At 38.4% G+C, this 1,153,433-nt stretch overlaps 3 protein-coding genes, 1 long non-coding RNA gene, 1 other non-coding gene and 2 pseudogenes across 11 annotated transcripts; 3 read left to right on the forward strand and 4 right to left on the reverse strand.

The window, feature by feature from the left end:
• The first annotated feature begins 41,638 nt into the window (after positions 1-41,638).
• On the forward strand, positions 41,639-41,768 carry LOC113893851. The gene has a single exon (XR_003511374.1). It is a non-coding gene; the product is annotated as a small nucleolar RNA SNORA18 (small nucleolar RNA).
• An 18,443-nt stretch (positions 41,769-60,211) lies between these two features.
• On the reverse strand, positions 60,212-61,944 carry LOC113893592 (annotated as a pseudogene).
• A 99,023-nt stretch (positions 61,945-160,967) lies between these two features.
• TMTC2 (transmembrane and tetratricopeptide repeat containing 2) lies at positions 160,968-575,586 on the reverse strand. Of its 4 annotated transcripts, none has more exons than XM_027543229.1 (12): positions 574,810-575,586; positions 404,884-405,454; positions 365,051-365,879; positions 336,403-336,517; positions 305,451-305,536; positions 304,764-304,948; positions 303,573-303,651; positions 281,406-281,527; positions 251,129-251,210; positions 228,055-228,169; positions 215,348-215,411; positions 160,968-163,628 (listed from the first exon to the last, which is right to left on the reverse strand). In XM_027543229.1, the coding sequence occupies exons 1-12, from the start codon at positions 574,890-574,892 to the stop codon at positions 163,449-163,451; spliced, it is 2,511 nt and encodes an 836-aa protein (XP_027399030.1). In that variant the 5' UTR covers positions 574,893-575,586; the 3' UTR covers positions 160,968-163,448. The 4 variants fall into 4 exon arrangements, with proteins under 4 accessions (XP_027399030.1, XP_027399033.1, XP_027399032.1 ...); XM_027543231.1 differs by lacking the exon at positions 160,968-163,628 and adding an exon at positions 187,346-187,432 and having other exon boundaries at positions 574,810-575,541; XM_027543230.1 differs by lacking the exon at positions 160,968-163,628 and adding an exon at positions 204,670-204,848 and having other exon boundaries at positions 574,810-575,543.
• LOC113893830 lies at positions 263,352-263,452 on the reverse strand (annotated as a pseudogene).
• Positions 575,587-575,863: 277 nt separating the features above from the next.
• Positions 575,864-577,398, forward strand: LOC113893320. Its single transcript, XR_003511285.1, has 3 exons — positions 575,864-575,951; positions 577,015-577,134; positions 577,358-577,398. It is a non-coding gene; the product is annotated as an uncharacterized LOC113893320 (long non-coding RNA).
• On the reverse strand, positions 576,834-885,793 carry METTL25 (methyltransferase like 25). Of its 4 annotated transcripts, XR_003511283.1 has the most exons (16): positions 885,529-885,793; positions 863,766-863,930; positions 863,176-863,282; positions 853,266-853,853; positions 849,813-849,960; positions 820,200-820,294; positions 813,307-813,336; positions 808,591-808,664; positions 792,785-792,878; positions 781,563-781,637; positions 780,923-780,994; positions 779,299-779,407; positions 592,812-592,967; positions 592,050-592,359; positions 577,622-578,244; positions 576,834-576,920 (listed from the first exon to the last, which is right to left on the reverse strand). XR_003511283.1 is itself a non-coding variant. In XM_027543234.1 (13 exons), exons 1-12 carry the CDS (start codon positions 885,770-885,772, stop codon positions 779,315-779,317), a joined length of 1,785 nt encoding a protein of 594 aa, XP_027399035.1. In that variant the 5' UTR covers positions 885,773-885,793; the 3' UTR covers positions 774,739-774,778; positions 779,299-779,314. The 4 variants fall into 4 exon arrangements, 3 of the variants coding, with proteins under 3 accessions (XP_027399035.1, XP_027399034.1, XP_027399036.1); XM_027543234.1 differs by lacking the exons at positions 576,834-576,920; positions 577,622-578,244; positions 592,050-592,359; positions 592,812-592,967 and adding an exon at positions 774,739-774,778; XM_027543233.1 differs by lacking the exons at positions 576,834-576,920; positions 577,622-578,244; positions 592,050-592,359; positions 592,812-592,967 and adding an exon at positions 774,754-774,781.
• Positions 885,561-891,993, forward strand: CCDC59 (coiled-coil domain containing 59). Its single transcript, XM_027543236.1, has 4 exons — positions 885,561-886,113; positions 888,372-888,684; positions 889,769-889,868; positions 891,491-891,993. Exons 1-4 carry the CDS (start codon positions 885,963-885,965, stop codon positions 891,650-891,652), a joined length of 726 nt encoding a protein of 241 aa, XP_027399037.1. The 5' UTR covers positions 885,561-885,962; the 3' UTR covers positions 891,653-891,993.
• Positions 891,994-1,153,433: the final 261,440 nt, after the last annotated feature.

Here is a 1,153,433-nt window from a genome sequence, read left to right on the forward strand (position 1 = left end):
CATCTGCATATCTGAGGTGATTGATATTTCTCCCGGCAATCTTGATTCCAGCTTGAGCTTCTTCAGTGAAACTAAGCCATTTTATCTGTTACATGTAGAGATAAGCAGCTGAACTGGCTATAGAAAAATACCTTGAAGACTGTGCTGATTGGATTCACTTTATTTTTGTTACATGAAATATCAAGTAGACTCTCAGCAGTACAAATCATCCTTACATATTTTCTTAGTTACTTAATTACCCCATTCATAACACATACACACATACACAATTTTATACCATCTATTTTTTTCTTCAGTACTCCATTACCTTTACCCCCTTTTCTCACTCTCAACTTAAGGCCTGGCTTCATGTTTCACCACAAAATAGAAATAATTAGATGAGAACTTCCTCATTCTCCTAGCATCAAAGATAAAACTTACCTGCCTTTGCATAGAAATAACTAGCCTTTTGTCCTATCACAATGGATAAACTATCCTGGCTTATGTCTAAGACCAAACTCTTTATGAACTGCATTGATCCCTTGTTGCATACTCATGGCATTTGCTCCTAGTTTTCCTTCCTTTCTCTCTTAAATCCTCAAAGTTTCCTCATAGTAACTTTCCCGCCAGTATATGAACTCCAACACACAAACATCCTGCACCATAGCCAGAGGGTTGGGAGGCTGATTCTGGAAAATGTTATTGATTCTGCTTTCCTAGGTTGAATTACCACCTGCACACCTTACTATCTGTGTGACCTTAAGCAATAGATTTAACGTCTCGGTCCTCAAATTTCCACTAAAACAAAAATAACCATTGTGTCTCCATCCTATAGTTGCTAAGAATATTAAATTAGATGTCTATAGAGCACATAGAAAAATGTCTGGCACATTGATATATGGCTTTATTAAAATAATAGTAATCATGTAAATAAACCCCTTTAACAGTACATCCGCCTCTGGGTATAGATCAGTTTATCTAAAGAATTGTGCTTTGTTTGCACTGTCCTTACTCTCATTCCCAGCAATTCCTGAACTCCCATCTCTCAGGCTTCTGTCGTCACTAAAACCATCCTTACCAAGGTCATCAACTTCTGTATGTTTCCAAACTCAGCCGTGATACCTATCTTATTATGTTGTACTTTCAGCAGCATTCAAATTCACAGACGTTTTCTTTCCTTTTTTTTTTTTTTTGAAATACTTTCTTCAGTGGCTCCCTGGTACACGCTCTCTTTGACTCTTTTATTGACTCAGTTGTTATGTATTTTTGGACTCTGTAAGGGGCTTTTTCTAGTTTTTCTGACCTCTACACTAGTAATGCCCTATAAGTATGGTACTTCTCTATCTACTCTCATTTTCTAAGTGAGTTTATCCTTTCCTGTGGCTTAAATACTGCAAAAGGCTAATAACATCCAAAAGCCTACCTCCCTACTGACCATTCACCAAAATGTAGACTTGTAAATCCAACGAAGCATAAGCAAGGTGATATGCTAAACTGAACTCTTGATTTTTTTTCTAAGCTTCCCTAAGCCTGCTCTTTTTAAAATTTTCTCCAATTTGGTGGAGAAGCAACTCCATATTCCAATTTTTCAAGGCAAAAAATTGAAGTCAAACCTGACTCCATTCTTTATATCACGTCTCACATTTAACACATTAATAATTACTATTCATTTAACCTCCAAAATATATCTGCAATCTTTCTCTCAAAATCTCTTCTCTTACTAACCTAATGTAAATTACCATGATTTCTTACCTGAGTTACCACCACAGTCTGTAAATTCATCTCTTCCATCTGTCACAGGTTGGGTTCTCCAGCACGCAGACACTGAGATGGAATGCGAGGTGCCAACAGTGCCTTGGGCAGTGGCTGCTGTTGGACAGTGATGCCCACCTAATCACCGGGTAAAGCTTCCACCAGCCCAGTAGAGCTCTCTGAAGCAAAGTCCCACACAGAGTGGAAACGGCAAGGCCCTTGTCCCACCACCTTGCTCAGTAACTGACTGGGGCCACTCCAAGAAGAGGGTGATCTCACTTAAAACTGAGGCAGAACCTGGAGGAAGCTCGCCACTAGAAGCTATCAGCCAATCACACACTTCACAGCTGGGCAGTGCGTCCCTTCTAAAAGGGAATTCGAAAGGCATAAATCTTCATCCAGCTTCCAGAGCAGCCTTGCTTCTCTCCATCCTAGTCTGATTCCTCTGCCACTTATTCTACACACAGAAGCCAGTGTTGGTTTTAAAATATGTGGGGCTTCTGTCATCTTTCTCATGACACTCAACATAAACACCACGGCCTAGAAGCCCCTACACCACCTCTCCCTTCAGTCTCCCCTTGACCTCATCCAACCCACTTTCTTTTTATTCCGCTCAGTCCAGCCCCATCCCAGGGGCACTTCCACCAGGATCCTGGCCTTTGGTGTTTCCCCTATCTCAATCTCAAGCTTTCTATATGAAATATCTTTATTTCCTTCTGATCCTTGCTTAAATGTTACTTTATTTGGACCATTCTCCCTAACCTTTAATGTAAAATAGCCCATACACATCCCATACCTACATCTTATTTGGGTTTTCTATATACTGACATGAAGTAGACCACATATTTATTTTACATAAGCTTCATCAGTGCAGTGACTTTTTTTGTTTTTATTCACTAACATATCTTCAGTTCCTAGAGCGGACCTATAATGGACTCTAAATAAATATCTTAAATGAAATAACTTTCTCCCTGCTTCCTCCTGCATCTTCCAAAAAATCTCATCTCAATATAGCAGCTAGGTGACACTTCTAAATTTTAATCAGTCCATTAGAGTTCACAGCCTTCTAATAACTTCTTCTTGGAGTTAAAGTCCATAGTCCTTATGATGCTCTAGGTGACCTGGCCCTTGGACACCACTAATATAACAACCTTCTTCTTTTCCTCTTTCTTATTCCATACCAGCCACAGGGGCTTTTTGCTGCTTTTTGAACATACCCAGCATGTCTGACAACCATTAAGTGTCTTTGTACTTCCTCTTCTCTTAACCTAGGACACTCTTCCACAAAGATGTTGCAGGAAGGGGGACCCCTTCCAGGGCCTGAAACTGGGCTCTTGTCTAACACTCAGAAATGAATTGTCCGAGGAGATACACCTGCTGACAAAGCAAGAGATTTTATTGGGAAAGGGCACCCGGACGGAGAGCAGGAGGGTAAGGGAACCCAGGAGAACAGCTCTGCCACATGGCTTGCAGTCTCGGGTTTTATGGTGATGGGATTAGTTTCCGGGTTGTCTTTAGCCAATCATCTGACTCAGAGTCCTTCCTGGTGGTGCAAGCCTTGTTTAACTAGATGGATGCCAGAGAGGATTCTGGGAGGTGTTGGACATGTGGCGCCTGCTTTTGACCTTTCCCGAACTCTTCCAGTTGGTGGTGGCTTATTAGTTCCATGTTCCTTACCAGGACCTCCTGTCATAAAACAACTCATGCAAATAGTTACTATGGTGCCTGGCCAGGGTGGGCGGGTTCAGTCAGGGTGCTTTCCCTAACAAAAATATGCACATGGTTTTCCTCAGACTTTGCCCTCAGGTCTATCTTGAAGAAGACTTGTCAATCTACCTTCAATAGCACCATCTCCTTCTCTCTCCTGGTTCTTACAACACTTATGACTACTTGATTTTACTCACAGAATTTATCACTACTTGATACATGTATTTATGTTTATTGTGTGCTCTTCCTACCAAAATATAAGTTCCTTGAAGGCAGAGACTTTTTCTGGTATTTAATGATAAACAAAGCAAGGACCATATTTATTTGTATAGATATCCTCACAACAAACACACACTTGAAAGATCAATCCAGTTGTTTGGAAGTAAAGTCTAATAGTAAGACTTAGAGACTTGGGTAGAATTATAGTACCTGAAATATTTGGATTTTTTTCTTTTGGTACATTTTCCCTCCATGTTAAGAATTATTAAAGCAAATATTTATTCTCTCCCCAAAAAATAACACAAAGAGAAATCAGCTCAAAAATCCCATTTTTTTTGAAACGTTGATATACCTCTTATATTAAGTGAAAGAAGTTAATTCTAGATCTAGTGTGATGAAAATTAATCTTCCTTGTGACTTTTACCTAACAGAATACAACATATGATTTAATGGCTTATGGATCTGAATGCATTTCAGACCTCCAAGATTTTAAAATATTAAAGGCATGCATGCATTCTTCACCCTGAGGTTTCCATGTGGAGGGGCTTTGCTGGAAAAAAATTCCTGGCCTGTAGCCTTATACTTTACTCACTTTTCTGCGGGAAGGAGGAAAGCTCATCTGCTTAGCAGGTTTGGAAGGGGGGCCCAGTGTGCTCCCCCATCGTTCCTTTCTTGTCCTGAGAGGCAGCTGTCTGCAGCAAGCACTACTTTTCCCTGCCCTACATTTTACATGGTCAGGTGCCCAGATGGGATGGCAGTTACTTTTTATCAATGCCCATGACTTTGTAGGTAGGATAAATTTGCACATGAAGTAATAGCAGGACTTCCTGGCACAGGCCAAGCCACATTTTTCCAAATATGATTTCCAGACACAATTCTTTTACCTGTTTCTCAGGTGCTTCCAAATAAAAGCTGAGAAAGGTATCATGCTTTGATGCACCAAGAAACTAACAACCACATCAATCTTCTTTTCAATTTGATAAATAATATGGCAATTCAACTTAAAATATTTGCACATGTCCTTTTATCCAAACACTATGACTTTAAGATACTTAAGTAATGCTTTTTCTAATGCCTTGTTGTTTTCTTTCTGTAAAGGTCCAAAGGCATTTAATGAAATAAAAAGAGTAACAATGAATTTAGAAGATAAACCAAAGATAGGCTTTGGTATCATAGAGTGGAGCTTCTTTAAAGATGGGCTTTCTTTTCTTTTGACTATTATGGGTTGTCAACCTCCATTCAGAAGAGAATAAAGAAAGACATTGCTCCCTTGAAATTCCCACTTCACCTTGCCTAACCTTGAAGTCTCACATCCTTCATTTCAAATCAGTGTGATAAATGACACCCAGCCCTTGTGACTCTTACTAGAATTTCAATTAATCATAACTTTTAAATTCTATGATTGTCTCAGTCCTTTCTCACCTTGTCCCCTAGAAAATTTCATACATCTTGGTAATGTTTAAAAGCTGAATTTTTCATGGATATTTTTACAGTCATCTCAATAAGCCTGTCTACTGTTTTCAAAATAGAAGTGTGTATGGAATTCACCACCTATTGAAAGAAGAATCCACTCTACAAGCATTAATTACAAAATAAGTGATATATAACAAATCTGCAAAGGGGAGAGGCAGTGGGAGTGGCCTGTGTTGAATAATCTTGATAACAAACAAATTGTCATTAAAAAATTTTCAGGGCATTATAAAACATGACTAGAGAATTCCATTGACTGTACAGTCCATGGGGTCACAAAGAGTCATACACAACTGAGTGACTTTCGCTTTCATTCAAACCAAAAGCTGTAAGAATAATTGGAACAGAAAATTACATAGACATATAATGTCTTTTGTGGACTACTGCATATATGAATGTGATTTTAAAATTTATATTTTTTTTATGACAGACTTTAATACTAGATTAGGGGCTTCTCTGGTGGTGCACTGGTAAAGAATCTGCCTGCTCAAGCAGGAGAAAAAGGTTTGATCCCTAGGTCAGGAAGATCCCCTGGAGTAGGAAATGGCAACCCACTCTGGTATTCTTGCCTGGAAAATCCCATGGACAGAGGAGCCTGGAGGGCTACAGTCCATGGTGTTGCAAAGAATTGAATACAACTGAGTGACTAATCAGCAAAAAATACTAGATTAAACTGTGAAATGAGTTTGGTAGTAAGATCCAATAGGAAGTTGCCCTAGAACACAGTGGAGGCATGCTATGTATCTTGAGTTTTCATATTTCACTTCAGACTGATAACTAAATTTTTAATTGAGTGTGATTCTACCAACCCACGGCTAGTAAAAACCTTTCTTGCCAGAATCCAGCAGAAAATGAAAATATGAAGATGCAATGTCATCTAAATGACAACTCATATGCACAATTTGGAAATGATACAGATATGAATAGACATAATACAGACAATGAGCAAAAATTTTTAACTAAAAAATTCAGTAGAATAAAAATAAGAGAAACTTAGAAATTTTAGAGCAAATATCCATGTTTAATAAATACATATGGAATGAATAAATGAATTAGTGTTTGAACAAGTAGATATGTGGATCAAGGAATAAAGAAAATAAACAGCAGTTAATAACAAACTGCTAAAAGCTGAAGAACTTTATTATTATACTACTGTGTGTATATGGGTGTAGAGAGAATGAATACATATAATGCATATTTAATTATTAGCTCTAATTATAAAAAAATAACTTGGAACATCCTAATAAAAATAGTACCCACAATTTATATATACCTATCATACATTATCCAATGTATATATATATATATGTGTGTGTGTGTGTGTGTATATATATCAGAGAAGGCAATGGCACCCCACTCCAGTACTCTTGCCTGGAAAATCCCATGGACGGAGAGCCTGGTGGGCTGCAGTCCATGGGGAAGCTAGGAGTCGGAAACAACTGAGCGACTTCACTTTCCCTTTTCACTTTCATGCATTGGAGAAGGAAATGGCAACCCACTCCGGTGTTCTTGACTGGAGAATCCCAGGGACAGGGGAGCCTGGGTGGGCTGCCGTCTATGGGGTCGCACAGAGTCAGACACGACTGAAGTGACTTAGCATAGCATATATATATATATACCTATCATATACATTATCCAATATGCTACTGGAGATCAGTGGAGAAATAACTCCAGAAAGAATGAAGGGATGGAGCCAAAGCAAAACGAATACCCAGCTGTGGATGTGACTGGTGATAGAAGCAAGTTTCAATGCTGTAAAAAGCAATATTGCATAGGAATCTGGAATGTCAGGTCCATGAATCAAGGCAAATTGGAAGTGGTCAAACAAGAGATGGCAAGGGTGAATGTCGACATTCTATGAATCAGCGAACTGAAATGGACTGGAATGGGTGAATTTAACTCAGATGACCATTATATCTCCTACTGCGGGAAGGAATCCCTCAGAAGAAATGGAGTAGCCATCGTGGTCAACAAAAGAGTCCAAAGTGCTGTACTTGGATGCAATCTTAAAAATGACAGAATGATCTCTGTTCGTTTCCAAGGCAAACCATTCAGTATCACAGTAATCCAAGTCTATGCCCCAACCAGTAACGCTGAAGAAGCTGAAGTTGAATGGTTCTATGAAGACCTACAAGACCTTTTAGAACTAACATCCAAAAAAGATGTCCTTTTCATTATAGGGGACTGGAATGCAAAAGTAGGAAGTCAAGAATCACCTGGAGTATCAGGCAAATTTGGCCTTGGAATACGGAATGAAGGCTAATAGAGTTTTGCCAAGAAAATGTACTGGTCATAACAAACACCCTCTTCCAATACCACAAGAGAAGACTCTACACATGGACATCACCAGATGGTCAACACCGAAATCAGATTGATTATATTCTTTGCAGCCAAAGATGGAGAAGCTCTATACAGTCAGCAAAAACAAGACCAGGAGCTGACTGTGGCTCAGACCATGAACTCCTTATTGCCAAATTCAGACTTAAATTGAAGAAAGTAGGGAAAACCACTAGACCATTCAGGTATGACCTAAATCAAATCCCTTATGATTATACAATGGAAGTGAGAAATAGATTTAAGGGACTAGATCTGATAGATAGAGTCCCTGATGAACTATGGAATGAGGTTCAAGACACTGTACAGGAGACAGGGATCAAGACCATTTCCATGGAAAAGAAATGCAAAAAAGCAAAATGGCTGTCTGGGGAGGCCTTACAAAAACTGTGAAAAGAAAAGCAAAGGAGAAAAGGAAAGATATAAGCATCTGAATGCAGAGTTCCAAAGCATAGCAAGGAGAGATAAGAAAGCCTTCTTCAGCGATCAATACAAAGAAATAGAGGAAAACAACAGAATGGGAAAGACTAGAGATCTCTTCAAGAAAATCAGAGATACCAAGGGAATATTTCATGCAAAGATGGGCTCGATAAAGGACAGAAATGGTATGGACCTAACAGAAGCACAAGATATTAAGAAGAGATGGCAAGAATACACGAAAGAACTGTACAAAAAAGATCTTCATGACCCAGATAATCACGATGGTGTGATCACAAACCTAGAGCCAGACATCCTGGAATGTGAAGTCAAGTGGGCCTTAGAAAGCGTCACCATGAACAAAGCTAGTGGAGGTGATGCAATCCCAGTTGAGCTATTCCAATCCTGAAAGATGATGCTGTGAAAGTGCTGCACTCAATATGCCAGCAAATTTGGAAAACTCAGCAGTGGCCACAGGACTGGAAAAGGTCAGTTTTCATTCCAATCCCAAAGAAAGGCAATGCCAAAGAATGCTCAAACTACCACACAATTGCACTCATCTCACACGCTAGTAAAGTAATGCTCAAAATTCTCCAAGCCAGGCTTCAGCAATATGTGAACCGTGAACTTCCTGATGTTCAAGCTGGTTTTAGAAAAGGCAAAGGAACCAGAGATCAAATTGCCAACATCTGCTGGATCATGGAAAAAGCAAAAGAGTTCCAGAAAAACATCTATTTCTGCTTTATTGACTATGCCAAAGCCTTTGACTGTGTGGATCACAATAAACTGTGGAAAATTCTGAAAGAGATGGGAATACCAGACCACCTGATCTGCCTCTTGAGAAATTTGTGTGCAGGTCAGGAAGCAACAGTTAGAACTGGACATGGAACAACAGAATGGTTCCAAATAGGAAAAGGAGTACGGCAAGGCTGTATATTGTCACCCTGTTTTTTTAACTTATATGCAGAGTACATCATGAGAAACGCTGGACTGGAAGAAACACAACTGGAATCAAGATTGCCGGGAGAAATATTAATAATCTCAGATATGCAGATGACACCACCCTTATGGCAGAAAGTGAAGAGGAACTCAAAAGCCTCTTGATGAAAGTAAAAGTGGAGAGTGAAAAAGTTGGCTTAAAACTCAACATTCAGAAAACGAAGATCATGGCATCCTGTCCCATCACTTCATGGGAAATAGATGGGGAAACAGTGGAAATGTGTCAGACTTTATTTTTCTGGGCTCCAAAATCACTGCAGATGGTGACTGCAGCCATGAAATTAAAAGACGCTTACTCCTTGGAAGGAAAGTTATTACCAACCTAGATAACATATTCAAAAGCAGAGACATTACTTTGCCAACAAAGGTTCGTCTAGTCAAGGCTATGGTTTTTCCTGTGGTCATGTATGGATGTGAGAGTTGGACTGTGAAGAAGGCTGAGCACTGAAGAATTGATGCTTTTGAACTGTGGTGTTGGAGAAGACTCTTGAGAGTCCTTTGGACTGCAAGGAGATCCAACCAGTCCATTCTGAAGGAGATCAGCCCTGGGTGTACTTTGGAAGGAATGATGCTGAAGCTGAAACTCCAGTACTTTGGCCACCTCATGCAAAGAGTTAACTCATTGGAAAAGACTCTGATGCTGGGAGTGATTGGGGGCAGGAGGAGAAGGGAACGACAGAGGATGAGATGGCTGGATGGCATCACTGACTTGATGGACGTGAGTCTGAGTGAACTCCGGGAGTTGGTGATAGACAGGGAGGCCTGGCGTGCTGTGATTCATGGGGTCGCAAAGAGTCGGACACGACTGAGCGACTGATCTGATCTGATCATATACATTATATATGCATCTACTTTATGAAAACTAACATGGTTTAATAAGTCACATTTTGCATAGTTGAAAACTTTAATATGTATTATATTCTATGCAGAAAATACCAATTTCAATTTTTATATGCCTGTTCTAAATGCTATAACCAAGATATATAGAAGTTTCTACCATACAAATCAGCCTCTTGTAGAAACGGAAAAAATAATACGTTTTTGGGAAATGGCAACCCACTCCAGTACTCTTGCCTGGAAAATCCCATGGATGGAGGAGCCTGGTAGGCTGCAGTCCATGGGGTCGCTAACAGTCGGACACGACTGAGCAACTTCACTTTCCCTTTTCACTTTCATGCACTGGAGAAGGAAATGGCAACCCACTCCAGTGTTCTTGCCTGGAGAATCCCAGGGACAGCAGAGCCTGATGGGCTGCCATCTATGGGGTCGCACAGAGTCAGACACGACTGAAATGACTTAGCAGCAGCAGCAGCAACTGGAAGAATTTATGTTTTTCATATCATAAGGTTTGCTATCAAATTGCTTTGGTCTCATTAACATATTTCAAAAAAGCATCATAAAAGTTTATAAGATCTTATCCAAACATTTTCCTAATTTAATAAATAGATGGTATTGATGCTTATTGTTCAGTCACTAAGTTGCGTCCAACTGTTTGCACCCGTGAACTGAAGCACACCAGGCTTTCTGTACTTCACTATATACCATGTTATAAAATACAAACATTCACAACTAAGTGAGGTTATTAATAATCAAAGCAAAAACAATCAAAAATAAATTATTAAAGCAGCTTTTGAACCTGCAAACAGGTTCACAGCCAACCACAATATTCATCAGCATAATCTTATAAAAAATGGCCACAAATGTTATCCCCAACTTCTACCTTGAAAGGGCACCAATTTTTATTTTAAATCTCTTCAGTTTGCAGTAGATAATAATGAGGCTTCACATGAATAAGAAGTGTTTCTTTATTAAATTTAACTAGTGAGGCTTTAGGTTTTTGTCTTGCCACACTGAAATCTTTTATAAGAAATATATATAAAATACATAATGAAAAACTCATAGCATATGCCAGAGATAGGTCTGAGCTTTCTTGTCAAGGGCTATGCAGTATATAAAAATTGCCTTTACTGAGATAATCTACAAACAACCTGCCCGTTTCACTTGCTACTCCTGGCAGAACCACTGTGGGTTCTTATGGAAGCAATAAACTGCTTCATATTTACAATACATCAGTTTAAAGTTTACATGTATTTTTACCTTTCTCATAACCACCTTGGTTGTTAGCTCATCCTGACCTCTCAAGGGCCCTGGAAGTACATCAAGTGTATATTTTTACTGCAGTGTTAGAAGTTAGGAAATACACCAATTTACAAGAACTGTCTAGGAGGGGCCATTTAGTCATGTGTTCACATGAGGAAAATAGCACTGTACAGTAAGTCTAGACCCATCCCAAATTCAAGAGTTGCTATTGTTTTGTATGCTGGTCTTAAGAATATATATACTATGGATCTGGAGATAGATTTAAGTGTTCCTGGTCATTACTCTTTCTGGTTATACAAGACACATCTAAACCAAGTTGCTTCTTTATAATTTGTTACATCCTAACATTTTGCGAAGAGTTGCCTCATTGGAAAAGACTCATGCTGGGAGGGATTGGGGGCAGGAGGAAAAGGGGACGACAGAGGATGAGATGGCTGGATGGCATCACCAACTCAATGGACGTGAGTTTGAGTGTACTCTGGGAGTTGGTGATGGACAGGGAGGCCTGGCGTGCTGCGATTCATGGGGTCGCAAAGAGTCGGACACGACTGAGCGACTGAACTGAACTGAACATTTTGGGAAAGGCAGGTTTAAGTATAGATATTTTCAGGTCAGTTTATGTTTTCTCTCTAAAAGTCACTGTGGTTTTGTAACCAAGAGACAAATTCTCTGCCTCTGGACCTGTCTCTCTGTCCCTCTCATGCTGTATTTGCATACACATGAGATGCTGTCATATAGACCTTTGATTTTCTCATTGAAAATCAAAAGTAATAACAAATTTCCTGTTTCCCTGTATATTTCACTTCAAAATGCTCCTCTAGCACCTATCCATAATGCAAACAATAATTCATTATTCCTAATTATTTTAGCAGACACAGGAACATGGATTCATCATAGAGAAGAAAGAGCACTGGTAAGAATCAGGCCCTTAATTAGCTATGAGATACTTGACAAGTCCTTCAGTGTCTCATTTTAGAGGGGATTCAACCAGATAAGCACTAACGCTTCTAGCTCTACTATTTTATGGTTGTTCAAAATGAAAAGAAATTGCTTATAGAATACATGTTATTTACTTACAATGTGTAAAAATAAGGATAAGAAATAGCACAGAGTGTAGGGTGTTAGTAAGAATAAGATCCTCAGATTGAAAGTCTGTTTCTGCCACTCCATTTATCAATCAGAAGTTTCCATCACCATCTTACCGGACCTAAAGTATAAATCAAAACACATATCCTAAATGGCCTTAAGCTGATGGTCCTAAAAAGATACCAAAAAAACCCACAAAACCCCAAAACATGCCTACTGCCACTTCTAAAGAACCAGGTGTAAAGCAGGGTGCTGAACATGTTCCCTGCACTCCACACCACCAGAGGGGTGGACAAACCATACTGAGCCACCCTTTCTGACGGACCCTTGGACACACTCCTACTCCAACCCCATCTAAGCTACATGCTCACTGTCTACTCAGGGAGTAAGCAAAACAAGGGATTTTGTTGTTTGTTCTCACTCTCTACTGTTGCAGCAGGGGCCCCAATGAAACCTCGCCAGAGAAAGAAAAAAAAGAACAAAAAACTGATGGTCCTAAAATGTTCCGGTAGATTTTCACCCAAGTTGGTGTTTTTGAAGTAGGAAATTTCATCTCTTCAGCCTATGCAAAAGTCTCTTGGGAGTCCATGTTAGGCAACACAAAGGTAGGCAATTCTTCAGGGTGTCAGGGTGGGGTATGTGAACTGTTAGTCAATATGTATTCATCCACACATTTTAAGTCAGAGAAAATAAAGACAGTTTAAAATTTGAACATTAAGTCAGAAGTATAAATAAGGGGAAGGCATTTGGAATTGGCAATAACTTGCTATCAAAGTCTTTTTCAAATGGGGAATTCTTGGTACTTGTTCAAAAGTTAATAGCAACAGACTTTACTATAATGGAGATATGATGATTCCTCTTAACAATGTGGAAAGAGCTAGTGATCAAAGTATTCTTAATTGCCCAGAGATGACAGAAAGTTCATGCCTAAGCACACTGGTTCTAGTTTATTTATTCACTGAAAAATTTTGCTTCAGGAAATAAAGTGAGACAACTTAGGTTAGAGAGGAAAACAAGATGTGCGAATGTACTCATATTTTTATACAAAACTTTATCAACTATGAATTTTTATCTCATACCAGAAACAAACGTGGAAATGAAGCAGATCAATCTAAAGTCTCTTTGGTAGACTAAGACTGTATGACACTAGAAGTGAAAAATGACATAAACATGCCCCTTCGGGATATTTCATCATCTTGACAATATTGATTGTGGGTTTAAAACCAGTTTAATAGTCTGAAGAGAAACTTAAATACACCCAGAAACTGGGTCAGTTAAGTTACACTCATCTCCAAAATATTGTCAGTAATGACACAAAAAAGTAATTTTAACTTTAAACAATTACATCAACCAATTATAACTCTATTATCAGAATCAGCTAGAATAATTCAGAAAACATGCGGTCTAAAATCTCAGTGAATTATGATAGCAAAGGTCAATTTTTACTGAACCTATGTACCTATCAGGAATTTTAAGGTTCACCTGCATGTTGCCTCTTTCCAGAACTCAGGACTCTATCTGGAATATTGATAATTTTTGACAGAGAAAAACAAAACATGGAAAACTACCACAGGCCCTTAAAGCTTCTGCCTGAAATTTACTCAGGTCATTTACACCCATATTTCATTGGCTGGATAAAGTTGCAAGACCACTCCTGCATTCAGAAGGGCTGAGACAAACAATTCCCTCATAGGATGGGGACATCATGGAACCAGAACTCTATGGGAAGAAAAATTGTAATACAAGACCATTCTATTTGATGCCCACACATTGTTGTGTTACAATGTTGTATAGAGTTTTAGATATGTAAACCTCAGTTTTCCATTGGCCAAAATACATCATACACTCTATGAAGTCATCATTCCAAATTAAAAGACCTTCCACAAGAAAAACATGAACTGGGGAGCTATTCATGCACTATGTCTGTATTTAGTGAACAATATTCCATCCTTCTCTGGAATTCTAAATATGTTTGCCCCATTTTACCATGCAAATTCTTTCTTTTGCTATCTTTATGCTTTAGGTTTACATTTTACATTTTATTATATTTGAGAAGTTGAAATGAGGCAATAATTATACTGGTTAAATGTAGATTGGTGAAACTAGAACTGAAACTTCAGCAGTCCAGATACCTGCTCTGCTACTTACTAGTTATGAAAATTTGGCCACCTGACTTAGCTTTTCTGTATTTCAGTTTTCCTGTCAGACAAGCAGAGTCATATTATCTTTATCATGGTATTGCTTTGAAACTTCAAAGAGATAGTACATGGAAATGCACTAGAGCACTTCCTGGCAACCAAGAAACCTCATTTAAGTGAAGATGGTGTGAAGTTGAAGTGAAATCTCCCATGTGACTAAAAACAACTTATTAGAAAATGCAAATATGATCAATGTATAATTTGGCATTCTAAATCTGAGAAATAATTACCTGCATTATTTTTTTTCTTGAAAAACACTATTGAAATCAATTTGAATAGGTCAAGAGATAATCAATGAACTAATATAAGACTCTAATATGACTGAAGCATTCTCCAACTGGAAGAATCAAGTTTAATATTGAGGTCAGATCATATACAGGTTGGACTAAGTAAGATGGTGGTATCACATGCTACACCTAACATCAATTATTTTTTTAACTAAATTTTTTTAAATTTATTTATTTTAATTAGAGGCTAATTACTTTACAATATTGTATTGGTTTTGCCATACATCAACATGAATCTACCACAGGTGTACACATGTTTCCAATCCTGAACCCCCCTCCCACCTCCCTCCCCATACCATCCCTCTGGGTCATCCAGTGCACCAGCCCCAAGCTTCCTGTATCCTGCATCGTCAAGAAGAAAATGACAGAAATTTTGCCCAACAATTTGCCCTTCAAGCATTTGCTTTCCCAATTATTCCCTCTCATCTTGATCTTCAGGCTGATCTCTCCATAGATTTATTCTCTTCTGCTTAAGAACATGTCACCAAAAGAAAATCCTGTATTTGATACTGCTCACTTTCCAGCCGCCATTCTGTATCTTCACATTTCACTTTAAGAATTCCTGCAGAAATGTTTTAAAGGAATCTACTGTTTAACACATGCAATTTGATACATTATGGAAACTTTGCTCTGGTTGTCCAAGTCTTTTCCTATATTCTAAATCCTCAATTTCCTTCACTTTTTGAAAACATGTAACACTCTTGACCAAAATCTCCTTATTTTATTGAAAGGAGATCCTTCCTCTTTCATATATGATATCTCAAAGCTTAGATTAGTCCCCTCAGTAAATCTTTCCTTGTTCTATATTCCTGAGTCTCCAGCAAAAGTACAATATTAAACAAGATAATAAAGATGATGGTATATACATTAATAAAATATATTCCTAATGCAATAGCTGGTTAAAAAATGAAAATGGTATTAAATGTTCAATTTGCAAGAGTGAAAAAAACTAGAAAATCTTACTGACAAATGAGATACAACATTGAACAAATGGAAATATGTTCTTAGATGAGAAGGTCTACAGTAAAAACAAAAGCCAATTCTCCCCCAAATTTTATATTAATTTAATACAATATCGATCATAAACCTAAGGTATATTTTTTACGTGTATTTAAAACAAGAAAAATTCAATTTAAATACAGAATAAATGTAGCAAATGTGGCCTAGAATATTCAGAGGGAAACAAAGAAAATAGAAGGATGGAAGTAGGTAGTTTGGGTATAGCTTGGGCTTGCCTGGTGGCCCAGATGGTAAAGAGTCTGCCTGCAGTGCAAGAGACCTGGGTTCAATCCCTAGATCAGGAAGATCTCCTGAAGAAAGAAATGGCACCCCACTCCAGTATTTGCCTGGAATATCCCATGGATGGAAGAGGCTACAGTCCATGGGGTTGCAAGGAGTCAGACATAACTGAGCAACTTCACTTTCTTTAAATGTACTTGAAAACCACTAAAATAAAAACAGCTTGGTGCTGACAGAGGAAGAGAACAAGAAGAAAAAACGAGGTAAGGCCTGCTCATTCATACCCAGGGAAACTAATTCTGGTTATTTTCTCTTGAGAGAATTGTTTCCTGATGTGAACTTAGACAAAAGTATGTTGCTGAGAGATTTTGCAATTTATGGTAAAGCACTAGCCACACTTCCAGCTTGAGTCACCAAATAAAGTACCTGTTGGGACCAATTGATATCCTGTTAATGATACTAAGAAAATTTTTTAAAGATATTATACTTCTTTCTTATACTGCAGAAACCCACAGAAATGAGCATTTCTCAACCTATGTATCAGAGGTCCACTATACCAAAATAAAACTTCAGAGATCCATTTACTGCTCCATGATCAATTAATTGTTAGCTATGACTGAGCCATCTCTCCTGAGTCTGGACAATTATACCTACCACAAAGAGGATTGCTAATAATAAATGAGACTATTTATGTAAAAAGCCCTGGGCATAATACTTAGCATATAGAAAATTTTTGGTGTATTGGTTTGCTTTGGGCTTGGTGATAAATGTCCAAAATAATTTCAATTTTCTAAAGTTTTACGTCTCTTATAAACCACTTGGGCTAAGTTCCTTTCTATTTCTTTAGTAAACCAAATCCCAACTCTGATATGTCTGAGTTTTCTTTGGCACATAAAGTTCATTAGCTTTATAGCAAGCAGATTTTGGACCATAATCATTTAGCCTCCAGTTTTTTGACTGAATGTATTCTGCTGAGAAAAAAATAATAATAATGCCCCAAACTTGTTTATTCAGCAGTATAACTTCAAGAAACATTAATGGGCCTACCAGCCAAGCATAAACCTGTTAGATTTTTGCTTATAGAATCTGCTATCACAGCTTCTAGTTATTACTCTCTCAAGAGTCTGGGTAAAGCTTTGTGCTCTGCACTCATGATTCATCTTCCTCAGTGTGAACAGTTAGTGACAAGATTAAAAAATACGAGCTTGAAAAAGAAGTTGAATTTTCAGTGAGAAGTTTAGCCTTGTTAAGCATGCAATTGGCATAATTTCAAAAAGAGAACAGAACAATTTGCTTCTTTGCATAAATAATTTAAGAATCAGCCACTCTGGTAGCAGCCACAATGAATGTAAATTGCTCTTTCTGCAGATTTAAGTTCTCCAGCATCAATAATAGACGCTTTGACCATAGAGATCTCAGTTGCAGGCAACACTTAGGAGATAAAGTTTCCAATTCAAATATCTCCTCTTTATTTCAGAGTGTTTTTTAAACACTTGTTCTAAATGTTAGTGTTACAAGATCATTTGTTACATAAAAATAAACGGTAGAAAAATGAAAATACAAGGTAGAAAAACTAAAGGATTCATGGAGGGGTTAATACAGTCAAATCTACATGGTTTCAATAAATTTATTATTTATGTGGATAGTCTTGAGGACTGTTTTTTTTTTTTTTTTCCTGTTTTTAACCTTTTTTTTGAATAAGGGGGAGTGAAAACTAGCTGTCTAGAAAATACAAGCTTATGGGCTAGACGAAGAAGTCAGAGTAAACGAAGTCAAAGTAAACACACAGACTTTGTGTACAAATTTAGTGTTACACATCTTTAGTGTAGAAGGGAGTGTAATAATTCCCTTGAGTTTATGGGGTTTTTCCTTTATTCCTTTATATTCCTGTTATTCTGGTAGAAAATAAAGTTCCAAGGTGATAAAAAACCTTCTGGTTCATACACACGGATGCCTACATACATGCCCCTCTTGCATCAGATGAAGGGAGTTCTACCAGAATCTCTACCCATGCCCCCTCCTCCCTCTCCCCCACCCAAGGAGCTTGCTGGCATTTTTTGCAATGCTGAACTGTAGCACATAGAGTTTCCTTGGTCATTACTTACTAAATGACAGCATCGCTCTCCTCTCAATATAACAACCGAACAACAACCCTACCCATTTAAAATCAACCCCTCCCCAAGAAGGGAGAGCAGCTATCACATACAGTAACCAAATCATCAACTATTGGATATTGCCTTGTGGAACACAGCACGTTAAAAATCTCCAATATGGCATTAGTGTTATAATTACCCCTTTGCAGCTTAAGAATAAGCAGAAGCAAGAGTCTATCATTCTCAAACAGGAAAAGAGAAACAAAGATTTATCCTCTCCCTGAGCTCACCTTTTCAATAACTGTGGGGCTTCTTCTGAGTAGATATGCTGGTAGTTAGATAGTTGGGTCCTTCTTTTCCTCCTTTTCCTATTTCTCTCATCCTCCTAATGATTTTCCTGAAGTTACCCACCGCCCCCCCATCCTTTTTAGTATTATGAAATAGTTCTGTCACATATAAGTATAAGGAAAATAAAATGGAGTTTCACCTACCGACTAGCTAAGGAAAGAAAATATAGTAAGTAAAACTGAGGTCACTATGTCGTCTGCCTCCACATATTCCTGGGCTTCTCTGTGTGGTGGGACCCACTGGCTTACTTTTGTTATTTGTCATTCTTATGTATTTTAAAACAGTTTTATTGTTATTATATGATGTAAATGCCAATCAGCTTTTGAATTACTAATAACCTTGACTAATTACCTTGTCACCGTTTATGTGGGAAAAAATAAACTTCTACTCTTTTGAGACTTTGTGCCACTTGAAGCCAAATGTAATTCTAACTAATAATATCTTTCGCCTATTTTTCAGGTTGTGCAATTTTATTTTTGTTTGTAATAGTGTTTTATAAGTTCTGCACACAAAATTTCATTGGCTATATGTATGTTACATTTAATACCTATCAGTAAAGGAGGCTGCATGTCCAAGACTCACAAAAAGTTGTGATTGTCATTGCAGTTGAGCATGTCATGGTTCAAGCTTTATAAATTTTCAATCTAATTTTTCTGTTCTATATTCCACATGATGATGATTAAGGCTCTTTGAAAAATGAAAATCAGTTATGTCTGTGTTTGAATACAAACTCTGAAATTAGCTACTTAATTCACATTAAGAAAATTACCAGAAATAAACCCATGCACCCATGGGTACCTTATTTTTGACAAAGGAAGCAAGAATATACAATGGGGCAAGGACAGCCTCTTCAATAAGTGGTGCTGGGAAAACTGGATAGCTACGTGGAAAAGAATGAAATTAGAACACTTCCTACCACCATACACAAACATAAAGTCAAAATGGATTAAAGACCTAAATGTAAGACCAGAAACTGTAAAACTCTTAGAGGAAAACATAGGCAGAACACTCAATGACATAAATCAAATCATGATCCTCTATGACCCACCTCCAAAAGTAATGGAAATAAAAACAAAAGTAAACAAATGGGACCTAATTAAATTTAACAGCTTTTGCACAGCAAAGGAAACTATAAGCAAGGTGAAAAGACAACCCTCAGAATGGGAGAAAATTATAGCAAATGAAACAACTGACATAGGATTATTTTCTAAAACATATAAGCAGCTCATATAACTCAATACCAGAAAAAACAAACAACCAAATCAAAAAGTGGGGAAAACACCCACATCTCTCCAAAGAAGACATACAGATGACTAACAAACACATGAAAACATGCTCAATATCGCTCATTATTAGAGAAATGCAAATCAAAACTACAAAGAGATATCACCTCATACTGGTCAGAATGGCCATCATCAAAAAGTCTACAAATAAATGCTGGAGAGAGTGTGGAAAAAAGGGAATCCTCTTGCACTGTTGGTGGAAATGTAAATTGATACAGTCACTATGAAAGATGGTATGGAAATTCCTTAAAAAACTAGGAATAAAACCACCATATGACCAAGCAATCCCACTCCTAGGCATATACCCTGAGGAACCCAAAATTGAAAAAGATACATGTATCCCAGTGTTCATTACAGCACTATTTACAATAGCTATAACATGGAGGCAACCTAGATATCCATCAACAGATGAAAGGATAAAGAAACTGTGGTACATATAAACAGTTGAATATTACTCAGCCATAAAAAGGAATGCATTTGAGTCAGTTCTAATGAGGTGGATGAACCTAGAGCCTATTTATACAGAGTAAAGTGAGACAGAAAGAGAAAGATAAATATCGCATATTAACACATATATACAGAATCTAGAAAGATGGTACTGAAGAATTTATTTACAGAGAAGCAATGGAGAAACTGTTCATACTGTTCATGGGGTTCTCAAGGCAAGAATACTAAAGTGGTTTGCCATTCCCTTCTCCAGTGGACCACATTCTGTCAGACCTCTCCACCATGACCCGTCCATCTTGGGTGGCCCCACACGGCATGGCCCAGTTTCATTGAGTTAGACAAGGCTGTGGTCCATGTGATCAGATTGGCTAGTTGTCTGTGACTGTAGTTTCAGTCTGTCTGCCCTCTGATCCCCTCTCTCAGCGCCTACCGTCTTACTTGGGTTTCTCTTACCTTGGATGTGGGGTCTCTCTTCACAGCTGCTCCAGCTAAGTGCAGCTGCTGCTCCTTATTTTGGATTTGGGGTAGCTCCTCTCAGCCGCGCTCATGTGCCGTGTAGCCGCCAGGGACAGTACGAAAAGGCAAAAAGATAGGACACTGAAAGATGAACTCCTCAGGTCGATAGGTGCCCAATATGCTACTGGAGATCAGTGGGGAAATTTCTTTCTTCATTCCAGAAAGAATGAAGGGATGGAGCCAAAGCAAAAACAATACCCAGCTGTGGATGTGACTGGTGATAGAAGCAAGGTTCGAACTGTAAACAGCAATATTGCATAGGAACCTGGAATGTTAGGTCCATGAATCAAGGCAAATTGGAAGTGGTCAAACAGGAGATGGCAAGAGTGAACATCGACATTCGAGGAATCAGCAAAGTAAGATGGACTGGAATGGGTGAATTTAACTCAGATGACCATTATATCTACTACTGTGGGCAGGAATCCCTTAGAAGAAATGGTGTAGCCATCATGGTCAACAAGAGAGTCCAAAATGCACTACTTGGATGCAATCTTAAAAACAACAGAATGATCTCTGTTCGTTTCCAAAGCAAAACATCAATATTACAACAATCCAAGTCTATGCCCCAACCAGTAACGCTGAAGAAGCTGAAGTTGAACAGTTCTATGAATACCTACAAGACCTTCTAGAACTAACACCCAAAAAAGATGTCCTTTTCATTATAGGGGACTGGAATGCAAAAGTAGGAAGAAACACCTAGAATAACACAAATTTGGCCTTGGAGTACAGAATGAAGCAGGGCAAAGGCTAATAGAGATCTGCCAAGAGAACACACTGGTCATAGCAAACACCCTCTTCCAACAACACAAGGAAGACTCTACATATGGACATCACCAGATGGTTGACACTGAAATCAGATTGATTATATTCTTTGCAGCCAAAGATGGAGAACCTCTATACAGTGAACAAAAAACAAGACCGGGAGCAGACTGTGGCTCAGATCATGAACTCAGGCTTAAATTGAAAAAAGTGGAGAAAATCACTAGATCATTAGGTATGACCTAAATCAAATGCCTTATGACTATACAGTGGAAGGGAGAAGTAAATTTAAGGGCCTAGATCTGATAGACAGAGTGCCTGATGAATTATGGATGGAGGTTTGTGACATTGTACAGGAATTAAGACCATCCCCAAGAAAAAGAAATGCAAAAAAAAAAACAAAATGACTGTCTGAGGAGGCCCTACAAATAGCTGTGAAAAGAAGGGAAGTGAAAAGCAAAGGAGAAAAGGAAAGATATACCCATTTGAATGCAGAGTTCCAAAGAATAGCAAGAAGAGATAAGAAAGCCTCCCTCAGTGATCAATGCAAAGAAAGAGAGGAAAACAATAGAATGGGAAAGACTAGAGATCTCTTCAAGAAAATTAGAGATACCAAGGGAATATTTCATGCAAAGATGGGGCTCAATAAAGGACAGAAATGGAATGGACCTAACAGAAGCAGAGGGTATTAAGCAGAGGTGGAGAGAATACACAAAGAACTGTACAGAAAAGATCTTTACGAACAAGATAATCATGATGGTGTGATCACTCACCTAGAGCCAGACATCCTGGAATGTGAAGTCAAGGGAGCCTTAGAAAGCATCACTACGAACAAAGCTAGTGGAGGTGATGGAATTCCAGTGGAGCTATTTCAAATACTGGAAGATGATACTGTGAAAGTGCTGCACTCAATATGCCAGCAAATTTGGAAAACTCAGCAGTGGCCACAGGACTGGAAAAAGTCAGTTTTCATTCCAATCCCAAAGAAAGGCAATGCCAAAGAATCTCAAACTACCACACAATTGCACTCATCTCACATGCTAGTAAAGTAATGCTCAAAATTCTCCAAGCCAGGCTTCAGCAATACATGAACCTTGAACTTCCAGATGTTCATGCTGGTTTTAGAAAAAGCAGAGGAACCAGAGATCAAATTGCCAACATCTGCTGGATCATTGAAAAAGAGACTGCCAGAAAAACATCTATTTGTGCGTTATTGACTATGCCAAAGCCTTTGAGTGTGTGGATCACAATAAACTGTGGAAAATTCTTCAAGAGATGGGAATACCAGGCCACCTGACCTGCCTCTTGAGAAACCTGTATGCAGGTCAGGAAGCAACAGTTAGAACTGGACATGGAACAACAGACTGGTTCCAAATAGGAAAAGGAGTATGTCAAGGCTGTATATTGTCACCCTGCTTATTTAACTTATATGCAGAGTACATCATGAGAAACACTGGGCTGGAGGAAGCACAAGCTGGAATCAAGATTGCTGGGAGAGATATCAATTACCTCAGATATGTAGATGAGACCACCCTTGTGGCAGAAAGTGAAGAAGAACTAAAGAACCTCTTGATGAAGGTGAAAGAGGAGAATGAAAAAGTTGGTTTAAAGCTCAACATTCAGAAAATAAAGATCATGGCATCTGGTTCCATCACTTTATGGCAAATAGATGGGCAAACATTGGAAACAGTGGCTGACTTTATTTTTCTGGGCTCCAAAATCACTGCAGATGGTGATTGCAGCCATGAAATTAAAAGATGCTTATTCGTTGGAAGGAAAATTATGACCAACCTAGACAGCATATTAAAAAGCAGAGATATTACTTTGCCAACAAAGATCCGTCTAGTCAAGGCTATGGTTTTTCCTGTGGTCATGTATGGATGTGAGAGTTGGATTATAAAGAAAGCTGAGCACTGAAGAATTGATGCTTTTGAACTGTGGTATTGGAGAAGACTCTTGAGAGTCCCTTGGACTGCTAGGAGATCCAACCGGTCCATACTAAAGGAGATCAGTCCTGGGTGTTCATTGAAAGAACTGATGTTGAAGCTGAAACTCCAATACTTTGGCCACCTTATGTGAAGAGCTGACTCATTTGAAAAGACCCTGATGCTGGGAAAGATTGAGGGTGGGAAGAGAAGAGGATGAGAGAGGATGAGATGGCTGGATGGCATCACCAACTCGATGGACGTGAGTTTGAGTGAACTCCGGGAGTTGGTGATGGACAGGGAGGCCTGGCATGCTGCAGTTGATGAGGTCAGAAAGAGCCAGACAGGACTGAGCAACTGAACTGAACTGAATGGAGAAACAGACATAGAAAACAGATTTATGGACATGAGAGGAGGAGGAGAGGATGAGATGTATGGAGAGGGTAACACGGAAACTTATATTACTATATGTAAAATAGATAGCCAGTGGGAATTTGCTGTAGGTCTCAGGGAACTCAAACAGGGGCTCTGTACCAACCTAGAGGGGTGGGATGGGGAGGGACAAGGGAGAGAGGTTCAAGAGGGAGTGAATGAAATATGTATACCTGTGGCTGATTCATGTTGAGGTTTGACAGAAAACAACAAAATTCTGTAAAGCATTTATCCTTCAATTAAAAAATAAATTTAAAAAAGAAAGGAAATTACCTAGTTCTCTGAGTCTCAATGCCCTTGTCCAAAAAAACCAGATGAATAAAAACAACTTACAGTGTTTAAAATGAGACCTAAGAGAGCTAATGTGTACAAAACACTTAATAGTGAATATTGCACCGAATAAGCACTTAATAACTGGTAGCTTCCATTATTTTTGGTATGACTGTTTTCATTTACCTGGAGGAAAATAAGCATCAATCATTTTATTTTGTGTACACCAATTATGACCACTGGGATACACCCTAACCCCTAGCTTTTTCATTGACTATACCATTTCCCTTTTCTAGGCTGCATTTCAGGTTTTGCCAAAAAAGACAGGATGAAAAGTTATATGAAAAGAGATCAAAGGAGACAACTCATAATATCAATAACAATCATTAACAATAATAATCACAAGATAATAGAAGCTGTCCTCAGAAGAACTTCATAGCTATTGCACAATTTAATCTCTGCAATACTCTGTAAGGCAGTTACCATTCTACCAAAAGCTATTCCACCTCCTCAAAGTTACACAGAAATGAAATAGAAGAGAGAAAACTAAAACGTAGGTTTCTTTGACACCAAAATCCTTGTTCTTACCCCATAGACAATAGTTTGAAAAGACAGATGGAAGCTATGGAGCCATTTTTACTCCCTCAATACTGAAAGAACCGTACTAAAGGAAAAACACACTCCAGGCTTTGTATTCCCTAATGCCCATTCCGACCATTGGCTTTGATTCAACTGCACCATCAGTTCAGTCAGAACAGTAGTCAAGTCCAAAACTAGTCTCTATCAATTTACTTTTTATTTACTTTAGCAGATTTGTAGCAGGCAAAGTTTGAGTGAAAGTTGTAGAAAGCATGGCTAACACAATTATGCTTTTGCATTTGGAATCTTTTCTTCGTGCTGGAAAACAGCCTTATCTTAGTCATAAATACACATGTACACAAAATAAAATAAAAATGATAAATAACAAGTCACTCCATCTCCCTGAATCAGTTTCCTCATAAGCTTAATGATGGTTTGGTAGGATGGTCTCAAGAGCTGGAGTTCAGGGATAAAAGAGAAAAAGGAAAAGAACATTTTCAAGTTTTTTTGAAGGTGACCCTGCTGATTAGGTGATGAAAAGCTAAAATACTAAAAGGGAGTATGTTTCTCATGCTTTTGGTGAGGCAACAGAGAACATTTTGAAGAGCAATTATATACTTCATGATACACTTCATTTAAAGGAATCAAATGTGTGTTTCTGTTTTTGTTTTTGCATCTTGTCTCCAATAAACATCTGTAGCTGAGGCTTAAAATTTCTTCAGCTTCCTTGGAACCTGCAGTACTGCATGTGATGATCTAAGTAGAACAATAAATAAGACAATAATAGGAGCTGTCAAACTCCCTTTTTAATTTTATTTCAAGTCAAGAGTTCTCCACTGGTTGACTTGCCATTACAGGAATGAAAAATAGAACATCCATTTATACACTCATTAAGAAGATTTCTGCCCTCTACTTACATACCACAAATGACAACAATGAGATTTCCCACAGAACAAAAGAAAAACCTTTCAGACCCCAGCAGTGTCTTCAAAGAATAAACACAGGAGAAGACAGTTCTCTGCAGCAGCATCCCTTCCCAGGTCTGCAGTGTGATATATGGCAAGTCACCCTCTTCCTTGCATTTTAGTGTTCCCAGATGCCACTAAGGTGTTAATAATGCTTATCACTGATCCCCTCAGGCAAGGTTAGGAGGCTAATGAGAAAAGACTATAAATCAGTGAGTTACCAAATAAGGTGCTCTGGAGATACACAGCCTCCTAATACTTTCAGAAATAATATTACACAGAACCTAGTGTGCACCCGTGGCCCAGCCCTGCCCTATACAACATTCATGCCCCCTCCCAGTGGTGCTGACCGTGTCCACGTGCACAATTCTCTTCATCCCCTCACACAGAGAATCCTCTGCCCTCCATCCAGAACAATTGGAGCAGAAAGAGGAATAGTTTGATCATCTCTGTACTCTACTTTTTATAAAGTTGTAAATTCCTGACCATAAAATCAGACCATATAGTATGAAAACCAGGCCACATGGGCTCCTTCTGGCTAGCCGCTTGAAAGCAGTTCAATTAAACGGACATTTCTAGCTCTTTGCCTGTGTGCCAGCACCCCACAGTAGACACACTCTGAATAGGTGAAGTCCATAGAGGGGAGAGCAGGTGACTGAAGGACTAAAGAACACTCTGCTTACAAAGATTATCTGGTGTATCAGTTAGGGACTGTCAGATAAAGAGAACCAATAGAAAGTATGTGTATCTGTGTGTGGAGCGAGAGATTTACTTTGAACAACCGGTTTACACAACTCATGAAGGCTGCAAGTCTAAAATCTACAAGGTGAGCCAGCAGGCAGGGGACTGGGAGAGGAGCAAGTGCTGAAGGCTGTCCACTGGCTGAATTCCTTCTTGCTCAGGAGCTCATTCTTCTGTTGACTGTCCACTACACAGATGAGACCCACCTACATTATGGGGGCTTTTCTGGGGGCTCGGTGGTAAAGAATGAGCCTGCTGATACAGGAGATGTGGGCTTGATCCCTGGGGTGGGAAGATGCCCTGGAGAAGGAAATGGTGACCCTCTCCACTATTCTTGCCTGGAAAATCCCATGGACGGAGGAGCCTGGTGGGCTACAGTCCATGGAGTTGGAGTTGCCAAAGAGTCAGACATGATTAGGTGACTAAACAACAACCCACATCGTGGACGGCAATCTGCGCTATTCAAAGTCCATAAATTTAAATGTGAATCTCGCCCACAAAAACACACCTTTCCAGAAACATCCAGAGTCATGTTTGACCAACTATCCAGGCACTGTGACCCAGCCAAATCAACACATAAAATTAACTCTAACACCTTGTAATTATGTATCTACACCTCCATTTCATCTGTTAGACTGTGGAAACAAGGGTACGAGAGCGTCTTTACTGTCTTTATTTAAAGCCTAGCCTAGTACTTGGTGTACAATAAATGTTCATTAAACTGAAAAATGCTGGGTCTTGAGTCAGTACTCTTTAGGCTTTCCTGCTGTGGTTCAGTCATCGAGTCGAGTCCAGCTCTTTGCAACCCAGACTGCAGCACGCCAGGCTCCTCTGTCCTCCACTATCTCCCACAGTTTGCTCAAATTCATGTCCATTGAGTTGTAATACTATCCAACCAACTCATCCTCTGCTGCCCTCTGCTCTTTAGACTCCTACACAGTATAACCTTTAGATTCCTCCTTGTGAAGTTACTTAGTGAAAGTTTCTCTCTTCTGGACTGCACTGTCTCTCCCAAATTCATATGTTGAAACTCTAACTTCCCAGTGTGATGATAGTTCGAGATGCGGCCTTTAAAGAGGTCATAATGGTTAAATGAGGCCATGAGGGTAGGACCCTACTATGATATGACGGTGTCCTCACAAGAAGATGAAGAGACACTGAGAACACAAATACACAGGAAAAAGGCCACTTGAGGACAGAGTGAGAAGGGTCCTGTCTGCAAGCCAAGGAGAAAGGCCTCAGGGGAAACCAATCCTGCGAGTAATGTGATCTTGGACTTTCAGTCTCCAGAACTGTAAGAAAAAAATCCCTGTTGTTTAAGTCACCCAGCCTGTGGTATTTTTTTTTTTTTTGGCAGTCCTGGCAGACTAATATACCCTCCAATACACTGTTCCCCAATTCATTAACAAACAAACCAGTCCAGTTCTGGCTCTGGATCAGAATAGGGGCCTACAAAAGTCGCAATGAAGGAAAAACAGTTGGTTTGAACTGATTGGAGCCAGTAAGATATGTGAACAGGACAGAAATTGTAATAAGGTTCCTTTAAGGAAACGAAATAAAAATCTAAAAGAGGTAGATATATACACATTGGCTTCCTCTCCAAACCTGCAGAATACGAGGTACATTTTCATCTTCCCAGAATAATAAATGGCATAGTCTCCTTTCTGGAATTTTTTTTTAATAATTCAGAAGAGTTTTAGGAGTATTAGTCATTCATTCCTCAGTCTGAATTTGTAGTAATCTGCATTCTTAAATCACTGAAATCTGAAGAAAAGAGGGAGCAAAATGTAATTCTGAATTCAAAGTTCTTTATTAGCGTGACACAGAGAATTATTTAATGTGGCCTTAAGTCAGAAACTGGGCTTCTCTAGTGGCTGAGATGGTAAAGAACCTGCCCACAATGCAGGAGACCCAGGTTCAATCCCCAGGCCAAGAAGATCCCCTGGAGAAGGGAATGGCAAACCACTTCAATATTCTTGCCTGGAGAATTCCATGGAAAGGGGAGACTGGCAGGCTATATAGTCCATGGGGTTGCAAAGAATCTGAACAACTGAACCACTAATACCTTCACTAAGTCAGAAACTAGGGACTTCTTCCAAAATTTATCTAGGGCTGGCCTTATTATCCCCTGCATCTCAGTAACAGGCCAGAGTTAAAGAACTTCAAAAAAGAAAATACAAAATTTCATGACCATTAAGTTTCTGCCTTTCAAAATAAAATCAAGAAGAACTTTAATGCCACTGAATCTCCTTTAAGAATTGTTTTTTCTCATTATTCCTCTAAAATTTATCAAGCTTTCTTATCTATGTTAGTTCCTTTGCTGTCCACAGTATTTTCTTCAAAAAGGTCTTGGCTCCCCTGCCTACATTAGCCATCTAAATCCTCATTATCCTTGAAGATATGAATGAACCACCAGAACCACTGTAAAGCCTTCCTTAGCCAGTTCAACAGAAAATTCCCTTGCATTCTTCACCTCTTTTTGCCCTTTTGACACTTGAAATATATACAAAACATCAATTGCCTTCTCAGACATTCATCTTAATCCACCAATTAGATAAGCTTTTCACATCAGGAAACATTTTGTACATTTAACGGCGGGCCACATGAAACACTAAGGCTCAAACACATAATGTCTTCAAAATCTCTGCACTGACTTCTAAGTAGGTAAGTGATGAAATAGCAGTTCTATCCTTGCTCCTAACAGTCTGCTTGCTCTTTAAGCCTAAATTTCATGCTTAAAATGATGTTTGGTATGTGAATATATGCTACGTGGAATGTCTGATGTGTAAGGAAATAAGACATCAAGGAATTCTAGCATGTTATGGAACTTCGTTTTACTTGGCATTTGACTTAATACAGATTTCTGCCTCCAACAGAGAACTGTATTCAAGGTTAGTGTTTTCTGGGACAATCCAATCATTTATTCATTTAATCATTTATCAAATCATTTATTAAATGATTCATTTAACCATTTATTAAAATATTATATTCCAATGTGTACCATTAACTCTGAGACGTTCTGGAGATATAACAGTTCATATGATGGGAGAGGAGAAGGGAGCAGGACAAATCATTTGTCTTCATGAAATTCCTAGTCCAGGGAGGAGACAGTCAGTATGACAAACTACACAAATGAAGGCATGGGAATGAGACGACAACCTAGTGCCTCTCCCTCAATCCACCTTTCCATTCATGTAATATTGCTGTAATTGAAGTTCTCCAAAGGGAGTTATACCAATCTGTAAGAGCAGAGAGCAGTGGAATTTGGTGAATGTGGCAGGCAGCATCTAAAATGGCCCACAGGGACCCTAACTTCTGGTATTCCCACTCTGGTGTATGAGCTGAATCTAGCGACTTGCCTTTAATAAAGAACACAGAAAAACTGGGTTTTAAAGATGATGATTTGTCCCTTGCTTGCACTCTTTCAAAGAATAGCAAGAAGAGGTAAGAAAGCCTTCCTCAGCGATCAATGCAAAGAAATAGAGGAAAACAACAGAATGCGAAAAACTAGAGATCTCTTCAAGAAAATTAGAGATACCAAGGGAACATTTCATGCAAAGATGGGCTCGATAAAGGACAGAAATGGTATGGACCTAACAGAAGCACAAGATATTAAGAAGAGGTGGCAAGAATACACAGAACTGTACAAAAAAGATCTTCACTATCCAGATAATCACGATGATGTGATCACTGACCTAGAGCCAGACATCCTGGAATGTGAAGTCAAGTGGGCTTTAGAAAGCATCACTACGAACAAAGCTAGTGGAGGTGATGGAATTCCAGTGGAGCTATTTCAAATCCTGAAAGATGATGCTGTGAGAGTGCTGCACTCAATATGCCAGCAAATTTGGAAAACTCAGCAGTGGCCACAGGACTGGAAAAGGTCAGTTTTCATTCCAACCCCAAAGAAAGGCAATGCCAAAGAATGCTCAAACTACCACACAATTGCACTCATCTCACATGCTAGTAAAGTAATGCTCAAAATTCTCCAAGCCAGGCTTTAGCAATACGTGAACCGTGAACTTCCTGATGTTAAAGCTGGTTTTAGAAAAGGCAAAGGAACCATAGATCAAATTGCCAACATCCGCTAGATCATAGAAAAAGCAAGAGAGTTTCAGAAAAACATCTATTTCTGCTTTACTGACTATGCCAAAGCCTTTGACTGTATGGATCACAATAAACTGTGGAAAATTCTGAAAGAGATGGGAATACCAGACCACCTGATCTGCCTCTTGAGAAACCTATATGCAGGTCAGGAAACAACAGTTAGAACTGGACATGGAACAACAGACTGGTTCCAAATACGAAAAGGAGTACATCAAGGCTGTATATTGTCACCCTGCTTATTTAACTTCTATGCAGAGTACATCATGAGAAATGCTGGGCTGGAAGAAGCACAAGCTGGAATCAAGATTGCCTGGAGAAATATCAATAACCTCAGATATGCAGATGACACCACCCTTATGACAGAAAGTGAAGAGGAACTAAAAAGCCTCTTGATGAAAGTGAAAGAGGAGAGTGAAAAAGTTGGCTTAAAGCTCCACATTCAGAAAACAAAGATCATGGTATCTGGTCCCATCACTTCATGGGAAATAGATGGGGAAACAGTGGAAACAGTGTCAAACTTTATTTTGGGGGGCTCCAAAATCACTACAGATGGTGACTGCAGCCATGAAATTAAAAGACACTTACTCTTTGGAAGGAAAGTTATGACCAACCTAGATAGCATACCGAAAAGCAGAGATATTACTTTGCCAAGAAAGGTCCGTCTAGTCAAGGCTGTGGTTTTTCCTGTGGTCATGTATGGATGTGAGAGTTGGACTGTGAAGAAGGCTGAGTGCTGAAGAATTTATGCCTTTGAACTGTGGTGTTGGAGAAGACTCTTGAGAGTCCCTTGGACTGCAAGGAGATCCAACCAGTCCATTCTGAAGGAGATCGGCCCTGGCATTTCTTTGGAAGGAATGATGCTAAAGCTGAAACTCCAATACTTTGGCCACCTCATGCAAAGAGTTGACTCATTGGAAAAGACTCTGATGTTGGGAGGGATTGGGGGCAGGGGGAGAAGGGGAGGGCAGAGGATGACTGAATGGCATCACTGACTTGATGGACATGAGTCTGAGTGAACTCTGGGAGTTGGTGATGGACAGGGAGGCCTGGCGTGCTGCAATTCATGGGGTCACAAAGAGTTGGACACAACTTAGTGACTGAACTGAACTGAACTGCACTCTTTCAGGGGCTTTTTTAGCCTCCTCAATTTGATGATGCAAGCTATTGTGCTGTTAGTAGCCAGTGGCAAGGTGAGGAACTAAAATGTCGCAAGGAATGGAGGTAGCCTCTAAGCAACTCAGTCCTGCCAGAAACTACACGAGTGAACTTAGAACCTTCCCCAACCCCTGAGATGTCTATACCCCTGGCTGACACCTACATTACAGCCTGGGGTGTCCTCTGCCCTGGAAGACTCAGCTACATTGCACCCAGACTCTTAACCCCCGGAACTTTGAAATAATATATATTTGTTGCTTTAGCTAAGTTTTTGGATACCATGTAACACATAATAGGTAACTAATAAAGTCAACCATATTGGGGAATATATAACTGGGGATTCCCTTCATGTACTTTACAATAGGCATAAAGATGGAGAAGAGAATTTAGGCAGAAGAAAATATTCACAAAACATAGTGTGCTGTGCTAAATATGTGGAGTTAAGAATTTATGATTCTATATTTGCTTTGTTAATAAAACAAATTTATAGTAACCAAGGGGGAAAGGCAGCAGGGAGGATTAAATTGGGATACGTGGATTAATATATACACACTACTGTATGTAAAATAGGTAACTAATAAGGACCTACTGTATAACACAGGGAACTCTACTCAATATCCTGCAATGGCCTATATGAGAAAGGAATCTAAAAAAGAATGGATGTAAGTGTATATGTAACTGATTCACTTGGCTGTGCACCAGAAGCTAACAGTGTAAATCAACTATACTCCAATAAAAATTAATTAAAAAAAAAAAGAATTCAGGATTCTAGCTCAAATTTATACCCTGAATAGGTACATGACCCTAACTGCACAAAAACTAATGTCCATAACATTTCCTAACCTAAATTTGCTCTTTTGTAAATTTAAGAGAAGAATTAGTTTAGAGCTAAGTTTCCTCCCTGAGTTAAAAATCCCTTCCTATATGAAAACTTTGAAATTATTTCAGTGTAATTATCCTTTGAAATGGTCCTTTGTCACAGGTCTTGGGCCAACGTTCTAACTCTGTGTACTCCAGCAGGACTGCTTTTGTGTGTCTTCGTGTCTTCTCATCCCTTTTTGCTTAGTTTTTATATTCACATGAGATTTTAAACCAACAAATTGTGACAAAGAATCAGCATGATTCACCACAATGCCTTTCAAAAATAGTAAAAAAATAAAAGAAAAAGAAAAGAAAAAATCCACGAAAGTATGCTAAATTTTAGGAAGGTAGTTTCTATATTCAAAGCATTCATTTTGTTTAAAAAAGCAAAGATTCAGCTCTCCAGTTTTATTGCCTCTTAATAGAACAGATAATAGAAACAAAGTGGGGGAAATGGCATTATCTATTAATGACATGTGTTTCAACACATTTTAACAACCTTGGTTGGTATTTCTTTTTGTGTTCTTTTAAATAAAAACACAGTTCAATCACTATACTGAAATACCTTATACCAATGGTTTTAAAAGGAAAATGTTACCTTCTGTGGCTAAATGCAATAATTTAGTCTGACCCAAAACTGGCTTGAGAGAATATATCGAATCCTTCAGTACATGGTTCCTTCCTTTCTATGTGAATGACTCATAGTTGCATTTCTGGGTTTCTTCCTAAGTAACCTCAGTTGTAATATATTTACACGGCAAATGGTGTAGCTCTATAGCCCTGGTGTCTGTACACTACCAGGAAACTCTTTTGGAATTCGTTTATCTTTTTAGCTGAGTGCAATGGGATAAAACAAAAACGGGTGTTACTGGGACTTCACTGGCAGTTCAGTGGTTAAGACCCGTGCTTCCACTGTAGGAGGAACAGTGTCGATTGCTAGTCCAGGAATTAAGACCTTACAGGAGCCTGGCACAACCAAAAAACACACAAAAAAATCAGTGCTACCAGCTTCACCATAAGCTGATGTACTGAAATGCCTCCAAAACTGGATATGATGTTAGTTCTAGTCAGAAATATTCATTCTGAACCACCTTCCTTCCTCCTGCACATACATACCCTTCTCTTATCAAATTCTCCAAGTTTTTGTTGAATTTGCAAAATAGTTTGGTATCAAATATTGTTTTACAATGTTTATTGAGTTGAATAGAGAGATAAAATCCAGAATGCACTTTAGTTCCCAGTTCAGTTCAGTTCAGTTGCTCAGTTGTGTCCGACTCTTTGCGACCCCATGAATCGCAGCACACCAGGCCTCCCTGTCCATCACCAACTCCCGGAGTTCACTCAGACTCATGTCCATCAAGTCAGTGATGCCATCCAGCCATCTAATCCTCTGTCGTCCCCTTCTCCTCCTGCCCCCAATCCCTCCCAGCAGCAGGGTCTTTTCCAATGAGTCAACTCTTCACATGAGGTGGCCAAAGTATCGGAGTTTCAGCTTTAGCATCAGTCCTTCCAAAGAACACCCAGGACTGATCTCCTTTAGAATGGACTGGTTGGATCTCCTTGCAGTCCAAGGGACTCTCAAGAGTCTTCTCCAACACCACAGTTCAAAAGCATCAATTCTTTGGCGCTCAGCTTTCTTCACAGTCCAACTCTCACATCCATACGTGACCACTGGAAAAACTATAGCCTTGACTAGATGGACCTTTGTTGGCAAAGTAATGTCTCTGCTTTTTAAAATGCTATTTAAAAGGAGTACGTCAAGGCTGTATATTGTCACCCTGCTTATTTAATTTATATGCAGAGTACATCATGAGAAACGCTGGGCTGGAAGAAGCACAAGCTGGAATCAAGATTGCAGGGATAAATTTCAATAACTTCAGATATGCAGATGACATCACCCTTACGACAGAAAGTGAAGAGGAACTAAAATGCCTCTTAATGAAAGTGAAAAAGGAGAGTGAAAAAGTTCGCTTAAAGTTCCCAGTTAGTCCCCCTATCAAATCCTCATTAAATTTTTGGGATATTAGTCAAATAATAAATATTTGGAATATTTTGTCATGATTCCATCACACCTTTTTCATCATGTGTTTTACAAATGTGTCATAGAGGAAGAGAGGACCAGATTCCAGAAGTCTGAAAAATAGCCCACATGTAAACTACCTTAATTTGTATAATAAGCAACAGATCAGGTATCAATTTAATAATGGATCACATGGTAGAAAATATAATGACAATTTGCGAGGGAAGAGATCTTCAAAAAACTTTATCAGCTTTATTTCTTATGAGAACAAGAATTTAAATGGTTTTATTATACAATATGCTAAAAGTTATTCTTATCTCAGCTCTGTTACAGAAACCTAGGAGCAGAAACACCCTATTAAATGGACTCCAGCATGGAACACTTATAGCAAACTTAGTCTGAAGATCATCACTCCCCAAGTCAAGGGAAAATGGAATGAAAGCGTCACATCATAACAAGAGAAAACACCAGAGACTAGTAACAGATGACACCATTCATTTGTTCATTTATTCACTTATTTGTCAACACTGAATGCCTTTTTCAGTAGTGAGTAGTAAAGCTTGGCATCAGGGTTTTAATAATGAAATAGCCTTGTGTTTGATGATAGAGTCTATGGAGGAATATAGTCAAGTAAACCACATTTGACGCATAAGCAATTACAGACATACTGAAGATACTGGAGAGTCTGATAATAATTATCGGCTCCCTTTCAAGAAAATGCATATTCTAAATATACAAAAGTTTAGTGTTCAATTGTAGATGTTTCCAGGACCCTCAAATATTCATCCACAGACCACTAAATACTACCAGAGTCAGAACATCTGGTTTATGAAGTCTCACTAATTTGTATCTTGGTGCCCAACTGTAGAATAGCAGCACATAAGTTCTGTGACCATGTGAACATTTTCAGTAGATATAGCTTTCTGTGGATAAAAATATCCTTGCTATGGGCCAGATGCCCTTGGTACAAAGTAATTTCTAGAGACTTACCACAGTTGACTTAAACTTCAGTAATGCGTGCCCTGTTGTACTCATATAATCATTTGTTTATAAAGTGCTGTTCCAACAAGCATAAGATTATTAACAAGGCTATTTTTATTTACCATGTTTCCAAACCAGGTCATCTACCAGAAGAATTAATTTATAAGGTAAAAAGTACAGATAGTCCAAAAGAATTGGCTCAGATTAAGTATCTGCTTGTGGTAAAAAGAAATACTTCACTGATATTTCTGGATTCATCCAAAGCTAAATCCAGATCTTTTTTTTTTTTTTTTTTGCAGCTTTAATTTCCATGTTTAAACATTTTGAGGTTGCCAATGCATAGGCTGCTAACTAAAATATAACTGAATAACACTAAAATACCTCTTCAATTGTCAATTCAAAACTTCCATGAAAAAAGAGATTCTGTGTTTTTTTTCCCCTTTTTGCACAAATCAATAAAAAAAATATCCAATTGAAATTCACTTAGGTATAGATTTAGATACTCTTGAAAATTAGCTGAGTTTCAATCAAAAATAAAAAGGAATAACTGAAACAAGCAAATGTTTCTTTTGGAAGGAAAGTGATTAACTAAATAAAGTAGATTTATTTTTATAGAATGAGAAACTGAAGCTCAGATTCATAAAGGGGCACTTGGTTACAGGGAAAATGACATAGTCCTATAGACAAAGCTTTCCATCTCCAACAATACCACTCTTTATACTAGCAAATGCTTTTGTTTTCAATTTTATTCAAATTCATTTCTATAGGCTAGATTTAATTAAAGGAAAAATAAAGCAAAACACTCATTCATTGAAAACAAAATTCATCCATTTATCATGCTTTTTTTATCCATTCCATCAGTTAATATACTAAGTATCTATTGAGTAAGTTTCACATGTTCTGCCCAAGGCTTGGAAAGGAGACCTGGCTAGAGCAGTCAATTGGGGAACTGGTGCTAAGACAGGAAGTTGGAAATGTAAGCAGGAGCCCATCCAGAAGGCCTTGCTGGGACAGAAGAGAGCTCAGATTTTTTTACAAATGCAAAATTAACCCATTCAAAGGTTTTAGAGAAGGGTGTAATGCAAACCAACATATTTTAAATCAATCTCCTCTTAACTTTTAAACTTTTGCTCTGGTAAAATTACAGTTTCTATCAAAACACACCTTGCATTTTTCTTTCTCTGTAACGCACAACTTCTTTCCATGTGGAAACTTTTATACCAATTAACTATTTAATGATATGAAACTTTGAGGATCTAAAATACATGAATTTTGAAAATCATTTAGGAAAAACGTATTTGGAGGCACACTCAAGTTCAGAAGATTTTAAGTTCAGTCCAGACTGTTAGTTTCCATGACTAGGTCACTGTGAAAATGCTGTGTCCGCTTTACTTTGACTCTAAGAGTCTATTGATTTGTGGCTACTACTTCAAACTGGCTACAAAACCATGCTTCTTTTTTTATCTATGTACTGTCTTCTCACACTTCTCTCAGGGTCACAGTATTGTCTGTCTTTGCCCTCCCACTCCTTCATATCTCTTATTAGTAAAGTCAGCAAAGTATCATGTAACCAAGTTATCAAGAAACTTCTTTATACTAAATACCATGAAGGATATTACAAAAGACACACACAAAAGGAAACTCTTAGGGAAGAAAAAGAAGAAGAAAAAAAAAATAACACAATATATTTTAGGCAAAGGCATAAATAAGATTATAAAAAAAAGTGAAAATAATATTTGTAATGCCAGCAACTTTATAGGCAGATATGCTTTTATTGAATACCAAATATGTTGTTCCAGCTATTAGCAGCTAACATCATCATATGATTACTAGCACTGAAGAACATGCTAAACACTGTGCATATATGGTCTCATGCAATCTTTCTAGCTGCTCTATAGTCAAATAGATGGGCACTATTATTATTCCATATTGTAAAGTAAGAAACAGAGAATTTGGCTCCAGAGCTTGGACACTTTACCCACACTCTTCTCAAACTCCTATAAGGATGAGAATCACTTGAAGAACTTGTCAAAAATACAGAGACATGAATACTATCATTTTTAGCAGATTCTGAGATGAGGCCAAAGAATGTGAATTTTTATAAACTCATAAACTATCATTAATCACTATCACCACCACCAAACCATCACTCTAACCCAAATGCAATGATTCTGATATTGATGACCCATTAGCTACATTTGAAAAACTTTGTGCTATGATACACTATATCCCCTAGGACTGTATTAAAGTTTATATGCACACACTCACTGGGAAATAATGTTAAAATATTTTGATTCAATAGATCTAGGGTGAGCCCTGAGATCCTGTATTCCTGAAAAACTTAGAAGTGATGCCAATGTGGTTAGTCAAGACATACATTTTCAGTAGGCAAGACCAACTACAGTGCCAGAAAGTTTAAGGTTAAAGATATAAGAGATGTTAATTCTCTTTCATAAAGAATTTATACTCTCCATCAACAAAATGAACAGATAACTTATGAAATGGGAGAAAATATCTGCAAATAATATATTTGGTAAGGGTTGCATATCGGTAAAAGCCTGGGCGGCTGCGACAGCACAAAAGCGCAGCTGAGAGGAGCTACCCCATGTCCGAGGTTGGGGCAGCGGCTGAGAGTACCAGGCTGCGATGGCGCAGGAACAGCCAGAGGAGCTACCCCACGTCCGAGGTCAGGGGCGGCGGCCGGGAGGAGCTACCCTGCCTCCGAGGTCAGGGGTGGGGGCCGGGAGGAGCTATCCCACATCCAAGGTCAGGGGTGGCGGTCGAGAGTGCCAGGCTGCGACAGCACAGGAGCAGCCAAGAGGAGATATGCCCCAGGTCAGGGGCAGTGGCCAGGAGGAGCAACCCCACATCCAGCGAGTGGAGCCTGCACGGGTGCAGGAGGGCCTAGAGGAGCTACTACACGTTCAAGGACAGGAGGGGCGGTGGTGAGGAGATACCCCTCATCCAAGGTAAGGAGCAGCGGCTGCACTTTGCCAGACCAGCTGTGAAGAGATACCCCACGTCCAAGGTAAGAGAAACCTCAGTAAGACAGTAGGTGTGGCAAGAGGGTGTCAGAGGGCAGACACACTGAAACCATAATCACAGAAAACTAGTCAATCTAATGACACTAGGTACCACAGCCTTGTCTAACTCAATGGAACTAAGCCATGCCCGTAGGGCAACCCAAGATGGGCGGGTCATGGTGGAGAGGTCTGACAGAATGTTGTCCAGTGGAGAAGGGAAGGGCAAACCACTTCAGTATTCTTGCCTTGGGAACCCCATGAACAGTATGAAAAGGCAAAATGATAGGATACTGTAAGAGGAATTCCCCAGGTCAGTAGGTGCCCAATATGCTACTGGAGATCAGTGGAGAAATAACTCCAGAAAGAATGAAGGGATGGAGCCAAAGCAAAAACAATACCCAGTTGTGGATGTGACTGCTGATAGAAGCAAGGTCCGATGCTGTAAAGAGCAATATTGCATAAGAACCTGGAATCTTAGGTCCATGAATCAAGGCAAATTGGAAGTGGTCAAACAGGAGATGGCAAGAGTGAACATTGACATTCTAGGAATCAGTGAACTCAAATGAACTGGAATGGGTGAATTTAACTCAGATGACCATTATATCTACTACTGCAGGCAGGAATCCCTTAGAAGAAATGGAGTAGCCATCATGGTCAACAAAGAGTCCAAAATGCAGTACTTAGATGCAATCTCAAAAACAACAGAATGATCTCTGTTCGTTTCCAAGGCAAACCATTCAATATCACAGAAATCCAAGTCTATGCCCCAACCAGTAACACTGAAGAAGCTGAAGTTGAATGGTTCTATGAAGACCTACAAGACCTTTTAGAACTAACACCCAAAAAGATGTCTTTTTTATTATAGGGGACTGGAATGCAAAAGTAGGATGTCAAGAAACACCTGGAGTAACAGGCAAATTTGACCTTGGAATACGGAATGAAGCAGGGCAAATAATAGAGTTTTGCCAAGAAAATGCACTGGTCATAGCAAACACCCTCTTCCAACAACACAAGAAGAGAAGACTCTACATATGGACATCACCAGATGGTCAACACCGAAATGAGATTGATTATATTCTTTTCAGCAAAGATGGAGAAGCTCTATACAGTCAGCAAAAACAAGACCAGGAGCTGACTGTGGCTCAGATCATGAGCTCCCTACTGTCAAATTCAGACTTAAATTGAAGAAAGTAGGGAAAACCACTAGACCATTCAGGTATGACCTAAATCAAATCCCTTATGATTATACAGTGGAAGTGAGAAATAGATTTAAGGGACTAGATCTGATAGATAGAGTGCCTGATGAACTATGGTTCCTGACATTGTACAGGAGACAGTGATCAAGACCATCCCCATGGAACAGAAATGCAAAAAAGCAAAATGGCTGTCTGGGGAGGCCTTACAAATAGCTGTGAAAAGAAGAGAAGTGAAAAGCAAAGGAGAAAAGGAAAGATATAAGCATCTGAATGCAGAGTTCCAAAGAATAGCCAGGAGAGAAAAGAAAGCCTTCTTCAGGGATCAATGCAAAGAAATAGAGGAAAACAACAGAATGGGAAAGGCTAGAGATCTCTTCAAGTAAATTAGAAATACCAAGGGAATATTTCGTGCAAAGATGGGCTTGATAAAGGACAGACATGGTATGGACCTAACAGAAGCAGAAGATATCAAGAAGAGGTGGCAAGAATGCACAGAAGAACTGTAGAGAAAACATCTTTATGATCAAGATAATCTCGATGCTATGATCACTCACTAGAGCCAGACATCTTAGAATGTGAAGTCAAGTGGGCCTTAGAAAGTATCACTATGAACAAAGCTAGAGGAGGTGATGGAATTCCAGTTGAGCTATTTCAAATCCTGAAAGATGATACTGTTAAAGTGCTGCACTCAATATGCCAGCAAATTTGGAAAACTCAGCAGTGGCCACAGGACTGGAAAAGATCAGTTGTCATTCCAATCCCAAAGAAAGGCAATGCCAAGGAATGCTCAAGCTACCGCACAATTGCACTCATCCCACACACTAGTAAAGGGATGCTCAAAATTCTCCAAGCCAGGCTTCAGTGATACGTGAACTGTGAACTTCCAGATGTTAAAGCTGGTTTTAGAAAGGCAGAGGAAACATAGATCAAACTGCCAACATCCGCTGGATTATCGAAAAAGCACGAGAGTTGCAGAAAAACAACTATTTCTGCTTTACTGACTATGCCAAAGCCTTTGACTGTGTGGATCACAATAAACTGTGGAAAATTCTGAAAGAGATGGGAATACCAGACCACGTGACCTGCCTCTTGAGAAACCTATATGCACATCAGGAAGCAACAGTTAGAACTGGCCATGGAACAACAGATTGGTGCCAAACAGGAAAAGGAGTATGCCAAGGCTGTATATTGTCACCCTGCTTATTTAACTTACATGCAGAGTACATCACAAGAAACGCTGGGCTGGAAGAAGCACAAGCTGGAATCAAGATTGCCGGGAGAAATATCAATAACCTCAGATATGCAGATGACACCACCCTTATGGCAAAAAGTGAAGAGGAACTAAAAAGCCTCTTGATGAAAGTGAAAGAGGAGAGTGAAAAAGTTGGCTTAAAGCTCAACATTCAGAAAACGAATATCATGGCCTCTGGTCCCATCACTTCATGGGAAACAGATGGGGAAACAGTGGAAACAGTGTCAGACTTTATTTTTGGGGGCTCCAAAATCACTGCAGATGGTGACTGCAGCCATGAAATTAAAAGACGCTCACTCCTTGGAAGAAAAGTTATGACCAACCTGGATAGCATATTGAAAAGCAGAGACATTACTTTGCCAACAAAGGCCCATCTAGACAAGGCTATGGTTTTTCCAGTGGTCATGTATGGATGTGAGAGTTGGACTGTGAAGAAAGCTGAGCGCTGAAGAATTGATGCTTTTGAACTGTGGTGTTGGAGAAGACTCTTGCGAGTCCCTTGGACTGCAAGGAGATCCAACCAGTCCATTCTAACGATCAGTCCTGGGTATTCTTTGAAAGGAATGATGCTAAAGCTGAAACTCCAGTACTTTGGCCACCTCATGCGAAGAGTTGACTCATTGGAAAAGACTCTGATGCTGAGAGGGATTGGGGGCAGGAGAAGAAAGGGACGACAGAGGATGAGATCGCTGGATGGCATCACCAACTCGATGGACATGAGTTTGAGTGAACTCCGGGAGATGATGATGGACAGGGAGGCCTGGCTTGCTGAAATTCATGGAGTCACAAAGAATCGGACATGACTGAGCGACTGAATTGAACTGAATACCCCAAATACATAAAGAACTCATATAACTACAGACAGTGTAAAACCATCTGATTAAAAAAGGGGAAGAAGGTTGAGGTCTACCCCTATGGGCTTTTTCTATAAAACCTACATTGTTGGAAATGCCTCAGAGAGTAACTATGTAGTTTCCTTTACTCATATAACTACCTGTTAGATCTGTGGAAAGAACTTTAAGAGAGAACTGCCAATTAAACTAGGAAAAACCTAACATAATCTTGGGTACTGGCATATCACAATGATCTCTGTCAAGTTCCAGGGTGTGATAACTTAAGAATGAATATGATTTGAACTTAATACATTTTTAGAGGGTGCCATTATGAATTAGGCAGATCCATTTTCTGGCCCTAAACATGATTTTCTAGTAAACTGCTTAAGGAAATTGGATCTCCAAATTTACAGGTGGGAAATTTTGAAGTACATTCCATTAAAGATCAAAGAGGCCCAACTAACACAATTGTGGGCAGATACACATGACAGCTGTGGGTTGAGCAGAGTTTCTTTTTGAAAGGGCTATCTTGAAGATTATGACTTTGGGGAAGCTAAGGTGATTGGCAGTGGAAAGAATCAGGATGTGTGGAAATTCCTTAAAAATTTATTGACTTAAATCACTCTGCCTCTGTTATACATAATAAAAAGAAACTCTTTATAGTGTGGGGGCGGGGTGGGGGGGGGGTGGGAGCAGCAGAGGATCTGAATAGACTTTTTTCCAAAGAAGACATACAGATGGTCAATAGGTACATGAAGAGATGTTCAGCATCACTAATTACCAGGGAAATGCAAATCAAAACCATAATGATATGTTACCTCACTTCACCCCTACTAGAAAAGCTACTATAAAATAGTCAATAAATAAGAGTTGGTGAGGATGTAGAGAAAAGAGAACCCTTGTACACTGGTGGTGGGAATTTAAGTTGGTGCAGCCACTATCAAAAACTATGTAGAGGTTTCTCAAAAAATTTAAAAATAGAACAACTGTATGATCAACCAATTCCACTGTTGGGAATTCATTCAAAGAAAACCAAAACACTAATTAGACAAGATATATGCACACTGATGTTCATTTCACAATTATTTTTGATAGCCAAGATATTGAAGCAACCTATGTCCACCAATAGTTGAATGGATAAAGAAAATATACACAAATATTCATACATACACACACACACAGAGGAACATTACTCAGTGACAAAAAAATAATAAAATATTGTAATTTGCAACAACATGGATGGATCTAGAGGGTATTATGCTAAGTGAAATTAAGTCAGACAAAGACAGACAATACATGATCTTATTTACATGTGGAGGGAAAAAACAAAAACACGAAACTCATTGATACAGAGAATAGATTGGTGGTCCAAGAGCAGGGATTAAAGGACAGACAAAATTGATGAAAGGGGGTACAAACCTATACTTATAAGATAAATAAGTCATGGGGATGTGATATGCAGTATCATCATGGTAGTTAGTTATGCTATATTGCATATTTGAAAATTCTTAAATGTTTTCAACATAAGAAAAAATTATGACTATGGATGATGACAGATGTTCACTAAACTTACTGTGGTGATCATTTTGAAATATATACAAATATCAAATCCTTATGTTGTACACCTGAAATTAATATAATGTTATATGTCAATTTTAGCTCAATAAAATAAAGATTTATAGTGTAGAGAAGCAAATGGAGATAAAGCCAGACGCTCTGGGAACATGAGGCATGTGGAGGGGGAAGTGGCAGAAAGCTTACTAGAAAAAGATATATGAGTTGAGATTTGAAGGAAACAATCTCATTCAGTTACATGCTCCTTAGAAATTTATTTAATACAAGAAATGAGCAAGGAGGTGGTCCTAAGATGGTGGAGGAATAGGAAGGGGAGACCACTTTCTCCCCCACAAATTCATCAAAAGAGCATTTAAACGCTGAGTAAATTCCACAAAACAACTTCTGAATGCCGACAGAGGACATCAGGCACCCAGAAAAGCAGCCCATTGTCTTCAAAAGGAGATGTTTTATCAACAGTGCTGTATAGATGGAGAAGTCTTGAGGCTACTGTAAAAATAAGACTGAAAACCAGATGCAGGAGGCTTAAGTCCAAATCCTGAGAACACCAGAGAACTCCTGACACCAGGGAACATTAACTGACAGGAGCTCATCAAACGCCTCCATACCTACACTGAAACCAAGCACCACCCAAGGGCCAACAAGTTCCAGAGCAAGACATACTATGCAAATTCTCCAGCAACACAGGAACACAGCCCTGAGCTTCAATATACAGGCTGTCCAAAGTCACTCCAAATCCACTGACATCTCATAACTCATACCGGACACTTCATTGCACTCAAGAGAGAAAAAATCCAGCTCCACCCACCAGAACACCGAAACAAGCTTCCCTAACCAGGAAACCTTGACAAGCTAGCCATACAACCCCACCCATAGCAAGGAAACTCCACAATAAAGAGAACTCCACAAACTGCCAGAATACAAAAAGGCCACCCCAAACACAGCAATATAAACAGGATGAAGAGACAGAGAAATACCCAGCAGGTAAAGGAACAGGATAAATGTCCACCAAATGAAACAAAAGAGGAAGAGATAGGGAATCTACCTGATAAAGAATTCCAAATAATGATAGTGAAAATGATCCAAAATCTTGAAATCAAAATGGCATCAGATAAATAGCCTGGAGACAAGGACTGAGAAGATGCAAGAAAGGTTTAACAAGGGGCTAGAAGAAATAAAAAAGAGTCAGTATATAATGAATAATGCAATAAATGAGATCAAAAACACTATGGAGGGAACAATTAGTAGAATAATGGAGGCAAAAGATAGGATTAGTGAAGTAGAAGATAGAATGGTAGAAATTAATGAATCAGAGAGGAAAAAAGAAAATGAATTAAAAGAAATGAGGACAATCTCAGAGACCTCCAGGACAATATTAAATGCCCCAACATTTGAATCATAGGGGTCCCAGAAAAGGAAGACAAAAAGAAAGACCATGAGAAAATACTTGAGGAGATAATAGTTGAAAACTTCCCTAATATGGGGAAGGAAATAATCACTCAAGTCCAAGAAACCCAGAGAGTCCCAAACAGGATAAACCCAAGGCAAAACACCCCAAGACACATATTAATCAAATTAACAAAGATCAAATGCAAAGAACAAATTTTAAAAGCAGCAAGGGAAAAACAACAAACACACAAGGGGATTCCCATAAGGATAATAGCTGATCTTTCAACAGAAACTCTTCAAGCCAGGAGGGAATGGCAGGACATACTTAAAGTGAAGAAAGAAAATAACTTACAGCCCAGATTACTGTACCCAAAAAGGATCTCATTCAAATATGAAGGAGAAATCAAAAGCTTTGCAGACAAGCAAAAGCTGAAAGAATTCAGCATCACCAAACCAGCTCTCCAACAAATGCTAAAGGATCTTCTCTAGACAGGAAACACAAAAAGGGTGTATAAACTCGAACACAAAACAATAAAGTAAATGGCAATGGGATCATATCAATAATTACCTAAAACATAAATGGGTTGAATGCCCCAACCAAAAGACAAAGACTGGCTGAATGGATACAAAAACAAGACCCCTATATATGTTGTCTACAGGAGACGCACCTCAAAACAGGGGACACATACAGACTGAAAGTGAAGGATTGGAAAAAGATACCCACACAAATAGAGACCAAAAGAAAGCAGGAATAGCAATACTCATATCAGATAAAATAGACTTTAAAACAAAGGCTGTGAAAAGAGACAAAGAAGGATACTACATAATGATCAAAGGATCAATCTAAGAAGAAGATATAACAATTATAAATATATATGAACCCAACATAGGAGCACCGCAATATGTAAGACAAATGCTAACAAGTATGAAAGGGGAAATTAACAATAACACATTAATAGTGGGAGACTTTAATACACCACTCACACCTATGGATATATCAACTAAACAGAAAATTAACAAGGAAACATAAACTTTAAATGATGCAATAGACCAGTTAGACCTAATTGATATCTATAGGACTTTTCACCCCAAAACAATGAATTTCACCTTTTCCTCAAGTGCACACGGAACCTTCTCCAGGACAGATCACATCCTGGGCCATAAATCTAGCCTTGGTAAATTCAAAAAAATTGAAATCATTCCAAGCATCTCTTCTGACAGCAATGCAGTAAGATTAGATATCAATTACAGGAGAAAAACTATTAAAAATTCAAACATATGGAGGCTGAACAACACGCTGCTGAATAACCAACAAATCACAGAAGAAATCAAAAAAGAAATCAAAATATGCATAGAAACAAATGAAAATGAAAACACAACAGCCCAAAACCTGTCCGGTTTAGTTTAGTTCAGTCGCTCAGTCGTGTCCAACTCTTTACGACCCCATGAATCGCAGCACGCCAGGCCTCCCTGTCCATCACCAACTCCCGGAGTTCACTCAGACCCAAGTCCATCGAGTCAGTGATGCCATCCAACCATCTCATCCTCTGTCATCCACGTCTCCTCCTGCCCCCAATCCCTCCCAGCATCAGAGTCTTTTCCAAGGAGTCAACTCTTCGCATGAGGTGGCCAAAGTACTGGAGTTTCAGCTTCAGCATCATTCCTTCCAAAGAAATCCCAGGGCTGATCTCCTTTAGAATGGACTGGTTGGATCTCCTTGCAGTCCAAGGGACTTGCAAGAGTCTTCTCCAACACCACAGTTCAAAAGCATCAATTCTTCAGCGCTCAGCTTTCTTCACAGTCCAACTCTCACATCCATACATGACCACAGGAAAAACTGTAGCCTTGACTAGACAGACCTTTGTTGGCAAAGTAATGTCTCTGCTTAAAAGCAATTCTAAGGGGAAGGTTCATAGCAAGACAGCCATACCTCAAGAAACCAGAAAAAAGTCAAATAAATAACCTAAATCTACACCTAAAGCAACTAGAAAAGGAGGAAATGAAGAACCCCAGGGTTAGCAAAAGGAAAGAAATCTTAAAAATTAGGGCAGAAATAAATGCAAAAGAGACAAAAGAAACCATAGCAAAAATCAACAAAGCCAAAAGCTGGTTCTTTGAAAGGATAAATAAAATTGACAAACCATTAGCCAGACTCATCAAGAAACAAAGGGAGAAAAATCAAATCAATAAAATTAGAAATGAAAAAGGAGACATCACAACAGACAACGCAGAAATACAAAGGATCATAAGAGACTACTATCAGCAATTATATGCCAATAAAATGGACAACTTGGAAGAAATGGACAAATTCTTAGAAAAGTACAACTTTCCAAAATTGAACCAGGAAGAAATAGAAAATCTTAACAAACCCCTCACAAGCACAGAAATTGAAACTGTAATCAGAAAATTTCCAGCAAACAAAAGCCCAGGTCCAGATGGCTTTACAGCTGAATTCTACCAAAAATTTAGAGAAGAGCTAACACCTATCCTCGGACAAGGCAATGGCACCCCACTCCAGTAATTTTGCCGGGAAGATCCCATGGGCAGAGGAGCCTGGTAGGCGGCAGTCCATGGGGTCACTACAGTCGGACATGACTGAGCAACTTCACTTTCACTTTTCACTTTCACTCATTGGAGAAGGAAATGGCAACCCACTCCAGTGTTCTTGCCTGGAGAATCCCAGGGATGGGGGAGCCTGGGGGGCTGCTGTCTATGGGGTCGCACAGAGTCAGACACGACTGAAGTGACTTAGCAGCAGCAGCAGCAGCAGCAGCACCATCCTACTCAAACTCTTCCAGAAAATTGCAGAGGAAGGTAAACTTCCAAACTCATTCTATGAGGCCACCATCACCCTAATACCAAAACCTGACAAAGATCCCACAAAAAAAGAAAACTACAGGCCAATATCACTGATGAACATAGATGCAAAAATCCTTAACAAAATTCTAGCAATCAGAATCCAACAACACATTAAAAAGATCATACACCATGACCAAGTGGGCTTTATCCCAGGGATGCAAGGATTCTTCAATATCCGCAAATCAATCAATGTAATACACTACATTAACAAATTGAAAACTAAAAGCTATATGATTATCTCAATAGATACAGAGAAAGCCTTTGACAAAATTCAACATCCATTTATGATAAAAACTCTCCAGAAAGCAGGAATAGAAGGAACATACCTCAACATAATAAAAGCTACATATGACTAACCCACAGCAAACATTATTCTCAATGGTGAAAAATTGAAAGCATTTCCCCTAAAGTCAGGAACAAGACAAGGGTGCTCACTTTCACCACTACTATTCAACATAGTTTTGGAAGTTTTGGCCACAGCAATCAGAGCAGAAAAAGAAATAAAGGGAATCCAAATTGGAAAAGAAGAAGTAAAACTCTCACTGTTTGCAGATGACATGATCCTCTACATAGAAAACCCTAAAGACTCCACCAGAAAATTACTAGAACTAATCAATGAATACGGTAAAGTTGCAGGAGATAAATCAACACACAGAAATCCCTTGCATTCCTACACACTAATAGTGAGAAAATAGAAAGAGAAATTAAGGAAACAATTCCATTCACCACTGCAATGAAAAGAATAAAATACTTAGGAATATATCTACCTAAAGAAACTAAAGACCTATATATAGAAAACTATAAAACATTGGTGAAAGAAATCAAAGAGGACACTAATAGATGGAGAAATATACCATGTTCATGGATCGGAAGAATCAATATAGTGAAAATGAGTATACTACCCAAAGCAATCTATAGATTCAATGCAATCCCTATCAGGCTACCAATGGTATTTTTCACAGAGCTAGAACAAATAATTTCACAATTTGTATGGAAATACAAAAAATCTCGAATAGCCAAAGCAATCTTGAGAAAGAAGAATGGAACTGGAGAAATCAACCTGCCTGACTTCAGGCTCCACTACAAAGCCAAAGTCATCAAGACAGTATGGTACTGGCACAAAGACAGAAATATAGATCAATGGAACAAAATAGAAAGCCCAGAGATAAACCTACGTACCTATGGACACCTTATCTTTGACAAAGGAGGCAAGAATATACAATGGAGAAAAGACAATCTCTTTAACAAGTGGTGCTGGGAAAACTGGTCAACCACTTGTAAAAGAATGAAACTAGAATACTTTCTAACTTTTTATTCTAAAAATAAACTCAAAATGGATTAAAGATCTAAATGTAAGACCAGAAACTATAAAACTCCTAGAGGAGAACATAGGCAAAACACTCTCTGACATACATCACAGCAGGATCCTCTATGACTCACCTCCCAGAATATTGGAAATAAAAGCAAAAATAAACAAATGGGACCTAATTAAAATTAAAAGCTTATGCACAACAAAGGAAACTCTAAGTAAGGTGAAAAGACAGCCTTCAGAATTGGAGAAAATAATAGTAAATGAAACAACTGACAAAGAATTAATCTCAAAAATATACAAGCAACTCCTGCAGCTCAATTCCAGAAAAATAAATGACCCAATCAAAAAATGGGCCAAAGAACTAAACACACATTTTTCCAAAGAAGACATACAGATGACTAACAAACACATGAAAAGATGCTCAACATCACTCATTATCAGAGAAATGTAAATCAAAACCACAATGAGGTACCATTCACGCCAGTCAGAATGGCTGCGATCCCAAAGTCTACAAGCAATAAATGCTGGACAGGGTGTAGAGAAAAAGGAACCCTCTTACACTGCTGGTGGGAATGCAACCTAGTACAGCCACTAAGGAGAACAGTGTGGAGATTCCTTAAAAAACTGGAAATAGAACTGCCTTATGATCCAGCAATCCCATTGCTGGGCATACACACTGAGGAAACCAAAATTGAAAGAGACACATGTACCCCAATGTTCATTGCATCACTGTTTATAATAGCCAGGACATGAAAGCAACCTAGATGTGCATCAGCAGATGAATGGATAAGAAAGCAGTGGTACGTATACATAATGGAGTATTACTCAGCCATTAAAAAGAATACATTTGAATCAGTTCTAATGAGGTGGATGAGACTGGAGCCTATTATACAGAGTGAAGTGAGCCAGCAAGAAAAACACCAATACAGTATACTAACGCATATATATGGAATTTAGAAAGATGGTAACGATAACCCTGTATGTGAGACAGCAAAAGAGACACAGATGTATAGAACAGTCTTTTGGACTCTGTGGGAGAAGGCGAAGGTGGGATGATTTGGGAGAATGGCATTGAAACATGTATAATATCATATAAGAAACAAATCACCAGTCCAGGTTCGATGCAGGATACAGGGTGCTTGGGGCTGGTGCACTGGGATGACCCAGAGGGAAGGTATGGGGAGGGAGGAGGGAGGAGGGTTCAGGATGGGGAACATGTGTATACCCGTGGTGGATTCATGTTGATATATGGAAAAACCAATATAATATTGTAAAGTAATTAGCCTCCAATTAAAATAAATAAATTTATATTAAAAAAAGAAATGAGGCAAACAGAGAAACAGCTGAAACAAGTGATTTAAGGCAGATATTTCTATAACTAATACAAATACTGTGGACCTTCATGGAAAGATTATTTCAAATTCTCTCTCCTGTAAACATTCTGTACATTTACCAATGGTTTTATATTTATTAAATTATTTTTCCCAGTAGACAGAGTTTGTGGAGAGCAGAAACTGCCATATTCATAGGGCCATCAATATCCATCGCTTTGGCCCATATACAAGACCTATTTTATAAATATATGTTGAATGACTACTTCAGGCTACAAGGAAAAGGAAGTTTTGTAGCCTATGTAAACATCCCCATATAAAGGAGCCTAAGAGATAATATTTTACAATGGGAAAGACTGCAAGATGCCATTACTACTCTGGCTCTATTACCTCTCGTTTTGAGTACCTGTCAGTATCACAGAATGAAACCAAACCTTCATGTTAAGTCTCAGTCACTCAAGTATATATTGAAGACAATAGCACCAAACTTTATATAATTAAAGGTTCTAGAAGCTCATGCCTTTTGCTTTTTTGTAGTTCTTGTCAAAGACAATAATAGCATTGTTTCTCAGATTGTCTCATTCTTAACATCATCAGCCCCACAAGGGTCAAAAGCACATGTAAAGAAAATTAAACTACCCAGAAAAATCTCAATAAGGCTCAGTTTCATTGTACTGGACATTTGGGATTCAACAGATACATGAGATGTGGTCAGCTCTGTCTGAAAACTGCATTGGAAGGCATGCATATTAAAACAACTCACTGTGACACAGTGTGATTTGGTGAATTCTCTAAGATCATGACCCAACAGACCTATCTTTTCACTCCACATCCCACTTGCCTGTGAAATACCATTCTGCCAGAAATCCTGAAGCTTTGTTGTACTAGGTAAACTTACCTTCTTGGCTACAATTATTTCAATCAAAGGCAGAGATCAGACCCAGAGGAGGCTACCCATTGGATGGCAAGCAGAGAGAGACTTTTTCCTAAGAATACAGATTGAGTGTAATAAATATAAAAGTCTGGGAGCTGAGTGCTGTCAGTAAAATACTAGAATAAAACTCCACTTTCATTAGTGCTGCTTCCCCAGAGTTGCTGCCACTAGTCCCAGAGTTATGCTGGTTTCTTCCTTTCCTGGGATTCCATGGTGATTAAATATCAGGAATCTGGAGGCAGATGGCCCAGTTTTGGATCTGAGTTCTTTCACTTATTCACTGTATGTGGGGCAAGTTACTTTGCCCCTCAGTGCTCATTTTTTTCTGTGGCAAATAAGATGATACTATTGCAATGGACCTTATAGGATTGCTGAGTGCTGGGTGGCAGACAGTCTGTGACAGACAGACTTCTAAGATGGTACCACATGATCTTCACCTTCTGTATTCACAACCATGTGTTATTCCCTTCTCTTGCATGTGAGATAACCTTGCTTTTAACTAATAAAATATCATAAGAATAGCAGGATGCCACTTCCATGATTAAGTTACAGATAATTGTGATTTCTGTCTTGCTACTGGACTCTCTCTTGGTTGGCATTGATGAAGCAACTGCCATGCTGGAGAAGACTGAACAGCAAGATGCTGAGGGCCTCAGTCCAACAGCCCTCAAGGAACTGAAAGTTTGGAACTGAACTTACAAGTGAATCCTCCCCCATTCAAGCATAATGGTAATAGTGCCAATCCTGAGCTGATATCTTAATTACAGTCTTTTGAAAAGCCATGAAAGTAGAAGACCCAGGCAAGCTACACCCAAGTTTCTGTTCTCACAGAAATTGTGATACAGAAAATATGTATTGTTTTAAGCCTCTAGCAGGAGACATAAGAGATACGGGCTTGATCCCTGGGTCAGGAAGACCCCCTGGAGGAGGGCATGGCAACCTATTCCAGTATCTTTCCTGGAGAATCCCATGGAGAGAGGAGCCTGGTGGGCTACAGTCTCTAGGGTCACAAAGAATTGGACATGACTGAAGCAACTTTTAGTATGCAAGCCTCTAAATGTGGGACTAATTTGTTACACAGTGATAGACTGCTAATATAAGTGAAGCATATTTTGTCTTTTTTCCCCCTTGAATCTCTTCCCATTTAATCTGACTATATTTTTGTACACAACTGAGATATGGATAAGGGAGGGATTATTTCTGCCTGAGTGCAAAAGTAGGGAACAAAGAAGAGAACACGTGTATAGAGATTTATAAGTGGCTAGAATTTTACCAAATAAAGCAATTTACTTTATTTACCAAATAAAGTAAAAAATAAATTTTACTTTATTTATAAGTGGCCAGAATTTTCCAAAAGGAAAGTTAGGAACTGTAAGCAGAAGAAATAAAATGATCCAAAGCTAAAAGTAGTAAGCTTTTCAACATTTTATTCCTAAAATTATTATTTAGGAGATAATATATGACCCACAGTGGCAAGATTTGGGGGAAAGCATCAGAACACACTGGAAAAGTCAGTTCAAAATAGGATTTGAAACAGGACAGGTTAGAAACAGGACACATTAAGGAGCTCAAATGTTTTTTATGGCCATGAGAAACTGAACTAAAGATTTAGTAATAAAAATAGAAGAAAAGGATTGCTCAGGAAAAGACATTCTAAGATAGAATTAGGCGGGCTTGCTTTTGATTTGATATATTGAATTGGTAATGGGTGGGAGGGAAAACAGAAAGCAAAATGAGAGAAATAATGATGTGGAAACCTGGGAAACACCAACAGTTAAGAACAAATTCAAGATCATACGTTGAGGATGCTGAAAGTAAACCTATATGAGACACAGAAGTAGCAGTTGCCTGAGGGAAGTCATCAGTATAAACTCTATACATGTTAAAAGGCAGAATTTTAAGAAAAGATCATTAGATGCTGTAACCAGGGCAGAGTTGCTGACCACTGAGGGCAATTTCAAAAGGCAGGTATATTCAGATTACTGTATGTTGAGGAATGACCAAGGGGCTGAACTGGGCAACAGAGATGGTGAATTTGATTTTTTTTTGAAAGGGTAAGAAGAAGGAAAGTAAACTTGTGAACCAATGTAAATTAAGGGTTTTTTTTTTTTCTTTTCTTTTTTAAAAATTTATTTTGTATAATTTTGTGTTATATGAGAGAGTCAGTCATGGTCAGAATCTGAAGAGAAGGAGTCAATACAAAGAAAATGGAAGATGTTATAGAAAGAGGGAGTCAATAACGGGGCAAAGCCACAAAAGAGATGGGAGTGGATGAAAAGATCATTTTCTCAGACAGGACTAATGGAGTAAAATCTGGAAAGGTATAGTTTGGAGAAAATTTGAACAAGTCTCTTTTATTTGATCAAGACTAAAAGGTCATCTTTTGACAGTGAAGACTCAAGGATGGATTAAGAGCTTAAGGAAAATGGTAATGGTTTATGTCAGAAACAGGAAAGGGAATTGTAAAAGGATAAAGTTGCCAAGCAAAAGTATTTTTTAAAAGGGCAAAAGAAGAAGTGAATAGAAGCATATTATTTTAGTAGGGTTAGAAGGGAAAGCTTATCAGATTTACAGCTGAAATTAGACAGCTGCAAAAGAGCAGACACCTCTAAAATATGAGAATGTCAAAAAAAATGTTTAAAAGCCACATATTCTTATTCCTAAACACCTTCGAATGCAAGGCACTTCATCAATTAACTGTCAGTATTATGGGATTAAAAAAAATTGAATTGGGACTGGCAACATTCTTTTGTAATCAAAGACTCATCTAGATTCTGGAAGTATTAAAGTATTAAAATATACTTGAGGAAGTGTATTCATCTCCTTGAGGAGACAGGTCTTTTCTTTGAATCTGTTTATATTCTCAGCAGATCCACAACACTCAGAGTAGGATCTTCCTAAATTTATAATGATACATAAGTTATTCCTGATTTACAATTTTTCCTTCTAATGAGATAAAGTCATGAATGTAACTACCAACGAGTAGAATAAAAAATAAAAAGTTGTCACTTCTCCTAAGGTGGTGTGACAAATGAATGTTTCTAAAAAAGGTTCATTTGGACTCTAACAACTTGAGATTTGTGACCAAGTAATTATAGCATTAAAAGAAAGAAAGTTCATTTTTCACAACACATAGAGAAAGACTTAACTAATCAAGAGCCTAAATATAATGGCAAGGAAAACACTTTACCTGAGTAGGCAAAAGCTATTTTAAAGTATGTTAGAGGCAATAAAGACTATGAAAACATTATGTTCTAATTACAAATCCATGGTATCTTTTCTTAAGACTATTCCTGAGGTGTTGCTGTGGGATAATAACTTTGATGTTCTAGATGCTAGTAACAAAGGAGCATTTAAAAGTAAAAAATAATTTCCTTCAAGATTTCTGTGACTGAGTCTGCTCTTAATATTTCAGAGGCTCTTCACCAGGATTATTCTGCATTAGTCAGAAGGTGAGTTCTGCAGAAACAGCTCGGTGTTCTAAATAAAGCCCTGTCCCAGCTCATCAAATCATCTGATCCAGTATCTCATGTCTGCCCGATAACTCTGGTATAGACTTGTGAGCACATACCTAGATTCTGCCCGGTCCTTTGAAATAATGCCCAGGTGGTAAAGCATATGCCTGCAATGCAGGAGGCCCAGGTTCAACCCTGTGTATGGAAGATCCCCTGGAGGGGGGCATGGCAACCCCCTCTAGTATTCTTGCCTGGAGAATCCCACAGACAGAGGAGCCTGGACGGCTACAGCCTATGGAGTCACAAAGAGTCAGACACAACTGAGTGACTAACACTTTCAATGCTTTTTTCATTAGACTATCTGTCTTAAATCTCATTTTCAGATTTGTTCCTTCAAAGCTATCTTTTAGATTCCACTGGCTATCATGGTCTAGGGCCTTCAGGTCAGTCTTGTGTATGCGTCCTGCCTACAGTGGGGCTCAGACAATGCCTCTGGGTCTTGTTAGACTCTGACCTCCATGAAAGCAAACACAGTGGCTAATGTGTATGAGAAACTCAATTAATAATTAACAAATAAATCTAGTCCAGACACAGCAACCGCAGTATCTGCTTCTGCGGGGAAGAAATTCAGACAAGTTCCCCTCTTCTAGATTACTTTGTCCCCTGGTACAAAATCAATGTTGCCTTCCATATCTACAGAATTATATAGCAATTCGATTAGCACTATTTCCGGCCCATTTAGCTTCCAATAACTCCAGAACAGATCTAAACTTTTCGATGTTTGATGCTGATGAGCAAAAATGGCTGAATGTCACAAAAGACAAGGATATCGGAATCCCTGAAAAATTGGAACAGTTGTGTCGTCTTCCTACTTATGAGAACCAAAAGGTAAATTTATGGGATGCAAACCCTGTCTGCTTTTAGATATTCACGTTCTGGATCACCAATTAAAGCCACAGTTGGAAACTTTGAAGTTTTTCCAAAAAAAGTTTCCTGGAATTTTTCAAACAATTCGGTTTAATTTAAGGCAGAATGTTAGCATCTTCAATGAACTGTAGACAAAAGAGAAGGAGGTTATGTAATTCAGTGCTCAGAAACTGATGAGTACTGTACTTCAAAGAAAATCTCTCTTCTGATGAGTCCGACAAGAAGCACTATGATAAGAATCTGTACCTGAAAGTGTGATTAGTGAGACAGGTCAACTGTATTTCTCTCCCCAGAACGTCACCCCTATCTGCAGCCTAGAAACACGAGCTCTTCATGGAGAATATCTTTCTAAAGAGCACAACAATCAGGGTAAATGTCATCTTCATTAATCATCCTCTCATAAAATAGAGTCAACTGTGAAAGAGCATTAAACATTAAGTCTAATTTCCTAAGGAGATGATCGGTAACCATGAAGCTTAAGCAACTATCAGGCCTAAATGTTAACTAAAACAAGACCCTTTCCTCACGTGCCTCTGACTGCTTCTTCAGTTTTCCCCCTTTTCTTCATCCTCCACTCTCCCCACCATGCTATATGGAAAAACAAAATCAAGGAAAAACTGAAAATGACCCATAAATGAAAAGGTCATTTTAGAAAGAAAAACAGCAGTTTGAAAAATCCTGTTTTGTCAAATGAGATTTACTTTCCAATCAACTCCAAGTTCTAAAATATGAAATTTAAAATAATCTGACAAAATATAACTTAGACATTCTCTTCCAATCATCACAAAAAGAAAATATTCTAATGCAACCTACTCCAGTGACAGAGAACCTGGAAATGGCTCCTCAATTCATTGACAGCATTTTCATGAAAATGCAAGTTCTTTACAAGCTATTTCTATCACTTTTAAATATCGTCAGGACTATTATCCTTTACTGTCCTTTAAGTGAAATGACAAGTCACCAGTTGTTCACTTAAGGTAAAATCAATTGAAATATTAGCATGGGGCAGAATATTAGGTTGAAAAATAAACAAAACAAAGGTGGGATTTATTGTCATGATCAAATACACATACATACACAAACGCAAGGATGATGCTAACAACAAAAACTCTTATCATAGAGAAATAAATAAAAATATGTAACAGAGTCAATAAAATGAACATATACATAAAAATATTTTTGTTTTGCAGACTTTTTTCTGTTAAAGACCAAATGGTAAATATTAGGGGTTTTGAGAGCAATATGCTCTTTCACAACCCATCAACTCTGCCCTGGAGAACAAAAACAGCCATAGACAGAGGTAATCAACATGGTGTGGCTATGTTCTAAAAAGATTTATTCACAAAATAGGTGGCAGGTCACATTTAGACTGGGGACCATGGTCTGCCAATCCTTGATTTATGTCAGTGAGCGCAAATTGCCAGCAAATTGTACACACTGGCTAAAATGAATGAATAGGTACAGTGTAGATAGGATTTTTGATCACTTAAACACAAATGCATCTTATTTCAACAGAGAAGAACTGTTTCATGTGGTATAACCAAATAATATAATCTGACTTTCAGTACTGGACGTGACCTAAAAAATGTCTAAAAATCAACCCATTAATTTTACAGATGAGTAAATGGAAGTCAAGAACATTTGAATGGCAAGTACTATGTTACACAGACTTTTTTTTTCTAAAAAAACAAACTTTCCAGAAAAAAAATCTTAAAACATAAGACATAAATGTCAAAATGGAATCTCTCTAGATGTGATAAGAAATAAAAGAAACATTAGTTTCATGGGATTTGTTTGCGATAAACACAGGCAACAATTTATTGCTTCTCTGTTATTTTTATTGTTCTACCACAATTTGCCACAAATGATGTTACTGAGAGAAGTGACTTTTTCTAACAAAAATAAGCTGAATTTCCACCTATTATCATTGTGAACAAAATTGTCAGATACTGCAAAATGGCAGAGGCTTAATTTTATCTGAGTAAGGTAGGATCTGCTAATGTTTATCACTCAATTCCCCACTGTCTGACTTTGGTTATCAGGCAAATCATAATGTAAACCATGCTATCTACTATATGTTTGCCCCACTATTTCTCTAAAAAGAGGGTCTGCATATGGAAAAATTATATAGATATCTATACTGATGGATCAATTGAAAAACAAGGTGCTATAATTCTATGTAATGGCCATTAAGTTAAAAAAAAAACTCGGGTATAGGTGATCTACTAGGAGAATTTTAAGGATAAATGCACATACACACACACACACAAAACTAAAGTAGAACAAAATCCCAATCCTCTCTTGTCAGGGCATTAACTTTGTATGGTATTTTAGGAACAACAGAGGAGGGTCTAAGGAATAGTTTAGTTACTAGGGGTGGAATAAAGCATTGCTGTTGTTATTTAGTCACTAAATCGTGTCCAACTCTTTGTGACCCAAGAGATTGTAGTCTGCTAGGTTCCTCTGTCCATGGGATTTTCCAGGCAAGACTACTGGAGCGGGTTGCCATTTCCTTTTCTGGAGGATCTTTTCAACTCAGGGATGGAACCCGAGGCTCCTGCAAAGTCCCTGCATTAGCAGGCAGATTTTTTTTTTTTTTTTTTTTTTAACCACTGAGCCACCTGGGAAGCCCAGAATAAAACATGGCTCAGTGCTAAAAACCAGTCAACTGATAGTGATTTGGGAAAAGAGCCAACATTTTATACCTATCTCTATTTCACAGTTTCTTCTTTAAAATATTTCTTGTAAGAATGTTAGAGGTCATGGAAAAAGAGTCTTGGCCGATTGGTCATGGCCAATTAATTAAGAGAAAGTAAATACACTTAAAAACAAACAAACAAATATGCCAACCTCAAGGTTGGTATTTGTAAACTTACATAAACTTGTTTATCTGAAAGAGAATTTCCCCTCCGGATAAAGCTTCATGATTCCTTTAAAAAAGCAATGTTTTCCCTATCAAAGTGAACAACCTTGAGGAAAACAATTACTCTTCCTCTTTTTCAATTTTCTAGTTCCTGAAATGCAGGTTTGGACTAGATGTTCTGTAGGTTCCCTAGAAGTCTCTAATTTTATGTGTTTGCTCAAGTGCTTTGTTTTTTCTAAATCACTGTCCAACCAAGTGAAACACTATCTGAACATTATCAGAACTTCAGTGAGATCATGGAATGAAGGGATAACACCATTGGCCATTTCTTATTTATCTTTCAGGAGAAAATTACTTTTAATTGGAATGAATTTCAACAGGAATTTTTATATCATAAACTGAATTACAAAGTAACATAACATTTAAGAAGCTTTTAATGAATTAATCATGTTTGGAGAACTTCCTAAAACAATGGATAATGCTTCTTTTTGAAAGGTAACACATTTTTCTGATTAATGTGGTCAAACAACAAGAACTGTGTGTTAATAGCAAGAAATTCTGTTAGTTCATTCAGGTACACAGTGTCACTCTAGATTAATACATGGCATTTGGTGCAGTACATCTCTGAAAAAAATTTAATTGAGTAGTGAAAGTGAAAGTCGCTCAGTCATCCGACTTTTGCAACCCCATGAACTGTACAGTCCATGGAATTCTCCAGGCCAGAATACTGGAGTGGGTAGCCTTTCCCTTCTCCAGGGGATCTTCCCAACCTAGGGATCGAACCAAGGTCTCCTTCATTGCAGGTGGATTCTTTACCAGCTGAGCCACAAGGGAAGCCCAAGAATACTGGAGTGGGTAGCCTATCCCTTCTCCAACGCATCTCCCCGACCCAGGAATTGAACCGGGATCTCCTGCATTGCGGATTCTTTACCAACTGAGCTATAAGGTAGTTATATTTTTTCTGTACAGAAAAGTTACTGCCTCTGTGCTCTTGGATTGAAAGCTCTGAAAACTAACATGTATGTCCCTAAAGGTTTAACTTCAGCAGGGTTAATACACATTTTAAATCTTCACCAATATCAATAAAATTCAAAACTGTTAACTGATTTGCCTACCTCTTGTAAATCACTAGTTCTAGAGAGATTTTCAAATTTTTATTTAATCAAGGGCAGACCTATTCATTCACTTCTTTTTTGTTGTTCATTTGCTTGTTTGGCAAATATATATTGAGCATAAACTGTGTGCTGCAAAGGATATATGTTTTTTTGATTTCTGCTACAATACCCAGAAATAATGGAGGGGGAAAAAGCTTTGATTCTATGAGACCTAGGTATTTAGTCATGTAAAATTGTTTTTTTTTTTTTTTTTCTTTTCTTTTTGATTAATGGTTCTTTTACAATTAGCTATGTTTTCCAACCAGTCCATTCTGAAGGAGATCAGCCCTGGGATTTCTTTGGAAGGAATGATGCTAAAGCTGAAACTCCAATACTTTGGCCACCTCATGTGAAGAGTTGACTCATTGGAAAAGACTCTGATGCTGGGAGGGATTGGGGGCAGGAGGAGAAGGGGACGACAGAGGATGAGATGGCTGGATGGCATCACTGACTCGATGGACGTGAGTCTGAGTGAACTCCGGCAGTTGGTGATGGATAGGGAGGCCTGGCATGCTGTGATTCATGGGTCACAAAGAGTCGGACACGACTGAGTGACTGAACTGAACTGACTGAGGTATGTTTTGCTTAATAATGACTTTACTTACTAATACAGGAATACCTCAGAGACATTATGGATTTGGCTCCAGACTACCACAACAAGGCAAATATCACAATAAAGTGAGTCACATGATTTTGTGGTTTCTCAGTACTTATAAAAGTTATGTTTACACTTTTGTTTATTAAGTGTGTAATAGCATTATGTAAAACAAACAAACAAACAAACAAAAAACCACAATGTACATACTTTAACTAAAAAAATACTTTATTGCTTATAAATGCTAAGCATCATCTGAGCCTTCAGCAAATCCTAATATTTTTGCTGGTGGAGAGTCTTGCCTCAAGTTGCTGGCTGCTGACTGATCAGGATGGTGGCTGCTAAAGGTTGGGGTTGCTGTGACAATTTTTAAAATATGAGAACAGTGAAGTTTGACCCACAGATTGACCCTTTCATATTTTCTCTGTAGCGTGAAATGCTCTTTAATAGCATTTTACCCATAACAGAACTTCTTTCAAAATTGGAGTTGATCCTCTCAAACTCTGCTGCTGCTTTATAAACTAAGTTTATGTAATACTCTAAATCCTCTGGCATTTCAACAATCTTCACAGCATCTTCACCAGGGGTAAATTCCATTTAGATATACCACTTTCTTTGCATATCCATCCATGAGAAGCACTCCCCAACGTGAATGCTTTATCACAAAGCTATAGCAATTCAGTCACATCTTTATATTCTACTTTTAATTCTCTTGCTCTTTCTATGGCATCTACAGTTACTTCCTCCTCCCAAGTCTTGAACCCCTCAGTTATTCATGAGAGTTGGAATCACCTCCTTTCAAATGCCTATTAATGTTGATATTTGATATTGTTTCCATAAACCATAAAAGTTATTAATGGCATCTCGAAGAGTGAGTACTTTCCAGAAGGTTTTAGTTCACTTTGCCATATCCATCAGAGGAGTCACTATCTACAACAGCTACAGCCTTAGAAAATGTAATTCTTAAATAATAAGACTTGAAAGTTGAAATTAGTACCTGATCCATGGGCTGCAGAATGCAGGCATGAAAACAACATGAATCTCATTATATATTTCCATCAGAGAAATGCAATGCAATCAGGTGCATTGTCAGTGAGCAGTAATATTTTGAAAGAAATCTTTTCTAAACAGGAGGTCTCAGTAGTGGCCTTAAAATATTCAAGAAACTGTGTTATAAACAGATGTGCTACCATTCCAACTTTATTGTTCCATTTAGAGAACAATGAGTAGATTTAGCAAAATTCTTAAAGGCCCTAGGATTTGGGGAATGGTAAATGAGCACTGGCCTCAACTTAAGGTCCCCAGCTGTATTAACCCCTAACAAAAGAGTAAGCCTGTCCTTTTAAGGTTTCAAGCCAGGCATTGACTTCTCCTTTCTGGCTATGAAAGCGTAGACGGCATCTTCTTTCAACATAAGTCATTTCATCTACATTGAAAGTCTGTTGTTTGGTGTAGACACCATCATTAATCTTCACTGATCTTCTGGATAATCTGCCACGGCTTCTACATTAGCCCTTGCTGCTTCATCTTGTACTACGATGCTATGGAAACAGGTTTTTTCCTTAAACCTCATGAGTCCACCTCTGCTAGCTTCAGACCTTCCTTCTGCAACTTTCTCACCTCTCTTGGCCTTCATGGAATTCAAGAGGGCTATGGCCTGGCTCTGGATTAGGCTTTGGCTTAAGGGAATGTTGTGCTTAGTCTGATCTTCTATCCAGACCACTATAGCTTTCTCCATATCAACAAGAATGCTGTTTTGTTTTCTTATTTGTGTGTTTACTGGAGTAGCACTCTTAATTTCCTTCAAGAACTTTTTCTTTGCATTCACAACTTAGCTAACTGATTGGTACAAGAGGACCAGCTTTTGGCCTGCCTCAGCTTTCGACATGCCTTCCTCATTAAGTGTAATCATTTCTAACTTTTGATTTAAAATGAGAGATGTACAACTTTCCTTTCACTTGAACACTTAGAAACCATTGTGAGGTTATCAAACTGGCCTACTTTCAATATTTATTGTATCTCAAGGAACAGAGAGAGCTGAAGAGAGGGAGAGAGATTGGGAAGGGCGAGTTGGTGAAGCAGTTGGAATTTATCAATTTATCTCATGCATTTATCAATTAAGTTTGTCAATATACAGTATTGGAGAAGGAAATGGCACCCCACTCCAGTACTCTTGCCTGGAAAACCCCATGGACGAAGGAGCCTGGTGGGCTGCAGTCCATGGGGTCGCTAGGAGTCGGACACAACTGAGCAACTTCACTTTCACTTTTCACTTTCCTGCATTGGAGAAGGAAATGGCAACCCACTCCAGTGTTCTTGCCTAGAGAATCCCAGGGACGGGGGAGCCTGGTGGGCTATTGATTATGGGGTCGCACAGAGTCGGACACAACTGAAGCAACTTAGCAGCAGCAGCAGCAGCAATATATAGTATAGTTCATGGTGCCCCAAGACAGTTACAATAACAACAAAGATCAAAGATACCATAATAATATTATAATAATGAAAACATTTGAAATAATGTAAGAGTCACCAAAATGTGACACAGACACAAAGTGAACAAATGCTGTTGGAAAACTGACACAGGAAGCCTTGCTTGACGCAGAGTTGCCACAAACCTTCAGTTTGTTAAAACATGCAGCATCCATGAAGCACAGTAAAACAAAGTACATTAAAATGAGGTATGCCTGTATCTTTAAAACACAGATGGAAAACTATACCTCCATAAAATGGTAAATCGACTGCCTTGTCATGCTGAGGACCCTCAGTCCCCAGGTACGATCCACTGATTTCCCTGTTCCTGATCTTTGAGCCAAGATGCTCGATTTCTTAATCCAAAGTAGCTTGGTCTCAGTGCTAGGATCTGTAGTCCTAGAATCCACGGGTACTGATCTCTTAAGACTTCATAGACAAGAGTTCCACAGAGAATAGCATGCAATGGCAGGGAGGCAGATGTCAGAAAGGAACAGAGATGGTAGTAATAAAAGCTATCAAGGGCCTCCCTGTCTGGTACTATGCTGCACTCTTCACATACAGTATTTCCTGTAATCTGACAACTGTTTCCCACTTTACAGATGGGAAAGGTGAGGTTTAGAGTGAGCTCAGAACTAGCTGCTGCTAAGTCACTTCAGTCGTGTCCGACTCTGTGCGACCCCATAGACGGCAGCCCACTAGGCTCCCCTGTCCCTGGGATTTTCCAGGCAAGAACACTGGAGTGGATTGCCATTTCCTTCTCCAATGCATGAAAGTGAAAAGTGAAAGTGAAGTCGCTCAGTCGTGTCCGACTCCTAGCAACCCCGTGGACTGCAGCCTACCAGGCTCCTCGGTCCATGGGATTTTCCAGGCAAGAGTTCTGGAGTGGGGTGCCATTGCCTTCTCCGTCAGAACCAGCTAGACTGAGTATAATTTAGTCTGACTCTGAGACTCTGCCCGTTCAGAATATTCCAGAAGCATAAATAGACCAGGAAAGAGAGGTTAAAAAAAAAACACCAAACCCAAAGAAATGTGCCTTTGTGCTACTCCTCTAACCTATATCCCATGACAGCAGGAAATGAATCATTGTTAGTGTTCACAGCACCTTGCTAGGGACACTGTAGCCACTTTCTAGACAATGTTACATAAATGACAGTTCACTGGTATATTCTTCCTTCCATCTTTATATAGTGCCTTTGTGTTTATCATGGGCAAAAATCAACAAGTAAAATTAATATAAAATTATACACACATATGCCAGCTTGTACATTTATCACAATAAGAAATGTTGAACATTACAAAAGTAGATTGACTGGTTTGATAATCTATCAAGCAAACTCTGGGAGATGGTGGAGGAGAGAGCAGCCTGGCATGCTGCAGTCCATAGGATCACAAAGAGTTGGACATAGCTTATGAACAATAACACAAAAGTAGATATAAGAAAATATGAGCCTGAACACTTTTTAATAACTATTAATTGTCCTTGGTTTCAAAATTATCAGAGAAGGATCATGCATAAATATACAAAGAAGCAAAAAGAAACAAAGAGTCATTGCCAATTATCTCAGATTCTTCTCTTGGCTAATTTCACCAAAACCATGTACCAGTTGGATTTATCATTTAGATAATTTTTTGCTTAGAGAGGAATATATTTATTTTAGAAAGGGTGCTTATGACTTGCATTCTCTTCAAAAATGATCTTCCCCTCATCATGTTGTAATGGGGAAAAGATTATATTTAAATATAGAAATCTGCACCTACTGAGGTTGAAGATGATTGTCATTTTTCCACTGGGACTACAAATTTCATTTCTTAGAACTAAACAGAACAGGTTCAAAATCCTAAGTTTTCTCATTAATGCGCACAGTAATATCAGTCTCTAAGCATAAACAGGAATTGAACAACAGAATAGCAAACAATTGGTCTCTCAAACCTAAATAAAAATATCACGAAGTTGAATTATCTGTATGATTCTATTGCCAAGTATGAATGGGTGTAGAAGAAAGGGCATATGACAAATAGAGAGCAGTAAAGAAAAGAAATAACTCCACCCAAATATCCAGCTGAGTAGGAGGCCTGGAGCAGCAGCAGATTCCTGATCCTCAGTGAAATGCCAGGAGAGCGGGCTAGTTCTCTGGCATTCTTCTTGCTTCCTTCCTGTCTTTATCACAGGAACTTTGTTCGAGAATCTGGGCAATGTATTTGATGCTAACAAACAAACAAAAACTAAAAAACATGAAGTTCAGATGTAATCCAACCAGGTCAATCCAGGCTCTACCACATAATACAAGTTGACTGGAGAAAAGCAATTTCTGCAAAACTCAATTTCTTACACTCAAGATTGGAAATATCACTTGTCTACAGTTTGTTGAGAGAATGTGAAATAATGATTTTAAATGTTGAGCACTGGCATAAAGGAGATGCTTCTAAATTGATGGAAGCTGTTGCTGTTTTTGTTTTTAGTAATAATAACAGTGGTAGCAGTAATAGTAGTTAATAGAAGTAAACTACTAAGCTAGTAGTTTACTAGAGACTTCAGTGGTGCTGCTGAGTTAACTGTGTTCTTCTTTTTCCCAATCCTATATGTGGAAATTATAGTGTCAGAGCCTTTAGTTCATTTCTCTTAGACAATATCAGGTTCCCTCAACATATGCTAAAATTAATGGCCTAATCACATAGTCCAAGATCACTTCTAGTTACTCTGTCCCAGGTAATGTGGTACTCAAACCAGTTTTTCCATTGGTGACAAGACGGGCTGCTCCATGTTCAAACCCAGCTGGGGCCACACTTCCCAGTAATTCATTCCTCAGCTGATAGAATGACAGTGATTATCAGTAAAATTTCAAAATCAGTTTTAATTCATAGCTTTTCTTAGACCAAGCCTCAATATTTAAATCTGCAGAAAATTATAGTAAAAAATAAAACCAGGCATTGACAACCACTCTTAAGTCTGCCCAGTAAGCTAAAGATGTAAAAACTGGTAAATGATATATTGCGTTTAACAGAACCATGTGGGTGGATGGAGTAGGAAATGGCAACCCAATCCAGTATTCTTGCCTGGAAAATTCCATGGACAGAGGAACCTGGTAGACTACAGTCCATGGGGTCACAAAGACTGGGACACGGCTCAGTGACTGAACGCACACATGCACACACACACACACACACACAAAACCTCTGTGAGGAGATTCTGATTAGTTTCAACCTTCAAATTTAGAAAGGGATAGAATGAAATAAAATTCCCAATACGTATTATTGCAAAAGGCTTCTTCTTCTTCTTCTTCTTTTTTTTTTTTTTTAAACAGTTGGACAGCACATCAGGTAATTTAAAGTGTGTTCCTAAAAGCCTGTAAAGCTTGGAAACTCTTACTGGTCCTCTGTCTTTGCAAAACTGCAGTTCACAGCACTTTCCACTAAATTAAAAACTTTGAATTGATGAAGCCATTATTTCCTATTATTTTCTTTATAATCTTTCTGAACTAAATGATCAGTTTGAAAGATCTCAAAGTCTCATCCCCCCTACTTTCCAACTTATATAGTGAAAAATGATTATTAATAAATGTAATTGAACTATCATATTTTTTCAAAATATAAGGTCAGTGGAGGAGTGAACAAGTGAAAGTCAAAGTGACTACTGGTAAAGTCGATAACCACTGACATAGATCTTAGTTATCACAAGAGACTTTCATCGTACATGGAAAATAAATAGTATTTTTTCTGAAAAAATTAATTTCCAAACTTTTTTTTTCTATGTTGAATTTCATGATAGTTTCACATAATAGCTTATAACCTGTAGTTTCAATTTTTCTTATATCCCTGCTCACTTTTTTACTAAATGTATGGGTCTCTTTATGGGACTTTCAAACTTGAAAGCATTTTCTCAGTTATGAGTAAGAAAATCATTTTCTTGACCTAAACATTCACTTCTCCTATATCTCTTTCTTTCACTAAAGTTTTCAGGTGAAAACTCTCCTCTATCCTCCTACGGTTTGATTTTATTATTTCTGATCTACAAGAACCACGATGACCTAGGTCAACAACAATCTTTCTCTGTAGTTTCCTTCCATCTCCACTTGCCATGATACATGTGGCAGGCAAAGAGAAGTGAGAATGGGAAGGACACTTGTGACCCATTTTTAACACTCACCCCAGTCCAGCAGTGTTAGGTTATTTCCAAGTTAGAATCTGTGTAATATCTTTTTGTCCCCACAGCCTATCCTCATCCTACTCCTGCTGAGACTTGGCTAAGTCTCTTTACTTTGTGTGAATTGTATTTCTGCAAAATTCTGAAATACATACTATTTTTCTTTCTAGCATCCTATTCTCTAGACTATATAAGTGTCTGCTGCCTTTTACAAGAGCAGGGTAGCCACCTCAGCCTCTAAAGAAGATGAAATTCTAGAAGGCCAGAAACTTTGGGAGGCTCAGAATTAAGGTTTTTTGTTTTATTGTTTTTTAAAGATGACAAGATCACATCAAAACCACACCAATATTGTGATTCCTAAAATTTAAAGACCTTGGGTAATAAATTTTCATTAAGTCATTTGGTCAACTGGCTGAATGTAAATATGCCAGTGAGACAAGAGGGAACGGGCCAGGGCACAGACTTTAAAAGAATGCCAAGGCCACTGGGGAATAGAACAAAAACTAGTAAGAACTCATTAGGCCTAAGACAACAGAAGATTCAACTTCCAGTAGACCTTGAGCCTCATTATATGCTTATTGTAAGACATTAGCCTATGCTAAGGGACACAACCAGAGGTGCCATGACAGTTTTGAGGCTGCCCACAAAAGGCCAAAAAGTGGGCAGTGGCCCAGTTCCTGGAAATCTCTGCTTTTTCTCTATAATACTTGAAATAATCCTCCTAGTCATTAGCTTATGAAATTACCCAGCCTATGAAAACTAATCACCCCATATTTCAGGGCCTCTTGCCTTCTAAGGTGGCCCACACTCTGTCTATGAAATCTGTTATCACCATAAATAAACCTACTTTCCCACTTAGCTCTTGGGGCAGAGCTCTCTTGCCTGCATGTCTGTATCCTTTATGAGCATTCTATATTAATAAATCTACTTCTTGCCTATCACTTTGCCTCACAATGAAATCCTTCTGCACTGAAACAAAGAACCTGAGTTTCATTAAGTCCTGGGACCAGGTGTGTGGTTTCTGCTGGGAGATTGTGGGTTCAAGTCCCCTCCTAAGCCAGGAATGGTGTGTTGAAGTCCCAGTTGAGGTGTGATAGGGTTTGAGTCCCAATCTGAGTTGTGCAGTTCTGCCAGGACCCAGGGTAGGTGCTAGTAAAATAAACACGATCATCTCTCAAGGGGCTCATATTCTGTTAGAGGAAACCCACAGGTAAGCCAATGAGTGCTAATACAATGTGATATATGGTATATAAGAGATAAATACAGAATGTTGTAATGTACACATATAATAAAAGCATAAAGGGACAGGAGCCAATCCTACAGGAGCTGGAAATTGGAAAGTTGGGAGAAAGGGAAACTGAAGCTGGGTCTTGAAATACTTGAAGCAGTAGTTTACCAAGCAAAGGGAAGAGTTCTCCCATTTATGCTTTCTCATTTCAAAAACAAGAATACATTAAAACTGGAAAACTTTTTTTGTAAGCAAAAGATAAAAGGAATATGCTCATAACATCTATTCTACACTATGCTAGCCCCTCAATCCCTGTGTAAGATGCAATTTACTCCCTAAGTAAATACTACCAGTGTCTCGGATCTATTTTCCGTTCAGTTCTTTATATTCTTCCTCATTTCCTCCATTGTATTTTCTCTGGACCCTTCCTTGACAACTACTCTTCAATTATCCAGAGACATCTCTCCATTTCTAACCATGGAACTGCTGTCTCAGAAGCAAGATGCCTGATTGGGTACAATTTGATCTCCAGAGTATTTTTGTCCAGAAGTCAGAGTAAAGAAATTTAGTTTGGAGAAACTTTTATTCATTAGGCATTAATTCTACTTTCCTTTTAATCCAATTGGGTCCATAGAGAGGACCCAGTTTTCCAAGTGGATATTTTGTTTCTTCCTCAACACGTGACTGAGGAAATTTTCAGATTAGGAGGAAGGCACAAAAGCCTTAATCAAGACAAGTTTACACTCAGAAAATAAGATTTTAAGTGAATAGTTCAGTTTAAATTTTATTTTTTAAAACATAGCTCAGTTTAAATTATTTTATTTTTTCTATAAATATATTCAAAAGTCACTTGAGCTTCCTTTGAAACTTTCTAGAGTTAATTCTTTTGCAGAGTCCCTCTGGTGCTTAAGTAAATAGTTAGCACTGTTTCCCACCTTAGAGAAAATACTTGTCAAGGAAGAATTAACTAGATCTCCAAAGTAGCTATTTTCTTATCTTGGACTCCTACCACCTCTAACTCCCACAAGGTCTTGACCCTGCTGCCTATGCAGCTGTGACATTTTTAGTATCCTTCCCTATAACACCCTCTGAAAAGCATCTTGTTTGATTTAGAAATAATATATTTGTTAAGTGTATTTTAGCAAAAATAATCCCTTACTTTAAATATCATATGGACTTTTATATACAAAACAAACTTAAGTTAAACTGGAATAATATATAATAGCTTCATGCTAAGTCGCTTCAGTCATGTCTGACTCTTTGCCACCCTGTGGACTATACAGCCAGCCAGGCTCCTCTGTCTATGGGATTCTCCAGGCAAAAATACTGGGGTGGGTTGCCATGCTCTCCTCCAATAATAGCTTCAAAGAAATTAAAAGAATAATATATCCTAATCATGTTATCATTTTATAGATAAAGCAACTGATAACCCAGGAACTTGGTAACTGCTCAAAATTATATAAGCTAATTGATATTAACAGCAGAATCAGTTTGAACTGGTATCAGAAACTCCTCGCTTCTACTCCAATGCCTTGTCCACATTATACATTTTATAATTAACTTGTGGGTAGAGAGTAGAGATTATTAAATGAGAAAATGCTTGTAAAGTCCAACACCCAAAATGTAAGAAATTATTGATAAATGTTAACATTTGTGCTTGCTATTGCTATAGCTGTTTTGGTTGTTATTGCCACACAAATATTGTAACTATTATAATGATAGCTGCCAGAATTATTCAAGATCAAATCATTTCATCCAGCATCTTGCCAGTCAGGGATTCTTAGCTTGGGGTCAGAGAGCCTTAGGATTTCACAAAACATTTTAGGAGACTTGTAAATGTCCAGAAATGTGTGGTAAAGTTTTTGCCTGTGTATTTGGATTTTTTTTTTTTTTCTGGGGAGAGAAGTGATAATTTTTATCGATTCTCAAGGTATATCCATGCTGTTGAATGTATCAGTATTTCATTTATTTTTGTTGCTGAATAATATTCCATTCCAGCTGGCATTTGAACTGTGTGGGCCCACTTAATGCAGGTATTTGTCCATAGAAAAGACAATAGCACTAAACAGTCCATGGTTAGTTGAATCTGTGGATGCAGAGGAAGCACCATATGGAGGAAAAACTGTAAGCGATACACGGATTGACTCTGCACTGCTCAAGGCTCAACTATATACAGATATATCACATTTATCTTCATTCATTCATCAATTGAACATTTGGCTTTTTTTGCACATTTTGGCTCTCATTTATAATACTATGAATATTGTGTGAACATTTGTTTGCAGCTTTTTTGGATAACTGCTGAGTCAAATGATAAGTCTATGCTTAACTTTCTGAGGATTTGCCAAACTGTTTTCCAAAGGCACTACATTATTTTACATGCCCACCAGAAAAGTATAAGGTTCCCACTTCTCTACATCCTTGCCAATATTTCTTATTTCCTTAAAAAAACAAACAACAACAACAAAAAAAACTATAGGACCAAACCACCGGACAATTACTCTCATCTCCCATGCTAGTAAGGTTATGCTCAAAATCCTGCATGCGAGGCTTCAGCATTACATGAACTGAGAACTTCCAGACATCCGAGCAGGGTTTAAAAAAGGCAGAGGAACCAGAGATCAAATTGCCAACATTCGCTGGATCATGGAGAAAGTAAGGGAATTCCAGAAAAACATCAGCCTCTGTTTCATTGACTATGCTAAAGCCTTTGACTGTGTGCATCATAACAAACTGTGGAAAACTCCAACAAAAGAGATGGGAATACCAAACCGCCTTACCTGTCTCCTGAGAAACCTGTATGCTGTCAAGAAGCAGTGGTTAGAACTGAAAATGGAGCAACAAGTTCAGGATTAAGAAAGAACTACGACAAAGCTGTTTATTGTTACACTGTTATTTAACTTACAGTCAAAGCTGTGCTGTATGCTTTTGCTCAGTCATGCTCGACTCTTTTTGATCCCATGGACTGCAGCCTGCCAGGCTCAGTCCACGGAATTTTCCAGGCAAGAATAATAGAGTGAGTTGCCATGCCCTCCTCCAGGGGATCTTCCCAACCCACGGATCGAACCCAGGTCTCCCACACTGCAGGCAGCCTCTTTACCTTCTAAGCCACCAGGGGAACCCAAGAATACTGGAGTGGATAGCTTATTCCTTCTCTAGGGAATCTTTTTAACCCACCTCGTGAGAGATGCCAGGCTGGGTGAGTTACAAGCTGGAATCAAGATTGCCAGGAGAAATATCAACAACCTCAAATATGCCGACGATACCACTCTAATGGCAGATAGTGAAGAGGAAATAAAGAGCCTCTTCATGAGGGTGAAGAAGGAAAGTGAAAAAGCCAGCTTAAAACTAAATATTAAAAAAAGAATTAAGATCATGGCATCTAGTCTCAACATTTCATGACAATAGATGAGGAAACAATGGAAACAGTGACAGACTTTATTTTCTTGGGCTCCAAAATCACTGAAGATGATGACTGCAGCCCTGAAATTAGAAGACTATTGCTTCTTGGCAGGAAAGCTATGACAAACCTAGACAGCATATTAAAAAGCAGAGACATTACTTTGCTGACAAAGGTCTGTCTAGTCAAAGCTATGGTTTTCCCAGTAGTCATGTATGGATGTGAGAGTTGGACCATCAAGAAAGCTGAGCACTGAAGAACTGATGCTTCTGAACTATGGTGTTCAAGAAGACTCTTGAGAGTTCCTTGGACTGCAAGGAGATCCAACCAGTCAATCTTAAAAGAAATCAGTCCTGAATATTCATTGGAAGGTCTGATGCTGAAGCTCCAGTACTTTGGCCACCTGATGTGAAGAACTGACTCATTTGAAAAGACCCTGATGCTGGGAAAGATTGAAGGCAGGAGGAGAAGGGGAAGAGAGGATGAGATGGTTGGATGGCATCACCAACTTGATGGACATGACTTGAGTAAACTCTGGGAGTTGGTGATGGACAGAGAGGCCTGGTGTGCTGCAGTCCATGGGGTCGCAAAGAGTCAGACACAACTGTTCTACTGAACTGAACTGATGCTGAAGCTCCAATAATTTGGCTACCTGATGCAAAGAGCTGACTCACTGGTAAAGACCCTGATGCTGGGAAAGACTGAAGGCAGAAGAGGGTGACAGAGGATGAGATGGTTAGATGGCATCACCAATGCAATGGACATGAACTTGGGCAAACTACTTGAGATGGGGACAGGGAGGCCTGGTGTGGTACAGTCCATGGGGTTGCAAACAGTCAGACACAACTTGGTGACTAAACAAAACATACCCATCTTAGTAGGTATGAAGTGATATTTTATTGTTGTTTTGATAGACATGTCCCAGATAAGTAATGATATTGAGCATCTCTTTGTATGTTTATTTGCCATTTTCATATTTTATTTTGGGGAAAAAAAGTTCTATTTAGACAACTTATTTTTATTAAGCTTTTTTAATTTAGTAGTAAAAGTTTCAAATATTCTAAGGCTCATCAGATATGTGATTTGAAATTATTCCTTCTCATTCTGTGGGCTATCTTTTCACTTTCTTAATGTCCTTTGAGGCATAAAAGTTTTTAATTTTTAGGAAATTTGATTTATCTATTTTTCAATTGTTTATGCTTTTGCAGTCATATTTTATACTTGATTTTAACCAGAAAGCCAAGAAGTGATTTAGCTGTATATTTTAAGAACCGTTACCTAATCCAAGGTGATAAAGATTTACATCTATTGCTTTACCAACAATTTTACAGTTTTTGCTTTTACACTTGAGTCTTTGCTGTTTTGAATTTATTTGTATATATGTTACAAGATAGGAATCCACCCTGTAGAATACTAATAGAATATACTATGATACAGCTGAAGCAGATACCCAAATGATCTACATTATTATATTTAAGATCTCTTCTAACCAAAGGTTTAGTATAATAACTTTCAGTTTTATATAAAGGAAAATGGAAAATATGTATATTGCAATTTTAAGTGTTAAACTTTTATTTGAAACAAAACAAACAAAAAAAATGGTCTTAAATGACATGTACACAGTAGAGCCACAGAGGGAGTGTCACATCATTAGCATTTCATTTAATTTGAGCTAATCACCTTTCAGATCACACAACCTAGAGCAGCTCACAGAATATTCACAACAGAGAGACCAGCTACAAAATAATCAAAATGAAGAAAGTAATGAGAGAGCCAATTCCTTGGCAGCTTGATAAGAAATCTGGGGCTCCCAAGGAGGAGAGAGAGGTCTGGGCCTCTTGAAGAGGAGACAGGGGTCTGGAATTCTCAAGGAGGAGGAAAGGACAAACATCTTTTTTTTTTTTTTTTCTTCTTCTCTACATTCGTTAGTCTTAGTCACATAAAACGTTTTTTTTCTTTAAGCCCGGAACTGATGATTATACAACAAACAACCCAGTTTAAACTCTATAATCTAAGGATTATATAACAACAATTTTTCCTGCTTGAGGACAGCTTCTCCTTCTTGAAAACCTCCTGACTAATCCTGTTATCTTAAAATGTAAATTGTGGAAGTGGGTCTAGTAAGATCTTTACAACCTTGAAACATTCCTTTGATTTATTGTAATAACCAGTTTAAAAAGTATCTAACTCCCTTTTCTAAGACTAATGAGGGAGGCACTCTCTGTCCCCCTTCTGATGTCTATGTCAGAAGCTTTCTCTGTCTCCTTTCATATTTTAATAAAACTCGGCTACACAAAAGCTCTTGAGTGATCAAGCCTAGTCCCTGGTCCCAAAGCTAAATCTCCTTCACAGATCACCAATCTGACATCTTTCATCGTAAGTTATCATCTTGGGGGCTCGTCTAGGATCTTCTGGACAAGGTAAGAACACTAAAGAGCTCTAGCCTCTCTGCTATTTCAGTATATACATATTTTCTGCTTTACTTTACTAACTTTACAGTGTGCTTGTGTGAATGAAAGACACATCTTGCACGAGGCAAGTGTTGAGCCCTGCTCTGCAGTTTCAAGGCGCCTCATAATGACTGAATGCAGCTCCAAAAAGGGGAATCTTGCTTGGGGTTTATATTGACTTGCCAATGCCAAGACACACCCAATATCCCTGCAAGGGGAGCGGCCAGAGATGGGCAAAGCATGTGGCCGGAATTTTCCCTTCTCAGTCATCTTTTCCTGGTCTCTTTGACCATTTAGTAATTGTGTGGGGAATTAGAACTACTAACCTAATCTGTCAGATCACAGACTTTCAAGGGAATTGTGATCCATGCTGTTAATATGTATTTTCACTTAGACCCCAAGTACGGAAGCGCGTAGCCTTGCTAGGAGCTGAAAGTTGCAAGAGTACATTTGGAGCGAGAAGGAGTTCTAGCCCCAAGAATATCTCTCAGGCTAGAGGTCACTCTCTTGGCTGCTTGACTCAGGGGCCAGAGTCCTAAAAGTGAGTCTTTGTCACGGCTGTGCCTCCCATCTATGTGGATAGAAGCACTGCTGGTGACCATGAGGTTTTTGAGGACACAGATGGGCAACGGCAGGATCTGGTCAGATTGGAAGTACCGTGGGCTTCTTCCTTTGGTAACGCTAACTTAGTGGACCAGAGGAGGCTCTCATGCGGCTTTTGTCTCAATGCCCTAGATATTCCTTTTGTGAGATCTGTGGGAATGAACTGGAAGGACTAGCCCTGGTAGCTTGAGGACAAAAATCACTTTTTCCTCGCTGGCCAACCCTCCACCACCTCTTTTGCTATACTGGTGTGGTGATACTCAGTAGGGACATCTTGGTTCTTGTTCATCCCTTTATGACTCACCATATCTATTGCAATCAGGACTGTACTGAGGAATGTGCATGGGCACATGCAAGATGGATGCTTCCCCTAGTAGGACGAGCTTGGGAAGCATTCTGAAAAGCTACTCTGCTCCACCCGAGGTGGCATCAGAGAAAAGGGCAAGTCAAACAAAGGTCTTGGTGGTATGGAACTAAATCAGTCTAGGATACCATCAGGTCTACCCCTCATGCATCTCCACTCTGCCTCAACCGTAGAACTGGGAGGGATGAATAAGGTACCTGTGTCAGTAAGGCACAGACTAAGTCCTACCAGGGAAGGAAAACTTCGGTGGAGAGTCTGTCTACACCTCCATCTAGAACAGGGAAGGATGCTTCTGGTGCAAAGAAGCCATGGCTGTGAATGCCACTTTATTCTCTCTTACAGATGGAAGCTAGCCATTCCAGAACCACTCCTTTAAAATGCATTTAAAAAAAAAAAAAGAGCTGGGACAAGTTTGATCCCCAGAGTTTGAAAAAGACATGCCTGATCTTCTTCTGTGATACTGAATGGCCACAGTATCCTTTGGAAGATGAGGAACACTGAACTATTACTGAAGAGTCTCAACTATAATACTGTTTCACAATTGGATCAGTTCTGTAGAAAACAAGGGAAATGGGTAGAAGTGACATATGTGTTGCTCTTTATCTCTCTGTGAGACATGCCAGACTTATGTCCTAAGGGTACAGATTTGGGTGTGAAACCTTCAGCTCCCTCCTGTTCTCTTACTTTGCCCCCGTATCCAGGGATCCCAACTGAACAGGCTGAAAATTGGGGCACCCTTCCAGGAGGGGTTCCCTCAGTCTCAGTAGAAACTCAAACTGTCCTGATTGTGGTCAAGACTATTTTGAGGATCCAAAAAGTACATGGAGGTCTTTATGAAGCTAATTTTACTTTATGATCTTACTTGGAGAGATATAATACATGTCTTGGGACAGATGCTGACTCCTGACTCGAGAGCTTAAGTTTTGGAGGAAACTACTACTTTTGGAGATGAATGGCTTGAAGGCAAGGGAAAAAGGAAACCCAAAATAGCCCTCCTCCCTACTGGGAGCCAAGCAGTTCCTCCAACAGAGCCACTTTGTCCGATGTATTCTTGTAGGGCTCAAGTGAGCATGTGCTGAAGACTTTAAAATTATGCTAAGTTGGCTGACATAGAACAGGGAGAGAAGGAAACTCCTGATAAACTCCTGGTAAATTCCTAGATAATTATGGGAGGCTCCTTACAAGTTTACTGATGTTGATCTAGAAAGTTCAGAGGGAGAAATGATCTTAAAAGATAGATTTCTTACTCAGTTGACTCCAGATACCTGCTGAAAGTTACAAAGACAGGAGTTTGGATCAAATCAGTCTATAAAAAAATTGTTGCAGCTGGCTCAGATGGTATATTATGGTAAAAAAATACACGAAGGAAAATAGGAAGATAAAAGAACCTACAAAAGACAAAAAGGGCTTCCCTGGTGGCTCAGAGGTTAAAGCGTCTGCCTGCAATGTGGGAGACCTGGGTTCGATCCCTGGGTTGGGAAGATCCCCTGGAGAAGGAAATGGCAACCCACTCCAGTATTCCCACCTGGAGAATCCCATGGACGGAGGAGCCTGGTGGGCTACAGTCCACAGGGTCGCAAACAGTCAAACTGAGCGACTTCATTCACTCACTCACTCACAAAAGACAGAAGCCCCAACAATGGCTGTTAGACTTGCTCTGAAACAGCCTGAGGGAAAAAATGCCTAGAGGAACCAAGGTGAAAAGGGATGAGCTTGTTATTACTGTGGAAAGGAGGGGCATCTCAAGCAGGATTGCCCTCAGGCATCTAAGTCACCCACAGCTCCATGTCTGGTCTGCAAAGGACCATACTGGAGAAGAGACTGGCCTCCGAGGTGTAGGCCCTAGGGGTTAGACTCAAGAAAATCTGGACTGAAGGTGCCTGGGGATTCCCACACAAGCTCTCATCCTAATTACACCTGAGGAACCCAGGGTATTAATAACTGTGGGGGCCAATCAGCCAATTTTCCTTTGGACACTGGGGCAACTTTCTCTGTGCTCACTGGTCCGCTTTCCTCCAGATCCACCACCCTAATGGGACAAGCCAAATGCTATTATTTCAGTCATCCTTTAAGCTGAAACTGGACTCTCTGCTATTTTCTCAAGTTTCTAATTGTGCTGGAGGCTCCCTCACCCCTTCTGGGGAGGAATATACTGAACAAGGTCCAGGCCTCTGTTTTCATAAATATGAAGACTGCTCTTTCTCTCCCATTAATTGAACAAAATGTAAGTCCTAAACTGTGGGCTGATGGAAAAAACTGTGGGTTGAGCACAAAATGCTGTTCCTGTCTTTATCAAGCTCAAAGACCCTCACCTATTTTCACATCAAAAGCAGTATCCATTAAAGCCTGAGGTGTTAAGGAAAGTTTAAAACCCATCATTGAAATTTAAAGGAACAGGGGTTACTAATTCCCTGTAACTGTCCATATAACACTCCTATTTTGGATGTAAAAAAGTCAAATGATAAGTGGAGACTAATTCAAGATATACAAATAAAAAGTGCCTAATCCTTATAACTTATTGTCTGAAATTCCTGAAAGAGCCAAATATTTTTCAGTCACTGATTTGAAGGTTGCTTTCTGGAAATAAACCTATATTAAATCATCCTCTACCTATGACTTTGAGACAACTGAGAGGACTCTTGAGCATTGCAGGCTATTGCTTCATTTGGATTCCGGGTTATGGGGAACTTGCCTGGCCTTTATACAAACTTATAACTGAAACTCAGCAGGCCCAAACCAACAAACTGGTTTGGTACCCAGAGACTCAAAAGGCTTTTTGCAGGTTCCCACATTGAGCTTGCCCAAAGGATCAGAGTTTACTTTGTTACTGAAAAAAGGCTATGGCACATTGCTTAAGGCTAATTGCTACTATTGTTTTGCTAATGCCCAAAGCTCATAAGTTTACCAATGGACAAAGTCTTACTGCACTGACTTCTCATGATGTAAGTGGGATCTTAAACTCTAAAGTTCAGAGCAACAACGGCTCCATCTTTAAAGCTGCTGTAACTCAAGGAGTATCAAAAGCTCTAGGAATAGAATATCACTTACATTGTTCCTGGAGACGCCAATCTTCAGAAAAAGTTAAAAGGTACATTATTAAGAGGTATCTGCATAAGGTAACTCAGGAAACACAAGACTGTAGGCTTAAAGTTTTATCCATAGCTTTAATGTGGGCTTGAACTGCCCCTAAGAAGAAGGGAGTGTCTCTATGATAGACTGTTTGTGCACACAGATATTGTCATAGACAGTACACCTTAGAACTAACTATTTGTCTCAGCTTTCAGCTTTTCAAACTCCTCATCTATTGAAGGCTTCCCATGGTGGGTTTCTCCACTTCAAAGAAAAGACTCCCTTCAACTCTGCGAATACCTTCACCAACAACAATCATATGTGATGCCTCTTCTTGATCTGATGACATCTAGCAATCCTAAGATGGACTGATGAAACTATGGACATAATGTAACTTTTCATTTTGATTATGCTTTAACTTGGTTTAATGACTATTTTGCCTTACATTTGTAACTGTATAATGGGGTTTGTTCCTAACCATCTGAACTCTTTTAGGTTACAAATGGTTGTCCAGTCTCCTATGAGTGCCACAGCCTCCTCCAACTATTACTTGGGGCCCCTGGATCAGAGACCCTCAATATGAGAGTTAGGAGAATATGTTGTCTCAACAATTTAGGGACAGCACCCTATCAAAGCTATGGAATGAAAATGATGCCCCCTTCCCTTGGCAACAAAATCCTCCTAAAAGAAAAGGGGGGAATGAGAGAGTCAATTCCTGGGCAGGTTGATAAGAAATTTGAGGTTCCCAAGGAAGAGAGAGGGCTCTGGAATTCTCAAGGAGAAGGGAAGGACAAACTTTTTTTTTGTTCTCTACATGCCTTAGTATTAGTCACATAAAACATTATTTTCTTTAAGCCCGGAACCCATGATTACACAACAAACAAATTAGTTTAATCTCTATACTAAGAACTATAGTGAAGTTGCTCAGTCGTGGCCAACTCTTTGTGACCCCGTGGACTGTAGCCTACCATGCTTCTCCGTCCATGGGATTCTCCAGGCAAGGATACTGGAGTGGGGTGTCATTTCCTTCTCCAGGGGAACTTCCCGACCCAGGGATCGAACCCGGATCTCCCGCATTGGAGGCAGACGCTTTAACCTCTGAGCCATCAGGGAAGCCCTATACTAAGAATTATATAACAACAATTTTCCCTGCTTGAGAACAGCTTCTCCTTCTTGAAAACCTCCTGACTGATCTTGTTATCTTAAAATGTAAATATTGGGATTGGGTCTAGTAAGATCTTTACAACCTTGAAACATTCTTTTGATTTATTGTAATAACCAGTTTAAAAAGTACATAACTCCCTTTTCTAAGACTAGTGAGGGGGCACTCTCCATCCCCCTTCTCATGTCTACATCAGAAGCTTTCTCTCTCCCTTTTCGTAATTTAATAAAACTCTGCTACACAAAAGCTCTTGAGTGATCAAGCCTACTCCCTGATTCCGAAGCTAAATCATCTTCTTCCAAGATCATGATTCTGACATCATTCACCTTAAGCTATCAGTAATCTCTTAAGAAACACTTTGTTGTTCAGTCACTGAACAACATATTGTGTGAAGTGTATCTAAGTATCAATGAAACTTAAACTTTAAGCAATTAAAACATCAAAGAAACTTTAGTGTTTTTATAAGTAGTAATTCAATCTCAATTCAAGAAAGTAGTATTCTAGCCCAAATCAAACCAAGATACTCAAACCATCAGCAAATAGATAACTTCTCAAGAGAATGCTAGACTCATCTTCAATAATCATCTTAGTTATAGCTACATAGATACCTAGTCAGAGCAAACTCTCTCTAGACTGTTTTTTGTTACATTCTTGATTTCAGTTTAAAGAGTAGGCCAACAAGGTAAGCAACCTCACAAAAGACAGTTAACTGCAAGGAGGGGTGAAAACACCCACCTGTGTATGCAAAATGACCTATTGGAGTGACAGAAAAAAAAAATAAAATCTCTACTTACACTTTAAAAGAATGACAAAAAAAAAAAAAAAAAAACAACAATATTTATTGGTATTTAGCTATTAACGTAATTTCATAGCAATGTCATCACTCAGTCTACACCAGATTCATATCTAGATAAATTCATGTTATGGGGTATTGCTGTACCAAAGAAGCAGAAGTTCCACAATGGAGAGTTTGATATGGTGGTCCCACTCATACCTTTACACTTTCAAACAGAGAGTATTTCAGTGTACAGGCAACCAAGAAGGAGATTTGTGTATTATATTACCCAGTTGTAAATAAACTGATCCTCATTAAATGGGTATAAAACGACAGGGTATTTTTGTTAAAAGTCATGAATTGGTGGTATGAGGAAGAGAGAAAAACTGAACAATAAAAAATTGCAGATTAAAGCTTATAATCTTTAGTACCAGCTCATCAGCCACACTGAAATATAAATAATGATAATCTAACCAAATCAGACAAGAAGTTGTCCAGAATACTGAAATTATCTAGAAGACTTTTGAAGTGTGAATTCATATATTATTTACAATGAACATTTTCATAGAATGTTTGTGACTTTACCATTAGGGCTTCCCTGATAGCTCAGTTGGTAAAGAATCTGCCTGCAGGAGACTCCGGTTCAATTCCTGGATCAGGAAGATCCACTGGAGAAAGAATAGGCTACCCACTCCAGTATTCTTGAGCTTCCTTTGTGGCTCAGCTGGTAATGAATACGCCTGCAATGCAGAAGACCTGGGTTTGATCCCTGGGTTGGAAAGAGCCCCTGGAGAAGGGAAAGGCCCACTCCAGTATTCTAGCCTGGAGAATTCCATGGACTGTATAGTCCATGGGGTCACAAGGGTTGGACACGACTGAGCAACTTGCACTGCACTGCACTGCACTGCACTGTGACTTTAACAAGGACTGAGAAAGCAGTTAGTTTCCAAAATATCTTCATGTTATGAAGAGAACACTTTGAAGGGAAAAAATTGGGGAAATATCTCTCCTGTTGTGTAGTTATTGTAAAAATGTGTACATATCAACATTTTAAATGAAAATTTTTTCTGTACATTTTCATTCAAAGAAACAGTTTTAGATATTTACAGCATTTGTTCAAAATCTAGATTTTGTTTGCAAGAATAAATTACTGATTCCCAGGTGAGACTAGAATTTAAGATGAATTCAACCTACAAATTTTTGCATAATTAGAGAAACAGTTTAAAATTGAATATCACATTATATTAGCTGCAGCCAATGAGCTATTTCTTCCATTTTTACATGTCTAATTTTTTTTGAGTTTTGAGATATAATTGGCATATATTATTGAATAAGCTTAAGACATAGATGATGACTTGATACATATATATTGCAAAATCATTACCACACTACAACTAGTTAACACCTCCATCATGTCACACAATTACCACTTTATGTATGTATGCGTATGGTAATTGTGTAGTAGTTTGAGCATTCTTTGGCATTGCCTTTCTTTCTGATTGGAATAAAAACTGACCTTTTCCAGTCCTATGGCCACTACTGCACAATTGCACTCATCTCACATGCTAACAAAATAATGCTCAAAAATTCTCCAAACCAGGCTTCAGCAATATGTGAACCATGAACTTCCAGATGTTCAAGCTGGTTTTAGAAAAGGCAGAGGAACCAGAGATCAAACTGTCAACATCTGCTGGATCATTGAAAAAGCAAAAGAGTTCCAGAAAAACATCTATTTCTGCTTTACTGACTATGCCAAAGCCTTTGACTCTGTGGATCACAATAAACTACGGAAAATTCTGAAAGAGATGGGAATACCAGACCACCTGACGTGTCTCTTGAGAAACCTGTATGCAGGTGAGGAAGCAGCAGTTAGAATTGGACATGGAACAACAGACTGGTTCCAAATAGGAAAAGGAGTATGGTCAAGGTTGTATATTGTCACCCTGCTTATTTAACTTATACGCAGAGTACATCATGAGAAACTCTAGACTGGAAGAAGCACAAGCTGGAATCAAGATTGCTGGGAGAAATATCAATAACCTCAGATATGCAAATGACACCACCCTTATGGCAGAAAGTGAAAAAGAACTAAAGAGCCTCTTGATGAAAGTGAAAGTGGAGAGTGAAAAAGTTGGCTTAAAGCTCAACATTCAGAAAACGAAGATCATGGCATCCGGTCCCATCACTTCATTGCAAATAGATGGGAAAACAGTGGAAACAGTGGCTGACTATTTTGGGGGGCTCTAAAATCACTGCAGATGGTGACTGCAACCATGAAATTAAAAGATGCTTACTCCTTGGAGGAAAGTTATGACCAGCCTAGACAGCATTTTAAAAAGCAGAGATATTACTTTGCCAACAAAGGTCCATGTAGTAAAGGCTATGGTTTTTCCAGTAGTCATGTATGGATGTGAGAGTTGGACTGTAAAGAAAGCTGAGTGCCAAAGAATTGATGCTTCTGAACTGCGGTATTGGAGAAGACTCTTGAGAATCCCCTGGACTGCAAGGAGATCCAACCAGTCCATCCTAAAGATCAGTCCTGGTTGTTCATTGGAAGGACTTATGTTGAAGCTGAAACTCCAATACTTTGGCCACCTGATGCGAAGAGCTGACTCATTGGAAGAGACCCTGATGCTGGGAAAGATTGAGGGCAGGAGCAGAAGGAGACAACAGAGTATGACATGGTTGGATGGCATCACTGACTCAATAGTTATGAGTTTGGGTAAACTCCAGGAGTTGGTGATGGACAGGGAGGCCTGGCGTGCTGTGATTCATGGGGTAGCAAAGAGTCGGACATGACTGAGTGACTGAACTGACTGTGTATGGTAAAAACATTTGAAATTTATTCTTTCAGTGACTTTCATGTATATAATATAGTATTATTAACTAGTAGTTTAGATTCTCAGAATTTACTCATTTTATAAGTGGAAGTTTATATGCTATTTCTTCCATTTAAATGTCCTATTTCTATAATAGTTATTAAAACCAACAATCCAAATAACCTGAATTCAAAATCTGACTCTTACATCACTCTAAATAATATTTAAATCAAGATTTTCAAAAATGAAGAAGCACAATAAAATATAACACATTCATTCTCTACAATATTAATAATAATGTTGGATGAAAATAGAAAAGGATGCTTGTACTAGTAATAAAATTAAATTATTTGAAAATGTTATTACTCTACATTATTCTTTTCAATTTCTATTATGAAAATATATATATAGTACTTTAGTAAGTAATTTTTTAATAAATAATTTTAGATATTTTAAGAGTATGCTCAAAATTTTTCATTAGAGTGTGTTATTGAAAAAGTTTGGAAATCACCTCCACAGAAAATGTTGCACAAATAGATTTATCGCTCTCTGAATGTGCCTAATGGTACACAATCATCTAATAAAATGGAAATAGCCCAGCACTGAGTGACCTAGATTCTAATCCTTTTAAACAGTTGTAAAACTCCAGGCAAGTCAACTTCCCTCTCGGGGACATTTTTGCCCATCTGTAAAATAAAATGGTAGGACTGGCTAATCTCTAATGACCCATCTAGCCGTGAAATTCTGCTTTCAAGATGTTCTTCCTATGAGACTATGAATTTCAGCTATGTATTATTCAATCATAATTACATGATAATTTATCATAGACTTTAATGATGACAAAGGACAAACAAAAAAGCAATGACTAATTTTGAGAAAATGAATAAAAATTCATATTAAATACTAGCTCTTAAGAGTATAATCACTCTGATTGATCATTTTTCAAGCACTGTTAGACTTTGTGTTTTGCTTTTGGAGCGACACGAAGGTAATATTATCCTTCTCAATTACGTTCTATATGATACTTTATAAATAATAGCAGCACTGATAGAAAGCTCACATTATTGCTTAATTCTCATTTTACAATGGGAATTATACCTTTTTTTAAAAAGTAGAGTTACAACATAATATTTAAAAGTAAGAAAATAACGTATGTAGATGATCCCAAATAAATGCATCAGAGGGGGTTCTGGTTTCTGAGTAAAATATCAAAGAAATTTCTTATATGATTGATCTAGGCTTTGTTCCAAAATTTTCTATAACATATATATGTATATCACTTCTCAAATCATACTTTTGGTTAGAAAGAACTGTTTGTTTTTTTTTTTGGCTCTTTAATGTTTCCAGTCTTTAATGTAGACAGATGGGAAAAAGTGTCATTCAATCATAAAAGATAATGTGCCTAATTTACTATAGTTTATTTACTATACTATAGTTAATTTACTGTACTATAATTTACTATATTTGTAAACTTACTCTAAAGTAAACATTAACCCCAAAATGCACATGCTTCTGAGATAGTTTTAGGGAAACAATCTTATAGACATGATTGAAAAAGTTAGCTTAATATACAATAATGTTTTTTAAAAAAATACCTGATTCACTGGAATTACCTTATTCGTTCAACAATTCAACAGATATTATCTAATGCCAACTCTATATTGTACATTATTGTAAATTTTGGCCATGTGTTATGAACAAAACTCTTATTCTCTAAGAGTTTTCATTCTTGAGAGAGAAATAAAGTTATATGGCATTTTGGAGAGAGAAGTATTTATTTAGTAAAAAAATAATTCTTAATAGTGATGAACATGCTAAGGAAAAATATAGCTAGTTTCTAAAAGTTATAGTGGCTATAATGTTAATGAGAGAGATAGGATTCTGATGAGGTGTTTGAAATATTTTGTTATGGAAAAGACTGGAGAAGTTTTGAATTTCAGATGATATAAAAATCTATGGTCTGTCGATGTTATGAGTAGAAGAATGTAGTTCACATGGTCTGGAATGGAACTGCAAACTTTGAAGGCATCATATGGGTCAGGAATGTTGAAATGAACCAGGGGAAGGGATGAAAAGAGACATTTAAAGTTGCCCGAATTCTTGGTACATATGAGAGAATAACTGAAGTTAGAATAGAGTCTTGTTGAAAGTAGGCTTCCCAGGTGGCGCAGTGATAGAGAATCCGCCTGCCAATGCAGGAAACGCAAGAGACATAGGTTCAATCCCTAGGTCAGAAAGATTCTCCTGGAGTAGGAAATGGCAACCCACTCCAGTATTCCTACATGGAAAATTCCATGGACAAAGGATTCTGGTGGGCTATAGTCTAGGGGGTCACAAAACAGTCAGACACGACTTAGAGACTAAACAACAACAAATGAAATTAGAAAACTTTCATATTTAAAAGTAGGAGAGATAACTGGACTTCATCAGCCTGGAATAATGAAAGAGTTTTACAGAGAGACGAAATATGGTAATCTCTATAATTACTCAGAAAAAATTTTAAAAAAAAGAAAAAAATTTAAAGAATGCTTAATTGATCTAAAAACCACAGTATATCTTTAAAAAAAAATGTGGGCATGTAGTAGAATGAGCATCATTTAGTTTAAATGACTAAACAGACCAAGTGTCTTCAATAGACAAAGGAAATTACATCAAGGAAAAGAAAGGACATCAGAAGCATTCTGTGAGGAAGTAAGAGAAGAAGAGAGCAATAGAAAGAGCTGAGAAGTCAGCAATGGAAGAATGAACCTTGGTTAGAGGAAAGCACAGACAGAATAAGAACTTAGCTACTAAAGAGGATAAGTAATGAGAGGGCCTTGTACTTTTACAGCTTACGTTTATGGCATACATTAATGACAGGGATGTAAATAAGTGAACAAATACAAAAATATAAAGTCAATTCAAATTACTAGACACGGGACTTCCCTGGTGGGCCAGTGGCTAAGACTCTGCGCTCCCAGAGCAGGGTTCCTGGGTCTGATCCCTGGTCAGGGAACTATATTCCACATGCTACAACTAAAGACTTCTCACGTTGCAGCTAAAGATCCTGTGTGCTGCAACAAAGACCGAGCACAGTCAAGTTAAAAAAAAAATATTACTAGACACTAGCAAACACATACATATAATATATAATGTAATGTATGTACTATAAAATGCAATACATATCAGACCTGTAGTATTACATACACATTTTTTCTTCATAAGATGTTTAAGAAGGCTTCACTCATTCATTGTTTCAATAGCTATTTTCTGAGCATCTACATACTATTCAAAGCCATAGTCAGGAAAAGTCTGTTAAACATGAATGCATAGAAACATTTGACAACTGCAGTTTTCAAGACAATTATGCTAAAACAATGAAGTAAGCATACGCGTTAAAATAGTAAAACAATTTGAGTTAATTCTCTAATCTGGTACCACTACCTGATTCACAGAGCTCTAACTATACAATTTTTCAAAGTCCTTAAGTTTAGCATCTTGGGCTTCCCAGATGGTGCAGTGGTATAGAATCTGCCTGCAATGCAGGAGAAATGGGAAATGCAGGTTCGATCCCTGCGTTGGGAAGATCCCCTGCAGGAGGAAATGGCAACCCACTCCAATATGCTTGCCTGGACAATCCCATAGACAGACGAGCCTGGTGGGCTAAAGTCCACGGGGTCACAAAGATTTGGACGTGACTGAGCACTCATGCAAGTTTAGAATTTTACACTTGTGGTAACACAAGCAGGATGGCATGTGAACTTCTGTTGCAGCCAGTTCATTAACTTTACAATCATTTTCCACCTTTTTCCATCATCTTTTTTGAGTTCACAAGAATTCTTTCTGAGTGTCTGAATGGTATACAAATATAAATGATTATCCCATAGTCCAGACTATTCACCGTGTGGCTAAAGTCTTTTAACATGGTATCTTCTACTCCCTGAGAAATTTATTATTTAGCAAAATAATCTAGTATCCAAAAAATTCTATGAAAGTATTTATAGCTAATGTATCTTAGTAGCATCAATTTCCCCATCTCCAGTTATTAAATTAAACCACATGACAAGCTAAACTACTAGAGGTGAAAATCAGTTTGGAGCACTCTTAGAGGAGTGGACAGACTCTTATCACCAGTCCACCTAAAAATGCTTTCAAAATGATCAGGATAAAATCTGATCTATACTGAGTAAGAAAAGGCAACAAAGAAATGCAGAAAACCAATCAGCAACAAAAAAAAGAAAACTGGTCATTTCAGCAAACAACCCATAGTGTCAGTAAAAGTGTCTGAAAAGTGAAAGTCGCTCAGTCATGTCCAACTCTTTGTGACCCCATATACTGTAGTCTGCCAGGCTCCTCTGTTCATGAAATTCTCTATACTGGAGTGGATAACCATATCCCTTTTCCATGGGATCTTTCCAACCCAGCCACCAAACCTAGGTCTCCTGCATTGCAGGCAGATTCTTTACCGTATGAGACACAAAGGAAGCTATCCCTTGTGTCTAACTATCTAACTGACTCCTTTTTTTTTTTGAGAGAATTAGTTTCTTTTCAGCCACTGTGACCAGAGTATCATTAACACTTTAAACCTGTGTTCATGCTAGAACTGTCTATACAATATTAGTGATAGATATTATAATGACTCCAAAAGGAAATTTCCAGAAATTTAATATTTTTTTATGGGGGGGGAGAGAGAGAGAAGCAGATTATTTACCACAACAAGTATTTGCCTTGTACATACTCCAGGTAAGCAGCTTAAAATTAGTTTAGCAGAATAAAAGAAAAAATAGTTTTTATTCTCCTTTTTACCACTCAGTTTTCAATGAAAAATTTCCTAAGACATTCTTCAGTAAATATCTGAGTAAAATACAAACTCTTCAAGTCAACAGCATTATGCAGACTATATAGGTTTTTGGGGTCATAAAGGAAATTTCACGTCTTAAAATAATTCACTGGTAATTAAATCAATATTTAGGCTATTACTCAGGAACAAAGACAACAAAATGGGAGAAAGACATTTCCTGACATCACTCTCTCCTCTGCAAGCAGTTTCCACCACTGTTAGCAGATACATCATTCTTTTGTTAACTGCAGATACAGTCTTGATCTTCCTCCTTGCCTGTTTTTCACCCTTTAATTCTATCTGGAGGGCTGGGTTTGTTTTTCCTGACAGTATTTGAGATTTCTAAGCTACCACAACGGTGCCAGCCCATACTGTGCACAGTAAGTGAAGAAGAAACAATCTGGCTGTTGCTTTAACACTTTGCAAATAGAAACTCGTTTCTTCTGCTTGATTTTTGCCCCTGGATATCCGACAGAGCAATCATCAATCCACCAAATAAAAGGCAGGTTTCCTTTTCATCTTCCCTACATGTAAATTTGGCAATTTCAGATGGATATTTGCAATTCAAAGAAAAGTGTTGTTTTTCAATCATGCATTGGCATTCTTTTATACAGTAAGAAAATCTGTTACCTTCCTCAATTTTTTTAAACTAAATTCGAATAAATAACTCTTTAGAATTTATACCAACTACAATACCAAAGAACAAGACTTTTTTTTTTTTTCTTTACATGGGTCCAAATGACAAGATTTTTCATTAAATTAACTATGTTGCTAAACAATATAGCAAACCATCAAAGGACAAGAAAACTATTCTCACAGTTTGGGTGCAACAAAAGTATTTAGTGAAAGAGTACTTACTAAGTTTGTATATGGGAGCAAAATTTACCAACAAAAAAATGTGTCTCTGCAGCATGAAGATTAACTTAGGCTGATTATTTTTAAGAAACAGAAAATTCAGGAACTTTTCTTGTTGCTTCCTTAACTGCCTAAAATAATTTAGATAAAAGGCCTGTTCCCAGAATAAAGCTATGACCAGAGATATCTGCAAGAACATGGGCCGGATGTGGTGGGGGCACTGGAGATCAGGGCACCCTCTGTCCCACTGTCTCCATGTGGCCTGTCATACAGTTGTTTACCAAACATTTACTTTTTTACTTCCATGGGAGTTTTCTTCCTCCCTTTTGCGTTCCCAAGCCATGACCCACAACATCTTCCTCTGCCCTTACCTGAAGATGGAAACTAAGGTGAGGGTTTCAGCCATTTTGGCAAATTACTCAGTCTTCCTGGGTCTCTCCCATGTAATTTATGTAATTTTAAACTTTAAAGTTTTTTCTCCTGCTCATCTGTCCCATGTCAATTTAATTCTTAAATCAGCCATAAAGACTTGAAACAGCAGAGGAAAATTCTGCCTTGCAAACAGTTGGTGTAGTTGGCAGGATTCAACTTCACAGGTTGGACACTTCCGTGAGGCTGCTGCAGCAAAGTGGAGACCCCGAGACAAGTGAAAAAGCCCAACGGAAGGAAAGAATTCTTACCATGTCAGTCTCCCTGATTGCCTGTAGGTTCTATTGGAAAGGAGGGTGGTAAGAATTTTTTCCGCTAAAATTAAGATTAGCAGGAGAAAATATGTATGGAAGTAATTCCTTGGACTTAACAACTCTAGTAAATTTAACAGAATAACTCATGGCTTTACTGATCATTACTCTCCCAAAGACAGTCACTTTCCCTCTGTCTCTGTTGTGTCTTTTGTCTTGTTCTATATCCTGAGAGTTTGACTTTATGATCAGTGAGGATATGCTTTCTGATCTCTGCCATCTGGAAGGTGTTCATACTGGTGTGTATCTGGTGGTCAGTTGAATAGACTCTCTGTGACCCCATGATCCCATGGACAGAGTCTGCCAGGCCCCTCTGTCCATGGAATTCTCCAGGCAAGAATTCTGAAGTGAGTTGCCATTCCCTTCTCCAAGAGATCGTCCCAACCCAGGGATTGAGCCCAGGTATCCTGCCTTGCAGACAGATTCCTTACCATCTGAGCCACCAGGGAACGCCTGAGTAGACTGGGATCAAAGAATCTGTAGCCAGGTTGATCAGAAGCAGGTCACACAGCGACTGGCATCTATTCGTCCAGCGTGCTAGCTTTCAGGGGAGTTTGTCATAAGGGGTCCCTGTCCATAAGGGATATTTTTCATCTCAACTTGTTTTGTGACTTTGTTGTTTTGTGACTAAACTTGTGCAACAAGGGCCTTTACTTTCTTAGAATAATCTTGGGAGGGGACTTTCTAGACCATCTGAGGACTTCATCTTTTTGTACCCTCCTCTGAGGATGCTTCTTGCAACCATGATTAAGCCATAAAAAAGCTTATCATTTGAGTCAGTATTAAGATTCTACTTATCAATAACCAGACAGTGAGTCCTTTAAATTGGAAAAACTTCTAAATTGGTAAATCTAGAGTGCACTTTCACAGCAAACAGTTACTTTCTTGGTACCCAGGAAGGATCAAATTAAAAGGTGGATACACAGTCTTAAGAATGCTCTTGATTAAAAAAAAAAAAAAAACCAGCTCAAGAGGTCTCATCAAATTTGCCGGTCAGTCTCCCCACATGGGCTTTACAGATGCTACCAAAAATATTAGGTTATTTAACAAAAGAACTGGAAGAACCCAAGCAGCAACCAAGGGCCTCTTCCCAACAAGTTGGAAACCTTTGAAGGATTTTTAAGAAATACAGTATATAAAGTGAAAGTTGCTCAGTCATGTCTGACTGTTACTGCAGAGCACTATTCAAAGAGGCAGAAGAAAAAAGAATTAGAAAGGAAAGACTTATGGGACTCATCCCAGCAGGGTAAAAAATTTTAGATGGTTATTAAGAAATGGAGGGTATGGGGAGGGAGGAGGGAGGAGGGTTCAGGATGGGGAACACAGGTATACCTGTGGCGGATTCATTTTGATATTTGGCAAAACTAATACAATATTGTAAAGTTAAAAAAAAAAAAAGAGAGAGTAAAAAAAATTTTTTTTAATTTAAAAAAATTAAAAAAAAAAGAAATGGAATGAATAAAACCAACATTGATGGGGTTAAAACAAAAGTTTTAATATAGCACAAGTGAAGAGTGAGTAGGCCAAAGGGATACCATCCAGGCTGGCCCCCTAACACTAAAGGGTCCAAAGCAAGTCCATTCTATTTACCCCAGTTTGGAAAAACTTAAAAATCCAGAAGGCAAAATTTACGTGAGAAACCTAACCAGCAATCACTTAGGGGTAGCTGTTAGGCTAATTAATCAAATTAAAGATTAACAAAAAGGGTCCATTGGCTTGACCCCTCCTGGAGACCTAAGGCCTTTTATACAGAAGTGGGTTAAAGGGCTTGGGAATAAAAAGGAGACGTTTCCTGGGATGACTTTTCTAGTTCTCCAATGGTTAAGACTCTGCCTTCCAGTGCAGGGGGTACAGGTTCAACCCCTGGTCAAATAATCAATAAATAAATGAATAAATAAATAAAAGTTAAAAATAGAAGTTAACAGGGATCCTTGATGTAGTTACCCCATGAGCTATGCTACCAAAATCATTGGTGGGACCCAGAAACAATTAGATTAAAAAATGAAAGGATTGATAAGATTATAAAGGCTGGAATGTTTAAATGGGTGTTATGTGAAGAGGTTATGTCAACATTGTCTTAATGTATCATGGGAATGGATGCTGTGTCTGACCAGAACATTTTCGCTACCCAGTACTCTAAGACCAAGACTTGTCTATGGAGTCCTAGTGGAGGCAATGGTTAGAGGTATAAGAGTTTATGAGAATGAAGTGGAAGTATTTCAATGGACTTTATGTAATATGGCTCCCTATTTTTCGGATAACTGTGTTGTGAGGATGGGTGTCCTATCTCATCGAGGAACATTCCCCCTCCCTGGTATTATAAAAAAGGACATGTAAACACCACCCCCCAACAAACCCTACCCCCCCAGCTTCAAGCAATGTTAATCAAACATGCTAATGGGAGCCAGTGGGATAGTCTGAGACCACACAGTGTGAAGTAGAAGCTTGAAGCCAACTGTTCAAGGCTTAAGAGAAGCAACTATTTTTGTCTTGCAAATCTATACAAAATCAGAAATGCAAACACTGCCCACAATCAAAAAGCTAGAAATAAAACTACCATAAGATCCAGCAATTCCACTCCTGGGTATCTACCCAGAGAAAATGAAAACACTAATTCAAAATGATACATGCAACCCAACACTAATTCAAAATGATACATGGACCCCAATATTCACAGCAGTCTTAGTTACAGTAGCCAAGATATGAAAGCCTACCTACATATCCATAGACAGATGAATAATAATACATATGAATAGTATATGTATATAAAATCTTAGTACATATATATCTCACACATGCACACACAATATTGAACACTGCTGCTGCTGCTACTAAGTCACTTCAGTCGTGTCCAACTCTGTGTGACCCCATAGATGGCAGCCCACCAGGCTCCACCATCCCTGGGATTCTCCAGGCAAGAACACTGGAGTGGGTTGCCATTTCCTTCTCCAATGCATGAAAGTGAAAAGTGAAAGTGAAGTGGCTCAGTCATGTCTGATTCTTAGTGACCCCATGGACTGCAGGCCTCCAGGCTCCTCCGTCCATGGGACTTTCCAGGCAAGAGTATTGGAGTGGGTTGCCATTGCCTTCTCCAATATCGAACACTAGTCAGCCATAAAAAAGAATGAAATCTTGCGATTTGCAATAATATGGATGGACCTAGAGGGTACTATGCTAAGTGAAATATGACAAAGACAAATACTGTATATTTTCACTTTCGTCTGGAATCTAAAAAAACAAACAAACAAAACATAAAGAGATATATAGGTATAGAAAATAAACTGTTCCAAGGGGAGGGGGGTTTGAGAGTGGGTGAAATAGGTGAATGGAATTAAGAGGTACAAGCTACTAGCTATAAAATAATTCATAGGATACAACGTACAAAGGGAACAGTCAATAATATTGATTTAACTTTCTGTGGTGTATAATCCACAAAATCATCAAATTACTATGTTGTATATCTGAAACTAATATAAGACAACTACAATTTTTACAAAATTACATAAAAATAAATCTTCAATGAATGAATACATAACAATGACTCAGGAAGTTTTCCTTGTTACATCCTTCTTAACTGCCTCAAAAGAATTTAGATAAAAGGCCTGTATCATATGAGAGGTATCAGAGAGATATCCACAAAGAAAATGGGTCAACATTCAGAAAATGAAGATCATGGCATCCGGTCCAACCGCTTCATGGGAAATAGATGGGGAAACAGTGGAAACAGTGTCAGACTTTATTTTTCTGGGCTCCAAAATCAATGCAGATGGTGACTGCAGCCATGAAATTAAAAGACGCTTACTCCTTGGAAGGAGAGCTATAACCAACCTAGATAGCATATTCAAAAGCAAAGACATTACTTTGCCAACAAAGGTTCGTCTAGTCAAGGCTATGGTTTTTCCTGTGGTCATGTATGGATGTGAGAGTTGGACTGTGAAGAAGACTGAGCACTGAAGAATTGATGCTTTTGAACTGTGATGTTGGAGAAGACTCTTGAGAGTCCCTTGGACTGCAAGGAGATCCAACCAGTCCATTCTAAAGGAGATCAGCCCTGGGATTTCTTTGGAAGGAATGATGCTAAAGCTGAAACTCCAGTACTTTGGCCACCTCATGTGAAGAGTTGACTCATTGGAAAAGACTCTGATGCTGGGAGGGATTGGGGGCAAGAGGAGAAGGGGACAACAGAGGATGAGATGGCTGGATGGCATCACTGACTCGATGGACGAGAGTCTGAGTGAACTCCGGGAGTTGGTGATGGACAGGGAGGCCTGGTGTGCTGTGATTCATGGGGTTGCAAAGAGTCGGACACGACTGAGTGACTGATCTGATCTGATGGTAGGGAAATTTGACATGGGTTAGGAGCAAAGTCCACTCTGTTCCACTGTCTCTGCATGGCTCAACAATTAGTTCAGTTCAGTTCAGTTGCTCAGGCCTGTCCAACTCTTTGTGAACCCATGAATTGCAGCACGTCAGGCCTCCCTGTCCATCACCAACTCCAGGAGTTCACTCAAACTCACATCCATCAAGTCGGTGATGCCATCCAGCCATCTCATCCTCTGTTGTCCCCTTCTCCTCCTACCCCCAATCCCTCCCAGCACCACAGTCTTTTCCAATGAGTCAACTCTTCACATGAGGTGGCCAAAGTATTGGAGCTTCAGCTTTAGCATCATTCCTTCCAAAGAACACCCAGGGTTGATCTCCTTTAGAATGGACTGGTTGGATCTCCTTGCAGTCCAAGGGACTCTCAAGAGTCTTCTCCAACACCACAGTTCAAAAGCATCAATTCTTCAGCGCTCAGCTTTCTTCACAGTCCAACTCTCAAATTCATACATGACTACTGGAAAAACCATAGCCTTGACTAGATGGACCTTTGTTGGCAAAGTAATGTCTCTGCTTTTGAATATGCTATCTAGGTTGGTCAAAGCTTTCCTTCCAAGGAGTAAGTGTCTTTTAATTTCATGGCTGCAATCACCATCTGCAGTGATTTTGGAGCCCCCCAAAATAAAGTCTGACACTGTTTCCACTGTTTCCCCATCTATTTCCCATGAAGTGATGGGACCAGATGCCATGATCTTCGTTTTCTGAATGTGGAGCTTTAAGCCAAGTTTTTCACTCTCCACTTTAACTTTCATCAAGAGGCTTTTGAGTTCCTCTTCACTTTCTGCCATAAGGGTGGTGTCATCTGCATATCTGCAGTTACTGATATTTCTGCCGGCAATCTTGATTCCAGCTTGTGCTTCATCCAGCCCAGGGTTTCTCATGATGTACTCTGCATAGAAGTTAAATAAGCAGGGTGACAATATACAGCCTTGACATACTCCTTTTCCTATTTGGAACCAGTCTGTTGTTCCATGTCCAGTTCTAACTGTTGCTTCCTGACCTGCATATAGGTTTCTCAAGAGACCAGTCAGGTAGTCTGGTATTCCCATCTGTTGAAGAATTTTCTACAGTTTATTGTGATCCACACAGTCAAAGGCTTTGTCCTGGTCAACAAAGCATTAGTTACCAAAAATTTGTTTTTCCATCTTAATATGATTTTCTCCCCTTTAAAGTCCCAAACCACTGTAGCAACATCCTCTTTAAGTTTAGCTGAAGATGGTATCTAAGGTGACGGTTTTGGCCATTATCAGGAGTTACATTTCCTAGGTCTCTCCCATGTATTCATATTAAATTTTTTTCTCCTGTTAATCTGTCTCATGAAAATTTAATTTTTAGACCAGCCAGAACTTAGAAGGGAAGAAAAAAATGTCTTCAGCAGTTGTAACTATACACAGGAACGGTTTAATAAGTGCTTAATAAAATAGTATCTCTGATGGAAATTGCTGATTTCAGCTAGTATCAACTCTTTCATAAGGTTATAATTCTCAGGTCTGATGTACATATTAATCACCTGATATTATTTAGAATTGGTATTTTTGCATCAATACTAGAAATTTTATTTCAGTAAATATATGAGTTCAGAAACTTCTGAATCTGTATTTGGTCACATGAGTTGAACATAAGTGACTCAGAAACAATTTGAAAAACACCCTGGCTACTCCCTATTGACTTAGAGCCAACTATGAGACACAGAGTGTTATGAAATGAATTGTTCCCCTCCTCTCCAAATTCATATGTTGAAGTCCTCACTCTCAGTATGGCTGTATTTGCAAATGGGCCCTCTAAGCAAACAATTAAGGTTAAATGAGGTCCTAAGTGTAGGGTCCTGCTCTGACAGGATTAATGTCTACAAGAAGAGACACCAGGGAACGTGCTCTCTCTCCATACATGCACTTAGGAAAGGCCATTTGGGGATATGGCTAAAAGGAGTCTGGTGTTAAGCCAGGAAGAAATTCCTCACCAAAAACTGAATCAACTGGAACCTTGATCTTGGACCTCTAGCCTCCAGAACTGAGACAGTACATTTCTTTTTTGAAGCCATTGCCATCTACAAATTGGCACTTGCCATCTGCCTTTACAAGGATGAAATTATGAGCCTCACAGCTGCTGACTTTCAACACTCCCTGTAAGGAGTTCATGGAGGAGACCAGGAATGAGTTACACTTGTGCTCTGAGAAAAACTGGCAGAGCAGGTCTTCAGATATTTTCAGGAGATGATTTTATGAATTCAATTCTTGCATCTTCTTGTATCTATAAAAACACTAAAATCCTTCATGGTGAAATCTGCTCCTTGTGAACAGTAGTAACCTTCTGCCAAAAAAATATGTGCTTGATTGAATGAACTCCCCCTTCACCAAAATCACATATAAACTGGCCTCCCCCCTACCTCTTTGGAGTGCTACCTCTCAGAGCTACCTGATTGCTGTCCCCCAGGCAGCAGTCCTCATTCTGCCCCAAATAATAAAGTGTACAACTCTCAGATGATACTTTGTTTTTCTTTCAATTGACATCATCCACATTGTTGTAGCAAACTAACATACAGAGTTGTCATCAGAAGTTGTTTATTCTGGATCTCTGGAAACTTCCCCACCTTGCTTCTCTTAGCTTCTCTCCTTAGACTCTCCCAGAATACTTTATTTCATTTAGGGTATCTAATACATGAGTACGGTTTTTAATACTTCAAATCTCAACAACAAAATAGACAAAGCTATAGAAATACACAGAAAAATTGGCAGAAACTACTCAAGTACCTGAATCATTCACTTTTATTGTAGTCTTTTTCCTTAAGAGTTTCAAATTTGATTCAGTTGGTACTAAAATATTAGTGATTACTAACCTGGGACCAATGCATACATTCCAAGAACAGTCAAACATTGTAAAATGTTGGGTACATAGAAATTTTTCTGGTGAAAGAATCTCAGTGGGATCCACTGACAAAGCTTCCCTTAAGATATAAAAATCTACCTACTTGAATTATAGGATGTGTTTTTCCAGATGTTAGATATATGAATAAACAGTTTCCCTTTTCAACTTAACCTGGTAAAATAATCCTACTACAAAAGAAATAAGTTGCCCATAAAATGTTTAGCAGTTTGTGGCTTAACAAAGAGAAGACAAAAGAAAAGTATAAGAGATTATTTCAAGTCCTATTGTCTCCTTGAATCTTTCCTAAACTCTCCAGTTCAAGTGTAGTCATCCATTCCTCAAATCCTCTATCTTCCCCTGTCTATGCTGCCCATCTGATGCTTATACTTTACATTCAGCCTCTGCCAGTTTAACTTTCACCAGCAGACATTCCTTCACCTTTATAATAATTATAAGATGCAGGTTGGAAACCTTTTTGGAACTGTGAATAAAGTCAAAACAATGTCTAAGAGAAAACCTCCACAAGGGCCACAGAACAGGATTTCTTATTTAAAAGCAAACATTACTTTAAAATGAAACAAGCCCCCAAACTCTGCTAAGCTCACCTAGACTTACTGAAATATCCAACCCAACTTCAGTTTTAGCCTCTCCTAGGAATGGAATTTTAAGCCAGCAGTGTGGAATTTCCTGGTTAGCAATAATGAGGTAATCTGCATGATAAGATTCTTCGCCCTTTCCACTAAGGAAAGGTGACCTAGCCTGAAACAATTTTTGCTGTCCTTGTGTTGTTGTTGTTAATAATCTCCTTGTCCCACCCTATTTCTAGAAAAGCCTTCCATGTTGTAAAACTTCCTGGAGCACCTGTCTGTTTACTATTAAAAGGTGGGTGGCTATCAGATTCATGAATCATTTAATAAAGTCAATTTGATCTCAAATTTACTCAGTAGAATTTGCTTAACCAATACATGTGTTCTCTTTTAATTGGACTTAAAGATACTATTTATAAGCTGCAGTGTCTTATTCATGCAACAATCTATACTGTCATGGAAAGAAATGAGCAAAACAAAGGAATATTACCTGTAAAAATTCTAGACAGGAAAAATTTCAAGAAATAAAATATTTAAAAGGCAATAATTACCTTCTATAACTAAACTGGCAATAGTTTTGTTGCAGGAAGGGGCACCCCTTCCAGGGCCTGAAACTGGGCTCTTGTCTAACACTCAGAAATGAACTGTCTGAGGAGACACATGTGCTGACAAAGCAAGAGATGTTATTGGGACAGGGCTCCCGGGTGGAGAGCAGGAGGGTAAGGGAACCCAGGAGAACTGCTCTGCCACTTGGCTCACAGTCTCAGGTTTTATGGTGATGGGATTAGATTCCAGGTTGATTTGGCCAATCATTCTGACTCAGAGTCCTTTCTGGTGGTGCATGACTTGTTCAGCCAAGATGGATGCCAGTGAGAAGGATTCTGGGAGGAGGTCGGACATGTGGCGTCTCCTTTTGACCTTTCCCAAACTCTTCTGGTTGGTGGTGGCTTATTAGTTCTGTGTTACTTACCTGGACTTCCTGTCATAAAACAACTCACGTAAATGGTTACTAGGGTACCTGGCCAGGGTGGGTGGTTTCAGTCAGCGTGCTTCCCTTAACAGTATTAGAGTACATGTCATGAATTTAAGACTATAATAGGTAAGCTCAATTAAATTCATAAAATCAACTTTTCTTAGTAAGTGGAAGAAAAGCAAAACATTTAAAGGAAGCAGTACAGAAAAAAAAAAAATTTTTGAACAAGGACTATCAACCTGTTCATTTGAAAATCTGAAAGATAATTTGAGAAAAAGTTTGAAAAAGTTTTAAGTCTACCTTATATAGTACTCATGAGAAATGCTGGGCTGGATGAAGCACAAGCTGAAATTAAGATTGCCGGGAGAAATATCAATAACCTCAGATATGCAGATGACACCACCCTTATGGCAGAAAGTGAAGAGGAACTAAAAATCCTCTTGATGAAGGTGAAAGAGGAGAGTGAAAAGGTTGGCTTAAAGCTCAACATTCAGAAAACTAAGATCATGGCATCTGGTCCCATCACTTCATAACAAACAGATGGGGATACAGTGGAAACGTGTCAGATTTTATTCTTTTGGGCTCCAAAATCACTACGGATGGTGACTGAGCCATGAAATTAAAAGATGCTTACTCCTTGGAAGAAAAGTTATGACCAACCTAGATAGCATATTGAAAAGCAGAGATATTACTTTGCCAATAAAGGTCCATCTAGTCAAAGCTATGGTTTTCCCCGTAGTCATGTATGGATGTGAGAGTTGGACTGTGAAGAAAGCTGAGCGCCAAAGAATTGATGCTTTTGAACTGTGGTGTTGGAGAAGACTCTTGAGAGTCCCTTGGACTGCAAGGAGATCCAACCAGTCCATTCTGAAGGAGATCAGCCCTGAGATTCCTTTGGAAGGAATGATGCTAAAGCTGAAACTCCAGTACTTTGGCCACCTCATGCGAAGAGTTGACTCATTGGAAAAGACTCTGATGCTGGGAGGGATTGGGGGCAGGAGGAGAAGGGGACGACAGAAGATGAAATGGCTGGATGAACTGATATAGTACTGATTCTACTGTTTAGCAAACATTTATGATAGAGTTCCTGAAGTTAGTTTATAAAGTCAGAAAGAAAACTGGGGCTAAAACAATGTTTCAAATTGAAATTCTTTTAGAAATATAACAAAACACAAGAGATTTTATCAAGACACTGAATTAATTAAAGCTAATTTCAATCTAAAATCCTCAACTGAGCTCATCTGATGTTGGCTCTCAAAGTCTGCAAAAATTTTGAAAAGTAGTTTTAAACCTTTTTTATTTTTGCAAAAGAAATTTAACACTATGTATATAGCCTTGATCAATAACAATGGAATCAAAATAAAATCAACCATGCCACAGTAGTCATTTCTTTGAATAGAAAATAATTTTTACAAGTAATTAAACATGACATTTGAATTAGTTCATGATCTATGACAGCTCACAATAGGATAATCTTGGATTGGACCACTTAATTCTTGATTCTTTAGTCTGTTTTTCCCACAAAGGAACTTTATTTAGTTTTATTTTTTTAAAAAAGGAAATGTTAATACTAACTATAAACTCAATATTTGATGTCATTTATATTAGTTTTAACTGGAATATGGGTAATTATGAATTTACAGCTGACCCTTAAACAACGTCGGGGTTTAGGGATGCCAAACCTCTGAACAGTCGAAAATCTCATAATTTCTTATAGTCAGCTCTGTATCCACAGTTCCTCCTTACCTTTGGATTCAACTAATTTGGGTCATATTTACTAAGAAAAAAAAAAATCAGCATATCAGTGGACTATGCAGTTCAAACCCATGTTGTTCAAGCATCAACTTCTCTCGTGTTATCAAATTAGTTCTTCTTCCCCAGATTAAATGTCCCTGAAGGACATCTTGAAAGAATAATGAGAAAGATGACATAGTACTGACTGAAATCAAAACTAGATAACAGCAGTCTTTTGGAAACAATTCAAACAACTTAGTCTGGGAATAGCTTGGATTCTCACATAAAGTATAAAATTGAGAGAGGCAGCATGACTAGAAAGCAGTTATCTGGCAGCCCTAACATTTCAGATGCTTTCAAAATGAGGAAACCTCCCAGTTTCTTCTTCCATATGAGAAATCACAGTGCACGGCTATCAGTTGGGGCCAAAATAAACTCAAAAATCGAAGTTGACTTTCATTTTTAGCAATCTGTCCGACTAGCTGTCCTAAGAAATCTTCCGAGTACAGAATACCTAAGAAAAATGCATGAATAATCATTAAAAACAAATAAAAACCTTAACACAAATTCACTGATGAGCTGGCAGAAAAATAAGGGAAATTCTCTGAAGCCAGAATTGTCACAGTACAAACCCATAAAGCACTGAAACACTAAAAGTGGCATTCCCAAGGATGTGATTTTAACTGACCACAAGCCTTAGAGCCTAAGTGTTAAAGAGAAAGCTTAGGTTCTCTGCAAGTTGGAAAGTCAGAATGGAGACTTCAACACAATGCTAGACACCCAAACAGCTTTCAACATCGCTGCATGTGACAGAAACAATATTATATGTTGAACATAATGCTTTCTCTTCCTGGGCACAGAGGAAAGCCCACTTCCCAGCCTTCCTTGCCGTTTTGGGGGGACTGCATGACAGCATGCTGGCCAAGTAGGATGTGGGTGGGAATGATGTTCTCCATTTCCAGACCTGGCTTTCTAGAGGTAACATATTCCACACTGTAATGTTTAAAAATGTGGGAGGAAATCTCCTTTCACATCAGACTTGGCATGAGGCATAAACCATAATTCTGTTAAGCCATTGAAATTTGGGAGTTTATTTTTAACTACATTTAGCCTAATGATTTTGATTAAAATAATCCAACAAGAAAAAAACAAAGTTTGCTCCACAGAGAGAAATAATTGGAATACCTGCCCTCAATAGGATATAGTGCTGAAAGTAATATTCACAGGTGTTGTGGGGAAAAAAAAATAAGTCCAAGCAAAAAATTAGAATAGTCTCAAAGTTTTTGAGAGTCTCCAGGTACCTTGAGGATGAAACATAAATTCTCTCTCTACAAACAGACTTTAAATCTAGAATCAAATATTCTCAAATATATAATTCCAGGATATTACAAGTAAAAATAATAAAGCATGTAAGGAGACAAACGACCATGCACAAGAGAGCAGAAACAATAAACTACAGAAGTAGAAAAGCAAAAGCTACCATTACTAAAATTATCACAGGGATAATATAAATGTTTCTATTAAGAAAATACTATATTAAAATGATACACTAAAATTATAATTAAACAGTAACAAAGTTTCTAAATTTGCCATGCAGATTTGGAAAGAACTCAATGTAATTTCTAGAAATAAAAATGCAATATTTAATTTAGAAACTCCAGATTAAACACTAATTACATTCTGAAGAGAGAATCAATGAATTGAAAGATACGAAACTAATATTTAGAATGTAGCTCAGGAAAAAACATATAAAATATAAAAGGGCTAAAAATAAGATAGTCATGTGTTCTAAAATATGTTTATAAAATCTGACCTTAGTAATTAGAAGTAGTACCAGAAACTCTGGAGACTTAAATCTCTTTGAATCAAATCAACAGCTGAAACAGATATAGTTAAACAGAACTAGTAAGCTGGTAGGTAGGTCAGAAGAAATTATCCCTAACAAAACTTAGGGGAAGAGATGCAAAATACAGATGAAAGTAAAAGATTTAGAAGATGTATTGAAGCAATATGATAAACACTTCATTGAACTTCTAGGAGAGCTAGAGGGAAAAAGGGGAAAAGGATATTCAGACATAATAATATTTTCCAGTAATAAAAGACTCCTAGATTCAGGAAGCTAAATACATCCTAAGCACAACGAAATAAATAAATCTATAGTCAGAGCCATCCAAGGAAACTGAAAAACACCATGTATAAAAAGATTTAAAAGCCCAACAGAAAAACAAAACCACTTACAAAGTGCTTACATTACACCACCAATTTATTTCTCAACAATGGAAGGCGAGAGAGAGTTGGATTAAATCTTAAAGAGAGAGAAAAAAAAAAATAACATTCAGTGCATATCCAATTTAACCATATTTTAAGAATTGGGGTGAAAAAAGACATTTTTATGCAAACATTTACTAACATTATTACCATCAACAAATGCTTCTTAAAAGGAATTTCTAAAGAAAGGGCTTCAAGAAGAAAGAAGTTGACCATAAGAGAAAAAAAAAAAAAAAACTAAGTTGTAATAAATGAATCTAACTCAAATAAATCATTTAATGCTTGATCTTACCAAACCATAATATTAACAATGTATAATTAATGGAGTTAAAAACTAATGACAAGGGGAGTTTTGTTTTAGAATAGGTCAGAACAAGAAAGCACGTTTGCTTTAAAATGAGACAAAGCCAAATAAATTATAAATATAATATTTTAAAAGCATCAGGGAACTTCAGAAGCAACAAACTAAAATTCCAGAAAGAAGAAAAACTCTTTTTTTTTGAGCAGGGGTTTTTCTCTTTCCCTTGCAGGCATTTTCTGATTCCAGGTGCTTATGGAGGCTCTGGCTTGGAAACTCTGGGACCGGGCTACAGAAAAGAGAAACTAGCAAAATTTCAGTGATTCTGCAGGACTAGTGTGGGAGGTTTCAAACTCACAACTGCTCTCCCCAAAGAACATTTGCTAAATTTTGTGCTAAACAGGAAGCTGAGAAACTAGGTGGAAAGCTTCCTGAATGCAACGTGGAATTTCCAGATGGAAGTAACCTAACTCAATATACCACCAGTCTTACCTTCAAGGAACAGGTCCTATTTTGAAGTAATGTAAGCAGGAAGACCAAAGAGCTGAGCTAAGGTCTCTGAAGGACATAGCTGAATTTTCTGCAGTCTTTCAAACTGGAGGAGCCAGAGATATACCGACTTAGAATCAAAACTCTGCAGGCAGAGAAGGAGCACAGCAAACAGAAGCAGGGGTATTGCAGAAGTGGGCTGGGTCTATCCAAAACAGAAACCCAGCCCCGACTTTAATTAATGTCTGATTGGATTCAGGAGTTCCGATCCTCACTCTTTGTATCAATAAGGGAAGATAACATAATGTAGAACCTCGAGAGTTAAAGCACCAACATGAATTAAGAAAGTACTAGAAGTGTGAAGACAAGAAAATATGACCAACTCTCATGAGAAAAGGAGAAGTGAGCCAAATACTGGAGTTGGCAAACAAGGATTTTCAAACACCTCTGGTTAAATGTTTAAAAACATGGAGAAAAAGAGGGGCAAAGTAGATCAAAGAGTGGAGAATTTAACAGAGGATTAAAATCTATGAAAGCGAATCCAATGAACATTTCATAAATGAAAAAAGAAAATATCTGACGCTAAGAAATTAATAGATGAGTTGAACAGGAGACTGAACGCAGCTGAAAAAAAGTGAAGTAGAACTAGGTGCTGGAGAAGGAAATGGCAACCCACTCCAGTGTTCTTGCCTGGAGAATCCCAGGGACGGGGGAGCCTGCTGGGCTGCCGTCTATGGGGTCACACAGAGTCGGACACGACTGAAGCGACTTAGCAGCAGCAGCAGAACTAGGTGCTAGTGTTTTCAGTGAACTAGGAATGAGGTTTTTTAAAAACTGAAACAAACCAAAAGCAATGAGAAAGTATATATGTATGAAAATGTACAAGACTGTGGGACATTGTTTTTGTCCAGGTACCCCAGAGAAAACACTTTGATGAAAAGATCAGCCTTCATGAGATTTAATAGTGAGAGCTCTCCAGAAAAGCATTGTTAGGGAGTGAAGCACAATTGAGAGGGAGAAATTGAACTGAAATGCAATTGCAAGAGAGGGCTTTATCAATCTTGTACAAGTTCTGGGACTGGGATGGCCCTTCAGAGAGGTCCTGAATTGAGGCAGGAAGCTGGGCACTTTTGCTTCCATTCTGACCTGTCACTGAAGGCAGCTGCCTCTGAGAAGGCGCCATAAACTTAGGCAAAGCCCAGCTCTTTGGCTGACGGCCATGCCGAGATGGGCCTCAGCTGTGAGTTGTCAGAAATCAACAATCCCAGTGGCTGGGGGAATGATGCAGAACCTGGATTCGGGATGGTTCCCCACAGCCTCCACAAGCACCCACACTTGGAGCTACCTGCTTCATATAAATTCCCCTACCTGGAAACAATTCCTCCTGGACTCTAGTTGATCTCTTCTGTGTAAATTTGCCAGGGTAAAATTAGTGGACATATTACAGCCCTCACAATTGCAACAGTTCCTGGAGATAGAGTTGACATTCATTGTCTTCCCACTCTACTGACAATTCCTGATTCACTCTTGACTACCACATCTACTGGTTTAGGTGCTGTGGGTGTGGGGTGACAAACACTTGTTCTCAGCATTATTCACTAAGCCCTCCTTCAGCTGTGGCTGCTGCTCGTATTCACTCACCATCAAAACTGGGCAAAGAAATGGCGAAGGACATACACCCGGATCATCTGAGTGGTAAATACATTCTTACCCTCTTCAGTCTGTAGCAGAGAACTAGAGTCAATTACCCTTGCCAATACAGTGATTTCTTTTCTTGTCTACTGGTCTCTTGGAATGAGGAATCCAAAGTGATTAGATGGCAACCGTGGAATAAAATTTCTTAGGAATCTGTGTTCCCTGATAGAAACATTCCTTCCCTGGGAACCAGGCTCTCTATAAACTTAAGCACTGGGGATTCAGTTAACATAAAATCTCCAAGTGGATCACGGAGAATGATGGTCTGTGAGTCCACTCCTATTTCCAGTATTTGGCTCTGGCTCCTTACACTGAGATTAATTAGGACTGAGCATTTTTCATCGTTGCTAGTTAGAGTGTGTGCTGTGCCCTGGAGAAGGAGGCCTGTCCTTGCAGAGTATCATCCCTAAGATAACATTCAGGTTGCACCTTTACAATCCATTCCATTGCTTTATCAAGCCAGAAGTTTCTGGGTGGTTGAGTAGGTGATAGGAACTTTGGATCTCAAGTCATGTGCTCACAGCTACAGCTCCTTTGTTAGAGGGGTTCCTGGTATGAGGCATGTTAAATCACATATCAGTGAATCAAACAACAATAAACTCTTATAGAAGGGTGCTGGCTAAGGTTCTCTGAAGGCAAGTTAAACACATGTAGGAAATATGTATCAGATCTAGACAAATCACTGACTTCCAAGATGTAAGGAATCTGGTGTACTCAATTTCTTACCAATTAATTCTTTGGTCTCCTTGAGGGATGGGACCATCCTGAGGTATAACATGGGTCTCTTGCTGGCAAGCAAAACATTCCATGGTGGCAGCCCTGGAGAATGGGAGCCCATGCAGACCACATCCTGGCCACCATTGCTAGTTCATGCCTGAGCCCACTGTGCTAGAAGCAGAGTGGTGGATGACAGAAGTTAGCTGGCATCAACTGACAAAGGCTTTCTGTCTCTCTTGCTAAACAGCAAAATGCCTATTGTGTCAGTTTTCCTTGTATTGCCTCTCAGCTGTGAATGTCCCCTTCAGTACAGGCAGGGACAAATAGCAGACTTGCTGAGGATTTTCTCCTTCAAGATGAGCTTGATGTTAAGCTTTCTCAGTACAGGGTGCTAAAGGAATCTTAAGGAAGGAAACAGTCCTGGGATACCCAGTGTGGGCAAGGCATCAGCAGCGTGGAGGAGAGGACATGCAAAGAGCCTACCCCCGTCAGGGGCCGTGTGCATCTTCACTGCATTGCCTCAGAGCTGTTTCAGTTTTAATATTCTCCACCATAATCGGCCTGCAGAGAACTAGTTCACTTTCTTGTCCATCCCCCACCTCCCCGCCACCCACTAGTTCCCTGTGTTGTCACCACACCAACCTGACTTGCTGAGCAGGATGTAACAGGCACTTTAGGAGGCTTTGGTACCAGAAGGAAATAAACTCTGTATTTCTGGGGCCCAGCATCATGGTCAAATTTCTAGGGGTTAATTGGTCTATAGAGTGCCAGCAAAATCCCTTCAAAGAAAAACTGTCTGATATGGGAGAATGGCATTGAAACATACAAAATATCATATGTGAAATGAAAAAAAAAGAAAAGAAAAATGCAAAAAAAGAAAAAGAAAAACTGTCATACACAGCCTCACTTAGCACTGAAGAAGTCATAATACTTACTAGGCACTTTTGGATTCCGAAGGCAAAAGTCATATTTGAGTGTTCTGTACTGATCCATTAAACAAGTAACTGTAAGTCTGAGAGTTATGGGGCTTAAAGTAAAAGAAAATGACATGAAATCTGACCATAGTGAAACATGTTTATCAATTGGATTCTATGACCCAGCAAGTTCAAATGACACTTAAACTGTCCAGGGCAAGAGGGCTCTGTACAGAGCCTTTCAGTTCAGTTCAGTCGCTCCGTCGGGTCCAACTCTTTGCGACCCCATGAATCGCTGCACACTAGGCCTCCCTATCCATCACCAACTCCCAGAGTTCACTCAGACTCACGTCCATCGAGTCTGTGATGCCATCCAGCCTTCTCATCCTCTGTCGTCCCCTTCTCCTCCTGCCCCCAATCCCTCCCAGCATCAGAGTCTTTTCCAATGAGTCAACTCTTCACACAGAGCCTTTAGCCAAGCCAAATAGGAGAATCACACTGCTGACCCCAAGAGATAGAAGTAAAACTGTATCCTGGTTTTATCCTTGTTACTGGGCCTAGCAAAAGACAGAGTATCTGACCGGACAGCATCCAGAGATCTTGAAACATGTCGTGGATTGTTTTTTTCAACTGATCTACTCAGTTTTAGTTCGGTCATGCAAAGCAGTAATTCAAAACCAAGTGGAAATGGTACAAAAATGTCAAAAAAAAGCAAGTCTACAAACGCCCAAGTAAGCTGAATGAGCAGATGGTTTAAATGTCTACATAGCAGCACATTCTGCTGTATTGCCCCTGCTGCCTTAACCCACACTTACAGCCTTGTAAGATTTCTTTATGATCAACAGACAAGAAAAAGCATCCGCTAGATTTATAGATGATATTAAGAAGACACCACAAGATACTACAATAAACTGGTTTATGTTCATACAACAAATATTATTCAACAGTGAAACAAATGAATAGTAACTACATGTATCATATAGAATCATCAAGAAAATGTAATTCCATAAAATACTTTATGTAAAAGAGTATATTCAGTATGGGTGAAGGAAATGGCAACCCCCTCCAATTTTCTTGCCTGGAGAATCCTGTGGACACAGGAGCCTGGAGGGCTGCTGTCCATGGGGGTCGCACAGAGTTGGACACGACTGAAGCAACTTAGCATGCATGCATGCATTGGAGAAGAAAATGGTAACCCATTCCAGTATTCTGGCCTGGGGAATCCCAGGGGAAGAGGAGCCTGGTGGGCTGCCATATATGGGGTTGCACAGAGTCGGACACGACTGAAGCGACTTAGCAGCAGCAGTGGCATATTCCGTATGCATGCATGCTAAGTCGCTTCAGTCATGTCCGACTCTGTGCAACCCCATAGACTTTAGCCCAGCAGGCTCCTCTGTCCATGGGATTCTCCAGGAAAGAATACTGAAGTGAGTTGCCGTGCCCTCCTCCAGGGGATGTTTCTAACCCAGGGATCAAACCCATGTCTCCTACATTGGCACGTGGGTTCTTTACCACCAGCACCACCTGGGAAGCTTCATACTTACTATAACTCCATTTATGAAAAGATCTAAGACCAGAAAGCTAAAAATTAAAATATTTGGAGATGCATGATAGAAAAGCAAGGAATGATTAATACAAAGTGAAGGATATATATGCCTTTGTGTATTTGGGCTGAGAAGCAGCAGTAATTCTGTTAGAGAAACACAGAGGCCTTCAAAGGAATTGGTAATGTTGTATATCCTAAGCTTGTGATGGATATATGAGTACTAATCTTATAGTCATTCTTTTTGCTAGTGGCTCTCAATCCAGGCTGTACTTTGGAATCACCTGAAGAGCTTTAAAAACCAAGAACAAGACACAAAATCTGATGCCCTGGCACTGAGGGATTTATCCTGAGATGTCTGGATTCGAATGTTTTCCAAGTGATTCTAACTTGTAATTAGATTTGAGAAACATTGTTTTACACTCTTAATATAGTCTTTTGTATTTTTATACATTTTTTTTTTTTAGAAGACCAAGGACACCGGAAATGAAGGAATTCTCGACTTAGAGTTGTTGTGATATATTGACCCATGTTGCTGCTTGCTCCATGGCAGCCAGATCACATGGTAGTTTATTGGCCTTTAAGGACAAGCCACATAAATGTTCTCATGAGGTAATAACTGCTCCCACCCTAACTCAGTCAACCCCACTTGCTCCTTCTCTTTAGTCACCACCTCGTCTGCCAATGAATTTTACCCTAACCTAGCACACTTCAGGCATCTGAAACACAGGCATTTTTCTTTGTGCTATTTATCCTCTAATTCTGATGTTTCTCTTTCTCTCTTATTATTTCACTTTTTCCTGCCTTTATGCCTTCAGGCCGTTATTTTGGCTTTCTTCTTCCCTCCTGACAATCCCATTTAGTGCTTTTCTTTCCACTACTTTTTCGTCATGGAAATGTCTAAACACTGACTTAGGTCTCTTCCTAAATAGATTATTTTATAAAGAAAAGAAGAATTAAAATGCATTAACTAAGGAACTTGTCTTTTAAGTTGGTAAAAGAAAAAAAGAATTTAACAAGGATATTAACTCTGACAGCTCTGTTTCAGGTTTTTCTCTATTTTTATAAGTTCCTAAAAATTATACAGGAGTGGAATCAAGTTCTTAAATGTCACTTCTTCAGTGTAGTGCTTTAATATCACTAAGAAACAGTATATTTTAAATATCCCTGAATCCAAATCAAAGACATCAAACGTGTAAAAATGAAAGCATGATCATCTAGGATGAAACTCAAGAAGCTGAGCCCAATAAAATCAATACCAGCTCTATTTTTATCATGTAAACAAAGTGTGAACATTCAAGCTAGTAACACAATGGGGAAACTTAAGGCATGAAATGTTTCAAATTCCCATTACTGAATAAGATGCTTAAATGTTAACGGTATGCTGAGAATAATTGCATATTTTCACCAGGACTTTCAAGAATTGTACTGGAATATCTCAAACATTTTTGTTATGTAAGTTATTGCACATGAAATATTTTTCTAACACCTTTGAAGGGCCACTTTGTCATCCTAAATATTTCATAAAAATAGAAATAGAATAATTCCTTAAATAGCTCTAATTTTTCAGATATTTTATTTTCAGACTGCAATCATCTTGAAAAGAAGGACTATTCAAGGCTTATTCAAATGTTTGTGACATTTTTCCATCATATTTTCCATCATATTTGATAGAAACAAAGCTTAGATATCATAGTTTTCCAAACACAGTAGCACAAAAAGACAAATACCAGTTGCCAAGAAACTAGAATAATTATGTATAAGTAATAAGACTGATTCATTTAAGCATATTTCAAAAGATTCCTAGCTTCCAGACAGGAAACCTGTATAGGTCAACATAGTCCTTTTAGAAAAGAAATCAAAATTAGGCAATTAACCTTTTAATCCACCTAACAGTTCAAATTCCCTTCATTTCAAAGTTATACAGGCAACACAAAGATAATTGTTGGAGTAAAAGAGTGTTTCTAAAAAATAGAGATTATGGTGGTGTATATGTGTCTGAGTGTAGAGGAATCTAATAATTAAAAGTGAAAAAGACAAGGCTATGCTAGCAGATGTTTATTCTATAAGGGTATGTTTTTTTTTAATGAAGTTTTAATTTGAGGTCATTATTTTTATAACTCAATAATTTAAGGTGGTGATAAGTATTACATCCTGGATTTAAAAAAAGATAATATATGTATATATATATATTACACTTGGATAAACAAAAATACCTACCTAATTACCTAGTAGTATCCACTAAGATACGTACAAAGATGACCTAGATCAGAACAAAAGAACCCAGTGTTCTCTTGGAAGTGGATGTGAGAAGAAGGTGAGTGTATCAACTAGTGTCAATCTGGAAGTATCAGGATATGTATGCTTCTACCCAATTGAGGATATTTGCTTTTAGCTTAAGTAGACCTCTAATGGAATTCCCTGGTGACTCAGCAGTAAAGAGTCTGCCTGCAATGCTGGAGATGTGGGTTCAATCCCTGGGTTGGGAAGATCCCCTGGAGAAGGAAATGGCAACCCACTCCAGTATTCTTGCCTGGGAAATCCCATGGCAAGAGGAGCATGGCAGACTACCGTCCATGGGGTCGGAAATAGTCAAACACAACTTAGTGACTAAATAACAACAACAGATGTCAAATAGGAAAATTTCAAACTAACCCAATTTTTAAATGTCCAACTTTTTCTGATAATCCAGAGGCTAAAATTAGCTTAAATAACTAGGATATTGACTATCTCACATAACAAAACATCCAGAGGAGAAGACTCCACATTGGTTGACTCAGCAGCATAATTACATTTTTCAAGGACCAGTTTGGGATTCATTTTTTCCTCAGTCTTTCTGTACTTCCATCCTTCATGTTGTCTTCATGCTGGCACATGAAATAAAGTGGCTGTGTAATTTCCAGGTACTGGATTCAGATCCAGGAACAAGCCTACAAAGAAGGCTCTTTTAAGAGCAGAAATATCTTCACTAGAATCTTCCAGCACTTCTAACATTTCATGGAAGAGAATGGCCATATTGTTTTTGGAACAGGTCACTGACAAGGGGTAATTTAATACCATGTGGATAGACTATTCATTTGAGGTGAGAAAGTTGTGGAGAAAACTCTAGTATTAACAACATATTTCAGCTCATATGGCATTCATTATTTCATTTATTTAATAAATACTTTTAATCTTAGGTATCTATCATGTGCCACTAGCCATATAGTAGTAAACAATGCAGTCATTGGTTTTGATCTTATGCAGCTAATAGTCTAGCTGGAAAGGTACATAGTTTTTAAAATTTTGGAAATAGCTCAATGACGAATTTTTTAAAAATACTATTGAATCTAATAAAATATGGATAAATCTATATGTGTAAACTATCAAACTCTGGTCAAAAAAACTCAAAGAAGTAAATAAAAACAGAGAGATATTCTATATTCTCACATAGAAAACTTAAGATGTCAGTTCTTCCCAACTTGATCTATAAATTCAGTACAATACCAACCCAAATCTCCATAAGTTATTTTGCAGGTATCAGGAAACTGATTCTAAAATATATATGGCAAGGTAAAAGACCTAAGTATCCAGCACAATGTGAAAGGAGGAGAATAAAATACCTGACTTCAAGACTTACCATAGGGCTTCTCTGGTGGCTCAGTGGTAAAGAATTCACCTGCAATGCAGGAGACATGGGTTGGATCCCTGATCTGGGAAGATCCCACATGCCACATGGAGAAGGCAACGGCACCCCACTCCAGTGTTCTTGCCTGGAAAATCCCATGGACGGAGGAGCCTGGTGGGCTGCAGTCCATGGGGTTGCAAAGAGTCGGACACGACTGAGCGACTTCACTTTGCTTTTTCACTTTCATGCACTGGAGAAGGAAATGGCAACCCACTCCAGTGTTTTTACCTGGAGAATCCCAGGGATGGGGAAGCCTGGTGGGCTGCCGTCTATGGGGTCGCACAGAGTTGGACATGACTGAAGCGACTTAGCAGCAGCAGCAGGTGCCACAGAGCACTAAGCCCGTGCACCACAACTACTCAGCCTGTGCCCTAGAGCCCGGGAGGCATAACCACTGAGCCCATGTGCCACAGTGACTGAGGCCTGCGTGCCCTAGAGCCCATGCTCTGCAACAACATGAGCCACCACAGTAAGGAGCCGGCAACGCAACGAGAGAGCAGCTCCCGCTCACCACAACTAGAGAAAGGCCTGTGCAGCAACACAGACCCAGCACGGCCATAAATAAATTTATTAATTTTAAAAACACTTACTGTAAATCTACATTAACTAAGACAGTGTGGTATTGTAAAATAATAGACAAATAGGTCAATGGGACAGAATAAAAATCTCAGAAATAGATTCACATATCATTAACTGATCTCTGACAAAGGAGCAAAGATAATACAATGGAATAAAGATTCACCTTCAACAAATGGTGCTAGAACAACTGGACATCCGTACGCAAAAAAGTAAATTAAGACACAGACTTTATATCCTTCACAAAAATTAACTGAAAATAGGTTACTGACCTACTGTAAAACACAAAACTATAAGATCCCCAGAAGATAATATAGGAGAAAATCTAGATGACCTTGAGTATGCCAATGACTTTGAGATATAACACCAAGGGTATGATCAAAGGAAGAAATAAATGATAACCTGGAATTCATTACAGTTTAAAAAAAAATTTTGCTCTGTAAAAGACAATTTCAAGAGAAAGAGCAGGTAAGCCACAGACTGGAAAAAATATGTTTGCAAAAGATATATCTGATAAATGGCTGTTATATAAGATATGTAAAGAATTCCTAAAGTCAGGAATAAGAAAACAAATATCCTATCTAAAAAATGCCAAAGACTTGCAGACACCTCACCAAGAAGATATGTAGAGGCAAATAAGCATTTGAAAAGATATTCCACGTCATATGTCATAAGGGAAATTAAAATTAAAGCAATTAGATACCATTACACATGTATTAGAATGGCCAAAACCCAAAACACTGACAACATGAAAAACTGATGAGGATGTGGAGCAATGGGAAGTGAAATGTAAAATGAATGATACAGCCACTTTAGAAGAGGGTTTGGCACTTTCTCACAAAAGCTAAACATCTTACCATACAATCCAGCAATCAGGTTCTCTGGCATTTAACCAAATGAGTTGAAAACGATGTCCACACAAACACTTGAACACTGATGTTTATAGCAGCTCTGCTCATAACTGCCCAAACTTGGAAGGAACCAAGATGTCCTTTAGGAGGTGAATGGATAAAGAGACCACAGTATATCTGGACAAGAGAATATTATTCAGCACTAAAAAACAATGAGCTGTCAAGTCATGAAAAGACAGAGGAAACTTTATATGCATATTACTAAGTGAAAGAAGTCAATCTAAAAAGACTAGATGATGCATGATTTCATCTATGTGACATGTGGAAAAGGCAAAACTATGTACACAGTGAAAAACGGACAAAAAGTGGTTCTAGGGGTTGTGGGAGAGGGAGGAATAAATAGTCAGAGCACAGAGCGCAGATGGTTTCTAAGGCAGTGAGGCTACTTTTTCCTAGATGATACTGAAATGAACTTTGGGTGACTACAAACAATATAGATTGTTCATAGACTATAATAAATGTACCACTCTGGTTCAAGACGTCAATAGTGGGGGAGGCTGTGCATATGCTGGGGCAGGGGGAATATGGGAACTTGCTTTAAAACTTCTGCGAAAAATAAAGTTTATTTTCTGATCCTCTTGATTTCAATCAACTAAATCATGGGTTCTGTTGAATTTTGCCTCAATTCTATGCTGAATTCACTTTGCTAAAGCCCCTTCATGACTATGCATGTACCCTTGGCTTAAATACGTGAACCGTGAACTTCCAGATGTTCAATCTGGTTTTAGAAAAGGCAGAGGAACCAGAGATCAAATTGCCAACATCTGATGGATCATCGAAAAGGAAGAGAGTTCCAGAAAAACATCTATTTCTGCTTTATTGACTATGCCAAAGCCTTTGACTGTGTGGATCACATAAAACTGTGGAAAATTCTGAAAGAAATAGGAATATCAGACCACCTGACCTGCCTCTTGAGAAACCTGTATGCAGGTCAGGAACCAACAGTTAGAACTGGACATGGAACAACAGACTGGTTCCAAATAGGAAAAGGAGTATGTCAAGGCTGTATATGGTCACCCTGCTTATTTAACTTCTATGCAGAGTACATCATGAGAAATGATGGGCTGGAAGAAGCACAAGCTGGAATCAAGATTGCTGGGAGAAATATCAATAACCTCAGATATGCAGATGACACCACCCTTGAGCCTCTTGAGGAAAGTGAAAGTTGGCTTAAAGCTCAACATTCAGAAAACGAAGATTATGGCATCTGTTCCCATCGCTTCATGGCAAATAGAAGGTAACAGTGGAAACAGTGGCTGACTTTATTTTTCTGGGCTCCAAAATCATTTCAGATGGTGATTACAGCCATGAAATGAAAAGACACTTACTCCTTGGAAGGAAAGTTATGACCAACCTAGACAGCATATTGAAAAGCAGAGACATTACTTTGTCAACAAAGGCCCATCTAGTAAAAGCTACAGTTTTTCTGGTAGTCATGTATCAATGTGAGAGTTGGACTATAAAGAAAGCAGAGCGCTGAAGAATTGATGCCTTTGAACTGTGGTGTTGGAGAAGACTCTTGAGAGTCCCTTGGACTGCAAGGAGATCCAACCAGTCCATCCTAAAGGAAATCAGTCCTGGGTGTTCATTGGAAGGACTGATGCTGAAGCTGAAACTCCAGTACTTTGGCCACCTGATGCAAAGAGCTGACTCATTGGAAAAGACCCTGATGCTGGGAAAGACTGGGGGCAGGAGGAGACGGGGATGACAGAGGATGAGATGGCTGAATGGCATCACTGACTCGATGGATGTGAGTCTGGGTGAACTCCGGGAGTTGGTGATGGACAGGGAGGCCTGATGTGCTGTGGTTCATGGGGTCACAGAGAGTTGGACAGTACTGAGCGACTGAACTGAACTGAACTGAACTGAACTTGGCTTAAAACTTCTTCACTATTTCTGTTCGGGGAGACACTGCTTTGGGAAAGAATCCTGGTGATCCCCTTACTTGCTGCAAGTAAGGATAAATCCCTTTTTCTCATGAACTTTGATTTACTAGTGTCTACTGATTCAACACCCACCAAGAAGTGAGCCCAGTTTTCAGGTAACAGCTAGGATAATAATGTAGTATCACATATGCTCAAGAAATGTTTAGAATGAATAAAAGTCAAACATGATTCTACTTGCTACAAACAGAATGGAGACCAATATAAACACTACTTTCAGGGAGCTTACAATTGAGGAGGTAAATAATAAACTAGATAGTTACCCAAAAATAAATATGGCAAGCTATATGATAAAGGGAATATAGTATGCAATGTTTTCTTTGTTTGTTTACTTTGCCAATTTTTTCTGGAGCCAGCGAGGCAACTAGTTTCATCGTTCCATGAATTAACGGTAATGACTATTGCAGTTGACTCCGAAATGTTTGAAGGTCAGTGTCATTAAATCACTTGTTGCCTTTCTTCTTTGAGATTGCTCTCACCTCCACACTCTGTGATGATGTTGTATAAACAACACTCAAGCCACACAAAACTTACAATTAACGTGTCTCTCTACTGGTTACATCTAGGCGATAACATTACTGCTGAGGTATTACAGAGGCCGGTTATTGGAACAAAGTTAAGTCTGGGGTTGTTTCCTACATGAAGATTCACATTCATTCAGTTGCTATTATCATTTTCATATCTTCAATTTGATTGCAAACTTGTTCATCTCACTATAACTGATACATATTTGGAGAAGGCAATGGCACCCCACTCCAGTTCTCTTGCCTGGAAAATCCCATGGACAGAGGAGCCTGGTAGGCTGCAGTCCATGTGGTTGCTAAGAGTTGGGCACCACTGAGCGACTTCACTTTAACTTTTCACTTTCATGCATTGGAGTAGGAAATGGCAACCCACTCCAGTATTCTTGCCTGGAGAATGCCAGGGACAGAGGAGCCTAGTGGGCTGCATATTAGTGGCCTAATTAATATTTGGTGAAGAGTTGGCCTGAAGCTCTATTGGTACCACCCTGTAAATACCTCTCACGGAAAGGTGAACTGGATTCACTTCTCTTCTGTTATTAAGCACTCCATCAATGAATAGTATGCTCCCCAAGTAGCAGAATCTGGCAAGTGTTTAATCCTACACTGTTGGCATAATAACTTTGGCTGTGTTACAGCATTGTGTTCTTCTAGCAAGTTTAAAATCAATAATAGGAAAGTTACTTCTGGAATCTTCTCAGTCCTTAAACTGAAACCAACTGATCTGTGATAAGAAAAGTCACCTTTGTCTACTTAATTATTAACCTTTTAGGACACAATGCTTGATAGTGTCTATTTCACATGTATAGTATCTATAAAATTTACAGTGAACTTTTCAGATGGATAATGAGTTTCTTGTAAAGCCATTCAATTTTTTTCTTGCTTGCTTCTACAGAAAATCTGTGCTCCAGGTTCAGGACATTTTTTTTTTTTTTTTTTTTGCTTTTTTCTCCCTTCATGACACTGTTTAGAACATGGAGGATGTTTGCAATGATAAGAGGATTCCAGCAAGGACTTGTCATAAGCAATTGCATGCAATTTCGTTGAGTATGAGGTTGTGGGTGTGGATTTTGTGCTTGACATAATGTCTCTGCTAAATTACTGACAGTGGTTTGTGGCTGTTCTGACTGCTCAGGAATATCAAGCCCTGAAATATATTACACTTCTTTTTGATGTCTGGAGACAAACTATATATTTTCTAACTTATTCTTTTCCGTTCAGACTCATTTCCTGTCTCAAGTCATCTCTATTATTTCCTGACTCATCTCTCTGTTTCTTATTCTCTGCCTTAACTGTATATTCTTTCCCAAAAGAAAAGACATTTTCTAATAATAATATAAATAATAATTACAATTTATCTTTCACCTATAATTTTAACAGAAAGTATCTGATAATTAAGTACATGTGCATAGTTTCTTTGAAATTTTAAATACAGTTTGTATCTTTCTTTGTTTAGTTTTAGGAGTAACTGGCCTTTGAAAAATATTTGCATAACACTTTCCTAACTTTAGAGTTAGTTTTTGTAACATCTGCTAGAACAGTGTTTATCAAACTATAACACACATATGAATTACCTGCGGATCTTGTTGAAATACAGATCCTGATTCAGTAGGCTTGATGAGGCCTGAGATACTGCATTTATAACAAGCTTCTAGGGGATGCCTTGGAGAAGGAAGTGGCAGCCCACTCCAGTATTCTTGCCTGGAGAATCCCAGGGACAGAGGAGCCTGGTGGGCTGCCATCAATAGGGTCGCACAGAATCAGACACAACTGAAGCAACTTAGCAGCAGCAGCAGCAGCAGCAGCTGGGGGATGCCAGTGCTTTATAGTATGCCCTGTTCTTTCAATGGCAGAGTGCTAGATAGTAAAAGCTACGAAAAAGCGAAGACCTTCACATCCTTGCTCATCACTGCATCTGTTTTATCTACTGTAGTATCTGTTACATACTTGGTTACAAATAAAAATTTATTAAGATAATAATTAGCTCCCTGAATCATCCACACAGCACTGTGACAGAGTAATGGCAGACACTATGCTCCCACTTTACAGAAGTTCCATAAAGTACAGTGATTTGCCTAGGACTTCCTTCATGATCCAGTGGTTAAGAATCTGCTTCCCAGTGGGGTTTCACCCCTGGTCGGAGAACCAAGATCCCACATGCCACAGGGGAACTAAGCTCATGTGTTGCAAGGAAGACCCAGTGCTGCCAAAATACAAATTCATTCATTAGAAAAAGAAGTACAGTGATTTGCCTGTAGATCACAGAGTAGCAGAAGCATAGCTTAATCTGATTGTCTAGCTCCTATTAACAAAGGACAATAACTGCTCAGCTTTCCAGTGTCTGCTCACTTATTTTTCCTTAGAAGATGTCACAGGTTTTCAGTGATTTTAGTAACTCTAAATGTGACTTCCATGAGTAGCAGATGTCTAGAAGGAAGCAAATTTATCTTTGGAGTGCTTTTATCTCCACTCACATGGCCATGTATAAGAGCCCTTGTAAAACTCTGTGTGAATTTTCCCAGAGACCAATTGGGCCTGTCTCTCTTTGAATGGTAAAATTTGGGAATATCATTTAGGAGGGAGAAAGATTTAAGATTCTAGTTAAAAAAGTAATTATTTTAGCATGCCTGTATCACTCCACCTAAAAAAATTCACAAAGTACAAAAATTCAAGGATATAATCACCTTGTTAAAACTGGAATTGCAAAAACAATGTAATCTGGAAAGAACATGAAGCTCTCCTGTCAAGGTTGTGATTTAGAGGCTTCTATTAGTAGCTTCTGAAGTAGTGGGAGTAAATTATTTTCAAATGTTAGAAGCCACTTAATTGCAATGAAATATAGTTGAATAACAATTAGTAATTCTACTTCAAAGCATAGTAATGGATGGAAAATAAACTTTCCAAAGAAGCACATTAATTGTGCAATTCCTTAAGAAAACCACTTTGTCAGGTTGTTTTGATTCAAGGTGTTCTAAACCATATTTTAGCAGGAATTCTGACAGCTGGGAAAAATCCACCTGCTGAGTTACTACCTTTTAATTACTCAAATAAAGAACAAAGTAGAAAGCATGAAAACTTAAATAGAAAAAGCAAATTTAAAGTTAAGAGAGAGATTACTTAGATATTCTAAGGTTAACTTAGCTATCCCATGTAGGACAGAGGAAAACCATATTTATTATTTCCCTACACTGTCTAAGGAGAACAGATCTTAGAGAAACTCATTTGCCCTGCTGAGTAGAGTGGCAAGCAAAGATAATTTTGAAGGATGCAAGGGAAACAGGAGACAAGAAGAAAAATAAATTATAGCTAAATTGTTCCATTGAAGCAAAGGAAGTGTGAATTTTATGAGAGGAAGGGTGGGGCATCTTGAAGATTAGAGTTGTGGAAACAGATGTGACAACTGCCAAGGACACAGAGCAGAGGTAATCCAAATGTTGAGGGGTTTTTTTTGGCTGTGCCATGCACCTGACGGGATCTTAGTTTCCTGACAAGGGATTAAATGCCAGCCCACAGCAGTGAAAGCACTAACTTTAACCACTGGAGCACCAGGGAAGTCCCGAGATGGAATTTTAAGGAAGGCTTATACGGTGATAGATTTATAAGCCCCTGTATCTCTCCAATCTAGGGTTTCTCAGCCTGACCATATTGCCATTTGGGGACCAGGCGGCTCCTCATGGTGGGGACACTCCTATGCACTCTACTCAGATCAGCAGCAGTGTTCTTCCTCTAATTGTGACAACCAACAAGTCTCCAGACATTGCTAAACGTCTCCTCAGGCAAAATCACCCTCTACTGAGAACCACTAATCCAGTCTCAAACTTTTTGATAAAGGTCCACACAGGTTATCTGTGCTTTCGGGATCTGGCAGGTATGTGTGTGTCATGTTTTATTCCGTTACTGTTCTCCTTTGCTTGTTTGCCAGGATGTGCAGTCTCAGTGCAGCCCAGCACAACAGCAGCGGTGTCCAAGTGGGTCCAGTTACATTCAGATTAACCCTTAAGTGTTTCTGTCTAGAATATTTGCCCTAAAATTCAAGTACAGCTGTAAGTCCGTTTGAATTATCACCTTAGAATGGAGGAAACATTGCATCCCTATAATGACTGTGACGGGCAAGTCAGTGGCTATTGAACTGACAAGAGGTATGATGACAGAACACATCAAATGCAGAATAAGAGGGTGGGAATCCCCCCTTAATCAAGCTTTCAGTTTTTCACAGATTAGAGAGTTAAGGAAGTATTCAAGACAGGCCTTTCCATTGAAAACATAGATGGACACAATGCCATAAACCCTTAACTCTAATAAAATAATCCATGTGCAATTCTAGACTGAAAATTGCAGATTAACCCAACCTTTCCCTACATGATATGTCTTAATAAATTACATTATTTCCTGGAAAAAAGAAAATCAAAGAAAGATGAGGTATCAGCAGATGTGTGCCGGCAAATGTGTCAACAAAAAAAGAGCACTCACTTGCAACACATTTGCCAATTTCTGTGGTATAGCTACTCCCACTGTGGCCAGCTGCAACCCTGATACTGTCAGTAACATGATGTCACTGAAGGCAGGGCTAGAAACTGGCTCTCTTGAGTCAACAGGTGCAGGGGTTACCGCACTACTAGGTTTGAGGCAGCAATGTTTGAGCTGCTTCAGAGCCTTGCTGTGCTTCACTTGCTCAAAAGTGACCTCTGAAAGAGAAACATCTGGAGGCTGTGGGGTATGTTACGAAGTAGGTTTTGAAAACACTGATCCACTAGCCGCTTTGCCATTTGAAAATATTCCCCTTTGGTGTCTCCTATCTTTCATTTTGCAGAATAAGTTGTGAGCGTGTGCATGCCCAGTAGTGTCTGACTCTGCAACTTCCATGGACTGTAGCCCGCCAGACTTCTCTGTCCATTGAATTCTCCAGGCAAGAACACTGGAGTGGGTTGCCATTTCCTCCTCCAGGGGATCTCCCTGACCCAGGGATCAAAGTCTCTCTTGCGTCTCCTGCATTGCAAGTGGATTCTTTACCACTAGCACCATCTGGGAAGCTAGTGATTTAAACCCATATGATTAAAATCTCTGGGGATATTACTTGGCACAGATTAACTAGAAACACTGGAGCATAAGGAAAAAAAGTTATTCTAAGCATGTAACATATTTACAGTTAGTATGTTATATGCCTAAAACACTGAAATCTGAAAATACATGCATATGTGAGATGTTGTCTATGGAGTCATGATTATAACGTGCCTGAGTACTATATTGTATATAAAGCCTCACAGGTTACAGGTAATAAAGATGACCTAGGAGTTTAACGGACTCCAGTACTATAATTATATGAGAACTCAGTGTCCCAAAGATCTGTGTGTATAGAACAACATTGCACTTCAATCTAAAGAGTTTAAGAAAAGATGGAGAGATGTGTGAAGTCTTATATTTATAACCATTTGTAAACATTTGAAAGAGACTTTTCCCTGAACATTTTATAAAGAACGAAAAGATTCTGGTTGCAAAATTTGAAGAGAATGTGGAGGGCAGTTTAAAGAACTGGAAATGACTGGAACAAGGAAGAATCAACAGTGCATCAACACATTGGCCCAAGAGACTGAAAAAAGTCACAGATCAGTGAAACAGAGTGAGAACAAACAGGGAGAAAGTAGAAGGTGGTCACCCTGAGGAATAGGAAAGCCATGTGACACGCTTGTGCAGTGAGTTGCTGTGAGCCTTCCTGGAGGCCTGAGGTGGGCCTCTTGACCACCGAGGCCCCTGGGCAGAAAGGCTAATTTCCAACCCCAAAGGCTCCTCAGAGCCAGGCAGGGCCCTAGAATCTGCATGACATGTGGTGAAGTATCATGCAAGCAAGACCACCATGATCACCCAGGCACTGCTGAGAACTAGACCTCAAGGCTGGAGGGGAAAATTTGAGAAGTAACCCAATATTGCTTAACTCTTGGGAGAGGGAAATCCTCCCAGATTTCAGTGTCAAAAAGTAACTCTGAAAAAACACTATGTGATCCCTATTAAAGACATAGGTGGGGCTAAGAGCTACAGTGGGCAGTTATTACGCTCAGATCCATTGATGTCTAATATCAATGGATTTGCCTGAGTCCATAGTCAGCCTATGCCATATATTAACTTCTCCAGAGGTTTCAATGATAAAAGGGGGCAGAGGGTGTTAGAATATATAGTGCACTCAGTGAAAGGAAGATTAAGAAGTTGTTTTGGTTTGTCTGTTTTTATTGTTGTTTTTACTAAGGAGAATATGATGGAAATAAATATTTTACTGCATGTTTAAAATAAGAAATACATATTATTGCAACCTAGTACAGACACATACAGAGAGAACTGTAGCAAAAGCCTTGCAAAATAAAACCTACTTGTTTTCTGATCTACTATTAGAATGAAAAAAGACTGATCTTACCCATTACCTTGATTTGAGGATTCGTTAATGGATAAATACCTACATTTTGGAAACTATGTTATATAAAACCTCCCATTTCAAGGTGAATTAATCCTATGGCTAAATTTTTCTACATAATAAAAGATTAGAGACACACAAAGAGAAAGATTTTGAAAGGGCAAAGAGACTGGTGATCAACACTAGAAAGAGGCAGGAAAAACTGATTAGAAAGAAAAGGGGGTGATGTAATATCTACCAGAATCAGAGGCATTTTGAAAAAATAAAATGATATGATTAAAATGGACTTAAAAGAAAGTTTTACCATATTAGTAGAACTTTAAAGCCATCCTTCTTCTGGAGGATAATATGAAACATTGCATGTTATTAATATGGATTAAAATTCTATATTATTCTCTGCTGGCTTTAAAAGAGGTATATTAGTACCATAAAATCAAATTTTTGGTCCATCATCAGCTTTTAAAAACAGAATAGAAAATACCCGTGAGCACTGCATGTAATACTATTTTGTAAACATGTTGTTTTTAGTTATATGTGCACATACACGCTATGTGTTTGTATGTGTACTTCATTACAATGTAAAACAACTTTTTTACTGAGGGTTGGAGTCAAAACAGTTTAAAAGCCACTGCCTTCAAATATGCTTGAACATGTATCCTAAGAAACACAAACCGTAAAAGCAGCATTATTTATAACTTTAAAAAATGGCAACTCTGAACATCCTTAGGCAGGAAAATGGACAAATAGACTGTGGTATTTTTATATCATGGAATACTAGACTGCAACAAAAATGAATACACTACCACTTTACAAAACAGCACCGATATATCTCAAAAAACATGTCAAATGAAAAAATTGTTCACAGAAGAGCATACACGGACTTATTTGACTTATATTAAGGTGCTAAAATAATCATGGAATAACAGACTGGTTCCAAATAGGAAAAGGAGTACATCAAGGCTGTATATTGTCACCCTGCTTATTTAAATTATATGCAGAGTACATCATGAGAAACACTGGGCTGGATGAAGCACAAGCTGGAATCAAGATTGCCAGGAGAAATATCAATAACCTCAGAGATGCAGATGACACCACCCTTATGGCAGAAAGTGAAGAGGAACTAAAAAGCCTCTTGATGAGAGTGAAAGAGGAGAATGAAAAAGTTGGCTTAAAGCTCAACATTCAGAAGATGAAGATCATGGCATCTGGTCCCATCACTTCATGGGAAATAGATGGGGAAACAGTGGAAACAGTGTCAGACTCTATTTTTGGGGGCCCCAAAATCACTGCAGATGGTGATTGCAGCCATGAAATTAAAAGACGCTTACTCCTTGGAAGGAAAGTTATGACCAACCTAGATAGCATATTCAAAAGCAGAGACATTACTTTGCTAATAAAGGTCCGTCTAGTCAAGGCTATGGTTTTTCCAGTGGTCATGTATGGATGTGAGAGTTGGACTGTGAAGAAAGCTGAGTGCCAAAGAATTGATGCTTTTGAACTGTGGTGTTGGAGAAGACTCTTGAGAGTCCCTTGGACTGCAAGGAGATCCATCCTAAAGGAGATCAGTCCTGGGTGTTCATTGGAAGGACTGATGCTGAAGCTGAAACTCCAATACTTTGGCCACCTCATGAGAAGAGTTGACTCATTGGAAAAGACCCTGATGATGGGAGGGATTGGGGGCAGGAGGAGAAGGGGACAACAGAGGATGAGATGGGGGCTGGATGGCGTCACCGACTCGCTGGACGTGAGTTTGAGTGAACTCCAGGAGTTGGTGATGGACAGAGAAGCCTGGCGTGCTGCAATTCATGGGGTTGCAAAGAGTCGGACACGACTGATTGACTGATCTGAACTGAAAATAATAAAAATAGAAGATGTATGGCTTAGTTACCACCAAGTTCCACAGATATGGAAAAATCATTTTTTTAAAAAAAGGAATAGTAAGTCAGAATTATGATTACATCTTGGGAGTTCGAAAGGACAGGAAGACATTCAAGGAAGTGTGCTTTTTCCATTTCTTAAGCTGATGTAGAGTGCAGATGTGTTTTCTTTTTTTGGTTTGTTTTGTTGTACTTTTATATACAGGTTATAGGCAGGTACTCTTTTGTACATATAATTTAAAATAAAAATTCCTACAATGAAATTACTGTTGTTGGAACAACGTTCTTTTAGTTAATAATGGAAAAATGATTGCTTTGAATATTTTATATCTAAGATTTTAAAGAATACCTGAAAATTTTAAGAGCTTTTGTGCTAATTTTGGGTGGAATGTAGTTCTAATTGTACAGATATACCATCTACATATTATAATTCTTTTTCCTCCTTTTTGCTATGGTTGTTTTATGTCAAATTGTTTTGTCTAGAAGTTCCAGAAAAATTAAAAGATATTTTTAATTAAAAAGTATTTTCTTTTATTCCACATGTAAAAAAAACAATATTTCCAATAGAGTGTAAGGTAGACTATTCCTTTAGGAAAATGTTATTTATTATAAAGGATAATGTTATGAGCTAAAAAGTGTCCTTCAAAAATTCGTATGTTGAATTCTTAACCCCAAGTACTTCAGAATATGACTGTGTTTGGAAACAGGGCCTTTAAAGAGGAAATTAAGGCAAAATGAGGTTTGATTGGGCAGGCCCTAATCCAATGCGACTGGTGTCGTTAAAAGAAAAAGATATTAGAACATAGACAAGTATGCACAGAGGAAAGATCACATAAGGATACAGTGAAAAGCCAGCCCTCTGCAAGCCACGGAGAGAGACCTTGAAAGGCAGCAAACTTTGATCTTGAGCTTCCAGTCTCCAGAACTGTGAGACAATACATTTCTGTTGTTCAAGCCACCTAGTCTATGGTATTTTGTTATGGCAGCCAAACAAACAAATTCAGATTATACATCCTTATAATCAGAAAAATGGAGAAGGCAATGGCACCCCACTCCAGTACTCTTGCCTGGAAAATCCCATAGACGGAGGAACCTGGTGGGCTGTAGTCCATGGGGTCGCTAAGAGTCGGACACGACTTAGCGACTTCACTTTCACTTTTCACTTTCGTGCACTGGAGAAGGAAACGGCAACCCACTCCAGTGTTCTTGCCTGGAGAATCCCTGGGACGGCGGAGCCTGGTGGGCTGCTGTCTATGGGGTTGGGCAGAGTCAGACACAACTGAAGCGACTTAGCACCAGCAGCAGCAGCAATCAGAAAAAAATAACCAAAACTATGCTTAAAATCTGGTTTTAGCATAAACTAGCTATGTGACCTTCACTGTAGTATTTGAAATCTCCAACTGTTTTAAGGGATGAATAATATTAATACCTACCAAAAGGGAGGTATGAGAAAATGTGCTTGAGGTATTCGAAGTAAATGTAGCTATTATTAAAAGTTGTCAAAAAATTTTAATGCTATTTCCACACAACTCAAAATGCATAAAAATATCCCTATCATGAGATCCAGTCATTTTATCCAATAGAGAAAAAATGCAGACAAAGATTTACACCACAAGATATTAGTCACAGTGTGGTTTATATTATCATAGAGTGGAAATAATCCAGATATTTAAAAATAGCATGTGTGTGTTAGTTGTGTCCGATTCTTTTCGACCCCATGGACTGTAGCCCACCAGCCTCCTCTGTCCATGTAATTCTCCAGGCAAGAATACTGGATTGGGTTGCCATTTCCCTTTCTGGGGGATCTTCCTGACCCAGGAATTGAACCCAGGTCTCTCACATCACAGGCAGATTCTTTACCATCTAGAAAGTTAAAATATAACTATAAGTTGAATATATTGTAGTTGTTAAAAAACACTGTGATAATATTTATGACACATTAAGTACAAACAACAAAACCTTATGTTATGGTTATGACCTTAAATATACCTAGGAAAAAGACTAAAAAGAAAGAGAGCATGTTAAGATTATTAATAGTGGTTATTACATTTCCCTAAAAACACAACCTATGTGTATTCCTATCCAAAAACTAAATAAAATATAATTGTAAATGACAAAAATATTAGTGATCATCCTATCTTTAAAATATACAATAGAATTCAGATCTGTCTAAATAATTCATGAGGCATAGAGCATAACCTGTAGGACTTAATAATCTAGAAATATTTCACTTCAGGTCAACAACATTTTATTAGGCACGTGTTGTGTGATAGGTTCTTATATACTAAGATTTCTAAAGATGTAGTGAGTCTTCAAAGGAGAGCTACAAATATTCCAGAAAATAAGAATAACACACAAAAAAGAAACAATTCTGTATTAATAGATTCTAAGTAGCCTACTGTATTATCTACTATGGAAAATTAATACTTGGTTATAAAATTTGAACTGCCCACAGCCATATTTCTTAAATAACTTCATTTGTATCACTCACAAGTCTTTTATTAATTTCAAATGCATATAAGTTAAAAGTTACTTATACCTCCTTCTTTCTCTTTGTCAATCATTCATAAACATAAAATTATCATCACAATGTGATATTCAATCTTATGTAAAAAAAAAAAAATAAGATCACAATGTAATAGGAAAGACCAAAAAAGTAAAGAAATTATTTTACACAAAAATTTTTGGAAATTCATTAGAACATTAGTACTTAGGCTTTTATGAGTGAAAAATTAGTCAGAAGGGATAACATTATTTTGTTAGGAGTACAAAAGTAAAAGTTGAATGGTGTGAAAAATTGTTTGACAGTCATTAAGCACATTACTAATTAAAACTCTTCTGCAACTTGCTGTATGAATAAGTACTTAAATAGAATTGGACTTAGTTCAATTAAGAATTTCTCTTTTATGGTTCTTCATAGATGCATTGTTTCAAAAAATGAAGAGTGTGATGCTACTATAAATTGCAAATTATTATTTTAATCATGTCAATCTTTGCATAATTTGTAACTGTGAGACACATCATGGATATATCTAATCTAAAAACATAAATATCAAATACCATTTCCTTGATATTTTCAGGTTGCAAAGCAGAAAAAGTCATAATTATTGGACTGATTTTTTTCAAGTAATATTTAATGATCTATACAATAAGGCCTATGCTGGAGGCTAAGTGAATAAAACTGACAAATTTCTTGCCCAAATGAAGATATTAACTAGTGGGCAAGTTAAACAATAAACAAGGGAATAAAATTATAATCAAATTAAATGCTGTTATAAGTGTGGTGAAAAATAAGAGCAGGTGGTAACAGAAAAAGAAGTAAGGATGTGCAATCTATTTAGATGGTAATAGAAATCATCTCTGAGGTAAAGATCTCTGCATCAGAAGCTGAAGAATGAGACTGACTGAGAGTGGCTGAGCTTTCTGCTCAAGGGGTAAAAAGCCATGAGATCAGAGAAACAGAGAGGGGCAGATGATGTCAATTCTTGGATTTCATTTGAGATACAATAGGAAGTCAAAGGAGGCTCCAAGAATGAAAGTGACATGTTTCAATTTGTATTTTTAATACATTGTTTTGACTGCTTTTTGCGAATAAGCTGGAATGGGATGGGAATGGAAGTAAGGAGAGCAGTAAGGAGGTTCTTAGAGCAGTCCAGATGAAGTACGGTGGTGGCTTGGACCAGAGTGCTAGCCTTGGAAATTCAAAGTTCTGAGCATAAGTTAGTCAGGGTCTGCTGATGGGTTAGATGCAGAGATACTGAGGAAAAGTAGAAATCAGGCAAAATGTTTAGATTTCTGACTTGACCAAGCAGGTGAATGGTGATGTCATTTTACAAAAATTACGACGTGTGTATTTTGAGAGCAGAGAGTGGGCTCAATTGTTCAGTCTGAGATGTGTGAAGTCTAAAGTGCTAAAGACAGATAAGTAACGATACTGCATAGGAGGTTAGATACACTAAGAAGAGAAGTTTGAGATGCAGACATTATTGCAGGATCACTTATCCGATTTATTCCAATAACTGCTGACATTTCCTACCATGCAATAATGTGAACTCCAGAGGACTGATACATTTCTTTTTCATAGTTGTTCACCAAATTTCTGGTTCTCATCATGGAATAAATGAATGAACACTATGAACTTAAATCCCAGGCTTGAATATGTACATTTTTAATTGTACAATATAAGAAGTGTGCCATATAAGGGCTTCCCTTGTAGCTCAGTTGGTAAAGAATCAGCCTACAATGCAAGAGACCTAGGTTCGATTCCCAGGTTGGGAAGATTCCCTGGAGAAGGAAATGGCAACCCACTTCAGTATTCTTGCCTGGAGAATCCCATGGACAGAGGAGCCTGGTAGGTTCCCAGTCCATGGGGTCACAAGAATCGGACATAACTTAGTGACTAAACCATTACCATTATATATAAGAATTAAAAGCATTAACAATGTTTAGCCTTTTTTTACATGCTGCCTACCAGCTGTGTCAACTCCTAAAGTTGAGATTAAGATCTGGAAAACATTTTAAGAATCACCTAATAAAACTCCTCCTTTCATACATCAAAAAGCTGGTGCTCAGACAGAATGACTCAAGATTATATTTGTAGCAGAGTTAGAAGTGGAACCCAAGTTTTCTTATTCCTCAACTGGTGATCATTCTACTGCTTTTCTGATCAAACTCATACAAAACCAATTTCCGTGGCATAGAGATAACTAAAAGCTTCACAGAAGATCACAAACACTGCTTAAATTATAGACTTGCCTATGAAATAAATTCGCCTCAAAAATAACAAAATGTGGAATACTAACACACCACTTTTTAATTTACTTGCTCAAAGAACTTCATAAATTAAACAGAAAAACTCCCACACACACACATTAAATGACTGAATGTTCTTCGGTTTCCAAGGAATTCTCTCACCAGGCCTTAGAGTAGAGACATTTACGATGGAAGATGAAGTCACTTTGAAAAAGAAAACATTGGTTCTTTTGAATCTGTGGAAAAGCAAATGTGTGTCAATATGCTGCTGACTCAATCATACCACAGTAACCATATGAGAATATTCCACATTGTTCCCTGACTTCTGAATACCTATGACATTTTCCCATATTAAGATGATGCCCAAACGACAACAACAAAAACTTGCACAACACAAACACAGCCACTCTTAAGAGGCACACCACAAGGTCCTGCATTTCCAGCCCAGGGTTGATGAAACCTGTGCCACAGACTACACAAATTTTTCATGAAAAATGGAAACTCTTGGTTCTCATGCTGTCATTCATAGAGAGCTTTAAATAAAACACCCAATACTTCTTTCAGGCCTTAAAAACACAATAAACTTGGAAGTCCATGAAAGCTTATGACACACTTAGAGACAGCTAAGCCTTCAAGTATTGCCTTCATAAAGGGTTCTTTCGAATGTGCTGGATATAGTTTAAGAAAACAACACTGGCTCCTTGAAAGTGACCTATGCCTTATATTGACTGCAAATGCATGTGTGGCACATCTGGAAGGGGAGTCTGTCTGTAGGAAGAAATGAGGAGACTCTTGTAAAAGAATTAATCCAGAGGGAGCAGAGCATAGATACACGAGTGCAGTCCAAGGACATTAGCACCACCTCGAATTCATAATTTCCATCCTCAACTTGGAACTAAAAAGTGACAGAAACTCTCTGTTGTTTCCTGATTCAGAATCCATTCCACCCCCCCACAACAGGCATTGCAAACTCTGCTCTCCTAAAAACCTCTAACTCCCGCCCACTCCTTTTGCAAATGGTTTCACTTCCCGCCTCAGAGAGACAATAGAGGCAATCAGGTGTGAAAACCCTCAGCTCAACCATACCCAAATCAGTAAACCTTTTCACACCACAGCCATTTTGTTTTTAGGCTTTACAACTATTTCAGGATAAATGACATATTTTTTTTCCTACTCATTTGTCAATTAACTAAAGAATACATCATTATAGAATGCTTTGAATTTCATCTTCTTTGGAGGGAACTCAACTGTTGGTTTTCTTCTCTCTCTCTTTTTTTAAACATCTTCCATCTCTCCCTCTTTACTGAATCTTTCCTTCCTGGCAGCATTTAAACACATTAATTTGCCTCATCTTAAAGAAACAAATGTACAAAAACAGAACAATGATTCCTTTCGCCCTAGCTTCCTACTCCCCTAGTTCTTACCCATGATTGTTCTTTCCTTCCCAGACAAAAGACTCCAACACGGTGTCTCTAGCTCTCATTCATCTCCATTTCCATTCCTCCATTTAGTTCTCAACTCACCCCAAATGGCTTTCAGCCCAACTGTTCTTCTGAACGTGCTCACTGTTACATAACCAATGACTTCTACAGAGCAAAATCCAACAGATACTTCTCATCCCTTCTCTTGCTTGAAGTATCATCAGCATTCAAAATTGTTGGCTGCCACCCTATTTCTGCAAATAATTTGCTTCCTTAGCTTCGCTGATTGCATATTCTGTTCTCATCTGCTTTTTCACTGTTATTTCTACGACCTCTTCCTCTCAGCCTCCAAAGACAACACTACATTTTAATGCCACTCAGGGCTCAGTCCTAGACCATCTTTGTTTTTGTTCTGTATACTCCATCTAATCAATTCCACCTACTCTTACAAACTGAATGGCCTCCCAAGTATATGCTGATGACTCTCAAAGTTTATCTCCACTTCAGAATTCCCTATTGACTATCAGGCCCATTTCCGATACATCCCCAACATCTCTAGTTGAAGAAAGCATTCACATTCATTTTGCAAACAATGTATTTATTACCTCCACCCATTCCCGGAGCTTCAGTGCAATCCTTGTTCTTCTCTTCAGTAAACAGAAGCACAAGTGACCAAGTACTCTAGCCAGAAAACTGAAAGTCACTTGACTCCTTTTTACCCGTAACACCCTCATAGCCAAACTCGTATCCTAAAAATTCACTGACTCGATGGACGTGAGTCTGAGTGAACTCCGGGAGTTGGTGATGGACAGGGAGGCCTGGCGTACTGCGATTCATGGGGTCGCGAAGAGTCGGACACGACTGAGCGACTGAACTGAACTGAACTGAACTGAATAGCTCTGGAATCGATTTTCCCCCCAAAGTTTCAACTGTGGTTCAACTCCTCTATAGTAGTAACTTCTTAACTGGTCTACTCTTGCGATTGCATTCTTAAAATTGTAGCCAGACTGAGCTTATAAAATACAATTTCTACTATATATATCCCTGCTTAGAAGTTTCAATGCTTTTTACATTTTCACTACATTATATTTGCTTCCATAAATAATACTGCTTTATTTATGTATTTAAATATTTTATACATGAACCATATATTCCTTTGGAACCCGTCTTTTTAACTAGACATCTTATTTTTTAATGTTATCATCAACAATTCATAAGCTGCAAGGCATTTCTTTTCAACTGATGAATCGGGTTCCATTGTATGATTAACCCAGGGTTTCTTTATTCATCCCTCTATTGAGAACGGTTATGTTAGTCCCACGTTTTCATTGCAATGAGTAATAAGTTTCTTGAAAATGTCTCTTGTTCATATATGTAAAGTCCCTTCAAAATACATACCTAGAAGACAACTTCCAAAATCATGATGACTGTACTTTTTAAGCGTCATTAGATACTGCCTCGTTACACAGGACTGATACACTCCAACTTCAAGTTAGCAGTTATCTGGAAAGAAAGGGATGGAATGGGACAAGTGTTGGGGAGTTTAGCTGAAGTGAAACATTTATTTCTTCAAAACCTGTGAAGCAAATGCAAATATTAGGCTTGATGATGACTAGAGAGGTACCTAACGTATTCTTTTCACACTAATTTTGCACTTTCAGACTATTTCATAATTTACATATGTTAAACCAAGCTTTCAGTGTTTTTCATTATCTAAGAATAAAATGCAAGTCTTTTATTGTGACTTACAAGGCCCCCTTCATCTGGTTTTCATTGGTCTTTCCAGCCTCACGGAAGAAAGCACAATGCTCTCATCTGACCGAAGATGGGGTTTGATCTCAGGAATGCAGCGTCTTAACAGACTTTCCTGATCCTAACTCACGGAATTGACTGGATTCCCACATTTTAGCTAATCATTTTACTTATTTAGTTAATTATTCCACTGCCAGAATATCATTTTCAAACATGGCTTGAGGTGCCACTGCTTTTCCTCCAATTTTTCCTGCAGTCATCTACTTATTTAATTACTTCTCAGCTCTTAGGTCTCAGCCTAAATGGTACTTCCTTAAGAATCCTTCCCTGACCTTCTGAGGCTTTTTAAATTTTCCCTCGTCATACCCTTTTATAACACTCTTTCCTTCCCATTTTGCAACATCCCTTACATTTGTAATTGTTTCTTCAATGTCTTTAAACAATGTATTGATTTATTGATTGACTGATTGATTTACTCTCTTGAATCTATCATTCTCATTAGACTCTAAGCTCCTTTAGGAGAGAAACTGTGTCTGCCTTGTCCAAAACTCTATTTCGAGCACCCAGCATAATGCCTAGCACAAATGTGTTCAACCAATAGTCACAGGAGAATGAAAGTATCAGAGAAACAATGTTAGGCAGGGTATGCTGGATCCTCCAGATCAGTTCCCAAACTCCAATAGAACTATAGAGATCTAGGGCAAGACCTATGAAAGAAAATAAAAAATGAAAATCACATTGCACAGACTTACGAGATACTAAGACAAAGCAGCAAGACCTTGAGCACCATTTAAGTATAGGTGACTCGGGTTGATGTTAAGTCAACTTTCCAAATCTGATGATAGTTGGTGTGGTGTGGACCAAGAATGGGACATGCAGTTGTCGGAGCCACAGGCAAGGCTAGCCAGATATGCAATTGTTAGGTAGTCGGAATAGGAAAACGGAGTCCAGAATCAGTTCAGTTCAGTTCAGTTGAGTCGCTCAGTTGTGTCTGACTCTTTGCAACCCCATGAATCACAGCACGCCAGGCCTCCCTGTCCATCACCAACTCCCAGAGTTCACTCAAACTCATGTCCATCGAGTCAGTGATGCCACCCAGCTATCTCATCCTCTGTTGTCCCCTTTTCCTCCTGCCCCCAATCCCTCCCAGCATCAGAGTCTTTTCCAGTGAGTCAACTCTTCGCACAAGGTGGCCAAAGTACTGGAGTTTCAGCTTTAGCATCAGTCCTTCCAAAGAACACTCAGGGCTGATCTCCTTTAGAATGGACTGGTTGGATCTCCTTGCAGTCCAAGGGACTCTCAAGAGTCTTCTCCAACACCACAGTTCAAAAGCATCAATTTTTCGGTGCTCAGCTTTCTTCACAGTCCAACTCTCACATCCATACATGACCACTGGAAAAACCATAGCATTGACTAGACAGATCTTTGTTGGCAAAGTAATGTCTCTGCTTTTCAATATACTATCTAGGTTGGTCATAACTTTTCTTCCAAGGAGTAAGCATCTTTTAATTTCATGGCTGCAGTCACCATCTGCAGTGATTTTGGAGCCCAAAAAAATAAAGTCTGAAACTGTTTCCCTATCTATTTCCCATGAAGTGATGGGACCAGATGCCATGATTTCATTTTCTGAATGTTGAGTTTTAAGCCAACTTTTTCACTCTCCTCTTTCACTATCATCAAGAATGGTGGTGGCCAAAAGACAATGAAGGGAAAAGCCCACGAAAATAGACTGAAGGAAGGTCCAAGGACCACAGTGAGGACCTCAGGTAGAATAAACAGCCCTCCTGGCTAGCCCAATTTACATAGGGCAGGCCCAGAGGAGGAGAAAAATGTATAAAAGGAGGAGCCAAAAGTGGGCCGGGAGCCTCTTTTCTCTTTGTGCCTTTTGGGTCACCATGCCCTCACACCTCGAGGATGTATTTTCCTTTACTTTCTAAATGAAACTGAGCTGTAACACTGGTCCGTCCAAGGGCTGTAACACTGGTCCCTCGCTTCATGTTTTTGTTGTGAGGAGACAGAATTGAAGAAATTACAAACTCCTCAGATAGAATCAAACACTAGGCTTCTGAGGGACAGGAGACATCATTGAGAGAATCAGAGAAGTGACCAGAATGGCAGAATGACATGTCTTAGTCTGAAGCTCTACATTTACAAGCCCTTGTGAGAAGGTATCAATTTATCACAGAAGGTATCAATTTATCTAGAGTGGGTAGAGATAGAATTATAGAAATAAAAAATTGTTACTCTTCAGTCAGTTCAGTTCAGTTGCAGAGTCGTATCTGACTCTTTGCGACCCCATGGACTGCAGCATGCTGGGCCTCCCTGTCCATCACCAACTCCCAGAGTTTACTCAAACTCATGTTCATTGGGTTGATGATGCCATCCAACTATCTCATCCTCTGTCGTTCCCTTCTCTTCCCACCTTCAATCTTTCCCAGTATCAGGGTCTTTTCAGTTCTTTGTATCAGGTGGCCAAGGTATTGGAGTTTCAACTTCAACATCAGTCCTTCCAATGAATATTCAGGACTGATTTCCTTTAGGATGGACTGGTTGGATATCTTGCAGTCCAAGGAACTCTCAGGAGTCTTCTCCAACACCACAGTTCAAAAGCATCAATTATTTGGCCCTCAGCTTTCTTTATAGTCCAACTCACATGTACATACATGACTACTGGAAAAATCATAGCTTTGACAAGATGGACCTTTGTTGGCAAAGTAATGTCTCTGCTTTTGAATATACTGTCTAAATTGGTCATAACTTTTCTTCCAAGGAGTAAGCATCTTTTAATTTCATGGTTGCAGTCACCATCTGCAGTGATTTTGGAGCCCAAATTAATGAAGTCTGTCACTGTTTCCATTGTTTACCCATCTATTTGCCATGAAGTGATGGGACCAGATGCCATGATCTTCGTTTTCTGAATGTTGAGCTTTAAGCTAACTTTTTCACTCTCCTCTTTCACTTTCATCAAGAGGCTCTTTAATTCCTCTTCACTTTCTGCCATAAGGGTGGTGTCATTTGCATATCTAAGGTTATTGATATTTCTCCTGGAAATCTTGATTCCAGCTTGTGCTTCATCCAGCCCAGCATTTCTCATGATGTACTCTGCATATAAATTAAATAAGCAGGGTGACAATATACAGTCTTGACATACTCCTTTCCTGATTTGGAACCAGTCTGTTGTTCTATGTCCAGTTCTAACTGTTGCTTCCTGACCTGCATACCGATTTCTCAAGAGGAATATTTCTCATTTAAAATATAGAAATAAAAAGTATGTTACATCCTTAAATAAGGGCAGATTGAAGCCAAAGAGAGCCAAGTTTGCAATCTATGACTTTCAATAAAAATATCCACTTTCAACATTGTACCTGATCAGTTGCTGCAAATTGTTTACATCCTAAGAAAATAGTTATGCTATGTATACTCACAGGGATGAATAATGCATCCAGAAATATCTTTCCCCTCAAAAAATTATTTTTAAAATATGAGTTATTTTGTCTACCTGATACTAAGTCACTGAACTGACTGAATTCTCACATTTTATCTAGTTGCCTTAGTTATTCTGTTAATTATTTCACTGCTAGACCATCATTTTTTAACATAAACCCAGCATATATAATGTAAACATAAGCTGTCTGAAAAAGCAGCTCTTTAAATCCACCAGCTATCTCATACCTCTTACTGCTGCCTTAGTGCTGTTATAAAACATATCACTTTCCTGACCTCCAAAGATATTCCTTGGGGTCAATACTGTAGATCCCATAATTCACTCAAAAGCTAAAGCTATTGTCAAGGCAACAGTTATATTCTGAAGAGTCTTGATAAATAATTCATTGAATACATTCTTTTCCAGAAGATCCCCTGGTCATGAACTTGGTTCTTCTTCAAGACAGTGTAAATACTGCCTCACAATTGAAGAGCTAGTTCAGCATGGACCAGCTATAGGGGAAGCTGAGGTAGAAAGACACATTTTAGTCTATAAACATGAAGTAGATTGTAAATGCCTATTGACTTGCAGTTATGTTGCTGTCGTCCAGAGCGGCATTTACAACCAGGGGGTAGAAGAGGCAGGGAGAGAATCCACAGACTGGGGAAAGGATAGAAGTCTGTGGTTCCTACAAAGTTCCTGGTAATGGTCCAGGGAAGAAGCAAAAACCCCAGATAGCTATGGCTTTTGGAGAGGCGAAGGTGACACCGAATCTGTATGTCACCTATTTCCTCCTCTCTAGCTAATGTGTATTCACACTAAAAGTGAAAGTAATAATCCTTGTAAACCGCCATTTAAACAAGCAGAATTGTATTCAGTTTAACATTTGTCATGTGAGACAAACTGCATCATTCTACAAAAATAATAGTCATCTGTGTGGCTTTGGAGCACTGCCAGCATTTTCACCAGGCACTTTTGTCTTCTTGCCACTCCTGCCCATCATCTGAGCTCCAGCCCTGGTCCAGAAACATAACGTGGACCAACCCATGTGGTGGTCTCTCAGAGACTTCTGCCTCGGAGTCCCACTGGAACCTGGGAGCCTTTAGAAAGGTTAGGAGTCCACGATCCTAGGATATTACATCCCTGGGAATGACATCCAAGGGAAATCTTTGCCTCTTTGCTGAACCTAACACAGTATCTGTCAAAAACACCTGATCAGTCATTCTTTTTCAATATTCTGTCTTTTCTATTTTGAATATATGCCACATGAGGGCAGAAATTATATCTTTCTCACTCACTATGTGTCTGGAACATGGTAGTGATTTAGGAAGTACTTGGTGAGTGAATAAATGTTAAGGGGTGAATAGATGGATGGATAGATGGATAAACAAATGGGTAAAGGCAAACACTTTCTCATAGGCCTTTTGGTTTTACAGAGTGCAAAATTATTTGAAATGAATCACCCCAATATCCCTACAAAATGGCATTAAAAAAGAGAAAGAAAGCCCTGTTAAAGACTCCACTAGGTACAATTAATGATAAAAAAGAAAAAAAGGCCCTTTAGGACCTCTGTGTTTATTAACCTCACTAGGACTCCTAAACTGAATAATATTTTCATTGTGTAATCTTAACATTTTTAACTCTAGTAATTTAATATGTGAGCATGCTGCTAGACTAGGAGAAACTGTTTGCATTTTCCCTGGAATCTGCCCTGCCAATCATACCTCTAAATACAACTACAGTAATTAGTGTTTTAATCAGTTTCCAGACCTCATGGTTCCACAGACTGTAAAGTGCAGTGAAGGCATTTCCTGAGTGAGACTGTTGTAAAGACTCAGAAATGATATCTTCCATGGAAGTGGGTGTGTGCGTGAGGAAGGAGGGGGAGGTTCCCCTGATCTCAGGCCTTCATATTGTCAGGGGGCAGCAACACAATTAGAATGACATTTTGAAAATCTAAAACATCAATTAGTTCTGTCCTAGAAGCCTTAATGTCCCTACCGTATTAGCTTTGTTGGCATTTGTAGGGAAAAGAACTTCTAAGGCATTTTATTTTCTGTGAATGTGGAGCCACATGTAAATACAGTTTTTTTTTTTCCCTTTTTGATGAGGAGTCCCTGCTAATATTTATAATGTGAATCTGTGCTATGAAAATAAGTTCTCTGGTTGGAGAATGCAACAGGCAACATTCCAGGACAGGCCAAAAAACTTATTATTATTACTATTTGACCTTCAATAATACTAGTCTGAGGCAACTAGTTTCATGGAAAATGTGTTTGGACTCAAACACATACGTTAAAACTGCCAGAAAATTGCAGAAACATTGAACATCTATTTAAGGACCAAAGAAGAAAACTGCTAGACTCATTAATGACATATCCTTTAGCTTACTGGTACTTAGGAGACCAGCTATTTTAATGTTTTGGTCTTCTTATAATTATTAGGGGCTTCCCAGGTGGCACTAGTGGTAAAGAACCCATCTGTCAATGCGGGAGACATAAGAGTCATGGGTTCAATCCCTGGGTTGGGAAGATCCCCTGGAGGAAGGCATGGCAACCCACTCCAGCATTCTTGCCTGGAGAATCTCATGGACAGAGGAGCCTGGTGGGCTACAGTCCATAGGGTCACAGAGTCAGACATGACTGAAGTGACTTAGTGTGCACACACACATTTATTAGAAGTTATGCTAAAGATTTTTGTGTCTGGATTGAGAAGGGCCAAGAAACCTATAAGAAACGAGTGATCTCATGAGACATGGTAAAAAAAGAAAAATCTAGAAAACTGGTAGTTTGATGGAATTTGGTGACCATTTTTCCTAAAATGAAATAAAGAATTCAAAATGTGATGCTGCACTTTGAACTTAACCATGCCTAGAGTTCCAGTACACTCAAAAAACTGTTCTAATTTTGATCTTCATCTTCAAGATTGCAGTAGCCTCCTAGGACTTTGTCTTATACATCAAGTTATTATCCCTTTTGTATCAGGTCTGCTATAATTGTTCATTATAATTACAGCTGCTTAATTTAGCAGATGGCTGGAACTGAACAATTCTTAGAGGAATTAAATATGGTTATGTCATTTCCCAAGTTGATTTAAAAGAAGTAATTTGAGATCAAGCAATGTTTCAGTTTCAGTGCTAGTTCAGAATCATGTTTTAGATGTTTAGTTTTAGATGTTTTCTTTTCTCCACTTCTATAATTTTGAATATCTAAAATGAACTAAGTCTGTGTAGTCAAGGCTATAGTTTTGCCAGTAGTCATGTATGGATGTGAGAGCTGGACTATAAAGAAAGCTGAGCACCACAGAATTGATGCTTTTGAACTGTGGTGTTGGAGAAGACTCTTGAGAGTCCGTTGGACTGCAAGGAGATCCAACCAGTCCATTCTAAAGGAAATCAGTCCTGAATATTCATTGGAAGGACTGATGCTGAAGCTGAAGCTCCAATAATTTGGCCACCTGATACAAAGAACTGACTTATCTGAAAAGACCCTGATGCTGAGAAAGATTGAAGGTGGGAGGAGAAGGAGACGACAGAAGATGAGATTGTTGGATGGCATCACTGACTCAATGAGCATGAGTTTGAATAAACTCCGGGAGTTGCTGATGGACAGGGAGGCATGGCACGCTGCAGTCCATGGGGTCACAAAGAGTTGGACACGACTGAGTGAATGAACTGAAACTGAAAATGAACTGGGTTGTTGTTTCAATTTTTTAGGTTTCATGTTATTCAATACAGAAATAAAGATGAATAAATAATTGCACCCATATCCCACATTTTGCTTCATGATTGATTGATCCAGAGTCCCCAAAGGTATTTTCCTATTGTGTTTGCACAGTATTGGCTCTCATCTTTTGTCAGCAAAGACAAGGTGGATAGAAATTATTTCTTACACCAAACTTCTGAAACATGCTAATTCTATTTCCGGTGAATAGCCCATATGGCTCTCAAGATCTAAGTAAAGTGAAAGTGAAGTCGGTCAGTTGTGTGCGACTCTTTGCCACCCCATGAACTGTAGCCTACCAGGTTTCTCTGTCCATAAGATTTTCCAGGCAAGAATACTGGAATGGGTTGCCATTTCCTTCTCCAGGAGATCTTCCCAACCCAGGGACTGAACCCTGGTCTCCCGCATTGTAGGCAGACACTTTAACGTCTGAGCCAGCAAGGGAGTCCCAAGATATGTGATCAGATATAATTAGCACAAAACAGAGAGGCTTCATCTAAAAGAATATGTCATCTATGTTTTTTGTTCAATGGATATTTAATTGGCCAAGAACTATTGAGCAGGATCACACATTTTCAAAGACAGGAAACTGAAAAGGAGTAATTGCTCATAATCCCCTATCTCTCGCTAAATAACAGGGTCCTTCTCCCCAGCCGGGTATCTCTTCCAAAAAGGAAATATTTTTAAACCAAGATTTCACCACTCATAAGGATTTATTCTTATATGCTATTCAATATCTTTGAATTTCCAATTTCTGTGCTCTCCAAGCTATCTACTGCTCCTGTTGATTTTTACTTTGGACACCAGAGGAAGCAAAGGAAGCTAATATTTAAGGGTGTGCATAGATGGCATCCGGTCCCATCACTTTATGGGAAATAGATGGGGAAACAGTGGAAACAGTGTCAGACTTTATTTTTCTGGGCTCCAAAATCACTGCAGATGGTGACTGCAGCCATGAAATTAAAAGACGCTTACTCCTTGGAAGGAAAGTTATGACCAACCTAGATAGCATATTCAAAAGCAGAGACATTACTTTGCCAACAAAGGTTCGTCTAGTCAAGGCTATGGTTTTTCCAGTGGTCACGTATGGATGTGAGAGTTGGACTGTGAAGAAGGCTAAGCGCCAAAGAATTGATGCTTTTAAACTGTCGTGTTGGAGAAGACTCTTGAGAGTCCCTTAGACTGCAAGGAGATCCAACCAGTCCATTCTGAAGGAGATCAGCCCTGGGATTTCTTTGGAAGGAATGATGCCAAAGCTGAAACTCCAGTACTTTGGCCACCTCATGCAAAGAGTTGACTCATTGGAAAAGACTCTGATGCTGGGAGGGATTGGGGGCAGGAGGAGAAGGGGACGGCAGAGGATGAGATGGCTGGATGGCATCACTGACTCGATGGACGTGAGTCTGGGTGAACTCTGGGAGTTGGTGATGGACAGGGAGGCCTGGTGTGCTGCAATTCATGGGGTCACAAAGAGTCAGACACGACTGAGTGACTGAACTGAACTGAACTAATAGATGGTTGATGCAGTCAGGGGAGCTCATTACTATGATACTGTGTTTTGTATATAGATGCCTTCTTCTGAGGAAATAACGGATCTTAATTTCAAATAAGAGGTCAGCTTTGTAATTCCCCTCTGAAACTGGCAAATTAAAACAAAAAGGCATCTTCTATTGAGTACTGGGATTGTAATGGAAAGTAGTTAGGAGACCTGGGTTTGTGTTTTTGTCTGCCACTTGCTATTACTTTGGATTTCAGATCTCTCTGTTTTAATATCTTCTTCATAACCACAAATTATGGCCATGAAGAATAGAATAATGTGTACATATAATAGCATGTATGAGTATTATATATATTTTTATGTTTATAATATTATATACATATAAAAATAATAAGAAAGCTGTGGTACATATGCACAATGGAATATTACTCAGCTATTAAAAAGAATGCATTTGAATCAGTTCTAATGAGGTATATGAAACTGGAGCCTATTATACAGAGTGAAGTAAGTCAGAAAGAAAAACACCAATACAGTATATTAACGCATATATACGGATTTTAGAAAGATGGTAACGATAACTCTATATGTGAGACAGCAAAAGAGACACAGATGTAAAGAACAGACTTTTGGACTCTGTGGGAGAAGGGGAGTGAGATGATTTGAGAGAATAGCATTGAAACATGTATATTATCATATGTGAAATGGATCACCGGTCCAGGTTTGATGCATGAGACAGGGCGCTCAGGGCTGGTGCACTGGGATGACCCTGAGGGATGGGATGAGGAGGGAGTGGAGGGGGTTCAGGATGGGGGACATATGTACACCCGTGGTGGATTCATGTCATTGTATGGCAAAAACCACTACAATATTGTAAAATAACTAGGCTGTAATTAAAATAAATTAATTAATTTAAAAAATAATGTGTACATAAGTAATATATATGTTGTTATTTAGTTGCTAAGCCGTGTCCAACTTTTTGTGACCTCATGGACTGCAGCACACCAGGCTCCTCTGTCCATGGGATTTCCCAGGCAAGAACACTGGAGTGGGCTGTCATTTCCTTCTCCAGGGGTTTTTCCCCACCTGGAGACTGAACCCACATCTCCTGTATTGGCAGGCAGATTCTTTACACTGAGCCACCAGGGAAGCCCTAAATTATATGTGTGTGTGTGTGTGTGTGTGTGTGTGTATATATACACATAAGTATATAAAAATGTGTATATATTCTATATATATACATAAATATATATATAAGTTCTCTAGGAATGATAAAAATACTGTTTGTGTAAAGATATTTTTAACATTACTGTTGTCAGTAATCTCTCTGCAGAGGAGTTGAGAGAAAGGAGTGGAAAGATGCCATCCATGGGCATTCTTGTGCCCTGCTTCAGGCTGTTTTCACGACTGCTGCTTCCCTCCTCAGGATCCCCTCAGGAGACACCAGAACAGATATACACTCTTCCCTGGGCCTGGTCAACTACACACTTTGGATCCCAATCTTGAAGATGGCAACTACTGCAGTGATGATTAATAGCAGTCCAGTCTGGCTGAAAACGGTTTGCCCAAGAGAAACCTTCTCTCAGGCTGGCAGAAGGGAAAGGGCATAAGTTTTACTATCAGACAAGCTCATTTTCTAATCATGGTTTATCACTTATCTACTAACAGTTGGATCCTGAGCAGTTACTCAATCCTAGTAAATCTTGTAATCTTGGTTCCCTCCTACTAGATTAAAAAGAGCTGAACTACGTTTTAACGATATTGTAAGGCTTAGGTGAGAAACTAAAGTGAAGCTTCTGGTGCAATTTTGTTCACTTGGTAGGTCTTTAATATGTCTTCTTTATTTCATCCTCAATTCTTTTTCTGTTCTTCTGGCAGCATCCAAGGAGCTATCAAGAACATTCATTGTAGACTCCTCTCTGAACCAGTACTCCTCAGCCCGTCCCCCGCAAAACCAGCATCTCCTCTAGAAAAAAAAGTGTTCTGTTTTTCTTTCTATAAACCTCAATGACATTCACTGGAAAAGTTATCCTTTTGTGATAATTTCTTGTGATCCAAAGTAGCTTTCCAATTAATTCTTTATTGTGATTATTTGCTGTATTTTGCAAAACAGACATTGGGAGAAAGCACTAAAGACCTCTTATGTGCTTTTCCTCTACATCACAGTATTTTGGTTTATAAGTTTTTGTTTTATTTGAAACCAAGGAAAGCTTTTCATCTGCAGTCCATTCTTTTATAAAGAGTTACAAACTTTTAGAGTCAGTTTTGCTGTCACTTTGCATTTATTTTACCTGAGTTCCCTAGTGGCTATGCCAAGAATACAATCAGTTGGGTGATTCAAAGAGAAATTCTTCTGGCAAACACTGATAAAACAGTAATGGTTATTAAAACTTCATATGATAACGAGTCAGTTCAAAGAATCAGAAGATAGAACATTTTCAAATGTCATGGCATGCTCTACTGAATGCATCACATATATTGTCTAAATTCCACATGATCTCCCGCCAACAGATGAAAATATTGAGTATCTAAAAGATTTAATAAATTTTCCAAGGTCATGTGTCAGAGAAAGATGTAGACACTGCTGATTCTTAACCATGGCTCTTTTCACTAAGCCGTTAATTATTGTTTTATGTGAGAGAGAACAGACACCTAGGGCTCTTAACTGATTTGAAGGAGGAGACATCTTGTGCTGGAACACCCAGGTTACTCTTCATTTTGACCTTATCTCCCATTAACATATTATGAGATGGGCTCCCTTCATATTTTTCTTGAGGGTTTTCATTTAATACTGAGGAATGAAACACAAATATGGTTCCCTGCCTTTTTACTTTGTCTCAGTTTTCCATTTGTTTTCATGTTTTCTTTTTCATAATTCTTCACTTCTAGTTCTAATAAATGTATTATTTGTTTTCATCACATAGGGCCTTTTAAATCATCTCCATTCCTTAAAGATAGGTATGGAATGAATGAATGGAAGTATAAGTAGCTCTATAGAGAAAAATGCATGATCATATGAAATAGTTTAGGGCTATAAAAAGTGTGATGCTTTGAATATAAATGATGCTTCTTATCCTCTTTGCCCTATATTTCACTCTATTTTATATGTTAAAACAGCATAGTCCCCTGCATGTCCCGAAGTATAGCCAGGCTGAAGCCCATGAGAAGTAACCAGGAACATTCCAGGAATTTTAACAATTGCAAAAACGACCTTGATTTGCCCTGTCCTTTTCATCCACCTCTTGGTTGGATCCAGGTTCTGATTTGGGGCTCTCTTCTCTGGCTTTTGCTTCCCCCTCCAGTGCTTGGACTTTAGGGCTAAGTACATCTGACTCTGGGCTTGCATCTTCCCCACTTTCCTAGGCCCTGGCTGAAGTTCACCTCTACAGTCTTCTGCTCCTTGCTCTTTCAGGATCCACTCCTCTCCTGGCTTAGCCTCCAGGTCTCAAAATCATGCACTCTGCTTAATGGAAAATTGTTCAAGCCAAAACTGTTCTTCCCCAGCAATCAGATACATTTTCCCAAGGCACTGATCAATTTATCCATGTCTCCCCCGCCATCACATGATCTCCCCAGTGAAGTAAACATTAACACAATGCAAAAGACAGGTTTTTTTCAAATCCAGGAGGTCGAGTAAAGAATGTTGCTATAAAGTAAAATAAAAGTCTTTACATGAGCGGCATATTTTTTCCTTTCTTATTCCCTTATCTTGTAACATAAGATGTATTGACTTTACAGCACAGTATTTCAGGATTGTGAATTGGCATAAAAGTACTTAAGTTACTGGATATCAAGGAGAAGAGTTACCATCGCTCAAGGACTTCCCTTCTCTTCTGGGGAAGGGGGGAATAACTGTATCATGCTTGGCAGAATTATGATCTTATTTCTGTCTTTATTTGGAGATTAAGTATGGTTAAGGAGATGTGAATGGATGCCAAGCTGACAAGAGGTGGATTGTGATGGGTAATTTTACATGTCAGTTTGACTGGGCCATGAGGCATTCAGACATTTGGTTAAACATTATTCTGGATATGTCTGTGAGGGTGTTTCTGCATGAAATTAACATCTAAATTGTAGACTGAGTAAAACAAAGTGCTCTCCCATAGGTGAACCTCATCCCATCTGTTAAGTGTCTGAACAGAATAAAAGGCTGAGTAAGGGAAAATGTGCTTTCTCTGCCTGTCTTTGAGCTGAGACATAACTCTTTGCCTGCCTTTGGATGCATCAGACTCAAACTGGAACTTACACCTTTCACACTCATGGTTCTTGGACTTGAGCTTGGACTTGGACTGGAACTATACCATCAGCTCCACCGGGTCTCCAGCAGATCTTGGGACTTCTCAGCTTGCACGCTCTTGTGAGCCAATTCTCCTCATGAGCCAATAATATACTACTCATTCTAGTTTTGTTTCTCTGGAGAACTCTTTTAATATACCTGTTCAACACTTAATCACTACTTGTCATTAAATAATTATTTATGAGATCATTTATGGTCCAACTACATATCCCCTGTGTGTGTTCATTTGCTGGGTCATGTCCAATGCAGCCCGCCAGGCTCCTCTGTCCATGGGATTTCCCAGGCAAGAATACTGGAGTGGGTTACCATTTCCTCCTCCAGGGAATCTTCCCAACCCAGAGATAGAACCCACGTTTCCTGCATTGCAGGCAGATTCCTTACCGCTGAGCCACCAGGGAATCCCACATATCCCCTGACTGTATTACAATATTAAAAACTATTGTTATTATTATAATTACAGTGTAAATTAAAAAACTATCCACTACAGCAACAATAATGACATCCAATCCTTGTTTTACACTAAAAATGCTAGGTCCAGGTTTTAGTACTTTATATGCATCAATTCATGCAATCTCTACAATAAGCCTGTGAGTTAGATATTATTATGATGCTAATTTGCTAATAAGAAAACTGAGACACAGAGAGATTAATTAATACACTGAAATACATCCACAGCCAGGACTAGAAACCTAGCAAGTTGGACCTAGATCTCCAACATGCAAAATGTATCTGACATTATTTTGCTTTGGAATCCCATAATGAAGGGCAGTAGTCTTCTTCACACTGTATTCTCTACACCTAAATACATGAGAGAAGCAGCTTGAAAGTATATGTAAGGTCTTATCTACATGGGTTTGATTACAGAAACTAATAAAGTATTCTCTAAATAAAAAAAAAAAAAAGAAAGTATAATAATAAGCAAGGAAGTTGTATCCTGGAGCTAAGCCCCTGGGTATGAATCCCAGTCCTAACTCAATCACTTTTGACTGTGTGATTGGAGGCAAGTTACTTAACCTTTCTGTGCCTCAGGTTTTCACCAGCATTATTGTTAAGATTAAATAAATCAGTATTTGTAAAGTGCTTAGAATAGTATCTGGCATTTACTCTGGCAAGTACTCAGTAAACACTAGCTTTTCTAATGATGCTGGTTTTACTCATTAATTTATTCCCATGGCCCATAAAAAGGCATATAATAAGAGATTCAACAAATACCTGATAAATTAAAGAATGCATTTGTTGTAGTCCATGTTGCATTCTTTTACCTGACAACTGGGCTGCTTACTTGCCTTCCCTTCAGCCCTTCATCACCTGTAATGTATGAGGCACTGCGCTAGAGATTAGGGTGATGAAACTGAGTAAGACATGATGCTGTTCCTGCGGCATTTGGAGCTATGCACGTAGACTGACATAAGACACAGAATGTGGCATCATGAGTAGAATAACATTTTCATCTGAACATTAAGTCAGAACAGATGATGGAACTTCTAACTCGGGAGTGGGGGTAGGAGAAGGACCACAACCACCAGCAATGTGGATGACCTTCTGCTGTGAGCTACCCGTAGTAACAAAGGGAAACATACCATTCTCATAACTGTTTCCCCAAATATCAAGGTAATGCTGCTGAGGACACTGGTTTGTTAGGAGGAGCAAACTCAGGTGTGACCTTACCTGCAAAAAGATGAAATGGCTACCCACTTCCTACATACAAAACAGGTGGCAGAGGGGTCTCCTAGCCCCTGCAACTCTTCTTATACTACTGAGACCAAACAGGTTCTAGGCCTAGAGGAAAGAAAGAGGGCATGTCAGTGAGGAAGATATTTTGCCGGCTAGCGTCTAAATGCCCGATGAAGACTGCCTTCCAGATGGGGGTGACTTTTCTCAGGTAACAGGAAGTCTGGCAACAGGCAGGTAAGGGCCTTGGTTCAGCTGCTTAAGAGTTTTATCAGGAACTGAAGTCTAAGGTGCTGGCTTCACCTTTTATATTCATCACCCCATAGTTGCAACATAGAAGCTCTGGCCTCCAGATTTCACTTTCCTATTCAAGACCTGAAGCAGGAGGTAAGATGCCAGCCTTTTAGGAAGAATGCACAGTCTTTCCAGAACCCCGCTAGCAGACCTCTGCTTGCATTTCATCGTCACATGGGCAATGCCAGCTGGACTCGGGCCTGGAAAAGCCAGAGACAAGTCTATCACAATTCACTTAGACAAAGGTCATCTAACTTTTCTGTAACAGGCCAGATAGTAAACATTTTAGGCTTTGCAGGCCATACGGTCTGTGTAATCACTCCACCCTGCCATTCTAGCCTCCATAGGCTATCTAGAAACAACCCAATGCTGCTGCATTCCAACAGCACTGTACTTATGGACTCGGGAACTTGACATAACTCTCACATATGATGAAATATTATTCTTTGGACTTTTTCAAACATACAAAACAATCTGAGGTCACAGCTGTATAAAAACAGATGGCAGACCTGATTGGCAGGAGACCATAGTTTGCTGAACTCTGACTCAAACTGAGAACAGTCCACCTACTGGATCGGGCCAAAAATCCATGACAAAGTTGGTGTCCTGATAGTTGACTCAGAGGGAGAAATGACTATTGGATAGGGAACTAACAACACAGTAATAAAGGGTAGGTTTAATTTTCCATATGAAATAGGATATATAGAAAGCATTTAGCATATGATGAGGACATATTTTAATTCCTTTCATTTTCCTCCATTTTCATTTAAAATTCTTTCTTCTTCATAAAGGCCTTTTCTCTGCTCCATGAAAACAGCTGTTTTCCTGATTTTGATTTTTAAATAATATTAGGAAAGTTTTTTGGGGGAGGTATCTATCTTTCAGTCAACATGGGACTAATTATTTCCTGTTGCCACACTTTAAGGGAAAGCTAAAGAGTCCTAAAATTATGAATTAGAAACTCTAAGTTTCATAAATGTTTCACAGTTTTCTTCCTGGCTTCCAATGGTGAGGGAAATGCAAATGAAAACTTAACATAGAAAAAGATACCCTGGGTTCTGCTTTGGCCCAATCTCATTCATTATACATTCTCCACTTACAAGAGAGAGGGAACTTTAAAAAAAAAGATTTGTAGCAAGCAGAAAATAGGCTCCCTCTTTATATATTTAATTACAAAGGCAATTTCCTTTATAGCCTACTTACAGGAATACCTCTTAACATGTTGCCAACAGTATCACAACTTGTTTATTCAAAGGTTATGTGTGAAGGAAAGCTTTTTGATATTAATCAAGTAATTTGCTAGCATTGCTGGGAAAAGGAAAATGTTAACTTTATCCTGAAAAATGAAACAGCTCATTAATCAAGTTCACTCTACTGAAGACAATTATGGAGAGACAGAGGGCAAACAGGCCCTTCAGATAAGAAATTCCTAAACTGATGATACTTTTAATAGGATTTGACATAGACATCTGCATAGAAACTAATGAAGTAAACAAACTTTAATCACCTTACAAATCCAATATATCAGGTATTTATGAATTCAAAAGTTACCATTTGTTATTAATTGAAAAAAATCCTAATGAACCAAATTCAAGAGCAGAATTCTTGCACATGGACAATTTAGTTGGTGTTCATTTATTATCTCCAGTTAAAGTTAAGAGGTGAAACAGAATATGCCTGTTCTTAAAACATCTGTCTCATTTTTTGGTTCCCTCAGCAGCACACCCTTGTAGGTTTGAGACTGGGTTTCCATCCATCAATATTAAATTCTGCAGTAGGAGGCTTTTAAAACTATTTGTATAAATGTAGCTGAATGGATAAGGTTGCAACATAAATAATATGAAAAATAACTCTGTTCTGAGGCAATATGGTACATTAGGAGGAGGTCTTTTTTCCTAGCATGATGAATTGCAAATATCTATTAGTCAAAAGCCAACAAAGAGTTAAGTTTTATAAGTCAGGCGTATCTGAATAGTTAATAACATTAAAGCTATTGAGATAAAAGAGAAGTTTCCATAATATTGCCAATTATTTCCCCGATTCATTTGCAAACTTTACTGTTACTAAAATTAAAAATTTACTAAATTGTATGATGTTAGCCATTACAGAAATGCAAATTAATACCACAATGAAATACCACTTCCCATCCACTAGGATTTTTACAATAATAATTTTAAAAGGGGGCTTCCCTGGTGGCTCAGGGGCAAAGAACCTGCTTGCCAATGCAGAAGACATAGATCTGATCCCTGATCTGGGAAGATCCCACATGCCACAGAGCAGCTAAGCCCGTGCACCACAACTATTGAGCCTGTGCTCTAGACCCTGGGCGCTGCAACTACCAAAGCCCATGCACCCTGGAGCCCACGCTCGCTAACAAAAGAAGCCACCACAATGAGAAGCTCAGGCACCACAGCTAGAGAGTAGCCCCCGCTCGCCGCAACTAGAGAAAGCCACACAAAAACAAAGACCTCGCACGGCCAAAAATAAATAAATAAAAATATCTTTAAAAAGAAAATATTAAGTGTTGTTGAGGATATGGAGATGTTCAGTTCAGTTCAGTTCAGTCGCTCAGTCATGTCCGACTCTTTGCAACCCCATAAATCGCAGCATGCCAGGCCTCCCTGTCCATCACCAACTCCTGGAGTTCACTCAGACTCACGTCCATCGAGTCAGTGATGCCATCCAGCCATCTCATCCTCTGTCGTCCCCTTCTCCTCTTGCCCCCAATCCCTCCCAGGATCAGAGTCTTTTCCAATGAGTCAACTCTTTGCATGAGGTGGCCAAAGTACTGGAGTTTCAGCTTTAGAATCATTCCTTCCAAAGAAATCCCAGGGCTGATCTCCTTCAGAATGGACTGGTTGGATCTCCTTGCAGTCCAAGGGACTCTCAAGAGTCTTCTCCAACACCACAGTTCAAAAGCATCAATTCTTCGGCGCTCAGAACCATCATATACTGGGGATGGGAATGTAAAATGGGGCAGGGACTGTGGAAGACAGTTTGGCAGTTGCTCAAAAAACTAAAATAGGATAATTCTATGACCCCACAGGGAGGCCTGGCGTGCTGCGATTCATGGGGTCGCGGAGTCGGACACGACCGAGCGACTGAACTGAACTGATGACCCACAGTTCTGCTCCTATGCACCTATTTAAAAGAACTGAAAACAGGTGTTCACATAAGAGCCTGCAGATAAATGTTCACAGCAGCACTATTCATAATATTCCAAAAGTGGAAATAACTCATTTTTTTTAATGGTGTGACAGAATTTATAGCCTAAGGAAATTATCAAATGTTTAAAAAAATTCTAGGTAAATCATCATCTTTGAACAGTTTGGAGTACATTTTTATAAGATCATGTAGTGGAGAAAAAAGTATTGACAGCAGATGTGAGAGTCACCTGGGAAGGGAGGAACCGCCTTTGATTAGAGCCGGAGTCTTGAACTCAAATGCCTCTAGGGGCCGAGCATAAGCGAGGGTGGTGGGGACCCTGACACACAGCAGAAAAGTCCTATCTGAAGGGAACAGCAACTGCCCGCAGAGATATGACCCCAGTTGCTAGATATTTTGTATTTCAAGGAAAACCAGAAACCCAAGTTTTTGTTTTGTTTTTTGTTTTTAACTCTGGATTCCTAAATATTTGTTGACATTAAAAAAAAAAACAAAACAACAAAACATGTGCAGAGGCTAAATTCAGTCTGTAGGCTGCCAGTTTTCAAACTCTGTTTTAGGGAAAACACCTGGGTAATCAGCTTTCCTTCCAGTAGAATAGGTCTGGAGGCCTTTGCCTAAGCAGATGGCAGGAGTTTTGAGATTGGAGTGAGCACAGCAAAGAGGACTGCCTGAAAGGCAGCTGAAACCCACGGAGAGAAGCGGCCAGTGAGGAACTCCCCTCGCCAGGGGCGGCTAGAGAAATGCAGAAAACCAGGATGTTCAATATTCAATTTTAAGGTTTTGATTAAATCCACTCCATCACTGAAACCTTTTAAACTGGCCACATACACAAATGCAAACGGTTTTAGGGGAAATCAGAACAGAAAGTGCTCTGAATGGCAGAGTGGTAAAAAGAAAAGGCCAGCAGAGAACAGTAAAAGCTGAGGCTGACAGCCTTGGGATTTAAGAGGATGAGATTAACGAGAACTACGGAACAGCACTGAATTCCCCATAGGAGATGGGGAGGCCAATCATCAGGCTGAGCTCAGCTGCCACCTGAACTGCAGGAGAAAGCTTCAGTTGGTACAACATTTTAATTAGAAGCAATCCATGGCAAACCCCCACTACTGACAGGCAAAGAAAGATAATAAAGTGGTTGTGACCCAAGCATTTGTACAACTGAGTGATCCTCTCCTTTTCCTCCTGCTTTCTGACCATGTATGGATGTAGTTGGAATTGGTCTTCAGTTCTGAGTGAAATTCCTTCAGCCAGAAACACTCCTCAATCACATCTGATCCTCAAAGATTAAGGGGATCAGAAAGGGAAGCAGGACTCCTCTGGTGTATTGATTGCGTACATATCCATCAATGTCTGCCCAGGATTTAAAGTCATCAGATTAGGAAAGAGAAAGATCTGCTTTTGTACTGAACATGACTTTGAACAAGTCGTATGGCCATTGTAAGATTCTGAATCCTCATCTGGAGTTTGGATTTGAGGATAATTATGATTGCCTTGTCTACTTTGCCAAATTGTTTTTAAAAAATAAGGATAAAAACAAAATGAAGACTTTTGAAAACTGAAAAACATTCTAGATGCAAAAAAGACAATGACAACAGGAACACAATCTTGAGAGTGAAAAAATGAAATAATGTACTCTATTCAGATTTATATCTATGGGAAGCACCCCACTGCACTGCAATTCCAAGGAGCAACTTGAATGCCACTTATCTGATATGAAATCATTGAGGGAGTTAAAGCCAATGGAGAAAGCTGATACAAGTGGGGCATTTGGGTGGTCACCTCATTTTCAGCACTGCTCAGAATTACTGTATGTGTTGTTCCAGTGTTAGAGAATTTGTATTGCTTAGAGAATTGTATTGCTTAATAATCTGGTTAATGTCTCCAAAACGAAATATGTTTAAAACTAAGACTTTTAAAGGTCAATTTGGCAATTTCTCTTATCCTAGAAACGGAGAGCTACAAATCTTCATTTGTCCTGCCTTCTCATTATCTGAGTGGTATTTCTTTTCCAGAATGACAGGAAAGTACCCTAGATAAAGGAATGATTCAGCTTGGTTGTTGAGAGGCAGAGAGAAGAGTTTGAAGAAATGTGCCAAGGTGTTTATAACAATATCTTAAGAAATGCCTGCCCCCATCTCCTTTTGACCCTTGATTGTCTGGATTTAAAAAATTCATCTTTGGACAAAAGCTTTGATCTCACTTTACTTCCTCTGCTAATCAAAACATCTCAAAGTATATCTCATTCCTGATAATGACTTCCTCTCCCGGAGGATCAAATGAACAGACACTTATGTTTTGACTCATGTTTAGTTGTAGACTTTCCAGCCACATAGTGAGTTAGAGAGAGAGAGAGAGTGTGTGTGTGTGTGTATGTGTGTATAATGTGTGCAAGCACATGCATGTGCATTACAGAGAGGAGATGGACAAGGTTGGTTAAAGGGAATCACACAGAACAGTCAATGATCATAAGACTTGTAGCAAATCTATTTCCTGTTGCTACACTGTTGTAGAAAAATGGCATGCAATTCGTATCTTATTCTCAAGTGGCACAGTGCTGAAGAATCTGCCTGTCAACAGTGCAGGAGACAGGTTCAATCCCCGAGTCGGGAAGATCCCCTGAAGTAGAAAATGGCAACCCACTCCAGTATTCTTGCTGGGAAAATTCCATGGACAGAGGAGCCTGGTGGGCCACAGTCCCTGGGGTCTCAAAAGAGTCAGATACAATTGAGCAACTGAGCATGCATGCGAATTCATATTTTACAATTATTCTCTGGTCTATAAAAGGCTTTCATCTAGATTACATAGTGCATCTAGCTAGTACACTCCAAAAGATTTACATAGAACAGCTTCAAGTAAAATAAAAGATAAAAAGCTAGCCAATTTCAACATGAAGGATCATGTCCAATTTGGTTATATCTACTGAAATCTTGCACATTGTGCTTGCTGAAATCACTAAGGAACTTTGGATCACTGATGCATCGTGGCTAGATCAGAAGAAATAACTGAGCAGTCATCAGAAGACAAGAATGGATCTTTGGAAATGGTTTCATCAACCCTAATACTTCTCTGTACCATTTACTCAGCTCAACTGTGTTTAGTGAGGCATGGTTGATAAATTTATCCTAAAATGAAGAATTCATGTCTTAATTCAGGGACCCACACTGAATTTAGTAATACCTTCATGTATGCCAGCCATAAAAAATCCATGAGTGAAACTTCACTGGTATCAACCTTCTCTTCCAAAGAAGAAAGATGCTTCACAAACTCCAGACGGCTGGCACTGGGCCATGGAGGATATAACCTACCACTAGGACTCAACATTCTACCTGCTATGTTTGATTACTGTGAATGTGTAGTCTAAGCTATGTCATTTGACTGCTCTAAGCTACAGAAAGCTACACTTTCCTTCATTTGAAAGTGCAGAGGTCAAACCTAATATTTGCTCTTGTTCCTGTTACAATTTCCATGAGTATCACTTTGTGGCCACTTGAGAAATAGACAGGGCTGTGGTTCATGTTTGCCCTATGATGGAGAAGATAAGAGGCTTAGAGAAGCTTCCTGATGGTAGACACTGACTAAGGGGGAACAACAGAATGGGAAAGACTAGAGATCTCTTCAAGAAAATTAGAGATACCAAGGGAATATTTCATGCAAAGATGGGCTCGATAAAGGACAGAAATGAGACAGACCTAACAGAAGCAGAAGATATTAAGAAGAGGTGGCAAGTATACACAGAAAAACTGTACAAAAAAGATCTTTATGACCAAGATAATCACGATGGTGTGATCACTCACCTAGAGCCAGACATCCTGGAATGTGAAGTCAAGTGGGACTTAGGAAGCATCACTACAAACAAAGCTAGTGGAGGTGATGGAATTCCAGTTGAGCTATTTCCAATCCTGAAAGATGATGCTGTGAAAGTGCTGCACTCAATATGCCAGCAAATTTGGAAAACTCAGCAAAAGCCACAGGACTGGAAAAGGTCAGTTTTCACTCCACTCCCAAGAAAAGCAATGCCAAAGAATGCTCAAACTACCGCACAATTGCACTCATCTCACACACTAGCAAAGTAATTCTCTAAATTCTCCAAGCCAGGCTTCAACAGTACATGAACCGTGAACTTCCAATGACAAGTTGGATTTAGAAAAGGCAGAGGAACCAGAGATCAAATTGCCAACATCTGCTGGATCATTGAAAAAGCAAGAGAGTTCCAGGAAAACATCTATTTCTGCTTTATTGACTATGCCAAAGCCTTTGACTGTGGATCACAAAAAACTGTGGAAAATTCTGAGAGAGATGGGAATACCAGACCACTTGACCTGCCTCTTGAGAAATCTGTATGCAGGTCAGGAAGCAAAAGTTAGAACTGGACATGGAACAACAGACTGTTTCCAAATCAGGAAAGGAGTATGTCAAGGCTGTATATTGTCACTCTGCTTATTTAACTTATATGCAGAGTACATCATGAGAAATGATGGGCTGGAAGAAGCACAAGCTGGAATCAAGATTGCTGGGAGAAATATCATAACCTCAGATATGCAGATGACACCACCCTTATGGCAGAAAGTGAAGAGGAACTAAAAAGCCTCTTGATGAGAGTGAAAGGGGAGAATGAAAAAGTTGGCTTAAAGCTCAACATTCAGAAAATGAAGATCATGGCATCTGGTCCCATCACTTTATAACAAACAGATGGAGAAACAGTGGAAACAGTGGCAGACTTTCTTTTGGGGGGCTCTAAAATCACTGCAGATGGTGATTGCAGCCATGAAATTAAAAGACGCTTACTTCTTGGAAGAAAAGTTATGACCAACCTAGACAGCATATTCAAAAGCAGAGACATTACTTTGCCAACAAAGGTCCATCTAGTCAAGGCTATGGTTTTTCCAGTAGTCATGTATGGACGTGAGAGTTGGACTGTGAAGAAAGCTGAGCGCTGAAGAATTGATGCTTTTGAACTGTGGTGTTGGAGAAGACTCTTGAGAGTCCCTTGGACTGCAAGGAGATCCAACCAGCCCATTCTAAAGGAGATCAGTCCTGGGTGTTCTTTGGAAGGAATGATGCTAAAGCTGAAAACTCCAGTACTTTGGCCACTTCATGTGAAGAGTTGACTCATTGGAAAAGACTCTGATGCTGGGAGGGATTGGGGGCAGGAGGAAAAGGGGATGACAGAGGATGAGATGGCTGGATGGCATCACCAACTAGATGGACGTGAGTTTGAGTGAACTCTGGCAAATGATGATGGACAGGGAGGCCTGGCGTGCTGCAATTAATGGGCTCACAAAGAGTCAGACACGACTGAGCTACTGAACTGAACTGAAAATCACTACAGATGGTGACATAGCCATGAAATTAAAAGACGCTTGCTCTTTGGAAGAAAAGTTATGACCAACCTAGACAGTATATTAAAAAGAAGAGACATTACATTGTCAACAAAGGTCCATCTAGTCAAAGCTATGGTTTTTCCACGAGTTATGTATGGTTGTGAGAGTTGGACCTTAAAGATAGCTGAACACTGAAGAATTGATGTTTTTGAACTATGGTGTTGGAGAACACTCTTGAGAGTCCCGTGGACTGCAAGGAGATCCAACCAGCCCATTCTAAAGGAGATCAGTCCTGGGTGTTCTTTGGAAGGAATGATGCTAAAGCTGAAAACTCCAGTACTTTGGCCACTTCATGTGAAGAGTTGACTCATTGGAAAAGACTCTGATGCTGGGAGGGATTGGGGGCAGGAGGAAAAGGGGATGACAGAGGATGAGATGGCTGGATGGCATCACCAACTAGATGGACGTGAGTTTGAGTGAACTCTGGCAAATGATGATGGACAGGGAGGCCTGGCGTGCTGCAATTAATGGGCTCACAAAGAGTCAGACACGACTGAGCTACTGAACTGAACTGAAAATCACTACAGATGGTGACATAGCCATGAAATTAAAAGACGCTTGCTCTTTGGAAGAAAAGTTATGACCAACCTAGACAGTATATTAAAAAGAAGAGACATTACATTGTCAACAAAGGTCCATCTAGTCAAAGCTATGGTTTTTCCACGAGTTATGTATGGTTGTGAGAGTTGGACCTTAAAGATAGCTGAACACTGAAGAATTGATGTTTTTGAACTATGGTGTTGGAGAACACTCTTGAGAGTCCCGTGGACTGCAAGGAGATCCAACCAGTCCATCCTTAAGGAGATCAGTTCTGAATGTTCATTGGAAGGACTCATGTTGAAGCTGAAACTCCAATAATTTGGCCACCTGATGCAAAGAACTGAAAAAACCCTGATGTTGGGAAAGATTGACGGTAGGAGGAGAAGGGGATGACAAAGGATGAGATGGTTGGATGGTATCACCGACTCAAAGGGCATGAGTCTGAGTAAACTCTGGGAGTTGGTGATGGATAGGGAGGCCTGATGTGCTGCAGTCCATGGGGTCACAAAGAGTCAGACACGACTGAGCGACTGAACTGAACTGAACTGAGTAGTAGCAGCAGGCTAACTAGTCTTCAGCTGCAGTCCATGGGGTCACAAAGAGTCAGACACGACTGAGTGACTGAACTGAACTGAACTGAGTAGTAGCAGCAGGCTAACTAGTCTTTTCTCACAGAGAAAAATTTTTGAATGAATACAAGTCCAAACAAAAATTAGTGCTATAAATTGAAGTGACAAAAACAAGATAATATTCCTTGACCCATTTTACAGAAACAGTAACACTTTGCCAGTACAGGCACATTTTAAAACTAACATCAACAGGGTAATTAGGAAAATAGATCTGAGGGGCTATGATGAAACCTAAAACTGATGTATTCTTTCATATCATTTAATGAAAAATTATTCAATTGATGTTTAGTAGCATACAACAGAGAAACACCTAAATCTTTGGTGATATAGGACAGATTTCTAAAAAGATACTTTAAAACATAATTTCATTGAAAGTTCCCCAACAGCCATCATCAGAAAGTACAGGCAAAGGCACATTTACAGAATAATATTCTACTGCAAAGGAAACATAAAATATATAGATGTGAAGTATAATTACATATTTAAAATAACACAAAAAGATAAAAAATGAAAGCCTATTGAGATTATTAATTGGCTTAATGTAATTTGATAAGTTGCTGTCTAAAGAATTTAAAAGCTAATTATTGCTAGAGTCAATATGGTCTTTACTTGTTAAGTGAGATCAGAAAAGGGCCTACATTAAATCAAAGGGATTCACTTGTTTCTAATCCTCACACATTCTGATTCTTTGTAACCGATGATCTAACACACAAGACAAGGGGAGTGTCCAACTGAAAAAAAGGCATTTTAATTCTTTTATGACATTTTTAGTATTTTTGGAAAGAAATTAAATTGCTTGACTTCTCTCTCAATGTCTTAAAAGCTTTCATTATAGTCTCTAGCTGCTCAAAGATGATGCCAAGAGAATGTTCTCAGAGGAGTTATTTCATTTTGAGTCTTCTGGGATAGAAAAAAAGATACATGATAGAAAATTGTTTGAAAAAAGTTTTTCTAGGAGTTTTGAGCTATTACTGAAATATAGAACTCTATTTTCTCCATCCGACTAGAGAACAGCTGATAGCTTTGTCTTGAATGAGGGATATACCTGTCAAATCCAAAGGAGATAGGAGAGAAATTAAATATATTTTAGATCAGAATTGATGGACAGTTCCAGCAGAAACTTCAAATGGGTTGAACATTTTTCCAGCCTCTTCACTGGTTGTGCTATCCAGGCTCTTCTTTGTTCAACTTTTTCTCCCCTACAATCCAGTGGCTCAATCTTGGCAGCTTATTAAGCCACCAAAAAGGACAGTCTCAAACTCTTCCACTTAAATTCTCTTCCCTCTGCAGCAGAAACTTAATTATTACTAATGGCAACTAACTGTTCATTCTCCACATGCCCATCCTTTCTCTTTCCAAAAAGAGAAAGGCTTTGGCTTTCTCAAAAAGGTAGATTGATGTTCAAATAGAGACACATGGTGGTTAATGTATAACCAATAATAATGATTAATTTGTAGTTGCCAAAAGCATTGTTGATATCAGATATACTGTGTTCAGAAAAGATGACATAGTTTTGGTCTTGTTTCATTGGTGAACTATAGCAAAGTCTTAAGATCCTAAGCCAGGCCAAATTCCCTACTTAATTCTTTTTTTTTTTTTTTGGTAAAAACTGTCGTGTTCAGAAGACCCTGATTCTCTACTTCTGATTATGGAGGAAAGCACAGCCCTATTTTGCTGAGAGACATGGGTATAGCATAGTCAGGAGTGTGCTATAAGGAAATCTTGAGCTGTTGCTGAGTAGAACACAAAATACAGCAGACAAAGGTGAAAATTTGACAGATGAAACTTCAATTATCTTGTTAAAACTGTTATATAACTTGATTATACATTGCCTTATTCCTCGATAAAACTTAGCTGTAAAGGATTTTATGTTATGCTTAAACCCCCTATGGATGTATGAGGTTACGTTCCAGCTTTACAGTTAAGGAAAGCAGGGCTCAGAGGTATGAAATAACCAGTCCATGTCCCAAAGCTAGCAGGCAGCAAGCCTGTCCCTGCCCTGTGCTCACATGTCCTGTGTCATGAGAGAAGTCCGGCAGTGAACCCGAGTCTGGAGGTGTTTCCTCCACCTGCTCTGGTACTTCTTTAGCTATTCCATATTCCACAAATCACATTCTCTACTTCTCCTACAACAGATGATCACCAAGATTAAAGGAGGTTACTATGAATGTTTACATCCCACCAAAATTCACATGGTGAAAACCTAATGCCCACAGGTGATGGTATTAGGACGTGACTAGGTCATGAGGATAGATCCCCCAGGAATGGAACTAATACCTTTATAAAAGAGACTCAGGGATCTCTCTCACCCCTTCCACCATGGGAGGAGACATGAGAAGTCCACAACCTTCAAGAGGGCTCTCACCTACCATGCTGGCACTCTAATAATAGACTTTCAGCTTTAGCACTGTGAGAAATAGATTTCTATTGTTTATAACAATGGTCCCCATCCCTTTTGGTATGGGGGACCGGTTTTATGGAAGACAATTTTTCCATGGACCAAGAGTGTAAGGCCCACAAGTTAAGTGATTTAACCAAGTTTCCAAAATTAGTGGCAGTTATACAACAGCTATAGAAATGTCAGATATTAAGAGGTCTTAGGATATGAAAACACTGCACAATTGGTTCTATTTTAAGATAAAAGGAGTTTTAACGTGACTTGAGTAACTACACTCTGAAACCAGTGAAGGCCATGTCTTTCTTTTCTGACATTGTTTTTCTAGGCTGGCACATTGTGTCAAGAAGAAGAACATAAAATAGACCGTAAATAAAAATTACATTTATCATTTGCTCATCATCAACTTGGTATTTTTGAAAATAACTTTTTATAAAGTTGAGATTTGGGGATCAAGTGACTTTTTATTTGATATTTTCATCCTAGTGATCACAGTTTTCCCAGAGTACATGTTTCCAGTACTAAGAAAGAAAAGGCAACTAAAGCTTGGTTATTCTCTTACATGGGAAAAACTGGGTTTCCATAGATAATTTAAGAATTGTAAAGGACTTCCTTAGAGGTCCAGTGGCCAAGTCTCTGTGCTCCCAATGCAGGGGGCTGAGATTCAATCCCTGGTCAGGGAACTAGAGCCCACACACTGCAACTAAGAGTTGCATGCCACAATTAGAGAGTCCACATGTCACAACTAGAGTCCACATGTCACAACTAGAGTCCACATGATACAACTAGAGAGTCCACATGTCACAACTAGAGAGTCCACATGTCACAACTAGAGTCCCCAAACCACAACTAGAGAGTCCACATGCCACAACTAGAGAGTCCACATGTCACAACTAGGGAGTCCACATGTCACAACTACAGAGTCCACATATCACAACTAGAGAGTCTACATGTCACAACTAGAGAGTCCCCAAACCACAACTAGAGAGTCCACATGATACAACTAGAGAGTCCACATGCCACAACCAGAGAGTCCACATGCCACAACCAGAGAGTCCACATGCCACAACTAGAGAGTCCACATGTCACAACTAGAGAGTCCACATGCCACAACTAGAGAGTCCACATATCACAACTAGAGAGTCCACATATCACAACTAGAGAGTCCACATGTCACAACTAGAGAGTCCCCAAACCACAACTAGAGAGTCCACATATCACAACTAGAGAGTCCCCATGTCACAACTAGAGAGTCCCCAAACCACAACTAGAGAGTCCCCATGTCACAACTAGAGAGTCCACATGCCACAACTAGAGAGTCCACATGTCACAACTAGAGAGTCCACATGCCACAACTAGAGAGTCCACATGTCACAACTAGAGAGTCCCCAAACCACAACTAGAGAGTCCCCATATCACAACTAGAGAGTCCACATGCCACAACTAGAGAGTCCCCAAACCACAACTAGAGAGTCCACATATCACAACTAGAGAGTCCCCATGTTACAACTAGAGAGTCCACATGCCACAACTAGAGAGTCCACATATCACAACCAGAGAGTCCACATGTCACAACTAGAGAGTCCACATGCCACAACTAGAGAGTCCCCAAACCACAACTAGAGAGTCCACATATCACAACTAGAGAGTCCCCATGTCACAACTAGAGAGTCCACATGCCACAACTAGAGAGTCCACATGCCACAACTAGAGAGTCCACATGCCACAACTAGAGAGTCCACATGCCACAACTAGAGAGTCCACATATCACAACCAGAGAGTCCACATGCCACAACTAGAGAGTCCACATGTCACAACTAGAGAGTCCACATGCCACAACTAGAGAGTCCACATGTCACAACTAGAGAGTCCACATGTCACAACTAGAGAGTCCATATGCCACAACTAGAGGGTTCACATGCTGCAACTGAAGATCCGGCATGCTGCAATGAAGCTTTAAGTACCTACATGCCATGATTAGGGCCTGGCACAGCCAAATAAACAAAAGATATATATTTTAAAAGAATTATAATCATTTCATTTCTATGTATTTTTCACTTAATTTAAATATTATTTTCAATACCATAGAATTTGCTCCTGACTATTTAAGACTCAACTTAGTTTAATGAAGGGATATTGCTAGAAAACTTGGCTTCAGCATTGGAATTGCCACATGCTGCAAGGGGAGAAGAAGATGAAATGACAGTGGAATTAGACTAACTCTGCTATATTTAGTTTAGCAGTAGACTAATGTGTACATGTACCAGGGCTTTAACCTTCTAGTTAATGTGATTTTGGATGGTCTTCCTATAGGATGCAATCAGAGAGGACTCTAAATTGGCTTTCATTCCCTCTGCCACTTCACCACACATTGACCTTTTGTTATTGTTATTCCATAGATATTTGAGATATATTTCTCTTTGGAGTACTGCTGTAATTTGAAGTTTCTTATCCACTTGAAATTTCTGTGAAGTTTTCTCCGAAGTTTTCTAAAACATTTCTCCAACTTCTTGCAACTGCTCTGATGTTATTGCGTTGGTTCATTGTTGGCTTCCGAAGAGTGCAGAGAAGAGCTTCTGTTTAGCAAGAAAATTTTGGATCAAATGAGAAAGTTCCAAATTAGTGACACAACTTGCTTGAGGTTATTAAAAAACAAACAAACCTAAAGGAATCTACAAAGTTAATACCTAAAATGGTGTTTGTGAAAAGTTTCCAGAGATTCCCACATTTCTCCTAGGTCTGTTAAAATCCAAGAGAATGTAAGTGTTACACCTGTAGAAGATTTTTAAAAAGGCTTATAAACATATTTGTTATCAATGCTTTATTGTTGAAAACAAAATCAAAATTCTCTGGCACATAAAACAATTATTTCTACAAAAGGAAAGCCTACAAAACTTGATAATTTATACAAATAACAGTTTCTCAAAAAAATAAAATTTTAATTTAGTAAACTTGTCTTGTGCTCTATAGTTTTAGCACTGTCTGCAATAATCCACCATAAATCCCTGAGCGGAGACATTTTTTTGACCATGTTCTGTAGACCTCCCCAAACCCTCCCCCCGAAGTTGGTCAGTTACTAAGTCCAGCCCTGTGGTGAAAGTTGTCAGGGACATTTAGTTATTAATGATCCATGCATTTTATGACACAGGTCCAATTATTATGCTACTTGGGAACTGGGTCAACATGAAGTGCCTCTACTGTGCAATCAGTGAAACTATCAAGAACCAAGTGTGTGAAGGGAAGAATAACAATTTAAAGACACAAAATGTTAAGACAAGGAAGCCATCATACGTCAATAACTATTTAAATAAATAAAAATGTTAGACACTGAATTCACCTCTATATCCTTATATTAAATTCCTCTTTTTCTTTTTTCTTTGCAATTACCAATGCACTAGAAGATGAAAAATATACCTCAACCCATGCTTTTGGTTTGACCATGGGTTTGTTGTTGTTAAACATTAAATATCATTCTGAAAACACAGTGATTTAGTTATAATTTAACTTCTGGCCCTTCAATGAAATGCTTACCAATAAAATGTTACATATTTGGAGGGCCTTCTTTTTATGCCATTAACAAATCTCTCCCACTACATTATCTTTCTCACCAACACACTAATGCCATAGAAGCACGACTTTAAATTCTTTACCCCACCATATTCAGATATGCAGCAAAACATATAAAATATGAAGAAACACATTAAGATCTATTTGCACATGTAGCTTCCCTTCAATGGGGATGCTGACCATATACACGTGGAGTATGAAAGGACAAGAAAAAAAGCTAACTTTAAGTTGCAAAGAACTGGTTTAATGAATCAAGTTTTGTTATTTTGCTATGGCAGAATAATAAATAAATAAATATGTAGAGTACTGTATAGCTACCTCCTCTAGGAAGAAGTAGAGAGTGGATTGCTGTTTTTACAAAGTTAATTTTTAGTAGCAAAGTTTGACTGCAAGTCAGAAAATGTTCAATAAATGTTTCTCTCTACTTCATTTATAGTCTTTTACTTGTGAAATGATCACTGAAGTGGTTACTAATAGGCAATGAAATAAAATGCCAAATTTGCTAGTGAAAAATAGTTTTCAACAGTGAAAAGCACTTGGCAGGAAACCTAGAAACACGTGGACTAACGCTATAGTCTACTGCAGCTTAAAATAAGATATTTTTTTATGTCTTTTGGGAAGAACAAGTATGATTAAAAATAATTTCTCAAAAACTTATCAGCACTGCTGTTTGGGTACCTATTAGAAAGTGATTAACATTTCATACCAATTGTTTCCAAAATATAAAATTGTCGGCAACACTGTCACACAGACTTGATTTTTAACCCAGCAACATCTGGAAGGCACAAAGCCTCTTCCCTTTTGGACTAGCTGCTGGTTAGGTACTGGAACTAGAACACTTTTTAAAGTTCCTCTTGATTTACTTCCTTATATAAGCATAGGCATTAACTAGGAATAGCCATTTTACAAGGCAATTTCAAAAGCCTAAGAATTAAAACAATGAATTCTCCTAGGCAGTTTTGGGAAAAGTTGGTGACGTCAAAGTGAAAAATGCCTGCCTGGCACACATGGGCCTCTCCCCTCCCCTCCGAGGACGTCAGTGAGAAACATGCTTTGCTTTCTCCTGCACATCCATTACACAACACGAAAAGCAAAGGATGTCCACACGATGGTGACGTCTGAATCATAAAACGTTATGTGCACCAGTCAGGAAACAAATATGGACTCTGACAGGTCCTGACACAGTATTAGAAAAGTTTTCTAGGTTTTGGAAACTGATAAGTACGCTGTCCCAAAGAGGGAAGGCAGCAACGTTAAGACAAATGGCCAGCTCACCAGAATTCACACCACACTTGAATCACCGCCCATGAACTTGACCTTAATGGTTTACCACGGCTGAAAAGACACCCTTGACTTTCTCTCACAGTGTTTAAGGAACAGTATAATTTCTAAATTAGCTTTCATAAATGAACCACATTTGAAACTTACACCTCTTCCCCCTTTTAGAATGCCAAAAGATCCCGTTAAGTGCTTGGGTTTACAGTTTTATGGGTAATGATTATATCCTTCAGGAAGTTTCCAACATTCCCCCCATTTTTGGTGTCGATGGCTGTGTCCATAGCAAAGTGGATACTCCCAGAAGTGGTGGTGGCCTCAGGGACCTCTGCCCCCGGTCTCCAAGTCCGAACTAGCTCTTGTCATAGCACTGCTGGGAAGCTCTGCTCCTTCATGAGTCTGGGTTTCACGTATGGAGGAGGGTGCGGTCCGGCCTTCCTGTGTCAGGTCTTGGAAGTCTTTAGGCCTTGCTTTTCCATGATGTTCCAGAGTTTTCGGAGATTGGACTGTGTGATGATGTCATCCGGCTTGAGCTGTAGTGCCCGCAGGTAGTTGGCCTCAGCCTTCTGGAGCCGGCCATTGAGATGCAGGATGGCTCCCAAGTTCATCAGAGCAGCCGGATACTGGAACCAGAGAGAGGAAGGAAAACGATTAACAGACCGTGGTAAGCTTTCCTTCATGGAAGACAAAAATCTTCATCCACTTATGCAAATGATTCCCTTATGTCTGGAGGCATTTTATGGAAGCAATTTAGCAATTTATATCAATAGATAAGGATACCGGGAAGAAAAAAAAGCTTTCAAACAGCTGCTGTGTACTTTCTGCTTTAAAAAGAGCAGGCAGTAAGGGAAATTGTTGTTCCTTTAATGAGAAAGTATAGGTTACATATGAAGACCTAGTAACCTAGTCAGACTGTCCTTTCATGAGAAAAAAAGTTAAAAGGGATACAATTTTAGATGGAAAGAATTGAACTTCTTTTCAACTCAATGCCAAGGGGAAAAAAAAAAAAAGGAACTAAGTGGGAAAAGGTGACAAACAGTGCCTTTACTGAGGTCTTGAAGGTGAAAACCCTGAAAAAAATTCAAATGCAACCACTAAAATCCTTTCTACATTTAACTCAAGTAGTTTAATGAGATCAAGTTTTTACCTTTTAAACTTACGATGGTCAATGTTTACAATAAACATAGCAACAGAGTATGTAGCATGGCTTCCCAGGTGGTACTAGTGGTAAAGAACTCACCCGCCAATGCAGGAGACCTAAGAGACGTGGGTTCGATCCCTGGGTTGGGAAGATCCCCTGGAGGAGGACATGGCAGCCCACTCCAGTATTCTTGCCTGGAGAATCCCCATGGACAGAGGAGTCTGGCGGGCTACAGTCCATAGGGTCACAAAGAACTGGACACGGCTGAAGTGACTTAGCATGTACAGTACTAGTACTAGTTTAATATAATGGTTCCCATACCCAAGTTCTCAAACATTAGTTAACAATAAATAACAAGACCCTCCCAAAGCGGGGAAAAAATACTTTGCTTGCTTTCTATGAGTAAGTGCTCTTCTGTTCTTGTCTTGTTCCTAGAACTTTCTGGTTAACAAAGTACAGTTAGTATCTTGGCAGTTACATAAATGAATACTTCAAACATCAGATAAAACTAAAATTGTTTATGCTAAGATTATGTTTTCATTTTACAGCTGGTGTCAACTATTAATTGTCCTGGCAACTCTATGATGTAGCCTAAAATAATCACAATTATTTTTACAATTTAGTGCTTTCACAATGCAAGCATTTTTTTCAGCTGAATTCATATGACTCTACTCTTTACTGTAAATACAATTACTTCTAAATCAAAAACTATGCTGGGGGGGTGAGGTATGGTCGAATAGCTCAGAGTAAATCAACTGGGAAAAGATGATCAGACTTGGATTTGAAGAGATCTGAATTTGAATTCTTGCTTAACCACCCGCTGTGACCTTGGTGAGGTCCCCTAATATATCTGTGCCCCAATTCTTCCATTTATGAAATACTGAAATAACATCAGTTTTTTGCATATTGTTAGAAAGATAAAGTGAAAAAATAAACGTAGCATAGTACATGCACATAATAAACACTCTACAAATGTCAAGTCCACCTTTTCTTGTCTCATTTTGCTTGAGGTCTAACACATGCATGTTTATGATTTTTATGCTGTTACACATATTTTATAATTTTTACTTTAATGGCTGTCTCACATATCTCTGGATGTATACCAAAGTTCTCTTAAGTCAACTTCTGGGCACTATTTTCCAACTTTTCTGTATCCTTTTTCCTTTCCAAAAACAATGTTGCAAATATAAACTATTCCTGACCTTCAAAAACCTTTTGGTTAGGATGACTCCACACTTATCAAGAAAAATACAGATGGTCAACTTCTAATTTTAAACACCAAGCCAAATAAACATAGCTCTAAATTACATGTGCAGTGAATAGCTCCGCATCGGGAACCTAAAATACCACCACCTACTCTGTCTTCCTCAAAGAACTTTATCACACCACACATTATTATACTGAGTTTCTTGATGCTGCAACACAGTTCTGAATTATGTTCACTCCCAGAGCTTAGCACAACTGTCAGTAAACAGCTCCTAAATTGATGGTGAAGCATGTTCACAGCCTGGCTTACCGGATATGCAAAGTAGATAAAATGTTCAGACCTCCTCCTATCCAGAGTGGGAAGAAAGGAAACGGGGAGGGAGAACCATGGTTGGAGGCCGTTCCTAACTAACCAGAAATAGAAAAGGCGTAGTGATGGGGCTGTGAGAAACCAGATGTCTCTGTGGAGCGGTGGTTATTTCTTGAACCACTTTACTATCAGAGTCTGTACCTAACTATAATTGCAACTCAAGGGGATTATTAAAAACACTCAGAGGTTACAGAGTCACACTGCCTAGGTTCCAATGCCAATTCCGCCCCTGAAGCTGAGTGAGCATGGAGACTTCAGTTTCTTCTGGAAATGGGGTAACAGAACCTGCTTCATAGGCCTGTTGATATTATATGATCATGTAAAAGTGTCAGTTTCTCTTTTCTGTCTACTCATCATCTCAAACATACAAAACAGAATCTGTCAATGTGCCTGAATGACCACTGAGTCCAAACACTGAGGATTTGTGAACTGGCTCTGCCTATACTAGGTTTGAAGACTTTCTTAGGTTAAACCTGGAAAAGCCAGCTGGGAACACAGCTGGTGAAGTACATACTAGGTCACATAAACAGACTCTATTATTGTTACTAAATTGTGGCCTTGGGTCCTTCTCAGACTACTTCGAAGTAACCTTTCTGCTATCACGTGATAAAAAAAAATCAATATTTTCTAAGAAAACACAACTAGGAAGTTAAATCTGTTATCAAAATAAGTTTGGAATGTTAATTTATAATGATGTTTTGAAATGATTATAATTTTGCATTATCCATGCTAATACTCATTAAGCAAAAGTAATAAAAAATTGACATTATGAAGTTAATGTGGGATAATCAATCTCTTGAAAGCTCATTTATACTCATTGTGTTCTCTAAAGAATAAAAATCCAAATAAACTAAAAATGTGCATACTTAAGAATATCATTGAATATTGTTAGGCAGTTATATATTTCTACGTTCAGATGAGACATTTTGGTTTAAATATGTCTACTTTAATAGAGTTTTTAAAAGTTCTCAAAAAATTTTAAAATTCTATGGACACATATAATGCTTAAAGCATCACCACAGCTTCTTACTTGAGTAAATAGAAACTGATGAAATTTACATACTGGTGTGCTCACTTGTGACATGAGCATCACTGCTTTAGGTAACTGCTTTAACAGTCAACCATCATTTTGATAAACAGGTTCATGTTTTTGTTAAAAATTTATGAATAAAAGTACATATAGATGACTTTCTTCTTACACAGTTGTTTTCTCTCTTCAAAGACAAGGGCTTTACCTTTCAGGCCTGTTATATGTCCCTTCCACAGCGCTGACTAGGGCAGCTAAGTGGATGTCCACTGGACTGAATGCTTTCAGGCCTTCTAGCCTTGCGACAAAAAGCACCGGCATTACCTGGGAGCTTGACAGAAACTCAGGGTTTCAGGTGGCACATACTGAGTCAGAATCTAAATTTCAACAAGATCTCCCTGATGCTTTGTATGCTTATTAAAATTGGAGAAGTATGGTTCTAGAGATCATTTCCAGATTCTAGATTATGTCCTTTTAGGTCTTCTGAGATGAAGTTTCCTATAAAAGGATGAAGTTCCTATAGAACAAAGTATGTCAGATCATATTTCTATCCTTTCATAAAGTAGGATTCTTCTCTTGGCCCTGGAATTATTTTAGGGATTAAATGTTCCAAAGAGACTTTATTAACAGAAGCCATAAACGACTAAATATTGTTAGACAGGAGAGGGAATGAGAAGAATTTTCATAGCCAAGGAAGAGCAAGTTAGTTTCTAACCACTTTTAAAGACTACCTCACTGTATAACTGAAAGGCAAGAAGTCCAGGTGACTGGCCGTCTGATTACACACTGGTGTCACTGCTCTCCGCCAGCTGTGACTCATGGGCTGGGGAACAGAAACCCAACCACAACTGCTGATGTCTTCCCTCACACACATCCTCCTTTATTAAAGACAGCCGATGAAATGTTCAGGATGTTAACCAAGGCAGTCAGGCAGCTTGCAACTCAGGAACACTGGGCTTGTACTCATCACAGCAAATGACACCAGCTCCTACTTCACAGACTAGAAAGGAGAACCAGATCTTTCTTGTTTCCTTGAAGAGGACAGATGCTTTACATCAAAGGGGTTGACTAGGAGCCATACTGAGGCAACAAATGACGTCTTTTCCAAGTCTCTAGGGAATTATGCTTTTATTGTTACTTTACTGTGGTCTTTGGCTTACTTCTTGAGCACTGGAGAAAATAAGCAAAATTAAAATAATAGATGTATACTGGGGTGGGGTAGAGCAAATGCAGTTATGAAAGTCTGATTCTAATCTAATGCCCTAGAGGCTCCCAAGGAACCCAGCTGTACTCACAGGGTATCCTGATCACACAGGGTTGGAAAACAAAGTCATCTTCCTTGTCTTGCCTATTACATACTCTTGGAAAGTTATCTATGGAGAAGGGATAGTGAGATCACAAGGGGATTTAGGACTGGAAATTCATCTTTCTACTGGGAACAGAATTGAAATATAGAATTTTAAACAGAGGACACTCTTTTCCTAGAAAAAAGAAAAAGGACTTGGTTGAAATGTTCTAGAGTTGAAAACCCACACAGTAACTGGTCTCTGCACGCCATTAGTCCCTGAGACCACTTCCTTTTTATGAAAATAAATCAATAGGCAAGAGAAGCTATGAAAAAGATGAAGCCAGAGATAACAGTCTAGTTTTATATATCTATTTTCACTACAAGTGTTGCCGAAATTATCCATATAGTTGTATGTTTACTGAAATAAATTTTAAGAAAGACTGTCTCAAGTTAGCCTTACCTAGCTATCACTCAGTTAATACATTACACATTTTGGGAATGTTTTCAAGATAACCACCTTTAACCTCCTTTCTGAATTTGCGAACTTAAATGAGTTTACACAGTCTGAAGTTTTTAATGGCTTATTACTCTTTTTTCAAGTAGTTATACGTGATAACTTAATGAAGGTTGCCTACTGCTGTCGAACTGGATTCAGCTGAAATTCCTTACCCAATTTAATTTACTGAAGCAGTAACTATATCATGATGCTTAAAAATTAATGGTATAAACTTTTAAGAAACATAGTCATGAAAAAAGTATTTTTGTATACATCAAAGGATCTCTTTATATTTACTGTGCCTTGTACATGGCAAATATTTCATAAATAACTACGGAATTAAAGTTTTTAAGATCATTAGGCTTGTGGAAGAAAAAGTATAACATGGACTGAGACAAAAGTAGACGTCTTATTCCCCTCAGTTCCAACTCAATCCTTCTTGGTCCCATCGGCATGCTTAATGGTCTAATGCCAAGCTAGAAACCTAAATACCCTTCATTCACTGCATTCTTCCACATGCACACATATATACATTCATCTAATTGTCTTTTGGCAACTTCATCCTCAAATCTCCCTTACACTCTCTTTTAATCATACCATTTTCCTTTTTACCAACTTGATTTAAGCGATGATCATTTTTTCAGATTGTTTAAATACAATTATTTTGACAGAAAAGAAGAATAAATTAATGGGTAGCTGAAAAGACCAATGGGTAAAAGATTAAATGAATGAACACAAAGGTAAAGCCATATGCAGAGTTTTTTCTTTATTATGAATATTTTAGAGCATACAAAATTTCAGAGAATACTACAAAAACTGTTACTTGCCTAGCAAATAAAACTTTATAAAGACAACTGAAGCCCCCAAATATCTTTCACTGAACTCTCCCCTTCCTCTGAATAAAACCACTATCCTGAAGTTGGTATTTATTGTTCCAATGTATGTTTCACAGTTTTATTTTTTGTGTGTCCATAGCAAATGTATGACCTTGTATATAAGTTTTAACTTTATACATTTGTCATTATCCATCATGGATAATGATGCCAACCATGCTTAGCCAACCTGCCAAGCACTCACTTGGAACTTGAAATTTCTGCTTTTCATTTTGTTTATCTTTGTTGATATGTGTGAGGTTTAGCTCTTTCACATAAATTCTGTTGAATGACTACCCATTTTCTGAAGGATGGGCATATAGACTCTTTTAAAGGATGCTGCCACTATAATTCAAAAAGCTACATGCATCCCTATGTTCACAGCAGCAGTATTCACAATAGTCAAGACATGGAAACAAACTAAATGCCCAACAGATGAATGAATAAAGAAGATGTGCTACATACATACAATGGAACACTTCTCAGCCGTAAGAGAAGAACGAAGTAATGCCATTTGCAGCAACATGGCTGCAACTAGGATTATCATACTAAGTGAAGTAAGAAAGAGAGAGACAAATATTATATGATCACTTGTATGTGGAATTTAATATAAGACACAAATGAACCTGCCTATGAAACAGAAACAGACCCACAGACATAAAAAAAAACAGACTTATGGTTGCCAAGAAGGGCGAGGGGTAAGGAAGCAATGGATTGGGGGATTTGGGTTAGCGGATGCAAACTATTACATATAGAATGGATAAACAACAGGTTCCTACCACACAGCACAGGGAATTATATTTGATATCCTGTGATAAACCATAATAAAAAAGAATATAAAAAGAATGTGTATATATATGAATAACTGAATCACTTTGCTGTAGAGCAAGGGTTATATATCACTGTAAATCAGCTATACTTCAATTAAAAAAAAAAACTCTCATCTTAAAAAAAGAGGCTGCCATCAATATTCTTGTGACTATCTCTACATGAACTTATGGGAGAGTTTCTAAGAGTGGAATTGCTGGACATGGGGGATCTTCAACTTTGCCGGATGTCACCAAATTACTCTTCTGTGTGGTTGTAGCAAAATGCTTTAGCATCAAGAGCCTTTATTTCATATCCTTAATAATAGTTGGTACTGTCTAGTTTTTAAATTTTGCAAATCGAGAGTTTGCAAATCTTTTTTGCAAGTTTGCAAATCTTTTTTAAATTTTGCAAGTCTTTCTGCCAGGTGCTATTTGGACCATCCATTTCTCATCAAACTCCTCTTCTGACAAAGCTCTTCTTCTACTCTATTTCAGACAAACTTCTGATCATTTAAAAAATGACCATATTCATATATTACTCCTCTGTTTCCATAGTACTGTCTACATACATTAATTGCAATACTTACCACAATGAAGGACATCAACTTATTGTGTCTACCTTCTATGCTGGAGGGTAAGAGAGTGAATTTACTTTAACTGTTTTTATAGTGCTACTGCCAAGCTCTGGCATGTGAAAGAAGCTCTCGAAGAATGCTTTCTGAAAGAAGAAAATTTGTATGGTTTAGCAAAAAGAGGTGACCTAGGAGAGGTAAATTCTAGTCTAATCTCGGAGTAGTTTAACAAACATTTATTAAACACTTACTATATGTCAAGGTTGCTGCCAGATACTCAAAGTGATGAAAAAGAACAATATATAGTTTCAGTCTGCATGTGGCCTGAGATAACTTTAATTGCACACTTGGCATTTGTTGCAAACTATTAGGAGGTGTACATTCTATTACATATCATTTATGCTCCTGAAATTTATGAGGTAGACGAAACTGATATCCATGCATCATTTTGAGAACTATAAGGGACTGAACAGAAGAAGGCTTCACTGCTCTCAAGGAGTTGCAATCCAGGGCTTGACTACATATTCTTCTATGCCAAAGGAGAATCAGACACTTCTAACAGAGATATGAAGACAGAGCTATGGGGTGAAAGGAGATTCCCTCCTCATGGGTGTGAGGCTCTTAGACAAGATAGTTGATCAGGTTGCTTCAAGTTCTTTATGCTTCCAAAATGAGAATGATATATAAACCTTTGAAATGAATGTGTCATATCAAAAGCAGTTTGTTACTTTTTAAAGCAAACTGCAGAGAGCAGAGACAGCACTGGAGAGAAGCCTGTATAGAGCTGGGTTATACAGTTCAATTAGACTGGAGATTCAGATATCAGTACAGACAGTCACGATGTTAAACCTTCTGAGATTAAACCAAAGTGGAAAGAAAACTGTTATTAAAAATGAAATATTAATACAATTACACTATCTTTCACAAAATTTTAGGAACCAAAAACCCTACAACCAGTGCAATGCTCCCAACTCAGACATAATAGTTCTTTGAAAGTTATATTTTGGTTACAGATATATTTTGAATAAAGCATCTCTGAAAAAAGATTTACCAAAGTGTACAACCAGCTAGGGAAAACAACACAGGGAGTCTAGCAATGGCAAGGCAAATTCTGACAGATAATAGAAATGATTTATCCTGATTCTCAGTTTCAACACAGTATTTGTGTTTTAGAAACAGCTTTGAATAAAACAAAACAGATATAGGTGACAAGCAAGACACCACGCTGTACTGAGGGAGTAGTTTCAATTTGCCAGTGAGATATTTTATCCTGTGTGCTCAATCCTTCTCTCTTACATCTGTCCCATCACAGCGGGCATTACAAGACTGTTCATTTAACTTTTATGATGGGTGTGATTGCCACAATGTGGGGTGCTATTCATTTCTATGGCAATCAAAATGCCAACAGCTGTGGTTTGGGGGATAACAAACAGTGACTGTAACAGAATTACTTCAAAGGTAGTGGTGATTTCTAATAGATTTTAAAGTGCATCTACTAAAGTGCTAAGACCTCAGAAATTATTCTTCAAGGATGATTCTATTTCAAAGACAGGTTTTCCTGATGCCCTTAATTTCACAGGAAGTCTCTCACATGATCCAAATGGAAAATCTTGTTCCCAGGCTACCTAGGTCTCCCTCACTGCTTTTTTCCTAAATTTTACTTTTTTTTTTTTTTTTACTTTTTAAATGGAATGATTCTTTAAATTCTATAATGCTTTGCAGTTCTCAAAAGTTTCACACACATTTCATATAATCCCATAATAACCCGTTTCTCCCCCATCTCTCACTCACAGCTTTTCAAATGCAATCAGCACACTGTTTATCTTGATTCGCAGCAAGCACGTAGCTCATCATGTGTGCCTACTTGCTGAGTTGCTTCAGTTCTGTTGAACTCTGTGCGACTCTATGGACTGTAGCCTGCCAGGCTTCTTTGTCCATGGGACTCTCCAAGCAAGTATCCTGGCGTGGGTTGCCATGCCCTCCTCCAGGGTATTTTCTTGTCCCAGGAATCAAACCTACGTCTCCTGTGGCTCCTGCATTGCAGGAGGATCCTTTACCACTGAGCCATGGGGGAAGCCCCACATAACTCATCATTGCAAAGAAACTACCAAATAAAAGTTCTGTCTGTGTGAGAAAATATATGACGGCTTAAAGTACATGTAGATTAGAACAATGGAAATAAGAAGAACGTATTGAAGGTTAAAAACACTGAAGGAAAGAAGTTCAGAAAAAGATCTGTACACTAAGCAAACATTATATATCTCAAACACCAAGAGCTGCCTTCTCTTACTAATCTCGAGAGCTGCTACAAAAGTCCACAGCATCTTCTTCTCCTTTTCTTTGAACCAAATTTCTTGTCTGTTTCTAGTCCAAATATGATTTAAGTGATATAATTCACTCTACATTTGACTCGTTTCTTTTTAGCATGAAGGGGAGGTAGGAACATGTGCCTGCTTTCTCAATCATAGTCACATTACACAGAAGGATTTCCAGCTGTACAGGCCATCCAAATGTGTATGTGTGATGCATGAGTATGAATATATCTAATACAATGACTGCTCATTCCAAGGAGTTGAAACATGTGACTGGAATAATCATGTTGTTATTAAAACGTATTTTCAGAGATATGCTGGAAGCTGAGATTTGGACTTATACTACTTAAGAACTCAGCTGCCATGGAAGATGGAAACAGAGAGCTAATTCTTATTTTTCCCAGAGGGAGGAGGAGGGCTGGCTTTTTCTTTTTTTTTTGCTTGTTAATTGATCTGATTAAAATAAGTACAATATAGCAAGAGGTATGACCACACTGACAGAATCAAAGTTATACTTGAATAAAGGCTTGACAGATGCCATGATAATCAAATTTAGGATATTACTTTTAACTAAAATACATTACTTTTCTAATTGACTTCTATGTCTGCCAATGAATAACTTTGATCTGATGGAGGTCAACTGAGAGACACTAGTTTGCATGTTGTGGAAATGATAGATTTGTTCCTATATGGGACTAATTGAAAATGTTCATTTTTTTAATGGAAATGAGCATGTCAGAGACATTAAAACAGTGGATTAATGTGAAATTTGGGTTAGACATCCATTCTCTAAAGACGGATAACACGCTTTTTCCCCTCTTATAAAGCAGATGGGGATCCAGGTGTGAATAAGCAGGATTAATGCCAAGGTGCCAGTGCCATTCAGAGCAATCATATTTCAACACGACATCAGAAGGCAGCAACTGTCCACCCACAGGATGAAGAGGAAGAAACACAGAGCCCTGGGAGAATGCACCAGAAACTTCATGCACACAGCAAGTGGAGAGTTTTCCAAATGCTCTGAGTTAGGATGATCAGGTCAAATGTAACAAGCAGGAGCAAAGTAATTCCTCCAGAAACTATAAATCTTTCAAGGGACTAAAAAGAAAATGTAAACATACTGTCTGCTGCATGGCATTCTATTTGCACTTTTCTAGGACCAAGACTCTGTTGATACATGCTTGGAAAAATAATGATGCAAGGTCTGCACACACACTTTCAGAAAATATTCCATCAGGACACACTGATCAAGGTGAAGCCATGCTGTACTCCAAGCCATTACACTTGCCAAAATGTCACACCTGCTGAAAACGTAAAAATAAACATGGCTTTTGTGTATCAACACTCATGGCAAATCAAGGGAGGCTAAATGGCAGAACTTTTGCAACTCACATAGTCTCACATTCACGCTCAAGATCTCTGAAATGATTCAGAAACCCTCAAGATTTCTGAAATGTTCACATTCAATTGCACACTTGGTCTTTATTTCTGAAATGTTCACATCTGAATGTTGTCACATTCAGACTGCTCCTTCTAACGTAAAGTCTGTAGAGTCAGCATATTAGAGGAAGACATTAAAGATTGGCTTGATGACATTTTTCTGCATAGTACTTTCAAAATTGTAAATAAAACAGATTTGGTATTGCAGACTGGTTCCAAATAGGAAGAGGAGTAAGTCAAGGCTATATATTGTCACCCTGCTTATTTAACTTCTGTGCAGAGTACATCATGAGAAACGCTGGGCTGGAAGAAGCACAAGCTGGAATCAAGATTGCCGGCAGAAATATCAATAACCTCAGATATGCAGATGACACCACCCCTATGGCAGAAAGTGAAGAGGAACTCAAAAGCCTCTTGATGAAAGTGAAAGAGGAGAGTGAAAAAGTTGGCTTAAAGCTCAACATTCAGAAAACGAAGATCATGGCATCTGGTTCCATCACTTCATAGGAAATAGATGGGGAAACAGTGGAAACAGTGTCAAACTTTATTTTTGGGGGCTCCAAAATCACAGCAGATGGTGACTGCAGCCATGGAATTAAAAGACGCTTACTCCTTGGAAGGAAAGTTATGACCAACCTAGATAGCATATTCAAAAGCAGAGATATTACTTTGCCAACAAAGGTCCGTCTAGTCAAGGCTATGGTTTTTCCAGTAGTCATGTATGGCTGTGAGAGTTGGACTGTGAAGAAAGCTGAGCGCCGAACAATTGATGCTTTTGAACTGTGGTGTTGGAGAAGACTCTTGAGAGTCCCTTGGACTGCAAGGAGATCCAACCAGTCCATTCTAAAGAAGATCAGGCCTGGGTGTTCTTTGTAAGGACTGATGCTAAAGATGAAACTCCAGTACTTTGGCCACCTCATGCGAAGAGTTGACTCATTGGAAAAGACCCTGATGCTGGGAGGGATTGGGGGCAAGAGGAAAAGGGGACGACAGAGGATGAGATGGCTGGATGGCATCACCGACTCTATGGACATGAGTCTGAGTGAACTCCGGGAGTTGGTGATGGACAGGGAGGCCTGGCGTGCTGCAATTCATGGGGTCGCAAAGAGTTGGACACGACTGAGCGGCTGAACTGAACTGACCTATTCTTATCTCTTCTCTGAGTAGCTATATTTTTGACAATGCTATACACTTTCTTACCTTCCTTCTTTGGTCTACCCTATTAATATAAAACAAGCAAGCAGGCAAGTAATAGCAATCAATGAAGTAACTACATAGACCAAGAGTCCAAGCAACTGGGAATTTCAAATATATTTACTGAATAGTTATTCACCCATACTCGCAAATAACAACCAAAATAGGACTTGAAAAGGAATGTAGAACAAAATGAATTATTCCAATGATTAATTCTCACATGCCAACTTTGATTTCTTTTAGACTCATCTTCAATGCCCTTTTAGGGAACCATAATGATTATGTGATGCATGTCAAATACGTTTATAGAAATCACAAAGTAATATGTTTCACCTACTCAAAAAAACATAACTTTGTATTGACAATGCAACAACCTTGAATAGTGATTTGATACCAGACCACAGAAAAAACTTGGCTACATTTCACCTCTACATGATTTGTATCTGAACAAGCAAAACAAAAAGAGCTTCTCTAGAAGTACAAGGGAGGGACACCTCAATTCTTTCACCTAAGAAACTAGAAGGAAGATCCTTTAACTTCTATTACATATTGACTATTCTGAAAACAAAGTATCTTATGAATACTTCACTAAGTATCTAATTAAACTACAGGTCATTTGTCTCATAAATGTTTAATATCCATTATATATAATAACTAAATCCAATTTCAATATCTTGAAATGGCTTACAGAAATTAAGCTATGCTCCAATGCTTGTAATTTAACACTTTCATTTACCTCTGTCAAAGATAGAAGTTTAAGAACTTTGTGAAATTCTTTGGCTCATCCAAGAGAAGAAGAAATTGAGCAGTAATTATAAAGGCAATATTCTTAGAAAATTAAGTCCTGGATGCTAAGTGAACATGACCACTGTAAGTGATCATATGAGAGGGCAGCCTTCAGCAGAGAAGCAAGAGGGCAGTGGTGAATCAACAAGTCCATTTAGCTCCAGAACTTGAAGAACCTGTGAACTAAAATATTGTCTGCCATATCAGTAAATAAAGGATGTTGCAGTCATCAAGCCATCACATTACAGCTGTCTGCACAAGGAAAATCAGGATGCAGACAAAGAAACTGCCTACTGCCAAGCCCATCTTGAAGTCAGCTGCTTCAGCCACCCCTGACAATGCACCCTGAGACAACTCAGGATGAGAAAACACAGGATACTGGCCCTAGTTAGCTAAAGTGTATATCAAAGAAATGATTTCAGTCAGCTGTGACTCTTGAATCTTTCTATACATCATGCGAGCGTGCTCAGTTGCATCTGACTCTTTGTGACCCCATGGCCTACAGCCCACCGGGCTCCTCTGTCCATGGAATTCTCCACACAAGAATACTGGAGTGGGTTGTCATTTCCTACTCCAAGGGATCTTCCTGACCCAGGGATCAAATTCACATCTCTTGCTTCTCCTGTATTGGTAGGTGGATTCTTTACCATTGAGCCACTAGGGAAGTCCCTTCCTATGCATGAAAAGAAAGTGAAGTCACTCAGTCGTGTCCAGCTCTTTGCGACCCCATGGACTGTAGCCTACCAGGCTCCTCCGTCCATGGGATTTTCCAGGCAAGAGTACTGGAGTGGGTTGCCATTGCCTTCTCCAGAGGATCTTCTGGACCCAGGGATCGAACCTGGGTCTCCTGCATTGTAGGCAGACTCTTTATTGTCTGAACCACCAGGGGAGTTCTATGCACAGAAAAGTGCTAACTTCCTTAACTTGAAGTATCCGGTTTTGTTTTATTAACAGTAATGTTTTGATGTTCAGACTATCGGTCTTTTGTTGCAAAAACTCAAATATATCCTGGCTACCAGCCCTGGCCTCTCTGGGAATAGTTTCTCAGCATTATCTGAGATGCTGTGTTTTGGGCTTGAAATCCTCAGAATGTTCCCCAGATAAGACATAACTCTCAACTTTTAGATCGTGTAATTTTTTACAAGCCACAGTAGGACAGGAAGCAAGACCATCCCCAAAACAGGTAGATCAATGTGGTGTGTTTCTTACTAAATAAATGGGATTTAGGGAAGATGAAAAAATCTATAACAATGAAATAATACAAATTTCAAGAAGAAAGTCACTAAAGGAACATTTTGTAGGCTGAAAATGGTTAACACATGTCTTCTGTAGTTCTATGACTAGAATTTCTAAAATATGGGTTGGCCAAAAAGTTCATCTGGGTTTTTTGTAAGATGTTATAGAAAAAACTGAATAAGCTTTTTTGGTCAACTAAAGAAATATATTTGTGTTCAGCAGTGATCTCATCCATTATAGCCAAATTTTTTTACTTTCTTTTCTAATAAAATTTATTCACATTTTCATTCATCTAATTATTGAGCACCTATGTTAGTAGTCTTAGATTCAGTAGTACACAAAACAGTTCAAAACCCCAAGCCTTATGGAGCTTAAATTCTACTCGAAAGATACACATGAAAAAAATAAGTAAAATATATAGCATATTGTATTGTGATATGGGCTTCATTGGTGGCTCAGAGGCAAAGAATCCGCCTGTAGTGTAAGAGACGCAGAGACACAGATTCAATCCCTGGGTCAGGAAGATCCCCTGGAGGAGGAAATGGCAACCCACTCCAGTAATCTTGCCTGGAAAATCCTATGGACAGAGGAGCCTGATGGCTTATATTTTTAAATGGTTGAAAACTCTCAAAAGAATGAGGAATACATCAAGATACATGAAAACTACATAAAATTCAAATTTCAATGCCCATAAATAAAATGTCTTTGGAACATAGCCACATTCAATCATGTATTATCTATGGCTGCTTGCATGCTACAAGGGCATGCAAAGAGCTGAGCAGTTGCAACAGACACATTATAACTGCAAAGCCTAAAATATTTTCTGTCTGGTCTGCTACAACAAAAGTTTGTCAATATTAAATAGGGAGATTAGGAAAGGTCTTAAGAGAAGATGTTATCTGAGTGAAGAACTGGAAGGAGTTGAAGGAGTAAGCTTCTCAAGGAGTCACATGATCTGACTTATGCTTCAAATGCTGTGTTGAAGTAGATGAATAAAGGAGTCAACTGTAGTATTATAGGTCAGTAGTGATATTGACGTCTTTGACGAGGACAGTTGCAGAGGAAGTTGGCTTATGCAGCTAGGAGAATGAAATGATTTATTGCAGGGAGAAGGACAATGTGAGAAAGTGTGGGAAGATCAGGAACTCAGTTATAGACTAGTTGCTTGAAGGGACCCCTGCAAGTGAAGATACTAATTGGGCACTAAATAGATTAATCTGGAATCCAAAGAAGAGATACTAGCCTGAAATACAAATTTAGGAATCACTTGGGGGAGTCTTTTTGTTTCTGAGTTTTTGGAGGCATAATATTATGTTGAAATGCTGATGAAAAAAATCTGGTAGAGGGAAAAAAGCAGTTAATATGAGAGTCAGTGATACAGAAACAGAAAAAAAAGAGGGAGGGAGGAGAGAGAGAGAAAGAGGGAGGGGTAACATCCTTAGTCAAGAATAAAATCATTTAGCGAAGAAATGAAGGGTTTGGGTCTAGCTAGAAGTATGGACAGTTTATCCATAACAATAGGAGGAAAGGTAGCATTAAAGGCACAGATGCTAACAGATGGTTAAATTTGCTGATGGGATACTGTGGAAGTTCCCTCTGATTACTTCTATGTTCTCAGTGAAAGAGGAAGCAAGGCCATCATTTGAGTGCGCGATGGAAGAAGGGCTGTGAATATTTTAGGTGAGACAGTTAAGTGTGAACAGTCATCCATAAAAACATCAGACAGACTAGAAAATTGTAGTAGGTTTGCCTTGAAGTGATGATACTGGGCTTAAGGTATGTTGTTTTCTAGAGCTACCTTTTGCTTCAACATGCAGACAGGAACCAGCAGAGATGGATTCAACCAGGTGTTGATTGGGCCCCAAAGACATGATGGAACAAAAAGAAGCAAAGCAGCTGAGGTTGCATCCAAGGAAGTGATCATGACTGACCTTGAAAGGTAATCTCAATAAAGAGTAAAGTGAGGTTTGATGATCAAGAACACTGAAACACTCACGATCTCCATGGACTGGAGATCCTAGTTGTGACTGAAGCTTTGGGAAGCTGGTGCCAGAACTACAGATGGAAGGCAGGTAGGCTGTGTGAAATGAGGTCATGGAGGCAGAGAAGAGCAACTGGTTAAGAGGGCTGTCTTGACAGAACACAGTTAATAAAACATTTCAAGAGTTGGGCAGTAAATGATGGGCAATGCAGGCAGAGGAGAGAAATACAGAATCTTAAGGGGATTAGATTCTGGGGAAGAGGTATGACTTATGAGAACTAGGTCTTCCGGGGTGATTTTTGTGAACAGGGATAGAAAACATGAATTAGATTAGTTTTGATGGCACCACAGGAAAAAATAACAACAATTTCATTAACAAACACTATCAAGGAGGGGTGTGAGGATAACCTTTTAGTAATTTTTTTTTTCCCCCCAAGATAATCACTACTTGCTAACACCTAACTTGAAGTTCTAAAGTAGCCTTTGGAATTTTTATCACAAAATAAGCATGGCACCAAAATCATGTCTTAAGATGTTTCTAATAACTGATGAACACATCTCTTAATTTTATTATCAGATTGCTCTAGAAGCCTTGTAGCTCATGTTACTAGCCTTAATTTTCCATGTACTTCAGTAGCTAAAAATAATATTCTCTAGGGAGGACTTGTCGACATTCACTCTTGCCATCTCTTGTTTGACCACTTCCAATTTGCCTTGATTCATGGACCTGACATTCCAGGTTCCTATGCAATTTGCTCTTTACAGCATCGGACCTTGCTTCTATCACCAGTCACATCCACAGCTGGCTATTCTTTTTGCTTTGGCTCCATGCCTTCATTCTTTCTGGAGTTATTTCTCCACTGATCTCCAGTAGCATATTGGGCACCTACTGACCTGGGGAGTTTCTCTTTCAGTATCCTATCATTTTGCTTTTCATTCTGTTCATGGGGTTCTCAAGGCAAGAATACTGAAGTGGTTTGCCATTCCCTTCTCCAGTGGACCACATTCTGTCAGCGAACAGCAATCAATGCAAAGAAATAGAGGAAAACAACAGAATGGGAAAGACTAGGGATCTCTTCAAGAAAATCAGAGATACCAAAGGAACATTTCATGCAAAGATGGGCTCGATAAAGGACAGAAATGGTATGGACTTAACAGAAGCAGAAGATATTTAGAAGAGATGGCAAGAATACACAGAAGAACTATACAAAAATGATCTTCATGACCCAGATAATCACGATGGTGTGATCACTGACCTAGAGCCAGACATCCTGGAATGTGAAGTCAAGGGGGCCTTAGAAAGCATCACTACGAACAAAGCTAGTGGAGGAGATGGAATTCCAGTTGAGCTATTGAAAATCCTGAAAGATGATGCTGTGAAAGTGCTGCACTCAATATGCCAGCAAATTTGGAACACTCAGCAGTGGCCACAGGACTGGACAAGGTCAGTTTTCATTCCAATCCCAAAGAAAGGCAATGTCAAAGAATGCTCAAACTACTGCACAATTGCACTCATCTCACACGCTACTAAAGTAATGCTCAAAATTCTCCAAGCCAGGCTTCAGCAATATGTGAACCGTGAACTTCCTGATGTTCAAGCTGGTTTTAGAAAAGGCAGAGGAACCAGAGATCAAATTGCCAACATCTGCTGGATTATGGAAAAAGCAAGAGAGTTCCAGAAAAACATCTATTTCTGCTTTATTGACTATGCCAAAGCCTTTGACTATGTGGATCACAATAAACTGCGGAAAATTCTGAAAGAGATGGGCATACCAGACCACCTGATCTGCCTCTTGAGAAATCTGTGTGCAGGTCAGGAAGCAACAGTTAGAACTGGACATGGAACAACAGACTGGTTCCAAATAGGAAAAGGAGTTCGTCAAGGCTGTATATTGTCACCCTGTTTATTTAACTTACATGCAGAGTACATCATGAGAAATGCTCGACTGGAAGAAACACAAGCTGGAATCAAGATTGCCGGGAGAAATATCAATAACCTCAGATATGCAGATGACACCACTCTTATGGCAGAAAATGAAGAGGAACTCAAAAGCCTCTTGATGAAAGTGAAAGTGCAGAGTGAAAAAGTTGGCTTAAAGCTCAACATTCAGAAAATGAAGATCATGGCATCCGGTCCTATCACTTTGTGGGAAATAGATGGGGAAACAGTGTTAACAGTATTAGACTTTATTTTTCTGGGCTCCAAAATTACTACAGATGGTGACTGCAGCCATGAAATTAAAAGACGCTTACTCCAAGAAGGCTTTCTTATCTCTTCTTGCTATTCTTTGGAACTCTGCATTCAGATGTTTATATCTTTCCTTTTCTCCTTTGCTTTTTGCTTCTCTTCTTTTCACAGCTATTTGTAAGGCCTCCCCAGACAGCCATTTTACTTTTTTGCATTTCTTTTCCATGGGGATGGTCTTGATCCCTGTCTCCTGTACAATGTCATGAACCTCAGTCCATAGTTCATCAGGCACTCTATCAGATGTAGGCCCTTAAATCTATTTCTCACTTCCACTGTATAATCATAAGGGATATGATTTAGGTCATACCTGAATGTTCTAGTGGTTTTCCCTACTTTCTTCAATTTAAGTCTGAATTTGGCAATAAGGAGTTCATGGTCTGAGCCACAGTCAGCTCCTGGTCTTGTTTTTGCTGACTGTATAGAGCTTCTCCATCTTTGGCTGCAAAGAATATAATCAATCTGATTTCGGTGTTGACCATCTGGTGATGTCCATGTATAGAGTCTTCTCTTGTGTTGTTGGAAGAGGGTGTTTGTTATGACCAGTGCATTCTCTTGGCAAAACTCTATTAGTCTTTGCCCTGCTTCATTCCGTATTCCAAGGCCAAATTTGCCTGTTACTCCAGGTGTTTCTTGACATCCTACTTTTGCATCCCAGTCCCCTATAATGAAAAGGACATCTTTTTTGGGTGTTAGTTCTAAAAGGTCTTGTAGGTCTTCATAGAACCATTCAACTTCAGCTTCTTCAGCGTTACTGGTTGGGGCATAGACTTGGATTACTGTGATATTGAATAGTTTGCCTTGGAAATGAACAGCGATCATTCTGTTGGTTTTGAGATTGCATCCAAGTACTGCATTTTGGACTCTTTTGTTGACCATGATGGCCACTTCATTTATTCTGACGGATTCCTGCCCGCAGTAGTAGATATAATGGTCATCTGAGTTAAATTCACCCATACCAGTCCATTTCAGTTCGCTGATTCCTAGAATGAATTCTAGTCCATTCTGAAGGAGATCAGCCCTGGGATTTCTTTGGAAGGAATGATGCTAAAGCTGAAACTCCAGTACTTTGGCCACCTCATGCGAAGAGTTGACTCATTGGAAAAGACTCTGATACTGGGAGGGACTGGGGGCAAGAGGAGAAGGGGACGACAGAGGATGAGATGGCTGGATGGCATCACTGACTCAATGGACGTGAGTCTCAGTGAACTCCAGGAGTTGGTGATGGACAGGGAGGCCTCGCGTGCTACGATTCATGGGGTCGCAAAGAGTCGGACACGACTGAGCCACTGATCTGATCTGATCTGAGGGAGGATTTATGTCTGTCACTGCAAACAGCCAAAGAAAGCTACCAACCTCAAACCATCATATTTCACCTGGAGGGTCTTGATTCCACTGCAGGATCTGCTTGGTAAATAGCACAGAGGCTCACTGATCGGAAAGCAGGGCTGCTAGTGGACTCCATGCTGAAGAGAATCCTGCTTCTCTAGGGGACTCACCACTTGGAATATTCAACTCCAATCTGAAGCTGTTTTACCCCTTGCCTTAAGAAGAGTGGTTCTCATCTCCCCCTTAAAAGTACAACAGGATTTCAGAAGAAAAACAGGATCCTATCCTCTACCAGAAGACAGAACTTCTGTGTTCTTTTCTACTGACCAAATCTTTGTGATTATAAAAGTCACTGAAATTTGAAGATGACATATTAAAGAGGAGTTCAGTTCAGTTCAGTCGCTCAGTCATGTCCGACTCTTTGCGACCCCATGAATTGCAGCACGCCAGGCCTCCCTGTCCATCACCAACTCCCAGAGTTCACTCAAACTCACGTCCAACAAGTCCGTGATGCCATCCAGCCATCTCATCCTCTGTCGTCCCCTTTTCCTCCTGCCCCCAATCCCTCCCAGCATCAGAGTCTTTTCCAACGAGTCAACTCTTCTCATCAGGTGGCCAAAGTACTGGAGTTTCAGCTTTAGCATCATTCCTTCCAAAGAGGAGTTAGTTAACAACAATTACGGAGCCTGCATGTTGTGCAGAAGACCATTCAAAGTAACAGGGGGGAGTTAAAAGGAAAATGGATTTTGCTCTCAAAATGTTTTCAAACTCAAAGGAAGTGAAGAAATGGCAAATATACAGATAAGCAATATAAACAAGTACAAGCACACAGACAGCTAATGAAACGCGCTGACGTCCTCCTAGAACGTTATCCACTTTCGGCAGCACTCCACTTTGTTTAGCTTACCACTGAGAACCACTACACAACCCACGGTTGATTTATTGGCAGTATATGGTCCTTTTCCTATAATGAACACGGACCGATTTTCATTTTGACACAACCCTTCTCTTATGTTTCAGTCTGATATCATGCTGTAAGCAGGGGAATAATATTTCTTGCCAAAACAAAGTCTAATTTCATCCCCATAAAAAGAGAAGAAATGAATTTGCTTGTCTTCATCTATTCTCTCTCTTCATCATTGAACAGCAAATTAGACTAGTGACCAAATACATTTTGTTCCTTTCTTCACTAACAGAAAGAGTAAAAAGTGGCATACTTTTCATGCTGCCAGGATTGATTTTCCCAGGATGGATGAAGGATTTATGTGTCTACTTATATTGTTGTCTATCCAAAATCCTGCTTTTTCTCATGTGGGTACAAACTCATTTACAGGAGTATCTGCACTCTAATGTCGCTGTGTAAGCGAGTCACATATGCACTGCTGTTACCTGCAGTACTTGAACTATCCTTATCATCTCAATTTCTTACTGCTTTCCACACGCAGTTTCCCTAGTGAAAACCACATTACCCCACTGTTAACCTTAAACACGACGAATCATTTTCATTCTCAGTGCAATTATTTTTTGATAGGCATTGTATACAAAGCCCCTAGATCTTTTTTAACCCTTAGTGTCTTAATGGGTGTGAAAGCCTGTCTTCCATTATTTATACTACAGGTATCTTACTTTTTTTTTTTTGCTATTTAAAATTTTTTCAAAGCACATACACTTATATGATCCCAGATCCTGAAGGATTAAGTTGTTCAAAGTAACATAGCCAGTGATCAGTATTGCTGAGTCCAAACCCAATTCTTTCCACACTATTTCCATTTCTCTTTCTACTCTATTCTTCCAACTTACTGTGATGGTAATAGAGTGATTGTTTCATCATGGTAAACACTGGCAGTGATTCACAATGTTTGTCACAAATATTTGGAGAGATTGCATTGACAATATCCTGCATCCTTAAGGGCATAAGGCTAACTGGAAGACAGAGAGAATGACAGACAGAGGTATTGAGAGATACAGAGAATCTATCTGTACCAACATGAATTTTCTATGATTTTTCTGAAACACTATAAAAAGTATCTGGGGTCAATGAAGCTATTCTTAATTTAGTCTTTATTTCTTGCTTCATGCATTCTAAGAGTGAAAATAAATCAATAACTACTTGAAGAAACATGAAATTAATTTGTATCTTTATAATTGGTTCACTGCTTACAAATAATAGGATTAAGATTATAATGCTTAGATATTTAAAAACAAAACACTCATGTCCAAGATTGCTAAGTCACGTCAGTCGTGTCCGACTCTGTGCGACCCCATAGACAGCAGCCCACCAGGCTCCCATCCCTGGGATTCTCTAGGCAACAATACTGGAGTGGGTTGCCATTTCCTGCTCCAATGCATGAAAGTGAAAAGTGAAAGCGATGTCGCTCAGTCGAGTCCGACTCTCTGCGACCCCATGGACTGCAGCCTACCAGGCTCCTCCGGACGTGGGATTTCCCAGGCAAGAATACTGGAGTGGGGTGCCATTGCCTTCTCAAGTGTCCAAGATTAACCACACCAATTTCTACTGAGGTTTTTAATCTTTGAATGCAAACTCATGTCACAAGCAATCATGCTAAATACCTGTTATTTTAATTTATTTGATTAATAAATATATTTTTCATTTATGAAGTTCTGAGTGGAGAATGATTAAAAGCATAGTTAATATTATTTTCAGCTATCTACCAAAGTATAAGGAAAACTAAGATTATAAAACATGAATTGCAAGGCAATTAAAGTAATAAAATAATTTTTAATCAATTAGAAGCATCAAGGATGTGCTGGTAGCACCATACTTATTTTCTGGAAGAAAGTTTCACAAACTTTGTAACACTTACTTCTGTGATTATTAGGTGCTAGAAGTGGAAAAATCATCTTAACTGTAGCCATTCTTGCTAGTGTTTGTTAATGGGAAAAAATAGTGTTCCAGATAAGCAAAATATAGAATTATCACCACATATATTATCTCAGTTAAAAAGCATTACAATGCGGGTTTCTCCAAGCTATCTGATCTACATAGTTATATTTTGTTCAGATAGATCATTCCCGCTGAATAACACAAAGACCTCAGATTTTAAAGGTGCTGATAAACTTATTCCTCAAAAAGGAGGAAATGTTTTAGACAAATATACTGAAACAGTATAAGCATGTGTATGTATGTGTGTGTATGTCTCCCAAATGGCCAGTGGGAACAATTCTAGATTTATAGTAGGAAGATCCAAATTTTAATTTTTACTGTAGCATTTTCTACCTATATGACTTAGGAAAAATCATCCAACACTGCCAAATCAGTTTCCTAAATGAAAAAAAAGTAAATAAACACTAAAAGAACCTTTGTTTTCCTCATTAGATATTATGAGGAATAATAAAGTAGGTGTACAAACATTTGGCCAATGTATAAAACACTACAGGAATGTTAGATATTATTTTACAGCATGTTACCAAAAGAAGAGCCATAATATTTTAGTGGTAATGTACAAACTTCCAGATGACAGTACTGTCTTAGTAGAAAAAAACTACATCAAGGGTGAAAATAAGATACATTATGTATAAGGGTAAGGTAATCAACACCAAAGTGAAAGAAAATTAACATTTTTTGTTCTTTAATTTGTGGGGGTAAATTCTGCTTTGTAAATTCTTCAGTTGAAGAACAACAACAGTAAGCCTTAGAGAATCTCCTAATCTGGCTTATTCTCAAGAGGCATCTGAGGAGACATAAATATTTGTGAAAAGAGCATAGACGCAAATGCTGGAGGGATTTCGACTCTGGCAAAAAGTAAAATATATTAACAGAGCACAAGGAAATTCACAACAGCATATGGTTAAACTTCAGCTCGGAGTCACAAATGTACATTGAGAATCCACTGTGAGAAGACTGAAAGTTGTGCACAGAAAGAATTTTATTAGAGGAAAAAATTAAACTGAACTCATCTGTTTACCCATAGGGTTGTTGCTATTTAGTTTGGAAAATTTCATTACTGTTATAAATCTTCAACATAAATGCTAAAGACTAACACCTACCGTGCAAGAAAAAAGAACAAAATTAAGGTTTTTAATCAAGAAATTAAGAGCTCCCTGGGAAACAGTTGGGGAAAAAGGATGCATCATATTTCATCCTTTTGCAAAAGAGGAAAGCCTGAAAAAAAAAAAAAAATTAGACCTTTCAGCAGGAACTGGCATTAAGGACTTCCCAGGTAGTGCTAGTGGTAAAGAACCCACCTGCCAATGCAAGAGACAAGAGATGTGGGTTTGATCCCTGGGTTGGGAAAATCCTTTGGAGGAGGGTATGGCAGCCCATTCCAGTGTTCTTGCCTGGAGAATCCAGGAGGAGCCTGGCGGGCCACAAAGAATCAGACATGACTGAAGTAATTTAGTGTGCACTGGTATTCAGACACTCATGATTATGGAGAAAAATCACTCAGCAATGGAAATAAGATTTCTCTCTTAGTATAGCATACTCATTAAAAGTGAAAAGTGCAAGTCGCTCAGTCTGTCCAACTCTTTACAACCCGGACTGTAGCCTACCAGGCTCCTCCATCCATGGAATTTTCCAGGCAAGAGTACCGGAGTTGGTTGCCATTTCCTTCTCCAGGCGATCTTCCTGACCCAGGGATCCAATCTGGGTCTCCTGCATTGCAGGCAGACACTTTACCATCTGGGCCACCTGGGAAGCAGCCTATATTCATTGAAAGAATTCATTAAAAAGATATGACATACTCTTATTCTAAAATCCTTAAAAGAGTGTAACATACCCTAATCTATCTACCAAGTCTTCTCAGTGGGTATTTAGCTTGTTTCTACTTTCTTCACTGTTAGAAACAATGATGTGGAACACAGATGGTATTTGATACTGATTTTTAAGGATGGATTCATGGGGCCAGGGAGAAGAATAGGACAGGACATGTGGGCAGGAGAAGAATTTCAGGGGAATATAAAGGTAAAGTTGCATGAAATTTCACAGCATGAAGAGTTCGTGGATGGTGGCGGCGCTGGTGATCAGGAGATAGTAAAAGTTAGTGCCTTGTATGGTTACATGCACTGGGTAGGGGCACCTTTGCTAAGGTGAACTCAGCTTTTACATCTTTGGTTTCTGATAAAACTTCTGTTAGAAAAATGATTCCATTTCTGCTCATGAAGTGTGGGAAAAGGTTATTATCAGTATTAGAAGTCAAAGAATACTTATATTTGTTATTTGAAAGAAACGTGTGCGTTGGAAGCCACTTTAGTTGTGTCAAACTCTTTGCAATCCTATGGACTGTAGCCCACCAGGCTCCTCTGTCCAGGGGATTATCTAGGCAAGAATGCTGGAGTGGGGTGCCATGCCCTCCTCCAGGGGATCTTCCCAGCACAGGGATCGAACCATGTCTCTTAAGTCTCCTGCATTGGAGGCAGATTCTTTACCACTAGTGCCACCTGGGAATCCTGGAACAAACACGATGAGATACAATTCTCATGGCTAAATTAGAGGATCAGATTGAGGAACCTGAGATTTGAGGCAGAGAAAGCAGTAGCTTGAATTAGAATCTTGGTTCTGTCACTAGTTAGGTTATGTGACTGCAGGCAGATCACCCATCTTCGTCTATTTATTCGACAGCTATTTGCTAAGCATTTGCTATGGAAAGATGATGTGCTGGTGTATAAAACAACCATACACTCTGCCCTCATGGAGCCTACAGTCTTGGGAAGGGAATGAACATCAAATCATCACAAACTAAATGAAGATCAGCTATGATACAAACTACAAATATGAAGCAAACTATAGGAAGAAAATGCAGCTCAGAGTTTTCCCTCAATGATGATTGCCAAGTTGAGATCAGAAGAATGAGCAGAAATTCACAGAAAAGGGAGGTACAAGTTCAAATTCTGGAGTTGGGACAAAGAAGTGCACGTGTAAGGCCCTGATAAAAAAAAACTAGGCTAACAAGTGGTTGCTCAGGAAGCAAAGGAGAGAGACATGACTACTCACTCAAGACTCTGTCAGAACTAGTGAATGAAGGGGCCCCACATACTTCCTTTCCCAGGTAGCTTCTCCCACTGATAACACCACACATACTTTGGTGTAGGTATGGCAAACTTCCTGAATGTGACAGAAAACTTACTATTCCCAACAGTGGCTCTAAAACTACCCCATCAACTCTTCTAGAAACACAGAAGGCATATTTGAATAATCTGTAAAGTACCTGTAAATTCAAATAAAAGCAACTTGGTTTGTGTTTGTTCAAAGGGATGCATCTGCGATACTTGCAAGATTTTTCTTTCAAGCATATACATGTCAAATTTTTAAACTAAGAAGAAATCATCAGATACAGAGCAGTCTTCCTTATCTGAATGTAAAATTCCATTTCTAATATTTAAGAAGAAAGAGCTTGTTAAGCAAATTAATATTGTAGAGAGGGTTTCCTGAAGACATATTTAACCTACGTGCAAGGCCAACCACTTTATAACACATGGCTAATATGCAAATGAGAAGCTACTAAATGTAAATTAGTTTGTTCATTACAATGGCCTAGTAAGGCTTAGAAACGCATTATCATTAGTTAAGTCACTGTGATAAAGTTATAAAGCTGCATTTTCTATTAAAACACCTTCATTCTCTATTCCTTTCACTCATTCGCTCACTCACTCACGAAATCTGCTCCTTGGGGAGTCTTCCCTATCTCAGGATATGGCAATTCTATTCTTCTCAAAGTTTCCCAAGTAAAAAACCATGGGATCGTCTTGACTTTCTCCCTCACACCCTACATCAAACCCATCATCTAATAGGTAGGTTCTGCCTAAACATATGCACACACGGACACAGACACTCACGTACACACACCCATGATCATCCTTCCTCTGCAAGAATTTTTTCTTAGTCATCTTTGTAGTTTCACTCTTTTTTTCTGCTTTTTTTTTAAACCACCCTCCCAGCACACCCCAGATTTCACTCTTAATTGGCCCTAACATATCAAGTTTAGGCATCACAAAACCTTTTGATATCTTTCCACAAACTTTGGGATAAAAATGCTTATTCTTTGTGTTCTGTTTTTTTTTTTTTTGCTTTACAGAATTTTGTTGTTTTCTGTCAAACCTCAACATGAATCAGCCATAGGTATACACATATCTCCTCCCTCCAAAATCTCCCTCCCATCTCCTGTCCCATTCCACCCCTCTAGATTGACACAGAGTCCCTGTTCGAGTTTCCTGAGCCATACAGCAAATTCCCATTGGCCATCCATTCTACATATGGTAATGTAAATTTCTATGTTACTCTTTCCATACATCTCACCCTCTCCTGCCCACTCCCCAGGTCCACAGCTCTATTCTCTATGTCTGTTTTTCCACTGCTGCCCTGTAAATAAATTCTTCAGTACAATGTTTCTAGATTCTGTTTATATGCATTAGAATACAACATTTATCTTCCTCTTTCTGACTCACTTCACTCTGTATAACAGGTTCTAGGTTCATTCACCTCATCAGAACTGACTCAAATGCATTCCTTTTTTTAATGACTGATTAATATTCCATTGTGTACACATTGACCAGAACTTCTTTATCCATTCATCTGTTGATGGACATCTAGGTTGCTTCCATGTTCTAGCTATTATAAATAGTGTTGCAATGAACAATGGGTTACAGATGTCTTTTCCAATTTTGGTTTCTTCAGGGTATATGCCTAGGAGTGGGATTGCTGGGTCATATGGTGGTTTTATTCCTAGTTTTTTTTAGGAATCTCTATTCTGTCTTCCACAGGTTTTTAAAGTAACTTCCAAATCTGCATCTCTACCTCCCCTAATTTTCAGGCTTGTATTCAGTTGCCTGATCTGCACTGAAGGACATCCAGCAGTCAACGTCAATGTGTTGTCTTGCCTATGAGAATGTTCATCTTTTAAGATTCCCTATTTAAATAACAAGTGGCAGAATTCACTTGATCACCCAAACTACAGACTCCTTCCTCTGCCTTACTTCCTTGCCCCTACTAAAGAATTATCAAATGCTGCCCATTTGAGCTCCTAAGTACTTCTCAAATACGCCTCTTCTCCCTCTCCCACTTAGCACTGTCCTCGTCTAAGGGAGCTCATTAGTATTCTGTTCATATTTAGACCTCAGTTTATCTCCTCTGTTCAGACAAGAAGGGCAGGAGAAGAGGTTCCTCTGTAGAGAGGTAATAGGCAGAAGCTGAGCATAAACTCATCTGCTACAAATCCCTTGCTACCTTCTTAGACTCTCACAAAAACAAGCCCAACAACATGCTGACAACTTTATTTGATACACAGGAAAAAAAGTCAGAGCAAGAGTTATAAAAAATATTCTAGTGCCGTTTCTTCCCTGTTCTATATGATACCTTTGGGAATTCACTGGAGGTCCTTTCTCATTCACTGAACTTGGCAGCTACAACTCTCAGACACAAAGAAAATGGAGAAGTCTGGAGATGTCTAGAGGGCTGTGTTTTCCTTTTCTTTGCTTTTTTTTTGGTTAAGTTCAGTCAGGGCAGAAAATATTAAAATATGCAAAATATCACTTGACCACAAAAAATGTAGCGGTGCACCTTAAGTTTGCAAGGATTTTCTTCTCTAATGCTGCATTACTATTTTGCTGAGCTACTCCACAGGATAAGGTAAAATGGACTCTGATAGCAGAATGCATACACACATACAGATACACACACAGGGTAACACTGTGAATAGCCAACGGAGTTCCTTATGTGCTGCCCAAGAGACAGAACAGGGATCTCTGAAGCATAAACAGTACTTCAATATTGAATACATCATATCTTAAAAATGTTCTGTATTACCACAATTACATTTCAAACCTGTGTGCAAACAGCTGTTTGCATAACTACAGGGGGAATGATGTGTTACGTTTTTGTTTAACTTTGCACGCATCTATTTCTCAAGAAAAGGGGCATCCGAGCTTTGCTTGTCTCTTTGTGGTTGTAGTAAATACAACTTGATACTGCTTCATAGCGGGATCCCTGATAGGGAACCTATGATAAAAGGTTGGTTTATAATCATGGGGATAGCAAGAACATAGATGCTATATTTATTTAACTGAACTATACAAAACAACCTATTATAAATAGAAACATGTATTTAGAAAGGTAAGGGTAAATGATGAAAATGATACAAATAATATGGTGAAGTCTGCTGATTGCTCCCCTAGTACAATCTGGTTTTCCCTTCTTCCTGAGTAAAGGGCTACCCACTAGATACAATATTGCCCACTTTGTCCTGTGGCCAGGCTTGGTCATGTAATTAAGTTCTCGCCACTGAAATGTAAGCAGAACGGATATGTGTAACTTGTGTGAAAGAAAATTCTTACCCTGAACTTCCTTTCTTTTGTTCTCCAACACATCAGGACAGAGCCATGCTTATAATCGATTATGACCATGCAGAAGAGGCTAATACTGTCTGGGGTGGCAGAATGTAAGGAGGAGTCCCTTAGATTCTCTAGGGGCTCGGAGCAGTCAGGCCTGCCTTCTGTCACATTATGTTCAGGTTTGGGGGTATCTGGGTTTTACGTGATACGGCTGAATGTATATATTGATCTACCAGTGTTTCAATGAGGTAGACACTGGAGGAGCTCTTGGAGTGTTGAGTGTAAGAGGAACCTAATGAGCGTGAACTTCATTAGTAAAGTATTAGGAACAGATTTACATTTTAGAAATATCACCTGGCAGCTACCGGGAAATGGATCTAAGAAGGAGACAGACAATTCATGCAATAGGAGGATCACCCTGAGGTGGGTACAAGAGTAATGTGGGAAGAGATAGAAAGTGAGGGAAGACAGATTTGAGAAGAGAGGGAACACTAACAGAAGGGCAGACTTGGAGCTGTGTCTGTCTATGTCTCTTGCTCAGTGCCAGGGCAGAGGATGGCACCATTTATAAACCCTGGGAATTCAATAAATGCTAATCTCAGAAAACCATCTTATCCAAAGAGGTTAACTTTCTGCAGACACTTGTGATATGTCAGCTGCATGACTCAATGCCTAACAGTGGAAATAGAACCTTCAATATTAAATTACAGCAAATGACTTTTCTCCCTAAAGGGCATAGATGTGTCACTTTTAGCAGGATATGATGTTAAAATAAAGTACTTTTGTGATTATATTTCATTTGATTTCCCCAACTATAATTGGTTTCTTTCTTTTCTCCTTCACTCAGCACATAGATTTCAGTAATTTTTTTCCAAGGCAGACAAAATCTAAGAAAATACATCTCTATCTAACCTTTCTCCTCTAAGGCTTCTGAAAATTAGGTATTTTAATGCCACACTTAAAACATCTAAACCATGGTAACAATCTTACAGAATATGACTGTACCTAGTGTTTCCAACCAACTTATTAAGAATTTGATGTGAAAAGGAAGGCATAAAAAATGGTAAATATGGAGACAGGAAGATGCTTTTTCTCTCCATGTGCTCTATCACAATTAAAATTTGAGTTCATGAGCCCATATTGACTATAATCCTAGGATATATGCATTGAATTGTGCAAAATGTAGCAAGCAGAAAGCACATGCACAGAAACACAAAAAAGACCATAAAAATCTGCCTTTTTGTTTTTACGCTATCGAGCCAATCCCTTGTTCCGCCTTTATCAAGATGCAACACTAAAAACCCTTGGAAGCAACTCTGCCTAAGAAAGATCATGACCTAGCAGAGGTCAGCATTTAGAGTTGAAAGGAGTTTCTTTTGCTCACCACCATGCCATACTTCAAACTGAGATTCTCACGATGAGCCTGTAAAGATTTTAAGGATTTAAAATTTAAGGATGTTGTAGCTTATGCTTTTGTTCTTATACTTCTAACACAGGCATCATGCTGGCTAGAGAGCAGGCTATAGCAATTTGTTTGATTTAGTTTCAGAGTGCTTATTGGGCCCAAGTGATTCCTTAGTTTGGTTAAATGCACATAAAAAATACAAAAATGTGTGTGCTGTATTGTGAATTAGCTATCTTCTGAAACACTTCAGTTAATAATAGCAAGTACCAAAGAGTTAATTGAAAACAATAACAATTATAGTGACATTCATTGAATTCTCACACCAGCCCAACACAAAAAAAGAAATTCAAGTTAATTTGAATGCAATGCAACATGTAAGTGGTTGAACCAGAATAAAAGCAGACCTTGTCCTCAGTTTTATAATATAGCAAAAGCACTAGTGAGCAGATGTTCCAGAAGAGCCCAAGTTAGGAAGTATACAGAAGGACGCAATCCAAAGCTCACTATTATCACTCTCAGTTTAAAATCAGGTGATAATGCTGATGACAGCTAACCTTTGTGGTACACTTCCCTGGTGGACTGGACAGTAAGGAATCTGCTTGCTGTGCAGGAGACGCACGTTCGATCCCTGAGTCTGGAAGATCCCCTGGAAGAGGGAATGGCAACCCACTCCAGTATTCTTGCCTGGAGAATCCATGGACAGAGGAGCCTGGCAGGCTACAGCCCACTGGGTCTCAAAGAGTTGGACATGACTGAAAGACTTAATATATATCATATATACTATGTTTCAGGCACTATTTAAAATGCTTAAAATCTATGAACTTCTTTGATTCTCAGGATGATTTTATGATTTAAGTACTACTAATAACCCATTTAACAGAAGAGGAAATTGAAAGACCGGGGGGTTAAGGAATAAACTCAAGATCACAAAGTAAATGATTTAGCTGGAACTGGTTGATGTGGGAAAAGCCAATCAAGAAAAGAATGCTGGCTGTTAAACTGTACATGTGTGCGTGCCAAATTGCTTCAGTCACGTCCGACTCTTTGCAACCCTATGGACTGTAGCCCTCCAGGTTCCTCTGTCCAGGGGATTCTTCAGGCAGTGCTGGAGTGGGTTGCCATGCCCTCCTACAAGGGATCTTCCCGACCCAGGGATCGAACCTGCACCTCGTACATCTCCTGCACTGGCAAGCGGGTTCTGCACCACTAGCACCACCTGAGAAGTCCAGCTGTTAAACTAGGGGCCCACAATCTCATGGCACATTATAATCAACTGGGGAGATTTAATAACTAGGGTGATGGGTTCTGTATTTGACCAACTAAAGTCAGGGTGTCTGGTGAGACTTAGGGCTCACAATGTTGGGAAAGCTCCCCAAGTGATTCTAATGATGAGACTGACTGTACAGAACAAGGTCAGGACTACTATTTCTATTCTTGGAAAGTTAGCATTTGGGCTCAAGACCAATGGCAGGAGGTAGATTAAAAACTCAGTAGTAAATAAGAGAACTATTACTTCTATTGTGATAGAAGATATTTTAGGCATTGATTGTAAACAAAATCATTACAGATGACCTAAAACAGAATCCCAGAGTGAATGTAGGATCCTGGGCTTACTTAATGAATATCAAAGCTGACTTTCTTATTGGGTTTAATCAGATAGTAAATTTACCCTATCGTTTCCAGAAACAGTCTAGGAAAACTAGACCTTTTCTCAAAACCATAGTTAATGCCTTGGTTTTCCACCCTTGTTCTACTTTTCCTCAACTGATGGAACTCACAGAAGAACTAATACCAAGTGTAAGTTGGGGAGTGGGCTCAAATTGAGTGCTCTCCTCCAATGATAAAGTGTTGATTCCACAACCCCATTAAAACCAGAACATCACCACCAAACCCCAACATAGAAGGTACAGTTAGCACTCTGGCCCTTGCATCCTGACCCAAGAGAATCACTACCAGGCTAGAAACAGTGATGGCAGGAAGAGTCTGGGGGTGGAGCGGGGAGGGGGATAAAAACCAACTCTCCCTGGAAAGCACACATACTAGTTTAGCCAATTTGTACCTTTTGTCTTTAAAATTCTTAACCACAATCAGGTTTCTTAAAATGTAGGCGGTTTTTCTTAGAGACTATACCCTTTCGTTCATTCTCATGGTTGACATAAAACCCTAAATTTCCAGAGCTGTGGCTATGCCTTGCCATATTAGGTCTTTGGCACACTTGCCCTCTCCATATAGGTGACACACCTTTTTTTTTTGGTCATTTCCCTCTTCACTGGTGTTTTTGTCCTATTGTGGCTTCAAATTTCAAAATAGGTCATTCATAGACAATGCTGCTGCTAAGTCACTTCAGTCGTGTCCAACTCTGTGCGACCCCATAGACGGCAGCCCACCAGGCTCCCCTGTCCCTGGGATTCTTCAGGCAAGAACACTGGAGTGGGTTGCCATTTCCTTCTCCAATGCATGAAAGTGAAAAGTGAAAGTGAAGTCACTCAGTCGTGTCCGACTCTTTGCAACCCCATGGATTGCAGCCCACCAGGCTCCTCCGCCCATGGGATTTTCCAGGCAAGAGTACTGGAGTGGGGTGCCATTGCCTTCTCCTCATAGACAATAGCACAGGGAAATAAACCACAAAATCTAGTCTTATTTTATTTCTACATACAATTGACTAATGGGGAGGAAAACTTTTTGGCTTCTTATTATAAGTTTTTTTCACATACTCTTATTTTTAGCATTGATATATTTGTCACTAGTTTTTTTTTATTATTATTTAATTTAATTAGAGGCTAATTAAAATATTGTGGTGGCTTTTGCCATGCATTGACATGAATCAGCCACGGGTGTACATGTGTCCCCATCCTGAATCCCCCTCCCTCCTCCCTCCCCATCCCATCCCTCTGGGTTGTAACAATGCACTGGCTTTGAGTGCCCTGTTTCATGCATCAAACTTGGACTGATCATCTATTTCACATATGATAATATACATGCTTCAATGCTATTGTCTCAAAGCATCCCATCCTCGCCTTTTCCCACAGAGTCCAAAAGTCTGTGTTTTTTATATCTGTGTCTCTTCTGCTGTCTCGTGTAAAGGGTTGTCGTTACCATCTTTCTAAATTCCATATACATGTGTTAATATACTGTATTGGTGTTTTTCTTTCTGACTTACTTCACTCTGTTTAACAGGCTCTAGTTTCATCCACCTTAGTAGAACTGATTCAAATGAGTTCTTTCTAATAGCTGAGTAATATTCCATTGTGTATATGTACCACATTTCTCATCCATTCGTCTGTCAATGGACATCTAGGTTGCTTCCATGTCCTAGCTATTGTAAACAGTGCTGCAATGAACACTAGGGTCCATGTGTCTCTGTCAATTCTGGTTTCCTTGGTGTCTCACTAGTTTTTTTAAAAAAAGAAATTTTATATAGGGTAAATCACCTGTGGAGAGGGAGAAATGCCTTTTAGGGGCTATTTTTTTTTTTAATATTTGGCATTTTCAATAAAGTCTGAATGGATTTGTAAAATCAGTTTGTACCTTATTATTTAGTTTGTGTTTTGTAGAGGAAATTGAGGTCTCTAAAGCAGTCAAACCATTGGGTTAAGCAAAGAAGTTTAAGAGTTAATATCGCTTTTCTAGGTAATGATAAATATACCTTATTTGGATTATATAGCTGTACGGCAGCTGGTCCTAAAGTTTATAGCTATTCATTCTATTAGGTTTGTTATAACTTCTACCACAGGCTGAGTTTCAGAAACTGAATATATGAACACTTATTAAGAGACCCAACAATCTGAGTGATTCTGAATTTCCTGAGAGTATGAATTCATTTAAAATTTGAGAGAGCACCCAGTTCATTAGAATCACTGTCTCCTGAGAATCAGGTGAAGAGACCCAAGAGACCCAGGGTGTGTGCCGGTCAGGAGCAGCAGGAAAATATTTCAAGATTCTCCATTCAGTGAGAGTTAAAAGATCAGTATTATTCCTGAAAATCTTTTTTAAAAAACTCACTCACATGGCTCGTGATGCTTCAGTAAACTACAGTACAGCCTCTCAATGTGTTCTTGGCAGCCAGTCTCGTGTTTGATTTTATTTCCAGCATTGTAAAAGATCATCGTGTTTTGTGCTGAGCAGCCCATGTTGTGGTTGGCTTGCATTTAGAGGCTGAGTTTTATTGGGGGAGGGACATGTTTAACACAACATGTTTCAAACACGAGAACTACACTCAGTGCTGCAAGATGTCCATGCTAGGAAAGGACAGGAAGCCAACACAGAGTGAGAGGACAGAAGCTTCCCGGGAATCCCTTCACAATATTGACTGAGCACCTACTGTCTTCCAGGCACCACTGTATGTGCCGGGGAGAGCGAATACAGAAAACAAAGGCCTTGCCATCACGGAGCTCATGTTCTGAGAGCTGATGCAGTTAACGCAAAGATGTAAGAAAATATGTAGGCTGTATATGCTGATAAAACCGAAGAGGAAACGTACAAGAGGATAAAAGACGTAGGTACAGGTACAGCAGTGTTTCCTGTGGAGCAGAATGGGAAATCTTACTGACACAAGTTTTTATTAACGTTTGAGCGGAGAGTTTAGAAAGTGCCAGAGCTAGCCACGCTGCTATCTGGAGGAAAAGCATGGCAGCCAGAGGAAGGAATATGATTATAAATGCCTGGAGGAAGGAGCATGCTGGAGTCTGAGATGGGTAACACCGATCTGTTCACTGTTTATATAACCTGGCAAGTGGAATTGATTTCTTTATTTACGAATTATTCTATGTGAAAAATATATAGACAAATTCCTGCAATGTAAATAATTTAGCACTGGCTGTGGACAAAGAAGTATTTTAAGTGCTCTCTACATACTGTTTAATTCCCATAACAAACCCTCTGAGGTAGTTATTATTACCTCCATTTACAGAGTGAGCAAATGAAGCTTAGGGATGTAAGCAACATATCCAAGATCTCAGAGTGAGAGGAGGTGAAGCCCTGTTGTACACCCAACCCATCTGATTAGCCTATACTGCTAAGGTATGCCGCCTGCCAGAGCCTGTGAAAACAGCATGATTCCACTGGGAGAACACTGTAGAGCCTGCTCTTCCCAAACCAGTGAAGTCATTGAAGAATGCTATTTATAGCAGCACCCAGGATACAGACAAAGTCTATGTACTACACACGTCTGTGCACAATCCAGAAAGCAAAACCCAAAGTTTCTTTGTGAAATATCATGTTGGAAGTATGATATTGAAAGTATGAAAAAGTATCTTTTTTTCATTGATGCCATATGAGTGGAATATAGTTTTCCCTAAACATTAAAAATGTTTTGCTGCTATTAAGGCACATACAATATGATTCATGACTAAGTGATGGGTTGTGATGGATACAGACTCCTGAAAACATGTAAAAATAAAAACTTGATTTTTAAAACACATTAAAATATATCTGAAGAGGTTTCACTATATCAAGGACCATTTAGCACTATATACTGTAATTTCATGAAAACAGTTCAAAAGAGACATTCAAAACCTGTAGTAATGAATTGCCCTTTAACTTTCAAACTTTATTGATGGTGTATATCATGTTTTGTCATCATTCCTGCCTTCACTAGGAATTCTACCTTGTTCTGAGGCTATTGCCAGCACCTATCTGGCAGAACTTTGGTTATTGCCACAGCCTAGCATGTTTAGCACACTTTGAGGAGGTAATAAATTTCCATTAAGGTAGAGTTAAAAATTTAACTTTTAACAAGAATTGAGTCATATAATATCTTCATCCTATGCTGCTGCTGCTAAGTCGCTTCAGTCGTGTCCGACTCTGTGCAACCCCAGAGATGGCAGCCCACCAGGCTCCCCCGCCCCTGGGACTCCCCAAGCAAGAACACTGGAGTCGGTTGCCATTTCCTTCTCCAATGCATGAAAGTGAAAAGTGAAAGTGAAATCGCTCAGTCGTGTCCCATGGACTGCAAACCCATGGACTGCAGCCCACCAGGCTCCTCCATCCATGGGATTTTCCAGGCAAGAGTACTGGAGTGGGGTGCCATTGCCTTGTCCATCTTCATCCTATAGTTCCTTTCAAATAAACATCTTCACTATATCCAGTAACTTCGGTTTAGACATATGAGACATACTAGGACTGAATAAATTAAGGACTATAAGATCAATTCTAAATTACTCAATAAAATCTTCTTGTTGTAATATTTGATTAATGACACTTCATTAAACAGATTAAAAATATACAATCAATTTAGCATATTTCAAAGTAGCTTTTTTTCTCCTTTCCAGGAATTTTTAAAAGGGGAATGTTAATATTACTTTATTTATACATAGGAGAATTTTAGCTTCTTGTGTATTGAAACATTCAGTTCAGTCGCTCAGTTGTGTCCAGCTCTTTGTGTCCCCATGGACTGCAGCATGTCAGGCTTCACTGTCCATCATCAACTCCTGGAGCTTGTTGAAACTCATGGCCTCACCGACTTGATGGACATGAGTTTGAGCAAGCTCTGGGAGTTGATGATGGACAGGGAAGCCTGGTGTGTTGCAGTCTATGGGGTTGTACTGGAAATCAAAATAACCTTAATATGTGAACATACATATTATACATCTCAAATACATCTTTTGACCATAATAAACATATAGTAGAAATAAAATAAGATGTGATATTATACATCTATATCATTCTACAATAACTTGCATTTAAAGAACAGAAATTAACAGCTAAACTTTACAAAGAAACCACCAGGTAAGTAAGAGTCTACTGTCCAAAGTGTCTGGCCTTCCAAATCCTAAACCAACATTTCACAACATCATTGTGCTTGCTTCAGCTTATTAAAGAAAAGGAAATAAATTATTTCTATGAGAGAAATGAGAAGCATATTTACTGTGGTTACATAAGTCAGTCAAGACAACCAATACATCTCAAGCAATATGAAAATAGTAATCTGTTTGCTATGTTTCTTAAAGTCCCTAAATAGTCCTTGAAGACAACATAGTGAGTTCATGCATTTTTAGGCATTGTATAAGCTGTGGAAAATGCGAACTTTCAAAACTCATAAACTATATAAACTACTCATTAAAAAAAAAAAACTAAGAAACAATTAAATCCTAAGCCTGTTTCAGCTACAGCACTGATACAGCAGAAATCACAACATTTTTGTTTCTCATTATATCCCTGGTACTTATATTAGAACCTGACATATAACAGGCACTCTGATTGGCTGGATTTGTATTCTGACTCTACCACTAGCTGTGAGATCCCGGAAAACTTACCCTGACTCTATTTCTCCATCTGTAAATAAAAATGGGGTAGAATTGAACCTTTAATGTTTAACTAGTGTAGATGTTATTAGGCTGAGATTTCCTAATTAAAAAAAAAGTTTTGTCTGATCTCAACATTATCATGTTTATTCTTCTACAAGTTATAGAGATATTGTTTGGCAATAATTCATAATACAAGCAGAAATACAGACCTTTAATAGTTGTTTACCAACTTTTAAGCCACTCAATATTATCACTTCCATCTAGGTCAATGCTCTCTTTTATTTACCTCATTAAGTGTGTGAGAAAAAGGTTCCTAAGTTCCAAACATGGAGACACAGTTTATACAGATGTGAATGTAAACAATGGGTTTAAAGCAATCATATGGTACTCCAGCACTTATGGAATAATCCATCATCTGCTCACCACACAAGTTCCTCACAAGAAGAAAATGCCTAGAAGTTACTGTGTCAATCAGCATACCGGAAAATAAAATGATAATGATATATTACTCAATGAAAGGAAAACTGAGCACATGTGCATGTATCCAGTAAAGATTTCCAAGACTAATCAAAGTACATAATCTTCTCTGGGCAGCAAAATAATTCCCTCTTCAAGACTTGCGGAATCTAGTGCTCTCAGCATGAGCCTAAGAAAACTATAGCAAAAAGAAGATATTAAAGTGAAGAAAAGTAAATAAACATAAGTGAAAAATTATAACTGCTACATAGAAATCTTTTTAGACAAGTAAATTCATAAGCAAGCACAGTTGCCTGTGTATTTGAGATGTGTTAGGAACAGCGACCTACAGAAATGCATTTTTAAAGCCCTTTGTTCTTTCATTATTTTCATATTGACATTTTTTCAAATATGGTTTTTCACAATTTCTGGTATCATTTTAATAATGCATCTAATCATGGATATCAATGCATATTAAAGATATATTTATTATAGTAGCATTGATTTGCTGACTGTTGTTAGTCACAAAGCTGTGTCTGAGTATTTGCAGCCCCATTGGCTGCAGGATGCCAGATTTCCCTGTCGTTCATTATCTCCTGGACTTTGCTCAAATTCATGTCCACTTAGTTAGTGATGCTATCTAACCATCTCATCCTCTGCCTCCCACTTCTCCTTTTGCCATCCAACTTCCCCAGCATCAGAGTCTTTTCCAATGAGTTGGCTCTTAGGATCAGGTAGCCAAAGTACTAGAGCTTCAGCATCAGTCCTTCCAATGAATATTCAGGGGTGATTTCCTTTAGGATTGCCTGGTTTGATCTCCTTGCTGCCCAAGGGACTCTCTAGAATCTTCTCCACTACTACAATCTGAAAGCATCAGTTCTTCGGTGCTCAGCCTTCATCATGGTCCAACTCTCACATCTGCACATGACTACTGGAAAGATCATAGCTTTGACCACACAAACCTTTGTCGGCAAAGTCTCTGCTTTTTAACACAATGTCTAGGTTTGTCATAGTTTTCTTCCAAGGAGCAGGTGTCTTTTAATTTCATAGCTGCAGTCAGTCACCATCAGCACTGATTTTGCAGCCCAAGAAAATAAAATCTGTCACTGCTCCCTCTTTTTCCCCTTCTATTTGCCATAAAGTGATGGAATCAGATGCCATGATCTTAGTTTTTTGGATTCTGAGTTTTAAGCCAGCTTTTTCACTTTCCTCTCTCACCCTCATCAAGAGGTTTTTTAGTTCCTCTTCATTTTCTGTCATTAGATTTGCTGATAGGTATGTAAACTAGCATACTTGTAATTATAAATAAAAGTTCAGCCAGCTGAAACAGATGAAAGTTATGATTATAAAAATTTAACAGGGACATCCTGGGTGGTCCAGTGGGTAAGAATCCTTCTGTCAATGCAGGGGACACAGGTTCGATCACTGGTCCTGGAAGATCTCACATGCTCAGAGCAACCAAGTCCATGCCACACAACTCTTGAGCCTGAGTGACCTAGAGCCCATGCCCTGCGCTGCATGAGAAGCCTGTGCACCGCAATGAAGAGCAGCCCAGCTCGTTGCAACCAGAGAAAGCCCGTGTGCGCCAACGAAGACCCGGCGTAGCCCCCCACCCCAAAAGTTAACAAACAGTATTATTCTTTGGGAAAACATTGCTGAACTTTATTAAGAAAAGAGAAAACCACCATTGCTTTCTCTAATGGGAGTGGAAAATGGAGTATATATTTAAGAAAAATAATTTGTCTTGCAGGAAAACTAAATATGTGTCAAGGACTTTTATTCACTTCTTTTAGTAGCTTTTATTAGGATTCCTATTTAACAACCAATGAATCTTACAAGTAGAACCAAGAAATAAACCAGTACAAATATAGATTCTTTGGGGAATATCCAGTTGTCTTTTATATGATTATACAGGTAAGTAGATAAGGACAGAGTAACTTATATTGGAGAATAAGAAAAAAAAAGTGTTTGAAAGCAGTAGCAGCAATGTTCTACATCTAGCCATTCTTGAGCTTGCTGAGATCTATCATATCACCCTTTCAAAAACACATTTGATTATTTCTGCATGTAATTTAAGCAATTATTTTCTTTAGTTATAAACTGTTGGATGTATAAATATATAAATTATTTGGTAAATCATCCTAACAAATCTTTTCAAAATTACTTCTCTCTTGAAATTTTAGCATGCCTAAGCTGAAGAAGTTACTTTTAAAATAAAACAAATTCAATAAATTGAGCATTTCAAACTCTTGACACAAGATCTTTAATGGCACCACATTTGCCCTCTTTAAATTGCCATTTAGTTTTCGAATGGGCAATAATATGCTGCAGTATGTCTTAGAGCTGCCTTCCTGGAAATTATTTTGCTAAAGATCTCATTTTCATAAAGTGACATAAAACAACAAAACAGAGGTGAAAACCACATAGAAATAATGAGAGTAAGTCAAATATAAAAGCCCTATGAAATTTAGTCCTTTATAGTTTTACTTTTTCACTGCTATCACAACACAGGTTCTGGACAACTGATAAAACTCTGGATACCATACCACAGTGGCCATTTGTTGGCACTTGGTATATGAGAAAGTAACAGTTGATTATAAGGAAAAGACTGAAAAAATTTGTAGCATACACATTTTTTTTCCCCCTTCTCTTAAAGATGTCATTCTTTCCAGCTCTCTTGTAGGGTCTGTTAGTAAAATCCTGAAGCAAATTCTTTTCAAGTTGATAAAGGAAACTCTGGATTCTGACCTTATCTAGTGACAAGAATTTTAACATTATAACAACTCAGCCTGGGAAAAATAATGTCATTCAGGATGACACAGATTCTCCTTGACCAAAGAGGACACCCTTCTGAATCCTCTTTTTGAGGAGGCCTCATCTCTAGGCCTTCTCTTAGGCCTGCCTAGCCCAGCTGTAAAGAATTCTGCTAAGTTAATTAAGTGAGAATCTCCTCATCCTATCTGATCATACTGGCTTGTCTTCCACAAGAATTCTGTTAAGTTGGTTTACCAAGAATCACCTTACCCTGGAGGTCTCAGTAATTTGCCATCCACTGAACACCCCTTGCTGCTTCTGCTGTAATTGGTCTCCCCTCCTTCCATAGTCATGACACTGATCTCAGTAGTCCTGAATAAAGTCTTCCTTACTATCTTCAAAAGCAAAGAAAAATTTTATTTTCTTTAGCAAAGACATAGGACTTTCCAGACGAAATTAATCCATCAGTCTATTCATTTCTTAGGATCTGCCCAACTTTTGTCTTTAGGGTAAAGAATAATACTATTTTATCTGTAGATGCAAGAGTTCAGACAGATAACAAGGAGTTAGGAGTAGTTTGAAAATAAGGAAACAAACAAAAAAAGAAGTGGAATGTTGCAGTAAAATCAGAAGACAGATGGGATAAGAACTGTATATAAACACAGCTTTTTGTTAACGTTTCAGGGTATCTTTAGAAAAACATGGCCCCATAAGACCAGTAGAGGATCAGAAACATATATGTCTCAAAGGTTAATAGAAATGAGAGAGAAATTTTATATAGAGTGGAATACTACTCAGCCATAAAAAGAAAGAAATAATGCCATTTGCAACAACATGGATGGATCTAGTGGTTATCATACCAAGTGAAGTAAGTCAGACAGAGACAGAGAAAAATATCATATGATATCACTTATATGTGGAATCTAAAATATGACACAAATGAATTTACCTACAAACAGAAATAGACTCACAGATGCACAGAACAGGCTTATGGTCACCAAGGCAGAGAGTGGGTGAGGGAGGGGTGGACGGGGAGTTTGGGATTGCTGCTGCTGCTGCTGCTAAGTCGCTTCAGTCATGTCTGACTCTGTGCAATTCCATAGACGGCAACCCACCAGGCTCCCCCGTCCCTGGGATTGTCCAGGCAAGAACACTGGAGTGGGTTGCCATTTCCTTCTCCAATGCAGGAAAGTGAAAAGTGAAAGTGAAGTCGCTCAGTCGCATCCGACTCTTAGCAATCCCATGGACTGCAGCCTACCAGGCTCCTCTGTCCATGGGGTTTTCCAGGCAAGAGTACTGGAGTGGGGTGCCATTGCCTTCTCCGGGAGTTTGGGATTAGCAGATGCAAACTACTGACTGTATACAGAATAGATAAACAACAAGGCTCTCCTGGGAACTATATTCAGTATCCTGTGATAAACTATAACAGAAAAGAATATAAAAAAGAATGCACATAGGTATACGTGTGTGTGTATATACATATATACACATATATGTGTGTATATATATATATAAGTGAATCACTTTTCTGTACAGCAGAAATTAATACAACATTGTAAATCAACTATATTTCAATAAAATATATTAAAAAAAAAAAAAAGACATGGGGAAGATCAGCTGCAGAAATAACCAAAGGGAATTATGAAGAATGTAGTAACTGGGGGTGGGAGGTCCCATCCCTCTGATGGTGGCAGCTACTGGTCCACCCTAGTTGATATTTCCAGGAAGGAACATGGGCCAGTGTGGTTACCTTAGCTGAGTTAAAAGCAAATCAAAACCTGAATCTAGTTTCTCTGGAGGAGAAGAGACTAAATGTAATTTTAGTGTGTGGTCCCGCAATTCAAACACTTACAGCTATATATCCATGCAAAGGACACCCCCACAAAGAAATGTGAGTAAAAATAAACACGCTTGGAATCAGAAAACATAATTAAGTGGAATTCTCGAAAGGCTTTGATGTTCTTCAACCTCAAAGTACTCAAGCTGATTTTCTTTAGAACCAATCGCCACATCAGTTTCTGCCCATGCCTCACATCCCCTCAGCCTTTTCTGGTTGTGAATCTTAAACACACACACACCACATACACACATTTTCAAAAAAGTGCTCAAGAAATGATTGCATGTGGATTGTGATGAATAACAATACCCCAAGGATGGAAAAACTTTAAATGCAGCTTAGTTCAGCCCAAATACCTGACCCCACTCTAGGCGCAACTAGCCCACACCAACAGCTAGTAAACAAGTGGATTGTACTCAGCATACTTGTCTTCCAACCATGAAGAATTATACAAGATGATAAACAAAAGCAGTAACCACAACAGAAAATCATTTTTTTTCTGGTTTATCTAACACTTCGGAACAGAAGGATAACAAAAAGTAACAACAATGCAAGCAGAAAGAAATGAATGCGCCAAAAACTCAACTTTGTAACTTGTTAGAAGAAAAGCAACATCCAAATAATTTGGAAAGAAGATCTACAGTAGAAAGAGGTTTGAAGACAGATAGGGATGTGATGGAACCACAACTGATCCTGGCATCACGGAAGCTCTCAGGGTAGTGGGCATCTATCTTGCTAAAATTAGACATGAAAAATTAGAAATTTGCTTTCTCTGGCTTTGTGCATTAATGTACATAACATCAATCGGATTAAGCCTATTCATGAACTGAGGTAGAATTTAGATCTGTTGATTTAAATGGGTATGTGTGAATAACCAACTGTTTTTGTCTCAATATCTCTGGGCCCTTTTAAGAAAACCATGTAAAGTGTAGGGTTTGGGAAACTAATGGCAATTTCTCTCTTGATGGAAACGTATTTATTCTGGGTTTGTCAACTTACTTCATTATAAAAATATTTTTTATTAAAAATTTTTTTGGCCACGCTAAGCAGTATGTGGCATCTTAGCTCCCTGATCAGGGATGGAACCCAAGCCATCTGCAATGGAAGTACAGTCTTAACCACCGGACCATCAGAGAAGTCCATTAACTTACTCCATTTCTGACTATAAAATATATAGATATATTTGTAACTGAAATGACTAGTGAGAGTGGGAAATACATTTGCAATATTAAAACACATTTTACTCATAAAGTCAAACTGCTGATTCTGGGATCCATATATTATTAATGCCTAAAAGTCAAGAGACACATGGTATGTGATTTTCCCACATCACAGAACCTTGTGGAAAGTTTTGGAAAAGGCCATATGGTTTTTCCTCTATTTACAAGCAGAAATGTGGTTTAACTGCTTCCCAGACACATTATTATTAACTCTGTCATTTTTTTCCCCAAGGAGACGGCAATCTCAGTAATTTTCCCCCACCAAAATCCCCTATATGGTCAAATCTGAATCTGTCCTTCTGTCCTGCTTAACTTAATTTCACGGTCTCTTGTTCTAATTAGGGTTGAGGAATATCTTTCCACCAGAAAGCAACCATAACTCAGAATATCTTCTGTCTCTTCTACCAGACAGTAATTCTTCCATGAGAGTTAATTTTTAACCTTTCTTCCCCAGATTCTAGTCTCCATGGTTATTTCTACTGCTTGGCCATCTCTCCCTTCTTTACCCCACTACCATATTTACCGTTAAAGGGTAGTCCAAACTGAAAGTAACAGATTGCAGAATCTATGTACTAGCTCAAAACACAGCTCCACTCTCTTACAGTAAGCACATTCCTTTGAATCTCATTTTTCATTTGATCTTTTGACATATAATCATTGCTAAAGAGCCCAAATGGATAACATCACCTTTGATTTTATAGAAACACTCTGAAATACTTTATGTTCTAAGTACCCAGGAAAGGTATAATGGATACACGTAATTTTCTATTGGACAGTCCAATCCTTGGAATACATTCCCCTTTAAATCATACTTAGTGAATGCACACTGGAAAACATTTATAAAATATTACACATATTGGAAATATAAAGGATGAATAAAACAATTATTGTAGAAGTCAAAGAACTGAATCAAAGCTAGAAGTAATCTACCAGTGATTTCAGAACTTTATTTAGAATTATCACAAAATGACAAAGGGCTTAATTTCAGTGTCTCTACTCGTTTTTTGTTTTTTTTTTTAATCATGTATAGATAGTATAAGCCTATATCAAATGTTATCTACTGCATGGCCCAGAATATCCAGCTTCCCACAGGCCTCTGACTTCATATTCTATCCCTTTTGCCACAGGATCAACAGAGTCAAAACAATATGACAGTAATAAATTACTACCTAAGTTGGAGAAGACTCTTGAGAGTCCCTTGGACTGCAAGGAGATCCAACCAGTCCATCCTAAAGGAGATCATCCCTGGGATTTCTTTGGAAGCACTGATGCTAAAGCTGAAACTCCAAGACTTTGGCCACCTCATGTGAAGAGTTGACTCATTGGAAAAGACTCTGATGCTGGGAGGGATTGGGGGCAGGAGGAGAAGGGGACGACAGAGGATGAGATGGCTGGATGGCATCACCGACTCAATGGACATGAGTTGGTGAAAGACAGGGAGGCCTTGCGTGCTGCAGTTCATGGGGTCGCAAAGAGTCGGACGTGACTGAGCGACTGAACGGAACTGAACTGAAGCTCCCTCTATTTCTAATGTTTCCCCCCCTTGTATCTTTATAGTCTACTTTTTCTTCTTCAGTCTCTGGGGAGGAAATAATCCTTTAGGATCTTCAATACTTTCTTTGCTCTCCCCTCTATTTGGACACATTTAAAATCTCAAATGGGGAGGGAGGTGGGAGGGGGGTTCAGGATGGGGAACACATGTAAACCCATGGCGGATTCATGTCAATGTATGGCAAAACCAATACAATATTGTAAAGTAATTAGCCTCCAATTAAAACAAATATATATTAAAAAAATAAACACATTCACACATACATATTCCCTTGAACACATATTTTTAACATTTAATAAGCACACACTTAATATTTCTTTGGTATTGCATATTCATTTACCACCACACTTATTTACAGATTAAATCTAAATGCTCTGCTCCCGAGTCTCCATTTTCTTAACATCAAAAACTTCTGCTCATGTCACTGAATTCATGAAGGTAATCAACGTCATCTTTTCCCCTGAAGTCAAAGGACTTTCTCAGTTCTTGTTTTTCTTTATTGTTTAGCAGTAGTGGAGACTGTTCTCCAAAGTTGATATCTATTGTGATATCTTTCTCTTCCTTAATGACCTTGTCCTCTTCTTTGGTAATATCTCGTTTCTGCAAATGACTCCCACATCTCTATGCCTAATGGTGGTCTTCCCACCAAGCACTTGATCAGAACATCCCATAGAAAATCAGAACATCCCACCTCTCACTTAAAATCTGCTTGGTCCAAACTTAACACTTCCTTCTTGAAAAAAACAACTCTTCTGTCCTATTTCTGTTTTTTTTTTTTTTTTTTTTTAACCCAAGTTGCCAAAGCTCAAAAATTTGGAACACTTGTTGAGTCAATTTTCCTACTTATATCCTATTAAATAATATACTTGCTTTCCCTGAATGTTCTTTTCTATTCTGCAGTGTTTCTGTACTTTAGGATCTATTATGTCTGTGGCTTATACTATTCAAAGGACCTTTTATTTGGTTTTCTCAAAGCTGTATCTCTACTTGACAAGTGCAACTCAAATTCTTCATCACATCATATAAATGTGATCATTTTCATTATGTCATCCTACTTAACAAAATTCTGGAATATAAACTCCTCATTCTCAGTAAGGTATTCAATGCCTTTCACTTGGTTTTATATTATTTTTCAGTTCTACCTTCTCCTACTCTTCCTCTCTGCCCATCCACCACTGGCAATATTAACCACAGCTGCTTACTGCTCCTTTGGCAAAGCTTATTCTTTCTGAGGCTATGTCCTTGTTAATACATATGCTTCTACCTGCCAGATTTCTCCCTTTTCTGTTCATCCTCTTAAAAACTTCACCTATACATGTCCAATCATTTCAAGATTCTTAAGTTTGTCAACTCTGACTCAACGTCTTCTAGGATCAGTCCAACTGAAAGTAACTTCTTCCTTCTGTACACTTTTCCAGCACCTAGCTTCCACGACTCACAGAGCCCTTATTATGTAGCATCATTTACTGCCCTGAACTGTAAGGATTTGAGTCCATGCATTCTCTCCCTCACTCTCTGCCACATTAGATAGTACATTTCTCAAAGTCATGGTTAACTTTTCACAACTTGGTAATTCTACTGCACTCGGCACAGGGTTTTATACAATGTTGGAACTTAATTTAAAAATTAAGTTGAATGAATTCAGACCAAAAACAACTACATGCATAAAAATACAAAATATATAAAAATATAATTCCTCATCATTAGAAATTACTCTCTTCAAACTCTGGAATTGACTAAAAGCCAAACAGAACTGGGTGACTTTGTACTACGCAAATTCCCCATTATTCACATTTTAAAGAAAATTTAAAAAACCCATAAATTAATGCATAATTTGGCTTACTTCCCACAGGAGGAACAAAACAGTTTCATTTTAATGTTCCCTCTGGTCCTTAAGAGTCAGCAGTTTTTGATGTGCGTAATTGGGAGAGAAGACAGAAAAGCATTGTCTTTTTAAAGTACTCTCTACAGAAAGATCAATTTTATCCATAAAAACGGAAAACTGAAAGTGGAAAAACCTAAAATGGCAATGTTGGTAGTTTTCCCACTACAAAAACACGTTTTCATATAAGAAGTTTGATTTTAGAGCAATCACACCCGACAAAATAAAAATTAGGTATCATTTTTGTAATAGATGTATTTCTTTAGTCTAAATGTACACTTCAGTAAATGCCTATGTATTAAATATCCCTGATGAAAAAATAATATCAGAATCTAACATTTAAAATTATAGGTACCTGCTAATTTAGACTTCCTCAGTACTCTTGCCTGGAAAATCCCATGGACAGAGGAGCATGGTAGGCTCCGACAGTCCGTGGGGTTGCAAAGAGTCGGACACAACTGAGTGACTTCACTCACTCACTCACTCAACTATTTTAGCATTTGGGTCACTGGAATTCTTCGAATATTAATACTCCTGAAAGTCAATCAATAATTTTAAAGCAAGTTGTATAGAAAAATAATTCTTTTGTAGAAGAGAAAACATAAAACAATTCAGCATGGAACATCATGGAGAAATGGAATAGTATTTTACTAAGAAGGAAATCCACCCTGCAGATAATGAACAATCTTCTTATACCAAGTGGGTAGTACATGAGGGCTACAATTAAAAATGTTACTTTGCATAGTTATGATCTGATACAAACACTGTTGGAAAATTCACAGAGTTCCCCACATACAGCTACAGATTGTTGTAGTTGAAACTAAACAGAAAAAATCCTTTATGAAAAGTGAGAGTAAGATTAGATTACCATATAGACAAGGAAAATAGAAGAGACAGTGAAAGCACTTAAATAGGAAATAAGAGTTGAGGTCTGTTTACCAAGTTCTCATATAAACAGGTAACTGAAATTTATTAAGTGCAGAAATAACAAAGAATATTTCTATGACAAAAGGAATAAACAGCCATGAGCAAGATAGATGTCAGATGGATGTTTTCATTTAGATCACATGCTAAATGTTAATAATTCAGGCATGAGGCAGTTGTTTACATCGGTCTCTTCATTTCAGAATAGAAACCTGTATTATTGTCAAGGTCTGTATTTTATCAGTCTTGTCTTAGTGGCATCTTACTCGATTATGTACAGGAAACCAAACACAACTTGTAAAATAGATTAGAGAAAGATCACATATGTTGATCCATAAACTGTAACATCCTTTACTATTGCTAAATATAAACCTCATATCCTATCCAAGTCTATAAACTACTTAATTTATTGTTACCAGATAAGGGAAATAGTATTTGAATAAATGCATTTTTTTCAAAAGCAATTTGCAGCATGTTTATGAAGAAACTGTCTGGGATTTCATAAATGTGACTTTGAGTTAAATATTGATTTTATGATTTGGCCAGTCATTTAAAATAAATAATCTCATAAGTCAGGTTTAAATCATGTGGTGCCCCATTGTCTTTTTCACTTTTGCGGTATGGTTAGGGAGTTCAGATAGCCCTTTTCTCACTAATCCCGTACAATGTGCTGAAAACAGCCAGCTGCCCAACCACTTAACAAAAATAAAAGTGACAGTCAAGGGACTGCTACTGGATGAATAAAGGTTGAACGTACCATCATTTAGTATGTATATTAAGAGTATTGTATCATTCTATTATTGATTCTATCAATCAATTCTATTAATCAAAGAAAAGAAGGAAGGAAGGATCAGAGGGAGGAAGTCAAACAAAAAAAATCCTGATTCCTGTCTTCAGGGCACTTATAGTAATAAGTTTAAGGTGTTAAGTCCAATCCTTTTCTTAGCAATGTTACACAAAGACGCTCAACTTGGGCATGTACAGAACTGTGTTTCCTGCATATGTATGTCCCCTTGCAACTCCTAATTCCCTTTTCTGCTCCATTTTTCTTCAAAGCACTTACTGCCGTCAGACATACTATATACTTTATTTATCTGCTTCTGCTCTGTCTCCTCACCTCTAGACTATAAACTCCTAAGAAGCACAGACTCTTTTCAGTTTTTTTCACTGCTGTGTATCTGGCACTTAACAGGTGCTCTCTAAATATTTAATAAATAAATGAGGAGACCATTATTTTTTGTTGTTTTTCTAGACTTTTGGTGCATTTTCTAAGACACAATTTCATTTTTTTTTCCATCAAGCTTTGTTCTTATACACACAGCAGCCTGGGCAACAATGTGATTCCACTTACTAGATGTGATACTGGGTGAGTTATTCATTTCTCTGAACTTCAGCAGAACAAGGATCACAGAAGTATCTGTGGGTTGTTGCGAGAGATGAGTGAGAGAATTCACATGATGTACTTAACTTGGTGCTTGACACATGACAAGTGTTTAATAAAGTTTAGTGCTACTTGTTACAACTATTGAATTATTCTCTTCTGTTGCAAACAGCTTACTGATTCTTAAATCACCTTATAGTTAATGACACTGGGGACATTTAGATTCAAGAGCTAAGGTTACACGCAGCTGAGTCTCCTGAAAAAAAGCTACTTCCTGTGTGCGCTGCTTTCAGGAAGCATTAATCCTTCTCTTGTTCCATACTGTATTTTAATTAATTGATTGTGTTCAGTCTTCTCTGCTACACTGTCTGGTTTTTTAGCGTATAAAATCTCTGTATTCTATCACAAAGCAGGCACTCTATAGATGTTTGTCCAATGGATGAGTTACTGTAAAGAAATGATTCCATTACTCGTAGTCACATCAATCACATCACACGTGCACTATCATTACTTCTTGAAAATTACATTTCTCAATAGATGGTAGAGATCTAGAGAGCAGAGTGGAGGTTTTAGTGTTGGAGAGTGATGCAGAGCAGTGTGGATGAGAATAAAAGCAATGGCATTCAGTAATGTACTGTGAATAAAAAAGTGCTCAGAAGATCAATAGAAAACCAGTTCTTATACTCTCATAAATGGTTACTCTATTTCAATAGTAATGATCTAATTTCCATCCATCTTACTTTACAGAAGTGTGGACTACTCAGGGAGAAATTCTAATAAAAAAATACTTGATAAAGTTGAAAAGAACAGTTATTTGAAATGAGGACTGTGGAATAGGGACATGGCACATCAAGATTGTATATTGTCACCCTGCTTATTTAACTTATATGCAGAGTACATCATGAGAAATGCTGGGCTGGATGAAGACAAGCTGGAATCAAGATTGCTGGGAAAAATACTAATAACCTCAGACATTCAGATGACACCACCCTTATGGCAGAAAGTGAAGAAGAAATAAAGAGCCTCTTGATGAAAGTGAAAGAGGAGAGTGAAAAAGTTGGCTTAAAACTCAACATTCAGAAAACTAAGATCATGGCATCTGGTCTCATCACTTCATAACAAACAGATGGGGAAACAGTGGAAACAGTGGCAGACTTTCTTTTTCGGGGCTCCAAAATCACTGCAGATGGTGATTGCAGCCATGAAATTAAAAGATGCTTGCTCCTTGGAAGAAAAGCTATGACCAACCTAGACAGCATATTAAAAAGCAAAGACATCACTTTGTCAACAAAGGTCTGTCTAATCAGAGCTATGGTTTTTCCAGTAGTCATGTATGGAAGTGAGAGTTGGACTATAAAGAAAGCTGAGCACTGAAGAATTGATGCTTTTGAACTGTGGTGTTGGAGAAGACTCTTGAGAGTCCCTTGGACTGCAAGGAGATCCAACCAGTCCATCATAAAGGAAATAAGTCCTGAATATTCATTGGAAGGACTGATGTTGAAGCTGAAAACTCCAACACTTTGGCCACCTTACACGAAGAGCGGACTCATTGGAAAAGACCCTGATGCTGGGAGGGATTGAAGGTGGGAGGAGAAGGGGACGACAGAGGATGGATGGCATCACCAACTCAATGGACATGAATTTGAGTAGGCTCTGGGAGTTGGTGATGGACAGGGAGGCCTGGCGTGCTGCAGACCATGAGGTTGCAGAGTCAAGACACGACTGAGCGACTGAACTGAACTGAACACAGCTTGAGGTTTGACCACATGCAAGAATCAGTGAGAGGTTAGGAAATCCAGAGGTATGTAATATCACAGCAAAAATACTTTCAAAGAACTTATGTTAATAGTCATCCAAATGCAGAATATTTAATAGTGCTAAAACCTGTATTCAAATGATAAAAATATACAGTGCTTTACACAGGATAGTAAACAGCAAAATGACTGGCAGATTTTATGGTTGAATCAGCCATTTAGCATGTATTCAAAATAAGACATCAGAGAGAAAAAACTCCAGTATCACAAGGCTTCTATGTCTATAACTCTCACATGCTGTGAATCTATCTTTGTGTAGTGCTTCTCATTAGGAAGGTACTTACATTAGGCCGCAGTCTGGCTGCCAGATCATAATACTTCTCAGCTGCTTCATTGAGGCTAGCCTGTCTGTTAAAGAGAAAAACATCAAACTCTATTAGTTACTTCAAATTTCAGACTGATGAACAGAATCATTATGCAGCAAAATAATATTAACTTTAAAAAATCACAAAGTGAAAGGGCAAGTCACTCATTCATGTCTGACTCTTTGTGACCCCATGGACTTTACAGTCCATGGAATTCTCCAGAATACTAGAGTGGGTAGCCTTTCCCTTCTCCAGGGGATTTTCCCAACCCAGGGATCGAACCTAGGTCTCCCACGTTGCAGGCAGATTCTTTACCAGCTGAGCCACAAGCCATGTCAATCAAATAATAAGCTGACTAAGCAGAAAAGGATAATGAAAATTGAATGCACGTACTGTACTTCTGGAGCTTCCAGGGTGGCTCAGAAGTAAAAGAATCTGCAATTCAGGAGATGCAAGTTCAATCTCTGGATTGGGAAGATCCCTTGAGAAGGAAGTGGAAACCCACTCCAGTATTCTTTCCTGGGAAACCCCAAGGACAGAGGAGCCTGAGGGCTACAATCCATGGAGTCACAGAAAGAGTCAGATATGACTCAGCGACTAAACAACAAATAATGTACTTTGTCATGATCTTTTAGACATTGTAAGTAATATCTCAGTATCTCAGCCTAATCCTTTTCAGCAGATATTACTGTAAATTTACACATGAGACATTAGAAATGTCATTTTTCTTTTCCAAGACAAACAAGATAATATGTTACAGGGTTAAGATTCTCCTGCTTCAATACGATGTTCCAGAAAAACCCTTATTTTTAAAAATAAATTGTCAAGATTACTATCTAGCTCTTTTTGTTTTATGAAAATCATAAATGCTTGCAGTTTTTTTTTTTTTTAATCTGTATCTATCTATAAAGTTACTTTCTTTTCAGTTCAGGAGAAGAAACTTTCAATGTCTGTAGTCTACCAAAAAAAAAAGTCAGCCTCTCCCTCTCTTTGCTCTCTGGCCACAAGGGCAGGCACGTGACGCAGCCTGAGCTAAAGGGATGTTCTTGCTTAGGACCTTGATTCCTGAGCAAATGGCTGTAAGATGAAGAAACAGTTAGAACTGCTCACAATGGTGGAGGCAACAGGGCTATGTCCTTTCAGACTCTTCTGGCAAAGAACTGTAATTGGATGTCCTGCTTTCTTCCAGGAAGAGCCTGAGGCTACCTTATTTCCTACTGATTCAGGCTTCCAGCCTGTCTTGAATTCTGCAGTTCCCACAGCCTTCAAATAGCAACAGTTTTTCTTAATTACCACAAAATACCATGACTGTCACAGTTGACTGACACAAATAAGATGTACACTAAACTTTATAGGTAAGTTTGTGCATTGTCTATTCTTGCAATTCACAGCAAACTCGTTGCTTCAGCCAACTGGTTAATAGAAGAAATCAAATGTCTTGAATTTCCAGGAAGTCCAGTCAATAAGCCATCAAAACACGGCATGTTTGGGACTTCCACGGCAGTCCAGTGTTCAAGACTCTGCACTTCGAAGCAGGGTGCATGGGTTCAATCCCTGGTACAGGGACCTAAGGGATCACATCCCACGTGGTACAGTCAAAGAAATAAATAAAATATTAAAAACAAACAGAAAACAGTACGTTTTATGATCATGCCATGCTGCTTTCAGAAAACCTTCTAGAACAGTAGATAATAAGAGTTAGAAGCCCTTGCAGGTTGCACTGCAGTCTGGTGAGCATACTTGTGGAGTACAAAAGAAACGCTATAGAAAAAGACAAATTCAGCTTTAGATATATGTACAGCACAGTTATAACATGAACAATAGTAGTTAATGCCTTGAGGTCCTGCAATTAATGGAGTTCTCTTGAAACTGTGACATGAAGAAGCTTTTGAGATAAGAAGATTGCAAAGAGGCCAGGAATAAAGAAAATAAACAAAAATTAACCTTTTCAACTAGAAAGCTACTACTCTCTTTAAAAGAGAAGGCATACTGGGCATACCTATAAAATTGAATTTGCACTTTGGTCAGGCCACATAAAAACTATAAAGACATATACCATGCAACCATAAAAATTATGGGAATAAGTGAAGACAACATTTCTCCAGAGAGCAGGACATATTTTTCTAATTTTTAAAGGAAAAATAATTAGAAACATTGCTATTTTTAATGGGGTTATGAGAAAGTAAAAACCCTTGACTTAAGAGTCTACTGGACTCACGACATGTTACAACGTGCCTCTGCGATTTATATTCTCATAAACGTTGAAGTTCAATTTCAATATGTCATGAAAAGTGCTTTAGCCTGGTATGAAACTGTAAAAATTCTCTCGCTAGGGTATTTAATGAAGGTTCCCTCAACCAAATTATAAGATCACTTTGGTTCAGACTCATTTGGAAATTTGAACCAGAATTCATTAGGTCATGCCCTGGAAAGGTTTTCTCCAGAGCAAAATAAATGGCATGGAGGTAGGAAATTAGAGTAACTTAATACCACAAAGAAGTAGGTCACTTTGAAGCAAGATAAACCAGTGTATGTCAAATATAGAAAGTATGGCTATCATTGATATTCATCTTATGGACATTCAAAGTCATGAGGTAGATAAGGATCAAAAGTGGAACTAAGGAATTCTCTGGGTAAAATGCCTTTAAAATAATAATCGATGCAACTGAAAAAGGTTTCTTCCCCTAAAAGGGTTATCAGTCTATCAAGCCTTCCCTGTCTTCAGTCTTTTGAATTCGCAAAGGACAAATCTAGATGACTTAGTCTATTAAGCCAGAAGTTGAATTAATGATATTCCATTTAATAAAAATATAAATAGTAGAGATTATTATATTTGCTATATAATTGTGAAAATTAATTTTGACTCTTGGACTTTGCTTCTAATATTAAATGGCTTTTACTGACTAGTTATTAGGCATTTATGGCAACACATGTAAAACTGTGGGGAAAACAGCTGCATCAGCTCTACCCACTCAATCTTCATGTATATGCTTGTTATACTTTCTACAAAGAAAACTCATGAGGAGCTGTCCAATGTCTACTTTATGGTGTAAGCTATACTGCATACTCCCCTCTGCAAGAAGCATCCAGGGAGTACTTAATAAATCTTAATTGCTAAAATGATTAAATCATTAATCAACATTTGAAAATCGAGGAAATTAGCAATGTTCTGCTAATTGCTTAGTGGATTCTAGTAAATATTGTCTAGAAACTTAACCACTGTTGTTAAAGATTGATTACAGGACTCAGATTCCCAGGATTACTGGGATCAAACTATTTAAAGAAGCTGATAAAATATGTTTTTCCTGTATACCCATATTTTTTCTTTGTTCATTATTTCTTTTCTGGGACACTAAATTATCTATCATTTATCAAATTCCATGAATTGATTACTGCATTTGCCAGTTACATCAGTACCATGAACTGACTGCTATTATTAACCACATTTCAAAGACGAGTAAAATTAGGTTTAGAGAAGTTGACATCCCCCAAGTTAACACAGCTGGTAAATGGTTGAGCTCGAAATCAAGGACTCTAAAGCAAAATATCTGAACCACAAGGTCAGGCAGATATCTCTGTAAGCATCAGATATATCAGAAGGACATGTGATACATTGTTCTGTGGCAGATGACCTCACCAGTTCCCACATCAAATACTAAGAAAGGAATAAAACATGTTATTTGATTATTATGATTTAAAAGCAATGATTTAAATGTAAGAAATGAGATTCGAAACAGTGAAAATATGGAGAACATTTGCAATGACAGGTTTTACTTCCTGCATGACCCTAACTCCCAAATTACCAGACACAGTTGAGCAAAGAACAGTTTGAGAATGATGAAATGCATGATATGATGTTTTGCACTATGAACCTCACCCTCTCCCAAAAATGGGGGAGGCAAGGAACTAGGGAATGAGAAAAAGCAAGAACAGCGTTTGGATACTCACTTTCTTACCCTCACGATCTCCTATTTTTGGCGGCAGGGGTGTGTGAGATCACAATTAGACAGAAAACGGAACCCTAAGTTTCCTATTATGTCCAAGTAGAAGACTCAGAATGTGTCACAGGGAAAGCAGTTGGCTCTGCCAAGAGATCTCCCAGGCCATATGCAGACACCCTTGTATTCTGGCCACAGTACATTTTAAAAAATCAGGAATGAGACAGTGAGGAAGAAAAATTACTCTTACCAGGAAAGTACACTAAGTCCAGATGGGTGACTGTCCTCATCGAACATGTCACCTTGGGTCAGCATTATGTCCCCTATGCACGTGTGCTCAGATTTGCCCAACTCTTTGTGAACCCCATGGACAGCTGCCCACTAAACGTTTCTGTCCATGGAATTTTTCAGGCAAGAATACTAGAGTGAGTTGTCATTTCCTCCTCCAAGGGATATTCCCCACCCAGGGACTGAACCCCTGTCTCCTGAGTCTCCTGCATTGGCACGTGGATTCTTTACCACCGAGCCACCAGGAAAGTACATTATGTCCCTTATCTAGAGAATAAAGAGTTAATCACTACGCCAACAATAGACATCAACTGCAGACTCATACAGAGGCTTCTTTCTTACTATTAACTCCTGCCCATCATATATGTAAGGCCCTCTTTCTCTGACCTGTGGCCTCTGGGGGCCAGAAAAGATAGGAGGTAGAAAAAGCCAGATGGTATTTGTAAACTCGACTATGAAGTAAACCTTGACTTCTGAAGAAATCACTGGATTGGGCTAATTGTATTTTTGGTCTTTAGATTCAGTTTTTCTGCCATCAGTGAAAAGACAGGCTCGGAGTTGAAACAGATAGTAACAAAAGTCATAAACAAATATCATCATTTGATTACTATGGAATTCTATTTTTGTACAAGGGACTATGAAGCTTACATGCTAAAAATAAATAAATTTCACATTATAATTCTTCTCTCTGATATTATTTTATGACAGAAAAGTGTCTTTTAGAACACAGGTTTAGGACTCAATATTCTGACAAGATATGTATAAAAGAAATCTGGGGATTGATTATGTGATGAAACAACAACTTAACATGTCCTGTAAAATGTTTGAGGAGAATCTAATTAAAGAATTATTTATAATTACCTACATTTTTATGTATTCTGTGAAAGTTGGTAAATTTAAAATGACTTCTTTGAGAATACAGAAAATAAAAACTCAAGTAGCATTTAGAAGACTCTCTTTAACTACAATTATTAATGATTGTGAATGGCCAATTTTGAATTAAAATTATTTAATGTGGATAATAATCACTATTTGACTCATATAAAAGACAATATTTTATTAGTCTTGGTGATCATGTTCAAGAATAAATTATGAGCATTTTTTTTTTTTTTTAACTAGAGAGCTGTTTGTTCCCTGTATCATGAAAGTAGAGTGAAACAGTAGCTGAGGTTTCCTGGGTTTTTGCCAACTTGCTAAACTTACATTTAGCTTTAAGTTACTCAAAGCAGAGCCACATTTTAATTCTAGTTGATCAATGTATGGTAGGAATAGATGTAGAACTAAAATAAACAAGGATATAAAAATGTATGGAAAATCTTAAAATAGCAAAATCAGAGTCACATATATGTAAAAATAATGGAGCAGAAAAAATCCTTGCAATGAAACTCCTAGAATAAACTGTTAATGATCATCAAGGATTCTCAAATGATAACTCTCAGTCAAGAAACCAAAAGTGGCCTCATGGTCTGTAGGCATCCATCTCAATGCTAAATATCAAGGAGAGAGAGGCAAAGTGGAAATGTAGCAGTAACAGAAGAAAAGACTTTGTTGATGTTTTAGTTTTACAAAATAATTCCTTAAAGTTAGACATTTCTTGATGTCCTATAAGAGTGTCAGCCCATTCTTTAATGGCCTCAAATCTTTCAGGGCTGTGAAGGACAGGTTAAGCCTGTATCTGTAAAGATTACACAATAAAAAGAGAGGAAATGAGGAAATGTGTATTGGTAATGTCCACTATAATATTCCCATATAGTACTTATATTCAAGATGTAATGCTTGGGTGGAGAGACTGGGTTGAGAGGGATGAAAGGACAGGCAAGCTAGAACTTCCTTATAGGAGAGGTCCAAGAACCAACATCATAAGCATCGCCTGGGACTTTCTCTGGAAGGGTAAAACCTCAGGTACCACCTACATATCCTAACTAGAACAGGCGGGGTAACAAGATCTCTAGTGATTCACGACTCATACATACTTTAATGTCTGAAAGGCATGGAGAAGGAAGATGCCTACCTTCCTTCAACCTCATCTGCCATGCCTCTTTGAACAGTTTTTGTTTTTAATTTCTTGGCCCTATTTACTTTTTTTTTTTTTTTTTTTTTAACTTTTTGGCTGTGAGGCATGTGTGATCTCAGTTCCCTGATCATGGATTGAACCTGTGAACTCTGTGATGTAAGCGAGTCTTAACCACTGGACCAGCAGGGGAGTCCCTGACACACCCCTTTGCTTTAAAGACCTTACAACCCATTACAACCTAGTTGAAACAAGCCCCTCCTGACCAAAAATGGTCAGAAAAGTACAATTTATAAATGGAAAACCCAGTAACTTTTCAAGTGGTCTCTGATAATTTGCTAAGGTATTAAAGAAGAAAGCATATGACCCAGAGGGCCTTGGAGGTATTTCCAACATCCAACATATGTGTGCATGTATATGTGTGTGGGTATTCATAATCTGCTCTGAGAAAATAATCTTTGTTCCTTTATCCCTTAAGAACTTCAATTTTATGTCACTTCCAGTAAAATTATTTGAGAATGAAAACCAAAAGATAACAATTTTTTCTCAAATATTCACTCTGCTCTCTAAAAATCAGGGAAACATTGGAAACCCCTTGGTACAGTGTAGTTCTGCCTTTCTTACTTAGGAAGCAGTGACAACGTGGACCCTTAGACCTGGAAAAAGGGGAACTGCAGTTATCTCAGCAGTATGACACTATCCTAAGATGATATGTCTAAAAACTTAACATCTCTAAGTACAAATTTGGAGTTCACTCTCCTATGACTATAAATCTATTTTATAAAATGTATCATAAAGGGTAATTTAATAATATTGGAAGAATCTTACTATTTAGGATTTACATATTTGAAAATCTGTTACTCCCTGTAAATCCTTTTTCCATCAGTAAATTCAGGAGTCACAGCCTCTAGGTAATTGCTCAGTTATAAAGATGTGAGGGAGCCAATGGGACACGGTGAAAACAGTATTAAACCTGGCCAGAATATGCTAAGCATAAACCCCAGCTTTACCAACCGTGGGAAATAACAACTAACATTGAGCCTCAGCATCTTCATCTGTAAAATGGGAATATAAATATCTTCTTCATATATGTGCAATTATAATTAAGAAGGTGACACATAAAATGTAAAATATAGTCCAGGTAGACAGGAGGTATTTGAATAAATGCTACTTTTGTTCCTTCATTACCCTATAAGTGGATTAAAAAAAAAAAGAAAAAAAGCTTTTCATCACAGCCCATGGATGCTGGGAATAAGTTAAATTTGTTTTCAGCATCTCAATACTTCCTCTCAGGTGTCAAATATCCTTGTGTGCTTTCAAGCTTCCAGTTCTGGGAGAACGCTGAATAAATTCATTCATACAAAATGCTTCTAACAGAATAATTGATTCAATACTTTCCTTTCACAACTCTATAGACATTGCTCTACTGAGTTTTAGTATTTTAAATTCCTTTGATATTTTCCTTTGATGATAACCAATATGCTTTTTTTTTTTTTTTTTTAATGCTCTCATCTGGAAACATCCATTACTCTTTCCTTTTCCATTTTAAGTACTAAAAATGTCAACACGTGTAGTCAATGTTCTAATATTATGTGAGGCCTTCAACATCTGTGATCACTCTTCCTGGAAATATATTTAGTAATTAGCCAAAATGTGGATCCTGTCTTCCCAAACAAGGCAAAAGCCAGAAATTCCCTCATCTTCCAGCTTTCTTCCAGCCAAAGTATCAGCACAAAACTCAAGTTCCATCAATCAGATGCAACCTCATAAGAGTCAAAGTCAGAAGTAAGCATAATGGGCTGGGGGTGGGGGAATGGGGGGGAGGGCAGCTGCACCCAGAAGAATCATCTCATGAATGTGGTGCTTGCTCTTCTTGGTTCCTTGTGGGTGATGACAACAGAGCTCTGGATTCTAAAATGTGCTGTGCTGCAAGGAAAGCTGCTGCTGCTGCTGTTGCTAAGTCGCTTCAGTCGTGTCCGACTCTGTGCGACCCCATAGACGGCAGCCCAGCAGGCTCCCCCGTCCCTGGGATTCTCCAGGCAAGAACACTGGAGTGGGTTGCCATTTCCTTCTCCAATGCAGGAAAGTGAAAAGGGCAAGTGAAGTCGCTCAGTCGTGTCTGACTCTTCGCGACCCCATAGACTGCAGCCTACCAGGAAGTCCATGGGATTTTCCAGGCAAGAGTACTGGAGTGGGTTGCCATTGCCTTCTCTCGCAAGGAAAGCTAGGCAGTAGAAATTATTTCTGGTTATGTAGAGTACTCTCAGTCTTGTCAGAAGAGCCTGTAGAATTCTCTACAATAAATCTCTACAATAAATCCTGTTTCTGTTTAAACTGGCAAGAGTGGATTCTTTAGTGAGCAACTGAAAACAGTGACTCAAACAAGAAGATAAGTTTAGGAGTAGATCTCTTTTCATTAATTTGACTTCTAATATGATGATTAAAGACCTTCATCCTATCTTGGAAATTTTGTCTATCTGTTGATAATTGTTTATCTGCTCTAGGCTCTCCTTCAAATATTTTCTATTTACATTAACATCTATATAACAAATACAATTACATGTGTATGTCTGCCATATATGGGCTTCTCTGGTCCCTCAGATGATAAAATATCTTCCTGCAATGCAGGAGCCCCAGGTTCAGTGCCTGGGGTGGGAATATCCCCTGGAGAAAGGAATGGTTATCCACTCCAGTATTTTTGCCTGGAGAATTCTGTTGACTGAGGACCCTGGGGGGGCTACAATCTATGGAGTAGCAAAGAGTTGGACACAACTGAGAGACTAGCACTTCACTTTTTCATTTTTATGCCACATATAAGAGCATATAATTATATACACATATTTATATATACAGACAAAAGTATCACAGATTACATGTGTACATGTACATGTATACATATTACATGCATGTATGTATGTATATATGTATATATATGTATATATAACTATACGTACACAGTTGTATGCTATACTTAATTATACAAATACATATATATATATATATATAACTACTGTGTATACATCATTCTCATTCTATCCTCCAATCTTTTATCCTTTCAGTCATCATTTTCATATTTTTAGTGTTTCTCATTAAGTTCTGGGAATATATCTATAATTTCTATTTAAATTATCTATGAATTTTACATTGCCACCACTGTAGTCATAAACTCAGAGCTCCTATTAATCACTGAGTAAATTTTTCTGACGTTATAAGACCCCTCTTTTCAACATCCTATTTTATTTTCACAGATACATTCAGTTCGGACAGGTTAGATTACACTTCGATAATAGACACATCCTAAATCTTAGTGAAGGGACAAAATTTATTTTGCACTCATTCAACCTATCTAATGCAGGTGAGACGGGAGGTTTGTCTCCCATTGATTATTCCAGGATCTGTTTCTACTGACTCCTACAATTTTGGCTTGAAAGTAGCACACGTCACATTCACACACATTCCAGTGACCCAGAAAGACCCAGGGAGGCCTTCAACTGGGAGAAGTCAGGCAAGTGCAGTCCCGTTATGTTTCTTCAAGTCAGAAGGCCAAATATATTTGGTGAGCAGCATTAATACTTCCACATGTAGTGCTCTTGTGAATCACCTTGACAATAGAAATTGGAGGTGGTGGTTTAGTTGCTAAGTCATGTCCAACTCTTGCAACCCCACGGACTGCAGCCTGCCAGGCTCCTCTGTCCATGGGATTCTCCAGGCAAGAATACTGGAGTGGGTTAATTAGAAATGTTCTAATTCTACAGAAAAAGATCTTCATCTATTATTGAGAATTAAAATGAGTCTTTTAGAAATTTTGCAAATTTATAGCCTCTTGAAGGTCTGAATAAGATAGACTTTCCCCTTGATGGGCCCTTCCAATCTAGTTTCTTCTGGGGGAATAATTAATAGATTCCTTGGGTCAACTCACCGGGAGTTAGCCTAGGAAAGGGAAGTTAAATGAGGATGCCTCAAATCATGTCTTGAACTCTCACATTTCTTAAATTGCTGATTTTGGATCTTAGGTCAACCATTAATTCAAGACACAGTCAGGCAGACTTCTGCCCTTTCCCTTACATCCAATTCATCACCAAACCTTGCCAATTCTGTCTCCTAAATATCTTATGAAAGAACAGTGTTCTTGAGGAACTCAAGAACTCAAACTCAATTTACCACAATGTGGCATTACCAAGGGAAATATCAGATGCAACACTGAATAAGCAAATTCTTGACAGCTAACCATTTTGATAAGGCTGCATTCAAGGGAAAACCAATAGCCTTTCTTATTATTTTTCAGAAAACCCCTAAATGTTCTTGATTAATAAGGGAAGAGGCTGGTGTTCAGCTTGTACAGTAAGCATTCAAGAAATACTTGAATTTGACAGAGCTGAAAAAATAAGCAAACACATTCACAGGAGCTGCCACCAGGTTGAACAGGATGTGGGCAGGCTGCAGTGGTCATACTCACAATCACCATAGGAAGGCACTGACTGAATGCAACTTGATAAGCAATGCATACTGCAGAAAGCTAGAGAGGTTTTGAAAAATAAATCCTAAGAATTGCCATGCTGCCAATGTATAATAAAACTTTCCACTGGTTTCTAGCACTACGGTAACTAAGGAAAAATTACAAGTGATATATTTAACAAGGACCTTTTTTGTAATTGTTCTTATAACGAATATTGGTAGACCTTGAATTTCAGATATTGATTTAATATGTAGCAAAATGCCTTGTTGATGAAAGTATCTATTATGATTAAGATGAATTAGCATCTAGAAACATGTGCATGCACATTCTTGTAAATGGTTTATTGTGATTAAAAGCATAGTGTTTTATTCATGAAGAACAGAAAGTCCCCTTCCCATCACAGCACCTGACCTTGTCATGCATATTAAACTTGTCTTTTAAAAAAATTATCCTTCCAGTGAAGGTTCTTGCAAACTGGTTACAATATATTTTTTAAATATACCAATAGTTTATTGAATCCTGATTTCTCTTTGAAAGTATCTGCTTTAGGAATGCTAAGCATTAATGTGAAATGAGAGTATTCAACTGAAACCTCACAGTATTCTTTTTCCTCTCAGACTCTGAATTTCTTATTAAAAATTTATTAAAAGCCAAGGAGGAAACCACTAAGATATAGTTACATTAATAATCTCAAATTATAAATAAAATCTCAAAGTAATTTATAAAACTTGCTTTAAATATTGGTTCCTGGTGGGTATGTGATTATAAAAGGACAGGATGCTTGTGGCGATGCAAATCGTCTGTATTTTGACTGGAATGATGGATACACAAACTGGTATGTGTAATAAAAGCACACAAAACTAAACACACACAGATACACACAATGGCATAATAAAACTGGGGAAGCCAGTACATTAGTATCAATGTCAAAATACCGGTTTTGATACTGTATGGTAGTTCTACGAGATATCACCATCCGGGAAAGTGGATAAATTGTACAGGGATCTCTCTGTGTTGTTTCTTAACCGCATGCAAATCTACAATCATCTCAAAAAATTTTTATTTTTAAATGTTCCTCTATTTTTCTCAAAAGTCCACGTTTTAAAAACATCCAAACATGGACCAATTCTGTTATTCTTCTTCCCAGGTAAGAGTGATCTACGTAATCAGAAACTTCCCAGAAGCTAGGCTCTGAGCCATCGTGCAATGTTACCTAAGGAAGCATCTGCATGGAGACTTTGGAGTGGATTTCAAGGAACCACATGTGAGAAGTGGTGTACACATGGCTAATAGAATAAATAATGCTTTTTGAACAACTGTATAAATCATTCGAGTTTCTTAAAAACATCCTTCTTTAATGCATTCACTTTCATTTTATATTGATACAAAAAACTGTTCATATGCCTTTTACTTGTTTTGAATTATTGTAATTAGTCTTCAAAACCATATTTCTGAGAAGAGATGCATAAATAGGTCTAAAAACATACTACTTCAACACATAACAACAGTGTTAATTATAGGCTCATTTGAGAATTTGATAGGCCTTCGATATATTTATATTTGATAATCCTCTCTACTATCAAGCATAATGTATTCATGTGCCACATTCAAAATAATTAATAAAAAAATACAAATACTGAGATGCAGTTGACTAACTGACACAATGTTCTGTCTTAGAGACATTTAATTAGACAATTATTAATATCAATTTTGCAGCTTTCCTTCTGTATTTTATGGACAATAATTTTTTAATGGAAAAGGGTCTCAATTTTCAGAGAATCCTAAACTCTCATATATCCTATATACTGGGCACATAAATCATAATGAATTAAATAGACCCAACTGATTTTAACATGGTTAAGCAGCATAATTCATTTTGGAATGTAGTGTAAGGTGGTACTTACAAAAAGGGGAATTAGTATAATTGAATAAATTATATTAATAGGTTTAAAGCTACAGTGTAGTCTTTTCAGGTACAGTAGCAAAAACTAACCTGAGCATGTGGGCGGCATTGAAGACAACATCAAACTCTGTGCTGTCCAGCTCAGCTGCTTTTTTTGCCATCTCAGCTGCTTCTATGAGGCGGGCTTCTTCCAGAAGAAACTGACCTGCAAAGCATGAAGTCAAGTGAGCTGAAACCTAGAAAATAATAGTCCTGTGAAACAACTAAAGCTGCTATAGAGAAAAATCTAAGAACTGTGGTAAAGGTGACACAAAGCTAAGATTTATGGGTGCTGCACATCTACATGCTCATTATTCAGGCATACTTTATACGCCCTTCCCTTAACTGCAGAATACTGCAGTGTGCCAAATCTGTTACATTAACACTTTTTTTCTTAAAAATCCTCCACAGATTATTGAAGAAGAAATAAAATGAACAGATTTAAAGGTATGTTACAAATAGGTAAAAAAAACATATTTATTTTTTTAGGTATAACAAAACAAAAAAATTTCTGGGAAGATTTTAGTTTTCTGATGGTCAAAGTGGGGATTAAAGCACTATGTTAGTTGTGCCAAATCTATAGCTCAGGTGAAATATATTTCAATAAGCCACTCATCAACTGGTTTAAACATTAGTTTCACCTATGTAAGTCACTATAATCATTATGTTGCATCACTAGTGTAAAATTTAATTATTAGCTATAAACCTCTGAGACTCTAAGGTGAGAGTTGCTTTGTAGGAAAAAAAGATATATGACAATAAGTTGAGTTGATTTTAATTACTGGTCCTTTAAAGCAGCTTTTGTCTCTGATGCATATGCACAGTGCTACCCATATTAAGATACATTTATTTCCTTATCTAAGTAACACTAAAATTATTGAATAGAAACATAGAAAGGTTGGCTTAGTATTATCTTATAGATTGACTACTAAACACACAAGAATATTCACAAATTCAGATTTTTGAGATTACTTTCAGGTCAGCTCTGCAAGGTTAAAATTATTGCAGATAGAGCCACACAATTCTTCAAAACTCTCTCTCAAGAACTGTTGTATGATGCTACCCCAAAATCATACTGTAAAGGCAGAGAAAGGTGAAAAGAATTGGGACCAGTTTTAAGGCTGTAAATGTGCACAGAGAGAACAGGCTGCTTTCTATAGGTAAGGATTTACTACCAGCAAAAGTAATGATGTTAAGCCTTATCTGATACAGATAATCAAATGAAAATCAAATCAAGGGAGGACAGAGGTATACAGAAACCACCCAGGCAATTGACAGGCTTATAAAGGTGTTTAATTTTATTATTTTTGTTTGTTTTGAGATTCCTATTTTCTTAGAGTTCAAGACTTTAACACTATGAAATATTGCTGGAAAAATGATTTGCAAGTCCTAAGGCATACAAAGAAACTGAAAAACTTTAAAAATGGTAAATTCTTTGCTTACTGCTTATCTTGTAAATATTACAAATGATCTTCTAACCTAAATGGCAGTTCTTAAAATACAGGGGAAACTTTCTACTTTAAGGTTTTATAATCAACCACAGTCACTGCTTGTACTTAAGCCCAGCTTCTAAACTTCAACTAGTAAAGAATGGTGAGTAAAGCCAGGCCTAGGCTTTTAATCCTACATTTTGACAGGAGTTGGAGGTCCTTTAGTTGTTTCTACAAAATGTTTTATATCACTTTCTTAGTTTTTCACATAACATTTGGCGCCTTTCTCATCTCTCAAAACAAACATAATTTTGGGATCAGAAAATGATTAAGAAAATAAGTTGTAAGGAGTTATGTTGATACATAGAAAAATGTATTACTTTAGGAATTCATGTAGACATTAACTCTACAGACCTGTTGAAATGAGATTCAATTTAAAGTATATGAGGTTTTAATAATGTAGGACAAAAAATAGACAATCTGCAGCATACTGAATATTAATATCTCTGCACATATGCCTTGGAACAGGATACCAGGCTAAACTCATTTTTCAGTTAGTTATGCTTCTTACAGATTAAAAATTAGAACATAATATTAATTGCTACCTATCTTCAAGGCCTATTTACCTAGCTAAATGTATTAATAAATATACTAATTACTTATGTGATTTTTAAACAAAGGATAATGTAGGAATTTATTAATTATTCTTTTCCTTTCCAGACAGTTATTAATTCTGAAAATGTATTCTGTATTAATAGAAGAGAAATGCAACAATTAATGGAATAATGAAGGTTATTTTATTATTCCAGATGGTAAGAGGAAAAGGAGATGTATTAGTTCTGGGGGAAAAAAATGAAATCTATACTCTCCTTGCAGAAACAGAGGGACAGAAGTGACAAGAAGCCTAGGTGATAAAGACAATGATACTCGATGGCTTAAAAGGACAGTTGATACGCAATGACCAGGGCAAAGCCTTTCAAGTTCTACTAATGCTGAACATATCTCTGATGTTCATCAGCAACAAAAAAAGAGTAACTAACTAGTTGGGTAAAATCAAATAGGCGATTTTTAAAATATTTAAAAACATTTCCTTACAGTTTAGGTAAGCTTTGCTACAGAACACAGACTTTGTAGCAGCTTTCAAGATCCAAAAACTACATGAAACACATAATTTTTAGTACTGCAAATGGTAACCAAAAAAAAAATTCCTATATGATAATTTTCTAACAGGAGGATTCATTCATCATATTAACATGCAAAAAAAGAATAATACAACATATGTGTAAAGTATCTGTCTAATTCCCTCCGTTCTGTTTGCAATAACTCATAGATCTCAATAGACCAGTTAGTGTTCTATGATAAAGCTACAAAACATCAGGCAATGTGAATCATGTAGTGTTTTTAAGTGAATTTGAAAATCTGAACCAAAGTTGAAAATATTGATACATTATTACTATACTGTGTTATACAGTAATCAATTGTTTGAAATAGAGCTCACAATTGATGGAAAACAGGGCAAAAAGCATTTCAAATACACAGAACCAACATAAATAAAGAAATAAAGACATGCTAGGTTTCTTCTACATAATTATCCAAAGATCCTAAATTGATATGTTTTTGGGGAATAACAAAATTTGCTCTTACTCCTAAAAGACTACCTTAATTGCTCCTCTTCTACTAGCTTCTTCTATTATTGCTCCATCATACCCCAGCTCCAGACTCTGAACTACCCTGCTTCCCTTAGTGTAGCCTGCTGCTTCACATCCTTATTTGGCCCTCAACTCTTCAGCCTCTATGGTTTCTCTGCCTTGTCCTGCCCCAATCTCCAGGCTGCCTATCTTGCCCACCTAGTATAATAGGAGATGCTTCACTTCCTTCCTAAAACACTTCCTTTTTGGTGAAGCCTTCTTTGACCACTTTCCAGTAGTGTTAGAATTGCTTCCCGTTTAAGTTCACTGTAATATAATTTACCAGTCTAAACTAGAGCACTTACAAGAGTAAAAGAGAATGGCATTGTTAATTGTACTGGAACAGGGGCAATAAACCAGAATTGTTCCACCATGACTGCCCCACTTACAGCACATGGGACAGGCTGGCAATCTCAATCCTCTTGTCTTCATTACTATCGGGAGGTGAACTGTTTTACACAATAAAGCACTGAATCAGTGTTAGGAGAAGTGATCGATACCAGCAAGTGAGCCAGAAGTACTCTTCACTGAAGAATACAACGGTTGACCATTGAGCCCATGAAGACTGAGCCAGATCCTGAAGCTTGGTGAGTTGGATCTCCTATTGGGGCTCTGAGATTGAGGCTTCCCTGGTGGCTCAGATGGTAAAGAATCTGCCTGCAATGCGGAAGACCCAGGATTGATCCCTGGGTTGGGAAGATCCTCTGGAGAAGGGAATGCTACCCACTCCAGTATTCTTGCCTGGAGAATCCCAGGGACAGAGGAGCCTGGTGGGCTACAGTCCATGGACTCTCAAAGAGTCTGACACAACTGAATGACTAACACTTTCACTTTCATTCTGAGGCAAGATTGAGTCAGGACACTGCAGGGAGTGAAGGGTGCTAGAAAGGAAAGGAAGAAAACTTGAGGAGGGCAGGCTGAAAGATTGCCTTTCTCAGTGGTTCTCCAGTTTTAGCATGTATCACAACCACTTTGAGGACTTGATAAAACAGAAAGCTAGATTCTGTTCCTAAAATTTCAGATGCAGTGGGTCTAGGGCAGAGCCTATGATTTACATTTTTAAGAAGTTCCTACAGAAAACTGATGCTGCCAGTACAGGGCCCACAGCTTAAGAGCCAGCTGTCTTATGTGAACAAGAAAATGAATGTTTTGCACCATACCCTGGACTCCTGCCTGCGAATAGCTAGGATTAGCTGACTGAGCTCTTCTGGAAATCAACTGCATGTGACATGCCCTCCCTCACATCACAGGCATAATGATCAAGTTCTACATACATGTACAGCTAGAAATACATATGTATATGAATAAGAAATACTATATGTAAGTTTACTCTCTCAAACTCAAAATGAGGAGATTTAAGAGTTTTATTCCTCACTAACAGGCTAGATCTCTGAGAAATCATTTCTCTTTCACATAGAGTAGACAAACACATTCTTTGCATTTGATAATTGAGTAGAATTTCAAATAAAGAAACCACAAAAATTTAAGTAAAATACATTTTGTTCTCCGGGTGTACTGTGCTACCATACCTTATCATTATTTCTTTGGTTTGTAATTTGTCTTACCAAAGTTAATTACAATCATCTTATTTCCTTGTATCCAATCAAAGGGAGAAAGACCAAAAAAAAGATGAAGAGTTATAAAAGAAAAAATACATTTGAGTACAGAAAGGCAGAAGAGAAAATAAAAAGAGAAAGCTTTCTCCAGAGGCCCCGATACAGAGCTTAAGTAGTCTCCCAGGGGAAAGGGGGAAAGCGGTTCAGAGTTTTGAATTCAACTATTTCAGCATTAGAGGTGTGCTGCTGCTTCTCTGGACAACTGTCTCACTGAACAATTTAAGAACTTTGTCGATTTTTACCAACATATCAATATGAGAAGCCTGTGAAGATCAATCTTTCATTAATTCCTGGATTTAAAAAGCTGTCTGAAAGGTAGAAAACCATAAAATTGTAAGCTGGCCTTAAGCTGTAGGTTCAAAGACTGCTTTCCAGACGTTCTGCATATAAACTCCCAAGATTAGTTGGGACTGTCATTTTTCACTAAAATATTATGAAAAACTCAGTCTTATGATCAATGCAACTAAATTAAGGAACTAAAACAATTAGTAGTAAGTGCTATGATAATCCAATTCTCTTGAGGAAAAATCACTCGTACACAGCCTTTAAAAAATGGTTAAAGGTTGGGACTTCCCTGCCGGTCCAGTGGTTAACACTTCACCTTCCAATGCAGAGGGTGCAGGTTCGATCCCTGGTCTGGGAGCTAAGATCCCATATGCCCTATGGCCAAGAAACCAGGACATAAACAACATAAGCAATATTGTAACAAATTCAATAAAGACTTAATTTACAAAAAATAATAATAAAAAATAAATAAAAATAAAAATGGTTAAAGGCAAATGAAAATCTTTAATAGAGAATTTTTGTTAAAATAGTTCCCCTTAGAGAGGACATCAGGTTATCAAAATATATCTAGAATTGTCTTACTTCCGATACCACCCTGTCTCAAACCATCCTCTCCCCCTGGGTAACAGCAGTAACTTCATAATGGGTCTCTGCACTTCTGCCCCTGATTCTATAGGCTACTCTCAACATGGAGAAGGCAATGGCACCCCACTCCAGTACTCTTGCCTGGAAAATCCCATGGACGGAGGAGCCTGGTAGGCTGCAGTCCATGGGGTCGCTAAGAGTCAGACATGACTGAGCGACTTCACTTGCCCTTTTCACTTTCCTGCATTGGAGAAGGAAATGGCAACCCACTCCAGTGTTCTTGCCTAGAGAATCCCAGGGACGGGGGAGCTGCATGGGCTGCCGTCTATGGGGTCGAACAGAGTCGGACACGACTTAAGCGACTTAGCAGCAGCAGCAGCAGCAGCAGCAACTCTCAACACAGCAGTTAGGGATCCTGTCATTCTAAAGTTGGCTCAGGGGAGCTGAAAGTCATTACACTGGACTATCCTGCCTGATATGACCAACACGGAGTTCTACCCTCAACCTTTACGTCAGTTCTCTGACCTCATCTCCTTTGTTTTCTACTACTCTCCCTCTTGTTCACTGAATCTATATTAGGCTCCTGCTGTTCATCTAACACATCAGAGTAACAAAGACCCCTTCACCAGGGTCTTTTTCCATTCTCTCCGCCTGGTATGCTCTACCCCCGATATTACAGAGGCTCACTCTCTTAATTCCTGGCACACAGTGGGGATTTACTAAAGACATATTCAATGGCAGGACTGAATTAACCTAGTCATAGCTCTATGTGGCTAACTGCTTCGTCTTCCAGACCAAGTTAGAACCTAGCCAACGCAGGTCATCAGGCGCTTGCCTATTCATAGCCTCTCACCTCACAGTGATTTTACGCAAGGCTGTAGTGAATGGTCACATACGCATAATACACAAGGGTACCATTCACAACGATGTCTCTGAGAATGTGCCTCTTGTGGTTGAGCAACATGGTGGCCCTGACTTTAGACCTTTGAATTTCCCTTGAAATATAAGTGATCCAGACATCAATTATATTAATACCTTCAAAGACATTTAATTTCAGAAAAGTTCAAACTATGTAAGGTGTCTAAAATTTATTATATTCTATTGCACTGTGAAATAATTTCAACCATTTGAAAATAACAAGCTGAAGGTTAAAGTATCCAACCCAACATATGGGGATATGAAGATAAATGCAACATTTATTTTTGGAACAGTTTCCATCTAGCAGAGGAAAAGGGAGATTATGAAGATAGTTTAACTATAAAATGTATATAAATTTGAAAAGGGAGCTGTGCAAGGTACCACAAGCAAACTGCATCATTTCTGGATGGAGGTGAATTGCTTGGCATTGTTCACTTTATAATCAAATTTAAATATACATAAAGGGCACAAGCTAAGTGTTCAGTTCAGTTCATTTGCTCAGTCATGTCTGACTCTTTTCCACCACATGGATTGCAACACACCAGGCCTCCATGTCCATCACCAACTCCCAGAGTTTACTCAAGCTCATGTCCATTGAGTCAGGGATGCCACCCAACGATCTCATCCTCCGTCATCCCCTTCTCCTCCTGCCCTCAATCTTTCCCAGCAACAGGATCTTTTCCGATGAGTCAGTTCTTTGCATCAGGTGACCAAAGTATTAGAGCTTCAGCTTCAACATCAGTCCTTCCAATGAGTACTCAGGACTGATCTCCTTTAGGATGGGCTGGTTGGATCTCCTTGCAGTCCAAGGGACTCTCAAGAGTCTTCTCCAACACCACAGTTCAAAAGCATCAATTTTATGGTGCTCAGCTTTCTTTATAGCCCGTACATGACTAATGGAAAAACTACAGCATTGACTAGATGACCTTTGTTGGCAAGGTAATGTCTCTGCTTTTTAATATGCTATCTAGGTTGGTCATAACTTTTCTTCCAAGTAATAAGCATCTATTAATTTCATGGCTTCAGTCACCATCAGCAGTGATTTTGGAGCCCAAAAAAATATAGTGTGTCACTGTTTACACTGTTTCCCCATCTATTTGCCATGAAGTGATGGGACCGGATGCCATGATCCTAAGATCATGGTGACCATGGTGACCAAACTCTGAATGTTGAGTTTTAAGCCAACTTTTTCACTCTCCTCTTTCACTTTCATCAAGAGGCTCTTTCCTTAGTTCATCTTCACTTTCTACCATAAGGGTGGTGTCATCTGCATATCTGAGGTTATTCATATTTCTCCCAGCAATCTTGATTCCATCTTGTACTTCATCTACTCCAGCATTTCTCATGATGTACTCTGCATGTAAGTTAAATAAGCAGGGTGACAACATACAGCCTTGACGTACTCCTTTTCCTATTTGGAACCAGTCTGTTGTTCCATGTCCAGTTCTAACTGTTGCTTCTTGACCTGCATACAGATATCTCAAGCGGCAGGTCAGGTGGTCTGGTATTCCCATCTCTTTCAGAATTTTCCAGAGTTTGTTTTGGTCCACACAGTCAAAGGTTTTGGAATAGTCAATAAAGCAGAAGTAGATGTTTTTCTGGAACTCTCTTGCTTTTTTGATGATCCAACGCAGTTGGCAATTTGATCTGTAGTTCCTCTGCCTTTTCTAAATCTTGCTTGAACATGTGGAAGTTTATGGTTCACATACTGTTGAAGCCTAGCTTGGAGAATTTTGAGCATTACTTTACTAGCGTGTGAGATGAGTGCAATTGTGCGGTAGTTTGAGCATTCTTTGGCATTGCCTTTCTTTGGGATTGGAATGAAAACTGACATTTTCCAGTCCTGTGGCCACTGCTGAGTTTTCCAAATTTGCTAGCATATTGAATGCAGCACTTTCACAGCATCATCTTTTAGGATTTGAAACAACTCAACTGGAATTCCATCACCTCCACTAGCTTTGTTCGTAGTGATGCTTCCTAAGGCCCACTTGACTTCGCATTTCAAGATCTCTGGCTCTAGGTGAGTGACCACACCATCGTGATTATCTAGGTCATGAAGATCATTTTTGTATAGTTCTTTTGTGTATTCATGTCACTTCTTGTTAATATCTTTTGCTTCTGTCAGGTCCATACCATTTCTGTTCTTTATTGTCTATTACTAGCATCCAGAAGCAATTATCTGTACCTGAGGGCTCTTCCCAAAGATTCAGATGACTAGAACAAGAATAAAAGGCACTGCAGAAGTATTTGGGCTGACTGGTTTTGACTTGTAATCATGGTCATGACATCTCATTATAACAAGAAGAGTCAGTGAAGTTGAGCTGAGGTGAGTGAGCCCTTTCTGTGCTGTTTCTAACTAGGGAGGGGAGTAGTGAAGTTCTGTTAAGATGGGTGGGTAATATCCAAATGCACAAGATTTACACTAACTTTTGGAAAGAGATTCTACTGAAGAGAGGCTACTTGTTAACATGTGCTCATTATGCCTGGGAGAAATAAAATTAGGAGAATCTTCTGCTTCTCTGAAGAGAAGTTTGCTGAATGTCTGAGTGAGGTTTGCTCTCAGTCTTACACCAATCTCTCTCTCCCTTCCCTTCTAGTTTTGCTGCTTCATGTTTTTGTGCTTTGGCAGTCTGATTAATAAAAGCTCTGGTTTACTGAGACAGACCCAGAGTGATAACTGTGCCACAGTTACTGGCTAAGAAAACAGGTGGGCCAAGAAAACAAGGAAAAGGTCATCCAGGAGATCAATCTGGACAGTTCAGTTTGAGGCTGGAAGGTCCTGGATGTATCCCTACATGACCATGAGGCCAAGAATCTGGCCTGAATTGGACAGGTGGCACAAAAGGTGTCCAGGGCAAAGGAGATTAGAAGATTAGCAGGCCAGGGCTCTGTGCTCATCCAGAAAGGAGGCCAGGAAGGCTATTGCTTTATTGCATTTATTTCTCCTCTGACTCTTTTCAGAAGGGCTACGAAACCAAGGGAGTTACGAGGACTATCAGATGGAGAGTGGGAATTAGAGAGGGCAAAGAAGGGAAAGAGAGGGGCCCAGGGAGGAATTGAAGAGACCAGAGAAAGGGGAGGAGTGGTATGGGGGCATAGAGTGGGCAAGAACCTGATCCCATTATAGATTTAAGTAATAAAGAGATTCAGTAGAGATCAAGTATGCTCCATCAAGGACAAGACAACAATGCTAAGACTTCAAACAGTCTGAATTTCATCACCTAAAGATGAGGACAAAGCCATAACTAGATGAGGAGTACAACCTAATTAAAGACAGGGGAAGTAGTCACATTTTATTCTAGGATGTTGTGTAATCTGAGACAAGGGAGCTGTAAGGAAAGAAATGAGACAGATGCAGGACTCGAAGGCAGACACTGAAGTCACTACAGAAAGGAACATGGCTCTGAGACTAAGTTAAGGTGGGTGGTAATGAGACTGCAGAGAGGTGGTCAGGAAGCTTACATCCTCTGCTTAAGAAGAGCTCAGTATTTTCACTGTGCTCCACAAAATTCCTAAGGGCTTTTGGGAGATATTCCCTTACAAATGTGTCCACAGGGGCACAGAGGAGTCAATGGCAGGATACACAAACTTTGGGAACAACTGTCGTACGTAGTCAGAGGCAGATTGCAAACAACCTCCCAAGTACATTCAGTCACTGAATGAAATAGCTAAGATTGGAAAGACAGCCTCCCTCCCTCCTTCTCTTTCTCTCTCCTCCCCAATTCTTCTCTTGTTAATAATTACTTGTCACTTATAATCCTTCTTCTTACAAGCAATTATTCCCTTTCTCTCTGGTCTTTCTGTCTGCATGCTGACAGGTAAGGATTTCCTCTTTTTCTTAATTCCTACATCTTTATTCTATCTCCCTTTCCCCTAATTTCTGTCCCTTACTTATATATTTTATTCAAAAATAATTCTATACAATTCATTCATTCTTCAGGATATTAGCATAGTTTTCATTATAATTTTAAAATTATTATAATTTACTCAGCATTTAACTTAAATGCAGAGCACATGATGTGAAATGCTGGGCTGGATGAAGCAAAAGGTAGAATCAAGATTGCAGGGAGAAATATCAATAACCTCAGATATGCAGACAACACCACGCTTATGGCAGAAAGCAAACAGGAACCTTTTGATGAAGGTGAAAGAGGAGAGTGAAAAAGCTGGCTTAAAACTCAACATTCAAAAAACTAAGATCATGGCATCTGGTCCCATCACTTCATGGCAAATAAATGGGGAAACAATGGAAACAGAGAAACTCTTTATTTTCTTAGGTTCCAAAATCACTGCAAATGGTGACTGAAGCCATGAAATTAAAAGCTTGCTCCTTGGAAGAAAAGCTATGACAAACCAAGACAGTGTAATAGAAAGCAGAGATACTACTTTGCAGACAAAGGTCCATGTAGTCAAATTTTGTGGTCTTCCCAGCAATCGTGTACGGATGTGAAAGTTGGACCATAAAGAAGGCTGAGCACCAAAGAATTGATGCTTTTGAACTGTCATGTTGGAGAAGACTTTTGAGAGACCCTTGGAGAGCAAGGAGATCAAACCAGTCAATCCCAAAGGAAATCAACCCTGAATATTCACTGGAAGGACTGATGCTGAAGCTGAAGCTCCAATACTTTGGCCACCTGATGGGAAGAGCTGACTGGTTGGAAAAGACCCTGATGCTAGGAAAGACTGAAGGCAGGAGGAGAAGGGGATGACAGAGGATGAGATGGTTGGATGACATCATTGACTCAATGGACATGAATTTGAGCAAGCTCCAGGAGATGGTGAAGGACAGGGAAATCTGGTGGGCTGCAGCCCATGAGACTGCAGAGTTGGTTGGACATGACTGAGCAGCCAAACAACAAATGAGCATTTATTACATGCTAGTTATTTTATGAAATTATAAATGAATCCTCATTTGAGGTCATAAAAATCATCTCCAGATTAAGAATTTGAGGGGCAAAGAGGCTAACAGAAGTCATGATCAAGGAGGTAATCTATAGTAGGGCTGGGTGTGCCTCATTCCAAAATCCTTGATCCATGATCCAAAATCCAATGCACTTTCTATGTCCTAATCCAAAACTTCAGTTCTCAACTTCTTGTTTTTATGACTTTTTGAGTCCTATATAAAATCTTCAAAAGAATATATGTAAATTGTTGCTATGGTCTGAAAGTCTATGCCTTCCTCCCTTTCATATGTTGAAAGCCTAACCCCTAAAGTGATGCTATGCAGAGGTAGAGTCTTTAAGAGGTGCTTCCATCGTAAATGTGGGGTCCTCATGAATGGGAGTAGTGCACTCACAAGAGAGACCCCAGAGAGTTCCCTTGTTCCTTCTACCATAGGAGAACTAGACAGAACATGGCTATAAAGAAGGAAGCGGGTCCCAGACAGAGTCAATCTGAGCATGATCTTGGGACTTTTGGCTTCCAGAACTGTGAGGAATAAATATGTGTTGTTTGTAAGCACAGTATTGTGTTATAGTACTCTTAATGGACTAAGGCATGAACTTAGTCCACTTTCTCTTAGCAAAACAAGATCTAGTCAAAAATTATTTTTAAAAAAGTAGATTCTCTCTGTTCTCTGCTAAGTGATTTCAGTCGTGTCCAACTCTGTGTGACCCCATAGACGGCAGCCCACCAGACTCCCCTGTCTCTGGGATTCTCCGGGCAAGAATACTGGAGTGGGTTGCCATTTCCTTCTCCAACGCATTATGCATGCATGCTAAGTCGCTTCAGTCGTGTCCGACCCTGTGCAACCCTATGGACAGCAGCCCACCAGGCTCCTCCATCCACAGGATTCTCTAGGCAAGAATACTGGAGTGGGTTGCCATTTCCTTCTATCTCCATGCAAAACCCGGAAGCAGAGATAAGAAAAGGAAAGAGTGAAACTAACAGAAAACCAGTCTATCCTTCTTTCGTCATTCTTGTGTTAAATAAAATACTGACTGTCCACCTTCTTCGTGTGAGGTACTATTTTCGGTGCTGGAGAAGGTCACCTGGTTATATTCAAGACTCTCTGGTTTTGAGTCTTGGGTTCCTCACTTTTTTTTTTTAACAGGGATAACCTGTGTTATCAGAAGGAATAGATGACATAGCATGAATAAAACTGCACAGGGTGGGGGCTGGTGCCTTTCCTCCTGTCTTTTGTCCTGACTCTCCTCTACATGAGCCCCCTCCCTCCATCTGCCCCTTTCTGGCTCTTCACTGTATTGGTGACTGAGCTGCCCTTCCTGAGGTTTTTAAGTAGGTGATTATGAGAGCTCCATGGGTATCTCCACCAAAATCTCAGCATTCTGTGTCTGTGTCACCTTTGTGGACCCAATGGACTTACGTTTAGTTAGAGTGAATTTTTTAAAGCATAAGGCCATAAACATATCATGGGCTGGAGATCAGACAAAGTTCAGACCCTTACTAGGCATAGGGCCTTCAATACATCACTTACACTCTTGATATCTTAAATTCTGCATCTGTAAAACAGGCATAATATTATTTTTTGCCCAGTGTTAAGATTCCTGGAGTGACAAAAGCACCTACAACTGGGTCAAAAATGCAAATGTTTGAGACTAAACCTCAATAATAGAGTACTAGCATTAATGGATACGTATGTGTCTGGCATGACACCAAGCAGGTTCCTTTATGTATATTCTCCAAACTTTGGATTCTGGCCATGCCATAATAGTTGAGTTTATTTAATTATCCTAATAATGTGAAGCATCTTATCGTCCTTGTATAGCTTTTAACAGCAGTGTTAATTTCTTTTTAGAAACATAATGAAATATAACACAACTTGGGTGCAATGGTCTGCATATTGTAATCCTAACCCCCAAGGTGTTAGGAGGCAGCACCTTTGTATGGTCATCAGTCATGAATGCTCTGAGATTTGTGTCCTCATAAAATATGGCTCAAAGAGCTTCCTCATTTCTTCCACCAAAAAATTTTACAAGGGGAGGTCTGCAACCCAGAGGATGGCCCTCACCAGACAATGCTGGCACCCTGATTTCAGAATCCCAGAACTGTCAGAAACTGATTTCTGTTGTTTATAAGCTACTGAAGCGACTTAGCAGCAGCAGCAGCAGCCTGTGGTATTTTGTTACAGCAACCTGAATGGCCTAAGACAGTGAGTCAGACCTGATGTCATCTTGGAATCTCAGAAATATGGTGTTAGGAGCATCTTCCATATGGGGAAAGGAGCACTGAGAGGTTTAGACATTTGCTTACAGTTGTATGACTAACAAGTGGCCGTTTGTACGACAGTGAGGTCAGGCTGGGTGACACCAGACTGTTGTTACCACAATAAATTGGTTTTTAAATGTGTTTTATGAAAAAAGGTTTATAAGACTCAACTATACAATGCATAAGAATCATATATTGGTTATACTTAAATATAATAAAAGTTTTAGTTTTAGTGTTTATATTTTAAGGAGTATATTATTTCTGTAAAAAGTAATTGGAAATGACATTTAAAAGGCCAGTAAGTAGTGGTTTCAAAGTAGTAAATATTATATGTATATAACATTCTTACTTCTTCTCTTTCCTCAAAAGAAAATTCAGACAGAATCAAGAATGGAATGCTGATAATAAATTAAATGTATGAATTTCATAAAGATTTCTCTCTCTTATTTTTAAGTCTTTTATGGCTTCAGAGTAAAAGGTAAAAAATAACAGATGAACAAAGACTGTCTCATCATTCACTGAAGCCTGGACCTTAAATAAGTTGTCCATGTTTGACAAGATAAATAGAAATAGTCTTCTGTCTCTGAATACCCTACATAACAATAAAAGGTGAGTGATTCCCAACTTTCAGTGTATTTGACACATATGGTATCACCCACCAATAAAGCATCCATAGATGTAAAATATCAGTGTTTATCCCTTACACTGACATAGAGATGATGACAATGCAATGTCGTAGTCAGGAGTGTTTCAGTTCAAATGCTGCCTCTGCACTAAATAGCACTGAAATCCTAGGTAATCTGCCTTATAGCTTGATGACCTCACCTTCCTCATTGCAATTGGAGACAGGTAACCTCACCACTTAGCTTTTTTATGGGTATTAAATAAGACCCTACATGTGAATTTCTTAGGATATAAAAGCACTTAGTAAATGTTTGTACTATTATTATATTTGATGAATTCATCAAGGAAATACAGTATTTAAGAGAAATCAGACAAGATGCCTTTCTCTACTTTTTATTCCTTTATCACATAATTTTTAATGTCTTCAACTTTACATATTGAGTTCTATTAAATAATTTTTGGATAATTATTTGGTTCTTATAATAATTTCCCTATCTTTTCTACAGATTGAGCAATAGATTAAGATGCTTATTCTTTCACATTTTGCTAAGGTATTAATTACTTCAAAAACTAATATGTTTATTAAAGAAAACAAAATAAAAAAATATTAAGCCTGCCCTCCCAAATTAACTGCAGAAGTCCAAAAAGCTAAAATTCTTGACAGTTTTCCTCGTTTTACTTTACTTTCTTAAATGATATAGCTATTTTGTATAATTTATGATTCTTTACGTACCATAATGTATAATAGATATAGTTGCCTCTGTTATTATTATTCTTTATAAATTTAACCTAGGATTTATAATATTTCCTCAAAAGGGAATAACCGTAGTTTATTTAATTATTTTCCTTTTTGGGGCATTTAGATACTTTTAAAATTTTTCTCCTCTAATAGCAATGCTGTGCTCCAATTACTTTGTGGATAACCTTAAACATAGAAAAAAATTAGTATTTTCCTAAGATATATTACCAAGAGAAGAATTACTGAGAATACACGCTAGAACAACTGAAAGGAATGCATTGTTACTTGAATTTGACTTCTAATGAAATGGCATGTTTACCTATCTTTTAAAACTTGTTATATTTCTTCTTTTGAGAATTATGTGTTATTCTTACTGTACCCCTTAGTCTTAGTTCTGTTTTACTCATAGTTCTATAGAGTTTCTCACATCTTAGTAGCCCTATCTTTTACCTTTTGCTTCTAAGTAAACTATGTCCTACCATGTAACTGTCCTTTAACTGTCTTCTTTATTTGAAACACATAAATCATGTAATTTTTCCTTTATTTTTGGTTTGTAAGTTTAGCTAATTCTTTCCTTATTTCTTCATATTTTACTCCTGGGAAAGTTTTAATTCTAAAAGTCTCTGGCGAGTATCTCACATAAAATGTACACCGGTATGAAGATTAAATTATATTAAATTACTAAACATATTGCTATAAAAGTGAATTTAAAAATAAAAAATCTTAGGCAAGAAGTAAATTGCTTGGAACAACATTTAGAAAAATCCTGTTCTAATTACACACCTGTGAACTTCCTGTACTGTCCTTGAGCAATGAAGGCACACAAAATATTGATATTTTAGCAAAATGTTTTAGTCTGAAGCACTGAACATAATTGGAATCTCCATGTAATTTCTGCAAAGGTTAAAAACGTATATTCATTTTTAATCAAGAAAATACCATTATTTAGTTCCTTATTTAATTTTTAAAATTACTCATAATTTCTGAAGTGATTAAAAATGAAATGCTACAACAGAACCAATTTCAGTTCACTGTCATATTCTATTTTAATTACAAATAATAAAAGCAATCACACACCTCTCACCAATTCAACCCATTAAATAGTTTTCAGGCTTCTTTAAGTGTTCACTGATGAAAAATCAAACCCGATGTTTTAATTATTTCTACCTTTAACTATTTAAAAAGTGACTACTTTTTAAAATGAAATTTAATATATATAAATTATTCTGAAGAAAAATAGTCTACGATGGTAACAGTAGAAAGTTCTGGACTTAAAAGTTGAAAGAGCTGGATTTTCAAGTTCTTCTCCTACCATGGACATATGTTGAAAATTTCTGATCTGAGAGTCACTTGAAAATTCTGAACTTCTACTGTCTTAGCCAAATGTAATTGCAATCCATTCCTACCTCACAGAGGTTAAATAATGACCAAACAATTCAGGGTCAGAAAACACTGGGTAAGATCAGAAAATGTTAGACAAATGTAATAAGTTCTCAGGATTCTAAACTTGTTGATAGTAATGATTAAAAAACAACAACAACAACAACATAATTATAGCCTTAAAAAAACTTCACACTTCTCTGTAGGCCCAGGATGAAAAATGACCAGCTCTCATAATTTGGATGTACTTCAGTTTGGATGTGTATTCCACGTTTCCTTAGCATCTAACTATGGTTCTAGTTCTATCCTTGAACTATTCCCAGACACATGCTATGCCCTCTGCCTCAAGCATTTTCTTTGGTTTAATGTTCTTCATTGCATCCTCTCTCTTCTACACTTTTGTCTAGAGAACTGCTACTTATCATTTACATGCATCGGGCATAGCTCTCCTGTACCCCAGCCACCCAGGTCAAGTCCCCCTAGTTGACAGCGTGTCTCCTTTTAAAAACCAATTGTAATTATAATTAAATCATTCTTTTTATCACTTGTGCCTCCCTTTCCAGTTTTCAGTCTACAGTGGAGTCTGTCTTATTCCCCGTTGTACCTTTATGACACTGGGGAGAATCCTGCTGTCCCTCCCAACCCCCACCCAAGCACAAGGATCTCTCCATCCTCCTTGCCTCTTGTTTGTAGAAAAGTTCAAGTTTCTTAAGTCTCCTGAGTCACAAAAGAGCAAGCTCAAGTAGTTAATGATCAGGACAATACAGTCATAGAATCTTTCAGTTTCTGATACACATTTTTGAGTTGTTTTACAGATATTATAACTAATTGCCCACTGAATTCTCCAGGCAAGAATACTGGAATGGGTAGCCATTCCCTTCTGCAAGGGATCTTCCCAACTCAAGGACTGAACCTGGGTCTCTCCTACACTGCTGGCAGATTCTTTACTGTCTGAGCCATAAGAAAAGCCCCAACTATAACTACTACCAGAGGGGAAAGCTAACTGAATGATGACCAGACTGCAGCCATGGCATAAGCTGCTCTATCTTGAGCAGAACTAGCCTCGAGAGAAAGGAATTAACACTATTGTTCATAATAATTTATAACTCTGTGGGTGTCAAAATAATTGTAGCTTGCTCTGCTCATATATGTAAGCAGGCAACTAAGATTTGCCAGCAAAGACATGCTACAGAGATATGTCAACATCGACTACTCTGAGAATACGGTGCCCTTATGTCAGCATGAAATTTCAGAAGACAGACTTTTACCCCTAATCTCACAGAGACAGAATAGTGTCTGACAAATGGGGATTTGTAAGACTCTTTTGCCCCTTTCCTGTTTGTCTATTTCTTTTCTGCTTAAACCTTATAGAAATGAGATCACTAGAACATTTAACCTAATTCCTGACTTATGCTCTACTGAATGCCCACAACACATTGCCTAACCTGTTGATTCTTTCCCTAGATTAAAAGAAGAATGAATGATTAAATAGTTAAAGAATGACTAGCTTTCTATGCCCAGCAGCCCCTTTAGCAATTCTGTAGGCAGAAAACACAGGCAGGAGAACATCTGAAGAGATCATAAGGAGTCAGCTAGGCTGCACGCAATGGAAAAAGATGCAGAGCCTGACCTCTTGCCTTGATGATTCTCAGAGATCCTCTCCCTCTTTTGCCTTTAAAACCTATCACTGCTAAGCAGAATCTTCTGAGCTGCTTTCAGGACATGAGTCTGCCTTCTCCCCAGATAGTCAGCCTTCTGATTAAAGCAGCTTTCCCTTTCTACCAGTACATGCCTCTGGAGTATTGGTTTTTGAGCAGCAAGCAGTCAGACCTGAGTCTGGTAACACTTATGGTGCCTGATATATATTGAGCTGGAGGAAGAAGATCAGGATGGGTCACTATGGGACTTCCCTAGTGATCCCATGGCTAAGACTCTGTGCTCCCAACACAGGGGCCCCAGGGTTCGATCCCTGGTGAGGAAACTAGATCCCTCATGCCACAACTAAGAGTTCATACGCAGCAACTAACGATCCCACGTGCTGCAATGAAGATCAAAGGTCCTGCATGCCACAACTAGGCCCGACACAGCCAAATAGGTAAATAAAATAAAATTTTTAAATCTTAAAAAGGACTCATAATTATATAGCTGAATCCTTGGAAATGAACATCACCAAGAGAAAGGATCAATAATAAAGAAAAGGAGGCTAAAGTCTTTGCTCTTAGAAACATATGGTTAAGAGATAGATAGGAAAACAAGAACCACCCAAGATCTACATAAAAAAGTAGTTCTCATTAGAATTTGTCACAATCTGCTCCCTTTTAATTTTTTTATGCTCTGGTGCTTAATATCTAATGACTTGACATCTGTCCCAGACTTATGCATAGTAGGTACCTTATAACAGACATACTGATTTTAGTTTTTCAGTTTACATCAAATTTACTAGTATGTATTATAAAATATTCTTTCTGACAAAATGGTTTTCCAGTAATCCCTTAAAACACAAACCAAGACCAAGAAACAAGGAGGGACTTGTCTTGACCATTCTTTTGGCAGAAGCTTCCTGTTGGAGCCAAAAGAAAATTTATGGAGAATCCCTTCGCTAACAGGAACAGAAGAGACATCCAGGCACCAAATGCTCACTTATTAATAAATTAAATTCTATAAAGACCAGATATGATTTATTTTATGTGGACATGGAAGTTCACTGTAAGTTTGATGAGACATGAATATATTATATTAGTACCAATAGCATAGTTTGAAACCTATTTCTTTTATATTCCTTAAAATTTCTGATGAAAAACCAGTGAGAAATTAAGTATATATTAGTAACAATGTGAAATATGAGTTGGAAAACACTTTGGAAGCCCATATCAATATTTTCACTTTACAGATGAATCTTAATCCCAGAGACTATACGTACCACATAGGCTACATTTTAACTAACTTATTAAACCAGTTTTATAAATCTTCTTAGCTTTCTTTCCTGAAGGTCAACATGAAGAAAAAATGGCAATCTCTAATGTAATCCCTTCACCCAAGGCATAAAACTAGTGGGTTCAAAACACAAATAACATTATAATAACACTTTTAAATATTGCCTTCTAATTGCCATTGCAGTCACTATAAATTCCTATAATATCCTCTGTCTAGTCCCAACTGGATGGCATACTCCAAAGTCACCTGTACCATTAATGAGCTAAAAAAAAAAAAAAAAAACCCACAATCAGCAGGCAGGGCAAATTTCCAATAGAACAAAACTCACCCACTCTGGCATGTTCATTATCATTTGCAAAACCATTAAAAAAAAGACTCAAAACAACATTTAACATTTCATTTACATTATGCAAATATTCATTCAACATTAATATTTCATTTAAACTTTTATTTTTAAGCTGACGTGTCATTATTCATTCAATCCATGGGCATAATAAATACCCTTAAGAATATTCACAACCAGTAAGTGGGAAAAAAAGTGATATAAAAGCCATAGCATGCATCTTCTTGGACAAAGAGTAATACAAAATTCAACATAACAAATTTTCAGTCAGTTTTGGAACCTGTGTCCAAGTCTAAAACTGACCGAGCTCAGCATTTATTGTGATTACTGTGATATGGTAATATGCTGGATATCGACGGTGCAAAAATGAAAAATAGGTCCTTCCTGTTAGTTACCTCAGAATTTTCTAAGGAAGGTAAATGTATAATTTCATTATAAATATTTACGTCCCCACAACCACTCTGCAGCCTCAGCCACCATCATTCTTGCCTGTGAGACTGCAATCGAGTTCTGTTTGTGCTACTCTGATCCTTCTCTAATCCTGTCTTACCACATGGTTCCTTCCATTGCTCTTCAAATAAGAAGTGAACTCCTTAGCTTGGTTACAAAAGCCTCCTGGCCTTGGGGGCTCTAGCTCTGCCTCCTCTCCAGTCTCATCTCCTCCCACCTTTCCATCAGGTTTAATAAGCTCTGGTCATAGTAGCCTCTTTCTTTGCTGTGAACACAAGCTTGTTCTTGCCTGTGACCTTTAAACTTTGTTTCTTTGTCTGAAATGCTCCTTTCTGGCTCTTCAAAGAGTTGCAAGATTTAAAATATCAGCTTGGATTTCAAATATCACCTCCTCAAAGATGTTTCACCTATTTGGTTTCAAGAATTCTTGAACTCTACCTCCTATCACATCACCTTCTGAAAAGGACAGCATCCTATTTATTACCTACATAGCACAACTTCCATTCTGAAAACACAACAGTGCTTTGCATCTTATACAAATTAAAATTAATAAAAACTCCGCTAAGAATTTTAAGTTGTGATTTATATGAATTTGACGTTCTAAAACTGCACAGAAGGGCTGACAAATCCAAAATACCCATCCACCTACCCAGCCACCTTGTGTCTGTCTACAATAGATGCTTTGGGTCTATCTAATTGTGTCTATTAGCAACGTTGTGAAAAGAACTGGAATATGTATTATAGGAGAAAAGCAATGACAGCTATCAAGGGACCCAAAATTTAGCTACTTACAATTAACTTAGGCAAAACCTTCATCTCTCTAGGTTTCAATCTACTGATTTGTACATCAGAGGTTACATTAGATAAATTTAAAAGAACTTTTCAGTTCTAAATTTTACTCATTTGAAGCAGACTTCTTCTAAATAAAAACGTTAATATTCCCTTAAATGTACATTTTAAATAACTTGAGCACAGTGAGATAGGAATATCAGGCAGTCAGTTATGGGCTTCCTGTCTGTTTGTAGTTCTTTCGCCTTAACTACTCTTTTTTGGTGCCTCATTTTTTGACTCCTTTCCATTTCCTATCCCAGAGTGGGGAAAAATACTATCCATAAAAGCGTATTTAATTATACAGTCATCCCTCCCTTAGAAAACAAATGTACTTCTAATAATAGCTATATGCCAAAAAATTTTAAATAACCGAAGAGTACTAAGAAGAATTAGTTTCACACATTCATTTATAGAACATTTATCACTATTTTTCTAATAACATACACAATAAAGAATCTATTTCATTTTCTGTTAAAACTAAATCCAAAAATTTCTCTTGCAAGTAATACTCCCTATTACCACCCCAGGGAAAAAAAAAATTCAGGAGAATATTGAAACATAAAAAATAAATTAAAAGATTAGTAGTGGGTAAAGACAGAAAAGTCAGAATAAGGGAGCTAACTCTTAAAATTAATTAATAGTTTTTTTTTTTTCCTAGTGGCATTTCAAATGAAGCAATGATGAAGTTTAAAGGAATTGGTTGTGAAAAATCTAAAGTATATAATAAAATTATGGGAAAGAAGCTTAGACGATGCAGTAAGTAGAATTAGTTTGAGGTACAGAAAATGCAAGCAGAAAGATAGGATTTAAAAAAAAAATCTATTTCATAAAATGACAAGAGGTCCTTCAGCACTCCAAGAAAATAATCAGGGAATTACTTTAGCTCAGTAGGGGTACCCAAAATAGTATGCATGTGAAAACCCTAATTTAAAACACTTCATATAAGAAAACCTGAAAAAATAAACTAAATTCTGCAGTAAACTTGAATTAGTTGACTACTATCTTAACATGGCAATAAAACTGCATTGTGAAAGAAAGTCAGGGGTGGTGATGCAGTTAGTTGCATCAAATTACATGCTGTGCTATGCTGAAAAGATAAAATATCATCACAACCCTACATTTATAAACATATACACACAATATAAATAAACAAATGAACTGATGGTTAATTAAGTGTATCCTCCATTTCAAAATTTTCATTTTCCACACTCAGTGAAAAATGGGCTATCAGTGATACCCCATCACTGATTCATTTTTACTAGCTGGAAAATGGGAGAAGGAATTTAATATTATACAAATATATTAGTTTTATTTCCTCAAGAGATTTCATTCCTATTCATCTTTAAGTTTACTACCTGATAATAACTTAACACATCAAAGTCAATAATGGTCAAAAAATTCTTTTTTCAAGGGATCAGCAAAAGTAAATGCTTTTCAGCTCCTTGAAAGCTATTGCAAATGCAAATAAGGTAGAAATCAGTACATTTTACCCGATACCAAACCAGCTACATATACTGCCTCACGGAACACATGACTCACTACTAACGACAATGTGGAGTGTAACAGGTTTGTTACATAAGTTCATTCTGGACTGGTTAAGATAAACTGAGGGTAAACCCAGTGAAAGACACATCCTTTATAGTCTACAGTTGTTATCCTTGACCCCAATCTCAGGCCTTTAGAGGCTGGGGTACTTCCAAATCTTCCAAGATTTTGTGGCCAAAAAGTAAGCCTCTAAAACTTCAAAATATTACAGTCAGTGAGCAATATATTATCATTTAGAATGAAAAGAGAACTAATATTAATATTTTAATTATATACCATGCATCAGGCAAGGAGTGAGATGATTTGCTGATGAGATCTCATTTAAACCCCAAACTGAACTGGGGGCTGGGGGTGGGGAGGGACTGAAAATACCTTTCACCACTGAAGTCCTATGAAAATAACTAAAATATAAGGCATAGCCCTTGGTATCATGACTGCTTTGAACACGAAGGCAAGAATACAGCTCAAGGCTATATCTGCAATGGCGAAGGCAATGTCCTCTCAAAGTGTTCTTTATCAGTGCAACCTGAATCTCCTATCAGCATTCATTGTAATTGTGGGGGACATGGAAAAAACTATCAAGCACTCACCATAATGCATGTAACAGTTTCCTTTGGTGGGGTCCAGTTCAATAGCCTTCAAGAAGAACTTTTCAGCCTCACTCTTACGACCCTTGAAAAACAGAGAAAATGGATGATTCAGCAGCACATCGAGAGGGATTCTTCACCCTCTGAGCCCATATGAAGTAGACTAATGTCTACCTGGTATGCATCATCAAAAAGCAGTGCTTTGTTTTTATCTAAATGGGATGATCGAGCAGAATGTGTTGAGAGAGCAGACTGAAGTCAGAATCCTGGAAAACATCAAGATTAGAAGAAGAGACAGAGTGAGTCCATCAAAGATGTCACAAAGAAGAACCAGGAGAGCAGGAGAAAAAAAGGAAAAAATGGTTTCATGGAAACCAAAAGGATGAGTTTTAAGGAATGGTGGGAAATGTGTTTTCATTTTCTATTTTATTTTCTCCCTTCAATTTACATTGTCAACATTCATTCATTCATTCTTCCTTGTAAAGGATGATGATCATTTTAGCTTTTGAGATGATTTTGACCTAATGTTTACTTTATATAGGAAGAAACTAAGTCACAATTTGTTGCATCTCAAGCAAATACTGCTTATCCTTGCTGCTGTCACTCAGGACTACAACATATGTAAATCAGGATTTTGTCTAAAGCTAGATCTTCTCCCTATCTACAGTTTTAAGTAAACATTAGCATCAATATCGAAAATAAGCAAAAAGTAGGAGCAAAGGCTTATATGTAATAAACTGATTTTTCATGAATTAATAGCATAATCCAGGCAGATTCTAAAACTAGACATTCTTTGCCGTATTGTAGCTTCTGAACCAAAACTGCCTACAGAGTAACAAAAAGGGGGTGACTCAAGGTAAGAGAAAAGTCCAAGGAAGAAGCTTCCTAAAAAAGCCCTGTCCTGTATGTCAAGGGTAAAATGAAGATCTATGTTAACTGGGTGGAAGCAAGTCATGGGTGATGCCTGGAAGCTGTGGGTCTAAAGAAAGAGAAACAATCTTATCTGATGGTTCCTTCTAATTCATACACTGTACCACATTAGCTTCATGTGATGTTTTTCTTTCCCCTTCACATACATATTTTTTAAACCACTGTTAAGGAGGTAATTATTCCAAAGATAGAGGTATATGATTAACCTAATATTCTACATTTTATGCAACTTTGACTCATGTCTCCAAAAGACCTCTCCTTTTTGTGTATTCATTTTGCTTAAAGAGCTCATTCTATTGCTCTTTTACTCACCCATTATTCCAGCAGCTAGTGATAACTATATGATCAGACCACTGACTTTCTCTTTCACTTTACTAATGCTACTTATGTCAATAACTCCTCTTTAATTTATAAGAAACATTTTGTCAAATATCCAATAATTAAACATTAAAAATTCTCCTGCGAGATTTCTCACAGTGTTTTAACTTCAAAGGAAAGCACAAGCAAAATACTTGCTATACATATTACCCTTTGTTGAAGTTAGTAAGAATTAGCAAGAATCTTATCAAGATAGGATCCCCTAAGTGATTAAATAATTCTGATGAATTAGGCAGTCTATGATATGAGTTAAGAGCACAGATTTCAGGAGGCAGAGCAGCTCTCACACTTTTGTAGCTAAATGACCCTTGGAGAATAATTTCGAAAATCTATTAGTTATAACTTTCTCTATTACAAAAAAACAAGGCAGGTGGAGCACAGAAGATTTTTTAGGGCAATGAAACTATTCTGTATAGTACTGTAATGACAGATAACATGTCATTCTACATTTGTCAAAAACATATAGAATACATAGCACAAAGAGTGAACCCTAATGTAAACTATGGCCTTTAAGGAATAATGACACCACCCTTATGGCAGAAAGTGAAGAGGAACTCAAAAGCCTCTTGATGAAAATGAAAGTGGAGAGTGAAAAAGTTGGCTTAAAGCTCAACATTCAGAAAACGAAGATCATGGCAACTGGTCCCATCACTTCATGGGAAATAGATGGGGAAATAGTGGAAACAGTGTCAGACTTTATTTTTCTGGGCTCCAAAATCTCTGCAGATGGTGACTGCAGCCATGAAATTAAAAAACGTTTACTCCTTGGAAGGAAAGTTATGACCAACCTAGATAGCATATTCAAAAGCAGAGACATTACTTTGCCAACAAAGGTTCGTCTAGTCAAGGCTATGGTTTTTCCTGTGGTCATGTATGGATGTGAGAGTTGGACTGTGAAGAAGGCTGAGCGCTGAAGAATTGATGCTTTTGAACTGTGGTGTTGGAGAAGACTCTTGAGAGTCCCTTGGACTGCAAGGAGATCCAATCAGTCCATTCTGAAGGAGATCAGCCGTGGGATTTCTTTGGAAGGAATGATGCTAAAGCTGAAACTCCAGTACTGTGGCCACCTTATGCAAAGAGTTGACTCATTGGAAAAGACTGTGATGCTGGGAGGGATTGGGGTCAGGAGGAGAAGGGGACGACAGAGGATGAGATGGCTGGATGGCATCACTGACTCGATGGACATGAGTCTGAGTGAACTCCGGGAGTTGGTGATGGACAGGGAGGCCTGGCGTGCTGCGATTCATGGGGTCGCAAAGAGTCAGACATGACTGAGTGACTGATCTGATCTGATCTGATTGGCTCATCAGTTGTAACATGTACAAGAGAATTTCAAGTTAACACAACCAGAGAAGTGTAGGAGGATAAGAGACTATATACCAATTCTATATCTTCTGTTCAATTTTTTTTTGTAAACCTAAAACTGCTCTAAAACGAGCATTTATTATTTTTTAATATGATGATAGTAAAATCTATTTCATGCAATTACAGATTTATCTGAAAGGATACACATGAATAGTTGTTACAGTAGATAGGCATATTCTATGCTTATAATAAATGTTAACTTATTTTATTTGTAGAGTGTTGTTATTGCTCGGTCGCTAAGTTGTGTCCAACTCTGTGACCCCACGGACAGGCTTCTCTGTCCTCCACTATCTCTTGGAGTTTGCTCAAATTCATATTCATTGAGTTGGTGATGCCATCCAATCATCCCATCCTCTGTTGCCCTCTTCTTCTCCTGCCCTCAAACTTTTCCAGCATCAGGGTCTTTTCCATTGAGTTGGCTCTTTGCATCAGATGATCAAAGTACTGGAACTTCAGCTTTAGCATTAGTCCTTCCATTGAATATTCAGATTTGATTTCCTTTAGGATTGACTGGTTTGATCTCTTTGCTGTCCAAGAGATTCTCAAGAGTCTTCTCCAACACCACAGTTCAAAAGCATTAATTCTCAGTGCTCAGCCTTCTTTAGTGTCCAACGCTCACGTGAATTCATTCATGACTACTGGAAAAACCGTAGCTTTGAATATATAGACCTTCATCTGCAAAGTGATGTCTCTGCTTTTTAATATGCTGTCTAGGTTTGTCATAGCTTTTCTTCCAAGGATCAAGCATCTTTTAATTTCATGGCTGCATTCACCATCTGCAGCAATTTTGGAGTCCAAGAAAATAAAATGTCACTGCTTCCACTTTTTCCCCCTTCATTTGCTATGAAGTGATGGGACGGGTGTCATGATCTCAGTTTTTTGAATACTGAGTTTTAAGCCAGCTTTTTCATTCTCCTCTTTCATTCTCATCAAGAGGCTCTTTAGTTCCTCTTCACTTTCTGCCATTAAAGTGACATCATGTGCATATCTGAACCCGTTGATATTACTCCCAGCAACCTTGATTCCAGCTCCTGATTCATCCAGCCTGGTATTTCACATGATGTACTCTGCATATATATATATACGTACATAGTATGCAATAAAATACAGAGTTCTGAATGACAAAGACTGTATCTTGCTTTATTCAGAGCCTCAAAACACTTGGTCAGTCTTTAAATCATCACTGGAAAATAAGATAGGAAGAACTTGCACAAGATAATAAAAGAAAGATACAAAATGAAAACTATCATTGGTAAAGAGTCTGGACAAAAGTTTTATACAAAAACATAAAGGCGGCTGTGAACTTTCTTCCACTTAAGTTTTAAGGACAGAAGAGAAGAGAGTGGCTCACTTATCACTGTCACAGTAAGCAGTGTAGTAGAATCCTCACGTGTACACTCCACTGGCCAAGCAGCAGTGGGGTGGTGTAGTTGCTCAGTCATGACCGACTCTTGCGACCCCATGGACTATAGCTCACCAGGCTCCTCTGTCCATGGGATTTTCCAGGCAAGAATACTGGAGTGGGTTGCCATTTCCTTCTCCAGAGGATCTTCCAGAGCCAGGGACTGAACCCAGGTCTCCTGCATCACAGGAAGATTCTTTACTGACTGAGCTAAAGCAACAGTATATAGGTTTAAAAAATAAATCAAAATTCAAAGGCCAGTCATCTCAGGTTACTCAAATGAACCCAGTGATTAAAAGACAGTGAGCCCTACCACCTCCTAGATGCAAAACAAATATATTAAAGGACAGAACATTCTTTTTTGTGGGAAGTAGCAAACCACCAAGTAAAAACCCATCTTTCTACTTTGATCACTTTTTAGTCAAGTGCCAAATTATATGGAAAATAAAAGTCTCAGGAGAGTATATAAAATTCAAGATTCAGCCAGACGCATAAGCCAACCAAACACACATATCACTGGATCATAGGAAGGGTAGTAGGGAGGTAACACTAAGTTTAATCAAGTTTACTCTTTTCACTATTACTGTTTTAGAGGAACTTTGGTTAAAAAAGTAGAGAAGAAGAAAAAATCATGTCTCAGCAGGTTTTTTCTTGGCATCGTTTAGATTATGTCAGCATTTCTACAAGCAAGCATTATGGAATAGCCTCTGGTTATACAAAACCCCTCATATCAACCATCCTTACTCATTGCGTGTATTGTTTGGGGTGTTTGGACACTTGTGGTGTTTGAGAAAACCAAGAAAAAGGGCCTGTGGTCAGTGTGACAAATAAGGGAAATGTGAGTGGAGTGGCTCAGTTTCCACTGCCAGGTCCATACTTATTGGCATATTCATTTGTTTTTTTAAGTTAAAATTTTATTGAATTCCTTGTCCTGTACTAAGTAGTAAGTATATAACCACTCAAGTGAACCACACAGAGTGTCCCTTGCAAGTCCGAGTTGCAGGAAGTACATAGAAAACAAGTAACCCAATAAGCAAGGGAGTCAGCCGCAGAGAACTGAGGGCTAACAATGACTTTCTCTGATTCTCATTGAGGGATCTGGCCTGGAGCCGAACAAGCCTCTGTTTGAATCTTTTTGCCTCAGTTTATTTAGCTGTGTGACGCTGAGTATCTTTTGTAACATCTCTGAACCTCTTTTTCCTCACTTGGAAAGATTAACATAATACCAATTTTGAGGGGTTGCTAAAAATCGTTAAGTCAACTGGAAATTACCGGTTTCAGCAATTTTATATAATCGTCTGAGATTTTTAATTTCCTCATAATTTGGCACTTGAGTAAACAGTGATCAAAGGAGAAAGATGGGTTTTTACTTGGCAGCATAGAAAGCTCTGACATTCTTTGATTTTTCTCCTATCTCCTCAAAAAAAAAAAAAAAAAAAATCATTCTTTCCACCTTGAAGGCCCACTATCTGGTTCCTAATTACCAAAATTCAAAAACACTTTGTAGAACTTCATGTCATGGTAGAAACTAAACTTCAAAATTTTCCTTTAAAATGTCTCCCATTCCTATCACTTTCCCCTTCCTCCAATAAAAGACTCTTCCAGCTCACATCTTCAATGTTACTATAGATTTCAGATTTCCTGACTTACTTATAAAGTTTGCAGCACTTTACTGAGTATGAAAAACACAGACTCAAGATTAGTATCATTTAAATTCATGAAAAAAAGCATCCTCAATCAGAACTAGGCTTGGTCAGGTCCTCTTCTGATTGGCAGCAGTAAAACATTAATGTAAACATTCAGTAAAGTTTAGGTAGCCTGTTTTACAGCATATGATTAGTTGGCAGCACATTTATTTTGTTTTCTAATTAAACTGGATGCTACGTTCCCTGCTCAGAAACAGGCACCCACCTGAGCAGGTATACAAGGTAAACAGCATCTCTTTTGACAGCTGATCAATGCTTTTTCCAACTATGAAATAAAGGAATATAAAAATAGATACTTACATAGTAATATTTACACATACACAATTCCTCCCAAACCTGGAGCTCCTGCTTAAGGAAGCACTCAGGAATATTAAACATGAGAGAATTATATACTATCAATGGCTTCAGCTTGAACTGTCTCATTTTTTAAAAAAAGTTAATCATACACCAATTTTTTTACTTATTTTTAGTAGCAAATCACTCATTATATCTACCACCCTACACACAAGTGTGTTTTGATGTCATAGCTTAGAACTGCTATTTTACTGAATGACCTGAAAATATCAAGATTCTACATTCTTGCATATATATATTTGTAACGTAAGTAGCATACTAATCTTGTCCTCTAAACTAGATTACTCCCTTAAGACTTTACTTTTTCTTCTATAGTCATCCAAATATTCTATAAATATAATGATCAGTCAACAAATGAACAGGCCACCACTATTTTCCTGTACATAACTTAATAGCATATAGTAACTCTTTAGTTATTCACGTGGTCACATTTTCAGTAAACTACAGAGCTATGAATAAAGCAGTAATTTATCCACTTTACAGATGGAAACTGTCACATGAGCTAAGGTCTGTGCTGTGCTTAGTCACTCAGTTGTGTCCAACTCTTTGCAACCCCATGAACTGTAGCCTGCCAGGCACCACTGTCCATGGGGATTCTCCAGATAGGAATACTGGAGTGGGTTGCTGTGCCCTCCTCCAGGGAATCTTTCCAACTCAGGGATTGAACCCAAGCCTCCTGATAAACCATAAAAAGTGGTCCTCAGACTAGCCTGATTCTCATCCAAATATTTATATCCCAATAAGGGATTACTTGTGTCTTCAGCATTGGTAGGAACACCAGTTGTGGGCATGGGTGTTCAGTCGTATCCAACTTTTTTGCAATCCCGTGGACTATACAGCCTTCTAGGCTCCTCTGTCCATGGGACTCCAGGCAAGAATAAGTGGGTTGAATTTCTTTCTCTAAGGACCTTCCTGACCCAGGGATCAAACCCCTGTCTTCTGCATCTCCTGCAATGGCAGGCAGATTCTTTACCACTGAGTCAACTAGGCAACCCAGTAACATCAGTTGGAATAATACAAAAAATAAACCAGAGGATTTTCCTTGGGTCACTCTACTCCTATTTAGATGCTGCTTTAAGTTTACTGTAGAAGAGTCTCTTTCTGCAATTGTGATCCTGCAGTCACTTTCATACATTTAGCGTTTATTTTGGGGGAATGTCTGACAATGGTAACTGTTGGTCACTCATTCAAATGTGTATCTACATGGACAAGAAATAAGAACGGGAAGCAGCCAATAAAATGGATCTAAAAGCTTATATGGGCTCCCCTGGTAGTAAAGAATCTGCCTGCACTGCAGAAGACCTGGGTTCTCCCCTGGAGAAGGGAATGGCAACCCACTCCAGTATTCTTGCCTGAAGAATTCCATAGACAGGGGAATCTTTGTCTAGTGGGCTATAGTCCTTGGGGTCACAAAGAGTTGGACACGACTGAGCATGCAAAAGCATATATGCAACTTAGTGTGTGCATGCTCAGTCCCAAGCTCCTCTGTCCATGCAATTTTCCAGGCAAGAATACTGGAGTGGGTTGCTATTTCCTAGTCCAGGGGATCTTACCCACCCAAGGACTGAACCCACGTCTCTTGCGTCTCCTTCATTGTCAGGTGGATTCTTTACCACTGTGCCACCTGGGAAGCCAAAAAGCTTATACATAGTTTAGTAAATATGTTGTTTGCACCTGCATTATAGTTTGAGTGCAAGAGGAAAAGCAATAAAACAGCCTTGGAAAAATAATTTGTGGAGGTCCTCATTTACAAACAGAAGAAGCATTGCTTGACAGTACATCTTAACATTATTATTTATATATGAAGTGTCTTCAGGATATAAAACATTTTCTCCTCATAAGAAATAGATCATTAAAAAAAAATCTAACAATTGAATTAAATCTTACTAATGAAGATGATTTACATCAAACCATTTAGTTCTAAAGTCCCTCTCTAAGTCATTATGCATAATCAGCCAGAGGTAACCCTAATGAAAGGCAAAGTGAAGGGGTAAGGACAATGATAACCTTCAGAATGAAATGCTTTATTATTATACTACTACAGTATTTACCATCAAATCATCAGGGACCCAAAATCTGATGATGACATTCATTTTTTAGGGGCAGAATACTATTTCTTCTAGAAAGTTTTAAAAATAGTAGAATAATGCTACAAACAAACAAAAAAAAAAACCAAAATGAATGTGGCTAAACAGGTTAATGATAATAGTTTGTGGTTCTCACTGAATTATCCCTCAAGTTTCACCTTCTATAATTCTCAGGTCTTTTGTGATCTCTTTCCTAAATGTCCCAAAGCAGAAGCCACTTCATAGACACTTGGAATATGTCATTAAGCCTAAACATATGTCAAATTAAGGGCAGCCAGTGGGGACAAGGGTAGCATCCAGAAGAAGTGTTGAGACCTCAGCAGGGAGGTATGGCTCTGGGGCCTGCCTGGGCAAGGCTGGTGCCCAGAAACACAACTCCCAGACCTGAACAAGGCTTCCCTGAAACCCATCCCCGGTCCCACTGCAGAGCCATCATACTTCAGGGTGAGGAATTAGCTCAGACCCGGTTGACTTGGGCAGCTTCCTTCCTAGCTTTCTTTATTTTTTTTTAATTTAAATTTATTTATTTTAATTGGAGGCTAATTACTTTACAATATTGTATTGGTTTTGCCATACATCAACATGAATCCGCCACAGATGTACATGTGCTCCCCATCCTGAACCCCCCTCCCACCTCCCTCTCCGTACCATCCCTCTGGGTCATCCCAGTGCACCAGCCCCAAGCATCCTGTATCCTGCATCGAACCTGGACTGGCGATTCGTTTCTTATATAATATTATACATGTTTCAATGCCATTCGCCCAAATCATCCCACCCTCTCCCTCTCCCACAGAGTCCAAAAGACTGTTCTATACATCTGTGTCTCTTTTGCTGTCTCACATACAGGGTTATCGTTACCCCCTTTCTAAATTCCATATATATATATGTATCCAAATCCTGAAAGATGATGCTGTGAAAGTGCTGCACTGAATATGTCAGCAACTTTGGAAAACTCAGCAGTGGCCACAGGACTGGAAAAGGTCAGTTTTCATTCCAATCCCAAAGAAAGGCAATGCCAAAGAATGCTCAAACTACCGCACAATTGCACTCATCTTACACGCTAGTAAAGTAATGCTCAAAATTCTCCAAGCCAGGCTTCAGCAATATGTGAACCGTGAACTTCCTGATGTTCAAGCTGGTTTTAGAAAAGGCAGAGGAACCAGAGATCAAATTGCCAACATCCGCTGGATCATAGAAAAAGCAAGAAGAGCTCCAGAAAAACATGTATTTCTGCTTTATTGACTATGCCAAAGCCTTTGACTGTGTGGATCACAATAAACTGTGGACAATTCTGAAAGAGATGGGAATACCAGACCACCTGATCTGCCTCTTGAGAAATTTATATGCAGGTCAGGAAGCAACAGTTAGAACTGGACATGGAACAACAGACTGGTTCCAAATAGGAAAAGGAGTACGTCAAGGCTGTATATTGTCACCCTGCTTATTTAACTTATATGCAGAGTACCTCATGAGAAACGCTGGACTGGAAGAAACACAAACTGGAATCAAGATTGCCGGGAGAAATATCAATAACCTAAGATATGCAGATGACACCACCCTTATGGCAGAAAGTGAAGAGGAACTCAAAAGCCTCTTGATAAAAGTGAAAGTGGAGAGTGAAAAAGTTGGCTTAAAGCTCCACATTCAGAAAGCGAAGATCATGGCATCCGGTCCCACCACTTCATGGGAAATAGATGGGGAAATAGTGGAAACAGTGTCAGACTTTATTTTTCTGGGCTCCAAAATCACTACAGATGGTGACTGCAGCCATGAAATTAAAAGACGCTTACTCCTTGGAAGGAAAGTTATGACCAACCTAGATAGCATATTCAAAAGCAGAGACATTACTTTGCCAACAAAGGTTCGTTTAGTCAAGGCTATGGTTTTTCCTGTGGTCATGTATGGATGTGAGAGTTGGACTGTGAAGAAGGCTGAGCACCGAAGAATTGATGCTTTTGAATTGTGGTGTTGGAGAAGACTCTTGAGAGTCCCTTGGACTGCAAGGAGATCCAATCAGTCCATTCTGAAAGAGATCAGCCCTGGGATTTCTTTGGAAGGAATGATGCTAAAGCTGAAACTCCAGTACTTTGGCCACCTCATGTGAAGAGTTGACTCATTGGAAAATGCTGGGAGGGATTGGGGTCAGGAGGAGAAGGGGACGACAGAGGATGAGATGGCTGGATGGCATCGCTGACTCGATGGACGTGAGTCTCAGTGAACTCCGGGAGTTGGTGATGGACAGGGAGGCCTGGCATGCTGCGATTCATGGCGTCGAAAAGAGTCGGACATGACTGAGTGACTGATCTGATCTGATGTATACTGTATTGGTGTTTTTCTTTCTGGCTTACTTTACTCTGTATAATAGGCTCCAGTTTCATCCACCTCATTAGAACTGATTCAAATGCACAATGGAGTATTACTCAGTCATTAAAAAGAATGCATTTAATCACTTCCTAGCTTTCTGAATACCAATAAGCCTTCAGATTTAGGTGAACCTTTGGACGGGAGGAGGCCGCAAAACTGGTTGAAATGAAATGGCAGACAAAGTGGGATAAAAGACTGCAGCAGACTGAATTTCATTTGAAGAAGTTATAGTGCAGCAGCCATATGCAGCTGGTATTCTGGCTTCAATGCCAAACGTGTTACCTGAGCAACAGGCACAAATCAGCAGCTTGTTAATAACAAAATATAAGGGTCAATATCCCTAAAAAAGGCATGTTACATTTACTCAATATTCAATTTACCTAAAAGGTAAATTAATGCATTGAGATATTAATCATCTATTAGAAACATTGCTCCCAAATTACAGACCTCAGTATTCCTGATGGCTCATTAGAAACTGCACTCAGCTAGCACATAGCTAAAGGACAGAAAAAGACAGTAATATTCCTGGAAGCAATTTGTTATGCCTCAAAACTTTTAAGTCACAGATACACTTGGCTAAACAATTTTATCTCTTGTTATTTGTACTAAGGAAATACCTGTAAATTCCAAGAGGTAGCTATTTATTTTCATTACAGCATTGTTTATACAAATTCAGTGTCTACCAGCATAGACTTGGTTAACCACATGCCATTTCAAGGAAATATGTATCTATTAAAATGATTTTGTAGAAAGTATTTAAACCACCAGATATTTCATGATCCATTGCTAAATGAAATAAGCAGGTTGTAAGATGCTGCTTATGTTCTAGTTAACTATTGTTTTAATGAAAGAGGAGGCTAGCACTACCTCTATCAATACTGGCTCATTTTACTGCTGGATTTCAAAGGTGAATGAGAGGGTTGTTTCTCTGGGATCTTAAGACTGATGCAGAGGGAAGTACATACCTAAAGTAAACTATTAAAAAAATACTGCTGTGTTAGTGTCAAACTAAGTGTTCTGAGCACACAGAACAACTTCATCCACTGGAAAGGGAATTCGTCAGAGATGTGGCATTTCACTACACAGAAATGAATTAAGCTCCTGCTATGTACCATGCTGTGTTACAGTCCTGGTAATTAAGATGAAGTTCCTGCCCTCCTGCAGTTCACACTCTAGTGGTGGAATGGTAGTTCACACAGGAGCAGTGACACCGTCGGTCTAAACTAGTTTAGTAAAAAAAAATAACAGGCTAATGTGAGACAGCAACACACACTAGGGGTGGGATGGAGTTTGAGAAAGTCATCAAGAAAAGTCTCTGCTGACGCTGGAAAAGCAACCTAAGTAAAGGAAGTGAGTGAACCATGCAAAGACGTGGCATGTTTGGAACATTAGAGCCTAACAAGAAAACCAATATGGCGGCAGGGGAGTAAACTCCACGAAGAATCACAGGAAATGAGTGTGAGACACTGGAGTGATCAGGTTGCTTAGGGCAAAGTAGTCACTGTAAGGAGTCTGGAGTTAACTTTTTGTTTTGGTAGTAAAAATCACAGTTTCAACATTAGATGTCACATGTTGCTTTGAGGCGTAGCATTTCCTTGGTGTTAACCAGCAAAGCCACCGAACAGCCTCTGGGAACTACACAGAATATGGAACACTTTATGAATGTATGTCACTCTTGTGTGAGGGCCATGATAATCCTCTCTGCATCATCTCAATTTTAGTGTATGTGCTGCTGAAGCAAGCCCTGGAATTTCTCTTAACTAGAACAGAACACCATGGAGGATTTTAGATAGAAGCACAACATGATCTCACATATTTTTAAAAAAAAAAAAAAAAACAAAAAACTGAGATCTTGACCGGAAAACTGACTGCATCAGGCATAGAAAAAAGGGGGACCACTTAGAAGGTTGTTAATACTCCATGGCAAAGACTAGGGTAAAAGCAGTGGAGCCAGTGAGATGTGGTTAGATGTGGAGTATCTTGTAGATATATGACTGATAAGATTGGATATAGGTATAACATAAAAACAGGAGTCAAAGATGACTCCATAGCTTTGGCTTGTGGCACCTAGGTGAATGCAGGTATCATTTATACACATGAAAAAGATTTCTTGAGAGCAAGTGTTGGTAGGAAGGTACATGTGTCATGGAGCAACCAATTCCTATTTTTGAGATGCTACAGCAGGAGAGTGTGGAGGACTAATTCAGAAAGCCTGACCAGAAAGGAAGTCACAGATCAAGCCTTGGCAAAAACACCAGCTATCTGGTAGCTTCCCTGAGAAGAAGTTAAAAGAAAACTTGCAAGAATGCCAAGAGGAAAGCAAAAACAGAAAAAAGGGGAAAAAAACAAAATCAAACAAAAACAAAACAAGCCTTCTATTTAAAGCATGGTTTCAGTAAAAGAGAAGAAAAATATATTAAATTACTGTTTAAAATAAGTAGCTTGACTTTCACAAATATTTTAAATATTTTATTAGTAAAAATATATATGTTGCTTTCTATACATCTTTGACATTTATGAGTAAAAAAAAGTTAAGATTTTAGCATATTAATACAAATAGCCAATTTCCAAAATATTACATAATGAAAGATGTTTAGCTTTATTCAGATATCCTGTTATATAACAAATTTTTACTTCCTTTCTACCTCTGTTCACTTGCATAGTTTCCCTTCAAGCTTAAAGAGGTCATCCACACGTACTACAATAACATTTCAATACGAGATAATTAATTTGATAGAATACAACCACATCTTAAGCTCTATCTGGGGAAATTGCTTTGGCTGTTACATTGCATTGCTACCCTAAACTCAGTTAAGTTAAAACTCTTCTCCATCTATAATATAAATTTATGAGAATATTTCATTATTAAAATGTCTGAGGATGCTGTGGTGAAGTAGAAATTTTCTTTAAACACATTTATAACTAAATTGCAGATATATATATCCTAAAATTTTACTTTAGAATTATGAAATCATTTTTAAATATCAAAATCAGCTATCTTTAGACTTCAGAATAGTACACAGAATTTCTCTTTGACTCATAAATTAAATAGAAAAATATGTGTTTGTAGTTAAAACAATGAACTTTCAGCAATCCATTAAGTTTATTCATTGATTTCCTTAATCCAACTACTATTTACTGGGAGTCAGACATGCCTGAAGCAACTTAGCAGCAGTAGCAGAAGCAGAGTTAAGCACTGGGATGAGAATGGTGAATTAGGAACAACCTTTGCCTTCAAGCCTTTAAGCCACTTAAAATTGGCTTCCCTGGTGGCTCAGACGGTAAAGCCTCAAATGCCGGAGACCCGGGTTCAATTCCTGGTTCGGGAAGATCTCCTGGAGAAGGAAATGACAATCTACTCCAGCACTCTTGCCTGGAAAATCCCATGGAGGGAGGAGCCTGATAGGCCACAGTCCATGGGGTCACAAAGAGCTGGACACAACTGAGCGACTTCACTGTCTTTTGCCTTCATGAAGAGTCCAAAACTGTAGGTATCATGCGTACAACGTAATATTCTAAGTGAATTTCATTTAGAATTAGTTGAAGTACTTGGGAAAGTCTTCCAAAGGAAGTCCTGCTTGCTCTAAAAAATCTGAGAGCTGTGTGATTAACTAGTTGAAGGGAGACAAAAATACGTGAAGTAGAGACACAACAAAGGTAACATCTCTATGGCAAAAACACTGCATGAACCCAGGCTGAGGGAGCCAGAGAGAAGGAATAGAGGTGGGCTATTGAAAAGGTTGAAGGTAGAGCCCACCTTCAGATGGATTACATGAAGGAGTTGGTCCTTATCTGTTTTGTCAATATCACTTCTGAGGGTTGTGTGGGTAACAGTTGTAATGGGAACAGAAGGGATGCAGGCAGATTAATCCAGGCTTTTAAAAGACAGTGATTGGGCTGATAATGGAGAGGAAGATTAGTGGACTGACAGGAGAGATATTTAGGTCATACAGACAGGATTACAAGATGGATAGGAGAGGGAGAGGGTGTGAGATGGAGGTCACAAAGATGACCTCAAGGTTTCTGATCCTGAAACTGAGATAAAGTAGGTAAATAATGGAAAAAGACCAGGTTAAGGGAGGAAAATCACAAGCTCAGTTCTGAGAATTATACAGTACCATTGAGACATCTGAGCTGTCAAAGATGTGGTTTGTTAGTCAGGCTGAATCAAGAGAACTGAAGTAAGGTAAAACAGTATTTCAAGAAGACACGAGTAGTCAATTATGTCAATTTCTGAAAAACTCCCAGTGGGTTTAGTGACACAGAGATCAGACACTAGTAAGTTCAGTAAGGTGTATTTTTACAGAATAATAGGTCTTGAAGCCAGAAGGAGTGGGGGTAAGTCTGGGGAGAGGGTTGAGGAAACTGATGCCCTCAGTCAATATGTCTGGCTCTGAAGGAGAAGGGACGTGATCATGTCAATAGAAGAGAATGAGACATATTGAGTGTTTGGAAAAAGAACACAGAAAATCAAAACATAAATTGGAACTGGAAATAAAGATTAATGTGTAGATTTACTTTTTCATAGTTGAATTGAAAATGAAAAGAGAAAACCTCGAAATTCTAGAATTCTTAGTTAACTTTCCAATTATAACCAAGGCCAAAATAAACCAGCCTGGAATTCTTTAAACTGAGTCTTTTCCTTCTGGGTCCCCTAAGAGAACACTCGATTCCTGCTTTTGTTGTGACCCTTACCAGACCCTTACCATATGCACTCTTATTCCCACTTGTAATCTCTTCTAATCATAAACCACTGTAGGAGATTGATTTAGTCAACACTTAGCCAAAGGCTGGGGCTTCCCTGGTGGCTCAGACAGCAAAAGCATCTGCCTACAATGCGGGAGACCCGGGTTCAATCCCTGGGTTGGGAAGATCCCCGGGAGAAGGAAATGGCAACCCACTCCAGTATTCTTGCCTGGACAATCTCATGGATAGAGGAACCTGGCAGGCTCCAGTCCATGGGGTCACAAAGAGTTGGACACGACTGAGCAACTTCAGTTTTAGCCAAGGGCCAGATGTTGTGTGTGTGAAGTCTCTTCAGTCATGTCTGACTCTTTGTGACCCGATGGACTATGGCCCTCCAGGCTCCTCTGTCCATGGGCTTCTCCAGGCAAAAATACTGGAATGGGTTGCCATGCCCTCCTTCAGGGGATCTTCCCGACCCAGGAATCGAACCTGAAACTCTTACAACTCCTGCCTGGACAGGTAGGTTCTTTACTACTAGAACCACCTGGAAAGCTGCCAGATACATGGTAGGCAGTCATAAACGCATGAAAACTTTAAATATACTGGAAAAGAAAATACTGAAAACACACTTCCTACTCTCATTGGGAAGTCCTGTTGCCTCCACGAAAGAGCGTGTAGGCTTCAGTGGGTAAATCTGAGAACATCATGAGGCTCGAGTGATACCCAGAATGTCACTCCTGTCACTGTCAATACCTCGTCTAGACAAGGGGAAGAAAAGAGAAACCACAGTTTCAATTAGCCTTCCGTGGTCCAAAGATGGCACCACAAGTTCACAGAAAGTAGACAGGACACTTTAGATGGACAAAGCGGTCCACGTGACCTCCGTTTCAGGAGTCAGTCATCGGAAAGCCCCCAGATTTAGCTCCTGCAGCAACTTCAACCATCCGGCTGCGCTGTTTGTGCAAATGGGTGCTTCTTGTTTGTCATGAGAAATTGCTGGACTGCTCCATCCCAAACTGTTTAGCTATGATGTGGAAAGCTGCTACGCTGATTGGTCCCCAAGAGGCAGCCTTGGCTCACAGAGCTCAGAACCGACACTCGTGCTCAGCAGTTAAACCCCATGGGGATGGTTAGGAAAGCTGCTCTGTGAGAGTGGAGAGCAGGAGTGCCAACAACAGCTGCATTGCAGCTGGGTCGCAAAGCAGAACAAGCAATCCCCTGACACCATAAAAGGTGGTGGATGACGGGCAGGCGATCTCTGCACCTCCATTTGTCCCTGGCAGGCTGCCACGACTCTAAAATCCAAATGCTCTCACAAGAAGATAAAGCCAGATGTAAATAATTCCCTAATTTCATACCTATTTTTGGTCGAAATCTTCAGCAGTAAGGATAGAGAGGGTTATTTAATTTATTAAGATGTAACTCTCTTTGATGACTGAACCAGTGTACTGCATAAAAGCACTGGATTCAGTCACAGAAAGTGGTAGTCACTCAGTCGTGTCTGACTCTTTGTGACCCATGGACTGTAGCCCACCAGGCTCCTCTGTCTATGGAATTCTCCAGGAAAGAATACTGGAACGGGTAGCCTTCTCCTTCTCCAGAGCATCTGCCCAACCCAGGGATCAAACCCAGGTCTTCTGTATTGCAGGCAAATTCTCTACCATCTGAGCACACCAGGAACCTGAATTCTAGTCTGGTTCTGATACCAAGAAGATGAATCACCAAGGAAAGCCACTAATTTGAATAGGTTTTGCTTTTCTCAATTGTCAATCAAAGGACTGATTAAACTCTACTGGCTTAAAAAACGGAGTTCAATTCAGGGAAGTCATCATTGGTTAAAAATTCAGATTAAAGAAAGTTAAGCTCTTAATTCACATCATACTCCTTTGCTTCCATTGTTTTTCAATCCATGACAGAGAAAAGGAATGCCAGTTCCTTTTCTCCTAGATCCAGCCAGCTGACACTGAGACTGGGGATAGTAGCCAAGACCTAAAATCCACTGTATTTTAATTTACTAACAAACAAAATTAAATGGAATTGGAATGAATGACCCCCTTATTTTCTTCTGAAAGGACTTTAAGGTAAAGATGGCTATCAAAGGTAAAATGTCCTGAAAGTGAAAGCGGCTCAGTAGTGTCCAGCTCTTTAGGACCCCATGGACCATACAGTCCATGGAATTCTCCAGGCCAGAAAACTGGAGTGGGTAGCCTATCCCTTCTCCAGTGGATCTTCCTGACCCAGGAATCAAACCAGGGTCTTCTGCATTGCAGGAGGATTCTTTACCAACTGAGCTATAAGGGAAGCCAAAACGTCCTAGAAAGGTTCTTATACAAACCAGACCACATGCATATTGAAACGGTATACTGTGCTTCTCATTTTGTAAGTGATTCTCAGAAGTAATTCTGGTTTGCCTAAAACTACTCTATGTCCACTGTTATAGTGTAAAAATAATAGCCAACCCTTCCTGGTTTGGACAAATATTCTATAGTTACCCTAATTCTTGTTTCCCTCTCACAAGTATTCACCTAAATCAGACAAGTCGACAATGGCTTGCAATTGCAGTCACACTGCAATATCAGCTGCAACCAGGAGACCCGAGAGCAGCGTCGGTGAGGTCTTACGGTGACCTCAGCTTCCTATTTCCGCCACACTCCCAACAAAGAAGACATGAACAAAGATATCCTTTCACAGCACAAGGCCATCTGATCTTTGTCAAGCGTAATTAAGTTTCCATTCATCTCTGCTTCCCCAAGGCAGATTTTTCTGGGAGTCTGTTGTCCTAGCACATTGCAATTCTACTTTCTCTTTACAGGTTATATGAGAAGAAAAGAAACACTCTAAGAGCAGCTTACTACGTGCCAGGTGCTATTCCAGGCACTTTCTCTGTATCGTCATATTAAATCCTTGTATTACACCTGAGATATTATTATTATCATCTGTTTTACAAAATAAGAAACTGAGGGACAGTGAGATTAGTCTACTTTGTCCAAGGCACAAAAGCTTGATTCGTCAGAACCGGGGTTCAAACAGAGACAATCTGATTTCACAGTTAAGGTATTACATTATTGACCTGGTCCAGAAGTTTATTACGAGGAATCATTATGCTATTTAAAGATGAGCTTTACGGAGTAGGTCCACCCATACACTCATGTACCCACCCAACCCCATCCCTCAGCAGAGATTCAGAGAGTATCCACTGTATGCCAAGCATGGTGTCAGGCAATGGATTATGAGATGACTCCTGCTCTTATAGACTGAATAATACCATGGTGACTCTGGAAATGGGCGTTTATCAATTGCAGGATCATACTTAAAAAGGCTCTCATTGTACATAGTACCTAAGGAGAAAACAGAAACCAAGGAATCCGTTGTGTCTGAGCAAGTCCAATGAGGGGAGGGCTCAAAAAGGAGGTATCATACTTCAGCTGGTTCACAGACAGAGCAAAAGTTGGCCAAGCATCGAGACAATAGGCTACCTGCTCAGTCCAAGTGCTGGTGGCTTACAAGTTCTCTTTACAATATCCAAATTCAGGAAATTATTTTCAAAGTCAGTCTAATGGAGAAAACGTTCCTTGTTTTAACACCATTAAAAGGCCATGAAGCTAACAAAGGTTCATTTGACATCAACCATCTCAAAACCCATGTATTTGAAAAAATAAGGTTACTTAACAATATAAGTTACCAAATTTCTACTTTCTGCTAGTCTAATGTTTCTTGAGTTACGTTCTGTGAATAATAAATTTCTGTGACTTACAAAGAAAGAGCTATTGAAATTAAATATTAAACAATGTTTAATAAGAATTGTTTAGTAAGCAAAGCTCATTCACTTTAATTTCCAGAGTGTGAAGTGACCAGAGATAGTACATACACAATTACAGGAACCTCTAATCCAGGCAAAAAGGCAAAACACACACACAGTAAACGGTCAGAGACTGGCAGATTACCAGGAGAGTGAGTTTGTATGTATAAATGCGTATGACCAGCATATCTCCAAACTGGATCCTTCCCAAGTCTCAGCAGAGTGTGCGAGGAGAAGCATACACACGTGGGTGTTTCAGCATTATTACAGAATAAGATTTTCTCTCTCTGAGAAAATGTGTAAGATCAAGGAAAATGTGGGTCACTAAACAGGAAAAAAATCAAGTACAGAGGTGACACAGAGATGGAACATACTAAGTCTGAACTTCTCTGCCTCTAGATAGACTATTTAATAGTCTTCAGTTCAGGTCTAAATTATCACTGTCAACATCTCAGGCCCTCTTGTTCTTGACTGGAAAAACATGCCATGAAGGTTTCACAGAACTCATTAGACATCAACCTCCCAAACAGTCTTCATCAAATTAGGAGCTATGAATTGATGGGTACACTTTAAGTGGTACTTTTGATGACTTGCTGGAAGCCAACTGTGGATTAGCCTGAGAGTGAGAAAATCCTGAAGGCCAGTCTTTGGGTGGAGGGTGTGGTTCCCACTCTTTCATGGTCTTAATTTCCAAAGAAACCAATGAGGTTCTCACAGTAAAGAACCAAAAAAGATCCCCTCCTGGTGAGGGCAGGCGAAGAAGAATAATCTTTGTGAAATATGCTCTATGATGAATTCAACATATCCAACATCCCACAAAAAAATGACATGGCATGACAAAAGGAAAGAAAGAGTCCAAAAAGACGAAGTTAGCATCAGAACCATACTAAGATACTGAAACATGAAATACGTTATAACTGTCAGAAAAGAAACTTAAAATAACTATGATTAACATGTTAAAGATTCTAATGGAAAAAGTAGACAACATGCAGGAACACATGTATAATGTACGCAGAGAGAAATTCTAAGGAAGAATTAGAAGTAATGCTAAATATCATAACAGAAATCAAGAATAAATTTAATGAGATCATAAGAAGACTCAACATGACCACAGAAAGAATCAATGACTTTAAAGATAAGTCAATAGAAACTTCCCATACTGAAATGTAATGAGAAAAATGAATGAAAAGCACAGAACATCCAAGAACTATAGGAAAACCTCAAAACATGTAACAATCATACCAGTAACTGGAATATCAGATGGGAAAGAAAGACAAGAGGGCAGAAGAAATATTTAAAGTAATACTGATGCACAACTTTCCAAAATATAATAAAGGCCAAACCACAGATCCGGGAAACACAGAGAGCACTAAGCCAGATAAATCCCCAAATAATAAGCCGAGGCGTAGTATTTCCAAACTACAGAAAGCTGAAGACAAAGAGAGAATCTTAAAGTCGGAGAAAAGAAAATACCTATGGAGAAATAAAATTAAGAAATACATTAGATTTCCTGGACATCCCTGGTGGTCCAGTGGTTAGGAATCTGCCTGCAGGGGACACGGTTCTATCCCTGATCCCAGAGGATCCACATGCCTTGGGACAAGTAAGCGTGTACACCATGACTACTGAGGCCTCGCACGACGACTACTGAAATCCACACACTCCAGGGCCCCTGCTCTACAAGAGAGGCCGGCACAATGAGAAGCCCACACATTGCAACAAAGAGTACCCCTGCTTTAATTTTTTAATGTTTTTTTTTATTGTGGTAAAAGTCGCACAATATAAAACATACCGTTTTAACCATACTGAACTGTACAGTTCAGTGGCAGTAAGTACCTTCACATCGTTGCGCAACTCTCACCATCATCCATCTCGAATTTTGCACCTTCCTAAACTGAAACTCTGTCCTCATTAAACACTAAGTCCCCATTTTCCCTCCCCACTCCCAGGCTATTTAGGCATCCACCAGTATACTTTCTGACTCTCTGAATTTGACTATTCTAGGTACCTTGTATAAGTGGAATCAAACCTAATGGATACTGAAATGTATTTTTAAGGTTAACTTAATATACATCCTATGAAGAGATTTTACCTTTTCTTCTGTGCTATACAGTAGGCTCTCATTAGTTATCTATTTTATACATTGTAGTATATAAATGGAGGAGGGCATGGCAAGCTACTCCAGAGTTCTTGCCTAGAGAATTCCCATGGACAGAGGAGCCTGGCAGGCTACAGTCCATGGGGTCACAGAGTCAGACCTGACTGAGCAACTGAGCACAGCACAGCAAAGCACAGCAGCAGTGTAGATATGTCAAGCCCACTCTCCCAACTTATCCCACCTTCTCTCTCCTTGGTGTCATTGTTCTCTATGTCTAGTGTCTCTGTTTCTGCTTTGAAAATAGGTTCACCTGTACTATTTACTGTTTATGAGGCTTCAGAAATGAAATCTCTCACATTTTAGAATAGATGTGGCTTCATTTACATATATGCCTCTGTGTGTACATCTGTTTGTATAAATACACACACAAACATCCAGATGTTACAAGGGAAAAAAAGGCAACTTTCTTTTGGAAGTGTTGGTCCAATCACTGGAATGAAAGACATTTGTTTTGAAAGTGTATGCGGTCAGTACCACCTTTTAAAAGAGTAAAGCTAATCACTCAGTCATGTCCGACTCTGCAATCCCACGGACTGTAGTCTGTCCAGCTCCTCTGTCCATGGAATTCTCCAGGCAAGATACTGGAGTGGGTTGCAATTTCCTTCTCCAGGGGATCTTCCCTACCCAGGGCTCGAACCCAGGTCTCCTGCAATGCAGGCAGATTCTTTACCAACTGAGCAAAATGTAAACATGGGTTTAAATAAGCATGCTGTTTTAATAACTATAGATGCTCAAATTTTGTTCTATTAAAAATTATCAAACCAGGTAAATATAAAATATAAATTATAAACGAAGTTTAACTCACATTAAAATGTGCTAACGCTTTATTACATAACCGGAGAGTCAACATGATGCAGCAGAAAGAATGACAAGGTGGAAATTGTGATGTTAGGTTATGTTGTACCATGCTCAGTCACTCAGTGGTACCTAACTGTTTTGTAACCCCTATGAACTGTAAGCCCACCAGGCTCCTCTGTCCATGAGATTTCCCAGCAACAATAATGGTGTGGGTTGCTATTTCCTTTTCCAGGGAATATTCCTAACCTAGGGATCAAATCCATGTCTCCTACATTGGCAGGCAGATTCTTTACCACTGAGCCACCTGGGAAGCCCAGTATCATCTTATTTACCCCTAAATATGCTTTTCAAGGGAGAAGGCAATGGCACCCCACTCCAGTACTGTTGCCCGGAAAATCCCATGGATGGAGGAGCCTGGTGGGCTGCAGTCCATGGGGTCGCTAAGAGTCGGATACGACTGAGCGACTTCACTTTAACTTCTCACTTTCATGCATTGGAGAAGGAAATGGCAACCCACTCCAGTGTTCTTGCCTGGAGAATCCCAGGGACGGGGGAGCCTGGTGGGCTGCAGTCCACGGGGTCACACAGAGTTGGACACGACTGAAGCGACTTAGCAGCAGCAGCAGCATGCTTTTCAAACATAGCATCATGATACTTAGATATAAAGCTAGGTATGATTATTTCACGTGACTTTCAATGCCTGAGAATTTGAGTATTTTGATTTTACTATTTCTGAGAATATCTGGCAAAAGAAAATATCTCTTAACAATGACTTTCAATAACTGACATAAAAAAAGCAGAATAAAAATCTGAGATACTTCAGAGGTACTTGGATTCGTAGGTCACTTGGCGGCAACAAATAGAGTAATTATAAGATCGATTTTATAACTATACCTAAATTTAAAAAAAAGATTGATTCTACATATCAAAATGCATAAAAAGAACTATCAGATTCATTATGATTTAGACTAAAAATAATACAACGATAAGTGAATTACTGCCAGAATGCCAGTAAGTTTAGATGTGGCAACTTGATATAAAATGCTTAGCTGAACACGGCATTGAATCAAATTTTCTTCTACATTCCATTCAATATTTCAGTAGCACAATATATGTGATACATGCCTTCTCTTTTCACAGAATAAGTTTTGTAACTTCAATGGTATGTATCCATAATAATCATTCAGTGAGTCACAGGAAAATTTTTTGTTCCCTGCTCCCTCTAATCTAAACATGACTGTACGGTGATTATAATAAAACAATGGAACCTAAATGTTAGTCAGTGCCAAGTGGGAAGAGTTTTGCTTTAGAGAAGACGAAATGGAAAAATAATCTCAGCTCTAAACAGTAATCATCATTACAAAAGGCCCAGGAAGCACACAGGGCTGCACACCCAGATAAACTGCACTGACACCTCTCTAGCCTGGGGTAGGGAACTTTTCCATGGAACTTCAAGTACTTTCACAACCGGAGTTTTATGTAGCCCAATTAACTTTGGCTAGACATAGAAATCTGGCTCAGTACTTCCATGCAGTAGCCAAAATAAAGGTTTGCTGTATCAAGAATTACTGTCAGAGTCTCCCATATCCTTCCTTCTCTCTTACTAACCTAAATCTGGAAAATAACCTAACGGCCAAGTTCCTTTTACTACAATTTAGATCAATACTAATTTTACTGGCTCAAAAAAACTATAAAATATTTGGCTGAAATAAATTGAACAAGGACAAAAGGAGGACCAAAAACAAGTAAGGATGTACACACAACTGAAGTATATACATGGTTTTAGAAACAACTATAAAACCATATGAAACATGGTGATAATGGAAACTTATTCCTTCCTTTCTCAATGCTTGTCCAATTTTAAATTCATGGCATTAGTCCTAGGTAACAAAGTGCAAATAAGGAATAAATCACAATTTTAAAGAGAACTTGTGTTTAGTATTTTAACTGGACATGACATTGGTATGAAAGCTCTATATATTCTATAGTTGGGTCACCCAGGCCCAACTATATTTAAACATGGAGGCTACCAATGACCCTAAAGCAGAACTATTTTCTAGGGCACCCTGGAACATTGGTGACTGAGGAACATAGGACCTTAAAAGTGCCAATAGCCAAAAACAGAAGTCCTAAGTTCATGAGCTATAAAGCTTAATAATAAAAATGTGTTTACCCATTCAAACTAAACTAGTACTTAGAGGTAATGCCTAAAAATAAGCTATTTTCATACCTTATGGGGAGGCAGGAGCACTAGCTTACTTTTAGCATCTCTAATCAGGTATAAAAGAAAGGAAAGCATCACACAAAATTATTTTATATAGAATGGATATTAACGATGCTTAATTAAGAAGTACTTGAGGATGTCTCCAATTCTACTATTGAGTAGCTTATTTATTCTTGGGACATGTCCTAAACCTTAGAAGCTCAGTTTTCTCATTTATAAAAAGAAGGTAGTACTCATCAAAAAGCTTCATGAAATAACACATATCAATCACAGGCATTCAGGAGATGTACACCCTCTTGTGCCTACCTCCCCTTCCAGGGTCTTGAAAATTATACTGAATCCACTCCACAATCAGGCCACTCTCATTCATTTATTCAGTATATACCACTGGGAATTAGAGTGATGCCTTAGCATGGATAGTAAATCTCAATGCACATGTTGGCAAAAGGAGATTCAGACTAGGGAAACAAGAATATTTAAAAATGAGCTACCTGTACACCTTTAACTTACATAGCTTGTCGTTGTTATTTAGTCACTAACTCGTGTCCAAATATTTGGAACCCCTTAGACTGTAACCTGCCTCTTGAGAAATTTGTATGCAGGTCAGGAAGCAATAGTTAGAACTGGACATGGAGCAACAGACTGGTTCCAAATAGGAAAAGGAGTATGTCAAGGCTATATATTGTCACCCTGCTTATTTAACTTATATGCAGAGTACATCATGAGAAACGCTGGGCTGGAAGAAGCAGAAGCTGGAATCAAGATTGCCGGGAGAAATATCAATAACCTCAGATATGCAGATGACACCACCCTTATGGCAGAAAGTGAAGAGGAACTCAAAAGCCTCTTGATGAAGGGGAAAGAGGAGAGTGAAAAAGTTGGCTTAAAACTCAACATTCAGAAAACGAAGATCATGGCATCTGGTCCCATAAATTCATGGGAAATAGATGTGGAAACAGTGGAAACAGTGTCAGACTATTTTTGGGGGCTCCAAAATCACTGCAGATGGTGACTGCAGCCATGAAATTAAAAGACACTTACTCCTTGGAAGGAAAGTTATGACCAACCTAGATAGCATATTCAAAAGCAGAGACATTACTTTGCCAACAAAGGTTCGTCTAGTTAAGGCTGTGGTTTTTCCAGTGGTCATGTAAGGATGTGAGAGTTGGACTGTGAAGAAAGCTGAGCGCCGAAGAATTGATGCTTCTGAATTGTGGTGTTGGAGAAGACTCTTGAGAGTCCCTTGGACTGCAAGGAGATCCAACCAGTCCATTCTGAAGGAGATCAGCCCTGGGTGTTCTTTGGAAGGAATGATGCTAAAGCTGAAACTCCAGTACTTTGGCCACTTCATGCGAAGAGTTGACTCATTGGAAAAGACTCTGATGCTGGGAGGGATTAGGGGCAGGAGGAGAAGGGGACGACAGAGGATGAGACGGCTGGATGGCATCACTGACTCGATGGACATGAGTCTGAGTGAACTCCGGTAGTTGGTGATGGACAGGGAGGCCTGGTGTGCTGCGATTCATGGGGTCACAGGAGTCGGACATGACTGAGTGACTGAACTGAACTGAGACTGTAACCTGCAGGCTCCTCTGTCCACGAGATTTCCCAGGCAAGAATACTGGAGTGGGTTGCCATTTAATCCTCCAGGAGTTCTTCCTGACTCAGGGATCAAACCCATGTCTCTGTGTCTCCTGCACTGCCGGCGGACTCTACAGCTGAGCCAATGGGGAAGCCCAGCTTATATAGTACTATACAGCAATTACATCTAAACAAAACTGGGGGAAATGACACATGCCCCGCCCTTACATAACTTAACAAGAAATACAAAGGAGGGTGCAAGGACAGTGGCTAAGATTGTGAAATGCCTTATACTAAAGATATAAAAAGATAAGTAAAGACTTACTCTCCGCCCCACATTCAGGGTCAAAAGACATAGATTTATATCTGCCATTCAAGGGGAAAAGTGCCACTACAGAGATACTGAAAATCAGCACCATGGAAGTATAGAGAAAGGAAAAAAAAATAATCGCTTAAAAGACGCAGGCAAGACTTCACAGAGGGAAATAAAATTTGAACAGGCAGAGAGAGGAAAAGAACATTTTTGTCAGAGGAATAAAAAAGGATTTGATCTATGGAATTTGTCATAGCATTCTGGGAAATCCTAAATCTTTTTGAACTTTTCTAAATACTATCTATACTAAAAATTCTGAAAGAAAATTTTGTACAAAAATGTTCTGAAAGACATACCACTAGCTATAATAAAAGCACCAACATTTTTGTTTTTGTCCAAGTTGTTTCAGAAAAATGTAATTCTTTATATGAAATCTTAATATACGATACAAGTCTAATTTTGTTGCAAGTCTGTTGCAAAGTACGTATTGCATCTTTGGTCAGTTCTGATGGAACAGTAAAAACACCATTCCATTTCTTTTCCTCTCTCTTCAGAGTAATAGCCAATTCCATTTTATAATATTTTATATTTAAAGCATTCAGAAGTCAAAATGTGTGGCATTTTCTACCTTGCCAATTTCATGTTAAGTCAATGGCATTTCACCAGGCTAAGAAACCCAAAATCAGACAAAGGCAATCCACTGGGATCAGAAATTTGCCAAATCTCATAATTCAAAAAGAAACTATTAAGGATGGTTTTGGACTTTCTGGCACTGTGAGTTTAAGCCATTCCATAATAGGGTTTATATTTCATCTAATCAGCAAGTTGGAAGCTATAAAAGTTCTGTTGGGGGCGGGGATTAGAATTTGAATTGTAATACATGTCTTTTCTTCCCTTCCTTCCATATGTTTGAGCAAATTAAAACTGCAAAATTTTGTTTTTAAAAATATCTTGTTAAAAATAAAGCAGCTTGTAAAATCATAGTTTTAGTACAGGAAACTTAAAATATTCAGGCTTGAAAACAAGAAGGAAAAATAAAGGATACGTGGTTTCTATATACAAAGTTATGTCACAGTCTAGGGATATTCAGAATTAGGTACAGATAAGTTTTCAATGTTTTTCTTTTCCAAGTGATTTTATTGGAGGAAAGATAAATCAGGCATTTAAAAATTTTATTTTTGATGGTGGTATTCTTTGAACGTGGCCATTTATCAATCTAATTTAAAATGTTTATATTTTAATTCCATAAGAACATCTAAAGGCAGTAATTGCAACAAGAGGTATAAATGAATTCTCTTCTTATTTGGAGCTGTGTGAATTACCACCCTATCAGAAAAGGAAATGGAAAAGGTTTTCGTAAGGTAAAATACATTTTTTCTAACTGATTAGACTAGACATAGTATGATCTGGTAAATGGCGCAAAGAGCAACTCATACCCTGCAATTCTGAGTCATGTTCTTTCCCTTTCTCTGTTCCTTATTTTTTGGGGCCCCACATTAATTTCTTTCATAATTCTTTCACATATTTTATTTCATTTTTTTTATTTGTATATGAAAATATTTCCACATCTTTATTCTCCTACCCTTCAAATGAAAATTGTTTTGCCATCACTTTTTAATTTCTAAAAGCTCTTATTTTTTCATCTTTATTTTTTTATGTCATCCTGCACTCCACAAAATGCTATACTACCATCTCGAATGATTTTTTTTCTTCTGTTCCCTCATTTCCTTTTGCTAATCATTTGTTTCAGCTCCAATCTTTTACATTTGAGGGTTTCCTAATATGACAGACGATCTCTGATTGCCCATTGTTATTTTACAAGTTGAGTTAATAAAAGCTGAATGAATTCCTTAGGCATAAACGTGCTTTCTAGACTGGAGAGTCCCTTTTGTACGTGTGGTTAGGGAGCGGGTCATTTTCAGAGATCTCCAAATGTAGGTATATGGAAATCTTTTCCCCAGAGTGATTCAGTTTCTCCAGATAAAAATGCTACCATTTCTTGGGCGGTGAGGTTTGTGTATATGTGTTGCCGGTTGGGGGTATCAACTCTTGTGTAGTTGTATTCTGCATGTAATAGGGGAGGGGTATTGACAGTCTGAGTACTCCCCTGGAAAACATTTGACCAGTCCTCTTGTCATTCCCCTCTGCATTCCACCCTCGACTGGGCAAGCTGTTGCAGAGTTAGGGAGCTGTCTCATTCAACTGCTTCACCGCTAAGAACATACCTTCCCTTGACCTGCAGTGAGTGCTTGGTTACTAGGGCTGTGCACACGGGGAGAGACAACTGATTACCCTATTTTATTCTCCTTAATGCACTCTCTTCTACGTCAGCTACCACCAAGTCTTGAGTCTCTAGATTTCTTATTTTTATCCCATTCCAAACCTCCTTTAGACAGTGCTTTATTCAGTTTTGATGAATCAGTTGTAACACCTTTTTCTGCTACCTGAGTTTCAAAAATCAACTTAAATTTCACCTCCCCTCCCATTCTGATTGTTCCTACGAGGTTATTCCCTCTCAATATTTTATTCAGTAAAAATTTATTCTGATTTACTCACACAATCACCATTTCTGTGCTCACCGTTCTTTTTAAAACCCACTCTGTAAATCTTCTAGATTTAAATATGTCTTTTCAAAAGACACGTTTAGTATCATCTTCAGCTAGAGTTTTCAGTGAACTGACTTTAATTTCCTGGCCTAGGAATTCCTTGCTCATTCAAGTAAAGTAAATTCAAAACCCAAACCCCAGTGAGGGGAGGACAGTGGTGACAAATTCTCTGCAAAGATTTCAGATTCCATGCTGAGAAAGGCAAACTTTCATGCTGCCCTCTTTTATCAGTATGTGAACTTTTTCTACATTGTTCCTTCACAGAGGATATGAACTTTCCTACTTTATTCAGACACCTAATTCCTGGCCTTCTGTTGGTTCAAGACTTCATCTCATATTCCATCAAGAAGGAAAGACAGACAATAAGCTCCTTCCCATGGGTTGTTAAGACTAGTAAACCATCCCAAATCAACTTTAAGATCAGCCTACTGTTTACTGTTCTGGTGTTTAGTTACTGCTTTATTTCCATCCTGGGGAAATTCTCTTCCTACGCTTTGAGCTCAGCCATGCATTAAGAGCATATCTGTTGTATTTTATTAAGCATACTTAGATGTGTTGTAGTGAGACATTTTCTGGTTACTTGGTCTGCCTATATAATCTCTTTAATAGCATTTTAGTGGTATCTTAGAATGGAAAGGTAGTACTTGGTTTAGCTTATCATCTTCTATGGGAAATAACATTATTTTTAAACAATTATAAGATACCTTTCTATGAATTTACTTAGGAATTACTTTCCTGACCATTGTCTCTATGTTTTGCTAATATTAACTTATTTTTAGTAACACTGAAGAGAAATTAAGGGATATGATTAAAATAACATAGACAATAGATTTAGATTCAGACTGAAGGCTAGTTGTACCATATATTAGTTGGTGAGCTCAGAAAAGTTATTTAAATATTTTAAACAATCTCTTATTGTAGAAAACAAAAAAAGAATATTATTATTACTTGAAGCACATAAAATTACAATTTTTTGTAAGTCACAGTGGTTGACTATAAACAAGTCCTTATGCTTCCAATATCGCTTTCATAGAAATATGTCCAAGAGACTCATCATATAGTGGGTAGCCAAATTATGGGTGCATTTCTCTTACAGAATGACTTCCAGTTAACAGGAATTCTAGGTGCCACTGATGGACACACATGCAATGTCTTATATAATACTTGCTTTTTGGAAACAATCAGGTATTATAGACAATCTGGGGTTAACATTGGCTTACAGAATATAATCTTTATGCAAATATTGCTATTTTGACAAGTTCATTATATAATCACACACTTTGGGTTCCCCATTTATACATTTCAACTAAGTTACATCAAGGATACACATCATACTTTATCTATGGCAAACCCCATAGCCAAAGAAACTCATTTTTCTATATTTTTTGTCTATTGTTCTAATTTAGTATGACCATCAATACATCCTAACAGTGTAGATTAACTGGCCAGGAACAGGTACCTCAGACCCTATCTACCTCAATCTGCACAGGAGAACCAATTTCTAAAGGGTGAAAGAGACAGTTACTCACTGTTAGAGCAAGCAGTTTCCCATAGGTAAGATGAGCAGGGATGTGGTCAGTCTTGGATCTCAGTGATTCCATATACCAATGCTCTGCTTCCGGGAGCATGCTTAACCGCATGTACGCTTCACCTGACAAGAGAATCAAAGGAAAATCAATCTGACGTACAGTTTTCCAAGAACATTTGCAACAGCATCATATCACATGTTTATATTCCACATGTGTTTATATCACATGTTTATACATTTTCAGATTCTGTGAGAAGTACTCTCATCCATTATCTCATTTAATTCCCCTGAATCATCATCACGTCGATTTCACAGATGAGAAAACTTGTGTTTGGCAAAATTAAGTGAAATGCCTAAGTCAAAAATGTAGTATGCAATAAAGCTTTGATTTTTTTTTTAAATCTAGAAATGTCTCACTCTCAATCATATGTGCTTTGTTACCATTTCATTTTTTAAGGTTGGGTCTTTCTTATCTACAATCATTTGTTCTTTTTATTCATATTCATTCTTTCCTTTACAAACTCAAGTATTTATAGAATAACTACTAAATGGAGAGTATTATGCAGGACCTAATCAACCAAAGTTCAAGGTCCTACCCACTAAAGTTGAAAACTCTGTTGAGAAAGTAATGTTAAATGAAGAAGTTAAAGGGAATTCCTTGGTGATCGAGCGGTTAGGGCTTCATTCTTCCACTGTAGGGGACACAGGTTCAGGCCCTGCAGAAGCAATGGGGCATGGGTTTGGTCCCTGGTCTGGGAACTGAGAGTCCATAAGCGATGTGGCCATGGGGAAAAAAAAGCTAAAAATATTTGGTATGAAGCATTGGTGCTAGATCTTAGATTTTTCAGAAATTATTTGCATTTTATATTTTAATAAGTAAAGTAGAATTTACCAGTTTCATTTGGAAAATCCAGTGAATATGTGACAATTATTTAGCATGCCCATTACCAAGTGCAAAGCTAGTCTAAGGCCTTTCAGCCGTCAGCTATTATTTTCAACTTATATAAATTTTGCCCACCAAATAGCTTTTTATTAACAGCCAAGCACGAGAAAAAAATCAGAAATAAGCCAAAAGTGTATCAGTTACCTTCTTATCACCACCTGCCTCTCCTTTCTACACTTATAGTTTGAAAGAATATTCCACTTGATAGGAAGATTAGATTGTAAGATGATTTGTGTGTTTAAGTTAAATAGTATAGTTATATTAAACTATAGTTTAATATAGTAGTTTCAAATGTAGAAACTACTCAATTTCTGAGACCAAGCAACAAACTGGTGACCTGCATTATTTTTCAAGCAGATTTTTATAACAGCTTAACTAATCATAGGTGTGATGGCTCTTTCCATTTAGAGGAATAATCAGAGGATTTTCCTAAAGGTATCACCCACACTGGTTGTACATCTTTGCTTCAAAGAAAGAGCTAACTTCCTTTTATTTTAATCAAATTCTCTTTACATTACTACAGTGTTGTCAATACAAATATGTTTGATGAATTGAATTGATCTGCGTCTCCAGGCCTTTTGAGTGCCCTTTGCTCATCAGTTAGTAAAAAATATTGGTGACAAATTACATGTAACATAAACAAAAATGTATGTACCACTCGCACATCTATGTGTTTCTAGTTCTGAAAACAGCCCTTAAACTATAGTATCATAAAAATGATAGCTTGATTTTTTTTTCCTAAAGCTTAAAACATGTTTCCATTTAAGAAGAATTTGGTTAGACATAATTAAGTGCTCAGGCTGAGATGCAAGAAATACTGAAGCAAAGACCGAAGACTAGAATAAAATACACAAAATACTCATAGTTGTTAAGATTGGTAGGATTAGGTACAGATTTTTTTTTCATGTTTCTGTAATAATTATATTGTCTTATTATCATATCTCATAATAAGTAAAACACTGTCAGGCAATTTTCTTTTTAAAATGTTGAACTAATAAACATTTCCAAATAAAGCAAACAGTAATTTTTCTTAGGGAGAGTGAACCATTTCTTTATACTAAATATTAGATATGATTTATATAAAATATAAAATCAAATATTTAAAAATTTAAAGCAATTAATGATAAACAAAATTCAACTATCTCTGAAATGGATTATAAAGCCAGTAGAAATTTCAGAGTCAGACCTGAAAGATGGGTCTGCTTTATGAGGTTCTGTTTGGAATTAATCTGAAATTCTACTTACAGTCTTTAACTGCTTATAGATCACTTTTTAGAAGTTGACAATCATTGCATTTAATATGGCTTCTACTTTCAATTTATTTAAAAAAACGAATTTGTAGAACAGTAAGTTATCGGCACAGAGAAAACACAGGAGAATCCTAAGTCCATGGTTGCTTTTGAGATTCAAATTTTCATATTTAAGTGGTTGATGTTTGAAAATCATTTCAAAAAGCATACTCCTCCTTTGTTCCAAGTCAGAAATCTACCATTATTAAAACCCATTTTGAAATGAAATATTATTAATTTGCTAACTACTTAACTTGACCTATTTTGTTCAGTAAGAACTCATAAGCAACTTATTAAGTTATAAAGCTAGTGAGGTGGGAAAATATCAAAGGATCATAAATAAAAAATATTATGTAATAATGTATCTTGGCAAGTATATAAAAAATGTAAATAACTAGCTTCCTTAGGTTCTATACATTACAACTTAGAAACACTTCATGTAATCATTCGTTGTATCTCAGTAATAATGATGACAATAGCACTCACTGAATGCTTATTGTGAATCAGGGTAACAAACTACCAGAAGCAAACATCTGACTTACATGTACCCACTCCTCCCATCCTATATCTTTGGGTGCACAGAAGGTTTTCTCACTTAGCCCCACACGGGTCCTTAACACCTCACCCTCATTCAGCCAGTGCCAACTAACTTTTAGATTACGTTTGTGAGATGAAATGTATTTTCAGTCTCTATATTAGTTGCTCTGTACCTCATTTTTTTTAAATTAAGGAATGTCCTTAATTAACCTGGATTTTACAGATGAGAAAATTGAAAACCAGAGTAGCTAAATTAAACACACAAAACCATAAATGTAGAAAGCTGCAGTTCAAACACAGGACGACCTGATCTCAGTGCATTGCTAATCTGTTGGTAGTGAACAATCACTAAATTCCCAAGTCTCCAGATCAGGTGAAAATTATACTTTGTCTCACTCACGGGAAACTGTTTTCTAGCTTGTGATACACAGGCCATCAAGTTCATTTCACTTTGCCTTGAGCTTATCTATTGAATTAAAGGACTAAGAAAGAGCAATAATAATCCATGGCTGACCTTTAAAAACGTTTCTGCCTCAAACTGGATTCAATTCTTAACAGGGAAATATCTAGCATATAAGATGTACTTTAGTTCTTAAGGTTAACCTTAACACAAAAACAGCCCATAAAGTGGTAATAAAGACGCAAAACCAAAAATGCAAGAAAATAATCATGGATGAATTTAAATGTGTGTAAAAGGCAATTCAATAAAGGTTCAGGCAATAAACAATATAAGCCCAAGTACTTGCTGTATTCCTGGCATGGCCAAGGTAGGAGCTTCATATTTCTAATTCATATAAGGGGCTTTTTATGAATGAGGAAGAAGGCTCAGGAATAACAAGTGACCTACACAGCTAACAACCCTATCTTATAAGATTTGGGGACTTTCTTGACATGCCAGTGGTTAAGACTCTGTGCTGTCAATGCAGGGGGTGTGGGTCTGATCCCTGCTTGGGGAACCAAGATCCTACATACAATGTGCTGTGGCCCAAAGATTAAAAAAAAAAGTCTGAATGTCTTGAAAGCCCATGCTTTTTGCCACTGCATCAAGCAGTTACCAACCATATAAAGCTTATTACTTATTGAATATCCACTGAAGTATTAAACGTATTACCTTTATGCATTTATATTATTCTTACACTGTTAATTAGTATTGGTCTCATTTTACAAATGAGGTCACTATGGGTTACTGAGCTTAATCAACTTGTTCAGTGTTCAAAAACAAGCAAACGACTTGAAGATTTGGATTAGATTCTATTTTTACCATACCATTTAGTTCAAATATGTAAAAAAAATTAGAGAAGAAATAAAATAATTGCAAAAAATACCATCACTGAATTCAGTATTAGGAGAGAGAATGGTGTATATGTAATCCTTCAAGCTTGATTAAAATAGTAAAATCATAAAAATTCCATAAAGGAAATGATCACAGGAAAAGAAAGTTCAGTAAGTTCAATAAGGAAGAGAATGAAGAGACTTTATTGGGAATAGGTTAGGAAGGTGGGTTAAGTCATCTTTTGTGGTACTGTAATTCTTCTTAACTTACAATAATAGAAAAAAAAAATGTTTACAGTACCCAGGAGGTAAGAAGCAATGATGAGCATTTTTCTTTCCTATCCTACAAAAAAAAAAAAAAATGACATAATAGAAGCACTTTTCATAAGAATTCAAAGATGTGGTGTGTGATGATATAGTGATCAGGTTCATCACCCAGATTTATTTCTGCTTCACTCACAGACAAAGGGGATTTGGATGTCTCCAGGCTGGCTTCAGGCAGATATAAACCAGTTTCAGATGTAGAACAAATAATGTCACTCTTCCTCCCTAAAAACCCCTGAATCTAAATAACCCAGCAAAGGCTAACTCCTTAAAGGAAAGAATGCTAGATTATTGATGATGTAAGAGTCCAGATCTCAGTGATTCTCATGTTTCAAGTTACCGGACAGCTCTGGCTTGCAGATAAAGAATAGAGCATACAGGGGTACATATTACCACTATCTGCTAGTCTTACCTTTTGTTTTTCCTGCTTTTCCACAAAATAATACATTTCTATTTCTATATTTCAGTTTAGATTCCTCTTTTTTTCCCCCTTTTAGATTTATTTAGATAGACGTGGCATAAAGCATTGTAAAAGTTTAAGGTATACAACATTATGACTTGACATATATTGTGAAATGACTACCACAATAAGGTCACTTGATATATTTCATATAGTATAGATAAGACATAATGCTTGTTTCCCTCGATGTGCGAATTTTGAGGATCTACTCTCTAAGCAAGTATATCATATAGCAGTGTTAACGATTATATGATATTGTACATTGTATTGAACATTAGGCTAGTGCAAAAGTAATTGAGTTTTACATTGCTGAACTTTGCTGTTTGATACTGGAATACAATCTTAAACAAATGTGGCTACGTTATACATCATTTTAATGTGCACTTCTCAGTTCAGCTTTTTTTTGCTAATAACTTATTACTTCTGTTAATTTTACATTTATTTTAGACTATATAAATGATGTTAGACAAAAAGCAAACTCAAGTGATTTTCTTATTCAAGTTCAAAGAGGTCAGAAAGCAGCAGAGACAACTCTCAACAAAAACAATGCATTTGGCCCAGGAACTGCTAACAAAAGTACAGTGTAATGGTGGTTCAAGAAGTTTTGCAAAGGAGATGAGAGCCTTGGAGATGAAGAGTATAGTCACTGGCCATCGGAAGCTGACAAAGACCAACTGGGAGCAATGAGCAAAGCTGATCCTGTTACAAGTTCAGTTCAGTTCAGTTCAGTTCAGTCACTCGGTCATGTATGACTCTTTGCAACCCCACGATTGCAGCACGCCAGGCCTCCCTGTTCATCACCAACTCCCGGAGTTTACCCAAACTCATGCCCATCGAGTTGGTGATGCCATCCAGCCATCTTATCCCCTGTCGTCCCCTTCTCCTCCTGCCCCCAATCCCTCCCAGCATCAGGGTCTTTACCAATGAGTCAACTCTTCGCATGAGGTGGCCAAAGTATTGGAGTTTAGGCTTCAGCATCAGTCCTTCCAATGAACACCCAGGATTCATCTCCTTTAGGAAGGACTGGTGGATCTCCTTGCAGTCCCAGGGACTCTCAAGAGACTTCTCGAACATCACAGTTCAAAAGCATCAATTCTTCTGCACTCAGCTTTCTTCACAGTCCAACTTTCTCATCCACTCATGACCACTGGAAAAACCATAGCCTTGACTAGACGGAACCTTGTTGGCAAAGTAATGTCTGCACTTTTTATATGCTATCTAGGTTGGTCATAACTTTCCTTCCAAGGAGTAAGCGTCTTTTAATTTCATGGCTGCAGTCACCATCTGCAGTGATTTTGGAGCCCCCCAAAATATAGTCTGACACTGTTTCCACTGTTTCCCGATCTATTTCCCATGAAGTGATAGAACCAGATGCCATGATCTTCGTTTTCTGAATGTGGAGCTTTAAGCCAACTTTTTCACTCTCCTCTTTCACTTTCATCAAGAGGCTCTTTAGTTCCTCTTCACTTTTGCCATAAGGGTGGTGCCATCTGCATATCTGAGGTTATTGATATTTCTCCAGGCAATCTTGATTTCACCTTGTACTTCCTCCAGCCCAGCATTTCTCATGATGTACTCAGTATATAAGTTAAATAAGCAGGGTGACAATATACAGCCTTGACGGACTCCCTTTCCTATTTGGAACCAGTCTGTTGTTCCATGTCCAGGTCTAACTGTTGCTTCCTGACCTGCATACAGGTTCTCAAGAGGAAGGTCAGGTGGTCTGGTATGCCCATCTCTTTCAGAATTTTCCACAGTTTATTGTGATCCACACAGTCAAAGGCTTTGGCATAGTCAATAAAGCAGAAATAGATGTTTTTCTGGAACTCTCTTGCTTTTTCCATGATCCAGAGGATGCTGGCAATTCGATCTCTGGTTTCTCTGTCTTTTCTAAAACCAGCTTGAACATCTGGAAGTTCACAGTTCAAGTATTGCTGAAGCCTGGCTTGGAGAATTTTGAGCATTAATTTACTAGCATGTGAGATGAGTACAATTGTGCGGTAGTTTGAGCATTCTTTGGCATTGCCTTTCTTTGGGATTGGAATGAAAACTGACCTTTTCCAGTCCTGTGACCACTGCTGAGTTTTCCAAATTTGCTGGCATATTGAGTGCAGCCCTTTCATAGCATCATCTTTCAGGATTTGAAATAGCTCAACTGGAATTCCATCACCTCCACTAGCTTTGTTCATAGTGATGCTTTCTAAGGCCCACTTGACTTCACATTCCAGGATGTCTGGCTCTAGGTCAGTGATCACACCATCGTGATTATCTTGGTCATGAAGATCTTTTTTGTACAGTTCTTCTGTGTATTCTTGCCACCTCTTCTTAATATCTTCTGCTTCTGTTAGGTCCATACCATTTCTGTCCTTTATCGAGCCCCTCTTTGCATGAAATGTTCCCTTGGTATCTCTAATTTTCTTGAAGACATCTCTAGTCTTTCCCATTCTGTTGTTTTCCTCTATTTCTTTGCATTGATCACTGAGAAAGGCTTTATCTCTCCTTGCTCTTCTTTGGAACTCTGCATTCATATGCTTATATTTTTCTTTTTCTCCTTTGCTTTTCACTTCTCTTCTTTTCACAGCTATCTGTAAGGCCTCCTCAGACAGCCATTTTGCTTCTGTGCATTTCTTTTCCATGGTGATGGTCTTGATCCTTGTCTCCTGTACAGTGTCACGAACCTCCATCCATAGTTCATCAGGCACTCTATCAGATCTAGTCCCTTAAATCTATTTCTCACTTCCACTGTATAATCATAAGGGATTTGATTTAGGTCATGCCTGGAGAATCCCAGGGACGGGGGAGCCTGGTGGGCTGCCATCTATGGGGTCGCACAGAGTCGGACACGACTGAAGTGACTCAGCGGCAGCATACCTGAATTGCCTAGTGGTTTTCCCTACTTTCTTCAATTTAAGAAACAACTACAAGAGAAGTTGGCAAAGAACTTAATATGGATCATTCTATGGTCATCCAGAAATTGAAACAAATTGGAAAGGTGAAAAAGCTCGATAAATGGGTGCCTCATGAGTTGAGTGTAAATCAAAAAAATAATTATTTTGAAGTGTTGTCTTCTCTTATTCTACACAAAAACAAACCGTTTCTAGATCTGATTGTGACATGGGACAAAAACTGGATTTTATACGACACCCAGTGGTGAGCAGCTCAGTGGTTGGACCAAGAAACTCCTAAGCACTTCCTAAAGCCAAACTTGCACCAAAAAACAGTCATGGTTACTGCTTGGTGGTCTGCTGCCCGTCTGATCCACTAGAGCTTTCTGAATCCTAGTGAGACCATTACATCTTAAAAGTATGCTCAGCAAATTGATGAAATACACTGAAAACAGCAATGCCTGCAGCTGGTATTGGTCAACAGAAATGACATAATTTCTGTTGGGGCCAAAACAGAAAGGGCCCAATTTTTCTCCACGACAACACCTGACCACACATCACACAACCAACATTTCAAAAGTTGAACGAATTGGGCTATGAAGTTTTGCCTCATCTGCAATATTCACCTGACTTCTCGCCAACTGACTCTCACTTCTTCAAGCATCTCAACAACTTTTTGCAGGGCAAATCTTCCACAGCAGGCAAGAGGCAAAAATGCCTTCCAAGAGTTCCTGAAATCCTAAGGCATGGACTTTAATGCTACAGGAATAAACAAACTTATCTCTTATTAGCAAAAAATGTGTTGATTGTAATAATTCCTATTTTGATTAATAAAGATGTGTTTGAACCTAATTAAAATGATTTAAAAATCACAGTCTGAAACCACAATTACTTTTGTACCAACTTAATACATCCCTAGTATTTTGTAGTATAACTGGAAGTCTGTACCTTTTGACCACATTCATCCAATTTCTCCTCCCTCCAAATTTCCTATTTGAAAAAACAAAAAAATTTGACTACTTTTAACAAAAGTAGTCACTCTTTACTCTTACAGTAATTGTTAAATATCTTTTTTTGAATTCTTAAATATGTATCTTGCATATCAATTTAGATTAGCCAATGTGGATAACTCATATAATGGTAAACCTAAAGTTTAATGAGACAGCATTCACAGTTGCCTTCTGGTATTTATAATCTTGTGACAAAGAGATATGTTTATCATATATATTTATGCTATCAAAATTTTCTAAGATTTTTTTAGGTGTACATGAAACAAATAATACAAAAAACTTTTAAAAAATTACTACTTAAAATTTCAGTTGTGTTTAAAAATGTAATTTCCTAGATATCATGTTTTAGAATGAAGTATCAGGGAAACAATAAAACATACGGTAAACGGCTGGGAGCAAAGTCAGAGTGAACAGAGAAACATGAGTGGAAAAGGTTATGAAAAACACAGAACTTCATATACCTTGGTATAATTTAAGGAGTTATGAAAGCTTCAGAAGTATGCTTGCAAAATACTGGGACAGCAGCACCCTGGGGAGAAATGCTATCTTTGTAAAAGGCCTCACATAGGTTACAGCATTTTTTTCTGGCCTCTAAAGAATGGGCACGTTCAGAATATAGCCCCACATGGTTTCTAGCAGATTTCCTCCTGCTGATAGAGTGAAAGCATCTCATTCTCATTACTGCAAGTGTTGTAGGATACTTAGCCTCAAAGTTAGGCATTCTATGGTAATCTGTCTACTTTCCAAGCTTTCCCAGTTTGAGGAACAGGCTGGTCATTAAGGTCATCATTTCTTTCTCATGGAATGCTTATTTTCCATTTAAGATACCAGGTTTGTTTCAGTGGTTTTTATAAGTAGTGTTTCTCTGTGCTGGTCAGTTTTCTTCTAATGAGCACTTTACCCATCTTATCTTCATGTTTGTTATTATTTATTTTATATATGTTACTGTTCTTCCCTTAGAAACTAATTTTGCATTGAATATTAAAATGAAATAAATATTTTAATTAATTGACTTATTAACTTGGTTTGTCTCATCTGGTAAAATTATTTATAATTATGATGCAGCACTGAATTATGAGTTATAAAAAAAAGAATGATAAAATGACTGGGTTTCTAATCCTTATCTTGCCATTAGAACTTTGTATGGTTGTAGACAAACAGGTTATTTGAAAGGGACTTAATTTTTTAATTTATTTAATTTAGGTTAATTGGAGGATAATTACTTTACAATATTGTGATGGCTTCTGCCATACATCAAGATGAATTGGCCACAGGCCTACATCTGTCCCCTGATCCTGAACACCGCTAAAACCTCCCTCTCCACCCATCCCTCCAGGCTGTCACAGAGCACAGGCCCGGGGTGTCTGGCTTCACATAGAACTGGCACTGGCCATCCATTCCGCATGCAATAACGTACATGTTTCAGTGCTCTTCTCTCAGGTCATTCCTCCCTCCCCTCTCCCACTGAGTCCAGAAGTCTATTCTCTGTGTCTCCATTGCTGCCCTGTATGTAGGATCATCAGTACCGTCCTTCTAGATTCCAGATATATGTGTTAATATACCATATTTGTCTTTCTCTTTCTGACTTACTTCACTCTGTATAATGGGCTCTAGGTTCATCCACTTCATTAGAACAGACTCAAATGCATTCCTTTTCTAGCCGAGTAGTATTTCATTGGGCATATGTTCTACAACCTCCTAACCCTGAAAGGGCCTTAGTTTTACCATCTACAAAATGAGGAGCCAATACCAAATAACTTTTTAATCTCCCAAATTAGATAATAATTTATAGACAATCATTTCCAGTAATCTGTATAGTTGTTTCATAAATCAGCGACAATACCCTAGTTTAAGGAAATGTCAAATTGATGGATTTTCTAGACGATCTACTCAAGACTGACTAGATCAAGTCCTGATTACTCCTTGGAATTTATTTTTAACATTTATATATTTATTATCTAATTATATCTACTCATTGTTGAAAGTCTGAAAAGTGGTGCTTTTATTAAATTAAATGAATTCCATCAATCATAGTTACTGATTAGTAAAATTTTGTTTTTCCACAATTTATTTAAACATTAAAAGAGTAAATTATAAGTAAAACAATTTGCTAGTTTTAAATATTTAGGTTCCTTCTAGCAGTTTACTGTATTAAATAAAAATATGCTATATTTTCCAAAATTATATGTTCTCATTCAATATTAATTGCTTGTGTATTCAAATTCCCCTCCCATATTCTTGTAGGTACTAAACCTGCTTTAGCAATTATCCCTTTCTTTTTTTAATATACATCTTATTATCTTAGAACACATATACAGCAGTGAAATCCTTGAACTAACGAAAATGCATATATGGTTGTTTTGTTTTCTGGATTCTTTTTTTTTTTTTCCGCTATACTATGGGGCTTGTGGAATCTTAGTTCCCAGAGCAAGGATTGAACCCAGGCCCCTGACAGTGGAAGCAGAGAGTCCTAACCACTGGACAGACAGGGAGTGCCCCAAAAATGCATGTTTTAACAATTTTTTTCCACAAAAATTTAACCATCATTATTTTTTAAATGTGAGTCATTGTTTAATGATTTTAAGGCAGCTTTTAATTAAGACATCTATCTTTCTCTATGATAGGCAAAATACAGTTAATAGCTTTTCATCAGACTATTTTAATTTTTACACATGCAAATCAGGTTGACTTTTCCTGTGTAAATTTACCACTATCTATTATACACAAAGAACTATTCTCCACCATAGGGATATATATTCACCTTTAATTATATAGTTTCACTATTAAAATTAGCTGCCTATCCCATATGAAATACATTCTGCCATGTGGTGTGAGGCAGATAGCTAATTTCATTCTTTCCAAACATTTAATCAATTCTCCTAGGCAAACTTTTATGAAAACTCCCTTCCCTCAACGATATTTAATTTTACATTTATTATCTATAAAACATAATAAATTTTTATCAGTTTCTAGGGGCAAGTCCTTATAGCATCAAATTTAAGAGAAATCCTTGAAGCTAGAAAGGCTGTTTTTAAAGCAAAGAGAGGAAATGCAGGGGAAAAAACTGAATATGTGTTTCATTAAATTGAAACGCTAATCTTGAGGAAAGAGGTTAAACTTCAGTGAAAGTTTAAAAGGTTCCTAATACCTAGTGTTAAATACTGAAAAAACATTTGATGTGCCATCAAAATTTAACTTGAAAAACAGCCAGAAGCCTATGTCAATATAGCTCTTTTTGCAACTGGGTATCCTGAAATTCTCTAGGTTTATCAATTTCCTTTATGCTTTCAAGGAAATAAATCACTAAAAACAATCAATCAACAAATGTGGGAGACAATCCCATAAAATGCTCAGAATTTCCCAAAAAAGAGAAAATGAGACTCTGTATATGTGTGTGTGTGTGTGACCCTCTCCCTCCAAATATAATACTATCCACAATTTAAGGGACTAGTTCTGATAGACAGAGTGCCTGATGAACTATGGATGGAGGTTCCTGACATTGTACAGGAGACAGGAATCAAGATCATCCCAAAGAAAAAGAAATGCAAAAAAGCGACACAGCTGTCTGAGGCGGCCTTACTAATAGTTGTGAGAAGACAGGAAGTGAAAAACAAAGGAGAAAAGGAAAGATATACCCATTTGAATGCAGAGTTCCAAAGAATAGCAAGAAGAGATAAGAAAGCTTTCCTCAGCGATCAATGCAAAGAAATAGAGAAAAACAATAGAATGGAAAAGACTAGAGATCTCTTCAAGAAAATTAGAGATACCAAGGGAACTTTCATGCAAAGATGGGCTTGATAAAGGACAGAAATGGTATGGACCTAACAGAAGCAGAAGATATTAAGAAGAAGTGGCAAGAATACACAGAAGAACTGTACAAAAAAGATCTTCACAACCCAGATAATCACAATGGTGTGATCACTCACGTAGAGCCAGACATCCTAGAATGTGAAATCAAGTGGGCCCTAGGAAGAATCACTATGACCAAAGCTAGTGGAGGTGATGGAATTCCAGTTAAGCTATTTCAAATGCTGAAAGACGATGCTGTGAAAGTGCTGCACTCAATATGCCAGCAAATTTGGAAAACTCAGCAGTAGCCACAGGACTGGAAAAGGTCAGTTTTCATTCCAGTCCCAGAGAAAGGCAATGCCAAAGAATGCTCAAACTACCGCATAATTGCACTCATTTCACATGCTAGTAAAGTAATGCTCAAAATTCTCCAAGCCAGGCTTCAGTAATATGTGAACCGTGAACTTCCAGATGTTCAAACTGGTTTTAGAAAAGGCAGAGGAACCAGAGATCAAATTGCCAATATCCGCTAGATCATGGAAAAAGCAAGAGAGTTCCAGAAAAACATCTATTTCTGCTTTATTGACTATGCCAAAGCCTTTGACTGTGTGGATCCCGATAAACTGTGGACAATTCTGAAAGAGATGGGAATACCAGACCACCTAACCTGCCTCTCAAGAAACCTGTATGCAGGTCAGGAAGCAATAGTTAGAACTGGACATGGAACAACAGACTGGTCCCAAATAGAAAAAGGAGTATGTCAAGGCTGTATATTGTCACCCTGCTTATTTAACTTATATGCAGAGTACATCATGAGAAAAGCTGGGCTGGAGGAAGCACAAGCTGGAATCAAGACTGCCAGGAGAAATATCAATAACTTCAGATATGCAGATGGCACCACTCTTATGGCAGAAAGTGAAGAGGAACTAAAGAGCCTCTTGATGAAAGTGAAAGAGAGTGAAAAAGTTGGCTTAAAGCTCCACATTCAGAAAACGAAGATCATGGCATCTGGTCCCATCACTTCATGGGAAACAGATGTGGAAACAGTGTCAGACTTTATTTTTCTAGGTTCTAAATCACATACAGAAATTAAAAGACGCTTAATCCTTGGAAGGAAAGTTATGACCAGCCTAGATAGCATATTCAAGAGCAGAGACATTACTTTGCCAACAAAGGTCTGTGTAGTCAAGGCTATGGTTTTTCCAGTGGTCATGTATGGATGTGAGAGTTGGACTGTGAAGAAGGCTGAGTGCCAAAGAATTGATGCTTTTGAACTGTGGTGTTGGAGAAGACTCTTGAGAGTTCCTTGGACTGTAAGGAGGTTCAACCAGTCCATCCTAAAGGAGATCAGTCCTTGGTGTTCTTTGGAAGGAATGAAGTTAAAGCTGAAACTCCAGTACTTTGGCCACCTGATGCGAAGAGCTGACTCATTGGAAAAGACCCTGATGCTGGGAAAGATTGAAGGCAGGAGGAGAAGGGATGACAGAGGATGAGATGGCTGGATGGCATCACCGACTTGATGGACATGGGTTTGGGTAAACTCCGGGAGTTGGTGATGGACAGGGAGGCCTGGCGTGCTGCAGTTCTTGGGGTCGCAAAGAATCGGACACGACTAAGCAACTGAACTGACTGAAAAAGATAATCACAATAAAATAAAATGGCTTAATAGAACTGAAATATTTAGAGACTACTAGAAATATATGCAAGGAAGTTATAAATTGTGTTGAGAAAAACCCAAAGTTTACTCCAGAGAGAAGAAAAAAGAATGAGTAAATGTATTACTAGTTTGGGATTAATTAATGAAAATAATAGTATTCAGAAAAATAAGATACAAACTGCAGGAAACCATCAGAAAAGTATAATAAAAGCATTTTTTATTTTATACACATCTTAGGAATGCACTTCATATGTATGGATTAAGCAACATGACTCTATAATATGTAATGAATAATGCATTTTATACTATAAATTTTTTTATGAATGTTAATCACTAAGAGAGATGAGAAATTTAAAAATTCATCCTATCGTCAATGAATACTTAAAATAAGGTTCTACTAACAGCTCATAGAAACTCATGCTCATAATTACATATTTGGAGGGAAAAAAAAGACTTGCAATTTGGAACAAAACTCTTCATGTTCCGTTTTAATGCTTTGTTCAATCTGAATATGACAATAACTTTTATCATTATAAATAAAATCACAACTTATGTAACAGCTCATGGGGGAGTTAAACTAGATTTTCTTGTAGAAAACAATCTCTCCCTACCTATTAGAAAAAACAGATATAAATATATACACAGCAAAGGACATACAGTTCGTAATGTATTTAATTTTTAACTTCATTTGTATTACTGGTCTATTCTAAATATGTGCAACAAATGATCATTTTCTTGACACTAATTTTTAAGACTGTATTTTTCATACATGGTTTTTTCCTTCTTCATGATTATGTCTATTTCATCTCAATGTCATCAAAACTGGCATCTTTTAAGAATGCCAGGATTTGAAATTTAGTTAATTTTCCAAATATAGCATAACAATACATTAATTTTCTAAGAACAATCCCACTGATATTTCTTAACCGAGTAGAAGACTCATTCCATGGAAAGTATCCAATGAAAGAGCAAATTATACATGTTTTTTCTCATTTACTTCTACTGAGGCCTCAGAAAACATATTTTTAAAGAAGAATATATTGAAACTATTTGGGAATCAGATATTAAGGGTATAATTAGGTATTAATGAGTATATTAATTTATTTATAACTCAATTTAAAAATAAAGTTTTTAAGCTTCAGTCTTTTCCTTTACCACTAAACTGGCAAAAATATGAATTAATGTAACAGGTGGGCTTGTGTGGTTTTAATAGCAGTGAAATATAATCAACTGTCTCATATTTCCAGGAAAGCAAGTGACATCTAGACCTAAGCATGATCCTGCAGCAACCCTAGCATGAAAATGTTCAAACTCCCCATAGGGACCATATATCTTCTGGTCCTGGGTTTAACTGAAACTTTAAACAAAATATATTACCTATTTAATGCAGCTGAACTGGAGGCTGGCCTTTGTAGTGTATAGACTAATGCCTAGCAAATTAATGTCTGTAACTATAGTATGTAATGTAGAATTTAAATCAAGCGTGAATGGTAAAAAGAGGAAAAAAAATACTACAGTTTTATACTAAGAAGTGAACTTTTAGGAGCAAACTGTGTACATACATTTTATATATTTATTCTTTTTGATACACAGCCAAAAACTCATGATTTCCTTATATTGTTGGCTCCACAGCTTACAAAGTGAATTTCTAAAATATCCTGGTATTGGTCTTGTCCTTTTTCCTGGTCTTGTCTCTTCTGATGATGCAGAAATAAAAGTTCAATGAATAGATTTAGCTTAAAAATTCAAAGTTAATATTCTTTCTGGAGGTAAACAAATCAATAGCTAATCCAGTTATATAGTCATATCATATTTGAAAGGCTGACTCATAGATTTTTAAGAGTGCCAATGGAAGGAATCATAAGAAAATCACCAGAACTTGAAATAGGGGAAGCAGGTGGTATAAAAAGCTTAACACTACTGGAGTGTTAATGCTTCCACACTTGAAAGATGTGAAGTTCAAATCTCACACAGTAAAAAACCATCTTTTCACAGTCAGATGCTAAATGACTTGAGCATTCCACTTAAAAACCACCAGTCATAGAAGACAGATTAAGCATGTGAACCATCCTGTAAGAAATTTACTCTGAATATTTATAAATATACTCTGAAAAAAGTGATGTAAACACATACACACACATAGATACACACACTGGAATATCCAACAAAAAGAAATTAATCAGCCGAAAAGCCAGCCGTACAGAGGCTGAGAGAAAAACAGACTTCTTTGACAGCCAACCTACTAACTGAACTCAGCACAGAGTTTACATCCTTCAAGTGAGTTAGGATAAATTTACAAGTGAGAGTTTTGGTGTTTTGTTTTCAGGAGGTGCATTTGACATCTTTGTCAGTTCTCCTCACCTAAACAAGAGTAAGGAACCTAAAGTTCCCTCATAGCCATTTATGACACAACTTTCTCATTCCACAAGTTTACTTCTCAAAAATATGCATTTAAAAATTTGTGTAAGCTTTTTACTCTAAAAACCCCTGCAATAAATTCATTGTGTCGTCTATTTATTTGGTTCTTTCACCATTCTCACTAACTAGCTCAAAGTGGGGAAATTTCACAAAACTGAAAATTAGGTCACAAAATTTCTTCTTTTTATGAAACAATGTGAGAAGAAAGCATCTTGTCAGTCTTAAACCTATGTAAGTAAAAGACTTGTAAGTTGCAGGCTGATGGAGGAAAATATATTTTCCAGTACTGAGCTACGACTTTATAAGTAGCAGGGATGTGTACAAAAAGAGTTCTAGGAATTATCAGAAATAAGAGAATCAAAACAGTATTTTCCTAGGAGATCAAAATAAAGGCAAATTAAGTTAATAAATAGCAATGATTATTATCATGCATTTCCCTTGGAAGAATGCAATCACTCCCTACAGTAAAAACATGTTACCCAACACAGACATTCATTTTTTATAAAAATAACAAAAATATATATGCAAATTGGGATAACAGTATCACATTAGAAAAAAAGAAAGCTTGAGATTTTCATTGGTTTGTTTTGGTTTGTTTGACAAGTCAACATAGCATAACCTACATAGTAATAAACAAAATATTATTGAGGCTACAGTAATACAATTAGCCATTTGATTTATAGCCATTTACTTATTAAGGAAAGATACTAGAGTTTTAGACTAATTGTAAAATCATTTAGAAAGTTCTATGAGAGCAGAAACCATATGGACCATTTCAATTTCATCCCACCATCACCTATATATCCTCTCCCTGACTCAGGACTTATATCTTTAAGATTGTTTTTTTCTTTTTGCATACAGATTTTTCTAAACATAGTGATTGCAGACTGCAACAACAAGGCATTAACTCTAGACTCTCACTCCATGAATACATCACATACTTTGTTCTCAAGATATATTACCAAGATGAAATGGCCGAAATTGCTTACATAATTAAACCTGACAACCACTTTGCATTGAGAAAGCCAAGTAATTTTAAACAGTAAACAGGCTTAAAAATGATCTTTGGGATTGGAAAGATTCATAGTGATAAAATTAAAACTTACAGCCTAATTTAGTTTCCTACAATCTCTTAGGATTATTAAAAAACAATGCTTAAGTATACACAATAAGGGAAATAAAGAGAAAGAAGAGAAAAAATGAAGGTAGTTAAAAGTTATCCTACATATAAAAATTTTTAATATCTTGCATATTTTATACATATGTGATAAAACAATTTTGTAGGTGTTTCATTCTTTTTAATATGAAAAGGTTTTTAATATATATTTGACAGGGAACAATATCTATATCCATATATCTATATAGATATATCTATATGTAAATATAGATATTGTTATTGTTCAGTCACTCAGTCGTGTCCAACTCTTTGCAACCCTGTGGACTAAAGCATGCCAGGCTTCCCTGCCTTTACCATCTCCATATGATAGTTTTTAAATGGGAAAAGATATGTTATATTGATATAGAAAAGAATGCCAGTTTTGGCAAGACTGCTAAATAGGAAAAGCATTTAAATTTAAATCGGGAAACTACACTTCTGTTTCTAACACAAACAGGGCAATCCCAAACAGATCAACCTAACTCTTTGGGTGTGAATTTCCAGCATATAAAATAAAAGATTATGTTAAGAAGATTTTAAAAATATCAGTCTTCTATCTCTAACATTCTATGATTCTAAAAATCATTTACAATTTGAGAAGAGGAGAAATTGAGAATCAATAAAGGCCTACAATGGGTGTCAGAATAAAAAATAATTTCAGAATAAAGAATAATTTTGACTAAGTCTAGGGGGAAAATATGTAATGACAGGAAAAGGAGAAAAAACTCTAAATATGATGATTTCAATTTAGAGGGAATACTGTATTAATGGAATTAAACTAATTGGACACTAAGTAGGCTGTTTCAGTAGGATTTTGACTGTGGTTGTTGAAAGACAAGGAAAAATGGACTTCCAGAGAAAATACAGCACTTATAGATAGGACAGAACTAAACAGAATCCATGTTGGTGACTTCAGAGCCATCACTATCTCAAAATTGTATCTATATAGAAATCAGATTTACATTGTTAACACAGAAAGAACTGCCAGAGAATACAATTAGTGACTTCTGGAGTTTAAAGCCCACAGAAATGATAATGATTACAAAGGAAGATAATATTACAAACCACTGACTAAGTTGGGCATTTGGTCCAATATTCTTTACCTTCATTATCTCAATCAGTCCTCAGACAGACACTACCATTACAGGCACCTTATGGATGGGGAAACTGAGACTTCAGTTAAGTAATGTCCACTTCACTCAGCTACAAAGTGCTAAAGCCATAAGTTGAACCTTGGGGTCTCTGAATCCAACCCTTATCCTCTGAAGAAGAAATACAGAAATGAAGTTGCACAACTGGCTAGGAGCAATTTTTTATGATTTGGCCTCTTTATAATTCATGTATTTTTATACTTACTAATTATAACTGCTGTCTAAGTAAAAGTTTAATTTTTGTTTATAAAAATGATATACAGTATCTTTTAAAACATGGTTTTTACATGCTTATAAATTTACTTAATTTTAGATGGGACACAATCCTCAATTATTGTGACTTAATCATCTTGATGCTATGAAATCAAAGAGAATAATGAAAATGTCTATGCAAGTAGATTTTTAATTTTACTTATAAACTACCACAATAAAAATTAAAAGTCTTATGATAAAACATGGAACATTTTAAGTTGGGATAGCAAGCTAATCAATCTTGTTATTTTCTATTAATACACAAATTCAAAAACTAGGCTCATTTGATGTTCAGGGTAAGTCAGCTACTAGCATGCAGCAGGGAGTGATGTTTTTCATAAAATGTTCAAGGGAAGGGGAAATACAAAGGACCAGAGTGTGTGTTTTCTTTAAGCAGCTGCAATGAATCACGTTATTAAACAAATAATATAATTAAAATATAACTGTATTTTTTCACACATATTCCTTTATTTCTCCTAACCTCTCAAAATAAAAGAAAAAAAATACTTGCGTATACACATACAAGTGCTTGGCGCTAATGATCTTCAAGGGGTAAATGAATGAGCCGTGAGAAAAATGAGTACTTGCAGGCTAAATCTAGCCAGACATTAAAATCCATCACTGATCCCTAAAGGGCACCAATAATATGCAAATATGAGAATTAGGAAACATATTCAAGGCTGTTGATAAACTTGATAGGATAATCAGCACATGCTGACAGACTAATGAAACCGATGAACCGACAGGGCAGTTTATCTCCTGGGCCACTTTTCTCCTTGTCAAATGGAGGCTAATCAAAATGTATTAGGAGTTAAAGCCAACACTCAGAGGATATCACCCATTTGATTAGGAGGTGAACCTACTCTCAGAGAAAATTATAGTTTCGTGAACAACTGAAACTGCAAAACCTAGTCAGCTGACAGACCTTCACATAAAATTAAACAGAAGGCAGCCACTATAATTATGGAAGAAATCTGGAATTTTAAATTATATTGAGATTCTCCCCTTGCAAATTGTTAGAGGGCTTTGCCGAGTCTGGGCAAAGCGGCTCCCTCCTTCTATGATGGAAAATAAGACAAAGGACTAAGCAATCACCCCAGGGACACACTTATCTTTTGCTGCCTATGAGTGCTCAGCATCTGTGTAACCATATGAGACACAGATCCCAAGGTAACAGCTGTATTTTCAAGCAAATGTATTTACATAAAATAATTGAATGAATTTTTGAAACTGTTAACTATAGTGAATACCACACTTCCTATTAACAATGAAGATGCCATCTGTAGTCTATTGTCAAGGAGCTGGATCCTTGCCTAATTTAAAGAAAAAGATCTTCATTGATAATCGAGGAAAATTTGGAAATAGTCCTTCCTAAGCATTAGTGTTAAAAACGAAATTATAAACTAAAACCAATATGCCTTAGAGAACACAGTTCTTTCAATATTCACTGTGAAATGAAGAACCATCCAGCACTAACACAGAAAAGCTCATTCAACTGATACATCTACATATTCTCGGTACACAGTTTATGGACATGGACATTTCACCTGGGTGGACAGAATGATAGTAAAATGTCAAACAGTAAAAGGCGTGAATTTACCTCGTAAGATGTTAAGGACAAGAGTACATTGAAGGAAGCTAGATTTTACCTTTTAGTGATAATATCCACAAGAAAAATAACAGCAACTAAAAATACTTCAGTGTCCTCTTTAACAGGAGCATTAAATCACCCTGCTGCTGTCCAGGCTAACTAGGGGCAGGATTCAAGAGACATATGAATATATTAACCTCTTCCAAATCATTTTTTTTTTTCATTTCTTTTTGATGATGTGTGCCTTGTTCGAGCTCTAAAACATTTCTAAATTTTCTTTTGTTTAAAAAAAAAAAGTAGAAGTGAGTGTCCTTGCCAGGCATATATTTTCTAGTTAGGGAAGGCATGGGATTTTTTATGTATACTCAAAAGCCATATGGCTACGATCAGATTTCTCAAATCACAGGATACAGAAGTATAAAATAATCCTAGAAATGATGTAGTCACATATAGTTCATATACATGAGGAAGGCCTAGAAATACTTTTTAAAAACTTAGCCAGGTTTAATGAAAGGAAAATTTGAGGTTTAATTTGTACTTTGGAGGAAAAGAAATATTGATTCGAAGACAAAAACAGCCCTCTCACTTCTCTCCCCTATCTAGAAACAGCAACGTTAATCAACAGGACATCTTAAACTTCAGGGATTCTTTTCAAGAGTCACATACTGAATAGACAGTTTTTAGGTGTGTCCATGATCAAATAGTTGTGGCCACAATTTACTATGAGACTGTCATGGACCAATCACAGGTTATAGGCAGAGTTATTAGTAACTCTACTTCTTGACCCCTTGCACCTAGAAAAATCTATGTCCTCACTTGCATACTTTCTAGAAAATTGAGCTAATTACTCAATGTAGAACAAGCAACAATTGTGCTAGAACATTTATACTCTTCACAGTATTGCTTTTACTCTAAAGTAATACTCTAGGGGAAAAAAAAAAAAAACCTCTTGCAATCTAAACCTTTATCAATGCAAACAACACAAGTTGACTCATTCTCATCTATTGTAAGCATCGAAATCAGGAATCTCTATATCACAGCATGTTTACTTTTGAGAATATTCTGATTAAGAAAATAACATGATCAAAAATTATCAGAAATTTGATAAACTCATCAAAAACTATATGTACTTTATTCATCATTTGCAATCTCAAGAGTCTAGCTAATATTTGATACCCACTTTGGTTTATGAGCCCCTTTTCAACAACTCTGGGATCCAGCCAATTTGTTGAGAATCACTATATTAACAATATTTATTTGTTCTTAGAATAGGTGTGCTTTGTGAAAATTTAAATGTGACATCCAATTGTGAATATGTTTTTTTTTAGTGAGGATTAAAACATGATTTAATAGGGATCCATTTAAAACAAGTACAGGTTTTAATTTTTCCACAGATCCCTGAAATATCAATTAAAACATTATTATTTTACTTACCCATCATGTTGTACAAGCTCTGTGGGGCAAATTGCCTGGGCATTTTCTGAATTGCTTCCTTGTATACACTAAGGGCATCCTAATTTAAGAAACAGAAAAAGAAATAAAGTCCAAGGCTATTCACTGAAACAAAGTAACAACATCTTTCCAAAATTAAAATATTCCATTGTTCTTTCTAAATGGTTCATTAGAGCAAAATTCAACTGAGCTAGTCTTTGATATCAAATTACCTCAATTTCATGAATAAAACCATTCAACCCACCCAGTGAAGGTTATATAAAAAATCAGTTTAACAAGGAGTCAAATGTTACCAATGCTCTTTAAATTTCTCAATTCAGATAGATGATGCAATAAAAACAACTAGAAAAATTTATATTTTGGAGTCACCCATAGTCCTCTAAAATTCATCATTATTTCAAGTCAAGCAATTAAGTATAATCTAAATAAAATATCAAATAATCAATCTTCTAGCAACTGAGACATACTGAGATCATGAAATGCAATTATTTTTAAAATTGCATCCTTATCCTCAGATTGCAGTCTTAAAATATCATGTAAGAGTCTCTGGGGGAGTGGTTTGAGAAAGTGGGTTGTGGTATCGCATGGGAGAGACAAAACCCACGGAGGCAGGCTTCATGTGAGAGATAGGGTACACAGGACTAAGTAATCCTCCTAACTTCCTGTACAAGATCCTGTATCCATCACTTTCCCCCTCTTCCCAATTTAGAAAACAATAAAATTAGTTTTCATTGCATTATTGCATTTAAAAGAATAAAAAGAAACAAGTAGGATTTATACCAAATCACTTAACATGCAGAGTATAAAGAAATGTATTTTTTAACATCAAACAATGAATACAGATAACAATAATAACATGTCTTAAATCATAAAATCAAAGATATGGTGGGCGAACAACTTGGGCAGTACTGCATGTTATTTCCCTTTCATAAGGAGTCATAAGGAGTCTGAGAAAATCATAGTGAAAAAAATCCATTTTGTTTAAACAAAGATTTTTCCCAGAAGAATTTCCCCATAAAACTCTTTTATTAAAATATCAGTTCTTAAATTATCACTGTGTTAAAATATCAGTTCTTAAATTATCAGTGTTCCTACAATGAGATCACAGGTAGAAGTCATTGAGACCAGATCAGAACAAGGGGGAGGAACAGGGCAGAGAGGTTCTGGCCTGACCTCATAGTGTCCCTGCTCATGATAGAGTTTCCCCAGGTTGTACAGACAGCTGGTGACCGAGCTCTTGTGGGCATGAGGGTCCTTTAGGTTTTCGTCAGGGATCTCAGAACACTTCAGGAATGTGCGTCGCGCTTCTTCTGTCTTTCCTTGGTTCATTAGAATAATACCTGTGTTTAAATATGCAGCTGAAGGGTAAAAAAGTGGAGATATAAATGAGAGAAGATGATGTACACTGTGGAAACAATAAAGCTATTTTTACTTCAACTTCATTTTTATGCATTAAAAGAAAACCAAGAAATGAACCTCCAGGGAACAAACATACAAACGAAAAATAATGTAGTACAAAGTACAGGTATCACATCTATATATATATATGGTATGACTAATACATAAATGCATTAGTTGTCATTTATATATATACATATATATATAGTCTCTGCCTTCAAAGTATCAGAATATTTTGAGCTTAGAAACTAGATGAATAAAAGCTGCATGTTTCTTAATGTATCAAAATGATCATCAGACACCAAAACATTAAAATTGAGAGATGTACTTGTTAAAGGCTCTTAATTTGACTGGAAAGTATTCACAAACAGAAGTATCATGTTTTTTAACCCATGAGGCTTTAGGTCACCATTTTCATGGGGAAAGAAAGAGATATTTTAAAAGGATTTGAATATCACTTACAAGCCAGTGTAGGCCTGCTCCCAATCGCCAATTTATAATAATGTAGTGCTTCTGCAAACCTGCTGTTCTCTTGTAGAAGTAACCCTCTGCATGAGGAAAATAGAAATTTGGAGACAAGACAGTATTAGTATACATAAACCCACAAATTTTCATTTTTTATTTCAAAAATAAAAATGGTTAATGGAGTCATAAAAATGACCTGGTACTATAAAAATAAATTCTGAATAGAAGGAAATTATTCCTCAGGAAAGAAAATGTTTGGAGAGGTATCAGTTGCATTTACGTTGCATTAGAAAGTATTAAGAAGTATTTTTTAAAAGCCCTTTACCCCTCACTGAACTTTCCCGTTCCCAGCAGTCTTTTCTCTCCCACTAGAATTACCAACCACTTGCATTTCTCCTCGGAATATGCACAGTTTTCCATCATTTTAGAAAAGAAACTTGTCTAAAGCCTTAAGCTGAAGCTCCAATACTTTGGCCACCTGATGCATAGAGCCAACTCACTGCAAAAGACCCTGCTGCTAGGAAAGATTGAAGGCAGAAGGAGAAGAGGGTGGCAGAGGATAAGATGGTTGGATAATATCATCAAGTCAATGGACATGAACTTAGGCAAACTGCAGGAGATAGTAAGGGACAGGGAGATCTGGTGTGCTGCAGTCCATGGGGTTGCTAAAAGTCCAGATACAACTTAGCAACTGAACTCTCTCTCTCTCTCTCTCTCTCTCTCTATATATATATATATATATATATATTTAAAACTGAACTATATATATATAGACACACACACACATTTAAACTTAAGATGCCTCTCCCACTGGCCCTACTGTTTGGGAAATACTGACCCACAATTGCCCAAAAAGCAACAGGTAACCCAGGTCAACAGGATGGAGTCAGAATCTAACCAGATTCCATCAAAGAACACAGACTGAAGGCCATAACCTAGTTACTTCTTTATTATTTGGCTTTGAGCAAATAAGCTTGAATTTCAGAGCAGTGAGCAAACTTCAGCCAACCGTTGAGAGACGTGCTTTTGTCTACAGACACTCAGAGTCTATGCGCCTCCCTAGGAGGCTGCTTCGGCAGTGACTAGCCACATGGATTATCCCAGCGCTTCCAGACCCTGCCCTCATGACCAAAGTGAGAATCAATTACTATTATGTCTGTGAAAATAGTGCCAGGGACCCGGAACTAGGTTCTGAAAGCTCTCACAAAGGGCTCTGTGACCTATCTTTGCTCTCTTAAAATCAGCAAGTGTCTTACAGACATTTGACGCCTGTCTTGGACCTGAGTACTACTGTCATCAGCCTCAAACTGCAGATTCCACTTGCCAGCTCCGAGGTCTTCAAAAGGCAGTAAAATGGAGGTTTGAAAAATGAGAAGCCTACTGGTAAAAACTTATCATTTTGTAGGGTATTTTTAAATACTCAGCTTATTATTTAATGGGCATGATTAAAAAATAATGAAGTAAATCATTTTGAAATTAAAGTTGGTTCACTTGTTTTATTAGCATAGATTAACCTCATTATTTCTATTGTTAAAAGAGCCTTGTGAATAGATGTAACCACTTCAAATCATATTAAGAGTTACATATTCACAGAAATGTACATATCTATTAAAACTTTAGAGCAACAATTTGATTACAAAATTGATATGCTTTGCTGTTAAGTACACTTTGCTGCTGCCGGGTACAAGGGAAAACAAAGCTTCCTGCAGTATTCAAGAGTCTGTAAAAATGTTCAGTTGTCTTTAAAAGCAAGTAAAATTGATAAAGAGAAAGAACACTTATATACTTTCTACAACAAATAATATCCTTTATAAAAATAATTTAGACAAAAGGTTTTCCAATTAACTAAGCTCATATATATTATCTCATTTCAGAAACTTATTTACAATCTTAAGTGTCTTTCCTTTGAGGTTCAGATAAAGAGGCACTTCTTCTCTGATAAAAAGCTAATGTCATCAGAGGAGAAATTTATCTTAACCCAAGTCTTCCTACTTTTCTTGGGAACTCAAGTTCTCCCATGAGCCCCTCCTTATCCAGTATCTTCAATCTGTTTTCCCCAATGCAATTTCCTTTCCCTCAAGACTACAAGAATGTTTGTTTGCCTCTTAGCAGAGGGGAGAAGATAAAACCTTACCACCTTATCATTCCTGCATCCAGCTCTTTACTTCTAACTGTCATGCTTCCCTCCAAAGTCAGATTTTTCTTTCATAATGGTCTGTGGTGTGCATGTCCAATGACTCAAATCCCATTTACCCCTAAATCCAATCTAGGCTCTTTCCTAGAATTCAGCTGAAATGTCATAATCAAATTTCCACTAACAATTAAACTCCCCAAAGAGTTTGCCTATATGAACGCCCTACTCAACTGTAGCATTTGTGACTATTAAACCCATTTTCCTTCCTGAAACTCTGTGTTTCCTTAGCTTCTGGAAAGCTGGATTTCCTTAGTTCTATACCCCTGAAACTTCAGAGTATGAAGAAAAGCACATCTTTATTCATATATTTTTTTAAAAAGAGGTTGATAATTCACAGATTGTTGTCTTTTCCTCCTTTTCTTGATAAGCACAGTCTCTGCATGATGACATGCAAACATCCAGCTCATATGCTGACTGTTCTCAATTCTAAAGTAGTGATTTCTCTACTGACATCCAGATCTGTTGAAAATCCAGCACCTTACTCAGCCACGTCAATCTAGGTGCTTGCTGGAATTTCAAAACCAATATATCCAAAACCCAAAAGCAATATCTCCCACTTAAAATTATATCAAGAGATGAATGAGACAGATGAAGAAAAACATCTTCCCTCAGCAATCAGCACCATCATTCATGCCACTGCCTAAAATCAGGAACCTGGCTATCACTCTTGACTTTTCACTCACTCTCACAAGCCCAAGTTTAAAGAAGTCTCCAAAGCCTACCAGTTCTTATTTTCTAAGGCTCGTCACTGTGGCCCTCCAAGGTTCACTTTTATAGATCTAGCAGAGCCCTTTTTATCTTTCCTGTCACCTAAATAACCGCAATTGCCCACTAATTAGTCTGCATATAATTACATTTCTAAAGGGCAAATACGCTGTTAGGCTAGACAGAAAGAACATGAGGTGACGAGCGCGTATCTTTGAAAATGTGCCTAAAGCCCATAAACCTTGAAAATGATGTATTAAGCCTCATGGGCTCCCTGATGCTGATGTATTACAGTCGTGTCATTTTCCAACTCATAAAATACTACATGATAACCACTCCTAGACAATCCTGTCCAGCCTGCCTCATTCTTTGGAGAAAACTAGTCACACACAGTGATGTAGTAGCAAGTCACCAGGATTATACATAAAGTAGCTCTTTGAATTAGAGAGCATCACCCTCTGTATATCTGAATAAAGTTAGCAATGGAGTGAGTCCAAGTTAGACAACTATAGTGACCAGGTTTTTATGGCTAAGGATTTAGTTGAGTATCAACTATACCCTAGTACACCTGCTGCAAATATGAACAAGGCAAATGCACTTGCCTGCGGATGTACTATCTGGTCAGGGAGACAGATAAGAGAATAAATGGTGTGGAAAATTACTATGATGGAGGACAGAGGAGTAACACCACTCTAGGTCAAGAATGGACAGGGAAGATTCATGGAGCCCAAGTGCCATTGGCAGAGACTTGAAAGTAAGCAGTAGTTAGCCAGCAATAAAAGGTATCATCATCAGCCCTATGTTATGCAGGAAAAGAGGTCCACAGAGAATTTACCAACTAAACTTTAGGTTTTCTGGTTAATAAGAGGCAAAGGCAGGACCAGAACATAGTTTCTCTGACAATAAATCCCATGCTGTTTCTGAAAGTAAAAAAGAAGAGAGAGAAGATAATTCAATTCTAGATGCATGGGTTCTGGATTATGGTTTCATTTGCTCCAAAATTCTCCAGATTTTGTATAATGTGAACTTCAACTTGTGCACTGAAAAGGACTCAAACTGCCATTTTGTCAATTCAGGATGAATCTGGGTCAATTAACAATAATGCTCTGTTCCTGCTGTTTTCCACATTTACTGAATCCGTTCCTTATTTTACTGAAGACTGGACAGTGGGAGAGAAATCCTTCACATCATATAAGTCATGGTAAAAGAAAGAGCTAAACTTACTTGGCACTTATAATGTTACATACAATACTTTACATTTACATATATTAATTATTACTCATCAATAATATTGTGAGACAGGATATTATACTAGCTCCATTTACAGATGATGGACTTGGGGTAAGAAAAATTTGGCAACATACTAAAGGACACACCACTAGCAAGAAGTGTCCCACAATTCAAGCCCAGCTGTCAGATTATAAAGGAGGATCTGTATTTTAATACAGCATTCATAGCAAAGGCTTTTCCACAGCTGTTTAAAAATAGATGACACAGTTTGTTTACATGCTGATCATATCAATAAAGTCCTTAAGTTTCTATGTAGTACATTAAAAACAACAATACATTTTAATATACCATCAAACCAGAATCTAGTAAAAAATAGTGTTACTTATATTATATGAAGTTGCTTAGCAATTAAGGAAACTGGCCTATGCTATACATTAATGTAAACTTAAAGTGTCTTTTGGAGAAGGCAATGGCACCCCACTCCAGCACTCTTGCCTAGAAAATTCCATGGATGGAGGAGCCTGGGAGGCTGCAGTCCATGGCGTAGCTAAGAGTCGGACATGACTCAGGGACTTCACTTTCATGCACTGGAGAAGGCAATGGCAACCCACTCCAGTACTCTTGCCTGGAGAATCCCATGGACAGAGGAGCCTGGTAGGCTGCAGTCCATGGGGTTGCTGGGAGTCGGACACGACTGAGCGACTTCACTTTCACTTTTCACTTTCATGCACTGGAGAAGGAAATGGCAACCCACTCCAGTGTTCTTGCCTGGAGAATCCCAGGGATGGGGGAGTTGGTGGGCTGCCATCTATGGGGTCACACGGAGTCAGACACGACTCGGGTAACTTAGCAGCAAAGTGTCTTTTGGGTGAGAAATTGAAAAAATGTTGCTGATCTCTAATAAGTAGTGGCACACACCTTTATGTGTAAGTGGATATATTATAGTGTATTTTAATAGGTTGAAATATATTACTTCTCATATTTTCCCCCAAATGACTTATCCTTCAGAACCACAGTCACTGGAATAAAACAGTCAGTGAAGATACAAATTGGAGAAAGAGAAAGAATAAATACTTGTTACAGTTGAAGGAAGAAAATACAACTGGATATACAAAGTACTATTCACTCTAATATTTAGACTAAAGACCATTTTACTTAAAGGAAAAAAACAACAAAATGTCCTGTCTTAAAATGTTTCAGCATTTTGTTAACCTGATTTTGATCATGTTCTAGGAATTACCATTAAGGGTGGAGACTTTCTTTTTCTTGTGAAAGTTTTGCCCATCATTACCCTAGTCTCCCCCAACAACCCCATCTTTGTCTAAATATCCTTTTTTAAAAAAATCACAAGACTCTAGACATTTGATAAATGAAAACCAGTCAAATCCATGGTAACAGTGGATTGGACATAGTTAAAAACAAACAGTGAGTATAAATAGGCATACGATCTCCGGCTGATTCTACATATTGACAGAGACAGAAGGGGAACATTTTTTTTTTTTAGCACAGTGCTTCTCACTCAGGGATGACTGTCACCCAGGGGACACTGGGCAACGTCTGGAAATGTGTATGTCTGTCACAACTGGTGGATGCTATTAGCATCCCGTGGGTAGAGGTCAGGTATGCCATTAAAAATGTAAACATGTGAGAAGACACAAGACAGTCACCCCAAAGCAAAGACATCTCTCGTCCCAAATGCTAATAGTGCTTAGGTTAAGAAACTACATGTAGTATTTCATATGTACTAACTGCAACGCATTTCTTTAGAACATAGGGTCCCCATGTATTCGATAATCACATACATGAACTATATAAAGAACATAGATTGTAAAAAGGCAAAATACAGGGAATAAATTATTTAAATTAAAACTTCACCATCATTTCTACTGACTTTTCATATAAAAATACAGAAGAGTACATTTTCTCATTTTTTTTAAAGCACGCCATTCCCCACCATTGTCAGTACAGTCAAACAAAATGTCAGTGGCTCTTGGTATTAATAGAAAGTTGCCCTCAATATAGAACTGTCAAAACATAGAAATCTTCAAGTAAAGCTACATTTTGCCTCAGGTTCAAACAAAGGTCTTTAAAATGGTTGAAATCTGATGTGTTCAAAGTTGGTATTAATAAAGCACATTAGCAGAAGAAAAGTATACTTTTCAAGAATATGTGTTGCATTGAATGAAGTGGACACTTAACACAGACTGTGAGTGAAACAGGATGTGGTTGACATAGTGTTGTTATCTGTTAAGACCAGGGAAATACTAAAAAATAGTAAAACAGAAAATTCTTAAAGAGTTGGGAATACCAGATCACCTTATCTGCATCCGGACAAACCTGTATGCAAGTCAAGAAGCAACAGTTAGAACCGGACATGGAACAATGGACTGGTTCAAAATTGGGAAAGGAGTACGACAAGGCTGTGTATTGTCACCCTGCTCATTTAACTTACATGCAGAGTCCATAATGTGAAATGCAGGCTGGATGAATCTCAAGCTAGAATCAAGGATGCCAGGAGAAATATCAACAACCTCAGATATACAGAAGTTCCACTCTAATGGCAGAAAGTAAAGAGGAACTAAAGAGCCTCTTGATGAGGGTGAAAGAGGAGAGTAAAAAAGCTGGCTTAAAACTCAACATTCAAAAAACTAAGATCTTGGCATCTGGTTCCATTACTTGATGGCAAATACATGGGGAATTAGTGGAAACAGTGACAGACTTTATTTTCTTGGGCTCCAAAATCACTATGGATAGTGACTGCAGCCACAAAATTAAAAGATGCTTGCTCCTTGAAAAAAAAGCTATGACAAATCTAGACAGCATATTAAAAAGCAGAGACACCACTTAGCTGACAAATATCCATCTAGTCAAAGCTATTTTTTTTTTCCAGTAGTCATGTACACATGTGAGAGTTGGACCATAAAGAAGGCTGAGCACAAAAAAACTGATGCTTTCAAACTGTAGTGTTGGTTAAGACTCTTGAGAGTCCCTTGAACTGCAAGGAGATCAAGCCAGTCAATCATAAAAGAAATCAACCCGGAATATTCACTGGAAGGATTGGTGCTGAAGCTGAAACTCAAATACTTTGGCCACTGATGCAAAGAACCAACTCTTTGGAAAAGACTCTGACGCTTGCAAAGATTAAGGGCAGAAGAGGACAACAGAGGATGAGATGATTGAATGCCGTCACCAATTCAATGGACATGAGTTTAAGCAAACTCCTGGAGACAGCAAAGGACACACAAACACTCCCAAATCTAGCTTGATAAAATAGACATCAGGCAAAAATCTCAAGTGATTATCCCAGCAGTAAATGGAATGAAACTCAAAAGTCCTTTTTAAAAACAGAAGCTATAAATAAAGTAAGTTACTACAGCTTGAATTAACTGCAGTAATGCCCGGTTTAGAATGATACAAGAGTTTAGAAATCAAGCACCTAGTATGCACAAGCCACTAAATATACACAAACAATCAGAATCAGTTGGTACAGTAGCCTTGGTCACGTGACTGAATTCTGTCCAATGAAGTAAAAGCTCAGTGGCCTGAGCACCTCTAGGCAAAGTTCTTAAAGAGGAGGGAACATGTTCTGCCTTATCCTTCCTCCGTCTTGTTGAGAACAGGTGGAGGCTCTGTTCTGAGGACAGTAGACAGGAAACTGAAGGGAGTCCACAGGACTGCACACCTCTGGACTTCTCTAAACTGAAAATACAATTTTAGCTAGTTTAAGCTAATGTTATTTGGGATTTCTTATCACTAACTTTCTTATCTGTTCTCTACTGATAAAAGAAGCACATGTATTGTTTCATTTATGTTTTCTTTTTTTCTATTTATAAAATATTTAATATCTAGTATAGCTCTTATAGAAAATTTTAAGGAAAACTTATTTTAATTATATTTGAATGAATACAAAGCATGGGTTGTCTGGTTTTGAGTGATAACCAGGTGAAGCAACTGCCAAGTATGAAATGTGCAATTAAAATATTCAATTAAACTTAAATAATTCAAGAGCATAACAGGTGCATGAAATAGGAACTCTTAAATGCCCAGACATCAGAATGGTAAGAATTATCACTCTTTGCCCAAAAGAGTAATGCATTAGTAGCATTTTTATATAAAAACATTTTAATTAATCCCCTCAATCCCCAAATAACTAAAAAGGGGAAACTCATAGGAATTATCAAGTGAAACGAAAATAGGTATAATTTTCTTCTCAGAAGATTCAGTGAGATCTAAGTGACTGAATCTGCATTCCATGGGAGATTTCAGAGACAAAGTTATATAATATTCTGGTCTCACATGGCATGTCTATGGCTTTCAGGTCACCCTAGGATAACAGACTTTTTATTGAAAACCAAGCAAAATATTTCTCCCTACTCATATTTTTTTTCCTCAAAAAAAAAAAAAACAAACTTTCCTTCTCTCCTTTTCTTAAACTGTTTCAATATAATAGGTAAAAATAACATTTTTACAAAGAGAATTTTGGATAGAAAAGTACCAAGAGAGAAAGGGAATATAAAAAGTTAACTTTTTACTTAAAACATACAATTTCAATTTATTAGAATAATAATATGTGTGCTACAAAAAGCACAAATTAATTGGATATTTATTTTAAACTATTGCTAGGTTATTATAAACGATTACTATATACTATATGTACTCTGAGCAAAATCAAAAGATGTCACTTCTTGAAAAGGTTAAATTCCACTAAACAGGGTAATGAACATGTCGTTTCCCTGCTCTGTATTTTTATTACATGAAGAAGAATGGAGATGGAGAAGAAGACAACCGTATGACATGGACTAGACAGATGCTCACACGTAACTCTATTACATGCCTCCCCAAAGCTGAACCCTGTTTCATTGGATATCACCTCCAAGTGTCACAGAACTGCCAAGCAAACCAGTTTCAGTAAACACAGGTAAGCCTCCTCTCTGGTATCTTTCTTTTGACACAGATCTGTTTATTTGTCCTAAATTTGATTTTATATAAACTTTGCCAACTGAATAAAGTATAATAATGACATCCTATTTCCTAAAGGTGATTATATTTTATTCTAACCTATCAAATATGGGGCAGTAAGCATCCACAAAAAATTTGTTTTTATTTTTCTAATGTATTACTAAAAACCCCATCAATTAATATTAGGAAAATGAATAAGTTGTAGATTTTACCTTTTTTTATTTTGAAATTAAGTTTCTGCCTAGGGTCTATAGAAAGAGAAATATAGCCTCACTATGGTAACATGTCTGAAAAACAGATGAAGACTCAGGTAAATGGAACATTCATTACAAAGATGCTTCTGATTTAAAACTTGGACTGTGAAAGCTAATTAAACATTTACCCATATAAGTCCATTTCTGTTCTGTAACAGGTCCTGAACAAAATGCTTCACAATTACTATCTTGTGTAATTCTCTTAATAAACCTATAAGGGTATAATCCCCATTTTACAAATAAGGAACCTTATTTACAAATAAGGAACCAAATCTGAATTGTTACTCAAATCTACTTAGTTACTGTTGGATATAAGGTTTGCAGACTATATTGTATATTAATATATGCATAATTCACTTTATACCTGTCTTCTGAATACATAATTAAGGCTATATTTTCCTCTACCTGTCATACAATAATAATAGGTGTGAATATACTTTCCTAGTTAAAAAAACTACTTAATAGGAAGTGAGAAAGAATTAGGCTGGATGGCTTTATGATAGTGTTTTCCATATTATTTCTTTTCATACTTAAAATCAGCAACTGAAACTATTATTACTCATTTCACTTTAGAGATGTGAAAACATCAGAGAGAAAAGTTAAACAGCTTGCCCATGGTAATATAATTGCAAAGCCTCAAGATGAGACTTAAGTTCAAAACTGCCAGGCTTCAAATCACAGTGTCTTTCCATGACTCCACAGTGGCAGACTGGGAATACATACCTGTTCTTAGTTTAACCATTAATAATTGCCCTCTCTCTCCTGCTCATATACCCAGTGCTTTTAATTTTCTATACCAACAAATTTCTCTTCTCTCTTTCTGTATTTGTACATGCCAATCCCAATATATAAACATCTCAGACTTGCCTCAAAAGTGGATAAACTACAACCTCCAATACCAAATCAACTTCACCAAGAAGTGCATTGTAACCAATACACTTGTGATAGTTAATTTCATGTGTCAATTTCACTGAATCATAGGGAGCTCATAAATCTGGGTAAACTTTTTTTTTTTTTTTAATGTTTATTTCTTTGGCTATGTCAGGTCTTAGCTATAATATGTGGGATCTAGTTCCCTGACCAGGGATGGAACCCAGGCCTGTTACAATGGGAGTGTTGAGTCTTAGCCACAGGATCACCTGGGAAGTCCCTAAACATTATTTCTGAGTGCATCTGTGAGGATGTCTCAGGAAGATCAGCAATGTATCCAGCAGATGAAGTAAAGCAGATTGCCTTTCCCATTGTGGGTGGGCATTATTTAATCTATTGAAGGTCTGACTAGAACCAAAAAGAGAAGGGGAAGATTTCTTCCTCTCTGCCTGGGCTGGGACAGGGATCTTCCCTGAGCACTCCTGGTGCTCAGGCTTATAGACTCGTACTAGAATTTACACCAGGCTCTCTCAAGGTCATTCAACCACACCACCAACCTTCCTGGGTCTCCATCCTACAGAGGACAAATTGTGGGACTTCAACCCCTATAATCACATGGGTCAAGCCTTACAATATCTCTTTACTATAGTATGTACACAATCAGTTCTGTTTCTCTGGAGACTTTGATCTATGTAACTTATTCTTGGGCTTAATACCCATTCCTCTTAATTCAAATGCTTACCAGTGAGTGTAAGCAATATCTTCCACAAAAGCAGAGCTGTGTACAGTTAGAAATGGGATAAAACAAACAGCTAACAAACTCTTTAGCGTTCATTATTATACAATTACATCGAGTTTCCAGGGACTTCATTTAATCCTTACAACACCAGGTGATATCAGAACCTCATCTTGCAGATGAAGAATAACAATTAAGCAATTTGACCAAGCACAAGACCAATAAATGGGCAATTTGAATCCTAATCTGTTTAATGCCCAAACCCCTGCCCTTAGTATTTCACATATCTGCCTCCATGATGCAAAGGCGAGTGTTCAACTTTTTAAAAATCAAAACTTTTCCCTCTTTTCTACTCCTCTTCTCCCCACAAAAACAAATATCCTTCTTTTCTCTCCTTTTCTCCCACAAAAACCAATACTATTCAAATAGGTCTATTTTCTGGGATCATAGTCAAATCTCTTTCAAATATTCCCACATCCTCTTAAGAGAATTTTGTGATTTAAAACAAGCAAAATTAAGAATTAAAAAACACACCTAACACAAATTAAAAGAGGAAACTACCAAGGATGGAACTTTAACCTATATACAGACTGGCTTTTATTCTCTGCTGTTTACAGGGGCTATGCAACATGGATGACTAATTATAATGTCATTTTTTAAAAGAGAGACATTTATCAGCTGGACAGTGGACAATCACTGCTGAGGAACCCCAAGCTGGGATACACGTACACACCAAAGGCTGACCTACTTGGTAAAAGTCGAGGTAATGAAATTTTTGATTTGTTCATTCATTCATTCAAAACAGAGCTTGAAAGGGCCATTACAGAGATTTTAATGACTGGAAGGGAAGAGAGATAATTTAAAAAGCAGTAACAAAGTTGTGTACAGGGTACCCTGATGCCGTCTGATGCACGGTGGAAGTTCATAACGAGGAAACCTAACTCAAACTAGTTTGTTAAGGCACCGGGAAAAAAAATAATGAACATTTGTGAATTCCATAGGAATCAACACACTCAAAAAAAAATATTACCAAAATAGAAAACAATCAGGCCCTGATTCCATCATAGATATGGTTATAATGTGGGATAGAGATGCTCCCACAGGCACACAGAGATTTTGTACAATGTACTCACTTTAAATATAAATGTTCAACGAAGGGGGTGTTTTCTTTGTCCCTTAACAGCAGGGCTCTAACAAAAGTCTGATGTTGAAGCAATAAATTATGAAAGGGGAAAGGGTATCATGTATCTCACAGACCAGCAGGAATTGGTGTTAGGTCAGCAGCACTTAGAGCAGTAGTTTCTAACTTAGGAATAAGCAAGAGGAGTTCCAAAAATTAAAGTTTTAGCCTATCTCTTCTGGCCTGGAATATATTTTACAACCTAGAAATAATTCACTCAGGGGCTTATCCTGAAGTACTTGAGGAATTAAAACAAAACACCGTTTATAACAATGTTCCTAAAACTAATCTTTCAGGTTTACTTTTGGTGATAAGAAGACATATTCCTTCACTCAACTCAATGGTCAGGAGAGCAAGGATCTGTTTGTGGCAGGGGTCATTGTTTACAGGTTCTAGCAATCGGAGCTAGAGGCAAATTAGTGGCTGAAGACAGGGAAAAAGAACTGGTGGGGAAGCATAAGATTTGTTGGAATGATGGAAGGTTGGGGATTGAGGTGTTCACAATGAAGAGAAAATGGGTGAATACTTTCAGTACCACTTGCTTTTTATTCTCTTGTCTTTTCTGTTTATTCCACCCTCATATTTTATAAAGGTACTGACCCTGCCCAGAGAAACTTCTCATCTTTGAATGTTTCCCATTACTTTTTTTTTAGAGCAGAGTCTAGAAACTGGCCATCTTACTCATCTTTCTTTGATATCAGTTGTTGCTTATAATTACAGTTCCACTCTCTTCTCCAATTCTGAGTACCGAGTACTCATTTTACATCCCAGGTTTGCTTCGACTCCAAATGTGATCTTTGAAGATTCAGAGAACTTCCTGAGAATTTTTACATCAATCAGGCAAAGACACAGGGGATACTCACACACACACAATCATTAAAACAAATAAACCAAAGGCAATCCATAGAATCTAAATGGCATTAAAAACTGAAATACCTTTAGATTTCAGGGTAGCTCAGATGAATCCCCTAACCTGAAATTTCTATTCTTTAACAAAGTGCTTGCCTGTCATTTCTGAGTCTGGAGATGAGATGTGGTTACACTGACCAGGCTGGATCTGGGTCTTCCTCTCTAGATGACTGGTGGGTATTTCTTCACTCTATTCTCCGTATTATCAGAACAGCAAGATGGGAACACGCCTCCTTCTTGCCTTTCATCCAACCCCCTATCTAGTCACTTCTACAAATAAGGGTGCCTGGGGAAAGTCAATGTAGGGGCACTGTAATTGAAAGAAATGGAGGAGTAAAGAAAAACGGCATCTTTTGGTACTCATTCTTCTTCTACAGAGGTAAACAGGGATGCAGGAAGAAAGAAAAAGCAGGGAGGCAAGGCCCTAAAATAATCCATGACACACCCTTTACACACAGAGACTTTGAGGAAAATGGATGTACCTAAATCATGGACAGCACATACAAATATACATCCAACACATATTTATCAAGCTTGTGCTATGAGCTAACCACTATACCAGGCACTTAGGCTATATATAAACTCTGTCTTCAGGGAGATTACATAAAGCTTACATATACACAATGAACTAACAGTTGTACTTATTTAAATACTGCTATATACAGCTAAATAGGAATTTATAAAGTTCACTAGAAGGTGATAAATGTTTAAAAAAAAAAAAAAAAGAATTAAGTAAAAGAGAATAGGAGTGTGAGAGCAGTGCAGGGGCTGCAGTTTTTTGTTTTTTTTTTTTTAACTTTATAATATTGTATTGGTTTTACCGTTTAAATAGGGCAGCTGGGGAGCCTTATGCAATTCTTTGGAGCAAAGAATTACAAGAAGTGAGTGATATGAGATATAATTTAGCCACAGTAATAATTTAGTACACTATTTATATGAATAGCATGCAAGATGAAAATAAGCAGCAGATGACAAGATATTAATTTTTAAAATTCATCATCTTAATATCCAGATGGTCTCCCTCAAAACTTCAATTATACTTTAAGAAACTTCTCCAACATACGAAGCAACTTCTCCCAAAATGAAGGCCAAATTAGTTAAGTTTTGTGTAAGAGAAAAAAATAAAATGGAAGACAAGATTACTGTACTACTGTGTCTAGGAAATAATTCTTAAGTCACAGTAATTGTAAATCTGCAGAGGACTGACTGGAACTACACAAATAACAAATCCACATCGGTTCATTTTTCTACAAGAGTAGAGGAAGATCCTTTTTTTTTTCCCCCATGATGTAAAACCTCCTTCTGAGAAAACTAAAATTAATGTATTTGAAATCCTGCTGCCTATCAGCCAGCACTGCCCACGTGAATATAATTTTAGGAACCACGACAACAAAAATGCTTCTGGCCATTTGAGCAACCTTCAATCAGTTTTAAAGTTAAACCAAACACGAGGCACTAAAAACCAGGACGCAATTATGAATCTCTTAATAAACCTCTTTTATAGGCTTTCTAATATATGTCTTCAAATGCACCTACAGTGCTCTGGATAAATAATGATTATAAAATTAAAGGCCGTTTTAATGAGATTTCAGAAAAATGTCTTTCATCGTTTTCCCAACATGGAAAATAGTTTAACTCTCTCTGCACAGTTAATTTTGAATGAATATTTCTACATGCAAAAAGCGTGACCCACACTGTGCCGTTTTAAAACTATATTCGTAATAGGAAACCTATAATACAAACAAGCAGAGGAAGGATTTAATCTCCTCCTTTCTGTTGCCAGGCTCCTATTTTTAAAAAGATTCTGATTTCTCTCAATTTTACTTTAGGTTGCAATGGGGAGGGCAACATTTAACAACATTTAGCAACATTCTTTGCTTCCAGCAAGCAATCCTAGATAGCAACACCAGGATGTGTAGTATCCATCACTATAATGAAATGAGTGTAAAATAATAAGTGGTTTAATTCAGTCCTATCCAAAAGCACTTGTTAGTACCAAGGAGGTGTCAAGGACTTCACTATGCGCTAGAAACAAAGACATAAATAAATTATATCCCCAGCTCCTAAGGAGTTCCTAGTGTGAATTTCAATTCTTTGGTCATTGTGGCCATGCATTTTGTAGGAAAAAAATTATTCTCCAGGACATCCTGTTGTTTTTTGAAGACAAAATGTTATCCTCTACTACATTCAGAAGTGCATAATACTTCCAGTTTCTAGACCCATGATTAATGTCAATATTTTGCCCCCAAAGGGACACAAAATCCTCATAGAAATACTTCTCTACAGTACATGATCTTTGGCCATTTTCTCCCTTCTTGCTGTCCTATACTTCAGCTTCAATGGCATCAAACACCCTAGGTTTCTCTCTTTTTCTTTGAGCACACTTTATGGTTCCACTTTCAATCCCAAGCTCCTTTAATATTGATGTTACCCAGGATTCCATCCATGGTCCTTCTTTCCTTTATCCATATATATACATACATTACACATACATACACACACACAAACACACACACACACCCTCCACAATTATTTATAGTTAGTTTCAACTCACACACTTGTATAATTATTCCTAAATCTATATCCTCTACCTCAGAATGCTCTCATGAGTAGTAGTAACACATTCTAGCTGCCTAGTGGCTGCCCAGCAGTCATCTGAAACTTACACAGTCAATTCTGTACAATTTTCCTCCTAAATGAATTTCTTCGTTTGTCTTTATAGTTTGACTCCTCTTGTCTTTCTTTATTATTCTTCCTTTTGCTCCAAGCTGAGCTGTCTTTGCCTTTTCATAATAATACAAGCATCTCTTGTTTAGAAGAGATGTTGCTTTATTAACATATTTTTAAATCCAAACTTCAAGCTACTTGAGGACAGAAACTATACTCTGTCAGTTTATTCTCACCATCCAACATCTATCACTCTGAGGGCTCTACTGTTTGTTGAATGACTGAAACCTTATTTCCAATAAACAAATTGCATATGTGTTCACGCCTATTTGCTGTTGTTGTTCAGTTGCCTAGTGAAAGTTGCTCAGTCGTGTCCGACTGTTTGCGACTCCATGGGCTATACAGTCAGTGGAATTCTCCAGGCCAGAATACTGGAGTGGGTAATCTTTCCATTCTCCAGGGGATCTTCCCAAGCCAGGGGGTCTAACCCAGGTCTCCCACATTGCAAGCGGAGTCTTTACCAGTTGAGTCACAAGGGAAGCCCAAGAATACTGGAGTGGGTAGGCTATCCCTTCTCCAGCAGATATTCCTGATCAAGGAATCAAACCAGGGTCCCCTGCATTGCAGGCGGATTCTTTACCAACTGAGCTATCAGGGAAGCCCTTCAGTCATTAAGCCATGTTCAACTCTTTGCAACCCTATGGACGGCGGCACAGCAAGCTTCCCTGTCCTTCACTATCTCCCTGAGTTTGCCATCCAAACATTTCATCCTCTGTCACCCCCTTCTCATGCTCTCAATCTTTCCCAACATCAGAGTCTTTTCCAACGAGTCAGCTCTTCACATCAGGTGACCAAATGGAGCTTCGGCTTCTGCATCAGTAATTCCATTGAATATTCAAGGTTGATTTTCTTTAGGATTGACTGGTTTGATCTCCTTGCTGTCCAAGGGACTCTCAAGCATCTTCTCCAGCATCACAGTTCAAAAGCATCAATTCTTCAGTGCTCAGCCTTCTTTATGGTCCAGCTCTCACATCCGTACATGACCACTGAGAAACTCATAGCTTTGACTAGAAGGACCTTTGTCAGCAAAGTGATGTTTCTGCTCTTTAATACATTGTCTAGGTTTCTGATAGCTTTTCTTCCAAAGACTAAATATCTTTTAATTCCGTGGCCACAGTCACCGTCTACAGTGATTTTGGAGCCCAAGAAAATAAAATCTGTCATTGTTTCCACTTTTTCCTTACTTATTTGCCATGAAGTGAAGGGATCAGAAACCATCATCTTCATTTTTTGAATGCTGAGTTTTAAGCCAGCTTTTCACTCTCCTCTTTCACCTTCATCAGGAGATTCTTTAGCTCCTCTAGGCTTTCCTGATAGCTCCTCCAAAGCAGGAGACCCCAGTTTGATTCCTGGGTTGGGAAGATCCCCTGGAGTAGGGAAAAGCTACCCACTCCATTATTCTTGGGCTTAGCTGGTAAAGAATCCGCCTGCAATGTGGGAGACCTTGGTTTGATCCCTGGGTTGGGACGATCCCCTGGAGAAGGAAAAGGCTACCCACTCCAGCATTCTGGCCTGGAGAATTCCATGGAGTGTATAGTCCATGGTGTGGCAGAGAGTTGGACACAACTAAGCAACTTTCACTTTTCCTTTCTGCCATTGAAGTGGTTCATGTCTATAAACATACTCAAAATATAATCCATATTAATCAAACTTTATAATTTGTCAGTACATCTCATAAAAGTGTGAAAATTAGTGATGTTTGACATAGGTATTACAAGCATTGGGGATTTTAGAGTGGCAAGAAAATAGATTTTACCTTGAAAGCTAAACTGTAAAATCAAGTCACAATGATTCAGAGAAATGGTATTCAAAAATGAACTGTGGGGAAAAAAAAAATAAGATGGCTCTGAAGTTAGCAGGTATGAAGTGATAACCTGTTTAACTGTATTAACACAACTGAATTCAATACAAAATTCTGCATGTAAGAAAGGTAGTGTGACTTAGAAAAAAGGTCTGTAAGTGTGATTTACAGAGGTAAATGCCAATAGCACTTATTCCAGCACTTTCCAAGGAAGGAGGAACTTCAGTCAAGAGGTTTCATAGCATCAAGCTGTCCTGGACTAATATCATTATAATTCATCCAATATTCTTTTGCCTGATACTCTTATATACTGAAAGTTTTTAACACTTGGATAGATATGCTTACCAAATAAACTAATGATTCCCATGATGATTTGACTGGACTCTGAGTGAGGCTTTCCTGGTGGCTCAGATGGTAAGGAATCTGCCTGCAATGAGGGAGACCTGTGTTCAAACCCTGGGTCAGGACTATACCCTGGAGAAGGGAATGGCTACCATTACAGTATTCTTGCCTGGAGAATTCCATGGAAAGAGGAGCCTGGGGGCTACAGTTCATGGTGTCTCAAAGAGTTGGACATGACTGAGCGACTGAGTCTTTCTAGTTCCTGTGACAATACAGTGGGAGAAATCCCACCAAAACACTACTTCTACAGGATAACCCTGTCAAACTTCTGTGTGTTTTTATTACACAAGTAGGTTTCTCTGGGACTGATCACCCCAGGCAACTAAGTATCCCAGGCACCTGACCTGATAGCTTCTTCCTGAAAACCACTTGCAAAAACCCACTAGATACTTTGAAAGCTGTAAAATGAGCTTTCATGTTACCTATAATTTGTACTTTGAATAATCACATATGATGTTTTACACTATAAAACCTGCAATAAAAAATTTTTCATTGTGTGTCTTTTTTAATCGGTCTGTATGTATTATAATTTAGCCTCTCCATTAAATTATTTCTGACTTCTTCTTTACCATCCTACAGACATCTAGGTCATCATATATTTATTCTCTTGTGTTAATCTATCTGCCATCTTGACAAGACAGAAGACTTGAACAAATTTCTTGAATGTAGTATATAGCATTCTACATTCTATAGCATATAGTATAGTATCCAAAACTCAAGTGGATAATTTAATGCTAAAATATACTCAAGAATTTACATGCACAAATGCATATAAATGGTTGATGAAATCATCAAGCATGGTTAATTTGCCCTAATTTCAAATAATTACTAATTTTCACTTTGAAAATATTTTCAATAAAGGCGACACTGATATCCTTAGTTGATCCACTTTTCCTGTAGGGATGGTTAATGCTATAGGAATTCTACAAATTAGAATTGAAAATTACTGAAAGATATATTTAAACAATGTATTTCTATAAATAAAAATCAATTATATAGCCACTTACACATCTCAAGTAGGATTTTAAACAGATTATTTCTATTTTAGGAACCATGAAACATCATCACAGTTTTAATAAATCAGAATAGAAGTAAATGCTTTATTATTTACTATTTGAGTTTTTCTGTAACAAAGATATCAGAATTTGTTGTGCTGAAACATCCCTTGGCTGGTTATCCAATTATATAATATAATTATTTTCTCTTATTAATTCTAAAAAAAGTTTTTTGTTTTTTTTTTTTTCCAATATGTTTGTTATAAAGAAAATGTTTTGGGTTTGGTGGGAGAAAGGAAATGAGAAGTCAGATCTTGACATCAGATGATATATTCCAGAATGTTTATCCCACCTCAGTATGTATACAATAACCATGTTACCTGTGAGGTAATTTTACTACTCTTACATTTTCTAGACATGGCTTTTTCATAGGTATACATAATGGAAAAAGTAGTGGAATAAATCAATACGAAGAGTCAAACGGGAAAATGACTAGTAACATGAGTTGGAAAAGAAGGGAACTGACTAGATATACTTGGCAAACCTGAGACTGTTTTCTAGCAAACTTGCATTTTGTTAGTTTATTTTCAGTCAGTGAATTCACTAATCAACTTATTTAATAGTTTATTAACTCATTAATTAATCCATTAAATCATTCATTAGATTCTTAATCACCATGGATTAGTGCACAATTTAAAGCTCATGTGCTTGGCATGGTGCTTGGTACTGGGGATGGAATGCTACCTAAACATCCCCTGGCCTTACAGAGATTGCACTGTAACTAACAAAAGCATGGTATCATATATGTAAATGTGCGTGTGTGCATGCTAAGTTGCTTCGATCATATCCGATTCTTTGCAACCCTATGGGCTGTAGTCCGCTAGGCTCCTCTGTCCACGAGATTCTCCAGGTAAGAATATTTGAATGGACTGCCATTTCCTCCTCCAGGGGATCTTTTTGCATTGGAAGGTGGGTTCTTTACCACTAGCACCACCTAGGAAGCCCAATATGTAAATATGATCCATACTAAAAAGAAACAAGTATTAGTTGCTGTGGTAACATCTGGGACCAACTATCCATATTCCAATTCTGGTAATAAGAAAAGTATCAAGAAATCTTCCCAGAGAAGTATACAGGTATGTGAAAGTATGAGGCCAGGCAAAAAGGATGGGGAGTAGGGTATAAAGAGGTCATAAGAGGAGAAAACAGAGAATGCTGCAGGCAAAACAAATAGTATGTGCAAAGGCCTCCCGGCAAATAAGAATGTAACATTTGGGAAAAATCCAAGAAAGAACTTTCAACTAAAACCCAGACATATGATAGAGCAACAACAAAATTTGGAATCAGTTATCTTTAGAAAAAAGTAAAACCTAAATAATCAGAACAACCAGTTTAAACTGTAATGAGTGGGAATAAAATAATATAATTCACATTAGCAGAAATACTTTTTAGAAAAAAATTAGAATAAATCATCAACAAACATGTGAGACTTTCCCAAACACAATTCTTTAAATATGGGAAATTTAAAGTTTGAAATAAATACAGAAATTCATTTATCTGGAAGGGATACTTCAAGAGTAGAACAATCTCAGTTTACCTCCCTTGAACATATAGTCACTGGAAAATCAACTAAAAGCACAAATGGACTTCTAATTCAATTTAACAAAGCTGTGATAAGTTCCTATTAAAAAAAAAAAACACAGGAATAATCAAGAAGTGCTTGAAGATAAGTAACAAGAATGGGAGACTTACCTTTTAAAATATAAAATATACCAGAAGTTATATTAAATAAAACAATCTGTTCTTGGTGTAGGTTATCAAAAGACCAAAATAAAGCCCATAACAACCTTTTGTTTACATATAATTCAGCCTATGTGAGAAGCAGTTAATAAATTATTATGGGGACATTATGTTTCATTTTGGGGGGGTGGAAATCACCTTAATACAAAACATATATTCAGGGTAGACTAAGTAGCTGAAGAAACAAATAATTCTAAAAACATTTAAAAATGGACAATAACTTTTAAAAATATTAGCCTATGACTGGTCTTCATAGAGACAAAATGCAGAGGCTTAAAGGAAAGGATCTATGGATTTTATTTATATATATATATATAGAGAGAGAGAGAGAGAGAGAGACTCAAGTTATGTACAATAGATTATCATAACAAAATTAAAAATACAAGCAAAAACTAGGAGAAAATATCTGCAGAACAAACATTTGTGTTATACATATAAGTGCAACGGAGGGGCCTATTTTTACCTTAAATCTTATAAATCAACAAGAAAAACATCTCAGTAAAGAATTAGGTAAATGAAAAAAAAAAAAAAAAAGAATTAGGTAAATGGCTGAGAATTAGGTATGCCTGAGTCCCTTCGCTATTCACCTTAAACTACCACATTTTTAATCAGCTATACTCCAATACAAAACATTTTTGACGTTAAAAAAAAGAACCAGGTAAGAAACCTGAATAATTAATTTCCAGAAAAATTACTAACAGCTAATAAACAATATAAACTCCACTGGTAATTAGGGAAATGAAGAATTAAGCAACACAGTCTTGAAACCATCGTACTGGACATCTATTAATGCTGTCTATGTAACAGACCCAATTGAAACAATATAATCAGAGGCAGTAATGAAAATTATGACACATCTGTACATATACTCAGGAGTAAAAAGTCACTGGTTATGCACATATGCAGGGGAAAAGTTAAAATTATGCTTGTATAATTACATGTTATAACTACATATAGAAAAAGGTAAAAAGATATGTACTAGAGAAGGAGATAAGATGTGTAAGGAATGCAATAATAACTTTTATATTTTACTCATATTTTTCAGTAGTGTTTCAGTGTTCTGCAACATACTGTATTCAAGTACAAATGAAGTGGTAAAATAATCAATTAAAACAAAATCAAAGTATATAATAAGTGTTAGGTTTTGTTCTTCCCATGTGAAGTAGGCAAGTACCTGCAAGCTGTTTCACCTTCTTCCAGGAATCACTAAAGAGCCTGACGAGTCATGTATCCAGAGCTCTGATGACTCCAAGCCACTGGAATATGACCAAAGTCTCTCAGTCCCATTCATCTGATATTAAATATGGCAAGCACTTCCTGGCATTCCTGTTTGATAGCCTCTCCTGAATTCTGTTTTGCGAGACCTGTCGACCTCCCTGGTATTCTCTGCGCACCTCCCTCCATTCCTTACATGCACATATATATGGAAATTGGCAGGAAACCTTGTCCTGAACTCTAGCCATTTGGCCAAGTGTTATGCCCCGCCTCATTTCTACAGATCTCACTTTCATAGGATTCTCACGCCTTATTTTCAATGAGGATTCAAGGGATGACTCAACCCCATTATCAGGTAGTCTTACCAGCACAGCTCAGCTGGTAAAGAACTGGCCTGCAATGCAGGAGTCCCTGGTTCAATTCCTGGCTCAGGAAGGTCCCTGGAGAAGGGATAGGCTACCCACTCCAGTACCTTGGGCTTCCCTAGTCAATCAGCTGTTAAAGACCACCTGCAATGTGGAGACCTGGGTTCAATCCCTGGATTGGGAAGATCCCCTGGAGAAGGGAACGGCTACCCACTCCATATTCTGGCCTGAAGAATCCCATGGACTGTATAATCCGTGAGGTTGCAAAGAGACATGACTGAGCGACTTTCACTTTTTCACTTTACTTCCCCCCTCATTTCTACAGATCTCACTTTCATAGCCTTCTCACGCCTTATTTTCAATGAGGATTCAAGGAATGGCTCAACCCCATTATCAGGTAGTCTCACCACTTTCATTTTGTAATCTCTTATCTTTCTAACCTCTCAAGGGTCCTCAAAACCTGACCCTGAACAAACAAACAAATCTCTCATTCGAACTGTACCTACGGTGACAACTCTGCACCCCACATTTCCCTCATTGCTCTATCCTCCTAAATTAATTCCTCTGAAGACAGAGCTCTTGGCATCATGAGATATATAAATGTGTTCTATGTAAATTTTTAGATTTGTTAAGGAGTCTTTCCCTTAACCCCTCTCTCCCATTAAAAACTCATGTGCTTGGCATTGTGCTTGACACTGGGGACAGAATCTGTCACACTGCCTCAAAATAAAGCTCCCAACAGGCAGCTATCATGGATTGAATTATCTCTCTCCTAAAAAAGATGTGTTGAAGTTGTAACTTTCAACACCTCATTTGGAAAAAGGGTCACTGCAGATGTGATGTGATAACAAGAGTGAGTCCCTAATCTGACTGGTATCCTTATAAGTGGATGCAAAGGCAAAGTCACAGAGGGAGATCATCATGTGATGACAAAGGCAGAGATTGGAGTCATGCAGCTGTGAGCCAGGGAACTCCAAAGAATCCCAGCAAACCACAGGAAAGAGGGAAGGAAGGATTCCCCTAATGGTTTCAGAGGGACCATGCCCCGTGGACAGCTTCACTTTGTACTGCTAGCCTCCAGAACTGGGCCACAATACATTTCTATTATTTTAAACCACTTAATTTGCAGTACTTCATTGTGGCGGCCCTGGGAAACTAATACAGGAATCAACCCTAACATAAATGTATTTGTTTCTGAAACTTTAAGAAAATACAACTCTAGACACCTTATTCAAGAAGGCTCTTGTTGTCCAGAATTGTTCAGTGACAATGATCAAAACAATCATTCAAAGAACCACAAATGCAGCTATCTAATATCCATTGCTAACCTTATCACTTAAACGTAACCTCTGCTCTGATAAGAATTTCATAAATCATTTGTAAAATCAGCAAACACAGTTAGAACTTCTGTAGATATGGAGAGATGTAATGACCAATAAGAAACTGCCACTACCTCAAGAAGCTGAATTTGAATCGTAATGACCATTGTATTTCAATATAAAATACGGTTTTTCTATAACTTCAGACAGATAATCATTATGTTGCAGAAGTATTTATTTATTCCTAGTTTATGTCTTGTTCACTGAGGCAGATGTTGATCAAAACCTTTCCTAGCACTTCTAGAGATGATCATAATTTTTTGCCTCTTCTGACTTTTTAAAGAGCATAGCAATTGAATTGTGGTATTGAATACTCCACCATAAATCATAGAATAAATCCCATTTGAAAGTGGTGTTGTAATCTTTAATATGCTACTGCATCTATTATATTAATTTTAGGGTATGTTTACATGTATATTGTACTGATGTGCTCAGTCATGGCTGACTCTGCAACCCTAAGGACTATAGCCCACCAGGTTCCTCTGTCCACAGAATTTTCCAGGCCAGAATACTGGAGTAGGTTGTCATTTACATGTATATTCATAAGTCTAAGTGGCCTGTTGTGATTCTGTTATTTGTTCTTGCTTGTTTGCTTCTTGTTTTTGAGTTTCATTGTCATTATTCTCTTCTGTTTTTTGATTTTCAATTACATCAGACTTTTTACTATCCATTTTATCTAGCTTCACAAAAATAACTGAAAAGCATAACTAGTACAACAAATACTATTTGATTAAACATTTGATAGAACTTATTCATGAAATGCCTTAACTTGATTCCTTGGGGGAGAAAATTCTTCAATGTGGTTTTCAAATTTTTCCAAGGTTTTGATTCAGATTGTCTACTTCTTCTTGGGCTAATGTTAAACATTTATATTTTCCCAGAACAGTATCCATATTACTAAGATGTTAATAAATATAACTAACATTGTTATTTTAAGCTTCCATATATCTGAATACAGGCCTATTCTCATTCTCAATATTGTATATTTGAGATTTTGTATTTTGTACATGATCTTTGCCATAAATTGTTGATCCTTTAATAGAATAGCTCTTACACTTATTCATTACTTCCCATTTTTTCTCTATATTCTACTTTATTAAAATTTTCTATTTTTAGTTCTCTTAAATTTATTATTAGTTTATTGTATTACTCCTTTCCTAGCTTTTCAGATTAGATGATTACTTACATTTTTATAGAACCAAAATGACAGCTAATTTATGGTGGCAAAATCTCTATTATCCACAGAAATAATCCCCTCTGTTATGCAAGATAATCAAGAATTGATTAAACCACATTAAATTTATTATCTGCATTCTGAAATCTGGTGCCTAATGAAATATTCAGTGTTCTATTGAATTCCCTGTTTAGGTAGCAATTGGAACAGAATGACTGGGATAAATCTATAACAATGAAAGAACACTGAGTATTTTTCAGATGAGAAATCAATTATATTTCTGATGGCAGTGGGCAGTGTAGTTAAAAGGTTGAAAGTCGGCTGTGCATTTGTAAGATCTGACAGTGTAAATCACTGAGCAATGGTCCATCCGACTTATCCCTGAAAATTTATTACACCTGAAAAGATAAATGAATATCATACGGCAGATCTGTTAAACGGGCCTTAAAACAACTTGTGGGAACTACTGAATTTTACTAAATTTGACAATATGAATAAAACACTAAATACAGGCTATGCAATAAATGTAACACATCTATTGAGATTAACAGTAGAATTGTTAGGAAGTAGGCAAAATGGTTAAGGGCATTAAAAGGTGCAAATTTGAGTAATAAGATAAGTAAGTCCTGGAGATACAATGAACACATGGCAAAGTGACTAGTTAATAACATTATATCATATATTTAAAAGTTGCTAAGAAAGAGATGTTAAATAAAAGTTCTCATCACAAGACAAAAAAATTTGTAACAGTGTATGGTGACAGATGTTAACTCAATTTCCTATAGTAGTCATTTTGCAATATAAATAAATATTGAATCATTGTACATCTGAAACTAATAAAATCTTACATGTCAATTATACCTGAACACAAAAAGGTACTACTAAGTACTGTTTTAAATTTTACATTATGTGACTATAATCTGTAACATGGATTGAAGTGATAACAAAATGTGATAATGTTTAGGCAATTAAAAACAGTTTCTATAGTACTTTCTCAAAGGCAACTTAGCTCAGATGTACAAACCCATGATGTTTTTAACAAAATAGTATAGCCTGAGTTTAGTAAACTAAGGAACTATCATAAAAAAATTTAACTTATTTTTTGTTAGATGTAATTCCAAGTATTTTATTTCTACATGAAAGGTGTTTTGAACTATTTTCCTGAATTTGAAAGTTGTATACTGAAATTTTTCTTCCCTCAAAATCTTGGTTTATTTCTGCCAGCTAGGGCAGAATACTATTGTTGCAGCCTTGTAGAGTCAGAACATCTTAAGTTCAAATATTGCCCCCTCTACCGTGTGTGCAATCTTACACAAATTATCTGAGTTTCATTTTCTTTTTTGTGCAGACATCAAGTGAAGATAAAATGTAATAACATATATAAGCAACTAACAAGAGTAGTTAGGACATAAATATAATTCAAGTAACTATTGCCAAAGAAAAAATTTTAAATTATCCTATCATGAGAGTTGCACTATAAAGAAAACTGAATGCTGAAGAATTGATGGTTTTGAACTGTGGTGTTAGAGAAAACTCTTGAGAGTTCCTTGGACTGCAAGGAGATCCTACCAGTCCATCCTAAAGGAAATCAGTCCTGAATATTCTTTGGAAGGATTGATGATGAAGCTGAAACTCCAATACTTTGGCCACGTGATGCAAAGAACTGACTTATTGGAAAAGACCCTGATGCTGGGCAAGACTGAAGGCGGGAGGAGAAGGGGATGACAGAGGATGAGATGGTTGTATGGCATCACTGACTCAATGGACATGAGTTTGAGTAAGCTCCAGGAGTTGGTGATGGACAGGGAGGCCTGGTATGCTGCAGTCCATAGGGGCTGCAAAGAGTCAGAGATGACTGAGTGACTGAACTGAACTGACTGAACTGAAAGCTATACATATGCACTGCTTGGATATAACTTGGTATTAATTAATCTTGTATAAAAGAAGTCCTCAAAGTTTTAACATCTTTTAATGCAATGCTTCCTAAACTTTAGATATAACCACTTATCATTTATACTATTTCTTCATAGTTTTCCAAATCATTTTTTTTTCTCTCTTTTCTCTCCTAGAACAGTATTTGGTTGTGCTAGTTATATTTTTAAAATATAAACATAAAAATAAAACTATAGGAATTAATTTAAAGACTATCTCTGGCTTCTTAGAATATCCTGAGTCTGGTCAGTGGTGGCATATCTGTCTTTAGGAATTATTGTTTTGAAGTTACAAAATGAAGTATGTTTCCAAGTTATATTCCAAATAAAAATTTCCAGCAATATGATTTTTTCTACAATTTACAAAGCAGATAGATTTATGAATATTGAATATGTTTTTTAAAAAACTTAGGTTACTTATTTAAAGGAAAGTAGAAGACCTAATAGTAGCTTATGATTCTCAACAGCCTTTATGGCTCGGTGATAGAGAATCTCAGTGGTAGAGAATCTGCCTTGTAAGGCAAGAGACACAAGTTTGATTCCTCGTCTGGGAGGATCCCACATATCTCAGAGCAACTAAGACTGTGCACCACAACTACTGAGCCTGTGCTTTAGAGTCCAGAAGCCGCAACTACTGAAGCCTGTGAGACCTAGAGCCCATGCTCCCCAACAAGAGGAGCCACTACGAGAAGTCCTCGCACTGCAACTAAAGAGTAGCCCTCACTCGCTTCAACTAGAGAAAAGCCTGTGCAGCAATGAAAACCCAGCACAAATATAAATAAATAATACTATAAAATCCATTGATAAATAAGAGCATTTCATGTTAACTACTATAACAGCTTCATTAGTTTCAGATTTTGGTCATAAAGCATCTTTAAGAGACTTAACTGATAATATGAAATGTGATTAACAACTGCTGCTACCACAAAGGAATGTTATTGGGCTAAAGAGAGCAAACTAAACTCCTTTACATTCAGGATTTGCAATAGAACAAGAATTATGTCTGTATATTAGAGAAAGTTATGTGATATAGCATATATATCTCAAAAAATGTTTTTTTATTTGTCAAATAGTCCTTAAATTGTCCAGGAGAAAACCTTAACTACATAAAAAAACAGAAAAAAAAAAAAAAAGATTGCTCCTAAGTATACATGATGCCAAGCATATTTATGATATTATGGGTTGCAAAATATCTATTGATGTATTTTATTACTATTTAATTAAAAATCATTGAAGGATTCACCTATTTTGAAACATAATTATGTAGCAGAATTCTGTGAACCACATGGGTTATGTAACACAATATATCAAAAATCATTGCCACGTTTTCTTGTGGAATTGCCTTGTGGAATTTGAGGTAACAGTTAAGTGTTGTTAAAGAAACTTGTCATATTAGAAATATTACTTTGACACCATTTATGCCATATCCCATTTCCTACAAATGGTGAGGTGGGGGAACCCAATCTTGTTAACAACCACTCCTCCAGCAGGAATTTTCATTAGGGTTCAGGGAGGTTTATCTATTTGTTTTCACAGTTTATATATGTATCCACAGAGTGAGCTATAAAATGCAGTTCTTAAATTATATCTAAAGTATATTCATCTAATTGAGTACATTTTCTTTTTCTTTCAACCCTTGCTCAACAAACATCACCAAAAGATAGTTAACTTTTTAACCAATGGCTGCAGATGAGAAAAACAAGTTCAGAGACGAGATGCCAGTTGTTCAGCTTTTCCCCCCGAAAACGCATAGAAATAGGCACAAGAAGCAAAGTGGCCATATGTGACCCAAAGTGCGAGGCAAAAGGTCCCTCTGACAATATTATTTTCAGAGGCAAAAGTAAATAAACATTTGTATAAATTTATTAAACAGATAAGGTTTTTTTATTAAATAATAAAGTATGAAATTATGAATTTATTATTTATTATGAATAATAAACTATGAAATTAAAAGACGCTTACTCCTTGGAAGGAAAGTTATGACCAACCTAGACAGCATATTAAAAAGCAGAGACATTACTTTGTCAACAAAGGTCCGTTTAGTCAAGGCTATGGTTTTTCCAGTAGTCATGTATGGATGTGGGAGTTGGACTATAAAGACAGCTGAACACTGAAGAATTGATGCTTTTGAACTGTGGTGTTGGAGAAGACTTGTGAGAGTCACTTGGACTGTAAGGAGATCCAACCAGTCCGTCCTAAAGGAAATCAATCCTGGGTGTTCATTGGAAGGACTGATGTTGAAGCTGAAACTCCAATGTTTTGGCCACCAGAGCTGACTCATTTGAAAAGATCCTGATGCTGGGAAAGATTGAGGGCAAAAGGGAATGACAGAGGATAAGATGGTTGGACGGCATCACCTACTCAATGGACATGAGTTTGGGTAAACTCTGGGAGTTGGTGATGGATAGGAAGGCCTGGCATACTGCAATTCATGGGGTCGCAAAGAATCGGACACGACTGAGCAACTGAACTGAAACTATGAATAATATGGTATCGTCATATTATTTAGATGAAGAAGACATGGGGGGAGCTTTGCTAGAGAATCTAGATACATCCATTCACGAAAAGAAAAAGATGCAATCTCAAATTATTTCAGAGAAATGATGATTGTATACACACACACAGACACACATATATATTATGTATATGATAAAGTATAAAACAGCAGAGATCTTGTAAATATCAGGGGCTGTATAAACTGGAGAGGGAGTGGTCCACCCGAAGGCACAATTTAAAAAGAGAAAATTGAACTCTGCAGGTCAACACAAAACACACATTGATCTAATTTAGACTTCAGGCCAAAAGACTGAGACCCCAGGTTTAAAGTCTAGGAGGTAAATATACAAACAGGAAGTTAAACAGAGCTCATCTTGTCTGCTTTCCCTTAAAATATCTTGATTTTGGTTTGTTTTTTTTTTCTTCCTGAATTAAAAAAAAAAAAAAATATATGTGCTTGAGATTTAGCCATATTAAAAAATGAAGTTGGAAAATTAATTTAATACCATGGATATTGCATTGCAGTCATTAAACACAAGCAGTAGACATCTTATGATGCCTGTTCCCTTTCTACAGGGAACTGGTCCTCCGCCCTTCTCCCTTCTACTCCAATCCTGGAGCCACTGTCAGTGGGGGTCTGTTTCAAGAATGCAGGACCCTTTTCAGGATTAATAGACACACCAAGACAACTCCTTCAGAGCCTAAGAACACTCTATATGCATAGAGGTGTAGGAGTCATCTCATTAACATAGACAGAGTACCAGAAAAAGCAGTAAACCCTGAGGAAACCAAAAATACAAAATAGAGACAAATACTCAAAACATAATAAAGTATCTGGATCTATTTATGCCTTCATCTAGTCAACCCCAGGAAATTTTCAATTATGGGGGCTAATAAATTCTCTTTTGTGTTTAAGCAAGTTTAGGCTAAGGTTCTATTACTTATAAACAAAAAAGTATCCAATACAAGAGACAGAAAAGGATTTCAGTTTAACTTGCATTTATCCACTCACATCTAACTGCACCCCCTGGACTTTCCATTCAAAGAACAGAAGAGCATTTTCCCCCAGTGATTTTTCTAACCTAACATACACAGGCATTCCAAATTATCCCATTATTCCAACCTAATCATCTCTACCTTTGAAGGACAGGGTGGAAAAAGAAAAATATTATCTTATTAACTTCCCAATTTCAGTACATACTTTCCATACATACTTTGACACCAGTGATTCTTTAACAGAGAATAAAATATACCATTAAAAAATCAAGATATCAATTATATAGAGCAGCATGCATAGCAGTCTTATTTTATGAACCCAAGTACTAAGGTACAAACTTAAAAAAAAAAAAAAAAAACTAAAAGCTGTTAAACCAATTTTTGTATGTTATATGGCATACTACTTCAAAAATTTCAGCCATATTATGTGAATACACATGAATATCAATGATGTGACCCAAAACAAAGAGTTGTAATACAAATACCATCCATTTGCTAGCGTCAGAAGCATGATTCATGAAAAGACTTTCAGAATATTAGCTATCATCATATCCATTTCCAGCAGTGAAAACAATAGCCTTGCTCATCATGTTTCAAAGATACCAAACCAGGAAAAGCAATGCATACTCACAAATTATAAAGCATGTCAGCCATGTTGCTTCGGTAATACAAAGCATTTCTATAGGCGCTTTCAGCTTCAGAAATTTTGCTCTGACTCTTGAGAACATTTCCAAGGTTACCCCACGCTGCCAAAAAAAGAAAGAAGTATTCAGACTAGTGTCATTCTGATTATATATGATATACTATCAGGCCGTCAGGAAGTACCACAAGGAGAGAAAAAAAGCCTCATAAAACATTTTTAAGAAAGAAAATTTATTTCCTTTAAACTCAAACTGAGGGATTACATGTGAAAGCCTAAAGGATGATGATTATGTCTCAAAGTAAATATATACACATACAATTCATCATAAGGCCAAGAACGATGTTACCTTAAGATCTCCTACAAAGATGTGAAGCTCTTTCAAATTTCAGTAGAGTTCTTCACGAACTGAAATTGTTGTATACCTACTAAACCAGAAACTGTAAGAAATGATCTTAAAATAAACAAAGGTTTCATTCAAAAACAAAAACACTGATAAATAACAGAAGAATTGGGAATCAAAAAGAAGATAACTAAGATCAAAGATATAAAGAGGCTTAATGGCACCCCACTCCAGTACTTTTGCCTAGAAAATCCCAGGGATGGAGGAGCCTGGTAGGCTGCAGTCCATGGGGTCGCTAGGAGTCGGACACGACTGGGCGACTTCACTTTCACTTTTCACTTTCATGCAATGGAGAAGGAAATGGCAACCCACTCCAGTGTTCTTGCCTGGAGAATCCCAGGGACAGATGAGCCTAGTGGGCTGCTGTCTATGGGGTGGCACAGAGTCGGACAGGACTAAAGTGATGCAGCAGCAATAGTCATCAGAATATATCAGCAAAACATTATGCTCCTTAAAAGAGTTAAGTATATATGGTTTACTCAGATATAATGTTTTTATATCTTTCCTGCTAATAAATTCACAAGTAGGAAAATCAGTAAGTTTGTGTCTTCACACATAATCACACTTAAAAATGTACATTTTCACTATCCCCTTTATTTTTCACTCTAAACAATCATGATTTCTCAATATTATAAGATACCCCATCACCAGCTGCCCACAAAGCAAGGCGCTCAAGCAGACCTATTCTTCAAACTTGGATGCTTCTCTTGTCCTTTTTCTTTCCCACAAGGAGATGGGTTGCTGGGCCCTTAAACCAGAGTCCCTCCCAACTAGAAGATGAGGATGAGAAGGCTCATGTGTGTCCAGATCTATTCATCTGGAGAATTACTAGTTCTATATGGAGAATGAAAGGGTTTGAGATACCAATTTTTAATGCATAAAAACGTATAGAATCTTTCGATCCCAAATTTGCTTGTGTGCCCTGTAATTTAACACACTGTGCCTTCATTTACTAATCTGCAACATGGGAGAAAATAATATCTCCTGGGTTTTTTGACAAGGACTAAATGAGTTAGTATATGGAATGTGTTTAAGATAGTGCCAGCCATGTGGCAAACACTCAATAAATGTTTGCTATTATCATTAATATCATTGTAATGGATGCTCTTCACAATTTACAGTGTCAAGCATTGCTTACAAAAACAGGATCAAATATAATGCACTTTACATACTTAGTAATATCTACAGAGAATAATAATCTTTCATATTTGGAAAGTCATATACCTTCTTTGGCTTCTGATGGAGAACAGAAGAGAAGCACATACTTAACATTATGCAGTACCTAATCATGCCACATGTCACACCATATACTTGAAAACTATTGTCTCACTGAGCTCTCAACATAGTACTGTATATGAAAACCCTGTCCACTGCATGAATAAGGAAACAGACTCAGAGACACTAAACAACTTGCCAAGTTAATACAGAAGTATGAAAGCAGAGATTTCAATCCAAGGCTTGTTATTGGTGTTTAGTTGCTAAGTCGTGTCTGACTCCTTTGCAACCCCATGGCTGTAGCCCATGAGGCTCCTCTGTCCATGGGGTTCTCCAGGCAAGAATACCGGAGTAGGTGGCCATTCCCTTCTGCAGGGGATCTTCCCAATCCAGGGATCCAACCAGGGTTTCCTACATTGCAGGCAGATTCTTTACAGTCTGAGCCACCAGGGGAGACATTTAAGAGGATGTTTAATACAAGTCTCTTAGTGTTGGCTGATAGTAGAAAATAATCAACTTATCCATCATGGAAATATCATGAGAAACTTTATGGATTACTATACAGCAGTGAGAATCAACAAGTTCCGTGTAAATATTTTAACAGGAATAGACCTTGAAAAAGCCGAAAAATATTCAAAATACCTAATGCATTCTGTCACATTACTTAAAAATATTAAAAACTCATTCCTACCCGAAGTACCATTATATACTTTACAAGGATACATTATAAATCTAAGGACAGAAATCAATTACATTAGGATAGTTGCCTATGATGCAAAGGGACATTTAAGCTAGGAACAGAGGTAAAAGGGAATAATATATGAATAAAAGAGGACATTTGTAGGGATCATCCTGAAAACTGGCCAGGAACTAAGGAATATAATTGATCTAACTTCTGCAGCTGGGAGAAGAAAAGGGGGACAGAAGGGAGGTGAGGATAAAAGGAAAGGGGAAATGGAAAATTAAGGTCATGCCACACATTCTTTTAAAATAGAGATGGAATTATCCTATATCCTACTTAAGGAATAAAGGGTTTTAACATTCACTAAACCTTTTCTTGTGTTGATGTTAAGACAATTCAAAATGGATGTTTGAGGTTACCTTCAAATTTGCACATGGTAAAGTTTACTTTGGACCAACAGAACTTAAAGATCTTGCATTTTTATGAATATTTAATGTCATTTTACATTTTTAAGCTCATATATGTTATTGATTCATTCATTTCATGCACTAATCTTTAAAACCATTCAGTTTTATTGGAATAAAATCCCTGGAATTCTTACAAGAAATTGTGATTAAAGTCTAAAAAAAAAAAGTATCCAGTTTTTTAAAGTCTGTATTTTAATAGACAGTGTCCAGATGAATTCAATTCTCACATTAAAACACTGGAGATGATAAAGTACTTATTTGAAATTTTAAAAAACTGTATTTAGTTTATTCTAAAAACTTCATGTAATTTTTGAAAGTTTTTCCCAACAGCGTTTCAAAATATTTAGAGTACTAATTTTATTCCTGTTGTTTGACAAAATGAATATTGGAAGAAGCTGTTCTTGTTGAGGGACTACTGCTCATCTCATGGGCTTAGCTTGAACAACTGCAAACCTAGGTGGAGAAAAAGAGGAGGAAAATGTAAAGGGAGAAGGAGAGGTGGAAAAGAAATAAAAATATATGTATGCTGGGATAAAAATAATAGTGCTTTCATTTATTTAAAGTTTACTATATGCTTGACAGTGTCCAGAATTTATATAATATAATAATAAACTTTGAGGTCCATCACTATATCCATTTCATTGATGTATAAACTAAAGTTAACTCCTTAAATTGCAAAGTTAATGACAAGAGAAAACCAGATCTGTTTCCAGATGTCAAAATCTCACCATCTCAATACTGAGTCTAACTACAAAGTCAAATCACATATCATAGTACTCAATATTTACACATATTTAATTGAGGGACTAAAGTATAAAATGGAGCCAAGATTAATTATCCAAATGAGTCATTCCCTCAGAACTGGGATAAAATACTCCAGAAACAACAAACTTTAGTACCCATGGTACCAACAAACTTTAGCTACATGGTACCCATCTTTCGTAATGTATTTTCCACACCACAGAATGTCACATTTTAAATGTTACATTTTCTAGAAAATGCAATGGAAAGAGAACATAGTTATATCTATGTAAATAAATGTTCGTTGCTCAAAGATACTGGAGATTAAGTACATTTATCAAGGACTCCTAAGTACCCTAAAGGTGCCTTATATATGATGGAGATTTAAAAAGCATTGTTTAACAAGCACATGACTTATTTCTTAGGAAAGTGAAAAGTGAAAGTCGCTCAGTCATGTCTGACTCTTTGCGACCCCATGGACTTCTACAGTCCATGGCATTCTCCAGGCCAGAATACTGGACTGGGTAGCCGTTCCCTTCTCCAAGGGATCTTCCCAATACAGGGATCAAATCCAGGTCTCCTGCATTGCAGGCAGATTCTTAAGCCACCAGGGAAATTCAAGAATACTGGAGTGGGTAGCCTATCCCTTTTCCAGGGATAGGCTGGAAAAGGCGTATCTTCCTGACCCAGGAATTGAACCAGGCTCTCCTGCATAACAGGCAAATTCTTTACCAGCTGAGCTACCAGAGAAGCCTTTATTTATTAGGACTAAGCATATATGATTATATTAAGGAAAGGTGAACTGAAGCTTCAAGGTATCACGGTAAGTTTCAGGGAATCTCATCTGTGAAGTTATTTTATTTTCAAAAGGAAAACAAAATTTTTCTTTTGAACGAAATCAGGAAGCAAAGAATCAAGAACAACTCTTATTATATCTCAAGGGCCCTTCATACTGGCATTTAACTACACCCAAAAGGTATCCACTTACTAAGAAATGACCTTAATTCACAAGGAAAGCTACTCAAAGGTCACAAACTGCCACAGTTTATGTTATTTGAAAGGCAGAATAACAATTAAATATTTCCATCTTGCAAAGGTTCTTCTAAAGAGGAAAATCAAATGTTAGCTCTTTCTGGAAATGTTAAGTGATCTACAATGAATCACTCCAAAACTTTTTCAAAGACCTCATTCAAATATAGTAGTTCTAAGTTCACAGAGTAAGTTTAAACTTACTCTAAAATATCAACTATTGTAATTTCATAGTGCTCGATATATTTTATAAAAATCAATGCAGGCAGATTTGAGCAATTTTTTCCAGGGTATTTTTACTTTACATTAAAAACTGGAAGATATTTATATTCAATGATTATAAAAACAGTTGTTTTTATTATGATTGTGGCATGCATTGCTCTTTGAAAAATTAGCTAATAAGATGAAATAATCTCTTAATATTCAAATTTTAACTACTTAACATTCACACAAGCAATCATACTTCAGGGTTAGCATACCACTATTTCTGTTACACTGATCCTCTGAACAGTCACCAAAATCAACAAGGGCTCTCACTTTTTACTTCTACCTTTAGTTGTAATTTACCTTAGAACTTTAATACATGTCTTTAGTCTTATCAACACCAAGTTCTATGTAAAGATCTTGCAAAACCAAAACATTGAAAAATGCTTTAACTATCATGATAAATTCTAAATTTTGCTTCCTCCAATTCTCAGTAACTTGTTTGAAATCAGAATGCTATCACAAAAAGGGGTTACATGTTGAAATCTTGCCAGTTATATAAGCCAGATCGGCTGCAAAAGAAAATAAATACAGGAGTCCCTAGTGTAGCTGATAATTGTTTTCCTTCAGATTACAGCCCTATTTTTAGGCTTCTATATATATGAACTCTTTCAGTCCTCCTAACAAAGATTATCATCCCGTTAGTACTTGACAAGGAAACTGTGCCTTAGAGAAAGGGATACTTAAAAGCTAACAGAGATAAAAATTGTGTCTGTTGGTTCTGAAGTCCTTGTTTTAACCACTATGAAACACCTGGACTTCAGATATGTTCCAAAAACAGTGTTCACATAGATGTAAGTTAAATAAGTGTCATTTTAAAATATGAGGAACTGTTATGTTAAAATTTCTAATCTCAATGAAGACCGTAAAAAAGAAGCAAGCAAGCAGAAGGAGAAGGAAAAAAGGGCCATGTAAGTGCATGAAACTTAAGATAAATGTGAATGTGTTTTGTTTTGTTAATGCTTTCTCGCTCTATCCATTAACAAACATTGTAAGGGGTTCAACTCTTGTAGCCTGGGTTTATACTGATTTCATGTCACTTCACATGATCCAGGGAAATCACAGCACTTATAAGCCTACAAGGATTTATATTTCCTAAGGTAATTATACCTTGGATTATTACAGAAAGAAACATAATGTTGAGTGGGTAAAAAAGGTCTGGTTAAAATGTTAAGTGGAAAAAATAGAAATAATTTAAAGATTATGATTCATATGATACCAGAATACATATACTACATACTTTTATGTAATTCTAATTATAGCAACTTTATAATATGCAATTATCTCTCTTATTCCTCTATCTTTGGTTACTTCAGATACACCTGAAAATCAGTATATTTCTAATAAGGGAAAAAGTATTAAAAATGAAAAAATAAAATTTAGTACTCCAATGATTTGTTTACATTGTCTTCATAGCACTGTTAATTAGTATAACATATATGTGCATATTGTAATATCCATATATACAGTTCAGGGCAGGTTTTTTGGTTTTAACAAATCTAGGATTATTCCTTCGCATTTTACCATGTGCAGTCTCTATTCTGACTTTGACTACAAGCCACCCCCACATCCACAGTTCAGTGTCTGCTATAAGAACTCTCAAGGATCACAGCTGTGTGCTGGCAAAAGGGCTTGCATAACTCAATGAAGCTAAGAGCCATGCTGTGCAGAGCCCCCCAAAACTGATGGGTCGCAGTGAAAAGTTCTGAAAAAACATGGTCCACTGAGGGAGGAAATGGGAACCCCTCTAGTATTCTTGCCTTGGGACCCCGTAAACAGTGAGGAAAGGCAAAAAGATACAACACTGGAAGATAAGCCCCTTCCCAGATCAGAATTTGAGCAAACTCCAGGAGACAGTGAAGGACAGAGAAGCCTGGCATGCTACAGTCTGTGGGGTTCCAAAAAGTTGGACAGGACTGAGCTATTGAACAACAGGTCAGAAGGTGTTCTATATGCTACTGGGGAAGAGCTGGAACAATGACAAATAGCTCCAGGAAGAACAAAGCAGTGGAGTCAAAGCAGAAATAATGCTCAGTTGTGGGTGTGTCTGGTGGTGAAAGTAAAGTCCAGTGCTGTAAAGAATAATATTGCATAGAAACCTGGAATGTTAGGTCCATGAATCAAGGTAAATTGGATATGGTCAAGCAGGAGATGGCAAGAGTGAATATCAACATGTTAGGAATCAGTGAACTACAATGGACAGGAATGGGTGAATTAAATGGACAGGAATGGGTGAATTTAATTTAGCTGACTATTATATTTACTACGGTGGATAAGACTCCCTCAGAATAAATGGAGTAGCTCTTACACTCTACAAAAGGGTCCAGAATGCAGTACTGGGGTGCAGCCTCAAAAACAACAGAATGATCCTGATTCGTTTCCAAGGCAAACCATTCAACCTCAGTAATCTGAGTCTATGCCCCAGCCACTGATGCTGAGGAAGGTGAAATTGACCAGTTCTACGAAGACACATAACATCTTTTTAGAATTAACACCAAATAGAGATGTCCTTTTCATCATAGGGGCTTGGGATGCAAAAGTAGGAAGTCTAGAGATACCCAGAATGGCAGGCAAGTTTGACCCTGGAGCACAAAATGAAGCAGAGCAAAGGCTAATAGAGTTTTATCAAGAGAATGTGTTGGTCAAAGCAAACAACCTTTTCCAAGAACCCAAGAGACAACTATACAAAAGGACATCACCAGATTGTCAATACAGAAATCAGATTATTTTTTGCAGCCGAAGATAGAGAAGCTCTATACAGTCAGCAAAAACAAATCCTGGAGGTGACTGTGGCTCAGATCATGAGTTCCTTACTGCAAAATTCAGGCTAAAATTGAAGAAAGTAGGAAAAACCACTACCCTCGTGGATCAGCTGGTAAAGAATCCACCTTCAATGTGGGAGACCTGGGTTTGATCCCTGGCTTGGGACGATCCCCTGGAGAAAGGAATGGCTACCCACACCAGTATTCTGGCCTGGAGAATTCCATGAACTATATAGTCCAGGAGATCACAAAGAGTTGGACACAACTGAGTGACTTTCACTTCCTTCAGGAAAAACCACGAGGCCACTGAAGTATGATCTAAATCAAATCCCTTGTGATCATACAGTAGAGATGACAAATAGATTCAAGGGATTAGATCTGGTAGATCGAGTGACTGAAGAACTATGGACAGAGGTTTGTAACTACAGGAGGCAGTGATCAAAACCATCCCCAAGAAAATAAATGCAAGAAGACAAAGTGGTTGTTTGAGGAGGCTTTATGAATAGCTGAGGAAGGAAGAGAAGGAACAAAGGGAAAGACATACCCAACTGAATGCAGAGTTCCAAGAATAGCAAGAAAAGATAAGAAGGCCTTCTTAAATGAACAATGCAAAGAAATAGAGGAAAACAATAGAATATGAAAGACTAGCGATCTCTCAAATAAAACTGGAGTGATCAAGAGAACATTTTATACAAGGATGGGCATGATAAAAGAAACAATAAGAAACAAAGAGAAGCAGAAGAGATTAAGAAGAAGCGGCAAGGAAAAACAGAAGAACTATATAAAAAAGGTCCTAAAGACCCAGATAATAATGATGGTGTGATCACTCACCTCGAGTCAGACATCCCGGAGTGTGAAGTCAAGTGGGCCTTAGGAAGCATTATTATGAACAAAGCTAGTGGAGAAGATGGAATTCCAGCTGAGCTATTTGAAATCCTAACAGATGATGCTGTTAAAGTGCTGCACTCACTGTCTAGAAATTTGGAAAACTCAGTAGTGGCCACAGGACTGGAAAAGGTCCACTTTCACTCCAATACCAAAGGACAATACCAAAGAATATTCAAACTACCATCCATACAACTGTGCTCATTTCATGTGCTAGCAAGGTTATGCTCAAAATTCTTCAAACTGGTTTAGCTGTACATGAACCAAGAACTTCTAGATGTACAAGCTGGGTTTTGAAGAAGCAGAGGAACCAGAGATCAGATTCACTGGATCATGGATAAAGCAAGGGAATTCCAGAAAAACAGCTACCTCTGCTTTATTGACTATGCTAAAGCCTTTGACTGTTTGGATCACAACAAATTGTGGAAAATTTTTAAAGAGATGGGAATACCAGACCACCTTACCTGTCTCCTGAGATACCTCTATGTGGTTCAAGAAGCAATAGTTAGAACCAGACATGGAATAACTGACTGGTTCCAAGTTGGAAAAGGAGTACAAGGACATATGTTGTCATCCTACTTACTTTACTTACATGCAGAGTACATCATGCCAAATGCCAGGTTGGATGAATCACAAGCTAGGATCAAGACTGCCAGGAGAAAGATCAACAACATCAGATACACAGATGACTCCACTCTAATGGCAGAAAGAGAAGAGGAACTAAAGAGCCTCTTGATGAGAGTGAAAGAGGAGAGTGAAAAGCTGGCTTAAAACTCAACATTCAAAAAACTAAGATAATGGCATCCGGTCCCAAGACTTCATGGCAAATAGAAGGGAAAAAAGTGGAAGCATTGACAGATTTTATTTTCTTTGGCTCCAAAATTACTGTGAATGGTGACTGCAGCCATGAAATTAAAAGATGCTTGCTCCTTGGAATGAAAGCTATTGACAAACCTAGACAGTGTACTAAAAAGCAGAGACATCACTTTGCTAGCAAAGGTCCATATAGTCAAAACTACAGTTTTTCCAGTAGTCAGGTAGGGATATAAGAGTTGGACCATAAAGAATGCTGAGCACTAAAGAATTGATGCTTTTGAACTGTGGTGCTGGAGAAGACCCTTGAGAGTCCCTTGGACTGCAAGAAAATTAAACCAGTCAATCCTAAAGGAAATCAATCCGGAATATTCATTGGAAGGATTGATGCTGAAGCTCCAATACTCTGGCCACCTGATGTGACGGGCCAATACACTGGAAAAGATCTTGATGCTGGAAAAGATTGACAGCAAAAGCAGAAGTGGGCAGCAGAGGATGAGATGGCTAGATAGTATCACCAACTCAATGGACATGAATTTGAGCAAACTCTGGGATAGTGGAGGAGAAAGGAGCCTGGCATCCTGTGTCCTATCTAACTCACAAAGAGTTAGACAGGACTTAGCGACTGAAGAACAAGAACAATCAGAACCATGCATGGTCTATGAAGCTGAGTCTTCTCTGTAAAGGCCTTCACTCCAATTTCCCATCTAGGCTCAGAATGTTTCTCACTGCATCTTAATCCAAACAAAACAAAACAAAAAATCTACTTCATGTTCCTCTCTGATAGCAAGGTATTCTCTGTGAAGTTTCTGGTTAACTAACCCACAGGATTATATAATAAATGAAGATAGTAAGGCATTTGCAAATATAATGACTGGACAAGGAGGGAGAATTTGGAAACACCTAACTTTGAGACTTTCTTCAAATCCTAACAGATCCTTTTTCTAATATGCCTATTACACTGTTGAAAGTAGTCAATCTAAAAGACTTAGTGAACAATAACTGGCAGGCCACAAATGGTGGCCCTAATTATATGAAGTGTTAGCCGCTCAGCTGTGTCTGACTCTTTGTGACCCCATGGACTGTAGTCTGTCAGGCTCCTTTGTCCAGGCAAGAACACTAGAGTGGGTAGCCATTCCTTCCTCCAGGTCTTCCTGATCCAGGGACCGATTCCGGGTCTCCAGCATTGTAGGCAGATTCTTTACCATCTGAGCAACCAGGGAAGCCCATTTACATAAAAGACACACCAATTCAGTAAAGGCTCATAAGAAATTCCTCACATTTGGCTGATCTCTTAGCCCATGTAGCCGTTCAACCGTTACACATAGATTGATAGCAAAATATACAGAGTTGTTTCTGATTTCACAGTCAGAATATAATTGACCCAAAGGATCTCTTACAGCTTGCCTCCGTCATAATTAATATCATTTGAGTCTGGTTAAGCTCTAAAAGATGAAGAACCTTTAGAAAAGGCGAGAATTCTAAACAACTCCAGTGGGGGTGGGGAGGAAGAGAAGTGATTACAAAAAAATTCTCCCTTTTGTTCTTTTACAACCCAATCTCATAAGCTACTTTATCTCACAGTGAATCCTGTCATCATTAAATGGGTTCCTGCCATCTAATAGCCCCAGGTTAGTTTCCAAATATGTGTCACTAAAAGGAAATTTGATGCAGAAACCTAAACCAAAAAGATCCCAAACCTAAGTTTTTAGTTTTATTTCTGTTACCAATTAGATCTGGGTCTACTGAAGTAAATTACTGGACTCTCCCATTTCTTATTAGCAGTAGTAAGTAAACGCGTAATACGGGCCAAACTCTGGGCTAGGGGTGCTGTTCACGCTTGGTCCCACACAGTGCTATTGCTGTACCTGCCATACAGATCAGCCTAGAAGCTCAGAGAGGTTGTAACAACACTAAAGATGAGCGTAAGAGCTCCTTGTGTCCTGCCTTCCGGTGGCTCAGCTGGTAAAGAGTCCTCCTCCAACACAGGAGATCGCCTGCAAGCAGGAGACCCAAGTTCGATCCCTGTCTGGGTTGGGAAGATCACCTGGAAGAGGAAATGGCAACCCACTCCAGTACTGTTGCCTAGGAGATTCCAAGGACCAGAGGAGACTGGCTTAGAGACTAAACCACCAAGACCACCCTATCTACCTTACTGTAAATCTGACCAACTTATCATGCCTTTTCTCCCTAAGCATTCTGCCTCTCAGTTGCTCAACAGTAAGACAGGTGTAACAATCCTTGCCCAAGTTCAACTCCAGCATCACTGAAGTCATTAAATAAGATAATAGATGTGTAACTCTACAAAGTACATTTCTATGGAACAGGAATGATATATCATTAATAGATCATCATCCATAAAAAACATAACCAAGTAGGAACACCCTTTAATAGTGTATCTCCTATATTCAGTATCTATGGTCATGCTACTGAGAATTCCACTGCCAAACAAATCAAGGCCAAGAAAAGAAAACTCAAAGCAACATTAAATACTCCTGAGGCCAGTTTTTTGTGATTTTCTTTTGAGAATATCATTAAAAAAATTTTTTTTGGCATGTTCCCTAATCAGGGATCCAGCCCACACCCCCTGTAGTGCAAGTGCGATGGCCTAACCATTGGACCGCCAAGGAAGTCACAAAGCCAGTTTGAAGATAAGAAAAATTAAAATAAATAAATAAATAAAATAAAGATTCCACTTTATTTTAAAACAGCTGTTCCTAAGATAAAATGCAGTATATATCAAATACAGTACATCATGACACCATGTTATAACCTACGTTAAGTTCAACATATTAATTTGTGACAGTAGCTTTTAACTCAGCAGGTAGTGCTGAACATGGAAAAAGTAGAGTTAGTAATAGAGAAAAGGGCATTTTAAAAGTAAGAAATGTTCAGTAAAAGCATAAATATAAAGAATAAAATATTTATGTGGGTAGAAAAATATTCTTGAATGCTAATAAAATAAAATTAGCTATTAAATAAAATAAATTTCTAAAAATGCCAATTACCTTTACTATATGCTCAAATCTTGGGCAACTATCATTTTAATGTATATTTTCAGCTACTACAAACAACAGAAAAAAAGAGGGAGGTTGATTTTCTTTGCCTTTTTTGCTGCTATGGGGCAAACAGATAGGGCTCTTCAAAGGCTGTGCAGCCGGTACTTGTATGAGGTATTTGTGTTACTTGAAAAACATGATACTGATATAAAGGATGATGCTATTCATTTTACAGCCTTTAACATACAAACTCAGAAAGTTCCACTTCCAAACAGCGAAAGGAAGCTAGTACACAGAGGGGAAAATTCAATAGGAGGAACCCAAAGAGTGAATGCACTAAAGTGACATCCTCACATCAGCTGAGCACCATGAGAAAGAGAAGGGCTGGGCCATTTTCCCGAAGCTCTAACAGGACATTTTCAGTGTCCATTAAAGTCTCTTTTACACAAAACACACCTACTGGGTGCATATTAGTTTTAATAAATATTACCAACTAGAAATTATGACTAGATATGTGGTTTTAGAGGCATAAACACATATAATGCATTCTGAATGGTGTTGACATTCAGAGGATTTACATGTTAAGTTGATTAAAATCCATAAAGAAGCAGTATTTTCCTAGGCAGTCATCAGGATTGGGGTTAGGGTATAGTTCTTTAATTCTAAAGTCCTACTTAAAAGCCTCGAAAGTAAATATCTACTCTAGGCTCCATTTGGAAAAGCCACAATCAGAACATGGCAGATCTCTGACCAAAGTGTCACTTAAGCCTCCTGTTTCTAGAATTGCACCATAAAACCCAAAGATATGGCACAAAAAGAACCTTACTGAGTATTATCTGCCCCCCGCCAAACAAAAGAAAGAAACACCTTTCTTAAAATCATTGTCCTAAACTGTAAGAGCAAAAGAGATTTTTTAAAACCTTGTGCCATTGTTTCCCAATAATAGAATTCCAGAAATAATTTTAAATATATTGTGATCGGAGATAAGAAAAAGGCACAATGCAGATTTGCATGGCATCACTAATTAATATGCTCATGTTTTCTTTATGTAAACCCAGAAACTTATCTCTACTTGAAAACTGTTTTCAACACTCACATGAATACAGACAACAGCATTCAGTTTTAACCACTAGAGTGAAAACAACTTGAAGCCATCCTTGGAAAATATTCAGATTATATGAAAACAGACTAAGTAGAGAAATGAGGTATTCTATACCAGTATTGCAAATCTCCAAAGCTTATTTGTAAAAACTCAAAGAGAATAAGCCAAGTAATAAAGTAAGACCAGATATTATCAAAATATCTCTGACCTCCTTGTCCCTCTTGGTAGCCATGCGATATATATTTTGAGAAATTTATTTTTTTCACAAGGAAAAAGAAGACAGAAAGAGAAGAAGAAATGTTTATTACGTTTCTTTATTAAACAAACTCCCAGCTGTAAAACACAGAGCCCCACACACTGTAAGACTAAGTTTCTTCCACCATCCAGGGAAAGAACTGCACTTACCAAGAAAAGTTTCTTGACACCTCAGTTCTCTGTTCTAGTCAAAATCTGACACTCATCTGTTATATTAAATATGTAATCCAGTTCCTTCTTCCTAAACTTTCCTAGAAAGTTCTCCTAATTAAAATGTATGCCTACATTACTCTCGGAAAAATATTAACACTGATATTTTAAAAGAATATCCCATGATGTTTTACATGAAGGAATTGATCAGAGTGGCAGCCAGTATTATTGAGATTTAGACACCTAAATACAAGACTCAACAAAGGACCTAATATAGTTCTGCCCTCCAGAAGGGTTTTGTTTGTGTTTGTTTCTACTATTTAATCAAATTATATTTTAGCATCTTACTTGGAAACAATATCATCATTTTTAAATAAAAATTTTTAGTGTTTGGTTCTTATTTATTTTTTTTAGTAAGCACCTATGTGTGTTTTCTACTAGATCCCCTAGATAGTAATATTCAGATTTTTTAATTAATACTAATATGCAAGATTAAAAAGAGGAGAGTTCTAATTTAACACTCTCTTGAGAAACCTATATGCAGGTCAGGAAGCAACAGTTAAAACTGGACATGGAACAACAGACTGGTTCCAAATAGGAAAAGGAGTACATCAAGGCTGTATATTGTCACCATACTTATTTAACTTATATGCAGAGTACATCATGAGAAACGCAGATAATGGCATCTGGTCTCATTGCTTCATGGAAAATAGATGGGGAAACAGTGTCAGACTTTATTTTGGGGGGCTCCAAAATCACTGCAGATGGTGACTGCAGCCATGAAATTAAAAGACACTTACTCCTTGGAAGGAAAGTTATGACCAACCTAGATAGCATATTCAAAAGCAGAGACATTACTTTGCCAGCAAAGGTCCGTCTAGTCAAGGCTATGGTTTTTCCAGTGGTCATGTATGGATGTGAGGGTTGGACTGTGAAGAAAGCTGAGCACCAAAGAATTGATGCTTTTGAACTGTGATGTTGGAGAAGACTCCTGAGAGTCCCTTGGACTGCAAGGAGATCCAACCAGTCCATTCTAAAGGAGATCAGTCCTGGGTGTTCATTGGAAAGACTGATGATAAAGCTGAAGCTCCAATACTTCGGCCACCTCATGAGAAGAGTTGACTCATTGGAAAAGACCCTGATGCTGGGAGGGATTGGGGGCAGGAGGAAAAGGGGACCATCTCAGAGGATGAGATGGCTGGATGGCATCACCGACTCGATGGACGTGGGTTTGGGTGAACTCTGGGAATTGGTGATAGACAGGGAGGCCTGGTGTGCTGCAATTCATGGGGTCGCAAAGAGTCGGACATGACTGAGCGACTGAACTGATGCATAAAAAAGGGCTCACACTTTGTTTTCCCATTGAGTTATACATATAAAATCTCCTAAATCCAACTTTTTTTTTTTCAATAATCATATGATTTGAACATCTCAGATTTTTCCATAATCCCTCAAGACTTAACTGGAATTTTCCTTTACTTCCATGGGCACAAGTATAGATGTGCATGATTAATAAGGATAAAACTGAAAAGTGTGTCTTACTGAAAATCTGCTATAGCTGTGACATTATCTGTAACTGTATTACAGCAGAAAATGAATATATTTTCGCTCTTTAGCCTTCTGTGTTTTATAAGAGTCAAATACTAGAAATTTGATTTTGCCTAAAACATTGCTCTAATACATTTTTTGACTGACTTTAGCAGTGTTCTCTTTTGTTGAAGGAGAACTTAAAATTTCGAAAATATTAGCTATGTCTTAAACTCTATTCTCAAATATAATTTCTAACATGGCTAGCCATTCCTTAACAGATGCCAGATTTATGGATATTTCTTAGGCACTTCTCTTTCTGATAGTGCGGTAAAATTTTGTTCAGAGATTCTCTCCTTATATAGAAATGCAATCCCAAAGAAACACAACGCCAAAGAATATTCAAAGTAGTGCACAACTGCACTCATCTCACATGCTAGCAAAGTAATGCTAAAAATTCTCCAAGGTAGGCTTGAAGAATACATGAACCAAGAATTTCCAATGTTTCAGCTGAACTTAGAAAAGGCAGAGGAACCAGAGATCAAAATGCCAACACCCACTGGATCATAGAAAAAGAGAATTCTAAAAAACCATCTACTTCTGCTGCATTGACTACTCCAAAGCCTTTGATTGTGTGGATCACAACAAACTGTGGAAAATTCTTCAAGAGATGGGAATATCAGACCACCTGACCTACCTCTTGAGAAATCTGCATGCAAGTCAAGAAGCAACAGTTAGAATCAGACATGAAACAACAGACTGGTTCAAAATTGGGAAAGGAGTATGTCAAGATGGTACATTGCCACCCTGTTTATTCAACGTCTATGCAAAGTACATCATGCGAAATGCAGGACTGGATGAAGCACAAGCTGGAATCAAGATTGCTGAGAGAAATATCAATTACCTCAGATATGCAGATGACACCACCCTTATGGCAGGAAAGCAAAGAGGAACTAAAGAGCCTCTTGATGAAAGAGGAGAGTGAAAATGTTGGAATAAACTCAATATTCAAAAAACTAAGGTCATGGAATCTGTTCCCATCACTTCATAGCAAATCGATGGGGAAACAGAGGAAACAGTGAAAGACTTTATTTTCTTGGGCTAGAAAATCACTGCAGATGGTGACTGCAGCCATGAAACTATCAGACACTTATTCCCTGGAAGAAAAGCTATGACAGACCTAGAGAGCATATTAAAAAGCAGAGGCATTATTGTGCCAACAAAGGTCTGTCTCATCAAAGCAATGGTTTTCCCAGGACCCATGTATGGATGTGAGAGTTGGACCATAATAAAAAGCTGAGCCTCGAAGAAGTGACGCTTTTGAACTGTGGGGTTGGAGAAGATTCTTGAGAGTTCCTTGGACAGCAAGATCAAACCAGTCAATCCTAAAGGAAATCAGTCCTGAATATTCATTGAAAGGATTGATGCTGAAGCTGAAGCTCCAATATTTTGGCCACCTGATGTGAAGAGGTGACTCACTGCAAGAGACCCTGATGACAGGAAAAGAGAAGAAGGGGTGACAGAGGATGAGATGTTGGATGGCATCATCTACTAGATGGATATAAGTTTGAGCAATCTCCTGGAGCTGGTGATAGATAGGGAAGTCTGGCGTGATGTAGTCCATGGGGTCACAAAGAGTCAGACATGACTGAGTGACTGAACTGAACTGAAAAATGCTAGATAGAAAATATAAGTATTTGTCAATGAATATATTAATTGATGTGCTTCTCTTGTGGCTCTGCTGGTAAAGAATCCACCTGCAATGTGGGAGACCTGGGTTCGATCCCTAGGTTGCTAAGATCCCCTGGAGAAGGGAACAGCTACCACTGTGGTATTCTGGCCTGGAGAATTCCACGGACTGTATAGTCCATGGAGTCATAAAGAGTCAGAACGACTAAGCAACTTTTACCACCACTACTTGGTATTAATTGATGGGACAGTAAGGGGAGTCCTCAAACCTAGAAACTGCTCAAAAACATGAGTCCAGAAGGTTAATAGGTTCTGAAGATGGCATTTACCCTGTGTAAATTTGTGGAACTAAGAGGAATCAGGGCTTGGGATTTAATTGGCTTCGAAAGAGAGGTTGGATAAGAGAAGCCACACAAACTCAAGCCTTGGGAAGAGAAGCACTGGTCTCACTCAGGAACATGGGTGAAAAATTTAGAAGACTATAAATTGGATAATACATAATTAGTAATTCTTGGACATATTCCAGGAATGCAAAGTAAGTTCAACATTAATATAAATCATTAACATAAATAGATTAAGTGGGGAAAATGTCTATCATTATCAATTAATTCACAGAAAGAAAACTTAGACTAGAAATCAAGAGGAAAACTGATAAAAGCTGTCTACTGAAAGACATAAAATGCACATAATTAATGGTGAAATATTTAAAACATTCTTTCTTTAAAAAGAATGAAATAAAAATCCACTGTCATCACTTCTGTTTGACATTGTAATGGAGATTCTAGCATAAAATAAGAGAACACAAGTGAAAGCAACAAAACTGAAATGAAAAGATGTATGGGGTGGGGGAGGGTCATCAATGATTCTGGTAATAGCTTATTTTCAACATGCAAAATGTGTTATTTGTTTTAGTGGTCTCCTTTAAGTGGTTCAAATACAAGGTATGTGGATATATTTCTCAATGAATGAAATATCTCATATATGTTTAACAAAAGAGAAGCAAAGAAAAGTTAGAACATTTTAAGAATGAAATACAAAAACTAATATGGAAATCAGAATAATATAACTTCATACTTCTTTTAATTATATGTGAGTGTGTTTCTTTGAAATATAACCACTAGTAAATATATTCAATCTAAGGCCACACTAATTTTAGGGTTAAAGGCTTTCAAACACCCGTAAAGATTCGGTAAGTTTTGTTATGGTAATCCCAAAGACACAGTGATATGTCACCTACTTGACTGTTATACACGATAAGACCTTTTTTACTGAGTCCGTTGTCTTTTTTCCTTCCCTGAAAAATTATACTTGCAGGCATTAGAACTGGAACCAAAGAAAAGATTTATGTGCTAATCTGTTCTTAGAGGAAACCATATGCTTTTGAACTACTGTGACTTAGTCCATGTCAATGAGAAACCACAGTTAACTTACTCAAGAATCAAATGTTTAAAAGGTGCCTTAACAATTTAGATTTTACTTCTTAAAAATCCTTTGGTTGAGATTTTCATTTCATTCTTGTCAACCCCCTTATTTTATATTTCTTTCTTCTACTTAAAGAGACAAATTAAGAAGAAACAACACAGGATTTCCAGTTCAAGATGGCAGAGCAGAAGAATGTGTGCTCATCTCCTCTTGCAAGAGCACCAGAGTTGCTCCTATCTGTTGAACAATCATTGACATGAGGACACTGGAACCCACCAAAAAAAGATAACCCTATGTCTAATGACAAAGAAGAAGCTATAACAAGATGGTAGGAGGGGCACAATCACAATAAAATCAAATCCCATACCTGCCAGTTGGGTGATCCACAAACTGGAGAACAATAATACAGAAGAAGTTCTCCCACTGTTGTGAAGGTTCTGAGCCCCATATCAGGCTTCCCAGCCTGGGGATCCAACAAAGGGACTGGGAATTCCCAAGGACTCTCACTTTGAAGGCCAGCAGGATCTGATTACAGGACTTCCACAGGACTGGGAGAAATACACTCCATCCTTGGAGGGCACAAACAAAATCTCACATGGACTAATATCCAGGAGAAAGGAGCAGTGACCCCGCAGAAGACTGAACCATACTACCTGCTAGAACTGGAGGACCTCTCATGCAGGCATGGGTCAGCAGGCTTGCCACACAATTGGAGAGCTGGCAGCAGCAGTCCTGGAAGGGGCCCCATGGCATAAGTCCTCTTGGAGGTTGCCACTAACCCTACCATGGACCCCATAGACCCCAGGTCTGGGTCACTTCAGGCTAAACAACTAACAGGGAGGGAGCACAACCCCAATCACAAGGATATAACTGGATTAAATGTGAGAGTTGGACTGTGAAGAAGGCTGAGTGCCGAAGAATTGATGCTTTTGAATTGTGGTGTTGGAGAAGACTCTTGAGAGTCCCTTGGACTGCAAGGAGATCCAACCAGTCCATTCTGAAGGAGATCAGCCCTGGGATTTCTTTGGAAGGAATGATGCTAAAGCTGAAACTCCAGTACTCTGGCCACCTCATGCGAAGAGTTGACTCACTGGAAAAGACTCTGATGCTGGGAGGGATTGGGAGCAGGAGGAGAAGGGGACGACAGAGGATGAGATGGCTGGATGGCATCACTGACTCGATGGACATGAGTCTGAGTGAACTTTGGGAGTTGGTGATGGACAGGGAGGCCTGGTGTACTGCGATTCATGGGGTCGCAAAGAGTCGGACACGACTGAGAGACTGAACTGAACTGAACTGAACTGAAGCACAACCCTGCCCTCTAGAGCAAGACCTAGTTTATCCCACCACTAGTCCCTCCCATCAGGAAGGATACACAAGTCTCTCAGTCTCCTCCATCAGAGAGCAGACAGAAGAAGCAAGGAGAAGCACAATCTCACAGTGGCTAGAACAAAAATCACATAAATCACATAAATCACAATGAAAAAGCAGAAAGTCATGTCACAGATGAAAGGACAAGATAAAAGCCCCGGGGGGGATGGGGGGGCTAATGAAGCGGAGATAGTAAACCTTCTCTAAAAGAATTTAGAATAATGATAGTGAAGATGATCCAGGATCTCAGGGAAACAATGGAGCAGATTCAAGAAATGTTTACAAAGACCTAAAAGAGCTAAGCTTCCCTGGTAGTTTGGATGGTAAAGAATTTGTCTGCAATGCAGGACACCCAGGTTTGATTCCTGGGTAAGGAAGATGCCCTGGAGAAGGAAATGGCAACCTACTCCAGTATTCTTGCCTGGAGAATTCCATGGAGAGAGGAGCTTGGTGGGCTACATTGCATGGGGTCGCAAAGAACTGGATACAACTGAGCAACTAAGCATACACACATGCAAAAGACCTAAAGAACAAACAAACAGAGATGAATAAATACACTAGAAGGAATCAAGAGCAGAATAAATGAAACAGAAGAATGGATAAATGACCTGGAGAATGGAATGGTGGAAATCTCTGCCACAGAACATAGGAAAAAAAAAAAAAAATGAAGACACCCTAAGAGACCTCCAGAGCAACATTAAACACACCAACATTCACATTATCGTGGTCCCAGAAGGAGAAGAGAGAAAGAAAGGACCTGAAAAAATATGTGAAGAGATAATAGCTGAAAACACTTCTAACATGGGAAAGGAAATAGTCAACCTAGTCCAAGAAGCACAGAGAGTCCCTGGCAGGAATACACTGAAACACATAATACTCAAACTGACAAAAATTAAAGACAAAGATAAATATTAAAAGCAACAGGGGAAGATGACAAAGAGCATACAAGGGATATCTCCCAAAAGGTTATCAGCTGATTTCTCAACAAAAACTCTACAAGTCAGAAGGGAATGGCATGATATACTTAAAGTGATAAAAGAGAAGAAATTACAACGAAGAATACTCCTCCCAGCAAAATTCTCGCTCAGATTTGATGGAGAAATCAGAAGTTTTACAGACAAGCAAAAGTTAAAGAGAATTCAGCACCACCAAGCCAGTTTTACAACAAACACTAAAGGAACTTCTCTAGGCAGGAAACACAAGAGAAGGAAAAGATCTCCACAAAATAAACCCAAAACAATTAAGAAAATGGTAATAGGATCATACATATCGATAATTACCTTAAATGTACATGGATTAAATGCAGGAGCCAAAAGACATCCACTGGTTGGGCAGATGAAAACATGTGCGTGCATGCACTTCCACTTCCCACATCACTCTACTTAACCCCTCAAATTGTATGTATTTTATATTGCTAGGTAATCATGTTCCCATTATGGCTTGCAATATTAAAGATCTTTTATTTTTTGTCTGGCTATTGATTGTGAAAAATGATAAACATTTTCTACTATAGTGATTTTTGATTAGTATAATAATTGTATCACGATTGCTCAACAGAAAATAATAGAATCCTACATCACTTAAAAAAAGCAGCAGCAGCAGAAGAAACACAGAATTTCTTTACCCTATGGAAACCTTATTCCACTTTGTATTGTTTTTCTCTCAATCAGCCTTTTAGGGAACTTTTTGCTAGCTATCTCCTACCACATCTCTCTGTCAAAAATGAAAATTTGTATTTTATACCTTTTTAACTCAAGACAGTCTTATAAAATATTATACTGGTTTTCCTTCTTAACGGCTAAATTTTATTTTTCATAAAAATCTGAACCTCTGAAATTTTCTCATCTTACCTCAGAAGTATTGTAACTTGACAAATTATCTAAGAAATATAGTAAGATTCATTACACAATCTCAAAGTTAGCTGGTTAATTGCAACATACCACAGTTAAAGAACACAGTCAATTAGAGGTAATCAAAAACTTAGACCATAAAATCCACAATGAATTAGTCAAGTTTCACATGACTTAGTGGTTTAGATTTCACTTAAACTATCAATTTTTTCCTAAATAAAATGATACTCCTTCCACATACTTGTTTCTTGAAATCTGCAACCATGTGAAGCTGACATAAAGGTATCAATTTCACAGAAATCTAGGAAAAAAGAAAAACTGTCAAATGTTGCACAGCTGAAACAACTATTTAATTTCTGTTTTTCTATATCTAGATAGACAATATTTGTTATTTGCATAAGGAAGGACTGAATATAGGAAATATAGGATGTGTGAATAATCACCTTTATAATTTCAAATATGTGGTCATTTTACATAATTTTACATATTTACATTAGAAAAGAACATTAAAATAAATGTTATCATGCTAAATTTTCCTTGGATGAACCCTGCTTCATTAATCCTAAATATTTTCAGAAATTGTTTCTAAACAAAAAAATCACAATATGTTTTATAAGGCAAATTGCTACAGAGTTAATAAACCAACCATTCTAAAGAGCAGATCTGATTTTTAATTTATAACTTGTAAAACTGTAAATGCCTTTTAGCACACTAAATATGCTGCCCCTATGCTATCATTATCATCCTTTTTTATGTATATGAGCTCACTGATCTGTTTATCCATAACAACTTTGTAAGTCTCTGTGTATGACCATAATTAATAAGGAAGTCAGCAAATAGGTGGTTTAGGGAAAACTGATGATGTGTTTGAGACGCAGACAAATCACCGAGATGGCGAAGTCCTACAGTCACGGGGACAGTAACTTGGAAATTCAATGACACATTTATTGACTCCATACTAATATATCCCAAGTAGTGTTCTGGATTCTATACAGAAACCAAAGTGAAGGCACACTTTGGACAGAACCTTGCAGAATGAATAAATTTTAAGAGGAGGCAAAACCATAGATGAGACAGCTGTGGAAATGAGAGAAAGATAGTCAAAATTGTGTAGTGTTTCTTGAAAGCCCTAGTAGCAGAAATCAATGGTGCCAAATTCTGTAAGAGCCAAAGATACATGGGAATTTAGATAAGGCCAGAGGCCAAGAAAGAAAAGTGATCATACATTTAACCACTTTGAAATGCATTAAGAAATGCTTTTTCCAAGCAAATACTTATCAATATAGTATATAAAACACAGTGTTTTAAACACACACTAAAAAAAAAAGCTTTTAAATATTATTATATTTAAATAATATAAATATATTGACTTGTTCATTAAATAATGAGCTTGCTTATTAAAGCAGTCAAAGAAAATTTCCTCCTTCCCAAGCACAAAAATGCAAAGAATCATTGTAAATGAGCAAACTACAGCAATCAACTATGTCTAGTATTTTCCTGACATTATCAACCACATAATGAGATAGGACTTGTGGTTTACATAGTCCAAATCAGCTATCATTTCTCTACTATCCAGATTTAAACATAAATTAGCAACACACTCACTATGACAGGCTCTACTCATCATCATTTGCATCCAATCAGTTAATGACTGGCAGCTGTCTGTACGACCCATTACTGAAGGCAGCAGCTTTCATGTATAATGCTTCATGAGGCTTAAAATCATATTCTGTTGAAGTAATAGTAGACTGAAGTACTCCAAAATTTGCAAAGGCTTTCAAAGGAGAAAAAAAAAAAAAAACTAACTCAATGAAATAACTGTAATCTCAAACACAATTACATAAGACTGGCTTTAAAGCATTTCTAATCTTTGGCTAGGCTCAAATAACATCACAGACTAAGAAAAAACTATCTTAAAGAAGATGACTACCAGTCTCATAATTGCTAAGGAAGTCACTGGAGCCAGAATATTTATTAGCATGTTATAAATAGAAAAAAATCAGGAACCTGGATTTTAAAAGTTTTGCCTTGTATCAAAATGGAAGCATATGTCACAGAAGGGGCTCAAGGAGTCCAAAACTAACTCCACTCCCAATTCTATCCCTCTTATTATGAAACATGCCTTAGTATGGAATGCTGCTGCTGCTGCTGCTGCTAAGTCGCTTCAGTCGTGTCTGACTCTGTGCGACCCCATTGACGGCAGCCCACCAGGCTCCCCCATCCCCGGGACTCTCCAGGCAAGAACACTGGAGTGGGTTGCCATTTCCTTCTCCAATGCATGAAAGTAAAAAGTGAAAGTGAAGTCGATCAGTCGTGTCAGACCCTCAGCGACCCCATGAACTGCAGCCTTCCAGGCTCCTCCCTCCAAGGGATTTTCCAGGCAGGAGTACTGGAGTGGGATGCCATTGCCTTCTCCGTTAATTTTAAATTTACACTAGATTTGCTTCTACGATTTCAACCCTTTTTTTGTTATTATAAACATACATAATGGCCTGCCTCAGGGAGATAACCTGAGTCAACCACCTGTGAAGGACATTTTCAAGGACTGAATAGTCATTTTACTTTGTTTCCTCACCTCCCCTCCATCTCTGAACTATGAGAGAACCTGGAAACCAGGCCCTGACAAGATGATTATTTTGTGGTGCTAGCCTGCCATCTTCTAGGTCAGCTGGCTCCCTGATTAAAATCTCTTTCTTGCCTCAACGCCTCTTCTCTCAGATTTATTGGCCTGTCGTGTGGTGAGCAGAGCAAGCTTGGACTTGGTAACAAGGATATGGTACATCAACAACATATTTTACACTTTCACTTCCTTTAATAAATATACACCTTATCTCTAAATAAGTTCTAAAATTTTTTAAGGAGGGGGATTACGACTAACATTTATTCATCAGTGTATTCACTCAAAAAAACCCTCTCTCTTCCAGGCACTGTCCTAGTAGCTACATACATAGCATTAAAAAAAAAAAAACACACACACACAAAACTCCTTGTCTTCTTGTGTCATGCATTATACTGTACAGTGAACAACACATTCAAACAATAAACACAGAAATAAGGAAAATATAGTCTGTCAAATGGTCCTAAATGTCATGGGAAAAACAAAGTATGGAAAGAGGACAGGGAACACTGGACAAAGCAGAAGCAGAAGGGTAGCTGCGATTTTACAAAGAGCAGACAATTTGACAGTAAGCACCTTAATGATAATGCAACGTCACACCAAAGACCTAAAGGATTTGAGGGAGACTATCTTAAAAAACACATTCCCAGAAAAAGCAGTAACAAGTGCCAAAGGTCTGAGGCCAGGGTTTCCCTGGCATAAAGAAGGCACAACATATGGGCCAGGAGGGCTGGAGTGAAGCAAGCAAAGGCAAGGCTGGGAGCCTGCAGTGTCCGGTCTCTGCCTGTGTGCTTTTGAGTCTGAGAGAAATGGGTGCCAGTGTAGCACTGGGAGCAGTGAACACCACAGTCCAGTTTATGTTTCAAAAGAATCATAGGGCTGCTGATGAAAGGTCGATGCTAAGGATGGAAAAATGGAAGCAGGGGTTCAACTCAGACGAATAAAAAGCTTGGACCTCCTCACTCCCATTCTTACAAGAATGTGCTAAACAAATGGCAAACTCAAGGAAGATCCAGTTGCAAAGAGATGAGACTACCTGGAGGAGAAACGGACAGGAATAAGTAACTGGCAATAACCTGCTGAAGGCTGGTTAACCTTCAGTAACCTGCTGAAGGCTGAATATGGTGGAGCTTAAGTGAGACTAAGAAACTTCTGGAGCCCCTAATCTTAGAGGCATCTAGCATCTAACTCTTTTGTGGGTTTTAGTTCAGGGCCCAGGAACTCCCAGGTTCTTGCATTGAAAAGCCAAGAAACAGGCCTTCCTGGCTCTGCAGAGGAGGAGAAAAAGAACTTTTATGAAATGATCCTCCTTCATAACAAAGGTCGCCCCTCCAGGGAAGCAGCTTTACCACAGCTGTTTCCCAGGGCTGTGGGGGACAGGCACTCCTCTCCCTCCCATCCCCTCTGGCTTTCCTGTCCCAACAAGAAGGAGAGAGAAGGAAAGTTAAGAAACTCTCATAAAGGTGACAGCCCGGAGACACTAAGATTTAATCACCAAAAAAAAGAGGACACATTCCTTCTCCTACATTTAACCAACACACCAGCAGGGCTCCAGTATAAAAATGGTTAATTTACAGGAGAAAGAGATGCAAAATACAGACTCCAAGTTTGGGCTAAAGCCCAAAGACTATAGAAAAGAAAAGGAAACCAGGGAAATACAATGCCTCTATCTACAGCAAACATTCAACGCAAGCCCAACTCAGGGTCAGATTAACATTAAAACTCACATTAAGCCTTTTTTACCTAAATTCCTATTATTAATACCTGATAACATCACATCTGACTCTCACAAAAGCATGGTAAAAGGCAAGGAAATGGAAGCAGGGAGATTTCGCTATAGCCTTTTAGTCTGATAAAAGATGGTGGTGACTTGGGGCATGATGGTAGCAGTGGAAATGGTAATACGTGGTCAAGTTCTGGATGTGTTTTTGAAGACAGAACAGAGGGGATTTGCTGATGAAATGGATGTAGGGTAGGAAATAAAAAGAGCAGATATACATGACTCATAACGTTGGGCAAAGCTTTTGAGAAAATGCAGTTGCTATCAACTGAGATGGTAAAGCACTTGGCTGGAGTACAGGTTGGCAAAGGGGTTGTTCAGGAATTCAGTTTTTGATGTCTCAGAGGATTTATACTACTGGTCAGCTGTATACTCATTTAACTAATAATATTTGGAGTACTTAAATACGATCACACTTCTTAAGTAGTAGGAGACACGAAAATATATCAGACGTGCTTAATAACTGTTTTACTGAGTGAACAGATGGATGAAGAAATGACCAATCATTTTAACCATGCCACCAAAATAATTTCAACAAAGTCAGAATCATAACTGTCAACAGTATAGTAGCTAATGCTGGAAAATATTGGGGAATTTTTTCACCTACCCTGGGACAGAGACTGCTACTTATAGCAGCATCTCAGGATCAGCCCCACCCTTCCTCAAGAGCAACACAGTGTGGCAGGGCACTCGGATTCCCAGGATAAAGATGATCTCTCCCAGCCTTCCTTGTAGTGAGGTGTGGCCCAGAGTCTGGGAGCGAGCATGGGATGGCAATCTCTGTGCTATGCTCTTAAAGAGAATGGGAACACCCAACATTTGTCCCTTCTGTCCCCCTTCCTGTTAGCTGAAGTGCTGAAGTGACACTGAGCCATTTTGGACCACTTGGACAGGGTGACCCCACCGAGATGGCAAGGGAACAAAAACAAAGGCGTGCGGATCCAGAAGACCCACGGCGCCATCTTATCAGCTCTGGACTACACAGGCTTAGACTGCTGTGAAACAATAACGATTCTATCTTCTTTGAGCCACTGCCATCTTGCCTCTTTGTTACAGTAGCTTAACCTGAAACTTAACCGATACATTTAATAAATCCTTCAAACAACCCTGTGATGAAATATGCCGGGGTTTTCTTTTAATTCCTTACAGTGTATATCTCTTTTAAACAGCAGGAAAATAAACTGGCAACCTAGCCATGTTTTATATATTCTCATGTACCAGTGAAGAAAAACTAGCCGAAAAGCATTCTATAAAGAACAGATTGCAAAAATTTTTACAGCAAGATTCAGGTGCAGACATTCAATAAATTGTTCAGTGCTCACTATGTTAAAAGCCACAAGGTAAAGAGTTTTCCATGAGAACTGAAGAATTCTATGCTATGTATCAGCTCAATTTTAATGTTTCTGCTCCTATTAAAGTCTCTGCAATCTATTAACCATTTTAAGTTAGTTAAAGACAATTAGTCCCCTGTCTTAAAGAAATGAGTAGTTGTTCAAGAACTCTAAATTGGTAATCAGATAGGAATGCCAGAGTTGTTTGTGGGACATCTAGATACTTGGATAAATATCCTGATAGGTATCAGCAGGCCATTCCATTCATTAGGAACAGTCTCACACATTCAGTATTTGAATACTGGTACAGAAATGTGCTGGAAAAAGTAGAAAAAGCCTAGTTCAAACATTATGCAAGCTGCCGTAATTTAAAGGATAAACACACAAAAAAATAGCTTATGAAGAACAAGACGCTGGCACTATTTACTATGATATATTTTTGTACTTAAAATGTACACTTATTTTCATTCAACTGCTCTCTAGCTTCTGTCATCATTTCCTTGCCTAAACCAGAGAAATCACTGAATTAACAGCTTTTGACTATTCACTTACACTTTAAAGGCTACTTTCTACTCTAGCAATAGATTTTGAGATTTGCTAAATAATTTTCTAAATCAAAAGCAATCATGAAAAATATGCTCAGCCTTCTCACTGTACAGTAAAAAGTGTATTTCCTTAAGTGACTTAAGGACTTACTTCCAAATGAGAATGTGCAAACCGCTTGGCAACATCCAGATAATTTAGCCTCTGCAAAACTAAGGATGACTCAACGCTTACACATGCACACACTGACACCTACAGACACGATGCCAAGATTCAGAGGTAGCCTTATCTCCAATCTTTCAAAAATGTCAGTGTAAGCCTTGTGGTATTTCCTCAGGTGATGCTTGGAAAACAGAAGGGCTAAACTGTATTTAAGTGAGATAACGTGACTTATTACATGATGAAAAGAGATGATGTCCATATCATTATTTTAAAATGTGGAAATCAAGCATTTTTCTAAATTCTGACGACAGTCAATATTTTTACACAATAGGAGCTCTAACTCCTCTGGACAAGTATAGTCAGGAACTTAGGAAAACATTTCCCTATTCCAAATATGGGACAACGGTAGTCTCTAAAATGGTCACATTAATTATCTCTCAAAGAAAAAAAAAAAAGAAAATGTTCAAGTAAGTATTACAAGAACCTCTTCTTTCTTAACACTGTTAAAAAGCAAGAAGGAAAGATATAAAAAGGCAGAAAGAGTAAACCATCCAGGTAAAAGCATAAAATAAAATATTACCTTTAGCTGGGTTTACTTTTATCCCTGACCTATACAGCATTTCCTCATTCTGCCAGTCTCCGTTCCTGATCGCCGTCTTGAGTCCATAGAAAACAATTAATGCAGCTGTAGCATAAAAAATCAAGCTCTTGAGAAACCTCTTTTGGACTTTGACATAAAGGGCTCTGGCACCCACTGTAATGAGGAGGCAAAAGCCCATACTAGGAATATACAATACTCGCTCTGCAATTACAAAGCCGACATAGAAAAACAGGTTCGTGGCAGGAACAAAGGGTATTATTAATAAAGATAAAGACAGAACAACTATGTTCTCCGTAGAAGGAAGCTGTGTTCTCTGCGATGCATTGTTTCTAATGCCATTTTCTACTTTGGATGCAAAGCTGGGTTTAATCTCTGAGTTCCCGTACTCCACCTCTGAATGGCAGCTATGTCCATTTGCATTCTGCTTGCCATTTGTTACAAATTTCCCGTTGCATTCTCTTTCTATGCTTGGGCTCTTCAAACCAAAGTAGGCAAGGAGGAGGAGTCCAGTATAGAAGGCCACAGTGTGTAAGTTTCTCCAATCAGAAATTGTTTTGAGCAGAGGCACGGCGTCCATTGACCAATCAAAACTGAGGGTATCTGGGCATAGCAACAGCCAAAGGTTCTTGGTTGGCAAGTAGAAGAAGGTGAGCGTGCGAGCCAGGAGGCTGTCCGAATCAGCAGCTGGGTTGTCAGAGTTGGAAAAGCTTGGTGGTTTGTTTCCCATCCAGTATAAACGGGCACCCAAAAGGGAAGTTCCCCAGAAAGTTAACAAACTAATGCTGAGAAAAAGAGACAAGTTCTTCCTCTGAAACCAAAAGAGAGGGGGAAAAAATTAAGATCATCATCAATACGGCACAGGAACAGATCATTTAAAAATGAAAAGTATCTTTAAATGGACAACTAAAAACAGAGTATTAGGTTTCAAATACATGACTTTGTTTCTATCTCCTTTAAACATGCTTATGGCTCCTGTAAGCTTTAAAAAATTGACTATGGAATCCAATTCTGTATACAATTTTTCATGAGTATCTTTTCCTCTTGTTTCTCGCTAAATACCAGTAACCAGAGCCTCAATTTCTTGACCTCTATAAAATGGGTTGAAAATATTTCCCTCCCCAAACTGGTATTAGGTCAAAATGAGACCACAATATACTCAGCACTGTATGTGGAATATAGTAGACATCTAGTAAATGTCTTCTTTCATTTTATAGTTTAGATTCTGGGGAAAACAAAGAGCAGGCATGCCAAAAAACATGAAGTTGACAGGATTCTGCATGGCTCAAAGGAAAAAGAGAATTTAGCTACAGGTATACCCTGATTTTCAAATGTTCACTTAATGCCACTTTGCTTTTACAAAAGACCTAAATTAGTACCTATTCTCATTAGCAACAACAACACAAATGCAAAGAGGATTTTCACTTTAAAAAAAAAAAGGTGAAAAGTGAAAACAGGTTCTGCATTTGTTTTTGCAGGGAGCCATCTAGAGAGGCAGCGCATACCCCAAACAGAGTGGAATCACCAAGCGTTTTCCCCAGGAACTACACTCAACATCAAGCTGCCACGGCTTTAAACTGTTTCAGGGACCATCTGCACTTCATCTCCATTTATTTTCTACATCTGCTACCAAGATGTTTCCTAAGGTAATATAGCACAGAGTTGGACACGACTGAAGCAACTTAGCAGCAGCAGCAGCAGCATTTCAACTTAAAAAACTTTTCACAGGAACAAATACCTTCATATAACAAGGGGAACTGTGGTATGTCTATGCCAGTCCCTGTTTAACTATCTTGATCTCTTCGCAGAATTTATAAACTGGGCTCTCAGTGACATCAGTGATAATAAACATCTAATAAGACTCCTCATGAATCCTAAATTTCCATGTCAATGGTAACTTTTTAAAAGTAAAATGGCTTTAATAAAAAGACAGAACTGAGGGAGGGAGGCCAAAGGGCATCACTGTTAATAAGAAATTTCTGGCAAACTCTTTCAACCAAAATAAGAATTTAGTGACCTCAATTTAAGTTCCGAAGAGGCAGTGGAAAGGGAGAAGAGCCGACACCATTTCCCAACTTTAATGATTCACTGCTAATGTGATCTCTCGCTGAGATCAAACAGAATGAGCACACACACTCTGGCACTATATAAAACTGTCTTCCTCAAAGACATTCAGAAAGGTGCCTGGAACCATACAAAGATATGCCAAATATTTTGCTTAAAAAACCTATAAAAGGTAACAAAAGCAAAAATAAACAAGTGGGACCACATCAAATTAAAAAGCTTCTGTACAGCAAAGGAAACCATCAAACAAAATAAAAAGTCAAACCACTAAAAATTTGAGATAATATTCGCAAGTCATGTATATGGTAAGGGGTTAATATACAAAATATATAAAGAACTCACATAACTTAAGGGAAAAAAACAAGAATCTTTTAAAAATGGACAGAAGATCTGAATAGACATCTTTCCAGGGAAGATATACAGATGACCAAAAGGTATAGGAGAAGGTGCTCAAAGTCACTTATCCTCAGGGAAATGCAAATCAAAATCACAGTGAGGTATCACTTCACAACTGTAAGAATGACTTATCAACAAGACAAGAAATAGCAAGTACTGGTGAGAAAGTGAAGAAAAAGGAACACTTCTGCACTTCTGATGGGAATCCCAAGTGGCGCAGCCACTACAGCAAACAGTGCAGAGGCCTCTCAAAACATTAAAAATAGAACTACCATATGATGCAGTAATTCCACTTCTGGACATCTGTCCAAAGAAAATGAAATCTCTACCTAGAAAAGATGCCTACACACCCATAATCACTATTTACTGCAACATTATTTACAACAGCCAAGACAGAGAAACAACTTAAGTGTCCATCAACGAGTGAATGGATAAAGCAAATGTGCTATATATGTACAACGGAGTATTACTCAACCATAAAACTTTAAGTTCGGTCAACAGCAACAAGAGACCCTGCAGGCATTATGCTAAGTGAAATTAGTCAGACAGAGAAGAACAGACACGGTATGACCTCACTAGTAGGTGGAATATCAAAAAAAAAAACAAAACTGAACTTGTAGATAAAAACAGATTGGGAATGCCAGATGCAGGGGTTGGGAGAACAGCCAAAATGGGTGAAGGGGTAAAGATAGTCAAAAGTTAAAAAAAAAAAAAAAAAATGTCCAGCTACAAGATAAATAAGTTCTGGAGATGTAATATATAGCATTGGGATGGTAGTTAAAAACACTGTATTGAATATTTGAAAGTTGCTAAGAGAATACATCTTAAATGTTGTTATTACAAGAAAAAAACAGAAATTTGTGTGTTTGTGCTGATGGATGTTAGCTAAATTTACTGTGGTATTCATTTTGCAATATATACACATATCAGATCATCATGTAGTATACTTAAAACTAATTCAATGTTAAATGTCAATTACATTCCTCCCCAAAAAAGAAAAAATCCTAGTCCACAAAGCAATGTATTTTGAGCATGTACAAGTTCTATGAAAATAGTGTCTTATCATATGATGCAACCATCACTGAACTCTCCTCCTCTGACTGTCTCTCATTCACCCCAGCTCTACTTGCTAGAAGCCACAGAACCCATCTGGGACATCTGCTCCATCTCTACTCTGAACCTATGTCAGCAAGGATCATGATATTACCAATTGTTATTAAATACTAATGACATCATCCTAACTTTTCTTCATCTTCATAGTCATTTACCCAACTGCCTACTGGGCACAGTCAGAAATACGTTAGGTACCTCAAACTCAAACTCCCCAAAATAGAAATTTTTCATTAATGTCAGATCATTCCCTGGTGGCTCAGTCAGTAAAGAATCTGTCTACAATGCAGAAGACTCAGGTTCAATCCCTGGGTGGGGAAGATCCCATGGAGAAAAAAATGGCAACCCACTCCATTATTCTTGTCTGGGAAATCCCATGGGTAGAGGAGTCTGGTGGACTACAGTCTGCTGCTGCTACTGCTAAGTCGCTTCAGTCGCGTCTGACTCTGTGCGACCCCATAGACGGCAGCCCACCAGGCCCCACCGTCCCTGGGATTCTCCAGGCAAGAACACTGGAGTGGGTTGCCATTTCCTCCTCCGATGCATGAAAGTGAAAAGTGAAAGTGAAGTCGCTCAGTCGTGTCCAACTCTTAGCGACCCCATGGACTGCAGCCTACCAGGCTCCTTCATCCATGGGATTTTCCAGGCAAGAGTACTGGAGTTGGGTGCCATTGCCTTCTCCAGTCTACGGTGTTGCAAAGAGTCAGACATGACTGAGTGACTAACATACACACACGTTAATGCTAAATTCACAGAATTAACTGCCTAAAATTAACTGTTTAACAAGTTTTAAAACATTTGTGGCAGATTCCTGCTCAAAATTAATTCATGTAATGCTAAATAGAATTTTTAATGATGGAGGAGAAATGTGTTCATTAGCCACCAGTCTTTCCATTTCAGGTCTGTCCTAGCAAAAGCCAATGTTTGAAGACACACTTTTATCTAAGGATAACTTCTACAAACCATTCCTTTGCTCCTCTAAAATTCCATCCAGTAAAAGTTCTAAAATTTCTTATTTTAAGGGAGAAAACTCATGAAACCATAAAAGTTGTAATAATTTGTTAGATCAATCACGTAATTGAATATTCTTAGATTACACAAAGGACAAACATATTATTTGGCAAAGACAAATGAGGCAAGGTACCAATTTATCATAAAGAAGACAGATCTGGGAAAACAATTAAACTTTGAATTTGTACCAAAAGTCCATTTTGTAACTGAGTATTAACCAAGTCCTCTGAGTATAACTAGGGCCATTCTACGACAGTATCTTCTGGTGGGGGTAAGCAGAGAAGATGAAGGGGAGGAAGAAGGCATTACAAAAACAGCTACAGTCAGGCAAGAAAAGTAAGGGAGTAAGAGCATTACATGGGGAGAGAAATGTAAGTAACCAGGTTTCTTTGCTGGTTATGAAACTCCAGAATAAGCTGGTCTTCAGTTCAGTTCAGTCCTCAGTCATGTCCTCCTCTTTTCGAGCCCATGGACCGCAGCACGCCATGCTTCCCTGTCCATCACCAACTCCCGGAGCTTGCTCAAACTTGTGTCCATTGAGTCAGCGATGCCTCTAACCATCTCATCCTTCATCGTCCCCTTCTCCTCCTGTCTTTAATATTTCCCAGCATCAGGGTCTTTTCAAATGAGTCAGACCTTCGTATCACATGACCAAAGTAATGGAGCTTCAACTTCAGCATAAATTAGTCTTAATGATTACATAATTATGATTATATAATCATAAGTTAGCTTTAATGATTATATAATTTTGATTCTTATAGAAATGTCATAAGGCAAAACTATCTTATTAATTTTTTAAAAAAGTATCATTATGCTAAATTTTAATAAAGTATTTAAACATTACAAACTAAGATATGATTAAATGATTCTAGTCTTAATTATGATGGAAGAAAATATCAATACACTCAACTACAAAATAAAGATGTGAGTAATGAAGACAATTCAATGATAAATATTATATAAGAAGGCTGCATGCATGCTCAGTCTCATCCAACTCTTTGCGACCCCATGTACTGTAGCCCGCCAAGCTTCTCTGTCCATGGGATTATCCCTGCAAGAATACTGGAGAGGGTTGCCATTTTCTTCTCCATGGGACCTTCCCCATCCAGGAATCAAACTCGCATCTCCTGTGTCTCCTACATTGGCAAGCAGATTCTTTACCTCTGAACTACCTGGGAACCCGTAAGGCTAAGTGCTGAGAAAATGAGAGAAATGAAAAAGCCTGAAAAATAAAATGTGCATTAACATATTTTACATTTTAAAACATTTTCGTGTACAGTCTCTAATCTAAACAACTGACATAATAACCAGGATCAAGAGACCCAAAGGTTCTGAAGTGAGACATTCCATATGTTCATTCTCCCATAATGGCAAAATCTACATGGGCTAAATAAACGACACTATGGAAGGAAAACTGAGCTAATACGTTAAAGAGAATTAAGGCTAAAATTTTAAAAGTAGAAGAATTTCTAAAGCCTTGAGGTAGGTTCATACTTTAAAAAGTGGTAGCCAAAGATTGAAATGGTGACTTTCAAGTCTCTTTAATGCCTTCTCATAGAATTTTGTTTAAATTATTATCTATAAGAATGGGACTCTGATAAAAACCAAGTCTCTCTTCTAACCTCATATTCACTAATCCTGTGGAGATGGAAAGCTTGTATTTCTTGATTTTGGTCGCTAAACTCTGATTTATGGATTCAGTTAAATTAACAGTTTTGACTGAGCTACAACTAGGAGCCAAGTGACCATGTGATTAGCCTCAGCACCTCTGCACTGTTTTGTTCTCCAAGCGGAGCAGCAAAATTATTCAACACAGGTGTTCCCAAGATAAGGCATGAGAATTCTGATGAGCTGCCACCTTAGACTTGAAAGTCAAAACTGGTAAACCACCACATACAGAAGATGAGATTCTAAATTCTGGGAAATTTAAACATGATCTGGATATAACCAATGATTGAGAGCACTGTAAAATGATTGCAATTTAACAAAAAAAGTCTAATCAGTTCATTCAAGACAAAGGTTTCTTTACGTGGCAGACACTCTTCTTTTAGTGCTGGATATACACCTGTAAGAAGAAATGAGAGCCCATGTATTCTTGGAGCTTCACATATTCTACTTTGTCTAGAAAAATACTTTGGAAGGAGAAGGATCATAGTGACTTCAATGATAGTTTTCAAACCTAAAGGATGATCAATATCAACTGTGAGCTTTTAAAATACTGATGCTCTAGTATAAATCTCCACAGGAGATTATAACATAGGCAAGGTTGAGAATCATCGAATATTTGCTCAAGTCTAATACTTACTATTACCACTGAAAATACTGTTGGACTCTAGCTTTCATTTCACAAAGTCTAAGGCATATTTTCCTCACACGCTAAATGAAGGAACCATAATGAAATGTAAATAATGCTTCCTTTCAGGCTCTGGGACAAATTGAATTCCTAGTGTAACAAATGAGTGCCATGAAGGTCAGGCTACAAAGAAATTGAGATCTTTGGAATAAGTAGAATTCAGGGTTGAAATATTCAAGTCTTGTTGCAGCATACAGAAGACAAAGGGTTTGTTCTTAGAAAAAAAAAAAAAAAAGAGTCTTCTAAACATGTACCACAAAAAAGCAAATAATCCAATAGTAAATACAGGTGTGAAACTACAGACATGAAATTCAGAGAAAAGAGAACAGTAAATATGTGAAAAGATGCTCAATCTCAATAATCAGTGAAAGCTGAAGTGGAAAGAACATACTTCAAATAAACTTAAGCAAAAAAAAAAAAAAGAAAAAAAGACCTGGATATTAAAGTCCCTGAAATTGTGCTGAAGTGAGAACTACCACACACTGGGGAAAAAAAACATAAATTGTGCAAACTGGGTGGGAAATTTGGACGTGTTTAGGGAAATTAATAATTTGTATCCCCTATCATTTGGTCATCTGAATTTAGTTATATACTCTTTAATAAAACCTCTTAGATCTGAATACAATGTCATCTAATGAAGCATTGTTAATAAAAGCAAAAATAAGGAAAGAACTAAAAACTTCATTATATCAATATGAAAATAAATTATGGTAATGATCATATGATCTAATATATAATGTAATTAAAAGAAAAAGCATTTATATAATCTCTATATATAGTATACAGCTACATATATTTATATAAATATATATCAACATGAAAAATACTGTATAGCAATAAGGCAAACAAATCATTTTATACTAACATAGCTAGTGAAAAACCATTGTGTAAAATATGCATATTATAAAATCATATTAGCCATTCAGGAAATAATACTGTTTTTTCACAAATGCATACATATGTTTATAAAGGTTTTTTGTTGGTTTATTTTTTCCAAGTCTAGAAACAATTAAACCAAACATAAGATGATGAAATATCTGGGACAGGATATGGCAGGGAGATGGACTGATGGGTAAGAAAAAAAGGTAGCTTCAAATTTCTGAGTAGTTGCTATTTATTCATAGCCCCTCAAAATTTATTACAGAAAACAAAAGGTCCAAAGATCTGTTATGCCTAAACTTATATTTCTTGAGTTTAAAAGAGAATTTTTCTGCTTTGAAATATACAAATAATGTTAACAAATCTAAATTCTGGTTACAGGCACTTACGTATGTGATGTGTTAGTACTATAATTTTCTATATTTAATAATTATGGTAGCTATTTTAATTTCCTTAATTAAAAGATCTTTTCCATGTCCCTATTTAATCTATAATTATTTTGTAATCTTTACCCTAGTTTTCCTAGAAAATCTCTTAATTTCACAATACACCCTAACTGGCATACAAAATTATGAAAATGTTATGCTACTCTTTTATATCTGGGGTAAAATAACTGACACATCTTTGAATTCCCAGCAGTTAATATACACTCTGACATTTGTAGGTATTCAAATAAATTATTCTTAAACTAACTCTGACCCTCAAACCAAAAGTCTATTTAAACCTATCATCTCACACATTTTGAATCTTGTTATGCTAAATCCTCATTCCTAATCCCTTATGAAGGGCTATAAATTAAACAATATTGCACAACTCCAAGGCTATTTAAAAACAGCTTGGTTATCATCATATACAGAAAGTTGGCCTTGTCACCTTTATATCATAACATTTTTTGCCTGTCTCAATCTCTCTCCATGAAGAGTACACAAAAAAGCAATGACATATGTTCTGGAGGAACACTCTTCTGACTACAATTTCATTCCAAAAGTAGAATTAAGAATGGGAAAATGACTAGATGCCTAAGAAAATTATCAGCAAACATATTTTATGTCAATTATTGAATGGACAGGGTTCCTTCATGGTTTAATTCACTATCTACTTACAGAATGATATAAATCTGCTTCATGAAAGCCTAATTTCTCTACAAATTCAAATATGTTCTTTTTTTTTAAATTCTCCTTTAACATAAAAACAGAAACCAGATCTAATCTCCATTTCACTGTAAAGAATTATGTGTTTCTAATCACAAAATTTTAGAGATTTTTCTGGAACTGTCAAATAGGAAATCACAGAATGGAAATCAGGTAGGAAGATAAAATTCATAGCTGACAATTTTATCTCTCATCTTTGGATACTAATGGAATAAAAGGATGTAGCTAGAGCTTAACCAAATAATGAGAAATTTATCATAAAATATCAAAGTCTTTTCCACACATCACCTGAAATATGAAGGCAAAGCTGATGAGAAGACCCTGCCACATAAATGAATGGTGATGTCTTTATAGAAGCCATACAGTGATTTTTTTTCCCCCTCTATGGGAGTCTTTGACTAATGAAATAATATAAGAGAAAAGCAAAAATCAATTACAACAGCTCCCCTCTATGTTGTTCAAGGAAAACTACCATTCGTGATGGCAGTTCCAATACTGCCTTCTGCTCTCACATTTTGTGAGACAAAAAGGAAACTGAAAAGAATTGTTTCAGACTCAATGAAAGAAAAATGTAAACATTCCGCCTTAGAGTATTAAAACCATCATGAGACTCACTTTTTGGCAAACTAATGAAAATAAATTACTTAAGCACAAGGCTCATTTAATTCCAAATTAAGCCCTTGGCAATGATAGTAGCGTGGTAATAATAAAGTAGATAAAAATCAGTATCTGAAAGTTATAAGAATAACTGAGAGAAAAGACTATACAGACATAACAAAAGTTGAGCATCCTCTATTTTGAATCCACCATTCATCACTGAAGTCATAAGCTTTTGTTATATCAACAATACAGGATTTCTTCTCACTGTTCTCCTTTCTGAAATAGTTCTCACTGGAGATTAACCCCAAAACAGATTTTTCTGAATACATGACAAGAAGGAATGTTTGGCTAAAAGTATAATTGGAATTTTTTTTCTAGAACATATTCTGAGATTAATCAGTTTTGCCATAATCAAGTTGTCAGGGTAGTTCTGTTTCCCTTCAAACAAAGAATTGTTTTCCTTATTAATAATTACCCTATATACAACATCAGAAACCTTTTTCTATACCAACTTACAAGATAAAACAATTTTAATATTTGATATTTCAAAATTATAAAGAGGTTCAATGGGTAGGTTCATCCAGTCTTTGTGAGGAAAGAATTTAAAAACTGAGAGCATTAAAAAAATGTTAGTACATTAAAAAAAAAGAAAAAAAAATGTTAGCAAAATACTTAACACTTTATATTATAAGGAATTTTTTCATTTATTCAAGCTGACTCTATAATATACCATAATACTTTCTATTAAGCTTGGCCATGTATTAAAGTATTCCTTATATCCAGGCAAATATTGAGAAGCTTCATAAAATCAGATAAAGATTAAAATTCACTGATGAAAATGTACAGACTTTTTAGACAAGATTATAACTTATCGAACAAGATTTTCATGAAAGGAAGAGTATGGCCATATAAAAATCCAAAGAGTTTCAAAGCATATTCATGTATGTGATACACTGAATAACACATGAATAACACATGATATTTATCCAAAGTTTAAAACCAAATATATTTGGATTAATTTGGTAATAAAAAGCAACCAAAACCAACAGGATTTTTTAAATTTCAATCACAACTATTAGCTTATTTGAAATTTTCTTTTCATGTGATATGTCTTCATGTGATACTAGCTAACATTGGAGAAAATGGAGATTAAAAATTATTTTTAAATGTGATATAAAGAGAAAAAAATCTAAGATGACCATCTATTGTTCTTTCATTTAAGTATAGTTGAAAACTCCTTAATTTTACTTAAAATTTTGTTTTAGTTATTCCTTAAAAGGTGTTAGCTAGTGTTCACATCTTGATTTCAAATACCATTTTCCAATAAGCAGAACCAAAGTTATTTGGAGAAATGTACTGATTTTAGGCCTGGGCCAGGAAATACAGAAGAAGGTGAGCCTGGAGAATCTTCTAGTGCTAGAAACTAAAAAAGTGCTCAACAAACACACACACACACACCAGGATGCAGAAAAGGGTCAAAGGCACACAGGAGCATGCTTAAAGAGCTCCCCTGGCCAAAGCCAGACAATTTCAGCAATAAAAGAAGAAAAGTAGTATTAGGTTATAATCTAAAGTATAAAATATCCATGAGTCTATACTGACAAATGATATAATAAAATGATATGAGAAAATGGGAACGAGGGAATATAACTGTACAAGAGAAACTTGAAAAACACTTTTAAGTCACTTCAGTCGTGTCCCACTCTGTGCGACCCCATAGACGGCAGCCCACCAGCCTCCCCCGTCCCTGGGATTCTCCAGGCAAGAACACTGGAGTGGGTTGCCATTTCCTTCTCCAATGCATGAAAGTGAAAAGTGAAAGTGAAGTCGCTCAGTCGTGTCCGACTCTTAGCGACCCCATGGACTGCAGCCTACCAGGCTCCTCCATCCATGGGATTTTCCAGGCAAGAGGACTGGAGTGGGGTGCCATACACTATCTCAGCCAAATGATCAAGGTCAACCTGAACAGTAATAAATCACGTTGATAGAATATACCCTTCATTTCTGATATTCTGTGATCAAAATGTCACTTTATCTGTGTGCTTCCTTTCAAAACCAAAAAATCCAGTCTAATCATGTGAACAACATCAAGCCAATTCCAATGGAGAACATTTTACCAACTACCTGACTAGGAATCCTCAAATTGTCGTTTATCAAAAGTAAAGTTTTGCAAAACTGTCAAAACCAAGAGGAGCTGACGAAGACATGACAAATAAATGTAATGAGCTATCCTAAATGGCATCCTGAAACAGAAAAAAAAGGGCATAAAGAAAAGATGAAGGAAATCTGAATACACTATGAACTTTATAGCATGTATCAGCATTGGTTAATTAATTGTAACACATACACTACACTAGGGTAAGCTGTCAATAACAGGCAAAATTATATTTGACTATATGAGAACTCTGTTGTACTCAATTTTTCCGTAAACATAAAACTGTCCTAAAAAATAAAGACTATTCTAAAGAATGGTTGTTACTAGAGTAAGAGTTGCTAGAAACCAAATGAAATTAAATAGATGGCCTTTGATGGGTCAATATCTAGGAGCCAAGAAATATTAACTGAAAAATTAACATCAACATAAATGTCTGTTAACATTTTACATGTCTTCAAAATTAAAAGGACAGTATAAAAGAATAAAGTAAATGACCACTGAATTCAGGTTAAATATTCACAGCTGATTATATGGACTGTATGAGAGATGATATACTGATTTCAAATCCTGTTTTGTGTTTTGTCTGGCATTCCACAGCTTTTGTTTTACTAGAAACCTCCAAAAGAGAAGCAAATACCCTGGGAAGGACGCTTCTAAACCCATGGCTAGGGTGTTTTGGTTGGCATGGTGACCCATTCTTCCTCATTAAGCTAACATGGGGAAATTAAGCAGTTAGCAATTCCTTGTGCGCCCACGGCGAGCTACTTCCAGAGCTAACTATTAGAGACTGAAGTACCCGAAGAGTTCAATTACTGAAAGTGCACGGGTGTGCCACAGCCCCTAAACCATTACACTAAAAGCTACCCCCTTAATGCCAGCCTTCAGAGTAATCTTGTTTAGCTTAAAATAAGAGGTTTAACGCTTCCCACCAGGCAGTGCGCTATGGTCAAATCAGGTTAGCCATGAAACAATCCAGCCTTTATGAAGAAAATATGTGAAGAAAATAGCCTCGTGACCTAAGAAACAAAAAATGCTTTAAACCAAAGAAGACACCTCTCTGACTATCGAAACACTTTGGGTTCTTACTAAAGTGCTTTCCCTATATTTTAAGATGACACACAACAGGGGGGAGAAATCAAAAAGAAAATAAAAGTGCTCAAAATTAACAGAATTGGGAAAAGGAACTCTTTTTCTATCAATCTCTCAAGTGGACAACTGTACTGCAAATGCATTTCCTGTGCCAATGGATTAAAGGGCAACATTCTTTTAACTCTGTGTGGCTTTAGTGCCACAAACCAGCCATTATGAGATGCGTTCCAGTCTCATTAATGAGGTAAGCATGTGAGCCAGCATTTTGGAAACATAAAGAGACAAATTATAATGAGACTTCACTCAGTGGGGAGGCCAAGATACAGCAGTCTTCTCTCAAAGAGAATAGACAGCTCTTTAATGCATGTGGGAGTTTTCCTACAAAGATACAAAAGACACCAATAAGAAAATAAAGATTTTATATGTATATAAACAAAACACACACATACCTTTATAGGTAGGTTTTCATTAATAAGCATAATTTTAATGCTTAATGTCTTGGCATGGAAATGTGTTCCCATTCTGTAATTATACTTATCTTCTGCTAGATACGAAGAGTAAATTCAATGTGTAAATGAACAAGTGCTCATTTACTTATTCTCAAGGTTAAAAATGTAGCCCTTTATCTATACAATCCTCAGGTGGACTTTGTCTATATTCACAAAATGCTCACTGATATAATATTCATTTTTTGATTGGGAAACAGAGTAATTAGAGTCTTTGAAAGAAAATTTTCACCTGGGAAAACATCCATCAATTTTTCAAATTTTCTCAATATTACAACCATTCAGAAATTCCCAGACAACACTCTGGCACAAACATAGACATAATAATTATTAGTCATTCGGAACAGATAAAGAGAACTGGACTCTTCAATAAGAACACTTGAGTAGAACACTCTGGGCTTACTAAGCAAGAACGAGCATCATCATCTCTCCTTCCCTTACCTCTGTCTAAAGACAAACGGAATAAGTAAACACCCATGCCAGATTTTCAAGTGATCAGAGTAGGAAGCAAAGTTATGGTTACTAGACTCCATTACAGAACAAAACAACTCTACCTTCAGATCTTTTTTGGGTGGACAATTTGATTTCTTCCATTGACTACAGAAAGAGATGTGAGGAGCAGCAAAGTAGTGATGTCAGCAGTAACCTAAGGCTAGTTGTTCAAAATACCTTAAACCAAAAATTGAGTCCAAGAATGAGTGATGTGAGCAAAAACAAAAACTATACCTTGAGTTCTCAAAATGACTGCAGACGGTGATTGCAGCCACGAAATTAAAAGACACTTACTCCTTGGAAGGAAAGTTATGACCAACCTAGACAGCATATTAAAAAGCAGAGACATTACTTTGCCAACAAAGGTCCATCTAGTCAAGGCTATGGTTTTTCCAGTGGTCATGTATGGATGTGAGAGTTGAACTATAAAGAAAGCTGAATGCTGAACAATCGATGCTTTTGAACTGTGGTGTTGGAGAAGACTCTTGAAAGTCCCTTAGACTGCAAGGAGATCCAACCAGTCCATCCTAAAGGAGATCAGTCCTCGGTGTTCAGTGGAAGGACTGATGCTGAAGCTGAAACTCCAATACTTTGGCCACCTGATGCAAAGAGCTGACTCATTGAAAAGGATCCTGATGCTGGGAAAGATTGAGGGCAGGAGGAGAAGGGGACGACAGAGGATGAGATGGTTGGATGGCATCACCAATTCAATGGACATGGGTTTGGGTGGACTCCGGGAGTTGGTGATAAGACAGGGAGGCCTGGCATGCTGCGCTTCATGGGGTTGCAAAGAGTCAGACACAACTGAGCGACTGAACTGAAGAGTCATCTCTCATATCTATGCATGTTATTACTCTAAAAAAGAATTTCTTATGGAAATAGTAAACCTAGATGGCAATACTTATTATAAATAAAGAGGATGGCTTTTCTAAGAGCACCAATATTTGTACCATCAAATAAGCATTTTTAAATGCATGCTTTTATTAGCTGAAATTAATCATCAAAAGGGCTACCCTTGAATTATACTTACTTTATGAATAATAAACTAGTTGCATGTTTCATATTATGCAGACACAGAAATGATTGATATAGATGCCAAGTGGCCATGAGCCAGATGTTTGGGAACAGATGAAAATACAAGCAAGTTTTTTTAGTTCAAGTTCTGTTCTGATGGCCTCTTCAAGTATGTCTTCTTGCCAGAAGCAACTTGGCAAAATGCAATTTTGGGAGCCTTTTGGTAGCAGCTACCAATCTAAACAGATGAAATCTTTGTGTAAATGCTATTCATCTAATTTCTTTTTTTCCCTCTTTTAATGTGAGATTTGAAATTAAATTTTAATCATACACTGATTTTTAAAGACTATATATGTGAAATGAGGTGCTTCAGAAAGTTCATAGCCAACTTCACGAGATTTGGAGACAGAAAGGAATTTGACAACTGTGAAACCTATGTAACCACTGCAGTATTTGTCTTCTACGTGAATAAGACTTTAAGTGAAAGTGAAGTCGCTCAGTCGTGTCCGACTCTTTGCGATCCGTGGACTGTAGCCCACCAGGCTCCTCCGTCCATGGGATTCTCCAGGCAAGAATACTGGAGTGGGTTGCCATTTCCTTCTCCAGGGAACAAGACTATAATACAACCCAAAAGTTTGATCTGACTTTAAGTTAGTTTGAAAAAAAATTCTGCATTTATTAAATACCTATTTTGAGGACCATTAAAATTCTCCCCATTAATCTTCCCTTTTTAGCATGTCCAGCTTTTGTAGCTATCATTGAAGAATGATATTGCTAACCATTTCAAACTGGGTTAAAATCTAATATTTTTTAAGATGTAGATCTTTGATTTTAGTAATATCAATGTTAATAACTCCTAGATTTAAGTAAGAATTACTGAAAAAATCTCTCATGAGTCTTCAAAACATATTTTGGATAATTCTTTCAGCCCAACACAACTCCAGTTAGCACTAATCAATGCCATGCCCTAATTATTTAAAATTAAATAAACTGAAGTTACATGTGCAAACATTTTGCAATTCACCCTGCATCCACTTCTCTTTTCAAGTTAACTCATAAGATAAGACAACTTGTTTTAATAGATTATTATCACTGGATTACATCCAGAAAAGCATTTGTCTTATGGGAATTCTGTCTGCTTTCATAGTTGTGGTTTAGTGGATGCTCCTGGGCTAAACTGTCAATCATTTTGATTGGCTCCTGGCCCCAAGAACCCTACTGGGAGTCAAGCAAGAAGTTTTTTCCAGGTGTGTGACTGGCACTCAGTAAGTCTAGATGTAGCAAAGGGGAAGGGAAAGGAAGTGATTGGTTAACATATCTGACTGGAATGCTCTGGCTTGTTATTCCATATTTAACATGCCCTTGTTTAAATGCACTAGTCCCTGTTCCCTCATAATGTAATGTGTTAGGCACCTTCAACACAGCAATAGACTCCAGCAATGCTTAGAAGTGTAGAAAACTCATGCAAGCATTGCCATAGGCAAGTCAAACATTAACAAAACCCAAAGATGAAAAATCATAACACTGTGCTATAAATTTTGATAGCTAGAAAATAATAAAAATTACAGGATACACTTGAGTCTTTATTTAGCCTCTGTGACTCAAATATTCCCTTTTAAGGAGTACCAGGAAATTCCATTCTTGAATAGGTTCCGTAAGAACTCCTAAATATCCCAGCACTTTTACAGTGAGGATCAAATTTCTCAAAAAATCATTTCTGTTCTACTCTAGGCCATATCTCAAATCTACCCACGTATCTTGTTCCTTCAATAATCTAAACAAATTCAGGTCAACCAAATGATATGCTAACATGACTACAAATTAAGCTCCATTCTATTTTTCTGTGAGAGACCAGATATTATGAGGAAAGAGAATTGTGTGTAATTGCCTAATGAATTCAAACACCTGTTAAGTCATTTTATCCCTCCCAGATGAGGTCCCAGCATCTAGAAGAGAGAGCAGTGCCTAGAAAACAACATTCTAGGCTGTCATTATATTTCACTGGAGTGCGGGAGTGATCATTTATTAGGAGGAGTAACACTAATTATGAAGGTTTAGTAAACATTATACAGAATGTTTTTACATATATTATCTCAAGGAATTCTTTCTAAAGCCTTGTTTGTAAACTTTGTGAATTTGTATTTTACGAAAGGGTTGGTGAAACTCAGATGAAATAGGTTGCCCAGAGCTAATGGATAGAAGGACTAAGACTCCAAGTTATGTCCTTTAAAAGTCCAGGGTGCCATATCCTAGCCCCGGCCCCCACCAAACCACACAGTTCCCATTTTGCAACCACTGCCTCCAGTCTTCACCACCAGGTTCTTTAACCTGCTCTCACCCTCTCCAACCTCTAAGTGATATCCAACATGAAAGACCATTCAATTCCACAAGAGAAGCTCAAAAAGCCACAGATGGGCAAATACTAGAAGAGGCCTAGAGATCAGAGATATCTATCTGTAAAATCCCAGAACCCCAGAGATTTATCTCCTCATGTTTATTACTTCTGCAGTGAGGAAATGGATGTCCATTGAGCTTAAATGTGCTCACCAAGAACACAGGGCTATCTGACCAAGTTCGGGATCAGAAGTCTCATCTGTCTTTGTGTTTGTGGCATGGAATGTGATCCCTCTGCTTCACTCTTCAATAAGAATCTACAATAATTCAGGAATAGACTCCAATGTTTTTGACCTAGTATTCAAAGCTATCCAAAATCTGGCCCACCTTTACTACATAAACTTCAAAATTATCCAGCCTCATTACTCTATATATGAAGCAACTTTGCATCCATCTACCTAATGGTACCACTATCCTAAATGTTCTTTTTCACCTCCAGCTTAAATTCCACAAGACATTCCCAACTTCTCCAGGTTACATTAATCCCTGCCTTCCCAAAGCTCTCCAGTTTTATAAATTTGTACCATATATGAAAGATTGTAAAGGTCAAGTCTGAAGGTGCTAAGGGCCACAGTGACACTAAACACGTATAATCTTAATGATTATCAGAAATAAGTCTCACTGCTCCCACAGAAATATAAGCTTCTAGAGGGTAGAGGTGTGTCTGTTTAACTTCACTAAAGTAAACATATCCATAGTAACTGGACCTACACCCGACACAAGGCAGGCACTTGACATTAGATAGATGAGTAGGCACAGGAATGATTGAGCAAATGAATGAAAATGAACAAAAGAATAAGGAACCAAGACAGCAGTCTAGAAGGGAGTTGGAGGGCAAATATGAGGGGGTTTTAGATACAGCAGAATCTTGATACAATGATCAAACTTTCCAATCAGATCTCTCTAGCCTACATACCTATAAAAGACAATATAGAGAGGGGGTCCTTTACCCTAATGGCACCCCACTCCAGTACTCTTGCCTGGAAAAGCCCATGGACAGAGGAGCCTGGTGGGCTGTAGTCCACAGGGTCACTAAGAGTCAGGCACGACTGAGCGACTTCACTTTCACTTTTCACTTTCATGCATTGGAGATCAGATCAGATCAGATCAGTCACTCAGTCGTGTCCGACTCTTTGCGACCCCATGAATCTCAGCATGCCAGGCCTCCCTGTCCATCACCAACTCCCGGAGTTCACTCAGTCTCACGTCCATCGAGTCAGTGATGCCATCCAGCCATCTCACCCTCTGTCATCCCCTTCTCCTCTTGCCCCAATCCCTCCCAGCATCAGTCTTTTCCAATGAGTCAACTCTTAGCATGAGGTGGCCAAAGTACTGGAGTTTCAGCTTTAGCATCATTCCTTCCAAAGAAATCCCAGGGCTGATCTCCAAATGGTAACCGACTCCAGTGTTCTTGCCTGGAGAATCCCAGGGACGGGGGAGCCTGGTGGGCTGCCGTCTTTGGGGTTGCACAGAGTCGGACACAACTGAAGCGACTTAGCAGCAGCAGCAGCAGCCGCCTTTACCCTAACATTTTTTGAAGTCCATGTGGCTAGGTGATGATGCAGCCCCTCATTTCTTTAACTTACATAGTTTATGTCACTGTCCAAACCTTTAACAAATCATTTACTTTTCCTGGTGGGTGCTGTATTGACTTAGGAGTTAGAACAATGATATAGCATTTATTTTTTTATTATTTTTTTTAAATTTTATTTTATTTTTAAACTTTACATAATTGTATTAGTTTTGCCAAATATCAAAATGAATCCGCCACAGGTATACATGTGAGCTAACAAATCTTATCTTGCTTACTGAGGAAAAAAGTTCAAATATATTTTTTAAATATACTTGAAACATGAAGCTAGGTCAGTTCCTAATCTTTAGGGCTCTTTGTAATCAATGAAGAATAGGAGAAGAATATAGTATCTTAAAGAAAAGAAAAAAGGAGAGGGAGAGACAGAGAGAAAAGGAGGCAGGAAGACTTTTAACCATTAGACGTGTAAGTTCACCTGAACAAGATGACAGTAATTGGATGACAGGAAACCTCTGGGCATCATCAGCTCTAAATGAAGAGCCTTAAGAAGCCCACTTCCCTTCCCAAGGTCTTCAGGAGGTGATCCGAGGTGTTAGAAAAGTTTGTAAAAAAAGTTGTAACACTGGACAAATGTAAGACATTACAGATATGAAGGATGGGCACTCATGAAACAGCTACGTTAGTTCCTTCCAAAGGATGCTATTGTGAGATGTGAGAAATGTCTATGTAACTGCATACCTCCCAGTAACTGGATACTATCGTCCTAGGGAGAAAGTTGGTTTTAATCTCATTTCTAAACATTCCTATTTTAAAAAAAGGCAGTCATTTCCTAGTTTAGTGTTGTACAAAGTGAAAATTTTAATGATTAATAAATATAAAAATGGACTAATCTTTGCAATGTTAGATAACAGTATCAGAATATTCAAAGTTACTGAAATTCTCTAATGAACTCTGACTTCTAAAAAATATATAAAATAAGAGGAACAACTATTCGTATGATATTTATGGCACATATTTTAAAATTGGCCAATTTTCAGAGAAGAGTAACCATCTTAAAATGGATAAAAAATAAAACCAGTGCACATTAATGGAGCATTTAGCATGTACTAGGCATTCAGAATTTCTACATATGAACTCACTGAATCTTCAAAATACCCTCAGTTTGAGGTGTCCTGAGACACAGAGGTAAAATCAGAATTCCAAGATCAGGCCACCATTTAAAACAGCTAATGCTAAGTGCTAAGTCACTTCAGTGTGTGACCCCAGAGTGGGCTGCCGTCCCACTAGGCTCACCGGTCCCTGGGATTCTCCAGGCAAGAACACTGGAGTGGGTTGCCATTCCTTCTCCAATGCATGAAAGTGAAAAGTGAAAGTGAAGTTGCTCAGTCGTATCTGACTCTTAGCGACCCCATGGACTGCAGCCTACCAGGCTTCTCCTCCATGGGATTTTCCAGGCAAGAGTACTGGAGTGGGGTGCCATTGCCTTCTCCGTTTAAAACAGCCGGCTTTATTTATTCATTCCTTCATGCAACCAGTTGCCTCATTAAGATAAGGAAAAAAATATTACAAATCATTGCGAAAAAATCTGAAATAACTTTAAAAACAGCCAAATGTAAAACTGCACTTTAAAAACATCCTTAAACAATACTTACTAACTAAAATGTAATATTTATACAACACTCAAGACTGAAGATTGTGGCTTGATGAGTTTGAAAGAAAAGGAAAGAGATGCAAATTCATGTGGATCCTTACAGATTTAGTTATCCTGGAAAACTCAATCAGTACTTCTAGTGATGTTTGATTGCCAAGTGCTCTTCATTCAAACAAGACTTTCCCAGTGGCACTCGAGGTAAAGAACACCCCTGTCAATGCATGAGATGTAAGAGATGCAGGTTCAATCCCTGGGTCAGGAAGATCCCCTGGAGAAGGAAACAGCACTCCAGTAGTCTGGAGAATTGTCTGGAGAATCCCATGGACAGAGGAGCCTGGTGGGCTACAATCCATGGGCCTGCAAAGAGTTGGATACGACTGAAGCAACTTAGCACAGCATGCCTCATTCAAACAGAAGGAAATGGCCAATTTTCAAAAAGACAGGATGAAAGTTATAACACAGTAATATTGTCAAACTTTCCACTACCCCCCAACTGGCATTTACTTCTCAGCTGTTTCTTTTTTTTTTTCTTTATTTCAGTGACAGCTCCCCTTCATAATAAAAATGCTTGGCCTTTGTATAAAGAGGAATAAATAAATATCCTCAGCATCTCTTTCTTAATAATTTGCAAAAAAAAAAAAAAAAATCAAGGAAGATGAAGAAAAATTCAAGTATCCTTCTACTACAAGTTAAATTTGTACTGAAGATATATTTTTACAGCTGTGATGAACTTCTAGAGCTGGTTATTCTTGGAAACTGCTTTCTGCTTACTTGGGCTTCCTTTGCGGGGAATTGTTACCAAAGTTTACTTTGCATGATTATTTTGAATGAATCTGGTATCCAGAGGATAGTAGAAGTGCTAAATTTGGACTTGAATTTACTTTCAAATTTTAGGGTAAAGGAGAGTCGACTAATACAGAGCAGTATTGGGGATACCTGCACGGTGAGCTCACTGGTACTCAGATAAAATACAGAGCAGAAAATGAGAGGAAAGGACTTGTGTTCTCAGGGTCACCTTAGGCAAATTCCACCACTCTAGATTTCCACCACTGTAACAGAAGAAGATTTATATCCTCTTGACAAAAGTATTAAAGATTCAGATAAAAATGAATGTGAAGGTCGTTCGTAAAATGCATATAGGAAACTGAATGAATGATACTAGTGTAAAGATATTATCCCAAACTTAGCCTCTATGGAGAGCATGTATGACTTAATTCACAGGGGTGTGTATATCAACTAAGGTGCTAAATAAAGTCAGCAAGCTATAAAGTCAGCAAACTGGCCAAATCTAGTGCACACATGTTTTTCAGATAAAGTTTTACTAGAACACAGAACATCCAGTTGTTTTCAGTAATCCCACAGAGTTAAACCGTTGTCATGGAATCCACGTGACAGGAAACATTTACTATCTGACCCGATATACTGTTTGTAAAGGGTCAATATGAGCCTTTACAGAGGCTCTGAGACAGAGGATTCAATATGGAGAGTTCTTAGTCCAAACCACTGTTTGACACTTGACAACATTATTTTGTTTAGGCTTTTTTTTTTTTTTCCTTTTTCAATTCCCCTACAGAGAACGGCGAGTTCAATTTGGTATTTCAAGAAAACATGCTATTTTTCTTGCATGGAAAAAGGATCAAAGTCAATTTCTAATTACATGCCTAAAATGACAGCACAGTTCATGTAAAATGACATAAGGAAACAATTATGTAGGATAGAATAGGGAATTAAGAAATAGAAAATATAATGGACTTCTGGGAGAATCCATTGAAGAAAATCAAGTATTTGGGTTTAGAAGATAATGAAAAAGATAACTTCAAACCATCATGATCAAAGGGAGATATGAAGATAATTTAAAGCAGATTTCTCTGAAAGGTGAAAGAAAACATAGAGCCCACTTCAGTTTGCAATAAATACTCAGTCCTCAAAAAATATTATTCTAAGTACTTGAGGATCTATTCTTCTGGGAATGAATGAAGTACTTCATATTGGCATAGTGATTCCATCTTTCCAATCAGATTATTTCAAAGACAAAGAAAGTTTATGATCTTACTTTTTAAAAGATTTGCAATGAAATTAATTTTTAATTATGGTTAAAAATAACATGATGTAATTTGGTTTTTGGAGCATCCCAGAAACATCCATATTTGGAAAGTAAACCCTGGAGAGGTTCAATTGCTTGTCCACAATTACACGAGCAGGTAGTGGCCGAAACTGTGAGAGCCCAGGCCTCCTGATTAGAGCTTCGGGATTGATGTCATTATGCCACACGGCCGTACTTTTCACAGCGTGCTCCCTTTATCTCTGAAATCACAACTTCTCTCAAATGTCTAACATTTTTCAGAGGCTCGACTGTAATTAACCTAGAAAAAGGCCACCAGCTGCATGCAAAGGTGTAGCTTCAAACAACCTTTATATAAATCTGATGTAAATCAGCAAATGTCTTAATGGCATATTAAATTTTTATAGAATCTTTCTCCCATAGTTAACTATGTTATTGCTCTTTTAAAACTGCTCAAAAGTAAATCTACCTCTAAGGAGTAAGCTGGGACATATTTTAAAGATGGCCATTTCTTTAAAGGGGTAAAGAAAGACTCCAAATTCTTTTCCAACTTTAAATATGTTTAGTTTGTCTAAAAATATGTTTTCTTTTTTTTAAAAAGTTAAGGAATGGAAATTGAGTCTATCTTAGATTTTAAAAGCACCTTTACACTTTGAAAAAAATCCCTGGACACAGCTAAAAATAAGTCAACAATATGTACTTAAACACAACACAATTACTTCTGCATGTGTAAGACATCTGTAATCTGTAATACACAATGAGAGGCAAATATATGAAAAAGACTACAAAGTACTCAGATTCCTATTTCCACTATAAGCAATTGTTACTCATTCAAGAACCAAGAGCTGCATGTACTAAACACCCAGCCAAGAAAGCTACCAAATACTGATGTCAGATTCTTACTGCAGAAAATTACATTTGTGTAGGGACCTACAATTTATCACCATTTTCAAAAAAAACAAAATAAGGATCCAAGCATTCTGACCCAAACATAGGCCCAAAGAAGATACCCTGATTACCCAAACACTACAACCAATTTGTTAAACAGTAAATAAGACAGGCAAGCATATTAGAGACACCAGTGAAAACATGCAGGAATCTCTGTAAGACTTAACCAACCACATGGATTGAGGTCACAACTTTTTTTTCTACAGATCTTGTTAAACTTGGAAAATCAAAAAGAAAATAAAAGTTAAAACAACACTACCTCTATGAAAACCAATAACTTTAGATCCAAACTCCCTCACTCTTAATTTCAAAATATGGAACTAAGATTATGATAATAGTTGCAAAAACTTGGTGAACACATTCAAAAGCAACATGAAAAATAAACTGATTTTATGATATGCAAATGATATCTCAATTAAACTGTTAAAAAATACAAAAAGGCCAACCTAACATGCGGCTATTTACAGTCTTTATTCCATTTATTGTAAATATTCAGATATTTCCCTTCAGAAATACTAAAAGTTTCTTAGTCTGGAATGCTGCCATGTTGGCGGTGTTACATGATACAGAGTTTATGCACACTGTTATCTCCAAAATAATTTGTAAAAATCAGAATTGCATCTGGCCTCAAAGGTTACGAGTACTGAATCAGGGCACCTAGAGCTCTATTTTATATAAATAGAGGGAATCTCAGATTCTAAAAGACACTCTTTACAATCCACATTCAATAAGGCCTGACACATCCTGTGCAAGGAGGACCTCCAAAAGACACACAGGCACTGGGCATCACAACACCGCTGGTCATTCTAAGCTGTATCATATTTCCAATGAAACTTATAGGAAAAGGTTTTTAATCTGAACTATAAAGCAAACTCTTTAGCACAGACTTATCTTTTCCCTTGTAAAGTCATTAGGAATGCATTGTCTATACACATAAGTTAATAAGGTTGATTAGCAATGACGCAGCAATATGAATTCAGAGTCAAACCAAATGCTTCAATGTGAACTGACTCCAGAAAATTCAATTTTGCATGCTTTGGGGATGCACCATGCATTACAGAACAGGTAGAGAAAATCATAAGGAGTCTCAGAAGCAAATCTAACCCAGCCCAACCTCAAAGGATGTATATACAAGGCCCCTCTTTTAAATCTGTTCAGTTCAGTTGCTCAGTCGTGTATGACTCTTTGCGACCCCACGAAGCTGTTCATCACCAAATCCCGGAGTTCACCCAGACTCAAGTCCGTCGAGTCGATGATGTCATCCAACCATCTCATCCTCTGTCGTCCTCTTCTCCTCTCCTGCCCTCAATCTTTGCCAGCATCAGTGTCCTTTCCAATGAGTCAGCTCTTCATATCAGGTGGCCAAAGTATTGGAGTTTCAGCTTCAACATCAGTCCTTCCAATGAACACCCAGGACTGATCTCCTTTAGGATGGACTGGTTGGATCTCCTTGTTATCCAAGGGACTTTCAAGAGTCTTCTCCAACACCACAGTTGAAAAGCATCAATTCTTCAGTGCTCACCTTTCTTTATAGTCCAATTCTCACATCCATACATGACCACTGGAAAAACCATAGCCTTGACTAGATGGACCTTTGTTGGCCAAGAAATGTCTCTGCTTTTTAATACGCTGTCTAGGTTGGTCATAACTTTCCTTCCAAGGAGTAAGCATCTTTTAATTTCATGGCTGCAATCACCATCTGCACTGGTTTTGGATCCAAGAAAAATAAAGTCTGACACTGTTCCACTGTTTCCCCACCTATCTGCCATGAAGTGATGGGACTGGATGCCATGATCTTAGTGTTCTGAATGTTGAGCTTTAAGCCAACTTTTTCACTCTCCTCTTTCACTTTCATGAAGAGGCTCTTTAGTTCTTCTTTACTTTCTGCTATAAGGGTGGTGCCATCTGCATATCTCAGGTTATTGATATGTCTCCCAGCAATCTTGATTCCAGCTTGTACTTCCTCCAGCCCAGCGTTTCTCATGATGTACTCTGCATATAAATTAAATAAGCAGGGTGACAATATACAGCCTTGACGTACTCCTTTTCCTATTGGACAAACCGATGGTGGACATGCTATGCCCTTGCAGGCCAATGTGATGTAGATGAGCAAGCTCAGAGTATCAGTATCTCAATGCCTGTCACTCTTCTGGGATAGGAAGATGAAAAAGAAAAAGAGTATCCAGTACTTTTTCTCAAGGAAGCTTCTAAACCATCTACACACACACACACTCAGTACTATTCATATAATGCCTTAACTAATCAGGCTACCTTTTACTTGAAGGAACACAAAGACAAGGATCTATACTGAAAACGATCACTGCATTTAGAATTAGCATTGCCTTTGAAATCCAGCTTCACTGCATGCTAATCAATTCAGGGAGATTCACTCAGTCTCTTGTAAAATGGGTACAAACAATGACCCCACAGGGTCACTGTGACAGCTAAATTAGAAAGCAAACGTAAAATTCCAGGGGGCTCAGTGGTAAAGAATCTTCCTGCCAATACAAGTGATGCAAGAGACATGGGTTTGATCCTTGGGTCAGAAGATCCCCTAGGGGAGGAAATGGCAACACACTTCAGTATTCTTGCCTGGAGAACTGCATGGACACAGGAGCCTGGCAGGCTTCAGTCCATAGGGTCACAAAGAGTCAGACATGATAGAATGACTGAGGACACATGCGCACATAAATTCCAAGAAAGCAGTTTTGTCTGTTTTCTTCATTACTTTATCCTTGACACCTAAAAAGGCGCCTCATATTTAGAAGACACGTGGTACCTATTTTTCACAAAATGAAAAGATAAGAAAGAATCTAGCAAACTTGTCACATGACAGGCACTGAGGGAGAAAAAAATGGAAATTGACTCTAAATCCAAAATAAATGCACAAGCATGAAATGGTTTTCAGTTCAGTTCAGTCGCTCAGTCATGTCCAACTCTTTGAGACCTCATGGAATGCAGCACACCAGGCTTCCCTGTCCATCACCAACTCCTGGAGCTTGCTCAAACTCATGTCCATCAAGTCAGTGATGCCATCCTGCCATCTCATCCTCTGTTGTCCCCTTCTCCTCATGCCCCCAATCCCTCCCAGCATCAGAGTCTTTTCCAGTGTGTCAACTCTTCGCATGAGGTGGCCAAAGTACTGGAGTTTCAACCTCAGCATCAGTTCTTCCAATGAACACCCAGGACTGGTCTCCTTTAGGATGGACAGGTTGGATCTCCTTGCAGTCTAAGGGACTCTCAAGAATCTTCTCCAACACCACAGTTCAAAAGTACTCAGCTTTCTTTATGGTCCAACTCTCACATCCACACATGACTACTGGAAAAACCAAAACTTTGACTAGACAGACCTTTGTTGGCTCAGAGTCTTAAAAAGTTAAAAACAAAATTCTGGATGATCTGAGCTACTTAGTTGTCACTGTTAGAAATTTCTTTCACTCAAGACTCTTCCCTACCCAAAGGAACTGGGATAATATATTATCCATCTTTGTATTATTAGCAGCCATAAAATGTGTAATTGCATGTAGAAGTGTGTATCATTTGTATTTAACACTATTGTAGGTAAACAGCACTGTTCGCAAGACCAAATAATATGAGAATGACTGATTATTTCATCTTATTTGGATTTTCCATTTTAACCAAACCAGGAGCTTTGGTGTTAACTATGGAAAGAAATTCCTTCTTCCCTAGCTAGGCACTCTCTGAAATCCTTGGGCAAATTACTTCACTTCTATAAGCCTCACTCCTATAAGTTTCCTTATCTGTAAATAATATCTACTTTCATAGAATCCAACAAAGAAATGCATAGAAGACACTTTGCTAGCACACAGTAAGCCTTGATCAATGGTGGCTGTTATCATAATTACCACCAGCTCTGTGTATATGCAAATGAAGGCTAATGAATTTAAATGGGGTATTTCTCTTCCTCTTTAAACAATATGGAAGTCAGCAGGGCTGCAGAGAAGATTACACTACAGAATGCAAGAGAATCAAAGACTACAAATTATCCTGTCCAAGAACCAGAAACTTTCAGCTGCTGCTTTGACAGCTTAAATTCAGCCCCTTTCTCACTTAGCCTGCCCATTTTTCAATTGGCATCTCTGCATTTTCTCCTTTCTGGCAATTTTACCTCTGAAGTACCTTCATTTTTGGAACCATCCTCTCTTTTGACATTAGGGTTGTCACTCATTTGAATATTCATCCAACAGAAAGAAACTAAAGTCATATTGTATGGTCACAAGAAACTTTCAGCATCTTTAAGAAATGAGTGGCATCCTACAACATTCCTGGAATTGTGAGTCTCAGGGTGAACAGCGATACACAAGCTGATGAGTCTACTGCTAATGCCTAAAATTTTTCTTGCTCCAAGTTTGCACAGTGGTGCCTTGGAGAGCTGGAATAAGGTGTCAAAGAACAGCCAAGCCAGTATTCATCCTCTCCACCTCTAAACCAATCCTAGGCTCAGTATCCTCAAACAGAAGATACTTCTATTGAGGGGTAATCTATTCCAAACATAATATCCTGTTAGTAAAGGACATTAATCAAATTAGAAAAATACACAGTGATTTTAGTCTCTTTGTGTTAAGCTTCTGTTAGCTACAAAAGTATATGTTCCATTTGAGGGAATTCCCTGGCAGTCCAGTGGTTAAGAGCCCACATTTCCACTGCAGAGGACATGAGTTCCATCCCTGGTTGGAAGAATAAGATCTCTAAGGCTATGCGGTGTGGCCAAAAAAAGAAAAGAGTAAGTTCCATTTGAAGGGCTTAAATCAAGCTGGAGCCTTAAATCCTGGAATGACTAATATAGCTAAAGAGAAAGTATCTAGGGGGAAATAAGAAGGCAGTCTTATTCATGACACACCTGAGGAATGGTACGTGGTGGTGGTCCATTACAAGTCTCTAAAGTGGCAAATTCAAAATTATTTTCATAATCACAAGTTTGTTTTTTTCTATAATTAAAGGCATGGAATCAATGTGCACAGTGGTAAAAAGCACTGGATCTAGAGGAAGAGGTACTGTTAACTGTACACCCAACTAATTTCTGTGGACCCCAATTTCTGCAAAAAGAGATGGGTTAGCATATAGATAGATAATTTCTAATATCCCTTCCAGACCACAAAATCTTGTGTCTGTATGGAAACCTTACAATGTTTCATAATATTATATGGGGTATCAGACTCTCAATGTACATCAGTGGGTGCCAGACCCAGCTACTCATCAAAATTACAGGAAAAGCAGCTCTTTTACCCCTTTCCTGTTTACCCACTTCTGCTGCCCTCTAACCTTAAAAGAACATAATTACAGGAATGAGATCACTAAGCAACTGGAACTAACCCCTGACTTATGGTCTCCTGAATGCACACCCTGCCTTGTCTAACCTGTAGATTTTTTTTCCTAGATAAAGAGAAGAATGAAGAACTAAGCTGTTAAAAAATGACTAGCTCTCTACCTGCAACAGCCACCCGTCCAAGCCCTTCTAGCAATCCTGCAGGCAGATCACAGCGGGGTAAAATAACATCTGGAGAGAGAGTCAGACAGTCTGCACACAACGAGGAATGATGCAAAACCGGCCTCTCCCCAGTACCGCACTAGTTCCCTTTAAACTTTGTCACAGCTGAGCAGACTCTACAGAGTTGGCCTCTGAACAGGAGTCCATCTTCTCCCCAGATTGCCAGCTTTTCTGATTAAAGCACTTTTCCTTTCTACTGACACTTGATTCTTGAATTATTGGCTTATGAGCGGCAAGGAGATGAACCTAGATTTGATAACAACAGCGGGAATTTTTTAGAAAGTAGATCTAAGAACTAAGATCCCACAAGCCGTGCACAGTACACTGTGAGAGGAGGACATAAGTAAATAGTAATTTTTCCTGCTACTTCTCCACCAGCTCCTCCCTAACACTTCAAATAAATAAATAAATAAATAAGCAGAGCAAAATATCCTTATTCAGTAGTGTCCAGTTTGCAGCTACTATCTCCGATTTAAAAGTTTCCCCATGAGAGGCTGACAATCATTCCAGTTTGGAAACCCATAATAAACCCTAATGCTTAAACAGTCTCCATCCCCTACCCACCCTAGCTATTACCTGTCACTTAAACCATATTCTTAAATATTAGGTTTTTCAAACTCAAAACCAATCTTGTGCATGTGTGCTCAGCTGTGTTCGTCTCTTTGTGACCTCATGGACTACAGCCTGCCAGGCTCCTCGGTCCATGGAGTTTTCTAGACAAGTATACTGGAGCAGATTGCCATTTCCTACTCCAGGGGATCTTCTGGACCCAGGGACCCAACCCACGTCTCTTGCGGTCCCTTGCACTGGCAGGCAGATTCTTTACCACTGGCAAGTATAATCTCACCTATAAAACGAAAACCACTTTTAGCTATAGACTTTTCTCAGCAAGCCCAAGTTACCAGGAATTAAGTTCCTGTAAAAATAATTTGGTCTGAATGTTGTTAAGGCATTTGAAATATTTTATAAAATCTCTTGCAGCCAGAAAACAGTATTGCTTTAACAACAAAAATGCTGCCATCTCTGCTCTCCTTAGGAGGTAAGGAAATAAACTAAACTATGGAACAACAGCAATAACAACAAAAAGCAGCCTCAATGCTTCCCTGAAAAGGTTTATTACAAGAGATTCTAGAATCAGCTGCCACAGTGTTGCCTGCCAGGCTAGGGAAGATCAAGAGAAGGCAAGAGATGCATGTTCACCCTTAGGTGTTAACATGCTTCCTCTTTCCCCAAAGAACGAGATGAACGCTGCAAGCTATTGCAGCCACTGCACCAATCTTCCTTACTATAAACCTTACGAAAAGCAAATATACAGCAAACAGGGTACTGGTAGGGAGCAGACCAGAAAAAGCTTGGATCCCCTCCACTTCCAGATACATAAGCAACAGCACCATCCTGAGCCTGAAGCGGTAAAGTCAGGCTATAAAATTATGAAATGATGGTAAGATATTATCAATGGAGAAAAATGAAAGAATGAGTATGTGTACTTATTTTCAAACAAAAGATAAATGATCAAATCAGTTGTTCAGAAGAATTTTCCTTGAAAAGGGCCTTTTTCTCAATATTCTTTAAATTGTCAGCACTGTTGAATAGAATAGCAAACACTTTGATCGACATTTCACCCAGCATCCCATTAGAAAAGTCAGAGCTAAGTCAACTGACTGCTCTGCAAAACAGACAGGAAGTTTACTTTTACAGAAACGCTAAGGAAATATAACAGAATGCTGTCGAGGATGGTGATATCAACTACAGAAAACGAACCTGCCTGAGAATGTACATTTACTATATTCACATCTGGTAATAATTTGGCAAGGCAAATATTATATTCCATCGTCTCTACAGACCCTGTAGCTGATGTTCAGTACATTTAGTAATTTATCCAAAGTCACATCATTTAAATATAAATCTTCAGGATCCAATCCAAAGGCCTTTCTAAAATGTTCTTACCTGGATCTATACATGAGAAGATTAGCCAATCACCAAGTGCTACTTCAAAGTAAACATCACTTGCTTTCATAGTATTAGGTGTATTTAACTTTTTATCATACTGTTATAAGATTTTAAGAAATGTCACTCAATGGAACAGGTAAATTTTTGCCTGAATCTTCAAATTAGGAGAAATAATTCTATGTAATTTGGAGTTTTCCATTTCATAAAAATTACAGAAATATACTCAAGCCACTCATACCTAGCTTTGATATAATCTGACATTATATAAACATGTATTCCTGCAGTTTATTCTGGTGGGACACGCCACACGCACACACACAGTACACCCTTTTATAAGGGAAGACTCGGGGTCTCAGGCATTAGAAACCAAGATAACACCCTCAAAAGGCTGGCTTGGTACTGCTAACAAGTATAATGACGCAAAATTTACAAAATTAAAATGCTGAGGTGTTTTCTTGTTTGTTTTTGTTGCTTTTAGATATATAAAATGTAATTACTTCTAAGCTGTCACAACTGATGTTGTATATAAGCAATGACTACTAAATGTACTTCGTATGTGGTTATCTTTAATGATACAATAATGGAAATTGTGGATATATTTTTCATTTTCTTCACATACTAAAAACTAAGTCATTTATTTGTTTTTAAATGTGCTTCATTTTTCTCATGTTGTCCTTGCTGTTTTCTTTGAATCTTACATTAATTATAAGCAAAATGACAACCACACACCTAAATGCAGGCGCTGCAGATTCCCTTATTACAACAAAGAGAAGTATTATGATCTCTGCATTCTATTTGATTTCCTGAAATGAAATAAATAAACATGTGGAGAAAGAAAGAAAGTGTCCTCTGGAACAGAAACACTGACTTCACTAATGAAGGCCATAATTACTGAGGAAACATGTATTAAATTCTGAATTCATGCTATTCCACTTGATGCAAGAGTTGTAATCAGACCAACAGAGCATACAGGAGCCATCTGGGTGATGCAAAGTTGTAAAGACAAACCCTGAGAGCAAGGGCACGTCGACCTTCCTAGTACCAAATCATCGTAGACTTTTGTATTAGAAAGTGCTGTTGTTCCCTTTTCATTTCTTATTTTCCTTCTGAAGAAAGGAATACTGTGATCGACAGGTATGAAAATGGATATTAAAAAAAAACTTATCATACCATGCACCCTTTACCCTATTATCAATGATCAATGAATTTAACATTCAGTTTTATCCACCCCACCTCCCACCTGGGTCACACCTTTTAAGGACTCTCTAATGCACTCCAGAAATCTGGCTTTCTATAGCTTATATTTCACTTGAGAAATCAATCCTAAATTAGCATTTCCATCGTTGCAGGCCTTTAAGACAGGAATCTGACTTCTAGGGTTTCAATGACAATGGGTTTCAAAATGTGCAAACCACGTCATTTTCCGTGAAATTGACAGAACCCAGTTGAATATGAGTAACCTGACAATCACGAGATCCCCGTCAGTCAATTTGATTCCTCTGAGGCAGCAGGTTATCAAAAAGTGAACCGAGTGATGTAATACGCATCCCAGACAGTGTTATGAGAACAGCAGAGATGATTTCAATGAGACTCATTATTTATTCATCACAAGGTCCAATTTGCGTGTTATTTTCACTGACGGTGTACTCAGTTCACTGGTTGAAATTCAGTGCTGATAGAGTGTTTTATCCCATACTGTAAAAAGGACCCTTTTATTTTTTTTTTCTGTCTTCCTGTATAAGAGTACAAAACAGAGAGATTTTGTGTTTGTGGCCATTCATGGTAATATCTGAACACCATTTAGCAAAGCTGGAAGAGCAGACATTGGAGAAAGCCCTTAAGGACTCCCTGTTTTTTTCATTAGGAGTGTATAATAACATGTCAAATATTACAGAGTAAAAAGTAAAACAAGATTATTATTCAGAAAATAACTACTTTTCCTTTAAATGCTATAGAACGAGATAAACACTGATAGGAAACACAGAATGAGATATAACCTCCACTTCTGAGTCGGATCCTTAGTCTCATCACCCAAGGGACCTTCTCTAAGGTTCAGGGAAAGAACAGGAAAGAAAGCTCTCCCAACAGGCAAGAAAGAGCTGGCCTGTACATTCTTGGACTCTTCACATGGACCAGTCCAAGGGCTAGCACATCTGAAAACCATGCATCATCTCTCATCAATGTTGGGGTCACATCATATCTTAAAAGGCCCTGACATCATTAGACACAGTAGCTATCTCAGTTCGCCTTTCCTAATTCATTTTACTAAGTTCATGTGCTTTATGTATCCGCTGAAAGGAGTGCTCAGTGCTCCTCAGTAACTTCCTCTGAGTTTCCCTCAAGAAAATGCTCACCCACCAGTTTCCACGTTTCCCCACCTCTCTAATTATAAATACCTACATCCAAACAATCCTTCAGGGCCCTGCTGACGTACCCTGCCCCAGAAAGTGCTTCCCATCCCCTCAGCTGAAAGTCACCTCCCCGTCCTTTCAGCTGCCCTCCGGCTCCAAGTGCCTGACAGCCCTCACCACTCTTCAGCTTGAATTACATGTACTATTCTCAACTTCCTACTACTCTCAAATGTCCTTAAGATCAGAATTTTATTGATTCATCTTAGATTCCTCACATCACCTACCACAGTGCCTTGCACAAAGATGAACCTTTTAAAAAATAATCATAATTTGTGATAAGATCGCTGTCCCAGGTATTAACACTCTAATGCTAGCATCACAGAAACTTGCAAGAATAGTCAGTTTCCCAATTTTAAATGACTTGACTTGAATCTAAACAGCAAGCAGAATACAGAATCATCTCAAATCAGCTGAGTGAAGAAGGCAACCTGCAGGAATAAAATACCCTATTAATCTTTGACTTTTAGAATTGAAAAATATTTCTGAACCTTGACTTTATTTGTAGTATTATCTGGTTAGCGGTCTTGGCAGCTGTTCAAAGTTTTAAAGTACTACAGGTCATGAATATTAAACGCTACAACAAGTTTACTGGGAGGAAATCCAAATTCATTTGTTAAGTGCATGACAAATAGTCACCCCCTCCAGTTTCAATAATGCAAGGAAATACTGTGATCAGAACCAGAGTTCCTTGCTATATCTAGATTCTCACAAAGTCAAGTGTAAGACAAATGAAGGGAAAGACAATTTTCAGAAAGCAAGAACACTCCTTGAAGCAGAGTGGCACAGATGGTGCTTAAAGACAATCAGAATCAGCAAATATATCCTATTTCATTCAAGGCAATGGATATGAGGGTCACATCTTGAGTAAAACCACAATCTGGTCTAGAAAGAAAAGGGACGAAGCCATAAATAATAACAGATTCTGCTAATGCCATCCAAGCAGCTAATCAAGTTAAAAAAGCACATGTGGATCCAATGTGCAAATACCTGCAGGCTATACACTGGTTTTTCTGTACGTGGGGAGCCACACAACATAGTCTGATGTACAAAAGCACCACATTTAACGTCTTCACTGTTCAGACAGTGATGAGCCCAAAACCTTCAACAGAATATAAGCCCCAGCCCTGGGAAACCATTTTCAAAATATGCCCAGTAAATGGTTTGGAACTATGCAACTATTTGCTAGTGTGGGTCAGATGGCTGCATCCCATTATAGAGCCAAGCATACTTAATACCCAAGATAAAGGTAAACTTGCTCACCACAGGCAATTTCCCTCCATCACATCTGGCTTTGCATTAAAATAAAGTTTTGCTAGACAGAGACAACTTGTTTTTCAAAAGTGGCAATGACTCCCTATCCCTCTCTAGTAATATTGTGTCTTTATCTTGTTTACATGAAATAGAGCCAGGAGATTTCATTTGAAAAAAAGGTGGCTATCCAGATAATACATCTTGGAAACAACTACGGTAAAATAAATACTGTCATCTGTAGAGAAAGTCTTAAAATACCAAACCCAAAGGGCTTCATTTTCCAAATTATTTTGGGCTATAATTACAATTGTTACACTCGCTTTCAGGTTTCCTTTCCTTTTTAATTTTTTTCCACCTGTAACTGAATAAGTGATTATGAGGCTAATAAAGGGGGAAAAAAAGATATTTCCACATTAAAACAGTTAACAGATGTTAAATAAGCACAGAAAATGGCCACTAGGCAAGCAATGACTGATGTTGGGTAAGTAAGAAAAATGTTGCCTTTACTGATTTTATTACCCATGTACCTCCTGGGATCATAGGAGACTTATAAAGTATTTTGTGGGCAGATAAAAGTCTAGCATTTATTTGCAAGGCTAGTTTAAGTGTCTTTCAAGGGTTCCCCATCCCCCTTACATTTTGACAACATAAAGCCAAGTAAGTGAAAACCATCTAAGAAAGGCTAAAATAGGCATTTGTTGAGAGGTCAAGAAAACTTATTTTTCAACATTTTTCTGACATGCATCTCTTCCAGTCCCACCTTCCAGACCTCCCTAATCAGGAATGAAATCCTCATTGTAGAAAGGAGAAGGTATAAGATTTCACTTTAGCACTGCAGGCACATCTGTTTCAAAAGTCAGCCTTTAAGTGTGAATTCAGTAATTCACTGGGGAAGCCCACATATTTAATCTCTTACAAATCCTCCAATTTTTTCCCTAAGTATTGAAAACTGTATTATTTCATGTTATACTCAATCATATTATTTCAAAAGTCATTATTCTCTTGATAAGCATTTACTAACTAAGCTAAATGTGCTAATACTTTTGGCATATTCAGAACAGTGCACAGGAGATATGAACACTACATGGTTCTGCGTGTCGGTGTGCCCATGTGTGCGTTCAGTTGTGTCTGAGTCTTTGCAACCTCGTGGACTGTAGCCCACCAGGCTCCTCTGTCCATGGGATTTCCTAGGCAAGAATACTGGAGTGGGTTGCCACTTCCTCTCCAGAAGATCTTCCCCACCCAGGGATCAAATCCATGTCTCCTGCACTGCAGGTGGATTCTTTACCACTAAGCCACCTGGGAATCCCATACGTGGTTACTAAATACTAAATAAAATATCTACAATATTCTGGGTACTTACTATTTCCTTATTTCCTCTGCAGAACTACAGAAATTTTACAAGTCATATGGACACAGGCATCATTTGCTTGAACCTGAGCAGTCAAAAAAATGGCAGCCGAGAATTCTGACCAAATCCAGTCATCCCGAGAAGGCTGTCTGGCCCAAACAGGGCATATTTGTTCTTAAGTAACCAATATTAAATAACAGGAGATGTCACAGAAAATCCAGATGGAAGTCTTAGAACAACCTTAACCTCTCCCAAACAGAACCCTGTACTTTCTTATTGCAATGATGGGATGGAGAGAAGTCCCAGGGAGGGGACATAAGTCCTGTCCCTACAGTTCCTTCTGCCTGATCCTAGTAAATGTTGACTTTAGGACATTAATCTGACAAGAAGTACAGAATCAAAACATCTGACATTACTAAAGAAACATGAAGCGAGAAGCTGAGTGTGATTGCTATGAGAAAAACATTACTGACAAAACTATAAAAATGGAGAGACTGCCCCTCTAGTTTTAATCATTTCCAACTTGAGGAGGACCACCATTTTTAGATTTTTGAGCATTTGGCTAGTTCTTTGGTTTGCATAATAGAGCTAAACATTTGTGCACTGGGTTTTTCTGTTTACATATAAATTCTGTTTTAATAAGGCAGGGAAGTTTATTTCATCTGGCAAACTATGATAACTCTGATGTAGAGTTAATTAGTAAGACATTCAAGATGTATTCGTTTAAGGTTGAAAAGTCTTTTAATCCACTTCCTTCAGAGTCTCTTCTAACTTACCCCAGGCATAGAAATATATATATTTTAAAGACATAATATGAAATTTTTCTATAACTTCCATATGTAATCTATGCCAGTGTTTACAAGCTCTGTAGTCATGAAATTCTAAATGGAAGTTTTTGCTTAAATATTCATGCTTCAGGTTCAGTTGATTCCTAATTCATATGCTTTCAAACCACTGGAAAAGTTTGGCCATCTCTTTCTTGAAATAAAGAATTATAATTTCCACTGATGTTTCTTCTTTCCCTTCAACTAATACGCATTAAGTGCCTTCCAAATACTGGGTATCCAGTTCACAACAACAGAGAAGGTGATGTCACCCCACTCCAGTACTCTTGCCTGGAAAATCCCATGGATAGAGGAGCCTGGTGGGCTGCAGTCCATGGGGTCACTAAGAGTCAGACATGACTGAGCGACTTCACTTTCAGTTTTCACTTTCATGCATTGGAGAAGGAAATGGCAACCCACTCCAGTGTTCTTGCCTGGAGAATCCCATGGACGGGGGAGCCTGGTGGGCTGCCGTCTATGGGGTCGCACGGAGTCGGACACGACTGAAGTGACTTAGCAGCAGCAGTTCACAACAAACACCATACAATTTCATATAATCTTCCCAACCTCTCCAGGCGAGAACATGATCTCTACTCTGACATGAAGAAACAGGTCATTGAACTAGTTTAAGGTGACTCACTCAGTGCAAGTTAAGATTCAATGCTTATTATTTCCTTCTCTACTGTGGAGTCATCTACTTTCTTTATTCATCTTCATACCCTTACAGTGTAAGATCACTCGACAGTCACAAATACGTCTTCTAGTTCTAGGGATTCCATTTTCTGGGTGACCTTCACATCTCTGGTTCTCTACACCTCAGCTGGAGACAAGGGGCCAGGCATAGACCATCTCCAGGTTTCTCACAAATCTATAAAATCTATTATCCAAATGCCCTCATTAAGCCCACAAGGCCAAACCTAAGAAAAAAGGAAAAGTTAAGCTGAGATAGCAACTATCAGATGAAGGGTATTGCTGCCATGACTCAAGGAGTGGTTCAGACAGCCTGGGTAAGTTTCCATTTGAGAACTTCTCAAGACACTGAACATTCAAAGCATTAAGTCCTTTCCCATAGGATGGGGAACTTTGTGCCCGACTCTTTGCCACCCCATGGACTGCAGCCCACCAGGCTCCTCTGTCCATGGGATTTTCCAGGTAAGTATACTGGAGTTGTTTGCCATTTCCTTCTCCAGGGGATCTTCCCAGCCCAGGGATCGAACCCAGGTCTCCTACACTGAGGGCAAATTCTGTTAATCTGCCCTATGGCAATTTAATTATTAGTGCAACCAAAGAACTTAGATGGAAAGAAAAGTTTTTATTCCTTGCACTAGTGGCAGTTCTCATTTTCTTAAGCAGCAGCATGAGTAAGGCTGCCAAATAAAACATAGGATGCCCAGTTGCACTGTACTTTCAGATAAACGAAAATAATTTTCTATTATAAATATGTCCCAAATATTACATGAAACAAGTTTACAGTAAGGAGCTCTATCAGCAACTTTATCCTTGAAAATAAGCTTAGAGAACCAAAAATTTCTCAGAAGAGAACTTCAAAAACGCTAAAAGCAAGTCCTAAACTGACATATCAAAATAATTTCCTAATTTATGAAATGGTAAAATGAAAATTCTGCAGAAGAAAACACAGTGCTTCACAGGCTGTCAAGGTCTTAAAACACCCAATCTGCATCCCCAAATAGCTCTCACCCTGCAAAGGACAAGGACCATGACTTATTCTATTTGTATTTCCAGTACAACAAGAAAACTTGCTATTGTTGATGATGTGGTTTTAAAAAGAAAAAGACTGTTCTCCCTAATTTTCTTTGAATGAATATTTAAAATTGATTTGAAATTAAGACCTTGGCTTTCAAACCTACGTTGTGTTCAAAGCACCAAATCCAAATGAGGGTTCTCAAGTTTCAGCAGTTAATTGAAATCACAAAAGAACTTCATTAACCACTTGATACTTGAGTTCTAAGTAAACTCCTTGTTTCCCCACAGAGCAGAAGTACAGCAGTCATTACTCTTCCTAAGTTTAAAAAAAAAAAAAAGTCATTTCAAAATAAATGTTTCTATTTCCCTCCATTTTGTTCTTCAATTCCTTCCCAATTCAATTTTAAGTAAAATTAAGAATTGAGAGGAAAAAAGTAGTAAAAACTACAACACTTGACAGTTTTCTCAGGGTCAGTATCCTAAACCATTATACTCCTTGCTGAAGAGTATCCAAAACGATAAAGGAGCTGGTCTGAATCATGTCTGAGGTTGCAGGCACTGGCCAAGTTCAGGCTTTTACTTAAAGGCAAGGCAAGGATGAGTTTATTGTGAGGGAGGGAAGATGTGGATATGAGAAGCAGGCAGTTTCTCAAGATGCACTAGTCCGCTCAAGGCATTCCCTTAACACACCAGCAGGAAACTGCTCAGTCCTCTTCAAGTACTTGGGATCCAAAAGCGCTTCCGTGACCTTCACACTACACTGCATTTGAAACCACTGAGGGAGTTCGGAAGAACACATATTAAGCCCTGAGGTCTTAATTGGCCTCAGGGCAGAACTTATAATAGCCAATTTCTGTTTTGACTCTTCTATTCTTATACACTACAACAAGGAAAAGGTGAATATGACTCATTATTTAAGAATGTGACTTCCCAAAGCACAGCAGAGGTTTGTTTTCCAAAGTCAGCTTAGGAAAAGTAATATTAACAAATGGCAGAGGATTTCCTCTTTCCAGAGTGGAGCACCCAGCTCACTGATCAGCTGTGTTATTTTTTCAAACACCTATTACAGGCAATTTACTGGATTACAGGACTTGGACTGAAATAAAGGAGTAAATGATAAATAAATAAAGATGCATATTCTTTACAAGGCAGAACTGTCCTTCTACCCTCTTGGGGATTTCCTCTTGGAAATCATGAAACTAAGTTAAGAAACCTGAGAAATAAAATAATCAGAGACTGATACCCAAGTTAGTAGGAAAGGTCAGAGAGGACACTTCCACCTCCCGAAGATCAAAAAGTAACTTACTTTAAATTCTCTCTGAAAAGGAATAATTTGTTTTAAATGGGGAAAAGGGATCAAGCAGGGAGAGAACTCAGTAACCCAATGCTCATGCCCAACAATCACTTACTTTGTAGATGGTGGGTAAGATCTGTTTCATTTTCAGTCTGTGAAAGACAAAAACATCATAAACGGCGGAAACTGCCAGGACCGTGACTCCTTGCTCCTTCCATAACATGCTGCATCCGGCGCACATTCCCGTCCCCAGGAACCAGCCCCAGGTCCTGGCCGAGGAGCCTCTTGTAGAACAGTGTTTCATGTAGCAGAGCAAGGAGAGGAGAAAGAAGAAACTGGCCCCCACGTCAGCCCGGCCCACGATTCCTGCCACTGCCTCCGTGTGGATGGGATGAGAGGCGAACATCAAGCCAGCCATGAAGGTCCAGTATCCGTCCCCAAGGAGGATCTTAGAGAAGTTTGTGAAGAGACCGGTGACCGCCGCGTGCAGCAGCACATTGACCAGATGGTAGCTCCAGGGATTCAGCCCTCCGATGGCATGGTTCAGGCGGAAAGAAAGAGTGCAGAGGGGCCGGTAGGACTTGTGGCTGCCGCTGTGGGTTAGCAGGGTCCCCCAAAAGTCATTGTAGAAAATGTGGGTCCAGGGGGTTTCTGGGAGAAGGTCCTGGTTCGTCTTGATAGCACGACTAAAAAACAATGTCAGAAAAGAAATCAAATGTAAAAGAAAAAAAAAGAAAACACATTGCTAAAATATACTGCTGAAACATCGCCTTCCCGCGTAGCTTTCTCTTCACATGGTTTTAGATGGGCTTCCAGGTGTACGTGATTAATGCACAAAAGCCTTAGAGCAGCTTCACAGGGAGACTGAACTCAGATCCTCCCCTTCACACTTACTAGGTGCCACAATTAGGGTTGTATTTCTTCTCCGCAAAAGTTTTTCTTCTTTGTTTGAATGCAAATACCTTTGGAGAATGAATGCAGAGTTTCCATCCCTTAGTAAAAGCTTAACAAAGAAGTTGTCAAACAACTGCCCTTCTATGGCATGATGGCTAGAAATGCAGATCTCAGGTACCAGGCTGATATAAGGCCTGAGAATTGGCATTTTTTAAGAAGCAAAGTCTCAGGTAATACTGATGTAGGGGATAGACTTAGAGGAAGGACTAGCTCTGTTAGTAGAAATAAATTTTATATAGAATCTCTGCTCAGGGAAATGATTCACATACATGAGGATCACCTGGGGATCTTGTTAACAGGCAGGCAACGGTTTTAATTCAGTAGGTCGAGGAGGAGCCCAAGATTCCACATTTCTAACTCTTGTAATTGTTCATTTATCTTCTACGCAGAAAAGCAAAGGACACTGCTTTGCAGATTCATGCATGTTCTGGAAACCTAGTGCAAGGAACATCTTGTCCCTGTTGGCTGTTGCTATTACTATTCTACGAAGACTGTATTCTAGTCTACAGAAAGGCCCTTATTAAATTCAGCCTGACCCACAACTTCTGAAATCAGGTGCACCTGGGGAGTAGAATGACCCCGTTACCACTAATGTATGTCTATGCCTGTTTTATCTACTCTGCCAAACACTATTCTAGTCCTTCTACACGTATTATCTACTTATGAGAACTAGCTGACTTTTCTAGATACTCAATAAAAGGCAGAAGATCTGTTAGAATCATGTTTTAAGAAGTACTCAATGTGACAGACAGTTCAATGTGTATCCTTCCCTTTTCCCACACTTCTAACATCTTTAGTTTTCAGCTGGGTCCTCTGGGAAAAAAAAAAAAAAAAAGATCATTTCCTATCTTCCTTGGCTGTTAAATATGGTCATATGACTAATATTTGCCACTGACTAATATTTGGCCAGTGGAACACATTGCAGCCCGCCTGCAATGCGGGCGACCAGGGTTCGATCCCTGGGTTGGGAAGATCCCCTGGAGAAGGAAATAGCAACCCACTCCAGTATTCTTGTCTGGACAATCCCATGGACAGAGGAGCCTAGTAGGTTACAGTCCATGAGGTCGCAAAGAGTCGGACAGGACTGAGAAACTTCACTTTCACTTTCTGGGGCGGGGCGGGGGGGGGTGGAGATCATTTCCTATCTTCCTTGGCTGTTAAATATGGTCACATGACTAATATTTGCCACTGACTAATATTTGGCCAGTGGAACACAGAGAACTACTTCTTCTGGGAAAAAGTGTCCTTGAAAAAGCTTAGTATTCTTCCCTCCTCTACCCCTCTGCCTCCTTTCTGCTGGATCACAGATGTAATAGCTGGAGTTCCAGCAGCCATCATGACCTATAAGGTGTCCTTAGGAATAGAAATCATGCCCAACAGAGCAATAAGACTGAAGGAAATGGAGGCCCTGTCATAGTAGACCATACCAGCTCTGGGCAAACTACATGAGTGTGAGAAATAAACTGCTATCTTGTTTAAGGTGCAATATTTAGGGTGTTGTACTTCCCTGGTGGCTCAGATGGTAAAGTGTCTGCTTGCAATGCGGGAGACCCTGGTTCGATCCCTAGGTCAGAAAGATCCCCTGGAGAAGGAAATGGCAACCCACTGCAGTACTCTTGCCTGGAACATTCCATGGACAGAGGAGCCTGGTAGGCTACAGTCCATGGGGACATGGTTGAGCAACTTCACTTTCTGTCTTCTTTATTTAGGGTATTAGCGAGTGGCAGCTGAATCTACTCATCAGTGAAATCCTTTGTTAACAGAAGACCTACTATATCATGGTGGTTTGATTTTCTACTTTGATTTTTACAAGGCTCTGTGTACTGACTGTGTATAAATGAATTTCCATATAAATTGGCTTTTAAAATATTAGAAACAGATGTTATTCTGGATCCATTAAATTAAAACACCTTGTTATGACATTCATCAAGAGTCTACCCCAGAAGTAATTGCTTAAGACTTGATGGGTTATAATTAAAATTTTAAAGAAATATGAAAAACTGCCAAACAGTGTTGTCAGAGAAAGCTGATTTCAAGCCATTGAGAATAAAAAGCCAACTGGCCTCCACTAAACATTAACCTAAATACTGATGTGAATTTCTCTAATATCAATGCAGAAACACATATTCAAAGTCGGGGCAGCAGAAAGCTCAACAGCAGAACACTGTGGGATAAGACTTGGCTAATTTAGCAAGGAAAGCTGAGAAGCACATTTTGTTTAGGACAATACTTCACCCGTTCAGTGGCAGACCCATATAGGATGGAGTTCCCTAAACCAGGTTTTCTACATGCTATTAGTTCAGCCCCACAACCAGCTTTCCTTTTCAAGTGAAAGAAAAAACAACAACAACAAAAAAAAAAACTTAAAAAAAAATTGGTTCAAAGTCGCCAGGATTTCTTATGTCCATAGCAATAAATCTAGTAATCCGCAGCAGCCAACAAGATATAAGTCTAACTCCAATGAAACAAGAATTTCAAAACAAAGGACGAAACTAACAAATCTCATAATTTCACTGTGAGAAAAAAACTGAGGTACAGCCCTAAATTTTCTGCACTGTAGGAAAAAAATTTAAAGGGCAAACAGCATCAATAAAACAAAAATCTAAGAGCAAAGGAACATTTCACCCATGTTCAAAATATACTCCACTGGTGGAGACATCAGTCTGATAAAATTATCTGATGGGTGTTATCTTATTAGGTAGGTTTTTATTTACTCAATGAATGTTATGGCATAAGAACATGAAATAAGACTAAATTATACTGGGCTTTAGAATATAAGTCATCACACACATGCAAGTCAGTGATAAGGGATAAAATATACATCCCTTTCATCATATTAAAGAAGAAATGGACCAAAAGGAATTTAATAGAATCTAAACAATCTGCCAGCAAAATGAGAAGCAAAGGTAGTCATTCAACACTAAACATAATAGGCTCTCATCTGTTTGAATTTTCTTACCTGAGTCCAAAACTGAAAGAGGGAAACCTCTTCTGCTATTTCTCAGCTAATAGAAAGGCTTAAGTCAAAACAAAATTTCATGCTCTTATAATCTGAAGTTACTTCTGTGAGTGGGTATTGCCAATTCAGAAAGACACTAAGGAATTAGGAAATTTTCACTCCAGGAAAGATGAAGGATGTTGAATGTAGCAGATGTGGAAAAGAAACAAATGTAGGCAGAATTCTCCAGAGAACACAGGACTAGGAGATTGTCTTTGGAAGCAAAAAGATCTATTCTCTCAAGTCTTCAAGGGGGTTTTAACCTGTTTTCAGTTTTGTTCATTTGCGGCTCTTGGTTTTTTGCTGCCTTATGATTTTTCCTTTAAAAAATGTTGACAAAGGCCAGCACTGTTATAAAACTGATGAATGATGTGACACCACCAGCCCAACTGTCCTTGTGTGTGTTTCTCTGCTATTTTTTTTCTGTCCATTGACCTTTTCAGTCACAAGCACCCACATAAATGATGACCATCAGTCCTTCAGAGCAGGAATGATGCTTACATTTTCCAAACATCAAATGGCACACTCTTCCCCAAGTGATTTCAATTGTTCTACTAAAAACTAAGTAAAAGCCAAACTTTACACTTAAAAAAGGCAAAAAAAAACCTGTTTTGTTTTTTTTTTAGGTGATGGATTGAAATTTGTTTGCAGGATAAAAAAGAAAGAGCATATATCCTTTGTTAATCTGCCCTGCTTCTGTGCTACCCAAGCACACCTATCTATCTCCAGGAAAGGCAGTGAGATGCAATAGTTACGAAAAGTGATTCTGGAACCAATTGGACCAATTACTCCACCTCTCTGTACCTCAGTTTTCTTATCTGGAAAATAAGGATAACAACTGTACTTGCTTTATAGGACCATTTTGAGGAGTTAATGTGTTAGTAAGCAAAAAGCATAGTGTTACATGTAATATATGTAACTGCTATCATTATTAGTATTATTATCACCATTAACACAAAACAATTACTGCTCCAGCCATCCATGAAAACACAGTGCTCTTCCTTCATGTTTACAGCTGTCAACGTCTATGCATCGTGGTCATGACTGTTTCACTTAAAAATCCTTTAAGATTTAATGACACACTCAGAAGAAAATAATAAACATTTACAACATCTTACCTTTAGTCTTTTCCTATTTTTTTTTCTTTCCCACATAATAGTCTTTTAATAGACTTGATAGTAAAAAGCAATGTAATTGCATACAAGCAAACTTCTATCTTCTTTGACTTCCTCTTTCCAACCCTCCTTGGCTACCATTTCCTTCAGACTTTTCTCACAAATGTGGACGTTTCTTCCCAGTTCTGTCTCCTGACCTTTGCTCACTCTATACTGTTCACCTTGGTGATCATCATCTCCAGTGCCTGCAACCAGGGGACACTTTCTCATAGACACCTTCAGCCTGGGTGGTGCTCACGAGTCTACACGTCTACTGGCCCAGGGGATAGTTGTACCTGAATGAGGAAATCGTGGTTCCTCTACTAATACCAAATGGCCAGTTATCCTTTATTCTTTCAAGAGCACAGCCTTTTTACCAAGTTGGTGGATAAACTTCTCACAAACTGTTGTGCTGAAGCTCAAATAGGGCAATGTTAAAATGTCTGAAATCTACTTTGCCTGGTGTCATGGACTGGTTTTTCCAAACACCTTCTTCTAGTTAACAGTGCCCTGTTCTTCCTTTTGAGAACAGGCCAAATCCACTCTCCATTCATCTGAATAGAGTGAAGCTGTTGTCCTCACCTCCTGATGAAAGTTATCTATCATCTGGCCAGTCAGTGTACTATATCCCCATCCTCATTCCCAGCCATAAGACCTGACTTAGCAGCCAGCCAGGTCAATCACAGTCAAAGTAAGCTCCAATAATCTACTGGGAAAGGACATCTTAGGGGAATGAGATCAGTCCTAGGGGTGCTAAAGGCCCTGAAGACAGAGCCTAAGGATGAGGCCAGCACAAACAAAAGGGAAGCCAGATCAAGGAGACAAAGAGGCAGTTAATTCCTAGTGCAGCTGGAACCTGTCTTCTCTCTTTGCTCCCACATCTACTTTCAATTTGGTGAAGGATAATTTGACACTGGGCAAGACCTCAGCGAAAAATTCAACGTGCAAATTTCCCTTGAATCTCCTCTAACTTCTCTTTTCTCTTCCTCTCATTCAGGTTTCCTTCATTTCTGACTTCTATTGGTTAGGAGATTTACTAAAAGTGCCTGTTGATAATTTTGTTTCCTTCATTATGCTCAAAGTCCCCTTATGGAAAGAATATATTTTCTCCAATGCCCAATATATATTAGGCACATAACAAATATTTGTTAAACTGAACTAAATAGTCATCCCTGCCTGCTTTCATTTCCCTTTTGATCTCTTATGCATGCTGTGGATAGAGAAACTTCCTGAAATTTAACTCCTGAAGTATAACCCTAACACCATCACTCTGCTTCACAAGACTCCCTCATCACGCCTTATTTCTTACCATAATAAACACCCCTCTAAGCCCGGAGTTCACAGCCAGTCCCATTATGACTTCTAGGCCAATCTCCCATTACTTTTCCACATGCATCCTAATGTCAACTTGAATTCCCCAGCTCTCAGGCCTTTGCTCAGATCATTTTTTTCCTTTTTCTGCCTGAACTGCTCTTCTTCAACCAGTCTGTATGTATGTGAGGACTCAGTTGCGTCCGACTCTTTGCCACCCCATGAACTGTGTGGCCCACTTGGCTCTGCTGTCCATGGGATAATCCCGGCAAGAATACTGGCATGGTTTGCCATTTCCTCCCCCAGGGAATCTTCCAGACCCAGGGATTGTGTGTCCTGTGACTCCTACATTGGCAGGCAGATTCTCTTCCACTTGAACCACCTGGGCAGTCCATTCAACCAGTTTATATCGGTCCAAATGTGCTTCAATTCAGAGAAAGCAATGGCACCCCACTCTAGTACTCTTGTCTGGAAAATCCCATGGATGGAGGAGCCTGGTGGGCTGCAGTCCGGGGGGTCGCTAAGAGTCGGACACGGCTGAGTGACTTCACTTTCACTTTTCACTTTCATGCACTGGAGAAGGAAATGGCAACCCACTCCACTATTCTTGCCTGGAGAATCCCAGGGACGGGGGAGCCTGGTAGGCTGCCGTCTACGGGGTCACGCAGAGTCGGACACGACTGAAGTGACTTAGCAACAGCAGTAGCAGCTTCAATTACCAATGCTCGTTTGTGATGCCACAGTCTCCCCCGAAGTATTTACTAGTTATTGTTGCAAATCAACTAGATTTTGACATTGCACACTGCCACATTCCCATTAATAACACTGACTTCTTACTACCGTCATCAGGGATCTTAAATGGGATGATATGTGAAAGGCATTTCAGAAGAGTAGAAGGAAACATATGCTGAAATCAGGACACAGGTGATTTTAATAGTTCCCCTTGTCTACCCTACTGAAAATTACAGCTCAACAAAATGGATTGATTCTGTCTTAAGAAAATTCACCCACTCATTTATTCATTCATTTCATGATGAACTAAACACCATAAAGGGCACTGCAGATGGAATGGTGAGCAAAATAGATATACTGACTTTAAGAAACAGTCTAGGAGAATAGGCAAAGATGTGTACAAGCAATCTCACTGCAGCGCGATAAATACTACTCTAGCACGAAATCATGATTGCTGTGGGAGAACAGAACAGACTCCTGAAAGTCTTAGCGGATCAAGAGACTGCCGGGGGGAAAGCAAGTCTACATACATGGAAGGAGTTAAAAGGAGTTGAATTGGGAGATTACCAGGCTAATGGGCAATATTATCAAAGACCATGAGGCAGGAGAGAAGGTGGTGAGCTTGGGTAATGAAAGGAAAAAAAAAGCAATAGGTTGGTTGGGCTGGAGTAAAGTTTGAAGAATAGAGCAGCAGGGATCACTGGCATTTGCTCTGTGTTACTACTTTCCTTCACGAGATGGAGAGCAATGTTGCTAGACATCAAGCTCCCTGATGGTCGTCAGGTCCAACTAAGCTATTGTCTTGTTAGAACTTGCATTATTTCCCCAATGCACTGTTAATACCTAAGAAACAGAACAGCTTCTTATTTATCTTCTGGAGCCCTGCACTTAGGAGGCATTCAATATGTATTGCTGAACTGAATTCTAACTAGAAATGATTGGTATTGATGAACTGCATTCATTGTTTAGAAAAAAATCTACATTGTTTTAAGTAGAGAATTATCACTTTCATCTAAAAGCAGTTCATTCACTCAGTAATAATTAACTGAGAAAACCCATCAGGGTAATTGGCTTACCCAAAAGTCTTTGGCACACATTTGCCACTTAACCTAAAATCCTTTCATTATAGTCCTTCTTTAGGGATAAGCCATTATATTTAGAAAGCTCTAGTTAATAGCAAACACTTAGCTACTAGGGTAGGGAAATGAAAGATACACTGTAACATCTGAGGGTTGGTCTTAGTCTGGGGAGAAGAAATGAATTTCAGATTCCTGGAGGAAGGTCTACAGGTAGAGCAAGTAAATTTTGGTGCAGGAACCTGTTCTGGTTCTGAGACATACTAGTTTTCTCTCAGGTCCTGCAGATATGGAAGGCACTAGGGCAGAAATGGTATGGACCTAACAGAAGCAGAAGATATTAAGAAGAGGGGGCAAGAATACACAGAAGAACTGTACAAAAAAAGATCTTCACAACCCAGACAATCACCATGGTGTGATCACTCACCTAGAGCCAGACATCCGAGAATGGGAAGTCAAGTGGTCCTTAGGAAGCATCACTACGAACAAAGCTAGTGGAGGTGATGGAACTCCAGTGGACCTATTTCAAATCCTGAAAGATGATGCTGTGAAAGTGCTGCACTCAATATGCCAGCAAATTTGGAAAACTCAGCAGTGGCCACAGGACTGGAAAAGGTCAGTTTTCATTCCAATCCCAAAGAAAGGCAATACCAAAGAATGCTCAAACTACCGCACAATTGCACTTATCTCACACGCTAGTAAAGTAATGCTCAAAATTCTCCAAGCCGGGCTTCAGCAGTACGTGAACCGTGAACTTCTAGATGTTCAAGCTGGTTTTAGAAAAGGCAGAGGAACCAGAGATCAAATTGCCAACATCTGCTGGATCATTGAAAAAGCAAAAGAGTTCCAGAAAAACATGTATTTCTGCTTTATTGACTATGCCAAAGCCTTTGACTGTGTGGATCACAATCAACTGTGGAAAATTCCTCAAGACATGGCAATACCAGACCATCTGACCTGCCTCTTGAGAAACCTGTATGCAGGTCAGGAAGCAACTGTTAGAACTGGACATGGAACAACAGATTGGTTCCAAATAGGAAAAGGAGCATGTCAAGGCTGAATATTGTCACCCTGCTTATTTAACTTGTATGCAGAGTACCTCATGAGAAACGCTGGGCTGGAAGAAGCACAAGCTGGAATCAAGATTGCCGGGAGAAATATCAATAACCTCAGAGATGCAGATGACACCACCCTTATGGCAGAAAGTGAAGAGGAACCAAAAAGCCTCTTGATGAAAGTGAAAGAGGAGAGTGAAAAAGTTGCCTTAAAGCTCAACATTCAGAAAACGAAGATCATGGCATCCGGTCCCATCACTTCATGGGAAATAGATGGGGAAACAGTGGAAACAGTGTCAGACTTAATTTTTTTGGCCTGAAAAATCACTGCAGATGGTGACTGCAGCCATGAAATTAAAAGATGTTTACTCCTTGGAAGGAAAGTTATGACCAACCTAGATAGCATATTCAAAAGCAGAGACATTACTTTGCTAACAAAGGTCTGTCTAGTCAAGGCTATGGTTTTTCCAGTGGTCATATATGGATGTGTGAGTTGGACTGTGAAGAAAGCTGAGCGCCGAAGAATTGATGCTTTTGAACTGTGGTGTTGGAGAAGACTCTTGAGAGTCCCTTGGACTGCAAGGAGATCCAACCAGTCCTTTCTAAAGGAGATCAGTCCTGGGTGTTCATTGGAAGGACTGATGCTAAAGCTGAAACTCCAGTACTTTGGCCACCTCATGCGAAGAGTTGACTCATTGGAAAAGACTCTGATGCTGGGAGGGATTGGGGCCAGGGGGAGAAGGGGACGACAGAGGATGAGATGGCTGGATGGGATCACTGACTCGATGGACATGAGTTTGAGTGAACTCCAGGAGTTGGTGATAGACAGGGAGACCTGGCGTACTGTGATTCATGGGGTCACAAAGAGTTGGGCATGACTGAGCGACTGAACTGAACTGAACTGATGCTTTAAGCATGAATTTATCATTGACACACATAACACATTCCTAAACTTACTTGTTTCCATCTTCATCTCCTCCTACTAGATTGTAAACCCTTCAGTGGCAGAGATGATGACCTCCTAAGAAACTAGCCTTTTGTTAAAAAAACGTAAGTCACGCTGTCTTGATGTTAGATGAAAAGAGGCCATGGGAGTAACAAAGTGCCTGTTGTCAAACATCTAAGGGACACGGTCCCCAAGTAACTGCTAGCTTTTCAAGAAGGTTAAGTTTGAGAATGCTCAGCCTTGTAACTAAAGAATATTCTTAGTGGTCCCCTCTTCCATCCCTTTAAAAGTTTTTCCTATAAGCAATAAAGGAGTTTTATGAGCTATATCTAAACAGCAACCCTCTCCAGTCCCCCACCCCCGAAACAAAGAAAGTAAGGATCTGATTAAACATGGCCCCAGAAGCAGCTAAACTCAGCCCCAGAGCTGCTGCAGATTCAGATTCCTTCTCTAAAGCTTCCCAAGTAGAGTTTTCCCAAGACACTCTCTTGTCTTGGTGGGAGAAAATGAAAAGGATGAACCTTGACTAAGTAAGTGTCTTTAGTTCCACAAATAAATCAATGCTGCCATTTTCAGAGTTTCTACAGGAAATGTTCAAGAAAAAACTCAATAATCCATGTAAAAGACAGCTGCTGATTTAAAATGAAAACTTCTGGGACCCCTCTGGCAGCCCGAAGGCTAGGACTCTGCACTTTCACTGCAGGGGGACATGGGGAACTAACAACCTGCATATGATGGCATGCTATGTGGTGCAGCCAATAAAAACATAATTAAAATAACTTTTTTTTAAATTATAAAATTAAAACTTCTGTTACCTAAAAATGTTTATTCGAGTATTAACATGAAAAGCATTTTGCAAGACTAAAGCAAAATCTAAGAGCATGGGATTATCATGAAAACCATACTCCAAGCATTTAATTTCACTGATTAAAATAGTCCTCTACCATAATATTAGCATAACAACTTAAAATTTTTTCATTGCCTTGCTAATTGCATGATAAAAAATATTTTCCACACATTTACTTCTTCACTATATCCATATGATGCCACCATAACATAAAATATTATACTTACAACTCTCCTCCTTCACATTCGCAGTACGTTCAATCAGTCTCAACTTAAAAGCATAATGAAAATATCTTTATTCCTAATTTTCCAGACTTTAAATTAGCAACATCTAGATGAGGTTTTCGGAGAAGGCAATGGCACCCCATTCCAGTACTCTTGCCTGGAAAATCCCATGGACAGAGGAGCCTGGTAAGCTGCAGTCCATGGGGTCGCTGGGAGTCAGACACGACTGAGCGACTTCACTTTCACTTTTCAGTTTCATGCATTGGAGAAGGAAATGGCAACCCACTGCAGTGTTCTTGCCTGGAGAATCCCAGGGACGGGGGAGGCTGGTGGGCTGCCATCTATGGGGTCGCACAGAGTCGGACACGACTGAAGCGACTTATCAGTAGCAGTAGCAGATGAGGTTTTGGGCTTCCCTGACGTGTAAGAGACTTGGGATTGATCCCCTGGAGAAGGAAATAGCAAATCACTCCAGTATTCTGCCTGGAAAATTCCATGGACAGAGGAGCCAGGTGGGCTATAGTCTATGGGGTTGCAAAGTCAGACATGACTGAGCAAACACATACAACAAGAAGAGGTTCTATGAAGCTTTTTCACTTTCAAACGTTAACTCCAAGTTTATGAACCACTTTAACACACTGCTGCTGCTAAATCACTTCACTACTTTGTATATTTTATGAATTTCAGTTTCACAGCTTTTCATAAATTCATAGTTTTATTAAAAGATAATTAAATTTTGATTTCCTTACATTTCATACTGTTTCCCTTACAATTGGGTCTGTGCATTAAAGTGTGACTGGTTCCTTATAATTTTTCTTCTTTAAAATATTACAGGACTTCCCTGGTGGTCCCGTGATTAAGATTCTTCACTTTCAATGCACTGGGTTCAGGTTTGAGCCTTGGTCAGAGAACTAAGATCCTATGTGTCATGCAGCCAAAAAAACAAACAAAAACTTACAAATGTTTGTCTTTTCTAAGAGGAGAAACGAATATGAGATTATATATTTTAATATAATTCAAAGCTTTCAAAAAAGACAGGGCTCTATCAGACACCAGAATCCAAGAAAGAACACAAGCATAACCATGCAATTCCAAGAACACCTATTTTGTATGTAGTCTTCTTCTGTGTGCTTTTATAGAATAAAAGATGATGATGTACCTTTGTGCTTAAGAATTTGATTATCCATGTGTAGAGGATCATGTCATCTGCAAATAGTGAGAGTTTTACTTCTTCTTTTCCAATTTGGATTCCTTTTATTTCTTTTTCTCAATTACTAGAACTAATCAATGACTATAGTAAAGTTGCAGGATATAAAATCAACACACAGAAATCCCTTGCATTCCTATACACTAATAATGAGAAAACAGAAAGAGAAATTAAGGAAACAATTCCATTCACCGTTGCAACGGAAGGAATAAAATACTTAGGAATATATCTACCTAAAGAAACTAAAGACCTATATATAGAAAACTATAAAACACTGGTGAAAGAAATCAAAGAGGACACTAATAGATGGAGAAATATACCATGTTCATGGATTGGAAGAATCAATATAGTGAAAATGAGTATACAACCCAAAGCAATTTATAGATTCAATGCAATCCCTATCAAGCTACCAACAGTATTCTTCACAGAGCTAGAACAAATAATTTCACAATTTGTATGGAAATACAAAAAACCTCGAATAGCCAAAGCGATCTTGAGAAAGAAGAATGGAACTGAAGGAATCAACCTACCTGACTTCAGGCTCTACTACAAAGCCACAGTTATCAAGACAGTATGGTACTGGCACAAAGACAGAAATATAGATCAATGGAACAAAATAGAAAGCCCAGAGATAAATCCATGCACATATGGACACCTTATCTTTGACAAAGGAGGCAAGAATATACAGTGGATTAAAGACAATCTCTTTAACAAGTGGTGCTGGGAAATCTGGTCAACCACTTGTAAAAGAATGAAACTAGAACACTTTCTAACACCATACACAAAAATAAACTCAAAATGGATTAAAGATCTCAATGTAAGACCAGAGACTATAAAACTCCTAGAGGAGAACATAGGCAAAACACTCTCTGACATACATCACAGCAGGATCCTCTATGACCCACCTCCCAGAATATTGGAAATAAAAGCAAAAATAAACAAATGGGACCTAATTAACCTTAAAAGCTTCTGCACATCAAAGGAAACTATTAGCAAGGTGAAAAGACAGCCTTCAGAATGGGAGAAAATAATAGCAAATGAAGCAACTGACAAACAACTAATCTCAAAAATATACAAGCAACTCCTACACCTCAACTCCAGAAAAATAAATGACCCAATCAAAAAATGGGCCAAAGAACTAAATAGACATTTCTCCAAAGAAGACATACAGATGGCTAACAAACACATGAAAAGATGCTCAACATCACTCATTATCAGAGAAATGCAAATCAAAACCACTATGAGGTACCATTTCACACCAGTCAGAATGGCTGCGATCCAAAAATCTACAAGCAATAAATGCTGGAGAGGGTGTGGAGAAAAGGGAACCCTCTTACACTGTTGGTGGGAATGCAAACTAGTACAGCCACTATGGAGAACAGTGTGAAGATTCCTTAAAAAACTGGAAATAGAACTGCCTTATGATCCAGCAATCCCACTGCTGGGCATACACACAGAGGAAACCAGACTTGAAAGAGACACGTGTACCCCAATGTTCATCGCAGCACTGTTTATAATAGCCAGGACATGGAAGCAACCTAGATGTCCCTCAGCAGATGAATGGATAAGAAAGCTGGGGTACATATACACAATGGAGTATTACTCAGCCATTAAAAAGAATACATTTGAATCAGTTCTAATGAGGTGGATGAAACTGGAGCCTATTATACAGAGTGAAGTAAGCCAGAAGGAAAAACATCAATACAGTATACTAATGCATATATATGGAATTTAGAAAGATGGTAACAATAACCCTGTGTATGAGACAGCAAAAGAGACACTGGTGTATAGAACAGTCTTATGGACTCTGTGGGAGAGGGAGAGGGTGGGAAGATTTGGGAGAATGGCATTGCAACATGTAAAATATCATGTATGAAATGAGATGCCAGTCCAGGTTCGATGCACGATACTGGATGCTTGGGGCTAGTGCACTGGGACGACCCAGAGGGATGGTATGGGGAGGGAGGAGGGAGGAGGGTTCAGGATGGGGAACACATGTATACCCGTGGCGGATTCATTTTGATATTTGGCAAAACTAATACAATTATGTAAAGTTTAAAAATAAAATAAAATAAAAAAAAAAGAATTTGATTATCCCGATGCATTCTAAATAGGTAAGCATGACAATCTTAGAATACACCTTTCCAGTTAAAACACTTGCCTATGCACATAAACATGCTGTACACATTTCAGAACAGATATGCTAAAGTACATGGAAGTTTTTCCAACTAGTCAAGTATTACCTTAAAAAAAAAATCATATCCTTGAGAAGGGATCGTAAAATCGTCACTTAAAGTAAATAGGAAAACTGCCTTCCGGCTAAGACCACTGCTTGGGAACCCACTGAGAGCTCTTGCTGCCAGACCGAGGAAGGCAGGGGAAATCTTTTTCCAATGAAGAAACTAACAGGCTTTAAGAAAACAGGCACTGGGAGATGGGACGATATTCACACTGCATCATCCAGATGTTTGGCTTATCTGTAAGCCTAACTCCTGTCTTGTCTGAATTAAGTCTTAACCAAATCACCGTTCTTTATCCATGCACCTCCTTCAGCCAAAGAGATGAGCCAAGAAGCTTCTTTTAGGCAAATGTTTGCAATGATCTTTTGCCTCTTCTACTTAAAATTTTCCACATGGTGCCAATGTATCCCTCACAGGTACTTTTGTTATAATACTACCTTGCATTTATATCATGACTTTACATTTTACAAAATGTGCTCATGTTCACGGCTATCTCGAATCCTTGTCACCACCCCCATGAGTAAGCAGATGTGGACATGCCAAGTTAGCAGTCTTGCCAGAGACAAGTGCACTGGTAAAGATCAGAGCCACTCACGCTGGAATCCAAACCTTGGTTCCTTGTCTGCTGCCAACCCAATATTATGGGCTCAATCGTGGGCCCCTAAAATCCATATGTTGAATCTTTAAGTGCCTCAGAATGTGACTACACTTAATCAGACTTTAAAGAGGTAACGAAGTTAAAATGAGGCCATTAGGCTGGGCCCTAATGCAATCTAATAACTGGTGTCATCAACAAAATTTGGACACACAGAGAAACAGGAGAGGCACATGAGCACAGAAAAAAAAATAATAATAATAAACATGTGCAGATCAACAAGAAGGTGGACATCTGCAAGCCAAGAAGAGGCCTCAGGGGAAACCAAACCTTCCTACACCTTGTTCTCTGGCTTCAAACCTCCAGAACTGTGAGAAAATAAATTTCTGTTGTTTAAGCAATGTATTCTGTGGGATTTTGGTATTGCTGTCCACATACACCCTACTATGACATAGAGACGGTCATACATAATTACATACACTCTCCTGTTTATCCTTCAGAGTTTCAAAGCAACTAGACTTCACACAAAAGCTGTATCTGTCCAACACTATGTCTAGTGCTCTGTTTTTGATGACAGGGGTTGAACTGCTTTATAAGCTTAAATAGGACTTTCAGAGGTATCTTAGTCTTAGTTCTGCCAGGATTTGTCTACATGCTTTATCAGAGAGGGGGAAATGTCCTGTTCATGCCAACGAAGCATTAACTCTAACTAAACACACATAATAAAACAAGTGCTACTTCATATTTACACTGAGATCACAAAGCTTACAAAGCACACACACATTATCTCCTTTTATTCTCACAATACTGCTATAAAACAGAAAACTAAGCCGGATGGGTTAAGTTAGTTAAAGAAGAGCATATACTTAATAAGAGGCAGAGAAAGACCTTGAACACTGTTCTCTAAACTACTCCATTTAACCTTCAAAGCAGCTCTGTTCCTCCACATGGACAATAAATCTCCCACAAGAAGTGTTTGTTAAGACGATTTGAAAGTAAAATCCTAGTCTATTATTGCATTTTGTCTGGAATCCATATATCTGCCCTCAAGACTCAATAAGGCTATAAAAATGCCTTTGTGCCATATTCTTTTAATTTCTACATTCCAGAAAGAAAGTCTTCTTTTAACACTAAGGACTCTTGGAAAACGTGAGTCAAAGGAAGGTGTTACTTGTCTCCCAGTGATGGGTGAAAAAGGCAGCTTTATGCAAACCAAAAACTAACCTATAATTTCATATTACAAAATATAATAGAAAACATATTCTGGCAGAAATTGTGCTGTCTGCATCCCTTTTCAGCCATAAAATAGTTATACACACACATATATACATCTGAGAAAGATCAGACTTTAAACATATTGTAGCAACACACACACAGCATGGGACGTTTCACCAGGACTGCCTGTGATGACAGGAGACACAGACATCCTACAGTAAAAGCAGCCTCACGGCTAGAGCAGAGAGTCTTTTTGGACACAAGAATAGAGGAGCCCTGATGAAAAACAGATAGGCAAGGGCAAAACACTCTCATTTAAAACTAACACAGATGAGCCTACACAAAGTACCCAAACATTTGGTCCACAAACCACCAGCAAGTCTCTAATTTGACATGGAAGGCAAGAGATATTTCATCCCAGAAGGAGGAAAGAAAGATATTAACTCTACCATTCAAATGCATCAGCATTCCAAAACATAGTAATTGCTAATGTATATTAGATGTCATTCCCTGACCAAGCTTTAATTATCAGGAAATAAATCAAACTTCAGGAAGCCCCGACACTTTTTACTCTGTGGCCCTTTAAATAAATCATATGGTAGGCATTTAAAATACTTATGCTGAACAATGAAAACTATCATCTTTCTCAGATCTCATGTTATAAACAGAACAAATTGTGAAGCACCAACATGCCCTTTAAGACTCCTCAGCATGGTATATTTTACCCTTTTTCTGGCCCCTGAATCCTCAAACTTGGAAGAGCTGGATATAAGAAGAGTCTGTTTCACCCTCTGTATCTAAGACTACTAAATCCTCCACAAGACTAGAAATCTCAAAACAGGCCACAAGCTCATTTTTACTCAGTATTAACCATCACTGCCTTCATTAAACATAGTTTCTGTTACCTTGTCCATTGCAAATAAAAGAAATCTTTTTTTACCACATAACTATCCATGCTAATTAAATAAACAAGTAATGAAAGAAGCAATCAGAACCTTTCTGTAAGAAATGGGAGATAGTATTTAATCAGAGGAATCTAAGCATAACAGATCCAATTTTTCACTCCAATCTGTAAGAAAATAATCTACATCTTTTATCTGAAGCAACTCCTAAAAGCCATGTTAAGTGTAAAACACACATACACACACACACATATACAGAGTACACACTCTTTGCTGCTGCTAAGTCGCTTCAGTTGTCTCTGACTCTGTGCAACCCCATAGACGGCAGCCCACCAGGCTCCCCCATCCCTGGGATTCTCCAGGCAGGGATTCTCCAGGCAAGAACACTGGAGTGGGTTGCCATTTCCTTCTCCAAAGCATGACACGCTCAGTCGTGTCCGACTCTTAGCGACCCCATGGACTGCAGCCTACCAGGCTCTTCCATCCACAGGATTTTCCAGGCAAGAGTACTGGAGTGGGGTGCCACTGCCTTCTCTGACACACTGTTTAGAGTTAGCCAAATCTCAACTCAAATATTTCCTCTTGAATATACTAACTGGATGAGTCAGTATTCTCATCTATAAACCGCTGTTCCTGGGGGGGAGATAAAGTAAGATAATAATGAAATAAGATAAGGTTAACTCCTGAGACACAGTAGCTGCTTAGCAAACGGCTGTTCTCACAGTGAATCACCTCCCTTGCCTTCCTGGAGCCTGCAGTATACCACTGGACAACACAGAATTTCATCTAGCATTTAGTTCCTGGCATTGTTGATCTTTTCTCTTAGCATATTCTTCAGATCCTTTTGTTCCTCTCTCCCTCACCACACCCACTTGAAATTGTGCCTGTGTTCATCATTAATTAATCCCATTAGCCTAACTTAAGAGAGTGAGAATGATGTTCCCAGAGGTCTAACTCATCTGGGATAATGGATGACAGTAAGGTTAAGTGAAGGGACCAAAAAGGATAACAGAAAGGAGAAAAAGTCACAGGACTGATGTCATAGAGCAGTCTAATTAGGATATTCTGGGAAGTGGCCTCATGGGATGCCCAACAGTTGTATATCATCAAAGAAGCTAGGCTTGGGTATTTCTTTCTGACAAAAGATCATCAAGTCTAATAAAACTATAATGTGCCCTGCAAACTATTTTTTGAGCTTTCCAAGGCCTATTTTTTGTTGTACAAAGTAGGAAAAGGATTACTCCAGGAATTTCTACTGTCTCTCTCTCTCTCTCTCACACACACACACGCACACACACAGTTCATTATTTTCAAAGATACCAACTTCTAAACATATTAAACCTTTTAAATCTTGGCTAACAAAACGTAAAAGTCAACATAGTATTTGAAAGAGTCCTCTATACACTCTTCATATAAGCCAATCCTAGGCAGGTGGACAGTAAACTGGCTATAATTTGTGATGGCCCGGAAGACAATCTAGAAGAGTTTAAGATCAGAAATGTGATCATCTTGCAAGAAAAGGCAATGTCACACACTCTATCATGGTCATTCCACTCAAAGCAGATGGATTTTCACATTGAAAAACTAACATTAAAAGTTGCCTTGGGGAGGAGAACAGAACAGACATCCCCAAATGCTATATCGCTCTGCCTTCTAATGGTTTCTTTTCTGGGGGCATCCTGGAGAGAAGTTCAATCTTTCTAATGGGAATATAACTGTACAACAACCCTCCAAGGGCATTTAACACTCTAAAAAGAAACTCCAAACTCTGCTGTCTTTAAAAAGCAGGAGGTCACTGGGAAAAGTCATTTTTTAAAGCTCCAGTGAACTAGCTCTCTGCTTTTAGCCAGCTACAGAGATAAGGCCTGCAGTCTCAGTAACAGAATCACCTCACTTTACTTTTTAATACTTGTCCATTCCAGGGCTGTCAAGAGGAATCAATGACTCACAGCATCATCATGGCTTGGACTATGTGCATGCCTATGTTTGTTAAAGCAGAAAGGAAAATCATCCATCAATGATTCATTTTGGATGAGTTATTTGATACAGGTTATAACGGGAAACCTAAAGGGATCTTCTTCTCCATCCCCTCAATATAGGAAAAAAAAATTAATAATCTCATCATGGTCACCTCTCAGAATTTAAGTGAAAAAAAAAAGTTCCTAGAGGGGAAGGCATGTGTTTTTTATTTCCCATTCTGAAAGCACACACAGGTATCAGTTTAAATGGCAGTGAATTCTTCTGGAATTTGAAAGACCATGCGTTTCACACGTATAAAGATCAACAGTTGTTTTAGAAATTAACTACACCACATCTTAAACTTCTACATCAGTTTTAAACTGATCCAGGTGCTATCATCAGGGCAGAAACAGATGCAGTGTTAGCACATTAAACTGTGAATCCAGTTCCAACACCACTTAATGGGCTCCATATGCTGAAAATGATCATCATGGTAGGAAGTGCACTCCACCAAAAGCCCAACTTTCAAACCAAACAAGAGTTTCATTATCTACATTATGCTCACAAGCAACTACTCTGGAGCTAATACGCTTTTTATACTCATCGTGGTGCATTAGCAGTATTGAGGGTAGAAATGGTTTTAGGAGAGTAACGCAATGACAGAGAAACAAAGCCATACTTGTCACAGACATGTGGATGTCATGACACTCATGCTGTCACCACACCAAAGTCAACACTGGTCACACCAGTCTGTCTTGGCTTGTGACTCTCTCTGGATCCCCTAAGTAGCTAACGGAGGACAGAAGAATGATGAGGAACTTTATATCAGAACCACCATGACTTAACATATACATAGAACTTTCTAGTTTTCAAAGTATTTTTATATGCATCACATGATATCACGAAAGCTTTTCCTATTTTTTTAGAGAGGAAAATAAATGCTCTCATCCAAGACTGCACAGTGAAGGAGGAGGAGGAGGATTAGGGAAAAAAAATCAGATGTTTAGTATTCAAATGCTATTTCTGCTAATCCAATGTCTACAGTCTTGAAATTTCTGCACTGGGAAGGCCCTTGCCTCCATTTAATTTACAATTACACACATACACATGCACACAAACACACAATCAAAAAAAATTTTTTAAGTTATTCTTGAAGAATAACAATGTACAATAAAGCAGCACAACTGTGTTTTAGTCAATCCCCTTTGGTCAATACTGTTTTTCTTTTGCAACTCACAGCATGGTCTAAAAGGCCTAAATGATACAAAATTAGTGCAACAAACTGGAAAGCTGTCTGGAAGAGAAGGATTTCACCATAGAGTGTTCTACATTTATTGACTTTTCTATTGATCAAAAAGTCTTCTAGTCTTTAAATAACAACTTCAAAAACAGACTATTAAAATCATGCCAAATTATTCTTTATAGTTTTCCCAATTTCAGAGTTCAACTCTGATACAAATTAATTGACTATTTAAACTCCACTGAGAAGTCACTATTCCACATTTCTTGAATCAAGTCATTTACTTTTTAAAATTCCTCTTATTTCCTGAGCTTCAGCCTTAGTACTTACTTTGCATCAAGCAGACCTCTGTAGTTGGTTTATCCTGAGTGAAGCCATCTTTCAAGTGTAGCTCACATTAAGAATCAAAGCTTCTGTTATGATAAGGTGACAGTGAATGTCACATTCCAAGTGGTGTGTGTGTGGGGTGGGGGGAGGGCAGTGCTTCAAGAACACGTATGAGTTTATGTGAAAAGATTCTTCTGAAAATTAGACTCCCATCTTTATTTTTCATCTAACAGGGTCTTATTTTTTGTTCTATATATATAATGTTGTATATATTACACAGAGACTAAGCAATCAGAAGAGGCAAAAAGAAAGAAAAAAACCATGGTAGAATAGAAGGAAATTTTGAGTAGATTTGTGAGAGAGAACACCAACCACACAAAACCCGAACCTTTCTGTCTCCACAATGACAGAGGAAGGGAGGCAGTCCAGACAGTTTTGTTTCTTCTGTCCTCTGGCTTGTACTTACTCGTGTAAGAACTGCAACCAGATAACTCTACTTAGTGGCCAAAAAAAAGGTGATATTGATGTTTGCATTATTTTCCTATTGTTACTATACACTTAGTAGCAAAAAATTACAAATTTATCAGCTCTCAGTTCCAAAGGCCTTAAGTCCAAAAGGGATTTTACTGGATGGAAGTCAACGTCAGGACTGTTCTCCTTCTGGAGGCTCTGGAAGAGGATCCAGTTCCTTTTCCAGCTGACAGCAACCCTTTGCGGGCTCATGGGTTCTTTCCCCATCCTCAGAGCCAGCAACAAATTTCATCACACAACCTCTGCTTTCATCCTCTCTTCTCTGACTCTGACCCTCCTGCCTCTCTCTTTCCACTACAAGAACCCTCATGACTGTACCAAACCCACCCAGATAACACAGGATAATCTCCCATTTCAAATCTTTAAAGATAGCATATTCCCAGGTTCTGAGGATAAGGATGTGGCTATCTTTGGGAGGCCATTACTTTGCCCCCCATAGTGTCCCACTTAGCTAGGGCTGTCCCAGCATATTAACAAGGTGATCCAAACCATTTCCTGAATAAAGTATACACAGGACTCCTTAGTCCTGTGTGTGACTACATAGGCACACAGGAGCAAGAGTCAACAATCTTTGTGAATACACAAAGAATACCATTGTTTCTTACTTTCTACAATAACGAAAGGAAAACCTGATGCAAACGGCTGGAGCAACATTCTGTTAAGACAAGGTAAAGTGGAAAATAAGTTGATAGGTAGAACAGACAAAGCCCCAAACCTTTTCCTGATTTGAATGAGAGGAACAATTTTCACATAGCTATGTAAAGTTCCACATAGCTTTCATCACTGAAAATCCCTCCTATGCCTCAAATACAATCTGGAGGACTAGACCTTGTAATTAAGGCAAGTGGTCAGTTGTTGGCTGTGGATTTCACATACATTATGTTATACTCAGGGATGATATTTAAAACATTAACAACTGACAGAGAACTGGCAGTGCTGAAACAGGGTTTTCTAGAGCCTCTACTACATTCAGCATTAAACTTTAAGTAGCTGGTCCTTGGGGAGGTCCAGCTCATCTCAGATGAGGGAACAAGATGGTAAAGGAAGAGAAGAGCCTCAAGAGGAACGGGGGGCTATAGCTATTTATCAACTGCAATTGTCAAACCAATGAAAACTGACTAAATATTAGTGTTCCGAAAGAACTGATTTAGTTGGCCAATGATTGCTCAATGAGTATGCATTCCATTTCTAATCAGGGAAATAAAGTGAGAAGGAAAAGAATGTTTGATTAAAAAAAAAAAAAAAGAATGTATATTGATATAAGTGAGGGGAATGATTAGATTAACAGAATTCAGTACCCAAACAGATCCTGATAGAATGGAATGACCAAATGAAGTAAACCAATTGAGGTTTAGTAGGGATAAGGATTAAACTCTAAGACCTAAAACTGTGCTCAAAGCCAGGAGCTACAGGATGAGAGATCATGAGTCAGCTACAAATGAATGGAAAAATACTTGAAGATTTCAGGAAAAAGGAAAATGCACTGAGTCAGCATGACGTGGCCACCAAAGAGAAAAAAATTAAATGCAAACTCAGACTGCAATAAAAACAAACACAATACATAATCAAAGCTAGGATATCTATAACAAGGATAAAACAAGCTCAAAATATTTCAGTATTCTTATGTATTACTGTAAGCTATTATCACTGTTACTACTGCCTGTTGTTATTACACATACTAACAATAAAAGAGAGTGATGAGAAAGATTTTCTAGTTAGTTTTTTTGTGATACTCTGTAACAGAAGAATTCAAATTCACCATCTACTTTACAGGGTGGTAACATTTAAGCAAATATCCTCATTTTCAGAATGATTAAGTCAATTATCCAAGGTTATCTAACTTTAGGGAACCTTTTGAGAAGAGACTTTAAAACTGGAATATATTCAAAGAAGCAAACAAAATGACATGTGAATCTTGGAACCATGTCACTTGGGGAACTTGTGAAGAAAAGAGGCTTATTTACCCAAGTAAAAGGTAACTTAGAAGAACAAAAATAAATTTCTCCAAATTATCATCACATCAAATTTAGACTTGATCTAAACTTATCATGAAGACAGAGATCATGGAATTACTTACAGTTTGATACTTAGCTACATGGAAGAACTTGAATGTCTAGTGATGGAATGCACCACTTCAAAGGTTAGTGAGTTCTCCAAAACAGAGGTAAGATGGTCATGATGAATAAGATCAGATGAGAGCTACACTAGATATATTTCAAGTACACTCCACATTTGGGGAGTCAATGATGCTCTATCTCTGTAGAATACCACATCTAAAACCGAGATTCAGAACACAATATTTTTTTATTCCTTAAGTGATTTATACAGAACCTTCAGGATTTCCATCACACAAATATACTAATTGTACTAATAATTTACTTAATGCTTAAGTTGATTCAGTCATGTCTGACTCTTTGAGACACTATGGACTGTAGCCCGCCAGGCTCCTCTGTCCATGGGATTCTCCAGGCAAGAATACTGGAGTGGGTTGTCATGCCCTCCTCTAGGGGATCTTTCTGGAGATAATTTACTTAATATCTTTCTTTAAATTGCCTCCCTTTATTTTCCTTATATTTTGCCTTGTTCTTAGCAATAATATCCATGGACAAAAAACCCTTAAAATACATGGGCTTCCCTCATGGCTCAGCTGGTAAAGAATCTACCTGCAGTGTGGGAAACCTAGGTTCCATCCTTGGGTTGGGAAGATCCCCTGGAGAAGAGAAAGGCTATCCACTCCAGTATTCTGGCCTGGAGTATTCCATGGACTGTATATCCAATGTCTACACAAAAACCTCCTGAAATCATAGCACACATACCACACTTAAACACACTATTGTAACTTCTCATTTACAAATTATATATGTTTTTCTACTTACACATTTTCCTCCTATCTCTAAATCTTGAAAATCATCTTTAACACACCTGATGGGCAATTATCATATTTTAATACTGTTGTGGCATTATTGCTGTGTTTGTTTGTTTTATTTAAGACTGGGCAGTGAAAAAATTCTTCCCAGGCTTCCTACTTACTTGGCCATATTTGCTTCACGTTTTGAAAACCAATTATTCATATAATGAACAACAGCCTTTAGTGTCAAGACAGAGCTCTGGTCACCATTAACTCTTCTTAAAGTTGAGGTCAAAAGTCTTAAACACGTTATTGAATTTGTCAATATTCCAATTAACTAACAAATTAACAGCTGTATATTTGCCGTATTTGTTCAGGATTTCCATTTTCCTTATAGACTTATTTGGCAACATACCATACATTTAGTGAGAGTGAAACAATTCAATGAAGCATTTTGAGGAAAAGGAGTATGATTTGTCTAATTGCTTTTCCTCCACAACTACCTTAAGAAAGATTCTAAACAAAGAGCACAGACTTCTCACTGCCCAAACTACTTACATTTTAAAACACAGAGGCTTCTAGTAGACTTACTTTAGTTGACACTGCTTTGTAGCCTCACTAGCAATTTTGCAAATATCTGCTATAAACTGAAAGAAAGGCTCTTCACACATGATCAAGGTTCGAATGGAGATTCTCACCCAGCTTTAGCACCTACTTTAGTTGACAAATGTTTATTCAGCTGGTTTTCCTCCTTTATTATGCTGTAGTAAAACACTTTCCACCTTGCTACCTTAAAAAATAAACAACTCTGTCATTAAAAAACACTTCAGAAAATATTGCAGTATTATATGTTCTGCTCCATAATGTTTATTGACATCTTAGAAAAGCAGACAAAAAGGAAAGAAGAAAACATCCACTAAAGAAAGCAGCCAGGTCTAACTACAATTAGACGGAATATTATGCTAGACTGAAACTATCTTGGATAGTCCTTGCTGCTGTTGCTGCTAAATCGCTTCAGTCGTGGCCGACTCTGTGCGACCCCATAGACAGCAGCCCACCAGGCTCCCCTTCCCTGGGATTCTCCAGGCAAGAACACTGGAGTGGGTTGCCATTTCCTTCTCCAACGTATGAAAGTGAAAAGTGAAAGTGAGATCGCTGAGTTGTGCCCGACTCTTAGTGACCCCATGCACTGCAGCCTATCAGGGTCCTCCATCCATGGGATTTTCCAGGCAAGAGTACTGGAGTGGGTTGCCATTGCCTTCTCTGTGGACAGTCCTGAGGTAATATTAAATCTTTTGGACACTGTCTTCCTTGACCATGACCCAAAGTTTATATTCAATTTGCAGCAGGGGTGGAAGCAGCAGGGAACGGGGAATGCAAATCCAGATCTAAAACATTTGCTTCCTAAGACAGATCTATTCCATCTCCTTCTGTTCACCATTCCTCTCTCATCCTTTTAAAGCTGTTTCATTTCTTTGGATGACAAATTAAGTTAAAGTTATAATTCAGAGAATTTGAAAACTTTCAACTAGGATTCAAAAGCTGCTTTGAATTAGTAGCTGCCATTGGCATGCAATTTATTTGTAGTGAAGACTTGTGCCTTTCAATAATTTTTTTTTTTTGGCTAAGCCTTATAAATTAATAAGAGCTTAATAAAACTTCACCACTGCTTTGCAAAAGAAATGCTGTTGTAATTACAAAAGAAATACCCCAGGCAATAACATAGGACAAATTATCACTCAGGACAAAACACAGAGGTACTTTAAGCCACTTAGGAAGACAACATCTGTGATAAAAATAACTGCTGAAACAGTCCACAGTAGTATATTATTTATTCAGTCTGAAAATGTGTAGTACAAGTTCCACTTACAAAAGAATTACACACGTAATTAAAAACAGCAACTGTATCTCAAGTAAGATGTACATCATGTCTGGCTAGGGTGAGAAGAGAAGGAATGATGCAGCGAGTTTGACAAGACATTTTGCTGTGTGTGACATTCAGCTTTCAAAGTTTTATTTTAGAATTTTTTTCCTTTTTAATGTCACACTTGAAGTGAATTTGGCTAGATGACCAGTACAAAAAAATCAAGACACCAAGCATGTCTAATTTAATGGAAAAAAAGTGCTTATCAACCTGGTTATCCAACCTGAGAAGCTCACCAAGATCTTCAGGTCACTTCAAAAAATGGTAATGGTTGGGTATTTCACACATAAAATATTCTGTATTTGACCCTGATAATAATAGCTTTGGTTAAAAAAAAAAAATAACCATTTCCTATCTATGATGAAGGCAACACTGAGTCAAGTGATGACTCAGTAATAGTAAAGAATGCAAAGAGGACTTCTACATATCTCAAAACCTTTCTTAACACATCTTTCAGACACAACAAAAAGTTCTTAGCATGATCCTTTAGGAGATTCACAGCACCAACTACACTCTTTGAGCATACACAGAGACACACAGAGACAGAGGAAGAGACGGACACGAGAGAAAGAGAGAGCACATTGGAACAGACATCAAGGGCTAGAAGTTTCAGTGTTAGTATTTACCACAATCTTTTGAATATCTATCTATTCCTTCATCTAGGGAAAAAAACAAGTTTGAGACCCATGATCTCTAACAGCTCCCTTTTGGCTCACTAGGAAGAAAAAACTACTAAGGACATTTCTATACTTAGCATTTCAGGACAAAAGTATGTAATCAATAAAGACTTTGACCTGAAGGTAAAGATCACACACAAATCCAAACCCCACAGAATTATTGTGACAATCACACTGTTCTTTTATTAAAGATAAAGCCATTCAACAAATATTTATTAAGCACCTACAATCTAGTAGGCTCTGTCTTATGAAAGGACTTAGCCTAAGTTCTGGTCAATGAGACATAACAAAAAATCTTCTGGAGATTATTTTCTCATTGACAAGAGAGAAAAGCACCCCTCATCCCTTACCCTTCCCAGACTGGTGACTTCCTATGAGAACGTGATGTATTTACCTGCAGCAACCTTAAAAACAGGTGAGAAACTGCTGACCTATAAAGATGGACAGATCATGAGCTCTTGGTATCATGGTTAAGTCAGGAAAGCAACTCTGAGACCACCTTCCTCCTGATTTCTTCATAAAGAAGAAATAACCTTATTATAGTTGAAGACACTTTTATCTGCTGTTAAGGTTACCAAAGTTAAAACAACTAATAATAGTCTTACATATCTATTTGCTGATAGCTCAGTTGGTAAAGAATCTGCTTAGAATGCAGGAGACCTCGGTTCGATTCCTAGATCAGGAATATCCACTGGAGAAGGGATAAGCTACCTACTCCTATATTCTTCAGCTTCCCTTGTGCTAAGCTAGTAAAGAATCTGCCTGCAATGCAGGAGACCTGGGTTCAGTCCCTGGGTTTGGAAGATCCCCTGGAAAAGGGAAAGGCTACGCACTCCAGTATTCTGGCCTGGAGAATTGCACGGACAGGATAGTCCACAGGGTCACAAAGAGTCGGACACAACTGAGCGACTTTCACTTTCACTTCTATTTGCTATTTCATATATCCTTCTCTTACCATCTAGAACCAAAATATATTCAACTTTTGTATTATTTATTTCAGTTAGGCATCTTTTAGAACCAAAATATATAATTGGTGTTGTTGCTGTTGTTCAGTCGCTCAGTTGTGTACAACTCTTTGTGACCCTATGGACTGCAGCACGCCAGGCTTCCCTGTCTTTCACTATCTCCTGGAGTTTGCTCAGACAATGTCTGCTGAGTTGATGATGCCATCCAACCACCTGGGTTTACTTAGTAACCTCCATGCTAAGGCACTTCAGTCACATCCAATTCTTTGCCACCTCATAGACTTCTGGCCCGCCAGGCTCCTCTGTTCATGGGATTCTCTAGGCAAGAATACTGGAGTGGGTTGCCATTTCTGCCTCCAGGACATCTTCCCAAGCCAGAGATGGAACTCTCATTTCTTAAGTCTCCTGCATTGGCAGGCAGATTCTTTACACTAGCACCACCTGGAAATGCCATTTTTTAAACTATCTCTATCCTATTCTTTACCTTCCCTTTCAGAAATTACCACCATCTTGAAGTTGGTCTGATTCTTCACTCTGTGTTTTTATACTTTTACCATTTAAATATGTTCCATGTAGAACAGATGGCATTGTTCTGCATGCATTTAAAACTTACTGAAATATATTATAGGCTTCCCTGGTGGCTCAGACAGTAAAGACTCTGTCTGCAATGCAGAAAACCCAAGTTCAGTCCCTGGGTCGAGAAGATCCCCTAGAGACAGGAATGGCTAACCACTCCAGTACTCTTACCTGGAAAATTCCATGGACAGAAGAGCCTAGCAGGCTAAACTAAGCTTCATTCTGCAACTTACATTCTCACCCAACCAGTGTCAGATTTACCCACTCCTATACAACTTCTTCACCATAACTATGTTAGAGTAGCTCAATGAACGAAGATTGTACAACACAGGAGTACAGGCAGACATTTAGACTGTTTCTAATTTTTGTTTGGCATGATTTTTTAACACATAAAACTCAAAGCTATTGCTTAGTCTTCCAATTATGCGCTAAATACAGGAAAAAAATAAACCTGAAAGACACACAGTACATACCCTGGGAGACTATTATGACATGGTAAGAAAAAAAGGGCTACGGGACACACTGTTTGATAGGAGAGCACCACTGTTATCCAATGATGTTCTACTAACATTATCTCTAAGCTATTTTATAAATTACTGTCAATATCACCAAAACACTCTTCTCAACACTAAAGGACAAGATATAATGTACAGCAATGAAGCCCTAAACAGCCAGTTCACCTACACTGCAGACATTTATATTGGCTAAGGGAAGTCTAGATCAATAAACACTTTAAGGCCAGTGTGCTAGGCAGAGACACAAAGGTGCAATTATAAAAACACAATAGAATTCGGTTTGAGATGATACAGTTTAGTTTGTAAAAATGCTAGTTCAAACCTTCCAATCTTGCACTCATTGTTTAGAAACCAAACAGATTCCCTTCAGGGAGAAAAAAAAAGCTGTCAGATTGCTTTTGCAGCATATCTGCAAACCTCTTCTGTAAATCCGCAACTCCATGCTTTTTAAGTGCATCCCATTGCTCTAGGGATAAAAAAGAAAACCTTTAATAGTGTATACATAGTTCAGGATTACATAGCCTCTGCTCACCTTTTCAGCCACATCTGAGGCCATTTCTCCCTTAATACCAAACTTTCATTCATATCAGACTTTTATCACTTCTCTTACAGAGCTCTTAACACTTTCAGTATCCTTCTAAAGGCTCTCTAAAGTGTTTCCTCCCATTTTCACCCCATCCACCTTTACCCTGCAAACGTCCACTCACCCTTCAAAGTTCAGCTTCAAAGTTAATTACAGAAACCCTCCCAACATTTCTGAGTGGACGAGATCTCTCTGCTTTACCTTTATAACACCCAGCACAATGATAATTATTTGCTTAGTGATTCTCTCTTCCACTAGACCAAAAAGGCTGGAAGGGCAGAGATTATACTCCAGTTTTCTACCAGTATATTCCTAGATCCTGGATGAAGCACACGCTAGAATCAAGATTGCTGGGAGAAATATCAATAACCTCAGATATGCAGATGACACCACCCTTACGGCAGAAAGCGAAAAAGAACTAAAGAGCCTCTTGATGAAAGTGAAAGAGAATGAAAAAGTTGGCTTAAAACTCCACATTCAGAAAACTAAGATCATGGCATCTGGTCCCATCACTTCAAATAGATGGGGAAACAGTGGAAACAGTAGCAGACTTTATTTTGGAGGGCTCCAAAAATCACTGCAGATGGTGACTGTAGCCATGAAATTAAAAGATGTTTGCTTACTCCTTGGAAGGAAATTTATGACCAACCTAAAGTGAAGTGAAGTTGCTCAGTCATGTCCGACTCTTTGTGACCCCATGGACTGTAGCCTACCAGGTTCCACTGTCCGTGGGATTTTCCAGACAAGAATACTGGAGTGGGTTGCCAATGAACAACCTAGACAGCATGTTAAAAAGCAGAGACACTACTTTGTCAACAAAGGTCTGTCTAGTCAAGGCTATGGTTTTTCCAGTAGTCATGTATGGATGCGAGAGTTGGACTATAAAGAAAGCTGAGTGCTGAAGAATTGATGCTTTTGAGAGTCACTTGGACTGCAAGGAGATCAACCAGTCCATCCTAAAGGAAATCAGTCCTGAATATTCATTGGAAGGACTGATGTTGAAGCTGAAACTCCAATACTTTGGCCACCTGATGCGAAGAACTAACTCATTTGAAAAGACCCCGGTGCTGGGAAAGATTGAAGTCAGGAGGAGAAGGGGATGACAAAGGATGAGATGGTTGGATGGCATCACCGACTCAATGGATATGAGTTTGAGTGAACTTCGGGAGTTGGTGATGGACGGGGAGGCCTGGCGTGCTGTGGTCTATGGGGTGGCAAAAAGTCGGACACGACTGAATGACTGAACTGAACTGAGATTCTGGAAGAGTGCCTGGACAAATTAGAAACTCAAATAACTTCTCAAAACCAATAAAAATACTGCAAGGGAAATTGTCATAGGATTTGACACAAGTAGACATGCTATAAATGCTGCCTGAATAAACAAATTTCTAACAATACCAAATGCCACGTAGCACACAACCTGAAATCTAAACGCAGGGTTAGCACCTCTGTAGACCAAACACTGTAGGACACATTCTGGTTTTTCTCCCTCAGAAACATGAATATAACATTATGACAATCATCATCATTAAATAAAATGACTCATATAAATAGTCTCATTCACAGACCTCACTGGTCTGTAATTACTCTGTCCTGATACCTGCAGAGTTTATATTTCTACTGACATTTAACTTTATTGTTTGCAAATGAAATAAATTGAATGTAAATAAATTAGGCCAGATAAAGGTTAAGGATAACTACATACATTATAAAAATCAACCATTTACTATTTCTAAATTACACTTTTCAATCCTGCAATTCAGAATATTGAGATTTAAAACTTTTTCTGTCTTCTCTTCCTAAAGAACTAGAAAGCATGGATCATGTATCACCATCTGTTATACACTTAACATGTATCAATTTATTTAGAGGTAACATATGATATGATATTAGTTTCAGGTATACAACATAATGATTTGATGTTTGTGTATTTTGCAAAATGATCACCACAATAAGTCTAGTTAACATCAACAATTACTTATTTAACAAAGACTTTTACATCCCCTGTGCCAGGCTCTATTCTACCTTTACAAATAAGAACTTATGTAATCTTAAGGTTTAAGAGATTGAATTACAAATAATAATCATACTTATATATAAGCAGCACTAAGTTGTCTATGTATAGTTTTTTTTTAACTATATTAGTTTAACTTCAATTAGGGATAAATTGGGGTGATGTTTGACAAAAGGAGATCAGCCCTGGGATTTCTTTGGAAGGAATGATGCTAAAGCTGAAACTCCAGTCCTCTGGCCACCTCATGCGAAGAGTTGACTCATTGGAAAAGACTCTGATGCTGGGAGGGACTGGGGGCAGGAGGAGAAGGGGACGACAGAGGATGAGATGGCTGGATGGCATCACTGACTCGATGGACGTTGAGTCTGAGTGAACTCTGGGAGTTGGTGATGGACAGGGAGGCCTGGTGTGCTGCAATTCATGGGGTCACAAAGAGTTGGACACGACTGAGTGACTGAACTGAACTAAACTGAACTGAACTTGACAAAATTAGCTAATGACATATTTATTACTACTAATTTCTATCACCAAGCTAGGATTACTTTGATTCCTCTTTCTTAAAGTCAATACTCTCTTCACTTGCAAAATGTTTTTTTTAAACATTCACAAAAAAATAAATAAATAAAAAATAAACATTCACAAAACCCAGAAGCTTGGTCGGTGCAAATTTTCTTTTAAACACCATTCATTAAACAAAATTCAAATGAAAAAAAAACAGATAATCCCTGATTTACTACTTATAATTTGTGCAGAAAAAGGCCTTATCTTTACATAAATAAAGGATCAAAGCCACTCATTTTGAGTGTCCTTCCAAAGCTAGTACTCTATGTTTCTACAATATTACCATGAAAATAACTCAGAGACCATGAAGTAGGTTTGGTCCTGACTGTGGATTTATGTGAGAATATTGAAAAGCTATCTGAATCAGGTCTCTGGTTTCTCATTTGTAAACAAAACAACAAAACTAAAGATTGAGGAAACCATAGGGCAGCCAGGAAATTAAATGTTTCAGACATACTGCCTTACACGGAGAATCCTAACACCACCTAAATAACAGTACTGTCAAAATAACATAAACCCTTGGAATGTACTGTAAACACTTTATTCATCAAAGCACTCACATTACTATAATTTGGTTCTATAATAAGTTCTGATTTGTTTTCCCAGTTTTGTTTTCATGAAGATTACTGAGAACGCTACTGCTTCTCAAAAAAATAATACTTCTACGTGTATTTTAATCACTATATTAGGCAGCATTAATACATAACTTCCCAAATGATTGTTCCTGAAAATAGCAACTTTCTGAATTTCTTGATTATTTTATCTTAATATCTAATTTTTTTTCAAGCTGAAACACCTGTTATCATGATGTGCATTATTAGCTAATCTAGCAACTGTTTCGGAGCTACAAGTACGGTCCAAGGGTTTTAAGGGCACTAACAGTATATCCCAATTAAACTTCATGGCAGATAGACAGGGGGAAATGGAAACAGTGACATATTTTATTTTCTTGGGCTCCAAAATACTGTGGACGATGACTGCATCCACAAAATTAAGACGCTTGCTTTTTGCATGAAAAGCTATGACAAACATAGACAACATATTAAAAAGGAGACACGTCACTTTGCTGACAAAGGTGCGTACAGTCAAAGTTATGGTTTTTCTAGTAGTCATGTATGCATGTGAGAGTTGGACTGAGCGCCAAAGAATTGCTGCTTTCAAACTGTGGTGCTAGAGAAGACTCTTGAGAGTCCCTTGGACTACAAGGAGATCAAACCAGTCAATCCTAAAGGAAATCTGAATATTCACTAGAAGGACTCATGCTGAAGCTGAAGCTCCAATAATTTGGCCACCTGATGCTAAGAGCCGACTCATTGGAAAAGACCCTTATGCTGGGAAAGACTGAAGGCAGGAGGAGAAGAGGGCAATAGAGAATGAGATGGCTGGATGGCATCATTGACCCAATGGACATGAATTTGAGCAAACTCCAGGAGATAGTGAAGGACAGGGAAGCTAGGTGTGTTGCAGTCCATGGGATCACACAGAGTCAGACACAACTTAGTGACTGAACAACAACAGCAATTAAACTGTAAACATTTCAGGACAGAAAAAAATCTTTTTTGATGTTTCTTTTTTTCTCTAGACAACCTAGTAAGTATATCACTCATATTAAATGTTTGCTATTTTAAGAAGAATATTTCTCTCTAGAGTATATCAAGGCCCTGCAAAGTTCAAAGCATCTAAGATGTGCATCCTTGCACTGTAACAAGCAAAGGCACAGTTTCTAGTTGACCTGCTCCCATAAGAAACTTCCCCCTCTTCTCAGATAACTTCAGATCTCTGATCTATTCTCCTATAATACAGCAAGATAAAATTTAAACTGGATTATTCAAATTAAATTTTATCTTCAAACTTCATAAAAGTTGCATACATATTTCCTTTCTATATTTAAAGGCAGTATTATCTGATGCAAGGAACAATAAAAGTCTGATTGCCAGCAATTATGAGACGTCTCTCAGCTTGGTCCCTTACTAAGGCCACTTCCTTAGTTCATTGAGACCCACTTCCTCAACAGCTTGACAAAGGATAAGCACTCAGTTAATACGACTTACCTTCTTGCTCTCCTCCCTCCAGAAGAGAGAAAAGAAGCAGATATTATATCTTTACAGATTTTAACTCTGTACAAAACAAACCAGCTTAATATGATTCCTTAAGATATAGTGGTTAGCTAACTTTCAATGTCTTTGATGTTTTACATCTTATCCCCAATATTCCTTTAGACCATTTATTTATATTAATAGACCTAGCTATAATTTCACCACATAATAAATTCAAGTCATAATATTAGCAATTTTAAGAATTACTTTATGCAAATCATTTACATCATTACACTCCAATCTTTACATCAGTAAAATAAGGGACATGGGAATTTCTAAACTTATTTAGCTCTAAAAGGGATACCTCAGTTGAGGGTGAAATATGTTGATCTAATTACTTTGCCAACAAAGGTCCGTCTAGTCAAGGCTATGGTTTTTCCAGTGGTCATGTATGGATGTGAAAGTTGGACTGTGAAGAAAGCTGAGTGCAGAAGAATTGATGCTTTTGAACTGTGGTGTTGGAAAAGACTCTTGCGAGTCCCTTGGACTGCAAGAAGATCCAACCAGTCCATCCTAAAGGAAATCAGTCCTGGGTGTTCTATGGAAGGACTGATGCTAAAGCTGAAACTCCAATACTTTGGCCACCTCATGTGAAGAGTTGACTCACTGGAAAAGACCCTGATGCTGGGAAGGACTGGGGGCAGGAGGAGAAGGGATGACAGAGGATGAGATGGCTGGACGGCATCACCGACTCAGACATGAGTTTGGGTAAACTCCGGGAGTTGTTGATGGACAGGGAGGCCTGGTATGCTGCGATTCATGGGGTTGCAAAGAGTCGGACACGACTGAGCGACTGAACTGAACTGAATAATAAGTACATTTTCAAAGAAAAAGAGATCAAATTCAGGCATTTAATACTTCACAGATAGGGCTTTAGGCATTAAGCTTGAAAGCTTCCTACAGGTTTGGTCACCAAAAGAGATATTCTAATATCCAGTAAACAAGATTGCATGTTATATGGCCATGTAAGAGAGAATTTCAAATAGCTCAGCAGGAAGGCCACATATATTCAACCAGAGGAAAAAAATCAATCCATCCAGTAATTAAGAAATACTTTCTATTCCCACCAAAGATGTGCAATGATTTGAAGCAAATGTTGCTGTATAATTACATATGAACATAATTGAGGCTCTCCATCTCTGCAAGTCCTTTTATGTAAGTAAGTGATTTGAAATGGAATGCAAAATTTAAAATATCTTTTTATGCTGACCATTAAAATTATACTTCAGGCTCTAAAACTTAGCAGGGAACAAGAACTCTTTAGAGATGTGGAATAAAAAGATAAAAAGTTAGTACAAACTTAAAAAGCAGAATACTACATATTTAGTAAAGCCATTATTGGGACAACATTAGCATGGTTGTCAAGGGGTCTAACTATGGAAGCAGAAAGCATGTCAGAAATTCATACTGACCCTTCCTTCATAATTACCCTTTTAGTCTACAATCTTCCTAAGAAGGATGGTTACACCAGTATATCTTATGAATACAAGATATACAGCACTGTAATCAAAATTCAAACCACAATGAAGCATATACTCATTTGCCAGTTTCTTTCATGGGATGCAATGATATTCAAATTATATTTCAGGATAGATTAATGAATTTGCTTAAACATTTTATTCAAAATGAAGTTTGGAGATCAACTTGATATGTATAAAACCAGAATCACTTGCTGCTTCCTCTCAACTTACTATATATAATACAACCATCAATCTGAAATAAGTTTTTTGAACCCATGGTAAAATTTTCAATTACTTTTATGTGTACTCTCTCACTAATATTGAAGAAACTTGGTTTTCTCCAGCAACCTGGTGAGTGTTTTTGTTTGTTTTTTAATTACAGAATGAACAAACTGGAAGACATATTAAGGAAAGTTAAATTTAAAGACTCAGGATAAACAACATGTCTTAGTATAGTAAAATTTCCATTTCTTAAGTCTTCCCCAGAGTATCCCGGTGATTTGAATAAACTATGTTTACACAGCATATGCAAAGATATACACCTATTCGGTAGAGTTCTCTTGTGACGGTGGTTGTTTTTAAAATACATAATAGGAGTCCTTCATCCTAAGGATCTCCAGGTTGGAGAGATAGACACTTGGAAGACAAAGGGTTGGAAAAAGAAGCAATTAGGTATAAAATGCTTGAAAAGCAGAAAAGGAAGCACCAGTGAGAAGAGAAACAAACAGTGAAGCACTGAAAATGCTTAGTTGAAATGAGGAATTCAAATTATTTTAAAAACACAGTATTGTTCCCCCATGTCTTGGTTCTCCACTGACTGCAAGTCTCTACTTCCATGGCGGACAAATCTGGGAGTCCTGCCTGCCCACCCCATTCAAGTTCAGCAGGAAAATAAGAAAAGAGGACCACGCACCTCACGTATCCAGTTGTTTTTGTCTCATTATAAATACCTTCCATTTCTAGTGCTATTAATAAACCCAAAAGTTTTTCAAATAAACTACTTCAGAAGACAACTTGGAATCAATGTAATCATCTGTTTTTGTAGTTTCCTATCTCTTCTGTCAAAGGAAGGGCTGAATTATAATGAAACATCTAAATTACCTGTATATTTTTAATAGATTATTTCCTGAAAACAATTTCATCAATAATTAGCTTACCTCTCATTTAACATGAAAACTCAAATGCAAATTTCAATGATCACAAATCATAGAATCTATGTCATTCATTTCTAACATCCCAGTGAATAGTGACTTTTCAGGCCATTTAATGTTACTAAATTTTCACAGGCATGAAATTCCAATGGATTTCTTTGTAATCCATTCTATATCTTTTCATTATATAAAGTATTGACAGCATTCCCTTTCTGCAGACAATGATAGACGTGATAGAAATTGATTTTCACTCAAATATCGAACTAGCATTTCACTGCTACTCATTCACACATTTTTACTGAGTGCTTGCTATGTGCTAGACACTTTGATTTAATAAGTGAGTTAGAGAACAATCTTTGAACCAAATTGTTATAATTAGTAATGTATATTTTTAGTGTATCAAGGTCACAAGTTGACCTAGTCTGGCCACCATATCTCACTAGTGAAAAGTCTTGGACTCTGCTTATGCACCTAGCCTGTTGCATAATTATTAAGTATTCTCCCTTTAAAGGTCAAGTCTCTGCAATATAAATTAAAAGATCCAGACAGAATATCTGTTATTTCAAAAATGGAATAACAACCAGCACCAAGACCAGGACTTAATATTTACACATTACTCTTTTCTCACTCTCTTTTTTTGGGATAATACAGGGAAAACAGAAACAGAGGGGAGGGCAAGGGAACTACAAGAAGAGACTCAAGACTGGAACACAGGCGAACACCTAGACTCGGTGACTAAACAACAACTTCTTTGGTTCAAGAAGATACTCGGACTAGAACGTCAGAGCAAAGAAATGGCTGCCCATCCCCCTTCTCAGGAGCTGGGCTACATGGGTCTTCTCTGTGGAAATAATGAAGGGGAGTCAATATGAGAACTATTGAAGGTCCAAATCCTCAAATAACTGCACATTCTCCCACTGTAGATTTTTATCCATTTCTCTTTGAGCCAAGGAAAATATCTATGCTAATGATGATCCATTCACTCTTAAAAAAATGAAATACTTTTATTTTTCATTCCACAGCAAATTGGTTTTAACAGATCAGGAAATGTGGAAAGCCTGGTATAGTACTCATATGAAGAGCAAGAAGTAACAGCTGGATGTGTAATTATGAAGGAAAAAATATTAAAGATTTCTTTTTTAAATACTGAAATCACACTAAGTGTCTGGGGTCATTTTGTGTAGTGGAAAACTTTCCTAAACATATAATGAATTCCTGAATGTGTCTACATAATACAACAAAAAACAATACTCAATGATTACACGATGGTGATATTACTCATGACTTAGTATGGTATTGAGTCATGGGGCAGGATTAATCCAATATACTTCAATTATGAAGGTAAGTACAGAATATATTTTATAAAGATTTTCCACCAATTTGCTAATGTTTCAGAATATAAAACACTATATTACAGTAATAAGAGAATTAATTTATGGAACATGTCATTTTCCAAAATCAACAATGTGGGAGAAGATAAACTCTTACAGGTTAATTTCAGTTCCATAAAAGAACACTGAAGAGTTAAAAATGCTCAGAATACTCTAGACTTTCTTCTACCATCATTCCAAAGAAGGTTTTTAGGATGCGCTCTCCATTCGCCTTTTCTCTTTTTCTAGCATTTTCTCCCACACCTGCCTCCACACTGTGGCTCACTCCCAGGCTGTGTAAGGATTATGAAGCTGATTTGTTTGGTCACTGCTAGATCGCCACATGGAAAATGAAACCACGCCACACCGTAATGTACTCTGCTGCACTAAGGGCAACAGAGTGACATCACAGCAGGAAAGCCACAAGCATTTCAATAAAACTGCTTCCGAAAAAAAATGTCACATATTTTTAATAACACTGTCAAATTTTCCATTTGCTACTGGGAATCTGAAAGAGATGTTCACTGGAAATCAAGTTGGTCACAAAATTACCCAGGAACATTTCACTTGGTACCACGGGCTGAGATAGAGTTTGACTTGGATACCCAAGGGATACACTGTTAGAGGTGCATTTGAGTTTTAGTTTGACATTTTATAAATCCTTCATGATCTTTGTAGATCCTCTCCCAAGAAAAGAGAGAAATATAGGTTATATATTATTTTTTACAGTAGTTTCAAGTTGACAGAAAAATTGAGCAGAAAATACAGTGTTCCCATATACCACTACTGCCCCTACACCCAACCTCCCCTACCATCAACATCCTCCACCAGAGTGGGACATTTGTGACAATCAAAGAACCTACGCTGATACATCATTACCACCTAAAGTCCATAGTCTGCATCAGGGTTCACTGTTGGAGTATTAACACTTTGATAGGTTTGACAAATATAAAGTGATAGGTATGCAGCATTATGGCATAAAGAATAGTTTCACTATTTTAAAAATCCTTTGTGCCATGTCTATTCATCTCTTCTTCCTCCTTAGCCTCTGTCAACCACTGATCTTTTTATAGTCTCCATAGTTCCGCCGTTTCCAGAATGTCATATTCTTGGACTCATACAGCATTTTCAGATTAAATTCTTTCATTTACGCATTTAAGGTTTTTCTATATCTCTTCACAGCTTGATAACTCACTTCTTTTTAGCACTGAATAATATTCCACTGTCATACAGCACTTTTTATGAATATTTTACAGCACCTTGTAAGAGGTACAAGGCAGAGGCCACACAGAGTATTAAACTTCCATGTTCCTATCACATAACAGGGATACAGTAAATGACTTGTTGAATGAATATATTATTGATTTATAAATGATACATCATTTTCACTTCCTATAAAGTAAGGCAAGTATCTCATAATGCGATATGAGAACTAGAAGAATATATTTAAAGAGTTATTACCAAAGCAACTATTATTATTAATTTATTTAACTAAAACAATATTTTTAATTTGGAGTTATAATCTTTCAGTTCCAGGAAAATAAAATGGTGAATGAAAGAGGAAATCAAGGCCAGAGATAGGGTAAGATACCTAAAAGGTACAAAATTTAAGAAGGCACTCATTCTCCTGCTTGCTGTGTCAAGATCCAAAATGTTTCCAACAGACTAATAGAAAACCAAAACAAGCAATATATTTAATGTCCTTGAATAGAAAAGCCTAGAATCCAGATCCACAAATTAACTATGCCAGTAAAGGTCAAGGGTGTGCTGGTTTAACAGCAGAAAATGTGGGTGTTTTCAAATTACTCCCAAGGTTATTAAGAATCTACATTAAGAAAGTGAAAGTCCCTCAGTCATGTCCAACTCTTTGTGACCCCATGGACTGTAGAGTCCATGGAATATAATGTTTGTAAAACCAATTAAGATAAACATAAGGTGAATTACTAAAAATATACAGTAATATTACTATATAAAATATTGTAACAGTCAAAGGTGCTCAGTCATGTCTGACTCTTTGCAACCCCAAGGACTATACAGTTCATGGAATTCTCCAGGCCAGAATACTGGAGTGGGTAGCCGTTTCCTTCTCCAGAGAATCTTCCTAACACAGGGATCGAACCCAGGTCTCCCACACTGTAGGCGGATTCTTTACCAGCTGAGCCACCAGGGAAGCAACAAACGCAATAAAAATATATATCATATAAAATAATATTTCTTAGTAACTAGTATGAGGTCATCAACAGTGCCTGGTTCTGAATACTTCATTTCAAAGTGAATGATGATTTTTAGCAATGTGTATCTGTGTCCCTCACACTTTGCCTATTCTGCCTTTTTTCATTTTCCTTTTTTTTAAATATTATGTACTATACTTTTAGTCTCAAACACACTATATATTATATATATTTTTAATTTATATATATATATATATAAATATAAATGTTTTAAAAAGTAAAAAAAAAAAAAAGTGAATGATGATGTAGGTTGCCAAAATATCAAATCACTTTGTTGTATACCAAGTGCTCATATAGTGTTATAGATAAATTATACTTACGAAAATAAATTCATAGAAAATCAGATTTATAGTTACCAGAGGAGGGGTGATAGAGGGAAAATTAGATAAAGGAAGCCAAATGGTATAAACTTCCAGATATACCGGTACTATGAGTATAACACACAACATGGTCAAGATCATTAATACTGCTCTGTTAATACATGAAATTTAAGTAAATCCTAAGAGTTCTCATCACAAGGAAAATAACTTTTTTCTATTTCTTTAATTTTATATCTATATGAGATGATCGATGTTTGCAAACTTATTGTGGTAATCAATCACTTCATGTGGCATGTAAGTCAAACCATTATGCTGTACACCTTAACCAGTGCTGTATGTCAATTATATCTCAATAAAATTGGAAAAAAAGAAATGAGGAAAACTTTACTGAGAGAGCTATTAAAGACAAGAATCATTAAAGGAGGTTGCAATATCTACTTTTCTGAAGGGCGCTAAGCACCAGGCTCCTCTGTCCATGGGATTCTCCAGGCAAGAACATTGGAGTGGGTTGCCATGCCCTTCTCTAGGGGATCTTCCTGACCCAGAGATTGAACCCTCATCCCTTACATCTCCTGCATTGGCAGATGGGCTCTTTACAGCTAGTGCTACCTGGGAAGCCCTCATCTTCTGTAATCTCTGCAAAATCCCATTAGGAAACTAGAGACAAACATTGAATAAAACTAGTTAAATTTTAGCCACTATTAAGAGTAGTGTATCATATGAATGTTTATAAAAAGAAAAATTCAAATATGAGAAAAAAAGAAAAAAAAACAAAAGTATCTTAAAGGCCAATAATATTACTAAAATGACAAAAAAAAAAAAGAACTATAGAGAAGTTACCAAAAAAATGGAGAAAAGAACTGAGGTTACCCAGTGTTTTTTACATTCTTAGAAACAGTGTAAGTTAAATATAAACAAATGAATAGCACACATACATACTCATATACCCACTCAATTGGTTTGTTTAATAAATGCAAGGAAAAAAGGAATGATGATAAACTGGAGAGTAACTAAAATAATACCAGAAGAGTAAAGTATCTAGGAACCAAGTTAACTAAAAGGTTAGAAAATGAGAAGTAAGTCTCAAAAAAGAGCTATCATGTCATATAAGAAATTAATGTTGAAAGTAATGAGGAAGAAAAATAACTCTGAACTGAAATAAAAACTTTTAATAATGTGAGTTGTTCAAAAATGGACAAAGTTGTGTCTTAAGTAGTAATCTTCCTTTATTCCTTTTAAAGAAAGCATTGAAATAGGGGCTAGATGACCATCTCTTACTGAAGATGTTGTAATTCTAGCATTTTTCTTACTTTTAGAATGAACTATAAGTAACCCTACATACTATGTGAAACACTCATTAAATAATAGAGGATGACAACTAGACTAATTTTTAGAAATTACTTAGAAAAAGTTAGATCTTGACTCAATGTGAATTTGGTCTGTAAGTTTCTTTTTATATAGCACACTGAAAAATAGTAAAAATGCATGCTCGTGGTCAGAAGTCTTATCTACTACAACTATTTTAGATTTGAGATGAAGTCTATGGCTGCATAGTTAGCCATCAAATGGTCTGCTTTTTATTTTCCTGTTAAATTAGCTTGCAGTTCACGTGTTTCAAAATAGATCTCTTCTCAGGACAAGCTCTCATCATCATAAAATTCAAAGAGGCTAAACATGAGAGAGAAAATAAATGATGGTAAAAATACTAGAACACTATTTGACATCACTGAGGATTCATTAAGCAGCTATTAGTGAGAACTGCCATATAAGTATTATAGAGATTTAAAGAACCCTAAAAATGCTGACAATCAAACCAGAGGAGGCCTTTCTCTTGATACACTTACATATGAAATAAACACAAATACTTCACCTACATCCATGCTCACTGTTAGCAATGACCTAGAGAACCCTGCAATTAACCTTTCTATCGGATCATGGTCTATGGCATGTGGCCAAGCACATGGGAAGAGTTAGGCAAAATTTTGTTACATGTTTGAAAAGAATGGAAGCATTAAAGTTAAGCCATCCATCATTCTTTTAGACTTCCCATAATTAAGAAACAATTTAACTTGCAAAGATTTACTATGGAAAACTTATGTTAAGAAGAAAAGACCACAAGATGAACAAGCACAGAAGAAATAACTTTTCTATAATATCCATCATCTGGAAGTATTTAAGAGTTCTACTGTCCTTCATTGATTAATACACACACACACATATATACATATATGAAAAAAGGCCAGTCAGCAGTTCTGTGACAATTACTAGAATAAAGTAAAAAATTAAAACTTAGGGTCTGGGAAGTCCAAAAGTTAAGACTCTATGTCTAAGAAATGCTAAATTATTTTCAGAAGTGAACAGAACAAAAGGTTAGATACAAGTAATGAATGAATGATGAGACACAAGGGAAAATTAACAATTTTACTTCTATCTTAAAAATCTCAGTTCCAGTTCATTTCTTCTTTTAAGGTATAAATGTAAGTAAAATGTGCTGCCTAATACAATATAGAAAATGCTACCAAAGATAGAGAAGAAAATTAGAGTCTTAAAATTTTCCATTATCACAAAGGTCAACCTATACACCCAGGAATGACTGCCATGTGCCACCAAGCTTAAACTTACCAGTGAAGAGACTGATACTTCAGTTCTGTATAATACGGACAACTCTACTACCAAATGAGCCCGATGGATTAGGTGATCCTTATAACTGTCACCTTTTTAAATTCCACAATCTGTTGCCTTTTGCCTCTCTGCATTTTCCTACTGGCAGGTTTAAGCCCAATGGCACATGCCAGTAGTTTTTGTATGTGTACACTGACCTTTGGGATAATGGAAAATTTTAGACTCTAATTTCTATCTTCTCTGTTACAGAAAGGCAAAAGACAACTAACTGGGAGTATAAAAAGTTAACAGTATCAGGGTCATCCAATCAACTTGGTTCATCTGGAAATGAGAGTCTTTATTATAGAGGAGGGCTTCCCTCCTAGGTTAGCTGGTAAAGAATCCACCTGCAATGCAGGAGACCTGGGTTTGATCCTTGGGTTGGGAAGATCCCTTGGAGAAGGGAAAGGCTACCCACTCCAGTATTCTGGCCTGGAAAATTCCATGCGATGTACAGCCCATGGGGTCACAAAGAGTCGGACACGACTGACTCACTTTCACTACTGTGGAGCAACTTAAGTGCCATTTTCTCCTCATAGGACCTCACTGTGTGCACTCTCATTGAGGAATAAGACAAAGTTTAATGATTAAAGACACAAAGGACCTAATAAATAAGTGTGAGTAATTTGGTTCAAACGAGTCACTGGTAGTAAACACTCACACACACAGCGGTTCTTTTTTCCTTTGCCAATGGCAACAGATTGTAACACCACGAATGGCCTTCTGTCACTCCACATACAGAGACTAACATTGAAGAATTATTACATGACATAGTCCAAACGGTATCACACAGAATTAGTGAACTACAGGCTCAATTCCCAGAAGAATATTACATAACAGTGAAATAAACACAAGATGGTTTTAGGGAAAGGAAAAGTACTTCTTAAACGCCAGGTAAAATGTACAAAATTGACTTTCATAGAAGAAGGAAAAATTCTTGTTTCTTCTAACTTGTATTCTCATGTTTATAGCCTATGCTCTGTCTACTTCAACAATTCAACCCAAAATATTTCTAGAGTATGGACTGGAATACAGAAGAAAAGTTCTATTTGCCTAGACAAATATGCAATCCTTCTTCTAAGAGAAGATTCTAATTAGAATCTTCTCTAATTTTTCCTGTCTCTAGTAAATATTTCCAGTATAGTACTTGGAAATTTACTAACTAGTAAGACTCCCCTTTTCATTCTTAGAAACAACAAAAGGCCAAAACAGTTCTTCTCGTTTGTAGAAATAAATTTATATGCCCAAGATGGAGTTACGCCTGCCCAGAATGCATGTCATCAAACCAAAACTTAGATAACTTTTGTGTTCCTGTAAATGCTCTGCTTGGCTGGAAATTTGGTCATGTCCGGTCAGCCACCCCCAAATGCCAGGCCAATTTCAGGCCTTCTCACTCCAAACTAGATTGACTATGTGACCGCAGCCACTGGCTATCTCCTATGCTTTCCTGTTTTTTATTCTTTATCCCATAAAAGCTACCTAATTTCTGCCCCATTTTGCGGTTCTATGAAAGGAGACTGTCCACTTCATAAAGTGTTAAAGTTTGTATAACCTAAATAGGCTTCTTTCATCTTTTTTTTTTTTAACATCTTAACTTCAGTTTGTTATTTGAAGCAAAAACAGCAGATTCTTGGTGGTCCTGAGGTAATGGAGCCACTCTCCACACACACGCAGGAAGCTGAAATTTTACTGACCTGGACATACACAGTAACTTGTTACAAATAAGTCCCAGAGGCCACAACATTTTAGAACCATCACCAGAGCACCATCTAATCAAGAGGGTTTTGTTTGTTTGTTTGAGATTTTCTAGTGGTCTCTTAAAAACTCTGTGGCCGAACTTCCTCGGTAGTATAGCAGACAGGAATATGCCTGACAATGCAGGCGGCAAGAGTTCAATCCCTGGTCCAGGAAGATTCCACATGCCACAGAGCAACTAAAGCCCAGGGGTCAAAACTACTGAGCCTTCATCCTGCAAGCACTGAAGCCTGTGTGCCTAGAGCCTGTGCTCCACAACACGAGAAACCACTGCAACGGGAAGCCCACGTACCACAGTGAAGAGTAGCCCCCACTCGCTGCAACTAGAGGAAGCCTGCGTCCAGCAAGGAAGACCCCGCACAACCAGTAAAGAAAGAAAGAAAAACAAACATCTCTGAGGCCCTCGCAGAGGTAGTGAGCATTACAGGCCCCTGATTCTAGGGTGATGTGAATACAGTATGTGGATTGCACATGTGTGTTAACTAAATACTTTCCATTTTACATAATTCTCCATGAATAAAGCATAATTTCACTCAAAGAATTTGAGCTACTGCTATCACTGATCATTTTAGAATGATTTAGGTTTTCTTACATGTCCTAAGCTTCTACTGTCCTAAGGTTTATACATTTTTAGCAACTAAATGTTCTCTGAGTAGAAAATTTTAATCTTCATTTCTAAAATGAAGAATTAGAGAAAGCATAACCAGCACATTAAACTCAAGAAAAAAATTCAAGGGGGAAATTTCCCTTTAGACAACATTTGCTCACTCATATTATTTAATATATACCTACTATATCAAGTATTATGCTCAGTAATGGAAATACAAAGATGAGTACCATCTGCTCACAGAGGAGAGAGAGTGAGCTGCAGTTCATATAAGTCTATTAGAATCCTTAAGGAAGTGAGAAGAATCATCCTGCATAATGGAAATTAATGACGTCCATTATTTTCTTCTGGGAATAGGCACTATAATCCTTCAGTCTGATTCAACATGTCACTCTGAAGTGTACTGGGCTCTTCAAATTTGCTGAGTCACACCTTTACTGTTCAGTTAATCAAAATGTTTCATCCTTCAAACTTTCACTCCTGCTTCTTTTTGGGACAGAAAAAGCAACAAAATATTTATCTACAGCAGAATACTTGCCCACATCAATACAACTTGAAAGAGATTGTCCACAATGGAGACTATCATGATCCCTTTAAAATGCAAGCATAACAGAAAATCCAATTCCTGATTCTACATGTCAGAGGAGCAACATTTTCCCCTCCAATGTTAAATGTTAGGTCAGATCAATTCCTTGAGGGAATTCTTACTTGTTTCTTTAAAAACTTAGTAAAAGTAAAAACACAGCATTTAAAAGAGTACGGTTTTAAATATTTTCCAATACAATAATCTTACCACTAGTCGGTATAAATTTGATTGGCTGCCAGAGGCATGTTAAGCCATGGGTTTCTAAGACTCTGAAGACCACACAAGAAACCCCAAAGAACTCATTACCAAACAATATAAATCAAGCTACATTTTGCCAAATGGATAAACTAAATGTTTTACAGCAACTTCAGTGAGATCAGTAGATTCAGCCTACTTGATGGTTAAACATGCACAGGACTGTGGGCTACAAGATGCTAACAAGAAAGGAAATGTTAGGAATATTGAATCAGAAGAAACGATAGAATTTATCAGTTACAAAAGTTAAGAGTTCAGAGAAATAACCATGACGAATTTAAGCCGAGTGATGAAAGGAATGAAAATAAGGCAAGGATCTGGTTGTTAAAGTAAAATCTGAAACTTTGGCAAAGATAACGGAATTAGCATCTGGTCTTTGTAATGAAGTGTTTGAGGCTGACCCACTCGTGGAATGAAGCATAAAAATCAGGAAATGCATGAATGAAGAGTTTAAATTGAAATTACATACAAAGTCCTTAAGAAAATGCCCAAGCTGTTATCTGTCATATACTACTTTCAGAAAATCCCAGTGGTCATCTCAAGCTCAGGAGCGCCCAGCATGTCCTCGCCCTCTTTCATGGCCTCGTACATTGTTTCACACCTACCCCTTTACATTAAAAGTGGTTTACACGTTCAAAAAAGAAACAAATAACAGGCCCCAAATGAAGTCACTTGTGCTCAGCCGCAGGTCAACAAATCAAGACAATATCTAATCTAATTATAGTTTCAGCCTATCCAAAAATGCAACCTTTAACCAGTCAATCTGGAATTAAGTGATTTGCGCTAGTGAAGTAATCTGCCTGACAGATCCAAGTCTTTCCCCCAAAGGAAAGTGACCTTGCCTGAAACAATTCACTTTTTGCTGAAAACTTCCCTTTTCTGCCTCCTCCTGTCTGTCTCTAAAAGCTTTCCATTTTGTACATTTCCTAGGACCAACTTTCTACTTGCTAAAAGAGATGCTGTCCAACTCATGAATCACTGAATAAAGTCAATTGGCTCATTAAATTTGTTCAGTTGAATTTTTTGTTAACAACATCTCCACTTTTATCTTTTCTTCCATTTCACTGATTCTCAAATTGCCTATTAAATCTTTCCATCTGGATTTCAAGCAGTACTTCAAATGCAACATTTTTTAAAGGTCAACTACTCCTCATATTCCTCAACCATATATGACTAGTTCTGTGAGCAGCATCTTCATTTTCATTTCTTACTAACTCAAATATTCATTTGTTTTCAAAATCAAACAATTCAAGAACTGCCCTGTCTTTTGCATCTGCTCTTTATGTTCCTTTCAGTAATAACTGGTAATTCTGGCTCTCATTATCTCTTAGTTTGATTACTGAAATGGCCCTAATTTGTTTCTCATCTGATTGCTTTCTGTATGCTTCCTTTCTAATCCTTCCTAAATACTACATCAAGATTATACTGTCAGCCCATGAGATGACTATGGAATATCCTTGTTGAAAAATCATCCAAAATTTTACTTACCAACACAACATACTATTTTGGCTAGACATGAAGGGTTCACAACAATTGGTCTTCTCTAGTTTGTTTTTTCTATCTTATTTTCCGCAACATGCCCATGTATAAGTCACATTATAACCAAACTAGGCAAAGAGGACACAGTTGAAGTGGCAGTACAAGCACAGACAGACAAGCAGGATTTCACCTCAATGCTTGTACTTCCCCACCTTAGTAGCTCTACCTGGCAGTAACTTTCTAGTCTAGAAACATCTCCCTCAAAAGTTAATCTCCTCACAGAAGCCTTGGCCATTCATGATGAAAAGCAAAGTCTTCCCCTTACTTAAATTGCTAAGACAGAAGTTACAGAATAGTGGTTAAGAAAATGGATTTGGCATGCCAATTATCTGAATTCTAAAGCTAGTTCTGCCAATCACTAGATGATCCTCAACAAGTTACTTTCTCTATAAAACCACACTTCTTTTAACCTGTAAAATGGGAATAATAACAACTGCGTTTTAAGGACTGTTGTGAGACCTAATTGTACCAGTACCAGGTAAGTAGCCATAATTACCAATCATCAGCATCTTCATCGTTATCATTTCCTGTTCCCTCTTGTAGTGTAATCACAATTATACCATATACCACAATGCAATGTGACATCAGGAAAAACACAGCTGGCACTACATCTTGCACTTACATAAATGAATGAACCTACAGATATGAAATTAATAAGGCACACTTAAAAATAAGTCTTAAAAAGATGGCAAAAATACAGCTGCACACAGAAAAGACAACAGAAGGAAATATAGCTTGAAAGAGCAGGGCTCTAAGGAAAAAATTTACCAAGCCCCGGAGTGTCAACTGGTTGCCAGAAAAGCTTATGAGACTGTAAATGCATAGCTGACTGATCAAAGAAGTTGTAATTTCATGGAAGTGCTCAGTGTAGGACTACATATTAAATGTGTACTGATAAAATAGAAGATGTCAAAATAAAGGTGACTAGAATGGCTAAGGACTTAAAAATAAAGCCAAATGAGAAGTTTCCAAATAAAAGAAATGGTACAATTAAGTGGAAAGTGAAAAGCTAAAGTACAGATAGGACCATTGCCTTGAAATATTTGAAAGACTGTCACTTGTAAAAGGGAATTAGCTGTTTTCTGTGTGGCTTCATGGGGGAAAGCTTAATACAGGAAATAATGTAATGGAAAGAAACTTTTGCTCAATAAAAATAGAGCAACTATTAATGATGCCCAGGAATATATCAGCCTACTATTACAGAGTAGTGAGTGCTCCAGAAACGTAAGCATTCAAGCAGAAACTAGACAACACTGCCAGAGAGGTTTGGAAATTTACATACAATACATATATCCTAAGTACTACTATGTAGTTAAGTTCCCATACATTTTAAGGAAAAATATTATCACTATATTGCATTGAGGCTAGGGAATAAATGAAGGTATTGGTTTGATATGTCTGTTAAAATTTGAGTTCCCACAGAATGATAAAATTGGGTATCTAATGTGATCTCAATCAAGTAAATCACATATTTTGGATTTAAACATAATAATTAAAAATAAAAACTTTTTCTAAGGATAGAAGCCATAAGTGATGTTATTGTTTCTTAAAATTTGTCTCTAATTATAAAAAATGTTCTAAATCAGTCACATTTCTTGCATAAAAGAAACACCTAATTCTCAATATTTTTCTACAGGCTTGTAAGATATTTAAAAAAGAAACAAGGGAGAGTAAAAGAAATGAAAAAAAGGACAGAAGAAAACAGACCAAGCCAGTCAAGGATTTATCATCTTATGTGCTCACTGATTTCAACAAGCCTAGTAACAACTCATATCACATATAAAAGACAGCCTCCAAATTTTTTCATACGTATCTTTGACAAAGCTATTCAACATGATCCAGAAAAAAATATCCAACAGGTTAATAAAATTCCATTTGATTTTAGTTATATCTGTATTACATATCAATTTGATGTCACTTTAAATACCCCTTCCATGCGGAAGAATTAGTTAAATCTGTTGACTTTTTCCAGCAAATGAACAAGCTGTAATACATGCAGATTTTCAGTTTGGCCATTAGTCTAAAATAATTTCTTACTTCCTATGGCATCTTTCTTTAATTTCCAAGAAACTTAAGGATTCATGAATCAATGTTCTCCATACAATCAGACTTACAGAGAGATGCAGGTAAAATAACATCCAATAACAGCTAGTCTAAGACAACTACAATAACTGATTTTGTTTCTAATGTGTTTCAGTGAGATGTAGCAGCCACTGAGAAAGAAAAACTAAGACATCAACAATCTCCTTAAATTTCTGATATGTTTAAATAGCTTTAGGAAGCAGAACATGCTATAGAAAACTTCAAACAAACCTTGCAAAACACTCAGTAATTTTGCTACAGCAAGGATCCAGATTCATGTTATAAAGGGTACATTCATTCAGATAAATGTATATGAGCTCTTACCCTGCAATTTTAAAAAAAAATGTATTTTGAGTTTCTAAGTAATTTGCAACTTCAAATCTGCCCTCTGTTCGAAATAACTGAAACAATTTTTTCCCAAAGTATTCCTTGTAAAATATCTATTTATACTTATTTTTCCTATTTGTATTGCTTCTAAGACTGATGATAAACTATACATAATAAAAGCTTAAGAAATATGTATGGTATGCAGCCAAGTTATAAAACCTCACTAATTCATTTGAATATAATTTCTGTACAGGCAGATTTTTCTTTACCACAATGTTTAGAAGTACTCACCTAGAAGAAGCACCTAGAACTACTCAGTTCAGTTCAGTTCAGTCGCTCAGTCGTGTCCAACTCTTTGTGACCCCATGAATCATAGCACACCAGGCCTCCCTGTCCATCACCAACTCCCGGAGTTCACTCAGACTCACGCCATCGAGTCAGTGATGCCATCCAGCCATCTCATCCTCTGTCATCCCCTTCTCCTCCTGCCCCCAATCCCTCCCAGCATCAGAGTCATACTTAGTAGGTGCTAAATAAGTATTTCCTACATTAACTGAATGAAAAACATTTGATTTCTGTTTTATAAAAATCTGATTGAAAAATATAAAATTTCCCATGCTTTAAAGATTTTGGGCTTCCCTGGGGGATCAGACAGTAAGGAGTCTGCCTGCAATGCAGGAGACCCAGGTGGAAGATCCCCTGGAGAAGGAAATGGCAACCCACTCCAGTATTCTTGCCTAGCAAATCCCATGGATGGGGGAGCCTGGCGGGCTACAGTCCGCAGGGCCACAAAGAGTCTGACACAACTGAGCAACTTCACTCACTTAAAAGATTTTATGGACTTAATTTGAGGATCAAAATGTTATGTATGCAATGTTTTTTCCCCCTGATAGTTCTGTTATTAGTGTAAATTACAGTTAATTTCTATGTTCTTTAAAACTAGAACAGCTTTTAATATGGAACTCATATAAACATGGTACTCTTGCCTTTTACATGAAAGACAAAATGTTATCCACAGTATTGGAGAAGGAAATGGCAACGCCCTCCAGTTTTCTTGCCTGGAGAATCCCAGGGACGGGGGAGCCTCGTGGGCTGCCATCTATGGGGTTGCACAGAGTCGGATACGACTGAAGCAACTTAGCAGCAGCAGCAGCAGCATCCACAATAAGGAAAATCAAAATCTTCGAACAATTGATAGGAATCAGTATAAGCTTCCTTTGATCATAGCAAAACATCCATTTTTATTTTTTTTTTAAAAAATGGTGTGTAAGAATACAACTGAAACACAAAGACACGCGCCTGAGACACAAGGACAGCAATACAAAAATGACAAGAGTCTATCTGAAGTGTGGCTCATGCCTTAGAAATCTCAAAACTCCCCAAAAGCCCTTTCCTAGGAAAGGTGAAGGAGGAGCGGGCTTAGTTGTTGCAAACTTCCCGGTGTCAAGCACTTTGTTCTTGAGGTCAGGTCATGGTCAGGAGGTTCCAGTAAACCTCCACCCAAAGAATGTTATTCCCTGTTCTGACAAAAAAGGGCAAGGCCCCAAGGCACAACTTTCCACCTCTGACATCCAGGTCCTGCCTAAGAGGAGGCAGATTTCAGCTGCCAGCTCCCTCAGGGCCAGGTTCTCAGACCCTGCTCAGCTGTTTCTGTGAAGGATCCAGGTGCCCAGGACCCAACTGGCCCCCAGGCAGCCCAAGTGGCGGGGGCAGGTCCCCCGGATGGCATGATGGCATCCTAAGAAGACTGCTACCGCCATTAGGTCGCAGAGGCAGGGGTGGGTAAGGGTCACCAGCAAGGCCTGGGCCTGGCCAGTGGGTGGCCATGGCGAGGGTCCTGGAACCCTGCAGGACACAGTCCTCAGCTTGTTCCCTGGGACCCCCGTCTCCATTGCTTGCCCATGATGAGGTGACCCGGAGGGCCCCGGGGAAAAGGCTAGGATTCGCCTCATCTCTCTCTCCGGAGGATCTGCACTCTGTCAGACTTGACTTGAATGTGTCCACTAACAGTTGCTCATGGACAGTCCCTCACTTGGGGCGGGGGGTGGGGGGGGAGCACACGGGGCCCTGACCAATGACTGGGCAGGACCACCAACGGTCACTCATTAACAGTCCCTCACTTGAGGGGGTGGCACACGGGGCCCTGACCAATGGCTGGGCAGGACCACCAACGGTCACTCATTAACAGTCCTTCACTTGAGGGGGTGGCACACGGGGCCCTGACCAATGGCTGGGCAGGACCACCAACGGTCACTCATTAACAGTCGCTCACTTGGGGGAGGGGCACACGGGGCCCTGACTAATGGCTGGGCAGGACCACCAACGGTCACTCATTAACAGTCCCTCACTTGAGGGGGTGGCACACGGGGCCCTGACCAATGGCTGGGCAGGACCACCAACGGTCACTCATTAACAGTGGCTCACTTGGGGGAGGGGCACACGGGGCCCTGACTAATGGCTGGGCAGGACCACCAACGGTCACTCATTAACAGCCCCTCACTCGGGGAAGGGGCCCACTGCGTCCCTGACCAATGGCTGAGTATATCATTAGTGGTCTCTAACAGTTGCTGGTAATGATATAGCAAGGTATGGCATGCAGTGAAGGCCCATGTGAAGGGCAGCACATGGCTGCGCTCTATTATAAGAACAACTGATTATATTTCCCTTGTCTCTCATTACACAGGTATAGATTTTGATTATAAACAACATTTTCTCTTTGTATACAAAACAAAAGTTAATATCATTACATAAAAAGCTGACTTAAAACTCAATAAAAAAACAAAGATCATGGGATCCGGTCCCATCACTTCATGGCAAACACACACAAAAAAGTGGAAACAGTGGCAGATTTTATTTTCTTGGACTTCAAAATCACTGTGGATGGTGACTGCAGCCACAAAATTAAGACTTGCTTGCTCCTTGGAAGAAAAGCTATGACAAACCTAGACAGCATATTAAAAAGCAGAGAAACAACTTTGCTGATAAAAGTACATCTAGTCAAAGCTATGGTTTTTCCAGTTGTCATGTATGGATATGAGAATTGGACCATAGAGAAGACTGAGCACCAAAGAATTAATGCTTTCGAACTTTGGTGCTGGAGAAGACTCTTGAGAGTCGCTTGGACTGCAAGGAGATCAAATCACTCAATCCTAAAGGAAATCATCCCTGAATATTAATTGGAAGGATTGATGTTGAAACTGAAGCATCAATACTTTGGTCATCTGATATGAAGAGCTGACTCATTGGAAAAAACCCTGATGATGGGAAAGACTGAGGGCATGAGGACAAGGGAACAACAGATGATGAGACTGGCTTGATGCCACCATCAACTCAATGAACATGAGTTTGAGCAAACTCCGGAGATAGTGAAGGTCAAGGAAGCCTGGCATGCTGCAGTCCATGGGTCACAAGAGTTGGACACAGCTAAGTGACTGAACAGCAAAGCTTTCCAAGTTTCTTCAGAAAGAGACTCTTCATATAAATTCTCAGAGTTTTAGCTCCTCCAGAGTGGAAAGAGATTAAGATAAAATACATGGAAAGGACTAGCCTAATTTAGAAAATACACAAATTATACAAATCCATTCCACAAACTTGTCTATGAAAGATAAAAGATAGCCAAAAGACATACTATACATCCCGAGCATGGGACTTCTATGCTTTTTCCTCAGTCACCAATCCAGAGTAAAATAATGTGAAAAGATTATTTTTTATCACCCCAGAGATGAATCCCCAACTCACTCTCACGTTCCAGTCCCCAAATCACTAGGCTCCTGGCAACTGACAGGACCGATTACACGTACAAAATCCACTCCTACCTCCAACTCCTATCTGTGCCCAGATACCATGGGTTCATAAAGCAAGAAAAAATTGAAATAAGTGTTTGTGAGAAGGTCTAAATGCAATAAAACATCTTTTTAAAATCTATTTATAGCTTCATTTATATCCTATATGTTTATACCATTTCTGTGTTGGGTTTTTTTTTTTTCCCCCCATTCTGTGGCACTAACTCAACATCCATGTCCCCTGCAGAAATCACCTCCTTGAAAATGAGTTCCAATGTTACTTTCTCCTTAAACCCACCAAAGCCACACCATGACGATTGAAGCATTCTTTCTTTTGTGCAGTCAAAAAGCTAGCAGCACTGATTTTACTCTCCTCTGCAGTGTGAGCTGTATAATACATAATGAATCTCTTCCCAATTAGGTTATGATGACACTGAAAGCAAGATCTGAGGCTTCTGAGGCTTTTTCTTTTATCTTATAAAACACCTAACATGATACAGAGTAGACATTCAAGAAAAATTTATTGAACTGGATCTGGAATTTTCTTCCAGTGTATATTACTTATGCCACTGCGTGTTACTGATAACTAGCTGATAATATTATTTCTCACCATAGATGCTTTCATTTACTATTTCTAAATATTAGCAGTTTTAAAAGTAAATAATTTCAGAGTCAATCGTTTTCTTTCAGGGTAGAAAGTCAACTGAGATATCTTTCTTTTTTCATTAAAATAAACTGGTGAGTAATGGATTCAAGAGAATAAGAAATCTTGAAAGCAGTAGCTAATACCAAATGGAGACAGAGATTATATAAAAACTTAGGAGTAATTTAATATAGTGATGGCAAAAACTTTTGGCTTATACAAATTCACATTTGGGAAAAAGAAAGTTGATTATAGAAAACCTATACACAAAAATATTAAGAGAAAAGAAAAATGTATCTAATACAAAATAAATTGAAACTAATTAGAAACTCTACTTGGTAAAAGGCTCATAATATCTGAACAAAACAGACAAGAAGGGATTACTTAAACAGTAATTTTTAATTGCATTTGAGATGCAGCAAATAGCAGCAGAAAGAATACTGAACTAAATAAAAGACTTACTACAAGCTTTGCCTCCAGTAGTTATAGAGGGCCTCCTGGTATTATAGAGGGAGATTAGTGAATATCTGAACAATAAACAAACAAATGAAAGAACTGAGAGTGTATAATGCTTGATGATTAATGTATTTGATCTTCCAGTTCAGTTTCCATATCTACAAACCAACAACAACAATTCCTTCCTTATCTAGGAATTTTAGAGATTATATAAGATTGTAAACATAAAAGAGCTTTTAAAACTGCAAAGCAATGTACAAATAAAAGTCATTTTATTGTAATTAATTTATTACCATACAATACACAGAAATAAAATTATATTGTCAACTATTTTCCAAATAAGAATAATAGCAAAAATTCTGGAAAAAATTTTAAAAGATACAAATCACCATCCACTTCTTTTTCAGAAGTATTTCAAAAAATTTCATGTTTTTTTAGGTAATTAATCATCTCTGAGTCTTCTAGAATTTTAACAAAATTTTACATCAATTTATATTAATAGATTCTGTGATCACTGACCTAGAGCCAGACATCCTGGAATGTGAAGTCAAGTGGGCCTTAGAAACCATCACTACGAACAAAGCTAGGGGAGGTGATGGAATTCCAGTTGAGCTATTCCAAATCCTGAAAGAGGATGCTGTGAAAGTGCTGCAATCAATACGCCAGCAAACTTGGAAAACTCAGCAGTGGCCACAGGACTGGAAAAGGTCAGTTTTCATTCCAATCCCAAAGAAAGGCAATGCCAAAGAATGCTCAAACTACCGCACAATTGCACTCACCTCACACGCTAGTAAAGTAATGTTCAAAATTCTCCAAGCCAGACTTCAGCAATATGTGAACCGTGAACTTCCTGATGTTCAAGCTGGTTTTAGAAAAGGCAGAGGAACCAGAGATCAAATTGCCAACATCCGCTGGATCATGGAAAAAGCTAGAGAATTCCAGAAAAGCATCTATTTCTGCTTTATTGACTATGCCAAAGACTTTGACTGTGTGGATCACAAAAAACTGTGGACAATTCTGAAAGAGATGGGAATACCAGACCACCTGATCTGCCATTTGAGAAATTTGTATGCAGGTCAGGAAGCAACAGTTAGAACTGGACATGGAACAACAGACTGGTTCCAAATAGGAAAAGCAGTTCGTCAAGGCTGTATATTGTCACCCTGTTTATTTAACTTATATGCAGAGTACATCATGAGAAACGCTGGACTGGAAAAAACACAAACTGGAATCAAGATTGCTGGGAGAAGTATCAATAACCTCAGATATGCAGATGACACCACCCTTATGGCAGAATGTGAAGAAGAACTAATGTGAAGAAGAACTAAAGAGCCACTTGATGAAAGTGAAAGAGGAGAGTGAAAAGTTGGCTTAAAGATCAACATTCAGAAAACGAAGATCATGGCATCCGGTCCCATCACTTCATGGGAAATAGATGGGGAAACAGTGGAAACAGTGTCAGACTTTATTTTTCTGGGCTCCAAAATCACTACAGATGGTGACTCCAGCCATGAAATTAAAAGACGCTTACTCCTTGGAAGGAAAGTTATGACCAACCTAGACAGCATATTCAAAAGCAGAGACATTACTTTGCCAACAAAGGTTCATCTAGTCAAGGCTATGGTTTTTCCTGTGGTCATGTATGGATGTGAGAGTTGGACTGTGAAGAAGGCTGAGCGCCGAAGAATTGATGCTTTTGAAATGTGGTGTTGGAGAAGACTCTTGAGAGTCCCTTGGACTGCAAGGAGATCCAACCAGTCCATTCTGAAGGAGATCAACCCTGGGATTTTTTTGGAGGGAATGATGCTAAAGCTGAAACTCCAGTACTTTGGCCACCTCATGCGAAGAGTTGACTCATTGGAAAAGACTGATTTGGGGAGGGATTGGAGGCAGGAGGAGAAGGGGACGACAGAGGATATGAAGGCTGGATGGCATCACTGACTCGATGGACGTGAGTCTGAGTGAACTCCGGGAGTTGGTGATGGGCAGGGAGGCCTGGCGTGCTGCGATTCATGGGGTCGCAAAGAGTCAGACACGACTGAGTGACTGATCTGATCTGATCTGATTGTTTTTTAATCTCCAGAGAAGCCACAATCCATTTCTTAAAGACTAACTCTAGAGATGTCAAATTCTACATCTAATTAAAATTTATTCAAGTTTTTATTAACTATATCAAATAAAACTTGACATTTCTTAGAGCCCATTATAAATTAAGAATGGTCTACTCAATTTCAGATAGCTACCCATATAAACTGGGTAATTCTACTTTTAATTTTTCATTTATATATTAAATAGTTTTACTCACAAATATTCACATGAATTCAGACAATTGCTTTCTACCTAAATCTCAATCTAAACCTATGAATTAGGGTGACTTCAATATTTTTATGCCAATATTCTGCCACTAGTTTATTTATGACATATTTGACATCCTAGAATAAGATCCCTGGGTTGGAAAGATCCCCTGGAGAAGGGAACAGCTACACACTCCAGTATTCTGGCCTGGAGAATTCCATGGACTGTATTGTCCATGGAGTTGCAAAGAGTCTGACACAACTGAGCGACTTTCACTTTCAGAATAAGTTTGATCTGGATATTTTGTGTTTGTTAGTTACTCCAGGGAAGGTAAATTTTGCCTCATATGATGTTGCTCCATGTACCTTCATTCAATTTCACTATACATTCAGAGGTCATGTATTATTTATCTAAGGCCCAAGAATAGATATATGGAATATTAATTACATAGAGTCACAAAAATATACATCACCTCCCAGATTAACCTTCTGGTGCATCTAAGTTTCAGTTTAGTTCAGTTCAGTGGCTCAGTCGTGTCTGATTCTTTGCAACCCAATGAACCGCAGCACTCCAGGCCTCCCTGTCTATCACCAACTCCCTATGTCCACCTAAACCCATGTCCATTGAGTCAATGATGCCATCCAACCATCTCATCCTCTGTCATCCCTTTCTCCTCCTGCCCTCAATCTTTCCTAGCATCAGGGTCTTTTCAAATGAGTCAGCTCTCTGCATCAGGTGGCCAAAGTATTGGAGTTTCAGCTGCAGCATCAACCTTCCAATCAACACCCAGGACTGATCTCCTCTAGGATGGACTGGTTGGATCTTCTTACAGTCCAAGGGACTGTCAAGAGTCTTCTCCAACACCACAGTTCAAAAGCATCAATTCTTCGATGCTCACCTTTCTTTATAGTCCAACTCTCACATCCATACATGATTACTGGAAAAACCATAGCCTTGACTAGATGGACCTTTGTTGACAAAGTAATGTCACTGCTTTTTAATATGCTGTGCAGGTTGGTCATAACTTTCCTTCCAAGGAGTAAGCGTCTTTTAATTTCATGGCTGCAATCACCATCTAAGTTTACATTTGGTGTATATTTCACAGATGAAACTTAAACTGCACTATATCTACTTTACCTCACAGAGGTAGCACTCACACATGATATGAAAAGGAAATGATATCTTCCCACCGATCAACACTGAACCAAAGGGAACTAGTTACCTTTTTTTTTTTTTCCTGCTCCATATGAACAATACAATTTAGAGGCTGTTCCTAGAAACACTCTGCTTTAAGCTTCTCTGCACCTCCAGTCATCTGTCCAGGAGTTAATGGTCTGGAAACTAATAGTTAAATGCACTGGGTAAACTACCTAATTAAAGAAACCCTGGGTGAATCCTTCCATAAAGAGAAAAACCATTTGCCAGTGAACACAGTCACGTCCTTACATGGTATTTCATAGGTTTAAAAACTGTTATGTTGAGTCATGCAGCACATTTGTATTCTAGACCATTTCTGTTAATTATTTAGAATTTGAAGGTCAACCTTCCCATTCCTGTTTGCTTCAAACAACCTCTCAATTGGTCCTACATATTAAGAGTTTGTTTTGAACTGAAAGAGGTTTTGTGCTACCATAAAATCATGGGTAGATCTTTTAGGAATGGATAAAACATATACACAATCCATGGATTTAAGAAAGGTGTGGGTATATATACCCATGTGTGTATATATACGTGTGTGTCTATACATACATATATATATTCACATTTTCAATTCTTCTCTCCAAAGGAAATAAAATAAGTAGAAATGCCAAATACTGAGGATAAACTAAATAGAAATGTGAAATACTATCATCTGAATACTGATTTCCTCTTGTGGGCAGGGTGAAGAGCACTTTAAATTGTAGTTGCTAAGGAAAATCACAGACATCACTCTTAAGTACTAGACTTAAGTAATTTTTAAGCATTGCTTGTGTGACTAATTGAATCGCTTCTTCTTACATTAAAAAAAAAATGCTACTGATAGAAATAAAGGAACAGACTTTTCTGTATCTTTGATCATTTGCGAACCACTCAGAGTGCTGCTATCTGACAATATTTAATACAAAATACAATATTTAATACAAAATAAAAGACTTCCTTTCAATTTCCTGGTTCTTCCCTCCCCCTGCCCTCCTCCCACAGCACTTTGTTAATATTTTATGATGGCTGAATCTTCATGTGTCTGCTTCTCTGTCTCCCTCAATAGACTGCATGTGCCTCAAGGAGAGGAACCACGTTATTCATCTATCTCTATTGTCCCAGAAGTAGCACAAAATAATCCCTCAATAAACGGCTCATGTGTTTTAATTTCAAAGAGCATCACTGAAGACAGCATCCAAAGACAGAGCTTAGGGGGAAAAAAAAAATGGAAACCAAATATGTAAGGGCCACCTGCTGAATTTACATTGAGTCCCTTGTCAAGTCATAGATCTGGTCAACCTAACACAAGCCTATCGTTCTGGAGAATGCCACCTTTGTGGCTTCAAATGCAGAATTCATCATGAAAACCAAGTTTCAGTTAAAGAAACCTCTGGAAAACAAAGTCTTACTGTAATATCCACTTCTGAAATTTAAGACTTCAATTTAAATTTACATCATCTGATCAACAGCCATCAAATGAGCCCTTACTTTTTATATTAATAAAGGAATAAGGCAAGGCAAAAGAGGAATTTAAACAAATGTTTATTTAACCTATTATATCCCAGACAATGCCTGCCCTTTGTTATTAAAGTCAAAATTTAATCATCACTGATTTATAAATTTCTCAGGGGCAAAGAAGTACACATTCTTTCATTATAAACTTCCAGATTTGTCTTTCAGGAATGTAGGTTCCAAGTAACAAAAATATCAAGGTTTGTCAAAGAAAGAAATTCTCAAAAATTTTAGGGAAAAAGTCATTATGAGCAGTTTTCACTTTTTTAACATTTACAGACTCCTTAACTCTGTTTACTTTGATTTGGAACCCCCTCCTCTTGGCCAAAAATGGTTTCTGAAAAGCAGCCAATCTCCTTAATCTCATAAAAACATTTAATGCTATTGACCAATGCAATTCCTTCTAAAATTCTCTCCTCTACTATTCTGTAAAACTGTACTCCTTTTTCTGCTCTTGAAGCTCATTTTCTCTTCTATTTTCACTTCCTCCTTAAATCAGAAACTTTTTAACTATATTGTTTTCTTTGATTTACCATCCCACAGAACTCAACTGTCTTATCTTGTCAACAAGAATGAGTCCAATATTTGTTCCATCAAAAGAGTTGCTTTCCTATTTCCAGTTTTCCTATTAGCTGTATCTATCTGGATGCAATGATGTCATACCAGCCACTCAAACTCAACATATCCAAAATTTAACATCTTTTTTCTTGTATATCTTACTTTTGCTAACGGCATCCACTCTTCCTGGACACCCTGGATCAAAAACACTCTCATATTTTACCCTGCATAAAGTCCTGTTGATAATACTTTTATAGTATTTCATACCTCTTTTCATTTCCTCTATGTTCCAGCTTCCATTAACAACATTCAGGCCCACATGGCTATAAACCAGGAATACCTTGGAAGCTCTTTAAAGCTCCCCACTGCCATACCATTTTAAGAATCCTACACTATTGGACGATCCCTCCTACAGCAGATCCCCCTTAAAGGAGTTGTGCCTTACCACAAGGTCTAAAACCCTTAGCTGCCATTTTTAACCTTCCACAAGCCATGCTCATTCTGCCTTTCCAGCATCATCTCTAAACTTTATCCATCAAACCAGGCAATTCACTTTTCTATACCTCATGCCTTTTCATTCCACATTCTTTGTCAAAATCAGTTTCATCCTTCAAGGAGAAAACTTTACAAGTTTCTTTGAATTCCTCACTTGGGAATCAGTTCTTCTCCTTTAAGTGCCTTCAGACTACTGCCTGATGTCCCTTATTACATTGGAAGCTATCCTCATCCTCGCCCTGCACATACAAGGTTCTTAAAACTCATGGTCAAATATTTTGAAAGTTGTCCAAACCCTTGTCTCCCCTTTAAAAGTTTTAAAAATAAACACCGTTGATACAAAAATACATTACAAAAATATAGCCTGGTACGTAGCACTTCCATGCACATGTTTTCTAGGCATGCCAATGTGTGTTTCTGATTTAACCCCCTCTTTGTTGTTTAAAAATGATCTACAACCAACAGGGACAGCTCTAAGCCACACACAAAACATTCCACATTTCCCAGTAAATGCTAACAGGAAAAATGTGTTTGTATAGGATTCGACTCTACCAATCAAAAATCAACAAGGACAAACCCTGTATTCTCCCTACCCCTCCAAAAAGTGTGGACATGACATTTTTATTATCTCATCAATGAGAATAAATCATGCATTCCAAGTTCTGAAGTGTGGGAAGACTACAACTACTAAAATTGGAGGGGTGGTGTTAAGAAGTACTGATTATTTTAAGAGCTTAAGTAAATTCTGACCTTTATAGTTTTCCTCCAACTTAACAACAAAATTATGAGCTCTGAAAGTGCAACAAAGAAAACAACTTGAAAGAAAAGGAAGCCTGATGTCCAGCAGGCTGCCCAGTGCTGAGATCAAGTGCCCAGAGACACAGCTGAAAACAGCAAAGACCATGCAGAATGGGAGTTGTGGGCAACTATGCAAGGTAAAAAGCCGGATGTTTCCTCCCACCTGGGACACGCCTGCTCCCCAGCATCCACAAGGGTCACAGGCCCCTTTGTTTGCCTTCTTATCAACTATGCTCTAGTGTGTTCCTGCTGCTGCTGCTGCTACTGCTAAGTCGCTTCAGTCCTGTCCGATTCTGTGCGACCCCATAGACGGCCTCCACCAGGCTCCCCTGTCCCTGGGATTCTCCAGGCAAGAACACTGGAGTGGGTTGCCATTTCCTTTTCCAATGCATGAAAGTGAAAAGTGAAAGTGAAGTCGCTCAGTTGTGTCCGACTCCTAGCGACCCCATGGACTGCAGCCTACCAGGCTCCTCTGCCCATGAGATTTTCCAGGCAAGAGTACTGGAGTGGGGTGCCATTGCCTTCTCCTACCAGGGGCCAAGCACTGCACCTAGAGTTGAAGAGCATCATCTGATTCAATCTGCAAGCAGTCCTCAGTGAGGAAGACACGGTTGCTATCTACAGATGAAGGAACTGACACTGTGGTTAACAGCTTGCCCAAGGTCACACACAGCTAACACTTGCCATGTTCAATTTTTAACCTCTCTACTTCATCCTACACAGATTATATTAACTTTTATTTGTTTGCATTTATTTACTTTTTTATTTACCATTATTATTACTTACTCCTATAAAGTCTCTTGATGAAAGTGAAAGTGGAGAGTGAAAAAGTTGGCTTAAAGCTCAACATTCAGAAAACGAAGATCATGGCATCTGGTCCCATCACTTCATGGGAAATAGATGGGGAAACAGTGGAAACAGTGTCAGACTTTATTTTTCTGGGCTCCAAAATCACTACAGATGGTGACTCCAGCCATGAAATTAAAAGACGCTTACTCCTTGGAAGGAAAGTTATGACCAACCCAGATAGCATATTCAAAAGCAGAGACATTACTTTGCCAACAAAGGTTCATCTAGTCAAGGCTATGGTTTTTCCAGTGGTCATGTATGGATGTGAGAGTTGGACTATAAAGAAAGCTGAGCGCCAAAGAATTGATGCTTTTGAACTGTGGTGTTGGAGAAGACTCTTGAGAGTCCCTTGGACTGCAAGGAGATCCAACCAGTCCATTCTGAAGGAGATCAGTCCTGGTATCTCTTTGGAAGGAATGATGCTAAAGCTGAAACTCCAGTACTTTGGCCACCTCATGCGAAGAGTTGACTCATTGGAAAAGACTCTGATGCTGGGAGGGATTGGGGGCAAGAGGAGAAGGGGATGACAGAGGATGAGATGGCTGGATGGCATCACTGACTCGATGGACATGAATCTGAGTGAACTCCGGGAGTTGGTGATAGACAGGGAGGCCTGGCGTGCTGTGATTCACGGGGTCGCAAAGAGTCAGACATGACTGAGAGACTGATCTGATCTGATCTGATCTGATGTGTGTCTCATAAAAAGCCAAAGAACGTGACTCAACCTATGACTCCTGACAACTAAACAAGCCTGACTGAATGCTTTGCCATGATGCTCCTTCAGGCTCCTTTGTGATACAATCCCTCAGGCAAGGAACTCTGAGGGCTTCACCAGTCAGAACTGTTGAACTGTATTCTCCTACAAAAGATATGCTGGAGTTCAAGCCTGTATTGTCTCAGAATGTGAACTACTCTGAAGATAGATAGGGTCTCTACAGAAGTAATCAAGTTTAAATGAGGTCATTAGGGTGGGCCCTAATACAATATGACTGGTGTTCTTATACAAAGGGGGCAAATCTGGACACAGGACCACCCCACCCCCAACACACACAATCATGTGATGATGAAGACAGAGATCAGAGTGATGCTTCTGCAAGCTAAGGGATGCCAGACCTTGCCAGCAAATCCCCATAAGCTGGAGGAGAGGCATGGAACAGATCCTTCTGTCACAGCCCTCAGAAGAAACCCCCTCTGCAGGCACCCTGATTTCAGTCTTCTAGCTCCAAAACCAGGAAACAATAAATATATTTTTCCTGTATCACCCAATTTGTGGTACTGTGCTATGGCAGCTCTAAAAAACTAATACACCACACTACTTCCTTAAAAGGCATGTGGCCACAGCATTGGCAAGTAAGAGACCATATTTCTATTCTACCTCTCCATGTATTCCCTAGGAAGTGTCTCTTAGTATATTAAGCTCACTTCTCACCTCTGGGAAACAGCAGGGCACAACCTCTCTTCCTGTAATAAGTGGCTTGGAAGGGAGAGCCAAGTGGTTCCTGATCAAGGCAGGCTTTGCATCATCAGTCTGCACTAACCTGCTCTCTGGTTTGCAGAACTGAGTTCATTTTTCACCACTTAATGTATTTCTCATCAGTGTTATCAAGAGTATAATAAGTCTATGTAAGTTTCAAATTTATAGATAGCTACTGCAGATAAGTTAATTACCTAGTAGCAATTCTCCCACGGAAATATTTTTTAAGCTTGAATATTAGCTACACTGATGCAAAGGCTGGAGAAGGGAGTGACCTTATGCTGTCTAGGGAGGGAATGGTATTTTTGGCTGGAGTTACGAATACTACATGAGCTTTTCTGAGTGCATCAACCAGAGCATCAACCATTGCTCTTCAAAACAAAAGTTGGCCTGCATGTATCATTGCTTGGATTTGTTTCAAAGGTACATTTTCTTTACTTCTAGCTATTAGTTAGTCACAATTTCTGTAAGTAGCAAATCCTTATATCTTTTTACAATAAAAATTAGGTTACATTACAAAGAATACTCTTGAAAATATGCCCTGTAAACAGAAATTTAGAGATAACCATAGTACCTAGCCTGGAAAATCCCATGGACGGAGGAGCCTGGTGGGCTGCGGTCCATAGGGTCGCGAAGAGTCAGGCACGAGTGAGTGACTTCACTTTCACTTTTCACTTTCATGCATTGGAGAAGGAAATGGCAACCCAATCCAGTGTTCTCGCCTGGAGAATCCCAGGGACGGGGGAGCCTGGTGGGCTGCCGTCTACGGGGTCTCACAGAGTCGGATACTACTGAAGTGACTTAGCAGGCAGGCAGCAGGCAGGAACTATAAGTGTCAGAGTATTTTATATAAATCGGAGAAGGCAATGGCACCCCACTCCAGTACTCTTGCCTGGAAAATCCCATGGATGGAGGAGCCTGGTGGGCTGCAGTCCATGGGGTCGCCAAGAGTCGGACACGACTGAGTGACTTCACTTTCACTTTTCACTTTCATGCATTGGAGAAGGAAATGGCAACCCACTCCAGTGTTCTTGCCTGGAGAATCCCAGGGACGGAGGAGCCTGGTGGGCTGCCATCTATGGGGTCACACAGAGTCAGACACAACTGAAGTGACAGCATTTTATATAAATCACATGATCCAATCTTCTCACTGAATCTAAAATGACTTAATATTGTCCTGGTTGTCTATATAAAACCTTCAAAAACATGCATTAAACATGTGAATAAAACTGTAAGCCATTGTCAGATAATTCAAAGGCTGATGAACTACAGACTGATATCTTAGAAAGTGAATTTACTGTACAATTCACAGAGGTCAAAAACAGAGCTACTGAGATATGTTTTCATGTAAGTTTTTGACATGACTTTTCTTTGTCTCCCTAGACTTTATTTCACACAGCAAGCGATATATATGATGGCATTTGAAGGAGACAGTGATTCCAAAACAACCACACGTCAGCATACCACATGGTCATGTCTATGAGAAATTCAGCCAACCTAGTCACTTTGACAGTCTGTTAAGGAGGTTAATTAGGGACAGGCTAACCTGTCTGGTGAAGAAGGCCTATTTCTTTTAAGTCCATTAGAGTGATTATCTCATTTGTTATACTATAAAATAAGGACTGCCTTCATGAATTAAACAATGAATGAAAAGACAGCCTCCACCCCCCTCTCTTAAAAGTATAATTAGCAGCACATAACGTCGGGCTGCCGTCTATGGGGTCGCACAGAGTCGGACACGACTGAAGTGACTTAGCAGCAGCAGCAGCAGCGGCAACATCACAGAAGCATCTAGGCTTTACAGGAAATAATATTTCATAAAATTATTTTCCAATTGTATAAATAAAAATTGCATAATAACTTGCAGAGCATCTGTAATGTTATGAAAAATACCAATCAGTATTTCAGGAAACAAGGCAGGAAAAATAATAAACAATATATGAAGAATACAGTGTAAATAGTTTGAGTTTGAAAGGCAACTAAAAATGATTGTTTCAGAAACTCTGTTGATCTAAAGCACAGCATGAACCAACCATGTAGCCTTTTTACAACATAGACATATCTTAAATTATAATTATTATTGTAGCTAACTTTTATTTTGGTCTGATTATATCTAACCAGATGATGACTTTAAAAGAATTTCACAGAATATTGAAATAGAAACGTTCATATCCCCATTTTATAGGTGAGCAAACTGAGGCTTAGAGGAACTGAGTAACCTGCCCAAGGTCTTAGTCAGTAGCTGGCAAGTTGCAGAACCTGCACTTATAACTCAGGCTCCCAAGGTAACTTCCTCTGGATTTTCAGGGCACTCTGATTCTTAACAGAACTGGACTGGAAAGAAAGGGGCTTGCCAGAAGCTTCAACCAAGGTTTAGACAAAGAGGCTGCTAAGGAGGACACTTTACCACCTCACATAAGGTCTCCAAAGGAAATGCTGAAACTGACCCAGGGTGGCCTTTCTGGGTTCAGTATGGCTTTGAGCAGCTAGCACCCCCAGATGGAGCCATATCCTCAATAGTACAGGAATCATCCTAGGGTCAGCCAGGGAAACCTCAACCACAGGGCAGAGAGGAGAGGACCACAGGGCAGGAGTCCTCCCTGGACTCCAAAGGTGCTTTTCTTCATTTGGTAACAAAAATCTCTGGCAATTGAGTGGAAAGTACATTCTTGATTAATATAAGTATTTATTAATAACTATCTTAGAGTGTGGAGAAGCGGTCCTGGAGGGACAGGAAAAAGAAAGAGACTAAATACATTCAAGGTGTATCGGTTAGGCTAGATGCTAAATATTGAGCCAAGTGTTTACAAATACACTATCTATGTGCCACCAATGTGAGCACTTTTTTGTTGTTGTTGGCCCATGATTTCTTTGAGCCAGCTACTCTGATGGACAGCGAACAAACAAGAACCCTGAGGTTTTCAGAGGTTAACCATATTCCTTGAGGTCGCAGAGCTACTAAGAAGCACAGGATCTAAATCCAGGTCTGGACTGCATTACACCCTCGCGCCATATACCAAGAGAACACAGTGATTACACGGGCGTGAAATGGTTCTGGACCACAGTGAGCTTTCAATTAACCCCGTACGCCCCATCACCTTGGCTCTAACTCATAAAATGGCCTTAGTTTTCAAATAACACTGCATTATTCAAATCTACTAGCATGGTCTTAGTAAAGAAAGATAATGAAAGCTAAACCATGCATCTAACATATCCTCAGAACTAAACACAAATAGAACTGCCCCTTTTCCCTCACAAAATTACGTTTGCCTCATCAACTAAATGCATACTGCTTTTCTAAAATTCTTTGCCACCGACTTTCTTTTTAAAGTTGAAGTATAGTTGGTTTACAATGTTGTGTTAATTTCTGCTCTCCAGCAAAGTGACCCAGTTACACAGATGCATTCTTTTTTATTAGTTTCCATTATGATTTACCATAAGATATTGAATACAGTCCCCTGTGCTATACAGTAGGCCCCTGATGTTTTGGCACCTTTTAAAATTCTATTTCCCAATGGTCACATAGATTACACACATCACTTCTTAAAATACTGTTTTTTAAGATATAGAGAATTATGCCTAACTTCAGAAAGACATTCAATTTAACATGTCTGTCACTGAGTACCACTTTATTAAATCTGCCATGCAGAATACATTTTTTCCATAAACTAACCACTCTAACAAAGTTATTCTTAGACCAACTACTTACATTGCTAGAATAGGCTGAAGGTACTTTGATCAATTTTTATACCAAAAGATAAAGCAGGTTGTTGAGTAACTTAAAATATATGTAAAGGATCTGAAATAATTCGTCATTGCATGCATTAAAGTAAAGTTCTCTAACTTTCCCTGAAATTTTTTCAGTAGTAAAATCAGAAGCCAAAGGGTTCAATTTACCACCAGCCCCTCCAGCTGGTATCAGTCTATTATAAAACTTCTTTTTTTATACCAAATAAAATCATTCTTCAGCCTTGTTTCAAGATACCTTAGTAACCAGCTCTATTTAGTAAGCTTTACCCTTCCGTTGTGCTCAATACTTTCATGGAAATACTGGCAAAGAAGCTGGCCAGGTCACCTTGGCTACAGACAACCTCTCCTTCCAACAAACCACCCTCTTCAGTCTTATCTTATTAAAATCCAACAACTCAAAAGGCTCATAAGAGCCTCTCATCTCAGATACACACACTTGATGTCTTCTATGAGACTGGCACTGTTCTGGTGCTCAGAACACTCTGGTATTCTAGCACATTGCCTTACGTCTGAAAGGTCAAAATCACTGACAACACATAAACCTGTATCTACAACAGAGGAAGATCAGGGGACATTATTTAATCATGCTCTCCAACTATAAACCTGAGGACACCAACATTCATGTAAGGCAACTCAATCCTGATCCTGCAGATACAAACACTAGGCTGAATACAGGACCAGGATATCAAGACATGGGTGAGTTGTAGAGGAATTTATGGAATGAACAGGCTGCCTTACCATATAATTTTCTCAGCTACTTCCATTTCAAAAGATTCATTAATGAACTATTCCATGTGGTCTTTGGTGTCTTACGATCCTAGGCTCCTTTTCCTTATTTTTCCAAAAGATTTCTATTGGCATCAGTGCTGCCTTTTCTGACATACTTACTACAAGGCAGAAACTGTTACAGTAATGTTATATGAATATTCACAAGGATCCCATGATCACTGTCTTTTTTGTTTCTGTTTGTTTGCAGGTGGAGAAGTTAAAACTTGGAGTAGTTAAGTCTTGAGTCTAAAGTCAGCCCGTCAGTTACTAGGGATCTGTCTTCCAGCTCTCATCTCTTAACAAATACACTGTCAAGAGGTGGTTAGATTTGCCTTCTCAAACTGGAATATCATATATCACAGTAACTGAAGTATCATTTTCATATGTTTATAATAGAATCCTTTATATAAAGTAGGAATACATGTAAGTCTTTTGACACAACTCACACAAAAAAACTGTAGATCCTTTTTCTTAAATTTAAAACAGCTAAATTCACAGGAGGTACAGTCTTCCATTAGTCTGCGGAATTAACATTCTCTAGGTAAGCAAGGCAGGGCTCGGCCTGTTTGTGAAATGTCACGAACAATATACCTCAATTTATCTCCACCAACAGAAATCCTTTTTGTGTGTCAGTGGATAGATGTAGAGGAAGAGGGGAAATGTGCATCATTTATACCTTTCAAGAACAAAGCTCAATGACAAGCAGTCAAAGGAGAGAGGACAAAGGCGAAAGGGAGGAGTTGGAAAGAAGGCGCGCGCCCCAGGAGCCGGCACTAGCTGAACAAATTGCAGGGCTGTGCCCTGTCCCACATGCTGGCCCAGGGCACCGAGTTGCCCCAGGACCAAGTCACATGTGCCTTCTTCTCACGCATCAACAGACCCTGTGCAAATAAGTGAATAGCTGCGAGTGAGTGACCATGGCACCCTGGAGCCCTCGGATTGTAAAGAGGTTTTCTATCGGAGAGCTGGAAATCAAATACGTGAAATTTACATTGTGGGTACAAAGCAGCTGATGCTGAAAAACTTCCCTAGAGATCAAGCAAGCATAAAAGTTAAGTCATTTTCCCAAGTTTCATATACAGTAGATAAGCCTATTAAGAACATTGTAAGTGATGCTAATTGGCTCATGGGTTATATATCTCTTTTGTTTGTTCTAAATGAACCTTCACACACTGCAGTGAACTGGGGAGAAAGACAGTGTAATAAATCTATCTGAAACAAAACAGCATTAGGGTTTGAAAGATGCTAATGAGCTCCAGTGTTCCAACATAAAAACCTTCCATCCCCACCCCCACACAAGATTACTAACTCCTAAGTCATTTCTAACCGGCATAGGAGGAAGCTGTGTAAAAATTCAAATCCTCATGCTGTTAATTCCTTAATTCCTTTAATATTTTTAAAGGGAAATCAAGTGTCATTTGAGATAGTAACACTAATTTAGTCATTTAGCATGAAAGAGTGCTCTTCTGCACATAAAATATTAAGAATAAATTGAATTTATATCATTTCACTGGAAAACTCCATCACCATTAATTAAATAATGCATTTTAGAAGTTATTATTTTCAGAGTAAATCTGTGCCTAAATTCAGAACTAAAGATGTGTCTTAATTTAAAAAAAAAAACACAAAAAAAACTGAGTCAATCATTTTATTATCCTGAGATAATATCAGTGACACATGTAAATGAAAGAACTACATAAAATGCAAAGTCTTTTACAAATGCTAACAATTATTTTGACAGCTTAAGAACCCAAGACCTGGAAGGTGAAAGTGAGGGGAATCCTAAAAAAGAAAATAATACATCCTTTAATCCTTTACATACCAATAATCAGATTTGTGTAAATACCAACTAGTGGAAACTATTCAGAATCACTAACCCATACAGCTATCATGCAGCGAAACACTGACATTTAGACGTATGTATATACGTATGTGTGCATCTAGTCAAGAAGGAAAGATCAATGGACAGCAGCACACTTCTGGAAATCACTAAGGAATTGTAAAGACACAAAAGAATTATAAAACAGACAATGCTTTTTGGTCTGATTCAGATACTCAGCACATTTTAATTTATCATGTAAATAGTTAATTGAATTTAACTTAAAGGAGGGAAGGATTTAGTAACTCCATCAGAGGACAACTTTCCTAGGACTGTGCCTTCTCTCTACACTAGAGGCACATGTATTGTCCGGAAAGTGCTTTCTAATCAGAAAAATCTAAGAGTGTGTTAGCTTCTTCCACTGAATGTTGCTGAAACCAGGGAAGAATAATATTGTGTTATTCAGACTTAAAATATATATTCTTGAGTTGGCTTCCCTCTTTAGAGCAGAAGCAAAACACACTCCAGACGACTTGTTTATTGGACTGGATATACAGAGTGCCTTCGGAGAGGAGTGTCTATCTGGTCCTGTAACACAGAAGACCAAAGGGGATGCCCACCCTCCACCCATGTCATTTGAGTACTATGGATGATTTCATGTAACCAGCTCCCCTAAACAGAGGCTATGGCACCCCGGCAATTATTAAGATTTGTTACAAAGAAAGAAGGAAGACACACAAAGAAGGAAGGACAGAAGGAATTTTTTCAAATACACTGAAATCTAGTCTAGTAATTTACTTCTTTTAAGCAAAGCCAGCATTTCTTTCTTCTAAAGAAAATGAATTCCTGAGAGAAAAACAGTGTTATCAACTGACAATTCCAAATCAAAGCAAAACAAACTACTAATATTAAAGAAATTTCAAATCTTGCGTCTTTCAAACAGGAACAGAAATCCATAGCCAGAGAGAAGACCAACTCCCAGCAGCCCAACCTATTGCTCCACAATTGTGACAATGTCCGGGGCTCAGTATCAGAAAGCGTTTTACTCTGGCCCCGACAGCATGACCTTGGGTAATTCACTGATTTTTCTGAGCAGTTTTCTCCTCTGTAAAGTGAACAATAATATGAATACTTGCCTTGCCTACTCCACAGGTTAAATGTGAGAAACCAATACAACACAGAAAGCAAATTGAAAGCATAATCAATCACAAAGTCTTACACATTCTTATCATGAGTCATGTCCAACTCTGTGAGACTGTAGCCTGCCAGGCTCCTCTGTCCATGGAATTCTCCAGGTAAGAATACTGGAGTGGGTTACCATGCCCCCCTCTAGGGGATCTTCCTGACCCAGGGGTCGAACCTCCATTTCCTGTGGCTCCTTTGGCCACTCCTGGGGTTTCTCTACCGCTGAGCCCCTGGGGAAGCCCTTTAATACACCGTAGTGATATTTACACAGAGTCCACATGTGTCTATTTATTTCTTATTTCAAATGTTTCTTAACTATAATAGTATACTTAAACCTACTGGACCTTCCCTCTTTATTAACAACTGGAATTCAGCATACACGTAATTGGAGCCTGCTGCTGCTGCTAAGTCACTTCAGTCGTGTCCGACTCTGTGCGACCCCAGAGACGGCAGCCCACCAGGCTTCCCCGTCCCTGGGATTCTCCAGGCAAGAACACTGTAGTGGGTTGCCATTTCCTTCTCCAATGCATGAAAGTGAAAAGTGAAAGTGAAGTCAGTCATGTCCGACTCTTAGCAACCCCATGGACTACAGCCTACCAGGCTCCTCCATCCATGGGATTTTCTAGGCAAAAGTACTGGAGTGGGGTGCTATTGCCTTCTCCAAATTAGAGCCTATAGGATGCAATTCTCTTCCCAGACTGCTCTGGAACCTCTCACTCTTCTGGCAAAGCTTCACTTCTCACACTTGCCATTCAGAGATTTAAAAAAAAAAAAATGCTTACGTTTGTTTATCCCACGTTTCAGTAACTGGTTTCAAAAACAAACAACAAACAGAATGAACCAAGAGACTTTAGGAAGCCCTTTGGCACAGGAAATGCTTTATCACCTGAAAGGCGCATCCCTCAGGGAGTTAGGAACAGCTGGTGACAGAAACAGGAAAGGAGCTTTCCTGTGAAAGTCAATTCAGAGTTCCTCGGTTCTGAAAGTGAAGAGATGGAAAAGCCACAGGGGTTTGGAACTTCAGAATTCTAGAAAAAGCAGACACAGAATAGGCCAAGAACCCAAGAACAGTTAAAGTCTCACGGTGAGTGCAATGTGAGATGTGAAAGGCAAAATATACATTTCTCAGAGCCACTAAAGAGCCAGCTGGAAAAGATGGGGACGGTCACTCCTGCACAGGAAAATGCTCTGGGAGAGCTGCGAGGGAGAGAAAGGAAGGCACACTGGGCAAACATTACTAAGGAAAGGAACAGTTCTGCTCTTCATGCTAGGAAGATCACAACTGAACAAATCGCAACACAAAGGAGCATGTCCTAAGGGGAACTAGGGTGGGAGGAGCGGGGGAGGGCGCACTGGGCAGAGGGGACATATTTACAATCCCAGCCTTTTCAACCCCCCATCCTGGCAACCCCACTATGCATATTCCTGCAGTTCTGAGCCTACCCAACTGCTGCTAAAAACATATGTAACCAAGAGAACTGAGTCCTCAGTGAATATATGCCAGGCTAGTAGCTACAGGTACCTGCAAGAATGGAAGAATTTTGAATATTTCCACTGAATTTGAGGGGAAAATATTTACTTTTCTTATTCCACATACCTATATAAAGGGTCAGAAGAAGTCCTGTCATGTCATTGCTGTACCTGGATAATACTGCTGTAATTAACTCTCAAAATAAAAAGTACTTTACCCAAAAGATGTTTCTAAATTATTACATAATAATATAATAATGGAAGCTTTTTTAGCAAGTCATATTTAAAATACAGAAGCAGATCTGACTTTTTTTTTCTTTTTTAAGGAAACTCATGACTTTTTGTAAAGAAATCACTGGAACACTATTGGGACACTGGAAAGTCTATTCTCACACCAAAATGCCATTTTAGGAAAGCACATATTACTCTCTTAAAATAGGAAACATGGTTTATCAGGATGGGGAAAGGAAAGGAAAGTTAAGCCCTCTGTTGCTCTAAGGGCATTTGATGTTCAATATCTGCTTTTAATCGCTAAGAGAATTATATACACACAAACCTGTGCTGACATGATAAAATAAATTAAGTCAAAGATAACTGTAAAAGATAAAGACCTTAAGAAACAAATCTAGCAAACAACAGTCTAGGCAGATTTAGCAAAAACTAACACTACAGGGAATGATATAAATCATCTACATACGGATGAGTTCTGTGCGAACCCTGTAAAAGTCTAAATAGCATCTCCTTCCCAATTCAGAAATAGTTAAATAGCAAAAAAGCTATTACACATAAGTGAAAATTCAGTTTAGAAAAAAAGTCCTATGACATTTCATAAATAATATCCCTTAGCCATCCCATTCTATTCAGACCATCTAAAATTAACTGTGGAAGGAAAAAATAAAGAAATACAGAAAACGATAAAAACTGCTTTACTTAGGCAACAGTGAAAATATAAATACGAAAAAAGATTTTTACCAGTTTTCATTGGGTATAATCATTAAAATAAAAAACTCCACCATCCAACCAAAACATAACATGTGTTAAAAAGAAACAGCCTGATGAAGATCACTGAGCAAACAAAACAGCATCACTGCTGAACACAAACTGTATCATTATACAGATACAGAGCGATGCAAAGAAAACAAATGACACATTTTTCATTTCTGCTGACTTATAATAATAAAACAGGTAAGCATGCTGCTACTGCTAAATCACTTCAGTTGTGTCCGACTCTGTGTGACCCCACAGACTGCAGCCCACCAGGCTCCCCCGTCCCTGGGATTCTCCAGGCAAGAACACGAGTGGGTTGCCATTTCCTTCTCCAATGCATGAAAGTGAAAACTGAAAGTGAAGTCGCTCAGTTGTGTCCGACTCTTAGCAACCCCATGGACTGCAGCCCACCAGGCTCCTCCGTCCATGGGATTTTCCAAGCAAGAGTACTGGAATGGGGTGCCATTGCCTTCTCCAAGTTAAGCATGAGGGATTCATTTTTAATGCTATAGACATAGATCAACTACAGCATAAATGAAGAGTAAACATGTTCTTAGAATAAAACATCTACAGGATCCCTGGAAGCTGAGGTTGTTCCCTCTCCAGGACCCTTGCAGAGGCTGGGGAAAGTCTCTCAGGAAGAGCTCTAGGGGCCTGAGATGTCTTACTAAAAGATGATGGAATCAGTCACTGCTGGAGACAAAAAGAAGCAACAGGAATCCCCAATAAGTGAGAGCAAAGTGCACATTTCAACACTCCTCATCGTCGCTACTTCAAAATAATGACAGAGGCTCATTTCTCCCCTCCCCCAAAATTAACCAAATTCTGTTTCTCTACCAGAAATACCAGCTAGTGAAAATACCTTTCAGAGTACAAATTGAAGGAAATTAATTCAGTACCACTGATCTCAGTGTCACAGTGTCAACATGAATAAAAGGATGGCAATAGAAGAAATAAAACAATCCCCACTTCTGAACTGTGGGGCTTTCCTGACTCTCAAATGTGAGGGCCACTACCATATGTTAGGTCATATCTAACATCTTTCCATTATTAACTAATACTGCAATTAAAATTGGGGTGGAGCAGATCATTAACCTTCCAGGTGTGTATGTCATAATTTCTCAGCTAGACTGTAATTCCTTTGAAGAAGGAAAGTAGAAATTTAGATTCTTACTTGTCTTTTTTTTTCTAACTCTGCACACATGGACAATCTGATCTATTGCTTCTTAATGAAAGGAAACTTCAGCAAACTGAACACAAGGAAATCAGAAGATAGCAGCAAAACAACAATCAGGATATCAGGGAAGCTTAATTTTCTATATTGTTTTACAGGCAAAAAATTTAGAAACACCTTAGAGATGGTCTCTGCACTGACCAAGACTTGGAAAGAAATCTAAAAATCAGAGAGGATACAGTATAAAGTAGTTGTGCCTTATAATACAATTATAAAATTTACTGTTATAATATTTATTGTATTATAATATTTACTGAAATTGTAAATGGAAACAGAGACATAAGCTCCTAGCCAGGGCCTTCCACCTTTCAGAGAGTGAACAAATGTCTGCAGAAATGAACCAGCCCCTCCAAGGGTCAGGGGTCAGCTCTAAGTCATGATCTCTAGAATCACGAAAACTAGAGAATCCCAAAGTAACAAGGAAAATCCAGCTTTAGGCTTTGAAGTCACATGTGAGAGACTATATTTTTTCCTTCAATTTCACTTCAATTTTCTTTAGGACATTAGGGATATTTGAATGAATATGGTAATAAACATTCCTTCTGTTGCTGCCTTGTCTTGTAAAGCTTGCTTACATTACTCAGTCCAATAATAAACAGACAGACATAATTGTATATAAGTATGCATACACATACACACATATAATACATATATACGTAGGTATATATGCATATAAATAACTAAAGTATATCTCTTATACAAACTTCAATTCTGCCAACTTCCCCAGTCTGAAAAACAAATGAGGGGGGTTGGGGAGACAGAAAGAACAGTCTCTATGGCAATTTTATCCACCAAAAAAATAAGTTTTCTATAGTTACAAATTTATAGGCAAAATTGATAACTGGTTTTTAAAATTCCATTGATGGACAAGTCATACAGGAAATAATATTGGTAAGGATAAACTAAATAGCTTTCCTTAGTAAAATAACTAATAAAACATAAGTAGGAATATTTCAAAATACTGGAAAGAGTTCTTCACAATATTTTTCATATAATTTAATCATGTGGGGTTAAAAAAACACCTCTCCAGCCAAATACTCTTTTTTTTTTTTGCAAAATGGATTTTCCAGTTCGAAACAAAGAACTTTACTCCTAGTGACTTGCTGAACCAACTAATACTGACATGATACAAAGAAAAGAAAAAGTTAATTTCTTACATTCCAGTGCAGAAGAACATGCTGTGATTTATTTTGGGGTGTTTTTAGTTTTCTGTTTTAGATTAAAAATTAAGGGACTTCCCTGGTGGTTCCCTGGTTAAGAATCTGCCTTGCAATGCAGGAGACATGGGTTCGATCCCTGGTTGGGGAACTAAGATCTCACATGCCACAGAACAACTAAGCCCACATGCCACGACTAGAGTCTTACACTGCAGGGACAGACCTTGCACGCCGCAGCTTAAGACGCTACACAGCCACATAATTAAATCAATAAATATTTTAAAATAATAAATAAAAATTAAAATAGCTGATACCAAGAGGAAGAGGAAGAGGGCTCAAGATTAACCACAAGGCAGGGAAATTCCTTTTCCAATAGAATGTCCCAATTCTGACAAAAATCAAAGCAAAACGGAGTTTGCTCTCTACATCTTTTTTGTCTACTGTTTTGGCGCTCAAGAAATTCCCTAGCAGCTTCACGCATTAAGGAGAGCTTGCAAAGCAAAAATGAGTCCTTTCCCATTGAACAGTATCTTGATGAATCCTCCATTGCTGTGGGCTTAAGAGAAAACACATGCGTGCACGCACACACACACACACACACACACACAAGGAAGGTAGGGCAAATCTTTTCCCTTCTGTGACAAGTAAGAGCCTTCAATTGTTCACTCTTATCATTCCCAAATAGAAATGGAAAATAAAGAAGACATAGCAATTATAACCTAGGCTATTTTCTGAAAAATCTAATGTGACTGGAACACACTCACACACAGAGGAGATAAATCGATGACACACAGAAAGCTCCAGGGCAGAATTCTGCAATAAAGCTGATGCTCTCCACTAAGGAAATTAATATGCTGTTAACTCCAGCTGAATATTTGTTGGGAAAATTAAAAACCAAAACCAAAAAAATGAAGCATGAACTTGCCCTGAACAAAGCACTAACCCCACATTTCCTGACCACTTCTCAATTTCCAGATAGAAGCCAAAGAGGAGTCAGCCTTGGTCTACAACTGGAGAAAGAAAGAACTGACGTGGGCTTAAGATACCTGAGAGACAGAAGGCTAGAGTGCTGCTTCCTTACAATATCCACCAATTCAGCCAGGCCACCGGTGGTGAAGCAGGACACCATGACAACAAATTGTGCTCCCCTGTTAATTTCTGACAGGGTAGGAGGAAACATGAATTTTATCAAGTCACAGAAGCATAGCAATTTCATCAGACCTAACACCCAACTCCACCTAGAAAATTTACTTAAAAAAAAAATGTCAATTTCATTCCACTTTCTAAATATGCAGGTCTTCCTTCAACACAGCCCATCTTCTTCTGGACACAGTGTCCTAAACACTGCTTTTAAAGAGGGTTTTCATACTCCCCAAAAGGAAAAGTGATACAAGATAATCACTGGGGTATAGGAAGAAATATACTGAAGCTTTTATCTGCATCTGTTTATTTTAGTTTCCATTTTTGTAGACCTGTCATATACAAAATATCATATTACAGTATTATATGTATATAATGTATTTTTCAAATATTAGTTTGTTTTGCTTAGCCATGTCCAACTCTTTTGAGAACCCATGGACTGTAGCCCACCAGCCCCCTCTGTCCACGGGATTTCCCAGGCAAGAACACTAGAGTGAGTTGACATTTCCTTATACAAGGGATCTTCCAGACCCAGAGATCGAACCTGTATCTCCTCCATTGGCTACAGTACTATACTGCTACAATATTATATGTATAAAATGTATTTTCCAAGTATTTATACTGTACATTCCCCAATATTTTTGGAATGGTAGATTAAATTAGTCAAAACCAGGGAAGAATAACTACCAGCAAACAGATAGGCCTACTCGATACATTCCTATTGGCTGAGGGCAATTAGTGTCAAATATGGTAGTAACCAGAATTCTTCTCACCTTTATGTATCCGATTCTAAAGCTTCCAGGGGACGGTTATAAACAGAATCACATTACAGCTGCTCACAACCCTGTTACACAGCACTTAGGTGGGTGCACCCCACTCTGTAACAGCCGAGAAGGGGCCTTCTGGGGTTGATTCTATCCTCTTCCCCAGCCTGCTCCTCCACTAAAAGTTTGTATCCTTGGACAAAAATCACTTCCATGAGGATTCTTCAAGTGTTGGAAAAACAACAGTAAGATACACTCTTTCTAAAATGACAACTTGGTAGTGTTGGTTGTGAACTTCTCCCCAGGTATTCACAACATAACCGCTCTTCCAGTCAGATTAAAAATCATGAGTCCCTCATTGGTGAGAATGTGAATTTAGGTACAGAGAAAAGCCAGTGAACTACTAAAGAAAATGCACAATCAGAATTCCATAACAAGACACACTTCCACCTGCTGGGCTAAAATATCCCAGTGTCAGGTCAAGGCCAATGAAAAAGAAAGTCTGTCTCCAGCTACCTGCTTCATGTTTGTATTTGAGGAGGAAACAGAGTTAAGGGGCAAGAGCCAAGGGGGGAGTCTTTAAATTTGCCTTTGGACCACTCAAGAGTGTCCATCTCTCTCTCTCTCTCCTTTACTTTCTCTGTCTCTTGCACACACATGCATACAGACACACACACACACACACACACTTACACATCCAACTTCTTACAGAAAGAGCAACCAAAAAACTACTTAAAAGCCAAAAACCTGCCCAACAACCAGAAAACAGGTTTGTCTTTTCATGCCATGAGTTGTCAAAGTAAGGACTTTGATTTACATGACCTTTCTTCCTTACCTTTTAGTGCCTATTAAGTTTCACCCCAGGAAGTTATTCACTTCCAGGAAGTTATTCAAACCCATTAAGCATCTAAGCTCATTTGCCCTTAACTGAAGCATTTCTAATCAAAAATTCTAAATGTACCCAATTTTCATTGTAAAAGTAACTGCATAAACAAGTTATCAAGTCAAGCAGCTTGTCACCATGTGATATATCGTGCCCATGAAAGAATAAATTGAAGCATCCTCCCCAAACTCCACATATTTATTCTGTATATAAAGGGACAGTCAATAATTTTTGTTAATTCCATTGCAATAAATTTGCCATATTATCAAAATTGGGAATAAAGAGGCTACTCAGAAGTAACTCAAAGGTATTGTGTATCACACAAGCCTTTGAATCCTAACCCTTTAAACAGCCATCTACATTGTACTTCATTTGGAAAGGATAAAGGATATCCATGGCCACAGGTCACAGGTTTCTTTCCATTGTCCTCTTTTCAGAGACAGTGTGCTTCAGTGACTATGCCAAATGCTGATCTCAAAGGTTCTGCTTCAAAGTATAGCTTCATACCCAGTTCCTCAAAGTGATGGCAGAAGAGGTCTTTGACTTGCCCTGGCTTCAGTTAAACACGTCCATAAGGCAAGAATGGCAGAAGGCCGTGTTGGTCAAAGAGGTCTGTGAGGCATTTCTGATCCTTCATTAGACAAGCATCAGGAGGACCCATAGAACTCTCAGCAGAAATGCAGATTCAATGTTTCAGATGAAGCCAGTAATAAATTCCAGGGCCCATATTTACCAAGGTCAAACACATGCCAAGCATAAGGTCCACAGAAGTCTTTCTGTTCAATCAGTTTTATGGAACAGTAGATAACCAAATTGTAAACATTTCCCAAACCTGAGGTCACTGAACCTGCTCTCTCTTTTTCAGCACTCCCATCATACCTCTAGCCAATGTTCACAGTCCACAAGATTAATGTAGGGACTGAGATCACAAACTGAGATTATCTGTTTTTTTAGGACCCCAGAGTTAAGGATTAAGGATTAAAGCAGCTTCCCAAGGAGCATCTGTCTATCATTAAGAAGCACTGAGGCCAAAAATTCAGTGCTTCATTGTTTGTTTATTTATGTTAATCATGTGATTGATTGTTACATATTTCTAAATAAATAGAAATGTTAAGAGGCTTTTCTCCACGGGTGGGGGGCCTTCAATCCTAGTAATTTAGTTTTAGACCACCAATGTGGCCTTTGGAGAGGGCCTTGCTTTCTAAAGCACGCAGCTGTAAACAGCAACTGGTTGAAGGCCTAATTAGCATTAAACAGGCCTCAGGAATGAACAGCAAGATGACAAGGGTCACTAAACTGAAGAAGGGGTCAAGCTACCCCAGTCTCACAGGACAATGCCCAAGGTACCCATGCAAATTAGGGACGCTGCACAGGCATGTAGGGGATGAGCAGTTGGGACCCAAACCTCCAATCCGCCTTTCACTTTGGCTCCAAAATAGAAAAAATATAAAAGAAAACCAAATGGCCCACTTCTTGGGTGCAGCAAGCTATGTAATTAGTAATCACTTCTGTCTGGGAGAAACAACAAATAAAAGGCAGCTAAGAATATCGCAATGGCAACCAGGAGGAATTAGAGGACACAATTAGCATCTGTGTTAAGATGGGCAGTGGTTTTCTCCCACAACATCCCCGTATTTCCACCACAAAGAGCAGATCTGTACAACGAACTGCCAGCTTGTTGATTTCTTTTTTCTGTGGAAAAAAATAATAAAGAACAAACTCCACACACATACTCTATTCAAATGTGACAAAGAACCCTTTTTTTCAAAATGTACTATAGGCCTGTGGGTTTTTTCACTCTCCAAGCAATAAAAACCCGTCCTTTTTCAAATGACTGCAAGATAACTACAGAAATTTGATTTGGGGAAGTTTAAGAGAGTTATTTTCAGCATTTGTGCTCTATTAACTTTGAGCTAATCATCAACCATAATCCCCTTCCCTGTTTTGTTTGTTTGTATTTTTTTTTTATTCCTACTTTTGTTCATAGCCAACCTGGGATAAGTTTTAGCTACTCTGAATGAGAATAGACTTTGTATCAGTGATCAAGTTATTTAAGGTCAGAAAATATTTGTAATTCCAAAGACAAAATTTTTCCAAGATAACACAAAAAGAAACAGAAGCTCAGAAAACTCAAAATAAAATGTACATTCATTATTCATTCATTATTCTAGCCCTACTTTCTAAAATAGAAAGTTGTTTTTGTAACAAAAATGAGAGCTGTAACCCTACTAAGAAACTTTTCCTCTAATTATACAGCAACTTCAGAATAAGCATTTGCAGTCATAAAGCCCATTAAGTCTATTTTAAAAAGTGGAAGGAAAAAAAAAACTTCAGATATGTTGAAAAATCAACAATAAAAAAGGAAGATGAGATAGAACATTTTTATTCAAATATGTAAGTACATTTTGTGTCCCATGTATTCTTTAAGATTTACCTTTGAGATGCAAATACATTCTTACCACAAAACTGAAAAGTATTAGTTCAAACTTCTCTTGGGGAAAACACAATATTTTTGGTTTATATTTCTACAAGACTTTTTCTTAAAGCACATTTCCTAATCGTTCTTGGTCATTCCATTTGACTGTGAAGGAAAACTAACTTTACAAACTTCTTATATGATGTTGCTGCTACTGCTAAGTCACTTCAGTCGTGTCCGATTTTGTGCGACCCCATAGACGGCAGCCCACCAGGCTCCCCCGTCCCTAGGATTCTCCAGGCAAGAACACTGGAGTGGGTTGCCGTTTCCTTCTCCAATGCAGGAAGTGAAAAGTGAAAGTGAAGTCACTCAGTCGTGTCCGACTCTTAGCGACCCCATGGACTACAGCCTACCAGGCTCCTCCGTCCGTGGGATTTTCCAGGCAAGAGTATTGCAGTGGGGTGCCAGTGCCTTCTCCGCTTATATGATGCTACTTATGCTTATTTTTTCACCATTCCACTTGGCATGTGGATCATAGTTCCCATGCACCCACGCAGTGGATGCCCAGAGCCCTGACCACTGGACCAGCAAGGAATTCCCTTATGTTTTTTATATATATTCATATCACAAGGTTTCAGTACAACACATAGAATTTATATCATACACTCAATGGTATCAGTATTATATGAACATTCAATAAAAGAGGTGAGGATTGCTGTCAAAAAAAACAAAACAAAACACTGAATAAGATACTTTAGGGAACTTACCTTAAGGCCATCTAGTCTATATTTCTTAGAACAGGGAAAAATGAAATAAAGTCATTTTATTGCTCTTTGAGGGGCTGGCTTCCCAGGTAGCTCCACAGTAAAGAATCCATCTGCCAATGCAGGAGACTTGAGTTCAATCCCTGGGTCAGGAAGAATCCCTGAAGAAGGATATGGCAACCACTCCTGTATTCTTGCCTGGAGAATCCCATGGACAGAGGAGCCCAATAGCCTATAGTCCATGGGGTCGCAAAGAGCCAGACATGACTTAGCAACTGAGCTCATACACAGCTCTTTGAAGCTATAGAAAACTATTTTCCTTAGATGCTGGAGTGATCAGTTAAACTCATTTAGCTAATAAAAATTAACAAAATATTCTCCTTCACTCTAACATCATCCAAGGCAGACAAGTAAGCAGCCGCTTTGCATTAAACACATAAAGGTTTAAAAAGCAGATATTGGCAAACATTTATATTGTGCTTTGCTCAATTTATCAACGATCTTACAGAGGGTGTGGGTTTGCTAAAAGGGAAATAGAAAAGACAGAGAGCAGAAAATTAGTCAAAATAATTTTTCCTGTAATGAAATATTTACAAACAAGTGGTACAGAAAGGAACTTATGAAACATCCATCTTTGAAGGAACAACCCTTCCTGGAGGAAGAAAGGAGAAATTTAATGGATGAGACTCCATTAATGCTAGAACTAAGGCATTTAACAGACTCTAAGAATGTGGCTATTTTGCTTCATTGCTATGTTAAGTGACAGTGCTAAAAGATCCGATCTATTATCACATCTTCATTATTCTTGATCACAGTACGACCCATACTTGCTAGTACAGGATATGCAAGAGATGTGGGTTCGATCCCTGGGTCAGGAAAATCCCCTGGAGTAGAAACTAGCAACTTGCTCCAGTCTTCTTGCCTCGAAAATTCCATGGACAGAGGAGCCTGGCAGGCTCTAGTCCACGGGGTGACAAAGAGTCTGACATGACTGAGTGACTGAGCACGAGCAAGTGCTTTCTGAATAACATAAATATTAATCATAAACCTATCCTGGCAGGTTTTACAATGTACAGCTATGCCCTGAATGTTAAGTTTCTCAATTATAATAAATGTGAGTTACATCTGAAAGGATTATCACGTGAAATATTCTTATTTGCTATCTTCTGTGAGTGATTACATTAAAATGCTCAATTCAATAGATCCTATTTGATATTTGACATCCCATGTCTAAATCCTTGAACATCTCCCCATCAGTAAATTTACCGCAAACTCATCCAGCATTTGGTCATTAACAATCTTTCCCACCTTAGTTCCCATCACTACCAACATCAACACGCAGCACTGCAACCATTTCCAATTTCCTTACACTTTCCACTTTGATGTTAGGCTTCTTTGCCTGCTTGTGTTATGCTCTCTGTCTGGAATGTCCTCAGTCACACTGTTTGTCCAGAGAGCCACTCAGCCTTGAAGCGCCAGGCTGTGCAAGAATTCTTAATTGACTGACAACTACAATAAAAGGAACTCTCTAGCTTAATACTTAGCAAGCCTTATTTCAGACTTCTTCAGAAGGATGAAGCTGGAGAGAAGACTTGGACAGACCTAGAATGCTCAATATTTAATAATGTGCCCATTATAGCTCTCTAGGCAGGGCTGGCCCATAATGAAACATTGTAAGATATTTTAAGATATCACCTCTGCTTTAACTAGGTACAATATCATGGGGCCAGTAAGACTCTTCAACATATAATAATTACTAGAAACTAACAAATTTGACCAGAAAATAAGGGATGAGAATAAGAACCATATGAATATTTATATAGTATTTTGCAGTCGAAAAAGTAATTTCCATATATTACCAAATTTAACCCTTGAAATTGAATGGGGTGATTTTATATTATACCCAATTTACTGAAAGTAACACTGATTCACAAGATTATACAACTCTTTTTAAGATGGATCTGAGACATGATTCTAGGACATAACTCTTTCGCACTTCACTTTCTCAAATGGTACAATTACAAAGAGGAAAGGGACCCTGATATAAGGGACTCTGGAGAATGGGAAGGAGCTGGAAAGGGAGAAAATGGGTTCTTTCCACTGAAAAACAATGAAGACAGTATAAACATCAACAATTTTGGAGACAGTGAAGAGAGGAATCTGCAAGAGAGAAGCATTCAGCTGGGGAGCCAGTACCTAAAGAGATGCAAAGCCACGACAAGGCATTTGGAATGAGATAGTGTGTAAGTCTGCGACTGGCAGTTTGTGAGCAAGTCAACATCAGATTTCAAGAATTTAAGAAAGATATTTTAAATAATTGTCTCCAGAACATTTTATTGAGAAAAACCTCACCAGGATTCAATGTAAATTTAACAGGTTAGCAGCTGGAGAAACTTGGACTTAGACACATAAAGAAGGGAATGTTGTGCATCCTTGGTAAATCTGGCCACAAAACAAAAACATAAAGCCACCCTTTAAAGATTTCTTTTGGAAATTACACAGTATGGAAAAAGGAAACCATTCTTAGGATATTTCACTTTGATTCGTTTCACCGCCTTATTATATCAACAGAAATGTTTCAAACAGAAAAACCTATTCAACCTATTTTAATAACCAACCAAGTAGTATACTGATCGTTAGGATCCTAACAATTACATTATGCCCACTTCATAAATGCCCACTTTTCTAGGAAAATCTGAGTTTGTGTGTGTTTTTCTGCTGTAGTTACTAATCATATCCCCTTTCACTCTCGAAATCTGGCTTAGGCAATAAATGATAAAGTCTTTCCAGTGAGAATATACCAACACTACAATGAACACAGCGATTTCAAGGCTGTGACCGGAGACTTCCTCTTACACAACACTAAGGGTCACCATTCACGCTAAAATCTGTGAACAGGGCACCCCCAGAGCTGCGTAACACAGAAGAGGAGCAAACCATGAAATCAAAGCATGTTGGCGGGCTCTTACTTTCAGAGCGTCTAAGGTATGCTTTTCATAACTTAGTTAACATGATGCACCTTTGTCCGGCAGTTTTAAGTATCCAAACTAACAGCAAAGCAGGAAACGAACAAGAACAAAGTGTGCAGCTGACTCCAAACCCAGCACACACCCAGAGTGGAAATGGGGCATGGTCCTAGCACTCCCTAGGGACTCGTGTCACACCCATACCTTCTGATAATGCCCAGGAACCACCAGCAAGGCCTACACTGGCCCTTTCCTCTCTTTGCTCCAGGCTAGCGCTTCCCAGGTGGCGCAGTGGTAAAGAATCCGCCAGTCAATGTAGAAGCTGCAGGAGAAATAGGTTCAGTCCCTGGGTGAGGAAGATCCCCTGAAGGAGGAAACGACAACCCACTCCAGTATTCTTGCTTGGAAAAGATCCCATGGACAGAGGAGCCTGGTGGGCTACAGTTCCCTGGGGTTGCAAAGAGTTGGACATGACTGAGCAACTGTGCACACACATGGGTCATGCTATGGTTAGCATATTTAGGTTTTAAAAGAAAGATCTAAATATAAAGCAGGCATTATTAGAAAGGCTACCATGAATAAACCAAGACATCCTTAACATATATGAGTTAATACTGATATTTACATACGCATCACTGGAAACTCCGTAAAAGTTGGTTCAATTCAGTGGGATACTCTATTTGTACATACGCTTGATTTTCTTGGTAAAACCAGAAATGAGGTTTTATGCACACACATACAGACAACCCATTTACAGTTTCCTAAATTATGTTTCCTCTTAAAAGGAAATAATACAATCCTCTCAAAACTCTGCCAAGCCCTCAACTACAGACTAAAGAAACTGATAGATTATAAATGTGTCAGAGAAAAATCAAATCAAGCATAAAAGGAAAACGGGCTGAGTTTTGTCTCCTTCCACTCGATACGACTTGGTACATTTACATTCCCTACCACAGTGCTATTGAAAAAGGAAGAAATATAGGCATCATTATATATCACAGGCTTTTACTGCTGCTAGAGACTAAGGCTGGCCTCAAGCAGAACATTTTTATTCTCCAGGAAAAATATTTTTCTTTTTCAGATTGCAAAAAAGTTTAGTGACCATTATTAGTTACCCAGAACTCCATGTAGTTCATGAGACCTAAAATCAGCCACAATCATGGCTCACATCCTCTTTTAACTTTTCTTCATTTGCACCTCTCTCAAAGTTTACTCTCCTGGGCCCTCACTCATGGCTCCTGAGTATGGGAATCCTGTTTGTATCTATTTAGTTCATGCAGGCTCTAAAAACTAGCCAGTCCTGCTCTAATTTTTCCATATGATTAAATTAGTATTTTTAATGAAAATACTATTAATAATAGAAAAATCAACCCTAAAATAAAATCCTATTTACTGATGGCATTTTGGGGTCAATCTAATCAATGGGAATTTCCACAGTTTATTTGGAAGTTGACTGGAACACATGGGTTTGTGGCAGAAGCACCATGCTGTTGCTGATATATTTACCATTATTGTTTTACAATGAAACACCAGGTTGGGGCTAAGGACACGAAGACTCAAACACTTTCTCAGCCTCCCTGGTAGCTATGTCCCTGTTAGGGAAAACATGGGCTGAAACCACTCATCCTGGCCAGACACCATAGTAACTATTTGCATGAGTTATTTTACAACAGGAGGTCCTGGAAAGGAACACGGAACTAACAAGACACCACCGACTGGGAGAATTTGAGAAAGGTCAAAAGGAGACCCCAATCCCAATGTCCTACCAACCTCCCAGAAATCCTCCTCGCTGGAATCTATCTTGGCTGAGTGTTTTATGTGCCATTAGGAAGGACGCTGATTCAGAATGAAATGCCAAAGACAACCCAAAAACAAATCCTATCATCATAAAACCCAAGACTGAGAGCCATGTGGCAAAGCAGTTCTCCTGGGATCCCTTACCCTCCTACTCCACCTGGGCGCCCCTTCCCAATACAGTCTCTTGCTTTATCAGCACATCTGTTACCTCGGACAATTTATTTCCATGTGTTAGACAAGAGCCCATCCATTCTCAGGCCCTAGAAGGGGTCTCTTTTCCTGCAATATGACCATGTGATCAAATTCTAGCAAAGGTGGCCCAGGAGAATTGATAAGGACAATTTGCAGGTCCTGCCTGTGGAGGAAAGTGGTACCACCCACTTTCTCTTCCCAGGGACTTCCGTGAGTGGAGACACAGTGCTGGAAGGCATGGCAGCCACTAAGAAATGAGATAAAAGCCCAATCTTGAGGATGGATTGAAGGAGTTCTATCAGCCCTCGAGGGGAATTTTTATGTGAGAGCAAAATAAATTTCTGTCACTCTGAGATCACTGCTATTTTGGCTTATTTTTTATACAGCAGCTTCAATCTATAAATTGATGACCAAATCAATTCTTCTCTTCATGTCTCTTCATTGTTCTTCATCTTCCAGGTAGAATAATAAAGAGAAAAGGTAAAGATATCCTGGTTGAAAGAAATATTCTCCCTAACCCTTGGCAAAGCAACAACAATTCTAACAAAAACGTACAATTCTCACACTTGAAAAATACATTTACATACTAATGCCACAAAGAGGGATCACTCTTCATTCTGAAAGAGAAATATCTTTCCTAAAATTCTTATCTCTGAAATGCCTGTAAAAAAGAAAAGGTAACATCTGCTCTAAAGAAACAGAAAAAGAAAAAAATGTCCCCAGGGGCCACTTAGGGCTCAAGCATTAATATCCTGGCTAAAAAAAAAAAAAAAAAAAAAAACCCTTCTCATTTTTCTGTGGATAAATTACACGCTAGAAAAGTTTTCTTTCATCCTTAGCACATAAACAACTACCTAGGAAACTCCAACAGTTCAAACAATATTAATTATTTATCACAAATCAACAGATATTTTATCACAAACTGTAATACAATCAAAAGAACGTTAGGTTGAACAGTAACAAATCACTGCCAAGCTTTTGACTGCATATAATTTGAAACAAGACTCTAAAACTGCCAAAAAGACATAGAAGCTGGTAGTCCCTGGTGACAAGCGATGTAACTAACTCAGGAATAACTGTGAGGAGAGGAGCGTGGGGGGAGTTCAGGAGCAGCCAAGCAACATATAACATTTTCACTTGGGCTCAATTTTTGCATCAAAAAAACAACGTGGCATATAAATTATATGAACATAAACCATACACTGCATATACATCAAAATACCAAACCATATTTAAAGCTAAAGAAACACCTTCCCTAAAAGGTGTACTTCTTTATTGACACCACCTATGTCAATAAAGAAGTACAAGGATAATTTTCCAAAATAATCAGTAATATTCTCTTTTCCACTTAGAAAAAAGATATCCTCATTTATCCTAACATCACTTTCACCAGCCGAATAATTCCACAAATGATTAATAAAACAGGGACCCAGTAGAGAATGTGAACATTTGTAAAATTCCACAATTTCTTGGGTAATTAGCATTATTTGGCTTAGCTTTTGTGTCCAGAGGGAAAAGAATTGTATTTATTTGAGGGTAGGGAGGGTGGGGACAGAAAATACTCTAAATTAATTCTTCACTCTTTATCTTAACAGAGGTCAAAATGTTCTACCTCCTGCAATGATGTGAAGTACTTCCTTCCTACGTGCAGCGTCAGTAGGCAGCAGAACCATCAGAACAGTCTACAGTAACGGAAATGTTCTGTACTATCTAATATAAGCCACGAATCAAGATAGTTTACTGAGCTCTGGAAATGTGGCTAGAGCAATGAGGACTGAAGTCCTTATTTCTTGAATTAATTTTCATTGGAACATTTGGCCAGTGGCTACCACATTGGAAACACGAGTCTAGATGGAGCTCTGTTTCCCCCATCTTTCAAGTCTCCACTCAAATGCTATCTCCTCTATGAAATAGTTCCAGATCCTGCAGCCTCAAAGTTAGACCTCTTTCCTCTGGTTAGAGAACAGCAACTTAAATACAAAGAAGCTGCAAGGAGTTAGGTGAGCATATAATCAGTTAAGCATCAAATACAGAGGCATATTTATATTTATGGGCCATGATATAAGAACAATACATATTTAAATATCCAATGGACAGCAGTAGAGAGAGGGATACGATGTGAATGAAACCAAAGGTGAGAATCAGATATTCTGGTGCAAACATAAACTGAAGGCAGTATGGGGAACCCGTGCAATAGCACCTCTTTCTCTTTCTGTATCTACCACTGCTCCCCTTTTCAAGCTCACCTACCTTTCTTCCTTAACTACCTACTTCATTTTCAGTTTCCTCTCTCCTCTGCAACCACCTTAGATATATGAATTCTTATATACATATATATACACACAAATACATATGCAAATTAAATGCAGGTATGATGGTACAGTAATAGGGTTAGTCGCTCGGTTGTGTTCAACTCTTTGGACTCTAGCCTGCCAGGCTCCACTGTCCATGGAACTCTCCAGGCAAGAATATTGGAGTGGGTTCTCCCATTCCCTTCTCCAGGAGATTGTCCCAACACAGGGATCAAACCCAGGTCTCCTGCCTTACAGGCATATTCTTTACCATCTGAGCCACCAGGGAAGCCCCGGTATGATGGCGTTCCACTAAAATGGTGCTTATCACCTTCTATTATTCATTAATTACTTATGTACAACCTCTCTGTCCTACCCAGTCATTTACCATTGTTTGCCCCATGTCAATATAATTTGTATTGTTGTCAAAGGCAAAGGCATTTCATTTAAGCCACACCATTATTTGTTCTTATGTATAATGAAATTAAGGACTGGGTTGAAAGCGAGGGTACTAAACTCTTAAACCTTTGGTGGTCAAGAAGGCTTAAGAAAAAAGAAAAGTGTCCTGTCTAACGTGTGACAGCTGTTACCCAGTCCTCTGCTGGTGATGCCACATGGTGCTGTGAGGCCAGGCTTGCCAGCTCCTTCAAGTTTTCAAGAGAAGCCAGAAACTCAGGTGTTTATTTAAAACCCAGTTTATAAATGCTAACTTTTTCAATTAAAAGAGAGAAAAAAAAACAAAAAGATACTGATTGTATCAAACAAATGTCCTCTGGCAAGATACTGCAGACCATAGATTTCTGATCTCTGCTCTAGGCAAATCCACTCTTTTTGCATTCAACAAACTCTTCTGGGAACCCAGCCAGGAATACTTCAATGAGCAGGACAATTTAGGTTTTGATAGAGCAGAAAGATAACATAAGGAAGAAAACAAATTAGTAAGGCTATTCTAGATCACCATAAAGGTTTCAGCAAGAGTGATTAAAAGAATGATGGGCTCATTTAGATTAAGTGTTTCAGTTCAGTTCAGTTTAGTCACTCAGTCATGTCTGATTCTTTATGACCCGATGGACTGCAGTACGCCAGGCTTCCCTGTCCATCACCAACTTCCGGAGCTTACTCAAACTCATGTCCGTTGAGTCAGTGATGCCATCTAACCATCTCATCCTCTGTCATCCCCTTCTCCTCCCGCCTTCAATCTGTCCCAGCATCAGGGTCTTTTCCAATGAGTCAGTTCTTCACATGAGGTGGCCAAAGTAGAGTTTCAGCTTCAGAATCAGTCATTCCAATGAATATTCAGGACTAATTTCCTTTAGGATGGACTGGTTGGATCTCCTTGCAGTCCAAGGGACTCTCAAGAGTCTTCACCAACATCACAGTTCAAAAGCATCAATTCTTCGGCACTGAGCTTTCTTGATAGTCCAACTCTCACATCCATACATGACCACTAGAAAAACCAAACCTTTGACTAGACAGACCTTTGTTGGCAAAGTAACATCTCTGCTTTTTAATGTGTTGTCTAGGTTGGTCATAATTTCCTTCCAAGGAGCAGGTGTCTTTTAATTTCATGGCTGCAGTCACCATCTGCTGTGATTTTGGAGCCCAGAAAAATAAAGTCAGCCACTGTTTCCCTATCTATTTGCCATGAAGTGATGGGACCAGATGCCATGATCTTAGTTTCTGAATGTTGAGTTCTAAGCTAACTTTTTCACTCTCCTCTTTCACTTTCGTCAAGAGGTTTATAGGACAAATCAATCTCCCCCTTGGCTATTCTTGTACAAATGAAAAAATTACCTCAAGGGAAGGCTCAGGGGCAGCTATTCTAAAGGTCAGTGGTTGTGTTTATTTACCTTGCTCTGAGGATTAACACATTCTCTTTTGTAGGTTATACCCTATGGAAGACAGTTATCAAAGCCTCAGACAGAAAAATCATGCTGAACTACAATAGAGCATTCAGTTCTTCCAACACCCTACAAATAGAGAAACACATTATAGGTATCTGAAAATCTGAAACCCTAACTCTTTCAGATACCCTTGTAAACAATGGGCCAAGAGCTGCTGCTGCTGCTGCTGAGTCACTTCAGTCGTGTCCGACTCTCTGGACCCCATAGACGGCAGCCAACCAGGATGCCCCATCCCTGGGATTCTCCAGGCAAGACCACCAGAGTGGGTTGCCATTTCCTTCTCCAATGCATGAAAATGAAAAGTGAAAATGAAGTCGCTCAGTCATGTCTGACCCTCAGCGACCCCATGGACTGCAGCCTTCCAGGCTCCTCCATCCACGGGATTTTCCAGGCAAGAGTACTGGAGTGGGGTGCCATTGCCTTCTCCGGGGCCAAGAGCTACTAGATGCAAATCAACTCATCAAATACACATGTTTAAGAAGTTTAATTGCTGATCATTTACTACAGTCATAATGTATTAAATAGGATACTAAATTTCACAGACTGGATGGTTTAGTTTATTATTTCCTAGGCAAACTCAAGTAAAGGTCAGAATCTGACTTGCAGTTATGCATTTTACTAAGGGTATAATAATAAATTGCTCAAGGATACTTAAATTCTAATGAAATTCAGATCCACACACAAATTAAACTCCAGTAGCAGAATTTTATACTTGGGGTAACACAGATAATTTTCAGTAATAAGTCAGAATAAAGGCACATTGGTTCAGATTTTGAAAGGACTCTGTTAAAAGAAAACAAAATTCAGCCCATGAAAAATAAACATTCTCACACCACTTCTCAGTTGTATGCTTCAGAAATATCTAGGGAAGACGATGGCTTAAACACATGTAACTACGAGGTCATCATCACAATTGTTCAGTTGTTGGTGGTGTTCAGTCACTAAGTCATGTCCAACTCTTTGCGACACCATGGACTGCAACATGCCAGGCTTCCCTGCCCTTCACCATCTCCCGGAGTTTGCTCAAACTCGAGTCAGTGATACCATCCAATCATCCCATCCTCTGTCGTCCCCTTCTCCTCCTGCTGTCAATCCTTTCCAGCATCAGGGTCTTTTCCAATGTGTCAGGTCTTCACATCAGGTGGCCAAAGTATTGGAGCTTTATCTTTAGCATCAGTCCTTCCAATGAAAATTCAGGTTTCAGGATGGGGAACACATGTATAATTTTTTTTAAATTAAAAAAAAAAAAAAAAGACAGGCTTGATCTCTTTGCTGTCCAACGGACTTTCAAGAGTCTTCTCCAGAACCACAGTTCAAAAACATGGGTTCTTCAGCACTCAGCCTTCTTCATGGTCCAACAATCACATTCATACATGACTACTGGAGAAATCATAGCTTTGAATATATGGATTGTGGTTGGCAACATGACGTCTCTGCTTTTTAATATGCTGTCTAGGTTTGTCATAGCTTTTCTTCCAAAGAGGAAACGTCTTTTAATTTCATGGAGGCAGCCACTGTCTGTGGCATTTTAGAGCCCAAGAAAATAAAATCTGTCACTGTTTCTACTTTTTCCCCATCTATTTGTCATGAAGTGACAGTGATTGTTCAGAAGCTGCACTTAACCTCTACATCTCATTCTGCTATTGGAGTAATTCTGTCAGACTTTCATGAACCCTCAACTGGTCCTCCTTAGAGAAATGGAGAGACTCGATGGATGGGTGAGCTGTGGATGGAGCTGGGCATGGGTGGCTCAGTCCCTCCTTGGCATTCTTTGGGATTTACCTACCTGCAGAGGTTATATATTTAGGTATGTTTCCTATGCCACCCATAAGCTAGGCAGATTCTGTCCCTGGAACAGAAGGTCTCGAATGCCCCTGCTGCTTGTGGCAAGGTGTGAAAGCCTTGTTAAGGAAAAAAAGGATTAGCACTTCTGATTGTCACAATTATGCCACATTAAAACATCTTATCTAGAATCAAACACAGTGAGATCTAAACCTGACTCCCGTACTCTTTCAATTGGTTCTGATTCTAGGCAAAAACAAAAAACTTGATGCTCTCAGAAGCTTAACCGAAATGACCGATAAATATACAGTTGTAGAAAAGCCGGCATCCACACTATAAATTAAGGAAGCACCCCCATCAAGATGTCAGTAACTTTGAGGAATTTCTCCTGGATATATGGAACCTAATTAGAAAGACATTAAAGGCTTAAAATATGGCCACACCACCAGAAAACCACCCAGTGCTGTAGGAAGTACACCAAGTCTGTTTGGGAGAATTCCACAGATGCATCCCACTTTGCAGGGCTGTGAGCGGGAAGTGCAGACAGGCCCTGGGAGATGGGCACACACTGTTCAGCATAATGCAGAGCAGCTGTGCTGGGAGGCCCACGGTTCACACAGCCAAACAACTGTTCTAGGGCCTTTCCTTCTGTAAAGAGCTGAAGTACCAAAAAGGAGGTAAGACACAGCCACAGTGCAAACTGGGCACTGAGGGCAAAGCAAAAAGGCAGATGGAAAGTGTGAATTCTCACACTACAGCCACGACAAACAGCAGAGTGAAAGCAGCAGACAAAACATTCCTCTGCTAGCCTCTGTAGAGCTCCACCTTCCTCTCTGTCTCTCCTTTGACTTCTAGAACCTTCATCCTGTGATGCTGAGTTTTATCCCCTTGCTCTCGAGCACAAGTTCTCAGAGAAGGGGCCTCATGGAAATTCTGCAGGACAGCAAGGCAAACTATGATTCTGAACAGACTTCTCCATTTGCAAAGACAGTGTAGCAGGAAAACAATTTACACAAAGTAACTTTAAAACAAAATATAATACACTACTAGGGGAGTCCATGGGGTCGTTAAGAGTCTGCACAGCACGACTGAGCAGCTTCACGTTCACTTTTCACTTTCATGCATCAGAAAAGGAAATGGCAACCCACTCCAGTGTTCTTGCCTAGAGAATCCCAGGGACAGGGGGGCCGTCTCTGGGGTCGCACAGAGTTGGACATGACTAAAGTGACTTAGCAGCAGCAGCAGGGGTAAGACAGATTGCTAGTGGGAAGCTGCTCTATGAAGCTCAGCTTGGTTCTCTGTGATGACCTGGGAGGGGAGGAGGGGAGGAGGGGAGGAGGTGTGTGTGTGTGTGTGTGTGTGTGTATCAGATTCACTTTGTTATATAGCAGAAAGCAATATAGTATTGTATTATACTCCAATAATACTCCAAAAGCAATTATACTCCAATAATAATATAGGATGGATTTGGCATCAGAAAAATAAATAAATAAAACAAAATACAAAGAAAAATTTATTTCTGAAATGGAATTACTTCAGGTAACAAATTCTTTAAACTCAATCTTTTCAATACAATCTGAGAAAACATGGTCTCTATGAACCAGATCTGAGAAACCAGAACAAGATTGTGTATAGAACTGGTTGATAAAGCAGCAGGATTTTAAGATGGTAGGGTTTCTTTAGGAAGTTTACCAAAACTGGAAATTCAATAGCAGAATTTAAATACTCACAGAACAAAATAAACTGCAGAATCGATCAGTGGAAAACAAACTTCTTCCATCCCAAGGAAAAGACAAAGAAATCTCAGACGAATAAAAAGGGGAAGCCAGGTAGGGCACAGAAAGAACAGAAATCAACGTACAGGTAACCTCAGAAAGAAAGACCAAGGGAAAGGAAGAAAACATCAAACGTTTGTGAAAGAAACTTTCAGAGGCTGATACAGAGCTAAAGGACTCAGGACAAACTAGTGATCGACACCAGAAAAACTAGTGAAAGCTGATCAAAGTCTAGCTATATCCTAGTTCATTTTTGAGATGTAAAAACTAAAAAAAGATCCTAAAAGCATCGAGACAGAAAAATGTTTATACTACAAAGAATCAGACTGACTTCAAGCTTTTCCAGAAACCAAGGAAGCAACACTGTAACTCAAGATTAACATACAGAAGTTGATCATTTTTGATTGAAAGAAAAATAGTGACAGATATGCAAAGGCCCTTATATATCTGTATATAATGATGGTATTCATACACATACAGATCTAAGAGAAAGATGAAAAATCAGATATTGTAAATGCTGTCATAAAACAGAATACAAAGGCACAAAAATTTAAAGAAAATATAAATACATGATAATATAAAAAGGATAATAATATGCCAAAAAGAAATAGAGGATAAGTGTGATGAAAATAAATTTGAGTAAATATTGTCAATTTTAAAAGAAGATATCAATGTATCTTTTCTTACACTAATAACATAAAACTTTATGTTCATGCTTTAAAACTTAAGGTAGATACTACTAGAACTAAAAATGACTCATTCATCTCAAATAAGTTAAAAAACAATTCATCAAGAGCATCAAAAATGACTCATTCCTCTCAAATAAGTTAAAAAAAAAAAAATTCATCAAGAGCATCAAAGAGAAAAAGATACAAATACTCAGTCCAGGATGCAACCCTCATGGACTGTAGCCCGCCAGGCTCCTTTGTCCAAGGGATTGTCCAGGCAAGAATACTGAAGTGGGTTGCCATCTCCTTCTCCAGGAGATCTTTCCAACTTAGGAACTGAACCCAGCTCTCCCACATTGCAGGCAGGTTCTTTATCATCTGAGCTACCAGGGAAGCACTACGTGACTACATTTAAAGACAGTTTCTTAGAAGGAAAAGACAAAATACAAGTGAATATACATATACACACAGATAGATAAATAGAGGTGTGTGAACACAGACAGGAGAAGACAGGAAGGAGGAAGGGAGATATATACATATATATAAATTCTTCTATTGAATAAATGTCATGACTCTGACAAGAATGTCTATATAGGACACCTGAGCAAGACTAAAACCTGTACAGTTGGCAGTACCCCTAAACTGTGAATGAAAACCCTACAAATCAGAGGGCTTTCATAGAGTAAAAAATAAAGTATCAAAATTATATCATAAAAGAAAATAAATGTAGAAATAAAACAGAGTGGCAAAAATTAAGGACCCTCATTCTCTTTGCATTTACACAGGCAAAAGAACTGGATATACAGAGAATCTGAATATTACAACTGATAAGGTTGCTTGAACAAACATATATTAAGTTCTAAACTGTATAAAAGGTTCACCTTCGATTGTTATGGAGTACTTTTAAAACTAATCCCATATTATAATAGAAAAAAAAGAAATCAGCACATTTGAAAAAGGAAGCCTTTCCATTATCACAATTAACTGAAACTATAAATCATGTTAAGATGTAGAAATTAAAAATTTGCAAATTATATATTACCTTAATAAAAATAGAAAACTTTCAAAAAGAATAATGAAATTAACACCTATGCTTTGTTGCCAGGTAGTAATGAAAAGCAATTTTACAAGAAAAAGCTTTCATTGCTAAACACTTTAAAGTAGAAAAAGGTAATAAGCATTCAATGACAGAAGTTAGAAATATACCAAGAAAAAAACTAATCAAGTCAGACATTCATTAAAATACTAAAAAAAAAGAAATTGTAGAACTGATTAATATATCCGTAAGTATTATGAAATAAAAGTACATGAAAAATAAAACCTCTAGATCAATAGTTCTCAAAACTTACTACACCTACAGATCATTTGGAGAAATTATTTAAAATATATAGACTCAAAAGCAAGGGCTAGTGTTCAGGACTTTCACTTCAAATTAACACCTTAGTGGTTCTTACAATTGTGGTCTTAGGACAACTCTTTGAAGATTAAAAAAAAATGTTTTAGACTCAGTGGTCATGTCTCTCAAAGATATACAAAATAATAAAATAACTCAATAATAAGAAAGTGAAGTCACTCAGTCATATCCGACTCTTTGTGACCCCGTGGACTGTAGCCCACCAACCTCCTCCATCCATGGGATTCTCCAGGCAAGAATACTGGAGTGGGTTGCCATTTCCTTCTCCAGGGGATCTTCCCAACCCAGGGATCGAACCCAGGTGTCCCACATTGCAGGCAGACGCTTTAACCTCTGCGCCACCAGATAAAAATACAACAAGGATATTTCAAGCTATAAGAAAATACTATTCACTACTTTATCCTAAAAAATTTTAAACAAAGACATAAATTACACTCCCAAAAAAAAAGATGAATAATTATAGTAGAAAACTAAAACTGAACAGATCAATTGCCATAAAAGCAGTAAAATCAGTGAAATACCTTCCAAAGAGCACCAGGCCAAGATGGTTACATAGACAAATGCATACGGACCCAAGGGACACATACTCACATTATATAAAACGTTTCAGAGAACATAAAAACTTTCCAAATGATTTTTTGATGCTAGCATAATCCTGATAAATACAGTTTAAAAAAAAAATAAAGAATCACAGGCCAGTCTCGCTCATGAAAACAAGTACACTACACCAGCAGCACAGACTCCAGCTATGTACCAGCATATCATCACCTTGTCCTCACACTGGTTTTAGTCTCCGGCGCAATATTCATTTAGTTGCATGAAAATTATTAGTACTGCTTGTATATCAACATGTGACGGTAGAAAAATAGATGTATTTTTTAAATAGGGGCTGTTTGTTAAGGAAAACAAAGTGAACACACATTATTTATCTCTTCTCTCTCAAAAAACCACAGGGAAACATCAGTAAAGGACAATTTGTTGACTCAAGGACAATGTGTTGACAAAGACAACACTTTGCCCATATACTCAGGGAACCTTTTTGTATCACAGTATTTAATCATTCATTAAGTATGTATTAAAATTTAGTCTGTGTCCGATAGTATGTATGGTGTTCTTTTCTCTTTCCTGCAGGGAGATTATTAGCTTCCTAAAGCAACCACCCTGTCATCACAGTCACCGTTTTCTCATCCCAGTCATATCTGCAGGGCTCAAAAAGTATTTGTCACAAATAAAAAAAAAGATTGAAACAAAAGAAAGAACTCAAAAAAGAGATTGTCAAACAAAATCTTTGAATGAAAACAGTTGAAACTGTTCGAGAACTCTGGATGTCAACATCACTTAGCTCTTACTAGACAGGATTCTTTGTGGGGAGGCTTCCTTCAGATGGAGACTGGCACTGTTCAGTTCAGTTCAGTTCAGTCGCTCAGTCGTGTCCGACTCTTTGCGACCCCATGAATCACAGCACGCCAGGCCTCCCTGTCCATCACCATCTCCCGGAGTTCACTCAAACTCACTGTAAGCGAAGCTAAAAGAGCTTCAGGTCTCAATCCAGGCTCTGCTGGTCTAGGACTCTTGGACAGCTTCAGAGTTAAAAGCCTCTTGCTGCTTTGGATCATGAAGGCTGAGAAGTTTCTCTGTGTCTGGGAAATCAGTGCTCTAGCCTTCCACCAATTTCCAACATCACAGAGCTGAGGAGGCTTCGTGTGTTCGCTGGCCCCCTCCTTCTGCTTTCAGGCCGCACACTTTACATTGTAGGCTTCCTGGAACATCCTGACAAATGTGTATTCTTATCTGTGACGACACACTCCCCTGGCTGGGAAGGATCCCAACACACGAAGTTTCTATGTCTCTCACAGCTTCCTGTTTTTCAACAAATAAAAGCCTCAAAAGGAAAAAAAAAAAAAAAATGCTGTAGACTCAGTGCCTCCTCCTGTGCCGATCCTTATTTGAGTAAGGAAGAGCAGACAAACATCTGCTCGGTGACTGATCACTCATTATGCTGCTCTGACTTAGTTCCTGCACTTCCTTTCATACTTACAGGAACCACAATTAACAGCAAATAGGTTCTGTTGCTATCTGCCATTCCACAGCTGCAGTTTTTTCACCTAACTTCTTATTAAGGACACAGGGATCTCAGCCCCGTGCTCCTGATGAGCTAGATAGAGAGGTGATAGTATGGTTGATGTCACGCCCACCCCCATCATGGGTGATGTCCCGCCCACCCCCATCGTGGGCGGGGCGGGAGGTAAAAGAGGGAGGGGATATACGGATACATATAACTGATTCAACTCCTTGTACAGCAGAAACTAACACAACATTGAAAAGCATTTTTTATTCCAATAAAAAGAGATAATTATGTATTCTAAATCTAGACTGATGAAAATATCAAATATGACAGAATCCCTGAATATTCAGATTACTCTCCTCTATATCACCATGTCAGTTTCCTTTAGCACTTATCTATTTGAATTGCAGGCAATACTATTCCTCTCATCTAGAAATTCTGGACTTAATACTTTCTTCTTCATCCCTTATATTCAATCTCTCAAGTCTTACAAAGGAAATAAAAAGGTTATACGGCCACAGCATTCCTTTCAGAAAGGTAAGGAATTAGGGTAAGGCTGGTATTACACATGAGGTGAAGACCAGGATGCATTGGCACAAAACACTTCAACAGCTCTACAGCAGCCCTGCACAAGCATTTGGGAGAACAAGGAGAAGTAAGGTAAACAAGAAAGAGAAAATGGTCAGCAGTCGGGTAGATAGCCAGCCCCTGAGTAGAGAGGCAAAAGAAGCAATGAATGAACATTTCCCCAAGCAGTAATCACTGAGGAGCTTTGAAAGACTGAAATCTCTAAGGGTCCATTTTAAGTTGTTGCTGTATTATACTGGAAACTCCCTCACTTACATCAAACCTGCATTTAAGTCTGGGTTCACAGCAATGACATCAGGACTCCGGGAAGTATAAAGACCACTTCAGCTTGCAGGGGGTCCTAGGGGGGTGGAAAAGAGACCAGCAAGCAGGAGGCACAATGTGTAATGAGATCCAGATCTCAATAAAAGCAGAAACTTAGAGATGGCAACAACTATAAAAATGTTAGCCTTCTATGAACCCCTCCAATGGTAACGTCACAGGGAATTCCAACCTATGTGGGACAGGGATGCAAGCTAAGGCTTATTTCAGTCTTCGAGGACAAGGTGGCCACAGCACTTGTCTCCCTGTTGGGCCGTCAGCCAACACCTACTTGTCCCAACCCTCACAGCTCAGCATTGCTCCTACCAGATCAGGTGCACAGCTCATGAACCATTACCAAGCAGCATGATGTGCCAGGCAGACAGGCAATCACTTTCTATCAGCATTTCCTTTAACACTTAGTACACTGAAAAATCCACTCCATTTTGTCAGAAGTGAGAAGATGGAGACTGAGAGAAGTTACCAAACTTGATCAAGATCCCACTGCAGTTTAACTGGCAAGGATAAAATCTGAACTTATCTTCCCAAGACCGAGATCCCATGCTTCTCAGTGTTCTCTGTGCTGTATCCACAAGCTAAGAAGCTTTTTTCTATAGGTGAATCCTGAATTTCTAACTGCCAATTTGCCATTGAAAGTCCTCTGAACAAACCTGGGGCAGTAAGGAATAATTTTAGTAGAAGATTTAACATCCTTCTAAAGCTAAGAAAATACAATCATTGAATGAAAATCTGAGAATATGCCTTTGTGTGGTTTTTTATACTGTTTGTAAATGGAAAAGTAATGCCAATTGATGTCAGAAATCGTGCTAGAAGATACTATAGATATCTGTGAAGAGATTCAGCTAAATGAGAGCTCCTCAAATACACTGATGACACATTTTAAAATAATTAAAAAGGACTTCCTGGTGGTCTAGCGGTTAAGAATCCACCTGCCAACGCAGGGGACAGAGGTTCAATCCGTGGTCTGGGAAGACTCCGCATGCCATGGAGCAACTAAGCCCAAGAGACACAACTGCTGAAACCTGTGTGCCTAGAGCCCACGTTCTGCAGCAAGAAACGCCACTGCAGGGAGAAGACTGGGCATCGCAACTAGAGAGCAGTCCCCGCCCTCCACAGCGAAGCCCTGGTGCAGCCGAAAGTAAAGAAATGAAATTTATAAAGAAACAAAATAACTAGAAAACTTAGGGATTCTTTAAAGGTCTAAATTAGCTATGTCCCAAATTTACTTGGTTAATAATTTGTTTTTCTCATTCTGAAACTTGACTTTGGACAAAAGTGACAGAATAGTTTGAATAATGAAGAAACCAGAGTGAGTAAAGGACAAAACACAAGAGATAATCCATTCACCATTCACCAGATAGTTATTTTAGATACAATCCTCTAAAAATTAGGTTACTGAGGTACCCCAGAATCTATTAAAATAATACTGTTTGCATTTAGCTTAGCAGAGCACCAAAGGTTTAAGCACCCTTACATTTAACCAAAGAGTTTTATCCATCAACTCCCAGGTTTCCAACCCACAGGTATTTCTTCATCCAGGCATTAACTGGAGTTGATATTTACAAGTCATTTAGAGTTTACAAACTAGTTTGGGGGTACAAACTAGTTGGTCATCTATAAGAGGGCATAACTTTTATTTAGCTTGGAAAATTTGTCAATTTGTTTAACTTTTTATAGTTCCAGCTTTATCCCAGGGACGGGGGAGCCCGGTGGGCTGCCGTCTATGGGGTCGCACAGAGTCGGACACAACTGAAGTGACTTAGCAGTAGCAGTAGCAGTAGCAGCTTTTCACATATCAAGTTTTAAAATTATTACTAACAAAATTTATAATATAGTCACTCAGGTACTAGAATTTTACAAGTACTTAGCTAGACCTCAGTGCTTATATACTAATCATGTCAGATAGCTACTGACACTTAGGGTCAAGGCTTCAATATTATAGTGTATTCTCATCATACAGACGAGTTTTTGTTTCATTCTAGGAGTTTTTTCCACAAACAGCAAAGAAAAGTATTCAAACTTTACAACAGAATCTTATCTCTCTTTTAAGATAAGTTTTAAAGAAGCCATATAAGGAGAAAATGTTAAATTCTTCAGACAGCTTCTTGTTCATTTTATGTAACAAAATATAGAGAAGATTTGGTATTAAGCAGGGTTCAAAACATCCTTTAAAAAAGTCTGTTTCAATATACATCAGGCCACTGAGACACATTCTGCTGATATAAATGTTCAAAAAGATATGATCTGGATTTGCTTCCCAAAGCAGGGTTCTTCAAACAGCAGTGATGGTAACAATAATAGTAAACAGCGTATACAGTACTTTACCACTAAAGGCATTTTCCCATATTGTTTCATTTAATTGACACACAGCCATGGAAATAATTCTGACACCAGCACCTCTATTTTACCAATGATGAAACTAATGTTAAGAGGTTAAGATCAACTGAGACTTGAGAGGTGGAGCACTTGTGTAGATTCCAATCCTTGACACCCAATCCAGGATTTGTTCTTTATGGCTATGCTGCCTTCTACAGTGACAGACAAGGGTTTGAATTTCTCAAATCAAGTTCATGTAAATATTTATGAGATGGGAAGCTCTATTATATATATATATTTACATCAAATAATGCAAAATTAACCAAAATTATCTTAATCTTCAGTGTTTTTCTTGGGCTTCTCTGATAGCTCTTTTGGTAAAGAATCCGCCTGCAATGCAAGACACCACGGTTCAATTCCTGGGTTGGGAAGTTTTGGTAAAGAATCCGCCTGCAATGCAAGACACCACGGTTCAATTCCTGGGTTGGGAAGATCCGCTAGAGAAGGGATAGATTACCCACTCCAGTATTCTTGGGCTTCCCTTATGGCTTAGTTGGTAAACAATCTGCCCGCAAAGCAGGAGACCTGGGTTCAATTCCTGGGTTTGGAAGACCCCTGGAGAAGGTAAAGGCTACCACTCCAGTATTCCAGCCTGGAGAATTCGATGGACTATACAGCCCACGGGGTCACAAAGAATCGGATACCAATGAGCAACTTTCACTTTCTTTTAGTGTTTTTATTGTTGTCAAAACCTAATTTTACTATAAGGGATAATATGCTTTGACTTTCAATTGGTGTTTGAATAGAAAGTAATTATTCCACAGCTGTATTTTCACATTAATGATATTAGTTATAAGTCACATACCTAACCTTGTATATACTATACTTATGAAATGAACACTGTCATGGATAATTCCATATCAATTATAATTCAAGTTTATCCTTCTAGATCTGGAATCTATATCTACGAAAGAAACTATAAAATAACTTAATAAGTCAATGCTAAACTGGTTTTCAAAATTTTATACCATTTATACTCACATTTGTAATATCTAAGAATTCCTATAGATCCATATCAACTCTTGGTATTGTCAGGAATATTGCAGAATATTATATAGTAGTATAAATCAGTAAGAGTTACATATCACAAGGATGAATTTTTAAATATTATATTGTTTTTACAAAGCAAATGATCAAAGGCTTTATAGACCTCAATATCATTTTCATAAAGCTCAAAATTAAAAAATGTAAATAGAGATATATACATGTATGGTAAAACTACTTTTAAAAAGATACCAGAGTAATAAACACAAAATTCTAGATGGATTTTTTTTTTCCTGGTGAAAGCAGAAATATGGGATTTGGGTAATGTAGCTAAGAATTTATATTTTACTATATTCTTTCATAAGTACAAAAATCATATCAATTTGCATTTTTATTGAAATATATTTGATTTATAGTATTGCACTAATTTCAGGTATACAGCATATTGATTCAGTACTTTTGCAGATTGTGGGTTATTACAGGACAATGGCTATAATTCCCTGTGCTATACAGTATATCCCTGTTACTTAATAAACTTTCTGTTTTAAGTGACAAGCATACCATACAAATCTTACTTCACATTATAGTAAAATCTTAAAAACACTATTTCTGCCAAAATAGTCAAAAATTCGAATCAATCATACTCTTTTCAAGGGCCTCTCTTGTAATTATCCACAGATATAACTGCCTGATCCAATCTCATCATACTCTATCTATGGGATTACATCTTAACTCAGATATTACTGAGCCACTTTCACTGACTTCATGAAACCCCATGCATACTTTGCCAAATGTCCAAAATTTGTGTGCATTTTGCATTGCCCTGGCATGTGATCTTGAGATGTTCCCAGAAGATAGTAAAAGACTTATTGACCTGATGCCAAAGAGCAGAAATGCTAGTAGGATTAAGTGGGGAGGGACTCATGAATAAGGAGCCCTTTGATAAATCATTAATAACTATTTTCTGGGTTTAGAGAGCAACTATATCCCTATAGGAACTATGATAATAAGCACTGCACCAGTTGGATTCCTAGCACTGAGTACACGTCTTAACCTATGTGGAACCTCAGATTGGTCTTCAATGAACTGACTGACAGAAACATTAATAAACTACTGGCCCCTCAACACTGCTATAAGGGAGGCAAGGCAATTTATATGAAAAACTCTGTAAACATTCAAGCACATCTAATCAAATATTAATATTTTTAAAGAGATTTGTATTCATGAGCAAACTGTCAAGAGAAGGCAATTACATAAATGAAGCAACCTTTATTTCAACTTGGAACCAAATGAACAAAGCACATCACACAAATAACAGAGAAATAAAATCAGCCCTCCATATCTGCCAGTTCCGCATCTGTGGATTTGACCAACTGCAGGTTGAAAATATTAAAAAAAAAAAAAAAAATCCAGAAAGTTTCAAAAAGCAAAACTTGATTTTGTCCCACACTGGCAACTACTGATGCAGAGTTTATATCATATTAGTTATTATAAGTAATCTAGAGATGATTTAAAGTATAGTATAAGGAAAGATCATGTAGGTTATATGCAAATATTACACCAAATATATAAGAGACCTGAGCATCTGGGATCCTAAAACCAATCCCTGGAGGATTCCCAGAGACGGCTACTGCTAAACATGTTCCAACGATTTCTAGAGGAGGCTCCCATGGGTTTCCTAACAGAGTCCCAGTAAAATTATTGAAACTTCAAGCTCTTCAACCATGTCGAAAATGGGACTGACTAATTTTCAACTTTGCAGGAACATATCTATATTAAATAAAGTCATCTACATACTGTAAGCCAGGCCAAAACTGAGAACATTTGGGGCTTGTCACGCATTTTCTTTTTATTCTTGGAAATCCGGGTTTGTTTTAGGAAAAGAACCTGGATTATAAAACACGAGAGATATTAAGGAAAATAAAACTTCTAAAATAGCAATATTTTTATCATCACTGCTAACACAATGATTCAATTTTCCTCACAGGAAGGAAAAGGCCCTTGCGGCAAGGGGCTCATATAGCGCCATTTGCGTGCATCATCCTGGAACAGTGTGATATTTGGATTGGTGGTTGCCCATCTGTGTGTACAAGTAGCACGGCCATCACTTCCACTACGTGGGTGACTCCCTTCAATAAAAAGCAAATGTTGTAGGCCAAAGGAAAATGCTGTCAAAATCCACAAATGCCTCCACAGTCAACAGAGCTGGTGATTACTGCTAAATAATTCCCCAAAGCCAAATCTCTCCAGGTTCTCTATCCGCCTGCTTTGTTTATATCCCAACACTGTTCAGGATACTACGCTGACGCTAATTATTCAAAGGCAGGAAGGAGGTCTGTATATTCCTTTGTCCCATGCTGTGACCGAATCTGGAAGCAGTAATACCTGCCAAAGCAGCGAGGCCACATCAGCAAGGAGAAATCCTCATGCAGCTTTTCTGGCAGGATGAATGCTCCCAAGCACATTCAACTTCTTTTATAGAGAAAACGCATGTGCTCCCCTTAATTTTTTGACATACACTAAAAAACTGACTATTCTGTTCATCAATGACTTCTCTATCCTTGGGAGTGTTTCTTATACCTCAAAGCCCTGAAATTGCCAATCATTATAGATGGGAGGGACATAGGGCCTGGGTTGTTCAATTTTGTTTAGAATCTTACATACTTTTATTGGTAAACAGAGAAAATTAGCCAAGCATCCAAGCTACTGCTGCGGCTGTTGCTAAGTCACTTCAGTCGTGTCCAACTCTGTGGGACCCCGTACACAGCAGCCCACCAGGCTCCCCCATCCCTGGGATTCTCCAGGAAAGAACACTGGAGTGGTTTGCCATTTCCTTCTCCAATGCATGAAAGTGAAAAGTGAAAGTGAAGTTGCTCAGTCATATCCAACTCTTAGCAACTGCACGGACTGCAGCCTACCAGGTTCCTCCATCCATGGGATTTTCTAGGCAAGAGTACTGGAGGCATCCAAGCTAAGAAGTTAAAAAAAAAAAAAAAATAAGACAGAAAGGCTCAGAGGAAATACAGGGAAATGATAAAACCATGGACAGAGGAATCTGGTAGGCTACAGACCATGGGGTCACGAAGAGTCGGACACAGCCTAAGGACTAAACCACCACAGAGATATTTTAGAGGTAATCTGCTACTGTAATCCTGTTGCTCAAACTAGACAAAGGCCATTTATGTCACGTATGAGCCTGGATATAACAGTTTTGGTTTTTTCTATTATGCCATTTTATCTTTAGAAGGTATTTACTTTTCATATTGTAATTAAAATCTTTTAATTTTTTTAAGTAAAATGAAATTATTGATCAAAAAAAGGAAAAAACAATGAGTACTGCAGACAAAAACGTTGCCTGTCATTCCAGTAAACAAAGAATGTGGCTGCCATCAGGCCATCAGCCACTATAACTGTCCCCAACAGTACACCCTGAGAGGAACTCAGGGTGGATCAAAACAGGATACTGGCCCTAGACAGTTAAGATGCATATCTAAGGAATAATTTCAATGAGCCCAGACTCCTGCATTCATAGAAAAACACGAAAAGCATTAACTTGAGATGTTTGTTTTTGTGATTAGCAGTAATCTTTTGATATTCAACTACATATTTTTTGTTGTTATTTTATTTTGTTGTTTTTTGTTTTCCTGTATATCCTGGGTGCTCAGTTGCTTCAGTCGTATCCAACTCTTTGTGAGCCTATGGACTGTACCACTCCAGGCTCCTCTGTCCAAGGGAATTCTCCAGGCAAGAATTCTAGAGTGGGCTACCATTTCCTGCTCCAGAGGATCTTTCCAACCCAGGGACTGAACCTGCATCTCTTATGTGTCCTGCACTGAGACGTGTGTTCTTTACCACAAGTGCCACCTGGGAAGTCCCTGTATATCCTGGCTCCTCCCTTACCTCTTTGGAACAGTTCTGCAGAGCTCTCTGAGAGGCTGTCTCCCAGGCTATAGTCCTCAGTAAGGTTCCAAACAAAACCCAACTTCCAACTCTTATGTTATGTGTTTTTCTTCAGTTGGGGCAGTACATATAGCAAGTTAATTTTGAGGATGAGGTGGACCCAACATTAAATTACTAAGAGTGTATAGTTTAGGTCTCTTCAGTCACAAGTGATAGAAGCCCAGCTCATATTTGTCTACCAAAAAAAAAAAGAGAGAGAGAGAAAATTCACTGGATCACAAAACTGGTAAGATATTCAGACTGGACTGTCAGAATTCTGAATTTCCAGCTCAAACTCTGCCTTCCCCTCAGGAGTGATGTGAGCTCCCACACACATCAGACAGTCTTGCCTACTGCTGCTAATTGGTTTAGTGGTGAAGTCATGTCCTTTTGCAAACCTATGGACTGTAGCCTGCCAGATTCCTCTCTCCATGGGATTTTCTAGGCAAGAATACTGGAATGGGTTGCCATTTCCTTCTCCAGGGGATCTTCCTGACCCAGGGATCAAACCTGTGTCTCCTGCAAAGCAGGCTGTCTCCTGCACTGCAGGAGGATTCTTTACTACTGAGCCACGAGGGAAGTCCAGCAGCAAGACTATTTTGCTTATTACTACATGCTATGAAATTCCAAGGGGGAAAAGTTAACAAGTTTCCTTTCCAATAATTTCAACAAAAAATTCAAGAATTGAGTCTCACTTGATCAATATTGGTTACTTACTCCCTGTGGGCAGGAGATGCTCCCTTGCTTATTACAGCAAGGAGAGGGATGAAGGCAGCCCCTCCTGAGCTACACTGACTATAGGAGGAGAGGCTTCCCAGATGAAATTCCAGATACTATAAGGAGAAGAAAAGGGAAACTGATACTGATGCTGAAGAAGCACAAACAGGATATTGCCACCACAACCAACCACTGCTCCATATCTTAAAGAAAAAAAAAAGCAAATGAAAAAGAGAGGTACTGAGCAGCTAACCCTAACTAAAAAGCCTCTTGATGAAAGTGAAAGAGGAGAGTGAAAAAGTTGGCTTAAAGCTCAACATTCAGAAAACGAAGATCATGGCATCCAGTCCCATCACTTCATGGGAAATAGATGGGGAAACAGTGGAAATAGTGTCAGACTTTATTTTTGAGGGCTCCAAAATCACTGCAGATGGTGACTGCAGCCATGAAATTAAAAGACGCTTACTCCTTGGAAGGAAAGTTATGACCAACCTAGACAGCATATTCAAAAGCAGAGACATTACTTTGCCAACAAAGGTCCATCTAGTCAAGGCTATGGTTTTTCCAGTGGTCATGTATGGATGTGAGAGTTGGACTGTGAAGAAAGCTGAGCACCGAAGAATTGATGCTTTTGAACTGTGGTGTTGGAGAAGACTCTTGAGAGTCCCTTGGACTGCAAGGAGATCCAACCAGTCCATCCTAAAGGAGATCAGTCCTGGGTGTTTATTGGAAGGACTGATGCTAAAGCTGAAACTCTCAATACTTTGGCCACCTCATGCGAAGAGTTGACTCATTGGAAAAGACCCTGATGCTGGGAGGGATTGGGGGCAGGAGGAGAAGGGGACGGCAGAGGATGAGATGGCTGGATGGCATCACCGACTCGATGGACATGAGTTTGGGTAAACTCCAGGAGTTGGTGATGGACAGGGAGGCCTGGCGTGCTGTGGTTCATGGGGTCGCAAAGAGTTGGACAGGACTGAGCGACTGAACTGAACTGAGCAGCTCAACTTACCTGCGCAACATCACCTCTGTTATCAGAGTTTAAGTTACATTTGCTTACAGCACTAATGAATCTGAAGAATTTTCCCCTCAAAGTGACTGCAAGATGGAATGTTGGCAGGCATTCCAAATACAATAGTATACAAATGAACTTCGATTGTAATCTCTATTTCAAGGAAGCTTTGATTTGTGAAAGCTGCTCACATATAGTATTTGGAAAATAATTATATCTCACATGGCACTTTTTTCTGAGGTGCTTTCTATAGCTCATTTAACCCATCCTCAAACATTTCTGTTCACAAGGAGATGAGTGCAATTATACTGTACTCTGAGAAAATCAAATATAAAAAAAACCAGTTTCCAGGCCATGTAAATTCAGGGGTGCTTTTTCCATTTCAAAACGATACAACATTGCATGAACTGACTCAGCTGAAGTACTTTTTAAAAGCACCTCTTTTAAAATCCAAATACTTAATTTATAAAGTTTTGCTCCATAAAGAAATTAGCAGAGCTTATCTATTATTTTAATTGAGGGCCATCCACTTCTTATAATACAAAGTCACTAAGCCTGACACCCCATGGGTTTTTGATTTATAATAGTTTTCTGAACTCAGTGAATTAAACTACTGATGAGAAAAATCAATAGCAGAATATTTGTTTCTAAAAGACACTGAGTAATAAACATATTTGAAACAATGCATTTACTCTTTATTTTTATTGTCTACGAAATACCTTAATTTCTCAATATTCTCTCAATTTATTTCTGATGAGCAAAAGGCAGAATAATGGAAATATGAGAAGATATCATTCCCTAGGGTAATCTCCTGGAAAAACAGGTGGACTCCCAGACATAACTCTCAATCTCCTGATTCTGGTGACATCTCCATTTGTCCCTTTCACAGATGTGACTACAGGATTCCAGAATGTTCCAATGCTTGGCAAAACATGACCTACTAAGACGCCCTAGAGAATTTGCTCAATAATAGCTCTAACCCCATCAAGCTTTTCTAATTCATGTAGTACAAATTACTTTTACCTATATTTTCCTAGGAAAGCCAACCAGTTTCATGGACATAAGACACAGGCTGACATTTAAATCAACTAACTTTTGCATCAAAAAACTAGAAATGCATTTTAGAATACCTTTGAAAATTTGAACAGCTTTACACATTAATCAACTGGGTCTCCCAGAAAATGTATTATGCCTTCGGCTGTCTCACAAGAGAGACCTAAATCTCAGAAGTTACATGTAAAGTTTTCAAACCTTCTTTAAAAGAAATGAACTCAAAGTTTTCTTTTTTTACAGATTCTTCTCCATTCAGCAAACAGAAATGAACAGTTATTTTCTTAATCAGTTTCCTCCAGTTAAAATTACTAAGCCACTCAATATACAAAAGAGGCCAATACATAAAACTAATCCTAAACACTTGTTATAATAACATCATGTTGACTTTTAAACTTTAACCTTACACTCAGTAAAGCCACAAATGAGGAAATCATTCTAAAAATATTTACACATGGTTGGTCTTTTTGTTTTCACAAAACTTCTCCTTTCTTTTTTTTTATTTTTATTTTTTGGCCTAGTCACATAGCTTGTAGGATCTTAGTTTCTCAACCAGGAATCAAACTCAAATCCACAGCAATGAAAGCACAGCATTCTATCCACTGGACCAGCAGGGAATTCTCTTCTTTTCCTTCATTAAAAAATTAAAGAAACAAAGCCCAATTGTAGTGCTTATTTTCTTTAAAGTTCTACACACTAGATGTTTACTCGTGTTAACTAAGGTATCTGATAATGTTATAGATATATATTTATATCCTTGATACAGAATTAATTTTCTAAGGGTTCTGGCTGGTCTTTATGAGTTTTTAAATTAACTATATACTGAAAGAATGTCTAGCTGTTCCTGAGTTTATGCTTGAAAAAATATAAATAGCTCATCTGTCAGTAATTTAGGATAACCCCAGCCATGAGACTGTTATAACCAACTAGACAGTTTTAAAAAAGAAAGAAAGAAAAAGGGATTACCAATAAGTGAAAAAAATTGACAATCTATGGAGAAGTTTATTTAGTTAATAACCATTTGGAAAAAAATATTTAACTTTATCAAAAATACAGACTGCAAATTAAAATGGAATGCTGTTTTCTCCCCTATAAAAACTGCAATAATTTTGAAAACCAATAGCCAATAATTCCGTATTGGTTGGAATAAAGTATGTGTTCACAATATTCTAGGGACAGTGGAAATTGGCACAATCTTTTGAGAAATACCTTGGAATTCTGTTGACCCCTTTAAAACAAACTATTTGTCTAGAAATACCCTAAATACGTGGGTTTCCCTGATGGCTCAGTGGGTGAAGAATCCACCTGCAATGCAGGAGACACTGGAGACACTAGACCAATCAATCCCTTGGCCCGAAGAGCCCCTGGAGAATGAAACGGCAAACTACTCCAGTATCCTTGCCTGCGAAATCCCATGGACAGAGGACCCTGACAGGCTGAAGTCCAAAGGATCACAGAAAGTCGGAAACAACTGAGTGACTAAGCAATATTTAAGTGTCAAAAACCATATTCCACACTCCATACAATGTAAGTGTTCCTAATTCCAGATATTTTTTGTAGAAGAGAAAAAGAAGCATTAGGAATTAGTAATGATAGAAGCTAAAATCAATAAGTTTTGAAAACTCATATTTTAATTATGCATATTTTATGAAGTAGTAAACCTCATAAAACTTCATGCTAAAACATACTTCCAATTTTCCTTTTTTAAATGAACTAAAAATGTCACTAAGTGTGTCACAATATTTTCCTATATTTATGTATATTCACATACATATTAATATTTCCTATATAGATTCATATTTTCCCAAAACACATTTTTCATTCCTTCAAGATTAGCCTTTTTAGCCCATAGCTTTCCCATTAAGAGATGATTTACAAATTTCAAAATAAATTTTTTGCACAGTTTCCAAAATAACATTATATTCTTATTTCAGAAACCTAAAATTATACAACATATTTTGTACGTTGCCTCAGAATTTAACACTTTTCCAGAAATCTCTTAACAAAAATATTACTCTCATAGCCCATAGGTAAAGATCACAAGCTCTGAAGTCATACTTACCTGAGTGTGAATTCTAGCTTCACCACTTGCCCTTGGGCAAGTTATTTACCTTTTCTTTAACAGTTTCCTTATCCAAAAACTAAAAATTATCCATTCGATAGCTGTTCACTGAGTTTCTAACAGGCACCAGGCACTATAAAAGCTGCTGTTTTAGGATTTAGCCTAGAAGAAGAAAACAGTCATTGACCTCATGGAGCTTATACATCGGTGGGATAATAACTCAGAACGCTGTGGTGAGGAACTAGAAAAATAAAACTACAGATGAAGCACCTTGTGCGGTGCTTTATAAGCATAAACTCAAAAGACAAGGGCTCCAAAGTCACAGGATTGATAATAGTTATTATCTCACAGGACTGATGATACTACAATTATCTCACAGGATTGTTGCGAAAATTGAATGCGCTAATTCATACAAAGCACTTAGCCTTAGGTTAAAAAATCTCTACATATATCAGCTATTATTATAAAATAATTAACATCATTATTATTTCTAACGCAGTCTCTATTCACTTGAGATAGTGGATGGGAGAACAAAGTGACAATTAACAGGAAAGTCTTTTAAGTCCCTTTAAGAAATGGCAAATGGCATGCTGTGTCGGGTCACTGCTCAAAAACACGAGGAAGAGATGTCAAGACGCATTTGATTCCTTCATCTCAACCACGCATGCTGCTCCCTAACAGAAGTCTGTCTGACTGGGTCAGTACTACAGGAAGCATGTAACTTCAATCGTACTTTGTTTAAAAACTAGTTTTAACTTTTAGAGCTCAGGAATATAAAACTTCAGAAGCACTTCATAACTTGAACCACAAATGATTAAAGAGAAGGAAAACAAAAACTACAAATAAAGTGTACGGTGTGACATCACATAAGCTTTGGAACTGGCCAAAAGAAATGGAGACACAGTTCTCCATGCTGAGGCCAGACCTCTAAGTCAGGAATTCAGCAGCTACACACACACACACACACACACAAAAGCATCACGGGCACAAAGGGGAGTTGTGCCCACATTTTCAGACGCAGGTGAGCAAGGCTGAGCAGGTAGGTGGTGATAAGAAACAACGGTTTCTCTCTGTCTCTCTCACTGGAATGTAAGTTAAGGAAGACAACAAATGAATGCGTATCAGTGCCTAAAGTGGAAGCAAGTCCAAGTTGAGAGAGTTTGGTAAATCTTTATTTTTCTCAACATTAGAAGAAATGATAATGATGGGACGTGACGGAAGCATTAGCTACTGCTACAATGACCATCATATTGTGCTATGACATCAAATCAGTAGGCTGTAAATCTTAAACTTACACAATGCAGCAAGTTAAATACAGGTCAATTTGAAAAAAAAAAAAAAAAGTTTGCCACACTCAGGTGATGCCAGAGTGATCCCATGGTAGCATGCGTCCTCTGGAAAGGAGGGAAAACATGGTTATGAAAACAGAGAAAGGCCCAGCCTACCTCCTATGGTAAGTAGACACCCCCCAGGCTGCCACCAAAGGGTCTACATAGATTTGGTACAAAATTACCAAAGAATGGAATTCACAGGGAATTCCATTCCTTTGGTTCAAGTAAAACAGGAAGCTACTCTTATTCCTCAAAACTGAACATCTACTTTACCGCTAAAAGTAACATTCTGAAAACCAAACTAGGCTTCAGCACAAACTATGAATAACGTTTATAGGTAAGAGTTTTGCAAGACTAGTACTATTTAATCCATTCATTTCATTCTTTCATTGAGCATCTCCTATGTGACAGGCGTAAAGAAAATGCTATTGTCTCCATTTTACACATTAAAAAATAAGGATTTGTAGAGACTAACTCTCCCAGGATCCTACAACTAGAAAGTTGTCAAAGGATTCCACTCTCTCCAAAGCACATGTTCTATTTAACTACCTACCAGAAGTATTTACTCTAGTCATGCAACCATTGTTCCAAATAATTTCTAAGCTTTCTTTAAAACAATAATCTATTTCTAAACTTTCTTTAAAACTATGGTCTGCTACATTTAAGAAACAAATAGAAAAGCCCACCTTAATACATGATAGCAGTATTTTCTTTTTATATCACCCAGACCAATTTTCTTATATATTATTAAGAATGATTTTTGTTAGTAATAGATTATTCAGACTGATTTCCAAATCTGACTTGTCATATTACAACCATCCAAAAGCTATTTGGAAACAATATCAAATAAACCCTCAAGGGTAAAAGAGCTGCCATCACTTGAGGATGCTCAAACAGAAGTGCTGCTGCTGCTAAGTCACTTCAGTCGTGTCCGACTCTGTGCGACCCCGTGGACGGCAGCCCACCAGGCTCCCCCGTCCCTGGGATTCTCCAGGCAAGAACACGGGAGTGGGTTGCCATTTCCTTCTCCAATGCATGAAAATGAAGAGTGAAAATGAAGTTGCTCAGTCGTGTCGACTCCTAGCGATCCCACGGACTGCAGCCCACCAGGCCCCTCCGTCCATGGGATTTTCCAGGCAAGAGTACTGGAGTGGGGTGCCATTGCCTTCTCCAGTGAAGTCACTCAGTCATGTCCAACTCTTGCAACCCCATGGACTGTACCCCGCCACGCCCCTTAGTCCATGGAATTTTCCAGGCAAGAGTACTGGAGTGGGTTGCCATTTCCTTCTCCAGGAGATCTTCCTGACCCAGGGATTGAACCCGGGTCTCCCATGTTGCAGGCAGACGCTTTACCATCTGAGCCACCAGGGAAGCTCTGCCTAAGAGTCTTACATAAAACTAAAACCAAGGTGATAGCTACAATGACCTCTTGGCTGGAGGTTCTAGGTAAGAAACCACATCTGTGCTCATCCAAGTTGTTAGCCAAATTCTGTTTCTTTACTCTTCTAAGACTGACGAGTTTCTTGGTGGCTGTCAGCTGGGAGCTCCTCTCAACTTCTAGAGGTTGTCCACACCTCTTCTCACAGGGTGCTTCCACCTTCAAACCAGCAATGGCCAGATGAACAGAGTCCCTCCTAGGCTTTGAAGCTCTCTTACTTCCTCCTCTGCCACTGCCAGGGAAAATTTCTGCTTTTAAAGGGCTTACCTTTTGGGGTTAGGCCCATCTAGGCAATCTCCATATCTTAAGGTCAACTGATTTGGGACTTTGATTACATCTGCAAAATCCCTTCATAACAGTGCCTTAGATTCACATTTTATTAAATAGTCAGAGGATGAGAACCTGGAAGGGCCACCGTTAGAACACAATGCGTTTGTGTTCATGTGTGTGTGTGGGGGCGGGGAGGGGGGACCCTTCACAAAGTTAGAAGCCACAGTCACTTCTGTATCTCCAGAATACACACAAAGTGCTGAAATCAATACATCACATAAACATCTGTTGAATTCAACAAAACCCTCTCAGTAGACAGAAACATGCACGGGGTCAAATACTGCCATGAATTGAACCCTGGCATTCACGATGCAATAGAAATGTGATGTACTCACCTCAAAGCAGATAGTTTATTAGGCAGGTAGATAAAATGTTGATGGTGTATTAGTTGTTTCAATAGAAAAATGCCAGGTATACATCAAAAGCTAAATAACTGAGCAAGTGAGGAAAAAGAACTTTTAAAAGACACAAACAGTTCCTGGTTATTTCAAAAACTCCAGTGTCCCATACCTTTTCCTAACTTTATAACAAAACTCTTTGTATCACTATAAGAAATGTCTAATGTAAAAGAACAACCTCACTATAAAAATTATTCAATGTATTACATAATGCTTTGAGTAGCGCAGTAAGACAGGCAAGCAATGACCTTTCCAGTCAGGGCCAGGAAGTGTGACAATTTAGGATCAGCACCTTGAATAGAGCCAACAAGCAAACAGTTGGCCCATGTAAAAACCAGGACAAAAGAAAAATCATTTGGCCAGAGTCCCTAAATCAGAAGGCTAAAGCAGCATTTCTTAAATTTAAAAGGGGTTGGGGGGTAAAAAATATGCACATTTTATTCCCAGATGCTCTGAATAAACCACAGAATCCCTATCAACTCAATTTATTCTTGAGCAACTATTTGCCTGCTTTGCATCTTCATGAAAACAAAATGGTATTTTTTCCCAAAGCATAAATAATCCTGTTCTTTCACAGACTGAAGTGATATGTGCATAAAGATAATTAATTCCCATCTTCCGCTGTTATCTATTCGTCCATTACCAAAGGGTAAGTGGTGTTTTCCCTAGGCTCTTGTGTGCTAATGCACACAATGTTTACTGGTAATAAGCATTTCGAGCTATTGAAGAGCAGCTTCAAAAGGACATGAAATTAGCTCAACATACATCACAACACTGCGGTATTTACAACAGGCTCCCGTGGATAATGGAACTTCACTTAGGACACTCGATTTCTGTTCAGTCAACACATATCAAATATTACTAAAGGGACTGCTACCTGCAAAGGACCTCAGCTGATCTAATTTAACTTTATCTTGTAACACAGGGGAGTTGGAGCGTTCTTTGTGACAGTCGTCTTTTCAGATTCTACAAAAGGTTTTTCTGCAACAACTGTTATCTGTCCATCAGATTTAATCATCATGTGCGGCATGGCATGAGCTGCTTTAATTTGGGGTTGCCTGAGCTCTGCTGAAGGAATGAAAAAATTAAAGGGCACACACGCAAACAGAAGAGAAAATAAATCCCTGTTGTGTCTTTCAAGATGCTCACTGATACCTTGTTCTTTATTTTTTTCCCTTCTAGCAATAAAACTGGATTTATATTCTGAATATTTCTCAATCCAAACCTGAGATGGCAATATCTTTTGCAGACAGGCTTTGACGACAAAAAGAAAGCCAACAAGCATGAGAATTCCCCCACCTCAAAAAAAAGTAAAAACATCCCTTCAGAAAGTTAAATTATGGGGACTACCCTGGTGGTCCGGTGGTTAAGAATCCACCTCCCAGTGCAGGGGACGCAGGTTCTATCTCTGGTCAGAGAACCAAGACCTCCCATGCCACGGGGCAACAAAGCTCGCACACTGAAGCTAGAAAAGTCCACACTCTGTAACAAAGACCTAGGACAGCACCCCTCCAACAAAACAAAAGTTAAATTAGTAGTTTCTTAGCCTAAAAAGTTATTTTTTCTAAGAGGTATCAAGTAGAGGGCACTTTCAGAATGGGGCTTTAGTTGGGAGATCACTACTTAAGTGGTGGCTTAATATTTGGGTGGAATACTGCTGGTGCCTGCCCCAAGCCCCATCGGCCCCTTGCTCCCAGTCCCTCTCGAGAGAAGGGTCACCAGGCGGCATCCATGCAAGGAGATATAAGTAGAGGTCTGCAGGTGGAACTTCCATAAAAGTTTATGTCACCTCTATTAAAAAAAAAAAAAAAAAAAACAAGCAGATGTGCCCTTTCCTATACTTTGCTCCCTCCACTTCTCTCTGCCCAGAACATGGACCCGACCATGGATGTGGTGAAGATCCAAGGCAACGTGCCAAGAATGGTAGAGGAGAGAGCCTGGCCCTGGTGGGTGGCATGGAGCAGCCCCAGGTGCTGGCCTCTGACTCTCCTGTTACCTGAAACAGACAAGCTCCTATGTACTTAAAGTCTCCAGAGACAGGTTTCCTATCATTTTCAAACAAAAGCATTTCAAACCAAAGCCATGTGCTGTGTGCTCAGTTGCTCAGTCAGGTCCAACTCTTTGACACCCCATGGACTGTAGCCCACCAGGCTCCTCTATCCATGGAAATTCTCCAGCCAAGAATATTGGAGTGGGTGGGCCATGCCCTCCTCCAGGGGATCTTCCCAACCCAGGGATTGAACCCAGGACTCCAGCATTACAGGCAGATTCTTTAACAGCTGAGCTACCAGGGAAGCCCTAACCAAAACCATATTTGACTCTTATGACCTTTGATGAGAGTACAAAAAATTCACATTTCAGAAGGTCACCATAATATTTGCTAATATTTCTCTCAACCATGCAAATACTAATTTGATATTCCACAAAGACGGTTACAGAAGTCTAATACATGTCATTTAACAGTTATTGCTGGTCAACAGTAAACAAAGTCAAAATGTCCAAAAAAAATTATGAAACACTTGGTTATCAAGCACTTAATATATGCTTGCTTAATTACAAAAAAAGCGCAGAAAGACAACAAAACTTTTCTCTCCAGAAACGTACTAACAGCTAAAGAAAACAATGGAAAATAATGAAGAAAAAATACAAAATATACACATGAAATATATAAGTCACATTGCATTGTGACTAAGGAGTCTTATTTCTATGGTGCTGCGAGAGTTATATTTTCTATAGTGTTGAGGTGGTTAAAAGAAAGGACAGATTACTGGGAAGTAAAACTATCAGAAAAGCACCTGTAAAACAAATAAGGCTTGCAAGGATTTCTGACAGTCAAAATGGGACACAGAACGTTTAAGAGATTAATACTACCACTCTGGCTGAAAGGGAAGGCTTGTGCTGGGAAACAATGAAAAGGAATAATAAAAACTACCACTAACTGAGTGCCTGGTGGTCCTTACCTGACAGGGTAGTAAAGGCTATACATCTGCTCTTTCATTTCGCACCCACAGGAACTGGATGAAGCCACTATTATTATCCTTATTCACCAATGGGTAAATGAAGGCTCAGAAAAGAATTAACCAGACAAATGCCCACAGCAACTATTGTAAATGCAAGACCAATTCCATGATAAAGATGGTGAAAGGGTATAGACACAGTCTAAATCATCACAGAAAGGTAACCATGTATATATGAAGCAAGCAGAGTGCACTAGAGCGTAAAGACTAGAGGTAAGGTGGTCGCATGGTCTGGGAACGAAAGATGCGCGGGAGGTAATAAAAAACAGACAGGACCTGGGGAATGAAGGCTGCACAGGATACAGTGGAAAATCACCCTCTTTAGAAGTCAGCTCTTTCTAAACTCATTTCTTCTCATTTAGGCTATCCAGCTGCTTTGTGTTCCAACCTACCATATAGTGAATGCATATAATATAAATATTACAGATATCACAATAGTTTTGAAAGACATCTTTATCTCATTTAGGCTTAGCCTTGTGTCATTTAGGCTTAGTCGTGAGGCTGAAGACATAAAGATGACATGACAGAGGGGGAAGTCTCCAGAAGGAAATAAATGAAAGCATGCTTCTATCTTAAAGGATTTTGGTCATGAGGATCCAGAGCACAGAAGAGTTACTGAAAGGTAAGGACAGTGGTCCTACACTCAGTGTGAAAGGAGTGTGCTCCAGGGGGAGCCCCAAAACATTTAGGGGGCTGACAATCCTCTTTGGCCACACGAGGTTCATGTTCACCACAGAGTATGAGGACTATAGCAGTCGACTCAGAAGAGTATGTAACCCAGGAAGTGAAGTGAAGTGAAGTCGCTCAGTCGTGTCCGACTCTTTTCGACCCCATGGACTGTAGCCCACCAGGCTCCTCCGTCCACGGGATTCTCCAGACAAGAATACTGGATTGGGTTGCCATTTCCTTCTCCGTAACCCAGGAAGGGAAATGCAAATGCTAAGAAATATATGTATGCTGGAAGAACAGTACTGGGATCCAAACAAAGGGATTTGTCCACAGTCTCTCAACAGAAAGACAGACCTACTTACATCTTAGTAATCACTTGTCCTGATCACAAAAACAGATGAGAATTCCAAGGGCTCCATACAGATCTAAGGACCATACAGATCTCTATACAGATCTCCATATAGATCTCTACCAAAGGTCTCACTTGCTCTCCCATATTCTCACATGGCTTCCTGAATGGGAGCAAAGAGATAGGAAGGCAAATCCTAGAGCCTCCCATTTTACCTAAAGAAACGACTTAATTGCGTGGACTAAGTTTCTTCTGCTTGACCATTTAGTGGTTCCCTTTCTGACTATCCAGGAAGTAAGGAAGGCCAGATCAGTTAAGAGAGTAATAAAAAATTCTCAGTTTCTCTGCACATCTGGACTGACATTGAGTCTTTTAACCATGCATTAAAATTAAAAAAAAAAATTAAAAAATCAATACTACCCCTAGGAAAGCCCTCTTGAGAGGGAATACAAATAAACAACTTTTGAAAAGCATGTATAAGTGGATATAAGCATTGGTTGAGGCCCCAGATGACAAATATCAGATACACAGGGAGGTGCAAACTAAAATGCAAATTTCAAAGTAGACATCACAAAAGTATCTGACCACTTGCTGATGTATTGGGAACAAGTGTCAGGTCATAGAGACAAGAAGAAGGGGTGCTACCTCCTTCAGCTCAAGAAAGAGGAAATTCAACAGCACATCCTAAGCTTGTTATGTTGTCTCAGGGCTGGAAGTCAACATTTAGTGGTGTCTCTAACCTGGGAAATATCAGGTGGCCTGGGGCAGCATGACAACGCTGTACCTGGGAAGTACTGAAGGTTCTCCTTTCCAAGAGGAGGTCAAAGACGGGCAAGTGTTCCCTGAGGATCAGCAGTGGGTCTGGCAGAAGGAAGAGCCAGCGTGGAGCCATTCTGAATTCTTCCTAAGAAGGCCACAGGAGCTTCCTAAGAAGTCTCACCAAGAGAAACTGTGACACAGACCATCAAAAACCTAGGGCGGAGGGGAAACGGTCTGCCAGAGGCAAAAACAAAACACTCCAGGGGAGCCATGGTCAGCGGTTCCCAGCAGGGAAGGCACCGATAGATTCAGAGACACTCCCATAAGAAGATGATTCAGCTCCCAGTATCTCTACTACGTCTTAAGTATGCAAAACCTGCATGAATCCACAATACACAAAAAAAGAACTTTCTTGCGGACCTTTTATACAGTTCTTATATTTCAGAAAAATCTTTGACAGAAGATAGGAGAAGAAACAGAAAGAAGAAACAAGTATGCTGCAAGAAGCAGTGGTTCCTCTTTGCTTCAGCACTTACTCAGGCTAGGCTTACCAGATGCCATGAATGAATGCCAATTACAACCCACTGTCCAGAATGCAGATTCCCCTTCTACAGCGAAGTCCACCAGAAGCAGACAATTAATTTCCCAAATGAGACTGTCATTGCAAGTAAAGGGGTTATAAGGCTTTCTAGTACCAGAAAAATCAGAAGACTTGCTAGAGTTTTGATTAACAGGGGATAAACTTCACCGTCTGAGTATATTTTAAATGGACAGTAGGAAACACAATTTAAATGTGCCTTGTAATTTCATTCCATAACTTGTACATGTTCAATGTACTAATTACCCAGGAAACGGTTTACAAAGCAACTTACCACGAGTTCCATTTCATCCTTGTATCAATCCATCACATTAACATAGTTTAAAGAACTAAGGGTCAATGAACAGTAAGTACCAGTACTGGTTCTACCAAATACATCTTGTAAAGCCCACTCTAGGACTCTTTACAGCACACCTTCCTGTTCTCCCGTACGTTTTCCTGAGTCAACCTTCCTCAATTCCTGTATAGCATCTCCTATCCACATAAAGCTAGATAACCCTGGACTCTTGCCTTAATTACACCCCAGCTATTCCTAAACAGACAGCCCTTTCATCCATTATTCAATTCCCTTAGCCTACTTCGCCTCCTGACCAATGATTGAGAAATTTGTCTCATTAGATTTAACACAGGGTAAGTTCAGCAAAAATAAATAGAAATTCCAAAACAACAGTGATGCACACAAGATGGGATTTCATTCCATCTACATAATATACAGTCCAGTGCTAGAAATGGCAGGTCCCTGATAACAGGGGACCCAGACAGAATCCTGTATCAACTTATAACATCTGGTTTGGGCCCATCTTGGTGCTACTATCACACCCACATTCCAGCCAGCAGGAAACGGGAAAAGAAACCACTATCAAGTTACATACCTCTCCTCTGGTTACATCCCATTGGGCAGGATGAAATCTTGTGGCCACACCCACTTGCAAAGAGGCTGGAGAATCTGAGCTCTTAACAGAGCATGGATGTATCTTATTCACATCTTCAACACATAACTGACACTGTTTAAGACACTGGTCACTCAGTCAATTCAAGATGTATATATTTCAACTCGTTATGCTCTATGCCTTAAACTTACACAGTGCTGGTGTGTCAATTATAGCTCAATAAAATTGAAAAAAAAAAAAAAGAAAACTCTGAAGAAAACCAAAGAAGTGACACTAGAAAATCCAGGATGCTGATCACCTTTGTGAAAGAAGAATATAGGAAGTAATAACTGGAAGTGAGCATATGGGCACTTTGGAGTACCAGAAACATTCTATTTGACCTGTGTGCTGGTTATACAATCATTTTATAATAATTCATTCAACTGTGTGTTTTTGTTTGCTTTATATTTTGTTTCTCTATGTGTATTTTATTTTTTAATGTCTTAAATTATAAAAAAGCTGAAAAAAGAGACACTGGATACTATGATTGTTACAATCACTGCTACAGTTATTCACATGACAAGCATTCATTAAGCAATTCTCTATGTATCATTTTTAATTAACTAAATAGAAGACTTACTAAAGATCATTTTATTATTTTTTTTTCATCATTGGTCAAAACAGCTACCACTGACATTAAAAGAACGAACAATAACTGTTGGTTCTGCTCTGCCACAGTAGCCTCAAAATGTTTAAATATTTGGTGGTAAATGACCTGCAATTCTTACTCCATATGAATGAGAACATATTCAACTTTTATATTTTCCTACTTGGTCAACAGATAATTTATTCCAAGTCACAGGAAAATGTTCCCAAGACTTAAATAAAACTCATCACACAGCACTGAAACTTGAAAGACACTATGAAGCTAATAGGAACACAGGAGCCCACCTGTTGCTTATATCTACTGGAGAGAACACAGGAAACTATTAACAATTATTAGTGCATTGATTTGGAATGCAAATGTCTCTGTCATTCAGTAAGTGATCACAGAATTTAAAAGGCAACAGATCACTCTTCTTAATCAAAATCACAAGAAATACTCTCATAAGACAACTGAAAGGTAGAACGTCTGATAAAGCAGCTAAAATCATAGGATAAAAATAAGTTCCTCCATGACATCAACTTACCACTATGAAGGATGTAGTTTTATGAATAAGGAAGACACTCCCATATATCCACTAAAGATAATATAGGTTTGTCCCTGGCATACTAATTTAAGGGAACACAATCATTTTTGCCATTTGCCTTTTGCAAACTTGCAAATGAATAGAAAAGAAAGAAAAGTACTTAATTATATTAAATCAAAAGGCTTACACTATTTTATTTAAGTTGGAACTATTAGAAATTTTTAGAGAGGCAAAATGAAAAATACCAGAATTCAATGTCTCCTATAAATTACTATCAGGAAAGTTGAGAATTGAAAGCTAACTTTTCACACCAATGGACTCTCTTCCCTTCTCCCAACATATATTTATTATTCCACATCACTGCCTAAAATACTTTCTCTGGAATGTGATCTTTTGAAGGACGTCAGGGAATTGTCTCCCCTTGGGTACTGGTATTGAAAGTAATATGTTCCCTCTTTAAAATGCATAGAACAAAACTCAATAGAGTGGTTGTGGCTTGAGCATCACAGATTTAAATCAACCTCGAATTTCTTTACAACCAATCAAATCTGTAGTTAGAAAGTTCTGCGTTTGTTTTAATCTTTAACTTCTGACTATTTATTCATTTATTCCTGAACTATTTGCAATATGTAAATAAATAAAACCTAGACACAAGCCTATTATGTTGCTTTCCATGGCATTTACTTCCTGCTCCCTTGCTGGGGTAGGCAGAGCTGCCTGCCATTTTAAATAAATACACTAATCATGTGGCTATTTTTAAAAGTTTCCCACAGGGCGGTTGCTCTAAAGCAGTAAACATAAGTGTCTAGTCTCTCGGTGTGGGTGCTTTGAGTGTAGGTTCAAATTCATTTCTAAACAGAGCTGCACATAACAATTTTAATTATTAACGTGACTCTCCCTGTACTGTCATTTCAGACCTGACATTTTTAAAAAGTACATGTTAGACTGTTCAGTTGTACATAACAGAGGAAGAAATTATTTGGCTAAATTAGTGTTATATTTACTGTTATTCAACTTTATCGTTAAATCAATGTTAATTTTCTCAAAAGGATGGAGATTAAACAATATCATAATTTTACAGTTCCTAGTCAAAATTTTATTAAGGAAAATACTCACAGCATTAGTCATTCAAAGTTTATAACCATTCAGCACAATTTCTAAATGGATCAATCAATATTACCTCCCCTTGGACATTTTAACAGTCATAAATGCTAACTGATCTTTAGTTGCTTACATTTCATATGATTTAAGAAGGTCTCAAATCACGGATATATTAGTGCATAAAAGTACAGCATTTGTTCATCTGTAAGGTAAAAGGGAGATTAATAAATCTCCCTACAATATTTTAAAAGCTGTGTAGCTGGAACGTTCATTAAAAATTTCAGCTTGGATTTGTTGAAAGCAACCAACATTTTCCTTTTTCAACTGTCTATTCTTAGGTAAAGCCTATTGTTTGGAACACATTCAAAATAGCAAGTGGCAATCTTGGTTTGTACTTCTTAGAAATGTTAAAATGCTAGCAATAATATAGTAATCATGGGACTAAATACCCATCATGGGAATAATGCCCAGACCACAGAAAATGTTAGCCTTTTCAGACAAGACTGTAGAAGGAAAACACAATGGAGTAAAGATTTAAAATAAAAAAGTTATTCTGATACTATATTGCATTTACCCTCACATTTATATTACTGAAAAGCATACATAATAGAATGCAATAGCTTCAAAACAACGATTATAAAGTCACTGAAATCAAAGAGGAATTAAACAAAGAAGTTAAAACTGGCAGGCTTTTTATTATACGAACACTAATGGTACTTTATTGATACTGAAAGATGTTTAAAGCAATTCTAAGACAGAAAGAAATTCTGTTCTTTATACATAGGACATGTTTGTCAAAAAATAAGTTAATCATTTTGACAATGATTGATAAATATTTTAATAAATGAGGAAATGGAAGAGCTATTGAGAATGCCAGGATACTAACCTAAAATAATACTTAAATGAAGTCAAAAAAATACTCAAAATGAAATTTAAATTTGATTAAATTTTCCATACTATTTACTCACCATTTAAATATGCTCTATCATTTACTTCCAAGGTACCTCAAAGAAAAAGAAAAGACTTAAACCAAGTGAGAAGAGCCTGGGCTAGAGTTAGGTAAGAAAGGTTTTCACCTTAGGTATAAAACTAAACACTCAGTAATGAAGACAAGAAAGTAAAATAATCTTTTTAAAAATCAAGTTAATGCAAACAATGTTTAAATAAACAGAGGATCAGTAAAATGACCAAACGGGACCTTTCAGGACAGACACCTCTCCCAACGTCTCTTGTTTGCCTAAAGCTAGTCTCCCAGGCCTTTCCTGAGTCACAAAAGCCTGGTTCAAGAATCAGTGATTTAAAAGATGTGAATACAAGTATCAAAAGTAGCAGTAAGGCCAGGAGAACTGATAACAATTTAAATAGCAAATTAGCCACATGGCAATCACAGAATCTTTAGTTCTGCCCTGAAGGACACAGATAATAGTACTTGATACACACTGTGAGTTGTTTTACAGATACGGAAACCTCTACCAAATGGAAGAAGTTAACTACATGATGACAATGAGCACGTAATCCCCAGCCCAGCTGGAGCCTAAGAACTGATCATGTTAACCCTTGTGACACTGCACTGCTACCATCAGCCAGCCAGAGAACTGCGCAAAAGCTGATCACACACCCTGCACTGCCCCTCCCCCACCACGCCTTTAAAAATCCTTCCCTGAAACTCACCTGGGAGTTCAGGTCTTTGCAGCGTCGGCTATCCAGACTCCTCATTTGGTGCCTTGAAATAAAAGCCACCCCTTCATTCACCACAACCCGGTGTCAATAGGCTTTACTGCACATGCGTGAGTGAGAAGACCTAAGTTTGGTCTAGAAGAAGTATCACCAACTTTTCCTTTTGCCTCAGACAGGTGGCACATGGCTCAGCACAAGTTTGTCTGCCTTCATCTGAATATTTGATTCATCATTTTGATTTGGCCTTAATTTGACTTTTTAAATATTACATTAGCATATAATTTATCTTATTACTGAGTTTTCAGCACGACTTTCTCCCTAAAATTTTATGCTCAAGGCAAGTATCTCCCTCACTTCCTCCTAGTCTCAGCTTGCTGTTTAGTATTCAATAAATACCTGTTAAATGAAAGCCAGAATGTGTGAATTAACTTATGTCAATATCTCCTTGCCACCTGCAACAAATCTCAGACTCTCTCCAATATATTCTCTTGATAGCTCCATTTATGAGCACCCCTCTTGTCAGGTATTTTATGTATATTATTTCTAATTCTCACAAGAATCCTTCAAGGTAAATGTAACTCTTCAGATTCTATGACTAAGGAAAATGAGTCTCTGAGAGTGACTTGCTCCTAACACAGGCCCTCAGTAAATACTGGCTGGATAATGACAAAGCCAACAGAGACCTAGCCTTTAAGCCAGGTACATGTTCCTCTGGCTCTGCAATCGTCAACCCCACGCTGCCACTGTTAAACTTCTCTCATTGCATTTTGGAGTTCCTCTTCTGTTTCCAGTAACAAGTGCGGTAGGCAGAACATTAAGATGACCCTCATGATCTTTGTCCCCTGGTGTCACTGCTACAATTAGGACAAAAGGGTGATCATATGAGGGGGACCATCACATGAACCCTTCCTTCAAAAGCAATGAGTTCTCTCTGGCAGGTGACAGAAGGGGATGTCAGAGAAATTCAGAATACAAGGACTTGACACAGCACTGCTGGCTTTGAAGAACACTGTCCCCAGCTGACAGCCAGCAAGGTAATGGGAACCTCAGACCCACACACACAAGAAACGGGATTCAGCCAACAATCTGAATTGAGCTTAGAAGCAGCTCTTTCCCGGAGCCTCCAAATGAAAGCCCAGCTGATGTCTATGCTTTACCTTGTTAGACCCTAAGAAGATAACATAGTTAGACCTACTTAAACTTACAATAGTTGTTTATGCAGCAAGAGAAAAAATATATCAATCCCTGTATAACTTTTTTTTATATTACAAAGCATGATAATTATGTATCTGTTCACCTGAGGTCCTTATTACCAAGGCTTAGAGATTTACTCACACACCCTGGTGTGATTTGCCCAAGGCCAGATACTTGAGAGTCACACAGCTGATGTTGAAGAAATGAATTAATTCACACATTAGTTCTTTAATAAAGGTTTAAGGTGTTGACAGTAATGATGTAACAGAAGCAACTTAAGTTTAACATGGTCCCTCAATCAGTGTTTGTGAGCTAAACTTTGACATTCTATACCTTGTCATGTAATTTAAAGAATACACATTTCAAAGACCCATGCCACAACTATGCAAACTTCGGATATCTACTTAGTATAACTTCAGCTTTATTTTATAATCTATAAAAAACTATACAAGTTTAGGTATAGAAAGGCTTTTGCATTGTGTCCCCTGCAAAGAAGATAAGACCAAATATCCCTAACGTCACCACATTCCTTATTTCTCTTCACTCCAATTGCTCTGCCTTCCAGCTTCACCACTGCCATTAGGGTGACACCCAAAATTATAATGTCTGAAAAAACTTCCCTCATAATTACTTCTAACTTCCCCTTGTGCACTGTTGGTAAGGGTCAAAATTGGTGTGGCTACTATAAAAACAGAACTACCACATGATTCAGCAATTCCATTTTGGGACATTCATCTGAAAAACACAAAAACATTAATTCAAAAAGAGTTATGCGCCCTATGTATGCATAAATATGTTCACTGTGGCAATATTTATAATAGTCAAGATATGGAAACAACCTTAGCATCCACCTATAGATGAATGAATAAAGAAGATGTTATTTATATATACACATACAAGTACACACACACACTCACACACCCAGTGGAATATTACTCAGCCATAAAAAAGAATGAAATCTTGCCATTTTTGATAACATGGATGGACCCAGAGGGTATTATGTTAAGTAAAATAAGCTAGGCAGAGAAAGACAAACACCATATGATCTCACTTACGTGTGAAACCTAAAAAATCAAACTGGAAAAAACAAAAGGATTCATAGATACAGAGAGCAAACTGGAGACTGCCAGAGAGGAGAGTGTGGGAGGCAAAATAAGTGGAGGTGATTAAGAGATGCAAACAGAATATGGTCAATAATATCGTGAAAAATTTGTACGGGGACAGAAGGTTACTGGACTTATTGTGGTGGTCATTTTTTGTAATGTATTTAAATGCTGAATGACTATGTTGTACAACTGAAATTAATACAATATTGTACATTAACTTTACTTCAATTAAGTAAAAAGGGTATATTGAAAGGCATGTCATTTACAACGGGGAAAAAAAACACATAAAGCTAGTTACTTAGACTGACTGTCCATAAGCAGTTCTTAGAAAGATACAGCCACACACACACGAAGAAAAAGTCAAAACACTGAATTAGCTGTTTAATGTTGACTGTCAGTGTTCTTGCCTGGAGAATCCCAGGGACAGGGGAGCCTGGTGGGCTGCCATCCATGGGGTTACACAGAGTCGGACACGGCTGAAATGACTTAGCAGCAGCAGCAGCAGCCATCCATAACCTTAAATTCTACACAAAGGAGGGAGCTGGCATGGACACTATGTATTTATTTGTCTTTTGATCACTAACACTTACCATGATGCCTAGTAACACAGTAGGTACTCACTACATGCTTTTTTTAATGTGCGCAGTATCATTGACTTTTTTACAACTTTTAAAGGTTACACGCTATTTAGTTATTTTAAAAATGGCTATAGTCCTTGTGTGGTACATCTTTGTAACCCACCTTAAACCCAGAAGTTTGTATCTCCCACTTGGCAACCTACTGCCTGACCCCATAGCCACTAGTTTGTTCTCTTTATCTGCGAGTCTACTTCTTTTTTATTATATTTTTTTAGATTCCACATATAAGTGATATCATAAAGTATTTTTATCTCACATTTCACTTAGCATAATGCCCTCAAAGTCCATCAATGTTGCTGCAAATCACAAAATTTCATTCATTTTTATGGCTGAGAAGTATTCCATTATATGTATGTATGTATGCATATATGTATATATACACATCACATAGTCTTTATCCATTCATCTCCTGATGGACACAGGTTGCTTCCAAATTTTGGTCTCTACATAATGCTGCTATGAACAGTGGGGTACACGTAACTTTTCTAATTTAGTGGAGCGTTTGGGCGTTTTTTAGACATATACCCAGGAGTGGAATTGCTGTCGATACACATTTATTGAACTGAAAGGGCACTGAAATCTGTGATGATTTTTGGTATCCATGAACGTATATGCTACCCTCTCCTTACAGCAGTGAATACTCTATGAATCAGCAGGCTTAAAGTAAATTATATTTCCCAATATTCACTGTTTCCTAACTGCATTTCTGTTATTCAATTTGCTTTCTTAATTGTATTTACATACACTAATAAATGCACTTCCCTGGTGGCTCAGACAATAAAGAATCTGCCTGCGATGCAGGAGACCTGGGTTTTATCCCTGGGTCAAGAAGATCCCCTGCAGAAGGGAATGGCAGCCCAGTCCAGTATTCTTGTCTGGAGAATCCCCATAGAGAGAGGAGCCTGGTGGGCTACCGTTCATAGAGTCACAAAGAGTCAGACACAGCTGAGTGACTAAGGTTTTCACTTTTTTATACTAATAATCGGAGAAGGCAATGGCACCCCACCCCAGTACTCTTGCCTGGAAAATCCCTTGGATGGACGAGCCTGGTAGGCTGCAGTCCATGGGGTCGATAAGAGTCAGACACAACTGAGCGACTTCACTTTCACTTTTCACTTTCATGCATTGGAGAAGGAAATGGCAACCCACTCCAGTGTTCTTGCCTGGAGAATCCCAGGGATGGGGGAGCCTGGTGGGCTGCCGTCTATGGGGTCGCACAGAGTCGGACACGACTGAAGCAACTTAGCAGCATACTAATGAATAGGGAAAGTCCTTCACCAATGGGAAGTATCATGAAGAAAATAAAAAGAGGTTAGAAAAATAAAAATAATTTCTATGATTTTTTTAATATATTAGTCAAAGCCTTTAATTGCTGTTATTATGTAAATACAGCCCACTATCATGATGCTGATTATCCATGCTTTGAAATTCCCTTACAAGGTCCTCTTAGGGCAATTAACCTTATCTGGGTGATACCCAAGAGAAGCCTAAGTTTCACTGTATCCTAAACTCCAGCTAGCAGTATTTTAGGTAGGTGCTGCAATATTCCAAATGAGAACTATAAAGATACTTGTGTGACCTACAAAAATTCAGATAAACCATGCTTCTCTACAGCTGGAAACTTAAATTAGTTCTCATCTATTTGTGAATAACTATCACATTCAACTGTTCATTGAGACTTTAAGATTAAGAGAACCAAAATGCAAAGAGGTTACAGCTGTCCTCAATAAAACAGTAGCCAGAATAAAATTGTTTTAAAAAGCCCATTGAGACATTTACTCTAATAAAAATCTGTATAAAAATTGATAGTAAAGCAGATAGAGAATTTTAAACTTCCAGAACTAGTATTACACAGCCAGCATCAACTTGAAATTGCCTTTGGTAAAGGGTAAATAATCTTTCAAATACATTACATTAAAAAAAAAAAATTCCTGAAATTTAACATCAGCAAAACACTTTAACAAATCTTAGCTCCCCAAAATACCAGCAACAATTGCTCCCAAACAAATTTCCAACTGCTCTCTCACCCCAAGTTTTTCCAAGCATTACCTCCTAGTGGACAGGAAAATAAGAAGGGAAAGGGGTGAGACAATAAACAAAGAGTAAAAAGAGAAAGCTCTCATGACTTACAAATTAGGTAAACCTACTATTAATCAGGAATTGGCTCTGTGTTGTTTTTGCATATATTATCATGATCCAAGAACTAAGGCCAAGCCATTTAGTCATTTATTACACACACTATTCCTCATAAAATAGAACCTTGCCAGCTAAACACTTAACTTGGTTTACTAGTTCCTGAATACACAGCAGTCTAATTGCAGTACACACACATAACTAATCTGTATAGCTAAGATATTACTTTAGCTAAATCCCACATTTGTTCTTTCCCTTGGCATGGCCAAAAATAAACCCTATTATATATACTTCAAGCCTGAAAGTTTCAACAAATTGATAAGTAAACAAATTAACACACATATCAAGTATTTAAATAGAGGCTTCTGATGCCTACAGTTTTAAGGGCACACAGCTCTAAATTTTTAGCCCCAAATCCCCACTGTTCTAAAATTTGTATATGACCTACTAAATACTTCTCACAAATTATGTCCTGACAGCATGTTATTTCTCCTTACTGAAAATATTACTGTACTCACTAACATATAATTTTCTTCCTTTAAAAGATGAGAAAAAACCCTGAACTCCTACATGCCAAGTCTTACCACCACAGGGCCAGACACTCTGGAGCCCAATGCTGGCAACCTACAAAGTCGCATTCGCTCAGTTCAGCGATAAGCCTGTTAGGTTGCCCAGTACAATCTTCTGTGCTACACATTACACAGCAAATTTAAGTGGTGACAACTATCAAGTACTGTGCTTGGCAAACTCTGAAACAATGCACATTTGTAAAGGTAGCAGCCAATATTCAATAGGTTTTTTTCATTTGTTGAATATATAAACACAGATAACACTGGCACTTGATTCTAAATTTGCCAACTGTAATGACAAACACATGTGCACATTACATAGCTACAGATGCACTTAAAATAATTACCTTATTGAAGATGTCTACTTCTCCACAAGCTACCAGAAATAGCTGCAGAGCTCCTCTGAATGCAATAGCTTTCCATGTCCAAACACATTAATCAGAACAACTTAGATACTTGGAAAGGCAATATTGATATCTGTATACCATACTTCTTCATTTTTTCCCTCTCTAAATATTTTATCCCACAGTTTCTAAGTAGATCTCACTTTGCATGTGTGCTCATTAGAATTCTAAAGAAGGCAGCTATAATGACAGAGGATACTGAGGTATAGCCACAGCTTCCTCTTCGGGATGGCCCCATTCCATTTTTCTCATCCCGTTGTCTCTGATTCTGAGATTTCTTAACCAGCTCACTCTTAAACTAGTGGCTTCACTGAAGAATATTTATGTAATACACATAAAACTGTACAAACAAATATGGTAAGACTGTTAATCTCTGTAGAGAACATGAAGAGAATGGGCAACAGTCAAGAGCATTTATTGGAAACCCGAAAATCTGTTGCTGCTAATTCAATATTGTTTAAAATGGACAGAGTTGTGGGCTGGGTACCCAGCATTGTTTCTTTCCTAGGACATATAACTGATAAATGGCCCCAGGCCACCCTCTTCTTTTTCCGAAACACAGATACTCATTCAGGAGAAGAGCTCAGAGAGATAAAAGTGGTTGCTTGAGGGAAACACAACTCTAAGACAGGGAGCGGATGAGGCTGGCTCTGGTTTTCATTAACCGTCTTATAGTATCTTTGACTTTTCAAATTAGAAGGATTACTTCAATAAAAACAAACTTCTTATAAAAATTAAGTTAAATAATCTCAAAACAAGTTTTAAGTAATAATGTTCCTACTGTTTAACAGGCTCCAGGCATACACAAAGTAAGAAGTCAAATAGGACCTTCATCTCTATTAGCAAACTTCTCACAACCAGAGGGCCAGCACAGGAGCAGGCACTTCAGTTAGGTAAGTGATACCAGGGGCCTTGAAGGGACAAGAGGCCTGGTACTTCCAGCTCTTTTGATGCATGTATTCCAAATGCTGGAGACTTCCTGGTACCACCGGGAGTCAAAAGAAAATGAAGACCAGATCCTTAGTTGTGGCTCTGCCATTTTGTGAGGCACTTTACATTTCCGCTTTAGGCTCTCAAAACTCAACCTCATTAAAAGGAGATGGCAAAATAACAATCATGAAAGTGCTTAACAGCTGTAGCTTGTACAGCAATTCTGTTATGCCACTCTGATTTTTCTCTCCTTTTCTCCCTCTTTTTTCTTTTCCCCCTATTCTTCTCTCTTTTCTTTCTTTTTGACTTGTTGGAATACTCTGACACTGGTGTGCTTTCAAGCAGAGCTGCATTATGGAGTGATCTCTACCCCCACCCCTCAGATTTCTGGGTAAAGGCTTGAATTAAAACTAGATTTTTTTTTTTTTTTAAGTTGTATATCCCCTATGTTGAGAATGAGACTGGCATCTCTGGAGACAATTCATTCACACCCATAAAAAAGAATCAAATTGGAAGATTCAAAGGCCCAACAAACAGAATGCAAATGGCTCTGAGTAAGTAGTATAATTTAATCTCAGTAGAAGAAATCAATTAATACATACACAGAAAGGACTAGAAGAAAATATAACAAAGGGTTAAGAATGATAGGGTTGAGGTGGTAGAAATAGTTTAATTCCTCTTTTTTTTTCCATAATGAGTATTTATGATTGGGGAAAAAATGTTATAAGTGTTTTCTTTTTTAACTGTTTTAAGAAAGCCAACATAACAGATCAGAATAAGAGGGCAAACAAAGAAAACATCAACCCTTCCTTATTTAACTAGGTCACTCAAATGTGTATCAGTTAAGAAAAGGAACTTTCCTAGGAATGTACAGCAATTCAAAGGTGGTGTGGGATAACTGGTTAAAAGTCTACTGCGCTGCGCTCTGCTTAGTCGCTCAGTTGTGTCCGACTCTTTGCGACCCCATGGACTGTAGCCTGCCAGGCTACTCTATTCATGGGGATTCTCCAGGCAAAAATACTGGAGAGGGTTGCCACACCCTCCTCCGGGGGATCTTCCCTACCCAGGGACTGAACCCAGGTCTGCACTGCAGGCAGATTCTCTACCATCTGGGCCACTAGGGAAGCCCAAAAGTATACTATCTGAGCCCAAACCCTGCCTTTGCAAGTTTCTAGCTGTGTGATCTTGGGAAAAATACATTATGTCTAGGAACCTCAGTTTCCTATCAGGGTCACTAGGAGATCTACGTAAAGTGCCTAAACCCATACCTGGCACATATGAAAAACCCAATTTTTTTCACTAGGAAAAAGAATTACAGGGTCATTACCATCTCATTATCAGCATCTGATTGGTCGGTGTCACACATACTATTCAATCACCTAAGGTTTTCCCTGTATTTGTAATCTCAATTTGTGTATACAATTAACAACTAGAGACCACTTCCAGTTAAGGGCAAAGAGACCCAAAACTATGCTTGCTGACCACTCTTGTGAACAACTCATCACAAAAATGGAATCCATAAATCATAATTTCAGTTTGTTAAACCAATCTGTTCAAGAGAAAATTAATATTCAGAACAAATACATTCACACTTAATGGGAACACCTCCAGGTATTACGAAGCTGACAGAAAATAAAACAGCAAGTCTAGGAAAGTGACTGGTAAAAAGAAAACTGACTTTGAATATACAGAATAGCAAGTTCTTTTGAAAAAATATCCCCTTTAACTCTACTTTCAAATCTGGATGTCATCCAAAAGTATTTTTTACTGATTTTTAAAGACATTTTATTAACATTTCTTAAAAAAAGAAAAATGCCTCTTGCTCCAAATCTAGTTTGTAATTTCCCTTCCTGCTCTCTTACCTCTAGAAAATAATATTCTGAAATTTTGGACAATTAATAGGAAGAGGTCTCAAAAATTTGAAGCTGTTATCTTTGCCTTTTCTGACACTCAGGGCTTCCCTGATAGCTCAGTTGGTAAAGAATCCACCTGCAATGCTGGAGACCCTTGTTTGATTCCTGGTTCAGGAAGATCGGCTGGAGAAGGGATGAATAAGCTACCCACTGTGGTATTCTTGGGATTTCCTTGTGGCTCAGCTGGTGAAGAATCCATCTGCAATGGAGGAGACCTGGGTTCAATTTCTGGTTGGGAAGATTCCCTGGAGAAGGGAAAGACTACCCACTCCAGTATTCTGACCTGGAGAATTCCATGGACTGTATAGTCTTTGGGGTCGCAAAGACTTGGACACAACTGAGTGAGTTTCACTTTCACTTTCTGACACTCTACGGTCTGCACGTATCATCTCAACACCAAGAGCAGAGAGATGTTTATTGTACAAGAATACCGTCAAAGGTCATGAAGTCACTCAATTTTTCCTAGGAAAGTATAAATGGATACTGCTATCTACAAGAAACAAAATATGAGATGATAATGTCACTAAATAATGGCCACATGTTCTCAGAGAGTCATACCAGTTATACCTCTAAAAGATTCATGATGGAATATATACCTGACAATTGACTATCAGTCTCTTTTCCAAGTCTCCATCCAACAGTTTTATTTCCTTCAAGTTTAACAAGTAGCATGATTGTAATGTCCCTCCTATTCAAGACTGACAGATGAGAGGCTCTGACTCAATAGCTGAGTCTTCACTTCTCATTAATGTGATGATAGATTTTTAATACACACTATGGCACCTGAATCAAATCCCTTATGATTATACAGTAGAAGTGAGAAATAGATTTAGGGACTAGATCTGATAGACAAGAGTGCCTGATGAACTATGGATGCAGGTTCATGACATTGTACAGGAGACAGGGATCAAGACCATCCCCATGGAAAAAAATGCAAAAAAGCAAAATGGCTGTCTGAGGAGGCCTTACAAATATCTGTGAAAGGATGTGAGAGTTGGACTGTGAAGAAAGCTGAACACCGAAGAAGTGATGCTTTTGAACTGTGGTGTTGGAGAAGACTCTTGAGAGTCCCTTGGACTGCAAGGACATCCAACCAGTCCATCCTAAAGGAGATCAGTCCTGGGTGTTCACTGGAAGGACTGATGCTGAAGCTGAAACTCCAATACTTTGGCCACCTCATGTGAAGAGTTTACTCATTGGAAAAGACCCTGATGCTGGGAGAGATTGGGGGCAGATGAAGAAGGGGACGACAAAGGATGAGATGGCTGGATGGCATCACCGACTCGATGGACATGAGTTTGAGTGAACTCTGGGAGCTGGTGATGGACAGGGAGACCTGGCGTGCTGTGATTCATGGGATCGCAAAGAGTCGGACACGACTGAGTGACTGAAGTGAACTGATGGCACTTTCATTTGACTCCAAAATTAATAAGTAATTGCTTCTGAATTTCCAGCCTAGCTTGCACATCTCAATGCTCAAACTTGAGCTATATCAGAAGGAAACTGGGCAAGATTTTGCTTCCCCAGAATAATTAACTTTTATTATCACTAACTCTTCTAACAAATTATAAGAACAATTGTTTCTTATAACAACCCAGAGGCTCTTTGTATCCTCATTTTACTGATGAGGAAATCAAACCTCAGAGAAACTGAGTGATATATCTCAGGCTATAAGTGACAAAGGCTGGCACTCAAATGGTTACTTGGTAAGAAAGCCTATCCGCTGCCTTTCAGCGCACTGAGCAGGTGACATGTGTTTTCAGAAGTCCTAGGATGCTTTGCAATGTACTCCAGACCGTGCCTTGGTTTGGTAATGCACAAAAAGCTGTATTAGGTCCCATCTCCCAGAAGGCCTTGCACAACCACAGCTAACCGGGAGGAGAAAACCGCAATGGGAGTTCCTAAACTGAAACAAATGGAAACCTCCACACCACAAGCTTTCCCCTCACAAGCAGTGTCCCACTTGAGAGTGGGTTAAGTGTACCAGTTTCTCTCAGCTTCAAAAACCCCTTCTTGTACCAAATTACAAGACTTGAGGCCTCATAATTACTATAGTTGTAAATTTCTCTTCAATTCTATGGCTATCATCCTCCTTCACATCAGATGAACGACTGAATCCTAATTCATCCAGTCTGTATTTAGTGAGTGCCTACAACATGTCAGGCTCTGCGGTAGGTACCATGAAGATTCAATGAGCTAGCACTTGTCATGAAAAACCTGCAGTCTTGCAGATGGAGCACACTTCAGTCAAATAATTATAACGAGGCAGAAAGTGAAGGTTGTTTGTCAAACTTTGCTTTGTTTCTTAGGATAGATTTTATTGACACTCCATGAAATCTGGGGAAAGAACTAGAATAAAAAGTTTTAATGCCACTGAAGTTAATTTCTCTTGAAACTACCTCTGTTCCACAGCTTAGCAAATCACATCTTCTTCAGGTGGTAACACTACAGAAAGCTTCATATTAGTATTTAAATCATTCTTTCACAAACCATTTTAGAGGAAAAGAAAAGCATGTACGAAATAGTATGTTTCCATGTGAGAATACTACTTAAATCCAAGTCCTTTGATTTTTCTTTTTTAAATCAAATGCTGATGCATAATTCATTAGGAAAGTCTTTATAATGGCAGAAATGGGAGAGCTGGTGAACAATTTACAAAATACACAAAGGAAAAAAACCTTATATTTCTTTCAGCAGCAATCCAGCAAAAATGAAAACTGCCACCGAATGTGTCAGAAAAAGCAGTAATGATGTCAGAGAACCCAGTTGCTAAACTTCAATCTGGGGATAACCAGACAGATCTGGGTAGGTCATTACCATCTTGAGACCTCAATTTCTTCTACAAAGTGAGGCTAAAACTTTTTGGCCTATTTACACCACGTAGTTCTCATGAGCAGTCAAACACAATAGTGGATGGGAAAGCACTTTGAAAAAAAATTACCTCCTACATAAATGGTCACACATATCATCACAGAAATCTCAGAAATGTAGTCAGAGCAAGGCACTGACTTTTCCACAAATCTTTAAATAGCTTGCATATTTTAATCTCTATTTTTGTCTTCTCTCACCAAAATTAACTTGGATTTTTTTTTTCAAGGAGTTTGCTGAAATCAATCAGTTGTCCTCTTAACTATTTTTAGAAATTACCTCATAGTCAACTGCTGGATGCAAAGAGTCATTTTTAGACAATAGGTTCATCACATAATTGTGGACATAGTCCCTATTCAGTAGTAAACTATAATAAAGAAGTCATTTCTCAGTTCTTTAAATGTTAACACTGAAAGTACCAAAACAGAACTTGTGGAATTCAGGGAAAAAAAATAAAAATAAAAAACACAATTCAAGCTATTATGAGGACAAAAGCAAACAGAAATCTTTTTTTAACTTTCAAAACTCCTTCGTTTGAATGCTGATGTTTTCTGGTCCAGATGAAAACTGAACAAGCCTGAGTTTCATCTCTGGGTGGCGTCCACTGCTGAAGCCCCCAGCAGCTGCCATTTACAGGAAGCACGGGAACAAGGGAGAAAAAGGCTCTTCTGAACAGTAACTTTTATTTACCAGAAACTGGACGGGGGGAGGAGGGAGTTTTAGCTATTTACTGGAAGGTACACAGATTAAACCCAATGACTTGTGTGTCCTTTCAAATTACTTCCATTTAGAAAACCTCTCATTAAATGTAATCTAATTGAAAAGCGTATCGGAACCACTTATATTTGTAACTCCTCTCTTGATGAGCAATTAGTTCTATTCTTGCTTTCCTTTCCTCATCTACTTACAGCTAAAACACAGCAGAGGTGAGAAACTTTTATTAAATCATCTTTTGCTGAGTTTCCTAGACCCAAATAAATCTTTCTCCCTATCCAACCCTCACTTCAGCCATTAGGAACTGGAAAGGATAAGTAATACAAAAGTGGGGTTTTTGCTCTAATTAAATGAAAAGGAAACATAAAAACATGCTCAGCAGCACTAGTCATCAAGAAAAGATAAGTCAAACCCACAACAAGATAACCATTGCATACCCTCTACAATGATAAGAATGAAAAAGACGGTAACAGGTGCTGAGGAGGATGTGGAGAAAATGCAACACTCACGGACTTCTAGTGGGAGGGAAAAGTAATGAGGCCACTTAGGAAAATAGTCCAGCAGTTCCTCAACTCCTTAAACATAGAGTTATCACATTACCAGCAACTCTACTCCTAGGGAAATGTCCAAAACAACTGAAAATTGGTTTTCAAACAGAAGCTGTTAAAGGAAAGTTCATAGAGGCACTAGTCGTGATAACCAAAAGGCAGAAACAATCCACAAGTACACCACCTGATGTGTGGCTACACAAATTTGGAGCATGCACACGATGGAATCCACAGTGAACTACAGGTGGCCGTAAACGAGGAACCAAGTACTGGTGCATGCTACAACATGTTAAACCCTGAAAATATTAAGCTAAGAAGTCAGCCACAGAAGCTTACATATTATGTGATTCCATTTATATAAGTAATCCAGAACTGCCAAATCTATATAACAAAGATTAATGGTTGCATAGGACAAGGACGGAGGAGCCTGGAAGGCTGCAGTCCATGGGGTCGCTGAGGGTCGGACACGACCGAGTGACTTCACTTTTCACTTTCCTGCATTGGAGAAGGAAATGGCAACCCACTCCAGTGTTCTTGCCTGGAGAATCCCAGGGACGGGGGAGCCTGGTGGGCTGCCGTCTATGGGGTTGCACAGAGTCGGACACGACTGAAGCGACTTAGGAGCCACAGCAGGACAAGGAAGGATGAAGGTATAGAGGTGACAGGAATTTCTTTTTGAAGGGATTAAAGCGTTTTAACCACTGTGGTAACTGTTGCACGACCTGGGAATATATTAAAAACCCTGGGTATATACCCAAGAAAGTGAACTCAGGATCTCAAGGAGATATCTGTATTCCCATGTTCATTGCAGCATTATTCATACTAGCCAAAATATGGAAACAAATCAAATGCCCTGCAACAGATGAATGTGTAAAGGAAAATATATATGCCTACATATATGAAACATTATTCAGCCATGAGAAAGGAGGAGACCCCGTTCTTCACGGTGGCATGGATGGACCTTGAGAATATTATGCTAATCAAATAAGCCAGATTGAGAAAACAAATACTACACGATCTTGCTTTTATTGGAATCTAAAAATAAGGGGAAAAAATCAAACCACCAAAACAGGAAGTAGAATAGTGGTTACCAGGGGTCATGGTAGTGGGGCAAGTGGGGAGATACTGGGTAAATGGTACAAAGTTGCAGTTATGTAGGACAAATAAGTGCAGATAACAAATGCACAGGCATGACAACTGTACTTAATACTGTACTGAACACTGGAAAAATGCTGAGAGTAGATTTCAAGTGCCCTCATCACACATAATAATGGTAACTAGAGGAGATACGTTAGTGGGCTTGACAACAGTAATCATTTCACTAGATATATGTATACTAGTCATACTATACATCTAAAATATACACAGTTTTTACTAAAAATATATAAATGGAAACTTCTGTATAGCACAGGGAACTCTACTCAATATCTTGTAATGGCCTACCCGGGAAAAGAATCTAACAAAGAGTAGATATCGGTATGTGTATGACAGATTCACTTTGCCGTACAACTGAAACTAACACAACACTGTAAATCAATTACACCCCAATACAATTTTTCTTTAAATTTTTAAAATGTAAATGTAAACACACTTAAATTATACAACTGAATCCAGTTTGTGCTTCATCCAGCCTGGTTTAAATTGTACAATTAAAATGGGTGAACTGTATGAAATGTGAGTTGTATCTCAATAAAGCTATTGTCAAAAGAGACAAAATGTAAGAAGAGCACAAAGTATGCAATTTTAGAGATCAAATAATCATTATACTTCAAAATTCAAATCTCTTTAACTGTAAAAACTTCACCATAAAACTCTTTTCAACAAACAAAAAATAATAAAAATTATCATTTATCCGGCATACATTTGTAGGAACCTTACAAAAGTCATCTCAAACTTTCTTAACATTCAGATGTTGCTATTTCCATGAGAATATAAGTTAAATGAGAATCTAAGAGAAAGCATAAGTTGTGGTCACACAGTTGGAAAACCAATGGCACAGAACATGTACCCAAGGTTAGCTCATACCAAAACTGTGTTCTTTCTCGTATGTTATGAGATCCTGATTAAAGGAGACAGAATCATGTTTTCCCTATCAGGCCCAAAGAAAATTACTACATAAGTAATTTAGGTATAAAGAAGGAAAAGGCATTCACCCAGCAACTGTTGCATACTGCCACCCTGCTTCTTTAACTTATATGCAGAGTACATCATGTGAAATGCCAGGCTGGATGAAGCACAAGCTGGATTTAAGACTGCCAATATCAATAACCTCAGATATCAATAACCTCAAATATGCAGAAACATGGAGAAATATCAATAACCTTAGATATGCAGATGACACCACCCTTATAGCAGAAAGTGAAGATGAACTAAAGAGCCTCTTGATGAATGTGAAAGAGGAGAGTTAAAGTGTTGGTTTAAAATTCAACATTCAAAAAATGAAGTAAGCCAGAAGGAAAAACACCAATACAGTATAATAACGCATATATACGGAATTTAGAAAGATGGTAACAATAACCCTGTGTACGAGACAGCAAAAGAGACACTGATGTATAGAACAGTCTTATGGACTCTATGGGAGAGGGAGAGGGTGGGAAGATTTGGGAGAATGGCATTGAAACATGTAAAATATCATGTATGAAATGAGATGTCAGTCCAGGTTCGATGCACGATACTGGATGCTTGGGGCTAGTGCACTGGGATGACCCAGAGGGATGGTATGGGGAGGGAGGAGGGAGGAGGGTTCAGGATGGGGAACACATGTATACCTGTGGCGGATTCATTTTGATATTTGGCAAAACTAATACAATTATGTAAAGTTTAAAAATAAAATAAAATTTTTAAAAAAATGAAGATCATGGCATTTGGTCTCATCACTTCATGGCAAATAGATGGGGAAACACTGGAAACAGTGACAGACTTTATTTTCTTGGGTTCCAAAATCACTGCAGATGGTGACTGCAACCACAAAACTAAAAGATGCTTGCTCCTTGGAAGAAAAGCTATGATAAACCTAGACAGCATATTAAAAAGCAGAGACGTTACTTTGCCGATAAAGGTCCAAAGAGTCAAAGCTATGGTTTTTCCAGTAGTCATGTACGGATATGAGAGTTGGACCATAAAGAAAGCTGAACGCCAAAGAATTGATGCTTTTCAACTGTGGTGTTGGAAAAGACTCTTGAGAGTCCCTTGGACAGCAAGGAGATCAAACCAGTCAATCCTAAAGGAAATCTATCCTAAATATTCATTAGAAGGACTGATGCTGAAACTGAAGCTCCAATACTTTGGCCACCTGATGCAGAGAGCAGACTCACTAGAAAAGACCCTGATTCTGGGAAAGACTGAAGGCAGGAGGAGAAGGGGATGACAGAGGATGAGATGGATGGATGGCATCACTGACTTCATGGAGGTGAGTCTGAGCAAAGCTCCGGGAGATGGTGAAGGACACTGGCATGCTACAGTCCATGGGGTTGCAAACAGTCAGACACAACTGAGCGACTGAACAACACCAACAACAGACCTGCTCAAAACTTTCTATTTCCAATTTCCTATGAAAGGTTAAATCTCTGTAAACATAAAGGAAAACACATCAAAAATAATGATAAATAGGCAGATCTCTAGACATAGTCACTGAATCAAATGAAATTGCTGAACTTGACCACTGCTGGCAGACAAAATGGCACTGCCATATGGTTTATCCTACACTTAAGAATTACGTATTTTCTGACTTAATATAAAGTTCAGACTTTATATTCAAACTGTTGGCCAACTCTTGATCTTCACTGTGTTAGAAGGCATCCAGCACCAGAGCCCAGGGACCAGGGTTCTAATCCAACACGGTGGCTTAGTAGACTTGTGACTGAGCAAAGTATACCCAAGGCTTCCCACTGTGAAACCTGTGAATTAAAACTCCTGCCTGGATTTATAGGTGTATTGCTGGGATATACTGGAAAAGCTCAGATTTCACAGATTAAAAAGCAGTGCCACATGTAAGGAATGTTAGTTTCTATCTTGCTTTGCTTTGCAACTTCAAGTGTACTCTGCAGCATTAAGAGTAGAAGTTTTTTTGCTTTTTAATTGGATTAGATGAAGTTTGAAATATAACTCCCCAACAACTTATTTTGTGTCCTTGGGGATGCTGCCTAACACTGTTCCTTAAATTGTCTCATCTATAAAACTGGTAATGAGGGGGCAGCCACTCTTTTGCTCCTGCTAATTGGTTCCGTGCAGGAATATGAGCCCACGGTTGTCAAATTCTTAATTTTCTTTTAAAATTAAGAAAGCTGTAAATATGAACCAGGGAGTAGGGTGTTCTAATTTTTATAGGCTGGCTACCTACTGGTTTTTTGTTTTGTTCTGTTTTCCTTTGCTTTTTATTTTTTTGTAACACAATTCAGAATAAACAAAAAACTAGGCTGCCAATTTACAACTTTAAAAATTTACAAAATGCCTGATATACTGTCAGCGCCAAACAATTTCCTGAATGAATGCCCTCTGGATAATTAATAGAAAATTTCAAAGTGTTTTGTGATGTTTAATCCCTCCATTCGATTTTCCAATTGTTTCCAATTTTTTGAAGAGCTTATTTTTATTTGCTCAATAAGCCTCTTAAGGTACACAATATAAAAATTACCCTTCACCTATTACTCTTACGAGTAAAATCAGCAGATAATAAATTTGTCTTGGGAGCAGGTTCACAATGTGGTAAAGAATTTTATCACTGAATTGCTTGAAGGTCCTCAACTTCCTGGCACACCAGGGAAGAGGTGATAAATTTCTCATGGATACAAACATCCCAGCATTCTAAATCACCCTCTCATCTTCCACCCTTAGCCTTGTGATGCTTTATACATGAAGATGTTTATTTCTCTACAAATTGTGTAAAGAATGCTTGTATATCAGAACCAGAAAAGGCTCATTTCAATAACTAAGTTGTGGTTTTATGTACCAACCACCTTATTTTCTACATAATGAATGATGCACCATAAGGTACTATTGGACACAGCCTTAAAGACACTCTACTTGATTTGGTGATAAATCCAGGCACCTGACATATGTCTGCTCCCACTTTTAATGGGCACTCACAGAAACAATTAACCAAATATTCCAAAGCACACAAATATGAATGAACCACTAACACCTGACAAAGTGAAAGTGTTAGTCGCTCAGTTGTGTCTGACTCTGTGCGACCTCACAGACCGTAGCCTACCAGGCTCCTTTGTCCATGGGATTCTCCAGGCAAGAATCCTGGAGTGGGTTACCATGCCCTTCTCCAGGGGATCTTTCCAACCCTGGGACTGAACCCAGGTCTCCCGCACTGGCAGGCAGGTTCTACCACTAGCACCATCTGGGAAGCCCCACTTGACAAGTGTCCACTAATTCTGATAAAACTACCATGGTCATCTTTAATTCTACCAACAATTTGTGCTATTTTCAGATGGCACAAATAGATGAATTAAAGTAAAAACTTTTTCTTCACAATATTTACATTTCATGTAATAAAATATCATGAAAAATGGGCATTTTGCCCAAAGATGTACCAGATTTGCCGAAGATTTACCAGAAAAGTCTACTGCATTCAAAATCAGATTCATTTGACCAAAGAAAAACGAGAAGAAGAAAAATTATTTACATACCAAGTTTTCCAAAAGAAATAAAGTAAAAGAACCAAAACAGCTATTGTGCCTCTTGTATTCAATCATACATGATATTAGATAATTTAATTTTCACTATTTCATAATGACAAAAATAAAATGAAATGATAATGTGACAGGATTTGGGAGCCAGTGAGAGTGGGAGAGAGAAGGAAGTAATTGCTTTTTTTGGTCATTATCTGGCTTCTGGAGGTTATCTTTGCTAATACAGTCACAGGGAACCCTTTTCATTGATTGTAACAAATCATGAAGTATCTAACCAAGGTTGTGCCCTACTTATAATCAAATCCCATGAACCAAGAAATAAACCAAGAGCCATAAACAGAGGAGCAATTCTGTAAAAATTCCTTCTTGGTCTGTATAAGGGAAGACTCAGAGGCCCACTGAGTCATTTATAATATTAATTTTAGACTACCAGTTATGAGAATGCTTTGTCTTCTCTTTTTTTTTTTAATTCGTAGTCCCTCACACAGTTCCTGAATATGGAAGGAAGGGAGCAAGCAATGAGAACCTGAGTGAGCAGGAGCCAGCTGAGTCACCTAGCTGCTGCTGCTAAGTCGCTTCAGTCGTGTCGGACTCTGTGCGACCCCATAGACGGCAGCCCACCAGGCTCTCCCGTCCCTGGGATTCTCCAGGCAAGAACACTGGAGTGGGTTGCCATTTCTTTCTCCACTGCAGGAAAGTAAAAAGTGAAAGTGAAGTTGCTCAGTCGTGTCCAACTCCTAGAGACCCCATGGACTGCAGCCTACCAGGCCCCTCTGTCCATGGGATTTTCCAGGCAAGAGGACTGGAGTGGGGTGCCACTGCCTTCTCCGTAGTCACCTAGCACCTTATCTCAAAAGAGACCAGAAACAGCAAGTCACAAGAGGCAACATGAAAAGGCTTCACAGATGGTAATCAAGCAACAGCTGAAAGACTGGCATTAAAAGAAAAAAAGAAAAACACCTTTTTTTTTTTTTTAAGTAGTGGTACCTAGATATCTCTAAGAGCACTTTCCTAGTGCAGTCCAGTGAAAATAACAACTACAATAAAACATTTTATAATGATCCCAACTCAAAATGCTTTTTTTACAACTTTATTGAGTTTTACTATACATTGCAAGATTCACCCATTTCAAGTGTACAATTCAATGATTTTTAGTAAATTTACTGAGTGGGGCAGCCATCACAATAAATGTTTAGAATATTTTCACAGCCTTATTAAGATCCCTTATGTTTATTTGCATTGATTCCATGCTTACTCCCAGAAAACCACTACCTTACTTTCTCTCCTCTATAGACATTTGCCTTTTCTAGGCATTGTACATAGATGAAATCATATGCTAATATTCTATCACTTTCTAAATATGTAAAGTCACTTAACTTTGCTATGCCTTGTTTTCTTCCCAATAATCATTCCTAACTTCACAGAACTATTACAAGGATAAATGGAATAACCCACGTAAAATGCTTAGAACTCTGGCTGGCACATGTCAAGGAAACAACTAACTGTAAAGTAGTTAATACCCAACTATAGTTTGCTTGTAACTCTACTAGTTTCTGTATCAGAGGGAGCCTCAAATTCAACATGTCCAAAGATGCATTCTGTACCTCTCCCTTTAAAACTGGTTTCCTTCTAAGTTCCTTCATACAGAGGACATTCTGAGTATCCAACTAGTTATCAGAAACTTTCACAAATTGTTACACTCTTTCTTACCCATTCTCACATCCAGTCAGCAAGTTCTAGAGTCCTCCTTACCCCTAGAATTTGCCTCTCTCTTCATTCCCTTAGCTTCAGTTAAAACTCTCATTCTTTTTTCATTCTTTTTTCCTATCTGTCCTCTCTACCTTCAACAGGGTTCTCCTCCAATCTATTTCACTTCTGTTAGAGGATTCTCTCTTAAAATCCAAATATTTGGCAAAACTAATACAATTATGTAAAGGTTAAAAATAAAATAAAATTAAAAAAAATAAAGCTAATTCATCTTTTAAATTAATAAAAAGAAATTAAAATCTAAAAAAAAAAAAAAAAATCCAAATCTGATCATTTCTTTCTCCTTCAAGGGCCACCCTCGTTTCGCTCCTTACCCTGGTACCCAGGCCTCATGACGAACTTTCTACCTACTTCTGTATTTCAATTCCTGGCCAGTCTCCCAAATACACCCTTGGTACCTGCCATTCTGAACAACCTGCTGTTTTTTCAATGCGTGAGCCAGTCTTAACACTTCAGGCAAGCCAGTCAGTTCATAGCATCCCTAAGATGGCCATCTGCCTTGCCTAAAGCTCAGCTCAAGTAGCACTTTGTTTATCAAATTCCCAGGCATGAATTACCACCAAGCATGATTGGGAGGTAACTTCTCTGTCCAGAGCTGAATGAGGTCATAGTCAAAAAGAAGCTCTCACAGCGCCAGGAACTCGATGAAGCGGCTCTTCTTGAGCCCAAGAGTGACATCACTTAACCTAGGTGGAGGGTGGAGGCGGGAAAGCACGGAGGAGGGAGCGGGCGTAGAGGTAGGAAGCATAAGCAGAGAGAGGAAACAGGAACTGGAAAGAGAGAGAGGATATGAAAGAATAGGAAGGGAGGAGGGAAAACTGGAAGATAATAAAGGTAAAAGCTGCTCGATGAGGACAAAGGATATCAGAGGAGAAAGAGGAAGAAGGGGTCGGGCCCACATCTCTGAGGGGAAGCTTTTCTTTTAGGTATGAGACTTTCATAACAATGGGAACCCTGTCTTTTCCTCCTACCTGTGATGACAATCATACTGCTTTTCTTTCTATTTTTCTGATTCTGAAACATCACCACTCACAGTGATTCTAGCTCTAAAGTGGAAGGAAAATTTACACACTTCCATCTGTTGGAGACAACATTTCATTTCCTTTCTAAAGCATTCTCCATATTTACTGTCAATCAACCAAGAGTTACTTTTCAGGTTCTCCATCTGTTTTCATTTTTTTTCTTTTCTTTCATCAGAATCCACGGAAAACTAGACTTATTTCAATACGCCATAAATATCAAGGATATTTGGGTGAAAGAATCAAGAGTTAAAAGAGGTATTAAAAGATTATCCAAATCAGCAGTTTCCAGTATTTTCTCCACAGACGCCTTTAAGTACATCCACCTGCATTCGACCCAAAGCCTGCTAACAGCTTCCATGTCTAACTCTGTCTTTTCACAATGTATTTTCTAACTAATTATTAATCAAAAGTCAAGGCTAACAATCAGATTTTCTGACTAATATAAGCTACTCGGTGCTAAGATCCCTGAATTTATAAAATTATTAATCAAAACCCAAAACAGAAACAAAATGTCAACATTTTGTTAGCCTATATAATCCTATATTGGTTCACCACAAGCTTGGGGGGTTTTAATGGAAGTTGATGGTGGATTCTGATGATGAATCAGATGGACAAAAGGTTCCATGATACAGAAAAATCTGATTTGAAAGCAAAATTCACTCAAATGTGACTCTGTATGCTCTGCAGTAACAAGGTGGGGTAAGACAAAGTAAGTACACCTTTGAGTAAATTGTACAATCTCACAGTTACTGAGGAAAAAAACAAGATTCAATTTAGATCTCCAGAACTCTTATGTATACCAATGGTTTCACAGAAGGAATCAGGCAGTTGAGCTCCAACATGTGCGTTCAAATCTGATTCATCATTTAATGGCCAATGACCTCAGGCAAGTTACCTAACTTCACAGAGCCTGTTGCCATGTTCGTAATAACTACCTTATTGGGGTGAAAGGATTAACTGCAATGAAATATGTAAAGAACTTACTATGATATTTTGCATATAATTTAACAACTTAAAAGATATAATAATCTACTTCATGCCTACATATTTTTATGGAGTTTCTCAAATACTGTCAATACTCCATATAGCTGTACCATTCTCTAAAACTTCATCATTCCCAGTATGATGCCATTTTTCACATAACCCGCAAAATCAGAGCCTACTTTCCTCTCAAAAGAATGGATGGCACCAGAAGACCTGAAGCTAGGAGCTGCAGTACCACAGCCTCAACCCCAGTTTCCATCTTCAGACTGTTGATAAGTCCACCTTTGAACTCCACATTAAGCCACATAACCCACTTTGGCCCTCATTATCTGCTAGGCCAAGAATCATCATTGCAGGCAGACTTTTTTTTTTTCATCTACCATTCTCCATGCTGAGGATACATGCAAAACTCTGCAGGCACAGTTTTGAGGTTTCCATCCTTCTCACAATCTGATATTTCCTCTATAAATCCACATGATTCACCATTTGCATGCCATTCCACTAACAGAGTACCTAATGGACTAGACAGAAAATTAAAGTCTAAGAAGCTGAATTGGATTTCATGCTCATAACAACCCTATGAGAACAGGAATTACTGTCCTCTCCATAAAAGAGCAAACCCTGGTTCAGACAAGTCACTGACTTGCCCACTGTCACACCTCCAAGAGGAAAAAATTGAAGAATAAACTTAAGGATTCCTATTAGTCAATGATCCATCATAGTTGATTTTTCTTCTATTAACAAGATATAATTAGCCCATTTTCTCAAGTTCTTATTTCCCTGGAGAATTAGCATACACAACTTGTAAATATTTCCCTTTGTAATGCATTATTCAGGTATCATGTTCATAATGATTATGGTTCATTCAAATCTTGATTTAAGAACACAATAGGTAGGCTGGAAATGACTTGAGATGGAAATATGGGGCTGCCCAAAAGAGAAAGAAGGATCCTTGCAAAAGCAAGAATCCAAGCCAAAAAAAAAAAAGAACCCAAGCTGTAACAGCTGGAACAAAAGAGGAGCAGCTAAAAGGGAGACTATAACGTATTGAATACTTTGAACTTCGTGGGAGAGAACAGGGCACCCATGTTGGAAGTCACGCTCCCCTTGACGATAGCTCAAAGTGATCAATGTGATTAGAGCACAGCCAATAAGATGTTAGGTTCAGACGTGAACCCCTGCCAGAGGGGAACAATGTCTCAATTGATCACACAGCATCAAGCCAAACCCTGAAATCTGAAATGTGAATTGGGAGGGTAACTTCAATATAAACATTGATTTTATAGATATGATTTCAACAGTACACATTTTCCTGTTATTTCTATAAAGTATTTCGCCGATATCAAAATACCTCCCAGCCTTACATAATGTAAGCACTGCTTGGACACGTTCACAAATCACCAGATCTTTGGCTCAGAGCAACATTAGCAATTCACCACTTGCATATTGAAAAAACTACAGAATTAGAATAGGCCTAGAACTGTTGCCAACAAATTTACTGCCTCTGTGTTATTTGTAAATTGATTGTTTCTCTTCTGGCTTATGACAATTGCTAAAAACTTATATATATTACATATCTACTCATAAAATTGAACATTAGAATTGAACTTTCCCCAAACTCATCTATTATGATACCTTTTAAACAATATTACAATATATGTTTGATTCAATGAGTTTCTTCCAGCTTAATTTTTTTAATTGGTTTCACTAGCTCCAGGTTCGGAGAAGGCAATGGCACCCCACTCCAGTACTCTTGCCTGGAAAATCCCATGGACGAGCCTGGTAGGCTGCAGTCCATGGGGTCTCTAGGAGTCGGACACGACTGAGCAACTTCACTTTCACTTTTCACTTTCCTGCAGTGGAGAAAGAAATGGCAACCCACTCCAGTGTTCTTGCCTGGAGAATCCCAGGGACGGGGGAGCCTGGTGGGCTGCCGTCCATGGGGTCACACAGAGTCGGACACAACTGAAGCGACTTAGCAGCAGCAGCAGCAGCAGCAGCTCCAGGTTAAAGCCTTTCTATCCAAATGTCTCCTTTCACAGAAACTGTTTACTACCTGGCATATCCATTAAGAATTTTTAATAGGCCCTTATTGAAAATCAAATGAATGGGTTTTTTGGTGTTGTTTTTAAGCAGAACTGGTAGCTTCTGGCTAAAATGTATTCCATGCATTTATCAGGCCTCTCAAATTCATTTCACATGCAAACATAATTAGTCTTCAAATTAACTACTGAAAATAATATCAAAGGCAGCATTTTCCACTCAGGAAAGATTAATCTATTATTTTAAATCTGCAAACCAAACTTTGAGAAACAAATTTTGAAAAGCCAGGTACAATCGCTTTGTAGAACTTACACTTCCTGCCTGGCAAGTTAACAAGACTCCCAGAAAGTGCAAGAATCGGATACAATCCTGCAGGAGGCAATCCTGGTTTTGACATCCATTTTTCTACCTGAGGAAAACCACATCCAAACCACAACCATTGAACATGTGAGACTCTAAAAGAGGGTGGACGAAGGCAATCCAGTTCAAAGCAGAAACATACTGCGTTTTTCCTTGCCAATAAAGAAAAAAAAAAAAAGTGCATTACTGAACACATTTTATCGAGGGTGCCTCCTGGGAAGCCCAGAGAACAAAAAAGCATCAAGAGGAGGCTGTCAACAACCAAGTAGTGATGCAGAGTCACTTTGCAGGTGTCAAAACCTCCATCACAGAAAATCAGGACCAGTGGGCGAGCCCAGGAGAAAATAGACACCAGAAGAATACCAAACAGCTGCTTAGGGCTGAACTCAAACCAGGCCTGAACCCAGGAGGAGGTCAAGCAAAACACTTGGAGAGCAGGGGTTGAAGCACAGCCTTTGAAACAATGTAACAAAGCAGCAGACAGCTGGGCAACAACTGCTGGGAGACCCCAGCCTGCAGCTCCAGAGGCAGGGGGGCCAGGCTCACAAACAGCTCCAGCAGCATCCCCCAGGCAGCTGCTCTCCGATGAAGCAGAGGGCGCTTCCTGCAGGCCCAAAGGGACAGCCAGACCACATGGCAGGGGATGGAGCACCAGCTCACAAAGACTCACTGTTGCCCCCAAACACACTCGGGATCCAGGGACAAGTTAGGACAAAACCCATAAACAACCTCCACCCAGTCCCTGACCGCTATTCTAGACAGACCGGCTCTGGGTTTGCCAAGTTCTACCACAAAATCACCTGCGAGGGCTCACTGTCATACTGGTCCCAGGCAAAAGGAAGTCAGTAACATTTTACATCTGTAAGTCTGACCCCTGAGCTTTCACTCCTAACAAGTATATCTCAAACCTGTGCTTCCCATCAAATGTCAGGGGGCCCCTGAGAGGACACAGATGTGCTCTTGGGGACCAGAAAGATCCTCAGGGCAAGAGTTTATTTCAGACTTTACAAGCCCCAAGGTCCCCGTTGGAACTACTCAACTCTGCCATTGTAGAGACAGCAGCTAGAGACAGCAGGTCCACAGATAGATGCAGATATTAAAAAAAAAAAAATAGGCTACAGGGTAGATTTGGCCGACAGGCTATAGTGTCCACTCCAACATTTGGATGATAATCCAAGGTACACACACACACACACACACTCACACATCCTATTTGAAAGTTCTACCTCATATATATGACCACCTTATAATGCACACGACTTCTGAGATTGCATTTATGATCGAGCTGGAACCAAAGAGTACTACTCAAATGACCAAGGGCATTAACAGACTGGAAGCGGACACCCTGGGTTGCATGGACATCTGTAGTCCGCCCCCTTCCCAGAATCGCTTGTCCTTTCTCCTAATAGACGCCCTCTTTCCTAAACTACATGTGGCATGGGCTAAGCAAACCCGTCTCGTCTTCACTCCAACACCCGGCTAGAGGTGCCTTCACCCATGAGCTTGTCATCTAAGTCAGGAAAACGACGGTTCCCCCACCCCCCCACCCCGCCCCCCCTCACCGGGAGCAATTCTGGGAGAGCCTCGGACGAGAGCTGAGGTTGCCACTGGCCACAGTGACCACCACAATGCCCACACCGAGAGACGGGGCGAGAAATGAAGCCCTCGTGGCCTCCTCAGGGCTCTAAGTTCAGACAAGCAAGAGGCTCTGTATTTCCTCAACTGGGTTTGGGGCACTTAAAATCGTATCACCAAAATGTATAAAATGCTAGCAAAAATGAAGGGCCAATGACAAGGTCTCAGCAGCAATTCAAGCCGTAGTACACGCAGGCCTGAATGCGGGTACTCAGCACAGCCATGTCATGACAGCTGTTCTTGCTCACCGAGGAGACTCCGCAGATCCCTCCGCCGTCTTCCCCTGCAAACCGAGCTCGGCTATCTTCCTTTTTTACCCACTTGTTCAAACACAGAAACGCGAGAAGAGTCCCTCTCCTAAAACCTTCCGCATTCGTCAATTTTTCTTCATCTTTTCCTAACATACTCAATTTTTTTTTTTTTAAAAAACCTCTGTTCCTACCTTACTTTTATTCCTCATCACTGCCAGGAACACAAATCCTCCAATATAATCCTATTACAGACATCTTTCTGGTCGCTCTGCTTTAGCTTTCACCCTGTTTCAGACAGTTCTCCAAATTTTATCAGGGGTCACAAGACCGTCAATGAGCTGGGTTTTGCCTCCCTTGCCAATTCATCTTTTTTTTCCCTCCGGCTCTCTACCTTCTGCTCTAGCTTTATGCCCTGCTATTCGGACACCATAACTTTCTCTTCCTGCATATCTCCTCCTCTTCCCCTCCCCATATTTATTAAGTTATTTCTTATTCTTCAGGAATCAGTTCTCACAAGAGCTCCTTATCTACTCCCTCCTAGTCTGGGTCAAGTGCCCCTCTTATGTATTTACTCACAATCATAAGCATGTCTTCCTGTTAGAGAAACTATTTTCTTGGTCTCCCCTCCGGATTCTAAAATCCTTGAGATTATGGACTACATCTTCTTCAGAGTCCGTGCCGCCCCCCGCCCCCATATTAAACACGGTTCCTGACACGGTTAAGCACTTAGAAATGCTTTCTTAAAAAAAAAAAAAAAAAAAAAAACAGGAATGACATGAGCTGAAAGCATCCCACACTGATGCTTTCTTGAGAGATGGAACACTTCTATGTAAGAATGACTTAACACTTTTAAATCAAAGGCCAATGTCTATTTGAGTGGATTTCCTGAATTTAAAATAAACCACATTCAAATCTTTCTCACAATCTTTGAATAGAATTATCATTTTTTATACTATAATTTGCACAAGTCAGGCTACTTAAATGGTAGACATACCTATACGTTTTCTTTATTTCCATCGCTTCTAGTAACAACAGTTGTTTGCAGCCTCTGAGATAAGTGACCAGAAAACACAATACAATTTACAATGTTATAAGTAAATATCTTTAAATCTTTTGATACACATATAATGAAATATGGGTATAAGGAAATTATCTCCTTATTAGTTCTGTTGCTTGCTTACTTTCTATTCATCTCTTTCTTTTTTCTAAGACCAATACAGATAGAAGTCAGCAGCAACTGATGTGATTTTCTTGGGAAAACATGCTTAAAATATAAATAATCTCCTGTAAGTGAAGGTAAAGTGATAATATTTCACAAATGAAATCACTCTTTAGCTTCCATTTACTCAAGATTAAGACAGAGAATACCATTCCAGTTTTCAATAAAGTTATAGCTATAAAGTGCTTCTTTGACCTCTTTCACCAATTTCAGTCGATTCTGGTAAATTCTTTCTGAACACACAAATAGCTTGCAGACATATACAAAAGATTTTTTCCAAATGCAGTAGGTAAGCAGCATACAAAGCATTTACTCTATTTTGATATAGCATCCCAGTGATGCTCAAAGGAAAAACATTTGGGCTAAGTTCTGGTTTGTGTTTAGGTTTTTATTCAGATTTAGAGAAAACTTTTAAAGTAAATAATGTTCTTTTCATAACTTAGGTTTTACAGAAAATTTTTAAGCTTCTTTGCTAACCAGTTTTCACAAATAATGATGACACAAAATGAAAGTCAAAATTTCAACTCTTGATTATTCTTAGCATTTATAACAATTTTAACTTTAAAATATCATCTATGGTCTACCTTAAATCTTAAAGTTGAGTATATGAATAAAGTGTCCAATTTAACATTAAATTTGCTAATTATTTCAGGCTTTAGTTAGAAAAATAAACCCAACCCTGTCCAAAAATAATAAATCCTCAGAATTCAAATTCCGAGTACACAAAGATAAACATCTGAGTACTTATGATAACTGCCTTTAAAAAAAAAAAAAAACACACCCCCCAAATTCAGCATGCAATCAAAATCTGTCATAGAATTTAAGATACCAAAGAACCACTTTCCAACAAATGGAGTTGAATTCAGAGGATTCCATTCTAACAACCTGTCTTGATTTAACCTCAAGAAGCTGACAATCATTTGCTGCTCTGGTTCTAATCTACAGAGGTACTCAATCAAAATGACCCGTTTTCCATTGCAGTGCCTCTGTCTCCCATCCTGATTTCTCCATAATGATCCCTCCTCTAAATCATAAGAGGAAAGCATTGTATCATAAACAAGAAAGGGGCAGAATCCTCTTCAAGTCAACTCCTCCCAATTTCACCAAAATTCATTTATAGGAATATCAAACCTAAGCTTCTCCTTCATAGTAAGATAACCCCTCTTGCCATCCAATCCCTCACCCTGGAGAAATCCAGCTATTGGACTTTTCTTTAGTCTTAGAAATCAACTGCTGAGGCATGTTTAATAAGGCCCTGAATTATTGGTTTCTTGTACTCATTTAAATTACTCCCAGAGAGTTGAGAGCCTTCGTGCAGAAACCATTTGTCGTTTCCCTTTAATAAATTAAAACAGTATGACAAAAATGGTTTTAACCCGTCAGTAACAGAATCTGGTTTATTAAAATACTGGGTGAATTTTCACCTGAATATTCTAAAAATGTTCCAAGGAACAGATGTGCATTAGAGAAAACTAGGCTGCTATCCAACAAGAACCAAAAGTGCTCTCCTTTTTAAGAGTTTGCCACTTGCTGTTAGAATTTAGTTATCAATAGGAACAGAGTAAACATTCCAACTGAGAAGAAGGCAACACATAAGAAAGAAAATGATGATTATGGCTGAGGTAAAAACATCTTCGGTTCATATGGTTTGTTGTATTAGTGCCTCATTTTCCACTGTATGCATAGCAAAATGCACAATGTTTTACTGAAAACATTATTAATGACCCCCCAGTGGCCAATTTCAGATATATTTTTTAGACAAATGGACCCAAATCCCAAACCCTAAAATTGTGACCTGCTTTAAGCTGGAAGGAACCTTGGAAAATCATTAGAGCCACACCTAGACTTTAAAGAGGAAATCATCTAATCAATTCCATAAACCTTCAACATCCTAAGCTTACTTGTACTTTGAGGAAGAAAATATTTCTTGTTTGGAGGGGAGCAGGGCAGGAAGCAGGGAAGGAAGCCAGAAATGTTAGTGTCAAGTGGTAAGTAAACATGTGAAAGATCTGTTGAATCAAAAGGGAGATCAATATTCTTAAAGGCAGAACTACTGTAAATAAATTAATATGAGTCATAGGTCCTGATCAAAGAGCAAGTCAGTGAGAGAGTAACAAGTTTCCCAGAAAAGCCTTCAAAGAACAGAGCTTTTATACCCGACAGACTCACTGTAAAATGAAAGATATATAAAAAGTAGTCCTGGGTTGTCCCCCGAGAGGGATGGGGCTGTGGAGGGAGGCGGGAGGGGGATTCAGGATGGGGGGACACCTGTACACCCATGGCTGATTCATGTCGACGTATGGCGAAAACCACCACAATATTGTAAAGTAATTAGCCTCCAATTAAAATAAATTAAAAAAAAAAGTATTCCTGGAATCTGGGCTCTCAATTCAACATAACATTTTGCAACATAATTCAAAATAACTCCATATTTTCATGAAGATTTTGTCTCATTAATATTAATAAGGAATATCTTAATATTAAGATATGTCCTTAAATAATGATTTTCCTGAAAAATCTAAGATATGCATCAGAGAGTAGAACAACTCTTACAAGATGCTAAGAAATCATAATTTTCCATGTGCTTCTACACACAGTACCTATCATCTAATCTAAAGAAGAAAGTTACTTTGCCGTGAAGATGTCAGGGAGACATCTGAGTTCTGGTTTTTGTATATACTTTTTTTAATTGATTGCTAATGAATTTAATAATTTAATTCTATTGGAGTATAGTTTATTTACAAGGTTATATTAGTTTCAGTTATACAACAAAGTGAATCAGTTATACATGTAATTGAGTATATACCACAAACATTTTACTGGCAAAATCTGGTGTGTATACATATATGCATATGTGTGTGTATAATGGTTAAATTTCAAAATCATTTGTCCAAACCTATAACCCAAGGTGAAAACTGAATTTTAAAATTAGTAATTACTTAACATAGCTCACTGAACCCTCTCAGTGACACTAATTCTATCTGAAATGCCAAGTGAAAAATTATCAGAAATAAGTTTAAATTTTGAATATTGGCTTTAAAGAAAAACCCCTAAATATTCTACAATATTTTTAGATGTTATTAAATAATTATCTTAAAGTATCAGCTATAGAATTAATGAATGTTTCCTTGATTAAGAGAAATACTTGTTAAGATCCTAGCACTGCACTTTATAAAACTTACTAAATTCTCCCAACACTATAAAGTAGGTATTACTATCCTCATTGTACTGAACAGGGAACAGAGGCTAGAAAAATTTTAGTAACAATCAAAATTACATAATTAGCAAGTAATAGTTCTGGGATTAGATCCCTAGGCTATCTGATTTCAAAATTCTTGTGGTCTCTCTTAATTTCTGCCACTGTGTTGCTTGGAAAGTTCTTAAAAAAAAATTTGTAATTAGTTACAAAATTGTATCACCAGGCTTAGATATTAGATGTCACCCTCCAGTACATGTGCTAAGCATACTTACTGGAAATTCTCAATACACCACTGATTAACACAAACACTTCAATGCAGGAAAAACTTCAGCTTATCTGACACACATCTTTCCTAATCACCGGGCTGCCAGTACTGCTATGACTCTGAATATACTCCCAAAAGAAAAAGGCTTTATTGAAGAGAGAGAACATTAGTACCCAGTAACAATATGCATTACGAAGCAGAACCACAGTACCAAAGATTATTCACACCCGATGCACTATAACTGGTCCTTTTACCTTGCAGAAGGAAAAAAGTACTCAGATTGGAAAGAATATCTATCCAAAATAAGCACAGAGACCAGCAACAGTGGGAAAGCAACAGAAAAAGAATCATTGCTATTCAGTTGCAAAGCTGTGTCTGACTCTTTGCCACCCCATGGACTACATTATGCCAGGCTTCCCTGTCCTTCCCCATCTCCCAGAGTTTGCTCAAACTCACGTCCATTGCATCGAAGATGCCATCCAACCATCTCATCCTCTGTCACCACCTTCTCCTCCCACCCTCAATCTTTCCTAGCATCAGAGTCTTTCCAACGAGTTGGCTCTTCACATCAGGTGGCCAAACTATTGGAGAAAAGGTATGCTGCTGCTGCTGCTAAGTCGCTGCAGTTGTGTCCGACTCTGTGCGACCCCATAGATGGCAGCCCACCAGGCTCTCCCGTCCCTGGGATTCTTCAGGCAAGAACACTGGAGTGGGTTGCCATTTCCTTCTCCAATGCAGGAAAGTGAAAAGTGAAAGTGAAGGCACTCAGTCATGTCTGACCCTCAGCAACCCCATGCACTGCAGCTTTCCAGGCTCCTCCGTCCATGGGATTTTCCAGGCAAGAGTACTGGAGTGGGGTGCCATTGCCTTCTCTGGAGAAAAGGTATAGATGAGAACAAAACCTGCTTCCATGGAGAGACCAGGGACAAGTTCTAAGAGATTAGAAGTAGAGATGGGGTGTGGCAGGGTGGGGGATCAGAAGCTGGGGCAGCAGGAGTTCAACCACTGACTCCAAATGAAAAAGTGAGCAAGGACATGATGGAGAACACAGCTCTGTATTCAGGTGAGAAGAGAGTGAGCTGCCAACCACTCAGGGACAACCGAGTCACACATCCTCTGGTCCAACACCCCCTACCTCTAACTGTATCTTCCTGCATCTCTTTATTTTATTTTATTTTTTTTTTGGTGCTTCCAGACGCAGCCCGACGACGAGGGCTCCCGTCCACTGCTTTGTCCGGTAGAGACCGTTCACGCGAGAAGCCTGCATCTCTTTAAATACACAGAAAACACTCATCAGACTATTTCATTTGATCTTCACTCTGTGGTTGGCAGTTGTTAGCATTATTTGCACTTCCTGATCAATTAGGAGAGCAAGTTTTAACCACCTCAAGTCCTAGTTAATAAAGTGTTAATTCCAAGACTAAAATGCTACTCTCTTATGTTGGCCTACTGTTCTTTCAGTACTGTAGACAGACAGTATTTCAAAAAGAAAGAAATAATTATAACTTACTTTAGAATAAATTCTTTAAAACGATGTCTACTAAGTAGGCATGTAACCTTCAGATATATAAGGAGTTCACCTATTCAGAAAAACCCCAAAGGTTAAGGTATAGTGTACCAGGTTAAAAAAAAAAATCAGAGGGGCCCAAGCATTTCTAACACATTTCAAAAGGTAGATATACCTTTATCCAGTAGTATCACCCAGTGCCTGAATATCATTAATAAATCTTCCTCTTTCCTACTTTCAGCTGTCTATATTTTGCTGCCTACGTGACATAAAGAGTCTTCATGCAATGTAAGCCAAGTTCCCTTACAAGGGATTGCTCAATAAAAGTACACTCATCAAGGCACTGACTACAGACTCGTTTAGACATCAGTTTCTGGACAGCATCACTGTTGCGATGAACACAAACTTGGGCAAGCTCCGGGAGACGGTGAGCGACAGGGAGGCCTGGCGTGCTGCAGTCCATGGGGTTGCAAAGAGCCAGACACGACTGGGCGACTGAACAACAACAACAAATCTGTTCAAGTCATAAGCCTAAGGCAACTGCCTATCAGTTTGTCAAAATCAGAACCTAACATCTGTCTCCACAGTAATGTTACAAAGAAGATGACATTTTAATACAAGATAGTGACAGATATTTCAATTGAGATCATCTAGATTTTAGCAGGCTCTCTACATTTTCAAATATATATACAATATCTTCAATATATATATACAATATTTTCAAAATATATACAATATCTTATGATCAACTTAAAGATGTCATGATTAAGCAAATATGAGACAAAACAAAGAGATTAAATAAAAAGGCAAAACTCATATGCTTTTGAGATATAAAAGATTATGCTAAATCTTTTTTAATCCAGGAATTTAGGCAGTCTTTTCCAAATGTCTGTAAAACACACAAAGCTAACGTGTACATTACATGAATCAGCAGCATTGATCACACCTAAGATGACAGAAATGCAGACTCTTAGACCGGAGCCAGGCAGAATCTGCATTTTAACAAGCCCAGGTGATAAGCAGGTAGACTGACGTTTGGAAAGCAATAATCTAGAAATATATACATATACACATACATAGATGGAAAGAGATCCAATAAGAAGCCCAGCTTGAAAATGTGCTTTTAGGAGAGGTACAAAGACCTTCATGTGGTTCAAAGAAACTGAGAAAATTCTAAAAGCATTTTAGAAGAATTTTTAAAAGATAATCATCCATATCAAATGATGAAGGTGGGGTGTGGAGAGGGAGGTAGTTATGAGAGAGGACCGGGTCTAAGCCCCCTTGCCTGCCACAGGCATCCTTAACATCGTATCAGGTCTGAACTTAAAAGCAGCTGCACAGACCTAAAGAACAGAAACACTGGGGTAGGAGGAAGTGTGAAGATTGGGATTGACGTACATACGTCACCATGTGTAAAGCAGACAGCTAGTGGGAGGTTGCTGTATAGCTTAGGGAGCTCAGCTCAGTGCACTGTGATGACCGAGAGGGGCGGATGGGAGCAAGGAGGTCCACAGGGAGGGGATATATGGATACCCAGCTGCCGTCTATGGGGTCGCACAGAGTCGGACGCGACTGACGCGACTTAGCAGTAAGCAGCAGCTGATGCACTTGTACAGCAGAAACTAATAAAATATTGTAAAGCAACTATATCCCAATTGTTTTTTTAAGTAGGTACTAGTCTCTCATAGAAATGGTTTACTTTATGTTGATGACTTATTCATCAGTAACAGTGAAATTTCATTTTCTGTTCAACATGGAATACTATTAGCAAAAAATACTATTGTTTTTAAAAGAAAAATGCAAAGACTTTTAAAAATATAGAGGTGGAGGAAGCAACCTAAAGGACATCATTTCAGTGGGATATTTTAAATAGAAGATACCTATGGCAAACTACAGTTGGTAATTTCAGGCTGGACACTAGTGTCTTTATAACAGATTTCTTCTCAAATCTCAAATTCATTTTCTTTGGTTAAGTCAATACATATCCCTATAGGAGTGGGTTTAAGTGTAAAACCTTATTTCTTTAATATAAATTCAGTGATACAACAGCACCATTTTTTTCCTTTCAATAGAATAACAAGAATAACCTTCCTATTTTAAATGAGGTTTACCAAATGAATTCAGGTATACCAGTTTTTCACATCAGCTATAAGTAATTACCTCCCTCTAAAGGGCCTATTTCTGCAAATAAAAACGTCTTTTTGCCTGATTAAACTTCTTCATCATCGGAGAACTTTTCCTCTGCAAATTTGTAGTTGGGAAATTTGTCATTAGAAGCTTGCTTTGTCAAAATGAGCTCTTTTCAATTGTTTTGGGAAAGCAGTCCTGCAGTTAATTACTTGGAGGAGGAGAGAAACACCCTATTCTAAAAGAAGTACACTTGACAAAATATTTGGACCCAAGTATTCTACCTTAAGACATCTTTTACAATCCAAAGCAGGAGGCTCCGTATTTATAACACCTTTAAAAACCTGAAGATAGGAGGGTTGAGATGGACAAAAGATAGTATAGAAAACAATGAGAAAGGTCCCCAAGGGGAACAACACAGCTGTCACCTTTACCCTCCTTTCCCAAATGGCTCTGTAATGACAAGTGTCCTCTCCAAACTGCGAAAAGCAGTCAAGCCTAAGGTGCAATCTACAGTCACCAGCCAAGGCACCCCTGTGGAGGCCACAATTCGCAGGAATGTCACTGCAGCATGCACTGAATACTGTGGAGTCAGACTACTGACTTTTTAATCCAAAAGATATCCCAAAGAGAAAAGAAAGCATGGTAGACATGAGACTAGTCGGAAATTAACAAAAACAAGGTGTTTACTTATTCCCCAAGTGTTTTCACTTATCTGCCTTGCTCAAAGACTACTTTTGTGATCTTGGATTTATAACAGATGCTGAATAGCAATATGCATTATAATAATATTCTGAGTATAGGCATATAACCCAGCCGAGAAAGCAAAGCAAAAACAAAAATCAAGGCTATGGCCTGCATCTTTTCAGTCCCTTTATAGAATACTTATAAGCAACTGAAAAAAAGAACACAAAATTCCAAAAGACCCAGCTGTAAAAATTTCACTAGCCTTATTCATCTTTCTTTAAAAAAAAAACACACAGCATTTTGTAAAAAGCAAACTTGTGAACTGCATTTAAAATGAATACCCAAAGAATTCCAAATATGCAGGGTTCTATGGGCTGCCATTTTCCCCACTGGATTTTTAAACAATGTTGAATCATGACTGTTTGAAATACTTCGGTGCCATCATTTAACACCGTTCAAAATGTCAAGAGCCATATTTTGCCCCAGTGGCCACTTTTCAGCAAATAACACATCCTTTGAAGTCAAAATACTCCTAAATGATGCCAAGTGAGAATTTCTAGGCTAGAACAGTCGAATTTTTCTACTTTTAAAGAAATCAATAATCCTTGGAATGACAAGTAGGAAAACAGCACTTTCATCATCAAAAGTTGTGAATTTTTCTTTACCCCACACCGGCAATATTTTTACACATTGTTTCCTAGTTAAACCATAATCATAAGCCTATTGTGAACTTTTTTTTAAACTCGATGCTCCTGAGGAATAATCACACATGTATCATAATAAATTCCACAGAAATAAAGGGCAATCATCAAAGACAAAGGGAAAGAAATACTTTATTTGGCCTCAACACCTACCACACAGCTGCTATTCCAAGGGCACTGATGTGTGTTTCATTTGACAAATATGTAATTTATCCAGTTTTCTTGACTAGAAGTATATGCTGAGCCATGCTTCAGACCCTGCCTCACTCTGATATCACAAAATGCCCTGGCAAAGAAATCATAAAACAAAAGCTTAAACCAAATAATCAAAAGCAAATAGCATCTCCTGTGCCATGTTCTAAGGTACTTTTAAAAGAAATACATTAGCACCGCCCTCAAGTGTATATAGCCTTGGAATAACTAAATGTATACATAATTTCACTTATTTCCACAACAAAATGGAATCTAAAGGTGGAATTAGAATTTTCAATTCTAATCTCTTTTCCAAATTAATCCTTTAGACATGAGCAAGTTCAAATTTCTCTCCATCTCATCTTTAAAATAATCATTTCCAGTTACTCAAATTAACTGTATTTGATGAAATGCCCTTAAGTAAGATAAATCACTTTTAAAACATGATAAAAACTTTTAATGTAGAATCTGGAAAATAAATCATTTCAGTGCTCCTACTTTCTTCAAATTTCTCCAGAGTAGATGGGCTTACTCAATTCTTTCCCACTTAACTATAAAGAAGAAAGGTCATGGATGAACCCAAAATGATAATCCCAAAAAAATCTCTTAAAGTTTTAAACAAACAACTATACCTTTTATTCTAAGAAACCTTGAGTACCAGAGAAACTGACAAATATAATTGAAAAGTTAAATTGTCAGAGAGGAGAAGATCAATAGAAATCTGATAGAACTGCATCTTGTTAGAATTAACTGCCTGGAAAATACAGCCCAAATAATATCTGAGACAAAAGTCTTCAATCCCTATGACTAGTCAAGGCAAATCCAGTTAATTCAAAGAGTTCAGCCGATGCAGACCTTCCAGGAAAACAAGTGACATGGGCAACAGGAAGGAGCCACGTGGCAAAAGCATTCTAAAACGTCAACGGGTACAAATAAGGTACCAGTGAGCACTGGATCAAGAATAAATCCAGTTCAAACCATCTACCATGGATCCTCAGCACAGATGCTCTGGGAAAGAAGCCAACAGAAGCCCAGTGAAAGTTTAAAACGGTGAGCATCCATCAAAATATATATGAGCCAGTGCAACTGAAACTCTGCTAAAGGACAAGCTATCAGCATTGTTTATGTCTATCATCAGACTCCCAGATTCAAACACCATGCAAGCACCTGGTAAAGTACAGGCAGGAAAGGACAGGCGGGTAGGGACGCTTACTGACAAGGGAGAATGGCTGTTGTTTGTCCCATGTACCATAAACATGGGAAGCCCAGGTCTAGAGGTGTTTATAATCAGTGAATTAATGAATGTAGCCCTTTATTCCTCAAGACCAGATCAGATCAGATCAGTCGCTCAGTCATGTCCGACTCTTTGCGACCCCATGAATCGCAGCACGCCAGGCCTCCCTGTCCATCACCAACTCCCGGAGTTCACTGAGACTCACGTCCATCAAGTCAGTGATGCCATCCAGCCATCTCATCCTCTGTCGTCCTCTTCTCCTCTTGCTCCCAATCCCTCCCTCAAAAACACATACAAATCAGATCTTTAAAGAAACCATCAAGCGTTGTGCATAATTCCACCTTAATGATTCAAAATATTACGCCTTTTTCATCCCATGAAAAGTAGACGGATGTAGCTCCTGGTGATGGGCTCTCTACTCTTTTTCAGCTAGGCTCTTAATGAAGACAGCTATTCATAGAGGGAAGGTCATTACATTCAGCAACCCACTTGTCCTTTCCATCAAGGCTGCCACACTTGTCAATATTGTGAAGCCATTTAAGGAAGGACTCCAAGTTCATATAAGATTTAGCTTCCAAGAGAGAATCAAAAACTTAAGAGATGAATATTAGTGTGTTAAAAGCATGTTAGGTGAGAATAATGAGGTTATAAGAAAGTAGGTTTGTCAGACACAGATTTACCAGAGCGCCTTAAGGGTAAACTTTGTCCTTTCCTAGTATTTTGAAGGTGCCAGGTTTAAACAAAACATACCCTTCACCTCTGATAAAGAGCTGCACCATCAAAGGCATTTTAAATAGGTGCTTTTAGCATGCTAAATAGCAACAGAGATTAGGAAGACAAACTGCTCTTAACTCATGTTGGAATCCAAAAGGCTGAAGCTCTTTCAGAATTATAGCAGCAGGGAATTCAGTGTTACTACGGGGTACATTAGCTCTGAAAAACTAAGTGCAGATGACAAGATGATGTAAACTGATAATATGCAATAATACAGGCAGCTCACCCCCTGCCCCCCAACCCCGTACATTTATATATGAAAGCAACTAAGAAACAGATGGCTGGCAAGAAATTTCCCTGTGGCATTTGTGCATGTCCGTTCAGTGCTTGTATTTGGGTCATTTGCTAGGATAAACCCCATGTGACAAGCTCAACAGAGGTAAGGCAAAGCAATCCATACAGGCTTCACTTAATTTTAATTTACTGTTAAGAGATGTACTTGTTCAAACAGCAAAATGACTTTCTCCACATAGATGTGATTAAACAGTCAAAACTTAGCTAGAAGATAAAATGTCCTCTAAAATATTTTATAAACTGTCAATTGTATCCACTGGCCTTTTTTTTTTTCCAATACATTTGCAACTGGGAAAGAAATGAGAATGAAATAACACTCTTGTACACACTAGCCTAAAAAGACAACCTTAGATGCAAAACAAACTTCTCTCTTATTTACTTTGATTTTATAGTAATTCTTTCTAAACATTCATTTACTAAATACCAGACACGTTTTCAATGGTTGAACATACTACAACTTTAAGATAACAAACCCAGATTGGTCCAAGGCAAATTTATTAGAAAGAACATTTTACAGAGAAGTTAGAGGAACTGGTCATTTCACAAGAAATTCTTATACCAGGTCAAAAGCCCAAACTGATAATAACATTAAAAGATCAAGTAGAAAATATAGTTTAATATCTTCAGAAAAAGAAATATATATATTAAAAAAAAACTTGTGTCATACTTTAAATCCTCTGTTTCTTCATTTAAATACTGTTAATGAAACTCTTTATGACATTCAGGAAAAAAATGAGTACTTTTAAACTGAGATTTACATTTACACCTAGATGAATAACTAAACTAGGAATGTGTTATTGAGAATTTGGGGTGGTTTTGATTTCAAGAGTAGAAATTCCTGTTGTGGAGTTGCTTCACCAAGTTTTACACAATTACTGCACACCAGTAACTAAGAAACCCAAAGATAATGTTAATGATTATGGTTGAGTTTAACAACTGCAGAATGAGCAATAAAGAAAATTTTTTTCAAAGCGGCCACAAGCCCATTTCCTACTTTCAGAAAGTTAAAATTGTCTTTTTAAACTAATATGTTATTTTACTCACATTAGAATAAAAAGATGAATTTGCAGCATTAACTTATTTACTTGTTACCTACTATAAAAAGCATGCCATCAATTAGAAGATATATGCAAAATGAAATGAGAGTAGGAAACAGCAGTTATAGTTTTACTTTTGTTGCTTTGAAGTAAACGGACTCCTCTGTTGGTGTTCTCTCTGTGCAAAACATAACAGGACTTTTAAAGAGGATGAAGGGAAAGTGATGCAATGTTATCCTCAACAAATAAGTCAGAGAGCAGAGAATTTTGGGTCAGCAAGTTTTCCCCACTAGCCTAACATTAAATTTCTCCAGAAAATGAAATGGTCCTTCAAGAATTCACATGCAACATGACTTAAAATTTAGCAACGACTGTATATTTACAATTCCAATTTTACTCTAACCACAAATTAAGATTCAATACAGTTATTACTAGATTGAAAGCAAGGGGAGAGGAGGAAGAAGCTGAAACCATATATGCTTTTTCATCAGATATGGTGAATTCCACTCTTCTACTGTTTGTTTCATCACATCAGAGCCATATTCTTAACTTTAGCACAGAAACACTTGTAAAATATTAAATTTTACCATAGGGAAATTGATTTTGCTAAAAGAAGGTTTCAGATTACCACTTAATCTCAACCAAGCTACATCAAACACTGAACGTAATTACATATATAGTTTATAAAGTAAATTTGATCACTATATTTAAAAGAAATGATAACTTGGAGAAGTACCACAGCAATAACGTTTAAGCTGAAGCAATAGAAAGCCCTCCTACAGTAAATGCCAGATTCGTCAGCTAAAATGCAGAGTCTTGATTTCACTAAGCAAGTCGAGCATAAAAGTCATTTCTCTCCTTGAGCTGCTCTCTCATTCCCAGTACGGCTCTCTCCTTTGAAAACCATATTTCACTAAAGTTTTGGGGCAGGCTGGGAAAGCAGGGAAGCAGCAGAAACCACAGATGTAGTTTAAACAAGTTTCACACCTGAGTCCTTGTAGTCTGAAATGGAGTGGTGGAAATAAACACATTACCATCCTCCTACAATTTCCACTTGCCACTCCCAGCTTTTTTCCCCTTCTCACACCAGTGAGTTAGAGCAGTGGTCAGAAAGTCTAAGTGGGAAGTCACAATCTACAGTTCACCTTGGCACTGAATTACCTGAACATGCTATGCAGACACCGAGGAAGTTCCACGCTCCTATTAATACATACTTCATAATTTCTAGGATTCATAAAAAGCAAGTGATACTTGTAAGACTTCATACTCTGAAGAATATGTAATCACACACACAATTCTGCTACTAGGAAAACTAGAGTCAAATACACTTTTCAAATTGTAGCTAACTATAATTTACAGGCCTTCATTGTCACATTGGTATATATTGATATATATCATATATCGAGCGTGCATCAGATATAGGCAAATCATCACATTAAATTCACCTATGCAGCTAGGTATGTCAGGAATTTTGACACTCCATTCAATCTATAGCAGGTAAAGAACTTACAACAATTGCCAACTATCAAAGCACAACTAATTTATCATCATACTTACACTCTGTCCAAGTTACAACACTAACACTTCTGACTGAGGAGTCAAGAACACAAAATAAACTTTAAGTCTACAGAGAAAAGTACATTCAAAGGTAGTTGAGCTCCAGCCTTAATCTTTATTGGATAGATTCTTCTGACATGTACTTTTTAAAGAACTGGACAGCAATAAAGAGTAGCCACGCCAGTGATGCTTGATTTATCAGCGTTCTACAATAGTTACAGTATTACAGTAAGTTACTTTCTTATATAAGCTCTTAATTATTGGCTTAAATACTTACTCTTCAAACTGTCCCCAACAGTACCAGTAACAGCCCAGATTCTCCCCTGAGCTCACTTTACTGAAAAGTCACCCAACTCTGGAAAGCAAGAGTTTTTTTCTGCCAGTACTCTAGAAAATAGCAGGTGCATAGTAACACAAAGTTGGAGGGAACAGAAGCAGCTCGTATCACTCTTACACACAGACCATTTGTTTCTCAGAGCTTGCAGCATAATTGCTAAAGACCGCATGCACATCGCTTGAAAGTTAAGGAAAAGTTTATGTCTACCAGTGGCTTTCTATCAACTAGTATCTTATAGACACTTACATAAAAGGCACTGAGAAGGGTCTGCTGGATGTTCTTGCGTCTATTACCAGGGGATTTTGTAACAGACGTGGGTGTGAACCAAGATTTGGTGACTTAAGGTGTACAACTATGAACACCCTTTTAAGTGGGAGAGGGGGCACAGCAGAGGATACAGAATCTGGCTAATCACCATCTAGAGAAGATTCTGCCTTCATCTTCCCCATCAACCACTTTGCTTAAGTTCACTCACTGCCTCTCCCTGACCCTGGGGATCCATTCACTTTCCATAACCCAGAGAGGCTGCTGAAAAGCTGTCAAAGTAAATCTGTGCTCACTTTTTGGATGGTTTAATTTCAATGGAGCATGAAACACCCCAGGACGGTTAATAAGTTTAGCCAGGCGTGCTGTTCTCCCTAATATATTTTAATTATGCATCTGTTTTCATTGTAATCAGATTAAGTCACCGGAAAGACACAAATTGGAATTTCCCCTAATGGAGCTTTTCATCAGTTTCTAAACACTAACAACGTTTTAAAAAAAAATAGGTAGAGACACGAGCACAACTGTGACATTTCCCAGAAATCGATGCAGTTTCTTTGACAACACAGTTCAGGTCTCATTAGCCACCCAAACTAACCCAAATGCAGAAGACAACTTCAGTCTCTAGGGGCGTCTTCTTCCCCCAGTTAGCACAAAAGAATCGCTAACGTCTAAAGTAAAACTCCCAAACAGAAATGAAGGCCCAGACTTTTATAAAATAATACTTCATCTATTTGTGAGGGAGGCGGGGGCGCAGCACTGCCCTGGCGCAAAGTAATATACACCACGCGTCAAAAGGGAAAGTTGAAACAGTGCGATCTCTCCACTATTTGGGCAACTGTCAAATGTGTGTTTCAACCTCGGGAAATAAAAGTGTCCCATCAATAAAAGGAAACGTTAGAGGGCAGATCTATTAGAGGGCAGGGAGCAGCTTCCTTCCAGCCCAGACGTAAAATCGCTCAATGTGCTTTTGTTACACCAAGGAATACCTAAGAATTGTTTTTAATGCGTTCATTAAACAGTTTCCCAAATTGCTGTGACTTCCGCTAAGAAACTTAAGCATCTGCCAACAGTCTAGAAGCAAGGAGAGGAACCTGCTGCAAAGTAAGAACCCAAACTCCCTCAGCCCGCCCTGTGAGCCCGCGTCCCGAATGTTTGCTTTAGGTTCGGATGTTTACGCGTCTCCTAAGCGGTCAGGTGCAGGAATAGTCCCTCCAAGATGCACTTCCAGCCTTAAAGCGGGGAAGCTTCAAAGCCACCGCGGAGTCCCCAGGCAGCCCGTCACCCCTTCCTCTCACCCCCTTACCTGTCATCATAGCAGAAATCCGCACTCAGGGTGTTGAGATACAAGGCGAGCCCCAGAGCGCTGCTCACCAACTCTGCAATCATCTCTCCACCGCCTTCTCTCCGGCTCGGCTCCCAGCGCGAGGGCAGCAGCGGCAACAAAAAACAGAAGCATCAATCCCCACCTTCCGCCGCTTTCTCCTCCCAGCTTCACTTTTCCCTCGCTTCCCCACCCTGCCTTCCTCCCTCGGGTCCTTCCAATCCACCGCTCTCCTCCTCCTCCTCCTCCTCCTCGCCCGTCTCCGCAGCTCCTGCGTCCTCCCCGGGTGCGGGCTCACACCGCGCTCCCCATGCCCTGCGCCGGCGAGCGGCGAGCGGCGTTCGGGCTCCGCGTCCCCCGGCGGATGCACAAGGCTGGTCCTTCGCGCGGCTCGTAGCCGCCACCCTAACCCATGGCAGTGCGGGGCGTCCTAGGTGCGGAGTGGGACTCGGAGAAGGTGGGAGAGTGCGGGGTAGGGGCAGAGGGACCGGACCGAGCCGGGCTCTGGGACCAGCTGGAGGAAGAGAGAGAGAGGGAAGGGCTGCTGGGAGGGACAAGGCAAACCGCCTCCCCTCGCCGCCTCCCGGGCACACGGCTCCTATGCCGCTCGGGCAGACTCCGGCCGCCACAGCGGCTGCAGCTCATTCACTCTTTATTAGCTCCCCTCCCGGCCCTAGCGCCTTCTCCAGTGAAGTGAGAAGCGGTGGCTGGAGCCTCCAGAAGCTCCCGCGTGGGGTTCTCGGCGCTGCCCCCCGCGCCTGCGTGGCCAACCCTCCATCCCCGGATCGCCCAGCCCCTTTCCCCACCCAGATCCGCCCCCTAAGGTTCCGCCCACATTACCCCCTAGGCTAGAGGCTCCTCCCACTCTCTCCCCGGGCGGGAGGCTCCGCCTTCCCACCTCCCGCCCTCCCCCTGTTTCGTTCACCTTCGATTTCAGTCTGGGAAGCCGCGGGGATCCAGGGGCGACGGCTGGAAAACAGCCCAAAGAGATAGCTGGAGTGCGCCCTGGGCGCGGGAAAAATGAGACCGGGAGGACGCGGTCGCTCGCTCCGCTGCTGCCTGGCGGCGCCTGACACCAGCGGGATCTCAACCTCGGGCGCTGCGTGTGCCAAGCGATGCCAGGCGTAAGTCCGGTCAGCTGGAGAGACTTCTGGGGACCGGTAGAGGAAGAACAGGTTTGGCTAGTGCTGCAGACTTGTTCGCCACGAACACACACGCGACGCGTCAGACACCCTCACTGTGCAGGAGCCGAAATGGAGTGGATAGTGGGGGTTGGCGAGTTTGAGGTGGCATCTTAGTAGGGAGATTTCAGCTCCCAGCCGACCTTTGTCCCAAATGTCAATGGAGAGACGGGTGGGGAGGGAAATATTCCCGCAGTTAGCTTAAAAAGAAAGGACCCCAACAGAGGACAAAAAGATTAGCACGCACACAGGCATACCCGCAGCTGCGGCGGCTTTTCGTGGTTTCAAGGGAACTGTCAGGCGGGCTGGGAGAACGAACAGAGAAGAGACGTCTTAACGACCCAGTACGGCGCTATCCTTAAACCTAGAAAGACTGGAAGCTAATGCCCTTTCCTTTCCGCCCGGATGCAGACCGAATGGAAGGCATCCAACATGATGAAATATTGTGTAGAAGAATGGTCTGTGTAGAACGAGGTCTGGGTACTAAAGTTGCAAGACCGAAGAGGACCGTGGGCTGCCGGCCACACCTCTTCTCTACTTGGCCTTTCCGGCTGGATGAGCGGCTCGCTTGGACCACGAAGTACACTGCTGCAGCGCCCCCTGCTGCTTAGCATCCGCAAAGCATTAAAAAACTGACCCGGAGAGGCCGACTTCCCCTCTCCCCCGCCTCTCAAACCTAACCAGCACCTACCCAGCAAGTTCTCCAAAACGGCGTGGAGAAATTGATCACCGCCCCGCCACCCCCATCCCCAGGATGTCTGGCAGTGGCCTGAAAGTCAAGTACCGTGATTTGAGTGTCTGCAAAACAAAGGTCTATCTTTTCCTGAGTTCACAAGGAAATCGATGTAGACACAGATGAAACCATGAATATTCATTATATTGTGCCATGCAGGATGGTTCCATTTTTGTGCCCTGGGAAAAACATACATAAATGCATATAAGAGGGAATTGTATCTTTAAAAGTAGGTACTGATCTTTACCTTTTTTTTTTTTAACCTCATAACAGCCCACTGTCAAAAAGTTTGCCCCATCAAAGGTCCTCTCTGTCTCTCCATCGCACTTACCTGTTGACACTGGATCCTAGGACACTGGAAGATCAAGCTTCTCTAGAATCAGATGCCTGAGTGTGAGTCTCTATTCTAGTGCTTCCCATCTGGGTGATCTTTAGCCAGTCACTTAACCTCTTTGTTCCTCAGCTTTCTCATAAAACAGTGATGATAATAATACCTATCTCTGGGCACATCATTATGAAGATAACAGTAGTCAACATGTGTAAAACACTTATTAACCTAAATGAAATAGAAGTGGTAACTATTGTTTTTTATTATTATTATTATTACTCTCTCCAGGGTTCCCTGGTGGCTCAGATGGTAATAAATCTGCCTTCAATGCAGAAGACCTGGGTTCCATCCCTGGGTCAGGAAGATTCTCTGGAGAAGGGAATGGCTACTCACTCCAGTATTCTTGCCTGGAGAACTCCATGGGCTAGAGGAGCCTGGCCAGCTACAGCTCATAGACTTGCAAAGAGTTGGACATCACTGAGTGACTAACACTTTCACTTTCATTATCTCCAACTTCCTCTTATCCTTTAGGCTGTCAATTAATACATTTACCTCCAAAACACATCTCATCACATCCACACTGCTGCAGTCCTCATCCAAGCTACCCATGTTCCCATCGTGGACTAATGCAGAAGCTTTCCAAGTGGTCTCCTTGCTTCTACTGTAATTTCCACCGCTCCTCAGTTATAACTTCAGGTATTAAAGGATTCTTTTGAAACCCTATGAACTCCCTGCTTAGGGGAGAAAAAAAAAATGTTCAGTGACTTCTTGTTATACGTAGAATAAAACCCAAATCCTTACCACGACCAGCAAGCCTCCATCTGGTCCCGTGACTCTCCCGGTCTCACTGCGCTCCAGTGCCCCAGCCACACAGACATCCTGTTCTCTGGAATTTACACTTTTCTTTCTCCCACATGGAATGCCTTCCACCCAGACCTTCTCCTTCTCAGCATTCAAGTCTTGGTTCAAATGTCATCACCTTGAAAGGCTTTTCCAGCCCACACTTTAGGAAGTAGCCTCTCCACCAGCGATCCCTGTCCCATCTGCCGGCATTAATTTCTTCATCGTAGGTGTCGGTATCTAGAATCACCACCAGAAGAGCAGCTCCAAGAAACCAGGGACCTTATCAGTCTTGTTTCCCATGTGATGCCCAGCACCTATAAATATCTGGGCAGCTAAAAGGAAAAAAAAATGACAATAAATAAACAAGTAAATATGTTTAGCAGAAACTATAACAACTGAAAATACACAAACTTTAATCTTGAGAATAGGGCAAGCTGATTTGTTCTCGATGTTAGAGATAGTGAAAAATTAACAAAGGAGAGAGGGAGGAAGTAGGTTAAACCTTCTTAAGAATGCATCGACTCTGCAGGAAAGTGGGAGAGGTAGGAAGTCACAGACAGCCCTGTTCAATAATTAAGAGGACTCAGAGGAATGAAAGTATAAGAGCTTTGGGTTCAGCCTGCTAAAAGCTTGTAAGCATTTCCCAGAGCTGTCTCCATTTTCAAGACTCCCACAGTTTTAAAGGAACATTTTCTATACTCCTCCCTCGCCCCCTCCTTTTCTCCTCTCCCCATCTCCAACGTCTCTGAATTAGAAGCCCAGGACACTGTGAGACATGCCATAAAGTGGCACATCTTGCCAATCCTGATGAATGAAAGGCTGGAAATCCAGCTGTGTGTGAGAAATCCAGTTGCTTTTAACAAATTTTCCTTCTATAATTTAACGTGGGTCTCAGTACTCTTCCAGCGCATTAAGCCTTGGTCTCTTTCACCGCTTTCCAAGGGCTCAGAAGCAGCCAATGCCTGCATTTTCAACCTCCCTTAAACAACTTTGGGGAGAAATCAGATTAAAGATGTAAAGATGTCATCACTCTCCTTGGAGATCATTTCAAACCTGAGGACATTCCTTTTTAATTTATTAAGGTGAGATTATAAGATTGCTGCCTGAGTTCTGAAATATATATATTCTATTTAAAGTTACTATTGCTCTTCACAGAGGAAGGAAATTAAGCTGGCTGCCTTGAGTTTTCTACCTTAGATACAAGACTGGCCAAAAAAGTGCTAAGCCCTTATTTTCCCCAAGTAGTTTCCACACATCTGCTACCTCACCACTTCCTCAATGAATTATTTTTTATAGTTGCCCTGACCTACCCTGCATTTGTTCTGTATTCCCAGTCCTTTGTTGTACAATTCATACCTCTGCGGTGCCAGTTCCTTGGGGTAAAGATTTCCTTATTTGCCTAAGACATTTTTAGTTTATTGTGCAATACCATCTTCCCTTTGGGTGTTGCATAAATATTAACTAAAAATCCACATCTGGTCTTGGTCGTCATTTCTATTTGTCCTAATACAACTTCTCTTTGAACAATTCATTTGGAAAGTGTGCCAAGGGTGAAATGTGGCACATAAATTCTCCTGCTGCCTAGGATGCCTTTTAAAGCACCCACAGATTTAGTTATTTATGAACAGAAGATTTGCACCTCGTCCTTGCTCTCTCAATTCTTAAAATTGTACCAGGCCAAAGTAATTACAATCTCCCATATGTTTTGTGAAAAGGTATCCAAGAATCTCCTGCTAAAATCTTAACAGATTGACTAGGAAGCAGAAAGGCACTAGCCCAGCAGGTGAAACTGCCTGTTAAGGGAGGTCAGAACAGGGCTTTCTGCTGAGGGACTCCTAAGCTCTGGGCTTTACTCAGGAAATAACCCTGCGGGAGAAAAACAGCAGAGCATGGATGAAATGTGGGTCAGGGAGCTGAAAGAGGCACCCGGGCTGTTTGGGTAACTAATGACAGTCAATGCATTGGCTACACGTTACCTTTCCACGTATCCCAGCATACCTTAAAGTGCTACCCTGTAGATACTACAAATGTAACCACGCTTTATCCCCACACTTGCCATCTATTAGGAATGTAATTAGGAAGAAGCAGCAAAGGATAGAGATCCTGTCTCCCTCTCTCACCCAGGGCGGTTAAGAACCAGCTGCTACTAAAAGAATGATCACTTTAAGAATTTCCCAGTCTCCCAGCTTCCAGTTCAGAGACGTGGAGGTGGAGGAGGAGTATAGAAATAACATGCTAATAACCAGATATGGATAATTGCAGAGATGTTGAGGCTAATGATAGAATTCAGAAACTCAGTCAAAAAAACCAAGGACGGCCTCTTTCATAGAATCTCTCTGAAAGCAATTACAAGCACTGGTATAAACAGTGATCAAAAATATTCTAACAGCTTGAAAATGGCACAGAATTTTGGGTAACAGAGTTTTGATAAGACTCAGATTCTGTATAATAAAAGAAAAATCAAAAAGTAGAAAGAAGATTAGTTTTGATGTGGACCTTAGGTAAATTAACCAGTTATTCATGAATATTGCCTTGACGCTTAGCCCAACCTGGATAGACTCTTTACAGCCAGCATTATCCAGTAAAACTTTATACAAAGGTGGTTTAATACCTATGCTCCTCGATGTGGTAGCCATCAGCTACGTGTGGCTATTGAGCATATAAAGTACGGCTACTGTGAGTAAGCCATTAAACCGTAAGTTTTATTTAATTTTAATTAACTGAAATGTACACAGCAACATTGTCTAGTGGCTACTACGCTGGACAACACAATGATTTCACTTAAAAGCTAGTTGCCTACTCCTCCCAGTGGTCAAAGCTTTATTTAGCCTGGCTCCTCTTGCTCTAATATCTTCTACAGCCACGTGTGACCCACTTTTATGAAACAGCTCCCGGCCCTAAACACTTTTTAGGTGTTAGGCATTTTGGGAGCACAGTCCGTGTTGTGATCTCATTTAATCCTCTCAAGAGCCCTGGGAGATAGGTACCCTTACCACCATATTTTACAGATAAGGAAATGAAGGTTGAGAAATTGTCTATAGTCTGACTGCCTCTAAGTGATGAATCTGACATTTGAAATATATGTCTTTTAACTCCAAGATCTGTGTGTTAATTCAGTGTAGTCTCCCATTCAAAAGGCCACATCTTCATTAGGATCTATTTCAGGAAAGGGAATTCCTGGCTATAGCCAAGGTGTTTTGATTAAATTCATATTTTTCCTCCTCTACTATCCCTCAGAACATTCAGGATAAAACACTGTGGAAGTCTTTCTTTATCTATCATTTTTGCTTGACTTTTCCCAAATCCGATATAGATACCTGCAAAGACCACACTCTAACATGTGATAGAAACTCCCCCATAAAACATACATGTATACCATATATTTTTAAGAATAAACATATTCAAGCATGCATAGACTTTTTCCTAACATAATCCACACCATCTATGAGGAATAATTAAGATAAGCATAACCCAAAATTCAGCATAATAATGAAAGTATTAATGAAAATCAAAATTTGGAAAATCAACTAAAATATTTATATAAGTGACTTCATAATATTAATGTGTCATATTAATATCTTAATGTATAATTGCTATATAATGTAATGTTATGTTATATTAATATAATTAATTTCATTAATATTGTATTATTGTATAATATTATATGAAGTCACTCAGTCGTGTCTGACTCTTTGCAACCCCATGCACTGTAGCCCACCAGGCTCCTCGGTCCATGGGATTTTCCAGGCAAGAGTACTAGAGTGGGGTGCCATTTCCTTCTCCAATAATATTATATATCATATATAATTAATGTTATATAATAATATTAAGTCACTTGTATAAATGCTTTAGTTGGTTTTCCAAATGTTAAAGACACTTTATTATGTTAAAGACACCACTATATATTTGCACGTCATAAAGCCTGTTAAATCCACTTATTATTCCTATTAAAATGATTAGATTCCTATTTAGTAAATGACAAAAATCAATTCATTTAAAACTTTTGCAATAAATTTAATTAACTTGCCCCTTTGAATTAATAAATATCAAAATTTATGACTTATTTAATAGTTACAAATGAATTATACATTTATGGCCTTATATATAGTCTTCCACTATCCTGCACTTTTCTTTCCAATACTCTTTAGTCTTTTATCTTTTTTCTCTTGTTCTTTTCATTTTGTTCTTTCATTTTTGCATGTTTTGCTCCAACAAAAGGCTTGAAATCTCCATGCACAAAAGAACAAAGATCTTCACCCTCACATGTGTGAAGATCTTGCCCTGTGATATACAAACTAATCAGAAAAGAGGCTGTCTGCAATGGTAGATGTGAAGCTAAGGCATTTATTTTCTTGGCAATCAGTTCCAGAGAGTCAGTCCTTGGACTGAAATGGACAAATGATGTCAACACTAAATTCATCAGTTCCAAGCTGAACACCAATGGGAACCTGGATCAGGAGCCTCTCATTCCTCTGCACCTCCTCCCTGAGTTAATCACATGCCAGTGCTGGGCTGGAAGGTTGTGATCCATTACCTTGGATGATTTTGGCTACGTGTCTCCCCTGATTATACTGCAAAGTGACACAGGCAACTACCGAATCTGCTTCCTCTCAGGAGAGACGGGTTTTCATTTTCTAGAATTTTACATAAATGGAAATAACACCATGCACTTTTTCAGGGATGAGAGTTGCCTTCTTTCACTGAGCATAATTATCTTGAAATTCTTCCATGTTTTGTGCATATTAATAGTTCATTTCTTTTCATCTCTTTCTCTGAGTAATATTCTATTTGTATGGCTATATTACCATGTGTTTTTCCATTCATCTGTTGATGAACAGAATTTGAATTGTTTCCAGTTTACAAACAAAGCTGCAATCAACACTTATGAGAAGGCTCTATTTGAACATAAACTTTCATATATCTTGTTTAAATACCTAGGAGTGGGATGTCTGAGTCATTTGGTAGTGTTTAATATTTTAAGAAACTGCCAGACTTATTCCAAGGTAGTTATAACATTTAACATTCCCATAAGCAGCTTATGAGAGTTCCAGTTATTCCACATCCTTGCCACATTTGAGGATCAGTCTTAATTTTAGACATCTAACTAAGTGTATAGTAGTATCTCATTATACTTTTAATTTCCATTTCCCTAATACTAATAATGTTGAACATGTTTTCATATGCTTATCTTCAACCCATACATCTTTGGTGCTATATCTGTTCAAGTCATTTCTCCCTCTTCCCCTCATCTCCCTTCCCCCCTTCCTCCTCTTCCTCCCTCTCTTATTTTCCTTCTTCTCCATTGTTGTTAGCTGCTTGAGCAACACCAGTTTATTAGCTCACAGTTTTGTAGTCCTAAGTCCAGCATGGCTCAACTGTATTCTCAGTTCAAGATCTCATATGATGGGAATTTAGGGGTTTAGGTGTTTCCCTGCTGGCTCAACGGTAAAGAATCCTCTTGCTAATGCAAAAGATGGAGATTCGATCCCTGGGTCAGAAAGATCCCCTGGAGAAGGAAATGGCAACCCACTCCAGTATTCTTGCCTGGAAAATCCCATGGACAGAGGGGCCTGGTGGGCTACAGTCCATGTGGTCACAGAGTTGGACGCCACTCAGCAGCTAAGCAACAAAGGGGTTTAGAGAGTTGGGCTCTCATCTGGAGGCTGTAGAGGAGAATTCAATTTCCAAACTCATTCAGTTGTTGGCATAATTCAGTTCTTTGCAGTTGTAGAACTGAGGTTTCCATTTCTTTGCCCCTTAAGTTTTGTTTCTTTGTTTGTTTTTGCTGTACCACGTGGCATGTGGTATCTTAGTTCCCCAACCAGGGATCAAAGCTGTGCACCCTGCAGTGAAAGTGTGGATACCTAACCACTGGACAACCAGGAAATTCCCTGCCTCTTAGCTTCTGGAGGCTGTCCCTTTCCTTCTCACAAGGACCCCTTTCTTTGCAAACCAGTAGCTGTGTTTGAAGGCTTCCCTGGTGGCTCAGCAGCAAAAAATCTGCCTGCAATGCAGGGGAGATGGGTTGGATTCCTGGATCAAGATGATCCCCTGGAGAAGAAGATGGCAACCCACTCCAGTGCTCTTGCCTGGGAAATCCCATGGACAGAGAAGCCAGGTGGGCTACAACAACAAATGTTTTGGGGTATTTTTTCCCCCTTTAAAACAATTGCATTGCTGTTTTCTTATTGGATTTTGAGATTTCTTTATTTAAAACAAAAGTCCTGTGTAAGATAAGTAATTTGCAAACATTTCTCTCAGCTTGTGGCTTGTCAGTGTCTTTCAAAGAGCAGAAATTCTTAATTTTGATTAAATTCATCTTTTTTTGTTTTTAGATCTCATTTTTGGTGTTTGACCCAAGAAATGTTTGCTTATTTTAAGGTCACAAAGATTTTCTCCTGTTTTTCTCTGTAAGTATTATCGTTCAGGGTTTTAGAATTAGGTCAATGATTCATTTTGACTTAATTTTTATATATGGGATGAGGTATGACTCAAAGTTTGCTTTTGTTGGGGTTGGTTGGTTGGTTTTTTGTGTGTTTGTTTGCTTTTGATCCTTGGATGTTCACTTATTCCAGCACAGTTTGTTAAAAAGTCTGTTTCCCCACTGAATTGCCTTTGTGTCTTGGTTAATTGTTACATGCTTGTTCAGTCACTAAGCAGTGGCCGACTCTTCTGTGACCGCATGGACTGTAGCCCACCAGGCTCCTTTGTCCATGGGATTTCCCAGGCAAGAATACTGCAGTGGGTTGCCAGGTCCTTCTCCAGGGGATGTCCCCGACCCAGGGATTGAACCCCTGTCTTCTGCATTACAGGCAGTTCTCTACTACAGAACCACCTGGGAAGCCCTAATTGAGGTATGGGTAGGTCTTTTTCTGGGTATATATTCTGTCCATTGATCCTTTTGTCTATTTTTATGCCAGTATCAAATTGTCTTGATTACTGAAGCTTTATAAGTCTTGAAATTGGGTAGTATAAAACAAATCTGTTCTTTTTTGTTTTTTAATCATTCCCTACTTCTGTTTAATTATAATAGTTTAAGCTATATTTCTCTTTGCTATTTATTATAAGCCCTTATAATCTGGCTCTTATTTGCTTCTTCTTATGTATTAAGTACATTTATATGTAAGTATGTGACTAGGTACATGTGGCATTTAGGTATTTAAATGTAGTTGTATCTGTTTCCTGAGTGTGTTTCTCTGTATGAGAAGCAGAGTGAGCATTTATAACCTACAATAATAGTAGTAGAACGGGCAGTCACTATTAAGACATGCAGGTATCACTCCTTCTAACCAATATCCTTAAAATATTTGTTCAACGGGTATTTTTCTTTATGTTCAAAATGACAAACCTATTATATGCTTGGAAGATGACACAATACTATAACCTGGGTGGGATTATCACTCATCTATACTGTAATTGGATTGCACTAATCACCAACATTCAGCCCTGGTGGCTGAGTGGCAAGAGGTCGCCTGCAAAGCAGAAGACGCAGGAGATGTGGGTTTGGTCCCTGGATCAGGAAGATCCTCTGGAGAAGAAAACGGCAACCCACTCCAGTATTCTTGCCTAGGAAATCGCATGGATACCATGGGCAGAGGAGCCTGGTGGGCTGCTGTCCGTGGAGTCTCAAACTAAACAATAACAAAACAATGTAATGGATGTGGTTACAAGGTTTTTGTGTTTTTTTTTAGCATTTAAATTCCCTGCCTCCTCTCATGCATTCATGACAGCAAAACATTTCCCAATTTCCTGTGGTTCCAGTTCGAGCATCAGTTTTTCTTTTTTGAGGCTTTAGAACAAGCATCTAAACTTTAGTTGTAAATCATTGGTTCTCAGCAAATAGCATCGATCATGTTCTATAGTCAGTTTTATCCTTCAGCTGATGGGAACTACAGACTTAAGTCTCAGGGTTATTGCACCAAGCCCCCTACTTGCAGGAGCAGGCTACACAACTACCCAGTGGAGACAGGCTGATTCTGACCCAACGGGATTTCTGAGTTGCAATTCAAGGGAGTAATCATCTTTTTAGCCTGCTTGTTATGAAAGGAGTCAAACATGCCCTATATTTCCAATTTGTTTCAGTTGTAATTTTGTATCCCTAATGGATCAGAGTACTGGGCAACTGCCTGGCTGACCCATCTTCTAACCTGGCTCTGGGAATGGGTGTCAATTCCATTGCCGACAATACACTACAAAAAGCCAAACACAGTGGCTGCCTACAGGTACACGTCTACCTTGTATGAATACTTTGTTTTCCCTTATCCCTCCTCCCCGTCCCCTTTACTGTCTCTCTTACCTACTGCCAAATTAAACTGGGTTTCTGATGTAGGGAAAGAGGGGGGAAAAAAGGTGTTTATTTTGTTGTGTCTGTGCTTAGTCACAACCATCTCTTTGCGACCGTATGGACCTTAGACCACCAGGCTCCTCTGTCCATGGAATTATCCAAGCAAGAATTTGAGAGGGCGTTGCCATTTCCTCCTCCAGGGTGTCGTCCCGACTCAGGGATCAAACCTGGGTCTCCTGTGTCTCCTGCACGGCAGGCGGGTTCTTTACCTGCTGAGCCATTCTACCAGCACTATGCCAGCTACTTTAAACATGCTGCTGCTGCTGCTGCTGCTGCTAAGTCGCTTCAGTCGTGTCCAACTCTGTGCGATCCCATAGACGGCAGCCCACCAGGCCCTGCCGTCCCTGGAATTCTCCAGGCAAGAACACTGGAGTGGGTTGCCATTTCCTTCTCCAATGCATGAAAGTGAAAAGTGAAAAGTGAAAGTGAAGTCGCTCAGTCATGTCCGACTCCCAGCGACTCCATGGACTGCAGCCTACCAGGCTCCTCCATCCATGGGATTTTCCAGGCAAGAGGACTGGAGTGGGTTGCCATTGCCTTCTCCGTTAAATATGCTATGTAACTGAATTCCCTGTCTCACCAGATGGGCATTGTTAGTGTCTTTTCACAATTCACAAAACTGAGGGTCAATGATATGAAGTAACTTGAACTAGATGGTACAACTAGTAAACGATGACCCGGAATTCTATGCTACACCTGTCTTGTTTCAAAAGCTTTTTTTTTTTTGTATTTTAAATCATATACGATGTCTAGCTTATTCACAATATTGAGAACTATCTTCAGTATGAAGTTATCATCATCTTTTGATGTGTGTAAGACGAATCATCAGGCTGTACACCTTAAACTTACACAGTGCCATGAGTCATTTATATCTCAAATAACCTAGAAGAAAACACTTTTTTTTGGCCGTACCACTTGACTTATAGGATCTTACTTTACCCAGGGCCTTGGCAGATAAAGCACCAAGTCCTAATCAATAGACTGCCAGGGAATTACCAAATATTTTTTAAAGAAGAAGCTAAGATTCAGGCAGAGAAGGGATTAATTCCCACTGTTGGAAGTTTTATACTTCAATTTAGTATTGAGAGCCAAGTGAGGGAGCTGCCAATCTACACAGACATAAAGAAATATTTTAAAAAAACTATTTTATAGATAGAGAAAAATTAGTCTTTTACCTTGAGGCCAGATATAGAGATTACAGAATACTATGTATTCACAAAAATCTACTAATTACATTTCCTATCTTTCATCTGATTAAAATTGCCTCTAAAAATTATTTTTTATAACAGAAACATCAGATAACAAAGAAGTAAAAATTGGCTATCAATCCTTGGAAAGCATTCAAACGTTCTGGAAACAATTATTTGGTAAAAGCGACTCAAAACAACAACAAAAATTCCTTAAGAATATGTATAGATACTTTTGGAAAATTCTAGAACTGTATAATATTAAGTCAAGGATCATTCATTAAAACTGATGTTGGGAATGGTTGCCAGGGGCTGGTGGAGGGGTGGGGCAGAGTTCCTGTTCAGTGGTATAGAGTTTCAGTCAAGTTGAAAACATCCTAAAGATCTGCCATCATACAATTTGCATATAGTCAACAATACTGTACTGTACACTTAAGGATTATCAAGACAGTAAATTTTATGTTATGTGTTCTTTACCATAGGTAAAAAAAGAAAGAGATGCTGGTAAATCAACTTTAAGTGATAATTAATGAAATTTGCAGAGTACCTCTTTTAAGACCATTTCAAGTTGTCAGACACATTTGGAATTAAGAATTACTATTTATTTGCATCATTTTTTTAAAGTTACCCTACTAAATATATTTTTAAAATATACATTACAGCATATCTCTGCAATACCAACTCATTTTAATAAGCTGACTGTTGGCAGAATTATTTCAGCAAAATAGACCATGTCTTTAAAGGAAGATTAATTTGTTTGCTATTTTTCTAATGCATTTAGCAGAAAATAATATAAAACAAGTTAAAATCAAAGTATTTGTCTGAATGTCCGTAAAATAAAGCTTCTACCAAAGTGGTCTTCAGTTCAGTTCAGTTCAGTTCAGTCACTCAGTCGTGTACGACTCTTTGTGACCCTATGAATCGCAGCACACCAGGCCTCCCTGTCCATCACCAACTCCTGGAGTTCACCCAAACTCATGTGCATCAAGTCGGTGATGCCATCCAGCCATCTCATCCTCTGCCGTCCCCTTCTCCTCCTGCTCCCAATCCCTCCCAGCATCAGGGTCTTTTCCAATGAGTCAACTCTTCCCATGAGGTGGCCAAAGTATTGGAGTTTCAGGTTCAGCATCAGTTCTTCTAATGAACACCCAGGACTGGTCTCCTTTAGGGTGGACTGTTTGGATCTCCTGGCAGTCCAAGGGACTCTCAAGAGTCTTCTCCAACACCACAGTTCAAAAGCATCAATTCTTCGGCGCTCAGATTTCTTTATAGTCCAACGTTCATATCCACGCATGACCACTGGAAAAACCATAGCCTTGACTAGATGGACCTTTGTTGGCAAAGTAATGTCCCTGCTTTTAAATACACTATCTAGGTTGGTCATTACTTTCCTTCCAAGGAGTAAGCGTCTTTTAATTTAATGGCTGCAATCACCATCTGCAGTGATTTTGGAGCCCAAAAAAATAAAGTCTGTCACTGTTTCCACTGTTTCCCCATTTATTTCCCATGAAGTGATGGGACCAGATGCCATGATCTTAGTTTTCTGAATGTTGAGTTTAAAGTGGTCTTAGAAGAGGTCATTTCCTATCTCAGATCAGTCATTGGACTTAAAATATAATTTAAGATAGAAACTTTTTAGGAAAAACTTCAACAAAAATGGTTTCCATTTCCTATGATTCACTAATTGCCACTTATTAGTAAAGTGTACAGCCCCCAAATATAAGTGACTACTTGGTTCCTTAATTATGCTTCTCCTGGGTCATATAAAAACAAAAAAGCCTTTGCAATGTAAAGTCAGTGAGAACAGGAAAATACTTCACTATCCTCACCAGTCCCTTGAAATCCAAGTTCCTAATCCAAAGCCCTTTTCTTTGAAATCTCATGCAACAGCAGTATTACTGACCGCATTGAAAGTCATCTTTAGAATGTAAAGTAATTTAGAATTACTTTTCAGAACTTGAAAACATAACTTGTCTTTCAAGATCATGTGTTCAGAAACTTGCATTTTCATGGACAGAGCTGATCCACGGATTAGCTTAGTTTCATAACAGAGATATATTTTTATGAAAGTGAAAGTGTTAGTTGCTCAGTCGTGTTCGACTCTTTGCGACCCTGTGAACTTTGGGATTCTCCAGACAAGAATACTGGAGTCAGTAGCCATTTCCTTCTCCAGGGGATCTTCCCAACCCAGGGGTCAAGCCCACATCTCCTGCAGTGCAGGCAGATTCTTCACCATCTGAGCCACCAGAGAAGGCTTGATGCCAAAAACTCAGTACACAATTTCAAGTCATTCAGCATTGTTGCAGAAACTATCCATGTTAAGGTAACTGCTGAGCCATGAGGACCCAGATTGATGCATAGGGAATAGCAGTTTCAAGAGTCTTAAGAGGTATAATAAGAATTTTATAATAGATTTTATAATATACATCCATTTAAAATAAATTAATGAAAACTTTCATAATGTTTTAATACAAAATTTACCCTAAAGATCAGGTCAAAATGTACTCATAGTTAAATTAAACTTCACCAATATATTGGGCCTATACATTAAAACCATAATAAATAATTTCCCCAACAATCCCATGTTGTTGTTGTTGTTTAGTCACTAAGCCATGTCCAACTTTTTTGTGACCCCATGGACCATAGCCTGTCAGGCGCCTCGGTCTATGGAATTCTCCAGGCAAGAATACTGGAGTGGGTTGCCATTTCCTCCTCCTGGGGATCTTCTGGACCCAGGGATCGAACCCACATCTCCTGCATTCACAGGCTGATTCTGTACCACTGAGCCACGTGGGAAGCCCAACAATCCCATATATGCATTTAAAAATATATATATACCAAGCCATGGCACTATTTTTAAATTGCTCAGTTCATGTCTTCTTAGCGCCACTCAACAATAATCACAAATGCCCCTTTCATTCGAGTTCAAACCTCAACCAAAGCCTGAAATGATTCTCACCATGGCAGAAAATACATCTGCACCCTTCACAAGAGGAGAGGACCTGGGGTCCACATGCTTCCTGTTTCCCCCACAGTTTGCTTACTGAATGAATAGTTTCCCCTTAGCCCACTTGTGTTGGTTAAATCTATGTATATATCCAGACATCTGTTTTGGTTTTCTCTCATCACTTCAGACTCCATCTGGATGTAGAGCTTTTCCCTGCACCCAAGCCCACTTGGCCCGGGCCCTGACATTCTGCCTAACTTTGACAGGCTTATCCATGGAGGCTGAGCTCTGTTACCTGGACTCTCTCGCTACTCAAGGAGGTTCTGCTATATATCATTTAAAACCACAGCTCCATCCGTCTCTTGACTTCTAGTCTAGGCTGATGCCTATGGACTCCTTTGGCTGTATTTCCATTCTGCAGACTGAGTCTCCTTGGATAGCCATACCTGCTGGAATCAAGCCCAAATTCATCAAACATCTTTGGACTCTACAGTTGGACAAGAGAGTCCCTTCATGAAGTCACCCAACAGCTGGAGAGTTTTTTGTTTCACAGTAACAGTTTTTTCACCACCTTCAATCTTGTTGTCTTGATTAGGTCCCAGTGCAAATCGCTTCTTTATATATTTCCATTTACCGTTCTGTCCATTCTCACAAATTTAGTGTGATACTTTCAATTCTGGCCCATGGCAGCTGAAGAATGCTGTGGAATAGTAAACAACTCATTTCTTTTACATTTATATTTGAAGACTAGCAATAAAATGTGATACTAACTCTTTACACTGGCAAACACAGGAACCTTGAATAGTGAGATCATTAATTGATTTTTATAAAATTATTTAATGAGATTTATTTAAATTGCTTTGATTAAAGTATTTATACTTACTAATTATAAATTGTAGTTTTCTGTATGAATATTTTAGAAGATATATCATTTACTTTGAAAACAAAATAATTTGTTTATATTTTTTACATACATTCATAGTTTTGATGAAAATACATGTTGTACACTTTGGATATAATTGTATATTTAGTTCCTTAGATCATTACTGTTATCAGAAAATAAACTAGGTAAAAATCTTGATTTCACAACATAATGAGTTTGCTGAGTTGAAACATGAATGCAAGAAAATAATTTTATAGAAAAAATATAATAATATATATATTACAGTTGTTTATTTTATGATTTATCAAGATATCACTAGCCTATCAATGAAATGTCCAACATGAGCAAAAGTAATTAAATTCATTCAGCTTTGGTATTTTGCCAAATGTCAGTCATATGAAAAATCATAACTTTACACATTTTCAGATTTTGTTATAGAAGTATATTTGTCACAGTAGAAAAACTATTTGATTTACAAGGTAGATGATAACGTTTATACTCCATTTATACTCTTGCCTTGGGCTCTGCAAATGTTAGGGGCAGGCATAAGTTCCATTTCATATCAGAAGAAAAATTGAAAAATAATATGTACTTAAAATAGAGTAACAGAACTTTGCCCCTAATTTCTCTTAGCTTCAGTTGTTATTTGTCTGTTTTTGTTGGTGGAGGTGAAAGTGGGGTTCTGCTTTCTAGAGAAGTGTTTATGTGAACCTCTGATTACCAATGTTAGAGGATATTTTGAGCTGCTTTCTAAAGAATGTCACAAAAATACTCACCTGCTTTACTTGATTCTTCTACGGAATACAGTGTTTCACATAAGAAGACGATCTCGCTTCCCACGTAGGTCTCCCGTACTTGAATCAAAGCCACACTGACTTGTCAGGACGCACTGCAGGTGGAGGGGTTACGTGTGTGTCCTAATCTGCGTATCCTCATTCCTTGGCAGCTTTGTTGTCCAGTAGAGGGAAAACTTAAGGAACAGCTGAAATCTGTTTCTTATCATCGTATTTTCCAGAGAATGGAGCTAGTCCTCTTGTCATCTGTTGGCTCGGTATCTGTCTCTGCCATTCGTTCTGTATGATTTCCCTTGAGGTAAAAATGTTGAAAGACAGCTTCATTCCTTCTGTGCTCCAGCCCTTTGCATAACACCTGCTCCGAAAATGCTCATCACTCCAGTATGGTTATAAGCCATCCAATTGTCAAGTGATCTGGTTTCAAATTTTAATTTATAAAATAAAAATATTTTATTTAATCTTTCCAACATACTATAACCCAACTACTTCATCTGTTCTGTTATTTCTCTCTCCCGGTGTATCCTGTACACACCTGGTTTTATAAACTATGAAAATGGCTGCATGCAAAACATACATTTTCAGAAGATGGTTTTCATATATCATGCAGGGCACTTTGAACAGTCCTAAGCCATGGCCAGTCACTATGAGAAGAGACTGGAAGAAGTCCTAGGAGAGAAGGACTTCAGTTGAGTTGATGGTGGCTTTGTGAAGTGACGTATCCCTTTCTCTAAAGAGAAATGTTACCTGCAATATTCTGGCCACATGCCCAGTTGGTCATTTGGGATGCTGTCTCTCCAAATCTGCAGCTTCGGTTATATCCACTGTCTTAATGCACTTCCTGTCAGGAACGGCTGTGTAGATGTGCCAGTTAAATAGCTGTTATATCTGATACGTGAGAAGCTGTGATCAGGAGAGCAAAGAAATTCTCTTATATGATGCCAGTGCAGAAGTCAGAGATGTGCCAAATAAACAAATATATATAAGAAAGTTGTTTTGAAGTATTCCCAATTGCTCATTTATTTAAATATATTTCTTCATGCTACCACAGCTTGTGTATTGATTTTTAGAAGACATCCTGCTTATACTTATTTTGAGCTTTCTAGGTTTCTCAGAAATTTTAATCAGAATAGTTAGACTGACTGCTCTCAGTGATTACACTATCGACTGATTGCTTTTGTCAGCTGTGTTGGGTAAATAAAAATAGCACCACAAAAGCCGTACATTAAACATTTTTTGTTAGCATGATGTTTTACTTAATACATGGTTCCTGACTTTAGCAATACCCCAAATTTTGTTTTCAAATAAGTATTTTGATCACAAAATAATCTTTAGGGTTTTTTTTGCTGTAAATAATAAAATTATTTGTCTATTTTTTCCATTTCCAGGCAGAGAAAATATAAGAACCATGCTTGGACCACAGTTAAGTATGCATATTGTTAGACCTTTTCCTCCACTTTTCCATTGAGCATAAAGATTTTAAAAAATTCAAATAGCAAGGAAAGATCCAAGTAAATTGAAAGAAATCACAGAAATTTGCTTCTCTTATCGTGTTAAAGGCAACTTCCCCAAATCTTGCTGGCACCCAGTGGTTGCATAGTAGTTGCTTGCTGGGCTGAGTTATTAAACCCTTTTCATGCATTTACCCGTACAAGAGGCAGTTTAAAATAAAATACCAACTTAAGCATTGATTTTTTTCTAAAAGATCTTGGCTTCTATTATAAAGTCCAACTTAATAGCATATGTTAAATTATTATCTCTAACAAAGTGATGAGTACCAACAGTGGAGAGAAATATGCTACAGTTACTTATTTATACACAGTCTTCCTATTTTTGTATTTTTTTCAGTTACTAAAATGGAACCATAAACCAGAGGGCAATGCATTCCTTTTCTCTACCACCAGATGCACATAAAAGAACTATGGCTTACAGGGAGGATGCTTGTTATTTTGTGTGGAATCATCAAGAAACAGATGGAGGGTGATTACATGGCCTATGCCCTGCTGACTGTTTTAAAGCGAATAAACATTAACTTGTATTCTTTGAGTTTGGATTAGTAAACAGTGATCATGTAGAATGAGGAAAACGCAATTTCAGATGATCACAGATAATAAAAAAAAAATAGTGGGAGTTTTGAGCCATTGAGGTCCGCTACACAAATCCTCCTAGCTCAATAGGTAAAGAATCTGCCTGCAAAGCAAGAGATTTGGGTTTGATCCTTAGGTCAGGAAGATCCCCTGGAGAAGGAAATGGCAACCCACTCCAGTGTTCTTGCCTGGAGAATCCCATGGACAGAGGAGCCTGGCAGGCTACAGTCTATGGGGGTCTCAAGATTTGGACATAACTTAGCAACTAAACCACTGCCACAGCACAAATCCTGGACCACTGTTTAACGTATAGTGAAATATCTGGACTGGATAAAGCACAAGCTGGAATCAAGATTGCCAGAAGATATATATAACCTCAGATATGCAGTGACACCACTCTTATGGCAGAAAGGGAAGAACTAAAGAGCCTCTTGATGAAAGTGAAAGTGGAGGGTGAAAAAGTTGGCTTAAAGCCCAACATTCAGAAAACAAAGATCATGGCATCTGGTCCCATCACTTCATGGCAAATAGATGCAGAAACAGTGGGAACAGTGGCAGAGTTTATTTTTGGGGGCTCCAGAATCAGTGCAGATGATGATTGCAGCCATGAAATTAAGACACTTACTCCTTGGAAGAAAAGTTATGACCAGCCTAGACAGCATATTCAAAATCAGAGACATTACTTTGCCAACAAAGGTCTGTCTAGTCAAAGATATGGTTTTTCCAGTGGTCATGTGACAGTTGGACTATAAAAAAAGCTGAGCACCAAAGAATTGATGCTTTTGAACTGTGGTGTTGGAGAAGACTCTTGAGAGTCCCTTGGACTGAAAGGAGATCCAACCAGTCAATCCTAAAGGAAATCAGTCCTGAATATTCATTGGAAGGACTGATGTTGAAGCTGAAACTCCAATACTTTGGCCACCTGATGTGAAGAACTGACTCATTGGAAAAGACCCTGATGCTGGGAAAGACTGAAGGCAGGAGAAGAAGGGGATGACAGAGGATGAGATGGTTGGATGGCATCGCCAACTCAATGGGCATGAGTTTGAGTAAGCTCTAGGAATTGGTGATGGACAGGGAGGCCTGGCATGCTGCAGTCCACGGGGTTGCAAAGAGTCAGACACGACTGAGCGACTGAATTGAACTGAGCTTCACTGAAGTATCTGTAGGAGATAGCCCAGAGTTCTTGTGCAAAGTGGAAATCATTACATAATTCAGCCCATCATGTGCTTAGGGAAGTTTTGAGTACATTCTTTTACATGATGCTAGGGGTATAAAGATGAGGTTGGTGTAGCATAGTTCCTATCATCAAGGAACGAAAAAATGAGGTGGCTATCATTGCCCCTCTGGTAGTACGCCATTGATGCCACTGCTTAAGCCAAGCTTCTAAGAATGTAGGCACTTGGTCAATAGTTGTCCAGTAGGTGACTATTATGCAGAAGCTATGGTAGCCCCCTCTCCTAGGGATGGTTAAAAAAGATTAATGGGAATTCATGACTTCTACCCATTAGCATTTAAGCCCTCAAGTCCTTTTGCTCTTCAGTCATATTTGGGCATTCTCTCTTTCTCTCAGGTGCAGACTTTGTTTTTCTTCCAATGGTCAATCACATTTGGCATAAACCTCTCTTTCCTCTTCCCTTCCCCTCTAATGCTGATTTGGTGGTTGAAACTCTTAGTCCCCCAAATAAGGTGTGCAAGGACCATCACCTTCTTTAATTCCTTTGAATAAAAAAGAAACCCAACTGGAGCCCTCCTGTGCGGGGTTGTTTGAGATTACAACACAGCCATTTGTGGACAACTGCTTTCTTTTCCTGGGCAATCTGAGGAGTCCCATGGCTCATGTGTTTGACTGAAATAGAAGGAGAACCCTTCATGTTCAACCCTCATGGTTATTGCAGGTAATTCTCACTGTCTAAGCCCAGGGGAGGCCTTGAAGGTCATTAGCCTTTCTGCCACGTTTGGAGCCTAAGAATCTCATTGATGTCCAAATCTCAGAGCCAAATGTTCAATCTACAATGCCTTTTTTAAGATTCTGTTGCTTCCTTCATGCACTGCTAGGGAGTGGGTTGAAAATGGCTGAGAATCCCCACTAATCCCATAAGACTTTAATCTTAGCAAATCTATTTTAATTTACCAGTTTAGACAGGAAGTGGGTGTCATCTTCAGATACTTTTGTTTTAGCTCCACAAACTCCTCTTAAGACAAAGGAGCCCAAAGTTCCTGAATAACTTCTTAGATAGAAGGGATGGGAAATTATAAAGAACAAAATAAAATCTCTCATAATCATTATGTTTCTCTCTGAGGACTTAACCTCTCTTTCTAAGGACTTAACCTGTCTGCTTCTTCAGTTTTCTTTTTCTTTCTTTTAATGCAATGACTGAATGCTTGCTAGGGGCCAACCTCACAGAAATTCTTAGGGATCAATATCACTAATCCCATCTGGAGTTGAAGAAACTAGAGGGCAGAAAAGATGAATAAAATAGCAGAGCTGATATTTGACATTGCATCTGTTTACCAATTTCAAGAGAAGTGTATTTAAATGGAAAGAAATGTCTAATATGAGACTAGGACTCCTGCAAAACAGCCCAAACTCCTGCAAAGTGGGTGATCTTTACAAAGTTGTTTAACCTCCTAGATCCGCAGTGTGCTTATCCAGAAACTGAGGTACCTGCTCACAGAGTTTATTTGGTTATTAAATGAGAGCATATATGATCTACTACTTTGTAAAGTCCTTTGTAAAGTTGGAGGCACTGTACAAATGTAAGACACTAAGCTCTTTCTATAACTTTATGACTCTACAAATTACACTTTCAGAGTACACACACACACACACACATATTCAGATATATATGAAGCATGCAGGCCTGTATACATACATACATATATATATATATATATATATGAATCACTTTTGTATACACCAGAAACTAATACAACATTGTAAGTCAACTATGCTGCTGCTAAGTCGCTTCAGTCTTGTCCGACTCTGTGCGACCCCATAGACGGCAGCCCACCAGGCTCCCCCGTCCCTGGCATTCTCAAGGCAAGAACACTGGAGTGGGTTGCCATTTCCTTCTCCAATGCCTGAAAGGGAAAAGTGAAACTGAAGTCGCTCGGTCGTGTCCCGACTCTTAGCGACCCCATGGACTGCAGCCCTCCAGGTTCCTTCGTCCATGGGATTTTCCAGGCAAGAGTACTGGAGTGGGGTGCCATTGCCTAACTATACTTCAGTAAAAAAAGGGAAAAAAATCACGATCATGTTCAGTGATCCCCAACTACTAAAGATGGAAGAGACAGTCTACAAGCAGAGCTGAACATCAATTAAGAAATAAACAGAAACCAAGTGACGAGCCATCTGTGAAGAATCTATGCACATTAAATTCAAATTTAAAAATCTAAGCATTCTGACGGAGCAAGTTATAGACTACAAATGAGAGCAGGATGACAGAATGTGTTATGACTACAGACAAAAAGAAACACCAACAAAAAATTAAGGCCCCAAATTGAAGATACAAACTAGAAAACCTGTAATGTTTTCCATTTTTATCATGTCTAGCATGTACCAGGAACAGGCCAGGTACACGTGAAGGTAAGTGTTAGATGATCAGTGATGTGATTATTCCTTTTGCATTCAGTCTTATTGAGACATGACAGATAGATGTCAGAGAGAAACAATACCTTTTTTACTAGTAATAACTATTGTTCATTTGGTATTGAGCATTTACTAAGTGCTTTACAGGGATTAATTAATTGCCTAATAATGCTCTGATTATTCTATCCCCATTTCACAGAAAAGGAAATGGAAAGACAGAGAGGGAGAGAGACAAAGGAAGAAAGAGGGACATATAGTATTAAGTAGCAGACCAATATTTGAGCCCCAAAACTCTGGCTTCAGGAGAGGGCACTTAACAAGTATGTTGTGAAGTTGGATTGAAGAACCTAACTTAGCCCTGAAGCTAGAAGAGCCCTCCTCATATAGCAGCCCAGATATATATCTCTGCACACACAACTTAGTGAATTTGGGCTTCCAGAACACCCTAGGGAATTATTACCTGCCTCAAACCCCCCAAGCACAGAGAGGCCGAAAAGCCCCACACCTGAGAGACTAGTGGATTTTTATTTAAGTCTCTGAGGTGTGCCGATCTGAACCAAGGCTTCTAAGATGGGGTTTTGTCCCTCCTTACCATCTTTCCCTTTCTTCAAGTAACTGCAAGGCTAGAAAACAGCAAAGCCACAGATGAAAGTATTCTTAGTCTCTGAATCACGTTTTGGAAATGTATCCATCCCCCCCCCCACCCCAACCCCCCGGGGCTTCCCTCATAGCTCATTGGGTAAAGAATCTGCCTGCAATGCAGGAGACCCTGGATCGATTCCTGGGTTGGGAAGATAGGCTACCCACTCCAGTATTCTTGGGCTTCCCTTGTGGCTCAGCTGGTAAAGAATCTGCCTGCAATGCGGGAAACCTGGGTTTGATCCCTGAGTTAGAAAGATCCCCTGGACAAGGGAAAGGCTACCCACTTCAGTGTTCTGGCCTGGAGAATTCCATGGACTGTGTAGTCCATGGGGTCACAAAGAGTCAGACACGACTGAACGACTTTCACTCACTCACTCACTCACCCCACCTCCCGCAGCCAGAAATATCTTCTTCTGATGGTTAAAAGAAATAAACCTTTGTTGTAAATGAGCCACAACACACATTAGGGGTCTATTTGTTATTACAGCTAACCTGCCTGCCAATGCAGGAGACACAAGAGACCTGGGTTCGATCCCTGGGTTGAGAAGATCCCCTGGAGAAGGGAATGGCAACTCCAGTACTCATGCCTGGAAAATTCCATGGACAAAGGAGCTTGGCGGGCTACAGTCCCTGGGGTTGCAAAGAGTCTGACAGGACTGAGCACACACATTTACTCTAACCAAAATAGAGGAGCACAGAGAGAAAGGCTGTGTTTACATCAAACTGTAACATATTACCCCTGCCCAGCAGAGCAACACGGATTGATTAATGGATCCCAGACACTCTTCACTCCAACAATTATATAAATTACTCCTTTTCCTGTGGGGACAAGCTAATGAGAAAGGTAAAAGGAAGAGCAGAAAGCTTTACACCAATATCTCTCAGAAGGAGAAGTTTCTACGTTGAGGCAGAAATGTGAGGAGAGTGAGAAAACTGGGAGAATATTGTTTTCCCCATTCTGTAGATATTATCATCCTTCTTTGAGATGAGAAAATTGAGGTACAAAGAGGTTAAGTAACTTGTCTACATTTCCTTATACTTCTTTTATTTGTAAGACATAATTTGATTATATGACAGCAAAACAAAAGGTCTAAAAGTAATATATGCCAAATGTGAACACAATTATGGAGATGTGAACATACATTCATGCACTAAAGACCAAAATTAGGGAAGAGATTTTTTAAACAAAATGCCTTTGACAAGAAAAGCTTAAACCAAAATACGATAGATTTGCGCATTATACTTCCCTACTTTAAATATTAATCTCTGTTAAATATTTAACAATGTACTGTTCTCCTCTCAAAAAGAACATCCAGAGAACACAATAAGGAATCAAGGCTGTGTCCTCAGTTTTGAGGAAGAAAATCGTATAACAGTGCAATGCAGTTTTCCAACAAATTCAGAATCTCTTCTTTAAACCGGGTCTTTGCATGTGTGTGTGCATGCTAAGTCAGTTCAGTCATGTCCAGCTCTTTGCAACCCCGTGGACTATAGCCCACCAGGCTCCTCTGTCCATTCTCCAGGCAAGAATACTGAAGTGGGTTGCCATGCCCTCCTCCAGGGGATCTTCCTGAACCAGGGATCATATACTTTATGTTGATTCCTTCAACTTCACATAATACTCATCCCCAATCATTTCCATCTTCCTCAAGGTCTGGGCTTCTAAAGAATCTCACTTTCAATTCCGCAGACACTGAAAGTTGGGATGTGAAAATAATGCTGTTTCATGGGAGCTGAAAGTGGGATCTAAAAGACAGAGAGCTGTGTTGGACGCTTCCTCTGAAAGTGACCAAGGCTCTGAGACTCTCCTATGAGTTCTGAGAGAATGACACGGCATCTGAAATGCACAAGTATAAGACAGCATCAGAGCGCTAACTTACTAATCGAAAATACAAAATAGGAGACTTCCCTGGTGGTTCAGTGGCTGGGAATCCACCTTCCAATGCAGGGCATGCGGATTCCATCCCTGGTCAGAGAACTAAGATCCCGCATGCCGTGGGGTGACTAAGCCTTCACACCGCAACTACTGAGCCCATGTACTGCAGCTAGAAAGAAGCCCACAAGCCACAGTGAAGAGCTCACATGCCACAAAGAAAGATCTCATGTGCTCCAACTAAGACCTGAAGCAGCCAGAAATAAATAAATAAATATTTAAAAAAATATGCAATATAACTGCCTCATTCACACAATCTGCACATTTTCCCTTTGTGTGCACCCTATGTTAGAATCTACATCATTCTCAGGAACAACATGTGAAGGGCTGGCACGGGAATGAGACCACTTGATCTCCCCAGGATGAAGGCCTTCTCTCTCTGAAGTCAGCTCACCTTGAATCTGCAGGTTGCTTGGAAGGCAGAAACCAGAGATTGGGGCTTGGAATAAATGTTGAACTTTCTCCAGCTTCCCTCCTTGGCCCTCTTCTCATTCTATATCTGTTCCCCAGGCTATCTCGCCCACACACATAACTTATATCATGTAACAGAGGCAGATGACTCACAAACGTGTATCTCCCAGCCTTAACCTCTTCTCTGAGTTCCAATCCATCTATCAGTCTTGACATTTCCACTTGAAAGTCTCAAGGGCACCTCAAAATAAGCACATCCCTGAAACCAGCTCATGAAGTTCCCACTCAAGACTGCGTCTCCTGGTGTGCTGTCTCAGTAGGATGGCACCAACTTTACCTGGCTGCATAGGAAGAATAGCAGGAGTCATCCTTGATAAGATCCTCTCCCTTACCACCTTCATAGTTGATTCTTTCCTGAGTCTTGTTGATTCTAGCCTTTAAAAAAGTCTCACCAATATTTACACTTCAATCCATCACAATCAACAAAATTATCTTTCAATTACCCTCAACTCTCACCTGGGCAATTACAATAGCCTATCTGATCTCCAGGCTTCCATTTCCAATTTACCCTTCATATTATAATTATAATGGTTTATCAATATTTAAAGCATTTATCATTATCCCATGCCTCCTCCAGCAATCATTTCCCACTGCTCTTGGGATAAATAATACAAATCTTCTAAATGCCATTTGAGGTTCTGCCTGGCCTCAGTGCATCTCTCCAACTTCATCTTCCTTCACACTCGGCAACCCCCCCAAAACCACAGCTCCAAACACCCTGGTGTTTCAGGGTCTTGTATTTGTTGTAGCTCCCCGAGATCCAGCATCAGGGCACTTGCTATTCCTCCTCTCAAGCACCTGCATGCACCCATCCCTTCTTCACAGAGTTACTGCTGCATATTTTTTTCAGATTTTGATTCAGATAGGACATCCTCAAAAACTGCTCCCTGGCCTCACTGACTCGAACAAATTTCCCTGGTCTAGGCTCTCCAAGGCCCATGTTCCTCCTTCGTAGCGTTCGTCATCATTGCCATTTTATATCTGTAAGTTCCAAAGGAAAGAATTGTGTCTGTTTTTACTCATGACTTTGCATCCCAATGTTTTGCACAAATTTTGCCCATAAAAGGTATTCAATATTATTTTGGCAAACAAGTAAATAAAAAATGGTAAGTGGAAATAGAACTACTGTATGACCCAACAATTCCACTCCTGGATATATATTTATAAAAAAAAAATTTATTCAAAATACTAATTCAAAAAGACACATGTACCCCAGTGCTCACAGCAACACTATTTACAATAGCCAAGATATGGAAGTAACCTAAATGTCCATCAACAGATGAATGGATAAAGATGTGGTATATATAGGACATACATTCATAGTAGTATATGGAATACCACTTAGCCATAAAAATGAATGAAATTTTCCCATTTACAGACACAAGGATGGATCTGGAGGGTACTATGGTGCATGAAATGTCAGACAGAGAAAGACAAATACTGTATGATATCACATACGTAGAATCTCTAAACAACAAACTAGTGAATAAAACAAAAAAGAAGCAGACTCAGATACAGAGAACAAACTAATAGTTACCAATGGGGAGGGGGGGAGGGGAGGAAGGAGGGACAATATTGGGATAGGAAGGAAAGAAGTTATTATGAGATTATATGAAATCATGTATGTGAAACTTTTGAAAGCTGTTAAGCACTACACACACTCAGTTCTCAACACGTGTTAGTTGTTATTAATATTATAGGTTTCTTTCTTTTTCTGTACTTCTTTTTCTTTTTTCCCCTGTACTTCTAAGTCTTATCAGTGGCTTCATAATATGACTGACTAGGTCTTTTTGTAATCACATTAGTATATAAAGTTAGTATTCCCTGTCCTTTGAGAGATGGAAGTTGGATCTGGTTTAATATAAAAAGATAGCCCCATTCCCACACACCCAAAATGCAGAACCAGGCTTCACACACACAGGAGAACATATTTGTGATCTATGTAATTTACAATCTGATCCCCCTTACTATCTCTCCTCTGAAGGGACAGTCCTCTTGCAGAAGGATGTGATGGCATCCCAAGTCTCTTCTTCAATGGCATAACCCCAGTTATTACCCATAAAACACCATTTCTAAAATCTTCATAATCATGATTCAGCTACATTCCCTCTCATGGATGATGTACCCAGAATTGAGTATAATGCTTGGAGTGTGGTTTAATGAAGTGCCCTGCTCACCACTGGACGGTAATAAGCAACTTATGACTAAGTTTATGGGATTCCCAGGTGGCTCAGTGATAAAGAATCTGCCTGCCAATGCATGAAACAAAGATGTGAGTTTGCTCCCTGGGTCAGAAAGATCCCCTGGAATAGGAAATGGACACACACTCTAGTATTCTTGCCTGGGAAATTTAATAGACAGAGGAGCCTGGGGGGGCTATAGTCCATGAGGTTGCAAAGGGTCAGATATGACTTAGCAACTGAGCACACATACCCACAACTAAGTTGATAGATTTTTGTTGCTTGTTGTTTATTCACTAAGTCATGTCCAACTCTTTTGTGACCCCATGGACTGTAGCTCGCCAGGCTCCTCTGTCCATGGGATGTCCCAGACAAGAATATTGGAGTGGATTGCCATTTCCTTCTCCAGGGGATCTTCGGGAATCAGAGATTGAAATCAAGTCTCTTACAGTGGCAGGCAGATTCTTTACCACTTAGTCACCAGGGAAATTTACAGACACACTTCCAAAACTATAGTACAGCTTATTTTAAATTGAGAATGAAGGGAAGTGTATTGGATTGAATAGTATCCCCTGCCCCTCTGGATTCATGTCCTTCCCAGAACCTTAGAACGGGACCTCATTTGGAAATAAGTCATTGCAGATACAATTAGTTAGATGAAGTCCTGCTGGAGTAGGATGGACCCTTTATCCAACATAACTAGTGTCCTTAAAAAAGAGACAGGGAAACAGATAAAGATAGGAGAATGCACTGTAAAGACACAGATGCGCAAAAGAAAGCCAGCCAGGTAACGACAGGAGGTTGGAATTATGCAGCAGTGTCATGGATTGCCGGCAGCCACCCCAAGACGTGAGAGAGGCGTGGACAAGATGTGCCCTCTCAGGCCTTCAGAAGGAACCAATCCTGCTAACCCTTGAGCTCGAATATGTAGCCTTTAGAATGGTGAGAACATTAACTTCTGTTTTAATCCACAACAAACTTTTTAAAAAGAAAAAGTCACAGTTTCTGTAGGTATCTCCCTCTCCTTCCTCCCTATCCTCCTCGTGAACCTTGAAGCAGAGGGTGCTTTAGGTGACCTTGCCCATCTATGCTTGGATCTACTATGTGGTCTCAAAAGTCCTCCGTATTCAAATTCTTGGGACCATCTTGCCATAGCTCTGAGAGCTAACCAAAGAAAACAATGTTGCTGGATTTATATTGGATTCCTACCACAGGCATTTGCATTAATGCTGCACTTATCTTGAACAATCTAAAGGCTTTCAAAAAAATGAAACAACTTTGTTTATGCTCCTCTTATATTATTTCCAAAACATGTATTTAAGCAAAATTGGCAAAGTTTTCAGTCTCTCTTTGGGTTATCATATTTAGGTGAGAAAATTAAACATTGGCAACGTTCCTTGCATTTGGTCAAGAGCACCATTTCCAGCTTGTTTTACTTTCTCTTTGGCCCCATGAATCTCTGTTTGCATTGCTGTTCTCCCAAGGCCTCTGTTTGTCAACTCTAATACCCCTCCCCTCCCTTTTGCATAGATTGACCCTGGGGAATCTTGTGGTTTTCATTTTCATATCAAACACAAGTCTGTCTCTCTTAAGGAAATGTTTTAATAAAGCAAGCCAGTCTCACCAACCTGATGCTTCTCTGAGTGCCCTTTTCCCATTGCAAGAGGGCAGGGCCACTGCTGCGACTCTGAGTTAGGTATTCCATCGTCACGAAGTTACACTTGGCTTGGTGAGTGGCAGCAATTACTTGGTGAGGATTTGCTGTGCGCCAGTCGGAGGTCATGGTAATAGAATCCTCCTTTATTCAGGGTCCTGGGATCAATGACCAGAACAGGTCTAGCCTTGAATAAAGCATTTCTGACGAGATACTTATCTTGAAGAATCTTCTACATCAACTGTAACACTGCAGTTAGAGAGCCAACATATATTCAATATATTGCTATAAAATGGAATGCCAAAAGCTAAAAACCACAATAAAATCTAGTGGTTTTGCAGTCTCAGCAAGCGACTCTCAGAATGAAGAATTGTTTCTATTAAAAAATTATTCGAAAAGCAGAGACATTAATTTTGCATCTCTTATATTACTCTGTTTACAATCTGTTGTTTTAGATAAAGGTCTAGAAAAGATTTCTCATACTTTGTGGGCGGCTTAGTTTCAGTGTACTCCTCCAGGGGAAAAGAATAAGGAAAAATCAAATAAATATGTTTGTGCATAAGGAACAAACAATTTGGTTGCCAAAGGGAAAATTCATTAGGCTAAAAATTATTCTCTAGAGATAGATATTGTGAAATCAAGGTTTGCTTTTTTTCTTCTTCAAAACTTCTTTGATATTCCATCTTGTTATTTGTGGAGAAGCTCAGTGGCATGAAGAGTCTCAAAACATATTATCATTAAAAGCCATGCGTTCTTAAGCAAAACTTATGTAAAATATTAGGGATTCAAGTCCTTAGAAAAATACCTAATGTATCCAAAACCAAAGCAGTCTGTTTTATCTTTAAAGTTAAGACAAGAAGAGCAAAACACTCCATCTATGTTCCTTTAGAGAAGGAGGGCTTAATCTCCCATGTCTAAGGAATCTATGTTGGATGATGGATTTCAGGGGATCCCTGAGCATCATGGTTACAAAATTGCAAAGGTGGGATTATTCACTTTCTTCTGAGACAGGGGTCTATCATTTTATCAGATTTTCAAAAGTCTATGACATCTCAAAATTAAGATGCACTGCAAAGAAAACTCTGTTTGAAAGCTTTAAAATAAAACTGTGGGTTATTGTTGAAAGCTTTAAAATAAAACTGTGGGTTATTGTTACTAAAGTAATGATTAAATATTAGAAAACTGAAATGCTTATTTTCTTTCGAATATAAGACAAGAATTAAGATTTTTTATTAGTTTTCCTTCTATCAGGAAATGGAGCAGAAAAGAGGAACTAGAGTATTTCCTTTATAGAAAAGGGTAGTATAGCTACAACTCAGGTAAAAAAATTGAGGTAGAGAAAAGGCTTCCCTGGTCTCAGAGGGAAAGACTCCACCAGACAATGCAGGGGACATGGGTTTAATCCCTGATCCAGGAAGATCCACATGCCTCGGGGAAACAAAGTCCATGGGCTACAGCTCTGACCCCGCACCCTAGCAGTGCCCTGCAACAAGAGAAGCTGCTCATGCACCACAAATGGAGAGCAGCCCTGCTCACCACAACTAAAGAAAGCCTTCACGCAGCAACAAAGACACAGCACAGCCAAAAATAAAAGATAAATAAACTAAAAAAAAACACAAAAGTGTTGAGGGGAAGAGTCAAGGAACCCTAAAACCTTCAATAAATCGTCCTATAGAATATGACACATTTCATTCAATACCTCCTGGATTAAACACAATGCCCACTTTTGCTAAATGCTGCTGCTGCTGCTAAGTCACTTCAGTTGTGTCAACTCTATGTGACCCCATAGACTGCAGCCCACCAGGCTCCCCCGTCCCTGGGATTCTCCAGGCAAGAACACTGGAGTGGGTTGCCATTTCCTTCTCCAATGCATGAAAGTGGAAAGTGAAAGTGAAGTCGCTCGGTCGTGTCTGACTCTTAGCGACCCCACAGACTGCAGCCTACCAGACTCCTCTGTCCATGGGATTTTCCAGCCAAGAGTACTGGAGTGGGGTGCCATTGCCTTCTCCATACTAAACGCTACATTTTAAAAAAATCATCTTCAAGGCTCATTCTATTTTCTCTCCTCCTTATTCAGCAAGACCACCACGCTCTGTTCTCTAAAGATCCTTATATTTCTTATGCTTAGATCTCTCTTCAAAGAGGCAGAACTTTGTACATCTCTACTTTGTGACTCAATTGTCTGGGTGTCTAGTCTAAAAGTCATATCACTTTTTGGGCAAGTGGATATCTGGTTTTCCCAACACCGTTTGTTGACTGTGTACTATTCTACATCATTTCCCCATATGTATTCTTGGCTTCCATGTTGAAGATGAGCTAGCTGTATATACACAGGCTTATTTCTGGGCGCTCTCTTCTGTTCCATGGTCCTGTTATATCTGTTTTTACATCAGTACCATACTATTTTCAATTACTGCAGCTTTGTAATGTATCTTGAAATAGGATGTTATACTCCCAACTTTGTTCTTCTTTCTCAGGATTACTTTAGCTATTCATGATCTTTTATGGTTTTGTATGAATTTCAGGATTTGTTTTTTATTTTTCTGTCCAACACAGTGTATATAGTTAACAATACTGCATACTTTAAAATGTATTAAAAGGGTAGGTCCCATCTTAAGTGGTCTTACCCCACAGGGAAAAAAATGCAATAAAATAAAATTCATATTGAAGAGTCATGTCAAATGATACATATGCCATTCCTTTCTCTAAACTCGGACACTCTCTCGATAACTCTTGTCTCATTAAAAGCCTCATACAGTTGCACAATGGGACTTCCAGCGTGGCTCAGTAGTTAAGAATTCTCCTGCTAGTGCAGGGGACATAGGTTCGATCCCTGGCCTGGGAACTAAGATCCCACATGCCACGGGGTAACTAAGCCCCTATGTCATAACTACTGAAGCCCAAGTGTCCTAGAGCCAATGCTTTGTAACAAAAGAAGCCACTTCAATAAGCCTGCACCCCATAACTAGAGAGTAGCCTTGGCTCACTGCAACCAGAGAGCCTGTGCACACGCAGCAACTAAGAGCCTATGCACCGCAATGAAGACCCACTGCAGACAAAAAATTAATTTTAAAAAATGCTGTTGTTTCTTTTTAACTAAGATCACTGCATCTGGCCCCATCACTTCATGGCAAATAGATGGGAAAACAATGGAAACAGTGACAGACTTTATTTTTGGGGGCTCCAAAATCACTGCAGATGGTGACTGCAGCCATGAAATTAAAAGATGCTTACTCCTTGGAAGAAAAGTTATGACCAACCTAGACAGCATATTAAAAAGCAAAGATGATACTTTACCAACAAAGGTCCATCTAGTCAAGGCTATGGTTTTTTCAGTAGTCATGTACGGATGTGAGAGTTGGACTATAAAGAAAGCTGAGCGCCGAAGAATTGATGCTTTTGAACTGTGGTGTTGGAGAAGACTCTTGAGAGTCCCTTGGGCTGCAAGGAGATCCAACCAGTCAATCCTAAAGGAAATCAGTCCAGAATACTCATTTTAAGGACTGATGCTAAAGCTGAAACTTCAGTACTTTGGCCACCTGATGCGAAGAACTGATTCATTTGAAAAGACTCTGATGCTGGGAAAGATTGAAGGTGGGAGGAGAAGGGGACAACAGAGGATGAGATGGGTGGATGGCATCACCAGTGCAATTGACATGAGTTTGAGCAGGCTCCGGGAGTTGGTGATGGACAAGGAAGCCTGGTGTGCTGCAGTCCATGAGGTCACAAAGAGTCGTACACAACTGAGAGACTGAACTGAACTATAGTTCTTTCATAAAGGCTTTGACCTACTAATCAAATTTGCAAAAGAGAAAACAATTGAGGACCCATTCTGGACGCTTTCCTCTCCCTTATCCTCACATTCTATTTTTCACAAATTCCTGCCAGTTTTACACATCTCTCAAATTTATCTCTCTTTCTCTATCTCTATATCTCCATCTTGGTTCAGGTTACCACCATCGCTTGCCTGGATAAGAAACAGTCTATCTCGATAGCTTCATACCTGTTGCCTTCTTACAAGCCATTTTTTCTGTGGCAGCCAGAGTTATTCAGAAACATAAATCTTGTCATCATGATCTGTATAAAACCATTCAATAGCCTCTAATAGCTCTTGAGATGGTGTCCAAAATGTTTAACATGGATGCAAAATCCTAGCCAGTGTGACCCCTAGCTTGTTCCTCATGTAATCTTTTACTATTCTTTTTGCTCTCCACAATCCACTTTCATTGGTTACTATTAAAAGATCTCTCAAAACTGTTAAGTTCTGTGTCTCCTCAAGGTCTTTGTTCTCTTCTTCTTTGCTTGAGACTATCATACAAGCATCCTGCATGCTTTACTTTTTCCCAATTCTGCTCTGAGTTACTGCACCCCTCCTTCAAACCTTAGCCTACACATCACTCCACGTGGAAGCTTCCACTGGCCTCCTTCCAAGGTCAGTAGCACCCCTACTTCCATATCCAGTGTCATCTATTTTTCTTTTATATCAAGTAGCACAGTCTGTCAGAGAAGGCAATGGCACCCCACTCTAGTACTCTTGCCTGGGAAATCCCATGGACAGAGGAGCCTGGTGGGCTGCAGTCCATGGGGTCACTAGAGTTGGACACGACTGAGCAACTTCACTTTTGCTTTTCACTTTCATGCACTGGAGAAGGAAATGACAACCCACTCTGGTGTTCTTGCCTGGAGAATCCCAGGGATGGAGGAGCCTGGTGGGCTGCCGTCTATGGGGTCGCACAGAGTCGGACACGACTGAAGTGACTTAGCAGCAGCAGCAGCACAGTCTGTAATTTTATATTAATATATGTGTCATTATTTGAGGACTGTCTGCCTCCATCTTCCCCTGTTAGCCATAAGACCTAGTTTATCTGTTTCACACCACAAATTTATTCCAAATAAATACTGAATAATGAATGAATGGGTAGTTCTGATCTCTATAAGGAAACTATACACTATTAGGGTGAGAGTCAAAATGCATAAAGAGGGAGAGTGCAGAAAGCCCTGCTGGCTATCTCCTTTCCTTTCTTCACGGCCACTTTTATATATCATCAAAGCAGAACTTCAGCTCCATTGAGCTGAAGATCTATTTGTTTTACCATTAACAAAAGACAAAAATTCACTTTAAAACATTTGCCTGGGGATATTGTGTTAGAGTTGCAGCAGAACACAGGACTCATTTCAAAGGAAGAAATTTGTTGAAAAACTTCATTGAAGTACATATGGGTAAATGAAGGAAACAAACAAGGGATGGTGATGCTCCAGAGACCAGTATGAGCAGGAGAACATTATTGCCCTTTGTACCAAAGGGAAAAGAGGAGGAAATATGGACCTCCTCAAGTTATAGTTGAGAGGCAGGTGGAATCAGCCCTATGTAAATTTAGTGGCAAATTTGGGATGGTACAGGGGAAAAATATGCTCTCTCTTTCTGCCCTTGTCTCCCATTCATTGAACCATCTAGAAGCCAGATGTAAGCAAGCCTGGGATTTGTAGTCCACGGGGGGCAGCCTCTTCTGCAAATAATGCATGACAGACAAAAGAAAGAGTGGATCTGGGGCTGAATATGGATTTAGGCACATATTTTCTATTTATATGAGGTGAAAAGCATCCCTATTAGGAATGGAAAGTTTCAATTTACTACAAGAATCCCACGGACAGAGGAGCCTGGCAGGCTACACAGTCCATGGGGTTGCAAGAGACAGACACAACTTAGCCACTAAACCACAAAAAGAGATGCCTAGAGAAATGTGGTTGATAGTATCAAATTTGGGTCACAAAGACAGGTTAGCCACATAGGAAGACTACAGTAAAAATTCAAACTCTTTTAAAACCAAAACCAAGGGATTTATCTTAGTGAAAAGAGATACAAGAATGAATTTAATTAGCAATGAAGAGCTAAAAGATAGGTAGCAAAGATATGACTACAGTTGTAAAATTAATCTAAACCTTGATAGTGCTAACTCGTCATTCATAAACCTCAATTTCTCTGATAGGCAGAGTAATGCTTGCCAACACCCCCTTCCCCCACCAAAGATATCCAAGTCTGAATCCTTGGAACCTGTGAATATGTTAGGTTATGAGGCAAAGGAGACTTAAATTTGCAGGTGGAAATAATTTTGCTAATCAGTTGGCCTTAAAATAGGAAGATTATCCTGGATTATCAATGTAGGCCCACTGGAATCATAAGGTTTCTTAAAAGTGGACAAGGGAGGCAGGAAAGGAAATTAGAATGACTCTGTATAAGAAGGACTTCAAAGCTACTGTTACTGGCTTTGAAAATGGAGGAAGAGATTGATGAGACAAGGAATGTGGGCAGCCTCTAGAAGCTGGAAAAGGAAAGGAACTGGATTCTCTCTTGGAAGGCTTTAGAAAGGAATGCCAGCCTGTAGACACCTTGAATTAGCCCAGTGAAACCCATGTCAGAGGTATGACTTACAGAACTGCAAAATCATAAATTTCTGCTGTTTTATGCCGCTAAGTATGTGGCCTTTTTTTTTTTTTTTTTTAACAGCACAAACAGAAAATGAATACAGTGTCCTCATTTGTGAAATGGGGGCTGATAATACTGCTCTTGAGACGAAATTTAAAATATGACTGAGCTCCTACCCCAAAATAAATATTTTAAGGGTCAGACTTGAGGCTTAAGAAATGATAGGCTGCTTCATAAAGGCATGTCTTCATTTCTGGAGCAGAAAATGTCTTTAAAAGCCTACCTGGCTGAATCACAGAGAAGTCTGTTAAAAAGATTTTTTCCCTGCTTGTGGAATACAACTGCTCTAAATCAGTCAGTCAGCCAGACATGATCCTATTTATTTTAATTAACTAACTAAATATGTTATATACATTGCCAATGACAAGAAAAAATGCATATGTTTATAAAAATTAATTTTAAAATACAAAGTAAAATCTAAATGTGTACAATTAGTTGGTGTAGAGTAGCCTATAGTACCAAATCGATTTTGAAATCTCATGTTACAGTCCAGCACAGCTGCTCAAGTAGCCAGGGTGACTCTCCTCTGGGATCTTTCTTTCTCTGGCCCACCTTCCTATATGTCTTGTCACTGTATCTATCCATCTATCCAGCCAGTGGAAGAAGAAAGAGCAGCCCACACAGCAGGGAGGTCTGTGAATAGGGTCTAGAAAGGGCACATATCCCTTACCATGTATTCAAACTTAATCACTTAGCAACACATTACAACAAGAATACTGAGAAATGTAGTCTAGCTGCATTGAGTCCACAAAGAAGAGAGACTAGATTTGGTGAATAGCCAGAGGTCTTCACTTCATGCATAATGTAACAATAGTTAAAAACCTGGAATTACCTGTATTTAAAAACTCATGTCCCATTGGGTTAGGTTTGAGACTTCAACAATGATTACTGAAGCTATTGTTTGACTATCAATTATCAGTGGAAACCTGTTGCTTTCCAGTTTCTAAGGCCTCTTATAGACACCAGGGGAACATTTCATGCAAAGATGGGCTCAATAAAGGACAGAAATGGTATGGACCTAACAGAAGCAGAAGATATTAAGAAGAGGCGGCAAGAATACACAGAAGAACTGTACAAAAAAGATCTTCACGACCAAGATAATCACGATGGTGTGATCATTCACCTAGAGCCAGACATCCTGGACTGTGAAGTCAAGTGGGCCTTAGAAAGCATCACTATGAACAAAGCTAGTGGAGGTGATGGAATTCCAGTTGAACTATTTCAAATTCTGAATGATGATGCTGTGAAAGTGCTGCACTCAATATGCCAGCAAATTTGGAAAACTCAGCAGTGGCCACAGGACTGGAAAAGGTCAGTTTTCATTCCAATCCCAAAGAAAGGCAATGCCAAAGAATGCTCAAACTACTGTACAATTGCACTCATCTCATGCTAGTAAAGTAACGCTCAAAATTCTGTAAGTCAGGCTTCAGCAATACATGAACCATGAACTTCTAGATGTTTAAGTTGGTTTACGAAAAGGCAGAAGAACCAGAGATCAAATTGCCAACATTCACTGGATCATAGAAAAAGCAAGAGAGTTCCAGAAAAACATCTATTTCAGCTTTATTGACTATGCCAAAGCCTTTGACTGTGTGGATCACAATCAACTGTGGAAAATTCTGAAAGAGATGGGAGTACCAGACCACCTGACCTGCCTCTTAAGAAACCTATATGCAGGTCAGGAAGCAACAGATAGAACTGGATATGGAACAACAGACTGGTTCCAAATAGGAAAAGGAGTACATCAAGGCTGTATATTGTCACCCTGCTTATTTAACTTATATGCAGAGCACATCATGAGAAACGCTGGGCTGGAAGAAGCACAAGCTGGAATCAAGATTGCACATGAGTTTGGTTGAACTCCAGGAGTTGGTGATAGACAGGGAGGCCTGGTGTGCTGCAGTTCATGGTATCGCAAAGAGTCGGACACAACTGAGCGACTGAACTGAACTAAACTGAACTGAAGGCCTATCACATAGCTGTTTGAGAATTAAAAGTGGTTACATACATGTTGCTTATCATAAAATTTGGCACATAATAAACACTCCATTAAAATTATATCTAATTTATTATCAAAATTATTACCACAGTTAAAACTGTCACTCTGTAATTTGTGATAGAAAAGAGAATAAAACTAATACATTGAGATCAAAAGTAATAACACAGTAAGAGTAAGGAACTTTAGCAGCCATCTATATCAATGGATAAATCATCCAGGCAGAATGACAGAAAATCAGTAAGGAAACACTGGGCTTAAGTGACATTTTAGAGGAAATTCACATACATATATTATCTATGTGTGCATATGTAAATATATAAATACACACACACACACATACATATATGTAACATTCCATTTAAAAGCGGCAGAATACACATTCCTTTCAGAAAGTGTATATGAAACATTCTCCAGGATAATTCACATGCTAGGCCACAAAACAAGTCTCAGTAAATGTTTAAGAAATTGGAATTGTATCAAGCATCTTTTCTTATCACAGTGCTATGAGACTAGAATGCAACTGCAAGAAGAAAAAAAAAAAAAAAGCAAAAACTCAACCCATGGAGGCTAAACAATATGCTACTAAACAACCAATGGATCACTTAAGGATTCAAGAAATACCTGGAGACAAATGAAAATTAAAACACACAATTCAAAAATCTATGAGATGCTACAAAAGGAATTCTAAGAAGGAAGTTCATAGAGATCTGAGCACATCAGGAAGCAACAAGTAGAAGTGGACATGGAAGAAAGGACTGGTTCCAAATAGGAAAAGGAGTATGTCAAGGCTGTATATTGTCACCCTGCTTATTTAACTTATATGCAGAGTACATCAAGAGAAACACTGGGCTGGAAGAAGCACAAGCTGGAATCAAGATTGCTGGGAGAAATATCAATCACCTCAGATATGCAGATGACACCACCCTTATGGCAGAAAGTAAAGAGGAACTAAGAAGCCTCTTGATGAAAGAGAAAGAGGAGAGTGAAAAAGTTGGCTTAAAGCTCAACATTCAGAAAATGAAGACCATGGCATCTGGTCCCATCACTTCATGGGAAATAAATGGGGAAACAGTGGAAACAGTGACAGACTTTATTTTTTTGGGCTTCAAAATCACTGCAGATGGTGATTGCAGCCATGAAATTAAAAGACGCTTGCTCCTTGGAAGGAAAGTTATGACCAACCTAGACAGCATATTGAAAAGCAGAGGTATTACTTTGCCAACAAAGGTCCATCTAGTCAAGGCTATGGTTTTTCCAGTGGTCATGTATGGATGTGAGAGTTGGACTGTGAAGAAAGCTGAGCACCGAAGATTTGATGCTTTTGAACTGTGGTGTTGGAGAAGACTCTTGAGAGTCCCTTGGACTGCAAGGAGATCCAACCAGTCCATTCTAAAGGAGATCAGCCCTGGGATTTCTTTGGAAGGAATGATGCTAAAGCTGAAACTCCAATACTTTGGCCACCTCATGCGAAGAGTTGACTCATTGGAAAAGACTCTGATGCTGGAAGGGATTGGGGGCAGGAGGAGAAGGGGACGACAGAGGAAGAGATGGCTGGATGGCATCACCAACTCAATGGACATGGGTTTGGGTGAACTCCAGGAGTTGGTGATGGACAGGGAGGCCTGGTGTGCTGCGATTCATGGGGTCGCAAAGAGCTGGACACGACTGAGCAACTGAACTGAACTGAATATAATATGTAGATGACAAGCTTTTGAGGTCTTGATTAAAGCTTAAAAGAAATACTAAGTCTTTGCTACCCACGTATGAAGATCTACTCTCCCAGAAGAGGGGTAAATGTGAGATAAATACTAACTGTATCTATAGAGAAGAGAATTACTTGCAAAGCAATAAACCAGAACATTGAAAACTGCCTCAGGACAATTTTAAACTACTGGTTCACTTATCAGTGCTGAGATAGCTCTTGATTCTCCATGCTAATGTCCTGAAGGCGATGCAGAGAAAAATCTCATTTTAGCTATTGTTTTCCATTGTTCTTTATGAGAATTGCTAATAAGAAACAGAATTGACTTCATCAGTTTCTCCCCGCCCCCGCCCCCTCTATTTTCCACTGGATTTTGGAAAATATTGATTAATTACTGGAATGGGAAAAGACACAAAACATATGAGAAAACTGGGAAAAAAATGGACATTGCTCAATTTGGAAAATTCATCCTAGGTCACTGAGAGATAACATGATAGTGGATAGAGAGCATTATTAAGTCTCACAAGATATTAGTTTGAAAAGAAAAGAAAAGGAGAAGTTGAGACTAACATCTTGGCCATAATCAGGTGTAGGGGAGGAAAAAAATTTCCTTGAACCTCTAGAGTCTCTGGCTGTGTCTGAAAATTAAACTGACAAAGACAGATTAACAGGAGAAAAGCACAGAAATGATATGTTTTATGTGACACTGAAGACTTCATAGGAAATGACCCACAGAATCAGGCTTGAATGTTTATGCTGCTGCTGCTGCTAAGTCGCTTCAGTCGTGTCCAACTCTGTGCGACCCCAGAGATGACAGCCCACCAGGCTCCCCCATCCCTGGGATTCTCCAGGCAAGAACACTGGAGTGGGTTGCCATTTCCTTCTCCAATGCATGAAAGAAAAAAGTGAAAGTGAAGTCGCTCAGTCGTGTCCGACTCTTAGTGACCCCATGGACTACAGCCTACCAGGCTCCTCCGTCCATGGGATTTTCCAGGCAAGAGTACTGGAGTGGGGTGCCATTGCCTTCTCCAATGTTTATGCTAGGCTTGATAAAGAGTGGAAATTGATAAAAGAAATTTTCACATATTGAGGTACAGGGGAAGTCATTCTAACTTATACTTGGATTAACTTGAATTTTACTCTGACTATAACAGCCTCTTTGTGGACTATCGAATGTCCGTTGTACATCTGCTTTAATTATTCGGGAAAAATACATGCAACCAAAAGTAAGAATGTTCAAGTTAAAAACAAAGATTAAATGTTTCTCTTCTTGGACACTGATACTTGTAACTCCTTTGACAATAAGACTCTTACCAGGTGACAAGGCCAAATGACTTACTGTGTACATGCTGGACTGTTCCTTTTTTTTTTTTTGAAACCTTAAAGAAATGTAACTGTGACATGTTTGTTGTTCTTTGGTCTGACAAGATATAAAACTGCTGAAAACCCTGTTTCTCTGGAGCAGTTTCTCAGAGTGACCTGGAAAGTGGGCTTCTGGGCTAGTCCTCACGTTGGCTCAAATAAAAGTCTTTTCTAGTCTTATTATTGATTGCTTATTGGTTATCTTCATCAACAGCAGTCGTGGAGGAATATGATAGGTTAAAGAGTATAAGGTAAGTACAGAAAACTGGAGACCTTTAGCAAGGCCTGTCTGTCCAGATTCGTCTCAGAGTCCTGCAGTTTTTGGAGACAAGGACGTGCCTTTCCTCTGAGGATTAAAGAGCTTCTCTCTGGTGAGGTTTTTATGACTCGCTTCAGGGAGAAGTAGTGAGGAAGGTCACAATGACCTTGCTGCTTCTGTCTGCTCAAACGCCTTCATTTTAAAATCTTCAGTATGCCAAGATGCTGTGTTTGGGGTAGCTGAAGAAAATTCTAGAACATGTTAAAACTATTATGTTGGTTGTCTGTCTAGGTGAAAATGGTACCGCACTTCTAAATGTTACCCAGTTACAGAATCGCATTTAAAAGTGAGATTCCCATTTATAGAGGGGGCTTCCCTGATGGCTCAGAGGTAGAGACTCTGCCTGCCCTGAAGGAGACAGAGGAGATGTGAGTTTGATTCCTGGGTCAGGAAGATCCCTGGAGGAGGAAATGGCAACCCACTCCAGTATCCTTACTTGAAAAACTTCATGGACAGAGGAGCCTTGAGATGTACAGTCCATACAGTTAAAATGAGTCAGACAAGACTGAGTACACACAGGCACACAGTTATAAGGACCCCCAACAGGATCATTTGCTGCCAGTATAAGTCTTCTTGAAGCTGACTTCAGAATAAAGCTTCCTCTTCCATCACTGTTTACAAATATGTCATGACTGGGGAGGTTGCCACCATGTACGGGTCTTCCATTGAAGGGCAGCTCTGCATGCCCTGACGCAGAGTTGTAAGGTAGGTGCGGCAGTCAGGAGAAGTGCTCAGGGCCCAAAGGATGACAGCTCAGGTGACTCACTCACAGGGGCATCTGCTCACCTACTCTTTCTCCTGTGACAATAATCAGTTGTGTAAATAACAATGACTCCCCTGCCACGCATTCCCGTGTGTCAGGAATATATTCCAGTGTTTAGTTTAGGTTTTGGCTGTTTCGGGGGAAGGAAGCAATGGATATTTATAGCAAGTTATTAGATTCTGAAGTTAACAGTTTGTGTGTATTAATTTCTGTATTAAAATGACTGTAGCTGAAACAACACTTTTTTGAACCTTAAAAAAAAGGGATTTAAAAAAAAACTGTTTGTGAGATTAGAAAAAAACAAACAGTAGATGACGTTAAACATTTCTTTCTTCTAAATTTTGAGCGCTTGTATTTACCTTTGAGGTAGAGCACCCATTTATTTGGGCGACGGAGGGGTGGAATCCACACACCACAATGGGCTTTTTAGTGATGAAATTGTGAAACTAGATCCCTCACAGTATCCTGAAGACAGGGAAATGACTCGAATGCAGATGTTTCAGGTCCAAGTCATTTGTTGTATTTGGAAATGTAAATTGAGTACCAGGTCTCTGGGGATTTGGTTGTCTCTGAGAGAAATATTCATTTTTAAAATCTTTCCAGTGCTTAAGATTATTGCTTCGTCTCTGAGTTGTGGGTGTTCTCCTTCAGGCAACTGTTTACAGGAAATCTGTAACTGAGGTCACGGGGAATGCTAGAGACAGCAGCTGGCAGACGGCTCACTCCAGAGAACACCCCAACAGGAGAACCTGATGCCTCATTTGTGGCTTATCTAAGATCGCATAACTAACTCAGCTACAGGACAGAGCTCTACTTTGTTCTTTTGAGTTATAGGACCACACCCTGGTGGGTAGGTTTCCTTCATAATTGCTTAACTAATGTCCTCACTGTCCTTCACACAGAAAAAGGCTAGCCTGGGGATAGGAAACAAGTCAAGCCTAGAAATGGTGTCTCTGGGACCAACTGGCAGTTCGGTCAAGATTTCTGAAGTGCGGAAGGAAGTCTTATTGCCTAAGGGTTCAGAACAAAACCCTGGCATCAAAACTTGACCTGCTACTTGAGAACATGTTGCTGAACCTATGCTCTGAGCTGGTCCAAGAAGTCTATGCTCTCAGTCAGCGCTGAGAAAGCACACAAAGGTAGAATCTGAAACCTGTAAAGCAGACTGATAGAGAACTTTATATTTGTTCAGTGTAATTATATATAAATTGGAACGTGTATGTTTATAGCTTTTTTTATGTTGTTATTTACTTTTATTATAGTTTAACGGCTGCCCTGGTGGCTCAGTGGTAAAGAATCTGCCTGCCAAGTAGGAGATGTGGGTTCAATCCCTGAGTCAGGAACACCCCCTGGAGAAGGAAATGGTAACCCACTCTAGTATTCTTGCTTGGAGAATCCCATAGGCAAAGGAGCCTGGCAGGCTACAGTCCAGGGGATTGCAAAGAGTCAGACATAGCGATTGAGTACGTTATAGTTTATAAAAGTTTTTGTCAGTGATGGACTGGAAATAAACTTGTTGTTCATCACAGATACTTTGAGAGCACTTGCATGAAACAACTGATAGAGTTTTCTTACTGCAGAAGTCATACAGAATAATAAATGAGAAAACATTTGGAAAGTGTTGATACCTGACAGCACTTTCATGCAAATGTGGGCACAATAAAGGACAGAAATGGTATGGACCTAACAGAAGCAGAAGAGATTAAGAAGAAGTGGTAAGAATACACAGAACTACACAAAAAAGATCTTAATGTCTCAGATAGCCACAATGGTGTGATCACTCACCTAGAGCCAGACATCTTGGAGTGCAAAGTCAAGCGGGCCTTAGGAAGTTTCACTATGAAAAAAGCTAGTGGAGGTGATGGAATTCCAGCTGAGCTATTACAAATCCTAAAAGATGATGCTGTGAAAGTGCTGCACTCAGTATGCCAACAAATTTGGAAAACTCAGCACTGGCTACAGGACTGGAAAGGGTCAGTTTTCATTCCAATCTCAAAGAAAGGCAATGCCAAAGAATGTCCAAACTACAACACAACTGCAGTCATCTCATATGATAGCAAAATAATGCTCAAAATTCTCCATGCTAGGCTGCAACAGTACATGAACCGTGAACTTCCAGATGTTCAAGCTGGATTTAGAAAAGGCAGAGGAACTACAGATCAAATTGCAAACATCCACTGGATCATAGAAGAAGCAAGAGAATTATAGGAAAACACCTACTTCTGCTTCATTGACTACACTAAAGCCTTTGACTATGTGGATCACAATAAACTGTCAAAATCTTAAAGAGATTGAGAATACTAGACCACCTGACCTGGCTCCTGAGAAATCTGTATGCAGGTCAGAACAGGACATGGAACAAAGGACTGGTTCCAAATTAGGAAAGGAGTATGTCAAGGTTGTATATTGTCACCCTGCTTATTTAACTTATATGACTATAAGAAATGGTATGGACCTAACAGAAGCAGAAGAGATTAAGAAGAGGTGGTAACAATACACAGAAGAACTATACAAAACAGATCTTAATAACCCAGATAGCCACAATGGTGTGATCACTCACCTAGAGCCAGACATCTTGGAGTGCAAAGTCAAGTGGGCCCTAGGAAGTTTCACTATGAACAAAGCTAGTAGAGGTGATGGAATTCCAGCTGAGCTACTACAAATCCTAAAAGATGGCAGAGTACATCATGCAAAATGCCGGGCTGGAAGAAGCACAAGCTGGAATCAAGATCACAAGGAGAAATATCAATAACCTCAGATATGCAGATGACATCACCCTAATGGCAGAAAGTGAAGAGAAACTAAAGAGCCTCTTGATGAAAGTGAAAGAGCAGAGTGAAAAAGCTGGTTTAAAATTCAGCATTCAAAAAACAAAGATCATGGCATCTGGTCCCATCACTTCATGGCAAATAGATGAGGAAATAATGGAAACAGTGACAGATTCTATTTTCTTGGGCTCCAAAATCACTGCAGATGGTGATTGCAGCCATGAAATTAAAAGACACTTGCTCCTTGGAAGAAAAACTATGATCAACCTAGACAGCATATTAAAAAGCAGAGACATGGCCAAAGAACTAAATAGACATTTCTCCAAAGAAGACATACAGATGGCTAACAAACACATGAAAAGATGCTCAACATCACTCATTATCAGAGAAATGCAAATCAAGACCACTATGAGGTACCATTTCACACCAGTCAGAATGGCTGCGATCCAAAAGTCTACAAATAATAAATGTTGGAGAGGGTGTGGAGGAAAGGGAACCCTCTTACACTGTTGGTGGGAATGCAAACTAGTACAGCCACTATGGACAACAGTGTGGAGATTCCTTAAAAAACTGGAAATAGAACTGCCTTACGATCCAGCAATCCCACTGCTGGGCATACACACTGAGGAAACCAGAAGGGAAAGAGACACGTGTACCCCAATGTTCATCGCAGCACTGTTTATAATAGCCAGGACATGGAAACAACCTAGATGTCCATCAGCAGATGAATGGATAAGAAAGCTGTGGTACATATACACAATGGAGTATTACTCAGCCATTAAAAAGAATACATTTGAATCAGTTCTAATGAGGTGGATGAAACTGGAGCCTATTATACAGAGTGAAGTAAGCCAGAAGGAAAAACACCAATACAGTATACTAACGCGTATATATGGAATTTAGAAAGATGATAACAATAACCCTGTGTACGAGACAGCAAAAGTGACGCTGATGTATGGAACAGTCTTATGGACTCTGTGGGAGAGGGAGAGGGTGGGAAGATTTGGGAGAATGGCATTGAAACATGTAAAATATCATGTATGAAATGAGATGCCAGTCCAGGTTCAATGCACGATACTGGATGCTTGGGGCTAGTGCACTGGGACGACCCAGAGGGATGGTATGGGGAGGGAGGAGGGAGGAGGGTTCAGGATGGGGAGCACATGTATACCTGTGATGGATTCATTTTGATATTTGGCAAAACTAATACAATTATGTAAAGTTTAAAAATAAAATTAAATTTAAAAAAATAATAATAAAAAGCAGAGACATTACTTTACCAACAAAGTTCTGTCTAGTGAAATCTATGGTTTTTCCAGTAGTCATGTATGGATGTGAGAGTTGGACCATAAACAAAGCTGAGCACCAAAGAATTGATGCTTCTGAACTGTGGTTTGGGGAAGACTCTTGAGAGTTCTTTGGACTGCAAGGAGATCCAACCAGTCCATCTTAAAGGAAATCAGTCCTGAATATTCATTGGAAGGACTGATGTTGAAGCTGAAACTCCAATACTTTGGTCACCTGATATGAAGAACTGACTCATTGGAAAAGAGCCTGATGCTGGGCAGAAAGAGAAGGGGGCGACAGAGGATGAGATGGTTGGATGGCATCACTGACTCAGTGGACATGATTTTGAGCAAGCTCCAGGAGTTGGTGATATACAGGGAAGTCTGGCATTCTGCACTCCATGGGGTGGCAAAGAATCAGACATGACTGAGTGACTGAACTCAACAACTGACACTTAGCACCTTAGAACTGAACCTGACACTTAGTAGTCAATCAACAGACACAAACTAATTTTAACATATATAAATTGTTGCTATTTAAGCTAGTACTTAAAGAATGAGGAGAAATTTACCAGATGACAGAGTTAAAGGAGAAGGTTAGTTAGCAGTACCAATTTATAGAAAAGTATGAATTTATGAAAGGGCATTAAGCTGACTGAAAATTTGAAAGTGTAGGTCAAAGCCCTAAAACTTAAAATATATTTGACACATGAACAACCAAGCTTTGACCGGCATAGGTCCACTCAACTGCAGATATTTTTCAATAATAAATATCTCTGAGCTACACAATTCATGGCTGGTTTAATCCTTCGATAGAGAGAAACCTCAGATTAAAAGGGCCAATTATGAATTATACTCAAATTTTCTACTGTTTGGAGGGTCAGCACCCCAAACTGCTTTGTGTTCATTATGTATTCTGGGGATTGATGAATACTCTTGATTAATAGCTAAGCCTATTCTCCTTAAAATTTATTTTTAAAGTCCTCAAAATTCCAATATTTATAACTCTAGTATTTGTCCTAAATTTAATTCTGGAAATGTGGCCACTCAATATATTGGTAGTGTTTGACATTTTCACATTGGAGAACTTCAAAATTGTGAAAGATGGACATTGGAGTTTGTTTTTGTATGGTGTTGCACATATCCATACTAAGGAAATCACAATAATGGCAGAAAACGAAAAGGAACTAAAGACCTCTCGATGAAGGTGGAATAGGAGACTGAAAATGCTGGCTTAAAACTCAACATTCAGAAAAACTAAAATCATGGCATCTGGTCCCATCACTTCATGGCAAATAGATGGGGGGAAATTGGAAACAGTGACAGATTTCAGTTTCTTGGTCTCCAAAACCATTGCAGATAGTGACTGTAGCCACAAAATTAAAAGACCCTTGCTCCTTGGAAGAGAAGCAATGACAAACCTAGACAGCATATTAAAAAGCAGAGACAAAGGTCCATCCAGTCAAAGCTATGGTTTTTCCAGTAGTCATGTATGGATGTGAGAGTTGGACCATAAAAAGGGCTTAGTGCCAAATAATTGGTGCTTTTGAACTGTGGTATTGGAGAAGACTCTTTTTTTTTTTTTTTTATTCTAGAAAATATAGTAACTGGGTTTTTATTTATTTATTTATTTTTTCTAATTTTATTTTATTTTTAAACTTTACATAATTGTATTAGTTTTGCCAAATATCAAAATGAATCCGCCACAGGTATACATGTGTTCCCCATCCCGAACCCTCCTCCCTCCTCCCTCCCCATACCATCCCTCTGGGCCGTCCCAGTGCACCAGAGAAGACTCTTGAGAGTCCCTTGGACAGCAAGGAGATCAAACAAGTCAATCCTAAAGGACATCAATCCTGAATATTCATGGGAGTGACTGATGCTGAAGGTGAAGATCTGATACTTTGGGCACCAATGCGAACAGCTGACTCATTGGAAAAGACCGATGGTGGGAAAGATTGAGGGCAAGAGAAGAAAGGGGCAACAGAGGATAACATGGTTGGATGGCATCACCGACTCAATGGACACGAGTTTGAGCAAACTCAGAGATAGTGAAGGACAGGGAAACCTGCCATGCTACAGTTCATGGGGTCACAAAGAATTAGACATGACTTAGTGACTGAACAACAACAGGTATCCAAATAAAAAACCAAATTTGTTTAAACATTATAAATGAAATAAATGTTTACTTAAAGATTATAAAGGAAATATATAAATTTCAGAAAATTTAACTTTTATAAGTGCTCTATGATATATTTCACATAATTAGTTCTCTTAATTACAAGCACTTCTAAGTTTTGAAACTTTGTATAACCTTTGCATTGAAGAACTTTGTAATTCATTGCATTAAGTGAGAATGTGCCCTTGAAAGTAATAAATCTATGTCTTTTTAGATATCCCTTAATTATTTTTCATTCATTGAAGCATTCAGAATTATTGAGGTATAAATGCAGATGCTCCCATGTTTTAGGAAGTAGCTCGATAACATTTCACTTCTCATTATTTATACATCACAACACACCTATGATGGAGGAAAAACACTATAATTCTCTGCATTCATAATACCATTGAATGAGTACAGACAATAATGACTTAATAGCAGCAACTGCATGAAAATGTTACATTCTTCATTTTCTCTTGTTTTCCCTTTTCTTTCTGAGACAGTATGCCCACAATTTCTGAAGGCAGCTTTCCGTCGTTACTTGCATTCTCTCTCTTTCAGACTTCCACTCCTTAGACACACATTCTCATCTCATTTTTAACTAACAATAAATGAGTCTCTAATTCTAGTTGATGAGATAGGGTCTCCAGCTTTAACGTTAAAAAGCAATCTTTCTTAAGAAAAATTCTAACAGCAGCACAAAGGACCTACCAGCAGTTGTTGAGGGTACGGTTTTCTTCCCTGACTGTCACAGGTGTATTTTTGATGCTGTGCAACTGGCATTGTTCTCCTGAGAAAACATGTGTTGCAGATGGGGGGACAGTCAAATCTTGTTAAAATGGACAGTTGTAAGAAGGACCAAATCCTGAAAAGCCCTCAGCTGGTGCAGTGAATTATTTTATTGGGGAGGGGAAAAAAAAAAAAAAGATTGTGATTTGGGCCCCAAATGACTTGAATGATAAATCAGAAGCTTCTCATCTATACGCTACATTTGTCAGGGAGATTTTGCTGGGCACAAAATTGCAAATTGTCTGCTGAATTAAAGGGTATGAAAATTAAAGTGGCCAATTAAATGCAAATCATCACTGTTCTCAGGACAGGTACTGACTGATCTTGTAGGTAGGTCATGCTTTGATGATTATAGCAGCGTTTCTCTTTTAATTCCGAATGGAATTCAAACAGACATCATAAACAATGATCTGTGCAGTGAACCAGCCAGCTCCCTGCTGGCCCTTACACTTGCTGTTCCCCTGCCTGAAAGCAAGCTTCTTTGTAGTTCTGCCTGGCTAGCTCCATTTCCACAGTCTAGTTCCAGCCCAAATGCCTTCCTTCTTGAAAAGGACTTTCCTCTCCACCTTATCTAAAAGAGTATCTCCTGCTCACCATTCTATGCTTTTATTTTAGTCATAACTCTGTCTCTATAGAATATATATTTGTGGGAGGAAAGACCATATTTGTGTTCTCACAGTTTCCAATCCCTGGTCCCGTATGTTGCTCAATAAATTTGTGTAACTTAGTGAAATGAAATTTTTAAATGGGGTGTGTGATACCTCTTTAAAACAAAACTACCTCAAATATTTTTAAACAGGCACAGAAAGAGTCATGGATTATATTATAAAGCTTTCTCTAAGAACCATTAGAGTTCTAAAACCATGCCTTCTTTCTACCAGTTTTTAATATGCAAAGAAATGTTTCTCTCTCTGTAAGAATTTGGTTTAAAAAGATTATTATAAAAAATAGAGAGCTTTCTATAAATAGGCACACAGAAATAAAACACATTAACCATAATCCATAACCATATAGTTGTTTTACATCTGTTTTATTTTTTCTTCTAGTTGGGAATTTAAGCAAGAGTATATCATTAATATCATATTATGGGGGAATTTGGAATAACATTATTATATTATACAATCCTCTATATAACATTTCTTTTCTCCATAGCTAGTATTTGACCTGAGTCAAATCTCGTTATTCAATCTATTTAGCTTGTACTTAATCTTTATTGATCTTTTTTTCATAAAAAAGGGAAAAATCAATTTTTTATTATGTTTGTTAAACAGGTAGAGTAAGACTGAAGTGGACACAGCAAATAAAGCAATAGATAACTATTTGCTGAGATGTTCTATTTTATACATACACATAGACACACACACATATATTTATATAAATATATGTGTGTGTGTTTTAGTTGCTAAGTCATGTCCAACTCTTGTGACCTCATGGACTGTAGCCTGCCAGGCTTCTCAATACATGGGGATTCTCTAGGCAAGAATACTGGAGTGAGTTGCCATCTCCTTCTCCAGGGGATCTTTCTGACCCAGGAATCGAACCGGTGTCTCCTGCATTGCAGGCAGATTCTTTACTGACTGAGCTACGCGGGAAGCCCCGTATATTATATATATAGTATATACATAATTTGTTCATTTGACTGCACCAGGCTTTAGTTGATGCCTACAAACTCTTAGCTGCAGAATGTGGGATCTAGTTCCCTGACCAAGGATGGAATCCAGGCTCCCTGTATTGTGAGCTTGGAGTCTTAGTTACTGGACCACCAGTCTTAGCTACTTCCCAATTTAATATATTAAAGGGAAACTATGAATAAGACAATAAATAAATAGAGTCTTACTATCTCTATTGAGATAATATCTATCTTGATCTACCTTGATTTCTATTAGTACTTCTGTTTTTTATCCTAAACATCCCAAAACACGTGCATGGATTTGAATGTTAAACATTAAAGCATTTTTAGAGGAAACAGACATATTTAAACATATTTACAATTTAGATTTCTAGTTTTAATATGTCTCCAGTGTACATTACTAATTTTAATATGTCTCCAGTGTATATAGGGACTAAAAGACATTAAATTAGTCCAAGTAATCTGGCATATATTCTGAGGTTAACTATCCTCACCCAACATACAGCACTCCCAAGGCAGCTACATTTAAGGTTCCATCATTTTCATGCTTTGGCTTATTTAGAAGCTGAAGCTTATCTTATTTCCATGTTCGAGGATTTATACTATTCATTTCTCCTAAATTCTGGAATATGACACAATGCAGAAAAGAATCTGTTACATAGTCTTGCCGTTCTATAAGCAGGCTTTCCTTTTTCCAATGGAGAAAAACTACCCATCTACAAGGGAAATTAGGCAGAGGACATTTGCATGCATTTATTTTATGCACCTGTTAAACATCCATTATGGGGGATCACTGTGTAGTCATTCGAATACAAAGAGTTATGAAAAACAGATCGCTACATTTAGAGCCTAAAGTCAAAGGGGATGATGACCTATCTGTGAACCCACTGATAACATATGTGATGTTTAGGAAAAGGGCCCTAAAGCCTTTCTCACAGGAGAGGAAACTTTATGAGAACGTGGGGTTTTCATAAGTGATCCATACAGGCATATAAGTGTCTGCCAGGATTAAGTAAGTAGGCTGAGGCAAGAGCATGCACATGGGAGTCATTTTAAAGCAACAGTGAACTTCGTTTATAATGATATCCTGCCTATTATTAAAACATGGGCGGCATTAAACACAATTACTTCCAAAATGTGGCTGCAACGAACACAGGCTACAGCTCTTATCGTCACTGCCCCGAGCCTGGTAAGTAAGATATACTGTGTCCTCTCCGTAACTTTATCCACATGACTGGGGGGAAATGAAAGCACAGAGAGACAGTGAAATGTGTGCAGTGTCCTGAAATTTGAGACTGTAAAAAATTAATAAACAGAAACTTCAATTAAATACAGCTCTTACACGCCGTGAGGACTGCAGAATCCAACGACTCTTGGTGAGAAGAAAGACTCTTCTTTCCTGGCAGGAACTCAGCCAGTGAAAAGCCACAGACTCAAACTTTCTCCTTTCTTTGCCATGGGTGGGGTGGGGGAGGTTGGGGAACTTGCATGTGGCCCACCATAGTTATAGACCCCACATTGCAATTCTTTGCTGATCCTGAATAAACCCATCTTTGCCGGAGAAATATCTGGCCATCTATTTATTTCAGGTAAAGATCAAGTTTTATCAGCGTAAAGTAGAAAACATAAACCACTAGTGTGTTGCTCAGTACTGGCCCTCCCATAAAGCACACTTAAGAGACTTATCCGATCATTTCTAACTCTGGTGTCTCTTGCTACCAGAGCAAAACTTCTCCGGAAATCAAGCTGGTTGGAGGAAAATGGGAAGTTTCTGTTGTCTTCAGTCACTCCCCACCAAACCAAATTTAGGGCTAGTGCTGCCTACCATGGTTGTATATTGGAACCGGTTGTATATTTTTAACCAGAGAATTGGTTAAAAATTCTGATACCTGAGCTCCATCACTAAGATTCTGAGTGAATTTAATTGTTTTGCCATAGGACCCAGGTCACTGACTAATGCTGGCTTTCCCAGGTCATTCTAATATGCAGGTAAGGTGGTTAATCACTGTTCTAGGCAAAGATATATAAGACTGGCATTCTCAAGTCAAGGCGTTGAGCCAAGCCTTGATCTTTAAAAAATCCTTTCAAGCTATCACTTTGTGACATTTTCCCTCGAATGCTACCCTTGGTGTTTATTTGAATCTGAATTTCTATAAGTAACAACATTCAGGATATTGGGAGAAGAGGCAGCGGAGTATAATTGTGTTGTCCACACTGAACTGAATTCACAAACTCGTGGCAAAGGCGCTTGTGACCAAAGCACCCAACTTGTAACAAATCAGGACATTAGTTATTGAAAGTTGGAAAGTGATAAAGAACATGAGACTAAACATATGGCAGGGACTGCAATTTCTCATATTTATGAAATAAGTGAATAACGGGCATAAAATCGTGGTGTGTGCATTTACTGTGGGCTGTCAGAGAAAAAGAATGTCTTCATTACCAACCAGGCCTCGGTGTTAAGTATTTTGGAGCCTATGGGACTGTTCTAGATATTAGAAATCTTCAGTAAAGTCACAAATGAGAAACACATTGTAACACACACAGAGTCTGGACGTTCCAAGCGCATATGTCTATAATCTTAACCAAATTCTTAGAAGAAAAAAGTTGCAACTAGATTTTCAAGATGCCTAGATTTGGGGGTCTGGAAAGTGTTAGGCAACAGGGAAGTGAACAAGAATGGTTGTGTATAGTAACAGCTGGAGTTCACTCCTGCCTAGCTGGCCACCTAGGTCAGCTCCATAGCTGCATGTTGTCTTGTCACTTCTGACTGTTTACTTGCAGGGGTGACCCAGCCAAGTACGCACATTCTAAATTCTAAGCCTCAGCAGAAAGTCCCAGCCCCAGCTCTCCATATTTGCCTTGCTGGACTGCTGAGAATCTCCAGCAATGTACAACAAGGATTGGAAGACAGATTTGGTTTCAGGGCTTGCTGCTAACCAGTGGCTGGTAACTCAGGGGCTTCCCTGGTAGCTCAGCTGGTAAAGAATCCCTCTGCAATGCGGGACGCCTCAGTTTGATTCCTGGGTCGGGAAGATCCCCTGGAGAAGGGATAGGCTACCCACTCCAATATTCTTGGTCTTGCCTGGTGGCTCAGAGGCTAAAAATCCTCCTGCAATGTGGGAGACCTGGGTTTGGTCCCTGGGTTGGGAAGATCCCCTGGAGGAGGGCTTGGCAACCCACTCCAGTATTCTTGCCTGGAGAATTCCCATGGACAGAGGAGTCCGGTAGGCCACAGTCCATGGGGTATCAAAGAGTCAGACATGACTGAGTGACTAAGCACAGCACAGCTAAGGAAACTTGGACAAGTTTTTCAAAATCTGAGTATAATTGTCCTCAAATGTAAGACAAAATTAATTTTAAAATTGACCGCACCTAACTCTCAAGTTTAATATAGGAAAGAAATAATTTGTTTAGAAGAAATTTGATGTGCAGCTTCCAAAGTACTGTGAGATGGGGGACTATCAGCCTTATTCAGGCATCAACTTTATAAACCTTGAAGAACTATCATGAAAATAGTAACAAAAGTCATCAGTTACCTAATGCTGCATAACAAATTATCCCCAAACTTTATTATACTCATAAAATCAGGATTAGGAAATTTGGGAATGACTCAGCCAGGCACTTTTCACTGAAGCTTTCTAATGGCTGCGGTCATTTCTGTTGAAGCTTATTCAGTCTTCTGAAGGCATAACTGGGGTTGGAGAATTTACTCAAGTTGATTCGCTCAGGGTTGGCAAGTTGGCACTGGCTATCAGCCTCCGCCCCTTTACAAATGGGCCACTGGGTTGCTTGAATGTCCTGACAGTCTGACAGTTGGCATCCGCATAGCAAGCAATCCAAGAGACCGTGGTGAAGTTGCGTTACCATTTGTGACCAAATCTTGGAAGTGACCCATGATCACTTCCTCTTTGAACTCTGATTCAAAGCAGCTGGTACCATAGAAGAGTGTGAGTTCCAGTAGATGAGAATCGCTGAGAGCCATCCAGGCTCTCTATGCTTACTACCAACACTTAGCTGTGTATATTTTTCTACACACTAGACCATCAAGTGCTCTCAGATAGAGACATGGAAATGAGAGAGGAAACTCAAATCTGCCCGATGTAAGACTTACATGTACTGCATCGCAAGGAACCCAAGACAAGAGGATCCCTAAGAAGAGAAAGCAAACCAAATCGTAGAAAAAAACCTTAAAAAAGAAGATAGAGGAACAGGGAACAGTGGAAATAACTCACACCAGATGGCATGGTTTTCTGAGATTAGTCTAGCTCACAAAAAGCTCAAAAGTGGTCCATGTTCAAAGACCTTGTAATCAAAGTGGGCTTCTACTTGAAGATACAATATTCATAAACTACAACAATTAACTATCATTTGAAGAGAGCATATGCTGTAAATATTTGATTCTGGCAGCTGTGCTAATGATTTTACTGTTTCCAAATATGTTATCCACCCTTCCTTTGCTTTTCATTTGTTGTTGTTGTTTTAATTGGTAAGTCATGTCTGGCTCATTGTAACCCCATGGACACATCAGGTTCCTCATCCATGGGATTTCCCAGGCAAGAATACTGGAATGGGTTGCCACTTCTTTCTCCCTTGCTCTGTGTTACAAGTAACTGAACCCTGTAGACTTTATTCTCAGATTCCTTTGCCTCTGGCTACTTTCTACCAATGGGAGGCATTGGCTACAGACTAGTATATATGGGGCAAAGAATTCAAGGTATTTTTCCCCTTTCCTCTCTACTTCACGCAGCTTCTCCAGCAATAATTGCCTCCTCTCCACATTTCTAACTCCCTCCAGACAGCTGCTCCCTCTGTGGTAGGAGCTCCCACTGGACAAGGTCTGTCAAGGTCTGGCTCTCATGAGGAGACTGTGCCTCTCAGGCCTCGTTAACCCGATCTCCTTCCCAGGGCTTCTTGCTATGGTCATCTTCAGGATTGCCTCACTATTGCCAGTAGACCACCCAGTTCTTCCAGCATCCACTCCCAAGCTAAGATAGGTGATGTGGGCTCTGTTTTTCTGACTTAGTCTGACTGATAATGGTAAAGAACAGGTCATAAATGGCCCAAGTTTTGCTCTAACTGTGGCACAAAATATCAGTCTAAAATTGCTGCTGCTGCTGCTAATTTGCTTCAGTCGTGTTCGACTTTGTGAGACCTCATAGATGGCAACCCACCAGGCTCCCCTGTCCCTGGGATTCTCCAGGCAAGAACACTGGAGTGGGTTGTCATTTCCTTCTCCAATGCAGGAAAGTAAAAAGTGAAAGTGAAATCACTCAGTCATGTCCAACTCTTAGCGACCCCATGGACTGCAGCCCACCAGGCTCCTCCATCCGTGGGATTTTCTAGGCAAGAGTACTGGAGTGGGTTGCCATTGCCTTCTCCGAGTCTAAAATCAGGTAGAATAATTATGTAAAGGTCACACCAAAAAGAATTGGACTACCCCACCTCCGACTGAGTTTCAACGTTCACATTTCCATAGAGTTTGCTGAATGTTTGGGAAGACAGGAAGGGGAGAAGGATAATAGGCCAGATATTGATAGAATAAAACAGTGTGCCACGAACATGTCCAGGCAAGTTGCTCTAAGGGTCCAGAGCAAGAAGAACATGGTGTACCTTCAGGAAGCTGGATGGTAGCTACAGAGCTGGGAGTCTGAACAGGGCCTTCATCTGTTCTTGATGAACAGATCTTGAAAATTAAAGATGGGGATGACAATATTCCAGGAAGAACAGTTGCAAACTTCAAAAGTTAAAAAAAAAAGGTGGGGGGAGGGGATGGGTAGATGAACCTAGAGTCTATTATACAAATTGAAGTAAGTCAGAAAGAGAAAAACAAATATTGTATATTAACTCACTGGAAGGACTGATGTTGAAGCTGAAACTCCAATATTTTGGCCACCTGATGCGAAGAGCTGACTCATTTGAAAAGACGCTGATGTTGGGAAAGATTGAAGGTGGGAGGAGAAGGGGACAACAGAGGATGATATGGTTGGATGGCATCACTGACTCGATGGACATGGGTTTGGGTGGACTCCGGGAGTTGGTGATGGACAGGGAGGCCTGGCATGCTGCGATTCATGGGGTCGCAAAAAGTCGGACATGACTGGTGACTGAACCGACTGAACGCATACATGTGGAATCCAGAAAAATGGTACTGATGAACCTCTTCAGGGTTGGAATAGAGACACAGACTTGCGGACACAGCAGGGGAAGGACAGGCTGGGACAAGCTGAGAGAGCAGTGCTGCAACATACGTATCGCCATCTGTAAAGCGGATAGCTGGTGGGAAGTTGCTGCATCACACCGGGAGCTCAACCCAGAGCTCTCTGACAACCTAGAGGGGTGCCTGGGGGGAAGGCTGAGAGGGAGGTTCAAGAGGGAGGGGACATGTGTCTACTTATGCCTGATTCACGCTGTATGGCAAAAACCATACAACACTATAAAACAATTATCCTTTGATTAAAAATAAATTTTAAAAAAGATGAGAAATTTACTCTTTGTAATGGGTCCAAAGAATTCAAGGACTTAAGTAAAATTTTAAGAGCCCCAGTTGCTATTTATACACCCAAGACTTGTAACTAGTGCAAAACTGACACCTCCAGTGTATGTGCAATGATAGGATAATTAGGGACTTTGCTTTGCTTACTGCACAAACCAAGATACCTAATAATGTGCTTGGCATGGTGGGTGCTCAGCAAATACTTGTTAAATGAACTAATGAGGCACAGTCTTCATATCATAGTTCACAGGAACTATACAACTATTCACTTATTCATATTAGGATCAGGCACATCCTAAGTGAAGACATTATTTAAACGTCTTCCCCAAACATGTCACAAGAAGAAAGCATAGCATCACAAGCCACTCTAACTTCATTATCGAGATAACTGCCAACACCTCTCAAAATGTCAGCTTCGAAGCACATGAGCCTGTGAGATCCCGGAGATTATTTAGTGCCACTCTTTTTTAAAGCACAATCTGGGCTTGGAGTCAACAGGATTCAACACTTATTCATCCCTTAAAAAATGTTCATACTAAAATGCAGCCCTAAGCAGGGGTTAATGGATCTTCTAACTGGAATGTCTTTCCAAACTTACACAGCTGCTCTGAGTGAAAACACCAGACTCCCAGATGCCAAGCTTGTGTGACAGAGATCTGGCACCAACTGAGTTTGCTATTCATTATTCCATTGTCTTACAACACACCCAGAAAACAAAGCCCTGTAGATGGTTGGTGGTTTTCCTGGCTTGTGCAAAGAGCAAAGACCCAAAGAAGAAGAAATCCACCTGTGGGTAGGGACTTTTAATTGAAATCTCAAATACACTTTAAAGCTTCAGAATGCCACTTCTTGGAGTTATTTCTATTCTTCCCTACTGGGCATATCTTTGCTCTGACTTTGTAAAGATGGGAAGCTGTTCCGTATATGCTGCAGCCCAGTAAATGTGACTACAGTGAGACATTAACAAATCCTGCCTTTGGAAAAAGTGTTTCTAAGCATGGACACTTGCTCCAAGCCCATCTACTTCATTTAGTGAGATTTCATTTCTCACTTGGTCTATTTTTAACAAGCAGCTAAAAACCATATATAAATGAATATGAAGAAAGTTTGCATTCTTTGTAGTTGGAGTGTCCATTCAACAAATGTGATTTCAAACAAGTGAGTGTGTGTGTGTTTGTACAGAAGATTTCGTCATAAAGGAATCTGATTCTTTAGAGTGTCCTTGACATTTGGGGAGAGGGATGTTGGAGGTTGAGAGGAGAGAGAAAGACTACACTGGTCATTGTGTCTGTGATATAAGGGAGAAAGGAAATTTATATGATGGTTGGGGTTAGGGTTAGGGTTGTTACTGTTTTATTCACTAAGTAGTGTCCGACTCTGCGACCCCATGAACTATAGCCCACCAGGCTTGTCTGTCCATGGATCTCCCAGGCAAGAATACTGGACTGGGTTACAATTTTCTTCTCCAGGGCATCTTCTTGATCAAACCCGCATTTCCTGCTTGGCAGGCAGACTCTTTACTACTGAATCAAGTGGGTAGTCCCTGCAGTTAGGGTATAGGTTACCAAACTATTGCCGGAATTCTACATTGTAATCCTTGGAAAACAGTTTTGGTGTTTGTTGTTTGTTTTCTGTTAATAAGCAGATTCCATAAATGGGAACTGTAACACTCTAGGCAGCAGGCTAGAGCTGAGGAGATACTTTTATTTCTTACTCTTACCTAAGACCAAAGGATTTCATTTGCCAGTTGCAATGTTTGGTTTAGCAGAGAAGAAAACACTCAGATGGCATGCTAAAAATTGGACCTTGTAGGATCGAGACTACAGCAGCTAAGATTCTGGAAATCCAGAATATTATAGGACCATGATCACAGCCATGAGAACCAACTGGCCATCAGTTACCACATATGATTCTAATGAAAAGTTTAAACATCTGAGATTTGCTTGAGGAAGACTTTTATGTTATATAATCCCTATACCTATTTCTGTTCAACTTCTTTCCATAATATGTGAGACAAGTGGTGTTGTTCAGTCACTAAGTCTTGTACATCTCTTTATGACCATATGGACTGCACACACCAGGCTTCCTTGTCCTTCACTATCTCCTGGAGTTTACTCAAACTCATGTCCATTGAGTCAGTGATGCCATCCAATCATCTCATCCTCTGATGCCTACTTCTCTTCTTGCCCTCTTTTCCAATGAGTCAGTTCTTTGCATCAGGTGGCCAAAGTATTGGAGCTTCAGCTTTAGCATCAGTCCTTCCAATGAATACTCAGGGTTGCTTTACATGAGTAGAATCTAAAAATGATTGCCTGTTCAAATTATTAGACATGCCCAAGCACACTGGGCTTCCCTGGTGGCTCAGAGTTTAAAGCGTCTGCCACCAATGTGGGAGACCCGGGTTCAATCCCTGGGTTAGGAAGATCCCCTGGAGAAGGAAATGGCAACCCACTCCAGTATTCTTGCCTGGAGAATCCCATGGACGGAGGAGCCTGGTAGGCTACAGTCCACGGGGTCGCAAAGAGTCGGACACGACTGAGCGACTTCACTTTCAAGCACACTGGGTAGAATGTGTCTAGTTACCAACATGAGCATGGGCAAAATTTGACTAATAAATAGAAGAAAGAATGTGTACTTTGTTAAGCTTTAAAATTTTTAAATCCATAGCAACACTGTGTGTATGATTACTTTATATCTTGGTAAACTGTTTCAGTGTATATAATTTTTTCAAAGCCTACCTTTAGTATTAATTTCTATAAGGAAACTTAACATGAGATACAAATATGGGGAACAGCTTACAGTAACCTTAAAAAGTGTCTAGTTGTAGTAACAGTCAGAGATAAATACTATTCAATTCTGATTTATATACACTGCAGATTCTCTCTTTATGTATTCATCCCTTACCTTTCTAATCCCATGATTTTATCAATAACATATTTATTATTCTTGTCTTATAATAACTTCATTTTTTTGTAAAAATTGTTTATCATTTTTGAAAACTTATAGCAGTACAAGTACATTTTTTAATCCCAATAGCCTAGAAATAACCATTATTAATATTGAAATGGGAATTAACCCCACCATCTCTTATGACAAGGAAAGTTCAATATATTACTTCATTATTTCTAAATTAGTTACACGTCTATAAAACTGGGTTCCCTGGAACCAAATACTAAGATGGCATTTGAGGAGCAACATATTTCTCAGGGATCAGCACACATGAAGGGAAAAGGGAAGAAGAGGCATCAAGCAGAGAAGTTCCATTGTGGAGGATGCCTAGGGAAAGCCTTGGCCAACCCAGCAGGGAATCCTAGGGCAAGTGGTGCCTGAGGAGGGTCCTGCTTGAAGCCCTCAGAAGCCCACTCCATGAGGGAAGGCGCTCTGGCCCCAGCAGGAGTGTGACACAGGCATGGGTTCTCCATGCCGCTGTGGCTGTCCTCGACGGAGCTGGGGGCCTCAGGCTATCTGCTGATGACATCCCTCCCTGTCAGCTGGGCAGTGAGTCCTTCCTTGGAGCTGGATCTGGGCAGAATGTCTCCATGTCCACCACAGCAGAAGACTATTCCAGTCTACTTGTAAAAGCTTGGCCAAGGAACCAACTCTTCTAGTGGTGTCATCAAGCCCAAGAATTAAATAATCTCTTAAAAGTAGCTTATGTATGCCTGTGTGCGAAGTCTCTACACTCATGCCTGGCTCTTTGCAACCCCATGAAATATACCCTGCCAGGCTCCGCTGTCTATGAGATTCTCCAGGCAAGAACAGTGGAGTGGGTTGCCATGCCCTCCTCCAGGAGATCTTCCCAACCCAGGGATCAAACCAGTGTCTCTTATGACTCCTGCACTGGCAGGCAGTTTCTTCAGGACTGCCGCCACCTGGGAAGCCCAGGTTATGTGTGCTGCTGCTGCTGCTAAGTCGCTTCAGTCATGTCCAACTCTGTGCGACCCCATAGATGGCAGCCCACCAGGCTCCCCCGTCCCTGGGATTCTCCAGGCAAGAACACTGGAGTGGGTTGCCATTTCCTTCTCCAATGCATGAAAGTGAAAAGTGAAAGTGAAGTCGCTCAGTCGTGTCCAACTCCCAGCGACCCCATGGACTGCAGCCTACCAGGCTCCTCTATCCGTGGGATTTTCCAGGCAAGAGTACTGGAGTGGGGTGCCATTGCCTTCTCCACTAGGTTATGTGTAACATTCAACAAAGTACATTCAAATTTGCTCTTGCATCTTCCTTCTAGTTAATTGCTTTAATAACTTGTTTATCTTGTAGTTTTAGAACTGAATCTTTGTATCTACAGCATAGGGATACTTTAAAAAATATATAGAACAGTCTTATGGACTCTATGGGAGAGGCAGAGGGTGGGAAGATTTGGGAGAATGACATTGAAACATGTAAAATATCATGTATGAAACGAGATGCCAGTCCAGGTTCGATGCACGATACTGGATGCTTGGGGCTAGTGTACTGGGACGACCCAGAGGGATGGTATGGGGAGGGAGGAGGGAGGAGGGTTCAGGATGGGGAACACATGTATACCTGTGGCGGATTCATTTTGATATTTGGCAAAACTAATACAATTATGTAAAGTTTAAAAATAAAATAAAATTAAAAAAAAATCTGCTAAGCAAATTCCTATTTGCAAGAATTGCTAATGTTATGTAAAATTACAGACTCAAAGTTGGAAAAGACCAGAGAGCTCATCTTGTTTTACCTCTATGAGCCAGTGCTCTCAGATGTAAAGTCTCTCCTCCAGGTTTAGCTGGTGGTAGAACAAGGACAAGACTTATCTCTTAATTCCTAATATAATTGCTATTTTATAAAAGGTAAAGTGTGTTCTTAGTTTCAGAAAATTTACCCCACCAGGGGTATGATATTTCAGAGTTTATTATGATAGCTTTCGTTATAAAAATTACCACTTGAATAGGTGATTTCCAAAGAACTAAACCATCTCAGATGTGATCTTATGAAAAAGATGAGCTGTAAGTCTGCTCTAAGAAATTTAACAACATCTAAACTCTATAGAGACTTGGAATTTTCACAAATGATATTTTATATTTAATTCAGGGTATCCTTGTTTGGTAATTTTTAAAAATTGAGAATAAATTTGAATCTCTCCTTTGGTCTCTCAATAAGAATTCTATACATACTTATGTGAAAGTAACAATCTTAGAAAAGAAAAAAAAAAACTAACATCCTAGCAGGTTTAACACTGGCAGCTTTAGACTTACATATACTTACTCCTGGAGAAGGGCATGGCAACCCACTCCAGTATTTTTGCCTGGAGAATCCCATGGACAGAGGAACCTGGTGGGCTACCGTCCATACGGTCGCAAAGAGCCGAACACTGAAGTGACATAGGATGCATACTTGGAACTAGAATCCCAGAGAACAGGGGGTAATTCTCCCATCCAAATACTAACCGGTTCCAACCCTGCTTAACTTCCGAGATCAGGTGCGTTCAGGGTAGTATGGCTGTAGACAGAATGGGGTAATTCTTTCTTCCACAGAGTCTTAGGGAAACCTCTAATTGATCTGAGTCATGTGCCCCACACACCCCTGGAGCTTGGAATGCATTCAGTACCACCCAAAACAACTGGGCAAAAAATGAAGGAAGAATAATTCCACAAAGAGACACTGAGTATTAATAAAACATGCACCAAACAGCTTGTAGTTTGGGTTGTCTCTCATGTACAGCACAACATTAAACAAACAATATGCAAATTTCACATATCACCCAGGGGAAGGAAGAAACCTTCTAATCTAAAAGAGATCAGGCTGCAAGACAGAGGGCTGAACATTAAATAATCCTGAATAATCACAGAAACACAATATTATCCAGAGAGCCTGTGACTCTATTCATCCCCAGAAAACACATTACTGTTTACTATGATTATACCTCATTTAAATTTTGATTAGATCACTTCCTATTTTGAGTTTTTTTAAAAAACTAATTAAACAAAGGAGCTAATGTAACAGAAAAGAACAGGGCTTGGTTTCAGGCAGAACTAGATCTTGGCCTCAAATGTTATGTGGATTTTATTTCTCTCCATACCTCAGATCTACTTTCTCTTTATTGGATTTAGAAGTGTCCTGAGGCAGAAGTGCATCATCTCTGATGGGCACAACTTGAGTCATGCACCAAACTTGAACCAATCACTGGACCACAGGGATGTGGTACTTTGGTCAGACTCGAGTTGTCTACTCATTCAAGGAGTCAGGGGCTCAAGTCATTTTATTCAAACCACATCGACAAAGGCTGGGGATTATGCAAAGGGGATGCGGCATCAACAAGAGATCCTCCTGTAGTCTAAGCATCCTCTTCACATTCTACGAACAGACATGGTGTAGCATCCTCAAAATGACAGGGGAGGATGAGATCAAGGGTTGAGATAGAAAGACTTTGTAGGACTTAACAAACTGTTCAGCCACATAAGGATAGGAACTTTTAAAAATCTGACAGGGTGAAGCAAAAACCTCTGGGTCACCAATGACAAAAAAAAAAAGCTTTCAGCACACTTTACACTTATGTCCTTTGATCCCTTGGCTGCTCTGACTAAACCTATTTCCATCCTTGAGTTTTAATATCTTTCCACTTGGCTATAAATTCAGCTATTTACAGCTCTGTGCTCTTTCCATGACTTCAAACTTGGTGTCTCTCCTGGTCTCTCAAATCCTAGCCCTCTTGATCCTTTGATCTATCCTGGTTTCTAGGTACCCTGTCAACCACAACTGTCCCTCAGCTCCTCTTCTTTGAGATCTTAATCATCTTACCCTACAATTATTCTCTATCATCTGTCTCCAGCCTCCATCTGCCCATGGACAGCAGGAATCATTCTTCCTCCTGTAATCTATTAATATATGTTATTATCTGAAAAAGACTTAAAGTTTTAGGATTCTGGCAGGATTATCCTTAGGAAAGAAAGAAGGTACTTCTTTTTCATGTATGCAAGGTATAGAGGCAATACAATCATATAGAGGAATGTTCAGGTGGAGAGGGATGGGAGGATTCATGTGGGACAGCCTCCATTTTCTCAGAGAAACAGATGCCCTGAGAAATGGAGGATCAGTCTGCAGAAACAGCTGTGGAGAAGTGGTAGGTAATCCTTCAGATGGCTGAAAATATTTCTGAGCTGCTCTGAGATCCCAGCTGAGGTCACAGAGCATGAAAATATGTAGCAGAAGGAAATATATGGCATTTTCCTTCTCTTGGTATTTGAAGATATTTTTAAGATCTGCACATGTGTGCATAAACTCCATTAATATTTATACCAGTTGAATAGTACAATCACTTGCCTTCTAGGTTGGTAAAAATCATTAATGAATCATTGGTAAATTGAGTCTAAAAATAAGTTTGTGATCTTCAAACAGCTTTCATCAGAAAGTTGTGCAGAAAAACCACAGGCCTTTAACATAGTTTTTTTTGTTTTGCTTTATCTTATTTTATTTTAAAAAGTTAGAACCTGTAAGCTTGTTTTGTTGTTCAGTCACTCAGTCATGTTCGACTCTTTTCGACCCCTTGGACTGCAGCATGCCAGTCTGTCTTCCCTGTCCTTCACCATCTACCAGCGTTTGTTCAAACTCTTGTCCATTGAGTGGGTGATGCCATCCAACCATCTCATCCTCTGTTGTCCCCTTCTCCTCCTGCCCTGAATCTTTCCCAGCATCAGTGTCTTTTCCAATGAGTCAGCTCTTCATATCAGGTGACCAAAGTATTGGAGCTACAGCTTCAGTCCTTCCAATGAATATTCAGGATTGATTTCCTTTAGGATTGAATGTAAGCTTATAATCCTTTACTAATAATTCTTCAACCCTTGTGTTCATGAGAGAGATTCTGATTCAGCAGGTCAGCATCAGAAATACTAAATGTATGTTATTAAAAGCACTCGATGAATTTGTGAGAGCTGCTCCCTTGATAAGACTCCAGAAGCATGGTCTATGTAGAAGAAAAGGCATAGTATCTGTCAGTCTGTAGAGTCTCTGTGCTGCAATTAGCCCATCAATTCATTCTTCCCACCAATTTATCCTAATGCCGAAGGGTCAAATTTACCCTCTTTCTGTTTCAGCGAAGTACAGTATATTCCACCAGGTTGCAGAAATGGAACACGGTTCCCAGTAATTAGCAAAGCAGTTCAAATGGCAAACTGTATTTACAAAGGAATCAAAAAATAATAATGAGCAAAGCTAAAAGCCTTGGGCATCATGTTTTAATGATTGGATGACAGGGGGCTCTGTTAATGGATTGCATTTTATAACCACAGTCTAATGAGGAAATTCATCTTGAAGGATTGCCCAAATTCCTACACATGAATTTCTTAGAAGTAATAAATAGTGAAGATGATGGCATATTTTAAATACAAGAGCTTATGATAAACGTGACTCATAATACGAAGCTGAAGATGCTGAGCTATAATTTAACAATCTTAAAAAGAGGGAAAGTGGCGACTGTGATGAAACATGTGTTATGAACTTAGAATAATAACTCAGATCACCTGTCTAATATCTCTAGCTGAAAGATATTTAGCCAGGATCAGGGAAACCTTTGCTATCTTAGTTTGGGGAGCACAGAACGAGTGGAAAGCTGTGCGTGTTCCCTGCAGTGGGAAAGTAATAGAATTTAGATTTCAAGTAAGAGGAAAGAGAAGAGACAGGATATGGCTCATTTTTTAAGGGATTGGACAATATTCATTTTACTCCATCATTTCTGAGTACAAGTATGCTGCTCTGGACGATTCCTCTTTGATGTATCTAAAATCCAAAGTGAATGCAGAAAAAGCCAGAGGTGAGTACAGAGATGGATGCTGACCAGCCGTGGGACAGGGTTGAGGATGGAGTGGAGTCAAGATGGGAATAAGGGAAGTACATTGATATGCTCGTCCTTCCCTAATCTCCTAATCCAAACAATTAAAACCCAGTAGGAATTTCCTGTTATAATTTGTTCATTCATTCAGTTATTTATTCTACAATCTTTAGAGAACACCTATTATGTACTGTGGTTTGTTAAGCTCTCGTCTAAGGAAATACATCATTCCTTTTCCATTTTACAAATGAGAAAACCAAAATGCAGGCAACAAAAATAGAACAAAAATTTTTTCGTTAATAGAGAGGGAGAGAGACAGAGACAGGAGACAGGGAGAGAGGAAGAAAGGGAGGGGAAAGAAAGAGAGAGAAAGAGAGAATGTTGTCTTAACATGAAACATATTTAACTCCATAGGCTTATGGGGTGCTAAAGACTTAATAGTTGTGCAATCTATGATACATTAACTAAATAGAACATTATGTGCTCAGTCAGTCATGTCTAACTCTTTTGCAACCCCATGGACTGTGGCCTGCCAGACTCCTCTGTCCATGGGATTCTCCAGGCTAGAACACTGGAGCAGGAAACCATTTCCTACTCCAGGGGATATTCCCAACCCAGAGATCAAACCCTTAAAATGTGATGAAAAGCATAAATAATGTGAAAGTGCTTATAATATCATAGAAACATTTTAAAGATATAACACAGTACAAATATATGTTAGAATATATATAAAAGGCAAAGGAAATTAATCAAAATATTAACACCGGATATGTTTAGATTAGTAGGCCTATGAACATCCTTCTTCTTTCTCTTTTTCTTCCTATTTTTATGTGTTTCCAGATTTCCTTTTATGGAAACAAAAATGTATGTACTAGAAAGTGTCTAAATTTGGCTATTTTAAAAGTCTCCATATACCAGTACATGTTCCTTTTGAATTTTTGTTACTGCTATTTATAAATAACAGTTACACATTCTAGACTGGGTTTCCTCTAGCCTTTTAAGCAAAGAATGCATAATGTATCTGTCTATCTATTGCATGTGTCCTTGTAAATCATTAAATTATCATCTCATAACTATTACATAATAGGAGAGAGAGCCACAGTTCTACAAAGGTTATAAGATTGTGATGGAGTAAGCTTTGTCTTTTGTATCTGGTGTTACTCTATGTTATTTGGAAATTATAATTTTAAAAAAGGTTACCTAACAGCACAACATAAACTCTTTCAGTGGCTTCGAGGTTGACTAGTATTCATGTGTGTTAATGTGCGGATTTCTTAATACGAATGGAATATTCAGAAGCATGCTTTCCAATAAATGTTTAAAATGTTGACATATAGTAGAAGTTGAAGATAACCACATTTGGTTCAAACTCAGTGACTCTCAGTTCTTCATTTACTATTCTGGGTATTAATTTTAACATTAAATTAATGGAAACTCATTTACTTATTCTGGGTAGAAAATTTGTGGTCAAAATTAAAATGGTGATTTGAGCTACCTATGAAAAATATTTTGAAAGTGGCAAAGAGATTTATAAAATATAAATAGAATAAAATATTTCAAATACTTGAAAAATGATCATTTGTATATATTTTATGGATTCTATTTGCTGACAAAGGCCCGTCTAGTCAAAGCTATGGTTTTTCCAGTAGTCATGTATGGATGTGAGAGTTGGAACATAAAGAAAGCTAAGCACCGAAGAATTGATGGTTTTGAACTGTGGTGTTGGAGAAGACTCTTGAGAGTCTCTTGGACTGCAAGGAGATCCAACCAGTCAATCCTAAAGGAAATCAGTCCTGAATACTCATTTGAAGGATGGATGCTAAAGCTGAAACTCCAGTACTTTGGCCACCTGATGCAAAGAGTTGACTCATTGGAAAAGACTCTGATGCTGGGAGGGGTTGGGGGCAGGAGGAGAAGGGGACGACACAGGATGAGATGGCTGGATGGCATCACTGACTCAATGGACGTGAGTCTGAGTGAACTCCGGGAGTTGGTGATGGACAGGGAGGCCTGGCGTGCTGTGATTCAAGGGGTCACCAAGAGTCAGACACGACTGAGCAACTGAACTGAACTGAACAGTATAACAGTGTTCTATACTTAGACCTTATGTCATTGTTCTGGAATGCCAACAATCTATGTGTGTCCATTTAAAAGATGTTTACAGACTCCAATTCTTCTGATTTTTGACCCACACTTGGCTTTAGCAAGACTATATCCTCAAAGGGGAAATAACACAGTTAATACTTATATGTTATTACAAAATTTTGAGTATAGTTAGTTCCTTGTGCTGTACAGTAGGTGCTCGTTGGTTATCTATTTTACATTTAGTAGAGAGTATATGTTAAACCCCAACTCCTAAGTTATCCTAAACCCCAACTCCCTATTTTCTCCTTTGGTAACAATAACTTTGTTTTCTACATCTGTGGGTCTACTAGCATTTCGTATTAATAAACAAGTTCACTTCATCATTTTTTAAAGTTTCACATATAAGTGATACCATATGATATTTGTTTTTCTCTGTCTGGCTTACTTCACTTAGCATGATAATCTCTAGGTCCATCTGTGTTGCTGCAAATGACATTGTTTCAGAATGACCATCATCAAAAAGGCTACAAATAATGAACACTGGAGAAGATGTGGAGAAAAGGGAGCTCTGCCATTCTCTTGGCAGGAATGTAAACTGGTGCAGCCATCATGGATAACAGTATGGAGGTTCCTTAGAAAACTAAAAATAGAGCTACATATGATCCTGCAATCCCATTCCTGGGCATATATCTGCAGGAAACTGTAATTCGAAAAGATATATACACCCCCAATATTTATTGCAGCACTATTTACAATAGCCAAGACATGGAAGCAATCACAGCCACATTTTTGTATGGATATGCATTCCACTCCTAAACTGTAGTTGTGAAAGAAATCAAATTAAATCTCACTCTGATCTTTCATCTTGCCAGAACAGCAGAAAGTCAATATAAGACACTTAATTGTTGTGGGGAGGAGGTGGGGGAGTTGTCATTTCTCAGAATCCCACAAAATTTCAAGAAACTCATATAATGCCTCAGAAATGAAAGAGGGCACTTCAGTTCAAAAAGTTTTCCATTGATTTCATTCATTCAACAAATACTGAAAACTTACTAACGGACAGGCATTGTTCCAGGCACTAAGGACACATCAGTGAGCTAGGCACCACCATCCAGACGCCCTTGGTCCTTTCCAGGCAGGTAGCTCTGTGGCTCCAATGCTGGTGGGTTTGCTGATGCTGGGTGACCTGAGGCCAAGGTCCAGCTCCTGTAAGTCTGCTTTTCAAGCATCCTCCACTAAGGCTTTGCTTGCTCCAGATATTACTTCCACCCTGTCTCTTACTCATCTTTTCTCTCTTCCTCCTCCTCATTGTATACCAAACACGCTCTTGCCAACTCTTCCTCCAGTATGTTTCCAAAGGCCAGAAAACAGATTATCTGTAAACAACATTTGCTTTTTGTCCTCTAACACAAACCTCCTCTCTAGCAAGCTGGCACAAAATTCTGGCTTGGAAGAAAGGGTGCAGTGCGAAGGTAAGGAAGGAGAAAGAAACATAAGTTTATATGACAGTAACAAACATTGAGGGAAGTGTGGTGGGGTCTTAGAAAGGCCTTACTTTCCCAAAACCTGTTCACCTTTGGCTTTCCAGAAATATTTTCTTTTTACAAGTTCAATCTGACCTTTATGAAACTGAGTTTATTTTTGCAAGAGGTGAAAGGATTTAAGGTCAAGTCGTGAAAGAGGAGAGTGAAAAAGTTGGCTTAAAGCTCAACATTCAGAAAACGAAGATCATGGCATCTGGTCCCATCACTTCATGGGAAATAGATGGGGAAACAGTGGAAACAGTGTCAGACTTTATTTTTGGGGGCTCCAAAATCACTGAAGATTGTGACTGCAGCCATGAAATCAAAAGATGCTTACTCCTTTTAAGTAAGAAAAATTATGACCAACCTAGATAGCATATTGAAAAGCAGAGATATTACTTGGCCAATAAAGGTCCATCTAGTCAAGGCTATGGTTATTCCAGTGGTCATGTATGGACGTGAGAGTTGGACTGTGAAGAAGGCTGTGCACCGAAGAATTGATGCTTTTGAACTGCGGTGTTGGAGAAGACTCTTGAGAATCCCTTGGACTGCAAAGAGATCCAACTAGTCCATTCTAAAAGAGATCAGTCCTGGTGTTCTTTGGAAGGACTGATGCTGAAGCTGAAACTCTAATACTTTGGCCACCTCATGCGAAGAGTTGACTCATTGGATAAGACTCTGGTGCTGGGAGGGATTGGGGGCAGGAGGAAAAGGGGACGACAGAGGATGAGATGGCTGGAAGGCAACACTGACTCGATGGACGTCAGTTTGAGTGAACTTTGGGAGATGGTGATGGACAGGGAGGCCTGGCGTGCTGCAATTCATGGGGTCACAAAGAGTCAGACACGACTGAGTGACTGAACTGACTGACTGACTCAAGAGTTTTATCTAGGTTCTAATATTTGTGTGATTCTAAATCTTATCTCTGTAATCTGATCTAAACAAAAAAATAGATGAACCAGAAATATTCTGGACTTTTAAAAGTCTATTTTTCCTATTGAAGCTTCCTACATCCTTTATTCTTTATGGATTCTCTATAACCTGGACATATTTAATGCAGTTATTAGGGATCAAAACAACTGAAAGTAAGAGAACAACATTCATAGTTACTCCTGCAAAAAAAGACATCATATCTACTTCATTTCCATCTCAGGTAGGAATAGGATATTCAGTCACTGAGTGAAAGGAAAATCAAACACATCAGAGGAAATTTTAAGAATGCATGATACTCAAGGCAGTCTCTGGTAGTTTAGCTCTTAGAGAATCAAAAGCTAAACTTTGGGGTTTTGAAGCCAGCACTTATTTGAAAGTCTAGACATCAATGAGCTGATGTGAGAAGGAATATAATTTGGCCTTGGAATGGAATAAATAGCAGTGCAAATAAACGAGGAGGCATAAACTCTATAATTTGCCCAATTTTCTAAATCATCTTCACAGCTACTTTCATGGAATATATAATACCTTTTAACTTTGACTTTGGACAGCTTTGGCATTTCTGAACTTTAGGGTGACTACTGATTACTCAAATCCTAAATTACATATATTCTCTTCTATTTATCTTTTTTGCCAGTTTCTGGTTCAGAAGAAAGCCTTGTACAGGCAGTAGATATCTCTTTCCGGAAAACAATGTATTCTTGCCCTTTCTCTACTCCCTGCCACCCTCACCTGAAACACTTCCTTGTCTTCTTACCTGTCTGTGCCCCATACAAGCCCCATTCCTGCAACCCTCGGTGGGAACGCATCTTTCATTTCCAGTACTACACACTGAGAGAGTAATATATATGAAAATGAAACAAAAATGCCTTTAATGCATTCTGGCTAAGAGATTCGGTAAGTTCAAAGATTTGTTACCCTGGAAGGCAAATGCTTAAGAGTTCTCTTTTTAAATAAAATTTCTATGGAAATCACGTATTTGCTTTGGAATTATTTGTATGCTAATCATTTACATCTATCTGGATGTGAGCTTTAAGAAGAAAATCTACAACTCTGTCTCTGCCATGGTGGCGAACAGAAAAGGATGGGGTGGAGTGGCTGATTTGGTCTTCTGTAAATTTAGCAGTAGCACAGGTGTTCCAGATCAGGGGTAGTGGTCACTTTACTACCAGTGAAGTACTTCTGAGAATCAGTTTTTGCTGGAATCTGGCCTATGGAGTATTTAAGTAATACTACTTGAAACTATTTATATTTCTAAAGAATTTAACAGTATTTCTTCTTCCTCAGATCCTTTGTAGAAAGAAAGAAAGAAGAAATCAGAGGATGAGAGGACAGAAAGAGGAATCAGTTCAGTCAATTCAGTTCAGTCACTCAGTTGTGTCCAACTCTTGGTGACCCCATGAATTGCAGCATGCCAGGCCTCCCTGTCCATCACCAACTCCCGGAGTTTGCCCAAACTCATGTCCATCGAGTCGGTGTTGGCATCCAGCCATCTCATCCTCTGTCGTCCCCTTCTCCTCCTGCCCCCAATTCCTCCCAGCATCAGGGTCTTTTCCAATGAGTCAACTCATCACATGAGGTGGCCGAAGTATTGGAGTTTCAGCTTTAGCATCAGTCCTTCCAAAGAACACTCAGGACTGATCTCCTTTATGATGGACTGGTTGGATCTCCTTGCAGTCCAAGGGACTCTCAAGAGTCTTCTCCAATACCACAGTTCAAAAGCATCAATTCTTTAGCGCTCAGCTTTCTTCACAGTCCAACTCTCACATCCATACATGACCACTGGAAAAACCATAGCCTTGATTAGATGGACCTTTGTTGGCAAAGTAATGTCTCTGCTTCTGAATATGCTATCTTGGTTAGTCATAACTTTCCTTCCAAGGAGTAAGCGTCTTTTAATTTCCTGGCTGCAATCACCATCTGCAGTGATTTTGGAGCCCCCCCAAAAAATAAAGTCTGACACTGTTTCCACTGTTTCCCCATCTATTTCCCGTGAAGTGATGGGACCAGATGCCATGATCTTAGTTTTCTGAATGTTGAGCTTTATGTGATTAAACATGTACTGTACAATGAACTTTTCTAGGTATTTTCATAAGGCATCAATGCATAAATATGTATAATTTGGGGTTAGATTTATGATACTACTTACATTTTTAGAAGCTTATTTTGACTCTGAAAGCCTACAATTTCACATAAGAGCCTGGAATATTAATTTGCATGCATAAGCATATTAATCAACCTGTGTCAAAATGACCTAGAGTGAATACAGTGAAGCTGAAGTGGATCAGATTTTTCTTTTCAAAATCATTCTCAATAATTAAAAACATCCACTTCTCAAAGCAAAAGGAAATCTAATTCTTTATAAAAATCTAAATGCATGCCATAAGCTCTGCATCTAAAACATAAAAAGCAAGGTTTGGGGGTTTTTAATTAAAATAATAAAACTATATATTGAGTTCTGATTATACTGAGGTCTGTACCAATCTTCCCTTCATTGTTACAGCCTAAGAGACATACAGTTCCCTTCACTTTACAAGGAGGTGCCAGAAATCTCTAAAGTCTCAGGAATATTATCTAACAGTCAATGTAGAGTCCTAGCCTAGGGCCACACAACTTTAAAGACTTTTTTTTCCTTTCTAAAAAAAAATATTTTCAATTGGAGGATAATTGCGTTACAATATTTTGTTGGCTTCTGCCATACAACAATGTGAATCAGCCACAAGTAGACAGTGTCCCCTCCCTCCTGAACCCACCCCATCCCGCCGCTCTAGGTTGTCACAGAGCACTGGGCTGGGCTCCCTGTGAACATGCAGCAGCTTCCCCGGATGTCTGTTTTACACATGGTAGTGTATATGTCATGGTAGTAGCATTTTACACAAGGTAGAAGCATATATCAATGCCACTCTCTCAATCTGTCCCACCCTCTTCTTCCCCCCTATGGAGATTCCTTTAAAACAAACAAACAAAAAAACAACTAGGAACAAAACTACTATATGACCCAGCAATCCCACTACTGGGTATATATCCTGAGAAAATCATAACTTAAAAAGACACATGTACCCCAATGTTCATAGCAGCTCTATTTATAGTAGCTAGGACGTGAAAGCAACCTATATGTCCATCAGCAGATGAATGGATAAGAAGTGTGGTACATATATACAATGGAGTATTACTCAGCCATAAAAGGAGTGCATTTAAGTCAGTTCTAGTGAGGTGCATTTGTTATAGAGAGTGAAGTGAAGTCAGAAAGAGAAAAACAGATTTCGTATATTGATGCATATATACAGAATCTAGAAAAATGGTACCGATCAACCTATTTGCAGGGTAGGAATAGAGATGCAGACATAGAGAACAGACTTTGGCCACATTCTTATGTTAGGCATTTTACAGCTTTGGTATGAGCATAGCATCGAGGCCAGAAATGAAAGAACGATATTTGAAAGGTATAGCATCTCTTTCAAAGCAATGATATTTGCAAGAGGAACCTTGTGGCTATGTCAGTAAGACTGAACTCATCACAGTTCAAGTTCAAGCTAAGGGAGTACTGAGGAGCAGTTCAGCTTTCCAAACCCAGACAAAACCACTGAAGTAGACTAAGAGGCAAAGTGAAGGCAGTGAGGGCAAGTAACTCCAGGAAATGAGATATTTCCACCTGACTTCCGAGCAGGTCAGGAACATAAGAAAGTAAAATTAATTTATTTCAAAAACAGGTATTGAGTGTATCCTATCTGCCAGGGATACAGAGATGAGTCTTATGGGGAAAAGCAGACAGCATGTCAGTTAGGACTCCTTTGGTTACAGATGATGGAATACCTAACCCAAATTAGTCCAAGCAAAGAGACTACATTGAAATCTTAACTGAGATCATCCAGATATTCAAGAGGCCATCTGGTTTCAGACATGGCTTCATTTGGGGCTCAAACAGTGTCACCAGACATTTTACTACCCCCAGTGATTTCCGGCTTTTATTTGCCTTACTTTGTCCTACAGGTGAGAGGTTGACAGAAACCAAATAACCTCATGAAGGTGAAAGTGTTAGCCACTCAGCCATGTCTGACTCTTTGTGACCCTATGAACTGAAGTCCACTAGGCTCTTCTGTCCATGGGATTCTCCAGGCAAGAATATAGGAGTGAGTTGCCACTTCCTTCTCTAGGGGATCTCTGCGACCAAGGGATCAAACCTTGGTCTCCTGCATTGCAGGCAGATTCTTTATTATCTGAGCCACAGGGAAGCCCAAATAACCTCATAGGAGGACAAAAGTACTGGAATTAAAACTTATTAGCTCTGATTTACCTGGCTTAGGTGTATTCAAGCATGAAGCAGTCACTATGGTTAAGCAGAGGGAATGCATCCACTGGCTTAGCCAAGGGGTGGGCTTAGCAAAGGAGGCAAGGAGGTAGAGACTAGATAAACCAAAACTGGAATCTTAATGTCACAGGCAGAGAATGAACCTTAAGTGACAAAACAAGTGTTTGCCACCCATATACAAGTAATTATTTCAATGTGATGAGTCATCTAACAGAATTACAATGGAGTAAAACCAGGAAGTTTCTAACGTCAAAGAGTAGGAAGTTTCTAACTTGATTAAATATAATATTTGAGCTAAGCCTTGAAGATAGGTGGAAATGAGGAAAAAGGGGAGAAAAGGAAAAGTTGTAGCAGTGAGTTGAAATGAAAAATCAGGGTAATTGTTTGGAATGGTGAAGAGTGTGTGAGGGGAAAACCAAGTGTTAAGATTGTGAGAGGCAGGGGGAAGGAGTGGGGAGGACTGAGCAATAAGCAACCTATGGTCACTTCATGGGGAGGATCCTGGCTCTGGGCTTCAATTACTGAGTGAAGTGGTTCACTGAAGGTTTTCAAACAGTGCTTCAAGACAAGAGTTGGTAAGCTTTTTGTGTAGAGGGCCAGTTAGTGACTATACAAGGTTTTTTTTTTTTTTTTTTTTTTATGCCATATGTTGTCTACTACTCATCATGGCCATTGCTGTGTGGAAGCAGCCACAGGCAATACATAAACAAGGAAGTATGGCTATATGCCAAGAAAACTGGACTTATGGACACTGAAATTTGTATTCCATATAATTTTTACATTAAAGGAAGGAAATATTATTCTTTAACTAAATGTTTTTCAATCACTGAAACGTGTAAAAACAAAGTCTTAGCTTAGGATGGTTAAAAAAAAAAAAAAAACTAAAAAGAGGTGGGCCAGGTTTGGCCTGTATACCTGGTCATCGTTTCGCTGACTCCTACTCTAAAATGATCAGTTCTACGTTTCCGGATTACCTAAAACACATACAAAAGGAGCAGTAGATTTAAAAGAGAGGCAGCAAGGAGAGCTATTAGGAGACCATTGCACTAATCCAGATTGAAGTTGGTTCACTGTAAATGAGAAATTGAAAGTCTTGAAATGTAAGTCTTCATATCTTAAGGGAGGAGAACCGTGAACTAGGTGATGAGGTACCCTTTGTTATAGAGTTAGGCCTATCAAAGAATTAACTTGGAGTAATTGGAGAAAGGGCCAGATGGAGGTTGGTGATTCAAGTTGGATAGAGGGAATGATATAAGCCTAGGTTGCTGCTGCTACTGCTAAGTCACTTAAGTCGTGTCCGACTCGGTGAGACCCCATAGACGGCAGCCCACCAGGCTCCCCCGTCCCTGGAATTCTCCAGGCAAGAACACTGGAGTGGGTGGCCATTTCCTTCTCCAATGCATGAAAGGGAAAAGTGAAAGTGAAGTCGTTCAGTCATGTCCAACTCTTCATGACCCCATGGTCTGCAGCCTAGCAGGCTCCTCTGTCCATGGGATTTTCCAGGCAAGAGTACTGGAGTGGGGTGCCATTGCCTTCTCCAATAAGCCTAGGTGGTAGAATGTATTTCCTGAGACTTGCAGGATGTGGCAGAGATGGCATGCCAGTTCTGTTGTGGAAATACTGGACACGCCAGGACCTCAAGGTATAGGGAAGCTATGGACAGCTCTGTAGATGTTAGGATCAGTGGTTGAGCTTGGCACCCGGGAATGGATGCTGTTACAGGAGGAGATACTTTTGGACTGTTCTTCAGTGGTCTGAAGGAGAAGGCAATGGCACCCCACTCCAGTACTCTTGCCTGGAAAATCCCATGGAAGGAGGAGCCTTGTGGGCTGCAGTCCATGGGGTCGCTAAGAGTTGGGCACGACTGAGCGACTTCACTTTCACTTCAGTGGTCTGAAAAGAATCTCAAGTGGTGACTATTATGGAATGAATACCCAAACTCTTCCCTCTTCTTCTAGATTTTATAAATCATCCTGTTCTTTAATAATTTTAAGAGAAGAGGAAATGTCTTTTGGAAACAGACTAAGTTGGAATTTCTACTATCTGGGTAGGCAGCTCTGCTTATTGATTCCAGTTAGTTGGAACAGACTAAGAGAGAAGCAGATTTCATTCTTAACCAAGTAAAAAATCCCAGCTATCTATAGCAACTGTGAAGCATCCCTGCCATCTTGAAAATTTAGTCACTGTGTATGAAGTCAGAAAGGAAAGCTTAGTTGACATAAATAATGACCCATCCTGGAAAAAGAAACTCTAAGCGTGGGTCCTTCACCCTCTGAATCAAAACAGAATCCACCCAGGTGAAGTATAGTCTATAACTGAGGCATTCACCTAGGAAGCAGAGCACAGTGCTACAAAGAATATAGAGTTTCTTTGTAAGACAATTTATCAGGTAGAAAAGAATTTATGGACGTGATGTAAGAGAACACTTGCTGTAGTACATTTGGAATTTTTACTCTATTTGTAGTATTCATTATATGAGAGTTAAATTCAATAGGCTTTATATGAACAAATTCTTTCTGAGTTTTTTTTTTTTTCAAAGGGCCTATTCAATGAAGTATTGCTAATGGCCACTTAATCATTCAACTAAGGCATGGATATAGTACTGTGGAAAGTAGAAGGGTTTGCTCAAAGCTACTCTATTCATGAAAAAATGGAAAGCAAGTGAAAATCTTCAGATTCTTAGCTCTCATCTTTACCATTATTATTGTGGCTCTTTGTTTTTTCTCCCACAATTTATACTAACATAAGCACCTTTATCATTTATGGTCATTTCTGATGAAGAGGAGAAACAAAATTATTCTGCTTAATGTACTTATTTCTCCCGTTCCTGGAATGTTTTCATCCTTTCATTCCTTTCTTTAAAAATAGTGAGTATTTGTTAAAGAACAGACTCTGGACTAGATGTTTGGGAAACAAAGATAAATAATAAGTAAGCCAAAATCCTAGTCTAAAATAGGGGTATTCATAATACGTATGAATAGTACAATGGTACAGATGTATGGTACAAAGGTAAAAATCATTAGATCAGCCCAGAACTCATTCAAAATGCAAAATCAGGCTCCCAACTTTACCTAACAATTTGTCTTAACAACAATTTCCTCCAGGGAATTCTGATCTATATTAAGGATTGAGAACAACTGGTCTAGGGAAAAAAATCTAAGTAAATAGATTTACAAAACATTTTGGTAAGATGAATAAGAGTTATGTATAAATTCCTGCTGGAGCAGAGAGGAGGAAGCTTCTAATCTCTTCTACATTTGCTTTAGATAATACATGCTCTATCTAAAATGCACAGATGTCCTTGGTGTGCCTCCTTTGCATAAAATATATCACTATTCCCCACTGCTTTCAGAATAAAGTCGAAGGTTTCCAGCGTGGCGTTTGGAGGGCGCCCGGATTTGACCCTGTCTTCTCTGCAGTCTCATCTCTTGCCACTCCGTTAACATTGTACAGTTTGGAGTCCACGTGCACACACCACACTATTTTCACCTTGCCCTGTGCCTGGACTATCTTCCCTCACGCCCCTCCACAAAATCAGGCCATAGTGGGACTCTGCTTTAGAATCACGTCCCCAGGGAAGTCTTGCCCAATGTCCCTTTGGCCATCACAGCTCCATCTGTGTGTAACCGCATCACTGGACTTGTTGCAGTGCAGAGCTTCTCAGTACATCTGTCCATCTCTACCACATAACTCTTAGCTCCTGCAAACTAGAATGCTTAGTATTCGCTTTAGTGTTCTTAATGCCAATGCAGTGCTTGGAACCAACTGGAAGGACAAGGAAATGTTCAATGGATGCATTTTAAGAAAGGAGTATGTTTCTTTTATAAAGGTTTCTGTATTGTATAGCTAGCCTTTCAGGTATATGCTTGTTCTTCAATTCTGCATTATTAGGGAAGTCCATGGATTGGAAGGTTCCAATAATTTGAAAACCTTTGGAATCAAAATATTGCTCAAAAATTAATGGAAAAAATTTTAAATAAGAATTTCAAATACCGTCATTCACATTCATGGCAAGAATTTTTATAACTTTCTTTGGAAACTTTTCTTTGTGTATCTGACTAAATGACTTCTTCCCCATTTTGTCATTTTTATACCAATTTTAGGATTCTGTGTAAGTCAATACTTAGTTGTCTTAATATTATTCAAAAATTTAATAGATATCTATTATGTGCTAAGTGCTAGAGGTAGAAAGTAGAGTGCTATGACATAAATACCATAAATTCCTAGCATAGAAGATACTACAAGCAGAATACAGATTTAATACTACCCAGGGCTAAGGTCCATAGGGTCACAGAATCAGACGCAACTGAAGCGATTTAGCACAGCACAGCACACAATCCACGATAGGGACCACATTATCTTTGTTTAAAAAAAGAGAGAGAGATTAAATAATTTGCTAAATATCACATGCTTGGCAAGGAACAGAGCCCCAGACGTGAACTCAGGTTGTTCTGATAATATTGTGCTCTAATGATTGTTTATTGCTTTTCTTGGCCCCCTGCTAAGTTTCATGGAACTGTTGGTTAGATACGCTTAACTCCATATTCACAGATGCCTTTGTTATCAAGTACAAAATTTTGGAATGTCTAACCATTGAATTTTACTTCAGAATGTAAACCCCTAGAGGTGGACACCATTTATTCCCAATTCCCTTGTACAAAGAGTCTGCATTATTCTGCTCCGTCATGCATTTATAGTGACTTTAAAAGATTATTGAGATGATTATATACCACAAATTGCTTCAACTCAATTTCCACACTATTAATTCATTCCACAATTGTTGATTAGGCACCTACTTTGTGTAAGATATGTCTTTGCCCTGGAGCTATATAGAGAAGGAGATAATCTCTCTTTGGAGAGATTATATCTAACAGACAAAGACAGACAAACTGGTAATTACTAGGCAGTGTCTTGAGAACAATAAGCAGAGTGCTGTGGATACACAGTGGAAGGACACATGACCTGACATGGGTCTGGAGGGAGAGTTACAAATGGATTCCTAGAAAAATGATGCAGATGGCACCTCTCACTGAAGGACTAGTGGAGGTTATTCTAAAGGAGGAGATGAGTTCTGTGCAGAAGAAATTGCATGGACAAGAATCTGGAGGTTGAAAGTCATTTTCATAGGCAAGTTATCAGGGTGTACTGGCCATGTTTTGTTTTACAATGAGTTAGACCTTGTCCTGAGAAACATGGGAACTAGCAAAGGAATTTAAACAGAAGGACGATTTGCGTATTATGAAAGTCCCTTTGATTAGCATGTAATCACAAAGTCAAAGGGATAAATAAATATTTGAGAACAAAAAGATCTGTTAAGTGGTTGTGGCACTAATCCAGGAGTGCTTGGTGGTGACCCAGAGTAGAGACATTGGTATTAAGAGAAGTGGATAAACTAAAAAGATACCTAAGAGTTAAACTGACAGGAGTTGGTGGTAGATTGTAGGTGCTGGAGGAACTGAGGGTGGAATTGGGAGTACTGTCTAGATTTCTGACTTGAATAGCTTTTACCAGGCTGGGGAACTTAAAGGAAGGATGCTTTTAGAGAGCAGGATGGTGAGTCCTGGTTTTGAAAGAATGAGTCTGTGAAGCAGGCAGAGCATTTTATAATGGATTTGGAACCTGCTGGTCACAAAGAAATTTATAGACAACCTAAATAAAGTATTAGAAAATGTCTGTAGCACGTCAATGGTTTCTTAAAGCTTAAACTGTTATTAGAGTTTACTACCTTCTTTTGAGCTTAGAATAAGCTTGAAGTCCAAAATTTCCTTATAATCCTTAAAAATATTAAATGCATACCTTGACACCATGCTTAGTAACCACTTAAACTTAATTTTTTTTTAGTATTATGCCAACAACTAAGACTATATAACTGAAGGTAGATATCCCCACATGTCTTTAACAAATCAGTCATCCTTGGTCACCATTTAACTGATCTTTTCTTAATATTCCAGAATTTCTGAGTTCACTTTTTAATTTTCCCTAAAGATCAGATTACTGAATTTAATCCTAGAATAGCTTAAATTCAAGAAGAATATTTTGGGGGTATTTTGATTAATTGAAACATGTGCATTTACTGAGGAAAGAATAATATATATGCTCACATTATTTCAGAAGCTAGTTTTTTGTGTTTTTTTTTTTTTTGCTCACTTTTTTATTAATCTTAATAAAATTAATGAAGAAATAGCTCATCACCATGGCATGGGAAAATGTCACTGAATCATATCCAGCAGGTCCTATTGCAATTTGCTTTAGTCAATGCTGATATATTAGGTGTTTTATTCTGTTAACTGGCTGATGATAAATGCTGCTTTTAAATGGACTATTTTCTTTGTACTATTTTGAATATATGAGTGCTGTCCTAGGGATGGGAAGAGCCTCTACCAGCTCAGATGGTGAATCAGCACACCCAACCATGCGTGCAGAGAGGTCTGTTATTGTTAGTGTTGAACCAGGTTTCAACAGTCAGCAATAACCCTCCTAGAGATCATGTCAGCATGTGTGCTATCAAATATTGAAATATGAGCAAACTCAAATAATATCAGTCATAAATACAATCAGTGAGATGAAAATGATTTGACTCAACTCCCTGAACAAAGACTGTATCACTGTCAAATTCAGTTGAGGCATATGCTTTGCAGGTTTCAAATAAAATTCCATTCACTCCACAGTAAAAAATAACACTTGAAGGACTTTCATGTTCATGGGGCAGAGTCATTTAAATTAAAGCAACCAACAGTGGAAAGCGTAGGATCTAGCAAATGTCATTGAATTTGAAATCTTCTTAGGATTCATCAGAACCTTCCAATTTCCTTTACATGCTCTATCAACTGATACTGAAAAACACAGGAGAGAAAGTAACATAGTCAAAGAGTATTATAAGGTCTATTAACTAAGTAACTCAGTCAGATCCGCTGAAGGGTAACAGCTGTGGATGTTGAAACTCTTAATAAAGTAACCCTCCTGTCCCTATTTACAAAACCTCTCTGTCATCATGCCTGTTGTGTCTGTCATTTGCACCTGGTATGAGGGTTCTTTGGTGCAAGAACACATCACATTTCCATGCACTCAAGAGCCACGGCATTGTAGAATCATTATTTCTAAATGCTGACTCTTTTGAATTCAAAGAAAAGACTCAGTACCTATTTAAATAGATAACACTACAAAGAAGTTTATTAACTGAAGATATGCATAACCTTAAAGATTTTTTTTTAGTTCCTATTGCTTTTATTTTGACTGATGAAGCTTAATTAATCAGTAATTATCATATCTCACTGTGATTTAGAATGTCAAATGCATGCCTCTGCTCCAAATGAAACTGTCACTCAAATATATATAAATTAAAAAAATTTTTTTCCTTCCTTAGATTTCTACATGATGATCGCAGTCTATTCAGAAAAAGTAAAGTAAATTTCTCTGCTTCTTTCTTCACATCTTCTCCTTTAGCGAGGCAATTACTTGGTTGAAGAGTTACACAGTTCTCTGGACAATGAGGGACCTTTCAACTCAAATACAGACAATGGTCAGGAAATAAACACTGATCAACTATACAGTTTTGCACTTGATATTCAAGTTTCTAGGAGCTGATGAAGAAGGATAACGGAAAGAAAGGAAAATAATGAAGGCTGTGAGACAGGAAGATGGCTAACATACACCAATGGTACCTTCTAGACTCCTAATTCAAATAGAAATGTTGTTCTTGATTGGACTCCCAAAGACATTTACTGCTCTCCAGTTATCCCCAGAATATATTAAGAAGAGGTGGCAAGAATACTCAGAAAAACTATATAAAAAAGATCTTCATGACTCAGATAACCATGATGGTGTGATCACTCGCCTAGAGCCAGACATCATGGAACATGAAGTCAAGAAGGCCTTAGGAAGCATCACTACAAACAAAGCTAGTGGAGGTGATGGAATTCCAGCTGAGCTATTTCAAATCCTAAAAGATGATGCTTTAAAGTGCTTCACTCAATATGCCAGCCAATTTGGAAAATTCAGCAGTGGTCACAATCCTGGAGATAGTCAGTTTTCATTCCAATCTCAAAGAAAGGCAATGCCAAAGAATGTTCAAACTACCACACAATTGCACTCATTTCACACGCTAGCAAAGTAATGCTGAAAATTTTCCAAGCTAAGTTTCAACAATACATGAACTGTGAACTTTCAGATGTTCAAGCTAGATTTAGAAAAGGCAGAGGAACCAGAGATCAAATCTCCAGCATTCGTTTATCATAGAAAAAGAGAGAGAATTCCAGAGAAATATCTACTTCTGCTTCATTGACTACGCTAAAGCTTTTGACTGTGTGGATCACAACAAACTGTGGAATATTCTTAAAAAGATGGAAATACCAGACCACCTCACCTGCCTCATGAGAAAACTGCATACAAGTCAAGAAGCAACAGTTAGAACTGACACGGAACAAAGGACTGGTTCCAAATCAGGAAAAGAGTATGTCAAGGCTGGATATTGTCACCCTACTTATTTAATTTCTATTCAGAGTACATCATGCAAAGTGCAGGGCTGGATGAAGCACAAGCTTGAATCAAGATTGCCGGGAGAACTATCAATCACCTCAGATATGCAGATGATACCACCCTTAGGCAGAAAGTGAAGAGGAGCTAAAAAGCTTCTTGAAGAGAGTGAAAAAGCTGGCTTAAAACTCAGCAAAGAACTAAGATCATGGCATCTGGTCCCATCATTTCATGGCAAATAGATGGGGAAACAATGGAAACAGTGACAGACTTTACTTTTGGGGCTCCAAAATCACTGCAGATGGTGACTGCAGCCATAAAATTAAGACGCTTGTTTCTTGGAGGAAAAGCTATTACCAACCTAGACAGCATATTAAGAAGCAGAGACATTATTTTGCTAACAAAAGTCAAATAGTCAAAGCCATGGTTTTTCCAGTAGTCATGTATGAATGCAGAAGGCAATGGCAACCCACTCTAATGTTCTTGCCTGGAGAATCCCAGGGATGGGGGAGCCTGGTGGGCTGCCATCTATGGGGTCGCACAGAGTCAGTCACAACTGAAGCGACTTAGCAGCAGCAACAGCAGCATGTATGAATGTGAGAGTTGGACTATAAAGAAAGCTGAACACCAAAGAATTGATGCTTTTGAACCGTGGTGTTGAAGAAGACTCTTGAGAGTTCCTTGGACTGCAAGGAGATCCAACCAGTCGATCCTAAAGGAAATCAGTCCTGAATATTCATTGCAAGAACTGATGCTGAAGCTGAAGCTCCAATACTTTGGCCACTTGATGTGAAGAGCTGACCCATTAGAAAAGACCCTGATGCTGGGAAAGATTGAAGACATTAGGAGAAGGGGACAACAGAGGATGAGATGGTTGGATGACATCATTGACTCTATGGACTTGAGTTTGAGCAAGCTCTGGGAGCTGGTGATGGACAGGGAAGCCTGGCGTGCTGCAGTCCATGGGGTCACAAAGAGTTGGAAATGACTGAGTGACTGAACTGAACTGAATTGAATTACCCCCACAACTCAGCCCCTGCTTTTCAGATTTGGAGCTGCACCCATAAAGGCTCTTTCACTTCACATCACACTCCTCTAATCTACAAATAAAAAATGGTGCTAATCACTATCATTGAGCTCTCTGACTGCTGTATGAGGTTTCTGCTATTGGCAACAAGTCTCTAAGGACCCCCTGCCTCTAGAAATAACTCTACAAAGTTCTGATGCTTCATCCCCTAAACAAAAATTTCTCTTTACTTTGAAATACTTTTGTATGATAATTTCTGCTGAGCTGAGCAGCATGAATGTGTGTTGTAGATAAGGCCATTTCAGTCAGTAAAAGTGGCTAACACTTTTACTCATGCCAACAGAAGTCAAATAAACGGTTTTCAGAGACATGTTTACATTCCCTTTACATGAGTTCTTGTTTATCATGGACCAAGACTCTGGCAACTGGGAGCGTATGACTGGTTCCCAGAAGGCCCTTAAGTTCTATCCTGCCCCTAATTTTGAATTTGACATACTCATAACTCAGATAAACACCAAGGAAGAAAGACACCACTGAAGTCATTAAGCTAAACCCATATCACAGAAGGACATGTGCACATATTATTAGAGTGCAAAATAGCATGTTTTTGGAGTAAGAATCTCTCCTATTTAAATCAAATGACCCAAGGAGTGCTTTATTTAGGAAATGTTCTACTCAAGTTCAATACATTGTTATAAGTTTTTTTTTTTTTTTTATCCCATTTGTATAACTGACTATGGAAAATTGAAGGTGTGTTAGAGTTCACCAAAGAAGAGAATCAATAGGAAATATACATATATAGACATATGCAAAAGGAGGGTTATTATTGGAATTGGCTCACGCAATTATGGAAGCTGAGAAGTCCTACAATCTGTCACTTGCAAGCTGAAGAACCAGAAAAATCAGTGATGTAATTCAGTCTGAGTCCTAAGGCCTGAGAACTGGGGAAATCAGTGATATAGGTCCCTGTCTGAGTACAAAGGCCTTAAGAACAGGAGGCCCCCTGTCAAAGGCAAGGGAGGATAGACATTTTTTCTCAAGCCAATACAGCAAATTTATCCTTTATCTGCCTTTTTTTTTTTTTTTTTTAATCTGTTCAGGCCCTCAGTGGACTGAATGATGTGCATTCACATGGGTGAGGATGGAATTTCTTTACTTAGTCTACTGACTCACATGCTAATCTCTTCCAGAAACACCCTCACATAGATACACCTAGAAATAAAGCTTTTACCAGCTATGAAGGAGATCAGCCCTGGGATTTCTTTGGAAGGAATGATGCTAAAGCTGAAAGTCCAGTACTGTGGCCACCTCATGCGAAGAGTTGACTCATTGGAAAAGACTCTGATGCTGGGAGGGATTGGGGGCAAGAGGAGAAGGGGACGACAGAGGATGAGATGGCTGGATGGCATCACTGACTCGGTGGATGTGAGTCTGAGTGAACTCCAGGAGTTGATGATGGACAGGGAGGCCTGGTGTGCTGCGATCCATGGGGTCGCAAAGAGTTGGACACAACTGAGTGACTGATCTGAAGCCCAGTCAAATTGATGCATTAAACCATCCATTTCATAAGGGCAGTGGTGGAAGCTATGGATTAGCTCAGCTGAAATAATTTCCCAACCCCTAAGAGCATGAAGAAAAACACACATTTCTTAGACAACCTTGTAGCTCAGACTTTTCACATGACTCTGTTTTACCAATGACATGTCTTCATCTAATACTAAGTCAGATGGAATTCTCTGGGAAGAGAACCAGGGTGTAAGGCAGCCAGTTTTCAGGCACAGATTGTGGCAGAAGTGACTGGTTGTGGACCCGACAGACCTAGGGACACCTTCCCAGTTTAGCAGACAACGTGCTACCTAGCAATCCTACCAAAGTGAAGGTAACTTTTCTGATTATAGTAGAAGGAAAACTGTTCTGCAGATTGGGGCTGTCGTCTGTGTGCTCAGCATGCAGCCTGTTCCTTCAGTCCAGCTAAAGAAATTATAAGCACTCAGTTCCCTGAAATAAACCCCTTTCACTGAAATAAACCTGCAAGCTGAGGGATCCTTTTATCTGTGATTGAAACTTAAAGAAGAGTCAAGAGAAAAGAAACTTAAAGAAAAGCCAAGAGAAAAGTAAATTAAACAAGAGAGCCTTTAATATTTGTTGATTATTCATTTCCCATTTACTGTTCTAACTTAATTTCAATTTCTAGAACAACACTGTGGAGTAGGTATTATAATTTTACAAAAAAGGAAATAAAGAGGTGAAGAAATTCACAAAGAGGTGAAGAAATTTACCTTGGGTCACATAGTGTAAAAACAATAAAGTCATGATTTGAAGCCAGCTCTGTGTTATATTAAGTCCCATGAGCTCAGTCACTGAGATGTTAAGCCTCCCCAGTGAAAAGGAAAGCTGAGTCACTCTCAGCAACTTGGCAGGTTGTGATTGAGGGCAATTTTGTCAAGATCAAGATATAAAAATTTATTATGCTCTTGAATACTATCTCAGATTCATTATTACTGATCAGTATCTATATTTCTTAAATGTTACACATTTCCTTATTCTTAGGTAGGAAGTGACTGGTGACTCTGGGTGGACTATTTATGAGTTAACCCATTGATGGCTTGTGTTTAAGAGCTAGATTGATGGATCATTTCTGAGTTCTGCGAGTACATTTATGTTCAGCATATGGTTTTGTTGCCCATCAAATAAGACTTTAGCCTGCCCAGAAAATAAGGCTCAGCTTGTACTTAAGTGACCAACCATTCCAATTGCCCATGACTGTCTTAGTGTTAAAACCAAAAGTCCGCCATCCTGGGAAATCTTTTAGTCTCAGGCAAATGAGGATGTTCGGTCATCCTATTTAGACCCTCCCTTCTCAGTCTGTTCTATCTGCCCACCCCTAACAGCTTTGATGTACAGAAAGTCCATCACAACCAAGTTTTTCTATAGCCACTAGGCTTTTCAGAGAGTAAACACCTGTCACCTCTGTCTCCTAATAAGCCTGTTCCCCGGGGCAGTGATCTATGATCTATGCTTTTCTTCCTTTCCCAGAGAATCAAAGAGCCCACACTAGCCTTGACTGCCTGGTTCTTCCTTGAGGCACAAATGGCACAAAGTACCCTTCAAAGCAGAAATAACTGAAGACAGGCAGAGAGTTCACTTTTGGTAGCGTGGCAACCACTGCTGGCTGCTTTTGAGGCTGCCTGTTACTGTAAAAGTTATTTTGCATAAACTTATTTGTTAACTGGGTTGGAAACTTCCAATCCCCTGCAAGTCTTGCTTTCTTACAGATTTTTTTTCTCTCTCCAGAATCTTTACGATCCAAAAGAGATTTGAAGATATCACATGAATAATAGGAAATACCTTTTAACACACTTCTAAGTGGTTGAGAATGTCCCTGCATTCTCCGGCTAAATTACTGGAGGTGATTTCTTATTCCTTCGACTACTAAATGACAGAACAAAACTGCACTCAAATATTATTTCCCACCCATTCAAGATAAAAGCTCATTCTCCATCCGATCCATTCAGCCACTTAGAGGCATCACAATGACAGTTGAAGATTACTAGAGGAAGTGTTTAGTGATTACCCACCCATTCTCACCTCCAAACAAAAGGAAATTACTGGCCTTCACAATTTGCTGTGTACTGTTAATTTACTTCAGCTCAGTTCAATTCAGTTCTGCCACCAAGTCATGTCCAACTCTTTGCCTCCCTGTCCATCACCAACTCCTGGAGTTTACTCAAATTCATGTACATTGAGTTGGTGATGCCATCCAACCATCTCATTCTCTGTCATCCCCTTCTCCTCCCACCTTCAATCTTTCCCAGCATCAGGGTCTTTTGCAATGAGTCAGTTCTTCACATCAGGTGGCCAAAATATTAGAGCTTCAGCTTCAGCATCAGTCCTTCCAATGAACATTCAGGACTGATCTCCTTTAGGATGGACTGGTTGGATCTCCTTGCATCCAAGGGACTCTCAGGAGTCTTCTCCAATACCACAGTTCAAAAGCATCAATCCTACAGTACTCAGCTTTCTTTATGGTCCAACTCTCCCATCTATAATAAATGACCACTAGGAAAACCATAGCCTTGACTAGACGGACCTTTGTTGGCAAAGTAATGTCTGCTTTTTAATATGCTGTCTAGGTTGGTCATAACTTTCCTTCTATGGAACAAGTGTCTTTTAATTTCATGGCTGCAATCACCATCTGCAGTGAATTTGGAGCCCCCAAAATAAAGTCTATTTCCACTGTTTCCCCATCTATCTGCCATGAAGTGATGGGACCAGATACCGTGATCTTAGTTTTCTGAATGTTGAGTTTTAATGCAACATTTTCACTCTCCTCTTTCACTTTCATCAAGAGGCTCTTTAGTTCTTCAATTTCTGCCATAAGGGTGGTATCATCTGCATATCTGAAGTGATTGATATTTCTTCCGGCAATCTTGATTCCAGCTTGTACTTCATCCAGCCAAGCATTTCTCATGGTGTACTCTGCATATAAATTAAATAAGCAGGGTGACAATATACAGCCTTGACATACTCCTTTCCCAATTTGGAACCAGTTGGCTATTCCATGTCCAGTTCTAACTGCTGCTTCCTGACCTGCATATAGGTTTCTCAAGAGGCAGGTTAGGTGGTCTGGTATTGCCATCTCTTTCAGAATTTTCCAGTTTATTGTGATCTTCACACTCAAAGGCTTTGGCATAGTCAATAAAGCAGAAGTAGATGTTTTTTTGGAACTCTCTTGCTTTTTTGATGATCCAGCAGATGTTGGCAATTTGATCTCTGATTTCTCTGCCTTTTCTAAAACCAGCTTGAACATCTGGAAGTTCACATACTGTTGACGCCTGGCGTGGAGAATTTTGAGCATTAATTTAATAGCATGTGAAATGAATGCAGTTGTGCAGTAGTGTGAGCATTCTTTGGCACTGCCTTTCTTTGGGATTAGAATGAAAACTGACCTTTCAAGCCCTGTGGTCACTGTTGAATTTTCTAAATTTGCTGGCATATTGAGTGTAACATTTTAAAGCATCATCTTTTAGGATTTGAAATAACTCAACTGGAATTCCATCACCTCCACTAACCGTTCGTAGTAACGCTTCCTAAGGCCCACTTTACTTCTCATTCCAGGATGTCTAGCTCTAGGTGAGTGATCACACCATCGTGATTATCTGGGTCATGAAGATCTTTTTTGTACAGTTCTTCTGTGTATTCTTGCCACCTCTTCTTAATATCTTCTGCTTCTGTTAGGTCCATACCATTTCTGTCCTTTACTGTGCACATCTTTGCATGAAATGTTCCCTTGGTATCTCTAATTTTCTTGAAGAGATCTCTAGTTTTTCCCAATTTACAGTTATCAAATGGGAGAGGGGGATGGTAAATTAGGAGTTTGGGATTAAAATATGCACAGTACTATATATAAAATATATAACCAACAAGGACCTACACTATACCACAGGGAACTCTACTCAATATCTTATAATAAGCTATAATGGAAAAGAATCTAAAAAGAAATATACATATATATATACTGTTAACTACAAATTGGCACTTACCAAGAACACTGCCAAGGACTGAACAACAAAGGCATTTGCCATCTGTCTCTATGGAGATTGAAATTGGAAAAGGAAATGGCAACCCACTCCAGTGTTCTTGCCTGGAGAATCCCATGGAGGGAGGAGCCTGATAGGCTACAGTCCATGGGGTCGCAAAGAGTCGGACACGACTGATCGACTTCACTTTCACTTTCTACGGAGATTGAACCCCATGCTGCTATAGCTGCTGACCTTCAACAACCCCTGAGGAAGTTCAGGGTGGAGGAAGGCACTCTGTGCTCCAGGAAATCTGGTGGCACAGGTCTTTAGATAGTTGGATGTTTTTAGGGATAGATTTTATGGTCTCAATCCTTGCATCTCCTCATATCTAGAGAAGCACCAAATCCCTTCACAGTGATGTCAGATCCTCATGACTAACAAAAGGCCTTTTGTAAAATGAATGCTTCATGGTATTGAACTCCCCCTTCACCAAAACCTTATATATTGTCTTTCCCCTACTGCCGCTTTGGAGCAGTCTCTCAGAGTTATCTGAGATGCTGCCTCCCAGGCCGCAGTCCTCATTTTGCCCCAAATAAAACTTAACTTACAACTCTCAAGTTGTACATCTTTTTTTTTAGTCAACACACATACATACATATACATATATGTATATATATATATATATATATGTACACACACATATATATGTAGAACCGAATCACTCTGCTATACATCTGAAACTAATAACATTGTAAATCAACTATATTTCAATAAAATTTAAAAATAAATAAGCACTCATAATTATTTCCCAATCCCTGTCTGTTCTATTGCCACCATTGAAGTGTTCACTCTTCTGCTCTTTGCTGATACAAATCAACTCAACTAATTGTTACGACTGCTATGACTATTACTACCACTCCTGCTCCTAATACTATCAGTGCTACTGCTAAGACTGGGACTATGACAGCAACTACTCCTTCAAAATCATTAATCATCAATTATCTCTGCATCATTAACCAGTGCCTTGGATGAGCTTGACTCTGTTCTGAACACTTTACAATAATTGTCTCATTTGAATCTTTATCGCAACTCCATGACTGACTATTGTTTCTGTTTCAATGGATGAAGAAATTAAGGTGCAAGATATTAAATAACTTTGTCCCAAGTCACAAAGAAAATAGGTGATGGGAATTAATATGATTTAAAGTCTTTTGGGCTTTAAAATTCACATGCTTAAAAACTCTGATGCTGCTCTGTCCAGGGAAATCATCCTTAATAATTTCAGTTGTACTAATTTAATACTTTTTTCTCTATGACCTCAGTTTCTATAGCATTCATATAAACAATGATGGTATGTTTTAACTTTGTTATTTTACTGAATGGCATGCATATACATTTTCATTCATCGAAATAGTAGGAAGTATATTTCTCTACTTCTCAGCTAATGATAAGCATATAGATAAAGCTGAATAAACAGGACTTCAGTAGACTATTGAATCTCTATGATTACTTTAACAAAGTAGCCAAATTACTTTTCACAACATCCTTTGAATTTAAAAGCATGAGATCCGGTGTCAAATAAATGAAAAGACAATGACTTCTTATAAATAATATATAACATTCTGTGGGCTCAATGAAATACTTATAATTGATATAATATAATTCTAGACTTACATGTCTGTATTTTACAAATAATATAAATTTCAAAGCGTATTACAACAAAACATTAGGGCTATTATACCTTACTAAAGTACTGAAGTAAAATCGCTCAGACGTGTCTGACTCTTTGTGACTCCATGGACTGTAGCCTACCAGGCAGGAGACATAAGAGACACAGGTTTGATCCCTGGGTGAGGAGGATCCCCTGGAAGAGGAAATGACAACCCACTCCAGGATTCTTGCCTGGACAATCTCATGGACAGAGGAGGCTGGTAGGCTACAGTCCATAGGGCCATATAGAGTCAGACATGACTGAAGCGACTTAGCATACCCTATTACTTCATTATTAGGTAATTGGCCACTTTCCTACGATACTTCCTTTCTCCAAATACCCAGCCCTGAGTTAATCTTCAGCAAATTGTTTTTAGCCAATGACTTAGTTTTATGTTCTTCTCCCTTCTATTACCACTCCAGTTTGGCTGTTAAACACATATTGAATGCCTCTCTGTATAGAGCATTTTAACTATTTAACTTCTGACATTGTAGAAAAAAGAGTCAGGTTAGGAAGAAAAACAATATGATAAGGGAAGTAGTGTTATTTTACTTAATAGTCACCATTGGAACAGAACATAGGGAACATATCCTTTTTTAAAGGGATCATTAAACACTATGATGCTTAGGGAAAAATAATACACTGGCTCCCACATATGAAAAGACAACTAAAATGCATGAATATTTATTTAAATCCCTATAGAACATACCATTATGTCACGATAGTTTGGTGAAAGTTTATGACATTTTGAATAATACTGCCTGGGGTTAAATCCTGGTTCTGTTATTTACCAGTTATGTGACCCTGGGCAAGTTAATCATTTTTTTCCCTTGCTTATGGAACATGGGTAATCCTTACATATAGGATGGCTGTGACAATGAAACAGACATAAAGTGTTCTGACTGTGGGTATTAGCAAGTAAATGCTCTGAAAAGGTAACTATTATTAAATCATGTCAACTTTTCAGGATGTGGATGGGTTTTAGTGTTTGTTTACCATGTGGGGTGTGATCATCAAATGTACCAGTGCCCAGGGCCTTGGTGGTCTTAAAATGTTTCTTGGCAACTGTGGAGGTATGTGCATTCTGCTTAGGGAGGTCAGGAAAGGGCAGAGAGAAGGGGAAGCGTGGGATGAATCTTGGTCTTCTATCAATTGTCCTTCTGATTCTTGTGTGATTCCTTATCTCCAGGTCAGAAAAAGGAAACTGAGGATTAACTTGTTTTTCTCATTTTTTGAATGGGATAAATTTGCCTTTCCATCACGTGTTTGGACCTGGGCCTGACTTTTTTTTTTTTTTTTTTTTTACTTTTTCCGAGGCTTTTTGTTTTGTTTCCTTGGCCTTTGCTCTGTTATTTTGTCTTCTTGGGTTCTTTCTGAGAATATAGGTTCATAGCAATATTTTTTCCTTCTCTTTTTAAAAAGATCAATTTCCTTCAACTTTGATTTGAAAAAAAGCTCATATATGCTTGTTTTTGCTTGACCAATTCAGTAAAGTAAATTGGAAAACTTCTTGCAACATGAACACTTCTTGGAGAAGGGCAGACAAGCTTATAATGTAGCTAGAGATAGCTTTAGTTACCATTACAATTCAATTTGTTTTCTTTCTATGGAGGGAAAAGCATAAGGGCATACTATGACATGAATTCTTGAGTGATTCTTAACACATGAAGGCATTTTCAGAAAAGAATCTTGCATTCATTGCCTCTTGTTAATGGCAATGTGAAATCTTGACAGCTAGAAATGAGCTGTATAAACTAGCATTTTGGCTGTCTGGAAATATTAAGAACTTTGGAGATGTTACTTATGCGCTCAGGCTCTTTGCTTTGGCTAAAGACTGAAACTTCCCCCTATGTACTTTACTGGCATGAGATTTTTATTTTGAGAACCTGAAAATAATTACATAGCATGTTAAGCCCAGACTCTTGCAAATGGAAACAACCCCATGCAATGGAGTTCCAGATTTGTCAAAAAGCTTATTTGATATTGCAATTTGAGGAGAGTGAAAGGAAAAGATATTTTCCTTCATAATGAATCCAATTGGGAATTTTTTTAATAGGGAAAAGGTCATACTAATACTGTTTAGTGTTCCTATATAAGATATAATAAAACTTAAGAAATATTTTAGCTCTTATTAAGTTTTCCAATATCTCCTGGTAGAAGTTTCCTCATTTGTAAAATTAAGTTGATAATACACAGGGCTTCCCTGGTAGTTCAGAGGTTAAAGCGTCTGCCTGCAATGCAGGAAATCAGGGTTCTATCCCTGGGTCGGGGTAGATCCCCTGGAGAAGGAAATGGCAACCCATTCCAGTATTCTTGCCTGGAGAATCCCATGGAGGGAGGAGCCTGGTAGGCTACAGTCCACAGGGTCGCAAAGAGTCGGACACGACTGAGCTACTTCACTTTCACTTTTATTAATTATAAGGATTAAAGGAGAAAATTTATGAAATGATATTATTCTTGATGCCTATTAGGCCAAGAAATATATGTGATTTTCCTTCTTTCTTTCTTAAAGGATAATTCTGAGTTTATCCCCTTAATCCAGAAATCCTGACCACTCATGGACAATCAGATGGCTGTAATTAATTTTAAAGTTGGTGATGGAGAAAGAGATGGGAAGGACCTGAGACTCTGAATACCCCCATCTTATCTTTCTTGTTCCTAGAAGTCACCAAGAAGATAAGGCCATGCTGTGTACACCCCTTTTCACTCTGAGGCTTTGCCCTAAAATACAGCGCACCACACCCGAGCTGAGCTAAACTGAGCCACACGGATGACTGCTCTCCAAGGTCCAGAGCTTTTTCTCCTAAATCCTATGTGAATCTGGCTCTCCTTTTGGTGGAGAAAATTCTTAAACAAGAATAATAACCCTGCTATGGAATGCTCCTTCTCCACTCATGAAGAAAGGGCCACTAACAGAAACTCTCTGCCTCTTTCAACCCCTACCTCCCTCTTCTGCCTGAGACTTTGGGGCAAAGGGTCCAGCATCTGCAGCTCAATCAGTTCTGACTTCCCACTCTTCTTTATGAGAGTCAGCTGCTTGCAGGAGGCAGACCTTCTCCTTTGCTCCTTCTCGCTGCATTTTGTAGGGGCAACCCCCCTCCCCATGGGACATTCAGTGGTGGCCAGGTGTCACCTCAGAGTGTCTAAGTCTGAGGTTCAATATAAGGAAGTACATTGTTGCCATGCACCCAAGACATATTTCCCAATATTTAATGTTAATAAGGCGCTGTTCTCCCACCTTGGGCCAATTTCTCTGATCTCCTTTTTGATTCAAAGCTTCTGCAGTGAGTCAGACACCTCTTGTGGTCAGCCTCATATTCTTTTGGTCTCCCTTTCACACCAGCCATGCTGCAGTAACCAACTCTGTGTCCCTGACAGCAGTTCACCTCACCGGACCTCTCTCTCACTCTCTGCCACAGGGCTTTTCAAACGCTACAGCTTTGGATGCCTAAGAAATCTTTCCCAGCGCTCACGCTTGCATGGCATTGACACATGCCCTGCCCTCATGCATGCATAACCCGGATCTGCAAGGGAGTTATTAATAACACTCCTTGAACAACACAGGAACAGGAGCTGGTGGATAAACACTTTCTTCTCGCTGGGCACAGTTCCAAGGTATATATTACATAGACCTGAAAACATTCCCAAATGAGATAAAGACCCATTTGCTCCCAGTCATGAGCTTCTCAAGAAGTCACTGTTGTACTGGCTTTCTTTTGTCATGGGCTCAGTTTCCACCCTTCACTACCATTCTCTGGAATCATCTCCTAGGAATGAACTATCTGCCTGCAAACCCACGTGTCAAGCTCTCTGTCAGGGGGCAACCTAGGCTAAGGGGCTTCCCAGGTGGCACCAGTGCTAAAGAATCTGCTTCTCAAGGCAGGAGATGTAAGAGACATGGGTTTGATCCATGGTCAGGAAGATACCCTGGAGGAGAAACACCCCTCTCCAGTATTCTTGGCTTCCCCTGGTAACTCATCTGGTTAAAAAAAAAAAAAAAAATCTGCCTGCAATGTATGAGACTCTGTTTCAATTCCTGGGTCAGGAAGATTCCCTGGAGAGGAGATAGGCTACCTACTCCAGTATTCTTGGGCTTCCCTGGTGGCTCAGATGCTAAAGAATCTGCTGGTAATGCTGGAGACCTGGGTTTGATCCATGGGTTGAGAGGATCCCCTGGAGGAGGGCATGGCAACCCACTCCGGGATTCTTGCCTGGAGAATCCCCATGGACAGAGGAGACTGACAGGCTACTGTCCATGGGGTCTCAAAGAGTCAGACACAACTGAGCATCTGATAATGACCAGGGAGCTTAAGAAACAGAATTCAGTGGAATCTGAGGATCAAAATGACACTGAGCATGAGAATTTGGATCAGAAAATTTCCCCCTACTTTGGCTCATCACTCAACTTCTGTTGCTTTATCCACCAGCAAAGGGAGTTTTAATATTGGCCAAGCCAGCCTCAGGAGAGTGCACTCAAGTCTCAGGCTGCTTTGGTTTTAACCTTGAAATGAGCAGGTACCAATTTCCCTAAGATGGTACGGGCTGGGCAGAGTTTTGATGAGTAACTTTTGAATAACAGAGGTAGGCCAAAGAAATATTTTCTATTTAACTATGTTATTAGATAAATTGGGTTTCCCTGATGGCTCAGACAGTAAAGAATCTGCCTGCAATGCAGGAGACCCAGGTTTGATCCCAGGGTTGGGAAGATCCTCTGGAGAAGGGAATGGTAACTCACTGCAGTATACTTTCTGGGAAATCCCATGGACAGAGGAGCCTGGTGGAGTATAGTCCATGGGCTCACAAAGAGTCAGACATGATTGAGCAATACTTTCACTTCAATCAATTAGGTAAACCAGGGCTTTAGACAGCAGCTGAGTTTTCTGAGAGTTTACAGGAGTTCTATTGTGCAAGCTTCTAGCTTCAAGTCATTTGTGCCAGACCTGGGTCAGGAGAAATGCTGTGCTGCCTCAGATTCTGGGCCATTGTTCTGTGCTTTCAACTGCTTTTAGGACTCAGGGAGGAAGAGGACTCTGCTGAGGACAGAGGCAGATTCATCCTAAAGCTAAATAAGTTTTGGTTTCAAGGCACCTGCGTTGCATGGGTCCCTTCCAATATGCTCATGCGACTATGTTTTCATGGAATCTGAGAATTAAGACATTTTCACTGCAGTTGCTTAGAGACTGCTTCTTTTGACAAATGGCTGCAGGCTGCCGTGGAGTCTTGCTTAGGGTAACTGATTTGGAGATACAATGGAACTGGATTCAGTGACATATATTTATGTGGTTCACAGTCCCTTTCAGAAAAGTTATTGCTTGTCATCCCTGAGTGGGAATAGTTTCTGGGAGTTCATCAGTGCTCACTGTCTTGCCTCACTGAGCAATCATACACAAAGGTGCAGGCCCAAAGTCCATGTCCTGATAGAATAGAAACGTATGAGCAGAGGAAGATAAACAAGGCCTGACGTGTGAACTATTCTCCTACCTATAAACACACAAAACTAGATGTGGTTATTCCTTTTTCATTAATTCCTGGTCCAAATGGAGGTTGCCAAAGAACAGAAAATACATTTCATGAATATACCTAGAATTCATTGTATTTCTTTTGTTGATGGCATTCAGGTAGAAACTAATAGAATTCCTCTTTGAACCACAGCTCCGTAGCAGTATGATGAATTCTAAATATATATATGTCTGTGAAATAAAATATTTGATGGGTTCCTATGGCCATTAGCAGGTGGCAGAGTTGGTAAAGAATCTGCCTGCCAATGCAGGAGACGTGAGACGCGAATTTGATCCCTGGGTCAGGAAGATTCCTTGGAGTAGTAAATGGCAACCCACTCCAGTATTCTTACCTAGAAAATGGCATGGACATAAGAGCCTGGAGGGCTTACAGTCCATGGGGTTGCAGAGAGTCGGACACAACTGAGCACTGAGCACACACTATTAATAACAATTCAATCAACCTAAGACTAAGCTAGATACCTTCTTATACTCTCTACAGCACACTATATAGGGAGTGTCATCAGTATAAGAAGATCAAAAAGCATGCAACTAAAAATGTAGGAGAAAATTACTACCTAGATATTTAAACAATTAATAAAATATATTATTTTTATAGATATGGTAACATTTGTCAGATTTTTAAAGTTTATAATTTACTGTGTTTTTTTCTATCATTCTCAGTCACTATATATTTTTCATATCTAATTTTGTATTCAAAATTATGTGTTATTTTCCCCTTTGTATAAAGCTTCGAACCTATAAAACCTGATCTTTGCCCCAGGTAGATGGGCTAACTCCCTGCCTTCATTTGTTTACAGACCCTTAAATGTTTCTTCAGTTATGCAGTACCAAATTTGCTTCCGGCTTCCCTGGTGGCTCAGATGGTAAAGAATCTGCCTGCAATGCAGGAGAGCCAGGTTTGATCCCTGGATCAGAAAGATCCTCTGGAGAAGGAACTGACAATCCACTTCGGTATTCTCGCCCAGAGAATCCCATAAACAGAGGAGCCAGGCAAGCTATAATCCATGGGGTCATAAAGAGTCGGACATGACTGAGCGACTAACACACACACAGCTTTGCTTTGGATTTGAAGATATGTTTCCTGCCTTTGCCTTTAGATTTTGGAGATATAAAGAGTTAACTCACACATGAAGGGGTACTTGGTACCCATATTAAACTTTAAGGTTCTAAAATGACTAAAATAACTAGTAGTCTTGTTCCTGGGATGTTCTGGTTCCAGAAATTAGTTTTGTTTAGGAGATGAAGGAGAAACCAGAATAGTTTGAAAAACATCCTTCAGTCTTATTGTCAGAAAAGGAGCAGCAGGATAAGAACCAAGAAGTAAGCAAGAGGAAGAATTCCTTCTTCCTTAGGTGGAAGTTGAAATTTTAAAGGCAGACCAGAGAGATATGCATGGAAAAATTAGATCATGAATGCTAAAACAGAGAGAAAATCACAAAGGAGATAAATATGGTTTTAACCTTCCTGAAAACGTGATTTAGAAATAGGTTTCATGTTTGACTTACTGTTTAATTGAAAACTGCACTGGGTTCTGACAGAATCTAGCCAAGAAAAAGAGAGACAAGGTCTCAGAAAGCTTCATGGAATAAACTTCCCCAAAATGGTGGTGGTGGTGGAGGGGGAGTTCCCCAGAAAGAAATCTGTTAAAATCACAATTAGCATCTATACGAGGAGTTATCTGGAAATGATCGCCTTAAAGATTGTGACAGCTGTTTGAAATAGTTAAATAAATTGGACTGGTCTGCAAAAGGAAGTCCAGAGGACCAGCATAAAATATTCAAAGGATTACAGAGGATCAAAGTGAAATGCAACTCTTACTGTGTTGAGGGGGAGGAACAGCTATTGCGTGTGTCCTGAGGGAGCCAGATTAAGAAATTCATGTAATTGAGATTCCAAGAGAAGGTGCAACAGAGATATTCAAGGGATGCCAAATTGGAGAATAATAGACCAAGGTCAGGCTTTGGACAGAGGTTGGTCTGTTGGGAGAATTCCTCCTGAGTGAGAATATCCAATCCATAGACTTGAAGGTGGCCAAAATTTGTTTGAAAAATAGTTGCTTTCGGAGCACCAGAGCTCACTCATTTCCTATTTCTTATTATGAAAGATCCTCACTGAGCCAAATTTATGAAAAATGGTTACACAAATAAATATCTGTCCAGAAAGCAAAGTAACAATGAAAAAAAAAAAAAAAACCAAGATCTTAAGATTTTGTAAATGGTACTGATTTTATACTGATTAGGGAAGCAAAGGGTCCATTTAAGAAGCAGATTCAAGTTTCTGAAAAGTATTGAGAGATGACTGAGGCAGAAAAAGATATAATAACAAGAGAAATGCTATTCATGTTCAGCAAATTACAAATGTGAGAAATTTCCATGTCTTAGGAGCACGTGGCAGGGTATCAGTCTACCCTGGACCCCAGAGGTACATATTAAAGACTCGAGAGAAGCTTCAGTATTTGAATAGGTTGAGGAGGACTTTTCTGCTGAAATAAATGTGGAGATGAAAGAGAAATTACCCAGGAGGCAGGTATCTTCAACTTAAGCAATTTCACACCAAAAGGCATTGTCAAAATCTTCTATAGCAGGACTGAAACTACTGGATATCAAGTAGAGTCTTTGTGGGTAGATTCAATTAACAGTATATTCAGTTCAGCAGTGGAGGACCAGAAACACTAGGATGGATAAGCAAACAGAAATTAAGAAGTATTTTGTTGTTGTTCAGTTGATAAGTCATTTTGGACTCTTAGCTACCCTATAGACTGCAGCATGCCAGGCTCCTCTGTCCGTCACTATCTCCTGGAATTTGCTCAATATTTTGGCCACCTGATGCAAAGAGCTGATTCATTTGAAGAGACTCTGATGCTGGGAAAGATTGAGGGCAGGAGGAGAAGGAGATTACAGAGGATAAGATGGTTGGATAGCATCACCAACTCAATGGACATGAGTTTGAGTGGACTCTGGGAGTTGGTGATGGACAGGGAGGCCTGGTGTGCTGCAGTTCATGGGGTCGAAAAGAGTCGGACACGACTGAGCAACTGAACTGAACTGATGTCCATTGAGTCAGTGATGCTATCTAACTATTTCAATCTGCCACTCCCTTCTCCTCCATCTTCCATCTTTCCCAGCATTGGGGTCTTTTCCAATGAGTCAGCTCTTCATATCAGGTGGCCAAGGTATTGGAGCTTCAGCATCAGTCCTTCCAATGAATACTCAGAGTTGACTTCCTTTAGGATTGACTGGCTTGATCTCCCTGCAATCTAAGGGACTATCAAGAGTCTTCTCCAGCACCACAATTCAAAAGCATCAATTCTTTGGTGCTTAACCTTCTTTATGGTCCAACTCATACATCCATTTGTGACTACTGGAAAAACCATAGCTTTGACTAGATGGATTTTTGTCAGCAAAGTGATGTCTCTGCTTTTTTATTTGCTAAGTTGATCATAGCTTTTCTTTCAAGGAGCAAGCGTCTTTTAATGTCGTATCTGCAGTCATCATTCAATTAAATATGCAAAAGATACCTCAGCTTAAGACCTGATAATTGGGGCTACCACCACAAGAAATTGCTAAACTTGCAAAAGGCAAGGATGTCAAAAATGTCACTCTCTGAGAAAGAAAATCATATGCATAGGTGAACTTTCTGCCACTTGTGGTATAATCATATTGCCAAAATTAATCTCTAGGTGGGACATCTCTTGCAACTATATTTAAGGTCCCAAAGATGGAAATCTTGGGCAGCTGACCTTGGTTTGATTCACACCTGGTGAGGTTTATTTTATTTTATTTTATTTTTTGGTGAGGTTTAAATATACAAGAGAGTGCTTAGTTTCTGCTATGGTCTTTGATAACACTAAATCCTAGGTCTGGAGGACTGCATCAAGCCTGATGACTGGCTTATTTTCTAAATTTTGGGGGTATAGAACTGTTGGAATATTCTGTTTCTTATTAACCTTTGGACTCTGAGGCCCTGGGTTTTCACTTACTTGAATTTTAATTCATAGGAAAAAGTACATTTGATTTCAAGTTTTTAATTACTTTAATTTACAGGTTTTGAACTTTTGTTTCTTTAGGAAATTTACCTCACTGAGAAGACAATTTGATTTCTAAATTTAGTCTTTAGCTTATAACTTTTGGTGAGATTTAATCTTTAAACTTTTCCCTCAGGAAATTCATAATAGGAGAGGTTTATTTTGAATCCAAACTTAAGTGAATAATGTGTGTATATAAATTAACAATATCTGCTCAGAAACAGATATTGAGATAATGGAATTTCAATTTTTTAATTTATTAATGAGGCTTCAACTGTTTCACATAAAAATATTTTAATAATTTATTTAAAATCTGAAGTTTATGTTTAAAATGTTGTACTTTGTTAATCTTGTAAAGCGAGAAAGAATAAGAGCTAAAATAACATAATTTTGTTGCCTGAAAAATAAAATAGTTGTTTTGATGAGAAAAATGACTTTTAATACTTCTTGAATTTTGTGCATATTATGTTGGAGGAAAGTTAGGGAAAAAGTTGAGAGCTCCAGGTAACATTTTAGAAGAATTTACAGACGTTTTAATTTAGCACTGACTTAATCACTGTATTTAATTGTCACTGGATGATATAAATCATTTTAAGTATTTTCTTTAGTTCAGTCACTCAGTTGTGTTGGACTCTTTGTGCCCCCACGGACTGCAGCATGCCAGGCTTCCCTGTTCAACACCAACTCCCGGAGCTTACTCAAACTCATGTCCATTGAGATGGTGATGCCACGCAACTCATCTTGTGTTGTCCCCTTCTCCTCCTGCCTTCAATCTTTCCCAACATCAGGGTCTTTTCCAAATGAGTCAGTTCTTTGCATCAGGTGGCCAAAATGTTGGAGCTTCAGCTTCAGCATCAAACTTCCAATGAATATTCAGGATTGATTTCCTTTAGGATGGACAGGTTGGACCGTCTTGTAGTCCAAGGGACTCTCAAGAGTCTTCTCCAACAGCACAGTTCAAAAGCATCAATTCTTTGGTGCTCAGGGTTTTTTTATAGTCCAACTCTTACATACATACACGACTACTGGAAAAACTGTAGCTTTGACTAGAAGGACATTCATTGGCAAAGTAATGTCTCTGCTTTTTAATATGCTGTCTAGGTTGGTCATAACTTTTCTCCAAGGAGCAAGTGTCTTTTAATTTCATGACTGCAGCCACCATCTGCAGTGATTTTGGAGCCCCACCAAAAAACAAAGTCTCTCACTGTTTTCATTGTTTCCCCATCTATTTGCCATGAAGTAATGGGACCAGATGCCATGATCTTCATTTTCTGAATGTTTAGTTTTAAGCCAACTTTTCACTCTCCTCTTTTACTTACATCAGGAGGCTCTTTAGTTCTTCTTCGCTTTCTGCCATAGGGTGATGTCATCTGCATATCTGAGGTTATTGATCTTTCTCCCGGCAATCTGGATTCCAGCTTGTGCTTCATCCAGCCCGGCATTTCATGTGATATATTCTGTATAGCTGCATCACTTCATGGGAAATAGATGGGGAAACAGTGATAACAGTGTCAGACTTTATTTGTTTGGGCTCCAAAATCACTGCAGATGGTGACTGCAGCCAGGAAATTAAAAGACGCTTACTCCTTGGAAGGAAAGTTATGACCAACCTAGATAGCATATTCAAAAGCAGAGACATTACTTTGCCAACAAAGGTCCGTCTAGTTATGGTTTTTCCTGTGGTCATGTATGGATGTGAGAGTTGGACTGTGAAGAAGGCTGAGCGCCGAAGAATTGATGCTTTTGAACTGTGATGTTAGAGAAGACTCTTGAGAGTCCCTTGGACTGCAAGGAGATCCAACCAGTCCATTCTAAGGAGATCAGCCCTGGGTGTTCTTTGGAAGGAATGATGCTAAAGCTGAAACTCCAGTACTTTGGCCACCTCATGCAAAGAGTTGACTCATTGGAAAAGACTCTGATGTTGGGAGGAATTGGGGGGGGGAGGAGGAGAAGGGGAAGACAGAGGATGAGATGGCTGGATGGCATCACTGATGCAACGGACATGAGTTTGAGTGAACTCCGGGTGTTGGTGATGAACAGGGAGTCCTGGCATGCTGCAATTCATGGGGTTGCAAAGAATCGGACATGACTGAGCAACTGAACTGAACTGATTCTGCATATAAATTAAAGAAGCAGGGTGACAATATACAGCCTTGACATACTCCTTTACCTATTTGGAACCAGTATTTTCTTGATAAACTTATTTACTCCCATTCATCAAATAAACTTTGTATGGAGTCAAATAACAATCATAAGACCTTGGATTAAAATAATGAAAATTGGAAGAATATTTTTACTTCAGTGGATGATGTTTTGTGCCAAGATTGCAAAGGCTTCATTTATGCATTTAGTAGAAATTGTGAAATGGGATGTTTACAGAGATTTGGCTTTAACTTCTAATAGTTTAATAAAGATGCAATACAGCCTTTAACTTTACAATCAAAAAATATATCTTGGTTACAAATGCTGATGTTAATAAACAAATGATTAAAATGATTGCATATATAAAATTACATAAAGAAAAGTATGATAATGAAACAAATGAAATTATTGTAAAAATCATATTTTAAGTAAAATAAAATAAGATACCATTTCAATCGAAATTAGTCAGGTGTCCACCAATCAAACGAAAATGCAATTGTTTTGATCACTGAAGAAAACAAATCTTTCATTTTATTGATTCCTGAAAATTGTCCAAATAAACTTGCAAACTTTGTTCAATGAAGTAGGGGAATGAAATCAGTGAAATTAAGCCTATTAAACAAATATTTCAATAAATTATTTTATGACTCAGTCAATAATAGAGATACTGAATATATAAAAATTTCAAAGAGGATTCAGATAACAAAGGGAATTGATCTTAATATTGATTTAGATATTAATTTATATTACTATACAGATTAGAGATTTTCACAGTTAAAAGGCTAAATTTTAAAAAAGTTTAGTTTGTATTATTGAAATAAGAGCAAAATCTGAGAGAGTAGCACTGTGAACAAATTAATGGATATTCCTTATTAAATTATATGTCATCTAAAATGTATAACTTTAATTGGGAAGCTGAAAAGGTTGATGAAACTCCAAGATCATGGCTTAGACAAGTTGTTACAAGTCTATCAAACAAAATTATATATTAAAAACATTATACAAATTAACAAATAATTTAGAAATTATTGGAATTATTTGATCACTGATTTATACTATAGGATATCATTATTTAGGATTTTACAATATATTGTATATTTAGAAACTAAAAGGAACTTTGTTTTAAATACTGATTTATATTACTATAGAGATTATCAAATCTTTTATACATGAACTCTAAAAAAAAAGGATATTTAGTTTCTCTATCTACCAATTTGTTATCTCATTTGTTAAGACATTCAAAAATTGAGTAGAAAAAGAGAGTGCTTATATCTTTGCAAGGGCTTCTTGCACAGCTCAAATGGTAAAGAATCTGCCTGCAAAGTGAGAGAGCTGGGTTCGATTGCTGGGTCAGGAAGATCCCCTGGAGAAGGTCATGGCAAACCTCTCCAGTATTCTTGCCTGAAGAATTCCATGGACAGAGGAGCCTGGTGGGCTACACTCCACGGTCTTACAAAGAGTCAGACACGACTGAGCGACTAACAGTACATCTTTGCATATTCCAGCCCTCAGGAAGCAGAAAGGGCAAGGAGATATGCCTTAGTGCCTAGCACTTCCAAGGTCTGGGCAGCCCATCTCAGGACATTTTAGGATGGAAGAAGCTACTATCATCTTTGATCAGGAACATGGGAAAGAGTAAGAGGGAACTGAAGATAGAGTTCCAGAGGAGGATAAAGGAAAGGGGGCCTGGCCTTACTGCAGCTGTAGACCACACTGCACAATCTGTCTTTTAGAGAGACCCTGACCTCAGCTCCATGATCTAATAGAATGTTCCTGAAGTTGGCTGTATCTGTTTTCTATTGCTGCTATAACAAATTACCACAAAATTAGGTTTAAATTTTCACCTGTTTATAGTTCATAGTTCTGTAACTCCAGAGTCTTGTAAGGGAAAAGCCAAAGAGAGAACTGACAGATGCACCGAGGCACAGGGAAGATGCAGCCATAGGTCAGAGTTATGTAGCCAAGGGGTGCTTGGAGTCACTCGAAAGACAAAGAAGGGGTCTACCCCAGAGCCTGGCTTACCCTTTGATTTTTATATATATATATAGATATAGATATATAGATAGATAGATAGATACAGATATAGATGATATAGATATATAACTGAATCACTTTGCTGAACACCTGATTCTAACACAACATTGTAAATCAACTATAGCTCAATTGAAAAAAACAAAAAGAAAAAAAAAAACCCACACCTCAAATCTTCTGATCCCTATTCATAACCCTAAACTGAACCATAAGTTTTTAGTGGGAAGTACTTATAAAAAGTATTTTTGAAGACTTTCAACTGCGAAAAAAGTGACAATTAAAGTTTCCCTATATACAACACAAGGTAATTTTGTTCACAAGGCCTGTGTCTGCTAAAGGTAAATAATAAAAATTTTATCAATTCAGGGGACTTCAATCACTCCCACTGCGAAATACACTCACCTGGAGGTTACTCAGTTAATTCAGTCTGTGTTTCTCATCTATTTCTCTTTCTCCTGTTCTCTGGAGAAGGACTGTGGGTTCTCAGGGGGGCCGTGCCAATCCTGCCAAGTTGCCACCCCTGACCCTACTATCGTCTTCTGTTCTTCCTGGCCTCTGCTGAGGGCAATCCAATGTGTCTGCAAACAGCAGCTGGCCTCTGTAACACTCAGTGTCACAAGACCCAGCGCTGCAACAGCCTCCTTTTCTCCAGGCTTCTCCCATTCCACTCGTCCCAGCATCTCTTCTCTTCTCCTTGGAACTTGGCAAGTCTCTGAGGCTGTCTTTAGACCCAGACATTGGTACATCCTCTCAGGCATTCTACTTTACTGCTCAGTGAAAGTCGCTCAGTCGTGTCCAACTATTTGCAACCCTGTGGACTAATCCATGGAATGCTCTAGGCCAGAATACTGGAGTGGGTAGCTTTTCCCTTCTCCAGGGAATCTTCCCAATCCAGGGATCAAACCCAGGTCTCCCGCATTGCAGGCGGATTCTTTACCAGCTGAGCCACCAGGGAAGCTTACTGCTCAGCGTCCATGTTAGAAACATGCGGTAGTACCTTGCAGAAGCCTGTAGTCTTTTATATTCTGGGAGCCTCTCAAATATATTCTGGATTTCTATCACTGTTTTCTAATTACACACACACACACACACACACACGCACACATATAAAATTGAAGTATCAATGACTTACAATGTTTCAAGTTCACAGCAAGGTGATTCAGTTATACAAATACACATACATTCTTTTTCAGATTATTTTCCACTACAAGTTATTGTAAGATATTGACTATAGGTCCCTGTGCTATACAGTAAACCTTTGTTGCTTATTACATATCTATTTTTAAAATTAGAAATCAAGCATTCCATTCATACTAAGTCAAACAAGTAGAATCAAAATGTCATACATTTTTTAGGCAAAAATTCATAAGTTTTCCAATATATATATATATATTATACATATAATTTATATATATGTATACAAAAGCTTTTCTACTACACTTGGTAAAGGCTTCAGAAAGAACATAAAAAGAAGAAGAGATGGAGAAATTGGAAAACATAAACTAAATGAAATGGGAACACTGACTATGAAACAGAAAAATTGAAACAAACTAGATAAAAGCAAAAGATCATCATATAATCCAGTTGTTTTTAAACATGGCTGCTCATTAGAAACATATCTGGAGCTCTGGAGAAAAAACAGAAATACCTGGGCATTTGTATTTTTCAAAAAATTCCAAGATAATTCTGATATTCATCTGGATTTTATAAAGTGATTATAGTTTCTTTTTTTTAATTAGATGGTAGTTTTGGTGATATAGAATTCTATTCTTTTTCTGTTGACTAATCATGATACAATCATATTGTATGAGTAACAGTTACATAATCACAATAGTAAAGGATGTATCACTGTTTTCCTTATGCTGCTACCCACACACTCCCATTCCAGAAATGTGGACCCATGAGGGATCCACAATCCAAGGTTGAGCTATGTCCTAGTAATTCTCCCTTATTATTCACTGTCCTAACTTCCTGATCTTTTTTTTTTTTTTTTTTAACATTTATTTATTATTTGGCCACACAGCATACAGGATCTTAGTTCCCAGACCAGGATCTTAGCTCCCCCTACAATGGAAGCTCAGAGTCTTAGGCATTAAACTGCAAGGGAAGTCTGCCAATCTTTTTGAAATAGACTGTCATAGATTTCCCCCTCACTCTCTGATTTATGCATAAACACTGTACTCTGAGACCTCTAAGGATCTCAGGCTTTGGAAATCATCAAGACGTTGTATCACTCAAAAAAGCTGAGCTTCTATAATAGAAAGGTTTGCTTTTACTTTTTTTTTTCCTTGTGAAGCCTGATTTGAAACTTGAAGATGAGCCTTGTCTTCTTCGCAGTTATAGTCTCAGTGGCCCTGAGGGAATTCATAAGCAAAGATCTAGTGGCTATCTGGATGGCAGGAGGCTAATCTGTACCAGAAACCAAGAGGAAAAGAAGCTGAAGTTAGTTTACATCAAAATGTTAACCACAATACTTTACACAAGGCATCAGCAAAAAGGAAGTGCTACTAAAGGTTTCTTTTATATATTTTTCTTTTCCTATCATCTTTAAAATTTTAGTGAGATGCGATTCCTAGTAAAATAGCTGCCTGCAGTACAAATGGCCAAAATCCAGTTGAGTTAGCTATGAGTAACAGAGATAGAGATTTATAAAGGTACTGAGCTATCTCAAGTAATCCAGGGATAAAAATGAGGTTGCTCAGCTTACAATACAGCTGACATCAGGCATGTAACATCATCAAGACCATTGGCGTACCGGAACCAGCTCTGCTGCTGCTAAGTCACTTCAGTTGTGTCCGACTCTGTGCGACCCCATAGACGGCAGTCCACCAGGCTCCCCCATCCCTGGGATTCTCCAGGCAAGAACACTGGAGTGGGTTGCCATTTCAGTCAATTATTAAATTCAGGAATTTTATAAGCTGGTTATAAAACACAATCATCATTAAAAATTAAACTTACAGTTAATTAAATTATATTATTTAGGTACTAATTTATCAGGTCTCACCAATTCTTAATTTTTTTTTACTATTATTTACTTTAATATTCTCTATTTGGTATTTTAGTATTATATAGGCTCCAGAAATTATTCAGATTTATTGTCTGTATGTTGGAAAAACTGTATAACAATGTGGTACGAGGAATCTCTTTCCAATTCACATTTGGTAACATCCCATTAGTTAGTCTGAAATCAGCCATAGGCTTCTCTGGTGGTTCAGATGATCTGCAATGTGGGAGACCCAGGTTCAATCCCTGGGTCAGAAAGATCCCCTGGAGAAGCGACTGGCTACCCACTCCAGTATTCTTGCCTAGAGAATCCCACAGACAGAGGAGCCTGGCAGGTTACCATTTAAAAGGTTGCAAAGAGTCAGACATGACTGAGTGGCTAAAACACACACACACACACACACACACACACACACAGAAAAATGTATACCGCAGAAACTGGCCAATGCTACAAATAGCCCTTGTTTTTTAAGTAGGGAACTGATTGTTAAACATTGTCCAGCATACCAACATTCAGGACTGTCTCTGTCTTTATTTCCAATGTCTTTTTCTCTCATCCTTTCATACCTCTGCTTCACTATTCCTCCTTTTTCCCCACTGGCCAGTTATCTCTGAGTTTTTATGTGTGTTGCAAAAAATATGGATACCAAGAAGTTTTAAGACTCACAATTTATAATCGAGGCATTCAAAGATAGTACTACTGTGCTAGCGTCAAGGGGATGAACTGAATAAGCAAAAACTCCCAGAACAGGGATGCTGGGAGATGATCTCAAGATTACTTCTATATTGTCACAGTCACATCCCCTGATTAGACTTCTCCCTTGAGAGAGTTTCCCATATGGGTGCTCAGGGTATCTCCAGGAAGTCTGTCTCCTGGTGTCCTGATTGCTTTCTTTCCATTCTAGCTTCTTGCCACTGTCCTCGATGCAAATTAAAGAGTGTTGCCAGATTCAAATGACTAGATTGATTTCTTCCTCTCAAACTGAGACTTTGACACAAGTTTAAACGAAGAAGTAGTCTTTCAAGCTGCCCAGGGAGGGCCAATAAAACAGAAAGATTCCTTTTGAAAGTAAGTTAAACTTTCACTAACCCCAGGAAGTTCAGAGGACTTATTTTTCCAAGCTCTCATAACTGTAGTTAATTTGCTGAAAAATGTATTCTATAAAATATGAAAGGTTCTTTATCAAAATTATTTCAAAGGCTAGGGACTCTCCTGAGCTTTCTTCCCAGCCAGGATGATAGAAAAATGCTTACTGGACAGAATGATGCAATTCAAGTCCCTCTACAAAGGTGACATATTATTCCAATTACATGACAAACCTGCATATAATTTCTCTGTTTGATATGAAGAAAGCAACCACCACAGGAAGCTCTTTGTTGAATTCTGTCATATGAAAATAAAATTCCAGAGATTCTGTTATTCTTCTTTTGAAGAATTAAAAAAAATTTTTTTAAGAATCAGCTGCCTCTCCTAGAAATCCATTTTTGATTAATGACACAAAATATTTAATGCTCTTCTCGTTGACTTTCATCCCCAAACCATTTATGTGCACTAGTTTCTTTAAAACAAAAAATCTGTGAGTAAAATATTTGCCACACAATTCAAAAGAATTTGTATTTAAATGCTAAAGACTTTCTGATTTATCTTTTATTCCAACAATTCTATATAAACTTGACTTTCAAAGAAACCAAGAAAAAAATTGAGAATAGGCCATGTTATGATAAGATCAGATCAGTCGCTCAGTCGTGTCCAACTCTTTGTGACCCCATGAATCACAGCACGCCAGGCCTCCCTGTCCATCACCAACTCCCGGAGTTCACTGAGACTCACGTCCATCGAGTCAGTGATGCCATCCAGGCATTTCATCCTGTTGTCCCCTTCTCCTCCTGCCCCCAATCCCTCCCATCATCAGAGTCTTTTCCAATGAGTCAACTCTTCACATGAGGTGGCCAAAGTACTGGAGTTTCAGCTTTAGCATCATTCCTTCCAAAGAAATCCCAGGGCTTGATCTCTTTCAGAATGGACTGGTTGGATCTCCTTGCAGTCCAAGGGACTCTCAAGAGTCTTCTCCAACACCACAGTTCAAAAGCATCAATTCTTTGGTGCTCAGCCTTCTTCACAGTCCAACTCTCAGAAAGGTATATTTTAATTTCCAAAATTAGAACTCTTAACATTCTCATTAATATGGCCCTGGGTCATGTCTGATATCTGCTTTACCAGTTATGATGTTTAGATAACTAGATCAGAGCTCACTCCATTACTCCCTTCCAAATATCTCTGCCCAGGTAATTTACCTCTAGGAATGGAGTCCTAAATTTTGAGGGAATTGTGATCAAATCCAGGTCAGAGACTCTAATGTGCATTTCTCAATCAGTATCACTTAACACATCCCTGGACCTACAGAAGATGGCCAATAAACCTTGGTTGAATAAGAAATGGATGAAAGTGAGAAACCCTTCTTGAGAACTTCACACTTCAAGAGCAATGTATCTGTAATCCTTGGGAATACTAATTATAGTTTCCATGGTAGTTCAAACCTGCAGTTTTTTCTCATATGAAGAAAGAGAAAACAGAAATGTGTAATAGCTGAATTGTGTGTGTTGTGTCATAATGTTGTTAATATGTGATATTTTAAATGCTTTCTACAAAGAAAAGCCTCTTGATGAGAGTGAAAGAGGAGAGTGAAAAAGTTGGCTTAAAGCTCAATATTCAGAAAACAAAAATCATGGCATCTGGTCCCATCACTTCATGGGAAATAGATGGGGAAGCAGTGGAAACAGTGTCAGACTTTATTTTTGGGGGCTCCAAAATCACTGCAGATGGTGATTGCAGCCATGGAATTAAAAGATGCTTACTCCTTGGAAGAAAAGTTATGGCCAACCTAGATAGCATATTCAAAAGCAGAGACATTACTTTGCCAACAAAGGTCCATCTAGTCAAGGCTATGGTTTTTCCAATGGTCATGTATGGATGTGAGAGTTGGACTGTGAAGAAGGCTGAGAGCCAAAGAATTGATGCTTTTGAACTGTGGTGTTGGAAAAGACTCTTGAGAGTCCCTTGGACTGCAAGGAGATCGAACCAGTCCATTCTGAAGGAGATCAGCCCTGGGATTTCTTTGGAAGGAATGATGCTAAAGCTGAAACTCCAGTACTTTGGCCACCTCATGCGAAGAGTTGACTCAATGGAAAAGACTCTGATGCTGGGAGGGATTGGGGGCAGGAGGAAAAGGGGACAACACAGGATCAGATGGCTGGATGGCATCACCGACTCAATGGACATGAGTTTGGGTGAATTCCGGGAGTTGGTGATGGAAAGGGAGGCCTGGCATGCTGCAATTCATGGGGTCGCAAAGAGTCAGACACGACTGATCGACTGAACTGAACTGACAAAATTGGTAGTTAGAACTAGAGGCTGAATTAAATTCATATTAAAATAATTTTTGCAATAATATTTCATGGATGGTGCTGTGTACTTTCTACAGTATCATGTTAGCATAAGAGACATCAGACCTGGTTGCTCCTTTCTGAGTGATGAGAAGATTAATTAGTGAGTTTGTCTCATCCATCAAGTTCCTTGTCAACATTTACCTAATGGTTTTAGCAGCCACTGATGATCTTTTGCCAAATCCGTTATTCAACTAAGGATTATAAAATGTTGACATACTTAATTTTACCATGTCTTCTGAATTATCTGTTCTACTATAAATAATTTTTCCACATTAACTATTTGTTACCTTGAAATGTGGTTTGTATAGGAAAGGCAGAAGTGCTTGATTTATTTCCTTTCTTTACCGGTTTTCAGAATAATAAGATGCTGCTCTAGCAAATCAATGAGGCTGCCTTTTTTGTTTTTAGTATCAGGAAGAATTCAGATTTTTCTTTATATATGTAATCTGTTTTATACAGTATGGTCATTCTTTTCAGTGCTAAATTTTTCATTTTTATGCCAGTGAGAACTTCAAGTTGGCTCCTGAGACCTTTTGACCTGACTCCTATAATCTTGCAATAGCTTCCCTGTCTTTAGTTCAACAACACATACTAGAATCATCTTTTTATTTCCTGTCAGAGACGTGAAACTAGTTTAAAAAGGATCTCTAGATCTTTTTCATGAGAAATAATAGAGACCAAAATCTGTGCACTAGAGTTGCTTATTTATACTAGGTTGCACTATCTGAAGGCCTTTTCAGTATACAAAGGTATGAAATAGGCTATTAAATTTTGTTATATTAGCAAGATAAAAATAAATAAGCTGTACTGATATTCCAATGGAAACATAAAGTCATTACATGACTTTTAGTTAATTTCACTGATTTTGCATTTCTCTTTATTTTACAAATGTTCCTAAAAACATTACCACAATTGTTTATTTTTTCTATTTTCCAACATATAATTAGTTTAAAATATCATTGCACAATGCAGTTAAGTATTTTTTGATATTCTTTTGTTCTTAAACTAAATACTGCTGCTGCTGCTGCTAAGTCGCTTCAGTCGTGTCCGACTCTGTGCGACCCCATAGACGGCAGCCCACCAGGCTCCCCATCCCTGGGATTCTCCAGGCAAGAACACTGGAGTGGGTTGCCATTTCCTTCTCCAATGCATGAAAGTGAAAAGTGAAAGTGAAGTTGCTCAGTCGTGTCCGACCCTCAGCGACCCCATGGACTGCAGCCTTCCAGGCTCCTCCGTCCATGGGATTTTCCAGGCAAGAGTACTAGGAATGTACAAATTGCTATGTGTTAAAGTCACTTGAAATAATTCTTCTCAATGTTCATTCATCTCACTTTTTTTTTTGGTCACCAACATCTCAAATGCCTATTTTCTAAGGTGGAAGTATGAGTGCGTCTAGCTTTTCTATCATGTCTTCAAATCTCTATCTTAGCTTACCTTTAATACTTATACTTTTCACTTTTAGATGTTCAAGGTTATTAGAATATATAACTGGCTCTACAATTATTGGAATTTACTGTTTGATTTGGTTTGCTTTCTGGAATTTATAATTGCCTTTATTTTTTCTTGAACAGTTTGATTTTGTCATTATTAAACATACCATTTTTGTTTTTACAAATATCTTTCATAGAAAGACCCCCACTTTTCCGCTCTAAAATGCTTCATTTGCTGTCCAGCCTTGCTCCACAGCTGTCATTCTGCCTTTCTTTTATCCTCAGTTTTGCTTCTCTATTTTCTGACTCTCTCATTTACTCCCTTATTTTGCTGGGCTAAAGTCAAGTCCTTAAAAAGGTATTTGGGAGTTTTTCCAGACTCAGTATAAGTACTCCCACAGATTCATGCAACTGTTCTGCTCTCCCTGAGTGCCTCAGCGCTCCACTTGGCATCTTGCCCACAGCAGTTCTACCAATGGCTCAATCCATTTCCACAGTCATGGAGCCAATTTTTTGTAGTTGCTGCCACAACTGCATTATGAAGAGGCCCAACCATGGTGCCAGTGATGGAAAGAAGAACCTGACCAAGTGGCTTCACCGGACCTGTACAGCTTCCAGAATCTTCCCAAAGAGATGGGTAACACAACCATGAGCTGCTATGATGTGGGTTAGACTTGAACAATAAGAGACCTGAGACAGAAAGAAGGTGACAGAATAGTTCTAAAGATTCTAAGTTCTTCTTCCTTGATTATGGAACATTCTGGAACGTAGAAGTTTATATGGCCTTTCCAAACCCAAGAATTGGTTGCCCAAATTAAAAACATTTGGCCAGCTCAAAGAAGTACCTCTTTAATTTTCTACTCCTCCTTTTCTACTTTATTCCTCTCTTCCCCCCGCTCTTTCTTGCTTTCATGGAATTGGACTTCCTAATAAAGAGTCGGCGCCTTACTTTACTATTATGAGCTAAGCCCATCCTTGTCCTCTTTTTCTATATTTCTAAAATTTAACATCAGTGATGTAAAATTACAAGACTCCAGAGGGACAGTAGGCAAACTTTTATGACTAGTTTACCATTCTGAATGGCATGTCACCGTCACTAGCTTAGGAGATAGGCATGTCGCACTGGGCAAGTACATGCATTGGGGCCAAGGCAAGAAGAGTTTTCGTTCAATCATTTACTCAGTGCATATCTGATAAACCTATGCCAGATGCATGGGATTCAGAAATACACGATACATTCTCATACTCTGATGATTTCTCATGGAAATATACCTATTTTCTGAACGAATACTCTGGCAATTTCTCAGTCGTGGTATACCTGTCATATACTTTGCTAAGTCACTTCTGCTGCTGCTGCTGATGCTAAGTCACTTCAGTCGTGTCCAACTCTGTGCAACCCCGTAGACAACAGCCCACCAGGCTCCCCCGTCCCTGGGATTCTCCAGGCAAGAACACTGGAGTGGGTTGCCATTGCCTTCTCCAATGCATGAAAGTGAAAAGTGAAAGTGAAGTCTCATGTACTTTAATTTTTGTCAAAACTCCTCTGTTCTGTCCTTATTTCTAGGGAGTTGCATAACCTGAAGGTTGGCCTTTGAAGGTGGCAACAGAGTCTCAATCTCCTTATCTTTAACTAACTGTTTTTTAAAGCTTCTCTCTCTGACATGGCTGAGAAATGACTGTTCATAACACAGGCTGGAAACGATGCCGAAGGGAAAGTAACATTTTTCTCTTGTTCTTTTTTCTCAATTTACTAAGCTATTGCATCCACTTACTCATGTGTTTCTCACAACTCAGGAGGTAAACAGAGCGAGTGTTGTTTCTTCATTGCATAGAAGAGGAAATTGAGGCTGCAAGATTAAACTGTCTGGCTCATGGGTACTAAATGCAACATCAGGCAAGAATTCCAGTTATACGTCTTGGAGAATTTTTTTCAGTGGCATTTTAATAGAGTTTGAAGGCCCAGGTAGAAGATGGAAAGACACTAAAGGAATCTCTGGGCCTTCTGTTCTTAGCGCTACCTATGGACTCAATTACCTATGAACACAGGTACAGAAATCAATTTCAGAATTTCCAGACTCAAAGGAAGAGGGAAAGAACCAGGCTCAGGAGTAAGAAAGAGGTGGCCCTGGGCATCCAGGTAGCTCAGTCATCTTGTAGATTCTGTTCCTGACTGCTCTCAGCTCCAATTTATTCATTCTCATTCTTGGGTCCCACTTTCTTTGCATCAGGCTGTCCAACTCACCTGTTGAGTCTTGACGTGTGTTATGGGATCTTTTTATTTCCATTCATTCATTCAAATGTCCACAGGTTGTTATCTCACCACTGCTGGACACAGATTAGCTATTTAATAAAACTGTATTAAACCTACATGTACACCCTAATCTGAAATTCTGTTTCAGTCTTACTTATAAAAACTTGAGGCATTGCCTTTTCTTTTTCACTGTTTCTTTAATTTCTCGTCTTATGTCCTGACATGTTTATATTCGTAGGAGCAGTGCAGTAATTAGAACTTTTGGATAGTGAACAAAAGAAATTGACTCTGCTACACCAAGCGAGGAGAAGGAAATGGCAACCCACTCCAGTGTTCTTGCCTGGAGAATCCCAAGGACGGGGGAGCCTGGTGGACTTCCGTCTATGGGGTCGCACAGAGTCGGACACAACTGAAGTGACTTAGCAGCAGCAGCATACTAAACAAAAAACCTTAAAAATATATTAAAAAATAAATAAATGTGCATAATATGGGATAATTTGAAAATAGAAGGAAAGGCAAAAGAAACAGACTCACAAGGAGCAAAAAATGAGGTGGCTCCAGGGATCCAAGAGCTGAATTAACTGATAGGCTTGTCAGCTTGCCACTGCTGAGATGACTCAGCTTCATCCGAGATGAAGGTTTTGTCCTAGATTCTGTGTTCAGAATTCAGAGTCCCAGAGAGTGAGTGGACTTTGTCAGCATTGTGTCCTCTGCTCAAGCCCTCGCTGGGGGCCAACGTGCTCCTCAGTTCCCTAAGATGGCGGACAATGGATGGCAAGAATGAACACCCCTCCCCCACACTTCAAGCACTGTGTCAAAAATTAGGGGGAAATGGGTTGCAATCACCCAGTTTGCAGAGTATGCTGGCAAGAGCAATGAGCTGGAACTGTTTCTGCTACTTAGCTGTGTGACTGTGTGAAACAACCAGTGTGCCATTTCATATTTCTACAATTCAGGTTTCTCATTGACAAAATACGAAGCTTGGACAGATGATAATTAATATTCCTTTTGTTGCTGTTGTTCCTAAAACTGTTTTTCCAACTTCACAGAGTTCTCCTCAGTAAGTAGTTTGTACTTTAGTGGTTTCATAGACCAGAAGCATTTCCTCTGCTTCCATTCAGAGCATTGTTCATGGATGAGCAACCCTCGTGTCTCACATCTTTGAAATCTTCCTTCTCACCAGTGCTCACCGTTCTGTGCTGACCCCAATACCTCTCCTTAGTCCTGGCCTTCACTAGCACAGCCCATTCTCTCCTGATGTATGATATTGCATCTCTTTAATACTGTCTATGAAATGTCTAGTTTCTTTTTCTACCAATAGTATAATCAGTAGAATACAGAAGTTATTTGCTTCTTTATTTTTGTTTTCCAAAGGAACCTTGTCAAACTGCTAGTAATGTTTTCAACCCAATTTTCCCCATCCAGATATTTTTTAAACTGTTAGAAAACTTAAAGTTTTCAAAAAGTTTTCTCTGTTTTATCCAGATATATTTTCTCCAGAACAGCCATTGAATTGGCCTTGAATAAACATTTGAGACAACTTTTGTGCCCACCTTATTCATGCTTTTTTAATGTGGATACCAATAATCATTTATTTTTTAATTCTTTCAATAGTTATATAGACTGGAGCTGAATTGATTCTATGTACTGCCATACACAATAGGCCACCTGAAGTGAGGAGCCAGCTCATTGGAAAAGATCCAATGCTGAGAAAGACTGAAGGCAAAAGGAGAAGGGTGTGGCAAAGGATGAGATGGTTAGATAGCATCACTGACTCAATGGGCATGAATTTAAGCAAACTCTAGGGGATTGTGGAGGACAGAGGAGCCTGGCATGCCGCAGTCCATAGGGTCGCAGAGAGTCAGACACGACTTAGTGACTGAAGAGCAACAACAAATTACCATAAGCAAAACAAAATTTTACTTTTTCATCCTCATGTAATATTAATTTTGTATTACCCACTAAGTTAAGCTCTATTACAAATGCAAAGATACACAAGGTATAATCACTACCTTGTAGGAACTTATACATCCTAAGATTTTCAAGGGGAGATGAAACATGACAGCTCCCTAAAGTACAAATCTGTATATAATGAGTGTCCTAAGACAGTAGTGATGCAGTGTTAAAAAGTGCAAAGAAGAGTGAAATTATCTCCATTCAGGTGAGCAGGGAAGGCTTCATGGGACAAGGAAATACTGGAACAAGGATCCAGGTAAAGAACAAACAGGTCTCCTATCATCCCCTCTCACTTCCCAATAATGGATTCCCCAAATACAATTAGTTAATTCATTCTTTACTCATTCATACCCAGCTCTCCAGTGACTTTTCACTATGCTGGGGATAAAATCCCTTCCTCTTACTGTGGCTCACCTTCCACAGTAAGAGGAGAGGATTTTTTCTCCTACCATTCTGACATTCACCTAAAGATCCTGAACTTTCCAGCCTTCTTTCTAAGTCTTGGATACAGCAAAGGACATTTGCTTTAGGACACTGGTTCTTATTGTTTTTTGCCAGAACTCTCGGCCCTCAGATTTTCATAGGACTGGTATTTGCTTATCATTTAAGTCTCACCCCAAACATCACAGCTGCACTGAGACCTTCCATGACCCCAGTCCAGATTAACACGTTTCTGACATTCTGCTGCATCACTCTACTTTGCTTCTTTTAACTTATCTGAAATTTTCTTGCTCATTTATTTGTTTGCTTTTTAAATTTCTACTTTCTCCTGACTAGAATATTATCAATAGTTTTTATTATATGATAGGCCTTTATGTTAGACAGTAACACAAACATTTGGCTTTATTAGTATCTAATTTATTATTAATTTTATTATTAGAGTAAATAGTAAGTTTTAAAATTCTTCTAAAAACTACTTACAGAAATCAATAAAACAAAGTTCAAGAATTTAGTGAAATTCCCCTAACTTTTAAATATATCTTACCGAACAAACACTTTATGTTTTAGGTTACTTTAATGTTTTAAACACCTTTTGAAAATAGACAGCATACTGCTATAATGATTACAAAATTAATAAACACATTAACTCTAAAACCAAGAATAAAGTTATATATGTAATATATATTATATTTTGTCTTTCTATTATTTCTTCTCTTATTTTCCTTGGTTTCCATTAAGATCCCTACACGGGGTTTTGCTAATCTCACCAGATCTTTAAGAAAATGCTATCATTTTAGCCTAACTAGGTTTTGAGTCGGAGAAGGCAATGGCACGCCACTCCAGTACTCTTGCCTGGAAAATCCCATGGACGGAGGAGCCTGGTGGGCTGCAGTCCATGGGATCACTAAAAGTCAGACACGACTGAGTGACTTCACTTTCACTTTTCACTTTCATGCATTGGAGAAGGAAATGGCAACCCACTCCAGTGTTCTTGCCTGGAGAATCCCAGAGACAGGGAAGCCTGGTGGGCTGCCATCTGTGGGGATCACACAGAGTTGGACACGACTGAAGCGACTTAGCAGCAGCAGCAGCAGCAGGTTTTGAGTGTCTCAGATGGTAAAGAATCTGCCTACAATGCAGGAGACCCAGGTTCAATCCCCGAGTCAGGAATATACCCTGGAGACAGGAATGGCAACCCACTCCAGTATTCTTGCCTGGAGAATTCCATGGAGGAGCCTGATGGGCTACATACAGTCCATGGGTCATAACAAGTCGGACATGACTGAGTGACTAATACTTTCACTTCATGAAAAGTTTTAATTCTTAGTTGAGACACGGCCCTGACTGAGCAGTCTAAGATGATTTCTAGGCTGCTAACCAGTAGTAAATTTCTTTTTCTAGTAAAATTCTAATCATTGCATTGTGAGGCTTTTAACTTTTTTGTTTTATTTATATAAAAGTTTTAATTTTTTGAGACACAGTAGCTTTCAAAGAGGTAAGGAATTCTTCTAAGTTTTATCCTATCCACTGCCTTGTCACATTGATATATTAGTGTGGTTTGTCAGTACTATTAAAATTGTATATATTTCTTATTAGTATTTTATTTTAATTAGTTGGACCATCAAGAATTGTCAGCTCCTAGGAGATGAGGGATAGTGTCTGCATAGTCAGCTTTACTCTTTTGTACATTTGGTTAATTCATCATTTAGAACACTCTGTTGAATCCTCCTTTTGCTTGATTATTGTGTGTGACCAGTGAAGCTGATTAGCTGCAGACACCCTTTGAATTTGATCAATTACATGTGCTGATCAGGCTTTCCTTCTCTTGCTACTGAATCTACTTTTGCTGGGATAACCTGGCTTCCTTATGGACTCACTGGATCAAAGAAAGTACATACCTAAACTTTATAGATAGATATTCAGGTAATTTTTTTTATATAGTAGCAATTCCTTATATATTTGGATCAATAAAATATGAAGCATATTCTATTAGATACACTCTTCTATATTGTAATACCTTTTGGGGATCTCATACAAACTTTTCTTGTTTGAGTATTATTAGGAACTTCCAGGCTTTCTAAGAGTCAACTTCTTTAGTTAACTTTAGTCACAAAAATTATCATTAATCTTATTTTCAGTTCAGTTCAGTTCAGTCGCTCAGTCATGTCTGACTCTTTGCGACCCCATGAATTGCAGCACGCCAGGCCTCCCTGTCCTTTGCAAATAAACTTGGCCAGTAAGAGCCTCTTTAATTTCCCTTTCTTTATTTCAGCACTTGTGCTGACATTTTTAAAGCATGCTTGTGTCCAGCAACATCCTTTGGAGTTCAGTTTCCTTATTTATAAAATTAGTACAAATAGATTGGCCCAGGTTCATACAGATTCTTTTTTGTGCCCTAAAATTTGGCATCATCTACCTTTCAAAGAGCCTTTATTGTGTGCATATGTGCACATGTGTGTGTAGATTAGAGATCAAAATACGGATGCTAGAAACATACAATGAGATCCGGGTCACTGACAGTAGTTCCAAAGCTGGAATGCATGTCACAAATCTGCATTTTCCCCATTCAGCATGTCACATGACTGCACTGATACACACACACACATATATATGAATATATAAAAATTTGAGAAAGTATGTATTTAAGAGAGAATAAAAATATATAAAAGCATAAATCCAAAAAAAGTAGGTGTTTAAACATTTAAGGTGGAAGACTCCTGGGAAGGTGGTGGCAGTGGGACCCTAGTTCCCCCACCAGGGATTGAACCCAGGCCCCCAGTGTGGAAGCATCAAGTCCTAACCCTTGGACAGCCAGGGAGTTCCTGGTGGCAGAATTTTTAAATTTCCTCAAATCTCATCATGTAAATAGGTACAGGGAATAGGGGAGCAAAACCTAAAACCTACATGGACAACGTCTATCACTAGGTTAACGATAAACTTTCAAATATGAGCAGGTGAAGACCAACCACCATCACCAAGAAGAATCACACAGTTTCAACAACGTTGTGAGAGAAAGCAGAAGAAAGACAAAAGTTTCTGATGTCTCCAGAGCTGAAGAGTATCCCAATTGCCAGCAGGTACTCACTGGTAAACTCATCAAGATATTCCAAGGCTAGCAGCTGGAATCAGGAGGGAGAAGCAGGCCTGAATTCACAGTGTGAGCTAAGAGACCATGGTATGTAAAGTGGTGCTAGAAAAATCTGGTCTTTATAAGCCATTGAGAGTAATCAGCTAAAATTCCCTTTCAGTATCAAATCTTGCATCAAGTATAAAATACTGAAAATAGAACTCCCAATTAGGGGGAAAAAAGACAAAAAATGGTTCAGGAAAATATTGGAGAGAAAGAATCAGAGTTAGAAGATCTTATAAAAATGTCAACTTTTATTATTGAACACATTTTGAAAATTACAGGAGGAAATCTAGCGCTGTGATTCTAGGAAAGCTGTCTGGATTTCCCTCTCTGTAATACAGAAAAATGCAAAACATATGAAAAGCATAACAAAAGAGGATTTTATAAGGAGAAAATTTTATAATAAGAAAGAAAATGAGAAGCAAAATAATATCCTTACAGATAATGAAGGCATGCCAGGATGATCTGAATGCAAAAATAGATGAAAACTATAACCAAATTCTTCAAAGTGAGATTAGATGATTTAAGAAAATGTTAATAACCAGGAAATAACATAAATCTTAATTCTAAAATTTTAGAACTTATATAATTGGAGAACAGGAGAAGAAATAGAAAAATTTGAAATTTGAGCTTACAAATGTAGAAAATCTTTAATAAATGAAAATGTCATTTCAGAATGGAAGAATCAAACAGGAAGGACACAAGAGAAAATCAATAAACACACTGAATGCCTTAAGAGAAATAGAAAGCAAATGATAAAAAAATGAAAAAGAAGTAGGATGTTAAAAAGTATTTGAAAAACAGTGACAATTATAAGCTGACAGGCAAGGAAGACTAAGCACACACATAAAAGGGGATCCTCGGGGCAGAAGCTAAAGCAACAGAAGAGAACAAATACCAGAATATATACATCAAAAGGCCCTTTCTGAAACAAAAGATGGCTTGAAATTACCTGGTGAAAGGGCCACTGCATTCCTGCTTCAGTTCAGTTCAGTTCAGTTCAGTTGTTGTGTCCTACTCTTTGCGACCCCATGAATTGAAGCACACCAGGCCTCCCTGTCCATCACCAACTCCCAGAGTTCACTCAGACTCACGTCCATCGAGTCAGTGATGCCATCCAGCCATCTCATCCTCTGTCGTCCCCTTCTCCTCCTGCCCCCAGTCCCTCCCAGCATCAGAGTCTTTTCCAATGAGTCAACTCTTCGCATGAGGTGGCCAAAGTATTGGAGTTTCAGCTTCAGCATCAGTGCTTCCAATGAACACCCAGGACTGATCTCCTTTAGGATGGACTGGTTGGATCTCCTTGCAGTCCAAGGGACTCTCAGGAGTCTTCTCCAACACCACAGTTCAAAAGCATCAATTCTTTGGCGCTCAGCTTTCTTCACAGTCCAACTCTCACATCCATACATGACCACTGGAAAAACCATAGCCTTGACTATGTAATAGCTAATTCTAATAGCTTGTGTCTTTCTTGTAATATTTTGTCAAACAGCCACTAGAAGCTAAGACTTGCTACTAATATTTTGTCTTTCAACTTCCTCTCTTAAAGCTCTAATTCTAATAGGTACATTAGCTGCTTTATAATTTCTTTTGGTGACCATTTTACCATGTGTTTTGTTACTGCCCAATATGAATCCCCATCTTTACAGCCACAGATAGAAGTTTTCTCACTCATCAACCACCACCAGCCCTTAACCCAACTCCACATATTCCTTTTCGCTATAGCACTCCATTTCTGGTGCTATTAGCCAGGATAGATTATGCTGCAGTTACTAACAATCACAAAATCTCAGTGACTGAAACAATAAGTTTTTTTTCTTCCTCATGTTGTATCTCTACTGCACGTCAACTAGAGACTCTGCTTCATGGTTTTCTTATTCTGGGATCCAGTCCTTCATCTGGATCATTGCCAGTAGCCATGTCAAAGGAAGAGAGTAAACAAGGATCTTAGATCAACAATTAAATCTGGAAGTAACTCATATATAACTCCTTTACAAGAACTAATAACATAGCCTTGTCTAAACACAACAGGGTCAGGAAATATATACCTATCTTAGAAAGGGAATGAAACAGTATTTGCCAAAAAACACTAATGACCATCAACACAAACAGAAACAAATGATATTTTATATTTTGCTTTTAGCAAAGCAAAGTCGCATCGTGACCCATTAGATGCTATAATAATCAGTGATTAAGCCTTTCTGTTGCTGGTAAATACTTAGACTGTTTTGCTATAAATATTGGTACATTGAACATCTTTGTACATAAATAACTGTATAAGTAAAAGTAAAGCTTTCAGATTGGAGAAAGAAAAATGCAGCCTTGACATGACTTACAGACAGCTTTCTGTTGTTTGAAGCTGGTGTGGCACTCATAGCTGGACCACACTGTTCTCTTGTTGGATATACACAATCTGTGGAATGCCAGCATCAAACAAGATCACTCTGAAACTGCGATAAAATTAGTCTAAACAAGGCTACTTCATAATTTCTTCTCAGCACTGATAAAAAACAAGGTCTCTGTACAAACACCACAAAATACCAAACAGCCCCTCTTGCAATTTAATAAGACTGGCTGCAGGGTTTTTTTTTGTTTTTGTTTTTGTTTTTTTTTTACTAATTTACAGCTCTAGCCTCATTCTAATCTGCCCTCTCTCCAGGTAAGATTAACTGAGATACTCAGTCATAGACTTGTTGCAACTTTCTGACAGCACCCAATAGAGGGGAAAATTCCCTCTTCCTTGGACTCTTCCTCAAAGCATCCAATCAAAGCTGATATCTCCTAACAGGGAGTTAGAATGTGTCTAACAGCTCTGTCTTCTAATTTCATTTCACTCCTAGTGAGAGTTGCACTTGGTAGGCTATGCCCTGATTCTAGCTTATAGCCACTTTCTTGTTGGCCCACACAGAAAAGACCTATAGAATAAACTGGGTTGGCCAGAAAGCTCATTTGAGTTTTTCCGTAAGATGGTACAAAAAAATAAAAGCTTTTTTGCCAACTGAATCACTTTCCTTTTAATTTGAATTAGCTGCCATTTAAAAATGGAAAAGGATTTCCATCAATAGGCAGATTTATCAATACTGGGCCTACAATTCCAATTGGTTGGAACTAAGTAACACCTATGATAAGGGCTAAGTCACACTGGCTCCAGTTTTCCAGTCTCCATACTTCCATTACCTTACACTGGTCATTGGTTCCTTTGTTTATTTACCTGTCTGGTTTCCCTGGGCTTTCGGGTTAGTGATTCTGCTAATAGCATGCAGATAACAGGAATGAAGAAGAAAAGAGGGGTCAGACTTGCTTCCATGTAGAATACTTAAACAAAGACCCCCACAGGATATCTTAACTATTTTAGACTAATCTCTGTTTTTCTCAAAAGTATTCACTGAATTGCCCGTTCTGCAGGAGTCCTTAATAAAAGATTAATTGAAAAAATAAGAATTACTTTTCCAAAACCTGTGAATTGCAAAGGCAGTCAACATAAGAAATCTTAAAACTATTTTCTTCTGCTTAATTTGATATATTATATATGCATAAAAACCCATCTCCTATTTGAATGCTACTTTAATGAAAGTGCTAATGGTGGCATAAGGCTTTTTAAGTTTAAAAAGATCTAAAAATATCACTTCATTCTTATCTACAAAACATTCTACTTTGTATCAATCCAGCTTGACTGAGTCTAAATGACACTCAGTGGCACACTTTAGTTCTTTAGAAAAGGCTTTACTAACAAGCAAATGTAACCGCAAGATGCTATCAGCCCTTCTAAGAAGGAAAAGGAAATCAGTCCTAGGCTGGTGACATGTCTGGGAGGATTGCCTGCCTTCTTGAAGTCAAAGGGGACAGGCATATTTTTGAAGAGAGCCTGAATTCTGCCCACCCTGACTCTTGGTGGATTACAGCTGTCAGTTATAAAAAGCAGCATTATATAGATAAGAGCTTTTATTTTTAAAATAAAAATCTATCACACTCAAAACTTTGTTTAGGTATGATATGAACATTGGAACAATAGATATATCTAGTGAGTGCTTTTAGTATATACATTCAAACATTATATGTGAAAATACACTATCATAAATATTCTATAAAATTTTATAAATATTATGCATGTTATATTTCTTTAGAAGAAATATATGCTTATTTCTTTGCCTTAAGATTCAAGGTCAAGATTCAGGTTGAAGGCATATAAATTCTGTTTAGTGTTCAAAGTCTAATCTTTTCATTGATGAGTCTGAATATGGAGTTGGACACAATAAAGAGGAAAAGTGAAGTCAAAGGCTATTGAATCATAATAATAGCCACCAGTACCAAGTACTTACTATGTGTCACGCATGGTATTAAAAACTCTTTGCATATTTTCACAGAATCTTTATAATATATCCTTATTATTCCCATTTTCTTCATGCAGGGACTCTTCGGTTCAGTTCAGTTGCTCAGTTGTGTCCGACTCTTTGTGACCCCATGAACTGCAGCATGCCAGGCCTCCCTGTCCATCACCAACTCCCGGAGTTCACTCATACTCATGTCCATCAAGTCAGTGATGCCATCCAGCCATCTCATCCTCTGCCGTCCCCTTCTCCTCCTGCCCCCAGTCCCTCCTAGCATCAGAGTCTTTTCAAATGAGTCAACTGTTCACATGAGATGGCCAGCGTATTGGAGTTTCAGCCTCAGCATCAGTCCTTCTGATGAATATTCAGGACGGATTTCCTTTAGGGTGGACTGATTGGATCTCCCTGCAGTCCAAAGGACTCTCAAGAGTCTTCTCCAACACCACAGTTCAAAAGCATCAATTCTTCAGCCCTCAGCTTTCTTCACAGTCCAACTCTCACATCCATACATGACCACTGGAAAAACCATAGCCTTGACTAGATGGACCTTTGTTGGCAAAGTAATACCTCTGCTTTTGAATATGCTATCTAGGATGGTCATAACTTTCCTTCCAAGGAGTAAGCGCCTTTTAATTTCATGGCTGCAGTCACCATCTGCAGTGATTTTGGAGCCCAGAAAAATAAAGTCTGACACTGTTTCCACTGTTTCCCCATCTATTTCCCATGAAGTGATGGGACCAGAAGCCATGATCTTAGTTTTCTGAATGTTGAGCTTTAAGCCAGCTTTTCACTCTCCTCTTTCACTTTCATCGAGAGGCTTTTTAGTTCCTCTTCACTTTCTGCCATAAGAGTGGTGTCATCTGCATATCTGAGGTTATTGATATTTCTCCCAGCAATCTTGATTCCAGCTTGTGCTTCTTCCAGTCCAGCATTTCTCATGATGTACTCTGCATATAAGTTAAATAGGCAGGGTGACAATATACAGCCTTGACGTACTCCTCTTCCTATTTGGAACCAGTCTGTTGTTCCATGTCCAGTTCTAACTGTTGCTTCCTGACCTGCATATAGGTTTCTCAAGAGGCAGGTTAGGTGGTCTGGTATTTGCATCTCTTGAAGAATTGTCCACAGTTTTTGTGATCCACACAGTCAAAGGCTTTGGCATAGTCAATAAAGCAGAAATAGATGTTTTTTCTGGAACTCTCTTGCTTTTTCCATGATCCATCGGATGTTGGCAATTTGATCTCTGGTTCCTCTGCCTTTTCTAAAACCAGCTTGAATATCTGGAAGTTCATGGTTCACATATTGCTGAAGCCTCTCTTGGAGAATTTTGAGCATTACTTTACTAGCGTGTGAGATGAGTGCAATTGTGCGGTAGTTTGAGCATTCTTTGGCATTGCCTTTCTTTGGGATTGGAATGAAAACTGACCTTTTCTAGTCCTGTAGCCACTGCTGAGTTTTCCGAATTTGCTGGCATATTGAGTGCAGCACTTTACTCTAGAAGGGTTTGAAATGCTATTCTGTTTTAGGAGCATGTAGTCTTTGTTGGGAATCCTCGCCCAGAGATCAAGAGAAAGATATTCAGAAGGAGGGTGCAAGCTGGAGATACATTCACGTACTAGATTGTTCAGTAGCAGGTTACTCTCTCTAGTATTTCCCTTTAGTTAAGTCTTAGGCAAATATTTCAGGCCAGGTGAGCTTCATTAATTTACTTGTTGTCTTTGTGCAATTTAGGACTTCCCCGATGGCTCAGCAGTAAAGAATCTGTCTACAATGCAGGAGACACAGAAGACGTGGGTTCGGTCCCTGGAGAAGAAATGGCAACCCACTCCAGTACCTGAAAAATCCCATAGACAAAGGAGCCTGACTGTAGCCCAGAAGTCTACCTTCCATAGGGTCACAAAGAGTCGGACATGACTGAGAGACTGAGCACAAGTCATTATTTGTGTAAATGAGAAAAAAGGACTCCCCTCTGGGTAGGCAAAGCTGGCCAGGAGAATGTGAACTGCGTTTTTACCAACACTAGCTCAGTTTGTCAGAAGCCCTTGCACAGAACACAGCCTACAGAACAATTTCCTATGTCTCTGGCTGAAAAAAATCCCACAAAGCTGAAGCAGTGGCCCCTGAGTTCATAACAGTAGGGGCATGATGATGTGTCCTGACATTCAAGAGGACGCTGAATCTCAGGGTCAGTCGATAGCTCAGTAACTCCTATTCACACAAAGGTTGTTTTCTTTCAAGAGACTTAGCAAGCCTGAACTTACTTTTTATCAAGGAAGTTATAGCAGTCCTTTAGTTAGGCTGACTGCCATTTAGAAGATAAGGACCTCAAACAGATTAGGAGAAAAAGACTACCTTTAAAAAGCAATACTCAGGTGGCACTAGTGGTAAAGAACCTGCCTGCCAATGCAAGAGATACAAGAGACGCCGGTTCGATCCCTGGCTGGGAAAGATCCCCTGGAGGAGGGCATGGCAACTCAGTCCAGTATCCTTGCCTGGAGAATCCCATGGACAGAGGAGCCTGTTGGCCTACTGTCCATAGGTTGCAAAGGGTTAGCATGACTAATGTGCCTTAGTGTGCATGCATAAACTACATTAATATGAAAAAGCAAAGACATTGTTAGCTTGTTAACTACAAGTAGTGGAAGATTACACTATGATCCACTTGGGATGCTTCCTAGAGAACAGGTGATTGGAAGAGTCAAAGAAGCAGAAATAGTAGATCAGTGTGAGGAAATTTTGAACTGGAACATGGAAGATATCTGGAAGTGGAAAACTGGGCAAGGATATTGAAACAAAAGAGATTAAGTAATATGAGAGCCTTGATCACAACTTGAAAAAAATTATGCTTAATGCCATCTATCTAGCAAGTTCCATCTTGATTACTTACTATTTGATCTTTACCAAAGCATTTGGCCTCTCTCTCTGAATGCTTGTTTACTGACCTATAAAAGAAAGTTAAGGATTAAGGGAAGTGCAATTACAATATCTACCTTAAGTACCTCTCTGATGGTTAAGCCAAATGATGTAGGTTGAAGTGCTTTGTAACCCTTGATGCACTATGTCAAGTGGTGTACCTATTTATAATAATTTCTCATTCATTTAAGCAGACCCTGCCTATAAGGTAGAATGTCAGATCCTAAAGGATGTCAACTGCCAACTCTCTCAAAAGACCTAGATACCACCAGAATAACCGGCTGATCAAGCAAATCTGGACAATTGCCTACTTTTCTTAAAATATTTTTTCCCTACTGTTAGAGAGACTATCACATTGAATTCATGCATGCTCAGTCATGTCTGACTCTTTGCAACCCCATGGACTATAGCCCGCTAGGCTTCTCTGTCTCTGGGGTTTTCCAGGCAAGAATACTGGAGTGTACTGACATTTCCTTCTCCAGCGGTTCTTCCCCACTCAGGGATCATACCCACATCTCCTGGCATTGCAGGCAGATTCCTTACCACCGAGCCATGGGCGAAGCCCTACAGTTTTAATAAAGTCTCTGAAAGAAGAGGTCAGAGATAGGTATTTACAGGGGCTTAAGGTCTGGGCTCCTGTGGTTTAATCTTAGTCTTTCAAGGCAGGGATCTGTTTGGGATTAGAAAAAAATTCATGATATAAATCTAATAGTTTAAGATTGGTAGTTACAGACAGGTGAGGATCTTAAAGTGATTCTTGAGGAGTAAACAATTACTTATCAGCAAGCAGCTTGAGCAACTATTGTCCTAAGAAGGTGACTGGTTGAATAGCTTATTTTGCTGAGTGAATTTTCTTGAAGTTCCTGAAGCAAGCTGAGAAGTAGCAGAATGTGCCACCTCAAAATAATCTTTGGCATAAGGATTATTTTGAGCTGATTATTTTTAAGAAACTGCAAGCCCTGGAGGAGCTCTGAAAACACAGAAGCTACCCTTTCATAATAAAAATCTATATTTATGAAGAGAATTCACATTAGAAGGGTGTCTGTACCAGGAAGAGATGTATTACTGGAGATAATCTTTTTATCTGGGAGTTACCTGCCTGGCAGGATAACCTTTGTTCACTAAATATTTGGTCCTCTCGCCTTCCCAGGAATGGCTTCCCCTCTTTAAAGCCTGAGCCCCTACCCCTTCCCTTCACTCAGGATGACGTATAAGCTTCAATCGCCTAGCTGCCTTTACAGTCTCCTATCTCTGTGAGGCTCCCTTATGTGCATACTCAATTAAAAAGATTTTTTTTCCTCTTAATCTGTCTTTTATTACAGGGGTTCTCAGCCAAGAACTCAGAAGGGTAGAAGGAAAATTAATTTTCCTCCTCCACAAAGCACTGATGTAATTTACTGGTTTATAGCCTTATCTTCCTGGTAAAAGATAGTAATGTCATATTGATGGAGGGAACCTTAGTTCTGTTGCATCCAGGTCCAAAATGGAGCCACTCCTTCCAAGAATGCCATGTCAGCAAACTAAAATTTGGATAATGTTTATGTCCTTATAAATACTCCGCTTGACGAGAAACACACTATAGCCGGCCAACCTGAAACTGAGTCCCTCTAAAACTGAGTTCCCCTGCTGAATATATGATTAATCTCTCTATAGAAAACTTCATTTCCTTTCGTGTCCTGTCCCTGTTCCCCTCAGGACTGAGGAGTAGCAAAGAAAAGGGGGGATTGAAACCGAGCAGGACTCTGTGGGGCCTTCCCAGGTACAAAAGCACCTCTGTGTCCCCCATTTCTTGATTTTTTTCCCCCAAAGCTTCAGTCTCCAAGGCCTTCACTAAATTCCAAAGAGCAGATTCAAGCATATTAGATTAATAGTCATAGGACTCCTGGTTCCTCCTGAAGGGATAGAGATAGAAATCTGATGCATATCTTTAAGTTGTTCATCAGAAGTTAAGACTGCCCCTGTCCCCAACCGCCCACCCCCACTAGGAAGAGGATGATGACTATATGCTGACTATATACAGATTCCAGACTGGTTGGAATCAGAAGGCTGATGATAGAGATTCTTGAAACACCACACTGTTATCTCTCACCATCAGGCAGTCCGAAAGCTGTTCAGAAGCTGATCACATATCCTATGACCCTCTCCTCTAAAGCTGTTTTTAAAAACCCTGGCCTGAAAGCTACCAGGGATTTGGGGTCTTTTGAACATGAGCTGCCTATTCTCCTTGCTTGGTGCTCTGTGTGAACTAAAATTGCCACCTGCCATATCAGTAAACAAAGAATGTTGCAGCCATGAAGCCATCACATCACAGCCACCGAGTGAGCCCTGAGGGACTCAGGATGAGAAGCACAGAAATACACCACTGACAGCTGAAGTGCACATCAAAGGAATGATTTCAGGGAGCCTAGGCTCTTATCTTCCCATACACAGAAAAGTGCTGCATTTCTTAACTTGAGATATCTGGTCTTCTTTAGGTCTTTAGGTCTTTCTAACTACCTGGTCTTCACTGTAAAAACTCCTATGCATCCTGGCTCCCTCTCTTGCCCCTTCAGAACAGTCTCTGAGAGTTACCTGGGGTGCCGAGTCCCAGGCTTAAGTCCTCGGTTTTGTTCACCAATTCAAACATAGCTCTCAACTTTAAGGCTGTGCATTTTTTTTTTTTTGTCGACAAATGCAATAAACACTTCCCTTCACAACAAGCTGGCATCAGTAGATTGGCTTTGCTGTGCCCAGACAAGCAGGGTTTGGTTCAATAACAAGCCAATCCTCAATTATCAAGCCAATTCTGGGCTTTTTACTTATTTCCTTGTTCCTTATTCATTTTTAAAACTTTCTCTTCCTTGTTCCTTATTTTTTCCTCTTTAAAAGCTTGCCACATTTCCCCCTGCTTCACTGTTCTCCATATGGAGCCTGTTCACTTCATGAAGTATTAAAGTTTGTTCGTATCACCTAAATTGTCTTCTTTAATCATTTTTAATAGCTCTTAGTCTTGGTGGTGATGTGGCTACATGTAGTCTTATTTTCAGGGATATATAAATATATTTGGAAGGAGCATCTTATGCTGTTAAATAAACTGGGACTTTGGATTCCTTGAGTTCTAGGTGTAATTCTTGAAAATTACTAAATTTCCTCATTTTTGAAACTTAAGATCAACTTTGTCAACATTACTTAAATATTAATTTCAGGTAATTCATGTCTAGAAAGATAAGAATGCAAACTAATGCATTATTTCACTTTTTGCTTTAAGAAACTTTTGCAAATTAATTTTCTTGGGCAAAGAGTTTTCTCATTCTGGGAAACAGTTCTTCTGTCAGACAATAAGTTACTCATCTGAGCTAACAACTCAGTTATTAGAAAATTTCACTGATAGTTAAAACCTTCATCTTGTTGCATCCTCTAATTTTGAACTCTTATATCATGAATTTTGCCCAATTCCAATAAATGTCTTGCAAGGAAAGACCATGCTTAACCATTTAATCACAGACTGCAAACCCTGTAAATACTGTTTCCCACCCTTTTAAGGAGAAAAGAGTGACAGAGGATAAGATGGTTGGATGACATCGTCGACTCAATGGACATGATCTGGAGCAAACTCCGGGAGATAGTGAAGGACAGGGAAGCCTGGCGTGCTGCAGTCCATGGAGTCACGAAGAGTTGGACACGACTGGGCAGCTGAACTACAACTCTTTTAAGATGGCATTAAGACTATGCCAAGGGCTTCTCTGGTGGCTCAGATGGTAAAGAATCTGCCTGCAAAGCACAAGACACAGATTCAATCCCTGGGTTGGGAAGATCCCCAGAGAAGTGAATGGCAACCTGCTCCAGTATTCTTGCCTGAAGAATTCCATGGACAGAGGAGCCTGGCAGGCTACAATCCATGGGATCTCAAAGAGCTGGATACGACTGAGCAACTGCCACTTTCACTTTCAAGACTATGCCAAAGTGGTGTTCTCCCGACTGTAGTCAGTCTATTAAAATTAAACTTGGCTTCACTTGATTGACAAGTTTTTATAAAGGTCTCTCGGGCTCAACAATTGACATCTTAAAAAAGAAAATAATAAATAACTTCCAGGTTGGTTACATACAAACAAAATACTGAGCACGGTGTCTGGCATATGACAAGGACTCCTTAAATGGTGGTAATTATTAATATAAGTAAGTTTCAGAAACATTCTATCCTGCTCAGCAGCCTAAGACAGGCAAAGATATTTCTTTCCAAATATAAGGGTTATATTTCTGAAAATCCCTTCTATCTACAGATATAAGACTGTAAGATATTAACAAAAGGGCTTGGGAGATTAATATGAACATCTGAAAGTCCTTAAAAATGCTATTTTTTTACATTTGCCAAAATAAAACAATGATAATATATAATACATGCTTTTAATTACAAGAGTAGTTCTTGTATTTGCAAATTTTAAATGTAATTAATTTCCAATAACCATTCCCACCTGCCTAGAAGAGAAATCAGGTTTTCTTTCTCAGTTTCAAGGCGGTAACATTCATTTTTCTTGGTTGAATACAATATGTTATTCAGAATTATCCAAATTTGAGGTTAAGGACACAGTCTTCCAGACTGCCAAGTCAGTCCAAGACTTGACATCAATAACAAGATTGAGTATTTTCCAAAACTATCATCAGTTTCAACAGTTCACTAGAATGACACAGAATTCAGGAAAATTCTACACCTGCGGTTATAGGTCCAAGGAGCAGTGGCTACACGGGTGCAAGAGGGCCAAGAGGAACTGTTCAAGGTCAGGAGGGGCGGCATGAGGAGATACCCCTTGTCCAAGGTAAGGAGCAGCGGCTGCGCTTTGCTGCAGCAGCCGTGAAGAGATACAGCACGTCTAAGGTAAGAGAAACCCAAGTAAGATGGTAGGTGTTGTCAGAGGGCATCAGAGGGCAGACACACTGAAACCATAATCACAGAAAACTAGCCAGTCTAATCACACTAGGACCACAGCCTTGTCTAACTCTGTGAAACTAAGCCATGCTGTGTGGGGCCACCTAAGACAGGCAGGTCATGGTGGAGAGGTCTGACAGAATGTGGTCCACTGGAGAAGAGAATGGCAAACCACTTCAGTTCCTTGAGAACCTCATGAACAGTATGAAAAGGCAAAAAGATAGGACACTGAAAGATGAATTCCCCAGGTTGGAAGGTGCCCAATATGCTACTGGAGATCAGTGGAGAAATAACTCCAGAAAGAATGAAGGAATGGAGCCAAAGCAAAAATAATACCCAGTTGTGGATGTGACTAGTGATAGAAGCAAGGTCCGATGCTGTAAAGAGCAATATTGCATAGGAACCTGGAATGCCAGGTCCATGAATCAAGGCAAATTGGAAGTGGTCAAACAGGAGATGGCAAGAGTGAGCGTCAACATTCTAGGAATCAGCAAACTAAAATGGACTGGAATGGGTGAATTTTACTCAGATGACCATTATATCTACTACTGTGGGCAGGAATCCCTTAGAAGAAATGGAGTAGCCATCATGGTCAACAAGAGAGTCTGAAATGCAGTACTTGGATGCAATCTCAAAAACAACAGAATGATCTCTGTTCGTTTCCAAGGCAAACCATTCAATATCACAGAAATCCAAGCCTATTCCCCAACCAGTAATGCTGAAGAAGCTGAAGTTGAACGGTTCTATGAAGACCTACAAGACCTTTTATAACTAACACCCAAAAAAGATGTCCTTTTCATTATAGGGGACTGGAATGCAAAAGTAGGAAGTCAAGAGTTACCTGGAGTAACAGGCAAATTTGGCCTTGGAATACGGAATGAAGCAGGGCAAAGGCTAATAGAGTTTTGCCAAGAGAATGCACTGGTCATAGCAAACACCCTCTTCCAACAACACGAGAGAAGACTCTACACATGGACATCACCAGATGGTCAATACTGAAATCAGATTGATTATATTCTTTGCAGCCAAAGATGCAGAAGCTCTATATAGTCAGCAAAAACAAGACCGGGAGCTGATTGTGGCTCAGATCATAAACTCCTTATAGCCAAATTCAGACTTAAATTGAAGAAAGTAGGGAAAACCACTAGACCATTCAGGTATGACCTAAATCAAATCCCTTATGATTATACAGTGGAAGTGAGAAATAGATTTAAGGGACTAGATCTGATAGAGTGCTTGATGAACTATGCACAGAGGTTCATGACATTATACAGGAGACAAGGATCAAGACCATCCCCATGGAAAAGAAATGCAAAAAGGCAAAATGGTTGTCTGGGGAGGCCTTACAAAGAGCTGTGAAAAGAAGAGAAGCAAAAAGCAAAGGAGAAAAGGAAAGAGATAAGCATCTGAATGCAGAGTTCCAAAGAATAGCAAGGAGAGATAAGAAAGCCTTCCTCAGCGATCAATGCAAAGAAATAAAGGAAAACAACAGAGTGGGAAAGACTAGAGATCTCTTCAAGAAAATTAGAGATACCAAGGGAACATTTCATGAAAAGATGGGCTCGATAAAGGACAGAAATGGTACGGACCTAACAGAAGCAGAAGATATTAAGAAGAGGTGGCAAGAATACACAGAAGAACTGTACAAAAAAGATCTTCACGACCAAGATAATCATGATGGTGTGATCACTCACCTAGATCAGACATCCTGGAATGTGAAGTCAAGTGGGCCTTAGAAAGCATCATTATGAACAAAGCTAGTGGAGGTGATGGAATTCCAGTGGAGCTATTTCAAATCCTAAAAGATGATGCTGTGAAAGTACTGCACTCAATATGCCAGCAAATTTGGAAAACTCAGCAGTGGCCACAGGACTGGAAAAGGTCAGTTTTCATTCCAATCCAAAGAAAGGCAATGCCAAAGAATGCTCAAACTACCACACAACTGCACTCATCTCAACAGTAGTTAAGTAATGCTCAAAATTCTCCAAGCCAGGCTTCAGCAATACATGAACCGTGAACTTCCAGATGTTCAAGCTGGTTTTAAGAAAGGCAGAGGAACCAGAGATCAAATTGCCAACATCCGATGAATCATGGAAAAAGCAAGAGAGTTCCAGAAAAACATCTATTTCTGCTTTATTGACTATGCCAAAGCCTTTGACTGTGTGGATCACAATAAACTGTGGACAATTCTTCAAGAGATGCAAATACCAGACCACCTAACCTGCCTCTTGAGAAACCTATATGCAGGTCAGGAAGCAACAGTTAGAACTGGACATGGAACAACAGACTGGTTCCAAATAGGAAGAGGAGTACATCAAGGCTGTATATTGTCACCTGCTTATTTAACTTATATGCAGAGTACATCATGAGAAATGCTGGGCTGGAAGAAGCACAAGCTGGAATCAAGATTGCTGGGAGAAATATCAATAACCTCAGATATGCAGATGACACCACTCTTATGGCAGAAAGTGAAGAGGAACTAAAAAGCCTCTTGATGAAAGTGAAAGAGAAGAGTGAAAAAGTTGGCTTAAATTCAACATTCAGAAAACTAAGATCGTGGCATCTGGTCCCATCACTTCATGGGAAATAGATGGGGAAACAGTGGAAACAGTGTCAGGATTTATTTTTTGGGGCTCCAAAATCACTGCAGATGGTGACGGCAGCCATGAAATTAAAAGACGCTTACTCCTTGGAAGGAAAGTTATGACTAACCTAGATAGCATATTCAAAAGCAGAGACATTACTTTGCCAACGAAGGTCCATCTAGTCAAGGCTATGGTTTTTCTAGTGGTCATGTATGGATGTGAGAGCTGGACTGTGAAGAAAGCTGAGCCTTGAAGAATTGATGCTTTTGAACTGTGGTGTTGGAGAAGACCCTTAAGAGTCCCTTGGACTGCAAGGAGAACCAACAAGTCCATTCTAAAGGAGATCAGTCCTGGGTGTTCTTTGGAAGGACTGATGCTCAAGCTCAAAATCCAATACTTTGGCCACCTCATGCGAAGAGTTGACTCATTGGAAAAGACTCTGATGCTGGGAGGTATTGGGGGCAGGAGGAGAAGGGGACCACAGAGGATGAGATGGCTGGATGGCATCACTGACTCCATGCACATGAGTTTGAGTAAACTCCAGGAGTTGGTGATGGACAGGGAGGCCTGGCGTGCTGCGATTCATGGGGTCGCAAAGAGTCAGACACGGCTGAACTGAACTGATAGCTAAAGGATGCAACTCAAAACCAGCCAAAAGAAGAGATGCACATAGTTGAACCTGGGTTTAGGCAGGCTTCAAATTCTAAGCTTGTTTTCTTAGGGACACCTTGGCCTTATCAGCATTGAATTATGGTAATTAATCTTTGCATGAAGTACTGTCAACCCATAAAGCTCATCTGTGCCTCGGTTTCCAGTTTTTACTGACATTTTATTACCTAACTATAATTGAAGTTCATGTGGTTGTACTCAAAGTCTACTCCTTTCCCCTCCCCAGAGTTCAGGCTGATAACCCTGGCCAAAGCCTCAATCCTCTCTTACCACATGGTGTTTGAGTGTGTCCACCCCCATCTTGAGTTGTCTTGGCCACATAAAGTATCCAGGGGCCCATGGAGTCATGTCATTACCATAAAATATCAGGTGTGGTCTGAGGAACCCACCATAAATAACAAAAATGCTCCTATTACATGGGAAATTCCATGGATTTAGAGTTTAACTCATAGAAGCAGGGACAAAGGCCAGACTGCTCTTTGGGTAAAGTTAGTTCTTCACTATGTATATGCTAAATACTATTATTTATAAATTATTGAGCACCTGCAGTAGGGCAAACACTTTATATATTATTTCTAACTCTCCCTAGGATTATTATGATAGTCGTATAGTCACATTTTGATAGTTAAGAAACTAAATGTTTTACCTTATCCAAGACTGTAGTCTAGTATGTAGTTAACCTATAATTAGAACCCTGATCTGTCAGGTTTCAAAGGTCACATCCTTTCTACTATCTCTAGCTTCATTTTACTGTCAAAAAATATAAATAGACACTATATTTTCCACCATGGCTTCTCATCCATCTAAATATTTAATATCTTTCTGCCTTTTTTTTTAAGGTAAAAATACCTAAGTTATACTCCTTAGATAAGAACTTGGAGTGACAGCAATATACTGTAAATTTTTGCAGGTAAGGAAAAGTGCATAGATAGTAAAATTTAAGGGATACATTTCCCAGTGTTCTCTAACTATAAGGAATAAAAAACACTTCTGGATAACTTGCAAAAGGAAATTTCTTGGAAAGCTATGACGTAATTCACAGAATTAAAGGAGACACCAAGGCACCAAGTATTAAAATTCCCTGGGCAGAGGGGCCATTGCCCAAGTTGAGTTATGTCCCTATATCTTGACAGCCATGAAAGGCCTTCACAAAATGGAAGAGGGGGTATTCCCCATAGAAATAAAAAATGCTGCTATTGTAAGGAGGAGGAATATATGCTTAAGGGAAGAAGAAAAAAAAGAGAGAGAGAGATTTTAACTCCAAGGGGAATTAGTAATAGTGGAAGTACATACACACAAGTAAGTATAAGAGAGATATCAATCATACTGCCTATGGAAATTTTAAAGGAAAAAAAGTCCTAACTTTTTTGTACAAAAGAAATTAAAGACTCATAATATGAGGTTTGTGGATATTGGAACAAATTTGCTTAGATAAATGAAGTCCTGAATTACTAAAATGTACCAAAACTTGAACTGGTTTGTCTGATTTTTCCATGCTATGCTAAGTCACTTCAGTCGTGTCTGACTCTGTGCAACCCCATAGACGGCAGCCCACCAGGCTCCCCCATCCCTGGGATTCTCCAGGCAAGAACACTGGAGTGGGTTGCCATTTCCTTCTCCAATGCATGAAAGTGAAAAGTGAAAGTGAAGTTGCTCAGTCGTGTCTGACCCTTAGCGACCCCATGGACTGCAGCCCACCAGGCTCCTCTGCCCATGGGATTTTCCAGGCAAGAGTACTGGAGTGGGGTGCCATTGCCTTCTCCGGATTTTTCCATAGGGTTTTAAAATATAAAATACTGTCAATAGTGACAGCCACAAAGTAGATAGCATCACACCTCCCTTAATACAGAATCTACATAAAAGCAGGGTGCTTGCTTAGAAAACACAGCCTTGAGTTACACCCTCCGTCCCCAATGTCCATTTCTACCAGGGTTGTTGTCCTAGGTAGAGGATTCACTACAAAAAAGTCTCAATTTCTACCCCTCTCTCTGTCCACCCTGTTGGAGATAGGACTTTCTAGTTCCTTCCATGAAGACCTAGAGTCTGTCTCCCGGCCTTGGCTTTGCTTTGGTCATAACAATGTTCTGTGATTTCAGTTCTGAGCTTGGGCCTCTAGAGGCTCTGTGCACCTCTGCTTGCTCTCTTGGGCTCCTGCCACTATGGAGAGAATGAGTTCCAGTAGCCTACTAAAGGGAAGTGAGAAAACCTTGGAGGTGAGCAGAGTGGCTCCTGCTGAGGACAGCCTAGAACAGCCAGCTCTTAGCTGGCCTTCCAGTTGGCTGCAAAGCAGAAGCAAGACTGATTCAGATTGGCTAGGCCTAGCTACATTTTTTCATTTGTAAAATGCAAAAGCAGGAGGTCAAGAGATACCTGGAATAACAGGCAAATTTTACAAAAGAAAGCAGGTCAAAAACTAACAGAGTTTTGCCAAGAGAACACACTGGTCATAGCAAACACTCTTCCAACACAAGAGAAAATTCTACACATGGACATCACCAGATGCTCAATACTGAAATCAGATTGACTATATTCTTAGCAGCCAACTATGGAGAAAAGCTCTATACAGTCTGCAAAAACAAGACCAGGAACTGACTGTGGCTCAAATCATGAATTCCTGATTGCCAAATTCAGACTTAAATTGAAGAAAGTAGGTGAGAGGATAACAGGCAGGAAGGCCAGGGGTCGCCAAATGAAGGAGATAGGCTTCAAGTGTCAGACATTTTTTCTCTCTCTTAAGCAGCAGGATGAAACAAACTACAAGTGTCAGATTTTTTCCCCTTCTCTACACAAAATTAAAAGGAGGTTTCTCTTAAAATTCTGTGTTGTCACAGTGACACCTGGCTTCACCTGAACTTAACTTTTCTCAAACCAGGACCTAGCGATGTGTTTTTTCGTATGGAAATGTTTTTCTTAAGCTATGTTAATGAACTATGTATTTACCTTACACTGTCTTTCTTCAAGTCTCAACAAACCTGTATGTTTTACTCATGCATTATTCTCCTCATCTATGTTAAAGAAACTATATATTTACTCGGAAACCTGCCGTTCTTCAAGATCCATGTCAATCATTTTATGGCACAGGATGACTCACCTGGTGGCAATATTATCTCAAAATGCATGTTGTGGGTGATGGGCCTGGTGCCTCTCTGACATCTTCTTTCTTGAGTTAACAGCTTGCTGATAGGTATATAACATACTGCTAAAGGCTAGCAGGGGGACATTCTTTCTGTCCCTTTCTGATGTCTATGTCAGAAATTTTCTCTCTTTTATACTTAATAAAACTTTATTACACAAAAGCTCTAAGTGATCAAGTCTTGTCACTGGCCCCAGATTAAATTCTCCTCTGGAGGCCAAGAATCCCAGCATCTTTCACAGCTCAGCAGCAAACTTTCAGTAGGGAAAACCACTATACCATTCAGGCATGACCTAAATCAAATCCCTCACGATTATACAGTAGAAGTGAGAAACAGATTCAAGGGATTAGATCTGATAGACAGGGTGCCTGAAGAACTATGGACAGAGATTCCTGACATTGTACAGGAGGCAGGGATCAAGACCATACCCAAGAAAAACAAATGCAAAAAGGCAAAATGGTTCTCTGAGGAGGTCTTACAAATAGCTGACAAAAGAAGAGAAGCTAAAGGCAAAGGAGAAAAGCAAAGATATACCCATTTGAATGCAGAGTTCCAAAGAATAGCAAGGAGGGATAAGAAAGCCTTACTCAGTAATTCATGCAAAGAAATAGAGGAAAACAATAGAATGGGAAAGACTAGAGACCTCTTTAAGAAAATGAGAGACACCAAGGGGACATTCCATGCAAAGATGGGCACAATAAAGGACAGAAATGGTATAGACCTAACAGAAGCAGAAGATATTAAGAAGAGGCAGCAATAATACACAGAAGAACTATGCAAAAAAGATCTTCATGACCCAGATAAAGATGATGGTGTGATCACTAACCTAGAGCCAGACATCCTGGAATGTGAAGTCAAGTGGGCTTTAGGAAGCATCACTATGAACAAAGCTAGTGGAGGTGATGGAATTGCAGTTGAGCTATTTCAAATCCTAAAAGATGATGCTTTAAAGTGTTGCACTCAATATGCCAGCAACTTTGGAAAACTCAGCAGTAGCCACAGGACTGCAAAAGGTCAGTTTTCATTCCAATCCCAAAGAAAGGCAATGCCAAATAATGTTCAAACTATCGCACAATTGCACTCATCGCACACGCTAGCAAAGTAATGCTCAAAATTCTCCACACCAGGCTTCAACAGTATGTGAACCATGAACTTCCAGATGTTCAAGCTGATTTTCGAAAAGGCAGAGGAACCAGAGATCAAATTGCCAACATCCATCAGATCATTGAAAAAGCAAGAGAGTTCCAGAAAAACATCTGCTTTATTAACTACACCAAAGCCTTTGACTGTGTGGATCACAACAAACTGTGGAAAATTCTTAAAGAGATGGGAATACCAGACCACCTGACCTGCCTCCTGAGAAATCTGTATGCAGGTCAAGAAGCAACAGTCAGAACTGGACATGAAACAACCGACTGGTTCCAAATCGGGAAAGGAGTATGTCAAGGTTATATATTGTCACCCTTCTTATTTAAGTTATATGCAGAGTGCATCATGCGAAATCCTGGGCTGGATGAAACACAAGCTGGAATCAAGTTTGCCGGGAGAAATATCAATAACCTCAGATATGCAGATGACACCACCCTTATGGCAGAAAGCGACGAAGAACTTCAAAGAGCCTCTTGATAAAAGTGAAAGAGGAGAGTGAAAAAGTTGTCTTAAAACTCAACATTCAGAAAACTAAGATTATGGCATCTGGTCCCATCACTTCATGGGAAATAGATGGGAAAACAATGGAAACAGTGACATACTTTATTTTCTTTGGCTCCAAAATCACCACAGATGGTAAAGGCAGCCATGAAATTAAAAGACACTTGTTCCTGGGAGGAAAAGCTATGACCAACCTGCTAAGCTGCTAAGTCACTTCAGTCGTGTCCGACTCTGTGCGACCCCATAGACGACAGCCCACCAGGCTCCCCCATCCCTGGGATTCTCTAGGCAAGAACACTGGAGTGGGTTGCCATTTCCTTCTCCAATGCATGAAAGTGAAGTCGTGTCTGACTCCTAGTGACCCCATGGACTGCAGCCTACCAGGCTCCTCTGTCCATGAGATTTGCCAGGCAAGAGTACTGGAGTGGGTTGCCATTGCCTTCTCCTAGACAACCTAGACAACATATTAAAAAGCAGAGACATTACTTTGCTGACAAAGGTCTGAATAGTCAAAGCCATGGTTTTTCCAGTAGTCATGTATGGATGTTAGAGTTGCACCCTAAAGAAAGCTGAACACCGAAGAATTGATGCTTTTGAACCATGGTGTTAGAGAAGACTCTTGAGAGTCCCTTGGACTGCAAGGAGATCCAACCAGTCCATCCTAAAAGAGATCAGAAGGACTGATGCTGAAGTGGAAGCTGTAATACTTTGGCCACCTGATGTGAAGAGCTGACCCATTAGAAAAGACCCCGATTCTGGGAAAGATTGAAGACATGAGGAGAAAGGGACAACAGAAGATGAGATGGTTGGATGGCATCACTGACTCAATGGACATGAGTTTGAGCAAGCTCCAGAAGTTGGTGATGGACAGGGAAGCCTGGTGTGCTGCAGTCCATGGGGACACAAAGAGTCGGACACAACTGAGCGACTGAACTGAACTGAACTAGGCCTAGCTGAGATCCACAGTACACCAGCCAAGCCCTGTATGCATCAGAAAAAAATCAATGTTTATTGTTGTAGGCATCTCCAAAGTGTCCTGTGTGTTGTTTACACAGCAGTGTTGTGGCCAAAAAGTCCCTGATTTGGTCTCCTGCTGTCTAGCAGCCACTTCGAGTGAAGAATCAGAGCCCTGCTCTGGATGTTCCATGTTTCCTCTTGCCAAGACTCACAAATAAATAAAAAAATGAGAAGTAAATTATACTATTTGACCATCATGTTTTCATGAAGCATTAAGAGGAATACAAGCAAACTAAATTTTACGAACCAAATTTCATGTACAAACACATAACCACAGCCTAAATTTACTTGATTACAGTCAGCTTTTCTCTACACTTTGAGGCTTTCTAGACCCACATACGGTGTCTGTTTAATATAAAATTCTCAAAAAAATAAAATAAAATTCTCATTAGTAGGTATTTTAAAAATAGCTATGAATACATTTTAAAACATGTTTTCATTAAAAATTATTTGTTTATATGATAAAAACTGTTCCTTTCTAATCCAAACAAGCCAAAAGAATCCTCTCAAGCTTGGAAATTACTTTTCCTGGAATAAAAAAAAAAAAGTATATATCTTGAAATCAGAGCTGAGACTTAAAATTTTAAATTTGCCATTTCCTTCTCCAGGGGATCTTCCTGACCCAGGGATCGAACCCAGGTCTCCCGCATTGCAGGCAGACGCTTTACCCTCTGAGCCACTAGGGAAGCCCCTTTCAATATATATGTTAACATATATTGCATGCTAATGGGACAGTCAGAACTATATATACCCATATACTTCCACCTTGTTTTTATAGATCTTGGGCTCAGCTTCTTTTTTTAAGATTCCTTCTGGAAGTTGCTCAGGACTTATATCTATGCCAGAATCAAACTGCATCCTCACTTATAAATCTTTTCTGTTTTTAGTTACCCCAACTATAATCTCAACAGAGGTTTTTGAGTTTCTTCCTTTCCCAAAGTTCTCCCTACCTTCATCTGTTTCTTAAATAAGCCAAGATAATTTTAAAAGAAAGTGAATAACCAGTCGTAAAGGAGGTGATAAGAGCTTATAATGTCCAACTGCTTTTTACCTCAGTGCTCTCTGGGATTGTGTTTTTTTCTCTTTGTTCCACACAGTAGCAACTTTTTATAACTGGTTAATACATAACTATTTGAAACCAGATTATATTCTGGATAAGCTGGAATGAAAGGAGCCAATTTCTTGAACACAAATAGCTGACACTTTTCTCTTTAAATAGTATGATAGCAAGCTTTTTAATTATGGACTTTTCATTGTAGTATAGCACCCTTATCAAATAATTGTTTCCCACCCATTTCATAGAGCAGCATTCTCAAAGGACTGAATATGTTAATTCATGTCTCATAGAGAGCTTATTTTGTTTTGCTCATTTATATGTTTCAAACAAGGGACTGGGATGCAAAATACACCCTGTGCCCCAAAGCAATGATAAAAAAAGACGTGCTACTATGTAGGGAGGGAGGGGGAAAGGGTAGTGTGCTGAAACCGTACATACAGGTGTCTCAAAGAGAGAGCAATGGGAAGTCCAAGGACAAACAGAGAATTTGTCTTTTAAGATGAAAATATGCCTTTTGAATACCTCGTTGGGGATTTGGATGGGTGATGGAAATGAAAAAGGAGATATGCAGATTTTGTGTTGAAAGGCACTACTGGCTGGAGGAGACCCTGCCTTGAGACAGTTGGTACCCAGGGGTCTAGAATTGTGTAATGGCACAGGACATTTCCTGAGGCCTAAAAGAGGAAAAGGATAAGAAGAAGATAATATCTAGGGACAATCAAAGAGATCACCATTTTGGGAACAGTTGGAGAATTAGAACTAAAAATACAGATTGAAGAGAAGAGACAAAAAAAGACTGTCACTTGGGTGTGGCCTGGGGAAAAATGGAAAATATGGTCAAGTGTGTGGGTGAATTTTAGAGGCAGAGAAGAGAAGCCCTACCTGTGGCCTTATTTGGATAGGATCAAGCTCCATAGAAACCCAAAGGAAGGCTAATAAATCATAATAAATAATCATTACCTGGACCCAGAACAGGAATTAGAAGTGCAAAGGGCTATTTAAAACTCCATGACTGCACTTGCTGAGCAGTGGTGAGCACATATACCATATATGAATTGATTTGTGTCAAAAGATGTGGCAGTAACCAGGCTTGTGGCCTTGTATAATAACCCTTGGGTGTAGTTAAATAAAATGAAACCTTATAAAATGAAAAGTTTGCATAAACTCATGCCTTAGATGTCAGCTCTCATGTTCAAGGAATCTGATGCTCTTGTAAAATCCTAATTGCATTTAATCTGTAGACCCATGTTTCTCAATGAGGGAGGAGATTATTCGGCAATATCTGGAGACATTTTTGATCATCATAACTTCAGGAATGCTACTGGCAGATATTAGGTACATGCAGGGACTCTGCTAAATATCCTACAATGAACAGGGCAACTGCTCTCCTTCCCCCAACAGGGAACTGTCTAATTCACAACATCCATAGTGCTGAGGCTGAACAACTCTGCTGTAGGCCAAAATCTCTTTGCATCCAATTCTTGTTTACTGATTAGTTAGTTCTTCAGCTCCCCTAAACGATATAGAAAATATTGGTGCTAGCATCCCATTAGAGAGAATAGGCTTAAGCTGAGATCAGAACTTTTTGAAGGAACAAAGCTGTCCCTTGAACATATCCACTGATAAAGTGAGAATATCACAAACACATTCATGTTAGAATAGCAATGGAAAAATAATTTTGTCCTTAATTCTCTACTGAGGCCTATTCAGCAGTGGGAGCAGATTTTAAGAGCCAGGAGATACGGATTCCAATGTGTTTTCGTCTTGTTCTGTCATTATCCAATTGGCACTGAAGCAAGTCACTCAGTCATGAAGATCTGATAGGAATATAGAATAAATACTTCTTTTTACCTGACATCTGGAGGAGGCAATGGCAACCCACTCCAGTATTCTTGCCTGGAGAATCCCATGGACAGAGAAGCCTGGCACGCTACCCATAGGGTCACAAAAAGTCAGACACGACTGGGCGGCTGAGCACGCACCTGACCTCAGGATTGCTATGAAAATCGAATGAAAGGAGGTCTGAAAGTTATTTGAAAAGTTGAAGTGGAAGAACTATATAAAAAGTGATTTACACTTATATTTGACATCATTTCAAGCATATTCTCTAGCTAAATCTTGTGATCTATGAAACTGAGCTCAACAAAAATTTTCACTCCAATTAGGAAAAGCATAGAAACAGCTATTATCCACACTACAAACAGAAAAACAAGTTTTCAGCACTAAGTGCTGAAAGTCTAGATGGGAAAGGTATCAGTTATCTATTACCACAATATGGCTGCACACATAAACTATTACCCAACCCTAAGTGTCACACAGTATTAAATCTTTATTGCTTATGTCATGATCACCTGAGATTTAGCCAGGTGGCTCTGTCCTGACTTAGCTTACTCATATACCTGAAGCTCAGCTAGCTGTCAACTGACCTAGGACACCTTCATGGGCCAACTGGCTCTGCTTCATTTATGTGTCTCTCTCATCTCTCTGTAGGTCAGCCTTGAGCATATTCTCATGTTAGTAGCAAAGGGCAAACTTCTGCTTACAGCTTGTCTTCTATCGACCCACTGGTCAAAGCAAATCAGGTGGCTGAGCTCAGAGTCAAAGGGTGGGTATAAATTTTCATCCACAGTGAGCCAGACACTGTAAAGTGTCCAAGGATACAGATGCAAGGAGTGGTTAAGATTTGAGCCAATGTTGCAATCTATTTTAGGAAACAAACATAGACACTGGATGATGAAGAGTAACATCCATACCTGATGGAGGGGACTCAGAGATTTTTCTGAACTCTGAGTTGGATGAAGAAGTTACTGAATGGAAGGTTGAGTTGACTTGAAGGGAAAATGACTTTGTTTCATGGGTAAGAAGAAGGGTATTCACAAATGTTTAGTGGTCAGAGGATTGGATGGTGGAAAAGACAGCTAACTGTGCATTAAAGTTTGTGCCTCTCTTTCTCCCTAAATTTACGCAGAATTGTATGACTTACTCATGACAGTGGAATATGGAGCAGAAGTCCCTGTGTCATTTCCAGGATAAGATAGTTAAGAAGTAGATGTACATTCCCTGTTCTCTCTCTCTCCTTCCCGTGGCTGGAAGCAAAGTACTTCAACACCCAGGGAGATGATGAGCCACGAGACCTACAGAAGCTGAGTCTCTGAATCTCCATATAAAGGAAGATCAACTTCTAACCATCAATAAACAACATTGGACCAGTGCCTGAGCTTAAAAGAAGTGGTCATATTAAGCCACTAACTGTTCTAGACTAATCTGTCACATCCCCCAGGATTTTCCTACTATCTCACAATTTTAATATAACACTATCACCAATTAAAATTTTTTTAAAGAATTAAAATTGTTCTTAGAACTTTAGTATAGTTTCTCATGCAAATTTAAGAAGTTAAATCTCTAACACATTCTCATCAAGTGAATATCTAACCCATTTGAATAGTTTCAGTGATGGTAAACTTATTAACTTCTGAAGAAATCACTTCTGTGTGAGAAAATTCTGTTTATAGGAAAAAAATTTCCCTAGTTTGAGTTGCATATATCTCTATATCTACCCATTTATCCATTCTGGAATTACCAAGCTTAAACTTATTCTCTCTTCTAAAGGGTTGATATTTTTTTTTTGCCGGCTGGCGTTGGGGGCGGGTGGGGGGGGGGTTGTGTTGCATGTTTTGCAGGGTCTTCATTTCCCCACTAGGAATCAAACCTGGGCCCTGGCAATGAAAGTGCTGAATCCTAACCATTGGACTGCCAGGGAATTCCTAAGGGCTGAGTTTTTATTATTTTAAGATATCTATACATTCTACCTCCAAACTATAATGTCTTTTCTTCACAAGTCAGTTCATTTCAGTTCAGTTCAGTCGCTCAGTCGTGTCCAACTCTTTGCGACCCCATGAATTGCAGCACGCCTGGCCTCCCTGTCCATCACCAACTCCCAGAGTTCACTCAGACTCACGTCCATCGAGTCAGTGATGCCACCCAGCCACCTCATCCTCTGTAGTCCCCTTCTCCTCTTGCCCCCAATCCCTCCCAGCATCAGAGTCTTTTCCAATGAGTCAACTCTTCGCATGAGGTGGCCAAAGTACTGGAGTTTCAGCTTTAGCATCATTCCTTCCAAAGAAATCCCAGGGCTGATCTCCTTCAGAATGGACTGGTTGGATCTCCTTGCAGTCCAAGGGACTCTCAAGAGTCTTCTCCAACACCACAGTTCAAAAGCATCAATTCTTCGGTGCTCAGCTTTCTTCACAGTCCAACTCTCACATCCATACATGACCACTGGAAAAACCATAGCCTTGACTAGACAGACCTTTGTTGGCAAAGTAATGTCTCTGCTTTTCAATATGCTATCTAGGTTGGTCATAACTTTCCTTCCAAGGAGTAAGCGTCTTTTAATTTCATGGCTGCAGTCACTATCAGCAGTGATTTTGGAGCCCCCCAAAATAAAATCTGACACTGTTTCCACTGTTTCCGTATCTCCAACAGGCCTCAAAAGAAAATAAATTAAACTTTAAACTATCTTTGGAAAACTCAGCAGCAATAATCACTTATCAGGCTTCAATATTCTATGTAAACTGTGATAGGCACTAGTTATAGTAACTCTATGACATGGTAACTTGTATTGTTAGTTGAGAAAACATACATTAAAAAACCTAACATACAGAATGAAAGTCACAGGATATTTTGGGGCAAAAAAAAGTATTTGAGACTTTTAAAAGTTCCAAACATAGTGATAGAGACCATGTTCATTTTACAAATCTACGGATTTTACCATATTGAGATTTGATAACTTGTTGAGGTTTTTGTCCCAATATTTTAACATAAAGAAGAATCTGTATTAACTATGTCAACTAGAATAATTTTTAATGTAATTTCTAAGAAATTCTAATTTTTGAAGTTTTATAACACCAACATCTTGTATCTATTATTTTTATTTATACTTTTTTCTCTGAATTGAGTATTGAGTCAATTATGCGAAGCTTCCAAGAGGAAAGCTTCATATTGAAAACTTCTGACCCTGTTGTGCATTTTTTACTAAGGAAACATTTTTTTTTCCCTCTCCCGAAAGTGCTAGAATGTGGTTGATGGCGACCTCTACTGGTTCTCAGATAATGTAGCCAAACTTCAACAACTTCAGCAAATGGCAGCTGCTCTTTGGGAGTTACTGTCTACGGGGTCCCACAGAGTCGGACATGGCTGAAGCGACTTAGCAGCAGCAGCAGCATGAATTGAAAAGTAAATGTTTATAAAAAATAACAGATCTCTGTTGGCTTTGATGCAGTTCCAAATTCTATATTCAATCATTCTGTAGTTCAAGAAATGTGTTCTGGGTTTTTACCTCCACCTCCCACCCGTTTTACTTATTCCTGAGAATAAAAGAATAATTCTTATAGAATCAGGAAAACACAGATTTCAAAAACAATTCTTGATAGATTTTTACTCATTACAAAAGGAAGACAAGCTTGTTGTGAAATAAAAATTCAAACACTCATGAACTGATGCCAGTAAAAAAGTGAGAGTCTCTTCATTAGCATTCCCCTTACTTTCTTTCAAGGATTCAGATTAATTTACTATGGGATTTTGGGGGTGGGGGTGGGAGGTATGGATTACCTGGTTTGGGATTTTAGACTTAGTTTGTGTGAATGGATTCAATTTAAGAGTATGTTGTCTTTAGAGTAACAGGGTAGGGAAGGAATACTATACTCTCCTTCCTTGGCCTCAAGAAGACTGCTCAAGGGCCTTGCTAGAGGGCAAATTTAACCAGTTCTTTCTCCTTAAAGTGTCAAGGTGCTAATATTAATTTTCAAACAGGTAGGAAAAAACTACATGTTCTTGAATATAAGGATCCCAAATCAAGTTTTTCAAAAGTAGGTACTGAGTAAGACTTGATTTTTAGAGTTTTCATTTTCAGTGGAAAGCTACTCCACCAGAATTAATATAAAATTAAGTTCTTTTAAAATAATTCCAAATCCCATTTAGAAATATTGCAACATCAAAAATCACTAAATAATACAATTTCTTAATTCTCTGCTTATAGGAGAATTTAATATTAAACATCCAACACGAATACAAGCCAGTGCCAATAAACAAGCCATCTTAGTAGATTCTTGGAGTTCATGGCCTAATTTGGTTAGGGTTAGGGTTAGGGTTAGGGTAAAAAAAAAGAGTATTAAAAAAAAAAGTTCTATTCAGGATAAGAATAAGTATTCTGTGCATGTAAGTTAGAAGTTTACTAGCATTTCAAGTTAAAATAATAGTCTTAAATATTTAAAGATGGTTAAAATTCTAGGTATATCAGCTCATTGAAAGTGGAAATTTAAAAAATAAATAGCATCCCAAGAAATTTATTGCATGGATACAGAATAAAATATCATTCACCATAAATGTAAACATTCACTAGAAGATTTAATCACTTTGTGCTAAATTACAGAAGTTTGCTGGATGCTGAAAGCTTTTGAATTAGATTTTAATGGTTGCTTAGGGTAGAGAACCAGCTCATTCTAATGAAGTGAATCAAGCTAGTGGTTTTCAGCTGTGGCTTCACAGACCAGCTCTGGTTTGCCACAGTATTTTCCCTGGTCCACAATGAAATCAGAACATGAAGATAAACCAGGATGATTTTTCATGAAGCTAAGTACATTAATTTAAAGAACTGCACTTTAAACTCTGCGTCTGTGCTATCAATAATATCTATTATCTTTTTCATAAAAAATAAAATTAAAACTGGTCTTATTTGGCAAAAGAAAAAGTTTGCAATACTCTGGTTCCCTCCTCTCCAAACTTTTGAAGTTTTTAAATTTATCTTTAAAACACCAAAGACTATAGTCACTGCCTTGTCAGTCCTTTTAAGTTTTTCAAAACAGTCATTTTACCGTAACATCTCCACATGAAATTTCTAAACCAAGTTTCCTCAGGTCAGAGTTGGTACAGCACTTACAAAATTCTCTATTTAACAGTGAGAGCCAACGTAACATGTGACTTATCATAATGTCAAAATATCATAGAACTTCTACATTTTGTGGAAAGATTTTTTTGTCTTGTGTTTCTTGAGAAACACTTGTGAAATCCACATATATATCAGTGGGATTTATCTTTCGGAATTGGGAAGATATATTTTGCCAGTCATAAATGAACTGTAATCCCTGTAGACTCAAGTTTAATTCAGAAACACTCTCTCCAGAGCTGCTGAATTTGGCAGTCCACAGTTTCTCCTCCATATGCTATCCTTGGGGGATTTTACATACATTGTCCATAATGGTTTCTACTTAGGATGTCTGGAAAAGTAGATATTATGGTCACAGAAGGGCCATTAAAGGGAATTTGAAAACAGATCCATTAAGTTGAAGTATTCAATTGTAAGAGTCTTCAAGTTGGATGGACTACTTTAATTAATATTCAAGAAATAACTCCATCCACCCGCTGCTTATATCATAGCATCTAACTTCTCATGCTTGTATCGCTAACCAACCTGGTTTGGTAGTCTCCCTGGAGAGGGGAATATTAGTAGAACGCAGTGTGCATTAAAAGAACAGCAGATAAATAACGAACTGTCCCTAAATGTGGGCCTCATTTCCATTCCATTCTGTTGTTCAGTGCCTTCACTGTTTTAAATAGCCATCTTTTTTTCATTAATTACATCAGCTCTGCTTTTGTTGTGTCTTGTTGGAAAAGAGAAAAGAAAGTTTCCATTATTTCCCTTCTAGACTGTGGAATGCAGCAGCTGTTGTGTTTGCAAACATCCAGCCACAGCTTAGAATCTCTGGTCAGTTTTTGAGTGGATTTTAAAATACTTTTCTGTATTGTTATGCTCACTTTCCCCAAATTTGTGAGTTTGTGCTTTTCTCTTTCTGCTGTGAAGTCTGCTGTGAACTTACTCCCTTTTTCTCCACCTGGCTGATTTTCAAGCCTTAGAATTGTTCTCAAGAGCAAAGAAAGTATCCCAAAGTTTTCTCAGCTTGGCTCTGTCTCAGCCCTACAGCACCATTTCTGAAGGTTTTGTTTTAACTATGCTTCCTTTCCTTCTGTTTAAATGATTTTCAGGACACAGTCTCTCTTCTGCTATGCCTGTTGGACAGCATCATTGTGGTCCCTGTCATGGGACCCTTGGCAGAGGATGAACTTGCAGTTTTACCTACAGCAGCTGCCTTTGTGGGATGGGAATAACACAGTCATAATGATTCCCTGAATGTGGACAGTACTTACTGAGTTTTAAAAGTTCTTTCCCATCCAGTGACTCATTTGACCCCACAAGGATCCTATGAAGCAAATAGTAGTAGTAGTAGTGTTAGTTGCTCAGTCGTGTCCGGCTGTTTGTGATCCCATGGGCTGTAGCCTGCTGGGCTCCTCTGTCCATGGGGATTCTCCAGGCAAGAATACTGGAGTGGACTGCCATTCCCTTTTCCAGAGGATGTTCCTGACCCAGGGATTGAACCTGGGTCTCTTGCAAACAATCCTCCTCCTGCTCCCACAAGGAAAACAAGACATATAGGTTGATTCTTCTGCACAACACAACCTGCTTACCCATCACAGTATGATGCAGATGTGGATAGCAGATTCTGGATGTATAACCAGTCTCACAATTGGTGGTGCCAGTGGTAAAGAACCCGCCTGCCAATACACGAGACATGTAACCCTAGGTCAGAAGATCCCCTGGAGAAAGAAATGGCAACCCACTCCAGTATTCTTTCTGGAGAATCCATGGATAGAGGAGCCTGGTGGGCTATGGTCCATAGGGTGACAAAGAGTCAGACATGGCTGAATGACAGCATGCATGCACAATTTACAAATTGTATTACCATGGACTGGACAAAATTATTTTCTCTCTCTGTGCCTCAGTTTTTCCTACTGATAAAACGGGGATATTGAGGCTTATCAAATAAGCTTGTGAGGGGAATAAATGAGTATAATAGGGATATTTCATTGGACATTTTAACCAGGGCATCAAGGTATACTAGCTACCAGGTAAAACAAATCTTCAAAATGTAAAATTATAACAAAAATAATCAAGTCCTTTGAAGTTATGAGCTGTCTACCTGGGTCCTTCTCTCAGAGCTGCTGCTGCTGCTGCCAAGTCGCTTCAGTCGTGTCTGACTCTGTGTGACCCCATAGATGGTAGCCCATTTGGCTCCTCTGTCTCTCAGAGCAGTGACATAAAAAACAAAAAGATTGGGATTTGGAGGTCTGTCAGGAGACTTTCTGAGGTGAGAGCAGCATTCTCACCTCCGTGCCTCCCCCAACTCCCTGTGCAGAGGGGCATGCTGGCTCAGCCTCTGGAACCCAGGCCTGGTGAGAGGGGCTTCCCTGGAACCACTGAGAGAGAGAAATAGATGTTCCTCAGCCCCAGGGACTGCGGTCCACCTCAAGCCTGAGGAAGTGAGAGCAGCTGATGACAACAGAGCTGAGAGCTGCCTCTGGGCAGTAACAGCACTTGCCCTGTATCAAGTTCTTTGACCCCTGGGGATTAGCTGTGGAAACTATGGCTGTGACGTCAGACTGCGATTATCTTTGAAGGGATCCCACCAGAGGGCATGGTCTGCCAGGGAAAGGAGATGGTAGGCACACATGACTATCCTGGCTGGGGCAGGGACTCGGGCTCGGGTGGAGAGGCTCCGCCAAAGCTAGGGCCCAGACCGTGATAAAGCAGTTCAGTGGAGGTGTCTGTCAGGGAGTCCCCAGAGATGGAAGGGTTTCCATGAGAGAATGTGTCAGCATCAGCCCCACCTCACCCCCCACACACACAACCTCCTGAAGACAGGCCTGCGTGCTGCATGCTAAGTCGCTTCAGTCGTGTCCGACTCTTTGCGACCCCATGGACTGTAGCCCGCCAGGCTCCTCTATTCAGGGGATTCTCCAGGCAGGAATACTTGAGTGGGCTGCCATTTCCTCCACAGGCAGAGGTCTCATAAAAGTGTCTGTTAGGGAAAAGTCTCTTCTGTCCCCTGTTCCCCCTTCCACGAGCCTTCTTGTGCTGCAGGTAGGCAACCAAAGGCAAGCAGGCCAAGGGAGACGTGGAGGCTGGAGAGTGTTCACTTTCAATCAAGTTTAAACTCTGAGGATAACACAGTAATGGAGGTTTTAAGTCACAAATTCGGTTGTGCTTATGATTTGAAGTGAATGTGCTACTATTCATTAAATTTAACCTGTAAAGTCACAGGCTGGCCCAAGATGCTATCCAAACAGGGAAAGGAACAGCCCCACTGAGTAGGACAAAAAGGAGAGACAAAAACTAGGTTATTCTGTAATTAAGCTCATAGGCTTCTGATTAAGATCAGTTAGGTATTAAACATAGTACTTTCACCAAGCTATTAGTATTCTTTTTTCTTTGCTCTGAAAGCCTGTTTCCTTATCTGAAAAGTAAACAATTTGAATGCAAAAGAGTATTAAGAAGTAAAGTTTAAACATTTAAAATCTCTCACCCAACAGAATTCAAAGAGAGCCATCATTACTTCCAGTGGTGAGAACCTCACCAACTTACTAAACTACTTACTCACTTACTAAACTACCTACAGATGCTAGAAAGTTTGTTCTTATATAAAACAAAATCCATATTCATGTAATTTCTATATACCTGCTTACATATTATCCCCTAGAGGAATACAGATCATGTTTAGCTGAAATTCTGTGGTTTTAAGGGTTTTTTCTGCCTTCCATATAATATTAGAAGAGAGTTCCAGCTTCCCTTATTCTTGGTTTTCAGCCTAAATATTAATGTTTCCCTCAATTCTTTTTCATATAATGTAGCTCACTTCTCATCTTCATCTCACTTCTTTGAGGGCTTCCCGGGTTTGTCAATTTCCCTTCTCCTGAACTGAACAGGAGGCTGGTGTAACCTAAGGGCAGAGCTACTTTATAGCTGTCATATAACATGCATTTAGGTTTGTGGTCAACTCAAACTTCTCAAGTTATTTTCTCAGGAAATAGCCCCACAAGTCAAGCCTGCTTTATTCTGTACTCAACGCAGCTGGTTATTAAAAGGTGAAGCAAAAAAAAAAAAATTACCTTTGTTATACTCCATTTTGTGGGGTTTACCCTAGTGTTCTAGGCTTCTGAAAATATTTGGAACCTCTCTTCTGATTCAGACTGATTTTTTAGAAATTATTTTTTCTCTCCCAGCTTTGGCCATCTGGTAGTTTCTAAGCATTTTTTAAAATCTGCACTTATGGCATCAATTAAAAAAAAAAAATTTGAGGTTGACTATTTCCCAAAGAGGATTCTTGGGTGTGGAGATCCTTGTGTATACTCAGTGCATTTTGCCAGGACACATACTCCAAAGTGAAATTACTGGGTGTTAAAATGCAAGCATTTTCATTTGTATTGCATGTGGTAAATTGTACACGTTTAAGAGAAATTAAATACAGTTTGGTTACAATTAACTTTCTTTATAAGTGGGAGTTGCTGTTCATGAAGTCACTGTTTACACTGACTATGTGTAAAACAGGCATGTGGCAATGACACTCTGTGTGGGGCTGGGCGAGCCGAATGCACGGTCCAGATTCCCATGAAGACAGCAGCGATGATCTCATCTCACTGGCTTGTAGCACGATTCTGGTCTGGTCTGACCTTGTTTCTGTCCACATTCTAAGCCTGGCTATCTGGTTTTATGGTGCTTCTATGAGCTAAACTTTATTCACTTAACCAAACTCCATTTCTGCTGAAAAGTAGGCCAGAATTATTTTTTGCTGCTAAGAGGGTATCACAACTCTCTTCCTTATGCAACTTGAATGCTCACTTCCATTTCTTTCCCCAAGCAGTTTCAGAGTAAGATCTCACTCTTCTGTTAATACACATATTCATACATATATGGGCACTTCCACAAACTGAACAACTGCTATCCCCAATGGGATGCATTCTGTTTTTTGACTATCCCAGCTGCTTCTTCAGCTAGGAAATTCAGTAGAATGGGGTTTCCCAGTCTTCCCAAGCTCTGTATTCTTTCTTCTCTGCTTTTTTACTCTGCTGTTTGTTTCATTTAGATTTTGTTCCATGTTTATTTCTCACACACTCAACAAAATAAAATCCAGAAACAAAGAAATGATATCTACCAGTGGCAGTTAAAATTAGCAAATTGAACAGTGATCAATATTTGGAGGAGAAAGTTGCATGCAGATGAAAAATACAATGTAGTTTTCTTCCTGTTGGAAGTGAGTATTTTCAGCACCACATATAAATGACAAGTTACAAAAGTCAAATAAGTTTTACAAAAGTCAAATAAGAGTATGCATTGCATGTTTGTTGTCCTGCCTACCTCAGGCTCCATTCTGCTCCTTTAGTTTGCTCTGCAGATTTATACTCTAATCCATTGATTGTGTATCTTACAATTTGCTTCTCACAGGACAATTTTATTTCTTTTACTTGCTAATTTATAGGAAAAAGAATGCCATTTTTGGTACACACCAACATTTTAGTAGGAGTATTTTACACAAACATTAAAAAGTGGTTGAATTGGAAGTCTCTCCAAAAATTCTGGTCACCAATTCTAATGTGCATGTGTATGTGTGTGTGTGTGTGTGTGTGGTCAGGACAGTTCTAACAAGGAATTCTCTGACACCAGCTTTGGAGCCTACAATTCAATTCTGACCTTCCCTGGAGAACAGCATGAGCTCCTACAGATTAGGGGCTCAGTCCCACAAAACCATCTTCTCCTATATCAGATGCTAGTCACAAGCCCAGGTGTTAACTGTGCTTCTGGACAACCAGCTAGAGATTGGAGATTCCAACTAGCATCTCACAGAACTCAGAAAAACAATTTACTCACTAGATTGTGCATCTGTGCTTAGTCACTCAGTCGTGTCCGACTCTTTGTGACCCCATTGACTGTAGCCCTCCAGGCTCCTCTGTCCATGGGATTCTCCAAGCAAGAATACTAGAGTGGGTAGCCATTCCCTTCTCCAGGGGATCTTCCCAACCCAGGGATCAAACCTGTGTATCCTGTAATGCAGGCAGATTTTTTACTGCCTGAGGCACCAGGGAAGCCCTTCACTAGATTATTGGTTTATAATTAAAAGGAATAGCTAAGCATCAGCCAGGTAGATGGCAGCACTGGGGAAGGTATGGGGAAATGGTGTGGAGCTTCCATGCCCTCTCTCAGGGCCTCACTCTCTCCAAACCTCCAAGTGTTCACCAACTCAGAAGTTCTCCAAACCCTATCTTCACTGTTTCAAAGAAGGCTTTAGATTGATCAAATCATTGGCCACTGGTGATTGAATGACCCACTAGTCCCTCCCCAGAGGTAGGGTGGGATTGAAATCTCCAATCCTCTAATCACTTGGTTGGTTCCCCAGGCAACCAACAGCATCCTTAAGTGCTTACAGAAGGGACCAGGGATCATATTAACATAAACTCACTGTGTGGTTGAAAGGGGGTTACTAGGGATATTAAGATACCTCGAGAATTCCCTGGTGGTCCAGTGGTTGAGAATTTGCCTTACAATGCAGGGGACTTAGGTTCCATCCCTGGTCAGGGAGGGAACTGGGATCGCATATGCCACAGAGCAACTAGGCCTGCGAGCAGCAGCTACTGAGCCTCTGAAGTCTGGAGCTGCATGACGCAACTACAGAAGACTGTGCAGCAACAAGATTCTGCAGGACCCAATGAAGACCTCACATGCCACACGGAGAAGGCAATGGCACCCCATTCCAGTGCTCTTGCCTGGAAAACCCCATGGGTGGAGGACCCTGGTGGGCTGCAGTCCTTGGGGGTCACGAAGAGTCAGACACAACTGGGCGACTTCACTTTCCCTTTTCACTTTCATGCAATGGAGAAGGAAATGGCAACCCACTCCAGTGTTCTTGCCTGGAGAATCCCAGGGATGGAGGAGCCTGGTGGGATGCCGTCTATGGGGTCGCACAGAGTCGGGGACACGACTGAAGCGACTTAGCAGCAACAGCAGCAGCACACGCCACAACTAAGACGATGCAGCCAAACAAACAAAAAGTAAATAAATATGCATTAAAAAAGTATACCTTCCAAAACAAAAAAGAATATTAAGACACGTTTATCACTCTTATCACTTAAGACGTTCAAGGGTTTTTGGAGCTCTGTGCCAGAAATAGGGATGAAGATCAAACACGTATTTAATCACAATATCACATTCTTGTTAGGTCCCAATCACTTGTAGCTAAAAACATATCTCAACATTAAGCTACAAAATGGAAAAAGGACGGTGTCTCAGAGTAGAGCCCTGGTGTCTAGAGCCCTAGCCAGAAGCCGTCTAATCAGAATGGCTGAGGATGAGCCTCTGGCATCTAGTTTTTACAAACTCTCGTCATTTCAATGCACAGCCTCTGAGTGACCAAGGAGGTTAATAACGAACCCGGTGGTGGACTTCTGGCATTGCTCGTCTGCGTCCCTCCGCTCGCCTCGTGCGGCCATCTTGATTTCCTCCTGGGCCCTCAGGCTCCTCCAGGTACAGCCCGCAGAGTTCAAAGGGGGCGGACCGGAGGCTGTGAGCTCCGGGGGAAGATAGCTAACTCAGGTCTAGCCAATTCATAGTGATTGTGGCGGGGGTAGTATCTGACCCCAGCAAGCCCAGCATGACTTGATTTCAACCCTTTTGTTACAGCTGTGGGTGAAGAGAGACGCATTCTTCTCACTGGGATTTCATTGGGATCATGCGCCCAAATCACTAGGACTGGCTAGTGACCGAGAGCTGTTAGGTCAGCCTGAGGGCTGGGAACACACAGAGGGTGCTGAATTGAGAATAAAGTCCATGCAGGGGAAAGCAGAACAAGAGTGGCCAGGAAGGGATAGAGGGAGGGCGAGAGAGAGTGAGAGCGCAAGAGCCAGTATTGTGTTAGTATTTGAGCCCCCGAGTCCATCTGTGTCTGAACTAGATTAGTCCTAGGAGTTTTCATAGCCATAATATGTCTTAGTCTGCTGAGGCTGCCATAACAAAATACATACCATATACTAGGTGATTTACACAATAGAAACTTATTTCTTATGGTTCTGGAGGCTGGGAAATAGGTGCTGTGCCAGCAAAGGTGTCTCTCAAAGGCTTTTTCTCTTGGTTTACAGGCAGCCTCTATGCTGGGGTGTGGGGGGTGTGTGTGTGTGTGTGTGTGTGTGTGTGTAGAAGAAGTGGGGAAGGAGAGGGAGAGAAAAAGAAAGGTCTCTGGTGTCTCTTATTATAAGGACACTAATCCCATCATACCAGAAACCTACCCTTATGACCTCATTTAACCTTAATTACCTCCTTAAGGGCCCCATCTCCAAATATAGTCACACTGGGCTTCCACATATGAGCTTTGTGGATATAAAATTCAGTCCAAAGCATGATACAATAAATTCCCTCTCCTCCTTTTTTTCTGAAGGCATTGGGTTGGATTTCCAGTCAGTATGACAGAGTTCCAAGTGCTGCATAGCCACTGCTGTTGACGTCAGTCCTTAACTCATTCCATTTCTGTTCTTATGAGTCTGTCTGCCCTCCTAAGCAGCCCAGTGCTGGGGGTAACAAGACCTTTAGGACAGAAGGGGCCATCTAGTGTGGTGCTTCAAAGCATGGACTCTGGAGTCTGATGGCCTGGGTTTGAATTCCAGCTCCATTATTCATTTAATTTCCCTCTGAGTGAGTGAACTCACCTGTACATGGTTCAGACGATCTGGAATTACTGAGGATTTGATGTGTTACTCTTCATAAAGTCCCTAGAACAGTGTCTGGCACTGTGCTGCAATGATGTTTGTTAAATACATAGGTAGACTCCGAGTTCAGGACCGGGCAGCCCATCCATGCTCTCCCGAGCCATGGCCAAGACTGACCAGGGTCAGTGCCCCTGGGCGGTGGTGGCAGACTGACATGTCCTGGACGCAGCTGTGGCCAGCAGGCAGCCCGCTGAGGCAATGAGCCACTGTGGCCAGAGAAGAGTCCGGCAGTGGGGGCATCGCATACCTTTCTCACCGCCCCCTCACTTGCCCACCCCACCTGAAAGACTGAGAGGAAACATGGCGACCTCATTGTGCAGTTGTTCCTGATCCCTGGAGCAACAGCGGCTGCTGCCTAACCTGGAAAATGGCAGAGTAGAAGGATGTGCACTCATCTCCTGTGAGAACTCCAAAACTACACCTCGCTGCTGAACAACCATCAACTGAAGGATGTTGGATCCCACCAAAAAGAGACACCCCACGTCCAGGGGCAAAGGAAAAGTCTGAGGAAGATGGTATGAGGGGCGAAATCACGTTTAGAATCAAACCTCTTACCTGCCAGAGATGCTCAGAGGGCTCAAACAAACCTTGTGCATACCAGGACCCAGAGATCCCACAGAGACTGAGACAGAACTGTGTTTGGGTGTCTCCTGAGGAGGCACAGGTCAGCAGTGGACTGCTGCAGGCGCAGGAGCTCTGGGTGCAGCAGACCTGGGTATGGCATAGACCCTCTTGGAGGAGGTCACCATTAACCCCACCATAGAGATGCCAGAACTTACACAGGACTAGGGAAACAGACCCTTGGAGGGCACAAACAGAAACTTGTGCACAGCAGGACCCAGGAAAAAGGAGCAATGACCCCACAAGAGACTGACCCAGACTTGCCCAGAGTGTCCAGGAGACTCTGGCGGAGGCGTGGGTTGATGGTGGCCTGCTGCAGAGCCGGGGGCACTGAGTGCAGCAGTGCCTGCATTTGACCTTTGGAAGGAGGGCACCATTATCTTCATTACCTCCACCACAGCTTGGCCTCCAGTCAAACAACAGGGAGGAAACACAGCCCTGCCCAACAACAGAAAATTGGATTAAAGATTTACTGAGCATGGCCCTGCCCATCAAAACAAGAACCAGTTTCCCCCTCAGTCAATTTCTCCCATAAACCTCTTATCCTTATCCATCAGAGGGTAGACAGAATGAAAACCACAGTCACAGAAAACTAAACAATCTGATCACATGGACCACAGCCTTGTCTAACTCAATGAAACTATGAGCCATGCCATGTAGGGCCAACCAAGATGGACAGGTCATGGTGGAGGGTTCTGACAAAACATGGTCCACTGGAGAAGGAAATGGCAAACCACTTCAGTATTCCTGCCTTGAGAACCCCATAAAGAGCATGAAAAGGTAAAAAGATAGGACATTGAAAGATGAACTCCCCAGGTTGGAAGGTGCCCAGTGTGCTACTGGAGATCAGTGGAGAAATAACTCCAGAAAGAATGAAGAGACAGAGCCAAAGCAAAAACAACACCCAGTTGTGGATGTGACTGGTGATGGAAGTAAAGTCCAATGCTGTAAAGAGCAATATTACATAGGAACCCGGGATGTTAGGTCCATGAATCAAGGCAAATTGGAAGTTGTCAAACAGGAGATGGCAAGAGTGAATGTCGACATTTTAGGAGTCAGTGAACTAAAATGGACAGGAATGGGTGAATTTAACTCAGATGACCATTATATCTACTATTGTGGGCAAGAATCCCTTAGAAGAAATGGAGTAGCGATCATAGTCAACAAAAGAGTCTGAAATGCAGTACTTGGATGCAATCTCAAAAACGACAGAGTGACCTCTGTTCATTTCCAAGGCAAAGCATTCAATATCACAGTAATCCAAGTCTATGCCCCGACCAGTAATGCTGAAGAAGCTGAAGTTGACAGTTCTATGAAGACCTACAAGACCTTCTAGAACTAACACATCATAAAAGATGTCCTTTTCATTATAGGGGACTGGGATGGAAAAGTAGGAAGTCAAGAGTTACCTGGAGTAACAGGCAAATTTGGCCTTGGAGTACAAAATGAAGATCAAAGGCTAACAGAATTTTGCCAAGTGAATGCACTGGTCATAGCAAACACCCTCTTCCAACAATACAAAAGAAGACTCTACATATGGACATCACCAGATGATCAATACTGAAATCAGACTGATTGTATTCTTTGCAGCCAAAGATGGAGAAGCTCTATACAGTCAGCAAAAACAAGACCGGGAGCTAACTATGGCTCAGATCAGTTCAGTTCAGTTCCATCACTCAGTCGTGTCTGACTCCTTGCGACCCCAAGAACCGCAGCACGCCAGGTCTCCCTGTCCATCACCAACTGCCGGAATTCACCCAAACTCATGTCCATAGAGTTGGTGATGCCATCCAACCATCTCATCCTCTGTTGTCCGCGTCTCCTTCTGCCTGCAATCTTTCCCAGCATCAGGGTCTTTTCAAATGAGTCAGCTCTTTGCATCAGGTGGCTAAAGGATTGGAGTTTCAGCTTCAACGTCAGTCCTTCCAATGAACACCCAGGACTGATCTCCTTTAGGATGGACTGGTTGGACCTTCTTGCAGTCCAGGGGACTCTCAAAAGTCTTCTCCAAGAACACAGTTCAAAAGCATCAATTCTTTGGTGCTCAGCTTTCTTTATAGTCCAACTCTCACATCCGTACATGACTACTGGAAAAACCATAGCTTTGACTAGATGGACCTTTGTTGACAATGTAATGTCTCTGCTTTTTAATATGTTGTCTAGGTTGGTAATAACTTTCCTTCCCAGGAGTAAGCATCTTTTAATTTCATGGATGCAATCACCATCTGCAGTGATTTTGGAGCCCAAGAAAATAAAGTCAGCCACTGTTTCCCCATCTATTTGCCATAAAGTGATGGGACCAGATGCCATGATCTTAGTTTTCTGAATGTTGAGTTTAGAGCCAACGTTTTCACTCACCTCTTTCACTTGCATCAAGAAGCTCTTTAGTTCTTCCTTGCTTTCTGCCGTAAGGGTGGTGTCATCTGCATATCTGAGGTTATTGATATTTCTCCTGGCAATCTTGATTCCAGCTTGTGATTCTTCCAGCACAATGTTTCTCGTGATGTACTCTGCATATAAGTTCATGGACTCCTTATTGCCAAATTCAGACTTAAATTGAAGAAAGTAGGGAAAACCACTAGACCATTCAGGTATGACCTAAATCAAATCCCTTATAATAATACTGTGGAAGTGACAAACAGATTCAAGGGATTAGATCTGATAGACAAGTGCCTGGAGAACTATGGACAGAGATTTGTAACACTGTACTGGAGGCAGTGATCAAGACCATCCCCAAGAAAAAGAAATGCAAAAAACAAAACGGTTGTCTGAGGAGGTCTTACAAATAGCTGTGAATAGAAGAGAAGTGAAAGGCAAAGGAGAAAAGGAAAGATATACCCATTTGAATGCAGAGTTCCAAAGAATAGCAAGGAGACATAAGAAAGCGTTCCTCAGTGATCAGTGCAAAGAAATAGAGGAAAATAATAGAATGGGAAAGATTAATCTTCAAGAAAATTAGAGATATAAAGGGAACATTTCATGCAAAGATGGGCACAATAAAGGCCAGAAATGGTAGGGACCTAACAGAAGCAGAAGATATAAAGAAGAGGTGGCAAGAATACACAGAAGAACTATACAAAAACGATCTGCATGATCCATATAACCACAATGGTGTGATCACTCACCTAGAGCCAGACATCCTGGAATGAGAAGTCAAGTGGGCCTTAGAAAGCATCACTACGAACAAGGTTAGTGGAGGTGATGGAATTCCAGTTGAGCTATTTCAAATCCTAAAAGATGATGCTTTAAAGTGCTGCACTCAATATGCCAGCAAATTTGGGAAACTCTACAGTGGCCACGGGACTGGAAAAGATGAGTTTTCATTCCAATCCCCAAGAAAGGCAATGCCAAAGAATGCTCAGACTACCACACAATTGCAGTCATCTCACACGCTATTAAAGTAATGCTCAAAATTCCCCAGGCCAGGCTTCAACAGTAAGTGAACCGTGAACTTCCAGATGTTCAAGCTGGATTTAGAAAAGGCAGAGGAACTAGAGATCACATTGCCAACATCCATCAGATCATCAAAAAAGCAAGAGAGTTCCAGAAAAACATCTACTTCTGCTTTATTGACTACGCCAAAGCCTTTGACTGTGTGGATCACAACAAACTGTGGAAAATTCTTAAAGAGATGGGAATACCAGACCACTTGTCCTGTCTCCTGAGAAATCTGTATGCAGGTCAGGAAGCAACAGTTAGAACTGGACATGGAAGAACAGACTGGTTCCAAACAGCGAAAGGAGTATGTCAAGGGTGTATATTGTCACCATGCTTATTTAACTTCTACGCAAAATACATCATGGGAAATGCCAGGCTGGAGGAAGCACAAGCTGGAATCAAGATTGCTGGGAGAAATATCAATAACCTCAAATATGCAGAAGACACCACCCTTATGGAAAAAGCAAAGAACTAAAGAGCCTCTTGATGAAAATGAGAGAGTAGAGTGAAACAGTTGGCTTAAATTCAACATGCAGAAAACTAAGATCCTGGCATCTAGTCCCATCACTTCATGGCAAATAGATGGGGAAACAATGGAAACAGTGACAGACATTATTTTCTGGGGCTCCAAAATCACTGCAGATGGTGACTGCAGCCATGAAATTAAAAGATGCTTGCTCCTTGGAAGAAAAACTATGACAAACCTAGATAGCATATTACAAAGCAGAGACATTACTTTGCCAACAATGGTCCATCTAGTCAAAGCTATGGTTTTTTCAGTAGTCATGTATGGATGTGAGAGTTGGAGTATAAAGAAAGCTGAGCACCGAAGAATTGATACTTTCAACTGTGGTGTTGGAGAAGACTCTTGAGAGTTCCTTGGACTGCAAGGAGATTGAACCAGTCCATCCTAAAGGAAATCAGTCCTGAATATTCATTAGAAGGACTGATGCTGAAGCTGAAACTCCAATACTTTGGCCACCTGATGCGAAGAATTAACTCATTGGAAAAGACCCTGATGTTGAGAAAGATTGAAGATGGGAGGAGAAGGGGCGACAGAAGATGAGATGATTGGACGGCATCACCGACCTGATGGACATGAGTTTGAGCAAGCTCCAGGAGTTGATGATCAGGCAAGCCTGGCATGCTGCATCCATGGGGTCACAAAGAGTTGGACACGTCTGAGTGACTGAACTGAAGACGTGAATTAAATCTCTGTTTGTGCCTTTATTTATGTGACTACATGTCATCTCACTTTTCTGAGCTGATCCCTTTGTGTGGTAACACATATACATTTTCTAGTACAGGTTCTGACACAGTAAATACTCAATAAATGGTATGAGAACAAACAGATAAATTGCAATTAGAGAAAAAAGTTCACCTTTTTATATTGAAATTTTCACTTTATGCTGAGTATATTTAATTTGGAACTCCTTCATAGATTAGATTTATCTAGTTTTCTCTCTTAACCTCAGAAAGCATGATATCTAATGCTCAATGTAATTATATGAAAATGACATTCGTGTCCAAATGAGACAGAACAATTTAGACGAGCATTTGGTAGCAGTGTTTTCCACAGTTCTTAAGAAATCTGTTGTTGAAAAAATGTCAGGGCAAAGTGGAAGTCTAACAGGAGCTGTGTAATCAGCAATTATTTAGATGGATTACTTTTCAAAGAAACTTACTGTATACCTGTGGCGGATTCATTTCTATATTTGGAAAAACCAATACAATATTGTAAAGTTTAAAAAAAAAAAAAAAGAAACTTACTGTAATGGAACAAACAGCTGCCTATTAAAAATAAAGACCACAGAAACAGAATGACTTGCCTCTTCTGACTTATTTAGCCAAAGTAGGAGTTTGTTCAAAGTCAGGGTTCTACCTGACTTTAGATGAGATTTATATCATGGAATTCCACATCAAAAGCTCTCCTGAACTGTTGACTTCAGTTGGCAAAGGAAGATGATAATTGTGCAATTTTGCAGCCAGATTCACATTATTAAATTTTTCCACTTTCTCCAAGTTGGTGAGTCTCGGAAGCAGATGTCTCTTTCTTATCAGGGAAACTGGATTCCTATCCCAAACAAACAGGCTATGAAGGTTTATTCAATTTTTTTGTTTCCATTTTTTCACTTAATTTTTTTTCTATTTAAAAATCAGTCCTACAAAAAGTCAAACAATAAAGATATGTTTAAAGGAGAAGTTAAATGTCTTTCATCCTACACTTCCCTCTCTAGTATTATTTGCCTGAGATTAACCAGTGTCTTCAGTGTATTTCCTTTTTTAATGAAAGTGGAATCATGTTGTATACATTACTGTCTCTTGCTATTTTTTTCTCTTGTTAGTATGTGCTTAACATCCCTTCTCCAGGGCAGTACATGTAGCTGTAACACATTCTTTACATAGTGGCATAAAGTTTCAAGTAACCATCACCACATTTAATTTTTTTTTCAGATTTTTTTTTTTGTCATCACAAAGAATGTGTCAGTAAGTATGCACATGTTCTTATGTTGATAAAAAACACAAAGTGATTGATGTATGGCAAAACCAATACAATATTGTAAAGTAATCAGCCTCCAATTAAAATAAATAAATTTATATTAAAAAAACACAAAGTGAGATTTCTCTAACGTGCAGTGATTTTAGGGTAATTTCAAGATGATACCATATCCCTCCAACACACTAAAAGGAAATAATGACCTTTGTGGATGGGGTACTTTGAAAAAAAAAAAAAAAAGAATGTAAGGAATACCTTTAAACAATTGAGATTCACAAGTGATCCCATTTACTGCTCCAATGTGGTGCCTTTGTATCCAGTCTCTGTAAATCATTTCTAGCTCTATGAAGAGGGGTGTGAGTTCTCCATACTCATTGGAAGGCCTCGGGTAGTTTCCCAAAGTATGATTCCTAGAGGCACACTGGTGGGGATCACACACATGTTCACCGTAAAGATTCCATAGCCCACGACTCAACAGTTTTACTTCGTGGGTTTGGAGTGGGGCCCCAGAAGCATCACATTTCAACCAAACATTCCCAGGTGGAATTCCCGACTGAAAGTATTGGAGTTTGTAAGCTTGGGACTAGATCAGGGGTCAGCCAAACCTGACCTTCCACCTGTTTTTATGGTCCATAAGCTAAGAATGGGTTTTCCATTATAAATGGTTGAAAACCAACAGAAGAATAATATTTCATGATATGTGAAAATTAAATGCTATTCAAATTTCAATGTCCATAAATAAAGATGTTGGGACGCAGCCCCACCCATTCATTCTGGATCTATGGCAGCTTTTGCGCTACAGCAGCAGAGTTGAGTAGTTGTCACAGAAACCGTATGGCCACAGAGCCAAAATATTTACTATCTGGCCCTCCACAGAAAAAGTCTGCCAACCAGATGATCTCTAAGGCCCCTATCATTTCTGAATGCATGCTATTCATTGTCTTATTTACCTTCTTCAATACACAAATACATGGCCAAACCTTAAAGCCGACGTGGACCCCAGGAGGTACAGAGTACACAGCGTGAAGACCAGGCTCCAGGATGAGTTATAAATTAGGAGACAATGTGAGTCATGTAATAAATTATACAGCAGTACAATGAGAAAGCGAGTAACAACTGTACCAGCTAATCCTTCTGGGCCACATTATTTGTACTGGGCTCTGTTTCCAGTGATTCCCACACACTGGCTCATAGAATCCTTGCAACAACTCTGTGATTTGAGAGCTCTTTTTATCTTCTTTTTACAGTTGAAGAAACTGAGGTATAGAGAGGTTAGGTAACTGGCCTAAGCATACATTATTGTAAGTAGCAGAGTGGGCGCTTGAACCGAGACAGTCTAGCTGTAGCGTCTAAGCATAAAACTAACTATCGCTGTTGTTTAGCTGCTCAGTCATGTTCAAGTCTTTGCAACCTCATGGACTGTAGCCTGCCAGGTTTCTTTGTCCATGGGGTTTCCCAGGCAAGAATACTGGAGCGGGTTGCCATTTCCTTCTCCATGGTATCTTCTCAACCCAGGGATTAAACCAGCGTCTCCTGAGTGGCAGGCAGATTCTTTACCATCTGAGCCACCTGGGAAGCCATTACTGCAAGTGATAAGGTAAAAGTCATTTAAAGGTAAAAATCACTGTTTGGACTTGTATCTCAATTCCAATTTGAGAGTTGGGATAGTGGGTTGCTATGCTCTGGTGAACATGACCTCACCTTTTTGTCCAAAGTCACAAGGTCAAATATCTTCAGGGCCAGTTGTAGACATCATTGAGTGAGGAACACTGCCTTCTGAAGCACAGCTCCTTTTCCTACTTTGCAGAGCACTGTGGAATCGAGCCTTTTCATCACAGGAAAACAGCTGAGTAAGGATGGGTGGTGACTGGTAGTTGCAGGGCAGGAAAACAGTTGTGTGGGGTGGGTGCTGTGTGTGGCTGGAGGGGATATGCCCCACTGAAAAAGAGCTCTCTAGCTTTTCACAGACTTGTAGAAATGAGGGCAATTCAGATTTCAGCAGTGTGATCTCCCAACATTCAAGAGTTAAGCAGTTAATTCCAATATTAAAAATCAACAAACAAAACATTCTCTCTGGGCCAAACAAAATAAGACATCAAGCCACCAGTGTGGGACCCATGCTTTAATAATTTTCTCTTTGGGCTAAATCATCTCAATGTCAAAACTTTACAAAAGGATCTGCAGGCTTGGACATTTAATCAGAGCATGGGCGCCCACTTGGACAGTGCCAAGTTTTGCAGCCATCTGTAGCTGATGAGAGCTGCAAAGTTACCTCCAGAAGTCAGAGTCCTACCTGGCAGATAGTTATGGTGTGATCCAGCCTAATGTCCTCCTTCATGTAGAAGAAATGTCTGCTTCATATTAAAGTAGAGACTCTTTACCGGGACTGGCAGCACTGATAAGTGCTTCTCCTTAATGGAAAAGCATATTTTCATGGCTTTTCCCGGAATATCTTGCTGCTTTCAATAGAACCATGATCCATTCCCTCAGTTAATCTTCAATCACACAATACTTATTTCATTGAACATATGGCTCACGCCCATTCACTAATGGGCCCCAGATAAGAGACCTTTTTTGAAATTTGAAAGTGCTCCAGAGTAGAGTACACAACAAGGAAAAGAACAAAACAGAAAAATGCTAGTTATTCAGTTGAAGCAAAAAAAAAATAATGCTCAGAGTACTGTAAACTTGGGTGATAAATCACTGTAATAAAATAATTTAAAAACATTCATCATTCTGACAATATGAAATAGTATTTAAATTGTTCAGACATTTTACTAAAAATCTACCTAAAGAACTTCCAGATCCCACAGGAAACATTTTTTTATAAAACAATATTTTAAAAGATTTTCCATGAGATTCTATACAGAAAAAAATAGTGCCTTAAATGGAATGTAAAAATCAATCAAAATTTATTGCTCAAATTTGACATTTATGTGTTTTATGTGTTCCGGTTGGAGTTCATGGACTCTGCACAAAGTAAGCATTATTTTTAATATTTTCAGTTATTTTAATATTGATATATAGTGTCATAAATAAAGGACAAGTTGTCTTCAGAGGCCTGCCTAGGAGTTTAGAGTATGAAAAATATGGTACTTTGACACTCAAAAACAATTGTCAAATAAAAGCTAGAGGATTACACAGAAGCACAAACAGGACACTGAATTAATAAATGTGAAACTTAACATCAATTAAAAAATAAATAACAAAATACTTAATACAAAGTGGTATCCTAGATTAGATCATGAAACAAAAAGGCATTAGTGGAAAACTACTGAAATCTGAATCAAGTCTGGAGTTAATATAATGTGTCAACGTTAGCTTCCTAGTTTTGACAAATGCCTGGTGTGAATGTACTACGTTAATATTTGAAGAAACTGGGTGAGAGGTGTACGGGGACTTCATTTCTGTAGACCTAAGACTGCTGCTGCTGCCAAGTCACTAAAGTCGTGTCCGACTCTGTGCGACCCCATAGACGGCAGCCCACTAGGCTCCCCCGCCCCTGGGATTCTCCAGGCAAGAACAATGGAGTGGGCTGCCATTTCCTTCTCTAATGCAGGAAAGTGAAAAGTGAAAGTGAACTCGCTCAGTTGTCTCCGACTCTTAGCGACCCCATGGACCGCAGCCCACCAGACTCCTCCATCCATGGGATTTTCCAGGCAAGAGTACTGGAGTGGGTTGCCATTGTCTTCTCCGAGACCTAAAACTAGTCCAAAATAAAAAGCTTATTTGCAAAAGCACGCACACAGAAAACAATTGGTAACAGCGTTAATCCATGCCCTCAAAGCAAACAACAGAAAAGGATAAGCCAATACAATTTACATGGCGGTAGTGCCATCTGTGTGTATGGTTGTGTGGCTGGTGTATGTGTAAGCCAGGGCAAGGAGGGGATGTGTAAACACAGGTAACGTCCTTCCACCTCTCCCTCAATTGACAGTCTGCCACTCAATGTGTGAAAGGAAAGAAATGAAAGTGACAAGTGAGTTCTTAAACATTCTATTAATAAAAATATTAATTACATTTACATAAACATTAGGAATTCCTATGTTAAAAAGATAGGTCATGGTAACCAGATAATTTTCAACTTTGGCTCTTTTAGTATTTTTGATTTTTTTTTTAAGTTTTATGTCTCTTGGTTGTATCTTTAAATATATACCAATGAAAAGGGTTACAGTTTATTTCCAGACCCTATAAAACACACTGTTATATTCATTTCTATCCCTTCACCAAAAAAGCGACATTGTCACAGGTTTCCCCTTTGCTGCACTGAACAGAGGCATTAATGAGGTGGAGCAGACATATATCAGTATGTTAAAATAACTTGAATAGGTCTGCTTTGGGGCAGGATGTAGTAGGACATGGCAAGCCAACACTTTTATTGCAACCACCAAAGGAAAAAAAAAGGCAAATAAACTACAGAAAAGGCACATATTTAAAATATATTAAAAAGTAAGGAAATGGCATAAACAAAAATTCCAGAAAAAGGAAAATCACTTTCGGAAGTAAGCAGGCTGTTATCGGCCATCATTTTCTTTAAGGTTTGAGGACTAGTTTTGGTTGAGGCAGAGAGCCTCTACTGCGGAAAAGAGAACCCAGCACATCTTTGAGCTTCCTCTGGGGCTAGAGGAGTCAAAGGGAAACATGAAGTGCTTCAGATGATAACAGTGGAACATCTGAAATGCAAGTAGAGAAACTGGATTGTGCCAAGACACGTTTTGATGTGGTTGAGACCTCAGGAATGAGGATTAAGACACAGGGATCCCACTTGACAGATTGTATACAGAAATGAAGGGTGAGTCAGATCCGAGATGGCTGCAGATCTGAGATCTACTCCTCTGACTCCAGCAGCCGACTGTGACCCCCGTCCAACTCTGCACCAGCAGCAATTCCTGTGTCAAAGGTTCTAGCAAACGGAAACCCACAGAAGGGCACTGGGTCCAGCGGTGACGCTGTGGTGTGGGTGAACCAGAGCGAAGCTCCTTCCTGGAGACGGCAGGAACCTCAGAGGGAAGCACACGGTGATCTGTCTACAGATGTACCATTGCGTGCTGAGAGGTTCCATGGTCCACGAGGAAAATCTACGCCAGCTGTCAATGTGCTCCATCCCTGATGACATTAAGACGGGGTTACTGTGCTAGGCCTTCAAGCCTCTGTGTTAAATAGGTATGACTTTTTTTCTCTCTCAGTGAAGATGAGTTGAGGACATTGACATTGAGGGAGCCAGAGTCCTTAATTGTTAAATAAAGTCCATTACACAATAACAGAGCATCTCTGGGTGAAATTGTACAAAGGTTGGGAGGCTAGTGAGTCAGATATGGAATCTTCATACAAGGAATCTTCTCTTGATAGATTCAGTCACAGTTTTTAAATTTGTTTTTAAACCCTACTATTCTTGGCATCATTCAAACTTGCATTGTTCTAAGTGATGGGAATGTCAGATTTTAGTTCCTTGGAGCACGTCATTTGTCACCATAAAAGAACAGCTTAAACCTGAGTCGTGACATTATAAAGGAGGCAGTGATCAAGACCATCCCCAAAGGAAATGCAAAAAGGCAAAATGGTTGTCTGAGGAGGCCTAAAAAATAGCTGAGAAAAGAAAAGATGTGAAAGGCAAAGGAGAAAAGGAAAGATATACCCATTTGAATGCAGAGTTCCAAAGAATAGCAAGGAGAGCTAAGAAAGCCTTACTCAGTGATCAGTACAAAGAAATAGAGGAATATAATACAATGGGAAAGACTAGAGATATCTTCAAGAAAATTAGAGATATTAAGGGAACATGCAAAGATGGGCACAATAAAAGACAGAAATGGTATGGACCTAACAGAAGCAGAAGATATTAAGAAGAGGTGGCAAGAATACACTGAAGAACAATACAAAAAAGATCGTCATGACCCACATAACCATGGTGGTATATTCACTCACCTAGAGCCAGACATCCTGGAATGCAAAGTCAAGTGGGCCTTAGGAAGCATCACTATGAACAAAGAGAGTGGAAGTGATGGAATTGCAGTTGAGCTATTTCAAATCCTAAAAGATGATGCTTTAAAGTGTTGCACTCAATATGCCAGCAAATTTGGAAAATAGGCTTCCCTGGTGGCTCAGATGGTAAAGCATCTGCCTGCAATGCGGGAGACCTGGGTTCGATTCCTGGGTCGGGAAGATCCCCTGGAGAAGGAAATGGCAATCCACTCCAGCACTCTTTCCTGGAAAATCCCATGGACAGAGGAGCCTGATAGGCTACAGTCCATGGGTCGCAAAGAGTCGGACATGACTGAGCGACTTCACTTTCACTTTCACAGTGGCCACAGGACTGGAAAAGGTCAATTTTCATTCCAATCCCCAAGAAAGGTAATGCCAAAGAATGCTCAAACTACCACACAATTGCGCTCATCTCACATGCTATTAAAGTAATGCTTAAAGTTCTCCACGCCAGGCTTCAACAGTACATGAACTGTGAAATTCCAGATGTTCAAGCTGGATTTAGAAAAGGCAGAGGAACCAGAGATCAAATTGCCAACATCCACTGGATCATCAAAAAAACACGAGAGTTCCAGAAAAACATCTACTTCTGCTTTATTGACTACACCAAAGCCTTTGTGTGGATCACAACAAACTGTGGAAAATTCTGTAAGAGATGGGAATACCAGACCACCTAACCTGCCTCCTGAGAAATCTGTATGCAGGTCAGGAAGCAACAGTTAGAACTGGACATGGAACAGACTGGTTCCAAACAGCGAAAGGAGTATGTCAAGGCTGTATATTGTGACCCTGCTTATTTAACTTCTATGCAGAGTACATCATGCGAAATGCCGGGCTGGAGGAAGCACAAGCTGGAATCAAGATTGCTGGGAGAAATATCAATAACCTCAGATATGTAGATGACACCACCCTTATGGCAGAAAGTGAAGAAGAACTAAAGAGCCTCTTGATGAAAGTGAAAGAGGAGAGTGAAAAAGTTGGCTTAAACTCAACATTCAGAAAGCTAAGATCCTGGCATCTAGTCCCATCACTTCATGGCAAATAGATGGGGGAACAACGGAAACAGTGACAGACTTTACTTTTTGGGCTCCAAAATCACTGCAGATGGTGACTGAAGCAATGAAATTAAAAGACACTTGCTCCCTGGAGAAAATTTATGACCAACCTAGACAGCATATTAAAAAGCAGAGACATTACTTTGCCAACAATGATTCATCTAGTCAAAGCTATGTTTTTTTCCAGTAGTCATGTATGGATGTGAGAGTTGGACAATAAAGAAAGCTGAGCACCAAAGAATTGATGCTTTTGAACTGTGGTGTTGGAGAAGACTCTTGAGAGTCCCCTGGATCCATCCTAAAGGAAATCAGTCTTGAATATTCATTGGAAGGACTGATGCTGAAGCTGAAACTCCAACATTTTGGCGACCTGATGCAAAGAACCGACTCATTGGAAAAGACCCTGATTCTGGGAAAGATTGAAGGTGGGAGGAGAAGGGGACAACAGAGGGTGAGATGGTTGGATGGCATCACCAACTCGATGGACATGGGTTTGAGTAAGCTCCAGGAGTTGGTGATGGACAGGGAAGCTTGGCATGCTGCAGTCCATGGGGTCGCAAAGTCAGACATGACTGAGCAACTGAACTGCACTGAACTGAAACCTGAGTCAGCAGGATTTGTTCCTGGGCCTGTTAATTTTAGTGAAACTGAAGAATTAAAACTCCATGTCATGACCTTAGGAAATATTTTATCCCCTTTATTTCATTCTCATCTTGGTGTATAATCAGCTGCATTTAACAGTTTGGGGTTTATTTATTGAGACAAAGGAGATATATAGCACATGATTTAATCTCAAAACAATTTCAGTTTGGCCTATTTGTCATTCAAGGTGTGTATTCAATTTAGAATGGCACCTGCTCACTCAATTCCCTCTCACACATGCTCAGTGATTAAATATTTAGATTCACAGCAAGTTCTTGACACCACCATAAAAAAGCCCACATTAAAAGAACTTCAAAGTGCAGTAAAGAGCTCAGAAAATCAAATATAATCTTGAGAGACACTGCTAATACATAGGAAGAGAGTATAGTATATATTTTAATTTTTTGTTGTTGTTGTGTAGATTACGTATACTGAGCTCTCATAAATGAAAAGAAGACATATGTTCTAAAAAAATACCTGTCAAAGTATCCTAGGTTTATATGTATCACATTATTTCATTTAATAATGGCCTCAATTTGAATTTTGATAAAAAGAATTAATAGAAATCTTGGGCTATTTTAGGAGTTTATCTGTGGCAAGTTTTTCTCAGTTACAAGGAAATATTTAATTTATACACTTTAATTGTTATAAAAGATGCTAGACAAGGAAGACAAAAGACCAAACATCAATAAATGCTACATTTATAACAAATGTAATTATATTTATACAGATATAATTTCTGTCATTGGACGTACTATTTCACATACATAAAACAGATGGTATGTAAGAATATATTTGAACATCCGCCCATTTAGAAATATTATGTCGCTTTATTAACTTTTACAATGCCTTTTTCAAATGGGTCAGCTGGAAAGCCTAAATAGTTGTTGTCTTTTTAAAAAATATTAGTTACAGATAATTTTTAGAATCAACTCGATGTTTTATCCATTTTAGGGTCCCCCGTTATTTGTTTAGCTTCATTTCAGTTGTTAAATTAAAATAATTAATTGTGTAATTTTTGTTAGGATGCTTTTCTTGTTAAGTTCTGGACTACATGAGAGCTGAGACTATGTTTCTTGTTCACTATACTATACTTAATATTTAGTCCAGTGCTTAAAACATAGATCTGTTCAAAAAAGAGGTTCTTACTGAATAAAGGACTGGATGACCGGACCGGCAGTGGGCAAACTACGGCTCAACTCCAGTCTGCTGCCTGCAGTCCCTGCCTGCAGGAATGTTTTTTCCATTTTTAAATAGAGATGCTTTTCACATGCCTAAGTAGTGTCTATATAGTAACCTCAGTTTTACCTGTTGGTCATAAATGCTACAGGATTTACTACAAAAAGACAGTTTTCTGATGCTGATCTAGATCTGCACTGCTCCATAGGAGTCGTGTGATAACGGCAAAGCTCTGTGTCTTAGAGGGTAGCCACAGACCACATATGGCCATTGAGCACTTGAAATCTGTCTGGTGTGAGTGACTGAAATTTTTTTATTTCATTTTAACTAATTTAAATACTCCCATATAGCTAGCAGCTAGTGTGTTAGATGGCAGCAGATCTAGAGATACAAAAGAATAAACTTCATGTAAATACAGCAAATCAGCAAATAATTACTTGAAGATCAAGTATATCCATGGAGAAACATAAAAATATGCACTGATTTAGCAAGTTAGTTGGCTTTTCTGGCAAAAAACCAAAAAGAATGTAAAAATAAACTAAATTATTTACCACCAGTTCATTAAAACAACCAATGTTATGACAATACAAAGGCACAAAGGTAAAAATTAATTCATTTGATAGTAACACAGAAACTCATTTAAAATAAGTGTGGTTCTTTCCTTCTATGAACTGTGGAATGGAAAAAAAAAAAGAACTCTTTTAGATGAGGTAGGTAACATTAATGTTCTATTAACAAATAAAGAATATTGCTTTTATGAAGATTTTAAAGCTTTTCTTTGCTCTATTTGCAAAGAAATTCTGGAAATACATAGAATTCTATTAAAGCAAACCGTTCTGCAGCACATTAGAAAGACATTAGAGCCTGTACACAAGTAAAAACAATGATATAATCAGATGGTATCCTCAAATAGATAGCATTAAAGTAGGCATCGAGAAGTAAAGATTCAAATTGCAATGTGAAGTTTACAACATCCACATTAACAAATGATTTCAAGTCTTTAAATTGAGAAACTCTTAAAAGGAAATCTGAATTATGTGCTACTTAGGATTGAAATTGTTTGTTGCTGTTGAAATAAGCTAAAAAATGTTAAAAATTGGAGTAATCTTTTCTTGCTTATGCTGTTTCTGACATGTCTATGTATGAAATAATATCTCCCTGAGTAAAATTACTTTGGCTGCCCTCTTTTATTTCAAATGATTTTATCATTAGGGAAAAATCTGAAAACACAGTAACAAATAATCCCTTAATGCCTTTCCTGGCTAGCAAGTAATCTGTCAAAACAATCCAATTTCCAAATAGCATACAAACCCAATAAGATACTGAGCCAATACATCTGTTCTTCTCTGTATTTAGAGTACAGACAAATGCCTATTTTCATTTTAGGTGGAAAATCCTGATTTTGAATTCTCTAACATGATACTTTAGCTCTAGTAACAAAATATTTACAAGTTCTCTTTGATAAAACTTTAGAATTTTTTATAAGTCAGGTTTTGAGATACAAATCACATATACAATAACATTTGCCTTTTTTAAGGGCAGTTTGAAAATCTGACACACATGCAATTGTGTGTTCACAGCCAAACTAACATGTGGAACATTTGCATCACTCTAGGAAGTTCCCTTATGACCCCCGTAGGCAATTCCTCACATCACCCGCAGCCCAATGACAACCAGTCCAATCTGCTTTGTTTCTACAGCTTTGACTTTTCTAGAATGTTGTGCCAATGTCATAGATACAGCATGTACGGCATGTGTCCAGCTTATTCTGCTCGTCCACTTACAGCAATGCTTTTGAAATTCACATATATTATTGCTGTTATCAGTAGCTCATTGCTAGCTGTTGCTGAGAAGTATTCTATTGTATACTGTAAAACCACAGTGTTTTTATCTATTCTGCTGATGGGCTTTTGGCTACTAGGAATAAAACTACAATTAACATTTGCTGTATGGACCTCTGTTTTCATTTCTCTTAGGTAAACATCTATGGAATTGTTACTAAGTATGGTAGGGAAAACCACTAGACCATTCAGGTATGACCTAAATCAAATCCCTTATGATTATACAGTGGAAGTGAGAAATAGATTTAAGGGCCTAGATCTGATAGATAAGAGTACCTGATGAACTATGGAATGAGGTTCGTGACATTGTACAGGAGACAGGGATCAAGACCATTCCCATAGAAAAGAAATGCAAAAAAGCAAAATGGCTGTCTGGGGAGGCCTTACAAATAGCTGTGAAAAGAAGAGAAGCAAAAAGCAAAGGAGAAAAGGAAAGATACAAACATCTGAATGCAGAGTTCCAAAGAAAAGCAAGAAGAGATAAGAAAGCCTCTTCAGTGATCAATGCAAAGAAATAGAAGAAAACAACAGAATGGGAAAGACTAGGGGTCTCTTCAAAAAAATCAGAGATACCAAAGGAACATTTCATGCAAAGATGGGCTCGATAAAGTACAGAAATGGTATGGACCTAACAGAAGCAGAAGATATTAAGAAGAGGTGGCAAGAATACACAGAAGAACTGTACAAAAAGATCTTCACGATGCAGATAATCACAATGGTGTGATCACTGACCAACAGCCAGACATCCTGGAATGTGAAGTCAAGTGGGCCTTAGAAAGCATCATTATGAACAAAGCTAGTGGAGGTGATGGAATTCCAGTTGAACTATTCCAAATCCTGAAAGATGATGCTGTGAAAGTGCTGCACTCAATATGCCAGCAAATTTGGAAAACTCAGCAGTGGCCACAGGACTGGAAAAGGTCAGTTTTCATTCCAATCCCAAAGAAAGGCAATTCCAAAGAATGCTCAAACTACCGCACAATTGCACTCATCTCACACGCTAGTAAAGTAATGCTCAAAATTCTCCAAGCCAGGCTTCAGCGATATGTGAACCATGAACTTCCTGATGTTCCAAGCTGGTTTTAGAAAAGGCAGAGGAACCAGAGATCAAATTGCCAACATCCGCTGGATCACAGAAAAAGCAAGAGAGTTCCAGAAAAAAATCTATTTCTGCTTTATTGACTATGCCAAAGCCTTTGACTGTGTGGATCACAATGAACTGTGAAAAATTCTGAAAGAGATGGGAATATCAGACCACCTGATCTGTCTCTTGAGAAATTTGTATGCAGGTTAGGAAGCAACAGTTAGAACTGGACATGGAACAACAGACTGGTTCCAAATAGGAAACGGAGTTCGTCAAGGCTGTATATTGTCTCCCTGCTTATTTAACTTATATGCAGAGTACATCATGGGAAACGCTGGACTGGAAGAAACACAAACTGGAATCAAGATTGCCGGGAGAAATATCAATAACCTCAGATATGCAGATGACACCACCCTTATGGCAGAAAGTGAAGAGGAACTCAAAAGCCTCTTGATAAAAGTGAAGGAGGAGAGTCAAAAAGTTGGCTTAAAGCTCAACATTCAGAAAACGAAGATCATGGCATCTGGTCCCACCACTTCATGGGAAATAGATGGGGAAACAGTGGAAACAGTGTCAGACTTTATTTTTCTGGGCTCCAAAATCACTACAGATGGTGACCGCAGCCATGAAATGAAAAGACGCTTACTCCTTGGAAGGAAAGTTATGACCAACCTAGATAGCATATTGAAAAGCAGAGACATTACTTTGCCAACAAAGGTTCGTCTAGTCAAGGCTATGGCTTTTCCTGTGGTCATGTATGGATGTAAGAGTTGGACTGTGAAGAAGGCTGAGCGCCAAAGAATTGATGCTTTTGAACTGTGGTGTTGAAGACTCTTGAGAGTCCCTTGGACTGCAAGGAGATCCAACCAGTCCATTCTGAAGGAGATCAGCCCTGGGATTTCTTTGGCAGGAATGATGCTAAAGCTGAAACTCCAGTACTTTGTCCACCTCATGTGAAGAGCTGACTCATTGGAAAAGACTCTGATGCTGGGAGGGATTAGGGGCAGGAGGAGAAGGGGACAACAGAGGATGAGATGGCTGGATGGCATCACCGACTCCATGGACGTGAGTCTGAGTGAACTCCGGGAGTTGGTGATGGACAGGGAGGCCTGGCGTGCTGCAATTCATGGGGTCGCAGTGTCGGACACGACTGAGCGACTGATCTGATCTGATGGTAAGTATGTTCAATTTTGTAAAAATCTGCCAATTGTTCTCCAAAATAATTGTGTCATTTGCATTTCCACCAGCAATCTTTAGAGCTCCGTTGGTTTTCCCCAAGTTAGTAGTATTAATCCATTTAATTTTAGCCATTTGAATGGGCATGTAGTGGTTATCTCCTTTTAGTCCATTTTTCCTGATGATTAATGATATTGAATAGTTTTACATGTGTTCATTGCTATTTGTATGTATTTTCTGGTGAAATATTGTGCAAATCTTTTGCCTCTCTTTTTGCTGAGTTTTTATTTCACTATTTATGTAATCTGTCTACAAACTCCTCATTAGCAACGTGCTTTGCAAATATGTCTTACCAATCTGGGTCCTGCTTTTCATTTTCTTCTGAAGAGCAGACATTTTACATTTCATGAAGACCAATTGTCAAATTTTTCACTTATGGCTTACGGTTTTTGTTTTTCTAAGAAACCTTTCCTTAACCAAAGGTAACAAATATTTCCTCCCACATTTTATTCTAGAAGCCTTCCAGTTTCCTCTTACATTTAGCTCTAAAATTCATTTCAAATAAAGTTTTGTATGTGACATGTGGTAAGGGTTGAGATTTTCTTTTTTCATTTTGATACCTAATCGTTGATTAGCACTTCTTGTTGAAAAGAGTACTTTTTTTAACCCCTTGAAAAGCTCTGACACCTTTGTCAGAAATCCACTGACTATATATGTGTAGATGTATTTACGAGTTCATTAGTTGGTTCCATTCCCCTATATAACTGCTTTTAGACAAATTATCACACTCTTGATTACCATAATTTTATAGTAAGCCTTGTAAAATTTAACATTTTAAATAAATAAAGGAATAGTTATATCCTTCATAAAGCTAAGTACTCCTGAAATCGCTGTTTATCACACAGTGTAGTAGAAGTTTGTGCTGATTTGGGAAGATATCTTTCCTCCAAATATGGAAGAGTTGCTATTCATAGTTGTTATTTTAGGTGCTCTGTTTTCCTGTGTTCCACAGATTGAAGGTTTAGCCAATGCAGGGGATCCACAGGTAGAATTTAGGTCATCCGTAATCTTGGATCTTGAACAAAACTTACTTCTATTTTCACTAACCTCTGACTGAAATTCAGTGTTCCCTTCAATTATAAATGTGGACAGCAAACTTCAGTAGGACTGGCAGTATCTGAAACTGCTGCCAAGGGAAGGTGCAGATATTTTCATGCCCTATTGCAGTTGTAACCCACTCCCGTGTTCTTGCCTGGAGAATCCCAGGGATGGCGGAGCCTGGTGGGCTGCCGTCTCTGGGATTGCACAGAGTTAGACACAACTGAAGTGACTTAGCAGCAGCAGCAGCATTGCAGTTGTGGCTGATGTCTTCAGGTATTTCTTACACTGGATATTACTTCAAAATCACAGTGGCTTTCAGAACTGCTACTTAATCTTATTATTTAATAAGTAATAGAAAAATACATATTACTGAAATATAATTTTAAAAAACTTTGTTGTTAACTATCTCTATATGATTAGTTTCCCTTGTCAAATTATGTATTTTGTTGTTGTTCAGTTGCTAAGTCATGTCCAACTCTTTGCAACCCCATGAACTGCAGCATGTCAGGTGCCTCTGTCCTCCACTATCTCCCAGAGTTTTCTCAAATTCATGTCCATTGAGTTGGTGATGCTATTTAACTAGCCCATCCTCTGATGTCCCCTTCTCCTTCTGCCTTCAAGCTTTCCCAGCATCAGGGTCTTTTCCAGTGAGTTGGCTCTTTGCACCAAATGGCCAAAGTATTGTATTTCACTATATATTTTTAAAAATTGCTTGAGAAATGGCCCAAGGGGTCCTTGGAACAGAAATGGTTTACCTCTGCCCTCTGTATTCCCATTCACAAACTTATTGCTTAGGCTGTCCTCCAGCCTGTGTGGTCCGTTCAGAATGTCTTTAATGCTTCCATTTAGAATGTTGCAGTATTGCCAGCTTTGGGTTATTTCATCTTATACCATACATAACGATGATGTATAACATATTATATATTGATAATTAAACTGAGACTTTAAACATGTGAGACTGGACAATGCTGTATGTCAGAATCTGGAGAGTTGATGGTTTTCTTGTGGCTCTTGCCTTTGAGTCAGTTCGCCCCAGAATTGAGGGCAGATAAGGAAGGAGGCATGCCAATACTGCTCCTGTGCTCTCACGACCACATGGCAGTGACCTAGATGGTGCTCTGGCCCCTTGCTGGGGTGGTGGTGGAAGTGTGGCAGAATGTTCAGTCCAGTTCAGTTCAGTCGCTCAGTCGTGTCCGACTCTCTGCGACCGCATGAATCTCAGCACGCCAGGCCTCCCTGTCCATCACCAACTCCCGGAGTTCACTCAAACTCATGTCCATCGAGTCGGTGATGCCATCCAGCCATGTCATCCTCTGTCGTCCCCTTCTCCTCCTGCCCCCAATCCCTCCCAGCATCAGAGTCTTTTCCAATGAGTCAATTCTTTCCATGAGGTGGCCAAAGTACTGGAGTTTCAGCTTTAGCATCAGTCCTTCCAATGAACATCCAGGACTGATCTCCTTTAGAAAGGAGTGGTTGAACTCCTTGCAGTCCAAGGGATTCTCAAGAGTCTTCTCCAACACCACAGTTCAAAAGCATCAGTTCTTTGGAAGTGTGGGCAGAATGTTAGCTCACAGTAACCGACACACAGGAGGACACCTCGAGAGTGAGAAAGTGTTAACCAGACAGGGAAGAGATTCACATCGAGGAAACTTGTGCAAGTCTGAGACTTAATCTGCCTGCAGGCCTGTGGCAGCAGGATGGCTAAGGGAGGAAACAGGCATTGCCTGCCTTCCAACTCCCCCAGCTCGTGCCCAGGAAAACGATCTTCCTCACAATGCAGAAATCAGGTGGCTTCCCACTCTTGAGGAGAATGCATTCAGCTTGCATTCCCCATTTTATTCTGGCAGGTGAATATTCCTTCTCTCACGTCCTTCCCTCCCCCAGAAGCTATTCGGTGCAAAGCCCGTGGCTGATGGAGCCCTTTTGGAAGGGCCCCTCCCCATTCCCTGTGCCTTTTTCATCTCTGTCCTCCACCCAAGAGCTCTCTCAGCATGCCTCCTGGGCTTCAGCCAGTTCCTTCCCTCCTGCATGAGGGCGTGACACACGAGCGGGTGCTTAGACACCACAGTGCACACAGGAGGGACATCCGGGGACAGACTCACAGTCCCAGTCTCTCCTTCGGCACTTCAGCCCAGGGATCCAGGCTAGAGGGGCGGCAGTCTTCTCCCACCTGGGTTAAATGAGCCATTTATTACATCCTAAGCAGAAATTATTGAACTGTTCTTGAGCATTTCTTCAAGCCGGCCAGCAGCAGGGGCTGCTCAGCTAGTTAGGGACTACTGGACGCTCCGGCAGTTTTAGCAGCGGGGACAGAGCCTTTCCAGTCCTTTGTGACGGGCTCTATTTTCACCTTGCTTACCAGGATCTCAATGGATCAAATCCCATCCATGCATCTCAATAAGACAGGGGTGCAGATGAAAAAAATCTGTGTTTTTGCAGGTTTCTATGTAGTTTCAGGAAATTGTTTCATCTTGCTCAGTTATCATTATGAGAAACAGGCTGCTCATCTTTGAGGGGTTTCCACTTCCAGCTGCCAAAGAGATACTATACTTTCTGAGGAAAAGGATGGTGCCCTTTTTTGCCCTCTGCAGGAGAGATTTTTTTTTTTTTCCCTTTTTGGAGGACGTTTTAAATTATGACCATAAAATTTCATGACCTCACTTATTGGGTATTATTCTTTTTTTAGAGAGAGTAAGCTGGTCCCCACCACCCCACCACCACCCCCAGAGGATCAGGGTATTCATTTCCTTCCTTTCCTCTACAGCATGTTCTGGATGCTTTCACTGCTAGGCACAGGACAAACAGTAAAAATGATAGATTTCCTGCCCTTCTAGGTCGAACAGAGGAATACAAACATTTTAAAATTAAGTGCTATGATATTGATGCTGTCACAGTCATCTGTGCAGAGGAGAGTTGGGGCGTAATAAAAGGCTAGGGATTTAAATGTGGGGGCAGGCTCATAAATACTGAAGAACAACACAGGAAAGTGTTGACAGGAAGAGAAAGGGATGTTAGCCTTTCTGGAAGAAGGATCCGGGGGAGCAAAGTCCAGATGGAGGCAACACTTGATATGCTGTGGGAGTTGCAGAAAGTCTGAATCATTTGCAACTGGGGTTAGAGGGAGTGCAGAGAAGGACTGTGTGGATGAAGCAGGCAGGGAAGCGTCATGAAAGAACTGGATGCCATAGCTTAAGAGTTTGGGTTTTCCTGTAAGAAAATGGGAAAGCCACAGAAGAGTTATAAGCAAGGGTAGAAGATTGATGCCAAGGAAACCAAAAGGGCAGTTATGAGGCTCTGAGCTTAGAACAGTAGCAGTGGGACTGGAGAAGAGGAGCAGTGACGAGAAACGTTGGAGGCTGAATGACTATGACTTAACGTTCATTTTTCTGGGCTCCAAAATCACTGCAGATGGTGATTGCAGCCATGAAATTAAAAGACACTTACTCCTTGGAAGGGAAGTTATGACCAACCTAGACATCATATTAAAAAGCAGAAATATTACTTTGTTAACAAAGGTCCGTCTAGTCAAGGCTATGGTTTTTCCAGTGGTCATGTACAGATGTGAGAGTTGGGCTATAAGGAAAGCTGAGCACTGAAGAATTGATGCTTTTGAGCTGTGGTGTTGGAGAAGACTTTTGAGAGTCCCTTGGACTGCAAGGAGATCCAACCAGTCAATCCTAAAGGAGATCAGTCCTGGGTGTTCATTGGAAGGACTGATGTTGAAGCTGAAACTCCATGAAGCTGAAACTCTTGGCCACCTGATGCAAAGAGCTGACTCATTTGAAAAGACCCTGATGCTGGGAAGGATTGAGGGCAGGAGGAGAAGGGGACGACAGAGGACGAGATGGTTGGATGGCATCACCAACTCCATGGACACGGGTTTGGGTGGACTCTGGGAGTTGGTGATGGACAGGGAGGCCTGGTGTGCTGCGGTTCATGGCGTTGCAAAGAGTCAGACATGACTGAGCGACTGAACTGAATGTTCCAATGGATCCAAGGAGCAGAAGTCTAAGGTTATTTTAGTTTTCTGCTGAAAGTTTCTTTCACTAAAAAGGAGTTTTAGAGGAAGAGTAGGTTTGACTGGAAGTTTGACTTTAGACGTGGATTTTGAAGTGCTGGTGGAATGCCCATGGGGAATGGCAGTGTCCATCAGGCAGATGAATAAACAGGTCTAGAGCTCAGCAGAGAGATTAGAGAGAGAGAGAGAGCTAGCACAGAGATTCAGACCTGAGCACCATCAGATATAGGCTTTTGGAAGCCAAGACCACATCCCATGGAAAGCGTGTGTGTGCTAAGTCACTTCAGTTGTGTCTGACTCTTTGCGACCCAATGGACTGCAGACTGCCAGGCTCCTCTGTCCATTGGACTATAGCCTGCCAGGCTCCTCTGCCCAGATTCTCCAAGCAAGAATTCTGCAGTGGGTTGCCGTTTCCTCCTTCAGGGGATCTTCCGAATCCAGGGATTGAACTCGAGTTTCTTATGTCTCCTGCACTGGCAGGCAGATTCTTTACCACTAGCGCCACCTGCATGGACTGAAAAAGGCCGAAGGACAGAGCCTTCATGGAAAAGGCTAATAGTTAAAGGGGGCTTCCTTGGTGGTTCAGCAGTAGAGAATCCGCCTGCCAATGCAGGAGATGTGGAGTCAATCCCTGGGTTGGGAAAATCCCCTGGAGGAGGAAATGGCAACCCACTGCAGTATTCTTGCCTGGGAAATCCCACTGACAGGGGAGCCTGGCAGGATACAGTCCATAGGGTTGCAAAGAGTCGGATCCAACTTAGCAACTAAACAAACCAACAACAGTTAAAGGACAAATAGAGAAGAGTTCGCGAGAGAACAGACAATGGGAGGCGAAAGTGTCTCTTTTGGCTTCTGGGAAGCAATGCTTGGAGGTCACACATTCTCTCCATCTCCCTGAATCTTTTGGCCTTTCTGGCTCTCTCTTTGTATTGACTTTATCTATTTCTCTCTAAGGACCTCTTTCTCTGTTCATTCATAATTTCTGACCCTCATAACTTTGGGCTCACATGATCAAACAACTGCCTCTAGAATCTCTTCATATACCAGGACCTTTCGACTCTCACTCCATACTGTTGTCTATTTCAAATTCCTGAGAAAGGGGAGACTCTGATAGGTTTAACTCTTCTTGTAGGGCCAGGTCACATCAAGGATCCAGGATACACTGGCCAGGTGTGTACTCACATTCCAGTCACCTACGGTCCCAAGAGTCTCGGGTATAAAACATGGCTGGCTGTGTTCATCCCTTTGAGAGGAGATGTTAGTGAGGAGAGAAGAATGTGGTTAGTTGGGCTGAATGATATCTGTAGTTTAAGAAAGTTTATGGAAGGGCTTCTTCAACAATGGCAGACCCTGTAGTACAGTCAAGAAAGTATCCTGCAGATCTGGTGATGTGGATGCCAGCTGCTGGCATGGTGGGGATGGATCTGGTTGCTGTGAGTGGGCAGTGAATGAGGGACGGAATTGGAGAGGTAGAACTGTGGTTTCCCCTTCATCAGGATCCTTACTTCAAACTTTCTAATATAAAGGAAAAGAAGGAGGCTGATGTTGATCCAAGACAGAGTCTAGCGATGGTTGCCCTTTTCCTCACTTCTCAAACATATACTTTCTTACTTTAGGTATTTGCCCCTGTTCAGTACTAGAGCACTGGGTTTGGACCTATGAGCACAGATAACAGAACTATCCTTAGAAAATGGAGAAGGGATCTCTTTAAATGATACTGTGGGAGGGAGGGAAGAAGTGATGTGGGTAAACTGCAGGAAAGGGAAGAGGCTGACAAAGGACTCTAAGTCCACTCTGCAAGGTCCTTCCCCCTTCACTTCTTTACTTCTCCTCACCTCCCTAAGAGTTAACAGGTAATCAAATGGATCCCCTAGAAAACCCAGTGTAAGGGAACCATCCTGGTCCTGTAAGAGCAAACAGGCTCTGCTGTTGAGGGCACTCACCAAGGAAAGTGAGGCTGCCCGTAGGCTTGCTTTATGATTTCTCTGGGATGCTCCATGATGCTGATTCACCGCCAGTCCTGACAGCATGCTAGGGCAGCCCAGCCAGGATGCGTGCTGCTCTTCCACCCAGCAATGGCCATGGTGTCACGGGCTATTCATAAAGTATCACAGAACTCACTGGCTTTCATTATATGAATTTGCTCATTATTCGCCTAACAGAATGTCTCTCACTGACTCTCATTATATAAACTCTCTCATCATATGAATAAGAGAACTGAGGCCTGAAGAGGTGAAGTCACTTGTCCAGGGTCACATAGTTGGTGGCAAAACCAGGAACAGAACACAGGCTCCCCAACTCATGACTCAGTGTTGTTGTTACTGCTGTTATTTTAGTATAGTCATTTTCCACTATTTTAAAAATAGCCTTCCACTCTCCGGTATATGCTCCACCAGAGTCCTGGTTTTTCCTGAAAAGATGACATTTCAGATGGGTTGTAAACTGTGAGCAGGGCTCACGCCTGGAGACAGAGCCCTCTCGTGGCCTCTGTTTGGATTACCAACAACTTGGAACTACCTGCCTTCACCTTGTCGTCCTTCCCAAGTGGATAAAGTAGCTGCAGTGCCCATCATCTTGCCTGTTCGTGCTCTGACATCTAACCTAATGGCTTCTTCCCACTTCTCACTCACTCTCCCTTTGCTGCTGTCCTTTCCACCAAGAGCATCTGGAAATCCTTCTTCACAGAAAACCAATGACCCTATGCCATCACGTTTCTCATTTAACACATGGCTCCTGAGGCTTGGCTACCTTTCAAGGAACCACTTGTCAACCTCTCCAGCGCAGGATGCTTATTTTCTGATATCACGTGGACCACAAGGAGACACTGGGAGGCTGAATGGAGGAGAGAGGGGTTAGCCTTCTCCCTGCCCACTCTTAGTCTCATCGTTGATTCTCCACTGTTGAACTAAAGCAGCCTATTTGAGGATGTTTACTGGCTGTGGCTGCTGCCATCATTGGTCTTCCACCACATTTTCAAGAAGATTGAACATTTGTCTGTTGTCAACCAATATTTTCCTAAATAAATCTCTGCGTAACACTTTTTTCAATACTCCTCTCTCAAGATATTCCTCCTCAGTAACTACTTGGACACTCACGACTTAAATAAACACTTATGGATCTTGAGCTGAAACTTTCCTAAGGGTTCTAGTTTGCATATGGGATATCTTTAATATCTGGGTATTCCCCAAGTCCAGCAAATCCAAAATTGAATGATAAGAAACCCCTAATTCCCAAGCACCCCTTAGACCTCTGTTTCTTCACAGATTCCTCCTCCTCCTCAGTAAATTACTGTACTATTCAGCTAGCCACCCACATCAGGAACGTGTTGGGAGGTGAAGGGTGAGTATCCTAGACTTCTCACTTACAATATATAACCAGTAATCAAGTCATAATGATTTTACCTCCTTGAGTCTTTTTCATTTCTACTTCCTCTGCCTTAATCAAGGCATTACCTCTTTTCATTTAGGTTTTTGAAATGGGCTCCTAACTGCTGTCCTGGCCTTCAATGAATTCTACCCTAATCTATCCTGTAGGCTATACAGTCAGTGATTTTTCTAAAATAGACCTATAGTCACATCACTCTCTCCCTAAATTCCCTCAAGAAACCTTTATGTCTTGAGAGGAAATGTATAGCACTCAAGGCTTCCATGTTTGGGACCCCTTCAACCTGGCTGTTCTTATCTCCATACTCACTATTCGCATTCATCAAATTTCAAGTCCCTAAAGAAGTCATGCTCTCTCATGTTTTACAATACTTGTTGCTAGTCCTTATTGAGTTGTTACTATATAAAAGGATCTCTGTTACTTGATCTCTTCCTGCTCAGAACTGCATGTGGTCAGTTACCATTTTCCCCCCAGTTGACAGATGGAGAAAGTGAAGTAGAAATAAGTAACCTCACTAAGGCCACACAGCTAGTGATGGAAACAATTTCAACTCCATCAGTCTCTCTCTAGAACCAACTCTTTTAATCACTATTTACAGCACTATCATACTGAAAGATCCTTCTTTCTTCATTTAGCTTACCGAATACTTCTCTGCATTCTGACTTCTGCTTCCATCAAAGTTCTGAAAAACCTCTCACAAAAAGTATCAATGATGGACTCCAAGAGAACATTTTCCATTCTCTTGTTACTTGATCTTTCAAATGCTTTCAACCATTGGTTACTCCATAGGCCTTGAAATATCCTCTTCCTTGACTCATGTGATGATCTGTCCCTGGTTTTCTACTTTATCTTTGGATATGCTTTCTCAGCCACCTTTGCTGGTCAGCCTTCTCTACAGAAGCTTAACACTGGAGTTTCAGTTTCTTCATTATCTTCTTATGCTTTTTGTACTGAGTGATCTCATCCATGTTCTGGCTTTAATTTCCATCTGTCTCTTGATAACTTCAAAATTCGCATCCAGGCTCCCCCTTTGTTCTACAAACCCCTTTGAACCATTGTTTCTTTCATATTACTTGAATTTCTCAAAAGCATCCTACACGCAACATATCTGAAATAGAATTTGTTTTCTCCCTGATACTGCTCTTCAGTGCACTTTAGCACCAACTTCCACCAAGACAATTTAGAAACTTTTATAGCCCATCAACTGAGAGGACTAGGAAGAAAACTGCCATCCAAGTTAGATTTATCTCGCTTACTAAAGCCAGCAGAGAAGCACTCCAGGAGAATTGTGGGTTGTCTCAGTAAGAGAAGAGTTTTTAGGAGCTTCTTACAGGATTTGGGCTTGTAGTGCAAGGTGGTAGTGAGGATTTAAAAACACAAGGTATACAGTTTTGAAATGGAGGTTGTAAAAAAGCTAGGGACATTCAACGACTGTTCTTAGTCAGGAGAATTAAAGTGGGCTGAAAGTAGTCACTGTTACAAAGTAGCAATAACATATTAGTCAGAAGAGAGATGTTGAGAATGTTCTAGGCTGTCTTGTTCCAGACATGTCATGGAGTGGCTTTCTCTAAATATTGTCCATAATTGTCATTTGATTTTTAGCACTTCGCAGGTTTAGTTATTTTTGGAAAAAATGACTTGAACTTTCAGGTTTAATTTTCCAATATAAAAAAAATAAAGAAAATATCTATTATTATTTTGGGCATAAAGTTCAAGATCACTTTACACTTTACTTATGATTTTGAAAGTGTTAAAGTGTTAGTTGCTCAGTTGTGTCTGACTCTTTGCAACCCTATGGACTGAAACTCATCAGATTTCTCTGTCCAGGCAAGAATACTAGAGTGGGTTGCTATTCCCTTCTCCAGGGGATCTTCCTGACCCAGGGATTGAATCTGGTTCTCCTACACCACAGGCAGATTCTTTACCATCTGAGCCCTTTCCTTTTAATAATGAAACTTTTTTTAGGTGTCTAAGAAAACAAAACAAAACAAATATTTTTCTGGCCATTTGCAAAAGCTGTTCTGTCTGATTGGTAGATTATGAGACCTACCCTTTAGAGGTAGGACAACCAAGAAAGAATCAGATTACTTGAGGTTTTTAGGGTTATGCACTCACCAATATCTTGATTTTCTCAAGAGGAAGCTGAAAAAATTAAGAAGACCAACACAGAAGCCCCTTAAACAAGCAAGAGGTGAGACATTACCTGTAATGGTTAAGTACTTGGACCCTGAAGCCAGATGCCTGGATTTGAACCTTGGTTTTACCATTCTCATGCTTCCTCTTACTTGGAGCAAGTTGCTTGACCTCTCTTTATTTCAATTTTCCCTCCAGTAAAGCAACAGAAATAATATAGTCCCTTCCTCTTAGGATTGTTATAAGGATTAACTAAGTTAATAAATATAAAATGCTTAGAACAGCACCAAGCACAGAGTAGGCACTCAATAAATATTTAGTTGGCATTATTATTATAATCCATCATGTCATTTGGAGTTTAAAAAACCTTTTAAAATTTGAGTAGTTGCCAAGGACACTCTGTTTAATGGTATGTATGTGTATAAGAGAAACATAAAGTTGGAGTCACCTCTAAAATTTTTAAAACAGATCTGGCCATTCAAGAAGACTCCTTCAGAGAGAGCTCTCAGATGCCAGCACACTTGAGAATAGTGAATCTGGAATTATGTTAACATATTGGAGCCTTCCATGGAGACTGCGATGGTGAAAGAGCAATTTGAATAGTAGACTTTCAGAACTGTCAAAGAAATTGATGATGTATCCCTGCTTGCCAGGAAGGGGCTTATGCAACACCTTTGGACTGCATATAAGAGGAACTATTGTGTGGGGGGGCAGATTTCATGAAATCTGTAACTGAAGTGGCTCCTTCTTCTCTTCCTGTCAAATTGGCCATTTCGACATCTATTAACTAATACATGTAAGTGGGGTAAATTCTTTTTTTTTTTTATTATGACATCTGTTTAAATTGGCCTTCTCTGTCTGTTCATAATTCCAGTTAAACTATATGCTTTTAGCATTTACTAGACGAGGTGGATACTTTGGGCGGAGAAAAACAGGATTTGCAGGAAAGAATAAATTGTAGGTTATTTTTTTAAATAATCAAATAAGGGACATAGAAAAGCTCTTTGTATTTGGTGACTGGTCATTTGTGCATTTTTGGAGGGTATATTTGAGTTTAATTTATTGGCCCACTTATGCAGGCTTCAGTTATCTGAATTGGTTTCTGTCTGGTCACTAGTATATTGCTTGCCTATGTTTCCTTGTATTTTATGTATAAATATGGAGGCAGGATCCTATTCAGGGTTTGCAATTTTATTGTTACGAAATGGTTGTGGATTCTATGTTTAACTATCAATGATTTCCCAAGCTGGCAATTTTTATGAAAAGAATTAAATCCAAATGTCCCATATATTTGTTTAAAAAAGGGAACTTCGTTCCTGGCTCAAGAAAAAGCAGAGTTCCTAAATAGTTAATGTATACAATGCATTTAATAGCATTATTAACCTTAAATTAGCAATTTTCCTTCTGAGAATATATTCATAGAAAGTAAATGACTGAAGAAAAGAATAATGTCATGTGTTCAAAGGCATTTGCAGTAGTCTTAGGCACAATAGCAAGAGGTTGGCTTGAAGTCTAATAATAAAATAATGGATAAATAGAGTAAATGTCATTAGGATGGGCTCAGGTCATTAAAAATAATCATGATGAAGGCAGTGTAGAATCATGGGGAAACATTTGTTACATAATGTTAAGTAAAAGAGGCAGAATATAAATGGCATGTTGACTGTTAAGGCAAATGTAAACAATAAAAACATTTAAAGTGAATAAAAATAACTACTTGGTGGTGGGAATATAAGTAATTTAATTATATTTTCTTCATTTTTTTTTTAACAAAAAGAAAGTAAAAAGTTCTAAATGGCATGACCATATTATTTGAGAGCCAAATTCTTCATTCATTTCTCATGGATTTGTACAAATGATAGCTTGTATGTTAGAGCAATTTGAGGTTTAGCCCAGGAACCTGATTTGTTTGCCTCAAAAGACTCACTGTATCTTGACTTTTTAAATAAATTCTGTGCAAATTCCAATGCCTACTGGCTTGCTAATTTTATTTCTATGAAAAGATCACATGGGTGAAAGATACCATAATCAGAGATAAACAGGAAAAGCACAGTATACAATGTGGAGAGTCTATCGAAAGATATGAAGGCCTTCTGAAGAGTTGTTCCTAAGCTCTATGTATATAAGTTAGAGTTTTATGGTAGATATACAGATAACACAGAACATTTTCACATTCTTAAATTTTACTTTCAAATTAAATCTTTGACATTAAAAAGACAGCCATAGTCAGTTGAAAAATGGCTGCAAAATACTCCACAATTCAATCCCCAAATTTATTAACAAGTCTTGTTGGGATAATGTCTGTTAAAAGTCAGCTGCACTCAGAAGGGATTTGTGAAATTCTGGTCTCCTTTGTATTCAGTCTTTGGTAGGGAGCTCTAACCTTCTTAGATACAGACCTCTTGTGCATGAGTCAAGATGTGGTCCACTTAGGGCAGATCTGTGAGTGAGTCCCCTGGGGATCTGCACGCTCCCTAACCTTGAAATGCAGCAGACACTATGGGGCCTGGCTATGTCTTGTGTGTTCTTGGGCATAAAAGTATCTCAGAGGAGCCTTAAAGAATGTATCTTCTCAAATGTTAAGCACTTCAGGATCTCCTTAAAAATACCAATTCTGATTGAATAGGTTTAGGGTAGGGACTCAGATTCTGCATTTTTAACAAGTTCCCAGGTGACACTGATGCTGGTGGTCTGCAGAGTCCATTTCTGAGTAATAGGACTCTTAAGCTCAGCTTATTTCAAGAAAAAAAAAAAAAATGTGATGCAGGGAATTGCCGGCTTAGTCTTTGCTTCCCATATTATTTCTATGGCTGGAAGCTAATCTTTGGACATGTAAGCATGCCATTCACATGGACTTCAATGTAAGAAGTGTTATATATTGGAATATTTTCTTACAATTTTAATATATCACTCTGATGTCCAGAAAGATCAGTATTGGTAACCAAGAAATACACTCTTTAACACACATGTTGAAGTTTTAAGCATTGCTATATGCCCACAAGCTGTTTGGAATGCTGCTGCTCTAACATTATGCTATGCAGTCAGTCATCTATTTGGTTAGCTGTTTTTGAAATTTTCTTTGGGATTTTCAAATTTCATGTACAGGCCTCTTTATAAAACCCCCACTCTAATTCTTTTGGGGTGGCCCTTGTATACACAATATGTAAAATGTCAAAGTAGTTGGTATTAAATAATTAGCAATTACTTTAGGTCTATTTTTAGTAAATATCTTGAGATTTATTTTTAAATTAAATTAATACCATGGGCAGGAAGTTTCTTGATATTCATTGATCTTCCTAGGCAAGTTAAAACTAACCACTATCATTGGTGTTCAATTCTTTCAAAAGTGGCCTTGGCTATAAGTTTTAACTTTAAATTGCAAAGTTCTGATTTTAACTTTCATATACTTATGAGATAATAAAAGTTAAGTATGAATCTATTATACAAAGTAGTAAAAACAAAATACATTATTTGGAATGTCAATGGGATTGTTATCATTGAATCTTTTTTTTTTAAACCAACTAACAGCTGAAAGATCTCTTAAATGTGTTAAGAATATATTTCTATGGGAAATTTACATGGTGATTTGTTTACTTTTGAATATATGGTAGTATATATCTTAATTCTTTGGCTCACCAAAGTCTGGAGACCACAAAGCTAGACAAAAGGAAAGAACAAAAAGGAAGTTTGTAAGTAGATATAAACCACTGAAATCATTATGCTTTTAAGATAACAGTTAAGTCCCTAGAGTGAAAGAAGAATGGCTGAACTATTCTTTTTTTTTTTTTTTTTAATTTTATTTTTTAACTTTACAATAAGTATTACTGCTTGCACCTTAGGCATAGACTACTGCTTGATACTAACAATCTGTATCCCCAATGCACACCGAATTAGTTTATTGCTCTGAGAATTGAGGTTAAGTGTCAAAACATCCAGTTATAGATGTTCAATAAAGTTTTACTTCCCAGATGGCTCAGTGGTAAAGAATCTGTCAGTGCAGGAGACAGAGGTTCAATCCCTGGGTCGGGAAGATCGTCTAGAGAAGCAAACGGCAACCTGCTCCAGTATTATTGCTTGGAAAATCCCTCGGACAAAGGAGCCTGGTGGGCGACAGTCCATGGGGCCACAAGAGAGTTAATTTTTTTTAAGACTTATTAACTAAACAACAACAAAGTTTTGTTGAACTTATACATATCTTACTTGATCAGAGACACAGATACACTGTTTTTGGAAAAATTAGATTTGATTGTTTGTTTCTTATTTTTCCAAGATGGCATTTCTATTTTAGCCTCCACAAACTGCTATCCTTTCCTTCTCATGCATTTGCATCTTGTAGACAGTTTAGAATCTAAAAATCAGGATGTAAATGTATACTTGATGTAATTCCACTAGGCTACTATGACCTTCAGAAGCTCTGTAACATGGTTTCATTTCCTTAACTAAACAAAACTCCAAGAGATATAAAGTTTTAATTTCCATAATAATAGACCAGTAAGGAGATTTTGGTTGAATTTACTATTGTTTCATTAATCTTAAAGGTAGGAGGTATGCTATTAAGAGCCGCAATTTTAATGAAATCCTTTCTTCTCTGAGCATCTGCAACCAATTTATTAGAATGAAAACACATTACCAGTAATATCATTAACAAAAGTGGATATTAAAACTGTGCTAGAGATCTAAAACATGAAGCATATTTAAAAAATTCAAATTTGTTTATTTTCAAGAGCAATAACTATTTGCTGTTAATAAGAGAAAAGTTATCCAAGAAAAGCATTTACCTTGCAAAAGTTTTCAGTTCTTACACTGTAAATGTCGACCCTCAAAACTACTAAATATCATTCCTCAGGACAGTACAACCTGCTGTGAAGGAATGACTTCCCAAACGTATAAGCTGGTAACGTGAATGTAAATGTGGAGCCTTGATAGACATTGTTTATATACTAGAAAGATGGCCAACATCCTATACGTTAAAAATGAACCCTCTTTGGCCTTCAATTTTAGTTTCTGTCTTTTTGAATTAAAGTGGAAATACAGCACTAACATTTTTTTCTTTATGATTTAAAAATCTGTCCCTTATGCATTTATTCACAGAGGTTTACCTGCACAGTTATATTGTCTACTAAAATTGGAAATGGTCTGAAGTCACCAGAGCACCAGAGATGTCTGTTGTTATAATCAAATGGATCTGGAACTGTTTTATCTTTCCCTTGAAACACATTATTGGAGTATATTTTGCTCAATGCAAAACCACCATCAACTCTTTTTCTTGAAAGAGTTGTAGCAGTATTAGAAGACTGGATTCTTTCCTGAGAAGCAGTTCACTCAGAATACGTGTGCATTTAGTTCAAACTGATCAGCTGATGCACACCAAATCCCATGCTGACTAAATGGAAAGCAATGTGTTGAATTTTAGGTTGGAACTTGCACACTTTCTCTGATTTTCTAAAATCCAACATGTTCAATCATAACTGTCTGAGTAGAAGTTAAAAGCTTTTCCTCCCATTAGGTTTAAATACATGCTACTTTCTTCTGTGCTGAAATGTGTTAACTTTCTTATTCTGGATTGTGCATTGGAAAATTCTAATAAAAACAGTACAATTTAAAAAAAAAGGTCTTTCATTGACAGAACACCTGCAAACTTAACGAGGCAATCCACTGAGATAAATACATCAACTAATAAATTCCCATGCATGTAGCCAGTAGTATCACTGGCCAAGCACAAATCATCAGGGAGGTTTGGAGACTTTCAGTTCCTTTGGTCACAGGTTAACCAGAGCACATATTTCACACAGCAGAGTATTTCTTAAACAGTCCTTTCCTCCATGAAAACAAACCATTCTACTGACCACATTTAAAAACAACCTCAAGGAAACTACAGCTAAGAGGAAGAATGGGACAGAAGTCGGCAGTCTAGGACACAGTTCATGGTAAAGCATTGTGTGTTTATGTGGACACTTTCTTTGTCTCCTCCGGGATGTCATTATCTAACTCTTCACTCTTCCATATGCCTCACATATGTTTCAATGACTAGATTATAAACTCCTGAATTTAGGAACTATTAATAGCTTTGAAATCTTTCTCCTCAACCTTTACTTGTAAACCAACAAGACAGTGGGTAACAATTATATTTAACATCCACAAAGTACTTTTGTTGAGATATAGGGAATTAATAGAGGATTAACTGCAGATTCAATATAACAGTTATATGATTATTCATGTTTTATTTTTCTTCTTGAGGCAGTTTTGGCATATTGCATTTCTTTGAGAAAAATTTTCCATTTTATATAAATGTTCAAAGGTACTGGCATAAAGCAGTTCATATTATTCTTACTACCTTTTTAATTTCTCTAAGATCTATAGTGATGTCCCCTTTTATATTCCTATGTTTTATTATTTTTTTAAATGTCTACTCTTGCCAGAGTTGTGACAGTTTTTTTTTAAATCTAAAAACCAACTTTGGAGGTGTTAATTATCTCTCTGTGTATTTTCCTTCCACTAATCTTTTGATTTTTGGTCTTTTATTTTCTAATATGTATTCACAACTGATGTTTCCTTATATCATGGTTTAACTTATCTCATAAATTTTGATGTGTAATTTGTAATAAAAGTTACAATTATGTGTAATCAAAAATTGTAATTTTTTCATTATTATTCAAGATATTTTCTCATTTCCACTTTCTTCTTTAACTCCAAAGTTATTTAAAGGTATACTTCTTAAATTTAAAGCATACAGGAGGACTTCCCTTGTAGCATAGCGTTTAAGAATCTGCCTGCTAATGGAGGGGACACGGGGTTGATCCCTCTTTCTGGAGATTTTACCTGCTGTGGAGCAACTAAGTCCATGAGCCACAGCTGCTGGAGCCAGTGAGCTCTAGGGCCCACGAACTGCAAGTACCGAGCCTGCGCACCTAAAGCCTGTGCTTCACAACACGAGAAGCCGCCGCAGTGAGAAGCCCCACGCACTGCAACTGGAGAGCAGCTCCCACATGCCACAACGAGAGAAAGCCCACGCAAAGCAACGAAGACCAGATGCGGCCAAAAAATAAAATGAATTAATTAAAAAGTAAAGCATATGGAACTATCAAAATATCAGTGGCATTTGTCACAGAACTAGAAAATATAATTGTAAAATTTGTATGAAAAAACAAAAATCCCTGAATAGCCAAAAGAGTCCTGAGAAAGAACAACAAAGTTGGAGGCATCATCCTTCCTAATTCCAAATATTACAAAGGTACGGTAATCAAAACAATATGGTACTGGCACAAAAACCAACACATAGCTCAATGGAATAGAAGAGCATCCAGAAGTGAACCCACACTTAAATGGATAATTGATCTTCAACAAAGGAGGCAAGAATGTACAATGAGGAAAAGACAGACTCTTCAATAAATGGTGTTGGGAAAATTGGACAGTTACATGCAAAAGAATTCAAGTGGACTACTTTCTCAAACCATGTACAAAAATAAATTCAAAATAGATGAAAAACTTAAATGTAAGACCTGTAGCCATAAAAATTCTAGAAGAAAACAAAGGAAGAAAGCTCTTTAACACTGATCTTAGTAGTATTTCTTAGATGTGTCTCCTTAGGTAAAGGAAACAAAAATAAATGAATGGCACTACATCAAATGGAAAGGCTTTTTCAGAGCAAAGGAAACTTCCAACAAAATGGAAAGTTCACCTACTGAATGGGAAAGGATATCTGCATATGATATATCCAATAAGGGGTTAATATTGAAAAATATACAAAGAACTCATATAACAACATCAAAACCCTTCCCAAACAACCCAATCAAAAGTGGGGAGAGCATCTGAATAGACGTTTTTCCAAAGAAGATATACAGATAGTCAAAAGGAACATGAAAAGATGATGATCAATATCACCAGAGAAATGCAAAGAAAAACCACAATGAGATACTACCTCACACCTGTCTGAAATGACTATCATTAAAAAGAACACAAATAACAAATGTTGGTGAGGATGTAGTGAAGGGGAACTCTTGTGCACTTTGTGGGGATATAAACTGCTGCAGCCACTATGGAAAACAGATGAATGTTCCTTAAGCAATTAAAAATGCAACTTCCATACGATACAGCAATTCCACTCTTGGGTAGTTATTTGAAGAAAACAAAAACACTAATTTAAAAAGATATATACACCCCTGTGTTCACTGCAGCATTACTGCCAATAGCCAAGATATGAAAGCAACCTAAATGCTTGTCAATGCTGCTGCTGCTAAGTCATGTCAGTCATGTCCGACTCTGTGTGACCCCATAGATGGCAGCCCACCAGGCTCCCCCATCCTTGGGATTCTCCAGGCAAGAACACTGGAGTGGGTTGCCATTTCCTTCTCCAATGCATGAAAGTGAAAAGTGAAAGTGAAGTCGTTCAGTCGTGTCTGACTCTTTGTGACCCCATGGACTACAGCCTACCAGGCTCCTCTGTCCATGGGATTTTCCAGGCAAGAGTACTGGAGTGGGGTGCCATTGCCTTCTCCGAAGTGCTTGTCAGTAGATGGATGGAAACAGAAGATGTGACACACACACACGCGCACGCATGCACACACACAGGAATATTACTTAGCTAAAAAAGGAATGACATTTTTGCCATTTGCAACAACATGGATAGACTTGGCAGGTATTATGCTAGATGAAATAAGTCAGACAGAGTAAGACAAATGCTGAACGATTTCACTTATATTTGGAGTCTAAATATCAAAACAAATGAACAAACATAACTAAATAGAAATAGACTCATAGCTACAGACAACAAACAGATGATTGCCAGAGGAGAGCAGGTTAGGGAGGGGAGGATAGGTGAAGAAGTAGAAAATTCCAATTGCAAAACAAATGAGTCACGGTTATGAAACGTACAGTGTGGGGTGGGGAGGTGGGATGAACTGGGAATTTGGGGTTAGTAGATGCAAATGATTGTACGTAGAATGGATAAACCATAAGGTCCTAGTGTATAGCACAGGGAACTATATTCAATATCCTGTGATAAACCACAAATGGAAAAGAATATAAAAAAGAATGCATGTGTGTATGGGCTTCCCAGATGGTGCTAGTGGTAAAGAACCCACCTGCCAATTCAGCAGATGGGGTTTGATCCCTGGGTTGGGAAGATCCCCTGGAGCAGGAAATGGCAAGCTGCTCCAGTATTCTGCCTGGAAAATACCATGGACAGAAGAGCCTGCTGGGCTCCAGTCCATGGGGCTGCAAAGACTGGGACATGACTGAGCACCTACACCACCACCATCCATATTTTATATATATATATATGAAGTGAAGTGAAAGTTGCTCAGTTGTGTCTGACTCTTTGCGAACCCATGGATTGTACAGTCCATGGAATTCTCCAGGCCAGAATACTGGAGTGGGTAGCCTTTCCCTTCTCCAGGGGATCCTCCCAACACAGGGATCGAACCCAGGTCTCTTGCATTGCAAGTGGATTCTTTACCAGCTGAGCCACCAGGGAAGCCCATGTAAGTGTGTGTATGCATATTCATATATGACATATATATTACAATCACTTTGCTCTACAGTAAAAATTAATACAACATTGTAAATCAACTATACTTCAAATTAAATTTAAAAAATAACTATGTAATATCTTTGAATGATGACAGATTGTAACTGGAGTTATTGTGATGATCATCTTGACGGGTACAGAAATATCAAATCACTATGCTGTGTGACAGGTACTGACATAGTGTTAACTGGAGATAAATTACACTTTAAAAGCAAACAACTCATAGAAAAAGAGAGCAGATTTGTGGTTACAAGGGAAGGCAGGGGGAACTGGGTGAAGGCAGTCAAAAGGTACAAATTCTTAGTTATAAGATAAGTAAGTATTGTACTAGGGAATATAGTACACAACTTAAATACAATTAACATTGCTGCATGTTATATATGAAAGTTTTTTTTTTTTTAATTAATTTTATTTTATTTTTAAACCATACATAATTGTATTAGTTTTGCCAAATATCAAAATGAATCCACCACAGGTATACATATATGAAAGTTTTTAAGAGAGTAAATCCTGAGAGATTTTATCACAAAGAAAACATTTTTTTCTATTTCCTTAATTTTGTGTCTATATGAAATGGCAGATGTTCACTAAATAATGTGGTAAACATTTCATGAATTTAAGGAAAATCATTATGCTGTATACCTTAAACAGTACTGGATATCAACTATATCTCAATAAAATTGGAAGGAAAAAATGAAGCATATAGAAATATTATATATATAAACATAAGTATGTACATATATATATATACACACACACACACATATATGTTGGTGATGCTATCTAACCATCTCCTCCTCTCCTGACACCTCCTCCTTTTGCTTTCAATCTTTCCCAGCATCAAGGTCTTTTCCAATGAGATGGCTCTTCCCATCAGGTGGCCAAAGTACTGGAGCTTCAGTTTCAGCATCAGTCCTTCCAATGAATATTCAGGGTTAACTTCCTTTAGGATTGACTGGTTTGATCTCCTTGCAGTCCAAGGGACTCTCAAGAGTCTTCTCCAGCAACACAATGCAAAAGCATCAATTCTTCGGTGTTCAGCTTTCTTTTTGGTCCAACTCTCACATTCGGACATGACTACTGGAAAAACAATAGCTTGGATTATATGGATCTTTGTTGGCAAAGTGATGTCACTGCTTTTTAATATACTGTCTAGGTTTGTCATAGCTTTCCTACCAACGAGCAAGCATCTTTTAATTTGTGGCTGCAGTTGCCCGCAGAGATTTTAGAGCCCAAGAAAATAAAATGTGTCACTGATTCCACTTTTTCCTCTTCTATTTGCCATGAAGTGATGAGATCAGATTGGCACAGCAGAAAAATACAGACAATACTTTATAACAACTATAAATAGAGTATAACATCTAAAAATTATTAATCACTATGTTGTATACCTGTAGCATATAATATATAAACCAACTATACTTCAATTAAAAACAAATAAAAAGTATTTAAAAATATGTTCAATTTAGCTCTTAGCCACCTTGGAAAAAATGAAACCACATGACTCATGCAAAGACTTTGGAATAACTATGCATGTTAAAGAGGGTAACAATAATTATCATTATTATGTACAGCAGCAAGAAACACAAATTAAAGAACAATCAGATTTATGTGGTATAGAAAGCCTTTTGTATAACTCTAGGCATTTATACCTATAGATACAATCACTGTTTTTTCCCTAAAAACACTTTTTTCCCCTACAAAAATTACTGTTATAAAGACAGTTAAGCTTCCATTTGTCTCCCTCTAGGACATTTAAAAACCACAACTATTGCTTTTATATTATGCATTATGTGCCAAGAATTAAGTACTTTACAAGGAGAACTGCAACCATCTGCACTAATCTGACAGAGCTATGGCGTCTAAGAACCTGGACCACCTGTGTCAACACGATTTATTTGTGACAAGAAAACTTTGCCCAAGGAAGATAAGACCATAAACTAATAAATAACTTCATTGTTTGTTTCAGGAAATTCCCATATGTCAATTTATCTCAGATAAACAATCTGTTCACCTTGGCAAAGAGTTAACTTATCAAGCAACAGTTTACTTATCATCAAGATATGCTTTGAGATCCTCACCCTGCTATAGATATTAACCATAAAATTTGTATCAGGTCAGGAACTTTCCCAAATCCCTGTCTGTTCTCCACCTTAAAAAAGCTACCTTAAACTACTCGAGTCCAGACTTTGAAATCCTTCAAATATCCTCCCCCATGACTTCCCCTTCAGAGACTGTCCAGGAGGAGTTTCCTTTTACTGCATTGAATTCTAATAAACTTAATTTTGCTTGATAAACAGGGTGCCTGGAGATGGTTTGGGGGAGTTCAATGACACATACTTATTCCTTTAACCCTCATAACATACTTGGAGTAAATTCTATTTTTATATTTCTGCAGATGAGAAAATTGAAGTGCACCAAATAGTTAAGTGACTTAGGCAAGTACACAACTTAATTTACATGAATCCAAACTATGGTACTAACATTACTGATTCCCTCTTGCCCTCAAGTGTATTGATCTAAAGATGCCCTAAAGAATCCTATGCCCTGATCCTCTTAGCTATGTCCAGTGATTATAGTATTAATTACTGTAATTAGTAATTTTATTGTCTTCCTCACTGAACATTTTGAGGACAGAGACATTTTTTGTTTGTCTCCATACTGCCAGTGCCTACATATACCTGACACGTGGTAAGCATTCCATCATGTATGAATGCATGCTCAGTTGTGTCCAACTCTTTGTGATCCCATAAATTGTAGCCCGCCAAGCTCCTCTGTCCATGGGATTCTCCAGGCAAGAGTACTGGAGGGGGTTGCCATTTCCTTCTCCAGGGGATCTTCCCAACCCAGGGATCGAACCCGGGTCTCCTGCATTGCAGGAAGACGCTTTATCCTCTGAGCCACCAGGGAAACTGGAATGAATGTTATATAAATATTTGGACTTTAGAAAAAAGTTTAAAATTTTAAACAGAAGTAAAATTATGAAAGGAAAGAAAGTAGCCTGGAAAGGTTTTCTGCTCCTGAGAAAGCTACTCATATAAGAAACAACATGAGGAAAGAGAATAAAAAAGTAACCTAAAGATACACATCAATCAGATGCAAACGTGTGGACCCTGCTTAGATTCTGAACTGAACCAAATGAGGTATTAATCTGTAAAGACATTTGGAGCCAATCATGGAAATGTGAATGAGGACAAGTAATAGATTACTATGGGAAAAAAAATCCTTAACTTAGAAATATACACTGAAGTATTTAGGTAAAATAACAAGCTGCCTGAGATCTGCCTTAAAATTTTCCATGGATGGTGGGTGCGTGTGACAATTGTGTATGTATGCATGCTCACGTGTGTGCTGATGAAACAAGATTGGTAAGTGCTTCTAATTATTAAAGTCTGTGATGAGTACAGGGGGATTTATTATAATCTATTCTCTACTTCTGTACACATTTAAAACTCAGCATAAAGAGCTTGAAAAATGGCTAATTTTCCCAGTATCTTACTCAGTATACAAAGCACCTGATCATTCACATATATTGCTGTTGTTGTTCAGTCGTTCAGTCATGTCTGACCCTTTGCAACCCCATGGACTGCAGCACGCCAGGCTTCCCTGTCCTTCACCATCTCCTGGAGCTTGCTCAAACTCATGTCCATCAAGTCGGTGATGCCATCCAACCATCTTGTCCTCTGTGGTCTCCTTTTTCTCCTGCCTTCAATCTTTCCCAGCATCAGGGTCTTTTCTAATATATACTGGTTACATCTGGGTCTTTTCACATATATACATATATATGTATATGTATTATATACTATATATGTGTGTATATATATATATATGTGTGTGTACACACACATATATATAGTATATATATACTATACTATACATACTATACTATATACTATATAGTATATAGTATATATATAGTATATAGTATATATAGTATGTAGTATATATATATAGTATATAGTATATATAGTATGTAGTGTATATATATATAGTATATAGTATATATATAGTATATATATACTATGTATATATGTATATACTATGTATATACTATATATTGTATATACATACTATACATATACTATATATATATATGTGTGTGTACACACACACACATATATAGTATATATATACACATATATACTACACCAGGGTCTTTTCACATTTATTTCCCAGCTTCAAGATCTTTTCACATATATACTAGGCACAAACTCAGTATCACAACCCAAAGCAAGAAATTGGTCTCACCTGTGGATAGACTCTAAAATTTAAGAAAGCAGTTACTCTTTCTCCTGGAAAAATTTTATGCAGTCTCTAGCTGAGAATCAAGTAAACTTTTCTCCCCCTACCTGTCCACTTCTTCTGTGCAAATCAGAAACTTCAAGTTTTCTGCTAATGAAAGGACTCTGCACCACTCTGGGCAGAGTACTGGTCTTCCCCGATTCACTCGTTTTTCCTAGTTTGACTTTTTACACAGAACCAGGTGATTCCTTAAGTGCCAACTCATCCTTTATTTTGGTAAACGCCCCAAGAATCCTTAAAGTGAGTAAAGAACAGACTTTTGGACTCTGGGAGAAGGCGAGGGTGGGATGATTTGACAGAATAGCACTGAAACATTTATATTACCATTTGTAAAACAGATGACCAGTCCAAGTTCGATGCATGAAGCGGGGCACCCAAAGCCGATGCTCTAGGACAACACAGAGGGATGGGGTGGGGAGGAAGGTGGGTGGATGGGGTTCAGGATGGGGGGACACATATATACCTGTGGCTGATTCATGTCAATGTATGGCAAGAGTCATCACAATAATGTAATTAGCCTCCAATTAAAATAAATTAATTAATTTAAAAAAAGAATCCTTAAGGTGAATATCTCAATTACAAGATGCATATTCCTTTAAGGACACAGAATACTTCCTCTTGTAATTTAGACTAAAACAGAGTATAAAATGTTCTTTATATTAAGGACTTTTAATATCTGGCCTGTTTCCTGGGTATTTATTTAAGCATGACTTTTTCCTTTCTGATAACATGAAAAATCCTTCCAAAATGTGAAAGAAAATGCTAATGGTCTTCAGGACCAACTAGTTTTACTGTAAGTATAACTATACCTTTCATATGTTAAGTCAGTAAAACGTCAAAATGTGATATGCAGTAAATAGCAGAAGTCTCTATAATTGAACAGGAAACAAGGCCCAGATTATAATGTTCTAGGGACGTACTTGGAGAAGGCAATGGCAACCCACTCCAGTACTCTTGCCTGGAAAATCCCAGGGGCGGAGAAGCCTGGTGGGCTGCCGTGTATGGGGTCGCATAGAGTCGGACATGACTGAAGCGATTTTGCAGCAGCAGCAGCAGCAGCAGCAGGAATTCAGAAATGTAGGTCAATTCTTTTCTAATATTTTCATGAGTTTTAATTTTTTTTAATTAATGTATGCTTTGACAATGGAAAATGGATTAAGGCATTCTGCTTTAGCTATGGTTTTATTGTCTATTTAAGATATATAACAATGTCTTTCAAATATTTACATAACATTGTATTAATGTTTAGAAAAACAAAATTAGCAAAAGATTCCGCAAACAGATATAGCTAATACCTTGCTTCAATGGAAATCATTGCTGCTTCTTCAGGGCAATAATGGCATAACATCTGGGAGATTTCACAGGATCAAACAACCTCACAAGCGCAGACCACATGATATCATCCTGTAAATTGATAAGTGATTTAAACAGACAACTGTTTGTTGAAGATATGAGAGGTGTTAGAATATATACTAGAATATGAGAGCTCTTTGTTGAAGAAAATTAACAAATTTAATTAATTAAATTGATTTAGAATTAAATTCTAATTTAGAACTTCACCTTCAGGACTTTATGGTGAGGAAATAATTAAAGATGTACATAGGGAGTGAAACACCGGGCTACTCCTTGCTACAACTGTGAAAAAGTGAAAGTGGCTACAGACAACTGGGTATTGCTCAAATAAATTACATGGTGAAACATCATTCAGCTTCTGCAGTGTATTTAATGAGATAGAAAAAATCTAAATGAAACAAATGAAACAAAGTAGATGAGAAGCTGTATTTATAATTTGATTCCATTTCTAATTAAAGTAGAAATAATGTGCTCATACACACACAGCATACATATATTAAAAGCTCTAGAAAACACAGTAATTTAAGAGCTAATGCTGAAAGGTGAGATTATAATTACTTTCAACTTTCTTTTTGATATTCTTCACTTAAAATTTCCTAACACTAAGCATGTATTACTTTTATAACAGTAATAGTATTTAAAATATTATCAAATGAACAACTGCAGGATTTCTATCACTGCATTACCAGTTAAACTTGGTACATACTGTTATGCCTACCTATTTTATTTAGGTCACTGGGAATTGTTTTGAAAAGGGAAGCGATGAGTACCTAGTAAAATAAGCCTGATTCTGTGAACTACCAAGGTGAAAAGCAAAAGTTTCCAGTGATTTTGAGTTAGTAGCTTAGCAAAGTATCTAATTATCCAAATACTTAAAAACTGCTTTTCTCCATAAAAATATCATTTATTAAAACCCACTTGTTCCAAGTAGCTTGTTGAAAAGAAGTAAAGCTCTTCATATGATAAAAGAAATATTAGAGAGCTTATAGTGAAAACATAAGGCTGAATCTACAAATGGGATTAAACAGTTCAAAAACCTAATTTTGATTACAGCTTAGACTAGAATCTGAAAAACACATTTTCCCCAAAGATAAACCAAAAAATCATTTTTCTAGTCATTCAACATAGATTAAACAAGTAAGACTGAGAAAACAGAAGCAATGATTAGAAAGAAATTTCTGTACTGCGGAGTACATACGTTCCCAAATTCAAAAATGAATTAAAAGCTGATTCTTACAAAGTGAAACATATAAATGATATCCTTTATGTTGATATCCTGGCTATCCGGTATGTCACATATGATGGCTCGTGTGCACGGTCTACTGTATAGTAATTACCATACAATTAAAAGAATGTACACTTTATTATAGCACGTTTTTGGCAAACATCTGTTGTACATATGCTTTTGTTTCAAAAGGGATGGAAAGAATATTTAAACTTGGAAAATATAACAAGAAAAATTACGTTACTAGTTACGTGAAACAAAGTTATTGTAGTTATAAGCAGATGGATATTACTGGATTTAATAAAGATTCTTGTTATGCATTTAAAATTAACATAATTTACCTGCTCTTTCAGGTAGCAAAGTCGATCCAAAAGAATCAAGGTCTCTATGCAAGGAGCTAGAACAACTTTCAACTAAAAGAAAAAATAAGATAGCACAGTGGTACTTTAAAACAAACAAAAATACTAACTTAACACTTACATTTAAGAAAATACATCTACAGAAACTTGCATAAGGCCAAATCTCCAATATCCATTGTACATCTTCAGAAAATAAGTACTTCAGAGATCAAAAGTTTTTATTTTAATAGTTAAAGGAAAAGAATATCCTTTGAGTGACTTTGGGCTGGAATCCAAAAGCAATCATACATATGTGATAGAAAGCTTTTAAAGGCGTACTAAGAATGAAATTCATTAAAAGGAATGCTTGTGAAATAATTGCATTGAGACCAATATGTGTTCAAAGAACTCTAAAACTTCTTTCCATGCATTTCTAATACACTTTAAGAGAAATCTGCCATGTGTTCTCTTTATTATAGTACTGACGCCTAATATAGTCCTAAAATAGGAAATGATCCAAAACAGTTTTTCTACATTAAGAGAAAAACAATATAGATTGGTTGGCCCCATAAAAAAAATTTAATAGGATCCCACTCAAGTCTAGCAACATATTCGATTTAATATGTTTAATTCTGAGACTTACCATATTAAAAGCCTCCAGTTCATTCATTCTAGGCTTATATTTCTCGTAGTAGTCCATTATAATTTTTTCTGGCAGCTTCAAAATAAAACAACAATAATAGATTTAGTAACAGTTAAAAATATATATTTTTCCCTAATCAGATGTACCCTAAAGTATAACAAACATAATAATTCAAAGCAATCTTATGTGTCTGAAGAGCTCTAAGGATGTTCATGAAGCAAGTCAATTTAACAAAATTCTTTCATTTAAATCTTCTGCATCAATATAGGTTATTCAGTATATCATGCTGCTGCTAAGTCGCTTCAGTCATGTCGGACTCTGTGCAACCCCAGAGACGGCAGCCCACCAGGCTCCCCCGTCCCTGGGATTCTCCAGGCGAGAACACTGGAGTGGGTTGCCATTTCCTTCTCCAATGCATGAAAGTGAAAAGTGAAAGCGAAGTCGCTCGGTCGTTCCCAACTCCTAGCGACCCCATGGACTGCAGCCTACCAGGCTCCTCCGTCCATGGATTTTCCAGGCAAGAGTACTGGAGTGGGTTGCTATCACCTTCTCCATCAGTATATCATAAGTAAAGTCAATAATAAGATCCTATTATCTTTGATTTCAACAAGTAGTAATGAAATATTTACCTTCACTTGTTTCTACGTTTGGGATACACAGTAGGTAGGAGTTCAATAAACAGTTTTTGAATATAACTAAAATTTAAGCAATATATCTAAAAAAATATAGAGAATAACGAAAAGGCAAAAGGAATAAAGACACATTCATATTAAACATAATTTCTTCTAACAACACTTAACCAATCCATCAACAAGTGGTGCTTTCTGTTTTTTCTCTAAAACATGATACCCATAGTACACTGAATCCTTGTGGTTAGTAGGCCACTTTGTAGACAATTTATTAATACATGTTCTGTTCTCACCAGTTGAGCTTTATGCCTACTGCATTAAGTGTATTTGTTCCTAAACTTTTTTATTACAGTTACATTATAAGGACATTATATAAATATTAAAAAATCAATAAAATATAGATGCAAAAGGAAAAGTTTCTTTATATGTTGAATGCCTTTGTGAAAGGCTTGATAAAGGAAAGTCACCAGAAGAAATTGCTGTCAATTTATATATGATCAAGGGGTTTCCCAGGTGTCACTAGTGGTAAAGAACCTGCCCGCCAATGCAGGGGTCATAAGACAAGCAGGTTCGATCCCTGGGTTGGGAAGATCACCTGGAGGAGGGCATCACAACCCACTCCAGTATTCTTGCTTGGAGAATACCATGGGCAGAGGAGCCTGGTGGGTTATGGTCCATAGGGTTGCAAAGAGTCAGGCATGACTGAAGTGACTTGGCATGTATCCATGCATATGTGGTCAAGACAAATGACAGGCTGAATAAAAAGAGTCTAAAATCTGAAAGGATTTGTATTCAGATCTCCTTGCAAATGTATAAATATTTTTTCAAAGATCCCATTCTTTTTCTATTACATGAAATTTCTTTTGAATAAAAAAAAAATACAAAAGGGTAACTAACAGTGAAAAGTAAGGCTTTGTCTCATCCAATTTCTAGTGTGGCCTTCCAGAAAATATTAATATCTTCCCTTTGGTACAGAACCCAAGATTATGGTTTTCTCTCTAGCCCTTTTTTTTGCTCATCTTTGAATTGAATGAGTATCTCCTGAATCAAACTTTTACAGTAGAGTATATTGGACTACGTCTAGGCCTGAACTTCAAGCCAGCAACACTCACCTCAAAAAATTATGAATGTGTTTGAATTGCAGCCTTTAGTCTTTACTTCTGTCCTGTCATGTGAGATTAGCAGTTACAGAACAACTCAGGGCTCACCACCTTTTTTTCAGTCCTGCCTCATCAGCATACTGCTTCCTACAAACATGGTTTTTCAGTGTGATTCCTTGGGTTCCACAGTATTCTCTGAACTGTACTGTTGGTTGTGCTGGTGATCTGCAAGCCTAGGCAATGTCTCTTGAGATCATTCTGTATCCCTCTTTACCTTCACTGAACTTCATAATACACATGGTTTGAGATTTAATAGGCTTTTTTATTTTGTCAAAAAGGAGTTTGTATTTCTGTTTCTCTTTCCATTTGTTGCTTTTGTGTGATTTTGGAGAGAAAAGATGAAACTATCATCTTTACTTCCTATTAAAAAAAAAAAATGGAATGATCCAAAACTGGATACTATAAACTACGCATTATACATGTTTGATGGACAGAAGTTAAAGTAGAAATCTAACTAGAGAAACTATATGCAAAGCTGTGTGCAAAAAACAAAATAAATGGCCTTATTCTTATACCAAATGCTTGGTGGATACAATTATATTAATGTTTCTAAGTGAAAAATTCAGTGTTTAAGATATGATTTCATGCTTTAATCAACTTTTCCAATAAAATGCTCAACTATCAGTCTCATAGGATTAGATCAGAGAATCCATGGAAATTTTATGAAGACACTATTTAGTTCTAGGATGAATCTGTAACATACATATACGCATGGTCTCATTGTACTGATGACATTACCGTAGTTAAACCCAGTAAGAGCCAAGACAGGGCAAACATCCTAGACATAAAGAAGGCATCATAATTGAGGAGGTGCTTGGTGTAGGCAAGAACATCCATGGAAACTTACAAGTTGAAGTACACATTGAATGCCAGCTGGGGGCTTTGGCCATGAATTCCATTGCTCCTTGCTGCCCATCTCCGAGACTCCAGAGAAAGGGATTAATATTAGCTAAGCTGTGTAATGGGGCCCTAGCTCAGTGGTCTGTGGCTTAGGTTTAGGGAGATACCCAGTCCTAAATAGAAACGAGGTGAGAGACAGCAAAGGAAAGGTCACATTGAGGGTTTTTAGGTTTTTTCCCTTACTTTTCTTACAATTTTTTTTTTTTTTTTGGCATTTTAAACTCCAATAGTCCTGTTGGTTTTGACAGACTTGCCTAGTTTTTGATGACCTTGACATTACTCAGAAGCCCTAGTCAAGCATTTTGTATGATTTTCCATCACTGGGAACAGTTTTCCTCATAATTAGACTGGCTCTATAGATTTTGAGAAGAAGACTACAGATGTAAAGTATCATATTCCTCATATCATATCCAGGGTATTTACTATCAGTATGATCTATCACTGTTGATATGGATCCTGAGTACTTGGCTGACATTGTTGTTATTCAGTTGCTACGTCATGTCCGACTCTGTGACCCCATGACCTGCAGCATGCCAGGCTTCCCTGTCCTTCACCATCTCCCAGAGTTTGCTCAAACTCATGTCCATTGATTTGTGATGCCATCCAACCATCTCATCCTCTGTTGCCCACTTCTCCCCTTGCCTTGGCTGATTTGTCTCTTTTCCTACATTATTTATTTAAATTGTCTTTTCATAGATCTATATATGGGGGCCCAGACAAGCAAAGGTGGACCATATTTCAACTCCATGGGGAACGGACCTGATGAATGGATAAGAGATACACAATTGTTCAGAGATCCTCCCCACGCGCTACCTGATCAGAAGACAGGTTAGCAACTGACCTTCATTTCATCAGTAGATGGTAGGACTGAGGCTGCTGATACACCCTTGGCTAGAACTCAAGGTGGGTGGATGTGGTACCATGTTGAGAACGCAAAGGAAAACTTCATTTAAAAGTGCTACTCCACGGAACATATGAATGATATGAAAATGAAAGTCTTACTGCTGACTGAGAAAGCTGTAGTGGTCTGGATAGAAGATGAAACCAACCACAACATTCCCTTAAGCCAAAGTCTAATCCGGAGCAAGGCTGTAACTTTCTTCACTTCTATGAAGGTTGAGAGAGATGAGGAAGCTGCAGAAGAAAAGTCTGAAGCTAGCAGAGGCAGATTCATGAGGTTTAAGGAGAGAAGCCATCTCTACAACATGAAAGAGCAAGATGAAGCAACAAGTACTGATGCAGAAGCTATAGTAAGTTATCCAGAAGATCTAGCTAAGATAATTATACCAAACAACAGATTTTCAGTGTAAATGAAACATCCTTCTACTAGAAGAAGATGCCATCTAGCAATTTCGTAGCTAAAGAGGAGAATTCAATGTCTGGCTTTAAAGCTTCAAAGGACAGGCTGAAATCTCTTGTCAGATAGGGGCTAATATAGCTGGGGACTTTGAAGCCAACCTCATTTACCATCTCCAAAATCCTAGGGTCCTCAAGAGTTATGCTAAATCTACTCTGCTTGTGCTCTGTAAATGGAACAACAGAGTCTGGATGTTAGCACATCTGTTTACAGCATGGTTCACTGAATATTTTAAGACTATTGTTGAGATCTACTGCTCAGAAAAAAAAAAAAAAAAGATTCTTTGCAAAATAGTACTACTCACTGACAAAGCACCTGGTCACTCAAGAGCTCTCATGGAGATGCACAACAAGACTAAAATGCTATTTTCACGGCTGCTAACACAACATCCATTCTGCAGCCCATAGATCAAGCAGTAATTTCGACTTTCAAGTCTTATTATTTAAGAAATACATTTTGTAAGGGTATAGCTGCCATAAATAGTGATTCATCTGATGGATCTGGGCAAAGTAAATTGAAAACATTCTGGAAAGTATTCACTATTCTAGATGTAAGAACATTCATGATTCATGGAAGCATGTCAAAGTAACAACATTAACAGGAGCCTGGAGGAAGATGATTCCAACTCTCATAGATGGTTTTGAGGCATTCAAACTTGAGTGGAGGAAGTAACTGCAGATATGGTAGAAATAGCAAGAGAACAATAATTAGAAGTGGAGCCTAAAGATGTGACTGAATTGCTGTACCCTCATGATAAAGCTTTTACAGATGAGTTGTTTCTTATGCATGAGCAAGGAAGTGCTTTCTTGAGATGGGATTTACCCCTGTGAAGATGCTGTGATGACTGTTGAAATGACAACAAAGGATTTATAATATTACACAAATTTAGTTGATAAAGCAAAGTTTGAGACATTTGACTCCAATTTTGAAAGCTGTTCTGTGGGTAAAAGGCTATCAAAAAGCACTGCATGCTTAGAAAAATCATTCGTGAAAGGAAGAGTCAGCCAACTTTACTGTTGTCTTATTTTAAGAAGCTGCCACAGCCACCCCAACTTCAGCAACCACCACTGCCATCAGTCAGCAGCCACCAACTCTGAGGCAAGACTCCACCAGGAGAAAGATTATGACGGGCTGAAGGCTCAGATGATGGTTAGTAGTTTTCAGCAATAAAATATTTTTGAGTAAGGCATGTACATTGCTTTTTAAACACAATGCTATTGCACACATAACAGACTATAGTATGGTGTAAACACAACTTCTATATGCACTTGGAAACCAAAAACTTCATGTGACTTGGTTTATTGAAATACTCACTTTATTGCAGTGCTTTGGAACAGAATCCACAATCTGAGGTATCCCTGTGTTATTATGTGTGTGTGCTTAGTCGCTCAGTTGTGTCTGACTTTTTTGACCCCATGGACTGTAGCCTGCCAGGCTCTTCTGTTCATGGAATTCTCCAGAAAAGAATACTAGAGTGGGTAGTCGTTCCCTTCTCCAGGGGATCTTCCAGACCCAGGGACAGAACCCAGGCCTCCTGCATTGTAGGCAGATTCTTTACTGTCTGAGCCACCAGAGAAGCCCTGTGTTACTATAATGGTTGCAAAAAGCAGCAGGAAATATTTATGGGAATAATGCACATGTCATCACCAAAGATGACAGGCTACCTATATATTTAAATTGTATCAGCAATTTAGTGTTTCTTTAGGGTCAGAGGACCTCACTTACTGTAGATCATTTATAAGCAGTCAGTCCTCAGTACCCACAGATGTACAACCCACAGATACAGAGGGCTGCCCGTACTCCACCATTGTATATAAGGGACTTGAGCACCCTTGGTATTTTGTTCTCTGTGGGGGGTTCTGGAACCAATTCCCCAGGGATACCAGGGGACCACTGAATATCACTACAGGAAAGTTTATGAGCTTCTTGCATTTGTGGTTGTCTTCCCACTTGTATTTAAACCACTTAGTTATTACAATGACTACTGATTCATCTCTGATCTAATGTCTGAAGGTAAGTTTATTTGGTCTCTCCACCCTGGTCCTTTGGCCTTATCTCTCACCACTGCCTCCTCCACTTGCTTTATGCTTCAACTGTGCTGAGTCCAGAATCATGTTTCTTACATCTCTGTGATTTTGCACAAGCTATGCTCCCCACCATACACATCTGAAATGAGTTCCTTGCTCACTACCTGCTCATCTTGTTTGCTTAATGCATTCTTACACGTCCTTCACGTCCTTCAAGACCAAGCTAAGGCAATCAACGTCCTCCGTAATACCTTCACAGGCAGAGTGAGTCACTCCAGGCATACATACTTTATATATGTATCTATTGCTGTAAGTTCATGCTATAATTACTTGTTTTCTTTTCTCATGGGTCATGTCTTAATTATCTTTGTAGCTTCAGAGTTTCCACGGTTCTTGGCACATTGGAGATTCTTCAAAGTAAATATTTGCTGATGAATAACTAAATGATTGTGGTCTCAAAAGTTTTGCTATTGCTGGCCTGTTCTGGAGAAATATTTAAGGATAATTTTCTGAATTATCCTCTGCCAACTTCCACTAAGGTTACAAATGTTTAATGATTTTCAACTTAGTCCGTTCAAGACCCCATTAAATCACCACTTTTATTGTCTATTTCATTCTCAATATCTGGGAGTAACATTATTTGAATATTCATTATATGTATATGGGCTTCCTTGGTGGCTCAGACAGTAAAGAGTCTGCCTGCAATGCAGGAAACCTGGGTTTGATCCCCAGGTTGGGAAGATCCCCTGAAGAAGGAAATGGCAACCACTTCAGTATTCTTGCCTGGAGAATTCCATAGACAGAGGAGCGTGGCAGGCTACAGTCCACGGGGCTGCAAAGAGTTGGACACGACTGAGTGACTTTGACTTTCGCTTTTCTATTTGTACATAACCCCACACACACAAGCTCTAGAACATAAGTTCCTTTTATTTTCTTTTCTTGTGGACAAATGATCCAGCTCACTCTTTCTCTAGGAAACAACAGTAGTTTCGTTGCTTTTAAAATTAGATGCTTTAAAAATTTATGGATGTGTGTGTGTACTCTCCGGAGAAGGCAATGGCAACCCACTCCAGTACTCTTGCCTGGAAAATCCCATGGACGGAGGAGCCTGGTAGGCTGCAGTCCATGGGGTTGGGAAGAGTCGGACACGACTGAGCGACTTCACTTTCACTTTTCACTTTCATGCATTGGAGGAGGAAATGGCAACCCACTCCAGTGTTCTTGCCTAGAGAACCCCAGGGACTGCGGGGCCTGGTGGGCTGCCGTCCATGGGGTCACACAGACTCGGACACGACTGAAACGACTTAGCAGCAGCAGCAGCAGTGTGTACTCTCATGCACTTGTGTGCGTGCACTACATGTATGTGGAAGGAGAAAGAGAAAAGTAATACAGAAAAAGAAAAAACAAGTGCTGTGGACCATGAAGATAATAGGAAACCTTAAAGACAGTTTTGGAGGTTTTCTAAAATGTGGAGAGATACTGAAGTTTGGGACAGAAGACAAAATTTGAAAATACCAAATTTTTTTGAAGGTCAAGGTAAAGTTAATCACTAGGAGTTTGTTATTTTAGACTTTTGTAAAGTTCTATAAAAATAATTTACAAAGAAGTAATTGTGCTTTACTAAATTACAAAGAATTTTACTATAAAATTTCATTCTAAGAAGTCCATCTATTATAAACAGTATTCTCGCTGCTGTAAAGCAGCTCATGCTCCACACCATTTATTGTAGGCTTGGCTTTACTGTGAAATCGAAATATTCTTCTTAAACAGAACTATATCTTATGCAGGATTGAAACAATATCACCATTAAGCGGTTAAGGCTATATAAAATTAAAGATCGAGGAGGAGATCATTTTGATAAAAAGTCTTCAAAATATAACAACAGAACCACTGCTTTTCCCATCTTCCACACTCTGTTTCTTTGTATAAAGTGGCATTTTAAGATAATAGGGGGTTTACAATGAGAATGCTAACAGAATTGTTAAAATGACAAATGCTTGAAGACAGCAGATCTCAACCAAGTGTGATTTTTCCCCCCAAGACATTTGTGCCTATGTCTGGAGATTTTTTAAAAAATTTATTTTTGATCGCTACCATTAGGGTGCTATTGCTGACACCTAGTGGGTAGAGGCCAAGGATGTTAAACATCCTACAACACACAAGTTAGCTCTCCACAATGAAGAATTACCCAAACGCGATGAGTTTGAGAAGTCCTGCTCTAAGAGAAAACGTTCAATGCTGTGTATCACAACTGACTACAGGACTTACGGGTTAATATTTTCTGCTGTGTATGGGCCACTTATATATCAGCACATGCTGTTCTAGTCTCCTTTGGAATGATGTTTTGTCTGAGACTATTCTTTGTCTTTCCACAGGTTTACATGGTTTCTTGTGACTAAGAAAGTATCAGAGCATGCTAGGAGATTTTCTAGGTACTTTACCTAATTATGCAGTTTTGACTATGAAGAGATGCACTTTGAGAGATCAGAGACACATCAACAGCAATCACCACATTTTCAATTATATGTAAAATTTGTTAATCAGATCAGATCAGTTGCTCAGTCGTGTCCGACTCTTTGCGACCCCATGAATCGCAGCACGGCAGGCTTCCCTGTCCACCACCAACCTTTTAAATAATTTGATATATCTAACATTTTAAATTTAAGTGATTTTGATACTTTTTACAATTAGAATCTCACATGAAAATTAATGTCATTTTAAAAATAAAACTATTCATATCTTTTTATCATGCATGTGGTCAAGACTTTCATTTTAGCACTGATACTTCATGACATGAGAGAAAAATGAGAGGATTTTGTATTAGATCACAAGTTCAGTTTTAATAAGTTATCCTATTTCCAACTACTCTGGCCTGATAGACAATTCTCTTAATTTGTCTCCCATCACAATTAAAACAAAAAATCCTCAAAACACATACTCATCTATTTGTTTCCTCTCACCCCACTACTTTTTAAACACCTTATTATATTCTATAAGTTCTTTCCCTTCCAGCTTGGGCTTCTTATTCCTTTTCTTTTCCTCGCATATTTTATTCAACACATTTGTCTGTAAATGAGCTTAAACAGTTTTAAGAGAAAAATCAGCAAGTCCTATTATTACCTTTTAATAACTAAGTAAGACATTCATTTAAGACTGATCTTTTTATGGTGATACTTATCTACATTAGTCTTTTCCTTTTGTTTTTAATTGTACTTCTTAGCACAGAGGTGGCTGACAGTGGAGGTTCTGATGGAAGCTGAATCTGTGTGCAAGTTCCAGCTCTGCCCCTTCAACCAGGGGAAAATGACTTGCCTTTCTCTGAGGCTCTCTTTCTAGATCATTACATTGGGTATTATAAGTATCTGACATAAGAGTTTTAGTGAAGAGTAAATGAGATAATGTTGATGTTTATGGCATAATAACTAACACATAGTAAGTCCTCAGTAAGTGTGTGTTAGTCGCTCAGTCGTGTCTGACTCTGTGACTCCATGGACTCAAGTCTGCTAGGCTCCTCTATCCATGGAATTCTCCAGGCAAGAATACTGGAGTGGGTTGCCATTGCCTTCTCCAGGGTATCTTCCTGACCTGGGGATCAAACCCCAGGCAGATTCTTTACTGTTTGAACCACAAGGGAAGCTTAGTAAATATTATCTATTAATAATATTTTAATCAGTAATATAAGAAGCATACTAAGAGACATTTACTATGGTTATTATTAAAGACAAACCTGGGAAAAGAAAGCCATCAGAAAAAATATGTGACATTCTATCTGGATTCCTGGCAAATGATAAAGCATTTTTAAGTAAAATAATATTTGTAAAAATTATGCTTAAGGTTATATTTTTAATATTACTGTAAGAAGTGGAATTGAAGTGAAATAAATATATGCACTAATTAAGACTAACAAAGAAAGACTAGTCTGGTTAAAAATATATTTAAAAAAACAGAAATAAATAACAGTGTTTATTCTTATTTATGCGAAACTAGAAGGATGTTCATTTTGGTGACAATAAAAATATTTATAGAAGTCACATCAATTGCATTATTATAAGCAGTGCATATACAAAAAGTAGAATAAAAACTAGTATTATTTAGTTAAGTACTTGCTATGCACAAACACTATATTCAGTGTTTTATGTATATTAATTCATTTAATTTTTCTTGAATCCTATAAATTTGAAATGCTTTTTAACAGCTATTTTATAGAGGGCAAAAGTGACCGTACCAGTCTAATCATTTTAAGTAATAAACAACTGCAGAGTAAATGTATAATTGGTACAAAAAATAATAATATCCTTTAGCTTTGATATGACTTAACCATATCTGTATAATTTTTTTTCTTTTAAGAAATCCATTTCATTCCTTAACCACCTATTTCATTCTTGATTTCAGTTTACAATCAATTCAAAATACCAAAGTGATCCAGGTTCAACTTAATATTTAATAACTCATCTGAATCATGTTACTTTTTTCTCAGTGTTATTTATTACCACCAGTCCATCAGCTTACTTTTTTGTCTTCAGCAATACGTTCTTAATTATTCCCTTGGGCCTCCTATGATGTTACAACTTTCCAGGATTCTCTCATTCAAAGACTTTTTGAGTTTAAGATTTTTAATTTTAATGAGTTATACAGCCTTTAAATGGGTATGATCCCTGGGTTGGGAAGATCCCTGGAGGAGGACATGGCAACCCACGCCAGTATTCTTGCCTGGAAAATCCTCATGGACAGAGAAGCCTGGCGGGCTACTGTCCATGGGGTCACAAAGAGTTGGACATGACTGAGTGACTAAGCACAGCACAGCCTTTAAAGGCATGCAGTCTAAAATTAAAATCATCATCTTCTGCTTTACTTACAATTCTCATTTGTTCCGTTTTCTTGCTTTTGAAGTCTATTTTGATTTGAGAACTGGCAGATTTTACCTGAATAAACCTAAAAGGGGAATTACTTGAGAGGTGTACAACAGCAAACTATCCACATGGACAGGAAAGGTGAGCTGGAATTAAGGTAACTGTTTGGTTTCAATATAACTTAGACGTTTTCCACAAATAAGAGGAAAGTAGAGGCAAATAATTTTGTGTTATCTCAATCCATAACCCCATAGAAGTTCTTGTGTTTCTTATGAAACAGTGGGCAATAATACACTGACCTTGGACTCATCCAACCCAAGCTTCTTTAGAGACTTTCTGACATAATCCGGAAAGGAGGAGGATTTGGAATAAATTTTACCAACATGCCGGTCACTGCAAAACAAAATCAAATCCCTCTTAGTTTTTCCAATTTAAATTATAGATGATCTTAAATCCAGTCATGAAATATTTTTAAACACCTTCTGTACATATTGCACAAGCTCCACATGTGATAAAAATGTAGCAATATTTTTGCGAATACTTAATTTACGTATTATAAAAGACATTCAGGATCTGCTTCTGAGAATTCCTCCAGCATACAACAGTAGAAGATAGTATTATGAGAAAAAAGTTGTAAACCTAGTAGAGATATGTTAAGAAGCCTCTTTTGTAAAGGGTACTACAGGCCTTTCCAAAGGTTGCATTGTGCTACAAAGCACATTTTTACTTTACTGGCTCAACATCACAGTGCGTAGTTCATGGCAACACCTGCGAATAGCGGTGATACCCAACAGCCATGCAAAGAGAATTTCCGAAATGCCAGCCCATTGAGCAAGCACCATATACTGCTGAGTTAGGTCTGACTTAATTTCATTTGTGCCCTGCAGATTTTCATTATAGTTTAAAAGCAGAATACAAGATGGTTGGAAATTCAAATAATGCAATGCTGAACTATTTTATCTTACAATTTTCGTTGCAACTTACGTATGATGTAAAAATCAAGAGAAGACAAAACTTACCACCTGTAAGTATCAAAAACAATGAATAAAAGCTCATTTACTCATATGTGTGTGCTAAGTCGCATCCAACTCCTTGTAACCCTATGGATTATACTCTGCCAGGCTCCTCTGTCCATGGGATTTTCCAGGCAAGAATACTGAAGTGGGTTGCCATTTCCTCTTCCAGGGAATCTTCCCAACCCAGGGATTGAACCTGTCTCTCCTGCATTGCAGACAGATTCTTTACTTCTGAGTCACTGACTCTTGGCAGTATAAATATTAATCACTATGTTCTAGTTAGACATGAAGCTCCATCAATTCTTTCAGTGAAATATATCTCAAATATATAACTTCAACTCCATTTCTAGATGGCCACTTCAATTCCACTTATTATTACCTTGGGCTCTAATTATTACAGTTGCTGCTGCTGCTGCTGCTGCTAAGTTGCTTCAGTAGTGTCCAACTCTGTGTGACCCCATAGACAGCAGCCCACCAGGCTCTGCCATCCCTGGGATTCTCCAGGCAAGAACCCTGGAGTGGGTTGCCATTTTCTTCTCTAATGCATGAAAGTGAAAAGGGAAAGTGAAGTCGCTCAGTCATGTCCGACTTCCTAAATAAAGCTGATGTTGGTCCCTTCATTCCTATTATGTTATTTTCTTAGAAGAGTATTTTCATTTACCACTTCCCTGCTCAAAAACTGCTTTGATATACTAGTTATTTGAATAGGTACATGTTCCAGGAAGCAGAAATTATAATTTTTGTTACTTTTTGTGTAATACTCAGATCTTATACATATTAACATATAACAGACATCATATAATAGATATGAGTATGTATCAGAGTATGTTGAATTGATTAACTGTGTAGCCAGAAAAATAAGTCAATATTAACTCCCTGCTTCTCATCTTAAAAAGGTTTTTAAACTTTAGTTATTTTTATTTCAAAAGGGCAAACAATTCTTTCCCATGAGATAGTGATTTTGGTTCTTATTTATAGGATCCATTACTACCTAATGGAGAAGCTTAAAAGAGAAAGCAGAGCATAGTGCGTAGAGTATGGCTTAGTCTGACTCTGTCACCTCTATGTTTATAAAAATGTGATATTAATAGTACCTATTTGGTAGAGTCACTGTGAGTATTAAATTAGGGAATACATGTAAGATCCTCAGAACTATGCCATGATGTGAGCTGTTTTTGTTGCTGTCATGAATGTTGCTTTTATTATAAGTGGAAGCATCGTTTGGGCTCGTCTTTGATTTCAAATGATAAAGAGCAAGGGTAAGATGCTCACAGGTCAATGCTAACCATTGTAAGCTGAAGACAGAATGTATTATAGTGTAAGTGTAGGTACTGATTTGTTTCCTGGGTTTTATGTTCCAGATTGCTTTCAAAATAAGAGAAACACTTAAAATTTTAATTTGTCCTCATCAAGTGTAGGTATTGATTTGTCTCCTGGGTTTTATATTTCAGATTGCTTTCAAAATAAGAGAAACATTTACAATATTAATTTGCCCTCATCTTACTTTCTTCTTTCGGAATACACTACCCTTTTACTGTTACAGAATCTCACAACATGATTATGAGATTACTTTTAGTGTCTTAAGCAATAATTTGCTGCATAAGACTTTCCCCTTAATCCCTTGTTGATTTGTACTATTTCAGACCTGTTTTTAGCAGTAACTAGTTAGGGAAGGGGCTTCTCTGGTGGCTCAGTAGGTACAGAATCTGCCTACAATGCAGGAGACCCGGGTTCAATCCCTGGATTAGGAAAATCTCCTTGAGAAGGCAATGGCAACTCACTCCAGTATTCTTGCCTGGGAAATCCCATGGATTTCTGTATCCTGGTGGGCTACAGTCCATGGGGTTGCAAGAGTCAGACATGACTAAGTCACCACCACCACAGTAAGGGAGAAAAATATCAACCAAATAGAACTAGGAAGGTGATTATTTGATCATGTTACTTCTCTTTAAATTCGTCCAGAGTTTCCCATGACCATTAGAATTAAGATCTAAATGCTTGTAGTGAAAGCAAAAGTCACTCAGTTGTGTCTGACTCTTTGCAACCCCATGGACTATACAGTCCATGGAATTCTCCAGGCAAGAATACTGGAGTGGATAGCCTTTCCCTTCTCCAGGGGATTTTTCCCAATCCAGGGATCGAACCCAGGTTTCCCGCATTGCAGGCCGTTTCTTTACCAGCTGAGCCACAATGTATAATAATCCTTGTTCCACTTGTTCCTTGCTGACAACCTTTCCACCACTCTTAGGACACTGCCTCTCCACCCACAATGAGCCTTTCCAGTTTCTTGAACACACCATGCTTCTGGCTATAAACACTATTGTGTTACACTTCGCCCTTTATTTTTTTGCCTCAGTTCAGTTCAGTCGCTTAGTCGTGTCCGACTCTTTGCGACCCCTTGCCTAGGGAACCCCAAATTCATCCTTTTCAGATTCTATCTTAAATGTTGCCTTCTTAGGAAAATCTTCTCTGGCCCTCCAGATGAAGTCAGGCTCCTGACACAGAACTTTTCCTTCACATGATTACTCTTTTAAAGAGTCAGTGGACTCCAAAGAGGGGTGAACATATCCCAGGGAAAAGAGAATATTAGAACTGTAATTTCTATTAAATCTTTTTTGTTTTAATTTCATTTTTCCAGTTTATTTTAAAAATCTATACAACAGACTAGCAGAAAGACACATGAATCACTTATAAACAATTAACTATTCATTTTGGGGGTGTCTACTCAGAAATGCTTATTGATAGGGGCATGCCATTTAAAAATATATTTGAGTTCACAGCTCTGAGCAGCTGGAGAGCAGAGTTTCCACCTGTTTTGCTCATGACTATCTCCTCTGTGCTTTTAGTCGTATCACACATCTAGCAGGATCCTACTACATGGATTAAATAATTAAATATCTCTTGCAGCTTGCAAAAACATAAACATCTAGTTAGACTACAACATGAGATGTGTTAATACAGTAAATAGATCTATTTGCTAGTCAGGTAAACAAAATATAGGAAGGCAGGCTTATACATACAAATAAGTAATGTAATTTAAAATATATATTTATATATATAGAGAGAGAGAACTCCTGAGAAAAATATAAAAGAAAAATGCAATGTAAACAAAACAAATAATAACAGCTAATGTTTATTTCATTTCTGTGATGTGCCAGAGACTGTTTGCTTATTTATTTTGCTGTGCTGGGTCTTCACTACCGTGCACAAGCTTTCCCCAGCTGCGCCAAGTGGGAGCTTCTCTCTTACTGGGCTTAGTTGCCTCGCATGTGGAATCTTACGAGACCAGAGGTCGAACCAATGTTTCCTGCACTGGCAGGTGGATTCTTCACCACTGGACCATCAGGGAAGTCCATGCCAGAGACTCTTAAGCCCTTTGCTGCATCTACTTATTTAATCCTTACAACTATTCCGTGTGGTAGGTCCCATTATTATCCTCATTTTAAAGATGGTGAAACTAATGAATGGAGAGGTTAAGTAAACCGCTCACGTTTTAATTCAGGAAGTCTGGCTTCAGCATCTAGGATATTAACTACTATTAAATATTAACTCTGGCATAGCACTTCAAAGGGCTTCCCCGGTGGCTCAGCAATAAACAATCTGCCGGCAATGCAGGAGCCACAGGAGACCCCAGTTCAATCCCTGGGTCAGGAAGAGCCCCTGGAGCAACCCACTCCAGAATTCTTGCCTGGAGAATCCCATGGACAGAGGAGCCTGGCAGGCTATGGTCCATAGTGTCACAAGGGCAGACATGACTGAAGCAGCTTAGCATGCACTGCACAGCACTGCAGTAAGATTCACAGTTGATATTATTAAATTCCAGATGAATAATGTCTACCTCTGCATTATAGGCAAACAGAAGTAGGCAGATTCCACGTGAACTCAAGACTGAAATGAGTCTGAATCCTTGCTCTACCACTTATTTACCACTTAAAAGCCTCTCTTGTCCCTCCTTGTTTAGCAGTAGAAGGTTGAAGATTCAGTAACAGAGTCTATATAGTGTGCTTGGCTCAGTATCTGACAAACACTCAATGAATAGTGGTCATTTTCCTGTTACTGTGCTGCATTCGAGGGGTAGAATCATCCACAATTTATGAGGGAAGACAGGTGGAGAAATGTTAGAATTCGATGTGATAAGCGCAAGATGGTGAGCAGCATACAGCACAGAGTAGGGAGTGCTTCAGCTACTGCAATTGACAAGGGGAACTTTCTTAGAGGAAGAATTGAGTTTCAAAAGGTCTCAATTTCCAACAGTATTGTGAAGAGCAATATTGATAAAAGAGATGAATATACAGTAACATTAAAATTAGGCCAACACTTAAAATTTAGAAATAGGTTAAACAATTTTTTAAAATTGCTTTCTTAAGGACTTCAAAGAGGTACTCTAAGGTTTACAATTTTCCATGAAATATGAAAGGATAACTGTGTCAGAAAAAAGTTCTTTTCTAAAATTTATTAAATTTATTTGGTTCTACATAAGATTGTACTTGAAAATAGAGTGCTATTGTTAAAAACGTTCTGAAAAATGGTTTTATTACTTTTATGGCTATGGAAAGAGAGGAAAGTACCAATAAGTCCATTTTGGTTTAAGAAATAAGAATATATTATAGAAAACAGAACGTCAATTTAAATATTATTACCAAAGCAACATAAGATTAAGTAGAATGAATCAGGCTTTTAGAACTTTTGGAGGCAAAGTTACTTCTGCCAGACATGGTGCTAATATCTAAAGTCTGGGTAACTTACAAAACAATGTTCTTAAAAATAATAGCTTCAAAGAGAGTTTATAATGAAGAGTGCAACCTGCTCCTTTGCAGCTACAAGAAAAAGACTACTTGCCTCATCAGCCTTTAGAAGAGTCTAAAGTTTTAAAGATAAATATTGCAATTCTAATAATTAAGAAACAAGAATAAAGAAGGGCAGGTACAAGAAAAATCTCAGTACTATTCAGAAAGTACAAGGGCAGAATAGGATTGTTAGTAAATGGAATATGGGGCAATCCCACGTTTAATTTTAATTTTTAATAAGTGCCAATTGCATTTTTCTCATTACTTAACACTCAAGGTTGGAGTCTGCTTTTATAATTACATACTATGACATCACAGAATCACTGTAATCTTAATTTTTGCTGACATGTGTGTAAATAAATCCTTCTCTCTGTTAATTACTTAATATAATTAATATGTAGCAGTTTAGTCACTAAATCGTGTCCAACTCTTTGTGACCCCATGGACTGTAGCCCACCAGGCTCCTCTGTCCATGGGATTCTCTAGGCAAGAATACAGGTGTGGACTGCCATGCCCTTCTCCAGGGGACTTTCCCCACCCAGGGATTAAACCCGGGTCTGCTGCATTACAGGTGGATTCTTTAGCAACAGAGCCACCAGGGAGGCCACATATATAATTATATATAATTAGTCTAGTTAATATAATTGTTTTCTGTAAGAAAATGCCTAATATCAAGGATCTGGAGGCTATCTCATTCTGTCTCCTCTGACGTATTAAGTATCTTTGACTTCTCTTTACTGAGTCTTGACTTGTCACAGGAAAACGTTGAAGTTTTTCTGTCTGAAAACAGCAAGCAAGCACACCAAAATCCCCCATCCCACACAAAACCTCTCTCTGATCCTATATCCTAAAACTACCTCCCAAGGGTGGTTGTCACATGATCAAATGATGAGTTGAGTCCCAGAAGCATTTGATGTACATGAATTCAAGTATGTATGCTTGGCATGTCACGAAAAATACTGTGAAACATTTTATGTATGTATTGTATACTGTATACAGGCAAACAATATGCACTTAAACATTTTACACATTTAATTACGATACTGGGCTATAATACTGAATCTATGTACTTTCCTTCAGTACTTTGTAGGAAATGCAAGGAATTTTCATAGGTAGATTTTACTGTACATGACTCCTATGTTTCCACTGTATAGAATGGCTTTTCTATATAAATTTTCTTATTAGACCACGCACCCTTGGTTACTTGGTCTAGAAAGCATGGGAACCATGTCAAATAATGGTTGGCAGTTGCTGTGATAAGACTGCTAGACTAGTTTGCAATACTGCTTACCATCCTCCTGAGAAAGAGTAATGCTAGAATCCTTTTGATAATGCAGAGAAGCACATAGTTACCTGTTTAATATATCTGTCTCTGTTACTCCCTGATGGCAGGGTCCACAGATTATTTGTCAGGTTATCTTCAAGGCCTCAGACAGAGCCTCCGATCATAGAGGGTAGTGTTTAACACAAAGCAGACTGTCTGATTAACAGGACAATGACAGCAGAGTAAGAGAAAGTTGAGGCCACGATCCAAATTTTGGCCTCCCTGGCAATAGTACTCTTTCTCATACAGATTTCAAGAATGCTCTAATTTTAATCAAGAATACTCTCTAAAATTGCATTGTACTAGGAAAAAAAAAACACTTGGACAAGAAGTCAACAGATCTAAATTCCAGCAGCAGTAAACAAATCAGCTCTCAGAACTTCAACTTTCTCACTGAAAAAAGAGAGATGAAACGGAGGTAACATCTACTTAATAGCTCAACAGAAAGATGTAAATGAGATAACGCACGATAACAGTAAACTGTAAAGTGTTACAGAAATATTAGGTAAGGTAGTACTTATATTACTTGATAAAATTATGATTTTGGTCGTATAACTGTGTTGGTATTTTATTTTTTAAATAAGTACCTTGACTTGTTATTAATAAAAGTTTTGGTTTTCTTATTGCTTATATAAGTGGCTTGACTACTTACCATGGAATGCAATAAGGTTAAATGCAGAGATTTAAAACTGTGGTCTTCACTGGCTGTGAGGAATCTGCAAAGACTTTTAAAGGGGTACACCATTGGGGCTGATTTAAAAAAAATAAGTTTCCAAATCCTCTACTTCCTTATACCCACTTTCCTTAAACTCATCTGTCTGGGAAAATCCCTGTTTTCTACATCTCCTTTCACAGATGGCCCTTCTGCTCTAACTTGGCAAAGAAAAGGCATACCTCTCACCCACATTACTATGTTGCATTGCTATGAGGTGTCAGATCCTCCGGAGAATCGTTGACAAATAGTTTCCTTACTCAGGCATTATAAAGGCCACACCCATCTGTCTCAATAGGAGATGCATTCCAATAAAGTTTAACTGTTCATATTTAATAATTAAAAATAAAAAATTTTAATTTATGTTGTCCACATGTATAAGTATTCATGTAACAATAACTTGACCCTAAATAATTTATTTTTTAACATTTAGAGCTTTGACAGGTATAGGAAATTTTGTCATCAGGTGGACATGACATAAAAGTAACAGGAGAGCAAGGACTAGTCACCAAAAGGAAAGGATGTTTGTTGCACTATGTTCCTATTTTGGATTTAAATGGGACTAGACTTACTGTATATAACAGAAAATACTCCATAGTATTCTATAGTTGACTATCAATAATATATGTGATATTAAACAAAATAATCAAAACAATCTTATTTTGCTATTGTCATTTCCTTTGGAACTGAAAGACAAATAATCAAATTAATCACAAATGAGATCCTCGGATGGGTATAATAATTATTTTCAAGATTTTTCTGTGCTTCTTAGAGTATGCCCCATAAAACACTTAGAGTTATAAATTTTAACTACGTGTGTGTATAGTTTTGAGAGAAAAAAATATCATATGAACAAATAAACACATTTCAACAAAGTTCAATAGATGAATTTTAATAGTGATAGCATTCACTATGTTCCAGGCACTATTTTCAGCACTTTATATACACTAACTTTTGGAGAAGGAAATGGCAACCCACTCCACTGTTCTTGCCTGGAGAATCCTAGGGACGGGGGAGCCTGGTGGACTTCCGTCTCTGGGGTTGCACAGAGTCGGACACCACTGAAGCGACTTAGCAGCAGCAGCAGCATATACTAACTTACTTTTCACAACATCTCTTTGAGGTAGGTACCATTTTTCACCCCAGTTTACAGATTGGAAAACTGAAGTAGAAACACATTAGGTCATATGCCTAAGATCACAGTGTCTCACCCAGTGAGGAAGGGGCGGTGCTTTTAGCCATCACACCCTGCTGTCTCTCGCCAGACCTCTGAGAGTCTTTAAAACAAAAATGTGCGTTTGAATCTTAAACAGGACGACAGTGCATGAAGCATTTACTTGATCAAGAAATTCTTGTCTCTCAAAGGATTTTTATAGAATCACTGCTCTTCAGACAACAATCTGAAGAATACTCTATAATCAGGATCTGTAATCAGGATCTGATTTATCTTTCTTCAAAGGCATTTCTAAAATACTCTGGAGCTAGATTACAAGGTTCCATGACTTGTGAATGGAACCAGCCAAACAAAAATCATCTGAATTGGGAAATGATCAGAGACAAGTAAGTAAAACATTCAGTATATTATGTGTAGCATAAGAGCTAATGAGAAGCTGATGATAGAGGAGAGAAATGTTAGAGAGGAGTGATGGTGGGTGTCACAGGATAATTTTGAGTGAAGAACTGAAGGAGAGTCAGCTAGCCATGTGGCATCTGGTGATGATATTCCAAGCAGAGAATGCATTATATGGAAAGGCCTTAAAGTAGAGAGTATTCCTCTTATTTTTAAGTAATGGCAAGGAAGGCAGTACAGACATAAATAAATGGGAAATTAGTAGAAATGAGATCAGAGAGAGAATGATAGCTCCATCATATAAGGCTTTGTAGGTCATAGTGAAAATAATCAGCTTTACTTCCACATGAATAAGAATCCATGGGAAGATTGTGAGGAAGATCTCACTTAAAAGTATTAACAGGATCACTCTGGCTATTGCATAGAGAATAGACTCAACGGGGCAAAAACAGAAGCAGGAAGAGCAATTAGGAGGTTACTGTAATCATCTAAATGAGAGATGGTGGTGGCTTAGACCAGGGTGGTGGCCCTGAGGGTGGTAAGAAGTGGTGGCATTTTAGATATGTTTAATTAGAGAGACTACAAAATTGCTGGACTAGATCGAGGCAGTGTGAGAGAGAGGGGTCAAAATTGTCTCCAGAATTCCTGACCAGAACAACTAGAAGAACTGGACTACGGTGAGCTACAGGCCACAGGGTCACAGAGTCAGACACAACTTGAAGGAACAATAACGATTAGACTACAGATTTGAGATTCATCAGCGTAAGATGGTATTGAAAGCCATGCAATGTTATGAGATCACCTGGTTAGTGGGGACAGAAAAAAAGCTCTTTAACAATGAGAGGTTTCAAAGAGGAAGAGGAGTCAGCAAAATAAACTGGGGGGGAAAAAACGAATGAAACAAAAGAACGAAATTTAAAAAGTGACTATCTTAAGAGGGACTTTCTCTAGCATATAAGAGAAAAAGTGTTTCCGTAAAAAGTAATAAACTGTCTGAAATACTGATGGCAGGCTAGGTAAGATGAGGACTGAGAACTGACCACAGGATTTAGCCATATGGGGTCACTGTTGTTGTTCAGTCGCTAAGTCATGTCCGACTCTTTGCTATCCTATGAACTGCAGCATGCCAGGCTTCCCTGTCCTTCTGTCTCCTGGAGATCGCCCAAATTCATGTCCACTGAGTCAATGATGCTATCCAGCCATCTCATTTTCTGTCAACCCATTCTCCTCCTGCCTTCAATTTTTCCCAGCATGAGATTCTTTTTCAATGAGTCAGCTCTTTGCATCAGGTGGCCAAAGTATTGGAGTTTCAGCTACAGCATCAGTCCTTCCAAAGAGTATTAAGGGTTGATTGCCTTTAGGATTGACTGGTTTGATCTCCTTGCAGTCCAAAGGACTCTCCAGAGTCTTCTCCAGCAGCACAGTTTGAAAGTGTCAGTTCTTTGGCGCTCAGCCTTCTTTAAGGTCTGATTCTAACATCTGTACACGACTACTGTGGGGTCACAAGTGATCCTAAAAAAGGGAGTTTGATGGAGTGATGGAAGTAAAGTCTGATTGGTATTCAAGCAAAAATGGGAAAGAAATTGGCAGCCCTTTCAAGGATTTTCCCAGTAAAGGAAAGAGGAGATATGAGATAGTAGTTGGAGGGGAAAATGGGTCCAAAGAGGATTTTCAGAATCAGTGTTCTTAACCATGATGATATATGACTTCATTAAATAAAGCTAAAAATTGGCCACCAGGGCTCACTAGGTGTCAGAGGAGCAGACACAAATACTAATTGTACATTTAGATTGGATAAGAGCAATGAATCAAACAGATTAAGTTCTATGGGAGAAGAGAGTGAGAAGGAGAAGAGAAAGATACTAGAGATGTTTTCTAAACTGAGTTTTAAGGAAACCCTAGGATTTTACCTGCCAGAGGTCAGGGGAGGAAAGGATGACAGGAATGGGGAGGTGAAGATTTCAAGTAGCCAGAGGAGCTCCAAGAACACACAGGAGGTGCAAAATTAATTGCATGGGAAAGGAATAATCTAGTGTACAAACGATGTGCATGAGCAGCTGCTTGGGGTACAGAGAAGGAAGAAAGGGGTGACTTAGGCTGGAAAGGACATCAGTGACACCTGAGAAATGGCCCTGAATGCCATAATAAGGATATTTTAGTTTTTGAGTATGAAGAAGAGGAATTATCAAACATATTGAAGTAAGAAAAGTGACATGACTGTTTCTGAAAGATAAATGATGGGATTTAAAGAACAGACTGAAAGGGGGCCCTCTGTCAGAATAAGGCATGGTTAGCATGCTAAAAAGGAATGAGCATTCTTTCTTTTAATAAAAGTGAATGCAGTAGATCTAATTAAAATTCTACTCAAGTGAATCCAACACCATCCACATGCTGTCCACAAAATGAAGAACATGGCTTACTTGTGGCATTTTCCAAAGAAGCAACATCAGTGTAGGAAATTTTAGGAAAAGGTAGATATACTCAATAAAAATAAGCAGAAAGTGTCAAAATTCAGTTTCTCTATCATCACAAAATATTTATGAAATTATTTGTCTCGTGCCTTTTATATGCTAATATATACTGAAAGACAAGGAAAACTTTAAGTATTTTTTCAGACTTATAAAATTTTGCTGAAAATGGAAATCCCTTAAAGAAGTACCAAAAATCTTCAACCTACTTTTCAATTTAAAAGATACTGACTTGCTAATTTGACCACACGTTAGGGACTAAATAATTACCTTTAATTTTGTGAGCCAGTGTTGATGACCTGGCTTTTCAAATATTTATCTGATTACTGCAAAATCATAATGAAATTAAATTAATTAATAATTACAGGCATCAGAAATGATGTATTTCTTATACAGTGGTTTACAGTACTCAGTATGAAAGAGAATTATAAAGTATATACATCTATTTCTCTGTCCTCTTTTGAAGAGTTCTGAAGGATTTTTAATTCCATGAAATGCTTTCTTTGGCATTTTATTCCCTTAGAAAGTTTCCAGATAAGGACTAATTATAACATCTTAAAAATTATACAAATTATTGAGTTTTAACATAAATGTTCAATGCTAAGTCACAATTATAATCAACAGAGTAAAGATACTCTGTTAATTTAAGTTCATGAAAAAAGTTTACTTCTAATATAAACAATTATACTTAAAGAACTTTCAGAACAATGTTTCAAGTATTCTGAAGTGGGATATCACTTGAAGACAATATATTTTAGTTAGCAAGGAAAATTAAATAAAATGCAAAAGAAATTATTAAGTGATCTTATTTCTATCTTTAGTACTCTTGCTGGATAGAGATTCCAATCAAGGTAACCTTGTTACATTGCTAATACAAGGAGACCTATAACTCAACTCATATTTAAAAATATCCCAAAGAATTTACAAGGAGACCTGTAACTCAACTCATATTAAACATATTCCAAAGAGAAGCATGGGATAGCAAAAACATTTGTGGACTACAAATTTGGTCCTAGTCCTGGTTCTTTTAAGCTGTACGACTTAAGACAAGCTTTTAACTACTTTATCTTAATTTTCCTTATTACTATAATGAAGTGATTGCAATAGATACTAGGGATATAATATGTAGCTCAACTAACCCTGAGGTGTGGCCTGAAATGAGATTATAATTTTATTACTATTGCATAAAAACAAGGATTTAAAAAATACAGTGTGTATGTCAATAAAATGAAGTTCTATAAGCAATACCAAATCTGAGAAACAGAGCATTACCAGTCTTTAGAAATTCCTATGTGCCCCTCGCCTTCCCCACTCATCACTCTGTACTCAACTGCCCTCCCTCCAACAGGATGCTATACCACTGAATAAGGCTTGTGTTGATCATTGCTATGCTTTTCTTGATGCTCACCACATATTTTATACTCCTGCATAATTATACAGCTGTGTTTGTTTCCAAATTATAAGAATGGATCCATCCTGCAGGAATTTTTCTATAACGTTTACAACATTCATTCACTTTGATGCATGTAGTTGTAATTCACACATTTTCACTAAGGCACAGTGTTCTACCTACAGTTTACCCATTCTCCTATTAATGACATTTTTGTTCATTTTATTCATTCTGTTTAGACTACTGCTCTTATAAACACTGCAGCTATTTATCATTCTTCTGTTGTTGCTGCTATTGTTGCTTTATTCTATTTATTTTCTTAAATTTGGTCACACTGGGCAGCTTGTGAGATCTTAAATCCCTGATTGAATCAAGGACTGAACCCGGGCCCCGGCAATGAAAGCACTAAGTCCTAACTGCTGGACTGCCAGGGAACTTGCCTTTTGTGTATCTAAGAAATGGCATCTGGGGAAAAATGAAAATCTCAAGCTGAGCTCATTTCTCTTGGTTTCCATCTTCTCCTAAATATCTGATAATTTTCAATTTCCTTGCTAGTATCTGATGTTCACCAGACAATTAAAAACAAATTTAAATACACACATACACACAAACACACATACTTGTATACACTCACCACACACACGCATATGTACACATCTCAGCATTTTCAGCTTTTTTCAGATGGAGAGTTAGCTCTAATTATAGTCTGCTGTTCTTGGATGTGGGTTTCTCTTATTTTCTTTGGTTTTTGCATATGCCATCCTGACTAGATTATGAAAGACTCCTATGTGGATACTAGATCCATAGTATGCATTCAGAACTTGATAGACTGCCTGCCACACAATAAACAATCCCTGTGTTAAAAAACTATAACAAGTACAAGTCTTGGCAACTTATCAGAATGTGTGGCTTGATACTGGGAAAAGAAAATAAGCAAACATCATTTTAAGATTCCTAAAGATTGATAATGGCCATGCCATTCCCCAGAAAGGACAAAAGAAGTCAAAGGACAGAAGAAACAGCAATAGAACTGGGGTGAAGCTGACTTTGTATTTTGGCTCTGGCTGAATCTGGTGTATTTTTAAGGTACTTAAGAGAAGCTATGTGAGTTAAATTGAGAAATGTAGATTAGAACTTCAGAAAAGAGGTATGAGCTGGATACATGATGTAAGTTATCTCGTTACAGTAATTGCTAAGAGAAAGAAGAAATATAAAGAGACAGCAGCTGAGTATAAAACACTAAAGAATTTCTAGAAACACCAAGGGGCTAAGTAAGAAGAACACTTAAAGAAGATAGATGAGTTTTGAGAGTAAGAAGAGGAAACTTAGAGGAATGTCGCTTAATGGAAGATAATGAGGAAGGCAGTCTGGCAAAAGCAATTATTGCATGATCAAATGTGGCTGAAAGGTTAATAAAGGTCTGGAATGAAAAAAGTATTATAATAAATAATATCTATTGAGTAATCAAGGCAGGCAAGAATGTGGAAGGTTAGAGAGATTTGAATTTTTAAGTGAGAAGAAAGGTTTAGGAAAGAGTTTAGATGATTTTAAGCAGGAATTAAGAGAACAACAGAACAACAAACACACTAATGAATAGATCTGAGGGCTTAAAGGAAGGCAGCCAGTCAGTATGTGAGTGAACATGAATTTGCACAATTTTGTGACTTTTGCTAACAAGGTTAACATCTTGGGGTGAGAAAGAAATCAGTTTTCCAGAAAGAAAAAGGAATTAGTTTACAGGAAACCATGAGAAATTCATTTCTAGACATTTTGAAGATTAATATTTGGAAAAGAGAATGGATAGTGGGATACAGATTTTGGAGTTAACTACATAGAAATGACAATTAAAATCAATGGCATATGTAGATATTTACATGTCATAATTTTTTTAGTTAAAAGAAAAAGACTATTTTTCTTAGAGAAATTATACCTAATCTGAAAATATTAATAGCTTCCATTCCTATTAATGAGTGTGGATTTGTTTTTGTCTTTGAGAACTTGAAAACTATCCTATTTTAAGAATAATTCCATTATAACCAAATGGCAATAAGAATCCTAAAATTATAACTAGTAGGAAGAAACTCACGAAACCCGAAGGGACTGCAGAAATATATGTTTGAGTATAGCAGTTGTTAAACCACTATTATGAAAAACTCTCCTAACCCTTGCCTTTGTGTATAGGCAGTTATTATCTGGGGAAAACAGAAACCAAACACAACATACGCAGGGCTACTGTTTTACCAGTAGAGACAAGAATGGCCACAACGGCTGTTTAAAATGGACATCTGTTCTGATTACTAAGCTTCATGCTCCAGCGGTTGTGAACCTTCTACGACGTAACCTTTGCTCATATTTGGGCTTCCCAGGTGGAGCGGTGGTAAAGAATCCGCCTGCCAATGCAGGAGACACAAGAGACGCAGACTCAATCCCGGGGTGGGAAGATCCCCTGGAATAGGAAATGGCAACCCAATCCAGTGTTCTTGCCTGGAAAATTCCATGGAGGAGCCTGGTGGCCTATACAGTCCATGGATCACAAAGAGTCGGACACGACTGAGCACTTAGACACACATACACACACACCTGCTCATATTATATTCACTGAATTACTAATATATAACATTTCAATACTTCTCACACTCTAAAGTGCATTTTACATATGTAACCATATATAACTTAATCATCGTAACAACTTCCCAGTACAAAAGGGAATCATTAGAACTCTTATTTCATGCTCAAATTCAAAGCTTCTTCTACTAATAACAGTGACCCTGAATAAATTCACCTGAAAATGAACAGTCACACAGGATAGATATTATTATTGAAACGAAATCATCATACCATTTGGTGATGCCATAGCACTCTTTAATAATATCCTGGAGTATGGCACGATAGAAGAGGGACTCAGTAGGCAGCTGAAAAAAAAAGCAGATACATATGAGCACAAGAAACAAGTAAAAAACAAAAATTAAATCAATGCTTGAGAGTTGGGACCATAAGTGAATGTTAGAAACCTGAGTTTGCTGTTAACATAGAGGATAATATTATAACTCTTCTATTCTAAATAAAATGTACCTGGGGGCTAATTCTCACTGAGAAAATAAAAGAAACTATAAAAGAAGTAGTAGTGAATGAAGCAGAAAAGGAATAATCAAAGAAAAATGAGCTAACATCCCAAATGGAGTGCTTATCATTTAAAAACGTAGAAATAAACGTTCACAACTGCGTCAGCACTGTAAAGAGAGAAGTAGGATGTGTGCAAAAGAGCAGAGAATGTGGGTCTTTCCTCACAGACGTGGATTAGAGATTTAACCTAGGACGCTGAGCCAGAGAGAAAAGGCACTACACTACATAAGGACATTCCAAAATAGGTTCACTTCCTAGGGAGAAAGAAGTGGGAAGTGACCGTGAAGGTCCAAAGGTAGGGAAGAAGGCCTTAGTGATGCACGTTAGCTTCAAAGAAGTAGAAGGTAATAAAGTACTATACAGAGAGGAAAAATGCTTCACTGTGGCAATGTAAGAGGTACTCTTATACTGCTGCTGCTGCTGCTGCTAAGTCGCTTCAGTCATGTCCGACTCTGTGCGACCCTAGAGATGACAGCCCACCAGGCTCCCCCGTCCCTGGGATTTCCAGGCAAGAACACTGGAGTGGGTTGCCATTTCCTTCTCCAATGCAGGAAAGTGAAAAGTGAAAGTGAAGTCACTCAGTTGTGTCCGACTCTTAGCGACCCCATGGACTGCAGCCTACCAGGCTCCTCCGTCCATGGGATTTTCCAGGCAAGAGTACTGGAGTGGGGTGCCATTGCCTTCTCCAATAGTGGCCAAAGACCTTTTAATACTGATAGTACAGGAAAATTCAATATCAGGAACAATAACCCTGTTTCCATGTCAAGTTACTGTTGAAAAAAAGAAAAATGAACAAGGAAGGAGGTCAACAATAATTGAATACCTCTGAGTAGTCAAATAAGGTAAAAACTGTTTTAAAGACAGAGTTCAATGAAACGTGCATATCTAATAAGTTATCCTTTTGTAACTTTAATTCTCCTTCTGAGCCTCACATTGTTACTATCATTTGTTTTCAACTACAACACACTGGATTCAAGTGGAGTTTAGCAGAAAATAAACATTTTGCCTGTGTGCTCAGGCGGGAAACCTATTCTACTGCCCCACTTCGCCACTTAACATCAAGTTCCTACACTGCGTGTCCCAGATGCTGAGACTAAAAAAACATCTCAAGTTGGCAGTTGAGGGTCAACCATTATTTCCTGGGTCTTTACCCAATGGCATTGCCTTCTTAAGTCACTGGAGAACATCTGACTTGTAGGGTCTTGAGACAGTACTTTGAACACAAGTTATATCCTCACTGGATGGTGGGAGCAGTGAGAAGGGCGATTCTAGTAAGAAATGGTATTAGAAATACCAGTTTCCAACACAACTCCTAAATGACTCACTGAAAAGCAGACATACATATACTTGAGTGCCCACACTAAAATTTATAAACTTCAAAAGGCACACTCCTTATACAAAATCTCTTTCCAAATACAACTCCTTAAGACAAAATCTCTGATTTATAAACTTTCATTTCCTGAAGAGTTTTCCAAAAATTTCATTAAGAATTTCCCATCTCTGGATATATTTTCTATTTGATAATTTTTGATCTTCAGTTCAGTTCAGTTCAGTCACTCAGTCGTGTCTGACTCTTTGCGACCCCCCGAATCGCAACACACCAGGCCTCCCTGTCCATCACCAACTCCTGGAGTGATTCTTTTTTGCAGTACCTACTATCTCTATTATCTGTCCCCCATTTCCCCCAAATCCTTCCAGTTCTCTCACAGAAATGTTGAAATCCCTTTTCATATATTAATACCTACTCATATTGTTCTAGTGAAATTCAAGACATTCTGAGAAATATTTAATGAAGTAAAACATTAGAATTATAAATGGCTTACAAAATTAACTTTTTATTTGATTAGTTATAATAGATAGGAACTTCAATGTTATGTACATTTTATATAAAACTCCTAAAAACACTGAAGCTGTTGTTTGAGCTGAGGAAGCCTGGCTCTGATGTCCCACTACTAAGCCATGATACTATTTTGCTTCTTCCACATTTTGGCAAAGATGGGGTGTCATCAATTTTTTTATTACACACTTTCATGTACAAAAGCTGAGAAGAAACTCTTAAAAATAAAGCTCTCCTTTCCCATGCCTTTTAGATAAATTATATAAAATGATATTCAGATAATTTAGAAATACATGTACATTTAATTGTTATTAAAAACTGACTATAGAAAGGCTACCAAAAAGACCAAGAAACATACTTTAAGCAAGAGAACATACAAAAAATGGAATGCACAGAGGAATACAAACAGGATGGAATAAATCATCATTCCCCAGTAACCCTGAGTAAAGAACTTTACAGCTGTTTCCTAAGAGAAAGGAAAGAGAGTTATGAAGTGCCTTCGAATGTGCACTCCTTGAATAACCAGGACTATCCATCCTGGTAAATACAGATGGGGGTAAGTGGGAAGGAAGTCAACATCTTCCGTGCAGCCTGTGCCTGACCACTCCAGGAACAAGCTGGATGTGCCTCAGAGTTTACTTTCTTTCCTTTGCAAATGATAAATCAACTTAACACTTTAATGAATTTTAAAATGAGAGGGAGCAGACAGAGGACACCCTTAAAGGATGTATATGTATATTAAGACATACATGTTATAGGTCTAGTGGACAGGGCACTAAGCTGGAAAAACTCTACAATTAATTGAGCTAGAATGTACTATTAAACTTGTGCTGTGTATCATGTTCTCACGTAAGTTTGGGGAATACTTAACTCACAAGATGGACTGTAAACATGAGCGAGCACTTGGGAAACTGAAGGGCAGAGCATAAATGCACTGGGGCATTATTATGATTAATGCTCTTTCCTCTTCCAGACCCCTAAGGAACCGCTATTTTGATCTGTACTATAGTCAAGAGCTTGGGCTCCAGAGTCAGAGATTCAAATCTCATTGTTCACTACTTAACAGCTTTCTTGTGTGTATTGTGAGATAATAGTCCCCACCTTAGAGGCCATGTATGGGGCATTTTAATTGAAAAAGCCAACTTTGAACTGAACTTTGCTAAGCATTGTATGAAACTAAGCTTTCATTTTCATGATCATAATTAATCACCTAAAACAGTAACAAGAGTTGATATGTACTGAAGACTTACTATGTGACATTGTTTTAAGCATTTTACATCTTTCACTCATTTAATCCTCACAAAAACTCTATGAGAAAGGTATTATTATTACTCTTAGTTTTATGATTATTATTATTTGCATTTTACAGATTAAGAAATTAAGCTGTGGAGAAATCATGATGTGTCCCCAGCTCACTAAGCCAGTAACTGATGTAAGACAAGACGCAAATCAGCCGTCAGAGAATAAAGCCTACAAACTTAAAGTATGCTCGAATGTCTTTAAAAAATCAGTTTTTGTCAGTTTTTAGGTAGCTACAATCAATATTTTTTTTATAATTTTATTTTTTTTAATTTTATTTATCTTTTTAAATTTTTTAACTTTTTTTAAACTGTGCTCAGTCGTGTCCAACTCTTTGCAGCCCCATGGACTGTAGCCCGCCAGGTTCCTCTGTCCATAGCATTTTCCAGTCAAGAATACTGAATTGGGTTGTCATTTCCTCCTCCAGGGGATCTTCCCAACCAGGGATCGAACCTGCGTCTCTTGTGCCTCCTTCATTGGCAGGCGGATTCTTTACCACTAGTGCCACCTGGGAAGCTCCGACTTTTTAAAAAAAGTCCACACAAAGTTCTTAGCATTGTGTCTGATCCAAAGTAAGCACTCAGTAAATGATACTTGTCACTACTATTATCTCTTATTATATTTAAAAATTAAAATTGACATATTAATACTCTGAAAAGAAGCTAAAAATAAATCTCTAAAATTTAGGTCCAGTAAGAAAATTTTGTGATAAATTTAAAAGGAACTCTAAAAAAATGTTAAAAATATTAAAACGTGTCATAAATCATAAGGTAGAGGATAAAGCAATTACATTGAATACATTTAATATCTGTTTATATATAAAAACTCATTTGGTTGTTGCAACTAATGACTAATGAATTCAATAAAAACAGAAGTTAAAAAACCACCAAATAAAATGTGTGCTTTGAACTATAGCTAAAAAATAAATTGAATGTTATACCTTGTTTATCTTTGCTTGAACTAAGCCCATAAAAGCTTGAAAGTCAGCAACAACATTCGTCAGAAATATTTATAGACTGTTTAACATAATATGAAGAAATGAGGTCCTAGTATAAGAGTATAATGTAGAAGTCTTCCTAAAAGCTTAATATTCTTTTCCTGAGAGTTCAATTCTCTTTTATAATAAAGTAAACTTACAGAAAATGTGTAAGTTTGAATATGAAGAGGAGACAAGAAGAGGGAGTATTTATTAAAATCCATCAGGTTTTAGGTTCACCAGCAGGTCAGGTATGAAGAGCACTTTGAGAAAACCTATCACTTTCATCAGCTGGATTAGAGTAAACACTCTCACTTACCCCTTGGCCAACTGCAACCCGCTCCAGAGCCTTTAAGGAGAAAAAAATAAGACAAAGATAGTTGATATGTTTAGTCTTATCTTATAAAACTTATAAACACATTATATGAGGGCTTGTAAAAGTGACATTGAAAGAGATTAATTAACTGATAACATAATAGTTTATACACTTACAAGTGTTAATATCACGAAGGAATGCTAACTCGTACACTTGTATAATTTAGGGCTGCTATATGCGTGTGTGTCATGTACACAAACACACACACACTGCAACTGTATACACTCTTTGAACTTAAAAGGAATTAGAAAACTGGAAAGATATAAAGACACATTCTTGGCTCTCTTTTATTGTAGCTAAAACAAATAAATCCAAAGCTATTATAATATATGTAATAAACATAATTTATATGCTATGTTTTAATTTATTTTCTTCCAATTTTTAAAAAACATATAATTTTATCTTTTATTAAATAAAAGTATATCGAACAAATTATGGTTGAAATCTTAGCTTACAAAAGTACATGTTTTTGGTCTGCATGGTCTGCAAATTCAAATCAAATTCACGTATGATCAACTCACTTTAAGAGAAAGTAATACATATTTTACAATTTTACATGTAGTTAGTTTTACATTTATATTTACTTAAAATGCAAAATATTTTTATAAAACATTTCCTAATATTTCTAATAAATACTCTTAATACAATATATATGAAAGATTTGTTATAATTCAAATATGGAATAGAGCCTTCTGAAACTTTCAGTTTTTTTTAGAAACATACATTTCCACATTTATGTTGTTTTATAACTGAATCACATGATAATATTTTAACTAAAATTTTATTATTAAAGCTTTAATTAGAAAATATTTCAAACATAAAGTAGTAAAATGTAACATATTTGCATACACTTCCTAATTCAAACTACTCATATTTATTTCAGATGCCTATGTCTTCTTAAATATTACTTTTTAGATTTAGCTGAATCATGTCCTTTTAAAGCTGAAAGAAAACTTACAGATTATCCAAAGTGCAATTTTTGCAGATGCACAAGGTCACTGACAATGAAAGGAACTTGTCACAAGTTGCACAGTTAGTTAGCAGGTGAGTAGGAACTAAAAACTTGTTTTCCAAATCCCAATTTACTTTTCATGATCTCATGTCATGAAGATTTAGTGGGAAAATGAGCTCATGTTATGAAAGTTTGCTTCACAGAAATTGTTTGAAGAAAAAAATGGAACTTTCCCATTGACTTCAAGGATACCTTCACTGAACATCAAGAGTAAGAGTGTTATGAATACAGAAGATGATTATTAAATAATAAACTTTTTATTTTATACAGGAGTATAGACAATTCCCTGGTAGCTAAGATGGTAAAGAATCTGTCTGCATTGCAGGAGACCTGGGTTTGATCCCTGGGTCAGGAAGATTCCCTGGAGAAGGGAATGGCAACCCATTCCAGTATTCTTTCCTGGAGAAATTCATGGACAGTGGGAGCCTGGTGGGCTACAGTCCTTGGGATCGAAAAGAGTCAGTCAGGCATGACTTACTAATATTATAGCCAATTAATATTGTGACAGGCAAGTTTTTAATAATATATTATTTGGTGTCAATACAAATATCATATAACACAGGGCTAATTTTGGTATGTATTGTTGATGAATTTATCTTAGAAAACCAAATGTTAAATTTTGATTACATGATAAAAGATAAACAGGTAGGTGATAAACAGTTTCTTACAAATATTAATAATTTTTATTGGCCAATAAGTATAGATGATGAAGAGAATATACTAAGTGTTCATTTCATACTAATATTTTTATATTTTATCAGGCTAAAAGTATGCTGATAAGATTACACTAATATAATTCATTTATTCCCCCCTGGTTAGTACCCTTAACAATTCATCTGAAAGTTACCAGAAAGATATCTCTCTGTCTGTCTCACTCTCTCAATCCTTTAAGCTCTGAATATTTGTAGAAAAGGTGAGTTATGAAGAAAAAGGCAATGAAACAAGAAACACCAAAAAAATGTTCCTTAGACTTTCTAAGATTTGTCAAGAAAAGAAATCCACATGAGCAAAGACAAGGATAGAGCTAGAAGGAAAGGAGCATTCTCTAAGAAGCTGACATTAGTCAGGCAAAGTGGTTGATAAATTCTTTATTTTGGAATTTACTTTTCAAAAACCCTTCTTCATGGTTTGTTGAATGTTTATAGCAAACAGTTTTGTTTTGTTAACATACTATATTCTTTTATCTTTCTAACGGATATTAATTGCTATTATATATTATTTTGGATAGTATCTGTTTTTATTTTGGATTGTTTTCTCCAAGTTGCTTCTTTCCTATTTGTTTATCTGATCTCTGTTCTTTCCTGTTAGACTTTCTTAGACAGTTAAAGATTCTTGGCTGTCTGCTGATAACTAAAATGTAGGTATCATAAACTTGAATGGAAGCACTGTGCTTATGAGAGGACTAGTAATTACAGACCTCACCACAAAGGTCCTATTTTATCGTGAAATTTCTAATGCCAGTATCTTCAGACTTTTCTCTTAGCCTAGTCAGATTCCCTACAAAAAGACTATTTCAATTTCTTCTTGCTTAGAGGAATCAGTAAACTAAAATGGACAGGAATGGGTAAATTTAATTCAGATGACCATCTTATCTACTACTGTGGGCAAGAATCCCATAGAAGGAATGGAGTAGCCCTCATAATCAACAAAACAGTCTGAAATACAGTACTTGGTTAAAGCCTCAAAAATTACAGAATGATCTTGGTTCGTTTCCAAGGCAAGCCATTCAATATCACAGTAATCAAAGTCTATGTCCCAATCACAGATGTCAAAGAAATTGATCCGTTCTATGAAGACCTAGAAGACCTCCTAGAACTAACACCTAAAAAAGATGTTCTATTCATCATCAGGGACTGGAATGTAAAAGTAGGAAGTCAAGATATAATTGAGTAACAGGCAAGTTTGGCCCTGGAGAACAAAATGAAGTAGGGCAAAGGTTAACTGAATTCTGCCAAGAGAATGCATTAGTCATAGCAAATACCATTTTCCAACAACACAACAGATGACTTTACACATGGACATCACCAAATGGTCAATACTGAAATCAAACTGATCACATTCTTCATAGCTGAAGATGGAGAAGCTGTGTACAGTCAGCAAAAACAAGACCTGGAGCTGACTGTGGCTCAGATCATCAACTTCTCAGAGCAAAATTCAGGCTTAAACTAAAGAAAACCAGGAAAAACCCCTTGGCCAGAAAGGCATGGCTTAAATCAAATCCCATGTGAATTTTCAGTAGAGGTAATTAATAGATTCAAGGGGCCAGATCTAGTTAACATTGTGCTTGAAGAACTATGGACAGAGGTCCATAATATTGTACAGGAGGCAGCAAACAAAACCATCCCAAAGAAAAAGAAAAGCAAGAAGGCAAAGTGGTTATCTGAGGAGACTTTACAAATAGCTGAAGAACGAAGAGAAGTGAAAAGCAAGGGAGAGAGGGAAAGGTACATCCAATTAAATGTAGAGTTCCAAAAAATAGCCAGAAGAAACAAGGTCTTTTTCAATGAACAATGCTTAATAATACAAGAAAACAACAAAAGGGGAAAGACAGGTGATCTCTTCAGGAAAACTGGAAACATCATGGGAGTATTTCACCCAAAGATGGTCACAATAAGGGATAAAAAGGGTAGAGACCTAGTAGAAGGTGAAGAAATCAAGAAGAGATGGTAAGAATACATGGAAGAACTGTATAAAAAAGGTCTTAATGAACCGGATTACTACAATGGTGTGGTTAATCATCCAGAGTCAGACATTCTGGAGAGTGAAGTCAAGTGGGCCTTAAAAAGCAATGCTGTTAATAAAGCTAGTGAATGCGATGAAATTCCAGCACAACTATTCAAATCCCCAAAGGATGATTCCATCAGGGTCTTGCATTCACTATGTCAGCAACTCTGGAAGACCCAGCAGTGGCCACGGGACTGGAAAATAGTCAATCATAATTCCAATCACTGCAGATGGTGACTGCAGCCATGAAGTTAAAAGACACTTGCTCTTTAGAAGAAAAACTATGACAAACCTAGACAGCATATTAAAAAGCAGAGACATTATTTTGCTGACAAAGGTCGAATAGTCAAAGCTATGGTTTTTCCAGTAGTCACATATGGATGTGAGAGCTGGACTATAAAGAAAACTGAGCACCAAAGAATTGATGCTTTTGACCTGTGGTGTTGGAGAAGACTTGAGAATCCCCTGGACTGCAAGGAGATCCAACCAGTCCCTCCTAAAGGAGATCACTCCTGAGTGTTCATTGGAAGGACTGATGCTGAAGCTGAAGCTGAAGCTCCAATACTTTGGTCACCTGATGTGAAGAACTGACTCACTGGAAAAAACCCTGATGCTGAGAAAGATTGAAGGCAGGGGAAGAAGGGGATGACAGAGGATGAGATGATGGGTGGCATCATCAACTCGATGGACATGAGTTTGAGCAAGCTCCAGGAACTGGTGATGGACAGGGAAGCCTAGCATGCTGCAATCCATGGGGTCACAGAATCAGACACAACTGAGCGACTAAAATGAACTGAATTTAATCCTAATCCCCAAGAAGGGTAGTACTAAAGAAGGTGCTAACCATTGGACAATTGCACTTATCTCCCATGCTAATAAGGTCATGCTTAAAATCTTGCATGCTAGGCTTCAGAATTATGGGAACCAAGAACTTCCAGATGTCCAAGCTGGGTTTAGAAAAGGAAGAGGAACTAGAAATAAAATTGCCAACCTTTGCTGGATTATAGAAAAAGCAAGGGAATTTCAGAAAAACATCCATCTTTGTTTCATGGACTACACTATCGCCTTTGACTGTGTAGATCATGACAAACTGGAAAGCTCTTAGAGAGATGGGAATACCAGACCACGTTACCTGTCTCCTAAGAAACCTGCATGCACGTCAAGAGGTAACAGTTAGAATCCTGTATGGAAAAACTGACTGGTTCAATATAGAGAAAGGAGTACGATAGGGCTATCTGCTGTCACCCCGTTTATTTAACCAATATGCTGAGCACATCAGGAGCAATGCTGAACTGGATGAGTTACAAGCCAGAAGTCAAGAAAGGTGGGAGAAACATCAACAACTTCAGATATGCAGATAACACCACTTTAATGGCATAAAGTGAAGAGGAACTAACAAGCCTCTTGAGGGTGAAGGAGGAGAGTGAAAGAGCCGGCTTAAGACTAAATATTAAAAAAACTAAGATCATGGCATCTGGCCCCATTACTACACGGCAAATAGAAGGGGAAAAGGTGGAAGTAATGACAGATTTCCTCTTCTTGGGCTCCAAAATCACTGCAGACAGACACTGCAGTCATGAAATCAGAAGACAATTGCTTCTTGGCAGGAAAGCAATGACAAATCTAGACAGTGCGTTGAAAAGCAGAGACATCACTCTGCTGGCAAAGGTCCATATAGTCAAGGCTATGATCTTCCCAGTGGTCAGGTACAGTTGTAAGAGCTGGACTGTAAAGAAGGCAGAATGCCAAAGAATTGAAGCTTTCGAACTCTGATGCTGGAGAAGACTCTTAAGAGTCCCTTGGATAGCAAGGAGATCAAACCAGTCAATCTTAAGGGAGATCAACCCTGAATATACCCTGGAAGGACTGATGCTGAAGCTCAAGTATTTTGGTCATCTGATGTGAATAGACAACTCATTGGAATGGTCCCTGATGCTGGGGCAGATTGAGGGCAGAAGGAGAAGAGGGCGTCAGAGGATGAGATGGCTGGACAGCCTCACCGAAGCAATGAACACGAACCTGGGCAAACTCCAGGAGACGGTGAAGGATAGGAAGGCTGGGCGTGTTGCAGTCCCTGGTGTCCCAAAGAGCTGGACACGATTGTGTGACTGAAAAACAGTAAGAAGTCAGTTTCCCTACAAAAGACTATTTCAATTTCTTCTTGCCTAGAGGGTATAAGTTGCCAACATTCTGGGAATCAAGTCATTCCAAAAATGAGCTGACATTCTAACAAGACCCTAAATGAGTATTATTTACAAATATAATGAAAGAACAAGACAAATTCCCAGAAAAATATTTTAAAAGGATTTATCAAAGGAAATCATTTTTTTAGCAAAAATAGATTTCTAAGTTAACTCTCAGATACATGACCTAGAACATTGTAGCACTGTTTCTTTACATTGCTGTGTTATTGGCAATATAAAATTATCAAAATAATGACCACATAATAGTTAAATTTACCTTGGGGTTGTACATTAGAAACATTATTGTAGAAACAATATTTTACATTTATGATGGCAAAATCCATTTACACCATTTAACTGGAATTTGGTCCTTTTTAGACCAACATAACACCACAAACAGAGAAGACTGTGGGCCAAAGTGTTCTAGATCAAGGATAAGAGCCAACTCAGACATTTTAAATAAAGATTTCAGTTAACTAGATAGGTACTTCCTATCCCAGACAGTTTAATAATATTTTTCCCATTTTATGAAAACTTAGGAGACCAAATGATCTGCTATACACACGCACGCACACACACACATACACACACCCACACCCACAGAGCTGTGGATAAAGCACTAAAGTAATTCTGTGTTTAAGAACTGGTTGTTGGTACATTTTATATGATAATTAAAGTAATTACATGTAAGAAATAAAGTGCCATAATGCAGAATTAAAGTATAACTATAAATTATGACCATACTGCATGCAGAGTGAATAATGTTGCAAGGGCAAGCCGTTTTTTTCCCCTCATAATTTGCAGTGCATAAATGCATTAATAAAGATGCTCTGCAAACTTTGGCATTTAACAGAGCCAAAGAAATAAATTCAGCAACATCTGGATAAAGCTTTTAGTTGAGAAAGAACAAATCCTACCAAACAGGCTGACATTCTGGCGTTTCGGCCACAGCACCATCTCTCTTCCTTCAAATAGTGGCACATTGGAAATCCCCGCCTTTCTTGGGTATATTCTGCAGATGGAAGAAAAATATGAATTATTTAAATAAAATTCTTCCTTTTTTAGTTAAAGTAAACAATCTATTGAGAGCGCAAATCAGTCATTTGAAAGTCAAACAGTAGTTAAACATGGAAGTGGTAATGTTTAAAAGCTCATTCCAGTATGTTAATTGAAAACATATTAATTTTATGAAAATGGCATTTTCTCAACAACAGCTGTTTTGCATTCAAGCTCCAGGTCTGATACCAGCCAATTTACCAAAATTATTTTTCAAAGATTTAACAAAAGCAATTTAAAATGGAAATACTTTTCATGTGCAGTGTAACTATAGAAGATAAGTAATGAGATACTGGGCATTTTCTGCTGACCCAACTTTCTAATAAAATGATTTATTACATGTGACATTTGGCAATTTATTCTAGAACAATATTAATTTATTCCCAACAATGTTGAAGCATCAATATTTTTTCCCCAGCCACAGTGTTCACTTTCCAGAACAGCTGTATGCACTCTTCTTTTTTCCATTATATTAATAGGATGTTACATTTTCAACTGTGATTCAGTTTGGCTCAACTGCATTTATGGTTTAAGTAACAACAACAAAAAAGTCAGCATTCACTACTTAATCACACATATCTGCTGTTGACTCACTTATAGAGTTATATATGTAACTTGCTGATGTTAAAACCCCTTATGATCAACTATTAATTACACAGCATTTCTGACAAGGAAAAAAAAATCTATTTTAAATTAAAGCCTGGAAAATAAGAACTCAAGTTTATCAAAACAGTGGTAAAGAAAAGGAAATTAAGATACACATAAATTTTCTATTAGATTAAAAAGTAAAATAGAACTAGAAAATAAGAAAATGGTTTAAAACAAAGTATTATTGAGGCTGTTGCTGTCGTTTAGTCACTACGTGTCTGACTCTTTTGCAACCCTTGTAGCCCACCAGGCTCCTCTGTCCATGGGATTTCCCAGGCAAGAATACTGGAGTGGGTTGTCATTTCCTCCTCCAGGGGACCTTCCCAAACCAGGGACTGAACCCATGTCTCCTGCATTGGCAGATGGATTCTTTACCATTGAGCCACCAGTGAAGCCATACTGTTGATGTAGATTCCACCAAATAAACGTCTGTGTTATGAAATATCAGTCGGTTTTTGATTAAAATAGAGAAAATTTAAGTTTCATATGGACATGAGCCTGTGATAGTGATTTCCTTCTTTCTTTTAATTAAGATTTTATAATTGACCTTATTTGATAATCATATGGAAGATGGAAGACATATTCCTTGCCCCAGGAATATAAATAATAATAATGCTAGTATTTATACAACACAATATTGTTAAGCACTGTTATAAGTACTTTAAATATATTAATTACCTTTAAATGCTAGGAGCTTTCAGTGTGTTAACAAGTCCCCACAGCAATTCTATGAAATAGGTATACTATCATGTTTCCGATAGAGAAACTAAGCACAGGGACTTTAAGAGGACTGCCGAAGTTGCAAATCTAGCACATGACAGACCTGGAATTTAAACCAGCAGTCTGACTCCAGAGGCCATGCTCTTAACCACCAGGCTAGATAAACAACTTCACTTACAATTGCCCAGGACTCATGGAGCCCTTGAAGCCTATCCAAGTCCAAGGGACCCCAGTCTACTTCCTCCATCAATTACCAGGATGGCTTGAAAGAGAGGTTTGAGTTTTACTGAAGGCTTTACGATTTAACCAAAACATGATTATTGCTAAACGAAAGGGTTACTGTACGTAGTTTAACTCTTTTTCTGACAGCTGAAGAAAGAAAGAGCTAAACTTTACTCTAAAGAGTAAGGGGCTAAAGAAATGAGGTTTTGCTGTTTTATTGAGAGTGTTTAGGAAAGTCCTAATAAAACCGTTTTTTCCCTTCCCCCATCTGCTCTCTCCTTCTTCCTTACGAAGTAACAGAGCATTCAATCTTTAGCTGACTATTCAGCTGTTCAGATTAGAGACTATAATTCCCAGACTCCCATGTAGCCACTAGGATAGCTAGAGATTAAGTTTTGGCTAACAGGATATGGGCAGAAGTTCAGTTCAGTTCAGTCACTCAGTCGTGTCCAACTCTTTGCGACCCCATGAATCGCACCACGCCAGGCCTCCCTGTCCATCACCAACTCCCGGAGTTCACTCAGACTCACGTCCATCGAGTCAGTGATGCCATCCAGCCATCTCATCCTCTGTTGTCCCCTTCTCCTCCTGCCCCCAATCCCTCCCAGCATCAGAGTCTTTTCCAATCAGTCAACTCTGCGCATGAGGTGGCCAAAGTACTGGAGTTTCAGCTTTAGCATCATTCCTTCCAAAGAAATCCCAGGGCTGATCTCCTTCAGAATGGACTGGTTGGATCTCCTTGCAGTTCATGGGACTCTCAAGAGTCTTCTCCAACACCACAGTTCAAAAGCATCAATTCTTCGGCACTCAGCCTTCTTCACAGTCCAACTCTCACATCCATACATGACCACAGGAAAAACCATAGCCTTGACTAGACGGACCTTTGTTGGCAAAGTAATGTGCAAATGCTCAAAAAGGGGAGGGGTAAGCTCTCCCCTCCCCACTTTATGGTCATGTTGGCAAGCAGATAATGGAGCCACAAGACAGAAGGATTCTGGGTTTTGGAAGGCTTTTTGGTACAGAGCTCCTTTTGTGTGTCTGTGTGTTAGACACTCAGTCATGTCTGACTCTGCAACCCCATGGACTGTAGCCTGCCACACTCCTCTGTCCATGGAGTTCTCCAGGCAAGAATAGTGGGGTGGGTAGCCATTCTCTTCTCCAGGGGATCTTTCCAACCCAGGGATCGAACCTGAGTCTCCTGCATCACAGACAGATTCTTTACCATTTGAGGGCATCTGTGTGGATGCCCACAGAGCTCCTTTAACTAGCTCTAATTGTCTACCTTGGGACTGAAATAGAAATATCCATCTGTTTTGTTGAAGCGACTGCTACTTTGGGTTTGAACCTATCTAGCATCTAAATCTTTAATTCAGTGTTTCCCAAACTTTTTTTTTGTAGCTCAGCACTCAGAGAATATGGTGAATTTTGTAGATTACAGTGGAATAAACAGATGATGATAACTGTGTTGAGCCAAAACCCATGGGATGAAGGAAGCAATATCACAGGAACTCCTTTGTAGCATCCATGACACAGTAGTTGAATCCTTCTGTTCTAATTAATACAGGAGTCTTCTTTGACAATGTGTATTTGAGCAGAGATTTATATGAGGAGACAAGTCATGAAAATATTTGTTGGGAAGACTTAATGAAAAGCAAACAGAGCTCCAACAAGACATAGTTAATTTCCAAAAATATAATACCAGAATATTATACAATTTAAAAATTATTAACTAGCAATTTTTCAATTTCTAATACTCCAACAAAATACCTACAGAACAAACTTGTAGGAATGGAAAAGAGGAGATGAAAGTCAGCTTGGTACAAAACAGGAGAATTCCACTTAAGAAACAAGCAATGGATTTGTAATGAAAAGTATAATTAGTGTACCATCTCTGCTCTGCAATTTGCCTTATGCTGCCAGGAAAAAAGCATGTCTACTTGCCTGAAAATAGGTAGACATTTCCTCCACCAATAATAAGCCAAAATACTACTTAACATCAGACGGAAATGAGGAGAGTATTTCTGGAAAATATATTACAATGGAAGGGGTATATTATTTCCAGGAAAAAAAAAATCTAAAATAAGAAATCCATGCCCAAGTTAGTCTCAAATTCTTAACCCACAGAAATTGTAATAAGATATAATAAAATTTATTGTCTCTAAGTCATTCAGTTTTGCGGTGATCTCTCAAACAGCATTAGATGATGAATACAGTCTTGCAGTAGCAACAAAGCAGCCAATTACCTCATACAAGGGAACTGAGATGGAAAAATGCACTGCTGATGAGTACGGCAAGTGTGCTTCCTCAGGGAAGAGCTCCGTTTTGATTAAGACAGTAAAGCGATCTTCAAAGAATAGGTTGCACATAAAGGCAATTTTGGTAATGAATGACTGAATTCAAGAACATTTTGGAGTTGAGAAGAGGTAGAAGACAAGGCCAAACAAAGGACATACATACATTTGTTGAGAATCCTGGAAATCAGGAATGAATTGTGAGGCCAGGTTTCTGGTGAGGACTGACACGAATGTGGATCAAAGGCATGATGGGGTTAGGCCTTAGCATCCCTAGAGATAGTGGTGAGGCTATGAGTGTTGTGGTGGGGGCAGGGAGGGGAATTTTTCAGGGAAATACAGAGTTCTGGGCTTGCCAACTGATGCATGGTGATAAAGGGGAGATGCAGATGGGGTTACATATTACATAGGACTGGGATTCCTCTAGATTTCAGATGATACAGTGTGGAAGCCAGCAGGGGAGTAGTCACACACTGAGCACACTGGGCTGTCACTGGAGAAATGGAGGCTGGAAGATGGCAAGCATGTTCCCTCACTCGTGCTGGTGAATGTGATGGGGGGGGATGAGGGTTACTGTCTTCTTTCAGTTCAGTTCAGTTCAGTTCAGTCACTCAGCCATGTCCAACTCTTTGCGATCCCATGAATCATAGCATGTCAGGCCTCCCAGTCCATCACCATCTCCCGGAGTTCACTCAAACTCATGTCCATCAAGTTGGTGCTGCCATCCAGCCATCTCATCCTCTGTTGTCCCCTTCTCCACCTGCCCCCAATCCCTCCCAGCATCAGAGTCTTTTCCAATGAGTCAACTCTTCGCATGAGGTGGCCAAAGTATTGGAGTTTCAGCTTCAGCATCAGTCCTTCCAAAGAACACCCAGGACTGATTTCCTTTAGAATGGACTGGTTGGATCTCCTTGCAGTCCAAGGGACTCTCAAGAGTCTTCTCCAACACCACAGTTCAAAAGCATCAATTCTTCGGTGCTCAGCTTTCTTTACAGTCCAACTCTCACATCCATACATGACCACAGGAAAAACCATAGCCTTGACTAGACGGATCTTTATTGGCAAAGTAATGTCTCTGCTTTTGAATATGCTGTCTAGGTTGGTCATAACTTTCCTTCCAAGGAGTAAGCGTCTTTTAATTTCATGGCTGCAGTCACCATCTGCAGTGATTTTGGAGCCCAGAAAAATAAAGTCTGACACTGTTTCCACTGTTTCCCCATCTATTTCCCATGAAGTGATAGGACCAGATGCCATGATCTTCATCTTCTGAATGTTGAGCTTTAAGCCAACTTTTTCACTCTCCTCTTTAGGGCTCATCAAACTTTTCTTTGCCCCCACAATGAAGGCCTACAGAAGGGTACCCTTACCATATGCTTAAGTAAGTTCCTCCTCCAACCCTATCTAACAGTGTGAAGGACAGCAGACAGGCAGTCTCATTCACGCACATGGCTCCCCAAACCTCCAACCAAAACACCTCTGAACTTCTCGGGCAGTTTACAGGAACTGCCAGCCTTGGTTCAGGGTTATGTGACACCACAGGAGAGACTCACTCCTCTGGACATCCAGTGGTTGTGTAATCACCTTGAGGTTTTCTGAATCTGTATCAGTTTGTTCTGTGATTGAGGTTAGAGGAACCTCACAGCTTTGTTCATTTCCTAACAGAGCAGGAGCAAAAAGCTGACAGGGAGGAGGGATACCCTCACAGGCAAACAAAGCCTTTCATATACAGATTCACTATTTTCTTTGGAATCTGTTTCATTAGCTTCATTCTGACTGCAATGAAGAATGAGGCTCCCTTCTATGTCTTGAATCAAAGTCACAGTGTTCACCATTTCTGTTGTTACGTCTTGGTTTCCTATTTAACTGTGTTCATATACTTATAATCAAATCTAGTCAAACTGGGCATTAAACTTCCTTATCAGTGAACAGCAGACTCATTGGGAAAGTCCCTGATGCTGGGAAAGACTGAGGGCAGAAGGAGAAGACAGTGTGAGAGTATGAGATGGCTGGATGGCATCACCGATGCAATGAACATGAACTTGGGTAAACTTGCAGGACAGAGGCCTGGTGTGCTGCAGTTCACGGGATGGCAAACAGTTGGACATGACTGGGCAACAGAACAAACAAACCAACCAGTGAAATCAAGTTGCTTTCCTTGAGGATCACTTTCATGCTATCTTTAATTCTGGAGGAGATGAAGTTTCTTGTTTTTTTTCCTTCTATTCCATTTCCTAGTCTTTTCTAGCTTTAGAAATGCATTAATCTTATCAATCTAGATATTCTACTAGTTCTTCCTTTTTGTGTTAATATTATTATCATCCAGTTAGTGACACAAGTTTGAATTATAGAACAATTTTTTTTTATTGTTCTCTGTTTTAATCCCCAAGTTCTTATATACTCATCTTCTTAATTGTATCTCCTTTTCAATCTTCATTAGCTCTTAACTGGGTAAATGCAATACCTACTAGCAAATTCTCTTTCCCTTTCTTTTTGTCCTTCCTCTACATTAAGAGTAACAGTATCTTTCTGAAATCTATACATCCACACATGCCACTCAAACGGCCCTTGTTTCCATCACCACCAGCATCTATGAGACCAAACCCAATGGGTATTTTTCTTACTGCAGATTTTAAGGAGCTTGTGATGTTTCCTCCTTAAAATATTCTCTTCACTTGGCTTCTATGATCTCACTCTCTCTTATCTGTGGCCTAATACTCTTCATAGTCCCTTGACAGCTTATTGTTTTCTGTCTATTAAATGATGTGCTTAAGGGTTAATCCTCCTACTTCTATGCTTTCTTTGACTAAAGGCTCAAAAACTCATACGCCATCAACTGGTAAACAAATGAATGAAATGGCTAGGTAGAATACAACAGGTACTAAAATTTTTGTATGGTATGATAAAAAGTATCACATTTGCCTGGTCTTAACTGCCTTTTAAAGTAAAATCTGGTCTATCGAAATTGTCTAAAATTAGTCTGAATCTATCTATACTTTTCCCTAGGCAATCTTGTCCATATCTCAATACATGCTGATCATTCCTGCTATTACTTCCCCAGGGCTGCCGTAACCAATCACAACACACTGGGTGGCTGAAACAAAAGGACTGTATTCTCTCACCGTTCCGGAGACCAGAGGTCTGAAATCAAGGTGTCAGTTGGGGCATGCTCACTGTGAATGCTCTTGGAAAGAATCTCTTCTTGCCTCCTCCTAGCCTCTGGTGGTTGCTGGCAACCCTTGCCTCACTCGTTTCTGAGCAATTACATCTATTCCTTTAAATTTAATTCCCAAGTTATCTCCAATCTGAACTTCTTTCTGGATGTTGAGATAAGAAATTTAAAAGTTATCTGCTGAGTATTTCTAAAACTAAAAATATGCAAAAATAAATTCACTTCCTAGGCCTACAAATCTGTTCTTACCCAATAATAATATGTCATTATGTAATCACGCTATCATCAACTCAATGGACATGAGTTTGAGCAAACTCTGGGAGATAGTAAAAGACCAGGAAGCCTGGTGCACTATAGTCCATGGGGTTCAAAGAGTCGGACATGACTGAGTGACTGAACAACCATCATCATGATACAACCTAAAACCTTGCCATCATCTTTAGCCTTCACTGTCACCCCTCACCACCACCAACCCTCTTTCCCTATCACTGGTTGCCATGTCAGTTGGTTTCATCTCTGAAAAGTCCTAGTGACTTGTTGCCTTCTATTTTTCAGAAATGTAAATGGATGAATGCAATTATTTTGTGATAAACACTCAAAAATATTTTTATGGGACTAAGTATACTTTGCCTTCCACTGAATAACATTCTGAGGCTTCAGTATATCATTCATGGCTCTCATAATCTGGCTCGGATTTGTTTTTTCATTTTTCTAAATGAAAACCAAATGTCACCTTTTTTAGAAAGCTTTCCTTTATCCCTGAGTTATGAAAAATTACTCTCTCTTCTAGTCTTAATAGCATTTGGTTTATACATCCATCACTCATTACTTCTTTTATTCATTTTTTCAATAATTCATATTTGTAGTTGATTAAGATCTATAGATCGTGACTATATCACTCTCAGGCATGCATGAAAGTTCTATGTAATTGTTTCTGAATTCCCCACTGTATCATGAGCTCCCAAAGGGGGAAGACAGACTCTCACTTATCTTATACCCTCTAGTGCTTATTACAGAACTTTGTTGAACTGAATCAACAGAATTACATAGATGAATCAAGATTATCTGCATGCCCTCATTGAAAATACATGCTCTTAAGATTTCTTTAGACTTAAATGAAATTTGACATATAATTTTATCCAGAAAAAAATAAACAGGCATTATGCTGTTAGAGACATAAATTTTTGTTCCCTAAGTTAATAATCTCAACTTACATTATACTTTCATATGTAGAGGGTTTTAGACTATTTTATTTAAAACCACAATGATTATTATTGAGATAGGGGAAAAAAGACAGGAAAAAATATATAAAGTGATTTTTTAAAGATTTTGCTTTGCTCTTCACATACCTTGCCCTCTTCTCCCTGTTTACTTGTTCTCCTGTTTATAACCTGACATTATGTATCCACTTATTCATTTTTCTATTGCCTGATGCCTTCTTTCAAAAAACTAATTTATTTTTGGCTGTGCTGGGTCTTCGTTGTCTTTGGGTAGGATTCCTCCAGTTGCAGGGAGCGGGGACTCCTCTTCCTTGGGGCGCACAGACTTCTCATTGTGGTGGCTCCTCTTGTTGCAGAGCACTCTAGGGCGCATGGGTTTCAGTAGCTGTGATACGCAGCCTCAGCAGTCGTGGTTTGCGTGCCCTAGGACACGTGGGCTTCAGTGGTTGTGGCGCACAGCTTTTCCTGCCCCATGGCATGTGGCATCTTCCTGGACCAGGGAATGAACCCATGTCTCCTGCACTGGCAGGCAGATTCTTATCCACTGCTCTACCAGGGAAGACCCTGGTGCCTTCTTATCAGAATATAAGGGTAATGAGGGCAGGGGCTTTGTTTTGTTTACTCTTGTATCATTGGTCCCTAAAGCAGTGACTAGCATGTGTCAGGCCACCCAATAAATGCTTCTTATATCAAAGGAAAAAAACCCAACAAAATCTTTATGAATAAACTAACTAAAATGGGGCAAGATTAACAAAAATATCTGAAACCACCACCAAATAAATGAAAAGATAATTTGTTACAACAGGAAAAACATATCGAAGACACAATTTATCCCCACAATAATCTATAAATTCACTGTATGTCAATAAAAATCCCAAGAGCTTTTTTAAAATGGATCTTAACAGTCTGATTCTAAAACTCATTTGACACACAAATCATCAAAATCAGCTTTTACTTTGAACCTGGTCAACAATGTATATTATGATCTAAACATTGGAAATGAGATAATTTAAAAACATTCTTTTTAAACACCAAACATTTTACAACTTTTCTATGAATTTGCACTATAAATCACATAAACTTTAATCCCAAATAAAAGACTCAAGAAAACTTTTCTACCTAAGCCTTATTAAATCGTTGATGTGATCAGCATTTCAATTTTCCTCTTGCCAAGATCTCTGGAGAAGTAAAATACTCCATTATCAAATTTTAAAATAGTTCCACTGTTAACAGTAAATAAGCATTTTAATATTAATTATTTCCTTTTCTGAAAGATGGTGTATCCTTTTCCCAGCAACACAAGAAATATTAGAAAGAACTCTAGCAAAACATGAAACAAAGCCTTATTGCTTGACTTTCGTATCTCGTACTGTTCACCCAAATGTGCACTGAATATCCTGGCTTCCACTGCTGAGCCCAGACAATAAATGAGATGCAGACTCAAGCGACGCAGCAGCAGCAGCAGCAGTCTGCAAGCCTTTCCTGACAGAAATCTCTTTGAGGAAACTCACTCAATAACCCTGTATCTGGTTTTTAAAACATATAAAACTGCATTTGTATGTCTTACACAGACCAATGAAATAAAATGCTCACTCTTTTAAAAGTAAATAAATAAAACTCATTTGAAAGGAAAAATGCATGAGTTAAGACAATTTTGAAAACTAAGAACTTTGAAGGACTTGCTCTACCAAATTTCAAAGGTTCAAATAAACTACAGAAATTAAAACAGTATAGTTTTATTATAGGAACCAATGGACTAAAGGAAAAGATAACCTAAAAATGTACTATCTGAGAAAGGTGTCATTTCATATCAATGTGTAAAAGCATGGATTATTCAATAAATAGAATTTAGAAAAAATAGAACCATTTTGCAAATCATACACAAAAATAAACCCAGATAGATTGTGAAAGTGAAAGAAAGTGAAAGTTAAGTTACTTAGTTGTGTCTAACTCTCTGTGACCCCATGGACTGTAGCCCACCAGGCTCCTTTGTCCATGGAATTCTCCAGGCAAGAATACTGGAGGGTTGCCATTTCCTTCTCCAGGGCACCTTCCCGGCCCAGGGATTGAACCCAGGTCTCCCGCATTATAGGCAGACTCTTTACTGACTGAGCCACCAGGGAAGATTATGGAACCAGATAAATCAAAAATTAGAGTTCAGAGGAGAAAATTCTAAAACATATGTCACCCACACAGGAGAAGTGAAATAGAATGTGGTACATCCATTCTAAGGACTGGAGTGGGTTGCCATTTCCTTCTCCAATGCATGAAAGTGAAAAGTGAAAGTGAAGTCGCTCAGTCGTGTCCAACTCTAGCGACCCCATGGACTGCAGCCTACCAGGCTCCTCCATCCACGGGATTTTCTAGGCAAAAGTACTGGAGTGGGGTGCCATTGCCTTCTCCATTCTAAGGAATACTTTGTCCTTATTAAACAAATTTAGTAATTCTATATAAGTTAACAATGAAAGTGAAAGTTGCTCAGTCGTGTCTGACTCTTTGCAACCCCATGGACTATACAGTCCATAGAATTCTCCAGGCCAGAATACGGGAGTGAGTAGCCTTTCCCTTCTCCAGGGGATCTTCCCAACCCAGAGATCGAACCCAGGTCACAAACATTGCAGGTGGATTCTTTAACAGCTGAGCCACAAGGGAAGCCCAAAATACACTGCTAAGTAAAAGAACAACACTGCACTGCTTTTCCTTACTAGGTCACTTCACAGGTCCTCCTAGTTCTCCCAAACTTCCTTTGCAAAGTACTCTGAACTTTAAAGAATGTTTCTAGGTTTAATCCCTGTATTTTATTATTATGTTTTTTTAAGATCTCTACTCCCTAAGTGATATCACTCAAACTTACTATCTCTATGTTAAGAATTCAGACATATTATCTTAAACCCAGATTTGTCCTCAGAAACCCAGAATTATCTATCCAACTGATAATATAACCTCCACACTTGTATTTTTAAAACGAACGTCAAACTCAATTGTCCAAAACTGAACAACTTTCTTCTCAATTCTACTCTTTCAGCAGTCATATTCAGGTCACTAAATAACTCCATTTTCCCACTATTTCAGACCAAAACACTTTGAGTTACACTTGGCTTTTTTCTTATGACATTCAGAATATTATCTAAGAGTAAAAGGCATATTAAAACTGTACCAAATTGCTAAGATTTCTGAAGTATTCATATCTTATCAGTTGATTGAATATATTAAAACTAAAAGAATAAATATAATTAAACTACATAAATCAGACCCATACTGTTGTGAAATAAAATTCACATTTTATAAGAAAATGTGAAGACAATTGCAAGACAAGAAAAGTTTAAATATAAAAAGTTCTTCTCTGTCCTTTGCCTCCTCTCTCCCCACACTGTGCATTGCATATGTGCACTACACATCAACCAAACCTTCCCCGTCAGCAGGAATACCTGCTCAACCAGAAAGAACAACATTCTCCTAGCATTGAAAACACAACTCCTTAAAAGATTACATTTCTTCTTGATCTTGAAAGAGGCCAAAATGATGCTTAGATCTGGACTGTGTAAACTGTCAATAATACGCCATTTAATGTATAGCCCTGTGTTCCAAAAAACCTACGTAACTGTGCCTTGACTTCTCATAGGTGGAACAGTTCTCAGAACTTTCTAAGATGCTGTTCCCTGCTTATAATCCTCAGTTTGGCTCAAATAAAGTTTTCCATCTCTTAGATGGACTAATTCTCATCAACACTCTTCAGTTAAAGGATAAATTCAAAACAGTACAACTAGATAAGGCATAACTAATTTAAAAGTAGATAAATTCTAAAAATTGATCTACTCTCTAAAAATGCTTGGAATAAATATAGGTATAAAACTTTGGTAACTTAAAATATAAAACTTATGTGTAGCTCTCAGTAAGTTTCAAATTGTAAAGGAAGTACAGAAAAAGATCCTATTAGGTTGGTACAAACATAACTGCAGGTTTGGACTGTGAATTTTAAATCATTATAACTAGGCTTAAACACATCTTTATTAATCAAAACAGGAACCACTACAATCAATACATTTTTGCCAATGAAAAACAAATTTGTTTATTCCTGTAGCATAAAAATCTATGCTTCAGGAGTCGATGGACTCTTGCAAAGCATTTTCTGCCTCCTGCTGGTTGTGGAAGCATTCTTCCCTGTAAAAAAGTCACTGAGACGCTTGAAGAAGCGGTAGTCAGTTGGCGAGAGGACAGGTGAATATGGCGGATGAGGCAAAACTTCACAGCCCAATTTGATCAACTTTTGAAGGACTGGCTGTACAACGTGTGGCCAGGCATTGTTGTGGAGGATTGAGCCCACTCTGCTGACCAATGCTGGCTGCAGGCATTGCAGTGTTCAGTGCATCGCATTGATTTGCTAAGTGCACTTCTCAGATGTAATTGTTTTTCTAAGATTCAGCTGTAATGGATCAGATGGGCAGCAGTGACCATGAGCTTTTTTTTTTCCCCAGTGTGCTTTTAATACCAAATTAATAGGTATTAATGTATTAACATATTAACGACATTTTACTCTATATGTCCATTAAGATATTCTATACATAGGTTGAATCATATGAAACTGCTACCATTGCTGGTTTTTGTAGGTGAAAAATGGTTGAACACCAGCAATTTCATTGAGTTCAACCTAATCACTGACTTGATGGACGTGAGTCTGAGTGAACTCCGGGAGTTGGTGATGGACAGGGAGGCCTGGAGTGCTGCGATTCATGGGGTCGCAAAGAGTTGGATACGACTGAGCGACTGAACTGAACTGAACTGAATCACTCCTTAACTTAAATATTGTTGCTATTGTTTAGTTGCTAAGTTGTGTCTGACTCTTTCGTGACCCCATGGACTATAGCCCATCAGGCTCCTTTATCCATGGGATTTCCCAGGCAAGAATACTGGAGTAGGCTGCCATTTCCTTCTCCATCCATGACCTTTTCTGGTGCAAGTTTGGCTTGGGGAGGTGCTTTGGAGCTTCTTCTCAGTCCAACCACTGGAGCTGGTTGTCACCAGTTGTATAAAATTCACTCTTCGTCACACATTGCAATCCAATTGAGAAATGGTTCATTGTTGTGTAGAATTAAAAGACAACAGGTTGCCGTCTATGGGGTCGCACAGAGTCGGACATGACTGAAGTGACTTAGCAGCAGCAGCAGCAGCACTTCAAAACCATGACTGCTTTGATTTTCGGTCAGTTCGTGAGGCACCCACTTACCAAGCTTTTTCACCCTTCCAATTTGCTCCAGATGCTGAATGACCATAGAATGGTCAACATTGAGTTCTTCAGCAACTTCTCACGTAGTTATAAGAGGATCAGCTTTGACTATGGCTTTTGATTGGTCACTGTCAACTTCCGATGGCCAGCCACTATGCTCCTCATCTTCAAGGATCTTGAAAAACTTCTTGAACCACCACTGAACTGTATGTTCATTAGTAGTTTCTGGGCCCAAATGTGTTGATGTTATGAGTTGTCTCTGCTGCTTTATGATCCATTTTGAACTTGGATTAAAAAATCACTTGAATTTGCTTTTTGTCTAATATAATGTCTATAGTCTAAAATAAATATAAAATAAACAGCAAATAATGTCATTAGCAAAAAAATAAACAAAGAAATGGATATTAAAATGATGAATAACATAGCCACATTTATTTAAAAATGTATTCCAATATCAAAAGGCAAAGTTCAACAATGCAAAACCGCAACTAGTTTTGCACCAACCTACCAGAATTCAAGACATTTGAAGAACGTCACAGCAGAACAGATATTCACATTAACTAATTATCAAATCTATAATATGAATTGAGGCCCTATGTCTTCTACTTCTGCCTTCCCCAAAAGAATCTTCAATTTAAGTCACTGAGATATATATCTCATGTATGGTCTTTTGCTTCACAGAATCCTCTAAAGAGAATGGCTGATTAGTCAATGGTAAAAGGGTAATTTCTCATTTCTCATTTGTTTCTCTCTAGACTATACCAGGTTAGCCCTATTTATATCATCTTTTTTTCTGTTTCTCATCTCTACTTGTAGCTCTATTATATAATCAGTATATTAATATTTCACTTATCCTTTTGTTTAAAAATGTTGCTGGAAACATAATCTCACAGTAATATGTAAATTACAGTCCTAGTTTAAAATATATTGCTTTAACAGAGTTACATCTACATTCAAACACTGTTTCTTAATGAATTGGCCTAGATACTACTGCCTTGGTAGTTTTTTAATTAGCCACACCACGTGGCATGTGGGATCTTAGTTCCCTGGGCAGGGATTGAACCTGCCTCCTCTCTACTGGAAGTGCAGAGTCTTAATCACTGGACTGCCAGGGAAGTCCTGCTTTGCTATTTTTTTGCATGACTATAAGAACAGCAACATCTGAGTACAGATAGAAAACACTGCACTGGTCTGGCAAACACTGATAGCAGCATCTCAATGGTGCATCTTACTGTGCATGATAGATTTCCTCTGTTATTCTTCATATACTCTATATTTAAGACTCCAGTCTTGATAAAATAGTTTATATTGAGACACATATGGAATATCTGAAACATTAAGACAATGAGACAATCTTTACATGAATATCATGAATCACATTGTAAACTTCATTCCTAAAGAAAATTTTGCTCGTTGTGCCAGACTGATGATGAAAGAAATTTAAACAATGTGCTTAAATTTATCACATGAAAAGAAGAAATATGCAAATACAGTATTTATAGCAAAATATTTTCAACATTATTTGCTCTATAGAATACAAATCCAAATTTGTATATAGAACTGGTAGAATGTAAACTAGTTTTCTTTTTTAAGGCTGTTTTATATTAGTTGGATTGTAAACTTTCTGATAAGAATTTCTATTAGCTTTGATTTCATATTACCTTATGGTTTGAAGCATATATTTCTCTTTAGTACTTCTTTTAAGTGAATATATACTAATTTTCGATTTTAGATTTAATGAAATTCTTCTTTTACTTATTATGAGCACAGTGAAAAGTTGTTTCTTTGCTAAATAAATACAATCTGCATGAGCTTCTAAAACCACTTTCTATTAGTCATGAAAAACAATGAAGTGCAAATTAAAGAAAGGGGAATATATATTAAAACTCCATGTCTAACTACTTGTGGGCAGCAAGAAGATTTCCTATGGCAAAAGTAATCAGAGCCAATACTGTAGAAAATGTACAACTGACTGAAGATCAGATACAGCTGTCTGTGTGAGGTAATTATGCACAGACTGCCAAGTACATCTAGAAATCTCTGTATTCACTCCATGTTAATTGGCAAGAATTTCCCTTAGACTTAAGCCCAGCTGAACAGTGAGAAATAATGTGATGTTGTAACTAAAGGTTATAAACACTTGAATCTACAGAGTTGACAGTGGAGTCTACTTATCCACTCTTAAGATTACAAGATCAATACCTTCTTCAAGCCAAGGTATCTCCTGATGGTTACTGATTCTAAACAAATTTAATAAACTATTAATATTGATAGTTAAGAAAATGAAAAATAAGCATTTAACTAGGAATTTATTGTTAGATAATTTTTACTTCTTAACATAAAGCTTTCGGAAAATTTAAGGCCATTATTACAATGACATAGATTTAAGAGTATGATTTGCAAAAACTGTCCGTTATCCTTCAAATGCAGAATCATAGCAGGAAAGTAGAGTATTTGTTTATGTAAACCCTATATAGTTAAGAAGAAAAGAAACCAGGGCTAAATCTAAATATTGTGATAAATACAGGTTAGGTTCAGTTTAAATAAAAGACATATTTTGGAAATCTATATTCAAGTCATAAGATCATATTATCAGAGTCATAAGTGAGACCTTCACGATCATCTAACTTTTCTTTTTACTAATTTACAAATGATCCACAAAGGTAAACTTATTTATACAAAGCCACAGCACTGCAGAGAACAGTAAAACTCTGGTCAATCAAAGAATCTCCTCCCTATGGGATATTTTTGGACTTCCTCGGGAATTTACATATTACTATCTCAGAGCATCCGAATCTAATACAGCACCTATTACACGGTCTTTTGTTACACGTGTGTCTTTTGTTATACGTCTTCCCATTAGGTTGTCAGTTTCTGTATACTGTCCTACCTAGGTATCTAGGAAAATGGGCAGTTGGTGGATACACAGTTTCCTGAGTATCTCCTGTATTTTAGCATATCCTGTGCCGAATAAATTTTCTCTGATATTCTCAATGCCCAAGATCAGTTCTCATGCTCTTACTAAATCAGTTCTTATGCTCTCATAATTTTAGAGAGTCTTCATTTTAATTTCAGGTTGATTTTAAAATTAGTCAGACTTGCTAAAAGAATTCCATGCCCCAATATCCAGATTCTGGATCAAACAGTAATGATTCATAAGAAAGGCTAAAAGAAAGTTAATTGAAACAAATTAATTTGAAATATTGCCAATCATGTATAAATTACTTGTTTTTAAAACTTTATTTTTGGATGGTGAAGGAAGGGAAGGATTGGGAGTTTGGAATTAGAAGATGCAAACTATTATATATAGGATAGATAAACAACAAGATCCTACTATGTAACAAAGAACTATATTCAATATCCTGTGATAAACCATAATGGAAAACATACGAAAAAGAATGGATATATGTATTGGAGTAGGAAATGACAAACCACTCCAGTATTCTTGCCTGGGAAATTCCATAGACAGAGGACCCTGGTGGGCTACAGTCCAAGGGGTAGCAAAGAGTCGGAAACCATTTAGCGACTAAACAAACAACATATAAGTGAATCACTTTGCTGCACAGCAGAAATTAATACGTTATAAATATACTATACTTCAATAAAATTATTTTTTAAAATCTCTTCAAAGAATCATTTTGGAATACAATCAATTGCTTATAATTTGTTTTTAATAATAACTTGTTTTTATTTTCTCAAATTTTATGCTAAAATTCTTTTAAAATTTTAAGTAATGAACATGTGATATAGTAGGAAGTTTAGAAATCTGAAAAATCTCTGTGAGATTCATTTGAGAAACTGAAGTCCTTATATGAAAAGTTGGCCACTGAAAAAGAAAGAAACTAAAGAAGGCATAAATATTCCTTTACATTTGTCTAAATAAAGGAACTTATTCTTTTGACAAATACATATTCAGCACTTGCTGCATACCAGACACTCCTTGGGAGGCTTTACAGATAGGTTGATTTGGTTCTTAAGTGAGCAGATAGGTTGACTTGCTGCTGAAGTGAATAAATTCACTTACTTAAAACAAACAAACATATATTTAAATTTATTTCAAACTGTAGGTCAAAGTCAGTGGTGCAGTCAGGTTGACTCCAGAGAGAGCTGACTGTGTCATCTTTTCCCAGTTAAGCATTCAGTGACAACAGTGATAGCCTGAAACTGGTCAATCTGGGTGTATTTATACCATGGATACCAGGAAACACTACATATTAGAGCTTTTATCCAGGGACGGAGCAAATCATTTAAACATTTACTGTCACACCACTGGCTACAACCCATTTAATGGGTCATGAAATTTAGTGGATCATGGTCAGTATTTCTAAAAAATTTAATAGAAATAGAATAAAAAAATATGAGCACACATTTGTGAGTTGTGACAGCCAACACCTTTCAAAGAACAAATATATTAAAACCTGATCAGAAACTCCTGTTGCATGTGCTCCAGTTTTCCACTAAGCCCTTTGATAACAGATGTCAGCTCACATCTGACTGGAGTTTGCCTTTTGAATAGGAATGTAAGCAGCTAGTTTACTCCTCTGGGGTGAATGCTTCTACTGCACTAATTGTCCTAGCCTTGATCCCACGATTTCTGGTTTTCCCACTGTTTCACTGTTAGGGTAACAAAGAATCTCCTAGTTGAAAATTCATAGGTCCTGACAGCTTCTGCTTTTGGTCATGTTACTGTTGTACTCAAAATTTTCATTTCCGAAATGGACTTTCCATATGAGGCCCCCTTGGACTGACCTCTGCCTTTCTTTTCCACCTTATCACTCTTCTGTACTTCATATGAATCAAGCTACCACCTAGAATATTCATTCATCTCCAATGAGTGACCTGCCATGCCTTAACTCACCTTGTTCCTAACACTTGGAATGCTTCTCTCAACAATTTTGTCTACCTAAATCCTAAATGGACATGGAACAACAGATTGGTTTCCAATAGGAAAAGGAGTACGTCAAGGCTGCATATTGTCACCCTGCTTATTTAACTTATAGGCAGAGTACATCATGAGAAACACTGGGCTGGAAGAAGCACAATCTGGAATCAAGATTGCCGGGAGAAATATCAATAACCTCAGATATGCAGATGACACCACCCTTATGGCAGAAAGTGAAGAGGAACTCAAAAGCCTCTTGATGAAAATGAAAGAGGAGAGTGAAAAAATTGGCTTAAAGCTCAACATTCAGAAAACGAAGATCATGGCATCTGGTCCCATCACTTCATGGGAAATAGATGGGGAAACAGTGGAAACAGTGTCAGACTTTATTTTTTGGGCTCCAAAATCAGTGCAGATGGTGACCGCAGCCATGAAATTAAAAGACGCTTACTCCTTGGAAAGAAAGTTATGACCAACCTAGATAGCATATTAAAAAGCAGAGACATTACTTTCCCAACAAAGGTCCGTCTAGTCAAGGCTATGGTTTTTCCAGTGGTCATGTATGGATGTGAGAGTTGGACTGTGAAGAAAGCTGAGCACCAAAGAATTGATGCTTTTGAACTGTGGTGTTGGAGAGGACTCTTGAGAGTCCCTTGGACTGCAAGGAGATCCAACCAGTCCATTCTAAAGGAGATCGTTCCTGGGTGTTCATTGGAAGGACTGATGCTAAAGCTGAAACTCCAATACTTTGGTCACCTAATGCAAAGAGTTGACTCATTGGAAAAGACTCTGATGCTGGGAGGGATTGGGGGCAGGAGGAGAAGGGGACGACAGAGGATGAGATGGCTGGATGGCATCACCGACTCGATGGACATGAATTTGAGTGAACTCCAGGAGTTGGTGATGGACAGGGAGGCCTGGCGTGGTGTGATGCATGGGGTCGCAAAGGGTTAGACACGATTGAGCAACTGAACTGCACTGAATTGAAATCCTAACCTACAAAGCTCAATTCAAAAGTTATTATTAATATCTTTGCAAAGCTTTTCCTGATTTCCTAACATGAAATCCTTTCCACCTTCTAGCTGGAATAGCTCTTTTAATACTTATCATATTCTCTTTTTTTCCCTTACCTCTAAGAAATCATTTATAAATTGTATATATTCACATATAATCTGTCACATAAAATTTGTTATCCTTTGTTGTTGCTATTATTGTTGGCTTGCTATATATTTATAGTCCATAACAGTTAGTCTTAAGGTAAAAGTTTCACCTAAGAAGAAGCATTCAGAACAAGACCTTAGATCCACCTGTGCTGGATAGAATCTCAGAACACAGGTCTTTAAATAAGATAGAAATCTTTCTCTCCTGTCATAGGACAGAAAAAGGTAGTAGGTATACAGTGTGTTATCCAGAGCCCAGAGGTCAGGCGGCTCTGCTATGCTTAAAGAGTTAGCTACAAACTTTAATATCAAGGTCACTATTATTCCTTAGCCAGTAAGAAGAGTGAAAAAAAATAGGGGAGCAAGCAGCTTCCTTTTAAATAAATTGCACACATTACCTGACTACATTCTACTGGCTTGAATTTGTCACATGGGAGTCAGGGACTCTAGCTGGGTGACGTCTGCTCTACTAAAACTAAGAGAAGTTCTATCATTAAAAGAAAGAAGAGGACAGTGGATATGATTACACTCTGGTACATTTACATACTGTTACTTTATCCACACTCATCACATTCACCCTCTGTGCCCTTATTCATCCTTATTCATGCAGTAATATTCACACATGACTGTCCAAACACACACACACACACACACACACACACACACACACAGTGGCAGAGAATGCTAAATTCCTACAAATATCCAGTTTCTCCTTCTTTGTTACTCACAGAATCTTGATTTCATTTGGAGCTGTAAGATGCCCATCTAGAAGGTTACATTTCCTAGACTACCTAGACTTCTAGAGATGATCAATGGAGGAGTGGAACTTGTTGGATAGAATTACCAAGGAATTTCTTTAAAGGATGCTATCTCAGATGGGAAAAGTTCTTCCATCTTCATGTTTCTTTCCATCTGAACTATAATGGCTGGAGTAGCAGCAACCATTGTGTGGCCACAGTGAAAGGCCAACAAAACTACAAAGACCTTGGCCCTTACACTCTTGAACCATGTGAACCAATGTCAGCGACTGCCTTACAGATTTTCTGGAAAGTAAGACAAAAATAAATCCTATATGATTATACTACAATAGTTCCATTTCCATGTATTTATAAAACTTGTCCAAATATGATCACTCATATATAAAGCAATCTTAAGTTACTAAACATGTGCAGAACTTTGTCCAGAAACATGGCTTCCTTAATTTTTTCCATAACATAAACTCTACCATCACCTACCCAGTGGCTCTAAACAGAAACCTGATAATAGTCCTTGAAAATCCCTTCTCCATTATTGCCACCCCTCTGCTGCTGCTGCTAAGTCACCTCAGTCATGTCCGACTCTGTGCGACCCCAAAGACGGCAGCCCACCAGGCTCCCCCGTCCCTGGGATTCTCCAGGCAAGAACACTGGAGTGGGTTGCTATTTCATTTTCTTAAATGTTTCAATCTACTCTATTTCTGCTACAGCCGCTCTAAATTTAGTCCTTATCCTTACGGTCTCAGCTTCTGAGAGTACCTCCTGTGTGCGTGCCTCTGTGTGTGCCTAAGTACAAGTTTTATCATTTGTACCCCACTCCTTGTAGAGCTTTGAAACCAAAGCTCAACTTTGCCACAGTACACAAATACCCGTAGTAGCTTCAGCATTTCTGTTATCTTTGTGGACTCCTACCTTCTCCTGTATAAATACTATGCATCTTTCCAGTATTTCAATGTCTTAAGAAACAAATTTTAACTATATTCAGTATTTTTAGTTGAATGGGGGTGGGGGGGGGGGCAGGCAGGATACCTACCTAGCCAGACAGATTTTGTAATACAGTTTTTTTGTTTGTTTGTTAAAGTTCTGAGCTTACATTTGGTAGATTTTAATCAGTAGAAATTCCAGGGGCCAGAATTTGGGATGTACTCCCCGACAAAGATTTGAATTTACCTCTGCATGGGACTGACTGAAGACTGCTTTGCCTCATTCAAGGCCATGGCTCAGTAAGAGCTCTTCAGGTCGGCTCCTCCACCAAGGAGGTGGGCCCATGTTAGTCTCCATATCCCACTGTGGCCAGCACTTGCCTCAGGACAGAGTCTGCTATCTTATAACCCACAGTTCCCTGCTCCAGTTTCAACTCCTCTTCCTCTCTCTTCCCCTTCTCTCTAGTTAATCCTTTGGTTTTGATTTTTCTTTATCCATGGAGATTTCCCTTATTTTTGTACACTCAGCAATGCTTAAAGGAATACATGTTTTAATTTAGGCAGGACCTAGCTGAACTACAGCAGGAAAGTTCCTCAGAAAAATCACACGTGGCTGGAAATGGAAGTCAAACAAATGCTCTTTTGATAAAAGAAACCAAACTCTATTTCTTTATGTCCTCCAAAATTCTAGCATTAAATGCTCAAAGCAAATAAACAGATTTAATAAAATGCACAATTTATGAAACAGAAAATACTGTTAAATCTTTACTAAAAAGACAGCAATTTTATGCATTGCTGGAATGATGAGATTAATTCACTGTTACTTGCTTGACTAAAATTAGTCATACCTTTCTGTAGACACAGAACATGGTGTAAAGCTAATCTTAACTAGCTAATATCGCCTTAGAAGTTTTTAATATTAATACCATATATTGACTATCCAAAAGGTCTCAAAATACAAGATACACTTATTTTTAAAATGTGTGTTACATTTTCAAATAATACACTGAACACTTTTCCTTCATCCTCCAGATACATTTCCAGGTGAAGTACTTCTAAATTTAAAACAATGACTACGAGCAATAAATGCTTGAGAGGGTGTGGAGAAAAGGGAACCCTCTTACACTGTTGGTGGGAATGCAAACTAGTACAGCCACTATGGAGAACAGTGTGGAGATTCCTTAAAAAACTGGAAATAGAACTGCCTTTTATGATCCAGCAATCCCACTGCTGGGCATACATACTGAGGAAACCAGAATTGAAAGAGACACGTGTACCCCAATGTTCATCACAGCACTGTTTATAATAGCCAGGACATGGAAGCAACCTAGATGTCCATCAGCAGATGAATGGATAAGAAAGCTATGGTACATATACACAATGGAGTATTACTCAGCCATTAAAAAGAATACATTTGAATCAGTTCTAATGAGGTGGATGAAACTGGAGCCTATTATACAGAGTGAAGTAAGCCAGAAAGAAAAATGCCAATACAGTATACTAATGCATATATATGGAATTTAGAAAGATGGTAACAATAACCCTGTGTATGAGACAGCAAAAGAGACATTGATGTATAGAACAGTCTTATGGACTCTGTTGGAGAGGGAGAGAGTGGGAAGATTTGGGAGAATGGCATTGAAACATGTATAATATCATGTATGAAACGAGTTGCCAGTCCAGGTTCGATGCATGATACTGGATGCTTGGGGCTGGTGCACTGGGACGACCCAGAGGGATGGTATGGGGAGGGAGGAGGGAGGAGGGTTCAGGATGGGGAACACATGTATACCTGTGGCGGATTCATTTCGATATTTGGCAAAACTAATACAATATTGTAAAGTTTAAAAATAAAATAAAATAAAAAAAAAAAAAACAATGAAAACCCAGTTGTTAATTCTAAAAGACACTGAAGCTGACTATATAAGAATCTAGTCTCCTCCCTGAAAACTCCTACTGGTGTCCTAAATTGAGAAAGTTTTATAGTAGGATGGGTATCATATACCCTTGACAAATTTCTATTTGATACAGAAATGGCAGGACCAGGTTGAAACATGACGTTAAAAGATGACCTGTAGCCCTCCTTTGTTTAAAAAAAAAAAAAGGAAATGGAGGGCTCTAGGGAGGATCGCCTTAATGCCCTGAAACACATTCAGACCAAGGGTAAACGCAAAAATGAGCCATAGGCTGTCAAGGGTTACACCATTTGTATTTAACTCTGCAGATCTGTAGTATTAGAAGCGCACTGAAGATATGAGCAGACTTCCGGGTATTGGGTTAAGAAGATGAGGAGACACCAGGCAAAAATCTGTTCCCTGACAAAGCCTATCAAGGCCGCTGAAGAAGCTCTATGAAACCACCTGATGTGACTCTCTGGGGTCCCAGCTCTTTCTCTACTCATCCTGCACTCTGAAGTCTCTGATATGATCATATCAACTTACAGGAAAAGTAAATTACCTTTCATTCCTCAGACCAGGCCTGAAAGACTCAGTTACAGAACTGAGATCAAATTCTGACAGAATGCTTAGCAGGCAGAATTAACTAGACTGAACAAACAGATACAGATGACCAAGACCAGAGGCAAAAAAGAAAAAGAAAAGCAATGTTTCTGTCTTGTATTCAATTTTAAGAGAAAAAAATATTTCCCAGGAAACCCCTTTGGAGATACGCTCCTCATGCTTCATTGGTAACAACTGTCTCATATCCATTCTTAAATAAACGGAATCATCGTAGCTAATTTAGATTGAGAGTCACATATTTCTGAGGTGATAGCAGCACTCAGTCTTCCTAATAACACGCTTGAACAAAGTCATAGTTCAGTTAACACGGAAGAAGAGAGATGTGGATCTGGAGAGGTAACCAGTAATGTTTCTTCAGCATATCTCTACCTTGACAGGAAAAACAACCAAAAGAAGCTCTCTCTCCAGCTTCTACAGAAAGAAACAGTTATCAGTATTTCAAATTAATTATGATAATGATAATCAATATTAAGACAAAACACTGAAACAAGTCAAACTTCGGAAAACATATACCTATATATATATATATATATATATATATATATATATTCTATAAAGCACTGCAATAGAAGTGTTTCTGTTATTTCATATTCTCCTAGGAACTACTGGCTTATAATGTATAAATATTTAAAAGCAGTTTTTAAAGCATATGGTAGAACTTTGGTATTCATAATTGCTCAGAGTTTTGAGGTCTTTTTGAAAATTAACATTCATGACAGACCACCTCTATGGTCTACCACAGTGTACTGGTGAAACATATTCATGCAAAACACATATTGTTTACACAGTACAATATTGTCATAAAAAGTTGCAGTGTACTTAGCAGACTTTTCTACTATACTATGTTGGACTATTAATAACTCAGATTTACATCCCAAAGGGCAATACTGCCCCAATTCAAACTTGAAAACAGCTGTGCAAACAAACTGAGGGTTAGGGGCAGGTGTGTAAGATATCAGGGGAGCAACACAGGACACACTTGATGATTCAAAGACATCACTCCATGGAAAAGGGAGTGAAGTCGCTCAGTCATGTCCGACTCTTTGTGACCCCATGGACTGTAGCCTGCCTGCTAGGCTCCTCCGTCCATAGGATTCTCCAGGCAAGAGTACTGGAGTGGGTTGCCATTGCCTTCTCCAGGAGATCTTCCCCACCCAGGGATTGAACCCCGGTCTCCCGCATTGTAGGCAGACGCTTTACCATCTGAGCCACCGGGGAAGCCCATCACTTCATGGAACCTAGTCCTAAGTATATGACAGGAAATACACCAACCTTGTCCATGCAAACATCTTGCCCTATAAGTTAGTTTATCTTAATATTATGACCAAACTGTACAGTGGTGGATTTCTATTTTAGGAATACTATGAATGCTACACGTACAAAATAAGACCACATCCGTATTCCATCTTTCCAAACAGTCACTGCTAAATAGTCAAGAACAAAAAGTCTGCTGTTGTCTGCTTTCATACACACACACACATGCTCATCAGTAAAGTTAAGCTACCAAAATTCTAGTGGTGCTCATATTTTTGATTTTGTCTAGTTTCTAACCCTTTATTGTGCATTTTTGCCTGTATGTTTGACTTCCCTGGGTTTTCACTCTGAGCTCGATGCTTCAAGGACTTTTGGAGGTTAATTCTCTGTAGTCTAGACTCTGATATACCCTTCTTAGATCTTCTCGGATTCAGTCGTTTGCTTGGACCTGCAAACTAGCACATGAGTAGAGCCCACCTAAGTGCCTGCATGGGAGAGGTTAAAACAACTACAAACAACCTCAAATATATTTCTGCAGAACATCTTCTGAAATTCTGTATATCTTCTTAGGAACGATAATAAATATTTGTTTTCAGTGATGCTGTTCATTAGAATTCCTACAGTGCTTCTTAAAAATGCTTATATTAAAATCCCATTCTTAGAGATACTTCAGAAGGTCAGAAGCAGGTCCCAAGCATCTAGAAACTGCAACTGTCATATATGATCCATCTGGACAGCCAGAGTTGAGGAATATTGTTATAAAAATCACAGGAGATGGTTCATATCTTCTCTCCTTTCATTATAGGCAATGGCAAGAAAAATGAAGACGGGGTGTGAGAAAGAAAGGAGTGACTTTTTGCCATCCAGTTTTTGAGAAGAGAAAGTATAACAGTCCAAAGCTAGGCAAAGCTCAACATAAACCTAGGTTGCTTTTGTTTTTCCTATCACTTATTTTCCTACATTTTCTTCCTACCTTTTGGCTTTCAAACTCTCTGCTTTTGAAGTATTTGAAGGCAATCACCTTGCATACATCTCCACCAGCTTCATCATATCACTCAGTCCTGTTCCCTCCTGCTTGTTCTGCTTTCCCAACAAGCAAGACTCCCAAGCCTCCATGCTTCTCAGGTATTTATGAGGAAATCAAATAACATCAAGAAATACTATCAGCTTTTGCAACTTAAGTCTAGTTCATAGATCTTAAGCCACTGAGATCATAATCTCAATGATTTCCAATGGTTAAGACATTTTTGGTAGGAAGGCCTTTGCATGAATTAACTCTGCCTACAAGAAGGAAAATGAGAGTTTGTAGCTGCCAGTCACAGTCATTAGCAAACCTTTCCAAACCTTTCTTGTCTGAGTTCTGGGGCCAAACTCATCCTATCAATGCAGTGAAGAAGGGCAACTGCCACTCAAGTATCTATTCAGCACACATTGTGCAAACACTGATCAACATGAACCATGTCTGAGGCAAGGTGCTGATTTCTGAAGATAAAAAAGTAAACAAAAACTAGTGTCTACAATCTGAATACTCAATCTATCAAATCTTTCCATGGCAGAAATGAAGCGGCAAAGCTGAAGGTGTGGTGCACCGTTCTTCCTTCAGATTCTGTGAAAAGCTCTCTAGTGAACATGCCTTATTCAAAGATATTTTTTCATCTTAATTTGAATACATGGTCAATAAATACTTCTAAACAATTTATAACAGTGTGTCAGAAAAGGTACCTAAGTGGACTCAACACAAAGGACTTTCCTCAATCATTTCATTTAGCTCTAAAAATATTTATCTTCCCTTATGTTTGTTTATACTTTATTGAAACACATTATAAATAAATGTAACTAAGAATATTAAATTACTATTTGCCTAGAGAAGACTGACACAAAATGGACTGACAAAGGAGCAACTAGTGAGCAACTAGTCCATCTCTTAAATTGCTTCCTACCCTGGCAAGTAGTTTCTGCCAACCCCTTTAAGAATAAAATGGAAGAACCAGACACTGGATGTAAATTGTACCAATAACATTTCCTGGCTGTCATGAAATAATGATAGCCACTTAAATCTGAATTTCTTTACATATTCAACAAAAGTAGAGAATAAATAAAATTACTCATAAACCACTTATACTAGATATGTAGATTTAAATGTACATTAAGAAATAAACATCTCAAATCAGTGAAACCAGCTCTGGGGATCATTCCAGAGGGAGAGTCAGATGTGGAAACATGTGTGTGACAGGGAACAGAGTACACTGCCAAGAGACAGGACCCCATTGTGTGAAGAACAGAGATAAAGGCTGAGACCTGACGATGCATAGCAAGGGCTGCAAGGGTCCCGCAGGCCCAGGATGGCAGTCTTCAGATGGACCACCTACAGAGAGGGAAGCCCTTTGGAAGGGGAAGGCATTTTGGTGGGGGGTGGTGGTGGGGTGAGGTGGAGGGGGATGATGTTAAAGTAAAAGAAGGAAGCAGGAAGCTGAAATTAAAGATCTTACACTATAAGACAGTATTTCTGAACTGAAAAACACACCAAGTGGCTCCATCTACTCCCAATTGGGCCAATTGTTAAAAAACACCCTATTTCACTGCACCTGTAGAACAGGAAGCACTTGAACTAAGAACAAGAACTTCCCTACACAGAATTTTATGCTTGCTGAGCCAGGAGAACACTTCCCATTTAATATTTTAAAAACTGTAAACACTGTGATTGCATTAAGTGTTTTGTTTTGTTTTCTTCCCCATTTCTTTTAGGAAAGAGGTACAAAAAGAGTTATACACTAATGTAAATATTGGGTTATATACTATAGAGTAAAAAAAAAAATTAGGTTCACGTTTCCCCCCAAGTTTTATCTTGAAAATTTGTGTACTCAGAGCAAAGTTGGAAATAATACGACAAGCATATTTTCCATTTAAATTAAACTATTGTTACCTTTTTGCCAATTTGCTTTCTTTCTCTCACTCTGTGTATCTCTACATATTCACAAATTTACATCTGCCTATCTTTTCTAAAAGACAGTTTTTAAAACACTGACATAAAAAAATTCAAACTCCCCTCTTCTCCACAAAAAACTTTTGTCAGTTTTAAGGAAGACCTCTGTTTCATCCAGCCAAATTTCAGTATACAATACTAATTTTTACCTCTTGGACATGACTAAATAAAAAATAATCAAAATTTCATACTCATCTGGGCTTTATAGCTGAAAAAAAGAGCAAACAATGCCATCCACGTTGATACAACTTCCTGACCTAAAAATTCTTGGCAAGGGACACTGGATATTGATAAATAATTCATTAAACTAATAGAAAAGAGAACTGCTAATATTTTTTTTTAATTTTATTTTATTTTTAAACTTTACAATATTGTATTAGTTTTGCCAAATATCGAAATGAATCCGCCATATTAATAAACTAAATAACCACCCAATGTGATACCATGTCTAATAGAGAGATGTAATATATAAAATGGGTCAAAAGGAGGAATTTCTGGAGCTGCTCTAGATGAAAGACTGTAGGTGCTTTCAGTCTTGTCAACACACTCTGTCCTTCACTCCTCAGGCACCTTTTCAGCCCAAGGAGCAAACAGTTTGAATACTATTATTTTAAAGCAACTGCAGGTCTTCACCTTTTTGAAAGCATGGTGTTCTAACACTTCAAAGTAGAGTAAGAAACTTTTTGTGAGGGAGAAATATCAGTATGCCTTACAAGATGGAGAAGGGTTTGGAAATGGAAGCAAATCTTGTCAACTCTATATTTATGACAAAATAACTTAGCTTCACTACATTAGTCAAGGTGTATCTGACAAATATTTTTAAATAGAAGTTCTCTAAAACATGTATCACACAAAATTCTCATATATTTGCAGTTTGGGGCACTCTTTAAGACCATACGGAGCTTAAGAATTGATGCTTTTGAAGTGTGGTGTTGGAGAAGACTCTTGAAAGTCCCTTGGACAGCAAGGAGATCCAACCAGTCCATCCTAAAGGAGATCAGTCCTGGGTGTTCATTGGAAGGACTGATGTTGAAGCTGAAACTCCAATATTTTGGCCACCTGATGGGGAAGAGGTGACTCATTTGAAAAGACCCTGATGTTAGGAAAGATTGAAGGCAGGAGGAGAAGGGGACAACAGAGGATGAGATGGTTGGATGGCATCACCGACTCAATGGACATGAGTTTGGGTAAACTCCGGGAGTTGGTGATGGTCAGGGAGGCCTGGCATGCTGCGGTTCATGGGGTCGCAAAGAGTCAGACACAACTGAGCGACTGAACTGAAGACCATACTGTGATAAAAAAAGAAACTATCACAAAATACACTATAAGTGACAATGCATCAAATTTCATTTGATGTAACATTTCTAAAATTGTAAGAATATCAGATCTTATTTCAAATGCTAATTCAAAATGACAATACTGTCAACAACAAAAAAGAGGGAGAGAGATAAAGCAGTCATTTTGCTCGAATAAATAAAATCATGAGACATGAAGAACTTTGTACCTTTATGTAGGTTTTCAAACTCTTCAGATAAGAGGTGATAGCAGCAACCCACACTGCAAACTCCTTTGACTTCAGACTTGGAAGTGAATATTCGCAGAGTATTTGGAGCAAGATCACCACAAGTATGTAGACCTACCATCAAACAATCCTTAAAAGATAAGAAGAAGAAATGCTGGAAATTAAAAGGAAGGGTAAAACACATTTCAGGTGAAGACTGTATATGTTTATCAGAATGCAGAGCTTTAAAAAAATGATAAAGTTCTAACTAGAAAGTATCGTATGTCCCATTTTCATAACATAATTATTTCCTTTATAGGTAAAATGATTGTGATCTTTTATCAAAACTGACATGCTTCTGAGTTGATTTTCTAATGCTTTTGGTTACTTGTCCTTTTTACTTTTCTCTGGTCTCTTTTACAATTAATATTTGCTTAACAACTAGTCAAAATAAAGGTTGATTTGACCAATCAAATGTAGGTGGTGTTACTAGGACAAACTTGTGATTTGAGATACATTAATATCTTAATAGTCAATTTTTAAATTGCACTTCACCATTCAAAACTTATAAAACCTGCCATACGAAAGAAATTCAAAAGAAATTAAGCCTTGCTAAATTGGCATTTATACTCCAACATCAAAAAAAGTTTACTTAGTTCACTCATTACACCAAATATAACAATATTAATTCCAAATAAAAAATGTTGCTCTTAATTTTATAACATGAATTATGTAAAATTCCTTTGAAATGTTTCTCCTAATTACTTAAGGCCTAATTTAAATGCATACACAGAGTGGTTACACTGGCTCACACTCAAAAGAATTTCGATCAGTATGCTATTTAACTCTTCAGTTGCATAATTTCCTCATCTGTAAAATGAGGCCAATAATAGTATCTTATCTCAATGGGTTGTTGCAAGACTTTAATAAGTTAATACTTGTACGTAATTTAGTATAACCTCTGGCACATAATAAAATTCAGTAAATGTTATATATTTTTATCATCAATATCAGGTTATTATAAATATGGATATTATAAATATTTAAAATAACGGACATTAAGTTGTGAATCAAATATATAACTATTTTAAGAACAAATACAACTACTTCAGTTGAGTTATTTTACAAAAAATAATACTTTAGTTCATATAATCTAGATATGTGTGTGCCTAGTTGCTGCAATCATGTCCGAGTCGTTGGGACTCATGGACCATTGCCCTCCAGGCTCCTCTGTACAAGAGATTCTCCAGGCAAGAACACTGAAGTGGGTAGCCATTCCCTTCTCCAGGAGATCTTCCTGACCCAGGGATCAAACCCGGGTTTTTTGCATTGCAGGCAGGGCTGAAGTCTAACCTTTCAAAAGAAAAGAATTTACCTGTACACTGCTTTGGCCTGATAAAATATTCAGTTGCTTCAATCATTATTCTCTTCAAAGCACATGTTATGGAATGTTGTGCAATTATTTTGCTTTTCTCAGTGATTAGACAGCTTGGGTAGGTTTTACTTAGATGTTATGTTATAAATAATAAGGAGTTCAGAGAGAGAGGGTTTATTGCTAATTAAGGGTATATCATAGAGGTACAAATCTCTCTTTTTAAGCTTAGCTCTCCCTAAAGACAACACAAAAACATTTAACCTCATTCTTTACTGTATTCATTATACAGAATTGGTTAATAATATCAGCAGGTGGCAAACAAAAATCTGCAATTAGCATAGTATCCTAATAGCAAAATATTTAAGAACTGCATGTGTGTTGTGCGATGGGGAATGGAAAGGATAAGAGGTATTGGTCAGTTTTGGTTATTAAATTACTGCTTCACTAAGGACCCAAGAAACAATTTTCCACCATATATTTTATCAGCAAATTATTATAAAAGCTTGCATACAGTTTTGATCGTATACTTTTCAGATGACTCTTAAAAGCAAAAATAAATGGTAATAAGCACTAAAAGTGTATATATTTTGAAGTCAAATTAAAGTAACTGGGGTTGTTTAACCCCAACAGAAGGTTAAGCTGTAACTTAATTACTGATTTCATATATAGGAAAAACAATTAATGAGGATTAACCAGTTTTCTACAATTAGTGAAATACAAAAATACCTGGGAAAAAGAAAAATTTCCCACTCTAAAATGACAAAGTACTAAAACACTGGTCAGCAACCAAACAAGGATTTAAATTTATAAAGAATTCTAGGGTCTTTTGTTTATTCATTCTTTAGGGAAGACTTTTCAAAAATTTAACAAGAGTAGAATATCATACGGAGAAGGCGATGGCACCCCACTCCAGTACTCTTGCCTGGTAAATCCCATGGACGGAGGAGCCTGGTGGGCTGCAGTCCATGGGGTCGCAAAAAGTCAGACACGACTGAGCGACTTCACTTTCACTTTTCACTTTCATGCATTGGAGAAGGAAATGGCAACCCACTCCAGTGTTCTTGCCTGGAGAATCCCAGGGATGGGGGAGCCTGGTGGGCTGCTGTCTATGGGCTCGCACAAAGTCAGACACGACTGAGGTGACTTAGCAGTAGCAGTAGCAGAATATCATAACTTCAAAGGCTACCTTGATTTCTAAACAATGAGTTAGGCCAAATGATTTCTAGAAACTCCTCTAATATTGTGTAATATACAATGCTGCCTTTAAGATACATTATCTTTCCAACATTATATGACTCAACATACTTGCAGTTTAGAAAAAGTTCAAAATTTTTTAAGAATTCAGAAGCTACTCTTGCTCAGTAAAATTGAAATTTTGGTTACCAACTCTAACATTAAACATAATGTTGTCCTTGTGCTCATGCTTAGTCATGTCTGACTGTTTGTGACCCCATGGACCTTAGCCCTCCAGGCTCCTCTGTCCATGGGATTCTCCAGGCAAGAATACTGGAGTGGGTTGCCATGCACTCCTCCAGGGTTCTTCCCAACCCAGGGATTGAACCCAGGTCTCCCGCATTGCAGGTGGATGCTTTACCATCTGAGCCACCGAAGAAGCCCAAGAATACTAGAGTGGGTAACCTATCCCTTCTCCAGAGAACTTCCTAACCCAGATTCTTTACCAGCTAAGCTACCAGGGAAGCCCAATACTGCCCTAGATACATCTTTACTCCAAATGTAAACGAAATGTAAGAATTTTCTTGGAGTGGAATTTGAAAAATCCATCAATTGCATAAGGAGAACTTATCTAACTAGCTTCTGTATTTGTACTTATGTTTCATTCAGTATTAAAAATGAAGGGAGGGCAAGGGCACACCATTCTGGAAAACTATAATTGTCAGATTGTCAGATTTGTACTCTTATCAGATTTTGGTATCTATGGAAATCATGAAAGCCTGAATTTTTATTTTCTTGGTTCTTTCAATTAATGTAATCAAATAAGATATGCAGCTAGTATTAAAATTTAATTCTATGTTTAAGGGCCTTTACATAAGTCAAATTACAGAATTCAAAACTGAAATCACCTCCAGATCTTTAATAATATCATGTAGTTCTGAATCAGCAGTGATAATAGATGTTAAAGGTGAATATATATTTGATTCATTTGACTTCAAAGTAATTTTTCTTCTCTCTTTACTTGCTTCAGACATTTTTCTCTTAGGTATTTGGGATGAGGAATTAGGTTCTATGGCATTAACAGGCAAAAGGTCTCTAAGAGAAAAGGCATTTTCAAAACACAAATTTTCCTCTCGGTGTGAATAAACCTTTAGGTTTTCCATTTGTCTTCTGATGTCAGAAATCACAGAACCTGAAAACTCTGATAAAAAGTCTGAGGCTGGTGGCTTCTCTTGACTTGCAGTACTGCTGTTACATATTCCCTCAATGTCTGCTTTAGTTTCATCTTGCACTTTCCTTTCTTTCGTTGTCTGTAATGCCAGTCCACTGACATCTGGTTTTGACCGCCTACCATAGACTTTCCAATGTTTCTTCAGTTTCCTGTTTCTCTCCTCAGCTCCACGAGTATTTGAGGAATCGATTCCATAAACTTTTAAGCCATACTTTAAGGACAAAAAGGAGCTTAGGTAGCCTTTTCCAGAACCCAGGTCAATTATCTAAAGAAAATCAGAATGAATCAAAGGGATTTCAGTTAGACAACAACAGCAATCTCAATTTTTTTAAAAAGCAAGTAAATGGATGGTTGTAAAATTTATACAACCCGTTATGCTTTACTCTATTTTAATTTTTGATCCCATTAAAAACAAATAACTCATCATTTTTATTCAATATTTAAGAGAAGTTCTAAGCAGTGTAATAATAAGTCAAGAAAAAGATGTAAAAGATGAATATTGAAGATAAAATTGTCTTTCTTCACTAGAACATTTAGGTGTGACCTAAATCAAATCCCTTATGATTATTCAGTGGAAGTGACAAATAGATTCAAGGAATTAGATCTGGTAGACAGAATGTCTGAAGAACTATGGACAGATGTTCCTAACATTGTACAGGAGGTGGTGACCAAAACCATCCTCAAGAAAAAGAAATGCAAGAAGGCAAAGTGTTTGTCTGGGGAGGCCTTACAAATAGCTGAGAAGAGACGAGAAGTGAAAGGCAAAGGAGAAAAGGAAAGATACACCCAACTGAATGTACAGTTCCAGAGAATAGCAACGAAAGAAAGCCTTCTTAAATGAAAAATGCAAAGAATTAGAGGAAAACAACAGAATGGGAAAGACCAGAGATCTCTTCAAGAAAACTGGAGATACAATGCAACATTTCAAGCAAAGATGGGCACAATAAAGGACAGAAATGACAAAGACTCAACAGAAACAGAAGAGATTAAGTAGATGTGGTGAGAACACAACAGAAACTATACAAAAAAAGGTCTAAATACCCAGATAACCATGATGGTGTGGTCACTCACCTAGAGCCAGACATCCTTGAGTGTGAATTCAAGTGGGCCTTAGGAAGCATTATTATGAACAAAACTAGTGGAGATGATGGAATTCCAGTTGAGCTATTTCAAATCTGAAAAGATGATGCTGTTAAAGTGCTGCACTCAATATGTCAGCAAATTTAAAAAACTCAGCAGTGGCCACAGGACTGGAGTTTGTTTTCATTCCAATCTTAAAGAAGGGCAATGTCAAAGAACGTTCAAACTACCATACAATTGCACTCATTTCACATGCTAGCAAGGTAATGATTAAAATCCTTCAAGCTAGGCTTCAATAATATGTGAACTGAGAACTTCCAGATGTATAAGCTGGATTTAGAAAAGGCAGAGGAACCAAAGACCAAATAGCCAACATCCATCAGATCAGAGGAAAAGCAAGGGAGCTCCAGAAAATGACTACTTCTGCTTCAGTGACTACACTAAAGCCTTTGACTGTGTGGATCACAACAAACTGTGGAAAATTTTCAAAGAGACAGGAATACCAGACCACCTTACCAGGATCCTGAGAAACCTGTATGCAGGACAAGAAGCATACATCAAACAACGGACTGGTTCAAAATTGGGAAAGGAATACATCACGACTGTATATTTTCACCCTGCATTTAACTTATTATGCAGAGTTAATCATGCAAAATGCCCGGGCGGGGGATGACTAACAAGCTGGAATCAAGATTGCCAGGAGAAATATCAACAATCTCAGATATGCCAATGATACCACTCTAATGGCAGATAGCAAAGAATAACTAAATTAGAGCCTCTTGATGAGGGTGAAGGAGGAGAATGAAAAAGCTGGCTTAAAACTCAACATTCAAAAAACTAAGATCATGGCAGCTGGTCCCATCACTTCATGGCAAATAGAGGGGGAACAATGGAAAAATGACAGACTTTATTTTCTTGGGCTCCAAAATCACTGCGTCAGTGACTGCAGCCATGAAATAAAAAATGCTTGCTCCTTGGAAGAAAAGTTATGACAAACCTAGAGAGTGTATTAAAAAGCATAGACATCACTTTGCCCACAAAGGTCTGTATAGTCAAAACTATGGTGTTTCCAGTAGTCATGTATGGATGTGAGAGATGGACAGTAAAGAAGGCTGAGAGCTGAAGAATTAATGCTTTTGAACTGTGGCGCTAGAGAAGGCTCTTGAGAGTCCCTTGGACTGCAAGAAGATCAAACCAGTTAATCCTAGAGGAAATCAACCCTGAATATTCACTGGAAGGACTGATGCTGAAGCTGAAGATCCAGTACTCTGACCACCTGATGCAAAGAGCCGACTCACTGGAAAAGACCCTGATGCTGGGGAAGACTGAAGGCAGGAGGAGAAGGGAGCAACAGAGGACGAGATGTTTGGATGGCATCACTGACTCAATGAATGAGTTTCAGCAAACTCTGGGAGATGGTGAAGGACAAGGAGGCCTGGCATGCTGCAACCCATGGGGTCACAATGAGACACAACTGGGCGACTGAAGAACAACGTGAAACACGCTATTTCAAATTTTTTCTCTGCACTTTAGAAATTAATTTGTTTTATCAATTTAAAATTATTATATAATATTTCATATAAATAAATAAGTATAGTCAAAATGAAAAGCTATAAAGGACAACAACAAATACCCATCAAAGATTTAAGTATAAGTGATTTATTTGGGAGGTAAAGAAAACACTGTTAGGGAAATAGAGAAGAAAAAAAGAGAAAGGAAGGCAGCCCAACAAAAGGTGTGTTTGTGGGCAAAATACGACTTTAGAACAACCTGGGTTTAATCCCACTGGAAAACTCAGACAGCCAGTGTAGAACACATACCTCAGAGTCAGCCACCTGGAAAGTCCGGGAGTTGATGTATTTTTTAATTAACTTGCATTAGTCATTAATTCAAGGATGCACACAGGGAGGAATTAATCCCCAGAATGTGTATGCAGGCAGTGCCATACTTCAGCACACAGAGAAAAATCCACAGGGAAAGAAATACAGCAATTGCCAGGTAGAAGGTAGCCGGGCCACCATGATGTGGTAAGGCCCAATAGTATTTGAATAAGGCATCCAGTAGCATCTGCTATACCCATGAAGCCACCAGCCAACCTAGGGATGGGTATGTTAGTAATTACATTCCATATAACCGTGTTCCTTTCCATATCTTATCTCTCTGTTTCCCCTACCAGCTGCTAAGTCGCTTCAGTCGTGTCTGACTCTATGCGACCCCATAGACGGCAGCCCACCAGGCTCCCCTGTACCTGGGATTCTCCAGGCAAGAACACTGGAGTGGCTTGCCATTTCCTTCTCCATCCCCTACCAGAGGTTAACAACTATTATCAGATTATTGTGTATGATTCCCTTGCTTCTTTAATGGTTTTTTTTTTTCCATGTATTTTTTTTGCATTAAGAACATACCATTATTTTCTTTAAGAGCTTTTTAAAAATGGCACCATAAAATATGTAGTCATCAGTAAATTGCTTATTTTTCCCATTCATTTGTATGCTTCGGCTGCACGGGTGCAGGAGGGCCTAGAGGAGCTATACGACGTTGAAGGTCAGGAAGGGCGGCGGTGAGGAGATACCCCTCATCCAGGGTAAGGAGCAACGGCTGGGCTTTGCTAGAGCAGCCATGAAGAGATACCCCACGCCCAAGGTAAGAGAAACCCAAGTAAGATGGTAGGTATTGCAAGAGGGCATCAGAGGGCAGACACACTGAAACCATACTCACAGAAAACTAGTCAATTTAATCACACTAGGACCACAGCCTTGTCTAACTCAATGAAACTAAGCCATACTCGTGGGGCAACCCAAGATGGGCGGGTCATGGTGGAGAGATCTGACAGAATGTGGTCCACTGGAGAAGGGAATGGCAAACCACTTCAGTATTCTTACCTTGAGAACCCCGTGAACCGTATGAAAAGGCAAAATGATAGGATACAGAAAGAGGAGCTCCCCAGGTCAGTAGGTGCCCATTATGCTACTGGAGATCAGTGGAGAAATAACTCCAGAAAGAATGAAGGGATGGAGCCAAAGCAAAAAGAATATCCAGCTGTGGATGTGACTGGTGATAGAAGCAAGGTCCGATGCTGTAAAGAGCAATATTGCATGGGAACCTGGAATGTCAGGTCCATGAATCAAGGCAAATTGGAAGTGGTCAAATAAGAGACGGCAAGAGTGAATGTCAACATTCTAGGAATCAGCAAACTGAAATGGACTGGAATGGGTGAATTTAACTCAGATGATCATTATATCTACTACTGTGGGCAGGAATCCCTCAGAAGAAATGGAGTAGCCATCATGGTCAACAAAAGAGTCCGAAATGCAGTACTTGGATGCAATCTCAAAAACGACAGAATGATCTCTGTTCGTTTCCAAGGCAAACCATTCAATATCACAGTAATCCAAGTCTATGCCCCAACCAGTAATGCTGAAGAAGCTGAAGTTGAACGGTTCTATGAAGACCTATAAGACCTTTTAGAACTAACACCCAAAAAAGATGTCCTTTTCATTATAGGGGACTGGAATGCAAAAGTAGGAAGTCAAGAAACACCTGGAGTAACAGGCAAATTTGGCCCTGGAATACGGAATGAAGCAGGGCAAAGACTAATAGAGTTTTTCCAAGAAAATGCACTGGTCATAACAAACACCATCTTTCAACAACACAAGAGAAGACTCTACACATGGACATCACCAGATGGTCAACACCGAAATCAGGTTGATTATATTCTTTGCAGCCAAAGATGGAGAAGCTCTATACAGCCCAAAAAAAAAAAAAAAAAAACAAGACCAGGAGCTGACTGCAGCTCAGATCATGAACTCCTTATTGCCGAATTCAGACTTAAATTGAAGAAAGTAGGGAAAACCACTAGACCATACAGGTATGACCTAAATCAAATCCCTTATGATTATACAGTGGAAGTGAGAAATAGATTTAAGGGCTTAGATCTGATAGATAGAGTGCCTGATGAACTATGGAATGAGGTTCGTGACCCTGTACAGGAGACAGGGATCAAGACCATTCCCATAGAAAAGAAATGCAAAAAAGCAAAATGGCTGTCTGGGGAGGCCTTACAAATAGCTGTGAAAAGAAGAGAAGCAAAAAGCAAAGGGGCAAAGGAAAGATGTAAGCATCTGAATGCAGAGTTCCAAAGAATAGCAAGAAGAGATAAGAAAGCCTTCTTCAGTGATCAATGCAAAGAAATAGAGGAAAACAACAGAATGGGAAAGACTAGAGATCTCTTCAAGAAAATCAGAGATACCAAGGAAACATTTCATGCAAAGATGGGCTCGATAAAGGACAGAAATTGTATGGACTTAACAGAAGCAGAAGATATTAAGAAGAGGTGGCAAGAATACACAGAAGAACTGTACAAAAAAGATCTTCACGACCCAGATAATCACGATGGTGTGATCACTGACCTAGAGCCAGACATCCTGGAATGTGAAGTCAAGTGGGCCTTAGAAAGCATCACTATGAACAAAGCTAGTGGAGCTGATAGAATTCCAGTTGAGCTATTCCAAATCCTGAAAGATGATGCTGTGAAAGTGCTGCACTCAATATACCAGCAAATTTGGAAAACTCAGCAGTGGCCACAGGACTGGAAAAGGTCAGTTTTCATTCCAATCCCAAAGAAAGGCAATGCCAAAGAATGCTCAAACTACCGCACAATTGCACTCATCTCACAGGCTAGTAAAGTAATGCTCAAAATTCTCCAAGCCAGGCTTCAGCAATACGTGAACCGTGAACTTCCTGATGTTCAAGCTGGTTTTAGAAAAGGAAGAGGAACCAAAGAGCAAATTGCCAACATCTGCTGGATCATGGAAAAAGCAAGAGAGTTCCAGAAAAACACCTATTTCTGCTTTATTGACTATTCCAAAGCCTTTGACTGTGTGGATCACAATAACTGTGAAAAATTCTGAAAGAGATGGGACACCAGACCACCTGATCTGCCTCTTGAAAAAATTTGGGAAATCTGGTCAACCACTTGTAAAAGAATGAAACTAGAACACTTTCTACCACCATACACAAAAATAAACTCAAAATGGATTAAAGATCTAAACGTAAGACCATAAACTATAAAACTCCTAGAGGAGAACATAGGCAAAACACTCTCGGACATACATCACAGCAGGATCCTCTATGACCCACCTCCCAGAATATTGGAAATAAAAGCAAAAATAAACAAATGGGACCTAATTAACCTTAAAAGCTTCTGCACATCAAAGGAAACTATTAGCAAGGTGAAAAGACAGCCTTCAGAATGGGATAAAATAATAGCAAATGAACCAACTGACAAACAACTAATCTCAAAAATATACAAGCAACTCCTACAGCTCAACTCCAGAAAAATAAATGACCCAATCAAAAAATGGGCCAAAGAACTAAATAGACATTTGTCCAAAGAAGACATACAGATGGCTAACAAACACATGAGAAGATGCTCAACATCACTCATTATCAGAGAAATGCAAATCAAAACCACTATGAGGTACCATTTCACACCAGTCAGAATGGCTGCGATCCAAAAGTCTACAAATAATAAATGCTGGAGAGGGTGTGGAGAAAAGGGAACTCTCTTACACTGTTGGTGGGAATGCAAACTAGTACAGCCACTATGGAGAACAGTGTGGAGATTCCTTAAAAAACTGGAAATAGAACTGCCTTATGATCCAGCAACCCCACTGCTGGGCATACACACTGAGGAAACCAGAAGGGAAAGAGACACGTGTACCCCAATGTTCATCGCAGCACTGTTTATAATAGCCAGGACATGGAAGCAACCTAGATGCCCATCAGCAGATGAATGGATAAGCAAGCTGTGGTACATATACACAATGGAGTATTACTCAGCCATTAAAAAGAATACATTTGAATCAGTTCTAATGAGGTGGATGAAACTGGAGCCTATTATACAGAGTGAAGTAAGCCAGAAGGAAAAACACCAATACAGTATACTAATGCATATATATGGAATTTAGAAAGATGGTAACAATAACCCTGTGTACGAGACAGCAAAAGAGACAGTGATGTATAGAACAGTCTTATGGACTCTGTGGGAGAGGGAGAGGGTGGGAAGATTTGGGAGAATGGCATTGAAACATGTAAAATATCATGTATGAAACGAGATGCCAGTCCAGGTTCAATGCACGATACTGGATGCTTGGGGCTAGTGCACTGGGACGACCCAGAGGGATGGTATGGGGAGGGAGGAGGGAGGAGGGTTCAGGATGGGGAACACATGTATACCTGTGGTGGATTCATTTTGATATTTGTCAAAACTAAGACAATTATGTAAAGTTTAAAAATAAAATTAAATTAAAAAAAATTTGTATGCAGGTCAGGAAGGAACAGTTAGAACTGGACATGGAACAACAGACTGGTTCCAAATAGGAAAAGGAGTCCGTCAAGGCTGTATATTGTTACCCTGCTTATTTAACTTATATGCAGAGTACATCATGAGAAACGCTGGACTGGAACACAAGCTGGAATCAAGACTTGCCGGGAGAAATATCAATCACTTCAGATATGCAGATGACATCACCCTTATGGCAGAAACTGAAGAGGAACTCAAAAGCCTCTTGATGAAAGTGAAAGTAGAGAGGGAAAGAGTTGGCTTAAAGCTCAACATTCAGAAAACGAAGATCATGGCATCCGGTCCCATCACTTCATTGGAAATGGATGGGGAAACAGTGGAAACAGTGTCAGACTTTATTTTTCTGGGCTCCAAAATCACTGCAGATGGTGACTGCAGCCATGAAATTAAAAGACGCTTACTCCTTGGAAGGAAAGTCATGACCAACCTAGATAGCATATTCAAAAGCAGAGACATTACTGTGCCAACAAAGGTTCGTCTAGTCAAGGCTATGGTTTTTCCTGTGGTCATGTATGAATGTGAGAGTTGGACTGTGAAGAAGGCTGAGTGCCGAAGAATTGATGCTTTTGAACTGTGGTGTGGGAGAAGACTCTTGAGAGTCCCTTGGACTGCAAGGAGATCCAACCAGTCCATTCTGAAGGAGATCAGCCCTGGGATTTCTTTGGAAGGAATGATGCTAAAACTGAAACTCCAGTACTTTGGCCACCTCTTTCGAAGAGTTGACTCATTGGAAAAGACTCTGATGCTGGGAGGGATTGAGGGCAAGAGGAGAAGGGGACGACAGAGGATGAGATGGCTGGATGGCATCACTGACTTGATGGATGTGAGACTCAGTAATCTCTAGGAATTGGTGATGGACAGGGAGGCCTGGCGTGCTATGATTCATGGGGTCGCAAAGAGTCAGACACGACTGAGCGACTGATCTGATCTGAATATTCCTTCATATGTTAGCACAGCAGCGGCTGGTTAAGTTTTACTGTGTACTTGCCCCCTTTACTCTGGTTGGGTATCACCATCATGGTGAGCCTGTTACTGATCCTGACAGGTACTGCTTGGGCATGACACATGGAGAAAAGGTTTAAAACTACTGCCTCAGCTCTTGCCTTAGTTCCTACCCTCAAGATCTATGTTGCCATAAGTGGTTCTGTAAGCCTGGCTCAAGCAGTGATTATTTTCTAACCATCCTCACTCTCTAGAAGTCTGGATGAATACATGGAAAAGATTCTAACACCTCTTAAAAACTGAAGAAGGGAAAGTCCTCCATGACCCCCTAGATGTTCTTGTAGGGATAAGAAAAATGACTATTTTTATAGGCCAATATAGTCAATCACTGATTTTATTTTAGCATCTCTTTTCAGACATTACTACCTTTCACAAAGGCTATTTTTCAGAATAGGAATGCATTATGATTCTGACACTATGAAAGAATCCAGGTTTCTCTGTGTTACAATAATGAGGCAGATGCCCCCTGACCACAGCTTGGTACCCCAGGTCCTTGGGAACACCTGCTGCTGCTGCTGCTGCTGCTAAGTTGCTTCAGTCATGTCCGGCTCTGTGCGACCCCATAGACGGCGGCCCACCAGGCTCCCCGCCCCTGGGATTCTCCAGGCAAGAACACTGGAGTGGGTTGCCATTTCCTTCTCCAATGCATGAAAGTGAGAAGTGAAAGTGAAGTCGCTCAGTCGTGTCCAACTCTGTGCGACCCCATGGACTGCAGTGCACCAGGCTCCTCCGCCATGGGATTCTCCAGGCAAGAGTACTGGAGTGGGTGCCATTGCCTTCTCTGTGGGAACACCTAGTGGTGAACAATTCTGCAGGAAGTCATCTTCATAATGTTGCTTCAAGGTAGAATTACAACATAAGAAAACTACCAGAGCTTCGATCCACTCTGAAAAGAGTGAAATTTGTAGTAAAATATTAATAGCCATATCTTCTTTTTAGTATAAATTGGTTATAATTGCAGTGTATTGTGTAGTGAGAGCATATTTAAAGGATCAGAAATGATGTGACGTATCTCACATTAGCTATTACTTAATGATGTTTTAAAGACTAGACGAGGACAGTAGAAAAGGAAATTTGAATGATACCCCTCAAAATGGTAATAATTTTAACACGAGAATATATAGGGAAATACTCTTATTACCTGCTTTATTCCACAGTATTCAGCAATACTGCTGATGAGTTCTGACATTGCCTGAACTTCGTGAGATTTTTTCAAATTCATAAACTCATCAAGTTTCACATTCTCATCTGAACAAAAATAAAACAAAATTAACATACTGCTACTAAAGAAATAAAATGTGGTAAGAAGCATCAGTTGATGATCATGTTTTCTGTAATTAAATATGAAAATAATACAGAGATCCTATTGTGGTTTCTATATGATAGATATCTACTAGTTTAGCTATTATGAATCAAATTTGAATTAAAAAAATGAAAAAGACTCATATAACATTATTAAAAATGTTCCCTGAAATAGAAGACAATTAACTACAAAGGGAAAGACTGATAACTAGTCTACAATGACGGAAAAAATAATGCGGAGATTTATAACTAAGTTGTTTGTTTAATATGGTGCATAAGAAAATCAATTCATTTAGAACAGGTAAGTCTACCAGGGCTCATGATACAAGGTCTAACAAATTAAGAACACGTTGGAAATACAGACATATATGAATAGTATATTTCTTCTAAATGCCTAAGAAACAGACACACACACACAAACACACCTACCAGTTTTCTGTTTTTGATTTCCATGAAGGGCCACAAGAAGTTGATCAAAAGAAGTACATATCCCCAAGTTTTGTACAGAATAATACTTTGCAGCCAGAGCAAATGCTTCCACATTCACCAGCTTCTGGGAAGTTTCACAAAATATTTTTGGAAAATCAGTAACATCTAAAAAAATCAAGATACAAAGAGAAATGTTGGCAACAAAATAAGTAATTACTAGCTAATTGGTTGGAGATTTAAAAAACAGTCAATGAAAAATGAATATTGTCTATTAGTGCACATATATGCAATCTAGAAAGATGGTACTGATGAACCTACTTGCCGGGCAGCAATGGAAATTCAGACAGAAAACAGACTTGGGGACACAGGGGCAGGGGAAGGAGAGGCTGGGACAAATGGAGAGAGAAGCATGAAAACACATACTCTACCATATGTAAAACAGGTGCCCAGGGAGAATCTGCTGTATGACTCAGGAACTCAAACTGGGGCTCTCTAAAAACCTCGAGGGCTGGGAAGGGGTAATAGGCAGGAGGAAGGAACATACGCGTGTTGCTGTTGTTTAGTCACTCAGTTGTGTCTGACTACATTACTTTGCCAACAAAGGTCCATCTAGTCAAGGCTATGGTTTTTCCTGTGGTCATGTATGGATGTGAGAGTTGGACTGTGAAGAAGGCTGAGTGCTGAAGAATTGATGCTTTTGAACTGTGGTGTTGGAGAAGACTCTTGAGAGTCCCTTGGACTGCAAGGAGATCCAACCAGTCCATTCTGAAGGAGATCAGCCCTGGGATTTCTTTGGAAGGAATGATGCTAAAACTGAAACTCCAGTACTTTGGCCACCTCATGCGAAGAGTTGACTCACTGGAAAAGACTCTGATGCTGGGAGGGATTGGGGGCAAGAGGAGAAGGGGACGACAGAGGATGAGATGGCTGGATGGCATCACTGACTCGATGGACGTGAGTCTGAGTGAACTCCGGGAGTTGGTGATGGACAGGGAGGCCTGGCGTGCTGCGATTCATGGGGTCGCAAAGAGTCGGACACGACTGAGCGACTGATCTGATCTGATCTAATGTTACCCCATGGACTGTAGCACACCAGGCTTCCCTTTCAGCTTCAGCATCAGCATCAGTCCTTTCAGTGAATATTGAGGGTTGATTTCCTTTAGGATGGACTGGTTGGATCTCCTTGCAGTCCAAGGGATTCTCAAGAGTCTTCTCCAACACCACAGTTCAAAAACATCACTTCTTCAGCTCAGCCTTCCTTATGGTCCAACTCTAACATCTGTACATGACTACTGGAAAAACCATAGCTTTGACTAGACGGACCTTTGCTGCAAAGTAATGTCTCTGATCCTTAACATGCTGTCTAGGTTTGCACAGCTTTTCTTCCAAGGAGCAAGCGTCTTTTAATTTCATGACTGTAGTCCTGTCCACAGTGATTTTGGAGCCTAGAAAAGTCTCTCACTGTTTCCATTGTTTCCCAATCTATTTGCCATAAAGTCATGGGACTGGATGCCATGATCTTCATTTTTTGAATGTTGAGTTTTAAGCCAGCTTTTTCACTCTCTTCTTTCACCTTCATCATGAGGCTCTTTAGTTTCTCTTTGCTTTCTGCCATAAAGGTGGCGTCATCAAATATGCAAGGTTACTGATATTTCTTCCACCAATCTTGATCCCAGCTTGTGCTTCATCCAGCCTGGCATTTTGCATGATGTACTCTGCATATAAGTTAAATAAGCAGGGTGACAATATGCAGCCTTGATGTACTCCTTTCCCAGTTTTGAATCAGTCTGTTGTTCAAAATCAGGTTCTAACTGTCGCTTCTTGTCCTGCATACAGGTTTCTTAGGAGGCAGGTGGTCTGGTATTTCCATCTATTTAAGAATTTTCCAGTTTGTTGAGATCCACAGTCACAGGCTTTAGCATAGTCAATGAAGCAGAGGTAGATGTTTTTCTGGAATTATCTTGCTTTTTCTCTGATCCAATGGATGTTGATAATTTGATCTCTGGTTCCTCTGCCTTTTCTAAATCCAGCTTGAACATCTGGAAGTTCACGGTTCACATACTTTTGAAGCCTAGTTTGAAGGATTTTGAGCATTACTTTGCTAGCGTGTGAGATGAGTGCAATTGTGCAGTAGTATGAACATTCCTTGGTGTTGCTCTTTTTGGGGATTGGAATGAAAACTGACCTTTTCCAGTCCTGTGGCCACTGCTTAGTTTTCCAAATTTGCTGGCATATTGACTGCAGCACTTTAAAGCATCATCTTTTAGCATCTGAAATAGCTCAACTGCAATTCCATTACCTCCACTAGCTTTGTTCATAGTGATGCTCTCTAAGGCCCACTTGACTTTGCACTCCTGGATGTCTGGGTCTAGATGAGTGATCACACCATTATGTTTATCCTGGTATTAAGATCTTTTTCATATAGCTCTTCTGTGTATTGTTGTCATCTCTTCTTAATACCCTCTGCTTCTGTAGGTACATACCATTTCTGTCCTTTATCGAGCCCATCTTTGCATGAAATGTTCCCTTGGTATCTCTAATTTTCTTTAAGAGATCCCTAATCTTTCCCATTCTATTGTTTTCCTCTACTTCTTTGCATTGATCACTTAGGACAGCTTTCTTATCTCTCCTTGCTATTCTTTGGAATTCTGCATTCAGATAGATACATCTTTCCCTTTCTCCTTTGCCTTTTGCTTCTTGTCTCTTCTCAGCTATTTGTAAGGCCTTCTCAGACAACCATTTTGCTTTTTTGTATTTCTTTTTCTTGAGGATTGTTTTGGTCACCACCTCCTGCACAATGTCACGAACCTCTGTCCACAGGTCTTCAGGCACTCTGTCTACCAGATCTAATTCCTTGAATCTATTTGTCACTTTCACTGTGTAATCATAAGGGATCTGATTTAGGTCATACCTGAATGGTCCAGTGGTTTTCCCTACTTTCTTCAATCTAAGTCTGAATTTTGCAATAAGGAGTTCATGATCTGAGCCTCAGTTAGCCCCTGGTCTTGTTCTTGCTGACTGTATAGAGCCTCTCCATTTATATCTATGGCTAATTCATGTTGATGTATGACAGAAACCAACACAATACTGTAAACAATTATCCTTTCATTAAAAATAAATAAATTTTTAAAAACTATAAAAAAATGAAAAACATTGATCTTACAACAAATTACATTTTCATTTTGGTGTGAGTTTTGAAAATATCACTAATGGTTCCATTATATTTATTATTTAAACTATTAGCTATTTATTTGTAGCAGCTAGTTTTCTCATAATACACTATACACGTATATACTTAGATTCCACATATAATTTGGTATTTTTGTTGTTGATCTTTCAAAAACCAAGAAAAGAAAGAAGGAAAGAAAAACATTTAAAACCATGCTAAACTGAAATACGGTCATTAGATTTATGAATGATCCTGGCGGACATACAACCATATATTTAAAGAAGGTAGTCCATCCAGTGCTGTTACACCCTGTCCACACTGCAGGTGGAACAACAGCAATATTTTCAATGGTGAAAGTGAAAGTTGCTCAGTCACGTCTGACTCCTGTGACCCCGTGGACTTTACAGTCCATGGAGTTCTCCAGGCCAGAATACTGGAGTTGGTAGCCTTTCCCTTCTTCAGGGGATCTTCCCAAGCCAGGGATTGAACCCAGGTCTTCCTCATTGCGGGCAGATTCTTTACCAGCTGAGCCACAAGGGAAGCCCAAGAATACCAGAGTGGGTAGCCTATCCCTTTCCAGCGGAACTTTCCTACCCAGGAATCAAACCGGGGTCTCCTGCATTGCAGGCAGATACTTTACCAATTGAACTATCAAAGAAGCCCTTTAATGGTATAAATGTTATTATAAAAACGTCCCTGCACCCTGATTCACTGGACCATGTAGACCTATGAGTGGTGTTTTTGTATGTGTGTGCATGTGTGTTTGTTCAATAAACTCTCAATATAGTTCTAAAATTAATCAGGTTATGATTATGTGATTATGTAAAAACTGTTCATTTTCTTCCAATGTCAGTTTACAGCAGACGTTGTCTAAACTTCATATAGAAACTACTGATAGCTGCCCAGTGCTTTAGCAGAGCAAACCACCACTCTTTAAACACCCCGTGTCCCTCTCTGTGTGAGGATCATACACCCTATTGAACTCAGATGTGGCTGCATCTCACCAAGCTGAATGAACTATGCCATTTTCAGGCAGAAGTTTTAAAAACATCAAAAAATTCACTATACTTTCTTTGCCTAGAACTGTAATTGTAAAGACATGTCAAAATAGAACCTCCCTCAACCTGAGTCCCCAAGAGATGACAAGAAAGACATCGCTGCTGTCAAACTACAAGGAACATGCAGTCAGTATACATGAAAAATAAACATCACTGTTTTCAGTCACTGAGTCTTTAGGTTTATTACTGCAGCATAATCTTGCCTATTCCAACGAACACACATAATATAGATTTGCTCTTTATTTGTTCAGTTTCATTTGTCTATAGCCACTTTTAATGCATGTTAATTTATTTATCAAGGTTTTTTCAAAAAAAGCATTCTGATTTATAGGCAGTAGCTCAAAGAAACTCTTAGGATACAGTAGTTCATTTTCAAGTCCATTTACCAAAAAAATATTTTTAATAATCAAAAAACACATCTAGTGGTTAAATAAAATATTTAAAATGATCACTTTACAAAAGCATGGTGCAATTTAGGGAACGACTTAGGTTCTACCAGACAAACCGCAATATATGCTATGAAATTTTTTCTAGCATTGATGATCCTCCAAAGTTACCTATGAAATTATAAAAACCTATTTAAACATGAAAAGCAATGATGCTTCCTGACAAAAATTAAAAGCAAGAAAACTGATGAGGGTTTACAGAATGCTAACTAAAAACTACATGTTTAAGACAGTACTGTTTGAAAGTTAATATCTATAAGTTGATAGTATTACTAGCAATATTTACTAAATTAACAAGAAAATTAGCAGAGATGTATAATCTCCATTTCTGAAGCAATTAAGTAGAAATTTAAACTATAGGATTACTACAAGTTTATTTTAAATACATTTTGTATATTATATAAAGTTCTTTGGACATTTTACAAACTGAATTTACTAATGCAGCCAAAAGTAATAAAATCTACATCACAATATTTAGGCATGATACAGTGGGGAAAACTCAGTCAACTATTAAGTGAGTCTCAGTTTTAAGGGCAGTCTCAACATCCCTACGTACCAGGGCTACAAATTCTTAGAGTGTGATAGAAATAAGAGCATTAAATCTCAGAGTGCAGAGGGACTATTAAAGTAGTCAGTTATTGGACAAGGTTGCCAACAGAAAGAAATGTGATGTTTCTGTTGGAAAAGTAAATGTTCACAGCAATTTAACTACTGAATCAATCCTACTGAAAATATATGAAAAAATTCCCATCCAAGTCAAATTAATCCCGTTAATTTGTTTTTAATTATAGGCCTCTTAGTAATTTCAGAAATTTGGAGATCCAAATTGCGAAGAGACTAAATTTTTATTAATTTACTTACATAAAAAAGATAGTGTTCTGATTCAGTCCTGTTGTTTGAGGCTACACCAGTTTATTCAGATAATCTAGAAATCTGTGAAAAAATTTTTTTGAGTTACGAAAATAAAGCTTTTGTGACTTTGTTTTCAAATGATCCAACCTGTAACTTCCATTATTTAAGATGTTTAGAGATTTGGAGAAAGAGAGGTGTCAATGGTCACCTTCACTGCCATTTCTGAAACAGTAAGTCCGTTGGGATGGAAATGGTGTCTGCATCTGCATAGTGCATTCCCAGGTACCTGTATACTGAGCTTGGGTTTGGCAACTAGCAAAACAGAAACCACAGTGTTACTCAACTTGTTATTTAATTAATTCTTGATTAGTTAAACTTTGTACCCAAGAAAAGCTTCATTTTTAAATTTGATGCCTGTTGCACCTGCATATTATGTGGCTTGATTACTTTGCCAATATCTCCCTCTACTGGAATTATCTGCTCTGCTTTATTACATGCTTTGTTTTTATCTACTCTTATTTTTCTGTCCACCCACAGAAGTTTCTTACAAGACAGATTAGACACAAGCTTCTTACAAGACAGAAGTGTCTTACAAGACTTGGGCATGAGAGAGCAAAAACAGCAAAGAGGCAAGGGAGAAGTTAATTCTATTAAATATGAGATCAGGATATCTCTGAGTACTTTTTTTTACAGCAGAGACCAATGTGCAAGGAAAGAAAGGTTATACATACACATGTTGGATTATGAAAATCTCAAAGTAGAGAAATAAATAATAATGTTTCAAAGCTAGAAATAAAATAGAAACAATCAATGAATATATAATTTTAATATAAATAAAATTTCAAAACTAAATGTCTGATATTTTACTAGACTATTACCTAGCACTTTTAAGAGGACAGTTAGGATTCACAATTATCTCATCACTATTACTGCTAACATTTATTGTACACATACTACCTCTTAGGCGCTGTGCCAAACAATTGATATTTAATGGAAAAGACTTATCAGCTAGTTATATTGTGCTCCTATCCACACTTACAGAGGAAGAAATCAACACTTAGAGGGGCTGCAATTTAGCCAGGTTCCCACAAACACTAAGTAGCAAGGCATGTGGGCCAAGGCTGTGTTCCCACATTCAATCAACATGCCACAGTGGTGAGTTGGGTGGACAAGAAACAAACTCAGGAAAGACAGCATTTAAAAAAGTTCCAGGCAGATCTGTCAGAATAAGTTAACAAGAATTCCCTCTGGCAGAGATCAATAATGGTAATATCTTAAGATAGGTTCAAACTTATTTTATCTTCTTAATCATTTCACTGTCCTCACTCCCCCCAACAGCTTCCTCTTTACCACAAGTGATTCCAAGATTAAGACATTAAAGAGTAATTTCTACATATAAAACAACTGATAAGTCCCTGAAAAGTAAACGTTTTTATGATGCTGTTGTGGTTTTCTGTTTGTGGAAACTAAGCACCCCACTGTTTCATGCCTAGGTGGAAAGCTGTAACACCTTGCACACAGCAGGTACTCAGTAAGTAGGGAATGAATGAATGGATGGATGCAAGCAATTCCTCAGTGCATTTACTACTGTGGCACCACCAGGCACACTGGGAGAAAGAAATTCTAAGATTCTGTGGTAGCAGTCATCACTGAGGCCACTATCAAGACTTCAAGAGTACTGCCGAGCCAGTTGGAAGAGCATGAATCCTCATCTCAGCCCTGATGTTCACCATCACAAGGGGAGACAAAAGTGATTTAGAACATTTAGAAAGTAAGGTAAGATAAAATGCAGCTATGTGCTAAATTCTGACATTTACCTGTGTTATAAGGGTTAGGGCAAAGGTCACGACTGTTATAATCACTCAGCCTGAAAATTTCCTATGGTCCAGACTTTCAGGAAGACATCAACAGTGCCCTCTTATTACAATAGAAATGTTATGGACTCACTGCTACATAATGACCTACCGATGTCTCCAATTCAAAAGGCCCCAAACTGAAATGAACCTTCTTATGCTCACCAAAACTTCCCCTCCTCCTATTTCCTCTCCTGTTTAACACTGGCATCAGTCACCCAGTGCTGACGTTAAAAATCTTTACATCATCTTCAATGCTCCTTGCTCCCTCAATCCACATATCCAGTCACCCATTAATCCTAATGGAACAATGTCTTGCATTTGGAACCGCCCCCCTTTAACTTGCCCATCACTGCCACGTTTCAGACTCTATTAACACCACCACTGTTACTGAAATAGTAATTTTTTTTTTTCCTTAGCAATAAAACTTCCAAAGCACAATGCTCAGTGTTGGTTGAGATGAATTTTACATGTTTCCTAAAATGGAAATTTAAAGTTGATGCAAGTTTAATTACACATTTCAAAGCATTTCCACAAGAGTTGACTTTAGGCTTCAATCTTTTATACTTGTTTACCAGACTTCAATCAAAAGTTAAAGCTGTCTTGCTGAAGTATGAAAATTAAACATGGGGTATATTAAATTTTATGAATGCTTAAATATACCTATAACCTTATAATCTATGTAAGACAGAAAGAGAATATATACTGTGGCCTTTTAAAATAAATCAATATATGTTACTCAATTATGTGCTAGGAAACTTTTTACAAAAGCTCCAGCATAATTTATGGTTGCATATGAAATGAAAAAAAATGTTATCTCAAGACTAAACCGTGCTCTTAGAAAGAATGATATAATTAACAAGAAATTGATATGCATATCCTTACTGTGCCAACATTACATCACAATGAATGTATAAAGTACATGGAACAATTTCAAAAGCATTTTTACATTTAATTATTTATACAACTAGGAAAATCAGTTTTTACTCTAATATTTCTTAGAGTAAATACACAGTATTTAATAGACCGTTTTCATAGTTTAATTTGAAGGAAATAAAAACAACTTACAAAACAATAGCAGTTTAGGAAACTGATTTGGTATATAAAAAATAAATAAAAATAAGTAAAATATAAATCTTTCAAGATGTCACATGGGATGCACTTACTCAGGCCTTCCTCTTGTTTTTTCCTCTGATACCATTTTCCCTCAGATATTTTCCTTCAAGTCTTTGTTCAAATGTCACCATTTCAGTGAAAACTTCTCTGACAACCCTATTTAAAGCTGCAACTTCTCTCAGCTCTCATTCCTCACTGATCTTCATCAGTGTTTTATAGCACTTATCATCCTTTGACATAGCGATATGCCAAAGGACACAGATCTTGGTTCATTGCTGTGTCCTGAGGAAACCTCGAATGATTTCCTATGATAGCAGGCACTCAATGACTAGAATGGGTACACGAATAAGCAAGAACTAGGTGTGAATTCTGGTTCTCAGACTGTCTCTCCCTCTATGGCCATGAGTAATCTATTTATCCGTTATAAGACTTGATACCTGCATCTGTAAAATAGGGGCAAATATCTATTTTACAATATTTTAAGGAACACACGCATACATAAGCACATACATGTGTGTGTGTGCTCAGGGACTCAGTCCCTTTGTGGCCCCGTGAGCCCTGCCAGGCTTTCCTGTCCATGGGATTTTCCCAGCAAGAAAATGGAGGTTGCTATTTCTTCCTCCAGGTTATCTTCCCAACCCAGGGATCAAAACCCATGTCTCCTGCATTAGCAGGTGATTCTTTACCACTGAGCCATCAGGGAATCATAAGCACGTGTACAAATATGAGAATATTCACAAATACACATACACTTGGAGAAGGAAATGGCAACCCACTCCAGTATTCTCGCCTAGAGAATCCCATGGACAGAGGAGCCTGGCAGGTTACAGTCCATGGAATTGCAAGAGTCGGACACGACTTAGTGACTAAACCACCAAACCAGACATATACTTACATGTATATATGTATTTGTGTACATATACACTCATCCAAAAACAGCCTAGAACACAGTAGACAACTCCTAAACCACTACATCCAAACTAAGTAACTGAGCCTCCTAACATGACACTTGGGACTTTGTTAGAAAAATATGGGATAGAAAATACTCAAACATTAGGCCGAGTACCATATAGGCTACTAGAGAAGAACTTGTAACAATGACCAATACAGTTTCTAAATACAAGGCCTGCTGGGAAAAAGGACGTTTGGATTCTAGAAATTGGATGCAAGTCCTCAATCATTAGGATGAAAACATGAGTAGAGACAGGTAAGCTACAATTTGAGACACAAGTCTAAGAGCTGGCACTGGGTTTTGTAGAATAAGTAGGATGAAAGCAAGAACTTCTCAGTACATGGCAGCCCATGGTCAGCAGGGGCACCATGTCCTAGAATCAGCTTGAAAGCTCAAGAGAGAATATTATTACCAATGACACTTTTTACTGATTTTGATATGAAATTCGGTAGTTAGGTTATAATCCTCACCATGCTTTAGAGACCTAATATAGAGGTCAAGTCTGCTTTACTATAATGCTTTAATTTCCTTTATCAGAAGTCTCTCTTTTCAGAAAATAACCAAAATCACGAGACAGATGATGAGAAATTCTACAACTTCAAACTCCATTTAAAATTAGAAGCACTGAGAGATAAATTAAATGTTTGTAAATATTTTCTGAAAAATAAATTCAATTTAAAAAGTCAAATATGATTTTGTTAGTAAAATACAAAATAAATTCTAGATTCTAAAACTTTAAAAACTGCTTGATCATTGTAAAGAATGCTTTAAAAGTGAACCCTTACTGCAGTATGTGCTTAAATCAATCTCTCGGTTCTTCTCTTGTTTCTACCACAGACATCTCATTTCCTATTTCAGGTGTTGTTTTCTGAACACCAGTGTAAGCTCCACTGCCCCACAATACCTCAAGGATGGCAGTATCTTAGTAATTAACACTGCTATTGATCTCTTACTGAGAAGACCAATATTTCCTTTCTATACACACATTGACTTGAGCCTAGACTTCCAGGCTTTCAAGAATAAAAAAAAGACTTCCCAGTTTGTTTATTATTGAGGCAGGAAAAATAAAGGACTTTTTGTCCCAAGTAAACAGTAATTGTAAATATAATTAAATTGCTACTAAGAAATTTTTAGAGCGTAAAAAGTCACACCTCTCCCTTAAAATTGTACTTTTCTCTATTGTGTATTTCATTAACTTAATTTTATCTGCTATTCTTATTCAAAATTCCATTACCTCCATTTCAACATTAGCACAAAATAAATGGGTGTCTATTCTACTATTTCTTAACTGAATACAGTTATAATCATTTGCCCAGCAAAAAGAACTTGCAAAAGGGATTTCCATTAAATATACACTTTCTCTATCTAGTTCCTACCATAACTCCAGCAGATCTTGCTCTTTACTTAATTCTTATAAATGATGTGTATAATTCATTAAAAAAAAAAAACAGATCAATTTTATTCTTTAGGGGCCATTATTCAAGGCAGTTGCAGAATAGAGAATAAGCAAAAAAATGCCCACCTAACTTTACATTTACATTCACCATTCTGATTTTAGTCATCAAATAAGAGGAAGAATTCGGTTTCAGTAATTGTCATTGATGTTGCCTAAAGATACTGGTCAGATATTCTGCAGTTACATCTGAAACACAGTTCCCCTCACATGGGAAGTTTCAGAACTTCATAAAGATTAGTGAAAGAAAATTCTGGAAATATACATCATAATAAGGAACAAAAAGTGACAAGGAAAAAAAGAGTGAGTACTGAGAGTACTGGTCTAAATCAAGATGAAGTCACAAAGTTTTATAACACTAAAAATGCTTTCAACCAGTGGTCCCTATCCTGAGGTCTAAGAGCTACAGAAGCTTACGAATCACCTAAAGCCGTCTGTAAAGTGTTACGTCCATTTGTGAGCATACATGCCTTTTTCCTAAGGAAGAGGTACTATAGCATTCATGTGAATTAGCCTTTTATGGGATCTGTGACCTAAGAGATTAAGAATCACTATCTTTTACTGTTTCCTCACCTTTTACTTTGCCCAATGTTAATACTATAACAGACAATTCAACTAAGTACTTTTCCTCTGGCTTCTAGAGATCATTTTAAATATTTAAAACAACCTAAAATTATTCTTTTATCACTGATAGAGCTATTAATTCTTAATACAAATTTCACAGTTTAAAAATTAATCCAACCCTGAAAAGATAATCCCTTTCTTTCCAGTATTTCTAGTATTAAACAGATCTTCTCTTATTGTTGATGGTCTAAATTACTAGTCTTGAGTTTTTTAGATAATACCCATCTAACAAAAAAACATAAATAATATGAGCTACCAAAACATACAGGTCAGTCTGTTTCATTTGACAAAATATATGTTAATCACACTAAATAGTTTTAATTTGCACAATCTAAATTTCAATTTCTAATGAAGGTAAGGTAGATATCTTTTTGTGTAATTCCAGAGATAGCCTAAATGACACATACGACCACCTAATCCAGAAGAATGAAGCACATATTTTCTTTTTGACTAAAAATATAAATTAAAAATTCACACACACTAGGTGAACAGAAGAATGAAAGGAAGATTGAAAAAAAAAAAGCAGAAATAGAAATAAATTACACTGTTAAAGTTTGTGAGGTTAAAAACAACCCTCCCAATTAAAAAAAAAATATTTTAAGATAATAACAAAATTATATTTCCAAATATCTTTTTTTCAAATATTGGAGTGTAAAGGTGATTTACATTATTAAATCTGTCTTTGGTAGAAAATATTATAAAGTATTAAGGAGTATGAAAAGTTTATAAATGGAGCTTTGTAGACAAAAGGATAGATTCACTGTATTTAGATAACACCTTCATAATCAACAGAGTAGTCACTTAATAATAATTTTTGAGAAATACCTGTTGATAAAGATAGAGCCATGTATGGTGAAATTCTGCACAAACTGTACAAATACTGTCATTTTTTACATTAAAAAAATAGTTGTCATGGAAGATTACTTCAATTGTCATTAAAATAACATAAAAATTCCTAAGAAACACACAGAAAAGAATAAAACAACAAAAGAGAAACAGCTTGACATGTGAGGGGCATGGAGAGAAGGGAAGAATTAGAATTTTATTGTGGAGAATTATAAAATTAACCTGTGAAACAATACAAAAATTCAAATACTTACAGCAGGATCCTAACATTTCAAATATAAACAATGTTGAAAAATCTATTTAGAAAATGAAATCAACTACTTTTGGATAAAAGCAGTCTCACATAGTTGGAAATTTAATTTTTTAAAAAAACCTTAAAGATTGAAAAGCATTTTCTTGGGCCGTGCTCAGACTGCAGATTTTCACATATCACTTAATCTAGAAAGAATATAATAATTCTCTGACCACATCAAATAGGAAGAAAGTAGAATAAAATTCTGCAAAAGAAAGGAATATTTCATTCATCTTCCCATTTGTTTTGTATTACAAGTACTATGTCTTTTACCTTCCTTTTGGGAATGTGAATTTTTGGAGCTAGATTATGCCTTCTACATCTTCGTATTCACCCATAACACCTAGCACAGGTTAAGTCTAAGAAGATGCTTAGACTAACACTTAGAAGCAGAGGGAAGCCTGGCAAGCTGCAGTCCATGGGGTCGCAGAGAGTCAGACATGACTGAGCCACTGAACAACAAACAAGAAGATGCTAAGTAATGTTTGCAAAACTAAATTAGGTTATAAAAATAGTCAGGCACCCAGAGGTCATCAGGTTTAGAGAGAGTCCTTAAGAACTAGTCTTAAGTCTATCAATGACCACAGCAAGTTCTGAAGAATACTGATCCTGCAGAGGTCAGAGAAGAGATGCTCCAGGATTGCCCACCCCTTCCTCTCAAATATCAATAGAATTAAATTCGCTTTAGTCACTTCTGGGTCTTTGTAGCCCAGAGCAGTGATAATTTATATTACTCAAATAAAACATGGGAGCTAATTCTAAATATCTAAGGTGGTATGTGAATGGTTGGGGTCAATGAATATGAATCCTTAAATATCTCTATTTGGGTGACCTCAAACACAATATATCTAGAACTGAATGCATTATTTCCCCAACCAGCTCCCTCAGCTGATTTTCCTAATTTTGCTAATGGTACCATTCATTATTATTCTTCAAGATATTCCCACAATCAATCTCTTGAAATTAGCTTTGATTTCCCCATTTCTTTGAACCATATATAAAAAAGAGTCACCTTTTTTTAAAGAGTGACTAAAAAAGTGTGACTGAAAAAGAGTCACCAAAAAAGACTCAGGCTTTCATTGTGATCATGGCTTTAACAAGAGGAACTAATAAAATCTGGAGGTAAATACTTTGTCATTATATTTTGTGCACTAGAAGCAACACCAGATGTCTTTTACCCAGATGATCCACAGCTATCTTTGGTTCTTGGTCTCCTTTGAGAACGTGAAGCAAACTCCTGAATACATTTTCAGGAGTACACGGAAAGTGCCTGAAGTCCACAAACCAAGAGCCATAATCTTTAGAACTTTGGGGAGCCACATCTTTTTTTAAGAGAAGCTGCAATTCTAGACTTGTGTGAGTGAGCTAAAAAAAAAAAAAAAAATATATATATATATGTGTGTGTGTGTGTGTGTGTGTGTGTGTGTGTGTCATTCAAGAGATATTTATAAGCCATATGAGATAGGCTGGCTCTTCTTCTGCCTCCGTTATTGACGCACACCCTAGACATCTTCTTAGATGAGGAAGTTGATGCTTCCTCATTGTACAACTAAATGCCCTGTGCAAGTTCAGTTTAGTCACTCAGTCGTGCCCAACTCTTTGTGGCCCCGTGGACCACAGCACTCCAGGCCTCCCTGTCCATCACCAACTCCTGGAGTTTACCCAAACTCACGTCCATTGAGTCCGTGATGCCATCCAACCATCTCATCCTCTCTCATCCTCTTCTCCTCCTGCCTTCAATCTTTCACAGCATCAGGGTCTTTTCAAATGAGTCAGCTCTTCGCATCAGGTGGCCAAAGTATTGGAGTTTCAGCTTCAGCATCAGTCCTTCCAATGAACACCTTAGGTAGGAAGCATCACTATGAACAAAGCTAGTGGAGGTGATGGAATTCCAGTTGAGCTATTTCAAATCCTGAAAGATGATGCTGTGAAAGTGCTGCACTCAATATGCCAGCAAATTTGGAATACTCAGCAGTGGCCACAGGACTGGAAAAGGTCAGTTTTCATTCCAATCCCAAAGAAAGGCAATGCCAAAGAATGCTCAAACTACCACACAATTGCACTCATCTCACACGCTAGTAAAGTAATGCTCAAAATTCTCCAAGAAAGGCTTCAGCAAGACGTGAACCATGAATTTCCAGATGTTCAAGCTGGTTTTAGAAAAGGCAGAGGAACCAGAGATCAAATTGCCCTGTGTAAGACACACAGCTAATCAGAGTCAGATATGAACTAGAACCCAGTCTTCTGACTCTCAGTCTATTCACCTCTACGTGAGGAAAGCAGAATATGGAAATGATGGCTAATGTTTATTAAATGCCCACTCAGTTATGTGCCAGGTTTTAAGAGGTTATCTCATTGACTTCTACACAACCCTTTCAGACAGTAATTATGATTTCCATTTTTTAAATGAAGAAACTGAGGCTCAAAAGCTTTACTAATTCACACAAGATTCTACTCTGTCCATGGAATTTTTCAGAAAAGGCAAAGATACTGGAGTGGGTTGCCATTTCCTTCTCCAGGGGATCTTCCCAACCCAGGGATTGAACCCCAGTCTCCCACACTGCTGGCAGACTCTTTACCGTCTGAGCCACCAGGGAAGCCCACACAGGATTACACAGCACTAGAGTAACAGAGACAGGATTCAAGGCTGTATGTGACAATCACAAAACCATATTCTGTACATGCTGTCTCCTATTTGCTTACACTATCAGCTGAGGTTACAGCTGGAGAAAAGATAGTAAATAACATCGAAGGTGAAGAGCTTTGTTTTGCAGGAAATGAAAACCCACTAGATGACTTTTGAGTAAAGGAATAACAAGACAAGAACTATGATTCTGGAAGATAACTGGAAAGCAGTTTGAATGGAGAAGCAATTGAAATAGTCTGAAAGCGAGAACAATTCGGAAGTTATTGCTAAAATTTTTTCACAAGATTGAAAAAGGAGGGAGCTGAACTATTTGTTATGGGAAGCAGCAGATGCAAGAGAAATGGAGGACGAAGAGCTGGCAGATTATGAGCCAATGTAATAAGAAGATTGCTAATGTCATTTATAGAGGACCTCTTTAATCATTGAAGTGAAGAGGTAAAAAAACAAAAAAAAATTCATGTAGACCCCAATTAGACATGAAGCCTTCTAGGCAAGTTTTTTTTGTTTGTTTTAATTCAACTTAATTTAAATCATGATAAAACCATGAAGACAGGTTACCATAACAGAAAATTTCCAGTGAAAGGTTAATGATTTGATAATTCAAACAAGTAACAGGAGTATCTAGATAAATGGAAGACACTTAAATTTATTCAGATTGGCTAAATATAATTTGAATAGGCTGACAGAAAAAACTGCCATAGAAAAGACGAATCTCCATAAACTTTGTTTTACTCAGCTTCTTAATAACTGAATGATATGAGGGAAATCAGAAGCTGCGGGAGTGGGGGGAGGCGGGTAACCATTAAAAACTAGAAAATAAATTCAAGCTCTAAATGGCCCCATCTAAAAGGAACAATCAGAAGCACTTTCTATACATCGATTAAGTTAAAAATGATGACCAATATCCAAACACATTCCCACAAATGTGTTTGCATTTTTGTTCACTCTTAACACATAATTATAGTAGCAACTCAAGAAACTGGGCTGACACTTGCCACTATCGTTTTGTCCTGTGAAATTATGTCCACACTTGAGTCTCCTAAAAAGATCCAAGAAATATGAAAAGGGAAAACAGAGCTCAGGAAAATGCATATGAAGTGAAAAGATAAAAGTTAAACACAACAGAGTGAAACAGATGACACTAATTATTTCGCTGCTGTTCTCACTTTCTATTTCCAACATGCTTTTGTTTCATGTGTTTCAAATTAAATGTGTGTAATTTTAATTCACTATAATCACCACCATCACCACCAACAACAAAAAATACTTAGAATGGCCAAAAAGCAATTTAATCTATTGAGATGCAATAAAAATAATTTAAGGGAAACTTCAATGAAATAATCAATCATAGACAAAAACGTCCTGTGTTGTTCAATTAAAATGATAGTAAATTAATTATGCAGATGCTTACCAAAAGGAACCAATTCTAAACATTTATTCAGCACCCATGCCTCGTAAGGATCATGTGAGTGATGACAACAGGAAACAGGAGATGCCACATATGGCTGAAAGGAGAGAGTCAAGAGAGGCCCTGGAGACTCAGGCAGAGTCTCCGAGCAGCCCTGGGCTTTGGCAAAGTCACAGAGGCTGGCTTTACAGGCACAGGAACTGTATTTCTTTAAAGCTGAATAGGTTTTCCACAACTGATTCTAAGCAAACTTACAAGAAACTGATTTTATAATTTATTAATTTACACTGAGAAATACATTTACAACAACAGCCCATATCATTCATTTGAGAGGACACTCTTTCCTAATTTTAGAATTGCAACTAAGGCAGATAAAGCCAGATATTCTAAAAGAAAATCTTAAGCAAGCTGGGCAGCTGGTTGAGTTGCCTGTGTAGTCTTGATCTATTTCTGCTTCATAAACTATTTTGGCTATCCTAAATCAGAATACCTCTTCTGTTTTGCTTTTGAAAAATTTCTCTATACTTAGGAAGACCAATTAACTCCTGAAGACCAAAAGATAATTCACTTGAGAATGTTACAGATTTACATATATAATCATCACTTCCAAAAAACAGTTTGGTTCCCTTGAAGCTGGTAAAACAAAATCTTAATCCCTGAGATGAAATATAGAACACTTGTTTATTAGTAAAGTACTTATAAGGTATCACTACTGATTTTTTTTTTTTTTTTGCAGATGGTTAATCTCACCTATATATATAATAAACTTTAAAAAATTTTAGCCCAAAATGATGCCTGCCTTGATTTTATCTCCAGATTCCCAGGGTATCTTTCCGTAATCTTCAGTACTGCATTTTCACAGCTGGAAAGAATAGTTACTGTTTTCTATTTTCTCAAATTAAGTTATAAAGCCTATTAGTTAGAATAAGCCATATAAAAACAATGATGATAAATATAATATCAGAAATAACAGCTATCTAGTTCAGTACCGTATTTCCAGAAGTGCCTTCAATAACATTCTTTATAGATCTACGCTTCACTTCATTCTTTAAGAATAATATACTCATCTATATGCCAGAAACTGTTCGATATGCTAAGAACACAAAAACAAAAAAGGCAAACGCTGTACTTTTGTTTTTTAATCTAACTGCAGACAGAGAAGTCAGTGGACAATGAAAACCGCATGACGTGTTAATATATGAAATATACAGGCTGCTATAGAAGCATATACATTTCCAGAGGTTCTTGACAATCTATATTTTTTCCAAGGAAAGAAAGACCTAATTGTATCATCACCATCACAATCATCATTACCACAACCCTCATCATTTATTAGCCACAATTTGTTGAATCCATGCTATATTCCCAGTTCTGTATCAGGAGCCAGACCACATTATCTTTCATCTTTACTACACCTTTGTAAGATAGGTAATATTATACTTTTGAAAAAGGAAAAAAAATTACAATAGCAATCAACTGTGATCGAGAGCAACTCATAGCTGCGCTGGCACTGGCACACAGATCACACTCTTCCCTATTAAATATGAAAACATGTACAGTACACCAATACCAGACAAAGTCTATGACCAGGCCAAGTCCACAATCATGAGCACAGACAGAAACAAAAACATCTGCAAACATGGCAGCTTCCATGGAGGCAGCCCCTGGGAGATGCTCGCGTGGTGGGACACAGAGGCCTTGTTCCAACAGGCAGCACCAACTCGTCACCTATGTAAGTGAGACGCTGTGGAGGCAAGTTCCCCAATTTCCATCAAGCCTTCAGCAACTGTAACATCTTGACTGTGAAACCATGAGACCCTAAGCTTGATCCGCCAGTCCACCTGCTCCTGAATTGCTGACCCACACGCTGTGTGAGAGCGTGTTATCAGCAACAGATAACGTGTAACATTGTGAAATACTAATATAATTATGGGTCAATGAGTGTGTACTCTTCCAATTAAAAGAATTATAAGGGAGGTCATACAATTATCGTGTTTCCCTTTAATTATTAGGCTACTCTGTTCTGCTTCTTTGAACATATTTTATAACAGCCACTTAAATCCAACATCTGAGCCCAATCAGGATCAGCTCCTATTATTTTCCCCTCCTTGGGTCACACTTTTAATTCTTTGAACACAGCTACTTACAATGAGCATCAAGGCTCACTTGTAATCAGTGTTTTGAGCAGGAGTCATACTTTCCTATTTCCCTGCACCTTGAGCAGTTTTTGGTTGAAAAGCAGCATTGTGGATAACTTACTGCAGGGGAGCTGCTTTATTTCTCTAAGGATTTGGTTGTTGTTGTTCTACGAAGAGAAGTGAACTTGCTTGGACCCACACTGAAATCTGACTCTCCTTCCCCATGTAGCAGCCAGCGTCTCTGCTCAGCTGCTGATTTACAGCACCCTCTCCCCAGCATATCCCTGAGCCTGTGTAGTTCAGCAGGCAGATAAAGACTTGGGTACACGTGACAGTCAGATTGGGGGTGGCGGGGAGGGGGGGAGGGAGGTTCAATCTCTCTGTGGTTAAGTTTGTTCCCAAGGCGACCCAGCCCAAGTTTCCAGTCATCCCACCAGCCCTGAATTCTGCCCTTTGATACAGGAATTCACATAGGCTTTTGATCTTTGCTACCCAAACTGTGTACACTTTGGGGAACACACCCTATCAAAGTTGCAGCAAGCCTGCATACCTCCCCGGGAGCTCTGTCTTTCCAGGGGTCACCATTCCCCTGGCTTTGTCAGTGTTTCTGTGGGACTCTCCGGGTCAACAGTGTGTAGGTGGGTGTGTGCAGTCCAGTGATCCAGCTTTACATTCATATCTTAGATTTCAGTCCTTCTGTGGCCTTCCTTCCAGAAGGTGCTTCTTCAATTCCCATCTGCTCTGATCTGAACTCTGTCATGACCATCTTGAGCCGGGAAGGATGTTGTTTTCCATTGATGCCCCGCAAGAAAGTCATGAACTCACAGTTTTTCGCAATCAGTAGCAATATCTCAACAGAAACTCTTCTCATATTTCTGTCCCTGTTTGGTTATCTTCTAAAGACTTCCAATTGTTGTCTTTAATAATCTAGTCAGTGTTTGTCATTGCTATCTGCTGGAGGAACTGCCTGATCTCTTCAACTGGCCATTACCTGAAGTCCACCCTGGACTATTTTAATAGCCTTCGGGCTTGTCTTCCTGCTTCCACCCACACCTCCTCCACACAGAAACTAGCTCCTGGAAAAGTACTGGCACACAGCAGGCACTAAGTATATGTTCCCTGAATAAATGAATGAACAAACTTCCCTAAGATAACAGAGCTGGTAGAACTGGAATTTGTACCCTGTCTGACTAAACAGTCTAAAATTTTAACAGCTAAATTACACTGTACAGAGTGGCTAACAATTCTTTACTAAGATATAAATCTGGTCAAAGAGCAAAAAATGCACTTCTTTGACACAAACAATAAATTTCATATAACGGGGAAACTGTCCTTCTTTTCATAATCTTTACTTAAACAAAAATTAATATTCCTTTACAAACGTACATTATAAAAATCATTTTTAATACTAGAGGCAGCTGCCCATTTGTAGAATTGAATATCTTACATAAAAAAAATTTAACAGGGTAAGATACACTTCAAAAGTGAATATCCTGGTCTAGATTGTATTATTGTCGAATAGGCTTAAAATTCAACATTCAAAACTTGAAGCTCATGGCATCCAGTCCCATCAAACAGATGGGTGAAAACTGAAACAGTGACAGACTTTATTTTCTTGGGCTCCAAAATCACAGCGGATGGTGACAGCAGCCATGAAATTAAAAGACCTGTGCTCCTTGGAAGAAAATATATGACAAACCTAGACAATACATTAAAAAACAGAGACATCACTTTGCCCACAAAGGTCCCTGAACAGTCAAGGGTATGTTCTTCCCAGTGATCATACAGTTGTGAGAGCCAGACCCTAAAGAAGGCAGAGCGCCAAAGAATTGATGCCTTCCAACTGTGGTGGTAGATAAGACTCTTCAGAGTCCCTTGGAGAGCAAGGAGATCAAACCAGTCAATCTTAAAGGAAATCAACCCTGAATACTCAGTGGAAGGACTGATGCTGAAGCTGAAGCCCCAAGATTTTGGCCATCTTATGCAAACAGCTGACTTATTGGAAAACACCCTGATGGTGGGAAAGACTGAGGGCAGTAAGCCACGGCAGAGGGCGAGATGGTTTGATGGCATCACCAACGCAATGAACGTGAACATGGGCAAACTTAAGGAGACACTGAGGGACAGGGAGGCCTGGCGTGCAGCAGTCCATGGGGGTCTCAAAGAGTCGGACACCACTGGGCAACTTCACATTTTCTTCTTGGTCATAATCACCCAGAGAAGGCAATGGCAACCCACTCCAGTACTCTTGCCTGGACAGTCCCACGGACAGAGGGGCCTGGTAGGCTGCAGTCCATGGGGTCGCTAAGAGTCACGACTGAGCGACTTCACTTTCACTTTTCACTTTCGTGCACTGGAGAAGCAAGTGGCAACCCACTCCAGTGTTCTTGCCTGGAGAATCCCAGGGATGGGGGAGCCTGGTGGGCTGCCGTCTATGGGGTCGCACAGAGTTGGACACGACTGAAGCGACTTAGCAGCAGCGGCAGCATAATCACCACTTGAAATGATCTTAATCAAGAATCCAAAAGACTCAATCACGTTAGGTGATGACATCTCCTGCTGTGTTTTCACACGGATCTGTAAGCACTGTTCCGCGTTTCCCTCCAATCAAAAAAATTTCTTTAGTTGAATTACTAAAGAAAGGTCCTAGCACTGTTTCTTGTTCTTTTTAAACTGTGTTAATACAAAAGCACCCGAGGTCCGAGAGGCGAGAGGCGAGGTCCGAGAGGCGGTCACAGAGCCACGCCATCAGGAGGCGGAAAAGCGGCTCCGCTCCCTCCCACGCAGCGATCTGCCTGGCCCGCTCCCCGCCGGCACAGCCCTCAGCTCGACTTCCGCGACCGGGGACACTACCCACGGCCCGGGGTCTCTTCCCGCCTTCTTGCCCGCCCCGCCCACCCGCCATTCACCTGACATTCTCCCGGCTTCCTCTAGGGGGCACGCCTCTGACGCCGCCGCGGACGTCCTGAGCGCCGACAGCACCGTCTCTGGGGGCAAGTCAACCAGTTTCTCCCACACAGACTCCGTGTAGAAGTCCACCGTATGTGCATTCGAAACGGGCAGGGCTTCCCTCAGGAACCGCAGCAGCTTCTGCAACTTGGCATGTAACGTGGACAGGTCCTGGGTCACCGGGAGCTGGCCGGAAGCCGCCATGACGCCCCACCCTCCCGGACTGTAGGTGGCGCAAACGTGGCCTCGAGGCAAGGGCTCGTTGGGAAGCAGGAAAGGCCGGATGAATAGAACTCAGATGTGGATTTTTTTGGGTGGGCGATGGATTGCTTCTGCCTGATGACGTATTTTGACTGAGTCCGTTGTGTTTTTCCTGCGCCTTGGTTGGTGTGCCATGGCGCCCGTTTGGCCGGCAGCAAGGGGGCGGACAGGGGGGTTGGGTACGCGTGGAAGAGTTTCACCGGTTGAATTCAGAAATAAGAATGTGAAACGGAAAACGTGGCGACCTAATCATCTGCAAGCCTTCGCGGGGAGCGTTCGCGAAGGTACGTATGTAAGAAGGCAGCCTTTTACAAGTCCTCGGTCCTAGGAAATCTTCGGATACGCCATCCTCCCAAGCTGGGAAGGATTTAGGAACCAGACCCAGCCCTACTTGGAGCCAGGAAATCTGTCCTTAAATTCGCTGAAGCTGTGGGGTTTTCAGAGCCCTGGATGAGAAGGCGAGGAAGTGTTGCTCACTCTAAATCTTTAAACATTTTCCTCGACTTACGCTCATTTTTTAAATATCAGAACTCTTTCCTTTACGTTTTCCCCATGAAACCTGCATGTATTACAGTAAAGACTAGAAGGCAAGCTAGAAATTTACCGATTCTCACCCTTACTAATTAAAAATATCACAGAACCGTCTATTTCTGCCTTACTATATTTACTTGCTTTAGTATTTTTCGTTTTATCTTGCCGTCATTAAGTACTCTTAAATCCCATATGGACTACTAAATCTTAAATAAGTACAGTTTTCTGATCATTGCTGTTGAGAAAGTCAAACACCACCATCTAACCTGGTTAATGTTGAATTACTTGTAAAAAATCGGTCATAGAAGTAGTTTCTCTAAGGTAAAATAATAGATGTGAAGTGAAATGAAAGTCGCTCAGTCATGTCTGACTCTGCGACCCCATGGACTGTAGCCTGCCAGGCTCCTCTGTCCGTGGAATTCTCCAGGCCAGAATACTGGAGTCGGTTGTTCAGTCACTCAGTCGTGTCTGACTTTTTGCGACCTCATGGTCGCATGGGAAGCATGCCAGGCTTCCCTGTCCTTCACCGTCTCCCCGAGCTTGCTCAAACTTGGTGATGCCATCCTGCCATCTTGTCATCTGTCGTCCCCTTTTTAATCTTTCCCAGCATCAGGGTCTTTTCTATGAGAGCTTCAGCTTCAGCGTCAGTCCTTCACATGAATATTCAGAGTTCTGTTCTTTTAGGATTGACTGGTTTCACATCCTTGCAATCCAGAGGATGCTAAAGAGTCTTCTTCAACACCACACATGTTCAAAATCATCAGTTCTTCAACCGCAGCCTTCTTTATGGTCCAACTCTCAACATCACTACATGACTACTGGAAAAACGATAGCTTTCACTAGACGGACCTGTGTCCGCAAAGTAATGTCTCTGCTTTTTAATATGCTGTCTGGGTTTGTCATAATTTTCTTCCAAGGAATAAGCATCTTTTAATTCCTGTTTAATTGTATGGCTGCAGTCACTATCTGCAGTGATTTTGGAGCCCAAGAAAATTAAGTCTGTCACTGTTTTCCATTGTTTCCCCATCTATTTGCCATGAAGTGATGGGACTGGATGCCATGATCTTAGTTTTTTGAATGTTGAATCTTAAGCCAGCTTTTTCACTCTCCTCTTTTTGCTTCATCAAGAGGCTCTTTAGTTCCTCTTTGCTTTTTGCCCTAAGGGCGATGTCAAATGCGTATCTGAGATTATTGGTATTTCTCCCTGCAGTTTTGATTCCAGCTTGTGCTTCCTCTGGCGCAGCATTTCATGTGATGTACTCTGCATATAAGTTAAATAAGCAGGGTGACGATGTACATCCTTGACGTACTTCTTTCCCAATTTGGAAACAGTCCATTGTTCCATGTCTAGTTCTAACTGGTGCTTCTTGACCTGCATACAGGTTTCTCAGGAGGCAGGTAAGGTGGTCTGGTATTCCCATCTTTTGAAGAATTTTCCAGTTGTGATCCACACAGTCAAAGGCTTTAGCGTTGTCCATGAAGCAGAAGTAGATGCTTTTCTGGAATTATCTTGCTTCTTCTCTGATCCAGTTGATGTTGGCAATTTGATTTCTGGTTCCTCTGCCTTTTCTGAATCCAACTTGAACACCTGGAAGTTCTCGGTTCAGATACTGTTGAATAGAAGTAAGGGCTTTTTTCCCCCCTTAGGTATTTATTGAAGACCTAGATTAAGTGTTTAGGTGAATTAATGAATCTGTTTAATTTATGAGTACAATAAATTGGAATTGTGCAACACTCTAGTTGTTTTTCCTTCTTTGAGACTTTCCTTCTTTCCTTCTCAGTTGAGTTCTTCCCAACTTCTGTTAGCTTAGTCTTTTTGCAAAGGACCAAGGTACTATTTATTCCAGTAGTTTCAACTTCTTTTCTTGAAATAACATTTTAAAACAAAACATAGTGAAATCTAGCATCTGAACATGATGGTGTAAAAAGTTTTCTGTTTTAAATTAACAACTACATTTTTCATGCAATGTTTTCTGAGAAAGTAATTCAAGACTGATGTATTCTTCAACAGGACAAGGCTTTGCATTTCGAAGAAAACTCAAGATTCAGCAAACTTATAAGAAATTACTCCGGAGGGAAAAGAAGTCTCAAACCCCAAGTGAATCCCCCTTCACAGATTGGTATCCTGATCATCTGAAACATCTTTATTTAGCTGAAGAGGAAAGACTCAAGAAGCAGCTTAGAAAAGCTGACCAGCCTCTGTCAGAAGAACAAGTTGATCAGCCTTTGCCAGAAGACCAAGGTAGCAGTGACCAGGCTTTGTCTGAAGAACGCTGTAGCATTGAGCAGCCTCAGCCAGCAGAACCGTGTAGCATAAGAATAAAGTATGTATTACAGTCTTTTGAAATTCTTTATTGTGGATGTAAGTAGCATTTTATGAAAGAGATTATAGAACAGTTTCTATAGTAATGGGAGTTTGCCTTAGGGCATTTCAGAAATCGCAAGTGATTATGTGAAAATATTTTCATGGAGACTTTCGTGGTAGCTTAAATGACTGAGTTATGTTAGGTAAGTTTAATAAACAAAGTAATAGAATGGAATTAAGAGATCTGGGTTGTAGATTTAAGCCTCTCACGTACATTTATTTGGACCATGCTTAATGCTTGCTATTTATGTTTTTAAAAATCTAACTTTTGAGAGGTATTATAGTGTAGTGCATCATAGACTCTGGAGTGGCTTTAATATGTTGGTGCCCAATGTCCTCTTCTTTAAAATGGTATTAATAATAGTAAGTATGTGATTTACAGCTACCATGTTGCACACCCCAGGATGGATTATTCATAGACTATGGTATCCCTGACCTATCTCATGATGTTGTGGTGATTAAATGACTTCATTTATATATGGTCCTTTAAAAGGCATGTGATACATGGGAAAGTGGTATATGACTGTTAACTGCTACTGCTGCTACTACTACTATTATTAATATGGATCCCCCCAGCCCCGAGAACATATACTTGATTGCAATTAAAAACAAATGAAATGGAATAGAGACAAGGTGGTCAGAGAACTTTGGGATTAAAGTTCGTGTACACCCATAAAGTCCTTCATAACATCCTTCAATTTAATGCCTTTGCAGCCTGTCATTTCTACCATACGTATGCTGGTTTACTTCTTTAAACATTTTAGGACCTGTCAGAACTTTCTGTATTTTCCCTGGTTAAACTATTTCTCCAAGACTCTATATTTATCACCTTCTATATCTTGAAAAATATAACAAAAAATTTAACGTGTTATTTGGGTGTCTTACTAGCAAGATTTAACGTCTTTCTTTCAACATCTCTCCCCCTGCCTCAAGTTGCATTAGTGAGATTTGACTATATAAGTACTATATTTGATGTAATTTTGACATAATTTTGGTTATATTATTTTTAATGCTTATGATTTGTTGTCATTTATCTTGCAAAGCTCCATTAATATTCCAAAGAAAAATAAAAAGAAAACGTCAAATCAAAAAGCACAGGAAGAATATGAGCAGATACAAGCGAAGCGTGCTGCTAAGAAACAAGTAAGATCTATTTTAAAATATTTAGATTCATTTTTCTATATCCTAAGTGTATATGTAAGCTTTTCTTTATATGGGGCCCGTAGTATGCCCATCTGTAAGTATTTACTGGGTAAATGAATAATCTGAGAGGAGCTGGAGAATTTCAACATTCCACTTCCTCCATTGTTTATATTACCCTTGAAGGTGATAGTAATAGTCATTTTTTAACAATTGCCTCAAAAGATTATACATAATAAAATTTGAAAACTACTAAAAAATATAGATTTTTATAAATTTACATCAAAGCAAGTAGAAGTCAGAGGGAGGTATTAGAATAAAATAATATTTTAAAGAGTTTTCTTGCTCATTAAAAACCCTACTAGATTAACTTAGCAGTAAGTTACTGTTCTTTGTTATCATTCATAAACCCACAGTTATAATAGCTTTTTTAAATGAGTAGAACAAAATCATGTGCAGCTTCAGCAAAATTATCTGTGTTTCATTCATATTTCTTAGATTAAAGCTCTATTAATCTATCACATTAAAAAGGTTTAGCACATCAGTCAAAAAGACCCCAAAGTTGGTGCTGATATATAATTTCTTGTATGTGTTAGTTTTACAGATTGTATAATTAAGAAATCTGGAAGTTTAACATGTAAAATTTATTTGATTATTTTTAAACTGATGGCAGACTAGAGTGAAATAGGAATATTTCTCCATGGAAAAACTAAACCTCTGTTTCATAGAATGTTACAGTATACTTTCCTTTTTAAACCAACCTTCTGATACTGCCACCTTTGTAAATAGTATATTAGATGAAATAAGAGCCATTATACTGTAAAACATACAACATTTTAAAAAATTCTGTTATATATTAAAATATACTATATTGATATATATAATTATGTAATGTATGTGAAAGCACTTTGTTAATTATGTCATACAAATGTAAGGGTGTGTCATGTGGAAGCTATATGTGTTACAGGAGAAGTTCAAAAACAGTGCACTTACTGTATTATTTCAGAAACTTCACTTTTATATATGAGAATAGTATTTTAAGTAGTACTTTTCAGATCTATATAACTTTGAATGATTTTTCTATAAGCGCAAATGAATTTAAGTCTTGATCTTAGCAAATCAGATGAACCTGATAATTCTTAAATAATCAAAATCATAATATCTAGCACAATATTTTACGTGTATACAGTGTACAGTCAGTAAGTACTTCTTGAATTTAAATACTTGAATTAAATCTGTCAGATGACAAATTTAAAAGAATACCAGATATTCTAGAAATGATTTCAGTGTTAGAGGGACTAGATAACCTGTAAAGTCACTTCTGACTCTTCAGTGGATCTAATTAAATGATGAAATTATTAAATATGCCTTCTGTCTTTGTGCTTTGATTTTATTCATATGCAAAATTAAAATTGTTAAATGATTTTGCATTATGCTATGCTATAGCACATATGATAGTTTAAAGGCAAAGAGAGTACACTACTGCGCTTACTAGTAGCATTTCACATTTTGAAAAATATAGGACAGACCTTGAAGTGTTTGCATGGTGATAGCTATTTCAACAGAATTGTGACCAATATCTACTGTTTGTCACTAATGAAAATTATATACGTTAATAATTTCAGGAATTTGAGAGGAGAAAACAAGAGAGAGAAGAAGCTCAAAGGCTCTACAAAAAGAAGAAAATGGAAGTGTTCAAAATACTGAGCAAAAAGACTAAAAAGGGCCAACCAAACTTGAATTTACAAATGGAGTATCTTCTTAAAAAAATACAAGAAAATAATTAAGTCAGACGTTGTTGCCTGACTAATCAACCATTAAAATATATGCTTGCTATTGAGTTCTTTTGTATATGGAGTGTCCCTCCTAACATATAACTAAATTTGTCAACATAAACTGAATGGCTAAGCTATATTAAATAAGATATCCAAATATTTTTGTTTTTCTAAAAGAAAATTTTCTATATATGCTCTACATTATATATGATTTGATTTTTATTTATTTACCACTGAAGGAAGGTTGCCCTTAAGAACTGAAAGAACCTGCTATTTGCGCGACAAGTTCAAGCATGTGATAATTTTGTACCATATGAAATTCAGATGAAATAAAGTGTTTTGAAAGTAAGGGAGCAAAGCTTTCAACAGATCATTTCAATAAGTATTTAAGTTTAGCAGTGAACTGTTATGGTTTTAAAATTCTATAATTATGGAATCCTGAAGGAGGCCGAGACTCCCCTTGAACTTTTTAAATTTATCTTCAGTACATTTTATAGGGGGAGCATCCTATACACTTTATGTATATGTATATCCTGTGCTGCTGCTAAGTCGCTTCAGTCGCGTCCGACTCTGTGCGACCCCATAGACGGCAGCCCACCAGGCTCCCCCATCCCTGGGACTCTCCAGGCAAGAACACTGGAGTGGGTTGCCATTTCCTTCTCCAGTGCATGAAAGTGAAAAGTGAAAGTGAAGTCACTCTGTCGTGCCCGACTCTTAGCAACCCCATGGACTGCAGCCTACCAGGCTCCTCCGTCCATGGGATTTTCCAGGCAAGAGTACTGGAGTGGGGTGCCATTGCCTTCTCCGATGTATATCCTATACACCACATTATATTCTATATACTGTTATAGTGTGGTCTTCATAAAGCACAGTTTGATAATTTATAATCATTCCCTTAAGTGGAAGTAATGGATTGCCCCAAAAAGTTTCTTTGGGCTTTTGTATAACTTACAGAAAAACCAGAACAAACCTTTTTGCCAACTCACTGCATAGTGTAGTATTTTTTGAAGGGTGATGGCAACCTCGCAGTGTCAGAGCAGGTCTTAAGTTTTCCAGATCCTATGGGACCGTATCATGTAAGAACATTGTTACGGGACCTACCAGTGTTGTGTCTGTTGGTACCTTTGTGAACCAAGGGAAAGTACTGCAGTGCTGCTGCTCCTGTTTCCTTGAAATCACTGCAAAATCAGATAGGCTGGGTTATCAACATTATAAACAAAAGAACCGCAATAATCGTAAAACATTGCATTGTAAATGCTATCCTTTATAAGTGGTAACAGGTGCACCACAATGTTGCTTTAAGGTTTTGGTAGCTCTGATGATTCTACATTTAAAGGTGCAATAGAAGATGCTGAAGAAACATGACTTACTAAAGAGGAATTCTTTATTACAGAGAAGAACATTGCTTAATAATTTGCAGTACATTATATTATATGGGCTTTCCTGGTGGCTCAGATGGTAAATTACAGGAGACCTGGGTTTGAGGAGACTGCAGTGCAGGAGACCAGGTTTTCATCCCTGGGTCGGGAAGATCCCCTGGAGAAGGGAATGGGCTATCCACTCCAGTATTCTTGCCAGAAGAGTTCCATGGACAGAGGAGCCTGGCAAGTTACAGTCCATGGGGTTGCAAATAGACAGACACGACTGAGTGACTTTTTCATGTATATATTGCATTTAAAATGAACAACTCAGCCTAAATTTGTCTACATTGGTAAAAACAGTAGACTGTGAAGCAGTGTAAAATAGTTAACTGCTTAATACTGATTTTACATGTGTTTTACTTCTAGATGTCAGGACAAAACATTACAGATCTGGTCTTTTTGCAAGATGAGTAAAAATTAGTGAAGTTCATTTTAACTTTTTGTTCACTACCTGCTATATATGCAAGTTCCTCTGAGGAACATAGATGGCAGTAAGTGCCAAATAACATCATAGAACGAGAAGCAATCAGTGGCCGTTGGGTTCAAGACAAAAGATGCAGACTTGACTGCACCGGAGATGTACCCGCAGAGCTTCTTAAGATGCACATTCAAGAGCCCTATCCCAAGACGAGTAGCCTTGAGGGGCTCCATAATAGATGCTCTAACAAGCAACCTGGTGGTTGCTGTGGTTCATCCTCTAAGCCCTAGACCAGGGTCTTGGTCTTTGAGAGATGGTTCATCTGGTTATACAGATCAGAAGTTTCACAAATGAGATGGCCTGTGTGAAAAGCCTTCAGGATTGCGAAGAGAATTATGGGTGAAGACAGCATGAAGAAAATTACAAAGGGAAGAAAACTTGGGATATATTTAAAAGCTTAAAGTCTTAAAAATAGTTATGATGTATATTATTACTGATGGGGTTAACACTTCTATCCATGACTGATGTGTCCTTCCACATGAAGGGGGCACCCATACCTAACACGCATGGCCTCCTTACTGATCTTACTGTACTTTCAGGGAGGGAGGTATGACTTATGTATATGATCACTTTGGGAGAGGACCTGGCCTGCCTGCCCTTCCCTGTGGTTCAGGCAGTAAAGAATCTGCCAGCAGTGCAGGGGATGTGGGCTCAATCCCTGGGTTGGAAAGATCCCCTGGAGAAGGGAATAGCTACCCACAGCAGCATTCTTGCCTGCAGAATTTTCATGGACTGAGAAGCCTGGTGGGCTACAGTCCCTGAGGTTGCAAAGAGTTGGACAAGACTGAGTGAAGAACACTTGGACTGGCCTGCCTACGGGGAGTTTGTACCCTTAATTACTGTTTTTAACACTGAAAACAGTAAAGAACAGGCTATGTCGATAAAGGAGAGAATGGGGTTGGAGGCAGAGCAGGGAAGAGGCCTGTGTTTGGGGGAATGTAATATCTGGAACTCCAGTTCGTGCTGCATGGGTCAGTACCTTAAGGAATAAAGCAGGAATGAAATGTGAGGGAACATGATACAAAAGTGGAGAAGCTTTGGGTGGCCAGACCATGTGCTTTCAGACTTCAGTATGTAAGGAGTTTTGATCTTGGTAGTTTATAGAGGCTTATATGGAACCATTAATTTGATGTTTTTATAAATGTGTAGTAGGCTTCTTACTGCTATGGCTTTAGCAAGAGGCTTTAAGCCCTGAGGCATGTGGGGTTTTTTGAGCTCAAGTTTAGGGTAGCTATGTCCACTTAAAACTGATGGTTTCTGCAGAGGCAGTGTGATAATAGGGCCTTAAGCAAAAAAGTGCAGGCCTCAACAGAGGAGCAGGGAGGGGAGGGGAATGACGGAGACATGCAGGCTTCACTGAAGCACAAGATGTGGCCATGGGGCTCACCCAAATGCTGACCTGGATGGCCTCCGCTGATGCCCGCGAAGACGGGATCTATCGAGCTACTCTGGCTGTGCTGTCATTAACAAAGCCACTGGCGTGTGCAGGCAGCCTCAGGGTACAAGCTGCAGCAGTCTGCCTTGAACTATATTTAAATTCACGGGTGAGCATCAGGGACCTCATCAGAGGCTGAAGAGCTACCAGAATGTAACTTTCATCTGAGGCAAGAATTTGATGACAGAAAAAATCCAGATGTGCTAAACATTGATGTTTGTATCAGTATTTGCTGCTTTTAAACTTTTGCTAAGGCAGAGAACTTGCACGCAGTACAGAGCTCTCGGGAAGTTCCTGGTTTAAATTGTTCATGCCAGTCATAAAATTCAGTGTGAAAGAGCAAAATCTGAATATAAAGATATTTGATTATACTAGATGTGATCAGGACCTCAAGAGACCTGGTGATTGGCACTGCTCCACGGCAAATCTCTACTTTGCAAGACAGCATCAGTGTTTGAAATGCCAGAATGAAGATACAGTGTGCCATGCTAAATGCATGGTGATAAATCTAGCTTCTTGATGCAAAGTTTCTTCTGGTTTAGTTGACAAGTGCAGGGCATGGGCCCCTGACAGTTGGCATAAACTGGCTGGCATTCTGATGAGACTAAAGCCACCCCAGTTATCCTCCTTCCTATGTACCAATGATTTTCTACAATGGAGTTTCTGCTATAAACTGCCAATTACAACTACTTGGTTCTGAGAACATAATTTTGTCCATGATAACCACAATGAATTTGGTGAGCATAAAGCAAGTATTACGACTACGTTGGATGTTCTATTAAATCTTTGGACCTTTTAAAAATTGAGACATACCACAGACTTGATGCTGAACTAATTTAACCTTTGAGGTGCCAAATGAGAAAGGAAATGCCAAGGGAAACACACAGGCTGCCATGGCTGTAGGAATCCGTCTAGGCATTAACTTTTCTGGCTGTGAATGAACAAAACTGGGAGGGATTTTAATTTTGTTGGATTTTTACCTTATAAAGGCAAGAGAAATGGATCTGGGGGTTTAAATTTTTTTGCCTTTGGATGTTTAATTTGAAAGGTAATTTAATATATAGACTTTATTTTCTCCCTAGGAGTTTGAAAGGGAAAATATTTATACTAAAACATGGGAAACATCAGCATTTTACTGTAAGTTTAATATTGGGCTCTCTTTAAGTGTTTGGATAATTGCCATTGAGAACACTTGATTGAGTCACCCATGGAGCTGAGAGCTTTACATCAGAAATGCACACTTCATGGGCTTAGTGACCCTAGGTTTACAAACATATATTGAGGTATAATCGATGGAATACATTTAAAATGTATTATTTGGTAAGTTTGGGCACATGTATACACTCAAGAAGCAATCACCGTAATCACAAATCCATCACTGTTATCTCCAAAATTTTCCTCATGCCCCTTTTTCATCATTTCTACCAGGGGCTCCCCAAAGAGGTCCCTGGCAGGCACTGATCTCCTGTTCTGTGTTAGTCCAACTCTTGGCAGCCCCAAAGACTGTAGCCCATCAGGCTCCTTTTGTCCATGGAATTCTCCAAGCAAGAATACTAGAGTGGATTGCCTTTTCTTCTCCAGAGGACCTCCCTGACCCAGGGATAGAACCTGGGTCTCCTGCATTGGGAGACAGATTATAAACAGTCTGATCCACCAGGGTTATTATATATAATTCAGTTCAGTTCAGTTCAGTCGCTCAGTCATGTCTGACTCTTTGCGACCCCATGAATCGCAGCACACCAGGCCTCCCTGTCCATCACCAACTCCCGGAGTTCACTCAGACTCACGTGCATCAAGTCAGAGATGCCATCCAGCCATCTCATCCATCCTCTGTCGTCCCCTTCTCCTCCTGCCCCCAATCCCTCCTAGCATCAGAGTCTTTTCCAATGAGTCAACTCTTCACATGAGGTGGCCAAAGTACTGGAGTTTCAGTTTTAGCATCATTCCTTTCAAAGAAATCCCAGGGCTGATCTCCTTCAGAATGGACTCATTGGATCTCCTTGCAGTCCAAGGGACTCTCAAGAGTCTTCTCCAATACCACAGTTCAAAAGCATCAATTCTTCGGCACTCAGCCTTCTTCACAGTCCAACTCTCACATCCATACATGACCACAGGAAAAACCATAGCCTTGACTAGACAGACCTTTGTTGGCAAGTAACGTCTCTGCCTTTGAATGTGCTATCTAGGTTGGTCATGACTTTCCTTCCAAGGAGTAAGCGTCTTTTAATTTCATGGCTGCAGTCACCATCTGCAGTAATTATGGAGCCCCAAAAAATAAAGTCTGACACTGTTTCCACTGTTTCCCCATCTATTTCCCATTAAGTGATGGGACCGGATGCCATGATCTTCGTTTTCTGAATGTTGAATTTTAAGCCAATTTTTTCACTCTCCTCTTTCACTTTCATCAAGAGGCTTTTCAGTTCCTCTTCACTTTCTGCCATAAGGGTGGTGTCATCTGTGTATCTGAGGTTATTGATATTTCTCCCGGCAATCTTGATTCCAGCTTGTGTTTCTTCCAGTCCAGCGTTTCTCATGATGTATTCTGCATATAAGTTAAATAAGCAGGGTGACAATATACAGCCTTGACGTACTCCTTTTCCTGTTTGGAACCATTCTGTTGTTCCATGTCCAGTTCTAACTGTTGCTTCCTGACCTGCATACAGATTTCTCAAGAGGCAGGTCAGGTGGTCTGGTATTCCCATCTCTTTCAGAATTTCCCACAGTTTATTGTGATCCACATAGTCAAAGGCTTTGGCATAGTCAATAAAGCAGAAATAGACGTTTTTCTGGAACTCTCTTGCTTTTTTCATGATCCAGCGGATGTTGGAAATTTGATCTCTGGTTCCTCTTCCTTTTCTAAAACCAGCTTGAACATCAGGAAGTTCACAGTTCACGTATTGCTGAAGCCTGGCTTGGAGAATTTTGAGCATTACTTTACTAGCATGTGAGATGAGTGCAACTGTGTGGTAGTTTGAGCATTCTTTGGCATTGCCTTTCTTTGGGATTGGAATGAAAACTGACCTTTTCCAGTCTTGTGGCCACTGCTGAGTTTTCCAAATTTTCTGGCAAATAGTGCAGCACTTTCACAGCATCATCTTTCAGGATTTGGAATAGGTCCACTGGAATTACATCACCTCCACTAGCTTTGTTTGTAGTGATGCTTTCTAAGGCCCACTTGAGTTCACATTCCAGGATGTCTGGCTCTAGGTCAGTGATCACACCATCATGATTATCTGGGATGTGAAGATCTTTTTTGTACAGTTCTTCTGTGTATTCTGGCCACCTCTTCTTAATATCTTCTGCTTCTGTTAGGTCCATAGAGTTTCTGTCCTTTATCAAGCCCATCTTTGCATGAAATGTTCCCTTGGTATCTCTAATTTTCTTGAAGAGATCTCTAGTCTTTCCCATTCTGTTGTTTTCCTCTATTTTCTTTGCATTGATCACTGAAGAAGGCTTTCTTATCTCTTCTTGCTATTCTTTGGAACTCTGCATTCAGATGCTTATATCTTTCCTTTTCTCCTTTGCTTTTCACTTCTCTTCTTTTCACAGCTATTTGTAAGGCCTCCCCAGACAACCATTTTGCTTTTTGGCATTTCTTTTCCATGGGGATGGTCTTGATCCTTGTCTCCTGTACAATGTCACGAACCTCATTCCATAGTTCATCAGGCACTCTATCTATCAGATCTAGGCCCTTAAATCTTTTTGTCACTTTCACTGTATAATCAGAAGGGCTTGATTTAAGTCATACCTGAATGGTCTAGTGGTTTTCCCTACCTACTTTCTTCAATTTAAGTCTGAATTTGGCAATAAGGAGTTCATGATCTGAGCCACAGTCAGCTCCCGGTCTTGTTTTTGTTGACTGTATAGAGCTTCTCCATCTTTGGCTGCAAAGAATATAATCAATCTGATTTCGGTGTTGACCATCTGGTGATATCCATGTGTAGAATCTTCTCTTGTGTTGTTGGAAGAGGGTGTTTGCAATGACCAGTGCATTTTCTTGGCAAAACTCTATTAGTCTTTGCCCTGCTTCATTCCGTATTCCAAGGCCAAATTTGCCTGTTACTCCAGGTGTTTCTTGACTTCCTACTTTTGCATTCCAGTCCCCTATAATGAAAAGGACATCTTTTTTGGGTGTTAGTTCTAAAAGGTCTTGTAGGTCTTCATAGAACCGTTCAACTTCAGCTTCTTCAGCATTACTGGTTGGGGCATAGACTTGGATTACTGTGATATTGAAGGGTTTGCCTTGGAAACAAACAGAGATCATTCTGTTGTTTTTGAGATTGCATCCAAGTACTGCTTTCGGACTCTTTTGTTGACCATGATGGCTACTCCATTTCTTCTGAGGGATTCCTGCCCACAGTAGTAGATATAATGGTCATCTGAGTTAAATTCACCCATTCCAGTCCATTTCAGTTCACTGATTCCTATAATGTATACATTCACTCTTGCCATCTCTTGTTTGACCACTTCCAATTTGCCTTGATTCATGGACCTGACATTCCAGGTTCCTATGCAATATTCCTCTTTACAGCATCGGACCCTCTTCTATCACCAGTGACATCCACAGCTGGGTATTCTTTTTAGTTTGGCTCCATCCCTTCATTCTTTCTGGAGTTATTTCTCCACTGATCTCCGGTAGCATATTGGGCACCTACTGACCTGGGGAATTCCTCTTTCAGATATAGTTAGCAGTTTCAAAAATTTTATAAAACTGGAATTATATACTGTATACTCTTTTCTGTGTTTCTTTTAGTCAGACAAATTTTAGATTCTTCCACGTTGTTGCATTTATCAATGTTTCCCTTTTTATTGCCGAGTACCCTATGGTATGGACGTGTCAGCATTTGTTTGTTCATTTACCTGTTGATTGACATTTGGGTTGTTTCTAGTTCGGGGCTCCCAAGAATAAAGCTACTAATTGAAGTCGCTCATTCGTGTCTGGACTCTTTGCGACCCTGTGAACTGTAGCCTACCAGGCTCTTCCATCCATGGGATTTTCCAGGCAAGAATACTGGAGTGGGTTGCCATTTCCTTCTCCAGGAGATCTTCCTGACCCAGGGATTAAACTTGGGTTTCCCTCATTGTAGGCAGATGCTTTACCATCTGAGCCACCAGGGAAGTCTTAGTTCGGGGCTCCCAAGAATAAAGCTACTATGAATGTTTCTGTATAGGTGTTTGTGTGGACATAAACTTTCAGTTCTCTGAATAGGTAAATGCCTAGGAGGGAAATGGTTCAGTCACATGGTAAGTATATAACATTTTAGGAAATGTGACATCTCTAAAGACATTAGGTACTAGAAAAGGGGCTACCTGCTGAACATGAGAAAAGCCTGCTTAGTCAAATTAGAGGCCCAACAATGATACTCAAGATATCATAGCATCCTCCGCTTCATATCTATTTGTACTCAATGCAGATGCTACATTTTCTATTTTAAATCTCACTACTTTGTCTCAACCTGTTCCTTTCAGTACTAATAAAATAATGGGAGGTTGTCTCTGAAAGACACTGACATCTATGATTTGACTAGTCTTGTAACTTTTACTAATTTCCATTGTGTGCCTCTGCTCCAGCAAGCTTAATTGATACTTGCTCTGTAACAGCATCATGAAATTCCATGTTTGCCAGGGGGCACCACATCAGAGCCACCCAAACTACAGCAGTTCCTTCACAGGTACTGTCCTTGCCTGGTGCAACATTAGATCAGATTCCTTCTACTCTTCAGTTTAAAGACTTATTGATGTGACTAGAATATTGGAAACTGACCTAATAAAAGTCAAATGAATCCTTATAACTCCCCTTTGAGGTCATCCCAATATCTATTCAAACTTGAAGAAAGTTCAGGAATAAAACTCATTATTGAGTCTTTATTAGAATAAGGATGACAACATCTGTACTCCCACACAGGGAGGTAAGAAGCTGATCAAAAGAGACTGCCCCCGCTTGTTCATGATCTCAAGGTGGGTGATGGAATTTTGATGCCCAGATACCTAGCAGTTCCCAATACAAATATGCCTTATCTTCCAGCCCCTGAAAAAGTCAGTATTTCACAGTAGTCAGTCTATATGCAGCTTTCCTTCCTAGACACATAAAGCCAGTTAATATTTGCTATTTTGTGGGAAAATGGATAGTATATCTAGATGTTTATACCTCAGGGATTTACAGAATCCTCATGTTTCCCTCCATCTAAACAAGTCAATCTAAACAAAAGAATTCATTTTTCTTTGAGAGTTCATTCTTGTACAGTATATAGATTATTGTGCCTTTACTAACCTAAGCACTTCACAGGAAGACTTCCTATAACTGTTCTTAAGATTAACTGAAAAACTTTACAAACCACGTAGAAAAAAGCTATAATTTTGCTAAGAAATTACAGATTATTTGGGTCACAATCTGTCAGCCATGGATACTTTCTGTTCACCAGAACACATAAAATTTCCATGTTACCAAAGTTCTAAACTAAGAAAAACAATGAAACCATTTTCTTTTTGAGGATTGACTGGTTATTACAAACAATAAATGCCTAATTTAAAAAATAGCTCAGTCCCTTCATGAGTTTATTAAAGCAATAGTTCCTGAGTCTCTTCCATGGGAAGCAGAAATGAAGAAGCTTTCTCCTTTTTCACTGCTTCTCTTCAACTGTCTTCCACTTTGGGTATCCCAACCATGCCAAACCCTCTTCTCTTCCGTTAAAGAAAGAAAAGATGCTATATTTGGAGTATTAGCTCATGAGAGCCAGTAGGTTGCCTCTTTTAGCCTATTCCATGGTTTAGTAACCAAGGCATACTTTTTAGGCTTGCAAAATGTGAGTACATCTGCCAAACAGGTTGAAGCTTCTGCCAATATATTGTTTGTGTCTCACCAACTCCATGATTTGCACCTCCTGAACAATCATTGTTATAATACTTTTAGACAACACTCAAGATTTCTCTATCAGCAACTTTTGCATTTATGAAGCTTTTTAAATTATCTCTTTTATATATCCCTATTTAACAAAAGTCAAACCTTACTCTTGCAACTTGATTCCTTTTCAGGATGAAGGGAAAACATGTGACTACAGCAATGACTAAGGAAAGCATGTCCAGGACTGATCTTACAGAACCCTTTTAGTTCATCTTGATACGACTTACAGATGGATTTTCTTTTAGAAATTACAAAGGCATCCTCTTTTGCTGTGTCTACCAAAAATGTAGCCATCCATTACATAATATTCGATCTTCCAGATTCCAGAATTAATAGTTCTGACTAAAGCCTTTATTGTGGCAAAAGACAAAAGATAATCTTTTAGAATTGTTCATGTCACCCTAGGCAGACAGTGGGGAAGATCTGCTCCAGGTCTCTCTTCTGTCTCTGGCTCCTTGGCACATGGCAGCAGAAGTCTAGTCTTTATGTGGTGTCCTCCCTGGGTACATGCTTTTGTTTCCAAATTTCCCTTATGATAAATACACCAGTTATACTGTTTTAGGATTCACCCCAAATTACCTTATTTTCACATGATTACCTATGTAAAGCCCTTACCTCTAAATAATGTCACATTCTCAGGTCCTAGTGGTGAGGATTCTAGTATATCTTTTTTGAAATGAAGTGAAGTGAAAGTCACTTAGTCGTGTCTGATTCTGCAACCCCATGGACTATACAGTTCATGAAATTCTCCAGGCCAGAATACTGGAGTAGGTAGCCTTTCCCCTCCAGAGAATCTTCCCAACCCAAGGATCGAACCCAATATCTTTTTTAGGGAATACAATACAACCAATAACACATATCAAGATGGCAATGCTTTTCAGCATTACTGGGAACCATTTCTATTCTTACTATAGGCTCATGTGTCACACAAGTGAACTACTAACCAAGCTACAAACTATCAAAGCAGTGGATTTCTACTCACATGAGATTTAAATTGAGACCAAGTCAAAAAAGTCTCCAGAAGCAGATAATTTCAAGAAGCAGTCATTTTGTCCAAGGGCTCTGAACCAAGGAGATGACAGTGGATATACAGTCCACGCCTGAGATTGACAAAGTAAGACACAGCTGAAAGAATTTCTTTAAAACAATCATTGTTTTTCTTGTAATTATTATTCTTGTATTCTTGGTCATTTAACCCAAATATCACATGATCATTGTCTTCTCTCAGCACAGTTGAGTTTAACCACGCTCAGTTCTTGGTATATTCAAAATAAGCAAGTTATTAGCCTGTGCATTTGCAACAGCATTTAGTGCAGAAATGGTTGGGTATATGGGAACTTCTTTGTTCATAAACAGAATATTTGCATGCTACCATATCTTATGGGCTTCCCAGGTGGCGCTAGTGGTAAAGAACCCATCTGCAAATGCAGGAGACATAAGAGACGCCAGTTCAATCCCTAGGTCAGGAAGATCCCTTGGAGCAGGGCTTGGCAACCCACTCCAGTATTCTTGCCTGAAGAATCCCATAGACAGAGGAGCCTGGCGGGCTATAGTCCATGGGGTCACAACTTAGCATGCATGCCCGTACCGTATCTTGTAATTCTATTTATTATGCAAGGCGTTTTCAATTGCTCTAGTCCCCATGATCTACATGAGGTTTGGGAAACCTTTCTTGTACTTTTCTGCAGAGGCCTGGTTTACCTGACCAAAAACAACAGAGGCCATGGGGTCTAAGTGGGGACAACTTTTGTTACAACTCAATTTCAGAGGCTAAAAACAATAATAGATAATGGCTGGCACAAATATGTATCTCTTTCAGCAATGTTAAAGAGATTAAATAATTGTATTAAAATGATTGGGAGGACATACACCCTGAGAAAACCATAACTGAAAGAGACACATGTATCCCATTGTTCACTGCAGCACTATTTACAATAGCTAGGACATGGAAGCAACCTAGATGTCCATTGATAGATGAATGGATAAAGAAGTTGTGGTAGATATTTACAATGGAATATTATTCAGCCATAAAAAGAACACATTTGAGTCAGTTCTAATGAAGTAGATGAACCTAGAGCATGTCACATGGAGTGAAGTAAGTCAGAAAGAGAAAAACAAAAATCATATATTAACATACATATATGGAATCTAGAAAGATGTTATGGATGAACCTATTTGCAGGGCAGCAATGAAGAGAGACACAGAGAACAGACTTGTGGGCACAGGGTGGGAGGGAGAGGTGGGACAGATTGAGAGAGTGGCATGGAAACATACGCATCACCGTATGTAAAACAGATAGCCAGTGGGGATTTGCTCTGTGACAATCTAGAGGGGTGGGATGAGGTGAGACGTGGGAGGGGGGTACAAGAAGGAGGGGACACATGTATACTTATGGCTGACTCACCCTGATGTATAGCAGAGACCAGCACAATATTATAAACCAATTATTCTCCAATTAAAAAAAAACTAAAGTGCAATATAACAACCAAGACTTTGACATTTGTTTATCTTTAGAATTTTTTCTTTTCACTAGAAATTAAAGGCTTTGTCTCATTTGACACAAAATTCCCAACATGTTTTAGGTGCTTAATTACTGTAGGATAAGTGTATGAATAAAACTTTTAGCCAAAAAAAAAAAAAGAGAGAGAGAGAAGACAGGGGGATACAACACCATGGGAATTTAGTGCAAGTTTCCTAAGGATTAATTGTGAGTGATTCTTTATTCCTTATATTGAATTGGTGAAATTAGGGCTTATAGAATGTTATGTGTTAACTGATTAGGTTTAGAAATTGATCCTGTCTCTTGTCAGCCTTACAGGTTGTCCAGCATCCATTAGCGAAGGCAAAGCACTATTTTACACACCAAAAATAGTTCATCCCTGGCTAGAAAGGTTGCTTAGTTCAAGGAAAATTTCTACTTGTAGTTACGTCTATGGTGATACAGTGTAGTTGTACAGGTTTCAGAGAATTGTTATCCTAATGAACCAGTTTTATTGTTGAACCTCTGATGTATAGTGACACTCAAATGATGATTCTATGCTAGAGTAAACTGAATTCCTTATGGCCAAACTTCCTCCTCTGCTGCTGCTGCTGCTGCGTCTCGTCAGTCGTGTCCGACTTTGTGCAACCCCATAGATGGTAGCCCAACAGGCTCCCCCGTCCCTGGGATTCTCCAGGCAAGAACTCTCCTCTGGGATAGAGACAAAACCACAGGAAGGGACTGATGAACTTTGACCCCTTTTCCCGCACTATATGTGAAGCAGAGGCAGCCAAATGCCATAATCCCAAGTTAGGGAAATCAGATATAAATCAGAGGTGCTTCAAAGGTGGAATCCTAAAATGGGCACCATGGTGCTGCTGCTGCTGCTAAGTCACTTCAGTCATGTCCGACTCTGTGCGACCCCATAGACGGCAGCCCACCAGGCTCCCCCATCCCTGGGATTCTCCAGGCAAGAACACTGGAGTGGGTTGCCATTTCCTTCTCCAATGCATGAAAGTGAAAAGTGAAAGTGAAGTCGCTCAGTCATGTCTGACTCTAGCGACCCCAGGGACTGCAGTCTACCAGGCTCCTCCGTCCATGGGATTTTCCAGGCAAGAGTACTGGAGTGGGGTGCCATTGCCTTCTCTGGGATGTCACTGAGAGACCTTGGTTTCCTAATATAGAACAGAGATAGTTCACCATCTCATGGTTATAGAAGACCTAACTCCATTTCTTATCCATCAAACTATGAGATCCTCCTATATTTGGTCTTTTATATTATGTATATTCATACTAAAATAATTTTATTATAATGTACTATTTTATTATTATAGTATATGTAATATGCCAAAGACTTTGACTGTGTGGATCACAATAAACTGTGAAAATTCTTAAAGAGATGGGAATACCAGACTATCTGACCTGTCTCTTGAGAAACATGTATGCAGGTCAGGAAGCAACAGTTAGACCTGGACATGGAACAACAGACTGGTTTCAAACAGGAAAAGGAGTCCGTCAAGGCTGTATATTGTCACCCTGCTTATTTAACTTATATGCAGAGTACATCATGAGAAATGCTGGGCTGGAAGAAGCACAAGCTGGAATCAAGATTGCTGGGAGAAATATCAATAACCTCAGATATGCAGATGACACCACTCTTATGGCAGAAAGTGAAGAGGAACTAAAAAGCCTCTTGATAAAAGTGAAGGAGAAGAGTGAAAACGTTGGCTTAAAGCTCAACATTCAGAAAACTAAGATCATGGCATCTGGTTTCATCACTTCATGGGAAATAAATGGGGAAACAGTGGAAACAGTGTCAGACTTTATTTTTCTGGCCTTGAAAATCAGTGCAGATGGTGATTGCAGCCATGAAATTAAAAGACACATACTCCTTGGAAGGAAAGTTATGACCAACCTAGATAGCATATTGAAAAGCAGAGACATTACTTTGCCAACAAAGGTCCATGTAGTCACTATGGTTTTTCCAGTGGTCATGTATGGATGTGAGAGTTGGACTGTGAAGAAAGCTGAGAGCCGAAGAATTGATGCTTTTGAACTGTGGTGTTGGAGAAGACTCTTGAGAGTCCCTTAGACTGCAAGGAGATTCAACCAGTTCATCCTAAAGGAGATCAGTCCTGGGTGTTCATTGGAAGGATTGATGTTGAAGCTGAAACTCCAATACTTTGGCCACCTCATGTGAAGAGTTGCCTCATTGGAAAAGACTCTGATGCTGGGAGGGATTGAGGGCAGGAGGAGAAGGGGACGACAGAGGATGGGATGGCTGGATGGCATCACTGACTCGATGGACATGAGTTTGTGTAAACTCTGGGAGTCGGTGATGGACAGGTAGGCCTGGTGTGCTGTGGTTCATGGGGTCGCAAAGAGTCGGACACAAATGAGCGACTGAACTGAACTGAACTGAATATTAATACAAGAGAAATAGAGAAACTAGTAGAAGGAGTTCTCTTCACAGAAGTGGAAAAAAAATCAAGTGGATTTTTAATACCATCCCCTCTCTTGTGCCATGCTTAGGAGAAAGTCTTTTAGAAATTCTGCTTAAGTTAATTACTATGGCAGTAGGTTTCGAAGGTGACTTTTTGTGCTTTTATTTGTGTATGTGTGCTCAGTAAATCTGAATTTGTTTAAAAAACATTAGCATATTTGTGTGACCTGCACTTTATTCTTGCTTTTTGAGAAGAGTAGTTTGGATTTCGTTTTCATAACCAATGTATAATTTGGTAATGGGGTATTAATGTACCATTTTATTTACTTATTTTAACTTTTTATTTTATATTGGAGTATAGCTGGTAGTGGGCTCTAAAATAACTGAGGATGGCAACTGCAGCCATGAAATTAAAAGAGTCTTGCTCCTTGGAAGGAAAGCTATGACAAACCTAGACAGTATATTAAAAAGCAGAGACATCACTTTACTGTCCATATAGTCAAACAAATGTCCAACAAATGTCCATATAGTCAAAGCTATGGTGTTTCCAGTAGTTATGTATGGATGTAAGAGTTGGACCATCAAGAAGGCTGAGAACTGAAGAATTTATACTTTTAAATTGTGGTGCTAAAGAAGATCCTTGAGAGTCCTTTGGACTGCAAGGAGATCAAACCAGTCAAGTCTAAAGGAAACTGTCATGCGACTGTATGTTCCTCGGTTCTTTGTCTTGTCACAACAAAGAATTGGAGCGACGGATGTTAAAGCCCTCAGCGCGTCACAGCTTTTGAATCTTGGACAAACCGTGTTACAGCTCTATTTTATTTAGAAGATAGCAGGAGAGAGAGAGAAAGAGCGCACACACGCGGGAGAAAGAGTCCGTGAGAAAGCGCTTTGGCTCCTCCTTTTATATGTTTTTCCCTCCACCTGGGCCTGCCCTATGCAAATTGGGCTTAGCCAGGAGTCCTGTTTGTTCTGCCTAAAGTCTTCACCCTGGTCCTCGGACCTTCCTTTGACCTTCCTTGTCTTTTAGCCACCGCCATTTTAGACTCCTTTTCCCTATTCTACCTACCTAATAAAACCAACCCTGAATATTCATTGGAAGGACTGCTGCTGAAGCTGAAGCTCCAATACTTTGCCTACTTGATGCGAAGAGCCAACTCATTGGAAAAGACCCTGGTGCTGGGAAAGATTGGAGGCAAAAGGAGAAAGGGGTGCCAGAGGATGAGATGGTTAGATAACATCACCAACTCAATGGACATGTGTTTGAGCAAACCAGAAGATCAGAATGGCTACCCACTCCAGTACTCCTGCCTGGAGAATTCCATGGACAGAGGAGCCAGGTGGGCTACAATCCATGGGATTGCAAAGAATCAGAGAAGGACACGACCAAGTGACTTTCACTTGCACTTTCCTGGAGACAGTAAAGGACAGGGGAGCCTGGTGTGCAGCAACCCATGGGGTCACAAAGAGTTGGTCATGACTTAGAGACTGAAAAACTGCAAAATAGCCAGTTAACAGTGTTGTTTAAAGTTTTGATAGCTAATAGTGAACGATGTCAGATTTTTGATCTCCTAAGAAGAAGATTTAGCTTTGGGACCAGGGACCAGGCTTGATCAGCTTTTGTGTAGCAGAGTTTTAGTAAAATATGTAAAGGGACAGAGAAAGCTTCTGACATAGACATCAGAAAGGGGATAGAGAGTGCCCCCCACCCCCCCCCACAAGTCTTAGCAAGGGAGCTATATACTTTTTCAACTGGTTGTGAACAATAAATCAAAAGAATGTCTCAAGGTTGTAAAGATCTTACCAGACCCTCTCCCACTATTTACATTTTAAGATGACAGGATTAAAATTAACAATAGAAAGATCTTACCAGACCCACTCCCATAAAACACATTTTAAGATAACAGAATTAGTCAAAAGGTTTTTCAAAAAGGAGAAACTGTCCTCAAGCAGGATACATTGTTGTTATATAATCCTTACTAAGAAATGTAGGAAAAAAAAAAATTTGTCCTTTCCTTCTCCTTGAGAGCCCCAGACTCCTTTCTCCTCCTCAGGGACCCCGTACTTCTTATCAACCTGCCTAGGAGTTTACTCTGGAGAAGGAAATGGCAACCCACTCCAGTGTTCTTGCCTGGAGAATCCCAGGGACAGGGGAGCCTGGTGGGCTGCCGTCTCTGGGACTGCACAGAGTCGGACACGACTGAAGCGACTTAGCAGCAGCAGGAGTTTACTCTCTCCTTTTCAGGTTGGATGTATTATTTTAAATTGTAGACATTCACAATAACTGTTTCCTTTATTAAAAAGTGATAAACTACTGCTAAATTCACTTATTACATTTTATCCTCAAATTGCTTTTCCAAGCAAATTTATTTTTATATACTTTATTAACAAATTAATTTAAAAAACAAATCTAAGTTTTGAATCAGAGAAGAAAGGCCTAAAATTTACAGCAATCCAGGCCCAGCTCTTTAAAATTACTTTTTGAGATGTATTCTGCAACATGGAGTAACACAATTTATACTTCTGGACATTTCTATCTGTTTCATAGGGTGTATGCTCAGCTATTGTTAACTCTAAAGGCTTATCTACATTCTTAGATTTAATAGGAATGTTTTCACATTAGTGGCCTATAAGTAGGGCTTCCCTCATGGATCAGATAGTAAAGAACCTGCCTACAATGCGGGAGATCCAGCTTCAGTCCCTGGGTTCAGAAGATCCTCTGGAGAATGGAATTGACAACCCTCTCCAGTATTCTTCCCTGGAGAAGGAAATGGCAACCCACTCCAGTATTCTTGCCTGGAGAATCCCATGGATGGAGAAGCCTAGTGGGCTACAGTCCAAGGGGTTGCAAAGAGTTGGACATGACTGAGCGACTTAAAACTTTCCAGAGGAGCCCATCAGGCTCCTCTGTCCATGGGGTTGCAAAGAGTTGGACACGACTGAGCGACTACAATTTCAGTTTCCTCTTTGCTAATAAGTGAGCCATCCGCAGGAGTCCTGACAACTTCTTTGTGCACCACAGGCTTTAGCAAGGTAGAATATTGTTCTTGAAATCAGAAGCCACTAATCTAGTGGAAAGGAGAGAATAGTTGCCTACTCTTGATTGATATAGTTTAAGAATTTTCAGTAATCTACTGTCCCAAAAGTGCTTCCCAGGTGGCACTATGGCAACTCACTCCATTATTCTTGCCTGGAGAATTCTGATGGACAGAGGAGTTTGGCAGGCTATAGTACATACGGCTGCAGAGTTGGACAAGACTGAAGTGACTTGACACACAGCCCCAATAATGGCTGAAGCTGGGAAACAGTAGTAATTTATGTAAAGTATGATAGGAACAAATACACTTGAATGATCAACTTGCATATTTATAATTTGACAAAGGGTGAAATCTATGTTTATAGTTGTGACTACAAAATTATAATTGTTGGGAATTCCCTGGCAGTTCAATGATTAGGACTCTGTGCTACCACCGTGTGAGGAACAGCTTCCATCCCTATCAGGGAACCAAGATCCCACAAGACTCATGGTGAGCCCACTCCCCCCAAAATCTTTTTTTCTGTTTTGCCACTTTAAAAGAAGCTATTAAAGAATTGGAGAACTAGCTTGAATGCTTAGTCTCGTGACATTCTGCAGATGACAATTTCAAGTTGGTTGCTAATACTGTGAAAATGGGATAAACTGCTTCAGGATTACATATTGAAAGAGTAATAAATACTACTTTTAGGCCTTACCAAAAATGGCTCAATTAACTGTACTCAAGTATATTTCATTTAGATTTTATAGAAAAGAATTCCAAAAATAATTTAGAATTTATATGTGTGAATATATAAAGTAAAATACTGCTTAATTATTTATTCAAGGTCATAGAACAGTTTGGTTTCTAAGCTAGTAACAGAAACTCAATTTTCTAACATCTACCCCAAACTGCTGTACAGATAACTCTAGAAATTCTATCTGTGAAATTTCAATCAAGACAGATATTTAAGCCCTTTGAAAACTTTGCTTGCTCTGTATTTCATCAGTTTCAGACTGATTACTATACAGTAATCCATGGTGAGTTTGGTTTTTTTTTTTTGGAGAGTACATGCTGGCACAGCATTTTACACCCCTTTGGGGTAACCATGACACAGGCACATTCAAATAAATTAATGTCCAGTCCAACTAACTCTTCTGAGTTGACCAGTAAAATCTCTGCTGTTCAACACAAAATACAAAAAAGATCCCTTTTTATGCTCTAAAAAAATTCTTTTGGACCACATAAATATCCAATTTTAGTGGAAAGAAAGTATAAAAAAATAGTATTGAATATTTTTCACGTCTGAAAGAGAGTAAAAATGTATGATTATTTTTCTCAACCCTTTCTTACACAGGTTTATTGAAAGATGAAAGCCCCTAGTTATATTATCATAAAGCTATAATAATTACCACCATTTTAAAAGAAAAAATACTTTATTTTAATTAATTTGAAATGATAATTTGTACACATGACATGTAGGAAAAAAAATCGCTTCCTGCAATTGGCTCCAAAGAACGTGAAAAAATAGAGATGCTCCAATACTTATATTCAGATGACATACTACTATATGTAGAAAATCCTAAAACTATTAGAGCTTATCAATGAATATGGTAAAGTTGCAGGATAAAAAATAAACACACAAAAATCAGCTGCATTTCTGTATATTAACAGTGAAATATCAGAAAGAGAAAATAAGGATATTCCTTTTACCATTGCATCAAAAAGGATAAAATACCTAGGAATTTATTCCCATAAGGCAAAAGATCTATACTCCAAAAATTATAAGACCCTGATGAAAGAAATTAAAGACAAAAAACCATCAAACAAATGGAGAGATATACCATATTCTTAAATTGGAAGACTCAATATTGTTAAAATAGGCATACTACTTAAGGCAATCTATAGGTTCAATACAACGCCTATCAGATTACCAATGGCATTTTTCATAGAACTAGAACAAACAATTTTAAAATTTGTATGGAAACACAAAAGGCTCTAAATACCCAAAACAATCTTGAGACAGAAGAATGAAGCTGAAAGAATCATACTCCCTGACTTCAGACTATATTACAAAGCTATGGCAATCAAAATAGTATGGTACAGACACAAAAACAGACATATAGATCAATGGAACAGGATACAAAGCCCAGAAATAAATCCACACACTTATGATCAATTAATTACAAAAGAAGCAAAAATATGCAATGGAAAAAGGACAGTCTCTTCAATAAATGATGCTGGGAAAACTGGACAGCTATAGGTAAAAGAATGAAATTAGAAGATTCTCTAACATTACATATGAAAACAAATTTGAAATGGATTAAAAGATCTAAATGTAAGACCAGATACTATAAAATTCCTAAAGGAAAACACAAGCATTCTTTGACATAAATATTGACATAGCAACATTTTTTTGATCCATCTCAGATAATGGAAATAAAAGCAAAAATTAAACAAATGGAACCTAATTAAAATTAAAAGGTTTTACAGACCAAAGGAAACCATAAACAAAATCAAAAGACAACCAGTGCAATGGGGAAGTATTTGCAAATGATGAAACCAGCAAGGGATTAATTTCTGTGTTTCCTTAGAGGCTCAGATAGTAAAGAATCTGCCTGCAATGAGGGAGACCCAGGTTCTATCCCTGGGTTGGGAAGATACCCTGAAGAAGGAAATGACAATCCACTCTGGTATTCTTGCTGGAGAATACAAACAGACCATACAGCTTAATATCAAGAAAACAAACAACTCAATAAAAAATGGGCAGAAGAACTAAATAGACGTTTTCCCAAAGAAGACATATAAATGGTCAATAGGCACATTAAAAATTTCTCAACATTGCTAATTATTCAGTTCAGTTCAGCTCAGTTCAGTCACTCAGTCGTGTCCAACTCTTTGTGACTCCATGAATCACAGCACGCCAGGCCTCCCTGTCCATCACCAACTCCTGGAGTTTACCCAAACTCATGTCCATCGAGTCGGTGATGCCATCCAGCCATCTCATCCTCTGTCATCCCCTTCTCCTCCTGCCCCCAATCCCTCCTAGCATCAGGGTCTTTTCCCATGAGTCAGGTCTTCGTATGAGGTGGCCAAAGTATTGGAGTTTCAGCTTCAGCTAATTATTAGAGAAATGCAAATCAAACCTACCCTGAGCTATTGCTTCACACCAGTCAGAATGGCCATCATCAAAATGTCTACAAATAATAAAAGCTGGAGAGGATGTGGAGAACAAAGGAACCCCCCAACACTGTTGGTGAGGATATAAATTGGTGTAGTCACTATGGAGAATAATATGGATATTCCTTCAAAAACTAAAAATAGAGTTATCATATGATCCAGCAATCCCACTGTAGGGCATATACCTAAAGAAAACTCTATTTGAAAAGATATGTGCACCCCAATGTTTATAGAAGCACTATTTACTATACCAACCTAACTGTCCATCAACAGATGAATAGACAGAAAGGTGGCATATATGCACAATGGAATATTACTCAGCCCTAAAAAGAATGAAATAACACCATTTGCAGCAACACAAATGGACCTAGAGATTATCATACTAAGTGAAGTAAGTCAGACAGAGAAAGACAAATAACATATGATATCACTTACATGTGGCATCTAAAAAATAATATAAATGAATTTATTTAGAACACAGAAATAGACTCACAGACATTGAAAACAACCTACAGTTTCCAAAGGGAAAGTTGGGGAGGGATAAATTAGTACTTTGGGATTAGCAGATACATACTACTATACACAAAATAGATAGACAGAAAGGACCTACTGTAAAGCACAGGAAACTGGCTTCAGTATAATAACCTATAATGGAAAAGAATCTGAAAAAGTGTACATATATATATATATATATACAAATATTCATGTGCTCAGTCGTTCAGTCACGTCCGACTCTTTGTGACCCCATGGACTATAGACCACCAGGCTCATCTGTCTATGGAATTGTCCAGGCAAGAATACTGGACTGGGTTGCCATTTCCTACTCCAGGGCATCTTCCCAACTCAGGGATATCAAACCCGCAACTCCTGTGTCTCCTGCATTGGCAGGTGGGTCTTTTACCTTTGTGCCACCTGTCATATGTATATATGTATATAATGTGTATATATGTATATACACACATATATACCATTATAAATCAAATATATTTCAGTGAAAAAAAAAAGAAGCAAAGCAATCATCACATTCCTTTTCAATAATATCCTAATATATTGTAGTATGCTTCTAGAAACTTTCAGTTCTCCAGATTTATCTGGATATTTCAGAAAGGAAATGTGCTTTCCATAGTCCATAAATGCTTTCTTTTTTTTTTTTTTTTTTTTGTTTAAAGCAATTAACATTACATCTCAAAATGATCTTCTGGAATTTTAAGTGCCTCAAACCTTAAAAAAAAAAAAAAAAAGAGACTGGAAATCCAAATTAGGGAACTGAAGAATGTGGATTTGATGGCAAGAGGTTCTAGGAAGAATGGGAACCTGAACTATATATTTCTTAAGTCGGATGTATTTCCCTCCAGTGCATATAAAGAATCATTAACAATGTAAAGATTAATTTTAGAATGACAGAAAAGCCTAGCTATCACCTTGAGATTTAATGAGCCCTTTTCTTGGAACAGATGACATTTGCTCTTTCTTTCTAACAGATATGTTCTTTTTGAACCAAAGTTAGATGACTGTAAAAGGCTGTCTGGTCTGAAAAATTCCTTATGGCCTAAGTAAAATATATGAATTCAGCTTACATTTAATCTGCAAGTAATGTAGCAATCCACACTTTACATTAACAAATCTGCTAAAACACAGGTAGATGACCAATGGTTATTCTTTGCCCTCACATTTTGTAGTGAACATAGTTACATGTTACATTGTGGTTAATATAAAAGAAATAGGCAAACCAGCATAGGTAGGGAGAATTGTGGACATGTTTCATCTGGATACTTTATAATTAATAAATAGTACTATATTTGAAATAAACAGACCTCTATATGTTGGCTCTCGTCATCTCACATAACACAACTGAACACTTCTCCAGCAATACTGATCAAAATAAAGAACAAAATCTGTAAGTTCTCTGAATTGTGTTAAGGTTTATAATTCCCAGGTATATTGGCCCTTAATATTATGCATTTTGTTTCCGAAGATGAGACGTGAACATAAAATTTGCATTATCTAAAATCACAGCAAGAGACTGCTTAAAATCTGCGGTTGGATGTTTATAGCTGCTTTTCTCCTCATTCTCTTTATAGTGCTGTAATTGGATGAGCTACATATTAAAATTCACATCTTTTGTGCTGATGTTGTATTAATGGGCTTTCTAAAGTTGAGTATTCAACTGCAATAACACAAATAATATAAAAGTATAAAGGGTTCTGATATCCCATTTTGTTTCTTTTGCTGTGAATTAAAGAAAATGAACTTCTCATTATGACAATGGATTTCTCCAGGACCTAGTTCCTTGTTATTTCTGTAACATCCTCTCCTGCTGCTCCAGGATATGCAATTTATGTTGTACAAAAATTCTCATGATTCAGTAAGAACTGAACCATGATGCCACACTAGGTAGGAACAACATTGTAGGGAAGAGAAGATATTTTAGCTGTATATTTAGGAGGACTTGGTATGTAGTTCATTGAAAGTGGTATATAATAGAAAAGGGACAATCTTGGATGATTTCCAAATCTGTATTTTGTGTGACAGTGAAATGAGGTCCTAAGGGTGGAGTTGGGAGGGGTAAGAATTTGGAAGTGATACAGTTCTATATACTGGTGTTTCCCTACACCTTGCCTATACCTGTGTGAATTGTTTCCTTATGAACGTCTTCCCCAGTTTATATCATCTGTTTCCTGTTAGGATCTTGATTGGTACAATAATTAGTACCCAAAGTGGCCTTGGGAAGCAGAACTTCAAATTTTAGGAATGGATTTCTCACATTCTTGCAGAGTGCTGGGGAGAAATGGACATGGGTAATCCATGACATGCAAAGACATTGTGTGTGTGTGTGTGTGTGTGTGTGTGTGTGTGTGTGTGTGTGTGTGTGTGCTCAGTCGTGTCCTCAGTCTTTGTGACCTCATGGACTGTAGCCTGCCGGGCTCCTCTATCCATGAAATTTTCCAGGCAAGAATACATGATGTGCAGAGACATTACGATTACTCAAATGATCACTGATGCTAGAAGGTGATGAAGCATATAGACAGAATATGGCATTGGGAATTCAAGTGAATGTAAGACTCAGTCGCTTTAGCAAAAACAGTGATTATAAAATTCATGGAGTCACCTGGCTCCTTATGATAGCTCTAGAGTGTATATATGTGGAAAATGAGTGATTAAAACCCCAAAATATCTGGCATGGACGTTTAGTAAGCTTAAAAGAAATCTTGAAGGAGTCCCTCATTTCTTATGCCCAGAGGGTAAGAACCAAGTCCAGGGTCCAATTCTGAGGGTTTCACAATTCAAATAAATTCTCAAGTCAACTAGGTCTCTTGTGCTTATAGAAAAGTATTGGTGGCAGAAAGGGTAGAATTTTAAACCAGGAGAAAGGGTCATTTGAGTAGCAAGGATGAAGCTGAGAACTTTGAGGCTCTCCCCACTCCCACCTATAGGTCTTTCACTCAAAGACATATAGAAAAACAAACAAACAAAACTTCTTCAGTATGAAAGCCTTTTGATGACTGCACTTGCCTCGCAATCTAATTCCCCTCACAACACATCCATTACTGCTAGCAGAGATGGAAAGTCCGAGGACTGCTCTATGTGGAGATGGCCTACACACCCAAAGGGGTTCAGGACCTCTCCAATCGGTACTGGCAAGAAATTAGAGATTGTGTGTCAAGGTAAATTTTAAGGGATTAGATTAAGGAGGATAAAGTATAAGGCATAATTGCGCTGAATTGTTATCATGCCTGCATTGTCAGAATATGAAAGTTAATCTATTGACTTAAGCATGTGAATATAACCTGGTGAGGTAGCTCTTTGAAGCCTGGACTCATCAATAATCCATATTTTACAATGTGGAAATGTTGGAATGTTGCTGGCATAGCTAAAGGAATAAGTCCAAAAACTCAGAAATGCTGAATGAATCTGCTCAGCCCCTTACTACCATGCCCCACCGAGAGACAGTTGGGAATATGTCCTTCAACTAAGCTCTAAGAAATGTTTTATTGAGGAGGCTGCAAGATGAGTAGATGTGGAATTTTGTCAATGGGTTGCTAAACACAATCATCATTAAAAATTAAGTTAATAATCCCAAAAGGCTATTAATTCTAGTATTTCTTTCCCCGACTTCATATCTATGTGAAGCAGGAATTCCTTCAATAAATGGTGCTGGACCAATAGGATAATCATATATGCAAAAAAGAGAAAGAGAAAACAGACCCTTGACCTATATAAAACTTTAAATGGCTCGTAGGTCTAAAGGGAAAAGCTAAAACTATAAAATTTCTAGAAGAAAACACAGGAGAATCTTTGTGACCTTGACTTAGGCAAAGGTTACTTGAAAGTGTGATAACAGAAGCCTGATTCAAAAAAGAAAGCACTGATAAATTCAACTTCATTAAAGTAAAAATTTTGTTTTTTGGAAGAGATCATTAAGAAAATGAAAACATGAGCCACCACACTGGGAGAAAGTCTCATATCTGGTAGGGACTCATGCCCAGAATACATAAAAAACGTGCATGAGTGCTCAGCCGTGTCCGACCCTGCGGTCAACGTTTGTTCAGCAGCAAGTTGTAATTTTGGAGTTCTTACAGGAGAAGATACTCCACCGTCTTCCTCCTTTTTAAGTCTAAAAGAGCATAAACGTGATTATTTTACTTGGATTTTTATTATGATTAGAGTCTTTATGTAACATTTAAAGTGTTTCTGTTCTGTCTATGCTTGATTACTATACACATATAAGAAAGTTTAAATTACTCCTGAAAGCCAGCAGAGGGTGTACAAGGTACTGTTTTACTAGTGAGGAATTAAAAATCATTTAAATGTGTTCTTTTACTGATTTAGGGAATGAATTTGAGAAATCAAAATATTTATTCCATCAAATATCAGTATTATTATTAGAAATTTACACCTAGATAATCAAAATTTGCCTAAATATTTGTTGGTCCTCCATAAGTCATATCATTTAGGGAAGAACCAAAATTTTCTTTTGAGCAAGGATAATTTTTGGCATGAAGTTATACAAACAATGCATATAACACAAAACTGAAGTTATGTATGGAGTCTATAGTAAATGTAATTCCAACTAATTCATTTTTGAAAATGAAACTCAGGAAAAATTCAGAGACAATGATTGTAGAATAGTTAATAAACTTATTATTTTGTCACTTATTTTTTATCACATGAAAAACCTTTTCTCATGCTAAAATGTGCATATAAGCACATGTAAGTCTTGAATCAATAACACTTCTAAATATTTTTGATGTGCTTATTTCTTTAAAGTATAAGGAATTAGAAAACACCACAAACATGTAAGATAAAAGGGAGTTAATGATTTCACTATTTGTTCTTTAGTCACTAAGTCATGTCTGACTCTTTTGCAACCCCATGAACTGTAGCCTGCCAGGCTCTTCTGTCCATGGGATTTCCCAGCAAGAATACTGGAGTGGGTTGCCATTTCCCTCTCCAAGGTGTCTTCCCGACCCAGGGATGGAATCCAGTAGGGACTTAGAAATGGGTTTGTTTATACTGGATATTTTGAAAAAGCTATGTTATTCCAGTGGAAGTTTTTGTCTGCAGGCTGCTGCTCTTTGATATTTATAAATATCATAATGATGGAGACTGCTATGAAGTAGAAAATGCTTCACTGAATCTCTCAGTAGCAGTAATTCAATCAAGCAAAGGTTACAAAAGCCCTGTGGGCCACTTGTTATGTGATAGCAGAAGCAGACCTGATTTTGTTGTATCAAAAATTTTTTAAGCAAGGAAGCTTAGTGTTAAATTTAATGCTGTATTATGGTAATTCTATTACTCTGAGCTTGATATATCCATTTCATTTTTGCTCCACATTTTTTCCTGTTTGTTGTCAGTATATCTTATGTGCTATACAAATGATGTAGGGTTAATTAAAAATGATGATGCAACACTGTTTAAATATGTATTACATATTTGTGTATAGACATATAGCTATAGACAAATATACACTAAGTAAATAATCCTAATTTTTCTCACATTTGTGAATTTTAAAATTTCAGGAGGAAATATACTAAAAATATAAGGAGAATTGAATGCTGGAATGCTTGCTGACAGGAATACAAGTGATTCATTTTTCTCATTGTAATTTCCAGTTTTCCAAAATTTCTAGAAATAAATTCTAATTTTTATATTTATAATTCTGTTATCAGAAAAATAAATAAAATTAAATAGAAACAGCCTTACAAAGGATTTACTGGGTAAGTAAGAAAAATTAAGTTTCAAGATGACACAGTGATTAATCACCAATTTTATATCTGACACCATTAGGTTTATTCTCATGAAATTTTTATGTCAATCTGCTCAGGAGGATGTGGAGTCATTTGTCTCTAGAAAATTTCTAGAAAAGATGAGACAGTCATTCTGTTGGAAAGTTGGGAAATTCATCTTTCTGAGAACAAAGGAGTAGGGCTTATGTTCCATAGAATTCTTTCTTTAGTCAGTCTAAACTGACATGATTTTGTCAGTTTTAGCATATTGCACATTTTATGATTCATAGTAATTAAATAAAAGGCACAGTAATTAAATAAAAGTCTCACCACCTTTGATTGACTCCTCTTGCTTTGCTTGTTTTAAAATTTGACACTATTATTTTTTAAAATTTAACACACACTTTTTTATTCTGCCACTTTCCTTTATCATTAGTTAATTAATTAAACAGGTATTCATTGAGTGTTCCTGCCCTGCCCAGCTCTGTTAGCCATCAGTTTGAAGTTAGGAGGTTATGCGTGCTGCCTGGGTCCTGGTGCTCACACCTGGAGCTTGGCTTTGGGCTGCCCCACAACCAATGTCCCTATGTTCCAGCCTCGCAGCGCAACTCGGCTATCCCCTGAGCACAACAGGCTCTACACTAGGGTCCGGTCTGTGTCAAGACTGCATGGGAGCCTTGGAGGATATTGTTGAAAAGACAATTGCTTTAGAGATTCCTGGGGTCTTGTCCTCATTTAACTACACCTAATGACGTGTTGTTTTGTAAACTCGGAAGCTTCCCAGGTGAAATCTGAATGCTCCTTGCCCCTACACATGGGCACAGAGGCAGCTTTTTTCCTCCCTTCTTTGTTGAAAAACCTATTTTTGTATTGAGGTAACACTGGTTTATTATGCTAGGTATCATCCATGTGCACAACATTGGATTTCTACTTCTGTACACACCACTGCATGCTCATCACCAAGCATTTAGTTTCCATCTGTCACCACAAAGTTGACCCCTCACCTATTTTTGCCCTCTACCGTCTTCCCCGCTGGTAACCACTACTCTGTTTTCTGTATCTATGTGTTTGTTTTTGTTTGGTTCATTCATTTTTTTTTATTGTTTTTTTACATTCTACATGTGAGTAAAATCATATGGTATTTGTCTTTCTCCATCTAACTTACTTCACTTAGCAGAGTACCCTTGAAGTCCATCCGTATTGTTGCAAATGGCAAGATTTCACCTTTTTATGGCTGAGTAGTAGTCCATTGTATATGTATGTATTTACCACATCATTACCCATCCATCCATTGATGAGTACTGAGGTTGGTAGGCAGCAGTTTTAATAAGAAAGGGAAGTTACACATAAGGCTTGTCTTGGGTGTCTGCAAGATGAGTAGATCTCCACACCCACACACACCAGACTCTTAAAAGGTTTTATGGGAGCCTTGCCTAGATTCAGTCAGGTACACGGTTGAGATGGTCACAGCAACACATTGCTCTCAGCACTTCAAAACTGCTCCCACTCTGGGAATGGTGTGTGGAATATACATTTTAACAACAGAGAAGAGGGTGAGGAGATTATGATTGCCTAGGGCCAGCTTGGGGTCAAGTACTGATCACATACTCAAAGACCTCCTCCAATAACCAGGGTCTAGTGCAAAAAACAACAGCAACAACTATATAGAAGCATATTCTCCAAGGTAATTGACCACATCCATTAGGTAATTCTAAGAGGAGGATAAAGATAGAGAGTTAAATTTAAAAATAGTGAATTATTCCCCTTTTACTATTATAATTCTAATGTTTAAATGCTGTTTTATGTAATTTGTAATGTTTTGAGAAGTGATATATTAATATATGGAAAATATTTCCCTGGGATATAGAGTACAATAAAGTCAAATATACTTTAAAAAGATACTTTCATGTTTATTAATAGTGTCAATTCATTGAGGCAAGGAAAACTTGATTTGCAAACCTCACCTATACGATTTAAGGCACAAATGAAAGCATTTTTTTTAAAGTTTGCTAATTTTTTTGTCCTGTGGACATTGGCCAATATTAGGCTTTTCAGCACCAACATGAAAACTTCCATCTCATTCAACAGATGATATCTCCAGGAATTTAGCAACCTGTTTAGTCACTTTGGAAATCTACTAGTGTACCTCTGGGGAAACCTATTGGATTAGCTCTCAATTAGCTTTCTAAGTCCATTTCTCCAAAGGTCACTTAGGACATCAATGATCCGGAGTAGTTGTTTGTATCAAATCACTCTGAAGGTGATAAGAAGAGCCACTTCCCTTATCCTGCACAGGATGCTGAGTACAACTCTGTGGCTGACCACTGGGCTGTGGAACCCACACGTCAATCCTGCAGTGCAAGTATGTCAGTCACAGGCTGGGAAAACAAGGAAGTCTTCGCTCATTTCTCTCTCCAGCTTGCTCCCTGGTTCTTCCATTTATCTGTGGTGATATCTACAAATTTAAAAGGGGAAGGCTAAATGTTAAGATAGAAAACCTGAATGTTTTGCATGCAATCTCTGATGGCTTTTGAGGTGAGACACTCATCTACCAGAAGGAAGCATAACTGACATTAAGCCTCTAGCTTATTTCAGAGGAGCATATGTGTTTTCCATGAGTTAGGCTTTTTTTCAAGGTTAATTTTAGAAGGAGTATGATTGCTTCTGCCCAGGGATTAAGAACAGGGAAACTTATCCTGGATAAAATGATCAAGTCAGGGATATGTCATATTCGTGGTTATAATATCCATCATGTGCCTGATATAGCAAAGAACTGCAAAAGAATTTTCTTCAGTGCACTTCAGTTCAAGCTCCAGCTGTGTCACAGAGATCTGGGCCAGCCATTTAAGGTCCCGGAGGCTCACTTTCTCCACTTTACAATGTATATTAAAAACTTGCTGTTGCTCCACTTTGAGGAAAAACCAAGCTGATGTTAATAAATATATTTTTAAGCGAAGGTTTTGCATGGAAGAACAGTTATTACTGTGTACACATGCTACAGATAAACACATACTGTAATGTTGAGGTTATGAAGTGAAGTTAAAAGAGGCTATTGTAATATCCAATTGAGTCCTGAGTGGGGACATCGGTACACTGGATCGCTGTCATTTTACTCTATTTAACTTTTATTCACAGCTTTTCGCTTGTTTTAAAATATCTTTCTAACTAGTTGTTAACATTTACTAGAGGCCTTGACTGTCATCTTCCTAGCTGAATTCAAAGCATTTAAAACAATATTTGGAACCGAGCAGACACTCAATTATTTTTAAAATAAACCAATACCACCATGTTGCAGAGAGCCACTCACCATGAGGTCTCTCTCTGCTGATGTTTATGGCTGGTCAGGATTTTTTAACCTACTTGAGAGATTATGAATGAAAAGAAAAAAGTGATAAAAAGGATATATGATTGATATAAAAATTATAACCTATGCCAATAGAAAATAAATACATGGTAAAATATTATTTGTAGACAAGTTTGACTTGCTGCTGAAAATTAGGGGGATTATGCAGAGACACTGATTAAATCACACTCTTATTATAGGCAATATGTGTTTTACTTCAGATCATCAGACTTAACCTTTGTGTGATTGATATCATACTCTTATTTATCATATATTTTTTGAAGAGATAGATTTCAGTATTTTATATTTAAAAGAACTGTTGACTATCCTACTAAGAGAAAATATTTCTGAATGAAAATTTATAAATATATAACACAATCGTATCTTTCATCAGTATATCCAAATATTGTTTCATGTTTATTCATGCATGTGCTCAAGCAGTTGGCACATTTTTGGCAGTTCTGGTCAAATTACTTCATCTTTTCAGAAATGTTTAAACTAAACTGACAGTTTGGATTATCTGACAGCCTTTATTCACAATTGTCTAATTTTTTCACAATATGAATCAAATGATTTTCTCGTCTATAAGATTAACAAAAATAGGGTTGTGTCCCACAATCGTTACTTAGTAACTTGAGAATATATGGGAAATCACAACTGCACTCAGGAATATGTGTAGCTGATATGAAATGTTCCTGGAAAACTCATATTAAGAACTTCAGGAACTTTCTCTTTTATATTCTACTTTCTCTGCTAAGAGTAATTTACGTTTCATTCTGAATTCAAACAGTTTGTTTGCTTGATTTGAACAGTTTTTAAAGCTTTTCCTTCTATTTCTCTGAGTATCATTATACAGTCTAATAATTTGTTCTCTGGCTTATATGAATTTTAATATTTTAAATTTTAGATGAGAGTTGATTATCATTTGGTACTTTATCAGTCATTTAAAAATCTTTTATCATTGTTTCTGTTTTGACAAAAAATCTTTAATAAACTTACAACTTATTTGCATCGGAGTCCACTAAGATTAATGGGATTCAATTTTTCAACTTTGTGAAAAATATCCAAATTTCTTAATACCACTATAATTCTTTAATATTGTGATACAGTTTCCAAATCAGAATAATTTTCTGTATCAGTATGTTGTCTGCAGGGAAAATAAAGTAAGCTCCACCAATGTGAGAAACTAGTATATTCTGTTGGTCTCTACATTGCATTTTACTTGATAGAGCAATACTATGGAATTAATTAGTGTTATTGTCTTAATTAATATCTATTGATTGCAAACAGAAACAAACTTGCATGAATTTTGGAAAAACGGGAACTTTAATGATAGATACAGTGGAACTCAAGAGCAGCTATGGCTCTCAATTCCCTATAGTCAAGATCGAGAAAGCCATCGGGTCTCTCATCTATAATTTGTTATTTTTCACTGTTTTGCTCTAATATCTGCCTCACCTACTTTCTTCATTCATAGACCAGCTTCTCCTACCTCTCCATGATCATAATGGAAAAAATGGTTGCTTAGAGGTACCAAGTTAATATCAACATTGCTTCATCTACTTTAATTGGGTGTCTCTGACCTTCAGTTCCAAGTTCTTGACAAAAAGCTCCCTTTTTAAATCTGCCTTTGACATTGTGGTAGACTTGTATGCCATTTCCCAAGTATTTATGGTTCCTTTTCTACTTTGCAAGAATGTGATAGGATGGCACTTCCTAGCTCCATGCTAGCTGGGTGAGACCATGTGCTGTATCCTGGTTAATGAGGTGTGAATTAGTGACATGTGTCATTTAAATACCAGTAAGAGACTCTCTAGAGTGTTTTCTTCCTCTGTCTGGCTGATCTGCAGTGTCACAGTTAATGGCTACTTCATTAGATTGAGTTCCTGAATGAAGATACACCAGATTAGGGTTCCCCATGCATCCTTCAGTGGAGCAAGAAATAAACCTTTATAGTTTTAAATCATTGAGATGTTGAGGTTCTTTGCAATCTCAGCATAGCTAGGCCTATCTTGACTAACATACAAATATACCTAAAGTTGTATTAGATTTGCAATAGTTTCATTTGGCTTTGATTGTTATTTAAAACTCCATCCTAGGCCACTGCTTTGATCCTGTTTGCCCTGCACTCACAGCTTTCTTGACCCTGGTTCAGTACCCATTTTTTTTTCTGTCATACTGTATGTTGTAAGGATTCTCAGAGGACATGGAGACAGGGCATTAAAGTATGTAAGAATAAACACTGGCCTAGGAGTTAGAAGACATAGATTCTTTTACCTATTATTCAGCTATGATCATGTGGCAATTTATAATTTTGAGACTCAGTTTCTTTGTATAAAATACATATATTATACTCTGCAGTGTCATTATACTCAATTACAGTATATAGAGAGTAAGGCACTATATTATACAAATGTAAGTTATTGCTATTTATCAATCAGCAATCTATATGTCATCTTTATGTAAATTGCTTAGGTATGTTTTTCCAAGGTTAAGCTGGGCATTGTTTTACGTCATCAGTTTAGCCAATGAACACACAATTGTACAAACTCACAAATGATGATAATGATGGTGGTTTAGTTGCTAAGCTGTGTACAACTCTTATGGCCCACCCCATGGACTCTAGCCTGCCAGGCCCCCCTGTCCATTGGGATTCTCCAGGCAAGAATACTGGAGTGGGTTGCCATTTCCTTCTCCAGGGGATCTTCCTGACCCAGGAATCAAACCCTGGTCTCTTGCCTTGCAGGCAGATTCTTTACCGATTGAGCTACACATGTAACAAATTAGTTGTGATTCTTTTTAAATATCTAATTGCTTCTAAATCCTTGTTTCCTTGGTAGCTCTTCAATTATGCTTTAAGACAGTGATGAAACCAAATGATAATGCTAGTTACATATGTCAAAACAGTATAGTTCACATCCAGGTAGTGATTAAGCTATGTTGCCCACTGATGTCAATGCTGGCACTAAGTTACTCCCAAATACCATGTTTCTGGTTGCACAGGGGATATTTCTGTGTGCACTGGTAAGGGGTTTGGGAAGCAGAGGTAATCTTCCTGTCCCTTTGACTGTCACTCCTTGATACAACAGTCCTGGAGATGTGAGGGAGTTCTGCTGTTGTGTCTCTGGCTCCATGCTCCAGCTTCTGGTACTGAGAGGTGTATAGATGGAAGTAGTAACAATGGCTTCTGAATTTGCAGTATCCTGGTACCCACCGAAGTTACAGTATATGCTCCTGAGATCAGTTGTTCCACAACTAGACCTAGAGGTGATAATTCCCTAATGAGTCAGTACTATTTTGTTCTTTATTTCTGGAGACACTGTTCAGAGCTTGCTCTTGTAGCCTTCTCAATGATTCTGTAAGCATCTAACCTGTATTTCATTTACTCTCACATAAAATACCTTAATCAGTGGTTCTTAAACTTTAGTGTAACTCAGAATGACCTGGTGGACTTATTAAAACATGGATTATCTGACTGCACTCCCAGAATTTCTGATTTATTAGGCGTGGGAGTAGGATCCAAGAATATCAACGTATAAGGATTCCTGAACTGCTGAAACAGAGACTGTGATTTGAGATCTAAAGCCTTTTCTGTTTCCTACTCAGAATCTGTAATGAAATAGGTCTTGTCCCTGAGTGTATCAAATTATCCAGATCAGGTATAAGCATTTCTCAAAAGGTCAATAATTGGACTCAGTGTATGCTGCATCACAAATGGAGAATATTAATTGGATTTATAACAAAATGTATATTAAGCAGTGTTAATACAGATCTGACAATTAGTAATATATACTAGAATGGCTATGTTATGTTTAGTATGTATTTATACTTTTATGCTTTGGAAGAAAGCCTGTCTGGGTGATATTATATAGTAACATTATCATATAGCAAGTTACACTTGTTTTCCTCCTGTCTGAATATAAGTTCAGCACAGACAGATCATTTGAAGCTTTTCTATAAATTCTGATTTAAAAATAGAACCTTAAACAGAACTAATATTTATAATACATTTAATTATTATCCTTTTATACTGCATATGTTAGAGAATCTTCTTATTTTTAATTTATGTTAATTGTCTATTTACCTTAGTCCAGATTAGTGCTTTTTATCTAAACTATTTTGAGGTACAAATATATAATAATTTAAAGAAAGAGTTAAAGCCAGATTCTGAGTCTTTTGATATCTAGCCCAGTTTTTTTTTTTTTACAACTGTTATCAACTCTCTGGAGTGTGGGCTTCACTGTTACCTATTTTATGTGTGTTCAAATCAGCAATGGAAACTTTTTTGCATATTTTAAACAAAAGTTTAATAATATATTAGTGTGAATTACATTGCCAATCCATGCTAATCTTTAATATTTAAGTATTAAGTAGAGGTCACTAGCTGCTATCAGTTTTCAAGTTGTTACTTTAATGCTGTTTAAAAGATCATTTTATGTTATTTCAAGTTGTTCTGTAATTCTTAGAAATAAGTAATATATTTGGATGTCATCCAGTATCTCCCTATGAATTAAGCTCCTTCGTTCTATAATCATGTTATTTAATAAAAAATTAACTTCCTGCCAGAGTGGCTTATTAAGGATTTGCTAATTCTGATTTTCTTCTCTGAAACTTAATTGAACTCAGCAGTCAATAGCTCCTCTCCTCAGGTCTCAGATAACAAAATATATTTTGTGTTTTCTTTTTTTTCTCAAGATTTATCATTTCTCAATTTTTTTCTTTAAAAATTACCTTTTTTAAACAATGATTGAGCAATTGAAAAAGATGAACAAGTCACAATTAACTGATGATTCTTGAGGCTTTGCTACTTTTCAATTTGAGGTGACTTTCAATTTCTTCTACTATAATTTTGCATCTATCAACATATAAATATAACAGCCTGGAATTTTTTAAGTCCAGCCTTTTGGGCAACTCAAAGACTCAAAGTATGGTTCATTTTTGTCTCTGTTGCTGTCAGTTCAGTTCATGGAAAGTATCCTTTCAAGGTGATGTAGGCTACTTCATATGTACCAGCAAAATATTGAGAGTCTATCATGGCATTGAGAGATGCCTTAAAAACTTAAGCTTCAGGTTAAATATCTAATTTAATCAAGTGAGGTTTGAACAGTTTCTGATTTAGATTGATTAGGCAACTGATGATGGTCATCGCTGGGTTACAGTACAAAGGGTTTAACTATCAGCACCTATATATTTGCATATGATTGAATTTTCTGAAATAAAAAGCTTTTAAAAATAAGCCTTCAGAATGGGAGAAAATAATAGCAAATGAAGCAACTGACAAACAACTAATCTCAAAAATATACAAGCAACTCCTACAGCTCAACTCCAGAAAAATAAATGACCCAGTCAAAAAATGGGCCAAAGAACTAAATAGACATCTCTCCAAAGAAGACATACAGATGGCTAACAAACACATGAAAAGATGCTCAACATCACTCATTATCAGAGAAATGCAAATCAAAACCACTATGAGGTACCATTTCACACCAGTCAGAATGGCTGCGATCCAAAAGTCTATAAGCAATAAATGCTGGAGAGGGTGTGGAGAAAAGGGAACTCTCTTACACTGTTGGTGGGAATGCAAACTAGTACAGCCACTATGGAGAACAGTGTGGAGATTCCTTTAAAACCTGGAAATAGAACTGCCTTATGATCCAGCAATCCCACTACTGGGCATACACACTGAGTAAACCAGAAGGGAAAGAGACAAGTGCACCCCAATGTTCATCGCAGCACTGTTTATAATAGCCAGGACATGGAAGCAACCTAGATGCCCATCAGCAGATGAATGGATAAGCAAGCTGTGGTACATATACACAATGGAGTATTACTCAGCCATTAAAAAGAATACATTTGAATCAGTTCTAATGAGGTGGATGAAACTGGAACCTATTATACAGAGTGAAGTAAGCCAGAAAGAAAAATACCAATACAGTATACTAACGCATATATATGGAATTTAGAAAGATGGTAACAATAACCCTGTGTACGAGACAGCAAAAGAGACACTGATGTATAGATCAGTCTTATGGACTCTGTGGGAGAGGGAGAGGGTGGGGAGATTTGGGAGAATGGCATTGAAACATGTATAATATCATGTATGAAACAAGTCGCCAGTCCAGGTTCGATGCACGATACTGGATGCTTGGGGCTGGTGCACTGGGACGATCCAGAGGGAGGGTATGGGGAGGGAGGAGGGAGGAGGGTTCAGGATGGGGAACACATGTATACTTGTGGCGGATTCATTTCGATATTTGGCAAAACTAATACAATATTGTAAAGTTTAAAAATAAAATTAAAAAAAAGATAGAAATGATACCTACAAGAATTGTGTAGCAATAGCACATATAGAGAGGTTCAGTGAATAATACGTAGATAAATATTTAGGATATAAGTGAAAAACAAAACAAGTAATCTTTACTGGGATTTAATGTGTGCAACTAGACCATGAGTAGGAGGAAGACATTTATCAACTGACAAAAAATTAATCTACAAAATATACAAGCAGCTTATGTGGCTCAATACCAGAAAAACAACACAATCAGAAAATGGGCAGAAAACCAAATGGACATTTCTCCAAAGGAGACATACAGATGGCCAACAAACACATGGAAAGATGCTCAATATATCTCATTACTGCTGCTGCTGCTAAGTCACTTCAGTCGTGTCCGACTCTGTGCGACCCCATGGACTGCCGCCTACCAGACTCCTCCATCCATGGGATTTTCCAGGCAAGAGTACTGGAGTGGGGTGCTATTGCCTTCTCTGATCCCATTACTAGAGAAATGCAAATCAAAACTACAATGAGGTATCACCTCACACCAGTCAGAATGGCCATGATTAAAAAATCTACCAACAATAAATGCTGGAGAGGATGTGGAGAAAAGGGAATCCTCTTGCACTGTAGGTGGGAATGTAAATTGATACAGCCAGTATGGAAGACAATACGGAGATTCCTTAAAAACTAGGAATAGAGCAGCCATATGGCCAAGAAATCCCACTACTGGGCACATACCCTGAGGAAACCATAATTAAAAGAGACAAATGTGCCACCATGTTTGTTGCAGCACTTTTTACAATAGCTAGGCTGTGGTAGCAGCTTAGATGGCCAGCGGCAGATGAATAGATACAGAATTGTGATGCATATAGACAAAGGAATGTTATTCAGCTGTATAAAAATAATATATTTGAGTCAGTCCTAATGAGGTGGATGAACCTAGAGCCTATTGCACAGAGTGAAGTAAGTCAGAAAGAGAAAGACAACTATTGCATAGTAACACGTGTGTGTGTAGTCTAGAAAGATAGTGTGATGAACTTATTTGCGGGGCAGCAATGGAGAAGCAGATATAGAGAACAAACTTGTGGAGACAGTAGGGAAGGGAGAGGGGGGGACAGATTGAGAAAGTGGCAAGGAAACAATACATCATCATATGTAAAATAGAGAGCCAGTGGGGATTTGCTCTGTGACAACCTAGAGGGGTGGGATGGGGTGGGATGTGGGAGGGGGGTACAGGAAGAAAGGGACACAGTCTACCTGTGACTGATTCATGTCGATGTATGGCAGAAGCCTGCACAATATCATAAAGGAAATATCTTGCAATACAAAAATTTAAAAGATGATATTTATATGTAAGAGTAGGGATAGAATATTGCTTTTGCTGTTGTTGCTACCTTATACTATTATTTACATTATACATTTTTTTAATGTTGATCCCTTTTCCTTAAAGTTCAATGAAATAAAATTACATTCAAAAAATGAAATTTAGTTCTCGTTCTTATTGCTGAACTACAATTAGACATGAAGGTCATATTCTTGCATTTTAAAATGATGACAGTTTTGTGGGACAAATAAGAGCAAATACTGCAAAGTCTGAAAAAATGATGCTGTAATTTGTAACGCAGATGGGATAAATATATCTCAAATATCACAATATTAGAGTGTTTATGAAGAAAGCCCAAGGGACTCCAGGTTAAGACCACTTTTCACAAAGCATTTCTATTCTAGTCCTCTAAGACACGTTACAGAACTATGACTATTGGAAGCATCTAATGTTAGAGGCAAAATGCACCACTGAAATCTATGACAAGAATGCAAGTAGGCTTAATATCTTTAAAAGTAAAAGAGAAGCAAAATTTAAGATAAATACTCCAGATCCCGGTGGTTCAGATGGTAGAGTCTGCACAAAGTGCAGGAGACCCAGGTTTGACCCTTGGGTCAGGAAGATCCCCTGGAGAAGGGAGTGGCTACCCACTCCATGGTCCTTGCCTGGGAAATCCTATGGACAGAGGAATCTGGAGGGCTACAGTCTGTGGGGTCACAGAATCGAGCACAACTGAGCAGCTAACATTTTCACTTTGACTTCCTAGGTGGGGCAGTGGTAAAGAATGTGCGTGCCAATGCGGGAGAACCAGGTTCGATCCCTGAGTCAGGAAGACTCCCCTGGAGAAGGGAATGGGAACACACTCCAGTGTTCTTGCCTGGGAAATCCCATGGACAGAACAGTCCATGGGGTCACAAAGAGTTTGACACGACTGAGCAACTGAGCATGCACAGAGATAAATGAAGGATAACTCTGATCTTGTAATAATTGGAGGAGGTCATGGAGACAATGACCTGTGAGTGGAACAAGGGCAACCGGAAGCTCCTCACCCTCCTCTCACTTGGACTGTACATCCTGCCCACCATTCCCACCATGGGAGCCCTTTTCAAGAACACAGCCTTAAGAGAGCAATGTGTACTTGAGACCACATGACTAGGTAGCTACTGTATCTGACTGAACCACATTAAAACTTCTGTATATACTTTAAGATTCTGGCAGGCAGAGCAGAGATCTACTCATTTTGCAGATCCCAAGTCAAGCCTCAGGTCCCCTAGCTTATTAAACCCACCACCTACAAATCTGGAGGGACTGTCTCATTCTTGCATCTCTCTATGCCCTCCCTGTATGAGGGCCCATTTTGGATTTTACCTGGGAAACTCCTGCAGGTGCAAACCAACAGTTATAAGTGATTGACAAAGTAGTATTAGTAAATTAAAATATGGAAAACTGGTACAAAGGTGAAGCAAGCAAGAGGCCCAGGGAGCAAAACATACAGAAGTACTCCTTCTCTGGGTCACAAATGTGCAGAGCAGGTCCCTGAGAAGGGTGCATCCTTAAATTGCACCCCATAGATGCCTCACTTGCCTTGTTTTTGTAGCGGCCCTGCTTTGCATAATCAAAGGAATTCAAATTACAGCTATAATTGGCAGTTTCCCAGGTAGTTTCCTGTGATCCCCTGCTCCTGATACTTATATCTTTGAGTATGGCTTTCATAAATACATGGCACTCTGTGTGATCAATGGAATATATTTGAAGTGGTGGTATGTGTCCTTTTAACTACTGCTTTGCTCTCTCTTCTGAGGGAAGAGCTCACTCTGGGAGAAGTCAGCTGCCATTTGGTAAGGCTAACCAAACTGCCAGATGCAGAAGTCCAAGTGGTAAGGAACTGAAACCTTCTACCAACAGCCACGAGAATGAGACATTTTGGAAGCAGGTATTTTTAGTCCCAACCAAGCCTTCAGGTGGTTGTAGCCTCATTAAGATTTTACAAAAATGCAACTCTCAGAATGGGAGAAAATATTTGCAAAAGAAGCAACTGATAAAGGATTAATCTCCAAAATACACAAGCAGCTCATGAAACTCAGGGCTTTCCTGGAGGCTCAAATGGTAGAGTCTGCCTGCAGTGCAGGAGCCCCGGGTTCACTCCCTGGGTCGGGAAGATCCCCTGGAGAAGGAAATGAAAACCCTGTGCAGTACTCTTGCTGGAGAATTCTATGGACAGAGGAGCCTGGCGGGCTACAATCAATAGTGTCCCAAAGAGTCAGACATGACTGAATGACTTTCACTTTCTTTTTTCTCATGCAACTCAATATCAAAACAAACAAACAAACAACAAACAACCAATCAAAAAAAAAAATGAGTGGAAGATCTAAACAAACATTTCCCCAAAGAAGACATATAGATGGACAACAAACATATGCAATGCTCAACATCACTCATTATTTGAGAAATACAAATCAAAACTACAATGAGGTATCACCTCACACTGGTCAGAATGGTCATCGTCAAAAGATATACAAACAGTAAATGCTGGAGAGGATATGGAGAAAAGGGAACTCTTGCATTGTTGGTGGGAATATAAATTAATACAACCACTTTGCAGAACAGCATGGAGGTTCCTTAAAAAACTAGGAATAAAACTACCACATGACCCAGAATTTCACTACTGGGCATTTACCCTGAGAATACCATAATTCAAAAACACACAAGTACCTGAATGTTCATTGCAGCACTATTTACAGTAGCCAGGGCATGGAAGCAGCCTAGATGTTCATCAACAGATGAATGGATGAAGATGCGGTATGTCTACAGGGCTTCCTCGGTAGTTCAGCTGATAAAGAATCCACCTGCAACGCATGAGACTCTGGTTCAATTCTGGGGTCAGGAAGAACCCTCCCTGGAAAAGGGATAGGCTACCCACTCCAGTATTCATGGGCTTCCCTGGTGGCTCAGACAGTAAAGAATCTGCTTGCAATGTGGGACACCTGGGTTGGGAAGATCCCCTGGAAGAGGATATAGCAACCCACTCCAGTATTCTTGCCTTGGAGAATCTCCATGGACAGAGGAGCCTGGTGGGCTACAGTCCATGGAGTCACAAAGAGTCAGACATGGGTGATGGGATATTACTTAGCCATTAAAAAGAATGAAATTGGGTTATTTGCAGTAATGTGGATGAACCTAGAGTCTGTCATATAGAGTGAAGTAAGTCATAAAGAGAGAAACAAATATTGTATATGTTGGAATCTAGAAAAATGGTACTGATGAACCTACTTGCAGGGCAAGAACAGAAACTCAAACATAGAGAATAGGTTTGTGAACACGGAGCGGGGGAAGGCGAAAGTGGCATGAATTGAAAGCATAACATTGACATATATGCTCCACCGTTTGTAAAATAGGCAGCTAGTGGAAGGTGCTGTACAGCTCAGAGGCTCGCCTCAGTGCCCTGTGATGACCTACAGGGGTAGAGTGGGGATGAGTGAGAGGGAGGCTCAAGAGGGAGAGGATCTATGTGCACATAGATCTGATTCACGTTGTTGTATAGCAGAAACTAACACAACATTGTAAAGCAATTATACTTCAATTTAAAAAAAATTTTAATTGTGAGCTCATAAGAAACCTCAGCCAGAACCATTCAGCCCAACTACTCCCAAATTACTGATTCGCAGAAGCTTTGAGATAATAAATATTTATTGTTTTAAGCTATTTTTTAATGCAACAATAGGTAACTAAGACAATAGCAGAGCAAACCTGAGGCATTTTATCATTTGTACCTAAAGAAAAAAAAAAAAGAATTCTGTGTGGTAATATAGACTCATCATAGTGATTAAGAATACAGAGTCTGGAGCCAAACTGACTCTGGTGAGTTCTGGATCAGTCATTTATTAGCTGTGTGGCTTTAAGAAAATATTTAACTTTTTTTGTGTTTTTAGTTCTTCATCTCTAAAGAGGGAAAATAATAGCACAGGGTTGATGGAAGAATTAAGAAAGTGAATATATGTAAAGTGTCTATTAAATAATAAGCAATTTAAAAGTATCTGATATTATTTCTAACTATTTTTGTCTGCTTATTTATCACATAGATAAATGTATTATCATTAACAGTGAATGGAGTGCAGCTTTCCTTATGTGCAAATATATTTCACTAAAGGGGGCTGCATAAGAAGAGATGATTAGATAGGATCACTGGCTCGATGGACATGAATTTGAGCAAACTCCAGGAGATAGTAAAGGACAGGGAACCCTGGCATGTTGCAGTCCACGCGGCTGCAAAGAGTAAGACAAGACTTAGCGACTGAATGCACAATGCCTTACACAGTAATGCCTGGAAGCACAGATATATGGCTTCCAAAAAAGGTATCTCCAGAATAGAAATGAGATTTCTCTCACCTTGATTTTCAGTGGGGAAAATAATTTTCTGGATTCTGTAGCTAGGAAAAATATCTCCCAATTACTCACATTTTATTTTATAGGTGTCTCCTTTTTGCCATATCAGAAGTGCTCCCAACTTCAGTAGTTTGGGTTAAATCTTTCCGTGCCTCATATAATAAAAAAATTCATAAAAGTTTTATTGTCCAAACATTGCATGCCTAAGAAATGAAGCTTGCACTTCCCTGTAAATGAATCTTTTATTCTCTTACATTGTGTTTGTGTGTGTGTGACCTACATGCATTCTTCTCTTTTTAAAGGAATGTTCTTATGCTCTGCAGACATCATCCAGACTGAGCTGGAGGTTACCATGGTGATGTGGCCATACAGGATGACTTCAAGACTACATTTCTGCTGAGTTGTTTCATGGAGAATTGAGGACTATTGTTTTTCGCTCATAGGTTGTACTTAAACTTAACTCTCCTTGCCATTTCGTCTAAGAATAATTTTTTGTTTTTAATTTGCTATCGGTGTATGACTGTTATCAAAAGTGTAAAGTAGGTAACCTTTATTTTTACATTTTCCTTTTCTGTGACCTTTTCCCCAGTGACAGAATCCATCTTTTTCTCTAGGCATTTGAAAACCTTATGTTACCTCAGACCTTCCTAGCAAATAACAAGCTAATGTGATAAGCTACCCACACTAAGATTTTTTTAATCATATCATTTTTTTGATTTGCATTATTTAGAATAATCTCAAAAGTCATAATTTAGAGGCAGCTACTCTACAGGGAAAAATTTTTTTTTTTTTAGGAAACATATTTGGTATAAATTGCTGCACTTAGAAACATGCAATTAACCATTTCAAAATTACAACTATGAAATGCATAGCTATCTTTCAAATAATTCCTCAAATATACATATGAGGCAGAACAAACAAGTATGTCAATTTATGCCCCAAACAGCACAGGTTTCTTTTCCCTCTTTCCCAATTAATTCTTCCAAAAATGACTATTTTTCTTAGTGAGCATCATTAACATTTTTGTTTTTATTTTTCCTGAATTGTCTGAAATAGTTTTTTAAGAGTTTCGCAAAATTTTGTTACCAGGCTACATATTCAGTTGGATATCAACATCTTTAAAAAAAATTCAATTATGTTTCACCAATAAAAAAAACAAAAAAAAATTATTAGCCTGTGAAGCAAATGCACTTGAACCTTAAAACTATTTAAGATTTAAACTGTTTCTTTTAACTATACTCCTTATTCATATTTGTGTCATTCTTTCAGTTCAGTTCAGTCGCTCAGTCATGTCCTACTCTTTGCGACACCATGAATCGCAGCACGCCAGGTCTCCCTGTCCATCACCAACCCCCAGAGTTCACTCAGACTCACGTCCATCGAGTCAGTGATGCCATCCAGCCATCTCATCCTCTGTTGTCCACTTCTCCTCCTGCCCTCAATCCCTTCCAGCATCAGAGTCTTTTCCAATGAGTCAACTCTTCACATGAGGTGGCCAAAGTACTGGAGTTTCAGCTTCAGCATCATTCCTTCCAAAGAAATCCCAGGGCTGATCTCTTTCAGAATGGACTGCTTGGATCTCCTTGCAGTCCAAGGGACTCTCAAGAGTCTTCTCCAACACCACAGTTCAAAAGCATCAATTCTTTGGCACTCAGCCTTTTTCACAGTCCAACTTTCACATACATACATAGCCTTGACTAGACGAACATTTGTTGGCAAAGTAATGTCTCTGCTTTTGAGTATGCTATCTAGGTTGGACGTAACTTTCCTTCCAAGGAGTAAGCGTCTTTTAATTTCATGGCTGCAGTCACCATCTGCAGTGATTTTGGAGCCCCCCAAAAATAAAGTCTGACACTGTTTCCACTGTTTCCCCATCTATTTCCCATGAAGTGATGGGACCAGATGCCATGATCTTAGTTTTCTGAATGTTGAGCTTTAAGCCAACTTTTTCACTGTCCACTTTCACTTTCATCAAGAGGCTTTTGAGTTCCTCTTCACTTTATGCCATAGGGGTGTGTCATCTGCATATCTGAGGTTATTGATATTTCTCCTGGCAATCTTGATTCCAGCTTGTGTTTCTTCTAGTCCAGCGTTTCTCATGATGTATGCTGCATATATGTTACATAAGCAGGGTGATAATATACAGCCTTGACGTACTCCTTTTCCTATTTGGAACCAGTCTGTTCTTCCATGTCCAGTTCTAAAGTTGCTTCCTGACCTGCATACAGGTTTCTAAAGAGGTAGGTCAGGTGGTCTGGTATTCCCATCTCTTTCAGAATTTCCCACAGTTTATTGTGATCCACACAGTCAAAGGCTTTGGCACAGTCAATAAAGCAGAAATAGATGTTTTTCTGGAACAGTCTTGCTTTTTCCATGATCCAGCAGATGTTGGCAATTTGATCTCTGGTTCCTCTTCCTTTTCTAAAACCAGCTTAAACATTAGGAAGTTCACGGTTCACAGATTGCTGAAGCCTGGCTTGGAGAATTTTGAGCATTACTTTACTAGTGTGTGAGACGAGTGCAATTGTGCAGTTGTTTGAGCATTCTTTGGCATTGCCTTTCTTTGGGATTGGAATAAAAACTGACCTTTCCCAGTCCTGTGGCCACGGCTGAGTTTTCCAAATTTGCTGGCATATTGAGTGCAGCACTTTCACAGCATCCTCTTTCACGATTTGAAATAGCTCCACTGGAATTCCATCACCTCCACTAGCTTTGTTTGTAGTGATGCTTTCTAAGGCCCACTTGACTTCACATTCCAGGATGTCTGGCTCTTCGTCAGTGATCACACCATTGTGATTATCTGGGTCATGAAGTTCTTTTTTGTACAGTTCTTCTGTGTATTCTGGCCAACTCTTCTTAATATCTTCTGCTTCTGTTAGGTCCATACCATTTCTGTCCTTTATCGAGCCCATCTTTTCATGAAATGTTCCCTTGGTATCTCTAATTTTCTTGAAGAGATCTCTAGTCTTTCCCATTCTGTTGTTTTCCTCTATTGCTTTGCTTTAATCGCTGAAGAAGTCTTTCTTATCTCTTCTTGCTATTCTTTGGAACTCTGCATCAGATGTTTATATCTTTCCTTTTCTCCTTTGCTTTTCGCTTCTCTTCTTTTCACAGCTATTTGTAAGGCCTCCCCAGACAGCCATTTTTCTTCTTTGCATTTCTTTTCCATGGGGATGGTCTTGATCCCTGTCTCCTGTACAATGTCACGAACCTCAGTCCATAGGTCATTAGGCACTCTATCTATCAGATCTAGGCCCTTAAATCTATTTCTCATTTTCACTGTATAATCATAAAGGATTTGATTTAGGTCATACCTGAATCGTCTGGTTCCAAATAGGAAAAGGAGTACGTCAAGGCTGTATATTGTCACCCTGCTTATTTAACTTGTATGCAGAGTACATCATGAGGCATGCTGGGCTGGAAGAAGCAAAAGCTGGAATCAAGATCGCCAGGAGAAATATCAATAACCTCAGATATGCAGATGACACCACCCTTATGGCAGAAAGTGAAGAGGAACTGAAAAGCCTCTTGATGAAAGTGAAAGAGGAGAGTGAAAAAGTTGGCTTAAAGCTCAACATTCAGAAAACTAAGATCATGGTATCTGGTCCCATCACTTCATGGGAAATAGATGGGAAAACAGTGGAAACAGTGTCAGACTTTATTTTTTGGGGCTCCAAAATCACTGCATATGGTGATTGTAGCCATGAAATTAAAAGACGCTTACTCCTTGGAAGCAAAGTTATGACCAACCTAGATAGCATATTCAAAAGCAGAGACATTCCTTTGCCAACAAAGGTTCGTCTAGTCAAGGCTATGGTTTTTCCTGTGGTCATGTATGGATGTGAGAGTTGGACTGTGAAGAAAGCTGAGCACCAAAGAATTGATGCTTTTGAACTGTGATGTTGGAGAAGACTCCTGAGAGTCCCTTGGACTGCAAGGAGATCCAACCAGTCCATTCTAAAGGAGATCAGTCCTGGGATTTCTTTGGAAAGAATGATGCTAAAGCTGAAACTCCAGTACTTTGGCCACTTCATGCAAAGAGTTGACTCATTGGAAAAAACTCTTATGCTGGGAGGGGACGGGGACGACAGGAGGAGAAGGGGATGACAGAGGATGAGATGGCTGGATGGCATCACTGACTCGATGGACGTGAGTCTGGGTGGACTCCAGGAGTTGGTGATGGACAGGGAGACCTGGTGTGCTGTGATTCATGGCGTCGCGAAGAGTCAGACACGACTGAGCAACTGAACTGAACTGAACTGAACTAATGGTCTAGTGATTTTCCCTACTTTCTTCAATTTAAGTCTGAATTTGCCAATAAGGAGTTCATGATCTGAGCCATAGTCCGCTCCTGGTCTTGTTTTTGTTGACTGTATAGAGCTTCTCCATCTTTGGCTGCAAAGAATATAATCAATCTGATTTCGGTGTTGACCATCTGGTGATGTCCATGTGTAGAGTCTTCTCTTGTGTTGTTGGAAGAGGGTGTTTGCAATGACCAGTGCATTTTCTTGGCAAAACTCTATTAGTCTTTGCCCTGCTTCATTCCGTATTCCAAGGTCAAATTTGCCTGTTACTCCAGGTGTTTCTTGACTTCCTACTTTTGCATTCCAGTGCCCTATAATGAAAAGGACATCTTTCTTGGGTGTTAGTTCTTAAAGATCTTGTAGGTCTTCATAGAACCATTCAACTTCAGCTTCTTCAGTGTTACTGGTTGGGGCATAGACTTGGATTACTGTGATACTGAATGGTTTGCCTTGGAAACGAACAGAGATCATTTTGTTATTTTTGAGATTGCATCCAAGTACTGCATTTCAGACTCTTTTGTTGACCATGATGGCTACTCCATTTCTTCTGAGGATTCCTGCCCGCAGTAGTAGGGCGGCGGCCAAGAGGAGTTACCCACATCTGAGGCCAGGGGCAGCCGCCGAGAATGCCAGGCTGTGACAGTGCAGGAATGGCCGAGAAGAGCTACCCAAGTCCGAGGTCAGGGGTGGCGGCCGGGAGGAGCTACCCCACCTCCAAGGGGCAGTGGCTGCACGGGCACAGGAGGGCCTAGAGGAGCTATCCCACGTTGAAAGTCAGGAAGGGCAGTGGTGAGGAGATACCCCTCATCCAAGGTAAGGAGCAGCGAATGCACTTTGCTGGAGCAGCCGTGAAGAGATACCCCAAGCCCAAGGTAAGAGAAACCCAAGTAAGACGGTAGGTGTTGCAAGAGAGCATCAGAGGGCAGACACACTGAAACCATACTCACAGAAAACTAGTCATTTTAATCACACTAGGACCACAGCCTTGTCTAACTCAATGAAACTAAGCCATACCCATGGGGCAACCCAAGATGGGGAAGGGGGGTCATGGTGGAGATATCTGACAGAATATGGTTCACTGGAGAAGGGAATGGCAAACCATTTCAGTATTCTTGCCTTAAGAACCCCATGAACGGTATGAAAAGGCAAAGTGATAGGATACTGAAAGAGGAACTCCCCAGGTCAGTAGGTGCCCAATACACTACCGGAGATCAGTGGAGAAATAACTCCAGAAAGAATGAAGGGATGGAGCCAAAGCAAAAAGAATACCCAGCTGTGGATGTGACTGGTGATAGAAGCAAAGTCCGATGCTGTAAAGAGCAATATTGCATAGGAACCTGGAATGTCAGGTCCATGAATCAAGGCAAATTGGAAGTGGTCAAACAAGAGATGGCAAGAGTGAATGTATACATTCTAGGAATCAGCAAACTAAAATGGACTGGAATGGGTGAATTTAACTCAGATGTGTCATTCTTTAGCACTTAATATTTGCTGCCTAGCATTTAACTTTTTATGTATACAGTTGTTCTCATCTAAATTTAAAATGTGTTGATATTAGGGATCATGCCTAATATTTTGTTATTTCCAAACAACACATAATTAGCTATTGAATAAACATTAACTGATTGACAAATTTACTTAGAGGCAATTAAAGAATGTATGCGAAGTTTCAAGGAAAGTGATTACTCACCTATTTTTTTCCCCCCAGAAATATTTTGCACTGGCTCCTCTTCAAGTTTTAGTTTTTCAGTCATGAAAAGAGGTAATAAGTTTGCATACACATTTAGCAAATTCTTACTGAATACCAGCCTCTGCTCTTTTAGATGTAAGCAGAGATAAGAAGATCTCTGTTTTTATATAGCTTACACTAGTTGGGGGAAATAAAAAGGAATTAAGAAAACAATGTATAATTCCAATGACTAAAATGAGGCTCATATTACAAAGATTGTGTAACTATTTTAGAGTCAATCTCTCTGAGCAGGTGGCAATCTGAGAAAATTTAGGAATATGTTGGATTTGAAGTTACAAAGAAGGTCAATGTAGCTAAAGTATAAAGGACCAGAGAAGGGGATTACTAAATAATTTCAAAGAGAGAGAAAAGGGCCAGACCACACTGTGTCCTTTGTAAACTGGGGTAACAGATTTGAATTTTTTTTTTTTTTTTAGTACAAGAGGAATCCAATGGAAGATATTATGAAAGGATGAATCAAGATCTGATTCATACTTTAAAAAGTTGTAGTACTAGGTTATGAAATGGACAGGATTTAGACAGGATTGGGGTAGAATAAGTAAGCTAGTCAGGAGTTCTGATTTTTCCTGGCTAGGTCTGAAATACTTGTTTGATTTACATGAAGAGTTATCAGGTACAGAGTTGATGACTAGGGTACAAGAGAGAAGACAGAGTTTTTGGAGCCATGGGTATTTAGTTGATATTTAAAGCCACCAACTGTATGAGTTTGAAATATTACTTCAGGAGCATAATGAGAAGGTGACTTGAAACAGAGGCTTGAAGCATTCTAACACTTAGAGGTCCAATTGAGGAGAAAGGGTCATAAAGAGACAGAGTCACAAGCATGGTGAGAGGTCAGAGGAAAGAATACAGTAAGATGTAAGAGGATAGAAGAGTAAAGTAATGTGGTAACAGGTCAGCAGCATAGATAAGATCAGAAAAGAGCAGAGAGAATTCAGTTTCCTGTAAGACATCAGTGATTTTGACATAAACAATATCGATGGAAAGCCTGACTAGTGTGAGTTTACCTATGAAAACAATGAAAAGAATGATCAAATCAGTCCTGAATATTCATTGGAAGGACTGATGTGAAACTGAAACTCCAATACTTTTGTCACCTGATGCAAAGAACTGACTCATTTGAAAAGACCCTGATGCTGGGAAAGATTGATGGTGGGAGGAGAAGGGGATGACAGATGATGAGATGGTTGGATGGCATCACTGACTCAATGGACATGAGTTTGGGCGAGCCCTGGGAGTTGATGATGGACTAGGAGGCCTTACATGCTGCAGTCCATGGGGTCGCAAAGAGTCACATGACTGAGTGAACTGAACTGAATTGAACATGTGTCTCATTATATATACATAGTGGGGCTTTTTCAGTGGCTCAGCAATAAAGAGTTTGCCTGCAATGTGGGAGCTGCAGGAGGAGCAGTTTTGAACCCTGGGTCAGAAAGATCCCCTGGAGGTGGGCATGGCAACCCACTTTCAGTATTCTTGCCTGGAGAATCTCATGGACAGAGGAGCCTGGCAGGCTACAGTCCATAGGGTCACAAAAGTTGGACACGTCTGAAGAGATTTACGATGCATGCATGCATAATATATAGAGTACAAGATAACAATAATGGAATGAGAACACCCATCATTTAATGGGTGTTGGCTTTATGTATGGCATTTTGCTATGTACTTTTCATATATTATTTCACTGAATGCTTGTTACAACACTTTAAAGTCTGTATTATAACCATTATTTTAGAGATAAGGAATTTGAGACAGGGAATTTAAGTGACTTGCTAAGGTCATGTGGCTTTACTGCAAGCAAAGATTTGTAGCACTAGTCTTAACCTAAAGAAGTAAACGAACATAATGATTATTGTGTATATTTATTTTCCTATACATCTTTACAGATTGAAACAATGTTTAAGTGGTTTTCTCTACTTCGTTTAATGTAAGGCAGCAATAATAAATGCTAATAATATCTAATGTTGGCAGAGTGTGAGGAAATAGACACTTTTAAACACTGTGGGTGGGAGTAACAATCATTTGTTATAGGGAATTTTCAGGAGAATCTCTAATTAATGTCAGTTGTGTGAATTTTTTTCTTTTAATGAGTCTGGAGAAAAAAAAATATTACATAAATTGTTTATGTGAAGTTTTCTAATTGTTACCAAACTCTGTCTCTAAGGTAGACGTTTTCACTCAGGCTGCACATAAAACCCCCCTGGGTAGCTTTAAGAAAATACCCCCAACCAATCAAGTAAAACTCTCTGAGAGTGGAGCATAGACACTGTTAATTAATTTTTTTTCCCCAGTGGAATCTAGTATATACTAGGTTGAGATATCTTTTATAAGTATATACCTTCATGTTTCCTAATAGGGAGAGTGAATAACAAATCTATATCCCATTCTTGAGTGTCTGTTGTTCAGGAAAACTGCCAACCTACCTTACTTAATGGAGAGAAAAGGATTTATCTCTTAGCTAAGCTTGTCTACTAAGATACACTTGAGTAGAAGCCTAAAGGGAATTAGGTTAGAAATGGTAGCTAGATTTGACCAGCATCATCAGTTCTGTTCAGGGAAAATAATACTGGATCAGAACAAATTTTTCCTCATTTGTTGTGTTGTTGTTCAGTCACTCAGTCATATCCGACTCTTTGCGACCCCATGGACTGCAGAATGCCAGGCTTCCTTGTCTTTCATCATCTCCTGGAGCTTGCTTAAACTCACGTCTGTTGAGTCGGTGATGCCATCCAGCCATTTCACCCTCTGTCATCTGCTTCTCCTCCTGCCTTCCATGTTTCCCAGCATCAGGGTCTTTTCTAATAAGTTAGCTCTTTGAATCAGGTGGCCAAAGTATTGGAGTTTCAGTTTCACATCAGTCCTTCCGATGAACATTCAGGACTTATTCCTTTTAGGATGGACTGGCTGGATCTCCTTGCTGTCCAAGGGATGCTGAAGAGTCTTCTCCAACACCACAGTTCAAAAGCATCATTTCTTAGGCACTCAGCCTTCTTTATGGTCCAATTCTCACATCCATACATGACTACTGGAAAAGCCATAGCTTTCACTAGACAGACCTTTGTTGGCAAAGTAATGTCTCTGCTTTTTAGTATGCTGTCTATGTTGGTCGTAGTTTTAATTTCATGGCTGAAGTCACCATCTGCAGCAGTTTTGGAGCCCAAGAAAATTAAGTCTCTCACTGTTTCCATTGTTTCCCCATCTATTTGCCATGATGTGATGGGACTGTATGCCATGATCTTAGCTTTTTGAATTTTGAGCTTTAAGCCAGCTTTTTCACTCTCTTCCTTCACTTTTATCAAGAGTCTCTTTAGTTCTTCTTTGCTTTCTGCCATAAGGGTGGTGTTATCTGCGTATCTGAGGTTATTGATATTTCTCCTGGCAATCTTGATTCCAGCTTGTGCTTCATCTAGCCTGGCATTTTGCCTGATGTACTCTGCATAGAAGTTAAATAAGCAGGGTGACAATATACAGCCTCGATGTAGTCTTTTCCCAATTTTGAACCAGTCTGTTGTTCCATGTCTGGTTCTAACTGTTGCTTCTTGACCTGCATATAGGTTTTGCAGGAGGCAGGTAAGGTGGTCTGGTAGTCCCATCTCTTTAAGAATTTTCCACTGTTGTTGTGATTTACCTTCTAATATCTCTGGAGCTCAAGAATTTTCAGAGGGGTGGACTGCCACCTTTAGTCAGAAATCCAAAATCATGGTGGTCATGTTCAGATAGGTACATTATGCTTAATTTGGACTAAAGGACAGGTTGGAGACATTTGATTTAGCTTAGTTTTTCTGTGAACTTTTCATTGATCTATAAGAATCAGTGTATGATCCATCCAGGAGAGGGATGCTGTTTGAATTATGGAAGACCCCAAAGCAATATTTTTATAGTCTGTTTGTAGACAGTCTGACCACATTGATTTAAAAAATGTTTATAGCTTTTTTTGCCAGCATTTCCATATACTGGAGTAAATGGTATATGGCTTCCAAATACGGCTGTCAATACTTTCTCCTTTCATTGTACATGCATAGACTCTAAGAAATGGGATTTATTTTCTCTCTCCTAGAATGGGGGCTGGACTGTGACTTTCTTAGACCAACAGATTACAGTGGAATGATATGCTGGGATTTTCACACATCCTTGAGAGATACTGCAGCTTCCATATTCCTTTCTTGGATCTCAACAAACACGGTATAAATGAATGATTAGTGGCACATGGAGAGAAACCCTGAGGGATGAGAAGACACCTTATATGAGCTTGCAGTTGACTGCAGCTGTATTTGAGTGAACCAGTCAACACCAACTAGAGCAGAAGAACCCCTGAACTTAGCACTTCCTGAGTTCCTGATGCACAGAGATGAGAAATAACAAATCATTGTCATTTTAAACCACTAAAATTTCAGCTGATTTGTTACACAGTCATAGAACCACTATTCATTATTCGCGCATTCGTTTACTCTTCATCTACTGAGCACCTTTTGTATTCCAGGCACCATTCTATACCTGGGACAAAAAGAACTAGACAGAAGCATCCTTTTCTTTTGGAACTTAAATCCTAATAACAGATAATGAAGAAATAAAGATAATTTCAAGCTGTGACAAATACTGAAGAGGAATTATATATTTGATGCTGCTACTGCTGCTGCTAAGTCGCTACAGTCGTGTCCGACTCTGTGCAACCCCATAGACGGCAGCCCACTAGGCTCCTCTGTCCCTAGGATTCTCCAGGCAAGAATATTGGAGTGGGTTGCCGTTTCCTTCTCCAATGCATGAAAGTGAAAATTGAAAGTGAAGTTGCTCAGTCATGCCCGACTCTTAGCGACCCCATGGACTGCAGCCTACCAGGCTCCTCCATCCATGGGATTTTCTAGGCAAGAGTACTGGAGTGGGTTAGATATGTATTGAAGATACTATCCTAGATTAATGCTGAAAGAAGTCTTCTCTAAGAAGAGTGGAGTTCTGAAGAAACAAAAGACTCCAGTCCTGAAAAAGATTGGAAGGTTCCAGACAGAGAAACTGCAGATATAAATAGTAAGGTTCCAAGAATAGAAGAAAGGATTATGTGGCTGGTGTGCAGTGATGGATGGGAAGAAGAAGCCAAGAAGTTGTCTGTTTAGAAGCTTGCTAGCTCAACATTCAGAAAACTAAGATCATGGCATCTGGTCCCATCATTTCATAGCAAATAGATGGGCAAACAGTGGAAACAGTGGCTGACTTTATTTTTCTGGGCTTCAAAATCACTGCAGATGGTGATTGCAGCCATGAAATTAAAAGACGCTTGCTCCTTGGAAGGAAAGTTATAACCAACCTAGACAGCATATTCAAAAGCAGAGGCATTACTTTGTCAACAAAGGTCCATCTAGTCAAGTCTATGGTTTTTCCAGTGGTCGTGTATGGATGTGAGAGTTGGACTATAAAGAAAGCTGAGCGCCAAAGAATTGATGCTTTTGAACTGTGGTGTTGGAGAAGACTCTTGAGAGTCCCTTGGACTGCAAGGAGATCCAACCAGTCCATCCTAAAGGATATCAGTCATGGGTGTTCATTGGAAAGACTGATGTTGAAGCTGAAACTCCAATACTTTGGCCACCTGATGCGAAGAACTGACTCATTTGAAAAGACCCTGATGCTGGGAAAGATTGAGGGCAGGAGGAGAAGGGGACAACAGAGGATGAGGTGGTTGGATGGCATCACTGTCTCGATGGACATGAGTTTGGGTGGACTCTGGGAGTTGGTGATGGACAGGGAGGCCTGGCATCCTGTGGTTCATGGGGTTGCAAAGAGTCGGACATGACTGAGCAACTGAACTGAACTGAGCCATATTAAGAATTTTAAATTTTATCCTAAAGTTGAAAAGTGTCAGGCACACTATAAACTGATTTAAAATATATTTAAACAAATGAATTCAGTAAGTTGGAATATGTAACAACTCTTTACAGTGGTTATCTCTGAGGAGTGGTCTTAAGGAGAATTTTAAGTATATATTACAGTGTTTTAATTTTGTATAAATGTGTAGGAGATTCTTTGTTCCAAAATCATTCTCTCCCTTTATGTCAGTAAGACTGTAGTAATGAACACATTTAGACTGCATTAGTTCCCTTGTGATTAAAGTATTATTATATAGCTAAATATATGAAATTATAAATATTTGAAATGATATGTATCATTCTTGTCTGAGACTTTTGCAACAGTAGGTTGGCCTCTTCCATGCTTTCTTTCCTCTTGTTTTGACTATTTGCAGGGGCTTATGAGAATGACAAAGCCTTAGGATGGAGAGAAATTTGGTCTTGGATTTTTACATGAAGGACAGCCACACTGATACATGAGCAATAAAAGCTCTGGTGTGTTAAACCTCTGAAATTTTGAAATTTGTTACCATAGCTTAGTCTAACTTGATACAATGAATCACATGTATGGCTCTCATAATGGGATTACATCAAATATAATCATTTCATTTGTACTTCAGGTTAAGCTTTGTTGCAAGTAGGTCAAGGAATTAATTTAAGCACTAGAACAAGAGAATATTTAAGAGTTTTTGTGAAATAGTATTTAATAATTTCAGCAACTAATCTTATAATTTATGGAAGATACTTAAGGATCATCGATGATCTTACTCTATTGCCTCATATGTCAAGAAGTTTCTTTTTGTCTATAACAAGAACTAAGTTCTTGTTGGGTTATATATTTCCAAATAACACTTTATTCAGTGTATTACCAAAACATGATAGAACATGTGACATGTAAACAGTTTAAGAAGATTATCATGAAGCTCAGAGAAGTAGAGTGGAGATTAAATTTAGGAGTTATTTGAGTATAGATGAAATTTATAGCAATGAGATTGGATAAAGTCACCTTTGGAAATGGATGTAATTAGAGAAGTATACCCTTGATTAAATCCCAAGGCACTCCACAATTCAAAAGTAGAGATAAAGAAGAAAAGGTAGCAAAGGAGACAGAGAAGGAGCATTCAGACTCTAAGGAAGACCACCAGGACATGAAGTGTCCTAGAAAGCCAAGACATTTTTTTTTTTTTTAAGGAAGAAATGATCAACTGTGTCAAATACTGCTGAGAGGTCAGGTAAAATGACTGGGAGTTGACTTTGGAAATGGTAAAATGAAAATCAATGATTACCTTGACAGGAGCAGTTTCACTGCATCCATAGCAGAGAGGAAACCTTTTTGAAAGCATGGTTAAGAAAAAGCAAATGAACTTGAGAAAAGAGAAGTAATGCAAAGAAGTGTGTGTGTGTGTGTGTGTGTGTGTGTGTGTGTGTGTGTGTGTGTTTACATTTTATCCCTAGAAGAGATTAATTTTTAAAAGGCACAATACATTGTGTTTTTTGGACTACAGATTTTTTCTCTTTCAGTTGAGATATCTGAAATAGCTGAGTGAGTTGATAAAGCCAGTCAAGTTCCACTGTTATAGTTTTAGAATACAGTGCTAAACTCCTTATAAATACTGTTTCATAAAAAGAGTTGGATGATTTTTGTTAATGCAAAAGTTTCCACTGTAGGTGCCAAGAGATAAATATATCACTATAAATTAAATAAACTTATTTTTGCTTGGGACAACATCCAATATACACTTCTGTATCTATAATTAACCAAGTAGAAGATAAACTGGTAGCTATAGTAATTGCTATGTGATTATTATTAGATTGTTTCCACATATATTGTCTCATTTAATACTGAAAATGATCCTGCAAAAGTCCTTTATGGATGAGAAAAATGAGGCTCTGAATTTTGGGTTATTTTCTCAAAATTACATCACTAGTTTTAGACAAGGAATTTGATTATAAGTCTGATATTGGGCTCTTACTCTGGTATTCAGTACTAGTTCTTGATTTGAAAATTACCAAACATCTTAAGGCAATGGCACCCCACTCCAGTACTCTTGCTTGGAAAATCCCATGGACGGAGGAGACTGGTAGGCTGCAATCCATGGGGTCGCTAAGAGTAGGACACGACTGAGTGACTTCACTTTTACTTTTCACTTTCATGCATTGGAGAAGGAAATGACAACCCACTCCAGTGTTCTTGCCTGGAGAATCCCAGGGACGGGGGAGCCTGGTGGGCTGCCGTCTATGGGGTCGCACAGAGTCGGACACGACTGAAGTGACTTAGCATAGCATAGCATAGTGTAAACATCTTAAAAGGCGTAATCTCTTATACCTATGCTATGCTAAGTCACTTCAGTCGTGTCCGACTCTGTGTGACTCCATAGACGGTCTCTTATACCTGGTATGATATAAATCAAAAATTTTAAGTACTTCAGAATGAATTACAATCCAATAGTTAAAGATCCAGGAATTATACATGAAAATTAGGATCAATTTTTAAAGTTTTCCTAGATATATAGTCATTATGACAGTTGACCTAATTAGTAGAAATGAATTTCATATTAAAAATATTCAGAGGGTTTATATGCTCTATATGTTCAATATATTCTTAGAATAGAAATGCATTTCTTTTTAAAAAGTATTCAGTTGTATAACTGTTAGCATCTTTAAGACCAGTACACATCCAGATGCACAATTATGAAATTTTATAAAATTCTGATCTTGCAGGGAATAGGCAGGGAAGAATAGATTTCAAGTTGGCACTTGAAATATTGACCCTGATAGAATAAGTAGGCATATTTGGTACTGAGAGATAATATAAAGATTAACACACTTGATTATGACTGTATTTAAAATAGTGATCTGAAGCTATAGTGTAGTATCAATTATGAATAAAATGTTAAGCTTATTATGCATTCCAGAGCTATGGCAACTATTACCTAGGTAACCACAAAAACATATAGTCTTGAACTGCATTTATTACATGAAAAGTTTTCTTTTGTATTCCTGCTATTATAATATATAAAATGAGAAAAGGATTTAAAGTTGTTTGGAATTGCATAAAACAGAGTCTGAATTACATTTGTATGTGATTAGAAAAGATAAAAATAATTATAAAATTTGCTTCAATTAAATATCTCAAACAACATGTGGTGATGATTTACACTTTATTACACATTTTCCTCTAAAGAATTTGAATATGTTTTATAATGGGGAAGGAAATAGCCACCCAAGTCCAAGAAACCCAGAGAGTCCCAAACAGGATAAACCCAAGGCAAAACACCACAAGACACATATTAATCAAAATAACAAAGATCCAACACAAAGAATAAATATTAAAATCAGTGAGGGAAAAACAACAAATAACACAAAAGGGGATTCCCATAAGAATAACAGCTGATCTTTCAATGAAACCCTTCAGGCCAGAGGGGAATGGCAGGACATACTTAAAGTGATGAAAGAGAAAAACCTACAACCCAGATTACTATCCCCAGCAAGGATCTCATTCAAATATGAAGGAGAAATCAAAAGTTTTTCAGACAAGCAAAGCTGAGAGAATTCAGCACCACCAAACCAGCTCTTCAACAAATGCTAAAGGATCTTCTCTAGACAGGAAACACAGAAAAGGTTTATAAACTTGAACCCAAAACAACAAAGTAAATGGCAATGGATCATACTTATTGATAATTACCTTAAATGTAAATGGGTTGAATGCCCCAACCAAAAGACAAAGACTGGCTGAATGGGTACAAAAACAAGACCCCTATATATGCTGTCTACAAGAGACCCACGTCAAGCCAAGGGACACATACAGACTGAAAGTGAAGGGCTGGAAAAAGATATTTCATGCTAATGAAGACCAAAAGAAAGCAGGAGTAGCAATACTCATATCAGATAAAATAGACTTTGAAATAAAGGCTATGAAAAGAGACAAAGAAGGACACTACATAATGATCAAAGGATCAATCCAAGAAGAAGATATAACAATTATTAAATATATATGCACCCAACATAGGAACACCTCAATATGTAAGATAAATATGAAAGGGGAAATGCAAGAAAGCAAAGTCATTGTCTGAGGAGGCTTTACAAATAGCTGAGGAATGAAGAGAAGCAATAGGCAAGGGCAAAAGGGAAAGATACATCAACCTGGATGCAGAGTTCCACAGAAAACCAAGGAGAGATGAGAAAGCCTTCTTAAATGAAAAATGCAAAGAAATAGAAGAAAACAATAGGATGAGGCAGACTAGAGATCTCTTAAAAAAAAAAAAACCCTCCCCCGCCCCAAGATACCAAAGGACTATTTCATGCAACAAGGGCTCAATAAGGGACAGAAACGGTAAAGACCTAACTGAAGCAGAAAAGATTAAGAAGAGGTGGCAAAAATACATGGAAGAAAGCACTTAATGACCTGAATAACCATGATGGTGTGGTCACTCACCTAGAGCTGAATATCTTGGAATGTGAAATCAAGAGGACCTTAGGAAGCATTACTACAAACAAAGCTAGTGAATATGATGGAGTTCCAGCCGAACTATGTCAAGTCCTAAAATGCGAAACTGTTAAAGTGCTGTATTCAATATGTTAGCAAATTTGGAAAACTCAGCAGTGGCCACAGGACTGGAAAATATCAGTTTTCATTACAATTTCAAAGAAGGGCAATGCCAAAGAATGTTCAAACCGTACAATTGCACTCATTTCAAATGCTGGCAAAGTTTGTCAAGGTAGGCTTAAGCAGCATGTGAACTGAGAACTTACAGATGTACAGGCTGCATTTTGAAAAGGCAGAGAAACCAGAGATCAACTTGCCAACATTCATTGGATCATGGAGAAAGCAAGGGAGCTCTAGAAAAATATCTATTTCTACTTCATTGACAACATGAAAGCCTTTGACTGTATGTATCACAAGAAACTGGAAAATTCTTAAAGAGATGGGAATACCAGACCAGACAAACTTATATTCGAGTCAAGAATCAACAGTTAGAACTCAACATGGAACAATGACTGGTTGAAAATTGGGAAAGGAATACAACAAGGCTATGTATTGTCACCCTGTTTGTTTAACTTATATGGAGAGTACATTATGTGAAATGCCAGGCTGATGAATCAGAAGCTGGAATCAAGATTACTAAGAGAAATATCAGCAACCTCAGATATGTAGATGATACCACTTGAATGGCAGGAAGTGAAGAGGAACTAAAGAGTCTCTTGATGAGGGTGAAAGAGGTGAGTGAAAAAGTTGGCTTGAAACTCAACATTCAAAAAAACTAATATCATGGCATCTGGTGCCATCACTGGCAAATAGAAGGGGGGAAAGTGGAAGCAGTGACAGATTTTATTTTCTTGGGCTCTGAAATCACTGTGGACAGTGACTGCAGCCATAAAATTAAAATATGCTTGCTTCTTGGAAGGAAAGCTATGACAAACTTAGACAGTGTAATAAAAAGCAGCAACATTCCTTTGCTGACAAATATCCATATAGTCAAAGCTATAGTTTTTCTAATAGTCATGTACTGATATAAGAGTTAGACCACAGAGAAGGCTGAGCCCCAAAGAATTGGTGCTTTCAAATTGTAGTGCTGGAGAAGACTCTTGAGAGTCCCCTAGACAGCAAGGAGATCAAACCAGTCAATCTTAGAGGAAATCAACCTTGAATATTCATTGGAAGGACTGATGCTGAAGCTGAAGCTCCAATAATTTGGCCACCTGATGCAAAGAGCCAACTCATTGGAAATGACCCTGATGCTGGGAAAGACTTAATACAAAAGGAGAACAGGGCAGCAGAGGATGAGATGGTTAGATAGCATCACCACTCAATGGACATGAAATAAGCAAACTCCAAGAGATACTGGAGGACAGAGGAACCTGGCATGATACAGTCCATGGGGTCTCAAAGAGTCAGACATGACTCAGTGACCGAACAACAACAATCCCTTCTCTTGCAAGTAAAAGAATCCGAAGTATTCCATGGTCTCCCCTTTTTCTTTCTTTGTTTCCTTTTTCTACCTTTGATGATTTATACAGATTCTGATGAAAACGGGAAATTAATGACTTGATGTCTCTTTAATATAATACAGCTAATTTATATTTTCTTAAATATATATTAATATATTAATAGTTATATGTTAATATAGACATATATATTTGTATATGTACTATATAGTAATGTAATATATTGTATGGTATACTGTATTTAAATTTTTATTTGCACTATGTTAACATTTTTTTCTATAAAATGTATTATTTTACTTTTTTTCCATACAACATATTTCTATTCTTAATTTAATTTCTGGCCAACACTTCCTGATTTTGCAGAGGAATAAGCAGATGGTGACTGCAGCCATGAAATTAAAAGACGCTTACTCCTTGGAAGGAAAGTTATGACCAACCTAGATAGCATATTCAAAAGCAGAGACATTACTTTGCCAACAAAGGTTCGTCTAGTCAAGGCTATGGTTTTTCCTGTGGTCATGTATGGGTGTGAGAGTTGGACTGTCAAGAAGGCTGAGCACCGAAGTATTGATGCTTTTGAACTGTGGTGCTGGAGAAGACTCTTGAGAGTCCCTTGGACTGCCAAGGAGATCCAACCAGTCCATTCTAAAGGAGATAAGCCCTGGGATTTCTTTGGAAGGACTGATGCTAAAGCTGAAACTCCAGTACTTTGGCCACCTCATGCGAAGAGTTGACTAATTGGAAAAGACTCTGATGCTGGGAGGGATTGGGGGCAAGAGGAGAAGGGGACGACAGAGGATGAGATGGCTGGATGGCATCACTGACTCGATGGACATGAGTCTGAGTGAACTTCAGGAGTTGGTGATGGACAGGGAGGCCTGGCGTGCTGCGATTCATGGAGTCGCAAAGAGTCAGACACAACTGAGTGACTGATCTGATCTGAAGCTGAGACATAGAAGGAATAATTAGTTTAGGTGATTTCATGCAGCCACCAGATTTCAAACTTGGTTCATCTGACCTTATTTTTTTTTCCTTACTAGTAATTGAGTGTGGTGCTAGAATGTACAGTAGAAATAGTGGAAATAGTAGTCAGTAGCTTGATAGAAGGAACAGAAGATTAGTAAAGAAAAGTAAGGGATAAAGAGGGGTTTGCAGACGTGTAAAGAAGCTGGCCTTATTTCAGGTAACCTAGGATTGCATGGTTGAGAGGCTTCATTGGAAGTAACTGTTCTCAGATATGCCAATACTGGAAGAACATTTTTTGTTACTAGAAATGGTTGATCATTCCCAATATTAGCATGAACTAACTTTCTATGTCCAGAATAGACATTAAGGGTCACTGCTGGAAGATATGTAGCTTTGGGTAGTTGGAAGTCCTGCTCTACACTAATAAGAATCTCTTTTCTGGGTCTTGTTAATTTCCAAAATGAAATCACTAACAGAATCTTTTCCTGGTGACTGCCCATGGTCTAGCTCCTATTTATAGCTTAGTTACATTTATGGCTTTATCATCTCACCATTCCTCTTTAACTGATCTCCTTATATCTTTGCTATGTTGATTTTATCACATACTAATTAAAATGCATGAAGCAATAAATGTATACTTTGATATTTAGTGATATATAAGGTGGAATCTGTGAGGACAGAAGGAAAAGAGATCTTTATGAGAAACTTGAAAAAATCAAAAGTTAAAAAATAGAAGATATCAACTCTTAAAAAGTGTCAAGAATAATTTTGTGTTCTCTTTCAGGATCTCATCAATATCTTTAGGTACAAGTTTTAAGAGCTGGAAATGGAATTTGTCAGGATTGTTGAACCACTTGGAATGGCCAACATTAACAACTGTGTCTGCATTAGTTTGCTAGGCCTACCATAGAAAAATATCACAGACTGGGTGGCTTAAGCAACAGAAATTTACTTTCTCAAGTTCTGGAGGCTGGATGCCCAAGACGGAGGTGTCAGCAGGTTTGGTTTCTTCCGAGCCCTTACTCCTTGCCTTAAAGATGGCTGCCTCTAGCTGTGTCCTCCCATTGCATTTTCTCTGTGCACACACAACCCTGGTGTTTTCCTGTGTGTCTAAATTCCCTCTTCTTATAAGGGCTCCATTCAGATTGGATTAGGCCTCATTTTAACTTAATTAACTCTTTAATGGCCAAATCTCCAATACAGTCAGATTCTGAGGTACTGGAACCAAGGTTCACGTTTAATAAACGCTAATGATGTGTCTGCACCATGCTCAGCTCTTCATGTACTGACTTATTTAATCTTTGAAACAAACCTAAGAGCTACTGTGAAGAATTCTATTTTCTTAGTATTTAACTCATATTATGTGAAAACTGGGGCTTGCCAGGTGGTGTTAGTGGTAAAGAACCTGCGTGCCAATGAAGGAGACATAAGAGACATAGTTTCAATCCCTGGGTCAGGAAGATCCTCTGGAGGAGGGCATGGCAACCCACTTCAGTATTCTTGCCTGGAGAATCCTATGGACAGAGGAGACATGGGCTACAGTTCATAGGGTCACAAAAATTTGGACACAACTGAAGCAACTGAGCTTTCAGCATGCATGTGAAAACTGAGTTACAAAGAGGTCAAACAATGTTATCAAGGCCACAGAAGTAGTGAGTGGCAGAATAGGGAGGTGGTCTGATCTCAGAGCTGCTCTCTCAGCCACCACGCTGTAAGGATGAACACACTAGAATGGATCCTCAGGTCAGAAGATGACGTCATGCTTTAGCCCCACTCACTGTGCCTTTTGGAAAGCCATGTGCCCCCCTTATGTCTTCTATAGTTTTCTTTTTGTGAGGAGTGATGGAAAAGATGATGTAAAGCTATTCTACAAGTAATGATTACATAAATAATGGCTGTTGCAGTAATTTAATCAGTAGGGGTATGCTTGCCACTTATATTTATGGGCAGCCCAGTTACTGAGCAGAGGGGATTGTGCTAATTTCCAGAGGAAAAAAGATCCACTATAATGTGAATGAAAGAAGATCATATAATATGTTGTGGTAACTCTTTTGCTTCATGTAGTAAATCCAACATGGTATCCAAAGATCTCAAGCCTTGTTCATGTGTACATTCTAATTTCACAGTAAGTAAGAGATTTACTACTCCAACAGCAATTATAGCTGAGAAAGAAAAAAGTAGCTGTTGGTATTAGGGAACCATGTGACACTGTTCTAGGCTTCATAGTTATTTGGTATTGGCCTGGTACATACAGTTAGTGGCTCTCCCATTGACAGAAACAATCAAACACCAACTTATCAAACTTCAGTGTCAGACAAGGCTAGTCTGAGACCACAATAAAGTGAGACAAAACAAGGCTACTTCATAACTTTTTAAGCACACACAAAAGCAAGGTTACTGTGCTATTTGCAAAATGGCAAGTATCCCCTTATCCTGGCTAACATAAGGCATTCTCTTTCATTACCAAGCACAGCTTTAGCTTTACTTAGGTGAGCTGTCCATGTAGATGAGCTTTACTGAGACACCCAACCACAGATACGTCTCTACTTTCTGATGGCATCTAAAGTGAAGCCCTGCCTTCTTAGACTCTCTTCAAAAGCAACCAGACAAGCCCAAATACTCTTATGGATTCTAATACCTTCTCACCAAAATGACCCACAGTTCTCCCGGGGCTTCCCGCTTTAATACAGTGAATCATAAACCCAACTTGTTCAGTTATAGATGTGTTTCTGGTGGTCTTTAGCTGAAGGACAAGGATAAAGGCAGTGCAGTTTAGCCAACCAGAGTTTCAGTTCAGTTCCATTCAGTCCTTCAGTTGTGTCTGTCTCTTTGCACCACACAGACTGCAGCATTCCAGGCTTCCCTGTCAATCGCCAACTCCTGGAGCTTACTCAAACACATGTCCATCGAGTTGGTGATGCCATCCAGCCATCTCATCCTCTGTTGTCCCCTTCTCCTCATGCCTTCAATTTTCCCCAGCATCAGGGTCTTTTCCAATGAGTCAGTTCTTTGCATAATGTGGCCAAAGTAGTGGAGTTTCAGCTAAAGCATCCGTCCTTCCAATGAAGGACCGATTTCCTTTAGGATGGACTGGTTGGAGCTCTTTTCAGTCCAAGGGACTCTTAAGAGTCTTCTCCAATACCACAGTTCAAAAGCATCAATTCTTCGGTGCTCAGCCTTCTTTATGGTCCAACTCTCCACTACTGGAAAAACCACAGCTACGACTAGATGGACCTTTGATGGCAAAATAATGTCTCTGCTTTTTAATATACTGTCTAGGTTTGTCTTAACTTTCTTTCCAAGGAGCAAGCATCTTTTATTTTCAAAGTTGCAGTCACCATCTGCAGTAATTTTGTAGCCTAAAAAATAAAGTCTCTCAACTGTTTCCATTGTTTCTCCATCTTTTTGCCATGAAGCGATGGACTGGATGCCATGATCTTAGTTTCTGAATGTTGAGTTTTAAGACAAAATTTTCACTCTCTTCTTTCACTTTAATCAAGAGGCTCTTTAGTTCTTCTTTGCTTTCTGCCATAAGGGTGGTATCATCTGCATATCTGAGGTTATGATATTTCTCCTGGCAATCTTGATTCCAGCTGGTGCTTCATCCAGCCTGGCATTTCACATGATGTACTCTGTATATAAGTTAAATAAACAGGGTGACAATTTACAGCCTTGATGTACTCTTTTCCTGATTTGGAGCCAGTCTGTTGTTCTATGCCCAGTTCTAACTGTTGCTTCCTGACCTGCATACAGATTTCTCAGAGGCAGATCAGGCGGTCTGATATTCCCACCTCTTTCAGAATTTTCCACAGTTTGTTGTGATCCACACAGTCAAAGGCTTTGGCATAGTCAATAAAGCAGAAATAGACGTTTTTCTGAAACTCTTGCTTTTTCGATGATCCAACTAATGTTTGCAATTTGATTTCTGGGTCCTCTGCCTTTTCTAAATCCAGCTTGAATATCTGGAAGTTCACGGTTCACGTCCTGTTGAAGCCTGGCTTGGAGAATTCTGAGCATTACTTTGCTAATGCAGGCAGTGGCACCCCACCCAGTGTTCTTGCCTGGAAAATCCCATGGACGGAGGAGCCTGGTGGGCTGCAGTTCATGGGGTCGCTAGGAGTCGGACACGACTGAGCGATTCACTTTCACTTTTCACTTTCATGCATTGGAGAAGGCAATGGCAACCCACTCCAGTGGTCTTGCCTGGAGAATCCCAGGGATGGGGGAGCCTGGTGGGCTGCAGTCTCTGGGGTCGCACAGAGTCGGACACGACTGAAGCAACTTAGCAGCAAGATGTGTGCAGAGTACGTCAAGGCCGTATATTGTCACTCTGCTTATTTAATTTATATGCAGAGTACATTATGAGAAACACTGGGCTGGAAGAAAGCACAAGCTGGAATCAAGAGTGCCGGGAAAAATATCAATAACCTCAGATATGCAGATAACACCACCCTTATGGCAAAAAGTGAAGAGGAACTAAAAAGCCTCTTGAAAGTGAAAGAGGAGAGTGAAAAAGTTTGGCTTAAAGCTCAACATTCAGAAAACTAAGATCATGGCATCCGGTCCCATCACTTCATGGCAAATAGATGGGGAAACAGTGGAAACAGTGTCAGACTTTATTTTGGGGGGCTCCAGAATCACTGCAGATGGTGATTGCAACCATGAAATTAAAAGATGCTTACTCCTTGGAAGGAAAGTTATGACTAACCTAGATAGCATATTTGAAAGCAGAGACATTACTTTGCCAACAAAGGTCCATCTAGTCAAGGCTATGGTTTTTCCAATGGTCATGTATGGATGTGAGAGTTGGACTGTGAAGAAAGCTGAGCGCCAAAGAATTGATGCTTTTGAACTGTGGTGTTGGAGAAGACTCTTGAGAGTCCCTTGGACTGCAATGAGATCCAACCAGTCCATCCTAAAGGAGATCAGTCCTGGGTGTTCTTTGGAAGGAATGATGCTGAAGCTGAAACTCCAGTACCTGGCCACCTCATGCGAATTGTTGAATCACTGAAAAAGACTCTGATGCTGGGAGGGATTCAGGGCAGGAGAAGGGGACAACAGAGGATGCGATAGCTGGATGGCATCAGCGACTCGATGGACATGAGTTTGAGTGAACTCTGGGAGTTGGTGATGGACAGGGAGGCCTGGCAGGCTGCAGTTTATGGGGTCACAAAGAATCGGACACAACTGAGTGACTGAACTGAACTGAAAGTGAAAGTGAAGTCGGTCAGTCATGTCCAACTCTTTGCGACCCCGTAGACTGTAGCCCTACCAGGCACCTCTGTCCATGGGATTTTCCAGGCAATAGTACTGGAGTAGATTGCCATTTCCTTCTCCAGGGGATCTTCCCAACCCAGGGCTCGAACCCAGGTCTCCCGCATTGTATACAGACGCTTTACTGTAAGATGAGTGCAATTGTGCGATAGTTTGAACATTCTTTGACATTGTCTTTCTTTGGGATTGGAATGAAAATTGACCTTTTCCAGTCCTGTGGCCACTGCTGAGTTTTCCAAATTTGCTGGCATACTGAGTGCAGCACTTTAAAGCGTCATCCTTTAGGATTTGAAATAGCTCAACTAGAATTCCATCACCTCCACTAGCTTTGTTTGTGGATGCTTCCTTAGGGCCTTAGGATGCTTCCTAAGGCCCATTTGACTTTGCATGCCAGGATATCTGGCTCTAGGTGAGTGATCACACCATCATAGTTGTCTGGGTCATGAAAATCTTTTTTGTATAGTTCTTCTGTGCATGCTTGCTACCTCTTCTTAATATCTTCTGCCTCTGTTAGGTCCATACCATTTCTGTCCTTTATTGTGCCCATCTTTGACTGAAATATTCCCTTGGTATCTCTAATTTTCTTGAAGAGATCTCTAGTCTTTCCCATTCTGTTGTTTTCCTCTACTTCTCTGCATTGATCACTGAAGGAAGGCTTTCTTATCTCTCCTTGCTATTCTTTGGAACTCTGCATTCAGATGGGTATATCTTTCCTTTTCTCCTTTGCCTTTACCTTCTCTTGCTTACTATTTGTGAGGCCTCCTCAGACAACTATTTTGCCTTTTTGCATTTCTTTTTCTTGGGGATGTTCTTGATCACTGCCTCCTCTACAGTTTTACAAACTTCCATCCATAGTTCTTCAGGCACTCTGTCTATCAGATCTAATCCCTTGAATCTGTTTCTCACTTCTACTGTATAATCATAAGCGATTTGATTTAGGTCATACCTGAATGGTCTAGGGGTTTTCCCCACTCTGTTCAATTTCAGTCTGAATTTGGCAATAAGGAGTTCATGATCTGAGCCATAGTCAGCTCCCAGTCTTGTTTTTGCTGACTGTATAGAGCTTCTCCATCTTTGGCTGTAAAGAATATAATCAATGTGATTTCAGTATTGACCATTTGGTGATGTCCATGTGTAGAGTCCTCTTGTGTTGTTGGGAGAGGGTGTTTGCTATGAGTTTAGGAAAACAATTTCATTTATATTATTTTCCCAAATGAGGAAAACTGTAAAACTTATTTTTAGTACATAAAGCCTCGGGGTGTTTTGGGGAGACTATTTCCGTAGGAGAGGAAAACTTCCACCTGAACAATTCCGTTTAGCTTTTGCCTTTACTTGTCACGTAGGCTCTTTTCACACATATTTCTAAATGTATCTTTAAATTTTGCCTGCCTAAAAGTGTGGTGTTCTGAATATCATGAATTCTATCTTGTTTCAATGACTGTCAGACACAGTTTAGCACAAGTTCTGGCTCTATATATTCTTATACTCTTCCTACCCACAACAGAAGAAGAAAAAAAGAGAGTTATAATGGTGTATGCTGCTTGCCCAATTTAGTTGCTAACTGTCCACCCACTGTTCTTTTCTTTTCGCCTTATGCCTATGCTGCAGTTTGATCAAATTAAAAGATAGACTTAATTAACTGTAAGAACTTTATAAGCTCCTAACTAGAAAACATGCTTCTTCTGGCTCAATTTTTTTCCTCATAGGAAAAAACTGCTTTATACTTACAGATTATTCCTTTTTGATAATTTATACAGTATTTGCCTATCCACTAATATACATATTCAACTAATTTTATTCTAATACCTCAATTCCTGTGCCTATATTCTATGGCTTGAAATCCTTTTTTCCCTCAATATGGTTGCATAGCAACCTTTGCAAGTTGTGAACAACAGAATGGCTTATTATTGGGTTCTAGGAGAGAGATTTCTAAGTACCATCGAGCCAGGAGTTCCATGAGTAAATATTTTTTTCTTATATTTAAAGAGGGAGGATTGGAGTCTATGATCAATTAGAGAAAAATAAAATTTGTAGACACCAAAGAGAAAGGTTGAGACAAACTGATGACCAACTGGCTTGATGGGTTCAAACTTTTTTATCCTTTGTTTGCCATGAGTCTCAATGTTTGAGTTGTGTTTCAGCAGTTTGATTATAGATGTTTATTTTTAACACAATATGAACAAACTCAGTAACTTATCAAAGCAACAACCCTACTACATAAGACGCCAGATGCTGTCAGTAATGATGTGTCAGACACAAATACTAGTACAAAGACATTTCATAGAATAGCTTAAGTTCTACTTTTTGTAACAGTTGATAATCTTCCTCAAATTTTGGTTTACTTCTTGAATCTGACTGAAGGAAAAGAGGTCAGAAGGCTCAGGGCCTCCGGATCCTTCTATTTCATTACAAGGGTAGTTTATTCTTTTAGAATAAAAATCTGTAAATCTGTGGTCTTGCTGTGGGAGGTCCAATCTAAAGAAATCCAGTTTGAAAATATGCACATGTTCTTTTCTTATTATTCCAACAGATTGCTATTTGTAGAATCTGTAATGTGGATAACCCAACCTTATATCCACTCTTGGTCTAAACATACATAATTAAAATACACTGACACAAAAAAACAAGCTTTCTGTTCCTGACTGCAGCACCCTAAGGAGACCTTTCTGGTGCTGGGCTTTTCATCTGGAGCCATTATCATCATATACTCTAGCTTTTACTCATTCTCTGGCATCTTATTCTTTTAATGTTCCTGAAGCACTTCTTTTCTGTGTGAGGTGCTAATTTTTGTCTGAATAAGTAGTTCAGTAGTTTGTAGGGGTGACAATAATAAATTCATCCTTTCTGAATTTAGATCCTGTCCATTAAAATTGTGTTTCAAAAAATTATTTTGGTGTTAATGGACTACTACTTATGTTCCGAGACTGCACTGTTGATGAGATCTGTGTTTCACGTTTCAAACTCGGAAAGACACAAAAGCAATTCTTTTGTTGACTCTGGATCTAATGTCTATAATAAAAGTGTGATGATTAATTTTACATGTCAACATGACTGGGCCATGGGCTGTCCAGAGAGCTGATTAAACCTTATCCCTGGGTGTGTCTGTGAGGATGTTTCTGGAAGAGATTAGCATTTGAATCTGTGAACTGAGTAAGGCAAATGGCTCTTCTCAGAGAGTGAGGGCTTCCTGCAATCCACAGATGGCTTGAATTGAAGAGGCAGAGGAAAGTGGAATTCAGTCTTTATCTTCCTGGAACATCGATCTTCTCCTGACCTTAGTGGTCGGGATTCTCAGCCCTTCAGACCTGGAATTTATACAATCAGCTCTCCTGCTTTCAGGCCCCTGAACTATACCATTGGCCTCAGCTCTTCACATGGGGTAGATTGTGGGACTTCTCAGCCTGTATTGGTTCTGTTTCTCTAGAGAACCCTAATATAAAACTCTAGGGTCAAGACAATATAAAATAAATTACCTAATGGGCTAAAAGCATAAGTAATATTTATTGAGCTCCTACTATGTATCAGTATCTATTCACACATAATTCTCTTTAATGCATATAGCAATAAGGTGGATATTACTGTTTAAGTTGACTGATGAGATAACCATATTTCAAAGATATTGAGAAAACTGGCCTATGTCACAGAGCTAAGAAGCAGCAGAAGTGGTGTTCAAACCTGTTTACCTGACTTTCGAAACACATTCCAGTTACCCCATTCTGAGGTTCAAAGAGCTAACATTTATTGACTACCTACTAGCTGGAAGATGTATATATAGTTTATGTATAATATATTCTATAAGGTGCTCTGAATGCAACAAAGAATTCAAACCATGGCTTCTAAACTCAAAGATCTTGTAATATATTTTAGGATTAATCATATGAGGCCACATTAAGGTGACAGAGGACTAGAGATAGTGCTGTAGGAGCTGAAAGAAGGGCTTCATAAATCTTCAAAGATTGATATCAAGCTTGTAGCTTGGTATCTAGGAAGCATATGTTCATATTCTACTTTTCATGTAAAATATCAATGAAGAATATGTTGCTTTTGTAGTAAACTGTGGGAGTTGCTTTCCATTCTTTTTTTTTTTTTTTCTTTTTTTTTAATGACTTTTGAATGTTGAAGGACTGTGGTACAAATGGGATGTCCCAGCTCTATCATGTACTAGATGTGTGAATCTGGGCAAATTACTTATCTCTTTGTGTCAAAGTTCCTCTATTTGCAAAATGCACACAATAATAATACCCTGTTTAAATGTTTGCTGTGCCAATTAATGGGAACTTAGAGTGCTTTGAAGTTATCTAACTTATTAGGTACATACATATATCAATAGTTTAGTTTATAGCTATAACATCTTCCTGTCAAATCTTTCTTTTTATCATTCAACTACTCTTTATGCCTGAAAACACTTTTACATAATTTTTTTTCACCTGTAAATTCTGTTTTGTTTTACTCCAGTTTTCTTTTGAAAAGTATTTTCTGTCTTTATTTGATAGTATTTACTGTCTTTCCCCCTTTCTATCCTTTTACTTGCAACTTTTGGGGGCCCATATGTTATAGGGATTTAAAAATTGCATTTATGTTGACTGTAATTATTATTTTCATTTATTTTGACTATAAATTTTCACTTATTTTATACTATTTTCCTATGCTTACATTTTTCCTTCTGTGTTCTATTTAATTGATAGAAATTATTTTGTCTTTTAATCTCCATTCATTTGAAAATCATGCATTGCCACTGAAATGAGATTATTTCCTTTAAGTGTTATCCTTAAGATTTTAAATAGATATTTAAGCAAGTTTAAAGAAATCCAAATTTCTGCTTTTCTCCAAAAGAGTATAACTGATTTAGAATGTTTTATCTCTATTAGCTCCCATCATGTTTTCCATGTTATTGTGATCAAATGCTTTTAGTTCCACCTTGACTTTATATTCCCTAAAATAACATTATTCTTATTTATAGTTATTACTTTCTTTGTAATTTCCTCAGCAGTGTCAAACAATTCACTAATCATGTTTTCAGCTTCATTTATTTCTGTTTTTACTCTCAATTAAAATTTTAACTTCTAAAACTTATATTTGCCTCTTTTCCAAATCTGCTTGAATTTTTTCTGATTTTTTTTTGGTTACTTTTATCTAGGTTTTCTATTCCTTTCTTTATACACTTAATATTTAAGTACACAGTAATTTACATTAAGCTCGTTCTATTATCTGAAGTCTTGGGAGTCCTACACGCTGTTTACAGTATCTGCTGATTCTTGCTCTCAGTGGATAGTTTCCTTCTGTGCTTTCTAATTTTAGACTGCTCATCTTTGGCAGGCAATCTTCTGTTGCCTGGACTTGGGTTGTGTCCTTTAAGAACGTCTTTTGCATTTAACTCTACTGAGAGTCTTAAAACCTTATCAGCCATTGGGCAAATTTTTATATTAATTTCAAGCTTTGGAGATTTGGATTCAGCAACTGATGGGAATTTAAACACCAAACATGACTGAGGTCAAGCCTGCGATTACAAGTTCTTAGCAGAGATTTGTTTTGCTCTCTCACAGAACCAGATTGTAATAGATAAGCTACCTTTTCATTTCCTTCTCATGGGTGCAGTTTTATAGCTTACCATTATTGCACAGAGGTGCCCCATTTGAGAATCCTAGTTTCATAGGGGAGGGGCAAAAGCTCAAGGCAGGTAATCCATAAGACTCTTGTGCCACTCTATTTCAGTGGCACAGTACTAACTTGTTGTTTACAGCTCTGGGTTTTAGTTTATTCTTCATATTTGAGTGACTCATTTTTTTTCAAACTTCCTTGAAATGTTGATTTTTCTTCTGACTTACTATGCATTTAATATTGTTTTTTATATCTATTCGGTCTAATTATGGGTTTTCTATTTTGAAGGCTTTTAGCCTTTCTACTTTATTATGTTGCAAAAAATGTGGCTGTAATAATGGGCAGTTAGAAAGTGTATTCAAAAAGCAGTAGAATTTGTTATGGTAGTGATAAGCAGAGTCCTATGTTTTCATGGGCAGTTTTCCATATTGTATCCATGCCATTCCTTCTAAATCATAAATCTTATTATATGATCATGTAAAAAACCCTGTAGTGATTTCCCATTGCTCTTGGGCTGAATTCTAATTCTCTTGGTGTATCTTTTACTGAATGAATTTCATTATTTACCCCCTATTTGCCCATCCAGTTTTTCCCTTCTCATGCTTTCCTGTACAGCTAGAATGAATGTCTTTAAGTTCTCCAAGTCTGTGATTTTGTTTCACCTTCAGCCTTTTTACTATACTGATCTCTCTGCTTGGAACACAGGTTCTTTCTCATCTCTCTCCTATACCCCAACTCCTCTGATGATTGTGTAACTTTTCAGAATTAAATTTAAGCATCACTTCCTTCAAGGAATTTCTCCTGACTTTCCCTCCCCACAATGTATTTCTATTACAAGCTCCTATCACATCCTGTACTTCTTATTTCCTCTATTATGTCACCAAAATAAACTTTATTTATACTTGATTGTTCATTGGGCATTTTTGGTGGTCTCTAAATTCAGGTAGACTCCCCAATTATATTCTCATTATTGATTCTAACATGACAAATATTTGCTGAGTATTTCAAATGATAACTGCCATGGTTATTATCATTTTCAGTAGTTTTTATTCATGTGCCTAGTACTAGGCAGAAACTATAGGATTATGGTATTATAGGGAAGCTTTAATTTGGGATTATTTATGAGAGCCTTTCACAAATAGAAAATGACCCATGTCCTGTAATCCTAATCATCTACTTTGTGAGGCTGTGTATTCAGATGTCATACCAACTAGAGAATATTTTGACTATGGTGATTGTTTTCAAGCAGGATATCAAAAGGGTCATCCAGTTGAAAGAGTCCTTGATTGTGATACTGACACAAAAGCAAATTAGCTCACTAATGTATTCTCCTATGGTTGTGCCATGCATGTTGGCATGAAGAGCAGAAAAACCTTTGGAATTTTTCAGGGTAGTTCTTTCCCTTAGGTGTGGACACCACACTTAGTACTTATTGAATTGCCAGATGTCAAATATGGGTGAAGAAAAGTCCAGACAGATATTTAGAATGTGTTATGGTGCCAGGTATAGCATCCCCAGAATTGGTGTCCATGGGCCTCCCTGGAAAGGATCTATAGACAGAAACACACATACTGAAGAGTATGTTTATGGGTGCAAGTAAGAGTTCATGTGCCTATCAGCCAATCAGCTAGGCCACTAGATCAGTTTGTGTTGCTCACATGTGAGGAAGATGTAGTTCAAGGTAAGTGGAGCAATGGTGAATTCCTCATCCAAAAATAGGGTAGAGATTTTTTAGGAATTGATGATTTCAGCATAATCAGATATTCTTGCTTTCAGGTTAGATACCTGGCTTAGTTTAGGTTAGATTTCTAGGCTTATCAATAGTCTTGGAGTTGAGATACTCAAAGAACAGCAATTATCATCTTTGTTGCCACTTAACTACACCATTTATGAAGTGTGAAGTGTGGTAAGTGGTTGCATTTGTTATACTGTGACATACCTGCCCTCGTAGTAAAGATTCTCACCTTAAATGTGGTTCTTGAGGTTTTATCATCCACTTGGAGAGGACAGTTGTGTTCCACAGGACTGAGCTCTTTAAAGAATCACATGCATGGGAATAAGAGCCAAAATTTATAGTTCTTCTGGGCTTCCACAGCAGCCATGGTCATTTAGGTCCATCAATCTAAATCACAAGCAACTGAGAAAGTTTTCAAAGTGAAACTTGAATTACAGACACTGGAGGATATTTTATGCTATCAGGAATCACTGAAATGATGAATTCTTCTCCAGGGTATGTGTGAAAAGGACTGGGTGATGTCAAAGATGGGAAATAAGAACCAGTATTAAGAAACAAAGATATGTGGAATCATTGAATGCTCTCATCAGTAAGTGCATTACTATAAAACAATTTTTTAAGAAATGTTTGGAATCCCTTAAGGAAGTAGGTATGACAATCAACACTGGGAAAATCAAGTACATTTTTCTCAGATCTCATAAGCAAATGATATTGACACAAGTGGCCCAGAATTAACAGGCTGAAATAAAGTTTATGAATTCGAAGTATTGTGAGTAGATTAAGTAAGATTAAGTTGTCATTCAGAGAGATTATTGCTTGACCTAGAAGCATGTTTGCATGTGTGTGTGTGTGTGTGTGGGAACACCAACCCGTGAAAAACTGTGGGTACATTTCACAGGCCAAAGGCCATCGCTGGACATTCAAATGTTTCAGTGATTTTTGTAAGGTGTATTATTTTGGTTACATATAATGAGTCCCAGCTTATAACAACTTTCAGGGGAAAAAAAATACTGAAAGGATTCTGGGAGAGTTTGTAGAGTCCAAGGTGGAGCCAAATATCAGCTACAGAAAAGCAGGAATAAGACAATTCTGAGGTTCATAGGTACTGATTCAGGGACTTGAGCGTTTTGTGTGATGTCCTGTATCTTTTATCTTGCCTTTTCTTTGAGTTTTGGCATGAAGGTACGCTTCCTGTGTTCAGGAGCAAAGGAGGGGAGTACGTGATACTTGGTAGCTTTTAGAACTTCTTGCAACTTAATCATTAGATATTAAAACCTCTTGCTCCACATTTTGCTCCAGTTATTAAAAAACCCAGGGAAGGGCTTGGACTGGTCAGTGTGAATCCCATGACTGCCCCAAAGAGATGGAGGTTGGATGGCATTAGAAACATATGTTTCTTTTTATTGTGAATTTACTTTTACTCTGTGACCTTCTCCCTTCCCTTTAACTCAGACTGCTAAACATGATTCATCCATCATATTGGGATAAGGGGGTAGGCTGCCCTAGAACAGAGAAAATAGAGAAAAAATACACATTTTTACTTCTAAACTTAGACAAAAAGCCATGATCCAGACATCAGACTACATGTGTGGGAGGATTTTTGCTAAATCAATTTTTAAAGTTGCAGTTCTGAGGTCTCAGGAGAGAAGAGTTGGAAAACAAATAACTGAAATAAATAGTTTCACTGGGAAGGACCCTTGTACTTTGCCTCTCATTATGGGGTTAGTTCCAAGCTGGGTGGTCAAAATCCCACCCTCCTGAGTTTGGATATATGAGATTAAAGCAGACTTTCTCCTTGGTTGACTGGGTGGCAGAATAGCTGAGCCCTCTGATAACCATGGTGTGGGAAAACAGACCTGGAACATTTGTATCAGATGCTTGGGCAGAAGAGGGTGTGGTAGACTCAACAAATTGATGGAAGTCCTTCTCAATTGAGGCTCTCCAGAAGCAGATCCTAAGACAGAGTTTGGGGTGCAATATGTTTATTAGGGGTTTAACAGCTTTGAAAGGAAGGAGGGAAGAAACAGGATACAACAGGAGAAGTATAACTGTGATACAGCCTTGACTAACCTCATGGGAAGCTCTGGAACAAGAATTGCCAGTCAATTTTGCAGACTGGCTGAAGTGGCTGGCCCTCTATCTCCCTGCCTTGCTCTCTCACTGGGTATCGACCACCTAGCAATGTGAGGTCAATGTGTATGATCTCAGCAAGGCAGCTCATTGAGTCTGAGATTAAGAAGAGGTTGACTGCTCGAGACTGTCTGCTGATCATAGTCCCTACATCTGGGCCTCAAACTCTCCTTTGAAATATTTGAGGATGCATCTTTTATCTACATATGCTTTCAATGGTTAAAGGAAGCAGCCTTTGTTTTCTTTTGCATCTGAGAATGACAAGGATGTAAAGGATCTTTAAGGTGATAATAACAATTATATCAGGGGCTTCCCTTATAGCTCAGTTGGTAAAGAATCTGCCTGCAATGTGGGAGACCTGGGTTTGATCCCTGGGTTGGGAAGATCCTCTAAAGAAGAGAAGAGATAACCACTCCAGTATTCTGGCCTGGAGAATTCCATGAACTGTATAGCCCACGGGGTTGCAAAGAGTCAGACACGGCTGAGCAACTTTCATTTTCACTTTCAACAATGATACAGAGCAGAAAGCAACCATGGGTTATGCAGCTGTTGAGTGGGCAGAATTCCTCAGCCGTTGCCAGTATAATAAAAGAAACATATCAAAAGGCCAAGTAGTATTTTCAACTTCAATAAATGGGAAAATAAAACATTCTTACTTCTTACTTTCCCTCCAGCCTCCTACCTCTATGCCATGGTATTGTGTAAACCTTGAATTTGTCATTCACGGCGAAGGTCTGAAATAAATAACTTGGAATTGAATAAGATTGTATTTTTCCATCAGGAAAAGTATTGATTCAAAATGGAGATGAAGATGAGTTATAGAAAGACAGAAAGCTGAATTTGAATATCCAGGGACAGGGCCTTAAAAATTTATAACCACTTCAATAAATAAATAAAACTAAAATAAAACTAAATAATACTAAACTCCTGAAACAGGGGCCGGATCCCCACAGCACAGCAACTGTCTGAATCAGAGGAGAAACATTTAAGACTGAGAGTGAAACAGCTAATCTGTGGCAGCCTAAAGGGAATGAGACTCAGACAGTTCTTGCTGCAGCCATACACACTCCTACAGGAATTCTGGTCTCCTGGAAGGTACAATGGCTGGGAGCTGGAGTTCAGGGATTGTGGGGCAATCCCAGGGAGAGGGCTGGTGTTGACTGCGGAGAGACGGATTGAGGGGATGTGAGGGAGGAGATTGTGGTGAGAAATGCTGGTGGAGGAAAGCCAGGCAGCCATGGAAGCAAGGTGATACTGCTGAGTCACGTGTAGGGGGTGGAGTCATCGCCATGGCCTCTCTCCCCCACACAAGGGCATCAGCAGCTGAATAGAGAGGTTGGCCCTGATGCACTAAACTAGGGAGTAGGACCCCATCCAGGGTGCCCCTTTAAATGCCTGATGCGCTGATCTACAGCATAGGACCCCAGCCAGGGGGGCCCCTCTATGTGCCTGACACACCAAACAACAGGAAGGACCCCAGGCAAAGGAGCCCTCTAAGTGCCTGAACAGGCGGAGCTACTGGAGAAAGCCTGACCAAAAAGGCCTTCTGATCACCACCTACAAGAGCCTCAAAAACAGACAATGACAGGGCCATAACTCCTGCTACAGAGGCAGTCCATGTCCCTGCACACTTAGTGACACCAGGGTCCCCGCAGCTGCTCCACCTTCACGCTCAACTCTTACTGGGGCAGAGTTGCCACAGGCGAAAAAAGTCTTGTGTCTATGTGCACAGGGTTGCTTCGGTCATGTCCAACTCTTTGCGACCCTGTAGGCTGTGGCCTTCCAGGCTTCTCTGTCAGAGAGGGGGTTCTCCAGGCAAGAATACTGGAGCATATCAGCCAACACTGTTTGCCATATCCTTCTAGAGCACTATATTTCCTGTTGCCCTAGCCGCCAACCCCACTGAGTACCTGGTGCGGCCAGAGCCCCTGTGACCCAAGCAGCTGCACCACCTCCACACCTGGCCCTCCCATGGCAAATCCAAGCCCTCCAGGGAAGCCTCAGGAGCTAAACCCTTGTAGATGACCCACATGTAGATGTGGAAATAAAACCACAATTGAAATCCAGGGGTATGTGGCTAAGGAAGAAGACCCAAAACCTTCCCACCAGCTGTACAAGCTGCAGATTAAATCCACATGATCAACTAAGTAGACTCTGTGTCTATGGAATATATAAAAGGCCACTGAGGGCTCCCACAAAAGAAAATGCACTAGTTCTGATAGCTGTGGAATTGCAGGCAAGAACACAAAGGCGTAGGACCAGATTAGAATCTGAGCTGCCCCCACAGCAGGTCCAGAGACCAGCACAGGTTGGAAGGCATCCTAGGGAGGTGAGATGGACTGTGACTCCCAGCGAGAGGAAGGACTCTGACAGCAGTGACTCAAGAAAAACATTTATTATTCTTATTTTTTGACTTGTTCTGTAGGTTCTTTGAAAATTTTTTTCGTTTTCTTTCTCTCCTTTTTCCCCTTCTGTAATAGTTGTCAATTCTATTGGCACTAAGAAATCCAATTAAGCTTTTGAGCTTTTTTTTCCCCCCTTCAGTCATATTTTTTTATTATCGTCATAAACCTCTGCCTCTACGTTGGGCTTTTGCTGTTCTGTGGCATTTTCCTTTTTTTTTTTTTTTTTTTCCTTCTTTTCTCTTTTTTTTATTTTTAATTTTTTAAACCTATTATTTTTTTTCTACATTTATTCCTTTGTTTGCTTTTCCTACTGTTCTTTCCTCTTGCAGTTAATCTTTAACATATATAAATCTTTTTTCTTTCTCTACCTCTATTTAACTTTGCATATCTATTCTTTTCTTTCTCTCCTTTCCTCTCAATATATTTGTTAGTTTTGTTTTCATTGCTGTATTTCCCACTTGGCACCTTGCTATAGTTTTGTTTACCAGTTTGTGCTTAAGTTAATTCTGTTCTTAATGGGTAAATATAATTTTTGATTTCCTTTGCTTGCTGAGTCAATCTACTGCACTTTGTTTTTGTTGGACTGTTTTTACTTTGCTCATGGGTGTATATGTACATGTGTATATTCCATTATTTTAATTATTATTTGCCTGATTCTGTAACTGTCATTTGTCTGGGGTTCATCTTTGGTTTCTTGGTTTTGGATATTTGTTTTAATTTCACTTAATGCCATAACAAACCACCTGTGGAATCTTCCTTCCTGATAAGAGATCAAGCCCTGAGCCTTTAGAGTGGGAGCACTGACTTCAAGGCCCTAGACTACCAGAGAACTAATGCTAGGGAGTATCAAATAGTGAGAACTCACACAAAGGAAACCACTTGAATACGAGACTCGGCATCGCCCAACCACCAGTAGCACCCTGTGCAGGATGCCTCATCTAAACAGCAAACAAACTCAATCATCAGCAGACAGGATTACGACCTCATTCAGCCTTTCCCATCAGAGGAAAAACAAACAAACAAACAAAAAACTCACCACAAATCTCACCCTATACGAAGCTCACACAAACCACTGGGCCAACTTTAGGAGGGCAGAAATCAAAGTAAAGAAAGACTTCAACCTTCATCAAGGAAAGAATTCAACTTTTCTTGAAGCCTGGGGAAAGGAGACCTCAAACACAATAACTTAAAAAAAAAAAAAAATGAAAAGGCAGAGAAATACTATATAGATGAAGGAACAAACTAGAAACACAGACGTCCAAGTAAATGAAGAGAAAATAGGCAAACTACCTGAAAAAGAATTCAGAATAATGATAGTAAAGATGATCAAAAACCTTGAAAACTAAATGGACAAAATGCAAGAATCAATTAACAAAGACTTAGAAGAATTAAAGAATAAACATACAGAGACAACACAATTACTGAAATTAAAAATACTCTAGAAGAAATCAATAGCAGAATATCTGAAGCAGAAGAACGAATCAGTGAGCCGGAAGATGAAGTGGTGGAAATAACTTCTGAAGAGCAGAATAAAGTAAAACAAATGAAAAGAACTGAGGACAGTCTCAGAGACCTCTGGGACCATATCAAATGCACCAACATTTGAATTATAGGGGTCTCAGAAGAAGAAGAGAAAAAGAAAGGGTATGAGAAAAACTTTGAAGAGATTATAGTTGAAAATTTCCCCAACATGGAAAAGGAAATAGTCACTCAAGTCCAAGAGGCACAGAGTCCTATACAGGATAAACCCAAGGAGAAACACGCCAAGACACATACTAATCAAACTAACAAAAACTAAACACAAAGAAAGAATATTAAAAGCAGCAAGGGAGAAGCAACAAGCAACATACAAGAGAAACCCCATATGTTTAACAGCTGATCTTTCAGCAGAAACCCTGCAGGCCAGAAGGAAATGGCAGGATATATTTAAAGTACTGAAAAGGAAAAATCTACATCCAAGATTATTGTACCTGGTAAGGATCTCATTCAAAATTGATGGAGAAATAAAAAGCTTTTCAGACAAGCAAAAGTTAAGAGAATTCAGTACCACCAAACCAGCTGTACAACAAATGTTAAAGGGACTTATATAGTCAAGAAATAGAAGAGAAGAAAAAAGATCTACAAAATCAACCACAAACAATTAAGAAAATGGCAATAGGAACATATATATCAATAATTACTTTAAATGTAAACAGATTAAATGCTCCAACCAACAGACACAGACTGGATGAATGGATACAAAAACAAGACCCATATATATGCTGTCTACAAGAAACTCACTTCAGACCTCAAGACACATACAGACTGAAAGTGAGAGGATGGAAAAATATATTCCATGCAAATGGGAAGCAAAAGAAAGCTGGAGTAGCTATCCTTATATCAGACAAAATAGACCTTAAAATGAAGATTATAAGAGATAAGGAAGGACACTACATAATGATCAAGGGATAAATCCAAGAGAAAGACATAACAATTGTAAATATCTATGCACCCAATATAGAAGCACTTCAATGCATAAGACAAACACTAACAGACATAAAAGGAGAAATTGACTATAACACAATAATAGTAGTAGACTTCACACCCCACTCACACCAATGGATAGACCATCAAAACAGAAAATTAATAAGGAAACACAAATCTTAAATGAAACATTAGATGAGATGGATCTCATTGAAACCTTCAGGACATTCCATCCAAATGCAGAAGAATACATCTTCTTCCCAAGTGCACATGCAACATTCTCCAGGATAGACCAAATCTTGGGTCACAAATCAAGCCTCAGTAAATTTAAGAAAATTGAAATCATATCAAGCATCTTCTCCAACCACAATGCTATGAGGCTAGATGTCAATTACAAGAAAAAAAAGTGTAAGAAACACAAACATGTGGAGACTACACAACACATTTCTAAATAACCAACAGGCTACTGAAGAAATCAAAAGGGAAATAAAAAATGCTAGAAACAAATGACAATGGAAACATGACAACTCAAAACATATGGGATGCAGCAAAAGCAGTCCTAAGAGGGAAGTTTATAGCAGTACAATCCTACCTCAAGAAACAAGAAAAAACATTGAATAGACAACTAACTTTATACCTAAAACAACTGGAAAAAGAAGAAGAAGAAATCCTAAAATTAGTAGAATGAAAGAAATCATAAAGATTTGAGCAAAAATAAAAGAAATGAAACAATAGTAAATAATAATAAAACTAAAAGCTGTTTTTCTGAGAAGATAAACAAAATTGACAAATCTTTAGCCAGACTCATCAGGAACAAAAGAGAGAAGAATCAAAATCAACAAAATCAGAAATGAAAAAGGAGAAGTTACAACAGACAATGCAGAAATACAAAGGATTATAAGAGACTATTATGAACAATTATATGGCAATAAAATAGATAACCTGGAAGAAATGGACAGACTGTTATAAAAGTTCAATCTTTCAAGACTGAACCGGGAAGAAATAGAAATTATGAACAACCCAATTATAAGCACTGAAATTGAAGCTGTGATCAAAAATCTTCCAAAAAACAAAAGCCCAGGACCAGATGGCTTCACAGAATTCCATCAAACATTTAGAGAAGAGCTAATGCCTATCCTTCTAAAACTCTTTCAAAAAATTGCAGAGGAAGGAACATTTCCAAACTCATTTTATGAGGCCACCATCACCCTGATACCAAAACCAAAGACAACACAACAAAAGAAAACTACAGGCCAATATCACTGATGAACATAGATGCATAAATCCTCAACAAAAGTTTAGCAAACAGAATCAGCAACACATCAAAAAGCTCATACACCATGATCAAGTTGGGTATATTCCAGGGATGCAAGGATTCTTCAACATATGCAAATTAATCAATGTGATACACCATATTAACAAACTCAAAGATAAACCATATAATAATCTCAATAGAAGCAGAAAAAACCTTTGACAAAATTCAGCACCCATTTATGATGAAAACTCTTCAAAAAATGTACATAGAAGGAACCTACCTGAACATTATAAAGGTCATATATGATAAACCTGCAGCAAACATAATTCTCAATGGTGAAAAATTGAAAGCATTCCCCCTAAGATCAGGAACAAGACAAGGGTGTCCACTTTCATCAATATTATATAACATAGTGTTGGAAGTCCTAGCTACAGCAATCAGAGAGGAAAAAGAAATAAAAGGAATCCAGATAAAAAAACATTTAATGCAAAGATGGGCTCAATAAAGGACAGAAATGATATAGACCTAACAGAAGCAGAAGATATTAAGAAGAGGTGGCAAGAATACACAGAAGAATTGTACACAAAAGATCTTAATGACCCAGATAATCACGATGGTGTGATCACTCACCTAGAGCCAGACATCCTGGAATGTGAAGTCAAGTGGGCCTGAGGAAGCATCACTATGAACAAAGCTAGTGGAGATGATGGAATTCCAGTTGAACTATTTCAAATCCTGAAAGATGATGCTGTGAAAGGGCTGCACTCAATATGCCAGCAAATTTGGAAAACTCAGCGGTGGCCACAACTGGAAAAGGTCAGTTTTCATTCCAATCCCAAAGAAAGGCAATGGCAAAGAATGCTCAAACAACCGCACAATTGCACTCATCTCACATGCTAGTAAAGTACTGTTTAAAATTCTCCAAGCCAGTCTTCAGCAATACATGAACTGTGAACTTCCAGATGTTCAAGCTGGTTTTAGAAAAGGCAGAGGAACCAGAGACCAAATTGCCAACATCTGCTGGATCATCAAAAAAGCAAGAGAGTTTCAGAAAAACATCTATTTCTGCTTTATTGACTATGCCAAAGCCTTTGACTGTGTGGATCACAATAAACTGTGGAAAATTCTGAAAGAGATGGGCATACTAGACCACATGACCTGCCTCTTGAGAAACCTGTATGCAGGTCAGGAAGAAACAGTTAGAACTGGACATGGAGCAACACACTGGTTCCAAATAGGAAAAGGAGTACGTCAAGGCTGTATATTGTCACCCTGCTTATTTAACTTCTATGCAGAGTACATCATGAGAAACACTGGGCTGGAAGAAGCACAAGCTGGAATCAAGCTTGCTCGGAGAAATATCAATAACCTCAGATATGCAGATGACACCACCCTTATGGCAGAAAGCAAAGAAGAATTAAAGAGCCTCTTGATGAAAGTGAAAGAGGAGAGTGAAAAAGTTGGCTTAAAGCTCAACATTCAGAAAATGAAGATCATGGCATCCAGTCTCGATACTTCATGGCAGATAGATGGGGAAGCAGTGGAAACAGTGGCTGATGTTATTTTTCTGGGCTCCAAAATCACTGCAGATGGTGATTGCAACCATGAAATTAAAAGACGCTTACTCCTTGGAAGGAAAGTTATGACCAACCTAGACAGCATATTAAAAAGCAGAGACATTACTTTGCCAACAAAGGTCTGTCTAGTCAAGGCTATGGTTTTTCCAGTGGTCATGTATGGATGTGAGAGTTGGACTGCGAAAAAAGCTGAGAGCCAAAGAATTTATGCTTTTGAACTATGGTGTTGGAGAAGACTCTTGAGCATCCCTTGGACTGCAAGGGGATCCAACTAGTCCATTCTAAAGGAGATCAGTCCTGGGTGTTCATTGGAAGGACTGATGTTGAAGCTGAAACTCCAATACTTTGGCCACCTGATGTGAAGAGCTGACTCATTGGAAAAGACCCTGATGCTGGAAGGGATTGAAGGCAGGAGGAGAAGGGGATGACAGAGGATGAGATGTTGGATGGCATCATTGACTCGATGGACATGGGTTTGGGTGGACTCCGGGAGTTGGTGATGGACAGGGAGGCCTGGCATGCTGCAGATCATGGGGTTGCAAAGAGTCAGACAGGATTGAGTGAGTGAACTGAACTGAAATAAAAAAAGAAGAAGTAAAGCTTTTATTGTTTGCTGATGACAAGATACTGTACATAGAATACCCTAAAGATAGCATCAGAAAATTACCAGAACTAATCAGTAAATTTAGCAAAGTTGCAGGATATAAGATCAATACACAAAAATCACTTGCATTTCTATATACTAACAATGAAAAATCTGAAAGAGAAATTAATGAATCAATCCCATTCACCATTGCAACAAAAATAATTAAATATCTAGGAACAAACTTCCCTTCTGCTTTATTGACTATGCCAAAGCCTTTGACTGTGTGGATCACAATAAACTGTGGAAAATTCTGAAAGAGATGGGAATACCAGACCCCCTGACCTGCCTCTTGAGAAATCTGTATGCAGGTCAGGAAGCAACAGTTAGAACTGGACATGGAACAACAGACTGGTTCCAAATAGGAAAAGGAGTATGTCAAGGCTGTATATTATCACCCTGCTTATTTAACTTCTATGCAGAGTACATCATGAGAAATGGTGGACTGGAAGAAACACAAGCTGGAATCAAGATTGCTGGGAGAAATATCAATCACCTCAGATATGCAGATGACACCACCTTTATGGCAGAAAGGGAAGAGGAACTAAAAAGCCTCTTGATGAAAGTGAAAGAGGAGCATATTAAAAAGCAGAGACATTACTTTGCCAACAAAGGTCTGTCTAGTCAAGGCTATGGTTTTTCCAGTGGTCATGTATGGATGTGAGAGTTGGACTGTGAAGAAGGCTGAGCACCGAAGGATTGATGCTTTTCAACTGTGGTGTTGGAGAAGACTCTTGAGAGTCCCTTGGACTGCAAGGAGATCCAACCAGTCCATTCTGAAGGAGATCAGCCCTGGGATTTCTTTGGAGGGAATGAAGCTGAAACTGAAACTCCAGTACTTTGGCCACCTCATGCGAAGAGTTGACTCATTGGAAAAGACTCTGATGCTGGGAGGGGTTGGGGGCAGGAGGAGAAGGGGACGACAGAGGATGAGATGGCTGGATGGCATCACTGACTCGATGGATGTGAGTCTGAGTGAACTCCAGGAGTTGGTGATGGACAGGGAGGCCTGGCGTGCTGCGATTCATGGGGTCGCGAAGACTCGGACACGACTGAGTGACTGAACTGAACTGAACTGAAGGAGACACAAGAACTGTACAAAAAAAATATAAGACACTAATGAAAGAAATCAAAGACAACATAAACAGATGGAGAGCTATTCCATGTTTCTGGGTAGGAAGAATTGATATAGTGAAAATGACTATATTAGCAAATGCAATCTACAGATTCAATGTGATCCTTATCAAATTACCAATGGCATTTTTCACAGAACTAGAACAAAAAAAAATTCACAATTCATATGGAAACACAAAAGACCCCGAATAACCAAAGCAGTCTTATGAAAGAAGAATGGAGCTGGAGGAATTAACCTTCCTGACTTCAGAATACACTACAAACCTATAGTCATCAATACAGTATGGTACTGGCACATAAACAGAAACATAGACCAACGGAACAAGATAGAAAGCCCAGAAATAAACCCATGCACCTATGGGTACCTTATTTTTGACAAAGGAGGCAAGAATATACAATGGGGCAGAGACAGCCTCTTCAATAAATGGTGCTGGGAAAACTGGAAAGCTACATGTAAAAGAATGAAATTAGAACACCTCCTAACACCGTAGACAAAGATAAACTCAAAATGGGTTAAAGACTTAAATGTAAGACCAGAAACTATAAAACTGTTCTGCCAAGTCACTTCAGTTGTGTCCGACTCTGTGCGACCCCATAGATGGCAGCCCACCAGGCTCCGCCATCCCTGGGATTCCCCAGGCAAGAACACTGGAGTGGGTTGCCACGTCCTTCTCCAATACATGAAAAGTGAAACTGTTAGAGGAAAACATAAGCAGAACACTTGATGACATAAATCAAAACATGGTCCTCTATGACCGACCTCCTAGAGTAATGGAAATAAAAACAAAAGCAAACAAGTGAGACTTGATTAAACTTAAAAGCTTTTGCACAGCAAAGGAAACTATAAGTAAGGTGAAAAGACGACCCTCAAAATGGGAGAAAATAATAGCAAATGAAACAACTGACAAAGGATTAATTTCCAAAATATACAAGCAGCTCATACAACTCAATACCAGAAAAACAAACAACCCAATCAAAAGTTGGGAAAAAGATCTAAATAGACATTTCTCCGAAGAAGACATAGACCTGGCTAACAAACACATAAAAAGATGCTCAACATCACTCATTATTAGAGAAATGCAAATCAAAACTACAATGAGATATCACCTCAAACCGGTCAGAATAGCCCTCATCAAAAAGTCTACAAACAATAAATGCTGGAGAGGGTGTGGAGAACAGGGAATGCCTTTGCACTGTTGGTGGGAATGTAAATTGATACAGCCACTATGGAAGACAATATGAAGATTCCTTAGAAAACTAGGAATAAAACCACCATATAACCCAGAAATCCCAGTCGTAGGCATGTACCCTGAGTAAATCAAAATTGAAAGAGACACATGTATTCCATTGTTCACTGCAGCACTATTTACAATAGCTAGAACATGGAAGCAACCTAGATGTCCATTGACAGATGAATGGATTAGGAAGTTGTGGTACATATACACAATGAAATATTACTCAGCCATAGAAAAGAATGCATTTGAGTCAGTTCTGATGAGGTGGATGAACCTAGAACCTATTTTACAGACTTAAGTGAGTCAGAAAAAGAAAGATAAATACTGTATTTTAACGCATATATATGGAGTGTAGAAAAATGGTACTGAAGAATGTATTTACAGGGCAACAATGGAGAAACAGACATAGTGAACAGACTTACAGACATGGGGAGAGGGGAGGAGAGGGTGAGATATATGGAAAGAGTAACATGGAAACTTACATTACCATATGTAAAATAGATAGCCAATGGGAATTTGCTGTATGGCTCAGGAAACTCAAACAGAGGCTCTGTATCAACCTATATGGGTGGGATGGGGAGAGAAATGGGAGGGAGGTTCAAAAGGGACTGGATATATGTGTACCTATGGCTGATTCATGTTGAAGTTTAACAGAAAACAACAAAATTCTGTAAAGCAATTATCCTTCAATAAAAAATAAATTAATTAAAAAATAAAGAGGGAGAATTAAAATATAAATATTATAAACATTATGTTAATATACTAAATAAAGTTTGTTTTTAAGAAAAAGAAAAAAAAAAAAAAAAAAACTCCTGCTATTTAATTATAAGAATATGGATGGTTCTCAAAGCATTTGGTTTGAGAACTACGTTTTATAAGAAATCTGTGACTGCATTCAAAATGTAATTTTCAGTCTTACATGCTTACTTGGTAAAAGTGAAATTTACTGTTGTGGTATTATTTGAATACATGCGCACCTCACAGCCCTTTCCCACTGCATCCCCTCAACTTCAACAACATCTTATTCCTCTATGTCACTGTGTTCCTTGCTCAAATGTCACTTCCTCAGACAGACATGCCTGGCTAACTAATCTATAATATTCCTTTAATGTGCTTCAATTTTCTCCCACTCTTTATCTCCACCTGACATTGTATCTTGTGTTTGTTTGTATGCCATCTCCTCACGATAAAGGAAACTCTCTGAAGGCAGCACATCCTTTTCATCATCTTTACATCCCCAGTTCCTGCCACCCGGTAGATGCTCAATATTTACTGAATAAATGAATCAATGGTATTTACAGATTTGCCAATTCTGGAAGTTCACTTAAGTTTTATTCATTGGCAGAAATTATACAAATTCTTTTTCTTAAGTTATCTTCCTACATTAAAAAGAATAAATAAACTTCCAGATCCATTTAAAATAACGTCACTGAAAGAAATTTTAAAATATGAAGGTACAAAAATGGCCTCATTCTGAACATATTTTCAAGCCTTATTAAGTCAGCACTTTAAACACATCTTTCTAGATTGCTGAATTAGAATGAAGTATTGTCAAAGGCAATACTGGATTAGCACTGTTAATCAGACATCTGTATTACTAGGTTTCCTGACCATAGCAAGATCACAATTTGTTAAATAGAGTTGAGGGGTGAGACATTTCTGAGTATAGCTCAGGAGTGGACATGCCTGGGAGAATGGCATTGGGGTCAAAGATAAAGTTAAATATTCAGATTTTCCAACCATGAGATTTGAAAGAAAAAAGTGCTTTTACTTTTTCTTCCCCTCATCGTCTTCCCCCTCCTCTTGCTGTTCTCCAATCTCCTCTTCTCTTCTTTATCCCCTTCCTTCTCTTTCTCACCATCTTTCCTGAATCCTTTTGTGAAGAAATCCCACTGGGTGGAAGCATGGAGCTAGTTTTATCAGAAAAGAGCATCAGAAAACAAAACTTAAAAATAGTGTGGCTGTTTCAAGATATGAATGCTACTATTCTTAGAAAGTCTTTTTTGTATTTTTAGAACTTCTACAAATTGAGAGGAGAGATGACAAATGGCGTCAGGGGATGTAGATGTATGACAGACTGGCAAGTCTTGTCCAGACAGGGCAGTTGGTATTTATTTTACTTTAAATGTCTTCAGCTCAGAAGAAGAGGACCAATGAAGAAAGTGTCCTAGCATGAACTGTGTTTTGATGATGTATTTCCTTAGCTTATTTATTAATTTTCTAGTCACATAAATTATGCAATTTCAGTTTTTATTTCATTTAGGTTTAGTAAAAAGTGATAATGTATTACTGAAATAAAATCTCAGAGGAGTTTAGAAACTGGGTAATGCTAATGTTAAAAGTATGGCATATTGCCTTGATTTGATGCCTTAAGGAGACAATCATGTTTATCTCAGAAAAAATCTGAAGTGTCTTACTGAGCATGGAATAATATTTAGTTATTTTCTATTTCTATGTATTAAGATATATCTGAAAAAAACTGCAATGTCTTAGCATTACAATGTAAAATTATTATATGTATATAAATGCCTGTATATAGACTGAGACTTTTGCTTATAATTAAATGCAATAATCCGATAGGTGTCCAGATAAATACATGAGTTTGCGTTTTTCTTAGAAAGAAAAATGTAGATTTAATTTAATAAATTCCAGAGGGAGAGACCACCCAGAGAAACTTGCCACTGAAGATTAGTTGCTATGATGGTATGACTGTAGAGATACCATCTCCATGGTAATTTAAATAGCTTTAGGCATGAGAGGTGAGAATAAGTGCCTCAAATTCGAGATAGATGTGAAAAACAAGTCACTATATACTCTGATGTATTCAGGGTGATGGAAGGGTAATGTGCTTTAATCCTCTGCAGCAACTCTGAGCTCCAGGAAAGGCAGACAGTTGAGAAGTAGCAGAATAGAGCTCCAAACTGTAGGCAGAGAGATCTTTGAAAACACACATCTGTTTAAGTCATGGTTTTTTATCTTTATAGAGACACAAACCTTCATCTCTTTGTACTGATTTCAGGTTCAAGACTAAAATTTTTATCCTGGGTCTATAAAACTCTTTCAGGTCTCATTCCACCTTCTTTTCCTGTTTCTATTTAGATCTCTCTCTCTTTTTCCTCTGTTCCAGTAACAGTGAATTTCTTTCATTTGCTCAAATGAGCCATGTCTCCTCCGGCTACAAGCTCTTCCTGCTACTTGGTAGCTGGGGAAGGCCAGAGTTCCCTTGCCCACTGAACTGCCATTCATTTATCAGATTTCATATATCACTTTCTCATGGAAGGCTTTTGGCCTTTTGGGCTAGTTCAGTCCCTCAGTTGCAAACTCTCAAGGCATCATGTACATTTCCTTTGCTGTATATTTGATTAATGCGTTTTACCAAACTTGACTGTAAGTTCCATGTGGGCAGGGAGTGGGTCACATTTAGGTCTTTATTGTACTCACAGCTCTAGTATTTTGTCTGTGAACCCACTCTCTCTCCCTCCATCATTATATACTGCTGATTTTTGGATACTGACTCTGAGATTCTCATAAAACTGCATCATACCAGTTCCTTCTCTTCAACCTACAACCAGAGATTGGAACTATGCATCAAACTCTGAGAAATATTCTACCACCAATAAAAGTAAGATGGTATTTGAAAGGAACTTGGTAGTTATGCATGCAAAATGCTACAGCTTTCTCATAAACTCATCAGAGGACAAGAAAAATAAAATGTAAAAGAAAATCTCATTCCAAACCAAGAAAACTAGAGAAGTTGAAAACTTGCAAGCCACATTCTAGACTGTGCATGTGGCAGACTTCTATGCTGAATTTGCTGTAGTTGTCTACTTTAAAATAATTGCAAATAAAGTGTTGAGATTGGTACCCAAAGAGTGAAAAAGAAATTTTCCATAATTAATGTTTCACATGTTTACTGTTGGCTAATAATAAGGCCACCTTCTGAGATCAAAATGACACCTAAAAGAGGGTCATTGTGCCTTAATTGGCAGGAAACAGTGAGAAAAGGAAAATAAAGTGTCATGGTTTAATTACCAGTGGCACCAATTGTTACCTCATATGTAAATACTTTCTCATCAATTCCCTCAAAGAGGAAATTTCCTGATAAAAGAGAGATGTTTACAATGCTTCCAAGTGTGGGAGATTTCTATAATGAGAAGTTGTTTCTCTTTTCTTTTCATAGCTTGTCAGACTAGAGGTCATCCAATCTAAATTCTTTATTAGCTGGTGAGAACATATGCTTGAATTGTGAATCACAATACCCAAATAGCTAGGTGATCTGTTGCATTTAGGTAGCCTTGTGTCTCTCTGTGTGTATGTACATGTATACATATGGCCTTTTATTTTAGTGAGATGGTACACAGTTTCCTAATTTCCAAAAGATGTCTAGACATTAAGCCATGACTGTAAGAATCAATATCCATATATAGCAATGTTAGCAAGTCCAGACTGAGCCTCAGATTTCATGGGCAGTAATGTAAATATCTTTAAAAGGGGACGAGTAACACGCACGGCACTCTCAAGTTTTCTCTTTCCAATTGTCCTTTCTGTTTATCTTTCCCCTCTGTATTTCTTACCCTGACTGTTTAGATAAGAAATACAAAGAGGGGAAAGATAAAGAGAAAGGATAATTGGAAAGAGAAAACTTGAGAGTGCTGTGCATGTTACTCGTCCCCTTTTAAAGGTATTTACATTACTGCCCATGAAATCTGAGGCTCAGTCTGGATTTGCTAACATTGCTATATATGGATATGGATACAGTATACACAAATTTTTTTTATGATGAACCAAGAAGCAGCTATATACACTGAGAAAACTGGGAGGAACTACAACTGTGTACTGACATCTGGATAGGAACAGAAAAACGTTCTAGATGTAGAAAAAACTACAGACAGAAATCTACAAATGATGCCTTGGACATGTGATGTAGCTTACTGACTGCCATTTTATGATGAAAACCAAAGCTGTACTAAGTGACTAAGTGACATTGATACAATACATTATACATGGAAAATGTCTTACATTTTAGAAATAATGATAGGATTAGGATCACTTCAATAAATTGTCTAGAGCTATATTTGTAATTCCTATAAAATATTCTAAGTTCACAAGATATCTGTGAATTTAATAGAAAATTTTATCTATTGATATTAATTTTCCCCCCTTAAAGCCAGCTAGCAATCTGACATTACTTAGGGTGAGTAATGTCCTGTTTTACATAAAGACATGTTCTAAAAATAAAGTTGAAAATGTTCACTCTGGTTACTCCATCATTCTGGTTATTTATGGTATTGTTAATTGCAAGACCTCAGCCATATTTTTTGGCCTTTGTTAGTTTTTCTTGATGTGAAGATTGTAAGAAATTTTTGAAAATAAGATCCAATACACTAGTTTAGCAGTGGGAGTAGTATAAATCATAGCATTCAGGGGAATCTAAAACATGAAATTATGGTATCATTGGAAGCAAATCATAGTAACTAAGAATTGGCCTTCCCAGGTGGTGCTGGTGGTAAAGAACCCAGCTGCCAATGCAGGAGACATAAAAGATGCAGGTTCAATCCCCGGGTCAGGAAGATTCCTTGGGGAGGGCATGGCAACCCACTTCAGTCTTCTTGCCTGAAGAATCCCATGGACAGAGAAACCTGACCATAGGGTCACAAAGAGTTGGACACGACTGAGGCGATTGAGCACACATGCAACTAAAAATTTATTTACCCGTCCATTTAAGATTGAGGTGCTAGGTGGATAAAGAAACTGATCGAATTTAGGATGCAGAAACCTGGTGTGATCTTGGTAAGAACTAAGATTAAAGTGACCATATTTTGAATTATTTCTTATAGGACTAAGGTATAACTGAAGGGAGTGCCTGCCATATTATATTATTGTACAGTAGCCCAGAGTGTGGGCTCCAGATTCAAGATGTTTTTATTTGGGTTAAGTCACTTGTCTTCTCTATAACCCAATACCAGATTTACAGGGTTGCTCTGAGGATTAGATGATGTTAACATATTTAAAGATCCTAGCACAAGCCTAGCACATAGCAAGTTGCTCTGAAATGTTATCTATACTATTATAAACTGCCAGCGCTATTAGGGTTAACAGTCTGTGAGGAATTGTGGAGAGGATATAGGAAGCAGAAGAAAGTTATAACAATATTCAAAGAGAAGAAAATAGGGTATAACAATAGCCTTGAGAACTTGATATTGATTCTTGACCAATAATAATAATAATAATAATAATAATAATAAAGAAAGAAAGAAAGGAAAAAAGTAGCCATCAGAAGCCAAGATGGAGTCATTTTAAATGAATCATATCAGTTCAAGTAGAAATTTTTTGAAAGAAATGTAGACAGATAATCAACCTCACACTTTAGCACCAAATATCACTAGGTATAGGGTTTCTGAACTTTAGTCAATAGAAAAGCTATTTTTTTCCCTTATACTTGCGAACAAGATAAAGGGAAATAAAAAACAGATGCTTGAACAGTTAATTAGAAAAATAATCAGTTGGGGAGCACTATTCAAAGGGTCCAGATCAATGAATTGGTGTAAATATATAAGGGCTTCCCTGGTGGCTCAGACGGTAAAGAATCTGCCTGTAATGCAAGAGACACAGGTGTGACCCCTGAGTAAACATGGAAGAGAATTTCTAACACTGTTTCAGAATTCAGCTTTGATTATCCCCTATGGAATGCTGTTGTTGTCGTTCGGTCACCAAGTCACATCCGACTCCTTTCGACTCCTTGGACTGCAGAACGCCAGGCTTCCCCGGTTCCTCACCATCTCCTGGAGTTTACTCAAGTTCATGTCCATCACATTGGTGATGCCATCCAGCCATCTCATCCTCTGCCACCCTCTTTTCCTTATTCAATATATTAATTTACAAAACATGTCCCCTGTAGAATATGCTTTATAAATTAACATATTGAATGATTATTACTATAACAATAGTGAGAAATAAGAAAAATTTAAGATTACTTATTTTCTACCCACAGACCAGTCTCTCTTTTTATTTTTAATAAAACCCCTGTTTTTTTCAGCTGTGAACTCTATAGCAGCCATATGCTCAAGGGTAAAAACATCACCCCAAACCCCAGAATCATAACTGATTTAAGACAATCATTGTGCCACCACATCAGTTATCAATGATTGATGTGGAAATGGGCATAAGAGAACATTTTGACCTTCAAGGAGAGTTGACTGGGAAAATTTCTGAGACACAGGACAAAGACAATGTTTCTTAAGGTCTGTAGACCTTACCATGAAGAAAAGATGGCTGAACATGCCAAGGTCATCTAGAGACCATGGTGGGAAGAAGCCAATGCACTGAAGTATAGCAGGGAAGAAAGACAAAAAGGCCCCAGTCATTGACAATGTCCGTGAGCTACTGAGTAAACTGACCTTTGGACATATGTGTGAAATAAAATTTCCCTATGATGACAATTGAAACTGACTTTTCTCTGATGTCCTTGACTTGCAATTTGCATTCTTAGTTATTACAATATACAGTCTTTCAAATTAAGATACAGAAAGAAAAATCATAAACTTTTTTACAGGAATAGCAAATATGTTGAGTGGCAAATTAAAGTCCAAAGAACATTGAAAGAGATGGTGTTCATTGAAGGTGCTTTTGCCTTGAGGGCTTTTGTTGGTTTAGGTTATCTTGAGTTCCACATCTGATGACCTTGTAAGAAATTGTGTGTGGAGTCAAAGCTGAGAATACAATAAAACACGGTATGTGGGTGGAGTGGATTAATGCAGAAACTCTGAGGCCCCAAAGCCCTATTACTTCAGGGTAAGTGTCAACAAGGTGTTAAACCTGCCTCTACCCAAACTCTTCTCTCTAGGCTCTTATAAGAAAAGTTTCTCTGCCACTTCACAGAGCAGGGCTTCCCAGTAGGTGTGACTGGTAAAGAACCTCCTGCCAACACAGGAGACTTACGAGATATGGGTTCAATGCCTGGGTTCATAAGATCCCCAGAAGGAGGGCATGGCAACCCCACTCCAGTATTCTCTTCTGGAGAATGAGTTCATGGACAGATGAGTTTGGAGGGCTACAGTCCATGGGATCGCAAAGAGTCAGGTACAACTGAAGAGGCTTAGCATGTGGCAGAGCAGGAGGAAAGAAAAAAAGCCTTTGAGAAATTATTGTCATACGTAGAATTCTGAACTGAGTTGTAGTAAAAATTTTTATCACTTGAGAAGTAATAAACAACACTCCCCAACAACAACAACAAAATAATCCTCCAACTCTGAATAGTTTAGCATACAAATACTGTGTGCTGTGCTTAGTTGTTCAGTTGTGTCTGACTCTTTGTGACCCTTTTGGATTGTGGCCACCAGGCTCCTCTGTCCATGGGTTTTTCCAGGGAAGAATACTGGAGTGGGTTGCATATCTTCCTCCAGGGGATCTTCCTGACTCAGGTATCAAACCTGTGTCTCCAGTTTCTCCTTCATTGCAGGTGGATTCTTTACCTGCTGAGCTACTGGAGAAGCCCATACCAATACTAGCCAAAAGTAACAGGTGCATCTCTGTTGCATGTGTGTGTTCTCACAGCTCTGTTATTATCAGACATAATTGTATAGAAGGATTGCTGGCGATAGAGCCATCCACTTGATAGAGATAAAAAATTCAATTCTCAAAGAAGCTATAAAAATTATAAGTATGTGGATACCATATATCCATAGTACTTATATAGCTATAAAGTATTCATATAGGGATAAACATAAACTATATGAAGGAATAATTTTTAGGACTACCACATAAATGGGCTTCCCAGGTGGCACAGCAGTGAAGAACCTGCCTGCCAAAGCAGGAGACATAAGAGACATGGGTTCTATCCCTGGGTCAGGAAGATCCCCTGGAGGAGCACACGGCAACCCATTCCAGTAATCTTACCTGGAGACTCCCATGGACAGGGGAGCCTGGTGGGCTATAGTCCACAGGGTTGCATAGAGTTGGACATGACTGAAGGGACTTCACATGCATACCCACCACAATAAATACATGAGTCATAGATTTTAGAAGCTATCTCTCATTAGTTAATAGAATAAGCATATCAAACAATAAGTATGATATGAACAATATGACTAACATATTGTTGACCTAGTAGACTCTAAAACTCAAGAATATATGTACTTTTAAAGAATATATGGGACATTTTTGTAAAATTGTCTTTTCCCTAAGTAAAATTTCAAAAAATTTAAAAGGACATGTTATCTCACCAAAGTGCATGAAGTATCAAAATAATTTTTAAAAGTTAACAAGAATATCTTCATAAAGTGGTAAATAGAATTTTGCAATCAGAATCCAATAACACATTAAAAAGATCATACACCATGACCAAGTGGGCTTTATCCCAGGGATGCAAGGATTCTTCAATATCCGCAAATCAATCAATGTAACACACCACATTAATAAATTGAAAAGTAAAAACCATATGATTATCTCAATAGATGCAGAGAAAGCCTTTGACAAAATTCAACATCCATTTATGATAAAAACTCTCCAGAAAGCAGGAATAGAGGGAACATACCTCAACACAATAAAAGCTATATGACAAACCCACAGTAAACATTATCCTCAATGGTGAAAAATTGAAAGCATTTCCCCTAAAGTCAGGAACAAGACAAGGGTGCCCACTTTCACCATTACTATTCAACATAGTTTTGGAAGTTTTGGCCACGCAATCAGAGCAGAAAAAGAAAGAAAAGGAATCCTAATTGGAAAAGAAGAAGTAAAACTCTCAATGTTTGCAGATGACATGATCCTCTACATAGAAAACCCTAAAGACTCCACCAGAAAATCACTAGAACTAATCAATGACTATAGTAAAGTTGCAGGATATAAAATCAACACACAGAAATCCCTTGCATTCCTATACACTAATAATGAGAAAATAGAAAGAGGAATTAAGGAAACAATTCCATTTACCACTGCAATGAAAAGAATAAAATACTTAGGAATATATCTACCTAAAGAAACTAAAGACCTATATATAGAAAACTATAAAACACTGGTGAAAGAAATCAAAGAGGACACTAATAGATGGAGGAATATACCATGTTCATGGATTGGAAGAATCAATATAGTGAAAATGAGTATACTACCCAAAGCAATTTATAGATTCAATGCAATATCAAGCTACCAATGGTATTCATCACAGAGCTAGAACAAATAAATTCACAATTTTTATGGAAATACAAAAAACCTTGAATAGCCAAAGCAATTTGAGAAAGGAGAATGGAACTGGAGGAATCAACCTGCCTGACTTCGGGCTCTACTACAAAGCCACAGTCATCAAGACAGTATGGTACTGGCACAAAGACAGAATATAGATCAATGGAACAAAATAGAAAACCCAGAGATAAATCCATGCACATATGGACACCTTATCTTTGACAAAGGAGGCAAGAATATACAATGGATTAAAGACAATCTCTTTAACAAATGGTGCTGGGAAAACTGGTCAACCATTTGTAAAAGAACGCAACTAGAACACTTTCTAACACCATACACAAAAATAAACTCAAAATGGATTTAAGATCTAAATGTAAGACCAGAAACTATAAAACTCCTAGAGGAGAACATAGGCAAAACAGTCTCTGACATACATCAAAGCAGGATCCTCTATGACCCACCTCTCAGAATATTGGAAATAAAAGCAAAAATAAACAAATGGGACCTAATTAAAATTAAAAGCTTCTGCACAACAAAGGAAACTATAAGCAAGGTGAAAAGACAGCCTTCAGAATGGGAGAAAATAATAGCAAATGAAGCAAATGACAAACAACTAATCTCAAAAATATACAAGCAACTCCTACAGCTCAATTCCAGAAAAATAAATGACCCAAACAAAAAGTGGGCCAAAGAACTGGACATTTCTCCAAAGAAGACATACAGATGGCTAACAAACACATGAAAAGATGCTCAACATCACTCATTATCAGAGAAATGCAAATCAAAACCACTATGAGGTACCATTTCATGCCAGTCAGAATGGCTGTGATCCAAAAGTCTACAAGCAATAAATGCTGGAGAGGGTGTGGAGAAAAGGGAACCCTCTTACACTGTTGGTAGGAATGCAAACTAGTATAGCCACTATGGAGAACAGTGTGGAGATTCCTTAAAAAACTGGAAATAGAACTGCCTTATGATCCAGCAATCCCACTGCTGGGCATACACACTGAGGAAACCAGAAGGGAAAGAGACACGTGTACCCCAATGTTCATCGCAGCACTGTTTATAATAGTCAGGACATGGAAGCAACCTAGATGTCCATCAGCAGATGAATGGATAAGAAAGCTGTAGTACATATACACAATGGAATATTACTCAGCCATTAAAAAGAATACATTTGAATCAGTTCTAATGAGGTGGATGAAACTGGAGCCTATTATACAGAGTGAAGTAAGCTAGAAAGAAAAACACCAATACAGTATACTAACGCATATATATGGAATTTAGAAAGACGGTAACAATAACCCTGTATACAAGGCAGCAAAAGAGACACTGATGTATAGAACAGTCTTTTGGACTCTGTGGGAGAGGGAGAGGGTGGGATGATTTGGGAGAATGGCATTGAAACATGTATAATATCATATATGAAATGAGTCACCAGTCCAGGTTTGATGCATGATATTGGATGCTTGGGGCTGGTGCACTGGGATGACCCAGAGGGATGATATGGGGAGGGAGGAGGGAGGAGGGTTCAGGATAGGGAACACGTGTATACCTGTGGTGGATTCATGTTGATATATGGCAAAACCAATACAATATTGTAAAGTTAAAAAAAAAATCATAAAGTGGTAAATAAGAAACATAGTTTTATATAATTATTAGATAAAGAAAAAGTCATAAGTGGAAATTATGATTAAAAATGAGAGGAAATTAGAGGCTATTTTAAACAATAATAATAAATAGTAAATAGAAAATATAAAACCATCCCCAAGAAAAGAAATTCAAAAAAGCAAAATTGTTATCTGAGGAGGCCTTCCAAATAGCTGAGAAAAGAAGAGAAGTGAAAGGCAAAGGACAAATCAAAAGATACATCCCTCTGAATGGAGAGTTCCAAAGAATAGCAAGGAGAGATAAGAAAGCCTTCCTAAGTGATCATTGCAAAGAAATAAAGGAAAACAATAGAGTGCCAAAGACTAGAGATCTGTTCAAGAAAATTGATACCAAGGGAACGTTTCATGCAAAGGTGTGCACAATACAGGACAAAAATTGTATGGACCTAACAGAAGCAAAAGAGATTAAGAGATGGTAAGAATACACAGAAGAACTATACAAAAAAAGTTCTTAATGACCCAGATAACCTTGATGGTGTGCTCACCTAGAACCTGATATATTGGAGTGCAAAGTCAAGTGGACCTTAGGAAGCATCACAAGGAACAAAGCTAGTGGAGGTGATGGAATTCCAGTTGAGCTAGTTCAAATCCTAAAAGATGATGATGTAAAAGTGCTGCACTCAATATACCAACAAATTAGGAAAACTCAGCAGTGGCCACAGGACTGGAAAAGGTCAGTTTTCATTCTAATTTCAAAGAAGAGCAAAGCCAAAGAATATTCAAACTACTGCACAATTGCACTCATTTCACATGCTAGCAAACTAATGCTCAAAATTCTCCAAGCTAGGCTTCAACAGCGGAGAAGGCAATGGCATCCCACTCCAGTACTCTTGCCTGGAAACTCCCATGGATGGAGGAGCCTGGTAGGCTGCAGTCCATGGGGTGGCAAAGAGTCAGACACGACTGAGCAACTTCACTTTCATTTTCACTTTCATGCATTGGAGAAGGAAATGGCAACCCACTCCAGCGTTCTTGCCTGGAGAATCCCAAGGACGGAGGAGGCTGCCGTCTACGGGGTCACACAGAGTTGGACACGATTGAAGCGACTTAGGCTTCAACAGTATGTGAACTGAGAACTTCAAGATGTACAGTTGCCAACATTTGTTGGATCATAGAAAAAGAAGAGAATTCCAGAAAAATATCTACTTCTTCTTCACTGACTATATTAAAGCCTTTGACTATGTGGATGACAAGAAACTGCGGAAAATTCTTAAAGAGATGGGAATACCAGACCACCTTACCTACCTCCTGAGAAACATGTATGCAAGTCAGGAAGCAACAGTTAGAACAAGATATGGAACAACAGACTTGTTTAAAATTGGAAAAGGAGTATGGCAAGGCAGTATATTGTCACCCTGCTTATTTAACTTATATGCAGAGTACATCATGCAAAATGCTGGTCTGGAAGAAGCACAAGTTGGAATCTTGGGCTCCAAAATGACTGCAGATGGTGACTGCAGTCATGAAATTAAAAGATGCTTCCTCCAACAAACTGATGCTTTTGAACCAAATAACACTAATTCTGTTTGATATTATATACATGAATTATGCAAACAATGAAAAAACTCAGGACAGTTTCTGGATACAAAATCAGTACCTAACAACACATCAATTTACAATGTCTATATCATCTACAAACAGAATATACAATTCTAGACTATAACACTCACAATAGCAATGAAAATATCAAGTATTTAGGAACAAGTCTAACAAAAGTGTGCAAGCTCTCTAGATAAAATTATGACAATTATTTGAAAGGTACTCAGTTCAGTTCAGTCACTCAGTCATGTCTGACTTTTTGTGACCCCATGGACTGCAGCATGCCAGGCTTTCCTGTCCATCACCAACTTCTGGAGTTGCTCATACTCATGTCCATTGACTAGTGAGGCCATACAACCATCTCATCCTCTGTCATTCCCTTCTCCTCCTGCATTCAATCTTTCCCAGCATCAGGGTCTTTTCCAGTGAGTCAGTTCTTCATATCAGGTGGCCAAAGTATTGGAGTTTCAGCTTCAGCATCAGTCCTTCCAATAAATATTCAGAACTGATTTCCTTTAGGATGGACTGGTTGGATCTGCTTGCAGCCCAAGGGACTCTCAAGAGTCTTTTCCGACACCACAGTTCAAAAGCATCAATTCTTTGGTGCTCAGCTTTCTTCATAGTCCAACTCTCACATCTGTATATGACTACTGGAAAAACTATAGCTTTGACTACATGGACCTTTGTTGGCAAACTAATGTCTCTGCTTTTTAATATGCTGTCTAGGTTGGTCATAGCTTTTCTTCCAAGGAGAAAGGGTCTTTTAATTTCATGGCTGTAATCACCATCTGCAGTGACTTTGGAGCCCCGCCCCCCCCACCAAAATAAAGTCTGTCACTGTTTCCATTGTTCCCTTATCTATTTGCCATGAAGTGATTGGACCAGATGCCATAATCTTTGTTTTTTGAATGTTGATTTTTAAGCCAACTTTTTCACTCTCCTCTTTCATTTTCATCAAAAGGCGTTTTAGTTCTTCTTCACTTTCTGCCATAAGAGTGGTGTCATCTGCATATCTGAGGTTATTGATGTTTTCCCCTGCAATCTTGATTCCAGCTTGTGCTTCATTCAGCCTGGCATTTGTCATGATGTACTCTACACATAAGTTAAATATGCAGGGTAACAATAAACAGCCCTGACGTACTCCTCTCCCGATTTGGAAACAGTCCATTGCTCCATGTCCAGTTCTAAAAGTTACTTCTTGACCTGCTACAGGTTTCCTCAGGATGCAGGTCAGGTGGTCTGATATTCCCATCTCTTTCAGAATTTTCCACATTTTGTTTTGATCTACACAGTCAAAGGCTTTGGCATAGTCAAATGTAGAAGTAGATGTTTTCCTGGACCTCTTGCCTTTTCAATGATCCAACAGATGTTGGCAATTTGATCTCTAAGTCCTCTGCCTTTTCTAAATCCAGCTTGAACATCTGGAAGTTCATGGTTTATGTACCGTTGTAGCCTGGCTTGGAGAATTTTGAGCATTACATTGTTAGCATGTGAGATGAGTGCAGTTGTGCAGTAGTTTGAACATTTTTGGCATTGTCTCTCTTTGGGATTGGAATGAAAACTGACCTTTTCCAGTCCTGTGGCCACTGCTGAGTTTTCCAAATTTGCTGGCATATTGAGTGTAGCACTTTGAAACATTATCTTTTAGGATTTGAACTAGCTCAACTGGAATTCCATCATCTCCACTAGCTTTGTTTGTAGTGATGCTTCCTAAGGCCCACTTGACTTTGCACTCCAATATGTCTGGCTCTAGGTAAGTGATCACACCATCATGGTTATCTGGGTCATGAAGATATTTTTGTATAGTTCTGTGTATTCTTGCCACCTCTTCTTAATCTCTTCTGCTTCTGTCAGGTCTATACCATTTCTGTCCTTTATTGTGCCCATCTTTGCAGGAAATATTACCTTGGTATCTCTAATTTTTTTAAAGAGATCTCTAGTCTTTCCTGTCTTTTTTTTTTTTTCCCCCCTATTTCTTTGCATTGATCACTTAGGAAGGCTTTCTTATCTCTCTGTGCTATTCGTTGGAACTCTGCATTCAAATGGCTATATCTTTCCTTTTCTCTTGGTCCCCCTTCCTGCCCTCCCCACCCCTGTTATAAGCTCTTACAGCAACCTGGACCTCTCCTGAGTAGGAGTTCTCCCAACAGTAACACAATCATTGCATGATTATTTGTCTCCAGACCAGTGTCTGGACTACTGGCCTGGGAGCCCTGTGAGGTGGGGAGGGGCTGTGTGTCCCAGGATGGCACACACTCAGGGTGCTCAGAAGGAAGCCACGGCCCCAGAGGAGGAGCTGAGGCTACGGGAGGGGAGCAGGTATGTCTTTGGGCTCCTCAGTTAGTCCTGGGCTGTGATCCCAATGCCAGCCCATCTGTTTTCTAGCTGTAAGTGGGTTGCCATTTCCTTCTTCAGGCAATCTTCCTGATCCAGGGATTGAACATGCATCTCTTGCATTGGCAGGGCTCTTTACCACTGCCCCCGAGGAAGCCCTGAAAGGCACTAGATATATAAATAAACAGGTACATTATGACCATGGATTTGAAAACAGCATTCTAAAGATGTCAATTCTTCCCAAATTAACCTATGGATTTCAGGCAGTTCTCACTGAGAACTGCTGTTGCTGCTGTTATTGTTGAGTTTTTGGAGTTAATTCTAAAGTTTCGTGAAGTGTAAAGAGCAATCACTTTCTTAGAGAAAAAGAATATGATTGTTGTGAACTTGTTCTAACAGAAATTAAGACTCCTTATAAAGCTATAAAATAATTGCATTGTATTAGAACAAGTTCAGATACATAGACAAAAGAGATAGAGCAGAGAGTTCAGAAACAGATCCAATCATATGCAACAGAGGTAGTGCTGCAGTTAGGAAAAAAGAGGATGGACTTTCAGTTTATGGTGCTGGGGTAACTGAATATTTGTCAAGATGAACAGAAATTATAACCAGCCTCTGATACCATTTTTGCATTTGTACAAAAGTAAAATGCAGGTGATTTAAAGTTAAGATTTTAGAATATCCAAGAGGAGAATGTATTTATGTACTTGATATATAGAAATAATTCTTTGTTAAGATGTGGAAACCCCTAACCATTAGTTTCACTACATTAAAATTAAGAATTTCTTTACATAAAAAAGAATAAAGACAATTACTGAGAAAAAGTTGCAGTACATATTATCAATAAAATACTTATATTCATAATATATATTCTTACAAATTAATGAGGAAAACTAGACATTTCAATAGAAAAATGGGTAAAAGGCTTGTATAGAGACTTCACATAACAGGAAATCTGAGTGGTCAGTGGTCAAATAAAAAGCTGATCAAGCTCATTTATTATTAAAAAAAATACAAATTAAAGCTATAGCTAGACATCTAAACTACCAGAGGAAGACATGAAATAAAATTTAAAAAAGTGTGGAACAAGAATCTAAAGTATAGGGCTTTATGGTAAATATTTTGCGTAAGAGTATGACAGACATGGTTAAGAAAAGTTGTAAGATGGTTATTCCCTTCCTAATCTCCTGCATGTTTGTATCAGGAGATGACTGTAAAATATTTTATACTGTCAAGGTTTAAAAATAACTTCAAATTGAGAACAACACAAATGTTCATCAACAGGAAAATGGATTAAAAAAATTGTGGCATACTCATAGACTGGGATGTCATATAGCTATGAAATTGGATGTACAGCTAGATGTAATAATGAACAAACCTGACAAATATAATGATAAACAAGAGAAGTAATTTAATAGTATGCATAATATTATTTCAATTAAAGTTAAAAAACACAAAACAAACAACATTATTAAAAGCAAAGAATAATTTTTTTAAAGTAAGAACACTGGACATCTCCAGGCAGGAGGAGGAAGGCCATGATAGAGCAGACCATGATGTTGTCAATGTTCTATTTCTTCAGTTGATTAAATCAGGTATTTGTTAATAATACCTTATACTGTACAAATAATTAAAAAAATATATTTCAATGAGCTATGTTCAGAAAAATAACAAACAAAAAGCATGGCAGTGACTCAAATGTAAAATGTAGAGTTAATATATGATCTGGAAATTCTACTCCTAGGCATATACCCAAGAGAAATGAGAACACATGCTCACAAAAAGACTTAGAATATACTCAAATATTTAGAGTAGTATTATTCAAAATAGCACAAAAGTAGAAAAAAGTCAAATATGGATCAACTGATTAAATGACAAATGTGGCATATTCATACAATAGAATATTATTCAGTAATAGAAATACATGAAATACTGATATATGCTATAATTTTAATTATGCTAAGGAAAGTAAGCCAGTCAAAAAAAAAAAGGCCACAGATTGTATGATTCCATATTTATTAAATGTTCAGACTAGATCCTCTACAGGGACAGAAAATCAATTTTTGTTGTCTAGGCTCAAGAGACTGGAACAGAGAGATGAGGGGTGATTGCTGAAGGCTATGAAGTTTGCTTTTTGTGATGATTAAAGTATTCTTAGACTGTAAGGATGGCAGCATAGATCTGTGATATACTTAAAAGGACTGAATTGTACATTTTAAATGGGTGAATCATATGGTATGTGACTCTCAATATAGCTGCTAGAAAAAATGGCCCCCAAATTAGGATAAAGAGGTTCAATATATTTAAAAAAGCTATGTAAATAAATTCCTACCTGAGGGAATCATTTGCCTCTTTATATGCTGAGTTCTTCCTCACTCCAGATGTTTAAACCTAGATATGATACAGTGTAATTGGATTTTATAATTAATATTGTCAGAACAAATCAATTCTTTGTGGGATGAGATAGGACTGAAATATATGAATAGAATAGTTAATAAAATATGGAAAGACTATATGGTCTTTATTAAATTGCATTTGAATCAATTGTCTTTTTAAAAACTTAAGGTGTAATGGATATATTAATATAACATCTTATATTACATCCTCATGACTTATCTGTTTTATAAGTTTGTATCTTTTGGGCCCATTCACTCTTTTCACCCACCCCACCCCTTCCCCTCTGGCAACCACCAATCTTTTCTCTATATATGAGTTTGGTTTTTATTTTTTTGTTTTCTTGTTTTTTAGATTCCACACATAAGTGAGACCATACAGCATTTGTCTTTTTCAGACTCATTTCACTTATCATAATGATCTCAAGGTCCATCCATGTTGTTACAAATTTCATTCTTTTTTTTATGTCTAAATAATACTCCAGTGTGTGTGTTTATCACATTGTCTTTATCCATTCACTTATTGATGAACACTTAAGTTATCTCCATATTTTGACTACTGTAAATAATGCTGCAATGAACATGTGGGTGCATATATCTTTTTGAATTAGTGTGAAATAAGCCATTTAAACCATTTGGCTCAGTACTTAACATATGGTATGGGCTCTATAAACATTTATTTAAAAAGCCCAAACAAAAACATATGGCTCTGTCATCAAAATGGGTAGCTTTTAAGCAAAGTTTTAGAAATGCTGTGGAGAGTTAGGAAAGAAGACAGGATTTTATCAGAAGAACGCTTGTGGGGTTTATTTATATTTACTTTGATCACAGCACAGTTTTCCTTCTTCTAGCTATCCAACTTGTCCTCAGCTTAGGAGGTGTAGAGGTTGGCCTGACAAACAGGGGTTTCTAGGCACGCATAAAGATGTCACTTCACATATGTCCCTTGAGGCCAAGGATGCATCTGTTTAGTGGACTGGCAGAAGACAAAAGAAAACTCTGTTTTGTATATTTATGAGAACACATTGCTGTCTTTCTATGGACATATGTAGAACCTTACAGGGCATTATACAGATTAAAGTCTTGAAATAACTGATGGAATCTGTCATTTTATTCTTGATGTTTAAAGTACATCCTGGCAAGATAAATCCAACAAAATAGTGAACATTTCAGCTTCAGTGCTCATACTAAAACTATAAAAGCATGAATAAGTCCCATCTTGGATGCCTGTATACCTTAAATTTTATTCTCAGGTTCCTACAACAGATTTTTGCTTTGGGCTGATAGAGCAGTCACCATCTGACTTCTGAATTTATAGCTTGGGTGAATGTACAACTCTGATATTCAGATCCTAGTTCAATAATGTTTTCATTGATCTTCAAGTTGAAATAAATCTGAGTTTTAGAGACTAAAGGAATGGTTATGTTAATAAATAGTTGTGATATCTAGTGATATTTTTCCAATTTTTGGTACATTCTAAAAATGAGCACAGGGAACAAAATATTTTTAGAATAGCAATAGGCTTCTATCTTTTAAATTTTTTATTCTGACACTGAAATATATAATTTAAGTATACAGAAAGCCACCAAGGTTTATAAATATCTTAAAGGATTTCTTTCTTATTATATCTTTTTATAAAAGCATTTATCTCCTCTCATTAAAACTGAACTGTTCAAAAGAGGTAAATACCTATCTACAGAATTTCATTCTTCTTTTCAGCCTCCACATTCAATACCTGAGTTCAGGTTCTCAGAAATGCTTACCTTCTTCCCAATCAGTTATCTAGTTTATTTTTTCTTCTCTCTAGCCTTTGTATTAATATTACTTTCCCTTAAATCTTCTCAACTATCACATATATGGCCATTATCAGAGTGTTTCTGATATAATTCTACCAATGCTGTAAGAAAAAGATGAGAGGGTTTTGTTTTTTTTTTATGGTTGCTTTCTCTCACTACCAAAACCAAAATTAATTTATTTCTTATATGTGTTCCTTTGCACTACAGTACTTTCCTTAAATTTAGCATGTACTGTATGATCTCTCACAGTTTAAAAAAAATGCATGTGTTGCTCCATATTATTAAATTGAGAGCTCTTTGAAAAATGAGCTATTTTTTAAAATATAGCATCCAAACTTACCATGATCCTGATTCCTTGGATATAAAATCAAATAGATGTATTAGAGATGATGAGAGGTAAGCAATTTTTAACATATGTTAAAGGTAACGCTGTTGGAAATTGCTGATGGGTTAGATGTAATGTGAGAGAAGCAAATCAAGATAAATGCTTTGTTTCTGTCTTAGAAAACAAGAACTATTTAGTGAGATGTGGAAGCATAAAGAATATTGCATTTGTGTGTGTATATGTGTGTGTGTATGAATCAAAAACTCTGTTTTGTAGACGTTAAGGGAGCAGTTAATTATGGATGAAATGTATGTTTGAAAGTCATTAAGTTATAGCTAATATTTAAATGCCATTGGAATGGGGATGGGGAAACAGTGACAGACTTTATTTTGGGGGGCTCCAAAATCACTGCAGATGGTGACTGCAGCCATGAAATTAAAAGATGCTTGCTCCTTGGAAGAACAGTTATGACCAACCTAGACAGCATATTAAAAAGCAGAGACATTACTTTGCCAACAAATATCCATCTAGTTAAAGCTATGGTTTTTCCAGTAGTCATGTATGGATGTGAAAGCTGGATTATAAAGAAAGCTGAGCGTCGAAGAATTGATGCTTTTGAACTGTGGTGTTGGAGAAGACTCTTGAGAGTCCCTCGGACTGCAAGGAGATCCAATCAGTCCGTCCTAAAGGATATCCGTCCTGGGTGTTCATTGGAAGGATTGATGCTGAAGCTGAAACTCCAATACTTTGGCTACCTGATGCGAAGAACTGACTCATTGGAAAAGACCCCGATGCTGGGAAAGACTGAAGGCAGGAGGAGAAGGGGATGACAGAGGAGGAGATGGCTGGATGACATTACCGACCAGTGGACATGGGTTTGGGTAAACTCTGGGAGTTGGTGATGGACTGGGAGGTCTGGCGTGCTGCAGTCCACGGGGGTGGCAAAGAGTCGGACACGACTGAGTGACTGAACTGAACTGAACTGAACTGGAATGGTAGAGATAAAGTAGGAAGATATTATACATACAGAAGAAAAGTTTGATCAGAAATAATCTTAGGGATTCTTCAGCGTTAAAAAGGAAGAAGATGAGCTACTGAAAAAAGGAGACTAAGAAAAAGGAGTTGATAAAATGGGAGTTAATATGAAGAGCAGGATATCTCAGAAACTGGTAGGTAGTATCATGTATCGCTGTCTACCCCCTTTCTCATAAGAGGATTGGTCATCTCTGCCTCTTGCCATACAAGTCTTGAAGAAGGATCCTTTCACCCTGTACCACTCCGGACTCAGTCATATGACTTTACTGGCAAATGGAGTGTGAGCAGAGGTGATGTATCTCCACTGTGTCTGAGGAGAAGATTTAGAAGCACTGAAAGTTTCTTCCTGGTCTTCTGTTCTTCAGTCCTCTGCCAAGGGAAGGGTATGTCCCAGAAAGAAGCTGACCCCTTGATCTGGGTCCCAGAGTGAGAAAACACATGTAGCAGACATGAACTCAAAGTACAACTTGGAGCAAAGTCACAGCTTGCAATGCATAGAAGCTGACATATAACTAGAATCAAAAATAGTTACTTGTTTTCTTAAATCAATGAAATTTTTCAACATAACTTAGTCTAATGCAACCAACACAGACTAATACAGAAACAAAGAAAAATTTCAAGGCACATCAGTGATCAATTAAGCTCAATATTATGAAACTGTAAAATAGGTATATACTGAAAGGTGTTCATTAGATATACAACATGAAGCTTTGTTGTGACCTTATAAAGTTTGATTGAAAGGGCCTTAAAAGTGAGCAAAAAGTAAGGAAGAGAAATGATGAATGTAAACATTTTCAGACAGTTTGTATGGCAATGGATCTAAAAAGAGAGGTGGTAACTGTACATGGATATATGTCAAGGAATGTTTGTTTGAAGACAGGCAATAGTACAGCGTGTGTGTTGAAAGCAACAGTTAGTGTAGAAAACAACTGGCAATAAGGAGGAGAGAAGATAGAGGAGGAGAGAAGATAACCTCAGAAGTGAAATCACGAGAACATTAGAGGTCATATGTTCAAAAGCGTAGGGGAAGAATTGGCCTTTAATAAAAGGATGGGCTTTTGGAACAGAGGAAAAAAGTCAGCTGCTTATGTTGTTAGAAGGCTGATGGATTGGAGTGGGAATGCAGGGGAGTTCTTGCTTGAATACTATGAAAGATGTGAGTTTGTTGATTGAATGTGGGGCAGTAAAGGAATGTATGAGCAGAGAGGGTAAAGGACACAATTGCCATCTCAAATAGGGAAGCAGACTTACTAGGAAAAAGAGTAGGATGACTAGGCAAAGTTGAATGTCTATTTGAGATTTAGGATCATGACTTTAAAGTGAAACTAGTCAGCCCGGGTGTGTGCCTTTCTCAGCAACATCGAGCTTCTTGATTTGGCAGTTTGGAGAAGGCAGATACCTGGACTCAGTTAAAAATCTGGAGTTTTGCTAGATGTGTATGCCCGTGGAAGGGAAGGATGAGGAGTAGAGGATGTCTTCAAGAAGAGATTATAATTACCATCAAGGAATATAAGCTGAGTAAGGAATGAAAGGGAGAATGAAGTAACAGTTAATGGAACTGAAGAGGAGTGAATGGACTGCAGGTCCCAATGAATACTTAGTGCCTGTGGAGTCTATATGATGCTGGACATTAAATGAATAATTGGTCATGAAAATGAACTGCTACTGTTGGAGGTTAATGATATTAGATAGGAAGTATCACAGGTCTAGACAATGTTTTCTTGGACACCAATTAGCATGTGACTCACTGTGGTAAAAACATTAAAAATACACAATAATAAAAATAAATAAATAACCTTTTTTCTACTCCTAAATTGTGCAGAATGCTGGTAATAGGCAGGGAAATTCAGCCACAGAGTATTTTAGACTAAAGAATAAGTGGGCTGGAGCTTTACGAAAGAGGCCAGATGTGGTTTTGGAGACTATAATCAAACAAAGAAACACTTTTCTTTGAAATCAACTGAAAAAAGATTTAGTACAACAAGCTTGGATCTTGAGCATGTGTGTAATCATATTCAAAGGATAAATCTACAGAAGAGACATTTATTTTGCTACAACTTTATGAAGAGGATCAACAGACCTTTAGAAAAGGTACCTAGCTCAAATTTTATGTTTTCTCAAAAAAAAAAAAAAAAAAGCAAAATGAGTGATGGCATGGAATATAGGGGTATATTTCCTGAATAACTTGAACCACTATATATTAATTTAAGAAAATCCAATAGTTAGAAGCTTACTAAAAACACAAAAACAAAAATTGACTTTGGGAATTTAATTTATGTAATTCTTGTCTCTTATAACTATTATTATAATAGCATCTGATCTCTTTCTCTCATAAAAATCTCAAGAACAGACATGAGTAGAAAGCAACTTTCTAATATGTACTGTTAAAAAGTTAAGATACTTAACATCCTATTGCTCTTTTCTTAGTTTATTTTTTAAATATATTTTTGTACTTTTAAAAATATATTTTTGAAAAAATATATATATTTTTGGATTTTTGTGCAATCTTTTTCCATTTAACAATATTTTTCTACCAAGGTTTTGGGTTCCTCAATCCTGATATCTCTTATTATGGTTTAAAAAAATTAATGCTAATGTATTTTCAAAAGCCTCATTTGGAATTTGAGCTATAGTTACTATTCACAGCTGTGTGTGGGGTAGATGGGAAAGGCTGCCAGGTCAAATACAGGATACTCAGTTTAATTTGAATTTCAGATAAAATTTGAATTTCAAATATTGCCTGGAACATACTTAGACTAAAAAAGTATTTATTGTTTATCTGAAATGCAAATGTAACTAGGTGTCCTGTATTCTCACTTGCTAAATCTGACAGGCCTAAATGAGAGGGAATGCCAGCAACCTTTCCCCTTCCTGTCCCTTTCTCAGTGCTGTCTCACTAAGAGATATGACCAATGTATCCTAGGACATGCCAGGGTTGCTATATATCAAGTTCTGAGTATAGAAGCCATCTTACGACTAGACTGACACACAATTAAAATGCTAACCAAAGACAACGTAGAGAGGAGAGTAAACCAGTGGGTTATAATATGTGGCTCAGAGTCCGGGCCCTCGGGGGTCAGTCAGGACTGGGTCACGTCACTGCTCAGATTTCTACTCTCACACCCTGTGTCTTTGAGAGATTCATTTTCATCACCAGGTAAAATGGAGATGATAATATATAACTTTTAGAGTTTTTGCAAGCATTAAGTATGGTTATATCTACAACATACTTATGACAGTGTTGGGCACACAATGTATCATTGACTGTTAACCAATGATTACTTTCTGTTAACCAGTGATTGCTTTCTAGTAACAGCTTTTACAAACTCTATTGTGGGACAGAAACTTATAACAACAATGTGTTCTGCTCAGAGTCAAAAGATTAGCTTCAATGTTGCTTGCACACTGTATATTTCTGCATAACCATCAGATTTTAAATTACATCTATATGTAATAGTCACTGATTTAACTATTAATATTTATCTACCTATATGAAGTCTCATATTATATTTATAAACAAATTAAATTCAGTAAATCAGTAGAATTTCCTCTATTAATTCCTTATTCATATTCTAATGACTTATCTATTAATTAGACTGATAGCTATTAAAGTGACAAGAAACTGCTAGTGTGTCTAATTAGATGTGGAAAGGTAGTAAATTGGGCTCAACATAATTTTTCCCACTAGGGTTCATTACTGTTAATGTTTTAAACAATATTAGATATATATATTCTCAAAAAGGTTTAGGAAGGCAGTCAATTCTAAAAATCTTGGGCATAGAACAAATGTGCTCAGCAAAAATGATGTAGAGGCTGGTGTATATAACCAGATAAATGAAAGTTACACAAATGTCTAAAATATTTTTCTTGATATTGCCTTCTAATAGTCATAATTGAATGACCTTCACATTCTCTTTTGTTGGGAATGCAGATGAGTAGGGTAAAATACATTATAAACTCTTTAGATGCAATTTTTAGCATGGTGGGATTTTAGAATGATGGCACCCTAGAAGTGATATTGGTGGGGAAATGCTCTGAAAACCAGTACCTGCATTAACATTTTTAATAAAAATAATTATTAAAATTTCTAAAATAGTGTGCAGTATTAGAACTACCTAATTAGTAAGGAAAGAATGTCATTTCTCTACCCTATGATCTTTTGGCCAAATCCCAACTAATGTTGAACTTTTTTATTGTCATTCAAAATGCCAGTTCATAGCTAATTGTTGCCATTCCACCCTCAGTTCTATTTGGCATTGTCAGAGAAATTATTTAAAAGTATTGAAATTCAAGATGCCTGGGGATTAAGTAGAAGAACAAATAATTTCAGTACTCTGTAGGATTTTGAAATTTCTGGCAGAGATGCATTGTTCTAATTGGATATTTTCATTTTAACTGATTTTACAGCTGATTTTGCCCAGTATATTAAATTCTTGAAGGAGAACAAAATATTCTGTTCTCTTGAAAAAAATAAACCTAATTGAAATAATGAGCTACTGTATCCATCAGGTTGTTGTTATGGTAGCTTCAGTTTTTAAAAATAAAAAATAAGACGTGGTGTAAGTTTTGAGTATACTTTTACTATGAAAATTTTATCTCCTACGGTGCTTAGAATACAATGTATCTGTCTTTAATGTAACATACATAATTCCATAGGGTGGACATGTTCATGAGATTTCTATTTACAGACGAGAAACCAGAAAAAAGAAAGAATATTTGCCTAGATTTAACTAAAAATATCAAAGCATATGAGATGACTTTTAAAAAAAAATAATTCCCAGAAAATGTAAGACTGCCCTAGAGTGTTGTTTTCAAAACAGATAATTCTTTAATTTGAAAATAATCATAAAATTTTTCCTAGTGTTGAAAGGTACAAGATCTCAAAATCTGCATCTGCTTCTCAAAGTTTCCCATCTGAACTAGTGGAACATTATGACAGACTATTAAAAAACATTTTATTAAGCTAATCTGAATTAATTTTAGAAGTATCAAGTTATTTTTTAATCAGCTTTCTTTAATTCTCTGCAATTGAAAATTTACCTTTTTTTATTACTTCTGAATTAACTAGAATTTCACCTCTTCATGAAGATGCACCTCAGAAGCAGTCTGCACAATGCCTAACATTTACTAAAGAGTTCAAAAATTCTGTATTTTATGAAAATCTCAACTATTGTAAACTCAGGATGATACATTTAGTGTTAACAATCGGTCAAATTCTCTTTTAAGTTTCTAAGAGCACATTAATGAATAAATCACAGTTCTTATTCTCAAGAAGTTTATGGCTTAAGGGGGTAAAAAACAGTTCAGCAATTCATGAGCCATTTTAACATAGAATAAAGTGTGATATTGAACTTAGGGGATTTGCAGAACTTTTTGGGAGCAAAGGGCAACTGTTTTAACCTCGAGGGACCATAGAACATTCCCCAGAGGAGGCAATTTATAATCTGATTTCTAAAATATAATTAGGAGAAAGGAAAATGGTGTCAATGGAGGCGTGTTAGAAGAGGGAAGTACTTCAGTGAAGAGCTCTCAAGGTGCCTTGACAACTTTATTGCCATATTGGAGTTAATGCTAAATTGTGCCTGTGGAGAGACTATTCATGGGTTCTTTACATTTCTGTACCTCTTGTGAGCAGACACACTGACTGACGTTTTCCTAGACTATATTTTCCTGAATGTATGTAAAGTGAACAGCTTTGCAAGATGGACATAGCATTTTCTTCTTGGAGCAAAGGCAGGTTTGTTTATTATTCATGCTAGTACTGTCTCCTTCTGAACAAAAGTCAGGCACACTTACTGCCTATGATCAAAGATTCAAAGTCCCTAAACTTAGGGTTTCTCCTCTGTGCAATCTACTTGATGGGTAGGCATCACGTGGCCCCCTTCATATTCCTCTTTGGGAATCCAGGCTCAGAGAACTGGCTCAAATGCTGTTACTTTCATCCCTGCCATTTTTGTAGTTATAAAATTATTTGTCTGTGAATAGAAATCTTGTGTCTTATGTTCAGCATTTATGAAACTGGCAGGCAAACTCATTAGTTAGCAAGTAAGGCTGGAACAACAGACTGGTTCCAAATAGGAAAAGGAGTACATCAAGGCTGTATATTGTCACCCTGCTTATTTAACTTCTGTGCAGAGTACATCATGAGAAACACCGGGCTAGAAGCACAAGCTGGAATCAAGATTGCCGGGAGAAATATCAATCACCTCAGATATGCAATGACACCACCCTTATGACAAAAAGTGAAGAGGAACTAAAGAGCCTCTTGATGAAAGTGAAAGAGGAGAGTGAAAAAGTTGGCTTAAAGCTCAACATTCAGAAAATGATCATGGCATCTTGTCCCATCACTTCATGGGCAGTAGATGGGGAAACAGTGGAAATAGTGTCAGACTTTATTTTTGGGGGCTCCAAAATCACTGCAGATGGTGACTGCAGCCATGAAATTAAAAGATGCTTACTCCTTGGAAGGAAAGTTATGACCAACCTAGACAGCATATTGAAAAGCAGAGATATTACTTTGCCAACAAAGGTCCATCTAGTCAAGGCTATGGTTTTTCCAGTGGTCATGTATGGATGTGAGAGTTGGACTGTGAAGAAAGCTGAGCGCTGAAGAATTAATTGATGCTTTTGAACTGTGGTGTTAGAGAAGACTCTTGAGAGTCCCTTGGACTGCAAGGAGACCCAACCAGTCCATTCTAAAGGAGATCAGTCCTGGGTGTACTTTGGAAGGAATGATGCTAAAGCTGAAACTCCAGTACTTTGGCCACCTCATGTGAAGAGTTGACTCATTGGAAATGACTCTGATGGTGGGAGGGATTGGGGGCAGGAGGAGAAGGGGACGACAGAGGCTGAGATGGCTGGATGGCATCACTCATGTCATCGATGGACATGAGTTTGGGTGAACTCTGGGAGTTGTTGATGGACAGGGAGGCCTGGCGTGCTGCGATTCATGGGGTCACAAAAAGTCGGACACGACTGAGCGATGGAACTGAACTGAAGGTAAATTTCAGGTCAATAAAAGTCACAATCTTAAACTCTTTAAAATAATTAGAAAATAGTTCTCTCTATTTTTCTCCTCAGCCACAGATGGAGAAAAAGAAGATTCTGTAACTCCCTGTTAGTGAGTGGTTGCTAATTCATTATATGATGATTATTGTGGCTAGAACATAATGATTTTGTTTAGTTAAACAAGTGTTGGTGGTTTAGTCGCTAAGTTGTGTCTGTCTCTTGGGTTCCCATAGACAGTAGCCTGCCAGGCTCCTCTGTCCATGGGATTTCCCAGGCAAGAATACTGGAGTAGTTTGTCATTTCCTTCCCCAGGGGATCTTCCTGACCCAGAGATTGAACCCAGGTCTCCTGCACTGCAGTCAGATTCTTTTTTCCAACTGAGCTACCAGGGAAGCCCATGTTATTAAATGAAAGACACTCCTATTTGTTCAAAGTTTAGTAAACATATTCTTTGCTATAACCTTTTTTTTTTTTTTAACAGATGGACTGGTAATGGAAAAAGTGATGGGAATTATTATGAAATAAATGCAAACAATTATTATTATAACTAACAAATTTCTTTCTGCTCTGATACTCTTAAAACGAATTGTTAGAAATATTGTCTATAAAATACTTAACAGAAATGAGAATTATTGTAGAAAATATGGCTTAACAGCGTATTCATCTACTCATGTCTGTTGTTATCTATTATGTACTAAGCACTATTTTAGATATGAGGGACACAGAAATGACTAGGAGACAAATCATTGCTTTCGTGGAGCCATAGTCTCACTGAGGGAGAAAGATAATAAGGAAGTAAACAGTTGTATACATAATATACCCAGCAGTAATTAATGCTAAGAGTACAGTGAAAGCATGTTTAATATATAGAGAATGATAGTAGGAAAGTGTCATTTTTAAATAGAATAGCCAGAGAGGGCCTCTATGATGAGGTAACATTTGGGCAGAGAACTTTATTAATGTTTCATAATTTCAGAATACAGACCTTTCACCTCCTTGGTCAGATTTATCCCTAAGTATTTTTTTGATGCAATTTTAAAAGAGATTGTTTTTTACTTTTCCTTTCTGATATTTCATTGTTAGTGTAAATAAATATAAAATATTCCTGATATAAATCTTGTATCCTTCTACCTTGCAGAATTCATTTATCAGTTCTAGTAATTTTTGTCCTGAGAGTTTCAATATAGTTTATCTCTGCATATAATGACAACTTTACCTCTTCCCTTATAATTTAGATAGCTTTTATTTATTTTTATTAAATGATGAAGGACTTTAAACATCTGATTACACTGTAATCAATAAACTTGGTTATAATAACTAGAATTATGACTGATTATAATCTTCCATTAAAAATCTTAATCTGTGGCAAAAATCAAGAAGCAAGTAATTGTGAACTCTTTACCATACCTGCATTACCTGATTCGAAAACTTATGTTTTACCTTCCTCTCTTAAGAAGACAAAGGTATGTAAACTTAGAACTGCCCGGCAATTAATGTTCCAATATTTTATCCTGTTTGAACTGACCCAGTTAGTCAATGAGTTCTCTTCATTTAACTTGGTTTGGTTTCAAGTTAAAATCTGAGGAGACTATTTGAAATACACTTTCCCAAAACACAATGATTCCTATAGAGTTTACCCAAAATCTCTTATCTTATTTATATTTACTTATAATAAATACAATTTCCTATAGAGTTTACTTCAAATAATGATCAAAATTCTTCAAGCCAGGCTTCAACAATAAGTGAACCATGAACTTCCACATGTTCAAGCTGGATTTAGAAAAGCCAGAGGAACCAGAGATCAAATTGCCAATATCCACTGGATCATTGAAAAAGCAAGAAAGTTTCAGAAAAACATCTATTTCTGCTTTATTGACTATGCCAAAGCCTTTGACACACAATAACACAATAAACACAGTGGAAAATTCTTCAAGAAATGGGAATATCAGACCATCTGACCTGCCTCCTGAGATATCTGTATGCAGGTCAGGAAGCAACAGTCAGAAGTGGACATGGAACAACAGACTGGTTCCAAATAGGAAAAGAGGTACATCGAGGCTGTATATTGTCACCCTGCTTATTTAACTTATATGCAGAATACATCATGAGAAACGCTGGACTGGAAGAAGCACAAGCTGGAATCAAGATCATTTCATGGGAAATAGATGGGGAAACAGTAGCGGATTTTATTTTGGGGGGCTCCAAAATCACTGCAGATGGTGACTTCAGCCATGAAATTAAAAGACGCTTACTCCTTGGAAGGAAAGTTATGACCAAACTAGACAGCATATTAAAAAGCAGAGACATTACTTTGTCATCAAAGGTCTGTCTAGTCAAAGCTATGATTTTTCCAGTAGTCATGTATGGATGTGAGAGCTAGACTATAAAGAAAGCTGAGCGCTGAAGAACTGATGCTTTTGAACTGTGGTGTTGGAGAAGACTCTTGAGAGTCCCTTGGACTGCAAGGAGATCCAATCAGTCCATTCTAAAAGAAATCAGTCCTGAATAGTCATTGGAAGTATTGATGCTGCAGCTCAAACTCCAATACGCTGACTACCTGATGTGAAGAACTGACTCATTGGAAAAGACCCTGATGCTGGGAAAGATTGAGGGCAGGTGGAAAAGGGGATGACAGAGGATGAGATGGTTGGATGGCATCACCAACTCAATAGACATGAGTTTGAGTAACCTCTGGGAGTTGGTGATGTGTCAGGGAGGCCTGGCATGCTGCAGTCCATGGGGTTGCAAAGAGCTGGACACAACTGAGTGATTGAACTGAACTGATAGAGTTTACCTAAAAACTCTTATTTATATTTACATATATTACTTATGTTTACTTTCTTCATATCAGGTCATTTTCCTTGCTGACATATTTGCAACAGATATAATAAGGTCTTATTTAGCCTTAATAAACTGAGATACAATATAATTATTATTTAATACTGTTGACTCTAAAGAGCTCATCATGAACCAATTTTGGCAATGCTGTTTGGAAGCTGATGTACTTCATATTTATAAACTACACACACACACACACATTGACACACATATCCATACAGACACAGAGATCCCATAGTTTTTCTGCTAGAGTTCAAAAAGGTTGCTTTCTCTTTTTTGTTTTTCCTTCACTCTCAGGGATTAGATGAAAGTTCCTGAGATTCCTAGGAAGACCATTTACATCTCAAAAGGCACAGAAAGAGGAATACCAGTTCCTTCTAGAAAGCTGACTTCTAATAGCAAAAGCCAGTTTTACAATGTCAAGAGTCCCATCTTCAACATCTTCAGGTTTTTTTTTTTCCCCCCAAATTTCTAAATAGCTGACTCAGTTTAAACAAATAACAGTATTAGGCAACAATACATATCATCACTTATATTCACATGCCTCACCTTCAGAGGAACATAAATCAGCATTCAAGTTACTATGACCCTCTAATGAGGATCAAAATAAGGGAGGGAGAACAGGATTTTAACTCAAGACACTCTTGAACACACCCAAGATAAAATCCAAACCAATTCCAAAAGGCTCAGTTTGATAAAATAGTAGAGCCATTAGAGACATTATTCTTGAGGTCTCAATGTGTACTTAAGTCGAATACCATTAAAATAAAAGTATCATTTTCTTTCATTTATGGGGACACTGTTGAATATCTCAGAGTTTTGCAAAATAGACCCTCAGTTCAGTTTAGTCACTCAGTCGTGTCCAACTCTGTGACCCTATGGCCTACAGCACGCCAGGCTTCCCTGTCCATCACCAACTCCCTGAGCTTGCTCATACTTATGTCCATTGAGTTGGTGATGCCATCCAACAGTCTCATCCTCTGTCATCCCCTTCTCCTCCTGGCTTCAATCTTTCCCAGCATCAGGGTCTTTTTCAGTGAGTCAGTTCTTCACATCAGGTGGCCAAAATACTGGAGTTTCAGCTTCAGCATCAGTCCTTCCAATGAATATTCTGGACTGATTTTCTTTAGGATGGACTGGTTAAATCTCCTTGCAGTCCAAGGGAATCTCAAGAGTCTTCTCCAACAACACAGTTCAAAAGCATCATTTCTTTGGTGTTCAGATTTCTTCATAGTCCAACTCTCACATCCATTTATGACTACTGGAAAAATCATAGCTTTGACTAGACGGACATTTGTTGGCAGAGTAATGTCTCTACTTTTTAATATGCTGCCTAGGTTGGTCATAACTTTTCTTCCAAGGAGCAAGCATTTTTTAATTTCATGGCTACAGTCACCATCTGCAGTGATTTTGGAGTCTCCCACCACCACACTCCCATTCCCCACCCCTCCAACTGCCCCACTCCCCCTACCCCTGCACATAAAGTCTGTCACTATTTCCATTGTTTCCCCATCTATTTGCCATGGAGTGATGGGACCAGATGCCATGATCTTCGTTTTCTGAATGTTGAGCTTTAAGCCAACTTTTTCACTTTCTTCTTACACTTTCATCAAGAGGCTCTTTAGTTCTTCACTTTCTGCCATAAGGGTGATGTCATCTGCATCAGTTCAGTTCAGTCACTCAGTCATGTCTGACTCTTTGTGACCCCATGAATTGCAGCACGCCAGGCCTCCCTGTCCATCACCAACTCCCGGAGTTCACTCAAACTTAAGTCCATTGAGTCAGTGATGCCATCCAGCCATCTCATCCTCTGTCATCCCCTTTTCCTCCTGCTCCCAATCCCTCCCAGCATCAGAGTCTTTTCCAACGAGTCAACTCTTTGCATGTGGTGGCCAAAGTACTGGAGTTTCAGCTTTAGCATCATTCCTTCCAAAGAACACCCAGGGCTGATATCCTTTAGGATGGACTGGTTGGATCTCCTTGCAGTCCAAGGGACTCTCAAGAGTCTTCTCCAACACCACAGTTCAAAAGCATCAATTCTTTGGCGCTCAGCTTTCTTCAGAGTCCAACTCTCACATCCATACATGACCACTGGAAAAACCATAGCCTTGACTAGATGGACCTTTGTTGGCAAAGTAATGTCTTTGCTTTTGAATATGCTATCTAGGTTGGTCATAACTTTCCTTCCAAGGAGTAAGCATCTTTTAATTTCATGGCTGCAATCACCATCTGCAATGATTTTGGAGCCCCCCCAAAAATAAAGTCTGCCACTGTTTCCACTGTTTCCCCATCTATTTCCCACGAAGTGATGGGACCAGATGCCGTGATCTTTGTTTTCTGAATGTTGAGCTTTAAGTCAACTTTTTCACTCTTGTCTTTCACTTTCATCAAGAGGCTTTTTAGTTCCTCTTCACTTTCTGCCATAAGGGTGGTGTCATCTGCATATCTGAGGTGATTGATATTTCTCCCGGCAACCTTGATTCCAGCTTGTTTTTCATCCAGTCAGGCATTTTGCATGATGTACTCTGCATGTGAGTTTAATAGCAGGGTGACAATATACAGCCTTGATGAACTCCTTTTCTGATTAGAAACAGTCCATTGTTCCATGTCTGTTTCTAACTATTGATTCTTGACCTGCATACAGATTTTTCAGGAGGCAGCACGGGTGGTCTGATATTCTCAGCTCTTTCAGAATTTTCCACATTTTATTGTGATCCACACAATGGCTTTGGCATAGTCAATAAAGCAGAAAGATATGTTTTTCTGGAACTCTCTTGCTTTTTCCATGATCCAGCAGATGTTGGCAATTTGATCTCTGGTTCCTCTGCCTTTTCTAAAACCAGCTTGAACATCTGAAAGTTCACAGTTCAGGTACTGTTGAAGCCTGGTTTGGAGAATTTTGAGCATTACGTTGCTAGCATGTGAGATGAGTACAATTGTACAGTAGTTTGAACATTTTTGACATTGCCTTTCTTTGGGATTGGAATGAAAACTGACCTTTTCCAGTCCTGTGGCCACTGCTGAGTTTTACAAATTTGTTGGCATATTGAGTGCAGCACTTTGAAAGATTATCTTTTAGGATTTGAAATAGCTCAACTGGAATTCCATCACCTCCACTAGCTTTGTTTGTAGTGATGCTTCCTAAGGCCCACCTGACTTCGCATTTCAGGATGTCTGGCTCTAGGTGAGTGATCACTCCATCGTGATTATCTGGGTCATGGAGATCTTTTTGTATAGTTCTTCTATGTATGCTTGCCACGTCCTCTTAATATCTTCTGCTTCTGTTAGGTCTATATTATTTCTGTCCTTTATTGTGCCCATCTTTGCAGGAAATGTTCTCTTGGTATCTCTAATTTCCTTGGAGAAAAAATATACCCTAGGGGGACTACAAGGTAGAACAGAGTTTTGATCACTCCAGCAAGGTATCACTTCTATTTCTCATAAGTCTTCTATGGCTTGCATGGCATGGGCAACTGTGAAACAGGAAGGAAGGGGGCAGGGCACAAGTTTTGAAAGAATGACATAGCCTGAGGACAATATAAATGCATTAGAATCAAGTGGGTCCTAGATGGCAGACGAATCAACTTCAACTAGACCTTGATCCTCAATCACCAAGCTAAGCAGCACACCAAAGAGTGGGCCGTGGTCCAATTTCTGGAAATCTCCATCCCTTCCTCAAAACAGTTGGAATCATCCTCCCACTCATTAGCCTATGAAATTACCCAGGCTATGAAAACTAACTGCCACATTTTGTTGCTGCTCTTGCCTTCTGTGATGGCCCACTCTGTCAGTCTCTCTGAATAAATCCACTTCTTACCTATCACTGATTTTTTTTTTTTTTTCCCCCTGTGATGCGACATCAAGAATCTCAACTTCATTAGGTCCTGAAACCAGGTCTCTGATCTCAGTTAGAAGATTATGGGGTTTTGGCCAGGTTTGAGTCCCAGCCATGTGCGTTCAAGCCCCAAACAGGGTTTTGGCCAGATTCAAGTCTTGACCATGTGGGTTTGATTTCCAAATTAGGTTTTGGCTGGGTTCAAGTCCAAGCACATGGCTTTAAGTCCCAATCTGACGTAAACAGTTTCAACTGAATGTCCTACTAAGGAACTCAGAAATGAAACTAAAATCCCATACCATCCTCTAGGAATGGACTGTAGTATCTCACCCTTCTTTCCTGATGAAAATAACTCACTGTCTGGGCCTTTATAGGGCTTGGCATATACAGCATGTTTCATGCCTAGCTCTCCTCATATATTCTACAACAGCCAAGGGAGAGGAGTAGTGGGTATAACCCCTTAATTTGGCCAGGTGATGGGACTGGCAACTATTACCCCAAATAGTAGGGAAAACACTTCACCCTCATTGATGGCCCCATGTAAACACTGCCACAGAGCTAGGTGGCGAGTCATAGAGGCCATTTTCAACATTTCCCAGCCAATTAACATAATGTCACCTTGAGGTAGAAATTGCTAGGCAGTCAGAGTAGGACTCTGAGATCTTGGCTTTGTTTTCAATAAACAGCTCACTCCATTAGCCTAAAGCTATACCCTTTGTCCCCATTTCCTGGAATGTGCCGTTGGTCTGATAAGTTATTAGCACTTAGATACAGTTCAGTACAGTTTAGCCACTGAGTCCTATTGGACTCTTTGTGATCTCATGGACTGCAGCATGCCAGGCCACCCTGTCCATCACCAATTCCAGGAGCTTACTAAAATTCATGTCCATTGAGTTGATGATGCCAACCAACCATCTCAACCTCTGTCGTCTCCTTCTCCTGCCTTCAGTCTTTCCCAGCATCAGGGTCTTTTCCAATGAGTCAGCTCTTTGCATCAGGTTGCCAAAGTACTGGAATTTCAGCTTCAGTATCAGTCCTTCCAATAAACACCCAGGACTGATTTCCTTGAGGATGGACTGGTTGGATCTCTGTGCTGTCCAAGGGACTCTCAAGAGTCTTCTCCAACACCACAGTTCAAAAGCATCAATTCTTTGGCGCTCAGCTTTCTTTATAGTCCAACTCTCACATCCATACATGACTACTGGAAAAACCACAGCTTTGACTAGATAGACCTTTGTTGGCAAAGTAATGTCTCTGCTTTTGAATATGCTATCTAGGTTGGTCATAGATTTTCTTCCAAGGAGCAAGCTTCTTTTAATTTCATGGGTGCACTCACCATCTGCAGTAGTTTGGAGCCCCCCAAAATAAAGTCTTTCATGTTTCCATTATTTCTCCATCTATTTGCGGTGAAGTGATGGGACCAGATGCAACGATCTTCGTTTTCTTAATGCTGAGCTTTAAGCCAACTTTTTCACTCTCCTCTTTCACATTCATCAAGAGGCTCTTTAGTTCTTCGCTTTCTGCCATAAGGGTGGTGTCATCTGCATATCTGAGGTTATGGATATTTCTCCCAGCAATCTTGATTCCAGCTTGTGCTTCATCCAGCCCAGCATTTCTCATGATGTATTCTGCATGTAAGTTAAATAAACATGGTGAAAATATACAGACGTGATGTATTCTTTTCCTGATTTGGAACCAGTCTGTTGTTCCATGTCTAGTTCTAGCTGTTGCTTCCTGACCTGCTTGCAGATTTCTCAGGAGGCAGGTCAGGTGGTCTGATATTTCCATCTCTTTCAGATATTTTCACAGTTTGTGGTGATGCACACAGTCAAAGGTTTTGGCATAGTCAATAAAGCAAAAATAGAAGTTTCTCTGGAACTCTCTTGCTTTTTAGGTGATCCAGTGGATGTTGACAATTTGATTTCTCATTCCTCTGCCTTTTATAAATCCAGCTTGAACATCTGGAAGTTCATGGTTCACGTCCTGTTGAAGCTTGGCTTGGAGAATTTAGAGCATTACCTAGCTAGCATGTGAGATGAGTGCAATTGTGAGGTAGTTTGAACATTCTCTGGAATTGACTTTCTTTGGGATTGGAATGAAAACTGACCTTTTCCAGTCCTGTGGCCACTGCTGAGTTTTCCAAATTTTCTAGCATATTGAGTGCAGCACTTTCACAGCATCATCTTTTAGGATTTGAAAAAGCTCAACTGGAATTCCATCATCTCCACTAGGTTTGTTCATAGTGATGCTTCCTAAGGCCCACTTGACTTCACATTCCAGGATGTCTGGCTCTAGGTGAGTGATACTATCTGTGTCTTGTAGATCTTTTTTGTACAGTTCTATGTATTCTTACCTCTTTAGGTGGCTCAGAGTTTAAAGCATCTGCCTGCAATGCTGGAGACCTGGGTTTGATCCCTGGGTTGGGAAGATCCCCTGGAGAAGGAAATGGTACCCCACTCCAATATTCTTGCCTGGAGAATCCCATGGACAGAGGAGCATGGTGGGCTACAGTCCACCGGATCACAAAGAGTCGGACACGACTGAGCGACTTCACTTCACTTCACTTCTGTGTATTCTTACCACCTCTTCTTAATATCTTCTGCATCTGTTAGGTCCCTACCATTTCTGTCCTTTATTGTGCCCATCTTTGCATTAAATATTCCCTTAGTATCTCTAATTTTTTTGAAGAGATCTCTAGTCTTTCCCATTCTATTGTTTTTGTCTACTTCTTTGCATTGATCACTGCAAGGCTTTCTTATCTCTCCTGGCTCTTCTTTGGAACTCTGCACTCAAATAGGTATATCTTTCCTTTTCTCCTTTGCCTTTCACTTCTCTTCTTTTTTTCTTTTTAATTTTATTTTTAAACTTTACATAATTGTATTAGTTTTGCCAAATATCAAAATGAATCCATCACAGGTATACATGTGCTCCCCATCCTGAACCCTCCTCCCTCCTCCCTCCCCATACCATCCCTCTGGGTCGTCCCAGTGCACTAGCCCCGAACATCCAGTATCATGTATCAAACCTGGACTGGCATCTCGCTTCATACATGATATTTTACATGTTTCAATGCCATCCTCCCAAATCTTCCCACCCTCTCCCTCTCCCACAGAGTCCATAAGACTGTTCTATACATCACTGTCTCTTTTGCTGTCTCGTACACTGGGTTATTGTTACCATCTTTCTAAATTCCATATATATGCATTAGTATACTGTATTGGTGTTTTTCCTTCTGGCTTAGTTCACTCTGTATAATAGGCTCCAGTTTCATCCACCTCATTAGGACTGATTCAAATGTATTCTTTTTAATGGCTGAGTAATATTCCATTGTGTATATGTACTACAGCTTTCTTATCCATTCATCTGCTGATGGACATCTGGGTTGCTTCCATGTCCTGGCTATTATAAACAGTGCTGCGATGAACATTGGGGTACACGTGTCTCTTTCCCTTCTGGTTTCCTCAGTGTGTATGCCCAGCAGTGTGATTGCTGGATCATAAGGCAGTTCTATTTCCAGTTTTTTAAGGAATCTCCACATTGTTCTCCATAGTGGCTGAACTAGTTTGCATTCCCACCAACAGTGTAAGAGGGTTCCCTTTTCTCCACACCCTCTCCAGCGTCTATTACTTGTAGACTTTGGATCACAGCCATCCTGACTGGTGTGAAATGGTACCTCATAGTGGTTTTGATTTGCATTTCTCTGATAATGAGTGATGTTGAGCATCTTTTCATGTGTTTGTTAGCCATCTGTACGTCTTCTTTGGAGAGATGTCTATTTAGTTCTTTGGCCCATTTTTTGATTTTGATTGGGTCATTTATTTTTCTGGAGTTGAGCTGTAGGAGTTGCTTGTATATTTTTGAGATTAGTTGTTTGTCAGTTGCTTCATTTGCTATTATTTTCTCCCATTCTGAAGGCTGTCTTTTCACCTTGCTAATAGTTTCCTTTGATGTGCAGAAGCTTTTAAGGTTAATTAGGTCCCATTTGTTTATTTTTGCTTTTATTTCCAATATTCTGGGAGGTGGGTCATAGAGGATCCTGCTGTGATGTATGTCAGAGAGTGTTTTGCCTATGTTCTCCTCTAGGAGTTTTATAGTTTCTGGTCTTACGTTTAGATCTTTAATCCATTTTGAGTTTATTTTTGTGTATGGTGTTAGAAAGTGGTCTAGTTGCATTCTTTTACAAGTGGTTGACCAGATTTCCCAGCACCACTTGTTAAAGAGATTGTCTTTAGTCCATTGTATATTCTTTCCTCCTTTGTCAAAGATAAGGTGTCCATATGTGCGTGGATTTATCTCTGGGCTTTCTATTTTGTTCCATTGATCTACATTTCTGTCTTTGTGCCAGTACCATACTGTCTTGATAACTGTGGCTTTGTAGTAGAGCCTGAAGTCAGGTAGGTTGATTCCTCCAGTTCCATTCTTCTTTCTCAAGATTGCTTTGGCTATTCAAGGTTTTTTGTATTTCCATACAAATTGTGAAATTATTTGTTCTAGCTCTGTGAAGAATACTGTTGGTAGCTTGATAGGGATTGCATTGAATCTATAAATTGCTTTGGGTAGTATACTCATTTTCACTATATTGATTCTTCCAATCCATGAACATGGTATATTTCTCCATCTATTAGTGACCTCTTTGATTTCTTTCACCAGTGTTTTATAGTTTTCTATATATAGGTCTTTAGTTTCTTTAGGTAGATATATTCCTAAGTATTTTATTCTTTCCGTTGCAATGGTGAATGGAGTTGTTTCCTTAATTTCTCTTTCTGTTTTCTCATTATTAGTGTATAGGAATGCAAGGGATTTCTGTGTGTTGATTTTATATCCTGCAACTTTACTATAGTCATTGATTAGTTCTAGTAATTTTCCGGTGGAGTCTTTAGGGTTTTCTATGTAGAGGATCATGTCATCTGCAAATAGTGAGAGTTTTACTTCTTCTTTTCCAATTTGGATTCCTTTTATTTCTTTTTCTGCTCTGATTGCTGTGGCCAAAACTTCCAAAACTATGTTGAATAGTAATGGTGAAAGTGGGCACCCTTGTCTTGTTCCTGACTTTAGAGGAAATGCTTTCAATTTTTCACCATTGAGGATAATGTTTGCTGTGGGTTTGTCATATATAGCTTTTATTATGTTGAGGTATGTTCCTTCTATTTCTGCTTTCTGGAGAGTTTTTATCATAAATGGGTGTTGAATTTTGTCAAAGGCTTTCTCTGCATCTATTGAGATAATCATATGGTTTTTATTTTTCAATTTGTTAATGTGGTGTATAACACTGATTGATTTGCGGATATTGAAGAATCCTTGCATCCCTGGGATAAAGCCCACTTGATCATGGTGTATGATCTTTTTAATGTGTTGTTGGATTCTGATAGCTAGAATTTTGTTAAGGATTTTTGCATCTATGTTCATCAGTGATATTGGCCTGTAGTTTTCTTTTTTTGTGGCATCTTTGTCAGGTTTTGGTATTAGGGTGATGGTGGCCTCATAGAATGAGTTTGGAAGTTTACCTTCCTCTGCAACTTTCTGGAAGAGTTTGAGCAGGATAGGTGTTAGCTCTTCTCTAAATTTTTGGTAGAATTCAGCTGTGAAGCCATCTGGACCTGGGCTTTTGTTTGCTGGAAGATTTTTGATTACAGTTTCAATTTCCGTGCTTGTGATAGGTCTGTTAAGATTTTCTATTTCTTCCTGGTCGAGTTTTGGAAAGTTGTACTTTTCTAAGAATTTGTCCATTTCTTCCACGTTGTCCATTTTATTGGCATATAATTGTTGATAGTCGTCTCTTATGATCCTTTGTATTTCTGTGTTGTCTGTTGTGATCTCTCCATTTTTGTTTCTAATTTTATTGATTTGATTTTTCTCCCTTTGTTTCTTGATGAGTCTGGCTAATGGTTTGTCAATTTTATTTATCCTTTCAAAGAGCCAGCTTTTGGTTTTGTTGATTTTTGCTATGGTCTCTTTTGTTTCTTTTGCATTTATTTCTGCTCTAATTTTTAAGATTTCTTTCCTTCCAGTTACCCTGGGGTTTTTCATTTCTTCCTTTTCTAGTTGCTTTAGGTGTAGAGTTAGGTTATTTATTTGACTTTTTTCTTGTTTCTTGAGGTGTGCCTGTATTGCTATGAACTTTCCCCTTAGGACTGCTTTTACCGTGTCCCACAGGTTTTAGGTTGTTGTGTTTTCATTTTCATTCATTTCTTTGCAAATTTTGATTTCTTTTTTGATTTCTTCTGTGATTTGTTGGTTATTCAGCAGCGTGTTGTTCAGCCTCCATATGTTGGAATTTTTAATAGTTTTCCTCCTGTAATTGAGATCTAATCTTACTGCATTGTGGTCAGAAAAGATGCTTGGAATGATTTCTATTTTTTTTGAATTTACCAAGGCTAGCTTTATGGCCCAGGATGTGATCTATCCTGGAGAAAGTTCCATGTGCACTTGAGAAAAAGGTGAAATTCATTGTTTTGGGATGAAATGTCCTATAGATATCAATTAGGTCTAACTGGTCTATTGTATCATTTAAAGTTTGTCTTTCCTTGTTAATTTTCTGTTTAGTTGATCTATCCATAGGTGTGAGTGGGGTATTAAAGTCTCCCACTATTATTGTGTTATTGTTAATTTCTCCTTTCATACTTGTTAGCATTTGTCTTACATACTGCCGTGCCCCCGTGTTGGGTGCATATATATTTATAATTGTTATATCTTCTTCTTGGACTGATCCTTTGATCATTATGTAGTGACCTTCTTTGTCTCTTTTCACAGCCTTTGTTTTAAAGTCTATTTTATCTGATATGAGTATTGCTACTCCTGCTTTCTTTTGGTCCCTATTTACATGGAAAATCTTTTTCCAGCCCTTCACTTTCAGTCTGTATGTGTCCCCTGTTTTGAGGTGGGTCTCTTGTAGACAACATATGTAGCGGTCTTGTTTTTGTATCCATTCAGCCAGTCTTTGTCTTTTGGTTGGGGCATTCAACCTATTTACGTTTAAGGTAATTACTGATAAGTATGATCCCGTTGCCATTTACTTAATTGTTTTGGGTTTGAATTTATACACCGTTTTTGTGTTTCCTGTCTAGAGAATATCCTTTAGTATTTGTTGGAGAGCTGGTTTGGTGTTGCAGAATTCTCTCAGCTTTTGCTTGTCTGAAAAGCTTTTGATTTCTCCTTCATACTTGAATGAAATTGCTGGGTACAATAGTCTGGGCTGTAGGTTATTTTCTTTCATCATTTTAAGTATGTCTTGCCATTCCCTCCTGGCTTGAAGAGTTTCTATTGAAAGATCAGCTGTTATCCTTATGGGAATTCCCTTGTGTGTTATTTGTTGTTTTTCCCTTGCTGCTTTTAATATTTGTTCTTTGTGTTTGATCTTTGTTAATTTGATTAATATGTGTCTTGGGGTATTTCGCCTTGGGTTTATCCTATTTGGGACTCTCTGGGTTTCTTGGACTTGGGTGATTATTTCCTTCCCCATTTTAGGGAAGTTTTCAACTATTATCTCCTCAAGTATTTTCTCATGGTCTTTCTTTTTGTCTTCTTCTTCTGGAACCCCTATGATTCGCATGTTGTAGCGTTTAATATTGTCCTGGAGGTCTCTGAGATTGTCTTCATTTCTTTTAATTCGTTTTTCTTTTATCCTCTCTGATTCATTTATTTCTACCATTCTATCTTCTAATTCACTAATCCTATCTTCTGCCTCTGTTATTCTACTATTTGTTGCCTCCAGAGTGTTTTTAATTTCATTTATTGCATTATTCATTATATATTGACTCTTTTTTATTTCTTCTAGGTCCTTGTTAAACCTTTCTTGCATCTTCTCAATCCTTGTCTCCAGGCTATTTATCTGTGATTCCATTTTAATTTCAAGATTTTGGATCAATTTCACTATCATTATTTGGAATTCTTTATCAGGTAGATTCCCTATCTCTTCCTCTTTTGTTTGGATTGGTGGGCATTTATCCTGTTCCTTTATCTGCTGGGTATTCCTCTGTCTCTTCATCTTGTTTAAATTGCTGATTTTGGGGTGTCCTTTCTGTATTCTGGCAGTTTGTGGAGTTCTCTTTATTGTGGCTTTTCCTCGCTGTGTGTGGGTTTGTACAGGTGGCTTGTCAAGGTTTCCTGGTTAGGGAAGCTTGTTTCGGTGTTCTGGTGGGTGGAGCTGTATTTCTTCTCTCTGGAGTGCAATGAAATGTCCAGTAATGAGTTAGGAGATGTCTATGGTTTTGGGGTGACTTTGGGCAGCTTGTATCTTGAGACTCAGGGCTGTGTTCCTTTGTTGCTGGAGAATTTGCTTGGTATGTCTTGCCCTGGAACTTGTTAGCCCTTGTGTGGTGCTTGGTTTCAGTGTCAGTATGGAGGCGTTTGATGAGCTCCTGTCAATTAATGTTCCTTGGAGTCAGGAATTCCCTGGAGTCAGAGTTTGGACTTAAGCCTCCTGCTTCCAGTTATCGGTCTTATTTTTACAGTAGTTTCAAAACTTCTCCTTCTATACAGCACCATTGATAAAACATCTACGTTAAAGATGAAAAGTTTCTCTACTGTGAGGGTCACTCAGAGAGGTTCACGGCATTACATGGAGAAGAGAAGAGGGAGGAGGGAGATAGAGGTGACCCAAATGAGATGAGGTGGAATCAATAGTGGAGAGAGTGGGCTAGCCAGTAGTCACTTCCTTATGTGCACTCCACAACTGGACCACTCAGAGATGTTCACGGAGTTATACAGAGAAGAGAAGAAGGAGGAAGGAGACAGAGGTGGCCAGAAGGATAAAAGGGGGGAATGAAAAGGAGGGAGACAGATCCAGCCAGTAATCAGTTCCCTAAGTGTTCTCCACCGTCTGGAACACACAGAAATTCAGAGTTGGGTAGAGTAGAGAGGGGTTAGGGAGGAGACACAGGCGACCTGGTGGAGAAAAAGGAGAGTCCAAAGGGAGAGAGAGCAGTCAAGCCCGTAATGTCACTCCCTAGTGAAAAATGGGTCCTGAAAATTGGGTTCTTAAAGGTACAAAATTGGTAACAAATACATAAAAGCAAAAATTAAAAATCTAGAGTAGAGTTTGGAATTTCAAAAATACGATGTTCAAGAAAAGAAGAAGGAAAAGAAAGAGAGAAAAAACGAACAAAGAAAAACAAACAAGGTTGTGAAAATTATAAAGAAAATACAGGTACAAAATTGATAACTAATACCAAAAAGCAAAAATTAAAAATCTAGAGTAGAGTTTGGAATTTCAAAAATACAATGTTAAAAAAAGGGAAGAAGAAACATAAAGAGAGAAAACACACAAACAAACAAAAAGAAACAATGTCACAAAAATTATAAAGAAAATACAGGTACAAAATTGATATCAAATACCAAAAAGCATAAATTAAAAATCTAGAGTAGAGTTTGGAATTTCAGATATACAATGTTATATAAAAGAAGAAGAGAAAGAAACAGAAAAAAAAAAAAAAGTCACAGAAATTATAAAAAAAACTATAGGTACAAAATTGATAACATATACCAAAAAGCTACAATTAAAAAACTAGAGTAGAGTTTGGAATTTCAAAAATACAATGTTAAGGAAAAGAAGGAAAAAAAAAAAAAAACAAGGTCAAAAAATTATAATATATATATATGAAGTTTGCTGAAGAAGAAAAAAATAGGGTCTTTTTTTTTTTGCAAAGTAATAGGTTATAAAAGTGAAAATTAAAGGAACAATAGAGGACTTAAATTTTTTTTTTTTAATTAAGAAAAAAAAAAGGAAAGAAAGAATGATCGTAAAAATAGTAAAAATATATCTAGGACTTTCTCTGGTTTTGTTGTGAGTATTGTGGGTTCAGTTCATTTTTGGCTAGTTCCTTGGTCCGACTTATATTTCTCAAGATCTATAGGCCCCTTCCTATGTAGTCCGTAGTAACCACAGGGTTTAATCTATTGCCTGTAGCTTCCAAGGCGTTTCCCTCTGTTATAACTTCTTCTGTTTGCTGGTCTCTTCAGTGTTTAGTTTCCGCCCTGACCTAAAGGGGATGGTGGAGGCAACTTTTTTTTTTTTTTTTTTAGGCTCACTTGTTCAGTCGCACTGTGGGGAGGGAGGGAGGGATGCTGCAAACAAATAACACTGGCGTGCACTCGCAGTGCCTCAGCCACACTGGGTCTGCCTCCGCTCACAGCGCGTGTAGCCTCCCTGCCCACACTGCTCGGGCTCTAGGTTGTTCTGCCGGAAACAATCCGAGGCCGACCCTGGGCTGCATGTACCTCCCAGGTCCAAGCCGCTCAGGTTCAGGCACTCGGATAGTCCTCAGAGGCGCAGACTCAGTTGGGCCTGCGTTTTGTGCTCTTCCCAGGTCCGAGCAGCCCAGGTGATGAGGTGTTTGGCGAGCGCCAATGCTGCGACTTATCTCCTCCCCGCCACTCGGTTATCTGGGTGTAAAACCGGCGCACCTTCTCAGGCAGATGTTGACCGTCCAGACCCCCAAGAAGTTTTAGTTAGCAAAGAAGCCTGCTTACAGTTTTATAGATAATGTCTCTCTGGGGCTGCGATTGCCCCCTTCTGGCTCTGGCTGCCTGTCACCGGAGGGGGAAGGTCTGCAGCCGGCTATCTCTGTTCAGTCCTTTGTTCCGTGCACGGGCCTGGCGGTGTCTTAGGTTAGGGCTGGCTTTTCGCGTGGTAGATATCCCACAGTCTGGTTTGCTAGCCCAAATTATTTCGCTCAGATAGCGCTCTGGGTATTCAGGCCAGATTCTTACTCTAAGCGATGCAGCCCGCGCCACGCCTCCCTGCCCAGCCCCTGCTTGCTAATGGCGTGTGCAGGCGTCTGCGCTGCTTCTCTGCTGGGGGAGTTACTGTAGGGCTCGCAATCTGCAAGTTTTAATTATTTATTTATTTTTTCTCCCTGTTATGTTGCCCTCTGTGCTTCCAAAGCTCGGCACAGATTCGGCAGTGAGAAGGTTTTCTGGTGTTTGGAAACTTCTCTCTTTTTAAGACTCCCTTCCCAGGACAGAACTCCATCCCTCCCTCTTTTGTCTCTTTTTTTGTCTTTTATATTTTTTCCTACCTCCTTTCAAAGAGTTGGATTGCTTTTCTGGGTGCCTGATGTCCTCTGCCGGCATTCAGAAGTTGTTTTGTGGAATTTACTCGACGTTTAAATGCTCTTTTGATGAATTTGTGGGGGAGAAAGTGTTCTCCCCGTCCTACTCCTCCGCCATCTTGGCTCCTCCTCCCACTTCTCTTCTTTTCACAGCTATATGTAAGGCCTCCTCAGACAACCATTTTGTATTTTTACATTTCTTTTTATTGGGGATGGTCTTGATCCCTGCCTTCTCTACAATGTCACAAACCTCCATCTGTAGTTCTCTTCAGGCACTCTGTCTATCAGATCTAATCCCTTGACTCCACTGTGTAATCATAAGGGACTTGATTTAGGTCATACCTGAATGGTCTACTGGTTTAGCCTACTTTCTTCAATTTTAGTCTGAATTTGGCAATAAGGAGTTCATGATCTGAGCCATAGTCAGCTCCCAGTCTTGTTTTTGATGACTGTATAGAGCTTCTCCATCGTTGGTTCCAAATATTATCATTGATCTGATTTTGTATTCACCATCTGGTTCCTTGGCCTTGATCTCTGGTTCCTCTGCTGTTTCTAAATCCAGCTTGAACATCTGGAAGTTCACGGTTCCTGTACTTGCTTCATGTTCATGCACTTCATGTTCATTAAGCTTGACTTGAAGAATTTTGAGCATTACTTTGCTACCATGTGAGATGAGTGCAATTATGTGGTAGTGTCCATGTGCGGTAGTGACCATCTGGTGATATCCATGTGTAGAGTCTTCTCTTGTGTTTTGGAAGAGGGCGTTTGCTATGACCAGTGCCTTCTCTTGGCAAAACTCTATTAGCCTTTGCCCTGCTTCATTCTGTACTCCAAGGCCAAATTTTCCTGCTACTCCAGGTGTTTCTTGACCTCCTACTTTTGCATTCCAGTCCCTTATAATGAAAAGGACATCTTTTTGGGGTGTTAGTTCTAGAAGGTCTTGTTGGCCTTCATAGAACTGTTCAACTTCAGCCTCTTCAGCATTATCAGTCAGGGCATAGGCTTGGATTACTGTATATTGAATGGTTTGCCTTGGAAATGAACAGAGATCATTCTGTCGTTTTTGAGACTGCATCCAAGTACTGCATTTTGGACTCTGCATTTCTGCCTATTTTAAGGAGTAGAGCCAACCAAAGATGTACAGATTAAGGATTAAAAAACTGCTGTAAGCTATGCCTTTGAGGGACTCTACCTCCTCTCAGTGTCTATGCTGAGAGCTTTGTACTTTCCTCCTCTCTAATAAATTCTATTTGCTTGCTACCATGAGTATTTCTGTGTTTGTGGATTCCATTTTTAGGCTCCGTGAATGAGATTTTGGATTCCCATTTCAACCTGACTTCTGAGGTCCTCAACCTTCACCTCAGCTGTTAGCTCAGTATCTGTGCCCTTAACATAGAACACAATAGCCAGCTCATAGCTACAGTCATTGCCTTATTGTCTGACTTCTTTTTTCCCCACTGTAATGGTGACTAATGTGGAACCCTAAACCAAGGTCCCAGGTGTGGAGCCTTATACCAAGGTCATAGGACAAAAATCTCTGGAACTGGCCAAGCCCCATAGCAACTATTGCCATGAGCCTCCCAATCTAAACTGGCCAGTTCCCTGATCTCATATTAGGTAAATTACCCACCCCTGTCTTGAGGCTATAAAAACTGGCTACTAGCCCACAAAATGATTCAGCTCCCCTTAGAGCCAGCCTTCTCTTCTAACAACATCTCCCACTCTAATACCTTTTATTCTCCTCTCATTCTGCCTCATGTCTCAAAATTCTTTTCCAATCCATGCATGGACCATGACTGCCAATATCTCTGCATCAGTCTTCGGGGTGTCTGTGAGTTCCCCATACTCTCTTGGCAGCCCCTGTTCATCAAGGACAGCCACCACAGGGCAGCACATATAAGTTGGCAGCCACCCTAGGATTACTTCTACAACTTTACGGAAGTAAGGCAAAAGTTAAATGACACCCACAACTTTCAAGTCTCACATGCTAGTGGATGGCCCAAGCAGCTTTCCATTCCCTGTCCTTAGGAGACAGGAGGGAAGGGGCAGGGCACAATCATGAAAAGAATGATACAGCCATTAAGAATAACAAGATACAACAAAAATGGACTAGAACTGATTAGGTCCAAGTTGACAGGAAATTTGACTTCCAGAAAACCTTGAGCCTCACTATACAGTCATTGTAATACATTCAGTTCAGTTCAGTTCAGTTCAGTCACTCAGTCATGTCTGACTCTCTGCGACCCCATGAATTTCAGCACGCCAGGCCTCCCTGTCCATCATCAACTCCCGGAGTTCAACCAAACTCATGTCCATTGAGTCAGTGATGCCATCCAGCCATCTCATCCTCTGTTGTCCCCTTCTCCTCCTGCCCCCAATCCTTCCCAGCATCAGGGTCTTTTCCAATGAGTCAATTCTTCACACGAGGTGGCCAAAGTATTGGAGTTTCAGCTTTAGCATCAGTCCTTCCAATGAACATCCAGGACTGATCTCCTTTAGGATGGACTGGTTGGATCTCCTTGCAGTCCAAGGGACTCTCAAGAGTCTTCTCCAACACCACAGTTCAAAAGCATCAATTTTTCGGCTATACGCTAAATGATACATGGCAATTTCAAGGTCAGTTTAAAAGGCCAAAATGTAGGCAGTGCCCCAATTTCTGGAAATTCCTGCTCCTCCTCCATAATAGATATTTATCTTATTCATTAGCATATGAAGTTACCCAGCCTATAAAAACTAACCCCCACAGCCCAGGGCCACTCTCACCTTCTGAGACAGACTATATTCTGCCATAATGTGTGTCTCCAAATATGTTACTTACTTATATTAAACATAAGTTGCTGTCACCTTACTATGGCTCTCTCAAGGACACTCACTTGGCAGCCTGTCCCAGGGACTCATCCAAGACCCAAGACATGCCTGTTCCCTTGTCTCATTTCTCTGCAGCACTTACTTCCCGACAACTCGGCACTCACAGAAGCTTCCTCAATCTCCTAGCTTGCTCCACCAACTGTTGGGCTGTACATTGAGCCCTGCAAGCCCTGTATTGTACTTCAGTCTAGAAAGAAGTCCAATTTCTAGACTGAAGAAAGAGCCCAGAGACATCAATGGTTTAACGGATGGGGTGGGGGTGGGGGGGGGTGCGGTTTACATGCTTGAAGAAAGGTCTGGAGTAACATCCCACCATGTGGCAAGAAAGATGTGGCATCAGTCTTTACTGCCAAGGGAGGGGAAATCACCTGTTATAGAAGAAGTTGACGTCAGGAGAAAGAAACAGCAATCCACTCCAGTATTTTTGCTTGGCAAATCCCGTGGTTAGAGGAGTCCGGTGGGCTACAGTCTATGGGGTTGCAAAGAGTCAGACACAGCTGAATGACTTTCATTTCACTTCACTTACCTCATTCGTTACCAGAGAAACCAGCAGAGCAGCATGCCCCTCACTGCCCTTATGATAAGCTGTAATAGTGGAGAGACTCTGATCTAAAGCTAGAATGATCGTTAGCTGGAGACAGGGCAAGTGTGTAGGAAGCAAACAGTGAAGTTATTTACTGGTTTGCAGTTCTATTTTTTTCTTGACAGAATTTTTGGAACTAATAACTAAGTCAGGTTGACATAAGTGATCTACAGTCTCTTCTAAGTCATAGTGACACAGATGCCTTCAATTCTTAGTTCTTAATTGCTGTCATTCATCATCCCAGGCTGGAGGATAGATCATTATTTTTTGGGAAAACAATTGGTCCAGTTCTATACCATCTTTTTGTAAAGTCACAGCAAGTTGCTGGTGGTAGTTATTTCAACTACTACACATATTATGTTTTCTCGTTCTTTTTGTAAGATGATCAGTTTTGTGAATCACTTAATGGATGGTGACTGTAAAATAGGGTGTAAGATGTTGGAGTGAACTGTGCTACTCAGACAAATATTAGAGGCATGATTATAATTAGAGTTTGTAGACTTTATTTAACCCTAAATCTGAGAGTGTTTAAAGTAAACCAATAAAACAATCCCAGTTTCATTCTAAAGAGCCTACAAAACCAGATATGAAGATAATAGCCAAGGCAATTAATTTCATGATTTCTTCATTGGTTTTTCAGATCTTTGTAATTTTAAAGGCCTCAGAAAGTCTGTAGAGATGAAAGTACAATTTCTTTTTCCCCCTCAAATGGCATTTCAACAACCTCAAGAGGCCAATATTCTGTCTAGGGCTCTTCTGTTCCAAATCATCATATTTCCAATCTCATGTACTTCTTAGTGAGATTGTCTAGCTCCATGGCAGGTAGGAGCTTCTTCATATTCTGTGTCTCCTTTAAAGCATGAAATGAAAACTCCTGATGACAGAACAAAGCTATCTGGAATTTCTATTGAATGATTAAGATTTTGAACTTCAAACTGAGGCCCAGTTTTTTTTTTTTTTTTTCTCCTTCTTGTACCACGTTAAGAAGTGAGCTCTTTTTCAAAGAAGGAGAAATAGGGTGTCAAAATGGATCCTGCATTATGTCAGAGATCACTTTACTGAGATAACTAGACCATGTCTAGTTTTTTGAAAGTAGCCAATAGGTTGTTTTTTTTTATTTTATTATTATCACTATATATTTAATATCAGCTTTGGAGTCTATCCAATGATGTGGTCTTGGGTAAAATATCCCTATGGGGTATCTCAATTTCATTGCATGGTCTCAGCCCATTAAGAAGTAGTTAGGTGCTAGGTAGAAGATTATGGGCTTTCCAAGAACCCACCTGCCAATGCAAGAGACATGATACTTGGGTTCAATCCCTGGGTTGGGAAGATCCCCTGGAGAAGGGAACAGCTACCTATTCCAGTATTCTTGCCTGGAAAATCTCATGGACAGAGGAGTCTGGCAGGCTACAGTCCATGGCATTGAAAGGAGTCAAATATGACTGAAGCGATATAACATACACAGGTTATAAAGTGGAGACATGATTAAATAGGTAAATGGTTAGGTCTGATAGGGAAACAGACTTATATAATAAGCCTTTTTTGTAAGGCCTGTAAATGTGATAGAGGTAAAACACAAGCCATCTATTTCCTTTTTTCTTTCTAAAGCAAATCGTGAAAGTTTGGTTACAGAGTTCTTTTATTACAAATGAATCTTGGGTGTTGCTTCAGTGGAAGCAGAAAGCAGAAATATCTTCCTTTATAGACATGTGGGCTCCCTGGTGGCTCAGATGGGAGCAATGCAGGAGACTCGGGTTCAATACCTGGGTCAGGAAGATCTCCAGGAGAAGGAAATGGCAACCCACTCCAGTACCCTTGCCTGGAAAATTCCATGGACAGAGGAGCCTACAGCCCATGGGGTCTCAGAGAGTCCGACACGACTGAGCGACTTCCCTAAGGAATGTTGTGGCTGATTTGATCTTCTATACAGATCACTAAAACTTTCTCCATAGTAGCAAGCCTGCTGGCTTTCTTATTTTCTTGTCTTACCATAGATATTTTATGATGGGGATTTTACTTTTTAAAAAAAAAATTTCCTGGACTATTACGTTATCTACTAGATTAAAAAATCATGTCATAGTTGAGTCCAATTACTGATGAAAACAATTTAGTTTTTACAAGGGATTTATACTTAAGGGAACTGGTTGGAACTCAGAGGTAAATGTACAACAATCCAACAGTCAGTTTAATTGTACAATCATGAAAAGATTACATCCAGGGATTGGACTCACACCAAGGAGTATAAGAGGATTCTAAAAGAAATTTAAAGTGTAGAATCTATAAATATTATGCTTAAGGAAAAAGAAAACATATTTTTGTAAAAATCCAAAGCCTTATTTCAGCAGAGGATTGAAATCATTCAGGAAGATAAAGAACAGAGACATGAAGATTAAAGTAAGACAATCTGTAGCCTTGGTAAACTAGATCTTGTCCTGCAGGTTTTGGGTACATGTCTTCATCCTGTAGTTTGTTCTTTGGTATGAAGCCTTTGATCGATGAAATCTCCTTCTTATTACTGTCTGTTTCTGAAGTATTCTCAAATCACTCAGTGGAATGGCAGTCCAGGTATTGAAATATGATGGAGCCAAAGCAAAAACAACATCCAGTTGTGGATATGACTGGTTATAGAAGGAAGGTTTGGTGCCGTAAAGAGCAATATTGCATAGGAACCTGAAATGTTAGGTCCGTGAATCAAAGCAAATTGGAAGTGGTCAAACAGGAGATGGCAAGAGTGAACGTTGACATTCTAGGAATCAGTGAACTAAAATGGACTGGAATGGGTGAATTTAACTCAAATGACCATTATATCTACTACTGTGGCCAGGAATCCCTTAGAAGAAATGGAGTAGCCATCATAGTCAACAGAAGAGTCCAAAATGCAGGACTTAGATGCAATCTCGAATGCCTTCGTTTCCAAGGCAAACTATTCAATATCACGGTAACCCAAGTCTATGCCCCAACCAGTAACACTTAAGAAGCTGAAGTTTAATGGTTCTATGAAGACCTACAAGACCTTTTAGAACTAACACCCCAAAAAGATGTCCTTTTCATTATGGGGGAATGGAATGCAAAAATAGGAAGTCAAGAAACACCTGGAGTAACAGGCAAATTTGGCCTTGGAGTACAGAATGAAGCAGGGCAAAGGCTAATACAGTTTTGCCAAGAGAACACACTGGTCATAACAAACACATAAACAAACACCCAACAACACAAGAGAAGACTCTACAAGCGGACATCAACAGATGGCCAACACTGAAATCAGATTGATTATATTCGTTGAAGCCAAAGATGGAGAAGCTCTATACAGTCAAAAAAAACAAGACCAGGAGCTGACTGTGGTTCAGATCATGAACTCCTTATTGCCAAATTCAGACTTAAATTGAAGAAAGTAGGGAATACCACTAGACCATACAGGTATGACCTAAATCAAATCCCTTATGATTATACAGTGGAAATGAGAAATAGAGTTAAGGGACTGGATCTGATAGACAGAGTGTCTGATGAACTGTGGATGGAGGTTTGTGACATTGTATAGGAGACAGGGATCAAGACCATCCCCAAGAAAAAGAAATGCAAAAAGGCAAAATGGCTGTCTGAGGAGGCCTTACAAATAGCTGTGAAAAGAAGAAAAGCAAAAAGCAAAGGAGAAAAGGAAAGATATTCCCAGTTGAATACAGAGTTCCAAAAATAGCAAGAAGAGGTAAGAAAGCCTTCCTCAGCGATCAATGCAAGAATAGATGAAAACAACAGAATGGGAAAGACTAGATATCTCTTCAAGAAAATTAGAGATACCAAGGGAACATTTCATGCAAAGATGGGCTCGATAAAGGACAGAAATGGTAGGAACCTAACAGACACAGAAGATATTAAGAAGAGGTGGCAAGAATACACAGAAGAGCTGTACAAAAAAAATCTTCACGACCCAGATAATCACGATGGTGTGATCACTCACCTAGAGCCAAACACCCTGGAATGTGAAGTCAAGTGGGCCTTAGGAAGCATCACTACGAACAAAGCTAGAGGAGGTGATGGAATTCCAGTTGAACTATTTCAAGTCCTAAAAGATGATGCTGTGAAAGTGGTGCAGTCAATATGTCAGCAAATTTGGAAAACTCAGCAGTGGAAAAGGTCAGTTTTCATTCCAATACCCAAAAAGGCAATACCAAGGAATGCTCAAACTACTTCACAACTGCACTCATCTCACATGCTACTAAAGTAAAGCTCAAAGTTCTCCAAGCCAGGCTTCAGCAATATGTGAATCGTGAACTTCCAGATGTTCAAGCTGGTTTTAGAAAAGGCAGAGGAACCAGAGATCAAATTGTCAACATCCACTGGATCATTGAAAAAGCAAGAGAGTTCCAGAAAAACATTTATTTCTGCTTTATTGACTATGCCAAAGCCTTTCACTGTGTGGATCACAAAAAACTGGAAAATTCTGAAAGAGATGGAAATACCAGACCACCTGGCCTGCCTCTTGAGAAATCTGTATGCAGGTCAGGAAGCAACAGTTAGAACTGGACATGGAACAACAGACTGGTTCCAAATAGGAAAAGGAGTACGTCAAGGCTGTATATTGTCACCCTGCTTATTTAACTTATATGCAGAGTACATCATGAGAAATGTCGAGCTGGAAGAAGCATAAGCTGGAATCAAGATTTGCCGGGAGAAATATCAATAACCTCAGATATGCAGATGACACCACCCTTATGGCAGAAAGTGAAGAAGAACTAAAGAGCTTCTTCATGAAATTGAAAGAGGAGAGTGAAAAAGTTGGCTTAAAGCTCAACATTCAGAAAACGAAGATCATGGCATCCGGTCCCATCACTTCATGGCAAATAGATGGGGAAACAGTGGAAACAGTGGCTGACTTTATTTTTCTGGGTTCCAAAATCACTGCAGATGGTGATTGCAGCCATGATATTAAAAGATGCTTACTCCTTGGAAGGAAAGTTATGACCAACTTAGACAGCATATTAAAAAGCAGAGACAATATTTTGTCAACAAAAGTCCATCTAGTCAAGGCTATGGTTTTCCTTTAGTCATGTATGGATGAAAGAGTTGGACCATAAAGAAAGCTGAGCACCGAAGAATTGATGCTTTTGAACTGTGATGTTGGAAACGACTGTTGAGAGTCCCTTGGACTGCAAGGAGATCCAACTAATCCATCCCAAAAGAAATCAGTCCTGGGTGTTCATTGGAAGGACTGATGTTGAAGCTGAAACTCCAATACTTTGGCCACCTGATGGGAAGAGCTGACTCATTGGAAAAGACCCTGATGGTCGGAAAGATTGAGGGCAGGAAGAGAAGGGGACGACAGAGGATGAGATGGTTGGATGGCATCACTGACTCAATGGACATGAGTTTGGGTGAACTGTGGGAGTTGGTGGTGGACAAGGAGGCCTGGCGTGCTGCAGTCACAAACAGTTTGATACAACTGAGCGACTGAACTGAACTGAACTGAATATCTATAGCCATTTAGTTTATTATTTGGTAAGTCATTTTTATTTTGGAATATCATATTGGTAGCAATGATATTAAAAAAAAGTATATGTATAATGAAAACTTATGTCTTGTTTCATTCAAAAAGTTGATGAGAAATTTGTAAATCAAACAAAATGTTGGTGAACATTTATTATTCATTATGGAGACCATAATGATATACAATCTTCTAAGGAAGCATAAATTATTACCTATTTCTAAACTTACAAGATACTTACAACCTGTGGAAGGCACATTTAGGTTAAATGATTTCTGTCTCAAGTTAATTTTGCTCATTCTTAATCCTAGATTTTCTTTTTCATGTACAAAAAATGACGTGATAGTTGTTAATGAATCAGATCCATTAACAACAGAGGAATTTAACAAATAAATGATGCCAGTTTTACCAAAATATCATTTGACACCTAAAATAGGAAATCAATTAAATTTTTATAACGGTTTGCTTTTAAACAAAATACTCTTTTCATGGAATCAAAGTAAATCTTTGGAATCTCATCCTGTAAATGGAGATATATTTAACATTATTTTTTTTTTATTGTCACCCTGCTTTTTTTATTTTTATTTTTTAACTTTACAATATTGTATTGGTTTTGCCATATATCAAAATGAATCCGCCACAGGTATACATGTGTTCCCCATCCTGAACCCTCCCCCCTCCTCCTTCCCCATACCATCCCTCTGGGTTGTCTCAGTGCACCAGCCCCAGGCATCCAGTATTGTGCATCGAACCTGGACTGGCGACTCGTTTCATATATGATATTATACATGTTTCAATGCCATTCTCCCAAATCATCCCACCCTCTCCCTCTCCCACAGAGTCCAAAAGACTGTTCTATACATCAGTGTCTCTTTTGCTGTCTCGTATACAGGGTTATTGTTACCATCTTTCTAAATTCCATATATATGCGTTAGTATACTGTATTGGTGTTTTTCCTTCTGGCTTACTTCACTCTGTATAATAGGCTCCAGTTTCATCCACCTCATCAGAACTGATTCAAATGAATTCTTTTTAATGGCTGAGTAGTACTCCATTGTGTATATGTACCACAGCTTTCTTATCCATTCATCTGCTGATGGACATCTAGGTTGCTTCCATGTCCTGGCTATTATAAACAGTGCTGCGATGAACACTGAGGTACACGTGCCTCTTTCCCTTCTGGTTTCCTCAGTGTGTATGCCCAACAGTGGGATACTGGGTCATAAGGCAGTTCTATTTCCAGTTTTTAAAGGAATCTCCACACTGTTCTCCATAGTGGCTGTACTAGTTTGCATTCCCACCAACAGTGTAAGAGGGTTCCCTTTTCTCCACACCCTCTCCAGCATTTATTGCTTGTAGACTTTTGGATCGCAGCCATTCTGACTGGTGTGAAATGGTACCTCATAGTGGTTTTGATTTGCACTTCTCTGATAATGAGTGATGTTGAGCATCTTTTCATGTGTCTGTTAACCATCTGTATGTCTTCTTTGGAGAAATGTCTATTTAGTTCTTTGGCCCATTTTTTGATTGGGTCATTTATTTTTCTGGAATTGAGCTATAGGAATTGCTTGTATTTTTTTGAGATTAGTTGTTTGTCAGTTGCTTCATTTGGTATTATTTTCTCCCATTCTGAAGGCTGTCTTCACCTTGCTTATAGTTTCCTTTGTTGTGCAGAAGCTTTTAAGTTTAATTAGGTCCCATTTGTTTATTTTTGCTTTTATTTCCAATATTCTGGGAGGTGGGTCATAGAGGATCCTGCTGTGATGTATGTCAGAGAGTGTTTTGCCTATGTTCTCCTCTAGGAATTTTATTGGAAGAATCAATATAGTGAAAATGAGTATACTACCCAAAGCAATTTATAGATTCAATGCAATCCCTATCAAGCTACCAAAGGTATTCTTCACAGAGCTAGAACAAATAATTTCAAAATTTGTATGGAAATACAAAAAACCTCGAATAGCCAAAGCTATCTTGAGAAAGAAGAATGGAACTGGAGGAATCAACCTGCCTGACTTCAGGCTCTACTACAAAGCCACAGTCATCAAGACAGTATGGTACTGGCACAAAGACAGAAATGTAGATCAATGGAACAAAATAGAAAGCCCAGAGATAAATCCACGCACATATGGACACCTTATCTTTGACAAAGGAGGCAAGAATATACAATGGACTAAAGACAATCTCTTTAACAAGTGGTACTGGGAAAACTAGTCAACCACTTGTAAAAGAATGAAACTAGACCACTTTCTAACACCATACACAAAAATAAACTCAAAATGGATAAAAGATCTAAACGTAAGACCAGAAACTATACTTAGCATTATTTAATTGCTATTGTAAATTAAGCCTAAAAGTCAAGAACTAAGTTTAAAGCTTTGGGGTTGATAATGCTAGTAAAAGCATATGGGTATAGTACATTGTTGTTATAAGAAGATGGCTATCAACTCAAGAAAGCTACAAAATATGGAAATGCATTTGGGATATGTCCTGGTATACATAGATATTGGGAGGGATTGGGGGCAGGAGGAAAAGGGGACAACAGAGGATGAGATGGCTGGATGGCATCACCGACTCGATGGACGTGAGTTTGAGTGAACTCCGGGAGTTGATGATGGACAGGGAGGTATGACGTGCTGCAATTCATTTGGTCGCAAAGAGTCAGACACAACTGAGAGACTGAACTAAACTTAACTGAACTGGTATACACAAATGTCCAAGTATATAATTTTTAAAATATATACATACTTTAATTGAATAACTAACTGTCTGTGACAAAACTGATATCAAGCAGAATTAAATGCTGAAACATGGCAATGAGTACTTTTCTTTATTGTCCAGTATCATCCAGAGCTTTCAAATGTTTGAGCTTTTGAAAAACTATTTGGGATTAACTGTATCTTACCATGATATTGAGGAGAAGTCAATGGCACTCCACTCCAGTACTCTTGCCTGGAAAATCCCATGGATGGAGGAGCCTGGTAGGCTGCAGTCCATGGGGTCGCTAGGAGTCGGACACAACTGAGCGACTTCACTTTCACTTTTCACTTTCATGCATTGGAGAAGGAAATGACAACCCACTCCAGTGTTCTTGCCTGGAGAATCCCAGGGATGGGGGAGCCTACTGGGCTGCAGTCTATGGGGTCGCACAGAGTCGGACACGACTGACGCGACTTAGTAGCAGCAGCAGCAACAATGATATTGAAATTTTAAATAAGTGATATCTCTAAATCTTGGTTGCACTTTACGGAAAATCATTGAGGAATCTTTAAATATTTAACAAACAGAACTCTTAAAAGTCTCTGTCTTTTTGAAACTTTTAAGAATTGCAGTTATTTAAAACAAAGCTAACATAAAGAAAGGCTTGGAAATGTATCCATAAAAAACAAATTGAGAAGAGAACAAATTAAATGATAGGAATTCAAACAGCAGGTAAGACTTAGTTTTAAATTCTATAATTGCATTTGGAATAAGTTGATTTTGATAGAGCTCTCACTTTTCATTGGCAAATTTAGATTGTATACAAGAATGGAATGATGCTAAGAAGGCCTATAATTTTGCAAGACCTAAATTTGGTTTAAAACATCTAAAGCAATTATAGATAACTTACTTGATAATGTTTTCATGTTAAAATTTTTGCCAGAGATAAATTTTCTGATTGCAGGTAAAAATGATGTGCTTAAGCAAATATTTACCATGAAATATTTACTCATTTAAATATCAGAATTGAGAATATCCTCTATTTAGCAGAACTGCCTTGAGCTTGTCAGTTTTCCTATTTCTGTAGGAGAATATTTCCTTAGTGAAAAGTATTGTTTTTATAGAAAATATTCTATTGAAGATATCAACAGTATCAAATTTATTAGCTCTCTATTTGGTTTTGAAGATTACAGAATTTCAAAAAAATATTAAATAAGGAGAGAATTAAAAATACATTTTTAAGAAAAGAAAAACAGTGATATGATGTCGGGACAGATAACAACTAAGGAACTGATTAAAAGTATTTGCTTATGTACCAGTTGCATTGCTGTTGACAATTTTTTGTATTCTGATAATCAAGATAAAGTAGCTTCTCCCTTTATGAAACACTTGTATGTGTTATCTCTATTTTCTAAATATAATTTTAATTTTGAAAACATTTTAAAATAGAATTTTATACAATACTAGGGAGGCCTGGCGTGCAGCAATTCATGGGGTCGCAAAGAGTCGGATACGACTGAGCGACTGAGCTGAACTGAACTGAGCACAATAAAGCCAAACGTTCAACAAGCAAATAATATTTCAAAACTTTATAATGGTATAACTCTTTTAGAGACTTATATTCACTCTTAAAATTGTTTCAGTTTGAACAGTAAATGACATGGTCTCTCCAGCAAATGGTAGGAAACAAAGTTAAGACACAGCCTTGACCGTGAAGTCGCTTCAGTCATGTCCGATTCTTTGCAACCCATAGGGCACCAGGATCCTCTGCCCATGGGGTTCTCCAGGCAAGAATGCTGGAGTGTTGCCATGCCCTCCTTCAGGGGAGTTTCTCCACCGGGGCCAGGGATCCAATCTGCGTCTCTTATGTCTCCTGCATTGGCAGGTGGGTTCTTTACGGCTAGCGCCACCTGGGAAGCCCCAAAGGCAGGCAGGGGTGACAAATTCTGAAGGACACTGAAGGTGAGGGTAAGGAGTTTGGATTCTATGGGACAGGAGACTAGCAAAGGATTATTTTTGTCACATATTTTAGGTGCAGGAAATTGAGCTAAAATTGATTTACCCTATGCCTTGAATAGACTTTTAACACCATAAGGTTCTATTTTTGAACATGAGGATAATAGTGATGATCATGATGCTCTTCCAACTTTTAACTGGTTGTAGAATCACATACTTTTAAGAAGAATAAACTTTTCTTGAAAGCTTATTGTATAAGTTTAGTTTATCACAATGGTGAATTGCCAACACCTTTTCAGTAAACATAATTTTAATCTTATACCACGTTTCTACAGTCTGGAAAGAGCTTCCATGCATTTAGTCAAAATGTGGTATCCAGACCTGAATTCAATTCACTATTTCCCATCCTCCCTATCTGGCTGATTGGATTTAAGGTTTTGAAAATTCTTTTCTGTATTCTTTGTCCAAATAATCTTGCCCTTCAGGTGTTTATTTCACTCAGGTGTACGGCCTCAACATAAATGTGGTTTTCATTCTTATCCAACAACCTCTCCAACAGTCTTTTGCTTAATGTTTTTTTTACTACATGTTTGATTCATAAGAAATTATCAATATTTGAGCTACAAAAATAACAATTTCAAAAGTTTTAACCTGTTGCATCTCCCCTTGCTTCTTATTCTCCTCTCTCAGATACCTAGATCACTTAACTCTTTTCCTTCTTCTTCTCTAGTTAGTTCTATGGCATCATTTCATCCAAATAGTTTTTATTATTTTAACATCATGGGGATTTCATATTATGTTATATTGAATTAATATTATATTAAATTATTAGTAAGCAACATCACTGAGCACTTTCTACATGCCACATATTTTCTATGAGCTTTCCAAGTATCAACTCATTTACTTCTTCAAAAAACCCAATGAAATAGATGCTGTTATCTTCATTTTATAAATGATGAAACAGTTACTGATGGTTAATGCAATGTTGCCACAGTCATACACATATTAAATATCCAAGTTGGAATTTGAACCCAGGCAGTCCTTATTACTATTGCCATACTACTTTTTGTAATTAATAAAGGTGGAGAGGGGGATTGGGAATTAACACAATATAGGTCACAACAGGGAAAAAGCAGTAATTCTAGTGAAGGGGATAAAATAGGCTATTTATAAAAAAGACTGAGATTTCACAACTTTAGCTTATTTCTGGCAAACATAATGATCATAGAGGAATTTTTAAATTATGGAGAACTTTGGGGACCTGACTTCTGCAGTATGTTATGGATGTACTGCAATATGTCGAAGCATACTTTTGAAAACAGCTCCAGCCAGAGATATTTTGAAAACTATGTAGGAAAGAGTGGGGGCCCTGAGGTAAAGGACTAAGAGGAAGAAGGAAAGGGAATGTGCACAATTCAGTAACCTGAGGTACTTTTCAGGGACATTCTCACTCAAAGTACCAAGGATCTAGGGGACAAGAGTTGAGGACAGTTCTTTAACAAAAGCCCACACAGGAGGGGGGTCATATAGCTGTGCTGAGTTCCTCATAGAGACATTCCAGAGGAACTCCCACTTACTATTTAGGTTCCATATTTTCTGGTGCAGCTGGAAGTTTCTACATTGTTGTTGCTTATTGATGCTTATCACAATCAGTTGGGATGACATTCTGTGATCTTTATGGCATTGCTAAGAAAATCTTATCACACTTTCAAAATAATCATACTGCAAAGATCCCCAATTTATGCATTATGTTGTTAATATAAGATAATGTAAAATTCTAAGAAAATAGTAATACTCCTAATAGATGATTTCATATATTTACAGGGCATGCTAGAAAACAGGTTTGACATGAATGTTGACTCTTTCAATGTGGGTAAATTGAATGTGTATGATAACTAATTGTGTAAAAGTTTACACAATTGTGGCCTTGTAGCATATAAATCAGTTGTAATCTTTTTTTAATCTTATATATTGTATATATATTATCTTATATATTGTAATCTTATATATTTTCAGTTCACATATAACTGTAGCAAAAGTGAGATAAAGATTCTTAAAGAGATTTTTTTTTCCTGATACAATTAGATAAAAAGTAGTTGCTCTGTAATGAAATATTCCACTTTTAGCCTGAGTCTGTAGGAGCTTAAAATCTTAACAATGATAGGTGCACCAAATAATACTAACTTAAGAGTTTTTTCTATTTGAGCTAGATCAAGAGAAGGTAAATTCTCAAGTTCTGTAGAGTCCTAAACTCCTTGAAAATTTGGGGGTCTTTTACAGGCAAAGTTTATTCGTTGACTTTAAATCATATACTTCCTATTGTCTAAGACAAGTTATATATATTATACTTATTATACAAACTGTGGGTTTCTCTGGTGACTCAGATGGTAAAGAATCTGCCTGCAGTGCACAAGAACTGGGTTTGATCCTTGGGTCAGGAAGATCCCCTGGAGAAGGGAAAGGCTATCCACTCTAGTATTCTTGCCTGGAGAATTTCATGGACAGAGGAGCCTGGTGGGCTACAGTCCATGGAGTCACAAAGAGTCGGACATGACTGAGCAACTAACACTTTCACTTCACTTTATATAAACTATATAATAAGTAACTGCATGGTGGTAGGTTATAAATATTATCATTACAGCTTATAAATAAACCAGCATAATTTAAGTTATTAAAAAAAATTTTTTTTTGACTGATGATATATTCTGGCAGGGGCTGACATTTTTAGGACATGGAACGTAGAAAGTATGTGTATTGGCTTGTAGTGATCAGAGTGAATTCAAATTATAGGAAACAGATAACACTTCCTAGCAGCATTCTGCAGAGCTGAAGAAATTTGTAGGCTTATTCTAATTCTTATAGAAAAAAATTTGAGTAGTTAATAACTCATAACTTGTGGTGTTTGGAGTTGAGAGTAGTGGTGAAGGTGTCATGATCACAGAAACCACTGTCTCCTTTATGCTTGGAGAATTCTGAAATCTGTAAGTTGGCTGATGGTAGGGAAGGCTTACAATCCATTCTAGTTATGTTTAATATTGAAAGTGTTAAGCTAGACTTGCATGGTCCAGTATGGTAGCCTGTAGTCACATGCCTTTACTGAGCATTCAAAATATGACTGGTCCTGATTCAAATGTGCTCAAAGTGCTAAATACAAATAGGATTTTTAAGATTTAGTATTTAAAAAGAGTGCTATGTATCAGTTTAAAATACTGATTACATGATAGAATGATAATATTTTAGAATATTGGGTTAAAGTATATTAATAAAATTAGTTTTTTAATGTGGTTACTGAACAGTTTAAACTGTATATGTGACTAACATTTGTGGCTCCTCATATTTCTATTGGACAGCACTGACCTAGCTTGCTGCTGCTGCTGCTAAGTTGCTTCAGTCCTGTCCGACTCTGTGTGACCCCATAGACAGCAGCCCACCAGGCCCTGCCGTCTCTGGGATTCTCCAGGCAAGAACACTGGAGTGGGTTGTCATTTCTTCCTCCAATGCATGAAAGTGAAAAGTGAAAGTGAAGTCACTCAGTCGTGTCCGACTCTTAGCGAGCCCATGGACTGCAGCCTACCAGGCTCCTCCATCCATGGGATTTGCCAGGCAAGAGTACTGGAGTGGGGTGCCATTGCCTTCTTCGAGCTTAAGTCTTGCTTAGAGAAGTCTTGCTTCTCTCTTTGTTACTCACTCATTTCATATTTGGAAACAGGCCAGTTTTTTTGCTGGGTCTGGGAAAGGGGCTGACAACTCCGGCTCGGTCTTTTTCCCTTTCTCCATTCTCCGGGAAGCAGCCTGTCCAGCAGAAGCATGCCTCAGCATCACTCGCTTTTCTGTCAAGAATTAAGGAGCCTTCTCATAGGGGTGAGGGGCAGTACTACAGTTTTCCAGCCATGCCTATGACTGGGTAGGAATTCCATATCACTTGAGGCCATGTGTTGATATTAGCAAGCACTGCTTGCACAGTTCTAAGCCATTTCCTGTAAACGGGTGTTTTGTTTTGTTTTTAAAATAATAACCCATAGCTGATCTCCATCTCTGTGTTTTTGATTCCTGTGTCTAGTATGTAGTTTGACTTTATCTCAGATAGGGAAAGGATTACCCTTTATGAGGACCTCTCAAACTCTTAACAGCTGGAAAAGAGAAGGGACCGAAGAGGAACTGTCTGTATGCCCAGCAATCAGCATGATACAGATGAATGAGTTTATTGTGTATTAATTGACCGCTGTGGAATGCCACAAGGTTTGCGCCATCTCAACCTAATATCAATCAAGAGGGTAGATTTTGGGGTCTAGAGGATTCTAGCAAAAAGAGGCTGAGCAGTAACCTGCCAAGGACAGGGGCTGGAGAAGCAGAGGAGGGGGTTTGGTGGAGTGGGAGGCCACAGAGGCCCGTCAGAGAGTGCACCATCCCTTCCCTGGAACTCTGCAAATTAGAGATGCCTGTGGAGGTCTTCCAGAAAATTTATATTTAAATGCCTGCCTCATAAAGGATCCTAATATCTGGGTTTATGGTTCTCGTTCAGTTGCTAAGCCGTGTCCAGCTCTTTGTGACCCCATGGACTGTAGCCTGCCAGGCTTCTCTGTTCATGGGTTTTTTTCAGGCAATGATACTGGAGTGGGTTGTCATTTCCTCCTCCAGGGGAATCTTCCTAACCGAGAGATTGAAACCTCATCTCCTGCATTGACAGATGGATTCTTTACCACTAAGTGACCTGGGAAGCCCAATAGCTGGATTACAATAATACTAATAATTTAAGACATGGTTTTTCCTTTTCCCAACTATCCTCCAGGTCTTAGAGTTTCAGAGAAGAGAGATCCTAAAGTAGCAGAGTGAGATGGGATTATAAGTGAGAACAGTGCAAGAATAGACAGTCTCCTTCCCCACACACTGTCATGGTTCAGGATTTGAACTGATTTGGAATCAACCTCTCTGTTTAAATTCTGAGATATTTTAACACCTGAAAACACTCAGCAAAATGGAATGATATGAGAAACCTAAGAGATGTGCCTGAGGAGTCCTCAAGGAGTAGGAACGGGAGAGGTACTACAGCATGGATTATGAGATGTTACTCTGTATCACAAGCACATGGAGGGTTTGCAGTCCAATGTCCAGAGTTTTTAATTTAGTAGATCTTAGAGGGTCTCTGGGACCTGAGAACTTGCAATTCTAAATTTCTAGGTGATAAATTTTCCCATACAGTATTGAGATATGAGGAAGTCATCCTGGCTTACACACAAGTTAAGTTTTATACTAACTAGAACAGTCTGTTTGTGGCCTATCGAACATACATTGGACATCTGCTTTAATTACTAAAGAAAAGGGCACATTCACCAGAAGTAAAGAAAGTCTATGTTAAAAATAAAGATGAAATGGCTCTCTCCCTGGGAAGCCAATGCTAGTACTCCTTAGACGATAGGGCTCCCTTCCTAGGTGCCAAGGCCACACGGACTTGCTGTGTAAGTGCTGGTCTATTTTCCTTTTCTTTTCTTTTAACCTTGAAGAAATGTACTCCTGACTTGTTTAATGTTCTTTGCTCTAACAAGAGGTAAAACTGTGCTGAAAGCCAAGTTTCTCTGTAGTAGTTTCTTAGAGTAATCTGGGAAACTGGCTCCATGCTATAATCCTCAGTTTGGGTCAAACAAAACTCTTTTCTATTCTTAGTATTGACAGTTTATTGGTTATTTTTATTGACATAGGTGATATTAATATTAATATTGATAGGGCAGAGGCCATACTTTGAGAATCACTGTCAAAGGCAGTAGTAAAACATTAAAAAAAAAAAAAGTAACAAAACAATCTTTCTGTTTGTAGCCATTGCTTGTTTACCATTTAGCTGCTAAATTGTGTCTGACCCTTTTGTGACCCCATGGACTATAGCTCTCTAGGCTCTTCTGTCCATAGGATTTTCCAGGCAAGAATACTAGAGTGGGTTGCCATTTGTTTCTTCAGGGGATCTTCCTGACCCAGGGGTTGAACCTGTGTCTCCTGCTTGGGAGGCAGATTCTTTACCGCTGAGTTACCAGGGAAACCTTGCATCCATTCAGTTCAGTTCAGTCACTCAGTCGTGTCCGACTCTTTGTGACCCCATGAACCACAGCACACCAGACCTCCCTGTCCATCACCAACTCCCAGAGTCCGCCCAAAGCCATGTCCATTGAGTCAGTGATGTCATCCAACAGTTAGGTAGCTAGAATAGGGAAAAGGAGTCCAAAATGGCAGTGGCTAAAAGACAAGGAAGGGAAAAGCCTGTGAAAATAGAACAGAGGAAGGTCAAAGGAACATCGGAGGACCAGAGTGAGGACTTCAGGTAGAACAGCACTCCTGACTAAGCCCAGTTTGCATAGGGCAGGCCCAGGGGGAAGAAAGAAACATATAAAAAGAGGAGCCAAAGGGCACTCCCCACCCCCCACCCCGGCACTCTGGGGTGCTCTTCTCTTTGCGTCTTTGGATCGACATGCCCTCACGCCTCAAAGATGTATTTTCCTGCTATTATCTAAATAAAATAGAGCTGTGACACTGAGCTGTAACACTGATTTGTCTAAGAGCTATAACACGGTCCACTCGAGACCTGAGAGCTATAACACAGTCTGTCCAAGACCCGAGAGCTGTGACACGCCGAGGGCTTTAATGTCCGTCACTCCAAATCTTTGTTGGGATGAGACAGACCGAGGAGCATACACTCGTGTGACACAACCATCTCATCCTCTGTCGTCCGCTTCTCCTCCTGCCCTCAATCTTTCCCAGCATCAGGGTCTTTTCAAATGAGTCAACTCTTCGCATCAGGTGGCCAAAGTATTGGAGTTTCAGCTTCAGCATCAGTCCTTCCAATGAACACCCAGGACTGATCTCCTTTAGGATGGACTGGTTGGATCTCCTTGCAGTCCAAGGGACTCTCAAGAATATTCTCCAACACCACAGTTCAAAAGCATCAATTCCTCAGCACTCAGCTTTCTTTATAGTCCAACTCTCACATCCATACATGACCACTGGAAAAACCATAGCCTTGACTAGACGGATCTTTGTTGACAAAATGTCTCTGTTTTTTAATATGCTGTCTATGGAGTTCAGTCTATTTCAAAACCAGTTTACAGACAAAGCTGGGTGTATAAGAAGGTTATTGCAACTTTATTTGGAGAAGCAAAACATACTTATAAACAGGGGACTGGAAAGCCATGGTATATCCCTAAAATGGAATATTTTATAGTCACTAAAATTACATAAATATATAGCTTATAAATATTTTCAAATTATAAAAATCAAGTAGCCCAGCAAATTGCCTTTTTTTTTTGGTAAATAAACACATGCTGTATTTAATTTAAATCACATGGAAGAAAATATAAGAATAGGTTAACAGGGGTTATATCCTGTTTTTCCCTGAAATCAGATGGTAGAATCTGTAGAGGGAATTTGAAACTTTGAAATTTATATTCTCTCAGAACTCTTTGATTAACTTATTTGTATTAAAGAAAGAGCAGTAATTTAAAAACTCTGGGCCTTTGTGTTTGGCAGTCCACCTAAGCTTAGTGCTCTTCTACCTCTTCTTTGCCTGAAAAAATAGCAACCTGCTCAAGTACCTAATCTTCTTTATGGAATTTTCTACAAGCTTTTTCTCATTCAGGAATCCCACTATTGTGGGTTGAATTGTGTCCCTCCCAAATTCCTATATCGAAGTCTTAACCCTTAGGATGTATTTGGAGATCCAATATTCAAGAGGGAATTAAAGTAAAATGAGGTTACATGGGTGGATCCTAATAATATGACTGGGCTCCCTAGAAGAGCAGCTTAGGACACAGAGAAAAAGCCATGTGAGGAAAGAGGGAGAAGGCAGCCATCTGTAAGCCAACAGAGAGAGGCCTTAGAGAACACCACATCTGCTGACCCCTTGATCTTGGACTTGGAGCCTCCAGAACGATGAGAAAATCAGTTTCTGTTGTTTAGCTTACCCAGTCTGTGGTACTTTCCTATGGCAGTCCCAGGAAATAATACACCCACAGTGCTTGGTTCATATCACTCCTGAAATACTTGCCACATCACTTTTTAATGTGCTTATATTTCCTGTTATCCAGTAGATTATAACACCTTTGGTTAGTTTTCTATTGCTGTCATAACAAAGTGGCAGAAACTTAGTGGCTAAAAACAACTCATGTATTTTCTTAGCGGTCCAATACCATTCTCACAGAGCTAAATTCAAGGGGTCAGCATATTTCTGAAGGCTCTAGGGGATGACCCATTTCCTTGCCCATACAGAATTCATTTCCATGTAGTTGTAGGATTGAGGTATCTTGTCTTTGCTGGCTGTCAGCTGGAAGCTACCCTTAGTTCCCAAGCAGCCCCTTCATCTCAGAACTAACAACACAGAGGTGATGCCTCACTGCCATTTCTTTGATGTCATTGCATTTCTAACTGTGGTCAAAAGGTTCTCTGCCTTTGAAAAGTCATGCAATTAGATTGGGTCCACCGAAATAATCCAGAATAGTTTCTTCATCTCAAGGTTTATTATGCTAACTGCAGTTACAGAGTTGTGGGGTCTTTTATTTGCTATGTCAGGGACCATATTCACAGGTTACAGGAACTCAGCCATGGATACTTCAAAATTTAAGGGCGGATCTCATTCACTGTTTGCATCCTTAACCTTTACCAAAGGTTGGCAAATAGATTTTAAACCAAATTTCTTACCTTGGACATGCAAATGAAAGCCAGGAAGAAAGAGAGGATGGGACTGAAGAGAAAGCGAAAAGGAAAAAAGAAGGAAAAACAGAAGAAAGGAAATAATATCTTCCTAACAGAACTTCACCTTATCAGGTAGAAGTCCTAGAATAATGTACAGTACATAATGTTCCATTCAGTTAGCTATGTACTGTATTAGATCAGGCATATAAAGGCATTTAATAAATGTTTTGAACAGATCTGAATCATAAAGGTTATGAATTTAGCTATTAATCACCTCACCAATGACTAAACTACAGAGGTAATTATAATCAATTTCAGTGAACTGTATTATATATCATGGTTGGAAACAAAATGCCTTTCTAGTCAATTATCCTGTTTGTGTTATAAACCATATGATCCTTTGTAATTTTAAAGTACTAGAATAAAATAAAATACTCTTTAAAAAGTAAGTTTATTTTACAATAAAGAAAACCCTGAAATTCTTGAATTGAGTCATATTATAAATATCTTTTAGAGCAATGTCACCATCTAGAGAGACTGCTTTTAACCAAATTCTAGAGAAACTAAAATCTATATGCTTTCTTGGAAAAACTGACCTACTCTACAGATGGTATTTGACCTTGGAGATGCCACAGTAATTTCAAGATTTAGGTATAATCTCCCTGGGTGGGGGGGTGGTATTTGTTATGCATTACTTTCAAAGCATATTGATGAGAAGATAATCTGTTTTAGCCATCTTCGTTGGGTTTTAAGGGGACACCCTTGAATAAAATGCAAAGGACTTACTCAGCAACAGATAATTACCAGAGTGGGATGGTTCATAGAATGTCCTTGATGAAAGCATTGCAGAAAATCTCAGCAAGACAGGGATTATGATCATAAAGTTGCTTTCTTGACAGTTTTACATTTTCTTTAACTAAACGCTCACAGATTTCTTAGGAGAGGTGTTATAAGTGCATGGGTTTTTCTGTCAATTTTCTTCATGGCAGGCAATCTAAACACTTTCACTTTAGCTAAGCCTGGCAGCTATATATCTATTCAGTTCAGTCGCACAGTTGTGTCTGACTCTTTGTGACCCCATGGACTGCAGCACCACAGGCTTCCCTGTCCATCACCAACTTCTGGAGCTTGCTCAAACTCATGTCCATCCAGTCGGTGATGCCATCGGATTATCTTATCCTCTGTCGCCCCCTCCTCCTCCTGCCTACAGTCTTTCCCAACATCAAGGTCTTTTCCAGAGAGTCAGTTCTTCACATTAGGGGGCCAAAGTATTGGAGTTTCAGCTTCAGCATCAGTCCTTCCAATGAATATTCAGGACTGATTTCCTTTACGAAACATCTATTAGCAAGCTTTTTTTTTTTTTTTTTTAATGTGAGAGAAACAGCATTATGTTCTTTAGGTTAATATTCCAATTCCAAACACATTACATCAGTACACCTGAAGTGCTTTGCTACTATGGTAACCCATAATACTGAAGTGCACAGATGATATTTATCATGCTCTATTTCTCACTTTGTGTACAGGAGAAAGCTTGGTGCAGCCTCCTAAGAGTGAAGGTGGTGTGGCCGGGCCAGAGAGGGAGTGGGAAGACTGGATATGGATTGCCTGACTTTCAAGTTCCTCAGTTTTCTCCACTCCTTCAATTGACTATCCAATTAAGAGCATGTTTTCTTAATGCCATAAAGATAGATCTCAATTATCGATGATAATTGAGTTTAGAGTCAGAAAAAATGATACCCACTGGTAATCAAAAGCACTGATTTAATTACAAGTTTCAATTTCCCCTCCTAACAATATTTAACAAATTTGCTGCAAAGAAGCTAAGTGGAATTATTTCCTTTTCCTACTGCCACTCCTTCCCTTTTTTTGGTTTCTATTATACTAGAAGTGTCAAAGAAAATAAGGAGGGAGTTTTTTTTGATAATTCCTAAATTGGAAAATCAACTTCTGAATGGTCTAGATTGAGAATAAGTTAAATAATTTTTCTATACCAAAATATATGTGCACCACACAGTATTTTATTGTAATACTATATTTTCTTATCATAAACTTTACTTTTATGTCACATGTTTTCTGTTCATTAATTTGGTGTGTGTGTGTTTAAGTGAGGAATTGATGGTGATTATTATGATATACTATGTCTATATATAATTCTTATATATATAATATATATAATATCTATAATTCTATCTATAATTCTTAACAATAATCCAACATTCATAGCATTTCTTTGCTGTTAATTTCTTATCTGGACGAAACATCCTTGGTGTTGTTGTATTATCAAAGAACAAATAGAATTATGATTTCATATTGCAGTTTGGTTACTGAATTCATGTGTTGTGTTCTGGTTCCAATAGCTACAATCTGGCTTCTCTGTGAGTTGGGGTCTAATGCTGAGTTATTTCCTTCTGCATCTGTCCGATTTTATATTTAATGCTAGAAACAGCAAACAAGTAATAAGTCCAGTCTCATGCACATGCTGGCTGAAGAAAACTTTTATTGTATTCTTTTTCCAATTCTTTCAAAAACCATTAGAGACTTATTATCAATGCTGAAGGTGTCATTTCTATGACTTCAGAATAAAAGCAAACATATAAACTCTTCATTTCTTAGAAAAGTCTTGATAATCTATTTACCAAAACATCTCTGGAGAGCTAAATTGCTACTTTAAAACTTATTTGTCCTTAGGAAATGGAACTTTATTTTTAAAAATTCCTTTTATAACAGTGATCTTTCTGTAATCTTAAAAGAGTGCTACATGGATGGAAAATTCTTATTACCGTGTTTTCACCATGTACTAGTATTCCAGTATTTAAAACCAAAACAAAACTTGATCTGCTTATATTTTACAGATATTCATTCTTTTCACAACTAGTTGTTAATTGATCAGTGCATGTGAAAATTAATCATGATAAACCCCATTCTAAATAAATCATATGTGATGGACACGGGGCATTCACAAAAATAAATAATATATTATCGCATCAGTTCAGTTCAGTTTAGTTGCTCAGTCATGTCCAACTCTTTGCGACATCATGGACTGCAGCACGCCAGCCTTCCCAGTCCATTATCAACTCCCCAAACTTGTTCAAACTCATGTCCATCAGGTCAGTGATGTCCATCAGGTTGGTGATGTCTATATTATCATATAGAAAGTGAAAGAAAAGGAGGGTATAGATAAAATACAACGGAAATTTAGAGGAAGAGATTTGGGATGATTAATTAATCAATTAATCAATTAATTAATTCATCAAATACTATGTACCTACTATATGCAAGTGGCTGAGTTTATTTTTTTGGAAACAGTGGCTGACTTTATTTTTGGGGACTCCAAAATCACTGCAGATGGTGATTGCAGCCATGAAATTAAAAGACGCTTACCCATGGAAGGAAAGTTATGACCAGCCTAGACAGCATATTAAAAAGCAGAGACATTACTTTGCCAACAAAGGTCCGTCTAGTCAAAGCTATGGTTTTTCCAGTAGTCATGTATGGATGTGAGAGTTGGACTATAAAGAAAGCGGAGCACTGAAGAATTGATGCTTTTGAACTGCTGTATTGAAGAAGACTCTTGAGAGTCCCTTGGACTGTGAGGAGATCCAACCAATCCATCCTAAAGGAGATCAGTCCTGGGTGTTCATTGGAAGGACTGATGTTGAAGCTGAAACTCCAATACTTTGGCCACCTGATGCAAAGAGCTGATTCATTTGAAAAGACCCTGATTCTGGGAAAGATTGAGGGCAGGAAGAGAAAGGGACGACAGAGGATGAGATGGTTGGATGGCATCACCGACTCAATGGACATGGGTTTGGGTGGACTCCGGGAGTTAGTGATGGACAGGGAGGCCTGGCGTGCTGTGGTTCATGGGGTCACAAAGAGTCGGACACGACTGAGTGACTGAACTGAACTGACTATATATCAGGGAAGGTAGATAATATTATTTCCACTTACAATTAGATGGGAGCTAGTAGTTGAGCTGGACTTTGAAAATCAAGTAGGACTTAGAAGCATAAATGATAATATGGTTCTTTGATCTATGGTTCATTCATTCTATCTACTACTATCTCTATCTATCTACTATTTCCAAAATTGCAATGCCTGACTTTGGAACTTCAATTTAATTTTATGAATATTAAAAAAAATACTGACTTGAAATGACAAATAGAAAAGCCTCTTTTCTCTGTCCTTAAATGTATTGATGTGTGATCCACCTTCAGTAGAATCACCGTAGTATCAGGAAACCCTTTTGACTCCAAGAATTGGTTGCTTGAATTATAAGTTCTGGGGGGATGAGAGATCTATAAGGTTCTGTCCTGTCCTGCATATTCTGAGGTCACATGTTGTAGAGCTCAGGACTATCTGCATGCTACCTTGTCTTCCCTGGCATTAACTGTCACCAGTATTTTAGTAGCAGGGGGATATATTTTGGTCACCTGAATCTTAACCTGAAATATATACTGCCATAAGAAAAAAAAAAAAAGAATGAGGGCTTCAGGAAGTTGAATTGATGCTATTAGTGTTTGTTTTAGACATATTGTGGTGAAATTTCAGGTGGAGACAAACATTAGTTCTCTGGGGAAAGAAGGTTCCAAATAGGCATGTTATAAGCAAGATTTTGGAAAATATTAATACTTGTACTCACAAATGGTAGGCTGCATGTATTTGTTAAGAAAGTATTAAGTTTTGGTAAATTTACTTGTTTGGTATTTTGCTCAGAATAAAGAATGTATCTTGAACAGCAGGAAAATGTCTAAATATAAACCGTAAGCATCTTTGTTCATCCTTGCCAGAGACTTGTATTCAGTAGATGAAGAAAACAATGACATTTATTGTGATGGTTGTTTTAGCAGCTTCAAGGTTGAGGTACTTCTTTTTTTTTTCTTTCTTTCTTTCCTCTATGTATGACTTAATATATTTCTCCTTGAGGCTCACACAGAACTATAAAGGATGACTAATACATGGAGAAGGTGTTTATAATTTCTTCCTTTAGGACAATTACTTTCATCAGTTATTAAGGGCTGATAATCAATATTGATTATCTGAAAATGGTCTAAGAAAATTAGAAACTTGGTAGATACATAAGCAATTTCTATACTGAGGAAGATTAGTATAAATGAAGGAGGAAGTTAAAAGATTTAAAAAGGGCTTTGAGGCTTTTATAATTTCAGTGAACCTTTGATGTTTGAGATAGGGATGCTGTCAGAGCAGGCTGTGGGACAGATAAGCAGAGAGTGAGCTAGAAGATTAGTGAATGCAAGTTAAGCTAGGATAGCCAGAGTTGCTGGCAAGACCAGAAATGATGAAATGATCAATAACATCATGAACCATGTAGGGATGTGGCAAAGCCTAAGTTGCTAGAGGATCGAGAGGATTTAGACTAACATTTAGGGGCAGATGGCCCAAAGCAAAAGCACTCAGCCTTGAGACTGCTTGCAGAACAAAACAGCAAGAGGGGAGTTTTACGGAAACTGTATCCAACACTAGGTAGTCTCAGGGAACACTGTGGTGTGGAAAGAGAAACACAGAAGCGGCAGAAATAATAGCAATAATAAGACCTGGAATGTCAAAGACATTACTAGTAAGGACTAGTAGTGAAAAAAAATCAACCCCTTAAAGATAAACATACATGTAAAAGTTGTAAGCACAGTGTAGGATATATGGCAAGCGTTCAACAAATATTTGAAGTTGAAGCTGAAATTCAGAAGGATTCTAGCAATCTGTAGTAGCCAACTTGTAAGGACTATTGTCACATTAAATAAGAGGACAGCAAGAAGATATGTGATAATCCTAAAGGATCAGTAAAGAGGATTCATTTCCAGTCAGGAGTACCTAGACAAAAGACCTAGAATATCCTGAGAACGATTTGATATTAAATTGTATTTGGGTAATCCCCTTAAGAAATTGTTTATTTGTGACAAATTATTATGTGAAACAGGACTGAGTGACTGAACAAACACAGACACACATAGACATTGCATATGTAAACGTTTCCCCCATATCTCTATTGTTTTTTCTCAAAAATATCAAATCCTGTTTTTTTTTTTTTTTTACAATTTCCCAAGTCTACTTTATAGAGTATGTGTTGAAAATCAGATCATCCTAAAATAGATGCACCATTCATTCATTTATTCATTCAATAATTGCTCAGCAATTATTTTTTTAAGTGTTTTTTAAGTGTCAGATATTATAAAACGTGTTGGCAAAGAGGGACATTAAAACTTAGAAACAGATAACAATGTACAATAAGAGTTCTGGAAGCATCAAAGAAGCAAGTAACCCTACTTGGAGGAGATACTTCACATATGAGTTGTAATTGGCAAGATAAAGATGGTGAGGAATGACCATCCAGGGCAGTAGGATTGCTTTGCAAGAGACAGGGAGATATAAAAGGGTCTGATGTGTTTGAAGAAAAGATGAGAAAAAAGGCATGTGGCTGGAGCATTCATCGAGATGAGATTCATTGGCATAGATTGGGAAGCCCCTGAGATGTTAAGCTAAGCCCAATCTCATTCTTTACCCTGTCAAACTAACAGATGTTTTGAACTACAGGAGTGGCTTCACCTGAATTATGTTCTAGAATTTGTTAGCTCCAGCAGCAGTTGAAAGATAGATTGGTGGGAAGAGAAACTAGGTCTAGGAGAGAGAAAACAGTGGTAGTTATTGCAATATTTCAAAAAGGAAAAAAGTGCTTAAATGTAAAGGCAGCAAGGATGAAAAATAGAAACCAGATTCAAAGGTATTTCTTAAATAAAATTCATGGGATTTGTATCTAGCTAGATATGGGAGGTGAGGGAGAAGGAGTAATTGAGACTGGCTGGGATGCATTCATTCTGAGAAACAGAGTCAATGGTAATGTAAAGGAAAATTAATAGTAGAAGAGGCTGTTCAAGGTGGGACACAGAGAACATTCTGGATTCCTGCGCTAGATCACTGCATGTATAGAAAAACGTTTCTATCCAAGTGGCATCCAAACAGGGACTAACACTGGCAGGGTACTGCTTGGTAAGCCAGACTTAAACATAAAATAGAAATCACACATAAGAGATATGTTCAGCTACTTATGCTTTGGCACGAGTGGCAGGCAACTTTCTTATGCAGTGGTATGAGCAATGGCAGCATCTCTTGTTTCCATATTTTCCCTTTAATGTTTTCCCATGCATGGCAAGTTTTCCATATGCTCTGCTGGGTAGATTCTTGTTGCCATATGGCAGCATATAATATGAGAAAAAAATAATAAAGAAGATGTTTCTAATTGTCTAAAGGGATTACTCCCGGCAACTCCTAATTCCTTGCTGGGGGCAGAATGATTCTCATTAGGCAGAATGTCTAGGTTAAGAAATTGGCCAATGCAGGAGCCATTAAGGGATGGATGCTGAAGATCTACTATGTTTCTGACATTTTTCTACAAAAACGGATAGACAAATTGAACACAAAGTCAAATCAAAATTGGTCACAGCTTGATACTCTTGAAATAATTTTACTCTTGCCATAGGGGAAAGTAAGACAAAGAGGTACGGTGGCTGCTTTTGCTTACTTATCCTTTGTCGAATTGAGTATCTGTTCCTTCTCAGTTCAACTCAGCAAAAATTCTTATGAATATTTATGTATTTGGAGTATTAAAGGATGAATGACTTTAAGACACTGTGTGACTAGAACTGTGGTTATGGTATTCTCTCTCTCTCTTTAGTCTCTAGGTCGTTTCTGATTCTTGCGACCCCGTGGACTGTAGCTTGCCAGGCTCCTCTGTCCCTGGGATTCTCCAGGCAAGAACACTGGAGTGGGTTGCCATTTTCTTCTCCAATGCATGAAAGTGAAAAGTGAAAGTGAAGTTGCTCAGTCATGTCCGACCCTCAGCGACCCCATGGACTGCAGCCTACCAGGCTCCTCCGTCCATGGGATTTTCCAGGCAAGAGTACGACATTAAACAAAATAATGATGCAAATTGATATGTAATTAACTGTAAGTGACAAAGTGAAAGTTGCTCAGTCATGTCTGACTCTTTGCGACCCCATGGAATACAGTCCATGGAATTCTCCAGGCCAGAATACTGGAGTGGGTAGCTGTTCCTTTCTCCAGGGGACCTCCCCAACCCAGGGATTGAACCCACATCTCCCGCATTGCAGGTGGATTCTTTACCAGCTGAGCCACCACAGAAGCCCAATTAACTATAATGTGTACTACCAAAAGCATAATTGTGAATAATGAATAATGGACTTTTCCCTAGCCTGGAAAAAAATTAATCAGCTGGAAGCAAAACATAAACAAAATCCTCTGGGTCAGAGAGGAACTTGGAGGTGAAATTAGATGGAACTGAAGCAAGGGGCATTTTGGTTTTCTTATAGTGAATCATGTTTTTAGTTTAAAAGCAGCACCTATAATTGGTAGCTAATTGTCATTACATATTTTAATGTATGGATAGTATATAAAACATTCAGTACATGCATTTCCTATAGGTAAAGGAATTAGGTGGTGGTGCACGAATGGGAGAGAAAGTTATTAGACCTTATATTTTAGAGCAGTTTTAGCTTCACAGAAAAATTGAGCAGAAAGTACACAGAGTTCCCACATGGAATGCCCCCCTTCCCCATCAACAGTTCCCTTATTAGTAATAACTGACATTAACATGGTACAATCATCACTGTTGATGAGACAACATTTATACGTTATTACTAAAGTCCGTAGTTTACATGAGGGTTCACCCTTTGCGTTATACGTTCTATGGGGTTTGACAAATGTATGGCATGCATACACCATTCAGGATCCTACAGAATAGTTTCACCGTCATATAAAGCCTCTCTGCCCCACCAGTTCATCCGTTCTGCTCTCTGAATGGAATGTTACTTTTTACAATATATCTTTTTGATCCATTTAAAAACCTTTGCAGCCTGGATACATATAACTCAATTAAGAATAATAATTAAAAATTTAAACCACTAAGGCTGCTAACAATAATTGCATAGAAACTTTACAAACTGGCACCAGAGAATTGTACCACGGATTAGGGTGGTGTGGGCAAAGGCAAGCATGATATCAAGCAAGGAACAAGCAGGCCATTGGTCAGGCTTGGAGATAGTAGGTAAGAAGTCATGATGCACAGGCAGAGTATCAGTTTTAAACAAGGATGGATGCCAGTTAAACGCGTGGGCCCAGAGGACACCCATGATTAAGGCTGTAGAACCTATGAGTGTTGGAAAAGTTGCAGCTTATTTGATAGGATCCATGATTTCCGAACTGGAAGTAAACCACATTCATCCATCCCTGTCATGACCTATGCAAGTGTGTGTTAGAGTTTTGCTTGGAGTTCTATGAAAACACAGAGGAAGGCACAGAATTAAGGTAAAAAAAAAAAAAAAAGTTTCCGCCAACACAACATTACTGGTCACAAATACCTATTGAAAGAGAGGCTGAGTTCTGCAGCATTATCATTAGGAGACAACGAAAGGACTTTCAACTATCAGAATGTTTTGCTTATTATTACTAGATGGTATGGAGAAGTAATTTCTGTTTTATTTTTATTACTAATAATTGGATTTTACTGTTTAGCAACACATCAAGTATCAACCAAACAAATTCTCAACCCTTCTATTTGTCTAGCTTCTGAATTTCTTTTCCACATTTCTAGAACAAATTTATGCTTTCATTTCCTTTCAAAACGCAAGGAAAAAGATTAAATTGTTATTGCAGAGATGACATAATGTTATAAACTGCTGAAGTACATGAAATGCAGAGGAATAGAATTTAATCATTTTAGGTTAAGAAAATGGGGGAAGAAATATCATGTGTGTGTATTAACTATGTGCTTCTACTCACTATATTTGGTTTAGCAGAATATAGGCAAATCAGACCAGCAAGAGAATGTACATATATTGGAATTACTCCATCTGTTATCCGCTTCTGTCGAACAAGTAACAGGCTGTTGTGCAAGTAAGATGTCCCACTCTTACACATCTGACCTCTTGCCAAAACCGATTTATTTTATTTCATAGAATTTCAAAATTCCAGCTTCTCGTCTGCATTTCCACAGCCGTACTCTTTATCTAGCTACAGTAATTTCCGGCATAAAGGCTCCAATCGCTGAGTGACCTTTAAAAATGCAAATTTTATCATGTCTCCTGCCTGCTTAAAGCTCTTTACTGACTCTTATTGCTCTTAGAACAAGGTAAAGACTCCCTCTCACGGCCTCGGTGCCCTGGCTCAGTGGTCGCTGCCCCGGCAGCAGCTTTCCTGTCACATCGTCCCTCCTAGCTACTCGGACGGTTCACATTCACTCTCACCTTCACCAAGGAGCTCTTTTTCACTCTCTCCCACTCCTTCGCTTGGTTATCACCAACAAAACCCAACTCTGACTAATTTAAGAGGAAATATTTATATATATTAAAAGATGTTTGGGGGCTCACAGAAACACTGGGCGGGCTCTAGAGAACAAAGCTTGCGGCCGTGCTGCCAGAACCACATCTCCGATCGCTCCAGACCAGTGCGGTGCAGACATCATGGTCCTCCACACCAAGCCCCAGTGCGGCCGCGGCTGCTGCTGCTGCTAACTCGCTTCAGTCGTGTCCGACTCTGTGCGACCCCATAGACGGCAGCCCACCAGGCTCCCCCGTCCCTGGGATTCTCCAGTCAAGAACACTGGAGTGGGTTGCCATTTCCTTCTCCAATGCTTGAAAGTGAAAAGTGAAAGTAAAGTCGCTCAGTCGTGCCCAACTCTAGCGACCCCATGGACTGCAGCCTACCAGGCTCCTCCGTCCACGGGATTTTCCAGGCAAGAGTACTGGAGTGGGGTGCCATCGCCTTCTCCCCAGTGTTGCTGCTTACCGCCAAGTCTGTTGCCCAAGCAACTCATTATTTCTGCATCAGCTGATACCTACAGAAAACATCCATTTCCCATTCATTTTGTGTCACTTGGTCCCAATTCAGTTTTACATATATATATATATATATATATTTAACATATATATTAAAGGCACAGTAATACAAATGTGGCTGCACTTTAACTATAAAAGTGAAGTGAAGTGAAGTCGCTCAGTCGTGTCCGACTCTTTGTGACCCCATGGGCTGTAGCCCACCAGGCTCCTCTGTCCATGGGGTTCTAGGATGCTGCAAAAATGAGTATCTGGTATTTTTGACTCCTTTTAACTGGAGTGGACTCTGCCCCAACAAAAACTCATTAAACGGTAAAGTTTCAATGGGATTTAGATGCTGTCTGGTCAAATAACAATATTAGTTAATTCCTACTCATTCCTCAACACTCAGCTGAAATATAATTCTTTCAAGGATGTCTCTATGGGTCACCCTCTCCTTCCATGCTGGGGCAGGTCTTTTAGTAGCTGCACTTTTGCAATACCCTGTACTTCTTTTCTATAGAATTAATACTAGTTATTAAATTATTAATTGTGTAATGCTGTGCTTAATTCTTCTCTCCCTGATAAAATACTGGATCTGTGAAGACAATCACTGTGTCTGTCTTAGTCAAACCATTAGATTTATACATTAGATTTATAGTGGGTACCCAATAAATACATTTTAAATAAATGAATGATGCATTGAATGGCATACTCCTCTTTAGAATGCTCTCCAAACAATATTGCCTATCATTTAAGAAGTTCCCTACTTGATGGCAGCTTATTAAAAAGTGCCCATTTCTTTTGTTTAAAAACTAGAGATGGGAGGCAGAAGGTTATATAAAAAAATTTTTTTTGTTCTACCTTCTTATGTTCAGTAGCTAGAATCTGCAAATTAAAACGGCAACTGATAGATTGGCAGAAAAAGGTTTATTATGCATATGGGGCCTCCAAAAACAAGATGAAGTGAAAATCCAAAGATGTGATAGGCTTGAGAGCTATATATCATTTTAACAAAGGGCAATGAATTGTGGACAGGAGACAAGATCAAGAAAAAGGGGGTTGGGCTTCTAAGGGCAGTAAACTGTGAGAAGGTAAATACATGAGGAAAGCTAATGGAAGATAAGTGTTGTTTAGTAAGGCAACTAAGATAAGTGTTGTTTAGTATGGTTTATTATGCAGACTAGATTTGGTGCTATCTCCACTAATAAGGTTGAGTTGTCTTCAGTGTTTGAGGGTCATTGTCCTGTTCCTTTTTGGAAAAAGGGAGGGGGAACATCTTTACTCAGATAAATTTCCCTCCTACTTTTAGGCAGAAAGACAGAGTACTGAGATTTCCTTTTGTGTCTACTGTTTCTTAATTGCCCCCATGTCAAAGTAATTCTTATGCTGACGTGACATATTCTGAGAGAGAACATTTGATCATTTCAGGGGGAAAACCTTATGGGTATTAAACAAATTTGCATTGACAATTTAGGTTAAGAAGATGCCACTTGAGTCTGCATATAAAACAAACTTTGTTATTTAAATATATAAAATGTTTCCTTTGGATTAGCTTCTTACTTTTATTTTTCTAAAGTTTATATACTTAAACTTTTGTTTAAGTAGAACATTTGTAGAACTTCCTCAATCTATGTTTTTGAGCTAAAGTTACCCAAGTCTCATACTGCTCCCTTAATTTCCAAAATTATCTTTTCTACTTATCTTTTCCCTAGTTTAGGCTTCTGAAAGACTTTGAACTGCCTTATTGTTGATAATCTGCATTTTTTTCTGATAGACAAGTTCTTGCTATTCTTTGCAGAAAATATATGGGTGCCACATTTGCATATAGATCACAGTTATGAACATCACAGACCATGCTTTTCAGAGAAGCAGTATCATAATTTTGGGTTTTATTTTTCACTAAGGGCTAAACAATATAAATAAAAAGTAAATCCACTAATATATGATAACTGTAAACTTTTCTAATCATGCAAAGTAGGGACATTATGCTTCAAGCCCTATAAGTAAACTTAAGTAAATAAGCAAATAGAGGTTCACTATCAAAATTTGCTAGATTTAAAACCAACTTACTAGCTATTGAGTGAACAATTTTACATGTATGAGTGGGTAAATAAACCCAGTTTTCTTGTTCATTCTGTTTTAATTTTCTTATCTTTTCTCCACACTTTCACTCCTCTCTCTACTTGAGAATTATTCTTAGAAAGGGCCCAATTATTCAATAAGTATTTATTGATCCACTATAGAAGGGTGCCAGATTGTCGTATTAAGCAAAATATACCCATCATTGTCCCTCATGAAACTTACAGTCAATGAAAACTCAGGAATCTTGTATGGAGGTTCCTCAAAAACCTTAAACAGAGTTGCCATGTGATCCATCAATCCCACTCCTGAGCATATATCCAGGAAAAAAAACTATAATTTGAAAAGATAGTTGTACTGTTACATTCATAGCAGCATCATTTATGATACCCAAAACATGGCAGCAACTTAAATGTCCAGTGATGGATGGATGGATACAGAAGATGTGGTATATACATACAACAGAATATCACTCAGCCATACAAAATAACGAAATGATGCCATCTGCAGCAGCATGGATGGACCTTCAGCTTATCATACAAGTTGAAGTCAGAAAGAGAAAGACAAATATCATATGATATCACTGACCTGTGGAATCTAAACTATGACATACATAAACTTGTCCATGAAACATAAACAGCCACACAAACGTAGAGGACAGCAACCCTTGTGGTTGCCACAGGGGAGGTGGGGTGGGAGGGGTGGACTGGGAGTTTGGGATTAGTGAATGGAAACCATCATGTCTAGACTAGATAAACAATAAGTTCCTACGGAATAGCACACAGAACTGTATTCAATAGACTGTAATAAGCCATGATAAGTCGAACAGTTCTACGAAGACCTACAACCTTCTAGAACTAACATCCAAAAAAGATGTCCTTTTCATTATAGGGTACAGGAATGCAAAAGTAGGAAGTCAAGAAACACCTGGAGTAACAGGCAAACTTGGCCTTGGAGTACAATGAAGCAGGGCAAAGGCTAATAGAGTTCTGCCAAGAGAATGCAGTGGTCATAGCAAACACCTTCTTCCAACAATACAAGAGAAGACTCTACACATGGACATCATCAGATGGTCAACACCAAAATCAGATTGATTATATGCTTTGCAGTCAAAGATGGAGAAGTTCTATACAATCAACAAAAACAGGACTGGGAGCTGACTGTGGCTCAGATCATGAACTCCTTATTGCCAAATTCAGACTTAAATGAAGAAAGTGGGCAAAATCACTAGACCATTCAGGTATGACCTAAATCAAATCCCTTATGACTATACAGTGGAAGTGAAAAATAGATTGAAGAGACTAGATCTGACCGACACAGTGCTTGATGGACTACGGATGGAGGTTTGTGACATTGTACAGGAGACAGGGATCAAGACCATCCCTAAGAAATAGAAATGAAAAAAGCAAAGTGGATGTTTGAAGAGGCCTTACAAACAGCTGTGAAAAGAAGGGAGGCAAAAAGCAAAGGAGAAAAGGAAAGATTTACCCATTTGAATGCAGAATTCCAAAGAATAGCAAGGAGAGATAAAAAAGCCTTCCTCAGGGATCAATGCAAAGAAACAGAGGAAAACAACAGAATGGGAAAGATTAGAGATCTCTTCATGATAATTAGAGATACCAAGGGAACATTTCATGCAAAGAAGGGCTCAATAAAAGACAGAAATGGTAGGGACCTAACAGAAGCATAAGATATTAAGAAGAGGTGACAAAAATACACAGAAGAACTATACAAAAAAGATTTTCAGGACCCAGATAATCATGATGGTGTGATCACTCACCTAGAGCCAGATATCCTGGAATGTGAAGTCAAGTGGGCCTTACGAAGCATCACTATGAACAAAGTTAGTGGAGGTGACAGAATTCCAGTTAAGCTATTTCAAATCCTGAAAGATGATGCTGTGAAAGTGCTACACACAATATGCCAACAAATTTGGAAACTCAGCAGTGGCCAGAGGACTGGAAAAAGTCAGCTTTCATTCCAATCCCAAAGAAAGGCAATGCCAAGGAATGCTCAAACTATCACACAGTTGCACTCATCTCACACGCTAGTAAAGTAATGCTCAAATTTCCCAAATGGACTTTTTTTGACAAAGTAATGTCTCTGCTTTTTAATATGCTGTCTAAGTTGGTCATAACTTTCCTTTCAAGGAGTAAGCATCTTTTAATTTCATGGCTGCAATCACCATCTGCAGTGATTTTGGAGCCCAGAAAAATAGTCAGCCAGTTTCCACTGTTTCCCCATCTATTTGCCAGGTCAGATGGTCTGGTATTCCCATCTCTTTTTTATTTTTATTTGTTTTTTATTATTTATTTATTATTTATTTTTATTTTTATTGTGGATCACAATAAACTGTGGAAAATTCTGAAAGAGATGGGAATGCCAGACCACCTGACTTGCCTCTTGAGAAACCTGTATGCAGGTGAGGAGGCAACAGTTAGAACAGGACATGGAACAACAGACTGGTTCCAAATAGGAAAAGGAGTATGTCAAGGCTGTATATTGTCACCCTGCTTATTTAACTTATATGCAGAGTACATCATGAGAAATGCTGGGCTGGAAGAAGCACAAGCTGGAATCAGGATTGCCAGGAGAAATATCAATAACCTCAGATATGCAGATAACACCACCCTTATGGCAGAAAGTGAAGAAATAACAGCCTCTTGATGAAAGTGAAAGAGGAGAGTGAAAAAGTTGGCTTAAAGTTCAACATTCAGAAAACTAAGATCATGGCATCTGGTCACATTGCTTCATGGGAAATAGATCGGGAAACAGTGGCAACAGTGGCTGACTTTATTTTTCTGGGCTCCAAAATCACTGCAGATGGTGATTGCAGCTAGGAAATTAAAAGACGCTTGCTCTTTGGAAGGAAAGTTATGACCAACCTAGACAGTATATTAAAAAGCAGAGACACTACTTTATCAACAAAGGTCCATCTAGTCAAGGCTATGGTTTTTCCAGTGGTCATGTATGGATGTGAGAGTTGGAATATAAAGAAAGCTGAGCACCAAAGAATTGATGCTTTTGAACTGTGGTGTTGGAGAAGACTCTTGAGAGTCCCTTGGACTGCAAGTAGATCCAACCAGTCCATCCTAAAGGAAATCAGTCCTGGGTGTTCACTGGAAGGACTTATGTTGAAGTTGAAACTCCAATACTTTAGCTACGTGATGCGAAGAGCTGACTTATTGGAAAAGACTCTGATGCTGGGAAAGATTGAAGGCAGCAAGAGAAGGGGATGACAGAGAATGAGATGGTTGGATGGCATCACTGACTAATGGACACGGGTTTGGGTGGACTCCAGGAGTTCGTGATTGACAGGGAGGCCTGGCACGCTGCGGTTCATGGGGTCACAGAGAGTCAGACATGAATGAGCAACTGAGTGACTGAACTGAACTGAATAAGCCATAATGGAAATGAATACCAAAAAAATATATATACATACACAAACATACATATGTATAAATGAATCACTTTCCTGAACAGCAGAATTTAGCAAAACATTATAAATCAACTATACTCTAATTACTTCAATAAAATAAATTTTTAAAAACCTCAAGAATTTTATTGAACTATTGGCAGATAATTATTAAAGAATCACATTGACACACGATTACTATCTACAATTGCACAATTTCATAACAACTGTCTGCTGTGAGAGCCAAATATGGGTTGATGAAAGCATGTAGCAGGGTTTATCTTCTAGATGAAGATAAGCTTTAGGTCAGGAAATGTGCCCTTGAACGATATTAAAACAGGCAAAAGTGCATACAGGTATAGAGGTGGGATGGGGCATAGTGACCTTGACAAGATGGAGGTAGTGGCACTTGATGACACTGGAAGGTATCTGTGGGCAGAATGAATAGGGGCTCTGTGGGTGTGTGTGCTGACAAAGATTCTTATCTGGACCAAACTCTAGTCAGGCTTCTTGTAACACTCTTCTCAACGAGGCCCTGATGTTTGAGCTTCTGTGGGGCAACCCACTACAGTATTCATGCCTGGAAAATCCCATGGACCGAGGAGCCTGGTGGGCTACAATCCATGGGGTCACAAAGAGTCAGACATGACTGAGTGACTTGTGTGTGTGTGTGTGTATGTTCATATCTGCATTGTCCAGTTTTAGCAAGAATCTTGCTAAGTCAGTTTAGCCATCATCTCCCAGCCTCGACATTTTATCAAGTTCCCCATCCTTCACCATTCTTTGGGTGATGTCTGACCTGACTTGCCTTCAGAAGAGTCTCGTTGAGTTGTTAAAGCTAGAGTCATCCCCAACCCCTGATATTCCCTTTTAATAATTTTCCATCCACTGATAACCCCTCTCACTTTTTGGCTATAAATTCCCACTTTCCTAGTTCTGTTGAGTTGAGGGCAATATCTCACCCCCACTGTAAAACACTGTGGTGGTCCAGATGCCTTTCATGACAGTCTCCCTTGAGAAAGTCCACTTCACTATCTTAAACAAGGATCCATGAATAACTTTTCTTCAATAGTTTAATATTTCTTTTTGTGCTCCTCCCTCAGCTATTTACCTAATGCATGGCTCATCACCGATGGCTTAGAACCATGAGGTAGAGATTGCCAATGTTTGTAAAGTTGGCCTTGAGTAGAGGGTAGGCATGGCACAGACCTGTGAATGAAGGAAAAAGTGAAATGCCAAGTAGCTAACTGTACTCTAGAGCTGTACAGTAGAGAGAATAACAGTATCTCCTATTTACCTGGCCATTATTTCTGTTTCTTATAACAAGAGGGGTGCAGATTTTGAGTAAACTAAACTCTTTGATTGGTGGCTCAGACGGTTAAGTGTCTGTCTACAATGTGGGAGACCTGGGTTCGATCCCTGGGTCGGGAAGATCCCCTGGAGAAGGAAATGGCAATCCACTCCAGTACTATTGCCTGGAAAATCCCATGGACAGAGGAACCTGGTAGGCTACAGTCCATGGGGTCACAAAGAGTCGGACGCGACTGAGCGACTTTACTTTAAACTCTTTGAAACATGAATCTCTCATCTGCCTCTGCTCCATCTCTCACACCCATGCTCTCTGCCTGGAAAGCCCTTCTGGACTTACTGTCAATCTTTTACCTTGATATCAAATTTGAAATCTTATCAAGTTCAAGCAGTTCCTTTTTTATTTTTCACTTCAAAGCTCATGATTTTTCAGCTATAGCAAGATGTTGCCTCTCCTGGTTATTGTCTTTTGTACCATATGCTCTAAACTTCTTGGTCCCTTTGTATAAATAAATAAACAACCACTTATATTTCTTTTAAACTTGTTTTGGGCCCAGAATACCTTTGTTATTCATACTGTAAGTGCTTAGAGATAAATTACTATAAGGATTTAATTTGCTTGTTGTGGATTTGCTTGCCTCAGGCTGCTGCCAAATGTATCCAGGAACATTAGCAATTTGCAGCTGTTCCAAATCTCTATCATTTATAAGACAAAAAACCAAATTGCACTATGATTACAAAGAAATTAGAACAATCAATAGACGTAGTGTTTCCCTTCACATTACATACGACCTGGTAGATTATAAAACAGGCTGTTAATATATAACTATGTACTTGTATTATACATTATTTTTGTGCACATATATATGAAAGGTATAATGCAAACAGAACTGAGTAGCGAATCCCATCCTGGTTCTACATAAAGGCAGTCTTATGACCTTGATCAAGACAATCACCTCCTTTAAATATTAGCTTTTCTATATGTAAAATGAGAATGATCAACCCTTCCTTGGCAGGGTTGTTAAGCAGATGTGAAAATTCTTTAGAAATGCAAAATTTAAGGTGTGATAATGGTTATTGAGCCCAATAAAATAACCATAGACTTGCATAGTAAAGTATGTTTAAAATGGTATTGATGTTGCATACATTTCCTGCAATTGGATGAAATCATCTTTACAAGAGGGAAAAACCGAAACTGGTCGTGTAGTTTTCTCCTTGGCAGATGTTGCTATGTGATACACATTGTCCCTTTGGGAAAGCCTCAGAAAACTGCACGTTCATTTTAGCTCTAGCTGTATGCCTGTGTGAGATACCAGGGAAAAGATTAGCTTTCTGCAATAAAATACATATGCTGAACAATGCATCAAACCCATCAATGCACTGAATCTATCAGACCTAATTTCTGGACTGCTTGTAGTTGCTAAAATTTACATGATATTGTAACAGTAATTAAAATAGGCATTTGAGAAAATTTGTTGTTTGTGGAAATTACCATTGATTTAATCAAGCAGCATTCACAATCTTCCTACAGAAATTTTGTTTACCAGTAAAAAAAATAAAAGAAATTTTAAAACATTATACAACCATTTGAAAAATAACAACTAATGATCAAAAGATGAGAAGGCTGGTTTGTGGTAGAATTTCAAAAGGACTTTTACCAAATGTATTTAATATGTATGAATAAATTAATCCCCTCACCACTCTAGAGATGAACTCAAAGTAATAAAATATATGATGCCAGTTTTCTGCATAAGGATGCTAATGTAGAAAGGTTATTACATGCTGCAGGCCATTATGAGAATCAATGTCTGAACAGGAAAAAAAACATAACTTTGGTATCACTTTCCTAAGAAGGAAGCAATTTCACTTGAACTTCGTTTTTCTCTCTGGGGCTTTTAGTGGTCTGCCTCAGATTTACTTCACTGTGCATGTTATTTGCTTTGTTTTGACTTTTTATGTACTTTTAAAATTTTTAATTGAAATTTTTATTTTTTATTGAAGTATAGTTGATTAATAACATGATATAAGTTTCAGGTATATGACATAGTGATTCAATATTTTTATAGATTGCACTCTATTTAAATCATTAAAAAATGATGGCTATATTTTCACTGTGTTGTACAATATATTCTCATTGCTTATTTTATGCATAGTAGTTGGTATCTCTTAACGCATACGTCGTTTATATTCTTCTCTCTCGTAATTCTTTCAAATGAAATTTAACAAACAAAGCAAATCTTACCCACATCATGCAGACAGGTTGCTTAATACATAGTACCAGACTGACTTCCGTATAGTATAATTAGAAGAGAAGCAGCAGCTACTGTAGTGAAACCAAAAAGGGGAAAATGTTCAGTTTGCTATATGGCTTTATTTGGTAGACCACTGGAAGACTGACTTCTTCAAAGATCTGATGGTCATTTCTATCTTGCCTGTTTAACAGTATTCTCTTCACACATGCTGCTATTTCTTTTGGTTTTAGGCGATGCTGTCTGTATTCAAGCCTGGTGAGTAGGAGGTAGTCCTGCAGCATCTGTTAGATTATCACCTGGTGTGCCTGGCCCCAGAGTGGGCTTCCTTCCCAAAAGGCAGGTGGGGAGTTGATCACACAGCTGCTCCACATGGCTAACAGTGCATTCTTTTTATGTCATCTCACCCAGTTTTTTTGGAAACAGTGCATTTTCATACTATGTTATATGTATCTATCAGAAAATAAGCTTAAATGAATTGTGAAAATATATGTTACATTTTTGTATGACACTTCGTTCTTAATTAAACACAGTTCATAGTAGTGTTCCCTTAGTTCAGTTCATTTCAGTCGCTCAGTCGTGTCTGACTCTTTGCAACCCCATGAATCGCAGCATGCCAGGCCTCCCTGTCCATCACCAACTCCCGGAGTTCACTCAGACTCACGTCCACAGAGTCAGTGATGCCATCCAGCCATCTCATCCTCTGTCGTCCCCTTCTCCTCCTGCCCCCAATCCCTCCCAGCATCAGTCTTTTCCAATGAGTCAACTCTTCACATCAGGTGGCCAAAGTACTGGAGTTTCAGCTTTAGCATTATTCCTTCCAAAGAAATCCCAGGGCTGATCTCCTTCAGAATGGACTGGTTGGATCTCTTTACAGTCCAAGGGACTCTCAGGAGTCTTCTCCAACACCACAGTTCAAAAGCATCAATTCTTCAGTGCTCAGCCTTCTTTACAGTCCAACTCTCTACACCTATGCAAATTATATATATATATATATATATATATTTCTATCATTCCAACAAATAATTTTATTAATTAAGCAATAGCATATTACCTTAGGTAAATATTTCCTACCAGTTTAATTATTTAGAAACGTGTGTTAGGAGATGGGATATTTTAACAGGATATGACACACCAGCTAGTCATAACCAGATTTGCATTCTTATAAGCAAGACAAAAGAGCAATACAAATGAGTGAAAGCTGGAAATGAAAGCAGCTTACTTGTAGATCATATGAGGGGAGAAGAAAATTTTTTATCATGTTTCAGTCCATTAGGTAAACACTCTCCCTATTAGTGTATGGTAAACTGAATCTGGGTGATCAAAAATAGCTTTAGAAAGAAACAGATTGATATATACAAGAAGGATAACAGGGAATTTTCATGACCACATTAACCACTTCATTTTTTCCCAAGAGATGGCAGTTTCATGTATGAGAAGAGATGCAGAGAGAATAAGGAAAAGCAGGAAAAAGGAAACCAAACTACTAAAAGGACTGAAATGGAATTAAAAAAAAAAAGCTTAGAGCAAATAGATTTAGATTTGAAGGCTAAAATGGAATATGAACAGAGAATAACATTGGGTATCTCTAGGTCTGTTGGGACAAATATTGTCCATAGCTTTTTGCGACCTCTGAGTCCAAATAATAAATATGGTTGTAGACTTTATAGGTTATTTTGATCATATACGAGTTAAATTAAGCATTGGACACCTAAGCATTCCTTATAAAGAATCATTGCAAACAGCTTAGTCCTTGGACTTAGTTGAGTATGTTATTTTAGTATCTTGAGTAAGTATCTTGTCACATGTGGTTTTTTAAAACATTTTACTATGTTTATTATATGTTATGTTTAATGTAAAAAATTAGAATAAGCAGAGAAGCAAAGCAAAAATATTTAACTTTAACTGTGAGATAAGCTAAGCTAAGCTAAGCTAAGTCACTTCAGTCGTGTCTGACTCTGTGCGACCCCAGAGACGGCAGCCCACCAGGCTCCCCTGTCCCTGGGATTCTCCAGGCAAGAACACTGGAGTAGGTTGCCATTTCCTTCTCCAGTGCATGAAAGTGAAAAGTGAAAGTGAAGTTGCTCAGTCGTGTCCAACTCCTAGCGACCCCACGGACTGCAGCCTACCAGGCTCCTCAGTCCATGGGATTTTCCAGGCAAGAGTACTGGAGTGGGGTGCCATTGCCTTCTCCGTAACTGTGAGATAGGTAATGCTAATGTTTCCTCAGATTTTATATTTCATGTACACATAATACAGATACCACACAATATTTTCTATGATTTCATACCAATTCTGTCAGTTTTCTTAAATTTATTTTTACATATCTGAACATATTTCTGTTTTAAATGTTCATCTTAGATATTTAACCTCTCTCTAGATTGATTTTGTATTTTTCTGTACAAAATTTACTTAGCACCTACTATATTCCTGGTAAGGAATAAGATGAAGTCTCTGTTTTTATGAAGCTTATATTGTAAACAGATAATGAACAAGTAAAATAAAGACATCTCCAACCAAAGGATAATATTAACTCAGAGAGTTTGTGATTGCTACAAAGACAACAAAAGGAGATAATGTGGTAAGGAGTTACTGGTGGGAGAGGGGAGTTGTAAGGTACCTATGTTAGGTTATTGTGGGAATTATGTGTGCAAAATTTATATGGTAAGTACTCATACAGAAAAAACTGATAATAATGATAGTGACAGGAATGCATCATGGTAGTGCCTACTGTTAAAAGATACACAAAGGTATATTAACATTTTTAAGTTTATTTGAATAGAAATCTAATTGACTCAGGCAGTGACAAACTAAGGTAATGGTTAGGAGCACTCTACCTACAGAGGCAGGGGAAAGACTTTTACAGAAAAGAAGGGGTAGAAAAGCTAGGAAATTATTTGATTGGCTATACTTAGATGGTTGCATTGATTGGGAAGGCCTCATTTGGTATTTGTGGTTGGTCATCCTTTGGTCTCTATTTATTAATCTTGAGGCATTTCAGACTTAGATTTTGGCTTGTTCACAAGGGTACTAAGGAGTGAGACCACGTCAGTCTAACGCCCTCCTTGTTTAATTAGTTTACATTACATTTGAATATTATGTAGCTGTTGAATTCTTTCTCTGGCTTCTCGCTGGCACTGCCCCAGGTTAGCCATCTTCCAACTGATGCTTTCTCATTCCTGACAAACTCTTATTTCAACTCTAATTTTACGTAGTATCTCCAGCTTTACTATCATTTATTTACAATTTTAAATTTATTGACAGTCAAAAATAATCTTGGAACTAAAAAATTAAGGCAACATTAAATACACTGCTCATGGTAAAGGCCTTCTAAGTTTTTATTTTTTAAGTAAAACTTAATAAGAGAACTGAATAAGAAAAATTGGACTTGCTTGTTATAAACAGTAAAATTAGTCTTCATAGCAGACTAAAGATTTTGACTCTTGGTTTTATTAAAATAAAGGAATTACATTGTTGAGTTAAGCATTGTTCAGAAGTTTTTACGGAAAGACTATGTCCTATATCAAATCTTTGTTGCTGTTGTTTAGTCGCTAAATCGTGTCCAACTCTTTTGTGACCCAATGGACCATTAGGCTCCTCTGTCTGTGAAATTTCTCAGGCAAGAATACTGGAGTGGGTTGCCATTTCTTACTCCAGGGGATACCCCCGACCCAGGAGTTGAACCCATGTTTCCTGTATTGGCAGACAGATTCTTTACCACTGAGCCACTGGGGAACCCCGAGTCAACACTTAGCAATCTCTAATTTTGTTATTCAGAGACAAACGTGACTCTTTGATCTGTTTTTATTTCCTTAGGTACTCTTCTTTTGAGGGCCTCCAAAGACTCTTCAGTTCAGTTCAATTCAGTCGTGTGGTCGTGTCTGACTCTTTGTGACCCAATGGCCTGCAGCACGTCAGGCCTCCCTGTCCATTACCAACTACTGGAGTTTACTCAAACTCATGCCCACTGAGTTGGTAACGCCATCCAACCATTTAATCCTTGGTCATCCACTTCTCCTCCTGCCTTCAATCCTTCCCAGCAACAGTATCTTTTCCAATGAGTCAGTTCTTCACATCAGGTGGCCAAAGTATCGGATTTACAGCTTCAACATCAGTCCTTCCAATAAATATTCAGGACTGACTTCCTTTAGGATGGACTGGTTGGATCTCCATGCTGTCCAAGGGACTCTCAAGAGTCTTCTCCAACACCACAGTTCAAAAGCATCAATTCTTTGGTGCTCAGCTTTCCTTATAGTCCAACTCTCACATCCATACCTGACTACTGGAAAAACCATAGCTTTGACTAGATGGACCTTTGTTGGCAAAGTAATGTCTCTACTTTTTAATATTCTGTCTAGGTTGGTCATAACTTTTCATCCAAGGTGCAAGCATCTTTTGTTTTCACGGATACAGTCACCATCTGCAGTGATTTTGGAGCCCTCCCCAAAATAAAATCTGCCACTGTTTCCATTGTTTCCCCATCTATTTGCCATGAAGTGATGGGACCAGATGTCATGATCTTTTTTCTGAATGTTTTCTGAATCTGTCATGTTCTGAATGTTTTCTGATCTGTCATGATCAGTTTTCTGAATGTTGAGTTTTAAGCCAACTTTTTCACTCACCTCTTTCACTTTCATCAAGAGGCTCTTTAGTTCTTCACTTTCTGCCATAAGGGTGGTGTCATCTGCATATCTGAGATTATTGATATTTTTCCTGGCAATCTTAATTCCAGCTTGTTCTTCATCCAGCCCAGCATTTCTTATGATGTACTCTGCATATAAGTTAAATAAGCAGGGTGACAATATACAGACTTGATGTACTCCTTTCTGATTTGGAATTAGTCTGTTGTTCCATGTCCAGTTCTAACTGTTGCTTCCTGACCTGCATACAGATTTCTCAAGAGGCAGATCAGGTGGTCTGGTATTCCCATCTCTTTGAGAATTTTCCAAGTTTGTTGTGATCCACACAGTCAAAGGCTTTGGCATAGTCAATAAAGCAGAAGTAGATGTTTTTCTGGAACTCTCTTGCTTTTTTGATGATCCAATTGCCAACGATGTTGGCAATTTGATCTCTGGTTCCCTGGCTTTTCTAAAACCAGCATGAACATCTTGAAGTTCACGGTTCATGTCCTGTTGAAGCCTGGCTTGGAGAATTTTGAGCATTACATTGCTAGCATGTGAGCTGAGTGCAATTGTGTGGTAGTTTGAGAATTCTTTGGGATTGAAATGAAAACTGACCTTTTCCAGTCCTGTGGCCACTGCTGAGTTTTCCAAATTTGCTGGCATATTGAGTGCAGCACTTTCACAGCATCATCTTTCAGGATTTGAAATAGCTCAACTGAAATTCTATCACCTCCACTAGCTTTGTTTGTAGTGATGCTTTCTAAGGCCCACTTGACTTCACATTCCAGGATGTCTGGCTCTAGGTGAGTGATCACACCATCATGATTATCTGGGTCATGAAGATCTTTTTTGTACAGTTCTTCTGTGCATTCTTGCCACCTCTTCTTAGTATCTTCTGCTTCTGTTAGGTCCCTACCATTTCTGTCCTTTATCGAGCCCATCTTTGCATGAAATGTTCCCTTGGTATCTCTCATTTTCTTGAAGAGATCTCTAGTCTTTCCCATTCTGTTGTTTTCCTCTATTTCTTTGCTTTAATCGCTGAGGAAGTCTTTCTTATCTCTTCTTGCTATTCTTTGGAACTCTGCATTCAGATGCTTATATCTTTCCTTTACTCCTTTGCTTTTCGTTTCTCTTCTTTTCACAGCTATTTGTAAGACCTCCTCAGACAGCCATGGTGGAGGTAGTGAAGATAATGGCGACCTCCTTCAAAACGTCCCATGCAGGCACTGCTACTCCCAGTGCCCCCAGCCCTGCAGAAGGCCACTGCCAACCCATGCCTCCACCGGAGACTCCTGGACACTCATGGGCAAGTCTGGGTCAGTCTCTTGTGGGGTCACTGCTCCTTTCTCCTGGGTCCTGGTGCACAAGGCTCTGTTTCTGCCCTCCAAGGGTCTGTTCCCCCAGTCCTGTGTAAGTTTTGGCAGCTCTATGGTGGGGTTAATGTCTACCTCCTCCAAGAGGGCTTATGCCATACCCACGTCCATCTCATCCTTTGTCGTCCCCTTCTCCTCCCACCTTCAATCTTTCCCAGCATGAGGGTCTTTTTAAATGAGTCAGTTCTTCACATCAGGTGGCCAAACATTCTTATACTGATGTAAATCAATTTTGCATATTTATTAACACCTTCTGGTTGCACAGAGATCAGCTCTCTATTGTGTAACTCTTCTTCATTTACTTACTTCCTTTCTTACCTTCCTCTTAATATGGATATGCTATAATTTTGGTTGTATCGTTCATTATTGTTTACATTTAAAAACAAAGTAAGAATTTTCATGCAGAATGAAGAGGTTATTTATCCTTTTTTTCACACAACTTTCTGATTTTCTAGAATTGATCATTTTCTTATTTGCCTAGTTTTCTATTGACTTCAGTTTTGTCCCTATGCTTCACTGGAGCCATTATAAACACACTGACGTGCATGTGTGCTGGGTCACTTCTGTCACGTCTCTTTGTGACCCTATGGATTGTTGCCTGCTGGGCTCCTCTGTCCATGGGATTCTCAAGGCAAGAATGCTAGAGTAAGTTGCCATGCCCTTCCCCAGGAGATCTTCTGGACCCAGGGATGGAACCCATGTCTCTTACATCTCCTGTGTTTGCAGGCAGGTTCTTTACTGCTAGCGCCACCTGGGAAGTCCCAAAACACACTTATAATATTTTCTAAAATGTCAACATATCAAATCACTATCATCTTGCTGTGGCCATCTTCATGGTGGCCATCTTACCAGATAACTCAGTCCTTCACTCTGAACTGGATTGGTTAAGTAGGAGGCTAGATGGACAACTACCTTTTGGGACCTTTTTGTCCACATCATGGAAATTCTCTTTTCCTCTTTCCTTTGTTAGTTTCTCTCTTATCCTAGAGGGCACATCCTCTAGTTAGTTCTCAAGAAGGCTTAATGATGGAGAAATTTGTTTTCAGTCTTCAACATGTGATACATCTAGGTTTATAGATTAAAGACTAATTTCCCTCAGCATGCTGAAGGCATTGCTACAATATCTTTCCTGTGTCATTAAAGTCCATGAAAAATTTATTTTTATGCCTTTTTGAGTCATCTGTTTTAACTTTTTAAAGAGTTTTTAGAACCTTTTTTATCCCTAATATTCTGAAATGTCATAATGATACATTTTGGCATAATTTTTATTATTTTTTTTCTCTTTCTGTAGGATGTTCCATGAACTTATTTAATTAGGAGACTTGGGTCTTTAGTTGTGGATAAATTTGTAAGTTAGTATTTTGGGTTTTTTTTTATAGAAAAGCTACTCTTAAGGTTTCTTTCTTTTATTTCTGGTGTTTCTTTTATCTGATGTTGAACCACTATGATCCTTTAATTTTCTCATCATTTCCTCTTCTATTTTCCTTTACTTCGCTTTTTGGGAAATATTCTTAGCATGATTTCCAAGCTATTTGGAATCTCAGATACACTTATATACAAAACATGTATAACTGGAGGTTTTTCCTCTAGCTTGTTTTTTCATCTAGCTTGTTTTTTCATCTACCACCTGTTCTGTCTTTGAGGATATACTATTTTATTTTATATCTCTGAGAATATTAGGTTTTATTTGATAAATCAGCTTCTGTTTTTTATACTGTTTCCACTCTTTCATATTTTTCCTTAGGTTTATTTTGATCTTTTCTTTCAGACAACTGCTATTGAGTCTCACATAGCTCGGTTTATATAAGGCAAGGAGGAGCACCTCTTTTGAGCAATTTGACACCACTCTTTGTTGCATATTCAATAAATCAACTTTCTGGAAGAGACTTTTCTCCAGAAGCCAAAAGCTTTACACATGTCAGGCCCACTGACACTTTCCATTTAGCCCTTAGTACTGGAGGCAAGCCATACTGGCCAGGGTTTGCTAGACTTGCAGAAGCGCTGTGATCAGACACACGGCCTGTCCACTGGAAAGCAAAAGGGTCAAAAGAGAGATGAGAGGTATTTGCCTCCCATTTCAGGAATGTGCTGGTATGAATTAATTCCTTTTTTTTTTTTGACCAAGACAAACCAAATCTCTTGCCATCCAGGAAAGAGGGGAACCTGCCATTTTGGTCATGCTATAGGTATTAGGCACATTCAGAAAAGCCTGTCCAGGCAGCTGATCAGGGAAGGCATAATTTTGTACACATGCCCCAGTGGAGTCAAGTAGGATCTGCTCTAGGCTGATGTGTCCTTTGCCTGCATAGTTACCACGCTGTAGAAAAAATGAATCAGATTCATTTATGCTAAGGAATGAGAGGCAGTTTAGTGTAGTCCGGCATGAGACTACTTGGACACTAAGCCACTGGCCAACAACGGTAATAACTCTAAAACCTCAGTTTATCCCATCTGTAAGATGAAGATAATAATATCTACTTTACAGATTTGTCATTAAAATTCAATAATATAATCTATTTAAAGTCTCTTACAGTGCTTTGTGCACAGCAAAGGTGAAACAATTACTGAGTATTATATGTACTAGAGTCTAAAAATGAAGACGAGGAATGATTCTAAATAGAGTATCTGCCACTTAACTTGTACAGTCCCAAGGGACTGAGACTATTGTAAAGGTGGCTTTAGGTCAAGAAAGTGGTGCTTGGGAGTTATAAAGCTACAGGAGACTGACCTACGCTTTTCCTCAGTGATTAGAAATGCTTTGGATAAGACAAGATTTAGAGTTATTAGTTCTCTAGACACGCAGCATTGATAGCAACTGTAGACGCATGAGCAGGCAGAAGCATTAGAAATTTCTGCAGTCTTGGCAGAGACAGATGTAACCACAGAGTGTCAGAGTAGGAAGGAAGAAAAATATAAAATGCTTCAGGCTTGCTAAGAGGACTGGTCCCTGGAGCACAGAAGAGCTATCCTGTGGGGATTCCAAGAATAAATGGGAGGGATGTTAATGCCAATGGTAGCAGTTGTGGTGGCAGTAATGGTGTGGAGTTAGTAACTGTCTGGAAGGATAAGTTGGGATGCAAATAAGAAAACACTGTGTTTCTCTGTGACTATTATTGTGATCCTGTGTTTTTTTTGTTGTTGCTGCTGCTTTTTAAACCCATGATGTGGTTTGGTTTATGAGGATTATAATTAAAATAGATTGTTGCTGCTACCTGAAGTCAGTTTGAAGTGACTCAGTTGAATTTCTTTCTCAATATCTGTAAGGCATTTGTGAAGTCATTCTCATCTCTTTGGTGTGAACTGCCTTATTTTCAAGCCAGTCTCAACTGTCTTATTGCCATCTCCCTCCATGTTCATGCATTACTTCCATAGAACTTTGGAATTTGTTACGAATTAAACGTGGAGACTTGAAGGTCAAATATTATGTATGTTTAACCCAGGATTTGAAGAATATTTTTCATTTTAAAAAGGCAAAATCGTTGTCTGAGGAGGCCTTACAAATAGCTGAGAAAGGCAAAGGAGAAAAAGAAAGATATACCCATCTAAATGCAGAGTTCCAAAGAATAGCAAGGAAAGATAATAAAGCCTTCCTAAGTGATCAACATAAAGAAATAGAAAACAATAGAATAGGAAAGACCAGAGATCTTTTCAAGAAAATTAGAGATACCAAGGAAACATTTCATGCAAAGATGGGCACAATAAAGGACAGATGACAAAGACTTAAAAGAAGCAGAAGAGCTTAAGAAGAGGTGGCAAGAATACAAAGAAGAACTATACAAAAAAGGTCTTAATGACCCAGATAACCATGATGGTGTGGTCACTCACCTAGAGCCATATATCCTAGAGTGTGAAGTGGGCCTTAGGAGGCATCACTACAAACAAAGCTAGTGGAGGTGATGGAATTTCAGTTGAGCTATTTCAAATCCTAAAAGATGATGCTGTGAAAGTGCTGCAGTCAATATGCCAGCAAATTTGGAAAACTCAGCAGTGGCCACAGGACTGGAAAAAGTTCATTTCACTCCAATCTTAAAGAAGAATAATGCTAAAGAATGTTCAAACTACCACACAATTGCACTCATTTCACATGCTAGGAAGGTAATGCTCAAAATCCTTCAAGCTGGGCTTCAAAAGTATGTGAACTGAGAACTTCCAGATATACAAGCTGATTTAGAAAAGGTAGAGGAACCCAAGATCAAATTGGTAACATCTATTGGATCAGAGAAAAAGCAAGGGAACTCCAGAAAACATCTACTTCTGCTTCATTGACTATGCTAAAGCCTTTGACTGTGTGGATCACAACAAACTGTGGAAAATTCTTAAAGAGATGGGAATACAAGACCAGTTCACCTGTCTCCTGAGAAACCTGTATGCAGATCAAGAAGCAACAGTTAGAACTGGACATAGAACAATGGACTGGCTCCAAATTGGGAGTATATTGTCATCCTGCTTATTTAACTTTTAATAAATTATATAACTTTAATATATAACATATAATATATATAATTATATATATTTAATGTATAGCATATAAGACTTACATAACTTTAATAACTTATATAAATTATAATTTAACTTATTTAACTTATAATATGTGCTGTGCTGTGCTTAGTTATTCAGTCATGTCCAACTACTTGCTACTTCATGGGCTGTAGTCCACCCATCTCCTCTGTCCATGGGGATTCTCCAGGCAAGAATACTGGAGTGGGTTGCCATGTCCTCTTCCAGAAGATCTTCCCAACCCAGGGATCCAACTCAGATCTTCTGCATTGCAGGCAGATTCTTTACCATTTGAGTCATCAGGAAAGTCCATCATGAGAGATTTTGGACTGGGTGAAGCACAAGCCAGAATTGATTGCCAGGAGAAATATCAGTAGCCACAGATATGCAGATGACACCACCCTTATGGCAGAAAGTGAAGAAGAACTAAAGCGCCTCTTGATGAAAGAGAAAGTGGAGAATGAAAAAGCTGCCTTAAAACTCAACATTCAAAAAACGAAGATCATGGCATCTGGTCCCATCACTTCATGGCAAATAGATGGGAAAACAGTGGAAACAGTGACGGACTTTATTTTCTTGGGCTCCAAAATCACTGCAGATTGTGTCTGCAGCCATGAAATTAAAAGACACCTGCTCCTTAGAAGAAAAGCTAGGACAAACCTAGACAGCATATTAAAAAGCAGAGACATTACTTTGCCGACAAAGGTCCATATAGTTAGTCAAAGCTATGGTTTTTCCAGTAGTCATATATGGATGTCAGAGTTGGGCCATAAAGAAGGCTGAGTGCTGAAGGATTGATGCTTTTGAACTGTGGTGTTGGAGAAGACTCTTGAGAGTCCCTTGGACTGCAAGGAGATCAAACCAGGCAATCCTAAAGGAAATCAGTCCTGAATATTCATTAGAGGGACTGATACTGAAGCTGAAGCTCCAATTTTGGCCACCTGATGGAAAGAGCCAACCCATTAGAAAAGACCCTAATGCTGGGAAATATTGAGGGCAGGAGGAGAAGGGGATGACAGAGCAGGAGATGGTTGGATGGCATCACCGACTCAATGGACATGAGTTTGAGCATTCCCCGGGAGATGGTGAAGGACAGGGAAGCCTGGCATGCTGCTGTCCACAGGGTCACAAAAAGTTGTACATGACTGAACAACCAAACAACAACATAACTGACTTGTGAGTGCCGAACCACTAGGAGGAGAAATCTTTTAATTTAGTTGGCATTTCACTAGGATAATTTCTTTAAAGCATTGTTCATTTTGAAGCTCTTGGGGTGGGTTTCTATGGCTCATATTCTTGATTATGATTTGACAATAGCTCCTGGTTGGTGTGCTTCCCAGGTGGTTCAGTGGTAAATAGTCCATCTGCCAAGCAGAAGATGTGGGTATGATCCCTGCGTCAGGAAGTTGCCCTGTAAATGGCAATCCATTCCATTATTCTTGATGGGAAACCTCATGGACTGAGGAGCCTGGTGGGCTATAGTCCACGGGGTCACAAAGAGTCAGACACAACCTTGTGACTGAACACATCAGCCATGATATAAAGGTGCAGGAAGGTGTAATGTGCTATTTTTTTAATTTTATTTTTTTCAGCTTTATTGAGATATAGTTGATGAATAAAATTGTAAGATATTTACACTGTACACTGTAACAATTTGATATACTATACATTGTGAAAGGACACCCACCATCTGGTTAACACATTCTTCACTTGACATGTTTATCTTTTATGTATGTGAACATTTAAGCTTTACTCTCTGGGAAAATTTCAAGTATATAATATGGTATAATCAACTATAGCCACCATGTTTTACATTACATCTTCAGACCTTATTAATCTTTGTTTTTTAAACTTTTTACTTTATATTAGAGTACACGTGATTAACAATGTTGGTCAGTTTCAGGTGTACAACAGTGATTCAGTTATACATATACATGTATTTATTATTCTTTTCAAATTCTTTTCCCAATTAGGTTGTTATAGGATATTAACCAGAGTTCTATGTGCTATACAGTAGGTCCTTGTTGGTTATCCATTTTAAATACTGAAGTATATGCATGTCAATCCCAGACTCCCTAACTATCCCTCCCTCCTCCGACACATCCTTCCCCTCTCAGTAAGCATAACCTCATTCTCTAAGTTTGTGAAACAATGCAATCTCATTAACTACATGGATGGACCTAGAGACTGTCATACTGAGTCAAGAAAGTCAGACAGAAAAAGAGACATATCATATGATATCAATTAAAATGATACAGATGAACTTATTTACAAAACAGCAACAGACTCTCAGACTTAGAGAACTTGTGCTTTTTGACTAAGGGCTTCAGGACCTTGACTTCTGGCTGTGGTTTGATATAATAAACTTGAAATTACAGATAGCCTCTCTTCCTGTAATTTTGCTCAACTTGGGTCTTAGTAGGCGGGAAATGGTTGTATGTTCAGCAACCCTTTTCTTTTCTTCTTTAGTGAAATGAAAGATAACTATCTCACTGGAAAGTGTGTGTAAAAATGTCAATTGGTGCAGCGATTATGGAGAATAGGATAAAGGTTCCTTAAAAAACCAAAAACACAGCTTTCTTATCCATTCATCTGCTGATGGACATCTAGGTTGCTTCCATGTCCTGGCTATTATAAACAGTACATATACACAAAAGAGTATTACTCAGCCATTAAAAAGAATACATTTGAATCAGTTCTAATGAGGTGGATGAAACTGGAGCCTATTATACAGAGTGAAGTAAGCCAGAAAGAAAAATACCAATACAGTATACTAACGCATATATATGGAATTTAGAAAGATGGTAACAACAACCCTGTATGCAAAGCAGCAAAAGAGACACTGATGTATAGAACAGTCTTTTGGACTCTGTGGGAGAGGGAGAGGGTGGGAGGATTTGGGAGAATGGCATTGAAACATGTATAATATCATATATGAAATGAGTCACCAGTCCAGTTTTGATGCACGATACTGGATGCTTGGGGCTGGTGCACTGAGACGACCCAGAGGGATGGTATGGGAGGGAGGAGGGAGGAGGGTTCAGGATGGGGAACACATGTATACCTGTGGTGGATTCATTTTGATATATGGCAAAACCAATACAATATTGTAAAGTTTAAAAATAAAATAAAATTAAAAAAAAAAAAACAGAGCTACCATATGATTTTGCAATCTCACTCCTGAGTATATATCCAAAAATAAGTCTAATTAGAATAGATACATGGACTCCAATATTCACTGCAGGTCTATTTACAATAGCCAAGACATGGACTCACTATAAATGTCCATCAACAGATGAATGGATAAAGAAGACTTTGTACATATACACAATCAGCCATAACAAAGAAGGAAATCATACCATTTGCAGTAACATGGATGGACCTAGAGATTACCATACTAAGTGAAGTCAGACAGATAAATATCATATGATATCACTTGTATGTGGAATCTAAAATATGATACAAATGAACTTATTCATAAAACAGAAACTTTCAGATATAGAAAACAAACTTATAGTTTCCAAAGGGGAAAGGTAGGACAGATAAATTAGGAGTTTGAGATCAATACATACACATATAAAATAGATAATAAGGACTTACTGTATAGCACAGGGAACTATTCTCAGTATTTTATAATAACCTATAGGAGAAAAGAATTTGAAAAAGAATATCTATATATGAAGATTATATATATGTGTGTTTAACTGAATTATCTTGCTGTACACCTGAAACTAACATTACATTGTATGTCAACAATATTTCAATAAAAACTTTTTAATAGGAGAATTTTAACAGTATAATGATGTCAGAAAAATCACCTTGAGATGTAAGAATTATCTTAAAATTTCATTTTTTACTTTTTTTAAATTGAAGTATAGTTGATTTATGACATCGTGTTAGTTTCTAGTGTCATTCTTATATTTGCTTCATAGCCAGATATTACCACTCACCACCAATTAGTAGTCTATCACTACCAATTCTAATTTAGCAATAGAGTTCAATTTTTTTCCTGCTATCACAATCTTTGCTGTAGTTCAGATTCTCTTTACCTCTTATTTGCATTACTGCAGCAAACTCCTCAGGTGTCTCCCTGCCCCCAGTGTCTCCTTTCTTGTGGCTCTAACACACAATCAGCAAGTGGTATTCCTACTACAGATGATCAACATTCAACATTTATAATTTCGTACAGAATAAAGTCCAAATATCTCAGTGTCATTTAAAACCCTTAACAACGTGAACTGGATTGGATTTTTAATATTGTTTCTGACCCTCATTTCTCCCTTCCTTCTCCCCTGAATGACTAACAACTTTTCTGATTACTTTGCAAAACAGTACAAAAATAATTTGTACTCCTGAACTACAGGATCTTTCATACACACATTAAAAATCTATGTATCTTTCAAGAGTGAACTCAAATGACCTACCTCATGAGCACTGCTCTCTCCCGTAGCTGTGCTTTATCTCTTATTCCACAGGATACCATGTTTTAGCTGCTTAAGCTGGCAGTTGTGCAGGCGGGTTCTCTGATCTCTCTCACAGGGAGTTCCTGTGACAGTGGTTCCCTTGAGGGCAGGGACAATATTTCTGTATCTGATATACCTCACCAAGTCTAGCAGAATACTTTTGCTTTTCAGCAAATGCTTATTGAATTAAACTAATTGAATTGACTTGAGTCAGTTTGCCATTTTAGGTTTCTCCAAAGACATGATAATCTGTTGAAGTTCATAAGTACTACAGCTTATAAAGATGTGTCTCATCACCATTGCTTCAATTTCCATAGGTGAAGCTCTGCAAAGCAACCTACAACTCCAAAGTCATATAATGGCCATTAAATAGGATAGATTCAGAAGTTTTTAATCCAAAATTTGAAATAGCATAGACTTAATTGTGCAATGAAAAAAATGTATTGAGAACCTAGTATGTATCAAGCATCAAGACAAATGCCAGAGGTTCAATAATAAACACTGCGGTTTGTTTGCTCAACAGTTCCCAATGTAGTAGAGAAGGGAATTGAGTTTAGTTTAATAAAAATGTGTTGAACACTTATTAGGTGACACAGAGATAAGGAGGTCTCTCTGTAAGAAACCTATACCCTGTAAGGGCCAAGATGAATGCATAATGAAATGGCTGTAGTACAGAATGTCTTATAATAGAAAAATCCATAAGGGGCCTTTGACAGATGGAAGAGAATGATTGCCTAACCCATCTTGAATGTTAATAACAGCTTCCTATATAGATGTTCAAACTCATAAATAATTTAAGTATCATGAGATAAGTGTTACATGGTAGATTTATGAACAGCATGCATAGAGTCACACAGGAGACAAGATGGAGTTAAACTGGGTCCTAAAATGAGTAGCATTCATCAAGAGATGGGAAAATGGAATCTAAGAAGAGGGGATGGAAAGTACACGTGTGAGGGAGCATACATTGTTTTAGGGACTGGTACCTAGAAGTCTGTGATGGTAGAGTGGGGGAAAATGGTAGGCAATGAGGCTGGGAAAACAGACCAGAGAATGGGGGAAATTGAGAATGGCCTTGTGCGCCAATCTAAACAATTTAGACTTAATGTTTTTGGGGTAGGGTATTTCTGAAGAATATTTTTTTCAATTTTAATGTTTAATTAAAGCACAATATACTGCAGTGAAGATCATATACAATCAGTGTATGATGACGAATTTACTGTTGAAATCAAAAGACATATCAATCAAGCATTCTATAAGGCCCTGCTTGCCCCCTTCTAATCAATACTCCGGGGGTAACCACTATTATGACATGCAACAGCATTGATAAATTTGATTATGTTTTTAGATACAGACCACCGTATATAGTTTTTGAGTGTCTTATTTCAAAAACATTCATTCATATTGCTAATGTGAATGTTTTAAAGACTCGTTCACATTGCTACAGGTGGTTGCAGATTTCCAACTCTGTAGATTATTCTAGTGTAAAAATATGTCACACTTTATCAGCTCTGCTGGTGACTTAACATCTAGCTTGTTTTCAGTTTGGGGCTGATTTGAAGCATTGCCCTGAGTGTGCTAGTACCTCTCTTCTGGTGAATATGCATACAATTTGCTGAGTGTGTATCTAGGAATGGGATGGCTGATGTTTGTTTCAATTTAGACTCTGTAAGTGCTCCTGTGGTTCTACACCCTCAACAACACACACTAAAGATGTTTAAGGAAGAGGAAATGCATTTATTAAACCATTATTGTGATCTTTTATACCATTATTGGGATAGTGGGGGTATGAATCAGTACATTGTTATTTTGTTACTTATAATAAAAACTCATTAAAACTAAGAAGGTAGCCCAAAGTCTCATAATATGGATAATAATTAACATTTCTTGGAATTAATTATGAGCTAGGGTCTAGAGTTGGCATAATAATGCCCCTTCAGATGTACATATCTTAATCCCTAAAACCTGTGAATGTTATCTATTTGGCAAAGACTTTGCAGATGCAATTAAATTAATGATCATGAGATGGGGAGATTACCTTGGATTATATGAGGGGGGTCCCTAAATGCATTCAATAGCAAGTGTCCTTGTAACAAAGAGGTAGAGAAATATTTCAGATAAAAGAGAAAAACATAATGTAGCCAAGTAGGTACACATCAGAATGATGCAACCACAAGCCAAGAAATAGTACCACCAAGATCTGGAGGAGGGAAGGAACATTTTCTCCCATAGAGCCTCCAGAGGGAACACAGTCCTGTTGTAACCTTGATTTTGATCCTATGAAAATGATTTTCGACTTCTGGTCTCCAGATCTGTGACAGAATACATTTCTGTTGTTTTCAGCTACTGACTGTGTGGTAGTTTGTTATAGCAGCAATAGGAAATGCAGATGCTAAGCAATGAGTGAAGAACTTTTCATGTATTATGTCAGCCAATACTATGAGGTAGGTGTGATTAGCCCCATTTTGTTAAGGGAAGCACACTCACTGAAACCACCCACCCTGGCCAGGCATCCCAGTAACTATCTGCATGAGCTGTTTTATGACAGGAGGTCCTGGTAAGGAACACGGAAGTAATAAGTCACCACCAACCAGAAGAGTTCGGGAAAGGTCAAAAGGAAACACCACGTGTCTGACCACCTCCCAGAATCCTCGCTGGCATCCATCTTGGCTGCGCCACCAGGAAGGACTCTGAGTCAGATGATTGGCTAAAGACAACCCGGAAACTAATCCCATCACTGTAAAACCCGAGACTGCTAGCCACGTGTCAGAGCTGTTCTTCTGGGTTCCCTTACCATCCTGCTCTCCATCTGGATGCCCTTTCCCAATAAAATCTCTTGCTTTGCCAGCACATGTGTCTCCTTGGACAACTCACTTCCGAGTGTTAAACAAGAGCCCAGTTTCGGGGCCTGGAAGGGGTTCCCCTTCCTGCAACAGTTTTATAGAGGAGGGAAGTGAGAGAGTGATGGAATAAATTCCCCAAGGGCACAGAGCTAGCAAGAATCAGAGACAGGATTTGAAAAACAGAGGTTGTATAACTTCATAGATAAAACTTATGACCAATATAGTAAGTAGAAGACTCAGGCTCCAATCCAGAGTTCTCTGATCCCCAAGGTCATAATTTCCCTATTACATGCCATGTAATGGATTTGTATTTCTAAAAGCTTCAAGAAACATAACAAAGGATAGATTAGAATAAGAGGAGACAGACAGACCAGTTAGGATGCTAACTGAATCATTTAGGTCAGAAATGCTGTGGTCCTGGACAGAGTATAAATGAGAACATAGAGCAGCAATGGAATGGAAGAGTCTGTCAGTGACAGAGTCATAACATTACTCATGAAGGTGCATTATTTTACATCCATAAATCAATGATTGAATGAGCGAGTGAATGACTGGATGAATACCTTCTCAGGATTACTGCTCTTTAAATTGCTTCAAATCACAGGGGAGATTTCTTATTTGACTACAGAATCATATAAAGAATGCCTTGAATCTATAAGAATCTTTGTTTTAGTATCAGTTCAGATTCTTGCATAGGGAAAAAATTAAGGAAGGATAGGAAAGAGGCTGCTTACCTTATACAATCTAGTGGTTTCCAGCTTACTACATGGAAAATGGCTGGAAATCATGCAGGGTGAAAAACCCAGAATAAAAATGAGATTCTAAGGTCAAGGCATCAGTTTCTTATGAGGGAATCTCTTTGTAACTCACATGGCTTAAAAAATTCTGATTATAAAAGTGTATATGCTCATTTTCAAGAGTTTGGAAGATAGAGAAAAGTTAAAATAGACAATATAAAACATTCATTAGCCCACCACTCAGAAATATCCACAGCTAACATTTTTAATTTCTTTGCTGTGTGTGTGTGTGTGTGTGTTAACCCAATTGGGATGAGAGTATCTGATTCCTGATTTTTTTTTTTACCTATTATTTTACTGAAAAGAATTTTCTCTTTCAATATTTTTCAAAATTAAATTGATTTATTAGACAAACATGGATTGAGATTAAGCATCTATTATATGCAAGGTGTTATATGTTCAATACTGAAGATGCATTGTTGAAGAATACGAGAGGTTTCTGTTTTCAAACTGTTGGTCTAGTGGAAGAGATGGGAATTTAACTGGCAATTAATTGAGGAATCTTTAGATCTTTAGTCACAAGGTCTCCTAAATAGCAATTTTTGAGAGCTCACTGCAGGTGACTGCGGATTTTGAAATGTGACATAAAAAGACAGCCTTCACCATTAATTCACTGGCAGTCACTTAGCTTTTTTTCTTTTTATTCACAGTAAGCCTCTTACAGTTTTCCGAGAGTAGACACCTGGATTGTAGCCTGTCTGAATTTTATAAACTAACATCTGGAAGCCATTTTAGTTTTTTCCTATAGCTTTTTCTGAGGGTTTTGTGTGTATGTGTGTGTGTTGCTGAGGGGGCCATGCCACAGAAATTACTCCTTTTGGTCTTTCAAATAGTGTCTTACATTTAAGTTCTAAAAGAGAGAAAGAGAGACAGATCTTCCCCTGCTTTACCATTATTTACCACCTAGTTATAAAAACTATACTATACCTATATTGTTGTTGCTGTTTAATTTCTAAGTTGTGTCTAACTCTTTTGGGGCCCTAGGGACTATAGCTCACTAGGCTCTTCTATCCATGGGATTCTCCAGGCAAGAATACTAGAGTAGGTAGCCATTCCTTTCTCCAGGGGATCTTCCCAGCCCAGGGATTGAAACCTGTCTCCTGCACTGCAGGCAGATTCTTTATTGTCTGAGCCACCAGGGAAGCTCCAATTTCTTGACATGCTTTGCCATTATTTCTCAAAAAAGAGATTCAAAAAGAAGGGAGTATGACTTTTCAAGGTGTCTGGCTTTGACTCTCCTGCTTGCTCTTATGTCTGTAACAATCCAACAAGGGCCTTCATAAAGGTGTCAAAATTTTCTTTCCATGATCTTGACCATGTAGGCATTTTGAAGGCCAGGGACAGGATCGTGTGAAGATTCTTGATCTTTACTGTATTTCTCTGGGTGGGGGCAGGCAGGGGCACTCACTTTTTCATTCCAGACTGAGTTTTCCTGGTGGGCTCCTATAGCATTAAATAAGCTATCTCTAGTTCAGTGCGCTTCATTAGTGTATAGTTCCCTATTGCAGCTACAGCAAATTAGCACAAATTCAGTGACTTAAACTGCCTACATGACTACTGGAAAAACCACAGCTTTGACTGTATGGACCAGAGCTACGGTTTTTCCAGTAGTCATGTATGCAGTTAAAGTTGCTAAATTTGTGCTAATTTGCTGTGGCAGCAATTATGGATGTGAGAGTTGGACCATAAAGAAGGCAGAGTGCTAAAGAATTGATGCTTTCAAATTGTGGTACTAAACAAGACTCTTGAGAGTCCCTTGGACAGCAAGGAGATCAACCCAGTCCATCCTAAAGGAAATCAACCCTGAATATTCACTGGAAGGATTGATGTTGAAGCTGAAGCTCCAATACTTTGGCTGCCTGATGCAGAGTCAACTCACTGAAAAGACCCTGATGCTGGGAAAGATCGAGGGCAAGAGAAGAAGTGGGCAACAGAGGATGAGATGGTTGGATGGCATCACTGACTCAATGGACATGAGTTTGAGCAAACTCCAGGAGATAGTGGAGGACAGGGAAGCCTGGAGTGTTCCAGTCCATAGGGTCAAAGAGTCGGACAAAACTTAGCGATTGAACATCAACAATAGTAATTTAACACAGATTTATTTTATTAGAGTTCTGTAGGATACAAGCTCAATACAGAGCTCACTGGGTTTAAATCAAGGTGTCTACAGAGCTGTGTTCCTTTCCAGATGCTCTAGGGAAAAATGTGTTTCCTGGTTCTTTTTTTTTTCCCTGATTTTTCTCCTTTTTCCTCCCCCCCCCCCCCGGACTTCCTGTTTTCTGTTTGTTTGTTTGTTTGTTTGTTTTGTTTTGTTTTCCAGCTTCTAAAGGCTGCCTAAAGTTTTTGTATTGGGGCTTTTTTATACCATCTTTGAATCTCTACATATCTTCTGTAGTCAGTTCTTCTGATTGACTTTCTCTTTTTTTGCCTTCCTCTCCCACTTTCAAGTCCCTTGTGATTATTCTGGGCTCATCAGGGTAATTCAGGAAAATCTCCCTATTTTAAGATCAGTTTACTAGCAATATTGCTGCTGCTGCTGCTGCTAAGTCACTCCAGTCGTGTCTGACTCTGTGCGACCCCAGAGACGGCAGCCCAGCAGGCTCCCCCGTCCCTGGGATTCTCCAGGCAAGAACACTGGAGTGGGTTGCCATTTCCTTCTCCAATGCAATGTTAATTCATCTTTGCCATGTGACCTGATATATACACAGGTTCTGGGATTAGGATATGGATGTCTTTGAGGAGTCATTATTCTGTTAGCATGATTGGATATTGGAATCATATATTTACTTGGTCGGTATGTTTTATGAGAAACATGAAGTCTTTGGAAGTGGGATGCAAGTTCTGCTCATATTCTCAATGTAGTCCCAAGAAAAGTCCCTGGCCATAGTATCTGTCAGTAAATGGTTGTTAAGTAATCATCTGAAGTGTTATCTTGCAAAAAAAAAAAAAAAAAAAACCCACAAAGGATATGAAATAAGTAAAAGGCAGTGTAATATTTGCCAGTGAAAGTGTTAGGTACATGTAATCCTGTAACAAGTTTGACTTTATTCTATCAGTTCAGTTCAGTCACTCAGTCTTGTCCAACTCTTTGCAACCCCATGAATCGCAGCATGCCAGGCCTCCCTGTCCATCACCAACTCTCAGAGTTCACTCAGACTCACGTTTATCAAGTCAGTGATGCCATCCAGCCATCTCATCTTCTGTCGTCCCCTTCTCCTCCCACCCTCAATCCCTCCCACCATCAGAGTCTTTTCCAGTGAGTCAACTCTTCACATCAGGTGGCCAAAGTACTGGAGTTTCAGCCTTAGTATCATTTCTTCCAAAGAAAGCCCAGGGCTGATCTCCAGAATGGACTGGTTGGATCTCCTTCCAGTCCAAGGGACTCTCAAGAATCTTCTCCAACACCACAGTTCAACAGCATAAATTCTTCAGTGCTCAGCTTTCTTCACAGTCCAACTCTCACATCCATACATGACCACTGGAAAAACCATAGCCTTGACTAGACGGACCTTTGTTGGTAAAGTAATGTCTCTGCTTTTCAATATGCTATCTAGGTTAGTCATAACTTTTCTTCCAAGGAGTAAGCATCTTTTAATTTCATGGCTGCAGTCACCACCTGTAGTGATTTTGGAGCCCCCCAAAAATAAAGTCTGACACTGTTTCCACTGTTTCCCCATCTATTTCCCATGAAGTGATGGGGCCAGATGCCATGATCTTAGTTTCCTGAATGTTGAGCTTTAAGTGAACTTTTTCACTCTCCACTTTCACTTTCATCAAGAGGCTTTTTAGTTCCTCTTCACTTTCTGCCATAAGGGTGGTGTCATCTGCATATCTGAGGTTATTGACATTTCTCCTGGCAATCTTGATTCCAGCTTGTGCTTCTTCCAGCCCAGCATTTCTCATGAAGTACTCTTCATATAAGTTGAATAAGCAGGGTGACAATATGCCAGCAATTGTGCGGAGTACGTCAAGGCTGTACTCCTTTTCCTATTTGGAACCAGTCTGTTGTTCCATGTCCAGTTCTAACTGTTGCTTCCTGACCTGCATACAGGTTTCTCAAGAGGCAGGTGAGGTGGTCTGGTATTCCCATCTCTTTCAGAATTTTCCACAGTTTATTGTGATCCACACAGTCAAAGGCTTTGGCATAGTCAATAAAGCAGAAATAGGTATTTTTCTGGAACTCTCTTGCTTTTTCCATGATCCAGCAGATGTTGGCAATTTGATCTCTGGTTCCTCTACCTTTTCTAAAACCAGCTTGAACATCAGGAAGTTCACGGTTCATGTACTGCTGAAGCCTGGCTTGGAGAATTTTGAGCAGTATTTTACTAGCATGTGAGATGAGTACAATTGTGCGGTAGTTTGAGCATTCTTTGGCATTGCCTTTCTTTGGGATTGGAATGAAAACTGACCTTTTCCAGTCTGTGACCATTGCTGAGTTTTCCAAATTTGCTGGCATATTGAGTGTAGCCCTTTCATAGCATCATCTTTCAGGATTTGAAATAGCTCAACTGGAATGCCATCACCTCCACTAGCTTTGTTTGTAGTGATGCTTTCTAAGGCCAACTTGACTTCACATTCCAGGATGTCTGGCTCTAGATGAGTGATCACACCATCGTGATTATCTGGGTTGTGAAGATCTTTTTTTGTACAGTTCTTCTGTTGTATTCTTGCCACCTCTTCTTAACATTTTCTGCTTCTGTTAAGTCCATACCATTTCTGTCCTTTATTGAGCCCATCTTTGCATGAAATGTTCCCTTGGTATCTCTCATTTTCTTGAAGAGATCTCTAGTCTTTCCCATTCTGTTGTTTTCCTCTATTTCTTTGCATTGATCACTGAGGAAGGCTTTCTTATCTCTTCTTACTATTCTTTGGAAACCTGCATTCAGATGCTTATATCTTTCCTTTTCTCCTTTGCTTTTCACTTCTCTTCTTTTCACAGCTATTTGTAAGACCTCCTCAGACAGCCATTTTGCTTTTTGGCATTTCTTTTCCATGAGGATGGTCTTGATCCCTATCTCCTGTACAATGTCACGAACCTTAGTCCATAGTTCATCAGGCATTGTATCTATCAGATATAGTCCCTCAAATCTATTTCTCACTTCCACTGTATAATCATAAGGGATTTGATTTAGGTCATACCTGAATAGTCTAGTGGTTTTCCCTACTTTCTTCAATTTAGGTCTGAATTTGGCAATAAAGAGTTCATGATCTGAGCCACAGTCAGCTCCTGGTCTTTTTTTTTGTTGTTGACTGTACAGAGCTTCTCCATCTTTGGCTGCAAAGAATATAATCAATCTGATTTAAGTGTTGACTTTATTCTTAGGGTTGGCCAAAAAGTTCATTCGGGTTTTTCTGTAACATTTTATGGAAAAACCCGAATGAACTTTTTTGTCAACCCCATAGTTTTATTTAAAATGCTTTTTTCTTTAAGTTTAGATTTATAAAATAGATGAGTGGAAATTAAATGTTACAAACCCTGGGAAGCATTCCATAATACATCATTATAGAAAGAAAATCAATATACACTTAGGTTATTATAAGTATTAAATAGGTAATCCAACAAAAGCAATTTCCTAACCTTTAAAGAGGAGAAAAAGTATTAAGGAAATAGATTTTATATTTAAAAGTTACTTGCTGTGGACTTTAAGGATCTTCTGTCTGTCACTCTGCCAGTTTCAACACTTTTACCCCTATAGATCTCAGGGAAAGGGAAAAGATGTCTTTGTGTTTATACAGGGATTTCAAAATGTATGTGCCAGAGGAAATTACAATAGTGGCTTTAGCTCTCAGGCTAATTAACTTTTGTATTTGTCAAATGTGTGGCTATACTCTGGAAGATTCAAAGAGGAAGATGAAAAAGAAACACACTCTTGGAATAGCTAAACAGTATAAATCTGAAAAAGCTTAAAATTATTTACAAGAAAAAGGAGTGATTCAAATTTCTATGTTTGCTTTTCCCTCAATAATGGTCTTATAGAATACACAAATTTCAACATTTCTGCTATTATGAATGGAGGAGTCAGCCATAGGAGGACATCCAAAATGAGTTTCAGCCATCACTCTTCTCTGGGTTAAGCTCATTTGCTCAGGCAGAGGGGACAAAGAATTGAATGTGGCTCTGGAAAGAGATTGCCTGTCATCTACTTTTAATTCTGCCATCTTCTGTTTGTGTGACTTTGGGGAAACCTACTTTTATTCATTTGTCTTAATTTTCTTATTTTTAAATGAGGACACTAGCAACTCCCTGATTGGTTATTCAGAAGATTAAATGTACTAATACATATGAATCATAGTGTTTCTTGAAGACATGCCATCTGTTACTATTTGACAGACTAGCTACAGAGTCAGGGAGAGGTACGAATATGTCAGCTCTGTACCCGGCATGCAGACAAAATTTTACCATACCTCAATGCTAGCTCCTTTAGGCTGCTAGCTAACAGTCCATACATAATAGTACAGCACAGTAGGATCACTCAATAACTTACCTTCTTCATGTAAAGGGGCTTTAAAATACAATCTTTTATTTTCTCTAAAATTTCATTTTCATGATACTAGTTCAGTACCAAATTAATTCTGTGCACACACAGACTAAACTCACCAATGCCAAAAAGTGAAAGTGTTAGTCACCCAGTCATGTCCGAATCTGTGTGACCCTATGGACTGTAGCCCATCAGGATCCTCTGTCCATAGAATTCTCCAGGCAAGAATACTGGAGTTGGTAGCCATTCCCTTCTGCAGAGGATCTTCCCAACCCTGGGATCGAACCCAGGTCTCTCATATTGTAGGCAGATTCTTTACCATCTGAGCCATCAGGGAAACCCAATTAGGTCTATAATTTAGGACTAAGTCAAAGCACAATTGTCATGACCAACTAATTTCAACCCTGACAATCTTAGGCTCCTCCTTGGGCTCCTCCTTCTTTCCTGTTCTTCCTCTAGTTCATCTATTACATCTTATTTGCCTTTTTGTTGTTTCCTGCCTTAATCCCACCATTCTAGTCCAGGCTTCTCAAACCTGAATTACAATATAATGTGAAAAACACTTCAAGATCACAATATTTCATTTCTTCCTATTTAGAGCTAACAAATTAATCTTTGTTATCCTGTTTCTTCATTTTATTCTTACGTTTGAAAATCTTCCAGGGTTTCCTTTGTTTACAGGGTAAAGCCCAAAGCCCTTGGTCACTTTTAAGAGCCTTGTGATTTGGAAGCAATGGACTTTTAAAACTAATTCTCACTAATCCTCCAATTCATTAGGTTTGGTTTTTTCTTTGGTTTCACAAATATGCCTCACTTGTTCTATGTCTCTAGCTTGATTTATCTTTTGTCAATTTGAATCCTATTCATTTTTCATTTCTATTTCAATAATGCTTTTAGTAGACACTATTGCTGCCCCACCAGTATCTCCTCTGCACTCATTATTTCAATGCCTGCCTACTGCATCCTAGTTCAAGAAACATCAGTTCTCTTCAGAAGCTACAGAACAGGAATGGACGAGGTTTAGTTAATATTCTCAGCATCCATCCTTAGCCAAAGTTAGATGGAAGTTGGAGGATAAACACTCCATTTTTCTTACCTCTCAGGAGGGAAAATTCTGAGTTACAGTCTAGTGTCTCTTAAAGCCCCAGCTGATCACAGATCTGGTAACTGGTAACTGGTAACTGGCCACGGGAACCTTCTAGATAACATACGTCTTCTCGGCTTCCCTCTCTTACCTATCTCATGTTTCTGCTTCCTTTCCAGGGCTTCCTGTGATCCCCTCCCAAAGGCACTGTTTAATCTTGAATCCTTGTCTATATGGGGAGAAATCTAACCGAAGACAACACTCCAAGAGAGTAGGATTCTCTTTTCTTCTAGACTTCTGCATAGTTTACTCTTTGTATCAATCATTTAGTATTTAATCCTTTCCATCAACAGCATTTATCTAGCATGTGTCTTTCACTGTTCTATGCATTAGGGATCCTAGGCTGAGCAAGACTGGGGAAAATTCTTCCCTCCTTATCTAGCGGGGAGAGACATGGATGCAAACTAATAAATGACAGTAAACTATCATCATATACTGTTATACATAGGCATGTTGCAATATAGGCTGCCTGCTATTGAGCTCATTTGTTATAACCCCGATTAAAGTACTGTACGGTAGAATAAACACTAGTCCATCTGGATTCTCCCTCATTGAGAGTCAATGACTCATATCCTGCTTTCCTCAGTTTGAGAGGCCACTTGCCAATCCATTTGGTTTGTTTATTCTGCTAGGGTCTGTCTTTTTACAACTGATATTTTATTTTCTTCCAGATAAGCTTTTAATTCAAGCCAGGTTAATAAGGCTAGAAATGTAGGCATAACAGGCTCTATCATTAGAACAATTCTAAACTATACTGAAAAGATACAGCCACATACCAATAAAAGTGTAATTTGTTGATTGGAGGATAAATCCCAGGTATGTCAGGTATAAATGTCAGGTATACATTTCCATGGGGTCTAGGGAATAATGACCCCCACAGAGAGCTGATCGAATTATTGTGCTCTTTTCCTGGAATATGCTGGACCTTTCACTGATAGTTATATGCCTTTGCTGCTGCTGCTGCTGCTGCTAAGTCGCTTCACTCGTGACAGACTCCGTGTGACCCCATAGACCGCAGCCTACCAGGCTTCCCCGTCTAGTGTTACCTAAATTTTAGATTCTCATTTCTCTGACTAGATTTTTAGTTTAAGGGATTGAATAGTACTTTTATAATTTCCCCCCAACAATACCTGGCACAACCTTCTTTAAACAGTCCTGTTTGTAGAAACTCATTATTTATGAAAGAATGGATTAATGAATAATATTTATATAAATATTTGAGGTGTATAGTTGATTTCCACCAGGAAAATTTTAACTGATATGTCATATTTCATCTATATTTTATACACAGAAGACAATGGCTATAATGATGACAAATATAGCTCTTTAAAATGTATATTATTTATTTTCTTATCTCAACCACAGCTACTTTCAAATGTTGTAGACATGAAATATACAGTTTTAAATTATGTTAAATTCAAGAAGAGAGACAAGCTTAGAGAAACATAAGGACTTTATGTCACCAGATTTCTCAGATGACCTCATTACTACTGCTGGGCACAAAATTTGGCTTAATTCCTTGGCAGCCATAGCATAAAAAAAAAAAAGAAACATACCAAGCTAAGTAATATTCATGTCTGATATCAAAGGCTTATAAATTCCTCTGCAGGGGCAAATTATTTCTTGGAAAGAAATTTAGTGAGACATATATCGTGGAGATTTATGTATAATGAGCAGCCTTGTCAGTTGATAATGCCTTCATTTTTGTTTGTACCAAAGGAATAAAACACTGTTCAGATAATGAGTTTTTGTTTGACCCCTTACAAAGGTGAAGGCACAGCATTAAATCAGAGGAAAGAATAGCAAATGACTTGGTCAAGGCATTTCTATGGGATGCTAAGCTATTATGATTCAGGCACTTCATGTGACCCATGTCTAATTTATTTCAGAGACAGAATCTACCAAATCCAGATAAATGGAGACTTACCATCTCAGGAAACTGTTGTTCTCTTATATCTATATTTTAGGGTGGAAATGGCAACCCACTCCAGTATTCTTGCCTGGAACATTCCAGGGACAGAGGAGCCTGGTAGGCTACAGTCCATGGGGTTGCAAACAGCTGGACACGACTGAGCACACACACATATTTTAAGGTCGTCTTTAACAAGTGCCCATGATAGCTTTAGCCATCAGATGTTAAGAGGCAAAGTTGTCAGCCTTCTATAGTTCTAAAAGATTAATATTCTAATATTAATATTTTTTACTTATTAATATTAATAGTATTAATATTCTTAGAATATGAATATTCTAAGATTAATATTCTTACCTAACAGCTCACTTTGCTATGGATGTGGGTGGGAGGCATGTCTACAGAGGCCTATTTTCCTCTGCAAAACAACTCTGCGTATTCTCACTGACTGTCAAGAGTTCCCAATCTTATAACATGGGAAACATTTGAATTGAAAATGTTGAGGGAGTATATTATTGACCGATTTCATTGCTCTAAGAATTTAAGGGTGACTTCTTTAGAACAATCTGATTTCAAAAGAATTGCCTTTTGATTCAACTCTGTCAACTTCATAGCTGGTGTAATCTGCTGTTGGGTTATTGAATTAATTAATTTTTACATTTGCTTATTTAATTCTATACTCCTGAGTTCCATTTCATGTTTTTGCACAAAGATATCTGACCAATAAAGTAAATTCAACTTACTGTCAATTCAAACATTCATTTACCAAACATTTACTGAGCATCCAGTATTGAGGACACAGTGAACTAGAAAGTCCCTGCTGCTATGTTCATGGAACTACAATCAGAGAAAGTACATACTGAGCACTAACTGTACTTCTATTTCCAGTGACACAATACACTGTCTCGAGAAATTCTCTTGATATGTAACCTAAAATTTATAAATAAAATATCTAAGAAATGTAAACTGGAAGGAGATTTATCATAAGGTTTATTGAAGCTTAAGTTTCAAGGCCCATTCTAAGGCCTGAGGAAATTTGTATATATTCTTTGGCATTCTTTTTCTTAACAAATGTCCTCCAAATTATACAATGTTCAGGTCCTACCAAAGTGATCCTTCCCTGTATCTATTCACAGATGAGTGAATGAGAACACAGTAGAAAAATCTTAGAGGTAACATACATGGAAAGGCTGTGAATCCAGAAGGGTAAATACCACTAAAGTAGAATTCACCCTGGAAATATCTATGCATCCTCTGTGTGGAGAGACACGCCACACTTTGGATGGAAGTTACATGGGAAAATCCCTTCACAACACCAGGATCCATAAAGGTGATATTGTCGTTGGGAAAACCCCAGAAAACCAAACAAACAAACACCACCCCCTCAAGCCCAAAATACACCACAAAAAGCTATACTGATGATAGAGACTTATTTGGTATTTGTTCTGGTGGAGTGGAAAAAGTACTTCTTAATGACTCCTGAGCACAAACCTGACCTCAGGAAAATTTGGGGAAAGAATTAAATGCATTCATATAACCCCATGCTTAAAATTTAGTTAAAATGGCACACCAAATTCTGTTCATGTACTAAGCAGTTCTTTCTTGGGATTCCTTCTCTCTCCCTTGAAGGTAATGGACAATTCCAACATTCACCTTGGAAATCAATCACCTAAATCCTCAGGTTCATTAGAAATATTATATATATATAATTTGTATATATATAAATTATATATATATATAATATAATATAATATATATCATATATATATGTGTGTGTGTATATATATATATATATATTTCTTTCTTTCTTTCTTTCTTTCTTTTGTGGCTGTACCATACAGCTGGCTTGTAGGATCTTAGTTTCCTGACCAGGGATTGCACCCGCATCCTCAGCAGTGAAAACTTGGAGTCCTAACCACTGAGTCACCAGGGAATTCCCAGGAATACTTGATATTTTAAGGTTACTGTGGATAACACATTTACTAACTGCTTTGCTCCTACGACAGTACAGCTCTCCATGCGTCCAGGCTTTAGCACTGGATCCCTATGGCTCATTCAACCACACTGTTTCCTTGCTGCCTTTGGAGACTCTCTGCCCACTGCCCAGTCTCAAAAGTCATGTCACACGTTCTGAGTTTTGTCTACCACTTCTAGTACTAAATTCTTAATACAATAATGTATTGCTGCAAACAAGTAACTCCACAACGTAGTGAGTTAATATCATAATTTAACCATTCTTTATGCTCCTGTGGTTTTGGTGGATTGTTTTTCTGTTGGTTTCCAGTGGTTCCCTCATGCAGATGTACTCACCTCTAGTACTGACTGGAGACTGGTCCCTGTTTCACATGATACAGGTAGCATTCCAAGAGGGGAGGTTCATGAGTAAGTACTTAAGCTTCTGCTTGTGTTACATTTGCTGATATCCCCATGGTAAAGCAAGTTAGATGGCTAAGCCCGGAGTCACCTGTGGCGGATTCATTTTGATATTTGGCAAAACTAATACAATTATGTAAAGTTTAAAAATAAAATAAAATTTAAAAAAAAAAGAAAATTATGAACATTGGAAAGTGTGATTCATTGAAAGTGGTTAGTGTACAATTTACCACAATGAGATAGAAGCCAAACTGCTGCTTTTATATGACAACATAGCCAGCCAGTTTCAACTTCATAAAACTATTCCTACTTAGAGGATGTTAGGTTAATCAAAATAAGAGACTTGGTGAATAGTTGGATCCATCATATCAGATAAACTGTAAACATTTATTAGCAATTAATCTTTGGATAATTTTATCAATACTGACTGGTAATATATTCTACAGTAGCTGATTCCCAAAACACAAGCTCTTAAATTTAAAAAGCACTACTTTACAGAGGAATGAGCAGATTTTGGATCACTTATTTGAGTTTCATTCCACTTAGTATATCGTAAAATGAGAATGTGAAGCTTCTGTTATTATTTTCTCTGCAGGGGCCATGCTGTGACAATGTCTTCTGCAAACAGAGTTCATTTTCCCAACAACAAATCTACAATATCTTGTAGTATATTCTGACACCAATGAGTCTTTGGTGACTTTAACTGTTTTCTCTCATTTCTTTTTTTGTTTTTCTTTTTCTCTTTGTCTTTACACAGTAGCACACATATTACTTATAACTGCAATAATTTATCAAATTGGCTAAATCTGTTTCCCAGGCCAAAAAAAAATAAAAAGTTGCTAGCAATTTTGAATTTTCTACTGTCAATAGTATGTATACAAAAAAAAACCAGTTCAAAGGATAAACTATGGAAAAATTGATCTCAAAAAAATTTCTTGACATTTTTAACTCTTTTCCCAGAAATTTCACCATCACTCAATTGTATTTGAGATGGCAGTTAAAATGAGTAATGTTGATATTTAAAATAAGATATTCAGCATGATTAAATATATTAATTTACAAGATGGATAATCATACAAGATAACATTTGAGAGCTGATCATGTACTAGATATTATGTTTAGTTCTTTTTAGATATTATTTTATTTGATTCTTTAAAGCAGGCCTATGAATTATCATTTACTGTTCTTTTTAACGTTTTAAAAATTGACTATAGTTGATTCATAATATCATGTTAGTTTGAAGTGTACAATATAGCAATTTGATGTTTTTATAGATAATACTCCATTTAAAGTTAGTATAAATAATTGATTATATTCCCTGTTGTATATATTACATTCTTGTATTTTATTTATTTTATACCTAGTAATTCGTACCTCTTAATCTTTTTCCTCTATCTTGCTCCTCCCCTGACTTCTCTCGACACTGGTAACCACTAGTTTGCTGTCTGTGTCTAGGAATCTGTTTCTGATTTGGTATATTAACTTATTTGTTTTATTTTTTAGATTTCACATATAAGTAATAATATCCAATATTTACTTTTCTCTGACTTACTTCACTCAGAAAAACAGCCTCCAGTTTCATCCATGTTTTTGCAAAATCTTATTGTTTCTTATGGCTGAGTAATATCCTTGCTGAATCCACTTATTAGTTCTAACAGGTTTTTGGGTGGAAAAAAGGGTTTTCTATATATAGTATCATGTTATCTGCAAATAGCAACAGTTTTACCTTTTCCCTACCAATTTTTATGCCTTTTATTTATTTTCTTTTTTCTTTTTTGTATGATTGCTATGGCTATGACTATGACCAATATTATGTCAAATAGAAATGATGAGAGTGGGCATCCTTGTCTTTCCCCTAAATTTAGAGGAAAACCTTTCCATTTTTCACCATTGAGTATAATGTTAGCTATGAGCTTGTAAATGACCTTTTATGAGCTCATAAATGACCTTTATTATGTTGAGATATGTTCCTTCTACACCAACTTTGTCACCAGTTTTTATTATGAATAGGTGTTGAATTTTGTCAAATGCTTTTTCTGCGTTCATTGAGATGATCACATGATTTTTATCCAATATGTCTCTTTTAAAGACTATGTGACTAAACCACCACCACCATCAAACTCAGGATTAGATAGCTTAAAAAAAATACTGAAGGTCACAGCTGGTAAGTGGTAGTGACCTAAATGCACTCAGTTCTAATTTTAAACTAATTGCCTTAACTGCTAAGCTGTATTGTCATGAGGACTAATTAGTAAATAGTAAAGAATTTTTAACGTCTCTTTTAGAAAAGTACCATTCAGACTTATCTAACTTAATATTGTGTTTTGTGTTAGTTTCTCAGTCATGTCTAACTCTAAGCTGTAATGTCATGAGGACTAATTAGTAAATAGTAAAGAATTTTTAACGTCTCTTTTAGAAAAGTACCATTCAGACTTATCTAACTTAATATTGTGTTTTGTGTTAGTTTCTCAGTCATGTCCAACTCTAAGCTGTATTGTCATGAGGACTAATTAGTAAATAGTAAAGAATTTTTAACATCTCTTTTAGAAAAGTATCATTCAGACTTATCTAACTTACTATTGTGTTTTGTGTTAGTTTCTCAGTCATGTCCAACTCTTTTCCACCCTGGGGACTCTATCCCACCAGGCTCCCCTGTCCATGGGATTCTCCAGGCAAGAATACTGGAGTGGGCTGCCAGTTCCTTCTCCAGGGGATCTTCCTGACCCAGGGATTGAACCCAGGTCTCCCACATTGCCTGTACTTTGCCCGCATTGCTCCCACAATGCTCCCACATTGCCTCCTACTCCGCCTGCAGTGTGGGAGACCTGGGTTCAATCCCTGAGTTGGGAAGATCCCCCGGAGAAGGGAAAGGCTACCCACACCAGTATTCTGACCTAGAGAATTCCATGGACTGTAGAGTCCATGGGGTCTCAGAGAGTCAGACATGACTGAGTGAATTTCACTTTCTCCCACATTGCAGGCAGATTCTTTACCATCTAAGCCACCAGGGAAGCCTGAATTAATATTTTTAAACCGTATCTGATTGTGTAAGTTACATGGTGATAAATTACAGATTTCTTTGTATGAGAACAAAAAAGATGTTTCCTATGAATAAACATTTCCTGGGTAATATGTGCCACTATCTCTAACCCCCTCTCCGCATCTTTTCCTTCTTAGAGCAAAGGCGCTAGAAAATCAGTGAATAAAACAATTATAGTCCCTATCCTCATGAAGCTTACAGGCCAGTGGAGATACAAAAAATATGAAAGCAAAATATAATACATATACAATCATAAAAATATAGTGCTGTTGGGGTCCTGTAATGGACCGGAACCTGGCAGTCTGGAATCGATGATAAGAAAGTGAAAGAGAGAAAGAGAGAGAGAGAGAGAGAAAGAAAGAAAGAGAGAGAGAAAGAAAGAAAGACATGGGGACCCAAGCTCTGATGGAGCAAGGGTATTTTATTAGCAGAAATGCAGGCTTATATATCTTTAGTAAGATGATTACACAGCTATTACACAGAATGAAACTTTATCAATAGCCACAATATGGATAGTCTAATACATACAAGGTCGCTGACTGCTGGAAAGAGTCACTGCATGTCTCATCCTATGACCTCAGTCCTGAGAACTGTGTGCAGCTCTACTCGTTCTCAGAACAGGAACTGATAAGGAACAGAGAATCCTTGAGAAATAGAAAACAGCACGCAGGAATCCTCCTGTTAAATGTTGCTGACATGGTAAGTGCTCTGAAGCTAACACTCTGACCTGGAAATGTTCTTATCATCCTAGGTGATTCTGATTCAGGTGGTCAGGGGACTCACAGGTAAGGTTCTGGGAGGCCTAAACCAGAGGTTATTAGACATGACTATATAGCAAGGTGAGCTGGCCAGCTTTCAGAAAAGGAAGATTCTAGAGTTCCATTCAGCTAGCTAAGGCAATGTGCTCCCAGAATCTTTATTTGTATTTACAGCAAGTCAGAAGAGTTAAAAGAGCAGTGTTTAGGAAATGCTAGCATAGACAATTTTCTATGAACTTCTTATATAGCTACTTCCTGTTTAGAATGAACGTTTCAAGTAAGTACAATAAAGGAAGCATAAGAGTACACTGAGTATTCACTGAGGACTACATATTACTCCAAATAAAGACTGACAGGAGATATAAAGTTGTTAAGGTACTTACCCAGAGTATTTTAAAGGCTAGATCTAGATTTCTGAGAGATACTGAAAAACAGAAAATGTGAGGAAGTGAGCATGCATGAAGTCCTAAGCTCTGACAGAGATAAAGGAATAGAAAAAAAACTGCCCAACTTCAAGTAAGAGAAACTTCTATCTGTACCAGGGCTCAAGAATAGTGTTTTTTTCCTAATAATAACTCTTAAAGTACCAGTGAATTAGCTATTGTTTGTTACATCTCTATACACAATTAAGCATTTTCAAAGTACTGACTTTGATTTCTACTCTTTTTTGAAGCAGTTTATTCTTACTATCCTCATTTTTGAGGATGATCAAACTCAGGATTGAAGAGATCGAATAACTTTCTAGGGGGTCATTCATCTTATATGTGGCAAAACCATGATTTTGATTTGCCTGATTTTCTGTTAGGACAGGTCTGAAAGCTTGAAGGGATTGTATTCTTTCACCGATTTTAAGATGCACACTGTCCACATTTTAATACCTAAAAACTTAGATGATGTTTTATAATTATAATTGATAGCATTTTTTTCTTTTCTTAGTGGAATGTAAAATTGAGAGTACTGTTGCAATCACTGGCGTTTTCAATTCAATAAAATGAGGTAGCAGGTCACCTTATGCAAATATTCTCTATAGTAATAGTGAATAATCTGCCTGCCTCCATGCCTCGTTTGCTATTCTTTATTTTCCAATCACAATCTATTTTCTTCAGCATTTAGCTTATTTTCATGTTATTGTCATAAACGTTCAGATACAAGCTTATTGTATTGTGTTGCAGACCTCAGCTGCATCTGTGAGGGATTGTTGATTACCATCAATCCACAGATATCTTTTAAACTGATTCTATTATATAAGGAGCTCAATTTTTTTACAAGCCTAGCACCACCTACTCACTTTCCAGATAAAGAATTTGAAAATTAGAGAAAGTAAATTATTTGCCTGAAGTCAGGCAACTAATAAGTGATAAAACTAGATCTTAATTTTTAGTTGACTAGCTTGTTGTTAGAGCCCTAATATACACTACTTTCTACATCAAGACGTTAAAACTCATCTGTGTATTAAACTCCCTCTTCATTCTTTAAGGAGAAGTCTTTAAAAATGTCACTATTTGTAGATAAAGAAAAACTTATTTTAAAATGTTATGGAGTTGAAAGGAATTAAAGTGCTGGAATCATTTTGAAAAACAAGAACAAAGTTGGAGGAAATTAAGTAATTAAGACAGTGTAGTACTGGTGGAGGAACAAGCTCATGTAATAATAGAATAGAAAAAATAAATATACTCATGCAAACATGCTAATTTCCTTCTGACAAAAGAGCAAGAATATTCAAGGAAGAATAGTTTTTTCACCAAATGACACTGGAACAATGGACACTGATTGGCAGAAAAATTAACTTTGACATAGACTTCACACTTTGTACAAAAATTAACTCAAAATGAATCAAATCTAAATGTAAAACATAAAACTGTAAAACTTGTAGAAGAGAACATATCTAAGAAGTCATCACATACTTTTCTATTAAATAGGTAATTTTAGTGATCTCTTTTACTTCCCTTGTTTCTATTACTATCTATTTTTAGATTATTTTCTCTGGGGTTGCCCTGGGAATTATAATTAGCATCTTAATCTTCACATTAATAATAATTTCATTTTAATACTATACTAGAACTATGCTCTAAACTAGTCCTTCCCAACCTCACTTTCTGTGCTATTCTTTTTTTTAATTAATTAATTTATTTTAATTGGAGGATAATTGCTTTACAGTACTGTGGGGGTTTTTTCCACACATCAACATGGATCAGCCATGGGTGCACATGTTTATTCTTGTCACGAAAATTGCTTCTTATATATTACAAGCCTATTAACAAAATTTTATAATATGGCTTTATGTTACCTTTTAAAATCAGAGCAGGAGAAAAGACTACAAACAAAAATAACATATATACTGTATTTCATATTACTGAGGTAGTTACATTTAGTGGTGTTCCTTATTTCTTCTGTGGATTTGAGTTACTATCTACTATCATCTCACTCTTTTTTTAACAAACTCTCTGAGGATAGAGTCTTTTCACTGAGCAAACTTAGGTCAAATATAGATGAGTCCTGTGAATGGGGCTTTTCCAGATAGACACCAGAATATAAAATAGTGACAATTCTCTGGGAATTAGACTTTTGAGGAAACTTCAAAATAATTCCTCCCCTTCCAGCGTCTGCTGATCTTTTGGCTTTCTTATCTACCACAGGGTGAGTCTGCTGGTTTCAAGGCTATGGTGGAACTCAGATGAGGGTAGTGGGAATAAAGCAAGTTCAGAGGTCATAAAATTCGCTGTTCTCGTTAAGATTCAGCCCTCTTTCTTGAAATTGCGCTCCTTAGATTATTGCAAACCTTCTGTTTAACTTCCAGAGTTCTGAAATTTAGATTCTGCCAACTGCTGATATGGTTCTCATTGCATTTATGGAGTATTCATTCTTTAGAGGCAATAATTAGAAACTAACATACTTCCCCTAAAGTGATTAGTAGTTTTTGAGAAGATGGAATGTGAGAATGAATGCTGGGAAGTCAGCCTGCAAATATTCACTACATCGAGTGGTTCCTGGAATCCTTCTATTGAGGCTTTCAGCTTATTGGATCTTACTTCATCCCTGGGCTTCCCTGGTGGCTCAGATGCAGAAGAATCGTCCTGCAATGCAGGAGACCAGAGTTCGATCCCTGGGTAGGGAAGATCCCCTGGAGGAGGGAATGGCTACCTACTCCAGTATTCTGGTCTGTAGAATCCCATGGACAGAGGAGATTGGTGGGCTACAGTCCATGGAGTTGCAAAGACTCAGACACAACTGAGTGACTAAACATGCATTTCTTCCCAATAAGGTGAGAACAAAAATGCTTGTTGTCCTGATAGTTGGTTTAACAAAAAAATTTATACATTAGAATCAAACAGAATTTGGTTGCAATCATAATCTCTCTACTTATTAAGTATGTGTTCTTGGGAAAGTTATTTAACCTTTATTAATTTCAGTTTTTTCGTCTGAAAATTGGGATTTTTTGAGAAAATCATGATATATGATAGACGCCATAAACATGCTGGCAATTGTAAGCAATCATTCAATTTAAGAACATCTTTTGATCACAAATGCTAGTAAATGTTTTGATACCTGTTGTGATGTCTTCCTATAGGACTTTGACAAGTATATTTAAGTAATTTCAGGTAATAATTGTTTCTAGTTCAAAGTAGGGATCATGATTTGATAAATATGTTTTTCTATACAGTGAATTTATTTATAAAATATTTTTAAAGTGTCAAAACACTTGGTAGTTAAATATCCTTTATTTGAAAGAAACACAATTTATTGGCATTAGGACTGTTGTGAACATCCTAGGACATAAAATATTCATTCCCAAATATAGGTGGTTATTTAGTGTCAAAAACTGATTAAAGAATGTAGCTAGTATGTTATTATTAACTTTTGCTTGTTGTACTTATTATTCTAAATTGAACTTAAAAAAAAAAAAAAACCTCCTATTTTTGAACTTCAAAAAATATCCCAAACTTTAACTTGACATTTCATATTATGTTCTTTTAAAAATAAAGAACTAAATAGTTTGTTTCTATCTTTGAAACATATACACATAAGAGATGAAAATAACACACATGCAGACACAATCATTTTTTTTTCTTTCTGATACAAAAATAAGACTATGTTATGTGCACTTTACTGCATCTTTTCTCAGGTCATGTCTCCTGTTTACATTGTGATAGTCCGTCTGAGCCAGCTGAAAATTGTCAGGCAAGCTAATGCATTCTTCTGGGGATTAGCTAACATCCTGTGACATGTATTGATCACAGTGATGCACATTTGGCAATGACTGGAGATATTTTCAATTGTTATGACCTACAGGAAGTGTGGGAAGTGCTATTGGCATCCTCTGGGTAGAGGCCAGGGATGCTGCTAAAAATACTACACTGGACAAGATAGGCCCCCATAACAAAGATGAATCCAGTCCACAGTGTCAATAGTGTCAATTTTGAAAAACTCTACTTAACTGTATACTTTCGCACCTCTTTCTTTTCTGGTTTTTTAATACCAAGTTGTGAAAAAGCCATTTCCTGTCTTGGTTATTATAAGCCTTTTCAGACACAAAGTTTCAAATAAAGTCTCAAGTTTTCTTCTAATATTTTTATTCTTTTTACATTTAAGTCTTTAATCAGTCTGATTTTTGTTTGTTTGTTTCATGCTGTGATTTGGAGTTCCAAGGAAAAAAGCCAATTTGCCAGCACCACTGGTTAAATAACCTCTCTTCTTTCTGACTGTATTAAGATACTATCGCTTGGTACTGGGTGATCTTTATTTTGTTTCACTGATATAGTCACATACCCTCATACCAACAGCTCATAGTTTTAATTATATTGATTTTAACATCTGGTAAGCTGGTCAGGCTAACCTCCCCTTACTTTTACTATATCATACTTTTTGTTTCTTTTTTAACAGTTGTGATTTTTAAGATGATTTTTTCCAATGTTGAAAAAAAATCTTTGAAAGGTATATAGTCTTTATATTGTAAACATAATTTATTTATAGGAATAAAACATTTTAATAAGTTTATATAGATATTTTATATAAAATAATAAATCAAATATATTGTTTTTTACTTCTATCATAGTTTTGCTAATATATTTCTCTATTTTTATTGCTCTCTAGCTTTGCACTGGCTAAATCTACTTAAATTTATTTATCTAATCTATTGTTGATGGATATTTGACTTGTTTCCAGTTTTTGGCTCTTTTAATTTGCTATTGTACTGACACACATCTCTTGATGTACTTACTTGTGAATTTCTTCTGGGTATATATATATATATATATATATATATATATAGTAATAGAATATCGTGGTCACAGGGCATGGCCCATGTTCAGCTTTAGTACATACCACCAAAGAGTTTTCCAGCATGGTTCTTCCAATTCGTATTTCCACCAGTAGAGTCTGAAAACTCCTATTGCTTTGCAACTTTGCTAATACTTGATATTGTCAATCTTTTCAATTTTATACATATTGGCATTTGTACAGTTGTATTTCATTTAGGTTTTAATTTTCTTGATGTCTAATCTTCTCCATAATGGTACATTTTTTTTTTTTTTTCCAATTGATGAATCTATACTGCAGTCCATGGGGTCACTAGGAGTCGGACATGACTGAGCGACTTCACTTTCACTTTTCACTTTCATGTATTGGAGAAGGAAATGGCAACCCACTCCAGTGTTCTTGCCTGGAGAATCCCAGGGATGGGGGAGCCTGGTGGGCTGCCGTCTATGGGGTCGCACAGAGTTGGACACGACTGAAGTGACTTAGCAGCAGCAGCAGCAGCATACTGACACATCATTAACATCTAAAGTTTAGGGTTTGTATTAGGGTTTACTCTTAGTGCTGTATATTCTATGGGTGCATTTGATTTTTTATTCTGACCTAAACAGTCTAATTTAAACATTTTATTTTGTTGTGTTTGATGATGACATATACAAATGCAACACTTTTAAAAATGACCTTCTGTCCAGCAAACTTGTTAAATTTACTTATGGATTAAAATTTTTTTCTATAGATTTTATGGAATTTATAAAATACTGTCAAATTATCTGCAAATAATATTACATTTCTTTTCTGATTTTTCAGGTCTATTTTTTCAATTTTTTTGGATCTTGCATTTGCTTTTCTTGTTTTAGTGTTCTGGCTATGCCTCTAGTACAATAGAAATTGTGATATGCTTTATGTTTCCAAACATTTTTTAAGCTGAACTTGAATATCCTGAAACTTTTGTGGGGAGGTGAGGATAGAGGGTATTAAGATAATGCATTCATACTCTAGCAATCTAAGTTATTTAAGGGTGAGTTTATTTTGTTTCTCTTTGGATGCAGGATCACTTTCCGGTCTCTGGGTCTAATGGCCAGAGTGCCTTAACTTCACTGACAGTTACAGTGAGAGACACAAGGGTTGCTATTGTCACGGGTTACTGGTTCACTTGCAAGCAGTTTGGGGCTTTCCTGGTGTCTCAGACAGTAGAGTCCACCTGCAATGCAGGACAGCCGGGTTTGATCCCTGGATTGGGAAGATTCCTGCAGCTCACTCCAGTATTCTTTCCTTGAGAATCCCATGGACAGAGGAGACTGGTGGGCTGTAGTCCATGGGGTCACAAAGAGTCAGACATGACTGAGCAACTAACACTTTGCAAGTAGTTTCTTCACTGTGTGTTCCCTTTGCTTCTCAAAAGCTGGTACTCTTTAGTGACTCTAACAAAGAGAACTCAACTTGTCTATCTCACTTATAAGTTCTTTGGGAAAAATTAGCTTATTTTCTAAGGAACAAACATTGCTGTGAATAAATGTAAGCCAGGCTCTCTTTGGAATCAAGAGTTGGCTTTAATTTTCAGTTCAATTCTCTGCTGCTCTTACCTTGACTCTTGTCTGTACAGCTCTGTTCTTTAAGATCCCATCAGCACCCACAGCCTTGCTCACCTCCTCCAGGTACTGGAACCTGTTTGGTTTGAGAGGAACAGAGTTAGAGAGATTATATTTGGTGGACAAGGCCTGAGACAGCCATCTTCCTTATCTCTCATGTAGAAAAAACAGCAGCTGTTTCCAGCATTTTTGTTTATAAAAGGATAGTGAATATTCTCTATTAAGTTACCTATAAGTTTTATCCTATTTTTAGATATCCAGAAAGGAATAAAATTTTGCACATTTTAATATGAGAGAAAAATCCCCCTATTTTCAAGGCGTGTCCTTTTCAGTAAGATAAGTGCTGCAATTATTTGAAAGAAAATATTACAAATAACTCATCTGAATGCTGAAATGTGAGCATTAAAGACTATTTATAGTGAAGGCCATGTCTAGTAAATTCCTTGTATTCTTTTGGAAGAAATGTTTGTAGAATTCTTATCAGGAATATGCTTTCTATGACACTTTAATAGTAGTTCTATTTTTATCTGGAAAGAAATGAACCTAACAATACTAATTTTCTAATTTAATGGATTTTCTTCTCTTAAATAGGCCCAGTTCTCTAATCTGGGGTGTGAAGTAGCTTGCTTTAGCCTGTGCAGAAAAGTGTGCTTACATTATATATAGGAAGTACATTCAAGAAAAATATGATCTTAACCTCTCTTTGGGAGCTGAAGAAGTCTGTTCCTAATTTCCTTTCATGTATCAATTTAGAGGCTGGTTTTGCAACATCAAGGCTTTTAAATTACACATGAACAATTTTCTGTGATGTGTCAATTGGTAGGAAAGGACATTTTTTAAAATGCATGAAAAAATACAAAGAATATGTTTTTATTGATTTAGTAAGTATTTCATTGTGTGCCCACTCTGTGTGTGCTCAAATCACTGGAAAAACTGGTGAGCAAGACAAATGAAATACCAGTCTGAAGTCTTATTCTACAAATGTAAGAATATAAAAATTTCTCACTTGAAAAAAATCAAGCATTTCTTTTAGTCTGATAGTAATTAAAGAAAAAAAAAACAAAAAACTGAAGACTTGCCCCTCACTAGATATTGTTTCATTATTGCCAAGGACATCTTTTAAAATAACAAATTTGATCCATTATTCCTCTGTTTAAAAACCTTTGATAGTTACCCAGGGATAAAGACGTTTTAATGTTTTCACCATATACCTAACTGGCCTGGTTTTCTGACATTTCCTCAGACTATAACATGGAAGCACCCAAACAATAAATGGCAGTAATTATTGAGTGTCATCTGCCCTATATTGGCATAAATTAGCTTCCAAAATACACCTGTGAAAAAGAAAGACAGTATCTGCCTTCATGGAGCTTACAGTTTTAAAGGAAAGAGAATTAAAAGGAGATCATATAGGGAAGGTTTTATTTTCTAAGCCTGGGAACGGAGGCTGTCACTTCTGTCCATGTTTTTTCACCAGAACCTGGTCACACTGCCAGGGAGTCTGGAGATGTGACATAGCCATCTACCCAGGAGGAGAATGCAATGCATGAGCATTTGGCAATTTTTGCCACAGTTTTTGATAAACTTTGTGCATAAATGAATAAGTGAATGAATAGTGCTTTTAAATTTCATAGGAAAAGGAAGACAGATCTCAGAATATAATCTCTTCCCTTTTGTAAAGGTATTTTCTTCGTGTTTTGTTTGGTGAAATTCTGGGTGTTTAGTTAGTCGAGACACTTAAGTTAGATAAAGAATGAAGAATGTTGAAGATCAATGACATATTGACAGGAGACACAAGTAATGCAGGCACTTTCATTTTGCTTCTTTTTCCTGCCTATAATGTAGTCAATGCAAAATTAAAGTGTTGAGGTGGTTTTTCTTCCTTCATACACAGATTTTGACTTGGGTTCAATTAATTATTGTACAGAATTCCTTGCAACAAGAATAAAAAGCTGAATTATAGTCATAAATGAATGAGTAATGTGGCATTTTACAATCTATGTGAATGTAATCATCATTTAAGTGCTCACAAATCATTAAAGTTAATCTTCCATTACAGCATTGCATGATTTCCTTATTCATTTTCTGAATATAATACTCAAATACCTTAATCTTTTTATATTTAAAAGTTCATTTTCAATTAATCCCTGTTAAATCAAAGAAATTATATCTTAAAGTGCATTTTCTTTTATACATCTCTAACAAATGTCATCGCCCATTATAAATATGAGTGTTAGTGGTTACTCATACTTGGTTGATTTTCTGTTGTTACAGTGAGAAATTTCCGGGGCTCAAGTATATTATTTGATAAAAATCAAACCATCTGAGAACTAGAAGATATAGAAAAGTCACCTAGTCAAACACTTTCATTTTACAGATTAGGAAATTTAAGTCTAGAAGATAAAGTAACTGGACTGAGGTCCTAGAACTTTCTAGCAACAAAGTGGAGTTTGATACCCATGCTCATAGTCCAAAGATTTCTATTCTCATTAAATTTAAACTTAGTATATGTAAAATCCTCCTATTAAACATATATTAATAGTTTCTTTCCCAAATAGATACACATTTGTGTTTATAGTGAATATATAAAATGAATAAAATCAATATTGATAGATAATTATACAAATATTCCAGTGAGTTTTTATTATTTTACTACTAAGATCTCTTAGTGAAATATATGTGCTGTTTAATGGTGGGAGAGGCTTGCATATTGGGACATAGTAAGGGTTAAGCCTATATGAGAAACCTATATGCAGGTCAGGAAGCAACAGTTCGAACTGGACATGGAACAACAGACTGGTTCCAAATAGGAAAAGGAGTACGTCAAGGCTGTATATTGTCACCCTGCTTATTTAACTTCCATGCAGAGTACATCATGAGAAACGCTGGACTGGAAGAAGCACAAGCTGAAATCAAGATTGCCAGGAGAAATATCAATAACCTCAGATATGCAGATGACACCACCCTTATGGCAGAAAGTGAAGAGGAACTACAAAGCCTCTTGATGAAGGTGAAAGAGGAGAGTGAAAGAATTGGCTTAAAACTCAACATTCAGAAAACGAAGATCATGGCATCCAGTCCCATCACTTCATGGGAAATAGATGGGGAAACAGTGGAAACAGTGGCAGACTTTACCTTTTTGGGCTCCAAAATCACTGTAGATGGTGACTGCAGCCATGAAATTAAAAGACACTTACTCCTTGGAAGAAAAGTTATGACCAACCTAGATAGCATATTCAAAAGCAGAGACATTACTTAGCCAACAAAGGTTCGTCTAGTCAAGGCTATGGTTTTTCCTGTGGTCATGTATGGATGTGAGAGTTGGACTGTGAAGAAAGCTGAGCACCGAAGAATTGATGCTTTTGAACTGTGGTGTTGGAGAAGACTCCTGAGAGTCCCTTGGACTGCAAGGAGATCCAACCAGTCCATTCTGAAGGAGATCAGTCCTGGATGTTCTTTGGAAGGACTGATGCTAAAGCTGAAACTCCAGTACTTTGGCCACCTGATGTGAAGAGTTGACTCATTGGAAAAGACTCTGATGCTGGGAGGGATTGGGGGCAGGAGGAGAAGGGGATGACAGAGGATGAGATGGCTGGATGGCATCACTGACTCGATGGATGTGAGTTTGAGTGAACTTTGGGAGTTGGTGATGGACAGGGAGGGGTTGCAATTCATGCTGCGATTCATGGGGTTGCAAAGAGTCGGACACGACTGAACTGAACTGAAGGGTTAAGCAGGAATTATTTAGAAAATGAATATCCCCAGAAAAACTGTCGCAGTACTGCAATCCATTCACATACATACACGCAACACACACATACATACACTTTAAACTAACTGTCGTGTTTTTGATCAGTGATGCTCATCAGTTACCATGATCACCGTTGGTATTTAAGTGTCCATCATTCAGTCATTCATAGATTCACACATTTAACAAATACACAGAGTGTACACTGTGTGTCAGGCACCAGAGATGCTTAGTGGATATTTTAATAGCCATACAGAAATATGGAGAAAGATATTAGAATCCTGAACCCTCTTATATACACATCATAACTTCTAAGGGCTGCGTTATACATGTAGGATAAAATTGAAAGAAAGAGGTCCTTGGAGGGAATTGCAGCTTAACTTGAGTGATCTTAATCTCTGAAATTAGGCTAAGGCAATCTCAGTATGCCTGTGCCCCTAGGAGACTAGAAGCAGTATACCTTAATCCTCTCTAGAAGAAGACAACATAATTTTAGTATCCAAACTGTTTCTACCAACAATTTGTCAGCTACAATGCCTGATACTAAAAGCCTAAATAAGAGAAACCAACATAAAAAAAATAAAGCAGTAAAAACACTTGAAACAGTCAGGCCCTATGATCTTAAGGAAATTGTATTGGGAAAGATGTTTTGTTGTCTATTAGAAGCCCCAGTAGGGAAATCTCATACACACATACACACACACACACACAATTCCTGGAATTCTGAAATAAGGTCATGCCATATGCAGTAGATAATGACATGCCTCTTGAAAGGTCATTTCTGGAAATGCATTTGATCCCTGATAGAGTGCTTGACCATAAGACATCAAGTGACTATTCATCTAGAACTGTCCACTGTAAGACATATGAGATCACCCAATTCATAAATAAAATCAGGCAAGACCAGTACTAATCTTAGAAGATAGAAGTGCTACGTCCAGACTGAACTCGGGCAGTCTGCATGAGCAGGTAGCTCAGACCCCCACACCATCTCCCACTCTTGTCTGGTCCCCTTCCTCAGTTGACACCTGTTTAGGGTATCCCTTATATGCAGCTGACAGAGAAGAAAAATGCCTGAGCTGTGCTGGCCGCAGTGCATGGTTGTCAAGATCAGAACACATGTCGACTCGCAGGCGGTGTCAAGTAGCCTGGCCTTTTCGTTAGGGGCCTGAAGGGGACAGACAGGAAGATCAGAAACAAAAAAAGGATTGGGGTGGAGGCACACTCATGGATATATAGGAGTGAGAAAAAGTATGAAGTTTTTATATCATGTGTTATCTCCACAGGAGAGGGGAAGGGGTAGGAGAGAGACTCAGGAGGAAGGGGATACAGGTATACTTAATAGCTGATTCACATTGTTGTACAGCAGAAACCAACACAATACTGTAAAGCAATTGTACCCCAATTAAAAGTTAAAATAAAATTCTCTCTCTATATATACTCCTTAAATGTGAATTTTTAAATTTTTTCTTAAGATTTTTAGGTCTCAGTTGATAACTGATAGATGTGAATTCATATTTAAGCATATTTCATCACATCAGAAAATAGATTTTTAAACCTCATAAAATTTGTGTAGCATATTTAATTAACCAAATAATGTATTCGGCAATTAGTGTAATTTTTAAACCTCTAGAGGACTGACTGTATAGTCGATGTTTTGGAAATGTTGATATTTGACATGCCCTATTTATATTATACTCTATTGATATACTATTATTCCTTAAATTATAAATGCTAAATAGATTTTTGACATTATAAATTTTATGGTAATGGTATATGTGTATATTTGAGGTATGTGCATTTGAAATAGAAAAATTCATCAAAGATTTTCAAATAATGAGTATGATATTTTTATACAATTAAAGAAAACTCAGTCTAAGGGTATGTTGATTAGATAAGAAAAACAAATGTTGATTAGATAAGAAAAACAAATGATAAGAAAGTTGTGCTCTGTTTAGCATTATGCAGAAGAAATCTGTTTACATGCTAAATATAGAAGGCATGATATTCAGCATGATAATATCTTCATTGATTTAATATTCAACATGCATTTGTGCTGAAATGGGAGGTACTTACTAATAAAAGCACGAAGATGCCTTTAAGTAAAGCACTGGAGGGGGTTGGTCATAAGTTAATAAAATAGATTTCAAAAGAGACACTTAAATTCTACCTTTTAAAAATTCATCTAAACACTAGTTTATAATTTATAGGATTACTTGGCTGATTTTAAAAATATACTAAATATTTTTTCTCTATGTGTCAATTTCTACAATGAATTTCTTTCAGAGATTTTGAAAAATATGTTTTACAGTAAATAGTTTATTTACAACCATTTTTCTGCTTTCTTTTTTTGTTCAGTTTTGCTATTGTTAAGTTTATCTTTAACTTATTTGTCTTGTGCAAATTCAAAATCTGGCTCTACTGGGTGTCAGCTGTATGACTGTGAACAATTGATTAATATATGACACTGATATAATAATGTATAACACAAAATTGTGGTGGAAACTAAATGAAATTATGTGCATAACTAGCTTAAAATAGCACTTGGGGCATTTGGTAAGCACTAAATAAATGTCGACCATTGTCACTAGCATTATATATGTATGTGTGTGCTATGTCGCTTCAGTTGTGTCTGACTCTTTGGGACCCCATGGACAGTAGCCCGCCAGGCTCTTCTGTCCATGGGATTCTCCAGGCAAGAACACTGGAGTGGGTTGCCATGTCCTCTTCCAATTGTATATGCATATATATATATATCTATCTATCTATCTATCTATCTATCTATCTCAGTCTGCTTGGGCTTCCATAACAAAATACTACAGATTGGGTGGTTTGAAGATAAATTTATTTCTCACAGTTCTAGAAGCTGCTGCTGCTAAGTCACTTCAGTCGTGTCCGACTCTGTGCGACTCCATAGATGGAAGCCCACCAAGCTCCCCTGTCCCTGGGATTCTCCAGGCAAGAACACTGGAATGGGTTGCCATTTCCTTCTCCAATGCATGAAAGTGAAAAGTGAAAGGGAAGTCGCTCAGTCATGTCCAACTCTTAGCGACCCCATGGACTATAGCCTACCAGGCTCCTCCATGCATGGGATTTTCCAGGCAAGAGTACTGGAGTGGGGTGCCATTGCCTTCTCCGGTTCTAGAAGCTAAAGAAATCCAATATCAAGGTGAAACTGATTTGGTGTTTAGTGAGAACACTTTTTTTATTTGCAGATCGCGATCTCCTCACTGTGTCCTCACATACTAGAGACAAAAAGAACTCTTTCTCTTCTTTTAATACCACTGTTCTGTCTGATCCAGGACCCACCATTGCAACTTCCTTTAACCTTAATTACCTCCTAACTACCCTGCTTCCAGATTCAGTTACATCGGGGGTTAGGGCTACAACATGTGACTTTGGGGGGAGATATAATTCAGGCTTCCCTGGTAGTTCAGACAGTAAAGAATCTAACTGCAACAAAGGAGACCTGGGTTTGATCCCTGGGTTGGGAAGGTCTCCTGGAGAAGAGAATGGCTACCCACTCGAATCGGAGAAGGCAATGGCACCCCACTCCAGTACTCTTTCCTGGAAAATCCCATGGATGGAGGAGCCTGGTAGGCTGCAGTCCATGGGGTCGCTGAGAGTTGGACACAACTGAGCGACTTCCCTTTCACTTTTCACTTTCATGCATTGGAGAAGGAAATGGCAACCCACTCCAGTGTTCTTGCCTGGAGAATCCCAGGGACGGGGGAGCCTGGTGGGCTGCCGTCTATGGGGTCGCACAGAGTCGGACACGACTGAAGTGACTTAGTAGTAGTATCCACTCCAATATTTTTGCCTGTAGAATTCCATGGACAGAGGAGCCTGATGGGCTATAGTTCCTGAGGTCACAAAGAGTCAGACATAACTGAGTGAATAACACTTTCACAGTTCAGTCCATAGCAACATATTTATAAAATGTCTATCAATATTCATTTTATTGAAGGAGTCACATGCATAAAACATGAATATATCCATACAAAACATAACTATGCCTTATAGAAATAAATACGTAATACACAGTTGCACATGACATTGTCTATATTTGTGTTTAATGTATAAAATAATGGGTTTCCCTGGTGGCTCAGGCAGTAAAGAATCTGACTGCAATGCAGGAGACCTGGGTTCAATCCCCAGGTCAGGAAAAAATAATACACTTAAGTTTTTCTTATAGGAATATAATTCTTTCTACAATGAAAATGAGATTTTTGCATCTATTTACCTACAGTGATGGTGATTTTTAAAGAAAGCCACAAAAGATGCTATTGGAATGCACAAGTATTTATACGAGAATAGATGACTGACACATTATTTAAAGATTTCCTCTTCTTATTTGTTTTCTTTACCCCCCACTTTTTCCACCAAGGTAGCAGATTGCTATAAATAACAATACATTGGTGAATAACTGCTGTTTTGTATGTTATTAATTTTTCCATTAAAAAACCACATGGTCATATATTCCAGTTTCAAATATAATCTCAAAGATACATGGTCATTCTCTTCCTGGTGAATATCGAGGAAGAAGAAAATAAAAAAGAGATTATCATGGAGGATAAAAGGTAACACATGAAATTACCCAGCAAGTGTTTCTGAGATCAGATGAAATAGTTTGGTTTTTTTTTTTTTTTCAAAATGATTTCAAAACTGTCCTAACACCCTCTGTTTCATATATAATGGGAATCCAAAGGGGTACTGGTCTAGCTGAGCTGCTTGATTTGGTTAGAATATTGCTGGGTATGATGCTGTTATTGATGGGTATGAATGAATCATAAAATCAGTTTCTTTTCTGAAAAAAATTTTATAAATTTTTTACTCTTTGGGGCCTGGATTTTTTTCTCCATGTGGTTTTTTATGGTTAAAATCAGGGGGTTAACATAAACTATCTCTTCCCATTGGGAAAGTACAAAGTAAAATATGCCATACATCAGAGAAAATAAGTGTGGGTGACAACAGTTGAAGGTCTACGGTCTAAAGGGTTTTATTTTTATTTTTTAATTTTTATTGAAATACAGTTGATTCACAATGTGTTAGTTTCGAGAGAGAGAGAGAGAGAGAGAGAGAGAGAGAGAGAATAGTTCCCCACTTTATATAGCAGATCCTTGTTATCTAGTTTATGTATAGTAGTGTGTATATTTAAACCATAAATCCTAATTTATCCTTCTCCCCCATATAGACAGAGAGAGACAGAGTATAGTTCCCCACATTATATAGCAGATCCTTGTTATCTAGTTTATATATAGTAGTGTGTATATTTAAACCACAAATCCTAATTTATCCTTCTCCCCTACTTCCCCTTTGATAATCATGTTTGTTTTCTGTATCTGTGAGTCTATTTCTGCTTTGTAAATAAATTTATTTCTATTATTTTTTTTAGATTCCACATATATGATATTTGTCTTCCTTCTGTTTGACTTACTTCATTTAGTATCATAATCTCTAGGCCCATCCATATTGCTGCAAATGGCATTATTTCCTTTTTTATGCCTAAGTAATATTTCACTGTATATATTTAATATATCTTCTTTATTCATTCATCTATCAATGGACCCTTAATTAGGTTGCTTCCACGATTTGGTTATTATAACTAGTGCTGCTGTGAATGTAGGGGTACATGTATATTTTCAAATGATAATGTTATCTGGATATAGGCCCAGGAGTGGATGGCTGGGTCATATGATAGTCCTGTTTTTAGCTTTTAAAAGACCCTCCATCCTGTTCTCCAGAATGGCTGCACCAATTTGCATTCCCACAAACAGCTTTGGAGTGTTCCTTTTTCTCCACACTCTCTCCAGAATTTGTTCTTTGTAGACTTTTTGATGATGGCCAGTGTGACTGGTATGAGGTGATTTAGACAAAATGAAGCAGAAATATGTTTCAGACGAGGGAACAAGAGAAAACCCCAGGGGAACTAAGTGATACAGAGATAGGCAGTTTACCAGAGAAAGAGTTGGGAGAAATGTGCCTGACACTAAATAAATCAACAGTGTTATAAATTATTTTTAGCTTATTGACCGTATTTCTTTACTCAGTTCTCTTAAATCTGTTAACAGAGGTGTATCTGTGATGCTGACCCTGGACATTCAGAGTAGTCCATCTTTCTTATTGCACTAATGAGCTTGTTTGAATGTATGACCTAAAGTGGACCCATCAGAGTGTCTCCTGTGGACTCTTTTTTTTTTTTTGACTTTATTTTTCTTAAACCAAGACTCAAGCTTAAGCATCGTACCACTAGTATCTATCTTCTAAAGAGAGCAGGGAGAGACACTCTGGCAGGAGGAGGAGAGAGAAAGAGAGTGAGAAATTTGACATTTTGAATATCTAAGTCCATTTATGCCATCAGATCAGATCAGATCAGTCACTCAGTCGTGTCCAACTCTTTGCGACCCCGTGAATCGCAGCACGCCAGGCCTCCCTGTCCATCACCAACTCCTGGAGTTCACTCAGACTCACGTCCATCGAGTCAGTGATGCCATCCAGCCATCTCATCCTCTGTCGTCCCCTTCTCCTCTTGCCCCCAATCCCTCTCAGCATCAGAGTCTTTTCCAATGAGTCAACTCTTCACATGAGGTGGACAAAGTACTGGAGTTTCAGCTTTAGCATCATTCCTTCCAAAGAAATTCCAGGGCTGATCTCTTTCAGAATGGACTGGTTGGATCTCCTTGCAGTCCAAGGGACTCTCAGGAGTCTTCTCCAACACCACAGTTCAAAAGCATCAATTCTTCAGCGCTCAGCCTTCTTCACAGTCCAACTCCCACATCCATACATGACCACAGGAAAAACCATAGCCTTGACTAGATGAAACTTTGTTGGCAAAGTAATGTCTCTGCTTTTGAATATGCTATCTAGGTTAGTCATAACTTTCCTTCCAAGGAGTAAGCGTCTTTTAATTTCATGGCTGCAGTCACCATCTACAGTGATTTTGGAGCCCAGAAAAATAAACTCTGACACTGTTTCCACTGTTTCTGCATCTATTTCCCATTAAGTGATCGGACTGGATGCCATGATCTGTTTTCTGAATGTTGAGCTTTAAGCCAACTTTTTCACTCTCCTCTTTCACTTTCATCAAGAGGCTTTGTAGTTCCTCTTCACTTTCTGCCATAAGGGTGGTGTCATCTGCATATCTGAGGTTATTGATATTTCTCCTGGCAATCTTGATTCCAGCTTGTGTTTCTTCCAGTCCAGCATTTCTCATGATGTACTCTGCATAGAAGTTAAATAAGCAGGGTGACAATATACAGCCTTGACGTACTCCCTTTCCTATTTGGAACCAGTCTGTTGTTCCATGTCCAGTTCTAACTGTTGCTTCCTGACCTGCATACAAATTTCTCAAGAGGCAGATCAGGTGGTCTGGTATTCCCATCTCTTTCAGAATTTTCCACAGTTTATTGTGATCCACACAGTCAAAGGTCTTGGCATAGTCAATAAAGCAGAAATAGATGTTTTTCTGGAACTCTCTTGCTTTTTCCATGATCCAACGGATGTTGGCAATTTTAATTGACTCCTAGACCATCAGTCAGTGAGCCATTATTTTCTATCCTCTTGTAATCCCTCCTTTCTTTCCTTCCAGTCTCCTGACTTCCTTTTTCTTTTTTCTCTTCTTTTATTTATACTAGTTTAAATTGACTTTCTGTCACTTGCAGTTTGACCAATACATATGGAAGAAATGAATATAATAATAATTTTAATATAGATTCAAAAGATTGGAATGGGGAATAATGCAAAGTAGACACAGCATTGAGACCTGAGGTAATTGTTTTTTCTTATGTAATATTGAATCAGTCCTATGAAATAGCAGCACATATTCTATATATTTAACCTTAATACAAATTGCTTATAGGACAAAAATCACCCTAAACAGTGCCTGCTTATACAACAAAATTTATTTTGCTTCTTGAACTTATTTATTTTTATTATGAAGGAAATCATTATGTGTAAACCTTTATTCAAGGAATTTGCTCTTGTATAATACACATATTGAAGTTTAATGTCATTAATGGAATTTCAATAAATTACAGCTTCTTGTTTAGATGAGAATCTATCATTGAAGAAAAAGATTCATTCATTCATTCATTGATTTCCCCCCGGTAAACATCAGTTTAATGCTTACAAGGGTAAAGAATACCAAGTTTGGAATCTTGTAGGCTTGGACTTATGATTAAACTTGACATACTTATAGACTCACAACAGCCAAATGGAGTGAGGTGATTACCTGATAATAGTTTTCAAAAATGGTACCTTGGCGTTTACGAAGATTTGTAGAAAACCTACTGGAATGAGTGCTGTGACAGTGAATGCAGAACATAACATTCAAAGAAACTGACAAAGTTCAGTTTCATTTGTGCTCTTACAAGAAAAAGGACTCAGAAGAAGAAGCCTTACAGTGGATCAGATTTGAGTATCTTAAAATGTTGCCAGCATTTACTTTATTGTTTTGGGTTCGAGTTTATACACCGTTTTTGTGTTTCCTGTCTAGAGAATATCCTTTAGTATTTGTTGGAGAGCTGGTTTGGTGGTGCAGAATTCTCTCAGCTTTTGCTTGTCTGAAAAGCTTTTGATTTCTCCTTCATACTTGAATGAGATCCTTGCTGGGTACAATAATCTGGGCTGTAGGTTATTTTCTTTCATCATTTTAAGTATGGGGAGGGAGGAGGGAGGAGGGTTCGGGATGGGGAACACATGTATACCTGTGGCGGATTCATTTTGATATTTGGCAAAACTAATACAATTATGTAAAGTTTAAAAATAAAATAAAATTAGAAAAAAAAATGTTGCCAGCAAATAATGGCATATAGGATCTCATTAAAGGCCTCTTAACGGCCACATTATTTAATGGAATATGTCTGTATTTGCATGGATATGGCATATATTCAACACATCCTTGTTAAGCCATTAAGAAAAATAATGGTTTTGTATTACAGGGAAGCAAGGAAACTTACATTTCAGGACTTAACATTTCAAGACTGTCAGAATCTCTGTATTAACTCATTGACTTTTCCCTATCTCTCTTGTCTTTATTTCATTATGAAGATATAGTTTCAGAATTTTTTGTTGTTGTTGCTGATTTTACTTAGGGAAAGAGAGATAAGAAAAATGTTTAAAGCTCTAAAACTCTAAGTCTCATTAATCTTTCAAATCTGAGGTTAAGTTCTACCTACTCTCCAAATATTTGTTTGATTTACAGTCATTATTCTTTGTTCTGAGATCTTGTATTATCCTTACTAATTGTTCAGTATTCAATATTGAGGCCGCTGGAGGTGGGAATAAAAATCATATCTCTATACTACTCAAATTCTGAGGCCATTAAACAAGACAAATGGGGCAAACAGGATAAGAAATATCACTTTCATTACTGATAAACTTGATATAGCTAAATGTGTCATATCTTACAGACAAACAGTGTTCACCAGAATATTATAATTCTACTGCAGCAGAAATATCAGCCACTTACCAAATCTCCATATGCTTTCAATATTTCCTGGCTCTCTTGTGTAAAACTAAATAATGTGATGAGTTCTAGAGAATGGGTTATGATGTATATGGTATATCACTTCCAGGTTAAAGCATCTAAAATGTGCCATGCAAGGTTTTGTCTTCACATTAACATTACCAGAAACTCATATGCTCAAATGGTACAATGATAAGATGCAAGCCAACTTGATCTCTGAGTCATTGTTTGGAAGTGAGGAGCTTTGCAGAGCTCCTGACCCAAGCCAACTTTGTACATGATGCCACTGAGATTTTCTTATCTCGGAACTGCCTATTTCACTAGAACTAGAACTCATTCCCACCTGGTTACAACTTGTAGAATGGGGCAGCAGAGTGGAACACATTCTTTCTGTAGAGAAAAAGAACAGCAAATGACTGGGTTGAACTTTCTTTTCATTAACTCATGGATCATCATGGAGGTGGAATGGGTAATGATATGCAAAAATAGTGGAGCTCCTGCCAGATATAAGTAAATACCAAGAGTGTAAAGAATTTCCCTAACATCTAGCAGCTCTTTTTCTTTAGTGTACTGGGTTTACGTAATGAGCCCGTGGATTACCAGCACTGTGGCTCTTCTCTTCGGGGGACGAAGTCACTGGCCTACCAGAAGTCCTGCTTATAGCTTCATGATACCGCTTCTTCCATATAAACTACTGCTCCTTGAATATTTTTCTCAGACCACTGATGGGCAGTACAATTTTGTTGCCACAAGGCTTTGAAATTGGATAAAAATTCAATATTAAATTAATATTCGGGTCACACTTGTAAAATACTGACAATTCATTTCCAGGTCTATTTCTCTCCCCAGATTGTTCCAATGTCGCCTATCAGGAGCTTATGACAACATCAAATGACAACATTAAGGTATTCAAATAATGAAGTCAACATGGAGATACCCCAAATTTAAACCTGAACACCTTCATTTTATCAATCATCAGGGAGAAGTTGACATTCAAAGAAATTCAATCCTCTTGCATGTAAAAAAATTCAAAATATAAAGGGATTGAAGTTTAATATCAAATACTCATGCTCTTGTTTTTTAAATTTCAAAGAAATTAAAGTTGAGGATTTCTTCTTTCTCTTTTGCATCTCAGCTTGGAAGAATTTCCTGGGTTCAGGGTAATTTAGGACTTTGTCAAGAGCTGCTCCCTGGGAGAACTCAGGAGTTAATTAATTGAATTCCAAGTCTCTATGTGGCTCACTTCTTTTAAAATCCAAATACTTTTTAGAACACACATAAATATAGCTCTGCTCCCAGGCCTATCGAATTTAGAAAAGTAACCATTTCCCATTTAACAGAAGTTATTCCCAGAAAATGATATTGCCAAGAGCCATTAGGAAAGCTTCAGTTATTTGAGAGGAAGGGATTAGAATAGGGAAAGCATCGCTCCCACAGTTTAGTCTCACTAGGATCCTTGTTGCTGCTGCTGCTAAGTTGCTTCAGTTGTGTCTGACTCTGTGCAACCCCATAGACGGCAGCCCACCAGGCTCCCCCGTCCCTGGGATCCTCCAGTCAAGAACACTGGAGTGGGTTGCCATTTCCTTCTCTAATGCATGAAAGTGAAAAGTGAAAGTGAAGTTGCTCAGTCGTGTCTGACTTCTAGCGACCCCATGGACTGCAGCCCACCAGGCTCCTCTGTCCATGATCCTTGTTAGCCTACACTAGAAACCTGGGATTCATGATCGTGAGTCTAAGCACAAGAAGGGAAATTTTCACATTAGACTGTGAGTTTTGGCATCATAACATTATCATACCTAGGAACATAATGCTCATGCTTCCTATTTATGCATGATGAGTGAGGTGTCAGGCACAGTGTCTGGCTTAGCCTGCTGCTATAGCAAACTATCCCATAAACTTAAAAAAAAAAAATCTTTTTTAAAAACATGTTAGCTACTAGTCACTTTAGAGCACCTGTGGGTCTGTTGCACATTTCTATTTTATTCCAGGATTCAGGCTGAAGAATCTTTGCTTATTTGGGACATGCTATTGTCAGAACAGAGGGAAAAGAGTAAGCAAAATGGCAACAATAGCAGTGGCTGTTAAAGCAGTTGTGTGGACGTGATGGATATCCCATTTGCTCACATGCTGTTGGACAAAGGAAGTGATGTGGCCAAATGCATCAAAGTGACATATGTGTACTCTTTCAATGGATGCACTGCAAGTCTATGGCAATGATGAGATTCATAATTCACCTACAGGAAGTAGGCTTAGTATTTGGGAACAATACAAGTGATTACTACCTCTTCTTTGCAAAATTTAAGACTTGTAAAGGAGATCATCTAATTTAATTGCTGGGTCCTCCTCATCCATTACATTAAATGTATTTTAAGTTCTGTTTCCTTTTTGAGCCCCATACTTCAAGAGCCTTAGTTTTTATTAAAATGTGGGTTTTGCCTAGTGTAATAGCATCTAAAATCTCTTGTGAGAAGACATTAATTTTCACACATTTTCAATCCCTCTTGTATGGATTTGTTTAGGCACCAAATAAACTATCCTCCTAGGAAGTTTTATTATAAATTATTTGACATGTAGTTTTGAATGGTGTATTTTTGGTGTTTCGAATATACCTTTTGGATACTAACTTCCAATTTAATAGCAGTGTAGTCACAAAATGTACAGTCAAGATAGTGATTTTTGAAATTTGTTGAGAGAGGTTTTATAGTTTAGTATGTGATGGATTGTGTAAATAAACCATATATGCGTGAAAAGAATGTGTGCTTCTAATTTGTAGGTGCAAAGTTCTGCATGTATTCATTTAATACAGACTGTTAGTTGTGCTTTTCAAACTTACTTTATTATTAACTTTAGAGTTAGTTTATATAACTTAAAGAGTAAGTTTCTGCCTGACTCATCAATCACTGAGAAAGGCATATTGAAATACTTCATTATAATAGTTCATCAGATTCATCCTTTATATTTGCCTTACATATGTTGAAGGTATTTTAACAAGGGCTTTCAGTTTTATAATCATATGTCTTTCTGTTCTGTTGAATTAGATGCCACATAGCCTCCTAGCAAGAGTTCCTTTTCTGGCCTCCTTTGCAACCAGCTGTATTCTTGTACCTAATTTGTAACTAATTATTGGGAGCAAAAGTGTAACAACTTATCACCTACACTGGAAAGAAAATGACTGCAGTCTCTCTGTTGGCTGAGACATGGACATGTTGGTGACCAAGCTTTATGCACTAAAAAACAAAAACAAAAAAAAAACACAAAAAAAAACAGATGAACAACACTCCCAGTGGTGGTGGACCAAGGAAGCTGAAGGCCTGAGTCTTTTAATGACTTTGCTGTCATTGCTGCTCCCTTCCCTGCACTGACTCATCTCTTGCTCCTGGACTGTCTGTCCCCTGATAGAGCAGCTGTACTCGAAGTATCACTTGTTTCTGCAGCTTAGGCTGTACCCTAACCAAGTTAACTGGCTTGAAGTCAAATTGGTCTGATAGGAAGAGCATCGCCCCAGCTCTCTTTTCATTAGTATTTTCCTGGTGTAATTTTTTCTAGCATCTTAGATGAAACTTTGCAGTCTATTATATTTTAGTTGCATCTTATAAAGCATATATAGGTAGAAAGTTTTCTCTTCCAGTGTGAGAATCTCTGGCAAATTCAATATATTTAATTTTATTATTATTGCTGATAATTTGGGGCTTGTGTTAACTTTATTTTTTCTCTTTTGCCACATTTTTGTATCTACAGTGTTATTCAGAAGCTCTATTTTTTTTCTAATTCTTTCTTCATTTAATTTTGTCAGTGATATTGTAACATAGTTTTTACAATGATGTTTTGATCCAGTTTTGAGTTTTGTGTAAATTAAACAGCACACTCCTAAATACCTAATGGGTTAAAGAAAAAAATCAAAAGATATCTTGAAACAAAGATGAAAACATAACATACCAAAACTTATGCAACAAAAATAGTTCTAAATGGAAGTTTATTGTAATAAAGTAACAACAAATAAAAAATCTCAAGTAAACTAATACTTCAAGAGATTAGAAAGAGAACAAACTAAGCCTATGGTCAGCAGAAAGAAAAAGTACCAAAGGTCAGAGCAGAAATAAATAAAATTGAGAATAGAAACAACAACAACAACAACAAATGAAATCAAGTTACTTTTTAGAAAAGATAAGCAAAATTGACAAACCCTCAACTAGACTATGAAAAAAGAGAAGACAAACATGAATCAGAAAAGAAAAATGAAACACTACAACTGATACTACAGAAACACAAAGAATCATAATAGTCTACTATGAATAATTATACACCAACAAAGTGAATAACTCAGAAGAAATTAATAAATTCCTAGATACATACAATCCACCAAGACTGAATCATAAAGTAAAAAATCTGAACAGACTGGTGAGTAAGGAGATTGAATCAATAATCAAAAACTTACCCAAAATCAAAAGTCTAGGATCAGATGGCTTCATTGGTGAACCAGACTTTCAAAGAAGAATTAATACGATTCTCAAACTCTTCCAAAATATTGAACAAGAGGGAACATTTCCAAACTCATTTTACAAGGCCAGAATTAGAACATTGTATATTTAAAAACTTCTTTCATATTAATGCTTATTTTTTCACAGACTATATTTTCCAAAGATGGCCATGATAATATAGTCCATCCCACAGTCCCTTCCACAATGTGATCTTGCCACCACCTCAACAAGAAGTGAAATCAAATCTGGATGAACACTGTGACAGCTTTGACCAGTATTCCGTGGTAGAGATGACACTTGTTTCAATTCTGAGTAAGGCCCTTAAATGGCTCAAAAGTCTTTCACTTAACTACTTCTTGGGATTAACATTATTAATACTCTTTGGTTTAAGTGTGTCCCAGGCAATATCCAGGATACTTCATACTAAAGCAAAATTTTTTGTTTACCTGAAATTCAAATTTAAGTGGGTATCCTATATTTGTTTTTGCTGAATACGGCAACCTTACTTGGAAGCCAACAAACATAACAGAAATGTGATTACTATGGAATTACCATCCTTGAGGCCAAACTGAGTGGCTAGAGCCTGGAAGATGAGACACCATTTGGAGAGAGAGAAAACCAAGGAGCAATAGGCAGTTGACATATCAACAAAGACGACATCTAGGAAGTAGCTCCTCCAGCCCCCAGTGATTTCAACTGATCCCAAGTGGATCAGAGATGAACCACCTGGCTAAGACTTTCTCCAATTCCTGACTGTAAAAGTTAACAAAAAAAAAAAAAGAGGGAGAGAGAAAGAGATCTTTTTTAAGCCCCAAACTTTTGGAATGGTTGGTTATATTTATTAAAATAAATCTGGGGAAAAAAAAAAAAAACTCATCTTTGTAGGTCTAAATTTGTTGTTAGTCCTGCTGAATCTTTTTGATTTTGGTCATCTTTGGTGACGTGCTTGTATCTGATTGCTTTTGATTGGTGAGAATCCTAAGTACCAGAATTGAAGATATTTCCCTGGAGGGAAAGGGAAACTTTGCTGGAACCAGATCTCAGGTTTAATGCAGGTGTCTCAATTACAGCTCCTTCATCTTACCAGAGGCCCAAAGTTTAGTATTATTATCTAAACAATTATATGGGCAACTCTACCTATTCAGGTTTCAGCTCTTGGGTTGTTGTCTTTTATTTTGAATAGAGGGGTGGTGACACGGAGATTTCTCTTGGTTCCTGTAAGTTTAGGTTTTATGCGGAAGTGTTTTTTAGGAGACATCCTCTCAGGTATCTGGCGTATTGCAGAATTTCCTTTGGCTGTTTCTTTAGGGATTTCAAAGGCAGATTCTGAGAGACAGATTCGTATTCTGAGGTCCGAAAGGAATTACATCACCTCCTTGGTGGTTGTGAGTGAGCCCCAATTCCATAGGAACATCAATGACCCTCTCTAACACCCAGCACGATAAGAAGTTTGGGAAGAATTTTATTTTTTTAGGCCTTTCACTTAACAAAGAACAAGATGGCTCAATTTGAGGCTTTAATTCATTGACTTTTGATGTCTTTAAATTTTGTCCCTAATTTCTTCCTTGGAATATAAAAAGGAAAGGAAAATTATCTCACATTTGGGAACCTTGCTTGTTATTATTACTAGCATATTCTAATTTGACATTTGATCCTATTTGTAGAATTTAGATAGTTTATATTGGACAATACTAGTTGAGTTTAATTTGAGATGGGAAATGGAAGCAAGGGTGTCCTGTTGGCTTTAAGTACAAAACAGCCTTGTAGTTAATTCCTAGTGGAACAGTCCTCCACTGTAATTAGTTGTACCCAAGGGAAAAATCATAAAGTTCAACTTTTGATGGCTCTATGCCTTCAGTTTAGATATTGTGCAGTTTTATATAGTTATATAACTTTACTTATCACATGAGTGATTGGACTGCTAAAATATTTTGAGCCATAGATCACTTCTCTGATTAAATAGAAAAGAGTAGCTGCTTGGCTAAGTAGGTCGTTAGCTGAAATTTTCCAAGTAGATTCTTCAAGTTTGATTTGCAAGTTTGGCTATGGGACTTTTAGATAAGTCTTCTGAGTTAAAGTTTTAAAAATTTCTGGAGCTAAGAATAAAGATTTTTCTTCCTTGTCATCAAAAGCAGTCTGTAAATGTCCCTATTTCATAATAGTTAGATTAGCTCTAAACTTTTCATTATGAAGGGATTAGTCATAATTCTAATTTTTGTCTCAACCAACTTAATCGTTATTCTAAATCATTTCAGAAACTGAGAAATGAAGTGTACACTGTCCACCAATGATTCCAGGAAGGTACTAAAAGAAGTAAAAGTTTGGTAAGGGGAGAAGTAGGCCTATGAAAGAGGAAACAAACTGTCATGATTCTTCTGTGATCTCCATCAAAAGGACAGATAAACTCCCATTTGACCATAAACTTAATGTTTAAATTCAGTGGGTTAAGGGGATTAATAGCTAAAGAAGATTTGTAGGTGGATGCTTCTTCCCTACTCTGGATATTCCCTTCTATCTGGAGGGAGTTACAAAAGTGTAACCTTCCTGGCCTCTCTCCTACTTTCCCTTACTTCCTTCTTGCCACAGATGTAGGAAGAGTTATTTTATTGGAGAGCTCAGAAACAGATGGCGTGCATGTGTATTTTAGTTTCTTTCTCTCTTTCAAACTTTCTTTATCTCTTTAATACAGGTGATTTTACGATTCCTTAGAGATGCTGTTTAAAAACTTCTGGGCCCCCTTTCCAGAAATTTGATTCAGTAGGTCTGTGACTTTGCATTTTTGACATTTTCCCCGGTGATGCTGCTGCTACTGGTCCAGGAACAATGCTTTGAGAAACACTGCTGTAGTACAATTTTGCCCAGAGACAGCACACATTTCACTCTGCTCCTCACCACTAACAGTTATGCAGAGGCAGCTTCTTCCCCAATGGGAGGGTTAGCACTAGGGTTACCTCTAACAAGGTTGGTGTCTGTCCAATTCTGGGTCAAAATAAGAATGCCTTCTTTGCCACAAATGGAAGTACCCTCTCCAATTTCGATCTTCTAGCTGCCTTAACATTTTGTCTATATTTTAACTTGATTGGGATTTGAATAGGAAAGAAGAGCGCTATTACTCCCTCTCCTCAAAATCTGAAAATGAGTATCTGTGCTCTTGTGTTTCAAAAAACAAAGATAACAGCATCCAGTTCCATCACTTCACGGCAAATAGATGGGGAAAAATTGGAAACCATGGCAGATTTTATTTTCTTGGGTTCCAAAATCACTGCAGATATTTGACTGAAGCCACAAAATTAAAAGACACTTGCTCCTTGGAAGAAAAGCTAGACAAACCTAGACAGGAAAAAGCAGAGACATAATTTTGCCGACAAATGTCAGTATGGTCAAAGCTATGGTTTTTTCCAGTAGTCATGTATGGATGTGAGAGCTGGACATTTAAGAAGGCTGAGTGCCAAAGAATTGATGCTTTCAAACTGTGGTGCTGCAGAAGACTCCCGAGAGCCCTTGACAGTAAGGAGATCAAAACAGTAAATCCTAATGGAAAACAATCATGAATATTCATTGGAAGGGCCGAGGCTAAAGTTAAAGCTCCAATACTTTGGCCACCTGATATGAAGGGCCAGCTCATTGGAAAAGACCCTGGTCCTGGGAAAGATTGAGGGCAGGAAGAGAAGGAGGTGGCCGAGGATGAGATGGTCAGATAGTATCACCGACTCAATGGACATGAGTATGAGCAAACTCCAGGATATAGTGAAGGACAGGGAAGCCTGGCATGCTGCAGTCCATGGGATTGCAAAGAGTTTGACACAACTTAGCAACTGAACAACAACAATAAACAACAACAATAAATGCTCTCCTGTAGTTTACCTACGTGGATTTTAGGAAATTTAGAGAGAAGGACAATAGTTCTCCATCTTTGTAAAGTCAGTATGCAATCCAGTAATGCTCTTTGGGCACTTGAACCCAGTGCTGATTAAATAGAGAAAATCATATATATAAATATTATTGTCACATCCAAGACAATGAAATGTTTCACTGTTAACTAGAATTTTAGAAGCTATCTCAAACATATGAAATTCCTCTTCTGCCAAGTGGACCATTAGCAACCTGCTTTGAAGGACTGATGCTGCTGAAATTATTAAAACTGGACTTTCAGAATGATGTCTGGTGGTCAGTAAGATCTTGATATATGCTCTCCTGGGAAGTTAATTTTTCAAGTTTGATTAATCATTCACTTTATTCCTTCAAGGTTTTCTATCTCATGCTGGGTGGATTACAGTCCAGTGACTACTCTGAGCAGCTAGGCAGCTGGTGATAATTGCTGTTAATTTCCTAGTATTTGGCAACCGATTGTTTCTTGACAACTGGAGGGAGATAACGTAAGAAAGTGTCAGAAGGGAACTGCAAAAATAACACTTTTTTTTTGCCTGATTATAAAAAGTGATACATGCTTATAGCTGAAAGTTTAAAAATATGGAAAATATAAAGAAAAAAGTAAGAATTTAAACACAATCTTTGTAGTTATAGAAAAGCATAATTTTTGCATAATTTTAGTGAGTTTCTCATCTCTCATTCAGAGAAGGCAATGGCAACCCACTCCAGTAATCTTGCCTGAAAACTCCCATGGACAGAGGAGCCTGGTAGGCTGCAGTCCATGGGGTCGCGAAGAGTTGGACACGACTGAGCGACTTCCCTTTCACTTTTCACTTTCATGCATTGGAGAAGGAAATGGCAACCCACTCCAGTGTTCTTGCTTGGAGGATCCCAGGGACGGGGGAGCCTGGTGGGCTGCCGTCTATGGGGTTGCACAGAGTCGGACACGACTGAAGCGACTTAGCAGCAGCAGCAGCTGCATCTCTCATTATCTTTCCTTACATATCCTGATATTTACATACACACCACCACCATCACTTCTGCTAAAAATCTAGCATCATTCTGTTTTTCCTGCTCTTGATTCTACTTTTCTCCTTTTAAAAATCAATCATCAGCATTTTCCATCTTTAATTTTCAGAAGGATTATTTTTCATGGCACTATAGTATTCTATTTTATGGTTGTGGAGTACACTGGTTTAAGAAATAACTAGGAGCAAATGTTAATTAAATTGGCAATTGATACTGAAATTCATCGTAGAATCCAGTGGGACTGATTCTCGAAGCAGTCCGACAATGTTACTTCGCTTGTTAACTCTAGCCTCAGAGGGTCTATGCAGCCAAAGAAACAGGCCTAGTGCTGTAAGACACATGCTCTGTTTTTACTGTATGTATTAATCACTCAAAAATTCAAATATGAGAAAACGAACATTTCTTTATTTCGTAATAACTAAATCTGAGTCTAGCCTAGATCTATCTTCCTGAGTTTTAGATAAATTCACTCATTATCAGGACTTTCCTTTCTCCCAGGTATGCAATGTTTCCATAGTCCAATGCAGTGTCAAGATACTTTCTACACGCAAGTATTGTTTAAGGTATAATGCTCACTGGTCCAGCCTACAGGGGCTCCTCTGAATGCTTAAAGATTACCCTGAAAAATCAGTATTAGCCAGGATTCTTCAGAGAAGCAGAACTAATAGGGTCCATAGAGATAAATGTGAGGAGATCTTATTATTAGAATTGGCTCATCTGGTTACAAAAGCTGAGAATTCCTACAATATGTCATCTGCAAGCTGGAGAACCAAAAATGCTAGTGAAATAATTCGATCCTAGCTAAGGCCCGAGAGCCAGGAACTTGGATATCTGAGGGCAGGAGAAGATGAATGTTCTAGCTCAAGAAGAGTAAATTTGCCCTTCCTTTGCCCTTTTTTCCATTAGGGTTCCCAATGAATTGAACAATGCTATACACATTGGTGAGGGTGGATCTTCCTTAGCCAGTTTACTGAATCGAATGCTAATCTCTCCTGGAAACACTCTCACAGAAACACCTGGAAATGTTTTACCAGCTCTCTGGGCATCCCTTAGGCCTGTAAAGTTGGCACATAAAATTAACCATTATAGCATCCTTCGTGAGTACTCATTGGGCACCTGTTTTTTAGGTGTAGAGCACAGGTATTTCTTCAGAGTCTTACCAACCTCCTCAGATTCTACCCCAAGTACCTAGGGATGGAATGCACTTTCTGGCCTCCAAATTTATTTTAGTGTGTGGAATATATCTCTTTTATTTTCATGCTCTATGAAAAAATATTTTTATTGAAATAGTTGTTAAGTAAAATAAGAAGAAACACTATCTTGCAACTGTTTCTGTTTTGGTGAGCAAAAATGTCTAAGAAATAGAAGTATCAAGGACTTAGACCTGAGTGGAAAGGACATTATACAAAGTTTAATATATATATTTTGAATACAAAAATGGATGAATGAATGGTTGAATTGTTACCAAACTATGAATACCAAGGCTTTCTCTAGTGTGTTATAGTTCAAAAATCACATGTGTTATTTTACTTCACAGCTCTGAAGTATAGAAATTATTATTCCCATTTTTAACAGAAATTGGTGGTCAAAATAGTTTTTATCTGCTCAGGGTCACATTTGTTAAAAAAAAAAAAAAAGAATCAGGTGTGTGGAGTTTTCATTCTAGGATGTGTTTATTTTGCCAAACATGACTCATACAATGGAGTAATGACTAGAGAAAGAAGAAATAGTACAAAAGTCAAAGGACGTTGAGTATATAAAAATTCATAGCAAGCATTCAGAGAATGGAGACTGATGACTCAGGAATGAAGGAAAAAACTCTGTACTTTCTAACTAATACATATGAGACATTGCATCAAAGGAGTCACTCAAGAGAAAATATGCTTTGGGAAACAGGATGAGAGAGTATTTGGAAATCACAACAAAGCCACACAGATAAAGAGTTTAGAGAAGTGAAGTAAGCAGGAGAGTAGAAAAACAAGCTGCTCTACTGGAGCTCTAAAATCAATAAGCATGTTCTATTATAGGAAATTTAGATTTCTGGGAAAAACAATGTAACAGTGTAATAAATTCCAAGTGGCACTGATTCCAAGAATATAATATAGTTTCTGGAAAGTACGAATGGTTGAATTAACTCCCAACTGAGTGTTGTAGGCCTAACATGATCCACTGGGAGATGCGCTCATTGAGAATGGGAGGTAACAGACAGCCTACCCTTCTTAATCTAATCTTCTGCATGCTAGTTGTCCCTGCTAATGTATAAGGAGGTGAATGATATTTCCAGAGAAAGGCTATCCAAAATCTTAAAGCAACTGTGCAAAGTGGTTTTGAACAGAAAACTTTGAAGTACTTCAAAGAACAGTGATGTTTTTAAGTGAATTCAGATATTACAAGTGGTACTGTAAAAGGTCATTCGGAGTCTGAATCATAATGTCAGAATCCTTGGCAAAGAAATTAGCCCACCTCACAGGAATCACAAGAGTTTGCTTTTTGCCTGAAGACTACATGACTTGTCCAAAAAAATGCACTGAACTGAAAAGGGAGGAGAGATTCAAATTCTAAGATGAACAAAATTGAATACAAGTATTTTGTAGAGATTAGAAATACTGGCTATAAATAAACATAAACAATTCTTTAGAAGAGGCTACTAAGAAAATGTATGGTCTCAGATGTCTATCATAGACTAATGTTTAGTATATGGTTAATAAAAAAACTAAACATGAGATTATTGCATAATATGATAAGGTTTAACCTGGAGAATCCCAGGGACGGGGGAGCCTGGTGGGCTGCCATCTCTGGGGTCGCACAGAGTCGGACACGACTGAAGCGACTTAGCAGCAGCAGCAGCAGCAACCTCAGTGATGTCATGAAAATTGTTGGAATGGATTCACAAAGGAAATAAGTAATTGGAGATAGTAAAAAAAAAAAAAAAATTACAGATTAGGAGAGGAGAGCCAGCAGTAACCAACCTGAGGAAGACATGCTAACATGTGTTGGATTATAGAGTGAATCAGGGCTGTTACTGATAGACAGATGTGAGTACATTCTCCTCCTAACGGCAGTACATATATTTTTACATCCATTCATCTTTATGGGGTTGCAAACAAGTCTTGACTTTTTCAGTACTGAGGGTGTCAACTATATAGGCATTACTGGTGAACAGGAAGGCATTGGAAGGCAAATTGTAACAGAGCAGGAGGGTAGGAGTGGAATGTCTGGCACCTGAGGAAGAATTCTTCTGAACGAAAGAAAATTTCAGATCATCAAAGGACAGCAATGGCTTTGACTATAATCGGAAACTGAAAGAAAAGTGAGTCTGTAGTTTACTTCTTACCATTTCCCTCAACACAGGCGATTTTGACCAGATCTCCTTGTCAATACTCTGAAATTTACCAGCTGGAAGATATATAAAGATTTTTCCAGGAGTCATGGTATACTGATCTTTTTAGTGGATAATTTCTGTTTTTTAGGCTGTTTATTATAAAGAAATCTACAGTGGAATTATAAGACATGATTATATTGGAGAAGAGAATTTAGCTACATATTCTTTGTAGTTACATGATTAATAGGCTATAAAGCCCGAGGGAAGCCCACACTAGGTAGCTTCCTTGTAAAATCTGTAACAGCCTTTATTAGTACTGGTCACTCTAACCTAACACAGACTTCATAGGAGAAGTGATTTTAGGAAGATGGCTCTGATGGGGTGAGGGCATCCCAAGTTTTGATTTGGCATTGATTATGGCTCCTTTCTTGGGACCTTTGTGAGGCAGGAGTAAAGCTCAGTGCTAGATAAAACTTATTCTTTGTGGGTCTGACTGAGAATTGTGCCCTGTGGAGGAGGGTGAGGCTATTGAGCTAAAGAAGAACTGAGGCCCTGTAGCCAGGCAGGTGAGACTGATGAGCTAGCAAAATCTGTCTCTGTGATTTCATGTCCAAGTGGCTTCGAACGCTGGAGTGTTTATGCGAAGGTAAAAGGAGAGATGAGCTGAAGTAATATCATTATCATTTCAGTGCCAAATACGTAAAGGCTGCTTCTCTATAATCCTTACATTTGAAGGTGACAGACTAACAGATGGAAGGAATGGATGACGCATTCCTGACACAGAACACAGAACTGGCACCAAGGCAAACTGAGGGACTCTCTGGACATCTGCTGTAAGTCTCAGTTGGCTAAAATCAGAGTATCTGACAAGTTCTTGACTTGCTTTGCTGGTGACTTCATCTCTCAGAAGGCAAAGAGAGCAAGAACAGAAATTGCTATTCCAATTTTGAGCATCTCTTCAAAAGAACTGGTGGAATAGAAGAGATGGAAAGTCTTGAGGAAAAGAAACAATATTATTTTGTAAGTTACTGTGCCATGAAGGGAAGACTGGGCCTAACCTGACCTATAATATAGATATTGTGGAGGCTAACTCCATAAAAATCAGGAGAAAATAGGCTTCCTTCCATGAGCTAGAGCTCTATAAAGGAAGAGACCTGTGAGTGTATTGGTTTTCTATTGATATCACAAAATTACTACATAACTGATGGCTTAAAGCAATTATTACCTTACAGGGTTGTGGGTTAGAAGTCTGGGCACAGTGTGATTTAAACTGGATTCTCTGCTCAAGGCATTGAGAGGCCAAACTTAGCATCCTGGTTTATTTAGGCTAGAGTCTTATCTGGAGGCTCAGGGGAAAATTTCAAATCCCAGCTATTCAAGCTGTCAACCAAATTCATGGCCTTGAGGTCATAGGACTAAGGATTCTGTTTTCTTGCAAGCTGTCGTCCAGCGGCTAGTCTTTGTTTAGAGGTTGCCTGTGGTCCTCCTTCGGCTTTTCATGTGGCTTCTTTCCGTAACAGCAGATCGAGTCCTCTGACTTCTGCTGAATCTTTCAGATTCCATCTGGAGAAAGTCTCTGCTTCTAAGGGCTCATGTGATCACACTGATACACATGGATCACCCAAGGTCGTCACCCTTTCTTCAGGTCTATAACCTTAATTATGTCTTCAAAGTTATTTTTCATGTAAAAGTGGGGAGATTAATGCATGGCCATCTTTAGGGGTCAGCCATTCTGCACAATAAATGAAGATTTTCTTGATACTGTTTAAACTATACACAGGATCAAAGTAAGGGATGGAAAGTGCAGATAAAATTTGCCTTAAGCTCAACATTTTAAAGAATTATGGGTACCAAGTTTTTAGAAATTTAAATTTTAAGAAGTGTCAGGAAGACTAATACCCTGAATGAGCTGATGTATCTGAAAATGTTTAAAAAAAACGAACAAAAGAACGATTACATTTATATTTTCATTAAGATGATAGAGAATTTTAGGCTTGGAGCCAGCTGAAAGAAGGATACTAATGAATATCCAAGAGTTGAGGGAACTTTTCCTTTAAGATAAATTATCTTCACACTGAAAAAAAATTTACTCAGAAAATATAAGAACTAATTGTTTCAGCTGCTCAAATGGGCTGCACCTTGGTGTACTCTAGCTGAATTATGTGCTAGGGCAGTGAGAGGACGTAAGGGAAAAAAGCACCAAACACAATCTCCGATATTGAATGGGGGAGATTCAAGAAATGCAAAGCATGAAAGCATTGGCTTAGTTTTGTTCCATTCGGTGTTTTGGAAAATGACATACACAGGATACAGAAAGATTTGCTTACAGTTATCTTGTTTTTTAATGAGGAAGATAAGGGTTAACACACATTAAACCTTCCCAGAATCCTGATTTGAATGTTTATTGCTGGAAACTAAGATGGCAACCCACTCCAGTGTTCTTGCCTAGAGAATCCCAGGGACGGGGGAGCCTGGTGGGCTGCCGTCTATGGGGTCGCACAGAGTCGGACACGACTGAAGCGACTTAGCAGCAGCAGCAGCAACAATGAATACTATTCAGATATTATGAGTTGATGTTTACACAAATGGTGGCCAAATGATATTCTTAAAAGGATAAGGAGGATTGACAGTGCCTGAAGACTCTGTGTGTGCATGTGAAACAGAAATAACAAGATGATACATAACAAGTTCTCATATCAATCACTCATCTTTCCACGTTAAGGAACTGAAAATTGTTAACGAGAAAAAATATAAATTGCCTCTAGCCTGATCCGTGGTCTTTTTATTTCAGAATTTGGTAATTACAAAAAGATTGTGCCATATTCTTCTTGTCCTGAACAATTTATACTTAGTAACCACTTTTTATTTCAAATTGTAAATTAAAATAATATATTCATTTTTTAGCAACTGATTTTTGAATACCCGTTATAGGTCAGAGCTGACTTTAGGCAGAGTTGTATTCTTTCTCAAATTTCTGCTTGCTTGTGGGAGCAATTTTATTTCTGAAATGTGTTACTAGAGATGATTTCCTCCAGTGAGGATCTGTTGAAGCTAAACTTCCTCAATTCTTACGTGTCTGAAAATGCCTCTATCTCACAAGCATACTTAGTTTAGCTAAGTATAAAACAATATAATTTTATTATAAAATAAAATTCTCTTATCTTATTTCACATATTTAAATGTATAATTCCCTATTCTTACAATACTTTTGATGCTATTCAGAGAGCTATCATCTATTAATTATAATTATTCTATTGATCATCTGTTTTGTCTCTTTGGTGCTTCTTCTTGTCATCAGCATTCTACAATTCCATTTTGATGTGTCAAACCATGGATTTGGCTTTGTTTCATTTCCTTGGAATTGTTTTTATATTACTCGATTGCTGATTTTTTATATCATTTATCAGTTTTATTTTGCCTGGGAAATCCCACGGACAGTGGAGCCTACTGGGCTACAGTCCATGGGATCACAAGAGTTGGATACGACTTAGTTACTAAACTACTATCAACTCTATATATCTGTTAGCCATTTTTGTTCCTTGAAAATTTGATTTTACTCCACTCTCTCTACTTTTTACATTGTATACCTTTACAATTTGTCTTTTAGAGTCTTTAATCTCTCTTTTTAGAAAACATTTCTAACTCTGCCTGCCTGTTTCAGATAATTTCTTCAGTTCTAACTTCCATTTTGCTAATTATCTCTTTTTCTTTTCCTTCTGGTTTTATTGAGGTATAATGGACATACAGAACTATATAAGTTTAAGGCACACAGCATCATGATTTGCTTTATATACATTATGAAGTGATTATCACAATAAGTTTAGTAAACATTCATTCTATCATATAGATACAAAATTAAAGAAATGGAAAAAATGTTTTTCCCCTGTGATGAGAACTTTTAGGGTTCACTCTGTAAATAGCTATCATTATAACATAGAGCAATGTTAATTATATTTATCATGATGTACACTACATTCCTAGTACTTATTTATCTTATGAAAGTGAAACTGTTAATGTCGCTCAATTGTGTCCAACTCTTGGTGACCCCATGGACTGTGGCCACCAGGCTCCTCTGTCCATGGAATTCTTTAGGCAAGAACACTGTAGTGGGTTGTCATTTCCTTCTCCACAGGATCTTCCTGACCCAGGGATTGAACCCAGGGCTCCCACATTGCAGGCAGACTCTTTACAGACTGAGCAACCAGGGAAGCCCATTAGCTGGAAGTTTATTCATTTTGACTACCTTGACCCAATTCCCCTTCGTTCTCATCCCATGTCTCTGGTAATGACTAATCTCTTTTCCTATGAGTTTATTTTTGAATTATAATTGACCTGAAACACTATCTTTCCTCCTGTTATACAACATAATGATTTGTTATTTCTATATGACTATCTCTTACGCAATTGGTCTACTATTTGATGAAGCCACTGAAGCTTATTTTTATTTCACAGACTACATTTTCAATTTCTGTAAGTTCCTTGGCTTCTTTTCCAAAGTTGCCTGGTTTTGCTTTCTATAGATTTATTTCTCATATTTTCAACTCTGTGCATGCTTCTGTGCTAAGTCACTTCAGTCGTGTCCAACTCTTTGTGACTTTATAGTCTGTAGTCCGTCAGGCTCCTCTGTCCATGGGATTCTCCATGCGAGAATACTGGAGTGCCGTACCCTCCTTCAGGGGATCTTCCTTACCCAGGGATTGAACCCGTGTCTCTTAGGTCTCCTGCATTGGCAGGTGGGTTCTTTACCACTAGTGCCACCTGGGAAGCCCTTTTATTAACTTTATCTGTATAATTATTTAAAAGATACCTTTGATAGAGCTACCTCATGACCCTGCAATCCTACTCCTGGGCATATATCTGGAGAAAAACATTATCCAAAAGGATACATGTACCCACAATGTTCATTGCAGCACTATTTAGAATAGCCAAGACATGGAAGCAACCTAAATGCCCATCAACAGAGAGATGGATAAAGATGTGGCACATATACACAATGGAATATTGTGGGCTTCCCTGGTGGCTCAATTAGTCAGCCATTAAAATGAATGAAATAATGCCATCCATGGATGGACCTAGAGATTGTCATACTGAGTGCAGTAAGTCATCAGAGAAGGAGAAATATTGAATGACATCCCTTATATGTAGAATATAAACAGAAATTATATAAACAAACTTACAAACAGAAAGAGACTCACAGACTTAATGAACGAACTTATGGTTATCTGTACACACTGTTATATTTAAAATGGATGACCAACAAAGACCTACTGTATAGCACGTGGAACTCTGCTCAATGTTACATGGCAGCCTGGATGGGAGGGGAGCTTGGGAGAAAATGGGTACGTGTGTATGTACGGCTGGGTCCCTCTGCTGTTCACCTGAAACTATCACAACATTGTTTGCTAATCAGCTATACTCCAATGCAAAGTTAAAAGTAAAAAAAAGAAAGAAGGATCCATTTGATGATTTTTGAACTAATAATTACATTATCTGAAATTTATAAGAGTAATTACCATATATGTTGCTTTCACTGACTCTCACTGACAATGTCTGTTTCTTCCTATGTTATGGAAATTTATATATTATACTTGATTTCATAGGAGATTTATCTATAGGCACCCTGTGGGATATAGGAGATACATATATATATATACACACACACACACATACACATATAGAATATATATACACACACATATATATAGTCAAACCCTAAAATTATATAATGGCAGAACTTAGAGAATTTTTAGGGGGAGTCATTTATTCTATATTAGACAATGCTTTATTTGTTAGGAATTTAGTGATCTGGATATGAACGTAAGAATCCGAGCTAGCTTACACAGGAAAGGGGTTTAGTGGGGACAGATGACTTACAGAAAATCATAGAGTCCAGTTACTGGTAGATAAATAATACCTAACTCACCTGTCTGGATATATGTCTCTCTCTCTTTCTCTCCTTATGAATTATTGGAAAAAATGCATATTGGATCAATTCATAAGGTCTGAAAGCATGTTCATATCATACAAAATGGATTCTAGAGGACCTGCTCTTCAGACAGCTAGGAAATTAAGGAAGGAATAATTATAGTTTTGAGAGACTGGAAACTCTTTTTGGTGTTGTATAGAGCTATTAGCTCTCAGTTCTCCAATACTAGGCTATTTAAGCCAGTCATATTTGATCCTGGATGCTCTCAGCACGTGAACAGATGCACCCAGTGAACACCACAATCAGAGAGCAGAAACATTATGAAAAACCTAAGTTATGATTCTTAGAAAAGGAGGAAACTGTATGAGGTGCAACTACCCCCAAGGACTCCCTCATATATCACATCGAGCTTATGGGGGAGGGCAGTAATTCTCTGCCATAGTGAGCAGCACACCAAGGAGTGTGCTTGTCATTGCCCTCTGATGCTACAGACCAGAGGCAGCACAGTGGCCAGAACACAGACGTATGAGCTATGACACATGATTCCAATGTAAGATCCAGTCCATGAACTCAAGCCAAAGGTTGGTCAGCAGCGTACTATTGGCAGCCCAGAGCCCTGAGTTCACCACATGCCCCATGTCAAAGAGCATCACACACAGTCAGCTTGTCCGCGCCATTCTGGAAGCTCATTCTTACATAAATAATCATGTGGAAGAAATGATAATACACTGGCTTGCAGGGAGCAGTTCTCTCTCTAGGTTACCTTCTTGGAAATAAGGCCTAGCCCAGGGGACCCTAAAGTGACCTCCTGGGCATGAGTCCTGGAGCTCTTTGGGGCCTCTGGTTGAACGCATGCATAGGACTGAAATTGGGAAAGTGCCTGGAGGGGAGGCACAAGGAATAGGGGCTGTAGGAGACCTAGCCTGCACCTGAGAGTTGCTACCTGGATATCACTGCAGGCTTCAGGCTTGGGAGGAGGACTTTGCCAATTTTGAGAAAGACCTTTCAACATCTAGGGCTCCCTAAAGAGCAGAGCCTGGGGCAGGGGCTTCACTTGCCTGGATTCAAAGGAGGTACTGGTCTCCACTGTGAGCTCTAAAGGGCCAGGGAAGAAATGCTTTCTTCACTGTTTCCTCAATACCAAACACTTGTTAAATAATTTGAAGAGCGAATGGATTGGAACTTAATTACCACACACATGAAGGATTAATTAACCATGACAAAATTTTGACTTAGGGTTCTAGCCCTTTACATGTAAAGTATATATCATAATACCTTCCTCATAAGCTTTTTTTTTTTTAAATTACTGTGATAATTCATGAAACTACTTAGAAGAGTGACTGGCAGAACATATATATAATTAATACATATTAGTTGAACATATAAGTGAATAAATTAATCCATGAATGAAAAAGGAAAAACTTTTTAAAAAGATTTTCTCTGCTTCTGGAGCTCTAATTAGTCATTATATTCCTACCTTCTGACTCTAACATGATTTTAAAAATTAATTTTAGAAATGGTAGGTCCTGGCCCTGATTTGCCCTGGTTGGTGCTGGAGAATATGTAGACTTTCTCTCCACTATTCTTTTCTTATTTTTATTTTTTCTTTTTTAAAGAAAAGAACTTCTGAGGTTTCTGGGACCAGTATCTGGCTTAGTGTCTACATACGGTGGAGGCTTAATAAATTTTGTAGAGCTTGGTTGCTTTCACTGAAATAAAACTGATTGGTTACATTACTGTTACTCTGGCCTTGAGGGAGCCAAGGTCTGTATATAAGTTCCTAGGATTTTCTTATCTGCCCTATGTGTGTAGAGGCCTTGAAGATTCTGAGAAAAATCTGGGTTGAGGTTTAGAGACTTCCCACTAGAAGAGCTGGAAGTGAACTTAGAAGGGTTAATTTCCCTGTAATATTTCCATTTTTTCATCTCAAAAATAGCACACTCAAAGGCTCAAAGATTACGGAAAACATAACTTAAATAATCTGAAGTCTGTAGAAAATGCTAATTTTTCTTTTATTCTTAAGTTATGTATACTGTATAATAAGCAGAAAAATGTTGGGTATTTAATTTATCTGTAGGACTCTAACTCATATTAACAAAAAAGTAAGCTGAGAATTGTTCATATCCTACTTTTCCTTGGAATGTCTTTGAGGGCTAAGATTATTCTTTTGTACATACACAAAACCCTCACTCTCCGGTGTATTTTATCTTAAAATAACAACCACTGTCTGAGAAAAATGTATAATTCCTTTGTAGCTAAAAAGCTAGAAATATCTCTGCAGAGGTTTGGCATGTTCTGGAGGAGAATAAAAGGAAATCTATGTGATTTTATTTGAACTTAAGGTTAAAATAATCAAAATATGTATGCCTTTAAATTTAAAAATCATATTAATGATTTTGTATTTAAAACATCATTAGTATATAATAACACATAACTGGTGTCTCAAAACATTTCTCACCTTACATTGGGCTGCACTAGGACAGCAGCTGCTAGGATGGTCTGACAGAAATTGAGGAAGCTGCTCTTTTCCTCTGTTGTCCCACATACCCATGAATTCCCAGATACCCATGAATATGGGGTCAACTTCAATAATGGTGCAGCTGTCCTCCCCAGAGCATGTCATGATTTTCTTTATCACAGAGATTCAACCTGAACATTAGCATCATGCTAATTGATAATATATAGTTGACATTGGAGAGTTTATTTACTTTCCTACTTTGGCCACCTCATGCGAAGAGTTGACTCATTGGAAAAGACTCTGATGCTGGGAGGGATTGGGGGCAGGAGGAGAAGGGGACGACAGAGGATGAGATGGCTGGATGGCATCACTGACTCGATGGACGTGAGTCTGGGTGAACTCCCGGAGTTGGTGATGGACAGGGAGGCCTGGCGTGCTGCAATTCATGGGGTCGCAAAGAGTCGGACACGATTGAGCGACTGAACTGAACTGAGCTGAACTTAAGGAAATATGGAAAATAAATAGATGAGTTGCACCACGAAGAATGCATAGCTGGACGACAGCTATTGTTCCTTGATTATGGATGACTAATTGACATAGCAATTGTCCATCTACTAATTTAAAATCACTGTTTGAACATAGCTTAAAATAATTCCCTAAATATTTTCTTACTTAGAAATCTTAAAACAGAGACAATGACATGTATGCTTCTGATTGGCACTACGATCATTACTTAGGTTTCATTAATCTGGGATGGAGAGCACTTTCTGGGAAATGGCATTTGTTTCTATTGAGTCTCGCCATCAGACCTGTGAAATATATCAGTATACCACACACAGAATCATCTGTAAAGGTAGAATATGTTCCAAAAGTGAGGAGGAGGGTGACATTTAGCTGATTTTCTTGTTGCAATTGAACTTTGATAATGAAAAGCCACAACACTCAAAATATTTTCAAATGCCAATTGCTCCCCACTGTATGCTTTTTATTCTTTCTTGCAATTGTAACTGGTTACAACATCACTAATTTACTTTTAGTTCACTTGTGCTCATTTAAGCTATTTTGGTATTGTGTGCATGCAAAATGAATTATTAATGAAGAATGCAAAGCAACAATCTTGCTTTTTAATAAATGCAGTATGTGTGTGTACCTGTGGGTTCTAATAGGAAAAGAAAACTACTATTGTTGATACTATTCTTCTGGAATAATTTCATCAATTCAGCCCAATGCATATTACCCACATCTAGATATGGCTAACATTAAAGATATACTGTAGATAGTTACAAAAAAGTAATAACATCTAAGTGAATAGCAGAAATTAGTGTCTATTTAAAGCGGATTAGTAGATAAAAAGGAAGTTCTAAGCAGGTATATGTTCCCTATATGTCTGACAGATTTCCAGACCTTATTTTTAGAAAAATATGTCACCATTACTTTAGGCTATTCACCACTGAAATAAGCAAGATTACAGACAAAATGCAGCTGTAGTAACCTAGTTTAGGCTTAACACATACTGGAAACATAGGTTTGATGTTAATTTGGGAAAAAAATTAGAATTAAGATTGCCCCATCCCCAAGCTCCTTCAACATTCTTAGCAAGGGATATTCAAGAAATTTTAAAACATCAGCTTGGCAATTAACTACTTTTGCTATTAGCCATGCTACAAGCTTTGCCTCAGAGCCTACAATCTGAGCTTTTGTCGGAAGTCCATCTCTCTTATGTGGGTCCCTACCACAGTTTTGTACCAATTTCTTTCATAACAGTAGATAGCATCACTAACTCAACGGACATGAATTTGAGCAAACTCTAGGAGATGGTGAAGGACAGGGGAGCCTGTTGAGCTATAGTCTATGTGGTCAAAAAGAGTTAGATACACTTAGTGACTGAACACAACAGCTTTCATATTGAATTTAACACAGCTCCTATATTTTATGGTTATGTTGCATTTCCCACTTTGGGGTACCTGTATGAATTTGCTGGGGTCACCATAATAAAGCACCACAGACTGGGTGGCCTAAACAACAGACAACTGTTTTCTCAAAGTTCTGGGGCTGCAATTTTCTCCTCTTATAATGATACCAGTCATATTGGATTGACTTCAAACCAGTCAATCCTAAAGGAAATAAGTCCTGAATATTCATTGGAAGGACTGATGCTAAAGCTGAAGCTCCAATACTTTGGCCACCTGATGCAAAGAGCTGTAATTAAGTTATATCTTTACTTTATAATAAAGAAAGCTGAACAATGAGAAATTGATGCTTTTTAACTGCAAGAGCCTCTTGATGAAAGTGAAAGATGAGAGTGAAAAAGTTGGCTTAAAGCTCAACAGTCAGAAAACTAAGATCATGGCATTGGGTCCCATCACTTCATGAGAAATACATGGGGAAACAGTGGCTGACCTTATTTTTCTGGGCTCCAAAATCACTGCAGATGGTGACTGCAGCCATGAAATTAAAAGATGCTTACTCCTTGGAAGGAAAGTTATGACCAACCTAGACATCATATTAAAAAGCAGAGACATTACTTTGCCAACAAAGGTCCGTCTAGTCAAGGCTATGGTTTTTCTAGTAGTCATGCATGGATGTGAGAGTTGGACTATAAAGAAAGCTGAGTGCCGAAGAATTGATGCTTTTGAACTGTGGTGTTGGAGAAGACTCTTGAGAGTCCCTTGGACTGGAAGGAGATCCAACCAGTCCATCCTAAAAGGAGACCAGTCCTAGGTGTTCATTGGAAGGACTGATGTTGAAGCTGAAACTCCAATACTTTGGCCACCTGATGCAAAGATCTGACTCATTGGAAAAGACCCTGATGCTGGGAAAGATTGAGGGCAGGAGGAGAAGGAGACGACAGAGGATGAGATGGTTGGATGGCATCACTGACTCAATGGACATGGGTTTGGGTGGACTCTGGGAGTTGGTGATGGGACAGGGAGGCCTGGCGTGCTGCGGTTCATGGGGTCACAAAGAGTTGGACATGACTGAGCAACTGAACTGAACTGAACTGAACTGCAGTGTTGGAGAAGACTCTTGTGAGACCCTTGGACTGCAAGAAGATCAAATCAGTCAATCCTAAAGGAAATTATCCCTGAATATTCATTAGAAGGACTGATGCTAAAGCTGAAACTCCAATACTTCGCAATGATGCAAAGAACTGACTCATTGGAAAAGACCCTGATGCTGGGAAAGATTGAAGCTGGGAGGAGAAGGGGATGATTGAGGATGAGATGGTTGGATGGCATCACAGATGTGATGGACATGAGTTTGAGCAAGCTCTGGGAGCTGGTGATGGACAGGAAGGCTGGTGGGCTGCAGTCCATGGGGTGTCAAAGAGTTGGACACTACTGAGCAACTGAACGGGACTGAACTGAACATCCTCCTGTCAATGGTTGTTCAGCAGCTAGCTGCAATTTGGTGTTCTCATAGTAGGAGATGAACGTATTATAATGAAGCAAACTTGAGACTCTATCAGTTCAGTTCAGTCGCCCAGTCGTGTGGATCCTTTGCAACTGAACTGAATTAAACAACTTCATTTTAACTCAGTCACCTCTTTAAAGACCTTATCTCCAAATGAAGTCGCACTTTGAGGCCCTGGGGGTTAGGATTTCAACACATAAATTTGGAGGTGGCTGTAATTCAGCCTATGACAATTCCCATCTTTTCTTCTCCTTTTCACAACAGCAACAGTGATTCTTATTATGTTCATAGCTAACACTCATTGAGTATGTCTTACACGCCAGATACTATTCTCACTGTTTCACTTCTAATGTGTCAAAATGACTGGAGCTCTGATCCCACCCTTCAAATTGCAACCTTGTGACATGAAACTTGTTACCCTCTGCCAGAGTCTCTGACCTTAGCTGGTTGATACTTGACTTTGCAGAGGCGGGCTTGTCTGGTAGTTTTAAGTGTGGGCTCTTGGGCTGGGCAGCTCAAATTTTAATTATAGCCCTGCCCTTTACTGTTTGATTGATCTTGGGAAAGTTACTAAGCATTTCAGTTTCCTCATCGGTGTGAAGGAGTAGGTAATATTAGCTACAGAGTTGTTATTGATTAAATGAAGTACTCCAAGTAAAGCATTTAGTTTTTCTGGTATGTGGTAGGCACAGTGAAACACTGAGATTAATGCATCCTGCAACAATGCAATTGTGGATAAAAATGTGATTGGCAATCACCTCCCATCCTCTGCAGCAGCCTTAGGCCAGTCATTTCGTTAACTTCAAATAGTGTAACTTCACATTATAAAGGTTATGTGTTTTGGATCTCACATATGGTATTAGGGTGTACAGTTTCACTGTACTTGTTATATTTTACCTCATTACAGTTTCATTTTTCCTGACACTGGAATTCCTACTTCTGTTTCTATACTTGATAATAACATCTGTTATTATCATTTATGTAGGTATTACCTTCCCGAATTGCCACCTAACTGTTACTCTGAATACTACACCAGCCCTACTATGTTTCTGACTGCCGCTTGTCATAGGTTTGCCCCACTCCACTGGTGTCAAATTCCTCATCTGGTTTGGTCATTCCAGTGCCGACGTTCCATACTAGAATAAGGCATGAACCCTCAAGCTTCATCATCTGTTGTAAAGAACTTTGCTGTTAGTTTACTCCAGCTACTCAGCAATACTCTACTCAACAGCTCTACTGTTTTCTCAATATCTCATCCCATAGAAAGCTGTCAATAAAACTCTTTGTTTCCATGTGCTCAAAGTTGTGGGCATCGTAAAAGTATGTTTGGAAGGTGTTATGGTACATGAGTTAAGTCTATACCTCTGGAATCTATTGATGGGTCTGAGTATCAGCTCCGTCATTCACTAGCCTAATGATAGGAGCCTTAGTTTCCTCATCTGTAAAATTGGGGTATTTGCTCCATGGAGAGGATACAGTGAAATAATTTACTAATTAATTACATGTGCCAAATGCTCTGCAAACACTATCTTATTTGATACCCACAACAACTCTTGTTTCATTTATATGTGTTACGATTCAACAAGAGTAGACCTTATCATTCTTTCTACACTGTTCTACTCTTTTTTGTAAAATATCTTCTATGATTTTGATGTTCAAATCTTATTTATGAGCCTCCTGAACAGTGAAAGTGAATTATGTTTTGCATCATGCTAAAATAATCTCTTATTCCTGATAATTACACACTATTTTTGAATAAGTCACCTAATAAATTTCTTAAAAGTGATTTTATAATGAAGCTTTATCACATGGGGACATGTCAGGGCAATTTAAGAGAAGTGTATTTTTCACTTTTCTAACAGAGTAGTCATATTTGAGATAGAAATCCCATGAATAAGAATGATGATAGCAAATGACACTGACCAGAAGAGATAACTGTTTTCAGTAGAAGTCATTTTGGGACTATCTTTCTTTTTTTTTTTTTTTCCTGAAAAAATGCTGCATTAGTAAAACTTGCATTTGAAAAAAAAAAGAAGGTGCATTCATGGATTGGCACATCTCGTATTTAATTTTGTCTTATTTTAAAAGATGACAGTAGAAGCATTTTAAGAAAACAACTATAGTAGAAATGCCACACATTAGAAAAAGGTGAGACTGACCGGCATCAGAACTGTAGTCTATTTGGGCTGTGAAAGAACCTGCACAATGATCAAATCAATGCTCTCAAGATAAAAATAAGGAAACTGAACTCTGAATATACCCTGTGCTTTGGTCAAAATCACACACATAGCATCAGAGTTAGGTTTAGGACCTTGATCCTACGTGCTAAAAATATATAATTATTGATGGATGTTGAAAAAATAGTCCTTAAAACTTTGTGTACTTTTTACAGATTTATTCTACTATAGGGGCTTCCCTGGTGGCTCAAACAGTAAAGAGTCTGCCTGCAATGCAAGAGACAAGTTCGATCCCTGGGTCAGGAAGAGTCCCCTGGAGAAGAGTCACTACCTACTCCAGTATTCTTGAGAGTCCCTTGGAAAGAAAGGAGATCAAACTAGTCAATTCTAAAGGAAATCAACACTGAATATTCATAGGAAGGACTGATGCTGAAACTGAAGCTCCAGTACTTTGGCCACCTGATGCAAAGAGCTGACTCATTGGAAAAGACTCCAAAGCTAGGAAAGATTGAGGGCAGGAGGAGAAGGGAGTGACAGAGGATGAGATCATTGAATGGCATCATTGACTCAATGGAGATAAGTTTGAGCAAACTCTGGCAGATAATGAAGGACAGGGAAGCCCGGTGTGCTGCCGTCCATGGGGTCACAAAGAGTTGGACACAGTTCTGAGCAAATGAACAACAGAACTCTACTGTAACAACCATGTTAGACTTACCTCATTTAGGTTCACATGCCATTACATAATTAATTCACCTACTAATTTGTGTATTTGTATCAAAGTCAGTCTTAGCTCTACACTGTACCTTCTTTGTCAAAACACTCATTTATGCTGTGTGCAGTCATTCAGTTTGCTCTTGGCTGTATTTTTGAATACATGAATGAATAATGTTATGTGAATATAATTTCATTTTGAATTCATTTAGAATAAAACCTATGTCTAACCTCAGGGGAAGCTGCCATGACATATGGAACCCAAAACACCTATCTATCCTTCCTCTTGAGAAGACAGAGATCATCTATCCAAGAACTGGTAGAAGGGGTCGTTGTGAGGATGACCACATTTCCTATTATTGTTCCTGTTCTTATTCTTCTCAATGTTACCACATGGCAACATTTCAGCATAGCAGACTTTGCTGAAAACATGAAATTTAATACTACTCAATGAAAACTGCTTATAATCTCTAAAACATCCCCTTTACCCATAAGGAAGTTCTCCTCTGGTTACTTCATTTTAATTCTCTCTTTCTCTGTCTCCTCTGCCCTCCCCTCTCTGCACCATTCCCCTCACCAATGCCCTGTCTCACTCTCTTCCTTCCTCATCTTCTTTTTTTAAAATCCTATTTCTCACCCTGATCCTCCTTATTTCCTCTTTCTTTTCTGTTCTTTCTCCCTGAAATTCTCATCGGTTTATTATGAAGTTCTGTTTAGCTATGGCTTTTGTCTACTTCATTATTGTATAACCTAGATTCAGCTTCCTCCCTAATGAGGTTACATCCCTCTAGCAGATTTTGGAACGAGGAGTTTTGCTTCACATCTGCTGCTGAATCAGTTCCATGCTGCAGCTGCTAATCTTACTGCCTCGTCCTCTTCCTCCAAGCGATGTTTCAGGTAGATGTTATCCCATACAAAGAAGCCCGTCCCTCCCCGCCCGCCCCACCGCCCCCCCCCCAACTTTTAAAAGCATCTAGGGCATCTGTGTTGTGATAATAATGTTTTTTTTTTTTCATCTTAACTTTAAAAAAATCTTGCTTTACTTTTGTATATGTCTTTACTCTTCATGTATGTCACTACTTGACCCTGTGTGTGTGTGTGTGTGTGTGTGTGTGTGTGTGCACGCGTGCTAAGTCGCTTCAGTCACGTCCAACTCTTTGCCACCCCATGGACTGTAGCCTGCCAGGCTCCTCCGTCCATGGGACTCTCCAGGCAAGAATACTGGAGTGGCTTGCCATGCCCTTCTCCAGGGAATCTTCCCGACCCAGGGATTGAACCCATGTCTGTTACATCTCCTGCCTTGGCAGGTGGGTTCTTTACCACTAGTGTCATCTGGGAAACCCACTTGACCTTGATGTTACCTAATTCAGTGCTTGCTCCTCTGGGCACTGAATTAGGATATTTCTAATTCATATTCTACTTGATTTCCACACCATTGTAGCAGGTGGTATTTGATAGGCATTCATGTTTCTTCTTTGAAGAAGAACATTGTATGATTCTAGTCTCAATTGTATTTCCTAACCATTGGCTTTAGCAAGTAGCATAAAAAATTAAGCAATTATGTAGCTAGAACTTTAACACAAAAAGAAAATTGGTTCTGTGCTAATAATTAACAAATGTTATATCTAATTTTATAGTTTTACTTATATTATAGAATTATATAACACATTTAACATCCCCTGAAATGGCAAGGCCCTGGGAACTCAAACAACTTCAAGGTTGTAGACCTGTCAAACTTAGATCCAAAAATCAACCAATCGTTTCCTACCACAACTTGTTTTTCATCCTTGGTTTCCATGGTACCATCATACATGTCCCCTTGACCAACACATGGCTCATCCTTGACTGTTCTATTTCCTTCATTTCTTAAATCCAAATCTTCAATGTCTGCTTATTCTAACTGTTGAATATATCCTGAATATTTTATTGTCAGCCTATCCCTCCTGATAGAGACTGAGAGTCCCTTGGACAGCAAGGAGATCAAACCAGTCAATCTTAAAGGAAATCAACCCTGAATACTCATTGGAAGGATTGATGCTGAAGCTAAAGCTCCAGTATTTTGGTCATCAGATGCAAACAGATGGCTCATTGGAAAAGTCCCTGATGTGAGAATGATTGAGGGCAGAAGGAGAAGAGGGTTTCAGGGAATGAGATGGCTGGAAGGCATCACTAATGCAAAGGACATGAACTTGGGCAAACTTCAGGAGATGGTGAGGGACAGGGAGGCCTGGCATGCTGCAGTCCAGGGAGTTGCAAAGAACTGGACATGACTGGGCAACAGCAATCCCTACAAATAACACTTTACAACAACCTGCTAACTGGCCTCCTCATTTCTAGTCTTGATTTTGTTCACTCTGTTCTTCACACTGAGTGACATTTTTAACATGAAAATCTGAGTGACTTCTTCCTTGGCTCAATTCAATGTCTCTTAGTTGCTTTTATGATACAATCTAATGTTACATGCAAATACAACAAACCCATGCGTTCAGTTTTCCTTTCACCATTTCCAAGAATCCTTGGTTTCTATTGGCTCCCTATGATTTTATGGATATTGATTCCATCCATGGTCCAAGCATTGAGCAGGTGACCTGGGTAAGACAAAACAGTCCATGCCTATACCTAGCTTCCATGTGATCTAAATTGACCCAACAAAAGTGAATCTCAGGATTTTTCTGTAAACAGTAGTCACTTTCCCCTCCTTCCCCCACCTTTTTTCAAAGCTGTGTGTAAAGAGGAAGCAAAAGTAGATTTGGAGAGCTGCCACTAGTCACTTTAGGACTATCACTGCAGGGGTTCGCTTGCCAAGAGTGAATCAGTGGTATCAGATTTAAGAAAAGGAAAGACTGAAGTGAACCCTAGTTTAATTGACTGCCACTGAACTGAGGATTTAGAGGTGATTTTTCTGTTGCTTGATGCTGAAAGCATCTTAATTGATACCTGTTACCTTTAATTTAAACTGTACAATAGAATTGTATGGAATTTCATTCAGGTCACTCCTTCTCTCTTTTCTGGGTCATTGTGCACACAGTTCACCCATGTTGAACAGTTTTCTCTCTTTTATGGCCTTTAAAACACTTGGATAATCTCCAAACATTTTTCCATCTGAGTTTTGGTTTCAGAAAGCCTTCTCCCAGTTTCAGAGTTCATACTGCTGTTGTCTCTACCATCAGTAAAATTAAGCACTTTCATGATAGGGATCATATCTATATCATTTATTACTACATCTTTGGCACCTGGTTCAGTGCATGGCACACGATCATCATTTATTTATGCACTCAGTAAATATTTATAAAGTACCTAATATAAACCTGGGACTCTTCTATGATCTGGGTTTAGAATTGTTTATATTATAGAAAGAGTCCTCTTCTCATAGAGTTCATATTCTAGGGGGTGGATATACACAGCACATCATTAAAACAATAAATATATAACAGGTTGCTGCTACTGCTGTGTAGTTGCAAAGCTGTGTCTGACTCTTTGCGACCCCATGGACTGTAGCTTGCCAGGCTCCTCTGTCCATAGGATTTCCTGGGCAAGAATACTGTAGTGGATTGCCAGTTCCTTTTCCAGGGGAATTTCCTGACCCAAGGATCAAATCCACATCTCCTGTTTGGAAAGCAGATTTTTGATTGCTGAGTCACTTGGAAAGCCATATAATAGGCTAGGTGGTGATAATAGCTATGAAAATGAATATATTGGGGGAAAGCAGAGTAAATGAATAAATAATTTTAAGAAATTGGGCTTTTTGTTTGCTTGTTTGTTATGTTAATTTGAGAAACTTAATTATTCTGGGTATAGTTGACCTAAAATAGATTGCCAGATATTTCCCCAAAGATGGGTTTATTTGGGATCCGCAGAAAATTGCAATTTAGGGTACACAACCATGGCCAGCTGTGTGCAATAACCCTATGGCAAGGGTAGGAGAACACTTCATAGAGGGGGAAAGGAAGTTGGGATGGTTGTAACAGAGTCCACAGCTTTTCATTGGCTGAGACCTTGCCAAGAAAGAAGAGTGTCCATTTTTCCTTCCTGTTGGGCTTGGCTATTGTCAAAGGATATGAGAGCTCCCCCTTCTGGTCTCCTGACTCTAGTGATGTTTTTGATTCATTTTTTACACACTTAAACTGTCCCTAAAATTATTTTCTAAAGAAAATGCTTTACTTTTTAAAATAAATATTCAGTAGTTAGAAGAACATTATTTAATCATCATCTACCAACATTTCTCTTAAACCTTCATCCAACTCTACATTTTTAATGCAATAAAATTATGAAGTAATAGTCCTAAGAATCTGTTTCACCTTCTTAGCCTTTTATTCATTGTGTTTGAATAGCTCAGATTATCATTAAAGTATAGGTTATTATAACTTAAAATAATAAATTCTAAAGATTATTTATGAATATTTAAATTCCTCAATCATATCTTTGAACAAGTTGTCACTTTAAAATTGCCTTTAAAATGATCTCTCAGTCACTTTCACATTTTCTTTCCAGAATCATGAATTATATATTATACTATAGAAATATCTATGAAACAGGCCTGAAAAAGAGGTAGTTCATAACATCTTTGAAGTGGTTTTAAATTACCGTAATTTCAGCTTTTGAGTCCTGATATAAAATTCACTGAAACTAGATACATATGCTATGTAATAAAGGAAAGAGGTTTGTGTTACTATTTTTATGTATGCTGACTTTTAAAATATATTAAAAAACTTCTACTTTTTCAAATTATAGGTATTTGGAAATATAAGTTTTTAA

Source organism: Bos indicus x Bos taurus, chromosome 5 (genome assembly GCF_003369695.1).
Source record: "Bos indicus x Bos taurus breed Angus x Brahman F1 hybrid chromosome 5, Bos_hybrid_MaternalHap_v2.0, whole genome shotgun sequence".
Lineage (NCBI taxonomy): Eukaryota > Metazoa > Chordata > Mammalia > Artiodactyla > Bovidae > Bos > Bos indicus x Bos taurus.

Bases quoted from the DNA above. Each gene is read 5' to 3' on its own strand.
- TMTC2 (XM_027543229.1), bottom strand. From the start codon at position 574,892: ATGATTGCAGAGTTGGTGAGCAGCGCTCTGGGGCTCGCCTTGTATCTC. The intron at 405,455-574,809 runs GTAAGGGGGTGA...ATTGTTTTTTAG, and splicing joins GATTTCTGCTATGATGACAG to TCGTGCTATCAAGACGAACC. The intron at 303,652-304,763 runs GTCAGGCCAGAA...TTCTTAAATTAG, and splicing joins ATGAGCAGGGACACTATGAG to GATGCCCTTAGTGTATACAA.
- METTL25 (XM_027543234.1), bottom strand. From the start codon at position 885,772: ATGGCGGCTTCCGGCCAGCTCCCGGTGACCCAGGACCTGTCCACGTTA. The intron at 849,961-853,265 runs GTGATTTCAGTT...TTATCTTTTAAG, and splicing joins ATATTATTAAAGATCTGGAG to GATTGTTTGATGGTAGGTCT. The intron at 781,638-792,784 runs GTCAGTGTATTA...TTTATTTTGAAG, and splicing joins TTGGGTTGGATGAGTCCAAG to CTGCCAGAAAAAATTATAAT.
- CCDC59 (XM_027543236.1), top strand. From the start codon at position 885,963: ATGGCGCCCGTTTGGCCGGCAGCAAGGGGGCGGACAGGGGGGTTGGGT. The intron at 888,685-889,768 runs GTATGTATTACA...TATCTTGCAAAG, and splicing joins CCGTGTAGCATAAGAATAAA to CTCCATTAATATTCCAAAGA. The intron at 889,869-891,490 runs GTAAGATCTATT...TAATAATTTCAG, and splicing joins AGCGTGCTGCTAAGAAACAA to GAATTTGAGAGGAGAAAACA.